Genomic DNA, 928,978 nt, shown 5'->3' with positions numbered 1-928,978 from the left:
GTTCAACACACAGCCTTGAAGGTACAGCCCTAGGACACTCCAAAGGTGAAGTTTCAGTCACTGCATTGAAATGTCCTGTGTTCATCTGGTGATCTTGCATGAGAACCTCATGTGAAGGTCAGTCATAAATAAGCTTGGGTGAGCTTTGAACTGTGACTGAGTTCAAAGGGGGGATTTTACCTAACAAATTATGGCAGCTGTAATGAAGAGGTACCAGGACCTCTCTGCCTCTGAACTTTTCTGCCAACAATATAAGTTCCTTCCCAGCCTCTTCCAGTACAGCCTGCAGCATGAAAGTTCCTTATTTACAAGGATTACTTAGTTTAAACAGTACTCACTGCATTTGAAACCTGTCACTCCTCTGGAACCAAACTCACTCCTCCACCTCTGTGGCACCAACTTCCAAGGGCTGTGCTACAGAAGAGGGTCACCATCCACCACAGATGCTGACACAGCTGGAAAGATGTTTTACTCTGCACATCTCTGAACTGGCAGCAACATCTCGGAGCCCTAGAGCCACTTTCAGCCCACAGAAAACAGTGAAGGAGCATGGGCAGGTGGCTCCACTGGGCAGGGTCTGTCTCTGAAGGCTCTGCTGCTGCTTGTACCAATAAACAGACATATTTTGTATGCTGTGACTGCTTGGTTAGGTCGATAATATCAGATCAATCCGGTGTCCCTCCCCCTGTATGTCTGTCATCTCCCCAGCGAGCACAGTTACATGCAACATTTGAGCATGACAAAGAGCTCTAGAAAGGCAAATACCATTGCCAGTGTCAAAGCACCAACTGCCCTGTGTTGATAAAGCCTTTTCTGCTTCTGCCTAACCCAGCAGAGCAGTGCTGGGCACAGCTGGAGCTGTGGTCATGAGCTGTGTGTGTCTACGGCAGCAACACCTGAGCTGCTGGGAAGAGCAAGTGGCATTTAGCAAGCAGCTGAGACTGGGTCGCGCAAAAGTCATCACAGAATACTTTGCAGCACCCTCACAGTGGGGCCCGTCACGCTCAGGGGTTAAGTTGGTAATTTTAATCTCAGCTGACTGACAGCTCACTGTGCCAGCTCAGCCTCCCCACCACAATCACCAAAAATAAGCAAAAACACGAGGGTGGAGGCACCGGTGTGATGTGCTCAGGCACCCAAGCCAGGCATGCAGCCAGATCACCAGCAAGGAAACAGCTTGGCAGGGAGGGCAGGGACTGGACCCTGCCAGCCTCTCCCACACACGGTCTAGGGTCTGCCTGCCAGCAGCCTGCAGCCTGCCCAGCCTTCTCCACCACCAGCCCCAGGAGCCTCTTCTAACCTGCTGAATGCGGGGTTTGCACCAGGGCAAGAGCCAGTGCCCAGAGATGCCCTGCACCCACCCAGGCTCTCCAGTTCGCCTGGAGCTCAGCAGGTGCCACCAGCCTTGCCCAGGCTTCCCCACACCTCCTGCAGCAGGAATGGGGTGTTGCTCTTCAAAACACACATCTAATGTCACAAGTTAGTCTTCCCCTCATTTCCTTGTTCATTAAAATACTTGTGTAGCATCTTAGGAGGATTGAATGGTTACAGTCAGGCTACTTCTGAGTCAAGGAGGGGGACAAAGAAAAGCAAGTAATAAAGTAAAATGTGGTGAAAACACCACGGGAGAGAGCTGTGTGCCAACTTTCAGACAAGCAAATGAATGCAGCCAATTTATAAATCCTTAACAAATAGGATTTACAATGGAAGTGGCAGTTAAGCCATCATGAGTACAGAAGGTGGCAGGCAGTGCTCTGTAATGCTGTCCGTGCTCTGCTGCAGCAGCTCAGCAGCATTGCTATTGGAGAAATTGTGTTTACAGAACTTTTTCATCTGTAGATGACAGCTTTTGGCAGGCTTTAGTCTAATTTGGTGGTTGCATACAAAAGGAAAATCGGCCAGCAGGACTCCGGGCTGTACCACTGACTATGCCGCTAAAACCCAGGCCTTGTGACTGTTTCAAATACCTCCCCGCCCTCAAACTCCACTAGCTGCAGCCATCACATAAATGAAAGTAAAATATTAAGAAATATTAGTGCTACAAATCAGTAATTCAACTATCTAATTTTTAGTTGTTGGCAATAGTCACTGACTCAGTAGGCTCTACTTGATAAATCAGACTTTCTCATCTGTCAGAGGTTCCCTGTAGAGATAAAAAAAACCAGATTCCTGCTTGCCTCTGAAGGTTGAGTGATCTTTTAGAAAACATCCCCATTTCAATGCCTTGGTCTCTGCCCAGGTGGGGAAGGCAGGTTATTAAAAACCTTGGGACAAAGCACATCAGAGCAAAGTTTTCACACTTAGCACAGGGCCCATATTGAAAAGCAGGGATTGGTGTGGGTGGAGGCTGCTGGAGGGCTTGGAGTCCAGCTCTTTCTTTGGTTCCAGTCTCCCAGGACAGGTGAGGATAAGCCCGTGTCAAGGGCATGTTCCAGCTGAGATATGGCTATCTTCAAGGCTGGCAACAACATCCTACTCAGTGCTCAGTCAGCCTCACAGCAAAATTAGTATTTCTTCCGTTTAACCAAAACTCTCTGTATTTCTTCCTTTGCCTGTTTCCTTGGCCCTGTCACTGAGCACCACTGAGGCAATCCTGCCTCTCTTGTCATTACTCCTCCTTTCAGATACACAAGCATTAGATCACCCCCGAGCCACCTCCTCTCGGGGCTGAGCAGCCTCAGCTCCCTCCCTCCCCCCATTCCAGATGCTCCCGTCCCTTCACCCTCTCACTGCCCTTTCCTGGGCTCTCTGCAGCAACGCCGTGTCTGTCTTGTCCAGGGTCACTCAGACCCAGACTCAGCACCCCAACCACGTCTCACTGGTGCTGAGTAGAGGGGAGGGATCCCCTCCTCAGCCCCCTGGTGATACCCTGGCAAATCCAGCCCAGGATGCTGCTGGCTCGCTCTGCCAGAAAAACATATTGCAGGCTCCGGATCAACTAGTTGTCCCCCAGGTCCTTTTCTGGAAAGCTCCTTTACACCTGGGTGGCCTCCGGGTCATACTGGTGCTTGTTCCCGCCGAGGTGCAGGACTCACGAGGACTCATCCATCAGCCCCTTCCTCCAGCCTGTGCCCCTGGATGGCAGAAGACCCTCTGCTTCATCAGCCGCTCCGCCTCCAACCTCCCCCAGTTGCCATGGCGCTTCCAAGCCAGCAAGGGAACGGCCTGGCAGTGCCATCAGCCAGCTCCCTCGGCTCTCCTGGGCGCATCCCCGCAAGTCACAGCGATGTCCGTGCTCCTTTTGTTGCTCCCTGACCTGGCCCTGCTGCACCGACGCCGCCCGGAGGGCAGGACCCTGTGCCCTGCCCTGGGCAGCTGCAGACAGCTGTGCCACTGGACAGATCGCCGGGGCGGCGGGACAGGCTGCCGAGGCTCCTGCCTCCTGGCCCAGCAGCAGCAGCCTGCTCTCGGGAACAGCGCGGCGTCCCTGGCCCGCGGAGGGACGATGGCCCCTGTCCCCCGCCAGCTGCTGCCCGGGCCCTGCCGCCCTCCACGCTGCGGCAGAGGCTCCGCAGGGCTCTGCTGGAGCACAGAAATCCCACTGCAGCTCCCTGCCGGCGCTATGGCGGTGTAAGGCGAGCCTCCCTCGGCAGAAAAATCCCATCAGGCAGGTTAGGAACGCAACCCGTCCTGGCAAAGCCGAGTCCCGTGCTGGCCCCAGCCTGGCTCAGGCACGTGGCGGGGCCCAGCGGTGCCTGCGCAGCTCCGCGGATCCATCCCCAGCCGGATTTGGGGACACACCGTGGTGGCACTGGGGTGTTTGTGCAGCTCAGGGTGCATCACCAGCGTCCGTGCGCTGGGCACGCTCCTGTCACAAGCTGCACCCGTGCAGGAGCTCCGTTCTGTGCGCAGCGAAGGACACTTGTCACACTCAGTAGGGATGAGCTCCGGCCATGCCCTGCCCTCTCCATGTCCCACTGTCCCGCTCCGGGTGGCAGGGGACTCTTGCTCGGGCAGTCACACGTCATGCAGGTAGGAATGCCAAAGTTCTCATTTTCAGGGCAGAAAGGCGGAGCGCAGACAGGTGGCTCGGGAGCTGACATGTGACCAGGACAATCCCGCTGGAGGGAGGAGTCCTCCCTGACTTCTGAGCAAACAATGAGCCAGTGAAAAAAAAGCAATATATACCAAACCGATTGATTTTTCTGCCAGATGTGATCTCCATGACAGGTTGATGGAAATTTATTAACCATTATTTTAAAACTTTTATAACTGGGAGTGACTGTCTGGCCCCGTGCCTCACTCCCAGTTATTGCAATGGAGAAGATTCACAGGCACACACTCAGCTCCTACAGCATGTGACAAGGCATATCCACACACTCTGGGAGCACAGACACCTCAACTCCCCAGCAGTGTCGAGGGTTGATGGCAGTGCTCTAACTGGGCACAAAAGGGCTTAATAAAGCAACAGAGATAGGGGTTATTTTGGGGTAAAAAAGCACCCAAACCTGTTTTGTTCATAGCTGAAAAAAAAATCTGAGCACGCAAAGGTCATAGTCAGGAATTTATTCCCTCACTGCAGGCTTGTTTGCTGAAAGATAAAGATCTTTGATGCAGGTGTACAAAGTGCCAAGGATCAGGAATGCAGCACAGAGCAAACCCGTGGCCAAGTGACGTGTTTGTGGCAGGAATCACTAAAGCTGTCAGAGGTGTCCTGCAATGTATCCTGTTCTTCCAGAGGCAGAGCTCAGCTGACAGAGGGTTTCCTGCCCTGTTAACGATGCTGGCAAGGATGCTGCCCTCTTGGAGCCAGCCTTGCCCGTGGCAGGGGATGGCCTGAACGTTTGCACCGGTGTAAATATTGACTCATGGCTTGGTAGAACCCTGACTCAGGAGTGGCTGGGGACTGTCCCACAGGCTGCAGTACCCCAGGTCATAACAGTAATGTTATGTGTAATCGCCTCGCCACTGGGGACTTGACCACCTTAAAGGTCTTTTCCAGCCTCAATGAATCTACTTGGTTCTATTGCATCTTATTTCATGAAAAAACTAGTCAGGGACTTCTTATGCCCCACTTTCAAGAAGACAAAATATACAGCAATCCAGCCAGCAGGTTTCTTGGTGTACTGGGAAACCCAGCTGCTGCATGGGCGCTATTTAATGGCCTCTCTCCCCCTCTCTCACGTCCCTCCTCAGCCACGCTGCACGGTGTGGGGCAGCCCTGTGCCACACGTTCCCTGTGCCCTGAACACAGGGTGTCCAGGTTTAGGGCAAATTTGGGAGAAAACCTCTGAACGGGGTCCCTCTGGAAAGCAAACCCAAACGGCCCCTCCCCCAACTGGTCCAGGAAAGAATTTCTTTGCGGAAAAGTGGAAAAGATTATTTATTTAACAAAGTGCCCACAAGCATAAAGAATTAATAATATGAAACAATAAAACCTCTTGCTGCCCTGAAGAGAGATGGCAAAATTGAGAAAGTCCTTGCCATGGGTTAGCTCAGCTCTCCCGGTCTCTTATCAGTTCATCTGAAGCTGGAAAAAGCCAAGGTCCAGTGGGCCACAGGTGTGAGATCTGGGTGTCTCTCTGGGTTTTCAGTCCAGAAGAGGTTTAAACAATTCCAAGAAAAACAGGGGGGAAAAAACAATCCAGGGAAATTCTCTACCTCAGCTAGCTAAACCAGCTAAAGGACAGGAGGTCTCTGTCCCGCTGTCTGTCCATGCTGCAGACAACACAGTCCAGAAGCAGAATGTGGAGCAGTGAGTGCTGTTTCTGAAAACAAACTGCACGCTTCTCCTTGCCCCACTTCGCTCTCAGAACCAGTCCGAAAGGTATAGAACACAATATCCAACATCAACAGAACAGATGATTGGAGATACAAGCATCATAAAGTCACCGCAGGACACAGGGCCAGATGCCTGGTCTGGAACGAGGGGTGCCGGGCCCAGCGGGACACCGGGCACGCTGCAGCCAACACCTGCCAGAGCAACAGGATGGCTTTGCGGATGTCAGCTGCCTCTTTTTATTATTATTTCAGGCCTCCAGCAATGGGTCTTTTAAGGAGTAGTTTGAAAGAAAACAATGAAGTGGCTTTGCCAATGTTTACAGAAAATCTCTTTCATGTTGGCAGGAGGAAAGTACGGCAGGTTGTGTGTGCTCTTCCCTGCCTCCTGGGCACCTCTGCTTTTCCTGCCAGGCTGGAAACAACTTCTGAAAGCGGGAAGGTTTCAGGTTACTTCCACAATGAAACATTGCTCCAAACCCGCTTTTGACCATTCTAAAAAATAAAATTCCATTTGGAAATGGAAAAATACTGACATACAGTTTGGGGGTGGGTAGGAGAGGGAAGAGGCTTTCTAGAACAGTAAGGGAGCTCTCCGCAGAAATGATACTGTGTTTCAAGTTGAAAAAAAATTGAGGTTTTAAGTAAAATGTAGTTGTAACAGATGTAGTTGTAATTTTTAAATAAAATGGCTAAATGTAATTGTTTCCTGGTAATTGAATTTAAACCCATTTTTCCTCCTATTTCAGTTCAGATATCTGAAGGTGTTGGCTAAGAGACCAATATTGTGCCTCAGCCACTTTCCACCTTTGAGTTTTTGTTATTTGCACTCAATCAAGAATAGAGCTTCAAGCGTCTAGTACAAAATTAGAGAGTTTTGAAGGAAAAGGTATTAGGGAAAAAGAAACCCGAGCATCAAGCAACCAGCTCCTCTAAAACAGAGACCACCAGCAGATAAAGGCAGCTCCTGTTACTGAGCAGTTTGTAACCAGCCTGTTGTGGACTCCGGTGAGATTGGGAGGGGCAGCACATGAGGTCATGCCAGAGATGTTGACCTCAGGGCAAAAAAAAAAATTAGTTTTCTGCAGACTTTGTTCTCTGCTCTGTTCTTCCTTTTCACACAGGTAAGAGCTTACCTACAAACGAAACTTTCCTCTTCTTTGCTCATGAGAAAACCAATCGCCTGTTTGTTTATTGTTTTACAGTTCAAACAGACTCTGATAATGCCGAATTCTTTTGTTGTGAGTCTAAGTGGTAAAAGGGAGTAAGTTATCATATGCACATTCCTGATTACATTTATAAATTCATATGGTTCAATGACAGGTTGGGGTTTTTTTTCTGAGTTAATAAATAAAGAGGAGTGGACAAATAAAATCTTTTGACTTGAGTCAGAACTACCTGCAAATATTATCTGAGGTATTTATTTCAAAAGCAATTACGTTAAAAAAATTTACACAATTACTTTCTTCCTAAATAGAGTTGATGACATCTGGAAAAGAAAGGGTATTTGGTCACCTTCTTTACATACAGCCTTTCGCTATATGCTCGACATATGCTCTGAACATTTGAAAAAATAAAAAGCTTTAAAACAAACATGCCTTTTGGAAGTATCTCTGTGCTGGAACATAAGACCACAAATACAGGACCGTACAAATACACAATAATTTGTTATCACTTTGCTGTTTACCTCTTTTGTTGTAATATTTAAAAAACATTGGTTGCTGCTGATTTTTTTTTCCCTATTGCCACATTTCCCCTTTTAAAATGTCCTGAGCTCTTTGCTGAGCGTTTTACAAAGAGAGAAACGCCATTATCCAAGGAATTAAAAGCAGAGAAGAGGAAAATAGCAGGCACAGCGAGTAGCCCAGTGGCCCACAGAAATGCAGTGCCCTCCGCTGGCGCGGGCCCAGGGCTCCCGGCGCTGTCTGCTCGCTGGAGCGGCACTGCTCCCAGCGCTCCCTGCCGAAAGAAACCACAAACCCTGCTTAGAGTTGGGGACAGAAACAGAGTTTATTCTTTCACCCTTCATTTATTATTAATTTAAAAGCCTTGTGTATAGTGCTGTTCTTAAAAGCAACTTATTTAGTAGCCCACACCAAGTCTGGCTTCAGATAAAATGGGGTTAAACCAGGCTGTTTTCCAAATGCCTCACTTTCAGTTTTGTCTTCATTTTCTTCCCTGCTCAACCACTTCATCAGCCAACTGCTACCACATTCTGCTCCGGCCTCCAGAGAATTAGCAGTTCTGACTCCCAGCAGGCTGACAGAAAGCCTGAAACAAAAAAAAAAAATCCCACAAAATCTGGCACAAAAGTGAGATGTTATTTCTAATTGTCTTTTTCACTTTTACTTTTCCTCTCCAGCCCTCCGAGGCTCCCTTCTTCCCATCCTCCAGCTTCCTTTTCCACCCCTGCGCTTGGCAGGGATCCCTGCTCCATTCTGCTGTTTCAATAGCTGCAGCTCGACAAAACTTCTTGCTTTCCCCCCGCCCTCGACAGTAGGAAACCGGCGTTGGCCGGTGCTCGCCGGGGAAAAGTGCCACCTCGCACAAAACTCGCACAAAACTCACACAGAACCCCCCTCATGCCACGCCGGGCACGTCCCCCGCCTCAGCTCACGGCCCCATCGCGTGCCACCGCACGAGCTCTTATTGTCACGCTTTGTCGTGGGCTGTCTGCTCAAGCCGAAACGACTGGAATGTGGGCAGAGAAGGCTGCGGAGGGCACGTCCTCACCGCTGCTCCCACCCTGCACGGCAGCAGTGCCAGAGCCGCGCTCGGGCACCGGCAGCGGCTGCTCAGGGGGGTCCTGCCCTCTTGGCGGGCACCATCACCCTCCCTGCGGCGTGTGGCTGCGCCGGGCGCTGTCTGTGCCACCCCAACCGCTTTTGTAACCCGGCTGCCCCATGCTCCGAAGTGTGTCCACGCTCCAGCTGCCGCGAGCCTTCCCTCTGGAACCCACAGAAAGCCACCCCCGTCACCTCCGATGGCTCCTGGCTCCCCGCCAGCCCCTGCGGGGAGCCCGCCACGGCTGAGCCGGGCCACCCGAGGGACAGGGCCGTCTCCTGGCCCAGGGGCCCGAGCTGCTGCGCTCGTCCGTGCGATGCCACCAGGGCACCGAGCAGCCCCGATCCGCTCCCTGCCACCCGCGCTGTGCCCTCGGCGCTTCCCCTCGGAGGGGCCGAGCAGGGCAGCGCTTCTGGCGCTGTCCCCGGCCCTGGCCCGGTGCTCCGGCCCTCGGGGCCGCCACGGGGCGCTCGGGGGCGCGCCGCCTGAGGGACCCGCCCGGGGCCGGGGGCGTGGCCGAGGGTGTGACCGAGGGGGCGTGACCATGGGGGGTGTAACCGATGGGCGCGGCCGTGGGTGTGGGCGGGCGGTGGGTGTGGCCGGGGGCGTGGCCGGGCCGGGGGCGGTGCCGCCGCGGGACTGGCGGTGCGGCCGCCGGCGGAGCAGGAAATGGAGGCGTGAGCGGGCGGAGCGGTCGGGGCTCCGCGCCCAGCGCTGACCGCGGGCTCGCCGCCGCCGCCCCCCTCCCGCACCGCCCCGGCCCGCCCCCGCCGCGGGGCCGGCATGTGAGGCTGCCCGGCGGCGGCGCCTCCCTGCGCGGCTGGGCCGGCGCGGCCCCCGCACCGCTGCGCGCTGCCCGCGGGAGGGGAGCCCCGGCGCGGCCCCCGGAGCGCAGCGCGGCGGTGCATGGGGCGGCGCGGCCGGCGGTGCGGACCATGCCGCGGAAGGAGCTGCCGCTGCCCGAGGGCTGGGAGGAGGCGCGGGACTACGACGGGAAGGTGTATTACATCGACCACGGCAGCCGCACCACCAGCTGGGTCGACCCCCGCGACAGGTGGGCGGCGGCGGCGGCGGCGGGCGGGGACCCCGCGGTGGCGGTGTGCGCGCAGAGCCCGGCGCGGCTCCCCCTGAGTCCGGCCGGTCCCTGCCGCCGTCCCCCGGCTCCGCTCGGGCTCCGCGGCTCTGCACGGCAGGGCGGGACGGTGGTGGCGTTACCTGCGGGCCTGGCCGGGCAGTGGCGCCTGCCCGCTGCACGGGAGGGGACGGACGGAGGGGGCTCGGCGAGTTGTGCTGCGGCCGTTCTGGGCTCTCTCCTCGGCCGGCCCCGGCCGTGCTGCGGACCCGCAGCGCTCGCCGCTCCGCGGCTGCGAGCGGCGCGGCCATGCGGCCCTTGCGGGGCTGGGAGCCCGGCCCGGGCACGCCGGCGGAGCAGCGGGGGCTCGGTGCCTGCGGAGGGACAAGGCGGGGTCGCGGAGGTGTCGGCGGGCCCTGGCCCGCATCGTGGCCCACCTCTGCGAGCAGCTACGTGGCCTTAGTCGAGTTTGGCCATCGCGGAGGTCACTGACTTCAGGGCGTGTCTCTGATCGCCTCTCTTTGCCGCCTTCTTCCCTGCGGTATCCCCCTGCTCCTGCTTGCTCTGAGTAGTTCTTTTCCTGCATCCCTCACTTAGAAAAGTAAGATAAACAGAAAGCGGGGTGCTGCTCAAGACCGAGGTCATTTCCAAGCGACACTCTGTCCTAGCATGTTGTAGTTCCTTGCTTGAGGCAGTCATGGTGAGCCAGAGCACGGGAGCTTGAACGCGCAGGAAGCTCAACTGCTGGGTCACCACTGAAACTAGAAGTTTTTAAGTTTCTCCTTTAATGCTTTGTTAGCTGAAGTTCCCAGCAACAGGAACTCAGAAATCCATCCTAACGAGTTGGAAATTCCAAGAAACTGAACTATGCCGTTTGCCATTGATAAATTTCACACGCTTCCCCATCTGACAGTGAGCGCTTTCCTTGTTGTGGGGCAGAAAGTGCGATTTCTGAATTGGTGTTCCTTTCTTCCCCTTGCTCCAGCGATCGGTTCCTGGAAGGGGCTTCCATTCTTGGTGGGATGTCAGGACTTTGCCTTCTCTCTGTTTACTTAGATGGGTTTTTTTGTTAAGCATGGAAGTGAATGATTGTCCAGTTTTACAGGATTTCAAGGCGTGTTCTGCATTCCAGGAATAATCCTTGTGTGTACTGTACACAAATGTAACCTGCTGCCAGCCAGGGCTTTGGAACTCATCTGGGAGTTCAGTTTTAGGAAGGTGGTTGAGAAGGGCCCATAACAGAGTTGTTCCAAGGTGTTTCTTTAACCTTCATAAAAGTTGATGGAAGTTTAAATTAGGAATGCTCTCTTGGCATCCTTATTATGTCCAGAGAATGAAGACGAGAGAGAAATCTAATAGGCCTAATGCAGGCTTATAAAAATTCCTGTGTGTCCTTGGTTAGTGATTCAAGAATGACAGAAATGACTAAATGGGTGCCTTATTTAGCCATGTGTACTGAGCTGTCACAGAATCATTACCTGCTCACCACTGCTAGAGGGGAATAATCAGACACATTCTGATAACTCTTATCACATGACACTTGTTGTGCGCATAGAAATACACCTGAATACACGTGGCCCTGAGAGCTTTGCATCTGAGTCATCTTCCAGTAGTGCTACCGAGGGAACAACCTGCCTTGGACACTGCCCCTGAAAATCTGCAAGGTTCTGAAGAGTCTGTTGGTCCACAGCTGAACAACTGTGTGACACAGCACTTACCCATCAGCTGGTGGACTGTGAGCTTTTAGGAGCTGAATTTCTCCTCTGCCATACAGGAGAAAAGTTTCTCTCACAAGTAATTACCACTGCCTGTGAAAACCAGTTGATGGGAGATTTCTCATCAGCTCAGGTCAGAAGATGCCTGCTCCCTGCAGGGGAGTGAACTTGGATATACGCACTGAGCATTGTGCTTTAGCACTATTTTAAAACTTAAATGTTTGAAAGGTTGGCCTTTTCCAAGTCCTATTTAAAGCTGCTGCAGCTGCGACACTGGTTTGTGAATTTGCTGCAGTGTGTGCTTACACATTCTGTCTGTAACCCAGCAAAAAGCAATAGATGTTGGGTAACATGGCTGTGGAAATGCAAGTTTGAGGAATGTGGAGAAAGATGGTTTGTTAGGGTTCACTCTGAACCCAGCTCAGTGGGGACCTTTGTAAACCTGATCAGCCAGTAGCAACTGGTAGTGAAAGACAGAACACAGGTTTTTAAACCTTCCCTAAATCTTTCATTCTAGCTTAATTTAGTGGAAATAAACATGAGCAGGGATACCATCCAGCTGCAGGGCATGGGCCATCCCACTGTTTAGTGACGGCAGGTTTGCAGTCCCGCTGAGGTTTGTTTAACAGGCTGCAGAGAAGCAGACCTGGCTGTGGGCACACGGGGGTCTGCAGCAGGGAAGGGGAGGCAGGGGGTGAAAGGTGGGACCTCTGCTGCCCTTGGGCTGCGAAATCAGAAGCTGGGCTGGTGCTTTTCCAGTTCCTGTGTAACACACGACTCCAGTCCTGCTGATGGGCTGTGGAGAGAGGGGCTGTTGGACTTTGCCAGGAAGAGGTCCCTGGCACCTGGTGGCATCTGAGTGTCCTGCAGAGCTGACCTGAGTGAGGCTCAGGTGCCTGGAGCCTTGGCTGAAGCAGCTGCATGTCAGATTACTTTTACCTGGTACCTTTTAAGACTGAGGGTAGTCCTGAGATACCTGTGGTTGTTGGAGCATTTTGGGAAATCATGTGAGATTAAATAATCTGAAGAATTTTGTGATTTAACTGTTGCTGTCCCTGTGGTGTGGTGTAACAGAAAAGAATCAAAGTACTTTGCGTTACAGGAATTTCAGGTTAAAAAGCTCTAAGGCAGTTCTTCTGAACAAGTGGGGGGAAAAACCAAAACCCTGCTGTATTTTCCCTTTTGAAGAGGAAGCTCACATAGCTGACTTTTTTGGTACATCTGTTAATAATGTGATAATTCAGGAATTGAATACAGCATGACAGGAGATCAAACCTTATTGAGCTGGGTGAGAAAATTTGTCATTCCTAGTTTTAAAACTAAGCTTTAAAACAGACCTTTCAGGTCTGCACCAGTACATACCAGTTGGTAAACCGTGCCAGAGAGCTGTCTCAGTTGCTTTCTTAACGCAGAGGGTGCATCTGCTCTGGAAGCTGCTGTGCTGGTGGCCAAACAGAAAATACCAGTGGTGTCTCAAAACTTTAGCACCAGCTGCTGCCTGTTCATAAGCATCAGCATGAGCAGCACTTGAACAGCAGAGTGCCCTGAGTGAGATTTCAGCTTTCATCAGGAGTGAGGAGTAGAGATGGGGATCTCTGTTCCAGTGCTGTGCTGTCCTTGGGCTCTTTACACCAAGTTTAGGGGAAGTTCTACTCTCCTTCACACTGTCTTGTAAGAGAATAAATTCCTTAACTTCTCCTTTCCTTTCAACACAGAAGCTTCAGGATGCACTGAAAATTTGGCCATGCCCGATAATCCATCCCACTCTTGAATATTTGTGTTGTACTCTCCTACTGGCCTGGTGGTGTAAGCAGGTTTTTCTGCGTTGTTTTAGATGGAGCTGACTGAACTTCTCATTTCACTTCTATCACTGGACTCCTGCCAAGAATGAAAGCTGTTGAAATAGGAGCAATTGGAGCTTAAATTTGGTGAAATAACTGAACAGCATCAGATTTTTGGGAGGCAGCAGTGCCTTAGTTGATGGCCCTTCATTTCTTGAAGGCTCTTGTTGCTGTAACATTTTGGAGATGTTTGATCTCCAAACATCTCTTGTTGGGAGTTGTTCATTAAGTAAAAGCCCAGATTCTTCATTTGCTACCTAAATTCCCTTCCTATTCCACATGGAGGTTTTTCCAGTATGAACCTCCAAAGCAGAGCTTTGGAGAAGTGATTTGCCAAGGTTGAGGGCCAGTGCATGTGGTCACATGTAAGATCTTGTGTATTTAAAATAGTTAGAGCCACCTGTTTACTCAGGAAGATTCAGCTTTGCTGAGCCCGAGGATTTTAGTGGAGAAAAGCCAGGCTTATAATATGGAGAGCACCATCATCTAGCCATGCCCTTCTAGGCTTTATGAGAAATGCTGCAGAGTATTGTCTCCCCTGCATTATTCTGATCTTTAAGCTTTTCATCCCCAGTCTGCTCTGCACACTTGGTCTACAAACTGCCTTTATTAAAGATTTAGAAATGTGAGCGTTGTGCTGAAAATTGGTATGTAACTCTCTACTCCTCGGATTACTTGCTTTAATGTAGAATAACTTTAATGACTGGAATAAAGCTGCTATAGCTAACTTAAATGTGAGAATCCTTAAAAATAAAAGGGCTGGAAGAAGGGAGGGCAATGAAAGGCAGCAGGAATAAAAGGCGTTGTGCTCTTCTGTAGATGAATATCAATAAGCATAAGGAGAAGAGAGAAAAATTCTCCAAGATAGAAGAACCAGGGGAGAGAAATGCTCTTTCATCAGTGCCAACAGCATAGGTCATGCAGCTGAAGGCTGCTAGTTTGATGCCTGTTGTTGCCTTTCTTTGCTGGTATCTAGCTAAGCACCCTGTCATATATATGTGAATCTGCTGCTTTCTCCTGTTTGCATTCCCCAAAATAGCTGACAGCTTTATAAGGAACAGGCAGCTCAGTGTGTGCCCATAGAAACTGCTGATGACCATTTTCCACGAGTACAGAAGGGACTGACAAAATTGCAGTCTTCAAAGTCATCCAAATGCCACCTCTCAGAACAGGTGTCCTAATGTGTAGGATTTGTGCTGTTCTCACTTTTTTCCCCATAGTAATTGGTTTATGTAGGTGCTAATGCATAAGGACACAAGGATAGCAAGTAAGATTATTGTGACACTTGAAATTATTTTAATTTGTTAATATCAAGTGTCTTCCAAGATGAGTTAGCTCAGGATGTACCTGTAAATTGGAAAAGTGGGTTCGAGCTGATATCCATCCATCACACTGCTTCATTTATAAAAGATCAGACTTTATTTTTTTTTTGGGGGGGGGGGGGGGGGGGCTGTGGGGGTGGTTAGGTGGGTTTATTTCCCCCCCCTGAACTCCAGAGACGAGCCTGGATGTTTTGAAGACTGCAGGGACTGCCTTCAGAGCCAGTGTGCATCCTCAGTTGTGTAAGCTCACCTCACACTGGGGAGGGAACTGAAAACAACAGGTGTGATGCTTTTTAACAAGGGCATCACTGCTAAAGGTGTGGTATGCACACGTGTGTAGAGACAAGGATGTTGGCAGTGTCTTTAGAATGACAAAAAGCATTATTTTATCCTGCTTCTCTGTGGAACGTGAAAGAAAAAAATGGAAAAATGTGAGGCTTTGTTCAGCTCAGCAGCTTTTTAATGCATCTTGGGGAATTCTGAGTCTTAAAGGATCAGAAGTGCTTTTGAAGAAATCTCCGTAAATCACATTGTTTAGAAATATGTAGGTTGAGCTTTATCTTCTGCTCTGGCAAGGTCATCTTGCTCACACGTTCAGCCTTTAATTTTGTCTCAAAAACTGACAGCATGAGAAGCTAGAAGTTGCCACTGACTAGAAACTTACTTGGCAACGGAATCAACAATTCCGTCCCTATGTAGGTCGTATATTTTCATATCAGCATAGTTATCTTGATCTCCATCCAGTGGAATGGCAGGAAATTGGCTAGTAAATTCCAGAAGATGTGGGTATGACAGGGGAGAGGTGGCTGCAGTGTCGGGCATCCGGGGCAGGTGCTTGGTGCTGTTGTGTTTGGGTCACCTTAAGCTGCTGCTTCTGCCTGGGTAAAACCCTGTATCAGTGCAGGGAGTGAGGTCTGGGAGGTGGTCTGGCTCAAAAGTGCCATTTTGCTGTCTGGGTTCACTTACAGAAGCACTTGATCCGGGTTGTGTGTGCTGGTGCAGAAACTCGTGGTGGCACAGCTGGGAGCCTTGGAGGAGTGGGAGTGCGGCTGGCTCTGGTGGCAACCCGGGAGTGCTGCTGAGGGTGCACTTGTGAAACTGTCCCCAGGCACTCGACCTGGTCAGGCTCTCTGCCAGCCCAGCTGAGGAGGTGTTCCCAGGTGCATAGCTCTGCCCCACGATTTCTGACCAAGTTTTACAGGAAGAATGGATTTTCACTTGCTGGAGCCCATGCAATGAGCAATTGCATCTCCTAAAGATACTCTTCACTATTGCCCATGCAATGAGGCAGAGCATCTCCTAAAGATATTCTTCAGAGGGCACCTTCATAGCTAGCACAGTTATGGGAAGATGAGTTCGCAGCAAAGTTTTCCATGTCTGAATCTGATTTAAACTCCCTTAGATTGTGCCAGAAAATTTATTGGAAGGCGTGGGAAGATTTGTCCAAAGGAGGTTAATGAAATCACTCGTACGTAACGAAGTGATGTTTGCTAGGTGGCTCGGGTGGGGGGGTCCTGTCACTGACCCACCACTCCACCTTTTGGGACTGGCTCTAATCGCAGTTGCTGGAGGAGTCTATTAGGAAATGCTTGCTGCTGTGTGCTCCTGGAGGTGTCTGCAGGCTGCCAAGGCTGTCCTTGCTGTGTGCTCAGCATTCCGAGCAGCGTCACCGCCCCACGGCGCGTTCCTGCCCGCGTCACGGACGCTGCTGAGCTCACATCTGGCACCAGGGAAATGTCCTGGGCCGGGCTTGGCGCTCATTGTTCCACATGGGACACCTTCAAGCCTTTCTCAGAGACAGGGACAGACCGTACAGCTGGCTTGGGAAAGCCTTGCTGGTCTCCCTGTGCCAGGGCTGGCTGACCCTGGAAGCCTTGCACCAGCAGGGCAAGTGTTAGCTGGAATAATTAATCAGTAAAGAGGGGTGGCAGCAGCTTGGCACAGTCAGGTGGAGGGATGTAGACTAATGCTACTGCATGCACCTGTAGGAGAGCTATGCAGATTGACCACTTCCTTGGAGAGGAATACTTTTCACGCTGGCTGCTTGCCATTGGTGAGACCTGTTTAGTAAGGTTGCATGCTTTGCTTGTGGTAACGAGGACTTGGCTTTATTTGAGCAGTTTAAGCTCAGTTCTTGTTCACAGAGCCTAAGGTTACTGTTCCCTCCTCCCTTTAAAGCTACATGCATAGATAATTGGCTGAACAAACAGTGGGCAAAACTGCTCCCCGCAGAAAAATAACTGCTTTTCAGTGCCACTCATTCAGTGAAGTGGCATCTGGAAGGCTCTCCAGACAGTCACAGGAGGTTTGGTGTGTAACAGGAAGATGCAAAGAAGCCAAATCCTACAGCTGTCAGTGTTCTCTGGTTTTTTCATGCTCTTGGATGGGTTCTCCTGGCTTGGTTTATTCTCAGTTTATGCTGATACTTATGGATTCCACCCCAGCCACGATGTTCTGCAGCACAAGTACCCAACGCATTTAAAAAACAGATGAATTGCTTTCTCAATCTCATGGAGGTGCTGTAGGGATTAATTAGTTCTGACAAAGTGCTTTCTGGCTGAGATGTCAAACTGATGTTTCAGGACTAATGGTATTGTTTAGTGAAACTGTTTGGTTCTCCTCAAATGCCTAATTACTATTTTAGAAGAATGTACTCTATGGAGGGAAGCTTTATTGATTTAAAGCACGCAATAAACAGTATTGATTTGCAAGAGGCAGTCATTCATATCTGCTCTGTGCAGAGTTGAGATGTAAGGTGGTCACACAGCTACTTTGAACCGAAGTGTAAGTGAAACTATTGCTTTAAATGACCCCGCAACAGCTTGCAGATTTCTCATATGTGACTTTCAACTGCCTTGATAGCCTTGTACTCAGAGCAAGGGCAGTCCCCTGCCAGGGAGAGGGCTCTCTGCTATTTCATCCTTCACAGCGCTACCCCACAGGGAAGATGGCCTGCAGAGGAACACAGCAGTGGGTGAAATAACCTTCTGGACCCTTCAAGCAGCACAGGAAAATGTAGGTAACCTCAGAACTGCTCTGCGAAACCATACCGTGGATAATTTAGTGGTTAATTTTACTTATGCTAGGCACAACTTTGGATGTCATGAGCCAGCTGAGGCTCTGCAGCCGCCAGAAGACGTGCTGGTGGCACAGCTGTCCCCTTGGCCATGCAGCCTTCAGGGCATCAGGTGCATGAATCCCATGGGACATCCTCCCTCAGGCAGGTTAGCACCGTGGCTTGGCAGCAGAAACCTGTCACAGCAGGGCAGCTGGCCCCTGAGTGAAGAGGGGTTGTCATCTCCTGACATCTTCATCCTGGACGCTGGCTCCATTGTTGGACTGTTTGAAACTCTGAGGATATATATTTGAGCTGCTTATCCAAATTATCTCTAAGGGGATTTGGGTGAGGATGATAATGGAAAGTATTTGGCTGCCTCATGTGATGCAGCTCTGTGAATTATCCAGCTTGTTTCCTGTGAGGTGTCTCAGGCTGGTGGCCTGCCTTGGGTGGTGCTGGGTATTTTTAGAAAAAATAGTAAGAGTTATCTAAATTCTGATGACCTATACTGTATCTAATTCCAGGTGAGCTTTTCATATTGAATTGTGTTTTTTTTTAAAAAGTAAATATTCTCAGCATGAGTAACATTTGGTATTGCAGAGTTTTGGCATCGCTAAACGTGAAATTAAATCATCACTTTGAACAGGCCTTTTGTTGGAGCATGGATGCGGTGATGCCCAGGTGTATTTGATTAGCGGTGTGTTAACCCTGCAGAGAATAAGGAGGTTAAACTCTCCTGTTCAGTATATTATTCAACATTTCTCAACATCTGGTCTCTCTCCACTTCAGCTGTCAGTTGACCCACTTGTTTAGATTTTTCTGAAATTCCTTGAAGTCATCTCCACATCCAGCTAACCTAAACAGCTTGTCAGCCAGCAAGGCAGTAAGCCAGGTTTGCTATTTGTCTTTTCTTAAGTCACACCACAAGGTCTAATCATCAGAGTTAACACAAGTTATTGCCTTGATCGGACTGTTTAATTCTTGTATGGACACATACATGGAAGGCTTTAGGCTGTTTAACAGCTGGTTCTCAAAAAGTTTTCCAGTATTCTAGACATGGGCTGATTTGTCTGGCAAAGAGATCTCTTTGCAGCCCTCAGTGAGTGTTGTTCTGTCTTGTTTTAATCTGTATGTGGAGGGAAGTGAAATGTCACGGCTTCCGCCATGTCCCATGGTTTTCTGTGGCACTACAGTTTTGTAAGACGTCTTAGACTTCTTAACTTTTCTATGGTTTGCTTTTTAAATTTGGATGTGAAAGCTCAGCTGAGATGGTCTGTAATTCTGAGTACAGGTAGATACACTGTCATCTGTTAATTGCTTATTGACTGCTGCGTGGCAGCCGTGGTGAGTTTCTCATACAACTGCCTTACTAATAATTCAGTTTAGAGGGTTTCTGCCATGATCTGCCTGATGCTAATGAAAGCATAACCTGAATGTGAATACTTTCTTAAAGCACATCTCATTTGCTTCTCTTACATTCTGTGGGCAGTACTTCTCACTTCCTTTTTAAGCTTTCTTTTCAGGAGAAGGTTGTGTGGATGGAAGGGCGAGAGGTGCATGGCAGGAGCCTGGCTGGTCATTTGCAAAACGGTTGCATGGATAAAAATGTTAGTTTGCAGAAACAAATTTACAACTGAACTGGTCACACAGAGTCTTCCCCTCAGGCTTGTTTTCACACATCTTTTGTAAATGCCACTCTTATCCCTAAAGCAAATGTTCTGTGTTGAATTTTCTCATCTTTATTCTCTATTTGTCCAGTAGTCTGTAGATAATACCCCAGAGTGCTTCCTGATTTCTTTTCTATCTGCTGCCCAGGTGCAGGCTCCTGGAGTTTTGGATGGCAGCTCTGACAAGTTGTGTTGCATCTTCAGTACGGCTGGGCTGGGGATCCTTTCCAGTGCAGTCACTGTGGGGTTTGGGTCAGGTGCCGTAAGGTTCTTCCTTCCTGTCAGGAAAAGGTCCCTTGATGAGTGGAGGAGCACATGCCTGCAGCTGAGCATGCTGCAGTTCACAGCCTGGTTTAGAGCTGCCTCTTTGGGCTGGGAGGGTTTGGTCCTGTGTCACACCACGTCCCCTCGTGTCTTTGTGGCTGCTGCCACAGCGCCAGGCAGCAGGATGGGCCTGGAGGCTGCTCCCGTTTTGTGACCAGAGACAAGTGGCACCAGGTCCTTGAAAGAAGGTGGCATATGGTGTAGTTAGCTCCTGTTTCGGTGTTGGGGTTTTGCTGTGTGTAGTAACAAAAATGAGAACCGCCCAAGTGGTGTTCACGCCTGTAAACTTTATGCTTGGAAATCCGTTGTGGCGCTCGCTTCTGATGGAGTGTGGCTGGTAAGTGTTCCTCTGCAGTCAGATTTAATACTGAAGAGATTTGCAGTGAAATAACTGAAATTTAATAATTTTAACAGCACCTTTTAAAGGCTTTTTTGTTTGAATTACTTGTCTGGAGTAGTCGGGCAGCTGTGTGGCAACAACTCTGAATGACAGTGCTGCCTCTTACCTCTTTTTGTTGAAGACAAGCTGAAATGCTGCTTTGGTCCAGCTGCTTTGTGACCAGCCTCGATGCCTGTTCAGAGGTGTAGGGACAAATAAGGTTATGTCAGTATGAATTAGGGGTTTCACAACAACAGTTGTATTATTTATGTTGCGTTCTCCATATTTATGGAGGGTTTACTCCCCCCCTAGCTAGTGGTTTGTAGTCAAAGGCGAGCTGTTGACCTGTCATTTTATACCTTTGTGTTCCCAGCTCTGCTGCACTCCTTTTTCCACTGATTGTTGCTTCAACTTTTTCTCTCCCAGGCCGTATAACACTGTTGCTTATTTCCCTTATGGCCATGTTTACAGGGTCTTTAAAGCCTTTCTTAAGTAAGCCCTTTGCCTGATGGGAGAAGGAGGTTTATGGAGTTAAAAAAAAAAAAAAAAAAAAAAAAAAAAAAAGGCAAGGAATACTCTGTAGGTAATAGATTCCAAAAATGCAAATTTGTTTAAGCAACTTCTTAAAAAGAAGGGAGGGAGGAAGGAATTGGAGATTAAAACCTGTGTTTATATACATGTAGAAGCTAGAGGCAAAGCAATCCATTCATAAATATACAATAGGATTTATGTCATGGTGAGAAGTGCTGCATGCATATTCATGTGTAATTTGCAAATCCTTTGGCGATTAAATGCTTTACTCCAAACTCGAGAACTAAATAACCTTTTTGTGGAAATGAGATGTCCAAAGGCTCTAATGCTTCTCTAGTGGAGGGGAAAGGCTGGGTGGTGTAACAGATCTGATAGTTTAATTTTGACTCTATTAAATGATTTTTGGTGTGCTTTGGGCATTATTTTATTAGTATAATCAGGAAGTTTTGAACAAAGCATGAAGCAGAGAATTGCAAGAAATATTGTAAAGCCTGTCATGCTAAGAAAAGCAAATAGGCTCAGGAACTTGTTAGGATGTTTTTCTCAACTGATTTTAATGTCAAAAACCTTTATCTAAACTTTCATATCCCACAGGTAAGCAAAGAGTCGAACTAGTAGCAGCTTGGAGTGCGGCTGTCTTCAATAAGTACCTTTGTGCAAGTGGAAGTGATTTGCCTTAAAGTATGTAGCCTCAGTTCTTCACTGAGATGAATATGAATGCACTGTTGCCGATGCTTTTGGTTTTCAAAAGTCTTTAAGTATTATAGACAAAATACATCCTTTCTAACATCACCAACAGGGAGAAATACTGCTCTGGAGTGACTGTTGCCTGCACCTGGTGTTGCGCGCAGCCGGTGAGAGCTCAGTGACATTGCCGCGTTCCTGGGCAGGGTGTGGTGATGCAACTGGTTTATCTTGCCCCTCTGTCACCTCACTGAATGATACTCTGAAATGGGACTGCACCTGCCAGGCATCCTGCTGGGAGAACAGAGCTCAAAAATCTGTGCTTCTAACACCGCCGTGATAAGGCTGGGAGTTGTCCTGTGGTTCTGTGCTCTGTGCCTGCCCTCACCTTCCTCGGGATCCTGTCACAGCTGGAAGCGGCAGTCCCGTGTCCCTCTACAGCCGCCAGCTGCTCTGCTTGTGCAGCAGAGTGGTGGCCACGTGGCACTGGACCTCTGTGGTGGCTGGTGTTTGTGTATTGCTATGGGCAATCACTAACGAACCAGAGGTCTTCTTAAAGAGAAGAAGACTTCTGGACCTAAGCCTGGGCAGTTCCATCTAGGTAAACTCCCTGTATACCCTTTGGGAAAGCTGTGGTTTATTTTTGTATTTGGGCCATCACAACGTGTTTCTTACTGCACTCTCTTGGTGTTCCTGATTGCTCCGCTTGGAATTGCTCCTTTTGGTAGCTTTATGAGCTCTTTATCCTTTGTGCAGAGTTTTGTGTTGGGAGAATATAAAGTACATCGATGCCGGATGGGAGAAGCCAGCAGAGTTCTCATGTTCTTTCTTCACCACTGATGTTAGTTCCTCTCAGGAAGTTGTGTTGTCTGATTTAGTTTTCCTGCTCCTGTAACAACCCACCTGTGGGATGCTTTGATTGAGCTGAACAAGAAGACAGAGCAGTGCACTCAACTCACTAAGGGCTGTATGTGCATTCTTCTGGCTGCCACAGGTGTAGCAAATTGTCCTTTTGGTCCTGTTTACTTGCTTTTCTCATTCAGTCACAGGTAGTTGCTGCTCCTTGGTGATCAGAGAAGAGCCCTGGATCCCCTGCTGCTGTCTTGTGCTGTGATCAGGGGGCATGTGGCAGAGACACTGTCCCTTCCGTGCCTGGGGGCTCTGCTGTACAAAGCTGTGCTTCAGCTGATTTGAAATAACGTTTCCAGGTAACTGTGAAAAGCTGTTGCTTCTACAATGAGCACTGAGGATTTGTATCATCTGCCCTGTCAGAGCAACAGTGTGTCTAAGCTGGTGGCTGGTCACACAAGGGCGTGAAGATACAGCGCCGAGTACTTGAAGAATATGAATTGGTGTAGTTCTGTAAGAAGCACAAAATTGAGCTAAACAAACCCAGTTCTCCTTAAGCTGAGTCCTGAGTTGGTGACTTCTTGGCTTTATAGGGTGGGCACTTGGACCCATCAAGCAGTTCAGATGCACACAGGGTGAATGGGTGGTGGGTGAGGTGTGGTGTTTCTGATTACTGTGACCAGATGTGTGAGCTGGGTTTATGCCAGTATATTTTATTGTGTGTTGATGAGGAAAGCTAGAAGAGGTAAAGTTATTAACAATCCCATGTTTTAAGAGTGCAGTGCAGGTAGAGGCTGGATGGGAGGTGAATTTGATTATTCCCTGTTTTAGTAACTATAAGTGGTTGCCTCTGGATCAATCTCAGAAGGGTGCAGCGAACCATTGCTTACAGTATTGTAACCACTTGCAATTTTACTGGTGGAAGAAGTAAAGATCTTTGCCCTAGAGGTTGGTTCTGGCTGTGGGGCTGAGCACAAGCCCCACTGGCAGGGCTGGAGCAGGCTGGGGAGTGACTGAGCCATCCTGCTGGGGGAGGTGGCCATTCCTTTAGCCTGGGTGCCCATCTGACTCCTCACTGATTTTGCTGGCATGCAGAAAACTGCTCCCTCTCTTTTTGGGCACAGTTTCTGCTGCTGCACTCAGCTGGAACAGCCTGAGGACTGCCTGGCAGCAGTGACAAGTTGAGGTGGGAGTGACCTTCCTGCCAAGCATGGTTCCCCTGGAAGTCACGGCTCACTCCTGAGCTGCTGTCAGTGCAGTTGTGCTGTGCCTGCCTGGCACCACGGGTGGTGGCTGTGGGTTCAGCCAGGCAGCTGTGTCACTTGTAGTTTGTCTTTCAAAGCAGACAGCTTAAATATCAGATTGATGCTTTCTCAGTGCTGCGCTGTGGGCTGTAATTCCATCTGCTGCGACACGGTGAAGGTGACACCTGAAAAGGTATGTGCTGCTTTCTGGATGTCCTCCCTGTACCTTCTGCATGCAGAACTGGAGGCACCATTTTACCTGCTTGTTGGCCTTGCTCAGCGTCTGGTTGCTTGGGAGCCTAGCAAAACACTCAATATTTTCTCAGAAGCACTGCTAGAATTTCAATGTCGTATTTCATTCATCCTGACCACTGCAGTTTCTGCAGTATCACCACCCTTTGTCTTCACTGCTTTGGAGCAGTAGAAGCATCTGCTTATGCCATTGATTTGGCAATTACTAGAAGGACATCAAACAAAGGACATTATTAGTGGAAAGCAGGAGTGTTCAAACACCTCTCTGCCCGTAAGGTCTGTGTTTTTAACAGTTCTGCAGATTCATCACTGATTTTGGAACCTGATAGCAAGATGGCTCTCTGGATCAATCTGTAGATGAGATTAAAGTTACTAGACAAGGGCAGCAGGAGTACTTTGTTTGTCAGAGAATTTCGGCTTGATCTTTGCAGGTGAGCTGAACTGTGGATAATGATTTATTTAGCTGAGCTGGTGGGAGTGAGTTAATATGCACGTTGTGAATTCTGCATTGGTGGTGTAGCATTTGGGTAGAAAAGAATAAAAAGGGTAACACAGTGAAACTGTTTGCTGAAAAAAAAATTACTGGCATGAGAGTTGCATTTCATTCAGGTGCTGATGGTGAAGTAGTAGTGAGTTAAGCAGCAAATTTCAAACCTGTAAGCTCTCCTGATGGCTTGCTTAATAGCAGGTGTATGGTACTGTAAGGCACAGTGTCAGATCCATTAAACGCAGCTTTGACGTAAGGATGAAAATGAATAGCTGAGATATTTTAGGTAATTGCCTTGAGCAATAGTGATGGTTGTATTCCAGCAGCTTCAGTGAGTTATAAACAAGCTTCAGCTGAGGCCAGATCAAGCAACTGATGATTTGCACAGTGCCTGGTGTGGTTTGCCTGGAGAGCAGCACACATGGTGTGTGCAGGCTGTACTCCTGAATTCCTCGTTTTCTGTACCCACAGAGGAGTGGGTGTTCAGATAACACTTTCCACCTCCCCAGCTGCTTTAGTTTTACCTCAAGTGTCTTGCAACAAATACTGGTTTTGACTGAGAGAGACTGACTCATTCAGCTGCTTCTTATCCCTTGGCATACATAAAGGCTACAGAACCTGATAGTGATGGAGAAAAAGTGTTACTGAGGGATCTTGGCAAGAAATACTACTTTACACTGTCTGAAAAAAAAACCCCAGCTTTCTCCTTTTTTATTTGGATGGAAGAAGGGAAAGCACAACTGAGGTAAGCTGTGCAGGAATGTCTTTCTAACAATGTCAGCTGTAAAAAATTTGGTTTGTGCATAGAGAAGACGGGCTTTGAAGTAGCTTGTTTTTCAGAACCTTGCTTTCTGAATTTAAGGGGAAGGTACTAGTGACCTGGGGTATTCCAGGCCTCGCAAGAAAATCTCAGGAGGGAAATGTCTTGTGCCTTAAAGCACCTGCAGATCCTGCAGCTTGTTTGCTAGGTTGCTTTACAAAGAGGGCTTATTTTTGTGAGGAGAGCATAGGTGTAGTTCACCATCTTCTTTTCCTGACTACATCCACTGCATTGAAAACTGAGAGAAAGAAAATACCTTGTTACAGATGGACAGGAGCTGAGGCTTGATATGGCACAACACAAAGAAATGTGATTTCCTACTGTGCTAGGTTTGTGTGGCCTCTGCTAGATTTTAAGAGCTTATTTGATTACAAGACCAACTTGTATTTTCCAAGTCAAAGCTGAAACTCTTAGAGATTTGTGCCTTCCCCTGCTTCTCTCAACTTGCCGGGAAGAAAAACATGCGCAAACGGAGGTGGTTTGGCTTGACTTGTTACAAAGCCCCAAAATAATACTCTATGTGTTATGCACCAAATGCTTAAAATCCTATTTTGGGGTTCACATTAAATAATAGGCAATATGGCAATACATAGATGGTAGAAATGGAAGATCCGGTGCCTTTGGATTTGGAAAAGCATCCTTTTGAAAGTATGAGCATAAGCTGTAGGTATGTGATTGCTTAGGATAGGGCTGTCCATAGGATGTAGCCATGCTATGTGGATGAAACCGGTTGGGGTGGTTAGAGTTCATTGGCATGTTATGTTGGATATTTAGAGTTTTGGGAAGCTGAATTGAAATCCTCAGCAGAAGAACTTCAAGACTTGCCAGAAAAAAATCATATGATCCATGAAATACATAGCTGTTGCTTTCAGTTTTTGCATGAAAGGCACCTGGATGATTTGGCCACGTGCAGGGTGGAAGGGAGCCCTAGTCGCTTCACCTGGGCTGCTGTGAGAGAGCTGCTGCCTTGCAGAGCAGAACTGGGCACCAGTAAATGAACTGGTGATGACTGAAGGGAACAGACATCTCTGGTGTGCTGCAGCATTCCCTGGCTAACACCTAGGCCAGGGATCTGCATCTGGTGTGGGCTCAGCCCTCAGGAGTGGCTGCTGCCATAGGAACCGTGATCCCTCTGACCCTTCTGCCGGGATTAAACCCGGGACAGCTCTGCTACCGAGCTCTCTGTCCTCACAGCCCATCACCTGCACTGCTGCCCTGTCCTCCCTAACATCCCTCTTACAGCCTCAGAATACAGCTTAAACATCATGCTGCAGTCTGCTTCCGGATCCTCAGTGGTAAAAAAATGATTTTAACTATCTTTGGAGAAGCGATATGTGCAACTGCGGGTCACAGCAGCCAGTCTGAGCCTCGCAGGGCTCAGCTTTGTATTCAGATGCGCTGGCCTGCGAGCTGCAGACATTCCAGATACTTGTGTTCGTTTTGGCTGTATCCAGGCACGCACTGACAAAGAGCAAGATGCGTGCAGTGAAGTATAAATCCCGTCCTCTAATGACTCAAAGCACTGTTGTGCGCGCATACACGCTTAACAGATTGTATAATTAGCTGGCTTTGTAAGCTGGCAGCACGTATGATTCTCCAGTAGCTCCCTAAAAATCTTGTGTGGTGTGGAGAGTGTGTGCGGGTCCTTAAGCTGCTTGTACCCACGCAGTGATGACTGCTGGGCACAAGAGAGGGGGCTGCATCCCCTGAGGCCGGCCGAGAAGGGCTTCCCAGGCCCGGTGCCACCACCTCTGCCTGTCCCTGAGCCCTGGGCTGGCGGCAGCTCTTCTTTTCCCCTTGGCTGCTGCTGCTGGGCCGGTTTGGCCGGCTGCTCTGGGGACAGGGCAGTCCCCACGCCGTGCCCTTGAAGACAGGCTCAGCAGATGGTGCGGCCAAGAGCTTCAGCGTGCACAGGCTGGGCTACCGCTAGAGCCCGTGAGCTCCGCCAGGCACTGGCCCAGCCTGGAACCCGTTTTTATCTGCGGTGTTCAGTTCAGCAGCGTTAATCGCGGCGGTGACGAGGCTCAGTGCAGAGCTGCGTGCCGCACAGGCACAGCGGTGCCGCCGGCCCGGCAGCAGAGCGGTGCCCGGAGGAATGCGGCAGGTTGTGCCGGTGTCCGGGAGACGCCGGGGCTGGGAGCAGCACCGGGGCCCGGGGCTGCGTGCTTGGGATTTCATTGGAGCCGGGGAGGAGCCGGCAGGGCAGCGAACATGACCTTGAAAATCGTTATCGAGATGAAAAGGTGCAGCGAGGGAGCGCCTTCCTCCGCGCACAGCCCGGCTGACAGCGCGGCTCCGGGTGATGCCTTCCCTCAGCCCGGCTGGCCCCGGGGCTGCGGTGGGCTCAGGCTGGGTGAATCCAAGGCATCGCCTTCTGCCCTTGCCTGTTTCGGTGCATTTATAAGTAATAATGAGCCTGAAGGCGGTAGCGCGGCAAGCACTGGCAGCTGCAGAAGCCGGGCCTCTTGAGGGGACCGGGTTTAATTACGGTTCCGTGGCAGGTGCAGCTCACCTGTGAGCTTGGTGCCCAGAGATCTGGTGAGCGGCAGACGGCTCATCCCAACCAGCCAGGGGGGTTGTGGTTTTCCCCAGTGCTGCTTCTCGTCCTGGCGCTCCTCTGTCCCTGGCATGCTCTCGACTGCTGAGTGCCCCCAGCCCGGCTGGGAATGCCCTGGTCAGGAGGGTCTGGCTGCTCTTCTGCTCTGCTGCCCAACAGAAGCAGTTTGTGGGAGGGCTGGGAGGGTGCAGAGCCGCTGCTCTGGGAAGAGGAGCAAGGAAAAGCTGTGCAGGGAGAGGTGGGAGAGATGCTTTTTACAGGAGCAGCAAACCCTTAGCCTGGCTCAGTTGCCGATATCTTTGTGCTGCGGATCCAACACAGCTCTCCCTCTCTCCCCTGTGCCAGCGCATGTACTTGAACAGTCACATGCTAATTCAGGTTAAATAACTGCATCTCCTAGAAGCTGATCCTTTCCTAGGATGCTTTTGGGGTACTTCTAATCCTGAAGCGTGTCCCAGGAAAGTGACACTGTGCAGATAAAGCAACCCTTGTAGTGCAAAAAAGTAATCAACGTTTACTACTATGAATATGTGCTGTAAAATGAAAAATGCTGCATTCCTGAAGAAATGTTAATATTGTTACAGCTTGGCTGTGGCACTTCTGTTGCTGAGGCTGTGCTGCAGCTTTGGAAGCAGATACTTAAAATTCATTGGTTTGTGGTGGGTTTTTTTTTTTTCCTCTTGACGAGGATAGAATAAAACCTGTCTTTCTCCATGGCTATAGGAACATACCCTTGTGTACTGTGTGTTTTTTGTTGGAGGAATTCAGGCATTTACTGATGTCTTTGATAATTGCTTTCTAAATGCTTAGCTTAGAGCATTTGCGTAAAACCTAATTGCACTTAAATTCCGATTTTTTTTCAGTTTTAGAGGATCCAGGAATTTGGATGTGTACTAATGACCTTGGGACGTTTGTTTTTAGGTCCTGTGGAATGGTGTGGCCTCAGCCCAAGGGAGGTGGAACTTGTCCCTGCTGACGGGGACAGTCCCATTGCTGTAGTACGTGAAGACTTATTTCCCTGAGCTCCTTTGAATGAGCTTGCTGAGGAGTGACATGAATAGTCATGCCACCACCTCTGATGCTCCTGTGGAAATCGTATTTGGTTGTGTTGAGTGGCAGAGTTGTCGGGGTTGGTATAGGCTGGCGTGTGCTGTATCTGGGGAGATTAGAGACAGTGTGCTGCCTGGCCAGAGCCTGCTTCTGAACAAAGCACAGGATGCTGTGAACGCACCTTTTCTGTCGAAGCTGGTGCCCTTGCTGGCCAGCTTCTTCAGTGCTCTGAGCTTCGTGCCAAGGCTTCCCCTTTTGTTTGCCACGATACTTAAGACAAATCTGGCACCTCTGGCCTTTTCCTTTGGGGTTGTCTGGCTTGTAAAGCTGGGATGAAATGCATCCTGTTTGTTGGGATTCACCTCCCTCATTTTTAATGTGGAGCAGCTAGGATGGGGGTAGTGACACTGGTTGGTGTCTGTGCTGTCTGACAAGCCAGGAGCTTGACTGAGGTCCATACCTACTGCATATGTATGGGAAAAGTGGGAATACAGAGACGGCAAAAAGACACAATCTGTGGATTTAGCCACATTCACCAGGGTATGCTGGAAAGAGGAAGATTGTTCCTTTGGAAGGAAGGAGGTCCCTGTGCTCTTGGTCATAAACTAAAGTAAAATATAGCTAAATATTAATAATGAGACTATGTAAGGTGTGTCTCTGACACATACCTGGAGCATGAAGTGTGAGCTGCAGTGAAAAAGTGATATGTATGCTGAGTCTCTGCTTAGTGGAAAGAAATGCTGTCTGTTTTGAACTGAGGAATAACTGAAAAACAGAATCCTCAGCTGGCTTGTGCCATTTCTGAGCTGGCAGAAGGACTGTAAAGTAGGCTTTGAACTACCCAAGATAGATGGGGAAGGGGAATGCAAGAGAGCAAGTGGCATTATAACTTCCATGTTAACACAAATTTGATCTGTTGGCAAAATATATTCATAGTGGATCATTAAAAATAAACTGTGTTTGTGAGAGTAAATCAATCAAACTCACTTGGTGATGCAAATCTCACTTCTGCTGTCCTCAGATGCGTGAGCAGCCTTCAATAGTTGTTGATTTGTATCGACTCCCTTGCAATGTGTGAAGTACTGAGCTATGTTTAGTGCTTTGTACAGTTCTGCCTATAAACACAGTTTGGCATGATTTTTTTTGTGGCTTAGCTACATGGTAAATCAAGGGTTTGTTACTTTGGATGAAAAATATACTAAACCTATTAATTTTATACTCTTACCTTCTAAGCCTACATCTCGTAAAGCTTTATTCTCTCAAGGTTCTGGGAATTTGTTCTTATTCTGACATTTCTGTTCACTTTCATACAGCATGGCTTTCCAGGATCTGAGAACACATTGCCTCAACACTTGCAGCAACAGTAGTAGATAGTAAAGCTCATATTGTGAATTCCAAGTGCTTCTGCGCCACATTCATGAGCTGAGGGCAGTGCAACCTGGGCTTTCTCCTCCTTGGATCAGAAGTGAGTTGCCATACTTTCATTTCTGGAGGCTGTCCTCAGTGCTAACTCACGAGGCTGAGTCTGTTGAAGTAGTTTTGGATTGCCACTCTTGAAGGAATGCCTGGGATTGCAGTCTGCAGGGCTGTGCTTATGCTCGGGTGAGTATTCTGTATCTTCAATTCACAGGGGCTTTGCAAGCAGAAGGATTTTTGTTCTCCTGTGTTCTCCACTGCTCTGACATCATCTTGACCAGGCATTTGCTCTGATTCTTGCAGGCAGCCAGAAATACTCGTATTCATACCTGGTACTGCTGAGTTTACGAAGGCATTGAAGGGGCCCTGTGAGTGCCCTGAGCCCCTTGGGGGGTTCATGTGGCTTGGTAGTTTCCTCTGTAGCAGGGTTCTGCTCTATCTGGGAAGATTCCCAAGGTGACAGGCTGATACCGGATCAGAGCCATGCAGTAATGTTCGCGTTAGTTTTCAGAACTAGGCACTGCAGCTGATCTGACTTAGGGCAAGGAGCAGAAGATGCTCTTGTGATGCCTTGCTGCTTGCCTAGACTGTGTTCTGCAAGGGGTGCACACCAGAGAGCCTGCTAGTGTTGCTGTTGGGGATTGGGACCATCAGATAGCTCTGTAACTCAGAACATTTATTAATGCAAAGACAGCAAACAGGCAGCCCTACCAAAGCTGCTGTCTGGATGAGCAATTAGCCCAGTGCTAGCAGGAGGTGAACCAGAGAGCAGCATGCAAACCTTGTGCATATAAAACAAACTCCTGTGATTCCCTTGTCCTTTCCAAAGAGGTTTTCATACTAGCAGTGCTTGTTTTCTACACTGGGGAGATTAGATGAGTCCAGTGATTCCACCCTAGGGTTGTCTGTTTTCCCACTTCAAATGTCATGTGAATAAAGGGCACAGGAGCTGGCAGGAGGCAGGTGGCAGGAGGCGTTTGCTGTTCACAGACAGAGCATGCTGGTGAGAAGTACAAGCAGCATGGTTTTCTTCTGAAAGAATTGAGGTTTGTAATCACTGTACATGAGGTGTGAATTCAGTGTCTGATGAAGCCCAGTTGTGGAGTGAATCCCAAATCTCTTCCCCATCATTCTTGCCTGGATGGTCAGCCCAGTGCTCACTGCACTGCACGTGTTCCTGAATGCTGAGGTAGGGCAGTTGTTCCTTACAGTGCCTCCTTGCTGAGATCTCAAATATTTATCTTTTTCTAACAGTAGCTATTGGTTCCCTGCTCTAGGAGTTGTATTGTGGGGGGAGTTTGTCCTATACACCTCCTTATCTTGAGGCATCTTGCCAATATAAACTGCTGCCGCCCACACTAGGCAGCCTTTCAGAGAAGCAGGAATGCAGGCTGTAAGAGCAGAGACAGAGCCTTCCAGTTCATAATCTCCCAAATATGTCAGGGAACTAGTCTGACTACTCTGGATACTTGGTAGGCAGTTTACCCTGTACTCTGAAGGGACCAGTCCCCTTATTCGAGAGCAGTTGACCTTCCAAGTGAAGAGAAAGCTGACTTATTTTTAGTTGATCTGCTCGGGCTGTGCTTGTGGCAAGGCTGCTTTTCATCCTAGAAGAACTGAAAGCAAACTTAAAAACCAATTTCAGCTATTTAAAATTAAAGATGTTTGAATTACTTGCGTGGTTAAATTCCAACTCTTGCATGCTTTTAATTCAGTAGTGTTGTACTGTTCTCATCAACTTGTACCTTACACTTTTATATCTTTTCTGCTTAATTGGTTCAGGAAAGCATGCAGGATATAGAGGCTGGCAGGAAAGTTAATGTTGTGAGAAGCCTCATCTCCCATTTCCTGACTTTTTAACCTTGAACTATCCCAGGAATTTTTGCGTTTGAGTGGTTAAGAAGGTATGACTGACCTCCTGCTTGCAGAACTGGTTTGTTAATCACTGGGAATGATCTAAAATCTGCAAGTGGGTTTTGATAGCCTTCTTGCAAATAACTTCGTTGTTCTTTGCTTCCAGAGGTAAATGATCTGCACTGAAAAGACATACACAGGCAAACAGACTGTCAGTGTGTGCAAAGCAGAGCTTGTAAACATGCAGACCTTTTCAGAAGTGGAAAGAAGAACAAGCAAGCAGCTTGTACTGGTGTTCTAGGCATACTTTTTGTGCCTGGTGGGATCATAAACCATGTATTATATAGATTAATGCTTCTGTGAATCTGTTTGACTAATAGAAATGTATAAATGCATTTGTGTTCAGAATACCTGAAATACAGACTGGTGCCTGACTTTCAGGTGTCTTTGGTGTCTCCTGATCTCTTTTGTGGAGAATCTACTTGGGCAGTAGGTGACTAATTTCTGTGTAAAAGAAGAATTTAGATGTTACCTGCTCATGTGAGAGCAGTAGAGGGTCTAATTGGCAAATGACACACAATGAGGTTGCCCTCGTGGCCTGGCCAGGAAGCATCACTGAGTTCTTGTGTGTCAGTAAAAACGTGCAAAATTATGATAGCTCGGAAAATAAGCTCTGAGGATAGATGTTGGACTTGCTTATCCTAGAGGTGGCCCAATGCATGAAGCATCAGGGAACAGGAGGAAGTACAAGGTGAGAGACATCTTCAGGAGGCTGAGAAGATGCTCAATAACCACGGCAACGAAGGCAACCACTTCTGAAAAGCAAACAGCTCTGCAGTTTGAGTTGCTTGAGGAAATGTGTTGTTTATTTTAAGCCATTTTTCTTGGTAGTATTTATGTTGTAGTTAAACAATTTTGTTTGGTTTACATTAACAGCTTCAAATATGCTTTTTTTTTCCTCAGAGTTGACCCCATTTTACTGTAAGCATGTAATTCTGTTCCTAGTTACCCTTTATCACAGCCAGACCAGGACCACACACTGGCAGTCACTGAGATGACATATGTTTGAGGTAACTAGAAGTTTAGGGTGACTGGGCCTTTTTGTGGGTTTTGGCATCAATGTCTGCCTTCCAAAACTTTGAAATGTATTTCATCTCTCGTTAGACTCCTTGGAGTATAGTTAAGAAGCTTCTCAAATCTGTCGTCACTGCTTAAAAGCTTCTCCTTGTTACCTGGCAAGCACATTCCTGTTCAAGGTTCCTCTCTGCTAATGGTGATCCTGAATTGGGCCTTTCTGCCCCTCTGGGTGTAGAGGTCTCCCTGTCCAACTCCTCTGCAGTTGGTGAGGTTTTGGTGCCACTGAGGTGTCACTTGGCCTGGAGCTGCCTGCGTGTCACTGCTGAGGATGCTGGCTGTTGGGGATGAGCTGTTCCCGCTGCCTGTTCTCTAAACTGCTGTTGGAGTGGGAATCCAAGGGAGCTTTTCATCATGCCCACGTGTGTGGAGATGATCTTGATGCCAGCAAGATCATAAAACACTCACTGCCACACCTGCAGCCTCCAAAGGCAATCCTCCCTGCAGTGAGAGAAGATGCTCCCGGGGAAAACAGTTACTATAGTGACGAATGGCCCTGGTGTGTTTGAGGGCTGGATCACCAAGTTGAGTAATAAATGTGTAGGTGTCTATTTTTAAAGGCTTTTGTGAGGAGGAGATTGCAGACAAATTTTCTAGGACTACAGCAAAGTGGTAGTTTTTTCTGTGCTGAAGTTTAAAAATAATCATCGTCTGTCTTGAGAATGAGATGACCTCGTTAAAAACAAAGAAGCTTGTATGTCATCGTGTGGAGCCTCCTGGCAGTGATTCTTGCAGCAGCCTTCTCAGTTCCAGTAGCAGCTCTGCTGGAAGTTTGAGTTCCTCAAAACTCCGTGTGCACAGCAACTCCAGTGTCACAGCTGGAACTGAGGTGCCTTTAACTCATTTTCTGTCCTGGTCTGTGCCACATCCTGGCACATAATGAGCAGTGAATTTTATTCAAACAAGAAACTAAGAAATGCTGTGTAAAAAAAAATAAATAAAATTAAAAAATAGAAGCCATTGAAAATAAAACCTGACTCCAAGCTTCTGCACAATGCTGGGTTGAAAATCTGTTTGGTTTTGTAAGAGAAATGGTATGAGTGGAAGTATCTGCCACAACTCATAATTATGTCATCTGGCTTGACTTCTTGCCCATGAGGCTTGTCTGCCTCTCACACTGTCTGCTGTGTACCTGTGAGTGCAGGAGGGAAGGGGAGAGCTCAACAGGGCTGGTAGGGTGTTTGTCAGGGTTTGGTGGCTCATGCTGTAGCTGTAAGAGGAGCTGACATGATGGTCCTGGGTGATCCAGGTGCTGCCTTTGTTTCTGGTGCAGTGAGCTGCTGCTATGGGTTCAGCAAACTGCAGGAAGTCCCCTGGTCTGTCCCCTCGCCTGTGGAGTCATGAAGGATTTCATACGAGGCCGTGTGATCTGTCCTGCACTGATTAAAATCAGTCTCTCCTGTTGAAATGGCTTTACTTTGTTGCAGGGTCTGAGGAGCCCTGCAAACGCAGGGATTAAGTGGGTTGAGGCACTGGGCTGTTGGTTTATAAACCTTGTCTCGGTGACCCAGGCACGGTGTTTGCTGAGCCACATCCGCTGTGTGCACTTACATCCTCATGGCTGGGAGCCTCACCTGGAGCTGCTCGTGGTTTGCTGCTGCGGGCCCCCGATTGATACCAAAATGCTGTAATTGCAAAAATAGCTTTTCCTGGTTTAGGAAGTTCAGAATTGATTTCTGTTACCATTGTAGTATTAACTCCAGATTTGTAAGTGGTGCAGGTCACCCATCTCCAGCTGCTGCCAGGAACCTCTGTACAGCCGTGTTTAACAAACCTTCTGTCAATCAAAAACTGGTTATACAAGGATTATTTGCCTTCACTTTCCCATGTAATGAGGTTTTTGATTGACATCAGTGGAGTTCAAGAATATAGAAAAGCTTTCTGAATCTAAGATGAGCAACTTGCCATTTAATAGTTTGCACATGATAACATTGGCTTCCAGTTTTATCTGTGATAGAAACTGAAGGTGATCAAAAATAAGAAATAGAGAAACCTTTCTCATTTTAAAATAATGTGACTTAGAAAATAGAGGTGGGAAGCTAACTTTCTATTTCCCGCAGTGGGAGTGGGATTTGGACATAATTTTCTGTACAAATAGTTGAGCTACTCTGAGCAAACATTTTGCAGAGATGGAAGTATCTTGGAATGTTCACCGTGGCTGGTGGTGAGTAGTGGCTTCACTCTCATCCTGCCTCTGCCTGAAGACTGCCAGATGCTCCTCAGATTAGGAAGCTGGGTGATGCTGTTCTCTTTTACCTCTGTTACCAGGATTAGTTTCTGAAACAGCGACCTGCTGTGTGTGGTGGTTGCTGTGGGTACCTGTCTTCCAGGTGTCCTCATGAGCAATTGCACTTATTCAAGTAAATTTCAATTTCTTGAATGAAACGAAATTTTGAAATTATATACTAGAAGCTAAGAAAATATGATGGAAATGGATAGATGCAAGTTGATACGATTTTTTTCAAAATACTAAATATTCCTAATAATGACCCCAGTTAAAACATAGCTATGAGGGAACGACAGTCATGGGTATGATGAATGTGAGATACGGGTGAGTTCCGAGGAGATGAACCTATGGGTTACTTGTGGGTGAGCCAGAAGGCCAGAGTTAGGCTATGATTTACAAATACCTTCTCTAGCCCAGGCCAGTCTCTCTAGTAGAGCTCCTACACTAAGCTCAGCCCCAGCTTAGAAGCCAGTGAAGCACTTGAGGAGTAGTTCAGGCCTGAGGTGTGATGGGTGTCGGAGCAAAGGGAGCACGGCTGGAAGATGCAAACAAACTCTTGTCCCAAAGCGTCATTCGTCTCTTTTAACTAGGCCAGTTTGGATTTCATAAAAAGTGCCAATTGTGCAGACCTTGAAGTTTAGCTCCTTGCTTCCCTCTTTGTGACTGGAGATCAGAAGTCACAGAGTCAGGATTTTCTGAGCTTTTGGGTGCACTGCTTTCATGTGGAAACTGGGTGAATGCATCTGAAGGTTCCCCTAAGGAAGGAGGGCAAGGAATGCACAAACCGTTTTGCAGGTGGTGAAAGGGGTCCATTTTTGTGCATTGCTGCTCAGAGCCCAGCTGCAGGGAGGACCTATTGTGTGGTAATGTGGTTTGACTGAGCTGATGAGATTTTTTTGAAGGCAGCTAGGAAGCTTTGTGAATTGAAAAGGAGATGTTTCAAAGGAATAGTCCTGCAGATGTGTCCTAGCTTTAACTTCCCACCTGCGGAGGAACAGTCCTGGTTTATGCAGCAGTAATGCACTAACTAAATCATGTCCTGCTGTGAGAAAGAAGCTTCTCCTTTTGCTCTTTAATCCGTCATTGTGAGTATGCTTGGGGAAACACTGCATTTTTGGATCCCTTCGGGAAAATTGGTTTATTTTTGTCTTCGTAACAACCCCTAAAATCATATCTTAAAACAAGGAAATAATCTCTTTTTTCTTTTTATGCTGTATTAGAAGTCTTGCTGCACAACATATTACATGTCTTTCATCTAATTGAGCCATGGCTACTTTGATTTGTGCCTGTTTTTCCCACAGCAGCTAGGGAAAGGAGCTTAGAAAAGTAAGTATTATGGTTATGAAGCTGCAGTTACTTGGGGAAATAGCTATTTTGTCTATAACAAGTGGAATTACACTCTTAGTTTTAAAACTAATTATTACTCCATTTGCTAGTTGAATGACAGATTTCTCCTCTTTAAAAATGGGATAGCTGGAAGCTTTGGGCACCCAGGGAGGGCATTAGTCTGTGCTTGGTGATGGGTGCTCCTTGTGAGATATGCTGAAAATATCAGTCTCAAAAGTGAAATAATTGTCTGTTTCTGAGCCCTAGTAACTGGCAAGTCTCCAGTTGGCCTGTGCCATTGCTATAGCAGACTGATCCTGCCTTGCTTTTTTCTTCCTTTTTCCAAAACTCTAACTGAAAGAACTGGCTGGATGTAGTTCATGCATTGCATTTCATATGGAAAATAGGAATAAGCATCCTTCAGTTGCTTGGTCCTGGCTTCCTATTGAGTCTGACAGTTTCTGAGCACTTTTATAAGGAATTCAGCTGCTTCTAACAAAATAGGAGTGGACAAAAGCTGAACAGAAGCTTTACAAGTTTGGTGTTACACTTTGGAGCACCAAATTTGGCACTACAGTACCATTCCCTGATGAAAGTATTCCAGAGACCTAGGGCTGATAGCGCAGCTCCGCAATGGTTTTGGTTTTTACCAAGACAGTGTTTAATATTCATGTTAGGCGTGATTCTTGAGCAGAATTCTGCAAGAAACTCCACTCAGTGTGTAACACAAATTAATTTACTAAGGTGTGTTTTATGTCTGCAGCACATCCGCACCTAATGTACTTTAAGTGTGGGTTTAATTACTGCTCCATGGTGAAGGATTCTTGCGTGGCTCACTCACCAAAAATGTTGAGCACTGTAGCTGGGACACGGGAGACGCATGGCTCCTGGTTTAGTCATCCTGCAGGGCTGGATGGAGCTGGTGTGCCGTGCCAGGGCCTGCAAACCCAGGATGGAATTGCACCTCTTCTTACAAAGCTCTCTACAGAAGTGGCAGAACAGCACTCATGCCACCAATTCACGGCGGTGTTTAGAATGTTACTAATCAAATGATGCACTTGGAAAAGACCCCTTGGACTTCCTGTGGCCTTGCAGCCCCACCTTGATTCCCGGGGGAGTTGTGGCCCCCGCAAAAAGAACAAAAACATGAAACCATTAGAGAGCATCCAGAGGACAAGCCAGGAGGATGGTGAAGGGAGGGGAAGCTGTATGAGGAGTGGCTGAGGGCACTTGGTTTGCTCAGCCTGGAGAAGAGGAGACTGAGGGGAGACCTAACTGTGTTCTGCAGCTTCCTCTTGAGGGGAGCAGAGGGGCCGGGTTCTGATCTGGAGCATGGCCACTGACAGGACTCGGGAAACTGCATGAGGCCGAGCCTGCAGGTTTAGGTTGGGTAGAGGAGAAAACCTCTGGCTTTTTTGAGCCAGAGGGTGCAGGACACTGCCCAGGCTGCGCAGGGAGTGGTTATGGCCCCAAGGCTGCCAGAGCTCCAGGAGGGTTTGGACACTGCTCCCAGGGATGCACAGGGTGGGATTGTCTGTGCAGGAGCAGGAGCTGGACTCGATGATCCCTGTGGGTCCCTTCCAGCTCAGTGTATTTCATAGTTCTGTGATCCCACCATGACTGTGCCCCTCTCAGAGATGGGAGCAGGTCCATCTAGTTCAGCATTTAGCACTGTGCCCTCCCTCTTCCCAACCTGTGCTGCTTCCACATAAACCGCTATTATTAAATAAAAGCAGATGCCATTTTCAGAGAGGGTGAAAGTGTTAACCCTGGTGTTTAACTTAACATTGCCAACACGTTTGCTACAGCACTTTCATCTCTGTTATCTCCAGAGAGTGGCTTTTATCTGACCTTGCTCTGCATTTTTACCCTTGTGCGTCTTTGATTTGATCAACTCAGAGCAGCACAGATTGGGTCCTCAGGCTGGGGAAGAAGCTTGATCCACAGGGAAGAACATGGGATAAGGGATAGCAATCACAAGCATTGAGATTCTATTTTATTTTCAGGTAATGTCTATTTTCTATACAAACACTTTTGGTACACAGTCTAGATTAAGAACTGTAAAAATAAACCCTTCAGTGAAACTTTATTGAGAAGGTTTCACAGTTTTATGTTGTGAAGCTCTGAGTTCTTTTGCAGTGCAGAGCTTTAAAATTATTGGAATTTTCTGAGAGAATAGCGATTGAAACTCTGCTTCATATGGCCAAGGCAATGTGTTGAAAGGGAAATGCAACAGCAGGTAAATTAGAGGTGTCAGTGGCTTACGTGGCTTTTACAAAAATGTTCCCACCCCCGTTGTTACTGCATACCAGACTTATAGGTCATATTTAGGGGGAATTACGTTCGTTGTTAAATGTTGATTTTATGTCGAACCTCTTCTGGTTGAAGGCTTTTTTTCTTAAAATTCCTCTTCACAATGAGTGACTGTAAGATGTTAATATGGGAGTACCCAGCTGGTTTTCAGTGCCTCCAGATGACATCTGCTCAGAACTCGGTAAAACCCTTTGTCTGTCAGCCCTCCTCAATTACCTTTGGCCAGGGAAGCCTTGCTGGCAGCTGTTCAGTCCCTTGCAGCGGGTCCCCCTTTGCCTCCCTGTGATGTGCTGCTCGTGTGTGGCAGGGTTGGGTACAGCTCTGTGGGTGCTCGCTCAGCCCTTTGCTCTCATTGTGTTGCTGCAGTGTGTCCTGTGCTCTCTGCCACAAGGGCTTCCCTGGGAAGTCAGGCTCAGCCCTTTCCACACACACCGCACAGAGCACTGACGTTGTGCGGTGGATCTCTGGGCCTCTGGCATATTGTGGTTTTGGCAGCTGGGGATGTGGGGCACCTGCAAGATTAATTCCTCCTGCCTTGTGCCTCCCTGCAGTGCTGTTTGGTGTGTAGTTTTGTTGGTGCAAGCTGAACCTCATTAACTCCGAGTCAAAGGGAGGAAAGGGACATGGTTTCGGTGATTAAAATCTGGGGTCACTCAAGGAGTGGGTACGCTAAGCTTTGTGTTTAGCCATACAAGCCTTCAGAGTGTTGCTGGGTTTTGTTTTTTGTTGCTGGACGTGGTCTGTAATAGAAAAACTCATCAGAGCAGTGCTGTGGAAATACTTCCTTGTTCGGACGGAGCGGGTTACACGTTTTCTGATACTGAGAAACTAATCTTGTTTGTCATTAATGAAACAGAGCATATTGCAATGCAAATGAGAGAAGTTGCATGACAAGTGGTCCCACAGTCCTCAGCACTTGCTATTGATTGTTCTGTCTCACTTATTCATGCTATGCAAATTGCATTTCTCATCTTGCTCCTTCTTGTCCACATATTTTTGGTACAGGACTTGCCTGCAAACAGTCTTGTTCTTTCACTGGAGAGACAGGAATTGTTTCTGGCAAAGTTCTTAATGTTCCTTTGTCGAGCGAGTACTGGCTGAGCCCGGCAAGGCTCCGGAGCTCTGTCAGGATGAATTCATCTTGCTCTAACTTCAGATGGAGAAAGGGAAGAGTTGGTGGTGTATTATTTGATAAGAACAAAAGCTTTAAAATAGTTTTCAACTCTGTTTGTTTGTGATACTGAAGCCCTTGTGGCATTTGTTTTCTGGTCAGTTGTTTGGAACAGACGTGTGAGAGTGTTCTTTTATTCCTGCTAAATATTATTTTGCATTTCAGGTATACTAAACCACTGACCTTTGCTGACTGCATCAGTGATGAGTTGCCCTTAGGATGGGAAGAAGCTTATGACCCTCAGGTCGGAGTCTATTACATAGACCACAACACCAGTAAGTGACGTGCTGCTGTGTTTTTGCAGAGTGATTCATGCCTATATTAAAATACACCGATCACAAAACCACAGAGTTGCTAACAGCATGTTTTAGAGTAGATGAGAGCTGCAGCTCGTGAAATCAAATCCTGTCCTTCTCCATCATGCAAAGGACTTCCCTCTCTAAGCAGGTATTTGAGACCTTTTGGGTTGCAATCTTCAAATATACAGCCATGTTCAAGCCAATGCTTTGGACACACCTCTGTCAGATTTGGTTCTACTGAGGAGTCCAACTGGGTAGCAGTGATCTGGAGTTTGTTCTTAGCCTGGAATTTGTCCCTGTGGCAAGACCATCAGAAACAGTGCAAAGGTCTTGTGTTGATTCTCCTGGCAGGGGTGAGCTGAGTGAGCATGAGCTCCTTTGGCTGCAGGAGCTCACACTGCCTTTGCTGGAAACAAAACCCTCAGGTAAGCTTGGGATGTCCTGTTCAGGGTTCAGGCTTGTGGTGTCTTCATACTGTGTCCTCAGACTAAGCCACTGCTTACATGCTTTGCTAGATTGCTTGGTAGACCGAAAAGAGTTAATTTTGTAAGCTCATTTGAATTATAAAAAAATACAGCATTTGATATATCATTACAGACATCACTAGAGTAACTGTAATGGGTTATGCTAGAACAAATCTCCTGAAAAAGTAATAAGCAAAACAAATCAGTGACTGTGATTCTATTTGCAGTACAGCTCCAGCTGCAGCGCAGAAATTCACAGCAGAACCATGCCCAGGCCCTTCTAGGGGAGCTTGCACCTTGTGCTAAGAGAGAAACTTCTAAAGGACAAAAGTGCCTTAAAGTGCTTTGAATCTGTGGGTTTTTCAAAATTTTACTTCTAGGACTTCAACTGAGAACTTTACCTTTTTTTTTTTTTTTTTTTTTTTGTAAATTACAAGATTTCTGAAAATAAAAATGTGGAAGTCTGGTGCATTTTTTTCCTTGGTGGATTTTTTTCCCCCCTTGGGTATTAAAAATGCAGAATGAAAAAAGCCTGTTCCCAAAAAGCCTAACTGACTCCTGCAATACACAGATCATAAGTTTCCAGATGTAAAGGTGACACAAATATTTTTATTTAGAACTCACGTAAATCCTGTGATTTTAGGATGACATATCTTTAAATGGCTTAATCCTAAATATTTTTCGGTGAGGTAGGGGATGTTGATTTTTCTTTTTATTGGAAAGGGTTGGGCAAGTCTACAGGATCACACAAAGGAGATCTGCAGGGGAGAGGAGTGGACAAGTAGAAGGTGCTGAGTTGCAAGGCACAAATTTGGATCTCCTACCGATCTGTAAGACCAGGTCTGGTGTCCATTTCACAGTCTAGGAATGGGAAAATAGCCTTGACCTGAAGCTGTGGGACATGGAAGCCTGTTGAATCCGTGGTGTGTTTCACTTAGCAGAAACTCCAGCATTGTTATGTTTGTTGTTGGACTCAATGATCCAAAAGGCCTTTTCCAGCCTAAATGGTTGAATGCAGTTGGGACAAACCAAACATGGTTTTATTTATACATTTGGGTTGGTGCAGGCGCCCGTGCAAAGGTCTGGGGCAGGTACCCCTGGTCTGTGCCACTCACAGGCACCACAGGATTCGGGGGCATGCAGAGAACCCTTCCAGCTGCTTAATAACAGTGCCTTTAAAAGGTGCCACTTTTACAGGATGCCAGAGGCCACAATATTTAAATGAGAATTTCAGCTAAAAAGTTAAAAAGATGAGGAGCAAACTCATGATGTATTTCTTATGCCAGCTCTAATCCAGATCACCATAGATCAGAACATATCCATTCACCTTAACCTGATCAAGCAGCTCATCTTCGTGGGTTATGTTGAAGTATCCTCTGGAGAGTGTCCAAAACCTTCTTCCTCTCCAAAGTCTCTGGCAGAATCCCTGGCAGGAAGGAACTGCTGAGGGTGGGAAGGGGATGGAGCCATGTTGGGTCTTGCTCGTACAGCACAAGTATTTGAGACTAATTATCAGAAACAAGCCCGAAGATAGACTTAAATTAAATCTAAAGCCAGGAGCCATTAAAAGAAGCAAGATGGAGAACAATTGTAACCACCTCTCTGAGGGAAAATAAATACAATTGAATTGAATTGAGCACCCAGAATATTCCTAATACAGTATTAATGCATAGCCTTGAGTGTATCTCTCTGGGAGAACTTTGGAATGTGATTTGCACAAAGAAATGCTGCTGATACAAGCATTGTAAGCCTACATTCGTCCAACATGAAGCAAGCAGATTTATTTATGACAAGCTCAACATTAAATTAGGAATTCACAAGACAACAAATGATGTAATAGCCTGCGTTTCTATAGTTCTTCCAGCTCTCTTCTGAATGTGTTTTGCATTTCTCAGTAGCTGGGGCTTAGTGAGACCCCTTGGCCAACATTTTCATTGATTGGTTTTACATGTTTGAAAACCAAAGCTCAAAGCTGCCATCGGGGTTACAGTTAGGGCCTTGATTACTGAAAAGGTTGAGGGGAATATTTAGAATAAATCTGGACACAAAGCATTTCAATACCTCAGTGTGTTGTCCATCCTCTCTGTGAGCTGTCTGCTGAGCATTCCGTGGGTCAGATTGTGTATGGCCTTGGAGTGCTTTGCCACCTCACAGATGTTCACGATTGGAGGCTTTTGCACTCTTCCTCCTTACTGCTTATAATAATTTTCCTGCAGCATCTTCCACCACCCCTCTTGGGATTATAGAAAGAATGGGCTACTAGTCTGAGGAAAAACTAGAAATAACCAGGCTTGAAGACTTGTGTTGAGGTAGAGTTATGACCCGGTGTCCTGCATCAGACTTCAAGAGCCACGGGTACTTTGCCAACATACTTTTTATGCTGGAAATTAGAGAGCCCTCAGTCGCAGTTGCTGGTGACTGTGCAGTCGTGTCCAGGGAAGCTACATGTCTGGGAATGTGGGGCAGCTCCCTGGGTAACAGCAGACTTTCCCCTTCTGGTTCAACTGTGGAGAAAAGGCAGTTGCTTCATCTGGGTGTGGGTAATGGTTATCTGGAAAATGGGATTTGGGGGCATGAATTGAGGCAGGCGCCTAGGGATTGCAGAGTCTTACACATTCTGTGTCCTCCTGATCTTTCTTCTGCTCCCTCTAAGACCACAGTGCTATCCATGAGGGCACCAGCACCTACAGCTGGCACAAACAGCTGCTTTTCCCTCGTATTATTTTGGGGCAGTTTTTTGGATCCTTGCTTTAGTATTATATCAGCTGAAATATTGCTTCTGCTTGCAGGACCTGTAAAGGACTCTGTGTTGAAATGCTTTTACAAACTATACTGGGGTTTTCTGATTGCATTTTGTGGCTTCTCCAAGTTTTGCCATGTAATTTGAAGTGCCATGTGTTCTTTTGGGTCTTGAGATATTGTTTAAACAACTTACTGCAGCAGTAGCAAATTAATTTTCTCCTCAGCATGATCATGGACAGCTTGTGAAAAGGATTGAGTGTCCATCCCTTGGGTAAACCCCTTTATTTCTAGTTCTGCTGCCAAGAATATTGTCTAACTTCTCTTCCCCACATCCTGTGTACTGCAGTGTTAGTCTTATGCCTGACTCGCTTAAGAGCTGCTCATACCTTCCACTCTGGCAGCTTTTACTAAATATTTAAAGAGGCTCTTAAGATATGCAGATTAGATTCCCACTGATAGTTTCAAGCAAGTCCTTTGTATTAATTATTCATTATGTGGTAAGTAGGCATCCTTATTCAAGCATGTTAGTTTAGACAGTTCAGAGCACTTGGTCAACTAAATATTGGAACCTGCTCCAAACAAGAACATGTAAAAGCCTTGAAATAGAAATGAAAAATGTTTTGGGCACTTCTTCACAAAGCAGAGACAAACACAGACAATAAATTTACCTTGTTAGTATCAGGACTAGCTGCATATCTGTGACCTTGCAGGTTTTTCATGATTAGAAACCTGGAAAGCAGTGTATTGGTTGTGTTGGGGTAATGGAGATGGAGGTGCTGTAACTGCTGCATTCACTATGTTACCCTAAACTCCACTTCCCATATCCTTCAGTCATTTACTGCTGTGCCTGCTTTCCCTGAAGGAAATGTTGACTCCTCTCTGAAATTCTATTCCTATAATGTCATTTAAGGTGCTTTCAGAAATTTGTGACTTAGTCAGACTTTATTTTTACTTTCCTCTGGAAACTGAGTGAGCAGGTTTTCTTTCCCCTCTGCAATAAAAGCCACTTGGCAGCCAAGGAGGACGGGCAGAGTTATAATTGCTTTCATCTTGTCAGGTGCAGTATAATGCAGTGATGTGGCAATGATATTTCTCAAAGTTTTTTTTATCGGTGAAATAGTAGAGGTATTTTATTAGTAATGCTATAAAGCTATTGCAATAAAGATAAGTCTAACAGTCAATGTCAGTATCTTAGAGCTGTGCATGCATGTTCTTGGGTGGATGTTTTTAAGAGCCAGAATCAGGGCAGCTTCAGCAGCACAGTTAGAGAGTTGTATGACAGTTCTGTAGTGAATTGTTCTATTCAGCGTGGCAGAACTCATTGGAATTCATTGTGGATCAACAATCACCTCCTTAGAAAAAATGAAAAATGTCTTTATTCAACTTTTTTATTACAGGGATGGGGCAAGAGACTGTTTTAAAATGTCACAAAGAGTGGAGCTTTTCCAAGCAGCAGAACAAACTTGCATCCTGTTGATCTTGCCTTCTTGTCTTGTTTTCTCTCCAAGAAACCACTCAGATAGAAGACCCTCGGGTGCAATGGCGCCGGGAGCAGGAGCACATGCTGAAGGATTACCTTGTCCTGGCCCAGGAGGCCATTGCTGCCCAGAAGGAGATCTATCAAGTCAAACAGCAGAGGCTTGAACTGGCCCAGCAGGAGTATCGGCAACTGCACGATGTTTGGGAGCACAAACTGGGCTCTCAGACCAGCTGTGAGTAGTTAGTGAGCTCTTAACCAGTGACTTCCTCAGCTGTGGACCCAGGAGGACAGTAAAAGGCATGAAGCTGCTCCTTGGATAGAGCACTGGGATGTTATACCGTGTCACTCTTCACCTTTGATCAGTTTGTTTCAGACATGGTGTCTGCCCAGCACCTGTTTGGTAGAGGCTCATTGTTATGAAACACTTCTGTGTGTGGCTCAGTCACTGGAGCCAACCTGCAGATTTTCTGCATGGGCTTCAACAAATGCTGAAACGTGGTGGTTGGCTCAGTATGAAAAAGTTAACTTTCGTGGTGTTTTCCTTGATTCCCCTGTTTAAAGTACAGAAACACAGCAAGAATGTCCATCTTGGACAGTATTCCCAGGCCCTTTTGTAGTTTTCTATCCCAGGTAGTTGAGCGATGGTCTAGTGGAGCTGAGGGTCTGTACTTTATGCCACGTTCCAAGTCACCACTGGTGGATTGCCACCACTGGTGGAAGTACAGCAGTTTGTGCTCCATATTCCGTGTCACACACACATCAATACCAATGTCCCTTCAAGATTTGGTGCAGAAATGTTTATTTCCTCCTTACTGGTACTAGTTAGGAGCTGGAAAATGTCCAGAACAGGATTTATTTCCTGCATGTATTCCAGAATTTTTGTTATAATCCTCAGTATTGCAGATTTTCTGTGTCCTTGCCAGCCAAGAACCTCCCCGTTTCACTCTTGTGAGTTATGTGTGATGGTGGAGAATTGGAGAACTGGCTAATCCTGTGCCTGGTGTTAAAATTTTTTAATCAGTTTTCTGTCAACTGAAGGATTCTTGTTTCACAAAGGTGCTGTCCTTCATCTCTAAAGAACTGGATGTGCTCTTTTCTTAGGAGTACTCTACCCAAGCACTGGTGTTCAGAGCAGTACACTGAGAACATGAGTTACATGGGCGAGATGGGATCTGTCTTGAAAAATACAACCAAACAGAAATAACTGGAAATGCTTTCCCATGTTTTATAGGGCATAAACTGATGGCTGCAAGGATCAAAATATCTCCCTTGCCTACAGCTACCTCTAATAACATTGCACATTGGGGAGCTTCTGTACCTTCGGAGGCAAAAGGGTTTAACCGCTGCTGAGAAGAGAGTTCTGCTCTTAATGGGACATTGATTTAATCTGGTGTGACACTTTGTGTGGTTTGTCATGTCCTCAAGGCTGTGAAAAGGCTTGCATCACATTTTTTCAGTTTCTTCTCATTCTTTTCTTTGTTTCTAAACATTCAGTGGATTGTTTGCCCAATGAGGAAGTCTGAAAAAAATAATTAAGTAAACCTTCATGCAAAGCCTGTCCCTTCAGTTCTGTTAAATGCCTTTGGAAATGCAGGAAGCCACACTATTGAATGGAGTGAATGTGTTTGGGAGTTGGAGTTAAGTGTGTTAACCTGGAACAAATCCAGACTTCGGAGATGCAGGACATGCTTTGGCCCCTTCAGTCTATACTTTTTGTGGAGTACTTGACTGCACTGTTGCCTTTCCCTGTCTTTGAGCAGTGAGATGTGGAAATTGGGTAACAGACCAGCAATGTGTGGGTGTCTGGTTGTATAGGAGTGATGGGAGACCTCGATCTGTGGTGGGGCTGGTGAAGGTGTAGGGAGGAAGGCAGAGGTGCTAAACTGGCTGCTGTATTTGTTCCAGTGCTTTCTGGCTCCTCGTCAAGTTCCAAGTATGACCCCGAGATCCTTAAAGCAGAGATTGCTACTACAAAATCCAGGGTGAGTAGTACAAACAGACCTTTGCTTGCCCTGAGTAATGTTCGGATATTTCCAGACCTCATGGCAAATACTGAAAGGAGATGCCAAAGCAGTTGGAAGAGCTAATGTTGCCATTTAGGAGGTCATTTATCAGAATTTTCTAACGTTGCAAGTTCTTAGGAATTTGAAACAGACTTTTTTTTTACCCCGTAGACTTTAGCCTGGCTTGGCAGCTGGCAGTACAGGATGGCTGTGGGATGTGGAGCTGCATGCTGGCTCCTCCAGAGCTGGAGAGCTGCGGGTCCTCCCCAGGGACTGGCAGCTGTTTTGTGCAGGGCTTGGTGCAGGCTGTCAGCAGGGGAGGGTGTGCTCTCATGCAGAGCTCACTTTGGGAGGAAGAAAGGACTAAAGTAAAGTAGGTCAGTGTGGCCTCTGTGGAGGAATATAAACCAGCAAGCTGTAGGGTCAGTGGATTTACAGTATGGATTATCATCCTGCTGTGTTGCTCGTGCAGTGGGGCCTTTTCATTGGGGAGCTTGGAGGGTGGCATCAGTTCTGATGCTTAGCAGTCTTTTGAATGACTGGGAAGGTTTTAAACATTTCTGAGCAAAGTTGACATTTGTTCCATTGCTGTCTTTTTTTGAATGTTTCTCAACTTTTCCACTTACATGGCTGGAATTTCCCTTGAGCCCCTTGTTAAGAGGTGTAATAATAGCAGCTGCTGGATAAAGTCCTGATGAGGAGGCAGTCAGGTCTGTTTGCTGCTCTTGAGATGAGCTGATTGCCTGGAAAGTTTGTTTAGAGTACTGTCTACGCTGAATAAGTTTTGAATTGAATGGGTAGTGCTGTACCTAAACACTCATATAAAATAGCATTCTAAAAATGTGCCACCTTGCTGCAGGTTAATAAACTCAAGAGAGAAGTAGCTCACATGAAGCAGGAGCTCCAGTACAAAGAGCACGGATTTCAAACACTGAAGAAGTAAGTGTGTTCTCAAGATTTATTTTTTTTTTTCAGAACATCTCTGGCTTGCAATGCATCCCCCACTACATTTATAAATAGCTGCCTAAATAACACAAGCAGAAATATGCTGCTGATGATATCTTTAGGCTTCAAGCAGTACACAGCCGTGGGGGAGTTCTCTCAAATCAGTGCCTGTGTGGGATTGACCACATTAGAACTGACTTCATGGCAAAGAGGTTTTGAACCAGGATCTCGTCAGTTAACTGATAGTCTGTTTTACTCGGTATTGCTCAGTTTGGATGACACTACAGCCCATTGCCTTAATTATAAGAGCCATTGATTTAGGGCACTGAGGAAAAACTGGAGGTGGAGTGGAAAGGGACGAAAAGCTTCAGGTACCTGCCTTTGTGTGACTAGACATCTGGCATCTCTTAGATAAATATTTATTATAAGGGTCAACATGGTAGAATTCCTTGGCAAAAAGGGAAGGGTGAGGTGGCTTGTAATTAGGTTGTGCAAGCAAATACATCTGTGCATGGGAGACTGTGCCTGGTTTTGAAATCATGACTGAAAATAAGGTGATTCTCCTAGATGGCTAAGCTGATCCTCTCTAGGTTAGGAAGACTGCTGCCCTAACACACTGTTTTGGGGGATTTATGTGCACCTTTGTCCTCCCTAAGGAGTCAAAGAGATGATGATACTGCTGAAATCAGAGTTCTGAAGCTTAAGGTGCTGCTGAGTAGAGTAACTTAGGCAGTGGGGAGACAGATCCTTTGTTCCTTCTGTTGTCCTTTGGAATGTGTTTTTGTTAAAAATTCGTGTCAAGATGCATACATGCAAGATGATCCAATTAATGGATGTTATTAAGTGTTAGCTTACTGGGTTTTTTTTTAATTTCTATACAGAATTGACATGAAAATGTCTGATACTCAAGGTGGCTACAAACTTGATGAGGCACAAGCCATTTTAAGTGAAATGAAAGCTCTCAAGAAGGCCATCACGTCAGGGGAGAAGGAAAAACAAGACCTCATTCAGGTATTGAAACAAGATGACTTTATAGCATTCTGGGTCACCATTGCTAGAAGATTGAAATTCTGAGAAGTAATTAAAGGATTTTATATTTCAGATACGTAATTGAGGTTTTTATTAGCATAAACTAGTTCTGTGTTGTGGTTGGACCACAGCTTCTGCAGTTCTTCAGATGCTGGAAACGAGAAATACAAAACACAGTCCAGCCATGCCTGACCTCGAGTTTGCAGAGTCTGAGTGGGCACAGCAGACATGGTCACATCTGAGTCATGGGGTTAGGCTAAAGTTATGTAGCTGCTGAGGTACTTTGGGCAGAAGTGAGCTCACCTCATGATTTTTTGTGCTTTTAGAGCTTAGCCAGGTTAAAAGACAGCTTTGTGAATGACAGAGGATCCCAGTCAGACCTGTGGGCCAGCAGCATGTCTGTGGAAAGCTCCAGCCCGCTGCTCCCCCGGCAGTACCTGGACGTCAGCTCCCAGACAGATGTTTCAGGAAATGTGAGTAATGTGTGCCAAGCCTTGTGCACATGGAGACATTCCTCTAAGCTGTGTGTAGAACTACCTCACCGTGAGTTTCCAAGCATAGACAAGTTTCTGTGAAATCATAACTTCTCCTGGTTTAAACTGCAGTGTGACTTAGTTTTTGTGTGCAGTGTTAATGTATCTCTAAGGGCAATCTGATGTTTCCCCACACTGACTGTATCAGAGCAACCCAGGCAGGAATAAAAGGGAAGGAAGTTTGACTTAGCCTGTAGGTGTAGCTTCTTGTGATACAAATACTCCCTTAGCTCTTTTATAGCAAGTTATGAGATAAAAACATTCAGCAGGTCTGTATGGGCTAAGCTCCAGTGAGGATTCTCCCCCTAAGAGTGTTTGGCTTTCACTGGGTTACAGGTGAGAACAACAACTTATTTGCAGATCTTTTGATGCCACCAAAGTTGTAGTGCTCACAAACCTTCAGTCCCACACGTGCATGGAGATCAGAAGTGTCAGGTTGGTCCCAGCATTGGTAAGGACTCAATCAGTGCTGGGGTACATCTTATTTCTCACAGAGCCTCTCCTGTGAACCTTTACTTAAAGGTTTGCAGCCACTTTCAGTCAGGGCCACACATGTCAGTAAAGATCTGCAGATTTTGGCGTGATGGGATGTCCCTTGTCTTTAAGACTTTACATCCAAAGCAAGATGTCATCCAAACCAAAACGCAATGCAGCACTTAAGGATGCAAAGATCATTTAAGAAGAAGGATTGCAAAGGTATTTGTGTGTTCACAGAAATAGAAGCCCAAGACGAATGTGGTTTTCTCTTCTTTCTAGGCCAGAAGGGACCTTTGAATCTTATCGGGGTTTAAGTATTTGAAGGAATCATGAACAATGTATTTAAACGCAGCATGTTCCTGTTCTGTGATTGGTTTAACTAGGAAATGACTGACAAGATCTAGTGTCACTTGTAGTGTCATAAGATCTAGTGTCTAGTGTCACATTGTCAGTGTGAAGGAAATACCAAAGAGGAGTGGCTCCTGAGTTGCTGATTTGATGTTTTTGTCTCAGTTCATTGGCAGCAGCAGTAACCAGCTGGCCGAGAAGGTGCGACTACGGCTGCAGTATGAAGAGGCAAAGAGAAGGTAATTCTTTGGCCCGTTGCCCTTTTTGGTTGTCACACAGCTCATTCTAAGTCTCACTAAAAGAGGTGCCACCAGACTGAAACCCAGCATTGCTGCTAAATAAATGTGGTAATTTCTGAGTCAGTTGGATTTTTTCGCCAGTGTTATCTTTCAAGAAATAAACAACCATCCTAGAAATTACTAAGGCATGACTGAATACATGAAGAATTCTGTCTGGCCACACCTGTGGGGAATAAGTGGTTCTGCTACCTGTTGCCAGTGCTTCCCCATTCCTAATAAGGAGACTGTACTGCAAGGCATCTCCTTACCTTATTCGAAATGAATGAATGCTTGCATGCCTAAGTGTGATAAGAAGAAATGTATGTTGTGTTAACACCTTCCATGGTGTTATATGATCAATGGCTGCAATTCCAGAGCTTATCTGTAAGAATGTAAGTGTGCACCTTTGCCCTCTGATCTCAGATGAATGAAGAATAGATTTTTAAAAAAATGTATCTACTTAACAGGCCAATTTAAGCAAAAGCTTTTCAGGATTTACTTTTTAATAGATAATAGCTAACGCAACTGTGTAGTTAAATGAAAAACCACCAAGAATTATTTTTTAGACTTTGGCTGACCTCGTCTTTGTTCAGTGATGTAACCATTGCTGGGGGTGACTTTCTTCACTTCTAACTGCTCTAGAGGGACTTTGCAACTCCAGAATAACAAAGTTCAGGTGCGTGGTACAATCTGTGCTTGGGCGAAGAGAAGGCTTTTTCTCCAGCCTCTGGTTAGAAATAAGAGCCTTAAGGCTGAGGTTGCTCATAATGCTCTCATTTTGGTGTACTGGCATGGCCAGTAGGCCATATTTCTCAGTGGCATAAAATTTGATCTGTGTCTGTGGCAGTTGTCAAAAACTGTGTGCCCAACTTTTGACACGAATTTGTACTTCTTTTCTTAGGTGGAGCAATTTTATCAGGACTGTTTATTTTGCCAGTCCAAGACTTGCCAAACTGCCTTGACATTCAAATCATTCAGTGACTTTTAAAAGCAACATTAAAAATACCATTCCTTCAGATGCAGTGGTTAATTTGGAAGTGTTAAAATTGCCTTTTACTTTGAGGATTTGCTGAAGGCTTCAATTTCATTCACACTGACTTTACACATTCAGATTGAGGAGAAATACTCTTCCTTTATCCTGTATCTTTTCCAAGGAGGGGCAAGTGAGAACATATTTAATATGCTCCTTATAAAGAGAGATGATAACTTTATAAAGACAGCACTGTAGTTCATTTGAAGTGATGATGAGGGGCATACAATACACCTTGCAGTTAAAGAAGACTTGCAGCTCATACCCCATGTTTATCTTGTGTTATCTATAGGCTTTTCTCAAAGTTTAAAAAACATTATCATGAAGAAAGATGGATCTAAATGGACATGAATAGTTAATGCTAAAATGAAAAGATCTCCAGCTATCAAAGCACTGTGGTTTTGGCACAGTATTTAGTAGGAGCTGCAGAAACAAATACCTCGACTGGTTTAGAGCTGGAACAATACTATGGATATAGTGACTCACAAGGAACCTTCTGTTCCTGTGAAAATTCTTCCTTGTGATGTTAGAAGTGTTTCCTGTCCCCACATCAGCATTAAAATGTTCCAAAAACACAATAGAAGACTGAGTACTTTGCCCACGCACGTACTGTGAAGGAACCAAGTGATGGAAATGCATGTGTTATATTAGCTCTGCAGTATCTGGAAAGGTGACATTTAACGTTTGAAATCAAGATGGTCCCACATTAATTACTTTAGAACTACTAGATCTGTAAGGGGCTGGTGCTTTAGAAAGCAGGCTCTGGCAGACACTGTTTGTACCATCACTGTGGACCAGACTAAAAGCTCAGATGTGGGTGAATATCTGAACTTCACCGCAGCAGAACTGCCAGGACCCAGTTCCCTTCCCCACCACTATGTCCTTTCCTGTCACAGCTCAGGCAGACAACAGATCCCTAGAGCAGATAATACAAAACCCAAAAAAAGACACGGGGTGGCTGCAGTGACTAACCTTTGGCTTAATTATATTCAAAACTGATAATGGATATCATGTCAAAAAGGTTGTCATTGCTACATGTCAGCGAGGAGATAGCTGCTGCAGCATAAACGTAATCAGAGATGCAACTGAATTATGTTGTACTATTCCAGACATGTAGCAGTAACTCAGTTGTGTAGCACTTGCACCCTGCACTGTTCTAATTTCTTCAGCAGTTAAACTTTCGGCTTGGGTTCTTTGTGACTGGTGGTAACTCAGGGATTTTAGAAGTATGGTTTTTTAATCTCCTAAAATGCAATATTTTAATGGCACATTAAGCAACACTACAACGATGGTGGGTATTTGACTGGTCAGTTTTTAAACTACACCTCCCACTTGGTTTTGTTTTGTTGTTGTTTTTTTTTCTCAAGAACAGAAGCTTATCTGATACAGGATTGTTAATTACTGGTTGTAGATACACATCTTATGTTCCTGTGGAGATGCATGTGCTCTGAACAATCTCCAGAGAGACTGAAAATTTTACGTGCTATGCCTGTGTTGCATAATAATAGAAAGTACTAACTTTCCCTAATTAACAAAAAAGACCCTTGTTATGACGATGAATGAATCATCTAAGTGCTTTTTCTAGGCAGAAAGACAACAATTAAATAAAGCTTGAGCTTCCTGTAGTGTATTTGTTCAGTCTGGTGGCCATTCTGAGAGGTGGTGTGACCCGAGGCCAGCGTTGCAAGCCCAGCCTGGCTCGGCAGCGGTGCAGTTCAGGCTCAGGCAGTGAATTCTGAAGGGCTGGAGTGTTCAGCCAAGTGCAGACCTTCTGCAACGAGTTTCCTTTGTGTTGGTGCTGTTTTATTGGAAAAACAGAATAATAAACCTCCTTCTGACTGAGAAGGAGGACAATTACAATCAAAGACCAAAGGTAAAACTGGAGGGTAGTTTAACAAAGCTTTCAGGCTCGGAAATGCATAGAGAACAAATTCCAGTGGAAAAGCCATAGCCATGCAAATGTATGCCAAAAGTGATCAGATTTATGCCAGCCAATCCTCTTAGACTCATATCCCTTCAAAATGCACAGAGGAATTCTTGGATTATGAATTAATGCCACTGTTAATTCTTCGTTGGAGCACAGTATTGCACTTAATCAGGCACTCAAAAACAAAACAGCTCCTAAGACGACCTAAAAATAGTTGAGCTGAATATCTATCAATTATGGAACTTCATTAGAGTAAGCAACCTGCTGTGGGAAATGGGTTTACAGAAAGTGATGCTTCTCTTCAGAAAGGTGATCTCATGTCTGTCTCCTGTGATGGTGGAGGCAGGTCAGTGTGTGTGAGCCTAATCCTTCACAGGGTCTCTTGGGGCTCCAGTTGCTCTTGGCCTCTGGAGCTTGGAAGACAAAGCTTTATTCTTCAAGGCCATTCAGCAGCCTTGTAGCTGCTGCTGCCCAGATCTGCATCGTACTGCCTACTCTACACACTTTGATTTTGCTGGTTGGCACTGAGTTTGCTCTGTGCCTGCCTGTGTGCTGGTTTGCTGCAGGAAGCACACACCATCCTCTTCACTTCTGCAGCATAAACCAGATTCTAGAGACATGAATCCAGATCAGTACCTGTAACTATTTGCTGTGCCCGATTTAAGCCTGTCACCAGATCGCAAAGCCCTTTTCAAAGGGAGAAGCATACTGGACATTCATTTTACATGTCACTTCCATTTCTTATGTATTTGCTAAATCTGAATGAGGGATTCACCTGAGTCCATCACATGAAGGGGCACATATGCCTTGCCTCTCTGATGTTCGCTCAGGTGAATTTTTTTTTGCAGATATCTTGCAAAATACTTTTTCTCCTTGTTTGCATTCTAAGTCTTTCAATTTGTTTTCATCCTGGCCCATTCTGTCCTTCCCATTCCCTGCTTCCCACTTCATTTTTTGGATTGTGTGAGTTCAGAAACACAGGTCCTTGGTAATCCTAATTCAGATTTATCTGTACTATTGTTTCGCATCAAACTACCATGATCAGCCTCTCAGGTCTCGAAGAGTTGTAGGTTAGTGAGTGCAAAGGAGGCAGCTTCCTTTGGGAAGACAGACATTTCTACTTCTCTCTTTATGTTGTTGCATTGCAAAGCTGACCATTTGTGGACCTAACTGAGCAGGTCGGATATTTGGGAAATTGGGAACAGGCAGATATTTGGGGTGAGCAGCCTCCTTACCTGCCACAAGCTGTGCTCTCCTCCTCTGTCAATCAAAGCTCTTGCTAAATTCTACGTCTGTATTGCTGTTGCTTTTAGTCATTATCTTCCTCCCTGAGCTGATGAGGTGCTGAAGGAGTGGTGATGCAAGCTTTCAGCTGAAATCTGGAATGATGCCTCTAATGAAAATAGGCTTTGATTCTGGTGCAAATAAGCAGCTCTGGATTTTGGTAGGGTCACATTCCCTGTCCAACTCCTCACATCCTCAAGTGCAGGTTGCACCAGAAGTAGTGTAGCTCCTTAGCGTGTCCAGAATGCTTACTGCTGAGTCAACAGGTGGATTCTTGCAGTAGCAGCATGGAGGTGTGATTAACTTCCTCATTGTAAAGACAGAAAAAGAGTTTCTAAGCTTTTGACTGACCACTGATCTTTATATGAATCGTATACAGAGAGTACACAGCGCCTTCCTCAGGGCTCTGGAAGATGTCGGTGATGATGCACCTCTGCATGTCTGGAGCAGGCACTCCTCGGGGAATAACTGCATTATTTTTTTTTTTCCCTCTGCAGAATAGCAAACCTGAAAATCCAACTGGCCAAGCTTGACAGCGAGGCCTGGCCTGGCGTGCTGGACTCCGAGCGGGACCGCCTGATACTGATTAATGAGAAGGAGGAGCTCTTAAAAGAAATGCGATTTATTAGCCCCAGGAAATGGACTCGAGGAGAGGTGGAGAGGCTGGAGACAGAGAGGAGGCGCCTGGAGGAAGACCTTCAGGCTGCTAGAGACACTCAGAGCAAAGCTCTCACTGAGAGGTGGGTTAGTGGGCACAGGGCAGTGCCTTTTTGGACAAGAGGTAACTAGGAGCAAGCAGCAGCATCCCCTGGCTGACTGCCCACAGCAGTGCCCTCACATTCCCAGGACACTCCAGTCAGAAAGCTTCTGAACTCATCTCCCAAACAGCCCATCTGCAAGTCTGACTGTGCGAGTGGGGAAAGGTGGCTGTGCCTACAGTGGATCCTTTATGGGGATGGAAAGAATGCTGAAAATAGCCCAGTGCAGTGTTAGTGTAGTGTAACATTTCTGTATGCAGCCAGCACCTCACAGCAGCTTCTACGCTTGCTGTGCAGTCTGGGCCTTGGTAAATGTCAGCAGATGGAATTTTAAATTTCTTAAATTTGCTGTTTGTTCTGAGCATCCTTGTATGTGATTCCTGTAGGATCTGGTATTTGACAGGGCTGTGGGGCTTGCAGGGAATATCCTGTGAATCTAAACTAGCTGAAAAAAAGGCCAACTTTCTTCCCTAATTTTACCTGTGTTGCAGGGGGAGATCTCACGGGAATGTGCAGTGAGGATGAATACTGCATTAGGCATGGCCTACAGGTGTTTCGCAGTCTGGATGTATTAATGAGGGTGGCTCAGCAGTGTTTCTGGTAGCTGCAGTCTCTTGAACATATATGGAGTAGGCACACTGCATTCACTCTCTCTTTGGCTCTGTATTTTCATTTTCTTCTACACGATCAACGTCCAGATGACACCAGTTTTCTACATAGGCTTTTCGTGGTTTTTATCATGCTGGAAAAAATGTAAATGTCTTGGCCATGACACTTCTACCTGCCTCAAGTACCTGTGGTTTGACAAAGGGTTCTGGTCTTGCCATAAGGTGAACACCTTCATTTGGGATTTTTGGGAATATGGTCACGTTCTAGAGTGCCAAAGACATCATACATTTATGGGGAAGGATTTTGTGTCCAGAGGCCTGTTCAGTTAGGGTGGGAGCACCCATGTGCACATGTGTTTGTCTCAAACCAACTCAGGTGGGAAATAAAGCTGAGATGCTGCTAAAGCAAATAATGTTAAACTGTAATGAGATGGTTAATAACTAAATCAAGTGACCCTTAATCATCCATAAACTTTAGTGGAAGGAAATGAAAACGTTTATACTTTTATTAGCACAGTAACTATAGGAATGCAATAGTGTATAGTGAGTAAAATCTGCCCAGCTCTTTTGAGGCCTAATCCTAGAAACATGAACTTTTATGGTACCAGCTGTAATTATTTTCTTTTGTGAATATTTTCAGGACTGAGTTCTGCATTTTTAAAGTTTTTTAAGCTACTAAACGCCTACACATCTTGACCAAATTCTGTCCTGTGTGTTCCTATCGACTTTTGTAGTCAAAAAAGTAGATTTTTTTCCTCTGCTCCGTATTTAAAATAGAAAATGCTGCTTTAGCTCATCTCTTTCTTCGATCTTCTCTTAGATTGAAGTTGAACAGCAAAAGAAATCAGCTTGTCCGAGAGCTGGAGGAAACCACACGGTTGGTTGCCATGCTGCACACCCAGCTGAAGAGGTAGGTGGCCCTTTCCAGAGGCTGTGGTTGCTTTTGCTGCACATTGTGCCCGCTGCCTTTCTCTGCCAACAATTCCAGCTCCCAGCTGAGGGCTGAAAGGCTTTTCAGACCCAGCAGTGACCTAAGGCCCCTGTGTAGTCAGGGGAAGGAGAAGCCTTAGGATCTTAGGTTGGTTTAGATGGGCACTTTTCAAAGGGCTGCACAACCTCCTGGTGGTGCCTCTGTCTCACAGCAGGAATTTGCACAGTCCCTTCTATTCAGTAATATTTAGGTGACTAGGGATAGCTGAGATTTATTCACTGAAGTTTGAATTACTGAAGTATTACATTAATAAAGTATATTAAAGAACAGCTTAATGGACAGAAAGTGGAGTGAATCTTACTAATGCAACTACACATTAATGCGTCAATGGTCATATTTCTCTTAATTCCAAGTGTGCTGTTGCTTGCAATGTGGTCGATATATAGAGATATCCCTGAATCTGTTGTGGTTCACGTGGTGTAAAGAATGGCTTCTAGTTCAGGCTGTAGTTTTGCCATTTCCAGACTAATGCATGACTGCAGGCACTAAGGCCAAATCATTTTGCTGAAACTGTATTTTTATCATTCTGATAGCAAGAAAGTTTGGTGGGGTTTTTGTTTGGTTGAGGTTTTTTCCTGCCAGTGTGTACTGAATTTACTCTGTTTGTAGCTTCTGCTCCACTTGGATTCTGTTTCATTTTGTGAAGATGACACCGAAAAGACTGGAAAGAATCATAGTGCAAGACTGACATGTAAATAAGCCAGCATGGAGAATAGCTATCTGTGAGGCTTTTATGCAGTGGAAATGCATCATATTTTCATTTCACCTAGCTGATTAGGGATCTTTTGAGGTGACCAAGAAGCATGTGAAACTAATTTCTTCCTAACCGTGTGCCCAGTGTTCTTGGCATGCTCCTTCATAAGAATAAGTGTTTGTTATTAACCCCATAATGCAAAATGTCTGGCATTCAAAGGCATGTACAACAGGAAGTGGAGCCCAGATTTTTGATAGGGAAAAGATTGATTTAAAACCCCTCCCTTTTCATAGTGCACTGAAAAGCTGCAATTTCATTAGGCTTCAACAGATGTGTATATACTGCCAATATGCAAAGACATCTATCAGAAGCTTTTTTGAACAAATGTGATGCAGTGCGCATCTGTCGGAAGACATTTCCTGCCAAAATTATACTAAATACAGCATACTTGCCTTCTTCTCATGAGGTCATGGACATAATTATACAAATGTAGCTTCCAGCTTTTACCCTATAAATAATAAATAAGGGATTATTAGGCTTATTAATATCTCACTGTTTTTCAGTGGGGCAACTTAAGCCACTTATACATATTCAGAAATTTTTCAGTAGCTAATCCCTATCTCAAGTGAGGGTCAGTAATGACCAAGGTCTTCAATATGCAGAGCAGGAGTGTTGGTTTAAATGGAATTTCTAGAGATGGTACATGTTGTAGTCACTGCTGGAATACTGGGTCTCCTGGGCAGAAAACTGTGCTGTGGTGTCTGGACTTTCTCATCTGAACAGACTTGTATGCAGCACCTGCTTAAAATTAATTTTGTTGTCAGTTCTTTTCTGAACCTAGAACTCCAGGGATAAATAAGGTGGTGTGAATTGATTTCACAGCCCTGCCCCAACTTTTTCCCTTGCTCTCTTGGCCCTGGATCCCATGTAGCAGTCTTTCACATGGATAAATCCTGCCAGCTTTCTGGGAACTGCTGGCTGCTGTGATCTCTGAGGGCCAGTTCCAGGCAGCTGTGATATTGCCTTTTGGCTGCAGGTCCAAGATTGAGGCAAATGCAAGAAAAAATTCCGTATGGTCAGACAGTTCATTGCAATAACTTCATCTTCTTGCATGGGCCTTGCTGGCTTTTGCGGTCTGCTTTGGAGATTAACAGGAGCCATAGGGACTTTCCAGAGAGATGTGGGAGGAGGGGGATGGCACTAATTTTAATTGGTCTGACACTGTTCATTAGAGTTGTTTTGGCTAAACAAGGACTCTCAGGAGTCTGATGTGGTGAGTAGGAAAAGGTGTACGATTGATGCTGTTTCACCAAGCAGTGACCCACCGTTCCTGCTGCGTAGACTGTGGTTCTGGATTGCTCTGGGGACTAATGCGTGTGGCCTGAGCTAACAAAGCAACACCCTGTGGGCTTAGAGATGTGGTGACATTGCAGTGTTCTCGTGAGAAATCAGAAGATAACGCTGTCATGGTTTTCTGACTTGTTCCCTTCAGTCTCTCCACCAGCATGCTTTCCCTCTCCTCGAGCAGCAGCCCTGGTTCTCTTGCATCTAGCAGAGGATCTCTGGCCACCTCCAGCCAGGATTCGTCCACCTCAGCCAGTTTCACTGATCTCTACTACGAGCACCTGGAGCAGTTGGAGCAGTTGGACTCGGAGTATCAAAACAAGCTTGACTTGCTCTTGGAAGGAGCCACTGGGTTTAGGCCATCAGGCTGTATCACCACTATCCACGAGAATGAAGTAGCAAAAACTCAAAAAGCAGACACCACGAGTCGCATGCAGGCTCTGAGGTCCTTGTCTGGTACTCCCAAATCCATGACATCACTGTCCCCAAGGTCGTCTCTCTCTTCCCCATCCCCACCTTGCTCTCCACTGGTGATAGACCCACTCCTAACTGGTGATGCCTTTTCAAGCCATATGGATTTTGATGATGCAGAGATAAGTGCAAATCTGTCAGAACTCACCCTAAACACTGGGAATGGCAACTGTAGACTGGAGGAGCCTCGAGCAGGAGATAAACATCTAGGTCAAGGTATGGTAAGAAAAGATTTGCATACACTGCATGCATTTATATTTAATGTCATTCATAAAGCATTGAGAAGCAAGTGTTTCAGAAGCTGTCATCTTGTTAGCTTTGTGTTGAAAAATGTTTTCAACTCTGTGTTCTGTCTTGTTTGGGAGGGAGGGTTGGTATTTTGATTTGTGCAGAAAAATACTGATCTGATGAGTCTTGCAGGTGACTGATTTAGGTATGTTTTTATTGCAGACAGATACGTGTGGACACAAATCACAGGGATTTCATTTGCAAATGTAAATGGTCATGGTGGGATTCCTGGTTTGATTTGGCACTAAACTATTCAGAATGTCGTCTGTTGTTTTGGGTCACACAGTGCCATAATGATGTGAAGTTTTTGACCAAGCTTTTGAGGAGGGCTGGAAAAGCCATTTAGCTTAATAGTTAACAAATTATAGTAATAATAATAATAATCCTTCCCCACCACCTCGGTATGCATAAGATCCTGCTCTGGTTCCCAGTAAATCAGTGACAATGAATTTATTAATTTCAGCTCTGCAGACATGTCTAGGCTGTGCTCAAATTCTGCTGTTTTGGTCTCTTAGCAACAAAAACGTGTTTAGATTGTAAGCATGATAAAATAAGACATTTAGAGATAGTAGATGTTCTCAAATATGCATATGGCTTGTTGGTGGGTGGGAAGGGTTCATCCTTTCTTGGAGTGGTTGGGCTGAAGCGGATGGAAAGCAGTTGGCACAGCCAGGGCACAGTGCTGGGGCCTGTCTGAAGCCCTTGTGACCGCAGTTGGGTTAAATCCAATGAGTGAAAGGACTGGATTTGTAGCTGCAGTGAGGAAGAGCTTTAAAGGCAATGTAAACTTGCAAGCTCTAGTCCTATGAACCAGCAGTTCAGTTTGCTTCTGTTTCTCGTGGGATTATTGAACAGCCTGCGTGAATAAAGGGAACTAGTACCATGTTATCAGCGCCTTCTGCAATAAGAAGGCTGACACTATTTAAAACACAATAAAAAACACAAGTGCAAATCTTCCCTTTTGAGCTACCATTTTCCTACAAGCAAGAGGTATTATGCATTTGAGTAGGAAACGCTAATTATTCTTATTAGAACCGGGCACTGATTAGTTTTAACCTTTTTAGCTCTTCAAGATTTGCCAAGGCTGTTAAAGTGAAAGCTCAGGTGTTAAGCAGATTAAGCGATTACTGCTGTTAGCCAGTCAGCAGACAAAATAATCACCATAAGTAGTTTATTTCAGGGCAATAACGAGATGAGATTCTACTCCTCAGGCATTTTGGGGGTGGGGGTTCAGTGTTAACACCCAAAATGCAGGGGCTGACTCTGGGGTGGTCAGTCCTGGGCAAAGCACGCTCACATGTCCTGGGAGCAGAGCTGAACACTACATCCGAGGGCTTTGCTGCTGCCTTCTGGTAGAGCTGAACCTCCTCTAGCTTTGAAACTGAAATAAGGTTGCCTTTCTCACCTGAGCAACACCTGAGCAATTTAAGGGAAACTAATAGCAAAGCCTGGAATCTGGCAGAGTCCAGCATTCCCTGATTAAATGGTCTGGATGTGAGGACAGTGCATGACGTCCTTCGAAGCCCATGGAAGGGCAAATGGCAGCAGGAGAAGAGAAAACTTCAAATTCTTGATGGGAGTGAATAAAAAAGGTGAAACAACACAGGTAGTGTTATCCACCTGCTTGCAAAAATGGAGGAGAGTTGAGTCAGTTCTGAACTCTCCCATAAACTTCCTTATTACTGTGATATCTCTTCAGGGACTTAAGGCTAAAAACTGAAAGTCCAAATTTTGTGTTAATTAGCTGCATGAAAGGGTTGAGCTTTCCAAGTCTTTTGCAAAACCAGTAAGGAAAGGGGTGGCTGGAATTGTTGTCAGGGAGCCATTCATCTTTATTCAGCTTTACACTGTAGCAGCACTCTGCTGTACAGAACTCACTTCACTGTTGTGCCCTTTCTGTATTCACCCCCCTTGGCCCTGAGGTGCTCAGGGGAGGTGGTCAAGAATGAGGCTTTCTGGGTTGGAATGACTCCATGGCATTGGGAACTGAGGGAGGAAGAGAGGTTTGGTGTGTGCAGGCCAACCTGCAGTGCCTTTCCCACTGAGCCAGTCCCGTGCAAAGGGATTCCCAGAGCAGCATTTGGTGTGTGAAACTCAAAGAATCACATTTAGGAAGCCAGCCAGTGGGGAGGAAGTTCTATTCCTAATAAAACCATGGACTAGGAGGTATGAAGGAGCATTGAGGAACCTGCCCACGTACCTCTAGCACAGTCTGTGATCCACAGCACTGCGGGGGCCTGGCCCTGGCACCTGGCAGGAGGGAGGATGGATTAAACCGGGAATGGGAATGCCAGTGTTAAATGGATCCATTTGTTTTAGTTAATGACTGATACATTGTGTTACAGGTGCTAACTTCTAATCATGTGGATTGGCCTGTGGGGAAAAGGTCTGGACGTTCTATTTCTGTCCAGTGCTTCCATGGGAGTACCAAGATGAGAAATGCCATTTGGTGGTAGTGTCAAAAAAATCTGTGGAGAATCGGGCCTAAAATGGCCCAGGTGTCTCAAAGGATTGGGGTTACCTGGAGCACCCTCTGCTGTTTACATAAGGCTTACAAGTCCTTATGGTATTCCATAACCCTTGCACACTTTTCCACCAGTTTATTCAAAGCTGGATTTAATTCTTTAAGTGGCTTTGTGAGACTGTGAAGAAAGCAACACTTAAAAAAATCTGAGAAAGCAAACTCAAACCCTAGAAAACCAACCAAAACTCAAACTTGTTTTTTAATACAGAAAATATGTATTGCAAACTATATATTGGTTTGGGGGCATGTGCTTGTCTAAGTCTATGGGAAAGAAGGACCTCTTCCAAAGAACAAAAGCCTCTTGGAGAGGAGTGTACTGCTGTGGGGTTCCAGCTGCTCCCAGGGTGACACATGGCACCTCCTCACTCTTGGAGCAGGAATCCCACATCCCTGAGGACGAGAGCCAAGAGCTGGGTACGGCCCAGCACTCGTTTGCCACGTTGGCAGATGGAGTTCTCCACACTCCTGGCTGCAGCTCCTCTCCACTGAAATGTTCAAGTGGAAAGATGCAGAATATGCAGGTTTCCAGGGAGAATCTTTTCCCTGTGTTGAAGCACAAGAAATTTATGTGAGATAACACCTCTGTGCAAAACTTGCTCCACCTTCTTTGGTTTCTCTTCCCTATCTCCTCTTCCCTGCATTCCTGCATATGACTGCTCTTTTAAATCCTGTAACTCTCTTTCTCTCCATATGCAGCTAGTTAACCCGATCATTTGGGACCTGCCTTTTGTCCTGTGTACACAAATATTTTGGATTTAGGTGGTGGTTTTTTTTTGCTTTTTCCCTCTTGAAGCTGAATTTGGTATAAGCTCTCCAGGTGGGATATGCAGCTCCACATGGCCCATACCTGGCCAGAGCCTGGTCAGCAGCGCTTGCCCAGCCACTGTGCTCTGGGAGCAGAGCGATTGCTGCCTGCCTAAGGGGGCCTTGCAGCAGGAGCTGGTTTATTGGTTCATATCTATAAGTTCACTAGAGTTTAGAAGTCCTGCCGCTTCTGAATGTTGCTCATCGTGTCATGGGTACCTCCCTGCCTGTCCAGGGCTTTGGAACCCATCTTTTTCTCCTGGCATCTCCTGCAAGGACCTGTGCCCAGGGAGGTGCCAGGGCAGGCAGCTGTAACACACTGTGTGTAACTCGTGTGTAACCTCAGCCCTCACACTGCTGCAGGGCCCAGGGAATAAATAGGCACTCACTGTGCAATGAAACCCTCTCTCAACTCCACCACACACTCTGTTCCTCCGGTTTTTCTGGGACTTTTTGTTCTCCAGGGCAGTTTGGCACATTCCTTCACTTCGAGGCCACCTTTGAGCTCAGCCTGCCCTACCTGTGTCCTCTCTGTCTTCAGAAATGTGCTGTTGCTTAACAATACCTGGCTGGGGGAAAAAAAGATGCAATTGAAGGGGAGGATAAGAAGAAAAGCTGCTGCCTATCCAGACAGTTTGTTGTCACTGACACCTGCTCTTGGTTTTGCTCTGTGCCTGTCTGATAGGTCTGAACACGGCTGGAGGGACGGCACTGAAGGTGGCAGGTGTGTCAGCTGCAGTGTCTGATGAATCTGTTGCTGGAGACAGCGGCGTGTACGAGGCCTCTGTACAAAGGTACACATCAGATCTCTCTCCAGGACCAGGCCAATGACTCGGCCCTGCACAAAAGTCAGCTGGAATACTGCTGGTTATGACCTTCTTTTCTCATATAGTGGCTAAAGTTCTCAGTCTCAGGTTTCTTAATACTTCTGAAAAAAACTATGAGTGGGTTGAATTTGATTATCAAAATGACCTATGCTTCCCATAACAGAAGCAGCCGAAAGGAAGCTCACAGAGAGCTGTTCCAACAGCTGGCATGTTTGTGAAGGTGCTGCTAAGCTGTGGTGCTGCCTTAGTGGGGGGAAGCCATCTGGCAGGTGGAAAGCTCCCCTCCTCTCAGCCAGTGACAGCCCTCAGTCAGCATGAGAGGACTTTGGGATGTTTAAGGAAGAGAGCAGAAGCACCTTGAACTGCCTGGTGGATGTGCACATGCAGTGATGCAGTTCCCAGGTGCTTGGAGCGAGAGCAGGACGTGATGCTCACAAGACTTCTCCCACTAAGGACACAGCTGGGAGTCACTGCTCTTGCTGGCTTTCTGGATAGTCTGTGGGGGCTTTGTCAAAAAGTTCACTGGAAGGTGCTGATCTTACCTGTACCTGGTTTGGCTGCATCTAACCCGGGTTTTCCTACTGTTTTTATTAGCACTGAGGTGAATTACAGGGTTGTTAGTTGTGAAACATAACCGTAGAGGTGAAATATGATTGATCTCAGATCCCCCCCATTCATTAGTTATCTTCATTGTTTCTCTAGGTAAATGAGTAATTTTTATGTTTACAGCACAATTCAGTTTGACAAGGGAGTGCAATGCTTCTGTAAATTAGAGCTCCTGGGCTCAAGCAGTCAGTTGGGAGTCCCAGGGCCCCTGTGTCCCTTCAGTGGGGTAGGCAGCTCTGTGGGGAGGCGAGTGGGACAATCACGGAAGGCGTGCCATGCACACTCACAAGTGATGTTAATGTTGTTTGGGTTATCAGCTTGCCAGTCCCTGTGGTGCCTACAGTGTCATTTTGGTGCCTCTCCAAGTGGTGAGGGTGGGATGAGCCACCCTCTGCAGCTGAAATGTAACGAAATGCAAGAGAGTGCTAAGCAGTAATACAGAAAACACTTAGAAGAGAAGAATGCTAATCCTGTTTTCATGTGCTACAACATAGCCTCTCGAGTCAATTAGACAATGAATGTAGTTTTGGGGACTTTCAGTGCATAGAAACTTGGGAGGAGGAATACATTTGGAGGGAAATGATGCAGAATAGCTGTTTCCAGCAAGGCCAGTCAGTGTATGCTGTCACTTTTAATGTGCTTAAGAAAGTTTGATTTCTTAAAGAAACAAAGGAATTACTTAAATCTAATAAAAGTTGAGAATTTTTGCTGTCATGATGCAGGACAGGATTGCAGTTGTTAAGTCGTATTTCTCTTGCTGGGCAGTCAGCCGTTTTTACTAAAAACCAGTCAAGGGAACCCTTTAAAAATCCCCCACTGCCTTATTTTTGCAGTCTTTTGTGTGGCTTTTTTTTTTTTTTTCTTTTGGCAGAGAAGAGGGAAGACATATGACTTTCTGCTGATAAGCACTGTAATACATACCTCTAAGGCTGATTGCACTTACTTCTTAAATGGGCTTTCTTTTACCTGCTAATTTTACAAAATCCATATACCAAACCACTGAACGGAAGTGAAAAGATCTTGTATCACCTAAATGCAAACACTTCAATAAGAGGCAAATCAAATCCTTAATTGTCTTGATTCCTTTCAGACCGTGTGTGTCAGAAGTGATGGTGTTTGACAGTGACGATACAGAAGCAGTTGGAACAGCCAAAGTGCAAATTGCAATGAGGTATGTGCAACATATTTTACTGGATTTGCCTTCCCGTGGAAAGAATGTTAAATGGGATTTAAAAGACAGTGCTTTCTGTGCTGTTTTCTTCTCCTGTCCTATAAGTATTAACTATCTAACGCCCTTTTTTAGTGTAATTAAGAATTACTCTTGACTCCAGGAGGTTCTTGGCCCAGTTGCCCTCTTTCATGTCAGTGGAAATCAGCTGGTGACACTGTGGTATGAGGGTGCAAACCAGCAACAGGAGCACTGGCAGCGCTGGGCTGGAGAAAGCCTTTGGCTAGATTGTAGAATCCTTAAGGGTGCAGCTTGGGTGGGGAAAACTGCTGAGAATAAGTGGCACTCACAATCCCTGACCTCATGTGGATCCCACAGTAGTGAGTAAGATGTAGGAGGCAGGCATAAAGGCATCCTCCTTAAATGACTTTTCGGAAGTTACGTAGGATTTGAGAAAAAGAAGTAGTACAAAACTCATTTGTCAAGGCCATCCAAAGCCAAAGGTTACTCATGACATCCTCACTGTTGTACTTCAAGTATTTTTACTTGTAACTTTTCTATATTGCAGCCTCTCAAAAAATTGTAGCTACATTGCAGCAATTTAACCAGACCCCAGGGAAAACAGTGTGCATTAGGTCAAATCTACAATCCATTGTAACTGAATCCTGAAGGTCTGGATGTTCTGGACTGCTCTGTATTCTGGATGTTCTGGTAGCAAAACTTGCTGTAATAGGAAACTGGTTTTGTTTTAAACTATGGGCAAGTCACGGTCCCATTATAGTGTTGTCTTGCTTGTAAGTTTTTTGTATTGTTTGTGTGGAATACTCAGCCATAGAGTCCAAGACAGACTTCTCTAATAACAACGCTTTTCTGTGTCTTTCTGATTCAGATATGATGACAAAAATAAACAATTTGCAATATTGATCATCCAGCTGAGTAATGTTCCAGCATTGCTGTTACAACAAGATCAAAAAGTGTAAGTGGGTGAAATAAACAGACTTGATATATTTGTGTTGGATCCCAATGAGAATGAAAGTGTGATTGGCTTATGATTTTTCACACTGTTAAAAATTTACCCTTCCTGAAATGTTTCTATACTTTGCATGGTGACACTTAGGAACTAATAAACCTGTAAACTGAAATAAGGTGCAGTTTTTTCCTCAAAAGTCTGTATTTGCCAGGGAAGGACTTGCCTGGAATTAGCACTGGCTGGTCAGGTTCTTAATTGTAGCAGTGCCTTGAGCACTTGCATCGAGTTAAGAGGAGGAGCTTGTCCTGCTGCAGAACTCCTTGGACACCTGCACAGGGGTGGGAAAATGTGCAGCTACTGCTAGACTCATTCCAAGCACAAGGTCTTTAAATTCAGCTGTGTGCTGAATAAGCTGACAAAAATTGGATTAATTTTTGCTGTTCCTACCTCCATAAGGTCGGTATGTGAGCAGTGTGACAGGTTGCACAGATGTAAACCACGTAAAACAGGATCCCATGATGTCTGATCACGAGGTTCAGAAGGATGAAGTCTGTGGCACCTCGTGCCACTTCACATCTCTGATGCTGTGACGAGATGTTCCTTTTTTCTCGGTTGACTGCAGCTCCAAAGAATAGGAAAGGACAGCAGTGCCCACAGTGCTTAGGTTGACTTTCCCTGAGGGGTTTGTGGGGGGAGCTGCACACTGCAGGGCAGTGCTGAGTGCAGTGCTGTTCCCACAGGAACATCCGTGTGGCCGTGCTGCCCTGCTCGGAGAGCACCAGCTGCCTGTTCCGCACCCGGCCCGTGGAGGCTGCAGACAATCTCGTGTACAATGAAGCGTTCTGGGTTTCCATCTCCTACCCGGCTTTACGCCAGAAGACTTTAAGAGTCGATGTTTGCACTGTAGATAAGTCTCACCTTGAAGAATGTTTGGTGAGTATCCAGCTCTATTTTAATAACTTGGTGTTTGTTTCCTCTTTTTAATTAAGGCACGATGTTACACTCTTGAGGTATGGCAATTTCTGTGACAGCTTTCCTGATTAGCATCAGCTGTGTGGCCTCTCCCCCACAGCGTTCTTTGCAATGGCAATTCTCATCAGGAAAAACAATTATGTGATAAATGTTCTGTTACATAACTACCTTGTCAGACCACTAGATATTGCTCCTTCACGATTTGATGCCGAACTCTAACTAGTTTTCTTCCTTTTGGAAACATTTATGGTATTGCAACTGAGAACCAATGACTTTGGTTTTGGATACATCAGGCTGTGTACTAAACGTAATGTATTTAAAAATGACAAGGCAGATGAAGAGAAATGGGATATAGAAAGCTCAAACATCTGGGGTTTGGGCAGTGATTTTTGTCAGCCTTGAAAATTTCTTGAAAAGGAGTAATCCTCTCCTGTTCCCTTCTCTTTGGTCCCTTCTCTTTCCCTTTGAAGCTCTGGCTGTAATTTCTCCCTGGTGCAGTAGCACTGTTAGTACATCTGGATTCTTGTACAGTGGAGCTGTAGTGAAACACTTGCTACTTAGATGGGAAGCTCTTGACAATGCTAAAAATAATTAAACATAAAGCATTACTAGTGGTGTTGAAATGGGATAAACAGGCAATTTTTCTTTTTGTTGAATTTGCCAAAATCAAGCAGTCCTAGATTTTTACTCCGATTTCTTCTGACTGGTGTGGTAGTTGTTCATTTTAGTATTACACTAAAACTGTGTTCTTGCTCTCAATAGGGTGGAGCACAAATTAGCCTTGCTGAAATATGTAGATCCGGAGAGAAGTCAACACGTTGGTATAACCTCCTTAGTTATAAATATCAGCAGAAGCAAAACAGGAAAAGTAAACAAGGAAACAGCCACTCTGAAGTATCCTGCACTGAAAAAACAGTAAGAACAACTGCTTAAATTGAACAAATCTCTTCTAAACAGGACTAGCAAGAGGGTTTGTGTGGCTGTTACTATGGAGAAGTGAAGGCTGGTGTGTTTATATTTACCACTTGAATGTGTCGTTAGGTGCAGCAAAATAATTAAGTTGTTGATTCCAGATATGCCCTTGTCCTGGGCTAAACACTGAAATCTGCTGCTCAGGAAGCTGAGGGATGTGGTACGTGGTGTGGTGGAAGTGATGTGTGAGCTCCACCAGGCAGTTTAGAGTGCTGCCATGAACTTGCTGGGCAAGTCAGGACACAGTTTGCACATGCAGGCACAGAAGGTGCTCAGGAGCTGCACACACTGGGGGAGCTGGGCCAGCTGTGCTCTCAGGGCTGCTCTGATCTCTGTGTGTGCAGTGGGGCTGGGGGCTGCTCTCCACAGAGGCTGGGCATGCTGCAGTCTCTGAGAGTCGTTTCTTCACAAGAAGCCTCGTTCTCCCCTTTAGGACTCTGTCTCAGCACTCTTAGAGCAGACAGCTGTTGAACTGGAAGCTGTGGAGAAGAAACTGGAGGAAAGCAGAAGCACTTTAACTAGTGGAGAGAGCTGGTAGGTGGCATCCCACCATCTTGTTGCTGTGGAGTGATTCAGAGCATTTGGGTGCAGAGAAAAAAGACGATACTGAGCTGGGGGAGGCTTCTTTTTTCTCTGTTTTGGTGAGAAATCCTGTTTCTTCTGTTCTGGACATTGTGCTTAGAAAATGAGAACAAAGCTGATAAATGTTGAAAATTGTCAGTAGCACTATGCTAATTTTGTTATTTATACAGTCTTCTATGGATGCCCTGAAAATTCTACTCTGTGGTGCACAAGGCTTTGCTTGAATTTTAATGTGGCTGTTCTTTATATGGTTCAGATTTCCTTAAAGAGATCCAACATTTGAAATAGAAAGCAAGCCTGACCAATGGGATTGATGGAGAAGTCTGCTGTGAGTTTAAGGGAGTTGAAAAGGATGTTAAAACAATGCTTCAATTTTGTCCAGTAACACTTTTTATCAAAGATTAATGGCATCCTGAGAGCTCCCCTCAAGATGCACTTGCCTTAAACTCAGACCACATGGCTGAACCCTCATGTTGCTTCTTTTGAAACCAAATCAGGATGAAGCTTTTGGCTGTAATGTGGTCTTCTGGTGCAGCTTCTCTCCTTTCTAAGCCTGTGTTTGTGTAATCTCAGTGGCTGCAGGGCCTGTCAGGTACACCTGGCTGCCTTGGGGACACGTTTCTGTCCAGCAGCTTACAGGAGACACCTCCTGCTCCAGCACCGGGGTATTGTCCACAAGAGGCCAGTTCAATAACAAAACTGTTCCTTTCAGGCAAGACGAAGAGGTTCCTGACCTGGAAGAACAGGATGAGATCAGTGAAAATGAAGCAGAGGAGGAGGAAGAATTCTGTGCTGGAAAATCGCTGTGGGAAACAGAAGAAAGTCTGAATTCCCAGCTGCACACAGAGATAGCAGTGAAGGTACAGTCAGAGGCCTTTTGAACAGAAAGATGATTTAAGCTTCCTATTTCTCAGCTGACTGCGTTGTTGCTGAGCTGAGCAAGGCTACAGCAGTTATTTGAAAATTCATCATTGATGATTAAATGTTTTATCTACCTGAAATCTTTGTAAATAACTCCGTGTGACCATTTTGTCCCACAGTTAGTACAGCACCATTTCATGCCTTCTTTTTGCTGCTCATGAAAACTGTTTTCATTAATGAGACAGTGGTTTTGACCTTGTTTAATTCTGAAAGGAGCTGTAGTCAAACAGGGGTGTCCTGTACACAGCTCTCTCTGTACATTGATTTGGATCTTTGCTGCAGATGCACAAGTAAGGTAATGGTCTTTACAATCATACCTGCTCTCGGTGGGATTGCCAGGTCACAGTGATGTGTTGGATCCACAGGCAAAGCCCATTGGAATCCATTGTGTTGTACAGCAATCAGTGGATGCAGAGCCCTTAGGGAGCAATGCAGGTAATGCAGCAGAGCTCCAGGAGTGAAGTGTCAGGACACACTGCATGAGAAGGGCTAAAGAATGTCTGGGTTTGAATGCTGCAAGCATAGATGGGGCACAGGTGGCTGTCCCACAGCCCTGGGGCGTGTCCTGGGCACATGGAAAGCTGGCATTTACACTGCGCTGTGTGTCTTCCAGGTGGATAAAGAGACCAACACAGAGAGCCTTGCACAGTCCTCAACTGTAGTTCGTCCAAAAGACAAAAGAGCAGCAAACCCACCCCAAACTCAGTTTGTCAGGGGTAGCACCATCATCCGCTCAAAAACGTTTTCCCCAGGACCACAGAGTCAGTACGTGTGTCGGGTAAGGAACATGAAACCCTCACCTTCTAAGGGCTTGTTTTCACTCAGTCTCAATTTCTCACACAAACCCCACAGTGTTTTCTTCTTCTACCCCTCTGACTTCAGAAGTTGCTCTGTCCTCACCTCCTGGACAGTATCTTGCCTTGGAACTAACAGCATTAAGCACAGATTTATCAGATATATATGTGCATATATATTTGTGGCACATGCAGCTTGTTGAGATGCCCAAACTGACCTGGAAGGGCTGCTGTAAGAGTGATGAATAAGCTGCATATTGAACTGCTGCTTGAAGTGTTCTGTGCTAACTCAGTTAGCTCTGTCCACCTAACTTCAGATGACGTGAACGTAAAACCTTGATAGAAATGGAAAGTACCTGATAATATCAGCAAAAAAAACCTGTGGAAACCTGAAAGTCACCAGTGTGCTTTGTGTGAAGGTAACTGAACAGGCCATGTGTTGGGTCAGATGCCACTTCTCCTGCTTTGAAATGTTTGTTCACAATTGCTTCCTGAATTGAGGGTCAGAATGAACTATAAATATCTTGTCTTTTAAGTGGAATTGGCAAACAAGCAAGCACTGTCTTTTACCACACATGACCTGTCCCAAGTGGACAAGCCCTTAATACAGCTGAGCCAGATCTGCTGTGTAGGTTCTCTCTGCTTTAGAATCAGGTGCTTCCAGAGGAGCAAACCTTACTCATTCTGCAGCAGCGGCCTGTGCTTGAGTGGTACAGGTGCTCTATCCCGGCACACACAGATCCCAGTGCCTGTGCCCCTCCTCACCCAGCTTTGAGAAGGGACATGAGAAGGGAATTAAAATGAAACCCTGCTTGAGCTGAGCTCTTTGTAAGGGTCTGCAGACAACCACAAAACAAGGCAGGCTATGTGTAACATGGCAACTCTTCAGCTGATAAACCCAGGGGGAGAGCTTTCAGGTAAACTTCTTCCACCACTAGCTTAAAATACAGGTTACAGAAAAATACAGATTAGAGAAAACAGGAATCTCTAATAAAACAGCCCCATGTTTTACATATACTAGGAAAGAGTATTATTATTATTATTATTATTATTATTATTATTATTATTACTTACAGCTTATTTTTCTGGGCCATTTTGCTCAGCCTAGTTACTTGCCCAGGAGAAGAGCAGTGGGGCAGAGTCTCATATCATAGCCTAATTTACTGTCTCTCTTTGCTCACAGCCTATTCCCAAAAAGGGACAGAGTTCAAGGCTTGTGGCAGGATCTGGCTGTGCCAGTGCATGTTGTCTACTCAGACTGGGGTGACAGCTGTCAGCCTTTCACAGAATTTCATAGTTCTGCTGACAACAGCCTCTGGTCTCGCTGACACTGTGTGTATGCACTGCTTGTATTTCTTTCATGAAAAGTTTGTGTTTTCCATCTTCCTCTCCAGCTGAATCGCAGTGATAGTGACAGTTCCACACTATCCAAGAAGCCCCCCTTCGTTCGGAATGCAATGGAGAGAAGAAGTGTCAGAGTCAAACGGGTAAGAACATCACCACTTCTTTTTTCCTCTAGCACAGACACATGCATAAGCCAGAAAACTGTTTTAAATTAAAAATTTGCAAACATAAACAGTTGCCACATGCTTTCTTTCCTTCACAACCTTTTCTTTGTGTGCGAGAAGTCTCTCAAAGATTCTTTCAAATACCAGATTATGACAGGAACTCGTATGAGTTGGAACTCATTTCAAACAATTAATTTAGGGAAATGGTTCCTGGTATTTTCCATCTTGTCAGAGAAGCAGCACAAACAGTTTTGCTCTGTTTATTGTTGTGAGATTCTTAAGTATTTATAATAAATTTGAGGAGCTGGAAGAGAAGATGACGAGAACAATGTCTCAGGTGACTGTTGTAGTGATGCCATGGCACACAATAACCTTGTACCCATTGTGATGATAATCACTAAAATTCCCCCAGGATACTGACACTGAACTCCTAAGGAGCTGGTTTTCTTGGGACAGCTTGTGTTTGAAACTAGCAGAAGGCAATATGTTACTGGAAAAAGCAATCACAGGTTTTTCTGCAGCACTCTGGATTCATCTGAAGATGAGACATTAAACTTAGGGGGAAGGTGTGCAAGCAAGACTCGTTCTATTTGGAGAAGCTGCCAAGGAAGAAGCACTGAAATCAAAACACTTATCTATAAGACTTCCTTGAGTTTGTGGTATCTGCCTCAAGACAGACTGGAAAGCAGGCTCAGTAGAGATGGTTTGTGTGAAGAGAAGCATTATAAAGATGGGTCTCATGATGTGTTTGGCACTTTGTGGGTGGAGTGGTCGGGACAGTTCTCCTCACGGTGTTCACACAGCCCTTCTCTTCCAGCCTTCGGTCAAGTCCTTCGGTACAGAGCGCCTGATCCGCACCTCACTGGACCTGGAGCTGGACCTGCAGGCTTCAAAAACCTGGCATGACCAGCTGGTTCAGGAGATCTCAGTGCTGAGGGAACTGAAGGAACAGCTGGAACAAGCTCAAAGTCAGGGTGAAAAAGAGTTGCCCCAGTGGGTGAAGGATGATGAGAGGTTTCGGCTGCTGCTGAGGCTTGTGGAGAAACGAGTGAGTCACACCTGCCTTGGGGTTCTGTTCCGCTTGCTGGAGAAATGGAGAAATTTTGGAAACAGGGGACTTTGGACAGTCAGTAAATGATGCCTGAGCACTGTTAGTAACTCCTGTCTGCCACATATGGCTCTATCAAGCTGTCAGGCCTGAGCCCCTGCATTCACCAGCACACAGAGATTTGCTGCCCTAGCAGAGGTGTGAATATGAGAAGTCACAAATGCCATCTGTTCTGCCAAGTGTGTCGCCCCAGTCTGCAGGAGGTGTGGTGTGTGGTGGTTGGCACTTACCTTACTCTACATCACACCCTCCCCCATGCACAGGGCTCCTTCTCAGCTTCTGGGATTTCTCAGCACCTCTGCTGGCACCAGGCAGAGACCAGGCTATGCTTGGGAGGGAGTTGTGCTCTTTAGGGTGCTGTGTTCTTGTGCGTGCTGATCTTCTGCCTTAAAAGATCTATCAAGAAGATACAAAGAGAGTAATGACAGAAGCCATTATTCTTACCACAGGCTGGAAGGACACCTTACAAAAAGCTCTCTCCCTTAGAATGGGTAGTTGACAAGCTTCAGTTTAGCTTCTGTGGCTTGTGACTTTCAGAGTCAACAGTTTCCAAACCCTTCAGACCTGCAGCTGAAATACTGCTGTGTTTGGAGATGAGTCAGGATAAGATAATTCCTCCTGGAAACACAAACAACTCTTCTCCGTTATTCATTTAGGTGCAAAATCCAGAACACAAGTGTGAGCTCAAGGCTGATAAAATGATGAGAGCTGCTGCCAAGGACGTCCACAGGCTGCGAGGGCAGAGTCGAAAGGAGCCTCTGGAAGTGCAGTCATTCAGGTAATTATAGGTAAAGGGCAGGAAAAATGGATTACTACCGTGATTTTTGTGTGGATGACTGAGATGCTGAGGAGCAAGACTGATCTCTGCAGAAGTAGTTAACTGTTCTGCTTAAATAAGAATTTCTTCTGTATTTTCATATCAAAGTACAAGGTCTGACTCAGGGAAATCAGTTGCAGCACTGCACATGATCAAAGCAACCAGGATTCTCCAAGTCATTCCCCACCTGGCCACAAATTCTTTAACACAGAAGCAGCCCTTTGCTTCCCTAAGTAACAGACCCAGAAAGGAAAAAGCCCTGAGCCTTTCTGAAATGCTTTTTGGAAAGGTCAGTGTTGTGGGTTTAACTCAAGTCTGATAAGTAAATAAAAGGTGTAGGTTGTGAGGGGATGTACATCTGCTCCTTGTGGGGACAGCTGGTGGGATAAATTCTCATGTGGATGATGGACATTTCTGGCAGGATTTCTGTTGCATTAACAGCCGATCATCTTTTTTTCAGAGAGAAAATGGCATTTTTCACACGGCCAAGAATAAACATCCCAACACTCTCTGCGGATGATGTGTGATCACCGTAAAGTATTTGCTTTCTGGACAATTCTACAAATGCAGATTGGGCTTTGAAGTTATTTATGTGGTATTATGAAGGTACCGAGGCATTTGTATATTAGAGCTTTTGTCAGTATGTGGATGTTTTGAAGATTTTTAGGTTAAAGTTATATCATCACAGAAACCAGCATTAAAGTGACAAGATTGTATAGTTTGTATATTTAGGAATGTATTTTTGGGAAATAGAATTTTAAATAAGAACAAATGCAGCGTAAGGTGCTGTTATTCTTAAATAATGCTGTTTAGACTTTTTGTACAGCTCTACCTTTTAGAGGTTTTACTGCAATAAAATAAATTTGAAGGAACCTCACCCCTACCTTCTATGATGTTCTGCATCGGACTCTCCTTCGAGTGACGTATCTTGTACCCTGTGGGGAATGCTGGGAGCCAGCTGGGACTCCCAAGTGCTGTGAACGAATTCTCTGTGAGCTGTGAAGCATTTGTGTTTCCTGCCAGGTCATAAAAGTAGGTGTGAAGTTCAGAATACTTGCACTTTTAACATTTGTACTGCAGCTCATGTCTGTAATGGGTCTGTTAAGGTAACGTGGGGAGCCCATTGAAACCACTGCTGTGGGAGGAGGGCTGCAGGTTTAAAGTCCATTTTAGGTTTTTCCAATAAAGTGACCTTTCTGGACGAACCTGCCTTCTTGCTTTTTGTCTTGAGTGGATCTTCTCATCTCCTGGCACCTAAGCAGGGGTTCTTTTGTGTCGCCAGCTGGAAGCACGTAGCTTTTCACGTGTCTCGTCACATGAGATGCTGTATTTGACACATTTCATGTAATCGTGGAATATCCTGAGGTGGACAGGACACACGAGGATCCAGTCCAGCCCCTGTCCCTGCACAGACCCCCCGACAACCCCACCCTGTGCATCCCCGGGAGTGTCCAAGTGCTCCTGGCAGCCTCGGGGCCGTGCCCGTTCCCTGGGCAGTGCCAGCACCTCTGGGGGAAGAACCTTGCCCTGAGATCCAGCCTGACCCTCCCTGGCACAGCTCCGGCCATTCCCTCCGGTCCGCTCCCTTGTTGGTTTTCCTCCCTGCCTGAACGTTCCCCGTGCCCATTTTGTGCCCACCTGCTGCGGATGGGACACGTTCCAGAGTGCTGGGTGGTGACAGGGAATGAGGGGGCATGGGAGGGCGTGGGGGTGCCCTTCCCTTCCCTCTGCAGGGGTCGATGGCCGCCGCCAGCCCCGTTCCCAAGGCACCGTTCCCGTTCCCGGAGCACCATTCCCGTTCCCAAGGCACCATTCCCGTTCCCGGAGCACCATTCCCGGGCCCGTTCCCAGGGCACCGTTCCCGGGGCAGCATTGCGGCCTCGCCGGAGTCCTCCCCGCCGCCCGGGGGCGCTGTGGCCGCGGCCGCGCCGCTCCGGCCGCGTTCCGGTTCCCGCGGCGCCAGTCCCGGTTCCGGCCGCCCGAGGATGGAGGCGCGCGTGGCGCAGTCCGCGGCGAGGCTGGCGCGGCAGGTGCGGTGCGGGGCCGGGCCGGGCCGGGCGGGGCGGGACAGGACGGCAGGGCACGGCCCCGCACGGACCGGGACAGCCCCGGGGCTGGGCGGGGCGCAGGCGGCGGGCGAGCCCCGGGAGCGATCCTCCGGTAGCGAAGCCCGCGCAGTGCCCGGAGCCCCGGGCGGGCGCGGCCCCGCGGGAGCGGGAGGTCTGTCTGAGAAGGGAAGGCGGGGGAGCAGGCAGGGCTGAAGCCATTCCTGGGCTGCTGCCGTCCCTCCCGCCACTGAGGGCAGGGCTGCAGCGCTGCCCGGTCTCCCAGCCTGGCCGTGAGGGCGGCGCCGTGAGAGCGTTCCGAGAAAACTTCCCGGAGCATCCGCGGGGACGGCCCCGCACGGCCTGGTGTCCTGCCCCGTTCCCGGTGTCCTGCCCCGTTGCCGGTGTCCTGCCCCGTTGCCGGTGTCCTGCCCCGTTGCCGGTGTCCTGCCCCGTTGCCGGTGTCCTGCCCCGTTGCCGGTGTCCTGCCCCGTTGCCGGTGTCCTGCCCGTTTCCCGGTGTCCTGCCCCGTTTCCCGGTGTCCTGCCCGTTTCCCGGTGTCCAGCCCCGTTGCCGGTGTCCTGCCCCGTTCCCGGTGTCCTGCCCCGTTCCCGGTGTCCTGCCCGTTTCCCGGTGTCCAGCCCCGTTTCCCGGTGTCCAGCCCCGTTGCCGGTGCGGGGCGTGCTCTGGCCGGGCAGGGGTCGCCGGCCAGGGCAGGGGCGGCGGCAGCGCGGCTCCGGGAGCCCTGGGCAGCCGGGGAGGGCTGCCCCTCCTGTGCTGCCGGCACCCGGGCCTCCCGACGGCGGTACTGCGGCTTCGGGGTGCGTGGGTTTGGGAAGAGATGGTGACAGCTCCCTGCCTTTCCAGTGACGACAGTAAAAAACAAAAGTGCCGGGTCTGTCCTAGTCACTGTCCAGTATTGACAGGAGAGTGCAGAGGCAGCCTCAGGAAAGCTTGGACTCCTCCAGGTTCACTTCTCGTGCCTTGCCCGCTGCCTCAGGAGCACCCAGCTGGGAGGATCTGGACTTTGGCGTTTGGGTTTCTGCCTGCCGTGCTTGTGTGTTCTTGAGCAACTTCTGAGTGTGTTTTCTGCTCACAGCTTAAACATGCAGCAGGCACTGAGATAATAAATCTGGCTCTTGAATCTCTGCAGCTCCTTGCCTTTGAGTTTCCCATTCTCCTTTGTTGCTGCTAGGAGAGGAAGGACATCTCAGGTATTCTGGCAAGGTGGCTCTCCCTTTGCTGTCCCTGCTGTTTGGTCTTTAGTCCATAGGCAGATTCCAGGCCCTGGGAGCAGAGCAGGAGGGGCAGTGTTCAGCTCTAACTCCAGGAGGCTGCAGGAGGCCATGCAGAATTACTGAGCCTCACTCTGCCTGTCACTCCCAGCCACATGCTCCCTGTCTCCAGGTGCAGCGTGCCTTGGAGCCTGTGGGGAGCCAGCCTGCAGGAAAATAACCCAACAAAGAGCCAGCAGTTGTGCTCAGCAGGGCTTGGCAGAGTAGGAGTAGAAATTAAACCGAGCAGGAGGCAAGAAGGGGAAGGAAGGGGAAGGAAGAGAGGTGTTCTGCTCCCTTTGCCATGCTCTCTCAGGCCATTTTCTCTCCTTTATGATTTTTTTCTTTTAAACGTGATGGAGAAAAGCTCTGTCACATTAAAGCCCAGAGACAGAAGCCTGTGCGAGTGTCACGTTACCCACCTGCTCAAGCGGGGTTCTTGGAAGACAGTCTTATGTGCTGAGGGAAGACATAAGCATGTTTTTGGTCCTGTTGAAAAAGCTGTAGTTTTTTTGTGTTCACAGGTGAGGGGAAGATTTCTAGTACTCAGCTGAGCAAAGAGCCCTTGGAGATGTCAGCATGGCCTCATGTAATTCCCACAGCTCCTTATGAGGTGGTCATCAGGTATGACCCTTTACTGACCACTTGTGCTAGACAGTGCAGGTACAGTAAACCAGGGCTGGCACTTCCTGCCCTGAGCAGCAGCTTTTTCCTTCCTTTTCTCAGTCACATGTCTTTTAGATCAGAGGTGTATTGGCCTTGTCTCCCTTCCCCACTTGGATGATACCATGAGAGAGGAGTTAGTGTAGTTTGTTTTTTAGAAAGAATGTAGCATTCATAATATCTTTTCAATACCATCTAGCATTCACAGATCTTTGCTAGAGAATTAACTCTGTCACAGGGTGCTGTGATTAGAGGCATTTCTGATGTAAACATCTGAAGACCTTTTTTCCAGGCAAGCTCAGCATGGTTATGGTGTGGGGGTCACAGAATCAATCACAGCATACCTCAAGTTGGAAGGGACCCAGGGATCCTCGAGTCCACCTCCCCACTCCTCACAGGGCTACCTAAAACTAATCCATGTTGTTAAGAGCTTGTCCCAGCTGCTCCTTGAGCCCTGAAGGTTTGGTGCCACAACCACTTCCCAGGAGAGCCTGTTTCAGTGCACCAGCACCCTCCCAGTGAAGAACCTTTCTGAACCAGTCTGAATTTACCCTGACACAGCTTCATTTCATTTCCCTGTGTCTGTCACTGGTCACCAGAGAGTGGAGAGTGGTGTTCCCTGAACAGGGCTGCCCCCACTGCCAGTTTGGAGAGGAAAGCTGTACCCAGCTGTGTGGCTGTCCCAGCCCCATCAATTCTGGAACCCAGTGAAGGCATTGCTGACTTCAGGCTTTTCTGTTGGGTCGTTTGGAATGAAAACTTCATTTTATCATCTGTGTAAGCTGTTGATGAGCTCAATAAAAAAGAGACTGAAGTGGCAGCAGCAGCACTGAGGTAGGCAGCTGGGCCACCATGGTGAAACCTTTAGCTCTCAGTTCACTCTTGAGTAACAACATAAGGACTGCTGCTGGGATTTTATGAAGAAGAGGAGCGCTGAACAGGAGGGACAAATGTGACAGTCTGGGGTGACACGTTGGGCTTGGTCACATCTCAAATGTGGCCATCCCAAATGCCTCCAGGTGCCAGTGCTGTGAATTTGCTGGTTTGATGCAGTCATGGGAAAAAAAGTAGACGGGACTTGCTGAACTGTGACAGTATTTTAGAGTTTTTTATCTCCTGGCCAAATCCAAGTGATTTTTGGACTCCACAGTGCTAATTGTCACCCTGTAAAAGAGCTCTTTGGGCCAGATACGTGCCCAGGGGTCGGTGATTCCTGGGCACTTTTGTTCTGGCTTCTGACCATGCACATGGATAAAGCTCCTCTTTTCTTGTCCTCACTTGTAGTGTAACAGGATGGACAGAAGCTCCAGTAGGTTACTGGTCATCTCACCCCCTGTGAGTCTTCCCTTGGGTGGCCAGAGGTGTTTGTGGTTATGTAGGAAAATCCAGCTCAGATTCCTCTTCTGTAAAGTTTGTCAGTGGTACTGAAGTATCCCTGTGGTTATAGCTTTGGGGGAATCTTTTAATGCAGGTGGAATACTTAGGAGCTGCTTGTTGTCTTGGACATGCAGGGATTTTAGTTTCAAAAGCAGAATGTGATTTTCTGGTTCTGGAGAATGTTTGCCTTCTATGCAGAACTCTCCTTGGGGTCTTGGAGGCCTGTCTTGGAGCTGGTGACTTCACTAGAGGGAAGATAATACTGTGTGGACACAGAATTGACAGATTATGTGATATTAGGGGTAGGAGATACCTTTGCACTTATCTTTAAAGCACATTCTAGGCTTGAGGGGATGAGTTCTGTGTGTCTCTGCTCTGATGTTTGCAGCAATAATGGTCACTGAAACTTGCAGTGACACAGCTGTGAAAACAGTGAAATCTCTTGTGCTATTTTTTAACTTGAAGTACAGAAAATTTTACAAGTGGGTCTATAAATTATGTGAAATGCTACCAGATCAGGCCAGGAAGAAAAGCTGAAAATAAACAAATCTATTTGCTGTTGCTTGTATGGGGTAAGGTTTGTGTATGTATGTAAATGACAGAAAAACTCTGATTTTGGGGACACCTGCCTTGGGTTTTGAAAAGAAAAGCTGAAATGGGATTATTTGAAGTGAGTTGCTTATAAGCTACAGCTATGCTGGTCAGTGATTGTGCTTGTGTTAATGCCAGACCGGAGCATTTGATACAGGTTTGGGTTTTTCCCTCAAAGTCCTTTTTCTTCACATCCAAACTGCAGGAAGCAGCATTGTGTTCTCCTCTGTAGCAGAGACCTTGAGGCTGTAACAGAAGTGGGCCATAAACCGAAGCACAACTGAAGAATGACCTCAGAAGTACTGATTTTCAGCTTGGTCCACAAATAGGCCAATCTTAAGATTGTTTTGCCTCAGCCTAGGTATTTGAGCATGTGCAGTTAGTTACAGCAGCATTGCTGGGAGCTGTTGTTCAGGTGGACATACAAGACCAAGAGATTCAATGGCCCAATTTTTTTCCTTATTAAATCGTCTCATTGTTTCAAGACCAACAAAGTAAATGAGCCCTTTTTGATAAGGTTTGGCGGCCTACAATAATAGCCTGAGCTGCATCCTGCTGTGGAAGTGCTGGCAGAGGAGAGCCTGGGTGAGGGAGCCAAGGGGGTGACCAGCTGGGGTGGGCAGTGCTCCCTGCCTCCCTCCATAGCAGCACCAAGTCCCTCAAACCTTCAGCAGCCTCCAGATTCTGTGTCAGAGCCAGCTTTGTGGCTCAGGGCACAAAGCCTGTTATGGGGGAGAACAAGAGATGGACAACAGCGATGAAACTTCAGCTAGTTGGTTTTTCTAGGGTGTGGGGTGAGGAAGATTCCTGCTCCTCTGCAGCAGCTTCAAACCATTTTGCTGCTGACAAATTTGTCTGAATCGGGACTGTGAAATCTGGTGGGACACAGGGAGGTTTGTTTGGAACATACGGGCTCTCCTGAACTTCTCAATGCTCCTTAGTGCCTTGTGTCAGTTTTAAGGGAGAAGGCATTGATTTCCTTCCAGGACAGAGCAGGAAAGGTTGTGTGGCCAGGTGGAAGTGAGTGCACCCTGCAGAAATGCCCCTGTGGAGCAGCACACTGCTTCTGGCGTTGCTGTCTCTGGGTGAGCTTTGAGCTTGCTGGGGTTGTGTGAGTGGTCATGGCTTCCTCCTCTGAGACTGTGGCCTGTGAGATGGTGAAATAGGCTGAAAGAGGCTTTAAGGAATTTTGAGTCAAATCATCTGATATCTTTGGTTAAAAAGCTGGAGAAGGTGCTTATTTGGGGAATATCTCATTAGCATGTTCTGTTGTCTTGTACTTCTGTCTTGATATTAGTGAGACTATTTTCTCACTGCCTTTTTTAAAGAGTGTTTCAGAGTCCTTGTTTTTCACACAAGTAGAAACAGTATTCAGCTATTAATTGTATGGAGTTATTCAGCTTACATGTCATTGCTGTTACCTTTACAAGGCAAACTAGCACTGTGCCCGAGATCTTGCAGCCCCTCACCCCCTGTCCCCTCTCCAGGAATGACTGTGTGACAGCTCAATTTGCTTTTCAGGAGAACGAGATCAAGTTGTTAACTGCAGAAATTGAGCGTCTGAAGAACTTTGGGTGCTTGGGAGTGTCCCCGAGCTTGGAAGGGCTGAGAGACGAGAACGCAAAACTCAAGTACCGCCTAAACTTCCTGAAGAAGGTAAGGGAATAAAAAATGACTGCTGTACCATGTGGGTTTTGTTCTCATTAGGACAAGCTAAATAAATGGTGTGAGTTTGTTATAGCTTTGATGTGTGGCAGCATGCTTGCTCTGCATTCTGACACCTTGATTGGTGGCACGTCAGATGTTTCTTGGTTCCCTAAACAGAAACCTGTTTTGTGCAAAATGTCACTAGGTCAGTAAGGCCACATGGTCATGTCTTGGGCAGTCTTCAGCCAGGTGGCTCAGCAGCACAGGTGTGGGAAGTAACGCAGCCCTGCAGTCAGGGGAGGGTTTGTGCTGGGAAGTTCAGCAGGAGAATGGTGTGATTTTTATGTTGTATATGTTGCTCCTGTGCCTGGAAGTGTCAGCCAAATCTGTCAGCTGTGCTTTGCCAGGCAGCCAAGGAGAAAAGTGAGATGTAACAGCTCCTCAGATGTTGTGAATTTAGCCTTCTGGATTGTGGTGGTTTTCTTTTTCAGAGCCTTCAAGAGGAAAGAAGTAAATCAGTCAAAAGCATGATTAATATCAACAGCTGTCTCCAGGAGATCTTTGGAGCTGCCATTCAGGCTGCCTATCCAGACTTAGAAAACCCTCCTCTGGTGGTGACACCAAGTCAGCAGCCCAAATTTGGGGACTACCAGTGTAACAGTGCCATGGGCATATCACAGGTAAATGATGTAAACTGCCTCAGCAAAGTAGCAACAATGGGGATGTTGTCTGTTGGAAGTTAAGGGATAGACAACACAGCGGGAGTTGCAATACAGAACTTATTCTGGGCTTGCTGCAGGCACCTGGGCTGAGAATTGAATGAGTGTTGAATGGCATTTTAAGGGAAGCATTGGCCTTTACAGAGCTGGCCTTTAAACCTCTGTTCAGGTGCCTGGTATGAGAGAGTTAAAGTGTGTGACAGAAAAACTGCTTGGTTCGTGGGATCTAAATCAAATCAGGATTTAAGTGCTGCATCGATTTACTAATGATGTGCAATTAACTACCAATTAGTGAGTTGTATGTTTGGAACTGAAAACAGCAAAACAATAAATCACGATTCTGGAGAATTGCAAAATGTTCAGAAACACCTGCATGTCTCTAAGTGCTCTTCTCTAGTGCCAGGAAAGTATAATATCCCCACACGTTTGTGTGCACCTACCTACCCCTTCTCACAGGGCAGGTGACAAAGGGGCATCTCCAGCTTCCCCTCTTGGCTCACACCTCCCGTTGCTGGGAGTTCTGTGGTTTCCTCCTGCTCACAGACACACACAGCAGAGCAAAGGGGCCCAGGTGCCGCCCTGTGTGCTCTGTTGAGTTTGGATCCCTGTGTCTTGCATCCCAAACTGCCCTCCCTGAGCTCCAGCCAGAAGAAACTGGGCATTGTCAGGCCTGGGCGTGCTCAGGAAGCGCCTTCTCAGAGCCCAGCCAGGTGTGGATTGCTGCTCAGGCACTACCCTTCATGGTCCTCTGGCTCAGTCCTTTGTTTAACATCTTCTGTCAATTCCCTGGGTACTGGGGGAAAGGAGGTCATGTGTTCTGTCTTAGGTGCTGAAGTGCCCAAACTAAGAGTGCATTGATGCCTTTGGGTGACTAAGTAGACACTCTGTAATTACACACCTTCTATTTGGCAATCTAAACAGAAGCAGCTGCCTTTTTTACACGTCCTGTTGTCAGTTCTTCTTTATTAACCCATCAGACTGGCAGTTGTGACACTGAACTGGCACTGCCACTCATGGAACTGTGCTGTCCCAGGCTGTCCCCTACAAGGAGCGTGACTGGGGCACAGGGGTCCGATACGTGCCAGGCAGCAGGCTCTGGGCTGCAGTGCCCTCCCAGATCCCGTGTGTCCCCTGGCTCTCATTAGCATATTGTGACAGCGCTGCAGCCCTGGGTGAGTGCACCGACACGGATTCAGGGCACTGCACTTCCCTGACCGCCGCGTTACCCCAATTAAGGCGCGGTTGGGATTCTGGAGCAGCCCAGGCTTCCAGTGCCGACGTGGTTCACATAACTCGGGGTCTGAACGGTCCCCTCCAGCCGGGGCTTCGAGTTCCAGGTTGTCAGCTGTGCTGGGGAACACGGGTTCCTGGTGCTGGGCTTGGCTGTGGAGTTTGTTCCCTGGGCAGGCAGGCTGTGCGCTGGGCTAGAGCTTGGCTGTGCTCACACGGGCAGTGTGTCAGCACGGCAGAGCCAGGGGATGAGAGCAGCACGTTGGGGACTTTCTGTCAGCCTGTTTAGGGGCTTGGCTGTGGTGCAGGTCTTCTAGGGTGTCCCCTGGGCAGAGCTGGAACACCAGCCAGGGTCACTGGGACTGCCAGCGGAGTGGGAAGTGCCCTGACTGGGACAGCACTGGTACGTGCCAGGCAGCAGCCTCTCCCTGCCGCCTCTCCCTGCCGGCTCGCTGATGTGGAAAGGACCCTCACAAGTGCCTATTGTTTTCCTGGGAGCTCATTAGCATATTAATGCTTGGGGTTTCACCCAGGAGCTCCACTTGCTCCTTAGAGTAACAGGAGTGTGATAACTATTTCTGGAATGATTCAGATAACGCACCTGTAATCTGGTGTAACGTGCCCATAATCTGGGTTTGCATTTATTTTTCCTGTAGTTTACACTTTAATTAAAACTAAAACTACCGAGGTTTGCTTTTCTTTCCCTTTTTAAGCCTCTACCATCTTGTAAGGATCCTGTGTATGACAGGTTAAACAGAAAACTGAAACTTTAGTAGAAATATATTTTAGGGCAGACTGTAAATTAGCAACTAGAAGCAGTGAGTGTAAATTCTGAGTTGACAAAGAGGTACATCGTCTTTGTGGCCTCGGGATTGTTTTCAAACACATCACAGTAATACTGGAAAATCATGTGCTCAGAAACAAATACTTGTGGTAATTTTATCCAAGTGTGAATGTAGTGTTTTGCAAGAGATGGGTTGGGCTAGCTTACAGAATCCTCCTGAAGGATTTTTGTAAGATTTGCAAAAAGCTGTGTGAGAAGATGCCTTGGGAATGAACAGGGAAGTTGTGTACTTGCACTGGATGATCTTCAAAGGTCTGTTCCAACTCAGACCACTCTGATGCTATCATTGTATGTAAACTTGTGTCCTGTTCTTTGAGTTCCTCACAGTGGGCCACTCATGTCTCCAGGGAAATGGAGAGTTACTTAACAGCAGTTTTTCTGATGCTCTTTGAAGAAAATTGGGTAGTTCTGGGATTACCTTTGTTTGCTTGGGTTGTTGGATTTTATTTATTTATTCACTTATTAATCTATTCACTTATTTATTTATTAAGCTGGAGACTAAGACAAGACTGAAGGCAGTTTGCTTTGGTTGTGTTTAATCATAAATAAACAGACCTGCTCTGAAACCACACTCAGCATCTGCTGGAGGTACAGTTCAGAACTTCAGATGTGAATGCTGGCAGAGCTGAGGACACCCATGAGACTGATCAGCAGGATTGTTGAGCACTGAAGGACTGTGCCAGCTATGTTGATTTTTAAAGGGTTTGTCCCTTTTACCAGCTGAAAAAAGTACAGGTTTTCCAAACAACTTAGCAGGTTTCAAAAAATAGCCTGGGAGATTTTCTTCTGACATAGGGACTGCTCTGAGCAGGAGGAGGTGAACATGCTGGGTCCAGTCAAGCCTTATGTTGTGGAGAACTGATCTAATCTTTAAATTTGCTAGAGAAGTTTCTCTGTGTGTGTGTCTCTGTATTATGAAGCTGAAGGACCACATGGATATTTCAGTGCCTCAGTATCTGTTGTTCTCTGTTCTGCTCTCTAGAATGTTTTGGAGGATTGAATTTTACTTGATCTTTGTTGTGTTCCAGATACTGCTGAAAACCAGGGAACAGAAGGTTATCCCACGAGAAATTGCGGAGAAAATAGCAAAAAATATTCCTGCCAATGAATGCATTGAGAAGGTCGAAATTGCTGGTCCTGGTAAGATAGTTTCATTTTACACACTTTGTATATCTTAAAGCAAAAAGGGCAGATTTGTAGTGAGAGGGAAGCTTTGTTGAGTTCTAATGTTTTGTGGTTTAAAACTACAGTTTCACGGTGAATTAGTTTCTTCTGTCTTGGTGAGTTTTGTAGCACTCAGACTTGTGCAGCAGCAGCAAATCTACATCTATATTAGGATTGGCAGGTATGATCATGAGCCCTTTAATGAGCAATTTTTCCACTGATCCTTACGGGACCAGCTTTTCCTCTTTCAATACTGGTGATGGGAATCAAGCCACCGTCATGAAATCACAGCACAAATGGACAGCCCTTCTCGCTATTGCTTGCGTGGTGAGAAGACCTTGTCCCCTCAGAACTGAGAGGCTGGAGCAGCATGGAGGTTATTAATTGCTGCATTTGTTTTGTCCCTGTGACCCAGGGAAAAATACAAGGGCGCATATTCCTTAGGGCTTCAGCATAAACACAAAAATCCCATGGCACAGCCCTTCTGGGGCTAGGGCTTGTTCACTGGCTCTGTGAAACAGAAGTAAGACAGTATCATACCATGAGCATAAATTATCCCAGATGAAACTATATGTTTTAGGATATTAATATTTACAAAAAGATAAGGCAGGATTTGGTTTTGCATTCTGGAAAGCAAATTATTTATTTTCTCACAAAAAATTGTTTCTATAAATTCATCGAGTGACAGTGTACAAAAAGGAGTCGTGTCGGTGGTGTAGCTTGCAGCATCTGACTCCTGCAGTAAAGGCTATAGTGGTGTGAACAGACTCTTATAATCTGGGAACAGAAATTGTCTTTAAGTGACAGCTTTGTTGTCCTGTGACTGAAAAATGTTTTGTCAAGCTGACTTCGTGTGCTCTTGTGCTTGATGCATGAAAACAGAAATCCTGGGGGGAAGGAAAAAAATGGTTTGAGGCACTTCTGCAGCCCCAGCACTCATTGCTGTTTTTTTCCTGCAAAGGTTTTATCAATGTCCACTTGAGAAAGGATTTTGTGTCGAAGCAACTGAGCAGTTTATTGATCAATGGAGTTCAACCACCAGCTGTTGGCAAAAGGAAAAAGGTACAGCAGTAAGCACACAGCCATCTTCCTACAGGGGAAATGTTCTGGACTGCAGGGAGCTTTGAAATTCCCCCTGAAGGGATGTGCTGAGCAGATGTCCATGTCAGCAGGTTGTTAGAGCAGAGTATGTGGGATGTAGCATGGGAACCGGGCTGTGGGGTAGGGCACCTGTACTTGCTGTGGTCTCTGGTGCTGGGGGACAGGGCTCCCTGGGGGTGGGGGTTGTGCCCAGGTCAGTCTGGAAGTGATCCCTGACCCTCAGCTGGGCAGCAGAGCTGGCTCTGATGTTCCCCGCTGAGGATCAGCAGAGGTGATTCTCGTTCCCCCTGCTCCCCCTAACAAAACCCAGACCAAACACACGAGGTGTGGTAATGGCCTTTTATTCATGTGTTCCTTTGGTTCTGTGCCCAAGGTGGTGGTGGATTTTTCCTCCCCCAACATTGCAAAGGAGATGCACGTTGGGCACCTGCGCTCCACCATCATCGGGGAGAGCATGTGCCGCCTCTTCGAGTTCGCGGGTTACGATGTCCTGAGGTGAGGCTCACTGGCTGGCTGTGGTGGGCTTGCTGGGCTCTTTGTGCAGTCCCTGTCTCTCTGTTCTGCTCTGGATTGGTCTGAGTTTATAAGCACATAGCAAATAACCCTTTTTGAGTAGTAGACACTAAGCTGAGCAAGTGTAGCAGGGTTAGGAATCAAGGTGGGCAGCAGCTTCAGTGCACTGAAATTGGGGAGCTTGCCTGGGGTGGGTTTCTGGTATGATGTGTGTTTCTTTTAGAATATGTATTTTTAAAATGTGTGTATCTCAAAGCACATGTTTAAGAGGTTATTATTATTATTGTCCTTTTCAATTGCTACAAGGTTGAACCATTTAGGAGATTGGGGCACACAGTTTGGAATGCTCATTGCTCACCTCCAGGACAAATTTCCGGATTACTTAACTGTTTCTCCTCCCATTGGGGATCTCCAAGCTTTTTACAAGGTATGTATAGCAGATAAGTGTGATGTTTATGTCAGCATCTGAAAAGCAGATTGAGGAGCTTTACAAAGTGCAGCATGGTTTTGGAGAAATGAAAGAATCAAGTCACTGTTAGTAGATTATTGCGATAACCAGCCACAGGGTGATGAATTGTGGTCTCTGGTATTGAACTGTCTGTATGGGGCACAGTCAAAGGCCTTTGGAAGAACACAGCCTTTCTGTGTTGAGATGAGCATGCCTGGGGAGCCTGTTAGGAGTGGTGGATTGTTTCAGGGGAGAAAACAGTGCTTTTCCACATGTTTCCCTGCAGGAATCCAAGCGGAGGTTTGACACAGAGGAGGAATTTAAGAAGCGAGCCTACCAATGTGTGGTGCTGCTGCAGAGCAAAAACCCTGACTTCATCAAAGCCTGGAATCTCATCTGTGATGTGTCACGCAAAGGTGACTGTGCCACATCTGGAGTCGTGTCTCAGCCATAGAACAGTGTGGCTTTCCTCACTTAATGTCTGAGCACACCCTTCTGTTTTGTCTTGAAAATCACTGCCACACTGCTAAGAGAAGCTGAAAGCAAAAAGCCAGTACAACCAAAGTACGGCGCTGTCTTAAGTGGAGACTTTCAGCTAAATCTTTTGTCTCCTGAATCCTAATCTGATGGCCTGACCAGGAAATGAATAATGCTTTTTGGGCCTTGCTGTACCCACATGCAACTGGTTCCCACTGTGTGCCTTTAATGTAAGTATTTTGTTCTGTTTCCCTCAAGAATTCCAGAAGATCTACAACTGTTTGGACATCACAATCATAGAGAGAGGGGAATCCTTCTACCATGAGATGATGAAAGACATTGTGAAAGAATTTGAAGATAAAGGTGAGGCTTTTGGTCTCAGAAGTTCTGCAGCTGTGAGGATGAGCATGGTAACCTCAACCCTATTCAGCAAGGCTTAGGGCTGATGCTTTTCAAGTTGCATCTTCTCCACCTTTGCTTTTTTTTTTCTCAGCCACATTTCCTAAAAGGATATTTTGTGGCTTCTCCTCATTCCAGAAAGCCTGAATCTATCTTGCTGACATCAAAAGCAGTTTGTCTGTGATATCTGTAGGCAGTAGCACAAGGTACTACTGGAATTTATTGTATTCTGAGTAAACAGTCAAAGAGAAATATATGACAGACTTCCCTGTCTTAGTGTTGTGACTGTGTGGGAACTTTGTCTAAGAAATCTCTGTGAAGACAGTGGGATTTTTGGACCATGTTGACTTTGAAACTGACAAGAAGCCAAATGCAGCATAAAAAGTCTCTGGTTTTATGTGTTCCTGTCTGGATTTTGCAGTTCTTGAGTCTCACCATCTGAAGTGTTCTGACTGTCTCACCTCAGAAAGACTCTGTGCAGAGTCCTCATCATAGCTCTGTAGAGTTTATGTTGCCTTTAATGCTGTATTTTGGGATGGGTTTGTGGCTGTACAGGAGATCTGGATGCAAGTGATGGGAGTTTTTGAATTAGTAAAGTACCTTTCCTGGTAAGGCCACATTTGTGCAAATCTGCTTCCTTGTGCATAGTTCTGGAAGTGCTGTACAGAATGGGACTTGTGTTGACAAGGGAGTTCTCATGTAGGTCTTTTCATATTTTTTATTATGTGAGTGTCTGACCTTTTCTTCCTGGTAGCAGCAAGGAAGGGAGGTGTTGCTGCTGGCCCAGAACCTCGCTGTAGTGATTCAGCACAGAATGTTTTTCATTCATTCTGCAGGATTTGTCCAGGTTGATGATGGCCGGAAGGTCGTGTTCGTGCCGGGTTTCCCTGTCCCGCTGACAATCATGAAATCAGATGGAGGTTACACCTATGACACCTCAGACCTGGCTGCTCTGAAGCACAGGCTGTGTGAAGAGAAGGGTGACATCCTCATCTATGTTGTGGATAGTGGCCAGGTGAGTTCAGCACCCTCTGCTGTAACTGTTGGTGCTGGTCAGCACAAAGTGTGTGGAATGATGGATGCAGCAGTAACACAGGTAGAGCACCACAGGGTCTTTAGTGTGATTGGTGTATTTACTCCTTCTCTGAGCAGTGATGGGAATTTGCCAGTTGCTGCTTCTGTAAAGGTGGAAAACTCTTGGGAAGGTTGAACTTTTCAAAGCAGAATTTGTCTGTGGAAGCTGGGAAAACACTTAAAGTCTTATTGTAAGAGCATTGTTGTGAATAGGATAAAGCTGTGAAGAAACTGCACCTGGAGGAGTGGATTGAGAACCAGTTGTTGGTGTTTATTTCCTTGCAGTCTGTGCATTTACAAACAGTGTTTGCAGCTGGACAGATGATTGGCTGGTATGATCCCAAAGTCACCAGAGTGGCCCATGCTGCCTTTGGAGTGGTGCTGGGAGAAGACAAGTAAGTGTCTGGGTGTACTTTTTCCTCTGTCTGTGCTTTGGAGAGAAAGTTTGAGTGAATGCAGGAGACTTGCTCTCATTTGTTGACGAGTACGTATGTGGCACACAAAAAAAAAACCCCAAAAGAAAGCACTGCATGCTGTGCTGTTACCATAACTGTGTCATTGTGTTCTGTGTCATTGTCCTTGATCCACACAGTCACTGCTGCTGTGGTCACCTTCCCTCTCGAGCCTGGCTTCTGCTGCCTGGCACTTGACTGGCTGGTGGGAGCTAATGTGGGTACTGGGAGATGCAGTGGTATAGGCCAGGGTTTTCATTACCTTCTACCTCCTTCATGGTGGATGAAAAAAAAAGTTGGGAAAAGTCTGGTGCTGGTATTGTGTGCTGCTTAATGTCTGGAACTGGACAGTTGTGACTGTTGAATCCTTCCTGGCCATTCCTGCTGACCATGCTGTGAGTGCTCGCTCAGTTTTGGAGCTGTCCATGTGATGGCAATTTCTTCAGTACAGAAGGATTTGCCATGTGCTTTTTTCCAATACAGGATTTGCCATGTGTTTTTTTCCTAAGCTTGCTGAGCACTAGGCAGAGGGTGGAGGGGTTTTGCCTCTTAGGCAGGTGGTCATTTTGGCTGTGTGTTTTCAGGAAGAAGTTCAAAACTCGTTCAGGGGACACAGTGCGTCTCATAGACCTGCTGGAGGAAGGGCTGAAACGAGCCATGGACAAGCTGAAAGACAAGGAACGGGACAAGGTAGTTGAGACAAACGCTTGTGTTTCCTGAGGACTTCCCAGATGTGTTCACAGACTTAGAGTCTCTGCATTGCTTAGTGAGATTTCTGTCTTATTGATGGCCTGCAGAGAACTGGACAGTGTGGGACATGGAATGTAACAGAAGGACCAAGCTCTGTCCAAGCACAGTGTGAGGCAGTGGAATTGGGAAGTGTAGTGTAGGGTGAAAGTGAAAAGTCTCTTTTCAAACAGGAACACGAGGAAGCAAGGAAAAAAAAAACCTTGAAAATCTCTGAAGGGCTCATAGGAGTCAGGCACAAAGTGCTTTGCCCTGCTGCCACTGTTCCAGCAGAGAGGGGTTTGCAAGTGTTTGGATTGAAAATGCTCCATAAGGGTAGGAGGACCAACATTTGTTCCATGCACATGCAGTTTGTAGGAAGCAGGAGCAGAGCACATCACACCCGGCGGGCTGTGGGGCACAGTGCTCTGTGGGCTGTCACAAGAGGGAGTCAGCCCTAACCTGAGCAGGGCTGTGGTGCCAGTGGATTGTACAAGTGAGGGGTGGGTGTGGGCTTGTCTGGTGCCCCGAAGCAGAGAGGTGTGTGTGAACTGAGCACCACGTGGGTAAACCCCCTCAGCAGCCTGGGCTTTCCCCCTGAGCCCTGCTGAGCGGCCAGGGCTGTGCTGTGCTTCATTCTTCCTCTTGACTGTTGTCTCTTTGGAAATTGCACCAGGTCCTGACGCCAGAAGAGCTGAAAGCTGCCCAGACATCGGTGGCTTTTGGATGCATTAAATACGCGGATCTGTCCCACAACAGGCTCAACGATTACGTGTTCTCCTTTGACAAGATGCTGGATGACCGAGGGAACACAGCTGCCTATCTGCTCTATGCCTTCACACGGATCAGGTGCGTGGGCTGCAGGGAGCTGCAGGACTTGGTGCTCTCTGTCACAAAGGGACATGTGGGCAGAGGGGTGACGGTCACACCACTGCTGGTGGGGTGTTTGGTAAGAGAAGCCAGCTACGCTGGTATGCACCACAGGCAGGATTTTGTCATTGCACACCATGTGTCCAGTGCCACCCAAAACGGCTCCTCTGTGTGGCACACAGCCCAGGGAGGGAACTGTGGGAGTTCCTGGTAAGCAGAGGATTTAGGTGGCTGCAAAAGGATGCATCTGTGTTCCATCTGCTCAGCTCAGGTATTGCCACGCCCCAGTTTTTCTGGCACCCTGAACCCTGGTTTGCTTGGCAGGATCATATGTCTTTGCTGATGCAGGTGCCTAGAGCCCGTCCCTCCCTGTTCCTCTGCAGCGCCCTCCTGGATCTCCCCGAGGGCTGACTGTCCTCTTTGGCCTGGTCACCCAGGACTGGGCAAGGGAGGCCACCAGCCCTGAGCCAGGCCAGACAGGTGACCAGGCTGGCCCTGGGCAGTGGGACCGTCACAAACAGACTGTTTGGGGCCATTCCAGGGCCATCGCTCGCCTGGCCAATATCGATGAGCAGATGCTGCGGAAGGCAGCCAGGGAGGAGGTGCTTGTCCTTGACCATGAGAAGGAGTGGAAACTGGGCAAGTGCATCCTGAGGTTTCCTGAGATCCTGCAGAAGATCCTGGAGGACTTGTTATTGCACACACTCTGTGACTACCTGTATGAGCTGGCCACCACCTTCACCGAGTTCTACGACAGCTGCTACTGCGTTGAGAAGGACAGGCAGACTGGTGAGTGTTTGCCATGGGGTGCTGTGTGTGCCTGTTTCACATCCTGTGGTGGTACATCCATCTCAGGGTGTTACCCTGTGTTGGAAAGGCTCTTGTCACACTACTGTGTCCATGTGGGAGGATTGACAGAGACTGGCAGAGCCCGTGTTGTCACTGAGCAGAAAGGTTGAGTAGAGTTGGGAGCAGTCAGGCACCTGGAAACAGGAGGGATGGTCAGTCTGCCTGGCTTAGGGAGGGCAGGAAGGGTTCCATGTGCCAGTCCAGGGCCTGGTTTTGGGCAGAGGGGCTTCCCCTGGGGAAGGTGCTGCTGTTCTGAGCAGCCACTCCAGCTCCTCTGTGTTTTCCAGGCCAGATTGTGAAGGTGAATATGTGGAGGCTGCTGCTGTGCGAAGCCACTGCCACCGTCATGGCCAAAGGATTCGACATCCTGGGGATTAAGCCTGTGCAGAGGATGTAGCGGTTCCCTGTGGAATGACAATAAAGGGACTAAACAACTGGATTGTCTCTGTCTGTTGGAGTGGGGTTGTGGTAAAGGAAAAAAAAAGTAGAGGAGGAGGGAAAAGGAGAGAAAAGGAGTGTGGCTTCAGCAGCTTCAAATACAGAGGCAGACAAGTGGCTGTGAGCGTAGCTCAGCAATTCTTGCTGCAGGAGCCAAAGCCCAGGAACTCAGAACACTCAAGGGTACCTCCAGGAAACCCTCCAGCCACCCACACTTCCAGAGCCAGTAATACTCTGATCCATTCCCTCCATCCACTTTACCTCAGGTGCCACGTGGGAGCAGGTCACCCAGCCTTTGATGTCACCTCTGATGGTGCGAGGAGGCAGGCAGCAGTTTTACCTGGAGGAGCAGGAAGCCCAGGGGAGGAGCAGATCAGTTAAACTACATTCCCTCTGAGGAAAACACAAGAGTAATGCCTTTCCCCTCAGCAGCAATGTTTTGAATCCCTGTGGAGTTGCAAACCTCTTTGTGCAGTGCCTATCGATCTTGGGCAACTACAAGGAGCCACAGCTCCTGCCTTTGCCTTGGGGTTTGCTGTGAGCCTCCCAGAAAAACTTCCAGAGTCCTAAAGCAACACAGAAATGCAGCGGCTACCACTGGAGAGACTATGTTGCATTGATGCAGGTGCTCACTGACATGTGCATGTGTGTATATATACACACATATATAAATGTACATATATAGATAGATGTATATATAGATACAAGATCTGTATCAGGTTCTTCCAAGCCCAGAGAGCTGGGGAGGGCTCTCACAGCTGTTCAGCGTCCAGCACCTGACGTGGTGGGCACCAGCTGGCGCTTCACCTGTGCAAACGCACTCTCCCGGTGGCTGAGCACTGCCCACGAGCCCACTGCGCCTGGCGCCGGTGCCACGGTGACAGCAGGGTGACAGCCGTGTCACATCACAGCTGCCCAGGCCGTGTGCTGCGCTCCCTGTCCCCCCTGCACGCCCACCCGTGCCATGGCCGTGCTCCCCCCCTGCTCCCGGGGCCGGGCTGGCCCATCCCGCCCTACCTGTGCCCCCATCCTGCCCTACCTGTGCCCCCATCCCGCCCTACCTGTGCCCCCGTCCCGCCCTACCTGTGTCCCCGTCCCGCCCTACCTGTGTCCCCGTCCCGCCCTACCTGTGTCCCCGTCCCGCCCTACCTGTGCCCCCGTCCCGCCCTACCTGTGCCCCCGTCCCGCCCTACCTGTGTCCCCGTCCCGCCCTACCTGTGTCCCCGTCCCGCCCTACCTGTGTCCCCGTCCCGCCCTACCTGTGCCCCCGTCCCGCCCTACCTGTGCCCCCGTCCCGCCCTACCTGTGTCCCCGTCCCGCCCTACCTGTGTCCCCGTCCCGCCCTACCTGTGTCCCCGTCCCGCCCTACCTGTGCCCCCGTCCCGCCCTACCTGTGTCCCCGTCCCGCCCTACCTGTGCCCCCATCCCGCCCTACCTGTGTCCCCGTCCCGCCCTACCTGTGCCCCCCCGTCCTGCCCTGTGTCCCCATCCCGCCCTACCTGTGCCCCCATCCCGCCCTACCTGTGCCCCCGTCCCGCCCTACCTGTGCCCCCGTCCCGCCCTACCTGTGTCCCCGTCCCGCCCTACCTGTGTCCCCGTCCTGCCCTACCTGTGCCCCCATCCCGCCCTACCTGTGTCCCCATCCCACCCTACCTGTGCCCCCATCCCACCCTACCTGTGCCCCCGTCCCGCCCTACCTGTGCCCGCCGGGCGTGGCGGCGCTGACGGGCGGGTCCTGCTCGCGGGGCCACACGCGGCTTCAGCGGCAGAAGCAGCGACAGCCGCAGTCCAGGGGTGGCCACAGTGACCAGGCCAGGTCTGGGTCCAGAGCAGCAGACCCGGGTGTTCCTCCAGGCACAGGTGCCTCACTGAGCTGTGGCCTCCAGCAGAAGGGGGACAGCCCTCTCCAGGCCATCCCAAATGCCTGTCCTGGCAGGGTGGGGGTCACACCCGCAGGACCCCAGCAGCCCCACAGCTCAGCTCCGGAGTCAGCAGTGGTCACAGCAGGGGTCTGTGCAATGTCCATGTGTGCAAGGGTAGCTCAGAGTTCCCGCGGGGCTATTCCGTGGGGCCGTGCAGCCAGGAGCAGGGCAGAGCCAGCTCCGTGCTGCCAGGACTGACCAGAGGGTACAGGGCGGGCACCCCAAGGGGCCTCAGAGCTGGGCAGAGGGGCTCAGGCCACTGCTGGGGAAACAGGGACCCATGGTCGTGCTGGGGGTGGAGAGGGGCACTCGGGAGCCTTGTCTGGGCTGGAGACTGATGCCGTGCAGGGATCGGACCCCTGGGAACCCCAGCTGTCCTGGAGTGGGGTGTCGCTCAGAAGCCAGGCGCTGGCTGTGGAATCAGTGCTGGGGGAGCCCTGGGGCAGGGCCATGTGTCAGTGCAGGGGAGCCGTGGGGCACTGTCCCCTGCCCAGGTGAGGAGCTGGAGCAGAGCATGAGAAGGTCTGAGCTGACCGTTGGAGTGTGGACAGCACCCCGGAGGGAAAGGGGCCGGGTGTCAAGTGGGACAACAGGACTGGCAGGGCAGCTGCCCTGTTCCACACTGCCAGAGCTGGGCCAGAGGTGGCAGCCGGGGTCAGCCAAGAGCAAAGATCATCAGACACATCCATGGCGATGAGGTCCGAGGTAGAGCCAGGAACGTGAGCAAGGGAGGTCAGGATCAGGTCCAGGGACAGCAACCAGGGTCAGCCACAGTCTAAGGATCACTAGGCAAGTCCACAATGACGGGCATGAGCCGTGGTCAGGCTGGGAAGTCAGTCTGTGGGCCAAGGTCCAGGTTCAGATTACTGGGGTCAATGGCCAGGCACAGCCATGGCTGTGGCTCTGGCCAGGCCCCAGCAGCAAAAATTCAACCCGCTCTCCAGCAGGGATGGCCAGGGCCTCCCTGCCCGGGCACATGGCAGCCACTGCCCCACAGGTGCTCCCTAAGCTGTCCCCAAGCCCCTGGAGTCAAGCCCCGTCACGTTGGGGATGGAGCGGGGAATGAAGGAGTGCTGACAGTGACGCTCATTTTCTCTGGTGACAGCAGCAGGACTCCCATCTGTCACAGGCACAGAGCGGCAGCTGGGCTGGCAGGGACATTGCCCAGCTGCTGCTCCAAGCCAGCCACCCCTCCCCAGGATGCCCAGAGCTTTTGCTTGGTGACAACGAGTGACGTACCTGGAAGAGCCTGTTGCACTCCATTATCATGTGGGCCAAGCCCTGCGTTGCTGCCAAGTTCTCATTCAGCTCCCTCTGGTCTGGCTTCCCCAGGCTGCACTTCCTCTGACTGGATCTAGGAAAGGGGAAGGTGAAAGGGAGGCTGAGTGAGCAAGGTGCTGGGAACCACACGCAAAACACACTGCACTGAAGGAGCTGCACGTGCCATGTAGGGCTCATGCAATGTGACCACTGAAAGTCAGTTCCCTCCCAGCACATCCCAAACGTGTCCAGGGCAAGGAATTTATTCCCCAAACACATTATCACACACTTGGTCAAGAACAAAAATGATCTCAAGCTTATTTCTTGTATAATTATTTCTGTATAATCTTCAACATCAAGCTCCTTTGATACCTGCAAAGCCCACGTAGAACCTTTTAAATCCTTTGGCCCAACCACACCGGACACATTTCAAAAACAGTCCCCTCTTTTAATTCATGCTAGTGGAATTACATCATTAGTGCTGGCTTATGAAACTTTTATCTGTGCATTCCTGCCAAATGGCTTGAAAATTGGGCGGAAGATAACAGTCCTCAGTGCTGCTCCTCAGAGTCAGACCTGTCAGCTTGAACCCTTTGAAGTGGGAACCCTGCACCAAGGCATTAATGCACAGTTACGGCAGAGCTAAAGCTTCAAAGCATCCTGGCTTCTAAACACTGACAACAAAGAGAAAACTCCATTGCTATCTTTGGTCCTAAACATTTCAGGGCAGTGTTGATGTAAAGCAAAGAGGAACAACTCCCAGAGTGTAGCTCCCAGAAGCTCAAACAGCACAGCAATCCAGCAGGGCCTGCTGCCCATCATCACATGCCCAGGTGCCCTTGCAGTGGCCCCGTGGCTCCCTTGCCGTGTGCCAGCTCAGCACAGGGATGCCTGAGGCATTTTCTGATGTTTTGTGACATTCAAAAGGAAATCCCCGGTGTTCTCTTCCCCTTCCCTTGTGCTATCCAGAGCCTGAAAGATGCCAACAGCACATCTGACAGCTTCTGCTTTGGGACTAGTCCTCCCCTGTAGATCCCCAGGTGAGGTGTTCAGCTCGCTACACTGTTGGGAGCAGGATGCTGCCTGCACAGCCAGCTGTGCTCTCCTGCCCTGATCCATCTGTCCACAGCCCAGGAGCAGAGCTAACAGCCCTGCCTCAGGAGGCCAGATAAGGCATGAATGCTCCCAGAGATTATTTGTCTACTTTGGCCCAAGGGCACCTTCCTCCCTGCACGTACAAACGGGATGTTATGCAACCCAGATATTTTTACTTATTAAGATAAATTTACAGAATCCCTGTGGCTCCATTTGGCAGGAATGATCCCCTTATCACCCAGCAGAAGCAGCGCCACTAGCTGCCTCAATCTGCCAGGTATCTGCAGGTCTGCAGTTGGGCTCAGGTTGCCAGTGCAGGAGCACATCTCCGGTGGCCAGCCCCACTTTAATGCCAGCAGTGGGCCACGTGCTGGGCTCCTGGGCAAGCAGGGCAGTGCAGCAGTGGTGGGGGACACACGCCTAGTCAGGAGCATGGCAGTGGGGCCTTACCAGGGCCCTCTGCACTGGGCAGTGAGTGGCCACATCACTCCATGCACTGCAGGCAGCTCCTGCTGCACCTGAGCAACCAGATTTAAGGCACACCCCAAGGCACACACAGTTTATTTCCCCCTCAGAACCAGACACTGAGCCTAGGCCAGCTATAGAAAGCACTGCTCCAGCAAGAACACTGTGGGCAGCAGCAGTGCCAGCATCAAGGTGCCAATACCTGGTTGAGGAGGAGGAGCTGTCCCGCCTCAGGGTGTTCAGGTGAAACAAAGAAGGCGCAAGACAGACAGCGATGTTGGTTGGGGTCATCTGGTTTTCCTCAACAAAGGCCACCACATCTCGCAGGAAGAACAGGAGGATTTTCAAAGCTTCTCGGTTTTCCTTTGGGAGAAGGAGAATAGCAGCCTGGACAGCCTGGAACTGCTGGTCCTTGGGCACGTCTGGAAACATAAACCATGACAAAAATCACACGTGACTTGCAGAAGGAGCATCCATCAGCAGGGTCCCAAGCAGGGCGCTGCGCTTGTAGGTTCATCCATCTCCTTGTCCCAAGCTCACAGCAGACAAGGAAAGGCCATTATCCCATCAAACATGAACCATTTCTCCTGCTGCCAGCCAAGTGCATGTTCACACTCAGGGATGCTATTGCCTGACTTCAATTTATCTTGAACACCGTGCTAATGAACACATCCTGAACTGAGTTACAACCCAAATAAGGGCCTGTCTCCCCATAAAATATTACTCTGCAGCGATACTTTGGAGCAGGTAGCTGCTCTGCTGTCTTTTCCTTTCAGCTTCAAGCACGAAGAGAGCAGATGCTCTCAGATAACTCAATTCAGAGACCAGCTTTTTGCCAACGGATTTTAATTCACACCAACCCCCACTGAGACTGTCTGCCCAAACAGCTCCAGCAGGAGGGTGGGTCTGGTTCATCCTGCCACGCATCCCCAGCACAAGGATTTCTCCAATTAACACCACTGCAAAGGGTGGAAGATCACTTCTCATTCCCTTCAGGTGGAAGCACACACAGAACACACAAAACACTCTTCTTGGTGAAAGCAGCACAATTCTTATCTCCAAAAGGGTAATTTAATCTGTGCACTTGCTCCGCTGACATCTGGCAAAAGATGGGTGAGTGGGGTGAATAAAATTTGGGCATTTGCTGTTTCTCTCCCAAAACAAGAGACAGGAGGTAGAGAGTGGCCAGATAATAAAAATAAAAATAAAAATTGGAGGAAAACAGTTATACATCCTTTGGACATGGGAATTGTAGAACTCCTTACAAAAGAGGATCTGTGAATGTAAGAAAACTTACTTCAAACAAATAAATCATTTCAGACAAAATTTTAAAACCCTGATAGGTGACGAAATAAAATCCAACAGAACATTCATGAACCTACACCGGATACAGAACAGCAGATTTATGTCAATAAAAGCCATATGGATTAGGCCGCAAAATCAGTCCTCTCAGAAAGCTCACACCTTGTCTTTCAGAACCTTTTCTCAAAAGCAGAAAAAATTTGGCTGTCCCAATAACATTATTAGCCCTACTGCAAGTTCCTTCCCCAGTCCATCTGCTTTTTGAAAGTGAATTCCTTGAGGGCAAAGTACTGGAAACAGAACCTGTTTCAACTGTGTGAAATGCAGCATTTCAGCTTTGTGTTTCCTTCATTTTTGGGCTGAGTCTCAAGGACAGTGACAGTGAGAGCACAGGCAGAAAGCTGCTGGCATTTCCCAGCTGTCTCACAGCAGCTGGGCTTGGGCACCTTAATAAAGAAATGTCATGAATGTATCAGGCCTTCTTGCTCAAGGAGCTGTGCTATGCCACGAACAAGGGGACCAGGTTATTGCTTAATTTTGCATAAGGAAATGACTGTTTAAAAGCACCGTTTAAGGGGGCTGCTGCAGCATTCCATTACACTCATCCTTCCGCGAAGGGAACACGCTGGTTCATAGGATGCAGATGGGAAGCTCTCAAGTCCAGAGCCACAATGAACTCATCAGAAATGTCCTGCCTGACTTGTCTCCTCTGACTACAGGGGGACTTGGCACTAGTCCTAGGCTGGCCACGTGTACAGCTGAATATTAAGATATCCAAGGCACTGGAAAATGACAGCCTTTGGTACCTACATTGGTAGATGTGGAGGAAGGATTCACAGAGCCTGCTGGTAAATATAGGCTCAGGGAGGTCTCGGAAATATTGCTTCACCATATCTGCCACGTCAAATGCTGACTGCCCTTCGTAACAGACGTTGTTTGGGTTGGTTTCATTCATTTCTCTTAAAGACAGAATCCTGGATTTAACACCGGATTTTCGGAACAGGCCGACCTGTGGGTCAAAGAAATTATTAGAGACGAAGAGAAGAGTCATTGGGAATCAAAATTTTGACAAAAAAGTGATCCTTCGCCTTCCTTGTAATAGCAAATATCCTATGGCAGTGGGATTGACCACCAAAATACTTTTGTATCATTAGAAGCCACATGGACATTTCTCTGAGGCAAACCACGCCTGATGCCCACAGAATCAGCAGTGACATACCAATTTTCATGGGATTTTTGCTTTTATTTAATACAAAAGTACTCATTTTGCCCTTTTAAAATCCCAGCCATTGAGGTATGCGTGTTTTCTTGGGCAGGCTGCGTTTACACATGGCAACTCTAAGTTTCAAATGCACCAACGTGTGTCCACCAAACACAAACAAACATCAAGTGCTGGCTTACACAAACTGACTGTGACATCCACAAGGCTCCTTGTCACACCTGATACATCTGATACATCCGATCCTTCCGCAGGCTGGCAAAGGGCAGATGCCATTTTGAGGGAAATTCTGATTTTCTTTTTAATGTGACCGTCAACTGAGATTTAGGAGCCTCCCATGAGCCTGACCCCACCAAAGCTTCTGGTGACAGTTTTACTCTGTGCCACTGAGACAGTATTGACACTGGTTTATTTACATGAAGTGAATGGATACCATAACCTCAAAATAAAAGACACTTGCATTGTCACTTCACAGAACTCACACACTTTTGCACTTTGGCGTGATATTACACACCTAGACAATGGCAAAGCACAGGAAGAGAAGTCCTCTCTTTAACTAACATGTCTCATGTCACAAGGGCTTCACTTCTGCAGCTACGCTATACGTACATGGAAATACCATATACAGCACACACTTCCTCTGCCATCTCCATTTAGGGGATAAATACAGAGCTGAGCTCCAGAGAAAGTTGTTACAGGCACTGCTGTAATATCGTCTCTCTGCTTAGTGGTGCATTTCAGCTGAAACAAGATTAATTTTCACATCAGCTCTGGCACTACCAGCAGCCTCAGAACAGAGGGAAGAATGACATTGTCTCACAGATTTGCCTCCTTGGGGAGCAGAGATACGACACCTCCCAGGCAAAGACAGCCTGACTGCCTGCACCAAGAGACCCAACTGCAGAGGGTTGCAGTGAGGGAAGCCACAAAAACACAGCACAGCGCTAAAGGCATTCCCAGAGGGAATCAGCACTGGAATTTGCTTGCAGGCTGCCTGCTCAGATCTACACCTTTCTGCCTACTCAGAGCCTTGGGGGGCAAGAAAGTCCTTCACCAAAGTATGAAAGAGAGTTTGGTTCCCTGGAGCAGATCTGTTCATGGCCAGAGCTCCTCTGGGCTGCCTCGAGTTCATACCTGGTCAAGAAAGTGGCTCCTCAGATACTCCAGGGCTTGCAGGATGCCAATGGGCAGGGGGTGGCTTGTTCGCTGCACATTCAGCAGTAAAGGAACCCCAAACACATTTTTGTCCTTGTAGTCTGAGGCTTTTGGCTTTTTAATGAACTTTGGAATGGTCCTGGAAAGGAAAACCAGTAGATGCAGCTTACTAGGTGTCCAGCACTTTCCATCTGCTGCTTTACACTCATCAGAAAGGGCTGAGCTGTACCTTGTCACAACCCCAAACTCTGCCACACACCTGTACACACAGCATCAGGAGGGAGAGAAAATCAGCACAGGCAATCACAGGGATGACTTCCTCATTTCATTGCTGAAATTAACTTTACTAAAGCTTCCTCAAGGGAAATACATTCCATCCCTTTACGGGACTGCAGGGTTTTTTCATTCTTTCTATATTCAAGTACTAGCTCGTACCACAAAATGCTGAATGATGTATGTAAGTCCTCTGAGAGCCCAAATTTGTCACTGGTTTAGTTCAAACAGACACTCAGTGCTGAAGGGCTGGATTCTCAGTCCAGCCAACTCTCACCTCAGGTCCCACAGTCCCCGCGCTGGTCTCTGACAAAGCCCTGCAACTGGGCAACTTAAAGAGAAACTATGATGTGCCTTAAAATCAGTAACAGCACAACCAGCAGTGAGGGGCCAAAGCACAGCCCAGAGCAGAGGAAATCCTGGAGCCAAGGAAATAACCATGAAGCTGCTGGCAATCGAACAGGATGAAATTCTTCACACTGAACATGTGCGATGTTCAGACAAGGAAATTCACATGCTTACATCAACTCCTCTCTTTCCAGCTCAGGCTGATTTAATATCAGACAACTTACCAGTGCCAGCCCTGCTTACTGGAAGGGGAATATCTGTCCATCAAAGCTGTGAGTTTCAACAGTGCCAGCTTCTGTGTGCGGGCCAGCTGGGCAGCTGACTGCCCCTCAGTCTGCAGGGAAAGGCTGTCCAGGTTCAGGCTCTCTTCTGCAGACCAGTGCTGCTCCCCATGCCTATGGGATAAAGATTGTTTAAGCTTAGGACCATTTCCACCATCCCTGTTTTCTACCTGCCTCTGTGAGGCACTAAATGACCTGCAGCTAGCTGCACTTAAACAAGGTACTTCCCATCCAGGAGGGCCTCTGGCAATACAAACTGCTTCCCCGATTCCGATGCAGATTACGAGTGCCCTAACTTTCAGCAGAGGTCAGATATTGGTACCTGTGGAGTGGTACCTGCCACCAGCAGTGCAGACCCTGCTACCTAGGACAGACTTTAGCAGATTTTGTTCTGGAAAATCAATTATATTTTGAGCGGACAGAAACAAAGGCAAACCCAAGGATGGCTGACCTGTTGGTCTTTTTAGAGTCTGTGATGTATGCCAGGTCTGCAGAACCAATCTCCTTGCCCAGGCCACAGCTGGTCTCTCCCTCAGCCTCCCCTGCTGTCTTATCTTCTGAGTCCTCTGCTTCAAGAGAGCTTTCTTTAGGGGAGGGTGGATACAAACAGGCCAAGTCACCGGAAAAGTCAGAATCCCCATCATCTGAGAACTTCTCTGTCCACTGATCAACCAACTTTTTGAGACCATTGACATCTGCTATGACGCTGTTCAGTTCTGAGAAAACATCATCATCACCGACTTGTGGAGCCTCCAGACCCTCCAGGTCAACGCTGGGCATGTTGTCATACACACTCAGCCTGTTGTCTCTGCCTGACGGGGGGCTCCTGGGGGCTCTGGGATCCTTGGAACCGCTTCTGCTCCGGCTCCTCCTGCACCCGTGGAAACTCCCAGTTCTCCAGTTGACAGAAGAGCTGTCTGCAGGGGACAGGGGGCTGTCTGTAAGTACGGTGGGGAAAGTGCCAGGTTTATGGCCTTGTGGTATCTGAAACATCTGGTTCTTTTGTAACCTCACGTCATTTTGTAGGTTTTGCTGGGGTGGATCATCCCCCAGCAACAGCTTGCTGGAGTCCATGTGCTCTGCATATGTCCCCCTTCCTTCACAGGGGTTGCCTGGTTTTGTAACAGGACTTGGAGTGCTCCCTGTGCTGCTATTTACAGGCTGATTGCTGCTATTGCAGCTCGGGGGAGAAAAGGAAGAATTGTTCTTTGTTCGCATGCCAGAGAGGTCAGAAATATTTACACAGTTCAGCATCTTCATCTTTTCTTCATTAAGTCCTTCCAGCAGAACAGGTTCACTTATTATGGGTTTGGCCTTTGACTGACCACTCCTTAAATTGCAGCTCCTTAAGTGCAGCTTCTCCATTTTCTTTAGAAGGCTCTTCCTCTTTTTCGATGGTGACTTATCCAAAAGCTTCTCCTCACTGGTGATACTTAAAAATTCACTGGGAGGAGGAGAACAACTAAAAGCAGAGTCGAGTGAAGGTACCTTAACTGAGGAACACCTTGAGGAACTCGTGCTGGTTTCCACGTCTTCAAAAGGTTTTTGGGAGTTAACAACGTCACTGTCAGCACTGCTGGTGCTGTGAATTGAGGACACATCGTGCTTCTCACCATGATCCAGAACAACATTGTCCTCGTTGTGGATGATATTCAGTATTGGACTGCCTGGGGTGGAGGCCTCAGCACCTTCCCCTGCTGGAAAACCTGCCAGGCTCTCGATGCGAGACCAGCGCTGGCTGCACCTCTCATAAGCCCATCTGTCACTTATGGCACAAGGTTCATCATCTTCAGAGTCGTCACTCTTAGCAGGAGAGAAAAAAACAAAGCCAGTTCAAGGGCAAAGTTTGGCAAATTCTGAATTGCAAAAACCAGTTTACCATAAAAAGGAGACTTAAATTTTCTGCCAACCCCGAAAACCCCCCAAGACCAACATAGGGAAATGTGATCATTCGGTCACTGAAGATCTGATTAGATTAAAAACATGCTGACAAACGATGCCCAAGCATGCTGACTAATCCGCAAAGTTTACCACAGGGAAGGTGACAGAATTGATACGAGGGTGAAAAATCCTGTTTTGTGGCAAATCCAAGGGTTTTGAAAGATAATCTTCCTGGGTTTACACTGCCTTTCCTTAAGTCAAACAAAGCAAACACTCCGACACATCTGTGACCAAAACTCATCCATTTTCAGGTAAAGAAGTGCTTAGCTGTGGGACTGCAGCAGCATCAGTATCGGTGGCACCCTTTTGGAGCCCTCAGCCTCCCTTGCCACCTGCTCCAGGTGCTCCCTTTGCTGCATTGTCCCCATTCTAAGGGAACACTGGGACAATGAAACGTTAGAGAGATGGGAGCCACCCGTGTCTTCTCTGTGTGCTCTCTTGCCCCATTCTGCCCTAAAGACAGAGCAGAACTCCCCAAAACCGACACTTTCCCAGAAGATGGCATTATTTTCTCTCTAGTCCTGCAGTTAATCCATGGTGGCTCAGAGGCTTCACTGACCTGCTGCTGCCCAGCCAAGCTGTGGCTGCCACTCTGATGTAGCTGCAGCAGCAGAGCACAAAGACAGCACAGCTAAAACCTACCCAGTGTATTAGCTGAACATTTGGATTGCCCTTTCAATTTCTTTGTTTAGCCAACAGGAGTGAACTTCCACTTTCAGCACTTAAGGTGGGAAACTACTTAGGAAAGCAATGAGAGCCATGCTGAGATGGGGCTTTGGGGCAACTCTTGGACAGTAACACGTGTATTCAAATCAAATTTTAAAAGTGCTTCAAAAGTCACCCCTAACCTACCTTGCAAACTTTCAAATATTATGTAGTTGCAATCTCCATCCCTATGTTTTCTCAATATAAAATGCAAATAGCAGAGCTTTGCAGGATGGAATGGAATGGAATGGAATGGAATGGAATGGAATGGAATGGAATGGAATGGAATGGAATGGAATGGAATGGAATGGAATGGAATGGAATGGAATAGAATAGAATAGAATAGAATAGAATAGAATAGAATAGAATAGAATAGAATAGAATAGAATAGAATAGAATAGAATAGAATAGAATCTTCAGAAATTGCTAATCCTTCATTCACTTTTAAACCCAGGTGTATGATACAATATCTAAACACATCTTGAATGAGAACAGGAACTGCGTGTTACAGACATACCCGTTTCCTATCACGGCTTATTTCCACTTTCATTGATGCATACTTGTTCAATGTGTTCAACCTTCTAGGGTTTGAGAAAAAACACAGGAGTTTTAAATTTCAGCTATTTCATTTTTTGAAAACAAACATGCACCGAACTAGCTGTGATCTTCTACCATGGAGCCTTCATTATTGTCAAAGACATTCTGTTAGAGGCTCCCATACACTGGTCCCCAAAAGCAGCACCAATAACAACATCATGATGTTCACAATTCCAGTTCTGCCATCTTAAGACTAGAGAAGACAACCATAATCAATCATTTCATTTAAAAAAATCATATTATTAGCATTCATGATTGTGAAAAACTTCCTATTGACTTAAGATTTTGAAAACAAATGAAACCCTGTGGGCTTCTTAAAAAAAGGAAATTTAAAAATCAACATGTTAACCTGTATCCCTGGAAGGATGGTATTATCTATCATTTTAGTTAAAGCTTGTGGAATCAACTAGTCAATCACTTAGTTGTCAAACAATAGGTGGCATCAACATGAGGCACACTGAGAGTCTCCAAGGAGCACTGAGGACAGAAGTGATACCAAGAAACAAAATACACCCAGAGTTCTCTAATATCTGCTGTGCTTTAGAGATGTGTGTGTGAACAACTCCCCTTGGTGCTCTGGTACAGGCAGGGCTGGAATTCAGGTGACCTGACAGGACAGAAAAGGACCAGAACACTCCGCCAGGAGAGGAACTTTCCAGTGCCCTGAGAGTTAGAGAGCATCATTTCTGCTGAAGAAACTCTGCTAAACAATCTCGTAATAAGAAAGCTTCAGTAACTGCAGCACCAATGGAAGCAGAAGCCTCACACTACCCTGGCACTCTTCCATGGGGAAATTCCACAGGGCCACGAGTCTGACTTGGCACTGACAGTGCAGGTTCACTTGTGTGCTCTGAACAGCTGTGGCAAAGCAGTAACTTCAATATCTTTGCTTCTCACCCAAAAAATATTCAGGAAAACAGAACAGATCTCATGTAGATACTTTTTTTCTGTCTATCTGCTGAAACAGAAGTTGGAGGAAATTCCTGCACTCCATTATACATGATCCTAGAGAGCAGCCTGCCATGCTTGTTGGGAACTGGTGATTTTTAATCAGCTTGCAGCCATTTCACATTACAAAAAAGATATTTAATGCTCAGTGTAACATCCCTGAGAGCTTGGCTGAAGAAGAAGTGCACACATGCTTACTTTACCTTTTAATTCCTAAAACAACCAACTTCAGTGGCACTAAACCACGTGCTTAAGTGATTTCCTTCAGTCACAGATTTGGTGACTTTGTTAGCCTCTGACAAAAACAGAGGCATGAAGAGATGAATAACAAATAACTGCAGGGCCTGGGAGTACCAAAGATGATTCACGATGAACGTTTACCTGAACAGTGATTCAATCGCATCTCCATCTAAAAATTCATGATCTCTCCTCACAGTTTTTACATCAATGGGAAACTGCATATCTGTGAACAAAGAAGTTGAACCTGAAATCTGAGCTGTAATTGCAAAGACTTTCAATTCTGCAACTTATTAATCACAGGTGAAATGAAATTACTTCTATTCTATAGCTGTACATTCATGCAAGCATCCTTCCAGCAGGTGAGGATCAGCACCTTAGGGCAAGTGGGAGAATAAACGTAGGGATCTGCTTGCTGCTGTTATAACAGGTGGACAAGCCCTTCTGCATTTCCAGGAGTCACCAAGTGCCATAGACAAGAAACACAAGAAACAATCTTAATATTTGCTCTGGTTCTCTGCACCTTCTACAGAATAAAGCTGGGATTATTTTACGTGAGTCTTTGCCTCGAGGTGCAATGCAGCACAAGAGATAACACTCTCTGAGCCCTAGAGAGCCTGACACATCATGCTGGGCTGGAAGCTGAAGAGGTCAGTGTTTCAGCTCCTGAGATTTAGCCTTGCACATGAGGGAACCACTGAGGTCTATATGTATTTCCTTAGCTTAAGCTTTATAAGCTTAATTTTCCCAGCCAGGTCAGGACATCGCAAAAACAGCAAGGTAATGCAGAGGATTCATTTTCCAGAAGCATGGCAATGCACATTTCCAACAAAGAGCTTATAGACTAAAATCTGCTGTAGGCAGACAGGAAGCATTTCCAGGTTTCATGGAATACAGCTTTCAAACCCAGCTCTGTGGGCTTGACTTGAAATTTTCAATTTTGCCGTGACCAGGGCAGGTGGGAATGAGAGCAGTTGATGCTCTTCTAACTGCGGTTCTTTGATAAAATCTTTCTTAAAAATAGATTATCTTTTGTTACTTTCAATGTTTGTAACAAAAACCATGTTTTAAAGAACAGTTTTATGGCATAGTTAAGGCACAAGCGTGGCCTGAAAAATTAAACAAGTTCTCAACAAATCCATACCTCCCCCAAGAAATAAGCACTCTTTGTAGTTTTAACAAGATGAAAACATGCTGAAATTGCATTTTTGACTGGCTGGCTGCTGCTGAGTATTTTTTCTGAACACTCATGATTGCAAGATGATTTTTTCCAACATTTTTTTCAAAGCAGCAGTAAAGCAATCTCACTCAGACCACAGGCTGGAGAGCCTCAGAGAAGTTTTGGTTGCAATCAGTGGTTGGAAACATCACTTCCAGCACTCCAAGAAAAAGAGCCGGAAAAAAATATACGCAACTAAAAATAACAAAAGCAGAAATTTGACCGAGTTACAGTCTAATAGGAAAAGAAAACCAGGGAAGATTTGGTCCTTTACAGAATTCTGCTGAATCCCTGCTGAGATGTCCCTTCTGCAAGAAAACACACCAGGTCACAACTTTTCTACAGGTTTGCATGAAGATGTAAAAGAATTTGGAAGAGCTTCCATCAAAAGTGTCAGGTTCTGAAATCTATTCTTTATGTGAACAATTCCACTCGAATTCAGTGTCAGCTGCTTGGCAAGTCTTTGTGATCATACCTTCAAACAGCTGAGCATACTGGGGAAATCCAGCAGCTCTCAGCCAGTCGCAGGCTTCTCTGGCTTCAATTTCTGCAATGAGAACACATAATTGTTCATGGACAGTGCCCACCAGAGTCAGTGATAAGCTAATTTCACCTGGCACATTCCCTGGGAATCTTGTATGTTGATGTTTTGTTAGGATATTGCTAAAAAGGAATAAATCCTTGTATCCAATGCACTTTCATGCACAAAGCTCTGCAATAGTCATTCCACCACAGGACAGATAAGCAAACACAGGGGAGAAGAGATTTGAGCACATACTTGGCATGTCACACGTGGGGGTAAATCAGCTGTCCCTGAGCTGGGGGCAGTGGAGCAGCTGCTGCAAGTCAAAATGAGCCACTAGAGCAGGGTGTGGGACACACATCTGTGCCCTCACACGGCAAAGCCCGCTCGTGCATTCCAGCGCCGGGAGATGGTGATAAGACACAAACAAATCCTATAAATAAACTTTAAATGCTCTCACAACTTTAATAACACTGGACAGGGCCTAAGCATTCCCAGAACAAGAGTTCTCAGGAGTACCTGTTGCTAGGGTCTATCAATATTTATTTCCCTGCCAACTACCTACGCAACTTGGCAGCCACTGCAGCACAGCAGATGTCAAGAACTGCTCACTTTGTGACAACTGGGAAAGGCCTGTGGCCAGCGCTGTAACATTCCCACACAGGCAGGGCAGAACAGAACCTCACAGAATCACACACCAGGCTCCTCAAAAACACGAGCAGGTCAGCATGAGTACATGCTCTAATGTCAGGCTCTAATCTCTGCCAACACTGGAAATGTCTGGGGCTGTGGGAGAGGATTCCCAAACACACTTTCTGTAGGTCTGCTTGCACCCCAGCCTGTGTTACACCAGACACAAACCTAAAGGCAAAGACTTCTTTGAAAGGAACATTTTGAGCTACTTTAAAATCCAGCATGCTCAGTAGAGAGAAATGTTTCTAAAGCACCTTAAAGCGCAGCATGATAGGCCAGAGGAACAGAGCTGTTCCTTGAAACTATTTTCTTTACACGTACACTCACAGATTAGGATTCCAAGGCACTTCACATACATACCTGCTCAAACACTGCTTGCTTGGCTCAGATTTCTCAGTTGTAAGTCATCAATTAGACTCTAACGAAAAAAAATCACACAGCTTCCATGATTTTATTCTTCTACTTTAAAACTTAAAATTGTTCCCATTATCGCTTAATCAGATTGGACAATGCCATTCTAACAGAGGCTTCCCTGCACAAAACTGCATGGCTTTTTCATCCGAGAATAAAGTGATACCACAGGAGGACCAGGATATTTTTACACAAAACAGATGCATGAATCTCTTTCTTTTTTCACATTGCAGAACAGAAACTAATTTCTTCTCAACAGCCAATATTCACTATGCCTATATTTATTGCTATACTTAGTGCCATAATTTATCATAATCTTTACCACAACATAGCTTTTGCTGGAGACAATAAAAGACAAGCATTGTATTCACAGAATAAAAAAGGAAAACTATTTGTAGAAAAGAGCCAGGAGGATGACCAGTCTAACATGAAAAGTCTTCACAAAGACAAAGTGATTTTCATTTAGAAAACCCCAGTAGATTCACTCAGCCATCTCAGCTGTGGAGAAACTGTGGCTCTCCTCATTCCAGACCTCAGCCTACTCAGCCAGAGCCTGTGCACAACAACCCTGAGCTCAGACAGGGACTTTGTAGGAGCTGAAGCTTCCCCAGTTCCTAACACATTAAAAGCACAACTCTATTTTTAGACCAAACCAATCCATGAGAAGTGATGCAAGAAAGAACAGAAAAATAAGGCAGAAAAATACTTTGCACCTAGAGAGGATATTTTCAATGAATACGACTGAAAAGGTGATGGCATTGGCACACTTGGAGGTGGCCTCTTCCATAGAGCAAGGACAGAGGAGCTAGGGGAGTTTTCTTTGCTGATGTCAATCTTCAGGCCTTTTAACATACCTTTGCACAATCACAGGGCATGTTTGGATTAGACATTAGCAAGAAATTCTTCTCTGTGAGGGTGGTGAGGCCCTGGCACAGGCTGCTTAGAGAAGCTGTGGCTGCCCCATCCCTGGAAATGTTCAAGACCAGGCTGGAAAGGGCTTGGAGCAACCTGGTCTAGACAAGAGGCTGACAACTTTTTAACATCTTCTGGGTGCCATCTGAACAACTGAAATAGCAGAGCAACCTAAATGTGTCATCTCCCTCTCCTGAACTGATTTCATAATTAAGTAGATGGAAAAAAAAAAAAAAAAAAAAAAAAAAAAACCAAAAAAAAAACCCCAAAAAAAAAAAAAAAAAAGAAAAAAAATAACCTGCAAAGCTTAGTATTCCTAGTTTAGAGGCTGCCAGCAACTCTTCCACGCCAAGCCAGCTATTTCCCCACGGGCTACGGGTGGTAGGTTACTACCAGATGTTTATGAACAACAGTACAGGGTGCACAGCCGGTGCCACCCTTGGCTGTACCGTGCCCCACAGGTACATTCTGTGCTGAAGACTCAGCCCAGTCCCCCTGCAAACAGCCCTGAAAAGCTGAGTGTCCCCATCTGAGCCCTGGCCTGTCTGCACACTGCAGGGCCCTCACTCCTCAGGTATTTGGAAACCAGATGCTACAGTGTGAATTAAATCCCTGTCAGAATGAACAGCAGTGTTAACCAGATTGTTTGCAATAAAGACAAGACATCTGTGCTGAGATTTGGGCATTGTCTCTGAGACGTTTCCTTAACAAGATGCAGCACTTTCCTATCAAGAGGTAGAGGCAGCAACCAAAACCAGTGACAGCTGTATGTCAAACAGGCCAGTCTGCCTTACTGTGAGGTCATCACAGACTCCAGCTAAAGAAGAACATCAAACTGTACTTTACATTTTAAAATAGTCTAAATAAAATGAGAGAATATCAATTTCTGTTTGAAAGCAGCAGCTCAGTGAGCCTTGCTGCCAGGATGCAGTGTGAGTTTCAGCTGCTGCCAAAGCAAGAGACCTCTTCCATTCCCCAACTGCGAGTTCCTCCTCGCTGACAGCCTGAGCCGATGCCAGCCAGTCCTGTCAGCCAAACGGGCAGGAAATGAGTCACTTTTGTTTGGCAAGATGGGATTTATGAAGTTTTAGCTTTCTCAATTGGCTGCCCCATGCTCTGATAGGTTCCAGTGGCAGGACAAGGGCAGCGGTGGGTCCGTGCAGGGAGAGCTGTGGGATGGCGCAGCTGCCTGCCCAGGCCAGGGTGCTCAGCCTGCTGTGAAACCTTTACCTGAATGTGTTGCTTTTCACAGAGGTGCCTCATTGTAGGCCCGTTTCAAAGCAATTGTTTAACAGGCTTTTAAAACCAATGTATTATATCTATCTCCATCCGAAATAGTTTTCCAGTTTCAACAGGTTGGAATCACATGGTGATCAGGACTTCATTAATTAAAGGGATTTAAGTCTGAATGCCTCCCAAAACCATGGCAGGAAGTAGAACAGCTGGAGAGGTTTTCTTGCTGTCTGCAGCACTCCTGCATTAGTTACTGCAGGACCCTTCTTGTCCCCTTTTCTGCAGGATGCGAATGTGGTGCTCGTGGCAAAGGAAGGATTTCTCCACATGCCCAGCAGAAGAGAACAGAGGGCAGGACTGACTCCTCCCTTTGACTCCACACTGCACCAGTCTGTGACGAAACAGAAAAAAAAAATCCAAACGATTTTCCTCTTTCCCAGCTTCTGCCATTATACAGAAAGGCCTGTTGGGTTTGTTGTGGGTTGTTTTTTTTTCCTCTAAATGGCAGTAATTCTCCTCAACAGCCACAGACAAGCAGGTGCCCAGGGTCCCCACCTCACAACCTGCCTGATGTGCCACAGCAGGGCCAACTGTGCCTCACAGGGGAATGCTGCTGCCTGCTCCTGTCACTGGCATCCCAGCCTCCCAGGAGCTGGAGTCCACAGGCTCTTGGCAGCCACTTGTCAAACTCTGCCACAGATTTCTCCTACAGCTCCCGAGCCAAGGGCTGTGAACTGGCAGGTCCTTCACACACTGACTTAGATCCTGTCATGCCTGGTTGTGCTGGCAGTGGTGGAAGCGACAAGGGGTTTTCAGGTTCCATTTGAGCATCAAGTGATGAGTTTCCCATCAAATCTTTCTGGTTTGTGCACCTTCCTAGGGCTGTAAGAATTGATGTAACTTCTCTGTGACCTACGGCTGCTAATGAGGCATTTCATTTCACACGCACCCTGTGAAAAATGCAATTGCTGTGCTAGAATTCCGATTTCTGGATGACATTCAGAACTGCATTTTACCTGTGACAGGATTGTTAATAACTGATTTTCTTTACATTATATCCTTTCACTTAAAAAGAGAGTTGGAACATGATGTCCACGCCATGCTGAAGGCTCAAAGACGACACTTTCAAAGTAGGGTGTTTGCACTGACCAAGATAAGCAGTCAGGGACTTGTAAAACTGTCAAACTCTCCAAGAGCTAAGATGGATCATAAATAAGTGGAAATGTTTATTCTGTTTTCCCTTGTGCAATGCAAAATATCAAAGCTTAATTGTACTTTACTAAACCACTCAAGCAAGAGGGGGGAGGGAAAGAGATTATAGCTTGGAACTTAGCCAGGATAATTTAGGCTCCATGCAGATAGTGAACATAAATGTCTGGAAAATGAAAAGGCCAAGATATTTGTCCTTTCATTCCTACTTTACTATCATGCTGGTGTGTTGGAACTGCAGCCAACTCTTCAGTTATCACAGCTGGGAACTGCAATGTATCCCAGAACTTTGTGGCAACCTCAACTGCATCTTTATCCAGCTCCTTGGCACCAGCTCCCAAGCTGATTACCAGGACTCCCAAGCTGATAGTAAGGTCTTTACTCAGGTCCTTGTCATCTGCCTCCCCTCTTGGTTCCTGGGACCCAGACAAGTTTAATGGAATTTTCTTTGCAGGTCACATTAACAGGCTTGTCAGTGCTGACTGATCTTTTAATTGCTTCTAAGTACGTTAGAGAAGGTAGTGTTCGCTCTACAGGAATTTCAAAGGGCTCCAGGAAAGTAGGTAGCTAACTCACTCCAACTTTAGAAGAAATGAGAGTCTAACTCTCTAATTTCCCATCCACACTGGAAAATCCTTATCCAAGTTAGTGGGGTGAGCGGGGGGATTTATCTCCCTGCAATCTAATCCCAGACATGTTGCTTCACTGTGCTTCAGCCCTGCTGGCTGCGAGGTGGGAACAGATCCCACATTTCTCTGACGCAGAAGCTCCTTATGGATGTTTTTTCACAAGACCCTTGTACGCGATTGAGAAACACTTGATGCAAGATTCCCGGGAGGAATTGTAGCAGGGAGGGTACTGCTTGCTGCCACTACAGCCAATATCAATAAACCTATAGCACAGAAGTAACAAACCCCAAAACCAGTGAACTGTCTGTGCTCCTTCATGGCGTAGCACGACGTTTTCTTTAATTATACAAAATGCCAATAACACCACAGTGTGTGATACAGATTCTACCTACGTGTAAGGAACTATTTAATCCAACAGAGACTGACCAGTAAGTAGTTGTAACTAAAAGCCAGCTGGATTATTGGCCTTGCCAAGGCTGGGCTGTGCTGAGCCTGCTGAGCCCAGGGCAGTGGACAATCTTTTACTGGGTCACTCTACCCTGATGGAGCTTATTGATATTCGAAGATATGCAACAAAGTCAGACAATCTACCTGGAACTCTCCAAGCACATCCAAGTCAGTAAACACAGCAGCTACTGGAAAAGCATGATACAAAACGTGTTGACAGCTGGAGAGCTGCTGTCACACCAACAGAGCAGTGGTAGGAAACAGCAGCACCCACCTGGATCCTCACCTGGGGATGTCATCTGCCACAGCACCCACTGGATCCTCACCCGGGGATGTCATCTGCCACTGCACCCACTGGATCCTCACCTGGGGATGTCATCTGCCACAGCACCCACCTGGATGCTCACCTGGGGATGTCATCTGCCACAGCACCCACTGGATCCTCACCTGGGGATGTCACCTGCCACTGCACCCAATGGATCCTCACCCGGGGATGTCACCTGCCACTGCACCCACTGGATCCTCACCCAGGGATGTCACCTGCCACTGCACCCACTGGATCCTCACCCGGGGATGTCATCTGCCACTGCACCCACTGGATCCTCACCTGGGGATGTCATCTGCCACTGCACCCACTGGATCCTCACCTGGGGATGTCATCTGCCACTGCACCCACTGGATCCTCACCCGGGGATGTCATCTGCCACTGCACCCACTGGATCCTCACCTGGGGATGTCACCTGCCACTGCACCCAATGGATCCTCACCCGGGGATGTCACCTGCCACTGCACCCAATGGATCCTCACCCGGGGATGTCACCTGCCACTGCACCCACTGGATCCTCACCCGGGGATGTCATCTGCCACTGCACCCACTGGATCCTCACCTGGGGATGTCATCTGCCACAGCACCCACCTGGATGCTCACCTGGGGATGTCATCTGCCACAGCACCCACTGGATCCTCACCTGGGGATGTCACCTGCCACTGCACCCAATGGATCCTCACCCGGGGATGTCACCTGCCACTGCACCCACTGGATCCTCACCCAGGGATGTCACCTGCCACTGCACCCACTGGATCCTCACCCGGGGATGTCATCTGCCACTGCACCCACTGGATCCTCACCTGGGGATGTCATCTGCCACTGCACCCACTGGATCCTCACCTGGGGATGTCATCTGCCACTGCACCCACTGGATCCTCACCCGGGGATGTCATCTGCCACTGCACCCACTGGATCCTCACCTGGGGATGTCATCTGCCACTGCACCCACTGGATCCTCACCTGGGGATGTCACCTGCCACTGCACCCAATGGATCCTCACCCGGGGATGTCATCTGCCACTGCACCCACTGGATCCTCACCTGGGGATGTCATCTGCCACTGCACCCACTGGATCCTCACCCGGGGAATGTCATCTGCCACTGCACCCACTGGATCCTCACCCGGGGATGTCATCTGCCACAGCACCCACTGGATCCTCACCTGGGGATGTCATCTGCCACTGCACCCACTGGATCCTCACCTGGGGATGTCATCTGCCACTGCACCCACTGGATCCTCACCTGGGGATGCCATCTGCCACTGCACCCACTGGATCCTCACCTGGGGATGTCATCTGCCACTGCACCCACTGGATCCTCACCCGGGGATGTCATCTGCCACAGCACCCACTGGATCCTCACCTGGGGATGTCATCTGCCACTGCATCCACTGGATCCTCACCTGGGGATGTCACCTGCCACTGCACCCACTGGATCCTCACCCAGGGATGTCACCTGCCACAGCACCCACCTGGATGCTCACCTGGGGATGCCATCTGCGCCCGCACGCACTGGATCCTCTCCCGGGGATGTCACCCGCCCCAGCAGCGCCGCAGCCGCTCGGCCCGGCTCCGCCCGGCTCCGCTCGGGGGCCGCCCCTCCCCGGCCCGGCCCGGCCCCGCCGCCCCGCCCGGCCGTGCCCGCCCCGGCCCGGAGCGCCCCGCCCGGCCCCCGCGGCAGCGGTGTCCCCGGTACCTGCCCGTCCCTGCCGGGTGTTGCCGGTGTCCCCGCCGGGTGTCCCGTGGCTCTTCAGAGCCGCTATCCCGCAGCAGTGCCCCGCACTCGTTCAGATGAAGGCAAATCGACACCCCCTGGTTCCCTCGCTGGCTTACCTCCACGTTTTAAAGTTTTGCCAATGTCATTCCTCGAAGTTTTACAAAATCAGCAACCTCTTTTTTTTTTTTTTCTCGTCTTCTTTTTTTTTTTTTTTCGAATACAAAGAACTGTTCTACCTCTACCCTGCACAATAAAAATGGACCGATGCCGCATCCCGCAAAGGGGATGCTGTACGCAGCAGCACAGGAGGAACAGAGCAGAGCTGGGATTCATCCCGAAAACCGACCTCTTATCTCCACTACAGTGACCCAGCCTCACGGTGTTTTGCAGTGTTGTTTGGCAGTCACGTCCCTCACCACTGTGGTTTTCATGGTGACCTTTATTTTGCTTATATGGACTCAGTCTAGACTAAAAAGGGTTTGTGGTCTGAAGAGCTCACATGCAGCTGAGCAATGAAATCTGGGTGCTAAAATCATGTTAGCATCTTTTTCAACCCCTGCAACAGACTCAGCTTCTTTGTGTTTGCTGTAGTTCATTGCTGCTATGATTTGGCTTTCTGCTTTTAATGATGCGGTACAAAATCTAATAAAAAGACATGATCGGTTTTTGCAGCCTGAACAGTCATCAGCAGGTACAGAGTGGCATGTAGGGCTGCTCTCAGAAGAACATATCAAAAGTTTAAAATTATTTCACTAGAAGTTAACTTTAAATCCCTAATAATTTCATATCTGCTGGACTGTCAGGCATTACAGTTCAATAGGCCAGATGGAAGGGTGGGATGCTGTGTTAATTTAGAGGCTGAAAGATAATTCAGACTCTGTGAACCACTCCAGGAAGTCAGACCAGGCTCTAAATTTCTGTAGAAAAACTTCTTGCAGTGTTTAGGCTCTTAAGAGTTTGGAGCCTAAAACACAGCAGGAAAAATAAGAACTTGAATGAAGTGGATAAGCAAAAAAAAAAAACCCCTAATTAAAATTGGAATTCTTATAGAGGAAGAAATCTTCTTTTTCCCAATCTCATTTAGGAACATTATACCCTAATGAAGACATAATTTCATTATCACTAGTTTTCTGTATAAAAACCAAATGCAGAATTAGCAGAGACCAATGATTTCTTTTTGTGCAATTGCTTCCTAAATGGACAATTTGTATGGCACAATGAAAAAGATGTTTCATATTGGCGCTGGGTGACGCAATACAAAAGAAATTAGGGTACTGAGATATATGGCATTAGCTATGATTACCTAAGAAAATGCTTTTTGTCAGACCCACCCAAAGCCATATAAAAAGTACACACCCTGCTCTGATTAAATTTGCAGCTATGTGCTTGGATTAGGGAGACAGAATGTATCATTTAAATCTGGGGATAACATCAGTAGACTGCTCCCATCCCATAGAAATGCTCCAACCAGAGCATGCAGTTTCTCTTTCCCACCCATCTTCCTTTGGGCATTTCCTAGGAGATGACAGTGCATAACCCTAAAATGCTCGGTTTCTTTCTCTTTAACAACAGACTACCATCAAGCTCCCTAGTGTTGTGTGGGTTACCAGTCACGGAAAGACCCACATAAAATCTTAGGGGTGAACTCCTTCAGTGATTTCACTGAATTTCTGCAGGCTTTCCAGGAAGGAATCACATTCCTCCGTTTTGCTCATTTTGGGTATCCTATAGGACAACAAACCCAGGGAATCCTGGCATCTGCCCCTCACTAGAGGAGGTCCAGCCCACACAGAGGAGGCTCACATGCTGGAGTGAAGGGTGTCTGCAATGAGGATGTCTCAGCTTCAGAAGGGGCATTTGGGTATTTTCACAAACCCTCCACATTCAGCTGCCTGGCTGATGACTTGTGGGGCTGCTGGTGGAGGTTCTCAAGCCAGAGGGAAAGATGGCAAGAAAATGTTTCCTGCTCACCTGGGCTTTTCAGTTCCCAGCTCTGCAGCTCACCAAGGACCACACAGTAACATCACTAGAGCCTCAAAGCTTATGCCACTGTTTGGGACTGCCGCCTGGAAAAGGGGATCATTTTCCCCAAATGGTCATCACTGCTTGATTTCCTGTTTTCTGGAACCACTAACCCTCGCTGAAGGCTCTCCAGAATCTTTCTCACAGGCTTCCTTCCAAGCTTTGGCCAAACCCCTGACTTTAGTCAGCACACGCAGGGATTCTGCCCACAGCAGCTCCAAACCAGTCACATTCCACATCACTCAAATGTGGTGAAAACTATCCTAGAGTGAGTCATTTTAAACAACTTCACAAAGTACTGCATGACCAAAATTAATTGTTTTTAGAAATGAGCCTGCTGCTGTTAATTCCCTCACTCCTGCTTAACCCAAACTCTGCAGAACCCCCAAATCACCAAAGTTGTTTCAGTCAGTCACTGTGCCAAGCAGTGGACTCACTTCCCATTAAAGCCAAACCCCCTGCATATTTTAATTCCTGTCACTGGAGTATTTCCATATGTTTACAAAAGTTCACCTCACTTCTTTCTTCCCCTCTCTCCTTTTTACCACCTCCCTCAACACTTTTCATGAATCAAAGCTGAGTGACATTTCGTTTCTAACTTTTTCTTGGTAAGATCCCAAAGTAATTGTTTTCTGTTTTCTTCTCTGATGATCTTGAGTTGACATAGGAGATGAAGGAACATAACTTCAGCTGTGACTATACTAGGAGGCATCAAGAAAGATATTTCTATGGAAACAAGTTGTTCAGAGAGAAGCCAAACGATTAATTAACAAGTCAGACCAACTGGGAGGAAAAATGCAGAACAAAATATAGGCAATACATTGAGACAATTAAAGAGGGAGATGGTAAAGGTGGTGGGGAATAACTGTCAGTTAAAAAGAAGAAAATTAATAAGCTCACTAGAAAAAGATTTAAAATTGAAAATAATTAGATGAAATTAAGGGGGGAAAAGATAGGTTGAGAAAACAAAAAATTCCTGAGAGGGAAATCCATTGGTTGGAAAGTATTTTTCCAGGGACAAAGACTGAAACTTTATCATCTATGATGCAACAGAGGTTAGACAAACTGCCCATATGTGTATTGCAGGGAGAAAGATGTACAAGCAGAAACATGGACTGTGTCACTTTTTCCTCTCTTGTGACAAGAGTAAGCTGAATAAAGTCTTTAAACTTTTTTAAAAGAGGAAATGATATTGTTAAATATAGACTCTTGGATATGCTGAAGTGCTGTTGAGGTGAAGTCAAAACATAAACCCATCATATTAAAACATCTTGTTACCACTCTGGTCTTCCTGTCAGAAAGCAGCTGTGCAGAACAGCCCCCTGAAATTAACAGCAGTTTTTTTCCCCTGTAAGTCAAGATAAAATGGTTTGGGTCCAAGTCATTCAAAAAGCTCTTGGGTTACAGGAAACCATTCTCTTGGTTTATCCCCCTGTAGTCATTCAAAACCATTTAGATCTGATTTTCCAGGCTTCACCATCAAAATCTTAAAACATGATTAAAAACTTTCAAATGGTTTTCATGTTATTTTCTCCACCTCCCAATGAACTTTGCTTGGCTGCTTTCACTGAGACATTCCAGAGAAACCTACAGCAGATAAAGCATTATTCCGTTTCCAAGCTTACTTTCACAGAGCTGAACTCTAGAAAATGCTTCTTTGGATTTTGGTCCCTAACAGGATCAGGTCATCATTAATCCTAATTTTTATCTTCTTTTCTAGACTCAGCCTTCAATTAAAAGGTCACAACAACACAAAATGGTAGGGAATTTCCCATACCTTACCCTCCCTTACCTCTTCTGGAAATCTCTGCAAAATAAAACCCAGGGAGAATTCCCCTTCTAATATCAGATAACAGAACTGAAATTCAAAGACAAACCCTTTTTTAAAATGGAAATGGAAAAGTCCTTGTTATTCCTGTACCCTGAGAAGTCAGTCCTTTTGTATGGCTGTTTACCTGCTCCTGTGATAATCACAACTACTCCATGTTGTTATGAAAGGAAATATTGTGGAATTGTTGTTCCTGGAAAACAACACAATGTTTGCCTCAGCCAGCAGGTGTCAATTGATTTGATCTTCCCTCCTTTAAATTCCAGTGCCCCGTTTCCATTAAAATTGTGTAATCTGTTTCTCATTAGAGCAGGTCAAATCTCAAGCTGGAATTTAGCTTTTGCCTTCTGTTGTTAAAAGTTAAGCGTTTTTAGAGAGGATACAGATACTATGCTATCATGATGAGTTCCACAGATTTCCTCAGGAACTTTTAGGGTTAGACTAAACAAATTGAAGAATTCTTTCAGCCCTATTGATGTTCCTAAAATGTGGGTGAGAGAATGCAGCAACCAAACCCATAACTTCTTGTTTCATAGATTCACTGAGACCATTTAACATTAAAAAGCTTGGGAGAAAAGTAGTGGGTGCATGGAGCTGGAAATCTATGTCCAATGTTCATGTGTAGGGACAGAGCATGGAGGAGTTCGACTAGTGCAGGGAACAGGGTACCCACAGCAAAATCACAGCTCTGAGCCCCTGCCAGCCAAGAAAAACGAGCAGAGTAAGCACTTTGATTTTCTCAATCACTTAACTTCTCCTATCTCAAGAGCCACTTCAAAGCAAAGGTGACATTGAAGGCAGAGCCACTGACACTTCTGAAGCCTCTACATGAACGCTTTAACCTGCAGAGCCTTGGCCAGGCTTCTTGAGGAGCAGAACAAAATCTGTGCTCACAACCAGACCTTCCCAAGGAGGGAAAGCACTTGATCGATAACACAGCCTTGGAGGCTTCGTTTCAGTTCTTTCTTCCAAAATGTAGTCAATGCTTTGGGTAAATATAACTGGATTGAAAACATACCGCAAAAAAAAGTTCAAGTTAAAGTCAACATCTTGCTACTGAAGCTTAAAAAACCAGTTCTGCAAAGGTTGCAGAAAAAAAAATGTTGCTTGTAATCTCTTACATTGTCTACTCCCAGTATTGTTTCTAAAAGGTTTTGTCATGTCTGTTATTAAAATGCTTTTCCAGAATCACAACAGAACTTGGGATTGGTTTATTTATGCTCCAGCAAGAGCAGGCCCTTCATAGTGGAATGAACAAGCTGCTGAAACGGTCCTGAGGAAGCTTTTAGATTGCACCTGCTTACATTTGGACCTGAGATATTTGGGAATAGATGACACTTACACACAGAAGCACTGTCAGTAATGCTTGTTTTTTAACCAAAGTAACATCCTTTCAGAAATGACAAAATGTTTTTTTAAGCAAAGCAGTCTGGCTAGAATCTGCTACTCTCCAGAGTAAATTTTTGATACTAATGTTCCTTAGAAGGGAACTCTTGAGGATTTTCATGTGAGGAACAAATCCAAAAGAGTAAGTCACTGCATAACCAGCACACGTCCCAGGCATTAGTGAACATAGTGTCCTGCCTTGGACAGTGGTGGTCATTGCCAAAGACATTACATGATGTGGGAGAGCCAGACAAACACATGGGAACAGACAGAACATCACAAAATAGATGAAGTTTCTCTACGTAATATGTGTGGAACTGTATGGAAAAGAAAAGCATCTTCTTTGATCTGCTCCCACATAAGAAGCCACAGATTTTATCTGGCTTTGATTCACAGAGCCTTGTTTCCCGGCCCTGTGCCCACTGCCTGCCTCTGGTGACCTCGATGGGAGTTCCACACTCCCTCATTGCTGCTATTCAATATGGACATTTTACACGGAGGGAGAAGTGAGGGACAGAAGCAGCTCCTCTCTGTCTCAACACTGAGACACAGTCTACAGTCACTGATGTCCTTGGTCTTCCAAGGGGGGTCTGCAGGCCAGGCACCCCCAGGGGAGCTCATTCCTGTTCAGGGTGACTGTCAGTTCAGCAGCACAGAAAGAGAACAAACTCACCAGGACATTTTCAGCTATTTAAACAAATAAACCCAGACTGCCCGCTCTGTGTCTTAGCAGTGGCATGGATAGGTGATCCATTCTAGAAACAACACTTTGACACTTGAGAAATAAAAGTCTTTGCATGAAATAACCGACAGGAATCACTTCTGTGCTGCTGTGTCCCTCTGACACGTGAGCAGCTGTGAAGTTGTTCACAAATCCACACTGAGCTGCTCCTTTCTCCAGCCAGTGCAGTGTGAGCCTAGTGCCTTGGCACAAATTTGAATCCTCCTCCGATGCAGCCCCACCATTTCACCAGGGTTTGAGTTTGGTTTGTAGGGAAACGGTGTCACAGAGGAAAATTCCTCAAGAGACCTCGGTGTGCCACCATCCCTGGCTAAGGGGGTGATGTGACACAGACTGACAGACAGCTCAGCCCTTCCCTCTGGAGATCAGACACTGCTGTGACACTGCTGTGAACCAAGACTGAGTGAAATGGGATCTGTATTCAAACTCTGCATCCTCTTTCAGTCATGGTTCTTGAAAAACTGTGGTTTCTTGCCTGACCAGAAAAGCAGGACACTACCTTGTGCTTACCATTCTTCCTGTCTTCATTATATCTCAGCTGCTGAACAAAGTGGTTGGACAGAGGATTCTTCAAAGGCCCAGTGGGTGCTCATTCCAGCAACAAATCAAAGCAGCTGGACAGGTCCATTTTTTGCCAATCAGCCAAAGCCAGTGCCTCCTAATTTTAGCAGATTGATTTTGTGCATGAAAAGGCAGTTTCTGTTTCTAACAATATGTGTTAACAGCTCAGGAACAGCGACAGGCAAGTGCCATATCAGAGCAAAGACTCTCCTGACTTTATCTGTGCCTGCAGTCAGCTCTGGCAATCCTCTGAGAACAGGTTTGCTTGCCAGTGTTTTCAAGAACTCCTTGCTTTTGAGCTAAATAGATGTCAGAGAAATAAAGACATCTAAATGTCAGGGCTTGAGAACTGGTGGTCCTGAGTTATTACCAGTGGTGTGGTATTGCCATCAGTGTGAGCAATGGGATGCAAAGGAACATGGAGTGTTTTATTATAAAAGAGCAAGGTGTGGTGACTCACATATATAAGAGGCACTAGAATGTATAAACTTTGGAAATTTTAGCAATTTTATTGGTGAAACTGAGTATTAATAGTAAAATCTGAGAGGGAATTAGGTTTTGATAGAATAATGAATAAATCGATTTAACAAATACTGGCTTGAATTCTCCACAGCCTGGCCATGGTTACATCATTGCTTCATTATTTTCAAGCATTTGTGAAGCCATAATTCTGTCCAGATGAATAACTGGGGACCAGGAGATCTCACCTACAGTTCTGTTTGGTATGAGCAACTCATATCATAACAGTGACCTAGACCAGCTTGCATCCCCCCATAAGCTGAAACTATTTCCAAAGGTATCTGTCAAGTATTAACCAATCTGTTTCCAGGAACGTGACAGTAACAGAGAAGGAAAAAGTAATGGTGGCGAATTTCAGCCAAATCAATCATTATAGATTATGGACAGATTTTCTCATACAGTTGATGTCCTTTTCCTGGCTGAAATTTGTCATCATCAAATAATTCCTTGAAATCTTTGAGACCCTCCCAGAAAACACTGCTGTTTTATTCCTGTGGTTTTTTTTAAATGTGCTCATTTCTATGACAGATGCTTAAGCTTTTCATTTGAATCACTAATGTTAGGCCAGTGGTAGACTTCTGAAAATGCAATTGTTGTTCGGGAGAAATAACAGCCAAAAACTTTTGATAAATAGCCTCAATAGATTCCTAATGTATATGTAGCATTTTCATCTGAAAAGCAGGACAGCTCATATCTGGACCTCAGAGACACTGAGACTCATTTTGGCTTTTCACTCTGGCACTTTAAATGAGAAGAAGATGTCAAAGGGAACAAGAATAAAGGAACCAACGAGAAGGGAAAAAAGAAGGAAACTGCAGATCAGTATCTGTAAGGCAAAGTGTAAAATTGCAGTAGCAACTTTCAAATCCATTTCCCGAACATACAAGATGTGCTGTCTAGTCAGGGAACTACAGAGGAGCTCCCCTTGCAGCCATTCCATGGATTGTGACAAGAGCCAAGAAACAGGTCAATATTCTGAGTGCTTCAAAAATAATTTCCTTTGCAGCAACTGAAAAAGTGGAAGTACCTTGGAAAGATGACAGTGTTGCTTTAATCATGTATGTCATCTTTACAGTAGGCCTGGAATTGATGTCAACTCAATTTAAGGGCAACATAAAAGCAGATTCATATGCTATAGTAGGCTTAGCCTCCTTAATAGACTACAATGTATCTCAGCAATGCCTGTGAGCTTGTTTTATTCTCCGCATGAAAAATGTTTACTGGAAGAAGAGAATAGAGTTGACATATAAAATCAGCTTTTAAAATATTTTAAAATATATTAGAGCTCTGGAAATGAATATTTAACTAAATAAATAGATAGTGTCCAGCTCTCTTGTCTGTCACAGGAATCGATTTCCCCTCTGTCCAGTACCCACCTGTACTGACCTAAAATGCTCCGTCTGATAATACTCAGAAGAAACTACTGAAGGAGTTCAGTCACAGTTGGATGGAAAATTAATTCCCCCTCCCTAAAATTTAGTTCTCTAAATGTACAGATGGGCACCACGCAGGGGAATGAACTATCAAGAGAGCCTAACCAGCTCGGAACGGGATGGGGATGCTGGCACAGTTTTCCTGTCCTCCAGGTCCCAGAAAGCATTTCTGCTTCCCATTTCTGACACCCAGCTGTCCGGGAGCCAGGGCATGGCCAAAGCCCAGGCAGCCCCTCCTGCCCCAGCCAAGGAGCTGCTGGAGGCCAGAGCATGGGGACTGACCACAGCCACTGAGCACCACGGCACTCCTGCTCAGGAGCACATGCACGGGGGCTTTCCAGCAGGCTCTGTGCTGTGTGGAGGCAGTGTGTCTCTCATCAGAGCCAGAGTTGTGTACATAACTCGTGCTGACCTCTTCCTTCCCCACCGAGGACTCGTCCCAGCCGCAGATCTGCCGGGCGTCACCAGGCTGCTTATTTGACGCAGTATTTTTAAATAACTCACAAATATTTAAACAACATTTCTATCGGCATTACATGTTTAGAAGACATCCAGGAATGTCAAGAGTACCCGAGCTGGCTGGCCCACATTGAGCACAGCCCTGCAGCAGTGTTGAGCCGCCTGCAGCTCACACCAGCTCATGCACAGCCCCTGGCAAGCAGCGCTGAGCTTTCAGCACCCCGGCGAGAGAGACAGGCTGGGTACGCACAGTGTGACTGTCTGAGACACCCAGCCTTAGTTATGGTTTACTTGTGATTTGATTTGAGGGGATGACAAAGAGCCCAAAGTCACTGCTGAAGACATCAACATCCAATTTTTGGTCCTTTCATCCCTGTGACGTGACTCAGGCACTTGCAGATCTGCTGTTGCAGGAGCTGACAGCACCATTCTGGCTGACAAAGCTTTGCTGGTTCTGAGAAGGGCAGTGAGCCCAAGTCTCGAGACTAACTCAGCCAGTGCCCCTGCCACACAGCTGTGTGAATAAAAAAGCCAGTTGGATTTTAGTTCTAATTTAATGCTAATTTAGGATACACGGCTGTATCTTCCATAACATCTCCACAAGATCTCCACTATCAGGTGATGGCTGTAAAGGCCTTCACTATCCAGGCAATACTGTAAACCAATTTAATAATCAATTTCTGCTTTGAAAGAGGAGCAAGGCCAGTAAAGCTTGGGTTTAAGACCTGAAAGCCTTTGCATCAGTTATTTTACCACTTGGCTGTGACAGACTTTCAGAACTCAACAGAAGAGTATTTCACACATTCTGAATTTGAAGAAGATTGCTGCTAAGATGTTCCAAATAGAAATCCTGACACTGAAGCACCCAAACCAATACAACCTGTTCATAAAAGCACTTCACATCAAAAGACACTGATGTGCTTTAGCTCACTTCAGATTTCAGCAGCACTCAGTCCTTGCCTGAGACTGGAGCAAAGCTTGCTGCCGGTCTGTGATGGGAGGCTGCATCCATTCTAACATGTGTCCAGGCATAACACAACCCCTTCATGAAGCCAAACCATTTTCCTTGGATGGCTTGGCTGTACAGGTTATTAGAGGACAGGGAGCTGACAGGTCATCACAGCATTGTCTTGAGAGAGGGCTGGCAAGGAGTATGAAGCACATTGCAAATTCTCACCTTCTTCATTAAGCAGTGGTGACTAAGTCAGACTAGCAGCAAACACACATGCATTTCTTTTGCTCACCAAGCATCCCCAACATTACTTGGGAGGAATGTCATAGGCTGGAGCAGAGTTAGGTTTGGAAGGAACAAGGTACATATTAGCTACATGGGCAAGGTGACAAGTCAAGGATGCGTTCCCTGTGTAAAAGGCTTTAGAAGCCTTTTACAAGCAAAAAGCACATTTTCCTGTCAATATTAGGATGCCAGCACATGTAAACACCTGTAAGTTGTGCCCTGCAGAAAAACAATTTCTCACTTTCTGTAAAACATCTTGACCTAGTATTTTGCATACTGCAAGGCTATCTCAGTAAAATCTAAATCTCTTTGGCAGAGAAGACACCATCCGTCTGCGTGTCAGTGGCAGAGAAGTGAGAACATTCCAAACAGCCTTTCCAACATGCCTACAAAGTAGGAACCCAGCTCCCAGCCAAGGCCAGAGGTTGGATGGGCCCTCTTCTGTGGCTGCAAACCCTCTGAGAAGGGATGGGTAGGTGCGTGCTGCCGTTCATGTGTTGCAAAGTTTAGGGACCTTTACCTTTGCCTACAAAGCACTGCCACATATTTCTGTGACAGGAGGCTTTGCCTTGTCTCCCCACATTTAAGAATAACTATTGTTGTCAGGTTCCAGCTGGACACAGGAATGCTGTGCAGTTTCTACTGTGGCATTCAGATAGTCCTTACCTCTGATAATAGAGAGTGAGGGAGTGCCTGGGCTGACAGGACCTGACGGGTTGGTTTACATCAAAATCACTTACTCAACTTCACTAAAACTTTTTGCAATTCTTCTAAAGGAGGCAGTATAGAAAAACAAATATTCATACACGGCCTCTTTGCTCCTCTCCGCAAATGCTCCACTTCATCTTTAAGAAGTAGAAACGGCAAAAGGGAAAGAAAAAAAAAAAAAAAGGAAAGGACACTGCTCTGTTGCAACATCAGGCCAGCATAAGCAGTGACAGAACCCACATGAAATATTTTACCATTAATGGCTCCAATAGAAATCCTTGTGGATGATCTGTGGAAGCCCTGCAATCAAAAACAGTCTAAGCTTTGCTCAGCCCCATTTCAAAATCATGGTTCTCTGATGAGAAGGGAGTTGCCCTCACATGTACCATCAAATTTAGAAATCCATTTAAATCCTTTTGATGCTTTTGAATGATCACTTCTGAAAGGTTATAAAACAAAATGCAGCTAAGCTGTATTTGTTTTTTCTGCAAGGTTTGGAAAGTGTAAACACTTAAATCATCAACCAAGTGCATATCAGTCATATTCACCATACCTTTTAAAAGCATACTTAGCATACCGCTGAGAAAGATTACTCTGCTGACAAAAATCAAGTGTCTGGATTAATTTAAAGGAGTGCATTTCACAATCCATCATTCCAGAATAAGAGTACAAGGAACTGCTCAGTTAAATTAAATTGTGAGTTACTCTGGAACAAATTAAAGGAAATTAATCTCTGCACTGTGTCTAGTCCAGACGTGTAATTCGGGGCTGATGCTATTAAAAGCCAAATGGTCTAGCTGGGTTTCATAAAGACTGAATCATTTTACAACTAATATTTGTTTGCACTCTTGCACAACATGAGAAAGCAGCAGGATTTGTGGCTAGTAAGACAAGCTGGCACTTTCAGGCCAGTGCTCTTCAAGGACTTTTTGAAGGAGAATAGGTGTAGGAAACCAGCCTGGGAACGGTGGGGCAGTAGCAGAGAGGTCAGCAAAGAGAGAGGATGCTCAGTGCTCCCACCATGGTGTGTTTGAACAGCAGGGCATTCCCCAGGACACTTGGGTGGCCACCAGGGCTGGATTGGGTCCATGTGGGTCAGCTCAAGGGCTCTGTGTCACACCCTGCCCAGCCTCAGCTGCTCCACTGGGGCCCTTCTGGGCTGGAAGGGGTTTGCTCTCTGAGAAAAGGGTTTTATTTGATAACCCCAGAGCCCACACACCGACACAGTCCAGCTCAGCAGAACAGATGATCTCCTGAGGAGACTCTAAAAACAACAGTTAATGAAGAAACTTAATAGAAGAGTGTAATAAGTGGTACAATCAGTTTTAGCTTTACAAAAGTTACCCAAAGCCCGCTTCTCTATGTGTACTTTTACTCTTTTCTTTTTATCCTTTTTTCCCCACAATCTTTAAATAACCGTTTACAATCAACTGCCTCCTTAATTTTCACTTTAAATTTTCAGTTTCTTTTCTCCCTATTTTGTATAGATATATTTAATCTAAACTTTTCATAGCAGAAGAAAGAGTAGTTTGAAAAACGATGTTCCAATGGGATGAAAACCCCTTTACAACCAGTTGCCCTTAAAAAAGTAAATCAGAAGATTATCCTCATATGCCTGACAGCATTGCAAGGAAAACAGGAGCATATTCAATTTATATTAATTTCCCTAACTAGATTGTTTAGGCAGTGGTGGCTGTGGCCAGTGGAGGAGCCAGCTGAGCACTGAGAACCTGAAAGGTTTAGTGATGTGGACTAATGGCAGAGCAGGACTTCGGTCAGAGTGAAGCATTACAGAAATCTCAGGGCACAGGACTCCATTTTTCCAGGTGGGGCAGACACTGGAGGGAGAGTGAAGCTGTGTCTTTGTGCTGGAGCTGAAAGGAAACCTGCAGGAGAGGCAGCAGTGCTGCTCAGGCTTCTCTGCCTGCAGACGGAGGTTGTGTAACTCTCTGAGAAATGCATGCCTGCAGGCTCTGGGCTGGGACAGGCTGTGGCTCTGGGCTGGGGAGGCAGCTGTGACAGAGCTCTGCAGCCTCACAGCCATGGAGGGGCAGCCACAAGCTGTGACCTGAAGCTGGTTCTGATGCTGCCACCAGAAAGCAGGCCAAGTGGGTTTCATCTCTGGCAGCAAGAGCTTATTCCTCGCTCGTGTCCAGCCTTATAAGTTTGTAAATCCACACGCGAATCAGCTTGCGAGTTCATATTTCCGTAAGTTCTGATTTCCGAGCAGAATAGCATTTTGGTGCCCATAGCAAAAGAGGCATTTTGGTGCCCCAGGTTCTACTTTCACACTCCAGAAAGGACCAAAATACAGGGGAAGGTGTTCCTCTGAAAAGCTCTGCTGAATGGGAGAGGGCAAGGTAACAAGTCAAGCATGCATTCCCTGTGTAAAAGGCTTTAGAAGGACCAAGAAAAAAAGCACATTTTCCTGTCAATATTAGGACGCCAGCACATGTAAACACCTGTAAGTTGTGCCCTGCAGAAAAGCAATTTCTCACTTTCTGTAAAACATCTTGACCTAATATTTTGCATACTGCAAGGCTATCTCAATAAAATCTAAATCTGTTTGGCAGAGAAGACACCATCCCTCTGTCTGTCAATGGCAGAGAAGTGAAAGGATTCCAAACAGCCTTTCCAACATGATGCCACTACACCCAAAGTAGGAACCCAGCTCCCAGCCAAGGCCAGAGGTTGGATGTGCCCTTTTTTGTAGGTGTAAACCTACAGAAGGCAAAGCCAGAGAGGAGATAAGCACAAGGTCATACAGCAGGTGAATTAATGGGAAAATCCAAATACAAAAGCCCTTGCAGACCTCACCCTTCAGGCCAGCCACACATTGTCTCTAACGAAACCAGGAAAAATGAGCATGGGAGATCACTCCCATCATCTTACTGCGATTAATCCTACTCTGCTGTAACCGCTGAGATACCAACCATTTGTTTTTCTACATTTGGCAAAACACCTTCCCCTTCTATTGCCTCAGCCAAATCAGCCCAATTTTTCAGGTTGATTGGGTGCTTGGCAGTAATGCACCCAAATGTCTCTGCTGCTGCAGGATGGCCCAGCACTGGCACAGGGAGATGGATAGCACTGAGCCCCAGGTGAGGATGCTCCATTTTCCTGCAGACTGATTAGTACTGTCTATTCCAGCCATTTAAGTGTTTTTTCAAAGAACACATTTGAAGAGCTGAAATGGATACACACTGTCAGCTCCTGGCAGTTTAAGTGCAAACAGCTGCCCTGAAAGCGCTGTGCAGCACCACAAAGAGATGAGCCTCTATGAAAGCTAGTCAATCAAAGAAGATAAATCTTTGTGTCAGTTCCAATTATTGAGATACTCCAGTTAACTCAGGGAATCATAGACATTAGACTGGCTTTAAATGCCCACGTGGTTGAGACTATACCATTGCTCCTGGGAGGCAATTTCACTGTCTGACAGATCAAGAGGCTTTTCTCAGCTAGTTAATTCCAATTAAGTTTTTCCTCTCAATTTCATCCTACTATCCATTATCCTCAGTCAGCTACCCATCACAATTCCTCTCCTGCCATGCTGCTCGTGCCAAGACTTCTGGAAATTGTGACATTATTACAAGTACCTGGTGATGACACCCATGAGGCCTCCCAGTGCCTCCCAGGCCTCGGAGAAAAGATGGTTTCTGTCTTCAAGAGCTTTTTTCCAGCTTCCACAGCCTTTAAATAAAGCTCTACACTTTAATTTAGGTATGTCAGTAACCTCCCCTCCTTGTGCTTTGACTCTTGCCCTCTGATAAACTTTGCTTCTCCTGGCTCCCCTGACTTCAGGCAGCAATCAAAGTGTAGACGACGTGTTTAGATGGTGTAACACTAGAAAAGAGCTGCTGCTGCAGAATTACCTGCTGATATTTTTCTAGAAGTCCGCAAGCACCAGTGTCCTGGAAGATGTCGTGAGAATAGATAACAAAAGATTACACTGCTGCCTCATGAACTTTATATAAAGGAAAATCACAGGGGATTCCAGTAAACAGTTCCCTTCCTTCCTCCTCCAAAAAAGTAACGGGAATGGCTGTACCCTTCAGAGTGGATGGGATTCATCAGCATCTTGTCTCCGATATCAAAAGAGGCCGGTCACCCAGCACAGCTCCCCTTCCCTTAACCACATTGCTGTCGCTCTCACAAGCTTAGGAAGACAAATGGAATTAAACAATCTGTAAACATATTCTTCCAGCTCAGGAAGGTCAAGGGCTTTGCAAGTTTATTTCAAGAAACAAGAGGAATTTAGCCCTTTATTCAACACAGCAGCGAGCATCAAAGGAAGGCGAGCTCCTCTGAGGAAGCAGGTCCCTTACCCTGGGCAGGGCTGCCAGGGGTGAAGTGTGTGCATGGCCAGGTCAGGCTTGGAGCTCCAGCCCAGATTTACACCAGTGTAAAGGAAAGCACTCCCCAGCCCAGTATTTACATTATTCAGGCCAAGGAAAAAATGTAGTGGCAGCTGTGAACAGCCCTGATAGGAGGACCTTCATGCAGGGGTTTAGTTTGTTGTTGCAGCTGACTTTCTGCATCTCCTTTATCTTTTTTTTTCCCCCCTCCTTTCAGAGATGGTTGACCTTAAATGCAAAAGGATAACGTGGGTCAGGAGGAGTGTTTATTAAGTATGAGTTATTTTCTTTCATGTTAGCAAAATCCTTTTGTAAAAGTTGGCAGAAGTCCCTGTTACAGCTACATTTTGGACCCATGGGTGATCTGGAATTTAAGATTATTTATGTCTCCGTATAAAAAAGCAGTGGAAAGGAAGCAAATTCAAAGAAAATAATCAGAGCACAGCTGAGGTCTGTAACTCTACTTGTTTAAAGCATTCAAGTCTATCACTGCCCTCATCTTCACTGATGTGGGGAGACTGTTTCAGTGGTTTGAGGCTTGTGTGTAGAAGCTGGAGCATTTGTAGAAATTACACATCACACTGTTTCAGTGTTGTTTCACAAGGCAAGGAGCACGAAGCACTTCACAGATTCCAAGAACTGGCTTGCACAGCAGAGCTCCTGTGTTCAGGTGTGCTGACATTACCTGCACCCCGTGTTGCAGTTTAACTTCTTTGCACTGCAGGTACAGAGAGGAGCAGCAGGTGGGGAGCAAATCCTGCCCCTGCTGTCACTCCAGTCTCCTGTCCCCAGTCCATGGCTGTCACTGGGCTGGGTGACAGGCAGCCAGACCCTGCAGTCCTCACTCGCTCTGGTACGTGACTCCTCCACAAATCACCTCTGGCTCCAGGGGAACTGTGTGCACTGTAAAAAGGAACTGCTGAGTGTGGACCAGAGCTGAAGTTTAGCCCTGGTCTGCCAGTGCTGTCCAGGCTGGGCTCATTGCAGGGAACATCATTCCTGAAGGGTGGGGCTGTAAAGAACATTTTTAGGAAAGGGTTCTTTTTGTGTGCTTATTCCCAGAATGGTCCCAGGGTAAAATCCATACCGGCTGTTTTTCCAAGTGTCATTTACTCCTAATCAACATTTATAGAAAACTGAGGCAAAAATTCTTGAAATATTCAGAAAGCAGCTTTGCTTCTTGACCACGCCGTTTCACAGCCACCTTCCAGCAAAGCTAAAGGGAAAACCGCAGTTGTTCCTCACACAAACGTGCACCAGAGAAAACTCTCAGAACCTTGAACCATCAGAGTCAGGGTCAATCCCAGTGACTGGATCAGCTCTGCCCACCCTTCTCCTTTGGCTGCTCGTTTTTCCAGCAGAACTCTCTGCAAACAGACCCCATTCCTTGATCCCACAGCCCACCCCTCCCGTGCACAGACCAAGGAAGAAAGCAGCACCCCACAGCCCCTCCAAACTGTGCCCCAGCAGCCAGGGGTAGCTGTCAGCGCTCAGCTCGAGCTTGAGGAGACCTATCTCAGCTTTGAAGAGCACATCTGAATGCACGGCAGCTTACACTTTGAGGCGTCCTCCCCCTCCAGCGCAGCAGACATTAAATATGTGCATATTCAATGCTCTGCCAGCTCTGCAGCCATCAGGCTGGATCAGCAAGGGGAGCTCGCCTGAGTGATTCAGGTGTCTGTGGAATGTCAGAGCCTGCAGGTACAGCCAGGGTGACATTTTCAGAAGTATCTATGTTTCTTAGGCTCTTCAAGCTCCACTGAAACTTGCTTGAGGTGAATTTGAATGGAACAGATCTCTTTTATATTTTAGGTTAGCTTCTATCCTTAAATTTCGCAATAAATAATGAGCAGACACTGCTTGGAAAGTTGGGGGCAGTTGGGAGTAGGAGTTTGGATAGCTTGACCATGGGCATAAATGAGCAAAATTCTTTTGAATATTGAAAGTATATTTGACGCGATGCTCAAGGTCACACAGCAAATCAATGGGCACAACTGAAGCAAAGCCCTGCGGGCATATTACTTGCCATCAGATGCAGGAGCAATTGAGTAATTGCACAGACTTCAAAGCAGCATTACATCAATTTAACATATGGCTAGAAAGGGGCTTGGGGAGCTTCGGTGATTTGCTGAAGGGGAGAGAGAGTCAAGAGCAGGGCTGACATTAGATTTGAGCAGCTCGTATCACACAGGTAACCTGGCACGGGGAAGCCTGCTGCTATTTATACTCCATAAAAATTCCGATTTTAGTGCCTTAGTTTTCAGTATACCCACTGCTGGAAACATGAGGAGTCCTCCACTTGAAGGACACATCTTGCTGACTGTTGGCACTGTGTTGGGAGATCCTGAGGTGAGAGACACCCAGTGACTTGGCTCTGGCACCTGGCACGACACTGCTGGGTAGGTGTGTCCCAGTGAGAACCTGCCCCGTGGCTGCTGAGCTTCCCCACGAGCTGCTGGCCCAGCAGCATCTTTACCAGCCCCACCTGGCAACCACTTGCCTCTCATTTCAGCTGTCAAAATTCTATTTATTGCTAGTCCAGTATTTCCTGTTTCCTAATTTGGATGGTTCCCTCAGTCATTTTTCCACTAAAAAGCTTAAGCATTTTTTGGAAAACATCTAAACAGGAAGAGACCTGACCTCTCCTCCCTGAACATCGTGTGCTCCCTGCTCCTGGCAGCAGCACATCCCTCCTGTGCCAGCTGCTGCAGCCACTCCAGGACAAGCTGAGGGTGGATCCCACACCTTGGGATGCTCGTGGGCTCTGCTTGTGTGCACTCATGGGCTGCCTTGAAAGGCTCAGCAGTCTTGAGATCCCAGGCAAAATCCTTCCTACTCACACCCTGCTGGCCCCCAAGGCCAGCTCACTGACTGTGCAGATGGACCCCAGGTTCTGGTCCGCTGGTCTTCCCCCAAAAGGAAAAAATGCCCATGGATTCAAATGGTTTGATGTTGAGCCAGATAGTTACTTCAGGCAGATACTGGGCAGCTCCTCGCCTGTGCACTTTCCTTGGGAACAGAATGGCTTGAGGAGTTTTCCCACTTGGAGACCTGCAGGGTGTGGGGCATCCATCATCACTGCACCTCAGCTGGGGAAGTGCAGCCCCTGGGGCAGAGCCATCCCAGTCCCTGCCTCCAGCTGCTTCCAGCAAAGGTCCCAGGGAGGAATTTCTCTTTCCCTGAGCTGGACAAGCTCTACACCCCAGGATTCAGGTCTGTGCTTGCACTCCCCTGGCACTGGGATGCGGCAGGTACATCCAGCCCAGCCGCACTGCAGGACCAAGAGACACTTTTGGGGTGCTGGGATGGGGGCCTGAGAGCTGTGGGACAGCGAGGGACCTACCCTATAACCCCACTGCTACAGAGCTGGGCTAAACCCATGCTGCCCTGGGCTCTCCTTGCAGAGCTTTAATGGCCAGGCTCCAGATCCAGCTCTTTGGCTGGTGCAAATCAAAAGCTGACACACCTGGGGGTGACAGGGCAGAAAAAGAGTGAAAAACACCCAACAAGTGAAAGGAAACTTGGGGCCCTGCATGTGTCTGTGCCCACAGATTGCTCCTGCAGAGCTCTTGGGCAGCTGCCTCGAGCACGCCCTTATCTGCACTCTCCTCCAGAAGCCCTCAGCCTGGAAATCACATTCATACATGCAGTGGGACATATTTAACATACCAGTGTGGGGCCTTGCAGCAGTTTGGTCATGCTGCAGAATTAATCCGAGATTGGTGATAACTGCAGAAAATTAGATTTATGTTAATTTTTTTCTTTTAACATTGGGGGTTTTTCTCAAAGAGTTGCTGTTCCAAGTTCCGGCTCTATTCTACGGCAGTGAATCTGTAATGCCACCCTCCTGTGCCACAGGAAGGAGCACTCTGGGCTGTTTTTGGAGCTTGGGCAGGTGGCCTCACCTGGCAGTGGCTGCTTGGAACAGGAACCAGGTTGTGGCCATGTTTTTATGGAATACTGTGAGGCTACACCACTTCCTCAGAGCTGGAACCAGGCTCCAGCCCCCCCAGCACAGTAAATCCTTCTTCTCCCAGCTCTGCTCAAGCACCTTCTGTTGTATTGGCTGCTGCAGGGGGATGGGAATGACAGTGTGCTCAGCTCTCATTCTCTAAGGAAAGAGCAGCACATGGAGTATTTCAGGAGACTCCTAATATTAAGGCACAGTCACTAACTGTGGCTAAGTAAGATCCGTAGATGTTCTGGACTGGTGCCAAGGAAGGGGGGAAAGGCAATCCCAGACAAAGGAAAGCAATAATGTGTTGTTGGTCAGGAAGATTTATGTGGTGAAAATTAATAGCAGCGAGTGGCTTGCAGCGACAGCCCATCCATCTTGTCTGTGGCAGGGAGCACACACTGCTGGGTGCCTGGGCAGCACGGTGTGACAGCCAGGTCACTCACTAGCTGCTGTTTACATCCCTCCAGGTTCAGGGGTGCAGGCAGTGGGTCCGCTGTGCACACACAGAGCACAGCCCTGCTTCCCCTCACTCACTGCCCGTCTGTACCCCCCCAACCTCCCTGTACACAAGGAGCTGCTCTCCAGGCTGGACCAGCATCCAGAGCACAATATCCCAGCTCAGGCTGGGCAGAGCCTGGTGTCAGGGTCAGAGAGAACACGAGGAAAGCATCCCACTGCACATCCCTGCCTGTGTCGTTTGTTTAGTCTTAGACTGGGAAAGCTACGTTTGATTTTGGTGGCAAATGAAAGGCACAGAGTGATGCCATCATTAATTCAACAGCTCCACTTCACCCAAGAGCTGCCTGGGTGGGGTGGCCTCGCCAGCCTGGGTCTGTACAAAAACCACTTCAAACAGGAGGCTTTAAATGTTGTCATTGCTTTAGTTACTCAGCAAATGCTTCACACTCATTTGGTCCTAGTCTTTTAATAATACACCGAGTTTTTCACAGAGCTGTAACAAGTTCAGAAGATGACTTGCCTATCCCATCACCAGCCTGCCCAAAGCCGGCCACATTCATATTCTACCCCTGCTCAGCACAATGCTCAGTGGGAAAACACACACAATTAATGCTCCCTGTGCTACTGAGCTGATTAAAGATTCAGCTTGGATGGGAGAGGAAGTGCAGGGTCCGGCATGGTTTCCTGTGTGCCTATAAATATCCAGTGGGATGGTTTAGGCAGAGGTCAGCCCCAGGCAGCTGCACAAGTGCCTGTTCCTTTGCTTGTGCTGGTGGAGTGGCAAAACTTGTCCCCCCTTCGAGCAAGAGCTTTGGGACACAGACAGTGAGCTCCTGCTGCATCACCCAACGTTCACCAGAGCCTGACATTTGCTGCAGTGGGAGCAGGGCCACTGGATACCTGCCAGGGCAGGGGTCCCACCAGGGTCACCCCCGTGGGCTGGCACCAGGTGAACCTCTCCAGTCACCTGTTGGTCTCTCGGACTTTGCTGAGTGCCACATGAAAGCCAGAAATGTTTCCGAAATGTTCTAGAAGACAAGAGCAGACAGAAAGGTGCTCTCTGTGTGCTTTGGTCCAGCAAAGGGACTTTAGGGAGCGGTTTTGCCCCGCCCAGAGTGGGTTGGTTGGGGGTCCCCAGCACAGGTGGCACTCCTCATCCCCACAAACCCAAGCACACTGTGACATCTAGTGGCAAGTTACCCCAGAGCCCAGGGGTGTCTGACAGGCCTTTCCCACAGCTCCAGAGAGGCAGCCTTGAGGTGCCTCTGTACGCCTAAACCTGTATTTACATGCAACAGTGAGTGTTGCATGTGTGTGTGAGTGGGTATGAGAGTGTGTGTGACAGGGCATTGCTCAAGCCGAGCTGTGCAGGTGACAGGGACCGTATCTGGTGTGCAGCTTAGGCCATGTGTGACGTGCCTTTCAACCAGTGTCCCCCAGCAGTGACCAGTGCTGCTGTTGGACCAGCTCAGGTGGCCTTGCCAGCATTTCCCAGGAGCCAGGGGCACACAGATCAGAGAGGTGGAGCAGCAGACAGGGCACCCTGTACCCTTCCTGCACATTCACCTCTACCTCCTCCTCACCCTTTGGCAAGGTTTATTTAATATTTCACACTTTTTGGCCAACTCAGTTTGATTTCATGCACCACCATCAGAGACATATTCCATATTAGCTGAATAATGATACAGAAATTAAATCAATAGGCTTTTTCTAAGAAGTAGAAAGGCCCCATCATGGGCAGCATGAGTCAGGGATGTCATCTGATTACTGGGCTGCTTTGTGAAAGAAGGGACAAACAAATACCAAATATGGGGAGTAAAACTGAAAAAAAGAAAAAGGTCACATTTCAAGAAGATCCTCATTCCTGTGTGAGAGTTCAGAACGGGGCAGGAAAGCGGGAAGCTGCAGCACATGAGCACCAGCCTCTTCACACAAGCACCCTCCGTGCACCCACCACAGACCTGCCCCCCACAAACTCCCTGCTCCTGGGGGAACATGGAAACAACAGCAAAGTCTGCAGTGTCAGAGCCCTGGGAAGCTGAAACCAGGGTGGGCAGCACCAATCCTGCTTCAGGTGCTTCAGGTGTCTGAAGCAGGCTGAGACCGACGAGTGGCGCCCAGGCTGCAGTGCCAGAGGCCGTCAGGCACCACAGTAAAACCTCCCCAGCCACCAGCAGGGCCTCTCCTTTGGATGTGCCTTCCATAAAGCTTTGTTTAATGCACCAAATGGATCCTATATGATTTATTCACCAGAGGAGCCAAGCTCCCTTCCCACACAAACATTCCTTCCAACAGCTCCAGGTCCTGCCTTTTCCCAGGAGCACTGAGGGAAGCAGGATGAGGTGGAGGAGGGATGGGAACAGCAGGCAGTGTGTGTGCTCAGCCCCCTGCTGCACAAGGCTTGCTGGACCAGTTTTTGGCAGGTGTCAGATTTTTTGGAGAGCCAGATTTTTGGCATGTGTCAAATAACGTCAACCCTGGAAGTGTGAACCCTGGAAATGGTGACCTTCAGAAGCTGAAACAGCGAGTTTATACTAAAAAGAACAGCAATCCACACAAAACCACTCCCAGAAACACCTCCCCGTTTCTTAATAGCTCTCTGATCACAGGGTGAGTGCTGGGGACAGGGGGGAGCCGTGCTGCCAGCCAGGAGCGCTGACCCCAGCAGCCCCCCAGCATCTTCCTCACCACTGCACAGCCCCCGTGGGTGCTGCGGGGACCTGGCTGGCCCTGCTGCCCACCTCAGGCTGGGCTTCATGCCTGCTGTTCCTGCTCTGCCAGCAGCTGTCAGCAGCGAATGAGCCCGCAGAGAGCAGGTGGATGGTGGCTTCTCCCTGCCCAGCACCCCTGTGGCACAGCAGGCATGGCTAAAGGAGGGTTTCTCCCTGTGGCTTGCCCCTTCCTGACCTCCAGCCAGCACCCCTCTGGTCACTTCCCACAGTGGGCATTGCATCAGCACTCCAGGGCAGAATTCTCTTACAGGGAATACCTGGCAACACAACCCATTCCCGTCTCATGACTCTTAGCTTATGTCAACAATTTCTTCATTTGCGAAACACAAGTAATTTTCTACCTTAAAAAGTACACCTCCACTAGTGCCTGGGAGACCTGTGTGTACCAACAGATGGATGCTCAGCCCTGGCCTGAAATGCAGCAAACTAATTGTGTTTCTCCCCAATTCTCGTGCTCGGCACATTGCCAGGGTGACGCAGAGCAATGAGAAATAAATTGACTCGAAACTTGGCCAGAAAGCATCAGCAAACAGAGGGTTGAAAACTCAGCTTGATTTATTTTACGGAGAGGCAAAGGACAAGAAATGCAGTACTATTCCCAGCTGTGGTCCTGGCAAACAGGCCTCCAAGATCCATGTGAGAGCAGAGCTGCTGGTGAGGCTGGGCAGCCCCAGGGGCTGTCCGACAGGGGAGCGTCGCTGGGAAGGGACATGGCACTAATTCCCTTTCTGAAAACATTCCCTGCAACCCTTGCCTCTCGTGCCCGGAGAATACAGTGTTTTACATGAAGCAATAAAATAAAGGCCACCTTCTGACACACAGACTCTTAATACCCTCCTGCAGAGCTGTCGGAGTTGCTGTAGGATTTTTCTGGCATTACAAAGCAAGCCTTTGGCAAAGGCAGGGGCTGGGGCTGGCCCAGCTGATGGCCAGAGAAATGCCAGGACTGCCCCAGCATGGGGCACCAGTTCCTGCTGTCGGGGAGCTCCAGCCCTGGCAAAGGGACCTGGGCACAGCAGGAATGAGGCAAGAGAGGAACGGAGGGGTTGAGCCAGCTGAGACAGAAACCACCCTGGGGGACATGGGAAGGACGTGGGAGCACAGCTGAGCGTGGAGGCCTGGAGCAGCAGCACTGTCCCTCTCCAGCCCCTGCCTGTGCTGGGTGACAGCCACACACTGCTGCAGGCTCAGGCACCTGGCCCAAAGGTCCCCTCTCGCCTTCTTTCCTCCCAGGAAAAGATCACTCTTGCTATTGCTTTTCAGGAAAAATGCATTAATGCTCAGGGCGACCTCCTCTGACGCTGGAGGCCTGACATGCTGTCTCCACAGAGAGTGTCCCTGCTGCTGCTGCTGTTTTCCCAGCTCTGCCACCCCACTGGGTCCCAATGGGGAAGCCATTCCCTGCCCTGGCTGTGCTCACACCGCAGGGATGAGGCTCCCATGGGAGCACTGAGGGTCCTGGTGGTCCCTGGGGAACAGCAAGGCTGGAGGCAGTCGGGGGGCAGCAGGATGGGTGGCTGCTCCCCTCGAGAGGATGAACCTTTGCCAGGCAGGGACCTTCAGCCACCCTGCCTCTCTCCAGGGACCACTGAATGCCCAGCGCGGGACTTGCAGATGCTCAAGTGTTAGATCTCAAAATTCCTAGCAACGAATTTTTTTCTTCTAAATTCTAAACAAAATATATCGCAGAAAAACTTTCTGTTTGCTGTTAAGTGAGCCCAAATAGAAGCAGCACATCCCAGGAGGGAACAGCCAGTCCCACACCTCTGCTGTTCCCTCCCGAGTTCATGCCTTGTTTTCTGACCAGTTGCACTATCGTTTGACTGCTGGTTTAAAAACCTTAAAGAAATAGAGTAAGCAAGGAAAGAAAACAAACCTCCTCTTACCTTCCATGGGGAGAGGCAACTGCAGCGGGTCGCTGTGCTGTGCAGAAGTTACTCCTGCGTCCCTGCAAGCGAGCAAGTCCTGCCTGGGGCAACTGAACTCCCAACCCCATCTGCTCGGCTTTAAGCGGGACGGCCGAGATCCCACCCAGGACGGGGTGGAGAATCCTCCCTGGGAAAGAGCAGCTCGGTCACAGCTCCTTGCAGCCGCTCTGCGCATCCCGGCGGGGCTCTGACACGCCGCTTCCTTTCTCTCCCCCTCGGAATTCCTCAGCAGCCTCTCCGGCTGCCATCTCTCATCAGCATCTGCGGCCCGACTCGCCCCAGGGATCGTGTTTGGCAGTGCCAAAGGGGTGGGTGGCACGGGTCCCACCGAGGAATACCGGCAGCATAAATACAGGATACACAGAGGATACACACAGGATACACAGAGGATACACACCGTTCACGTCTGCTGCAGGATGGAGAGGAGCGGAGCGCACAGAGATGCTCGAAGCCCTGCGCTTACACCAGTGAGAAATCCTCGAGGACCTGGAGCAGGGCCCAGCAGAGTGAGCTCAGTGCAAAGCACACCGCTGAGTGCCACAGCGGGGACACCACCCTGACACCGCTCCAGCTCTGCCACAGGCAACGGGGAAAACGCGTTCGATCCAGTGCTTCTGCACCAGAAGTCTTTCAGGCTGAAACTCTTTCGCACAGCAAAGGTTATTTACTTGAAAACCAAGTCTCTGTGGAATTCGTTCTGTCTGGAGGAGAGGCAGCAGACCACGGTTTGAATTCCCCTGACAGTGAACTGTCCCTGGGGTGAAGCGGCCAGGCGCTGCCACACCAAGGTGCGTGGAAGGCAGCACCCACCTTCACGCCAGCTCACCCCAGTGCTGTGTGCCGTGGAGTTCCCCTGGGCTGTGGGCAGGTAGAGGATGCTAGTGGTGTGTTTGGGCTTTGAGGTGTTTATTGCCCATCCACATGCATTTATTTATTCAGCTCGGGGTGAATTCCCTCTTTGTCTGTGTCTGAACTGCCCAGCACCAGGCAGCTCCCAGAGCCCAGGCCTGGCTGCCACTGCCACAGCTCACGCAGGGGACACTGACATTTACATGACAGTGGAGAGGTGGAAATACAGATCGTGTACAGCAGCAGAGACACAGCTGTCATTGCTGCCAGAGCAGTGCTGAGCCCTGGGCTGTGTTTTCAGCACTCACAGCACACAGAGGATACCTGACAGGGCACTGGTGCTCTTTCCTGATTCACTCTGTGCCACACGGCTTCACACCAGCTAACAAGGTTAAGCACTAATAAAGCAAAATATAAGAATATTCCAGGTCTCAATGCCTACAACACATATGACTCAAACTGAAATTTGCTACCACTGATGAGGTTTCTGGTTGGAACCAGCTTCTGTGTCATTGGAGGGGGACATTCCCACTCAGGCCCTGGTCACTCTGACCAGGGTGTGGTTAGGACAGTCACATCCCTTCAGGAGGTACTTGGGTGTGGTGAGAAGAGAAATTAGTTCCTGATGCCTTCTGAAATAGGATGTCTGAAGGAATAGGCTTTTCTGACTTCCTTTCCCAGAGGATACGGAGACACAAACCTCACACAGGGCACCCTCAGCAAAGGGGCCCAGCAGACGTGTCACCGCAGCCGGGTGGGGTGGCAGTGCCCGGAGAAGCCAGCACTCTGCAGGACACCGGTCCCTGCATCACAACACCTAGCACAGAAACTGAGCAGAAAAGACGACAGTTCCTCTTCAAAAGAGGAGCACAAAGCCCTGGAGCGTTCCAAGTCACATCTCGCACGCTCGCACACCACGAGCGCTAATGTGAGGAGAGCTGGCCCTGCTGGCCCAGGCGGGCAGGAGAGCGGGACAGCGGGACAGCGGGACAGCAGGACAACGGGACAGCGGGACAGCAGGACAGCGGGACAGCGGGACAGCAGTGCTGTGGCTGATGTGCTGCCCCTCTCTGCAGCCAGGCTGGCTCTCCAGAGGGAACCATGCCGTGGCTCTGGGCCTGCTCCGTGTGACGCCGCTCCCCGGGGGCCGCCTGACCCCGGCTTCCTTCCCAGCCTCTCTGAACTCCCGGGCCCTCCGAGGAGCAGCACCACGGTATTTTTAGCCTGTTTACAAAGCCAGAGCAGTACATTTGTGTGCAGCTTGCAGCCAGGGAGCACAAGCCATGCAGGCAGCAGGGCAGCTGGCAGCCATGTGGGCAGCTCCATTGGAGGGGGCTGGCCAAGGGCAAAGGATGGCTTCAGAGGTGGACAGAGAACCAGAAGGAGCGCCAGGAAAACATCACCATTTTGCCTTTAATAAACATTTGATAAATTTCCTCTAATAAAAATTTAGTAATTTTTAAAGCCCTTCTTCTGGGGCTCCTTCAGGTGCTGGGAGTTTCAGCACCCACCCAAGTGGCAACCCAGTGCAGAAGCACTACAGGCTCCTGCTGCTCCCCTCCATCATTGCTGGACACCACGGGGCCGCAGGAATCACAGGGATCCACCAGCTGGATCTGTTATGCAGTCTCCAGTGGAAGCATTATCCACTGTACCAATTTCTTTCCTGAAGTGTGACGTTTGAGCAGAGGACAGCAGTGCAGGAGCCAGCTCCTCCAGGAAATCACCTGGAGTTGGTGCACACAAATCACATCAGCCTTTGGGTGTCCTGTCACCTGGCAGTACCTGTGGCAGACCAAGAAGCAGCTGTATTACAGCTCCTGCACCAGGTGCAGGCTGGCAAATACCACCCACGGCTCTGTCCCTTCAACTTAGAAAAATATGTCCACGCTGCTTTCTCACAATCCAGCTCAAAAGGCTCCCTGATGGTGCTGAGCCTTCTTCACACCATCTGGAGTGAAGAGCTGCACTTTGAGTTCTGGCTGTTGTTTTGCAGAAGGAAGAGACCATCCACCTGGCAGAACTCGTATCACTCAGCTCCTCGGTAATGGCCATGCCTGACACTCCTCCTGACCAACGCATCCTGTACCAAGGTGCGATGAACCCCCCAGTGCTTCCAGTGGATTGTAGCGCTGGTCTGCTGGGATGGGCTTCACAGATGCCAGCTCTGTCTGGGTTTGGTGCTGCTCTGCAGCCCAGCACAAAAGCCCAGAGGCATGACCAGCATGCTCAAATTAAATCCAGGATTTTCAAAGTGGTTCGAGGGCCTTGGAGGCACAAAAATCATAGATCTTGTACACAAAAGCAATTCCCAACATCCTGTTCCCCCGCTGAAAGTCCCCAGTTAATCTGACAGCCTCTTTGCTCCATCCCAATTGTGAACTGAAAGACAACTTCAGCCCAAAGGGTAACTTGGCTCTTGCTTTGACAGAGGAACAAGGATGTTTACAATAACAATCCAGCCCCTTGGCACCTCTGAAAGGTCTGCTTATAACAAGTGAAGTGCATGTGGGCTCGGGGAAAAGAGAAATACCTTTACTCATTTTGAACTCTCTCTCAGGGATGCCGAGAGGGACACCCATCTGGCCAGAATCAAAATGCTACTACAAAACCTCCTGTCTCTGTGAGATGAGCACAAGCCCCGGGAGGAAAGATCTATGCACAGCCCATCGAGCTGCTTGGAAGAAAGAGAATCTAGAAAGCCATTTTCAGTAACTGGAGCAGTTATTATTTTTGCCCTGGTAGGGATGCTGTCAGATCTCTGCTGGGCACCATGCCCCTGAGAGGAAGAAGAGCTCAGGCCCTGTGCCCAGTGCTCACCATGGGGTCCCTGCACAGCCCCACACGTGCCACCCCCCAGCCCATCACCATCCCCACGCAGCCCCAGGGTCTGCTCTGCCCACCTCTGCACATGCTCACACACAGCTGGCGAGCTCGGGCTGCAAGGCTTGGGGAAAGGCGGCTGGACACAGAGAAGGATGATTTCTGACAAGGCTTCCTGAAAAACCACACAGGTTCAAGTTCACACATTTCTGTGAGCACCAAAAGTGAAGGTTCAAAAGTGACTCAGGTCGCTTTCGGGCACTCCTGTTGTTGGGCACTGCCGTGGCTGACTGACACTGCCATGTTCTAAAGTGTCTACAAAACTCCAGCTAAGCAAAAAGTATAAACTTTAATTCTGTGTAAATCTGAGTATTTCCAGCTCTACAAACAAATCATCAGCTCCAAATACCCGCATGGTCCCACCAGTGGAAAAGCAGCCTGGGCAAAGGCAGCTCTGTGGTGCGACATAAAATGCAGCAGCATTAAAGGGGCACCAAAAAAGTAAAGGTATTTTTCTTCCTTGATCAAGGCCGTAGCCCTGATGCCTGAATCGCCCCAGTGTGGGGTTACAGCTGCCCTTGGACTGACCTGCAAGGCGTTTTTCCCTGGCTGTTCTCCAGAAGCCGTCCCAGGCCCAGCTGGTGGAGCCCCCGGGGTGGTCGCTGAGGCATCTCCTGAGGTGGGGCCTCCCCCGTGCTGCCATCCTCATCCTCACCACACCCCAACCCTCGCACAGGAGCCACGGGTCAGGACCAAAGCAAACCCATCCTCTCAGCTCCTGCCTCTTAAGCTGGACTGGAACAGCTTCTGCCCGGGAGAAGCCTGCAGGTAACTCCTGACCATGGCTCTGGCAGGAGCAGGAAGAGGAGCCCAGGGCAGCAGCCCCCAGCAGGGTCCCAGCACAGAGCACAGCCCAGGCGAGGCTTGGCTCCCACCTCCTGTAAACACAGCTGTTCCTCCCACAGGGAGGATAAATAAGGAGCTCTGCACCTCTGCATTCCCAACCCCTGCGTCAACCGTCTGCACACAGCACTTCATTGTGGGGTGGCTTGGCTTGGCTTTGGGATTTTTTGATTCATTTTGAACGGAGCAGCTCAGTCTAGAAGCAGAATAGGATGTTTCTCCTGTGTTAGGGGATTTACCTGAGTGATCATTTGATCCATTCCGTTCTGTTTGAAATGGGGTTGGATTAAACATTCTCCAGAGAAACTCCACTCCAAAGGCACTGCTTTCCTGTGCTGCCCATTCTCTAAGCAGCAATGGGGATATAAAAAATCCTCTGCCACTTTTCTGGTCAGTTATATGCCTAAAAATAATGCCCACACAAGTGTGTTCTCCCAAACACATGCAACCATTAAATTTAGGTTTCCTCCCCATTTGGGATGTGAGAATGAAACATCTTTACAGAGGAAGTGTGTATGTACAAAAAGCAAATACCTGACTCCTAGCTCAGCACCGGTGAAGCTCCTTGGCAAAATCAGTCATGGAAAAGGAAAGAAAACAATGGGGAGGTGACTTGAATTGCAGGTGGCTGCAGGTGGCAGCTGGTGTTACCTGTCACACAGCCACCATGTCTAGTGCCGGCAGCATGTTTGGGTCAGTATCTCACAGGAATGGGGTCCGGTGGTGTTTACTGAGGTGAGTTCAGCACACAGGACACTTCCCAAGGTGCTGCAGCACACACATCACTGCCACACACATGTCCCTGCCACAGAGCTGTCACTGACACAGTCACCACTACCTCAGCTGGTGCATCACCAGCCCCCAGAGCTGCATGGATGTTCTTCACCGAGCACATCCTGCATCCAGGAGAGGTCTCAGAGCACCCTGGGAGTCCCTCAAGCTGATTCCTTATGTTGCGGACTGATGTTGCAAGCCTGCATCCTGATTAAGACAACTTAATTAATGTCCCCCAGAGGAAGGAAACCCAAGGCTGACAGGCACAGTGGCTGCTCTGAGCTGTGAGCTGCAACACTGAGCATCCCCTCCTCAAGAGTCCTGGGGGACCAGGACCCCTCCTCAGAGACCTGCAGAGCACACCTGGTAGTTCTCAGCCACACATCATGCTTTTGATACAACAAACTGACATGCAGGACTGGGTTTTTTGTCTGTAATACCTGAAGGTAGTATCAGGATGAGGAGGAAGCATTCAGGATATGCTTCCATTACACAAAGTCCTTTGGGTTTGGATAAATGCAATCCCCAGCTATCACTGCAGGAGTATCCAGGCCATGCAGCAGCCATTCCTTTCTCCTCCTTGACTTGTCCCTTGGGAAATGCTCAGGGCAGGAAGCTTGTCCTGCACAGGGTGACACATCCAGGGTGCATCACAGGGAATTGCACTTTCACAAGGATGAGAATTGACGTGACAAAGGCATTTAGGTTTGAAAAACTTCCATAAATGGCCACCTGAACACCAATAGCAGACACACGTGTGGAAGAGGCTGTTTTCCACCCCAGTGCCCAGTGAGCCACGTGGGGGGACGTGGGGAGAAGCTCTGTAAGGGCAGAGCAGAGCTCCTTGGCAGGGCCATGGCAGCTGGGGACATCACACAGCCTTTGCACACAGCTGCTGCTCAGGGGAAGGGAAAAGCACCACGAGAAGCTGGGACTGAGACAGCAAAGTAACAATATTATGCTCGTTTCCGTTCATTTTGGGACACTAAACGCTTAATCCCTGTAGTGTCACCTCCCACTCTAGTTATGCTAACAAAACCCAGAGCATTTTGGTCTTAAAAGCGGGGAAATGCATTTTGTGCCTCCTGCAGAGCTCTGCTGCCAGGCTGATCCCAGGGAAGTGTAGTTACCTTTGTGCTGCTGAGAGAAGGGGGTGGGAGTTTGGAGAGGGCAGGAAGGAGCCAGCAGGGGCACGGTGGCCATGGGCTGACCTGCCTCCTCCCAGGGCAGCTTTTCTCCAGCCTGTGCTGGAGCAGGGCTGGGCACAGGGCACGTGCTGCTGCCTGTCCCACACACAGCTGCTGTGGACAGCTGGCACCTTCCGTGTGCGGACAGCAAGCCAGGGTGAGCTTCAGGTCTGGTGCCTCTCAGAGCACGGATTTGTCCTGTGTCATTTCACTTTTAACTTGGTGAGCCCAATGAGTCTGTGGCCATCACCTACAATTTCACGGAGCTATCGCGGCTGTATAGAAGAAAAGCTGTTTCATAAAGGCAAAAAAATCCAGGAATGAACAGTCAGGCTGTTCATAGAAAGGAGTTAAAGTACCTCCTGTTGTTTCCCAGACATGGCCCTTAAACATGAGGCGTGCTAAAAATAAAGCTGTGCTAGGAAAAAGCAGCAAAGAGCTCCACATTCCTAGAAGCTTCTCACACTCTCATCTCCGCCCTGGGACTCCTGTGAGGCCCGAAACATTTCCCGAAACATCAGGCCATTTTGAGATGAAGCAAACATCCTCCCTCAGCAGATCTGTTTCAGTAATGTTGGCATTTTTAATTACCCAGAATGGTAAAACAACATACTTTAAAAAAAAAAAAAGATAGCAACTAGTCATTAGGGTTCCTGCAAAAATAATCTGAATATGTTCATAGCATTAAAGGCCACGATACAACTGTTTTTATGCACAATTTAGCATTTCCCTTGTGGAGAACTCAAGTGTTTGGGCATCTGGATTTCATCTGCACCTGAAGAGACCGTGGGTGTGATGTTTTAACTGCTGGCTGCAGCTGGTAACCATGTGTTTGGATACTGCCACTCTCAGGAAGATTTAAAGGAGTGTATGATCATGTGCATACTGTTAAAAAAAGATAAAGAACAACCTTAACAGCTAAGGTTGAACTCGAGTCGTTCTTTTGCTCAAAAAGACAACTTTATTAGCCAGCACCGAGGAGTATTTATTCAGAGTAAAATAAAAAATGGATGGTTTGAAGATAAGCAGCTTACCAGTGAGCCAGAGGCCTCTGGCTGCACTCATGGCATGCTGCTTGAGCCAGCCCAGGGGGGTCCTGTGTTTCTGCCATGGCAGGGGCTGGGCATCAGAACATGCTGAAAGTCTGGAGGAAAAGGCATTTCTGACTTTTCTTTACATGCAGAATTTGGCCATTTCAACTCCTGGAAACCAGCATGAGAGATTTCCTTCTCCTCTAGTGTAGCAGCTAAAGCCATCATTTCCCAGGAGAGGCCATGCCAAGGGAGAAGTTTCCCTGCCAGAGGGGGGCTGTAACTCGGTCAGATATCCCCAGTTAATGCCCACTCTCAAAGCACAGAGCAAACCTGCTGTCTGCTGTCCAAAACACCAGTTTTTACAGTGGTAAAAGCAGCCCGCGTCTCTCTTAGCCCCAGCCACATTCCTCTGTTACAAACAGCAACACGGAGGTCACTTCTTCCCTGTCCCAAGGGAGTTTTCAACCAAGATTTTAATATTTTAATATTATTTCCAGGACCTTACCTGGCAGGGCAGACATGGGCAGCGCTCACACACAGGTCACATTCCCCGTGCCTCCCAAGCAAACACAGGCTGGAGACCTGCAGGGAGTGAGAACCGAGGTGCCCAGGGTGCAGTCACAAGCCTCCCGGTTTGGTACCTGCGCAGGGAGGAGCTCCCAGCAGGGCTCTGCCTTAGCTTTGCCCTAAGGAACACCCAGCCGGGAGCAGTGACTGCTGGAAAAATGGAGCCCTGAGCAGGGCTGATAAAATGAGGGGTGGGCTCAGCCTGTCCGTGTGAGAAGACCTTGCCAAGGCTCATCCCTCTGCCCCAGGATGAGCTCTCAGAGCTGAGCTGGCAGGAGCAAACACTCAGCTGCCCCTGTAAACCTCCTCCCCGCTTCCTCCTTCCTTCACTCAGGAAAGTTTACATTACACATGACATTCCAGGAACATGCAGAACCTGGGAAAAGTGCAGCTATTTGTAGTTTACACAAAAAAAAAAAAAGTAATGTCATTTAATACCTTGAAAAATTGTGGAAATCGATGGGTGATCCTATAATGGAACATTCTGCAACCAAGGTACCCATTTATGGACACCTGGTTGCTCCTCGATTCTGATTTTTAAATCAGCTTGTTATTCTGACCCCCTTAAAGCTATGGATTTCCTTTTAAATGATCACTGCCACATAGCCTTGGTTTTTCAAAATTTTACTCTTCCCTAATTGTCCTCTGGAACATATGAAACTTCCACACCAGGAGAACAGCAGACAGCCTTCCAATAAGGCTGAGAGCCTGTGCCAGCACAGGGATTTTCACGCTATTTTAAGCATTTACAAGTTGTCTCAAGCCTTAAACGATAAAAACAGCAAGTAGTGAGAGTGCACTGAACTCAATATTTTGCTGTTGAGGCAGCCTAGTGGGAACATGCTAGTGCAAACATTTGAATGTAAGCACCACCTGGAGGCACTTCCTCCAGCTCTGCCACGAGGAGTTAGTGGTGAGAACAGGAGCCCAGGCTGTGAGCAGGAGCTGCTGCCCTAGAAGGAAAGGTATTAGCTCTGGGAGGTGCTGAGGGAACACAGAGCCACATCAATGACAGCAGCGGGGCTGAAGGTGGCAACAGACGACTTAAAAGGACCAGGGTTTGTGGGAACAATTTAGAGGCTTAGGGAAGATTGTATTAAGCCTCAGCCGTTAATGAAAACTTGTTTGAGCAGGTTGACTTCATCACCCCGCAAAGGGCAGGGTTTGAGAGGAGGGCAGGTGCCCAGGCTTCCCAAAGCCCAGCACATCTCCTCTGCTGTTTACACACATCCTGGCAGGCTCACGAGTGCTTTAGTGGCACCATGGCACAAATAATTCCTCGTGTGTGACAGAAGCACAGCCGGACCAGGCACAGGGGGCACCCAGGGGTGTTCAGTCACAGCAAGAGCAGCTGGCCACCTACACGCCGCACCTACCCACACTTGGGCACGGCCCAGCCCTGAAGGCACCAGGGAGGGTGCTGAGAGTGCTCTGGGCTCCAGTGGGGCCAGATCCGAGTTCAGCAGCCCTGGAGAGCACTGGGATGGGTGTCCTGCCAAGCCCTGCTGCAGGCACTCAGGCTTTGCTGGCTTTCAGGAGCAGCTGCAGGCAGAGATGATAAACTGGGACAGATGTAGTGCTCAGCAGCCCCACAGCAGCAGTTCTGCCCTTCAGGAATGGCTGGTGACACACTGGGGAGAGGCTGTGCCCTGCAGAGCTGCTCCCCAAAGGCATGAGGGAGTCACCTGACAAAAAAACCCAAACAAAATCCCAGCACCTTTTTAATAAAAAAGGATTGCAAAATAATATTTTAAGAATGACGGCACGTTTTCCACATATCTACACAAATATCGTCAATAGCCAATAGCAGGGAAGAGTCCAGAGCTGAAGGAGATATTTTACTCTTTAAAACAAGATGCACTCAGTTTCCCATGAAATCCTCTGAAAGGAAAATATTGTGCAAAAAAGCCCAACGCACTTCAGTGTTCAGAGTCTCAGAATGATACATTGATAAGCATACACCAGGCTAAAAATTGGCAGCTCCAGAGGATCACGTCTCTGAAGACAGAGGATGAAGAGCCAAGCAGCACATTGTTAGAGTCTGAAAGAGATCCTCCCTCTGAATCAAATTCTGTTGTTGTAGGCGTGGGAGCTGGAGAGGATAGGACAGCAGTCTCATATTTCTTCAGGGAACACAGGCATTTGAATGAAATCATGAATGATACTCTAAATGAGAATCATATTTCAAACAAACATGTAAGTGACAAGTGTTATTTCAACATGTCTAGTTTGGTATCTGTTGAAAGGGCTGTTAGGAAATCTCTCTAAAAATGCTGGAATTTTTTTTTCTACTCCAGCAACACTTGCCATCAGTGTGAGCTGCAGCAGCTGAGAAGGAGGCTCCAAGTGTGATGTTTATATTCCTATTTTGTTGACACACTCCGATTTGGGAAAATATGTTCCAATAACTACAGTGACTAGAGACCAGTGATGTGTTAAATACTGTGAGGAGTGACCAAAAGCCTTACTGTGCCATCAAATGGCATTGTAACGTGGTTTTTTAGGTTAAACAGCACAAGAGCCCACCAAGTGATGCGCCCCAGCCTGCCCCAAAAAGAAATGTGGTTGGATCATTAATGAGCAGAGATGTCTGCACCACCCCTGTGGAGGTGGAAAAGGTTCCCCAGGGCCGGTGCAAGGTGCAGCCCCCCTGTGCCCTCAGCTGCTCTGGGCTGCAGGCTGGGGGCACACCCCAGGGATGCCCCAAACCCCAGTGTCCTTGGAAATGCTCCCAGATCAAGCAGCTGGCCCAGACTACTGTCTAGGTTAGATAAAATTTAGCAAATATATCTGAAAATAACCTTAGGATGGTTCTGAGATATGTTCAGTTCTTCAGTGGTTTCCGCCTTTCAGCAAAGCCCGCCTGGGAACGAACCAGAGGTGCAGAGTTCAGCATTATCTAACAGGTGATCTCTTAGGTGGCGAGCAAGGCAAATTGGGGTTTCCTTGCTGCAGAAGAGCCACAACAACCACGGCAAGTGCAGACAAGGCACTTGCCAGTTTTCAGGCAGAACTCTAGAACTCCTTTTGCAAACACATTGCTTGGATTAACACAATCAAACTCCTGCTTATCAAGAAAATTTGAGTGTTTTTTTTTTCTGCGCAAGATATTTCATAATTCTCCCTGAAAGTTACAGGGACATTTGTGGAGGAGCTGGTGACTCAAAGGGACCTGGTGTGCTGCAGGGACTCCCACAGGCAGGACCTGCAGCTGACCCAGCCTGGATTCACTTTCACCCACAGTCACACATTTGCAGGCCCACGTACCCAGTATTGGTCACTACCTGCAAAGGTGGTGAAAACTCTAGAAGCAAAAGCAAGAAAACTCTAGGAGAGGTGGGGGGATTATTAGGAGTCATGTAGGTTTACTGGGCTGGTTAAACAACCCCCCGGTTTTGATGTGAGAGTTGGCTTCAAAAATGCGTTTTGGGCAAAGTTTAAATGGCTCCGATGGCACATAAAATTAATAATGGGGATGATGGTAAGGAGATGCAGACTTGAAAAAAGGCACCAAAGTGTAACAGTGAGGGTAATTTCACACAAAGATCTCACACAAAGCATCCTGGGTTGTGGTGGATCACTGTGTATTTTTAACACCTATGGTTACATTTCTTCTAGCAGATGTGCTAATTAGAAAGAGGCAGCTAAATTAGAAATGCATCTGCCTCTAGATTACCGAGACCCACCACTGACCCAGCACTGCCAAGCCCGTCACTAAACCATGTCCCCAAGTGCCACATCTGTGTGATACAAAACCATAGGGGGGAGCATCCAGTGTCACTGTCCTGAGCTACAGGCACCAGGGGACTCCCACCCACCCAAGTCGGTCCTCCGGGGGAAATCACGGCTCTGAGGCAGAGCCTGGGGGGGAAATGAGCACTTATTTTCGTGTCAAGATTAATCTTGGGTTTGTTAGTTCTTACAGAGGAAATGGACGTGAAGCTGAAGTGCAACCACAGCCAGTGAACTGTCACCAATCAGCCTAAAATAAATACCACATTAGTGTCTGAGGCTGGAACATGCTGAGGAGTGTTTTGTAACCGTATCTGTGAGCTCAGGGAGCCTCCTGCATACTGCAGTGTTTGCCTAAAGCTCCTCTCTTGGTCTGGCAGCAGAGCTGTTTGCATTGGCATCTCTGCTCCTCTTCAAGGTCCCAGTGTGAGGGAGAAAAGCAGCTGAAAATGGAGAACTTGAAATCACACCCCTCTTATGAGATCCCCAGAGGTCCCATTCTCACCCTTCAGAGCAAAGAGCAACAGTATTTGGTGTGAAAGATGCTTATAACATCTCTAACACATTCCTGGTGGGAGCTGGAACACGTTTTTTACAACTGCCCTGTAGCAGGACTGAATATCTATTTGTCTGAAGGTTTTTTCTCAGTCTGTCCTTCTCTAAGTTGTCTGTTTTTCTGTGGTAGCAGAATCAAACCCTAATCCTCAAAGGATATGAGAACATCAGAACCCAAATATTTTCCTGTCTCCTGCAGGTCTCAGTTTGAACTGACAAAGAGCCCAAAAATACCAGAAAGAGCTGGGGTGATTATCCAGAGGTAAAGGGATTAATTAGGAAAAGCTGAGAGAGCAGCTCCCCAGCTGTCAGCAACACACCTCATGCAAACGATGGCTACAGAGCCTGGAAAGGATCAGTTCCTTTTATAAGCAAAACATCTCAAGCTCTTGGAATTCCTCACCTTTCCTGATGTTGCCTCAGCCTAGAACTGCACCTCTGGCCCTGCCTGTGGGTCACCCCCACCAACAGCTCTGGGACAAGGGACTTGGGAAAGGCAGTGGTGGGAAGAGCACTGGTTTCCAGAGGATGGTGAATCTCTTAAAAACTGGCTGCCATTAAACACCCCAGAACTGGCCAGAGAAGAGATCAGTTTATCAGGTGCTGCACACCTGCAATTCCCCTGGTATCTTACAAAGCATGTGGGGGCTTCAGTGTCGGTCTGGGTTGTGCTTTTCCCCCTTACCCATCTGTGCTCTGCTCCCAGATGTTTGTGCCCACCAGCACCTCAGCAGTGTGCCCCTCATGAAGAGTAAACCCTTCACTGAAGTCTCTGATAACCAGGGGACAAAGGAGAAACAGCAGCTGGGTGGAAGGCAGGGAGGCCCCCAGGGGAGGGTGCAAGGCAGCAGCTCAGCACTGCCCACAGCCTGTGAGCAGCTCTCCAACACAGACCTGAAAAGCCATGCCTTTTCCTCAGATTACTGCTGTGAACCCTCGTGCACCCTACACGGGAATTTTCCCTGGGCAGTTTTACTGTCTGCTATCAAATGGTATCAGTTACTCTCCACAAACCAGACCAAGGCCTGGGATGTAAAAAGTACACGAACAGATTTCATTAGAGGCAGCTCTGGACACATCTGGGTTATGGAAGACCCAACCTTTGATCCAGTTAACACAGCCCCTCCAGGAAAGTGAGGAGAACCTGCAGCAGGCAGGGATTGCACGAGGCTCTCCAAGCCGACAGGCACTCACTAATCTGTAGGTTTTGGTTGACATCTGCCTGCTCCCTCCAGCCTGGGAACAGCACAACAGAGCCAATCCTGGTACTTCCTGACACTTCTGCACTGTAGCCCAAAATGGCAGAAAGTGGGCATCCTTATTGAACAGCTGTAGATAGACAGACAGGCCTTTAGAGCAGGGGGTTCCACTCCAGGATTTAAGGGCAAGTTTTATTTTTAATCTGTATTTCTAAAAATAGGGAAGTTACAAGTATTATTAAATTGGAGGTTTGCATTTCTTGAGTCCAACAAAAATTCATCTACAGCTGGCTTGAATAGTCTTGCAGTAAGAGGAAGTCACTTGTTTCATACAAACTTCTTAAAAAAAAATAAATCAGATCACCAGTTATGACAGAAGTAAATGAAGCTTAAAGTTTATCCTGTCCCCTCAGCTTGCACACAGGCTGCACCAACAGCAGTCAAGGACCCCGGCTGAAATGCAAACCAGCTTCCACAAAAGGCTAGAGCGATTCCCTCCACGAGGTATTTCTGCACTAAAAAAGCACACTGAACTAATCAGTGCTCCCTAAACTTGTGAAGAATTTGTGTTCCTCGGCAGCTCACTTCCCCTAAAACACGTAACTGTGGTGCAGAGCTCATTGGAGATACAACACAGAAGGGAATTTTCATTTCTGGCAGTTAAAAGCAAAGCTTTGTGGTTTGGATGGCTAAAATGTTTGCAGAGAACCCTGAAGGGTCATCTCTGACACAGCAAGCTTGTCACAAGCTGCACTGCCAGGATGCTGCTGTGCCACATGCTCCCCTCCTCTCAACTTCCTGCCCAGTAGGATCCAATTAGGACAACTTCAGGATGACAAAATTTGGCATTTCAAAGCATAAGCAAAAGGCAGTTCCAAAAGAGGAGCAGTTAGTTTATATATCTGGTCTGCACTTTGCACATGAAGTATTTTATTCAGTAAAACATGATACTGAGTTCTCATCCATGTGCAGGGAGCAGCAGGTGGATTTGGAAGGGGAAAGCTTACAATGCTTCCAGAGCACACTTCATTCTTCAGCACCGCAAACCAGTGCACATCCAGGGTTTCTGAAAACAGCACCTGAATCCCAGAGCTGTGAATTATCAGCTTATTAGAGGAAGAAAAGAGCATGGAACCACAGCAGTCACGTTGCCGTAGTTAAAGATATTCTGGAACAACCCCCAGTATCAAATGTTGCAGAAATTTACGATGTCACAGGAAAGGAACACACCCAGAAACCCCTCACACAAAACCCACGAATGCAGGCCAACGATGAACAATCTCAAATTATTTATTAGGAAAAGACAAAGTACTGTTTCAACATTCGTACAGAACAAATGGTAATAAAACCAGGAAAACAAACTGTAAAAAGTAGGCCCATGACAGAGGAGTTGGTTTATGACAAAGCAAATGAAATCCAAACTTCACTCATGCAAACAAGCAGTACAGAATTATTTACAGTTCTGATGGGATGAATTACAGCATTGTCCATATTTGGGCCCAAATCAAATTTACTCAGTGACATATTAAAGGGACCTAATCTGTACATTCAATAATGAGAATCTGTAAAAAAAAATAATTTAAACAATTTACAAGAGCTGTATTACAGATGGCATAAAGGCATCATTTACAAGAGCTGTTTTAACAGGTGACACAAAAGGTATTCATGAGTGATTTATGATGAAAAATTTGTAGCACATATTTTTACATCACATCTTCAGTGTCTGAACAGTAAACAAGAAAGCAGAGACATACCATGAGTGCAATGTAATAGAATAAGGCAACTTAACCAAATGGCTCTTCAGAGAACTTCCATCCTACCAGGGTTTTACAAGTTGCAGATTTGCCTCTCTGCTTTGCTAACTAAAACAAATACTTGAAGACAGAATCTGGTGATTACAAGGCCTGCATATGACAAGACAGTAAATGGAAAATTAAATGTCTGTTTGTTAAAATGCCAAAACTCAAGAATGTAAAAGTGCAGGTTACCTAAAGCCCTCTATACCCTAACACAAACACATTAATTTTCAAGATGTTGTAATTTAATATGTCTCAAAATACTAATTCACTAGTCTTTCATAATGCACAATCTGAAGCTAATATACCTCCTCCCAAAGCTTGTATTTACAATTTCTTAAACTGATGCCAGAAATGTGAACTGTGAAATGCCAGCAATTTATAGCAAAGATTAGCAACCAGCACACTATATTCCAGTCCATTTTATAGGCGACACTAATTAGCACATTTAGATTTTAAAATTACTTTAAATGGGTATTTCTGACTTTCCAACAGCTTTCCTAAACACTTTCAGTAGTGGCTGACTTTCTTGGAAGTTTTAGCAGAGAACAAATGCCAATTGTGTTCCACTTGACGCAATTTGTGCAAACAGCTACAGTAAGAAAACGAGATGTGGGATGACATGGAAATCCAGCTATGAAAACTCATCTGTCTCCTAATGTGCCACGGGCCTTACAGAAAGCAGCACAGGAAGCCACACCTGCCAATGACTTGCCACGTTAACAAACACAGTCCACAGTGTCAAAAAAAAAAAAAAAATCCCAAAAGGGAAACTCAAAATAAGGCCAAAAAGTATTGGCAAATGATAGAATTTCAGTCTGTCAAAAGGACCAGGCCATAAATATTTTATTTACAATTTCTATTTAGAATCGTTATTTTCAACAAATGATTTAGCACCAGCAGGAATATGCAAAGTAGCATTATTGTGTTCTCCAGGCAGAAAACCTCGAGGCCAAATCTTGCTCATTAGTTTAAAAGAATGATCTACTCAAGTAACTACAGAGTGAGCAGGATCTGACACTCAGTTATGCAAACTGAGATTGCTCAAACATATTCCATTAGCACGTGAATAATCACAGACATATTACAGCGTCATCTGAGATGTTTTCAAAAGTGTTTTTTTAAGAAGACTTTACATGCTTTCCATGTGTGGAGTAAGTGAAACTAATAAAACAGGCTTATCTGCAGACTTTTGTTAACTTAAGAGAATTACTGATTTTCCCACAGCTGACAAAATACTGGTGATGTACTTTGGAATACACCAGTAAAACTTTAAAGAACTTTAAGCAGGAATTATCCTTCTACACTTAGAGAAAGCGTTTTTTTTAATCTCCCATGGTCATGTCTGAGGATTGAATTCTCCCATTCTAATCACAATGATTGTGAAGCCCACCCCCTCTGACTGTGCATAAATGGGAAGTGAAAAAATTACCACATCCAAACAGAAACTGTGCCCAGTGTGTCCCCAGCTCTGCACTGGGGCCTCCAGGCATTGCTCAAACACTTCCAACCCGACCCACTGATGTTTGTCCACTTTTTAACCTCAGCTCTGTTACATATTACATGGGTTTGAAGCCTAGAGAAAAAGATGTAGATAAGCAAAGAAGGCCAAGTGACAAGGGAAAGAATTAGTCTTGTTAGAACTAGAACTGACCAGAACTAGTTCAACAGAACCACACTGACCTTCACCTCTGCTCTGAACTCGCTGCTTCCTCAGGATATCCAGAATGCCAACAGTGAGAGTGATTTTTAAAATCAGGTTGACCACAAATTTATTCATTCATTAATGAAAATTATTGACTGGATGTGAAAGACATCATCTAGTCTTTATCTAGCAGAGATCTACTCTAGATAAAAGACCCTTTAATTAGTTCCAAATGTTAAAACCCTACTGTGGTTTTGAAATACTCAGAAATGAGAAGTTATTTCAACCGATCTGGAAGCAGATGTTTCCTGAAAACCTATATTGGGTGGAGACAAAGAGTATTTCAGCCCTTAAAGGCACCTTGCATCTATACTGCCACCTGAAGCACAAGTAGAAATGTCACAGTACTCCTGAAGGAGCAGACGATCTGTCAGGAGAAGCCAGAGCTTTTGAATACACAGCTGAGGCTAAGCGGGGCAATGTGGTTGGTCTCTCTTCTTTCCACCCTGGAACTCCTGATTCTGAGCACCTGTTGGTAGAAACACACAGGTGCTGGAGAGAGGGAAACATCTTCAAAAGGCAGGGCAGACACATGAACACACTTGGGAAATCTTGAGCAAACCAAGACACAGGGTGTATCACTGCAGCTTCTCTCTGAACTCCTAAAAGTATCGAGATTTTACTAAAAAGAATGAAAAACTGTTTGTACTGAAACCTCTACTCAGTTCAGTAAAGAACACTGAGGATGTTTTAATTCCAGCCTGTTAAATATTCCAGATGTATTGTAGGAGTTCCCCTTTCATTCAAACTGCAATTACCCAAGTAGACTCAGAAAGGTCAAAGTGGTTACGTTTAATAGCTTGAAATAACTTCACCTAGGACTGAACTTCTCTACCCAGAAATAAACAGTACTTACTCACTATAAACTTGCATGATTTTTAGGGAGCTGCTGCTACAATAAAACTGTGCATAAAACTTGAAAGGACCAAGTGGGAGGGATAAGACCAAGAAATGCAAAATCATTACCCCAAGATTAAGGGCTACAGGCATAGGAAGCCAGAAACCTGATGATGTTTTCCTGGTATCTCTTGCTACACTGGATTAAAGGGATCACCTCCACGGCCAAGAAAATTACCTGCCATTTCTCTGGTAAGTAGTATTGGTTAGGAAACTTCATGGATAAAGTCCCAGTACCAAAAAATTGCCATTATAGGAAAAAATTAAAAGGCACTCACATGGCTGACTGAGCTGCAAATGATTACACATTCACAATAGGTCTTACATTTTACTTTCAAGAACTGTCACAGAACTTTCCTCTAGAAAGTGGTTCCACTTGAGAAGACAACAGTAGTCCTGAGAAAACCCCAAATTTTCTCTACTGTAGTACATCACACTGAATCAATTCACCCTAAAGCTGCTTCAACCAATTAGCTCTGAGGAAAAGAAATGGCAAGGATGAAAGTAAAAACAGACTGTATGAGGAAAAAGCAACCTACTTCAGTGATTCATATAAAAGAAACAAGCCTTTTCAACCTGTTTACAAGAGAATTTAGAAGACAAGACATTAAGGCTTATCTTGCAACTATTTGTGATGCCTATCATTTCTCCTGCTGGTAGAGTCAATCTTTGGAGACTAATAACAAGTTCTAAGCTGACAGAAAATGAGATGAAACCCGAAGATGTGGCTTAAATACAGGACCCCTGGGCTTTACAGTAGGGCTTGACAACTGCTGTGGTTGCTCTTGTAATGAAGTAACAATTGTGCTGATGAAATTAGCAACAGGAAGCCAATTTTTTTAGAAGCTCAAGGGAAATAAACAGAGGTAGGGCATACTTTTTGATTCTCACAGTAGTTTCTATACAGTACAGCTATTCAAGAATTACTCCATTTGCTTATTTTGTAACTCTGTACAGTTTACTTAAAAAAATGTATGTTAGGTCACATCAACCTCAATTGGTTTAATTAACTATGGGTATTAGGTAATCATCTTCTATATGTGCTTTTGGTTAAATATACAAGTAGCTTCTAACTACTGCTTCAAGAGGATCCTCAGTATCACAAATGAAGTAGCAATAAACATGGTCTAAAGGAACTGTTTCTAATGGAGCTGTAGTATGTCTCCTAAAGCACCCTTTGCAAGTAAAATATGCAGTTAGTTTGCAAAATTTTCAGCAGGCTGCCAGAACATTCAGAAAATTAAGTTTTTACACAGTTTTATAACCAAATAAAGGTTACTTTTGATAGTCAATCCGAACTCAAAAGGAAGAGTTTACAGCATTTGTAAAGACATTCTAGAAAAACTGTATTCACTTGTTTTCTGAAGTGCTCTGATTTAGCTTTAGATCAGCTGAACTGTGAGTGTAATTTTCAGTTGTTTATGTCTATAGTGAAACATCAAAGCAAGCACAATGGAAATGTAGTACAAGTACCAGGAAAAGCAACAATAAATGGAACTGCATTTCTGATCAGCATTGCACTTAATGAGTTGCCTACTCTAAGGTACTGTACTCTTAAAGGACCACAGTAAATTTTAAAAGCAAAAACCTATGATGTTAGCTTGGGGCTTTGAATTTTGAGAAAGAGAAGACTGAAAATAGCACAAGGGTTTCTAACACCAGGGGGATGCATCTGTAAATACAACACAGCCGCGCTGTGGAATACTCGAGCAATCAGTTCTAAAAACCTTAAACCCCGAGATATGAATGTGTTTGAGTCTGGTTGCTCCTCATGCAGTTACAGGAAATAAATTTAACATGAAAATATCACAAAATTGGGTAGCTCTTTAGTCCACAAAAAGTCATACAGCTACTGACTGTTATAGTAGCCCTGTAAGTTTAAGATCTCATGCCCTGGCTTCAGGACTGAAGTTATTGTAATAATCACAACTGTAAATTTTAAAAGTCTACATAAAACCCCAAAAATCAGTTCTAGAGTATGGATTTTATCCCAAGGCCACAATTTGATGAAAGGTTCCATATTGCAAGTGCATTAAATATTGGTCCATTTGCTGCTGCAATACAAACTCTGAGGCTGTCCTCACCTTCCAGAAACAAACTTCCAAAGCCAAAAGTAACCTTTCAACTTCAACATCTACTTGAACTCTGATCAACTCTTACAAAATTACAGGGAAGTCACAATTTCAAATGAGTAGGATGGGGCAAAATTTTTCCAAACCTCCACAGAAAAAAGCCAATACATCAGAATTATGAGGTCCCATAATTAGTCTATTTTATGAGGATTTCTTCAATTCCTTCAGGCTTTATGTTTCATGATGGCAGAACTTATGGAAAAAAAAAAAAAGAAAAAAAATTCCAGAAGGCATTTTGGAAGTCATGTCCTCAAAAAAAAAAAAAAAAAAAATTTAAAATAATCTTCTCCCCCAAAATTGCCTTCATTAATCACTGAACTCTTTTCCAAACACAACCAAAGACAGAGGAACCTTCCCAAAATACCAGCTGAATCTTCCAACAAATTAAGGTGAGTATCTTCATGAAACCTCCAAAATATCAACTGCTTAATCTGCTGCTTTGGCTGATTCTTTGTGTTTCTATTCTTCCCATTGGAAATTAAAGCATTAATATTATTTCCATTACACATTAAATAAAAAAAAAATTACCGTTTACTGTGGGAAGCAATTGTCTACAGTTTCCTCATCTTGTCAACAGTACCTTGCTGTCTTTTGTTTTCTCTAAGTACACATAAAACTTGTGCTCATAGTAACAGTATAAGTAATGAAAATAATTTTTCAGTCACTGATTATATATAAAACTAATGGGCTTAAAGCCTTGGGAATAAACCTGCAATATTTGCATCCTGAGCACTTCAGGGTTTGGCATTCTTTTTTTCCTGGAATTTCTGGAAAGTTGTTTTCAGAGGATGTATTGCATATTAGAAGTTCACTACTGGCTACAGGTACCAAAGAACATAAATAAGAGCCACAAACAGTTCACTTGCCAATGCCCAGCAGAGTGAAACCCCGTTCCTTACAACAGCAATACTCAGTAGCTTCATCACTTCTTAAAAAGAGACACAGAAAATCAGCTGTTTTCTTCTCCCCTCCCCAGATTTAATTCCCATTGACATAAACAAGTGTCGTTCAGGTGGAAAATAGTTCAGTGTAGTGACATCTGGTACCTCAACTGAAATTTGGCAGCCCAAGCAGAGCACCAACAGCTCCAAAGTATCCCTGTTAAAAGAGAAACAAAAATCAAGTTTAAGTAGGATTTGAAATTCTGCAGTAATCACATTTAAGTGACAACAATCATCTGATGGATACATGCTGCAGAAAGAACGCTATAAACTTTTAATATATAATATTTCTTAGTAATTATTTAAGGCTTTGTGAAACAAACATTTTATCCTTCTTATCTAGCTTGATTTCAGGAGGTTTCCTGCCAAGCCTCACCATACACTGCAGGACCTCTAAGACAGGCATCAGTGACTCCTGAAGCATGGAAATCAGGTTTGTTTCTTCTTCCTAACGGAGCTGCTAAAAAACCTTCAATACCCATAGCAACATTATTCCTAAAGTACAAGTGAAAAATTCCTTGAACTATCCACACATCACACTTTTGGACTGTTTACCTGCCTGCATGCAAAGAACCACGTTCTCCTGTTGAATTAGTTTTCCCCTGTGGAGTGAAATCTTCCCCCTCCCTATAACTAAGTAGCATTCAAGTGTTTGGAATATACACTTGAGCAAATATAAGAGTTTAAAATTTACTCAAGTAAAATCTGAACAGGGTAGAACTAACAAGGAACTATTCCACTGTTATTGTGGAAACCAGGACAGACTGTAAATCTTGGGATAAGCAACAAAGGAAGAGAGTTGTGAGAATCAGCTGAAGGGAACAGATGGAATGCTGTCGTATTTTCAGACCAAGAAAACTGAAAACTCCCAACCCACTGCCCAGAAGCTACAAGTCAGCAACTGCTGCACCTGTAATTAATACTGATTGCCTCTATTTTAACCAAAACAGGTCAAAGCTCCCAGCACTGCATACCGATCTAGATGGCAGAAGCTGCACAAAAGCAGGTTATTCTCAAAGCATAAAATCACTGCAACAGCTCTGAGGGGTCTGTGGTGGAATGAAAACAGGCCTTGTCAAAGCAGTCTGGACTTTCAAGACATTGCTCAAGCTCAGCAGAGAACAATGAAAGTGTTTCAAAGGGCCAAGCTTTACATTTCTGCACTCTTTGAAACACAATACTTACTGTTGTTTCCACCCAAACCCAAGGAAGGCTGGTGACCCTTAGTACAGAGTTTAACATTTTCTTGTCCCTCTCCTAAGATCCACAGCATGAACTGAGATACCCCAAAGTGACAGAAGTACTTCCCTGGCAGAGAACTGTTCCCAGAGAACCAATTCAGCAAGACAAACCTCCTCTTATTTCTAATATTGACTGAGCACTTGGTACCCCAGGATATCACACATGAGAGCTACTCAATGGAGGCATTTCTGATTTATGGTGAAACAATGCACACAGATAAATGAGCCACAGCATACCTCGTGTTCTAGGAACAAGGCCTTCAGCTGGCCTTTTGACCAGTAATCCAGTGCATATGCAAGAAGCTTCATTGACAAAGTATTCACACGCAAAAAGTTGCCAACAAACACAACTCTGTTTATTTTCTGAAAAAGAAAAGAAAGAAAAGAGCAAAGGATTAAGTCTTTTCATTGTTTAACACAGCTTTGAAAAATAAAGCTATGAAAGGGAAGACTGTCTCAGGCAGGGAGAAAAACCACAAAAAACAAACAACCCACAATTAAAACACGGTTTCAAAATTTACAACATGGCATACTTGGGGAGTAGGAAAAAAGGTGCAACCCTTGAGAATTAAAGGACTTAATTTACAGACAAGTAGCATTTGTGTTTCAAATTAAGTGCGCATTTTCAGCAATTACACCAAAGAAAGAGCCCAGCTCAAAGTGAAATTAAATAAAGATACTTGTGTTTGGTAGAGAAGACTCAATGCCTTCATAGCCCTGTACAATGCTGCTTGATCCATATGCAACAAGGCAGCACTGTAAAGAAGCCGAAGGCAGTGAGACATGACAGATGTTCCTTTCATCTTCAGACCTCAGCATACCTCAGCCTGATAGCAGACTACGAGCTGAACACTACAAGTGAGCTGTGAATTTTAATCAAGTCAAACGTAAAACAGTGAAAAATCATTTAAGACTCCCCACTAACTCAAGTAAATCTAGCATTAAGAGAAAATATTAAACACTGGTTTAATGACACAAGGGGAAGGACCAAAGAAAATGTAATTGTGTTAGTCCTTAGCATGGCTTAAAAAAGCACTTAATTGCATTAAATGATCATATCCAAGTTATTACAATAACTAACGTGACAATTCAACCTGTAGTCAGATGTCTAATATGCAACTGGTTTTTAACCATCTTGATTAATTCCCAGTGAAGACAAAATAGACTCATAGTTAAGGCACAAAACCATAATTCTGCTCTACTGCAGGAAGTCAAAATAATGACATTTACTTCATCTTTATACATCAATTCAAGGTACTACTTTGTGTAGTAATAGCTATTAGCTATTTCTTATGGTTTGTAGTTCTGTGACATAGCTGGAATTAGACCACGAACCCCTTGGAATAAAGCTAGTTTGTGCAGGTTACAAGTTCTGATTTGTCCCCATTTACTTCCACCCTTAAATATAAAATACATACATTTGTCTAAGGCAAGGAGAATGTACTTTCAACTTCGTTTTAACTCTTTTGTTATTAAGCTTTGCCATAAAGCAAAAACGAACTTAACACACACAAAATTACCTTTCTTCTCCAAGACAGACATGAGAGAAAGATAATGAAACTGAGGGAGAAGCTGCAGTATGAAACCCAGAAAATATAATTAATCTGGCTCCTAAGCAAAAGGAGGGCTACGTCAGCTAACAGGGCTGCTGGTACTTCTGAGACAATCACATCCAAAGATTTTAAGCAGAGCTCGAAATTCAGTTACCCACAGTCACCTCCAAGAAAGCTGTTACCAAAGCTCATTTTATCCCAAGTTTGTTGGTAATAAAGGAAGAAGTCCGTGCTGCTCAGACACTCATATCTTCTATGCCTAAATTCAGTATTCTTCCACAGCTTCTTGGCTGTCCACACTGATACTGAACACATACTGGTTCTTTTTTAAACTCTGAGAAACAGAGGATGGCAGGAAACCTTCTCTGTATCAACCAGCAAGATGAGACGTGTCAAAGCAATTTTTAAGTCTCAAGAGCTAGAAAAAATTAAAAAGAATGTTTAACTAGAAACAAGGCTTTGATCAGAGAATAATTTCAGCCTGGAGAAACTGCTGGAGGCCAACATTATGCACTACTCAAAGCAGGACTTTCAGCAACCTAAATGCTGCAGTTGTTCAAGCCATGTATTTTGACACCTCCAAGCACAGAGTTCACAGTTTGTCCCTGAGTCCATGTTTCAGGGCTGGATGCATTCCCGAGGTGAGCCCACCTTGGCAGGGGAATTGGACTACGTGATCTCCAAGGCTCCTTTGCAACCCCAGCTGTTCTGTGCTTGAAGTACTAGGAATTGCTTCAGAGTATTTTGACTGTCTCTGGAGAAGTGGGACGAGGGTATCTTTCTGCCAATGGGGAGGGTACCTGATGAGGAGCTTTGTTGAAGAATGGAGCCCAGAGCCTGCAGGTGTTGTGATGAAGGACTTGAAGTTCCCTTGCTAAAACAGGGTGACTGTAAGCCCAACTCAAAGCTACTACATGAATTTCCCCATTTCATTTGAGAATGCCTGAAAAGCTTTAACATTATACACCATTTTAGCAGTCATTTCATGTGAAGACAAGTAACAGAGCTGCAGATTGATCAGTTCATTGTCAGAAGTTTTTACCTCATTTACTGCACACATCCGAGCAATAGAGCCAATGTTATTGGTGATGGTAACCAATATGGCTCTTGCGAGATCTTCTTTACTGACAGACTCCCTCTTCTCTTTGTAGATCATATTCCCAAAACTAGAACAGGAGAAATGGCCATGAGTTACAAAGTGATTCATGCGCATTTGAAATCATTTCAGAATGGATTTTTTTAATGTATGACATAGGGAGCAGAACCTGTGTCTCATGTTTTCGCTTTTTAAGTGTGTATTAAATAGAGCAAGTTGACACTACATCTGTATTTATTCCTTCACAGTCAATTGTGTTACAGTAACAGCCTCCCAGCAAAATATTTGTGTTCAGATTATTGACTTCCATGAAGAACCACCTACAGTAAAACAGTCTTATTCTTCACAGAAGACTACTCTGCAAATCTAGTCACTGTAAATTAAATCACTGCTTGATTGGTGAATCCTCCACTTCTCATGCTTGCTTTCTCACAAATACATATCCATTCTTCTATTCTCAAAGCAGAAGGAAACCAGAGATGAATTGAATGGTTTTATGATAGAACACGACCCTCTGAAACAAAATAAAACAACTGACAGAATGCAATTTAGGTTGCACAAACGAAGAGTTCTGCATCAGAAGGGCACTTCCCTTACCATGCACAGCACAAAAGAAAAGAATCCCTAGCTACGAGTGATATTTTACCACCAAGGATTCTGTGCCAGATAGAAGTCAGTTTGGAGAACAGGAATCCTGATTATTTGAAAACTCAAAAAGCCATTAAAGCTCTTAAGGATCTTAAAAAGCAAATGAGAAAAGAAAGCACCGACATAAAGCAAGTTAAAACATATTGACTGAAGTGTGAAGTTCACAGATATTAAAACCTCTCAGCACATGGGCTCTCAAGAGCCTTGGACTCAGGTGGCAGGAGAGGGAGAACAATTAAGTTGCCATGAATTATGACTCACTATGGAATAACAGCAAAGATTTAATGAACACTCTTATGTACATGTTAGTTCCGCTTGCAGAGTTTATTTTTCTTATCTTTTGTAAGGGTAGTGAAGCTGTAATATCACCAATAATATTCCCCAATGCCAGTAGTATGTGCAACTGTGACAAAAGTCCTCTGTCATTGACAATGACATTCATTCTCATGGTGCAAAGTGCTTGTGCTCAACAACCCTCACCAGTGAGAAAACTGGTTAAAACATTCCATCAGGTGCCTGTAGTGACAACCACATTTCCAAAACAATGAGGAATTGCTCCACCGTAAGAGCAACACAAAAGCCATCTCCCACTGACCTTCCCTCTAAATGATGTCTCTACTAAATGACTAGCAAATCAAAAAGAAATTGGTACTTTTTTCCCCTCTCGTTTTGGTTTTGACTGGGACAAAGTTATTTTCCTTCCTAGTAGCTGTGTGCAGGTCTTAGCTGGCATAGTTATTCTCTTCATTGTGCCTACTATGAAGCTGTGTTTTGGATTTGAGCTGGAAACTGTTGATAACACAGGGGATGTTTTTGTTACTGCTGAGCAGGGCCTGCACACAGTCAAGGCCTTTTCTGCTCCTCACCCCACCAGCCAGCACGATGGGGCTGCACAGGGAGTTGGGAGGGGACCATTCTGTTCTGTTCCATTTCTGTCCTGTTAAACACTCTTAATGTCAACCCACCAATTTTATTTCTTTCCTCCCAGTTCTCTCCCCTGTCTCACTGGAGGGAGTGCCTGAGTGGCTGTGTGCAGTTCAGCTGCCTGCTGGGTTGTACCACACCACCTCTGCACTCTGTTCCTGCTGCTCCTGAGATCACCTCATGTTCCCTCTGACTCACACAAAGCTGTGCATGAAATACCTCAGGAAGTTTCTTCAATATCGACCTAGCAGGCACCTGCACTTGCACGTGGCTTTAAAGCTCCGGGAAAGCTGAGGAGACATACTTTTAGGATAAAAATGTAACCTGACTACAATACAAAAAGCAGTTCTCTGCATGAATAGTTTAAGTCTTGTTTTGGAAGCTTCCTAAACCAACAAAAGAACCCACAGAGAGACACCTGCTTACCTGGATGCTACAGCCCATCCTGGTAAACCAAATCTTTCATAGTCTCCTCCATAAATATCCCGAACCAGCCTGTCAGCATGTGTGCTGTCTCCTTTGGATGCCATTTCCAGAGCTTCTTCAAAACTTTCACAGCCTGTCAGCAAACTGCACAACCCAAGGAAGGTCCCTCCACCTAGACTAAGGACACAAAAAACCAGTTGCTTTTAAACAGCATCTCCTCACACGAAAGATTCTTATGTCATTGCCCCCTAGACTAACAACCCCACCGTAAGTTTTTAAATTACCTTGATCCAGTTACTCTTTTGTAGTTGTCTTTGGAATGGACTGATAAAATACTGACTCCTGAACCAATGTTAACAACCAGCAATGGGTATGGATCATCCAGGTTAAAAGGCATCTTTTGGCATCTCTCGGGATCTGAGGCATTTTCAAAATAATAGCACTCTGCCTGGCCATTGAAGCTGACAGAGTCTATGTACAATAAGCCTTTGACAAGGCAGTCAAGCTCATCCAGTTTGTGCAGCTGGAGGTTTCCAATCTGTGTTAAGAAAGAAAGACTGTGGGAACACGTTCTAACATTGCACAAATGTGCTACAAATTTATGACTATATTTGTACTGCCCAACTTTTAAGAAGCTATCTCACGCGACTAATTCAGGAATTCAACGCCGCTACAAAGCCAACAAAGAATTTAGAGCTAAATTCTGAATACATAAACTAGCAAGTTAATCGGATTGTAAATCCAGATATCAGACCTGAATCAAGAAGAGATGCAGTGTAAGTATCTCCTTCAGTAAGCTCAAAGATCACTTTTGAGACACTAAGATATTACTCCATTGAAAAATTAACATTTTTCATCAATTTAAATTAAGAAAAAGGTTATCAAATACCCTCGAGGCCCCACTGAGTGCTATCTTGGTGGAACTCCCATCTGCAAATCTGTTCAAGGTTTGTGGGGTTCCTCCCCGATCTTACAAGTCAAAACAGTAATTTTTAAAGTATCAGCATGTAAAAAGCTCAGTGGCATCATACTATCCTTGCAACTTCATCAACACTCCAAGGAAGACCACAGGTCAGAAATTCTGTGGGGCTTAGGGCTCACTGCAGTTCTTCCATAGTTCTGCAGGTGGCATTTAAGCTGCCGTTCTCTCCTAAAGCAGAAGGACAATTAACAGGTGCTGCGGATTCCAGGAAAGCTGTAACTTCCCACCATACTTCATACAGTCCTGAATTAATTAATTTATACAATTCTTAATAAAAATATTAGAGCTTTCTAGAGTTTTTCAAAATACAGATTATTTTAAGCCAGCAGCAGCAATGCTTTTAGCACCAGCTCCAGGCAGAGGCCAGCCAGGCTACCTACTGTGCGAAAATCTTCCTCAAACTTGTAGGCGCCACCGCCGGTGGCACAGAGCACCGTGTGTAGTGTTGAGAAGTTTTTATTCCTTCCCATCTGGATAAAGGTAGGCAAATCATGAGTTGGGAACCGAATAAAGTGCAAGTTTCCTCTCCGAGCAAAGATGGTTAAGTCTTTCAGCTCCAGGTGGACGTCCCGAATGCCAGTGGATCCGTAGGCCACGTTGGAAGTCAGGTATTTGCGGATGCTCTTCAGGCTTTCCACTTCCTCCTGCTCCTCCTCCGCAGTGATGTCAATTGGTTCAAAATAGGCAAGTTTGACCAACGTTCCCCCAATGTCCATGCCAAACCACGGGAAAGCTGTGAAGGTACAAGAAGGAGCCGTCAGGTTTGCTGAAGAACAAAAGCCATACATGGAGCTGAAGGCTGAACCCTGGCTGTACTTTTCAAAGACAGACATTAACAACAAACCTCACAGGAAAGAGGAGCTAGTTCTCATTTCAACTGCATGACCTAAAATATCCCTCTGGCCTCAGGTAAAAATGGAGAAATGAGCAACTCTACACATTTAAATGCTATAAGGTGCTTGGAAAGCTGAACTAAAAACTCCCCAAACTATACCCTATCTTTCAGACCAACTCATGAACAAAATTCAACCGCTTTTTTTAACTGAGAACAAAGGATTAAATTAACCTTCACTTCTAAAATAACAGCTCTGACGTAGTCCAGCACAAACACTGCAGTGCACACTTGAAGAAAGCAGGTTACACATTACAGCTGACAACAGGGGCAGGCCAGGTACTCCTCCCCCTCTAACAGTGCCTCACATAATGTGGTTGTTGAGAGGAAAGCTTTAATTTATTTGCCTACACTCTAAAAATTGACACAGTTAAGATGCCAAATTTCGATCTCTTGAAGTTAAAGGTATAACAAAATGTCCTATTAAAAAGTGCAAGCCAAAGAGAAAATGAACATTACTGAATTTAGGTTCCACTTGTTGTTTCTTTTCTTTTTTTTTTTGGTACCTTGGCTAGGAAGAGGGAATTTCTATACTACAAAATAACAATACCAAACCACAAATGCTTTGCCTTTGTCCCTTTTGTAGGATGACTGCAGTTCATAAAAGGGATTTAATCTATGACATGCAGGACCAAAATTTGAATATGCCTGTATCAATAAATATTTCTAAGTGCAGTGAAATAGATACTCAGAATCCCTACAGCAAAGACAACATCTTCAGCTGAGAGCTTTCCCACTGTCACTTCCCAGAAACAGTATTTAAAACTTATTTTTTATGATGAAAAAAGATCCTGGATATCCAGCTGGGAAGCTCATATTCTATTTCCTAATTGACACTAAAAATTGCTTGGTTTTGCCTCCTCTTTTCTTTTTTTTTCTTTTTTCTTTTTTAGTGTTCCAATCTATTTCTTCAGATGTAATTTCTATCTTACAGAAGCATGAAACTCAGGAACAAAACCAAAAAGATGTTAACATGCTTATCCTGAGCAAGATGCAATTACACTGTATTTACATTACCACTGGGATCTATCCTTGAGAAGAGTGACCTACCAAAATATTTTAATATATTTAGGCAAGGCTGGCTGTATGTCAGTTCATTTATTGAGTGCTAAAGTTAAGAAGAAAAGAGACTCTGATGATGCCTCAACTTTCAGAAATGGGCGTCAAGGGAATATTGTCAGATGTAACAAAAAAAAATTTAGTTGGTTATCATACCTTGAAAAACAAAATTTAAATACTAAGGTTAATTCTGTGAGCAAAATCTAGCTTGAAGTGGAGATGGAGAAGTTCTGTAAGCCTGGTCTCTTCTCCATAAAACTGAGGGCTAAGCGTAAGACTAAGCATAAAGACACACATGAACTGAGTTTGTGACTGCGTGCCAGCTTTCTTCACCCTGAGGCTCCGGACAGAAGAAAATCTGTTTGACCACAATTAGCTGAGGATTTGTTAAGTGACCTCACCAAGTTTCAACCTCTTGCCATGAATGATGTCACAAGAACAAAACTGAAGAAGGGCAGCTGATGCCTGAAGAAGTCAATCCAACCCACGGAGAATTTAACCAGGACACACCAACCCAAGCACTACCTGGATTCCTCCCCTCCAGCAGGCCTAGTGAGTAACTGGGATCTTGTCCTCCAAAACAGGAAAGGGGGGAACAGCTGAAAGTTCATGTGATGAGTTTAAGGATGATTTGGTGCAAGTCATGCCTGTTTGTCAGAAGATCCACTTCATCCCATGTTAAATGATCCAAAAAGCTTTTGCAAATAGAACATTAGTCACGCCTCTGTAAGTCTTAAGGTTTATGGATCTTGCACACCAAGTAAAAAACAAGAACAGCTGAACTGTGCATTTATTCCATAATTTAAATCAGAACACATTTTATGCTGAAAGATGGGATCATGCTGTACACCATCAGTTTTTCGGGTTAACTGAGTGATCTTAACAGCCATTTACAGATTTTGAAACTGAAGAAATAGGCCAGTTTTCACCTCTGTGACAAACCCCAGGAAGTTTTACATTTTTCTGTTGAAAATTTGTCAAGATTTGGCTGGCAAGTACACTGCTCAAGTTTCATTTGCAAGGTGGAGGAGTTCTGACAAGCAACTGGGCCCACGTACTGTTAACTTAGTCCTTGTACCAGCAAGGTGTTACACAAGGGTCTTTGTGCATGCAAGCCACTCTTGACTGATTTATACAGATTTTATTACAGGTGCAGCCAGGAAAGTGAAAGCCATTTTGTTTTCCCAACACAGAAGGGGATCCTCATACACACAAATGGCAAGAGCACTATCAGTTGGGACTGCAAGGATACAGGATTTATCTACATCTGAGCTGTCTTTAAATAATTGAAAAACACAGATTTTACCAAATTTGAATGTAACTGTACGTGGACACAACACGCAAACCTCGTGAACCTTCCTCTTACTGCTGCAGGTTTGCTCACGGTAGATCTTGGCTCAGCAGTCATCATATCTGGATGCAGAGATGCATAAATGACTGTGTAAAAGTTATTTTTATATTTATATTTGCGGGTCAAGCTTCTCTGAGAGATTTAGGAGCAGAATGCTAGCAGCAAAACCTTTAGGAAAAAACATCCCCAGACATCAGCTTGATCCTTTCAGCAGTCACAGTTACAGAAAGATGTCTGGATGAGGCCAGTGTCTATTACACAACCTTTTTTTCAAGCTTACAGGTCTGCAGATAATAGGTTTGAAGACTTGCACAACTGTAACCATCATCCCACAGCTTCAATCCATAAGGAGAGTCAATTCCCCTGCACTAAAACTGGACTTTTTTTCCACAGCTCTGTGGGGATTCGGTCATTAAAAGATTTTTTCATCTCCTCCCCTTGATTGTTATTCCCAGGAATATTCCACAAAAAGTGATGCACAGCTCAGAAATATTCCTTGCTGAGAATTTAACTGCAATTCACAGAACAAATCCAGGGCCTAACTTTTCAAAGTTCAGCTCCTCCCTGCAGCGGTCAGCAACAATTTGAAAAAAGGAAAAGTAAGAGTCCAGCTTTTTATTGAACAGGCCCAACTGCCTTGCATAAACTACATAAAACTCTTCCAAAAACACACATTCCGCTTTTAGGAAGTCAGGCCAGGCTCTGTTTAAGAATACACAAAATACAGATCTTTACTATCCAAGAAGAGACAGATACGTGAAGCAGAACACTAACTGGGAAGTCAAAAACCCGTGTGGTGTTTGATGTGAAATTTCACACCAAATTTAACTATCTTCAGGACACCAAGTGGAGTACCAGAATATACAATCTCCCTAATTACAAATCCAGATTTTCCTTCACTCCTCAGCTCTTCCAGGAGCCACTGTGGTCCCCACCTAGACATGGCAACCAGGAACCCTCGCAATAAAGCACCAGATTGCTCAGTTCAGGCTGTGAAGACAGCTCTGAGGGGCAACCTGCTCAGGATTTAAAACAAACCATGATCTTTAAAAGGATTCCCTACAACTGCAAAGCACTTCCAGCATGGGAAGCGTGCTGTGGTCACGTAATGATGGAGCTGTTCTGCTGAGTAAGAAAAGCCATGCTGCTGTGGCTGCTGCTTGTTATTTAAACCTGAGTAATCCTCAGAGATACAGGGCATGTGTAGGTAGGTGCAGGGAAGAGGCAGAGGTACCAGGAAGCCTCATTCTCTTGTGTCTGCACTTCTCAAGTTCCTGCTGTACACAGTCACTGGCAGCAGTCTTAAGGTTACTTATATCTTATCATAAATGAAATAATTACAGTATATGTCTTCCTTGTCGGTGCAAGCACAAAGGTTGAAGTGTTTGCCTTTTCCACGGGTTCTTCAGGGGACCTTTGAAATTCCCACCCAGACCTTACACTGATCAGACATTCAGATTTTGTACACCCGTTCTGGATCCAAAGCTGCAGGAAGTACACGCTCCAAAACTCAGCTACTCCCCCCTCATTCAGTCAAGCCTAAGATTCCTCAGTTTCATGTTCTATTTGTGTTTCACTTTTAAAAACTGAGAAGTGGATTCCTGTCAACCTCTTTCCTATGAATGTAATGACATATTTCAAACACAAACACCTTTGAAATACTTCATTTTCCCTGTAAGATAAAGTAACACTCTGGGTCAATCCTGTATAAATTAACAAGAATCAACCTTCAAAGAAGAGTAGCTAACTCCTAATTCAAGCTAGGAGCTTGGCACCACGGGGAAAAAAATAAATTCACAGCTGTCAGTGACAGCAAAGAACAGCCTACCACATTTTGTGTCATCTCTGCAAGAAAGCTTATGCATTATTAAGAAATAAGACTGTTGCACTGCAAGTACAAACACGGCTTGGGTAACAACTGCCATAGGGTGCAAAGTTCACGATGCTATACAGCCTTAAAATACAGGAAAGGAAGATGATCATGAAATCTACGAAAACTTACACTTCTGCCAGCACTGCAGCAGATCTTTATGAAAGCATGCAATGTCATCAGTTCTGATGCTCAAAACTTATCTAATTCAGCTCAGCATGTAGCCTTTGATAACAAAACTAACCTTGAGCCCATTCTTATCTGAATACTCACAAGGCAAACAACTATTTAAAAGTCATACTGAACTATTACACAGTTAGTGTTTATAAACACGTAACTGAATGCATTGTGCACTCTCTTCAAATGCATTTTCTTCTGTACATGTGCATCCATTCTTATACTTCCAGCATTTCCCTAAAACTTTTGGCAAAGTAAAACCTGATGGCAAATTTTAACAGCAAAATCAGCTGGGGGGCTAAGGCAGCTAATGGGAACAATGGGACGGGTTAAGAGAAAACACACCAAAGCTTGCTGAACTGCCAAATTAAATGGGATTAACCTGAGGGCTGGGCAGCAAAATGCCTTTGCTGTGCCCACGAACACCCATCTCAATGGCCTGTGAGCCTCTACTGCACTGAAGTGTCCTCAGACCTCGAGACACTGGAGACTTTCTCTCCTTAGCAAGTTGTGTAACAGGTTTTTTGTTCAAAAATCCCAAGTCCAGCCCAAACCACATTTGGGCTGGACAGAATTAACATGCAAATTAAATGTATCTGACACACCCTGGCACATCCTCCCATTTTCCTTGTGGGAAAACTCCATCACGCTCTGCAAACTCCCACTCAGGCACCTTTAATCACGCTCCAGAACAGCCCCGTTGGCAGTGGGAGGACAGGTGGTAATGGGCAATTACTGTAACTGCTCTTCACGGGCTTCATCACTTCTACAAGTGGGTACCACACAAAGCTCAATACAAGAAAATATCGCTGCTTTCAGCTTCTGCCTCCTTGCTCATTCCGGTAATTTTGTTGACATTTCAGCAGCGGTCTCTTTGGGGATAGGTGTTATTATGGGGAGATACAGGATGCAGAGGCATAATTTAACATTTAAAGATGCACTGTGTATGACTCTTTAGGTATACACTGTTCCTGGCAGTATTAATTCATTATTAGAAATACATTTTTCAACTGCAATCAAGTGAGAGCCTGTAACATCTGCTATGGGCTAATAATCAGCTTTCAAGGACTCGTAAGAAAATGCAAAGATACAAAAAAAACCCCAACTATGCAGCAAATTCCATGGGAAAAAAAAATCCATCTATTTATAAGGGGTTTTCCATCAATCCAAATGAATTTTTCATCAATTTTACTACACTAATCCTCCACGTGTCCCCAGCGATTACATGCGTCCATAGAATCACATTGGAGAAAACAAACTTGAAATTTTCATCTTTCCTTTTATGTCGATGCAGGACTTTTCAAACCTCGCCAACGTACATTCATGTATTAGTGCGTCCCAACCCGCCTCAAGGGAAAGGCAGGCATTTGTTCTCAGGCTAGTCTCAACAAACAATCAAAAGGAACAAACTGCAAGAAGTAACAAACACAGTGTATTAAATGCTCGAACTCTGCCTTTCCTCCAGCACCGGGTTACACTCCAGAGCCAAGAGGAAGGGCTCCAGCTCCCCTGGAGAGCACAGCGTGCTGGCACAGCTCTCTCTGAATGAATCCTGCTCCCTTCCCCTTGGGCAGATCCCACATAGCAGCACTTCTGCAACACCTGCTGCTCTCAAATTTATCATCTCAACCCACAAACAACCTTCGCAAATCTTCTTGGAAATTACCAGCCATTCTTCCCCACGGGCATTTCCTCACAAGAGCTATCACGCAACTGGTGCCTGGAAGGTCCCTGTGGAGGTCATCTGCTCTGACCTCTCCGTTACACCACAGGAACGCTGCCAACACGGGATGAGGTCAGCTACAGCTTTGTCCACTCAACACTCCGAGCCTCGCAAGTTTTTCAAGAATCCTTAAGAATGGAGACTCCACAACCTCTGAAGCTTCCACTGCTACTCAGTACAAAGTTTTCCTGATTTGAATTTCTTATCTTCCTTTAAAATGCCTGACTCGTCTCATGACCAGCAGATGAGATTTAAATGGCCCTTTACTAGCCTCTTCCAAGATACCAATCTCAGAAGCCACGTTCCATAAATTCTGCTGTTTCTCACAGCTTTTACTCCATCAAATTAGTGACAGCACTAGTCAGGTGAAGATGTGGAAGGGAGGACCACACAAGCATGTCGAGGCGATGTACCCACATCAGGAACTCTGAACTGGTCTGGTGTCTCCATTTTACCCTCGCCTGTGTCATGTCAGTCACTGCAATCAAGCTTTCCTTCCTGATGCTAAACATCACAGATAGAAGGCAGACTAAAGCAACGTACTCAATTCTACTTCACAGGTTCTTAAGTTAAGCAACAATTTTCCGTTTTTCCCCAGAAGCACATCTGGCTCCATCACAGATGATTAGGTACTCGCCTGGCCTAAGGAATGTTCACTCAGCAATTGTGTTGAAAAGTGTCTACAAGTGTCTTAGCCACGTGACTTGTAAACAATCTAAAAGTGGCATTATTTGGGTACCAGAAACCCTGAACATCAATTTCAGTCTTCTGGCTTCTGTGCATCCGGTCCTCTTCAAACATTCAGCTCAGTGTAATTAACCATGAGCAGAAATCTGCAGAACGAGTCTAAAGTTCACCGCCTAAGAAACTCTGTGCCATTATCTTTAAAAAAGCCACCAGTTCCGAAGTGTGTTCAAGAGTCAAGAAGACATAAACAACGTAGACTGACGCTGTAACATTCCCATCCTGCTTATGCAGTTCCAACTGTTACTAATTCCCATCACGAAACCGATATCAAAGTTCAAACTCAAGGAACTGGAAGAGCATAACTACAACTGCAGCATACTGGAGCAGTTAAAACTTCTAGATAACATTTACACTGTTATTTAACCATGAGGCTTAAATCCTCCACTACAGAAAACCAGGCTTTGAGGTCCAGCAGAAACAGTCCTGAAATGAGCAGGTTTCTACAGCAGGAGCAGCCATAGTCTCCCCATTTCAATGATCAAACCACTATAACATTGAACAGCCAACTACTGCTGTCTTGATGAGATTTCTTAATATTATACCAGGGAAAAAGAAGGCTGCCTGAACTCTGCTCTTCATAAACACCATTACAGTCATTTCAGCAACTTCCGCACACTGGCACTAACAAGAGGTGATGGCTAATTGCGTGCTACAAGATGCATATTTAAGGTTTCCCCAACAGACTACAGGAAACAACGTACTTTCAAAGCCTTTATAGCTATTTCTAGAGCTATGCTAATATTTCCTGTGTCAAATGTCTGGTGATTTTCCTCTTTGTGGGCTTCTCAAAAACTAAATTTAAAACACTGACTTCCAACATCCTATCTTAGTTGCATGCTGCTCATTAGCCAGTCACACTGTATGAACAACACAAGGCCTAGAAATCGGGGACTAGCCATCTTCTCTAAAAAGTAACTCATCCTGAAAATAAGCCTTGAAGTATGATGACAAAGAAAAAGATGCTAAACTCAGTGGAGCAATACCTGCATCCCTTTCAGCTAAGGCACACCTGTATGAGCTTGACAGGTGTGTTGCCTTGCACAGCTGTGCATCTGTTGCACCGAAAGCACATCAGCTGCATGTAGATTAACCAAACTCAACCCAAACATCTCTTCCCAAGAAGTAGCTGTAATCTTCAGACATTTTGTTTACATCCACCTGAGTCTAAACCATGTTTGCGCCCTCCAAAACAAACATGGCACTCCAGAGAAATACACAGTAAGAAATATTATTACAGCTGCGATTATTAAAGGGGGGCATTCAGCGTATTTTAATGAAAGAATTCTATCCAAATATTAGTAATTATTCTAAAAATAATTAGGAGTTGATTAGCCTTTAAAAAACAAAACTGTAGCAACTGCAGCCACCTGCGCAGCTGTTCAGCACAGTGGTGAAGTGCCATCTTCATCAAGCACAGCACCCATCCCCAAGAAACTGATTATATCACTTTCTATTCTAGTCCGTCCGCCGCCAGCGCTGAGGATCACCCGAACCCCGACACCTCGCTCAGAGGGACGCACAGGAGCGAGACGCGTCTCTGCGGGCACCTCCCGGATCCATGGATGGCCACTGCAGCCCCGCGCCCCCTCCCCCGGCCCGGCCTTACACGGCTTCTTGGCATCCTTGATCTTCATGGCGCTGCGGCGGCGGCCCGGCTCGCTGCCGGCCGGGGCGGGTCTCCTGCCGCTCGCCTGATGGGGCGGGCAGCGGCGGCGGCGGCTCCGCGGGGCCGGGTCTGCCTCTCCTGATGCTCGTCGTCCGCCGGGCGCCCGCCTCCCGGGGAGCGGCGCTGGCCGCGCCCGCCGCTACGCCCGCGGCCCGGGCAGGGGCCGCTCCAGCGGCGGCATCGGCGCTCGGGCTGGGGCGGGGAGACGGGGCGGGGCGGCCGCGCTCCGCCGACGAGGCGCCGAGCGGACGGTGCCGAGCGGCAGCGGCGGGACGGGCCCCGGGCGGGGGAGCGCGGGGAGGCGCCGCTCGGCCCCTCCGTGCGGGAGCGCGGCCCCGGCGCTGCCCCGCGGAGCCCCGGCGGACGCGGGCCCGGGCGGCACAAGATGGCGGCGGCGCCGGAGCCGCGGCCGCGCACACAAAGGGGCCGGGGCGGCTCCGCGCCCGCCCCGCCGCTGCCGCAGCGCTGCCCCCGCCCGGCGCGGGGCGGGCCGGGAGCCGCAGTCCGGCCGCGCCTACAGCTCCCGGCGGGCCCCGGGCCCCCAGCGCACCGGCCCGCCGCCGAGGGCCGCCGGTGGGCCCGCCGCCGAGGGCCGCCGATGGGCCCGCCGCCAAGCCTGCCGCCGATGGCCGCCGATGGGCCCGCCGTCGATGGGCCGCCGAGGGCCGCCGGTGGGCCCGCCGCCGATGGGCCCGCCGCCGATGGCCCCGCCGCCGATGGCCGCCGATGGGCCCGCCGCCGAGGGCCGCCGATGGGCCCGCCGCCGACGGCCGCCGAGGGCCGCCGGTGGACCCGCCGCCGATGGCCGCCCGCGGGGAGCGGCGCACGGGCCCGGCGGGAACGGGCCCCGGCCGCTGTGACACCCTCGGGTGCCGCCGGTGTCAGGTCCCGGGATTCGCACCCTGCGGCGCTGCGAGAGGCACGCGAATGCTGTGTGCCTGTGAATAAGACGGGCAGTTGAAGTTTGCCTTCATTTCCCCTCGCTCTGACTGAAGGGCTCTCACAATTAAGCAGCGGAGCAGTTTGGGAAATGGCTTCTTTCTTGTGCCTGGACTCCAGTGATTTCACCAACAACTTTGTTTCCCTAGAAACTTTTCCTCACCTGGTGCAACAGGCTGATGTTTAATCACACAATCAGTTAGGTTGGAAGAGACCTCTGAGATCATTGAGTCCAGCCTAGGACCAAACACCACCATGACCTTACCTGCCTAGACCAGAGCACTGAGTGCCATGTCAAGTCTTCCCTTAAACACCGCCAGGGACGGCGAGTCCACCTCCTCCTTGGACAGCCCGTTCCAATACCTAATCACCCGTTCTGTCGAGAAATCCCTTGTGCTATCCAACCTCCCCTGGTGGAGGTTCAGACCGTTCCCTCTCCTCCTGTCCCTGTTCCCCAGGAGCAGAGCCTGAACCCCCGGCTGTTCCCTTCTGCCAGGGAGTTGTGCAGAGCCAGAAGGTCCCCCCTGAGTCTCCTTTTCTCCAGGCTCCTTATCCCCTTTCCCAGCTCCTTCACCCTCTCCTGCTGCTCCAGCCCCATCCCCAGCTCCATTCCCTTCTCTGACCTCGCTCCAGCCCCACAGTGTCCTTCCTGAACTGAGGGCCCCAGAGCTGGACACAGCCTTGAGGTGCCCCTCAGCAGTGCCCAGCACAGGGGACCATCCCTGCCCTGGTCCTGGTGGTCACACTGCTCCTGGCACGGGATGTCACTGGGCACCCGCTGGCTCATTTTCAGTACACAAAGGCATGAGCACAGTCAGTCCCTGTCACACCTCCTCCGAGGGCTGTGGACTCTCCTGATTTTCTGCAGCCAGAGGGGAGCCCACTGCCAGTGGCAGGACATGCAACCCTGGCCTTTCCAGCAAGAATTCATAAGGGTTTTTTTCCCCACTTTCTCCCCTCTCCTTTGTGATAAAGTGCCATGTAATTACAGATCAGTTACTGTGACCTAGGATGAACCTAAAAGCTCTGGTCTGAGAGGAGGATTTGGGCATAATCTCTGTCTTGGAAGCTGAAGTTTCTTTGTGCCCGGGGTTTAGCTTTGGCAAAAGTATTTTCTGAAATAACCATTCGCAAACCAGGGAAAGACTAAATGCTCAGCTTCTTGGGCATGAGGTTTACTCACAAACCTGTTGTGTAAGGACAGGAGCCACGTCTTTTCACCTTCCATTCCCCCACTGCTCCTAAACACATAAAGCCTGTCATATATTTATTGTTCCTTTTAATCCAGAACCCTACATTAAAAAGCTGGAATTCTCATGTGGATGCCCTTTCCCATATCATGTTTCCTTTCTGAAATACCTGTATTTGGAAAACTTACTCAGAAGTCTTCTAAATGTTCATTTGTCATCCTTTAAAGGAAGTTCAGAGTCTATTAGCAAGGCTGCAGAACTTCTCTCTTTCTGTAAACTACGTGTAATTGTGGAAATTCCCGTGTCTTAAAGTGAGGAAATTTTGGTGTGGTTTTGCGGTTTCTCACTGCAATGTCATTTACTATTGAAACATTAAACACAAGCATTTACATACATATTAGGGAATACGAGAATTTAGCTGCTACCTGGAAGTTAACTGGCTCATAAATATACAGAGTGATTGGAAAAGAGTCTTTAATTTCCTGCCTGTCACTAGACTGTGCAGTGTGGAATGTTTGGTGTAAAATGAGCTATCCGGTGTCTTGCAGACATCTCTGGTGGGGTTGGGGAAAACAGATCTGCAGGGGGATTTTTTATTACCTTAATTCTGAGGCTTTTTTTTCCCAGCACTGACACACTGTTTCCTACACACCTTCTAACTCTAGAGGAAATGAAATACCATCCCTGGGAAGTGCTGGTAATAAATATATACATGCAACCCAGAAAAATAAGAAAAACCGTGGTGTACAATGTGACAGCTGTCTGATTCCTGCTGTCTTGAAACATGCAGAAAAGTTCCTGACCCAGTCTTTCACTGAGGAAATGATAACTCTCCCTTTTCAGCAAGGCAGATTCACTGGCTGATTTCCCAGCCTCTGACTCTGTCAGGGACAAAAATGTGTATTTTGTGCATGGGTTTTAGGAGCAAGTTCTGAATTTTAATACACTGGATGCCCACTTTAGCTATTGTATCAAGCAAAACCTCTTAATTCATCTCCCCATGTGAAAAATTGGAATAGATAAAGAACTCTATGATAATGAATGAGCTAAGGGCAGTTCAGTTACAAACAAGATCAGCAAATCTGAAGTTTCGGTTTCTTCACAATAAGCTGCAGGGTTTTATCTGAATGGTCACAGCTAAGACAGAATATGTGAAATAGAACCGCCAGAAATGAAACTGAGATCAGTGCTCACCTATCTTTAGTCCATCTCAGAGTAGAGGTTTAGCTCAAACTGCAAGTTGAGCCTGTGACAGGCTGAGAACATTCATTAATTTGCAGAGCAATTGATTTATAAGTTATGAGCACTTTGAGATTGGAGTTATTTGTATGTCAGTCAACACACTGCTTAGGAAAAGCTCCTAATTAAGAATAAATAAATCTGAAGGTGAATGTATGACTTGCTATATAAATGTATATATATATACACACACATATAACTACTGGTAATGAAACCAGATGAGAGGATTCTATATGAATGATATATCTGAAGGCAAGAACTTTTTTAAAATCAGTATTACTGGGGTGAAATGAAAATTGTTTCATTGCTAAATAATAACCTCATTTATTTATTGGTGTCACCAAGTTAGTCTGTCTTGGTGCCATAAATCACACTTTGGTGTTTACTCAATGTAGTAAATAAGAAAAATATTTAAAAACTCCCACCCCCAACAGTTCAATGAGAGCTTTATCAGGAGAAACTAGGGCAGGTTAAGAGATGCAAAATATGCTGGTGTGTAATTAAGGAAGTGTAAGCTGCTTTATAAGAACTGCCTGTTGTGCCTGCTGTTATCACATGTTCGGTGAAAGCCTGATATTATCTCATGTGCTGCAAAGTCCCCACCTAAATTACCTTGTGGTATTTGGTTCCTGTAACCTTGCTCTGCAAGAAGTGTCAAAGGCAGAGCTGAGGCTTTTGCCTGTCGAGGTTTAACCCCAGCCAGCAGTCAAACTCCCTCACTCCCCTGTCAGTGGGACTGGGGAGAGAACTAGAAGGGAAAAAGCGAGGAAACTCTTGGAATGAGTTTAATCAATAAAGTAAAAGCTGTGCATGCAAGCAAAGCAAAACAAGGAATGAATTCACTGCTTCCCGTGGGTGGGCGGGTGTTCAGCCGTCCCCAGGAGGCCAGGGCTCCATCACAGGCGACAGTGACTGGGGAAGACAAACACCATCACTCCAAACATCCCTCCTTCCTCCAGCAGAGGAGCTGGGTAAATGCAGCTGGAGGGCTGCACCACTGAAAATGGCCTGATTCCCTGTCAGTTTCGAGCTATCCCCTGAACACTCATTTACCTGCTTTCCTCCTTCCCACACCTCAGAGGTAGGATGTGCACTTTTCCTCCCCAGATAAGACACAGCCTTGTAAAAGATTATTTCTATAGAAAAGGAGTGATCCCTGTGCCGTGGGGACAAACCACACAGACAAGTCAGAAAAGGCACTGTCATCCCCAGTCTACCTTGAGCATCACTGTACTTTGAAAGCTCGGAAGCCCCGGGAAAGTAGAAGGTCAAGAGATCACAGAGGAACAAGATACAAAGCTGTGCAAGTCTGGCAGCAACCTCTGTTCCTCCTGCCAGTGAGACTGCGGGGTGCCCCCTGCACCACGGGGTAAGTGTGAGCTCCTCATACTGACAGGTAGTGCTTGTACTGCCTGTGTGCTCCGCTCCATGCCCGAGGAGTTTCTTGTGCCTGCAGGGCTCTCCGAGGGTGAAGGAGCTCGGAGGAGCAGCTGTGCTTTCTTCACAGACAAGAGGTATCACAGGCTGTGGGGTGTGCGCCTGACAGCCTGGAGACCCTGCTGGGTAGGGAACTCTGCAGGCACGCGGTGCTTTTGCCTCGGTGTGTGTGAGCAAACAGCGGCAGAACTGGGGTAAAAACAGCAGAATCAGTTGTTATTCCATAAGGTGCTAGCATACAAATAATCAACACCACCAGCAGCCGTGTGACACTGACGTCAGACCAGTGTCCTGAGGCTGCCACAGTGAACAGGCACAAGCTGTCCCATATGCCAGCACATGGAGCCCTTGTCCTGCTGCCAGCGATGGTGCTGAGGAAGTGCTGGGCACCCTTGGGTCTCACATGGTCTCCTGCGGCTCAGCAGGGCCACCCTTCTGCTGCCAGTTCATGCACTTTCTGGGGGTAAGGCCACAGCGATCGCATGCCATGTTGTAGGGACAGCAGGGACTCCTGTCGTCATAGGTGAACAATGCTAAGAGGTTGATGGCTCAGGATCAATAAAACCTGAGGAGTTATTATTTAAAACTTCCCAGAAAATCTGTGTGTTGCATGTACACGTGCTCCTGTGATAAGCAGCTGAGGACTCTGGGCTTGTCTAGTTTGGAGGGAGGGAGACTGAGGGGTGACCTCATTGCGCTTCCTGTGAGGAGGAGGCATGGAGAGGGAAGTGCTGAGCTTTTCTCCCCAGCATCCAGACAGCAGGCATGGGAAACATTCAGTGCTGCACCAGAGAGGTTTATACAGGACGTCAAGGAGCATTTTTTTTGTGGAAAGCCTAGAACAGGCTTCCTGGAGAGGCAGTGATACCCCAGGCCTGGCAGTGCTTGAGGCATTTGGACAGTGCTCTCAACAACAGGCTGTGACTCCATCAGCCCTGAGTTGCTCAGGCAGTTGGACCTGTTGTGGGTCCCTTTCCACTGAAATATTCCATTCCATTCCATTCCGTTCCGTTCCGTTCTATTCCGACGGGCCGCCCTGCGGCGCCACCTGCTGGCGGATCCCGTTCACCTCCGCTGTCTTCGAAAGCTGCGGGGCCCAGCCTGGAGAACATCTGGAGAACATCTGGAAAACATCCTGGCTCAGCGCGCACATAGAACGATACCGGACTGACCGCCCAGTGTAACATCTCGCTGCGCCTTAAACCAAGGCACCGGGAGTACCTTGGGCTCGGCAAAGCCGAGCCAACTCCGCCTGCCCAGCCCGCTGACCCGCGGGGCTGCCTGGTGTAAGCTGGGTAGAAACTGGGAGGTTACTCCTAGAAGAGCTCACAAAGCCCAGAAGTGACAGGACCCAGAGAACAACCCAAACCCCGCAGCCAAGCACCGTGCAAGCAGCAGCTCCATCCAACTATTCCCTGCCGAGTAGGAAACACAGAGATCAAGGAACAAGGGGCAGACCGTTCCCAGCACTGTGTGCCTCGTACCAAGGGCTGATAAGCAGTACCTGGGGCAGTGCAAGCAGCAGCACAAACAGGAGCGTTGTGTCCTCAGGCTGCAGTTCCTTCAGTGCCTGCTGAGAAACCCCCAAGCTGCACAGCCGCGAGCAATGCAAATAAACTTGCGCAAACCGAGGCAGCCGCTCGCTACCCAGACATTTTTGAACACTTCCCTGCTAGCTTTTTTAGTGGGCTCAGCTGGGTTTGCTTTAGGTGAAAATGCTGCCATCTGCTACAATTATGTAATTAACCTTCATAGTTCAGACTTAATGATGCTCATTAAGGTTGAGTGTTTTTATTGGCTAACTGCTGTCACCAGTTTTGCATGGAACTGCAAAGGCAACTCTTAAGGCCCATAGTTTGAAGCATAATTAGCAATATGTGAGTGTTGCACAGGGGCATGGGTGAGGGAAGGCAGAGGACTAGGTGGGAACTTCATTTTATTCTATGCTAAGGCTGGAATGAAATGAATAGCAGAAGTCTTACTGCTGGGTCACTAATAAAAAATAATCAGCTACAGCAGTGTGGCAGCAGATTTGGAGTGTATGTGTGTCAGGACAGCACAGGATCCCTTCCATCCATGGTTGGCTGTGTGACTTCCATTTCCTTAGCCTTACCTCCTCCAGTTCCATTCCCAGTATTTCTTCATTTATTCTAACATTAATTAATGAGTGTGTTTTTGCTGCAGGCCTTTCTCAAACAGTTTCAAAAACGTAGCAAATAAAGTTTTTAATTAAAGAAAATTCCCAGGATTAAAAACTATGTGGCTTAATTTGCCTGTGCATGTAAGACTCCTAAAATATTAGTCTGTGATGCCATGAAAATTTGTAACTAGTGTACATAACCACTCTTAACTACAGTTGTTCTTTGACCTTGTCCAAGAGGAATGTCTGTAGTTCCCCTGTCCTTTCCTCGTGGACACTGAAGGTTGGACTCAATAACTCAAATACACAGAGAAATAATCTGCATCACGAGGTGTTACAATTTTCCATAACCCAAGAATTTATTTAAACTTACATCACAATGAGAATCTAATAATAAAATACATCAGTTCACACCAGTCTGCATTGCCATTTTTAAAGGGTAAGCATCTTCACTTTATATTAAAACTTTCTGGAGGTAAAAACTACTGCATTGTACCCACAGTTCTTGAAATCTATTGTAACATTAGGCAGGTTACAAAGGAACTTTCAGAGCTAATTACACTTCAGTTAACCTCACATTTTTGGCACATCTGAATGCTTTTTAAATTTTCTTCTTAAAATAATTCTATAGCAATTAGAGAATCATGGACATAAAGCATCACTATCCAGTGGCAAGTGCTGCCTAAAAGCATACAAAAATTGCATCGTCATTTGGTTACAAAATAGATACTTTCTCAGTTCTTTATCCCAACGCTTAACACTGAAGTGCCATGACAGAAAAGGGCCAGGAACAGGGCCGGCCTTGCTGAGTTGTTGCTGGTCCCTTTGCTGCAAGGCTTGGCTTAAGTAAATCCCAGAGTGATGTGTTAACAAGATGTTGATGGCTTTTGCCTTGCCAGGCCCTTGCTTTCAAAGCACCCTCCAGCAGGTGTGAGGCCACCCGTAAATGTCACCCTCTTTGTCACAGTGCTGCTGCTCAAGTGACAGAGTGAACACAGGTTTGGACAGGTTCAAGAGGGGCCGTGTTTCTGCAGCCCTTTGGCAGTCGAGTGGCTGCAAATCCGAGGGCTGCTGAGCCACTGCTAGGCTGGATTTCTTCTGCCTGACCACAGCAGCTGCTTCTTTAGAAATTAAAATCTTTCTAAGCAGGAATGAAGCATTAATGGTATTAGTGTGCCTGGCACATATTTGTACAAGTGTTTGCAGTTACTCACGTGAATTTTTAAAATGTCTAGGTTGTGGTTTAGTTGACTTTTGTTGTACACCACAAACCCCAGCTGCTATAAGCTTCTGATGTTATATTGAAAATAAAAAGGAGTCCATGGTACTTGCAACCAGGGTTAGTTTTTCCTGGCTTTTGAACTGTACTGTATCAATCAGAGTCTGGCATATTTAAGTAGAGATTGTTTTATGTTTCACTGATTGCTAGCCAGCCCCAGGTACTGATATTTATTTTGATGATCTTCTGAGATGGCTGTTACATTGGTTATATCCCTTCTGCTCACATTGCTCTGGTCATAACAGAGAAATATGAATGAACTGCTGCAGTTAAGGAGAGACTGACAGCAGAAGAACAATAAGCATGTTCCAGCTTTCTGGCTGAATTATATCTAGATGGTTTCTTCCTTTTAGTGGGAAATAAACAATTCTACTTGTCGTGACAGGGTTGTATTCTATGCATCCTTCCAAAGCCCAAATCAAACCAAAGTCCCATTTTCTCGATTCAACTATCCTAATCATCCTTTGCTAAATCCTGTGATCTGAAAGCCTTTTGGTGAGACCAGTAAGGACTCAGTAAGGATTCCCAGAAGGACTTTATGGCTGCTAGGAAGCATCTCTGACCAACTTTCTTAGGGACAGAGAACTTGAAGAAAGGACCATAATGCTTACTCCATTACAGAAAGGAAGAAATTACACAGATAATAGAACAGTTGTTGATGGGGAGGTTTGAAACTTAGAGTAAGAGAAAATTCAAGGTATCCATGGTGCTCTTTGCACATATGTCCTGACCCTGAAAGGCAACCCTGACAAAAACCCTTCAAAAACCAAACTCACTCCCAGAGTCAATTTTTCCCTCACATCCACAGTGAGAATTCATCCCTGCATTGATTTCCATTTCCTACTCAGCAGTTGCTCTGAACACACTCAGGTGGGTGTGGGGTCCTTCGGGAGGCTCGAGTGCAGGACACGGAGCGGGTCGGGCTGCACTGGGTGGAGCTGGGACACCTCTCCCTGTGCAGGACAGCACTGCTGGGGCACACAGGTGTCCGCTGAACACCTTCACATGGGTTTAGTGCAACTTCTGCTCGCTTGGGAAGCTGTGGGGAGGCAGGCAGCTGCTCAGAGCCAGCGTGTGGCTGAGCAGCAGCCAGGGCCCAGCTCACATCCATGGCTCGAGTGACAGTGGCAGTAAAAGCTGATACGTTGCAGGTGCGTTCTGGCACCTGCCTTATTTCCATGCTCTTTACAACCTTTGCAAGTTAAAGTGTCAAGGTGTGATAAACTATGTAGCAGTGCATTCCTTACATTTCATATACAAAAAAGGGCTCAAGACTGGGAGCAAGAAGGCACAAACTTGGGAAATAACATAGCTGAGGAGTTTACACAAAAGTACTATGTCATTTATTAGGCATCACTTAGCACTTATTTCACATTTTGCCCCCAAATTACCCCAAAGCAACATAAATTTCTCCACTTCCTTTCCCTTCGCACCCTTCTTTTGGATAAAGCTGCCTGTGCTCTATAGATACAGTTGCTGCAGAATATAACGTGAACACAGATAAATACAACATACACAGCAAAAAAATGTATTATAGTATTACAATAGTCAAATAATGTAATTAGCCTCAAGCTACGGCAGTGCCTGTGTGCTCCAGGGAACCAGTTCACGAACAGCAAGCGGAGTCGCTGTCCAGGAGCAAACCAGCACGGGCAGTGTTGGGAAGAGAAGGGGCTGGGGAGGCTCTTCGGGTGCCTGGATGCAGTCGGTCTCGGGGATCTGCTCACCTGGAACTCCCAACCAGGGCCTCGGAGCTTTCTTCAGCCCGTGTCAGTCCGGGGGCAGCTCCTTGGAACACCTTTATGTCTGTTTGTTGTGCATACACATAAAGTCACCCCACATTCCTCCTGTTAGGCTATGTTTTCTTTATATATAATTTTTTTTTTAACCTTTTAGCTTTTGAATTTTTTTTTCTTACAACTGTTAAAAAAGTTTCATGGTAAAAATAGCTCACTATATGATACATATACCCAAAGTGGTGCGATACTTTATATAATAAAAGATGAAAATAGTCACTTTCCATAATAAAAATAAGTTCTATTTTTTGCTTATTTTACAATATACTTAATAATTCTTCTCTTCTTCTTCACTCTGCAAGTAAATAGGTCCCATTTTGATAACGCTTCTGAGTCGAATAAAGTGGCAAGAGACCGGAGAATGGCTTACAAGCACTTTGAGCAGCCGCACTCCACGTGTCTCTCCAGTTCTTCCGTGAAGGTGGAGCCGTCCAGGCACTGGAAGAAGTATTTCCTCCTCTTGCTGCGGAGGGGCACGCAGCACTGCCCGCCGCCGCAGCCCCCGCGGCACTCCAGGCGCGGCACCTTGGAGGCCGTGGCGCACGAGGTGTAGCCCTGCTGCTTACGGACCACTTCTCGGATGATGTCTCCTTGGCACAGGTTTTCTGCTGGGGCAACAGAGATGGAAAGGAGTAAAAAACGTGCTAACTGCTTTGTCAGATGTTCCCTGCACATCAGCGAGCAGCCCTGGGTTCATAACGCGATTCAAGACAAACAGACGGCATGAGGAGAACCTTCATCTTTTATTGCTTTGTACCTGCCACCAAAACAGAGCTTGTCTACACAAATGTGTAATATCCGGTGCAAGGCCGAGGCCAAAGCAGGCCTGCTGGCTTTGATCAGCAGCCTGGAAGTGTTTTAATGAATGCTGAGTGTTGAGTCCTGCAACGCTCCTGCAAAATAGGAATTAGTTTTTGTGGGGAGACAGGTTGTGGGGAGACAGATGGAGATGGTGCTGAAGGCAGTCTTGATATACTGCAGCTGTGTTTGTTATCCAAGAGTGGGACAGCCTTGCCTTGCCATCACAGCTATGGGGGTGATAAAGAGTGAGTGAGCTGGTTGGGAGTCAGTTGGAGTCTGCTGGCTGTGCTGTGAGGAGGAAGGGACAGGAGGTCATGTGAGGGACAGAAAGGGTAAGGTGCTGTACATAGGACAGACAGGGTTAGGTGGCCGTGCTGGGGACAGGAAGGAGAGAGCTGGAACTGCAGAAGGAGAGAAAGAACCAGAGCTGTGCGGAGCTACCCATGGGATTGCAACAGAGATAAGGTATGAGAGACTTCTACAGGGCAGGGTGCTGATACTCGAAGCTTTCTGAAGTTTTATTGAAGCACTCTGAGTATTGTGGCTGTCTTGACAACCACAAGTTTTCCCATGTCTGCTTCTCCAGAGTAAAGGTCAGCTTGCTCTGTGTGGCACTAGTGGTCTGGGATACCTGAAAGTGTCTGTGCTGTTCTGCAGTCTGTGCAGCAGCCAGATACATTTTGGTGATGGGCATGTGTAAAATTTGGAAAGTCTCTGGTTCGTGCACGGGAAAGGGATAACCTAAATAAGAATTATATAATCCAGCTCCTTCCTTCTAGACAAGAACAAAAGAAGGCAGAAAGGATGCAGTTAAAACTCAGTGAGTTTCCAGGGAGTCTTTTCAGGTGATGGCAGAAGAGTTGGCCCTCTGCCCTTGTAGGAAACTCCAGCATGGCCTGTGGGATTCCCCTGGAAACCTGCCCAAGAAAGAGCAAGCTGAGAATCTTTCATGACACTTCAGGTGAGCAGTTCCTCCTTGTACAATCTCCCTTCCCAGCAGTGTAAATAACTGATCCCTGCTTGCTGAGGGTAAACCTCGCAACAACCTCTTTAAACATCCCACCCAAATCCTGGAAGCAGCAAACCTTGAGGATTCAGGAGACAGAATAAAACTCTTTGCTCCATGTCCCCATTTCTCTATGTGCTAGCAGCTACCTACTGTTATGTGCTTCTGTTCTCCCTGCACTGCTCTGCAGAGGCTGGCTTAACTTTATCTTGTATTTGCCATTCCCCCCCAAGTCCGGATGGAAGGGAAGAGAGGTGTAAAGCAGGAATGCAGCAGCACAGCTCCCGGCCTGGGGCCCAGCCTACCTCTGTCACAGAGCTCTCCACTGTAGCCGGGGTCACATTCACAGTAGGGCTCCCCATGCTCCGAGACCTTACACTGCCCGTGGCTGCATTTCAAAGTCCTGCAGGGGCTTGAGGAATTGTTCTTCTTGTCACAGAACAGTCCTGTGTAGCCCTCCATGCACTTACAGGTGTAAGCAGCGCCGGCCGCCATGCACTTACCATGCAGACACCTGGAGAAACAGAAGCATTTTGAGCTGGTCTCTGCTAGATGGCAAAGTTCCTTTTCCCAGAAATGTTTGGTTTTGGCATTTCTGCCCATTTAATTCCAGGACGCTAATCCAAAAACAACAGCTCAGTGTCAAACGCTCTGCAGAAAACTGTGAGTTTTTAGTGAATACTGGGTAACATTCCGAGAATACATTTAGAATTTGTGAACCTAAGTAGAAAACATTAGGCTCTTCCGCGAGCACAGACCAAGGCTTGCCATCCAGACAGGACAGCTCACATTTACAGCATCAGCACGTGGAACTAAGTGCCAACAATCAAGCTGCATGCCCAGGCTTCCTGAGCAGAGTCACTGTACAAACAATATCAGGCGATGAAAACCAGTGTGATAAATGAAGGCGCTTGTGGCAAAGCTCTGCACAGACCTATCAGAGGGCAGCTGGAGTTGAGGGCTCCTTGGCTCCTGGGGTTTGCAGCGAGCTTGGGCATTTCCGAGGAACACCACAGGGTGGGGTGGTGATCCTTAGCAAGTTCTCTGACACTGTTCCCGCTTCTGGGACGGGGCAGACTTGAAATGGGCTGGGAACAGCGAGGAAAGCAACTCTCCCCAGCCAAGGAAAAACTGCTCAGGGCTTATAAACCTTTGGCATAACCTGACATAAGAACACATCTCTCTTATCTTTAATTTCTTTCTAGTGCTTTAAAATTATTCCGTGTTTATGTTGAATTTTTGTACATTTAATTTTTAAGCTTTGAACTAAAAAAGAGAGATTATAAGAGTAATTTCAGTCAGATCCAGACATGCAAAATACTGTAATGAAGGGAGTCACAATCTGTACAGAGCAGTATTTTCTGCCCCACGAACCAGAGGTTTCCTGATGTTTCCAGGTGCATTTCCTCAGTGAGATGAACCCATGAGTGTTGGAGCAGACACCCGCCAGGACTCCACACTCCCCTGGGAACACTGGGCAGGGCTTTAGGGGGCCAGCTCCAAAAGGCTGAAATGATTCAGGAAAGGTGGGACAGTGTGCAAGCATTAAAAGTACACACAGCTACTTTCCTTAGCAAGGGGCTTTGTTCAAGATTGCCTCACCCTCCCTGGACTATGAGAGAAACAATCCCTCATCATGTAAACATCTGGAACTCCCTTATTTTTCTCTGTCCAACCACAACAGCTTTGTGTTGACATTGGAAATTCAAGGAAACGTTTGGGTCTTCATACCTTTGGTTTGTAAACTGTCAGGTGCTTTTCAACACCTTCCAGACTTCAGCACTTTGCCGAATTAGAACCAGAAGCAAGTTTAAAATGGTACCTTTGCCAGGTTATATTTCTGAGAGTGATTATTCCCTGCATCAATTTACCTGTCAGAAGTATGTGCTCGTGGAAAGCGCCTTCCAAGACAGCAACTGAAGGGACTTCTAAAACAAAAGTACTTCCATCTGCTTATGAAACAACACTGAAATATGCAGCCTGCTGCTCTGCACGGGACTGTTTCCTGTGTATTGGCCATAAGAAAGCTATTCATCCCGTGTTTCTGATGGAGATGTGGTTATTGAGCCTTTGAACTGTAAATACTTTACACTCACGCTCCCTTCACATGCAACAACACCACGCTATCCTTTAAACTTGCACTTTAAAGGGCTGTTTCAAAGTGTAATATTTAAGTCAACTATTTGGGAAATTTAAAACTGCTCGTGCTGGAGTGCATAATGGTCTTCAGGGAGTAAGTTTGAAGACTGGGCTCAGTGCTGCTGGGAGAAAACCCCTAAAAATGTGTACCTCCCACTCACAGGCAGCTCTGCTCTGCATCCGTGCAGGCACTCACCTCCTGGGGTTAAGCCATTCCCATTAACAAGAGGTTTTGTATTTTAATGTGTAGACTCACAGCTGAAGGTATGACCTGCAGCATTAACACCTGAGCTCCTTCAGGACCACGAGCTCCTTTGGCAAGTCAGCAACATCTGAACAAGAAGTGGAAATTGAGAGCTGCTACAGATGCAGACTCACAACTGTCAATAACCTCATATGGGGACCCAGCACCTCCAAAAACAGTCAGATGCGGTTTTGCAAGATGAAATATGAAATATGCATTAGCTGTAAAGCTTTTGCTCTCCTGTCAGCATTTGTTTGAGCTTACTTGTGGTTAAGACATGGATCTCCAATTTCCTGGTCACAGAGAGGGCCCATCCAGCCTGGGTGACATTCACAAATCACACTCGTTTTCTCCAGGGATCGGCAGATCCCATGCTTGCAGATGTTACAGGATTTGCAGCCAGGAAGGACTCCCAGTGACTGCTGTGGTAAATCCTTGAAATCCTGCAGCTCGTTGTTGATCCTGACATCGTGAATGCACCCATGGAAACCATTTGGTGTCTTATCTGCACCCTGGCGCAGGGATGATAATCCAGTGGAGGTTGGGATCCCTTCAGATAAAAGCAAAAGGGGAAGGTTCACTTACACTTACAATGATAATATATAAATTATAATTGCTAAAGCTTCTTTTGTCACAGCCCCTTAAAATCTCTGAATAATTAATTTGCATAGGCCCTCTCTCATTGTCCTCATTCTGGAAATGGAAAGAAAAAAAAAATAAACTCACTCGATCTTCTGTAAGAAATACATGACCCCACAAAAAGAAAAAGCAAACTAAACCTTTCTTTTGGCTGGTGGCTACATGTTCCTGTCCTTAGATAATGTTCCTTCTCTCTACAGTTTAATAGCAATTATCCTTCTGAAAGGTTTGAGAATGCCTTTATTTGTCAGCAGGTAGCATCCAACTCTGGGATGCAAAAAGACAGTTTGGTTTTACTGGGTCACAGTATTAAGAGAGGGAGTGGTAAGAGAACATCCCATGGAAATTAATGCAGGAGAGCTCTAAAGACAGGGAACAGCACTTCAAGAGGCAGGACGAGGCTTTGTGGTGAGCACCTCCCATCTTGTTCTAGTACTTGGAAGAGTTCACGTGGCTGCATGGCCAGCAGGTTCCTTTGGATGTTGTTTTATGCCTTCCCCACTGATGCCAGCCTGGATGTACAGCTGCATTAGCACAGGAAAGTGCTTCCATTTTCAGCCGTGTGAGGCCTCTCAACTTGCTGTCTCTAAGTAATGCCACTGTTAAAGGTGGTCCTTAAACAAATCCAGCACCTGTTTAACTGTGTGTTAGGAGGAAAGTTGCTGGAACAGGTGATGTGGTTGTGAGATGGACAGAACTGTGAGGACCTGAAGGTTCAGGTCTGTGTTAACCTTACTGTAGGTCAGGAACAATTGCTCTGGGGTAATTTAGGCAGCTACTTTAACAAAACCACCTGCAGAGGAAGGGCAGCTGGCTTCCATGGGAGGGCTGCACATGAAGAACAGGGAGGGCTGTTCTTCACAGGAAGAACAAAGAAGCAAGAAAAATTTTAACAGGGAACAGCAGAAGTCTTTACTGAGACCATGGATCCTGGTATCCAACTGTCTTTCATTCCAGACTTCAGGTTTTTCCTGAGAACTTTTCAGGTACCTTTTGATAATTAGTATCGATCCATGATGCTCATCCATTAAAGAAACTTTTCCACAGGATTAGTTCCCAAGTTCCCTGGGTATAAATTGCTGCAGGATTGGTATCTTTTGTGCTCTGCTAAAGGGAGGAATTGTGATGGCCTCTGCACCAGCAGATTATCTTTGATGCACAATGCTTTTTAATAGGCTGTGACATTCTTAATAGGAGCCAATTTTAAAAGTCAGCTCTGTACAAAGCAAGATTAGCCAGTTTTCTGTTTTACAAGGGCAGTATTCAGGGTTCTTTTAGAAAACTGTTATTGAAGAAAATTATTTAGAAAAGCCTTGACCAGCACCACCTAAGCTGGTAAGAGTTTCTACTATTAGCTTCAATGATCTCATTAGAAAAGGCTCAAAGACTTTCTGAGTCTATTACCATTCTGCTGACTTTTGTGTTTGGAATAGACTGACTAAAAATTCAAGAACTCCGTGTCACTGAAAGAGAGATTTCAACATTCAGTCCAGAACAGAACTTGGGGACTTCTGGCAAAAACAATCCATTGGGCAGACACCAGCCTTTGTTCTGTCTCTTGCAACCAGACACCTAATCAGTGGCGTAGTCATTATTCTGGGCATTGTTCCCCACCCCATTTGGCCTCTTCTCCCTCCAGATTCAGTACTTAACGTGAAAAAATTTCTTAACCGAAGTTTGATCAGTTCTAATATATGTCTAAAACTGTGGCTTCAGTTTCCAGTGAGAAAACTATTAACCAAGGTGTTCTTAGCTTGTCTTAATATGTTTTTTAACCACACACCTCTTTTCTCCCAATTGTTAGACTTCTATAAAACTTCCAGCAGAAATACTGCTCAGTTATGGTATATTTAAACCTACTGACTATTGATTTGCTTTTTTGCCACGACAATTTGTGATACTCCCACTGATACTTCCACTTCATCCATGACACCTTGGTGCCAGCCAGTCCTGGAAGCTTCTGAAACGCCGAGCGGGCTGTTCCTGTGGTGGCTGTGGGAGAGCCCTCTCCACAGGATGGAAGACGATTTCCTTCTGAGAAAACATGTTAAAACCTCAATTCTAGAGCAACTCACAGTACCTCCGATGTAGAGGGGTGTGTTGAGGCTGACAGAAGACTGTTTCTGGAGCTTTCCCAGACTCTTGGGAGCCCCCTTGTCCACCACCAGGTTCAGGGTTTGATTCAGCATCACGAGTTCCACACTGTGAAACTGCCCATCGTTTACTGTTTCCACACTAAAATGTAAGAGGGGAAAAAAAAAATAATTAGAAGATGAACAAGGAACAGCCTCTGCTTCTGTGACATCCTGTCCTGTGGTACACCTTGCACAGCACAGCTCTGGAGTGCCCTGGAGGTTGCAGTCACGGTGTTCTCAGCAGTTCCTCCAGCAGGGAGGTGCAGACTGACACTCAGCTGGTCCTGTGCAGGCAGTACAGACACATGTGGAACACTTCAGAGGGCAGCTGATCAGGACAGCAGCCACTCCAGGTGTTTTTCCCAGGGCAGAAAAGCAACTGCGTAGCCACATGACACACTGGCTTTGGTGGCAAAACTACCAAAAAATCCCATTCTATGCTCTCAGCCACAGCTTGCTGCCCTCTGTCACGCTGATTGGTGCTCATGCTGCAGGCTGGATCACTGAAATAATTCCTTCTTGTATGAATAGTTTAAACTCAAATAATCTCACAGGGGTCAGGAGAGATTGCAATTTGGGGTGAGACAGCAGGGGCCTCTGAAACCCCAGCATCTCCTCACAGCAGGAGTGTCTTGGACCTACATACAAAGGAATAAGGACAGACTGAGGTTCTTAAAGCCAGAGAAGGAATTCAAGAGGTTTTGGCTTATAAATGACCAGTGTGCTTTGTTCAACATCAGACAATCCTACCTGAACACAAGGAAATATGATAAATTGCTACTCCTTTTTGGGAAACATTAAGGTGTAGATTGAAGCTTGAGGGTAAAACAGTAAGAATGGTTGGATGGTGAGGCAGGGAGCAGGCAGCCATCTCAGCAGACAAGATGTTAAAGTAGTGTGTATTTATTGCTTTGTTTTTAACGCTGATTTTTCAGATGCATGAAGCCTGCAGCAACCTCCTAGTCTGCACCTCAAACCATCTTCATCTCCTATTCCCTCCCTCAGACATTAACAGGGGCAGTGATATCATTCCATTTGTGTCACACTATCATTTTTTTTTTTTATTATTTCCAAGCAGCCTCAGCTCTCAAACCTTTATGCTGCATGGTGAAACTCTCCAAAACACCGCAATGGTTTCATGCACTCCTGAAAGCAGGGAGGGGCAAGGGTAGGATTACCTGCTCTTGAGAAAAGAGGGTTTCAAACTGGGGTGGTAGTTACAGATCTGATGGGATTTTCCCACTGCTATTGGTGTAATTTAAAGGCACAGTATCTGTCCCATGTACACTCAGACACCAGGGCAGAATACTGACAGCAGTAGTGGTTGGTCTGGAATCAGCCTGGGGATCTGTGAACTGCCCACATGCGGTGTTGCCAGTGAGCATCCCTTCCCAGATTGCTCCCGTCAGGCTGGGGGTGCTGCTATGTGTGGATAACAACAGAACACACCAGCTTTGGGCATCCTGAGATACTGCTTGGACAACAGCCTGGATCTGGGGTTGCTGCACATGTGGTGCACACCACAGCACAGTGTCCAAGTTTGGGTTTCTGCTCATTCAGAAGGCCCATAAGCTCAGCATCCTCCCACAGGAAGTTACAAATTTACAGGTCAGGTTCATTTCAGGTGATTTGTAAATTTGCAAGGTCAATGTCTCTGAACTGTTTACCCACACATTCATCACTGTCAGTGGAGAGGAAGAGACACGCTCATCTCTAAGGGTGAATCACCTTTTAGATGTGACCACCTCTCAACCTAGATGACACACTGCCCATCTTTAGTGCCCACTCCTGCAGAACTGATGTGGAAGGCTATTGCAGCAAGGAAACAGGACCTCCACTTCTCAAACAAATTACATGCCTTGGAGGTTACTGGAATTCAATTGTTGCTGGAAGAAGTTTCATTTTTATAGTGTTTTATGGTAGACTTGACATAACCAATTGTACTTGAGTGATGTCAGGCAGGTGTTTCTGGGGATGTGCTCTTTGAGAAGAGCACACTGCTGTTCCAGACTGGAGCTGACATGCCTCTGCAGTGCTGCTCTCCCCACGCGCTTTTGGGATGACTCATGAACACACAGGCCTTCCAAAGTTCATGTAAGGTTACACAGGTCAGAAGGTAACAGCAGTGTATGAGCACCTTTATGGTGTGGCTTTACATAAACAATTGAGTTAGTTCTGCCACAGAAAGGTTCCCAGTAAAGCTCTGCTCTGGCTTAATCACTCATTCCTGACCTGCAGGGAAGCACTGGGCTGTGGCTGCTGCCCATGTTCAAGATGGTGAGAGAGCCCTGGGGAGAACCCACGAACCTGGAGCTGAAGGTACAGTTCAAAGTGTTTTAAAGAAAGAAACATAAAGGGTTGACACTGAACAAAAATGCCGATCCAGTTGGTCCAGCAGACACTCTGGATCAGAGCAGTTGTATCAGGGCCCTGGCAAGGGCAGTGAGTTCTTGAGAGGCAGAGGATGTGTGCTGCACTCACTGCAGGGCTGAGCCTGTGCCCCTGGGAAGGGCAAGCCTGTCCCCACTGCAGCCGAGTGCACTGCAGCGGGGCCACACCTCGAGCACAGCGCTTTGTGGACTGGCAGCTTCAGTCAGTTTGGAAACAGCTGGTCCAAACTTTGTGTTTGGATACTCTGGAATTCTGCTAAGTGCCTGCTCCGTTATGAGGAGCAGCTGTGCTGCTGACTGGGTGATCACTCTGTGCTCCCTGCTTATCTCACTGCTCTCTGCAATGCCTGATTCCCAGGGGGGAAGCTCTTGGACTTCAGCTGAAAGGTGTGAGATAAATGGAAACGCACATGTGGGACTGTTAGTCTGTGCTGTGCAGAAGTGCCAATGAAAGGGAGAAGTGGAGCCAAAGCCCATGGGCTGTGAGAGCTGAGCACGCTGGAGGTGGGATGGATGGCTGTAGGATAGGGAGCCCTTCCCCAGCAGGATCAATAGCTGAGGATAACACACCAACCACGTGGCTATCTGCAGAAGGCCAAGCTATGACCATTTGTCAGAGGACAACATTATCACATCTGGCAGGAGTGGCTCTTCCCAGAGCCAGGATTTCACAGGCATTCATCGCCTACTCTCCACAGGGTGTGCTTTTTCCAGATTATACCCTGACTAGCAGGCAAACAAAAGTCTGTGAGTCCTGGGGATGGAAACAGCCACCCCACATGGTGCTCATGCCTTTCAGCATACCCAGAGCTGGTATTTTTGTTGGAAAGGGAGTGAAAGGTCCCAGTCTGCAGGCACACATGGATGAGTATTACTCCGTGCTGATTTTTTCACTTTTTAACCCGGAATGAAAATAATCTTTGCCTGAACTTTGAGAAATAAAGTAACTCCCAGCCGTCACCCAACACTACAGTTTTGTAAGGCAGATAAAGTTAGAACAGGCAAAGCACTCATTTGCTGTTTGATAAGACACAGAGGTATGATAGAAGAGCTGAACGTGGACAGCCGGGATGACAGGAAATCCCCAGGCAGCAGATACTTGTGCGAGAGCACTTACTGCTGCCGCTGCTCCCGGAGAGGCATTCAGACGCCTAAGGATTCTGAGATGGAGACAACCGTGGGGGAGAGACCAGCGGTGATTGAAAAACTGCACGAACTCTCCTCAGAGCCTCTTCTGTACCCGGGCCTCGAGGAGCCCCGGCAATCGGCGGAGACAGCTGGAGACTGCGGCTTGGCCGGGGATGAAGGGCGGCGGCCACAGGCGCTGAGCAGCGCACGCTGCTGCGCTCCGCTCTCCCGCGGGGCCCCGGCCAGACCCGCCGCCCCAAAGGGTCCCGTCAAAACCCTGACTGAATTCCTGACACTGGCGATCAGGCGCTCGGACAGGGCTCTTCCTTCGGGAACTGCCCGCGGGATGGAGATACCCGCCTCGGGTCGGCATTTAGGGGCTTCCTCCGGCCACCCCGCACCGAGCTGCCCGCTCCGAACGGCGGGGTGCGGGCCGGGAATGCGGGGTGACAGCAGACAATGCAGGATACGGGCAGAGAATGCGCGATACAGGCCGGGAATGCGGGCTGAGAGCGGAGAATGCGGGATACGGGCAGGGAAAGCGGGGTGTGAGCCGGGAATTCCGGGTCAGAGCCGGGAATGCGCTCCGGGAGCGCGGTGCAGAGGCGCGGACGGGCAGCAGAGGGCGCCGTGGCTCCGCGACTCGAGCGGGAACTGCGCCGCTGCCGCTGCCGGCTCTCTCCCGCTCCGCTCCCGGTCCCGGCTCTCTCCCGCTCCCGGTCCCGGCTCTCTCCCGCTCCCGGTCCCGGCTCTCTCCCGCTCCGCTCCCGCTCCCGGCTCTCTCCCGCTCCGCTCCCGGTCCCGGCTCTCTCCCGCTCCGCTCCCGGCTCTCTCCCGCTCCCGCTCCCGGTCCCGGCTCTCTCCCGGTCCGCTCCCGGTCCCGGCTCTCTCCCGCTCCGCTCCCCGCCCCGGTCCCGGCCCTCTCCCTGCCCTCTCCCTTCCCCGGTCCCGGCCTTCTCCCGGTCCCGCTCCGCCCCGCGTCACGGTGAAACGGAATCAGCCCGTGCGAGCACAACGACGGACAGCCGAAAGGTACGGCAGGAGAGCCCAAGGGCTCCCAAAGGAGCCGCACCAGCTGCCTTTCCCGAGGCGACAACAAACCATGTGCCGCTCCTGAGATGTTTCCAAGCCGTCAACAGAGTCGGGAAATTCTAGCTGACTTCCAACCGCAGCATTTTGTGCCGCCGCCATTGGATATTGTGGAGTTACCCACATATCCTCGTTGAAAAAAAGGAGGAGGAATTACGATTGAAGAGTAAACACTTGAAGTGTAAGCAAAGCTTCCCAGGAATTTAATAATTAAACTTACTGAAAAGTAAGCAGCAAAAGGAATCGACAGTTTCCCACAACACAAAGTGATTCCCCAGGAGCTAGGCACTGCTGCTCTGGTCGTGGTCGGCAGCTGGTGAGGACCCACCTGGACGGGCATTTCCCCCACTGTGCTCAGTCTGCAGCATCCCTCCTCCCCTTCTCCATCACGCTCGTCTTTTCACAGCTCACTTTACCTGCTTTGCACAGTCCAGTACATTGCTCTCACTGAGGTTTCCCTCATGGAGAGCTGGCCATGGCATCTGGTCAAATTTGACCAAAAAAAGAAAGAGGAAAATGCTGGGATGTGAGGAGAGCCCAGCTTCCAAAGCCCTGTGTGCAGTGCCTTCCGTTCCCTCAGAGCTGCCCTCACAGGGAAAGGAGGCCACTAGAGAGGGCTCTGTGGAAGAGACATTAACATTTTGTCAGGGAGGGAGCTGGCCTCTCCTGCCAGAGCAGCCCCAGCAAGGTGAGCCACCGGAGCCATTGCGCAGGGCACTGCACACACATGGCCCCTGCTGGGAGCTCAGACTCCAGAACACAAAGAAGTGAAGGGAAAGGGATGTGTATTAAACATAGACCCCCAGGGAATACAGGAAAGAACTGATTTCCACTCTCATTTTCAGCTATTTCTCTTCTCCCTCCTATATATTTTCTTTCCCCTGTACTCCAGCCCCAAGCACATGCAGATGTTTCACTGACTCCCCTTGCTCTAACACCCATGAGAGATTTAGAGCTGAGCCACTATAAATATGCCAGTGAACAGAAATGCATTAAAGGATTAAAGCATTCAATTGGAACTTGTAAAATTTGGGCTTTGGGGTCAGGTTTTTTTTTTCACTGTCTAGTAATATACCTTAACTGTAGACAGCAGAGAACAGCAGGGCAGAGGAATCAAAACCAAAAATAGCTTTAAGTATCACAGCAAACCATGTCACTGAGGAGATATATAACCATCAATTATGCAAATGAGAACATTAATTCATTAGCTACAGTCTCCAGATTTTCCTGACCTCTGTCTTAATGGGGACATGCCTCATTTGACACAGAAAACAAAGGAAACACAAGGATGGTAAGATACTGGGGGTGAAGACCATGGGGAACATTGAACTTCGATAATCTTTGAGAACATTTGAAGTAGGAGGGAATAAACAAAATACATGTCCAAAAGGGCTTAAGGAGCTTACAGCACCAGAGAAGAGGTACCAAAATCAAAAACTCAAGGTGAGAGCTGCAGGGAACTGCGCTGAGATGTCAGCAGTTTGGGAGCTGTGAAACTCACAGTGTGCCAGGCTGACTGCGGGTACCAGCAGTGATGGGTTCTCACCTTTCCAAGCTACACTTACCTCCTACCATAAGTTCCATCTATAATCAGTCCTTGGCCTAAAATAGATTTAAACTTCTCCATGGCAACAAAGGCAAAATCATAATTGGAGTGGTGGTGTTTGTGCTACCTCCACAATAACACATCACTTCAAGGACTATCATCTTCAGGAGCTAAATAAAAACCACATGTTGAGAAAAAAGTATGAAAAATGCTAATGAAACACAGGACTAGGGAAATAAGAGGTGAAAGGAATATTAAAGCACTCAAGTTCACTTTCAGCTTGAAATATACTCTTTTGTTATGTTCAATCCTGTTTTACACGACTTGAGTGTTAGGTCTTTTGGGCTGAGAGTACTCGACATTAAGAGTTTTTTCCCTGATACCTCCATTTTCATTTGCTTGGTTTTATACCTTTCCTCCTACTTACAACTTTGTAGACCACCCAAAAAACCCCATCTTTCTCTTCTGGGTGTTTACAGCCCTTGAACACTGGCAGCTGATTACCGTATCTCCCTTAATGATCGTTGGGCCAGGCTATGCATATCTAATTTCCAGCCATAATTCAATTCCTGCAGCACCCCTGCCAGCAGTGAAAGTCATTGTATTACAGACCTTCGAAGGGAAAAGCAAGGACCTTTTTTACACCCCTGCAACATGCAATTAACACAATCCTGACCCCTTTCCCTAGATGATTCATAAAAGGGTCAGACACCCGGCCAGGGCAAACATTGCATGTTTGCAGTGCATTCTCACAGTGTCCCTGACCTGGATGGGGTCCCAAAGCTCCCTCCAGCCCCGCTGCTGGGAGCAGAAATTGCTGGGAGCAGAAATTTCTGGGAGAAGAAGCTGCTGGGAGCAGAAATTGCTGGGAGAAGAAGCTGTTGTCTCCTCCACTCACACCAGCAGAGCTGAATACCTCATTTTGCTGAGAATCCGTTAAAGCAAGTGCAATGCCAGTAAAAACAGCTGGAATGCACTCCTCAAGTCCAAGGCCTCTCCTGAGTGACAGATCAGTGTTGCTCCCTGCCCACCCTCTCCCCAGGATGTGTTGGCTCCTCACTGCACACGGTGGTGTCACGAGCTACCGCGTCCTGGTGTCCTCACAGTGACATCAGACAAAATAACAAACCCACGAAATACAGAGTGCAAAGAAAAAACCAGTCAGAGATTCTGCAGTGCTGCTGGGTGGGTGTGAAATCTGGTATCCTTATAAAAACGACACTGCAAAAAGCAGAGGGGAAGGCAGGCCCTGGCACAGCAGCAGGGCGGTGGCAGCCTGAGTGCCACATCCTCCCCAGCCCTGCATGCGTGTCACACACCAGGACAGGCTGTGACACAGCCCCTGGCCCCACCAGGGCTTGGAACAGAGCAGGGTGTGTGGGGTCACCTTCTAGAAAAGCTTTGCCATTCAGCTGGTTATCAAATGGCAGGCTCTGATGAGAAAATCCACCAGGTGCCTTCCTGTACAGAGTTGTTACATCAAGCAATGCTTTGCACCATCAGCTCTGGAAGATGTGCCTGTTAGCAGCAGGAAGCAGGGAGCAGGGCCACTACAGAGTACAATCAACAGGGCATCCAGTCAGAATCACAGAGAATGAGGGGTTTTACCTGAAATTGGAGGCTAAGCCCCAAGAAAAAAAGAGTCATGTTTATTGAGAAATCGTTTTCACCTCCTCTGTAGCAACATACCTATAGCTGGATCCTCTCCTTCCACACAAGTGACCAAACCCATCCATGTTTGACAGCAGAGCAGCTGCCATGCCCACCTTTCCCCCCAGCACTGGGGCCAAGCTGTGGCTCCCATTTCAACACTGGGAAGAAGCACTGAAATAACCATGCGCGAACCCATCCTGCACCTCCACGCGTCCCTCAGCTCCAGGTCTGCGTGTTCTGCTTCCAAAAGAGGCTGCCTCGATTGGATGCAGAGCCAGCCCGGCACTGGGGATGGATGGAATATGAATCTGTCACACATGGTACACATCTAGACTTCGTGTTACTCATCATGTTCACAAGAAATTTACAGGCAGGAAAAAATAAACATATTAGCTTGCTACATGTTGTTGTAAGGCAAAAAACCCTCACAATTCAAGACATGAGCCCCTCATTAGTGCACAGGAAGTTTATAAAGTCATTCTGACTATGATTAGGTTTATTCCATCACTGTCTATTATGAAAACACTTCAGCCTTCCTCTGATGCAATCAGTATTAATCAACTTTGGCAATGTACTACTGGACCAACGACCTATGGTATAGCAGGAAAATGCCTTTAAAACATATTTGCAACCTTTCTCCAGCCTGGCCTCTGCTCATAGGGAACGCCTGAGTGCAGCTCAGACCCACAGCTCCAGATTTTGGCCTTTGAATAAGGTGACCTGGGACTCAGAGAATGTAACTTTAATCATTCCCACAGGACAAGTGGCTTTAGATGACCCATTCCTAACTGCCTGTACCTGGTACCACAGACAGGCCAGCACTGGCTCACTTTGTGAACGGTTTTGCTTTCTTCTGGTAAAAAGCTCACTCTGAACCACCCTATACACGTGTGAGACAAAGTGTGGGCTTGCAGCTTCTGGGTACTCGGACACTGAACTGAAGAGAAGGAGCTGGATGGAGGCAGAGAGAGAGAGGAGATGAGAAACTGTCAGTCTTGCAAGAGATACTGGAGAGATTTACAAAGAAAAAAAATTAATTCAGCTTAACAAGATTTTGCCTGCTAAGTCCTTCGGCAGCCTGAAGGACAAAACCTTACCCTTCCTAAGCTTCAGCTCAAGCAGGAAAAAGTTTCCATACTTCATGAAAGCAAGTATTTGATCCTGAACCTAATGATAAAAGTTAATCAATATTTTAAGGTCTTGACCTTACATTTTCACTGTCCTACTGCACAAAAATCCAGGAAAAACAAGGGAAATGCAATGTTTGGAGCTTGACAAGAACTCACGCACTTGCCATTTTTCTCCCATTTAAGTACTCCAGAGCCCTTTATAAAGGTAAAAATAAAAAACAACTCAGCTGTCCTTTGCTTTGGCTCATGCAAGATGTATAAGTCCATTCAAATTTTACAGTTTTTCCTGTGCAGGTCAGAGTCTTATGCCAATTTCTTTCATTATATTTGATACAGAATCCCTACGGGGTACCTGAAAAAATAAGAGTGCGTGATAGAGAGAACAAAATGAATTGCAAATATGCAGAATTGTAAAGAGCTCAGTGGTGCCTCACAGAGATGTCTGAAAAACAGTCTATTTAGAGCCCATCCAGAGTATCAAACAGGCATCCCACCAGGGACGGGCGCAGCACAGGCTGCAGACTGTGAAGGTGGTAGGAAGAAAAGGACCAGTCATGCAGTGCACTCTGCAAAGACACTTTTGCCAAAAACTGAGTTTGACAAGCTCTAATAATGATCCTAAGAATAATTAATGTTCTCACTCCTCCAGCACATTCCTCCCCAGAAGGCAGAGAATTAATGGTGAAGCCTCCCAGGCTTTTTTCCAGATAAGCAGTTTCAGCTAAAGAGACAATGGCACAAAATCCCTCTCTGTGGAAGGTGTGGATGTTCTTCCAGCACCAAAGCAATGGTTCAAGCTCAGCACCAGCAGAAATTTGAGTAGAGTACCCAAGCCCTTGGGGAGCAGCACATCCATTCAGTGGTGGCATGGCCAGGGACAGTGCTGGACACGGAGTTCCAGCAGCTCCCAGGCTCCAGAGCCACAGGCAGAGCCCAGGGGAGTGGAAGGGCACAGAAATTTGCAGATGCCACCGGCGTAAGAACCCCGTGCTGTTCCATAGCCTGGAGGAACAGGGGAGCAGGAACTTCACCCTCCAGAGACCTGCAGCACATTTCTGAAACACCTTTTCTATTTTTCATGCCTTTCTCTACTTTTTATCGTGCACAGGGAACCAGATTGAATTTGTCGTCTTGCAGTCATCACATCTGAAACAGATACAGTAGGAATGTAAGCTCCTTTATTTCAGGCCTTTTGCTTTAACCACAGGAACATCCGTCTATGCTATGTAAGAGTCAGCCAGACCATGAGAACTGCATGATACAATCTACAAGGAATATTTTTAATGATGTAGCATTTTTGAAAGCAGATTATGCAAGGATACTTTTAAAAGGAATTATAATGTAATTTGGGTGTAGTCTCTACAGAAAGACAAATATAATTCATTCTTATCTTTTCCTAACTGCCTCCTTTTTCACTGCTGTCAGGAACTCTGCATGAAAACATATGATTTTACACCAACGACGCCTGCATCTTGCTCTTTACCAGATATGACTGTCTGTGTGCAACATGGCAATCTGGGAACTCTGGAGGGAATTACATCAGCAGTTGGTGTCAAAGTTCTGTTTTCTATTTCTATTAGGAAGGATTATTGCAGCATCCAAATCAATATGACTGTATGGCAGCATAAAATCTCTCTGAGAAAAGTTTACAAGTAAGGTCTTATCTCTGGCTCAAGGAACAAACGTGGGAAAAAAGACTGAAAATAGGGAGTTCTCCCTATGGAATACAGTTAAACAGATACCAGTGTCAATGGCTGAATGCTGGAATTGTGGAATTAACTGCTCTTTGTTAATTCAAACTTTTAACAATTGGATCGTGGTAGTAAATAAAAGCAGCATGTTCCTTACCAGTTGGCATCTTTAAATTAAGGTACAGCATCTGTGTAGGAGATTTACTTCATTTCAAGAACTCACTGTTGGACTGGCACCAAGTACTGTCATGGCATGGGAGAGTAACTCTGAGCAGTGCAGAAACCAGGAGGGCAATAAAGCACTCAGAAAAAGCTTCCTGTTCTCATTTGTCCATATATAGAATAATTAAATAAAATAAAAGAAACAATAACTAGGAATCCTTCTTCAAAAATGGATCTTCTGTAAGAGCTTTACTCTGATGTCCAGGAAACCATTTTTCTGCAGCTCTCAAGTGACAGGTTCCAGTGAAAGGTCAGTGAGATTTTCTCCTAAAGGGTGAATTCTCTCATTATATTATATTATATTATATTATATTATATTATATTAATGAATTAACTTGTATTTCTCTCTAACTTGATGACAAATGACAGTGAATTTTAGGTATTTGTTTCCACTGGACATGTGCTGACCTTTACCCGACTAGAATGAAAGAGAAGCCCAATGTCAACTTTAACCTTTCTAACCAAACCTACCACGGGGACAAACACACGTTAAGCAAACCTGAATGTACAGTCAGTTATCTTGGGCTTTTCCAGACTGACTTAGTAATGCAGTTCTGGTTCAATCTGCTCAGAGGAGCAACTTAAATACAGGAACAGGTTCCCTCTGGTACCCAGGGACAACCTGCCTCTCCAGAGGAGTTAAAATGAACATCTCTTTCCTGGCAATCCACTCCTATGGCACATCCCTGCCCTGCGTTCCCCACTGCAGCTCTGCAGCAGAGCCCCTCTCAGGGCTCACAGCAAGCTGAGAGCACACCCTGGCTCTGGTGCAAACCTTCCCCCAGCTCTGTCCCACGGGGCTGAGGCACAGCCTGCCACTGGAACACGTGGAGTGCTTCATCCCTGTGGAATACTATGGAAAAATACACCAAGTGGGACTTAGTCACTGCTGGCTTCCCAAACAACAGCTTTTATCTTATCCCTACAGGATATTACCTGTTATTAGCCAAGTACTTTGCTAATTTTACTGTCGGTAAGCACTATTAATAAATCTTATGGACACTCTGATGAGGAATTACAGATCATGTGGCTTGCCAATGCCTTCCCACATCCCATCCTGGGAGTACCTGAAATAGCCACCAAAACATCTCAGTTACAGCCCAGGACCAGGTCAGTGACAGATTTCCTGCAGCTGTAGCTGGCACAGGTCCCACCAGGCAGTGTTTTAAGGCCTCCTCCTCTTCTGGCAGACTCTTGTGGGGAAAACCAAGAGCCAAAGCCCTGCTCGTCTAATCCAAAAAGTGGACTGCTTTGGAGGGGAGCAGAGCATGATACTGACTCTGAAAATAAATCTAATATTCTCTCAACAGAGCTTTGCAAAGGCAAACAGTCCACTTTTGCTGAGATTGAAACTGAAATGAGGCATCTAAACAAGACAGCAGGGAGGAGGCAATGGGGCGGCAAAGAGTGGTGAGGCCAGGATGTTACAGGTTCTCCTGGCAACTTTGTTTTTAATGACAAATGAAAATTGTAGAAAATGAAGAAATGAGTTCCCCAAATGCATCACACTGAACCAGCCATTTGTTTCATCAAAATGCAGATTAGGAGAAGATGCAAATGAAAGTCCAGATAAACTCATGGGAACCAGGTCCAGGTATAAGTAGACTTTAATTTCCCTTGAGAAAGCCTCTAAACAATCCGGAAGGTATTAGTGACACAACTTAGAAATGATGGCCAATGTCTGGATAATGGAAATAATTGACCACTGTCCAAGATACTAAAGGAAGTGTGGGATTTTCTGTTATTTGGTGTTTTCCTATCAAACCTCTGTGCCAAGCTGGAAGTCATGTCTTAGGCCAAACAGAGCTCATGCCTTAGCCAAAAGGCAAAGAGAGAGGTCAAGCCTGATCCACTTATGCCTCCTACCCTTAAATCCCATGTTTGTAAGGGGACAAGCAGGTTTTCCTGCTCCTTCTTCAGCCTTTAAGGAAAACGAGTCTTTAAATCTATTTAGAGGCCCTTTCTGACATTCTTTAGCTGCAGTTTTTCTCAATCAACCTAATCTTTTCCCATCGAGCTCCATGCTAATCCCATTTTGCTCCACTCCTTAAACTAATAAAAGATTAGAGTGACATTTCAGAAAGGGCATCGTATTAAGCAGCTTCTCTCCCAGCGCGGCAGAGCCCGGCGCACAGAACGCAGCGAAGGGCCCGTTAATCTCACGGTAATGAGGTGTCAGTGTGAATGGAGCCCTCCTCCTCCTCCTCCTCCTCCTCCTCCTCTGAGCCGTGTGAAGGGCGCGGGGAAGGCCAGGACACCCACCGCCACCCCTGTGCCCTGCCAGGAGGCAGCGGCTCCACGGAGGGTTGTTGTTTTCATGGTGGTGGCAGCAGTTGCTGTCCCCACTCTGCCGCGCTGTGCCGATGGCCAGCAAACATCCGCACGGACCTGTCACCCCCTGCGCTGCCCACACGCATAACGAGCTTTCCCTCTCTTCTAATTAGCGGCATGAAACTGTTTATCAACTTCAGCTTCGCTCTAACAGCTCATCAATTGGGATCAGCTGCCACACACAGAGACATTTTTCACACCTATCCGTCCAGCTGGTGAAAACCATGGGCAAGCTACTTCCTTCATTCCTACAGGGGACAAGCCAGTGCTCTTCCTGGCAGCATGGCTGCATTGGTATCATCCAGTTTGCTTTAACACAGAAAGAATGTTTCCATTTTCTTAAAAATGTCACCATTCCCCTGAAGAAAACTCCCTGGGAGGCTCAAGTGTTGGCATGTGCTGAGAAAACTTTCTGAGGAAAGTACGAGGTGGGTGATGCGTGGTGACATCCATCCTGTCCCTTGCTCTAGAAGGATGCTCTTCCCCCACAGCCTGAGGTGGGCTGGGAATTGCAGCTCTGCTGCACACGGTGCCAGGAGTCTGTGCTGAACCCAAAATGCTCCGTGTGGTCACAACTGCATCTGTGCTCAGAGCAAACTGGAGCAACAGGGCTTGAAAATAACAGCCAGGGGGAGGGATGCTGAAGGAACTGTGGACAAAAAGGGCACCACATCCCTCCTTCCTACAGATATATCTCCATGCATGGATTTCACTTGAACATTTGCTTTTCTTTCTTGTGACTAGTGAATAAAACCTCTGGATTTCATATCCTCAAGTGTCTGAAGGTCAAACTACCCTACAATTTACCTTTGCCATTCGTGCTTTTTTTGTGGTTGTGTAGTTATTACTGATACAGGCAAGAATTTCCTTAAAAATATTCACCCTGGAGAAGAGTTCAGCCCTTCTCCTTCTATTTGAGGCAGTCTAACCCTGCAGTTGCACATTCACTGTTCTGTCTTGATACAGTCACTCAATGCTAGATATCAGCAAAGAAACTGATTAATTGGAACTATTTCAAGGATAAAATTCACCAGAAACTGAAACTTTACAGTAGATTGGAAAATGCATTTTTCTACAATTACAGGAGGATACAGCATCACTGGTATTGCCAATAAATGTCAATTTTTACCCATGCAGCCTCTAGCTAGGTCTTTATTCCGACTTTTTCATCTAATTACATGCATAAAGGAGATACCTCGAGGTAAAAGAAAAGGTTTTTCTCCAATGCACATTGCTTAGAAAAATCCTACCTCTCCTCGACCAGTTTTGGAAGTCAGCTGTCTTGGCAGAGCGTAGCCGCTTACCTGTATACTGTGGTAGGTGGGGAGTTCAGGGTGTCATAGATGAGCCTCACGTGTCCTTGGTACAACTCCAGAGCCAAAGGATCATTGTCTCCTTTGTACAGTAAGATGCCATTGTCCTTGTCCGTGGCCACCTGTGAAACATTCATAACCACGTAAGGTTGCTTGAGAATGATTAATAAAAGAAATAAACCTATATTTAAAATCAAACCAATATATGCAATTCAAATATACTTTAATGTATTATATATATGAGCAGCAATGAGAGCAAGAGCCAGGAGGCACAAAAAGGTCTTGGTACCCTTGGGTGGGCTCACACACCAAGGTCAACTTGCCATTTCACGTGAGAGCCAGTCTGCAGTTGTACTCTGAACCTTAGGTTGGTAACAAAATCCCAGGCCTTTTGTCTGCTGAATAAGAAAAATACTGTCCGGAGAGGCCATTCAGAGCAGCCTGTTTTAAGAAGCATCATGACATTCAACACCAAGTTGTGCATTATGAAACACAATGCTCTGAATCAGTCAGAAGACACGGAGCATTCCTGAGTCATCCCTGGTTGTGTTACCGGTCGGGGAATCAGAGTGTGGAGACATTGTGGAGGCTGGATGTGTGCCCACAAAGGTGTCTCAGTCGCTCCTTCACATCTCTGTGATTTTAGTGATGCTGTTTTACACCACAACGACACAGACTCCGACTTCAGAAGGCTGAAAATGACTCCTTCATTTTTGGGATGTGTCTCCCGTTTATACTATTCTACACAGACCAATTTGATTGGTGAAACAAAGACAAACCTCTTCAATCACATTGGTCAGACCAGAGGGACATCAAGGAGAAGTCCCTCCTGGGAAAAGGAATGAAAAACATAGGTAGAGTTTACAAAACATGTCTCTTGTTTACAGAAAATTCCCTGGGAAAAGAATTTCAGAAAACCAAAACATCTCAGGCACGAACCAGGGCTACAATTTTGGAGCAGACAAACGGCTCACAAATTGACTGGTTTTCCCAGGATTTTGTCCGGCAGCCCATGTTCCATCAGCACGAGACACAGACACCTTACAGGTATTAAAGCTTAGAGGAGCGTGTGACAAACCTGGAGGGAGATGTTGGCCTGGGGGCGGATTTTGGCCGAGGGCAGCTCCACGTAGGAGTCCTTGCCCACGAAGTTGACGGTGATGAGCTTCTCGCAGCGCTGCCCCGCGAAGCCGGCCAGGCAGCGGCAGACGGGCTCGCGCTGCGCCACGATGCACTGCGCGCCGTTCTGGCACTCGTAGTCGTCGCATGGGCTGGTCTGCAGCAGCACCATGGGCGGCGGCGTCTCGCACAGCAGCCCACTGCACAGGCAAAGGGAGGGCAAACAGCCTCAGTCACCACTGTGTCCTTGCAGGGCACGGAAGGAACCTGAGAGGCTCCAAATATTGTGAAGTCGGTATTTTCTGAGACTCAAAGTGTGGGCTCGGTATTTTCTGAGCTTGAGAAGAGCTAGCTCTCCTCAAGGGAAACTTTTCAACAGTTTTTCTTTTTCCCAAAACAACCTTGTGTAAAAAATATTCCTTTCCCATTACAGCAGGTGTTGTTTGCTATTTCTGTTACTGAGCCAATGGGAGAGGCGTCAGTTCTATGGACCAATAATGTGTCTTCTGAGTGCAGCACCTTATAAAAGGTCTGAATGAATTGTAAATAAACCTTCTGATTTCTACTGCCTTCTGACTGGAGTCAAGCATCTTTATTTCGTGTCCTGTCGTGACAGCAAAGAGCATAGAAAAAAGGCTTTATTGTCTAATTCTTACTACCTTTTATAAGGTGTTCCAATACAGACTTAACATGATTGGTGAATAGGAACAACACCTCTCTAATCCTACTGGTTAAACTGGAGAAACAGCAAAACACCACGTGGAGAAAGACTGTTTTGAGAGAGTTGGTTTGCCAAGATTGTTTTGAGAAGAAGCTTTCTTGAGAATTTTTTCCTTGGAAAAAAGTGAGCGGCTGCTTGCAGGCTAAAGTCTCTCAGACCCAGAAATATCAGGCCCACACCACTGTTTTCTCCTTTTTATTTTGGGTGCTGCTGATGCCTTGGAGGGGCTACCTAAAACAGAGGCTAGATGAGATTAGGAGAATAAAAGCAGGTGTTTATTGAAGGCCTTCAATAAATACCTATTTTTATTCTCCCAGTCTTGTCTAACCTCTCTTTTAGGTAACCCCTCCAAGGCATCAGTTTCTGGTGCCCCAGGTGGGATGACAGTCACAAGTTTTTCACACAGTTTTAAGTTCGGTCCATTTACATATCAGGGGTTAGACCTCCAAGCCAGTGCAGACACTGAGAGCAGCCTGTACTGCCCTTTGCACCGGTTCCTCAGCTCTGCAAGGCACTGCAGCCTGGCTGAAACAGCTTCCACTCATACTGTGCTCTGCAGAGCTTCCCAGTGAAATCTGTGAGCCATTTAAGCCCAAACCTGAGACCTCCCCACCCTAGATGTGTGATTTGAGTCTAGTCTGTTCTTGTAAGTGGCAAACAAGGGAACTTCTTTCCAGAGGTACCAGCAGAACAGAGCACTGCTAACCCAGCCAGTGAGCTTCATTCTGCCTAATGCCCATTGTTTTGTATTGTCTTCAGCAGCAAGTAGAAAACAGAAGGAAAAGTCAGTGTATATGATTTTAATTTTTTGGAAGTTAAAAATAATCATAATAAAAAATCCATGTGACCTGCAACAGCCTCCACTAACAGAAAGCAAATGTTGGAAGAAGCCAGAGTGTCTGTGCTTAGTGCTGCTGAAAGATTCCCCAAGCTCCTGGTAAGGCTCCTGCACTGCCTTGCTTGCTGTGAAACCCCTCTGGTGTGTGGCTTTACCAGGGCAGCTCTCCTGATACTGGCACCTAGAAATTACATTAGTGACAGTGTCTGTCAAGGCCCTTTCCTTTTTAATTTTAAACATTTTTAAGAAGTATATATTTAGAAATAATTAATAGGATTTATTTCCCCAGCAGTGGAATGTGGAACACAGCCTGACTTCCACAACTTGGCCAAGTCCATTCTGCCTGGTACAACCTCATTTATTTAAATAATCACTGAGAGTTCCTTGCAGCAATCTGTCTCAGTGGAGAACTCGGAAGCATCTGCACCACAGAGGAGCAGTGCTTCCATCAGGCTCTGCAGCTTAATGTGTGCTTCCCCAGCAGAGCTGCATTTATCAGGCAACACTACTGTGAGGCTGATTGCTGGAGGGAAGCTTTGAGAACTTGGGGTTTATTCAGCAGGGCTCACAAATTCTCTAAAATGCTTTTCATCTGCAGGGGGCAAATGAGTGCTATTTTGGGAAGAAAACACTGAAAACTTTTCAGGAGGAAAGGATATTCTGTAGTTTGGAGAAGTTGGTGAATGCTAAGGAAAGGTGCTGCAAGGAGCACAATTACACTTGACCAGTGAATGGGAAATGATGAAATGGGAAAGTGAGTGTGTACATGGTGGCACTATTGATTTTTGGGGCTGTCATGAGAGCCTCACTGTGCATGAGGCCCTACCTACACTGTTCAGAATTACCCAAGTGCCATTTGTCCAGCTGTGTGAGGATGTAAGTTTTAACTTCTTTTTAATGTGTGGCTCCAAATGGCTTTGACACGCAACATAGCGACAACCATAAAATCACTACAGGTCTCTGCGTTTATTACAACAGCATAAGCTCCAGGTAATTGGGAGGGCACTCTGCAAACTCACTGCTGGGAGATGATTCCTGATACTTAGCCAAAAAACTTCGTATTAATCATCATCTTAGGTCTCCTAGTTACCTTTGTCAGACCACTCCTTGTGTTCTCTCCTTTTCATCAACACCTGCAGCCTTCAAACACTTGCAGAGTTATCTCCTTGCCACACATCAGCGTGCCAAGGCAGCTGCAAGGACAGGGGAATCTGTAACCCTGAACATCAGAAGGCTGAACTCTGTCATTCACCCTATTTGCATTTGTAATCTTAACAGGAAAAAACCCCAAACCTCAGAACCCCCTTCAGAGCAGTGGGCCTTTAAACTACAAAAGGCTTGAGTCATGGGAAGAATAATGAGATCATATTTTGTTAGCAGAATTTTCATCCTGAAATCAAACAAGATCAGGGACTGCTCTGCATGGAGAACACATGGGGCTCCATCTTGCTGTCTGCATCTTGGCAGAGGGAGTGTGGTAGTGCTCACTGTGAGGTTTTTCTCCCCAAAGACCCTTGTCTTCCTTGCATCTTGCACAGGAAATTTAGGGAAGTGGCATGGACTAGTGGAAAAAAAAAGAAAGCAAACAGGAGAACTCAAGTTAATCCTGGCTGTGCTGCTGGCACGCAGCGGGACTACTTTGTTTGCCCGTGGCTGCCTTGGGCTGCGAAGTGCTGTCAGAGCTGGTAGTTGAGTTTTGGAGCTTAGTGTAGAAAGATGCTTCCTCTCCTTGGAGGACTGTTAGTGGAATGAGATTCCCTCTTTTGATCAAGAGAGAAGAGTGGACCATTCCAGGTTCTGCTCTTGATGCCCCTGGTGTGAGACCAGACAACCTGGGACACTGCCTAAATTGCCAGTAGAGCTCCATGGTACATGGGAAGGGACCAGACCAGTCTCCCACCTACCCCTGCTGCTCCACCCAGCTGTGTCAGCTCAGAACATCTCTGACAAACACTATGACTCTGCCTTCCCAGAAAAAAACCCCTCACATTCATCACTGCCTAGTGCTTACAGGCCTTCAAAAATCAGGGGACCTGCAGCAAAAGTCTCCCAGTCAGTCCCATCTGATGACAGGCTTGAGTTACCCTTGACTCCAGAACTGGCTTTGCAGTCCCATTTCTCAACTCTAACAATTAGGTAACACTGAGGATTTACATCCCACAGTCACGTTAGCCTTACCAGTCACCAATCTGCAGGATCCCTAAGGCCATCAAGTGGACTGAAGCAGAGAGTGAAACATGGAGAGAAGGGAATGAATTTGAAATTCAGAGGATATCTGATACCTTGTAAATAACAAGTCTGATTCTGTGAAACCATGGGCTGACATCATGTTATATATCAATGCCTGTTCAGGGAAGGCTGTCTGCTTTGCAACAGAAATGGGTGTTGAGAGGGAAGGAAGAAAAACCCCAAACCAGCAAGGATGAAAGCAAGAAGAATGAAAACAGTTGCAGATACAAAGCAGGGAAGATGATTTATAAGTGTTCATGCAATTTCTGCTCTGTCAAGACTGATCTTTTCAGGTACTCCTTCTTTGTCTCATGTGTGTATTTCAAACAGAGAAAAGGTTTAGCTGGAAGGAAGCCAGTATCCAGCCCCAGGCAATGATTAGTGAATCCATTTGGAGGAGCACACTTATCTTTGACAGACAGCGAGATTTCCAGGAGTCAGATATATTGGCAGCTGTCAGAACGAGAGGCTGGAAATTTACAGCCTGAATCATACTGAGCTCGTCCGAGAGGCACAGAGACACTGCCACAAAATCTTCAGACTCACGTTTTCCTCGCCGCCAGTTGTGAGGGTTCATAAACGCAGTTTTATTATCCTCTGCTCACTCTGCACACGCCGGGTTTGTCTCCATGTAACTGATGCGGGGGTATAGAGATAACTGGCGTGCTCAGTGCCTTAGCAGGGACGGCCGGGGCAGGCACACTCACACAGCGCCGCCCCAAAATCGCGGCTTTCCACCAAGAATCGCCAGCCCCGTGTCCGGTTAAAAGCCCCCGCAGGGAGCGGACCTGAAGCAGCCATTCCCCCGGGGCTGCGAGATGAGTGCTGGTGAGGAGGAGACAACATTCCCGAGCCCGGCCGTACCTGAAGCCCTGCGGGCACAGGCAGGTGTAGCCATTGACGGCGTCCACGCAGGCGGCTCCGTGCCGGCACTTGTGCCCCACGCAGTCGTCATCGTCCACCTCGCAGTGTTTGCCGCTGTAACCCGGCAGGCACTCGCATCTGAAAGGCAGGAGCATCCCTGTTAACGGCTCCTTCCAACATCCACACCGGCAGCTCACACAGGCAGCCTAGCACCTGTTGAAGTTGGGGCGGGGAGATGTTGGCAATTATTCCTGGCAGCAGCAAGCGAGGTTCCTGCCATCAGAAGGGCTCAGGTCGCTCCTTAGCTGGCTGCATTTGAGGTTCTGCAATCTGCTGAAATTCAAGTCGAGCAAAGCACCACCATCCTACAGCTTCTCCTCAGCCGAGTCTGTGGAGAAGGGTGAGAACCTGGCAGACTCACAGTTGTGCTAAAGACGACAACGCCCTCCCTAACCTTACAGACTCAAGGGGCAATATTCTGCAGGGGCAGTGGCTCTGATGCCCCAGAATATGATTTTGCCAATGCCTGCACACTGCTGGGTGTCTGAGCTTGGCCCTGGGCAGCTTCATGGAGCACAGGAAGGGAGAGTCCACCTTCCATATGCAAAGAATCTGTAAACAAAGCTATAAACCTCACCAAATTCAAAGATAAAGACCAAGTTCTGAGACCACCGCCTGCTTGCCATTCATTTGCAAGGCAAAATGCTGCTACAACAAAGGAAAGTTGTCTTTGCAGTGTGTCCCTTGCCATGATGACACTGCACCTTTTGCTGTGGGGTGACACCGTGGGATGGAGCACAGTGGGATGTACCCGAACCTGCAGACATTGCCTGTGGATTTTATTTTATGCAATCCTCAAGTTTGCTGTATGAAGGCTGCATCAGCATTTCTATTTATAAAGAGTCTTGCCGAAGTTTATAACCTGACAATAGAAAATGCATCCCAAAGTCTCTGACTTGGATCAGATCTTTTGGGATTGCTGAGCAGCCTTTTTTTGAATCTGTACTGTAGACAATGTTTAGTCAGGAACACTCTTTAGTCCATAAAACACATTTTACTCCTCCCAGCTGGATGTTGTTGCACATCTGGAAAACAAAAGGCATACCACTTCGACCAAATCAGGGGAAGAGCTACAGATAATTTCAGCAATAAAAGATAGATTTGTGCTCTTTTTAGGGCCTGTGGTTGGACCCAACATGCTGGTCACCGAGAGCTGAAAGAGGAGAGGCATTATAAAGCTGAGGATGTGACATCAGGAGAGAGACTGCTCCATCAGTCTGTTCAGCTGGCCTGCTCCTCCTCCTCCTCCTCCTCCTCCCTGCCAGCAGCCTGGTGGGGTAATGGAGAATGAGGCACCTTGTGGAAAACCTCTTCAGAGGAACTGGACACACGGGACTGATGAGGAAAAGCCACTTCCACTTCCCAGGCAGCAGTCATTGTGCGGACTACTGCTCTGAGTGACAGCAGGAAGCCCCTGGCTGCTCCCAGGGCAGGGCAGTGAGCTGGGGGACAGTGCAGAATACAGCGGCGTCCTGTGGGTGCCAATGGCCTGGGAGTGGCTGCCAGGGTGACAGCAGCACTCAGGCACAGAGTGTGAGCTCCAGTCTCCCTTTCGGAGCGTGGCCTGTCTGGCTACTCCTGGAGGAAATGGGGCAAAGCCTGCTCACCTGTGGCCGTGATGGGCAGGGTTAGGGGCATGCAGACACTGCACCCTCGCTGCAGGAGAGGCCCCATCACCAGCCTCTGCAGCCACAGGAGGCTCCATGTCCCAGCTCTGTGCGTGTATGTGAATTGCTTTTCACACCTTGGTGGCTCAGGGAATACTGTGATTAACATGACGGAGATGACAAATCAGAGCAAAGAGCATAAAACAAGAAGTATTCCTGCCCAAAACCCTAAGAAATGGGCAGTGTTTTCTGGCAGCATTGCAGACACACCTGCAAGGAAATAGTGTCAATCAAAAGACTGTGAGGGGAATTGGCAGCATTTAATCCTGTTGTTTTTTATTGATCCCTGCAGTCCTAATGTAAAGTGATGTAATAATGAACAATGTGCAGTTCCTTATTCAGGGCTGCCATGCATCAATTTTATGATGTGTATTGGCTATCTCAGTAATGACAGAACCACCACTTTTCTCTGCGGGGCTGCATTAAATCAGCATTTTAAGCTGTCAGGTAATAATTCCAAGCTTTGGAATAATAAAGTATATTTATATCATGCTCCAACATCAATACAGTGAATGGAAAAACATGCTCCTTTCTTGAAGTTATTTTTTGGAAGTATTTTAATTTTGTTAAAGGGTGGGGGGGCTTTTTGTTTGTTTTGTTTTGTTTTCTGGCATACAGAAAGCTACTCTTCTTCTATATAGTAACAGCATACTAAAGATGTGGAGGCTGGAAGGGAGGAAAGCCACCTGCAAATTTAACTCCAAAAGCAAAGAGCTCTGTGCTGCCAAAGACACACTGAAATAGTCTAGTTTGCTTCCAAGTTTGGCTTTAGAAGCATGGAATTCCTTTTGGGTCAGTCTTCTCAGTACTCTTGGTGTGTCACATCTAGGCTGAAGCTACCAAAAAATGCCTGCCTGAAGTCTAGGAGGTGAGAAATTCAGCCCCATCTGGACTCTTCCTAGAGACTCAGGGTCTGTGCCATCAGGGAGTGGTGGCATGGTAACTCCATCCTTATCCCACGATCCCACACAGTGCCAGCCAGGGACTGAGTGTCAGTCAGTAAAAGTCTGATGCAGTAAAGAAGGTGGCAAAGAAACCTTCACGTTCAGATCCTGGTAAGAGGGGGATTTACATGATTAGATAGTTATCTCATTTCCCAGTGACCATCTGACACCGCTGCAGTTGAAATCTTGTTTTCTGTTACAGCCTTGGAGTGATGGCAACATTCCCAGTATCACAGAGAGGCTAAAAACCTGTCCAGTGGTATTTAAATTGTTGGCCTATCTGAGGGAATTTGCATCTGCATGCACTCAATGTCTGTTGTATTAAAGGCATGAATCACGGCTTCTATCGCAGGGCCAGAATGGAATTTCCCTCCCCACATCAATAAATAACTTGGCTTCCTATTTTTTTCCTGTCTTTATCATCTTTTCTTCCCTCTGCAGAGCTGTAGACTGACTAGAGCTGAGGGCAGGGCAGGCAGGCTGCTGAGTCCTGCTCACACGCTCAGGGCACAAACAGCTCAGGGACAAGCCTGACTCCTGCCATGAACACTCCCTGCCTCTGGAAGCAGACAGAGGACAGCCAGGAGCCTGACTCCTCTTGCAGGAGCATTTTCCTGCACCACCAGGAGATCAGGCTGCTCAGGGGATCAGCTACAGCACAGGAGCAGAGGCTGCTGTTTTCAGAGAGCCCCAGCAGCACCCACACATCACTGCACTACTGCTGAGGGCTCATCTCTGAACGGTCTGGTGCCACTAAAGTATGAAACAAATAGCAATGCTTGGACACCTCTACATTCAAGGCTCCTTCGCCTCTGAAGTTTGGCTGCTAGAAAGCAAAGTGGGACAGTAGCAGTAAAGAAAACACGATTTTTCTGTAGTATTCTATGAATAGTGGGAAGAATAACACAACAAACAGGAGCAGAACAATACTTTAAAGCAGTTATTTAAGCTCCCCTCAAGGGTTTGTGGCCCCACTGTGAAGAACACTTTTCTAGCAAGCATGTGAGAAGTAGTATCTTATTTACTGAAATTGTTTGGGTGGCAGCTATGGCAATGCTTCCAGCAAGGGGAAAACCATTCAGGGCCACAGCTGTCTCCATCCTTTCCTGCTCTAAAAGAAGGTAATTTGAGTTACAAGCCTTCACCTCGTAACATGATGTACTGCTGAATTAACCAAAGGTACTGGATTAACCAAATGATGGATTAACTGGGAATGAAATGCGGAAAGAACATCAGGGACTGTTTATGCACTGGCACACACACCTCCCTGTCCAGTGCCTACACATCAGTTCAGGAACCTTCGTAATCATTTAATAGCTTAATCTTCTTCAAGATTTGGAAACATTTCTGTCTGGAGGCTTTTCACCCAAAAGAAAGGCTTATGTTGTACTGCCTGACTGTCTAGCAGAGATAGCCACCCGCTTTAAGGTTTTGGTTCATTTCCTTCTAACTCTCCTGAAATGTCCTGTGTGTCAGTTTACGCTGTTCTGACATGCTGGTTGCTTCACAGGACACAATCCGACCCCAGCTGGAAGTTACCAGGAAGAACAAAGCCTGCTACCTTCCCTCTCCTGGGTGTGCAGGACAGAACCCCAGGAGGGAATCAGTGAGCACTGATTCAGGGCTGCACTGCGGCTGTGAAAACAGCCTTAGGGGAAGGTGAAGAGAGCAGCTCACTCAGCACTGAACTCTCTTAGATTTGTCTCCAAAGATCTTTTCCTGACAAGCTTTTCACAGAGCTTGACTTTTCAACTGTCTCTATTTGCTGAATTGCTCTGGCAGTCCCTGTTTTGACAAGCGATGCACGCTGCCACTGTGTACCTCTCACAAATCCCCAAACCTCCAGGTGCTGTGCTGCCATCCAAAACACCAGGCTTTCTTCTGCCCCTGGGAAACAGTCAGTGTCATTCCCAACGGGAAAACGCAAACACAGACATCACCAAACCCCAGATGAGCCGAGCAAGGCTGATGGAAAAGGTGGCTCCTGAGCTGGAGCCATGCAGCTCTGGATCTGTTCAGGCTCCTGTTACACTGCTTGAGTTTACAAGTGCCCTAAGGAACACATAAGGAAAGTGTCCTTGATTTGTGATGTAGGATAAGGTACTTTGCATTGACTGTTCCATAAATTCTCCTATTGCCGTGTTCTATTCCAGAATAATTCCTCTGCTCTGAGGGTGCATCCATTATTTTCAAGTAAACCACAGAAAGCTAGAAAAGTATGGATGGATGCATTCAAGTTAAAATGCGGCACAGACTGAAGTGTATATAGTCTTGCATTATTTGTGTGAATTTTGGTGGTTTTTGCTCCACACTCATTGCCAGCACAACCTCAGTCAAGCCAATGGATAAATGTGCCCTCTTGTTTAGAGACCAACACACACACATACTCTTACCTGATTCCTTTGTCCAGGGGAACACATTTGGACTCATGTTGGCAGGGATTTAGATCAGGAACACAGTGGTTAATCACCTCATCACACAGTTCACCTGAGGCAAAGGAAAAGCAAAAAAGCTGTAACACAGCTTGAACAATCCTGAACACCCATGATGTCCAGGGATGGCCAATCTCCCCAAGTGGAGACAGCTCAGTAGTTCAGCAGGAAGTGACAAAACTGCTTGTTGAAGGCACATGAGACTTCATTAAATCAGCTCCTTTGACCTCCAGTGACCACACTTGTTTCTATCACATGGATTTGAAAGGCTGGTATAAAAAGCACTGATGTATAAATTCCACTTGGAGACAGACGAGGGATCAAATGGGCAGCTCCTGACCCAGAACCTCTTATTTCAAAGCAAGAAAGTGACACAAAAGTGAAGTTGCTCATTAGACCGTAACATTTTCACACGGGCACATATTTCAGCCATGGTTCATACGCTGCCAAAGAAGAGATTGGACATCGTTCTGGGAAAGAACAACAACCCACAACCCCCCCCCCCCCCCAAACCTCTGCAACTCTCCATAATAGGAACCAGCTTTAGGACTGCATGCAATTATAAAACATTCACTATTTATAAGGGAAGTACTGGCTCTGTTGTGCTCACAGGAGATGATGTCTTTTCAGACAAAAATCCACCTCATGTAAGCCCAGCTCAGCTGTTTCTAGGTACAGTGTATAACATGCCACGAACCTCCCTGGATTTGTATAAGTTTTAATAATTAATAGTTGTAGAATGTTCAAACCGTGATAGTTTATTTAAATACAATCCTTCTCTGAGTCCTAAATTATTAGGTCACACTTCAGTACCCCAGGATTTGCGATCCAGCCAAAGACCACAGAAATCTTTGCCTTCCCCAGAAGCCAACAGAAACCTACCCCACACCTCCCAAAGCCTGGCAGGAAAAGCAAAGGTTGGGGAATCTCAACATGGAACCCCCCAAAAGCTACAGTCCCAAAGCCCCCCGTGCAGCTCTACCAGAGAAGCACATCTGCAGCATTTCAAGGTTATACATATTTTCAGCGCTTATACATGGTACACGCCATCAGAGAGGCAACAGGCCATGGGAATGGTGGGGAAAAGGGCAATGTGGGAGGCACTGGTGGGCTGGCAGTGTTCTGGAAGGTTTTCATGGAGCTGCAGCTCCACCTGTCTTGGGAGAAATGCCATTTTCAAAAATCCTTACATTTCTCTACACTCCAGTGGTTACACAGAAACACTTGAAAACAGAAGCCAAGCAAACCACAAAGATCAAAATTCAGATGGCAAATGCAAACCAGAACCATCCATCTTTTATCAGTTCTGTCATCTGGCAGCTGGCCGAGAGCACAGTTTTGAGGATGACTCTGGTGCTGATTGGTGTAGTTTGTTAGCTCCCCCAGGTGCTAATGCTCTGTCAGGTTATTCCTCCACGTGTCCAGCTCTTGATATGGCTCTTCCTATTAGAATGGAAGCGGAACAGGTATTTGCCAAAATTACTCAATTGTTTTTGTGTGTTCCAAACATGGAACTAGATCTGCTTTTGAGAGCTGTCGGATGTAAATGAGAGCAGGAAAACAATCCATGAGAGGGGACCCCATCCTGGTGGGCCACACACACCCTCCTGACTTTGTGGTGGGCTGGGTTTGGCACTGCCAGGGGAGTCTGGCATGGCACCTGCAGTTTATTGTTCACAGCATCAGTTACAAGACGTGCAATTCCACCTGGAGCCAAGGAATCCCAGGAAGTCACCACTATTAAATGGTACCAAGTCTTTTCACAGCCCTGGACAAACCCTGTGCAAATATAATGAATGTATCCAGCTCAGGAAGGGGGATGTGCCAGAGAAACTGAACACTGCAGGTCCATGGGAACCAGGGAACATTCACTGGGATTGGGGTTGGCCACGCTGTACTTTGTTGCTCCTCAAAAGCAATGAGAGATATTCAGTTCTTAGAGCTGTGAACACTGGGGTCAGCTCTTGACACATTCTGAGGTGGCAGAACTGGGATAGGTCTGTTACTGCTATCCCCAAATCCACAGGCCACCAACCCTCCCAAAAACTAGCAAAGGCACTCCCTCAGCCTTGGGGCAGACCTGAACATGAGCAGGTCAGAGCTGGCTACAATGCTTGGAGAACTGCCAGGTTGTCATCTTGATATTCCCCATGTCCCTCATGTGCTATGGATCTTATGTGAAAATAAACATCAAAGAAATTAACTGGCTGGTGACATTAAGAGAGCTCAAATGAGCTAAAGCTGGAACTAATTTTGGAAGACCATCTAATAACTGAAGAGAGTGTGGATAGATGCCTTCAACTATCCTTTCACTAAAAATGGTCAATACATACTTCTGAAGTTTCTATTTTTTCTTTTCTTTTGTTTTGAAGCAAACAGGCTTTAAAAAACTATGAACAGTATCAAAACTCTCAAAGGAAATCATAATTCTTCTTTAAGTATTCTTCTGAACAGCCTTGACAAGTGCTTAGAGATCCAGTAAAAATCTCCCCAAATGTCAAATATTATGACTCACTGTGTCATTCTGAAGATACCACTATCACAATGCGGGAGAATTCTAGGCGAGGTACCAAACACAGCATCCAAAAAAATGATATTTTTCATGCAAAACTTGGAACATTTAAGGATCCTTCCTGTTATTTTTCCCATCTATCATTGATTAGGGAGCTCACTTGGGAATGCCTTGCAACTAGAGCAGCCTCATCTCAGAAAGAAAATACCTCTTGGTCATTATTTCAGGCCCCACCAATGATCAGTAGATGCTGCAGAAAGCACGCCAGGGAAATAAAACACTTTTTGAAAAGCAAAACCCAAGGCACCAGCTACACAATGTCTTTCTCATATTTTATTCACTCAGAAAATATCTGGGCCAAAAAATCTGCCCTCAGACCTGAGAGCGCAACAGTCATTGGTCGCTTTAATGTCAGTATCAGAGGAAAAATGTGATCCCCTTTTTTTTTTTTTGGAGTGACACAGGGCTGCTTCTCTGTGCAGCAATTAAAGGTCTAGTCCAAATTTCTCACTGGATAGTTATGTGAGCCTAAAAACAAACCGGACATTCATCTTAAGCCAACTCCTAGCAGCACTGATTGTCTTTGTGGAGGATATTTGATCATGCTAAAACAAGAGAAAACTTCAGTGTGATGCTTTCCCAAGTGCAGAAAACCATCCAACCTCCCCATTTTCCTCTCTCCTACATGTTCTCAAATCACAGCTCCAATGTGGGTACACACGGGTTTCTGAAGCGCTTCTACAAAATGGACAGGAAAAGCACCGCTATGTTTCTTTTCTAATCAGTTAAACAACTCTTTTAATCCCAAATAATGCTTTTTGTTCCATCAAGGCACACTTATTCTCTTTAATCAAAGCTGAAGAGAATAGGTAACATGCAAGCAGATGCTGGACAGATGAAGAGAACAGTCTGATATAGCACAAAATATTGCAGTTTTCAGATTAGAACCAAGTTATAATGACAGGTGGAACTCTAACAGGTGGATCTCCCTTTGCTGCTACTCATGCAAAAACAAAAACAAAACAAAGGAAAAGGGGAAAAAGAAGAGAGAGAGAGAGAAAAAAATCCCTGAACAATAGCCAAGGTATTCTTCTCCTTCTACCTTCCTGGTCCCCTTCACTGGCATTGTCTTAGAAAAACAAAGCTTTTTTTTTTTTTTTTCCTTTTCTTTTTTTTTTTTTTTTTTCTTTTTCTTTTCCCTCTTGCAACATTTTCCTGGTCTTATTTTTCAACAGAATCATGAATTTCACGGGGTTTTCCACAGGGCTCACTGCTTATGAAGAGCTGCCAAGAACCACGCTTGGGCTTTTCTGTAGCCTTCCCCACATCTCAGAACGAGGCCAAAACAACAATAGGGCAATAAAGATGACTTTTACACACAGTTTAATCATCATCTATCTTTTTTTCCGTTCTGTGCTGTCATGAGAGCTATTTATTTCATGCCCCATTAGACTTTTAAAACCAGGATCCAAGCTACACTGTTTCTCCCTAATCAGTAAAAGAGAAGCTGGATGCAGTAAAAGTATTTTACTTATTTATCTTTAAGTGAAACTGCAGTTCTGAAAAGACAACATAGAGCACCAATTTGCAACCAATGAGTTCAGTGATTCCTCTTTTGTTCCATGTGTCAGTCGGGTGATACTGTGTTGTAATATACTGACAAAACCACACAGAAAATATCTCCGTCCTTAATGCAAGAGAAGCTTTAGTAGGGCCTGCAAGACTGGCAGTAAATATGCTGTCGAGAATTTCACAGTATTACTTGAGAAAAGGAACGTGCTTATGGTGAAGGAAGGATGGAGAAAGCCTGGCCTGGATCCACAGCATGGAAACTTTTCCAGGCTGCACAGGGTGAGTGGTTAAATTGTGTGTTGCAACATTCTGAACTCTGCCAGGTAAGTCCGAATGGAACTCGTCCCTTTGCTGCTAATAAAAACCACCGTGCTGTTTTTCCCATAGGAGGTCACTCATTTTGTATCTAATAAATTGTATTGGAAGAAATGTTTTCTTGTGTTTTGTTTTCCCCTTCCCTCTGTTCAGTCATTAAAAAGAAGTCAGTGCCAACTGGAAGTTTCAGGACACTGAACCTAAAAATGGTTGGGTGGAACACACAGGGTGCTCCTCCAGGGAAGTAATTCAGTGAGGAATGTTGTTGATGTTCAATGCAAATGATTTGAGGCTCGTCTTAGAAAACAGAAAAATGAATTTTTTGCTTCCAAAGTATTTAAACTTGCAATGAATAAATGAGAAACTCTGTGAAAATCCTTCAGCAGCAAATGCTATCGTGTTAGATTCAAAAACATAAATCACCTGAAACGCACTGTAGCTAATTCTGCACGATCACTGAAGTTTGCTTTTGCTTGACAAACACTGCCCACAATATTTCAGAGGCAAAGAGTTACTTTATGCTTTTTATCCTTTCTTAATCGTTAAAAACTCCCAAGGTTTACCAGGTTTTGACCTGTTAAGCGGGAACCCTTAAGTTCAGTTCCACACTGGGATTCCCACAGTGGCTTATTTTTCAGATTCAAGGAGCAATTCTCCCTAACCTTAAGGCTCAACAAAGGGAGAATGGGTGAAACCAGATCTGGACAGGGAAATAATGATCCTTTCACTGTTTCAGAATCTTGAAGAAGGAATGTGTTCTATGCACTGCTGAAGTATGAAAAACCATATTCAACATCTCAAATGCCACACAATACAGTGTGTGGAACATTAACTGAACCAGATAATTTCCAGTGCCCCTACAAGGTGGTGACCTGCCTAAAGCACTGTTCCTCAGAACCACTGTGTCTGGAAAAGATCTTAATTTTGCTGGACACCCTACATTTTTGAGCTGTATTTATTCATATGGATGTCTTCCAGTTGTTTGGAAGCAGTTGAGGATCAGTTCAGTTACCCACGCAGTCCAGTGCAGCAGGTCACACCGGAGACGCCACACATTATGTGAGATGTCCTTCCTGGGCTGGCAGGGAGGGCTCTGGGCACGCTGTGGATTCCTGCTGGAGCCTGTTAAAAATGCTTCATCTCCAGCACTCCTGCCTTCTGCCTCTGCTCCCTGCTCCAGAACTGCCATGGGATACAGCCCTTCATGGACTCCTCCAATGTGGCTCCTTCCCTCAGGCTGCAGCTCTCCAAGAACTGCTCCAGCGTGGGTCCCTTCACAGCACACAGCGCTCCAGGAGCTGACTGATCTCCTTGTTTCCCACTGTGTTTCTCGACAGACTGGATTTAATGACTCTCACATCCCATTTGAGGATGAATTCGCTCTGCTCATCCTAAAGGACAGCAGTAGCTGTCATTCCACTTTCTTACAGACATGCTGTGCTCCTGATGAACAAGGAGGAATTCTGTGGTGTATGTTATTCCACAAACATGACACTTTACGTTTTACAGATGGGAGAGTTTGACCAGAGGAGATCCTGGAGCTGAGCACTCCAGATTAGCAGGACACCCACACAGGCTGAAGACAGGCTGCAGCACTGCCAGTTGCTGCGCTATTTCCTCCCAGTGTGATCAGATAAGAGTCCAATCTGATAGCAGTGACATGTGGTTCTCTCTTCATAAAATACGGCTGGAAACGGGCTTAGGCTCTTGAACAAAGCCCAAACCTTCCAGGTCTTCCAGCACTTCTCATTCCTAGTTACACAACTGGGAAATGTGGGTGCCTTTTTGTGTTTCACGCAGAAAGCAAGTACACATCACATCTGCCAAGTAACTAAAACTGAGAAACTTCCATGTAAGGCAGAACTACTTCAAATAAAAAGGAAGAAAACACACTAAACTCTGGCCACAATTTTCTCTGTCTTGAGAGAAATTACGGCTGAAGTTCCAAAGATGAAAAGGAGTTGATAGTTTAAGCCTTCAGCATTTATTAGGCGGCCCAGATCCCTGTGGAACCACAAGGCTGAACCACGCCACCTCAAACCTCCTTGTTCCTGTAGCAAAACCTCGGGGGGAAAAAAGCAGCTTCAGTGCCATGCTCCACCTCAAGCTATCCAGGGGTGACTGGCTGGCTCAGGGACAGAGCCACATCAGTGTCACATCAGTGTCACGGCAGTCGGAGATGGGAGGGCTCCAGCATGCAGTGACAGCCACCAGCCCCTCCCAGCTGCTTTCCCTGGAGCTCTTTGGCTGCAGTGGGTGCTTGGCTTTGGCCAGACAGAGTTACCACACTGGGACACTCCAGGAAAAGGGCCCACAATCACTAACAGGGAATTGGGCTCTAAAAGTAGCAGAGCTGCAAAACTCTCAGATACCATCTACCACAGGACACCACAAGGTTCCCTAAGGTAAAACAGATCTTAGCTTTCTCTTCCAAACATATCAAACCATAAATAGTTCCTAGCTTTATTTTATTATTATTTATTTTGAGAGAGATTTTTTTTTCCAGTGATACAAACTGCTTGCAGCTTTTTCCCAGGGAAGAAAACTATTTTAAAACACTTGCTCCTGCCCTCTGCCATTGGTTACTGTGTATTTTAGTAAAGAACTATTTTCAGACCTAATTATATATATTTTTTTTTTAGATGTCAGAACAAAGAGGTGAGAGCATTGTTGAGGCTTTTTAGGTTCTTTGGCAAATAGGAATATATTTCCTGGTTGGGTTTTTTTTTTTGGTGTGTAAGTGCTACATATTTCTGCTGCTAAAATCAGACAGGAGGAGGAAAAGTCACAGCAAACAACAAAACCAAATAAACCAGCAGGCGAAGCACCAAAGCATTCAAAGCGCCCAGGACATGTTTGGTGCAGCCCATTTGTTCCTCTGTGTAAGTCTGGACCCCACTTCACGTGGAGGCACAGAGGGCAGTGAGGCTGAGGATATCTTTGGAGAGATGAGATTCTGTGTTTGAGTCGAGGACTCTGATGGTCTGAAGGAGGTCTGTAACGGTAGGGAACAGGAACAAGGAATGGAAGGGAAAAGCTCTCTGAATTTTGCCCTACGTTCCTACACCACCAGGCTAAAGGGAGAACACAATGTTTGTATCAATAGCTGGACACAGGTCGTGCTACAGCCAGAAAGGCAGAGATCAGGAAAATACAAAAAGGACAAGAACCAGGGTGGCTGATCCAACACGTATCCTTCTCTTTCAATGGCCCTATGAATGTTTCTTTTTGAAGGGAAGGAGAGCCTACAAAGCTGTAAGGAGGAGCTGGAAACCACCAGAAGTCCAAGCAGGTCATAAACCAGCCCCAGACTCCTCAGAGCTGGCAGGATTTGGGTACATGATTGTCCTGGAGGAATTACACGTTTATAATATCAGCATTAAAATAACCAGTTGGGCAGAGGAAAAATAAGACATCAGCTGACAAAGTCATCAGGACTCTGCTACACGGCACCAGTATCAGGTTGGTTATTTAAATACAGGCAGCAAATATTGAAAATATTGATTTTAATAATGGTGAGGAAACCTGGTGATGGTGGGTACGGGTTTGAAGCTTTTTATGGCATTCAGCTGTCTGCCTCCATTCCTCTCAGTTTTGTCTTCTTTAACTTGCATTTACTACTTCATGGAATCTATTTGTAATTCCACATTGTTTTAAAGTTAATAGATGGAAAAGATCTAGGAAGGAGGTTATTGTGTGAGCGTGGGCTGCTTTTTGGTGGGTTTTTTTTTTCCCTTTTTTAAATGAAAGTGAAATGGGGCTGGAGTGTGGGAAATTCCTTCCTCAGCAGTCACTTAACAAATTGGCCATTTTTCATCTACTCTGAGTCGGGGGAAAGACTGTCAAAGAATTTTAAAAGAAAACACTGCAAAATCTTATTAATTGAAGAAAGATTTTTGGCCTTCATTTTTCCAACCAGTGAAAGCAAAATTCATGCATCATAATTTGGGATATTGTTCCCTAAAAAGGCTATAACAAGTAAAACCAGGCAGACAGCAGATAGAGCAGGAAAACACTAAGGTATGGAAAAAACCAAAGCCTGGATCCTGTGACTCTGTCAAGAGTCAAAATTTTCAACACATTCATTTTTAATTTGTATTTCATTTAGGAACATAAGATTTACTATCATGATTTAACCATTACTCAACTGAGCCAAGGAGGACCCTCACCATTTCTTACAGAACACATATACACACTCTTGGATCTCCCTCCTTGCATTCAGACTGGTTTTCTCTTTTTTCTTTTGTATTACAGCATACATTTGTTCCATAAATGCCGAGTTTACTGAAATATCGCTGCAGCGTTAGCAGCATTGTGGCATTCAAGGAGTGATGAGGGATTCAGGCTCCCTGCTTGGCAGGGGAGAAAAGCAGGAATCTGCAATGTCTGAGCTGGGCACCTCTAAGCTCAGGTTAGTGCAAACATCCCAGGCTATCAGCGCAGAAAGCTCCAGTGCAAGACAGACCACTCCTGACTGAGCGTGGGGGTTGACTACAGCTGAGAAATCCCATTTGTACGTAGAAACAACAACTCTTGCATAATTACACTGATAAAAATGGATGGTCTGGATTTGTTCAGCCACAAAACCCAGCCAGTCAACCTTCCAAAGAAATTTCTGTTTTCCATGTGAGCGTTGGTGAAGAAAAAAAGCAAAAAAAGTTTACTCTGTCTGTCTACTTGTTAACAACAGAACTAAGAATTTGGTATAAGTGTATATATATATATATGAGTAAGAATAATATTTGGGTACAACATAAAGAGATATCACCTACATTTTCTGTCCTGTTAGATCCAGCCTGGCTATGGATGTTTGTGCCCTTTCAGGCACTGAGAGCTCATTGTCCCCCAGACAATACTTCACAGGAAAATTGCTTCCTGGACTGCACAACCCTGCCATTCTTTGTTCATCCACATGTAGATCAAATCCATACACTTGGCAATGCTGCAGCACACACAGTTTGATAACACAACATTTAGCACAGTCAGCACCAGAAAGAGGCAGGTACCTCAACACACAGCTCTGAGCACAGGAATAAGCATTCCTGACCCGTGGAGTGAACTGCTTTCTCTCTGAACTCTTGGCCTTCATACACTATGCAATACTGAACTCATCTAGTAGTGTCAGATATCCCTTCAGTACAGAAAGGTTCATCTGAAGAGAATAAACACAGAGATGCCCTGGATGTCACAGGAGCCTTCAGTCCAACTCTTTGGTCAGCAGGCCCCTCTCTTTCCAGGTCAGACACACAGACCATTTCAAGGTGTGCTTTCATGGCTTGCCTCTGTGCTTCCGTGGCATTTCCTCCACTTCTGTTCAGCCAATTGGGCAACTTCACATGATGCCCCATTTCTTGTGTTTGGATTCATCTCATAAGGACCCTCGAAACCATTTCTCAGGTTAGCTTGGTCTGTGTGTACTTTGGTTTGGCTGATGGCTTCAATTCTTCCAGCCATTTTATGCTGCTCCCTGCCCTGATCTGAGGCCAGGGGTGGCTCTGAGGGACATTTCAGCCCAGCCAGCTGCACTGCAGTCAGTGCTTCCAGGTGACTGATCTGGTTTGCTGAAAAATGCCCCTCCAAAATGGAGGTAAAGCAGGTTTGGGCAATTCTGGTATCACAGTTCACTAAACTCCTCCTATTTTAAGCAACACAAACTATTCTAACCCTTCAGATTCTAATTTAAGTAACACCTCTATTTTTGGAAGCTTTTTCACCTATGATCTACATCACATTTTCTGGAACTATTTCCTTCATCTCTTCTAAAATTCTTTTTTTTTTTTTTTTCCAATTTTTTTTCTTTTTTTTTTTTCAACCAAGCTTATTGCCTGCACTATGATAGCACACGCTTATTGTGTGGCTGTGTATTATACACATGGCAACACTGAGGTCTGGTATTTGACAAACTCCTGGAAAGCAGTGTAGGCACAGCACAGACAACACTCAGGTAAAAAAAAAAAAAAAAAAAACAAAACAAAAACCAAACCAACCCAAAGCCAAAAAACAACAAAACAAAACCCACTGGAAGTTGAGTAAAAATATTTCAAAACTGACCCTGAAAGTATCACATGAGTTCCCTGGCCATTATCCAGACAGCCATTTGAGAAGAAATTCCAATCTAGTTCTTTCCTACCTTTACTGTCTGGAAAAAAAAATTCTACAATAATCCTGTGGAAAGGAAAGTGCATTTGCATATATGCTGGATTCAGTTCCTTACTGGCTGTGTCTTTTCTTGGCTGGTCAAATCCATTTCCTGTTGTAAATGTAAAGACTCTGCCTCCTTGCATTGCGTTCTGTTAGAAACCACCCAAGAGCAGCTGACATAAATAGTGCACAAGTAAGCACAATGGGCTCAACATCCTACAAGCAGAACTCTTTATTCTGCTAAGCTGAATTTTTTTAGGTTTTGGCAGAAATATCATTTTAGAGACCCAATAAATGTACATTTGAGTCATAAGGCTTTTCTCAGCTGAAGATTTACATGGGCCTCCTTTGTATCAGCCACAAAAGTATTTTAAGAGTTTGGAAATTCTAGAAGCTTTCCTCCTGCCTTACTCAGCCACTCAAGCTTGATCCTCATTAAATCCCTTGACATGTAATATATTCCAGCATACAAGAAGCCCTTCATTGCCTCTCCATGCTCAGGAGGTAACAACCCCAGTTTCAAAGGCTGGAGCAGGAACTCCTGCAGGTGTTTCCTTACCCTCCATGCTGAGCCAGGAGGGCTGGGCTAATGCTCTGTGAATGTGTCCACGGAATGCTCCAGAATGGCTTGAGGAAAACCAGTTTTAGATTCCGCTTTGGAGAGTCTTTGCTCTCACAGAAGGCTTAGGAAGGAATTTATCTGCAATGCAGGACAGTGCTGGAGACACTCGTCCCATTTCTAGCTCCATCACCAACCCCTGTGAGCACAGACCCAGCAGCTGACCCTGCTCCCTGACCTGGGTCACACTAAGACAACAGCTGAGCCTGCAGCCTCTTACACATCCTTTGCTCACCCACTTGTGAAATGGAGATCAGGAATTTAGCAGCACATCCTCATGCTCACTGTATGTAACACATGCAGACCTCTGAGATTTCAGGTGAACGCCATGCCCCCTAAGCCAAGGTTTTCCAAGATTCAGGACAGGTGTGTATCAGGCTCAGCTCAGTACTGAGAACGCGCATGCTGAAGCGGAGACTTCTCTGATCCCTTAAATACTGTTTTTTAATGCATTTTACAGTGAGGGATCAGTATTTTGACTCAGAAAAGTGGCCACGTTTGTGAGCACATATATTGCAATATTAGTAGACGTAACATTTTTCCAGGAAGAGATTTAGATTGTTTAAAAGGGGACTCGATTTTCAGTGAATTATATGCTCATGCACTAAATAAACATGAATTTAGACCCTTCCCTTCAGGCACTTTTCATGGATTCCTGTTCTCTGGTTGTGGCCTTTTCTTACCTGTGTAATTAGGAGGGCAGAGACACACATAGTTGTTGATCCCATCCACACACGTAGAGTTATTCTCGCAGTCATTATCTTCACAGTCATCTGGGTTTATTTCACACCTCTCCCCCTCATACCCAAGAAGACAAGAACAGCTTTGGAGAAATAAAAAAAAAAAAAAAAGAAAAAAGTTAGCATGAATCTAAAGGGCCAGGAGGTCTGAGGTATAAAACTGAAATTAAAACATATAAAAGTCAGTTGGAGCCAAATTCACTGTTGCTGTGGGGCATAGAGCAATTTAACCCCAAGTGTCTGGTGAGAGATGCAGTCTGACGGTTCCTGGGGTCATGTAATTATTTACAGGAGACAGAAATCATCCTCAGGAGCCAGCCTCTGCCATGCTCCCTTTGCTTGCTTTATTGATAACTCTGGCCCTTAGCTGATGTAAGCAACTCCAGGGCAGGAGAATAAACATTCATCACAATATTCAAATCCTTGGCTTCCCTGTTAATGTTTTTGTGAGAACGTGGACATCTGTCTGCAGAGGACTGCACAATCACAGGACAACTTGGCAGCTCTTAGATACCTCGGTCTCTTCAAAGAACAGCAGCTTGAGTTGAGTTTACAGACATGAGCATTTTCTTCTCATTACTACTTTGTCACTTGTCCAAACAAGAAATGTTTGGGAATGATTGCTTTTACAAGTGCTGTAAGATTTCAGTAAGTCTGCAGCTCCCCCAACATCTATTTGGAGAAGAGCTGATGGTGCCCAGATAATTCAACTAAAACACAGACCATGGCAGAGCTAGTAATGGTTCTGTGAGAACGTGGACACTAGTGAAGAATAATTGCACTAGACATTTTATCTCACAGGAGTGTGATGTATGGTCCCTAGGGGAGGGTAGCAAACTAAATGGCTGAGGAATGGCTTGAGGGGGTTTTTTCCAAACTCCATTTCCTTTCCAGATCTGGAAGCTACAGTTACAAACAGAACCTTTATATTTTAAACTATCTGTAAGTGATGAAGAGGTGGAGGCCAGAGTTTCCTAAAAGAGAGTCTAAAAACAGGAGTTAAGTGCTCCAGTAATATCAGGGGCTTCTGAGAAGCCAGCAGTGATATTTGAAATGTCAGTTTTGAAGTGCCAGCATTGCTGTTCAGTAGTCACAGAATGGGCTGTTTGGAGTCCCAGTCCAAACTACACATTCACTCCGCTGTTCATTTCCTTTCTTATGCAGGCTCTGATGGCAGAAAAGGAACTGAACAAATAAAAAGTACTACTGATTGATGAGGATGAAAACCAGAAAGCACTACAGCAGTCACACTAATTGCCATCCACTGCTTTTGGAAACCAGGAGAGTTTCCAAGGCAGACGTAGCTGCAGCGTGCTGTTTTCAGCTCCAATGGACGACGTGGACCTGAGGTGGTTATCCTGCTCTGTGCAGGTGTCATGGGGTGGACATGGGCAAAGCCCTGGAGAAAAAGGAGCTCTTCAGAATCTGAAGAAAGCTGCAGGACTTTTCCTTCCCTTCCTCTTGTGTGCCACAGCCTGAGCAGAGTACAGAGACTCCCAAGGGAGGGATGGCACAAAGCTCTGCATCCACCCTCAGTAGTCCCAGGCTGGATCATGAGGGTCAGGTTAGATTCCTCATGGTGTGCAATCTCAGGAAAGAGTAATAGAGAGGAGAAAAAATGGGAAGGGAATGTTTCATGAGCCTTCACAACAGTAAAAGCTTTCAGATGGGTATAGAAGAGGGACACTGGTCACATTCAGAGTCATCTTCATTCTGCAGGGACCATCCACAGGTCATGAGGGTTAGAAAACCTTCACCCTGAATAACCAAAACCAAACTGCTCCAATAAATCCAATTTAGGACACAATAAATCAATAAGGAATATTTTCTTTTCCTGTCTCAAGCTCATTATTGCTAATAAACATGTCCTCTTGCTGACCCAGAGCCAGAGGATCACAGGAGGCAGAGAAGAAAAAAGAGCTGGCACACCATCTTCTGTGGCAATGCAAGTGTCAGGGAGAGGGTTAAAGACATCTCATTAAATACAGTGATACATTCATCATGTCTTGCTTTCTGATTACAAACCCCCACTTTCAGGGGTTTATAACTCCATCATAAAAATATGCTCCAGGCTGCAACTTGGAAGACAAGTTCTCAGTTTGGGAACAGAAATGTTTCTCTCTATTTAAAGAAAAGCAACAAGAGTGGCTTTGTGCTGGTGGTTTTTTATGTGAACATAACACCATTTTCGTTCCACAAAACAACTGGGACAGCTTGGATGTGTGCAATTAAAAATGACATTATTAAACACTATCACAGTAATGGTTCACAGTGGAGTTACCATTAGTAACAATTCATTCGGGTCTATTAACATAAATTGCTAAGTATTAGGACACATTCCATACTCAGGGAAATGTCAGAATAATTGATGACATTTGGCTACTGGTCCTTATGCAGTATTGGGAGTCTTTACATTACTGCTTACATACGATTCTTTATTTTGATTTGCATTCAAATGTACCAGATACGAGGCCTGAAATTCAAAGATAAAACATACAACTTGGGACCTGGATTGAAGTACATGTTGAAAGAATTGCAGCTTGGGACTGTTTGTATGTATTCTCCCAGAAAAAGCTTAGAAGAAAAATGAAGTTTGCTGAGTGACTGGAAGGTCATCAGACTTGGGTTCCAGCTGACCGAGGGAGAAAATGAATTCCAGAGACAATGATGAAAACCTTGCAGTGACTCAGTAGTGAAGCAGTGTGAGACAGCATTTCATGTGGATGTTGGAAACAATGGAACCAGGCAGGAAACAACTGTTTCCCAAGCTTCTGTGTTCTAATAAAGGCCCAAATTCTCTATTCCTCTTGTTTAGGGATTGGTGTTGTGTTTTCCTATAAAGAATTACATAACATCCCCTTATCCTCATGAAGTTTCAAGGGAACACAAATGGCAACATTTTGGGGTAAAATTTTGGACCCAAAGCATGTTATGAATTTTTTTTAAGCTGGCTATTTTTAAAGTTTACTGTATTAGATTTTTTAAATAAAATGTAATGAAAGAACTTTAGCATCTGTTTATTAAAATAGAAATTCATACAGAGTATCAAGTTGCCAAAAAAATTAGCTTTTAAATTGATATAGTTAATTCTTTCAGGAATATTGCAATTTCATGGAAAAGATGCCTTTTATGCCTAGATCCCAATGGAGTAGCCTGCAAGTCTGGAAGTGCAATGCTTTTCCTTGAACTAGGCAGAATTAACACTCGGCAGTTAATCAGTTCCAGGATTTTACATTTATGAGGGCTTACTTACAGTTTGTGGAAAATGCTAAAAACAGCAATCTGGGAAATGGAGAAGGTTTTATACGGAGAAAAGTTAAAATAACCCAGAGCCTTTGTCTCCCAGCACCGCAGGTTATCGGAGATCAGCTGTTGCCTGCGGGTAAGTGCAGCAGAGCTGACAGCTCTGCTCCTGCCAAAGCCTCCCTTCCAGGCCTGCTGAACCTCCAGGACGTGTCTCACTGGCCATCTCTTTTATCAGCCTTAATAAGGGACTTTTTGGGCAAGCTTTTGTCAAGGCAGACAGATTAGATTAGAACAAGCAATTCAAAGGGAGGAAGAACTTCACTTTCCCACTCCTCTGAGCCACACCGGGTCACTTATCTATTCTTCAACACACAGGCTGCCCCTGCTTGCAGGAAGAGAATATGAAAATTACTCAGGATCGAAAAAGTGCAAGGGTAAAAGAGGACGGAATAACTCCAGCTGAACCTTTGCCCTTGGCTGCCCACCAGGATCTGCTATTCCAGCAAACCTGAGTGCCTCAGGCCCCTGCTGCTGACAGCCCTTGTGGGCACCAGGCACAGCGGGGCCGTCGGGCTGGAGTCTCAGTCAAAACTGAGAGTTTCCTGTCTTTGGGGGGAACATCACCACCTTAGCATTATTTCAAATGGTAATTTTCTTGTCTAAGGCCACAAAAACTTGAGAGTTAAACAGCTTGGCATTTCATAGGGAGAGAACTTTGGCTTAAGTTTCCTTTTTACAAGAGTAAAGATTTGACAAGTTTGGCAGCAGGGCTTGTGTATGAATATATTTCCCCAGGGAAGCAAATATACAGAAGATATAATTTCTTTTACAGGCCACACAACAAAAAAAAAAAAATCCAGGGAGGCCTCTCATGAAAATGTTTCTGACATCCGCTTCCTCACAGCACATAATGTAGGGCAGCGTTTTCCCATCCTGGTGAACACAATTTATTTGCACATAACTCTGACTGCTGCCATCCACTGGAGAGATTTCCCACCAAAAAACCCCAACCCAACCAACCAAATTCAATCTCAAAATCTTTCTGTATCCTGCTTGTCACTGGCTGCTGCATCTCCTCACCACATTTCCCTAAGCCACGCTAAAGCTCCACAGTCCTGCAGAGCCACAGAGGTTATGGACTGACTGAATTAAAAACAAGGAGAAAATGGAGCAGTGCATATGCTGAACATTCACTTTTATGCAGCAGGATTTTGATGAGATATGGTTTTATGTGTCTTTTATTAGACCAACTGAAACTATATAAATAACTATAAAAGCAGAATCCTTCCCTAAAAAGCCTCGAATGCTGTTCAGCAACAAAACCACCCCTGCAGCTTTATAAAGGATCTCAAAAACAATGCTCGTTTGGAACTGAAGCAAAGCCTCTGAAATTGTAAAATTCGTTCAATTCATGAGAGAAATTCAGAAGTAGCTCTCAATTCAGGTCATTCAAAACTCTTAAACTACTACCACAGAACAAAACAAAAATACTAAAGAAAAACCCAATCCAAAATATATGCTGAAGGCTCTCATTCCACTATTATGAATATTATAAAATGTTTTACTACTGCATTTTTAGTGTCAGCTGTATTTTTGAAAAATGGGTACTGAGCGACAAACTCCAGATATTCTAATGTGGTGCAGTTTTACATTGGCACAAGCTGGAAAAAGCTATGTACACGAGTGACCAGAGAGGAAAGTGAAGATCACCAGACCATTAATTCTCTCAAGCAGAAACTGAACCGGAACTTTTACTCCAAAAATTGCTGGGCCTGCTAAAATCTGAATCAAGAGGACGTAGGTCAGATCAGAGCAGCGGTTTCACCAGAATCTACGGAGTCTGTCTAGCAGCACAACCGCACGGACATGCTGCGACCCGCTGAGCCTCCCCCTCCTCTCCCACCACCATGACCCTGCAGTCACATCTTGACTCAGGAGACTCCTCTGCTCTGCTCAGGGGCTGTCACAGGTGCTACAGCTGAGCCCTGGAGATTCCCCTCACGGAGATGTAGCCATGTCTCCACATGGAGATGTGGTCGTGTCTCCTGCTCTCCACAGAGGAAAACGTCCAGCTGCTGTTCATTATGGAGCCTGTGACAGTGTCCCTTCATCCCCGTCAACCTGTGCTTTTCCACTGTAGTTAATCCCCAGTGTCCTGTGTCCTGTGATGTGCTGCATCTGCTTCTGGAAGCAGGGAATTCTTGAGGGTGGGCAGGCACAGAGAGAAGTGTCAGGGCATTTCTTCTGTTTACTGCTTCTCCTTTCGCAAGAAATGGCATAAACGCGGAGAAGCAAATCTATGAAAATTCTAGCAGCTCTTTTTAAAAAAGAAACTTTCTATCAATTTGAATGACAACGAGTGACCAAAGCCTCAAACTTGTATTTTCTTAGCTGTGAAGTAGTGCCTGCAGCAGTGCAGATCTTCCAGCTATCTCATTAAAATTTCTGGACTTCTCTCGGAGTATCCCCACCTATGCTACATCTTTGTTCTATGGGCAAGCTGAAATCCACAATATCCAGCTGCCGAGGTTATTCTCTTGCAGGCACAATGCTTAAAATGTGGTAATCTCCCCGTGCTTTTTAATTGTTTCTTTAAAGCCTGTTTGTCTGCAAGATTCTTCAGTATGAAAACATTTTGGATCTGGCTGTCAAGCAACAGATGCTCACTTTACAAATACAAAAACAGCTTAGATGTGAGACTGAAATGCCCCAAGGAAATTTAGGATGCAGATAACACAATGCAGATCATAGAGACCACTCAGAAGCTCTTAAATGTATATTCCATTATGAGGAAATAAGGAGGCCTGTTTCACAGGAAACGATATGTCACAGCAATGAAACCAAAGCAATAGTTTTGTATGGCAAATAGAAATGCCACATGCAGCCGTTTCTGTAAAGCAGCCATTACAGTTCATTAATGCAAGGCAGAAACACGTTAAATTTTATCATCTCATTTTAAACAAACTTTGTGCTACTACCTGAATCCATCTTTATTTGCCTCCGTGAGGTGGCAGGTCCCTCCATTCTGACATGGGTTTTGAATGCAGGAATTAATGGGCACACTGCAGTCGCGACCCTATTTGGGAAAATTCAAAAGAAACAATGTTAGTAAGGCTCATGTCATCTGAATCAGTGTCTCCTGTTCTTTCACCCTGCTTGTGGCACCACTTACAAGAGGTCTGCAGTCTTCAGACCCATGACATCACCTCATGTTCTTTATTGACGATCAGATTTATTCATGACCTCAGTGAGAATCTGGCAGGGCAACTGTTTTATCCAATGGGACTGGTGGGTATCTCGGTATCACTTCAGGTTCAAGACTGTAATGAACTCTTTTCACTGGAGTGTTTTAAGGAAACAGCTGCTTTCACCCTCACTCTAACACACTTTAATGTTAGTTACAATGAAAAGAACAGCTCAGGACCAAAGGTAAGCAGAAGGCCACACACAGTGAGCACAAGCCCATTTACAACTGCATATACCAGGCACTCAGTTCAACTCTGCAGCAGCACACGCTGCTCGTTCCCAGAATCAGAACCCATGAGGGAGAGGCCGCCTGTGTGGCGGGAGCTGAGTTTGGATTTCTGCACAGAACACACCCAGATTTCATCACTGACTCAGTTCCATTCTTTAAGATTGCCCTAGAACATACCTCAGCTCCAAGTGAACTTCACCAGCTTGAGAAACCTCCACTGCTACTGACTTTTTACTGGCCCTTCAAAGCATAAACATATTTCTCTGCTCATTGTATTCTACTGATTTAGAACAAGCTATTTGTAAAACTGGAAAATATACCAAAGACTCTGCTTTTGCTTTTCAGTTACTGACTCAGTAGGGAGGAGTAAAGCCACCCAAAAGCCTCAATACTCAAAGGATCTGAGCAATCACAAGAAGTTCGGGGTCACTCTGCTCCTCCTGCTGAAGATCCTGCTAGCAGTGGACCTCTGCCAGCTCACCTACTGGAAAGCTGGTAGATTACTGCAGTCAAGAAAAATATCAGATACCATAATTCAGTTCAGGTAGCTGTTTTGTTTTGTCTTTATTTGTCTCTGGAGTGCTTGTCTTGGTATCAGTGCAGCCTCATTTAGGCCTAACCAAGGGATAAAAAGCCCAAATCAGCTTATGAGTGTGAACTCTAGTACAGGGTTCATTCGACCTGGTCTGTCCAATCCTGCTGCTTGGCTCTTCCTCATATGTCCTACGGGCCAGTCCTCCAGACACCTCTGAAATCTTCAGTACTCTGCAGCAGGCAGATGGCACATGGGGCCATCATGAGAAGGACATGGAGCTCATTGTGAAGAGGCGAGGCATCCTGATTATCACAGAATTACTGGGCTGGAAAAGACCTACAGGATGGAGTGCAACCTTTGACTGACCACTGCTGTGACAACCAGACAAGAGCACTGAGTTCCACACCCAGTTGTTTCTTGAGCACCTTCGGAGATCATCACTCCACCACCTTCCTGGCAGCTCATTCCAATGCCTAACAACCATTTCAGTGAAGAAGTTTCTCCTGACAACCCAACTTGAACCTTCCCCGGCACAGCCATTTCCTCTTGTCCCATTGCCAGCAGAGCCTGACTTGCACAAGGCTGCACCCTCCCGTCAGGGAGTTGTAGAGAGAAGGTTCCCCCTGGGCCTCCTTTTCTCCAAGCTGGGCCCCCCAGATCCCTCAGCCACTCCTTGTGACTCCAGACCCTTCCCCAGCTCCGTTCCCTTCTCCGGACACTCTCCAGCCCCTCAATGTCTTGCAGTGCTGGTGGCCAGAACTGGACACAGCACTCAAGGTGTGACCTCACCAGTGCCAAGCACAGGGGGACACTCCCTGCCCTGGTGCTGCTGGCCACCCTATTTCTGGTTCAAGCCACGTGCCACCGGCCTTCTTGCCCACCTGGGCACATGTGGTCGTGTTCAGTCTCTGGAGACCAGCACCTCCTGGTCCCTTCCTGCCCGGCAGCTTTCAGCCCCTCTGCCCTCAGCCTGGAGCTGCAGGGGCTTGTGGTGACCCGAGGGCAGACCCCAGCCCTTGACCTTATTGAGTCTCATACCGCTGGCCTCCTGCAATATGTATATATACATGTATTATACTTTTTATATTGTAATTTCATCCAACGCCACAGAGGAGCTTTGTTAACAAAGCTGTATTTCCTGAGGCTCTGTCTCCAGCGTTCCCCAGAGTGAGGAGACGCAGCTTTGCGTTCTGAAATCCCAGCAAACACAAGGAAAGAGGGACAGACTTCTCCATGGCTGTATCAGAAGAGAAACACTTCCAAAGGACAACAGAAAGCCCTGGCCACCCGTGCCTTGCTGTGAGCTCATCCCCCAACGCCGCAGTGCCAGCAGCACACACGGCCCTCACCCAAGGTCTGGCACAGAGGCTTTCTGCTCCATCCCTGCGCCGTGTGCCAAGCAGCCTGTCCTTCTCCATTTGAAATCCCCAGTTCCCAAATGTCTCAGGCAAGAATTGGGAGGGCGCCGAGGGAAGCTCCTGCAGGTTTTATTTTGGCACCATGCGGCCCGCAGCGCTTTGCGGATGCGAACCCTGGAACGGTGACACTGATCCTGCTCCAGCACTGCCCATCCCTTGTCCATCTGTGCCCTGAATCCTGGGTGTTTTCCACCTTATTGTAGTGAAGCTGGAAGGTGTTGGTTTTTATCCTTTTCCTGTGCCCCTGGAGAATTGATTACTATATAGATCCTCCACTAACATCAGCTACTTCTATTTCATACAGACTCTTCACCCCGGTATCACCAAAACACTAAACCCTCGGCAGGCAAGCAGAGCAAACAGCAAAGCATCTGTTTTTCTGAAGGCTTTTTGTCGCAGTTGAACACCGTGTAAAACAGTCCCATCACTTGCACTATAATTAGTCAGATTAATTTGAATGTTCTTGTAAAAATTTAATAAAGATAAATGTTGAAATGAGAGCAAGACCCTTTCAGTCTCTTGCACTGGTACATGAAGTTTGCATGACAAATTCTGCTCTCATTTCTGTACTGAACATGGCTGAATTATTGGCTTCTTGGGCCTCAGGCAGCATGGAAACCCATCAGAATGTGCTGCTGAACCAGAAAATTGCAACACTAAGTTGCTATGTGGCTTTAAGAAAATCAGAGTCTCTCTGACTCAGTTTACTCCTTGTAATAAATGGGCAAACAACACTTAATCCTTCTCCGAGGATTATCTTCTCAGAGCTGACTTTATCAATAGCACATTGCCAGCCCACAAAACAAGTACAACTTCTCTAACAAGGAAGACTTTGAAAAACAAAGAACTCTGAGAGAAGAGAAGCTGCAGAAAATAGTGGTGCAAATAAATCTACAGCAAAGCAAGGGCATTTTATTTCTGTATGAGACTGTCACTACCCAGAAGAGCCTAAAGACATTCTAGAAACATCTTTCAAATGAATAATGCAATTCTCCAGTCTCAATTTACAGTAAGACTTCTTACTGGAAAAATGGAATTGCTGTCAAGCATCACTAAAATTAATTTATCTGTGAGTTGGGAAATACTCCTTGAGTCACATTGCCTGGAAATAACTATTGTTACAAAGGAGAATATTGTCTATTTGCTTCAAGACTAAAGAGCCTTTTAATGAAGTCTGAAGCAGAAATAGAGGTGCAGACTTGTTTCAAGGACAGGCAAGAAGATAGGAGTGTCTCAGCAATTCACAGAAAGAGGATGAAGGTCCCTCTGTGTGCAGTATTTCACTTCTAGAGCTTTTTTAGGATACAATAAATTTTTGTCCGGTCTGATAGGAAGGCATCAGATCCAAAACACTTCTATATATTTTCTCTCATTTTCTGCAGGAGTGGAAAGGTTTAGGCATTGAAACAGGAAATTTCTGCAACTTATTAGAAGACATATATGTTCAGAGTCCAGCTGTCCTTTTAAAGCTGAAGTACCTCAGCTGCTCCAGACTTTATCTGGGCTGCTCCAGCTCCATATTTCAGTGAATGAGAACAGAAGTATTCACTATACACAGAAAAAGTCAGTTCTTTGTTTGAAATTACCCATACGGGGCATTACTGTATCTACAAGCTGTTCCTCAGTACTGCTGTGCCAAATTCCAGCTTTTACAACGATCCAATATTGGGAACACTATATCATGATCAATAAAACACCCAATAACAAGTAGCAAAAACTAATAAGAACCCTCAGCAGGAAGAACATGGGATAATGCAGTAAAAAAAGCACTCATTTGCCTTGACACTGTTTCAACCACCCCAGTAATTTTTTCAATTAATTTTCAAGAATCAGCATTGTCTGTGTAGACCGAGAGTTTCATTCACACTCACGCGGCAGAGGTTTGAACTCTGTCCATCCCAACGTGATCCTTCTCCTGTTTCTAACAGCAGTGGGCACAGATAAGGGGTGGCAGCACAGAGCTCACCACGGGCAGAAGGTGGAAACCTCCTGGTGAATTAAACCATCACTGCTGACTGCAGGAGAAACACGACCAGGCAGCGAGGGAGGCACCTGCAGACAGGCAGGAATCTATCCAACCTCACTGGTTTGGGAATAGGGAGACCTCTTTCCAACTAATTACAGCCCTGTTCAATGACTACAGTGTTTCACAGCATGCTGGAGAAATGAGCTCTACAACAGAAATACCAAAGTTTATTCGACTTGTTAACAACATACAATGTGTTCATAATAAATTTTAGCTAGATGGTATATGTGGAGAACAGATGGTAGCGTTCATGTGTTTAGTAAAAATACTAAATGAAGACAAATATAGCTGATAGAGACTTTAAATTAAGAACGAGGAAATTTTCATAAACAACTTAATTATTAAGGTCTAAATACAGCTAAAGCTTTTAGGGAAAACAGACAAAATTACATCTACAAAGACACTGTATTGCACACTCTGTCCTTTACACTCCTAATTGTGGGAGTAATGCATCCACATCCAACTCTCAGTCTCACAAACATTACAACGCTTGTCTTATGGGATTCCTGGTCAGAAGTTAATAAGAAACCATTACATTAAGGGAAAAGGCTTAGTAAATCTTCCACTTCATGAGAGGCTGGAAGGAAAATTCACAGAAAGATAACCGAGAAGAACGCTGTGTTCCATGAGTATATCCAGGAATGTTATTCCAACCTACAAGTATCTGCCAGCTTTAACATTTCAACCTCCCAATCCTGGGAAATGAAGAATAAATGGACACTTGCAGCCACTTTGTTGAGCTGTGCACTGCTCCCACAGAGCATGGCAAGGATTTTAGCAGTTTTCTGAATTATTCTGATCTAGGCTGATGCACACACTTGAGTGTTGCTACACCCGGATGTGCCAGTGGGACCTGCCCTTGAACTCAGACCTGCAAGGTCCAAGAGCACAGGGAAGGGCTAAATGTGGTGTGTAACAGTGATTTCCTGGTGCTCCTGATGAAAAAAAAACTAAAAATGAGATGGGATGGGACAGGAGGAAAGGAGAGGAGGAAAAATCCATAAGCAACAGAAGACACAGACACTCAGCACAGAAAGAGAATTCAGTTTGAATGCAGCTTTTTCCTTTGAGTTTTTCTTCTTCCATGCTTAGTAAAGTGAGAACTTTGATCAAAGGTTTTCCTGAAGCTGTGCCATGCAGCTATCCAATAAGGTATAAACTGATGCTAATTTTTACCTAATAGCATTTTTTACCAGTGACTTCTTTCAACACTTGAAACCTTTATCCCTCTGCCAAAACCAGTCAGAATTGGGGAGTAAATTGAAATTTTCCAGGGCAGGAAGGGAATGAGATGTCTCATGAACAAAGTTTTATCACATAAACTTCAATTCCACTAGAAAATTAGCTGGAAAAAAAGAACGAGGCATTCAGCAGTTTTCCCTGTAATAAACACATTTAGCAGCCATAAATACAAAGAAGAAACAAGAAGAATTTTGCATAATTGACCGAGGAAACACGATACTGTGTATTTCAGCCTCACAGCCAACACGCTAAGTTACAAGTTTGGTAGGAAAAATTCTCTCGAGTTCTATTCACAGTTGTGTATTTCAGAGCCTTTCACGGCAGGGAAACCCAGTATTTGCTATAATGGGATCATAAAAAGAAGTTTTACACGTACTGCAAGTCTTACAGCAGTTATGGAAGCTAGGAGGGCATGTGGTCCTAAGTGCAGCATGAGGGACTTGATGGATCCCTGCAAACACAGCTTTGGGAAGGGAATGCTATCAAATAATTAGAGATGCTGTAAACTGTGGGAAGAATGGAACTAACTTCAAAATATAAAATTAACCTGAATTCTTTTAAAGGAAAGGCTGAACAGTACAGCGTTGGGGAGGAGTGTTATTTTACCAGTGAGGCCACTCGAAACTGATTTCCTGCTATTGAGATGCATACAGACAGCTGACACCCTGCTGGCCACACACAGCAGTGTGAAGCTTTTCAGCAGACACAGGTGAAACTGTTTTCCTTGTTTATGCTCTTTCTGGCCACGGACATAATGGCTACGACTCAATCTGGAAAAGATGTATCTGATGCTCATTGGCAAGGTCAAACAACTAGAAGAGCTGGCAGGGCGTATGTTAGATCCATCTGCTCAGGCATATATACAAATTATTTGGCAAGGCACGGATAATATCACAGCAATTTTGGATCAGACTTTGCTGAATTTTTGGCTTTCAGATTGCCAGGTGGAAGTTGAGGGATTTTGATCACCTGCTGTTCACAAAAATCTTGTGACTCCTCCTTCTGAGCACACACCTTGCCACAGACACCCACACCTCAGGGACAGATCCCCACTCACACTGGGCATGAATTAATTCTTTCTCTTCAGTCACCCATCCCAATGGGCTGATAATAAAAATGTGCCTTCTGAGGACTGCTGTTCAGAAGCTAATGAATTTAACATGAAAAATCAATTCATTTCATCCACCTCTAGTTTGGAACAAAAGTTTTTTAATATAAATCTGATTTTACCTAGCACAATCTGAATATTTTTTTCAGTTCAGCATCTCTGTTTATACAGCTGTACTTACACTGACACATCCATACTACAACAGAGTTTCCTGCTGCTCATAAACATGAGAAATACTATTTTTTAAATGGCACAGAAGGCAGGTTTTGAAGAGACCCTGATACTGTTCTTGTGCTGCTCCTCCCACCACTCAGCTGTTTTAGCTCTCTCTGCAAACTTTCTCAGTGTTACTATCAGAAGTAAAAAATACAGACAATATTTAAAACCCACCATCTTCAGCACTGTATGGTAACCTCCTATGCCAGTCTATATTCATCTGGCATCTGATTAAACAATAATTGGCCATGGCAGCAGCACTTCTTAGTGACTTCCTTGTCCTTGTTAATAAATCACAATTGTCAATTTATAGCAAATTAGGCAAACTCTGCTCTCTTAAGCCTCATTTCATTTAAATCAGAAAGATTTATGACCCTCCAGAGTATAATACACCTTCCATTACCTCTCCAGCTAGTAATCAAGAATATGCTTGTCAAAGTCAAAATGCAAAGATTCATCGTATTATTTTTTAAAAACTCTGGTTCTTCTCCTATGAGTATGGAATTTAATTCTCTGTGGACATTTGAGGTTTATTTTGTAATTATATTAATTACCATGCAAATCCTGATTGCCCTTCTAAACCTCTCCTTACACAAGCACTTTGGTTTTCAATGGTCTTTTGGGCTTTTAATCAATGACAGGAGATATGTCATTAATCCATCACGAGTCAATTCACGGAGCACATGTCTGAAATGAGTGCAGAGGTGCCAAACTGCATTGGACAGGTGCTCTAGAGCTTCCAAGGTTACAACTGACTCATCCAGACCATTGTGTGAACATTTTGGGAGACGCAGAAGAAAATAAGGGGCACTGAAAATAGTTAATTTTGCTGAAGGTTGACTCTATACATAAAATACAACCCAATATATTTGATGTAATTCCAACACTGAATATTTCCTATGTAGTCTCTAATTCAAACAGTATTCGTGAATGAGAACAGTGTTTTTAGTACCTTCAAAAACATAAGTGCCTATTCATTTTTAAGTACATTCTGCAGTGACAATAAAACTTTTCCTTTCAGGCTATCCAAAGTCAGTGCCTTGTTTTCAATGTGAACTCTGTAGAGAAAGTTATGAAGACTGGACATTTGTAGAGACAACAAAAATACTATCAATATGATTTAAGAAATAAATATAAAATATAATTGTTGTATTTTTAACACATAAGCTACTGAACAGCCCGCCTGGAGAGGAGGCACACATTACAAACAGAAACCCAAGGAAGCCTAACATGAGGCAGAGATTCTGTGATTAAAAAAATCTCTCCAAAAAGCTCACTGGGTTTCTGAAATAAACAGAGCTAAAGATGCTGGAAGAGTCCCAGTCCCTTGGAAGAACCTTCTGCTGGCACATCCCTGTTTGTTAAGGATGCCGGCATTTGGTTTGCAACAGCTCTCTGCTGATGAAAGGTCTCATACTGAAATACACATTATTTCAGCAGAAATGTCACTGTAATCTTTTTGCTCGTGTGAGATCTACGGGGCTTCTCCTGCAAGGTTTCCCAGCTCAGAGACACCAGCAATCCTTTTTGAAATCAATCTGGTAGTGGGCTGAACTGGCAGCTAACCCAGGCAGGCAGCACTGATTTCAGAATCAAAGGGGCACATGCATTTTTCAGACTACTAAACAAGTGAAACATGCCCACCATGTGAGGCAAGAGCACAATATTTATTTCAGAGGTTCTGAGCAGCATGAGGAGGGGACCCCAGGGGGACCATGGGGGTCAGAGAGCTTTGGGACAACCCTACCTTGCAGTGTTTCTGCACTTATCCCCACACATTAATCTAATCCCAATCACATTCCCAAAGGAGTCTGACATTAGATCATTTCTATTTACACGAGTGGCTTTACTCTTCTTTTCATCTTTGCCTGCTTATAGCAACTTCATCAATTCCATCATCTCCAAAGGAAAGGAGAAAATCAGGCAATCAGCCTCCCAGGACAATCTCTGTTCATGTTCTTGGACAACAAAAGAAACCCAAAAGCCATTTCGTTGAGCACACTCAGTGCCAAGAAAGCCTCAAGGATAACAGATGACAGAAAATCACAAGGAAATTTACAATAAGGATTTTCAGCTGTGGCCAACTACATCAGCTGGTTCAATCATGCAGAAATGGTGGGATGCAGAAAATTAAGACCTGGTTCAACAGAACTTGATTAAGCAGTTACAGGAACCAGCAATCACCTGAAAGGCAGAAAAATCACAGAGGAAGAAAAAATTTTCATTTAGTGCAATAGGACCAGGCAAACCTAAGAACAAGACCCTGAAACTCAGCCTAAATGCCAATAAAAACTTCTCCTTTACCCTGGGAAAAGAAGATTGGGAGTCTGGTCACTCATTTAGAACTAGATCAGGAGAAGAGTAGTAAAAGCAAGTGAGGGGGAATGATCCACGCTGACAAGAGAATGATCATGTCAGTGCCCACCTGTGGGTACAGCTCCCATCCCCTGAGCTGCTCAGCTCCTGACGCAGCACTGCACGAACACAGTGACAGCCTGGAGCTGCTCAACATCTGGTTTTTTGTTGGCCTAACAAAAATCAGAATACTTCTTCAGAGCTGGCTTTATTGTTAGAGCCCTCATTAGGGCCTGCCACCCCACAGGAGTGGGTTTTTACAGGGCCTGTGGTGGGTGTGTTCCTGCCTCCATGCCTTCAGCCAGCAGCTGGGGCAGTAATCCCTCCCTAAGCCTTTCATTTTATGCTCTTCTACACGTACATTTCCATTTTCTTTAGACCTACTACAGCAGAAAGGGCAAAAAGCAACTAACACAAGTCTGACTGCTGCATGGTCAATTTTACAGAATAAGCATGTGGAAGAGAATACTGTGATTTCTGCACTCTTTTTTTCCTGCCCTAGGAGCTTTATATGGAATTATAAGCACCTACTGCTTATACTGGTGTTTGCCCTAAAAAATCCACACTTAAATACAGATCTACTCATTTTATGTGGCCACCCGTTATCTCTCATCCCTAAAAGCTTTCTCTTTTGTTTAACTATGAGTGGAAAATGCTTCTTCGACATTCCTTAATAAGCATTTTCAGTATGGTTAAAATGATCAAACGGAAACAAAACACCCCAGATCACATAAACACACACTCCAGGAGAATCGATTAGAATGAAAGTTCAAGGCAGAACCACCTCACACAAACAGCATTTTGCTGCACTGAATTCTTCTACACGAAACCCTGGCATTGAGGTGACATTCCGGCGCCTGTCCCCCCGACCCTGACACCAGGAGAGAAGAGAGGCCAGGGCAGAGAGAGGAGTTTGCTCTCCTGGTTTGTGTGGATGAGGGCAGGCTGCTTAGAGTCCCTTCCAATTTCTACTGCCTTTGCAATTCCAGCTTGGAATTATTGTGAGCTGAAGGACGCACATGGCGACCCACGTGTGTGTGTGTGTGTGTTAATAGAGCCAAACAAAGCACAGAGCTACAACTGCACACAGGATCAGCCTGACAAACCAGGCAGGGACTGTCCCACGGCAGCAGCCAAACTCCACACGGGGTTACATCCACCCAAGCCAGCATCACTGAGAAACCGCCCTGTTGGGATAGTCTCTGTCTGGCCCCTGAGCTGGAGAGCTGCCCCAGGGAGCTGTAGGTGACCCAACGGCACCACAGCCAGGCTGAGCTCTGTGCTGAGCCCTCCCCAGGCTGCCCTCATTGCAGGGCTCTCACGGATTGTTTGTGGAACGCTGCAGAACCTGGCCGTGGCAAAGGGCGAACACAGAAACCTCCCCTGCTCCAGGCACAGCAAGGCCAGTGCGCCCCATGAGCCAGGGGTACAGGGGTACAGTGCTGAGGAAACCTCCTGCCAGCCTCGTGCTCAGCAGCCACAGCTCCTGCTCAGCTGCACTGACCCTCCCAAGTGCTGGCACAGGATTTCTATCAGTGCTCAACATGGGATATGTGTGAATCCCTCATTTCCCAGAGACATCCTGCTCTGAGACCCTCCACTTCTCAACTTCTTTCCAGGGACAAAAACCAGGCGTGGGGGGTGGGGAGGGTGAAGGCTGAATTCCTAGCAGAACTTTGGAGCCAGCTACCTCACTAAATATCCTTCTGGCTTCACTATAATGCCTCCCACCACAAGAGTCTGGCTGCAAAGAATGCTGTCTCTCCAAAGCCCAAGAGCTTTACCCAGGATTTTTCCAATTGTATCTGTCATTCCGGATGATTAGTGAAATTGCCTGAACCCTCAAGACACCGCAGGGCTGCAGGAAAAGTCAGGACACTGGCTGAACCCAACAGGGAGGTGAATGGATTTGGATAAAATTGAGAGCAACTCTACCACAGACATGCATCAGCATCTGGTGCCTGGAGTGTGGGATGTGAGCTGTGCCAATTTTACCTATCTTCACTTTCCATTTCAGACGCTTTCAGTGACAGCAGAACCCAGAGGTGACAAACATCTGCATTCCAGCAGCTCTGGCTCCTTTACCTGAGCAATCAGAGAGGCTGTGGAGATTCCTAGGCAGGCACTGGGCTTTCTATTCTGCGTTGGCGATGTTCTTTCATTTCAGGCAAAGCAAAACTGCATTTTAAACTCTTTCCCCAGTTCTACAAATAATTCTATTTGAAAGAAAGCAAATTATTCTTTATTTGTTGCTACCTCAATCTTAAGAAAAAGGAAGTATAAAAGACAAAAATCAGCCAAAAAACTCCAAAAGGTCATTTTCAGAAAAAAGCAATGACAAAGTGCACGGAGTGTTGGTTTTACTCACCTTAGTTTTTGCGGCAGTTATTCAAGTGATTTTTTTTTTCCAATGGCTTATTGACTGTAAGTTTGATTAATCTCCTGAATTCAAACACTCATGGACTCAGTTTTGCAATATCAATGGGAATACTTACAAGCCACACACTCCGCAGAATCAATGAACTGGTCGTTGCCATCATCTATTTCCCAGCCCCAGCTGCACTCACACACGCTGGCTCTTGCAGGCAGCCAGGAGCATTTCCAGCAGGAGAAAGCTCCATCTCTCTACTTACAATCAGGCTTTGCAATCTAAACCACACATATTATTTAAATAATCATTCAAAGAACGCTATGGAGAAGAGGAAAAAAAAAAATAAAACCAACCCAAACCACTGGAGAATGACACCTATGCCTGTGTTTAATGTGAAAACACGAGTTTTGTAACATGGAGAGCCAGCTCCTGCCAGCACTGGTGGCACCCTGGAGCTCCTGCTCCATGAGCCTGCCAGATGCTGGAGGTGCCATATCTCACTCCTTGGGGCTTTCTACCCGAATCCCAGCCACAGCAGCACTGTTTCAACCATGGCTTATCTTCAACAAGCACATTCATCACCCATTTTAAGGAAAGAGCAGCAGCAAAGATCATTATCAGCTCAGCCTTGCCCATTCCTGAGTGAGCAATCTGTGTTTCTGTCCTCATCAAGCACCCCTGGGGCCCTCTGGCCTCGCAGCTCAGGTGGTCCATGACTTATCTCACTTTTGACTTTACCCAAACCATCAAGGGCAGCACTACAATTGCTAAAAGCCCCACAAAGTATACACTCAATAGCCAAATTGAATTTTGTGGGGCTAAAAGCCCCACAAAACATTCATTAGCAAAATCATCTCTGTGAGCACGAGAAGCAAGAGATGGAACTGTCATCGGTGCGACAGTGAAAACCACACCATAAACTTTAGAGAATGCAGTTGACTGGGAGAATGCCCTGATCCATCGGGCACCACTCTGGCAACTGGTGACTCAGGTGACTTTCTGCTGGCTGCCCTGTTCTTTTCTGAAGGTTGGCACGAGCACAGGAACCCCAAAAGGCTGCTTGTAATGCCTGTCCCTTCGCAGGGAACACTGTGAAGCCGTCAGCTTGAATTTGGCAAAAGGGTGGGTTTTTTCACTTTATTGATGCACTCTTCCACACAGGATTTTTTGAAAATCTACATCAAACAAGGAAAAACAAATGCTGAGAGGGCAGATTTAGGGCAATTTATCAAGGTCTGGGAAATAGCTTCCAGATGGATGGAGCTGTTTGGTGCTGGCTGGTGAGAAGGAAGCAAGGTATTGTTATTGAATTAGCATGAATCTCTGGTGGAGAACTGCGTGGTAGATAGAGTGCTCCTTTCATATGGTTTGCATTTGGACCTGTCATATTTCATTTTTATTCAAAAACCTGTGGTAAAGACAAACCGTTCTTTTTTTGCTTATTAAATTTCCACCAATTCTGCCTGAACTGTTCCCCAGTATTTTTAAAGCCTGCCCCAAGTGCCATGCCTGGTCTGTTTGCTCTTCGCCACGCTTGGCTGGCAGCTTGGTGCTTACAAGCCCACAGTGGGTTTGGGTTTTGCATTCCCACACTGATGTCACCTGAGAGAGTGTGTGAGAGAGGAGAAAAGCTGGATGCTCTGTGAGATGTTTAAACTGAGTCACATCAAGCGTTTACCCAAACCCTTCCAAGGAAAACGATGCATCCTGGGGTTTAATGCACACTACAGTTTGCTGATAAACTAGAGGATTATTCTTGAGTTTTTCTTTTTAATGAATCTTCCCTTCATAAACATGTCTTCTAGCAGTGTAAATGCAATCTATACCAGTGACTTTGTGAATAAGGGACACTGCAAAAATCCAAAAGAACCAGCAAACAATAATCTAAGCGTCAAAAAAAAAAAATGATAGGCTCATAACACATTTTTACTTAGAATAACCTGGATACCTGCTCCATGATACATGTCTTACAGAGTAAGGTACACCCAAAGACTCATGCGCTCTCCTGCTAGTTCTGAAACAATTTACTTTTCAAGCTCCCATCTAAAGAATTCAACATATTTTATGTTAAAAATCAAAACAAAATTACCATTTTTTTATTAACCTGAGGAGATAAACAGATTGTTATCAAGAGGATTCAGTTAAACCTATTTTTGACAATACGATCTTTTAAATCCTAGAAAAGTTTCTGGTTGCTACGACAATGAGTAGAAGAGATTTCTAACAACAGGAAATTTCCGATGCCTTTTTCAATTATTTAGGAGAACTGTTATTATTCTTGAGTACTAAGTGTAGGGGCACTGGGGTGAAATAGAAGAAAGAAGCTTTATATTTTCCCTTTCCCAATGTTTCAGGGATCTATCAATTACTCTGGGATGCATCCTACCTGAAATGTAACACACAGACACTTGTGCTTACTTCCCACAGGCATGTCTGGTTTTGTCCTCCTTTTTCCCCCTGTAATTCTTATTACTCTGTGTTTTATGAGCATCTGTTTCAGCTGACCAGGACCGTAAGAAATATCCAAAGAGGCGAATAAAATCCCAATCTGCAGGATGCAGCCCACTATGGCCATGGCACCTGAACCCCCCTGGCTGTGAACAGATCATATGCCTCATTTATTACTTACACTTAATCCTTCAGCTACTGACTCCTGAGCTAGATTTCCAGCTACATCAGCTCTGAGACAGTGCCCTGGTGTCCTTAAGCTCTCACAGTGCAGTGTGAGCAAGGGGAGTTATCCATCACTGCCGAAGAAACTGCTTTACTCAATGACCCTTACCCCATTTCCCAACGTGTTATCAGGAAGATGGCACTGCTCACAGTGACTGGAATCCACAGGATTCTTCTTTGCAGATCCCTCTGTGGACATGAGTGCTCTGAATTCAGAGCCAGCTGATTTAGGGGTGATGTCTGATAAGGGACACACCCTTCTGCTCATCACTCTGTGGAAGGTGGATGGAAACTACCAGGTATGAACATTCTGTCACCACGGACCAAACTGGCCCTTAATTCTCATCTGAGCTGCCCTCCCTTTGGCTGGAAGCCTAATGAAATGGTGATCTTGCTGCTGGCAAAAAAAAAACAAACCAAAAAACCCAAAAAAACCCCCCCAAAAAAACCCTAAAAGGAGGATAAAACCAACTTGCCATTTTACATGAATATCTACATCACAGAATCAGAGAGGCTGGAAGTGACCTCTGGAGATTGTATAGCCCAACCACCTTGCTCAAAACAGGGGCAACCAGAGGAAGTTTCTCTGGATGACGTGTGTGGTCACAGCACAAAGCAAAGCCATTCCAACTGCGCAGGACGAAATTTGTGGCAGGGCACAGCTGAAAAGTCACACACAACCTGCCTGAGCAAGGGAACTTTGGAGCCCAGTAAAATTAACTTCTCCCAGCACAACAATTAAAGAACCACAAGCAATGGGGGAACAGTTTCTTGCTTCTCGGGAGTTCGTCTGGGGTCATACCTTGAAACCAAAAGGGCAAGTGCACTGGTAAAGCTCCACGGGGTCACTGCTGCACGTCCCATTGTTCTTGCAGGGGCTGGAGAGGCAGGGGTTACACTTGGACACAACACTGAGATCCACGGGCTCTGGAGAGGCAAACAGAGAGCATTAGCAGAGAACTGGATTGCAGAATTAACACCTCCCAGGCACACGCAGACATTTTTCCCCAAGCACTGGCACAAATGCACATGCTGCAGGTGCACTGCACGACACCATGGGATTCCCAGGGATCAGAGAGGCTGTAAGTGCTTAAATCAAGCGCTAGGCAAGTCTCAGTGATGCTTATATTCTCCTGAAGATGCAAACATATGCTCTGAAAAAAGCATATTGGGAACCTCCAGGGAGAGGGTTATATATATATATGGCTTTCAGCAATTTTTCCTTTTCTCAGTTCTGGAAATCCTGCAACAGCAACCCCAGGGAACTGTAACCTGACATTTCTATGGCTGATAACAAGAATGAAAGTGCAGATGCAACAACATAAATAAAAACCATGCACAAGACAGATTTAGTTAGAGGCTTATGGGAATATTTAGGTGCAAAGTGTTCTACCATCCTTAATTTTAACAGAGTTTGAAACTTATTTTCTTTCCTTCCTGCTCAGAAGAATGATCAACGCTGAGCTATCTCAGCGAAGTGCAAATAAAAATTTGCAAAAATATGCGAAGATGTAAATGTATGCAGGTAAACACACATGGCCATATCTAAACCATCTAATAAACCTCATATTCGTAGCAGAAATCTTCCAGAGAAGTAGTGAACTTTGTAGGCGAGCAGGAAAACAAACACAGACTAAAACAACACTAATTACATTTGGGGTGCCAAGTCAATCAATATTTTATGGTTGAGATTTTACAGAAAGCTAATTTAGGCAGTTATATTCACAGTTAAAACATGGTGATTTTTAAAATGGCTACATTTCAAATATTAATAACTATTAAGGCATTGGCTTTTATATGTAAAAAATAAAACCTAGCACTTTAAGGTGGCTTAAATTATATCAGGCAGTAAAGACCTTAAAATAATTTTATTTCGTTTTCAAGGAAATACATTTTAAAATAATTTAAAATCGCTCCTGTACTAATTAAAATTGGGCACAGAGTTTCTGTTACTGCATGATAAATGATAAGAAAGAGTAAACTGTGAAACATACTGAAAGTAAAGAAAAGAAGCTTAAATTTGATGTTCAGGAGAAGGTGGAGCTCCAGAGTTACCAGAACTAGGGATGAAAAAACCCCTTCCAGCCAGGGATTTGTTTCGAAACCTCCACTGTTCACTTTGAACACTTGCAGAGCAGCAGCAGGGCTAAGGAGATGGCAGAAATGGGGACTGAGTGGTCTCAGGTGACAGCACCTGGGCTGTGTCCTGGTCCTGTAGTGATGGTGGTGCCACCAGGGACTGACTGGGAGTGCACAGGCAGTCATGAGGGGAAAATACACAGGAAGAAATAAACCCCCAAAATTAAATAAAGGTCTGTTACCATCCCAGTCTGTCTTCGTGTTTATGTCTAACTACATGCCATACATGATTTTACCTTGGAGTTAGGACAGCGAGAGGAAATCACACCTGAATTCCTGGCACTGACAGAGGCTGGAATGTGCCATATCTGAGTTACATTTGTCTTCATGGTAAAATATACAAAGAATAAACAAATGTGGCCCCTCTGAGAGCTCCTGAGACAGGCAGCAGTGATGCTCTTTTAGATTTAGAGGTCAGTAAGCCAGAATTTGTTCTACTATTTATTTCATAATACCAGTACATTTTCCATTTATTTCTACGTCATAGATCAAAGCTAATCAATGCAGGAGCTAATAAGAAGAGTGTTAGTTCCTAGCAGTTAAGTAGTTCATTACTTTGCCTTTGTGGATTTGATTTATAAATCCATATAGCAAAATGCCCTCAGCCCAGCACATTCCTTTTCTCTACTGCATAGCTGGGAGGGCAAGTTAATAAAAAGCAGAGCTGAGTTTGCATGACTTGCACATAACACACTTTTATTTCCTTGGCTCTGCTGAGACATAACCTCCTGCTCAGGCACAGGCTAAAAACACATTTTTAACAAGAATAAGTTAAACTACTTTTAAAATTTTTTTCTTATGTAGGAGTTCCTGGAGGTCCCAGAGGACATCTGAGCACAATCTTCACACGCAGCCCAAGGTGCCCAGCCCAGCAGGGGCCAACCCTGGGGGCTGGGATCCAGGTTTTGGGGGGTCAGGGCTCAGCACTCCCTGAAATGGGAACGGGATGCAGTGAGACTGCCAAATCATGCACTGGTTTTCAAAATATTTCTATTTTCATGAGAAAAGGTGAATTTTTCCAGGGCCTGGAGCTTCTTGAACTGTACTGCCACTTGTCCAGAACATCAACAGTTTCTGCTTGGGCAAAGACCAACTCCCAAATCAACAGATATTTTCTCCTTTTCTGTTCGGATAAAGCAAGCTATGGACACTTTTGGGATATTAGAAAGAACACGTGCTTTCTAGTGGACCAATCTAATATTTATATCGCAAACACAGAACTACATATAATATCCTGGATCACAGATTTACTGATCACTTGCCTAAGAGTTGCTAGTTTAGTTTAGAGAGAAAATGAGCATAACTCCTGATACATCACAGGTTCAGAATGAAGAAGACATCCAGCTTCTAGTTTAATTTTCAGATCCTGTTTAATATACAAAATAAATTATTTTCTTTGGTTCACTTCATGGGAACAAGTGCATTATTTGGTGTTTTTAGTACTTCTCATATTTGTACTTCCCATTTGAGAGACTATTGTAAAATCTGTGGTTTGATAATTATGGTCAGAGTTCTGATAGTTTTGAGACTGACATTTCAGAGTAATTAAATTATAAGGTTACAGTTATTAAAGATATATTTGAAAGGACATAAAATTCAGCTCGGCCTTGGGAACCTGTGTTTTAAACTCACCTCAACACCATCATTTGTTTGTTCAGCAGTTTAATTCCAGTACCTATAAAATCACCCTGCCAGGCAGTGCTGTAAATGGGCATGGCACTCTGAGAGACATAAAAACAGGCTTTATGCCCTCATTTCCATTTCTAAGAGAGGCTACTGATCCATCTTTTCCACTACAAATATAGCTCCATCTTCAAGTCCTTGCTGGTAAGCAAACCTCTGAAACTCTATTTTTACAAGAACATATAGATATATCTTAAACTTCACCACTTACTAATGAGCTTCTTACTTAATCCACAAAAAAGTGGATCATATGTCTGAGTGCTCTCTAAAGCAGTACACTGCTGTCACTGAGTGCCCCAAAGAGCTGCACCTCAACCCTCTCCTGAATGACTGCACACTGAATTCACGCATGACATGTTTTCCACAATCTGCAGGTTCTGAATCGCCGCCGACGGGAACGGTTTGCAGATCTGCAGATGAAAATGTACTTTTGGTAAATATTTGCTTTCTAGAAGAATTCTCAGTTTCTCGGTTTTCAAGTAAGTGTACATAATAACTACACCGCTGTATGTTTTTATAATACCTCTTATTTTCCCAATTTTTTTTGGGGTAAGTCACAGGCCAAAACTCATTACAGTAAGTTCTAACAACAGCCTATATGCTAATGTGCCATTACTTAACTCGGTGCGAGCATCAGGAACGCTCACTGCTCTCAGGCTCCCTGCTTCTCCTGCCAGTGCAGCAGTCAACTGCACTTTGGGGAAGAACACAAGAAAACACAACGTGGATGCAAACAAACCCCAACGTTTCGGAACTCGACGTCTCGGAAAACGAACCCCAACCCCGGCTCCCCCACAACACGCCAACCCAAGGCTGTAAAAGTGCAGCCCTGTGGGCAGGACGGGGCAGAGGGTGCCAGCTGGCTCCTACCTTTGCACTGGAAGTGGTGTGTGGGGGTGGTGAGCAGCAGCCTGTCCACCATGGCTTCGGGGCCGCGGCAGCGGGCGATGCCGGGCTCCTTGTATCCCGCCTTGACCCACTCGGAGAGCCAGCGCAGGTGGCAGTCGCAGTGCAGGGGGTTGGTGCCCAGAGCCCTCGGGGTGCAAAACAATGAGCACGGGTTATTTGGCAAAGATTACACCAAGGCACAGTTCTCAACTGATCCACGGAGGCACAGTTTATTCTACATTCCTACAGGGATGCTTTGTTTCCCAACGTGGCGAAGAGCTGATGAGTATTCAGGAAGGATTTTAGATTTATCTCCCGCAGTATTCCCGCACTTCTCCTTTCTTCCCATCGTTAGTTAGGGAAGTTGTATAAATACCTAAGAAAAAATCCCTTTTTCAAACGACTGTGCTTGAGCAATGTCACCAGACATATTGCTTTCGTCAAATTTATCACATTGATTCCCTTAATTCTCTGTCCTTCCTGAGCGTATTCTGACACTGAATTGTGTAATTTAGTTTGGATCTGATGACTCACATTAATGACTCCTCACCAGATGAAACACAGATGCAAAAGATACTTCCATTTAAGTTTATTTATGACTTTGAAAACACATTTGCTGCTTGACCCATCATTTCAGTTAGGTCAAATAGTTGAAGAAGACGCATTTATATAGTGAAATTATAATTTTTCCTTTCCTTAGACATCTATCCAAAAGAAAACCAACTTTTTAACCTTACATTTAGGCGCTACCTTGACTAATTTGTACTTCTCTTTCTCTTTAAGAAAATGTCTTTTCAGGCAATCAGTCACTTATAAAGTTCACACTTCAGAAAGTCAGATTGAAGCCAACTAATTGTTAAAAATGTGAAGAAATGCCTGTTGAAAATCTGTATTTATTTTGCTCAAAGTCAACATAAGACCTCAGCTGCACAACACCTGAATTGACATGAAAGGAAAATAAACTAAATAAAGAATAGCTTAAGGAAGAGATACTAAAGAAAACAACGATTCAAATTGGTTTTTGGACTTTTAAATTTCTGCATATGCTATAAACTATTTTTAAGATGGTACTGTAAACTCAAGTTTCATTCAAAGAAAAGCACATCAGGCAGGATATTAAGATAGAAACCTCAGTCAATTTGTTGATACATTTCTATTGGAGTGACTAATGAACCCACTGTGCCCTAGACAGATTCATAATGAGAGTTCATGGGTTCAAACCTTGTCTGGGGCTCATTCATCAAAATTAAATGTGTACTGCAGCTCAGCATTAAAAAATATCCATCCACTCCTCCTGTAAATGCATTGCTTACAATGGAAAAAAACTACTGGGTTGACTTTTTGACCCTGGAACTGTGATCAACTGGCTCACTTATCCAAGGTCAAACAAAATGCAGCAGTGAAAGCTGAGAAATTTTTAGTGTTGAGAAAGTGCCATATATAAAATGTGAGTGGGAAGACAACGGAAAGCTTGTTACCACGTTAATTAATATTTATAAACTACATTAGAAATAAAGCTGCTCTACAGTCACTAGACATGATTACTAATAATATTGTTGAAAACCTCAGAAATGTATCCTTTCCCACTTCTGTTTGTGCTTTGTGTTTTGTTTGGGAGTTTTTGCCTTCTATTTTTTATTTTTTTTTTGTTTGGTTTGGGCTATTTTTTGGATTTTTTGAAGATTTATTTCTAGGAACTAGAGATCATTCTCATATTTTCATTCATGAGTTCTAACATACTTTCTCAATTTCTTTGCCTATTACAGCAAAATATTTCCAGAAGGTAAAAATATCCTCTGCTGTAAGGAAATACCACCAGCAAAATGTTGGGCAGACATTTCTGTTCAGACACTTATTTTGTTTAGGAGCAACACTGAATAAAGCCAATTAAAATAACTCTATCCATGATAATGTTGAAAAAAAGAGGATATTATAAAAACTTGTTTTTACAGGCAGTTAATAAAAATTTGAGTAAAGAGAAGGTAATTCAGCAGGATTAGAAATCTGAGCTGTTTACAGGAAATATGTTGGAAATACCTGCTGTCCTCAACATCATCTACTCCTGAAGGTTTGTGGAATCCCTGGAGTGCCACAGGGTCAGTTTATGTGTGGGTAGTGCTTGGGACACCGCATCAGTGAATGGTGAGGACAGCAACTGCAGGAACTGACCTAACTGGGAAGGTCCCAGTTCCATCCCAGCAGATTTTGGGCTCTTTTGAAGTCATGTTATACATGATCCTACAGTAGTGCTGTAGCATTTTTATCATTGCTCGGCACGAAAAACGCCAGCAGAGTCATGGCTTAAATAGACAATTATGTAATTCAACTAAATAAAGTAATAAACAGTAAACAAAAGCAGTGTACAGCACACACAAACAAACCTCTAAATTCAGTGAGCTAAAGCTAGGTAGTTTGTTATGGTATTTCCATTACAGTGAGATGATGTTCATGACATAAAGGAAAAAGGAAATTTGGTGAAAATGTTCCTGTAGGCTTTAAACAGCTATGGAGAAAGTGATTGGAACATCTAGATTTCACTTTTGTTCTTCCAATTACAGACCAACTGAAAACTATTGCAAAAGGCTCTGACTAAAATCAATACTTTTGTCTATGCTACACAAGTATCTCTCTGCAATTCCAAAAGCCAGTTTGTTGTCCCCCTTGGCCTGCCACGGGAGGCTTGGGCTGACCATCCTCCCCACACCCTGGGACTCAGCTCTCCCCTGGAACAACAGCAATCCCACCCTCAGGCACACACCTTGCACAGTTAAGACAAATTCTTGCTCTCCCATGCCTTAAGAGTTTGATGGGCAGCAAGTCCTTGTATGATTTTCAAACTGACTCCAAGCGTATGCTTTCTCCTTGAAGACCTATGTATCAGGAGGGGCTTAAAATGCATTTATTTTCAATTTTGTATGACTGTGTTTTGAGCAAGCACAGCTTTTTCAGGCATGTGAAGAAAAAATTCATTGTGGTTGGTGAAAGTTTCAGGATCCTCTTTAAGAAACTGGAGAGCACAATTGCACTGTAAAATTCAACTGCTCAACTGCGCAAATTACACCCCAGACAGGTCTTATTTATTTTATGGATCCTATTTATTACTTTTCATTTGGGCTTTGTGTATTTTACATTTCTGGCAGCACATATATCTAAACAGAAAGACTGCAGTGATTGTATTGGGCCAAAGGGGTTTTATCACTCCCTAAGGTGAACGGTTTACCCAGGAAAATTGGATCTCCACTTCATTTAATGTAAACCCTGAGGGAAATCCAAACAAATGGGACACGATACGTTTATTCCTTGAGTTCTGAAAATACTCCCAGCAGCCAGATTCCCAGTCTGGAAGGTGTCACTGCACGTCCAAAAACAGGTACAAGGCTTCAGCTCAGTCAGACTTTCAATCCCAAACACACAAAGTGACTTGACTAAACTGGGAACAGGAAAAACAAATGTGCAAATTCAGTGACACCAAGATGTAAGCTGGAAACAGAGAAGATTATCTCTCTGCTCTAGTTACCCAAGTTGCTGTCATGATTTCTGTTCCCTTCCAATCTGAGATATGTTTATTTTTTACTGTCCGTAGAGGAACAGAGACAGAAAGCTGCCATGGATGTATCTGCTGTCCAGGAAATACTTATATACAATCTGAATCTGGTGTTTGGAGAAGTGTTCTGGAGGGCACGATAAAGGTTAAAAAGAGACAATAAATAGATGTAAACCTATGTTAAATGCATCCCTGCTTGTGTGTACATTAGCATCAGGGCAAAAAACATCTGCCTCAGCCTGTGAAACCACTCACTCCACAGAGGGACCAACACATGCCCAGCCCTCTGATTAAATGAGGACAGTAATCAAGAAACCTGCTGCACAAAACTGCTTTTCCTACATCAATTATCTAATAGTGTGGAGTATCACACACTAACTCAGTGAAAAAGTGTCTTCTGGTGACTCAAGTTTAGTTTGGAGCCATTGCTGCTTTTTGTCTGTTCTTTCATCAGCTAAACTGCATTTGAAAGTCTTCTGGCCCTTGACCAGTGTAATAGTAATTTCCTCAAAAAGCTGAAATGCCTAATAATTTTTGTAAACTATGGGATGAAGTATTAATGCTGTGAAATGACCAATTTCCCTGTGATTAAATATATATGTCTGTAGCAGTGATTCATCAGCAAGTCCATATACTGACAACATTCCAGTATGCAAAACATATGACACTTATTAAGCAAAGAATTCACATTTGCTTAATATTTGCTCTTTGTGGGAGGTTTCCTGTCTCACTCTCAAACCATAATATGCTCTGCATTTCACATTGACAATGCTGAAAGAAAACCTTAAACACAAAGTCCGCAGCAGAGAAAACTGCCACACTTGCTCATTTGGTTTTCCTTAAGAAAATGTTTTGATAACTAATAACAACAGGTCCTAGCAATTTTTGTTTCCTTTGAACAGATGCACTATGAATATCCAGAACACATTATGTAAAGTGAGCAGGAAAAACAAAAAAGCTATACAATCCTACCAATATGTGCTGTTTTACAAATCTGAAACCATCAATCAAAGAGATGAAGCCAGGCAGAAGTACTTACAGATGGGACAGGGACACCAGGTCATTGAAAGAGCCCTCAGGAACACTGGAAATATCATTTCCGTGGAGTGTCCTAGAAGGGGGAGAAGCAGGACGATATCAAACCACAGTATCTTGTCTGCTCCCTACAACTGAAGGAATTGAAGCTTAAAAAGGGTATTTAATTTTGATTCTTTGAGAGTTTGTGTGAGTTGCACAACTCATGGACTTCCACACTTTATCACTTCTGCTTCTAGGTGTTGGCATTTAAAACAATGATGCAATCAGAATTGTTAATGAGTGCCGCTGCAAATTAAAAAGGTGACATCCCATTTATGCCATTAAAAGTGTATTGATGACAGGTAGACCTTCACATCCAGACCTTTGTTCTCTTACAGAATCCCATCAGCCAGAAGCACAGCAAAAACAGAGCAGGAGAAATAAGCATTGTAAAAATTAAATTAAGTGTTGACTTCAGAGAGATCCTAGGAGAGAGTGAAAGGGTCCTTGAGTGTACGAGAAGGGAGTACAGGTGACCACACCCCTCATAAGTGACAGCTGTGTTAATTACCCAATCCAGCCTCACCCCTGATGAGTCACAGCTGTGTCCAAGAAGGATGAGAGAGAAAAGAGGAGGTGGGCTGAGTTGGGGAGGATTATCATGCAGGAGGAACCTTGAGAGGCATGAAGGAGAGAATCATGAAGCAGAGAATCATGGAGCAGGATCCTGGGGACAGAGGATCACTGCTGTGAGGTCGGTCTGGGTCTGCAGTCAGAGCCTGTTGTTGGAACCTGCAGTCACAGTCTAGGCAGGTAAAAGCCTGCACTCAGAGTCAGCAAACTGATCCCTGCAGTCAGAGTTCAGCAGGAACTAACCAGCAGTCTTGCTGCAGCCAGAGTCAGTGAATAGCTGGAGTTAAGATGACTAAGCTGTGAACAGGAATAAACCAGGACCCTTTTTTATGCTGTGTTTAACAAGAAGTCTGTGCCTTGGCTCATTTCTACCCTCTAATTAGAGGGCTGCTGCAACACCTGAGGGTAAATATTGCCACCCTTTCCTGTTCTTACAGTAGAAAACACCTCTCTGTGCTACTAAGGAAAGCACCTGAAATCAGTTATTTCAGGATATTATTCACCCTGTGCAAAGAAACTATCATTTTTTAGCAGCATTTTCAGGACCCCTGATAGGAGTGAAGGGGTTCTCCACTGTTTCCAGAACAATTTAAGCACTCACTTTACTTATTTTCTGAGAAATACGTTTGTGCATGGGTTACATAGGGAAACATAAATGGGAATTACTGTCAGTGCTACAGACATGGCAGAGGGTGGTGGAAAACAGAAAGCTGCTGTGTGTTTTGGAGCAGCTCTTGCCCTCAAGTCATTTATTTTCTACCTTACCTGGTGATTTGCTGACACAGCAATCACAGATTTTATTTCTGTGAATGTACATATTGTTGAAACACTGGGTTTAAAACAATCCAAATCTCAACCCATGGAAACAGACAGTAGCCTCAAATGGAAAAAACCAGCAGCTGTTTTTTGCAACCTTTCTTCCCTAACACCACTTTCAGCTGCACCAGGATGTACGTGATGCCCTTCCAACATCCTGATTCTAAAATTTTCCTTTAAGCCTTCCTTGGTTTTGACTATTAATAATAACTTGGTATCTATAAGGGTGTATCTCCAAGTAATTAATCTGAACAGGAGGGATATGAGCTCCCACACAGTAACTCCAGATAAAATGCACTCACTCATTCTGTACAGAATGACCAACTGAGTGAGACAATACCCACAGCTATTAAAGGAGTATTTTGTTGGTGTGAGGAGGCCTAGTCAACCACTTGTCATCAAAATGGTCAATAAAATTAGCACATTTGAATAAGCAGCTGCTCATAATCAGCTTATTGCTGATCTTTTAACCTGCAGGACAATTCTCTGTAAACAGACAACTTATATTAATCTTTGGGTTGTATCAGTCACATTTATCCCATGAAGGAGTACATTTTCTTTTCTAGGTGTATTGGAAGCATCCAAGAGAAGCTGAAGAATGACATAGCCATTTTTCTGTAAGAAGTTAAACCTATCAAATAAAAACCTTTGCAGGATTTGCTTTATTACATGTCCCAAACGCTGAGGTGTTTCATGGATGCAAGTGTCTGCATTTTAATAAAAAAATCATGTCAGCAACATCATCACTCCTGCAACTAAAATGAAGTGACAGATGCTAAAACTCCCTTAAAACTCACAATAACAAATAGTGGCAAGAGAATTCAACAGTACAACAAAATCTTTCCCCTTGGATCAACATCAGGAACGCATTTTTATACCAAAACTCATTGCAAGCAAATGGTCAAATAAAATCTTTAACATTAGGACAGTTAAAGCACACACACTGATGTGTGTGTTCTCCCTCATAAGCACAATTTTTAGGGATCCTCTTGTCTAAACTCCAGTGAACAGCAGGGGTATGGATTTAAAGTGATGTGGATCTTCTCTGGAGGAGGGAGTAATGCAACACTTGAGAATTCTGGAAATCAAAACTTCCTTCTACACAGAATCTCACTAACTTATTCCTTTGTCTGCAGGGAAGGGAATTAATTCAACATATCCTTTTGGGCTGGGGTTTTCTGGTTGTTTTTCTTTTATCAACCCTTCCCACGTCCTGCCTGCCAGCCCATTGTCCCCAGCATTGGGTTACTGCAGACACAAAGGGGATGTGTTTTTCTGAAGACACAAATGTGGCTGAAGGGTTGAGCTCACAGGGCCACATCCCATCAGGGGCAGACACCCACAGGGAACCCTGGAGGATGTCAAACCTGCAGGAATCTGCACGGCTCAGATGGCAGGGAAAGCCACAGTGTCACTGCTCCACGCTCACAACAGCAGAGCTCGTACAAACTGACTGGATAAATACAAGGAATCATTCTCTGACGCAAAATGAAACAATAAAGAAAAAGCCAGATGCTTCTGTTAGGTCAAATCGGCGCAGCACCCAACAATGAAAGTGTACTGCAAAGACTCTGTGCCCAAAGATTGTGGGTGACAGCTTTATCATCACGCACATTATTGTTTGTCTGAACTTTGAACTGCAGGAAATATCCAGTGGTTTTCAGTAAAACTGGGATATCTGCTAATGGAATATTCAGTAGGTCATTTTATCCCTAACTACAACATGGACAATTATTTAGTGACCTTAGAAAGTATTTTGATTTTTGGACTTCACCTCTTAACAAAGTCACATATAAAAATATGTGATTACACAATAATCTTTAAAATAATCTGTTCAGGTCATCCAGAGAGTTTTAATATTTGCAATTTATCTCAATCTCAGCTTCCTTTATCTGTTTATATTTAGTTTCTAAGAAGACTAGCTTTGGACAAATTAACTGAAAAACAAATCAACGGCTTTTCACTGCAATAGCTTTGGCTCACAAACCTACTGATATCAACTTCTACTTATTAAAAAATTCTCCAGACTTTATGTCCTGTGCTGCCCAGCACCCTTTGGCTGCTGTTGTGGATAAACCACGTGAAGGCTGAGATTAAAGACCTGATTGTGTAAACACTGATATGTATTAAGGCTTAAACATGAACACGTTGACTCTGCAGTTTTCTCACTTGGGCTTATGCTGAAAAATCTAAGAAAGGGAGTTCAGAAGGAAATATCTCTCAAAGACCAAGTGCATCATACAGCTATGATTATTCTGATTTTCAAAGCACTTACTTACTGTATTGACTATAGAGGGGAAAAAATACAGAAAACATAAGGAATTTGGAAGACATTCATGACAAGGGTCTGCTACCTTCAAAGACATGCATTGCCAAAGGTAATGCGATCCCTATATTCTTTTTATTAAAAAAAAAAAAAGTGGAAATTGTTTTGCTGATGTTTTCTCTTTTAAGTTCCCCTGAGAGCACGGATAATAAAAAACTGACAATAACAGATTTCATATTGTCTCTTGGAAACCATTTTCTCTATAGAGAATTGATTTTTAGTAGCAACAGTGATGACACGTGGCAAAAGCTGTAGCTGATACCAGAGTTTTGTGGGCCATAATAAATCAAATCAATCTGGTGGCTTCCAAATGCAGGGAGCAGAGGCAGAGATTCCCATTTAGGCTTCATTTCACTGCTCTGTGCAAGGCAGGGGGGGAGCTTCTCCCTTGAAGGAGGACGATACTTTTTGATTACCAGATAATGTTAAAAAGCCAAAAAACAACAGTCTTCATTAAAATACTGCCCTCTGTTTCTACCCATATGTGGCCTGCAAGAACAGAAGTGAAAAGACAAATTGTAGCTGTTGGTAAAAGGGAGGCACGGTTTATCTACACTGCAATTCAGGGTAGAGAGCCCCACACGAGCTTTAATCAAGCTAGCTTGCATATCAGAAGCAGGCCAGAAGACAGCTCCATATGGAGTAATTTATTTGGCCATGAAACAGAACATATTAATCTGTGGCTGAATTTCAGGACTCATGTAACAGCTCAAATGTGACCATCCTAGTGAGCTAGAAATCAGGATCCCAAGCCAAACTTAAACCAACAAATCCAAATCACGTATCTTTCTTGTTTTTACTAATGAAAAGTGGGAATCCAAAGCTGTCTTGTAATTTGGGAGGTTGAAACTGAGATATCTCTTTTACCACTGAAACCACAGTGAAAGGTCTCAGCCAAGCAGTTCTGCCTTATTGCCTCCACAGTCCCAGTACTGCTCATGTTGACACTCCGATTCCGCATTCATGGAGCCAGTGCACAGCAACCACTGCTCTTTAAATTAACACAAACTCCTGCGTCTGAACGTCTCCTGATTTTTTTCTTTAAATGGAAAATATCAATGTGAAGTTTCAAAGCACTCAGGACAACCTTCAGCTCCTCTGTCCTGAGCTTTGAGGGTTCAGAGCTCTTTCTCCTTCAGTGCACTGAACAAACTCACCACAGATGAGCTACTCAATTTATCCCCTTTGGCTACTGTGCAAGTCATGGTGACCCACTCGTGTTTCTGGGCCATGGGAAGGTGCCTTCACCTTCCAGACGGCTGCACGTGGGGCCACAAAACCAACCCAGGCTGTGTTTCTGATATTGAGAGGCAGTGAGTATGAGACAGAAGCAGGAGCCAGTCCTGTGGATGCCTGAGAAAATCTGGGAGGAGGCTCTTGCTGTGAGGAACAGGCCCACAGCCCCCACTCTGAGACAATGTAAAGATGACTTTCTCAAGAGATTGTAAACAAGTGGTTTTACTCCAGAAAGCTGCTGAAAGCAGCTATACTGGAAAGAAAAGAAGAGTGCAGAAAAGGACCTCCCAAGAAATAAACCACACATGCATGCCTCTGAGCAGGCCCCCACTCAGTATAAGGTGTAATTTTATTCACAACTTGAGGACATTTGAGACAGGCATCTCAGCATTACTGGTGCCCAGCCACTGGCCTGATTTATTCACTGATTTAGTATGGGGTGGGGGCTTCTAACTTCCCTTCAGATCACATTCTAGCTTGCCTGAATAAATCTGAATCAATAGAAAATATTCTGAAAATGCACGGGTTTTCCACAAAGACACTCTTGCTGAAGCATCCAGTGGAAACTCACACTCTACGACCGAGTGTATACAGACTAAGAGAAAAGTCCTTTCCTGTGGACTACCCAAACACTGCTCAGGTAGAAGAGACAGACTCTAAGAAGTCTTCTGGAGACGTGTTTTCATCATAGTTCCTGCACCCGAGCTTTCAGAGAAAAGCCACTCCTCCCACAAATATTTAATCTTTAGCACTCACCTGCTCTGGTCTCTACCGGACAAATGGCACCGGAGTACAAATTATGATGCCAATTATGTAAGAATTCATGACCAGCTGCCCATGAAACCCTCCCTGCCATCAGCTGCAGCCCAGCTGCCTTGCAGGAGTTGCACTTACAGCACTCGCAGAGACCGGAGCCCGTGGAAGGCGTGGACGGGGATGCACCGGAGCCTGTTGTAACTCAGGATGCTGCAGAAGGGGAGAGCAGAGTCACAACTCTGTGCTGCCTTTGGTTATTTCACTGCTAATTCAACCACAGATATGCATGGGAAGCCCCATACTTAAGCAACAAGAGATACACTAATTGCTCAACAGCTTAGATGGTGTTGGAAAAGCAATTAAAGCTGTTATCAAAACTTTGGGCTACTTACAGCGTTGATAACTGAGTCATGTTGCTGAAGGTGTAATTGCCCAATACACTGATGCTGTTGTTACTCAAATCGCTGAAGAAACACAGAGAAAATATCATTTACATGTATGAATTAAGAAAAATGCCTTTTTGAAAAGATTACATAATATCTGTACAGCAAAATGCTTGAAGCAATTGAAAAATCATATATTATCAACGGGTGCATTTTCTGACCAACTTTGAATGAGCTCTAAAGGAAAAGCACATCAGACTCCCCTAAAAAGCCTCAGACTTAAAAATATTAAAGCATATTTCCAGCATATAGCATGCAATTCAAAGAACAAAAGAATAAATGATACAAGTACTGCTGAATATTTACTGTTCCAACTTGCTTTGCAATATATTCCAGGCTCCCCATTTCCATATGCTCTTCATATTGACAGCTACTAGAACAAAATTTCATTTTTCATTTTAAAAAGTCTTTTAGGCTCAACCAGAACTTTTTGTTTTGTTATTGGTTTCCCTTGAAAAGCAAAATTAGAGATATTCCCAATGAAAAAACACTCTCAAACCAAAGGATTCCATGTTGTTTTTGTCTGAGGTTGCCCAGCCCATTGGACTGGAGTATCTGCACAGCTGATTCCAACAGCATTTGAAAATTCCTGATAAATAGTTCAGGCAGGAAATTTCACTCCTGTGTACTTCAGGGAACAATTTACAGAACAAAGTCTAGCTGTGTCTCTATCTGCATGACTGTTCACAGCAGAAACAGCTACGCAAATTGTCATTGCCTTAGCATTATAAATACTGCCTCATCTAGCACAAATTAATGTGTCTCCTCTGCTAATGACCTTTACAGATAAATCTGCCAAGTGAAACTGCAGCAGCCTGCGGGAGAGTTTCATCCTCTCGGGGTCCTGCAGAGCAAGGGGCTTCTCAGGCACCTCACTCTTTATGAACATTTATTGGCAGCAGTGTCCACTGTGAAATTCTTTCCAAATTCAAATTACAGACGGTTTTTGGGGGTTGGTGTTGGCTTTTTTTCTCCCCCTCCAAATACTAACTATTTATGTTCCACCAACAGCACAGTGCAGAAAGAGTCATGCAGTTTTCCTGACATTGAAACCACGTGTTTCTTACATCAGTGTCAGGTGTCTGAAGGCAGAGAGCCCCTTCGGCACAGCAGGCAGATGGTTTCCTTCCAAGTATCTGAAAAAAGTCAGATTTGACAATTACACAAACACATTGACAAGAACTCACGTCACTCAATCTGCACCATGAATGAGGACAATATAAAGTCAGTCACTAACGAAATCATCTTTGAATCATTGCTTTGAAACTCCAACAGCTTTTACTTTATAAATTAATTACCCCACACGCAAAGCACGACAGCAGCTTCTTGATTTACTTTATTTGTTTTAAAACTTGGAAGTGCATAAAGGATCTCTGGCCTACAGCAAACAGAAATGACCATTTGGTTCTTCTGTGACAGCAGCTGAAGAAGGGGAGAAAAATTGCATGGCTTGTGCCCTGAACTTAGAGTTACCTTTCCCAAGTCTCTCCAACAGTGCTGACTGCTCCCTGACCCTGTGAGGGAGGCTTGTCTTGTGCTCCTTGTGCAGCCAGAATGGGAAGAGGAGCTGCACTCCCAGATCTCTGTGCTGCAAAAGGTCCCACTTAGTCCAGCATCAACACAAACATCCACAAGTTTGACGGCACATCCACCACTGCAATACACCTTCCCTGCCTCTCTTTTTCAGAGTATGATGGCACATGAGGAAAGCTTGGTGTAAATTAAAGACCAAAGACCAAGCTCTCCGGGAACGAGAGAGCTCCTACATGCACTAAATATATTTAATGACATATCTTGTGTTTCCAGTGTGGAAGTTGTTTGAGACACCACTGAACCTATTTCTATGCAGACACAGGCATGGTGGGGCTAAAGCCTTTGGGGATAATCCTGAGTCCTCATACAGGCAAACTGAGCTTCCATTTTGCAGTTTTTCTCCACTGAAGAAGCATGACCAGTGAGTTACTCAGCAAAACCCCGTGAAAAAACACAATACTTCTAAAAAGCTTGCCTAGAAGAGAGTGTGGGTATTCCAGTCTGCACAGCTGACTTGTGGCAGCAATGGGATGGGGGCGTTTCCCTGTTTATTGCAATAAAATACAGACAGAGCTGGAGGGGTTTTTTTCTTAACCTTTAACCTTGGCTTTTAGGTACCCCTGGAAGATACCAAAGTAATAAGGCTCCAATGGAAAGTGACTACTGTGGTACCATGGCACTGTCAAGATGTTTCTCCAGACATCTTCCAGAAGCAACATCTACCTGGGAAACAAATCCTTCCTTCTCAGAAAGCACCATGGAGGAGGAAGGCATTCCTGCTTCCATAGGTGGGATGAAAGAGAAAATGATATTTCTCTTCCTTACATGATGCTGCGGGGATTTTTCCTGAGGTAGACATGGGGCAATGCAATTGATATGGAATGTTTTGAAATATAATCAAGTGTAGCCAGGAAATGCAGCCCACAGACACTTAATGTGCTGCCTCTGCTGCTGAAAACAGAATCTCATAATCATGTTAAGAATTTTTATTCCACACATACAATTTCCTTTTCTTTGGCAACAGGCCTCCTTATTCTGCCCTTACTATTGCAAACAACAATAATAATAGATTATCCTTGTGCTCTATGTTCCCTTTCTACATTAACTGTAACAGCAGAGATACTCATGTAAACTAAATCCAAGAAAATTTTCCCACAAACTTTATTTTTATATCATTCAAAAAATAAAATCTATAAAAGCCCCCAGAATTTCTTACATGTGTTTTATGGCTGGCATTATTTTTCGCCCATTTTTTTTCAGCTTAATGACCTCTCAACATTTTCTGCGGCTTCAAATCTCTTTTCTGCTGAACTCCAGCTGAACTACTCCAGCTAGCCTCACAGTTATCCCTTCTGCCTGTGCACAGAATCCCATCCTGGCTGAGTTACCCTAGAGCATGCACCGGAGCTCCTGCCAGGATTAGGCTGGACAAGGTGGGAATAGAGGCTTCTGACTTTTTAACAGAAGAAATTACTTTCTCAGTTAAAAAACCCTACTGAACTAATTAATTTCTCTCATGACACGAGCAGCGAGAGAGTTGCAGAGCCAGCAAAGCAGAGACAGAGCCTCACTAGCCAGAGGACAGGTTAGTTGTGCCACACTTACATCTCTCAAGGATATCCACGTCCAGCAAGTGGAAAGCCCCTTGCTTAGTTTCGGCTAAATCTGTTATAAATTATTGTGCAAATGGAGTTCCTTGGTAATTTCCCACTATAAATTGTTACGGAGGAGATTCTTAGAATTTAGACATGCATGCCACATTTTTAACAGGGCAAACCACGTCTCTTTCCCCCAGTCATGGGCTGCTGTGGATGCAGCAAGATGCTGGGAGTCTGTGCCTTTTTCATCCCAGAAAATCCCAAATCTCAAGCCCATGCAAGAGGGCAGGTTAAGGTTCTAGTCTTTATTCCAAATGCAAAATTCTCAGGATTTCTAAAGGAAATCAAAAGCAGGTCATGTATTATGTATTTGGAAGTTATATATATGATTTTCTTTTTGTAAAGGAGACTCTTGCAATATGCTGAATTCTTCAGGAACATATTTTCAGGATATTCTCTTGTTGATCTCAATATGAAACAGCCAGCAATTTAAACAAACTGGTGGTGGTGAGCCAAAGTTTCTCCCTCCTCTTTTGCTTTCTGGGGCAATCAAAAGTCAAGGGTGCACATTTTAATTCAGTGCTTTATGACTCAGACTAACATAGACATGCAGACCCCTGGAGTTCAACTCCTACAGAAGATCTGCTTTGAATAGCTCTGGATTTGCACTGCAGCAATTTGATGGTTATATAAATGTGCTAGCAGAAAAGTGCAATACTCATACCAGTGGTACAGTTTCTGAATAAACACAATTTAACTCTGAAAAAGTACTGATAACACACTTTTCATGCATCCATAAGAACAATTCACCACTGCTAAACCTCTCACCCCATTATCCAAAGCGTGGCAGCATTTTCTAAGCTGAAGGCACTCATTCTGAAAGCACATTTAAGTGCAGGGAATTTGAAATAACCAAGGCTTTTAGGGCAAAAGAGCTTGCCAAGTATCAGGAGGATCTGGGATGCAGGATTTGAGACAAACAACTGCAGCAGGAGTGGTGCCTCTGTCAGAGCTGGGGGGTGCAGGGGCAGCCCCTCCCCACCTTGCTGGATGGATGGGGGCTGCCAGGGGGCTGGAAGCTGGACACAGTGAATAAAAGAATTATTCCTGAGGGCAAATGGGCAGAGACACAAAACTTTGTGTATTTATGTATACATCTGTATAAATAAAAAAACCCCACAGATGAAGCTACAGATGCCCTGCCAAAAAACCCCTCAAAATAGCCATAAAAGAGTTAATGTGGAAGGAAGATTAAATTTTTAATTCTTTCCAGTCTTTAGCCAAAGGAATATGATGTCCACAGCGTCTGGTATGCAAAGTAATTCTGGTATGAATGAAGAAAAATACATGGCTAATTCTAATTCTGGGAATCAAGTTATTAATATACAGAGTCAAGACTGAGTGTCAATTGCCTTAAAATAGACACTGACCGCTATCCAAAACAACCTCATTTGCTTCCTAAGGTCTCTAGGCTCTAGTTTAAATATCAGATTGGAGGGTTTTGGTTTTTTCTTTACCCTGTGAATGCTGCTGAGAATCCTCAAGTCTCAATAATGACCTGTAACAAAAACGCAATTACCAGAGCTACGATTGAAAAAAACCAACCAAAATAATCCCAAAATATGTGTTCAGCTCCCAAAGAAAGCCACCACCTCCCTACCTGGAAGGGTTTCTTCTAGAACACGGCCAGGGGGGCTGGCCCTGTGGGACAGGGCCTGCAGCAGCCCCAGGGCTCATTCAGCATCTTCCACACACACCAACATTGCACATAAAAAATTTAAAACTATGCACAAAAGATGACAGCTGCTCTTTTTCCAACTTGTCTATTTTTGTACTGAAACCACTTGGATTGGAGGTGATATAACCAGCACAAGGTGCCAGAGCATCGTGTAACAATTTGAATCACTTGGAATCCTTTTTGTACTGAGATGTCTATTCAGTCATAAAGTCAAGCTCGCAGTGGCAATCTGTGCTACGAGGAGAAACTGGAGAGCGAAAACAATTCTCAGGCAGTAATTGAAAAGGCACAAAACCTTTCCTTTAAATATTCCACAAAGAATGTTATATTACAAAAACAAGATACTTGGCAATTTTATGTAACTCTAAAATTAAGTTACACTCCAAAATTTTTAATGCCCACAGGCAGTATCCTCAAATTTTGAGTCAAATTTCATTTCCTAAAAATGGTGGTCTAGAAAAGAATTGGACTGTGAAAGATGAAACATCCACGAAACATGAATTTTAAGAGCTTCAATTACAGCTTCTTGAGAGGAAACAAAAATTGAGTGTGGATCTGGGTTCAAATACAGATCTTGAACTTCCATGGGTTGTGGCAAATTTGGGCTCTGGGTTTTCTTGCATTTGTACATCAGACCACAACCTCCATGACTGACACACAGAAACACGGCTGTGGTTGAAAGTTAAACTTTACTCTCTGCTAGTGCTGATGTCACCTTTCTGATACATACCCAAACTTTACCAGTCACTGCATGTGTTATTGTGTTATTTGATAGTATTGATATTATTTACTTTTTCTAAACTATCAGGTTTGAAAAGCAGATGAATTCCCCTATTTCATCTGTAAGTAAAACATCCTCTAGAGAACTGTCCCTTCTCTCAATGGGAGAATCCTCTTCTGCAGAAAATAAGCTGAACTACATAAACCTAATTGTTTCTCTTCTTTATTATCAAAGGAAAGTTCCCTGATGCCCGTGCTGGGGGTCGTTTTGTAAAACAGTGTGAATTGCCAGACAAGCAAGAACATTTGCATTCTCAAGCAGATGATCTTCATCAAATATCTCACTCCAGAGCTGCCCTTTGATCAGCAGCAAGGCAGGCAAACTGAAAAATGGTGCTAAACTGTTACAATATTCCACACATATCAAAACTTCTTTGGGCATATTTGTGGCATCCATTAGCACAGCCCAGGTGTGAGCCACTGGTTTTAGTCACAAGTCAAAGGAAATCACATGTGCCTTGGAAGCTGGAAAAAAAGGGGCTGGGATTGGTAGTAAATACCTCCAAGTAAATACGAAAACTGTTGTGTCAAATACACGAACCTACCAGACAGAACAAGAAACAGAAATGGGAGAGAGAAGGTTTGTTGTGAGGAGAGAAAGAGAAATGGCAAAAGTAATGCAAATATTAGCCTGCATTAATATAAATGGAAGGGAAAATAATCGCTAACAATGATGTATGGGTGCAGATTTTTCTAACAATCCCACCAGTGCTATCCTATAGCCCAGTGTCATGACAACATTTGGAGTCTAGAGATGACATGATTGGTACATATTTATTCTAAAACACACCACGCTCATTATGTTACAGCTTGTGCACACGCCGTCCACATAATTGCCTCCGATGTTTTTCCCCAGTGCAAAATGTTATTTGCTGTAGGTCCATAAAAGCAGCTGGATGCTGTCAGATAAGACTTTATTAGAAATAGACTATACTTTTGTGAATAAAAGGAAAAAAAAAATCTAGTGTTCACACACTGAGGTAATACATAAAAGGAGAAAGAGCATGGGAAACTTAGTTCAAACAGATTCAGGGAAAAAACAGAAGAAAAGGAAAGCCTAAAACACTAAGAAGCAGCAAGGCTGAGTTCCAAACTAGCTCATTGCATGAACATTTTACTTCTGAACATCTGGAGCAGAAAACTGAGTACGTTCAAAAAACCCAAGGTTTCTCTTCAGGGCAAGAAAACAGTGGGGGAAAATGTAGGCAGTATGTAAATATACAGTGGAGGAATATACAGTGAAGGAATTTGCAAGAAACAACATAATATTTTCCTATTCCCAAGAAGCTGGAAGAAACCTTGCTCAAGATGATGGGGTTTTCTGAAGGAAAAACTGGGAAATAGAAATTTCTTGCATCATCTTTCCTCTAAAAAGCCAGGACACTTAGTGATCTTTTCAACTCTGTTCTAGATGGCAGCCAAGGAAATCCCTGCTCCCAAGGGTGGTACAAACCAAACACAGGGGTGTCTCCTATCATTCCAAGCTCTAAATATGAAGGAGATAATGGTTTTCACGTGTCCTGTCTGTATATACATTGAAACAGAAATTCAGAATGAACACTGAAAGGAGCAAGCCTGTGTCTCCTGCCCACCCTGCAATAAAACTTTGCTGGGGATCTTTTTTGCTGAGTGTAGGTACAGTGAAATTCGACCCAGAAAGGGTAACATTTCCCCTATGTGCCTCTGCAGGAGATACGCTTATTTTTGCACAGTGCTATTTAATACCTGTTACAAGGAAAGGATTCCTGTTTTAAGACTATTTGAAGACCTCTAAGAGAATTTAAAGGAACTTCTGTGAAGGCTACATTCAGCCACAAGAGAGTGGTTTAAGTAGATGTGTGGCAGCTCTCTTTTTTTAAAGCACATTGCACAAAAGCACTGCAGTTTAATAAAAACCACTGCAACCAATGTGCCTGGCAGATGAATACATCAGCAATGGAAGGTTATAAATGTCAGACTGGTGCATTCATAAAAATTGCACTGAAATGCTCCCGTGCATCCTGTCCCTGCTCAGGCCTCCTGCAGAGCTGTGGGATCCAGGGACAAGAGGCTCTGCATGTCCTTGTCACCTCCTTGGCACCCATGACTGTGAGCTGGGGTGACTGAACAAGGCAAGTCTTTTTCACCCTGTGCCCAGGAAGCTTTTGCGTTTCCTCTGCCAGGTTCCAGCTGCCCTCAAGACGAGGCAAGAGGCTGGGTTCCACATGAGATGCTGCTTATCACAGCAACAATGGCAATTCTCAAACAGAGAACAAAAAAATTGTGCAACTTCACACTGGCAACTTGTAACGTGCCTGATGTAGCGGGTTGTGGGCAATATCTCTGTCTCAATCTGGGAGCAGAAGGAAGGCAAGTAAGATTGATTATTTTTTATTTACTTATTTTACTGTCACAGTTTCCACAAACAGACGAAATTTCATGCTCCAGTACCTGCAACCCATCTTTTGGTGTAGATACAAATAAGGAGCTCCGTTTATGTTGGTTGAGAGGAGAATGAGATCAGGATTGAATTTTGAGACAGCTGGGACAGATTCAAAGGTTATATTTGCAGAATATGAAATATTCAGAGCCAGGCAGTCCACGGCTGTCTGTGTTCTGCTGACACATTTCTGGATGGAAAGCAGAAAGCTGAACTAGAGCTTTGCACAGCCAAGAGGCTCCTACTGAAGAAGACAGTCACGTAAACTCCTATGAACTCAAACTGCTCAGATCCAGGCTATTGCCTCATTTGCCAAGAAATGGTTAAGAAATATAGCAGTTTCTAAGAATGTGAGATTAATTTTACTCTTTTTGTGAAAGCTATGTCATCAGGGTATCAGACAGTATCAGTAAAACTCCATATGCAAAATTCAAACATAAAAATTCCTCAGTGTGGCAGTGGAAATCAAAGTAACATCTGTGATATCTTACTGCTGGCAAGTCACATTTGAATGCAGTGAAACCTGAACAAAAGCAGAGCAGAGATGACCTTGCACACTTCTTAACACTGATGGCAATATAGAAAGGAATCCAGGCCAGGAATTGGGTTTTAATTCAATTCACTATTAACCACGCCCTGGTTGACGGTGTTCCAAGAATGTATTCATTAATGCAAAGTTTCCACGTTGAATTACCCCAGGCACTTCCAGCACCCTCACTCAGCAGCAAAGCCTTGTATTCGTCTACAGCACTGGTAAAAACAGTGTGAACCCCATTCCCCCCTGGCGAAGGGAGTAAAAATAATAGTAAGTGCTAGAAAATAGCAGAATCAGATTTTAGTTCATTATAAAATTCATCAAACATATGAACGAACTCAACCAATTATTTTCACATAGAAATGTTGATGAGATTGTAACAAGTTTCAGTAATGACTCACCTGGGATAGATTTGAATAAGGGCCTAAAGGGGAAAAGCTAAGTATTTCTACTGCCAACTGCTTAAGCCAAGCAGTTCCACCAGGATATTTTCTTTCCATGGAAAGAAAATCCACTATAAAGTCCTAGTGAGGCGTAGATGAAAAGACAAATAGAAAGATGGTTCTCAACCAGGATGAATTTACTTTGCAATATAATCTAATTGTCTGTTATTGTAGCCATTTCATGAGGTTTGGAGAAAAGAATTCCTTGTTTCCACCACCAGCTTCCTTTTTTTACCTTTTTTAATCTCCTCAGAGGGTAATTAGCTCACAGCTGCGTAACTCAGGAACGTATTTTCATCATCCCTTCGAACAGCCTGTTGTGAGCTTGGGCTCTCACAGAAGAACTACAGGATTATTTGATACTAATAAATGCATTTGTTCCTACACCCAGAATTAATGGGTACAAGGACGGATAAACTCAGTTCCCATTTAAAAAGCCATTTATTCAGTCAAGGGACAAATAAGAATAAGAATAATGGTCAGAACATACGGGAAGCACCAAAGCACAGATGACTAAAGTCAAAGGCAAACCCCCCACGGACCCACAAAGCTTCACTATGATGCAGTTTGATGAACTTCTGGAGAGAGGGGACAGGTAAAAGGTAACTTACAGCTCAGTCACGTCCTTGGGAATTCCCTTGGGCAGCATCCGCAGCCCTTTGTTGCTGCAGCGAACCACGGAGTCCACACAGGTACACTGGGAAGGACAAGGAGGGGAAAGCAGGCAGCTGCTCTCATCATTACCTGCACAGGGAGAGAGGCAGAGCGGGAGGAAATCAGCATCCCACTCTGAACGGAACTGGTGACAAGGACCAGGGAGGGGCACCCTGAATCCAGGGTAACCATCACAGCATTTACAACTAGACCCAATGCTTTGGATCACCCTGCCTTCATGCAAGTTCTTTAGGCAGCATGAACACTTCATAAACTGAATAGAAATATTTTAATATTTCTATTATATTAGCTTTTTTTCCCTAAGGAGAATCTACTTTGTACTTCTGTGAATTATAGTGCAATCCAATGTATGAATCCCAAATCCTCCCCCCACCCATAATATACCAGCTGAAATGGAGAACTCCACCAGGACACTGCCCTTAAATTCATCTAGCCAGATGATATTCACTATCTACTCTCCTTTTGGAAGACTTTTTTAAAATTCAGCTTTTAGATGTTTATTTTTTACTTTTCAAAGTCAGCCTGGCGCTTTGTTTATGATCTGAATTCTAAAGCCTCAATGTTTTTAACGACGATAACCAGGCAAACAACAAACTGAAGCAGCACACTTCCAACTGCTGGCAATCCATCTGTGCACACATAAAAATATCAACTTTCTCCAAAAATGGTTTCAAAGGTCCATAAACAGCAGATTAAATCTTGTAATTGAAGAACAATAGGGTTTCTGCAGTAGAAACCAACGCTTTGAAGCTAAGAACATTAAAGCGTGGATTTTCCCCAAAAGCAACAGGCTTTGCAAAACATAAGGCACATGCCTGCCGCAGGATCACGATGTATGCGAAAGGAAACACTTAGTGGCACATTCCCGGGATGCCAGGGAGGGGAAGCACACAGCTGTGAGTGAGCACAGGCAGCCCGAGCTGCCCGGCACGGACACCCAGAGCTCGCAGCCTGCCGTCATTATGTGCCGCCTGCTCTTCCCTTTTAACTGATGCAAGGACTAATTGAGACAGATCTGGTTCTTTCTTCTCTCTGCTGGAGGCACCCATGAGCACTGAGATGAAAGAAAAAGACTGGAAGTCGCCGTAGAAGATAACAGAATTACCCCTGACTGTACGGGTAGGAAGCATTCGCATTCAGAGGGCTGGGGAGGCACCACCAGACTACAGAAGAATAGAGAAGATTTTTTTTTTTCTTTTCTTTCCTGCTGAGTTTAATGATTGGAAACAAAATTCAAAGTCCTTCATAAACCTGCAGAAAGAGCATGTTTTTTCAGCATATTTAATTTTCCCCTGTGTTCTGTGTTTCACACCCTGCTACCACCTACTTTCCATTTGCCTCGACTCCAAGTTACTGCCTGACAGAGAAAGCTCCCAACTGTGGAATGACATTTTGTGCACCAGGATTCTTCTTTTCTCCCGAGTGTGGAATGTCAATCTGTGGACCAGGATTTTGGTTGGTTTGGGGGCTTTTTTCTCTCAAATTAAAAGTGAATTATTCTTTTATGACTAAACTTGGGTCTCTTGAGCTCTGAGCTCAAGAACCTGGGCCTGTTGCCAGATTGCTTGACTAGGACAGGAATTAATTTTTACACTAAGTAGAGAACTGCTATCACTCTTATCGTCTCTTCAGAGGTATGACTAACTGCACCTCCACCCTATCTGGTCTCAATTATCTGCAAGTCAAGTTAGCAGGGCATTCATCAAGCAATTTTCTCCTTACTCGTTTCTCTAAAGTCTGCTTCATCAGAAGACAAAAACTACCTGGAGAATGCAAGAAATGTCAGGTATTTTCTTTTAAACCCACACAGACCCGACAAAGCACGAAGCATTTCAAATAATGTCTAAATGTTTTTTTATTTCCCTGTATTCACCTTTTACTGGTGACCCTCAACAGTATCCGAATCTAAAAGACTTTCTTTCCAAGCAAGCACGACTCCCACTGGTTTCAGAGTGTGAACTAAGAGTAAGGAAGGCCCAGGATTACACCAGGATTAGACAAAGCAGAGCACTTCTCTATAATAACTTAATTCTTATATTTAGGTGTAGATAGCACAAATTCAGAAACTAGAAATCAAGAATAAAAAAATATCACCGACAGAGGACAATGATCAGCTCTAGTGGCTGCCTTTTCCATCACCAAACCAAAATGTTTACTATGCAGCACTGCTTGGTAGGGAGGGACCTTCCCACAGAGAACATTTCCACAAGTGCCAAATCAAACTGGATTTTCTTACCATCACAGGTGAAGTCCTGGACATCGACATCTTGGATTGGAATATCCTTTAAGAAAAAGGGTTTCAAGCAGCGTGGATTTCCACTGACAATTCTCTTCTTCCTCAGCCATTTCCCCAGCCAGGCCAAATGGCAGTTACAATTAAAGGAGTTAGCCAGCAAGTTACTGAAAGGGAACAAATCATGATTCCATTACACATGAACATACAGGAATACTGAAATAACTACAGAAAGACAAGGGGCTCCAAGTCCAGGCTCTTTCCTGTGTTCTGTTCCTGTGAGATCCCTCCTCCATCCTGCAGATCTGGGAAGTTCTATGCACTGGCTTGTGTATGGAAAATGAAGAATCCAAACTAATACTGATGGAATTTTCACATCATGTATGAATGTGTCCAAGAGTTAATATTTTGATAGCATAGAAAGAAAGATGATAATTAAATTTCTTTAAATCATAGCGTATCTTTTAAGACAAGAAATTTGAAGGCAAGAAACAGGCACTTCAAGTTCAGGTGCAGTAGCTGAAGTAGCTTATAAGTCTTCATTGCAAGATGCTTTCAAAACCTAATCATGCAGTCAAAATAGGACTTCAGCCAAACAATTCCTTGAGAAAACAATAGTACTGAAGACAAAAACATGTGGCACAATTGAGGTGGGGCAGTTAGAAAGCAAACCCAAAGCAACTCCTGAGTTCTGTAGGTTCTAGGCCAACATCACATAGCCACAATATGATTTACAGCTGCTCTCAGCACTGCAGCACAGCCTACTTCAATCACTGCTCTGCCCTGGAGCTCTGGGGTTAATCCCATGTGGATCTAACGCAGGCTTACGGACATTGTGGAGAAAGGAGAACTGAGGAGAGCAGAAAACTCATATATTTTTTATATTATAAATATAATTTATATTTTGATATATAAAAATACCCCACCTGCTTCACACTAAGGTTCAAATGCTGCAGAAAGGTGAGAAAGCCACCAGGTTACACAAGAGCTTTCAGACAGAAAGTGCGAAAAAGCACTGAAAGCAATACTCTAATTCTAGCTGCTTTCCTTCTGAATTGTTTTCCATTTTCTTTAATCCATAATGGGACCACATGCAGGATGCTTTGTATATTTTCCACACTGATACACTTTGGCATGAGCAGAGTGCCTAAACCAAATGTCTAAACCGCCGATGCTGAGTGAGCCAGGGCTTCAAAGGCCATTTGTTCCACTGATGGAAGAGAGTGAGATCATGTTCACAGAACTACTTCCATGACACAAATCCTCAGAATTAAATCATCTACAACTGGAAACAAACAGCAGGTGTGTCTAATCAGTTTTTTGGAAAACCAGCAGCTCTGAGAGTAAAGGACATTTTGCACATCTAGAGAGCATCCTACAGAGCATCCTACCAAGACGTATCAAAAACTTGCACAAACATTCAATCTACAAAATGCTCTGTATCAGAAAAATAGGAATTATCCCTGTCTAGAAAGGAGAGATTGTTTTGGCTTAATGTGCTACTGCTCACTAGCTGAGCAGCAGTAACTATCCACAAAGCCTCCTTTTCTTCTTGCCGAACACAGGTTAACATATGATGTAAAATTTTTGGAATCTTTCATTTAGAAGTTGGATTATGCTTTTTCATAGGAAGGAAGAAAGAAATAGGTTGTTACAGATAAAAGTAACAAATGAACAAATCTCCCATTTAGAAATTCAAACCACTCCAGGCAAAAAAAGGACAAATTTATCTTGTCAGCAATTCCACACGTCCTTCTGCCACATTAGCAACATCTAGATTTTACCCTTTTCCAACTGCAGAGCAGGGATTTTTCGGATTTTTAGCTTTAATGCAGTATGAAGTTCACACATGTCCCTACATACATGCTCTTTCCATGGCAAGACTGTGATGCAACTTCTGATAGAAACGTAAGATGAAGTCTCACCTTAAAATATCACATGGATAAAGAGATTTCCTACTGGAATTCAAATGGAATTGAAAGTCTGGAAAGGCTAATTACATGCCAAAGATTTACTGAGGAAACTGAGTATTCAAGTGGAGTTATCAAATCAGAAACAGTAATGTTGGGCAGAAAAATTGATGTGAAAACTCATCATTAATAATCAGAGTTCCTGCACATACAATAGTGATTTACCCACTCAGACAGAAATACAGCAATCAAACTTTTAGCAGAGATTTTGTACTAACATAAAATTCAGAAGTGTTTACTCAAGGACATAGACATATTTTAAAAATCAAGGGGAAACAGAAGTCTTGAGGAATGAAATATGCATATCCTACTACAAGTGCCTCTTCAAAATTGCAAAGAAGTCACAGAATATTAACTATTTAAATGGATTCTAGTGACCTGTTAGAAAAACATGCTGGAACACCTCTGGATGCCTTTGAAATTAGGTTGAAAATATATTCTGGAATTCAGGTGAAGTTTATACAAGAATAGTCATATGTCATTCTGGCATTAGCTTCATGCAGTTATTTTAATAATAATCCATGGAAAAGCAGTTCTGATTGCAAATATCTCCCCTTGACTGTGTAAGGACTAAAAGACATGACTGAATTCTCTGTGTGAACAAGTGCAAGTGCATTTCAAATTAATATGCTACAGTGACTAGTTTGACCAACAACAAAATAAAAATTGCTTTTTTTCCTACCAAATAGATGTTCTTCCTGTATTGAAAATCATTCGATAGGATATTGTTTTCAGAGCCATCCATGTTTTGAGAATATCAACAGGACTGACTCACAAAGGGTAAGGACAAAAAGAGCAACGTTCCTTAGTGCTGTAAATAAGCCAGCATAAAAATGGAAATGGAACTTTGCATGTATTTTTGTCACCCATTGATGGGTAAAAGTAAGGCATTACAATACCCAAGTAGCTCCCAAAGCGTGGGCTGAACAGGGAAAGCAGTTCCACCCTCCAACTTCAGTGGTGGTGTCATCCAACAAATCGACCTACGACAGAGCACTGCCAGCAAATGAACAAAGCTGAATTCTGCATTTATATGTCAAAAATCACCATGGCCTCAACCAAGGGTCTAAAGAAGTCGCAACCACACCTTTTCTGCCTGTAGATCAAACACAGAATGAAACTGTGTCAAAGAACAAACTTTTCCACCAAAACACAGTTAGGAACCAACAGGACTATATATCAGTGCCAAAGCAATGCACTCTAATTAGCATCAGCTTTAATTGCTCTCTCTAGAAAGTGCAACAATCTTTTCCCACAGATGAAAAAAGAAAATGGACTATTTTATAACAAAATATGATAAAAAATTCTATGGAAGCAAGGTAGGGGCTTCACAGACTGGTTTAGAGAGTCCCTGTACAAAGGGAGCCACGGAGGGCAGCACAGTGACAACAAGCTTTCAGCAAGTGCCACTTGCTTTGACCAGAGACTTGAAAACAGTCAATAAAAATAATCTGCTTGTGTTTCTCTCTTTGTCCATCAATTTCAAGATGACTCTTGGGACTTCACAATGCAAAAGGAAAGAAAATTCTGTGTTTCTTATGCTGCATGGAGCTAATGCCAAAATGATAACTGATTTGCTGGTGAAAAGTTGCCACAGCAAAGGGAAAGTGTGAGCAACAAAACAGATGAGATTCAACACTTCTGTCTTTGCCCAAACATGATGGAGAATGTTTTCTAATCCTGAAATGCAATAGGATGGAGAGTTTATTTTGACTGGACAATTGGACTGTATTTTCAGGACAGACAATTTCCATTAACAGCAACACCAGGGTCCCCTCTCACAGCTGGAAACAAAAGGCAGACTTTCTTTCCATATTTATCAGTCTGTACTTTATTAAAATGGACACACTAAAAAAGCATTTAGAAGTATTTAAGAAGCATGGGAAATATTTCAAAGCATGATTGAGACGTGTAAGAGAATTAAAATAAAGCTTAGGTTGCGATTTTCAAATTCACATTCAGTAAGACTTGACTGTTTTGTCTTCTTCAGATGCTCTGAAAATCTATGAATTAGCTAGTAGCCTTCTCATGTTAACTAATTTAACTGAAATATAAGAAAGCTGTTCTTACAAAATCAGACTCTACTGACACTAAAGCAGCTTTGAATGCCCTTTGAATCTGCAGAAACTGTTTTACATGACCTTCCACTGCACGTTGCACTAGGCTATGACACAGCAAAACACAGTCATCCTGCCTGAGCCTGGCAACCTCCAAGTGTTTCCAGCCACTCCAGATGAAACCATTCAATTTATTTTTCTTTAATCACACCTTGTACCCTCCAAACATGTGATTTTAGTAGGATAGAGTTTTCTTTCCCTAGAGGAGGCTTTGCATATAAACTGAAACGTTGTCTCTTTTAAAAGGAAAGCACAGAAGAACAGCACCATGACACGCTCATCCCAAGAAAAGATAACTTACATTGTAGACAAAGAGACCAGTGTGCTGAAGGCTCCCGGGGTGATGGTGCTGATGTGATTGTCATACAGAGAAAGGAGCCTCACTGAGCTCAGGCCAGCAAAGGTGTCGTTGTTTATACAGCTGATGGAGTTGCTCCTCAGCATCCTGCAAGGATGAAAACAGGGAATTAGGAACTACTGGGAGGGGGTATCATTTCAGGATGGGAGGTGCTTTACCAAGGGCAGCAAGAGATGCTTTGGAAAGCATTCTGTGTTTATTGATTGCTGAAGTAGAACACAGCCACAGGAGGGTTAGATTCATGTAAACATTGTCTCGTGAATTTAAAATGTATCTCTTCCACTCAACGTTAGAGGCTGATGGGACCTGCACATCTGAAAGCAATATGCAATTAAAATTATTGCTAGTGACAAACTTGAAGTAAAACCTAAAGGCTCAATTTAATAAATATCTGAGAGTAAGCTGAGATGTATTTCAGAGATCAATTGAGAAAGACTGCCAGAAGTGTGTGACAATAACAAATACTGGCTGCAATACTTCTGCGCGTGTCCTGGATGTTTTTTGTAATCCACACTGCAAAAGTATGGAAGGAAACAGGATCCTCATCAAAAATCAAGGAATTTCTTAGGAAAGATTTCTAGACCTGGCACAGGCTCTGGAATGTCATCATCATCATTAATTGTGAAGACAAAACCCACTAATCATGCTATAAAATGGTCTTTGCTTGGTGCTTGTACCAGATGAATCAGGGCTGTGTTTTGGAAGATACATCTCTCTGAGTTGTTATGGTAACAATGAACTCGGCAATAAAGACCAATTAATCTGAAAGACTGGAGCATCTTGTTTCACTCCATTGCAAAAAAGGCTCATGTGTATTTGTTACACTGCGTGCCAATCAATATCTGGGTCTGTAAACATCACTGCACTGTTGTGATATTCCTACTTAGGTGAAAAATTATTCAGTAATTAAAGCACACTATTCAAGATCCACAAAACACACGCAGCTCGTGCTGCTGTTGCAGTGAATTGATCCTCCAAACTGAGGAGGGTTAACCCCTGGGTATCAAATTCATGCAGTGAACAATGGAAATTCAGACTCCCTTAGGAGTTTGAATTTAAATCTCAGATTGGTATCTGCCAGCTGGGCAGATACTACATCAAAAAGCTACCTGAAAATCACCGGAGAGAGAGGTTAGATACGGCTGGGCAAACATTCACAGTGTCATCACAGACACTCCATGTTTGAGGCTGAACATTGTGCTGCTTCTGCATCCCTGGTCTCTGTGCAGTTACCACCAGAAGCACCACGGCCTCTGTCATTTTGGGCTTGCAGCTGGGGTGAAACCGTGTCAGGAAAAACCCACAGGGCACAGAGAAACAGTTTCACCAGGTCAAGAGCACAAGCTCTAAAATGAACAGGTAGGAAATGAGAGAATGAGGCCCTTAGTGGCTTAGCAGCAGTAGGAAACATTTCTCCTGCCCTGTATGGAATGTATCAGACAGCAGAATGCAAGATGGGACAGATGAATTTGAATGCCAATATATCCTGCACAGTGATTTATTACATTGCAGGTACATACAGTCTTTTAAAAGCTGGACCATGACCCTGACAAATGCAGCCCCTTTGCAAAAGATTACTATTTTAATGCTGAAAGAAAGTCAATTAATGGATAGCCTATATATGTCCCTCAAGACAAACCCTTTGGTTTCATATCATGGTTCACCATGCACTGTGTGCCCTTCCTGAAAGAAAACTTAGACTCACAAATCCTCATATCATGCTGTGTATATTTAGACTGCTTTATCAGCTGGGGGAAATGTAGGTCAGGTCAGCAGGATAGCTTGAATGTTAAGCATCTTTTTATTAAAAAATGTTGAATTTTGTTTAGGAGCACTGCCACAGGCTGCTTTACAGTATAAAAATTAACTTAATATCTATGGGCAGTATTTTCAAATCCCTTAGTAAAGTGCATACATTAAATTAAAGAACAGATGGTTGTAACCACAAAAAAATGTTAATGGAACAGCAAAAGTCCCATACTTGTCATTACAGAACAAAGTCCTTGAAAAGAAACTTGAATTTCTTTTTACACTTGAGTAAGGACAGAACTAATTGTGTCATGATACCTTGTGACATAAGTAGTATTTTTTGCTAATGAACAAATTGCAGATTTTGACTGTATTTTGATTCCCAGAGTCTATTTCTTGACAGCCCCACCTAGTCAAGTACTTTCTTTCTACAGCACAGCTCCAATTTGGGTGGGAGGCTGGACAAAGAGATGGCAAACATGTTCCTACATGAGTTGTTTCCACAGGAAACAGCAAAATAATAAAAGCATTAAATGACTGGAAGTGCAAAAATTTGACAAATGACAGGTTCCCCATCGTGTTAGTCCTGTGAAGATCTGTCCATTTTACAGGAACAGTACATAAATATCAAAGCTGCCCACGACCAGAGATAACATATTAAAACCCTCGTAGAGAGTGGTTTCACCGGGGAAAAAGAAAACTGCTGGGAAATCCCTTCCTAAGTACAGTAAGTAAAAAGCTTACTCACATGCTCCCTTCGTTAAAGCATGCAAATCATTTCTAGAAGGTTCCTAGTTCTTTGTGTTACCATAGGTTGATTTTTAGTGCAGGAATTTTAATATTCCTAATCGTTCCCCCCATGTGGATCTTTCCCTCAGACCCCACCTAAACTCCTCCCCACTCCAGAATGTGTAACTACCCCTGTCTGACCCCAGCCTCAGGCCTTTTGCCCCTTGTTACTGCCTTGTTCCATATTGCTCCAATACAGTGGAGGCCTTATTGTTTGTTATTTTTGCATTATTAAAATTCCTTTTCAGACAACTGGACCAAGGCGGCCTCTCTTTAGCAGTCACCATCAGGGAAGAGTCCTGAAGAAACTCAAAAGGGCCTGATCGTGCAGGCTTGGCCCCCCAGGAGTTTCAGACCCTCATGAGCATGCTGCAAGGCCCAGCAGTAGCACTGGCTGTCTAAAAAGAGATACTTTAGCAGATATTTTTGCTGAAGCTGAGCACTCCCACCCTGCTCAGAGAGGTGTCTTGGGTTTTGTAACCGGAAAGAATGTTTATTCTATTCCATCTATGGAAACCCAGTTGGGGAGATTTTTCTTTATCTGTTGTAACTCCACCAGGGAGGGGGTGACAGCCTTCTCTGATAACAAGCCAGCTGATAAAACCGGGTGGAGCAGTGTTGCTTATCTCTGCTCAATGTTCCACTACCCCCTTGGGGATATCTTCTGTTAATGGACCATTAAAGCTCACCAATGACATGACACATTACATCATCTCATTGTGAGATGCTCTACCCAGGGAGGAGGAGCCAAACCATCTTCTCCTAGACAAAAGGAGCCACAGGTGTCGTCAGTCATCCAGTTTTCCACTGGATTCCTGGACCCATTTATTACAGGACTGTCTCTACTCCAATCTTCCCTGACAGATAGCTGTCTATCTAAACCAAGACAAGAGGAACAAAAGCAGGGCTTTGCACTCACAGGGTCTTCAGGCCCGTGAGGCCCCTGAACATCCGTCCGTGCACAGATTCCAGCTGGTTCTCCGTCAGGATCAGCTCCTGCACTCCTGCGGCGCCGTCGAACGCGCCTTCGCGGATCTCCTTGATCTTGTTGTTGCTTAGGTTTCTGGAAGGACACAACCAGTCACCACGAGAAAAAAACAGTGTTTTAGTACAAACATCACACTGGAAGGAGGAAGATAGTGAGAATTTGTTCCTTTTAGTGGTTATCTAGAGAGACATTCTTTCAGCAAGGAAAGCATCCAGAAATTCAAAGGTATTCCTAGTGTTCTTACAAATAGCTCCCTTGCACTCATCAAAACCACAGTTATCTCAGATATATCAAGATAATTTAAATGAATGCTGTTACCAGCTTTGAACACCTCGTGTCGTTCTTTCTTATCCACGTTTCAGGAAGCAGTAAGTGGAAATTTCAAGCATCTGATTCATGCCCATGAAGTTATGGACAATGCTTGGGTCTGGGTGCTCATCTGGTAAGACTTAGTTAATATTACTGCCATTGAAATGGTGTCACAAATTGAAACAGGGACCACTGTTATTCACTGTACCATGTATCTGATGCCAACTTTAGTATGAACACTTAAATAAAAAACCACTACCCAGAAAGAAACAAGGATCTCTTAATTGTCCATTCACAGCCACTGCGATACACAGCATTATTTTCTAAATATTTACTCTGCCTGTACAGTCTCAAGATGTTTGCCTTTAGATCAATATTGGAAAACTTTGATCTACAAAGTCAAATGAAGTTCTCCTGAAATGCAAAGTGAATCTTTTGAATATTTCATATTGGTGAAAACCCCAGTGAACAGACAATTTCTGAATGATAAAAGTGCCATCAGAGATGCATAAAAATAAATGGCATTTAATTATTTAAAACATTTCTATAGAAGGCCTTAAGCACATTAAAACTGAGCCCGAGTCCTTCAAGTGTCTCCCATGATGTCCTGTATAGATTGTGATGAATAATTCTATTTGTTGAGGTTTATGACAGGAAACATTGTTCTTTGTTTTACTATCTACAATGAAAAGGAGAAAGTACAGGATACGTTCTTGCTCCCAAGAAGATGCTAAATTCCAACACCATTACTCATACAGAATAGCACATTATTCCAGAAAGGATCCCAGCCCAGACACAGCATGAGTAATAGTTTCAAAATCCAATTCCAGGTGATATAAAACAAATGACAAGGTATCAGATTAACACCTGGGCTACTCTGCTCAGAAGAGCTGGCAATCTTACTGGGATAAAAGTTGACAGAAGACATGGAAAGAGGACAGCTTGGCCTTAGATAGAAATAATGTGGGTCTTGCTCTTTTCAGAAGTCATCACTTAATAAAATGGAATAAAAAAAAGCGCCTTGGAAATATGTTTCATGTGGGAAACTGGAGTACACTGGTTTATGTCTGCTGAACAACTGTCAGAGAGTGGGCCCTACAGCATGTGGCCCATCACCTCTTGTGCTTTCTTGCGATCAGAAAGAATAGGAGCACGCCAGCAATCAGCCAAAAATAACATAAAAACATATAGAAATACTTACAGGCAGATTTCTCTTTCCAGAAGTTTAGTGCTTTGTGCTAACGCTCACATGAAGAGTTTATGTTCAGTGTCAAAGCAAGTCAAGGGAGGATATTCTGACATGTGCATTTAATTTGGGGGCTCAGCTATTTCTCTAGTGGAAATGTTTATAGCTCAGCATCTCTTTTAAATGCTGGCATAAATAAATGCTCCCCAAGATTCCCCTCCTGGTAAAGATCATGCCACGATGCATATTTGCACAGAAAATAAGTAAGTAGATGTTTGTGGTGGGAAGAGAGGGTGAGTTACTATAACAGACAAAGACTTCGCAAATTGCAAACTGACCTGCGCTTGTAGTTATAAAGTTTTATTTGTTACTTTTTTACCATATAAAAAATGTTTAGGTACATGTATTAAAACATGGGGGCAATTTTAATGGTCTGAATAATGGTTAGATACTGAAGGCAAAAAAGAGCAAATATTAGAGACAAAAGCTGGCCACAATCTGCAAAGGAATTGGCACCTTTATACAGTGCAAACATCTGAATTTTAATTGCTGCCAAAGGACTTCAGCAGATAGGCAACTCTGCTCATTTGAGTTAATAATGCCTGATCTTTTCAGCAACACAAAACTACCCATAAATATGCCAGCAGTCTCAGAAGAAGCCAATTATAAATTGCCTTTCCCATGCAAGAGACTTGAAAACCCAAGACTATGTTGAAATCAAAGTTGCAAGACAGAGAAAAAGAGAAGCTCTGCAACAACAAATAGGTAAAGATGTTACAGCCCTGCAATCCTGCCTGGAATATTGTCAGAGCAGATGTTCTGCCAACCTGGATTTTGTTATTTGTCTTCCTGAATTAGAATTTCTCATTTCAGAAAGCAACGAAAAAAATGGTAGACGACAACATTTAGTCACCAAAAAAACCCAAAAACAACTTTCCTCCTAAAGTCTGAACAGCTAGAATAATAAACATGAGAAATTACATATTTTTCAGTCTAGAGTTACCAGGAAAAATAATCAGCTTGTATAAAGCTTAAAAAATGAAAGCATTGTAACCTTTGCTTGGTCTACAACTCAGAGACCTCTAACTCTATCCTTCCCAGCTCTAAAAGCTTTTTGTATGTGACCATCACACTTGACAAGGAATTTTTTATCAGAAAAAACCCACTGACTGTTTATAGCAAACTCCCACTACACAGAAACTCTATCCTCTTGCAACACAGAGCTTCTTCCAGGAATAATTCTGGAAATACTGGAAGACAGTGGAAAAGAAACTGACTTTTGACATTCCTATGCCCTCTAGCAGGACCCAAATGGGAGCCAGCCTGGCCTCAGCCTGGTAACTCCTGAAGGATTATTCCATAAGGACTTCCTGATTTACCCTGGTGATAACATTTAATCCTATTGCCAGACTTTTATTTTGGGGCAAGAGGTCAAAATTTTGAGAAAGCCTGTATCTGCTTTATGGGGGGCTGTGAATAGGAAATGAAGAGATGAAGAAGCTATCAAGGTGACACTGTTCACACAGCTCACTTTTCAGTCACATCTTATTTACTTTATGGCTGAGGTTTATTATAAAATTATTTCTGTTGATCTCATAACTGCAACACAGAGCAAGCTGGATTCTACTCAGACTTAACACAAGCATTCACCCTGCTGAACCTGCTGGGTCAATGTCAGCATTCCAGCTCCTCGCTCCTGTGGTACTGATACACCTTCCCTGGTGTGGAAAACCCCTAGCCCAGCCCAGCCACAAGGGATCTGCCTGGTCTCACCTCCAACCCTGCAGTTTTATCATAAAAAGAGCCTGTTCTGAGTGGGGTTTCCCTAGAATATCTCTGTCTGCTGGAGATGTGTTTGGAATGTTTAAGCACATGTGAGGAACAAAAGCCCAGTGCTGCTGCATTCCTCTGGAGGATGCTGAGAGGGTTTTCCAGCCTTTACCAATAGTCTGGCTGGGTTTGATGGTGTGAGCTGTTTTCAGGAGCTGCATGGCACTGAAAGTCTTCATTACTACAGTGAATTGCACCCAGTGACACTCCTACGCCCACCCAGCAGAGCAGACTGATGGCCTCGCTGTCAAAAACACAAGGAGCCCAAATGCCATGAAGCACAACACACTCTGCAACATGATTTCCAGAAAATAAAGTCTGTTTCTGTATAACAAGTGACAGATGACTGCAACCTCATTCGCCATGGCAAAATTCATGCTTAGGGGAAGGAACAACAGGTAACAGCTGTTTCCAAAGGGCACAAACTACTTCTGCCTCCCCAAGAAACTTGATATCCTGGTTTGGAAACTGACTTCTAGTCCACAAACTCTATCATGATTCAATTTTATTTCACATGTAAAATGTTCAAATCCTGGTCTGACACTCCATACAGTTCAATCTAGCAGAAATACTTACAGCCAAATTAAGCCTCCAAAGGCAATTACATGCTGGAGGTGGATTGGCAATGCCAGCTAATGGCAAGACAGCCTGACATTTCTTATAATAAAGACCGTATTATATGTTCACTTTGTAACTTCGGCAAGACTTAACTGAGTGAACTGTTAGATGACCCTTTCAGGTTCTGAGGTAAATATTTTTTATTACTCTTGTTCTCAAGAGAAGAGGTCAGTCCCCTTTCTCCCCAGCAGTGCATGAAAGTATGGCAGTTGGCTTTTCTATTTTGAATGTGAGCTCATTGCTGATTTTTCTTCCCTGCAGAAAGAGGGAAGGAGGAATGGCCACTGCTATCCTGTAGGCACAGGGGAGTGGGCAAGCTCTAGAGATGGCATCTGGGGGCCGCAGCCTCTGCCTGTGGGTCAGTATCCCATTTCAGCAAGAAAGGGTATCTCTGCGCTCCCTCTGACTCAGATACCCAGGGGGGTTTGGACATTGAACCTGTCATGGCCAGGAGACTCCTCCAGGCTCCCACTGCCATGGGAGTCCCCAGGCATCCCAAGGTTTTTTCTCTAATTAACGACTTGAGGTGTTGCCAGGGAGTGGTGGGGTTCCCAGTGTTTGCTTCATGCTGGATTTGGTAGTTGCTTCAAGAAAAGAACTGCTCATTGCACAAAAGTCAGAACTTCACCTCTGTGAATGGGGATGTCTCCCCTCTCCCTGCCTGAGACCTTGATGTGCTGAGTGAGAAGATCTCTCAGTGGAAACTTAATTCCCTGTGAAAGGCAGAAGCTTCCAGCTCCCATGGCTGGAGGGCAGCAGGTCCTGGAGCCTTTCTCTATCCTGGGGACAGGATACCCCCAAAAGTCCAAGTCCTGGAGCTGCTCTCACTCTTAAAGAGCTCAGAAATGCATCCTTGTTTTTGTCCTGCACTTCAGGCAGATCCAAAGTGCTCTTTGCTAACCACTGCAAAATATCAGCAGCACAGTCCTTGGAGCCTGAAGTCATTGGGATGGGACTTCAGCCCTCAGAGACTTCAGCTTTTCCTTTACACTTGCAAGATCAGGTAAGGCAATATGGAAAGAACACAATGAAAGCAAAACAGGGGTCACTGGAGAGCCCAGTAAATTACTTCTGGACTGGATTAGACCTGTCTAGAAGAATCTACACCAATTTTTTTTATTCTACTGTAAAAAGCATGAAACATAAAGGTTATTAAAATTTAGGTTACGAAAATAGCATTATGTATATCAGATTTTGCAGCTAATTATTGAAGTTGATTTTTGTTTTTTTTTAAAGGCACATGCAGAAATGTTAACCTTTTAAAAACCAGCAGAGTAATCTTAGCAATTTAATTACTAAGTAAAATGTGGCATCACATTGCATTATGTATCTCTGACCTTTAAATTTCTATATCAAGAATTCAATTTTGTTTTGCATTAAAATGTATTCAATCCTAGGCTGACAAATCATACAGTAAGGTTCAGCTTCGGAGAACTATTTACAGACAAATTACACCACAACAGCTAATTACATATTAGAGGTGGGGTTGGTGCTACCACCTATTGCAAAGGTGGTCTGACACTTCCCTTTTTTCCCCATCATTTTGTCTTTCTCTGAAATTCTGCTGGAACTTTATCAACCACAGTGGAACCATGGCTCTCTGAAATGAAGTTTCTTTGCATGGATCTGTCACTAGTCCTAAACTCAAGTAAAAGACAACCAAAGGACAAGCACTCAAACACACATCAGATATCCATACTACAGATATTCAGATTCATTTTGGGGAAAAAAAAAAAAAGAGTATTTCAGAGAAAAAATTAAGGAAAAAAACTAAAATGATTTAGGCTAATGCCCTGCCACTGCAAAGCTCTGAGCTGTTTTCTTAACCCTAGGAAGCAATTCAGTTTCCAGACAGATTCCTCCACCTGCTGTTTGCCCTTAACACTTAAGCAGACAAGGAATATATAATGAGACAGAGTCAATACTGTCAATCAAATAACAGGTAGGCTTCTTGTCCCTTATACACACTAAAAAATGAGGATTTGACCAATGTTCTTCCTCTCTGATTTCACAGCAGCATTGAGCCCCAGTGCCTGACATTCCTGCCACACACAGCTGCTGCTTTAGGACCATGAGCAGCAGCAATCCCATCTGCGGCATTCCCGACAGTTCCCTTCTTGCATGGTGGAGAGGGGCCTTTCATTAGCAGAAGGATTTGGCCTAGTAAAGGCCAAATAATAACTTGGAAGGAAAAGGTGTTTGTTTGTTTGCTTGTTTCCTCCTGGTAACCCCTTCTTCTCACAAAATGGAAGAAACAGGAAAAGAAGTCTAATCTGTTTTTTTAAGGATCAGGCCACTGAGTAAAGCTGCGGTTGAAATGTTGGTCTGCTCATATGAAAAAAAAACCCATCCCTATAATTAAAATGGAGAAACTTATTTAGAGCATCAGGTAGAAGAAAAGAAATGAGCTCAGCTACAAGGATTTCCTAAAGAGCCTCTGCTTGGAGGCTGCCACTAAAACCCAGCAAGAGGCACTTTGTAGGGTGCAGCTTCTTTTTGCCATGAGTTCGACCTGCGCCTGCACACCTCTGATCTCAGCAGCTACCAAGGACAGATAAAAGAATCTTTTGTTTCACAGGAAACAAACTCTTAAAATGCTCTCACAACAGTTTCATGCTGGATTTATGCCCAAAATACAGCTCCTGTAGAGGCATCCCTCCCTCTGAGTGATCGATGGCGACAAAAAGGACAGCACAGTACTTCCCTGCAGTAAGTTTTAAATAAAAACAAATTATTCCAATTTTCAGAACATAAATCCTGAAGGTTTGATGAGGACAGAAGCTTTCCAGTTTGTGTATGCACTTATATAGCATGCATTTTTCATTCCTGTTTACTATCTACTTACACAGGCAACAGAGCACTTAACAATGTCAACATCTCCTGAGTGCACAGTAGCTACAAATTATTGATCATTCATAAAACATGAGGGAAATGTTTGTGATCAGTTCCCCAAATCTGATGGCCTGTGCTTACACAGATATAACTCCACCACAAGCCTGCAGTGCTGCATCTGAAATTCTTGTAGAAATAAAAAGAATCCCACTACAATTGCCCTCAAAGCCCCTGAGATGTCACATGGATTCAAACGGCCAGGAAGCTCCAGATGGCAGAAACCACGTGAAACAAATGCAGAAGAAATTGCCTGGTTTGGTTGGGCTCCCTGAATTAGTTTGATCCAGACAAGAAAATCTTACTAAAAGCAAACAGTTAAATGAGACATTAGCAATGGGTCCATAAGGTTCAAACTTCAAAAAACTTCAGAAGGATCCATTTTGAAGATTATGAGCAGGTATCTGATATTTTATTCTCTTTCCAAAACACTGCACTTATTAAAAATATACAATGCACTGTGCCAGGACTGTTGGCAGAATTATACAGCTATATTTGAATGACTGATCTATATGTTTGCTAATTTATTCTCTTCTCTAACCCCATAATGATCATCAGAATCTGCCATTGTCCATACCTTGTAACATTATTTTCCTTCGACTATTTGAAACAACCAGACCACAGCTGGAGGCACACAATACATTTGAGACAAACTCAAAATGCTAAATGTCATAACCATCTCTAACAATAAGCATCTATCAGAATAAACTCTGGGACAGAATCCCTGTCGGTCTCTATGAGTGAAAGACTAAGAAATGTAGCCTTAAAAACCCACTGAAATGTCAGCCTAGGGATCTTCATCTGTCACTGTGGCTTAACTGTGTCTGTCCATCCAACAGGGAACTCCTTCAGTTTCATTAAACTCACATTAAAAAAGTGATTTCTGCTACTGCAGTACTAAATTATAAAAAAATCATCTCTTCCTCCTTCCTTCCAATCCGAGGCTGAATGTATTCTAACAAGCAACTCAGACTTACATTTTCCTAAGGTTGGGCAATTTCTTGAAGAGTCCAACAGCTTCCAAAACAGAAATATCATTGTCGTTCAGACGCCTGAGAGGAACAAACAAAGACATATTTAATGCTTCACAGGTGTCTGCAGATATATCCCTGTGACATTCAGGACTGCCACACAGAGAACCATGACCTTTGTTAAGCAAGGCACTGTTTGCCATCTCCCTCAGACTTCCACAGGTAAAAGAGTTTAGCTTTGAAGGAAAAGGGACGTGGAGGACTATCTACAGTAAAAGTGATGCCTTGGGAAGGCTGACCTGAAACAGAGACTGGACAGAGCTGGAGAATAAAGTAGGGATTTATTGAAAAGCCTTTAGGATACACCTTGGGCAGGACAAGAGCCTGACCAGAGCTACACCCAAGGTGGACCCAAAATGGTCACAAAATGGGTGACCGGCCATGAGGTCTCACACTTTTATACATTTATAAATGGTTGCATATTGGGCTTTAATTGTCCAAGTACAGCTCCAGGTTGTGAGGTCCCATCCTTCTTGTCCCTCCCTTCAGCCACCCTTGTTTGTGCTTTTGGGCCTGAAAGTTGTCCTTGGTCTCCAGCAGGAAAAGGATTTATCTCCCTGTTCTGTGAAGAGAGCTGAGTGACACTGACTGTGAGCTCAGAACTGCACCCCTGGGCAGCACAGAATCTGAAAAACATCAAAGCTCAAACTTAAGGCATCAAAAGCTTAGTATGCCTTAAAGAGTGTAATGCCAAAGGACAGTGTCAGAGCCCCTTCACTTTCCAGTGCCTGGGACAAGGAATTATTGACCTCATCTACTACACACAAACCTCGTTTGGGTGACTGAACCTCTGTCCTGCATTCTGCTACACGAGACACACAATTGGAGATGTGGCCCATGAAACCACAAGGGCTCTGATTTCAGGTCCTTTCCTACAAAAGTCTGCTGATCTTCAAAACGAATGTGAAGGCTACTGTTTTGGCAGGCTTGGGATGTAAAATTCTTTCTCTGATTGCACATAGCTCCATTTTGCTATGTAGAGTCGTTGCTGCGTTTCTGGACGTCTCTCATCATTTCTCATAAGTTTCTCATATTTTTTCTTGACTTCAGATCAATAATTTTTATGAGGTTTTAAATAGAATAAGTACAATAAATACAACACTAACTCAAAGAAAAGAATTCTGTTCGAAGGGGCTACTAATGCAAGAGAAGGATCAGAATCTTCAGTTGCTAAGCAATAAAAATGCTTTCTCATACTCCAATTTCTTGAAGTTACAATAGTTTAATAAGACCTGTTCCACCCAAATAGCAGGCAGTGCTGAGATGGAATGAGCTCCTGATCACAAATTCACCCAAATGGTTAAAACCATTCCTTAAATAAAAATGACCAAGTGCAAAGGCAGAGGACTCCAGGGTAGACTGGAAAGGAAGGACACAGCTTGGGACCGGCCAGAACTGGAGGAGGACACATGGCTGGTGCACAGGGCTGTGGCTCCTTTCTCATCCCCACAGCCGGCACAAATGATACAGAAATGAGAGTTGTGGTGCAACTCTGAAATAAAATTAGCCTTCCCATTTTCACACGGACACAAGTACGAGGTGCCTTTAATTATCTGAGTCCCTTTTACAGCCTTTAGAAATGAGAAAGCCGAACACCCCTGGGAGAGGCACACTTACAGATCAGTGGTGTATTCAGGGAGGTGAGTGGGCAGCCGGGTGAGTTTTTGGTTGGAGCAGTCTACGATTGTCCCCTCGCAGCGACACTTCTCGGGACAGACGAGGTCCATGAAACACTTGCCAGTGAATTTACTTCTGTAATCCTCTGACCCTGCAATAAAAGGAAAAAATATTCCAGCAAACAGCTGGTGATAACAGCAGCAACCAGAGGTATCGTGGAATCCTTCCTCAGCATTGCCTCCTGTCATCCCCCAGCTCCTGCACACAGTTTTAATACTTGCCAAGGACTTGTGCTCAGCAATTTTTAAAATTACTCCCAAGATTTGTCCCTGGTTTTTCACTCTCCCCATAACAGACTTAGTCCTTGTCTAACAAGCCTACCTGTTAAGGTATTTTCCAGCAAAGTCACTTTTTTCCCCATTTGGAATTTAGTCCAGCAACAAGGAAAAGACATCTCATGAAAGAATTCAAATGACAAAAGACTTTCAAAGATATCATTTAAAAGTACCGAGTGTTCAGACCTCAGCTATTAGAGCTGTTTTTTAGTGCAATCTTTTATTTGACAACCTTGTCAACTTTCCAACAATTAGACATCTTTATTAACTATGTTAAACAAACAGCGAAGGCAAGTAATAGCAGTTTAAATCATTTTCATTTTAATTAAGGAATGGGTAGAGCATACTTAGTGAGAAGCACTCCCTGATGTACCATTACACCGTGATTGCCAGACCTCTTTGACTGGGTTTTTGACCCATTCTAATGAAATGCTTTTCCAATTAGACTCAGTGAACTAATCTGTCCTTTTCAGGTTGGGTTTTTCCCATTTAATAGCAGCAGGTTGGAAACTCGATCTCAGTGCTTCAAGGAACCAGGAGGATTAATAAATGTGTATGTAAGCAAAGTGCTGCCAAACCCCCACCATGCAATTCCTGCCCACTCACTTCGCATTTCTTAATGGAAGCACCAGACCCATTGCAGGAGCTCTGTGCAAAGCCAAGGGATGGTAATTACCAAGAAGCATTTTTCAAGTTCTCTGAATTTTCAAAAGTCAGTTACAAGGCTTTCTCAGAGAGAGGAGCTGAACAAATGTTTTAAGAACCCAAAAGCATCAACAAAAACTTAAACCCGAGCTGAAATTTGTTTATAGAGGCTTGATGACATTCATCACCTGCTTCCCCTTCCCCGACTGATAAATACACCACTGCCCATTTTATGACCATGTACTGTTTTCTGGAAGAAAAAAGACGTTTCCTAAATCCACTATTATTTTAATTTACGTTACACATTATCTCCACAGGGTGATGCAGTGAAAACATGCAATTCTACAGGCAACCTAACACTTTGATCCCACAGACACACTTTGGTTTATTCCAAAATGTCACAATATTACACTTTTTGTAATTCCAATTGGATTATGAGAACATTGACATACAGATTTGTACTTTACTACTTCAGTGGTGCTAAATACTTTGCTGGTTTTTGTGCTTATTATAAATTATACATCTAAAGTGCAACTTCTCTGACAGCACAGCACTTAAAGTATTAGGACTAGGGGGCATTTTAAAGCATTATAAAAATACAGTCTAAGATCTTCCCCACACCATCATCATTTAAACTCTTATCCTTTTAAAACAAGCTAACGTTTGATTTCCAGTCCTAGACATTCCAAGCTTGGTAGTCAGAATGTTTGGTTGTTTATGATTCCTTGGAAACAATACCAAAGACAAACAGTTATCAGAAGCAGAGTTTATTAAAACTGCTACAATTACAGTACACACTGAATAACCCACCAACAATCAGTGGTCACAAAGTGTCCTGGAATTCCCCAACTTAACCCTTGAAGAAGCACTTCTAAGTTTCCTAGTAAAAGCTTTTGTTGAAAAAAACAATCACAAACAACGTGAAGTTACACAGGGTAAACATTTATTAAGTGAAAATTTTAGTCTACTGATGGATACAAGATTCACCCTCCTACGGGAAAAAAGAGACGGGAGAGTGGAATTCTTTATGGAGGAGAAAAAGCAGTGTAAAACACTGGAGGGTGAAAAATCAAGTCTTGGTTTTCTCTCAAGCTTTCTGGCCGAACAAAGAAAGAATTTTAGCACGCTTTGACTTGGCACCCCCTCTCCTGATGGTGAGGCACACAACCTTCCACACTGCAGCAGCTCTAAGAAGTTGATGCTGCCTGGGCATCTGTCCACAGCTACCACCAGTGAACCAGGGAAAGGCCTCAGCTCAGCAGGAGAGGAAGGGAGCAAATATCACCTTCATAGTTTTTTGTTCCTTCTCTCTCTTTCTCTTTTTTCTCTCTCTCTTTGTTGTTGTTGTTGTTGAGTTTAAACAGGAGTTTCTCAGGTAATCACTGAGTCAAAAGTAATCAACAGCCTGTGTGTGCTCAGCAAGTACTCAGTCATCTTTTAGCCTGAGAGACAGCAGGAACCACCTGCCAAAGACTAGATAAAATTTACTGTTTGACCTGAGCCTTGAGATCACTTGGACAGGTGGCTGCTCTATTAAGATATTCCCATCGGGGATGGCAATGTGAAATCCAACCATCTGCTTGCAGAACTGTTTAAGCACATATTTCCATTCCTCCTGACTGCCAGGCTCTGAGAGAACACAACAGGACACAGGAAACACAGTTCACCACCACAGGCATGGAATACTTCTTGCACACCCTAAAATCATCCGTGGAAAGCCACAGAGAAGAGATGCCGGACACAACATGAGCTGGGAGTCTCTGGCAATTCCCCAAATTAGGAATAATTAAAGTTTGCTGTAAAACAAGTAGCCAAGGCAACAGCAAGGCCTGTGTGTAACTGAGGGCAGCTGTGGTTATTTGATTTGTTAGTTACTCTGATAACATTTTTTATTTCAGAACCAATGTGACCCCACTATCAGGTACTGTGATTTCTTATTATCATAAAACAAACACACCGTGGCATTCTACAGAACAGCAGCACTGAGATAAAGGAACATCACATTTCCATGTGCTCAAACATTCCATGTGCATTTCTGATACCCACATGGAGAATTAGGCAACAGAGGGAAATATCTTTTTGTTCTACTCTTTTTTTAAACCATTGTGTAGAAAACCTCGTTTCAGTTTTTAAAACTTTGCTTTGTCTGAAGAATTTCAAAGGAGTTCTGGAGGATCTGTTGTGCTACAAATCAGGCTGTCTCAACAGGGCTTGAAAAATGACCTGATATATTCATTCAAGAAAATGATCCAGCTGCCTCAAGTTTGGCACCAAAACTATGACCATTGGGATCAGCTGGTCTAAAACTTGAATGAAAAACCCAGGAATCTCAAAAGTTCTTCACACCAACACGAGACCACAATTCTCATAGGGAATAAAAAAGAAGTCTATTTTTTGGTCATAATTTCAGATTGCTAGTGTTAATTTTTATCAGTAACTACAGATAAAATGTATGAACCCTGGATGTCTTTCTTTTGATAGCTCCGCAACAGATACGTGATTAATTTGCAAGACAAGGCAATATTTCAGTATAAGAAAACTTCTCTATGAGACTCTCAAAGTCCTTCATGAATAGGTGTCATTATCTCTGTGTAGGGGGGGAGTTAGGCAGAAGTATTTTGAAGATCTTACCTAAGCTGTCAAAGCTAAAATGGCCCATTTGGATTTGCTGACTCAGCTTTGCTCCATGAAATTATTGGATAGTGGTGCTTCCATGCAGGCCATGTTAGCCACGTCATTTTCTAGAGATGAAAGACAATGCTTTGCAGACTCTTCTGAAGTTTTTTTGCCTTTTTTTTTTTTTGTTTGCAATGCAATGCCAGCACATTAAGAGCAGGCCTGAAGTTACATTGAGTGGCAGGTGCCTTGTTGCAGAAATGGCATCCAAAGTCTATCTCAGGGAGAAGGATTCACTGGACAGCTCAAACAGACAGATGCAGCTTACATTATGCACAAGGCAAGGAGACAAAAGTGATTTTTCATCTCTGTAGGTAAGGCTGGAATCACCCTTGAATATTACCAACCAACAGAATGCCTGACTCCTTCACTGTGAAAGCAATTAAACAGATTAATTACTTAGAAATGGTTATTCTGCATGCAAGCCCTGTGGAAAGTCTGTGCAAACATCACTGTGGCTCCCTGGCAGTGCCTGGGAGCCTGGTTAGCAACACTTCACCTGTTCCACGGTCCCTGTGAGGAAAGGGAAAGGGAATCTCTCACCTTTCGATGCTTCTGCCCCAGCAGAAGTATCCAGGCATGCCATGCTGCAGGGAGTATGCAGCCTTCCATGGTGCTTGACAGAACCATGTTCCATTTGTATTGTTCTACCACATGGTTAGATCAAGCACAAAGGAAAACCCCATGGACAGCCAGAGTCAGAGTTAGGCAGCGCCAGAGAGAGAGGAGCGTTGAGAGGAAGCAGCATGGAGAAGCACAAGCTGAAGGTTCTCCACTCCACCCATGCAAAAAGGTGCTGGATACAAGAGGTCATCCTTCATGCTACTGCAGGAACACCCTGGAGCACAATTGGGGTTAGTGAACACGAACAGAGCCTGAGTTCAGAGACAGAGCTGACACGATAGGAAACACTACCGGAGGAGTGCTCACTGCTCCCCCCGGGCAGCGTGTGCAGCCCCCACCACACACTGAATGCCCAATCTACGCTGCTTTTTATTACTTACTCTCTCCTGGTGTCTCCTTTCAGTAAAAAATGCCATTTAGGTTTGCTCCATTTATTTAAATGCAGCCTTAGAAATACTGCAGCCTGTATTAGTAACAGCAGATTCTGAGCTGATGGCCACGCTGTGGCCTTAAATGCTCCCCGAGTGCCCTTTGAGCCTGATTTCAGCTCCCAGGGGCCCTTCATGCTGGTGGCACTTACACTGACAATCTGTAATTGCCATTGCCGTTCTTTTCTTTTTTTTTTTTTTTGTTTCCTCTGCACCTTCCAGCAGAGAAGCACACACATGCTACTACAGACACAGACAGCATTTTCTTATTCTGTTTCTGAGCGTATTTGTTGGGTTTTGTACATCTTTTGCTAATGGAAGCTGAGCATTCTCTATTTCCGACATCCTGAATTATTTCAAACAGCTTCGTTCTTGTAACTCATTGCTGCAACTTTGACATATAAAGCAGGGCATTCAGTTCAGGCTTGACTGCTCCCACTGGAATAAAGCTCTCACTGACTCCACTCTCCGCAGAGCTGTGCCAGTGGACAATGATTTTGAAAGTCACATCTCAAATGTTCTTGCAGGATTCCCAGATGAGAGAGGAAGTGGCTGTCCTCTGCAACTGCTCACAGTGTTTTGCTGGACTTCAGTGAAGGTCAGCGCTTGTGCGTTTAAATACAAATCACTTTCCTTAGTAAGGGGTTTGCAGTGCCCAAAGAACAAAGTCAGCACCAAGCAGATTATTCATTACCTCCATGGAGAACAAGGCTTGAGCAGAGATGACAGATAATACAGCAGGGGTCTGTGCTTCACCATTTTGCCATGACCCAGCAATGTTATGCAGAAAAGCCAACACTGAGTTACCTGGGAACTTCAGGACGCAAGTACAGTGTTAACTTAGCCACCCCACGCTGTGGGTGTGGTTCAGCAATTAAAGTAAGGTGATTGGATTTTGTCTATCTGTGCAATCTAAGAAATAAACTGAAGCTGTTTTTTAGGGGAACCTAACACAAACCTTCAGTCTCCACAAGCTGCCAAACTAGCCAGAGTCTGAACTGATAAAAACATTAGACTATTCATTTTCTTTTGTGACTCATGCAATGTGGCACAAAACCACACTAATTTTCTCGCCCGATTAATTCAAAGTATGCATAACCCTGGAATCCACACCTCATTTACTTAGAAATTATATCTATAACTGGCATTCCTGCCAATAATTTTGTATGGCTCCAGTGAAGAAGGATGTAGAATCCTATATCCTTATTCCTACACTGTTTTAATAAAGCAGAAATTCTGGCCTGGGCTCTTCAAACAAATTAATCCACAGCTCTCTGTTAAACAATGACAAGTAACAGTTCATATCTTTCAAAGACTTATATTATATACTGATTTACAGTATTAAGTGGGATATCCGTAATAAACTCAGTAATTTCAGTGTCAATGAACTCTTTCAGTCCTACTAGGAACAAATGCAGTCTGAGCTCTGCAAACACCTTCCTGAGAAACCCCACGAGAATATTTTGAACAAGTCTCCATTCCTTCGCTGCACTAATTAAACACCACTTACAATAACTGCCTAAACTAATCATCAACTGCAATGAACGAGAGGTACCAGCACACAAAGAAATCTGTCACAATCCTAATTTACATGTCCCTAGAATACAGGAGAGCAGAAATACCAGGAGAGCACACTATTCCATAAATTACATTTAAAAAAATCCATAAGCATTTGGATGTACATAAGACCATCCTGCATCCATGTTTGCAAAAATGAAGTTGAAAAATGAAATACACCTCCAGCTCTTTGCCAGCATCCATGAGAACACCTCCCTTTGGATACTTTAGACACAGGCAGCATTGTATGGTTTTCTCCTGGTGTTTGTTTACTTCTTGTAATCCACGTTCTCTTAATCAGTCACTGAACCTGCAGTTTGTAAAGAATCTGTACACAGGACCCTATTTATAACTGTCCCATCAGGCTGCAACACCTCAGGAGACTGAGATCTTCTGCAGTCTCAGAATAGTCAGATGAAAAATTTCTTGTCCAACTGCAGCACCAACATCCTTGCGCTGGTTTTAGCTGACGAGCTCTTTTCATGCCAGCACCTCCCTGGTTATTTTCTGTACCCCATTCAAGTGACCACTACGCACAGAGAAAGTGCTGCCTTGGTACCTCTGGTGTTGCTCAGTTTAACCTCAACACATGGGATTCCAACCTGAGAGGAGAGGGCAAACTTTGACCCGTAACCGTAATTTTTGAGGTTAGAAGAGCAATCAATCACTCAGCTTTCTGACACAGTTAATTAAGAGGACAATTCAGATCTCAAGGAGGAATCTACACAGCCCTGCACTCTGCCTACATGGGGAATCCAGGATAAGTGTGACATTTGGATGCCTAAGTGACATGGACGCCTCTGTGACTCAACATTCATCCTCCCTCTTCCCAGTGCCTCTTTACTATAATTGCAGCTAAGGATGTTGGTGGGTAACAAAGCCGTTCAGATATTTTGCTGTTTTGAAGACTACTTCAACTCCAAAAATAAAATGAGGCAGAGCCTAAAATAAGCCTTCTAACTGAAACACGTCAGTTTACATTCTTATTAAGAACCACAGTCTCTGCCAAACAGACCCACCTGTCTCATGCTAAGCCTGTGCTTCCTTGACTGAAATGGTTTCCATTCTTTCCCCCCACTGCAGAGCCAGAACCCTCCACCATTGTGTTTTCCACAGGCTAGTGAAGGCTCAGAGAAACTGACACAATTTTTAACATAAAGATCTGAACTGCTATCAAAGATGTGCAGAAAAGGGAGGGCTATAATCATTATCCAGTACAGTCAAATTAATTTAACAACAGCAACACTTGCACAGTACAAGGGAACACAGCTCCATTACTATTAGTCATAGCAGTTGTATTGTGCTCTCTAATGACTTCAGCTTCAGGAAGAATTCATGCAAAACAAAGCCCAAATATACTCAGTTTCAGTGTACCATGAAAAATTCATATTCGTAATTACAAATTCGGTGCAGGATTTAATCGGCAGGTGATTTATTGGTGTTAAACAGCCTTCCATTCAGATAAGAATAATTCTTTCACACCACAGACATATCCTCAGTTTTGGTGTATTCAGAGGGTTTCTGAGGGTTCTGCTCAGTCTTTGTGTCTTTCGGGGGGAAAAAGGGGGTACAACACAGAGAATTTAACTGAATAAAGCAAAAACATACCAAACCACAGACAGAAATCTGAATGCAGCTTCTGAAATCATAAGCAGTGTTCCTATCCCTTTCCCTCACAGCAGGGCAAAGCCGTGCTGAGGAAAGTGCTGGAGCTTGGTCTCAAATGAGAATTCTCACTAACATGAGCAGCTCTGGAGCAGCCAGGGCAAACCCAGAGGCTGTCAGGGCTTGGGGCTTGCTCGGGAGCTGCTGGAGCCCCACACACCATGGGCAGGATCAGCACAGCCCCAAAAACGTGTTCCTGCAGCACTGCAACAGGCCAGACCTGTGCTTTCCATCAAACAGAAGATGCTAAGGGCAGGAGCATGAGTCCATGCTCTCTAAATGACTATTTGCTTATTAAAAATGAAAGGAATTTGCACAGTTGTCATCAGGGTGATTGGCAAATTACGGGAACAACTGGCAAGTGTTTCAATCAGATAAATTATGTAAGATCTGGGTTAAATTCACCTGCCTTTCATGACTTTTAAACACTAGTTGAGGAATAGCGAGGCATTGCAGCTTTCAGCTTGAGAGCTCAGAAACCTTTAATAATGTTTACACCTCACTAGGAGCAGAGAAGGGATAACCCAGGGAGTCCAAGGGACATGAAATGTGTGAACTGCCACAGGGAGGGGACAAAAGGTCCTGACGTGCAGCCTGTGCTCCCCTGACTCCATCCACAGCAGTTCTGGGCTTCTAAAGGTGCAAAAATGCAGAGAAGAGAGAAAGAAATTTCAGGTGACTACAAAAAAAAGCAACTCTGTTCCAAAGCAGACAGGTAACCTGAGGAAGGTGAGTGTGTATGAAGACAGAGACTGGAAAAGACACAGAAAGAACTATGAGAAAATCTGCAATTAGTGAGAAGAGGTTTTATCAAATGCCTTAAAAATTATGAGTGAACAAAAAGCAGCTACATTACCATCTAATAATTGGGGATAACCTGAGAGAAATCCCACTAGCCCATTTTTGGGCCCAAATGTACCACAAAGGCTAACTTTGCTCTGGCTTGGGTTAACAAGAGGTAGTGTCCAAAAATGAGAGAATAATGCTGGCAGATGGCTCATTTTCCTCCTCCTGTTCTCCCCTGTCCTTTTGATTGTACAGAAGTGTCTGGAACTGAAGTAACTAATTAAAGGCAGTTAGGCACAACGTATGCAGGAGGAAGCAATAAGACAGGTTCACTTCAGAGTATTTCGAACAGCAATCTTCTTTGTAAAAGTCTTATTTCTAAGAATTAGAAGATAAAGAGCTTTTGTGATGTGATGTTTGTAGAAACACATTGCTTTGATCATTATCAGAGATAGTTTGTGTCAGTGCAGCAGGTGGAACTTTCATCGCTTTTAAAATGCACAATATACTGAAAAATGCAAACATATCACAGGGAGAAATAGATATACAGCTGAATGCAAGGGCAATTCTTTCCAAAAGCTATTTCAGACACAGTGTCACACAGCAATCAAGGAACCTGCCAAGTCTTGAAGTGACAATAAGCTACCACAGAGACAACACAATCTGCTCATAGATTCATTTCCCTTACTCCTAAAGCCCAGTGCTGTCTTAGAAAACAAAACTGCCCTGTAGTGAACTTAATCAAATGCTTCTGGGCAGGATATTTGTGTTGATCCTTTTTTCCCCCCTCATTCATATTAAGAATGGGAGCCTCCAGTGACCTTAGGCTGCCAAACACCATTGGATCCTTAGGTGGCCAGAGTGGGCAGACGTAGCTAAAAAGAAAAATGATCATCAGAATTTCACTCTGGCCACTGAAAATGACAGTATTTCCCCTTTCTAAACAGAAGAGAGAGAGAATTACTCACAGCCAGTAGTTCTGATTTCTCTTTCAAGAAAACATCTCAGATTTTTTAGTCTCAGAATTTATAGCTGTGGGGAGACAGTTGGGCAAGGGGAGATTTGTTGTTATTGTGGTGCACTGCATCAGACAGAAAGCAAAAAATCACAGGAAATAGTATCTATTGCAATCTGAAGTTTAAACATATTTGATGGTATATTCAAAAGCTTTGCCTGTCTCACAGCCCTGGGCAAAAATATGTCCTGTTCCCTGCTGTTCCTTCATTTCATGCTATAATGCTTCCAATTCTCCTTTTAAAAAGAATTATGTACATTATCTACCTGTTGCACAGAAGCTCCTTCCTATGGCCACTTTGCAGATGTTGTTCCATTGTTATCAGTAAAAGCTCGAGTCATTAGGTTCTGGGAGGAAATAGCATCTGGGCAAAGTGCCTCAATTGAAAGAACTGATCAGTTGAAAAAAAGAAGGTAAGTACCTCTGGCTAGATGCTATCGAACAGGATGGTGGGGACCTGCCATGAAAACTGAAGGAAACAGTGTGCAGAAAGAAGTTCTGTAGATCTGTCTTCACAGTTTCATTTAATTATCAAATACAGTTCTATTTAGCCCATCTGCTTCTGTGTCCTCTTGACATTACCTTCTTGATGCTCCTCTGCCACTTCAGACTAATGAAACTTCAAACATCTCAGCTTTTCTCCTGTTCCTGCTACCCACTCCTCTCTCCCATCCTTAGAGGAAAAGCACTTCCCTTTTTTCTTCCCTTAATGTACTGAACAGTCACATCATTTTCTCAGAACAGGTCCTTTCTGACAGTCCCCTTTATGATCACAAAATCATGGACTGGTTTGGGATAGAAGGGACTTTAAAGCTCACCCAGTCCCACTCTCTGCCATGGGAACCTTCCACCATCCCAGGTTGCTTCAAGCCCCAGTGTCCAGCCTGGCCTTGGACACTTCCAGGGAGCCACAGCTTCTCTGGGCACCCTGTGCCAGGGCCTCCCCACCCTCACAGGGAAGAATTTCTCCCCAGTATTTAATCTAAACCCACCATCTGACAGTTTAAAACCATTCCCCCCTGTCCTATCACTATGTGCCCTTGTCAAAAGGAATGTAGAAAACAGACAGATCTCTTCAGGACCAGCTCAGAATTTTGTGACTGTAAAACAGGCCTTTCCCTGATGCCAAAGTATTAAGCTCACCTAGGCTTAACTGCTCCTGGGTGTGATCCTGACACTGCCTGAATACCTCTGCTCCCACGGAGCTCACACTTTCTGTGCATCCTCATCTCCTCTCAAACGTCAGAGACTGCGTGAGGATAAAATCCCTCACATTTCTTCCTTAACCAACTTCTCACATTTCCTGTGTTTTCCCCTCAAAAAAACAACTTTCTGACACGTATTAAATGTATTACACAAACTACATGAAAATACCAGGATCCTGAAAAAAAAAAAAAAACCTTTAAGGAAGAGGTGTACATTTACAAAAGAATTTAAAATGAAAATATTTTTCTCATACACTGGGCAGAAGATGTAAAAACTAGAAGGGAGAATCCCAAAGACAGTGAGGACACTGACAAGTTACTAAGCCTTGCCATCCCAGTGGGAGTGTGTCATCCCTGGATGACACAAAGCGCTGCCCAATGCTCTAAACGAAGATTCATCCCTCATGGACGTTTCTGCACAGAGGCATGCTGTGTTAGATCCTGGGATGAAAAATATTTCTCAAACTGAGAACACGGAAAATTCCTGCTAAATGCCAAGCCTGAAGCAGCCATGATTCAAAGGGACAAGTTGAGTAGAACAGGTGCCAAGGATGTCTGTTCCCTAGATTGATTTACAAGCTAAGATTTTCTGAACCATTAGATGTTCCCTGTCTCATGTGAGCAGACAGCAAGTCGAATTCAATGTATCTCATCACCATCTGGAAACTCTACAGCCAAGGATCTCTTCTCTATTGAGCTTTTGAACAGCATTAGTTTTCATCCAGCTGAAATCTTTGTTCTGAAGCTGTTCAATCCCTGCTCTCCTCCTTCATAAGTCAGGATTATGCCTTTTCCATGTGGTTTTGATATAGATGCAGAGCTGGAGACCCAGGGAAAAACAGCCTAATGCCTCAAGGAAAGGACCCCCAAGATAAGAACTCACACAGAATGTTATTCTCAGCATCACCAGGTACTGAGTTCTGCACTGTAGCTCTTCTTGGCTTTGCCCTCTCCTAAATGGTGTCAGATGGTGTTTGCCTTCTCCAATAGCCGGTACCTTTGTTCAAAGCATGCATGCGCACACATAACATTAATTCCTCTCGTCCATTAATAAAAGCAGAAGAAAATAACAATGGCAAATCGGGTGCAGGTTTTTACAGATCTGTTTCTGCAGGCTGCTTTCCCTTCTAAACTATATTTATGCGTTTTCATTTCCAGTTTCTTTAAATATGAATATTACTGGCTAATTACATTGTTACTATGACAGACACAATCCAAAAACCTAGATAAACTATGTCATAATTTCAGGCCTGATTATAAATTTTGTGGCTTGAGTTCACAAGGGATTGAAGACCTTAACAAGCCTGCCCAAGAAAAGCTGACTGCAAATGAAGTTATCTTTATTTTCTTTCCCCCACAAAGGGAAGATTTAGCTCGGCATGCTGCTCGCAGAGATGCACAAAGCACAACGGCTTGTTTTGGGCTGCTGCCACTCAGCTTCAAGCTGCATCCCCATCTAGAGCCATTCATCTTTCACCACCAGGAACACAATTAATCATGTTTCTTTTCAAAGGAGAAAGAGAAAAATCATAGTAATTTTCATAGAAAGCACTGCAAGGTACTCCATCAATAACAGTCATTTTTCTCCTCAGTACACACTAATAGATTCGCTTACTGAAACCTGCTTGTCTTTACAGCACACAAAAATGCAGTAATCCAAAATAGGTATAACCAATATAACCAAATAGGAAAAACACATGAAGACACAGTCATCTGCTTAGTTTTGCTGTGTAAGACAAGAAATATCCTTTTACTGACAGCTGAACCATAAATAAAGAACAGACAGGATTAAGAAAAAGCTGTTTATGTTACTTTGGAGGCTAATTTCAGGTGGAAACATTTTTCTGTTTCATTCACAACACAAAACCTTTGCCTAAATTATTACGCACCTTTTGATTCAAAGCTTGCTGAAACCAAAAATCTTACCGACTTTGACGGCAATTTTACTGGAGTCAGTGTGTGTTACTTAGGGATGTAAGGAAAATGAATGTACGAAGGCACGTGAATTGGCGCCATTCCCTCACCCCCCACTTCCCTCCCATCCCAAATCATAAATGCCCACTGCCAGTGGTATGAAAACCTCCCACTGCTCTCAGCCTTTTAGGTGTGGGCCCTAAACTTCAGCTCAGCTCTCATTAGATCACTAAGAGCCCTGCTTGAGCACAAATGACAAACCCGTCAAAATACAACATTTCCCACATGGATTCACATGCACTGTCATTGTTTTCCTTAAATATTTCATAATTTAGTATTTTTTTACGATTAAACGTCACAAGCTTTTATCATTTTTTTCTTTTCTTTGTTTTTTAAGAGAAGACAGCTATAGACTGCTTTTCTCTCTCTCTCTCTCTCTCTCTCTCTTTTTTTAATCCATAAGGTAATTGGCTTTCTGTCGAACTAACCGAATTTCCCCAAATTTGATTTTCCAAGCTGCTCCCTAATATCCATTACAGCAAACACTGTCCTGCAGATTGGATTAGCGGGCTCTCTGGACCTGCTTTATCCCTGAGCGGAGAGCGCAGCAGAGGCTGCTGGCTAAATGAATTACCTGAGCAGCGGAACTTCTTGCTCTTGATCTGGCTGATGCGTTTGTTGGCAAGGCGACGGGGATTGCTGCAGCGCGCTCCGCTCGTCTCGATCGGATTATCCTGCAGGTAATCAGCCAGCCACTTCAGATGGCAGTCGCACACAAATGGGTTCTGAGCTAAATGTCTGCACGAGAAGGATGGCATGTTTAATCGGGAGTGACCTGTGACACCGTGCTCCATCATTGTTGGTTTTGGTTTTTTTGGTTTTTTTTTTGTTTTTTTTTTTTTTCACCGACGCCGAACCTGAAGAGTGGAGTAATTGAATCGGCTCCCGAAAAAAAAAAAAAAAAAAAAAAAATAATAAAAAAAAGCCACCCCGGGCCCGGCGGAAGCCGCACGGAGCCGCACGTGAATGGGAGAATTCTGTGAGAATTTCGCAGCTCATTAAGCCTGCAGCAAGTCCTCTCCCCGCACAGAGGAAACAAAAATTAAGATAGCAAAGCCCCCTTTAAAGGACACAGACCTGCTGCTGTCTCCCAAATCCCACGGTTTCTCCTGAGCTTGACATGCTGCTGCTTTTTGAGAGAAATGCACCTTACACCAGAAGGTCATTTTGTATCCTACTTTAAAAGAAATTTTATCAGCAAGCTCAAAATGTGAAGCAGTAAAGCACCTTGGATCTTTGGGCAAAGGCAGAAGTGGCTCAGAATCTTTTCACAAGAGTGAAATTAGTATTTGTACATTCTCATCATGTGTAATAGCACTTCCTTTATATCCATTTTTTCCTGAAGCGAAAGGTTTTAATGTAAAGACTGAATTGTTTAGGCAAGGTACAGCAAGGTACAGTACTTCTACAAGTACTCTATCCTTCACCAAAACTTGCTCAACTTGTTTCCTAAGAAATTGGAAATAGGTATTATAACATTGATTTTAACTGGGTGTTTAGACTTCGGTAACAGAAGTCTGCTGAAGCGTCTTAGAGAAAAAGAGTGTTTTTCTGCTGCTTTCCTGATTTATTTCGCTTGACTCAGGAGAGTCTTTCCCAGAGCCAGGTTCTAATCTCAGTTCAGCTAACTTGCATCAGTCCCTCTGACCTCCAAGGGAGCAGGACTCAGCTCTCCAGTAACTGCAAGGACACGTTAAGAAAAGACAGGTGTTTCAATTTGGTTTGGACAGAGGTATAAAGTTATAGCCTCACAAGAACTCTCTCACTCTGTTACTGTTTTCCACTTGTAGGAACTAATTTTCTGTTTGCAGTTGTATTCATGAACTGTCACTGAACAAAATAAGTGAAAAATACAACAGGGCAATGGCTGTCCAGGACTGGGAAGGGAGAGCACACAGAGCAGAAAGGGCCTGAAGAAACTCAAGATTCCTGTTGCAGTAGAGCCATTCCTGCCGTGAAAGGTCCAAAGAACAAAGAATCACACAGAGACAGAATTTGGGTCTGGTTTTGCAGCTCTAGAAAAAGCACAGAAGATGGCAATCACTTGGAGTGTTAAAAATGGGAGAATGAACCAAAACTTCATGACAAAGTCTCTGGGTGTGAAGCAACAAGTCCATTCTAAGCCAAGGCCACCAGGAACACCAGCAAAACCCTACGGAAACCGAAGGGAAATATTCATCCCTTAGGGCTATGAACATTAAAAAAGCCTGACAAACCTTACATACCTCTGTAAGAGAACCCTCTCCGTGGCCCCAGTTTCTGTGTGTACACACACAGCAAGCTGCAGCAGCAGAAAGCATGGTAGAGCTGGGGCGGGGGGCAGAACTGGGGTTGTTGTAAATGATTATGCCTTAATGGTTTGCAGCAATACATACTGGCCAAATATGCGTTGGAAATTCAGGTTGTGTTTGTGGCTGCCTGAGGACGTGGCAGAAACTCTGCTGCAAGGAATCATTCCTGTCAGTTCATTTGTATATGATATAAAACATTTATAGAACTGATTCAGCCAGTGCTTTCCCAGTATTAAAATATAGAAATGTGCTTTTGCATACAAAAATTGCAGTACTACAGCGTGTGTGTGCACAGATACTGCAGTATGTATATATATATATATACACACTCATACATATTTTAATACTGGAATATCAGGCTGCCAACTCCAGCTCTGAAGGAGTACTATTTCCCTTATTATCTTATTACTCACAACTTTAGGATGAGACCTCCTTCTACAAAATATTGAATCATTTCTGTATTTTTTGCTTCTGATGCCTATTCTAATGCCTCCAAACTCAAAAATGTTTAGTGGATTTTCTTAATGGATCAAATAATACAACATATCATTCCCCTTAAGTGGAATGCCAGCTGAAATGTGGTTACAGAAGTCACGAACTGCACAGCAGGAGTCAGACCCAGGCAGGAGAGATGCCAGCTCACTGGCTCATTAAAAACTGTTAGGCAATGATCCTAATAGAATCTGCTGCTCATATCTTATCCAGAGTCAAACACACACATTATCTCCCCAACAAACAGCCTGAGCTCCACACAGTTCTGACATTTCTGTCACTAAGGGCAGGCTGTGTCGATCCTGCCCTCGCTGCACTGATGCAACACTTCTTTTTCTTGCTCCTCTTCTCTCAGTGAGGAAAGGAGGGGCTGCTACATGGATGTCTCTTCCAAACTGTCTTCATGTCAGGTGCAAAGACAGGCAGGATCTTTGGTGGGGAAAGAGGGAGCTGTCATTTCTGATCTGCCTGCATACTCACAGAGTCTGGATCGATCGCAGAGGTGCAAAGAGCCCCTTGCTGACGGTCTGCAGTTTGTTGTCATAAAGAGATAACAGTTTGAGATTATGCAGACCTTGGAACGTGTTCACCCTCAGGCAGTTGATCTTGTTGGCATTGAGGAGCCTGAAAACAGAGAAAAGGGTTAGAATTCATTAATCTTGTAATAATCAAATAAAGATAGAGTGGACTTTGGGGTTAAATCTAAAAAATATATTAACCTAGTCACCAAAGCTAAACCACACGTAAAGGCTTCATTTGCCTGTTACATTTAAAAGGTGAAAAACTCACAGTGGACATGAGTGCTCTCATAGCTGGGGAATATACAGACACATAGCAGTGCTAGCCATCTTAAAATGCTTTTTTTTTTTCTAAGATGGGGGGGCAGTTTGTACGCCTACCCCTCTCCCAATTTACTCAAAATTCTACACAAATACTTAAGGAAGCCTTCAGCTTAATAGACACAGGAATAAAAACTACTCCCCACCTTGCTATTCCATGCACACACAGCCCACAGTGAGAAAACCCCTCATTTTTCAATTTTCTCTACCAGCAGCTGTCTTAAGTGAAATTCTGGGAGTTTGAAATCTTTCGATAAGGAGTGCAAGGTTAATTTGATAACAGAAGATGAAAAAGATGTTTCTCCTGGGAGACAAAAAGAGGGAAGTGTAAGGTCTGGGCTAAAACTTACTAAAAGGAAACTCAGTTCACACCCAAGGACAGCCAGGTAGGGGCCCGGGCTGCCAAAAGAGCTGTGTCCTCAGTCCCTGTCCTTGGAGGTCTTCAAAGTGACACCAAATAAAGCCATGAGCAACCTGATAAGGTGGCTCTGCTTTAGGCAAGGGTTCTCCAGACTGTGGTCAAGTGATCACTCAAGGCCCCTTCCAGCCTCTACTGTCCCACAGCTCTATGAATTCCAGTCACACCAGAGTCCTGCGCAGTTGTGGAAAAGCAGCGCAAAGGCAATTTAAATACTATTTTAAAAAACCCATATGTTTTACAACTACACAGCAACCCGCTGGTGGAACTAAACAGTTCCGCAAGAAAATCCTGGACAGTACTTGTGCAAGTTTTCTTAGATCATCCATCCAGAGTTCTGCCCCATGCAATCAGCGTATACAAACCCAACAACAAGCCGCATCTCCTGCTGAGACAATCAAACACAAGAACTCTTAATTTGTCACTGTCATCTGCATGGTGGTATCTTGCACTTAGAAGGGAAATAGGCAGGAAATTACCTATTCCTCTTAGCAAAGTCAAAATCCACAACTTTTGACTACTACCAGCCTGAGAAAAATGGTAACCAGTATGTTTTTAGCTCAGTTCTCTTGAGCACAAAATTCTTCCCTTGTCAATGAATTTAAAGGACTAAATATTGCAGCAACGTGGCTCTCTGTGAGGCAGCACACTAATACGAAAACAGACGACATATAATTTTTATAGGCAAAAAGGAAAATATATTCTCTATTCCTCAGCAAGCAAACGCATCATTTAAAAGACACCTCCAACAGCACAGGGAGCTTCCACTCCCAACAAACTTCACAGACACCACTGAAGACAAGAGGGCAGCCACTCAGGAAGAAATGCAAGCTTTCTAGCTGCATGTGATGCTTTTCTTTTCTCCAAAAAGTAACTCAGAAGATGCTTCCTGTGCCTTTACATCCCCGAAAACTCTGGAACATCACATGCTCATTACAGTTCTCTGCTCCCACTGTTGTTTGGGCAGAGCCCCGTTGCTGCAGCCAAAAGTTACGGTGTTTGTGATACCCAGGAGATGAAGGCAGACTTGGGCAGCATGGAGAACTCCGGGAGAACGGGAATGCTTTGGAATCAGAGGGCTCCAAAAGAGAACTCCCCTTCCCTGCCTACAGGAAAGTCAGTATCAATTTACCCAGATTTCCTCCTTTATACATTGTGGAAAATGAAGTTTGACATGAGTTAAGAGAAACTCCCATAGAAGGCAATGATGGATAAATGAGGTTACATTTTTGCATGAACTAATAGCTAAAGCAATTTTATGAAATCATAAGCAGCACTAGTATGACCCCTCTGGAATCCGTATTTCCATGACACCTAATCCACACTCCTGTTGGCTCCCCCTAAAGTAAAAGGGTAATTTTCCCATTGGGCTACAGGAACAGCTCCTCCTCCTTCACTCCTACAGCAATTCCATCCCTTCCTGCTTGCTTCTTACAGCCATTCGTGTGTCCAAACCAAAGCAACTTCCTCCTCTCGGATCTCACACATCCTGCATTTCTCTTTGCAGCTTGTAGAGTATCTCATCCATAAAGAATGGCTTAACAAGGTAGTAGGAGGCCAAACCAGGTATTGAATTTTGAACAACATCCCTAGACATGCTCTCAGGCATTACAAATCCTTTGGTTTCCACCCCTTGTCCTTTTGCCCCGGTCTGACCCCAATTTTAGGAAACGCACACCAGCTTGGTTTGGCTGTTCCTGTCCCATGACAGAGGCGTGGCACCTGAGCTACCCAGGAACAAAACTGAAAACAAGTATGTGCTTCAATTGATTTTGCTAGGTGCTAACTTTTTTTTTCCAGTAAAACAATAATGGTTTATGTTGCAAGCAGTATTTGTAACAAGCCATAAAGCAAAAAATGAAAACAGTCTCAGCAATAAGAGAATTTACAACTGAACTACAGCTGTATTTCCACCTGTGGGTAACCAGTGTGTCTTCTTGGGATGCCTCAGAAGGGCACAGCAGAGCTGCCCTGGGCAGATGCCGCTCCCTCCCGTGCAAAGATCGGGCACAAAGTCCACATTACTGAACCATCCCACTGAAAAACCCTCTGAGCAAAACTGACCTGCAACTGCAGTGGATACACTGGATCCAGATTCATTCCCCCATTAGTTTCAACAAAACATGAATAAACCCCATGCTGGAAAACAGAATTTACAACGTGACGAGGTTTCCTGGCACAAATTTTTGATGACTATGTTCATGGTGATATAATCTGTGACATTTATTTAAAGCCAAACACTGAAAATGAGAGCAACTGATCCTCTATACAGCCACAAATACAGAGGCACACGCTCTCCTTTAAGCATCTGAGCAATGTGGAACAGAAAAGTGCTTGTCCAGATTGTTTAGAGGTGGGAATTCGGGAAAGCAGCTTTTCTGAGGTGACACCACCGATTCTGTGTATCACAGATAGTCTGCTCAACAGCAATCCAGGTGTAGCCATATGGGGCGCATGGTGAGGTACACTAATAATTATTTCTGCTCAGAATCAGTGAGAAACAGGGGGGAGAAATGAAAAACTGAGGAAGCAGAATACATCATCCCTAAAAATTTTTTCCTCCTACTTACCGTGAGTTAGATGATGACTTTTGGCCAGAACCATTAAGGTTCATATTCCTTTCAAAACTCTCAGTTATTTTAAAATATCCGCTATGAATATTCTCCTCTATAAATCTCAGTTCTTTACTTAATCTTTCTTCATTTTCCCAGCTCCACTAATGGCATCTAATTTTTAATTAGATATTCAAGGCAGGCCTCACATGGAGTTAAAAGTGGTTTTAAGAGGTTTTTTAAACTAACACAAAGGCAGATGAGAAAAACATATTCCAGGAAGCAGAATCTTCCTTGAACACTAAACCAGGCCATAAAACATACTGAAGGCTCCTTTATTGGACTTACACCAAAAGAAGAAATAACATTAAAAATGGAGTTCTATTTTAGCAGGAATTACACAGTATTTATTTTTGCACCAATTCATGGTGAAAGTAAATTCCACTAATTCTCCTATTTTGTTATCAGCTTGATTGGATGAGATTTACACACGGCCTCCAGATGTGGGGCACCATTCAAAAGGAGGTTAAATATTCAAGTAGAAATAAAACCGCCTGCTACCCGGAGGGATGATGGATTAGTAACTCAAGTCTCCATTTTCATCCCTCTGGATATGTAAAAAACATGAAGGAACCTCTCACAAGCCTTGGACCACCACAGAACAAGGCAGAATGGTAAAAAACCTTGTGGTTTGCACACCATTGAAACAACGAGCTGAGCAGAGCACTATTACAATTCCATGGACCCGTTTCCTGAAAAAGTGGATTTGTCCACACACATTGAAATAATAACATGTTTCAGCTAAGCCCTCGAAATGAATGTGCACTGAATTGGCTCTGTAATTGTATCAGCTGCCCATAAGCACCATCTGCATAATTAAGATGGTCCCATAATTGAATTATATGCCCAAGCACAGCTTCAAGTGATTAACATTTAAATAACATTCTGAACTCCAAACCCAAAATGACTGAAAAAATTATTTTTTAAGAGCAAATGGGAATGTTTATATGGCTTTTACCCTTAGCCATGTTTGTATTTTTATCTCAGTGAAGTCAAGTAATCAAAATATCAGGAAATAACCACAAAACTTGGAGAATCAACAGCAGCCTGGCACCCTTACACGTGTGGGGGCTGCAGGCTGGCCTCTGGTGCTGCAGGATAGAGCAGCAATCATCCTAAATACATGAGTGAGCCTAAAGGAAAGTGCCGGGGAGAAAAGCAGCACCGAGGCACTGAAAAGCTTCTCTTCCTTTTTCACCAGCTTTGTGTTTTGACAGCAACGACAACACGATGAGAATGAAAATGTTTGGCATCCCATGAAATGGCTGGCACATCCCACATGCCAGACTCCACTGGGGAAAATGAGAACTCACCAGAAAAAACAGATGTAAGAGGCACGGGAGACTTGTAGGGGAGAGGAGAACCGGGTAACAGTTTTGCCTGGGTAACAGCAGAATACAAATTGCACAGGCATGACCTTTATAGAATATCAATAGTTGAAGGCTTCGCCTTCATTCAGAGGCACTACAGGGCAGCAAAGAAAGAATTCTCACAGAAAGCTTTCCTTAGGATATACAATACATGTTACAGGATGTAAAAGATTTTTAAGAATTAGCATGTATTTTCCAGAATTCTCTCTTGAAATTTATAGGGAATCAAGTGTCATCCTTGATTTAACACAATTTTTCATGGGAGAACAGCTGAAGTGTCGATACAGCAATATCTCGTCAAGCACCTGGTCATCCCAGCAGCCAATGACAAGCAACATCTAATGACAGAATCGTGTGTGCCCCTGCCAGGTTATTGGCAAAATAATTGTATTAAGTTTCAGGAACATTTAAAGATGGTCTGGACTGTCAGGGAGCATTTTGATTGCCTCTCACTGTGTCGAGATATTTAAGCATCTACTAAAATTTACATTTTCTAATGTGATGACTGACCACTGAAGAGTCTGTCGGTGCTTCAGTTGATAACAACCAGCATGAAATCATCATCATGCTTGCTTAACCAGCTTCAAGTGTTTCTCCATGTTCAGGAAGCTGGATGATGGTGATGACAAATTTATTCGCAGTAAATTAAAATGGAAAAGTCGCGAGCTGATAATGAGTCAAGAAGGAAGTAGAGAGCACAGTCTGACAGTCCTGTTTTTGTGGGAATTTAGAAAGAGATTTCAGAAATTCCTTTTCTGATCCAAAAGCCTGCAACTCCGGTTGAACAGCACCCAAAAAACAATCCTGTGGTACTTCTGTTACTATCTGGAGAATTATAAACACGTGTTCTCGCAGCACCCAGACTTCTGCTATTTGAAATTCAATAGTGTCTAACTTCTGCCTGCAGGTTAGATCACAGCTGATTCTAGGTAACCACATGATAATTCAGATGCACAACAGAACAAACACACTTTCACAACTTTCAGGGCCAGCAGTTAGATTTGTGAGTAATAACAAGGAGGAGAGCTTCTGTCAGGAGAGCCGAGCTCGGAGCCCTGGCGTCAGAGGGGCTGCTGGGTCACACTGACGTGGGGATGAGCAGTTGTTTTGGGAAGCTGCATGCACCAGTGACACAGGAAAGGCAGATGCTGCTGCAGTCTTTCATTAGTGCTTGACTGTAATTGTATTTCTGAGTCTGGCAGATGCTGCTTCCTCACTTTTAACAGCGGCTATTGAGTTTAGTAACATTATCACAATAGCAACCTAAATGCAGAAATCTGAAGGAAAAAAGCTTGAGGCAAATGGCTGGAAAGCAATTCTAAAGCTATTAAACAGGTCTGTGCAGAGAGCATTCTGTCCTGGACTGGAAGGGTGAGGGTGGCATAGTCTCTATGCTGTAGCCAGAAATATTTTGAGTAATCAAGAGAAAACCTCATTTGTCATTTTGCTAAGAATTTATGTTCACAGATCCCAGAAATGACATAGGTTGCAAGGGACCTCCAGGTCATCTGGTCTGAAACCCACACAAAGCATGACTCATTCATGCACAGTCAATGCAGATCACCAGATCACAGGATAATTCAGAACTCCAGGAAGCCCCAGTGGTTTCTTGTCCTGATAGGCTGCCAAAGCAGGATGAGCTGCAAGGTCAGATTGGGTTACCTTGAGCTTTATCCAGTCTGGATAAAGTCTGGTCTTTAAAACCTTCAAGGACAGAGGACGCACAGCTTTCTGGGCAGCCTACTCCAACTACCTGACATCATTGTGAAAACGTTTTCCCCTTACATTTAGTCACAAGATCTCTTTTTTTTTTTTTTTTTTTTTAACTGTCTGTTGTCTATTCTCCATGAGAAAAATTAAGAACTCCACAGAACAAAAAGATTTTATACATCACTTAAAGCCCAGATCACTATGGGCAAGAGAAGAGACTACTGTGCTATTAAAGACTTGTAAATGGAAAACTTTACTTTCTTTATTCTGACATTTCTGTATTGTTTACATAGCTGGTTAATATATTTATGTATACAACAGTGCAATGTATACAATGCCAAATACTGGAACTGATGTACATCCTGTTGTTTCTAAATACTCTGTATGAGTCTGTACATCACAGCATTCCCTTTGAGAATGATCAAGCCCCGAAAGTAAACTATAAATAATTGGTAGATCCTGCTTTAAGCTCTTCATCTACTGGGATTCAATTTAGAATTACAAATCAACACAAGCACTTCAAACTTGGCAAATTTGCCATGAAGATACTTTCCACGCAACCTCACCAGAAAAAAGCTGGGGATACCAAGCATCTGCCATATTCATCCCAGAAAAAAAAACAGAATAAAAAGCAAGTTGGAAAAAATTTAACAATCACTCAAACCAAAATTTGAGCAGTTGAATTTTGGGAAGACTGATGATAGCAGTTTCTGAAAGCATGCACATGGCTTGTCACTTCATACAAGTCTATTTTAGGGTCAGCTGAAGTTGTAAATATTGTATCTAGTTCCAATTTTAACCCAGGTTAGATGACTGATAATCTGTCTCCACTTTTGACATCGCTTTATCTGTCAATATGTCAAACTCCAGGCACCGATATGATTATTGGTCCTTTCCAAGTGCAGCGTTGAGCTTTCCCTAATGACCAGATATTAGGTGAAGGAGGAGAAGGCTGTAAGCTTTTGGCTTCATTTTTTGAGAGAGAAACACAACAAGCCTCTAATTTTAAAATATATGTACCACAGGAGCAGAACTCCTGATGTTTAGCAACATCAAACCAGAGCCCACTACGGGGATTTTTCTTGCTCAGGAAAACATGAGGATCACAAGCAGAAGATTTAGGATCAACACTCCTGAGCACTTGTATGATTAGTAACTATGCAAAGTAAATTTCCTCAAGGAAAAGGATTTATTGAAAACTGTTACTTGCCAGACATTTGAGAAATGAGACTTCATCCCTCATATTATTGTGCTATACAGCCTCTTTAAACAGCAGAGATTTTATGATAGCTCCTTGTTCCAGGAGCCAGGGCACGGCGTACGGCTGCAGTAAAAAGACTCCCAGAGTGTTTGTTTGAGTCTGGGTGCAGGGAGGGAAGTGCTTTACTGAGACATGACAAATGCTGGCTCACAAACCTGGTGCCCATTGCTGGTTTTGGGTTTATCTGTCCCAGGGCTGCCTAGAGCTTCAGGACTGTGCTCTGCCCCCCATGCAGTGACTGGCAGCACTCTGGCAAGCTCAGAGGTTCCTGAAAGAGCCTGTCCACATTCCAGGGGAACTGAAGGACAGCTGAGCAGGACATTTAAATGTCTTCCAGTTTCTAGAAAGCCCAAGGTCAGTTGAAGGTCTCCTGGACTAACCATCCACAGCTAACGCTTACTTGGAAACTTCCTCCTTAAGCTGAAGCCCTTGCCATTCTTTTGGCATTTCAATGCAAGAAATGAAAAAAAAAAAAATTAATCAAACACTATTTCACAGCTTGGATGAATTGCTCCCCCAATAAAATGAAAGTTTCCGTTCACTGTATCAAATAAACCCACAAAAGCTAAAACACCCCAACAAAACACAGTATCCCTTTCTGGAACACAACATAGATCTCTCAAACCCAAATTGACCTGAAATTCCCAGAAGGCACTTGATACAACCTGCTGAAAAGAAGGTTTTCTTTTAGGGTAGGGTACAGTAGCTACAAAGCTTTCTATCATCCTCTCCTCTGGCACCTTCAAAAAGGATAAGGAAAACTACAAGGTCCAAGAAAAGCTTCTGCTCCACAGAACAGATGTGTAGCTGGACTCAAAGAATCATTCTTGCTGCTCTGTTGGTTACCACTGCATTCTTAAGAAACACGTAAGATTTGTGAAATCAGCAATTTAACAAAAATCCAATTGCAATTATTTTTGTGGGTAAAGTTAACTACTTAAGATAGTTACTTATAACGAAACTTCAGAAACAATATTTTGAATTAAACCCATAGGGTATTAAAAAAGCCCAACGAAACCACACCCTAATCCCTCAACAAAAAAACCTCCAGATCCTTATTATCTAACCATGCCTAGTTATTTTCTTGCCAAATATAATATAATCCTGGCTCACCACCTCTGCCTTACAGGGCAGAAATGTGGAATGGTGATGCCACTCAGGTGGTCTAAAACTTGTTCTGAATTCATTTCCCCTGCACCAAAGTCAAACAGGACACTTGAAGATGTGACCATGCCTGAGATGAGAACCCCTCCATCCAGCTCTGGGGCTCCTGACACCAGTGTTAGGCCCTTAGAGAGAACAAGTCAGCCAGAATACAGAATAATCCTGGCCTATATTGTGACAGTAGATTTAAACTGAAGCAAAATTACATGTCTGAGAAACTGTGATGAGTTCTATCCAAAACAATTAATAACAATATTATCTGTTCTGAAATTTCACAGTGGTTATTTTTTTCCTTTTAAATAATATCTTTTCTTTCTAAATAATAGTTTTTTCCTTCTAAGTAACACAGGACCCACAAGGACTCCCTCTTTTGTCACTGTGTCCTGCTTTATTATAAAGCCAGTACATTTTCAAAACTGCTCCTGCTCCAGCTCAGGAAATCAGACAGGCTACCAGGGTACCTTAATCAGAGTGTTCTTATCACAGTGTCTCCAGACTAATAAGAAGAAATCCAATCTAGTGCCCATGGAACACTAAATTAGATCTAATCATAGGGCACTCTTCCAATTGCTCAACAGCAGGTCTAAGACCAACGAATGCCATTTATTTCTTTTTTTTTAGTAGCCATTAAAATACTACAAGCAATCCCAGAGCAGCTGCTTCAAAGCCACAATCCAAAAAGCTGCAGCCATTTGTTTGCATTTAAAACATGATCACTGAGTGCTCTCCTTGCCAAAAGATACTTTACATACAAACGCACTGAAGAAGACCCTGGAAAGCTCCGTGGTCATGGCATTTTGGGAATCCCAAAACAAGGCAACCTACTTACATTGTCTCAGCTTGAGAGTGTTTGAACAGTTGAAGCACAACACCTTTCAGTGGTTCCCTGGCACACGGATTTTGCCTCCTTAACAACAAGGCATCACTTGAGCTAATTCTGGCTAAAAACAATTGTATCTTGTCTTAAATATTCACTTCACTGAAGGCCACTCTACATGCACACCAGGAATATTCTATAAAGGAATTAAAATTGCTTAATGCCTTATGCAAAAGTTCTAGACCCAAACTTTTATAGGACACGGTGATCCATGTGTTGAGTGATTTTCTTATTTATATTTTCCTGTTGGGAAGGATTCTATCTGTAAAGTGTCCTGGATGAGACAGAACAAGAAGAGTACCTCTTCAAAGCTGTAAAATATTTGGGTTGCAGAGGACGGTTGTAAATCCCAGATTTTTTAAAATAGAGTTTTTTTCTCAGAGGTCAAGGTAGGACGAGTCCCAGCTCCTCAGCACTTTCGTAATTACCATCCTCACACCTGCAAAACCATCCCCAAAATTTCTCTTACTGCCCAGGCTGCCACGGAAACACTGAAGTACCAAAAAACTTGTGAGCTTTGGGGCAGGAGAGAGGAAAGGAGCTGCCAGGAAAAGGTGCACAGAGTGAAGATAAAACGACCCATCTCAGGGACTGTCACAGCCAAACCAAAGGGGTTCTTGCTTGCCCTGCTCTGGGACAGGGTGGTGTCCACGTCTGCAATTAAGGTCTTAGAGATAAATTACACATCTGAGTAGTCCTTCACTTAGCATAGAGAGTAGTTCCAATGATCTCATTTTACTTGTTTGGCTTTGCTCATGAATGCTGATCTAAATCTAAGCTGACTTTGCTATCCCATATAGGGGGAGCAAAGGCTGCAGTCACAGTGACACATCCCATGGCAATGACAATCCTTGGGAAGTTCATTGCTGGCTGCATCAGGATTCTCAAAAATGCTTCAAGTAACATGTCTAAAAGCTACTTCCTAATCTATATTAAATATGATTTACTGTTTGGGGTGGAGTGCTGTATGTGACATAAACCACAATTGACTCACTTTTGATACATCACCTTTATTTTCTGAGTGCATCATCTATGATGGTAATCAGAACATTAGGGATACACATTAAACTCACTTCCCTGCTGTGCCCTCTACTGACTGGATGATGATTCCCTTCCCTTTGAAGGAGTTACTGGTTCCCAATGTGATCGTGGAGACAAGAGTGAGTGAAATTTGCAATTTCACATTTGGCTCAGGAAATTTTTTTCTGCTCCATTAACACATACCGAATATCTCTCTCTATGTCTTACCCCGATCATGACTGCAAGGTGAATCACATATGGCAAAAAATACTTAAAATAACAATATATTGTAAAATCATTTCTCTTTCAACTAAGCCCCATTTGACATAGTAAGCATGTGGAACTGAGCATGAGTTGCAGCAATCTGACCTCTCTCGTTGCCCTTTCACTTGCCCCAGCAGGTTCTTGCAGCACAGAAGCCCTCAAGGATCCAGACATTCAACCACAAGTGCTAAATGTGTAAAAACAATCAGATGGCATCCCCACCCACGCATCAGCCGGTGACCAAATTTCCTTTCTTGGACCGAGTCTCTCATTTCCACCCCACACTTAAATCCTCTGTGTCTATTATCCACTATACACACTGTGCTATAAAACTGTTGACACCTTCCTTTTTTAGTTTTTTCAGCCCTTGCCTCCCTCTTGCCTGACACTGAGACAACAGACTAGCACATCCCAGTGAGTTTGCTGTGGAAAAGGTGGTTCTATTAATGTCAGAAGCTGAAAGAGCGGTAAATCTAGCAAGTCAGTAAAATAAAGAAGAGGAAGGGATCATACTCACAGCAGCTGCAGAGACACAAGATCATCAAAAAGGCCCTGGGGAATCTCCGTGATCTTGTTTCCATAGAGCACTCTGAAAGATTCAGGAAGACAAAATAAATCTTAAATAACAGCCCAGTTTAGTGTCCTCCCACATCTCTGCATTATCATCTTTATTGATCATGGTGCACCATGCCCAGGATCTGTGGGCATTTCATTTAACCACTGATCTCATTTTCTTTTCAGAGAGCACATGGCATTAAATGAGTCGTTATGATTCAGGCTTCGTCTGGTGTTGGAAGGCATTTTTAATGTAGAAACTGGACATCATCCAAAAACTGCATCTGAAATATTTTTCATTCTGTTAAGGGATTTTTTTTTTCCTTTTTAGAATTATTTTAGCCACTGAAAGGCACATTGTGTGACGCAAAAACCTAGAATTCTGCTCAGTAATACTGAATTTTAAAAGCCAGAGAGCATGAGCTGGTTGTCGATAAAATTTCAAATAACCGAGTCTCTTAAGATACAGTAATTGGCATGAAATGTGACACAGGCATCATCGGATAAAATATTATGGCTTCACCAGCTGCTGTTACCATTTCAGTGAACTAATATAAAGAACTTTATCCTGAACTGGAAATAGACATATATTTCAGGAACTCAAAAATAATTTAGGTATGGCTTAGTTATAAAAATCAGTAAAGCTTTAATAACAAAAATAAGAGTCACTGTGTATATTTAATCAACCATAAATATATGACCTGATATCCATGATTCAGTTTTAACATGAAAAGCATTTCATTTTTTAATGGAAAAATGCACATAAATTATCCTTAGAAATTGAAGGCAAGGGGAAGAGAGACAGAACCACCATTATGCTGAGATGTGTTACCCAGTGATCAGAGCAAAATCATGTATGACAGGAACACCAGAAATTCAATCATAGCTGAAGGATTCGCTCACGTCATTTCTGCAGGTCGGTGTCATTTGTCAAAACCAGGGAGTAGCTGAGGAGCTCATGTGAGTCCTGCTAAGAGGGAAGATGATGAGGCTCCCTCTGACAACACTTTACCTTACCTAAACACTTTAAACTGGGAAAAACGGAATTCATGTAATTTCTGTGCTCTGCACAGGACATGGCAAATGGTTATAAACCAGCTCATGCCAAAACTCTGCTGCTTATGTGTCACTAAACTGGTTGAGTCCCTCACTTTTTAATGTGGAACAATAGGCTGGCAATGAATCAAAAGGCCACGTGAGGCTTGGATGTTGGCTGAAATCCTGGCTCACCCTGCCTTACAACGTTTGAACTGTTAGGCAGAGTTGAACACAGTGAAAAACAAACTCTTAACGCGACGGATCATTTCCAACGCCCCCTGGCCTTCCCAGAGCATCCCCACTTCACTTTACTCCTCATCACTCACTGGGAGCCCATCACCCCTGTGGGAGCCTTCCCAGGTCAGCTCATTTCTGAGCCTCAACAAAACAACACCATTTAATTACCAAAACCTAAACCGAAACCAAATTTTTCATTACTTTTGCGGTTTAGCAGGAACTGAAGAGCGACTCAAGAAACTAAGGGTCATCCAGCACTCTATTCTCTCTAAACAAACGTAACAATTTCTCTCTCTAGTACAGAGTCAGGAGGTATTTGTAATGTGCTGCTTCCATCAGTGTTTCTTGTGAGTAATGAATGCTTCTCAATTTTTCTGGTTTTTAACTTTAGCTTCAGAAAGACATACACAATTTCCTATTTCAACAAAATTTAATGCAATAAATGAAGATTTTTATACTCTATCCGAAGCTAGACGGAAGTGGTGGCTGATCTTGGAAAGGTTTAACAGCACCGCTAAGACAAAACATTTAAGTCCCTGGATTTCACTGGGCTCTAAACCAACATGTGAAAGGCTGACTTAGATATTTCCTTCTGAACAAAGATGTGTGCACCTGTACCAGAAAGCAAAACCAAAACCTCTGCAAATAAAATATTTGTGAAAGGTTAAAACATGAATGCCCACAGAATCCAGTATGCCTCCTCTTCACCTTTCAGTCTTTCTGAGAAACCTTTCTTTAGCAAGTGTGTCATCTGTACACCGAGTTTAGACTGCAAACTCTGGGATGTCAGAAAAATATCTTCCTTGTTTTTGTGAAGGAGCAGGATCAGCAATCCTGATCAATAATTCATAGTACAACAGCAAAGAAGAATTGAGAAGGTAAGATTTACAAAATGCCCATGGAAAGTAAAAACATCCACATTTCAGCCTAGGGGTTATTCTGGCTGTAGAGGTAAAACACTTAGGGCGGAAAGCAAAACCTTAAAGAAATATCAACACTCATGTCTTATGGTACTACTGAATGCAAATATCAAAATAAGACCCTCAAAGCAATTTTTAAAATTTTATTTTTGATTTGAGAGTCAGAAGGTCATAGTGCAGTGTGCTACTGAACTTTCAACCTGGGACGTGTTTATACATCTTCTTTATTATTTTGAGCAAAACAAAACAGATCAAAGTAGCTTATAAAATAAAACAAAGCTCCGATTTTTAGAAGCCATGAAAAGGAAAATAAGCATTTTCCAAACTAATTTGGCTTATGTGCATGTGGCACATTAGCATTCAAACAGATTAGCACCTAAACAAAAGTCAGTATGAGAGCTCAGGCACTTGTCTCTAATTCATATTCATGTTCAGCACTGCACAGAACCACACGAGCTCGTGCCATCTCTGCCTGCCCTGCCAGGGCTGCACAGAGGAGGGGACATCTGCACTGCTCTGCAGCTCCCCTCTGCAGCTCTCATTGCCCTTCACTGCAGGAAAAAGCCCAAAACCCAGCTTTGCTCACAGTTCTCTGTGTCAGCCAGGAGAGCACACACACCAAGGATCATGACTTGGGCCGGCTCCTGCTCTGATCCAGCAACTTCTGCCCCAGCCAGGCTGGGAGTCCCTGTGACCCTCCTCTCCAAAAACCCAAACCCCCCCCCCAAAACAAACAAAAAATCCGCCCCAAAACCAACCAAAAAGCCAACGAAACAACAAACATACAAACAAAAACAACAACCAAAAAAAAAAACTTGACAAAGCAGGAAACACGACCAATTCAATTCAAGAGCTCATTTTAAATCTCCAGTGCTTTTACCAGCAGTGGTAAATTTTAGGAGATTTGGCCTTTGGCATTACAAGTTCTAAAAATGGTGTTCACTTGCTTCCCTTACACGTGTTGCAAGACACGCAGGTGTCCTGGCTAATGTGCAAGCTTGGCACAGGAACACAACCCTTCTTCTATCCCAAAGCACTTGAAATTTTAGACCCAAAGCATTTTTTTTAAATTAAAAACACACTAACAAAGTTAACATGTTATAAAAATAAAATTAGCTCAGTAATTGCCGCCAATAGATAGTGAATCAGTGAATTAAAACATTTATTAGAACACCAGAAAAATTACTAAGATTTTTTTTTGTGGGGGCTCCTGGTTCTTCATTGGCTTCTCATCTTTAGGAAAGTAAGTCAGCCTCGGGTCTGACAAATACCACAGCACATCAAGCACAGACCCCAGGCAGCACTGCAAGCACTGGAAATCCCTGGGAGCAGCACCCTAAAGAGTCATTATGGATCTGCAACAAGAAGTTATAGAAATACAAAACAGACACAAATGAGCCATTGTGTTTCTTCAGCCTGATTCTGGCATCATGTTTGTATAGTCCCCTAAAGATGTATCTATCCCAAGACATTAAATTTCCAATTAAATAGATACTTAATTTCCAATTAAATAATTAATTGTTACTACTAAACTTCAAGTTTCACTGTTTAACCCAACTGTTATATCTGAAATAAAGATTAAACAGTGCAACTAGTCCCTGCATAGATTGATCTGCAATTCTGGGACACACCGAACACAAACAAAGCCCAGGAAGCACACGTAGCCACAAGTATGCTGGGTGAGACTATAATCAGTGATGGACCAAACCTTCAGCAGAAGGGTCTTAAAACATGAAATTTACACTGATTCTTCACAGTCTCCTTCCATTCTGACCTCCTGCACCATTTTAAAATGAGGGAATTTGCCCTGACTTTACCAATGTGTGGCCTTTCAGATGCACTGAAGTTTAACATGCCACCTTCGAAGGGTGTGAAACAAAAATTGCTGTGTTCTTTATTTTACGTCTCTGCTCCTCAGTTCCCTTACTAGCAAATGTAGTTGCAATTTAGCTGCTTCATTAAGTCAGATCACAGAATACAGAGATTTTTCCCTTGAAGGTGACACAGAGTTTTTTGAGGTATGAAAGCCTAGCACAGAATCCCTTACTTTCGACCATATGGTTTCCAGCTAAGTGTTCCTTTATTTTGGCTGGGCTGAAACATTCTTCCTGAAGTGTCAAATTGTGACTTTATGCAATGTCTTTTTCAGTCCTCAGAATGCTTTTAACTTTCCTTCAGACTGTGAAAACAATTCTTGCTAGGAAGAATTATATTTCCCAAGCTACGTACAATGGCACAGGCTCAACACGAATTCAGGTTTTCAGAAGAGGACAAATTGATAGGGATAAAAACAGCAATAAATTTGTAATATCTAAAAGAAACTTGGACATGTAATTTTTTTTCCCCTGCACTATTTCATATTTCTTCAGAACAAGCTAAGCTAAATAAATCACAGTAAAACTATCGAAAGCAATTCGTTAACTTAAAATAAGTTTGTCAGCTATTGCAATAGACAGTGTTTTATTGCAGATTTCAAATCACCATGAATGACACCCCATACATCATCACCCAGGAGATGATGGTCTAAATGGGACTGCTATGTCAAAACCTAAGCTGTCTCTTGTCTCTGTGCCCAGGCTGATCGAAGCTTTGAAAGTGTTCATTAGCTTAATTCTGTATATGAACAAAACCAAAGGATTTCTCCCTCTGCAATGGTCTAAAACTTATTCATGCAGTTTAACACTCTGGAGGCTTAGACTATTTTGTCACATCTCATAAAATGTCCCCAGACAGTCTTGATATGGCCATCCAAACCTACATTTGTGGGACCTTTACCGACCCCAAGAATTACATTTATCTTTGATACTATTAACAATAACTAAATGCTGATACAATTCTCTCACTGATACAAGACAGATTCTGAGTTGATTCAATGAGAAACTAATTTACTTTAGAAAGTGTGTGCAGCAAGCTTGAAACATGAAACTATTCCTGTTGTCCCCCCTGCTCTGGGCTGTGATTAACCACTGCAGCTCCTGCAGAGGCGCTGGAACACAAACACACCAGGTACTACACACAGAGTGTTTCTCAGACTTTTCCTTCAAATTCAGATAATACATTCATTTGCAACCAAACAATTTTGCCGCACTTCTCAAAGCAAGGGTACTATTTGCTCTGACACTTATATGAAGGAAGTATTGCATGGCAAGATTAATTCTTCCAGCACAAGAAGAAGAAAAGGAAAAGCCAGTAAACTCAAGGAAGAAGAAGAAGAAAAAAATAAAAGTTCTTAAAACATATTAATTCCAGTTCCTTATTCTGTAACAACCAGGAAAAAAAGAAGTTAGGTGTCCCCAAATGTTTCTGTAGAAATTTTGTGTTCCAAAGAGTAATATGAATAGGGAACAAAATCCCATTGAAAAATGGGCACAGAGAAAATAACTTATTTTTTCCTGCATCTGGGGAATGGAGAAGTCTTGAGTACCCTACAGGAACAAACTTGCTTTTCTTTTGCTAAATGCAGAGAAAACCCAAGGCAGAAATGGCTGCTTTCAAGTATAATCATTTTGCGTCCTGTTTGACTCCCATAGGTGAATTTCTTGTTAGAGAAAATATATGGATTTCCAATAAAAATGTATGACCTGTTAGCACATGGATCACTTAGCACTTTAAAAAGATTTAAGTTTTATACATTTTTAGAGGAAACAGCTTCTGCTACAAACATCCCCGTGCTTTGAAAACTGCAATGTACTATTTTTTTCTACCATCTCAACACAAGTACAACAGGCAGAGTACTCTGAGAAGCATTTCTGCCTGGAAACACCAAGCCAAGCTGACTTCAGGAGAAAGCAGAGTAGAACCCACTAAATATAGGCCTGCATTAGGCAGGCAGACTAACAACGTTGGCTGCCTTCCAGAGGAGCACTCTGGCTCTCCAGACCCATAGGGAGCACTGTGATTGCATGCAAGCAGGGAGCAGAGGGAGGAGCACAAGATGGGAATAAAAACAGACCAAAAAAAGCGCAAGGATATTAGGTTGTACAGCAGCACTTCACTTTTAATGGAAACCAAGTTGCTTACTCTCATTGGTGCATTAATACTTTCCCCTCCTTCCTTCTGGTCGGAACTCAGCTGGCTGAAAAGTCCAGCTGCTCTGCACAGAGATTTACCCTCGGTGATGCCTCATTAAAATGTATGCACCAATCACATCTGACTGAGGTGCAGGAACAGTGGGAGTCCTTCCCTGTATGCAGAGCAGTGCTTCAGGGCACACAGCTGAGTGAAGTCACTGGGGCCTTGGGCAGCAGAAGACTGAGCTGCTAAGAGAGAAAACACTGCTAAAGCCACTGTCTCACTTCATTTCTGCCTCCTTGCTCTCTCCCCTTTGGCAGTGCCATCGGGAGGGCTGGCATTTCCAAGGAGTCCACTTGTCTTCCTGTGCCTGACTCAGCGGGGCTGGTGGCTGTGGCAAAGTTCAGGCAAAAGAAGACGCTCTGCTTCTGTGGGGTAGAAACATGGGGAAGCTTTCTTCAGAGAAACGCAGATTCTGCTGACCAGCATATCATCTTGCTCCATAAAGATTTCTAGGGTTCAGAAACTGAAAGAACTACAGCGAGGAACCTGCCAGGGCTGGGTGACGGGTCATGAAAGATGAGGAAACTAACCATGGCTCGTCAACTATGGGGAAAACATCTGTAAGAGCTACCCGCAATGAACAGCAGGGGCAAAACCTTTCAAAAGAAAGTAAAAACACAGCACACAACTGACCCTAGAGGAGGAGGCTGATAATTTCAAGACTGGAGTTGACACTGTCCTAGAAACAAGGCTGCCAAGGAGAGGAGAAACTGTGTTACAGCTTTGTCGGTCTGTGGTGGATGGAAACTGAGGCAAACGTGGAACAAAGGGAAGACTTGGAGGCAGTTCCCTTTCTACAGCCTTTGCTGTGCTGCAGCTCATCTCCTTGCCATAACCTACTGGCAATAACTTAAGCACTGTTTTACCCACTTGGACAGAAACACATTCAAACATCATTCACTTAAAATATCGCCTTGGATGACTGGGCAGAGAATGCACACTCATGTCACTTGCTTCTGTCCGCAAGTCAAAACGCTACAAACCCCTGCCCAGTTTACATTCTCATTTCCTCTCTGTCCACTCGGATGTGTTTTGTCCCACACTCCTGAGGCCACCTGGGGGTAACTGTGCTAAAGCTGAGTAAGTTCTGCCTTGGGAAGTCAAGCCCAGTGGGAGTGTCCTGCCTGTCCAGCTCACTCCTAGCCAGGAGGTTTGCCAGGACCAGGCAGCTGCAGCACTGCAGCATCAGCAGTAGTTCCATGCTCAGCCAGAACTGTAGCGTTCAGTAAATGTCATTCTCTTGCTGAATTGTTTCCAGACAGCAGTGAGGGATTTGACCATTTCCACAGCATGTTGAATAACACCGCCTGAACTATTCAACAAACACCAGCAACACTTAATATATATTTTTGGCATTCTCCCAGCTGGATTCAGGGCACAAGAAAGGGCCAATCCTTCTGCATTCTGGCTCAGAGGTTTACTGCAACATGTAAGTTTAGTACTTAATAACTTTCTGATCTTCTTCTGGTCAAAAAATCAATCAGTTTCTCAGAATAGTCCGGTATTGAGAAAATAAAACTATGGCAGCTTGTAGAAACAAACTACAGTTTTTTAAAAACCAAGCTGGGTTACATGAATATTAATGAGAGGATTGTTTCCAAACGGTTTAAACACAGGTAAATATCATTCCAGTTGTGCTTCCCTCTTCTCTTAACATGGGGCTTTCTACCACTCTCTCCTAGTTTATCCTCAGTGTGCAGCTTCTGACCTTGTATTGCTCTTTACACCCATTAAGAGCTCGACTGTTTTAATAGTGCTGTGGGTACCTAGCCTGAAATACAGCTGCATGTAAATTCAACTTAGCGCTACATCAGTTTTCTGTGTTCTGTAAAGAGAAACAAATGGCTGTCAAGAGATCTACCCTCCTTTTATCTTCTCTATGAAATCATATCTGAGTCCCCTTCCAGCTTAACAAAGCAGTAATTACAGCTAAGGTGTATAAACATGAGGTTTTGGTGTGCCATGAGGAGCAGGGGTGCACGGAGCAGCCTGCAGGTGCGCGTGTACAGGAGATTGATGAATGCACTGCTTTGAGGAAGTGCAGAAGTCAGCAGCCTTATGAGAGACTTGTAGACAGCCCTCCTTCCTAAACTTCATTTTTCATTTACAAAATTTTTCATTTACAAAAGATCAGATGCTTCACACAAGCTGGCAGTTGCACACAGAAACATATGTTCCCCCAGACAGCACATTATCATTTTTATTCCTCTTACATGCAAGCTCTCCCCAAATGCCCATTCAGTTCCATTTTCTACTTACAATGAAATGAGAGATTTCAAGCCTTTGAACGCATCAGGTGCAATGTCAGTTATTTGATTCTTGCTGATGTCTCTGCGAAAAGAAAGAAGGATTTTAAAAAAAAGTGTTAGTAAACAGGGATCTAATGACAATATTTTAACTGTAGCTTATTGGAAGAACACACTTGATTTAAAAACAGAAGTAAATGTTCAATTAATCACAGAGAAATGATGAACTATGTAATGACAGAGATAGGCAAATTCCAGGAAGGATCAGAAAACATCAGTCAGTATGACAGGCCACAGCCTCAATAATAAGCCTCAACCTTCTTAATAAGGTCTTTGATTTCATCAATGTTAAACAAAAAAAAAAAAAGGTTTTAAGGAAGAACAACAGTGACGTTGATAAACCATCCCAAAGCCATCCACACTGGAGATGGCACTGTGACCCTGCTGGGTGGCCCTGGAGCATGAGGAGCAGCCCATGACAAAGCTTAAAGGCGGTCTGAACATTTAAAGGCAGGCTTGGAAGGCCAACTTTATAACAACAGAGAGGATCATGCAGAGCGCCCACCCAGCCCCTGATCCCAAGGCAGGGAGCTCAGCACTGCTCCACTGAGCTCTGGGCTTTAAGGGCCTAGAAAAAACAAGCAGCACAAAATCCACTCAGCCTTGACCTGGTGAAGTTCAGGCACTGGAGGAAGCCTTCAAGCATCTGAACGGGAACTGTGGAGCTCTGAAGCCAGAGCGCTGTGGGGACCCCCAGTGCACTGCAGACCCTGACAGGGAGCCCAGCAGGATTCCACCCCTTTGGCTGCGGCGTGAGTGGGATTCAGTACTGCCTGCTGTATCTTCAAAATAAAGTGTGCTCCTGGTTTGGAAAATACTCTTCCATTTGAATCATGACCAGCCAAGAGGACAAAGATAAATACAGACTGTGCCACAGTAACTTTATACGAGGAGCCCAGTTTACTACACTTGGCAGGTGCTCAGAGCTGGGTGCCTCGCTGTGACTGTCACTGTCATCCAGACTTGCTGTCCATCAGTTCAACCAGGTGCTGAGCTGGGACACAACCTCCATTCAGCCACCTCACTGCACTCCCGGACAGCTGACACAAGCTTGTATCAGTGGCATCAAATCTCTTCACTGATAGCTGAAGCAATACAGTATTTCATGTCCACCTTCACTGATATTTCCAATGGGGCACATGCTATGGATCCAAGTAAACTAAATAAAACATCACTTGAATGATCACTTACTAATCAGAAAATAAGGAGGTTTTCCATTCTCTACATCTTTTGGGCTACAAATCATGTTGGTTAAAATTCTAATGAGGTCCTCAAACTCTTTTCAAATCTAGCCATGTAAAGTGGGATTTTTTTTTTTCTGTTTGGTTTTTTGGTAAGTTTTCTAAGGCTTGGTTCTTTATTAAAGCTCATAAAGACTTGCTCTGCAATCTGCTGATGTTTTCTGTTACAACATCCTGCCTAGCAGCACAGGTTTAATGGAAAGTTTTGGCTTTGCAGCTCAATTGACAGCAGCCAAACTCGTCACCGTGAAAGTAGGAACATTTATTTTTTTTTTTATACAGGCTTTTTGTGAAACTTGTTTAGACTGACTATTGCTTTCTATCTAGTAAGCAGAAGTACTAAGTGGATCAGTCCTATCTATTTACTCAGGGATGTATTAAAATCTGACAAAATCGTGGGAAAAGGCGAGTTCGCTGAACAACAAGAAGCCTCTGAAAAGGGGCATCTAGTTTGGAGAGAAGTATTTCACTGTTTTAGTGATTTGCTACTCAACATTTGCATCCTTCCTCTCTCCCCATGTCGGGACACTAATGAGTGTGTAACTAATGGTGCCTGAACGTGCAGAAATGCCACGCTGGGCGACGGCACTCTCTCACTTCATGCAGATGCACTACAATCAGCATTAGCAGATAATTAGACACATTATTTCCTTTCCATTAGAGGCCAAGTTCCACTGCTTTCGGATAAGGAGGTTCCATCTCCTTCTGACTTGACTGAGAGAAAAGGATTCAATTTTGTCCTGGTATTTTTGTTCCCTTTGTCTGGCCTGCTTTGGTGAGATTGCCCTATTATGTCTTTCATTTACACTGAGACAGAGAGAGGCTTTTCTAAGCTGCACAGCTAAGACAATTTAGGTGACATAAGGCTCATTTTCTTAGTTCAGGGTATCTCAGAATCACTCAGGGGAAGTGTGCCTTTTCAACTGGAAATGTAATAAAATTATCAGGGATCCGCTCAAGCAGGGATGACATCAGTCACCTCATCCTCCCTCCCTGCACCTCTGACAGCACGGCAGAAATCTCTGAAAAGGTTGTTGCACACACCTTGGAGGGTGGCAGTGCTCAGTCACCAGCTGGGGACGTAATTTGGTTTTGACTTTGCACCAGGGGAGCAAGGATACTCCTGCAAGTTGCTGAGTAACATATGACTGTATGGCTTAAATGTCTCCACTGTAAAAGGTTTTGAAACAAAACAGATTTATTTTTAGATGCAGCCAATTGCAAAACTATTAATAGCTTTGGTTGAATACTCTCTTTGTTGACCAACATTATTAAAAACAGATTACTTGATTATCTCCAACATATAAAATGGACTGTTCTCATTTGACAAGAGTATTCAGCAAAATCCTTGTCATATATGGTTTAGTTTGTAGAAGCTGCTTAAAAATGTCACAACTCCGCAAAGCTACTGGGAAGCCTGTGAAATCTCAATGTTTTTTCTGCTAAAATGTGACAACATGAAATGCCACTACAAGCATCAGAGCTAGAGAGATGCAACCACATCGTTCAAAGTTATCCCATGTACTTGGCTCTCATCTCACTCTTGCTCTACAAGCTTGTTAGTTAAAAGCCTCAGAAGAGCAGAGACAGGAGATGTGGGCAATTATGATTAATTCCAAGACAAAACAGGTTTCAGCTCCTTTACTACACCTGATCACCGAAATAACTCTCCCATCCTGAAAGTTACTGAAGACATTCCAAACAGCAAACTGCAGCTATGTGCAAGTATAACACTTGAATTAATATACATTTTTTGCTATCATCTTGACCTAATAATATCAAGACATAGCAAGATTATGTTGGACAAGTGGATCTAATTTAATAATTAATCTCAGCTATCTAATTAGTCAAGGAAAGGAAACTTCATTATCTTGCAGGAAATACTCAGTAAAGAAGCAAAATGCAGAGAGTGCAGAGTTGCAAATGAGGACTATTATCACTAACATTCTTGCATATTTATTCACCAGATGGAGAAAAATACAATACAATTTACAGGGTTATGCTAATACTATCCTCTGAAAATATAAAATATTATTATAGTAATTAATAGTAATAATAACAACAATTATATGAATGTTCTTCATTTGTACCCCCAGTAGGGCATCCATTAATTAAATTGATAGTCTTACTGCTATGGCACTGCTCATTGAAATCAAAGTGACAGAAATGAAGAAAGGCTAACAAAACTTCAGTGACATTGAACTCATCCTTCCTCTAAAGGAAAAGGATGGATGATTCTTTTTTTTTTCAGGATGTAATTTTTTTTTTACCAAAGAGTATTTTTGTGTTAACAGGACTGGGAATCTTGTGAAGATGGTGTCAATAATCTCTTTAAATGCTGAAAAAAAAATGTCCTCAACAGAACTATGTATAACAGAACTGTTGCTCAATCCAGAGCTTCACAGTCCTGCAGGAACTAAACTTTAACAAGGAGACAGGTGGAAAAACAAATGGCAAAACATCAGGTTCGTTATGGGACACTCTGCAGCCCAATACCTGCCCCAAGTTCTCCCACAAGATCCTGTCACGTTAACTAAGCTTTGGCACAGATCATCTGGCACAATAACTTATTATTTCATTATGAGTGCAGATCTCAATGAATATGCCAATTATACCCCAAAAAGCTGTTAGCACCACTTGCTAATGGAATTCTGCTGCGAAATTCTAACATTAATCATTTCACATAGCAAGTACTACATTGGACAGGGCAGCTGTTGACATTAAAGAGTATTTTTTGGTCAACTCCCATAAAACTAGAGCTCACCAATCATGAAAAGACATGTAAAAAAAGTGAAAAGACAGTAAAACATTGCAAAAATCTAAAATTAGTCATACCTTAGAAAGAACTACGGAGTGATTTTAATAATAAAAAAGTTACAATTTAGGCCACTGAAAAGGGATCCATCATTATTCACTGAAATTACCATCTTACTATCCTATACAGTACTTCTTTAAAAATACATACAGCTATATTGAAAGTAAGACAGAAGAATAAAGACCATCTAAGACTGATGATTCTACCTGTTAAATATTAAGATCCATTTTTACAGCTCTTCAGCTCTAGGAATTTGCTAAGTTGGGGCTGGAAAACACAGCAATTTTGCCCTTAAATCAATGGTATGGTGCAAGCTCAGTTCAGTTTCCCAAAGCCTCTGACAATCCAGTGTCTTCTGTGAAATAAACTGACAGTGTCTTAATCCCAGTATTGTTCACATCAGAGAAGAACTGCAAAGGCATTTTTTCAGCGGCATTAGCGCTGATCTACAAAGCCTGGACGGCTTCTGGAAGTTACTGCTCCAGTGGCAACATCATTATCTCCATACTGTGGAGAAGCAGGGGTTACTTGCTCTGCCATTATTTGTGTCATCATGGAACTGTCACATCATCTCTCACACATCAGTCAAGAATGAAAGAAAAACCTGACTGGTGGGAATGCCCCGTGTTATCTGCATGACAGCACTGCTACACATCAGGATTATCATTTTCTTTTAATCCAAAGAGAAAACACAAGAAGCAATAAAAGGAAGAATTATCTGGGTATCTACTGGTGATTAAGCGACAGAGAAAACAAGCTCCAGCAGGTTTCTTTGTTTTCCTGTAAACAGTCAAACCATTTCAACGTCACGACATCAAAAGCACTACAAAGAACTCCTCAGCGCTCGGCAAGAACGCGACTCCTGCTCCAGCTGGGGTCAGCCACCCTGACGTGCTGCAAACAGGCACAGAGCGGAGGAGAAGGGAAACGGAACTTCCAGCCTTTTCCGAGGAAGCAGATTTGAAGTTTGAACAGACTAACAACTAATTAAATCACACCGTTTATAATAGGAAGTGAAATTAAGCACTATTAAGGATTTCATGCACTGTCAGGCATCCTGAACCAAATTCCATTGTTGCTTACACTCCGAAGAGATGATTTGTGCAATCCCCAGCGATTTCAACACAGAATTGCCAATATGTTTCTAAAATGAAGATACTGAACTTGAAGCTAGAAGATTCATGACTGCTCTTGCATGCTGGTCTTATTAAAACTTACATTCTCTTAAGCTTCTTGTACTGGGTGAAAGCTCCAGGGGGAATGATTTTGATGAGGTTTTGTTCCAAACGTCTGAAAACAAACAAAGCAATATATATGTTAACTACACAACCATAGGACAGGAATCACGTTAAATATGACAGCACATTTTATAGAAATATAAAGCAATTTTACAGGGTTTTATGCAAAACATGTTTTTATTTTGAAGTCCACTAAATAGAGAAAATACTGAGAAAACGACTTAGAAAAATAAAATAATCTCTTTGATTGCTAAATTGCTCTAGAAAAAATGTCACAAGCGAAAGAAATGGCACGTTTAATTTAATTAATTCCCTCATGGAATTAATAAAGAATAACAGGCATATTTTAAAGTTAAGGTAGAAAAATCAGAAAATTCAGATGCTTTCCTTGACTAGCTGTTGTAAATAGAGTGTAGCTGTTGAAACTGACAGCTAGGCTAGGCTGTGACAGCTTAGTAAACAGATTATTAACACAATTCAGGAACAACAACCTGTGGGAACATGCTAGAAACATGCAGTGAATTCACTGCAAGATGAATTCAGATTTTTAAGAGGGTGGGGAGCATTTTATATTAAAAGGGTAAAAAAAAGAGAACTGCATCCTCCTACTCCAACTACCAAACACTTAAGTTTTTCTAAAATACAGTCCAGACTACATGAGAAGTCTGCTGTTTTTATTTCTAAGATTTGGCTTGAAAGAAGTATTCTTTATGAAGTACCATAAAAGCATGTATCGCTAACATAAAACGTAAGCAGCTTTAAGGCACAACATACAGCAACCACTGAAATTAATTTCTGTTCCTTCCCAGCAGTACTTTCAAGTACTTGTCAGCAAGTCCCTGAATTCCTGCTAAAAGGAATGGGTTCTCCTCGGATGAACTTTAAATATTCATCTCCATTGGAAATGGAAAAGTGGATCCTCAAACAACAAATTCCACTGACCATGGTAGCTAAACTTCTACTGAGTTGGGACTGGGACTAAAGTGTGGTTTTACCTTGCTCTTACTTATTATTGAAATGTTGTGTATTTTTTGTCCTAAAGATCAACAGTTTAAATAGGAAAAAAAAAAATTCTGTCGATTGGTTGAAAATGGTTTAGACTTGAAGCGCAAAAACATATTGGAACAATGGAATGAGGCACTCCAGTCATCTCAAGTTGCAGCAGCAATGCAGAGGGGAGGAAAAAAAAAGGTTTAGAACCAGGACTGACAATAAAGTGAAATGGAAGAAGGGAGAAGTAAATCAAGGTTTGCAAAGTACTAGGGAAGGGTAGAGAGAAAATGTGTAAGGTCTCTACCCCTCTGGTGATCTGTGCTTTCATAAGCAAAAGAAAAAAATCCCCTTGAAAAGAAGGTAATTTGCCAGCTCATTTATACTCTAAGAAGCTCTTTAAGTACAAATATTTTGATATTTGCACAGTCAGCTTGTACAGCCAATGTGCTCACCCTCTTTTATATCTGTAGCCGTCTATGTTTTAAAGGTTGTGATCAGAGTTAATTCTATTCCTTGTTTTGTGATCTGAATTAGTGTCTGAGATTTCCCTCCCAGTTGGTCTAAATATAAAACGCCTCATTTCTGGCAAGTCCACAGTGAAATGCAAATTGCTGCGAGCTCCAGCACGCCACTATTGTTGGGTGTTTGTCACCAGAATAAGCAGCACACACTCTTCCCATAAAGGGTTTTGTCAGCCTGCCAGTCGGGTGTTTAACTCCTCCCAAGTGTTTCTGTGCAGGCACTTCTAGGAACAAAAGAGGGTCATGCCTGCCCAATTTCCCGGCCCCGGGGATGGAAACTGGGGGTTCACCCATCCTGCACACCAGGGTAGCATGCAGTCCTTACAGGCAAACCCAAATACAGGGATGAGGGGAAACGTGTAGCTTTTTACAAGCAAAATTCCAAGGCAATTTTAGTGACTCAAAGGCGGAATTACACACAGAGTTTTCTGCCCGCATTGGGTGAAAAAACATCCAAAATTGGAATAGCCACAGATCCCAAGTGATAAAAAGTAAAATAATTAAAAAAGGAAATTTCCAGAAAAAGCAGAGCGGAAGACAGAAACAGGAGTTATTGGAGACTTGCATGCTGAAGGTACCTAGTGAACTCTTCACCCTTTCCTACAAAACCTGGAGCAGATGGCCTGTACAGAAATAGATGGACAAGGCTCTTGTCATCTGCTGCCATATATCCACCACAGCACCTGACATTTTTTTGATTCTATAAAGCCCTTTGCAAATGAAGGACGCAAGAATGCTCCTAAGACGTCCTGCTCAGCGCACTCCACCTTGCAGATGGTACCAGAGGAGCACCACGGGCCCTCACTGGGGTGTGTTGGCAGGTGGGCTCCAACCTGGGCATTAAACAGAGCACTAAGTCCAGGGCTGCATTAAAATAAATCAAATTAAATTTAAATTAAAGCCTGTGCTTTAACACAGTGAAGTACTAATCTGACTTCTATGTACTTTTTACGTAAATGCATGCTATAGAATGGCAGACATGACCTGAAAAAAGATGCAGTTTCATAAGTAAAATAACAGAAAACACCTTGTTTGTATTAATACTTCACTCTTTCACCTCATTTAGCTCATACATGTCATATTGGGAGCAGGGGATGATTAAAGATCTCAAGAAATTCTAGGTTCTGCCAGAAGGGATGCTGGCAATTTCGGGCGATGAAGGCCTCAACCGAAACCATATTATGGGAAACTGCTAGAGATGCCATCTTTGAAACCAAGTTGAAAGTGGTATTCTTACCTAATGTTGTCCCTTTTCCCTTCAAAAAGTGCCCAAGTGTAAATTTTACAGCCACATTTTATTTCAGAGAACATTACCTAGGTTACCTGGAACATGCCCTTTGGAAAGCTGTGGTTTTTATGGTCTATCCCTGTACTATGGAGTGCTGTCATAGACTATAAAACCATCTGTGCTCGTGCAAAGCAACATCTGAGAGTTCGTTTTTTGGGGGCTATTTCCAGAATATACTCTAAAATAATTTTACAGCACATTTCAGAAACCTGTACACATCACACAGTCCCACAAAGCTCAATTTTGATAATTTAAACTACCACGCCCCCTCCCATTACAGGTTTCTTACAACTCCATACATTTTTTCTCGATTCTCCTGTGGTATTTCATACTCAGATCTATTTAAGAGACTCGCCAAGAGGAATTCCCAACACGGATAAAGTGAACTGGCCCGGCTCAAAGTCCCAGTGGTTTTTGTTCCCCCTTTGTTCCCCCTGCGGCCGTGCCTGTCGCCCGCTGCCAGCTGAGTGCTGAGGTGAACTGAAGCACATCTCCCCCCTCCCGACACACAGCAACGCTCTGTCTGCCTCTCCCAGCTTTATTTTACAGCCTTTGACAACAACATCAAAGGACAGGAACAATTTCCTTTCTCTTCTCTAATATATCATCAGAGATTGGAAAGCGTGAGGGCGCACTGGATTCGGATCCATTTTTTCTTGTAATAACACGATGCCAGACAGGATAAAGTCCTCCTTCTTCCCACTTTTTTTAAAATGACTTTGCAGCAATGAGAGCAAAAAGTAAACACATCAGAGAAAAAAAAAAATACAGAACAAAACAAACACGGGGAAACCATGCAGTTAAAGATGAAAAACTATCCCAGGGTAAAGAATAAGCACTCAGATTCCCATGCTAATCCATCTCAAAGTTCACTGAGGTGCAAATCTTTTCATCACCTCCTCCCGTGGCGCCTGTGCCGCTCACGCCCAGGATGGCAAAACACAAAGGATAAAAAACTCTGCCTAACAGGGACTTAGCAGAGCCAGCTCGCACCCAGGAGTGATGAAGCCATTCGTCTTGAAGAGTGATTCCCCCTGCAGAGTTGGGGAGACAGACGTATTAATTTGGGCCTTAACTATCTCCCTTTCATTGAGGGAAAGAAGGAATTTGTTATTTGGGTCTCTAATGGAGCAGTTTGCTAGCAATTTTCCCATTTCAAACACTGTCTCAGCTGCTAATGCGCAATGTTTTGTCAAGCTTACCTACCCATAACATAGACAAATCACTACCTTGGAGAAAAAGAGAGGGAGTGAAGCATCAGTACTGATAATTCTCAGCTGTCAGATGAATAGAGCCTACAAATGAGACAGCCACACTCTATTAACAGCGCCAGGAGCTCCTGCCTGAGCCGTGTCACAAAGGGCCCTGTGCATGGGGCAGGCACCGACTCCCCTGCTGGGACACAGAGAGGGAGGGGAGGGATGAGCCAGGCTGGTCCCTGGGACACAGAGAGTGAGGGGAGGGATGAGCCAGGCTGGTCCCTGGGACACAGAGAGTGAGGGGAGGGATGAGCCAGGCTGGTCCCTGGGTCAGGGCTCTGCTGGGGTGGCATTGCCCGGGCTGCCAGGAACCAAAGAGCCACAAGCCAAAGCCACCTCCAAGAGAGGGAAAGCATGGGTACAGCTTTGTGAGAGCAGCACAAACCTGTGGTACGCTCGCCTGGCAGGACACACACAGCCTGTGTGAAGGGTGGGGGGAAGGGAAAAAACCTTGTTTTCCTCCTGCCCTGTAAGCAGGGAGTTGCAGGGAACTGTTTGGGGAAAGAAGGAGCATTCACATCCACCACGGTGACAAAACCCAGGATTGGGGAGAACTGTTTGGATTAGGAAGGAGGAAATTTCTAGGGAACACAACAACCAATCCAGGGACTGAAACAACTGGATTATAAAAACCTCCTTGGAGCATTATTTCACATTTATCTCATAAATCGGGCTCTCATATCTTATTATGCATTTTGGTCTCTGATGAAGAGAACTCCACAGGTGTATTTTCAGTATTGAAGGTGAATGAATCATACTAAATAAATCACCATCATACATGGTCTTCTCACTACAGATACGAGCTGGATCTGATCCCTGCCCTGACGCCTTTCTTGCCCCTTCATCTGAAACGCAAGCTTTATTCCCAGTGTGCACAGCAGGTGTGGGTAGCTGCACTGAGGTATTTACCCAAAGACAGCCCTGGAGAGGAGGGAGGAATCCTGCCCTGCAGTCACCCAGCCAGCACCTGTGGCTCATCCAGCAGCAAAACATGAAACGGCCACAGTGCAAGGCCAAAACCTGCAGTCCTGCTGCTTCAGAAAGTGCTCATGGACTTCTATCCCAGGGAACAGCTATTTGTGTCTCTCAGTCCCCTGGTAGAAAACAAAGTGCCTTGGGATGGCAGGACATGGAGGATTTTAGGATGTCTGTGTTTATTGCTTGCTTTATTTGTTAAAGCCTTCAGCCTCCACACCAGCCAGGCTCTACCACCACAATAAAACCCCTGAACACACAGGGTCCTCCAAGACTTTTATACTGCTGCCTTTCATCACAGCACCTGAATGACTTCCAAATAAAATTAACAATATGCATTATAAATGCTTCTTATGGAGTCTGCCTTAGGAAATGGAGAGCTGAGAGCCAGTGAACCCCCCACCTGCATTAATACAAGGTGACAACTGGAGTTTCCCTTCAAATTCCCTTTGGTGTTGATTTTCAAGGTCTAGCTGTTGAGCTCTAGACAGGGCTGCTTCCCAACAACTCACCCGAGGGCAGAGCTTCAAGAGACAAAATCCTATCAACAGTGAAGTGACTTGTCAACATAAATCTACCTAGGAAGCTACACAGACAATTCTGCTCACCAAAAGACATCTTTCAGAATGAAAACAGATGTTTTGATATGTTCCCTGACACCATGGTGTTACTCTAAAAGCGGTGCTGGTGACATTGGATCTGCTGACACACTGCAGTGAATTCAGTTTCAGCTGTGCAGCGGAGCAGTTGCTCAGGTATCAGCTGGTAACCACTGAATTTGTGATGGCAGCCACATTAGGATTCCATCCCCTCTGTTGTAGCATGTTAATTTGGCATTAATATGGCACAGACAAACAGGAAGCACCAGAGAAATCCGCAGACTGGTATTTCACAAAACATCTTTTGACAAAACACCAACGTCCCTCTAACCACATTAACACCAGAATGAAGCATTGTTCTGCCAAACCTCAAAGTTTCTCCATGAGCCACTGTGATACTCCACATTTGTGGTGGGAATTTTTGGCCCATCACCTTTCATTGTAATGTCCCTGCCAGTCTCATTTTCCCTTCTTTATCCCTGGATGAGGGTGCAGGCTGCCCCTGAGCTCCCTCCCACTGCAATCCCACCACTGCAGGGACTGCTGCTGGCTTTGCCCAGATCTAACAGCAGTCTCCAGGTGAGCTCCCCTGAGCCATCACCTGTGAGGATGTTCAAGGTGAATCAGAAGCTGTTTTGGGGGCAGAACACAAAATAATGCCTCCCTGCTCTGATTCTAGACTAGACAGGTAATTTCCCATCTCAGCTGACTTTATTGGGTCATGTGGACTCGGGACCAGGGTTTGCAGGAAGAATTTTACCTTCCTGCAGGCCTGTGGCTGCGAACACAAATGCAGGAAACAGAGTCTAAGTTGGAGAGATTTGGCAATTTCCAGGTCCCTGCTGGTAATTCCATCCGTCATTCAACCAGCACGTGAGTTCATGAGTGTTGGTGTTCCTGAGATGTTGTGGTGAACAGCAGAGACATGGATCCCACACCCTGACACCCAGGATTCCAGCTCAGAGCCAGGGATTTTGGTTCAGAAGGCTCCAAAGAGACCATCCCACAGGGTGCTGCACAGAGTTCTGTGTTCACTTCCACAGCACAGCACCTGCCTCTGAGCCTCACTCAAACTTACACCTCTGCTGGGCACTTTTCACTCTTAGTCTTTTGGATATTTTTTCAGGTTGGTTTTTGTCATTGGTGGTGGTTTTTTTTGTTTGTTTGTTTTGTTTTGTTTTGTTTCTTTGTTTGTTGTTGTTGTGGGTTTTCTTTTCCTGAAGGGAGGCAGAGATTTTCTGTAGTACCTCTGTGACAGCAATCATTCGCCAATGGTTGAATCTGATAAACAGAAACCTGGAGGAATAGTTTTTAACAGGCCAGATCCAGAATATTTGCTTCACTGAGAAGCTCTGTGAGGTCCCAGAAAGACCAACCCCTAAACACATCATGTTGCTATTTAATTATTGCTGGAAGGAGGTCGGTCCTGACCACCCTCTCTTGGCTTCCAATTATTTCAAGAAACTTCCAGCCCAGATCACTTCCCACATTTTCTCACAATGCTGGAACTAGCTCAGGGATCTGAGGATTTCAAGCTGATTTGCATTTTATTTTCAAGTTGTAACACAAAACTATTCTTTTAGACTTAGCGAAAATGGAAGTAAGTGGACAGAAACAAAAAAGTTATTTTTTCATCTCAAATCTAATTTACTGTTAAGAGCTCTGTACATTCTGTAACATCTGTTTTTGCTGCCCTTTTACAACACTGACAAGGAAAAGGCAGAACACCAGAAATTAGCAGGAAAATTAAGTAGCTTCCTGGTAGCTGAAATTCTGCCACCTGTAATATTTTCTCAACAGATTCTGTCATTTGACAACAGACATTCCTCCAATCCTTTCTTACTTTCACAGTCTTTTTAGGGAAAATAAACAGAACATGTGTTAGCCGAAAGACAATTAGTATTTCATCCAGTAAAAAATCTGATTAGTATATTTTATGTCGAAGTTGTGGTTTTATGCTCTCTATTTTATTTTCAGTAATTGCTTTTCCTCTTCATAATCAGCTTTAAGAACCTACATGCTCATTATATATTGCAATCTCTTTATTTTACTTGGCAACATAGGAGCTTTGCAGTGAAATTTGTATTAGATAATAGATATATGGCCTTTTGGTTACACCATTCGTTTTTATTAGTAATTATTATTTATATTTATACTGGACTGAAGTGATGTCTCTGGGAAAAAGAGACTACACACACACACAAACCCCAAAAAACCTAAACCCAAACTAAAAAACGCATCAATCTCAAACCTACAAACCTTTTATGTTTACTCCTACACAGCTTGCCTGAGTAAATTAACCTGCACGTAACTTTTTTTTCTAAAATAAATCTCCCAATTATAAAAAGCAGTAAAGAAGGTGAAAGTTGATTTGGCCAAAATGAAAATCACCATGCGTATGAAATCTAGCTTTATCAAAACAAACCCATCTTCCTGTGCCTGCAGCTGACATTAGTTACATGACTTCAGAAATAAAAGTAAAGATGTAAGAAATAAATCTGCCTTGATCTTGCAGCAGAAACTCCCTGCTGTTGCTGCTTGTCTCTGAAACTGTGAAATGCAGCTTTCTGTTTTCCTTAATTTGTCTCAGCACAGAAGAAATCTCTATTCTTATAATTTTCCATATATTTGTATTTTCTCCACTGACGATCAATCTAAATTATTTCTTATTTCTTTATCATTTTTGTGTTTTGAACTCAACAAAAAAATTTTCTACATGTTTCTGGCCCGACAAAATAAACTTCTGTGGAATGCAGGACACAGTTTGCCGGGTGAGATCCAGAAAATCGTAGTCAAGTTAGACATGAGAAGCTGTCCAGAGCCAATTTACAGCAGTGAATGAAAATCATATTACATGATTCAACTACAGGAGCCAACCTGATTCCCCAGCCAGAGAATTTGCCACCAGAGGCAATTATGGAGCATTTACTGCAGTGTTCAAAAATACTGCGCTGGCTTCAGCTGCAGTATTTACTGGAAGCCTGGGAAAATTATTGTAATTTTCTTTCAGGAGGAAGAACAATGTTAAATGAAAAATTGTCATTCTTTTATTTATGAAGTTTACAGTTTCTACACACTTACATTCTGGATAACAGAAAAACCTCTTACCTTTATGAAACTGAGAACTTCAAAGCCAATTGTTAATAAACATGAAAATGCTGTCGTGTAGTTAATGTATAATTTATATAACAAAAAATTATTCTTGTTATACTGAATAGTCACTGGTGCTCAATCTTTCTGTAATAGCTTTTCTGACTTTATTTTAATTGGAGGAAAATACATTTTGGGTATATCAGTAACTTAAATGCCTAGAAATTGTTCATCACTTTCTTCACATCACTAAAGCTTACTAAAGCTCCACAGCTGAAGTCCTAGCTGGCCTGAAATACACATTCCTGCAGGTACTGAATCACAGAGAAGGCAATTTCTTCCTGAGACAATTCCTGAAACAGCAAGCAGAAACTTGTCTGCCTACAGGTCTGAACACTGCCCAGCACAGTGGTACCCTCATGACATTAGATTTGTCAGGAAATCATTCATTAAAGGTAGAACAAGTAGAACATTACATTACAGAGTGGTCATCTTGCAGAAAATTACATTTGTGTTCATTTTGCCAGAACCAGGAGAAAGCCAACATTGCATTTTTCCTGCGCTCAAACTCTAGAATTTTTCCTGAGAGCAGAAATTCTGCACCAAAATCATGAACCACTCATACCTACAGAAACATCAGCCACCAATTCAGCTATCAAAAGTGAAAATGCTCAACTAAAACCGTGTAGAACAAGTGACTTAAACCAGCCTTGGGCCAAGCCTAGATGTTGATGGAAGAGCTGCCACCCCAGTTTGCTCCACTCAGTTGTCAGAGGAAGCTGTGGTTATTATCTCACAGACATGGGTGCCTAAACTGCACTCTTCCTTCAGGGACTGGCAGCCTCTTTACAGTCTGGAGCAATTGCATTTAAACAAATGGGCCTCATTTTTGATTCAGGTACATCCTACCCAGCCTTACTCTTAGCTCATTCAATTCTATTCCTCCCAATATCACCAGACACAGAGCACGGTGCAGGTTAAGTAACAGTGGTGAAGCAAGCTTGATGTGAACAGATCTCAGATGTCTTTCAAGATGTAAGGATATACTTTACATCCTGGAGTTTGATTTATACGTCTGCAGATGATTGAGACTTGGCTTTTCAAAGTAATTAGCACTGCACAGCACAAAGTGTTCAAAGCACAGTGCCTGTTGACTTCTGCTGCAGCTGTGAGTCCTCAACAATTCTCAACATCTCAGCTGAGTCAGCCAGAACCCCAGATTACATCACCAGTGACCACCCAGGAAAAGGCTGTGCAAGTCACTTGCCCAGAATCAATTAATAAAATCACTGGCAAGAAGAGACACAGCCCAGTTCTCTGAACAGCATTCATGAGATTATCTTCCCCACAGTCCCCATTTTACAATTTTCCTGTTTCTGCAACAAGTGAACAGACCCTACCCATATACACAGGCTCCCCCCCTACACATCCTGTATCCCTAGACAACAAGACATGATTCCAAGCTTTCAACAGCAGCATGAGACTGTGCTGTTGTTGAAGTGAATGCCACCACAAATACACACAAAAGCTTTGAATGACAACTGCAGCTACCAGCATTAACATTTTCTAATTTCTTTCTTTTACTTTAAAAAAATAACGTGTAATTCAGTGGCCTTGAGCCCAAAAGCTGAAATTACCAATTCCATCACTAGGAAACTCAAGTGCACCAGAAGTATGTGTCCCAGACCCCTGCAGGGCTCTCTAACTGGGATAGCAGCAGTGCAAACAGGAGCTCTCTGTGCAGTTTAACAGTGAATCTGTGCCTGGATAGTCCCTAATGCACAGGGACAGACACACAGATTATTGCTGGGTTTCCCAAATTCAGGGTGAGGAGGCAGGAAGGCGCCCCAAGGTAAATGTGCTTCCTGATGGGAAGAGATTGCTTGGCTCTACCTTCCCCTGTGTCCCTCTGTCCTGCCCAGCCCCAGTGTCCCAGCCCTCCTGCCACATCCCCACAGTCCACCCACACAGCTGGTGTGCAATGCCACCAACCTCAGGCCTTACCACTAAATATTCCTCACTTTCTCAGACTCACAGCACTTGGCTCACCCTGTCTCAATCTTCTTTGTTCCCAGTTCTCCTCATGTGTTTGGTTGTTTCCTCATTTGAGTTCGCCCTCCTTTTCCCATCAGCTCCTCTACTGGGCTCAGCTTGTTTCCATTCTCTCAAGCATCTGTCCCAACCACAATCTAGTCTCTAGCTTTAGCAAATAATTAATTCCTTATTTTAAGCAATCTGAAGATGCTTCAGAGAAGCAGCACCCAGTGCCAGTGGTTGCTGTTCCAGCATCTGCCTGTCCAGGTGTTACCAGGCACAAGCGCCCTCCGACAGCAGGAGGGGGGCTGTGTCCTGCTTTTGGGGGGCTGTGCCCCCAGGAAGGTCTTGGACCAACTGGTTTCAAACACAAAGGCACAAGTGGTAGTCCCTGCACTACTGTTTTAAGGTGTACAAAATTCTCAAGACAAGAGCTGCCCAGAATTCACATCCTAAAATACAGCCTTGCTTGCAGTGACAAATAAAAAATGGGTGCATCAGTCTGAGGCAGGCAAACAGCATGAAACCTTCGTTCCAAGGAAGGGGCAGAGGAAGAGTTTTGTGAGGTGGGAAAAGATTAACAGGGAGTTACTGATACCTCTCCCTGACTGGGAGGCATCAAACAAATGTAACAGGCAGCAAATACTGTTTGAATCACTACAGCCAGGGCTGGCAGTGCCCTTACCCCCAGTGCCCACACCTGCATGTGCAGGAAACCCGTCCTTGGGCTGGTTTGTGCCAGGGCATCACTGATGACTCCGAAAGGATCTATCCAGCCCATGTCCTGAGCCAAGAGCAGCCCAAACCACGTGCTGAGTGAAAGCTGCTACGGGTGTTTGTCACAACAGCCTCCCAGGCTCCCACAGCTGGTTACAGGTCTCTGCTATCCCCTGGCTTTGCCGGCTCTGTGGGCTGGGCTGTCATTCAGTCTGAGAGGCGCTGCCTGCAAGGCTGTGATCAAGTCTGAGCAGAAAAACATTCTCTGGAGACTTTGTCTGCTCTCAGTCTGTTGATCATCCCTCCTTCCCCACACCTCTCCAGCCTCACACCCATCCTGCACTCACACCACGGTCCGTGTTTACCCTGCATGCATTTTCTCTCACCCTTTCTAAATAACTGTAACCTCTCCTTTTATTGTAGATGCTGACCCAGTGTAGTGGAAGGGCTATTTCGTTCATGTACCAGCAGACCACCACACCACATGCATTTCAATATTTCTTTTCAGTAAATGCCTCCAGGTGCGTAATGACTTTTGTTTTCACCCAAGTAGTCATGCAAAACTTTTCTGTGCTTATTCTCACGTGCTTCTCTATGACACAAACTGTCCATTTCTCCTCTGAAAAGCAAAACAGAACCACTTTGTAAGCAGACAATCTTCTGTAACACTCAGCACACAGCCTGTATTCCTCAGCTTCAATTTCTCATAGCTCACTTTTCCTCAGTCAATTTGGCTGCTGCTGTCAGCTCCCAACTGAACAAGAAGCTTTATAACATACCAAATTGCATTCTCTACATTCTTGCTACCTATTTTATGAAATTATGAAAAAGCAAGTCTGGGATACAGATTTCTAGCTTTCCTAAATTGCTTGCTTAATAGCAAACATTCTTGTAATGAAGTCCTTCACCTCGAGGAGTAATAGAGTAACACAACAGATTTCTAAGTCATATGTGGCAGAGGGAAAATTAGCATCATATGATGCTTATGTCCCATGACAAGTGAGTTTCCTGGTTTGTGATGGGTTTTTATCAACAAAAACAGTTTTTAGGACTTGTTGGCAGCTTTGTCAGAGAAGGTTCTGTCTCCTCATGCTAATGAAGAAAGGTAGGAAAGTTGAATGAAAGATCTTTAATTAATACTGAAACAGAGTGAAATGCAGGTCACCTTTAATAACTGTGTTAGAGCAACAGCTGTGTGTTTCATTTTCGTAGAACAGTTTCTAAGTCAAGGGTTCTTACCAGAGCAATTTGGCTTACAAGAAAATACTGACTTAGGGGGAAATACAAGAACTAGTTGAATTCAGCGTCCCTTGGGGTTCTTATGCCCACAGCATTAGAAGGACATGGATCTGCTGGAGCAAGTCCAGAGGAGGCCACACAGTCAGTGAGAGGGCTGGAGCCCCTCTGCTACTGAGAAAGGCTGAGAGAGCTGGGGATGGTCATCCTGGAGAAGAAAAGGCTCTGGGAAAACCTCAAACCCCCTTCCAGTGCCTAAAGGGGCTCCAGGAGAGCTGGAGTGGGATTTTTGAAAAGGGCCTGGAGTGACAGGACAAGGGGAAATGGCTTAAAACTGCCAGAGATCAGTGTTAGATGGGATATTGGGAAGAAATCCCTCCCCGTGAAGGTGGAGAGTCCCTGGCACAGGTTGTCCAGAGAAGCTGTGGCTGCCTCATTCCTGAAAGTGTCCAAGGCCAGCTTGGATGGAATTTGGAGCAACTTGGGATAGTGGAAGATGTCCCTGCCCACGGTAGACGGTCTTTAGGATTGCTTCCAACCCAGAACATTCCATGATCTTATGAATTTATGCTTTATCATGATGAATTTTGCTGTGTTCCAGTATTTCTACAGCAACAAGAAGCTGGATGAGTCCAGTGACCATACATATATTTGAATTTATACTGTGTAGACTAGAAAAGCTGGCTGGATGTCAGAAAACTCTGTATGACAAGAACCTAAATAGGAAAAGAATTGATCTGCATTCCCTGTGGACTAACCACAAGCAAAATGGTTTAATTTAACAGTATTTCAGGACCAGAGCAGTATGAAGTCACGGACACAGAAATAGATGGTTCCAATTCCTAAAGGTAGTAAAGGCAAACAGGTCTGTAAAAACCAGCATCTGATTCCACAACACAAGTCACAAAACTGTTAAAGAACTAGAAATAACAATGTGGAAGACAGGATATAGAAGGTAAAATCAGCAGGGACAATGTGCTCTGATGTTCTAATTCATTATAAATGCATCCTGCCAAGACACGAAGACGTCCCTCCATCTCACTGACTAGAAATAAGAAAGGACTGTGTATTTTCATTTACTGACTACAGAACTGCAATTTCGGGTTTGTGAAATGTAAACACAATCTGAACTAAGGCCCCAAGAACTTTATCCTTCTTTCAGGTACGACAGTACCAAACTATCTTAATTCACATTTAAAAATGGCCTGAGCCTTAGATCAAAAGAACAAATCAAAGAGGACAACTATGATACTGTTTTACAACAACACAGGCTTCGAGATTCAGAAGGCTGAAAATGACTCCTTTATTTTTGGGATGTGTCTCCCTTTTATACTATTTTACACAGACAAATTTGACTGGTGAAACAAAGGCAAACCCCTTCAATCACATTGGTCAGACCTGAGGGACATCAAGAAGTCGTCCCTCCTAGGAAAAGGAATGAATAACATGGGTACAGTTACAAACATATTTGACCTGTTTACAGAAAATTCCCTGGGGAAAGAACTTCAGAAAACCAAAACACCTCAGGCATGGAACCAGGGCTACACAACTACAACATACCCGACAACTTCTTCAAACAGTTTTTAAAACACGTGCTTTTCTCCCACACGGCAGGCCGTAAAATGGAATAAAAGTGGAGAGACATGGAAAAGATCTGCGCATTAGACTGGCACTTACATTTCCCAGATGTCCTCTGGGAGGTTGGCTGGGATCTCTGTCAAGCCCCTTCCCCGACAGTCCACGACGTTGTTGCTGCAGGTGCAGGCGGAGGGGCAGGTGATGGAACTGGCGCTGCACGACGGGGGCTCGGACTGCGAACCTGGGACACAAGGGAAACATTAAACGGCTTTAAAAAATGATTGTGTGAGATTTGAACAACAAAATACTTCAGGCTCTGAGTTTTGCAGATCTTCTTACCGCACAAGGTAATAATTTATTTGCAAGTGAATATAATATTCTACAAACCAACCGCAGAGAAGACATGTAAAAGGTTGCTGTGTTCTTATTCCTCCTCGGTCTCCACTCTATCAATCTCTTTCCCTCATGAACGCTTCATGCTCACCCACATCAATTCACTCAAAGATTTTCAAATTAAGCTTTAGGAACAAGTAGTATTTCCAAAAGTTATCTTTGCCTAGAAGTTTCCATTACACAAACACTTCTTGAGTACTTTCACATATTGAGAGAAGACTCTCATCAGTGATGACTTGTATTTTTGAAACAAGGCAGCTTCTTATGGCGTGAAGACTGGGAATATAAAGCCATTTTTTTTCAAGATTAGACAATGCAGTTCATGGAAACATAAAAAGAATTTTAGAAAAACGTGAGTTCAAACCATCAAACCCTTGCTTAAGCTAGACACAGAGACACAAAGCTACACACACAGCAAAGGTGTAGCATGAGGACACTGCTCTATACAAATTCTAGTCAATACATTAGATTCAGGTTTAATTAAGTGTCATTACGTTTTTTTGAAACTGTAGCAATTATGTCAATTTTACTCAAATGGTTATGATTCCTACATTTAAAGTTTTGATCTATGCATACATTTAGCCATAGATAAAATGGGTTTGCTATGCTAATTGAGGTTATCAAGATGTAGCAGTTATTGGTTTATTTATAGTGAGTCATATTCCAAAGTACATGGAACACAAGAAGCCTCTATCTTTATGTTGAGCTACAGATGGCTAAACGGGAAGGCTTGTGCTGGTAAGAAGTGACAAAAATCGTAAAAGATTGGCCATTTGGGTGGAAAAATAAAAACATCAGAGTTGTCAAAATACAAATACATACAAAAAATGTGAAAAAAATTACTCACAAAGCTGTACATTCTTGAGGTTTGTCTTTGACAAGATCCATGATGGATACTTTCATGAATTCTAACTACAGGTGACAAAAAGTTTTTTTTTAAAAAATAATTGTTTGCACCAACTTGTAATGTTCGTCAGGACAATTCAAAATTTTATAAAAATGCAACATTTCTATTAATTTCCTCTCTTGATTTATGCCTCCATACTTGCTTGGCTTAGCTCTTAAATCTGCACAGCAGTGTCAGCTTGTATAGAAAGCTACACATATCCCTGCTTTCACCACTTTGTAAACAGCACAGAAAAGTCAATATTGGAAAGAGATTCCAGTGGCATTTCTAAGTGTCATTATTTTCAGAGGCAGATACACTTCGAAAGGACATCAGCTGAAAACTTCTGCAGGTGACTTTACACTTGCAGAGGGAGCCCTCCTGGAAAGCGAAACACAATTACTGTGGAATCATTCCTTCCATTAGAAAGGTCTTGAATTCTGATGGGAATTAATTTCAATTTGTCTGAGTTTCCTTAAGTTCAAGCACACTGTCATCCTCTTTAAATATTATTTTTTAACCAGGGCTGACACAACTGCCGTATATTAAAATACAGTGTAGTTTCACAATAAGATCACCATTGCAATTGTGGGCAAAACATTGCCAAATTCAAATACTGGGTCTGAAATATTTTTTATTGTGTGATCACCCGACCTCCTGTCAGGACACCAGATGAAAACTCTGGGTTTCACAGCACTGTGTTTTAAACATAGCTCTCATCGATGTTAATCAGAGTGGTTCACTTCTGGCAGTCCAGACCTCAGAGCACCAATCCAGGCATCCACAAGTTAGATTTTAAGAGGTAGTGACCATCTAGAAATAAATTGATGTCACAGGAAATTTGTGCATGGGCAGGGGTCAAATACATTCTTTATGAGAATGGGCAGCTGCTTCCACCGTGAGATGATCCTAATGATCCTTTCTCCTCATTAAAATGCCCTCTCACTGATAATCCACTCTCCAACCACTTTGAGAGCTGCAGGTAAGGAGTTTTCCATCAACAGTCTTTCATCTCAAGACAGAGACCATTTCAGTGTCATCCTGAAGAACCATCTGGGCTAAAAACTATATTTTCTATAAAAAGAAGTCAATAATGTAATTAAAATCTAAATCCATAGGGTCCAATGAAACAAATTCATATTTATCAAGCAACCTGAACTGTGGCTTGTTCTAGTTTCAAAATCTTCTTATTGGCTTAACACAGTCTATACATGTGACCCTGCATTTAACACAGCGGTTAAGTGGTAGCTATTCGAACTAAACAGGAAAAACCAATGTCACTAATTAAACCTGTACATGTTTAACAGGCAGGACAAGCAGCTCTCCTGGGTTTGTTTTCTGGCCATAGAAATGCAGGGCACACATACCACCACTGTCAATTAATAGAATTCCTACAAAACTGGCAGAAATCTGCACAACAGCACTGCCAGCTTTGTCTTGCATGGAGTCTAACGTTTCTGTAGGATTTTAACTGCGACTACTTCCAAAAGCAGTTTATATTGCCTCAAAATGCACACAGCCCTCTCTTGTGTTTGTGTAAGAACAAGAGGTTTGTTCTTGGACCTGATCACCTACATTTTACATTTTCTCTTTGTCTGCCTACCCTGTGGTACAATGGCCAAAACAAAATGAAGGACGAGTGAGTACAAATGAGGACTGCAAGCTTTTATGGATAGGGAGAAACTATCAAATTAGGAAGAAACTTCAGAGCAATCCTTGTTCTCTGGGAGGTAGAAAGTTGGCAACAAGGTCAAAGCTTCCACACAACCATTACCATCTCCACATCTGATGTGTTTTATGAAGAGGCTTTTTAGCAGGGGAAAAATCTGTTTTGCACAGCCATAACACCACGACACAGTTATAACATCACAGTGGGTTGGAGAAGCAGTAGTACACTCCCTTTTTGTTAGGGCACAGCATCAAAAAGGCTGATGTGCTGACAGCTGGAGCTCTGAGAGTCTGTGCTGACACCACTGCATCTAAACCAACAGCAGAAGGTTCAGTGGAGCTCAGCTCAGCACCTCCCCAGTTTGGGGGATGCAGCACTGCAGAGGGCTGGGAAAGGCAGGGCATGCAAGGGGGGACTGGATGAAGCAGTCTGAAAAGGGAGAAAAGACAGAAGCAAGTCTCAGTGAAACAAAAAGGTAGCAGCAGCAGAATCAGAGAATCATTAAGGCTGGAAAAGACCTCCAAGACCACCGAGTCCAGCCATCAACCCAGCACTGCCAGCTTCACAAGCATCTAAACCAGGTCCCCAAGCATCACAAGCACATTTCTTTCTTCTTCATGAGCAAAAGCAGATCTAAACTGCAGATTTCTGAGAGTTTTAATGATAAAAAGACTTCGTGTATAAATTGCTAGTACCCTGATGAAATGCTTTTGCTTATGTTTTTCCTTGCCAAAGAACGAAATGCTGTTATTGCACACGCACACTCAACAGGCATCTAGCACATATTCCATCAGCTCTCACACAACAAATCATCTGTTAAGGTGAATGTTTCTTGAGTAACATTAGAAACAGAATTTCAAATCTGATTTGTATTTAATGGTCCCACTTCAATGAGGATCCATTGTCTGCAGATCTACAGAATTAAAGCACAAAAAATCCAATCCATTTAATCAGCTTAGTGTTTGTATTGTTGTGGAGAACTGTTTAAAAAAAGACTGGTTAAGAAAACAAGTCTAAGTAGGGTATGGAATATAAAGTCATTAAAACTTAATGACTGTATGTTAATTAAACCTATGAATTTCATAGGTTTGTAGAGTATAAGCACAGAGATGATCAAGGGCCCTGATGCAACACAGCCTCTAAAGGATATTTTGAAATCTTAAAATGAATTTTCCCTTTGCTGCCAATACTTCTTCAAAAGAAAAGGTACAGGAAAGGCAGAAATATTTCAGGATTTCTCTTTGTGTCCTTCACTAAGTGCAGCAAACTCTGTACAGTGTGGCTGCAGCAAAAGGAAATGGCCACAGAAAAATCAGCTGCATTTACATTATTTCCCTTCTGAAGTTGTTCTCACAATCTGTCGTCTTGCCATTGCAGATTTTTTGTAATACACAGCAGCCCTAGTTCACCATGTTAATTATATTTTTCTCTGAGATAAAAATCATCAACTCAATCATACATTTTGCTTAAAGAAAAACATGAACAAAATGTGGAAGCCGGGGTAGGAGCATGATTAACAAAAATTACTGTGCTGTTTTTTTTACCTGATGCAGTGGAATGACAGTGTCAATAATTATGGTAGTCAATATCTGGCACCACTTTAATTTCCGCTATGGGTTAGGGGAAAAGGGCAAAGAGAGGGGAGACTTAGGGCCCAGAAGTTTACAGAGAAACCAAATGCTTTTCTCAAGTAAGTCCCTCATTGGCCTCTTTTAAAAGCAGCAAACAGACTAATATTACAATCAGAATAGAATTGTTATGGTGTGTAAATGGACAGTTTAAATGTCACAGGCATCTAAAATAAATTTTGCAATTACCAAATAAACTAAATAATCTCATTAGCGCTGACACCCAATTACAGCACACTAAGCAGTGTGTTTTATTACCTCCTCACCTATACAATCACCTCTGCAGCAGCTCCTTTCCACCAGCAAAATGTTAAGTTATTTGTAAAACACGTTAATGGATTTTAAGATAAATCTGACAGGACTTCCTGGTTAAAAACCTGTGCTGACTTTACATCATTTAAAGTATATCAGACACAAAATTATTGATCAATAAACAAAACACTACAAGTATTGCAGATCCATGGATACAGTATGACCTTTTTGGGTGTAATTAAATAACCCATTGGAAGTTCTGACCGTGCTGGGATATCTGAAATCAATTCCTACTGCATGAGCCACAGTTTGCACTAGATTCCCAGTGATATGAACTAATTTATTCCAAAACACCTAAAGCAGATGTTGCTCCTGATTGATGTCTGCATCCCAGTTTAAAAGGACATTTGAGCACAGAGTCCTGCAGAGGGGGGTGGGCAAGGGACCCACAACTGACCATATGGAAAATTAACATTCCTTATTGAGGGCAAATCTTCCTCTAATGGACAAAATCTGTACAAATTTGTTTATCCTACACAAATGCGCAGCAAATGTTTTAAGCAAATATTTCCATCGATGGTTGTTCAACAGCTATTTGCTGAGCGCAGCTTTAAGATTTATGATTAGCAACTTAAGCCTCTAATTGATGTTAATACCATTGAGTTCATGGTATGCAAAAACTTGCCAGTCATGAATATTCATTATTTCATTCAAGTTCTCTGCGTTGCTGAACGTTCCCAAAGAGTGAATTTATCTGTTAAAAATTCATGGCACACAAGCACAACAGTTCTGTAAGGCAAAAGTCAACATTAATCAGTTTACAAATAAATATCAAGGAATAAAACTGGAAATATCCAACTACACTGAAAGGAAGGTCTGGCTTAATGAATGAAGCCCGCTTTATTCTACAAAAACCTACTTGGCTTCACAGTCTATCAGTAAAGTAACACCATTGAAAATCAGACCTTACTTCACACTGCCTTATCCCAAAAGCACTAATATTGCAATTATTTAATTAACAATAATAGCACTACAATTATGTGGAATACTGCTAAGAAATATGAAAAAAGCAGAACAAAGAGGCAGCCTCGATTGTAACAACTGAGGCTGAAGGGGTGAATTTCTTCTTCTGAGGGATTAATAAAACAGATCATGTGAGACAACGGAAATCTATAAAACTATGACAAAAGTGTTTTTCTTTTAGGGAAATTTACTCCACCTAAGCCTTCCAAAGGAGGGGTTGAAAAGTCAGATTATCTCTTATGCCCTGTGTCCACTCTGAGTCTCTCAAGGTCTTCCTCTAACCCTGTCAACACAGGCATGTTCACCTTAAAGAAGGCAGAACTTAATTTTCCAGCTACTGCACCACAAGGAAGGCCGCTAGTGTATATTTGGTTCTCTGGATTTGGACACTGCCTGCTCTTCCAAAGACTAAAAAAATTCTAACAGAAGGTCTTGAAAGATGTAGTGCTCCTGCAGCTCAAATGGTGCCCAGGCACAGAGTCATCTCATTAAAGCCAACTCCACAACTTGTATCAGCACTCTTGAAGGTGCCTACGAAGTGACATTTAAAAATAGGTCCAGAAATAATACAGTGAACTTATAAATATATTCAAGCATAAAAATGAAGAGGAACATAAATTATTTAAGTGAAAGGATGCCACCTGCACAAGGTTAAAAGATAGATAATGGTCATGATCAATTGTGAGCCTGTGAAGGGAGTATAGTTCTAAACAGGTGATCCATCGTGGACTGTTCCATGATGAAGTTTGATAAAGTTATGGAAGGAACAGAAATAGTTAAAGACTACTCAGTCCTTGGGCTTTGATTTACTGCTATTTGAACAGGAGCTTTAAATACTACATGATTTTGTTTGCTTGCACATTTGTCTTTGCTTCTGCCCCCCCCACGTGCATCCTGCTGCAGCAAGCCCGGGGCTGTCCCTGCCTTGGCACAAAAGCTGCTCTCCTAAGGAGGAGGAGGAGGAGGAGGAGGAGGGTGGGATTCACTCCAGGCAGAGGCATTACAGATTGACACAGCCATTCAGAGACGGCAGACACAGTGGGACACATCTCCTGATAATGACATCCAAGGGCTCCAGTCTGGTCATGAGCTTCCCCATGGACAGATCTGGAGGGAGGAAATGCTTTGTTCCAGGTCAGTAGGCAAGAACTGAAGAGTGAGTCACCATCCCCTTCCCTGGGCTGCCTTGGGATTCCATGGACCAGATTCTTTGGCATTTGGAACGTGCTAAGGAAGGCAGGGAAAATAAAGACCTTTCCTGGGACAAGCAGGCGGTGCTGCCTCTGGTCTTTTGCAAGAGGCCCCTGGTAAATTCAAGCTCTTTGAGATGTCTGGAAATTACAGAATAAAATTCTTACAGATCTTCAGAGCTAAACACGTTAGCCTGCCATTCCAAGGGGTAAATTCAACGAGGCAGGAGATCCCTTCAGTTTGGCTGCGGGGTGTGGGGAGACGGATGGAGATGGTGCTGAAGACAATCTTGCCCTTGATATATTGCAGCTGTGTTTGTTATCCAAGAGTGGGACAGCCTTGCCTTGCCCTCGCAGCTATGGGGGTGATAAAGCGTGAGTGAGCTGGTTGGGAGTCAGTTGGAGTCTGCTGGCTGTGCTGTGAAGAGGAAGGGACAGGAGGCTGTGCAAGGGACAGAAAAAGTAAGGCACTGTACCTAGGACAGACAGGGTTAGGTGGCAGTGATAAGAACAGGAAGGAGCGAGCCAGAACTGCAGAAGGAGACAAAGAGCCAGAGCTGTGTGGAGCTGCCCTTGGCAGACTACAAAGAAAAGGTACTGGAAGACTTCTAGATAACAAGCTGCTGATGCTTGAAGCCTTCTAATGTTTTACCAAAGCACTCCTGAGTGTTGTGGCTGTCTCCACAGTCACAATGGGATGTTGGTGCCCAGCTCTGCCAGGAAAGCCGCTGTGGGAACAGGCCAGGGCAGTTCTGGCTGCTTCCACTGGGCTCCACAGCTGAGTTTGCCCCTGCAGCTCCTGCTGCCTCTGTCTGAGTGCACGGAGAAAGGGCAGAGACGAGCCAGGCAGCAGGGAGAGAGGGAAAAGCCGTGAGAAACAGCCCTGGGAGCAGCCAAGTCAGAGAATGGGACAGGGAAGGAGGTGCTGGAGCACATCCTGGTTTCACCTCAGTGCTGTGAGGAGGGGGACTGTGAGCAGCCAACCCACCACAGGTGTAACGCCACTACACAACATCACTAATTTCACCATCAATAAAGCAGAAATTCACCCAAACCTGGCGTTGAGTGTATGCAACTTTGCATTTGTCCCCTTTTAATTTCTGCAGTTATTTTATAAGCAGCTCTATGCTTCCTTTCATTACTCTTAATTGTGTATCCATAAATGAGCTGCCGATCACATACACGTATTAAACAGAACAAGTCTCCAGGTTTCACGCAAGGCTTCTCCACATACTCAAAGTCAACCCTGTTCCCCTGCATTTACCACGAGTGCTCTCTGTGAAACTGCTCCAAGCACAGCTGTGGCACTGCCATGAAGCATTTTTCTTCTGTACCAAAATACTACCAACATAACTACTCATAAAACAAACCACCAGCTTTAGACATTAACATAAAAGCTAATCTTGTTATTATTTTTACAGCAACAGTTCAAAAGCTCAGTGGCTGAATAATTATACCCCAACCTGCCATCATTAAATAAGCATTAAAGGGCTATACATACTGCTCTGGGGAAAAGAGAGTTCTAGAAAAAAAGGCTAATTATACTGAAAGGTAAGACATCATTTTCAGTAATAAAACTAAATTTACTGTAATTAAGAGCCAATTTTCAGCTTTGGTCTTTAAAGAAATATTAAGTGCTGTAATAAATACATATTTATCCTTCAGATTCACAAGATGGTCCCCCAAATGAAAAACACCATATGTGGCATTTTACATACTAAGCAAGTCAAGAAGTAAATTCCTGCAGTATGAAACACCATCACTGCTGGTGTTAGAGTAAATTTGGATTTGTAATAAGAAACTTCATGAAAACTGAAAACAAACAAACTGATAAAAAGTGATTAGTATCTCTCCAAATTTCCTATACAATTTCATTTAAGGAGCAACTAACAAATGCAGAGTACTGAAATGTTTCTTCAGACTAAATGTTAATGTAAGTTTGTGGTAGCAAATTGTAGCAGGAGGCAAAAATTCCATCAGCATTCCACAAAGATTTCCCAAGATCCAGTTTAAACCACAATTTTTACCAAAAGGCTTTAAAAGTCATACACACTTCAAATCCTGCCTAGGCTCCATTGTAAGAGCACTTACTGAGTGTGTGGATGGTCACAAAAAGCAAGAACAGTGAGAAAAGAGCTGCCACTATCTAAGGGGACTCAGAGGTCACCCTTTAGGAAAGGGCTCGCAGCTGGATGAAGTGGTTAAGGTCCCTTCTAGGAGCAATAAAACAGCTGGACAATGGAAGTGTCCCACCAGGCAGAAAGTGACCATTCACACGCACACACAGAGGTCTCCTCCTCCTCCCAGATTGCTTATCCAGCTCCTCAAAAACGAGGGCCACTGGCAGCTCATCTGCATGAACTGGGAGGGGCTGCAGAGAGAGGAACCCTCCTCGGGAGCCACTGCCCTGCATCCCTGCAAAACCTGCGTCCCTGCAAAACCTGCGTCTCTGGAAAACCTGCGTCCCTGCAAAACCTGCGTCCCTGCAAAACCTGCGTCCCTGCAAAACCTGCGTCTCTGGAAAACCTGCGTCTCTGGAAAAACTGCGTCTTAGCAAGACCTGCATCCCAGCAAGACCTGCATCACCGGCAAAACCTGCACCACCAATAAAACTTGCATTCCTGGCAAAGCCTGCATCCCCAGCAAACAGACCCTGCCCCTGTTTGGCTTCCAGGAGCACCACTCCCCCGTGCTGGCAGTGCCTCCTGCCCCACTGCTGCCCGTGCACACACACCACTGCAGGGAGTTTCAACCAGGAGCAGACGGGGGAGTTCCCTCCCCATGCACTTCTCCTTTGGCATCTCCTGAATGCTCTCATTGAGATGCTCAGCCTGAGGAGTGCTATTTTATTAGCTGCTCGCTGTTGGTTGTCTCCTCAGCAACGTGCTATGAAGTTATCAGGAAATGGAGCAAGACAATCTCCTGAGTTCCGTGGTCTGGCCACAGTAACAGCTATGCTTGAAGATTGTTTGACTTCACCCAAACAAATAAATCTGCTTCCTTATTAAGGCCTCCAGTCTGCATGAAGCAGCAGGAAGCTAACATGTTTTCCTCCTCATTATACCTCAGCTGCAGTCTCACCACATGAATCAGAAAATCCAGATCTTCAACTGAGATTTGGGTCAATCCAGTGTTTTCTCAAAATCAGCATCAGTTTGCTTAGCCAGAAAACACTTGGCTCTGGTAATAATTTCTCTCCTGAGTCAATATCAGAGTGAAATTTAAGTTATTTAGTTCAAACTAGGCATCCTGATTTTCTTTACATTCTTTAAGACTCTCAGAATGGGAACTAAGGATCGAGACTCAAAGAAAATTATTTCTAATATAAAAAGATAACATTGTATGGATCCACCTTTCTTCTCCTACAATGCATGTTTCATTATTAAAGAAAAATATCTTAGGAAAGTACTAAAAACCACATATTTCAGACTTATAAATTTCATCAGTTCTTAGAAATATCAGTCTCTCCTCTAGCCTAAGAAATCTTACCCAATCTTCATACTCCAGAGTAAACACTGTCCACTGTCAAGCTACCGGCCAAAACTAGGAACAGATCTGGTCAGCAGTGAAATATGCTGCAGATCACAGTATGAGACACAATCCTCCTGTTTAGATGCACAGATATTCTCATGTATACGCTTAGGAAAACCAGAACAATTCATCACTGCAAAAAAAAATAAATTCCAAATGGGGTCAGTGGCTTCTGCACAGAGAGCCCTGAAAAAACCAAGGTGCTGCTGATGGCATAACTGCATGAACCCACTGCCTTGTTTGCAAAGCTTTACAGCTTTTGCAGGTGAGAAAACACATAACAACTTGACATAACTGATCAATATGTAAACTAATTTCAACTTCAGTAAGTAAAGAGCAGGGAGAAGAAAAATCAAAGAGCCATAATACAACTTATATGAGAGGAAAATGAAATAAAATTACTATCATAAGGAGGTCACAGGAGGACAAGAGACAGACAAATAGGCAGAGAGACAGAGAGAATGTGTTTGAGAGACACAGACAGAGAAGGAGAAGCCAGTCCAACAGAGAAACATCTGAGCATAGGAAGGAAGCTGGGTTTGGTCCAGGCAAAGATGGGAAGGCTCTAAGAGGTACTAAGCATAAGCCAGCACCCCCAGATGCTTTACTGCTGCCTAAGGGAATATAAAAATAAACACCGCCCAAAGACCAGAGTACAGGTAGTATTTCAACTGACATTGTCTTTGCTTAGAGCACCGTTTTCTTGTCATGGCAGCGTGGCAGTGAATGGCAAAGCTATGGAGGAGAGAGGAGAAATACATCCTGCTACCTATGTGAGAGAGATCATGCTGCCTGTGTGAAATACACCCCTCTATCCATGTGAAATACATCCCGCTATCCATGTGAAATACATCCCTCTGTCCATGTGAAATACACCCCTCTGTCCATGTGAAATACACCCCCTATCCATGTGAAATACACCCCCTATCCATGTGAAATACACCCCTCTGTCCACGTGAAATACACCCCTCTGTCCATGTGAAATACACCCCCTATCCATGTGAAATACATCCCTCTGTCCATGTGAAATACACCCCTCTGTCCATGTGAAATACACCCCTCTGTCCATGTGAAATACACCCCTCTGTCCATGTGAAATACACCCCTCTGTCCATGTGAAATACACCCTCTGTCCATGTGAAATACACCCTTCTGTCCACGTGAAATACACCCCTCTGTCCATGTGAAATACACCCCCTATCCATGTGAAATACACTCCTCTGTCCATGTGAAATACACCCCCTATCCATGTGAAATACACCCCTCTGTCCATGTGAAATACACCCCTCTGTCCATGTGAAATACAGCCTGCTATCCATGTGAAATACACCCCTCTGTCCATGTGAAATACACCCCCTATCCATGTGAAATACACCCCTCTGTCCACGTGAAATACACCCCTCTGTCCATGTGAAATACACCCCCTATCCATGTGAAATACAACCTGCTATCTTTGCGCAGCACATCTTCAAGGGGCTCATCCTGTGGTGCCACAGAATTTCCCCTTCTACACATCCCACCTTGTTGGAGAGTTCCTCTCCAAAGGCATCCCAGAGCTCCATAACCAACTGCGCAGGAGGAAGAGTGTTTGGAGATTTCTCCAGGAACAGATGGCCTTGAAGGCAGAGGCCCAGGAAGGCTGCTCTGTCAGAGGTGGCTCTGGAGGAGAGATTCTCCTGCAAGGAGGGGACAGCTTGCTGAAGGAGCCAGCCAGAAGGCCCTGGTGGGTGACTGGAGCGCCAGCAGCACCTGGCACTGATGGTGAGGAGCCATCTAGTCCCAGCCCCACTCTGTCCCTGACCCTTCCCCTCCTCAGTAACACAAATCCAACCAGACACATTTCCAAACCTATCTCCAGGCAACTGTGCACAGTTGAATCCTGCACCTTCATCTCCAGCTCTGAACCAAATGCTCGAACAAGAGGAACCTGGAATAGCTTCTCCACTGCTCATAGGTGACCAGCAAGCACCATTTGAATCAGCTTTTCTATAATTTGTAAGAACAAGCTGAACAACATTTTTTAAAGACTGACACATAGGTTACACAGGTGTGACTCAGTTTACCTTGATCTACCTGCACATAACTGCCTTCAGCAACATTATCTGGAGAGACTTTGCACCTAATGCAAACACCATGGTGCAGGACACATCCACAGGGAATCCAGCAATTTGGATTCTATTTATGGCACTTCCCTATCATTGTTTCAGTTCTTCTTTTCCCACGTTGCATGTAGCATTCAAAATCTGTTTCCAAAGAAACATTTCTCATAAAATTATAAACCATCACTATTTTTGCATAGGGTTCACAGAATAAAGAGGAGTCCGTTTTTCAGTGTTGTGTTTCTCCTTTCCCCAAATTATGATTCTACTCTTCCTCCTGTGAAGCATCCAGCAGCGCCATTTTTGAACTGGAATGCTCTGATGATGAAGCCCATTTCACAGTGAAGGAAAAGCTGAGGCTTTTTTTGCTGCTGTGATATTCCCACTGCCATAAAAACACAAGTGCTTGAGATTCTCAACCTATACTTCAGCAGAGCAGTTCACCACTTTGTATTTCAGCTCTTCCTACCTGGCATGCAAAGGTGGCTCTCCCTGCCAGCTCAAGGCTGGTTACAGTAACTCACATAACTTCTATAAAATTCCTTTGCAGAGGGACAAGTTTAATTCGCTCTTCACTGCCTGTCCTAGTCTGACTTCATAGTCACACATTAACAAATTATGCGGTAAAATCAGGTATAAGAACTGTAATGGGGAGAAGGGAAGATTTATATCCTCTTTAAACTAGCTGTCCATGTAGGTTTTTATCAAACCAGCATGTACTAAGCTGAGTTCTCAGCTAAATCCACCACTAAAATGAGCTCTCCAAATGAATTTCTTTTTCAGTACATTTCATTTCCCAAATGAGAGTTACAGGGATACAGCTGATGGACTGTCTCACTGAAAATTTTTTTCCTTGAATTTTCATGATTTTGTATTTTTTACGAAAGCAGGCAAATCTTGAGAGAACGCCTATATCCTCTTGGTCTAACAGGGAACTGTTAAAAACCCTGCCACTTTTGGAAGTCACAGTCTGCACAGACAACCCCATTTAAATGAGTTCTGTTCACATTACATTTCTCATTCAGCAATTATCATCTCTTCTCCTGACTTAAACAACTCATTTTCCTCCACTTCACTGTATCATAAATCCAAATAGCTGAACTCATGCTCCATCTGAAACTTCATTTCATGAGAAGGGGAAAAAAAAAAAAAAAAAGCTGTGGTTGCCTCTTTGGTAAAATTAGCTTCTGCTAATAGCTTCATTCATTTATCCATTTGTTTTATCCTTCCTCTCCCAAGACTGTTACATTTCTAAACTTTCTCTTTAGCTAAACTTTTGATGCAATTTATGAGATATTCTGCCTATCATCTACCATGTAGAAGCTGCTCAGCATTCTGAAATACCACGTCTCAATGAGCACTATGCACAACTTCATTTTCCACATGCCGTAACACTGCTGCACACCTTTGGGCTGGGCATTAATTAACCATGGCTGAGTGGGCTCAAACCTTTCTTCTTTCTCTAAATGCAACCCTTTCTCTTACTTTGTCACGTGTAAATGGAATGACAGGAAAAGGGAATTCCTGAAACATCTCTGGCATGAGCAATTCTACTGTATTTCCATCAGCCAATCCATGAACCCATGGGAAAAAGCTTTGGGGCTCACAGGCTGGGAGAGATAAGGAACAAAACAGCACAAGGCTTGCAGTCCATCAAGGACTCACATCGTCTCCATAACAAGTCCCCTGTGTCACCACTGGGGCTGCAAAACTACCTCGAAACTTATGTCTAGTATCTTTTTTTTCCACAGCACAGACACAGCCATGCTGCTCCTCCACCACATCCTTCCTTTCAACCCAAGTCAGAGACTTCTTTTTCCACATTTTGTCTTTTTCTCTTTTGTTCTTTTTCTCCTCCTTTTAGGAAAATGTATTTCTATCCTACAAGAGCCAAGTGCAGTTCCAGAGACTTGACGAATAGGCCCAACATACAGACTCATGATTTGTGAGCATCATCAGCCCCATTTATCAGCTTGGAAACTTGTACAACAGCAAAGTGCACTGGCTCCCTAAGAATCCCTGTTTCAGTCCCTGGGATAAAATCTGCTCCTTGTGTTCTAAAGTCCAATCATTTGTCAACAGACTCAGATTTGCATTTTCTATTTCCTTTCTTTTGTATTCCAGTCAGCTGTGGAGCTCTTCCCTTGAGAAATACCAAATTATCCACACTTAATTGATTTCTTATGTTGATATCATTGGCAGTGTTAAAGCAGAAGAAGTAATTTGAGAACCTAAACGTTAACTGGAATCCAATAATTCTCGCAAAGCTGAAAAAACCAACAATTTCATCTCCTCCCATACAGTTTAGCGACGACGAAAACAAACAGGATTGCCGTTGTCTGCATTCAAACGCGACACGGCCATTTTCCAGGCTGATTTTTTTTTTTTTTCATGGCAACAGTGATATGAGATAGATAAAGGAACAGATAAAGGCAAGATAATTGGCACCATTACCAGAGCAGACAAAGTCCTTCTTCTGCACCTCAGCCACGAGGAAGCCGCGCAGGCCGACGGGCGCCAGGCAGAAGGTGAACTGGCCGATGGTGCGGCGCTGGCGCAGCCAGTCCGACAGCCAGGCCAGGTGGCAGTCACAGTGCAGGAAGTTGGAGTGCAGCCGCCTGCAGGACACACAGCAAACAAACCCAATGTCACTGGGGGCTAGACAAAAAACAAAGACCCCAAAAGACAAAACAAAACACACAGAGAGAGCCATCAATCACCAGCCCGCCCCGCTCCCTGCTGCCATTTCAGGGGGACCACTGTGGGTTCTTGCTTATAGGTGAGTCACTGACTGTCCTCGTTGCCATGGGGTGTTACACGAAGGTCAGATATAAATTTGTGCTATTCTTTGTAATGTTTTCAAAAAAATTAAGTTAAATAATGATCCAGCTACAGCTGGCCATTCTAGACACAAAAATATGCAGAATTTCAGATTGCGCCACGTTATCACTTTGTCTGCGATTTCATGTCAGAAAGAGCTGCAAGGATGTGATATCTCTGAGTGGATGGTTTGTTAAACAAGAGGACCAGGCTGAAGAACAGGATGATGAGTGATTCTTCCCTCTTCTCCATCCTTTGGGGAGAGGTGGAGAGAGAGAACCTCCCCACATTAGCTCAGTTGGTTGGAGCATGCTGTTAATAACACCAAGGTTGTGGCTCTGATCCCTGTATGGGCAATTCACTGAGGACTTGGACTTGATGACTCTTGTGGATCCTTTCCAACTCAGAATATTTTGGGAAAAGACAGGCAAAATAAAACTCCAGAGGCTACTGATACCATTTCTGTTCCTGTGTTGCCTGTGCAAGTTCATCAATGCTCTTTTTCCTGTAGCAATTTAATACAAGTATAAGGAATCTAGACAGGAATTTTCAGCTCATGAAAGATCCGCTCATGGGCAGCTCCCTGCCCAGCCTGCTCCATGCCTGGCACCAGGGACCTGCAGAACCATTATCACATCTGCAAGATGATGATGGGTTCAGGGAACAAATCTGGTCATTTGAATAGCTACTAAACTTTAGGTCAAAACAAAAGTCCAGGACATTAATTCATTCCTGTAATGACTCATGCATTTGCAGTGTTGCACCAAATGAAATGATGAACCAGATTAAAAATCCTGTCAGAAATGGTTAGACAAAGCATTATTCACTAATATTACCGGCACACAATTGCTGTGCACCAGATTTAGCCTTGTCCATCCTGCAAAGAAATGAAATGTCTGTCTGTGAGCTGTCCTTACAGCACAGCAGCAGCTCAGCTCAGCAGTGGCGCCCGGGCTGACAGTCCCCAGATTTGTACGTCTGGGGTGGACAGCCACAATAAAGAAAAAGATACCCCCACAAATCTGGAACTGAGAGTTTATCCTGTAGAGATGGAAAGCACTAATCTCCTGGGAGTACTGTAAAACGTAATTGTTCTACAAGGATGGCTGCAAGACCTTGAGCTCAGGGATTGCGAAGCTCTTTAATTGAAGCTGCAGAGTTAGATTTCTAGTAAAAAACTTGGCTGTTATGAACCATTAATCTGCCTTTTTGCTGAGGAACAAATAAATACATAAATATCATCTAGCCAGGAATTATCCTATGTAAGAATTTGCTGTAACCTAGGAGAGTCAGTGTTTCATTTAAGTCCTCAGAGTCTCATCCTTCCCATCACAGCAGTCAACAATGGATCACCTTCCTTCTCCTCCTTCTGGAACTGAACTCATCCCATGCCATTCCCTGCTCCCCCTGGATGCAGGCATGAGTGAGAAAAGCACAATTTCACTAAGAGGGTCAGGGTTAGGCAGTTTCCCAGTTCTGTGAAACTGGAGGGTTTTGGGGGCTCCTGTTTCAGCAGTGCAAACCACCAGCTCTCTGCCTCAGCAGAGCCCTCCTTGTCATCATCTCTTTTGGCACAGCTACTCCATGGTTTGCTTTGGAGAGATCATTAAGAGACCCTATCTTAACAAAGCAGCTTATCAGAATATATTTTTGATAATTATATTAATAAATACAGCCTCAAGAAGACTTGTCACAGTACTTCAAAAACATTATAAACCAATTCCCTGGGAACACAAAAACCACTGAAGTACTTTCACACATTTTCAGTTTACCCTTAAATAAAAAAATTAAAAGAAATAATGTGATTACCTGTCTCAGCAGTAATTCACAGATGCAGAGACAACAGGACACTTACCATTAAGCAAATAGGTAGAGGGAACATGCTTTATCATAAATAAAGCTGTTTCAAGCAAAGGAAAGCAGATCAATAAAAACTAATTCCTGTCACTTCCAATCAAGGCTAAAAATCGATGAAACTTAAGAACAGAAAAAACAGTTAACTAAAAAATCTTAGCACAGAAGAGCTGATTTTAGTAAAGACTTCTTCAACGCTTCAAATGCTTCAAAACTTCCTGGCATTTTACCCTTTTTTTTCTTTCCCCTGAGTGCTCATGTTGAAGGTTAACATACTTCTGATATTTTCTTCTCCATTCTACAATAGGCAGATTGTTTTGAGAGCCATGAAGAAAAGCTGTTTATTCACAGAACGTCAGCACAAGTAGCTGCAGCAGGAGCTTCCCCCAATGTCCTGCTAATGGATCTCACCAGAGTGTAAAAGAGACACAAAGGAAAATACTGTCCACACTGCACTGGGCCTCAGCTGATTGGGAAAAGGCCTCATCCCTGCTTAAGGAACATTCAGACACTTCCTACAAAAAAGCATCCAAAAAACCCCCACACCTAAGTGTGAGGCTATTTGAGAAGATGGACACACCGCTGATCATTTTTTTGAGAAAACAGTAGACTCACCAAACTGTGAGGAACATCGGTAATGATCCAATTCCAACAAGAAACTCTAGAGAACATTAACATCTTCCCCCAAACAGTATCTTTATACAAACTCCTATGTTGACCTGCTAGAGGTACTGTGTATTATTTGTCAGGTCTTTGGAGACTGAAACCCGTCATTTGATATTGATGAAACTGACTTTACAGAAAATCAGGTGAATGAATACAAATGCAAGTTTCCTAAAGTTGTCCTTTTATCCATAGACCCTAAATTAAATTTCAAGCAAATCCTTTTAGAGTGGGGCAGCATTCATGTTCTATAAAACGTGTCTCTCAGAATTCAATAGAAAAGCTTCCCTTTATAAATCCTGTTTATGACTTCCTTCCCCTTTTTTTCCTTTTCTTTTTTTTCCCTTAATTACAGCAGAGGGGGATTAGTCAGTGTAAGTCTCTAGGGAGCTATGTACAAAGCCATCTCTGAAATTAAACTAAAAGGAAAATGGCAGAAGGCACTGAAAGCACTGAGCTCTGCTAACAGACAAGACTGGCTAATCTGGAAAAGCCAGGCAAATTTTCTGGACCACTGTGACTGAATAAGAAAAGGCAAAACTCCAGGAACCTTGATTCTACACCTTTATCTTCTTTAGCCATTCTCCTCTAAAAGACAAACATCTCTTTTCCATTTAATTATTTACATTAAGATCTAATAATGTCATCATTTGATGAAGAATGCAAATTGAAGTCAGAGGTCCTCTTACAGAGATTGACATAAGAAAGAGCCATTTTTCTTCAGTCCTGTTAATTTATTTAATATGATTTTACACATGCATGCATAGCATCCTTGAAGTATTGTATTTTTTCAGTGGCACAGAAAATTTTCAGGCTAGCTACTATTTCCCTTTCTATGCCTTCAGAATTAAATACATCTTGGATGAGTTTGAGAATCTGGAGGAAAAACAGGGGTGCTTTGTTTAGACGTGACTTTTCCTGAAGCTGTGTATTCCCTAAAGGAATTTAAAGAAAATAATTTACTTAAGGAAATGGTTTTGGTAGGCTATGGCTAAATTATACAAATGCTTAGGCTAATTTCACAGCCTTTGTATTTTGATCTACTAAAGAACAGAGCTTTTCCAGTGCAATGGCATGCAGCTCAAAAACAAATGGATTTGATAAGAGGGAAGCTTCTATAAAAACATTCATCAGAATAAGTGACATTTTGTTTCAGAAAGTATCTGGAAAGATGCTTTTCTCATGTTCTTTAAAAATGCCTTGTTTCAGAAATTAGTATTTTGAATTTGAAAACAGTAAATGGGATTTAAACACAGGATAATAACAAAATTCAATAATTTGATCCACCTGAGCAGTTTTTATGATCTTGCTGATGCTCCAGTTTGGAACACATTTCACATTATGGATTTTCCCATGGGGGGAAAAAAAAAAAGACAGTTTATTTTCTAGGCAAATTCAAAACCTTGATAAAACTGACTCTTATTTAATGCTGGGCAGATCCAGAGCAGGAGCTCTCAGGGCTCTGTGGGCACCAGCCCCCCTAACAACCCTACCTGGGCTCCCCAGCCCTGCAGCCACCCAGGCCCCTGAGGCAGCCTGAGGGACTGAAATGAGATTATCACAGATGATAAATAATCAGAAATCTTCTTACAGCATCAGGATTGTATTATAATATGAGAAGATCCTACTCACAGAGTCCTGATCTTTGGCATGTGATTGAAGCTGGTGACAGGAATGCGGGTGATGTTGTTGTTGTTGAGGGTACTGTTAGGAGAGAAAAAAAAGAGAGAATAATAGATTGATCAAGTATTTCCATTTCTTCACCAACACACCATTTACAGAAAACGTTAAAATTCTTGGCAAGAAGCAAGACACACTCCCCAATAGCTGTGACAATTTGTGACATACCATGAAAGACACCGCTCAGGGAAAGCAACCAACAGCAGCACCAGGATGGCTGGAGGTCACTGTTAACCAGTCCGGGTAACGAGAGCCAGAGAGGATCAGTTTTGATCAACTACTGGAACAGATCCAGACCTGTCTGTTCAGCTGCCACTTTGTTTGAAAACCCAGTGCAGCCTGAGTGGGGGTCAGCAGACTTGGGCACAGCATTTCAAGGCGGTTTGAGGGACTCTGAAGTGCCGTGACCAAAAGAGAGCTGTTGGCTCTCCCAGGCTCGTTAGCACAGCGCGCTGACACGGCCGGACAGCTCCCATCGCTCCTCAGAAACACTCGGATGGATGGGCTCCCTCTCCTCCCTCTCCTCAGGAAAAAATATATGGGGAGTGGAGCTGCCTGGAATAAAGCATGTCCTGAGCCAGGCACGGAAGGATTGCTGCTGCTCTGTCAAAGCAGAGCCTAAAGAGAAAATCTGGGCTGCTGGAGGGACCCCTTGGAGCAACTCAGAAAGAATGAACTGAGATTACCATCAGCTGAGTGTGCTGCTCCCATTTGTGCAGCTCCTAATTATATCAATGACTCTCCAGCAAATTAGAGGCTATGAAGTTTATCAGGATAGCACAGGAAATGGAAAGCACTTCAACAGGGCATAATTGCCATGCTGCAAATGCACCAAATCTGCACACACTGTAGGTCCAGTCTGTCATGAGGAACGGACAGGGCTGGTGACCACTCCCAGCATGGCCAGTCCTGCCACGGCCTGTCTGAAACCTGTGTCCACACCACCAGGGCAGAGAGCAACCTCTGCTTTCTACAAGGGGCACAGAATTCCCACGGGGCCACTTGGGCAAAGACAGTGCTTTTGTGTATTTATGTATGTGCTGAAGAATACATAAACACATGCCTGCTGAAGCAACCCAACAGCACATCATCCCTCCCTGAACTCCTTAGCTATTCCAGTGTTGCGTATTTATACAGGACATTTAACTAAAAGCTCTAGAAAAGTCTTCCAGGAGTTAACTCTCTTTCTTGGTCATCTGCCAATTCGAAAACCATTTTTACAATTCCGCCTAGAAATCCCTGGGCAGAGCCATCATCTAAAACATCAGCAGATTACAGCTAATTAGATTTTACCCGATTAAGACTGGGGTTTGGGTACACAGGAAGACACACACACACACACACACACACGGGCAAAGCCAGGAGGTTGCAGGGTACGCTGGCAGGAGCAGGGTGGGAGCAGCTCTGACACCGGCAGCTTGTTTTGCTGCTGCTGCTGCTGGGCTGCATCCTGGCAGGACAGCACCCAAGCACTCTCTCAGCAGGATCAGAGCTGGTATTCCAGCACAGAGCTGCACCAGATGGACGCACTGGCAATCTGGAGCCAGCTTGGGGGCTGACATACCCATGACAGCAGCAAACTGCATCAACAGAGCAAAATTACCCTTCCTTTCCAAATCTGTGAGCAGAGAGAGTTATGTCAGTAAAAGCAGAGAATTTTGAAAATCTGGAATCTGAGATCTGATGCCAGAGATCTGTATCAGTCAAGTCACACATGTTCACACACCAGGCTGATAAGAGATGTCAGTCTTAGCACACGATAACTTATAGTGTAACATAGTATTCATCCCAGATCCTCTGGAAAACTTAAAGATATTAAGAACTGGACAAGAAACACACAGCCAAGAATTGGGACCAATGGGTGCACAAACCACTGGGTTTGTGGATTCAGGTTCTCAATATGCAAGGACTCAAAGGCAGCCAACAAAAATTTAAAGGCCAAGATGAAGAGGGAAACACTGTCAAGTTCAGCAGGAGAGCTGGAAGTCATCTCCTGGAGCTGCCAGCCCTCTGCCAGCTGTGCCTCCCAGCCTGCAGGGCCGAGCTGTGGCTGCAGTGCTGGCAGTGAGCCCCCTGAGCACCAGAGTTCACCTGCAGGGCTGGAAGCTCTGCCTCTCAACCCCTGTAAGGTCCCAGTGACAACTCACATCCCACTGGGGCAGATTACAGGGTGCAAAATGAACCTCTCTGTCATGCAATTGCTAATGCTCCATCACCTTATTTACCCAGTGATGTAACCAAAGTCTTTTGTGGTCAATGAGCCAAAAACAAGCCTGAACAACAATTTCATAAAGTGCACAAACCCACTGAGAGTACATGAATATATACATCAACACACCCACCCTTCAGTATCTGTAAGTGTTTGCTCTTTACAGGTTGGGAAGTTCAAACAGGGCTCAGAAATGGAATTTATAATCGCACCACCATTTTTTTCCCCCTGTAAACATAAAAATATAATTCTGAGGCAACCCCCTGGCTTAGTTGTCTGTTATTTTGAAATGAGTTATGCACTCAGATGGTGATAAATAAAAGCCACACGTAAAGTCAGCTCAAAAACATTAAATCACAGACGTAGCTGATGTCTGAATCAGTCACACACAGCACTACAGGAGTCAGTGGGGGCCATAGGAATTCAAGAGAGATTTTTCTATCGATTCCTGGAGGATGTGGATTGGATTCAGGGAGAACAGGCTGTGACTGTGAGCTTCCTTCTGCACTGAGGGCAGAGAACACATCCCTGTCTCCCAGTGCAATTCATCTGCATGCAGAAGGGTCGCCCATTACTGTCTGACTTGATGGTTCAAAAATATTTTAAAAGTTCTTCAAATATATCACACAGCATTTCTGCTCACAGGATATCAAATGAGAGTGGCTCAGGTTTTGCAAAGGTTTCAAACACTTGCTTATTTTCAAATAAGCAAAGGTTTCCCACGATTCAATGACAAATATATAACCCTCCTTCTAAGAACCCTAAATCAGTGCTGAATTAATATTCTCCTTCAACACAAATTTCAGGGATAACTCCAGCAGACAGCTACTGCACCGATAACTTAGCAGAATACTATTTCATTGATATTTAAACGTTAACCATAATGAAGGCAATAAAACATCTATGATAACAGCAATTATTTCAGAACAGAGGAGGCCAAACACTGCAAAGGGCACTAATTGCCAGTGAACTGTCTGCACTACAGCCCAGCTGGAGCTGCAGGAATTTAACCCCGCTGCTCTGGCTGCACAGCACTCAGCACCCTGGCAGAAGGAACTCTGCAATGGGAATGTGTTCAGGTAGAAATGTGCTCTAGAGACATCCTGCAAAGCTTTCCATCATGCACATGGTTCCTTCCCAGCAATGATTTTAAAAGGGATGTGTCCTGACAGGGGTGAACTCACAATACAGCAGCATTTTTAGTACATGAAGGGAAAAAAAAATAAATGATGCTCCAGTTGTCGGCTGGCTGCTCCAAGGTCCCAACCTCAGATTGATCCACCCAAAATTCAAATCCATAGAAAGAGTTTTGTAAATACCAGGAAGCTGTGAGAAATAGGAATTCCGAAGTCTTCTGACTCCTCCAACATCATATGGAGACACACACTCTGCTGAGGGGTCCTCAGCCTTAAACCTCCCACCTCTTCCAGGACCCTTGAAAAAGCGCTGTCCTCTCATTTAGAAGTCCTCTCCCTGTAAACTATTCACACCCAAAATGCTGACTCAGGGACCTGGGCTCATAGACGATATTATTTATGCCAGCCAACTTCCCACCTTGGGCTGTGATCCTTGTCAGATCTTGCAGGGTAAGCAGAAGCAGACTGCAGCAGCCCTAAGGATCCTCCAAGGACTACTTGGGAGATGCATAACGTGAGATCAGCACTCTTTGAGGTGGCACATCCTCCACCGGGGTGAACTGTCAGAGTCCCACTGACTCCAATTTACAGCCCCAGAGGAGCTGCTCTCCTCAATCACTGCTCTGCCAGTCGCCCAAACTGGCTACAGGCACACATGGAGCTGCCTCCCTCCTTCTGAAAAATCAGGCTGATTTATAGCCCCTACTAATCATTATTTTCCTAAAGGAAAGAGTGCTCAGTCTGCAGTCCTGTCATGATCTGAAAACAATTACTTATCTCCTTCCTCAAACTTCTGGTGTAAATTTAATTCCATGCAGTTGCATTTTTGTTCTCTTCTGACTTGCTCCTAATTCATGAACACCACTGCAGTTCCCTGACACAGAGCTGGTAATTCCAGATTCAATGTAAGTACATTAAAATCACCAACCTGCAGAAACGAGTGGCATGTCTGGGGTGTTTTCAATAATATTAATTCCTTATCCTTTACACCTTTCTCCACCTTGCACAGGACTGATTAGAGTCAGAAAAAAACAATACTCCTAATGCTAGAAGAAATCACACAACTTGTATGGCAGAGGCCTTGAGAAAAAAGGAAACTACTACTTAAAGTATTGTATTTTAAAAACTCAGAAACTCTAAGCACCCTTTCAGGTCCCTTGGAGTAATTCTGAGAGCAGAAATCCCAGGCTGTCATGTCAACATTCAATCTCAATTCTGTAAATCACAGACTACACAGAGATTTTGCTTTCTTTACTTAGAATTCAATTAATATAATTAAGAGCACACAATAAACATCAGAATGCCTGTCAACTTCTCCATCTGAAATCAGACCTTCATGGCAACATAGCCACATGCTCTAATCTGGTTTAGTACCAAAAAGATCTCCTCTGACAGAAAATGTTACACAACACAAGAGAAATATCTGAAACATGAACTATTTAGTAAAAAGTGACTGGCCTAATATTCTCCAGTCACACTTCAAGTGGGAAGATACATAGGAGGGTGGTTTTTTTTGTTTTTTGTTTAATGTGCAACACTGGTGACAATACCACCATCCCAGCTGCTACATTCCAGCTTAATAAAAACTGTGGGATCCAAGTTGACCATTAACAAAAGGAAAAAAACCCCAAACTTATGCAGATGTCCATTTTTCTAAGTACAAGGCATTTTCATGATGTCCATCGGTACAAGGCACAGTGATGCTTCTTCTTTCAAGCTGAACCGATTCAAGTGGAAGGGGCAGGGGAGAAAGGGGCACCTGTTGGGTGCTGAAGATGCCCTTTGCTACTCGTCAGTAACAGGGACTGGTTTCCTCCCCATTCCACATCTGCAGCTGATTAGCAAAACAGCAAATCAAACTGGGAAATTTTAATTCAAACTTCATTCAAATTGAGGAAACACTTTTCTCCAAGGCTCAATACGCATCTCCCGTAGTTATTAGAGGTCTGCTGTGCTGGTCATTCAGGTTTCTGATCCACACCAGGCTGCTTTTGCGTCACATTTGGCTGAACACGGGACACCACAACATTTGCAAAATTCTCAGTGAGGCAGAAAAATTCAGACCCGTTTACTGATAGGTAAATGGAGAAAGAGATCTGCAAAGGCACCATCTCATGTACTGGATTATTGCTGGCTTTGAATGTCTTTTGGTTTGGGGTAGTGTCGGTTCTTTCCAGGTTTCTAACACACAGGATTTGCTATCAGGAATCCTACAAACTTCAGCCCTTCTTTGGCAGCACAGGCTTCCATGTGTCTGTGGGCTACATGCTAAGTTAAACAATGATGTTCAGTTCCTTTTCCCACCCAAAACTCTCTCCACACACGGTGAAAAAGTGGTGCTGGGTTACCTCCCGTGATAAACCTGGGTTTTGAAGGTGAGACACTGAAATGGAGCAGCAAAGCAAAGGGGAGCAGGCTGGAGGGGCTGAGCTGTGCCAGGCCCTGCAGCACTGGTAGCACGAACAACTAACACTTCCTTCTGTCTTCTCCAATTATCCCACTGCTCTGTCATGGGGTGCTCCTGGCTGGGTGTGTAATCCCCGTGCTGTGTGTCCATAACACCATGTAATTGGGCCTAATGCAAGATTATTATCCATGTGCATGCAATGGATAGCTACAAATGGTGTGTAGCAGGCTGGGAACGTTCCCAGGAGTGAATTACTGTCATAGTCCCTGATTACTGCTTCTCCCACCACTGCCATGGCTCCCAGCTCCTATCCCCAGTGCAATATACGTACACTAAATGAGACCAGGAAATTCATTCAGATTTAACCAAGGCATCTCCAAGCATAATTAAGCCTCTCATGATAAGAGTTTTTTTTGATAATGTTACTTCTAGTCAGAAGTGGGTGAAGTGAGGCAAAAAAAAAAAAAAAACAGCCTCATTTGCCAGTGAAGCTCAGAAGACAACACCACTCTGTCCCCGGGAGTGCCAGAAACACGACTTGCCCAAAACTTCAAAGCTTTGGGGTGTGAAATGTTGGTAAATAAATTGAAGGAATCTTTTCCTAGGGTACATGTGGACTGAAACTGTTGAGCCTATGCAGGATTAGACATCACCATCAGTATTTACGCACGTAAAAGGAGGATCTCAGGGTCTGTCTGAAACATGAACTTGGGAGCTGCACCAGCAGCATAATTTAGCACTAACAGTGCCATTACCTTAGACCCCTGTGTTAGCAGATTCCCATCACTTACTTTTAAACCTCCATAAAATGCCACTGCAAAGGGAAAAGACATCTTTTGTTTCTTGTAGGCACACAGGGGTTAAGCAACACAGTAACAGGTTGAATTTTCAGAAAGAGGGATTTTCATTAGATAGTGGGAAAATGTTTCTTACAATAAGAACCAGAAAAATACAGAAAAGAGCTGTTCCAGAGTGTGCAGCCATTGGGAGGAAAGCCTGTAATAAAATAGTAAATAAATCCCTGTCAGAAATGGCATTGGATTCGATTTCAGGGAGGGACAGTGCATGACAATTCCAGTCCTCATACAGCACCCAATAAAACGAACAGCAGCAACTCCAAAAAGTGAATCTAAATCTGTATTTAGTAATAAATGCAATACTTGAGTTTCATATGCTGCCATAATTAATGTTTGTAATTAACTTTCAGATTGCAGGGCAAAAGGAGCTATATTTCCAACAGCTGTAAAGAGCAATTTTTCACACGGGTCAGGAGGAATCTGCATTGAATTAAATATTTACTGTTTCTTATGGCCTCTGATGAGAAAGCAAAGTGGCTTTGGCACTCCATCCCTCAGCACTGAGTGCAGTGCAGTCACCCTCGACTTTCAAGGCATCCAAGGTTTGCTCGTTAGTCAATGCCCAAAGCTCCACTGCATCTCCTCTGAGTTGTGGTGAGCCCTGAGAGCCTCTTGTACTCAATTCCTTGATCTCACCACAGGCTGTTTAAGTTAAAGCCCACAACTACCATGTGGGCAGATAATGGAAGCAACTGATGCTGCACTGATTAATCCGTTACTCGGCACTGTTAGAAAACATAATGATCTCACAAGGGGCCTTATTCACTGACATGGAGCAGCAGAGCTCGGAGCTGACACCTCAAATTAGCAGCACAAGCAGTAACAGCTGGGAGTTTGTCTCAATATTTGTACCCAACTCTAAAATGAGTTGGCACCAGACAAGCGCTATTTTTAAACACAACGTTAGCCCAGGCAAATAATGGTCTAAATAGTCTCCAGGTGACACGGAGAAGCCACTGAAATAAAAATAACTGGTTGCCAATTTGTGGTTTCTGTTCTGGTATTAGTCTTTTGACAATGTGTTCGCAAATGTTCTCATCACAGCAACGCTAGAGGCTCCGGCATCGTTAACTTGGGAAGCTGACATCAGAAATATGAATATCTCAAGGATGCAGAGGAAAGAAAAACTTTGTTTTAGACATGTATGGAAAAAATAAAGTAAATAAGCTTAGCACAGAATTATGCACAGAACTGCCGACAGTGTTTACTGCTACAATTGTCTGGTTCTTCCCAATCTGTGGCTAATTTTAATTTGCATATAACTGTCAGGCTTTAACTATTTAAGCTTATTATAAAGGCCAGATGTTTAAGGCAGATTTTTTTGCCCCTTGAAGGAGTGAGATTCCTTTCAAAAACATCAGGCTTTAAGGAAACTGAGTTATTATAAAAACAGATTATTTGTTCGAAAGGCCTGTTTTGACACCTGGCAAGAACCTGGCAAGGATGATCACATTTGCCCACAGTGATAACTTCAGGGTATATTAACTTAAATCCTGTAATTACTGCATTAATACTTCCTGGAGTCTGGCTGTGCCTTGGCTGGAATTTCTGGGACGGGCAAGCTCAGGAGCAGAGGCTGAGAGCAGGGGAGAAGGAAGAAGAGGACTTGCAGCAAGAAAATGTTGGGTAAACTATCCAGCTAAAGAGACTGGGACTAGGCATCAGTGGAAATGGGCAAGAGACCAGGAAAAAACCAAGCATGAGCAAAATTAGGGATTTTGGTGACGTATGGCCAAACCTTTCTGGTGCTACCTTCAGCCATGAATTTATGTTAGATATGCCCATACATATCATTATGCCTGAATTTACTCACACCAACACCCAAACAAATAAAATTCCGAAACAAGATAAAGCAGAGAACAGGATAAGGTAAAAGAAAACACAATAAAGTTTATACCGAGAAAGTGGGTACAAATTTAGACTGTGTACTTCGTTAGATGTTAAATCAAGAATGTCATTCACATGGTCTTAGATGAAATGTCTTACTGCTTCCCCTAGAGGAAGTTGCTGTTTCTGTGCACAGGAAGACACTGCAATTTTCCCACACAATCAAATCACCTCTATCAGCTGTACAAAATACATGTACCAGTTGCATCTCTCGATTCTTTCTAACATCTATGCCTCGTGAGAGCTGAAAAAGCTTTTTAGAGAAGTTTCAATCAGCTTTTCAATCTTTTACATGGCACTTTAATTCTAGGCAGAAAATACAAATTCCATTCAGCCTGAGTTAAAATATAAAAGCATTGGTGCAAAGACAAGAGAATGCAGGCTGAAATTATTCTGCCACTGCCTTATTTTTGAATGAAGAATTCTCCAATGAGTTTTTCTTCTAAACTCAAAAATAGCAAATGAAACATTGACTTTCCTTTTTTTTTTTTTCTTTAAATCAAGACATTTTCTCAGGTCTTTGCCCAAAGGCTACACAATTTTCAGTTCACTGTATTGGGAATGCCTGCTGTGGCTCTAAGTTCCAATTACATCCAGAATTTTGATTCGGACTAAAAGAAATAAAAGTGTTTCTGAGAACACTGAGTTAATCTTTTGCATCATTAGGGTGGTTTTGATGTTTCTCTATGGTACCAAATTTCAGGGCTGATATTATTGCCTAGAACCATCGGGAACAAGTCCAATTGTTACAATACCCAGACTAACATTTGCTGAAGTCAGAGCAAATCCCACTGCTCATTTCAGCAGGGTGTGAATCTAGTCCCTGAAATCAAATTATTTAGGCACAGATTTTCACAGGAACCACAGAAATCAAAAATACAATTGCATTCCGTTTAAACTCCCCAAAATTTTCTTTTCTAGATTCCTTTGAAAACCGCTTGTTCAATTAGAGTAATACAATAAATTTACAATACAATTATTTCACTTTAATATAAATTCAGTGTTAAGCAGAGATGGTTTGGGGTCTTTTTTTACCAAACATAGCTTTTGATGTCACCCAACTGCATGCATGTCAGGAATTGTGGTTTATGGATTCTGTGCTGTTCCTGACAAAATCAATGGAAACAGGACTGGGTTCTCAATGCATACAGAGGTCTGAAAGCCTACCAGAGTGAATTTATGGAAAAAGAATCAACAACATGAAGTCAGATTATACAAACCTTAAATTTGTCCCATCAGCTCCTCAGCAAAATAAAGCAGTTTCTCAGGTCCCTGCCTAGAGAGTTGTTTCAAGTTAATCCTTTCTGAAGCTGAAACAGCCTTATAAACACAAACCAATTCAAACTAACACAGTTCGACTCCAAAATTTGAAAGGAGCAAGCAACTTTGATCATTTGTTCAGGCTGATGGCTTTTAATGACGGAGATTTCCAAGGTAAAATGTCTCAGCATCCAGTCAGCTGAGTGTTACTATTTCCTTACAGGACTTCACCAAAAGACATTCTGAAGGAATTCATTAACATTGGACCAGAAAAGAATGGTATCATTCTTCAAAGCCGTGTTTTAATTTGCCCTGTCCTTAGTACACTGCAGCCTTAATGCTACAGCCTCACGGTAACAGCCTGTATTCTTACACATTCCCCCAACGAACGCAGCCTTCCATACTCCTCCCAGTAACACACCACCAACAGAAAAGCCGTTCCGAGCGGCAGACAGAAATTAGTTGCCTTTTCTGAGGTAGGGAAAGTGACAAAAATGGACTTCTGCACCCACTGCTGGTGCTCTGTGGCAATCCTTGGGATGGTCCCTGTGCCAGCCCGTGGCCGCCTCAGTGCCGCAATGCGGCAGCGCCTGCGGGACTGACTGCGGGGCCCGCGCTGCCCGCTGGGAACAAAGGGGGATGAACCACCGACCCCACAGTGACATGGCACTGCTGCAAGTATAGCCAAATGTTGGTGTGAAAGGTTCTACCAACGCCTCGTGAGAGGCGGCGATGGGAATCCACGGAGAAGGGGCGGCCAGGATCCCTGGGTTCAATTTTCCGCCAACAGCAGAACCAGCAGGTCCTGCAGACAAAATAATGCCCCTTATTGCTCTGGCCAGAGCAGCCACTCTGACTTCAGTGTCTCAGCTGCCCCTCATAGCTCCCAAGGCCACTGGCATTCCCACTGGGAGACAGCAGCAGGAAGAGATCTTCCACAGCTCCTGTGAGAGGACAATGGCCATGGTGCGTCACAGAGATGCACAGGTAATTCCTGGCTTTGGACAGCAGAAGAGGGAAAACAAGCAAATTTCTTGAAGAGAGAACACTTCATCTTTACTTCCAAAATTGCCTCCCCAAAGTGCAAGAGACTGAGAAGGTATTTGAGGAATAATTTTATATTCTAACGGTATGTGATGCCCCTATCAGCAATTCATCCATGCTGGAAATTACGACTAAAATACAGGCTAATATAAATCCACATGAATGAAAGAGGGAATGTGTGATACACACACTCTGTGAATTTAGACTTGCATGTATGAGCAGTTGTTAAGGACGAGTTACATTTACAGAGGAAAGAAATGCCTCAAAAGGACAAAGACTACATGTAGTTTCTAGACAAGGGCAATTGCATTTCTTGGTGAAGCTGGAAAGGGATCTGCTTTCCATCAGGATTTTATTTGAGTAAGGCATTAGACAGTATTTGTGTGTATCACACAAGAGAAAAGGTCAATGTTTAAAAATGCCTATCTTTCCAATTTTTACATTTCTCCCAAACTCCACCTGCCCGAAGGAAGCAATGCCTAACCAAGTATATATATTTACGCAATATGCATAAGAAACCATAACAATCTGAATAGCAAATACTCACACTGTATCATTTGCCTCCAGTCCACACAGTGAAAAAGCGCAAAGTAAAACATACACAGAAAAAATTCGACACACCCATGATGTGTTCAGGAATATTCTACAAGCGTGAGCACTGGCTAAATAAAAGGAGTCAACAGTTCTCCACACATGGCTATATCTCTGCATGCACCCAAAAGAAAATATACCTGCCATTGTGGAGGGTCTGTCCTACCCGTTTCGGCTGGAGTGCCCCACCTGGCTCCGAACGCCCTTCCCGCGGACGGGAAGACGGGATGTCTCGCAGACGAGATGGACCCAACCCTTTTAAGACACCGCTGGAATTGCCCAAGGAGCCAGTAGGAAGCGTGGGTGCTGCGGCGTGGGCTCCCCCTCCCCAGAGCCCGCCCAGCCCACAACCGCCTCCTGCACCAACGGGGGCTTTGGCGGCCTCCAAAGCGCCGTCGCAGAGATGCTGCATTGCGGCACTCCATCGACCGCAGCAGCCAAGTCCAGCGCTCAGAGCCATCAACCAGGGACGCTGCCCCACGCTCCCTTCTCCCAACAAAGCCCTGCTGGTGTCACGCACAACCCAAGGTTCTGGTGGCGCAGAGATCTCGCCCAGTCTGTGCTGCTTCACCCCTCCAGCACAGCCGTCAGCCCGGCTTCCACTGCGTTCTCTTCTCCTTCCCCTCAAATAAGCCCCACTCCGAGCGACAGTCTGGTGCTTGCAGACCAAGAGCCTCACCCCACCCAGTGATGAGAAGACAAGGGGGATACAAGCAATTTTAAAAAGTTAATGGCACAACTGGACATCCTTTCCATCAATGGCTTTATGCAGCCATTGAGGCTTTTTCAACTGACCATGCTATTTTCTCAGGTATCTCTAAAACACTCCAGCAACATGGTACATCATAATAAAGGTTTCTGGATGGCCTTACAGCATTTTTAGATTTGTTTCTAAGGATGCGCAGATGTCCCAAGCGTGGCTATCCATCACTCGTAAAGTCTAAAACCAATGCGTTCAGATTATTCACCCCAAAACAGAGATGTAAGAAACGTAATTCTGCCTCAAAAATATTGAACCAGTGAACATGAAATTGCTTCGTTTATGATAACTTAATTAACGTAGAAACTGTGATTATTTGTCTTCAAATGAGTTTGACATTATTTTATACTTCCATCTTTCAAGCAGCTCTTTAATTTCCTTTTTTTCTTAAACCCAGGACTACATAAGCTATGTAAATAAAATCTAATTTACATTAATCTTATTCCTTTAACTTTTAAAAATTATTTTTCTTGTTTTAACCCTAATTTTAAAATGCTCTCATCATCACATATACTCACATATATACCTACATTATATGCATAACCTTCTGAACAGCAAGAAAAAAGACACTATTTGATCTTTAGATCAGAAGCAGGTTTTACTAATGCATTTTTTTCAGGTGCAGATATAGTTACCTACTTCATTTTCAAGCAGTTTAAAGGTAACTATATGCATATTAATGATTTGATTTCTAATGTATTACAGGCACAATATTATTGTCCTAGCTAAAAATACTGGATAATGCCAGTAATATGTAATACATAGTACCCTGGTCCCTGCAGCTACAATTTAGGGTAAAATAGCTGACATCTTGCTTCAATTGGGAGCTCAACAATCCGGGTATACAGAGCTCCCATCACAGTTTTACTCCCTCTTTTCAGGCTTCTGAGTCCTCCCTTGAATAAAGTTTGGCCACAGCCCCGAGCCTTTGTCTATGTTGTACTTAGCACAGCAGAGGGACAAAAGCTACCCCTGAGAAGGACAAACCATCTACACCCCTACTGGTCACAAACAATGCCTCTGGTTGCGCACAGAAAATAAGAAGGGAAAGAGTTACGTGTTTTGAAATGGTTTTTTGTATTGATCATTTTTCTCTGTTGTGACCGAGCCCAGAGGAAGCAGGAGATCCCACATACACCAGCAGCCCTGGAGCCCGGACGGTGTCGCAGGAGGGCTGAGGACATCCCGGGATATTTGACAGTGGCATCTCAGGAACCTGTGGTGCACACGGCATGCAGCCTCCCCCCTGCCACGGAGGCTGCACTGGTGCCAGCAGAACCACATCCAGCTCCCGGATGCATGTGCAGAGCATCGTCATCCTGCTGCTCTGGGGAGTCACAGAAACAATGAATGCAGAGTACGGCATACGGTGACGGCTCATCCACCTTGGGCTCGTCACGTTCCCTCAGAAGTGTCTCATCACCTCAACTTCAGCAGCAAGGAGTTTTATTCCATCCTACTCTTCAGCTCAACACTTGGTTAAGGTGTTGAGCTGCACATCAGCAGTAAATACTCAGCTGAGTGTCCTCTGGATTAAGTCGTTCACATTCACTTGACTTTCAACAGTCAAAATGCTTGTTCTACATCTTTTATATTACTGACGAAGAAACTATATTAGTCAAAGGGGAGGGAGGGCAGGTCACAAGATGAGCAGAGCATGCAAATGAAACAATTAATATCATGGGAGAGAAGGTTTGCCAGAAACCTCTGTATCTCCTGGAGTTTTGACTTTGGATTCTCTCTGAGCAGCGACTGCAGCACCAGGCTTAAACGACACAACCCATAAAACTGGGCTTCCTCAAAAAGCATGCTGGTCAGTGATTCATGAAACTAATAATTCTAACCTGCCACTGCTCTTATCTTGATATGTTCTGCAGCCTGTACGGCTCCAGGCTATTCTTAAAAGGAAAAAACCCTCCAACCTAATGGGGCAAAGAAGGAGAATGAGCGCAGCGTTCAACTACTACATATGCTCCAGGAAGGGAAAAATCCATCTTTCTAAATATGTAACATAATTAGGCATCCAGACCAAGGACTTATAGAAATGTTCATCAATTTGAGAGGACATGCCTGGAATACGGCAGGATTAGCAAAACCATTGATCAACGAATTTATGCAAATATATTCTCCCCATAAAGAGAGAGTTACATTACATCTGTAACAGGCACCAGTGATTTTCAGAGACCCTCTCTTAGCCACTCTTATTTTGTCTCGGCTGGTCTTTGATATAAAGCCTGTCACCATGGTGCCATCTGGATAGTGTTCCTTTCACCGTGCCGTACTACCAACCTCCCATTTGTAATCTGCTGTACAACAGAGGTTATCTCAGATTTCATTTCCACATCTTGAGCAGGGACACCAAATCTCCCACGGACATGCATTAGCAAATAAAAACATTTCTTATCAAGCAACCACGTATGCACCCCATCTTCCCTCCATCAACTTGTTACACTGATCATGCATCTTCTTTCCCTAGGGTCCACTGGGGAGGCACTCCACTTTCTAAAAGTTCACCAAAAAAAGGGAATTTGTGTAGTTAATCTTATCTCTGGCTATTTATGTAACTAAAACCTAGTAGCAACCACAGCCAGGGAGCATCTCCTCTTCCCTTACAGACCGACAGCAATACAGGAAGCAGGAAGAATGGCAAAAGAAAATAAGGGACAGTCTAATAAATAACAGAGTGAAGAGAAGGGAAATTCCCATTTCTCTACAGATACCTCCACACCCTGGGCACATCACTTCTCTATTGCCAAACCAGCTGTTGACTTCCTCTGGCATAACTTGATTGTCTGTGAGACAAGCTCAACGTAGAAAACTGTGGATACTCCTAGAAATGCCAAACTCCTTGTTTATCACCTAATTTTACCAAGCCGGTACATACTTCAATTACTCATACACTGCCAGTGGTTACTCCCTCCCACTACTTTTTATTAAACGTATCATTTTTTCATGTTGGCTGATGAAATAGGTAAAGATTTTAAATTGCTTTTATTAATTTGCATACATTTGAGCTAATTTACACCCTTGGGTAAAAACCCAACCCCAAACAAACCAACAAAACAAACCCAAAAAAAGCCCCAAAACCCAAACCACAAGAAACATAAATCAAAAACTGCAATAATTTAAATTTCACTGTACTCAAGTATAAGTAAACTAGCTATGCACATCATTTGACAAAGAATTCTCATTTTCATTACTGTATTTGGGTATTTCGGTATCAATTATAGGGACATGATTTACAGAGTTCAAATTCGATCCTGATTGCCTCAACCGATCGTAATTTCCAGCGAAATAGAGAAGGAAATCACATTTGTGTGGCATTTTCAGGCTTTCATTAAGCAATGACACCTCATATATTTAGAATTATGTCATGATTTTCGCTCCCTGTCTCTCCAGGTTGTGAAAGCAAATAAAAATATTCTACCTAGTTAAGAGATGCCCAGAAAAGCATTTCGCAAATAAGTAAAACTGACTATACAACTGAGTGTTCAGCATACAGAGGCAACCCCAGGAACAATTAAATCCTGGCCGTAGCACAGAATATTGATTCCTGCTCAGAAAAGTTCTTAAAAGTTTGCTATGACAAAAGGCAGTGTGCGTTATAAGCACACTCATCCACGACATCTCTATTAGAAACTGCACAGACTAAACGTTTTATGAAAGAATCGTTTGTAACAGGGACATATGGAATCCAAACAAGGACAGCAGGAACAATCCCAGTTTTTACCCACTGGTGAAATGCTTGCAATGCCTGGATGTGGCAGACAATGCACAGAAGTGGGGCTGCAGGCCAGGCTGGTGTGACAGACCGGCTGTGTCCCACCAGATACAGCTCGGGGCCGAATCGGAGCTCAAAAACACTGGCACAGCCCTTGCAGCTTTGTGGCTTTCTGGGTTTGTCATGGAGCAGGAAAGAAGAGTGTGGCAGAAATATTTGGAGAGAAAAGGTTCTGCACACAAACACTGCCAGAACAATTTAAATTCCTCCCATTACTTTAAGATTTTGGGAAAGGAAAGGTGGTGCGTTTTTCTTTACCTTTATTACATTTTGCAATCAGAAGAAATTATCTCTTTAACATAACATATGTAGGGCTCATTTGGAACTGAAGTCACAAATATTTGGATGACTATACTTGCACTTGTTTGTTATAACTTGTAGATGAATTGGCACGATTTTTCACACTAAGGCACCCAAAGTGGACTGGTGGATCCCTGAGCGTGTGCGGATACAGACCCAATGGCAGACAGTGCTCATGCATTCCAAAAGCAGGTGAAACTCAGGAGGGAGGATTTTCAGACCCAGCCACATGATACGAAAGACCTACAATTAATGTGGCTAACAACACACAAACCCCCAAATCATTCCAGCGCTGTACAGCAAGAACCCGTTTTGCCTTCTTTAACGAATACTACCCACGGGCCTCCTAGGATTACCTCTTGGTATGATAAAACCTTACGCAACAAACAAAATGTGTTCAAGCTCTGGACCCTCTGGCTATCATTATAAAGCAGTAGAAAAACAGCTTTTACAATATAAAAAAGAGGAAAATACTCCACCTAAGTTGTCAACAGTGACTCGTAATTCTTTCTGTGCTGTCCACACAGTACAACTCTCATGCCACCGCACAGTTTTCCAGTCACCCCAGAGAGACAAAACAATGACAAATAAATTAATGGGCTTTTTACTAAACTGAGTTCTGTTTCTTACTGAGAAAAATGGTTCAGCCCTCCCAGTCTAATGACAATAATATGCTCAGGCACTCAATATTACCGGTTTATCCAGTTTGAGCTTGTTAAACCATCTTGAAATTAATTCCTTTTATTCATGTGTCCTAAGAGACTGGAGGTGAAATTCTGAACCCCCTATGTTTTTTATCCCATATCCTTCATAATTTTAGGCATTTGGAAATTAAACCATGGACTAACTTCTAACCTACAAAGTATATGAACAGTGTATTGCCACACCACAAGGAATAGCAGCTGATCATTTTGAAGACTACACTGGGTTTTTGGTTTGGTTTCGAGGGTTTTTTTAATAACCTTTAATCATACTTACAGCTACAGTAATAGTTATTTCTTAATAATACTGTTATTGCCAGATATTGCCACAGGATGTAAGTAAAAATTAAGCAGAGCAGATACCTTCTCCTACTAAAATTTTTTAATTAGTCAAGGTTTCCCACCAATTTTCTTCAACCTTTCTGTACATTTCTATGCCAACAAGTCATAAGACAGTTAATAACTCTTGCCACTCATTTATGAATAATGCCCATTTTACATTTTATTGCTGTTTCAATTGTTGCACACACCTTTCTACGTCTTGAAATGCCAGACCAAGCCCTCTGAAATATGTTTTATCATCTTATAAAAGGGGACCCAGGAATTATGTCAACAAGAAAATTTCCCATTTTTCCAGTAGATAGAAACCAAGCCCTTCTGGGGCTCCTTTCTGGGAATCTGTTCAGAAAATCTGAGACAAGAATGAACAAACCCCAATGCAGAACTACCAGGACAGGATGTTTAAGTCTATCAGGTCTGCAGGTCATTTCTCAGACATTATTTTCGACTTGCGGAACAGGCAAAGACAATCAAGAGAAGGCACCAACGCACTTCATATTCAACATTTTTGCATCTTTTAACCCAAAACTCAGAGTCAGCAGTAGTACTCGCCATCTGCTTTAGGGTCTACGTGGGTCAGGCCATAAAATCAGAGACACTTTTTGTGGCATTGGAAGTCAGAGGCTCCTGAACACAGAGGTGACCAAGAGCACGTTTGCCTCGGGAGCCGCATTCCGCACCCAGGGCTGCTCCGAGCTGCAGCTGAAGTTCACAACTCCCTGCACCACGCCAAGCACTCCAATTAGGCACAAACTTCAGTCTTCTTTTCATCCCTGCCTCTGTGCTATCAGTCGGTACGGGAACATATTTATAACGCAAAACAAGAAAATGAGAACAGTAAATGAAAACAACTTGTTGGTAAGACGAAATAAGTCACACGGGTCATGGCGTGCTCTGCATTTTGAAGGATAACTGCACCAGAATTTCTTCTCGTCCTACAGCTACTGAATCACCAAGCTCCTTGCAGTCATGTTTTTTTGAGGAGCTCAAGGTGAATGAAACATGCAATCCAGAAGCCAAACTGTTTCTAAAGAAACTAGTTTATTTTTTGAGCAAGGCTCTGCCCTGAGTTATAGACAAAATTTAGAATTCTGTAGACAGGCCATGTGTGAGGAGGAAAGTGCAGGAATGGAAACACTGAGTATCAGAAAGGTCACAAGATTACAGTAAGATAAAGAAGAAATGCATTATTTGGTACTCTGGCAAACTGTTCAAAGAGATAATTAGATTTTTTTTTTTTTTGCAAGAATCACTGAATATTTTCTACATACTGCATTATATGTTAAAATATATCTGCATAAAATACACAGTGGGTCTGAAATGCTGAAATTTGGTTTCACTTATTTATGTTCTTTGATGGATCAGACCGCTTTAAATTTTAACATTTATGACTGTTTCAAAACTAAAGATATCATATTCTCTGGGGCATTTAGCAAATTTATTTTGATAGATTAAATTCTCAGACATTCTTTGACGAAAAACATGGGAAAAATTCAGATTATGTTGGAAGTATAAAACATGCATTTTTTGACCGCAAGTAAAATAATTTTAGAAATTGATACTATCAATCTGTTTTCTCATCTTTTAGAATTAATATTGATTTTTTTTTTCCTGTAGCAGTGTGTCTGCGCTGAAATTTAAAAATAGACTAAAGAACTGATTACGGTCTATTTTGTATGTCCTCATCTTCTCCCACCCACAAATAACTGGCATAGAAGTAACCAATTAAAAACAGAGATGTAAATAAACTAATTCAGCATTTACTACATCCTGGGGAGAAGGAACGCATTCCTAGCAACTTCTGCAGAGCCTGCAGAACTCTGTATATTGCAAAAAAGGGCTCCATTTATTGTCCAGCCTATTTAGTGAAAGTTATAGCACAGTCTGCTGTCAGTGGAGGACTGATTCACTCTCTGCAGATAAAGAAAATCGGCCCATTAAAAAAAAAAAAAGAAAAAAAAGCCAGTATTAGAGGAGTTCTCTTTCTTTCCTTCTTTCTTCTTTTCTTTCACCACACAGCAGACTTTTCATTCTGACAGAGAAGTAAAATTTTACAGTGGTACCACATCACTTTTCCTGAAAAGCGCTATTACTACGGAATTCAAACAATACTCTTGGTAACACAAGTTCCCAGATAAGAAACTCCGCAGAAACCTTCCGCTAGCTCAACATGAACAACACGGACTATCTGATCAACATCAGGGTCCCGGCCTGGGGGACAGAGGGGCCGTGACAGACACGGCCAGCAGCGGGTCCCTCCGAAAGCTGCGCTGCTGCTGTCCCGGAGGGCAGGAGTCCTTGGAGCATCGGTCCGAGGTGCTCGAGCCCTCGGGAACAATCCTGTGCATTATCAGATGTGTTCAGCCCCCCGGGGCGTGCGGCACAGCGCTGCCTCTCAGCCCCCGCTGCTCTGCCTCCCCTCCGGAGCCCAAGGCAACGTCGTGACTGCCGAGCCTCCAGGTGCCACCGCCGTCTGCGGCAGGTGCTTCTTTTATCCACCTACCATTTGCTGTTTCATCCCATGGAATTTAAGGGCAAGCTCTGCAGCAGCCTGGGCAGGCCTTCCCGGCTGCAGGAAGGTGTGCACTGGGTCAGGGCTGCTCTCCCATTCACTCACGGGGGATGACGAGGTTTGATTTTCGGAGGGGTCCGTGTGTCCCTTCGCACCCCCTCCATCTGGGCTCCGAATTATGATGTGCTTTCACGAGGACTGACACTCAGCTTTGCGGGATTAACTTTCGGGTGACAGGGAAAGCTTTACGGCACTTCATATCGTGAAAACCTATTCTGGGAAAGGTCTTTAAGTGACGAAGTTACTATTAGTAATAAGCAAATTACCTGCTCAGATACCAAGTTCGGGATAATACTGGATTTACATCACAATGACAGCGTTCTAAATCTAATGTACCGCTTCTCTGGCGGAGTCAGCTTTCACTGACAAGACCTTTTTTTCAGCATGTGCTGCAGCTTTAACAGCCTACGTGTAAAGTTTGTGGTACATGAAGAGCACAACGTGGTGTTATTTCAGCCCCGGGAGAAGGATCCTCCCCAAAAGCCAATGACTGCACTGAACAAGCCTGCCAAGCGCCCGTCTCTCCTCCCTCTTACATGCCAAACACCTTTGAAACAGCTTTTGTCTAGGGGCAGCGGTCACGTATGCCCTAATATCGCTGCCCACGGACCTGTCAGCCGTCCCCTGCCAGGCAGCAGGCAGCCCCGGGCAGGATTGTGGCCGCGGCTCGCACACCGGACACGAACGCTGCCGAAGCGCGGCCAGCTCCGCGCTCCCCACGGGCGGCAGGCACGGCTCGTCTATTGCGGTTTAATTAGCAACAAACAACGCCAGCCCGGGGCCAGTGTGAGATGGCACCTGCCGAGGTGGGCGGCGAGGCTGTGCAGCCCCCAGCCCGGCCAGCACTGCAGCGCGGGGACAGCCACCCCTCCCCACCGCCCGGCACCGAGTCAACTCACAGGATCTCCAGGTCGCGCAGGGCTCGGAAGGCTCCATCTTCGATGCAGCTGATCTGGTTGTTGTCCAGTTGCCTGCAGAAAGGAAGGGAGAGGATGAAGGCTGGCTCGGAGCGCCAGGTTGGGGCTTCCCCGTCACCGAGGTGTCCCTCCACCCCCTGGCAGCGCCTGCTCAGCTGCCACGCTGCTCGGGGCTGCTCGGCTGTCTGACAGCGCTGCACGCTCCCGCACACTGAAGCCTGGCAGGTCTCAGTAAATATTAATTGCGCCTTTTTTTTTTTCTTCTTTTTTTTTTTTTTTCTTTTTTCCTTTCCTTTCCTTTTATTTTTTTTTTTTTTTCTTTTAAGGCAGAAGGGAGTAATTTCATTACATTAGGGCATCCAATCCATTATGAGCTTTTACCGTCATGTCACTGAAACAATTTCATTAAGCTAAAGGCCTGTAAATCATTGGAGGTCACTGGGCTGCCCTCCGTGACCTCCCAGAATGCCGTTTTTTCTTTTACTGGAAGTTGGAGTCCTCTGTCCTGACAGTACTAAATCTTCAGGCTTTATCTACCCAAGAGCTGTGAGAGTGCATGGGGAATATACCAATTCCAAATTAGACTCAACTAATCTAATTTTATAGTCTTTTTATTATTCTAAGCACCAAATGTCTGTGGTGGTTCGATGCCTCTCTGCATTGTTACTGGTCCCATCTGGTAGCCCTTTCTATTGAAAGATTTCTGACTAAATACAGATTCTGTCTAACTGCATCAGGGAGAGCAATCCAGTGACAAAAAGCATTATACACACGTACACTTAAAACACTATTTTGCTTCAAAACATGTAATTTAATATTTGGATGGTGGAGTTCTCTCATTTGTCTCCCTGTATGCACATGATTTAAATGTATTTTGCAATATATGTGGATACAGCAAGACAGCTACATCTGTCTCCTCTGCTTAAAAGAATTAAAGTTGTAATTTAAAATTCAGTGATCACATTTTCTGACATCTGATCCCTTAAATTTTACACTTAAAGAAATAAAATTACAGATCTAGTCACATGCAAGTAAAATATCTGCATTTAATGAAAAAAAAAGATGCAAGCTCCTACTCTACCTGTTATGCCCTTTGCACAGCATAAACTTTAGATTTGGTGAGGCAGAGATGTTTTGTACTATGTGGCTAAAGTATCTTGAATAAAGATACAAAGAATTACACTGTAGTTTCTGATTTTTATTTCAAAAATATGCAACTATAGCAAATACATTACACCCATGTATGCTATGGTTGTATGGTTTCACCAACTACTTTCCAGTTATTTGCTGTATCTGGTTTTTGGTCTAAATGGACATTTGCAGCAATCTTTTTATTATACAGCAATAAAGCACAAACAGAGCAAATACAATCTTTATGAACCCCTCTAAAGACTGAGTTTGATCTGCTAACATTGAGCATCCTGGGTATGTTCATCTTTGACAACCATGGGAAACTCACGCTTTGTGATGTAGTCTGTATCAATGAACATTGTGTTTTTTATGAGTTAAAGTACAGGAAAACCCACTCACACTGTAAGGTCTGCTAAAATCCTTAGGAACCCTAAAACCCAAATGAAGGTTTCTCGTAGCGCTAGCTAACTTTGGAGAACTTGGTGAATTGGGCAAAACTGCAGCAATGTCTCCAATACTGACAGACACTGGGATGCACAATCCTCCAAAAAGGGATTTTTCTGTGTGTAGGAGTTCGTGTCTGGGTAAATGTATCATACATATTTATGTTCTCTCTGTTTCTCTGACCACCTGTGAAAGATCCTAAAACCTCTGTTTCTGACTGCTGACAAGACTTGTCCTGATATCCCTGTTTAATTGACAAAAATTTGTTGCTCAAACAGAAGGGATGGTGCATTTTGAAGAGGAATAAACTTCAAATGAGTTAAATACAGTGCTGTCTGCATGATTAAGTACTTTACACTTAGCTTTATGAAGCAGGTTGGCAGATACTAACGTGATGAGAAGAAAGGAGCCTCAACTTGAGAATCACCTCTCCCTGTCCTTTTACAGGAAGCACTACATATTGCACGGTTTTTATTGGAGTTATACTATGATATTGATTTTTCTGCCAAATACACTAAAATAAGCAAATAAACCCACAGTGTGCTAGTCTCAAAGCCTTTTGATTAAAGGGATTCCTCGGTGGGTACTGTTTTTTTAAAAAAAAATCCCTGCTACTCTCATAGATTGATTTTTGTTGAAAAAAGCATAATGACCATTTCAATCATATTTCCACAGGTCCAGTCATGCCACTGCCAACAACCTGGTTTAGTGTGTGTGATCGATGCACAGGATCCCAGCAAGGGAAACCTCTCAATGCTCTAAAGACACACACTTAGCAGCACCATCAGTAAATAGGGAACATATTCATTAGCGATACACCCTGATTCTGTGGCCCATGAACCAATTCCTCACAGTCTCTGGGGTGAGACTCACATGTTTAATGCTCCTTTGTCACAGAGCTCGTGTCTCCTGGTATCTATCACTCCAAAACATACAGCTGCATTGAAACGTGAGAATTTCTTCTCGAAAGGAAGAGAACTGCTAGTTGTCCTAAAATTCGGTTTTAAAACCCTCTGCCTCCCTATTTATTTCTCTGTGTGTAAAGATGGAAATCCTATTTCTCTGCATCTGTACAGCACCCTGGTGAGCAGTTCAGTCAAGACTAGAAATTTGAGAGTTTAAATGTCTTCCTTCTAAGACAAAGTGGTAAGTTTAAAGTTTTGGGAAAAGTTTAAATAAAGTCTTACAGAAAGCCAAAGGTGTTCAGCACGTATTTTTATGCTTATGAAGACAAAACAACCCCCCTGTGATGTGGACTAGCAGCCAGCTCACACACCCAGTGCAGACAGGCTGTGCATGCAGCTCCTCCAGGGGCTGAACAGACATCCCTAACATTTGTGGAGAAGAACATCTTACTCGAATAAAATTAGGTGTATGCAGAGAAGGTAAAATTTCAACTTAAAAAAGGAAAAGAAAAGAAAAAAAAACCCCAATATTTCAGAACGGGTGGAAGCTGCATTTCCCTGAGGAACATTGTGACACTGCTCCCATCTCTCCGTTCTGAACGGAGCACTTGGGCACACGGAGCACAGGTCAGCCACTTGAGACACACCTGAATTTTTGGAAATGGTCTTGGGCTGCAGAAGCCTTGATTCAAATTTAGATGCCACCTCTACTTGTCTCTATTATTAGCACTCATAGCCTTTCTAGAAAATCTTTTCCTTGAGATTACAAATGAGTTGTTATGCACGCAGCGGTACAACGTACTGCTGGTAAAAGGTCAGACAACACAAACTCGGATTTAAGAGGCAATTTTAAAAATACAGGGACAAAATCACTTTTCATACCTGCATTTACTCTGCCTTTCGAAGGAATACAGCACTAGGCTCAGACTTTATCTAAACCTACCAAGTGATTTGACTGCCTCTGACCAAAAAACATTCTCACAGAGAAATATTGAGCTGCGGAAGGATGAATGAAACCACAGTAACTGAGCTGTGTGACACCCTCAAATTTTGCTGAGTTACACAGATACCTAACTTTGACTTGGGCCGAAGTGTTTGGCTTAAATGCTGAATCTCTCATGCATTAGACACGAAGCACTGAAGCTGAGCAGACCCAAACCCTGGAGCTGGGCTGGGTGACGTCGTCAGAACAAGTCAGTGAGCTGAGATCCCAGGGGGAGACACCCAGCAGCTCCCCTGGGATTGAATTATCCACCCTGACCTCACCCAGGAGGCTCCAGGGATCCCAGATCTCCGTGACAGGCAATTAGCAACCAGACAATGCCGAGAGATAACAACAGCAGCACCAGAAGACCTCAGAGAGCAGAGCAAAGCACTCAAGCAAGGAAAATATTGAATGGGCAAATGGGATTTAGGTAGAGTGTGACACAGACAAATGCTTATAAACAATCCAAGAATTTATAAAAGTCTTTAGAGGAAAAGTCATCTTTCACGTGGCAGAGCTATAATACATAAAACCGTATGTATTACTGTAATTTGGCTCTAGTGTGGACTCAGTAACTACTCTCAGTTTTTTATTGGAAAGCAGGAAAATTATGCGACTACATTATATTTGACTGATTGATAAAACTTAAAATTGATGTTTTAAAGGAAACAAAAAAACAACTTAGATACAAACCATGTTTCTAAGAAATGAGAAATAACGCTGCATCCTAACAGATTTATGTCACAGGGGAATCTATGGCTTGGCTAAAATGCCACTTTAAATGTTTAAAGCATCTTTTCCCTGACAGAGTGTAACTCTGGCTTATCCATTTAGACTGGTGCATTATCTATCATAAATAAGAGTTAAATTTCAAATACTGTTTAGGAGGAATATGGTTTTACAAGGTTGATATTCTTTTGCCATTTGAAATAATCTTTTAAATACCAAGCCTTGAAGGTTTTGCTCACAACAAAAAGGAATATTTAATTTTCAAATGCATTTGAGAGATAAAAATCCCCGGCAACAAAGCTGATATAATTTTATCATCTTACTAGCTTTAGGATTTTTTTATTTAAACACAAAACTGTTCTAAAATATTAAAGAATTGAATTCACTCAGAGTAAAATTTATCAAAACTGAAATGATACATTTTTTTAAATTAACATTAAAAATTACTGTTTAAAACTCTACATTTGTATTACAAGCAAGATTTCTTCACAGCACACCAACTATATATGAGATTTCAGCATTTTTTTCTGCAATTAGCCACACTCACATTCACAAAGAAGAGGCCCTTCAAGCATCAACATTTAACAATAATGGACTTTATAACCAGGGTTTTGTACTTTATTCAGTAAGGGATTTTTTTCCTATGTCCAAACACTGCCAAGGCCACTGCAGAGCTCAAGTGCTAATCTGTTTTTTAATTATAAAGTGACAGTAGTTAAATTACTATAACCTCTGTGTTTTGCCTAAAATCTAGTTAAATATTTAAATAAAAGTACTAATGACTACTGTAATATACAGCGTTCATATTTCACATTTAGCATAAAAAAAGCAATGTTTTAATAGTTGCATATTTAAGGTTTACTGTTACTGATGTAAAATCACTGTGCTGCTGTTATAGATAGGATCTACACTTGCAGATACAAAATTAAAGAAAAGCCATTTCCTCTTTAAGGAAAGACTTGCATTTTTAACTAGATGTATCCATGTTAAAGGCATTGTATCACCAAAATATATAAAGGAATTTCAATAGTGATTTCACAGGACGGTAAATGCACTGTAAATTATTATAGAATCATTTTTAGACATTGGACAACATATTTCCCTTGCATTTCCTTTTTCATTTTGTTTTTATTACAGACTTGCTGGTTCTATGTCATCCATTTCCTGTAAAGTTTGCACTCTAGTATTTAAGTTCTTCCATAACCTGTCAGAATTAGAGAGACACCCTATAACATTTATTGCCCTTATGTAACTTGAAGAATATTAAAATATCTAAGGAAAGTCACACCAACACATCTATTGAAAATTTCCCACATACCAAACTGAAGTCCTTATCCTTGTATTAATTGATAAGGAAGCCCAAATAAAGGGGGAAAGATGGTGCTTTGAGGTAATATTAAATTCAATTAAATTGAAATAATGTGAAGTTCTTTCAAAGTAGCTTTTAATGCATTTTTTCCCATTTAATTTTTACTCTTTATTTATGCCTCACTAAAATCTATAAGAGCTTGCTTATATTAAAAAATTTAAAAGATTGATACAGCTGTTGTGATCAAGCTGCAGTCTCACTCTGAGATTTTTACAAGTGTTCCAAAATTCCTTTTTTTTTTTTTTTTTTGTTGCCCAAGGATGCGGTTTTGCCAAAAGCTGTTGTTGAGGCTTTGTGCAGAAACAGCTCATCTGCCTGAAATAATTGGGCAGATTCATATTCTCTGTCTCCAGTTTTCGTACCCAACCTGAGCTGCCAGGTTGTTAAATTCAAGGAGGGAGGAATATCTGATTTGAAAGGGAGGAGCTGCTTATGAATAATTATTCTCCACACTACTGAAAATTACTAAGTGTTTACTCTGAGTATTTGTATTACATTAATTCAGAAACCAAAATGCTGCTGTCACAAAATAACCAAAATATCAGCTTAAAGCAAAACTTGAGTGGCAAACGAACATGGAGACTCCTCCTGCTGCAAGGACAAATACACACAAACACGAGATTTCCTTTCAATATCATGTGCTTTAGAACATTTTTTTTTCTTTTTTTAACTCTCTCTGGTTGCTGATGTAACAAATAGTGCATACCAAGCACAGAAATGGCTGTCTCCATAGCAATTGGGGCAGGTTTTGCTGTTTCCCTAGTTACTCTTGACTGATAACCATCTGTTGTTCTCCTCTGCCATAGCCCCAAAGGGGAAAAGGGGAAGAAAAGAAGAAGATAAAAATGGGTGTTTGAGAAAATGAAAGTTACTTTCTGTGGTGGTTTTTACAGTTTTAGAAGGTCTGCATTTATTAATTTGTTATTGTTATGTTCAGTTGACAAGTGTTAAATGCCACACGTTAAGGAAAGTTCTAGTTCAGAATATTACTAACCAGTGACCTTATTAATAGGAAATCATACTAGGGAATCAGATTAGGAATATTAATAGGAAGTCATATCATTAGGGACAATATTATGAAACTGGAAAATCTGAAAGCGAGGTACCTGCACAGAAAAAATACACAGTTGTTTGAATAAGGTGTAAACATCTGTAACGTGCAAAGAGCACGGGGTGGAGGAGGTGCAGGTGGTTCCATCCACCCAGCTGCCGCAGGTGGAATAGGAACTGTTGCCTTCCACCCCTGACCTCTGCTCATCTGGGGCTGTTGCTTCCATCCCAGCCTGAGCCCTTCCCTCCCCTGGGCTGTTTCTGGTGGGGAAGGGAAGCACAGGCACGTGGAGCCTGCAGGGTCCGGCTGCCCGTGCCCCATCCCGACCCCAGGACAGCAGCACCACTGAACCTCGCCCAGAATTTGTGCCCTGTGAGCAAGGCCAGTGCTTACACAGACTCATGGCATCACTTCTGTGGAACTGACAGCACTGAAGTCACGCTCATTTCCGAGGCAAAACAAACAAGCCCCCACAGGCGAGCTGCCACCGCCCCTCAATACGGCAGCAGCAACTGGGATTCGAGTTTTCTCCTTAAAATCACTCCGTGCCTATGTTCTGTGCTGTAACAAATTCACTACCGAACCAAAACTTTAAAAAAGGAAGACCCAAAATGCTCCATCCATCCCTTCCTCTTAAGAAGTGGATCAGCCGTCAGTTGTCAGACAAAATTTGTTTGGAGCCAGTGGCGTTTTTAAAACGGGCTCAGTAGGACAGAGGGCTGCAAGAAACTCTCCAGCGTGACACAGCAAGGCAGGGTTGGTGCCCTGCTGGTTCCTGGCTGCAGGGCTGGACAGGTGTGACATGGGTGACATTCCTGCTGCCCCAGGGACGCCACTGCAGGTGGCATTGGCACTGCCCCGAGCCCAGCCCGTGCCAGCGGCACAGGAACACACAGAGCTTGTTGTGAGATGGTTTAACACGGACACCAAGCAAAAAAAAAGTGTTAATTCTGGTGATGTTCATTGCTGGCACATTTTTATGTAAAAAAACTTTAAAAACTCAGGTTTGAGAGAAAAATTCAGGCCTTTGAGAAGCTTGGACTTGACCAGCAAACATGAACTCGTCGTGGGGCACGGAGGCTGTGGCAGAGGGCGAGTGCAGAGCAGGGAAGGTGAACGTGCCAGGGCAAGGCCCAGAAGTGCCTGGTTTTTACAGGGTTAGGGGGATGAGAGAGCAGAAGGAAATCTGGATATTCACTCTCCAGAAATCTGTCCTTCTGAAATCCCATAGAACATTAGATTAATGCTGTCACCCACAATCACACAATGACTTGTGATATGTTCTTCTAGCTCTTAGGACAAAAATTCAAACAAACCACTAAATATTGGGAGTATATGACAGTGTCTGCCTTTGCTGCGTGGCTGGTAAATTTGGGCAAAACAATTGATTTGGGTTTTTTTGGTAACTTTTTTTTCTTTTGTAATTAGAAAATTCATATTAAAAACTTGTGGATAACATCCAATTAACAGCTTGCAGTTATAAATGGTAGTTTCTTAGTACAACACACCAATAAGTTTTCAACCAAAGCCTGTTTTATCAGACTGCTTTTAAAAATCCAAAAACGGCCAGTTAAAGCTGGAGAAGGAATCACACTTCTAAATACCTCCACGTCCCATTTTGGATTGGGGGACTTTTTTCAACATGGTCCTAGTCAGTTTTTTAACCAACTCCTACAGCCACTGGAGGAAGAGTTAACAAATCTCGTATTTCAAGATGCTGCATTAATTTTAAATCATTCTGATAGGGGTTTCCAGCACTGACCACGCTTAACACAGGCTCAGAAGCTTTTCTAAGGGCTTCCAAATCAGGCCATTTCATCTTTAATACAGCTGTGGGTTCCTGTTTTAGGATGAATAAGTGGCATCTCCAGATGAAAAGCAGGGCTGGAGGATGTGCTTCCAGGATTTTGCTTTGTTTTACCCTTTGTCCTCTATATACTGATCAGGCAACAGCATCTTGCTTTTGCGACATGGAATTTATCGCCATTTGGCTTAGTTCTGTTTTGTGCCTGGGTAGTATCAGAGGTTTTGTTTTTAACACAAAAACGCTCCTAATGACATGCAGCTCCAAATTCTAACTCCTAACCGTTTCTCTGCTTTGCTGGTTGATTTCTCAGGCTAACTGAGGAAGACCAGCAGCCACAAGTACCTCATCTATAACTACAGCCCTGTGCTTTTGCCCTCTTACTGATACAAAATAGGGCTGGCAGTGGAGACTATAAAAACCTTTGAAATTTGTTTTCCAATGGTTGCTTAAACACATATGCAAAGCCCTGATCCTGTAATTTTAAGTCTTTACATTTGTCATTTCTTAGCATCACATCCCATTTTGCAAGTCAGAGCTGTGGCTGACTTATAGTCAGTTCTAGGTACGAGTATGGGTGAGTTTAGATGAATTGGTGCTAAGGGTGAGAGAGACACATTGCATTTCAGCCTGAACCTCAGAAGCCTTTAAGGCACTTGCATCAGACTTCATTCTCACTACTCAAGGCAGTGAATTCAAGTTCCCCATCCAGAGTCCCACTGGAATTACTTTCACAGTCTGACTCCATACCTCATTGCCCCGGGTTTGCTTGTTCTCCCGCATGATTTCAAACAAACAGGTTAACACACAATACGTGCTTTGGGTTACTGCATTACCTGCTTATGGTAGAAAAACTGTAATGAAGGGGTGAAATCTTGCTCTGCTTTTATATGCTAATTTATGTTTGTACTAAGTTTGTAAAAATAGTACGCTGCACTTTCCTGAGCACTCTGTGTGCTTATATACGGAATTTAGGTAGTCACATCTACATGTATTTATATATGAGTAAGCAAATAACACTTCCCTTAGACTAAGAAGACTGGCAGAGAGTTCCACTAAGCACTAAAATCTGATATTCTGTTACATTCAACGAAGTCTCATGCAAGAGTCCTGAGCAGGCCAGCCTGCAGTTGATTCCTCATTATCTCCATTCCTGAGGTCCACTCACAGACATGGAGTGAGTGTTTGTTGGGCAGTTGAACATGAACCTGAAGATGCAGTCTTCTTCCCTGAGTAGCTGTCCATATCCAAATTGTTCATCCTATGACATATTTCTGAAGATGTCACACCAGCTCTGCCTGTGTGACTTGTGTTCCCCTCTGCCACCACAGTCCTTTGTCTACACCAGGTCTAGAACACTTCCCAAACTCCCTTATGCTGCCAGTGTAACACCTGCACCTAACAAATTAAGGCCTAAAACACTTAAAAAGAGCTAACCAGAACAAGAGGTGTTTGGAAAGAATACCCAGTTTCTAGAACAAAAAAGAAGAAATCTTTAAGAAAAGTAAAACAACAGAAAACCCCAGAAAATATTGTAGGAACCAAAATAAGTAAGTTTCCTGATAGATTAAATGGGAATCAAACCCAATGTTCTTCTTGGTTATCTAGGCACTTAGTAATTACATCAGTTTTTAACTACTTCGTAAAATGCTCTGGAATTAACAGCAAACTGGATCACAGTTGACAAGAAAATCCATTTTGCTTTCCTGCTTTCAAGGCAGCCAAACTCCCATCATCTGTGAAATGTTTGTCACCCGGGCTAAGGACAGCAATCCATCCTGCAGATTTATGTTTACGAGCACTTTGGAACAAATGTTCTATCTGAATGCCCATATGAACCATAAGCACCCAATATGTTTGGATGACTACGTTCAGTTTTTGTTAGCAGATCTTCAACTTCCCAAACAATGTTTTACCAAATCAATGTGGCACTGCCACGTATCCTTCAGAAACATGGCACGGAGCATATGTGACAGCTCTTGTGCATATTCACCAGGGAGTTTCTTTCCACCTACATGTAACCATAGATCTGCTTCTTTCAATTCATAAAAACAAATGGCATCCATCTATTTTTGGCATTTATGGGATGGCTGTAGCATTTGAGCCCCTCGCCCCTTAATGTATTTATTCCTCCTCCCCTGAGCTGTCAGCAGCACCATGAGGTTTTACAAAATTTTAGGAACTGAACTTATCTCTTCCAGTTCCACTATCCTGCATCATTCCCGAATTAAAATGTTCTTCTCTAGCCTTGGGATAGGTATAATACTAATGTAAAACGTGGAGGAGGGAGAGTTTATATACAAAGGTCTGAACACAGTGCAAGAGATAATTATAGATGTTATTATTGCCCCAAAGTACCTTTACAAAGATATAGGTAAAGGATGTATAACAGCACTGGTGTTCTCCTGGGCCGCAGTGCTTGAAAGGAGAAAAGTCATCAAAACCCTACTGGTATATCCTCACATAAGGTTAATTCTTGGGGGGAACTGAAAAGCAGGCTGCAGGTGCTGAGGCCTTTCAGCTTTCCTTGTGGATTTCCCATCTCCTGGAGAGATAAAGTGCTGGGCAAGGAATAACTCGACCTGGGAGCTGAAACATCACAGTGCAGAAACCTAAGTACCAAGGGACAACCACAGTCTCCAAAACAACAGGCACTGCAAGAACAGGAGGACAGGTCACCTCCAAAGGGATTTATTCCATCTTGCAGGAGATCTGAGCGACTTAAAACTCTGTACTTATCTATAAAGGCAGGACTTATAATGAATGTAGGTGTGAAAGAATTATTTCGTCAAAACCTGGTAAAAACAGCATCCTGAGATAACTCCATGCCGAATTCAAAAACAAAAATATGGACAGAAGATGGCTTACAGTTAGACATATGGTTAGTACTATTAAATAATTTTTGAGCTTCTGATATCAACAGAAAATATTATAGAGGCAGGTTCATGTACAGGATTTCCTAGAAGTTACAGACTTTGATATTTTTCTCTGTAAACTGTTCTTTTAATTTTCTTTTAAGAAAAGTATTTCCTTTTGAAATCATTAAAAAAAACTCTTCAAGTCATACTAGACATTGTGATTTCCTAAATATAAATGCTTACAGGTCTGAAATGTGCATTCACATTTACTCATTAGTCACAGAATAAGAATTCTACAAGCCTTACAAACTTGAAGTCACTACTAAAGAATCTCAAAAATTAACTTATCCCAGATGACTTTGAAATTTCCTTGCTAGGTGGTGTATATTTTATTAGTATTTTTCCCTGACATTAGTCCATAAATACATTCATAGAGAGACATCTGCTTCCTCAGCCAGCACTGTCATGACAAAAAGGACACCACGTGCAAGACGACTTGTACTCCCAGGTAGGATTAGGCAGCAAGTTTGGATCACAAGAGCACAGCAGTTCCCTCACCTGACCCTTCAGACAGAACCTCAAAAACCTGATTCATACTGAGACGTGGCAGCACTGAACTAAAACAGCCCCAAGAAAGCCCTGCCCCGATTTTTTTTTTTCTTTCTTGCAATCAAAGCAACAATTTTTTTTTTTTGTAAGTAGGTAAAGAGGATACCTGAACAATTGGCTTCACAGGACATTTCTCCCATCCTTCTCAGTCACTGTCCTGAGAGCGCTGCTCATTGCCCAACTTATTGTGGAGGGGTGGCTGCTCCCCCTCCCTGCCTGAACATTAACCCTTAATTGTGTTTTCATCTCAGGAAGGGAGAGCACCACGTCTCTATAAAGCAGCGAGAGCTGTCGGCAGAGAGCTAAAAACCAAACTAAAAATACACCCCCAACAACAACCCCCTGCTCAAATGGTTCAGATAATTGCGAGTCCCCCTTACTCAGTGAATTATTTCGGGCAAACCACTTGACCTCTTTGCAGCAGTCATCTTCGCTTTAAGACTGGGTTTAAAAGCAGGACCTAATCAATAGCCGTTGCTGCATATGACCTGAGTTTAAGCATATAAATTAAATACTAAATAAAGTAGGTTCAAGGGTGAAGTTCGCATACAAGGCTACTGAAGGGTCACACCAAAAAAATTTTAAAAAAAATAATTAAAAAAAAGGTCAATCTCATTTCTAAAGCTAATTTTCACTCCAGAAAGCTCCATTTCCCACCCCATGCAACAAAAAGCCAATTTTTTATGTGTATGGGAGAGTCCTGTTCTGCTGCCCTGAGAGGCAGGCTGGATGCTTTATGCTGGGCTCCTGGAAATGCAGCAAGAACTGCTTATGGGCATCTTAATGCAAATCATTTGCCTTAAGATTTCTTGTGCACCACATCACAGTTTTATACAGCCTGTTATCTCTTTAAATGAGTTAAACTCTAGGGTTTGGAGGTTTGGGTCTGGGCTGGGGGTTTTCTGAGGGGTTTTTTTGGAAAGCACCACTCTACATTTTAGCATTAAGGTATCATGACTGCCGTGTAAGCAACTTGTGATTGACAGGATATTGATGCAGAATTTGTATAAGGAAATAATATTGATTGTTCATTCATGAAACTCTGCTGTTTCTTCAAATAAACAATTCCAAAATCCTTGCTTTCCCTAGTCAAACAAGAGAGAAAGGAAAAAGAATCCTAAGTGTGAAAATGCACTTTGGACAAACTCTGTATGCACATTGCCACAGTGCTTACTGTGCTGCTCAATGAGTTGGAAAAATAACTCCAAAAAGAGCTTTAAAAAAACCCCACAATAGACTGGAGCAGAGGATACTTCCACATGAAGATGGAATTCTCTCATTTGTTTCTTTGACATTTATGGGACTACCAAAGGGTAAACAAAAGCAAAATTAGATACCACAGGCCTTTGGTAGGGAAAAAAAAAAATCAAGTGGAGGGAAATGATATTCAGCAGCAGAAATCAGCTGTACAAATGAGACCATCATCTCACAGCCGTTTCCACTGCTGCTGTCTCCACTCACCCAGTGTCATCTGCTCTTAAACAAAAGGGCTCTGATTCTTGCCTACCCCAAAGCTATTATACTAAAGCCATCCTCAGATTTGCACCTAGATAATCAACTTCATTTCTATTAATCTCATCAGAGACGTCTGAGTGCTTGAGAATTCCCTCTGTGCTTCACTCAGATTTAGATCCTTCTTTTTTACAGGAAGAAAACACTGCAGATCCAAGCAAAAACACTGTGTTTTGTTTTGTTTTGTTTTGTTTTAATAAAACAAAGATCCTCCCTAGGATCTTCTTAATACCCATGGAGGATTTACATGGCCTGAGCTTCTTTTGAGGAAATTTTCCAGTGATGCAGCAACTGAGCTGTTTAAAAGGACTGTATAACATCTCTTGCTGTACAAACACAGTGAGCATATGTTCATACAAAAACAATTCGTGATGAAAAAACTCTACAGTACAGTTACACCACTGTAGTTTAATATTTTCTTTCAAGGCATATCAATTTTGTATGGAATTGGATTGCAGGTGGCTTTGTTTTTGTACACTTTATCTCATGGAGCCACCCAACTGCAGGATAGCAAAGCCATGGAACAGACTGAATCACTGAATGAGAAATTTAATCCTTCCCTTCTGGGCTCTAAATGTGGCAAGAAGCTGCACGGGTTTGTTTTAAATAGGCAGCTCTCCTCTCACACAGAAAGCTGCAGCTGAGTTGAGGGCTTGGGTCAGGAAAAAAAGCTGCAGCTGAGGTAAGAGTTGGGGTCAAAAGCTGGGGGACATCCATCTCATTTTGTGGTCAAGGAAGAGTGGTGCAGGAAATCTGGTCCCCTAATCAATTGGTGAAATTTATTTTTGAGCCTAAGTCATTGCCTTCTGGGAAAACAAGGATCCATTTACTTACCTGTTTTGCATAGTGTTTGCATCACTTTTTAAAATGAAGTTAGATTAAAAATGATAATTGTGTTATCCAGAAAAAGTTATGCAGTATTAATTAAGAACTCAAGAAGTTTTATTCATACAATCACACAATGGCTGGGGTTGGAAGGGGCCTTAAAGATCACCTAGTTCCATCTGCCCTGCCATGGGCAGGGACACCTTAAGAAGTACAGCAAATCCGGGCACATGGTTACCTATTTACAAAAGGAAAGACTGGAATTTAATCCCAGTGAAATGGAAAAACAACTGGAGACCCCAGAAACCCAGCGTCTCTGCCCTGAAATCCAAAAAAGCAAGCTGCTCTTCAGAGCAGCTTCTGAGCAGGAACTCAGCACTCCTGCAGCCCATGTCCTTGGGGAGATCTCCATGGGCACAGACCAGGGATCCTCTGCCCAAACCCACCCCCAAACACCTTTTTCTCCCCAGGAACAGACATTTGTCCCACTGACCAAACAGCTGAAGCCAAACACGCAGGGAGAGAAGAGTGGAGGAAAAAAAAAAAAAAAGGACAACTCAAGCTGTGGTTTTAACTTCATCCAGCTGGGAAGGTCAAGTGGAAAAGGCAAACTTTGTTCTGCTGGTGGACAGTATTTACAACCCCCCCTTCTCCATGGAGTCTGCACTAAAATGATACTGCTGCGCTGTTTTGGCTAGAGACTGCACATGCTGACCCCTCCGTGGTCAGCACAGCACCAGAATAATTTCGTACAAAAGGTTTGCATTAAATGTAATGAAGCAAATGACAAAATCAATAAACCTGGAATGGTGTGGCTATCATAAAAATGATGTAAATTCAGAGTTCACTCTGGTTATGGAGCTATTTAGATTCATAATTAAAACCAGTACTATCTCTTTTTTTTAGAATAAAACTTCCTTTTGACAATCATAGATGAATGCGACAGGAAATCTTCAACAAATGTATTCAAAATGAAGACATGGCACATAGACAGCATAAATTACACAAAGATAAACTGTAGGCATAGGTTAGCCTAAACACGTACGTAATAAAGAAAATTTGATTTTCATACTTTTTCAACTGATGTCACATCCCATTTTAATCAAGTTTTATATCAAAAGGACAGTAAGAATACCACATAGCCTGTTTTTAAATCAAGGTATTTTCTGGAGTTTGTTTCTGTCAGAGAGACTCTTGTAAGTCTATTGAAACAGAAAAGAGCCAAATCTGCTATTCATTACTCTCCATACAAAGGCAGTGCTGCAGCATGGGTGCTGCATCAAAATGTATCTGTGCTTCATTAGGATAAAAGAATAATGAGCCCAGAAAGCAGCGAGCAGAACTCAGCGAAATAAGTAAGCAGATAAGTAATCTCTGAAAATAGCAATAGTCACCCTGAGTTTTTGTAGCAGATTTCAAACCCCAGATAACAGGTCCCATTCAGGATTAGGCATGAGGTTTTCTTTTATCAAACTCTGGACCTGGAGCTTGTGATCTTGTTTAAAAAATTCCACCGATGTCCCACTTAAGTAAGTAAGTTACATACAATTTAAATCTCCAGACTCCCGGATTTCACCTAATCGAAGAGAAACTGTAAAAGTTACCATCAAGCCTGAGGCTCTGACACACAAAGGCTGGACTTTTTCATTCTCCTGTGCAAAGGATTCCCATCCCTGTGTCAGCTGCGCCGTGCTCCTGATGGGACACAGCACATCCATGTCACCATTCCAGCCCCACCAATGACCACTAAGAGAGCTCATGGCTGGTGCCTGCAGAAGGAGCCCCTCTCAGGCTGGAGAAGGCAATAAATTATGTATGCATAAAAAACCATAGGGAAGATCAGAACAGAACTTGAGGTAGATGGGAAGGATGATTTAGGCCTGTGTGGGATACTTCATCTTTCTTGTCATCAGCATTAGGACATTATATGAACAATTAAAGTGCAGGCTTTCAATAATGCTTAAAATACATCTCTAGAAAAGGAGAAAACAATTGATATTGATGTTTGTCTTACTTCTACAAGAAATATTAAAAAAATCTGTGGTTTTGCCCAAAAATTAATACTAAAACCAATATACACTGCAGTGGATATCCAGAATACAGAAATTGGGTAAATCAGAATTATGAATAACCTTATTATAGAGGCAGTCAGCTCTGATTAGCTCAGAAAAATGAAAATTTAAAAAATATTAAATGCCACCAAACATACATCCTCCAGTACTAAATACTATTGACTTATGTACTTCTGTTTTATAAGTAGAACACACTAAAGAGATCTTTCAGCTTTTTATTTATCTGACATTTTACTCAGGGGAAAGCAACCTTTACAGTGAGGAAATCTGTTCCTCAGGAGTGATGGTTCAGCTTTTAATAAGTTGTCAGTGACAGATCCCTTGTGGCCAGTTGAGCCCACAACTACAGACATCCATGAAAACAAACACTTCCTGAAATGCAAGTGGACAAGAGAACAGAGCAGACATCTACTCTACTTATTGCAGATGTTTTCATTTAAAAAATAAAAAAAAAGTAAATCAGCGGCGCATTTTCAATCTGTGCAATCAATCTCATGTGAAGTATAAGTCACAGTTTAGCACATTCAACAGATTTAAGATCGTGCTGTGCTGCTTTGTCCACCTGGTGTTTCATTTATTAGCAAGGGACATGAGATAGGGGATTACATAAACCCAAATGTGTTCAAAAAATACAAGTATGGTCTGATCACACTGCCAAATACGGCCCAGGTTTAAATACTTCATGGAATTGTTTTGGGGTTACCCAGTGTTTGTCAGGTGTGCTGCAGACTTTGCAGGTTGTTAGTCTGCACATGTCTGTTCATTGCTCCCTGATGCACATGGGACCATCCCAGGCTGTCAGGGAATAATGCAAGGAGCAGCGGTCTCATTTACAGCCTTTCTCCTAAAACACAGGAGTATCCTGCAGGTTGGGACCAAACCCTCCAGATGACCCCGTGAACCAAAGGATCACAGAATCATTGAACAGTTTGGGTTGGAAAGCACAAAAGACCAACTTATTCCACCCCCTGCCATGGGCAGGGACACCTTCCACTGTCCCAGGCTGCTCCAAGCCCCATCCAGCCTGGCCTTGGACACTTCCAGGGGTGGAGCAGCTATAGCTTCTCTGGGCAACCTGTGCCAGGGGCTCACCAGCCTCACAGGGAAGAAGCTTTTCCTAATATCCAACCTAAACCTGCTCTCTGTGAGTTTAAAGCCATTCCCCACTGTCCTATCACTTCATGCCCTTTTAAAATGTCCCCTGAAGGGCTGACATAACACCAATGCCAAGCATTTACAAAAATGCTCTACCAAGACTGGAACTGTTTCACTCACTAGCAAGATCTCTGCTGAACTGGCATCTCTTGGCATCAGTGCACATCGCAAAAATCCTATGAAACTTTCCTAACAAGAAGGTAATTCTGAATAATGACTATTCCTTATGATGTCCAAAGAGACACACAGGAGTTTCGGGGCTGTAAAAACACTTACACCCCACAGTACTTTATGACAATTCCCATAAACTGCCAGAGAGCACCATCATTCAGTTACTGAGGAGGCTCTGCCTCTGTCCAGCACATTCTAGAAAAATACAGAATTAGTTTTTTATTCCAGACCCCGTGCTCACCCACAGCCATCCTGCATGATACTCTTCTGCAAGGGAAGGGATACAAGGACAGGACACAGGGAGGGCACAGACCCTGTGCTCCCACAGGCCATCAGGAAGATGCTTATAACGAACACATCATCTCTCCAATGCAGCACAGAGAGGAAAAAAGGCTCTGCCCATTCACTGGAGGCAGAGAAAAAAAATTGATTACAAGAATGCAGCTTCTGAATTAAATCCAAGTTTTTATCTCCATGTTCCTAACAGGCTTTCCCTTGGCTGTGGCTGCAGCAGCTGTGACATTCCTGATGGAAACAGAACGAGCAGGAAGGCACCTCCAGCTGGGATAAACAAAAACACAATTCCTCCCTACACCTTCCTGCCCACCCAAAGCCAGCCTGCACAGCATTTAGGGTTTCTTGCTTTTCTCTGTAGGAGAAGGGAATACAAGTGACCACACCCCTGATTAGTGACAGCTGTGTTAATTACCCAATCCAGCCTCACCCCTGATGAGTCACAGCTGTGTCCAAGAAGGATGAGTGAGATAAAAGAGGGGTGAGCTGATAAGGGGAGGATCATCACAGAGGAGGAACCTTGAGAGGCATGAAGGAGAGAATCATGAAGCAGGATCCTGGGGACAGAGGATCACTGCTGTGAGGTCGGTCTGGGTCTGCAGTCAGAGCCTGTTGTTGGAACCTGCAGTCACAGTCTAGGCAGGTAAAAGCCTGCACTCAGAGTCAGCAAACTGATCCCTGCAGTCAGAGTTCAGCAGGAACTAACCAGCAGTCAGAGGCTGCAAGGGAAACCTCCAGCAGGAGCTTGCTGCAGCCAGAGTCAGTGAATCGCTGGAGTTAAGATGACTAAGTCACAAAGAGGAATAAACCAGGACCCTTTTTATGCTGTGTTTAACGAGAAGTCTGTGCCTTGGCTCATTTCTACCCTCTAATAAGAGGGCTGCTACAACATTTTCTCTTATTTTTACTGTAAGACAGACAAGGAAAGTCATTCAGCAAGATCCAGGCAGGTAGATTTTAGAGGTTAGTGATTTAGAACAGAATAGAATAGAAAAAACCCACAAGGGTCATTGTACACTCTCAGGCAGGGACGCAGCAGCTCCCTGGGCAGAACCAGGAGGGAGCCCCTGCAGGGCTGGGCCAGGGCTCTCAAGAGAACAATGAAGAAATCCGTGCCACCCTTCTGTGTCACTTGATGTGTTGGCCCTGTGTGTGTGGCTGAAAATGCCAAGAGAGAAACACTTCTGTCTCACAAAACGTCCTCTGCCGCGACTCTGAGTCTCTCTCTGTGCTTGGTCGGTTCTGCACATCTCACCTTAACTGCTGTGTAGGGAACATGGGTGTGCATTCCAATCAATCATATCCTTTTAATGAGTTAATTGTGAAATATATGCTTTTTGCATTTATTATAAGGGGTAGAACAGATGGCAAAAGCTCAAACTAATGTATTCATAAAATTAACTGACGCTGCAGGTGGTGTTTCTCCATAGAAAGTGGTAAGTTGGTAACTTGTTATTTTAATGTTATAATAATGCCGCGTGACAATGACATTTCTAGGAAAGCAAATGCGATGGCCACAGAGATCTCTCTTGAATTCATTATGGTCACTATCACAATGAAGACCAATTATGGGAGATAGAAAGGAATACACTGTTGGAATATATTGAGTGCAGTGTGAATTTATGGACACGGAGGAGGAAAATTATTTACAAATTTATACAGTTGAAGTAGTGTGATTTTTTTTGTCCCCCTAAAGAGCGCAAAAGCCTTGCCTCCAATGAGTATTCCAAATAGCTCTTCCCATGCCTCTGACCTGTTTTGCCAGCTCTTTGTCAAAACAACCTGAAACATGTTCCATAACAAACATATCCTTTCCTTAAATTTTCCTGTATTCCTATTTAAAACAGACTGAGCTTTTCATGCGCACCATCAAATGTGGATACACACTGTTCAGTCCGTTGGGAGATACATAAGCAAATAAATAACCCAACATGTGATAATCAGTTCTCCTCTAGGCATTTCTTGGCTTTTATTTGAGGCCAACCACTGGCTTCAGAAGGCTTATTCCAGATTTTACACCAAACAAATGGAAAATCTGGCCAACTGTTTATCTTCTTCTTTTTGTTTTATTTTACTGCAAACTGCAAGAGTAACACTGAATACTGTACACAAATGTCAAGAAACCTTGGCCAGGAATTTCAGAGGGCTCTGGATAATAGCCTCCCTGGAGAACCCAGACTAAAGGAGTTATGTTTTGTAGTGTAACATTTCATTAAGATCTACTGCATATTTATGTATGGCAAATAACTCACAATCACTTGCTTTCTTCTAGTGAAATGGCTACACACAAATCAGCCATTATTTCCTTTATTCATTAGTTCATGCATTAGTTTAACTTGACAGGTATGTTTAATTATTCCTATGGCTGAATGGCAGAAGCTACAAATATACTCTGCGGAGCTGGCTGTGATGGTTTAAAAAAATTACGTAGGAACATTTTAATATTTTGTGTAGGTGAATGCAAAATACCTCCCAATGTAAAGAGCAAGTTCAGCTTTTTTCAAAACCTGAATGTGCAATCGAGATGTTTAATTTTTGTTAAAGTCCCATGGATTGATGCTAATAGTAGATGCATGCAGAAAAAGTAACAGAATCTTCCAGGAAAAGCCATTTAACAAATAAGGAACTGAAACTAATAGGTACAACAATATTTTTCAGTACTCACAGAGCTCTGATTTTCCACACTGCAGAGGTAATTTAGCCACTAGGAAAATAAATGTACACTGACTTGCAGATGTGCTAAATGTTACATATGAGCTGATGTATTCCTGTATTTTTAAAAACATAAATCTAAATGCTTCATTTCTTCCTCCACAAGAACCTTTAGGGCTGTCAAGGGGGGTATTACCCACAATTTGCTAAGTGGCCCCAGGATGCAGGGAAAGCCTCTTCCAGGACTAGGGATAGGAGCTGTTATCTCAGGTGAGGCTGAGAAGTATTCAGACAGAAATGCAATGAGCCGGGATTGTCATGACACATGAACCTGTTAACTTTTTTTTTTTTTTTCTGAATCCCAGTGCTACAGATTCTCACAGCCAAAGCGTAGGAGAGAGAAAAGGCAGGAGCTGCATGTGGATGGAACTCAGTTCCAGTGAGTCAAGAACAAGAAACTGCAGCAACCCCTGAAATGCAGTGCCTGTGTCACTGTGTGTGACTCCAGCTCTGAGTGGTGTTCACACAGGATGGCTGCTTGCTCAGGGTGGCTCCCCCTCTGCTCTGCTGCTCTGTCACTCTGCCCAACATCCTCCTGCACCTGGATTCCTGTTTTCCATTCCTTGGCTGGGAGATCTTCATAGACTCAGTGAATAGTTTGAGTTGGAAAGGATCATAAAGATTGTCTTGTTTCACCCCCTGCCATGGACAGAGACACTTTCCACAAGACCAGGGTGCTCCAAGCCCTGTCCAACCTGGCCTGGAACACCTCCAGGGATCCAGGGGCAGCCACAGCTTCCCTGAGCAGCCTGTGCCAGGGCCTCCCCACCCTCACGGGGAGGAATTTCTTCCTAACATCAAGCTCTGTATATCCCTGTACTGGGATCCTGGCTGCCCTCAGTGAGGTTGGCTGAGCAACTGCAGGAATGCCTCACCAGAAAAACACTCCCCTGAATGCCAGGATGTGATAAGAGCAGGGGAAACGTGCAGAAATCCAAGCAGCAGCTCTATATATTTTTATGATGGAAGGCCATGGCTGACAGCGTTGAGTGAGCCCAAAGCTCAATGAGACACAAACCCGTATACTTTAATTCTTGAAATGAATGTGCTTACTTGGGGCTAGATTCCTGCAAGAAACATTTCCTGTTCTCTAAGTAATAAGCAACAGAAATTGAATACAGGTGTGCTCTGCAGGCTGGCCCTCTCTTGCCCTCTCCTGTTCAGCTCTTAGGACCACTGAGACGAGTTGATGTATCTACTCCACAATATATTCAAAGTGTCAGTTTTTGCCAAATTCCCAAATAAATTCACTACTGGTAATGGACACTATGTGCTCATGAAACTTTCTAAAAGCTGTATAGTTATTTCTACGTTTCAGTTAGAAACAGATTCACTAATTTATTTGTGTGCAGCTTCTATGATGTTTGTACTCAAACAGCAGAAAACACTTCATATAAAAATAATTCACGCAATGAAATTTCTCCCACTTAGGAGTCTGAAGAACTCCAGTCTTTGCTTTGGCTTTGTCTTGTGCAAAAAGACTGGCCTCCATGACATTTAAAACTCTTCTTTAGCACAGCCCTAATCTAAGCCCTTTTTCCTGGGCTCACTGTTCTGCTAAGGGAATAAAGATAGAAAGCTTTTATCATTTAAAAAGAAAGACCCAGTGAAAAATACCTCGAAACACTGCTTTTTATAGCATCCCCCCCCAATATAATTTTAACTATTTTTTTTTCTTAATTGTTTCCTGTATCACACCAGCTCTGCAGCCCTGGTGCCTGGGAGACATCACCAAAGGCTCTCTTTGCTTCCCAAATGCAGCAGCACCTCCACCTTTGGAAGATTTTTTTTCTTACACCAGTCTGCTCCAGCTGGACACAACCTGTGACTCTGTGTCCATCACTGCCATGGCCATGCTGGGACAGGGTAATTCTCACAGGGTTTCCAAATGGCACCGGCTGTAATTTATACTGAGCCCTCAGGCTGCACATTTCAGAGCTGGTATCCAAAAGGAATTCATGCCCTGGCTCAGTTTATCACATCAACTCTGCATTTTGTCCGGAGGGAAGCTTTCCAAGCTGCTGTTAAGGACAGCATTAATCTGGAGACTTTCATCTGGTCTAGCACTTGCTGTGTCCCTATTATGGTACCTCCAGAGTTATTATTTTTGCTGTGACATTGGGACACTTTTGGAAGAGGCCATGTTAAAGGTCAAGCCATGACAATAGAGACCACTCCAGGTCAGCCTGTCCCTATACAAATTCTAAATATAAACTGGAAAGGGCTGGGGAGAATGGGACAATTTGTAGCTTTATTCCTCGTGCCCCAAAGTCTCTAAGATTCCTCACAAACACGCTTTATAAAGTGGAAGAACACTGACACAATACAATAAATCTGCAGAGTGATGACCAGAGAAACAGCCAAGCCTGCTGCTGTGCCATCAGCGCCTCTGTGTCACAGTCACCAGGCACAGCTCAGGGGCACCCCGAGGCAGAGACTGTCCTGCCCCGGCAGGTGAACACCCCTGCTCGCTGCCATGGTCACTGCTGGCACCCACGAGGGAGAGACCTGGCTGCCAAACACGGGCTGAAGATGGCAATCAGCATGTCTGAGCTCACTGCTTAAAGAGCTTTAATTGTTAACCCGGTTCAGCTTGCATCACACCCTTACAGTTATAGCTGGAGAAATTTTAATGTATTTCCAGCAGCAGGTTGGCTCAAGATTGTGGCAGGCTTTTCTCAGCAAGTCACAGGCCACCGCTCTGCGTCTGGAGGCAACAGTCACCAGCTGCCATGGACCACCCTGGGCACAGGATTAGTACATTTCTTATCAAGAAAGAATGTCTAGATATGAGTGAAAGTCTGCTTCTCCTGCTCTTTATCTGAATAATCAGTACTCGTGGCTCACAACAGCAATCTGTTAGAGTACCAGGCTGTGTGCTGCTGAGCTGGAGGCTGGACTGGATGACCACTCCAAACCAGAATTATTTTATGACTCTGTGATAAGGTCAGTGCTCACGGAAGTCAAACTGTAGCTACAGGGAAGTACTTCTGATACAGTGTCTTTTACAGCAAAACAATAGATACTGCCTAACTTGACAGATACAAGGTTTTGTTAAAGCTTTAAATCCCAACATTTACACGGTTCCTGTAAGTACTCCAGCCAGTTATCCCTTGATATCAGCTCACAGAAAGGAAAAACCCTGGATCCTTCTGCACTGAGTGGGTGCATAAATCAAAACACCTGTGCTGGTTGTGACAGCTTGTCAGAGTTGTCAGAGGTGAACAAAACTCTGAATACAAACTCTGTTATCTGAAATGAAGTCAGACAACTAACAGTGAATTGCAGCTGGGAAAAGTTAGATTTTCTCAAACAAAATACCATCTATTGTTCCTATAGATCACACAATGCAAGTAAACTCAGGAAAACTCGACAAAAGGGAAGGGACCCATCAGGATCATCGAGTCCAACTCCTGGCCCTTTTCAGGATGCCCCAGCAATCACATCACGTGCTGGGAGCATTTCACTGGGGCAAGATCTGAAAACAGAACCACGGGTATGATGCAAAACTGTAGAAAAGGGCTTCTTTTCAGATCTCCTTTAGCTGTTTCTTCTACTCCACTTAAAAAAATCCACACTATTTATGCTGTGCTTCCAATATTTAACACAGTGGGGATCAGTTTTCAGCTACTGGTGTGGTAACAGTGCTAACTGCAATGGCTCTGAAATGCTTCTGAGAGTGGCTGCAGGCTGTCCCAGGAAATCCTGACCCTGCCCAGTCAGTGGCTGCTGTTTCCTTGTTCAGTTCACCTCGTGCTGACTCCAGCGAAGCCAAGGGTGACTTAGAGTGTGGGTGCACAAAAATGGGTTTGTGTTATATAACGTGTAAGAGTCTCCAACAGCTCGGGAAATGCAGAGCTCTAAGTCATTACGTTTATTTCAGACTACTTTACAGCAAAAGGCTAGGACAGACTGCCTTCCTTAGTCCTGTTTTCTCTCTTAAAAGGCTTTTATAAGTTCTTTTAATTATTATAAATTTTACAATAACTTTAATTAATGTAAATTTTATAAATTATTTTAAATTATTTAAATTATTTTAATTTTAAATATAAACTGTCAAAGCCTGCACAGTGAACTCCTTAATGGAGTTAACTGTCCCCATTTTTTTTTTTTTTTTTCATTTTCTGGTATTTGTGCTCAACCACTGTGCCTGAGTGCCAGAGTTTGTCATATTTACTTCTGACAGAAGCGATGGGACAAAAGACTTAAACTAAGCAAAACATTTCAATTCCATCCCCAAACTCTACCAGTAATTTTTCCTCTGCACATCTTGCTCCAGGGACAGGACTGCAGGAAGGGATGAAGCCTTTGAATATGTTTTTTTTTTCCTCGAAACCTCCCCAGGTGTGTCCACAGGCATGAGGACCAAAGTAGCCTGTGAGCCCCCTGACAAAAACCTGCCGGGTCCCTTTGGTGCTGCACAGAGCTGGACACGGGGCACTCAAACTGAGAGCAGCAGCCAGACGTAATGTGAGCAGAAAGCTTTTCACCACAAATATTAATGAAGTCGTCACTTACAAGTTCTTCACGTCAATGATTCCTCGGAAGGCCTTTCTAGGGATTCCTTTTATCTGGTTTTCGCTCAGGTCTCTGAATAAGAGAACAGAAAAAAAAAAAATACATTGTGTTAACAAAGAGAACACATTTCTCAAATCTGCATGAGCTAATGGAACCTCCACGTGCTTGGAAAAGTAGATGCTGCTGGATTTGTTACACCACACCGTGTTTTCAATTTTGTTTCTCTCCTCTAGAGGTCTGTGGAATGAGCTGAAATGACTCTCCAACCAAAACCACCAGAATTCCTGATACAAATGACAGAACTTCGAGCAAACATCATGGAAGTGTGATCATGATGCCGGCACAATGCCATGATTCACTATCAGAGTACCTGCAGCCAACTCTCCTGCCTTGGAATTGCAAGCCTGTAGTGTAAATGTAATTTTCTCAGCATGCTTCCATTTGTTTACTGACTGCAAAAATACTTGGCTACCCCTGCTCAGATTACAGCTTCTTATTTGAAATCAATATTCAGGAAAAACATGGCAATCATTCTCTTGTGAGCTTTTTAAATTTACAGTGAAAAGATCTGAATCTACTGCATTAAAATCCCACTGCATTATGTATCGATGGGAAAAACTGAATTTTTAACCGTGTTTAAAAACAAACAACAAAAAAACCTAAACCAACAGCGATTCAAAAAGTCTTTCTAATACTGCAAGCACATTTAAAAATGGTTTGATCTGCACTGTGAGTGCAGGTTACATATTCCTGTTACCCAGTCAGCATTTGGGTGCTTTTTCCCTTGATGAACTATAAACAGTTCCAGGTTCACAGCCCCTCTAGCAGTGCAGTGGAGGCAGGAAGGAGGGCATCAGGAATGGGTGGGAAATGGACATGAAACCAGAAAGCTGGGATGTGTCCATACTAAGCAAAACCAGCATTCACCTTCATTTTCCTTTTGGTGCCACTTCAGCACGGAGAAGGGGCAGAGGTTTCAGTCTGGGTTAGGGGACAAAGGGTGGGGCAAGACAGGAACGGAAAAAGAAGAAAGGCAGGCAGAGGAGTGGGGAAGAAAAATGTAAGAAATAAGCAAATGGAGGAAAGGGAAGGCTCCGTGATGACAAAAGGACAAAGAAAGGCGATCCTGCACAGAACTGCAGAGTGCATTGTTTGGGGTGAGAGTGTCCCCAAGGCTCTGCCCCGTTTTCAGAAAGAAACTCTGGCTGGCTAATGACGATTAGGAGGGGCTGGCAGCTCTCTGTTCTCACCCCCAGACACCCTTTCCTGTACGTACATTTAATGTCCAGCAAGCTCCTTTCTAGCCTCCACCAAATTGGTTTTATCAAATGAGAGGCCAGAAATCAGAGCCTGTCACAAAAGCCCACATTGACACTGCAGGTCAAGACGTGTCACACAGGCCTTTCTTCTGCTTCCCATCAGGCAGATAAGAAAAAAAGGGGACTGTGTCCTTGTCACGAGACTAATTCAATTTATACCAGTCATGCAGTCTACACCAAATTCTCAAAGTAGCCACAATTGTCCATTGAGGCTATTGCAAACAAAAATGTGCTGCTGGGTACAAGTCTCTTTTTCAAGTCAGATTAAAATTCTTTGTGACCTTCACAATTTGTTTAACACTGATCCACACCCTGACCCCTCCTTCACCTTCCCTTTATTTTGCCAGCAACAAAATATTAGTTCTTTAAAGGCAGACCTTCAACCCAGACAAATGATCAGGCAACCCGGATAGAGAAGAGACAAAGTAAAGAGTATTTCAGACCCAGGAGGGGGAAGTCTTAAGCTTTCACTGTGGTGCGACAGTGAGGCACAGCAGAGCTGTGGTAAAAGTGTGACAAAATGGCTTAGCAAGGCAAAAATTAGTAAGACCTGAAAGGAAGACACGCGCAAAGCAGAACAAAAAGGGCTTGAAAAAGTGGAATTGTGTGGACAAATAAAACCACATTTAATCCACCATCTCAAGTTGCATTTGTCTGGCATTCTATTGTGCGTTTCAAATCATGTGTAAAAGTAAATCAGGTTTTCAAGTGATATTTCATGACATTGTTGTGTTCTACAAGGGCTAATTTATATATTTGATCTCTGCTTTGTCTTTATGCTCAACTTTTAACCTGCAGCCAGGCAGAACCAGGGGACTGCAGGAAGTTCATCTGTTTTCTATGAAAACCTTCTTGTAAAGTGCATTATTTTTATTCTCTGTAAGGCACTCTCCTCTAGCTAACAATCCTGCCTCTTTCAATCTCCTGGACTGTGGACTGATTCCATAAATCTCTCCTGTGGGCTGAGGAACTGACAGCCTGCGTGGCATCAGTGACACAGCATGGAAGAAAAGTCACCAATGCTTCTTTTCCTGTAACTGCCTCCTCACAGTTATAATCATCCTGTTTTAAGATGGTCAAGGAGTGTTTCTCTCTGTTTCCTGACAGTGTGCCAGAGTTTTGTTAAGCATCTTTCATAAGCAAGCAAACCTCAACCAGGCTCAGCCTGTGCACTTCACAAAATTTGCCCCGAGGTAGCAGAAGGCTGTAACAAGAAACTTGTCTACTGAGTTTATATTGAAGTTCCAGCTTTTTATTCCCTGCTTCTCATAGCAGACGTAATGGGAAGCTTACAGCAATGGTATGCAAAGTAAATATTAGTTATTAATAGTAACTGCAGAAAACTAGATAAATTAATGCGAGGCCAAAACAAAATCCTGAAAAGCAGACAGAAAAATATGGCAGTATTCCAGAAAAGTGAACAGCTAATTTGGAAAAAAAAAGGTGAGGATTACTAATAGATTTCCTATTTCTTAGACAGAAGTTTCAAGCCCCCTATTTCTGTAATGGAAGGCAAGTCCAATGCCGGGAGGGAGCACGACGTATCCCAAAGGGCAAATTGGAAAAATTCCAGACTTAGGGAATAATAGACTTCCCCAACCCCTCACCCTAAGAGGCAGCGTGAGAGAGCTGAAATCACTTGACCTGAGGCCAAACCAGGACGTGCCAGTCCATCAGCAGCACCCTCCTGGCAGGAGTTCCTCTGTGGGGAAAGCACCCAACACGGCCAGAACACACTCATCTGCATCCTGGCCAAACAGACGTGTTGAGCTAAGCCAGCGCTTCTAGACTGAATTTTCCTTCCTGTTTTGATAAATCCAGGCAGGTTCAGTGCAGTTTCACCTGGCACACAGCAGGGCACAGAGCACACCCAGCCTGCAGCCAGCCCCAGCTCGGTGCAGTGCAGCAATGGGGACAGCCTGGACAGGATCACAGAGGAACTCGGGATTAACGGCAAAACACTCATCCGGCAGCTTCCACAGCAAACAACCCCCCGGGGAAACAGCATCCTCATTTCTGAGCTGGGGCAACGGAGCCACAGAGATGTCAAAGAACTTGGGCAGCCACTTTGCAGAGAGGAGAGAGGCAGGAGCTGACAAAACCCAGCAGCTGCGGCTCACAGCACATGTTAGTCCAGCCCAGACTCCAGCAAGAGCTGGCACAAGCCATTACCTTTCGTAGTTTTTATTTTAATTTAACCAAAATGCTTTGGACACAGATGAACTCCCTCTGCAAGTCTAACATTGTTTTCCTGATCTGCAAATGTGAATTGCAAGTGCCTCACTGATAAAAGGATTGGAAAGGGGGGGAAAAAAAAAAACCCATCCAAAAGTGCTGACGTTTCCTGAGTGCCTCTGCAGTCTTTGCCGTAGTGCTGGTTTTAGCTTTCTGCTCTCACACTGCCTACTGCAGCCTAAGTGGAAATTCAAATATCTAACAGAGCAATAGAATACATTAAGACGTTTTATTATTATTATTTTGCCAGTAAGAGAACATAAATCACTTAGTTGGAACACAGACCCTATGAACATCCAGAGAATGAATCTTCACTTGAACTACAGACCTAAAACATTAGAACAACTACTAAAATACAACTTGCAAAGTCACAAAGGTACTGAAAATAACATATATCATATGAAAACCAAAAAATCAGCAGTGATAGCATTATACTTAGGTTTTCTTCCTTTTCAAACAAAAAAACCCCACCTTTTGAGGATTTACCAGTTATTTTCTCAACCTTTTTTAACACACAGATTTGCAAATTTAAAAAAAACCTGTTTTTTTTACAACTGCTTGAAAAACAGCTTGATTAAGAAGTATTTAATGTGGTTGAACACTAATCTTTAATTATTTCTCCCACTCAAATGGGCTGGGAGATCACCACGCAGCGTTATCCAATAAAGAACTCAGCTTGCCTTTAATGTCTGAGGAGTTTAATACCAAGCCTTAAAGAAGGAGTCACCCAGAGCAAATTCTTCAGAGCCAAACCTGTATCTTTCCCAGCATGTTGTTGTATGTCAATTCCACAGTAAAACTACCAAACTCACAGAGTTAGCCATTAACACATGGGACCAATGGTTTACTTAAAATGCAGGAAAAATCCAGCCTAACAAACCTGCTTCCTTCTGTTCGGGAGCCTTTCAGCTTATCCACAATTCATCTGCATCTTGGAATAAGTCAGGGGAGCTCACACACAGCTCTGTAGCAGCTGGTACAAAACCATGAGACAAACACTAGTTCCTTTGACTGGATGTGGGACTTGAGTGCAAAGTAAAATTGTTTCCTATCCTCTCTTCTTGCCAGAATAATACTGGAAAGTTAATATTGTTCACCTGCTTCGCAGAATAAAACTAATGAAAGGTAGGAGTCCTGATTTTAAGAAAGGGCCAGCTGCCGCCAATGCCAAGAAATTAGCACTGTGCCCACCAGCTTTGCTCTGGCTACAGAGAGAAATGAGTGCAGCTCTCATTTCTCTCAGTGCAGCTGAGAGAAATGAGAATTCGTTCACCCCTCTTGGTAGCTTGTTCACATTCTTTTACAAATTGGGATTCCTGGGTTTAAAACATTTGAGTCCAATGCACTGATCAAAATTAAATAAAATAAAATGTTCCTGAGGTTTTTGTGCACTTTTAAAGTTTAATGACTATTCTTCAGTCTAACTTTTCTTTACAGCTGGACTAAAACTAGACTGAACTGCTCCACTAAAGGTCACATACTTAACACAATCTGGTCACTGCAATTTGTCTCATTAGAATTGGTTTTAATTTGTACAACATGTTACACGTAAACTCTATCCTGCAATGTTTTACTGAATTAAGTAACACAATTAAGGAGTTAAAGAATAACAGATGGGGAAAATTAGAGAGTATAATCCAAAGATAATAAGTATCTCTAAATAACATGTAATAAAAGATAAGCAAGTCAATAAAGTGAGGAGTGATACAAGTCAGGTTTTTCATAGAACAAAAGCTGAGGGAAGATCACTCCTACACTCAGAACAGACAGGGCAAGAGGACCCATGCTCTCTGGAGGAAAAGTCTCCGAGAGGTAAAGAAGTAGAATGACCAAGGGAATCTGTAGGGGGAAAAAAGGTTTACTTAATTCTATTTGTAAAAATTCCAGCACAGAATATTGTGCATTTTATTTACAGCAAGGAACAAAACGATTTTTCCTGATCTCCCAAAATCATATGGCAGCTTTGTTTTTTTTTTTTTTTGGAATTAAAACTAATATTTAGCATTTTCATCAACTATTATTCTTACCTAGGAGGTAGTGTCTTACTATTTCCAAAACTGTTCTACAGACAGATTAAAAAATATTTGAGTTAACAGTTAAGGACAATTCAGAAACTTTGAGCCTTGTAAATGTGCAAAGTAAATTCAAGGTATTTATCATCTTCCAGGTGGGAAACGCATTGCCCAAATCAGGTCCCTCCAACAGTAATGAGAACAAGCTGTGACAAGTCTGACACTCTCATCGGCACTTGTGCCCTCAGTGCAGGAATGGCTTCTCCCTCTCAGCAGGGTCAGGGTAAAAATGGTATTTACTGTAAAGCCGCACTTGTAGCTCTCTGTCTGAAGGAAAAACGGAAAAGTGTTGTTGCTGATGGGCTACAAGGCAAGAGCTCAACAACAGCAGTGTCGTAATGCATTACTCTGTGGAAACTTCGCATCACTGCTGATTTTCTGAAAGGAAAAAAAATAATTCCTTCCTCCGACTAGAGCACGAAAAGTAAAGAGGGTGACAAGCATCTGAGTTGTGCGAAACAAGAGCAGGTCCTGCAGATGTTGTGCACCCTGAACAAGGTGACTGTGTTTTTACTAAATACAATACAGCTGCCTCTCAGTTCCTTCGTGCTCTGGGAGGCTGTAGGGGAAACGCTGGTTTGGTTTGGTTTGTTTTGAGGAGGGAATTTAGCTCAAAAATTCCAGTTAAAGCAGCCCTCAGTGCTTTCACACAGTCACACACTGCTGCACAAGCACTGCTGCTAAGCCTCCAGAAGATAAACACCACGATTTCCCTGTTGATCCAGTTGCACTGTGAAGTGATAGATGTTAACTCTGTACTTGTGGATTTCAGCACTTGCCCAAAGGCCCGCGCGGCCTCATTAACCCCAGTCACACACACCTTCCTTCTGGGCAACAGGACACCGAGCAGAGCCTCAGGATTTGGGAGGGGTGCTCACTAAGGAATCAGAGGAAAAAAAAATCTCAGCAGAAGATGATTCTTTAATCATCATCTTCCACCTTCTCCAAGGACAGTTTAAAAAGCATCTGTTAATAAAGATCCTTCAAGGGATCCAAGCTGCATGGACTCGTGCAGTTTCATGACTTCTGTCCTGACACAACCACAGGGATCACACAGCACATGATGAAGGCTTTTTAAATTATTACAAGAACAGAGAAGACTCATTTGTGATTATTTAATTCTTCATCAGAGGTTTTTAAAATTCTTGGTTGCTTAGAAAAAAACCAAAACAAAATTAAAAAACCCCAGCCCCCACCTTGTTTCACTGAGACGCAGCGGAACATTTGTCTCTTGATGCACCTAACAAAACCAGAAAAAAATTAAATTGATCAGAATATCTCTGAGAAGATTAATAAATATTTTATATTATTTTAAATGAACTGTAAAACTAATCAGTACCAGTGTCCAGTCAAAGGCAACATTTGTCTTTATGACTTTTGCAGTTCTCTCTACTCCTGCCATTTCCAAAATGCCGAGCAAATAGTGATCAGACAGCATTTAGACTCTTATTTTAAAACCACCCATCTTGAGACTGATCATGAGCTTGCACTTTAGAAAGCAGCATCTGTTTTGTCTTTTGGAACATACACACAAAAGTAAAATCTTTCCTCTAGGTATTTACACTCAGCTTTGGATTGTAAGGGAGTAGGAACTGGAAAGTAACATCCAGTGGACTCAGAGGAAAGTCCTGAAGAGAAGCAGCCCTCCAGAAACAGGATAGGGCTCCTGACTAATAAATGACAGTAAGACATCTTTGTTAGCAGTATTCAATATATATTGAATATATATACAGTTTATTTAGCAGTATATAATGTAGGGGTTTAGTGCTTTAGAAAATGATCTCAGTGTAATTAATCCTTCTTTTTGATCGAGGAGACAAAGGAACACAACGAGAGGCAGAGTGTGACTCAAGGTGCTCCAGCAGAGTGGGGAGAGAGAAAATCCTTTCCCAGTCAGGGAATTCCCACAGATGAGGAATTCCACTTTGTGCAATTCATCCCGCAGCCTTCCCTCGTGTGGGGAGTGTTCTGCCAGCAGACACACAGCTCTGACACCACACTGGAGACAGATCCGTCCTGAGAGGAAAACCTTTCCTCTGGAATCCTCCAGCACCACTGAACCTCTGCATCCCTGACAGAACAAAAGGCTCCCAGGGCAACGATGCTCCCGCACAAGCCCAAGTCCTCCAACTGCACTGAAGTGAGATTAGAACACAGAGGCACTGATGTGATTTAGTGAGGGCACCACACACCTCAGAGAGGGGGGACTGAAGCCCTGACATCAGAGAAAGAAATGATTCTCCCCATCATTTTCTATTTCTGTCAATATTTTCCTGCTGCTAAAGCAGTGTGAATTCAAAAGCTCTCTCACTGCTTGTTAAGGTTTATACTTTCTAAAATAGAAATGCAGCTATATGGAGGTACCTTTATTTTCAGCTAATTTTAAAAAGCGCTGGTTTTATACTGTTGACCTGTTTTGGGGTTTATACTTTTGTCTGTTGAGCTGTACTGGAAACTTCAGTAGGCAATATCACCCTCCCCTGATCTCCCCAGAGAGACAGGAGCCTCCACAGCCCTGCCTGACCACTGAACAAAAAGACATTTGCAGTTTATTAGTTATATATAGTTTTAATTATGATGAGTTTTTCTTTTAGAAGATAAACACATGGAATCATAAAGAATAAAACATGCATTGTCTTTGGATAACCGATCAACATCTGGAGCAAGACTCTCTTTAGACTGATCTGTCTTATCCTAACTCTGCCTTTGTTAGTGAGGAATATTTTTATACCAAAGATTTCTTTGCACTTGACTAATACATGAAAAGAAAAAACCCCCTGCCAGTTAATAGTTTTGTGTACCTAATCATCATATTGTGGAATGAAAACAATAATCACAATAGTATTTATTCAATTCAGGCTGTGATTCTGTACTTGAGCTAAGAAAATAAGATTTTTCCTAGGATTAAGTAGCAATTACAGGTGTAAAGATCTAGGTTTTATTTTTTTACCAAGTTCTCCTGAAAGAGGCCAATTAACCATTTGTTTGTACGATCACTGCAGACATTCCTGTGGCTATGTAAAAAGTAATGAATATGATAGAGAATCGTTGGATAGTAAAACCAACTACAGTGACATTCCATTTATCCCAGTGAGGTATAAATGAGATGCAAAGTATTTGAATGCACCGCAGTGAGAAAAAAACCATTCTGTTTATAGCTCAGGTCTGGTTATGAGGGCCTTCATTCTGTTCCGTGGTAAAAAGTGCACCTGTGCAAGAGGGGGACACTGGTACTTGAGCTGTAATCAAAGTTTAAAAAAGAAATTATAATATTGGACCAGCATTATCTATTCCACTCATATTCAGCAGACTGCAGAAGCAGGTACTGACTGAAGCCCAAGACAAAAGACAGAGGAGTTCCATGCATCTTTTCCCCTTTTTTCTAATACTTTAGCTTCCCTTTTTCTTCCACAGCTTCACCTTTATGAATCTTCCCCGCTATGGATCATTTAGCCCTGAGAGTCCCAGTGAAACACTGCAGATGTAAGAAGATCCACTTCAGACTGGTTTGTAGCCATAATTCATTTTTCTGTGTGGACATGACATCTAGATTTATTAGGCCAAGCTGTAATACCACAAAGTGGTTCACTTGAGTGGGGAGATTCATGCAAGATGCAAGTGTTTAAGTAACAGCAGCTCTCTGTTTTATGGGAGGATCCACAAACCCAGCAGCTCTTCAAGGACTCCAGAGCAGGTCATCCTGACCATTAAGGCTGCGTGACACTCTTACAAACCTCATTCTCCTCCTTTATTCACACCAAAAAACGTTCACTGGAACATAACCAAATAATTTCTTCATTTTCAATGATTGTTCATGTAGGTAAGGCACCGTCGAGAACCCCACTCCATGCACAGGAAGTTTATCACTCAATGATACCATGCTTTAGAAAAAGCCATTTAAATAGAATGTGGGTGTTTTAAGTAGAGAAAATAAAACTCAAGTATACCAGTAGAACAAACATGCTAACGTGACACAAATCTAAACCAAAATTAGATTTCAGCTAAAGTGCACATAAAGTGGTGAATTCTTCCAAAAGAGAAGTTAAACTCGCAATCATTCTGCTCGACTTACTCAGGGTTTTCTATGAATGTTTCAGTAAATCAGCTACCAAAGACCTTTACTGAAAACTCAGCTAAAATTGAGACAATTCGCAAGAATTAACAGCGTTCCTAGGACTTCACTTCCACTTTCAAACCAGTCTGGTCTGAACAAGTTACAAGCTGAATTTCCTTGAATCCACCCAAACACTGTGTAAAAAAATCCTCCAGATTCTCCTTTGAAAACAGATCCATTCTTTTTATCCTCAAACACCTAAAAATACTCATAGGGATACTTGGATGTGTGTAGATGGTTTACAGCAACTCTCAAAGGGGCTTGTGGTGTTTTTTGAGCTTTGTTCCCGAAGCTGACGAGGGAACAAGGGCACTGCTCTGATTCATCAGCAGCTGCCTCCTTCCAGAGACCCACACGGGTCCATTTGCATAAAGCCACTTCCAGAAATGAACTTGGCTTTCCTCCCCCTGTCAAGCATCTTGCTGAATTTCAGACTGACAATGTCAGCTCACAAAATTGAATTAAATGTAAAAGAGCTGACCAGGGAAGAGGGAGGAGTGGCTCCTGCACAACAGACTCCAGTGTGCCCACACTTTGCTGTTTCATTGTTGAGGCACTCTCAAATCAAAGAACATCAAATTCCAGCGTGATTTGGTTTCATCACTGCTGGGAATGATGAGGACTTTCTCCAAAGTCCACTAACTCCAGGAGAAAATATGTCCAACAGTAAAACTTATTACCTCAAAAGTTTTTTCAATTTATGACATCTCCTTAGCAAGCTTTTTGAGGAAACAATTCGCTAAAGGGGTGTCACGTGTCATACGACAAAAATAGTCTTATCAGAAAAGAAAATTTAACTTCATTATAAGACTTGGAAATTTTACGTCCTGATATTATTCACATCATTACTTCCAGATGTCATGCAGAAAACCAGCAATCAAGAGACAGAAACTAAGAGTCAGTCAAAAAAATATACAAGAATATCTGCATCCCAGTTCCATACACAAAGGTTTTTGTTTGGTTCCAGAAAGGAATTCACCGTGGAACCTGTTTTTATCCCAACTCAGATGCAATCACTCTTCCTTTCTTTGAACATTAAATTGGTGGAAAGACAACTCTAAATACCAGGGAACTGTGGTTAACACAGAAAGTGGTTTTCTAACTAAACCTATCCCACCCTGTTAAGTTTATACAATTATGATATAGATTATATACAACTATAACACATATGGTTCCAATGCTCTTTCTGTCTTACCCTCTTTGTTCGGTCTTTCTGAATCATAGAATGATGTAAAGGAAAAAAGGCAAAACACTAAATGTTACACTTGGGGTGTATTACCAACACTTTACCAAAAACAATAATGGAAAAGAAGTAGTTCTACATATATTAAATATTTTCAACTGTCAGGTGTAACCTACATGTGCTTTGATTAGCAATATTAAATAAGAGCCTATGTTTATTTCTTCATGGATGAAGCTTATCTAGGAAGTTTTAAACACACCATACGTTTGTCTTCTTCTGAAGGTTCTACATAATTAGAAAAAGAGAATCTAAACCAAGTATTTTCAGTAAATGCTGGACTGGAACACAATTCACTCTAAGAAAAAGGAGATTATTCCCTCAGCTTTTCCCTAGTGCCTGGTAATTAGAAGCATTTTAACCAGGTCAAAATCACACATCACAGGACAATGTCAATGTCCTCTTCCTGCAGTAGCCCAGAATTACTACTACTGATTATTTTATGAAATTCTGTACATTATTCCATAAGCTACCTCCCTGTGGATTTACATTCTGATTTTGCCACTTCCCATAGCATATAGTGTCTGTAACACAGAAGTCAGCAAATAATCACCTCACTGAAATCCTCCCCTTAGCTCCCAACCCTAGGTCATGGTCAGGGGATGCTCAGCAGTCACTGCAGGCTCAGCAAGGACCAGACTCCAGCCCACACAAGGGAGATTTTAAAAAGGAGAGAAGGCTCAAATGAACATGTTCTAATCCACTCGGTTGTAACTCAGCTCCTTTAAACCCCGAGAGGAAAGAGCCCCATGGCTGTGAGTGAAGCAGGAATGCAGGAACTGAGGGCTCTGGCACACACCCACTGCCTCTGGAGCAGAAATTTCAGCGTTGTTAGCAGTGTCAGGGTGCCCCTGCATAAAGAGATGGAAGCATATTTACACAGAACAAGTTCTAAACTGACTGGATAAACTATTAATAATGAATTAATATTTTCTTGGCCTTTCAAGCATCTTCTTTGGTTATTAAAGCGAGACGTTCATCAAAGCCGCAGGATTAAAACCCACATTTTTTACTGTATTGTACTGAAACTTTAAAATGTAGATAAAAGGTAGGATGAAGTGGGAGCTGTGGATTGCAACAGTACCTGAGGGAACTTGCTTCTTTCAAAGGCCATCTGCATGGCATAGAAATAGCACCAGAGCCACAGGAACAGCAGAGTTTGCTTATCAGGGCACAATGGGGAGGTGAATCTGGGACTGAGGCTTGTGAATGCATCTCTAACAGGGGTGGGTTTCCATAGTGGTCAGAGGTCACCCACTCATGCTGGAATCTCTCTCCCAGCTCTGTCTCTAGGGACACAACCCATGGGAATGGAAAGGCTGAAGGACAGTCGTGCTTTGGGCTGAAACATGCAATGCACCAGGAAGTAGACACGCTCATGAGTGGCCAATCCATTTTGAAGGTAGTTTTTAAAATGTATTTGTAGGGCTCCTATGGTTCTTCACTGTCACTGACAAACCCTAACATGGCAAGTCTGTCACACATGCCCCTTCTCTGGCCACACTGGAATAGTTCAGGCAGCTGGGAGAACACCCATTTGACTGTGTTCAGTCCTAGTCCAGAAGAAAGGATTTCCAATGTTGTTTGTAGGAACGAAGTCACAGAAGCCAAACGGACCCAAGGGTTTTGTGTTTGCTGTTTTTCCTCTAACTTTGTAAACAAATCCTGCCCAGGATGCTTAGCAGATTCCTGCCCTGGGGGTTTCTGTGCATCCAAGACTCCCAACACTGCAAGCATCTTTGCTAAGGTAGCATAAAATTTCAGAGCACATAGTTAATGTTCAAATGGCAGAGTATATTGATTCTCTGCCCATCCCCTAGTATCTTAAGTTTACCCAGAAGACTATTTTATTTAATTAACTTGGTGCTTTATTAATATAAATATTCCACTATTGATCATAAGAGAAGCTGACGCATGTTTGAGTCAGACATACATCAGATCCATTTAATGGAGCTCCACTTAGAAGAGTAGTTGGCTCTAAATCAAGGTAAATGGCAGCAAGTGCTCCTCTGGGATGACAGGGCTTAGCTGAATCTATAACATTTTTACGGAGCTAGTTTTCTTAAAAGCAGAAAACGTATGGAAATTAGATATGAAAATGGTCTCTCCTTGCATGTATCAATTAAGCATGTCAATACCTTAATTAAATTGCTCAACTTAATGAGATTTATACCAACGAATATGTTTTATAGTTATAATAGCTTTTTTGGCTACTGTTCAAGATGTCAAATAAATTGTGAAAAGAGGATTAAAAAAAGTAGTAATTGACATTCTGAACTGAAGCCAGTATTTTTTCTCCTCATTTTTTTCCCTTCATTCATGTGATTTTGGAGAACGTATAAATAAAGTAATGAACCCTGTAATAGCTTTGCTTTTAAAAATGCCTTTCTTTTCCAGTTCTAATCCTTCTTACCAAGTTCTCTAAGTTGCACGCCATTTGAATTAAGAAGCACTTCAACCTAAATGATTATGGGGTTTTTCCCCTTTGAGGCTCACTACGATGCCTTTCCTCCAAGCAAAAAATGAAGAAAAACTTCTCTCCACACATGCAGTTACTACACAGACTTCTTGTCAGGCTAGGGCAGCATAAATGCCTCGAAGCACAAGGATCTTACACCACAAGCAATGGGGACTCCTGCTCCCATCTTGGACTGCTTCCAATTTGGTATCCACCTTCTCTGGGGTAAAAAAAAAAACCACCAAAAATCACTGGATGCTGCATTCCTGGCATAATTCCTGGCTCCATCCTAAATGTACTCTGCAACCTTGACAAAGCCATCAGCTGTGTCAGTGACATAGTTCTACAGTAAATTAGTTGGACTTTGGTGATCCTTGTGGGTCCCTTCCAGCTCAGGATATTCTAAGAGAAGGATTTATATGGGAGAAATGCCTGACTTTGATGTAAAAATGAAATATCTTCTCAAGTGAGAAGTGTTGCAAAAGTGCCTTCCCTGCAATTGCTGCAGACCCCCCCACCCAGCAGGACTGCAGGTGAGCAGACAACACAAAGCACCTTTTCTCTGCCAAAACCAAACTAAGGAGAAAGTTCCGTTCACATGTGATTGTCTCTCTCATTGCCTGGTAAAATATATGGAAAAACTGAAGATTACAAAAACCATCCCAAGGGAGCTTCAAGTACAAAAACCCTAAGAAAAACAAGAGCATATATTATTCCTTCACCTCAGCTGAACAATCTATTGACTTTTATTTGAAACGTAATATCCAGCTCAAGCCTTTGCATGATTTAAATTTCAGGTTCTTATTCAGGTGAAGAGATTCTGCCTGTAAATACTCCCAAGAAAGTATTTATTTTAGTTATTCTATGAACTGCATCAACTCTAACTAAACTGTAATTAAAACCAAATACAGCTTGACAGTGGTCCTTGGCAGAACCAAGAAATGGAACAGCTATATGCTTAGCTTTTTCATGTCTCATTTCTGGTCAGTAAGAGACAAACCTTGTGTTTTGACTTTATTTCTTATCCTTATTAAATGTTTTCTCTCTAAAGCCAACCTAATTTTTCTCCTTTCTCAAAACACTAAATCGATTTCTTTAGCTGAATTCCATGCCAGCATCTGTGACAGTGAAGGATAAACTCCTTGATATAAAGGAGTTTGTTAGGTTAAAAAAAAAATATCTTAAGAACAAGGGATGAAATGTCAGGAAAGAAGAGGAATGATTTGTACAAGCCTCATCCTACCTCTCCCCATTGTTTTTACAAATATCTAAGACATGAACTGATTTTTCAGAATTTTCTGTATTTGTGGCAATGATTTTCATTAACTGAAGTGCTATTATTTAAATAAAATGGAAAGTAATTTCTGATCTGATTCTGTTTTCTCCACATAGGTGAGCTACAACCGAATGCTTTCTGTTGGAAAAGAATCATTTCACTCGGTTTGGTTACATCCTGAAAATTCCAGCTGACCATTTCAGTGGAGCTTTCCATCCCTTTACTGCAGCAGTGGGTAGGCTGGGTTAAACACCAATTCATTACACATTGCTAAATTTATAACTAATAAGCTATAATTCTTGTTTCAGGAAAGAATTACCCATTCCAGCCAGCGGATGGCCTAAGAAAGAGTTTATAAACCAAAACAGTCAAAGCTTTCCCACTTGGTTTGTCTGCTGCAACTTCTCCATGAGCAGAGTCTCTTCATTACAGAGTGTGGATGTGTTTGTTCTTTTCTCAGCATTCACACCTGCATTTTTTTTCTCTTTTTTCTGCACTGATGACATTAAATTGGTTTGTTACCTCAATAGCACACTCTCAGAATATCTCCCCTTTCTCTTTTATGCCTGAATTTCATTCTCATGGTCATCTGTGAAATTGCAGATGAAAGGGTAATATTTTTATTTTAAATAAAAACGATTGAACTTTTACTTTTGACATCATTTAGCACTAAATATTTCATATTAAAAAATTGCTGACAGGTGTGACATCTCAATACATCACTATCAGAGACAGCAGTATCTGTATGATAACTTCAAATATTAGTTTTCCTAGGGATTTTCACAATCCATGAAACAAAGAAACTGCATTAAAAAATTGCTGGGTTATATTTAATTTCTTAAAGGGCATTTATTTTCCAAGCTTTTCATCCACTAAAAATGAAAAGCAGCACTAGTTTCAGCTCAAGCAATAATGCAAAGCAAAGCTGAACACCTTACAACTGCTTAAGTCTTCCACACTTAGGAAAAATGGGAGGATTTGATTGGTTAAGAGAGAATAAACTTAATTTTTCTTCTTGGTACTCGTTCTAAACCAGGTACACAACTTTGTTATAAAATGTGCTGTGGTCTTCCTGGAAAAGGATGAACAGAGACATTCATGGATTTAAAGAAAGGCATTTAATCAAAAGACTTTCTACAGAACCAACCAAAAGTCATCCTTAACAGGGAAGTGATATTTGGTTATTTAAATGTTTGACTGATTAGAGCTAATCACTTGAGAAAAAGATTGTTTTTTCCTCAGTGTTAATGAGACTGAAGTTTTGGGTATCTGACTCCACAGAAACTACAGAATCAAAGCTGGAAAACCCTAATGAGCAGATTTTCTCATTACTGTAAAAGTTGCTCAGGATTTTTTCTTTATAATAAAAGAAAAAAGTTACAGGATTCTTTTGACAATTCAAATGGAAACATGAAACTCAGCTGCTTGGACGCTCTCATATTTGAAGCAGCATCTCAAAGGCAGCATTTTCTGAGAATGACAAGCTGCAGAAAACCCAGCTTTGCTGTAGCACCGCTGTCCTGCAGAAGCATCAGAAAATATTTTCTAGAGAAGCTTCTCCAAACTTTTGGTGCTTTACAGTACTCTAAATTGCAATTCCGGGCATCAGCAATATATTTAAAAAAAAAAAGAAAAAGAGAGAGAGAGAGAGAGAGAGCGCAAATTAATCCACCTCTACTTAAACTACCTTCAAAAAGAAAATGATGCTCCATTCACAAGAGCCTCCCCGGGTGTCCTGGGGCACTGCTGTTCACACCACGCCCCAACTGCTGCAGTGACCTTCAAATTAGGACCTCTGACTGCAGCACTTCAATTTTATAATCAGAAAACACTGTTCGTTTACTTTAAACCAAGGCTTGCAACACACTCCAAAAGAAATAACTGTCCTTCAAATAAAACAGAACTACTGCTTTAATTAGTTGTTGCTTTAAGTTTTGCAAGATGAAGAGGTACTTTTCACTAAAATGTCAATTATTATTAAAAACATACATGTCAAGAACAAATAATTAGGGAATATCTATCCTGTGAATATACTTATATTTAAAAGGGAGAAGATACTTCTTCAAATCTAAGTATGCAATTATGCAGAAAGTAATAAATCAATTTTTAGCATGTCATGCCAAAACTTTCACTTAAGTACTGTTCTGTAGGCTGAAAGATATGTTACAAATATTGTCTAAAACTAATAAAATATTTTTAATGTGGAACTAATACTAAATATTTTACTTTAATGAAATCAGCTAGGATTCAGTGAGCCAAGGAGGCATGCAGCCAATGTCTGTTGGATGAGGGATTGATTAATGTTTGGTAATACTAAAAGGAAGAAGAGTACCCAGCGTGCTCCACCCTTACCTGAGGGTTTGGTGAGACAAAAGTCAGAGTTTCTCTGTCTATAACATGGCAACAACTCTTCCTACCTGTGCCAAAGTGAATCCATTCTGCCCCACACCCCAACACCAGCACAGCACAGCTAAAGCTTGGAGAGCATTTCTTTTTTTCCACTTCGAATGGAAACTTTTAGCACTTGATCCAGAGTCAGAAGTGCGAGCCCAGAAGTACCCAGCTTGCATTAGAGCATTATAGAATAGGGGACCTTAAAGTTCAACTTTTTTTTCAACATGCATTAAAGAAATTACAAAATACTAGACAGATACATCAAGTGGTTACCAGAGTGCTCTCTTCAGAAACTTCTTTATGAGAAGAAAAGGGTTCTTGAGGTGCCTTTGGCAGGCTCAAATTGGAACAGGTTCAGCTAGCTCCTTCCCCAAGAGAAGACATTAAAAAAATTGCACCTAATTTAAAGCAAGGCCTTTATAGATGGTTGAGGTGCCACATTCCGGTTCAGTGGGGAAGAAGAGGTCAACATTTGCCTTTTTTTACTGTCTCCTCACACGTTCTTCCACGGATCTTTTCAGTGACCCCTCACTGAAGTCCTAAGGCAAGGCTGGCTCCACACTGTGCTCAGGGCACCCCAAATCCCACAGGCTCCAGGCTGGAGATGCTGCCCCACATGATCCCAAATTCTGCCATGGGACAATCCAGTCCCACTACCAACAACAACTGGCTGGGAGCAAAGCCCATCCCATCAGGATTGCTCCAAAGCCTCCCAAAAAAAGAAATGATCCTTCTGACTCAGGAAAAGGCATTTTTTTGGTGGCAGCTGCTGGAGAACAGACCATGGGTGACGTTTGCTGCTCGGGTGGTGGCAGCTTCTCTTTTCTCTCCCTCTGTTGTTTAGAAAGGGAAAATCTGAGTCTGTAGGGGGTTCCAAATTGCTTTTTCAGCTTGGTATAATGGCAAAGGTTGGCAAGCCTCATTACCAAAGGCAAACTTTCTTTTCTCAAGGAAATGTATGATTTTCAGGTGACTTTACATTTAAAAATAAGATTTATCCAATATGACCTTTAAAATCTCCATCCTTCTGCCAACATTGCCACGGCTCAGTGGTCAACTTTTATTGTTTTTATTTGCAAGCTATTCTACTAAGAAAACAATGTGCTTTCTAAAACTTGAATGCCTGCTATCTTTATGGTTTAAATTTGCCGACAATGCCAATTGTTTGGGTCTTCTAGTGATTTATCAAAAAATTGTTATTTCATGCTAAACAACTTGAATAACAAGGATGGAAAGGAGAGCAAGAAAAATCAGTGGGTTTAGGTGAACTTGATAGAACTATGCAATTTGTTAGTATTTTAGGCTAAATCATATTTTTGCTGAGCTATTTTCTCTAGACAAGCAATATCCAAGTGCAGACAAGAGAGACAAACAATTAATAAAAGTCACTCAAATGTGAAACTCATAACTTCATTTGCTCTTCACAATTCAAGAGCGGCTCACAATCTCATACTTTAGTTAGGTACTTCTTTATATCCTTGTAAGGAAGATTAGACTGAAGTATTATCTAGAGAATATTCTTTGAAGTATATGCAGTTATACGTACAAATATTTTTACAAAGCTGATATTAAATAAGTGAAATTTCATGCTCTGGACATATTGAAAACATTTGATTGTATGAGAAACCAACAAGAACAAAACCACCACATCCATCCCCTACAAACATACAAAACCTCTCACATTAATAATGAATTAATTTGGAATAGGGAAGAAGATCAAGAGAATTAAAAATTGTCTCAGGTTAAATCCAACTGTGATGAAAAATAAGGAGTGTAATATTCTATTCTCAGTGACCACTACCATAAATTGAATGTCTGCAGCTCAGAATATGATTTTTTTTTCCTCTTGTGCTTCCATCATGTATGTGTCAGCCTGACTACTGCTGATATTGTGCTTTACTGAACACATTGGGACTTCTCATTAGCAGAACCTAAACAACATCACAGTCATAGAATTAGGAAGCTGATTTCATTTCCTTCTGAAGTTCTCTGGGCTCTAACCAGTCTCAGGTCCCACCAAAGAGGAACATCAATGAGAGCCACATGGATGATTTCCTCAGTCCCCATCGCACACATGCAGACAATATCAGTGTATTCCTCTCTGGTCACCTTTCGCTGCTTCCACCTCTTGCACACTTTACATTTCAGTTTGAGTTCCTCCTTGGCACCTTTGCTTGAATTCCTGCTCATTGGGGTGGACTGGTTGAGCTTGGAGATGTTGTCCCTGTGCAGGGGGTTTGAACTACAGGATCTTTAAGTTCCCTTCCAATACAAATCATTCCATGATTGTTGATCCTTCAACACCACACATTGTGCTTCTGGTACAGTGAATGTCGCCCAGAGCCAGTTTGAAGCTCTACAAATAAATGGAGTTTAAAACATTTTCATGTAAGGGCGCTCTGGATACATTTTGTTGTACTTGGTAATATATCTTTCTGACAGCCCTCAGCTGAACTCATATGTGAGTAGGGAAACAGAGTTTGTCCTCCTTTCTGTAGGGAATTAGAAACTTTGTCTTATGCTTTCCAAAGAGAGGAGGTAGAAAAGGGAGAGGAGGGAAGAAAGGAAACGGAAAAAGCGCAACTCCAACTCGTAGTAAAGTAAAAATATTTCCAAAGCAGTGCCACTGTTTTTAGTGTCACTAACTGCATCCTTTTATCTTCCTGGAAGCAGGAATGCAGGGAGAGTGCCGCGGGACAGCCCAGCCCAGCGTGGAGCAGGGCGCTGCTCTCATCTGTGTATATGCATCATTTACTGCGCTCAGCACAAGGCATTACTGCTGCCCTTCATTGCTGCTAATGGAATCGCAAGGTCAATGACCAGTCATAAATGTCCATCCTAAATAAAATGCATTGAAGACACACTCCTCAATGCCTTTTACAAAGGTTCCTGGTCAGACCAGGAGTGTCAAATACCCAGTTGACCTTTCAAGATAAAAAACACTATCAGCTGCATGGATTTAGATTTTCATCTGTCTCAGTTAAGCACACCCACCGAGATTAGATATTTCCTGTGGGCTGTTCACAGTTTGTGACTTGTTTTATCAATACTCATTTTCTCTCCCCCCTGCTCATAGTGCTTTTCCCACGTGGTGGTCTCATATCCTGCATATGCATGAGGCCTGTGGTGGGAGTACTGGTATTGTAACAGTGCTGTAACACTCCTTGGCATTTTGTTATTAAAAATATATATCTTTTGTATATTTAGTTCGCATGTCTGTCCCTTCTCACACGGAACAGCTGTAAATCATTAAGGAAAACCCCAAACCCCTGACTGGGCAGGATAATAATGATAGAATTCAGAGATAAAAAAGAAAAAACCCAATATGACAGAGAAAGCAAAAAGCCCCCACCCTAATCAACCTAAAAACCACAGACAAAAATATGTAGAATTTTCTATGCTGTGACCACAGGATAAAGATACTTGTGGTATACTTCAATTGCATAGGGATTTATAACTTCCCCTAAAACATTTGTTATAGTACAGGGATTTACAACTTTCCAAACAAGACTGAAATGCTTTATTTATAATGCAGGTTTGCAGATCTCTTTTTAGTTTGCGTTTTTTTCCCTACAGTTAAGAGATGATGCTTTTGACAGGAGATGTAATCTTCTTGATATACTAGAAGATGTAAAAATAATAAATTCTAAAAATGTTTTGAAAATGCTGTTAAATGCTTCATTGGATGGAAACAGCTTAACAAGAGCGCACAGAAATGTTTTACTTTCACTAAATGGGTTTTACAAAGCAGGTATTACAGTCATACTGTACATGCACCTGTCTGCTTCGATCAAAAGGGTTAATTCTGTAAGGGTTTATTCCAGCACATTCTTTGTTTCAAAAGAGCTACACTAGCCAGATGCCAAGATGATACAATAAACAGCCATGCCAAATCTAATGAATTATAGAAAAAAAGAACCACATGAAGAAATTTTCACATGAGATCAGGTAATGACAGAAAAGAAAAATGAAGATACATTGAAATAAGTAAAAAAAAGTCAAATATTCAAGTTGTAGAAAGGTTCTGAACATGAAGACTGATATATTGCTGCTCTTATATCATACCTACGTGTTTTACTCCAGTAAGTAAAAAATTATTCATTTTAACACAGTAGCACTGGAACTTCAAATAAATCCATACACTAGTAAATATTGCAGAGAAAAGATTCATTTTCTGTTGAGGGATCAGAACAAATGACAGAATTAATTAAAATTTCATCATAACATTTCTTAGAACAAAATTTTGCATTTAACTACACTGCTGTGCTAACGCTCCCATCAAACGGGCCGACAGAGGCTTCTTGAAGACAGGCATGGAAAAAAGCTGAAAAGGGATGCCCGGGCTCATTACAGATGCTAATGCAGTGTAATGACCAATTAGATTTCCTTTTTTAAACAAGGTAAAAGCGGTGTAGGAGTCCAGCTGTGCTGCTAACGGAAGCCAAAGGAACTGCAAGGTGCTGGGGAGTGTTGTGATGTGCATTATTAACCCAGTGCCAGATAAGCCTCTATCCAGAACAGTATTAATGGCTCAGAAAAACTCCCTGCTCTTTCAGCCTGAGCTATCTGAAGCTATTTGCATTTTCAATCCCTTTTCACACAGATTAGTTAGAAGGTGGTAAGAATCCCAACAGCCAGTGGAACAATATATCCTGTATATAGTGCAGGGAGCAGCAGTATGAATTTTTTCAAACATTTTCAACACGGCCATACTTCTCTTCACATGGGAAGAGGTGGCTCTGCTGAATGTCCCACCCAGGTGTTCTCCTGGCTTGGGCTGGTCCAGTTCCAGCTTTCTGGAATCAGCAGCCCTGTTGCTACTGCAGCCAAGCTGAAGGGGACCACGGTTGGCACTGCAGTGACAACTGCCAAGAGCCAGGCCCTCAGCAGCAGGATAAAAAGCGACACCACTAACACAGAACCTCCTTCTGATCCACAAGATTTCCCCCCAAACCCAAAAAACTCAGTAACAGGAGCCCTCCTCAGTATCTTACAGCATTATTAGATGGTGACAAGATGATTAAAATTCAGGTCAGGATTGGATCAGCTTGGTAACACTGGCTCCCACATCTCGTCCTCCAGCTGTAACATACCTGCATGTGTTGTCATACAGAAACATCCCATTAACTGCGAGATTGCACGTATAAAGTTGATATTTTTCAAATGCTGTCACAGACCCCATTCGATTAATGGCAGAAGCTCTAAAACTCAGATAAAACACTCAAACATGAAGATGCAACCATTATTTAGAAAAACGAATAGTTGATTGCTAAATTTGCCGGTCTAAGCCTACACTTGTTATGAGTATTCAAATTCAGAATGGCAGAAGGATTTAGGTTGGAAAAGACCTCAGAGATCATCAGGTCCAAGCTTTGAGTGATCACAAGTCAACCAGATCGTGGCACTAAGGGCCACATCCAGTCAGTTCTTGAACGCTTTCTATCACAGGAGAATATTTTTAAAATCAAGAATAATCATGCCACATTATTGTAAGATTTCAGAATAAATATACCTGTGAAAAAATTCAGATCTAATATACCAGAACCACTGAGTTATCCAGAATTTAGTTTCCTGAACCATGCATGCTATGATCAGGTTTCATGCATATGAAACATTCAGGTTTTTTAAGATTTATTTCACATTTTATAATACTAAGCAACTAAAATAATATGGATTAGAAGAATATCTGTGATTGTAGTGAAGCAAATATGTGTTTCTGTTTGTCTAATACACTGTACAGATACACCCAGAATGCTTTTAAAACGTTTATGCATTTTTTAACTTTCAAGCTTAGAAATAAAATATATTTGCCTGAAGGAAGCTTCTTTTACATACAGTGGTTGATATTCCAGCCTTCAACATTCTCACAGAAAGCCCTGTGAAGTTCAGCAGTGCTGCCACAGTGCTGAATTTTGAATTTTGAAATACTTCTCTGTATTTAAGTGAATGTAGAAATCTCTCGTGGAAAGCAGACAGCTGACGCCTCAGCATTTAATTTGTGGTGTCTTTTGCAAAAACTGTTTTAAACGCCAATGCAAGGTCTGTATGAAGTTACTCTGTTAAAGATCACACAACTAACAAGATCCTGTCCTAAAAAATTCATGTCACAAATGTCCGCCACCAGTCCTACTGTAAAATGTAACCTGGATTTCTCCAAGGGAGGCAGCCAAACCACCAATACACCACGCAGAAATCACTGCACTGAAATACCTTCTGGATCTGCTGTACCACAACACTGATAAAAAAATACATCAGTTGTGGGTTTGATAGCAGATGGAAGAGAATAAAAAGTAAATTGCAGCACACACAAAGGAGAAAAAAGTTATCTTGCCAAGGAGTGGGTGATGTCTAAATTCAACACGGTAATAAAGGGTACTTGTGTAGTAAGCAGGCAGATCCCTAGTAAATATAACAAATGAATCCTGACACAAGTCCATTTAATACATGCTCTCACACAGTCCTTTATGAATGTTCCTTCCACTAAAGCTCCATTGAGCCAATCTTCTTCAATATTACTGTGTACTGAAACTACTGCACTCAGCTCTGTCTCCCGGATAATTCTTCGGAACTGGGCACTTTACTCATCTGCCTCTTTGCTACCAAGGAATAAACCAGACAACAGCACTAAAAGGTGATTCTAGAAACATTAAGGTTTCAGCATGATCAAAACTGTACCCTTTAGTGTTTGAGAAGGCTGGCTGGGGTTGTCATAAAGGAAAATACAGACACAGCTTGTAGACCAAAGATGTTTGAGAAAACGCATTTACCTGCTTTGAAAAAGGAAAGGGGGGAATTCCTAAAATAAATGGCCACTCTTCCCTTGCAAATGAAGATATAAGTGTTATATAGCAGCTACATTACAAAGAAGTCTACTGATGTAGAAACAGCCCTTGCACAAACCATGATCTTTACCCATCCTGTGCCCCACAACCCTTCTGCTCACAGAGAACCTGGAGAAGCTCCTGAATGCAAATGAGATGAAGAGAACAAAATGACCTCAGGTTCAAATCCTATAAAATACCTCTAGCTACGTTTTTACAAGCTCTTCTTTGAGATATGCTTAATTAAAATAAAAGCATGATATATGCTGCTGTGCAGAGCCATTCTGATAACCAGAGTGGCTAAGAAATAACGACATAAAAGTTCCCCTTAAGACAGTTATTTTAGAAAGGCACACAGATTACTGCATCTGCGCCTTGTGGGCCATTTATCATATGCCTACTAATTTTTCCAGTGCTCCAAGCATGTTTCAGGAGGAGTTTATGGAAAAAAGAAAGATAGGGCTTTTTTCTTCTAATCTCTGCTTTACTTGGAAACAGAAAAAAAGGTTTTTTTCATTATATCTTTTTATTCTGAGGAAAATATAAAAGGACAAGGTCTCGAGCCTGCTGGACTTAGCTGATGTTCAGTGTGCTTTCAGTTAGAAAATGAACATTTCTTATTTGCTTGTTGTGAGTTTGCCAGAACATGACAAATATTTATTTTTTGCAAAGAATTAGTAGATGCCACATCAGACGTACCAGTCTTTCTCTGCTCTGGATGATCTCCAAAGGCTGTGACAATACAAAGCACATGAGAAAGCAGAAGGATCCTCAGCCTCCTTGTGGTGATAGCAAACTACTTCACTGCCTGGATCCAAAACATTTCAAGGTAGCTTTTTAAATAGTTTTTATTGAGAAGCAAATGGAAGAAGATGGATTATGATACCTGTGTAAGTCCTTAGAGAGATGCCACTTTTGTCAACAAAAAATAAGCTGAAAACCAAGTAATTTTCATCTAAACCCTTCAACTTACTAAGACTCTGCTGTGGCTCTGGTCGGTGGGATGGGAAGGGAGCAGAGCCACAGTCAGTGCAAACCACCAGATTTTCCTCCAGCAGAGTTTTCAGGCCACAAGGCTCTGCTCCATCTTCTCTCCCTGCAGCATATTTTCAAATCCTAACTTGGCCTGATCTTTCCAAGTTCTGCATTCACTGGAGGGGAGAGTTTGTTCCTTGCTGCCACCTGATTTTTGCAGTCTCCTTATCTCCAGCATGCCTTCAGGAACTCAGGCGGCAAATAACAATCCCTCCACAAACACTGCCAGAAGGATTGCTTTAGGACACTGTTATGGATTGCCAACTCTTAGGCACAGCTTTCCAAAGTGGGGTGAACCCTGACCCTGCCAGCCCTGGCCACTCCAGCACCTCTCCCAGGGCTGTCACCACCTGGGGCAGTAACTCATGTGCTGAGGTCACAGCCGGAGGCTTGACAGCCTCCACAGCACAATGTGTCCCCCATGACCACAGGGATGTTTGTTTGGAGCACTGCCTTTGACCCCTGCCAGAGATCATTGCAAAGGAAGGGTCTCAGTAACTCACACAAACTTCACAACTGCACGGGTACTAATGAACAGCAAAGCCAGTGCAGCCCAGAGCCAAATTCAGCATTAAGAATCCTTCCCCTGTGCTTTGTCAAGGCTTCCAACTCGCTGTCTGACAGCTCTGACCTCCAGGAATTCACCAGGAGCGCTGCACCTGGCTATGAGACAGGGAAGCAGAGGCTTTCCTGCAGTGATTACACCCATACAGGTGGATGGACACAGAGCGAGGTTTGTCCTTTCACCAGCAGCATCACTGCTCACCAGTGCAGTCCCATCTGAGGTGAGGGCGCACTGAACAGCCCAGCTGGCCCTGGTGAGCTCTGCCCCTTGAAATGAGCCAACACTCATTTATACAGGGTAAGGTGATGGTGCTGCTTGAGGCAATTGACTCATTCCAGCTCAACCACTGGACCTGAGTCCAGGCATCTGGAGACCAACACCAAGATGAAGAGGTCAGAGAAAGTTGCTACAAAATTGGGATTTATTTTTTTTAAAGAAATCTTAAGCAATCAGCAGTAGTTATCCAGCTGGTGCTTGTCTGAATACAGAACAGCCATTCTTTAACTGTCAGGCCAAGCTTCCCTCTCTTCATCAGGGCTATAAAGCAATAAAAATGCTTAGAAGAGGACTCTCAGAAAAACCAACCTAGGGAGCAGGAGGCATGAATGACCTTTGATTAGCAGCGTGGTGCTACAGTCTTAGGTCACAACATGACCTTGACATTCTTCTGTCTAAAATCAGCACTGAAAGGTGAAAAAACAAACAGGTGTAAAGAGAGAATCAAAATACTATCAAGTGTCTTCACACTGATATCTCAGAGCTGGATAGACAATCACCAGATAAAAGCTATCTCAGTCACAGCAGAGTTTGGAAGCAACCTCTGGAGATCAGGTAGATCTCCCTTCTCAAAGCAGGGCCAGCTAGAATGGGTTACTCAAGTCCCAAATTGCTTAATTTTCTGTACTTCAATTTGTGCCCATTGCCCTGGGCAACACTGAGAAGAGTCTGAGTCCCTCATCACTGCCCCACCCACCTGGGGTACTCACAGACAGTGATCAAACCTCCCTCAGAGCCTGTTGTCCCCCAGGATGAACAGCCCCAGCTCTCAGCTTCTCTCTAAAGTCAGAGCTGCAGCTCCTCCTCTCTGTGGCCTTCGCTGGGCTCTTTCCAATAAGTCCATCTCTCTCTCTTTTTTTTTTTTTTTTTTTTGGAGTTAGGTTCTAAGTAATTTGAAAAGTTTTTCTTCCACCACTTCTGCTGGAGACAAGTGTTGATCTCCAGCTATGCCAGTGTCCCTACTAAAAACACTTTGGAAAGTCACTCACCTTCTGCAAAATTATAAAGCTTATATGCTGTAAACATAAATATACATTTATATGTCAATAAAAATTACATAATGGCTTTATGACATCAATTATCTCAAAAAAAAAAAAAAAAGATTTCTTTAAAAGTGCCAAGTATTCTAAAGGAAATAATGGCTCCTAACACAGGTTTTCTAATTCTGCTGGTCTTCAAGCCCGACAGGTTATTGATATAAATTGCTTGCAATTAGCCTTATTAAAGCCTATAGTACAATAAAACTGCTCTATGAAGGAATTCCCTTTGTTAATTAGCACTCCAGTCATTCTTTTGCACACTTCCTGGTCTGTACAGCCATTGGACTCTGTACAGCCCACATCTTGCAGGAAGACAAGAATCTGCCACAGAGACAGCCTGTCGTCAGTTTTATGTCGGCTCCTTTCTGCTCCAAGGCGCAGCACAAGGGCTGGACAGGATGCAGACTATTCCAGCACAACAGAGTTGAGTTGGAAGCACCTTCCGCGTGCACTGAGATCTGAGAGGAGCCAGGAATGTATGGAAGAAAATTTTAGATTTAATGGACAATGTGTGTATACATTATTAGAAATTAAGATACAAAAAGATTTTTCCTGAGGAAAGGAATGCTGTCTCTCTCTCCTACATTTTGAAAAATGAGGGTCATTAGCTAGCAAGAAATCAAGAGCAACCTCTGTTGTTCCAATTATTTTCTTTGCTCCCATGGGTATGACAGCTTCACGCAGAATGCCTCCAACAGAGCAGTAAGTTTTCTATTCCCCCATAGCTAAACATTTCATCATTTCTGAATCAAATCAAGTAAGATCACATGTGAGCTTACTTATAACTAGACTTATAACTAACCTGTGGCTTTTTTATGGTTATTGATAACAAATATAAAGAGCTGAATGACAAAGCCTGGGTTCAAGAACCAGATGAACGCCACCTTTCCTGTCTTTTCCATTTACCCTCCAATTCCTCCCTCTGAAACAGGAGAAGCAGCCTTTCAGCCAAAGGAGAAGATCTTTCCTTCTGTAGGAAGGACTTTCCTTCTGCAGGGCAGCTTGAAAAGCAGGCAATGAGACGTTGTCTCCTGTTGGAGCAGGTTCAAAAGCTGCCACTCCCTGACAGAACAGGGAGCCCCCAAGAGCAGAGTGGCTCTGCTGGCAGAGGCCTTTGGCCTCCCTGTTGAAGTTGTGCCATTGACAGGAAGAAAATTAAACCTTCCAGAAAGTCAGAAATAGAAAGTAGCCGGTAAAAGAGTTGCCTGGAGGAAGGAAAAGTTGCCAATCCTTGCTGTAAAGCTATTTATACACTTCACCCAGTGACATACATGTGAATGTGATCTCCTGGAGCAGGGAGGAGAGGTGATCTCACAAGCACTGGATTTAGCCCTCATCTCCCCACCATGAGGATAATGATTGCACACACCTGACTGCAGAGATGAACTGCTTCTGATTCATGCCTGTGTGAAGGCAGAGTAAACCACTGAATTAGATTAACAGATCTAATAACCAGGGAGCTGCATAAAAATCTTAAAGCTCCAGTTTCCCCCGCAGGAACATCTTTCCCACATCTACCCAAAGAGTTTTGGGGTTTTTTTACCATAATGGCAAACAAAATCTCCCAAAGATGCACCCAAATTGCTTCAGCAATAACCTTTCTAGAGGTCATCAAATCCTTTAGCCTCAATGTTCAGGGGAAAAAAACAAAACCATGCAGACATGCATTAAAACATTAGACGGGTTTCACTGTAGGTGAAATACATAGTCCATTCCTTTAAATTAAACTAAAAGACATTTCCTTCCCCTTCTTTGCCTGCTCCCTCTCCCTCTCATCTGTAGGATGGGTCATGCTGCTTTTTTCCTTAAGAAGCACACCAGATTTCCTGTCTTAAACACACTCTATAATTAACAGCCAGCAAATAATGAGTACCCAGGATATATAAGTCTATTAGAGTGCTGGCAGTGCTAAAGACTCATGCTGTTTCTCTGTGAGCTCCACTTGAAGAGGTGATTTATGGAGGACATTTTTTCATTAAGTAATAGCAAATGGTTTCCACCCTCGCAGTACCCAGCAATCTTCAGGGAACAGCACAGCGATATTGAGTCCCTTTCTGGAGAGGAACATTTCAAGGACTTCGGCTGGAACATAAAATGACAATCATTTACTCAAGGTCAGGGAAAAAAATAAGGGGAAATACAACCAGAGGTTAAGCATAAGGTGCTCCATTGCATAAGATCTGTCAGTTAGAGAAATAACACAGTTGCTTTAGAAACTACCAGGAGCTCTAACTATACCCTTGCAGAAATAAAGAGGGCCAGATTGTCACCACGTGTTTCAAAATACCATTACTATAGCTACTTCTGTAGTCATTATTACCCGTAAACAGCTAAGCTCCTATTCCCCTTAATTACTCCAAATACTTCTACCCTGAGTAAATCATACACAAAGCTCCACTATGAAGTGACACAGCTCAGAGCACTGCCTGGGTGCCAGCTAATACCACAATATTGGTACCTAATCACTTTAATCACCAACTTCCTTCTCCCCTAGGAGTAACCACGCAGAAGAACAAAACATAATTACATTGGCACTCCTGCGACAGCACATCCACTTTCTCTGCAGCCCTCCAGTGCAATTTACTATGAGACTGTGACTGCTAAGAGGGATTTCTTCAGTGCACAGACATACAAAAATCAAAATATCATAATTATAATGCTTTGTCTTTCCAGGCAACTAATGCAAGGCATTTAAATATTGTAATAATGTTAAAATAAACTGTGCAACATTCATGGCATTATTTTTCACACATCATGAATGCTGACAATTCCCAGTGACAGCAAACCAATGTACTGACAGAGCTAGGAAAACTCCACTGGAGTCTTGGCTCCCCAAGATCCAGCACTGATTTTCTCAAACGTTTTCTCCCCCTTGTAATAATTAAAACCTATTGCCTACTTTGAAATATCGCAACTCGGGAGTCCAACTCAGTACGTACAGCTACTAACACAGCCTAATCTTCTGCCATGCCAAGAAGAGATTTTGCTCTGACCTGTTCCCACAAGACAGAAATACCGGACAAAAAAATCACCTCCATATATTAAATTCATTTACCACCTCTTTGGTGTTGTAACAAAGTGGGTTTTTTTCTGATGAATCAGCACAGTCTTACAGGAAAAGCATGACAACAGGATAGAAAATCTTAAGTCCCAATGTAATTCAAGGAGTGAGCTCAACACTGGAAAAGCAGTTTATTTCAGACACCCACCTGAGCCTTGAAAGAACCTCCCTGCTTGTAAATATCCCTGTGCCCTGGATGGGGGAGAATGAAGGCAGCATGAGGTAACACCAACACACAGAAATGCAATTCCATGGCTGTTCCTTGGCCAAGGCCATGGCACTCCCACAGCACTCACTGCAAACACAAAGGTACAGATTCACCCCACTCCTGAAAGCAGTTTCCTCTCAACACACACAGCAGTTGCTACGTGCTCACTTTTCCATTTAAATTGACTTTGCAATGGCCTGAAGATGAGAGCAAAGCAAGAACAGAGCCCAACAGTTTGTTCAGTCATCATGACTTTACTGCTTCTCAGTTCCTTTCCTTTAGTACCTCATGTAATGGGAGAGATTTTGCAAGAACTGCGGCTCCACTCGAGGACAAAAAGCTGTTTTCTCAGAGTTGGAATGAGCATGAACGTTAAGTTGTTGTAAAAAAGGGGCCTTGCTTTCTGAGCTCAGTGAAGCTCCCTGTCTGCTCTCAGGTTGAGAGATGAGCAGCAGTTCCCTGGGGATTCTGAGCCCCACAGTGGGCAGGGCTGCCTGCCTAGGATGGATATTGCAATTTGTGGATGTTGTGACACCAACAGCTCTTCAACCAGTTCCACGCACTGTCACCACTGCCTTCTGGACATGATAACATCACCCCCTCCTCTCACTGCCACAGACAGGGTTTGCTGCTGAAATCCAACCAAACGCACCAAACACTTAAGAGAGTTATTATAAATCTCACATGGCAAAGCATGCTTTCCATAATGCCTCTGTGAAAACGCTCTCAAACTCCTCAGAAAATCTTAATCTGTCGCTCTTGAAAACACAAAAACTGCTGTGTGTGCTCCCTTGGGGGGAAAAAAAAAAAAGATTGTAATTATCTGCTGCTCATTTTCCCATTTGAAAGGAGCCATGTTTTCAAAAACCCAGTGGATTGTTGAATCCACCAGGAGCCAGAAGATGGGCTAGGGACTATTTTTATTTTCTGGACAGCACTGGGTCTCCTAAGGTCACATATGTTTCAATGTGTATTCACACAACTGCCCTCCCAGAGCAGCATCAACAACCAGATAAAACCACACTGCAGCAACACACACACACACACACACACACAGAGGTAACACAAAACAACGTTTCATAAACAACTCCTCAGTTATTAACTAAAACTTCTCTTTAATGCCATCCCACTTTTCTGTCATCTCTCCACTCATGATGTTTTCTAGAAATTTAAGTTGTCACAACCTGTACTTCTGGCTAACATTTTGGCAAAGAAGCAATGAAAAGACCTTCTACGTGCCCAGATTTCTCCCTGACACTGCAAAAAGCTCATGCTAAGAGGCATTTGGCAGTTTGCTAAAGAGAAAAACATGTATTTTTAAAGATGTAAAAACTGTCCTGCAAAATAATCAGTATGCAAAAGCAATTCTTCCAGTTTTAATACATCTCTTAACATCCTGCCCTTAACAGTAATTTGTTATCTAAAATAGTTTGTGCTGCTCAGAAAATCCTTCAAAAAGAAGCAAAAAGTAGTACTTAGTACAACTAGACACATTTATTCCATGGGAATCCATTCAGTACTCCTAATATCCCTTACACAGTACAATGAAAGATACAAGCAAGAGTTCAGAGCCTGAACGCCTTGTCTTGCTCAGAACCGAATTCTATTACTCTTAATTACTTTAATTCATGACATTTAAAGCTGAAGCGTAGATTAGAGTGAAAGCTCAAATGTTTCAGCAGCCCTCTATTGTAACGCTGTCCTTGGGTTTTAAAAAGGAGGGAAGGATTTAGAGAATTCACAGTTAGTCTAAATTTTCAAATACCCAAGAAGCCTGGATTTCATCCTCCCAGAAGAGTCTGCAAGACTCATTTTACTTCCCCAAACAGGGACATTCTGGCTTACAAAAGACAACACATTCCAAGATGAAGATTTCCATTTAGTATAGCACAAGTTCTATTTGTAATACTTAACATAAATACTGTAACTAGGAGCTAAGTTAGTGATGGTTGTTAATTTAATTATTTAAAAATGCAGCTGAGCTGAAGTCTGGTGGAAAGTACATTTCCATTGAGTTCCAATACACAGTCTGTATTCCAACATCCACAGCTTTAGAATTTTCCTAATATTAAGCACTGCTGTAAAGGGTAGAAGGGGACACAAAACATCATTTTGTAAGTGCCACATAATTCTTCAGAGCTATCACTCCCTTTCACTCAACTAATGTTAAAGGTGAAAAGAGCAAAATCATCCATTATTAAGGGCCTGGTTCAGCATTTCTGTAATTTAAAATACGTTCATGTGACTCAAGTGCATGCAGGAAAGTTGGGTTTGTTTCCACTTATGCTGATAAATAAACATTGCAGGTTTTTTTCTTCTTTGTTTGACTGGGATATGTCTTTAGGCAGCGTGACTTGTTGAGAAATCACTAAACTATATTTGAATATTCCCCCAGGATGTAGCAGGAAGACTGCAGGTCACTTCAGAAAGGGCCCTGGGCAGTGGAACAAATGGTTTAGGGTTTGATAAGCCAAAGGGCTGCCTGATGTGGCACTCCCTGCATTAGTGCCCAGCCACCTGGCTTAAAAGGAAGAACTTGCCTGAAGAATTCTCCTGAAGTTGAATTCTGGAGGATTTTCAAGAGCCTGAATAACTCTGGTGACTGCAAAGGCTCTGTAGTGGTTTATTGGCATTTGTTGACACAAACTGTAACATCTGGGCCTCATCCAGGCACCCAGGGAAAGCTGTGCTTCACTGACCAGGTATCAGCCTCCTGAAGTGAATATCCCCCAGTCCACAGAGATGTTTTTCCACAGAGCTGAAAGATTAACGTGACTACAGACCGATATATTTAACAGAAAGTCGAGTTTATTATCAAATTATAAAATAATTGTATTATTTAGCAGCTACATGAATGACCCATTCTGCTCCAAGGTTACCCGATCTATTCAGTTTTTATGTAAAGTTTCAGAACAAATAAATAATATACACAATGCTACCTAAATCAAGGGCTCTGCTCAAGCAGAAGAAACTGGAAGTACAAAACTTCGTACATCTCAGAAAGAAATCTTCAGGTAAATAGACCTTGGTACTATTTGGAAGGGATGGGATTTGTCAGGAGTGGAATCCAGCTTAGCCTGGAGCAACTTTGGGCTGAGATACTCACATTTCAGAGAAATGGAATGACAGAGAATGATAACAGCTGCCTGGAGGAGCATGGCAAAGAAAATCAGAAATTCTGTCAGAGAGCCAGGAAACAACATTGGAAATGACACCATTTTTCAATGTCTCTTTCTTCACTATTCACATGAGCATTTATTGACCTGAGAAAGTCGAGTCCAAGCAGCGAGTTTAGATGCAGCATCAAAAGAAAGCTGTGGATGGAGCACTGAGTGTCCCAGTGACTGATGCAAACGCTGAACTTGAGCTACAGGAAACCAAGAGATTTGCCACAGGAAAAGACTGAAGATAGGAGATTTTCCTCAGAATGAAACCGGCTTACAAAAGTCACAAGAAAGCTTTTAATACAAGGATATTCAGCAGGGGCTACACCTGAATCACCTGCACTGCATTTCCAGGATGCTTAACAAGAGAGAGAAAATAAATAATGTCAGTGGCAGACATTTAGCTGGAGGTACAGGAAGGGGTTGGTAAACTCGGGAACGTTTGAATTGACCCTGAACAAGGGACAGCAAAACAAATGCTATCGCTACGCGCAGTAAAACATGATCTGTAGCCTGGGAACTCCTGCGTTAAAACCTAATTGTTACAGTGAGAAAATCAAATAAATTGGGCATAATAATTTGGTTTATCATCTTAAAATCCACTGTGGCTTGCCCATTAACTACCAGTGGTCTCGTTATTTACTGGTGTTGCTCTGCCTATTTGTCATGAATAATAGCATTTCTTTTGGTTCATTTCCTCTCTCCTGCCTTTAGGAAGGGACACAATAAACTACTTAATAGTTTATGTCATTCTTTAAAAAATTGTTTGTAGTTTAAGAACTAAAATCATGGTATTTAATCTATGCTGGATGCTGAAACATTATTCTCATTATGCATAAAGTTTAAAATCATTGTAAATTAAACCTCTCGGTATAAAAAATACAAACTACTGTCTCAAAGAAGTCTTAGTCTTGATTAAATCTATTAATCTTGATAAAATCTATCAAGTTTTCTTTGTTAGTTTACTCTTCAGATGTCTCAGATACTTCAAAAGCCTGTACTTTGAAGGGAAATTGCCACAAAACAGGTAAACAGACTGGAAATGCCATTGACACCTCACAATCAACATACTTCCTCTTCCAAAAATAGCCCTAAAGTCCCTCATGGAAAAAAAAAAAAAATCACAGAATGACTAAATTCAGTCCGTAGGTTGAAAGAAAAAGTTTTATGAAAATGAAACTGCTGAGATATCAAAAACTCTTGAGTAAAAATTTCAGTAATAAAAGATTATTTGATTTATTTCTTTGATTTCAGCATTTCAAGATAAAAATATTTAGCCCTCAAAACCGTTTTGATTTCATACAAACAGCAGACTGTCAGATTTCCCCTGAACTTCATTTCCTTCTACCATTCTATCTTCCAGTGAGATCCCATTGGGGTGGATTTTCCAGCAGCATAATATGGTTCAGACATTCAGCCGTGCAGGTATTTAATACAAGAGCCACCCAATTAAGCCAGATAATTAAAACTTGTACATCTCCACCAGATTTTATGGCAAAGCTGCTTTAAGACCTGCAGCAAGGGAATGAGACAGAGCAGTTTTAAACCACACTTTAAACCTTCCCCATCCCCCTGGCTGAGGGTGGGCAGCCTCAGAGGAGGACCTTCCTTGGAAATTTAGGAAAGATAACTATGAAATTACTTCATTACAAATTTGAAGAAGAAAAAGAGGGGGGGGGGAAAAAATCAAAGATTTCAAATGCATGCAATTATACTGATTATAGACAAGTAAAGGCTGAAGAAAAAGTTCCAGGAAAACAACAGGTGATTTTGCAATGATAAATACTGCAGTGATGTTATGCTGGGGACCTGCGAGGTTGAGTGGTACATTAGACAGGACCTGCTCACTAAATCCTAAAAAGCCTTTTCCACACATTTCCAGACTGATCACACGCCATAGCAATAGCTGCAAAATGCTGCTGTCCAGCTTGTCTATTTAATAGCTTTTTTAATTAACAATTTTTTAAAAGGTTGATTTCTCATGGAAATGGAAGTTCTTCATGGAGATGAAAAATTTATCCAGAAGTAGAGAGGAAATTAACTGAGAGCTAAGTGTTGAAATTCTGCACTGGTATCCACAAGGGATGACCACCTCTTCCTTGCAGAGTCCTGGACATAAAGGGAATTCAGATCTCCTGATGTTCTGGGGAGCAGGAAACTACAGTGGCTCCAATAAATAAAATCCATCAAGTACACGTTTGAACAAAAGGACTCCTGGAAACACTGCTCCCTTCAATAAGCAGAAGGCAATACTTTGTGTTTCCACACAGAGCTGATATTTCCTGCTGGCATAAACACTGCAGTAGACATTTAGGTAATTTAATAAAGCATTTTCAAAGGGGATGTTTTTTAAAAAATTGCTTTCTAAGAAGTCAAAGTATGTGTTCATATTAAAAATACAACTTAATCAAAATAAATTCAGAAGAATATAAAGACGGAAGGATAGTAAGAGCTCATTCTGCTTCTAATTATGTTTTGGGGTATAGCTAAAATTTAATTCAGCAGATGATGCAAATCACACTTATAATCAAGAAGCTCCTTTAAGCAGAAGGATAATCTTTTGCTTTTGGCAAAAGATTAAAACAAAATTAATTGTCTCTATCAACTACAAAGATTGACAATATAAATATGTGGATCAGTGGATCAATTCAGTCTTCACAACAAAAATCCTTATAAAAAGGCAGTTGTATCTGCACAGATTTTTTACATTTTCATCTAAAAAGAAATCCGACTATCAACCATGATGCAAGTTAAGAGATCCCAGTGGAAAACCTTCACCTTTCTCCCACTCTAGTGGATCATTCCAAAGTTTTCTTTTGCAATTTAAAAGGAAAAAAAAAAAAAAACAACAAACCATTTCTCATTACATTGAACATACTGAAATTGAAGCGATGCACAAACAGGAAAGAAAAAAAAGAAAATGATCTTATTTTCATGTCACTGGTGTAAGGTTGATTCAGAATGCTTTGAAGATTGCTTTGCAATGCTTTTGCAAACTTAAAAAGCATCATTGCTTTGAGAAATAACTTGTGGTGCACATGGGAGGAATGCAATGTGGATGTGGGCCTGGTGCAGCTCCTCAGGGCTGGAAGATACTGAGAGGAACTGGAAAGAGCTACTTTATAAAAGGTTGCTCTAAACTTCAGAGTAAACATCAATAAATAACAAATCAAAAGGACAAGAAAGAGAACGTGGGCCACTGTTCCTTTAAAAGTGGATCCAAAAGGAGATGTGCTACTTGTAGCCCATAATTTCAACATGAATATGAATGTATGTTTCGAGAAATATAAAAAACGAACAAGCAAAAACCAGCAACAACAACAAAAAACCCCAAATCAAGAATAGCTCCATAATGACGATTTTTATCCCTACGTACTAGAATAGGAAACTTCTTTGTATATAAAAAGCATTTATGCAGGCCTTAAATAACAAGTTTTGCACATATTGTCTGGGGAAAACAGTACAGATCCATCATGTTGTAGACACTACTGCTAAAGTCTTAATATTCCAGCAGCCAGGAAGGGCTGTGAGTATCCTGCCTGGAGCAGTTTGCTCTTGTTCTGAACTGGAAGTTAGACATGAAGGGAAAAAAATTCACTTTTCTTTTTTCATCCGCAGCCTCGCTGCAGATGAAAACACCCAGCCAGGCTCATAATCCTAAAGAGCACAAATTCCATTTTAAAATTCTCAATGTAATTTGTAGGAAGTTAGTACAGCCCTTCAATTTCTCTGTATTACGACTATCCAGTATTTTTGTCAGACAGACTGGAGCCTAAAGGTGTGAATCAGAAGATGCACTACTCATAATGCAAATTAAATCAGCCCTAGAATGCAGCTTGGGAGTTTTAGCAGAAATTAACTTTTAGAGCAAAGTTTGTGAGTAATCCTAATTAACTTCAGAACATTAACATCACATATGGCCCAGTACAAGCACCCAACCCAGCAGCAGCTAAAATACTGCACAAAATAATGGCAGCATGTTCACATCCTCATACAAATACTTTAACATCAACTCAATACTGCCGAAAAACTGAACTTAGGAAAACTGAGCATAGGAATCATGAAGATGTGATCTTACACTTCAAAATTTAACTTCTTTTTTATGTTGACTTGGACAAACAACGTACCGCCTTTCCTCAGTTACATCCTGCGCTAATAATGACCACATACGTCCATCATAAATACTGTATGTATTTTTATACTCTATATATTTATATTTATGGAATATACTTATATGCCATAAATACGTAGCAACAATTGACAACACACATCAGGAAACACAAAAGTGTCTTCAGCTTATGTAAAAAATTAGCGCTACAGTAGCAGGGCAAGAAATGATTATCTCTATTTCAAACAGAAAATGTTCAGTTATGAGATGAAAAGTGCTTATTCTGGACATATAAAAGTTGAGTACAGGTGTAAAAATACCTGGAAGTCTGAAATCTCACGGATATTGTGGTTTCTTTGATTCATTCTTGAATTTATATCTACTTATGCTAACACTTCTCAATTTCAATGAAGAAAGAATTATACTTCAAGTTTTCCTCCCGTGAAATAAAAGACCTGCAGAACTGAATTACAACCCCCTGAAAACAGTGATTTAATAGAACCATCAAAGACCACAGCTGCACTATTGGATACCACTCTAATTAATATTACATAATCCATACAACACATGTGATCAATTTAGATGTCCCAGACGGTTCTTAAATGAATGAATGCAATTTGTAAGCTCTGATCTGTCACTTCCACTTAGAGCAGAAGTGTCTACATTTCATATTACATTGTAATGCATGCTGTAAGCCTGTATCAGAACTCCAATTACTCATATCATGATCAAGTTCCACGGACATAATTAGGAAATGGGGAAGACAGGACCCATAAAACCACGAGATGATGGCAGAGGAAACGTAGGGAGAGAGGAAGGAAAAAAGTTACCAAAGGATCAAGCGTAACCTGCTTGAAAAGGCTACAGTGATTGTCCATTGGCTGGCACTGCGAGCAGGGATTTCCCCAAATCAGCTTTACTTCAGGGTTATTTTGCACGAAGTGGAAAAATGAGCAGCTTAAGCTGTATACTTTAAAAGGAAATTAGGTGCTGAATCTGGGAAAACTTCAACAGCAATCTTTCTGCATGTCTTATTTCCTACGCCCATTCTGTTCCAGCAGTTAAAAGGAAGCACAGCTTCAATCCCTCAGCAAGTCACCCAGTAAAAAGAAATCTGTACACATTCGGTGCTGATTGGCTTTGATCAGGGAAGGAACTTGCCTTGCTTAAGCACAAGCAAGAGCTGCAGTTTTCACAGCAAATTCCATGAATTTCTAGATTTGAACTACTGAACTATAGCCCCGTTTAGAAAGACTGAAAGGTTACACTTAGTTAAGTTCAAAACCTGTGTCACAGCAGAAACTGGAATACCAAAATGAAATAGATCTGAGATCTTCCTAAAAGATTTAACATCTCATTTAGAAAATGTCAGCAGGACCAGCTCCATTTTGGCAATTTTTTTTAATTAACCAACAAAATAAGTGCTGAAGCACTTTTACTTCGAAATTTTCCAAATAATTATATGGAATGAAATATTTGGAAATGCACAAATCTCAGAGACAAGACAGCTAACAAGCCATGTGTGGTAGTGAATCAAATCCAAACACTTTCACCAAGGAAATCCAAGACAATTAGATTTTTTTTTCCCACAGCCAGGCTTCACATCCAAGTGACACCGTGTGGAACTAAAGCTGGCGACAGCACAGGTCTGGGAAGGAAAGCTCTGGGCTGGCAGCCTCTGTTCCAGTGCACCCAAAGCCACCTCATTCACAACTATTAACCTATTTTTTTTTCTCCTCACAGTGTATAATACTTCATAAGATGCTGAAACAATTAATGTGATTTTAAAAACTCATCTAGCACTGCCTACGGAATGGCAAATCTTTTCCGGAATGAAAATAAATCAGATTTAATGTTTTAGAGTAAATACATACATGAAAAAAGATTCTATAATTACACTCACTAAATATGGCTCCAGATAATTATTATGCCAGCTTTCATGGAAGGGGAAAAAAAAAAATGGAAGAAGGGAAGAAAGCCGTTTTAGGAAGGGGAGGGGAAAGCCAGGGCAGTGACGTTAGCAATGTTCCATTATGTCCTGATTTAATTCTGTGGCAAGGTTCCCACTGACTTCAATGAGAGTATGATTTGGCAGGAGAGAGACAAGCAGAACAAAATAGTTTCAAAGCAATTTTAATGCACTGTTTTCCTTTCTTAACTCTGACAAACTCATTTCCTCTTTCTTTCTTTTCTTTCTCTTTCTTTCTTTCTTTCTTTCTTTCTTTCTTTCTTTCTTTCTTTCTTTCTTTCTTTCTTTCTTTCTTTCTTTCTTTCTTTCTTTCTTTCTTTCTTTCTTTCTTTCTTTCTTTCTTTCTTTCTTTCTTTCTTTCTTTCTTTCTTTCTTTCTTTCTTTCTTTCTTTCTTTCTTTCTTTCTTTCTTTCTTTCTTTCTTTCTTTTTCTTCCCCTACTCTTTTCTTCCTTGTTGTTGATGCAGTTCTTATACTCTAATAGAAAAGTAGCTCTTCAGCAGCCTCGGAAATGCTGTGCATAGAAAACACACCAAGGCCCATCATGAGTGGAAGATGATAATAATCAAACCAGAACTGCATTTAGTGACAGCGTGGTTAGTGTGAGTGAAATGCAAGGCTGGAAATTGAAATCTGCACAGTCTGACTGGTTAATAACAACCATCACTAAGCGTTTACACCAATCCAAATCGGAATGAAAGAAGCGAGAAACAAAGAAGAAAATGCAAGTGAAAAGCTATGGGGTTGGGAAATATTTAATCTGTTGCGAACTTACTGAAGCGATTGTTAATCAGTCTAATGTTTTTAAAAACAGTTAATTCAGAGCGAAGCCATAGCATCACACAAATTATTACATATAAAATGAAGGCCAACCTTTCAAATACAGGGATATTTGGGATATTTTGTCACTCCAGAAAATGCACATCAGCTGCTGTGGCAATGCAGACGGCAACAGGCAGCAATTACAAAGCGAGAAGAGTCAAATAAATGCTTCTCTTTTCCACTACCCTGAATTATTTATTAGAAAAATCCGTCTCAAGGACGCCCAGGGTTTCCACGGCAGTGTCACAGATTTTAAACACTTTGTGCTACTGTGTGTAAGGAGTTACTTCCCCCGCGGCCGTGGCGGGGAGCGCCCGTGACAGCGCCGGCGCCTCGCTCGTTCCGCTCGGCTCTGCTGCACAGCTAATCCTTTCACAATGGCCCTAATCCAGTTAGGGCCAGCAATGGTGAAATGTCAGCCTAATTGGATAACAGCCTGGCATTCTGTAATTATTTCATTACGGCAGCAGACCCCGTTTGAAGGGGACGCCCACCAGCGCTGCGGGGCCCTCGGCCGCTCCCGGCCCCGCTCCCCCCAGGGCGGCCGGCACAGTGACACCAGAGGCCTCTCCCAAATCAAAACCACGTTTAGGAAAAAATTAATTTGCACTACGTTTGTGTTAACCAGAAGCCAAGTAGCCTATCTTTTCCCAGCTTTGGGATCCTGCAGAATGGATTTCCTCTGGTTCCTCAAGGGCACGGGCGCTCCCCATCTCCCCTTCCCTCCTTTGTGTCCCAGGTGGGCTGGGAGCAGGGGGACAACAGGGCCACCCCAGGGAGTGGGGACCAGGGGACACTGGCAGAGTGGCTGACAGAGCCTTTGTGTCCTGCTTGCCTCACATCCCTGCGGAGCCAGGGAAGCACTGAGCCTGCTGAGGACGGGACAGGGACAGCAGTCCTGGCGCAGTCCCACCTCCAGCTCACATCCTGCGCCAGGACCCCTTGATCCTCCCGCCAGCTCCGTCCGCAGCTCAGCTCTGGGACTGATGGAAAACACCACTTGACTCGAGCAGAAAACGGACAATACGCGTTCACATGAACAGCAGAATAGCCGGCGATGTTTCCGTGGCTGTCGCCAAACCCTGCCACGGCGTGCCTCAGGCCCTGTGCCACAGGTAGCAGCTCAAGCCCTGTGCCGCAGGTAGAGCTCGGGCCCTGTGCCGCAGGCAGCGCCCCAGGCCCTGTGCCGCAGGCAGCGCTCGGGCCCTGTGCCGCAGGCAGCACCCCAGGCCCTGTGCCGCAGGCAGCGCTCGGGCCCTGTGCCGCAGGCAGCGCCTCAGGCCCTGTGCCGCAGGCAGCGCTCCGGCCCTGTGCCGCAGGTAGCGCCCCAGGCCCTGTGCCGCAGGCAGCGCCTCAGGCCCTGTGCCGCAGGCAGCGCCTCAGGCCCTGTGCCGCAGGCAGCGCCCCAGGCCCTGTGCCGCAGGCAGCGCTCGGGCCCTGTGCCGCAGGCAGCGCTCAGGTGCTGGAGCCGCAGGCAGCGCTCGGGCCCTGTGCCGCAGGCAGCGCTCGGGCCCTGTGCCGCAGGCAGCGCCCGGGCCCTGTGCCGCAGGCAGCGCTCGGGCCCTGTGCCGCAGGCAGCGCTCGGGCCCTGTGCCGCAGGCAGCGCTCGGGCCCTGTGCCGCAGGCAGCGCCCCAGGCCCTGTGCCGCAGGCAGCGCTCAGGTGCTGGAGCCGCAGGCAGCGCTCGGGCCCTGTGCCGCAGGCAGCGCTCGGGCCCTGTGCCGCAGGCAGCGCTCGGGCCCTGTGCCGCAGGCAGCGCTCGGGCCCTGTGCCGCAGGCAGCGCTCGGGCCCTGTGCCGCAGGCAGCGCCCCAGGCCCTGTGCCGCAGGCAGCGCTCGGGCCCTGTGCCGCAGGCAGCGCCCCAGGCCCTGTGCCGCAGGCAGCGCTCGGGCCCTGTGCCGCAGGCAGCGCTCGGGCCCTGTGCCGCAGGCAGCGCCCCAGGCCCTGTGCCGCAGGCAGCGCTCGGGCCCTGTGCCGCAGGCAGCGCTCAGGTGCTGGAGCCGCAGGCAGCGCTCGGGCCCTGTGCCGCAGGCAGCGCTCAGGTGCTGGAGCCGCAGGCAGCGCTCAGGCCCTGTGCCGCAGGCAGCGCTCGGGCCCTGTGCCGCAGGCAGCGCTCCGGCCCTGTGCCGCAGGTAGCGCTCGGGCCCTGTGCCGCAGGCAGCGCTCGGGCCCTGTGCCGCAGGCAGCGCTCAGGTGCTGGAGTCGCAGGCAGCGCCCCAGGCCCTGTGCCGCAGGCAGCGCTCGGGCCCTGTGCCGCAGGCAGCGCTCAGGCCCTGTGCCGCAGGTAGAGCTCGGGCCCTGTGCCGCAGGCAGCGCTCGGGCCCTGTGCCGCAGGCAGCGCTCGGGCCCTGTGCCGCAGGCAGCGCTCGGGCCCTGTGCCGCAGGTAGCGCTCGGGCCCTGTGCCGCAGGCAGCGCTCGGGCCCTGTGCCGCAGGCAGCGCTCGGGCCCTGTGCCGCAGGCAGCGCTCAGGTGCTGGAGCCGCAGGCAGCGCTCAGGCCCTGTGCCACAGGTAGAGCTCAGGCCCTGTGCCGCAGGCAGCGCTCAGGTGCTGGAGTCGCAGGCAGCGCCCCAGGCCCTGTGCCGCAGGCAGCGCTCGGGCCCTGTGCCGCAGGCAGCGCTCAGGCCCTGTGCCGCAGGTAGAGCTCAGGCCCTGTGCCGCAGGCAGCGCTCGGGCCCTGTGCCGCAGGCAGCGCTCGGGCCCTGTGCCGCAGGCAGCGCTCAGGTGCTGGAGCCGCAGCGTGCCGCCCCACAGTGCGGCCCAACAGTGACACCTGGGGGAGACAGAGGCGGGATGAGCTCCCTCAGCTCCCTCAGGTACCGAGCGGCTGAGCCCTCACCTGCAACCAAACCCTCACCGCACCTGGCCCTTCCACCTGCACCGCGTGGGACACCTCACCCACTGCCGAAACTTTAACCTCCGGCAATCCGCTTATTGCCGGTGGAACTGAGCCTTGTGTTCATCCTGGAGTGGCGCTGGTTTGCTGTGAGGAGCCGGCGCAGGCACCGAAACAAGAAAAAGCATCCAGGTATTTATATTCTTGTTGATAGTAATGCGAATTTTAAGCTTTGTTTACTACAGGTGGAAGAGTCCTCTCACAAAAAAAAATTATATTCCCCTAAGTGAAAATAAGGGGCCATGAGAGGGACTGTTGTCTCTTTCAACGAATCATCTTGGGCTAAAACCCCCGCACTTTAGAAAGAAAGAATGAGGATTTCTTTTAAGGTGTTTTATGTAGATACATACATATTTAAAACTCCCTGTGAAAAACTTCATAGCTTAACTACACACTGAAACTGAATGCTGCACTCAAAAAAAGAATAAATGACCTCCCACGCTTTCTTCTTCCCTCCTGCCAGTCTGCACCAGCTTCCCAACTCCCACACTTGACTTCTTGCCTCCCTTCTGAACTACCTGCCTCCCTGACCACAGTGTCACTGTTCATTCATTCATTAATTCGTTCTTATCTTCGGGGCAAAGAGCTGGTGGGGGCTCCTGCCTGCACGCAGTTACCCACGCACGTTTTCCCCTGCTGCGATGGAGGAACCAAAGCACCTTCAGCAGGCTTGGAGATGGGCATTTCCACAGCCTCCTGTGTGCCCAGGGCTGCTGTGGGTGGTGCAGGCTGGGCACCTGTGGGGCAGGAGCAGCTCCTGCAGCCTGGCACAGACTGGAGACCAGAGATTACACCAGCACTTCCAGGGAGTCACTGGGACTCTTCACTCTCTGGGTGGCCCTGATAATAAAGTTGACTTCTCTGACAATAAAGTCTGCATCTTCAGCAACTCTTTTAGTGTTCCGGGGAACTGCAGAGGTACCTGTGAGAACACACGGTCGTCCTCTCAAATGTTTGAGTTACTATAAATCTGATCAACAAAAATCACAGTGAATTGCTCAGCAGTAAGTTAACTTGCCAACAGCAGATTTCCTCTCTCTGACTCCATTTGTTGGCCATAGCTCAGAGCTGTGTTTTTTGAGGGGGGTTGCATAAAGCTTTTTCTTGGTTTAGCTTTTTTTTCTATTTTCTATTTTACCAAACAGCTCCCAGAAGCCATTACTTTTATCACCTTGAAGTCTTCCGAAGAATATTTCTGTACAAGCACTTGAGAAAAGTGGCTCATTACAATCCTATAAAAGGTGGGTTTTTTTCCTCCAACACCTATTTCCTCTACCTTATATGACTATTTTGCCGTTTCTTCTTTGCAGAAATACTCTGTTTTGCAACTCCAGCATCACTGATGTTTTCTAGATAAACTCACGGGGCTCTGACTCCAGGGCAGCTGATGCTGCATTGACGACAGAAGGGATTTGAGCAGAGCATGCCTCCAAGGCCAACCAGAGCTCCAGGCAGTGCTGCAGCTCTTCCCCCCGACAGCCGCATGAGCAGAGGGGAGGTGAGAGCCTGACCACTGGGGATTACAGCACTCAGGGCTCGGTGTGGGTGCCTCAACAAGGACACTGCTCAGAGATGGATGCTCCATACAGTAGGGAGTACCTGACAGGCTGTAGGTTGTGCTCTCAGGGCCATAGCAGCAATGTGCAAAAGCCTTTGTTCCTCCTGAAGAGCGTTTTCCTGTTTTAAGACTGCCTCTTCAAGTTAATTGCCAGTTAGTTGTTAGTAAGTCTGCCATAGTTCAAGTTAGCAACAGGAATAGAGGTGGGTGAGGGATGTCCCAGACAGGATCAGTGATTCTATTTTGCATGAAGCAATAATAGGAAGAAAACTTAAATCACTAACAAGGCAATTGACTCTTTCCAAAGCATGACTCAAAAACGAATTATTGAAGACGTTTCATGCAATCAGTACTGAGGAGACAGAACAAAGAAATCTATCTGAGCTAATGGATTGATACTCCTGTAGAAGCCACAATTTTCAGATCTCGGACAAGCAAGCAGACAGTGTTGCTGCTGTCTACAGCTCCTCTTGACAGCAACACTTCTGTACTGCAGGCATGAAATCCTGCTGCAGTCATGCCAACAGTGCACAGTCACCCAGCTGAGCCAAAGCTGAGTCCTTCCTAATGGAAACAATCCGAAGGGTTTGCCTGGGCATTAGGCTGTTCCCCACTTGAATGCAAACATGGGATGCGGTCACAAAATCAGAACAAAAGAAGACAGGAAGTATTTATGCCATGATAAGGACTGTGATAATACATGAATGAAATGCTCAGGCTGAGTAGAGCAACATCTGACAGATAATCTGAAAAGCTTTCTGACTAAATAAGGAAAGGACTGAGCAACTCTGTATAATAACTAGGACTGGAAATTCCAAGAACTATTAAATTGTATCCACTCCCTGCAAGCTCAGAGTGTAGTTTTACAAAACAGCTTATTAAAAAATATTTCCTTTAATCATATGTACAAGAGCCCATAAAATGAGAGGAGTGTGGCACAAACTTAGTGATTCAACACCACAAACCATAAAAGGTTGTACTTTTTTTGCACAGTTACATGCAAAATTTACAGCTCTTAAAGCAGCCACGTGACTTTTTAGTCATTCACACTCAGGATGCATTAGGACTGCACTAACTCACTAGGCTGATGTGATGAGATTATTAGAGAGTCCCAGAATGCTGGGAACAACTGAAAGTCCTGAAAGTTTTCGTCATTATTTATAAATGATCCAAGAGCTGTTGCATTATTAAAACCAGGAGGAATCATGGGATCAACAGAAAACACCTTAATTATCGAATATTGAATCACTAAGCTCATAGCCAGTGAAAAACAAAACTTTCTGCAGGCATGGATCACTTGCCTGCAGGAATACACAAACTTTGTGGCCTCTTGAAAAGTTATGTTTGTTGTATAGATCTGCATATAAAAAAAGTTAACAAAGTATAAGAACTCCCAGATCTTATAATTGATGAGAAAATAAGGCATGCCCTTAAAATGGTCACCCAGTTCTCGACTGGTTTTAATGTGCTCTGGGGCAGAGTCCTGTGTATCTGGAACAGGAGGCAGGAGAATTAAACTCTTGGTCAGGTAGACCATGGGACCCACGAATCCAGAGGAAGCAGATTCCTGGGCAGACCTGTGGCCTCCTGGGTGGCCTTCCATCTGTTGTGCCAGCATCAGGGGATCCCAGAGCTCGGAGGACTGCGATCCAGGAGAGGAGGACAGACAGCAGACACAGATGTGGGGCTGCAGTGGTGCACAGAGCTCCTCTGCACCCTCACACTTAGTAATTGAACGGGATCAATTTTCACATGCTTCCACGCACTTAGAAATTTAATTGGTTGTGAAATATGCTGGAGAGTTCAAAAGTGTTCTTTGATATAAATAGAACCGTTCATTGTAAAAGATGTTGGCAGTGTCGTATTTTATTTTTATACAAAACACTGGAAATAGTCTCTACCAAATTTCCACGAAGATGGATCACTCTTCTAACAGGATGGAGTGGATGAGGGGCAAACCATGATTCAGGAGAGGCCAGAGCCTGATAGAGCTGAAGTTAAAAAGAGAGACCTCATTTTTCTTTCCATCCTGAACATTACAGCTGTAACAGCTTTATTACTACAGCTTTATATATGTTTACATTTTTTTGCTGATTGTTGGCATTACAGCCACATCTGGTATCATTTTTCTTAACTTGCCTTATTACCATTTGTAACATGTTTCCCCCCACTCCCTGAGCCTCTCAAGGATCAATCTTGCCTTGCCATTCCACCCTGTCTTGCCCTCCTACCTTTCCTCTAAGTGTCAGACTTTCTAAGACCTTCTTTAGAGAGGTAATCACAACATGAACAAATCTTTTTCACCCCCATTTCTTTTTTTTTTTTCTTTCTTGTACTTTTAAATAAAGAAGAATGCAATGAGCAGGGCTGATTTGCACCCTGCCTGTTTGGCTGTGCTAGCACGGCTCTCCTACCCTAATTCCAACTCCCACTCTGATCTGCTGGCCAAACAACGTATTTAATTATATCATGCTGGTGGTACCAGGCCCAGAGAACTGCTCTGCTGGCAGAGTTTTCCTAAACTGACCCTATGGCCAGGATTCAGCTTCCAATAAATTTCAGGCTACATAGTGCAAATTTATCACCTGGGAGACGCCCCCTCCTTCATTCAGCACTGAATTATGGGGGACCATGAAATTTCATTTCATCAAAGGAAAACTAGAGCCCCTCCTGTCCTCCTTCCAGGTTCCTAGCTTCAAGTAATTAACAACCTGTGACATTTGCACATTTTCACACTGAGTGAGAACATGCAAAATACATTTTTATCTTAACCACAGTTCTAAAACCACTGCTGCTATTAATGAAAAAACAAAATTCTGGACTTTTTTTTAGGGTTGGGGGAATCAAATTTCTCATTACAATTCAGTTATTGAGAAAAAAGAGATTTTTTTAAACCATCTCGTTTAATCAGAAAATACTTGTTCCACACCATCATTTATACATGAACCCGAAATAAAAACTTATAGAGCAAAATCAAAGTTACATAACTACCAAAGGAATGATCATTCACGGGGCACGGGGAATGCTCCTATCGAGACAGAAAAAATCTAAATTTAGAAAATTTTCCATCATCTTCATAGAAATCTAAAAGATAATTATTTTTTAAAGGAAAAAGATACCTCGTTAAAGCCATTATGTAGGGGAAAAACCCCTTACTACTCTCTAGCAAGACTACAGGAAATGGGAACTTCCTTCCTGGGTGGTTGTGGTGCTCTCCAAAGAGATCTTTCCCTTTGGGGCAGGCTTGTAACTGTTGGAGAAGACTGGATTTGGTGGTAATGGATGAAATCACAGCAGCAGCACACACAATCGATAATCCCATCACAAAATGAAGTCTCTGTATCAGAGGGGAGCTGTGGCAGAGAGGAAGGGCTCCACTGGCAGAAGGAGCCTGTTCCAAAAGCATTCTCATACAAGGATGTGCCGCTCACAGGGAACAGCTCCTGAACCCACAGAACTTTTCAAAGGCCTCACTTCACTGCCAGCCACCCCCACGAGCTGCCCATGACAGAAGGTGTACTGGATGGACAGTCAGGACATTAATTAAGAAACAAACCCTAACTATTATTACATTTTGCTCTAGTTAAGTCTCAGTGGTTGAAGAATAAATAACAGCTCTAGGGGCAGTGAAAAACACAGGTGTGGTTCTTTACACAGATTTGCTAAAATGGGTATCTTTGCATGAGTTTTGAAACATGGAGAGAAGCTCTACCCAGGAAAGCCACAGCATCTCCTCACGTTCAGGTGACACCATGTCTGCATTTTGGTTTTCTCCTCCAGAGTGTGGTAATTCCAAATGGGAAACTGCAGAGGGAGAGATCCTTTCAGCATGGATTTATCAACGTTTAATCCCATTTGGAGTGTGCTACATGATGATTTAACTCTGCCACTCTTACTTACTCATGCCACTTAGAAGCACTCATGGACTTTGAAAAGGCACCGCAGAACAGGCAGGTGGGTTTCAGCTCCCCATGTCCTTCCTTGCCCCTTCCACCCAAGCAGCACTGAAACGGGAGCAGGCTCAGCCTGTTGGTCCTGCACTGCTTTGAAGCTCTGGCTGTGCTCATTTCCCACTGAGCCATTTGGCCAGGAAATTGAATGTTCAGAGGTCTCTTGTGTGGATTCTGGATTTGAGTATATAAGATGTAGGTTTACAGATATGGAGCACATGCTACATATAATACATGCTATACCCTTGTTAAAACGATTGAAGCAGCAGAATGTTTTGCATGAACAGCAATTTCACAGAGCCTCCAAACTTTCCGTGAAGAAAAAGTGGTTCTTTCTAGAACAAAAATAATTTAGTTTAAGAGTTTTAAGTGCCTTTTAATCCAAAATGTATTTTGGCTTTTCTAACTTTTAATAAATGTTGTTTACATGCAGAAATGAGAAATCATTGGCTGTTCTGAGAGAAAGTAATTATTTCAAATTAAGATAAATACACGCATATAGCTGTATGCATATAGAGGCTGTATTTTCATTTCTCCTTTCTGTCTTGTACTTGTGCAGCTGTAAACCTAGAGACCAATCAATTCTCACAAAGTTATTATTTTTTTAAAAAAATAGCAAAAAATCATCTACACTTGGAACTCAAGTGCATAATTTTTCACCTCTGTTAATAGAGGTAGCAAAACCAGCCATACGACACAGTGGACACTGCAGTCCATTGCAGAAGCTGGAACTGGATGCTAAGACCATATGTATATAAAGTATATATATTTATATATATACATATGTGGTATGTATGTATGTATGTATGTATGTATGTATGTATGTATTTACCTACATGCATCTGCAAGAAATACATTCTACTATTCAGGCTTTGAGTTTATGGTATTCCTGTGACAGAATTTAGAGTTAATACTGTTTTTTAAAAAATTACTATGATTAACTATACTATAGGGAGGTATTGGATCTTCAGAGCCTAAATAACTCTCGAGTTCTAATTAATTTTGCTAGACACTTAAGTGCTCTTTCTACTTCTCTAAATTTCAGCACACAAAACTGATGTGAATTCTGATTGAACAAGATGTAATTTTTGTGACAGTTTAAAGACAAAGGCAATACAAGGTTTCTGGACAGATAAAATTACACTAATTAGCTAATTCAACTAATTGGTTGAAAGGGAGATAACTTGTTTGACCTGCAGAAGGGGCTGTGTTCTTCAAAGCATATCTACTTCCAGCTCCACCACTTCCTCTAAAGATAACAGACTTAGGTGCCTTAAAAACCTCACATGAGGGATCTATTTCCAGCTGCCAGCCAAGGAACCCAGCTGTGCATGGTTGTGTTGAGCTGCTCTGGGTCACTACAACCTCAACACAACAAAGACCATGTGCCCCCAAACACCTGGCCAAGGCAGAGCCCCAGCCTGCACTCAAACACTGACACACAAGCTCTGCGTAGTTTGAAATACCAAAACCATCTCAGCTTAAACTGACGCGGTTTCAGGAGGCAGAAATTAAGAGAAAAGTTAAAAGTTTGGAAATATCTGAGGAAATAAGAAGACAGGCAATTTCCCCCCCCCCCCCACTTTGTTTTCCTCCCTGCACCCAAAACACACTGCACTTTGAAAATTTACACAAGAAAATCCAAGGATTCATAAAGAGAATTGCAGTGAGCACACACATTGGTAAAGAAGACTAAAGAGGAGGAGAACAGGAGAGCTTTCTCTCTGAGCTGTTCAATGTCCCCTGCCCCAGTAACAGGAGAGCTGAGGGAGCAACAGCACTCCAGCTGAACACTGATAGTGTGAAAGGGTGAAAATGGGCACAGTTCCACTCACTGCAAACTTCTTGCCCAGTCCTTTGCTGAGGATGTGTGGTGTTATTTTGGGTTTTTGCCTTTTAACGAAAATGAAGAGTTACACCAAAAAAAAACCCAAAAAAACCCCCACAACAACAAAACCCACACAAACCAACCAACCAACCTGCAAAGACACTTCTCATGCAATGCAGTTAGGAAATCTAGAAAGCCGCCGTGGCTCAGACTGACTGTGCCAACCCTCCAAAAGGCAACAGGTGTTGCAAATAAAAAACACTTGGCCCCAGTTCCACATGCCTTGATTATTTATTCTGATTTTCTGAATTACTGTCTGGAGTTGGACAGATAAAGGAGTGGGACAGCAGACAATATAACTGGCTGGTGGTATTGACAGCTGTTACCCATATGCTGACAGAAGGAGGACTTTATTTCTAGCAACTGGGACCAAAAAACGTGTTTTTCTGAGAGTACCTAAGGATGGATAGGTGAGAATTAGTGCTGCACTGAATAGGGAGCTTCTGAGAATGCCCATGGCAAAATGAGGCCTGAACGTTAAATGAGATACTGCATGTATTTTCATCAGGAATATAAAGGTTCTGGCTTTTGGGGGGGAATCTTTGCTCTTATCAGCTAAATGCTTTAAATATTTTAATATTCATGCACCAAGGGGAATATGAATATTGTCCTGACACAGTCCAAAGCAATCACAACCTAAATAGCAGGCCAAGTCTGGAAGGCATATAGAGCATGTTCTCTGACGATGATATCATAAAGGTTCCCACAATGGGAAACACATGGCACCAATTCCTCTCATTCCCCAACCTGTATGCATGAAAATTCATTCAGCTCCAATCACTTCAGTGACAGAAATCAAAAGACATCATGACCTAAAATTGAGAAAATAACAAACAGGAGGTGCCTGAATTTCACACGCTAATACCATGTTTAGATAAAATTGGGGTGCCTGAATTTCACATACTAACCCTGTATTGAGATACGCATATTTTATCAAAAACCCAGGTGTATTCTCAAGTGATGAATAGCTTGAGTCTGAAATTCAGCTTAACATTTTGAGTTCACTCCCGATAAAAAATGTAAGGTGTGATCTGGAGTTGTTTATTACCGAGTGTGTCTCAGAAGGGATGACATTAAAGCAAACTCCTTTCTCCAATATAAACATACACATGTTCACTGAAATACTGCAAAATCTGGGAAAAGCATTCCATGAAAGTGAAGTTACCAGATGTAAGTGCTGTTGTAGCTGCTGCAGCTCCATGGAAGCACTTAATCACACTGAGAAATGCTGCCTCTTCCCTGGGAGCTGCAGTGCTCTCTCCTTTGTCTTGTGCAGGCTGCTCACCCTCAGGAGCCGTTCATCCTGTCCTCTGATGCTCACACACTGCAGCTCCTCTGCCCCACACCCACCTCTGCTGCCAGGAGGGCCCTGGCAGAGATAGATATGGGGACACACGCGAAATGGCAGAGGATAAATCTCTGACACCAACCTTTCTGCCCCAAGGGTTTGTTACGTCTCAGTTTTTTGGAAAAGCTTACTCAGAAAAAGCCACCAGTGTCTGTGGGATGCAGAATTAGGGAATATGGGGTGGAGGGAAGTGTCTGTGGGCAAAAATTATGTTTGAAAACTAATTTCATTAATGTGGTCAGAGAATAAAATTCTATCTTTTCCTGCAAAAAGAAACCACACATCTCTCAGAAAACTTTTAAAATCTTTTTGTTTTGGTCTCTGCAGTTTACAAAATACCTTCACTTAAGGCAGCATTTTTTACTATTTTGACAAGATACTTGATACTTCCACAGGCATCTTGTCCAAGTTGAGAAGAAAATTCTCAGGACATCTTATTTACAATGAGAAAATGCGGACTGCACCTTAGCAGAGATTTTACTTATTGATTTTCAGAAAGAAAATCCTACTTTATTTCCAAGGAAGTCATAATGTTGTTATTCCCACTTTATGAGATGAACAGAAACACAGACAGATCAAGTGAGTTTTTGAGGAAAAATGCAGTAAAGAACAGCCATGGGATAAAACCCAAGAATTCAGACTACTGGTTCTGGTGCTGTCCCCAGAGAACACAGCAACTTTTTACAGAAAGAAAAGAGGAATAAGCACCACTGGGGGAAAGTAAAGCAAGACTTAATATTGCACACTGATATTTCAAACCTTTCCTTAGCAAAGAAAAAGAAAAGATACATGAAAGTTTTCCTTGAGATTGAACATCAACTGATTAGAGTGTATAAACTACTGTTACACTGCAGGTGTGCCGAGAGCTCAGCCCCTCTTTCCTGAGTGCCGCACGAGCTCTGCAGACACACTGTCTGTCACAAAATAATGGGCTTTTCCTCAGTGACTGTTATCATCCTGAAGAGGAATATTTTTTTTTTTTTCACAGCCACAAGGACTCAGCACGAGAGGGGACTGACAGAACCAGGCAGCACAGGGAGCTGAGCTGCAGAGCCAGCACACTGCAGTGAAAGAGCTGGTACCTGCAACAAGTAAAAATCAAACAGGTTTGAAAAAACCTTCAAAACATCCTCAGATCACTCAGAAGTCTCTGAGATGTGTATCAAATCTGTATTTTTTTACACATTTGAATGCATGTGGATGGATTCATGTTGCTCCATCTGGCAGGCTCTTCTCAAAGGATTTGGAGGAGCAGGGAAGCACGTGTGGGTCCAGAGAGGCACAGGGGGATCTCACCTCTGCCTTCAAGTGTTTGGCTCTAGCCAGAGCTATAAAGATAAGTAGATCCTAATGCACACATACAAAATAACCCCAGCAGGTTTTTCATATAGATGCATTTGAAAAGCTGTCTTTGGAAAAGAAATTTAAAAACTTTTTTTTTTTTCCAAAAGCTTGGGTTTTTAAAACAAGAAAACAATCCCAAACTCTTTTGCTCCTGTTTGCTGTTATAGAATACATAAGGAAAAGAAGTATACAAATTTCCTTGAAGTATTTTAATAACTCCTCTTTCCTTTTTTTTTTTTTTCTTCTTCTTCTGTGGTTTATGTATAGTTTCCCATTAAAAAAGAAATTACTGTGAGAGAAATGCTCCCCTTCCTATCTGGAAGCCCAGCAAGAGAATGCTGTGGTGCTCTCCTGGCTGTGCCCCACCCTGGAAGCTGCAGCTCCATGTGTGTTATCACTATAGTTACAGCACTTATCCCGACAAGGAGCTTCCTCATGGGCAAATCAAAATGGTGCGTAAATAATAAATACTGGAAGCTTCATCTTCTGCAGACACAGTGATTTATGACCTGTTTTCGTGCCTCTCACTTTAGAAACTTGGCATGTGGTTTAACATAACCTGCGGTTTTTTAGGACTCTGTTTAACCCTTGTTTGCTCATACCTTATAAATAAGGTGTAACCCAGGGCTTTCTACTTTTAGTAGTCATATAAAATTGAGTCAAATATACACCCTGGACACTAAAAAGCATCTGGTAGGAAAATAAAAACACCATCTTAGAGAATTTTCCTGTTCTACAGCTGAGTTTTATGAGGTAGTTTTGAGAATTTTATCTTAATGAGAAAGACCAAAATATATATTTAGTTCCTAAGTAAATAAGAAAGATAAACAGCACACACAATGTTTCTCCTTTGAGCAGACAGTTTCACAGAATTAAAAAGGAAGTCCAGCTTGTGGCTGTAAACCCAAAACTGCAGGAATCATAGCTGTGACACAGGAGACATCCAGAGCTTCAGCCAGAATAGCACAAAGTGACCCCAAATGCTCTTCCTGAGCCACCTGAAACCAGTTCCTAATGCACAGAGACAGAAGATCTGCTCCATTTCTATTTAAAATCTCTTTATGGCGTGGCCCTGGTTAGCCATTGATCAGTAAAGCATTTGAAAACCCCCTTTTTTATATAATAACTACTTATCAAAATTGCCCAGTAATTTTAGCAATTTTAGCCATGTGGAGGTATTGTAGGGAGCCCAGTTCTATCTGGCGTAAGTGTTGCCTTTTTGCTGGTCAGAGATAAAACCCCAATAACCCCAAGGCAAGGGAGTTTTTTGACTTTATTAACGATCTTGTTTTCTGGTGAATGACCACCTCCCCAGAAAATCCCACCTGAAAAATATTTCAAACAAAAGTAACCTATCAGATACATAAGATTTTACTTCCCATATGTGATGCTTAAGAAGACACACAGGCTAAAATTTGAACTCCTCCAATATCAAGAGTGAAGTCTGCTTGTTGCTGATCACGTTGAGAAGACAAATGTATGATGTGAAATAAAAACGGGGCTTCTACTTTTTCACAAAATCTTCACTGATCATAAATTATGAATTTTAAGGAAAATGACTGAGGCACTAGTCAATACAATAATTAAAAGACGCAAATGACATCTCCAAGTTGTTTTCCTGACACATTTTAAATGCGAGCGGAGTTGTTTTGAAACATCTCAACCTAAAGTTCTAAACATGATCACCTTTGCTTATTTATTCATTTCATCCAGCACAATTAGAATTTAGGTGAGGAAGTCACACAAGGAAACACAATCACAGCCAAAACATTACACTGGACACCCTTATGCTGAATGAAACATTCTGGAGGTCCTGCACATGCACGTGCATGAGGAGCCCTTGTAAAGTCTGACCTACTCCTCACGAAACACAAGGACTTAAGGGACTGGTAGAGACCTGTATCAAAGGCAAAGCAGACCAAATGTGTTTCTCCAGCTATCTTGGGGAGACATAACTGTCCTGGTAATAAAAAACAAAACCAAACAGTTCAGACATGGAAAAGGTTCCACAATCATGAGCTTCTGATCCATAACACCAGAGGAAAACGCAGGGTCAGGGTCTAGGAAAGGCTGGTTGAGATGCAAACATCTCTCGCAGGATCATGCTGGCAGCTCAGCATAAGTTGATATATCTGTGCATCTACAGAAAATAATCAGATTCCAGTGTCAACACATTCGGTCTAAAATGTTCCAATCAATCCCAATTCCAAGACGTGTCTTTCCATAATGCTGGAATGCAATAAAATTAGACCAATGCTTTATTTCCTTAATGGCTTGTCTAGATTTCATTTTGGATTTACTTAGCATGAGGAAGTCACATAATTTACAGTCACCACAATAACTTCCCACGGCAAATTAAATGGTTGTTTCAAGACATGTTTACACCTTGACATTCACATTATCTGCTGGGAGCATGCCTGATGAAACTGTCTGTATACAGAAAAAGAATCAGAAGAAAAATATTTCTTGAAGGATTCAATTTATGTGTTTCTATGAAAGATTGCCTTTCCTATTACATATGGTCCTTTTAATACTGTGAATACTGTATAGGCAATAGTTTCCATTCTGTAAGCCTTAATATTAAATTAATATTTGTTTAGTAAAACGTCTTAGAGGTGTAAGAATTCTCAAGTTTATAGTTCAAGTCAGCAGTCTAAAGAAAGAGTAGAACTGCAGAATAGTAGTTAGTAAATTATTTAACTAGCACAGTTTTAATCCCATGTCTGGCCTATTGCTCTCATGACAGTCATCAGTGGGTGTAACAGAAGGAAAATACAATTCCAATTGCACACTTTTCAGCATCAACTTTTATATTAAACCAAGATTTTTAAATGGATATTTTCTGTCCTCCTCTTAAATTTGCTGACATCTTCAACCACGACGAACACTTTCCAAAGCAACAGTAATGATTTTTGAAACATAGTGATGCAGTATTAGATCTGCATGCTTTAGAGCCACCTGATTGATCAAAATTGTCTCTATCACTATGCTATAGAACATTCCATAAACAATTAACTGCATTTAGCATTGTCATAGATTAAAAATTTAATTTGATGGGAACAATTTGCGAGGAGTTAAGAGACTGAATCAGACAAATGACTATAACCAACAGTAACAAAAGAACAGACAAATTCTCTTAAAACGGTTCACTGCATTAGTAAGTGAATGATCGTTTGCTGATGGCAAAAACCCAACTGCTTAGTAATCACAATTCAGTTTGGAACTGCAGCCTATTCCCAGAATGTTCCCAGATAGTTCATCTATAAGAAAAGAGCAAAAAACTGCCTCAGTAATATGGACAAGTTCCTCATCCATTAAGAAAAATGAGCAGCGTGCTATTCTAGGTGGTTGGGCCCAAACATAAGAGCAAAGTCAAGCTGATGGAACTGTAAATCTGGAAAAAAAACAGCCACAGATTCACTTAGATGGGCCACAGAGTGAAAGGGCCCAAAGAGATGCAGAACAAGGGGATGCTCAAGTCATGGAATTACCGCCCAGCTTCTGGCTCCAGGAGAGGATGTCAGAACATGTCAGTGTGACCAACCAAACATCACTGTCAAAGCATGGCTTTCCTCCTCCTGGAAACACCATCTAGACCTTCCTGGGATAAAATTCCGACTGACACCTTCAAAAAAGAACTTCTTCTTTAGAGAGAGCTAAAAGCAGCCCCATTAGACTAAGGGGAGGATTAAAGACTGCCTGTAGGAAGGACTAACCTCAGAGATCTTAATGTAACTGGAGGGAAGAAAATACCCTGGAATTGCCAGCTGGAAGCACTGTAACTAGGATTTTTAAGAGATGCATGCATATTGATTCCTTCAGTGTCCAAAGGAAACAGCTACTTTCGAAAATTATAGAGGAATTTGAACTGGTAAAAAAAAAAGCCTAGAGCAGAAGCCACAGAAACAGAAATGTAAAACCAGTCTGAGCTGAAGCACCTGTCTCCTACAGTGGCCCAATATCCAGGGAGGAGTGGACAAAGAGGGCACACATGATCCAGCCAACGCACATCTGCCAGCAACAAACATCAAATGAACAGTCCATTGCCATCAACACTGCATTTAATTAGATTTGAGAATAAAAAGGAATTAACTTAAAGTGGAGCATTTGGAAAGAATTCCAAAGAGAAAGCTCTCATGAACACTCACACACATTCCCCGTTCAAGTCTTTTCCTTGCTGTTACTCCGTTTTCTGCAATCCTAAAAACAAGCCGTGAAGATCAGTATGTGTGAAGTACAGCTAAAAATTGTGTTAAAACCCACTAAAAACCTATGAGGTGGAATCATTTTCAGGTGGATTTTGGGTTTATTCATATCCAGTTACTAACCATAGAACCATACCAAAACCAAAGGAAAATGGCAGGAGCTTTGGCTTTGAAGCATCTGTGGCAACGTGCAACAGCCGAGGCCATGCCAAAGGTGTAACGTTGCTTGGATAATTAATTCTGCTTGCCACGCAGCCAAAATGAATTAGCATCCATTCAGCCAATGCAGAATATTTTCCTCTTCCTTTTTTCTGCACTGGTACAAATCATAAATTTATTTCCAAAGGGATCCAGATGAAAACCCTCAGCATTTCTGCAGGCAAAATAAACCACGACGTATGTTCTTCTTGGCAAAGCCACCATTCAAAAGGTGCCTGGAGATATGCTATACTGATTATGAGATATTATTGTGAGGTTTTATTATCCTTTTAAACAATAAAACAAGAAAAGAAACCAACATAAAAGCAAGCAGCTCTGTGCCAGATGTAAGAATTTAATGCTATCCATTCCTGACTAGCATTTGGAACATGTGCTTCAAATATGAAACTTTTCTAAGTCTCCCCAGGTGAGCAGTTGATCTTATCTTGCAATTTCTGCCACTTTTCAAACACTGCACAGCCCAATCTAGCAGCTAAATGATCCTAAGAATGTCATAGCTAAATAAAGGGTTTTTTTCTGTAACACCATCTTCCCCAAGTAAACATTACACTCCAAAGAAAAATTTCCTTGCAATATCAACTCAGAATTTTAGAAGGGAACAAGGGAGCATGGAACAGTTTGGGATTTGTGCTTCCCCCACCTCTTTGATATTATACAAATCTTTCCTACCAGCCTTCTTGCAGTTAGTCTAAAATCTCCACTCATTCTGAAAATCCCACATTTTAAAAATACTGTTTGGTCACATATGGTGAAAAAAGTTTTTGAAGGTGCAGTAAAAGAGTCAATACAAAAGATAACGGCCAATTCCTCTTCTTCCATAGGCCTGAATACAATTCTTGCACACGCCAGTTCTAAAACTGGTGGTTTGAAATCTCTGAAGGAGACAGTAAAAACTTCCATTGCTCTTATGGTGACTTTAACATAAATAAAATGATATGCAAAACAAAGAAAAAAGAGCATTTCCTGGAAAAGCTTTGCAGATGGACAATGTCTTATTAGATTCTCTTGACTAAGAAGGAAGCTTCAAAAGCATCCATAAAAAAAGAAGTTATTTTAGAATCTCAGCTTATCATTTGCTTTGGAGTGGACATGACAGAGACAGAAAAATGAAAGTAGTATCTAGATGAGCAAGTGGAAAACTCAGCTTTCACTTGTGATAAATAAATTATGAAAATGTTTGTTCTCCTCAGCTGACATCTGTAAAGCCTTAACTGCTAGAAGGAACATTTAGCTCACTTCAGAGATAGTTGAAATATCTTGCTACTACATTCTATTTTCCAACTGGTTCTTATTTACAGTACAATTATTAAATAGTTGTTATAACAGAAAGCAAGTATTTTCGATTGGCTTAACTCAGTGTCTTTCAGTGAAGTGCTAACTTGCTTAGATTTTGTACATGAACCTACAGTGCCATTGCCAAGAAAAGACACAAATGGGCCTCCGCCGCTTGTCAAGGACTGTACACAAAAATACATTTGCCTGATTTTCTGTCAATTTAGTTATTGACAGCTTGCTGAACAAGGAAGAACAACACGACAATAATAGCTGACAGATGCTGTTTCCACTAACTTTCAAATTCCTTGAACCTCTCCAAAAGCACATGCAGAAAGCGATCTGCTTGTCTGTTGACGTGTGATTCCAAGCAGGGATGTTCTGATACCACGGCCTATCAGTTCACATGGGTTATTTTAACATCATCCAAATGCACACAAACCACAAATGACAGGAAAACATTCAGCAGAACTACTTGATTTTCCACTTACAAAACAAACTACTGCCAAGTGGCACCTGTAAAAAGTTTCTAGAATCTAAATTTAAAATGTGAGCTCAGGGTTAAAAGACACTCGAGCCTCTTCCATTTTCTGGCACCTGGTTATGACAAAGACTGGGCCAATCCCCTTGTCATTCCGTGCTGCTTTGGATTTTGTTCACGTGGGGTTTTTTGTTGCCTATGGGGTAGAAATATTGAAACAAAGAATAATAGAGTATTCTTCCACTGTTAAAGACCACCTAACCTGTCCCGTAAGTCTAAAACACTGGTGCTGATTTTCTATAAAATGAAATGTCTTGTCTATTTGTTTCAATTTCATAAATGCTCTATGACACAGATCATGCTCTTCATAATTAATGCCATTTGCACAAGCTTCTTGGCAAAACCTAGTAAGTTTGCCTTTAGCAAAGATTTTTTTCACTACTCACATGCTCTGCCCCTTGGAATTGAACCAGTGGTTGATTTTTCACTGTTTATTAGGAAGCCAAAAGCAAGAATGGATCTTAGACTGTCCACACAAGCTCATGGGTTGTCATTGTAATTTCTTTCTAATAAATCACTGGAATTCAGAACAGAGAGATACGGTTAATCTCATCTCAACTGCCTAAATGCTGGGCACTCAGTAAATACCAGGTTTTGGCATCTTAAACAAACCAAATAGAAAAAATCAGCACACACACATCCATTTTGAACCACATCTTCAAGACTGAGGAATTTCCTGGTTTGAGAGTGCAGGTCTGTAAAGATCTTAACACTCTAACAGAGAAAGAGAAGATGCCAGATTGACTAAAGCAAACTTAGGATGGCCAGTGAGCTGAACTGCCCTGAGGAGGCTCTGCTTGAATACAGCCCATCATTTTCCTGCACCTCACTCACTGACCTGACCTCTCCTTTCCTTCCCTGTTCCCCCCACATGTAAAACCTCAAGAGTACACAAAACTCCCAGTCAGGGACAGGCAACTGTATCCCAGAGTGGTGGTGGTGAAAAATGCTGTAGGAAACACACAGCATGGATACTCAGATATTTAGGAAAAAACAGCTGACTTGTACATAGATGTTCACTGCTGGCACATAAACCAGGATGTGGGTTAACAAAAAAAAAAAAAAAAAAAAAAAAAAAAAAAAAAAAAAAAAAAAAAAAAGAAGTAGGAATTTACTGGAAATATATACAAATCTGACTGTTACTGTTATTCCCCACTGAAAATCACAGTTTGAATATTTTCTCGTCCCATCTATTACTAGTTCAGCGGCAAACAAAAAAGTCAAATGGGAAATCACAGAAATGGAAGTATTTTTCCTTGTTTGCTCTTCTCACATTGATACTAGGAGCACGTGTCACTTTTTTGCTTTTCCTTTTTTGGAATATCCAAAATCCTTTCTTATGGGGAATTGTTAATCACAGCCCAAAGGTAAAGAAGGTTTATAGGTAATGCAGTTCCTTTGGGAAGGCAGGAAATAGGGAATTTTATTTGATTTCTGGTATTCAGAGGTGGTGTTCAGGCCACAGCAGAAAATACCTCCGTGCTTTCCTAAACAAGTAGTTAATAAAAAAAGTCTGCAAGACTTCACACTCTCTGGCTGCTCCCCAGAATCTTTTGAAGAGTAACACTTAACACCTGATCTGCTCCCTGTGGCCCCGCTGATGGCTGAGGAGAGACCCTGAAGGATATCTTGGATATTGTGGTCCCCCAGTCACTTCAATCATTGTTTTGTTTCACCAGGCAAGACTCGAGTGGCCTGGCTGCTGAAGGCAGGCAGAGTCATTTTAAAATCCAATATAATGAGGGTGGTGGAGATTAGGTACTGGTGCCCTAAGCAGTATATGGATTTCAGTCACTAATTTGTTTCACTTCAGATCAGTGAGGAAAGAACAAATAAAATCGCTTTGGGATCGGTTTCTCAACCCCAGTGCAGAGAGCACATGCTGCCCACAAACAAGCACGTGAGTTATGAAAAACACCTATTTTACAGGAGGAATTTTAATTCTTGAGACATTTGAGACATTAATTCCTGAGACATTAAAGACGAAGAGGAAGAGCTGAAGCTAACCTATGTAAAGAAGACTGATCTAGGACTGAAAACAGATTTTCTTATTTACTGGGAGGAACAGGTGGATGTGTTACACAAATAATCTGTGTCTCCATTTCCTTCTATCCATCTCTTCTTCTGCCTATATTCAGCCTTATGAAAAACATACAGTGCAGTTTAAATTATAAATTTTCTTTCCAGTTCCCTCTAACATGAGTTTCAGTTCACTGACCTGTATAACTCATGGATTAAACTAATGTATTATCTACAGTATTATGTATTATTAACTGATTTTGGTCCCTTAAAACATTTGCATGACAACATATCACAATAACATACTCACATTTGTGAGAATGTTTCTGGCCTAGAAAATGATTTCTTCCCTTACATATCATTGTCAGAAAAAGTAAATTAAACATAGATTGCTCTAGTGCTGCAGCAGTAGCCAGATTAGCAACTGCTATCCTAATTCTGCTCTCCCCCAGTAAACTGCAACTCTCTCAAGCCCGGTATTCCCTCTGCCATAGGTATTAATCAAAATTTTCTGCCACAATGACATTCGCTAGTAAAAAATGTTAAATCTCTGAGGATACAAAATGCTCTCAACTTTCAGTAATTCCAAAAGAAAGGCAAGAGGCATTTCATACACAGACTAAATAAAAGGCTTTTTTTGAGTCACAATAAATATAGAACTGCACTGAACCACTGCCAGGAAAAACTGCAAACTCTGCCCTCCTCACCTAACTCAAATGTCTCGTACCTCCAGGGAAGGGAATTCCTGCCAGCACCATAATCTGTGTTTTCTGCAAAGTCATCACTGAACCTAACGTGTAGGACTGCAACAGATTACAGAAGAAATGAGAACATCATTAGCACAGCTATAAAAAGATGGAGAAATTATGTGGGGTGATGCACTCTGGTGAGAACATTAAAGTGAACTTGTACAGAAAAATACAGTTGATGTCTGCAGCTTCACCTACTCTGCCTTTCCTTTCTCGTTCCACAAAAAGCCCCAAGATTTTATCCCACTGAAACAGAGCTTTATGTTAGTTAAACACTGGCGTGGCCTTTAGGAAAAGTGAGCAGGAGCTGAGGATATTTTGCTGTATTGAGACAAGGAAGGAAGGACTGGGGCACTGCAGGGCTGGCACTTTCCAGGGCAACCTGTGAGCCCCTCACTAAATAAGTACTTGGGGTTTTCTTTCTTGTCCTTTCAGGTGTTAATCTTGATAAACTCAAATTTCTTTGCAACTCTTAAAAACAATCCAGAAGCTGATGGGCTTTTAGAAAAGCTTAGTTCATTCATTTTCTGATACCCTTCCTCAGCATGCAGCAACTCTGGCAATGTGAAATTAATGCCATCCTACCTCTCCAAAGTCACCTCATGTTGGGCTGTTTGGACCTTTGTTTAAAAAAAAGAAAAAAAATTAAACAAAAAAAATTTTTTTCTTGTTTTTCAAGTGTTAAGTCATGACTGAATAACCTTTATCTCTCTGAAGTGACAGAACAGATCACGTGAGCTTCCAGCAGCTGTGGCTCTCTAGCTTGGCATCCCACAGCCTTTGGAAAAGGCAATATTGGAACAGCTCGCTCACATGAAATTTTCTTTTTAACAGCACAGTCTAAGATGGAAATAACGTTTATGACGCCAAAGCCTTCCAGGAAAGCAGGCACACTGAGGCTGTGTGCTGGAGATGAAAGGCTGGCTGCATCCCTGCCTGCATCCCTGCCTGCATCCCGGCCAACCTGCGCCCATCCCAGCAGGTGCAGCTGTGTTGATCTGGTGCCCTCTGCTGATCAGTGCCTCAGCCCACCAGGAGCCACAGCTGGGCCCACTCCTCAGCCTTTCCTGCTCTTGGAGAGGCCAGTGCATGAACTGGTGTCCTCTCACACCAGTCTGCACGGCCCCGGTGGGTGTGCTCACAGAGCGGGACACGCTGTGCTGCGCCCACGGTGGCACCGCGGGGACAGTCCCAGAGCTGCCACCACTGCTCCTCACCTTCGGATGCTGCTGAGCACAAGCAGATTAAAGCAGTTCCACTCCTGGGCCTCCTGAAGCTGCTTTGAGGAAGAACAGCCCCAAGTTTCTCTGGCACTGCCCCTCTTTGCTGCCAGCCAAATGCTGGGGCTCCCTTCCTGTGATGAATTGGAAGGAAACTCTAATATTGAAGGACAGCTCTGCAGGCTGCTGAGGAGAGGGGGCAAATGCAGCTCACAGCTCTGTGGGCTGAACTCTGGACCCGTCACTCACAGCCACTGCTGGCACCCGGGCTGTGGAGTAAACACAACAAAACCCAAAAGCCAGAAACCAAAGTATTTTGAAGTTCTTACTCTGCCTGAGTATTCTAATGAGTATTCTCTCTCCTGAGGTTAAGAAATGAAAATGCGAACCAATATTCACAGTATTAAATTGGCAACTTCAGAGCTCATGATCCACCATGGCTCTCAATCTCAAGAACAAGAGGTTCCACTGCAAAAAAAAGGATCCTAATTGCCCTGACAAGAAATATATTTTTCAATGTTTTATTCTGTATGTCCAGTTTATCAAATGGAAAACGTAAAGCCGAGTACACTCCACAAATAATTGTTTTGACACTGACACAGTTAAATGTTAAAATTATTTCCTCAAATGCTTCAGATACTAAAAATTGAATCCATATATTATTCTGGTTGGAGGCTGTGAATGACTCCAGGGTCAAAAATTAAAACCTCTCCTTTAAAATTAGATTATCACAACAAATAATCATATTTATAATTCTTTAGTACTTGTCTTCAGGCACTGTGTAATTTGAATTAATATCTGCTCTTCATGCAGACTTTAGTCTAAAAATTCATGTGCAAAATGAACATGTCTTTTTCTAACTCTCAGATTAAGGATTCTATGTCTTAGTTGTAGTTAAGAGTATTCTACATGAATCTTTTGTCACAGCAATTTAAAAAAACCCAACTTGTCAAACAGTCTTGACTATTGATAGGAGTGAAAAGTAAGATCCTAGTACATTTTGGGCTTGCTTCTGTAACTAGAAGTTTCCACACACAAGATTATTGTGTAACTATGTGCGATTCATAGCAAATAAACAATTTTCTATTAGAAATCTCGCTCTGAAGAAAACACAGTGTTTACCTATCCACACTGCCCAAAAACACTGACGGTGTGCGGAATTTCACTGATAGTGAATTGCCTTGCTGTGCAAGGAAAAAACCCCTTGTAAATCGGTATATGAGATGCACATATCTGGTAGATAGAACTAACACCCTGCTCTCCCCTCACTTTTGCCAGTTTCCACCCACAAGACACCGTTTACCCCAGCAAAGCTCATGAGGGATGTTTGATTCAGATGGAGCTGCAGAAATACCTTCATCAAACCATCCCAACGTAACTTCCAGCACTGGGTCATTTGTTCTCTGCAAGGTAAATGTCACCCTCCTCCTTGGAGCAAGGACAGGAGCTCAGCCTCAGACATCAACACCTGGAGAGGGGACCAGGCACAGATCGGGTTCCTTTTATGAGCCATACTTCCAATCCATCCAGCACACATTTTGGGAAAAGCTGGGCCCAGTGTGCCATCACTCAAGTGTAATACGATATTTTCGCCACCCAGTTTGTTGAAGAAAGGCTCTGGGATAAATGAAAGGTAAAATCCTTGGGAAAATAAACTCAAGTCTGTAAAATATTAGCCAGTGTTTTCATAACTTTTGCAGTGACTATAGTTTCTGATAGATCAAGTGTGGCTGTACAAAGCTGCCTGGAGAAGTCAGGGTGACAGAGATGGACACCTTACACCTTTCCCTATAATGCACAGATATCACATCCTCCAAACTTGCTGAAAGTAACTACTTTGGTTATAATTTATATTTTATACACCTGAAGGTGAACCACAATGGGAAACTTAATATCAAGGTTTTCAGCTGTGTTATTTCAGGGAAGTTCATTCACTCCTGTAGCTGTGAAGGTATGAAACAAATGAATGTTGTTCCCACATTAAAGCAAATGAAAGCTTTTTTTTTCATAGTAGTGACTGAAATACAGAGTTACAGCTGAAATATTTCTCAGGAAGTTCTCAGAGAGCACAGGTTCACTGTTCACTATATATTCACTGCAGAAATAAAGGAATACCTACAGCAACTACACTAAGTTATGTGCCATTTGTGTTTATTTATCTCCTTTCCATAAATCACATTTTTTGTATATATAATCCACATTTTTTTTGCACCAAGAGAGTGTTTATTGTCTGCCTGCCTTGCACTGTTGCTATTGCCTCATCTTCTCCCTTCCCTTCCCAAACTGGTGTCTACACTCTGCACTGTTTCCCATTATTACTATAAATGCAGACCACATTTTTTACAAAAATAATTTAAGTCAAAGAAAAATTCAATCAAGAAAATTAGGACCTTCAGGATGCCAAGAATATTAGCAATAACCAGGTCCATCTCTCTCTATCTTGAAAATTCACAGTTCCTTCTTCCATCCCAGGTGTCCAGAGAGCTCTCCAGCTTGCAAGGAGCTCAAGGCAGCTACCACAAAGTTTGAAGAGGTTTTTGCATTCAGCCATCATTGTTAACAGAGGTAATTTTGATCTTTATTTATTGAAAAGATCCACAAAACATTATTCTATCATTTGAATAGAATTAACTGTGGTTTCACATCATCTTCTACTCATTACACCCTGATAAAGCTGAAGGAACTTCCAAAGAAGCCCAGCTCTAGAGTAATGATCTTGCTCAGACTTTATTTCCACCTTTAGACATAGAGATCAAAATGTTAAAACCTCTTCATTTGTAACACACCCAGAATACAGCAAATATAAAATTTGGGAAAAAACGCTCATAAAGATATGCAAAATATCTTACCATTCCAGTACTTGCAGATTAGCTCATGAACTCTTTCTTTTTGGCCAGCCTGAAGAATGATTTATTGCAATTTAAACAGTTTCACTAACTTAAAAATTCAGAATAGCACAGCCCAAAGTGTGTCTTTCAGAGGAAAAACTGGCACCGGTGACATCTGTCAGATGTCACTGATGACAGACAGTGACATGTAGCACCAGGCAGCCATCAGCCTGCCCTGGCTTCTCCTCCTCCCTAGGCAGGGGAAAACCAGAAAGCAGAAACCACTTTTCTCTCCTCTCCTGCTCCAGAATCACTCAAGTGAACTTGATGCCAAGATGACATTCTAGATGATTAAAATACACTTAAAATGACTTTTTTTTTTCTGTCCTCCCTAGTATTTGCAGGGTACACCAAGAATGTTGAGTCACTCACAATTTTTTTTTTCTCTCTTAAAAAAAACCCCCACATGTGTTACCCAGTTAATTACAGAAGACCAAGCCGTGGAGCTGAACAAAGTCTGCTTGAAGGTCTTAATATTTTAGGCAATTTTGCCTGGCTTCTTTAGTCTTAAAAGAATCTGAGAAGAAGACACAAAAAAAAAAAAAAAAAAAAAAAAACCAACCCAAAACCCCCTGCTTTTTCTACTACAAATAAGTTTTGATTTTTGTCTGGATAATAAGAATTTATAGTGCTGTTGAAAGGCCCTGGAGGCAGTCCTGGAGACTGAAGTAATTTATTTACACGTAGAACAAGCACAAACACTACAAGCACCTGCCCCAGGAGCCCAGTTAAAATCCTCTTGGACCTGACCTGGAGAGACACCCCACAGAGGTGAAACAGGGTGCTGTGCTTCCCATTCCACTGGGGAGATTTGTTTTCCCTTTCTTTAATCTTTCTTTTTCTTTTTTTTTTTTCTTTTTTTTTTTTTTTTCAAGGAAGAGGGTGTGTGAGAAGTTTTCCATCCAGCAACAGTTCAGAGAATTCCTCATAAAAGTGATTTGAAATTCTGCCTGCTTTGAATGAAGCATCAGACCCCCCTGAGGTCACTGATGTGGATTCAGGTCTTCGTTACTAAGCAAACAAGCTATATTTGGAACCTTCAAAAAAAGTGGGGAAAAAACCAGGATATGAATGCACACAGACAGCAAACAGAAAGAACAGCCACATTCAGGAGAATAGGAGTTACTGTCTGGATTTATGGAGTGTGATGTACCAATGTGTATAATGAAGTGGACAATCTAATGACTCAGGGTGCTAAAAAGGAGGGAAAATATAAATCCACAGAAGTCACAAGATAGACTTTCAAGATTAATGGGGATAAGCCAAACATTCCAGATGCTCTAGTCCTGGGTTCTTGTCTCTGTGCTACAGAAAATCACCTTTCCCAAGGAAAAAAACACCATTTGTCTTTCAACCTGCACTTTTGTCCCCATTACCACTCATGAATAGTCAATTTTCATCTATCTGCTTTTTCTTCCACTTACAATCAAAAGGAAAGAGCAAATGTCCTTTGTATATAAAACATTTTAATAAGTGTCTCTGAAGACAAACTACTATAGAGGCGTCCATAATATGTAATTTATCAAGATGAAGCCAAACTATTATTTATTTTCCATAACTGCTGTTTAAATTACACAAAAGTACTCATATCAGTTCTAAAGCTGCCACTGCCACCATTTTTCTTCTGCTGTAAAACCACATTAGCACAGCTAAGTGCATACCCTATTTACTGGACAAAATTTACTGTTCTAATTACTGGACCTGTTACAGCTAGTGGAAAATAAGAGTTATTGGGTTTTGCTCTGAAGAGGAAAGCTGTTCAACAACAAGGTAACAGTGGGATACAAGGGAGACCAGGAATCTGATGAGTCTGTAACTTGCTGTTACTATGGAAACCAAAGATTATAACAAAATATTCCCATTTTAATCGCGATCCCTAGAGGACTGCCATCCCTAAACTGAACCTACTTTTAAATTCAAGATTGTTTAAATGTACTAATTTAGCCACAAAATGTCACCTAGAAAGTCTCAGAAGGGCCTCATTTGTTCGCATGTCCCCAGCACTAGGACTGAGTGGGAAGGATCAAGCAGCACAGCTCCACTTCAGTTGTTGAAACCCATCATTCTCCTCACCGAGCACCTGGACTCTGGCATGTGAAAACTCTAAATTCTGAGTGTCGGTGCTCAAAAACAAAAGGCTGTCCTCTGTGTTAACACCAGGAATTCGGACCCTCAGAAGAACACGCTGTATTAGCTGTATCTGTGTTTTCTAAAGCCCCTTTTTGGAGAGGGCTGAATAGCACAGGAGTGGACGATGACACTGCAAGGTGGTCGAGCCCCCACAGCTCAGCAGCATTTGCAAAGCCAGAGTGTTCACAACATGAACTGAACACAGGACACGGCAGCCTGGAAGATTAAAAGGAAATTATCAACTTCAGCACTGAGTTTCAAGAGTTGCCTGCTCGGACTGGAATTTCTGGAAAGTGTGAAAATAAGTTGTTAATCACTGTCAGGACTACATTTTTATTTTAGACAGAAATCTAAGAACTTTCTTGCATGGCCTGCCCTACCCCTTCTAATTCAGCCTGTAGAATTCTCTGTGGCAAATCTGAAATCCCTCCCTGTCGTGTTTGTAATAGGGGGAAAAAAAGAAACAGTAAAAACTCAGAAGCTGAAGTAAGTTACATGAAAAGGCTTTTTATAGAAAGTCCGTGGTAAACGGGCTGATGTAGGAAGCAGGATCTCAGAAGTGCCTTGAGTCTCACATGGCTGTGGTGAGCAGGGACTGGAGAAGCCTGAGTGGTGACAGCGGCATCCTTGGCACAGGAGCCCTGAGGGGACACCAGCCCCTCATTTAAGTGACTTCAACTGCAGGCAAACCTTTAAGGAAAGGGCTTCCTTTTGTTTCTTTTTTTTCTCCTTTTGTACTCTATTTCTAAATTTGCAGTGGGAAGGCAGCCTTGCTCTTTGCTATATTTTACTGACTCTTCCTTAATCAGGCTGAGCAAGGAGGGAGATCTCGGCGTGACCTGCCACCACATTCCTTGGGAGCAGCAGCTTTCAACAGGCCCCCGGAGTGATTTATAATCTCAGCATGTTTGGGGGCTGCCCGAGGGTGAGGAGAGCTTTTCCTAACAAATTGCAGAGGAGCGAGGGGCTTGGCGAAGCCCACGTGTCAGGTCAGTGGTGTGGCACCTCCAGAGCAGCGGCAGCCACTGCCAGGCCAGGAGCAGCCTGTTGGAGGGGGTGCATTGTGATTTTGTAGCTGTTTGTGCATGTGGTTACCACATTTGAAGCTCAGCTTCCCACACAGCCATCATTCACTGCTACAGAAAGTCCCAGGCCAGCTTTAGGTCTCCCATCTTTGTCTGCCCCAGATGGAATCCGGTGAGGATGCGGAGCCAAGAATGTGCAAACAGTGTGCCTGGCTCTGCTTCCCATCCCAGCATTTCAGCAGAGATGCTGAGAGACAAACAACCCTGCTCTGAATCGAGGCCCGTAGCAAGTATTTTGCAAGCGCATCGTTGTTCTCCATTAAAGAAAACCCCAATTTCGTTTTTAAAAACCTGAGAACGCAAAACTCTGAACTGTGTTTTTCAGAGGAGCAGTTAAGGAGAAGTTTAATAGGTTAGCTTCCAAATAAAATAAAGAAACCAGCCTTTATTAAATTATATGGAAGGGGGTCAGAGATTAAAAATCCTCTGCCTCTCATTATTAGACTTGAGATGACAGATTCATTCCAGAGCACAGAAGGAAATATATTATCCCAAAACAGGATATGAAGTTCAGTCCCAGTAGATTAGTCTCTGTTAAGTAAATTTATTGTCTGATCTTTTAACTCTCCACCAAACTGCTACCCAAGATTCTCTTCCCTAACAGTATTAAACCCCCTTTTCTTCTGTTCCTTTCCCTTCCCTTTACACCCCTACCCCCAGAGCTCCCCAAAATCCAGCTTCTGGTCTCATTCCCATCAGGGCTCTGTCTGATGCAGCATGAACCTCCCAGAAAAACAAGAAGGCAAGGGAGGAGGAGGTAAAGGACTGACACCCACTAATAAAAGCAGGCTGTGCTCTGGAGTGCTGGCCAGAGGAGAAAAGCAGGATAAATGTTTCCCCTGGTGCAGAGAGCAGCAGCAGCAGCAGGCCTGTGGTCCCTCTGCCTGTGTATTCGTGTGTGCTGTGCCTGGTAACCACTCCGTGATTTGGGTACAGGCATTGAGGGGAGCCTTCAAAAGAGCCCTGCTCGCACTGGTACGTTCTGGGAAGAATTAAATGTTCTGCGTGAGGTTAGCAGGCACATCAAACAAAGAGCAACTCTATCCCGGCTCTGTTTACTGAGGCAGAAGCAATCTTCCATACAGTGATACATTTCTAATACACTGTTTAGTCTGACTGTAGACTCCATGAAATTATTTGCAAAGACAAGGATTCCCAAAAAAATTCCAGTAGAAAAAGGCACTTTCCCTCATCCTCTCTTTCATTCCCTTCATTGCATGAAATTTAATTGTATAATTTACGTTCATGAAAGAGCCCCATTGTGACAAAGCCAGAACAACAAGAAGTTATTTCTGAGTGCTGCAGTTAGAAATGTTTCTATATGGGCTCTAAGATCACCTAGGAGGACAAATATTTCCCAAAGATCACAGGTACAACATGCAATACCCCTACTGCTTGATTCCCTCTGTTAGACTGCTTGTGTTTTCTTCCTCTAACAGTAAATTATAAAAATATTCCTATCAGGTACTTAAGCTCAGCACTTTGCATGTTTTCATGCAGGAGAGCTGCGATGTACCATCTTTATGCATGGGAAAATTGCAGAGAGCTTGGTCTCACCAACAGAGTGTGCTGTCAGTTCGTTATTAGATTGAGGGCAACACCATTAACAGAGAATTATTTTTTATTATTTTATCTGGTGATCTATTGCAATTACCCCGTTCTATAATAAGATGTTTAAATAGCTATCTCCACTTAAAACAATTGATTTTCACAGCATCTGCTGCAAAATGCTGTTCTTGGCTCCGTGCTGCCTGGCCGATGATGCACAGTGCTGAGCTGCACAACTGTTCCTGTGCAAACGCAGCTCTTATTTACTTTTGGGGCTTTCTGTTTCTCTTTAGACTCAGCGTGGGGAAGGCATGGGAATCACAAACAACGCATTTGGCAACTCTTCACATCACCGATGGTTAAAACAACCAGTCCTAGCCACAGAAGTACCCTTGTGTAGACTATTTTCTCCTCAAATTGAATAATTCTCAGATGGTTACTTGCTCAACTTGCACCCCACCATATCAGCTCATTGTATTTTCATCATGTACAACATGCAGATATTTATTACCAAAATTCATTTCTAAAGCAATCACCGTGGAACAATTTCAGGATAATAGACATTCAAGAAAAGAATCCTGCTCTATTTTCTGTATACCTTCGGTTCTGTTTTAATCCAGAACTTCTTTTTAATATTTAAAGAGATCTTGACTAGATTTGTTTTGGCAATGACAGTGTTCCTCAGATTCATTTTCAGTGAACTCTTAACACCCCAGCCCAGCAAAAAAAAAAAAAAAAAGCTCTGTACTCTTCTCATTGCACTTGAATGCAAACAAGACACACAGAGAACAAACCCTGAAAGTCTCCAGCCAGAAGCCTGCATAACCCATTATACTTATATTCCAACTTCCCTTTCCTTGGAAATTCATTCTTCAAGCAATCACACGTTTGTAAGTAACCAAAAATACATTTGTTTCTATTGATGTAAGGCACTCAGCAAGTGGCTTCCCCCTGGTCTGTGTGTTCAGGCTCAAAGAGTCATCTGGTGAAGGAGTCAGAGGGGCTGCAAAGGAAACTGATCCACCAGACATCTGTGCCTTGCTCCCGACGTGACACACAGGAGACTCTGACATCTGCACAGAAATATTTATGGGCACGCTCAGCGAAGGCTCTCACACACCAGGAGAGCTCCTGGGTGATCAGCTGAGCTACTGCACCCAGACCCTCCGAGCGCAGCTCTCACTGCCTCTGATAAACCTCCTGCTCACTGGAACAGGCCACTGGAATGGGCTCTGTCCCAAGAAATTCATGGCTCCATCCACGGAAACTCCTCCGGAGAACTAAAGGAATTGAATACATCCACTGTTAATGTAAATAAGATGACATTACCCCAAATTTAAAGCAAGCTACACACCAGGGATTTCTGGGGAAAGCACGCTATGGGAAGGGTCTGTCCCTGTCCAGATGAATCCAACAGCACCACACAGTTTGCCCAGCTAGGAAAAACGTCTGAAATATTTCTTTTTGCCAGTTTAACGAGGATTACTAACACTCATCTGCAAAAATTATAGGAAAGGAAAACACAAATGAAGACAGCAGTCCACATGCCTGCCTGACTCCCTCTGCACCTCCCAGAACCAAGTCCCCCAATCCTATCTCATGGCAGAACCTATGAAACAAATCATCATTTCCATTAAATGCAAGCAAATGAAATTAATCTCCCATTGAATTATAAATATTTGCTGAAACTGATCATTTAATGCAAGGGTTCTCCAATTACCAGGGCAGGAGAACAAACACTGATGCTATTTAAGTAAAAATTCAGTTGCACAAGGTTCTGCATTAAACACTGAACGATCATTCACTGGTGCAGGATAAACAGTCCATGATCACTGATACTTTTACGCTCTATTAAACTGTATTCTCCAATGAGCATTGCACCACGGTTCAGAGGTGGCCAGAAATATTAACATGTGAACTGTGGAATGCTTCAGTGTACCCAAGCTGAAAGGTCTCCATCCTGGGGCTGGCTGCTTTCAAAGGTGATGCTGATAGCAGCAGCTATCGCTGAACCTCACAGCTGGAGTAACACCCAGCTCCTGGAGCCATGTGAACACCACTAAAACTCAAATGGGATTTTCTGTACAACTGTCGCCGTCACCCCGAGCAAAAATGAGCGAAGAAAACAAAACAAACCCCCACCAACCAAACCAAACCAAACCCAACCACAAGTCCATTGAATCTTCATTTTAAATCACTAATTCTACCCTTTCCTTTGGCAAAACTTGATTTTACTGCCTGTCGCACCAGACTGCAATATACTGAACAACAAAATACTGTGTAAGTGCAATTACTGCAAAAGCATTCAAGGTGACTCATTAACACGGGAATGTGGCCTGAATATCACAAATCCTCACATCTCTCCATTTAATCCCACTGGAAACGATGAGTGTACAAACAAAGAAAGAAATTCTTCAGTTATTTGCCTGCAGTTATTTGCCTCCCTGCACAATTAATCACAGAGCGAGGTACCTGCTGGAATTCCAGGAGGCTGCTGTGTTCTGAGTGACACGAGGAGCGTGGTGTGAGGTTCACAGCCTGCACAGGGTCAGAGATGCCATTCCAGTGCTGTAATTCCAGTGCAACGCTCCTGCTAACGCTGGGCCTGTGCATTCCTCAGCCTAACTCGTCAGTCAGAGCAGATAACCATCGGGCACTGCACTCACTCCTTGAACAACATCTCCCAAAACAGATGGAGACAGCTCACGGAAAAAGTGAAAGATGGCTTGGAAGCCTACCCCGAAAAAAAGTTATCATCCTGCTAGGTTTGGATTAAAAAGTTGTATTTCATAATGAAAGCCAAACGCACTGAGAAGGCAAGACAGTAATCCTGCCTGAGAAGGATTGCTTCAGAAATCAATTTCTGAGTTCAGAAATTAATTAGTTCAGAAACTAATTGAAATCCCAGCACATTACAAACCCAGATTCACTGGCCATTTCTGTTTCTCTCCGAATGAAAATGTGTCATTTCAGGAGGGTCACAACAAAGCCAGCAAAGGAAAATGTAAGGAAATCTCTTCATATGATAAAAATGGAGTGACTAATGTGGATGACTCAGTTTAATTGCATGACTTTCAACTAAGTGTATTCACAGGGACAGAAATAACACTAAATTAAAAGGAATATCTGGGGAAAATTATTTTGGATCAGTAAAATACTTATGCCAGAAAAAAAAGTCTGGGTTTTCAGAGCAGTATCTTGTTCACAGCTGCATCCAAAACCAGCAGAAATTTGGTTTGTATCTCCTCCTACTCATCACCCAGGGGCCCCCAGCCACAGGGCAACCCAGGAGGGAAGAGAAGCCTGGATTGTCCCTGGTGTAAAATAGGGCCAGCTCCAAGGTCAGACACGGCTGCTCGTGGCTTTATCCTGTGTGGTTTTCAATCCCTCTGAGGATGGAGACTGCACAGTCTGGGCACTCAGGGGTCCACAGCTCTCCTGCCTTCATGGAAAACAAGCTCCACCTGATATCCAGCTACTGAGATGCAGGATGCGGCATCTGAGCCCCAAAGCATCCTGAAGATTATTCTGGTTTTGTAGCGAAATTCAGAAGCTGATTTTTCACATCCCATCTAACAGTATTTATTATGCTGTGCTACTCACAGAACTTCACTGTTACCTGTCTTCTGCAGAGGAGAAAAGCAGCTCATGTGAGTCTTCAGGTGCCAGACCTGAAGCAATTTGGGATGGAGAACAGTTGGTGTTGCAAGAAGAGCTCAATTAGCACTAATTTGGGTCTACTTAACCTCTTCGTATGGTTAAACAGAGAGTAGAAACCCCAGATCTGTTATCTCCAGCCATCCCTGAGCACATGTAAAAAAGAGCTATCTATAATGTTGTCAAGAGATTTCAGTGCCATCAGGAATGGCAGAATTCCCTGATGAATTCCAGATTCTTCTCAGCCATTCAGAAACACACACAATTCTGCACTAAGACCAAGAAGGAGGAAAGGGAAGAAAGGACCCTATGAGTCCATGAAATTCAGGAGTTATTGCCATCATATTATACATTTATTTCTAAATTTATTTTGTAAATATAATATATATATTTATATATAATAAGTATGATTACACTGCAATTCAGTTTTCTTTCAAACTCTTTTGAGATGCTAAAATATCTGATATTATTCAACTGAATTATGAAGCAGCTTTATTCTTCCCCTCTTAATAGCTCCCAAAACTTGGAAACGCTCACCATTTCAGAATGAATAATTAAAATAATTTCAATGCAGCAACGTACAAGAAATCCACGACCATAAACTCACAATCCTCACAGCTATCGCATTTGGCTGTGTGCACTGAAATGTAAAATAATGAAATTGGGAATGAGATCATAAATTCAGTAACAAGTATAATTGCTAGTCCTACAGAAAACTATTGGAGTGGTAGGTTGATTTTCTTGTCATTCCCACTCTGCATTAAGCAAAAGAAAGAAAAAATTAAATGCAATCAATGTAATGATTTTTGCAACAAGCATCTAATTGATTTTTCTGTCACTACTATAATTTACAAATAGTCCTGTAGTAATTGTTTGGTTTAACTGGATATATCAAACAAGTTTGCTGATAGTGATATTAATTATGACACATTTTACCCATAGAGAAATTATTTAAAGACAAACATTCAATCCACAAATGAAACACATCTTACAATAAAGAACTAACATACACGAGTAATACAAAAGGAAAATAATGCCAATTAGTCTATTCTAATTCTTGATGTCACTCTCATTTCACTGAAATTTCAGGGAGCATCAGCAGGCAATACAAATCAAGCAGTTTTTAGGTCAGCAAACTTTCAGGAAACGCACTTTCTTTCAGGTTTCAAGAAATCTTTTTCCTTTTTAATGCGAGCATGCACAATCCATGACTCTCCATCCATTTTATTGCTCTTCCAAGGAAAGCCAAATGCTTGCACCATCATTCATTCATTCCTTACTGGGGTATTTGCACGAGGAGCTGGGGCAGCCCGGCTCGGCAGGACACACTGAGTAGACATGACAAATATATAAAAACCCCTGCAAGCAGCCAATTCCTGGGTTCACTGCTGCCAGCCCAGCACCGTCCCCATCAGCTGTGCTGCCCTGCCCCACAGACCTCCCACAGCCACGGGACTCTCCTGAGGGGACAGCCTGGATCTCCACCACCATTTTCCATGTCCTGAAGGACATCTTCTGTGCCCTGAGCCTGAGCAATGCTCATGAACAATGGAAATTTCTCATCAGTGACCGAAATACAGATCTTCAGAGAGACCTGGACCACGGCCACATGAAGGAATTATTTTTCTTAACTGACTGAGAATTATTTATTAATTCTGAGCTGAAGCAATGAAATTTTAGGTCTTCACACAGAAAAGTACTGGTGTCTGGTTTCTCTCAATATTTATTTAGTGAGGTTATTGCCACCACTGAAAGCAAAAAAAAATGATACATTTCTGTTGGTTTTACCTCCTTTCTCTAGCACCTGGTGGTCTGGGACACAACATGGGCAATGCACCCTCTGATCAGCAGGGATGTCAATTGTTGGGGGCCACCTGTTAATTAGAACATTTATCATTTCAGAGCCCCAGATCTCTCCCTGCTGGAGCCCCTCTGGAAGGATAATCAAGCTCACTCCTGATAATTGCAATGTTCTGCAAGGAAAGGACAGATGGTGTCTTTTCCATCAGAATCAGAAGCTGGTGATTATTTAGCTCTGCTCATTCTGGATTTCAAACCCCTCCATTGCTACTCCGTGCTAGGATCTGAAGACACTTGAGTCAGGTGCTCACACTATGGCTGGAGCAGGTGTATACTTTCAAAAGAAAGATTTAAACGGACATTTTTGCTCCAAAAATTCTTGAAATGGTGCTAGTGAGGTGTTTACGCTCCCATAAGCAAGAAGCTACAAAACAGAACCTGGTATTTGATGCTGACCTGTGAAACAACCAAGGAACTGCCTGCAAGTCCAACCAATTTTAATTATATGAGCAGACTTGCAATCCAAGCTGGCCTCAGCCTTGGACTTATATCATCTGTTATGTCAAGAACATCAACATCTTTCTAGTTTCACATTTCTCAACTTCCCAATTCAGCCAATAACATGAAAGAACATTGAATTTACCAAACAACTGGGGCAATCCCAAGGAAAAATTATGACTCTGAGCTGCAGGCTAACCTCAGGGATTCAGTTTTGCTTACCTTAAATGCATCTGAGATGCTTCTCATGATACTTTACTATAAACAAATAACTTTTCCAATTGCATTATGTTTATCCAAACCTTGACCCCTTGTAGCCCATAATAATTACAGTGACCTATGATCACTGCAATAATCCTAGCACTGCATCTTTACTTCTCAAGAGGGCAAGAAGTTATCATTCAAATGTGGATCCTATTTGTGGAAAATACCTGAGAGAAAACACATCCAACTCTGGTTCCACAAGTTAGGTTTTTTTTTCAAAAGAAGGGGTTTTTTTTCAAAAGAACCCTGGGGTTTTTGTATCCCAGACCCATTCCTTGAAAATACAAATACATAAATACACAGGCAATGGCTGCACACACAGCCAACCCAGAGCAACACTGAGCCAAATGCTGCACCAGCAGCAATGCCCCAGAACATGAAATCACTGTCAGAATGACTCTCATGGTTCAAATAACCCTTTTTTTTTTTTTCAAATGCACAATCAAATTTTATTTTTCCTTCAGGAAAAAAAAATGCAATTTTAAAACCATATTCTTGAAAGAAACCATTCTGGCAAACCACAGCCTTCCTGACTCAGTTTTGTAAAACCCAAGCATTGAATGTCACACCTTTTTTAGACAGTGAGACAGATATAAAAATGCATGAAAGAAATAAAAATTGTTTGTGAAAACAGCTCCACTTGTCTCAGGAAAAACCCTTCCAACACATCTGTCAGTCTACTTACACAGGATGAGAATGAAGTCTTCAGCTGGTGCAGAGAAAAACATTTTGTGAGATTATTCTGCACAAATAAGACGTCTTCAGAGATTCTTGAACACAGGAAGGTAAAGAATTGTCCCTGATCCCACTCTGAGATCCAACCTTTGGTTGCTTTGGCAGCCTGCTGACTGAGAGCAACTGAGACAAAAAGTTCTGAACTTCACGGCAATAGCCAAGTGTGCTACAGCCAGTGCTCACTCTAAATGCTTTTTAGAAATCCTTGAGAAAACTACATGGATTCTTAAATGTGGAGAACACCTGATAGAAAAAACATTCAGCTCTGGTTTCACAGGTTTTGTTGGTTTTTTTTGTTTTTTAAAAGAACCCTGGGGTTTTGTACTCGAAGTCTATTCTTTGGTTCCCACTGGCAGCGGCTGCGCACACAGCCAACCAAGTTTGTCCAAATTTAGACATTTTTTACTGTTTCTTCCCAGTAAGAACACAAAAATTCCCTCTTTTTAGAAAACATGCCTCATCAATACAAAGAATTTATTTTGGCAAACATGGACTTCAAGCAAAAGTTGTTTTGTACAGGAATAACTAACTTGGTTCTTCAATCAGTTCACTGGAAATTGAGTGTAACTGACTGACTGCAGCAGCTGACAAGTGAAATACAGTAAACAGGCCCATCAATAAGGGACAATCAATACAATTAAATTTTCCAATCTATTTTCTTGAAAATGTAACACAGGAGGGAAGGAAATTTTGTTGTTAAGAAGGACTGCTGAAATACTTATTAAACCAACAAGTGGTTTTGTTTACTAGGCTAAATGGCTCCTTCACATATGTTTTAATGAAGTCTAGCTGCAAGCTAATTACACCTATCTGGTTTGCATTACCCAGTTAGCATTTCTTCCATGCACATCAGCAGAGAGGGCCTTCATTAATCCATAATACTTCACCCACAAATGTTAGTGATCACATCAAAAACCCATACTGAAATTATCTGACACTGACCATTTCGCTGCTGACTTCCACTGAATGCGTCTTCATCTCCTGTACCTGATGAAGAGCCAACCCAGCAGAGTCTGGACACGCTCCCAGCAGCTGCAGTGCTGAGAAGCTGCCCTACAGCAACACTCTGGGGTCCCCTTTCCCTTTGATAGCAGCATGGCACCACAAGTTATCCCACCAAAGATCAACTTTATTGTATTTATATAGTCTTTCCCTTTTCAAGCCAAAGTTAAATGAAGTTGATGGCAGCATCTACAGGACAACCCATAGTCACAGCCTTAAAGGATTAGAAGAAGCCATTGTTTTCATGTCAGACATGTTTTTATAATACAGACCATGTCTATTCTTGCTATTTCATTTTCATCATCCCACCAGCTTTTCAGCAGTCAGCCGACCCTTTCCAACACCACAGTTTTAAAGGCTCATAAACATTATCTTTATTATATTAAGAGAGATTCAAAAATTGTAAAACAGATGTGAAGTCGCTGCTGCCAAGAGCCTACACAGTGTGATTCAATAGGATGTGGGTGCTGTAATGTGCTCAAGAAAAGTCATTCTAAAACTCTGAGTTCAACTTGCCGAACAATCATTTTCATCTAGGAAAACAAAAGCTTAAAATAAACTAAGAACTCCCATCTGCACAGGACTAAGAGTGATCCAATGACCTGACTGCAGGCCCTGCACAAAGATGCTTCCATTGACAGGATCTGCAGACAAAGGAGTGATGAGAAAACAAGCATGACTTTTTCTCTTTGCTCCTAAGGAAGCTGTGTAATGGAACAGCATCTATCAGATGTCTCCTGGTGAAGACAACACACAAATCTCACCATTCACTGTGTAGCAGCTACAAGTTGGCCGAGTTTTCCCTTCACCCCACTGGCAGGTTCATGGGAGGGTAGAATTCCTGCCAGCCCTGAGCCCACTGCAGCAGATCAGCTTTTCCCCTGTGCTGCTCACATTTCCCTGCCTCCCTCCCTGGGATTTGTAGAAGCTCCTTCCTTTGGCTGCTCACGGCTTTTTCTCCTCACCATTTGGAGCCAAGTCAAAGCTTTTCCCACCGCACAGAACTGATCCATGTGGCACCAGGATTTCTTTTTCCATGTCCTCTCAGCAGCCAGTAGCTTTCTGTTTCTAACTTTTCGTGCAAAATCCCCGTGTGGTGATATCTGCAGGAGTTTTTCTGCACGTGTCTCTGGGAATTAACCACATTCATCTGTAGGTGGTCGGCTTTATTTCTGAAACAGTTGAGAACTTTATATAAAACAAATGCAGGATAATCTCAAGAAGAAGGTTTTCCCCGGATAAGGAAAAGGTTGGTCTTGGTTATTGGGGTGGGGATTTTTTTGTTTTTTTCTTCAAGACAATCCTGTGCACCTCCTCAGCAGAATCATATAATGTATGTTCATGGAAAGGGAACATTTTCAGTGGGTATCCAGGAGGACAGATGGTCTGCTCTGTGGAGCACCCTCCAGACACTCTGTGACACCAAAGGCAGCTCTCATTTCTTATTTAAAACCAAAGTAAACAGCAACATAAAATCCCGATATAACAAACTCACTGTGCAAGTAGGGATGTGCCTGAAGCAAAAATTTCCTGATTTCCCTGAAAACATGCATTTTGCTCTTTGGACTGAAGCCATCTCTTTTTCTGTTGGCTCTGCCCCCTCAGGGCCATGCACCATTCGGCTGAATAACTGTAAGGTTCTCACTTGCAGGCAAGTAGGAAGGAGTTTAATGAATCACAACATTTTGTTCATATTTTGCTTGGAGGAAGCATTTTCCACATTTTCTCCCTCTTAGTGGAGTTCAGAGAAATTCCACCCAAACTCGGTATGACTGCTTTATTGAGACCAAAAGTTCACTGTCAGATCCCTGGGTTTCCCTACCAACCAAAAGGAAAGAGAAAAGGGGGCAGGGAAAATAAATGTTTCTGTGGAGGGAATTAAACCAACCAGCTTGCTGAGGCTCCCTCAGGTTCCTCCAGAGGCCTGTGAAGAGCAAGGCTGTGAATGGTGCTCATGCACAGGGACAATCACAGCTCACATGCTCCGGAATGCTCTCCCACCTATTAAAAAATTCCTCTGGAATTCCTCCTCAGTGATAACAGCATTCACTGGAACTCCAAATCCCTCTCTTCAATGACACAGAGAGAGATTTGTGGGGGAGAACAGCTGTGGATGACACAGCCCTTGCCAAATCCTTTTGTCGTCTCAAGGAAAGGTTGGCAAACTGGAAATCCAAGCCTGGTTGTTGCTTTGAGTCCTGCATTGCTCCTCCTTGGTTCAAAGAGGGGCAGGGGCAGAGCTGGCATTTTGAGCCCCCCAAATGGCTGTTTGAGGTAAACATGGCCAGTGAGGAGCAAAACTCCAGTTTGACTGCTAAACTGAGAGCTGGATTTGTGGAAATAACTCCACAAAACAACAAATCATCCCGACAGTTAGAGGTCCCTTACTGCGGCTCCAAGGAGTTGGAAAAAAGCCAAATGTAGCACAAATTCACTGAAGAACTGGCGTAACCCTACTGAAACTGATGCCTTGGCCAGGCTGACCTGAAACAGAGACGGGACAGAGCTGGAGAATAAAGTAGGGATTTATTCAAAGACCTTTAGGGTTCACATTGGGCAGGACAGGAGCCTGGCCAGGGCTACACCCAAGGTGGACCCAAAATGGTCACAAAATGGCTGGCCTGTCATGAGGTCTCAAACTTTTATAAGTTTCGGTCTATTTGCATATCGGAGTTTAATTATCCAATCCCAGCTCCAGGCTGTGAGGTCCCATCCTTCTTGTCCCTCTCTCCAGCCCACCCTTGTTTGTGCTTTTGGGCCGGAAAGTTGTCCTTGGTCTTCAGCAGGAAAAGGGTTTGTTTTGTGTCCCTGCTCTGTGAAGAGAGCTGAGTGACACTGACTGTGAGCTCAGAACTGCACCCCTGGGCAGCACAGAATCTGAAAATCATGGAAGCCCAAACTTAAGGCATCATTTCCCCCCTTCAGAGGCTTGACAAGGCCTTTTCCTTGTCAGGTCTCGATTCTAAAGAACGGAAAGAATGCAGTGATGTGTATGGCTCAGATATACACCTTTTCATAAAGAAATGTATTCACTTATTTTACTTCTTTCAAACTCTTAATTAAAAGTTCAGAAACGTGGAGCTTTAAACAGAGGAAATTAGCTCAAAGGCATGTTCATTTGTCATATAAAAGGGTCTTTCATTAATCCCTAATTAAATATTTCTCCACACTTAAACCAGTTAGACATACAAATAAAAATGAAAACACAAATATTTTCCACGGAAATGCTATACGCAGCTCAAAGAAAAAAGAAAGTGTCCAGTTCTAATTTTCCTTCGCTTTTCCTTCACTAATGCCTTTCCATCCAGGAAACAGCTCCTGAATGCCCTGATGAGCAATTTACTCTTCATTTCCAAAAGACATTAAAAAAACAACAAGGAGGTATTTGCTACCTTAGAAATAGCTCTTCTTTCCAAAACTACTGATGTACTTTCAGAGAAAGTTCTTACTCTGAAGGAAAAGAAAGGACCATGACAAGATGTACGTGAAAAAACTATAAAACCAAAGCTCATGATGGGTGGAGCAAAAGTTGCTGATGTTTACACGTAATTCCTATATTATTATTTTTTTAAAAAACAGTGAGAATAATGACCCTAAAAGAAGTAGAGAAGCTTCCAGGAAATTTGTGTTGCTAGTAACTTTTCTTAATAAAAGCACAGTGAGAGCAAAGTGCATTCAGTAGCAAAAGAAGATGAAAATAACAACCCTTCTTTCGCATTTTTCCATCTTGTTTTTACCTCAACAGATCAAACAAACTACATTAAAAGCATTATGAAGTTACCCAACAAACAAAATGCAAGAAAAAACATGTTACAAAGAAATACATTATATACTCAGAGAACACCTTAGCACAGTGAGTGGGGTAAAGGAAAATTTTTGCCATAAATTTGATGCAAAGAAAATTCACAAGTATAAACCAGTTTCATATTATAAAAATAATGAGATGAAGAGACTTCTCCAGCATGAGCCTCATTTCTCAACTTTTTTTCTTGTTTGTGGGTTGTTGTTTTTTTTCCCCTTTACTAAACTTTCATCTTGTCCTTGCAATTCATGACATAGATTTTATTAATTGGCAAAGCAATCCATGGCTGCTGGTCCCCCCCATTCTTGTGTCAGGTGTGCTGGCACAGGGCACTCAGTGTCACAGGCCTCTTGTGTCACCCCCTAAAATCAGTTAAAAGTAATTATGTTTCATAGGAAAATACAATTTTTGATTCTTTTTAAGGAAATTTTTAATTTAAATACAATGCTGAACTCATCAGGAACTGGAAGTGTAAATTTTTTCAGGTTTTAATTGCAAATTGCGTTCTTCAGTCCCTTCATCTGTCCATAAAAGAAAATCCATGTTCAGAAACACAGGTTCCCTAGTCTGTCCCTCCTGAAATTTTCCCAACTTCAGAAGGAGTTGCAAACAGCAGAGAAAAGTAAAATTACGACTGAAATTACTACTCCTCCCTTCTACTACTCCTCCCAGGGCCACAGGGACGGAGCAGCAGATACCTGTGAGCACCCAGGACTGGCCATGGCTGGATGTATCAACAAGCCAGAATCAATTCAACCTTTTTCTTTCCAGAAATTGTAGCATTTAAAAACTAAATCACATTTCAAAACTAAATCACTAAATGCTGCTTTAAAGAAAACCAAGCCTTTGGTATAGCCCTATCCTTATTCTGGTCAGCTGGGATGCCCCTCCCTATTCCAGCTCGTTCTGTGTTCTCGGGCTCTTTTTTTCTTATGGATGGGCAGAATCTCACCCTGCCTCCCACACCAGAGGAGATGGAAGGGCAAGCTGGGCTTCCACAGAAACCCGATCAAATTCCATCCACAGCATGACACAAGCAGCATTTCCTCCACCAGGCAGGGGGAACAGCAGTTTTATTTTACATTAAATAACGTGCCAGCCTGCCCAGCCATCCTGCACACACACCCAGGGGTGCCCAGCACGGGCAGGACGTGTCTCCAAAGCACTGCACCTCAGCTGGGGGAATTCTCCTCCTCCTCCACTCACCTCTCTCCCCATCCTCCCTTCTCCTATATTACTTTTTCATTAACTTCTTCACGGCTTTGCAATGTCCCTCATTCTGTGGCCCATCCCCAGCTGCTGGCACATCAGCCCCAGCTCACAAGGGCAGGGGCAGGAGGCTGAGCCCCCCCAGCCCTGCTCAGGGTCCTGTTACAGGAAACTCGCCCTGGCACTGCTGGCGCCGGGTAATGCTGACTGACGAGCAGTGACAGCTCTCGTCAGAGTCTGGCACACGTGGACTTGCAACAAAAGCAGAGGGGGACTGGGGAAGCACAGCAGCAATCAGTACTTAGACAGGAGTTATCAGATAATTCTATTTCCTGTGTTAGGGAGAATGCAGGAGTGTGTCCTGCAAACCGGCTTTTAGCTAAAAGGCACCATCTCTTACTTAAATTTAAATCTTTTGAAAGCTCCTTGAAATGTAACCAGAGATTGCACCAGAGGTTCAAGCCAGACAGGGTTTCTTCTGGATATTTTTAAATGATATTTTTAAATGATATTTTTTAAATGATTTCTGGCATTGCTGTGCCATTGGTCGCAACAGCATGCCCAGAAACAGAAACATCTAAGTAGATACAGGAAGAAAGCAGAAATGTTGCAAAGGATGAAAAAACACAACAGTAACGGGGAGCCTTCCATGGAAACTGGAAAACATCACATCAGGAGGCAGGGCAGGGCCACATCCAAGGCTGCTGATGCCTTGAAGTGGCCACCGAGAACAGAGGCTAGACAAGGCTAAGAGAACAAAAGTGGGTTTTTATTGAAGGCCTTCAATAGGTGCACCCTGGGCAGTCAAAAGCCTCCAAGGGGCTACACCCAAGGTGGACGGATGATGGTCACAAGTTTTTCAAACAATTTTAAGTTTGGTCCATTTACATATCAGGGGTTTATCCTCCAATTACAGCTTCGTGTAATGAAGTCTTTTACCCCCAGTTTGCTCCCCCCAAATTCACTTTTGTTTATACTTTTTTGGGGCCTGAGGCTGGAGGGTGTCCTTGAATTTCGGGCCTAGAGGAATTGTTTTGTCTGACCAACATATGAAGACAGTTAACCAACACTCTATATGGAGCTGAGAGTTATACACTAAAGCAGTACAGGACTTGAAACATATAAAAGCTAAAATCCTAAGGCATCAGTGTGATCAGCAGCAGCTCTACACAGCCAGGCAGAGAACCCCCAAGCAGAGGAGCCACAGCTGCCCCTGAGCAGAGTGAGGTACCCGGGCAAGTGTCAGCATCAGAGCTGCTCTGCACCACTGACCACGGCAGCCTCAAATGCAATGGCCTTGCAGGAACAGCAAAAATGTGCCTTGGTGGATTTTTTGTTTAACTTCACAAGCAGAAACTGCAGGAATGTAAGGAAAAGAGCACCTTGAATTCTCAAAAAGGAGTTCAAAGAGGCCGTCAACACACAAAGTCCATGGTGGGCAGCACAGAAAACTATTTAAAGACACTGCCCTGAAGATTCAAGAAAATATCAGAAAGAACTTTAGAAGGACCAAGAGAAAGCCACTGCTTGGGTTACTGACACCCCAAAGGAACAAAAACATTTTACAAAAAGCATGAAAAAGTCCAAATGGCACAGGAAGGACTACAGAGTCCAACAGGCGAAGTGCAAAAACACAGCTAGGTGGGGATAAATAAACCCCACAAAACCCACACTGGCAAAAGAACTCACAGGAATCCTCAAAAGCAGTGAAATACTCATTCATCAAAAGCAAGAACTTTGCAGAAAGCCTGAAGGACCACATGATAATCAAGGCATACATGTGGCACTCAGAGATAATACCAGAACAAAACCAGAAAAAACTTCCACTGGATCCAGGCTCCTGCTGAAGGGAAGTTTTCATCTCAGGACACCTCTGCAAAGGGAAGAAACAGCCTCCACCTTGGAATGGTGAGGTGTGACTCTTAATAAAACCCCAGCAGAGCTAACCAAATACTGAGAGGAGATTCAGGAAAAAACGTGACTCAAAAATTAATTCTGGCTTGATCAGAATTCTGTGTCAGACCCAGCAGTACAAGTCCCAGTTCACACCCATAATAGAAACTGTGACACCTCAGCCCAGCTCAGACCTTCAGGCACAAACAGGGCTCCCATCTGCAATCCTCTGATGCCTTCAGCAGTGTCCTCCTGCCACATTTAAAGGCAAATGGGAGGAGGGACATCCACTCAAAGCCGTGGCTAAAGGAGGAGATTCACCAAGTCGGCAAGCAGGGCAACATTTCACAGAGAACGCATCAAATGCCATGCACAGAAAATGGTCAGACTGGCAAAGAATATTAATCATTTGGTAGCCAAGTTTACATTCTTTTTTAATGCCATCTGTGTTCCTCAGTTGAATCTGAAAATCCTGTCCAGGGAGAACATGAAATACAGAAACAGAGGGGAAGTTGAACGATTCTGGGAAGAAGAAAAATTTTGGTGACAAAAGGTTCAGGCAAATAAAAAAAAATTTAAGTTCAAGGGAAGGATATTTAGCTTGACAAGGTTTGAGATACTTAAAACAATTAGCACCGATGAGAATTAACTGGAAAGAATTTGCTGAATTTTATATTTGACTACAGAAGAAAGTTCTCATAAAATTGTTATAAATTAGTTACAAGCTGACTCAACAGATAACTTGTGATACTAAAAAAATGCCAAAACCCAAGAAACCAAACTTCCTTTTTACACAGGGAAGTTGACCTCAGTCAACTCAATCCAGCTGGCTGGATTTTAACTGACAACATGATTTAAATGACATATTCCTGCAGGTTTTGGTACCCAGAATTGCCAAATTATTCTATTTCCAAAATAACACTACTAATGCTTGAGTTTCGCTGCCCAAAATCGAAAAGTAAAACGACAACACAGAAATATTTTGCTGCTGTGAATGAGGACTGTGAGTTTTGGAAGCATTTCCTCTCCTGTATAAACCAGCCTGGCATGTTTTCCCTTCCCTGCAAGTCATATTTTTCCCAGCCATCCATGTAACAGAGGTGACACCATTTCTTTGTAGACACCCTCACAGCAGCCAGCGGTTCAGGTGCAAATCAATCAGCAACTCATCTGACAAGTCAATATGTACAGAAACATTAGCACCCTGAAGCACAGGAAAATGCACCACTGCCAAACAGCCACGAGGTACATGAGAACCATGTGTGCCATTTAGTGCATTCATTCCTCCTTTCTTTTGCAATTTAATTCCCTGAGTTGTATGAACTGCATCAAAGGAAGTGCCAGAAACCTTAGCCGCCTTTTAGGCAAAGAACACGGAAAAATAATAACATCTATATTTTTTTTTTCTACAGAAATTATTAAATGCCCAAATCATAATCCAGCATTTTCCACAGATCATCTTGAAACCATTTCATCATTCCAAAGCAGGAGTGTAATCTTTGTGCCACTTGCAAAGATTTAGGAAATGTCAGGAGAGAACATTTGTTTGATTTCCATTCCGTGGGGACTTACGCCACCGCCGTGTGTTCGGTGCACACCAATTTGCACATTAACATACAGTGACTACAGAGAAAGCAAGGAAAACTGAAAAGCCGCCTGGATTCTTTTCCTACTCTCATGCTTTGCTGCTGAGAAAATCGCTGGGTCTGGCTTTGGGCCTGGCCATGGTCTGTCAAATTAATCAAAGGAACAACAAAGGCGCTGGAGTTGAGCAACACCAACAGGGGAGCCCCTGAGACTTCCTGCCAGATACAACAGGAGTAAACGAGAAGAGGTAATATTGCAAGAATATGCCAAGCTTGCAACCAGTAAATAGCCAACACCTTGCCAGCCCCAGCCCTGCCATCCCCCTGGAAGGTGCCTCCACTGCAGTCATCACACCACGTGCCTGGGGAGATTTCTCAGTCAAAAAGCCATTAACAGCCTCCAACCACTCCTGGCTTTAACGAAACGTCCTAAGGACTGACTCCTTTTTTGCACTGAAAAAAATGCCCTTTTTCTCATTGGTTTCTTTCACACAATACCTACAACATGCTACTTTGAGCATAGCCTTGGTATTAAGGCTGTCACCAATAAGACCTCTAATTGTGGCCTATAATAACTTTTCATTGAGGCCATGTCTATAGAAAATGCAATTTTTTACTTAGTAACTGACACAGCTGAGGAAAAAACCAAAACTATTTGTGTTTTTCCCAGTGGTATCAAGCCTCCTAGCTCCTATTTTTAGCTTTTGCAGTTATAGCACAGGAGCACTTAGCTTGGGCAACATTATTATTTGCTTCCAGACATTTAGAAGATATTTTCATTACTTTTCTAGTGGGAATACAAACATCATATAAAACTATGGGACAAAAATATTTAATATGTCATGCAGTCACTGGTGCAGAAACACGATCAATAATGGAAGAACAGCAAAGATCAATCTCTTTCTATACATTTAAGCATTCCAGTTTCAGGAAGTGCCCTAATCATAATCCATATAATGCTGTAGGAGTACAAAAGTGAGAATAGAAAGAATGTCTACAAACTAGCTTTACATTTTGGTCTAAAATAGGCTGAGATATCTGCCATAAAAACAGTAACCATCAATTAGATTTCCCACAAACGTCAAACATATGTTTAAGCCAAACCAAATCCTATCTCAACTGTGTTAAAACTTGGGAGCAAACCAGTCCAATTTCATGTAAAACTTCATTCACACAACTTGTGATGCTTGCCTGAAGGAGCCCAGTAAATGAATAAGAACAGTTTATAGCAAGTTAATGGGAAGCACAGCAAATTCTCCCAATCCCAGCTTTAAAGGCCATCTCCACTGAGAGACTTTAAAACTCTGTGTTTTCTGAGGCAGAACCTGTATGTGCTGGTGCTCTGGCGCTGGCAGGGCTTTTGCACTGGTTCATTTGACAGAAAAGCAGGAGAGTTCATGAGGAGCAGCACTGTCAATCCAGAACACAAAGTGGGGTTATACTCAGACACGGCTGGTGTTGTTATGAAGCCGCTCACACATCCTGGCTGGGAGCCCATGCACAGCCAAATTTTACCAGGGTTTCCACTCTCTGCCACTCTGAGTCTTCTCTGTGGAGAAGTGAACTACACAGGTGATGTGTCATTCCTACCTGAAGCTATTGCAGAAAAGGCTGACCAAATGCATAAGCACTTCAATGAGTTATTTGTGATAAAAGTTTGAAAGTTGCAAGCCCTCAGCATCAGCTGCTCATTTTTCTTCTCTTCGGAAGCATTAGAAATATTTGGTTTCCATACCATTCCCACTGCAAACCAACTATTTTCTCAGTGCCAGATCCAACATTCCTCACAGCTTTTGTGGATTAAGTCACTTTGACTCTTTATCCCACACATGAAAAATAAAACCAGAATTAGCAGAGCAAGCCAAGAAATCAATATTTTAGATAAAACCGTACAAATGATACACAGAAAAAAATAAAGTGCAAAATAAATTTCAATAATACATTAAAATTACATTTAAATGTTCTGGTAATTGCACATTCATGCTTGGCAAAACCTTTTTCCTAGATATTCTTCCAACCTCATCCTGGAAACAGTTGTGGTCTAAGAATCTCCAGAGTCCCACAAATGGGGACTTGGCTTTGTGTATTGTTTATGAAAGATAATGACAGTCAGCTAATTGTTCAACAGTGTCAAACACAGAACTGAAAAATTATTAGTTAGAACTCTAAGGAAAGTTCCTAATATTGATTTCTAACCACCTTATTCACCAAACTTTTTTCAGCGTGGGCGCTTGTAAGCATTCAGGTTTTCAAGCTTCTTAGATCCATTAGAGCTTCAAAGCCTCCTCTTCCAAATGAAAGCTTTATTCACAGGCAATGCTTTGATTCTAGGGACAAGAATTTTTTGAACGTTACTTCAGTGAGACTGGAATTAATATCACTGGGTGGCTTTTAGCAGTCGTTATCCTTTTTCTGCTCTGCTGCAGAGAGAGCTGTGGCTGAAGCTTATGGAGCTGAGCCCCGTCCCACAGCCAGAATCAGCAGCAGGATGGGTTTGGGACCACAGGGATACAGCTCCTCAGCACCTGTGAGCGCCTGGCTGGGTTCTGTCCTTTCCTCCCAGGGCCAGGAATGAGAAGTGAGCTCTCTGCTGCATTTCTGGCAAGCTGAGGGTGATTCTGTCTGAAATCAAGGTAAGGGATTGTGATGACGTGGTGACATCTGCCTGTATTGTGGGACTGGTCACATCAGGAGCTCTGCTTTTGCCACTCAGTGTCACAGACACTTTCTCTGTTTTCACCCAGACATAGTTACAACTTCACATTGAACTGCAGGACAATGCAGTTCAATGTAGTTCACCCACACACCAACCTATGAGGTTAATATGAGATTCTGCAGTTCTAATGGCTCATTAAAGTGATTATCAGGGTACCAGCCATGTCTGGCAGCTGGACACCCATGGCTTATTATTAAATAAGTATTAAATAAGTATTAATAAAAGAAAGAAAGAGAGAGAAAGAGAGAGAGAAAGAAAGAGAAAGAGAGGGAAAGAGAGAAGAGAGAGAGAGAGAGAAAGTGAGAAAGAAGGAAAGAAAGAGAGAAAGCAAGCCTTCAAAACACATTAATTCAGAGGGACCAATTGTTGCTAAAAATACTTAAATTCAAATACCTCACCCAGTGTTTTGCTGTTATTATTCTAAAGCCCAAACTCCAGAAGCAAACATGATCTACATTTCACACAAACAGCCTTTGCCCGCTGAAGGCCTCAAGAACAGGCTGCGCAGGAGATAATTAAACAGATACTGCCAGAAAGATACTGAAGATACTGCCATGAAAAACTAACCCGGCAGCTGGAAGGCACCTGTGCTTCATCTGGGATCCTGTAATGGAGCTGCTGAGCAAGGTGCACTCACTGCTGTGAGTGTGACAGTGACTGTCAGGGATCTACAGCAGTCACTGCTCATCTGTTTATCACGGCCAGTTTGGGAGGGCTGACTTCCAAAGGAAATCACACCCAGATTCTTGTTTCTCTTTTACCTGAGGAGGACAGGCTGCCGGCCTTTCCCACCACCAAACTGAGCAAACTGCTCAGAAATGGGAAGGAACACCCATGTTCAGAGGAGCACGTGGAAGAACAGCTTCAGCCAATTCCTGACCTTTGCCTGCTGTGGGTGAGGGATAACACATTTTCACTGCAACAACTGTCTGATCCACGAGCACACTGCTCAGCTCCAAGCCAGTCGTGTGCTGCCAGAGTCAATTCATGTTACACGTGCTGCTCCAGCACTGGGAGAAGACAGGCTCCAAATGTTCCAGATGAAACAAAGCCTTCCTGTACTGAGAGAGTTTGATGGGAGCATCGGGAGAAAAGGAGAAAGCAACACCCTTCCTCATAAATCAGGGAACCTAACTTTTGGAAATTGCCTCTGCTTTTACAGGGATTACCAGCTCCACAGATTTGTTGCCATATGCTCAGTGAGTCACTGATCTCTTGAATAAGGCAAAGGATTCCTATTGGAAGCAGGAAAAGAAAGGAAAATGAAATGTAACAGGATTTTTCTCTCTCTACACTCATACTGGAATCTTTTATTTTTTGCTGATGAGACCGAGGTTTCAAATTTAATAATGACCATTTTTCACTAGGACATCTTAAGAGCACCAAGTCTTCACCATGGTCACTGTTTTCAAAGAAATTACAAAGAAATAAAAGTGAGATTCTCGTCTTCCAAACGTGTTTGCATCTGATTACAGAGACCACTATACGGCATTTACAGGATGGGCAAAATCTAAGTTAGCATCATCTATAAACTTTCAATCTTCACACCTCAGAAAAAGGGGGAAAAGGCACAAAACCTGCCTTGTCTAGAAGTGTATAAAGATACTACCAGGGGTTTGTCTGGCCATGGGCAAAGGCACAACATGGAAGCCTTGTCCCGAGTTACCAGCACAGCCCAGGTGGCTCAGATGTGCTACAGGCCAAAGGAAGTAGAAAACGATTATGCAGAAAATATAGAGGGCACAGCACAGGGAATAATGAGATAGATTAATTTCTTAGATTCCCAAAGATCAAGAAAGAAGAGCAAACCAGCTGATGGAACTCTCTTGGGGCACTGCTGCACACAAGTGTTCTGTCTGCAGGGGCTGAGCGTGGGCACGAGGACAGGGCAGCCACCCCAGCTCAGCTTCACCTGGGCATGCCCAGGTTTTCCTCACCTGGCCACGGGGCTGGACAGACATTTCCTCACCCTGGAATGGGGCTGGACAGACATTTCCACACCCCAAGGATGGGGCTGGACAGACATTTCCACACCCTGGAATGGGGCTGGACAGACATTTCCACACCCCAAGGATGGGGCTGGACAGACATTTCCACACCCTGGAATGGGGCTGGACAGACATTTCCTCACCCTGGCCATGGGGCTGGGCAGCCAAACCATGGCTGGCCCAAGGTGCTCTACTGCCTGTGAGCCACTGCACACAAAAGCAGCTCCATAAATCCCGTTAACTCACAGGGAATATTCTGGCATTTAACTGGTTCCATGGTCTAAGAGCAGAGCTGTTTCTTGCCATCACTGCCATTTCAGATTCCCAGTTCTGAACTCCTTTAAGGCAGCAGATGTACTCCTTTCTAAAAACTTCACGGTGCATATCCTCATTTAAGACTGAGAGGTTAATTTGTTTGCCAGAACTTCTGCATTTTAAAAAAAATCTAAAAATAATCTTTTGTTCCCCTCAGCAGAAATGCTTTGAGAAAACTTAAAAACTGCATAAAAAGTGCTCATGAAGTAACGCACTACCATCGCCTGGATGTGTTCTATAGGTGCATCCATTAAACCATCCACACTCACCTGGCTGTGGCAACAGTCTGGCAGGATATTCAGAAAAAATATTTCCCTGCAGGCACAGGTGCAAATAGCCAAAACAAAGGGCTGCAACCTAAATATTTAATAAATACAAAGCCACGGAAAAGGAGACTCCATTCACCATACTTTTTCTGTCAATTTGACAAAGGAGATTAAATAAAAAACCCTTCTAATATTTACGTATTAAATGCTGAATCATCCAGAAAATGAACAGCAATTTAGAGGTTAAATTTGTAGTCACACGGATATTCTCATTTTCCATCAAGTGAGAGCTGCTTTTGCTAATATGGATTCCTCTCAGGATTTCTATTTCCTCGCAGCATTTTCTTTTCCCCATCTTGCTCAATGACATTTTATGTACTGAAAACTTCTAAACTGATTTTTAATCCAAAAGAATATGAATCTTTAAAGCTGATGCTGATGTGAGATGCAAACTGCTCACCTACTCTCATAAGTGGAAGAAGGAGGAAACAAACACTCACCACTTAGAGAAATAACACTCCTTTAGCATTAATTATTTACTACTGGCAGTCTCGGAGCCTTGCAGTGAAAGGTGTTCTTAATTACAGACTAGACAGTGAAATATTCTCGTTGACAAGAATAAGATCCAATACTCGCCATTAGATATTTGTGCTGCAATGTTAAAAATGGTTGGTTTGTTGTTTTTTTTTTACAGGTTATATATTATTTGCTGATGTTTTGGGTTTGATTTTTATTTTGTTCGGTTGGGTTTTTGTTTTGGCTTTTTTTCTTTTTGTTGTGGTTTTTTTGTGGGTTGTTTGTTTGTGGGGGTTCGTTTTGTTTTGGTTTTGTTGTTGTTTTTACGCTTTTCCCCCTCCTTTTCCCCCCTTCTCTATTCTAGACTTTTTAAATTTGCTACTTTGATTCGGGGTTTCTGCTTTGACTGTCCAGTGTCCCTTGTTTGCTCACTGCTCCCAGCCTTGTGAGGGCTCCTGGTGGCTTTAGAGCAGCCCCAGGACCACTCCTGTGCCCCAGACCTCTGTGTGTTCCTGGTCAGGGCTCACCCCTTCCCACGGAGGGCAAACTCTGCTCTTCCCTTTCTCCTCCCTGCTTAATGAGAACCCTCTCCTCACCCACCCCCGCACAAGCTGCCCTCCTAATTAATTCCTTCGGCATCCCAGTTCTGCCTCTCCCGGCAGATGTCAGGCTGAAGAACCAAGCAGTAGCAGCCCTACACCTCACGCAGGCCAGGAGGAACTGAGTTCTCCCCTCCATTCGATGCCCTCTTGAGCACATGGACTCAAAACCAGGACATTTATAATTTAGGAAACCTGGAATCTGGGGATGCTACACAAAGCTCTGTGTTCTGCTGTGCAAGGCTGGTGAGGGAACCAGAAACACAAAGAAACCTCAAAGTCACAAGATCCCCAGAATGCCTTTATTTCTTGTTGTTTCTGGAAAAAAGCAGATTTTGTTGGACTATTTTTGGTTCATCTTTCCCTGTGCCACGGACACCCGCTAAGAGACAAGAAGCTCGGGGGGTTGACAAGCCCCTGAGTCAAAATGCTGACACTGATTTATGAGGCAGCAAGCCTTGCAAAGAGTCAGACTGTCCCCTTGTGAATTTTCTCTTAAGCCATGGAAAAATGTAATTATAAGGAATATATGTTAGTAGGAAACTGTGGTCTGATGGTTCAATTACTGCTTTTACTCCGGCGTGCCACCAGAGCACATCATCATACGTTAAAATTTCAGCACCAGAATCAAAGTCATGTGCCAAGCCTTATTTGTACATTCTAATTATGCAATTAATAATCTTGATAGAACTGTTTTAGCAATCACAGCAGATATTTGCCATTTGCACACCAGGGGACCACACAGAGAAATCTGTAATCCTGTAGGAAGCAGAAAACACCTTTCCCCTCTGTAAGGAAAATACAGAGATGTGTGTTAAGACCATCTCGTGTGGTCTGGGCAGGAGGTGGCTCCAGTAAAAACAACACAGCAGCTTCACATCCCCAGACAGCCAAAGCCCACCTGAGCTCCACGGGAAACGCCTGGTGCTCCTCCACAGCTCCCGTGTCAGGGCTTTTACTTACTGGTCTAAAAAACAGGAATATACAAGAAGGCAAAACCTTCTGGTTTTTAATGCTGCTTGAAGCTTGGTTTCAACTTCAGACGGGAGAACACACTGAGGCCAGTAAGCAAAAAGGGCAATTGTAACTCCACTGCTTACGAAAATCAGCTGCTGACTTCAGCTGTTTGATAGGCAAGCAACCACTTTGTGCCCAGTTGAAAATAAATGTTGACACAGCAATGAAATTTTACCTGTGGATTACACAAACAGAACCTCCAACACAGGAGATGTAAAGCTCAAAGTAATTTGACCTTAGCAAAGGTCAGCAGGTAATAACCTCACGCTGGAATGAGAAGAGCTGCAGCTGGAAGCCAAGAGAGCCACAGGTAACTTTTAAAACAAGAGCCACAACGAAACCTGAGCATTCTTTTAGCAAAGAGTTCATTAAAATTGACATCAGCCACACAAGAGAAAGGTACAGGCAGCTGGAAACTCCTTTCTGCAGGTTATTTTTAAGCTCAAAGTATCTGCAAGATGCACTGAACAAAGCAGTGGCACCTGATTTGAATTTGCTTTAAAATATTTTCTCTTGGTGTAAAGGTCAGCAGCAGAATAACACAAAGCTGATGCTGGCAGCTGGGCTCTCCAGAGGCTTTGCAGCTCCCAGGTAGCCTGGTGCAGTCACCTGTGTGATCCTCAAATCTCCATGGGCTGTACTGATAGAGTACAAAGTATTATTTTAGGTACACTGCTGGATTGCACTGGGATATTAAGATAATTCTGTTTAGCGAAATGACATGAAATTATCTAAATAATTACACACTCTTCCACTGATTCTAAATTGATAGGTCCTGAAATTTCCAACCACTGAAACAACTTGGTTGACCAAAGGACACTCCAGGTAGTAATTTTGCAGCATCCAAATTTAATGTAGAGTCAAAATGAATAAGCAGCAGAGGAGACGGGAGGCAAGTGCCAGTTAATCACTAATTTAAGAAGAGCAAAATCACAAGCAACCACACCAAAATCAAAAAAGCATGTTCATGTGTGTCCTGGCAGCAGAAATTGTCCTACTATATATCAGTTACATTTTGTGATGGAAAGACATTTTAGATGCTATACAGAGTTTTAGATATCATAATTTTTTTTAAAAAAAAGTGTGTTTTAAGTAGCATAAGGACTGATCAAAGGCATAGAAGGAGCTCAGAGAAGAGAAATACCAGCTTTCCAATAATAAATAAAAACCAATGAGATCCAATCCAGGCAGATTCTGGGTTCTGAGCAAAAAACTTGCTAAAGGTATAAAAAGTACTACTGTATCTGTTTTGATAGATTTCAAAAGCAAGAAAACTGCCGTAGAGTCGTAGCAGAGGGGCACAAAGATGCTAAAGATGCAACAGATATGCCCCCGAGGCTTAAGGCCACGGGAGGAATGTGGAAATAATTACACTAGAGTTCAGTAAGTTCCCACTCTGAAGCTTTCCCTTAAATCAGGTGGGAGCCAGAGGAAATGTCAGAAATGAAAAGGCAGGGGAAGAGGCTTTACAACACTGATAAAAATCACAGAAAGATCACCTGCAATAGGCTCATTCAAAGAGCAGCTGTGACTCAGACTGACAAATACCTTGGCCTTTTTTTTTTTGTTTTTCACTACCTCAGGATAAGCTTCACATGTTACTCTACCCAGCTGCTTTTAGCTCTTTAAAACGTGCACAACATTTCTGCACTGACAGCTACAGAGCTCAAGTGACTTCAGTAGGAAACAACCAGACGGTGACACAGGCAAAGACAATATTCAGAAGCAATTCAAAGGAGAGAAGGAAATGGGCCCTGAAATCTTGGTATTTAATTGGGATTAACATCAATCAGGATTAAGACATATATTGACCTAATACCAGTGAAAACCTGCTGGCATGGTGTCTATTGAATTCAGTCTTACCACAAAATAAAAAAAAAAAACAACATATCTGAAGTAGCCATTAAGTCTATTACTCAAGGTGACCTTGCTGTTCCAGTGTGTTTTAATTTCTGAAAAGCTTTTGGCAAAGGCCTTCAGCAAAGACACTTGCAAAGCCTGAGCAGTCACGGGATAAAAGGAAAGGGTCTCTGTGTGCATTAACAATATTAAAAGGTAAGGCACAGAAGCTGGGAATAAATGGGCAGCTTCCCAGTGCTGGGGAAATGGGCACCGGTGCTGCTCAGGGTGTCCACGGAACGAAGGGAGGAGATGAGACAACGAGGATGGTGGATAATTCAGATTTTTATTTTTAACGTTATAAAAATCAAGTTGATTGCTCAGGGCAGCAGGAAGCCTCCTCACACATAGGGACTATGATAAAGTGGAAAGTGCCCTTTATCAAAGCTGATGACTCCAAATCAAAGAAAATGACAAGAAAGCTCAAGAAACATGGAATGCTCTCTGAACAAGGACAGAGCCAGCTGTGGACTTCCAGCCTGGGAAGGCTGGACAGTGGATACACTGAGATAGCATGAAATATTAAGCAGAAAACAAGAACTATTTTTTACTGCTTCTCACATGTGAAGAATTTGAATTCATCAAATAAAATCACAAGTGCATCTAAACAAAAAAGAATTGTTTTTCGATAAAGCGCACAGAAGCATAAAACTTGCTAGAAGACCCTGTGACGATAAAATTGAAAAAGACAACTTGATCGCAAAACCAGGATGCAAATATTTGTGGAGGAAAAAAAAAACCCCAAAACTACACAGATGGAAATCAAACCCCAAACCAAACTAAACCAATGAAACTTGCAGCTCCTATTTGTGCGTGTGGAACACCTTCAGTATCGTGTCTGTGGGTGCCGGCAGAGCCCCAGGCAGGTGTAAACAGAGCTCATGTGTCCTGACACACCAAACCCCTCTGGTCTGAGCAGTGGGACAACGCTCACTAAAACCTTCCCCACACAAATCATCCCCACAGCAGGATTTCAACAGGATCAGTTCAGCAAAACACAGTTCAAATCACTTGCTGATTACTGCATACTTTCAACGATAATTAAGGCTAATACTTCAAAGCCAGCGCTCTAAACAGATTTTCTAAGTCTGGATAAGTGTGTTTTGAATGGTTTATTCTTTGAAAGAGCTAGTCTTGAGATGCCATAATGGTTTTATTAACAAACCAAAATACATGAAGATTTAACCAAACTATCAACTTTTCTGCCTGTATTTTCTATGCAACTCAAAGTAGGGACAAATCTCTATGATTTTTCTTCCTTACACATCACCTACACAGCGAATCTACATGCAGAAGAAATGTACAGCAGGGGGAACTTCAAATGCAATTATTTTTTTTTTCTCCCCCCATAGTGGAATGAGTTATCTTAAATATTCTGGAGCTGAATAAAACATAGCTTCAAGGTTGAACTGTGAACCAAAGGAGACTCACTCCCAGCTGAAGGTCACACGGGGCAGATGTTGTTACACCTGGGAAGCTCCCATAAATCTCATCATGGGGAAGAAAACGAAAATAAATTATTTTCCAATCAGTTTTTATTACAGCACCATTCTGATCCCTTGGATCTGAGGCACAAAGCTATCCATCGTCACTGTAGCTTAAAAATTGCAAATTACACACCAGGAACGCAGGCAGCTAAAGATAAAAAGAGAAGAAGATGATCTTCAGATGGCAAAGGGTAATATATCACAAGTGAAAAGCAAGGCAGACCAAAGGCACAGGAGGAAGGCATTTGAGGGACTTCTGAGGGAGCAACACCCGCACAGGTCAGTGTGACAGGAAGGGCTTCAGCACCTTGTGCTCCTCAGGAAACACAACAGGCAGTAATTGAAGGGGCAGCTGTGGAGGAGCAAAAGTGAAGGGCTCTGGAGGTGTTTACAGGGAGCTCGGTTCCTTCCCACTGTAAGGGCAGTGTGGGAGGCGGGAACTTGTTTAAAAACTCCGAAACTCAGGGCAACAAAGTCTTGTTTCACGAGCTAAGTGGGTGATGGATTGCACCCTCACTTCTGAGGATGTTCTGCTACTGAAGACAAACAGCTTCTCCTTTCCCACACACGTCCAGGGATTCCACCTCCTGTCACAGCAAACAAATTGTCACACCTGAGAGGCAGCAGAGTGACAGTGACCTTTGCAGCAGCATCCTGAACTGACACCAGAAAGCCAAACCACGTTCCTCAACCCAAGAAAAGAGAATGATGCAAAAAAAAAAAAAAAGGAAATATCCATCTAAATCAATTTTTATTAATATGAATGTAAATAAAAGGCTGAATTTAAGAATGAGACACACACATAATCAGGCTTAAGGATATCACAGACACGGCATCCAAGTCTTGTTTGGTCTTTTTTTTTTGTAACTTGGTAACACAGTCAGTCTACAAATCCTGAACATGTACTACACTGCAGGCTCTTTATAGAATTAGGCAGGTAGCCTCCAAAACGATTTTTAAAATATTTTTAGATTTTTTTTTTTTTTAATCTGTAGCTGAAGGATATTCTCACATACAGAATCAAAGCTGAACACAGCTTATTATACCTTCCTACAGCTTGCAGGACTCGGGGATAGAGGTCTCTTTGGTTTCATAATTAAAACCGAAAGACGAACCCTTTCTTTCTGGAGTCTCAAATCCCAGCTCCAATTTCAAACCTTTTACCTTGATGTTTATTAAAATCTCAACATGTCCAAAGTATAGAATTACTCAACACTCAGCAGCTGCTTGACCTCTCTCATTTAATCTCCTCCCTAGGTGAATACCCAAATTGAATTAAATGTTTACTAAATACATGACTCAGGGTGGAAAGCTATGCCAGGTCTGAGCCTTTTGCTACGAGGGATGTTGCTGGTGACCAGCAAAGAAGGAATTTGGTTTTCTTAACACCAACAGGCAATTCTGTGGTAAGAAATATAAAGCTGCCAAATTTATGGCAGAACAAGCAGAAGGAAAAATACTGAGAAGCTTAACAGATTCTCTTGGAATGCATTTAACTACCATATTTCCATCCTTTGTTATTTTGCCTTTATATTAGCACTCTTCAGTGCAGAAACACCTCTAACTTCAATAGCAAACCTTCCAAAAGGTGCCAGCATCTGTATTTAGCCCGCTCCTATCACAATGGCTCTGCCCAGGTCCAAGTCTTTGATACAGTTACTCATCCAATTAAATCTCAAGACTTCTGCTACAGCTTCTCTGATTTTCTTTTAACCTTTGAAATGAAGAAATACCAGCTCTGTGAGCTTGTGATTCTTGAGTTCGCCAGCCAATTTGCTTCATTTAATCTAAATCTACACCTTGAGACAGAAAACTTCAGAGGTGATCTCAGCCACGCTTCCTTCCCACACACACAACCAACTCCTGGAGACGAAAGCAACACCGAGTTACTTTTCACTGACAATGTTCCCGAAACATGTTCGTTACAGAGCTGAATTTAAGGCAGAAGAGCCTCCTTTTGGTTTAATTCGCTTTGCTATTTGCAGGATCACCTGCTGGGTGCTGTGCTCAGGAAGGGTTGGGCCATGCCCATTATCATTTTTTATTTCTTTACCTTATCAATGGAAATATGTTACCCTGCTCACATTTTTTTTTCAAGAGTGGCACTTGAAATCATAGCAGTGCAAACACTCACAGCTATCCTACCACACCCTTGTTCAGTCCTCAATTGCTATTAGAAAGGAACCAGTAGCTACATCAAAAACAGGCAGCAAGTAACCTGGTGGTGCAGCAGCAGACCCAAATCCTGGCCTGTGCGCATCTCCTCTGGCAGGTAACAGGGATCCACATGTTGTCATGTATCAAGTCCTTTATCCTCTGTAGATAAAGAAAGCTTTCCTCAAATAAAAACCATGGCGCTACCCTAATTTCGCCCTCAAATTAAATAACTGTTCTGCCCTTTGGTTTTTGAGCATTTCCCACTCATGGCTACAAAAGCCACACTCAGAGCTTTTAGCCGAGTTACCAGGCACAATTCCCTTCCCCAAAGCAAATTACAAGCTGGGTTGTGCTCAAAGGTAGATTTATTTATAATATTGACAATATCCATGACAAAAAAAAATAGAATAGAAAACACTAGAATATAATAAAATACATGCACTCTAACTAAATTAACTGAAAGAGGATGAGAGATTTCACATGACAGCACCTCCCAGCCATATATTAAGCATCCATTTCTTATACAGCACCCCAAAATTCTTTAAGGAAGAAAATTCACGTCTCCAGTCAGAGATCTGTTGAGCTCTTCTGTGTTCCTGCTGCAGCACATTATCTATTGATTAAGTTTAAATTAACACAGCAATGCCATTTACCTGACATTTAACTTGCCAAGGAAGCTACATGCCACATGAATTTTGAAATAAGATTGGGAAGATAATAAATCAAGCTAACAAAAAGTCCAGTAAAACACGGGCAAGAAGCAAAGTCTTGAAATCATTATACAGAAGTGCAGATGCTAAAATGCTTATACTAGATGAGGAAAAGCTAAATACATTGACAATTCTAATAAACAAAATGGACTTAATTTACAGAATTAGGAGTCATTTGGAAGCATCCATTATATCAGAGCGTCTTTATAACCCAGACCTCAGCTCAATCCTAGCTCTGTTATCAAAAATACCCAAACTGAATAAAAGGATTTCTCCACTTCAAAATGGGGGAAGAAAGGAGAAATTATGTACTCTTTTTCTAGCTATATTATTTATTGAACTTCTGTTTCTCTCACTGTCAAGCTTCTGGGTGCATGAGCAAGCACAGGCACTGAGGAAAACTCAACTGGTTTCCAGAATTTTTTAAACCATGGGGATCCTGGTACAAGGTGCTGCTCTGCCAGCCCTGGCAAGGCTCCTGTTCCTGCTGCCTCACTCTGTCCTGTGACCTTGCGAGGTAGAGAAAACCCCACCCTTTCAGTCTCCCTGCATCTGGAAAGCAAAATATTTAAACCTGAGGCAAAGCTGGTCATGAACTTGAAAGAGACCAGGACTATTACATGTAAAGTTGAACAAACACATCTGTATTATTTAAATAACAGCTTCAGTCCTCAAACCACATTGGTAAGTTTGTCAAAATGGTGCAAGAAATAATAAAACACTGATTTTCAGCTGCTTTCATTGCAGAGGACACAGTAATTTAATGCACGGGGAATAACCAGACTCAGAAACTGAGACACCAAACCCCTGTGTATCAATGAGTAATTGATCTTAGCATAAATCACTGCAACAGAAACTCTGTGTTTAATGTGTTATCATGATACTTAAAGGAAAGCAATAATCCACAGAAAGAGAACCCAGTGGTGTAAACTGGGCTGATGGTGAGGTCAGTCCTGCGCAGCAGTGATCACTAAGGAGGTGCAAACGCATCTGCTCTCCTCCCAGATTGCATCCAAGGAACAAATTATGCAAAACCAGGTCCCTGTCCACCCTCAGCAACCCACAGGGGCTGACCCTCAACCTCTGCAAAGGTGCTGGCAAAGCACAACCCGCTGCCAGCAGGGAGGGGCACGGAACACACCCAGGGCACTGCAGAGACAAGGAACACAAGGTCGGGATGCCAGTCCCTGACCTCCAGGCTCCTCGTGGTGCAGGGACGAGAAGTGACAGGACAGCAGGAGCCAGGTCCCCACAGACACCAGACTGCCCAGCAAACCTATCCCAGACAGTGTCCTGTAGAGCAGAAGAGAGCAGGGCTCTCTGTGGTGTAATGAGCGAGGCCCAGACTTCACAGCCACCCCATCACCCCACAGCGACCAACAAGCCTGACAGGAGACATCCATGGGGCTCCGGGCAACCCTGGTCAAACAACATTCTGTGCTCCACTGCGAAAACAAAATGACCATCAGGTATCTCCCTCCTCTTCCGCAGCCACGGCAAATGTAAGAACACACTGCGCCTCACAAGGCAACATTATCTAAGCTGTCTGCAAAAGACATTAGGTACCAAGGCTGAAACACATCTCCATTTGAAGCAGTGACTAACTAAGCATATGCTAGATTATCCCACAATGCCTAAAGCAGAGCAACAGACAGGGAGGCTTTAAACTTGCTAAATCCTCTGCTTTTTTCATCATAAATTATGCTCCAGGACACAGGATGTTATAAATTGCCATTACCAACAGTCACTTTCCAAGCTGTAACTTTTAAATCTAGGAGAGAACGGGCAAGAAGAAATCTCACGTACTTCAAACTAAATCATACATCCGAGATAAGCCCACCAACCAGTGCAGATTTGTACAAGCCTTCTAGCAGTTTTCTGAAGTATGTTTAAGAATAACAAGGCTGAGACTGAAGTGTGAGCCAGAGGAAAAGCAAGCAACACCACTTCAAGTTTCCTTTTCAAGTCAAGCAGCAGACACAGTAGTAAAAGGCACCCTGTGGGCTGAGAGATAAACAAGTCCAGCCCGGGTCTGGGGCAGGAGTGCTGTGTGAGGTCAGCAGCACTGAGAAGGTCCAGGGCTACCCAAACGACACTGGCATTTGTCTAAGCAGGAAGACACGCCTTCCCCAAAGTCTGCTACAAACCTGTCCCTGCCAAGGAGCAGAGCAGCCCCACGGGCCGTGCCTGGCTCTGGCTGCAAACAGTCCTCTCTTACAGGTGACTGCACTAAACAACACTGGGGATACCTCCCCCGAGCTGAAGGAATAGCAGGAAAGCTTTACAAAGGAAACAGAGCTTTTGGGATATTTGGGGCTACTTGGGGTATTTAACAACACTTCCATCTGGCCTGGCTTCACTTTCCATCCAGGCTCCATTTCCCCCGGAGCACACGTGCAAGCCTGGCCCCTGCTCCTCTCCAGGCACGCGGAGCAGCCTCCTCCAGCACCTGCTGGGCTTTGAGGCAGAAGCTGCTGCTGTGTAAAGGAGCCCAGAGCTGAACCTAAACATCCACACGGAATTAAGGTGAGGTGAATTTACCATTAAGGGATGAAGAACTTTATTTTATTGTCACGGGGAACAGGTGACATAACACAGACATGGCATGTACCTTGATCACTCAAGTGAATTTCTACATGAATATCCCTTCCACTTCCGTTAATCCTACAGACTGCAGCACTCTGGGGACAACCCCCTGCCCCTGAAAGTACCTGTGGCATAGGACATAATACCGCTTATAATACATACTGCTTATGTACAAAACAGCACAGAAATGCTGCCCACCTAAACAGACCACAGGCTGGTCCAAAATGACATCTTAAGCTGAATTATTTCTCTTAGGCTGGCCACACACCGATCAGGAAGAGACAAAAGTACAGCAAAGGAAGACAAAATAAAGTCGAAGTCAGAACAAAGTCAAAGATTAGAAGAGGGTGTGAAGAACTATCACCCACAGAGTGGTACAAAGATCAGAGAGTCACAAAGCTAACAACAAAATTTTAACAGAGAGTGGCATGGCACCAAAGTGTTAGCAATCATGAAATAATTACAAAGTAAATTACTTCAACAAATTGCCAAGTGCAAATTAAAAGCTATCAATGCATTAAATCTGTACACACTGTAAAGAAGATGTTAGAAATTACTGGCTTTTAATTAAATTTGTTCTGTAAATTTAATAAAATTCTACTCCAACAAAATCCCCACCTCTGCAAACAGGGCCGCTGGCTGGAATTCTGTAGCTGTGTTTAGCAGTGTATACCATAACAGATCCAGCGCCTTGGCCAAACCCAAGGCAAGCTGCTTTAAAGCGAATAGCACCAAAATCAAATAGCGCCATTTTCAACTGCAGGAAAGGCAGGAAGAGTTAAAAATCGCATGCCTCAGTGTTAGACCACCCAGTGTTATACAACGCCCTAGTTTTGGGAAATGCTTGTAAAAAATCCCATCAGTGTTAACACAGAGAAGGCAGCAAACAAGTCCTGATGAATTCATTTCGACGGCAGCAGATCAGAATTGATTTTCCCAGGTTCGCATCAAGGCAAGGAGATTCCAGCAGCCCATGGCTGGTGAGGGCCACGGGGACCCACTCAGCTCACACCCTCCTCACTGCTGGGACTGTGCCTCTACACAAGATGATCTTGTCGTTCCAGGAATCTTTAACAACCACAGAATGACCTGCTCCCTCTAAAAAAACCTGAAGTCGCTCAAAGATCTATTAAAGTCCCCTACAATGGGATGTATTGTAGTAAGCATTTTTCCACCTGTGTATCCTCCATAGCTGAGTACAGGGGGGAAGATGAGAAATTAGGTGCTGACCCGGGGTGTGAATTGAGGTGCACAGGTAATAACCCATGATCAAAGCTGCCACAGTCCAGCCTCCTGTCCTGCACATCTCCAGCTGTGGGAGTCCTGGAGATGGTCCTGGGGACGCTCCACGGGCACCATGGCAGGGCAGTGCCACAGAGGACAAGGATGGGGCAGGACATGAGCACTGGGTGCAGAGTCTGAGCAGGCAGTGGGAGGGGAATAACTTGTCCACAAACACGCTTCCCATTTCTGCAGCAGCCCTGGTGTCTGGAGCTTGTACAATGCAGCAGTAGTTCAATGGTACTTGATATCCACATCTGGACACATCATTATTTCTGTGGCAGATTACAAATGCATTTTCCAATCAACACGTCAAGAACACGACTGCACTTTATGCTCAAATGCTCCATAAGAAGGCATAACTCCAAAAGCCAGTAAAAACACAACGGTTAAAATACAACACCCAAATATTTAGGTTGTCGCACAATTTCAAACACATACGGCGGATTAAACGGGGAATTCAGAGGCAGTTGGAGATTCCTAGAGGCGTACCTAGGTACATCAAAGCTCAATTGCTTGCTATTTACTCCTTTCAGCTCCTGTGCTCTGTAGTGTTGGCTTCACAGCACATGTTGGAGCTGTTTGCTCTTTAACAGTTCCAATGAACCGGATTGATTCATCCAGAGTAGGAAGAGAACCCACAGGCAGGGTGCTCTGAGACCTGCTGGGTACAGACAGACACTCCATATCAAGTCTTGGTGCTTGATGGCTAAAAGCCTCAGTTTCAGGAGTTGTGAATTCACACGAAATTGGCAGCTTTCATTTTCATAAAGATTCTAGGAGTGGTTGCTTTTTTACACGGAAAAGCTGAAAGCTGAACTGTATCATGAGGAACTAAAAGGAATGAGAAATAAAGGAAAAACACATTTTATTTTCAGTGCTTGACAAGCCAATTTTTTGTCAGTTTGACGAAATGGTAATTTTTCATTTTTAAAATGAGCGCTTGTACACGAAGTGCTAGGAGATTCTGCAGCTGTTTTTCCTATTATTCTCCTTGAGATTCAAAATTCAGCTCCCTGCTCTTGGAATCCAAAGGCATTTTGGTCGTGAGCTCTCTGCTCCATCCAGTGTGGCCACAGATGTTCCAGAGATGGCTGCCCCGTGGCTGTGCACCGGCTCTGGGAACACCAAGCACCCAGAGCAGTGTCAGAGCCCTCTCTGGGTCTGAGGGGGAAATCTTGCAACACACCAGGCTGGCAAGAGGAGAACTTTCCAAACAAGTGTAACACACAGAGAACTAATCGAGGCATGATGGATTTGATTTCAAGAGGTTGCCGAGAAGCTTTGCTGACAGCCAGTGACTCCGAGAGAGGCTTGTTTGTTTTGCAGGGAGCCCGGATCACAATTTTGTTCTAAACATCTGGAGCTCCACATTAACGCTGCTTTCCAGGCACACTGGGAGAGGCAGCACAGAAAACCTGCTGAACAACAAACAGGCTCCCAGCGCAGCACGAGGAAGAACACGCTGGGATTGCTCCTGAAGGATTTTGGTGAACTCCTGGAAAGCTGCCGAGTGCTGAAGAGCCAGACCTGCCTGACCCCTGCTCCCCTGGCCCTCCTTTGCTTTTGTCTTCTGTCATGTCTAAGGGCAGGGAATTGCTCTCCCCATCCTGGCAGCTGCCCGACCCCTCACACAGCCATCCCCATCCCATCCCTTTCCCAGTTCCCATCCCAATTCCCATCCCTCGCCATGCACAAAGCCCAGCTCCTTCCTGCAGCAAGGGAATGGGCAGAACGGGAATGTCAACAGTCCTCACTTTCCCGCAAGTCTTCAGAGCACAATGCCACAGTTCTGACTAAAATAACCTTCAAAGTTGAACACTTTTCCGAACTGTGTTCTAATATCAATATTATTATAAAAGTAGAAAGTAAAAAGGTAAATATCCAGCATTTTGTTTAAATGACTATCCACATAAGAAGAAAAATTTCCATTATTGTCAGCAGGAATTTTGATTAAAAAAAATAAAATCCTTAGAGGAGAAAATTTCTAATGATTTCCAATAATTAAAGATGTTTTAAAGTCTGAAAGTTGTTTGTTTGTTTTAATGGGCAAGAGGCTTTAAAAACTTTAATTTATGACCTTTAATGAAAGCTACTAAATGAAAAAATTACCCTCTCATAATAACAAATACTAATACTGATGCTGAAAAAATTCACACTTCTAATGTGAAAAACGTATTTTTGAAAATTGTGTGGCACAAGCAGGCCCAAGGGCCACCTGCAAAAATGGAGAACCGACTTTCCCAGGAGTTCACAGGACCAAACACTGGATTTGGGAATTTAATTCCTACTTCATACCAGTAATTTTAATTTCTACTTATAAATTCAACAGGCAACCATGGGGAAAAAAAAAAAAAATCTTACACAAATGCCAGCAGCCATTCCTGACCCAGACAGGTTAGAGCACTGAAATACGGGGATGTACTTCAGAGTGAGGGACGATCTCTCTTCATCATTGCCAAGACTTTCCATAAGAGATGGAGGAGAAAAAAATGAAATGCAGACATTTTTTACTATGCATTTAAGACCTCCTGGTCTTTCCAAGTTAAGTGGAGTTTAATATTTTCCCTGGACTGCCAAGTAACTCGTGTGAGAAAACCACATGCACTTCGACATAACAAGCAGCCTCTGCTCGAGATCTCTGCTCCAAGAAAGAATTACACACCTCACCCACGGGCAGGGTGGTCTGTCACATTAATGCTGAAGCCTTTTTGGCAGGGCAGAGAGCGTGGACGAGTGCCTGGCGCACAGATAAAAATAAGTAAAAACAAAAAGAATTCTGCAGCACTTCCAGCACTTCACAGCCCAAGGCTAAAAACATTAAAAAGCTCCTCCTCCCCCAAAAAAAACCCACCCTCATCTTTTCTGTCTGCAAATCCCCCTCTCGCCCTATCGAGTACCTCAAAAACAAAACAACTTTACGAAGCCACACGAACCTGAACGAATGCTGAACTCAAGGTATTATTTGTGACTGTAAAGAGAATATGTGAAGCTTTAAAAACCACCCGGCTGTGGAACGTGTCCCGGAGCGATGCATGGCGGGATCCTGGCTCAGCTGCCTCGCCCTGGGAGAGACTCTCTGTTGGGAAGCTGCTCCCTTGGCTTCTCCTGGAGCTGTTTGATGCTGCAGATGCCCTGTGCAGGTGCTGCTGGGGGCACACAGCTCTGGTGGGCACGGGCACAGAAATCCTGCCCTGCACACATCCCACCCAACCCCAGCATCCTGCCGCTGCCCCATGGCCAGGCTGGATTCAGCTTCAGAAATCTACTCCTTCCCCTGAGATAAATGGATACTGGATAATACTCTACTTCGCTTCAAAAAAAAAAAACCACCCCTAACTTGTTTTCTTAAAGACAAAATTAACACAAAATCTATCGATCATAAGTGATAACAGGATTGAGGAGACTGTGGCTTGGATCCAGCTGGGGCCTACAGTGTCAGGCTGCCTCAGACAGAAATTGCTGTTTACAGACTCTCGATGATAAGTTGTGCAATTTGGATTTAAGGTTGTTTCAACCAAAGCGTGGTTGTTTGTGTGTCTGCATCCCGCCACTGAAACCAGGTAAACTCATCCTGGCCTCGGCAGGATGACCACGGCTCCTGTGTGGATTCCCCACGTGGCACTAGAGTAAGAGTGCTGCTGTAAAAAAGGCTGGCTTTTTGTAAAAAACTGCTTCCAGTTCCTGTGCCCACACTGCTCAGGGAAGGGCAGACATGGACAAAGAGAGAAAGCTGGAAAACAGGTTATTGCGTAAGAGAAAACTGAAATATCGTGGCCTGGCTGAGGATTCATGAGGATTCATGTAACCAGGGTTACATGAATTCAACAGCCATTCACGCTCAAGGCCTGAACAGCAGAGGGTTTAAGATCAGAACATCTATCCTAAGTTCTGGGGAATGATTAAAGGCAAACTACGAGGGGAAAAGGAGGAGAAATAATTTCCAAGCCCACAGAAGGAGGGAGCACACGAGCACCGCTGCTTTGGGAGCCGCAGCTACAGCAGCCCTGCCAAACATTCCTTTTCTCCATCACCTCATGGTGCTCTACCTAACCCTAACCTGCAACTTTACCTTGCTCTGAACACTCACATTTCCAGACTCCTGCCATGGATTTAGAGGGATGCAATAATCCACAGCATTACCTGAATGAGGAGAAAATTCCTCACACAAACCGAGATCTTTTTACACATCTACACTTCCAGGCAACCAAATCAGAAACTCTGAGCGTCTTCCAGTCATTTACATCTCTTCACTCAGGCTCAGCACTCACTTCCGGCATTTTTCAGTCCAGAGCATATAAAATGACACATTCTAATGCATCGCTCGCAAGTGCTGTTTGGAGGAAGAAGCAGCAGGCAATTGCTTTTTGGGACACACAGCAGTTCTGCTTCTGCAAGCATCAATGGCCGTTCACTGGCACTTTTACAAGTCATGGAAATACGCGTTACATTTTAATTAATCACATTCTTCTTACAGCTAAGGTGAAAGCACCTTCTACCCTACTTCACACAAACTTTTGGAATTTCATAAAATACCCTCCAATATCATAGCAGCTAACTTTTTTCAGCCTCGTGGCCTTATTGATCAAATAAAAAAGTTGCACTTTCCATTTCCAATGTTCCCTCACAATTATTCAATTCTTATATAAATCCTCATTTGTACATGTATGTGCAATTACGACTGTTGCATGTATACTATTATTATTCCATTCATATAGTCTTACATAATTACAATAGGACTGGGAGAAAGGAAATTAAAACTTTTATCATTCTGTCTCACAAGTGTTTTAAGAATCTCACAGAAATCTCCACGGTTTGTAAAATCCTAATGAGCACTGAAATTTCCTCCAATACTCCAGAAAACAAGCAGTCTAAGCAAGGACTCCACACTGCTCCATCAGAAAAAACAATTTCACAGTAAGAATTTCTCCCTTCATATATCTTTCCTACTTATTCTGTTCAAACCCCAGTACCAAGAAGGGATCAGAAGAGAAACCTGTATAAGCTTGGTTATAATTTTATTAGCATTTCCAATGGGAGCGCTTCTGTGCCACGCAAATATTCTCATCCATACAAAGACAGAGCTTGTTGTTCAGCTGAATTCCTGGATATTCTACATTTAACTTTTTCTGGCAGGGAGCCTCTGCCATGGCCACAAGCTATGAAAATAATCAGAGCTCCAAAGCCAACAAGCAGGTGTGTGTTTCAGCTGCTGCCTGCCTGCTGTAAACACACACAGCTCACAGCTGGTTTCGTGCTGATCGTACTTGGGGCATCTCTTACCCATGATCAACATCCTCCAAGGGACAGAGACATTTCAGCTGCTTCCCCACACACTCCTGGCACACGACACCTTCGCCACTCGCTCCGATGCCAGTGTTAATATTTAATTTTTCTATTCTTCCATTTCCGCACGAGAGCTCTACAAAAATGCCTGACCACACGAACCTGCTCGGTGAAAACAGGATTCATGCCACAGAATCCCTCCTTGCTGTCTACTTTTCCAGTAATGATGCATTGAAGACCAGTTCTTTGTATTTACAACAATATCAACGCATTCTGGCTTTCTGCAAGTGTATGGCTACAGGGGGATGGAGTATCACGCCTCACCCAAACACAGGATACAGCAGCAGAGATTCTGCACTCACTTAATTCTCACCATATTTCACAGCATCTAATTTTAGAAAAGAAAACACATACAACCCTTCTCCTAGTGTGTGAATACCGGTTTTAAAATCCGTTCCTTCTTTTTTTGTGCTTCTAAGGAAACCTCTTCAGATTTAGTTTATGTAATTTCTAAAAATAGGGCAATTGTAACTTTCTGCAATAGGAACAATAATGAAATTATTCTGCAGAGAGATGAATTATTTGCTCTGCCTAGAATTCCTCCACAGAGACTAAGAATATTATGTTCCTGGTTCACCAGAGAAAATGACAATAAAATACCCTGCAATCATCTGAAATCATTTATGAGAACGGTTTGCTGAAGCCCCTGTGAAGACAGCAGATGGGAAGATGAAATAAATCAGGAACAAGGAAGCCTCCCTTTTAAAATACGATTTATGAAACAATAACAATAGCTTGTATCCAAATTCCAGGCTGGGGACATAAGCAGGAATAAAACCGAGTTGTTTAAAGCTGGCCTCTGGCAGAGGCAGTGTAGGTTCAGTGCTGCGGAGAACCCTCAATACTCATTTATGTCAACAGGCATTAGCAGTTCTTAGGGCAGGATTTAGTGCTTTCACTCCTGGCCTCTGCCAGCCAAACATCAAGTGCAGGGTGTTACAGCCTGAGTGCCTGGTGCACCTTCAGAAATAACACACTCAGCTCTGAGGTGCGGCACTAGAGAGCTTGGCTCTTTGAAATAAAAACCAAAAAAACTCCACGAACCACCAAAAAACAAAGCCCTCTGCTGCAGAAAGGGGCTGTGCGCTGTCCTGCCCCAGCTCTGGCAGGGCTGAGCTAAAGCGAGTAGGTGAAAAATCTCCACAACACACGACACAACTGAAAATATTTCCCTAGTGGGGAGGAAATAAAAAAAGCTAGAAAGAACTGGGTGGGCTTTCCCAGCTTAAAACACAGTCGTTAACCAGATTCTGATGCTCCAAGTGCCGGTCAGAACTTCAAACTACTCCTAAGCTATGTCCAGGCCCTTTGTGAGACCTTGCCTAGGTCGCCACTACCAAATTTCTTGGCATAACAGAGATCAAAGTGCTTTAGAACATCTGCTCCTGCTCTCTTTGTGCTCCAGTGCTTTAAAGATGGCAGCCTCAACTGCTCTTAAAAATTCCGTGCGGTTCAGGGCAACTTTAGTCTATGAAAGTAAGAAAAAACCCCTAAAAAAATTAAAAATCTTGTCTGAAGAGTCTGTAACATTAAAAAAAAAATCAAAAATGAAAAAAAATAAACCAATCAACCCTTGGCTGAAGATCCAAGGGAAGCAGTAGTTTTTAATTATGCAAGGGAAAACAAATCTCTTTTTTTTTTATGGAAAGTACAACTCAAGTCAACTAAAAAGTGTGAAATCAAATGTCAGTCAAGCAAAAGAGAATGCAGTGCAATGACTTCACTCCTTCTCATTTCATAAAGAAAATGTAAATCTAGAGCATTTAATCTCTCAATAGAGATATGTTCTCTTTATTCAAATGGGATTTTCTCTTTTAAGCAGGAATTAAAGATACAATAGGTCATAACTCAAGCCTTGGTTATGTTTCGTTTTCTTGAAGCATCATGGGATATTTTGGCATGGTTTTCCTTGGTTATTTCCCTAAATTCAGGTTCCTTGAATTATACACAGTTTTTATCATTCATAGTAAATTCAGTTATTACTGAATACAACTGACTTTTTTTACTACCACTTGAAGCACAGCTAAAGAGCCCTTCGAAAGAGCAAAAATTGCAGCTCTGAATTGTTAAAGGACCTGTTCACACAAGACAGAAAGGCCCAAGATGGACATCTTAGTCCCAACAGTCTTGTCACCATTTATTTCTCTGTCTCTGAGATCGTACTGAGGGGAGGATGAAGCAAAGTTATACCCACTGCAACATGAAACACAACCCGAGCTGTTTCTGTAACAACCAGAGCGAACCAAATCCAAGCAGGATTTGATGTCTGCACCGAGTGTGTTCTGCTCACACCCAAACCCCCATGGTGCCAAGAACAGCATCCTCCCAAAAGTGTCATCCGTCACAGACACCAGAGTGGTTCAGGACCTTCAGGGTCATCCATCCAAGAGCTGTCAGCATCTTCTCCTCTGAGCAGACGCTCTCAGGAGCACCATGAGTTGTTTCTTCAGAGGGGTGTGTTTATCAGGTGGGTGGTGAAGGGACACCCTGGATCCTGCAGGCAGCTCCCCCTTTGCCTCCGAGATCCCCAACACCACCTTCAGTTTGAGCCTTCATGTTTTTCAGATTCTGTGTGGCCTAGGGGTGTAGTTCTGAGTCTCATTAAAAGTGCCAGTGAGCTCTCTTCACAGAGTAGGGACACAAAACAAACCCTTTTCCTGCTGAAGACCAAGGACAACTTTCCGGCCCAAAAGCACAAACAAGGGTGGGCTGGAGGGAGGGACAAGAAGGATGGGACCTCACAACCTTAAAGCCCAACATGCAAATGGACCAAAACTTATAAAAGTGTGAGACCTCATGAACTGTCACCCATTTTGTGATCATCCTTAGTCCACCTTGGGTGCAGCCCTGGCCAGGCTCCTATCCTCCCCAAGGTGGATCCTGGAGGCCTTTCAATAACTCCCTCCTTTATTCTCCAGCTCTGCCCAGTCTCTGTTTCAGGCCAGCCTTCCCAAGGCACCACCAGCAGACCCAGAAGCCCTGCAGCTGATCTGAGTGTGGCTGCACCCACCCTTGGAGGCAGAGGGGCTCTCGGAGACACCTGAAGCCGCGTCCTGGATGAGCCCTTGGCACAGGACAGGGACACGGCTGTGCCAGGAGCCAGCACTGAGTCCCAGCCTGGCGCATCCCCACAGCTGCCTGCAAAAATACCTTGATTTCCATCCTCTGGCACTCATTACTCTTATTGTGGTGTGTAAAATCAAACCTCCTGTAAGATCCTAGCAAAGGACTGGAGCTGTTCAGCAGAGCAGGCTGCTGCTCACCGGCTCCACAATCACACCCCATTATCAGCAGATGCTTTTCTCGGAAAATAAATCTTTAACCACACCAACAGTGAAAATGTTCAACAGCAAATTGGTGTCCAAGCTGAATCATTAGGAAGACACAATTTTGTGATCAAAGGTCAGATGGTTCTCAAGAGTTAAATGACTTCGTTATGCCACTCTATAGAGCAAAAGATGGGAGACAGCAAAGGAGCAGAGGAACAGTTGGTTAATCTGAGTAAAGCCTCGGTAAGGAGCTGGATAATCCAAACATCCCCAAATGTGTACAAAGCAAACAAGAAATAGATTACAATGGTCCTCTGACAGCATTTCTATCAGACACAGACACCCAGGAGGAAAAGCAAAGCCCATCTGCCTCAGTAAAGTGTCTCCTCAAGTGGCCAGAAGCACTTGCCTCAGGTATTGTCCCGCAAGTAAGAAAAATATGGAACTTTCCTGTCTCTGTGCTAAAGGTTAAATATAAACTACTGTGATTAACAGCCCCTGGCAAAGAGAACAGAACCAGCGAGCAAACGTGTAGAAGGTAATAAATAGACATAAAGACCTAGAAATACTTGAACAGCGTATGACCTATTACATCACCTATCAAAGACAGGCAACTGAATACCCAAAGGGAACAGCAAGGTCAACTTCGACACATTTCAGGTGCTGAAAGCTCAAAGCAATGCTTTGGCTGTAAGCACAGTCCAAATACACTATCCTAGGGACAATATTAAAAATAATCTTCAGACTTACTGGCCATGGTTTGTGAAGTGCTGGAAATTAGGGATGAAGTTGATAAGGGGCACCACACAGTATTTTGAAGATGACAGTGCTATTCCCAGCTGCATTTTGTTTTTGCAAAGCAAGCTAAAACCTTCAGCAGAAATGATTGCACAACATCCCAGAAGGCTGCTAGAGGGAACTAGCTTGCCCGTATAACACATTCTTTTGCAATTCTCTTGGCCTGAAGCAGCTGGACCTGTGCAGCCAAAAGCCCTGCGCACCTCCTGAAGAGCAAGCACACCATCAGTCACTAACAGTGCACCCGTCCTGCCCCCTCACCCCAGCCAGGCGTATCCCTCACACTGGAATCCAGAGCATAAAATCAGAGAATCCCCACCCCAGCTTCATCTCTTCTCTTTGCCTTTAAGCTTAGCTGAGCCTCTAAAGCATCTCATCATACCCGTGCTCACACATCTGTTGGGAGTTTGTCTGAGGAATGTCGAGGGTTGTTTGCACTGGGCAGCTTTTACCCAAAGGCTGATAAAAAGTATTTGATTTCTCCTGTGGCTGGTGTTGAGCTGCCAGGAGCCTGGTCCCTCTGCTCACCCTCCCGGTGCCTGGACCGACAGGGGACAGTGACAAAAATGGAATACACTCAGGTCCTCTTCTTCCAGTGATGGGCGCTGTGACAGGTCACCTCTCCCTGAGTTTGAAACTCTGCCAGATTCAAAAGAAATGTACAGAACCCAGCGCCTGGTTTTGAGAGAGTTTCTGCATTTTTTTTGGCAGAAACATTCCAACCTGCCTTTCTGCGTATGTGACAGAGTTTCCTAACTAGGCCACTCATTTTAATATGTTTTCACATAACTAACACTAACCAGAAATTATGTAAAGCTCAGCTCTTCTGAATGCATGTAACATGAAAAAAAAAATGTGTCAGGTATCTCAACAACAATCTGTTAGGAATAGCAGAATCTATATATAGTTTAATATCTCCTGAGCTCAGATGCATATTAGCAGCCTGTTTTAGCTGTAACTACCACAGGATTTATCATACTGTCATCAAAGTTTGCCCACTCTTTACATATTTGGAATTGTGTCTGTTATCTGATCTGATATTTAGGGAACACTGGATTTTATACACAGTGTACATTTCATCACACTCAACAATTAATGCAAGCTGCTGTGGTATTCCCTATCTCAAAGCTAAAACTCTAAAGAGCAAAATGTTACTCTCAGAAGGGAATACTAACTTGGACTGTTTTCACAGGACAACACTGAATAAAATCTTGGAGCTGATTTACGGAGACAGCCCTACCACACAGCTCCTATCAAAAACAAGCAAAACATGAGCCTGGTTTGGTCCACACTGTTTATATTAATTTCCAGTTTGCATCACAAAAATAGATGATCTGTAATCATGGCCTGTCAGCTTGCTTCAACAAAATGAGTATTTCTTTTAGCTTGTGTATACCTCCACCATCTCTGTATATTGGTTTAATAAAACAGTAGTTAATCTAAATAAGAATGTTAGCCTTCTGTCTCAAAATAATACACCCGAGCTCAGGAATGCCTCATTTTAGTATCTATATGGATCATGAATGACTGAAATAGTTACAAGTTTCAAAATAAATTCAACTGCAAGAAAAGAAAACTACTTTGTCTGATCCTGCTGTCACTGCCACAGTCTGTGTTTGTGTAGACACACACTTTCTGTCCATGCAAGCCTCCTCTGCCTTGGCACTGTCGTTTCCTGCACGCTGAGACAGGAGATGGATGTTTAGTGCAGAGCATGACTGGGACTGAGCTCCCAGGGATTTCTTCATCTGTGGTCCAGCTGGAAGAGCACCTCCCCTGCTCCTCCCTCTGCCAGGGAAGAGGTCTCCGAGGGATGCACAGAGCTTCACAGAAAGGTGCTGGATTAAAAATCTCAAAAGACCCCACAAAACTTATGATCTCAATACGTAAGCTCTTATTAAGGGATAAAAAGTGAAAAGTGTGATGGCTCTGCCCAACTTCAGGAATTATCTTACAGAAAAATACATTAAAAGGGAATCAAGACTTTCACCTGTTAGTTCTGTTTTGATATTTAATTCATGGTTGAAAGAGCTGTTTCTCTCAACTTTAGGAAAGACTAAAAATCTGTTTTCATAAAGATGAAAACCAAATACCTACATTTTTACCCTCTCTCACTAAAATCCCCTGGAATTTGGCCCGGAAAGAGACACCACAGTCACATCCCTCATGCAAAACTCAGCAGTAACCCAGCAAAGCACAAGGAAGCTGTTTCCTTTTATGCCAGGATTTACCCTACCAGACCATAAACCAACTTTTTCAAACTGGTACCACCCAACCCTCTCAGACACCATCCCAGGCAGCAGTGAGGAGTACTCAGCATGGACCTACCGAATTACTGCAGGCAGCACAGGAGAACCAAGTCCCAGTTGAGTTCTCAAGCAGAAACCAGCTCGTCCTCTCTCCCAGAACCGCAAGGCTCTAACAATCTCCCCTCTAGCTGGACTCACTCCAGCAGCTGTGTCTGGTACTGGTGCCCCAGCCCTGCACAGGAGTGTCCCACCCTGCCCAGCAGAGGCCAGGCTCCCTCCCCACCCGTGGGTGATGCTCCACCTGTGGCAGCCTTGTCCCAAGGGCACCTTGCTGGTTCTTGGTCATCTCGTGCCCCAGGACCCTCAGGCCCTTCTGTGCCAGCTGCTCCCCGGCAGAGCATGTCCTGCTACACGGTTCCTCCCCAGGGCCAGGAAGCTGCTGAGCTCCATTTACACCTTGGCCTTTTTCTCTAGGCTGGGCTCCCTCTAAATGGCAGCAAAACCATCTGCTGAATCAACAACCCCCTTGAATTCAAATTCTGAATCTGGATGCTGAAGCAAAGTTGGATGAACAAACTAAGGGGAAGTTCTGTGGAAGTGAATCTGTAGTCTGCAGCTCAACATATTTCCCTTCCACACTACCAGAATGTCTTTCACAGAAATCAAAGCTTTCCTTAAACTGAAATTCACTCATACAAGCACTCCTACACCACAGTGTAATCACTAGGACAAGATTATACAGAGAAGTTTCCCTTCAGGTCTTCCATCTGGGATTTTTGGTTTACATTTTCCAGTTGTCTGCAGAAGGAATATCTGTTATAGACACAGAAGAACTACATCTAGCAACACCCAGTTATTTAATTAACAGACTTCTGCTTTGCAGGGAAAGAGGTTAGATAGCATTTATTTTATAGCTGGCTACAGTCTGCTCTATGCAGATCACAGACCATCAGACACATATTCCTATTCCCCAATTAAGCTTCATGAACTACCTACTCGTTTAAAAAACAAGCAACTTAAAATTTTACCCATCCAGTCTTGATTTTCCCTCCCCCTCACTCCTTCTCTGTCGCTAGTATCTGTTAAAGCTGTCAAATATTCTCTTTCCTGATGCTTCCTAACTTCACAAACTCCTACTGCCTCTAATCTCCAGCCATTCCCCTTGCTTTCACAGACATGCATTGCTACACATGGTTTTTAAGCTCTCCATTTCTTGCGTGGATGATTTGCAGAAAAGCTTCCCCATTTGCACCTGTGTGCTAAAGGCTCTGCATTTCACCACCTGGAAGTTTTCCCCCTCAAACAAACACGGACCCAAAGCTGCAGTACAGCAACACTGCAGCTCAACCAAAATGCAGGAATGGAGGCTGGGGCAGCCCAAACCCCACTCCACAGCAGAGAATGTCCTATTTAATAAGCCACATAAAGAAAATCCTCCTTCAGTGAATCCATGAGAGACAGCCAGCTCACCAAATCACAGCGTTTCCAGCAATACAGTAAAACATGCAGCAGGAGAAAACCACCCTGCTAGAATGCAGCTGACTTTTCAAAAACACTATTTCCTGTGAAGTTCCTTCTCTTTTTTTCATGATGCCTTGTGTGGTTGCATAAAATCTTTCTGCGAAACTGAATCTAACGCTCCTTCCATCCGCCCGTTAATTAAGTAAAAACAGAAAGTGTGGAAAGATTGCATTATGTTAAAGCAGAATGTACCAGTTGTGTAAGAGCCTTTGGAGAATTTCCAACTCTATTGAAACTTCCCTCTTCAGAGGAAGGGGGGGAAGAAAGGGGGTCAGCAAAGGCCTAAATTACCTTTCTGATTATGGAAAGGCTTTACACAATTCACATCACACATTGAAAAAAAAAAAAATCCTCAGAAGCTGAGCAAGGTTTCACAGGAGCCTGAAGCACTGTGAATTCATGAAAAATGAATTTAATCGTCAAAGCTGAGACCAGGAAGAACTGCTCTACATAACAAAAAAGTTCTTAGCTACATTATTAAAATCATTGCTTAAAAGATCAATTTATTTCAAAGGGTTGACTCCCTGCATTAGAAGTTATCAAAGACACACGATCTAAAAAGAGTCTTTATCAAGCACAGTGCCTGCCTGCGGTAGCTGCAACTGCGTTATAAGTAAGCAACGCTCACAAACATTGTATGTATTTGTGGTTTTATTTTTATCTAAATATAGTCATAAGATGGCTGCAAAGTCTGTTACAGACAGCAAATGGTAGCACTGATAATACTGACAAATGACTTGTCTAACTATTAAAATAAAAAATTATTGTGTATTAAAAAGTGCTGATGTTTCTTTAAACTTTTGATACAAAGCACTGGATTCCATTTAGTCCCCCTTCAAAGCCAAAACCTGCAACCTGAAGCACACAAAATAAACTTCACATACCCAACAGCTTAAATCAAAATACACTCTTCAAAGGGTTCCCATCGGTTCCAGAAGACCAACACCAAACACAGAGGTAGGGCTGGAAGGCAGAAATCACTCCTGCCCCACAAGGCAGGAAGCCTGTGCTACATTTGCCACAGGTTCTGCATGATGCTCGTGTAGGGATGAGAATAATTAAAGACTGAAGCTGATTCCCATCCCGGTTCTCTGAAAGCACCTAGAAAAACCAAAGAACCAGAAGGTTCAAGAGATTTGCTTCTTGGTGCCACACTCCTCTTCCCCTCCAACCCCTCCACTTCTCATGTTCTCCTGAAAACAGGTCAAATTAAAAAAAAAATAAAATAGAAAAGAGACAAATTTAAACAATTATACCCAAGCAGAGGAAAAAATAAAGGAGACACACAAGGAAAGGATTATTCACTCTTCCTCCCCTCTGACTGCACCATATAAGATTAATGTAGACATTTGGCCTATGGATGCTGTTGACATGTAACCCAGATGACCAGGAAATGCAACTTTAATTCATAAGACCATACTGCCTCACAGTATCTACCATGTTCCCTGACTCAGCTTTCAAAGACACCACTCAATAGGATTTATGCCTCTCCAGTATTCTGTGTCCATTTGAAAGCACATCTTGCTGCTAAGGCACTCAGTGATGGATTGCCCATCAACTGGATGCCCAACCCTTTAACATCCCACCACCCGAATTTGGATCTCCTCAGAAGATGGAATTTTGAGAGACTGTTTATGAAATACTCTGAGAGAAATCTTTATGACGAGGTTTCGGACTTTTAAATAGCAGAGGACCCCCCTCGGTGCTTTGCTTACTGTGCTATTGCTTCCCAGTAACCATGGGAAACCAGATAAAAATCTGAACCCATTCATCAAAATAGAAAATACTCCTCCTGTCAGTTCAGGAGGTTGTGCTTGTAGTATCTAAGCCGGTGCACAGAAGGTCATTTCCTACTGTTACAATGTTAGATCATTTGTTACTTATGCCAATAGCCAGCCAAAAACAAGCAGAGAAGAACAACAATCAGCCGTCCAAAATAATAGCAGCGATCATAAAAAATAAATCTCTTTCTCTTTCCATTTAGGGAACAGTGGCATTTCTGAAACAGCATCACAAGTGTTTGTCATGACAAGCCCTTCACTCTGTGCTGTCTCACAGGCAGTAGCTATTAAGATGAAGTTTGCAACACAATACAATGTGCAATAGTCTGTTTTTAAAATAGAGCAGGCTCATACTCACAGTGGCAGCTCCAGCTTGATAAAATTAGCCTTCCTAATTTGGAGATGTGTGCACAAACCTGCTTAGTTTGGTGGTTCAATTTCCTAATAATCAGCTACAAGAGAAATGCCTGGAATGCAGCACTGACAGGAGACTGCAGAGCTTTTACAAAAGGTGGGTTTAATTGCAATACAAACCCTCAATTCAGCGTACAAAGACCTGCACACGACAGTGTGTTACCATCTACCCATGTATAAAGAAATCTTCTCCCAGGTTTGTGCTAAACATCAGCTCCTTCTCCAAACACTACCAGCCTCTTTCTCCTGGTTCTCTTGTAGCTACTCCTTATTGAAAAGCTCCAATACAGGCTGCCTTTATTTTAACATCTGTTATCAGAGTTTGCTAGCCATAATAACTGCAGTCATGCAGTAACAGGGAAAAGGGAAATAGAGGCTCACTCCCCATCCTCAGTTTGCCACTGCTGAGGAATACATTGCTCGGATAAGCCACTACAGACAGGGCAGTACCTGCTGTTGTGACACACCACGGCGTGAGCTGGGAACTAAAATAAACAGGGGCGCTATAAAAATTTCCAGTTAAACATACAAAGTGCTGGAATGCTTCAAGATCCACACCTTCACTGCTCAGTGGCTGAGGGTAACCAGGCATATTTTCTGCAGGGCTGGATTTCAGTATCCAGGTATTGAGTTGTACTTTCAGGAAGAGGAAAACCTTTTATCTCCCATCACAGTGTTTAATTCACAGATGCTGATGGAACAATCAGTCAGTGTTAGGCATAAATCTTGTTTCGAGAAAAATGATGTATTTGTTCGGTAGAACTTCAGTTTTTAACTGGAAATAACAAAACTTAAAATTTATGCACAACCACACTTAGTCCAAGTAAACAATTCCCCTTAAATTAACCAGCTCCTGAATCACAGGAGACCATTCCACAGCCCACCTTCTGCAAGCTTTCATGTGGAATTGGAGACAAATGTGCTTGGATGCAATAAATCTTTCATTTTATATATCAACTTTTTGGAAATACCAGGAGACAGAGCAGAGGGGCTAGTTAGCAAGACTCAGCTGGGGTGGCCGTTGTAGAATATGCTCCTAATAATATTTATACAAAAGTTTTTATATCTGCATAATAGTTTACTGTATACCTGTTACACACACTAAGTCTGGTCAAAAAGAGAAACAATCCAAGTAAAATCACTGTGCTTGTTGCTATTATTGATGCCATGATGTGCTGGGAAGATAAAATCATACCAACCACAGCCAAAATGCATAAAAACCACACCAAGGTAACTGGGCTGTTAATACTTGCTGAATTTTTCTCCCTCGTGGTCAAGATTTACCAAAAAAGCTTCAGTAGAGAGTAAAAAAATCGCTTGAAAGCAGCATTTCCATTGACAGATGAGATCCTACAGTAGCGAGCATCATTCCTACATGAGTACACAGGAGCTATGCAGTTAGAAAAACAAACAGTGCAGAGCTGTAGTTTATACAAAGAGCTGAGCTTTCTAAGGGTTTAACTAGGAAATAATTAAAACCCAGCAATTTTTTTCCTCCAGAGGGGAGTATCAGCCTTATCTGTGGGCTCAGCAGGGTTTTCTCTTTATTTGCTGCTCGTCAGAGTTACAAACTTTCAGTAGGAACTGGACCAGTCGTGGTAATTTAGTAGGAGATAAGAGATCTGCGAAGCCAGATGGTAGCTCACATTCTAACAGCTACAAATTGCTAAATTGGCACAGAAAACCAGATAGTTATCAATTCATGATGATTATTCCAGGTCTCCCATTCCTTCTCTACTTGTTTCTTAACTCCTGAAGCCAACCCAGACAGACCTTTTAGGCCACAGTGGGTGATTTTCATACTCCAGGTAGGGGCCAGGTGCAGTGATGAAGAAGGGATGGCTGTTGCAGACAACGTGAACATGTGCTGCTGCCTGCTTTGTGCTCAAGGGGCGATTCAGTCCTTTCAGCTACAACTTCACTCTATAAATGTAAACATCTGATCCATCATAAATCTTAACGACTTCAGAAAGTCTCTGCTTCGGTAACCTTGATTTCTCTACTACTCTAAAAATTTCCAGGTCCCAAAAACTGTTCACGTTTCACCATCCAAAGCACACATATAAAAATTGATGCTGCCACCACTAACAAAACCTCCCATTGTTTCATCTGAGTCACTGCTAGGCTGAAAAACAAATTTGCTGAAATTTGACCAAAGCTGATGATCTTTTGCAGCAATCAGTAATCAAGATAGAAGGGAAAGGTGGTTTGCTTGACCTTTCAGAACTTCATCAACTTTATTTGGCCAGCACAGCTTTTAAAAAGCTGTTTTAGTTTCCAAGGCTCAGACTTGTTGCCCAGACTGGACATTTCTATGCAGTGTCTGCATCAGTCTCTGTAAATGCTCAACTGCACAGGACAAGCTCAGAGGAGGAAATGAATTCACAATAGGAGATCCTCTGGTTGATTAACTTCACCCTCAGTGGTGGATGTCAGTCATGTTAATTGGAATCAATACACAGCAGTTAAGGGGGCACAGGGATAACCAGGCAGGGCAGGGACAGGCCCATCAGTTCTTAAAATAAGCTATCTGTTAACAACTTACAGTGGCATGTGACAAACCTTCCCTGCAAAGGAATGCAAAGCATCTCTAAAATTCCAATTTAACACACAAATAAAGTTAATTTGGCAACACTTATCTTGCAATCTAGCAATAAAGGAAACAGTCATTACAAATTAAATCAATGCTAAACTGATCAAAGTAGTAAAATGAGAAATTAGGCTTCCAGAAAAGCTTATAGGAAATCCTCGATCAGAGCTGTACACAGAATAAAAAGAGAAGCTGAAGTCTTAAAATCCCAACACAGATAATTTTAATTATACCCAGCTGCAATTTTATTGCACACCTAAGGCTGAAATTCAACGCACAGTTTCAAAAGTAGCAAAATGTCAGAAGATGAAAAAGAAATAAAATCTTAAGGTTTTTCCTACTCTTCGGACGAGAAATCACTTGAGACACCCACTAGAACAGTCACATCCTAAGCATCTCTCTCTGGCATCTGCAGGATAGCACCAGGCTTTCCCAATCCCTCTGCAATCCTGTTATCCTGCTCCGCAGGGCAGACACATCTCTGTGCTATGCTGTATGCATTCCTCTGGAATGGATCCCACCAAAACAATTCCTGCAGAAAAACACAGTCCTGTCCAGCACACCAGTCACTGCTCTTCCTGAACACCTGACCTGGCACGGGCACACGGGTGTGACACACCTGAGGCGTGACACCTCACACAGAGAGGGGGGAACTCATTCTCAGCACAACAGCAGGACAAGTACCACACAAATACTGCACTAAAAGGAACAAATTAACCTTTGTTCAAAGGCCTCTGTATCTTTACTCCTTCAGGGAGTGAAATGAACGCCAGATGTTTCATTGCAACATCTTCATACTCTCAACTACAGAAAAGATCTCCCAAGACAAGATCAGGTTGTCTTTATTAGTTATTACAAAGGCACCAAATCATATTTAACAGATTTATGAAATCTGGGGCCATCTACACATTACCATTCTCCCCATTAAACTTACCCCAGCCTACCCAATTAAGTGCACAGATTAAGATCACAGGTCTTCCCTCCTCGGACCTACCCTGGACTCTGTGGAATTTGGTTAAGCACTTCAAGGTGGGAGGTTTTCCCTTGGCCTCCTGAGTCATTAGAAAGTGTAACAAAAAGGAAGAAAATGAGGGCATCCTATTTTTACTCTCACTACTAACTGATCATCCCTTCTGCAAATACAGAGATTTTACAGAGTTCAGCTGTCAAAAGAGATTCAGTGACCAACAAGCAACAATTTCCCCTTCAAAAATCACAGCTCTGCCTCCTGATTTTCTACCATCTGCCAGTGCTAAGACACCAACTCCTCATCAAGCAGGCCAGTCCTGCTGTTGCAGAGGGCAGTATGATTCCATCCCCTCAGATCTGATGGGAAAGAGAGACGTTCAGTCTGCTCATGCAGGGAGAGGGGCTTTTTCCACCTACCAAGCTCAAGGCCACGTACAAGGAGACCTTGTTTCTAGCCAATTCCAAAGAAAGATGACTGGTTTCACTGCACTTGGAGAACTCTGAAATCATGACTCACTGGGGTTATACATCCAGGTGTCATCTGTTCCTCTGAAACCACGGAGCAGAGCAGCAGCCTTATGAGATAAACTCAGAGCGTGTGGAAGACATTCCAGCCAAATTTTGGACTATTTAGGGTCATCGAGGCATTTCTTAGGAAATGACCTTTCATCAACACCTGATGCAAAGCTGCTGCTTCTGTCTGCTGCTGTTGTGGTGTCAAGCTTCTATATAAGCTTACTATTTGCCTGATTTAAGGTGGTTTTCTGAAATTGGTTCTATCTTGAGTAGGAACGTGGCAGAGCTCACACAGGCCATCAAGAGTTACACCACATCTTCCTCAGAGGAAAGTTTCCAGGCCTCATGTCAGGCTGCTGAGTGCTCTGGCCAGAATAACCCACCGCACGATCCAGTGAAAGTCCGTGCTCTCTCTTGACTTTCAGCTTCTTTGTATACAAAAACACTCGAATTGCCACACACATAACCAAATACATTTTGAAGTCAATGATCTTCAAAAGGAATGCTGTACTTAATGCGTATCTCATAAAAAAGGATCTGTCCACACAACAGCCCTATCTGATTGCAAACCAGACGTTACAGCTTTGTGATTCTTTGGGCATTTAGTTAATTTTATCCACATTCCCACATCAACTATCTCAACAACAGACAGAATCATCACTTGCCAAGGGAAGACTCAGATGTCAAACCATGGGACTTGCCTACACAGGCTCTCTAATAGCACTGTATGAACAGGGTATGATATAACAACGCTAACTGGATTTCATCACCTCACTACAGCCTTCAACTCCCAGCAAACAAAGCAGATAGTTGGGCACTTCTCACAATTACTGTTAAGTATTGGCACAGCTGGTATGCTATTTTCACCGGTTAAATGAAGCACAAGTGAAGATGCACTGACTTCAGCAAATACTTTGCTTTCAGACAAAATTCATAGGGGAGAGTCTCAACATTCACACTACTTATGCTATCCTCCTATGCAATAACTGTTTTCATCAACTAATGGAAGCGATGTGGCAAGGTGCAGCAGCTGGGCTGATACTTTGAGCACTGTGCTTGAAAAGAGCAGCAAAATTACCCTTTCCTCAGGTAGAAATCCAATTTATTTTGCTGTGTTTGCCCAACTGAGCTGAAATCTTCAGGCATTTCACTGTAACAGGACCACATGTGAAGCACTCCTCTATCCCCTACTCCCTCCCTTTATCCCAGGGATAAGCACAGCAAAGCAGACAATCAAGCCCAGCATGAAATGGCCCAGTGGATGCTCTATGGTGAGCTTGCTGAAATCCCTGCAGCAGCTGGGGGGATCCTGGATGCAAACGGTGCTCTCTCTGCTGGTGAGTGTCAAATGCCTTCACTTGAAAACATCTGTCAGCCCCTCTGCTTGCTGGTGGCCACACTTGCCTCTTCCAGCTGCAGAACCCACTGAATTCCCATTTACACCCTGGTGCACTCAAAGGCAGCCCTCCTGCCTATCCCATGCTGCTTCCTGATTAATTCTGGCACGCTGAGTGATGCTTGCTCACTTCCAAAGGGCAGCCACTGCAAATACAAGGCAATCCAACTAAATATAAACTGGGAAAGTCAACAACATCTGCATGAGTCTCAGTTAAACCACCAGTGTTAGACCTGCAGCAATTCAGGCATCACATCAACCAAAGAAATACATAAAAGAATCTTTTGTCAATGGTTTTACATTAATAGTTCCAAACAATGCCAGTGCAACCAGAAGTAGAGAAGAGACCAAGGAAATAATCTTGACACAGCACAGCAGTACAAAGGAGTTAAGTGTCAAATTTAATCGCTTCAGAAATAACAACTTAGAGGTGTGATGGAATTCCAGGCAGCTTCTGAAGCAAGGAACCTCTCTTCTAAACCAAGTCAAGACTAGGGGAATGTTTGTGAGTTATCAGATACTTCTCTATTATTGCTTTCTACTTGAGCTATTAAAAAGCCACTGCAACTGATTTCTGAAAGAAATATCTGAACTGAAGGGCTATTTGTCAACCTACAGAAAAATGGTAAGGATTTTTGTTCCACCATCCCAGCTGTTTCTATCTAAACCCATGTCTTGTTTTGTTATGTCAGCTGAATCATACCTAGACTTTTATTTCGATATCTTAGAGCTATTTCTATGGTTGGCTTCATTAACTGGAAAGGATTAATACAAAGCCTTTTGCTGTTACTGTAGGTTCAAGTCTGAATGTTTTCTGCACACTGAAGAGCAGCTGCTTCTAACTAAAGAGTGGAACTGCTCAGAAACATCTTGGCATGGGACTGAGCCCGCCTGGGTCAGCACCACGGCCCCGACCACCTGCAGAGATGTGAGGAGATGTGGGGGAAGCAGTGCCAGGGCTCCTTGGGCTGGAAGGCTGAGAATTAGCTGTCCTTACTGGCTGAAAACATTTAAATTACCTTGGGAACAGTTAAATGCCTCTGTAATTGATGGATGAAACCTGTTTCTCCCAAGGCAAGGGGCATTTGCACCTCTGGCCTGTAATTGCATTGATGTTTCATTCTGGAGGAACTGAGCCTGTTACTGACATCAGCAATCACACAAAAGCAGTTAACTGAGGAATTCCTAAACTCCAAAAGAAAAAAAAAAAAAAAAAAAAAAAAAGCTTGAAAAGCACCTGATTAGACGAGACAGGTTTCCTATTAAGTGAATCCACACAGTATGAGCAGTCACGAAGGTAAAGCAAATTAAGTAATGTAAAGGAAAATATTTAAACATTTAGTTAAAAATTGGCAAAGTTATTCTGAGCCATTTCACATCCACAAAAGCCTGTAATCATGACCAAGGGCAGACTCTCCTAGCATACCTGAACGTGGTATTTCCTGGAATAATAACGTTAGAGAGGACTGGTCCCAGCATCATGTGAGCAAACTGCAAACGCGACTCAGCCCAAGTGCTGCTGCTGCTGTTGAACAGTCAGTGCTGCTTCTTCAGGGGTTCCATGTCACAGAAGATTACATTTAATACAAATTGAAAAAGGTAACACTGTTCATCCATAAGATAAATACAGGATCAAGGTATGAAGCTGAAAGGAACAAGAGCCTTCTCTTCAGAGCAGCTGACTCAGGGCTTACTTGAGAACTTTGGGGTCTTTCCCCAATTTACTCCCTTTAAACACAAACCATATTTTTATTGAACACATGTGGTATTCCATTCTTCATTGGAGTCTCTAAATATTATCTTAATAAAAGCAATACAGCTAAACCCAAATATGATTTTTGTATTGCTTCTGAAACATATAACAAATCATCTGCAGTATGAAGAGCTGCAAATTACAGGATTATCTGGGATTCAAGTGTATACAATCTACATTCTGACCGATTACAGTGAATCAGCATTAAAGATCATATGTCCTAAATTGGTTTTTCAAACATTTCTTTTATCTCAGCATTAGTATGTCAGCTATATGTTTTGGAAACAAAGTTAATCAATCAACAGTTAAATATTGTTGGGATTTCAGGGCTTGTCTGTTGGCTGTTCATTAAATCCCATCCTTGGTTCTCCTTTGGGGATTACAAAATTTCTCTGAATTATTTTGCCTCACCCCATCCTGACTAAAACTAAACAGAAACAACATTAAGTGTCAGCCCAGGCACAGCAGGCTCAGCCACACTCCACCAGGATTTCTCCACCCCCTGCTCCACTGCCAGCATTACAAACCAAGATTTGCAGTAAGGCAAGTGCAAGGGACAGTGGCCTGAAGAACAAAAAAAAGACATTGAGAAATTCATTCTGAGAGGTGGGTAACGGGAGTTAAACAAGTCTTCAGGGAAGAATAAAGTACCTCAAAGTAAAAGTCAAACCTGTTGCTGTAGCAGGGAGTCCAGCAGGGAGGAAGGAGGAGGAACAGGATAATGTCAGAGAGTGTCTGGTCACCTCTCTTCACCCCAGCAGCTCCCAGGCTGGTTTTTCCATGCACAGCAAGGCTTCAGCACACCCACACAGCCCTGGGATCCCACAGGGACACTGGGGAAGGGATGGGATCAGCCTCCCCCCACACCAGATCCAGAGATGCAGACTGGAGAACTGTCAGGCAAAAGAGAATCACGTGTGTGTGGCAAATCCAGCTCCTACGTGCTTTTGGTCTGACAAATCCTAGCTTAGACACTGTTTTCTGTCCTGTGGATTAGTAAATCAGACAAATGCTTGCCCTATGACAATGCGATGGAGTTTTGTTATCTCTAAATATTCCCCAGTCAGCCTGAAATAACATGCACAGGGGTTGTGTCCCCTCTAACATGCACGTTTACTCTGTAAAAGATGGATTGATGGCAGAAATTTATTTAGAGCATCCTAGGAATACTGCTGAAAGGTGTTTAACTCCAGTGCTAGGATGAGAATATCCCTCAGAGCCAGGACATGAATGCCATGCAGAAAAGCTGCCTGGCCCAAACCACAGAAATAACACTTTGTGCTTAAGGAGGAACTAAAAGGGAAGAATGGTGCTCTCAGTAACTGACACTCTCATCATCCCATCAAAAGCAGGTGCTACCTCCTTTCCTAGATGCAAAGGCCTGAAAAAAGGGTAAAAAAACCCAAAATATTTTTCCATGTGGGTCTTGTAGTCACAGAATTCCTGCATGCACATCATAGTTTTATTAGCTACAGCTCAACTGCAGCATCAACCCTTCATGTCTCTACCTGGCTCCTCATGACAATGTGGAACTAAACACCAGATTTTATTCACTGTCTACTTTCATCTTTGTACTCTTCTCCCACCAATTTAACAAGTTAAAAAGCAAGACAGAGCAGGCTGCGCTGGTCACAAACCACCAATGCTCTGAAACCACAGGAGAGGAAAATGTCCAAGCTAGACAAAGATAAGTGTCATTAAAGCAGCACAAAGAGCTGTTTCACCACCTTGAGTCAGCTTGTGGCTCTCAAAGCACAGAAACTGGTCTAACAAATATAGAATAGATACAAATATAGAATACATACTCTCAGAGGACTAGCTAATTTGGCCAACTAAACAGAGATAACGCTCAACAGCTGAATTCAAGCACATGCCAAATCTTCTAAGAATGGCACCCACTGCAGAGGTGGCTGTGCACTGGGAAAAACATTAAACCACTGTCATATTTAAGAGCCCATTGACAAAGCAGCTTGTGAAATCCAGTGCTTCAAGGCTCTAAATAACTTTTACATCAAACTGAAACATTCTAAATCAAACAAGTGTTGGGGTTTTTTTTGGAGGAGAGGTAGGGGCTATTTTGGGGTTTTTTTTTAATGTGAGCCTATACTTCTATTCAAGTACTTCATATATTTCTCATTCTTTAAAGGTAAAACTACTTATACTCACAATATATTTGCTTAAGAGTAACAAGCACTTGATTTTGGAAAGATCACCAGTGTCAACTGCAACGATGAGGAGACAATGGAACTTTGGAAGCCCTACTACTACCTGGAGTTCTTGGAATAGTTTTCTTGTTCCTACAACCACCTTCCTGGGGCAAGCAGGGGGTGGAATTTCTCATGCCACTGAAGTCTTTCATTATTGATAACTTCAGGGGAACGGTTCTTTCCGCTCCATTTGGTGCCCAACCCTCTCTCCCAGCACCTCAGCCCAGCACAGCACAATCCCCGTGCAGCCACCCTGGGTACACAGAGCCTGCAAGAACTGGTTGGGGCAGGGCACTGCAAGTTCTGTGTGATGCCTTGCCCTGTAAATCTGAATCCCTGTCAGGGTTTAAACCTGTGAAATGCAGTGGGAATTTAAACAATGATTCAGTTATGGGAGCAGGTGCTTGTTCAACTGGCTGAATGTTCATCCTGCTGTTAACAGCTTACACATTTATACTACAGTGCATGAAACAGTCAAGTCCTAGAAAGAGTATAAGGTGTTAACAACCACTACAAAATATTTCTGTAGGGGTACATTTCCTCCATTTCCCATCAACATAAATTCTGACAACAAAACCCAATATTAATCCACGCATCCATTCATCTTCAGCATCTGCTTTTAATTTATACATTAATAGAAGGCTACATTTCATTATTAGGTTTTTCTTATTAGTGATTGAATCAATATTTCTGCCCCTTTGGTAGTGTCAGTTCATTAGTTTCCTGAAGCTGATTAAGCTTATTCTGCTGCTTCAAAAGGAGCCCATATTCTATTTACACAAACAAACACAGAACACGCTGCTTTCACAGACACTCCACGGCACATCTGCATCTCCTTAAGTGGAATCACTTCTTCATTAGCAGCAGTTCCCCTCCCACAGGCTGAGCCAAGGCTAATCCCCAAGGAACCACACCGGCCTGGTGGGTACTCGGCACACTCATGTAACCAAAGACCATGTAATTAATTGGCAAAACCACACAATGCCCATGGCGATGCAATGGTTCGTATTCTGTCCCCCCAAATTATTTTTTCTACCCCTTCACTGAAATGAACTCTACACTTATGACTATTGGTGCAAATTCTCCATAGTTATAAACTCTTTGGTAATACCAGACACCACAAACTGTGGAGAAAAACCCTGAGAGCAGCACTTGACAGTGTTCAACCGGACTGTCAAAAACCAGTGCAGGCACATTTCTGCAGCCAGAAGGCAGCTTCTCACTTAGGGGCACACAGAGCTGTGCTGACAAGTTCCGTGGACCAAGGAAATTTTTACGTTACCCCTAACATTCCTCTGCAGCTCTAGAAGTTAGGAAAGAAGCTGAAACACAAATTCACGATGATGGGAACAGTTGAGTACCTGATCCCTTTGGAAATTATTTGCAGCAGTTAGATATACTGTCCTTTTCCCCTGCCAGAGATTAGAGCTCTGACAGCACCAATTATCATGTGAGCACGCCATAATCCCTTCCACTGCACAGACAGTGGGTTTGGCCCAGCCCTCCTCACTGGCTGACTTTTCACAGCAGGGAACACACACAGACACACACACAAGGTGCTGCCTCTGCCCAGCCTGGCGTGGAAAACAGAACCTGAAATATCTTAATCAGGATGGCTGAATTTTAGGGGGAGAAGCTGTATAAGAAGGGCAGGACCAACAGTTGGCACGCTCTGCTTCATTCCTTTCATCACAAGCTCTGCCATCAGAACATCCCAGGGAAAGCAATCAGAGGCACACTGCTATGCATTGGGGAACACAAGCACCACAGAGTATTAGACTGAGATTATTAATTCATCTCTTGCAAGATTAATTCTCACCTGGCATTCCATTTTCAGGATTTCTGAGAGCTCGGTCCTGGGGGGGTTCTGGTTTGGGGATTTTGTTGTTGGTTTGGGTTTTTGTTTTTGTTTTTTTAAGAACGTTCATAGCTCTCTAAATAAAGTTTAGCTGAACAAATGCAGTTATCAAGCAAACAGTGAGTGTAAGTTATGAACAATGTTCTTTAGTAACTTTGAAAACCGAGAAGTATGTGAAAGGCAGTTTATACAAACAACAGCTTCTGTAGCTGCATGAAGGGAGGCAAACAGCTGACAAAAACACATCACTTCGGTGCCTTCAAATAATCTGTTTTGACGGTGTCACAGCAGAGCACATGCATTAGTGATTTCTCATTTGTATCAGCCTCACTGGTGGAGAATCCAAGTTAATTTCCCAACTAAAGCAAACCACATGTGTGTTTTACCACTTCCTGGCTTTTGGAAAAGCCCAAGTCCACCTATGATTCCCAGCTTATGAACCAGCTTCACTGTTTCCTTTGGAAGATGACAAGAATCCACTAATGATGTTAATGACTACAGAGTTTTCAAAATTGAGACAATTACTTCTTTCAGTCCCTAAACAGGTAATCAGTTGTGACCAACTTTTCTCAATTTGCTAACAATCACTAAGTCTTAACTAAACATTTAAAAGCATAAGGACTTCATTTAAAAGTTTAAGTAGAATCAGTATAAAACTTAAATGACACCATCTGTTCTTAGCAGACCACATTCTTTAAGTGTTGGAAGTAGAACAGGGCCATATAGCTCATCAAAAAATAGCAAACTGCATGCTAAAATTAAGACATTTCCTTGAGATCCAACTCTAGAAATATTCTGAGGCACCTTCTTAATTATTATCTGAGGCACCTCCTTAATTATTATCTACCAGCAAAGGGCAACATGTTCATTCATTTAGGGTTTGTTACATAAGCCACTGAAGGGCACAGGAAAAAATCCCACAGGGATTATAGAGTGAGAAAAAGAACTATAAAAATGATGTACAGTAATAAGAAAACATGCTTTAATTTGTTCTGTAAAATCAGAAAATGCGTACAAGGATTTAAGTGTATGAAAATATAGACAGTGTTTTAATAAGCTACAGAGGAAAGAAACAGTAAAACTAAGTTTTACTCTGAAAGTCAGCCCTAATAAATTGGTAACTTGAACGTACTTGTATTCAAGTTGCAGAAAAAAATAGCTTTCTTTCAAAAATATTGAACAGCTGACATTATCCTTCATGTTGCTGCAACAAGGGGCAAAGGAGTTTTTCACAAAATGGAGGCACATTACAGCATCAACCATAGGAAGATGGATACACTAAAAATGAAAGTTGGGCACCTCTGTACTACCACTGCAATACAAAAACATGTGGTGCCTTCTATAACATTACAATTTGGTGTTTTGAAAAACAGCCCTGTATTAACCACAGGGCAAATGAACCGCGGTGTGTGTCCCACACGAAGAGTCAGGAACTTGTCTTCCCCCCTGCGATGGTGGAAACTCGCAGGCACACACCACAAACCATTCCGCTTCTGCTCAGGAGGATTTCACTCAAATGGAGATGGGAGATGAAGTTCTAGCACCAGCCACAGCCTTGCTGTTTGCTCTCCAGTCACACCAACCCTACCACTGTCCAGAGCACTTGCCGTGGAATACCTCAATTCCTTTTCCTTGAAGAATTTGCTTTCTTATTTACCAACTTTGTTCGAGATTGGTTTGGGGGGGAAATCCCCAGCATTCTCTGCTGAAAGTTTGTGAGAAAGGCTGCCAAGCAGGGAAGTTAAACCCCTCCTCCCTCACCTGAAATCATCCAGTCAATACCTGAGCTCAAGGAGAATGTGCAGCCCACGAGGACAAACAATGTCTTTCTCAAAACCACAACCCCCAGTGCTGTTCGTTCGGTGTTTTAGTGAGACTTTCTGAGCAAAGTAAACCCTGTAAATCACAACTGAGAAGGCAGGGGTGAGCAGGGTGAAGGTCCAACACTCCCACTGGAGCACCAAAGCATTCCAGGGTAGTTTGGGGTGACAGCAGGGGCAAGGGGCTGCAGGTGCAGCCCAATTCTGGCAGCTCAGGAGACAAGTCGCTTTATAAACCTTTGCTCCCCCCCTGCCATCTGCACAGGTTGTACAAAAGCATTTCCAGTACAGTGAAAGGATCCACACCACATCCCAGCTACAGCAACTGCTCTTTCTGCATAAATGGAAAATGACCTGCAGACACATTTGCAAACTAGAAGTGGCTTGGTTTAGATTTATGAACCTGCCTTACCCCACTCCACGACATTATTGCACTCACATGTATAAAGCTTTCCAAGAGCACAAAGACACAATGTAAATTAATAGTAGAAATGTTTGTGCTATAAATGTGTATTTAACATTACAGTTTTAATACACACTCAGCCACATCACAGTTTGCAAAGCTTTGGGTTTTTCCAAGTTAAGCCTTCTGAGTTTTCACTATGTGCTGATGCTGGAAAACCTCCCATATCAAAATTATGGAGAACACAAAATAGACTTGAGTCTATTTTAAATCACTGTCGCATCTACATCATAAAGAACTGCACACTTCAAACGCATCAAGCCCAGCACTCAATACCCTCATACCCTCAATATCCTAATGACCAGCACACCACATCCACCTAACAGCACTATCCATCAGGGAAGCTGGGAGAGGCATGACAAGCATCAAATCCCCACCCAGCCAGATCTGGAGACCACAAAATGTCAGGAGGAAAGTATTCTCAGGAAATGTGCAGACTCCACACACTTAACACCAACGTGTTTTGAGAGCCCAGTCTCAACCCCCAGAGAGCAAGGCTGCATTTCCACACACAGAAAAAGAGCAGGGAAGCTCTGGGAACAGCTCCTCCATGGCTGAGATCACCCCCATCTCCTGCTCTCACAACTCATCTATGAAGCATCAGTTTACTCCCCACACCAACAAATACCTCCCTTGCAACCTCAAACTTGTCCTTTCCACTGGACAGGAAAGGAGTCTCTGCTTAGTTACTCTGTTTTCTACACAACAGGATAATCCATTACTAGCTCTTGGTAACCATCGTACCAATAAAAAACATTACCTGTTCCACTTCTGAAATGTTCCTGATTTATCTTTAGTCTACTATGTAAAAATAAAGTCATTCAACCTCTGTCTGATTTGTCAGTCTGTACCCTACAGGCTTTGGGACTGAAATTCCACCGGGTAGTTTCTCTTGTTGGTTCCATCCCAGTAAATCTGAAGACACCAACTGCTATTGAAGAATATTATACTCTCATTCACAAGTGGACAAGAAGCATTTCACACTCATTATATCATTTTCAATGCTGGTACACTTACATTCTTTAGAGATGACATTATTGATTTTCCCTTTTGTTTTTATAGAAACAAAGACATTTATGTTATTACCGTCACTTCATTTGTAGAAGGGCTATAAATGAGACACAAGTGAAATGCATTGCCTGGAAACTGCTAACATGAGAATCAAAACATGCTGAAATACCTGAGTACAATTATTTAGCCGTGATTGTAATTAGCTGCGTTTAAATCACAGTAATGAACTAATGGAGTAGATCTCATGCAGAGGAAGTCAAAGGAAATCCATTACAAAGCTAATTAAATGACAGTCTTTAAGAAGAATAGTGGTTTTTCTCCCTATTAGGTCACACAAAGTAGTGAACTCTGTGCTTGGAACATTTCTGCCAGCAAGGCTGGGAAGCACCACTCCCCTGTGCCTGTAAATCCACAATAAATTTTGCTTTAAGAGAACCTTTTACTTCGACAAGAGACAGGAAAAAAAAAAAATTTGTTCTCTTTTATGTGTGGACAGAATAAAACCAGGAGGGGTGTAATGATTATAAAGACAAAGCCCAAGGCTCTGGGTCAGTCAGACAGGAGCCAGCCCTGTGGCTGCTCTTCCCCCAGCCCCACAGCCCTCTCACATCCCTCTGCCAGCCTCCAGGAAAACCCCAGCAAAGACAACGACCTCCAGTTGCTCATAATTTAACCATATTAACTTTACTGAAGCCTATAATGAATTATTTTAGTAATGACTTGTAATTGACCCAACAGATAAAGATTTATGGAGGATTCGGCAAGGGAAGCAGAAGCAAATACCCGAGCAAAATTCCACTGCCATTTTTGTTGGGTGGGGGTGGGGAAAGAAGAAGAAAAAAAAGAGGAAAAGATGCCTAGAAGGGAAACACAGCTCCTCACACACTGGTTACAGCAAGGAGCAGAATGATGAATGACTGGGCTGTGCTGAAAGGGCACATGACAAGAATATATTGTTCTCACCTGCGGACCTCTACTTTTCTCGGATTTTAATGAATCATGGTCCTTTCAGTTCACTTGCAAGTCTCAGCTCTTTACTCTCTGTACAAGACTAACATTTCTGTTCCCAGCATTGGTAGAACTGCTGTTGACTGAAGAATTTATGACTCAGCCCAGCTGACAGCATGCTGGAAACAGAAGAGATTTAGTCTGTCTTTCTCTACATTCCCAACAACATCTCATTTCTGCTCAGGAAATATTCATCATTTTGTAAAATGTTCCCCCTGTTCCTTTAGCTGCAGCATGGCCAGGGAGTCAAAGAACAAAACTGTGCTACACATATAAAAACACACACTTACTGCGAGATTTTATTTAAAACTTTTATTACAACCATAGTCACAGCATGAAAAGTAAGTTCAGTGCACCACCACCAATGCAAAAATTCAATTTCAGGGTGCAATAAACACTTTACATGTCTCTCCTTTAAACTGAGTTTAACTGACATCTCCCTGCATCTCTCCAAGTCCTGACATCTAATGGAGATTGTTAATGTTAGCTAATGTTAATTTCACCAGCCCATTGCACTTGATAAATAAGCAACTGCCAACCCAAAAAACTACCCAGAGGTGTTCAACCACCCTCCAAGGTTAATTAAAGACAAAGATTAAAGGGTGTAAAGCAAAACTTGGAGTTTTTTTAAAGCTTTTCCTTAGTTTCTAACAAAAGAAGAATATGGCAACTACTGCATCTTTACGCAACAAAACCATCAAGTTTTCATTTAAAAACCCTGTGCAGAGGTGTGCAGTCAATTCTGTGCTTTTTTCCAGAAGCCAATCCTTGCTTCCAGGTAAATCCCCCTATTCCAGGAGAAAAGCTGCAGCTTTGCAGCCCCTTGAAGCATTTCGGGTTTGGTGTTTGTTGCCATTTTCATCACACCAAGGGCAGGGCTGGCGTAAGCCAGAGGTGCTCCACACTGAGCTACCAATGAAGTAAAGTGAATAATGGCACAGGAACAACTACCAGTAACAGAATTTTGCCCATGACCACACAGTTAAACACCAGCAAACCTGTAAACAAAGTTTTCTGAATCCCAGTGCAAAGTCTTGTAATGATAAAAGTGGCCTCCTGCTTTCTACTTTAAGACTCATGACAAAAAAAAAATACCCCTTGGGTTGAGAATGGAAGATGTAAGTACAATTTCCTGGTGGAATCCTGGCATTTTCCATGATAAAACACTGCTTTTATAAGGTTAAAACTTCATTAAACCTAAAAGTTCAGGTTCAGACTCCAGAAATTAAGGCTTTAGAGAAAAAAAAAATAAATCAGACTGAGAAATTTTAGTTTGAGAACAGACACAGTACATCCAATTATGATGCAGGTGTTAACGTGCAACTTGCAGTAATTCTTAGAATGTAATTTTTACTTTTTGAATGCAAAATAGAGATTAAGTCACCAAATGAGTCATCTTTCCTCTCATCTGGAAACAACACAGTCACTTAATTAAAAGTGTGTGTGGTGGTGGGGGGTCTCCAAGCTTTATACTCGCAGTTTTATGGGTTTATATTTTAAAGCTAAAGCCATTTGTTTAATTCTAACTGAGGTTTTGGGGGCAGGGAGGTGGGGGATGCAACAGAAAGGCCAAGTTCTCAGTAATGGTGATGTTAAAATACTGACATCACTCAGAAAAGGAGATTTCCAAAAACTTTACAGACAACTAGAATTACTCACAGTCTGAAGTGCACTCTGCACTGGCCATGCCAGCTGAACCCTTCCCCGTTGATTCCAATGATTACTCCTCATCTAATACCAATAAATCCTCATTTATTTACGAGGGGGAAACCCACATGGAGCAGCTTTCGAGTCACAGGCCACTCACACATCTTCTGTATGCGCTCACACACTAGGGATTCTCAGGAGGTAACAATGATCAGCATTAGATAATTCTGACATCCTAGAGAGTATCTGAAAATCTAGATGATCCTAGAGCACAGGCAAGTGAAAGAAGATCTTTGGCTAAACATACCTGGAAAGAAAAGGAATACATGTGATGGTGAAAAACCTTTTGCACAAAAGCCTTTCCACAGAAGTGTGCTTGCACTGCAGTCATGGCCTAGTTTCCCATCAATCATCCTAACAACTCATGTTTGACTTTCTCCTGAACCAGAAATCCAGAATGGCTCTTTGCTTCCAATGCCCTGTAACAAAATCTGACAATCCTCCTTTCTGATTTTTCATTTTCAAATAATATTTACAAACACTTCTACCTACCTCAGCTTTAAAACTGATGGATTTTGAATTCAAACCATACTAAATATTTGCCTGTCACCAAAATAATGCCACTCAAAGACGTTTTATGTCAGTTCACACATTAAATGTATAATGTATTTTTATGCTGCTACTGACCCCTTAAATCAATAATCTGAATTTAAGTCGGCTGGAATCACTGCTTTGTCTGTTTGACACTTCTGGCATCTGGAATAGCTTTAGCAATTGCAAAATAAACCACAGGGCAAAAACTATCAGAAGCAAGACCATGCTCAAGATGAATATATCACTTAAACACATTTAAAGGCAGGATCAGGTATCAGATTTTTTTCCTAACTGAGATTTATCTCCCTCTTTCTTTCCAGCAGCACATAAGACTACTTTGATTCAAATCAGACAGTCTGATAATTCCAAGGCAGTGTTTTTAATTCCTCTTACATAATTAAATTCCAAAAACTGAAATAGAATTATATATTCCATTTTCTATGTCCTAGAATTTCTTAGCACTCCTATGCACCAAAAGGAAATGTGACAGGATATCACTCACTGCTTCCATTGAAAAATTTCTTAGAGAATGACGAAACTCAAAATCACTGTGTTCTTAATTAATCTTAAAACACGATAAGATCGTAGAATTGAAAGTTACATTTTGAAAATACTGATCTCACTTTGAGATAAAGCTCATGTGATCACACAGCCACCTACAACACCCATCATACTTCCAATTTATGAAATGCTTTTAAACATAGCAAAGCTTTTCCCATTCTGACCAACCAGCACCTCAATCCTGTACACCAACTCCATTCTGTCAGCAGCCTAAAACCTCTGCAACGTCACTGAAATTGGAATGTGCCATGGACAAACTCCTGTCACCGGCAGAGCTAATGAAGCTGTCCATAGGAGCGATCCCAAAAAGCCTTGTCCATTACCCATGCGTGCCTTATTTTTCCTAATACAAAGCCATTCCAGAGCTTTTCCAGCTATTTAATCACTGAAGCAACTGACTGCACTTTTACAGCAGAACGGTGCTATTTAGGAAACAAAAAAAAAAAAAAAAAAAAAAAAAAAAACAAACAAAAAGGAAAAAAAAAAGAAAGAAAAAAGAAAACAAAAATTTTTAAAATTACATCTACCAATCTGGTATTTCAAGTGAATTTTTTTGAGAACGGTCTCAAAAGCAATTATATATGCCTTCCTAGCATAACTTGGAAACACTTCTTTAGACTCAACCTCATAAAACTCTTTTCATGTTACTAAACCTGAATAACTGCTCTGTTCTGAAACCACAGGGTTACAGCTCACTACAAAGCATTTCAGAAAGTGAACGGTATGAACTTAAAAATATCCTGACCTTTGTATTCTGTTGAGTTGAAAAATTACTGCTTTTCTTTTGGACCTCTCCAGGTTACCCAGTGCGCTGAAAGGGCCAATGCTTCGGTCTGGTTAATCAAAAGGTGAGCACTTCCTTATCTGTGACTGAAATCGCTCCTTTTCCAGCTCCACCAAACCAAAGCCGTGGCTCCAAAGCACACTCCCACCTCCCACACGTGCAAATGCAGGGTTATTTCTCTGCTATCCCACACGTGCCTGGCAAGGGGCGGTGTCTTGGGGTGGTTTTTCCTCTCAGGTGGAGGGGAGAGCTGGAACCAGCCAGCAGAATTCATGATTGCTTGTGTTGCTGGTCTGGGCACATTCTGGTTCAGCTGGAACCTTCTGGGGAAAGCACAGAGCAAAGATGGCACAGCAAGACACCAATCTGGAGCTGGACACAGCAGAAGTCCTGAAAGAACTATCTCCATCCTTCCCGACACCCCTGCCATAAAGTAATAAAGAAAATATTCTATTAGAGCTGATGAAGAGCAATGGTTTAAGGACAAGAACAAGGTACACGGCATTTGTGGAAAGGCAGGAGGACACTGCCGCAACTGCTGAAGAAAAAGATCCACTCAGCCAGGAATGAGCAGTGACAGGAGGAAAATGCTTTGGTCTCAAAGTGGAGCTCTGGGAATAAGATTCCAAGGTATATTACTGGCTATGGCAGTGAATTTTGTGTGATCTTTATGACGTTTAAGCCCAAGTACTCCGTTCCCCTGATGGACTGCCAAAAAGAGTAGTTTGAAAAGTGTAGAGGGTCACACTAGATAGGAAATCTGGGCTGCTGTTCTTCACTTCTATAAACTGAAGGACATTTGCCTGAAATATTTTCTGAATATTTTCTGTCTTTCACTCTTGGAAACACCACTGCAGTAAAGGATAACTTGTTATGTTTGCTACAACTACTTCCATGTCTCAATGATGTTACTAAACACGCTTCTTGAGTATCAAAAATGACCATGAATTAAAACAAAAATTTAACACTGCTTTTAACAGTGAACCTGGCTAATGTTTGCTATGCTCAGGTTCAGAGGGAGGCTTGTGTCATAGTGAAGCATTGGTGAGGTGAGTGATAATGCCACCCCTGCTAACCTGTGACACAGAATAGAAAGGTTTCAATTTTGGCACCAACACAGGGCACACCACACCAGGATCTCCCACAGCAGGGGACTGCCAGGATGGCATCACCCAGGGCATCACCCCAGCCCAGGTGAGCAGGGACATCACCCAGGGCATCACCCCAGCCCAGGTGAGCAGGGACATCACCCAGGGCATCACCCCAGCCCAGGTGAGCAGGGACATCACCCAGGGCATCACCCCAGCCCAGGTGAGCAGGGACATCACCCAGGGCATCACCCCAGCCCAGGTGAGCAGGGACATCACCCAGGGCATCACCCCAGCCCAGGTGAGCAGGGACATCACCCAGGGCATCACCCCAGCCCAGGTGAGCAGGGACATCACCCAGGGCATCACCCCAGCCCAGGTGAGCAGGGACATCACCCAGGGCATCACCCCAGCCCGGGTGAGCAGGGACATCACCCAGGGCATCACCCCAGCCCAGGTGAGCAGGGACATCACCCAGGGCATCACCCCAGCCCAGGTGAGCAGGGACATCACCCAGGGCATCACCCCAGCCCAGGTGAGCAGGGACATCACCCAGGGCATCACCCCAGCCCAGGTGAGCAGGGACATCACCCAGGGCATCACCCCAGCCCGGGTGAGCAGGGACATCACCCAGGGCATCACCCCAGCCCAGGTGAGCAGGGACATCACCCAGGGCATCACCCCAGCCCAGGTGAGCAGGGACACAAGGGCCACCAGCCCTCTCAGGGGGAAAAACAGGCAGAGCTTTATAGGCTGCAGGAGCTGCCTATGGATAGGCTCACGTCGTAAATTCTTTCACCCTTATGGAAATTCCTGATGCTGTGTGGCCCAGAGAACGAATATGATCCCCTTTCAAAGGCCCTTCTTCAGAGTTTCCAACTCTGCCTTTTTCCTACCTTCTCTCCCTGCTTTCCTGAGCAGAGCTTTGCAGGGCTGCAGGACTCGAGGATGGGGTGGGGGTATAAAGAGGGAAGGAGCTCTCCCAGAGCAGTGCATTCCATGCATTGCTGGGGTAATGGTGCTGAAGTTTGTGTTTGCCTTTAATTCCCTTCCGCCCCATTTAAAATATCAATTCTTAGCTCTATTCCTGCCGAAAACTTGCAATGTTTCATTGTCAATTCCCTCAACTCTCATTTCTTTGGAGCACCAAAGGGAAAAACCCTAACAGGCTGGGTTTAGTCACAGCTTTAACATCTTGTGAATTCCTTCAGCTGTGTAATGCAAACCTAATATTTTATAAACAGCTTGGGAGAGGGTTCACAAGCAGGAAAAAACCACTGAGTGAATTTAGATTTCTTTCTGCCCTCCCACCACCATTTTCTTCTTGTTCTCTCTGTTAGGAGGGTCATTAGTCATTTAAAAGACTCGTTGGACCTTCAGACCCCATTTGTGCAGCTGAGATGATGCCAAAGTGATTGAAAGGACAAAAACCCAGAGCAGATGAGGACCACTGAGCACAGCCTCAGATGAAGGCCCCAGTTCTGTGTCCGACAAACCCTGTGCCTGATTCCAACCTGTTAAACAGCTGATCTTCTGGAAACTAAGATGCTGCTTCACTTAATCTCTGTGTTTTGATATTTTTTTTCCTTCTACGACAATGTTCTTATGCCCAAAGCAAGGTTGAGGATGTTCTATTAGTTCCTCTGAAGACTTAGTAACAGGCTTTGAAAATCTTGGCTATTAAAAATTTATTCCCTTTTGTGGGGTTTGTGACCCCGGTAAGTGACAGCATCCTTGTCCTCCGTTCGTAACTACAAAAGTTAGATTGCACTAACAAGCCATCTCTGAAACATTACAAAGGAATTGTATCAGAAATCATGTACTAACCAACCAAAAACCTAAATAACCCTAAAAATTCATCTGATGTCCATCACCATCTCAAAAAAGTAAAATTGTATTAAAAACCACTAAAAAGTTTAAGCTTTCAAAACACCGCTGCTCTAATAAAGGAGTTTTCTTACTTAGAGCTTTGAAAATATTAATTTTAAGTTAAGTCTGCTGATTTTTTCCTACTAATATATTCAAATGCCACAGATGATACCTCTGCAGTGTTATTAATTTGACCCATATACTGAGATCCAATAAAACCCAAAGATGTGTTTCCCTTCGGGTTAATTACTGTTTGCCACTAAATTGCTTTTGAGCTGAAAAAGTGCTCAGAGGTTAAAAAGGCACTAGAAGGTCACACTTTGCCTTGAAGTTAAAAAGAAAACAGAAAAATAACCCCCCCTCTCATTGTGCTATGAAATTCCCTCACTCCATCCCAGATACCAGCCAGTTATCTCAGCCAGGCAGTGAGAAAATGGATATTTTCTGTTGGATCACGGTGCAGAGAGGCACAAAACATTTCACAGGGTACAATCCTGCTCCTGCCCCTCCCATCTGCTGCATGCAGCCTGTGCCCCCTTCTCACAGGGACAGTGCTGAGGGTATTTGCAGCCACTACCAGCCACTTGACCCTTTTCTGATACAAAAAAATCTCCAGCTCCGTGCTGACTTGCTAATTGCCAGGGGGCAATGGCAGGCAAAGGTTTTACACTCCAGCTACGAAGAATTTCAGGCCACATTCAAACAGCAAAGGGTCAGCCAGGTGCTGTCCCATACAAGAAAACAATTTTCTGGTTCTGAACTTTACCTTCTGCTCTCAAATCCTCCCCAGGGATATTTTTTTTTTCTTTTCGACTCATTAAAAAAAACCACCAATGGGAGGCAGAGAAAAGAATACAAGCCAATAGAGCCGTGTTAAAACAATGAGATTATTCTTATCAATACACAATAAATGTAAGCCAGGGAACCATAAATTCTTAATAAAAGTTTATTGTGCACCCTCAAATTCTTCTACAAAGCCAGCAAGAAACAAGTATTATTCTATAAAGACATTTTTTTTCATACAGAATATTTCTAAGGCAGGTAAAAAGTTTTCTGGCAGGTCTATTTATTATTTGGAGAATGAGCTTCCTGACAGTGAATAACACATATAAGCTCCAAGCTGACAAGAGTAAACAAATATACAAACAAAAGAATTTAAAGTTCAGTTGCTCAGGGCAGACTGACCTTCAGTATTGACATTTTCAGTTTTGAGTTGTTGTAAAGCCTGTGCATACCATGTGTGCATAGATATAATCATGTGCACAGCCTGTATGCGTGTACTTCAGTCTGTACAGTCACTCCTGGGCCAGCAGGACAGAATTGGGGAAGTTCTGGTGATGCCTTCAGTTTGAGATTTCGTGTATTTCAGGTTCTGTGCTGCCCAGGGGTGCAGATCTGAGCTCACACTCAGTGTCACTCAGCTCTCTTCACAGAACAGGGAATAAAACAAATCCTTTTCCTGCTGAGGACCAAGGACAATTTTCAGGCCTAAAAGTACAAACAAGGGTGGCTGAAGGGAGGAAGAAGAAGGATGGGACCTCACAACCTGGAGCTGTACTTGGACAATTAAAGCCCAATAGGCAAATGGATCAAAACTTATAAAAGTGTGAGACCTCGTGACCGTTTGTCCATTTTGTGACCATTTTGGGTCCACCCTGGGTGTAGCCCTGGCCAGGCTCCTGTCCTGCCCAAGGTGTATCCTGGAGGCCTTTCAATAAATCCCTACTTTATTCTCCAGCTCTGTCCCGTCTCTGTTTCAGGTCAGCCTTCCCAGGCACCACCAGAGGTCTGAAAGGCAGAGTCTCCACTGCCAGTGACCGTGGTGCTCCTGCTGAGGGACCGTCAGCAACGCTCCCGCACACAGAGCTTCACTTGCAGGATTCAAGCAGTTACATCAGCACCAAGAGGGAAGATCAAATTCTAATATTTTTAGTCTGATTTGCCCCCAGTTTTGCCTGAAGGTAAAATATCGAAAGGGTGTAGGTTCCTCTAACTCTGTGAGTTTAGCAGTGATGTAAGAAAGGCAAATTTCACTTTGGAATCATCGCTGAAGCAGAAACCAAAAAGCTTTGGAAGAGGAAGCAGAACAAATCACCCCATTCCTTTTAGGAAAAGCCCTCACTGATGTTGCCTGTGGCTCCAGAGGGATGAAGCTGCCGCTGGTGCCAGGAGGGGCTGGGGCTCAGCTCCACGTGAAGCTGCATCCGAGGCAAAGCAACCCCCAGGAAACTGTCCTTATGATCTCCTGCTCTTCAAAGCCCCGGCCCCTCATCTCTGTTTACTGGTTCAAAGTTTAATTATCCATCTCCATGCCCTCCACCCGTGCACAGCAGGGAAGAAAACACCGTCAGGACGGCACTGAAATGTCACAGGCTGCTGCAGAACCCAGCACATCCTGCTGGAGCCTCCTCCCTCCTGCAGGACCACGTTCCTCAGCTGCTCTGTGGAGCCCTCCAGATCAGGCACCAAACTCCTCAGCTTAAATCCATCAAAACAACAGCGCCAACTGATTATGTAACAATAATGCCATGCCAAGGAGAGGCATCGTGAGGTTAAAAAGTGTTGTGTTGGGCTAGCAAAAAAAAAATTGTACAGATGAATTCAGTGATAGACAACAATACTCTAACAGCACAAATGTATTTCATATATTTTATTTATTTTCCAATCGTTTTATACAGATTTATACACAAATTGTGCATAAAAAAATATAGAAAACTATTGGAAAAAACCCTGAAGTACGGTCCTAAAAGATTTTCCAAGGTTTGTGAAAGTCGCAGAAGTGAACTGAATGCTGCAGATGAGAAATGTGTTCAAATCTATGGAGAAATTAAAAAAGTAGCAGTAAAAGAATTAAATTGAGTACAAGTTTTAAAAGAGACTTCCAGTATGAAAATGGTGAAAAAAGTGAAAGAAGAAAGAAACCTACAGATTCAAGCTCCATAAAATTAGTCCATGCAAATGTAATTACTACTTTGATGGCATCACCTCAGATTAATAAAAAATGAAGAGCATGTCCCATATCTTATCAGCTGCTATTTTTAGGATTTTGATCGATCTGCAGACAATTACCCAGAGCGAAGATAATGACGGCTCCAAACCAAGCCCATATTTATGTAGCAATAAACCCAAATCCCCAGGTCAAGACTGGCAGAATTATTGCTGAGAGTTCATTCATTTTCAAACTGCACAAAGGACACCAAGGTTGCTGCAGCAGCTTCTCTGCAGAGACGTTTCCCTCTCCTACACTCATCATCTGTCTTTGAGAAAAAACCTTCGTAGATGACTGCAGAAATAATTTGCAGAGCTAGGTGTGTAAGAGCAGAGTTTAATTTAGAGCTGAACCTCACTATACCCAGAGGAAAACAAATGCTATCCAGCTGATCTAGCCCAGAGAGGAAATGAAACCAATTAATTGCAGATCTCTCAGACATTGATACACCCTCTGACATCCGCCCTCAACCAGATCTCACCTATACAACACTTATGCACCCCAACATTCAGGCAAAAATGGTTTTTTTTTCAAAAACCTACTTGAAGTCTAACACCTAAGTCACCTATTCTGGGAGCTCAGTCAATTCTTAGCACAAATGACAAACATAAAATGAACAGAGAAAGAAAATTCCCTAACAACCGCCTGTGTACCGATCAAGTGACAGATCCAGGAAGCCTCTTCTCCCCAAGAACTAGTACAATGAGGGATTTTGGGATAGCAGATAAGCTCAAGAGGTGGGGGAAGCTCCTCAGCTTGCTGCTCCAAGGGGGCACAGATCTGCACCCCACAGAAGCGAACAGACTGGTTCCCAAGGAGGAAAAGGGAACAAAGCCTTGGGTCAGATGCAGCGGCACCCACGCGGCTTTTCTTCCACTTTCTCTTTCTGGTGGCTTCCCGTGGTAAGATTAGAGACTGTTCAAATGTTTTACTTCGGGATTTAATTTTAACAGAAATTACTTCTGATTAGACAGCACAGTTCCCATTAAACAAAAACATGTAAAAATCACACACCTCTTTTTTTTTTTTTTTAAATCAGTTTCTAGGTGGTATTTTAAAGGTTTGTCAATTACATAAGCTCTCAGGAGTAACAGAAAAAAAAATCAAAATAGAGAAAACTTGTATTTTTGAATGCAAAGGGAGGCAAGCAGGAGTTTCACAAACTGATATCCCAGAAAGACTGCATTTTTCCCTGAAAGAGCACACCTGTGCTACTGCTCTGCTGTGCAAGAGCAACTTGGTGTAGAAAAGGTCAAGCAGCAAGCCTGATGAGCATGCAAACACTAGGGGTAACGCAGAAAGCAATTTGCCACCTCCAGGCCTGCGGATGTTCTAAATTCATAGCATACTTTGTCATCAATACAGCCTGGAATAAAGACCAGACACCAGAGTGAGTCAGTGCAGAGAACATTCTTTCCTTACACATTTCTAATTTATAAACTAAACTTAGAAAAAAAAAACCCCTGCTACTGCCCAGGGAAAACAGAAAAAGAGATTGAAAGAAATCATGAAGCGTAACTCATGATTTCACTTAATCACCACTAAATTTACCCTTGCCAATGTCTGAGCACATTTACATATTTTTAAGTAGCGTGTTATAAAGATTAACTGCTTTGCAAAAGAACTGCCATTCAACGTCTGGCTACCTTCTCACTGCTTTTTTGGAAAGAGAGAAGTGTTTTACAGCACCACTTTATTTAGTCCAGCCATCAGAAACTGCTATGGCAGTCCCACAATTTAAAACTTGCCGAGCTCAAACACAGCCCTGGTATGATTTCAAGAAGCTTAAGAAATTGTGAAATCGCAAAAGGAGCATCTGCATTACAGAGCAGGGTTTTTTTAAAAAAAAGAAACAAACTTTTAAGCAGCAAAAATTCTCTAGAACAATCCATCATCTCGATTAATAATTGAACAGACCTACCAACATATTGACACAACAGGAAAACATCAGGGTAATAAAGGGACCAACAGAAGTAACACTTGGGCATGGAACCAGCCACCTGCACTGCACAAACACCACCAGCCTTAAATGCAATCCCAGGCTCCACTTCTACCAGGATATTTCTGTTTTGTTCCAATATAAAACCACAGGCCTCTGCCAGCAGGAAGTTCAGAATCCTTCTGGAGGAATCCCACGGAAACCAGGGAGTCTCATAAGCCACAGGCTGTGCCCACTCCCTCAGGCTCCTGCTTCATCACTGAAGAGCACACTGCCAAAGAACTGGTAATTTTCAAGGCTACTCTTCCTCAGTTTCATAGCAAATAAACCTTCCTGAAGTGCACAGCTGTGAAAACAAAAGTACATCACTACATCTGATCTATGAATGAGATTTCTAGAAGTGCCATTCCTCTCCCACCATCCCACCTACCAAAGAGCAGAGAGGAAGATTTCTGTGAGGGACTCAGTGGTTTGGCACTCCTTTTACATCTCTTTTTCCAGGCAGAAACCCCATCACGCTCATCTCACTTCTAACAGTCCTTTCCAAATCTAGGAAGCTTGGACAGGGCAGAGTGGCTGCTGGATTTTGCTCTTTTTCAGCTGCAGCTCCCAGCAGCCAGCCGTGCCCTCTGAGGACACGGACCTCCCCTCCTGCAGGAGAGGCTCCAGATAGATTTGGGGAGGGGCTGCTCAACTCACACCACTCAAAATCAAGCCATGGATTATTTCCTGAGCCAGATTAGCTCTGGCAGGTATGAAGAGTGGAAGAAAGGTGAGGGAGGAGGCAGAGCTGTGCTGTGAGAGCCTGTGCCCAGCCCTGGGAGCAGGACACCACTGGCACCACCGGGTTCGACACCGTTCCGGGCTCTGGCTGAATTCTGACAGCACAGACCTCCAGAACTTGCCACAGATCCTGCTTCTCCAACATACTCCTCCAAAAATTACACCACTCTCGCTATATAATCGTGCAAGGTGCTTAATTCAGTTATTAGACACAATGCCCTGAATTCCCACCATTCATTTTGCAGCCTTTAACATCCGGTTTGTTAAATGGCTGTTCTATACAGAAGAGTTTTGCTGCGGCACTAGACACACTTTGAGGGGGAAAATAATATACAAGAGGTTCGTACACTTGTTTTAATTTCCAAGAAAACTCAGATGAAAGAAATAATTCAAAATATTTACACTAACTTTAGCACTTAAACCTTAATATTAGTTTCTGAACTTCAAAAATAAGTATTGCTAACTGATTTTTATTTATTTATTCATGCTTCACATCAAGGCCAAGTTGGATGGGCCCCTGGGCAACCTGTTCTAGTGAGTTGCATCCCTGTCCATTGCAAAGAGGTTGTACTAGAAAACCTTTAAGGCCCTTTCCAAGCCAAACCACTCTATGTTTCACATAATTTTTTTAAAATCTTTTTCAAAGCTGCATAGAGCGGTGCTTTCATTAATCTTCAAGCATTTATTAAGTCAATTAATTCTGGACTAAGACTATCTTGCATCAAGTTTTCATATCCAGATAAATGCAAACATCTGTTTTCATTGTAATTAGTTCATTTAAAAGGGACAGAATTTGTACTAGGCTGTATTTCGTAACAAAGTTGCCAAAAAGTCTGATCTACAAATTTTTTGCTATCGTAAATAAACCAGCAATTAAGCTGATATGTGCAACAAACAGCTGCAGTAGGTGGTTTATAAATAAAGTTGCCCAGAGAGGTGATGGAATTCCGTCCTTGGAGATGTTCAATATCTGTTTGGACACAACTTCAGGCAGGTTGGATCGGATCTCCCTGCCGGCCTCAGCAGGGCTGTGATTCTCAGCTGCTGGATTTCCTCATAAGATGTTTGTCTCCCCATTCTTCCCTACAACAGTATCATTTTTGCCCCCCTGCAAAAACCTTGAGGACGTGGAGAAAACGCACATTTCTTCTCCCTAATTTCACACTCAAAAATAGCAGTTTTGAAAAGTCAATTCTAACTTTCAATCCACTTGCAATCTTCAAAGGGAAAACGAAGAGAACGTTAAGAAAAAGCAGGAAGGACATAGGATGGGCAGAGAAATACTCTGGAAAAAAAAAAAAAAAACAAAAAAAACCACAAAACCAATTCCAACGGCTAGGAAACATGACGTGTATCAGAAATTCATGCTAGCAGACATCTCAGAGTTCTGTTATTCTCAAACATTCCTCTTCTGTTCCTGCTGGAGAAGCTCCCTGGACTACCATGGCAATATGTCCCTCAGAAAATGGAGATTTTTTTAGTTGGTAGAGCCACACTGGATGTTTCATCCTTCCACAAGGCACAGGCCCACACAAGAAATGATCCAGTACAACAACTAGAAAATACTCTGTCTTCTTTTCTTGCTCTTAGCATACTGAGGCAACGCAAGGCTGGAAAAAAGCAATATTCAATCCTCACTGGTCCTCCCACTGGTTTGATTAAACCAAAAAACATATTTAAAAAACCAAACAAAAAAAAAGCCCAAAATAAACCTAGAACATCCTACAGATAATTTCCTCCGGAGAGAGGGAATGGAGCTCAGAACCCTGATCCTGTGTATCTCCAAAATCTCCGTGTAATCTGAAGTGAACAGTGCACTCAACACCCTCAGCACTGCAGCACATGGAAACCCTCTGGAAAATGGGAAAGAACAGGATCCCTGACCATGGAAGAGACTTGGAACTGCAGCCACTGTAGAATACAACGCAGTCTGCAAGTAACATACAATTCTGTTGTTTAAAATATCCCTCACAGACACCTGTGCTACGCTGCTTGAAGACAGATGCTGGCAAATCCACAACTCAAAAGTCTGAGTTCTGTTTTCTCAACAGAAAAGTGAAGATAAGCATTGGGAAAGATCTTAAAGACTGGCAGTTCAGATAAGATCTGCCCTTTAATTTATTCCAGCAAAGGTCTTGAAATGACTATGAATTGGAAAAAAAAAAATCACTGATTTAATTTATTTCAGAAGGTTGGCCCTTCAACATGATTTCAGAACTTACAAGCCAAGAAACTGTTACTTCATTCCAGGAGGATTCAGGTCCAAACCTTTCTTAAATTCCCTTTTAAAGGGAGCATCTCAGCACAGGAAATTCTGTAACTGAATTCTCAGCCGAAGGATACATACAGGAGGCAAAAATGGAGTGCTGAATGCTGGGCTGGGCAACTCCATCTCCCGAGCCTTGTGAAGCAGAAGAGAGCAAATGGAAAAAGAAAACACCTCTCAATGCTGTGCTCGCATGAGGAGTTTGGGTTTTTTCACAACAAGGTATCTGTTCTTTTCTTCATTCCCTACAAGTTACCTTAAGCATCACTGCCTTAAACGTTTGCTACATTATGAGCATGAAATGCAGTGATTACAGACCATTTCTTTTTTTGCATTAGTAGCAAGAAAGATGTCAGGAATCTTTCACTGGAACTATTTTTCACTTCCTACTCTCTATATTTGCTTGCTATGAAATTTTTGGGAGGAAATCCGAGCGTTACCACATCCGGGGATGCATATGCATCTGATGTTGTTTAGAAGAATACAGCATTCATCTCCTGCCAGAGCTAAAGATCTCATGGCATATTTAAGGGAAACATCAAATTGCATTTAAAAAATGGCTAGAACATAGAGCAAGAGTTTATTCCTCCAAATTACACCCTTGTCATGCCAGAAATAGTCTTCTCCTCTAACTCTCCTTGCTTGGTGACTGCGAAGGCTCGGCGTTTGCAGCCCTTTCTGTACGTGTGGTTTCTGATCACAGGGAGCTGGTTTCCTGCCTGACCACCTGGAACGGGGACCGCAAACAAACCAATGTGTCCCAGATGCACGGAGATGCAAAGCTCTGATTAAGGCACTGACAGGATGACTGGCTCCTGGCACTCTTGAGCGATACGGCAATTCTACAGCCAAACTCTCCCAAACTGAGCCCTTAGGGGAACTCCATCCTTCCCAAAATACCACTGCTGAAATAGCCAGAGGGATTATTTCACTAGATTGGGAGACATCCTTGTCCTGTCCAAAGCATCTCTAAAAGTTCCAGGAGCACATTTGAGAACCATGGTGCAACGGGCGCAATGATGGAGGACCAGGAGGCCTGTAACAGCACTCAGGGGTGCACTGCACATTCCTTCACCATCCCCTCAGACACTGATGCCAAATTCTGAAACAGCCAGTTATGAAAATCAACAACTTATTTTCTCCCTAAGCCCGGCTGCAATAATTTATCCTCCTTCACTTGTGCAACTCGAGATTCGCCATTCCCACATTTCCTAGGACAGTACAACCAACAGGGGTGCAAGGCATGCAGGGAGGAATCAATATCCAAAGCAGAAATTCCCAATCCTTCAGGATGTTTCTCAGCACTCACTATAGATGCTTCTAAAAGCACTGCGTCAATGCCTGAGCATTGCTCACAGCCATGAGAGCGTTGTTTTATTTCCTCAATGAAGACTTCACACAACCGGTGAAATAACCAGAGCACAAAGTTATAAACAGCACAACCGGCCATGGATTACAGCACCAAAAAACAGACTTTGTGTTTTGATGTTATAAAGCACTGGGGGGGGAAAAAAAGAGTTCTTACAAAAAACATCTGTCTCCCTCCTTACAATAAACAAAACCCCTTTACAAAAGCCGGAGTTGCACAATGATTACACAAACTGAGGAATCATTTTATCAAAAGCAGGGCAACGAAATCCTCAAAGAATCCTCTCTTGTAGGAAAACAAGCACTGAGATTCCAAATTTTTTAACATCCCTGCACAAGCTGTTTACTTTAGCCAAGACTGAGCCCAGCAACGCTCAGCACAGGGGAGGCTGCCCTCCACGGGACCTGCCCCTTCCTGTTACCCCACTATGGATTTCCAAGGGCACACCTCCTTTCCCACACCTGGGATGCGCTGACAGACACACTGACACGAGCTGCATCCTCTGTCCCTGCCCAAACTGGGATATTGCTCTTTAAATGGACCTCGGAACAAGAGCGATTTAGCACAGCCAGTGATGGAGGCAACAATCCCACAGCCGAGTCATGGCAGGAGACAATCTCCAACTTACAGCATCAGGGGAAAGAGCTGATGAAAAATCAAGAGACTTTTGCTGAACCACTCTTTTCCTCCTAGAGCTGAAGAACCCCCAATTCACCCATTTATTTTTTTTTTAAGCCATTATTTTAATAAGCCACAGATTTTGGAGTGCTCCACTCCTGTTCACCTTTTGTTGCATTCTGCCAAAAGTTTTATTTTATGGAAATAAAATGCGATATCCACATTACTTACTAAAGGATTAAGCTTTTAATTTTTTTTTCTAAATATATTTTCACTGGGGAGTGAAGAACTAGCCAGTCCACTAGCAGGGATTTGAGGTTGGAGCTCTTAGGGGCTCTTTGGTTAGGCTTTAGACGGGGTTTTGTTTGTTCATTTCAACAGGATTAAATGCATTTTGAGCAAGATTTCCATGTAATTGTAATACTGAATTTCCACATTACTCGATTTACAAGTTTCAGGCTCCAATGAGTCTTAATAATTGTCCTTTTTGTGGTACAGCTGAATTGTTGGACGACTTAAGTGCCCTACACACATTCCATTGGGATCTGTCTGACATTCAGCATCAGGAAAGATAAAATTCAGGCACTAATGTGTTTCACAGATACTCTTTCATATCACATGGTACTGTCACCTCACAAAAACAAGAGATAAGTATAAATAAAATGTCCACTCTTTCCAAAGGCAAAAATCCTCCAGCACACAGCTGAAAGAGAAATGACATGTTTGCACCTGAACTTAAAAAACAAAAGGGGAAAAAAAGGGGAAATTGTACTCTAAAATTATCCCATATCTCACAGAACTTTCTGCTTCTCCTAAAGCTTGCTCTTTCCAGAAATTTCATTAATTTAACATTTTTTTTTCGTCATATGCAGCAGTTTTTGTATGTAGGTTGCACATATTCATTCTTGTGAAGCAGCTCAGAAGACTTATGAAGCAACTCAGCAAGAATGTGCATCAGAATAGCAGTTTATATGCAAATATCTCAACTGGAAAGACATAAATTGTGTTTAGAAAGTGAAAGACTAGAAAATATTTCCTTCAGGGATCACCCCTGCAGCCGTGCATGTCAAAAGTCCTAATTAACAGCTGGGCGCAGACACAGAATGCCACAGAATAACACAATTTAAATTAAGTAACAGTTGTGAAAGAAAAAAGCATGTTTATTTTGTAGCTTTTTCCGTATTAGATCCATATTTGGTATCCACAAAGTCTTTGCATGCTTTCACACATAGAACTGGGGCAGGCACTTGGGACTCCATCCTGTGCGCTGCAGAGCTCAACTCGAGGGGACCTTTCCATTTTCCAAAGATCCTGGCAAGCACAGCACTAAAATACGCTTATTTGATAAGAGGTACTACACACTGAGGAATTCACACATGTGTGAAATACAGACTGGAGCTGGCGGAACCACAACGTGCACTGATGAACCTTCTGCCAAATTTTATTTACCAAGAGCACTGCTTGTTAGATTGCCTTGGCAATGACATTTGGCTAAATACGATTCTGACACTGAGGGCCAAATTTGACAGCCATTAAATTGCAAAACAAATCAGCTAATAGAAATCAGATAGGATTAGATTTATCCCAGAGACACTTTTACAAACATTTGATTTCAGTTAGTGATACGTTGGTTTACTCCGGTTCGACACAAATCTCAGACCATTTACATAAATTTTCTTCGGAAAAAAACAGATCTGTCTTTTACCCACTGAAGTTGAAAAGATGCCTTCAACAAGTGGGGGATTTCTTGGCACAGGTCTCTGCTGAAAAACACATTGGTAGAATTTTCTACTGACTAATTAGTGGCGTGTCCTATTTGCCTATTGATTTATGGCTTCTGATTAGGCTGGCTGGGGAACGCATTACAAAACAGCATCCTCCCTCTGAAGTTGTTTTATTTTGGGCGAGCCTGCTACTCATTTTCAGATACAGAGGTCCTCTTAAATAGAATGCAAAATGAAGGCTGTCATAAGTATAAATGTGTGCACAATCGAGTTCTATTACACGCTTTCATTACACAAATGGAGGTCTTACCCCACAATTTTCCCTGCTCAGCACAGACTGCCTATTTTGTGCTCCTGACGTGGTTTTTATTGCAACCACTGAAATTAAAATGAGACTGCCTTACATTCAGGGTAGTAGTTTTGAGAGCTTCTTTTCTTCACACACAAACCCGTCTTCCTTTCTTTGATAAGTAATCTCTGCAAAATGGCACCACCTGGGTGACGCTTTCCTGTCCACTTCTGCAAATAAACCAGAGTTCCCAGAGATTCCCCTTGAATTCCGATTATTCCAGTGAGATCTTGGCTATCATCAGATCATGGGACGAACAAGACAAATCTTAGAGTTCAAAGCTGTGAGAGTTTACACGAACGTGCCATAAACACAAGGCCAGGAGCATCAGGCATCAAGTGCCACTGAATATATTCATATCTGCAAGCAAACTTCTCCCAGTATTAATCATAAAGCCAAATGAGAAGTGCAGAAATATGTAAAAAAGGGAAAAAAAAGCATCCTCTGACTGCATAATCCTCATGAGGTTTCCAGGCCACAGAATGCAGGATAACAGCATTCTTCCCATACCAATCCCTTGCTTGAAGAAATCAGGCCTGGAATCAGTTTCTGAAACTCATTTAGCAGACCCGTTTTTCCCAAAGTTGAGAGAATAGACTAAAATTCAAAGAAATCTGCAGATATGAAAAACAATGGATGCTCCTAATTAATCAATCACTCCCCCAAAAAAGTTTTAACATCTCCCTATTTTAGAAGTAATTTTTAAGCTTTTGTAAATGTTAAAATATGATAATTTCACGTGCATAATACTAAAGGAACTCAGAAGTAATTAACAGTTAAAGGGTTCATAGAAGATTAGCTGGAAAAGAATTCATGTGCACAAATAAAAATTAATGTGCATCTCAGAAATTTCAATTCTGGAACATTACATTCTTCCCAAATTCGTGCAATGTGATGTGGCCAGTCACAGAGGAAAAGCATGGTGGCTACCCATATACAGGGGAAGATGCATGTGCAACTTTATGTCAGAAGAAAATTTAGAAAAGGATTTCAATATCTTGAAATGCAATTCTGTTTGAATGTAAACAAAGACTGTGTATTTTGAGATCTTCCAAAAATCCTGATACATACCAAAAAATTAAAATACAAGTACGTGTAGATGAGAAAAACCTCCAAAAAGCAACACCATCAGGAAGCAAACAACCCTGCAAACAGCTCAGAGCTGATAGGAATGTCAAAACATGGGCAAGGGGTGATACTGAAGCATCTATCAACATTCCTCCTTGCAGCAAAAAATGTTGGTGAAATAAAGCCCATTTCACAGGCTGCGTTTTGCCAAATCTGACAAAAGTGCTCTCTGAGTGCTCGTCCATCCATTCACAGCAGTCATTCACAGAGCTATCTGTAATCTGAGCTGCACTGTTCTCCACGTGGCTAAATGTTCTCTGCTGAAAATGATTTTTTTTTAAAAAAAGTCAAAAGCTGCTGGTCATGTTTGGGAAGAATCCCGATGTGTGCAGGGCCCGGTGCTGTAGTTGTGTGCATTCCAGGAAGGCTGCAGGTCATGCTTGACTGCAGATGCAATCGTGCAAGCATTGCGTGCTGGAGCTGCAGATGCAAAGACCAACAGATCTACTCATCTGGGGTTAAAGTCTGTAAACGACCATCGGCCACCCCGAGCCTCTCCTGATTACTCTGCATTAAACACTGCCTGCCACTGAGAGGGCACAAACCCACCTCAGGAGAACGAGCCTTAATGTGCCTGATAGATGTGAGATCTGTTTACCGTGATTTAGCTCAAACCGACAGAAACCATGGTTGTTTCTACACAGCCATCCACATTTCACTCTCTTCAATCCAGACTGCTCCTTGATGATGTTCTTGCTTCGACCTCAGCTTAGGGCTGATCCTTCCATAAAGCTCAGCTAACAGCACTTGCACTTTCATGCATCTCTTAGTATTTCCATTTTTTCCCTTTTAAAACACACAGTTTAAAGCTTTAGAGAACAGAATAAGATGATATTTTGTTTTTTTTCCTAAACATTTTTGAACGTCCCTATGATTTCACTCCTTAAAATGTACTTTGTTCGATTGGCAAGAATGGCTACAAGCAGTGACTGAGAAGCTGCTGCTCTTATTTCTTTCTCTGCTGGGCTCTGAGGGCCACTCTCCCTGCACCATGCTCAGTTACTCTCTCAGATGGAGCCAAGCTCTCAGGGAACTGCATCCTTTGGCACAGGCTGGTCAGTCATCAAATAAACCTGCAGGAAATCTTTCTCCTGCTGCTCAAAGAATGACCCAGAATTTCGAGGATCTAATCTCTGAGCTTCCCTTCCACAGATTTCCATCTGTGCTGTGCACAGGGTGACTCCACACGTGTTTCAGGCACAAATAAACCAGAGCTGTGTTTTGGAGGGAGTTTTTTATTCCCAGGTGTCAAACTCCTTGGTAGAAAAGATGGTGTAACTACGTGAACCCACAGGCACATCTATTTTCCTTGAAACGTAAAAAACATTTGCCAGTGGACGCTGTTTTGTTGAAGAGATTGTGATGCAAGCAAAAAGAAAGGAGAAGGATATTCACTGTAACTTGTGAAATCACACAGAACATATGGACCTGTGGGCACAGAGCCAACACTGGAGCCACTCAGGCCACCACAGCCAAAGCTTTAAGGTGGCAAGCCCAAAAAGGAGAAACTTACATGCCCCAAAATCAGAGGAAATTCTGCACATAAGGATCCTCAAAGAGCCCAAACGAAGAACCAATACCAGTTTGGGGCTGACTTCCTGAGGTTTAGCATGAAACTTTTTATTCTCACACACTCATTGCTAAACACTGATTTTCTGTCAAACAGCATCACTTTACCCAACGTGACAGAAACACTGAAATTCATTTTTTCTCCCTCAGTCCCTGTGCTAATGACACATTTACCCTAAACAGGATTTACCCATCCTGTTCTTTTGGACTGGCTTTAAAAACCAAGGCAGTCACATCACACCTCACCAGATCTGAGCTTTCCCACTGCCCCATCACTGATGACACCCACAATGGTGCCTCTCACCACGGCATCTGTGAATACCTTAAATATATCACTAGCAGATCCAAAGAGAGGTGCAATATCTGCAAAAGCAGATGGTGTAATAGGCCTGGCCAGTTGGATAAAAGCCCAGGTTTTCATACCTTAAAATCAATTGAAAGTTTGAGCAAAATGAATCCAACAGCTCTCTGAATACGTCCAGATTTGCACTTCAGCATAGTTTTTGCATGAGCAACCTCTCTTTAAAGAGTCTGGAACAGTGCTTACCAAGAGAAATGGAGAAAGCATGTCACCACGTAATGCAAGTAAAACCAGAATCTAGAATACAAACTGATGACTGGTATATAGCACATAAAAATAATGAGAAATTGAAAAGCGAGAGACAATGAGGCAAACAGCTTCAAAGGATAAAATATTCCCCCAAAATGTCACAGTTATATCCATGGCAGAGAGCATTCATCAAAGGAACTCTCCCAGAGCGTGCTATTTGTCCTCCCACAACCTGAAATTCGGATTTGTATGTTTTCTTCCACCACTTCACACTCAAAAGCCTCAAAGGAGCATCCAAAGTAAACAGAGACCCCATGAGAAAACCCTGGTGACCCGAAATGTTAAAATGGACTTTAATGTTCACCTTTTGAGCTGTAAGCCTACAGCAGGGGCCCTCAGGGTATATCAGTGCACCAATATTTCCAGCAGGAAGAGCCTCTCAGAAGCATGAAAGAACTTAACAGAAAGTGGATTTTTTTAATGATTTGCCTTAACATTTGCAGTGGGACTGCTATCTACAGTTAGCTATTTCAACAAAAACACCTGCTTGCTTAAGAAAAAAGGCACTCTGAGATGTGTTGATGTAAAGAGATTAAACCAAAGAGGACTTCTTTAAATACTTGATTTCCTCAGAAGTAAACTTAATCTTCCATTTGATCAAAAAGACAAAAATGTAAATCTCGTATCCTAAAAGGCTGCTACAAAATATACACAGGAACAGGAATTTGTAGCACCCAGAGGCAAACATTTAACAGGTGGATGGGGAAGTACAATATTATTAAATGTTCAGCATTACAATTCACTATCAGCACTTGTTTACCTACACTCACACAATGGCTAAAACCAATCTCATGCCCTGGGGCTTCACTTGCTCAGCTGGAAGAGAAGTGAGATCTTTTTCCTCCTCTTGCACCCCAGTTAGAAATAACTTTAAAAAAAAAAAAAACTTTCTTATTATATTAGCCTAATATAATTATTCTTAAAATGCTATTATTTCTTCTGAATTCTTATAGGTTAGCCACAACACATGGCAGGGTAAGGGGGAGTACAAATCTCTGCTTTGAGACCACACGGGTGACAATGTGGTTTTCCATCGGAGTAATCTTACTCCATAAAGTGAATGGTCATTGACTATGGGTATTTTTTTTCTGCTTGTAAAATAGAACTGTGCTTTTCACCCTAATTCCTTCTGTAACTGAAGACACATCGAGCTCCAGGAGGATGCAGCATTTTTTGGGCAAGTCTTTCAGGTCTTACAAACTGGTGCTCTACTTTTCTGTGCCCATTGGGCAACAACTCCTCTGTCATGATCAATACAATGTCCAGGAGCTGCTGCAGCAGCGTTGGGTTTAGTGACGTGGGATCCAGGTGGATTGGAGAGCTTGGAATTCCAGAAATTGAAATAAAGGTGCTTAAACAGCACCTCAGGGTCTCAGGCACCATAAAACTACAAAGCTTTCAGCCCCTGAATACTGTCTCTTGGGAGATGATCTTTCTTATACAAGATAAATTTATTCCAATTTTTTTATCTCTTGGGATCCTTTGAGCTGTTAAAAAGTCAGCCTGAAACATGTATTCTCTTTTGCACAGAAAGATGTCTTCTGAAACCCACTCTCATATTTTGATACTCCCTTCAGTTATCAAATATTTTAAACATTTGCAAGCTACAACCTTGATGTTTTTAAACAGCACAATTTTATCCATCCAAAGTAAAACCCACTTGAGGAAAAAAAGTATCACTAGCTTGGTTTTTCAGCTAACATTTCTTTATAACTTCATTTAAACTTAGACTTCCCTATTCAGCGCAGTATTCTTAAATTTCTGAAACTTAAGGAACCATAAAAATGTATAATAAGAAGAAAAATACATGTTGCATTCAACAAAAATACTCTGGAAATTGGATATTTGAAAGATAACAAATTAAATTAGCTGGTGGTCTTAGTGCTCTAAAGAAAAAGCAAAAGTCTTCTTGGCGTGGTGGCAAGAAAGAAGATAGAGAGCCCTGCAGTCTACTTTTTAACCAATTTGATGTTCACATGCAATTTACAAACTCCAATAACAAGAAAAGCCCACATTATTTGCTTCACACCAATTACTCCTAACAAAAAGAACAAGAAAGGAACGGCATATTACACTGCAAATTTCTGAGCTAATTTAAAATTTTGAAAGGGAAGCAACGACTCAGCTCCAGCCTGAGCCTCTCACAGCTCTGCCCTTTCCTTTCCGTGCTCCTGCTCACTTGGTAATTCCTCTCCCCTCCATTTCTCCTTTGGCTCCTTTGCCTTTCCTGCCCTCCTCACCAGCCTCTCTCTGGACTCCAACATTTTAACAATTTTGTGCCTTCAATCCTTGTCTCTGCCTCTGCCCTGCCCCTCAGGGCACTGCTGGCTATAACACTGCATCATAGGGAGCAGTTACATCAGCCCCGCGTCAGGCTCTAGGGCCAAAACGTTTAACCCACAAGTCCTTGATGTTAGAGTAACATATATTAAGTATTTCTTTAAAATCCTTCTGCCCAAATGCAACCTTTTTTTCAGTCAAAGCAACTTTAGTTGCGATTTTCACCTACTATTGAAATGATTCCAATATTTCTATCAAGCTGAACCTATCCAAATAACCTGTGCTTTTTTTTTAAAATTAAAGAAGCATCACTGCTAAAGCAGTATCTGTAATATTTTCGTATTTTAAATCAGATTCATTGAGAAACTTGCCACAAAGAAAACAAACCCATATATTGCAAAAATTATTTCTTTTTCAATCACTGGAAATGCTTCAAGTACAACTTTCTGATAGAACCTTACTTCAGTATTAACTTCAAAACTGGGATGTTCTGTGCACAGAAGTAATGTCCTACATTATAATAATCACACAAACCTGGGCTATGTCAACTAAATCAGCGCTCTGCCATAATGTCATTACGTCTCTTGAGTAGCACAGCCCCATTGTGAGAAGCTTTCAGCATTTTCTTGTAGCATTAACCGACATTTCTGACCTAGAAAGGTTATGATCCTTTCAAATAAAAACTCAGATTCTGTAACTGTGTGTCCACTTTTTCCTTAAAACAACGAAGTATAACCACGGTATCTCTACAAGAGACTTAATTTTCTGCCAGCCCCCTCTCAAGGCACTGAATTGCCACATTTTCAAGATATTGGTTTTCAAGAGCCCTTCCTACTCTACACCAGCCTCTGCGTCGAGCACAGGCAGCAGCTCCAGGAAATGTAATTACTGAACAGCCTTGTATATTTTGTAACTTGAACTGGAACGCTCCATTCTTCTAAATTCCCCTAATCAATCTTTAGCACAAGAAAACCTTTTAATTGGAGCCACCAAAAAAAAAAAAAAAAAAAAAGAGTCCCTTATTAAAAAACCACACAACAGAAAGGAAAGAGGACATAAGTTTTGGGTTTGTTTATTTTACATAAACTGCAGGAATTTTTAATCCATTCAAGGAGACTCAAAGCAGTTTGGTAAACGTCTGCCATTTCTCTGCTAGTCGCTATTTCTGTCATCATTTACCAGTTGCTTTAACTTAAAAAGATAATCCATACTTTGTTCCTCAAGCAACAGGCACACATGGATAACGAAATAAACTGAAGACAACATAATTGCCTTCCTAGCAACGTGAGCCCAAAAGACATGAAACTTCAACTTAAATCCATTAATTTGTTGCTAAGAAAGGATTCAGCAGTCGGTCCCTAGTACTGGTACAGAGCATGGTACAGACCCAGGTGTGTGACACATGCAGATGCAGCTGCAGACACCCAGAGTTTGTCCCTGTTCACGCAATTTATTATTTACCAACTCCACTGCAGGAGTTGTGCAGCCTCTGCAATGCTCAGGTCAGCAAACATGCTGTGCTTAGACCATGAGCACCTCCAGTTAAACCTGCCTGAACATTCCCACCTAAATTGAAATGTTTTTCCTTGGTCGTAGCACATCTTTGTCCTGCAGAAGTTCGGCAGGCACAGGAAACAAGACTCCCTAACATCAGGCGGGAAGCGGTGGAGGCTTCACACCTGCCAGCACCTCAGCGACTTCACAAACTCAGCAATACCCAAAGGTGCTCCTTCCCTGAGGCTGAAGTTCAATTTACAGCCCAGCCCTTCAGGAACGCACAGTGCCATCCTCCCTTCCCCGCTTCCCTCACAACTGAACCCAAGCCAGGTACCGAAGCACGCAAACACACCGCGCTCCCAGCTGCTCTGAAACCACCAAAGCCTCCTGGCTGGGCACCCTGCCCTCAGGGCTCCCCGCGCACAGCCTGCTCAGCGCATCAGGCACACACATCCACTGCCTCTGCACAGCCCTGCTCACAGCCAGCAGCAGCCCCAAGCACCTCGGGACGGTTTGGGGTCAAATAGATATAAATATAGATATAGATATAAATATAAATATATAAATATATAAATATAACTATAAATATAGATAATAGAAATAGAAATAGAAATATAAAGTAGAATTTTGTGTTCTTTGTTTCAGGTTATTCTCTAAGTCGCTAAAGCCTAATGACAACACTTTTGACAAAAGCACTTTCCAGGCTTCTCACTTTTGAGAGTGCAACAGTCCTTCCAAAAAAGTTAAAAGATCTTTAGTCTACAAAAACAAAGGCTTGAAGAACACTCTATTTTGTGCACTCCAAAGAGCAACATTTGGACATAACATGGTGGAGTCTTTTAAAAGCTACATTTGGACAAAGCACTCAGAGACACGATACAGTTGCTGTTTTTTCATAGGCAATACGATAGATCCCAGAACACTTCATTTTCTTTGACATTCACAGAGAAAAAGAAAAAGCTGCTAATTCTACAGCAGCATTTAAAAAAAAAAAAAACCCAAACAAACAAAGAAAACCCAGAACACAAAATAACACACACACACCACCCCACCCCCCCGGCAAAAAAAAAAACAAAAACAAAAACAAAAATAAACCCCAACCAAACAAAAAAACCCAAACAAAAAACAACAAACAACCAACCAAAAAAACATACCAAAAAAAACCAACAACCAAACAACTGTGGCATTTTGTCTCAGATGACCATAATTAGAATGCTTTTGAACAGAAAAGATTGTGTGTTAAAAACTTCTCTGAAGCAAAAGAGCACTGAAAGGGGAGGAAAATGCTTCAGCTGTTCTCCAAATTGCAGGTACTGTTTTCAATATTCTCCAGCAGCTACAGCTCTGCTTTGGAGCATCTCATACTAATGATGTGTTGACTGACAACCAAATAAAGGTGATGGTTCTGCAGGTGAAGCAATAAAACTGTCACAAACTAACAGGCTGGTTGATTGGACCAACAGCTCAGTCCTGGCTCCTCTCTTTCACTCTGCAATGACGCCGTGGGCAAATGCCTGTTCATCCTGAACAGAGCTATGAACATCAGTATCAGAATTCTCCAGACATCGCTCCAAAAAAATCTTTTTCGCATGATTACAGATGAGGGCAGTTTAAAGTCTGCATCAGATTCTGAGGCATCTCAAAAGTGCAAAACATCACCCAGAAAAGCAAAGATAATCAATTATCAGGTCAGAAAAAACTTCTCTGACAGGAACCTGATCCTATTTTGAAATGACTCCAGGTAGAACCAGGGGACACCATGTGCCACGGTGATCTCCAGACACACTTCACAGCTCAGTTCTAGCCCCAGTATTTAATTGAAAGTCAATACTGCAAAGGAAAACGCAACATAATGACAAAGACTGAGTTTTAATTTTCCGAGAATTTTTTCAGAGATTACCACAGGACAAAACTTGTACCGAAAACAACATAAAATGTTTCAAGTGCTGAAACTTGACTTCTGGCAATCCGCTTGTCTTTTAACATATTTATAGGAAATTAACGTTTTTATTTCCTGTGCTGTGAGCCGATGCAAATGCATTTTGTACAGTTGTACCCTGTCCTAACTCCACTGCAGGGACACCTCAGAATATTCCTCCTCCTTGGAGTTCTCCTTGCAGGGGCAAATCCAGGTTTCCCAACAGCAGGAATGCTTTGAGAACTGACTGCTCCGTTCTGCCAGACCAGACCCTGCTTCCATGGTGGTATCAGCTGATAGATTTACCATTTCATCCAACGCTTCATCCAATTTTCATACCTGAAAATGCAATTTAAAATAAATGTTGCTCTTTAGGGGGGGAAGGGAGTGTTGGTGTGGAATTATTCTCCTTTAATATCTGCTTACAGATCCAGATACATCACAAAAGCTGCTGGAGAACAGTAGCATTAATAAAAGGCTGGTTTCCATGGAGAACAAAAAAGGTCAAATCATAATTTATTGAAGAGTTCAACTCCATCATTTAGGACTGATACATACTTTTTGAAAATAATTTAAAAATGGCAGCTATGCCAATTGCTTACATAGCTTATGATCTGCAACTTGAAGGCAACATCTTGGGTAAAAGCTCTCATGAAAACACATTTTTATTGCAAATGAGAAGTTGATGGGGAGATAAAGCAGGTGAAAGAGAGCTACAGGAAAGAGCTTCATGTCATGCACTCGTGGGGTGAGGTGTGCACAGAGAATTTAATTTCTGTAATTAAATGTCAGGCTACATAAAGCAAGAATATAATTAGTTCAGCATAATTTAGTGCCATTCAGATGGAACTGGAGCCTTGTGTACTCACCAAACAATTTGTACTAAAACAACACAAGCTGTTCAAACAAATTGACATTTTTAATTCCTACTCTTAACAGACCTTTATTATCAGTTTCTGTGAGAAGATGTTTATTACAAAATCTTTCAAAACACTTTGGAAGGATGAGACTAGAAAATGCCAAAGCCATCTATCACAAAATAAGTCAAGGTAACACTGCAATAGTGCGCATTCTCTTGTTAGAATCATCTCAGGAGAGGTAAAACTATAGGAAAAAAAAAAGGCAAAATCCTGAATTTGATAAACTAATAATTTAATCAGATTACCCAAAACCCTCTGCACTGTGAAGAGATCTGAGCACTGAAAAGGAGAAAATATAAGGGAAATTTGCTGGTCTTGATATTGTTGAAGATACAAAAACACTCTTTACACCAAGACACTCAAGAACTGAACTTCTTTAATCTCCAAGATGAACTTATTTCATATCAACACCTTTAATTAATAGAAAATATGTCTATAAAGACCCTTATGCTCAGAGAAGATGTATCAGATACCACTTGTCCTGAATTTAATTCATATCTGAAATTCTTACTCAATGGAAAAAAACTACAAGGGACAAAGATTCAGGCAAGAAAACAAAACAACAAAAAAACCCAACAACAAACAAAATAAAACAACCACACTCCTAAAGAAACGAAAATTTTGTTAACTAATGCAAAATGCAATACAATTAGCAGTTTCCTGGTTTTAACTTTATTCAAGGCATTACTGGATCAGTTTATATTCCAAAACTGCATTGATGCTGCTTGGAAAAAAAAAAACCCAACAAAAAACCCCCATCATCTTCACAGTCAAAGCAAGTAATTGTGCACTTTATGCGTTTATTGCTAATTATATTTGGAATGTGAATCCTGTTGCTCCCTAGCCTTAATCGCATTTAAGAAAAGATTAACCTTTCTTGACTTTTCACCACAGAATCAACTCCTGAGAATGACAACATGAGAACGGACACAGGACACTCACACATCCCCTTAAAGGTTACAGCACGTTTCCAACTACTCTCATATTGCTGCATCAGACCACAATCTGTTTACAAGGGACAATTTCTGCATTTCATTAAATTCTAATTAGAAAACACTGAAGGGTGTGTCAGGAGAGTCCGTTTCTGCACAAGACAGAAAATGTTTTGCTTCTGAACACAAATCACTGCAGCTCCACAGCACTGGAAGCTGCAAAAAGACCCTCAGAGGTGAAAATTTAAGGTAAAACCTGGCCAAAACATTAAAATAACCTGAAACACATCTACAGCAAATGAGGAATGCTGACAGTGAACATGACTGAGCTGGACCAAGCAGAGTACTGTTCCCCTCCAGAATTACATCCCCAAAGGAGTCATTCGAAATTAAGCTTCCTATCTGACCAATACTTAGCCCCATACGTATCTGCGTAGTTGGAATAACCCACAGAGGTTCTCATGCTTCCCACGTCAAGACTGAGTTCATTTTAATTTTTAAATATCTACATGGGGGAGGGACGTCAAGGAGTGTCGATAGCTTGAAACTGGTTCCACAAGCACACCAATAAAAGGGAAGGAATTCTTCCCAAGAACAGTTCATGCGCAGATGCCGGAGCCTTGAATTTACAGGAAACCCACCATCATCAAAGAGGAGTGCTACAAGCCCCGTGAGGAATGACTGAGGGAGCTGGGGTTGTTCAGCCTGGAGAAAAGGAGACTCAGAGGTGACCTGATCACTCTCCACAACTCCCTGAAAAGTGGCTGTGCTCAGGGGTTGTTGGTCTCTTTCTCCAGGCAGCGCTGACAGAACGAGAGGACACAGCCTCAAGCTGCACCAAGGGAAATACAGGCCGGATATCAGGAAAAAGTTCTTTGCAGAAAGAGTGATGAAGTACTGGAATGGTCTGCCCGGGGAGGTGGTGGAGTCACCACCCCTGGATGTGTTTATAAAAGGACTGGATGTGGCACTCGGTGCCGTGGTTTAGTTGAGGTGTTAGATCATCCTTGGATGATCTTGAAGGTCTCTGCCAACCCTGTGATTCTGTGAATTGTGTGAGAGCCAGGATGTGAGATGGTGCACCACAATGACACACTCACTCGGGCATTCGGCATTTGAGGAAGGAACTGGTAAAGCACGGGCTGTTAAATTCCTGCCAGCCGGCTTCCTCCTGGCCCAGACACCACTTCCAGGGCAGCACCGAGCTCCACCTGCATCCCACCAAACACCAGGGCTCGGCAGAAATCATTGTTAACCGAGCTCTCCCCCGGAGCTGAGCAGGGTGAAGGGATTAAGACGTATCCTTCTGCTCCAAAGTGGCTTTGTGACAACCAGGGCAAGGCGCCGCAGCAGAACACACAGGGTAAGGTAACCAGTCGTGTTTTGGACCCTCTCTCTGCCAAATACTTTCTTAAGCTAATATTGATACTTTAACCACAGCTCGAATTCTCTGACTGAAGTAAATATGCCTTTATAGTGGATTGCTTTTTCTGGACATTTGCCACTCCAGACATTATCCTTCGTTAATGACAGAAATGGGACTAGCCCTGGTCGAGGAACTGCTTAAGAACACACATTCTGCTTTTTCTTTTTGTGAGCACAGAATGTGGAAAGCATTAACTTGTTGAACTATACACAGCAAATATGCCTTTAAAAATTAAACGTTTTAGCTCCTCTTGGTACATTTAATTCTCATCCCCAGGTATTTTCTACAGTATTATTCTCACATGCCCTTGAATTTAGACCTCATTTCATCTCTGCAGAGCTCCCAAGCAGCAGATCTTGTCAGACAGTGATTTGATTCGTCACACTACAGTGGGTGAGATGGATTATGCCCCTGATCCTGCAGCACCAAGTGAAACGACACGTTTCCTGCACATTATGGAACTATAGATCAGCAGCCCTGAGTACAGCTCCGTGCTGCCTCCACAAACAGGCCCCAGGACTCCTTCAGCCTCTTGCCCCTCAACTTCAGCACTTCCCTTAAAAATTACTACAAATAAAACCTGATCAGCTTAACTTTAAATATAAGTGTAATATCAAGATGCACTGTCTGCTGGTGGGGGTTGCTTTTGTTTTGTTGCTGGGGTGTTTTTATTTAACTAAAGCTCTTTTTCCATTAACAGGAGTCTGTCAGCTTTGCTAACTGGACACAAATCGTGATGCCAATGCAACCATTTAATCTCCAATAATTCAGTCTAAGAAAACGTGCAGATGCAATCGCGGTTCCTCTGAGGTGACATCCTTACAATGCATCAGCAAGGGAAGTCAGAGATTGTGGCTACAAGTGAGCCATGGTGATGCCAAACCCATCACCACAGCTGTCAGTAAAACCCCACAGGACCTTTTGCCTGCAGTAGCTGTTATTACACAGCAGCATTAAAAAGCCTACAAGTGAATAACCATGTTTCCTCCAGAAACAGCACAGAGTAACTCCATTCCTAAATTTTTTTCAGTAGACAGGAGTTATGGAGTCGATTGCTATTTCTTTAAAGACAATTTGTAATATCATGTTTCAAAAATTCCTTTAATATGTTTTTATCATTAAAAACTGGTTGCCAAATATAAGAAGCAGTTCCCATGAGAGTCACGACAAATGAGCCCAGTCCTGAAGAGCAAACACTCAATTTGCATGGGAGATAAGCTCTTCTTCCAGATTCGCCAAGCCCCTAAGACACACAGGCAACACTGCTCATTTTAATCACTCAGTGTTTATATTCTCTCCTCTGGACAGTGCCTTTCTGTGAGGATGTGATACCTGGCAAGAAAATAAGCCGTGCCCAACAAATGCAGAGTTTTAGCGAGACCTCCCCCCTGCCAGCAGCTCACTGTCACTGTGTTTGAACAGGTTTGCACAGCTTTAGGTACAGCTGAGTTTAAGTTAATTGCTGAAGGGGACTTGCAGTTGCCAATGCCCACAGGCACAAAGGTCACAGTGTTCTCAAGATTTACTTGCAAATAGTCACAAACACTGAATTTCCATGCATTTTAAAGCTCCATCAACATTCAGAATCCTCATGGAGAATTATATGACTCAGAAGAATTATAAGACTCATGGAGAATTATTCCCTCTCAGAAGGGAGGAGAATAAAGACAAAACTCAGGAATCCATATACACTCTTCTCATAGCTCCTAGTTAATTTCCCAAATTCTGCATTGGATATTTAAAGGACCAGTCGATGCACAGACTTTCAGAAGTGTTCTTCAACTGCAGCATTCACAGCTGTAACAGGGAAGATTCAAAAAGTCACAAACCATCAAGAAAATGCATGCAGAAAGTGACTTCATTTAAAGTGAGTGACGGAGAGATGGTTTTCTGTTCTGGGATCTGGATTTTGAGGGAGATTGTTTTGATTTGCATTGCTTTTCTACTGTTTTTTTTTTTTTTTTGGGAATCGAAGGTTGCAAAAACAACTGTATAACACAAGTCACCAGCCACTTCTGCTCCTATTTCTGCTGACTAAGAGTAGCCTTTTGCAAATTACTACAATTTCAAAAAGGACCGGAATGAAACAAAACATCTCCTCCATGCATCCCTTTCTCCCATACATTTATTGCTTTCTACTTTTCCATATGTAACCAGAAGTGAAAAAACCTCAAAGAGTGTTGTTGTTCATTCAGTTAGGATTTAAATTTCAAAGACAGCAAATGACAGCACTACGTTCATAGTCCTCTGAGGAAAGAAAATGCAGTTATTGAAGGCACTCGTACAGGGCATAAAGAATATCGCTTCTCCCAGCAAGCAGCCAGGCAATAGCTAAGACCACAGCAATTTCTTAAATTCAAGTCCTGTCCTGCACATCAGGTGCCAGAACCTCCGCTACAGAGGGAAAAGTGCCATTATTCAACCCGCTGCTGTAAGGAAGCATCACCACCTGTGTATCCAAACTTACAGAATCCCGAAGGGGATTTCTAGTTCTCACTGCTTGAAAAAAGTTGGTCTTCATCTAAAGACTGAAATATTGAATTAAATGGCCATTAATAGCATAGGAAAAATAAAAAAATGGTCTGCCCACACGAGGAACTAAGACCAAAATCTTCATTTTCAGGGAAGTTTAAATAAAGATTCTACAGACGACCAAAGTAGGATCACAGTGTTGTCAAATGTGTGAAAAGAAAAAAAAGAAAAAAAAAAGCCCAAACAAACAATTAGTCTTCAATGGAATTACAAATATATTTACAAACAAGGGTTGAATTTGAATTCACATAATGGCCTGTTAACCAGCCTGACCTATTTGCTAAATGCAAGAGCTCATTTCCCATTTAGAGCCAGATGCTCATCAGCTCCTTTTCAAGGCAACTTTCCCTCACTCCTAACCTACTCCATCCTGGAGTTATTGCCAGATTTTGAATTTCACTAGTAACCTACACAAAAGGAACGTTTTTCATTACAGTTGAACTGACTCTGCAAAATCCTTTGGTATATCTGAGAACTGATATTATTACTGATTTAACTGAATCCTGTAACAATTGTGACTATAGATACAAAGACAGGAAGCTTCATATAAACGTTGATAAATATTTAGAATTTCAAAAAATTTTGCCGTGCTATTTGTGACACGTATCTGGCTTTACACTTCAGATCTGTCAGATATCACAGACGTGGCTTTGGAAGCAACACAACACCCTAACCAAGCACAAAAATGTCAATAAAATGCAGCCTCGATAAATACATAAATAGACAAGTTGCCTGATAACAGTAAATAAAGTTTGCTGGAGCAGTCAGATATTATTGTCCTTTGTGCTTTACCCAAGGAGGTTTTATACACCAGTGCTGCAGGTGTCGTATCACCCACCAATAAATGTAAATTGAACGCAATCCACTCAAGTGGCTGGTTTCCATTTCAGCTCCTGTAAGGTTATTCAGAAAGGCCCCAATCTTCCTAATGGGCCTTGCACAGCTCCGGGTGTCACATCAGGACAGCAAACAGAAAAGGGAATTGCACACACCAAAACGACCAGGTAATAGAAAAATAGAAACAGGAAGAAACAAAAGCCCAGAGGAACCAGCTGCTTTATTACAGCCAATTCTGTAATGAATAGTGATTTCCCAAATACTGCTTACACTGCAAAATTCACTCTGCTTGCCTGAACACCACCAGCTAATGCAAGTTCTAAAGATCCAAGGAACCTTCACACTTACAGCCATCAAATACACCCACACGAGTTTCCGACTCTGCTGCTGGGAAACAAACAAGCCAAGCACCATCTCCTCTCCCTGCTCTTCCTCCTCTCCCTGCAGTCAGCTGCTCCGTGCAGGGATCTGGAGTCTCCCCATGCCTCCAGTGCTGCTGGGTGCCCCTGGCAGCAGCAGGCATGGAGCTCCTGCTCAGGGAGGGAGGCCTGGGCAGTGCCCTCACCCCTGGGCATGCCCTGGGTACCAAACATGCCGCAGGAACAGCCTCCCGGGGCACAGAGAGAGGTGGAACTGGGCAAATGGCAGCAGCATCTCCTGCTGACAAGCCAAGCGGCTGCTTATTTGCACTGATTACCCAGACTGAAGCCAAGAAGCTGGATTTCACTTAAAAAGGGCGATTTCACAAACTTCTTTCAACTACTTTTCTGTTCACCTAATAAATCTTTGGGAACTAGGACCTGTTGCATCCCCAGTCTCTCGGGTCTATATTCTGTTACTCCTCTGCTGGCAGCGGGATTTCTGCTGTGCCTGTGCTCTGGAGCTCTGCTCATCCCCCTGGATTTTCTGCCCCGTGGGATCAAACAGGTCACTGCAGTTATTACCTGCGCTTGGGCAGCCAAAACCATCACCTCTGGCTCTGTGGGTGCAGCCACCCCCTTTTTCATCACTTCCGCTAAGGCTGAAAGCTTGTGATGACTTCTCAAACGCCAAAGCCAGCCTTCAGGAGTTCTCTCCCTCCTCCCCTCCCAAGTGCCAAGAGGAGGCAGGCACACATCCTGTCCTTAGGCACAAAAACAAACATTTACCTTCCAAATAAACACTGCTACTTTATTTGGGAAACTTTTATGAAGTCAAAAGGTGACAGAAGTAGCAGCGGGTTTTTTACAGGAAAGGGAGATGCACTAAATGAAGAGCTTTTAAAAATAATTTTGGCAAAATAAACTTTTTTTTTGTCCTACTTTATAATCAGCAGAAGTTTGTGAATCTTTGCACTCAAAATACTTACGATTAATCAGAACCTTTTGTCCAAAGGTTACAATTACCATTAATTTGCTGTGAGCTGCTAAACTAATTGTCCTGAAATGAGGCAGTTTTTCAATTAGAAATTGTTGATCTGTAGACAAAAGTGAGGTGGACCTTTACAGGGAAGGTTTTTAACGTACTTTATACTTCAAGAGAATGAAAACTACATAGAACATTTATTCTTCTAAATTCTCAGATAGTTAATATGGACAAATTGAGCAGCTGGCTTCCGGCCTAAATAAATACAAGAAAATTGTTTGGGTTATTTGGCTAACCGGATTTTAAAAAGCCCAGAAGAAAAACACACACAGGTTTCCAAAAGCAACTACTGAGAATATTTACATTGCAAGGCTCTGCGTCCCTGTTCGCCTCTTGAGGAATGGCCATTAACTTCCCAGCCTTCCCCACCTGAACCACCCTGGGCTCCCCTGCTTTACACCACCTCTGAACAGCCGCTGCTTTTCTGCACAGCTGAGTTTGCTCTTCACCGAACGGGACGAGCTCACTCAGCCCCACTGCTGCAGGCAGGAGCAGCACAGGCACGAATTCCTTGCCCCAGGCACCTGCAGAAGTGTTTTGTGGCTGTACTCAGCTTGCACCGTTTGTTTCAGTGCTTCCAGTTTTACTTGCAGCAGGAAAATCGTCTGTCAGCTCTTTACGGGGGGCAGATCAGCTGAGGGAGGGTCACTGATAAGGGGCACGGACAAAATTCATTCTTATCTCTCCCCCTGATAATTCTGCAAACAAGGGAGAAGCTGCAGAACTGGGCTTTAAAGTCCGCCTGCCTTTCTTAGGATGAGAAAAAGCCCCAAACAGATGTACGCTCTTTTCTATTTAAAGACTGAGTGAAGCTTTCTGCATCACAAGTTCACTAATAGCAAAAATCCACTCTGAAGTGAAGCTGATGAGCAGCCCTCCTCCTAAAATGCCTAAGCATAAGTCAGAGATGTAATCTCATCTCCTTTTTAAGTTGATATTTACTTTTCTATTTCTCTGCATAATCTCTTTTTGCAGCAAGCAAAGAGGGTTATTTTTAACGTACAGACTCTATCTAAAAATGCACTGATTACCTTCCATCAGATGAAATTACAATTTAAAAAACAAATGGGGAAAAGAACAGACAAATCCAGCAACACTTGTATATAGTATCTGTTTTGATTCAGATCTATAAATAGTCCGTAAAATTAATAAAATAGACACAGGAAAATCAATTTACATTAAAGCATACAAAGGAAAATGTTACGTTTATCTGGCCTTAGATTACTCACAAATTAAGCAGCAAAACGAAATTTATGCACTCCCTAACCCAGAAGAGAGATGCCATGGTAACTACACCTGTGATTTTGCATTGCTATGGCACAGTCAATGTACACTTCATATCAAGGGTCCAAACTAACATCAGAAAACAAACAGTAAATAAATATTACAACCAAGTCAAAGTCAGGCTAAACAACACTCACAATGGAAACAGCAGAGGTAACACTTATACACCCAGCTGGGAGATCAGATATATTTCTTATTTTTGAAAGACAAACTCTTATGGCTTACACCTTAACAGGCAGAACAGGCTCCATGGGAGAAGAGCACTTTTTTATCACCTAAATATTTTTTTCCATTTTCACATTTATATCGGAGAACATTTCCAAAAGCAGGTTAGATTTAAGCCATTGATCAACAGTCTAACACCTCTAACACTATAGAAGTAATTATTCATTTTAGTGTTGCAGTTTTAAAAAGATGCTGAAGTTAATTTAAATTTCTAAAGCCACAGAGGTTAACGCTTTGATCAGCCTGTTAAAACAAATGCACATCTATTTATGATTTTGGAAAGATCAATGCTGAATGTTCTTGCAAGACTCCAGGAGTACTGACACCTCCAGTCAGTCTGCACTGACAAGTCACCACCTCAGTCCACGTTCAGGTTGTGGAGCTGAAGGAACACCAAGGACCATTTCAGAGTAAAATCCCACCCCGAGACCTCGCAAGCACCCACAGGAGCCATAACCCAGATGGAAATGCCCCACAGGAACTCCAGCATGGATCCATCCCCACAGCCCAACCCAGGCAAGGGATGTCCTACACAAAATCCACCTCTCTTCTCCCCGTCCCTCGCCTCCAAACTCTTCTCGCGTTCCCGAAGATTTTTCCCCACACTTTATATTGAAATACTTGTCAGTATTTCAAGTGAACTTATCCCTGATTTTGCACCTACTGACAAATATTTTCTCATCTGCCACAGCAGTTCTGCTTCACAGGATTTCCCAGAGCAGAGCAGCGTCACACGGCTCATTCTCATTACCCAAACACACTGGAATGGACAAAGAAAACCAGGGGCTTACAAAACTCCAATTTCACACAACATTTACTGAGACACAGGACACAGGCTTATGAGACAATCTTTGCTAGCAAGAAGTCAAATGAGAAAAGAAACAAACAAACCAAAGTTACAAGGAATTGACAAACTCAATCATTTTATGCAAAGGCGGCCAAAAGGTTCCCACAGTTTGGAATGAGGATCTTGACTCACCTTGGCTTCGCTCAGGAAAAGCAGAGATGGCCAAGCTGTGGAGTACATTTTCTGCTTGTCTGAAGACTAAAACCACAAGTACACTCCACCACTAGGCCCAGCCTAGCTGATGTCAATGCTCAACATCAAAGAAAAAGTGAAATTTACTCCTCAAAAAAATGTCTACCTGGATTGGTACAGTCTGTTTCTCTCCCTGTGGCCCAAATATCACTCAGAAAACATTACTGCGAATTAAACACTACGTTCAATTATGTCCCATTACTATAGAAGCAGCAGACTTTTCTATGAATCCAACATTCAGTCTCTACTCTCAGGAGATTTTTTTTAATCACCAGAGAGAGAGAATTCTGCTAGAATTTCCCGGGACAGCTTAGAGCCATCTGAGTGCTGAATTCTCCTCCTGATTTGTCTGTCAAAGCCATCCCCAGAATTTTTATGAAACACCTTAGTAAAGCTCCATCTGTTTTGTGGCAAAACAGCAGAACTTCACCAGAAGCACTGAAGCTAAGAAGCGTTTAGGTTCTAAATCTGCATGTCTACCAGCTCACCTTAATTCAGAATAAAGTCACTGGAAATGCACACAACTGACTTGCAGCTCGTGATATAAAAGTGTGGGCAAATGCTTTTAGATACCACCCACACACAGAGCCCAGTTTGTCCATTATCATCATCTCTCCCCCTCTCTGCTGGTTGTTACTTGGAGAGCAGCTCTGACCTGGCACCTTCAGGGATTTGATTTCAGAAGAAACACAGAAAACCTACACAGCAATCCAAATAAGGATGTTAGGTGCAAAGCAAAACCCAGCAACAAATCAGCCCCAAAGAAACCAAGGCAAGGTTGGAAGACAAGTATTAAGTAAGTGTCTAAAAAGTAAATCTAGTGCATCCTGTTTAAAAAAAAAAAAAACAAAAAAAAAACCAAAAAACCACAATTCCCTGACTAAGGGGTTGATTTGCCCTGTGACAATCACCCATTTTCACAATTGTGGAGCTTTTTCCCATGGTCACTCAACAGCCCTGCTCCACCAGCCTCAGAATGGAAGCTGACTCTGGCCTCTCTTTTTAATGTCCTTTTTTCCCTTTAACACTGTTATCCCGCAGGGGAGGGGAGGAATCTCTTCCATTTTGCCATGCACTGCTTCTGTTCTCAGAGAATATCCTCAAAGCCACACAAACAAAACATTTCCCATGATTTGCAGCAACTGCTGTTGAAAATTAATTACCTTTATCAAGCCTGATATGGAAGGAGGTAATGAACTGCACCATGCAGCTGTATACGTTTCCAGAACTGATTAAAAACTGCGACTGTTTGGAATCAGTTTGCCATAAACCAGCAGGGTTTGCAGGAGGAGCCTGCAGGACAGGGACAGCTCACAGCAGAGCAATGGGGAGGGGCTGCAGGATGCAACGACAAATACAGCAAGGTGCATACAGGGAAAAAAACACTCTATTGAAACAGAAGCAGATTTTTCTTGTTTTTAAGGGGTACACTACCTGTTTTCTATAGGTCTAGTTCTGAACCCAGCATGGAGAGCCATTAAAGGTGCAATTCATAGTCTCCCTCTGAAGAACTCCAATTACTCTTCCCATTCTCCCTTCAAAAACTTCTCATGATTTTCAAGCCATGCATTTTCATATCAAATAGTTCCCTGAGCACACCTTTCCCTCCAACAACTGAACCTCAGCATTCTCAGTACTTGGAAGGCACATTAGTCTGGAAATTTAGCCTCACTTGAAAAAGGCAGCCAATAAGAACAAGATGGATGGTTTGCTATCGGAACAACACGAGCTGATCTCTGACAACACAAGCCTTGCCCATCAGGAGTTCAGACAGCTCCTTGCAGATAAGTTTCTGGAACATTAACTTCTACACTTGCAGTATGTTGACTGCCAGGAGCCAGACCACACAGATCACAGTTGGACAGAGCTTTCTAGCTGTGCTCACTTTTGACAGAGACAATAACTTACCATATTTATGCATTTGTGATTTGGTTTGTGCTGTTCAACTCTTGCCAAACACAAGCCTGCTACGCTCGTTCCTCCCTAATACCTTCGGGAATCCCAAGAACCAAGTCATCTTCAAAACATGCATGAATACCTCACATATGGAGAGCTTCAAAGACAGGAGATTCCCCACCAGATTCTTTGCACAACTTTCAGCAGTTGTACATTTCCTGTTCGCATCTTGAGCTGATGACAGCGAACAAGATGCCAGTTTTCCCAGGCACAGGAACACACTGCAAAGCACTCTCACACCATGCATGCCGTTGTTACAGACCCAACTCTGCTTCCTATGTGAGATCAAAACATTTCACACACAGCACTACAGGAAAACAACGTAATTAAAAACATTCTTCAAAGTGACTGTGTCAATCATTATGGCATTCATGCATTCACACTGCAAATCTCTTCTGCACATCTGGGCATTTTTAGGCTTTCTTCTGGTTTTAAGAATGCTGAAAACTTTGAGGAATTCCTGTAAGTTTCCAGGTAGCTCTGTTAGCTCTCCATCCTTTGAAGACTGTCCCGTAATTCATACCTGTTCCTCCCTCCACTTCATCCCCCAATTTGCCAAGAGCCACCAATAATGTCTTGTCACTGGTTGCACTGGAACACTGCCTCCGCCTTTGACTCCAGGATTATGTGGCCAGAAGTTCTCGTGGTGACCTCTTAATCCCTCAGCTAAGAGGCTGAGATTTCCTCAGAACTGCCTTTCAGACCCTGCATGTCAGTCTGTGCAAACAGAGTCCTCAGTGGAGCCACTGGTGACAACACAAACCAGACAGGCACTTTGTGCTTGTCCGTCCCATTTATCCTTTAGGAAAGAAACTCACCTAAAATCCAAAGTCTCAGGCCAAACCAGAGACTCAGATTTCACCTCAAGTGAACAGCTTTATTTCCGGGAAAAACCTGGCTATTACTTCTACACCTGCTTTAGCTACTTCTTAGTGAATGAATTCTCATTTAGGAAATTGATGCTTTTTAACCCATCAATCTCCAGCACTAACAAGATCCTACTTGACTTCTGACATTCAACCTAACCTTACAAAGAAATAATCAAAATCAGCACTGATTCACTCTGAATAATTTATAGATACTACTTACACCTTCCTAGGTTTGGTTTTTTAGGCAACCCCAAATGCATCAGGGTTATCACCATGAAGACTTAGAATACTGTCCTCCATCCACATGCTCCATGTAAACTCTCACCTGGGCAGCAAACAGTCCCTCATTTACCTCCAGGGCCAAGGCAGACACCATTCCAAGCTTCCACAGCAGATATTAAACTCATGAGTCATGGGTGATGCATCCGATTCCCACCACTGCACAGGAGTGGGGGAAGGAGCTCTGTGTGGGAAAGGACTCTGCATCTACACGGCATTTGGCATGGAAGCCTGCAAAGCTCTTGCTCATTTACAGTATTATTCGTGAAACACCAACCTGTAAGTGTTCCGCATTTACGAAAAGAAATAGGTTGGATGGATTAACTCAGACAATCAGATTAATACAGCAAAATATAATTACTGACACGTAAATTGCAGGGACTCGCTTTTAGGGTAAGTTTTCTGTAACTTACACACGAGTAAAGAATGTGGAGTTGTACTTACTGAAAGTTGAAACGTGCAAGGAAATGAAAAATCAGAATCATCAACTGGAAATGTCATCAGTATTGTCAGGGAACAAGAAATAAAGAAAAGCCCAGTGATCAGAAAATAAATCAGAGCACTATATAAGGCCTGCCACACAGGCTTTTGGAAAGAGTCTCATCAGCATTCCTGTCCCTTCCAGCTCTGGCATAATCAGCTTTGAGCTGTTGAACTGTCCCTGCCCTGGCTGGCAGCTGGCAGTACCCACACCTGTGATCAGGAAACAAGGCTGGAGAACTTCAGGGTTAAACCTGCTAAAAGGTTTTCTTCTGCCACTGATGCCTTGGGAAGGCTGACCTGAAACAGAGACTGCACAGAGCTGGAGAATGAAGGAGGGATATATTGAAAGGCCTCCAGGATACACCTTGGGCAGGACAGGAGCCTGGCCAGGGCTACCCCCAAGGTGGACCCAAAATGGGTGACAAGGTCTCACACTTTTCTAAGTTTTGGTCCATTTGCATATTGGGGTTTAATTGTCCAATTACAGCTTCAGATTATGAAGTCTCATCCTTGTTTCCCTCTTCAGTCCACTGTTGTTTATGCTTGTTTGGGCCTGAAAGTTGTAACCATTGTCCTTTTGGTCTCCAGCAGGAGAAGGATTTGCTTTGTCTACCTACTCTGTGGAGAAAGCTTACTAGCACTAAATGCGAGGCTCAGAACTGCACCCCCGGGCAGCACAGAATCGGAAAAACACGAAAGCTAAAACTTAAGGCACCACCACCCCAGTGGATTCCCCCTCCCTCTCCCGCCAGCCCTGGGCACCCTGACACCCCACGAGCACAGGCACCACGAGAGGGTCAGGGGGCCACCAGTGTCATGGAGACAAAGGCTCCTGAGGGGGGGAACCCAGGCAGTCTGGAGCCCTGGCACTCCTCTGGGGTGTTCTGCAGCACCCACACACCCCACTGGGATTCAGGGCAGGGATCCACGGAGATCCAGCCTCGCCCCACAGCCTGTGGGTTCCCACTGAACCAGGCTGGCACAATCCACCCTACAGCCCGTTCCCGCACTGGAGAACCGGGGCGAGGACAAAACGAAAGGCTGTGCTGTGGTCAGCCACCACCTGGCCCAGGGAGCACAACCCTCCGGCCCAAGAGCCACGGCCCCGGGGTTTGGGGAGCAGCCACACAAGGGCACAACAAAACACCTCTGTTTACTTACCTGCGGTGAATGAATAAAGAGGTTCGACTTGGAAAGCTGCAACGTCCCAGAACCAGGAAACTCCTACTTGAGTGCTCTCACAAATCACACTCAGCAGGTCCGACCAATACGGCAGGTATTTACAACAGCTTGCCTCACACCAGAGAAAATTCAATGAATTTTAGTGTACTGAGAGTGCTTTCAGTTGTCTACTTTGCTTTTGGCTCTAATTAGTGTCCTTTCAGAATATACTTTTGTTATTTCTTAAAAAAAATGAAAATACTTTTTCATACTCCCTCAATATGCCACATGATAACTTTGCATTTAGTATACAAAAAAGTCAGCTTGGAGTCATTTTGGGATCAGTAATACATATATACTTTTGATGTAGGCAAATTTCGTAAGAAGAAAAAAAATCAGTGAAATTTATGAGAAGATTCTTTTAATCCAAAGGAAAAAAAAAAACAACTGAGCAGCTATTAACTTTTTAGATTTCCTCAATACCTTCAATATTTGAAAGCACTTATTCCAGCCCTTCTCCGTCCTCATGCATTGCTCAGGATGTACATGTCAGCAACATTAAAATGATGGCACATTTGACACTCCAAAAAATCATCTGCTTCTTTTTTAGGCTGTTTGGGTTCCCCCCCACCCCCCACTTATATTTTCCCTTTTCTTCTCTAAACAAAATATGGCAACAATTTGATAGCCCAGCAGCGTCTTGCCCTCCTGAACCCTGGCAATGACCCAGAGGATTTGCTCTCTGGTGCTAATCACAAGTCTGGCTGTGGCCATTTCCCATGACATCGCTGGAATTCTCCAAAACTGGCCCTCTCAGCTTCCCTGCCCAGCCCACACCGAAACCAGTTTCTGCCTCCTCGCTGCCATTCCCTGGAGCCATTCCCTGGACAAGCTCTGGCCACCTCTGGGCTTCCAGACCTGCCACCAGCAGCAGGTGCTCTTATCTGACACACGCTTTAAAAGGAAACCAAACTTAAATGTGAAAAATACACTCCGCACGTAGCGAAATGGCATTTTTAAATATTTATCTCGAGCTCATAAACTCAAGGCCTGTTTCTGTTCCAGCCCGGCTGCTGCTCCAGGCTCACCATCACACATTCTCTTCAGTGGTGCATAAAAAGGGCTCCCATTTATTTTATTCCTTTCTATTAATATCAGGAACCATTACGCCAGGAGCCATAATTCAATCTCTGATCTGTGTCCTACTCTGCCACAAAAACTGGGCAATCTAAGTGTTGAAGAAAATTTCAACAAAAATCACTTAGATCACTCACTGAGATTTCACCATTTCAAGTTCATTGTGTTTAACCAAAGAAATTCCATGATTTTTCAAGGCAAGGCACAGCTAAACCCTTTGCGTCCTGCCTCTATACCAAGAGACTTTTCAAGCACTGATTTACAACTGCTAAAAAAACATCAGTACTTCTGGAACAGGAACGATCACAATGCAGTCTTTTCAGAATTTACCTATTCTGTAATAACTTCAGACAATTCAAGTAGTGTCTGATTTTCCCAATATTCCCATTAAAACCCAAACCCAGCAATTTTTTAACTCTACGAAAGCTTTCATTCAAATATTCCCAAGTACCTCAATACCCGGCTACTTATATAATATGCCAATAATACAACAAGCTGAAGGCAAAGAGTGGCATTACTGTAACTCTTTTCTGGAATGTACACTGGTATGCACATCGGTAATTATTTGGGCTGTTGCATTACAGGCTGTTTTTATTAAGCACTGCATTGTCTCGAAGAACATTCCCCCATGTCCATAGGAAGAAATGGTTTCCAAGAGCAACTCAGCAGCACCACAACATATGCAAGAGCAGTGATGGAAAAAAGTACCTACCAGGAGGGTGAGTAAAATGTGTGTGTGTGTGTGGAGCAACCAGCACACAAAGATGTTTGGCTACCTACAACACAATAAATCAGCAGCTCTTAACACCAGCGCTGTGTAACAGTAAACTAACCCACACAAAGTTACTTAATTCAAAATGCCATCCAATCCTCTAGGACCCAAGCTGTTTAAATAATACTCTTAACTCAACAACTGAAAATTCCAATCAGGACCCTGAGTCTTGCTCACCACATTCCAAGATTCCTTGCCCTTATCAGGTAATTTTTTTTTTTTGCCTTATCACCTACTAATTAATATTTTTCAACATGAATTTAAAAAATCGGTCCACATATTCAACTTACAGACACTGAAGAAATGTTTCTCCATTCAAAAATCAACTCGGGATTTTTGTTTCCCCAAGTTATTCCCTAGCACAGTTCGAACTGCTGAGCAGAACAATGTCAGATTTCCAGGAGAGGGACTCTGCACACACCTGAGTTCAGTGCAACGATACAGTCAGAACCCCCAGTAACGCAGAATTTAAACCCCAGCTGCTCTCCTGACTCGCTGTAACTTGGTATATTTAGAACGTGGACTCTGCTGTGCCAAGACAACGTAAGACAGAGATGCATTTTTATTTCTTTTCCAATTGTCCGACTTTAGGCTTTTTTCAGTTGGGTGGGGTTTGTTTCAACAGTGAGCAGCAGTTCAGAAGGACTGCATTTCTTCCCAGGGGTTGGTAATGATGGCCTTTGCTGCCAGTTTAGAGTTCAGGCAGTTAAGCACTGTGTGCCTGCAGAGCTGCTGGAGACGGGCAGCCTGTCCCAGGCCAGGGAAAACTCACCCTGGCACTGCAGCATCAGGAATGTGGAGCAGGAATCCTCACCCAGCTCCTCTGGCCATGACTCAGCCTGGAAAAACCCAGAGCGCCACAGCAGAATGAAACCACTGCCACGAAATCCTGTTCCAGGCTGGCATCTGCCAGTTCTGGCTCCTCTTCTCACTATATGGATCACTATTTTGTCCTCTAATTTTTTTACGAGCGAAATACATGCTAGCAATTTTCCCACGCCTACACAAATTCTGCAAAAAAGAGCCATAAGTCCCATAAAAAAGTCCCTAAATGTGCTTTATAGCAAGGGATGGCAATTGACAATAAGCAAAAAACCCACATTATCCATCCCTTCATTCAAGGGCTCAGGCGCCTTGGGGTAATTCAAAGGAATAAGAGCACTGCACATTAACTGGGATTTCTACATTTTCTCTTAGGAATTATAAAATGCATAACCCTATGCTATGAAATGTTAATTAATACTTTAATGTACCGGTTTCAATAAGCATCGTCACTACATGGTAACAAGTGGGATGCATGGACTCACGAGAAGTTACTGTGTGAAGTGTGTACTCAATTATTTGCAATCCCTTCAGAATAACAAAGTAGAGAATAATGTAACAATTAAGTAATTGAAGATAATTATGCTATCTGGAATTGTTTAAGATGCAGGGCTATGAGGTGATGTCTGTCTTCAGTCTGTGAAAATATAAAATGAGGAACCACTAAATAATATTATATGGTTCTAATCAACTCACGAACTGAATTTTTCTTTTATTACAAAAATAAAATTAAATCAGAGAAGCATTTTAAATATCTCATTTTTTTTTCCTTCAAAAATAAACTTTCCTAAAATTGAAATACTTGTCTCACCCACAGAGTTAACAGTTACTTCACATATTACCTGTCCCTGGCATGGCAGTCTCCACAGCATAAATCATTTCTTTGGCCAACTAGCTGAGAAGTCTAAACTAATTAATCTGCATAACTCAAATGTTAGATTTGGGATTTTTTTAATACTTTGTATACAGATGGCTGCCAGAAAAACTCACAAAAACCTTTTCTGGAAAAAAAACAACCACTGCTTGAGAAGAACCTTTTGATTTACACATTTAAGTAAGTTTGTAATTCAGTAACTTAATTGAGTCAAGTTGAGCCTTCCTGAAGACACTTTTAAGAAGTCCTTCCCTTCACTGACAGAGGGAAGTATCTCCAGGATCATCATGCAAGAAACAGTGTTGTATTTTCCTTAGCTGGAGCTTTACCACAGGTTTCAAAATCATGAAATGACTGGTTGGGTCTATTTGAATCTTGACATGCAAACCCCATTTGTGACACGGGCATAGTGCTGCAGCAGCTTAAAACATGCCTGAGATTCAGCATAGCCCAGTGGGCATTAAGACAACATTTCCTCTCAACCACTTTTCTTCTAAATAGTTGGGATTTTTCTGCAATTCAAATAGATTGCTGACGTTGTAGTAACGTTACCTTGGAGACTGTTTGGAAACAAATTTGAAAAATAAATCAAGATCATCAGATTAAGATGAGAAAGAGAAGAAACCTTTTACAGTAGCTGCAACCTGAAACTAAGCTAATAATTTAAATTCAAAAGCTATGTTCTTAGATAATGGGAGATTGAGCCCAACGTGCTCTTCTTTGAGATTTTCCCACTGGATGTGAGCACAGATCAGACCAGTCCTGAAACGCCTCCTCCTGCAGGAAAACCTGGATCTTCCATCCACGCCAAGTCCACTTTAAACAGGATCTTGGGAAGGAAAACCCTGAGACCAGGAGCCATCTCTATTACGCTCCCTTTTCCTTTTTTCTGCTGTTTTCAAACAAAATCTGGGCAGCACCTCTTTGCCTGGGTTACACCATGACCCCACCACAGCCACTCTGGTTTTACAGGCTGGGTTTAAGCAAAGCAGAAACAAGACCCATTCACAAATGGGATGAAGCAAGTAAGTTCCTCCCACGAGATGCAAGATGATAAAATGCAAAACCACTGAACACTGAGGCACATCCTACCTCTGAAAAGGCCACCAAAGTCAGTGCTACAAGTGGACTCAAACAGCACAATTTAGGGTGGGACTAAATTTACTGAAATTTACTTTCCTCAGCAGCAGTTCATCAATTCTGGCTCCTGATGACTTTCCAGGGTTGTGGGAGTTGAACACCAACATCTCATACTCTCACATCCTGATGATGAGCACAGTCTTGCACCTCTCAGGATCTTCCAGCACCCACAAAAACCCTGTCCATTGCCTTTATTTAACCTTTCATTCTGAATAGAAGGAGGGCAAAAAAAAGAAAAACTCCACAGTCTGGTATCCCGTCCACAGTATCTGCCAAACCTTGAAGCAGCTAAAAGGTTCCAAGCCCTAGAATTAAATATTCTAAATAACATATTTAACCACAGAATACTTCAGGTTGTAGGGGACCTCTACAGTCACATGGTTCAACTTCCCACTCAAAACACAGCCCAGTTAAGTGTTGATGAGGCTAATATGCTCCATTCTTTCTTATATTTTATTGTATACATATTCTTATATTTCTGGCAAGAAAATCAAAAAAACTCCTTCTACAGGAGAAAGAAACAAATGGGTTGACTGCCACAATACTAAATATGAAAACCTTAAAAAGCAGGCACATTAATGGGGAAAAAACTCCTAACAACCCAGTGACTGCTGATCCAAGACAAGCCATTGACTATTTCCACAACTAATCACCCCAGTCTGAGCAGATGAAGTCAATTGTGGAAATTTACTTAAGAAAAAACCTCAGTGAAGTACCTAAGCATTGCATAATTTAAAAAGTGCAGCTTAAAGTGACACAGAAGCATTGTCACAGGCCGTACACCACAGCAGCATCCCCAGCAGCCCTCCAGCTCCTGGATATTCACCGGGAACTGCTAGGGCTTGTTTCTTTATGAATATTGGAAATTTTCATACACAGAAGTTGCTTCCCCTCAGTTTTTAAGTGTGTTAATCTTTCAGGTCGCTGTACATCAGGGAGAGGCCAGGCTGCAAGCCCAAAGAGCAGCTCACTCTGGCGTTCCTCTTGCCAATCTGACACTCAGACACTGGGGAACACACACAAAAAATGCCTTAGAAAGTCTCTGCTAACTGAACTCCTTCCTCATTTTCAGGGCAAGGCTACAGAGTCAAGCCAGAATGAAAAGTCCTCACTTTTCCATATTTCATGGTATCCCAACACGCCCTAAAGGAAGAGGAGAATCCTTTTCTCCTTTTCATTTCATCCTTTAGAAAGGAAGGACTCTCTCAAGTGAGCTAAGAGAGGTGAAAAAAGCCAGACTGGTAATAAATGAGTCTCAACTTTTAAAGGTATATCATTTACACTTTCCATAAAATTGTATTTATTTACAAACCTTAACTACAAAGTGAAAAACAATCTAGCTGATATTTTTGCCAAGTTTGACACCCGACACATGGCCTGCTGTAAGCCACAGCCATCCACAGGCCAACCCAGCGACTGGCCCTTTGTTCATGTGCTTATTTAAACACAATGAAATGGTTTTACCTCATTAAAGAGGAGTTGGAATAAGCTCCAGCTGCAAGAGAGTGAGGTGGTCCTCATTTTTAAAAACCAGCAATGCCATTTGGGGAAAAAAAAAAAAAAAGAGTAACAAGCAGCAAAGAAAAACAATTCCCTTCAAGCAATTGAAATGCCAGTTTTGAAGATAAAATAGTGCAAAACCCGAGGCCAGTAAAAAGAAACATAGTTTTCCTTTGAAGTTCACCACCAACTGGGGCAAGTGGCATGTTGCACTCCCCAGGCTTATGGGAGATTTGTTTTCTGTCCTGTCAGGAAGAAACTGCCATGGTCCCTCTGGAGCCTGTAATTACTGACGCATGTAAATTACACTTTATCAAAATGCTCCATGAATGCTGCCGTGAAAGTCACAACCGAGCAGCCCACCTGAGCAATGCCAGGCTGTCCTGCTGCTGTCCGAGCTGCTGGGAAGGGACGCGCCGGTGTTGCATCTCCCGTCTCATGCCAATCACCAAAACAACCTCGATGAACTTCTGCCTGAGGCCAGCGTGTTTTTAGCCCCAGCCAGGGTTCATCACACTCTGAGGGTGTCCAGCATCCTCTCCCAGAAATGGCTGAAAAATGATCGCAGGTGTTTTGAAAAAGCAAAAAGGTTTTAATTAAAAAAGAGAAAACAAACTGTACGGAACAAAATAACCAAAGCCGCGCACAGTGCCAGGAGGTCCCTTGCACCTGCTAGGACACCCCGAAAAAGCCCCGAGAATCTCCGTGCTCCCTCTTAAGTATTCAACAATCTAGGAGGGGCTTTTGGCTTTGCTGCCCAATAGAAAATAGCAGCAATCCTTGGGGAACAGCTCAAGGGTCCAACAGGTTGCCTTTGCCCTGGCACTGGGCCCATTACAGTGAGGACAGCATGGAAGTTTCTGGTTCTTTTTCCTTAAAAGTTCAGGGGTGAGGCTTAAACTCTTTTCCTAAGATGGGAACACCTGCTGGGGTGTGGGGCTGCACTGCAACACAGCCCCACTGAGATTCCCCTGGCTCACACGGGGATGTGCCAGCGTGTCCTCCCAACAGACCCAGCAAAGGACAGGTTTAGGGGCTTTCTTCCAGCCAGTCCAGTGGCACTGCACCATCCCAAACCATCCCAGGATGGTGCTCCCAGTGCAGGCCTTGGCAAGCTCTTTGTACGGCAGGAGCAACAAGAGGACTCTGCAGCCAAGGAAGAAAAAGTGTTGAAGTGAAATACCTCCTACAGACCAGCAAATTGAGGCTCAGGTAACACCAAGGCACCGCAAAGGCTGCCACTTCTGCAGAAGAAGTCCTAGTAAAAAAAAACCTAGCACAAGAGACCATCAGCTCTGCTCCCAGTAAGGGAGTCTAAGGTGTGGGGTTAATCGAGCAGTTATTGGAAAAAGCAGAACAGGGCAGTACAAACTCGAGGTGAAAAAAGAAAAAATTCCATCCAGTGCTTCTGAAGATACAGTCCCTTTGTGCATGTGCTTGTTGTAAAGAAATCAGTTTGGGGCTCAGAGCCTGAATGTCCCAGGGCACTCAGCAACCCTCTTCACTCCCTGAAAGGACAGCCAGGCAGGGCTGACCCAGGGATGACTATCAGAAATTACAGGGAGTTCTGTTCCTGTGGCTGTGTGGTAGGATGCAAGGTTATTCTCTCCACAAAAGAAACTAACTCTATAAGCATTATATTTGGGTTCATATCGGATGCTTTTCTTGTCAGCATTTTTCCCCTCACAGTTCACCGAGCACTGATGTCGTACCATGCACAGAAACCACTCAAAACATTAAACTTCACATTCTTTCACAGATGAATAGGAATGGAGTAAATTCGTATCAGCTGTTTCCTGAAGAAAACATTTCATAGATGTCTTTAGCAACAGCCCATCAGGGAGTTTAACAGAGCAAAGCAAAAGGCAGGTACTTAATTTCAAATATGCTTCAGTCAATTTTCTCAACAGTATTTGCATTTTTATTGTGGAAAATCACAATATTCAACAGTGGCAATCACTGTATATTTGAATAATCTCACTAAGTTCCAAAGTATTATATAAGGAAAACGTTAAAAATCAGCTCATGGACTTTGTATAACACACGGTGCCATAACCTTTTGTTTTCAGTGTGTTACACTGAGTGAAGAAATAAAAGCAGTTCAAAGGCACACCTTGCACAACATCCTTGCCTTAGTCATGAGAGCAGGATGATGACAAACCGCCCTTGCCAATCTATTCTCGTAGCCCTGTAACATTTAATCACTTGCACGGGTTATTTTAATTTCGTTTCATGAATATTTTCTCCCCTTGTAAGTTTTACAGTGCAGTCTGCGCTGGGGACGTGGAGCTGCGTCAGGCTCCAGATCAAATCCCCTGCTTCAGCTTCTGACCCTTCTGACAGGCACACACATGCCCCAGGCTACAATCCCACGGCTCTCCCAACTGCAGGGACTGGAATCAAAACGAAATCCTGGATCGTTTATGACTGTATTTCAAAAGCAAACCTAGTGCATTTAAAAGTAATAGCAGCTTTCATTTTCAAGACCTTTAAGTGTCTGAAATACTTTAAACAGGCATGGCCTGTTAGCCCTGTGAAACACATGGAAAAGCTCCAGAAAGCCTGACTTAAGCTTCCCGTTGCACACATTGCAGATTCCAAGAAGAAAACCAAATGAGAATTAAAACAAGGAAGTATTTGGCCTTGCATTGTTTCAACCACCAAACCCCAAACTCGTGGGGCACTCTGGGCAATAAATCTCTGTAGGTAAATCAGGGCTCTGCTGCCATGAAACGACCAGGAGGGCTGAAGCCAGAAAACTGCTGATGGGAAATGGCCTTTTCTTTTTTAAGATACTGATGAAAATCAAGACTTCATGTGCAGCACTTGTAATTTAACCCTCATTAGTACCCCTACACCAACAATCATGTCCCCTACTTCTATCATCCACACATGCTAAAAGAAATTCTCATTATCTGCGACATATTTCCAAAGTATTTGAAAGGACTTTTACAAGACGACGAATGTAAACTCCTCTTTGGCCTCAGGATGACAGTCTATTATGGAAAGCAGCAGAAATATTTACATTATCATTATGATATTTTTCCTGTTGCGTAGATGAGATGTCTGCACTTCGGGTCATCAGTTCAATCTGTTCCTACGTTCGCTTTGTGTGAGGAAGCTGCCTCAAGTGTGAAAATAATGCCAAATGTATTCTAATCTCCTGTTCACCAAAAAGAAGAGAGAGTTATTTTCACTCTGCATTGTCTCCCAGTCGCAGTAATGACAATTTACAAGTGAATTTCCCATCCTGACCATGGACAAGACTCCAGCAGCTCAGAAGCACTGAACACTCAGGAAAAAAGTTTTCAGCTGCTTTTCAGAGCAAGGGGAAAGGCAAAAAACATTCACGTAACAGATTAAAAAGGAAGTTTTCAAACGAGAAAAGCAATATCTACCTGGCAATAAACTAAGCACAGTGACGTGCTGACATTTGCTGACTAGCTCTAATGGCAAGGCCGAAAAAAAATCACATTAACAAAGCAAATGCAGTAAATCTGACCCTGACAAAGTCAGAGCTGCACAGACTACCAGGGTTATCCAGTTTCCGGAAAAGAAACTGCCTATAAACCATCAGGTCAGAATCCCCCAGTAACAATATACCTGTGATATAACCTCATTCATCTCCAGCTGCAACCTCCACAGCCACTCAATCCTCTGCCAAGCCTGAAAGCAGCCCGTGAGTGCCACAGACAAAGCCACCCTGCAGAGGCAGCAGCAGCTCCCTGGCCCTGCCACCACCACAAATCAAACCCCAGGAACCAGAACCCAGCACTGCAGGGAGCTACAGAACTTCGATTGCTGCCCACAGAACCAAAAAAAAAAAAAAAAGCCCAAATTCTAAAGACTAATCTAAGAAAACAGCAAGCCAATAATGCCCACCCACAGCTGCTGTGTTTTGAGGCAGAACAGCTCAGTCATGTGAAAGCCCTCGGAACCAGAGGCTCAGTCGCCGCTTTTCCCCCCATTTCAACTCATCCCTCTGAAGACAGAAGCTGAAGGCAGTTAATAAGGACACATCTGAGGGCTGGCAGAGCACACACAGCCACCCTCGGAACCCAGGTGCGCAGCTCTCCAGGTGGGGACTGACCATGGAGCCCCCCATCCAGCTGCCCCTGCTGGGACTCACTCAAAGCAGCAGCGGATTCTGCAGATGTTCAGAAACGCTCCATTTTGCTAAGCACCTCCAGGATGTTCTCAAAAGAAATCAGCTCTGATGGGAATCAACGTCTAATTGTGAGCACACACTGTATTTGTCAGGATTCCTTGGCTGATACTAAGAATAAGGGAAATTTTCAGAAGCATCAGAAACTACTTACAAGGTCTCTGTTGATGCAAAATCAGGGAGTGGACTTTAATAAGTTCACAAGGCTGCTATTGGTGCTAGCATTTTGCAGTTCAGGATTGCTTTGAGCAGCCAGTTACAGTATATTAACAGTGTTTTTGATGTGCTCTCTTCAAGTCATGCGATTTGAAACTAGAATATATCTGGGAGTGCTTTAAAAACCCCAACATTGAGGAAAACTTACACCCAGCAGCATGGCTAAGGCTACTAAGTAATTATCAAATCATTAAATGGCAAATTGATCCCACTGATTTGGAGCCTCCTGATTTCTTGATCTGAAAACGAATGAAAAGATGTCACCCTTCAAGTAGCAAAGGAAAAACCACTGGAAACGCAAGGCAGTAGTTGCTCAGCTAACAGAGTAAAACAACGTATTTCCAAAGCAGACTTATATTTAATCTGCATGTGTGGCATTTCTTCTGGAAATGTATAATCCTTTGCCACAAACTCCCCTAAATAGCTTTGTAATAAGATGACCTGATCACAGAAGTTGGCAGCAGGACCCTCCTTAGAAGGGAGACGCCACTACAACCCAGCAATAACTTTCACACTAAACACCCTTTCTTCCCCGGTCGTGCCGATTTTCCTCACGAGGGGAAACAAGACATCTGCACACTATCATTTCAAATAACCAATTTCACACAGGGGAAAAAGCAGCACTGAGGAGGAAGCCTCCTGGCTTTTCAACATGTTTTCCTTTGTTTCCTACTCCCAAAATAAGAAGTATAAAAATCTTTTATATTTTTAATTATTCTTCTTCACTGATTTAGACAGAAGATCCTTAGACTTTTCAAGCGAAATTGGTGTGTACTTAAAACAAAAACAAAAAAAAGGTTAAATACATTATTTACAAGCAGAGCCCAAAAGAAGATCCAGAATGACTTCAGCTTGATAAATGGTGTAAATGTCATCCAGCTATCTGCAGCACAAGCCCCTGACCTAATGCACATCTTTCCCAAGCCAGAAGTGCACCCCAGAGACCAGCAAACACTTACTGTAATTATTTACTGTCTCCCGAAAAGACCTGCTGTGATCTATACACCCTAAAACTACAATTATTCGATGTGGATAAAACCACAAAAACACCCTGTTACAAGCCCGTGCTCTTTTGTCATGGCAACACCGTAACTCAAACCCCTGCAACAATTGAATTGTCAGGATCCTGCTTTAATGGGAAACGATAATGGAGCTCCGAGGCAGCAATCTGGGAGAGCTTTCTTTCTAGAAAGAGAACAAACAGAGAAATAAAGAGGACACTAAGAAAATTTATGATCTGGTTGCTTTTCCAAGCACAGCTTCTAATGACACCCGCAAGATGAAAGAGGCTGAATTTGACCAGGAGTTGTGGTTTGATGCTCTGAGCTGAGGATGGGGCTGGAGGGGAGGGTTTACAAGTGACACTTCTCAGAGGGCTTCCAGCAGCAAATCCCGGGCAAATCACAGCCATGTGCAACAACCCCTGGCTACAATAAACATCTGAGCTTCACGGGCACCCAGAGGAAAGCAGGCACCGGGAAAATGCGCCACACACTGCACTTGTCCAGTTCCAGGCAGGAGGCACTGGCTCACCGGGCCAACACCTGCCTGCAGCACAGCAGCGTCCCACAGGGGAGGTGAGAACACCTTCATATTTGTGTCTGACCAGGGCAGCTTCTTAAGTCAAGCACTAACTAAATCGTTCCAGCTGCTCCTGGCAGGAATTATCCACGGAAAGCACTTGCACAAAATCAACTAGACACACTGCACACACACTGATATCACAAGGAAGCGGGCAGGTCAAGGGAAGAGATGGCAAAGAGCAATTCCTAGAAATAAACACTGCCCTACTGTGATTTCATTGTCAATAAAGTTAATACCCCTGAGGAAAGTCTGTTTTACCAGCGACAGTCACTGGTGACGGATCTCTCCCTGCTCTTACCTCACCCCACAAAACTTTCATTTTATTTTCTCTCCCTGCCCAGCTGAGAAGTGCAGTGACAGAGCAGCTCTTGGCACCAGTGTCCTGCCAGGGTGAGCCCAGCACACCACCTCAGCCATTCTGTGATTCCGCTAAAACTGAACATTGCCCCTCTTTAAGGCTACTCACAGAATTTGTGTGCTGCAAGTACTTACTCACTATTTTACCCACTTATCAATCAACTTCCAAAATATTCCACTAGACGAGAAATAAGCATCCCACTGATCCAGCACCGACAAATCTCACAGTGCTACAAATACTTACACCAAGCAGCTCCTCACAGAATGGCTGTTCCTGGTACTGGGAGGAAATGCCATTTTATCAAAACAAATCACTTGTCTGCAACGTCTCCATTCTGCTGATTGTGCTACTTTAGAAATAACTATAAATAAATGTGATGAAACATTGGGAAACCATGACTAGAAAAGCGGAACACAAAGACACTGGGCACCCTCGGCCATGGACCCAAATTGTCTCAGTTCAGGATCACAGGGCTCATCTCCCACACAAAGACACTCAGTTTTGGAATTAAAAAAATCTAGATTCTGATACTACTCAAAAAAAGTAAACAAATTCATTGCAAGTCTAACGGATGCTTCTACTGTCCTGATTATTTTGATACCAGATTTCAGTATCTACATTTTCAGAGTCTGGTTTGCTCAGTCAAGTGACATCCAAGACAGTTCATTAAAAGTAAACAGACCCAACAAATGGTCCACGGCTATAAATTTGGTTGAGGTATTAATTCTCACTGCAATACTTGAGTTTAGAGCCCTTCTGAGAGGTTTTTTTAACACACACAAAGGAGCTTTACCATGACTACTTAGCAGCTAGCCTGAGGTATAGACTTCAACAATGAAACAAATATATTCTTACATGACAGGGCGTTCGTGGGAAAACGAGCTCGTTTCCCCCTGCTGCTTTCAAAGATAAATAAGTATCTCACGGACCCCTAGTCGACTTGTTTTTTAGTGGAAAGCAGATGCACTACAATCATTTCATACACCACTTTTGCACACAAAGGAAACAGGATTCCAGCAGGCACAAATCTTTGCTTACAACCGTCGCAGATAAATTTCACGAGTTGTTTTGGATTTAAGAAAATAAGTGCCTTAGAATCAAAACCTGGTTTTATAGCTGTTAAATTACATGTTTCATTTCATTATGCTTTTTCTGTGCATTTCATCACCCGTATTAAAAATACCTGTTCCCTAATGGATAGATATTAGTAAGTATCTGAAACTATTAAAAAAAAAATCTTTCATACGTTTATTTTTCAATTCATTAAAATGTCTTTTCATTGATTCAGTTTTCTCATTAGAAGTGCCCGTATTTTGAGTTATTAGATAATTATCCTAGACAAAACAGTTCAAAAGCTTTAAAACCCAGGCAGTGAAGGCAACAGAGCAGAGACATTTCCACTAGAGAATCCAATCAGTGGGTCTTTCACCATCCAACTTAAACCCCTTATCTAAACCAAAGCAAACAAAATCCATGAGTCTCAAAGCCACTCTTTCTAGAAGAAAAGGCTCAAAGCCTTATGAGAAACTCATTTTGTGGGACGCCTCACATTCCATTTAAGGTTTATTTCACTATATATATTCCTGGTTTTAATATCAACCAGATGTGACAACGAAGCCTAACCAGCCCTGTAAAAGATGCAAGGATATCCCAAAGCTCAGAATTTAGGAGAGGATTGGAGAAAAAAAGCCAAAGGTACCTGGAGTTGAAGTGAGGGTTGAGGATGCAGTTATAATCTGAGAAGCACTGTAAATTCAATTTCAGTAGTTCTCAGAAAGTGGATTTCACTGGAAATGCAGTGTGCATGACCTGGCGACAGGCACAGAATCCATCCAGCACTGCTGTCCCAAACCACGGGCACATGGAACAGCACAGGAACCCCCAGGTTTGTCCTGCAGCTTTCCAGCACATCATTGACAGGAAATCACATCCTACATTCTGATTGCCAGCAGCAGCAGGGCTGAAGAGGTTCTGCTGATACCAATCTACAGAAACAAAGTTGATTCCCCCAGCAAAGTCCCAGGTTTCAGCCTTGCTGGCAGAACACTGAGAAAAGCCCTCAGTTGCTTTTTCAGCTTTTAACTGCTCCTGAAGCATGAACAGGTCTTCCCCAAAACCCTCCAGCACGCAAAGTTCCTGCGTGTTTAAGCAGCTCAGTCACTCCATCTCCACCAAATTTTATTCACGATAATAAATGTGCTCAATTTTCACACTCTCATCAAGCTACCAAACTTACAATGTCATCTTTCTATTAAGCTTTATCTTAAAAAATAGTCGAGCTTGTACCTTGATGAACAAAGCCATGGACTGGTACATTCACTGCATGCCTGCTGGAGAGGTCAGCTTCAGAACCACAGAATTCATCTCTATTTCCTCCATGGCCCAGATTAGAAGCTCTTCATTCCAGTGAATAAACTCAAATCTTATCATTTGGACGTACTGCACCAAGATACTTAGTTCCTGAAAATTTTGCATTGTTTGAGCTGTAGCAAGCTTACACAATTAAAATACCTGACTTTGAGATTTTCTACTTTGTGAGGATTATGATTTTTAGGAAGAAAATAATGGAGTAACACCTGAGTAACTCACAGTCAAGAGCTGGAAAATACGGCAGCAGAAGTACTATAGCTATACCATGGAAAATTAAAATTAAGACCAGCGTTATCCATACTTTTTAATGTTCATTTAAATTCACTCCTCGTAAATTCCACAGAATCCACCTCACCCCTGCATCAGCCTGTCTTACTGATTTTTGTTTCACTGCTTTTATGCCCTTTCATCACTTTCTCAGCTCTGCTTTCTCCTGGAGAGGCTGGGTGAGAGCAGCTGCAGGGAGGAATGCAGGCACCACTGCCCCTCCACTGAGGCATCTGAGCCAGCTGAGAGCAGAGGGGCACAAGCAAGAACAGCTCTGAATCTACCAGCAGTGGGACCAAGAAACATGAAACAACAGAGAGCAACCATATATATGTGCATATATACATATATTTTTACAAATTCTAGTAGGAAGCAAATTTTTCATTCTTACCCCGTGACACAAAAACACGCAACCAAACTACACTTGGAACTGCAACAGTTCACTTGAGCTAAGATTTATTTGCTTATAATACGCACTCTATTTATATAACACTTGTATCTTCAAAAGAAAAAGCCAGTTTCTTCTGACAAACAGTGTTAGAGTGATCTATCTAATGCTCTGCTCAACAGTAAGCAAGACTGAAATGCCAGTGAATAAAGACAAATGTTCCGACAGCACCCGTTGGGAGGCATTACAGAACACGGCATTCCGATTAATCATTCCACTCTATGGAACTTTATTACAATCTTTCTATTCTAAAAGCAAAATTATTGCCCTTGCTGTTAAGGGTTATAATGCATCATGATTACAGGACCTCCTGAAAAATACACTCTGTGGCAGCCTCAGCCGCTTTCACTTCAGTTCCTTGTGCGAGGTTCCTGAGGACAGATGCACACGAGTCATCAACACACACACAGCATTCCACTGAAACCACAAATTACCTGAGAGTTCCTCTCATGATATCCAGGTACAATGAGACCACTCACAGTGCAATTTTCAACACGTTAAGCTGGAATTTGTAGAGATCCAGGTAAACTCTGTAAAAGCTTTTCTCATGAAAGCATCGTCATATCCTTAGACGACCAACCCGCGTAAAGCAACTCTTCAAACAAATAAATCCAACTGGCACCTTCCAGAGACCAGGTGAAGGTGTCTGCAACTATGTCCCAGCTCTCACTTTGTACCCAAGTGGAGTTTCAAGATGCAAAATTTCAAAACCATGCAAAGAACATGAGGAAATGCAACCGAATTGTTCAGCTCAGGCAAATCCATTCAGCAAATATATCCTAGTGAATTCAAAAATCATGACAAAGCTTGCAAAACAAGTCCAACAAAGATTTTGCCAAGCAGATTTTAAGACTAAAAGACAGCTATAGGTTATAATTTTTAATTTTTTTTCCAACTGCAGAATAATGGCATCGACTTGTACAGTTTTTCATGAACAAGTTTCGACAACACCAGAAGTTAGAGAATTTCTCCAAACTATCAATATCACTTGTTGCATAGCACTGTTCAGCTTGCCTCTTTTCAACATAAACCAGGATCCTACTTCTTTAAAGTCATCTGATTCCAAAATTAATCTGCACTATCACCATGCGGTTTGTATCCCCACAGGAAGAAAAATTTACTGCACTGTCTAAATTGTTGGTTTGGTTGCGCATAGATGTATTAAAACAATTATAAAAACTCCACATGAATGGAGAAGTTTTTCAGCCACCCTGTAATAACTTCACAATTTCGCTAACCAAATCACAAGTCTTAGTATCTGATCTTCCATAAACAAACTCAAGCATTAAAAGAACAGTTTGACCCAATTTCAAAAAGCCAGTCTGGATCATGAGTTTAACTTTGGCAGGATCCAGAAAATTATTTAAAACACTTTTTGACCACTCCTTTAAAAAGGCAGATGACTCTTTCTTTGACAGTAACTACACAGGCACCTGCTCATCCATTTTATTTTTATATACTTTTTAAAAAATATGTATTTTGTAAATCATCCAGTTATTGTTCTAACACCGCCCCCTCCCTCCTCCCACCAAAAAAAATTAATGCCAAGTTCATGATATCCTTCTCTTGCTGTTGAAATGGGCCTTGATGCTATCTAAACATTTTAAAACACAGTTTTTATATTTCCAGGAAAAAAAACCCTCTTTATCTCTCCATAATTTCTCCTCTTCCTGCCTGATGAGGCAGCAGCCATAACTTTACTGGTCTATCTGGCAAAGCCTTGACTTATTCGAAAAGATAATTTTCCAAACCAAAGAATTTATGGCTGCCTCCATTATTTTCAAATAAGTCTGTGCACTCTTTGTGGACATCCAGCCTGAACCAGAGAGGTGAACCTGACACTTTCCATGGTTTCTGTGGCTCCACAGACAGAGTTCAAAATAAGTCACCTTGACGTCATCCTGGTGAATATACGAGGAACAGAAAAATTTTGTGGTTTCTCTTCCCTCTGATATTTATGCTCTACCAAATTACAATTACACACAAGCAAACATAACACATCCCCTAAAAAACCCTTACTTAGCTGGCAGTTTAATATCACAAAAATTAAACCTCTCGCCGCAGTCAAAACACAAACACGTGAATCTGCACAATAAGGAACATAAAATAGAAACACACCACAGAAAAATAAATCAGATTATACTTACAGCCTCGTTAACTTCTGTGTGTTCTGAAAAAGCAGCTCGGGAAGAACTTGCAATTTATTCTTGTTCAGACGCCTAAACAGTTACAATCAGAATAAAAAAAAAAATAGATTAGATTATCTTCCAGTTGAAGAAGTTTATTCCATTATGCACAACCACATGAAGCTCCCATTGCACTAAACCTCACGCTGTGAAGTTGCCACTGGATGTCTCGTGCATTTTTTTCATCCAGGAGCCAAACTGTGTCATTTGTAGAGCCCCTGCCCACATCCACGAGGTGGGGAGCCAAGGGACAGGCACCTCCAAGTTTTCATAGGGATGAGTACACAAACAGAACTTTTGAATTTTCCTCTGGATGCCTACTGAGAATCATACACTCAGCTTACTCTGCTTCAGGAACAGCTACTGGCAGGAATCTGGATTTTCATTCTCCTTCAAAAAATGTAGGCACAGTAAATTCAGTAACCTGACCAACCAAGATTATTCCCAGATTAGCTATTACTTCTGTAGTATACATGATTTCTCTTTTAAACGAATTTTCTTGAAACTTCACTTGGAAAACCTGAGCACTGTTGTAGAAAACATGAACATATGGGTAACCAGATGACTACATGGTGATTTGAAATAGAATATTAATCCTGAAGATTCTTCCAGGAACATTTTAGGGAACAGATTAGTGTTTATACATTAGTCCCTTTTACTCACTCACTATATGAGTTTTACTCCGGTGACAACTTGCCAGTTTTTAGAAAACAACCATTCCAAGCTATTGCAGCCCTGTAACTATAAAAAGCACGAGCCTCCTCTCCATAAAACGTGTGACAGCCCTGCAAAATCTAAAAGCAGTTCTTCTTGTAAGACACAATCCTGTTCTTCAATTCTTCTTCAATGAAAACAGTCACCTGCTCTCACAGTGCTAACGAATGCCATTTGCACAATGAGCTGACCTGAGCTAATTACAAACAACCCCACTGCATAAAGAGGAAGCTGAGTTGTTCTGTAAGTTCACATCTGAGCCTGTCTTTGTGCCCCCTTTGTTCCCCTGCACCTTCCAGGTTAACTTTGATGGCAGATCTCTTTTTGCTGAAGTTCTGATCCCCAAAGACACCTGGAACTTTTACAAACCCACTGCTCCCTAGCACCCCGTATCTGCTTTCTAGTCTTCTTGCACGCTGAGTGATTCCACTATCAGAATTCAAGAATTTTTGGAATTGAGAGGCCTTCCTGAGATCAAACCCACATTGCGGGGTTTCATATGGCAGAGTTTTCACATGGCCACCATATGAACACGTCCTGCGAGATAAAGGGGCGATGGAGGAGAGGGGAATTTTAACTCCTCTTTCTGACACCTAGAACAGATCAAAGGATGTGTCTGCAAGCCCACAGAGCCTGAGCACTGTGCATGACACACGCCACATGAGAACCAGGATTTGTATCTGCTGAAGTTACTTCCTGTAGCTTATACCAACCACTCAATGATATTTTGGAGATAGATGAACAAAACAGCAAAGGAACCTTTAGAGAATACGAGAGATGCTGGTTTTGCATTTGAGAAAATACATGGGAAGATTTGGAACTGGATTCCCTTACGCCCACGTGACTTTGCACAATTTTATACCTAAGTAAACAATCTTACTTAATTCAAGGTTGATGGCAATGTGCCACTTAGCCCTCATCAAAGTCATTACCTTGGTTAATCATGTTTATCTTTTAGAATAACAGGATGAAATATAACCAAAAAAATTACTTATTCAGGGCTTAGCACTCCTCATCCATCCTTCTTCACCAAGGCCACCAATAGTCATTGAGAAACACTGAATAAAATCAACTTATTTATCATCCAAAATGCAAGAGTGCCAGTGAAATGCATCTATTACACATGGTGTCAAATGTTTATTCCTGATTATCATTTCAGATCTCACAATATACACATAATTACACACTGTCAAGCCAAAGTCATCTGACTCCTCTCAAAGCAACATCCCGGGAGTATGTTTTAAGAATACACTTCTCTCTACGCGCAAGGAATTTCACGAATGCTGAGCTTATGCTTATTGTTTTAAGCCAAAGAAACTAATCAAAATCAGATTAAATTTCTAGAACAGGAGGTATCACACCAACAAGCGGACAAGAAACTAGATGTAGTAACAAGAAATTCTATTTCCAGGTTAGCAAGCTTCAACGTGAGAAGTCAAACATTTACAACTTGCAGTGAGACAATCCCAGAAGGTAAAAAAAACCAAAACCCTAACACTGAGGGTTTTTTTCTCTGTTTTACTATCAAGTTAATCCAGAAGACTGAACATCTTAAATTTCCTATTAGTCGTATGGGCCAACACTCTCCCACCTGTGATAGCAAAACGACCAAGTTCTCAGCTGCCCTTTTTAACTCGTAAGCATTTTAATATCTCAAACTGAAGTTTCCTCCATATTGATTTTCTTTCAAACATTTTATGAAGTAACATCCACACAAGGACCCTTGCAGAGCTCACACTGTGAGCTGCTCTTCACTAGCAGCAAACATTTTGTACGGGTCTAAATGTACTCAATAGTTTTAATATGATATTGTTCTAAATGAAATTCTTTTTACACTGCGGCAGAAAGCAAACTGAATTTGTGTAGCAAGGCCAAGAGCTCAATGAAATTCCGCCACTGCTTTAACTTACAGAAACTTGATTTTCAAACTCCCCCAGCACTACTCTAAGTGCTCCTGCAGAGATTCCATCCACCAGAAGCTTCAGGTGAGCTTTATTTCCGCCACAAACCAGAGCCTGCAGCTCTCTAACACCAGGTTATGTTACTAATTGATAAGGAAGCAAATTAATGTAACACCAAACACTTGGAGACAAGCGTCTATCCATGTCTTCTTTCAAGCTATGGGACTCCCCAAAGCTTCCACTACTTCCTATGATTTATTTCAAGTTTAAACTTCTGCCAAAAGTCATTTTATTCGTAGTCTGGTTCTCAGGGGAACAGAGGGAATGAACAGGGGGGTGTTTCTGTTGAACATCACCTACTGCATTATAACTTCTATTCCAATACTTACTGAAATACAAGACTAGATCACCTCATAGAAACTTAGACATACTTGATGTAGGATACATTTAACATGCTCGTATTTATTATGTGCCAGAAAGCCACCAAGAGCCTAGGAAAAAATCCCAATTACACCTCTTATTTCTCTTCCTGGGCTTGAGAGAAAGACCATTAGGAAAGTCCTCAATACAGACGTATCAAAGTACCAGACAGGATGTTTTTGAATTCCAAAAAAAAGAGACAGAAATGTGTTTAAAGATTATGTAATGAAAAGACCAAATGTTCTGAACGGTCATTTATAAGCACTGTTTCCTCTGGTTTGACAAAGAAGTGCCAAACACGGATGAAATGCAGTGGAAGAGTTCCTGACACATCATTTGACAAGAACTGAAGTTTATCCTCACCTACCCGTACCAGTTCTAGGATAGAGAGGGAAACTCCCAGGGCAGGGTGAAGCAAATACGAGGAATACCAGCACAGGGATGGGGCTGTGCTCAGGAGAGGTGCCAACACAGGCTGGGCACACCACGGGATCTGCTGGGCTGCAGCCCCTTCGCGCACCAAATGATCCTGGGAGAGGAACAGAAATGCCCCCTCCTTGCCTAGACCTACTACCATCCCATTACTGCATAAATCTCAATCCTGTCAGCTGTCCAATTTTAATTACAACAGTACTTTGGATTTTATAACAAGCATCTTGGAAGTGGTGAAGCCATATAACAGTGAAATAAAAGCAGGCTGCAAAAAGTTCATAAACAAAACAAGCCAGAATCTTGTAAAATGGTTCTGTGGACATTGTTCCTGTGACTGTGCTTTATTAACAAACATTCCTGGTTTTAAGTGAGTGACTTAAAATAGAAATAACATCAGGATATACCTGGAAAAAGAATTTAAATCCAAGCAGCTGCAACTGGCTACACCATGGAGGAATGACAGGTCAGCTCTGTGAATCTGAACAGTAGACTACAATTTAAAGGAAAAATACCATTATCAAACCAAACCCCTGGGACTGTTCAGACAGGGAATGCCACCTGGGATGCAGCAGTAAAAGAAACCCTTGGAACTGGGCTGTTCCCTGAGGCAGGGAGCACAGCAGCCCTGCAGCCAGGACGTGTGTGCACACACAGCACCATCCAGCAGCCAGGTACACCCCGGGGCAGGGAGCAGGCTGGGGCACAGAGCCAGGCAAGATCTGCTGCACATTATTTGACCTGGGACTGCTGGATGGGAATGCAGCTGCTCAGACTCCCGTGTATTCCAAACTGGATGCTTTACAGCTAATAAGACCTGCAAAGTATTCCGGGAATTCGGAGCACCAGGCAGAATGATGCATAATCATCTAACGCCACGGAACAGATTAGCTCCAGTGCTGGATCAGAGGCAGCTCTGGATGTGCACAGCATGGAGCCCAGACTAATAAAGCCCCCTGGAAGCTGAAGAACTGTGCAGAGAGGCTCTCCAGGAGTCATATCAGCTCTGGCAATACCTGCATTGAGTCAAATTTATTAACTCTGATTAGACACATGCTGGCTGTGCAGTCAGCAACCTCCACACACTGCAGCTCCCTCCATCTCCCAGACTCCTTTAACCACTGCTATGCACAGGAAATACAACGTGGCACATTCTGTTTTGTTAGTCTGCTCCTCATGTCCCCAAAAGTGACCCAGAAGAGCTGACCAGGCACCAAGTGCACACAAAGTCCTCCACGTGCAAGCCAAGGGTCTCCAGGAGCCCATCCATCCCCTCCAAGGCTGCCATGGAGACCACCACACCAGGACACTGCTCTCTCACGAGGCTCAGACTCACCCTGGTTCTGCTGGAAGATGTTTAGGGAGCTGCAAAGAATAAAAGCTAAAAGCTTCTGTCTGCAGGAATTCAGTGCAAAAGTCACATGTTGCTACTTCTGAAATTATTATCCATCACTGGCACATCCTTAATAATGGCTGCTTACTCATTCTTAATACTGGATGTAGACTTCTCATATAAAATTAGTACATAAATGCCTGTACTTGACAGCTTTATCATGTTACAAACTGCATTTTCTTTCTTCATAACTCAAATGGCCTAAAATGCAGCCTTACAGAATTGGTGACCTTTCTAAGCCCATACATACAGTGCTGCCCTCTGGTTTACTGTGTTTTCTTTAGAGCAGCCCCACACAGCATCAAACACACCGTTCCAACACAGGACAAACACTTCCTCTCACCTCCCAAATTATTTTGGTCATATATATATATATAAACAAGCACCAGTTTCTCCCCCTGCTCCCTCAGCCCAACTGGGGGTTCCTGTGTCCTGAGGGCAAAGGGATAGAGGGAAACAACCTCCGTGTCAATCACAGAATATCAAGGGCCCTTAAAAAAACAATGGAGAAGTTATTAACTGTGAAATTCCTGCCTTCCTGGCTCCAACCAGGCTAATCATATTCCTTCCTCTGTCTGAAGCTGGGATAGGAGAGAAACTTAACTATTAAGATTCCCCTGATTATTTAAACACGGAGTGGAAAACAACCATTGAAACCTGGGAAGAAACACTGCTGCCGGACTAGAGCAAGACTGAAGACGTTTATCAGGATCATTCTCTGAAACAAGTGGAGCAAAAGACCTACGCTTTACAAAGGTTGTTTTAACATTAATTATTATTTTGCTTTATTCCTTTTCTTCTGGATAATTCCTGGGTGAATAAAAACCCCTCAATATTGGTAGAAAAATTTTCAATTTGCTCTTAAGGCAGAGGTGATCTTTTCCTGAAGGAGAAACTTTCTGGTTTCAGCTGCATCCCTCATGCTCACACCATTGGAAGGGTCACATCCAATCCTGGTTCCGTTGTCTCATGGAGCTCCACTCACAACCAGAGCAAAGAGGAGCTAAATTTAATCTCCATTGAAAGCATGATCAGCATAGATGGAAAAGAACAAAATGCATATGGAAGCAGAACTAGAACATTGCTCAACTTGCAGCTATTTTAATCTTTTTGCAAGAAGAATCTAAACCAGATTCTTTGCTACTGCAAATGAAAGAGAAGACACCCCAACAATCCTGCAGTGTTCTACCCCTCACATGCAGAACATCCCTTCCTTCTCAGGGTTAAGACCACCAGGGCAAGGCTTTAGAAGTTTCAGAAGCATTTCAGGATTCAGAAATCAAATAAACAGGTAAAAAGAACAACTAAAATATCAGACTTATGCATTTCTTATACAATTAATTTGGATATTATGAAAAAGCTTCAGTGCAATCACAATATTTGACTTCTCATTCATTTATTTACAAGGTGTACAAAGAGAGGGTCTGAGCAGCAACATCAACAGACCACACCAAATCTAACTGTGGCCAGTATTTTGAGACAGCATTTTCAGCTCCATGCTCTGTTCTCACGGCTGCAGGACAGTTTTGCTCTGAGTAAGGAACAAATCAGAGAAAACCCAAACCCCCTTTTCTGCAGTTTCAGTGAGCTGATGCCCACTCACTCCACGAGAAATTTTCTCCGTCCAAGTCCCTTCAAAGAGACACCTGCCTGCTTCCCATGGAATCAATATGAAAGCCCAATGCAAAAGCAGTGCAACTATTATTTATTCAAACTTGGCAAACTGTGCTGCTCTCCAGTGCAATTTGATTTCTCATCATGCCCCTGACTCGGTTTGAAGATTTTGAATACTGTAACATCAGTTACTTCAGGCAAACTGCAAATATTTAAGGCCTGAGCAGAAATCACCAAATTTACATGGCTATGGAGGAAAAAAGCAAAGGACCAGGCTCTGCTAGATAATGTCACAGCAAAATCTCTTCCGCACATCTTTTTTTTTCATTTAAAATGTCTTGCAGTATTATATTAACTAATATTACTGAACACATTCTATCCAGAAGTTTAAGCTGATACACAGGCTCTGACTCAAACCTGACAGTTTTATTATTGCCTCCAAATAGAGCAATTATCTGGTTTTAACCCCACAAATGTGTGTGATACGCATCAGCCATCAAATCCTGTCTGCCTTTCTGCTGAGCATTGCCAGCTTTGACCCAAATCAAAGTACTTCGTATTTTTCAAGAAATAAGTAGCACTCGCTTCCTTTCTACACAAGTTCAACAACTTTCAAGTTTAACATCCATATTCACATTGCTGCCTATTACACGACTCATTCTCCAACAGAAAAATCAAAACTACAGTGCTTTTAAATTTTTTTAAATGGGCAGCTTCAAAGGAGCAATCCTGCTACTTCAGCCTGTAATAGCCAGAATTTATCCAAGTAACTTTGGGTTCACTCCCCAGCTTGGCCATTTATTTTATTTCACACTCAAAACGTCTGGGCCTCCCTCTTGGCAATAAACAAAGTCCCTCTTTCTCCTTTGCTGTCAAGAGCTCTATGGCATCGTCCTTGGAAACGTGGCTCAGGGAACATGATGCAGCTGAGAGAGTTCCTACAAGTTACTTTAAGGAAGAAGTGGTTACATCACAAGCTTGGGCAGAACCAATAAGCAATAAAAATGACTTAATGTATAAAAGACTTAAACAGAAAGACAGGAGTTACTGAACTCCAAGGAGTAACTGAGTTTTTCTTGGGAAGCACTGGCTTGGGAAGCAAGAACAGGAGCACAGCCAATTGCCTGCGACGGTTTCACCAGAAAATCCTATTAGAGTCAAGAAATACATTGTGATCATTAATGTACCTTCTCCTTTGCTCCCTATCACTTCCTCTTGGTAAGGAAAAACAGTCAAGATGCAGCACCCAGTAAAAAAAAGTCAACCTTATCCATTACCTTCTGTCATCACCTCTTTATATTACTGCCCTAGGAAATAAAGCCAGACGATCTATAATGGAATTTCAATAAGGGCACCAGGAGGAAGCCCGGGACAACAACATTACAGGATTATGGTGTGGGACAAATGAACTTCTTTATCCACATGATGTGTTATTTCAGAAGCTTTTACAAAAAAACTGGGAGAGATACCACTGCAAGTTGCTAAGGGACCGTATTTTGAAGGAAAACAGTTCATAATCGTTATAACTTTGAGATCCCTTATTTCAAACTTCGCAGGCTGGGTGGTCCTGGTTCACATTTTCAAAGCTGTCACAAGTAATAACCTTTATTACCAACTTCTCATTAGACTGAGAAAGATTATCTCCCTTCCCTCAGAAGTGCAGAGTCCACGTCACAGGAACTGTGCCTCTGTAACACTTCATAGCTTTCAAGATTAGAATCCCTCTTTTTTTTTTTTTTCCCCTAAGTATCTGCTCATCTGAAAAAAAATCTGACATTAGGATGGAGGAAAGAACTACACAGACGGTCTCTGGCTAGGAACAAACTAGGAATACTGGCAAGGGAAGCAGGAGGAACAGGTTAAATTTCAACTTTTCCCAAAGACATGGGAAAAAGCAAATGTCCTAATTGCATTCCTGTGGTCATCAAAAACTGCAATCAGTGCCCTAAAGTGACAGAGAAATGGACAGAAACCTTAGCACCAACCTAAATGAAGATGAGAATGGAGACTCCTAAGTGTCAGAGTGTTGATTAATGACAACAGCAAGAAAATCCTTCAAATCCAAAAGAGGCAAGCAGAGGTGCCTCAGTAAAAAAATTACAGAACTCCTGAGTTACATACTGAGTACAGTAGCTTACACCTGCCTGCAGAAGATTTTATAAAAATTAACCATTTCTTTTAACTATCATTCAAAGAAGCCGAAAAAGCTTGAGCCATAAACCCTCAAGCAGAGATGGTCTCTGCTGAAGCTGCTTCTCAGTTTCTGAAAAGCTTTTAGAAAGTTCTCCTCTTTCAAATCTGAAAAAAAAAATTAGGAACTCACACTTTCTAACTTCAAAACACTCATCCAGAATGATAAAAACAGGGTTACTTTCTCATTACTCCACTGACTACTGTGAAAGGAACAGGAACATAACCCAAGGAACACAATCTACTGGAGTACCCCTATATGTCCATAACTTTTAACATTTCATCAATTTTTGTAAAGACAGTAACACAGATATGACTAAACCATTTTTTTTACACCAGTGAGTAATCTTTCCAGGCCAGAGCTGAAAGCCTATGAAGAAAGGGAAAAGTAAATTTTAGCGTTCACATCTCCAAGCCATGCTGCCCGTGTTGACAAGCCTTAAAAGTTTATATAAATATTATTTCCAGAAGGCAGAAATTGCTGTGAAAAATTAGCAGGAAAACTTATAAGTACAACTATTACTGTAACTTTTTGTAGAAGAAACAGAACCCCGTTCCTGTTTGAATAAGGCAACACCAGCCCCGCTCCCCACACCATCCATATATAGTAAGGAATGCTTGGGGCACCGTGGTGCTCCTTCTCCCAGGGATCTGTGCCAAGCAGAACCAGGAAAAAAAGGGAGACCTGCAGGAGCATCTCCTGCTGAAACCAAACTGGATGCTTAAAAAAAGGCTCCACCCTCCCAAGCCAATGGAATTACTACAAGGAAATGGTGAAGCGGCACAAAGAGCACCACACTGCACCCTTGAGCCCAATCTGACAACCAAAGAGCCAATACCAACAAGGTATTGCCCTATTCAAACAGAAACAGCTCCCAGCTCCTCTGTCAGCAGTGGGAATTCCCTGCCACAACTCAGCCAAAGGACATCATCTCCTGAGGAAGCCACAGGGGTGACCAGCCGCCAAATCCACCTTGTCTAAATGCTGAGAGCGCCCAATTTCTGTGATAATTCCTCTGATCCACTCCCCTTTCCCAGAAGGTTTTCAAATGCAGGGATCAGCTCCTCTGAAGTGTTTCAGCACCCAGCAGTTCCCATTTCTCTCCTGCATTCCTGATATACCACGGGATATCTATTCCACTCAGAGTTATCAAATACAAGTATGAAAATGTACATGGAACGTCCATAACATCTGCATGAACCCTAAAATCCTCTCATTTTTTGGGGACCCTCATACAAGAACACCTAGACACAAGCAGAGAGATCCAGAGAAGAGGTTATCTCCGAGGAACTGAGAACAGGACACTAACCTGAAGTTAACTATAAGCCAGCATGGACTGGTTTGCTCTGCTCCACGTGGAAGGAAGGTGCAGCCTGAGGGGAGCTCCAGTCCAACAGCCACAGCCCAAATGGAGCTGTGCCGCAAGAAAAGCAACGTCAAGACTGTACTGATCTGACCCATGGCAGAGAGACTTCAAGACATTCATGTATTCTCCAAGAACAAAAGGAGGTTAAGTGCTTTGAGTCATCATCGTTTCACTCAGGAGCAGGATTATTTATGGACTGCTGTGCTCAACAGCACGAAATTCAGCCAACACTTATGGTATTTCTGGGATGGCAAGCAGCGTAATCCTTCTAACATGAGGAAGCTCAAAGAAGCAAAACCCTTTTGATGCAATTATTTAAGCTAAATAAAGTTCACCCAAATAATTCCAGACCACTGATGCAGCAGTTCTTACCCAACAGTAACACAGACACTTAAGCATTTCCTACAGATCTGGGAGAAATGACTGCTAAATCCTTGAGTGTTTTGCTTAAGCAAATATCCTCATAAATCTTCATCAAGTATAAAAAAAAAAAACCAACCTGCTAAAATCAAACAAACAAGCCAGAGAAAAGAATAATGTTTAAAAGCTCTGCTGTGAGGTCCAGTGGTGATCAGCTATTCCCACTGAATTATGGCTGCAGTGGCAGTGTCCTTATTCCACTTGCTTTGTAACCGCTGCTTTCGGAAGCTCAAGAATCCTGTGGTTAGAGAACCTCTTGTCTGCATAAATGAGACCCAAATTTGTTTTTCCACGAGTTCTTGTGGGTCAGTGACCTACTACAAAAACGTTTTTGATGAAATCAGGCCCGTTTATTTTCATGTTGTTAAAATAAACCTCGTTGTTTTGTGGCCCTGGTCAGAGGTACTAATGCAAACCAAACCCTCTCACTGAAGCATTGCATCCTGCTCCTTGCTCCTGCCCTCAGCCTCCCCTGCACTTTTCCTGTGTTTGGACTCCTCCTGTGCTGGCCTATTGACAGAGCTGCTAATGGCTTCCCTTGGAAAAGAAGGGCCAATTTCTAATCCTTTTTTTTTTTTAAATAACGTTTGCAAAATAAATAAAAGGTTTGCTCTTGGACCAGCCAAAACCAAGACCTTGGTTGTCCAGCAATGGCTGAGAAATATATAACTCTATAATTAGGTGCTACAGGCAGAGCAAGCCATGAAATGTGATGGTATTAGTGCCCTCTTGGAGTCCACAGGACATAAACACAGTAATTAGGAACTATCATTTTCCCAACTGCACATACCCTGTTAGAAAATATCACCTCTGCACACCTTCAAAGAAGTGGTTTCTTAAAACTATTTCATTCACTGAATAGTCCCCAAAAGGCAAGGAAGTAACAGCTACTGTAGAGTAGCTGCCACTGCTGTACCATTTTAAAATTTATTTGAACGAGAGCTCCATAAAAATAAAGACAGAAGTTGGGTTCTTGGACAAAACTCATGGACAGGGAAGAGTGGGAAGGATTCATCTTTGAACTCATTTATAACTAACACAGCTTTTTTTTTTTTTTGGTGGGTTTTTTTTGTTTGGTCGGGCTCCTTTTTTTTTGTTTTGTTTTGGGGTTTGTTGGGTTTTTTTTTGCTAAATAAAGATGGTCCAGTAGAAACCCAAAGCAGCAGGCATGGCAGGCAACTCACAAAGCATCAGCTGATCAAGGTTCTCTGGTTCCTTTTCTACCCGTCCTTTCCATTTCGTCACCAGATTGCAGGGACAAGCCCTACCCCTTGCAAGGTACTCATCAATAGTAGAAGGATTAAACTTTTACCGTTTCAGAATGTTTGTGTCCCTCACATCAAGTACAACTCCAGTGGAAGTGTCTGGGGTGCAGGAACACACATTGTCACACCTACAGCTGACACAGGGAGCAGGTTTTGCCAGCCTGACTGGGGAATTGATTTCCTCAACTCATCTGCACCTGCTTTTTCAGTCCTGAAACTCCAAGTGCAGCAAATGCAGATTTTTTTGGCAAATTGACAGTTTGCCGTAATTCCAACAGTCACAGGAGAAGGAAAAGGCAATTTTTACGTTTTTCTAAATGGATCATTAGAAATACAAAGTATTTTCAAGCACATGACCAGTACTCACACCACACCAGCTCACCTGTGCAGCAAAGATTCGTATTTCAATGCCTGCAGTAATGCTTGATTTCAATAAAAAACTAAAGTTATGAGCTTTAATACAAGGAAAAAACCCCCAACATCAAGATCCAAGCCATGAGTGCCTCTCATTTGAGGTAACACCCTGATCAGAGCACAAGACACAGCTGAGCACTGCTCCTGTTCAACACCCAGCACCCACAGAATGACAAAGTCTGCCTCCAAAAAAAGCCCCAGATAGATTTTTTTTTCCTGTTTTAGCTTTTCCTTACTCTTCTGTAAGTCACGTTCCTAGAAATGCTCCTGAAAACCAAGTGACCTTTTCACAATGTGGTTTAAACTACTGAAATACCTGGAACAGAACCACAGACAGCTTCATTAAGACACTGAACAGGACAGTGACAAACAGCGACCGCGGGCATCTGAAAATGACCCAGGTTTGGCTTCTAGAAGTCATTTCAAGCTTTTTTTTTGTTGTTGTTGTTGTTTCCCCACAGTCTTACTCCACTAGTGATCTATACTTACACTTGAACCACTGCGTCTCCCAAAAAATAAACAAGTTCTACCTGCAAGCCCCTATTGGCAGGAGAAGATAAACACTAATTAATCGCGAGATACTGAGGCACGGACATTACAGAAGTGTCTCTCTGTGAATACAGACTACTTGGTTATTAAGAGGCACATTTATATTACACAATATTCAGTTTTAACCATGAACAGAATTCGTATCGTTAAGAGTTTTAGTAAAAAAAAAATCCATTTTTTATTTGGCTTTTCTAAAAAATAACATGAATTCACTAGTTTCGAGGTTCTAGTTAGCTCAGCCCTGTGGTAGATCTTTTGAAGAAAATTCAGTGAGTCGCTAGGAATGATTCCTGACAAAACTGGTGGCTGCAGATATGAAATCAACAAAATTTAAAGAGAAATTCACGTATTTTGGACTATAAGAATGTGAAGCTTTAAGACTGTCTTCATTTTGGGATGTGCATTTACTGCTCACGGTAAATATGGAAAATTCTTTATCATTCCTGGTCACTACCATTGTACTAAAGCCAAATTAACGGAACATTTTTTTCTGAAAAATTAGTAGAAACGATAGAATACTTTATTCACCATGTGAACTGGGTATATCTGCATGAGCTAGGCCTTACTTGAGTATTTTCTCCCACCCTCAACTGTTGTGAGAATCTTGACTCTATATGGAAATGTATGTACCAGACATCCTGCAACATCCCCTTGCAGAAAAAAAACGACTTTTTGTGCTGAAAGCTGCAAAATGCCCCTCATCTCCCAGTTTTATGCTGATTGTATCTCTGGAGTGTGGGAACAGCAACGAGAGAGCTCCTTTAAATAAAAAAGAACAACAATCATTCCTGACCATATCTGACACATCACTTACACAAAGCACTGACGTTTCTCTAAATTACTGGCACTTAAATAGTGCAAGAAAAATACATCTCAGTGAAATCTTCCAGAGCAGCCCGTGCACAGTATTGACAGATAACTGCAGCATGTGAGCCATATCCTGGGAACATTCCCTTTGGCTGTTTGAGCCAAGGGCAGCGCACAATGCTGAACCAAAAGCAATACACAATTAATGAGCTCCCTTCTTCCTTCCAAGAATTAACGAAGGCGAGCTGTCAGCTTGAGCCAAGGTGAGACTGGAGACAACGTGGTACCTGCAGTCCTCCCCAGTGGCTGACTGAAGTGCACTACTCCCATTCATCCTGTCAATATCCATTTTGCTATTTGATCCTTTTATTTGCAGACACACACACTCCCCCATATAGATCCACGAGAGCTGCTCTGTCCTGGTTACTGGTTTTGTCCTTTGTGTCTCTAAAGGTAAAATATCAACCACACAGCTCAGCAAGCCACCTTGCACAGCAGCTTCCATCGTAGCTCATGAATAACACTTGTATTGATTGCAATATAAAATATGTATTTATTATAATTTTATCTTCTTGTTATAATTCACGTTCCTCAGGGAAGCTACTGATTTTGCCTGGGTTTTGTTAAGCAAGTCTTGTAAGAAACAGGAATTCCTTACTGGTGACTTGACAGGTCTCCTCTCAAGTCAGAGATCATCCAGCCTGAGCTCCTGCAGGGGTGAAGGGCAGCTGGAAGGCCACGAAACACCTCTGCTCCAGGCGTGATAAAACAGCCGGGCTTGCCAAAGCACCTCAGCCCCATCCCTGGAAAGGACCGCATATCCCTGGGTATTCAAAAGGCGCTCAGCCAGTTCAGAAGAGGCAGAGTTAGATTGGGAAAAGAGAGGCAGTTCAGTTTCTTGCAAGAGGTGATGAGCAAATCTCCATTTCTGGGAGTCACTTCCAGCCCAGCCAGCCCCACGCCCCCTTCCCAGCAGTGCCAGTTTGCAGCTGCGCACAGGGAAGGATGGATCACCCTCCTCTACACCTCTGCCAGCTTCCCACCAGGCTTTCCCAGCTGGATGTGGGGTTGGTGTATTCCACAGCCCTGGGTGGGGATGCCTTTGATGGGTCTGACTTGTGCACTCTGCAGGAAGGGAAAGTGAACATCCCTCCAGGGTAGACTGAGAGGAGATGCAGCCTCCCTCCAGCCTCCTGGTCCTGAGCCAGCAGGACCAAACTCTGCAGCTCTGGGCAATAACATGGAATGCAGCAGCTACATGAGGGTGTTGCTGCTGCTCTATTGCTATCAGGGTCAGAAAACAGCAGAGGAAGGAGTGATGATAACATGGTCCACCCTTAAGCAGCAGAAATTGCGTTACAGCCCCTAGAAACTGCAGACCCACACTCCAAATCAACACAATTCTTAGACAAAAGAGTCAGACTGCACCTATGCAAGTTAAAACAATTAGTCCCTCCAAAGAAATTCATGAATTTACCGTGTAAATTCAGAGATGTTGTCTGAAAGGGAAACCCCGAACAAACCCCACACTTGAGAGTAAAAACAAATGGAAGGGACTTGAATAATACTCGAAACATTCTGCAGCACCAAGTGCTCCGTTCTCCATGACTGTCCCATCAGCATCCAGGAATAAAACCAATAACACCCTGTCAGATACTCCCACCCAAAACATTCTGGCTCATCATGTTGGACTTCTCACAACGTAAACAGCCACACAGACACTCATTTGAAAAGCAATGCTAAACTTGCTTGAAAATGCAAGGTGAGAGATACTGCTTTGTCAGACACTGGGTACTGGACTCCTTTTTTTTTAATGGCTGGAATGATTTCTCAGAGGACGTGGGGAAAAAAGTTATGAACAAAATTAATTAAATATTAACCAATATCAATAAATATTACTTAAATTTGCAGGCATCAGCCAATGCAACAAGGAGCTTCATGTTGCTTAGCTCATAGCTGCAGTCAGCTCAAGAAGCACAAATCTATACTTCTAACCAGGAGACCAGAACACACCTCCAAGTGTCACAACCTGAATTTCAGTTTTGTTTATTCTTTGCCAGCTCCCACAAAGAGGGGTTCAGTTTACAAGCGGTGTCTGACAGAAACAGTTTTCCCCCATTTACAAAGGATGGCACCACTGAAACCCAGACTGTGACCCGGGATTAGGCTCCACAGGACTGGTTTTCCCTCATGAAGGCAGGTGCTGCAGCAGTAATTCTGCCCAGCAGTAAAGTGCAGCTCAGGTTTAGACACATCTCACACCCAGTTCCCCAGGAGCCAGGGGGATGCTGCTGTCTCTGGTGTGAAAGTAGAGAAATCCATCAGTCCAATGTGCAAAGAGACACTTCCACCTCTCCGGGCAGTCTGGCACCAAACCTGGTACTAAACCAACTCACCTGTGGTAGCTGCAGCAGCAAGAGGGAAACACGCAACTGATTAAACTGATTAAATACCCAGTCACAGCTCTAAATCCATTTCAGGGTCTCTTTGCTCTCCTGCATTTCCAGCTAAGCATTTTATGTGCACGGATTTCCAGCGGGACGTGTTACCCACCACGCCACAGGAAAACGGGCAATGGAATCAACAAGGCTTCTTTTCCCGCAAGGCTCCATTCGAACTGCGCCACATCTTCACACACCCGCGTGGCCTCTGAAACGAGCAGTGCCTGCAGCTCCAGCAGGAACAGCCCAACTGCAAACCTTGTGCGAACACCACACGGGCCGCTCCGTGTGCCAAGGACTGGCTTTTGTTCAGAGCAGTGAAGAGCTGCCCAATGCTTCCGTTACTTTCCCAGCTACTCTGAAGCACCTACCAATCTCCCCACTCAGCACAGTAATTGTGGAAGATGCTTTTTGTATTACATGATTTATTTAAAGCCTCTTCAATGGCAATTTATGAAATCCAGATTGTGAAGCACCGCATAACAATTTATTCTTTTCCTTAGCAGCGCTGGTCACTAATAGCAGTTTTACAGTACACTGTGCCAAATAAATGGACTTCAATACCTCAATCAAGCATTTGGGGAGCTGCTTACAAAGATTCAATGCACAGTAGCATCACTGCAGTTAAAAATCAAACGTCATTCCCATTTGGACCTCTGTCTTCACACACACCAAACCAAAACCGTACCAGGGTTAAAATCTGGATTCTAGCTTTTTGCTCTTTACTTAGGGCTAATTATTTTTCCCAACTTTGAGAAGATTTGATTTGGCCACGCTTATACATTTTTCCCCCCTCCCCTAAACAACAAAAACAAAGTTTTAGTGTTTTCAGATGTTGAGATCTTTTATGCCTGCTAAAGACACTAATTTGAGGAGAAAGAAGCAGCCATCAGCCAAAGTCCATTCTTTTGAAGATTACAGAGCTACGTGACAATTTCTGGCAGTTGGCCGTGGAAAAGTCAGGATCTGTTGGTGTCTTATATCCTGCCTCGTTTTTCACACAAATGTGTGACATACATCTGGCTCTGGAAGAAATGACAGTTCATCTTTCAGGCCCACCAGTCCGCCTCTCCATCCTCTCGGCGCGTGAAATTTCATCATCATTTATCTTAAAATCCTGCACGGCGTTAATAGCAAAGCGTAAAACTGAAATGCTAAAATCCAAAGCAGGGGTCAGCTACCTCACCACTCATCTTTATGTCCTGGAATAAAGCTACACAACCTTGCTGCAATAAAAGCACCGGGAACATTTGGGCTTTTCCACTGTGGTGAGTACCAGTGGTCTTTCTCAGGATTCTGGATCTTGGGATTCAGCAGAATTTACACTGAACCGAACTTTCCCGTGGGACAACGGGTTAGATTCCTGCACTTTCCAAGTGCTGAGTGCAAACACGCCAAAAAAAAAAGAAGTGGCTTCTACCTGCCACTTCCACAATGCTTCATTTCTCAGCTCTGTGCTGTCACTTAAAGATATCTTGCACGACATCTTATTCTTTCTTCAACTGACACGGCCAAATTTTATTGAGCCAATATTCCATTCTGACAATATCCTCCTTTATTTGCATTTTAAGCACTAATGTCCCACAATAAAAAAAAAAAAAAATCAGAGAAAATCCAGATAACTGGAGGGCCACCCCCATGGCATATTTGGCAGCAGTGGGTATCAGCTTTAAAGACATTTTATTTAAAATTTACTTTCACAGGACACACATCAAACAAAATTTTGCTAATTTGCTCAGATAATAATGATGGAAGAGCTTCAATGTCCAGACAAGGGAAAATAAAATGAGCTCCAATATTCACCTGAGCTTAAGCCCTTTGAATGCTTACCAAGAGGAGAGGAAGGGAACCTACTTCCACTGTTACTTTGAATGAAAACCTTTATATGTGGTGCTTTGCCAGGAATAGAAATTACTCCTGTTCTTTAAAGTCTGACCCAGTGCAGCTGCTTTGTTTAAAAAATAAGTTAATGATTACTTTTGCATCCACTTCAATAGATCAAAAAAGAACATTATTCCAAAAATCGAAGCAATGTAAGTGATTTTATTTGTTATTTGAAAGAAATTAAATGGAAAAAAGCCAGGGTTTTTTTTTTTAATGCAACCAACATACTTTCTTCATTAACATTTTGCAATGTTTGACAATACTTAATAAAATAGCTTTAATATTACCTAAAATGTTGCCATTTAGCCTTTGTAAGTTACGCCAAACTTTCCACAGCCCCTTCTCCAAAGCCTACTGACTCACAGCAAAGAAGCCAGATTTATAGTTTTGTCCTAAAAATGATTTAAGCTAAAATACCAAAAAGTTGCAAGTTTCCAGACCTCCCTTTCATACTACATTAATTTAGGAAATATTTTAATGACAGGCAATCCTAAAAGAGAAGCAGAGATGCAGTATGGTTAACCGGCCAAGTTTAGAGTTTGTACAGGGAAGGAAAAAAAAATTGAGACTTTCAAACATCACAGACTTTAAGAGACACTATTAAAGGTATCAGATTTCCTGCCTCCTGCTTTCACAATATGTATTGTTTTCAGTTGCTGGCACAGCAGGCTCTGCAGAAACACAACACACGGATGACACTTGAGTTTTGTTTCTGGCTACCGATAGCCAGCCCTTCTCCTGGAAGTTTTTCAAAACTCTTTCAAAATTTAACTATGTGAACCTTTACCTAAATACAGACAGGAGAAAACGACATGACTCTTTATCTAAATGTAGGTATGAGAAAGATTTATTTGTATATGTATACACATGTATATAAAATGAGCTGAAAACTAGGACTGGGTAGTTAGGACACTGACTCTTCAAGGTGATACTTAATGTGAAAAAATATTCTTCAATGTCAGGCTATGTTCAATTTTAGAAAATTAAGCTAGGTTGTTTTTTGGGTTTTTTTTTTCCTGAAATAAATCAGCTATGGCAAAACTCTGCACCTGAAAGTACTTTCTAATTGAACACAGGTGAAAATCTGTTATAATCAGAATTTAAAACTCATCGCCTTTACTGCCATAGATGGAGCTTTCTGATTCATAACAAAACTATTGGGTAAATTAATTTTAAATGTTCAGTGCACTCATTAAACAACTCAAATGCAAATCTAATCCCGAGATCATCTGAAACAGCTTTAGTACAGCATTAGCTCAACACTCCAGCCTTCCCTTGAATAATTGCTAGTGGGCACTTAACTCTTGAAAGCCGCTTTAGAAAATATCAATGGGAAAATAACAAGTCCTACAAGAAATGCCTTGCAGATAACAGTTACCAATCAAGCATAAAAAGCCTGCATTCCAAACCAGCTTGTGATATTGTTCTGGTCACCTACCTCTAACAAAGAATAATTCTCCAAGGTATTTCAGCTTTACAAAGATTTTGTTCTGCTCCCACCACAAGCAGAGAGAATTAATGATGACGATAAGGAGCACACCCAGCTAGGAGCGGCAATCGGATGCAGAATTAACTTTGTCATTCTGAATATTTAAATTTATACTCCTGAAGGGCCAGGAGTTTCCTATAAACTGATTCCAGATTAAGAGACACCTTATAGTCACCTCCTCCAAAAAAAGAGAAGAAATTAGCTTAATTGCTATCAAAAGCAGAGGAAATCTACAATCCATCCTCCACTAAGTCTTCCATGGTACCCTGGAATCCACTGCTATCACTGCCATTATCCTCCTTCAGAGGAAATTAACCGAATCAGAAAACTAAATATAAAGGCACCTTTAGAAATACTGTGGTTCTCAAAGGAGAAAATTGCAATTTCCATCTGCATAGACATATATAAAATACAAAAATACACAACAATATGAAATTATTATATATATATATATATATAAAAAAAAAAACTTTCTCCCACATTCCAATTTTAAGACTTGCCCAGATAATGTCCTTTTGATAATGTTATTGAGACTCTGGTTTCACTGCCAGTTCTATTTTCTTGGCAGGCACTCTACATTTTATTTCAAGTATTAGCTATCATGTAATATAAATTCAGCTGTGTTTAAGGGCATACTTTAATTTAGGCAGGTACTCATCTCTCTCTCTCTTTTAAAGTTAATTTTATTATCATTACATATTATGGAGGACCATTAACAGTGAGGTAGAAAACCTGTAGCTTTTCCACCGGTGTAAATACAGATACTTACAGCCGCTCAAGTTGTTTCAGATCCTGAAAAGCTCCACGTTCTATGACACTGATCTGATTTTCTTCCAAGTGTCTGCAATTCCAGAAATACCAGTTAATTTTAACAAAACATAAAAGCATCCCCACTTCTCTTCAAACATTATCAAAATGCTTCGCACCTGAGTATCAATGCCAGTTTTAACTGGAGAGGAGCACTGTTTCTCTTGGCCATAACAGGAAATTGACTCCAGTTTTTCCTCCTGACCTCCACATTTGGTAAATGTTTTTGTTCCCAACCACATTTTTCTCAGAAAGGTGCTGGTCTGGAGGCTGGCAATTACATCCCTGAGACATTCCTAAACTTTCTGGGATATTTGTGTGCCACAATTGAGATAACTGACTTCTGCAGCCCACAACAGGCACACACTCAATGGCAATGGATTTTTTTTTTTTTTTCTGCCCAGACTCTATTCTGTGCTGATTTCAGGCTTGCACTGGAGCAAATCCTCTCTCGGTGCTCCAAAGGGGTTCCAGCCCTCAGGAACAGCAGCTGTGGACACAACTCCCTACAGCCCCCTTGTACAACAGGGTGCAAAAACACCTGGGACAGACCCAGCTTTCCATTGGGGCTGATCCTGCTCCTCTCTCCACCTGAGACCAATGCTGGGATAGGTTACAAGCAAAGGAGACTGCTTTCTCTCTGATTCTCAGTGTGCAGGGGATGACTGCCATCCAGAAATGCTGAAATTTCTGCCACGGCAGAAATGCTCTTGCCAGGGGAAGTGGAAGCCAAGGAAGAGAGATTCCAACATTCCCATCTGAGGTGACCTTTCCCCTCCCTCCCGCACACACCCATTCCTGCCTCTGTGAGAACACTCATGCAGGGCCTGAACACCCTGAACATCCCGTGTAAACAGCTCTGAACAGTCTGGACTCAGTGAATTCCAGGGAAAAACACTATTCTGGCCCGTTCAACAGCCACTCCTCCGCCCTCAATCCTCTGAGGATGCTCAGAGCTGTTTGACTGGAGAGGAGCTGAGGGCACAGACAGCAGGAGAGTATTCCACAGAAAACACCAAGAAACGAAAATATAAAACTACAAAACTCAAGCACATGAATGAGAGTCACATTGCTCAGAGGACAGGGAAGAAATTCTGCATGAGGATAAGGGAAAAAGATGAAGCTGTAAGGGATGAAAGGAAAAGGTGCACTAAGAAGTATTTTGAATGTGTGGTGTTTGAGACTGGAGGATTATTTTCTGCTGTGCAGGGCTACAGGTTTCCAGGTCGCTCGTTCCTAGTCCTCATTCTGATGTGTGCAAAAAGGACTAGGCTGCCTTTCCAGGAACGCCGGGACAGGGGGCAGATTTCTGTCTTCTCACTGTGCCCCCCAACAAACAGGGCAGAGAGGAAAAAAAGGACAAATAGGGGTTTAGTAACGGAATTACGAAGAGACCATGAAAGAAACCAAAGAAAAGTTAAGAAAAATCTGAAGGATATTTTATTCCAATGACTTCTGTGGCAGACACCACATTCTTCAAAGTCTGAGGAAATGAGTTACATAAACCTGGAATGAACACAGGACAAAAGCTCCACGTAAAGGTGGCAGTTGTACATTCCGGTTATTCCTGAAGGCATAAAAGACTGCAGCAGCATTAGGCACGGTCTGACACCATGAAAACCCGACCAAACTGAAACAACTACTGGCATTAATCTAATATAGAACATGAATTTTAATAGACTCCTAAAATGGTATTGACAGTCGGGATGGGAGCCAAGGAAATCTAAACAACTCCTCTGCTAGAGAGGAGAGAAACACCATGAGAACACAAAGTCTTCCCATAGATTTGAGGTGTCTCCTCAGTATATGACAACTTGTTCTCAGGTGCTGAGGGAGCAGGAGTAAAGACTCACCTTTTCCTTGGCAGGACTTAAATATTTCTTGAATTGTCACTAAAGAACTGTAACAGTTCAACGGTTGCAGCTTTAAGGGCTTGTTTTAGAAGATACTCAGAGGAACAGTCTCCATCACTAACTTAGTGGTGCTGTTTGAGGTTCGTGTAGAGAAGACAGGAAACCAGGAATGACAAAGTCTGCAAACTGATTTCAAGGCCTATCTACAGGTATGGCTAAGCTCTTGACAGATTCTGAGATCATGAGACAGCACCACCTGAAATCTCTGTATTTATGACTGAAACACAAGTAGTTTCCTTGTGCTCAAGTTCTACAGCCATTCTTGATCAACTTCTGCTTAATACTGTGCAAAATGCTGTCAACGGGACTGTACCCTACAGTGGCCAAAACCTGCAAGTCCTATTTGCTAGTGTCTCAATATAATTGATTTCTGCATGAGGGACTGTAAAGCAGACCAAAATCTTTACCATATGACTTCTTCAAAGCTGGTAAGAAACAACCGAACAGCTCTGAAACTACAGCCACTTTAGTGCAGAACTAGAATCTACTGTTTCACATGACAAACTATTCAGGTTGCCTGGTGCAAAAGAACACCAACAACTGAATAACATGCCAAAATTACTAGAATTTGATCTCTGGAATTATGGAAATTCTAAGTAGCAGCACCCTAAAATAGTCTCGTAATATCCAGGAAAGTTTTGCGTTATACTCACAAGACCCGAAGATTCTTCAGCCCCGTGAAGTCCGTCTTGGTGATCCTTGTGATGTTATTTTTTTCTAGATCCCTGCAGAGGAAGGAGAAAGCAGCATTCAGACACTATAACTGACACCCAAAATTCCATTAGCAGGGTGTATCTGCATCACTGGAGCACCCACCAGCTGCTCAAACTGCACAAACAAACATTTGCATTACAATCTCAAAAAGCAGGTCATCGATCCTGATGCATTCTGCCTCCTCCTCTGTTGTTGTCACAGATGAAGTTTCTCCCATTTTCAGTTCCAGTCTCAGTGCTCACTGTATGCTTCTTTCCCTCTCAGACTACAGTTCTGTAAGAGGCCGTGAATATCCAAGACCCAGCTAGTACAAAAGAGCTGAAACAAGAGTACAGGGCCCCAAAATTATTATTCTAAACCCAAGTGAGTCCAACCTGCTGCAGAAGCTTTGGGCACACAGAGCCTGAAGAGGATAACTTAGTTCAGACCCCTTAGTGTGCTCCTACCCAGATGACTGGAATATTCACTGGCGCCAGAGGACCTGGTTTGCCATCTTCTCCTCTCTAGACCAGCCTTTAGCAAGAACCCCTAAAGTTCTGCCAGTTGAACACGTCCTGTTATCCGGCCTTAGATATTTCATGGTTTTCAGTCCTGTCCACACTGTTCTCCCTGGCCCAGTGCTATCCAACAGGGCCGAGACGAACAGCTGGTCTTCCTTTCTGGTCTTCATGCCATCGAAAATATGGCATGTAGAGACACAAAATGTATAATATTTCTGGCATCAGTTTTTCAAACATTTGAAATCAATCTTCCAATGAGTCTGACATATAAGCAAGACCTTGACTGGATTGAAGCAGTATGTGATGCACTAGAGCACAGAAATAAGTGTTTAAGAATATTGGAACCTACTTTTAATGGTTATTGACAGACATCAAAATAATACTAATAAAATCCTTAAGCCATAAAATGGATTATAAACAGATTTTACAAACTAGAGGAGCTAGTTCATGCATCTTAGCATGAGACGTTTCTATAATGCAAGTAACACTCTCCTGTCAGGAAAACAGAAGTAAAGATAAAGATAAGGAAATGAAGGGGGGAAAAAAGTCCCTATATTTCAGTTGTGTGGATAAGACAGCCTGTACGCCTACCTGACTGTATTTTAAAAGGCTGACTGAAGAGAAGAAACCACAAAACCTGTCCAGGGAACTTCCACTGCCCGTACCAGCCATTCTTTTCCATTTGTCTCTACCCTGTCGATTGACTCACACTTTTCCCCAAGAATACCTCTGAATCACTGCCTACGTCTTTCAGATTTTCCAGCTCAATTTCCTCTTCTGTTCCCAGTTCAGTTCTTCTACCCCAGTGCATCATTAACTACTCACGGGTGTGCCAGTGAGCTGATTGCAAGAAACCCTGGAAAGAATTACGTCTGGAGTAAGCAACGCGTAAATAGCTCGCGTTTGACTCGCATGTTGCTCCCCATCTGCTTTTCATGGCATTCCATCACAAGCTTTCCCTTTATCTCAGAGAAGCTCTAGCAAAACACAGCATTAAGCTGGTTGGAATCCCCCAAGGCAGAGAGGAGCCAGCCAAGGGACACGGAGCTACACGGTGTCCGCGGCCCCAGTTCTTGTGTATCTTGGTCAGACGTGATCCCAGCACAGCTTTACTTGGCTTCAACCAGCGCATGCAGAGCCACCGCTCCTGCCATCCACACAGCAACCTCTGCACCACACCCAGCCTGAGACACCAGCACAATTCCCCTCTGCCTTCAGCCCCAGGAACACTCAACATTCCCCCCCTGGAGAAATCTGCAGCTCTCTGTTCTGAAAGGCTGTAACATTCCTTGACCAACACATATCTTGAGATTGCTTTTTCCTCTACTCCTGCAGATTGGCACAGCCTATCCTGTATACACAATATCAATCATCCTATTAATCACTTCCAAAGTGTAGTGTCTACAAGAAAGGTTTCCATTTCTGTTATTCCAATTACTTGCACCATGCCCTAGCCTTTAGAGAAACATTCCTCACAAAGTTCACTTTGCTCAAACCATAACTACAGCCTCTGTCTGTTTTAAAAAACAGTGTTTACCTTCTGAACATTTGCCTTTTCCAGCATGCTCTGCCTCAAGGCTTATCTGCCATTTGAAGAAAAACAGACTAAAACTGTGGTGAACTACATAGAATTTCTTCCTCCTGTTCACAGTAGGTCTAACACTGCTGCAAAGCAGCAGATTGCCACAGGTTACCCCATTAGTCAATTAAACTTTGTGACTCTGAAATTACTGAACTAATGCAGACATTAGTGGTTTACAGCTGGTATTTGTGGGCAACATAATATTTTATGTTTCCTTTATAAAGCTTGGCAGCTGATTATGGGCTCACTAGTGGGTTTCAACTACAAAGAGCAAAACCTTAACATGTAATCTTGGTTGGCTTTCAAACACATCAGTGTTCAAAAGGACTCTTGGAACCAAACGGATTTCTTGGAAATCATCTGGGTCTAAGATATGAGGAAAATAATACCATGAAGGCAAATTTAATTTATATTGCACTTCGGCACACATCTATATCCAGATGAAATAATTCTACATAATATTCTTATTGTGCAGAATTCTTGCATTTTGGGTAGTACGTGTGGCCAAGCAGATCTTGAATCCAACTCAATACATTGATCTCTCCCACAGGACCAGCTACTACTCTTGGTCATTTCACATTCCAATAGGATGGTCTAATCAATTAAAAACACCTAAGAAAACTCCATTAAGGAATACAGGTCTCTTCTGGAGTGTCAGCAGCAAAGTTGATTATCACTTCATTAAAAAGAAATCAGAAATTACATCTATACCAGCCTTGGGAAAGATCTTGACATTAGGTCTGCCTTGTCAATTCATTAATTTATTTTAACATAATTTGTAGGATGAAGCATGCTAAGAACAACACAGCTACAGCGGTAGCTTTAAGAAAACCGACGTGGAATGAATTATTTCAGTGAGAATAGAAACATGAATTGGACTAGAGTGGTACAAGATATCATGAAAGTGAGTTCAGATGAGCTATTAAGGGAGCTTTACTCATAAACATGTCCTGCTATGTTCTAATAACAATTTAATTCAACACATATTTTGTAGATGCTGAAGACTGAGTCACACAATGTACACACTTATTACAAACAGGGATGCTTGGAGCAACTGGAGCAAGTCCTGCTTCATTGCAATAATTCCTCTGAATTGCTTCATCTTTCATTCTTCTCTAAAGACAATCAAATGAATTTAAGACAGACTTTTCAATGTCTTAAAGCACCAACATTCCCAGGGGCACACCAGGATCACACAGATTTCCTCTGCTCCGTGACTGAAATTTCAGTCGATAATTATTCTCTTCAGCCACTCAACTCTTCCAAAACATCCGGACGCTGTCCTCAGCCTCCACCCTCTTCCTTGGACTGGATAAAGTTTATGACTGGAGAAATAAATCCACTTGTCTCTTTCCACTTTGTGCTTCAGCCTCCCGGGCTCTGCAGCCTTGGCAAACACAGCCCCTCATCCCGGACAGCTCTGAGCCTCCTCTCCTCCCTGATGCACAAACCCAGGATTGAATCTGACGCCCCATCACCCCCACAATGAGCGGGGCAGCCCTCACAGAGGAGCCGGTAACAACAGCAATCAGATGCTGAAGTCTTGCACAATCTGCAGCTCAAGAATTCAGTGGATATGTACAAATAAAATACCTTATGCAACGTTCAAATCCTTTCATACACAGGGATGCAAACATTCAAAGCAACGCTACTAGATTGCAGCAAGTTCCTATTGTAGTCAGAGATTATTTTGTTGCCATCTGAACCCTCTTTCATAATATCCAAAATAATCTGGATAAAACAGTTTGGGCCCTCATCATAATTGTGAATCTTAAACAGGTCAATCCCTAACACAATTCCTCAACAACTTCAAGACCACACGTCTGGGGTCTTTGAATCAGCTGCTCAAGTTCGAGCTCTGGTTGCCCAGTTGTGCTCTTCCAGGCACACGGAAGCCAAATTGAAGAGTCTGACTAAAGCACAAATCAGTCTTCTCTCTACAACTCTGTAATGCTTTTGCAGCCTTTGATACATGGGCACGGCACAAGGTCATGGGCACACAAAAAACATTAATTCTGATGTTCTTACTGCCAATGCTGTGTCGGCTTTAAGATGAAGGTCTATCTTGAGCTTAAAAAAAAAAAAAAAAAACCACCCCCAGCCACCCAACATTTTTTTCTGATCTGAAAAACTACCAGACTTCAGGCCTAATTCTGTTACCTTTTGGCCAGAAAAGCAATTGCCAGAATTTAGTTCCCTGTCTAGAAGGAACACAGTTGTTGCATTTGGTCAAAGCCATTAGTTATCAACAAGGGCTCAAGAAGAAATTTGCCTGCTTCAGAGAATTCCCAGGTGCCCATCTGTCAAACAGTGACACTCCTAACAACGAAACTGAAGATCCTTGATGCCCAATGATTTCATGGCTATGGCTGATTTTGCATTTCAGTCACAAACACAAGTCCTAGATCAGTATTTTGAAAAATGCTTATTGTCTAATTAATATTATTTGTCTTGAACCTAAGTCAACATTACACAAAATGAAAATCCACGGGGAAACAAAAACAAGCTGCTGTCTAAGGAGAAGGAGCGCCAGACTTGACGGCAGTCCTCAGACATTTCTTCATTTACATCAATAAAGAATTCACAGTAAGACCAGTAGGGAAGCTCACCTCAGTAAGAGCAGTAGGGAAACTGCATTCAAGGAAAAATTAACTGCCCTACACTTCAAAAAAACAGCTCCCACCCCAGTTAAACAGCACTAGGATTCTTTCCTGTCCTGCTGCTTCCTAAGTAAGGTAAATATTCATTTCTAGTCACAGAACCTCAGACACAAAGTTTAGTTTCTGTTCCTGTTAGGTTTTCCAAGTGGTTACCACAGTTCAAAGCTCCACACGTTTGTGTCACAGTGAGGACAAACAAATCAGCCCAGAACCCAACACCCTAAAATCAATCTAGATTCAACCAACACCCCACAATCTACAGCGAAGATGCATTTCTCTTCACCTCACTTCTGGTATTTTCCAAGAAGGAAAATGCATAAAACGTGTGTGTCACAGAACAAAACTTAGGAACTAATAAAAACCTCTCTTGATCCCCCTAAAAACAGGTCAGGATCCAACACACCATCTAGAATTCCCATCAAAACAAACCTCACCTGGGACACAATTCAGGCAACTTCCTAATGTTAATGAAGAACAGAAGAAAAGTAATTTAAGAGCACCTGTTTTGAGCTGATAGCACACATCCTTTGCCATGATTAATTTGTACCACATTCCGAAGGGTTTATTTCAAATGGCAAATCGAGACTGAAAACATGGGAGCTAAAATCCAAGTGATAATGAATTAATCCAGATTCCCGGGTCTAAGGAGTTCCTGATGTTTTTCATTAGCCCAGTTCCTCCAAGTGACTAAAGCAGCCCTCACTCCTGAGGAACAAGGCTTTTTCTGTGCCACTGCACTGCTGAAGGACGTGGTCAGCCCAAACCATCCCGAGTGACACAGCTGAGTCATCCCCTGGAAGTTTTCCTGTGCTTTGTTCTCCCCATCCCCAGGGAACCGCGATCACAAACACGCAGCACCTGAGCTGGAAGAAATCTGCATTTTGCACAGCAAGGCATTTTTTCACCCCTGACCCGGCTACCTCTTGCACTCCAGAAACTTAAACCCATGAGGAAAAACCTTCTTGATTTTTAGGAAAGCTGCCTGCAGGGCCGGAGGCAAAAAGCTGCTCAGTAAAGCCTCCCCTCTCCAGGAGTGCTTTAGTTCTTGGTTTGGGAACACGCTAAAACCAGGACCAGGGAAGGGACAGAAATCCACTCCCACGTGTCAATGTACCCACACAGCAGATTCTGGCTGCCCTTTCCAGCCTTCACACACCCAGAGTCTGTTTTATTATTTTAACCATTTTCCAGGATTTCTGCTGTGCAGCTAATTTTCTTTAATGGGTATGAAGTGCCACCAGCCTCTTAACCTTAAATGACCATAATTCCCAGCAGAAAGCACTTGGCAATTCTCTCCTTTGCCTTCAATCCAAGAACTTCAAAGTTGCTGTGATAAACTACTCAATTATAACACTATCCTGAAGCCCTCTGGCAGCACAATCTGCATATCTTCAGATTGAACATATTTTCATCTCAAGTTTTGCAATGCAGGAAATGAATTCCTGGGACTGGATTTTATGAAATACACAAATTCCACTAGTTTCCAAATCACATGGGCAAGTATGAACATCACTTCTAAAGAAAGACAAAAACTTCAGGACAAAATCATATTCAGCTGAGGTAATTCCATTCTTAAAAAATAATACATTTCATCTCTATAAGACTCAAGTTATTTTTTTCTTCTACACAGCTGACTTCGCAAAGGAGCATGAGAATTTATTTTTATTTCTACCGAGCTCTAGAAAGACTGGCACTCTCTGAACATTTCACATCGTTTAGCTCAGCAGAAGAACAATATTCGAAGCCCTCCGTCTGAGAGGAAATAAACCCCTGCAACAATCACAGGCGGGGTTTTGTGTGAGCAGGAGGATGCTTTGCAGCAAAGTCTCCTGCAGTCCCACTGGGCCCCAAAACGCCAGCAGCGGCCCTCGAAGCAGCAAAGGCCACCTCAACCACAGACAGAGGGGTTGGAGAATTGGAAGTAATTCAGTGCTGCCTTGTGCTGTGGATGTCTGAGAGTCCATCTGCAGTCCTGGGTCAGGGCAGGGTCTCCAGGACAGGACAGAGTGCCAGGATGTCTGCTGACACTTGAACAGAGGCTGAGGCACCTGCGTTTGTTGAACTTCAATTAAAGAAGGGTGAAGGGGAGATCCTACTGCAAACTATAACCAGCAGCTCGGAGACCCCAGACCCCCTTGCTTGATCTGCAGGAAGAACAAGCCACAGGTGGAGAAACACAGAAAAAAAAAACCAAGCCCTGCCACAACCACCAGTTCTTCCTAAATACCCGGCATAGTTCCAGCAACAAGAACTGCACAGATCCACACAGCAACGTGGGCATCTTACACAAGGGTAACAACCAACTCACAATTCAACATTTCACCATTTCTGCTGTACTTGTTGGATACCACGAGTGTGACACTGGATAGTTTCAGCTCTCAGGAAAATTTAAATAGCAATTAAACAGCCACACAATAGTTGGAGTGTGCAAACCCCATGCTGCAGTCCGTCATGTTTCTGTAACACACCTACACGACAGCTTTTAATTCAAAAAAGGTTAGATCCACTGTTCTGATTACAGGAGGCTTTCAGGTATGAGTCAGACTGTTTTCTTTCTGTCTGAACAATGAGGAAAACGGACCTTGGAGGTTAAGTGCCCTAATTTTGTGAATAAGCTGTCCATTCTGAAGCCCATTACAGGGGTGCTCGGTTAATAACACACATTAAGTGTCCAAATGATCTGGAACTGCTTGCAGACAACACACTTCTGCCCTCATCCTTATAAAAATAAGAAAAAAAAAAAACATTTGGCAAACTACAAATGTTAAGAAATATCCAGAAAAGAAAGCCAAAAAACTTAACTTTTTTGCAACTTGTGCAGGGGCTGAATTCCCTATAGCAGGACTTCAGTGGAAGTCATACCAAGGCCCACAGAAAGCAGAATAATGCATAGAGTCATTCAAGTATTCAGCTTCTTCCAAGGAAATACATGTTTGTCTCAGCCTGCAGGAATTCCTGTCTAATTATTGAAGTGTACAGCTTTTATTACCCACACAAAGGAATCGTTATGCTGACAGCAGAATGTTTAACAGTACATTTCACACTCCTGTGTCCTTCACCCCTGTCCCCAGGGTCCTGAACTCGCTCCTGATGTGTTCCAGATCTCCTCTGGCAGGGTCACCTGTGCCCCGGTGAAGGACACAGACACACTGCAGCAAGAATAAAAGGGGTGGAGGTTCTCCTGGCGCCTCCTCCTGTGCCAGTGCACACCTGGGCTAAAGAGGCAGCTGGTGATGGAGCTCCAGCACAGCAGGGAGAGGACAAACAGCACCCAGGGGTGCAGAAACACCGCCCGAAGCTCAGGTGATGGTCTGAGCAGTGTCAAAGCTCATCTGGAGCTCGAGCTGGCCAAGGACATCAAGAAAAGCTCCCAGCAGTGCATTAGCTATGGAATAATACACAAGACGTGATGGTTCAGCGACAGACTGAGGGGCTCAGAGCCCTCACCAGCAGTGTCTCCCATGTTGTTGTGTTCAGGGAGGAGAGGAACGGCCAGGAGTGGCAGAGGATCAAGTCAAACCTCCCCTGAGAGCTGCAGAGCTGAAGGCGGCTGCAGGAGGACAGGACACATCTGCTGGGGCAGAGATCAGGCTGGTGCGGCTCAGCCTCACCCTGACACCTCCAGCACAGGCAAACATCACCTCCGCCTTGGGAAGGTTTAAAAGCACAACGTGGCAAAGTGCCGGCCGGTCAGCAGCAGCCTCACTTTGGTACTGGAAAAGCCACTGAAAATCCTACAGGAGGCAATTCCTGGTTTCCAAGACCCAAACAGACACTTCCTGTCTGAATTCCACGCTCTGCTTTGAGCAGAGGCTGAACCAGGAGACCTCATGAAGTCCTTTCCAACCTTAACGATTCCATGACTTTACATTTTCTGCAAAGGAAAAGGGTAAAACAAGTATTTGTTGTCTTTTCTTTCGAGGGGAGTTCAGGGAATAGCAGAAAACTTTCAATATGAAGCAAAAAAACCTCCCAGAAAATACTTTAAAATACAGCTGCTACAGAAATATGGTTTAATATGAAGAAGGAAGGATGTGCACATCATAAAGAGTAGTAAGTTCTGTGTCAAATTAGCTCAAGCATCATTTTAATTCATACAAAAAAAACAATAAAGCCCAAGGTTAACAACTGCTCATACAAAAGCTCATTTTTTAAACTCCTTTTCAATCTTTGATCTTGTTCAGCCTTTTCTACTTCACTCCTACAACTGCAGCTCTTCTTCCACGCCCAGCAGGACCAGCTGGTCGCAGGGATTTCAGGCGGCCAGAGCAGCCCAGGGCTATTCCAAAGCTCAGACTGCACGAAGGCAGAAATCAGAGCACTTCAAGCATTCCCGTATTTTCCCTCGGCTCAGCTACCACACGGACAATCTCATCAGGATCTGAACAGAGATGTGCCTGTGCTTCAACGTTTGACACTTCTGGGCTCATCTGGGCAAAAAGCAAACTTCAGCCAAACACACATCGCTTTAATTTTGCATTTCACTTAGCAGCGTGGCGTGTGACTGGATAGATGACAGTGAAGAAACTGCAGTGTTTGGGTGCCCTTCACCAGTACAGACAACCTGGTATTTCAGACTTGCAATACTTCACACCTGCTCCTGACTGCTGTAAATTCTTGATAACATGGGAAGACATCCTGTGAACAAACAAATTATTTTAGCGAAGCCTGGCATGAAAACCAAGCCTCGATTTCATCACCCTGCTCACTTTCAGACATGCACAGACTAGAAACCCTTCCCAGATCTTTTCCTGGAAAGGTAAGAGAGATCTCTGTTTATGTTTGGGGTTTTTCTTTTCGTTGCCGTTCAGGGTTTTGGTTTTTTAATGCAAAAAGCATCCAGTTTCCCCAGCTCTGTTCTTTCCTAGCACCACCACACCGAGTGTAACATGTCTGCAGAGGCCACGGAGGAGCAGAGGAAGCCAAAACGTTGCAATAAAATGCGTAGGACAGTTTTAATGTGTAAAATGAATTTTGAAGGAAGGGTTATATTGACTTGATGTTAGCAACCAGACGTTGCAACCAATTTACAGGCAATTTTCTTCGCTCTCGAGTAGATTCCCACCTTCCTTGTCCGCCATCCTCATCCCACTTTGGGTTTTTTACTTGCTGCAGTAAAGCTGAATTGATTTCACAACGTTTGCTAAATGAACAGAACACTCAAGTTTCCCTAAAGCCTTCGCACAGAAATCTGATGTTTCAAGTTACTGAAACTCCTCATGCTTATAAAACCTCTCTGCATTAACCCTGCTGCATACATGAGGGCTAGGGAACAACCAACCTGGAAATTATCTGTTCTATAAAATGAACTTAACGTCAACTGGGAACAATCCATTTCCATCTTCTAAAAAAGTTCATTAGCTGAAGAACTTTCCAGAGGGAAAAAAAAAAAACCAACCATAAAACCAAAAGCAATGCCAAACAACCCCCCAAAAATCCATAAAACACTTCTGATTGCTCCTTATCTTCTGCTGCCTTTTCACATGTTATCTATTAAAACTCAAAGCTCCAAAGGATCATTGGGCTGTTTCCTACACTTTCACATTCTTATCTGAGAAACTTATATCCAGATGTGCGTTTTCATCTCTCTGAAGAGCCAGCCTTTCCCTTAGGGCTTGATTTCTCAGTATCTATTTCCACTTCTGGAAAACAAGTTCTCTCTGCTCAAGAATTTCCCTTCCATCACTGTTTTTTTTCCACCTCTTTTTTTTCTGGTCTCCAGCTAAGCTCCCCTGCTGCATTTATCTAGGCATTTCAGAAATGCACAATTGCTGCCCTGCACTGCTCCCTCACGAGGAATTCTCTCTTTTGCTGCCCAGCTGTGTTCTCCAAACCCCATCTCTGACCAGCCCTATCACTTCAAGAGGATGAGACTGCCAGGGCCTCTTCTCACCACCCTGCAACTATTTCACACAAGCTTGTCACCCAGAGGCTCCCACATTGCTCAGTGAAGCTGTAACCACTGCTGCCCTCCCCAAACAAAGATGTTGCGTCCAGGTTTTGCCAAAATCAGCATTTCCAAAAAAAAAAAAAAAGTTCCTAATATAATGCCTCCCCCAGTCTAAACAAAACCATCACAGAGACAAAAGGCAAAATTGGAGAAAATCCATAAGCTGAGTTCCCACCAAAGCCCAGGCAAAACGTGCTTTGGGACAAACAGGAAGGCACAAGACACAAACTGCTTTCTGGAGTCATCTTTTCCTCGCTGAAATTTCTCAGAGTCATATTTAAACAACGCAACTGTTCTAATTAAACATTGCTGTCTCCGTAGCTGTGGACAAGCAGCACATACAGATGCAGGATTACTTTAATGGGCTGGATGCCCTGTGACCACATCTGCTCTGTGAACTTTATATGCTACACACTCCATCCTAAACCAGAGAGAATGGGCAAATTGCTGTTGGTTATCTCCTCACTGGGAGAGCAGAAAAATCATTAATGTGAAGTTAAATTATATTCTTACTTAGGGAACGTGTAACAACACGGGACTTCTTTGTTCATTCACCTTGGATAAGACAGCACATCCCAAGGAGCACAATATAAAATTCTAAGGAAGAGTCTTCCACTTTTGGACAAGCTTTTTTGTAATCTTCAAAGGAAAACTGAATATTTTCTATTTTGGGACAAATTGTTTGTGGAAAAAACTCTTCCAAGCAAAGCGAAGTTTTTTCATTTGGGCAGTATCTTGTAACATTCGACGCTGCATTTAATGCTAACACTGAAAACCCTCTTAGGCAGGCAGACAACCAAGTGTTACTTCAACTTAAAAAGCTGCTAAAGTATTTGAAGAAGGGCTCAATATTGCCCAGTGCACATCCAGAGAAAATGGCAGAGATGACAATTCAGTTTTGCTAAACTGCCCTAAAATACTTGGTTTTACCCTGACCTGAGAAAGTGAGGAAGGCTCACAACTCACGGTGCCATTTGAAACTTTCAGGATCATTTCTGAGGTCCCACAACAACGTGCACCAGTAATACCTCACAGTCAGCTCACACCTGTATTCTGCTAATTACCACATTCCGCCCCTGCCCCAGGAGAAAAGGAAAAAGACCAAGGGGAAAAAAAAGGCCCAAGGATTCAGGGATAGTCCCCTAACTATCGGCATGCACCTTGCTTCTGCTATCAAAATGTAATCTTCCTAATACTAAGTTAAGTTACATGCTTATCATGAAATTTATTACCATTCCTGTTCTTGTGCCTAGAAGCACCCTTGCAATAGCTCAAGATTTCCTCATATTGAGCACTGTGCAAACAAACATTTCCCAAGGGATTTTCTGCAAAGAAAAATGAGCAAAGGGATGAAGACAAGCAGACGAAACAGAACTGATGAGTACAGCAGGCACTGTCCTCAATTACAACACAGCCTAACCTGCACTCCGTATTTTTAACTGATATATTTAAAATCACAGTAAATTTTAAGCTTTGCAAAACAAATTGCTTTGGCGCTTTTTTTTTCCTAACCAAGACTGTTCCTCTCAAGAAACAGCATCAGAATTGAAGGAAAAAAATAATAAATCTATCAGAAATTGAGTTCATCACCATCCTCCCCACACTTCCTACAAGCATGGGGACAGACTGTCAAAAATGGGTTACTGATCTCCAAATCACTGACCCCCAGAGCAGACTGTCCTCCCCTTCCATGCAGCCCTGGCTGAAACAGAACCACCAGTCTGTCTCTCTGCACAACCAAACAGCTGCCAAGGTGCAGAGAAAACACCCTGAAAACCTGCAGCTCCTGCGTCCTGCAGCTGTGGGTGACACAGAGGCACAGCGCAGTGTCACCACCGGGCCCCCACGCCACACAAGAGGGGTCATTAATTCCTAAATACAACATTAATTCCAATTAATTCCTAACGACAACACTGCCGCCCCAAACCACACTGACTGTGGGTGCACAGGGCAGCCACCGAGGTCCCAACAGGGACGATGTGTCCCAAAATCCTCAGCGCCGCCTGCGCTCCAAAAACATCTCCAGGTGTTTGAGAGCCTTCATCAGCAGCCTGGTGCCAATTCCACCAGGCTGATCCCTGTGCAGGCAGCAGAGGCAGGAATCGAGGCAGGCACAGCATCCTCCAGGCAGGAAGCACACAGCACTCTCCTGAGGAGTCCCTCTGACACAAAGTCAAGAATCATTCCTGCAGCAGCATTGTAACTACTGAGGAGAACAGGTTAAAATGAACTTCTGGGTAACATCGGTTCTACCATCGATTTAGAAGCAAATTTCAGATAGATTTTGAAGACTGATCAATGGAAAGTCAAGACAAGACCAGCTTTAAAACTGAATTTTCTGCCTCATTTTAACCACACTCATGTTTACTCTAAATGCTCCCTTCACCGGTGGCAGCAAAGGAGATTTGAACCAATGGCTACATTCTCATTTCTACCTGAGAGACAAAATTAGGGTCTTAGAAAAAGAAGTAGATCACAAATAGAAAGGTAAAAATCCAATTAAAAGCTCCAGAAATCTATCAATCCTAACATTAAAAACATATATTGCAGCCATCAAACAGATGGTGTAAAAGCGAAATACAAAAATTTATTCCGACAGAGACAACTGACAGACCAGATTCATCTGCAGAGGGGGAAAAAAAGGCTGAAAATAACTGGAGGAGGTAAGAATCGTTCTCTTAAATTCTCTTTTCTGGGGAGATGGCCTTCAGCTCAATCCCAGATTTACTGAGTACAGAGCACAGACCTGTTCCCTTATCTTTGATGTGTTTAATACCATTAGACAAACTGTCAGCTGCTTACAAGGCCATTTGCTAATGGGGAAGAAGCAGTTCTTGCCATTGACAAGATCCATTCAAGATCTTAAATGATGATATCTCTCACTAGAAAACACTGAAAACAGACTTGGAAATAAAGCATTACAGATCTCTGGAGAAGAGACCTGAAAAATACTGGAAACAGAGCAGCCTGGGCCATATTGCAACCCAAATACGACTGGAGCCCAGACTTTTCTTATCCTGAGTGTGACTTAAACAAAACAGAATTGATAGAGCTTTACACTGGCAAACAAAACCTGATAGTGAACACACGAGGGGTGGGAGTCACCGCAGCAGTCCTACATCAAAATCCGTATCGTGAAAGGTGGCTGTGCAAAGGTGGGGCTCGTCTCTTTCTCCAGGCAGCACTGACAGAACGAGAGGACACAGCCTCCGGCTGAGCCAAGGGAAATACAGGCTGGATACCAGGAAAAAGGTCTTTGCAGAAAGGGTGATAAAGTACTGGAATGGTCTGCCCGGGGAGGTGGTGGAGTCACCATCCCTGGATGCGTTTAAGACAAGACTGGATGTGGCACTTGGTGCCATGGTTTAGTTGAGGTTGGGGTTGGGTTGGACTTGATGAACCTGGATGTCTCTTCCAACCTAATGATTCGGATTCTGAATCAATGAGAACTTCTGGAAGCTTTCTGTGACCTCAGCAGCAGCAAGGAGCCAAGGACAGGCGGCACACTGCCACCAGCCTGGCCCTCAGACCTCACAAGAGGACCTGGAATAAACCTGACCTCTCTTGGAACATTTTCTGAACACCACCGCTCCTGTCTCCATCCCTGTAAGAGGAATGTACAGACTGAGTCACCTGAAGGAATTTGCCGCACGTCCCCTGCAGTCTGTCGTTCTCCATCATGGGGCCATCATTGTTTTTCTTGAAAAACCTTTGCCCTCTCAGGTTCACTTTAGCTTTGCTCCCCAACCTTATCTTCCTTCCTCACCTGAAGTTAGAAACTTGCTGTGTCTCCTGGTCCCCGAGGAGGACAAACATCACTGTTTTGTCTTGCAGGACGGAAAATAAGCCCAGGAGGAAAAGAGAAGCCCCTTCAGAGAGCTCTGGGACCACAAGAGATGTGAGGGATTCCTACAGGTGCTCCCAGCCACACTGTGGGAAATCAAGCACGAGGGGCACCACACAAACTTTATCAAGGGTTTTGGGGAAATTAAGCTTCAAGCCATTTGAGCTGTTAGCTCCTGGGAGGGAACACGTGCTGATTTAAGCCTTCTGAATAGTCTCTGCAGTAAACGAGCTCACTTCTTTACATGCAGTCACTGAAATTACTCACTGAGTATCCTTCTTAGAGGCAAGTTCTTTTCCCCTATTATCATTATCCCCAAACAGCTTGTGAGATTTCTACGAGAAAACCATTTTTCTCTGCTCTGTGGAAGTCGAGGAATAGCCTAAATACTCTTGAAAAGACAAACAAATATCAGAAGTCAATGTCCACGCAGGACAAGCTACTCTTGTTTTAAACACAACTGGAAATGCTTGTATGCTGGCAGTGACATTCCAAAAGATTACAAGTATTTCTCACTATAAAGGTCAAATGACAGTGTAGAACACAAGGAGTTTTACACAACTACAACATCAATAGAAGAGTATTACAGGACTTCTTTTTGGCCTCACATCCCTACAGGTAAGCTATACCTGTATTCTTGGCTAGATGCTTCCCCAAAGCCATGCAATAAACAAAATCCAGGGATATAAAAACAATATTCATCATCTGTATTTTGGGACTTCCTAAAAGACAACAGCTGCTCTTCAGAGGGGCGATTTTCCTTTGGCCTAATTCCTTTGCATGAATCAATACTCAGCTGCAAAATAAGAATGTGAATAAAAGTAAATAGTCTCAGAGAAGCTCATTAAAAAGTTCTGCAGGAAGTAGCCTGGTCCCTTTCATCTCAAAATCTAATCCAAATTTGTGCAAATAAATACAGGCAACATGGCAGTGGCCACTACTTGCTTCTGCAGCTACCAATTTACAACAGCTAATTCCGTCCTCCTCCCTGCTCCCATCGCTTCAAAACCACACAACAAATTTAACAGCACCAGGCTGATCCTACCCAAGGTCGTGCCAACATCCACTCAAGCACTACCAGTCAGAATTAGATTAGGAAAGGGAAGGATCCCCATTAAATGAGAGAGTTTTCCCAGGATCAGTCCCTCCAAGAGCAAGCTTTTCCAAGCCAAAGCCATGTACATCCACTTACTGACACATAACCCAGGGAAAAAAATATCTGAGAAATGCTCCACGCAAGGTTTTGGAGACTATTACTACAAACAAATGAGTGGTAATCCCTAGTGGGAAGAGCTCTAGAAAAGCAGAATGCCAATGTAAGAGTCACATAATTATATTTGCATGCGTTTAGCATTGCCTTCTGCAGGGATATGGAAGCATTCAAGACAGGAACTTTGTTTTAATTTGGAGACAGAAATGAGGAAGTTGAAGACTTATTACAAGCCAGTGCAACTTCAGCAGCTCAATGCACCTAGGCCAAAACCACCATAATAATATATTTGTGTAAGAGAAACCCCAGACCACATGAAAACTCAGGAGTAAGCAGATGACTAAGCTTCTAAATTGCACCTAAATGTGGACACACTCAATTTAGCTGCTCAGACAAAGCACAGAACAGATTAGTCCCGCAAGCTTTATCGATTTAGCAAGGTAAAGAATCCTCCAAATGAAAGACAAAACAAAGCAATGACTAACACAGGAGAGCTATCAATTAAACGAGAGCCCAAGCTACCAAACACAAACTCATCAAGAACTCAAACATGGTTAAATTCTCCGAAGAAGCTTTTCTACACGTATAATGTGCTGCTAACAGACGGGGAGATAACCAGGCATGAATGGAAGGAAAAACACAAATTCAAACAGAAGGCAGCCCCTGACCCAGCAGACTTGTGGGCAGTTTCTGGGTATCACTTGTTCCTTTCAGAGCTGAAGAACTCACCTGTCAGGCAGGTGGCTTTGATCTGCTCACGGCATTGATGCATCATCTCAAACCAACCGTGACTACCAGCATTACTAAGTGTCATAGAGAGCCACATGCATGATATTCTACACATACAGAAAACATTCCCACTGAAGGAAATCATATAAATAATCACAGCCGAGAACTGAAGCACAGCTAAGGAAACTCTGATCATGGGAGCTTGATGAAGCAATCCTAAGGAAAGTTTCAGAAAGGTAAAATATATTTGGGATCCTCATGCGTGTGTTTACATACCCTAAAATTTTCTTCCTTTATTAGGTCAAAATGTCGTATCAGTTGCCCAGCTAAAAGAAAAGAATCACCGTGCCCACTCCAGACTTACTATTATTATAGATATAGATATAGATAAAGATAGAGATAATACAAATACAAAATTTATTTTATCAAATAAATTACCAGTTTTTCTCCAGAACACAAAAATTCTATCAACTTCTATTTTTGGTAAGGTGCTAAGTTGCTCCACAAATGTGGAAGGCATCAGTAAATACTAATAACAACCACGAGGGCAGCTCCACCATCCTGCTCAAGGGCCCCTGAGGAGCAGCACATCCTGCAATGTGAGGGCATATTGCAGATACGGAACGTGAGGGCTATCCTGAGCACTCCTTCTCCAGAACAGGGATAACTGCAAGTTACTCCTGGAAGTGACAAGGATATGCCTCACCTCTTACTTTCTCCAGACTGAGTAATTTCATCGTGCAGCAGGACAGTGTGCACCTCTTTAAGGCCCTTCACGAGAGCTGAGCCAAAGCTTCCATCTCAACCACACAATTAGATGAAGACGATCATAGAATGTAATAACAAGGTAAAAACTGCGACACAGACCTAACACTACTTGCTATATTTGCAAAGCTACTATTAAAGATAAATCTGTGCAAAAATAAAAGTATGGCACTGTTTAATAACTGTTTCTGTGATCACTGGTTAATCTGTGGATTTCCTTCAAGATAGAAATCATAGGTACAAACCCACAGACCCTCAAAGTGTTGAGGGAAAAAAAAAAAAACATCAAGCATGCATCTCATTTCTCATGAAGAATCGGTAATCAAAGCTAGCTATTAATTCATTAAAGAGAACTTCTGAATAAGAAATTCTTTTCCCCCTAAAGATATTTCCCATTGTTTTCTTAATGTTATATTTTCAGTTTTCCTACGTTTCGTATTAACACAAATTTGAATAATATTTAACTTGGCTCCACTAGCCCAAACAATCTGTAACATTTGTCCAAACATAACTCTAGAAGCTTGGTGGCAAAATATTTTAAGTGGTGCCATTAGATCTCTTACTAATTAGAGCAAAAAGTTTCCGACTTGAACAGGTATGTGGAATTTTTAGCTCAGGAGAATGCAGAGAGAAATAAATACCTTTGCAGAGCATAACAGTTTAAAAACGCACTTCGTGTGTGGCCATCAATAAAGTTGTTAAAATCATTTTCCCAACATATAAACATTTCTCCGAGATTAAAAATATTTTTGTGATTTCAGATACGATCAATTTGGTCTTATTTACATGCTAAACATACTAGTAAGATTACACATCAACCCACTGTTATGTCATAAATAGTTACAGGTTGCTGTGGAACACAGGGCAAAATGAGATACTCGAGATATCCTGTGGCTGACTGATGTTTCACCCATGAGCAGAATTTCGACTCAGAGGAACAAAGTCTTTCTCTCTCCATTACTTACATTAGAAAACACAAGCTAGTGCAATGAGTAGAAATCTAGATTTGAAGGAACGGATATAAGCTTTAAAGCAGTTGTAATGAAGATACTGGTGAACACAAAACAGTGAAAGGCTCACAATGGACTCACAGAAATGAAAACTGAAAACAGAATCTAAAAGACGGATTAAAGCGTTACCACATGACCTTCCGTATCCTATTTCCACAAGGTTTCAGCCACTGAATGACCCAACAATACACTATTTATATATGTAAAAATAAAACCCCAAACAAACCATCCAGCACAGCTACATTTCATATTTATCAGTGGTGGTATCTCTGAGGTCAAATGTTCAAACTGAATATTGTGAAATCGCTACTATTGTTCTTTTCACAGCCATTAATCTAAAATTTAAATCTGTAAACAACAGCAAAAAGAACAAGAGCAAGACAATGATTATGCTCTCCTTCATTCTTTTTAACACTTCACCTGCCAAGGCCAAGAGCCTTCTTCTGGCTCAGCTTCCTGCAGAAGGCAAGGAAAGTTCACATCCCTGTGATGTTCATTCTCACAAACGAAACCCCGGAACAACACGAATTCAGCCCCCCTAAAACTCCAGCTATAACAAATCACCATTTATGAAATAGTTCTCAGGTGGCCAACTAACCTTGTGCTTGTGAATCATTTCAACCTGCAATTTAGAAGTTCCATTGTAGCCTTTAACTCTTTAAACCACCCGCACACCCCACCAGTGAAGCACACAAACCAGCCGTGTTATCACAGGTACCTGGCGTGCTCTCTTGGTACTGGTTTGTTGTGGGGTTTGTTGTTCCAGATTCGGGGGGATTGTTTTTTTGGCTCTAAAATGCCAAGTCGCTACCCAGCAATTTCAGAGTTCTCGGTTTCAGGCACAGAAGCGAAGGTTTCCATAGCACTGACATCTGAAAGCTATTGCTCACACAGCTGAGGTTAAAAGGAGGGCCGATATGGCCGCAAAACATTAAAGGTTGTAGAATAGCGCAGTACGAAAGCTGCATACTGCTATCATTTAAGAGCCCTCAACGCTATAAAATGCATTTAGAAACAGCCAAGGATTCTATAAAATCTCATTCTGGGACAGAACCTAGCCCTTAGGAGTGCTCTTTGCACACAAACTTTGTTTGCTTAGTAACCTCATCCAGCTTTCTTCCTCGGAGGAAAAACTGCCTGAGAATTTAAAGTTTCCCCAAGTCCATGACCCAGAAGGAAATAAAACAGGAAGTCGGGCCATCCAATCTACAGCATTTGCTTACAAGTTCAAAAACATTTTAAGTTCTGGGCTAATCCAAACGAGGCACGCCGGAGTGCCCTGCGCCGGGGTCAGCCCGGAGCGCCGTGTTTAACATTCCTCGCCGGACGGGTCCCTATCTCGCACCGGGCACTCTCGGAGATGTGCCATCTGCTATGCATTAAGGCACGTCACAGACGCCGTCCCCTGCACCGGGCCGGTGCCAGAACTCTATCAGAAAACTCCGGTTTTGCTTTCAGCTTTCTCCCTAGGAATTCGCTCAGCGAGTAAAAACAGCTAAAAAAAAAAAACCCAAAAACAAACTCCCGAGAACTTCCAAAGCAGGGGATTTGCCATGAACGCATTCATTATTCTCCGTGCTCCCCACAGCGTTACGTTGCTATCATAAACCCTGACGCAGATTAAATATTGAATAGCCGGCTTCCCCGCAGCAGTTTCAAACAGAAATTAGAGGCTGTTTAACGTGACTTCTCTATTTGAATTAGTTTATGGAAGCAGTCGGTTTTCCATGGTGATGAAATCACCATGCTGAGAAAAGTAAGGAGAAACTGCTACCAGCCGCCAGGTGAAAACATCCAGGTCTCTAATTGCATATTAAATTGGTGTTTGCACTGACAGCGCTTGCAGCCGGCAGCACTCCGGGTACAGCTCCGAACTCCATTTCAAGCAAGTCGCTGCAAAACCCGATCAGGCGGCAGCTGAAAGTTAACGCGAAACTCCGACAACGCTCGCCCGTACAAAGGCACAGCGGCAGGAGCGCTGGAACTCCTGGAAAGCTCCTCCCCTTCCCTCCTGAAAACATTAATCCGACTTGGACTGCTGAACTCCTGTTACCAGCACTCTGCACTGATAGGCAGGTGTTGGGAAACTCGTCCCAGGTGTTCCTACGAGTGCTCGAGAAGCCCTTAGCGGTCTTTACTTACAGTCTCTCGGCATTCCTGGGAATATCCCTCGGCACGGTCCTGAGTCCCAGTCCATGGCAATCCACGTTGGAAGCAATACACGTACACTTATGCGGGCATCCTCCAACAGGCATCCAACTCACGGAGCTCCAAAAGCTTAGGATCATTCCAAGGCACAGAAACGCACTTCTCCCACCAGACAACATGGTTCTCGATGGCTTCGGTGGGTATAAAAGTGAGTGCGAGCAGCCGGCCCTTAAAGATGAAATGCCTCTAAGGAAAAAAAAAAGGGGGGAAAGAAAACAAGAGGCTCTTAGTACAGCCCAAGGGAAACCACCACTGCCATCATCGCCGGAGCACCAGCAAAGCTTCAAAGGCGCCCGAGAAGGTCACGTTAGGTGGAAGAAGGTGGGGAATTGCCTTTCGGGCTCAGGTTTCTTTCTGTTATCTACGAACGGTACCAGAAGGCAGATAGTTTAACAGAGCTCGAGCCAGATGCGTCCTCAGATGAAAGACAACCCGGGAGCGGAGGCAAACACACACAAAACATCCATCAGGAGCGGCGGCAACCTCCAAAACAGCCTCCTCCGCTCTGCACCGCCCCACCTGGGCCGGGCAGGTAACCCGCGGAGGGGACGGCCGGGGCTTCGCAGCGACCCCTCCGCCGCGGGCCCGCCCCCGCCGCGGGCAGTGTCGGGGCCGCGCGGGGCTGTGCCGGGCTGTACCGGAGCCGTGCCGGGCTGTGCCGGAGCCGTGCCGGGCTGTGCCGGAGCCGTGCCGGGCTGTGCCGGAGCCGTGCCGGAGCAGCGCTGCCGCCGCTGCCGAGCGCGGAGCGGGGATGGAGCGGGGCGCGCCCCCCCCGCCGCGCCATTGGCCGCCGCGCCTGACGTCACCGCCCGCCCGGCCCGCGCCTCAGCGCCGCGGGTTCGGGACCCGCGGGCACCGGGACCGGCGCCGGGAGAGGGACGGGGATGGGGATGGGGACGGCGCGGAGCGGGGCCGGCCCGGGGACAGCGCGGGGGACGCTCAGCGGCGCCTCGCAGCCCCTTCTTCCCCTCCCCGCCCGGCGCGGGGACGCGAGTCCCGGAGCGGGGGCGAACGCGCCCCCGGCCCGGTTCGGGAAGGAATGTGCGGGCTGGAGCACGGGAACGGGCGCGCAGCGGCTCCGCGCTGCCTTCGCGGCCGGAGAGGCTCCGCCGCCTTTTGTTGCCCGCGTTCGCTCTCCCCGAGTACCCCCTGGCGGCGGCTGCTCGGCCGGGGACACCCGGGCTGCTCCGGGAACACCCGGGCTGCCGATCCCCGCACAGCGCCGGGGACACCCGTACAGCTCCGGGGACACCCGGGCTGCCGATCCCCGTACAGCTTCGGGGACACCCGGGCTGCCGATCCCCGCACACCGCCGGGGACACCCGCACAGCGCCGGGGACACCCGGGCTGCCGATCCCCGTACAGCTTCGGGGACACCCGGGCTGCCGATCCCCGTACAGCTTCGGGGACACCCGGGCTGCCAATCCCCGCACAGCGCCGGGGACACCCGCACAGCGCCGGGGACACCCGGGCTGCCGATCCCCGCACACCGCCGGGGACACCCGGGCTGCCGCTCTCCCCTGCACACCGGCACCGTCCTTCTCCCGCCCCGGGACTCCGCTGGGGTCACCGCTGGACTTCGCGCGCTGAAGTTCAGCACTAGAAGTTGAAACTTGGAAAAGTTCGCTTAGCAAGACAAAAGCAGGGTGCCTGCCGTTCTGTTCCGATCTGGCGCGGTTTAAGGCTCAGATACGTTATCTAGAGAGGGCCAGAAAAGGCAGCACAGCTCGAAAGTCCTAGAGCGCTGGGAAAACGGCAAATCCTAACACAAGGCATTTTTTTTTACTTAAGTCTTGGCCCCTTAGCAGGAAGGGTCTCCCCCGTAGTACACCATACATGCAGTGACCTCCTGACCCAAAATAAAGCTGGTGTATGCACATCATGAACATTTGCCTGTTTCAATAAACCTTGTTTCTTCTCTCACAGACTTAAAAATAGTTCAAAAGACAGGTTTATGACTAACTTACTCGGGAACACAGATAATCTGCTCTTTATCTGCATCACAAACTTGTGGTCCATGACTACGGAGTCTAGGCTCTGATCCTGTGGGTAGGGAAGTTTTCAATAAAGATCATGGCCAGCATTACCACAAACCCCTCACAAACACTCCAAAGATTTGACATGGCTAAGTTACATTAGGACTCAGGTTCTCAGGTTGTGCCCAAAATGTGCTCTCATTTTTTTTTTCTACAAATATTTAGTATTTTAAGTGAAGGGCTAGTAGGAAAAACACCTCTAAGACATTCACCACCAGCTATGGATATGGCCTTCCAGTTTGCAGTAGCGCATCCTAAACAACCTGGTCATTTCTGGCAACGTTTTCTTCATGTTTTGATTACTGAAGTTTGGAATTCCCTGAGGGCATTTCTGCCCTCCTGCATAGCTGCTTTTGCCCAAACCAGTGAAGTGTCCTCCTTCACAGCCCGCAAAGCAGCTACTTGTCTACTGCCTTCTTAACAAAGCTTTGACACTCGAGCATTTCCCTGCAAAGGCAAATTTGTCAAAGAGCACAAGCAAGACCACAAGTTAACTTTCAGCTCTCCTGGTCTTTGTCTGAAGAAGCAAGAAAGTTTTTTTTTTTCTCATATAATAGTGAATTATTTGCATGAAAAATTTTATTTGTCTATGGAAACATCTTAGTGAAGCCTTGAGATTGAACCTCTTACATAAGATCCCAAAGCTCAATGAAGTGACCCTTACATAGCAGAATCCAGCCCAAAAAGGCTCAGTGGCAAGTGACACAAGGTTTGAAAATGCCCCGAGGGACTCAGCTGTCACCCCTTCGAGTGGCTGCTTTCTGCTGCTTCAGAAAAGATTAGTAAACACTATCCTTCTCATCTGTCCCAAATCCACAGAAACCAAAAGCTTGGGAAGGTGTGCATCGCCCTGCCAGGATTCCCAAATTAACCTCTCCTTTGCCAGCTCAAAAGGCACAGGAGAATGACTTTGACCACCAGCATGAACAGAAGAAAGGGGCAAAGCCTCAGGGTGCCCACAGCACAGTGATAAGCAGCAGGGCCTGAGCCGTGTCCCTCTCGAGGGGCCAACAGCACAGCCAGCTCCAGGCATGTCACCCACACTCAGCACTATCTATTCTGAGGCAGGCACCCTCCCTCAAGTGTGAGCCTACAAGAGATCAGCTCTTGAACAAGGAACAGCTGGTTCAGAGCAGGCAGGACAGAAACTACACCGCTTAGGAAGACAAAGTACTCGGAAAGCTCTGAAGCCTCCTCTGCACCGACTGATGGCGCACGTCCTTAGCTCATTCTGACAGTGAAAATACTTTTGTTGGAACCTAACTTTCCTTGGCAGCCAGGCAACATCATTGCAAGGAAAGGCTCTTTTCCTGTTCTGGTTCACTAGCAATCATCTTCCCAGCTCTGAGGACAGCCCGAAGGAAAGGCCCACACCCCTCACCTCAGGATGGGGGTACGGGAGCAGTTGGATGCTCAGTAAATAGGATTATAGGTAATTCCATCATCGCCTGATGGAATTTTTTTGTAACTGTTTTATCTGTGATGGATTTCAAATTCTAAAAAAACAATATCCCTAAAACCTCTTCAACACTGTCATCCAAAAGCAGTTGATATATTCCATATTTCAGTGGTAATCACTCACAATAAAACTTCCCTGAAAGACAAGTGAACCTGATTAAGTGGCAGAAAAATTGATGAGCCAAAAACGAAGTCTATCCTTGAAGCACATTTAATTTTTATAAAAAATAAAAGGCATGTTTTCCTACATTCCAGTTAAAACAGCTCTTAAAGGGAGATGGCCACAATCTCAAGACACAGTGGAGCTGAGTGTTAACTCTGTTGGTTTTCCTTCACACACGTCCTATGGCTTCTGGCCCACAGCAATTGCCACAAGCTGGCAAACAGGTCACTCTTCATTCTCTTTCTAGGGCACTGGCAGAGGTCAGCCCAGCATGTGTAACACAAAACTGCACGAAACTACAAATTATTGGATAATTTGAATATATAAAGTGTTTCTTCCTAATATAAATACAAATTTAGGCAAGTTATTTTTAGGAGCCATCTAACGCTGGACAGCTTTTATCTATACTATTCCCTCGAGTATTAGACACTACCGACATTTCCATATATGTAAAACCCCTTGCAAACAAGATTACTATCAAAGGTGTGCTGTCTGCTCAGCAAGGATTTAAATCTTGCCTGCTGCTTCTACAGTAATACAGTACAAGGAAATATAGCCTCTCTTAGAAAATTAGTAGTTCGCTACTTAGAACATCTTTGAAAACTGACTAATGCATAAATATTTGTTTTCAAGGAAGGAAAAAAAAGGAGTTCTGCTTTTTTCCCCTTAGCATGGGATGACATTTACTAAGCAGATGTTCAGAGTATCTCTACATTCGAGCAGTGCTGTCACCTCAGTACTTCTGTAGCTGCCTTGTCTCGAGAATCCACCACCACCATCACCAGTACCTCCACCTTGCTATAGCACCCTCCATACCAGGCTAGGAAAGCTGAGTTCTGGGAGCAGAGAGGGCAGAACCAGACCATCACGGCAGCTGCTTGAGGAGAGGTCAGTGGGAAAATAAAATAAAATAAAAATCCCTTCTCCTAGACAATTTTGAACATCCAACACGTGCTTGGCGAAACACACAAGCACAAGTGTTTACAGTTAATTTCAAGATAAATTCCATGGTGTGTCATGCATGACGTCACTGTGTCCCTTGTTGGGGATTTCCTGGGCAGTTGTGCACAGGCACACGCTGTGCCATGTCTGAGAAACGCAGGACTGGCTGCACTGGTGCTGTGCATGTGGCCTGCACATGTGCAGGACAGCTGATGCTCATCTCTTAGCATGCACAACAGTCAGTTGCCTGGAGGCCTGATGGGAACTGGTCAGCTGGACAAAGTCCTGCAATCTAAAAGATTTTGGGCAAAAAGTAAGACCCATTAAAGGAATCCAAGCATGTGGCGCTCTGGTTGAGGAGCAGAAGACCATCTCAAAGCCCGTGCTGCAGAACTACCTGCGCAGAGCAGAGCTTCCAGCAGCAGCAGCAACCAGGAGGGCGGAGAGGAAATGACTAATTTTGATGCCTTCAAAGGAATCAAGCCTTATCTAAGTCACAGGGCGCTCAGAACAGCTCGAAGAGCAGCTCCCAAGCACACCAGACACATCACTGAATGCTTCCTCACATGATCAGCCTGATGTGAGCGTTTCGAACGTGCTCGGCTCCAACCCCGCCTAATTTTAAAGCCACTGATGCAACCACCGGGGGAGCAGTGACATCCAGCGAGTTAAATAAAAGTCTGCGAGCACATTGCCTAAAAAGGACACAGAGCAAACTCTGGGGGAGCCTGTCGGTGCCCAGGAATCCGAACTGGGTTTTGGGCAGGGGTGGGAGCAGGCGGGGCTCGGTGCGGCCGGGGCCGCTGCCCGGTGCCTCGGGGTCGCGGTGCCCTCTCGCGGCCGCGGCGCCGTCCCCGAGCCCTCCGCGGTCGTTCTTCTCCTTAACCGGGAAAACACCGCTTGGTTTTCTTTCTCTGGAGCGAGTTAAGCTAAGCAAACAATGCTTGCAAACCCGTGCTTTCGTTTTTAAATATTGCGCCTATTGAAATAAGCTCTTAAAATAGTGTAAAATACGAACAAACAGCGATCAGATGCGAGACGCGACTGAAGGTTACTGCTTCCTCTGAAATAGCGACGAGATTGGAAAGCCCAGCCGAGGAGAGAAGCCTTATCTGCCCTTCAGACAGGTTAAAATATCAGCAACCTGTACGTCTTTACTCATAAATGCACTCCCCCTGGGAGACGTGGGAAGAGGGGAGATGTGTCCATGCCAACAGGATTCTGCCACTTTGTCCCCTGGCACACTGGGATTCACCATAGCACACAAAAAGCGGGGTAACTTTAAGCAACAAAGAATTTAAATGAGATTTCTTCCACTCAGAACACAACTCCCATGCACAGTAATTACGTAGGAGATCGTGAATGGAACTCAAACCATCTATTTTGTCTCTTGCTTTGATTCAGAGACTGAATTGCAATTGTCCTTGAAATTTGGAATTAGTTTATTCTGTCAGTTTAATTCTAATAATGGATGGTATTGAATTCACTTGCTCCTTATTATAGTTCCTAATCTGCTATTGCTCCAGCAGTCAAAGTGGGAAGTACCAGAAAGCCAACACTGAGATGGGATCATGCACCTTCACAGCTGCTGAAAATGTTTTAAATGTGTTAAAGAGTTTTAAATTGCAGCTTGTGAAGTAAACAAAGAAGTGGTTCCACTAAAAGCTTAGTAAATTAAATTAACTTTTTCTGTATTAAATTTGTATCCTATATCAGAGACAAGCCTTCCACATTATATCCCCTCTGCTGCTTACCCTGCCATACATTCCATCAGCTATAGAGCATTAACTGTTGAGTCACCTGTCTCACGTACACACAACTTGCTGCAGCTTTTTCTGCTTCATGCTCAGCATTTAAGTAAATGAATGACCAAAAGGAGGGAAAGACAGGAAGAAAGCTTACTGTTCTATGCTATTGCCACTGAAAAGCCTCCTAATAAATGAGCATTTTCTTCTTAAACCTGTAACCAGTAAGAATAGGGTTTACATGTAGCAGGCAATACTCAAGACATTTTGTTCTGTTTACAGGGAGTATAATAATCCTGCAAGGAAGTACCAAATTAGTCGGGAAATCGAAATAATTTCAGTACTTACAAAATATATAAACGGCCAAGGCATGACATCCTTTCAGGCTTGTGGGTGTTCTTTTGGTGCAGGACATAGCAGGCTTGGCAGTGGTTACAGGAGAGATGGGAGAGTCAAAGTGTATAACCCATGACCTTCGCTATCACATGAAGCAGTATTTCCTTAGCTTCAGCTCGTTCTGTCTCAGCTGGAAATTGTCACTAAGCAATTCTGAGAGATTCTGCATCAGAGGACATTTAGGGTTTGTTTTGTTGCTTGTTTTGTTTTTGTAATTCAAGGCATAATAATTCATTATTCATGGCTGTCTACACCAGCAGTTGTTAAAACCCCCAGGCAGCTAGAGGGGCACAAATCATGGCTGGAAATTTTAATACAAGCTTCTTGCTCCACCACTGAAGTATATTAGATGCAGAAGTTTTCAGAGCTGCAGGACAGCGAACACTTCTCTTGGACAAGAGCTAACAACTCCAGCCTTTAAGGCCAAGCAATCCTTTGAATAGAAACTATTAGCTTTATAACCTAAATACTTGAAGTTTTAAACATTTGACTACTTCCTTTTAGGTTCGGAACCTAAATCAGAGGGATGGGGCAAGATGTATCCTAAATAAGGCCTTTTCACACAGAAAAAGTGTACCTTGCATTGTCTTGAAGGACAATCCTAAGCTGCAAGTTTTGGCATCTCCGGAGAAAATAAAGCATGCAAGACTGTTATAAATCACATGTGCATTGTGGTTGAATGTTATTAGCACTTGCACGTAGATCAGTGCTACTGCCACAGTGTGAAATGTTCCATTACCTCACCCTGGATGCTTCACATGACCAACGTGTCAGGCAGAACTGTCTGGTTTTGAAGCATAAGTGCCTTCCTGGAAGGTTTGCTTCAAAAGGTGCAGCAAGAGGAGGTGAAATATCATTTAGCATGTGCTGGCATCAGGGGTTCAGGTCTTCACCTACTCACCACAGAGTGGTTTCCTACCATTGACTCGAAAAGTTCAGTAACGTCACAAGTTAAAAAATATGTTCAGTGCAAAGCTTAGGCAGCTAAATCCCCACTTTGCCAACACGCTCACATTAAAAATTCTTCTGAGCAAAGAGAGGAAATATCTAGTGCTTAAAGCAGGAACCAGAAAACCTGGATTTTGTTTTTGTGTTACTTAGAGGCTATGACCTTGGCAAGTCAGCCTTCTGGCCTCCATTTAGTAGTTTGTAAAGATTTATAATACACACCAGGTTATAAAGCAGTCTCAGCTTTTCAAAGCATGTTTCAAGACTTATTTTTGCTGTCTAAGTTAAAGTCTACATTAAATATAAAGAGCTAAAAGTATTTTGTAAATATGCAATGTTTTATTAATGTGAACAGTTTGTGGTCTTTGACAGTAGAAAAATTTTTTTTTCCCTTATGGATGTCTTTAATGGATATGGTAATTGAAAGCAAAGTACTGTAGAAAATTCCAACTTTTCCCTGTAAGTGCTTACATATGCATGTACATTGATCTAGGAGGCTGCGGAACAGTATTTTTAACAGAACTCTTCAATATCTGCTCTGCACGTTGTATGAAAGGTACAGAACACCAAGGAATGAAGGATCTGAGAGCATTTTATGGAATTTTCCACTCCAAAAGATTTGCATATCTAGTTAATACATTTTGTAGATTTCTGCATGTTTGGGCTTTCTAATTTCACATCCCCAATCCCCAGGGGAAAAAAAAGTACAAGAAATTTCCCAAAGAAACCATCAGGACAGTGCTGTGACCAGCCACACTGCACAGAGCAGAAAGGATTTGTCTGGTCTCTGGGCTGCTCTCTTCCTCACATAATTTATTCCAAGACAATACTTGGAAAGAAAACTCCAAAATGGTTATTTCTAAGGCATTGGAATTGAAGATTTGAAACTCAACCTTGCACTTGCCATAGAAAATTAGTAAAAACCATTGGAATGAGAGCAGTCTGTATCCAATATGGTTCCTAATTGGAAACCAGATGCTGTTGGTTTAATGAAGTTGACGGGCACAAAAAATCCAAAGTGTTACTTCCAATCTTGTTTCCACACTCAGGCCCAAAAAGACCGATCTGCTCAGACTTTTGAAGTATTAAAAGGGTCTAAACATTTTTAAAGCACAAATGAAAGCCTTAAATGTTAACTTTCCTCATCAAAAGGATCAGCAAATAATGTGCTGAGCCTTGAAATAAAACCTCCTTGCCATCAAGGTTGCCTTTTCTCACAAGAAATTGTTTTGAAATGTTGGTATTAAAATGGCAACTATGCTTCCTTTAATGAACATATAACATATGGAAACAAAAGAAGAGAATTGGAAAACAAAGCTTCTCTTTCTGGTGGCAAGCGGTAGGCCTGATTTCAAACACAGTTTAATTTTATGACATCATTCACTGTCACTGCGGAAAAATTAGGAGAGAAATCCTGAAATTATGTAACCTTATAGGTGAACTCACAGGATTCCATAATCTAATTGCGTTTCTATAATTTTCTCTTCAAGAAGTACTGAAGCATTTTATGATTCACCCTCAACAACCCTCTTCACAGAGAGTACAATGTACAAAAGAAAAGGTCTTATGCTATTAACCTTTTACTTCTTGAAAAAGGTCTCTGAAAGTCAAAATACCAATTTACCCTATAGTGACTCTAAAACCCGGCTTCGTACCCAGAATGATTTCTAAACTTGAGGTTTTATGCCTTAGAAACCCACTCCATCCCATTAAAATTATTCTAAGGCTATTGTAGATTACTGTATCATTATGAATAGTCTAAAAGATTTCACTTTATTATTCCCTTTCTTTACAATGTCTTTTACTGGAACTTGTACCTTCTTTACTGTCTGTCATATACCATCCCCTACCTTTAAGCGTAGAGAAAATCAAAATTCACATCATAGATGGAATTCTTTTCCAAGATGCTGTGCAGAAAACACAGTTAAACTTCCAACACAACTGCTAAATATCTGGCAACATCCTTTTTCCTCCGTAACCACAGTCAAGTATAATTATGTACAACTCCCAATCATTATTTGCACGTGCATTGTTAGTCTGATTTTTTTAATGCCTCTTCTTTTTCATTTTAGCTTGGCCAGCCAGTGGAATTTTGGTCACACTCTGCAGGATCCACTGCACCTTCCTCCCACAGCATCCCCAGCAGTTCTGTGTTTTAGGGAGCACAGCACTGGCCCTGTTGCCTTTATCCCAATCCAGAAATGAAACTTGATATAATTTTAGCAAGGAGGTAATATAAAAGCGGATCTTTATTTGAAGGCTTTTTTGGATATCTTTCCATAACTGCCCCTGAAGGCCTTCAAATAAAGATCCGCTTTTATATAACCTCCTTGCTAAAATTATCTCGAGTTTCCAGCCAGGCTGTGATGGGACAGAGCTCCCAGCTCAGGGCTGTTTGTGCTGTGACAGCTTTGCCTTCATTCTGCACCAGGTGGCGAGCACAAAATACCAGCTGGGCCACTTGGGCTTGGTATTTAACTCCCTTGGAGTAGATGGAACAGGAGACAGTAATCAAGAAAGTGACTGAACAAGCGTTAAGCAGTTGAAGGTCTGAGGGAACTAAATCCAAAATAGTTTGGATACGACCACAAAAAGGAAGCAATATTCCGTTACTGGACATTACAATAAACTAAGAAAGTGCAAATTGCTGTGTGAAGCCTGGATTCCTGTTCACTCTTGATCAGTTTGACTTTAGGATGAAGATTTCTCCACCATTTTATTGTCATACAACTGCTCCCTTGTGCCAAAGCGTAAGAAGCAATTCCAGGAATTAGGACAGAATTTGTCTCTTGTAAACAGGCAACCTGGAACAGGTCCAAGTGCATCAAGTGCAAATTTATGTGGTTAGTGGGAATTTTTCTGGCAATCTAATTATTGAAGTAGCATTTTTAGAGCCTAGAACAGCCAGGAGACAGATTTAGAAAATGTCAAACAAAGGCTTTGAAGTTTCAATTGGAAGTCTAAACTGTTCCCTTCTCCATTTCACCAAGATTTTTTTTGACCCGGTATTTTGGATTGGAAAATCTTTCCAGTGTAATGAGGCAGAATAAATATGCAGGGGCAAAGGCCAACCCACAGAACAGAAAAGGGTGTTTGGTTTGATTGGTTTTGAGATTTTTTTTTTTAATCAGAACAACAGTGGGAATATAGTCAAATATTTTAACTACCATTAATAGCAGCACTGCTTATTGACACCTTAAGGCTCTTCCTCAGGACATAAATTACTGTGTAAAAGGCCAACAAATCTGGCTGGTTCCATGTTATGCTATTGACTTCTAATATTCAAACTCAACATGGGCTTCACTTCTCTCTCCCATGTCATTTTCCAGTGTTCAGCTGACATCAACTCCTGAAGTTTGTGCAAAATACATCCTGAGTTCAAAATTACACTTGAGGCTGGACACATTCAAATCCCCGTCCAGCCTGGTGGGTGTTGTGGCAGTGGCTCTCTCTCAGTGCAGCTTTTAGGCAAGCCAGCTTGAGCCATTAACTATCACAAACTTTTCTGGAGAGCCCAGCATCAGAATTTAATACCGTCCCCTTTTAGTGATGTCACATTTACCATGTCCACATAAGGACAACAGGAAGCGTGCCTTTGTGCATTTTGAGAACAGCACTCAGCCAAGTTAGACTGAGAGGTTTCCCTTCCAGCTGCCCCTGATCTTCACTGCTATCCCCCAAGATCTTTACTGACATTTCAGAAACATTCCCACCACTGCCAGAGCATCTCTGTACCCTCACTCACCAAATTGTTGGTCAACCTGCCTCCTGCTGATGCCTTGGGAAGGCTGACCTGAAACAGAGACTGGACAGAGCTGGAGAAAAAAGTAGGGATTTATTGAAAGGCCTCCAGGATACACCTTGGGCAGGACAAGAGCCTGGCCAGGGCTACGCCCAAGGTGGACCCAAAATTGACGACCGGTTAGGAGGTCTGACATTTTTATAAGTTTTGGTCCATTTGCACATTGGGGTTTAATTGTCCAGTTCCAGCTCCAGGCTGTGAGGTCCCATCCTTCTTCTTCCTCCCTCCAGCCCACCCTTGTTTGTGCTTTTGGGGCTGAGAGTTGTCCTTGGTGAGCAGCAGAAGGATTTGTTTTGTGTCCCTGCTCTGTGCAGAGCTGAGTGACACTGACTGTGAGCTCAGAGCTGCACCCCTGGGCAGCGCAGAACATGAAATACATGAAAGATAAAACTTAAGGCATCAGTGCCACTGGGTCACCTCTGCTGTCACTGCCACCCTGCTCCCTAAGCTGGGTATTTAAAGCAGGAGATCCAGCCCAGGTAGTCGGGGGCTCACGTGCAGTTCACTTCTCCTTGGCTGACATTGATTAGTTCCTGAGCAGAACAAGCTGGTCCTGAATTCTGGGATGTTGCCAATGTTTCATCCTGTGTTTCTATGGTTTGATTGATGGGATGAAAAAAGCATTATTGGAGACTGGACTGAGTGGGGGCGAAAAAAGGCTTCTGAAAACTCAAATGAAAGGCACATTTAGTAACATTTTAGGGAGATGTGTGCTGATTATAATGCCCTGCTCCTCTTCATTTTTTTTTTCCTGAGAAAATATTAAATCTCTCAACAAAAGCAATGTATTTCTGTACCAAAGTTCCACAGGGAGGAACAGGTAGAAGGGAACAGCCAAAGCAAAGGGCTTCTCATGTACATTCAACCCTCCATACGTGAGCTAAAGCCACTGGATCGGAAATAAAGTTTTGTCAAATTACCCGTGCCGACACCACCCATCGCTCCACAAAGCCATTCCTTCACACCTGAACATCAGTTTCCCCCAGCTTTTCATCATGGGGCACTTGGGAGTTATTTTTATCTGACCTCCAGAACAGGCTTTAGGTGTTGGAACATCTGGAATTTTCACATTCACTGCTACCCAGACAGAGAATGTGACCCAGAATAGAACAGGGAGCCAAAGTGAATTCTCAGCATCGGTAAGGGTTGCAGCTCAGAACCAACCTGCAATTCTTTCAGTAGGTTCAGGACAGCCAGCTGGAGATGCTGCTGAGCTCCAAGAGATGAGCAAGTTTGAATTCAATGCAGTTAGAGCTGGAATTTTAAACTCTGGAAGAAACTCCTCTGCTTTCTATGCTGCCGTAAAACTAAATACCAAGTAGTTCATTATGCTCTGACTGCACAGACCATTTGTCAAGATAAAAAGAAAACGTGGAAAACTCAGAAACATAAATGAAGACTCAGCAGTATCTTCTGTATGTACAAATACTAAAGAGGAATTATCTAAACATCAGGTGCAAGAGAGATCATGGCTAAGCTCAGGATGTACCACAGACACAGAGTTTTCTTTTTATCATCCTGATCATCATCTCCCAAAGAAAGAAGGAACTGGAAGAATCATCCTGGACAACCCTTCAAAGACTAAACTGACACTCAATGTTTGGAAATACTGCTCAAACATCTTATTGCTGCCTCAAAAAGCTTTGTGGGAAGAGATCTTTAACTGTGCAAAATGAACTTCTGAAATCACTCATTTAAATGAGTACACATTAGAATTGTAGGGATTGTTCTTCCTCAGTCCTTAAGCTCCATGATTGTAACACCAGGAAAGGATTTGTTCTTCCTGCTGAAGTTTATTGCACATAAAGTCTCATTTAAAATTCTCAAGTACCCAGGCAATAACAGAGCTATTCCTAGAAATGACAGAGAATGTTTTTAGAGAGCAGCAGAGTTACAAAATGCAGACTAAGAAGAAATGCAACCATGATGAAATATGTTAAGCTGTATCCTTTGGGTATTACTTGTGTATACAGACACAGAAATACCCAGATTTTGTAGTAGGCCTCTTGACCCATTCCATAGAATTATTGCCAAAATCTTTAAGTGTTCTGGATCTGCTTAATGCAAATATTTTGGTTGTAATTATTGATGACTTCACTCTTTTTTCAGATCTCGGAGACGTACTTTCCTTCAAAATTCTTTAAAATTAAGAACTCTAACGTCTCTAAGACTACCTTTATTCAGACTGCAAATACTTTCAGGACCAAAAAAATAGTTCATAAAAAAACATGGGGAAGTTTGTGGCTTTCTGGGGATCTTTTTTTTTTTTTAGTGGCAATTTTTTGCTTTATTTTTTTAACTATTAAAGTTGTATTTTACTTTTTTTAAAGTTCCATTACCATACTTTTGCTACCAGTTCAACATTTACCTGTCAAATTAAATGCATTGCTACAAATTGCTTTTCAGATAATCGATACCTAAAGCTTTCCTTGAACAAGATATTCAAAGTGCATTGCATCTAAATTACCTGCTGCGTAACTGTGTCAACTTTGAAGATTTTAGCATCGAACTAATGAGTACCTGTAGTGCACATTATTTATCTTTGCACACAAAGAGAGTAAATCCCAAACCATTGCTCATCTGAAAGTGGTTTCCAAAACTGCATCACAATCACTTAAGGGTGCTACTGAACTGCAGAGGAAGCTCAGCCCATTCAATGCACTAACCAATAAATTCTGCAGAGTTATTTCAGCACCCATCTGGATTAGCTTTTGATGCCTCCCTGAGTGAAAAATGTAATGTAATTTTCAGTACCTATTGCTTAACTGCCTTTTAGATATTTACCTTTTATATATTCCCTGTAAAAACAAAGCCCTCAGATGCAATGTAAAAATAAAAACAATGCATCACCTGTGAGAATAGAAATCAATACCTTAACGAGATCTTTTCACACTTTCCACCAGGTTATTTTCATCCAGTGTGATGGGAAAAAATACAGAAATTGCAACTTGTTTCTGTATTTATGCACTCTCTGCCCTGACAGTGATGATTTTCATCTCCTGTATTGTGTTCAGTACAGAGGGTTTGTGATCAGAGCTCGTCACACGAATACAAGATTTTTTGAGATTTGAGATTATTTTTCTTTACCAAAATATTCAGGAAACTATGTGGAATAAATGAAAACATGGAATTTAGCCTTTAAAGGCTTATGGAAGGAATGACAAGGTTCACTAATAGTGAACAACCACCCCGTTTTCACAGACCTTTACTAATCTATCACAGGTCATCAATAAGGCTCTCTGAACTTTAGAAAAAGATAATTTTTCAAAGTCCCTTTCAATTCTTGCCTCCAACAGCTACTCTCACCACCACAGAGGGCCCTCCAGCTCAAGTTTGTTTTTCCCTTTGGAGCATTTTGTTGAGCACAAAGTCCAGGAATAAATTCAGCATTTGATATGCTGCCAACAGCAGCTCTCTGCCTACATTTGCTATTTTTTAGTCTCATGCCACAAACCTTCTTAAGACTCGGTTCACTGTAGCTGACTCTCCATTCTGAATTTAGAAATTCCAAGGTTAGTCAGCACCCACCAAGGCAGAGCTGTGTTTGTGCCTCGCTCAGTGCGAGCACACACACACACAAATCCCTCCTGTGTGAACCTCTGTGCCCCTGCAGCTCCTCTGCACCTGCACAGACACACCAGCACACTCCAGACCCAAAGCCCCTCAGCTGCATGCCACCAACTCAGGTTTTACAGATCCACTTCTGCAACAGGAAATCTCCAGGAATTAGCTGTAACGGCTCAATGTGCTGCAAGAGAGGTGAAGTCCTTTCCTCGTGTGACTCAGTATTTCCTGTCTCAAGTGAAGGTAGGATTTGTGCTGCTGTGTGCATCCTTTCTCTGGAGCTTTAGGCTGCTCTCTGAACAATGTCACAACTCCACCAGCACAAGCTGTTTGTCTGGTATCTCCTTACCCCACTCCAGCTTCTCCTTGAAGAGCCTCACATGTTACCATAGCACGGAGCTCTTACCCAGCCTCAGGAGTTCCTGTTCAGGGGACAGCTGGTACAGAAAAACCCTAATTCTTAGTGCACAAACGCCGTTTAAACTAAACCTGTCCCGGTCACAGCTGCACAACAGTCAGCTGCCTTCTCACTTCTCACCTGAGCAGCACAGCAGTGAGGTGAGACCCAAGAAGCAGAGATGCCTCAAGGTGAACGAGCAGAAGAGGAACACAGAGGATGACAGATCAATTTAAGAGTGATGCAGAAGCACAAATTCAAGGAACACACAGCAGGAGCTTTGCACATCAGTTCCCTGTCCAATTCCCCTGGAAACAAAAATCTACCCTACAAGGAGAGACCCTCAGAACAGCACGGTTCTCACAGTGCAATAACAAACCAGCTGCTGAAAGGCTCAGCTTAAGCACTAAATCCTGCCCCAAGGTAAAATTAATTAATGTGTTACTAAAGGCAACATCTTCTGTAATAGCAGCCCCACCAAAACAATTAATGAATGATAATGACATTCTGATTGAGAACATTGTTATGGTTTAATATTGCCACGAGGTAACTGCTCTTGGCAAAAAAACCAAAAAAACCCAAACCCAACCTGTTATGGTGATTTCTTTCAAAATACTCAATTCAAACTAGATTAGAGGCATGCTTTGCATTCGTTATTCACACACGTCTTTCAGCTGAGGATCTGATGTCTTCAGATGTATTAACCTATCCCATAGGAAAAACTTGCTTGGAGAAGGAACCAGGTATTAGTAGACTTTCATTTAATGGCATTGAATTCGCAGAATAGGTGTTGGAAGTTTCAAACTTAAACCAGCACTCTCCTGTGATTATTTTAGTCCACTTATTCTCCTGTCAAATTAAGACATTCCTACATGACTCTTAAACTGAAGCAACTCGTCAGAGTTGAGAAGAGTCCTGTTTCTCTGCTCTTCAGGTGTACAGGGCTGTCCATACTGATCCTGGCCACCAGAAACTGGGTCTGTCAATTCCCTGTTATACTCCAGGCTCTGGCCAAGGTCTGTCAGCCTTCATGCACTTCCTGACTTGACAATTTTTACCTCCAATTTCAAACGTGACTTTCTCGTAGTCATAGACAAGTATTTGGCATCATGAAGGCAAGGTTTCTGATAAGACAAATACCTCTGTGAAATCTCAAACAATTGTTATTAACAATGCACAAACACATCAGAAGGACTGGGAAGTATTCCAGAATCGCCCTCACTGGACTAGACAGAAAACATTCACCACCAGGATGAATGAGGTTCACACACTTACTGTGGAGAGGACAGACTTGTCAGACTATTCTGAGTTTCCTTTTGAAGCCAGTTGTTAAGTCACTAAGGTATCCAGCCTCACCCCCTAAAGCAGCTACTTCAAAACCAGTCAGCAAAAGGAATGTTTAAAAAGGAACCGTGCGTTTGTGTTGTCTTCGGTTTTGTTATTAAAAAGAAATAAGGAGGGAAAACTTGGCTTATCCTTCACATCTTAGCCCTTTAACTACTTCCAGATGTATCTGAAATTGTAAACATCATATACTTAAGAGATAATGCAGAATTCTCATTTTGGGGAAAAAAACCCCAACCCTAACAATAAAACCTCCTACAACAATGCTCATGCTATTCTTTTCCATGTGAACAAATAACTCTTGTGCTACTGAAAAGAATTTATTCATTCATGATGCTTTTGAAGAACACACGAGGTAAAACTGTGCTAAGTGTTCCTTAAAAATATCTGTTCTTTCCTGCACTGAAAACCACTCAGTGCGCTTATCACATTTTGGGATGAATGATGACACCTTATGCAATCTAAGTATTTAACAGAATCAGTGGTGTTCTTTATGGAGACACACTGCATATGGAATTACTTCTTACAGGAACTCTAAAAAAGACTCCTAAAACGATACTTCAAAGTTGAAACAGAATGAAATTTCAACTTCAAATTAAAACCAGTTGGATTATTATAGACTGGAAAATGCTGGTAAAATCCATACTACCATATATATATTATATTGCAGGATATGCAGCAACTTTATTAAAGTTCCAATATTTTAAGACTTAAGGAGATTCTAATTAATTACAAGGATAAATATCTTGCCCTTTTTTTTTTTCTCAAGTGTCTAGTAACACCTAAACAAGCAATAAGTGATGGATGTTCCCATCAAAAATGTTTATGCAGCAGTCTGGGCATGAGAAATTATCCCAGCAGATTGTAGAGGAAAGTGACAGCAAGAACTATTGCTTCAAGTGTGTGGACTGTCATTCAGCTCCTACAAGTGACATGATAAATCAATGTCTCCAAGTATTCCATCCAAGTAATGCTGCTCCAGTAATGAGAGAAGCTCCAGAAACGCCCGGCCTAAAACTCCTTTGCCTCCAGGCCAGAGATGCTGGAACAGTGGGGGCTGCAGGTGGTGACAGTGTCCCAAAGGTGACAGTTGAAGGGACACTGAACACTTCCGTTTCATTTGCTGATCACAGGCCTTTTTAAAGGTGTGACTGAGGCAAGACTGACCTTTTCTGAAAACTTGTTTGCAGCTACGTATTAGCTCTTGGGGAAAAGTTACACAGTTCACACAGGTGGTATGAGCAAGGGAGCAGCTTTGCCCAGAAATGCAGATTTCAGATCCTCTGATCACACCACGACCCCACAGCTGCTGCTTTGGCACTGCTGGTTCTGTTCCAGGGCGAATTTTGGTTTGTGTCTCTGCCTGACTCAGGGCCTGACGCTGCCCCTGCAACCTCTGCTTTGGAGCAAGGACTGAAATTGGTCTCTTCTCCAGCAGAATCCGAATTTCTGCTGACAAAACACATCCCTACCACCCACTGCCCACAGAGCTGCTTGCTGGCTGCCACCAGCCCTCCACAGCTGAGTCTGCCCCTGTCACTTGGCTCAAACCATTTTGCTTCCATGCCCAGCTGCTGCAGCTGCCTGGGACGGGACAGGCTGCCCTCACCCCACATCCCATCTGACACATGGGCAGGAGGATTTATCGGCTGAGGAACCTTCCCAGAGTCATGACCAGCCCCGCAGGATGGCTCCTGCTCTCTGTGCTCATGGAGGAGCACAAGTCCCCTCATTTTTGCTGTGGAATAACACACACAGAGAATGGGGAAACAGGAATTGATAACAGGTGGTCACAAATTCAGACACTGCGGGTAGCATGAGGTATTTGCAGCTCCTCCAAGCACCTCTACTCTCCTTACTCCACATATTTTGGTCAATGACCCCAAATAATCCGACACAGGCAGCTGAGCATCTCCTGCCCCAAATGTTCACTGTGTGTGCAATTGATAAGTTTTCTTTTTAACTGTTACAGCATTTACATTTCACTAAGACTGGCCGATATACTCTTGCTTCCAGAACCAGGGAGTAACTCAGATACCTCAAATGCTTGTCAGCTTCAGCAGTTGGGGAAAGTAGCAATGTTCTCAGATCATTCCATTCCTCTAATTACTGATGGATGTGTTACTGGTACATCTTGGGTAAAGAGAAAGGAGAAGAAAAAAGAAAAAAAAGTCATTTGTTTCTTTCAAGCTGCCTTTCCTTTGTGAGGAATGCCCAGAAGAGCCAGCTGGCACTCACAAACTCTCACTACTTATTACAAGACAAATGTTTACTTCCTTTATGAAGTGCTAAAGTAGCACATCACTGACAGTTTAATGCCAGGACCAAAAGCAATTTCCTGCAGAAATCAAAAAAGCAACCTTGATTAAAACAATGAAGAACCAATTTTGAGACACCGAGTTATCAGCTGAAACAAGAAAGACTAAAACTGAGCTCAAATTTATTTCTTTTCTATGGTAGCATCCTAGATTCCACTGACCGGGGAAATAAAGTTTCAGTTAATTAACTGCCTGAGAGTTTAACTAGTGCGCTGCTGCTAAATAACACTCAGGGCTGACTCAGAGGTCAGGGCGGTGGGGTTTTCTAACATCACCTTGTGAACAACCCATCAGTTTCACGTTCTAATAGCTGTAGGACTTCCTTGTGTTTCTGAAGTCCTGAATGCTCCTCACCCAGTGCTGCGAAGCTTTCTCTTGCCCTGTTGTTTACAGGAATTGTGAGCCTCGTTTTGAGAACGCTTTTATCCACTTTTGAGCTCAGAAGCTGCTACACCAGGCCTGCTACAGGAAACTTGTGTTCCACGGGGACGGGAATAAAAACCCGACACAGAAACAAAACCCAAACAAAATCCAAAGGACAATTTCCTTCAGTGCAAGACGTGAACAAGAACGGAGTTCTGCCGAAGTATCCCCAGCTTATCTGTGGTCTCTCAGAGCTGATGCACACACACACACACAATCCAGCGCATCTTTCCCAACTCTGTACCAGAAATAGAAGCAGCTTAGATCCAAAGGTAGCTGTAAAATAGCACAGTTGGAAAATTTATTATCTTGAAAGACACATAAAATCAAAGTCAGTGAAGAAGAAAGCACCCCAAAATGTTCAACCCTGAAAGTATTCACACTCACTATTTCTTCTGTGGGTTTTTTTGACAGTTTAACAGTTTCTGAGAAACTTTGATCCCTTGCCAATTGCTTCCTTTTCCCCTGATCCATTGCAGCTTCCTGCAACCACTTCCTTGGTCTTCCAACACCTCCCCTTCTCCTAACTTCCTTGACCTTTTTGGTATGAGGCTCACTTTGGGATAGGGAGACCCTTTAAATTCATATTTAAGCTTCTGTCCTTGCCCAATAGCAGAAGTATTTAACCATCTTTTCTGTAGTAACTCCATTCTTTGATACATTTCACAATTAAAATGTGCTAATAAATGAAACAAAGGCATCTGAAAATGTTATTCCTTGCATTTGTTATTTCCAAGTTGCCACTGTAACTAGAATTCTTCTTGAATTTCTATAAATTGGTAAAAGCAAAACAAAGTAACAGATTCAGGGTGCTGGGTTGTTCAGGTTTTTTCAATAAAAAATTGAAAGGATGCCCAGGGAGCTCAAGACAGTAAGGGCTGCATTGAACTTTTTTTCTCAGGTGATCTTAACCCAGAAATAATTTTGTTCTACTCAACAGAGACTCCTGAGAATGAGGAATTCCAAGATGACAGGATTATTTTTGTGTTTACCCTTCTAGTCTATTTTAGATCATTAGTGGAAAAATCCACCAGGGAGAGTTGAAAGCTTCAAAACAATTTTTCTTTAAATGGTGATTTATCTACGTAGACTAAATTACAGCTACTTCACAGGAACGTGGCCAAGGTTGGCAGCTGTGTCACCACCAAAACCAGACAGTAACAAAGGGTTGGCAGCAAAACTGAGGGTCAGTGGCTGTGACACACTGTGAGGGCTGGGAGCCTGGCAAACACAACCCCTGAGGAGCTCACAGGGAGAAAACACGCTGGTCTAAACTGAAAATCCTGCCCAAAGATAAGGAAACATCCATTCTTCCAAAAGGCATTCTAGCAGGATCACAAGTACAAGCACGATGTTCTCAGAATTTAGGAGGAAGGGAAGGAAACTCACCTAAATCCTCAAACAGAAAAAAAAAAACCTAACCAAACAAACAAACAAACAAAAAAATCCCCTAAATAAAAAGGAAATTTAAAAAGTTGGAGGAATAATTGGATGCAGGGTAACTTGCTAAGTAACTAACATGTAAATAGGTGAACTTTGCTTACACTTGAGGGTGTGGGCTAACCAGCAACCAATAAATTGATTTCTAAGCACTTCTTCCTGTGGCCTCAGGACATAAAATAAACCAGGCTGAAAATAATTTTAAAGATCTAATTAACTCATTAGCTTGAAGTAAAAAAAAAAGTGTCTCTTCCTCATCACAAACAGCTGTACAAGCCACAACAAAGCAAGCGTGGATGTTTTTCAGAACTCCCGAAATCCTGTCAGAGGGAAAAGCTGTCAGGAAACCAGGCTGCTAAACTCAGATTTAATGTCACACTCAGTGGTGACAATTCACCCCTCGGGGATGGCAGCTAAATTACAGAATACTGGGAAGCACCTACTCCACCTCCTTTAGTGAGAATACGTGGAATAGAGCTTCAAAAACACTAAAACTCTGCAAACTGCAAGGAATGAGTTTTCTCGCAATACCATTTCATTCAGAGAGAGTATTTTTCAAGATAAAGAAATTGTAAGGAGATAGGGGAGAAGCTACTGAGATTCAGTGCGGGCATCACAGTCTACAAGCTACCAAGGTACAAAATATCCTTGAGAAACTCACCTTGGATAGGAATTCCCATGGATTCTTCAGAAAACCTAAAGGCTTTGCCCTTGTGCAATTAAGCCAACAGCTCCTGAAACTCACCTGGGCACCTCTTGCTCCACTAACACAGTGTCTTTCTTTTGAACTCCACATAGCTCCAATATTACTCAAGGCAGTAATTATTTTTATTTCCATCCAACCAATTATTTGTAATCAAACAAACTTCATAAGCATGCTGCGGACAATATCTGGAATTAATGAAAAGAACAATATCAAAATTCAGAACTGACCAGATAGTCTGGATGAATATTGTGGCTGTTGGGAAATGATGAGTCCAGATTCCTGCAAACCATTAATGAGGAATTCAGGCAAAATAAGAGAACAATAGTTAGGGGCGACAGTGGATTACAAACCCGGAGATAATGCTCTTGAGAGAACAGCGAGGGAACCAGCTGGGACACAATCACCCACCCAGACCCGAATCTAGTCCGGTCAAGCTCAGGAGAGAAATGAGAACCACTCCAAAGAGAGCAGCAGAACAAGCACCAAAATACATCTCAGATAAGACCCACTGAGTGGGAGTGTAGCCTAAGGGGAGGCAAACCCGAGTGCACAAAGATAAACACACAAGGGTTTACTTCAAGAGAGATCAGAAGAGTTCCTTCTTTGCCTGGTGGATAATTAGCACTGGAGCTGGAGTTCCCTTCTGCCACTACAGTGACAGATCCTTGACTGATGTTAAGAAACATTCATCTAATATGGGTGGAGAAATACCATTTCCAGCAGTTGTTTATCACGAGGGAACAGCATTTAGGCAACACAGCGAACACCTCTGAAAGGGTTTAGGAATAGGAAAATCAAAAAAAAAAAGGCACAGTGTCATTTTATTATTAAAATTATTATTACTTTTGAGAACATGACAACATCCCAACTTGTAGCTATTAGATATATATACACACACACTACTACAACCTTCAGGGTTCTGCTTTGGAGTTTGGGTTTTTCCTTTAGGTATTTAATTGGGTTTTTTTTTACCAGTACAGCATAAGGACACTCATTCAATTTAGATTTTTTCCTAGATTATTTCCATTTGAAAGTTGAAGGCCACAAGCTTCAAGATTTTACAGTTATACCACTATGAATTCAGTGGAGATAAAGTCTTAGTCATTTTATTTCAATCCTTCGTTTAAAATACTGATCTGGCTCTCAACAACACATTTTTAATTATTATTAATGTGGTAATAATGTCCAATAATTCCTTCTTTCTCTGTCTGTATTCAACTGACATATTATACTATCAAAGAGAAAATTATAACAATGGGCCAGTCTTTGAAGTGGCCATACTTTTTTATCAATTTTTTCGTGTGTTTACACTTAAAGGTCAGAAAGTCCTACCTAAACTTTGAGAGACAGGAGGTGGAAGCAGACCTCCCAAGTGGAACTGTGCACTTAGAGCCCACTGAAAAAGTGGAACAGGAGCTGGATAAAATAAAGTCCAAAACCACAGCTGCCCCATGTAGATTTTACCTATGTGTTATACAAACCAATGTTGTGTTTTCCTGGCCCAGCTTCAAAGTTGGTTTTCATCTTTGGAGGATAAAAACCCCTTAGATAAGGAGTTGGTTCTTCTTGGGGCATTGTTAAACACTGGAATTATGGTAGTTGAAAAAACATCTGTTGTCCCGTAAGCAGAGCCTAGTTTTGCCATCAGAAGTGTTGAGTCTGGGTATTTCTTAGGAATGTTTTACATTGCTATGCTCATCTCAGAGTTTCTTAGTGACCACTGACATCTGTTATGATCTCAGTGAAGTCTGAGACTGAAGTTTGACGGGGAATTGTGGCTCCCTGTTTGTTTGAAGCTTTAAGGCTCAGAACTTGAGGGAATATTGCCACAAAGCTTTGTCACTGCCCAGAGCCAAGATCTCTCCAAAACAAGAGAGCGAGTAAAACCTTTGGGTAATAAACACAATGACATTGATGTATTTTTTAATAACCTAAACACTTCGTTCAGCACTGTGTTGGGCCTGACAATGAAATTGCCAGCTACTTACTCACACAGTCCACCGAATGCCCAGATAAAGACTTCAGTTAATCCTCTGAAACTTCTTCTGAACTACATTTTATAATCCATTTACTGCACTAACAACTAACTTGCCAAATGGCAATAACCTTCCTGGTCGAGTATTTCTGTCTCAGCTGGAATGACACTCTGCCCATCACACACAAGGAGACTCACACAAACCACAGCTATCCTGACATGGCAGAATGAAACCAGGAACCTCAAAAGGGAGGAAAAAAAAAGCTGGAAAGGGATCCATATCAGAGAAGACCTCCAAAAAACCCTGCTAATCTCTAAAAAAAAAAAAAATCACTTCAGTCCCTCCATTTTTTTAGAGATTACATATTTAATGTGAAGAATGTATAACACTACTAGAATCATCACATTTAATAAACATTTGTTAAAATTAAACTTGAAATTAATAACAATTAGGAAGTATTGAAAACTAGTTATTTGTCACATAGCAGGTGAAGAAACCAAGAAGTTTTCTTCTCTGTCCCTGTAACTTGACACACACACCAGTTAGAGCTGAGGATGGTTTCAAAGAAACACCTTAACCTCCATCCAGGTGAATATTCTGAGCTTCCAGTTTCCACAGCAGCATCGTTAAATATGAAATAAAGTAGTGAGAGACATTAAACCTCTGCACAAGACGCTCCAAACTGCATCTGAAGTCACCTTCAAGATAGGCAGCACCTCCCCTGCAGCTCAGGGAGGGATCAGTGTTTGGTAGTCCCAAATATAAACTTCATTTTGCACCTTCCAGCCAATGAGAGCCTTTTGGTTGTAACATTTCCACTCACTTAAACTTTCAGTGCTTTCCATATGCCAGGTCTACGTTAAATTAAATTTGATCAAGTGCTGCCTTAACTGTTTCACACTGTTTGACCTCAGTCGAGCCACAGAAACTGGCCATAGTTCAGGGTCTTCCAATCATCACAACCATGTCTCATAAAAGCATTTTTGCTTTCTATTTATCTAAAATGGATTATAAGATTGAATGGTGCAAGCACACATGCACTGAACTATTTGACTTCGGGACAATTTAAGAGAGATGAAAATTAGATAATAATGCTTTTTCTATTGCACAGTGTAAGATTAAATGACTTGTCACTTTCTACTTCAATAAAGTGAATGATTTAAAATAATGCTACTAATATCAATAGTCAGTGGAGTACTAAATTGGCTTTTCAAAATCTTGCTCACATATTTACAAAAACCATAAAAGCTCATAATTCTCCGTGTTCTCTGTTTGCTGTTACATTCCATCCATTAAGTCACTGAGACGTCCATTCTGCAGCAAGACAGAGTCAATGCCATTCATACGCAGCAATTCTTCTCAAATAAATTTGGTTCCTTCATAGCCAGTGTGTCGGCTCTCATAAAAGGCAATTACACCACAGAAGCCTTGTCAGACATGGAATTTTTTTTTGAAAGCTACCAAGGATTTAACTTCCTATATGGGAAATTTTATTTAACTTTATAATACAGAAAGAATAATTCCCTCTGGATACCTTTCTGCCTTTGCTGATCTATTTAAAGGTTTAAACCTTGGGGCTGTTGCCTGTGGCAGCCACAGCTCCACCCAGGGATCACCAGCATTGCTGGTTCCATCTGCACATGAAAAATCACAATTCCTGACCCCCCAAAATAAACATTCCAGACTGTTGTTGACCTCCAAGTTATCTCAAAGTGATTTCCTAACCTACCTGCCTTCTCTGTTGCATTTGAGTCACATCCTACACGCCTCTGTATTTCCTGGCAATATTATATCCTGAAGGGTGAAGCAAAGATGAGCTCCAACCTCAGCCCCCACATTCACTGAGCCTTCGGCTCTGTTTGCAACAGTACTGAGGCCAATTTCAATTGCTTAAAGCGTTTGTTCAGTTTGTTCTTATGCTCTAAGACGGATCAAACTTTGATTTCAACATAGAAAAATCAGTAAAGGGAAAGTGCCTTTGGAAACTGCTAAATCTGCAAAGTCACAGTTGTGAGGAACCACAGCACATAAAGAGTTCAGTGAAATCTGGGATCTCCCCAACTTCCATCAGTCCAAGTGTTTTGGTGTTTCACCTGCCCTGTGCTCTGGCCAGGTGAGAAAATGTACCTGGTTCCCTCTAATGGGACTGGTGTAAACACACTTCCCCAGAAACAAGCAAAGAGAGAGTTGAGCTCTCAGTGCCACTGCCCAGCTCCTGGTAGTTGTTCAATTCTCTGCTGGCAGTTGTGTTTGTTTTAGAATCTGCTCAAGTTCATTTTTCAGTTTTTTGCTGGGAAGTCTACCTACTTCTCTCATACTGTATTTTTCTTTCTGACATTTTTGTTATTTTATTAACTGCTGCGCATTAAAGTGACAGACTGCAAGAAAACAAATGGACACTAAGATGAAGCAAAGCCAAAATTCTGGAACACTGGTGAGACTGTTGAAGGTGATGAAGGAAGAGAGAATTGCAAATGACTCCTCTGCAGAGGAGCAGAGCCAGAGATCAGCGCTGGAATCCAAGGACACTGCCCAGAGCCATCAGCAGCACACTCCTTGGAGGATCATTTGATCAGATCCTTCCATGGAATGGGAGTTGCCAGCACTGCACTCATCACTAGCGTGCATGTGGCAGACAGCTCCTAAATGCTTTCTTCAAATTGACCTGTGTATGTTTTGGTCTGAGCGAGTAAATTTCAGAAAAAAAATTTCATAGACTATGTATTAAAATTATCTTCTCTATTTTACCCAATTGCTTGAACTCTGAAGCTGTTGGGATTCAGTTTCTTGTTCCTTTTCAAAACGAAAACTAAACTTAATAACAGTTCATAAATTATACTGTTAGTTCCAGAGGAGAAAGTCCTGTGATAGCATTTTTAAGCTTCAGATCACATCAACTGAACCTTAAAAGCTTCTGGATCAACAGCATTTTTCACAGAAATAAAATCTATGGGTGTTTTTTTTTTTTTTTAGACACGAAGCCATTGCAAAAACCAAACAAAGTTCCTCTGTTCAATGTTGTGTGGAAGCCTAAAAGCAGAGGGGGCAGATGGAGCTGGTGGCCAGGCTGGGAGGGGCATCAGGGCAGGGACAACCCGACCAGGGAAGTTCTGAAAGAGCTCAGCTGTGCCTCCTGCCCCTCCCATAATGACGCTTCAGTTATGTGCATACAATGCAAGCAGTCAATAAAGCTCCAACTTGTCTGCAGGCTGCATCAGAAATGCCCTGCGCCATCGTTCTGCATATTGATCCCTGCGCAGACAAAAAAGGTGAATCTGCATTGCAATGCAAAGCTCTGCCCCTCAACAACGCCACACCTGGGGACACGAGGACATTGAGGAGCCTGCCGAGCGCATGGGATAAGTCATGTGAATGCTTTGATTTCTCTGAGCAAATGAGTCCAATTTCTCAACATCAGCTGCAGTACTCAGCTACTGTAAACAGCAGGAAAGACTGATAGAGTGCTCAGAATTCACAGAACTGGCGCCAAATGGATGCATGTCTATTTCTTGACTTAATGGGTATTTATTTTGTCCTGGTCATTCCAAGAACCACTGAAGGAATTTCTGACTTCTGAGAATAAGGCTTCACAACAACTTTTCAGTGTTATTACAAGTAAATTATCTATTTAGCCCAGAATTAACTGCAAAAAGCATAGTTATCCAGTAATATTATGAAATATAATGTCCCCAAGACTTGCTATGAATTATTTATGGACCCCTGACTAAGGGAGGGGAGAAGGGGAGGGTATTAAAATCAGTAAGTCCCACAGAGTTACAAGCAGCTATGGTTTCTTCCTGTCCATTTGACCTGACCTCTCCAAACGTCCTCAGCCCGTGCTCAAATTCCAGCAGTTAAAAGCTCCATCTTGATTCTTGTTAGAGTTTTACTGTGACATTAAAACCTTCCTCTCCTGCAGCATTGCTGATCAACAAACAATAAATGATCATCCTAAGGAGGATTTTAGCAGTTTATTCCCATACTGGCTGTTCTTGGAAACTGGAAAGACCTTGGATAGGGAGTTAAGGGGAGTAAAGAAGGACCCTGTGGCACAATCCATCCTGAGGGTCACACCTTAAGTGTTTATGTGCATTTTTATTCCCTTTGACTCTTCAGCTGAAAGGATGTGTCCGCCTCCCCCGAAGGCTGGGACTCAAAAAGGGCACTCAAAATACACTGGACAATGCAACATATTGCCATTCCAGCTCCTTGAAAGCTACACACAAGCCTCTGAAACCAATATATCAAAGACAAAGAGAATAACCACTGCTGTCATTCTGTTTATCTAAAAGTAAATCAATTTCTTGTGGAAAGCGATAAGCACTGATAATAACTGAAAAGTAAACAAACTCTTCCTGGAGAACACACCATTCCTGCATTACTGATTTTTAACTTTTTTTGCACCACTGGTTTTCATCAGCTCATGCTGTTATCTGCAGCATCTATCCCAGGGTAACTGAAGTTTGCAGGAAAAAAAAACCCCTACCAGTCTCTATCAGTACTTACACAGAGGTTCAATACATACAAAATTTATCTTGGTAATAGCACAGAAGAGAAAAGGAGAACATTTTGCTCAGTCAATATCTTGTACAATAATTTGATAACAGGGGCCAAGCCCGAGCTTATTGTGCATCCAAACAAGATAGGCAATAAAAATGAAGGACGCTGGAGCCAGGGACTGGCTCTGAACACTTCAGCAAATGAATTCTCAGCATTAGTATTCTGGCAGTGCTGCAGCTGATGGATCCACACAAGAGATGACATTCTGCTATCTGCAAAACTAACTGAAGTGATAGCTGTTGTATATTTTGCAGTGACTAGGACCCCATAAGAAACAACTGTAAATAATTCTTGGAAATTCCATGTCACTGGTCCAGTTCTCTGACTCCATCAGAGCCAGCAAACTTGCCATCCTATGTTAATGGCTGAAGAAGGGCAGTGTACAATCACATAATGGGATTCTTAGGGCTGTCCTGAGCAGGAGCTGGACTTTGATGTTCCCAGTGGGTCCCTTCCAACTCAGGATACTCTGTAATCGTACTATTCATTCAAGAGATAGAATATTTTCCTACCATGGTGTGTACTTTCCTCAGCCGCAGAACAGCAGCCCCAAAGACTGCAGACAACAAAACGTTTTAAGCCCATTGTGTCCATCTTGTATTTTTATATCGGTGCGAAGTGACAGAAGCAGCAGCAAAGGACATTAGAAGAGATGACAGTTTATTATTCCTGTGAGAGTAAGCAATTTTCACTGCTCCCTTCCCACACATGTAATGCTTACCCCATTTCCACCACTAAAAGGATTTTCTACCTTTTTTTTTTTTGTCAGGTTTAGGTAGGACAGGCTCCTCAAAGCACATTTTAACACTGAGGTATGTACAGACTTGCTATGTATTTGATCTATCTTCAGTGCTTAATAGAGGTTTAAAAGGTGGGGATTTAAGAAAAAACAAATCTCATGCTAAGATCAGTCAACAACCAATTCTCATGTAAAAAGCAGCTACCAGAGCCAGCGTGGGGATTTCAATTATCCAGCTACTGTCTGTGATATCATCTGTCTAGGTTTTCTTATGCTTAATACTTTTGAAAAAAACACGCCTTCTAAGCAATTATTCTTGTTTTAAAGATGCCTATCAAACCTAAAGTAGAAACCTCATAGCTCTCTTTCCATAGTTAAGCATGACTTTTATGGATGGAGGAATACAGCTCAGCATCGAGGACTTGCAATAGAGCAGCTTTAAAAAATTAAAATTAAGGAAAAACCTCTAAGTTATAATTAAGTTGGTGACAGCAGCAATTCAAATTGAGTCTTCCATATCAAAACCTGATACCACTCTCTACCACTATTAGTTTAATCAGAAACTCATAATTCCCAGGAAATTAATTAATCAACAGCCAGCACATGGAAGAATTCAGTTCTGGGAATATCCTTTCAACCACAACTGGTAAACGTGCCCAGTCGGTTATTGACCATTTTTTAGGTCAACTGCCATAAAAGCCCACTCTAGCCATGAGTCACACACAGATTAAAGCAAAAGAAAACAGGTGGATTATCAATTCCTCTCATTATCATCAGTGGATTAGTCTTTGGACTGCTATCTGTTAACAGAGTCTCATAATTACTCTAACTGATCACCTTCCCTGAAAGCACAACCCAGCCTGTTGCATCTTGCAGTGGAGCTGACTAATCGTGCTCCTACTCAAGGAGAGTCAGTTACAGGAGTGGTAAATCAAATACAGTTCTGTTTGCTTTTCATTAGTTTCCAGAGATTTGCATTAATTAAGTTACTGATTATCAGAATGAACAAGACTCCTAAGGCTAAGTTTTACATGAGTCATCTCACTTTCAACTCAGTGAGCCAAAACCTGCAGTGCCTACGTATTGTTCCAGCTAGGAAGATAATGGAATCTGGCACCTGATGCCACCCTTCCCTTCATAGTTACATCACACCATTGTATTTCCCTCAACACAGCAGAAATCAAAAAGGGCAATCTTTGTTTATAGTTCCAAATCACTTCTCATAAAGTCTTCAGCCAGAGAGCTCTTTTGTTTTTGGCAGTGAGAAGTGCTGGGAGGGTGGGGATGGAATGTCACGCTGAAAAGCTTTGCTCAAGGTACATCCGCAGGTTGCTTGATCCATCCTTGGGGCCCTTTTCTGCAGCAGTTCTTCCCATTGATCTCACAACCCTTCTGTGGGTACAATACCTCCCACAAGGCAAGGCTCCCTCCCTCACATCCCTTCAGGGCTCTACTCCTGGAGTTAGGCGTCCTAATTGAGCCTTTGAGTTCAGTTTACTTTAGGGAGACAGGCACCTGACGGTGAATATACAGATGAGTATAAAACAAGGCAGGACCACAGTTTCCCTCTCGTGCAGGAAACCCAGCTCACTTAAGTGAGGGGTTTTTTGGTACATACACAGGACTCTTTGCAAAGATGAACATTCCTGGTGCTGTAATTCCTAGCAGGTTGTACAGACACTATGGAAAGCAAGGCAATAATTTCACAAGCTTTTCCCCAGTAAGTTGTCGCTTTCAAAGAGAAGCAACCCAAGGAGCCGTGCACCTAAATTAGCCAAGAAACCCATTTTTCCTAAACCTATAACTTCTCAAGAAGCAAAACAGGTGAGAACATCTTAGACAGTCCTCTCAAAAGCATTAATGAGTGGTGGCTTAAATGCTGTCTTCATAACAGACATGTAGGATAAAAGGCAAAACTCTCCACCCCTCCCTCAACACTGCTGGCCCCAATGGAAACTATCACTTCTGAAAATCCCTCAAACTAATGAGCTGAAAAAACCCTACCAGACACCTACAGTCAGTAAAAAATGAACTGCAAGGGTCTCACGGCTGATGGTGATGGAGCAGTCACAAGCCACTTACCATCCTCCAAAGAGGCTGACATGCTGCAGCCACACTTGTTGGAATACAAGCTAAAGGACTGCCCAAAGCATTTGAGAACTTTAAATGAACCCTTTGCGTAGGGTTTCTTTAATTACAGCTAGCTAAATCCACATCAGCCACGTTACATCACTGCACGAGGAATGCACAGAGAGGAGCCAGCCTTCTGGGATTGTCTGGTCCTCATATTTGCAGTTAGCACTCTAAAATTCAACTCTTTTACAATCACTTGGTGCGCAAAACTGGAAAAGGTGTTGCCACTTGAACTCCACATCCTACAGAACACAACGGGGTAAGTTCCAGGATATTCATTTGGCGAACTAAGATTACGACATCCCCCTGGCACCAGTGACAGCATTACAACTTTCTGTGGAGCAGAGAGACCGCCATGGTGAAATGGCTCATCTTTCTTTGGATTTGCTTTTCAATGTTCTTGTGATTGTGGTAAGCTTTGTATCTGTAGCACTTAAACTAGGGTTTATTTCTGGGGTTTTCACATTGTTTATATTAATGGGGAATGCATTAGTAAGCCCTTCAAGGACTAAAACTGGGATGTCAATTCATTTATAACTCAAAGCACAGACTTGGGAGCTCACCTGCCCTGACACCCCAAAACACAGTGCCTTATAACCCGAGGTAAGTGCTGGTGAAGCGTCACCACTTTCTGCTATAGACTGTGCCAGAACTGGGCTCCAGAGCTCGGAAGAGAATTCTCCCTGCACCTGAAAGTTGTGAAGCATAAGGCAGCCAAGCCTGTGGAGCCTGGGGTTCAGCCTGGCCTGCTGTCCGTGGGGAGGGGATCAGCTCATCTCCTCCTCCATCACTTCTCCCAGCACCTTCATTGTCCTGGAGAGCCTCACATGACCCCAGACTTTCTCTTTTCTAGAAGTTATTTCACGTGACCCAATATTCCTACAAGATACACCTAAGTCTCTGGAAGCCACACACTCAACAGGCCACAACGCCTGATCTGCAAGCAAATTATTGTGATATAAAGTAACAAACCAAAACCTCTGTTCTCCGAGTATTCCACAAAGCAAAATGTTGTCTCGTGGCTGGACAAAAGACAGGAAAATTATAATCACAGCCCAAATGAGAACCTTGAATTTTCCTCAGTGTGTGAGCAACTCATGTATTAAAGCCTTTCAAGAATGCAACCTGGGAAGAGAAACAATCACCTCATCACTTCAATTTCATATCTTCTGTTTTATTTTAAGGCTTACTAGTAAGGGCTTTCATGTATCTGAAGAACTTCATTTTGTTTAACTTTCCAGTCTTAATGTTTGTTTAATAGACACTATTTGTAAACTTATGGTGTTTCTATATCCAAACTCTATTTGTGTTTGTTTCTCCGGCATTTTTTCCTCCCTCCTGTGTTTATTTCTCTACTGACACACCAAGGGAGGGCTTACTTTTGGCACACACTCTTGCCAAAACAAATTGTTTTATATACTATTTTCTTTCATCAGAACTTCAACACATTAACAACTTAGGATATTGCATATAAGTCTGTATCAGGATTTAAAAAAACGATGGGAGGAAGAACAGGACACATGCTGAGGCAAGAAAGATTAAAGGAAAACATTTCTCTGAATTAAAGCCCTCTTAGCAGTGCAGTTAAAACTACGCCCTAAGTTTTGTTTTGTCATTATACAAGTTCAGCCCTTGATGAAATCATGTTTATAAGTAATTTGGGATCAATCTTCCTTTCCTGGAAACAATCAACAAGAAGTTAAATTCAGAACACTTTCTCTTTTTGGTGGGGGAGTGAGGCAGTAAGGTGGTGGCTGGGTAAAAATAAAAGTAAATAGAAGAGTAGAGCTAAGGTAATTAGCTATTAACAGTCTCAATTTTGCCTATGAAATGGGAAGAAAAGCTTATGGCAGTTGAAGGTATATTAGATAATGTTGTTCCAAGTCAAAACCCTCCTCAGAGCCAGTTAAACATGTACATTAATTTCTGTGATTTTCCACATACAGACTTACAGATGTTGGTTAGAATAAAGAAAATAAGCAGAGTAATTCACACTCATAATTGAGATCTAATATAATATATTAAGTAATCTCCACAGTTCCCATTTAGACCACGCTTGGCAAAACCAGCTTTGATAAAGGATAACTGTCAAGCACATTTTCTTGTGGATCCTGATCTGAGATACTCCATGATTTGTTCAAAATTCTCTTCATAGTCAGTCAGTTCTGTAAAGATGATAAACTCTGTGTCACCTAGATTAATTTGAAAGATGTATTTCTTCATTAGCAATGCCATGTCAAATACGCTGTGACAGCACTGATTTATCATGGGACTCAGAAGATTATCATACATTCAAGCAGACAGAAAGTATCCTCAAAGTTCCCTGCCTCCCTCTCCAGTAATTCCAAAGGCATTCACTGGGCACTGTGGGCCAGGTCATGTCAAACAGCTGCAGAGAATTGGGGAGTTTGTGTGTGACAAGTGCACTGAGCAGCACAAGTACCTTGTACATTGCTGACACTTTTAAAAACATGAATTTTTATTTCACCAGTCTACCCTTGGAGAAGACTCAGCACATCAGTCACATCACAGCCTTAGAGCTGTGCGTGCCCAAGACATGCAGCACATCTTCCACTGCCACAGAGACAAACTTGCCATGGGAGCTCAAAGGAAGTGGACCAGGACACAAAGGCATGACACACTGCCAGCAAATCTGGCATTTAGGCTGCTGAAACACAACCAAAGGGCTTCTTTTCCTTTTGGTAGGCAATTCATTTATGGATTATCACTTTCAGATGCATTCGTGGTGATGGGAGCACTGCTTCTCCCCTTCACATTTCCACTGAAACCTCTTAGGTGAAACTTGACCAGTGTCAAAGTTGTTGCAGGGACTTGGTACTGGACTCCAATTAAAAAAAACCCAAACAACAAAACCAAGCAAGTGTCACATCAGTGAAACCTTGAAGGCAAAGAAATACTCATGTAAAATCAGAGGAGTCAGTAATAAAAGTACCTCATGTTGGGAAGGCTGGTAGGTAAGATAGGATCAAGATTTAAGATTTTAAACTCACTTTACAGATACTGAACAGGGTCCCTTCAGTCCCTGAAAGGAACACTTCCGTTCCCTTCACAGGGTTCAATAGTTGCAAAAGAAATGCAGGTTATCTACTCTATAACTTGGAGCAGGGGAGCTGGGAAAAGTCTTTGAGGGGCCACGTTGTTGAAATTTTGCTAAACAGTCTATCTGTAAAGGTGATGACACCAAAACCTTCCAGACTTGAAGCAGCTACAGCACACAACTCTTTTCTCCCCCAGTTATCTATTCTTAAATACTTGCTCCGTGTGCACAAATCCACTCCTGAAACACGAAATACAAACCAGAAATCCTGCTGCGAACAAACGTGATTAAAACCCGCTGATTTTCATGTTTTGTATTGGGATTTTTGTTTTTGAGTTACTGCACTGTGGTACATGCAGCGTTTCTAACACTATGTGTTATACAGCCTGTTCAGAGCAGAAAATCAAGAACTCATGATAGATAAATTTTTAGTACAGTTCTAAAATAAAGAACTCCTTGTGATGTTAATACAATTCATGCTCTCCTCTTATATGATCTTTTTTTATCCTCATTTTTCTTCACCTTCCTATGTCTAATCTAGCTCTCCAGGCTCTATGCTCCTCCTTAAAACCTTTTTCATGTCACTGCCCTGCCCATGGCATTCATTTTGTGCATGGTCAAGGCTTCAGTCTCATGAAACGAAGCCAGTAGCTGCCAACTCATGAAAAGATCATTCCACAGGCAAAGGCAAATGGCTTTGGACCCCCCACTAACATTAAAGAAAACCGAAGGAAGGAAAATTCAGGAGCTGGCAGACCTAATTACATTTTCATAAGATGGATAAGATCTTAAAAATTCGTAAGCATTGGAACACTTCTGTATTATGTGTTTGAGACCTCAGTCACACTTGCTATGATTAAAGAGTTCTATGAAGAAAACAAAAACAGCAACAAAAAAAGAGACAAAACCCACTCAGCCCCCTAAAGGATCAGGAGACATCTGCCAGTTAGGGCATCTGGCATGGAAAAAACATTTTCATCTTGCCTGGATTTTGATTAAGCAAGATAAAGCTTCAAAAGCATGAGTAGTTCTATCTATTGGGCCTTGTCTTAAAACAAAGCTTTAGATGAAACCCTGTTGTCTCCAGATTAGCTTTTGCCTGCTACACAACAATTGCTCCATCCCATGGGAGCTGATGACATTAAAAAATGATCAGAAAGCAAGGACACACTCTGAAAAACAGAAAAGCAGAACTTGAAAAGATGTTTAACATTCCTGGCAACAGTTACAAGTGCTTTAACTTTTTGATTTGGGGAGCTGGCAAATAAATCTTGTTAAATATGAGTGCAACACTATACCTGAGTTACCAGTTATTGGGACATTTTCCTTGACTTTTACACCTCAATGAAAGGAGCCAGTTGTGAGATTTTGGCACAGAAGCACAGAATGAGGGTCGGGCATAGTGATATTTGGTGGTGCACCACCACAAATTACTTCAACAATGTGAATGCAAATCAAGAATCCCTTTAAAACACAGACTTTGCTATTCCACACAAATCCCAGAGGAACAGGGGTAACATGAGTGTTACGTTCCTCCCTGTTTTTCTGCTCCAAGCCCTTCTCCATGACCACAAGGCCTCCAGATGAGCCAACTACAGACACAGCTGAACATTTTGACTTGGCTCAAACTGCTTGATCAGGTCTTAGACCTTAATTTTGCTATGCCAGCTTTTAGTAACTTAAACTACTGAGCATTGCTTTCAGAACCTGGAAGAGGTGATTTTTGCTGCACGATAGTACCATGACTTCACTGCTGGAAGAAAAGCTTTCATTGTTCAAGTTACTGGCACAATTTCATAGAGGTGAAGGCAGAAGATAAGCTCTCAGCAGAATTTTCATTCAGGCACACATCCATATCTTTATCTGTCTTTGTCTTAGCAATTGCACTTTGTCTGTGATTCACTTTTCAGCTCTTGGAGTTTGGATTGCTTGAAAAGAATTCACCCCATTAAGGACTCAAATATTTGAAAGCTCCTATGTGAAAAGATTTCAACCTTTTCAGATCAATACCAGGTCTGCATCAGACTCAAAATGATACTGGAAATAATGCGGTGAACTGCCAAGAACAGACAGCCAGTCCTCTTGGGTAAAAATCTGGATTGCTGTACCCTGAGAAAAAGTGCTTAATGATTCCAGAATGCAGATTCCCATGAACTGGTGAATCTGAGGGGTACAGGAACAACCATGCAGAATAATAACTTACGGCATCACTGTGCCCTGTTTGGCTCTCTTGTGTAGCACTGTCAGGGACAGCCCGGGTAATGATCTTCTGATTTAAATTTGCTCTAGTCCAGGAAATTAAGCTGGTCCTGAAGCAGACACCACTACAGAAGGCAGAGCCAGTGGAACAACGCTGGGAGAGTTTTACATCAGCCTCTACAAAGGATCACCGATTTCCTTTGAACTCAGAAATTTTAATCCACCAATAAAGAAGAAAATCAACACCTGAAAGTTTTATTCCAGTAACAAAAAGTGACTGAGACACACTAACTGAGATCTGCCACAGACACCGTGGCAAACCATTCACCCTGACTTGGAGGAGATGTCTACTAACCAAATGTATCTATGTATTGAAATATACAACCTTAGTAGAAGAATCAGGCTATAGAAAGAGGTTTGCTCTTCTATCAGTAGCAGCCAAACTTCTAGAAGTAATTCAAGACTTGGGATTTACTAATATTCTAATGGCATTCTCATTACAAAAGTATTATCTCTCAACAAAACTTCAGACTAAACTTGACAGCAACAGGGCCTAGATTTCAAGAGAAATCCCCATTTTAAAGTGTGGGAAAGCTGATAGAAGATACAGGATTCTGAGTGAACTAATTTCCTTAATGGCAATTGATAAGTTTATTGGTTTAAGAAAACAGCAAATCACCAGAAAGGAAAATATCAGGGCAAAACCAAGAATGTAAAATTTCCTCTGTTTATAATTCTCACATTCCTTTTTGTTCTGCACAGACAACTGCTTGAGTCCCAGCCCCTGCCTCGTGCACAAGGGAGCACATGTGAGTTACCTATGCTGTGAGCCCGCTCTTTACTCTTTCATTCTTATCCTTTCTTCCCACTGGATATTCACATCCCTTCCATCCACCCTTTATCCCAGGGAGGCACCTAAAAGAGGCTGCTTTTCTCTTTGGGGCTTCAGCCATCAAGTTCTTTTGACAAGCATTTACCAACTCCTGAAAGAAAAATCAGACTGTTCTGTACATGGTTTTCCTCCTTCTCTTGCCTCTTGGGGACTGCAAAAAGAAATCTCTCCAATTGGAAGGCAATGTCCCCAGCTTTGAGCACTGATATTTAAGCACAGCTGGAGTGGCACTCCCAGTGCAATGCCTACTGATGAAATTTGGTTTTGTGAGGGCCCTTCTTTGGATCTGGCTAGAAGAATCATTGAGCAGCTTCAGTACGTACAGACAAATTCAACACAAGTTCAAGACTTCCTCTTACTTTGCTTGCTTAACCCATAAAACCAGAACGTTCCAAATCAAACAGCCAGTTTTGCAGCTTCAAGCAGCATCACCCCAGAGAGTCCAGCACATGTCCTGAAAAACCAGACAGTGACCCAAGGCACAAAACCCTCATAACAGGTTTCAAGCCTGATAATTCCCATAAACACATGCTGCAGCAATGAAGTCACTACTACAGCTGTCCAAAACAGAAATATAAACGTATCCTTCAGAAGGGACCAGATGACAACATAAAGCTAAAGTAACTCTTAATTCCAAGCAGTAAAAACTCACAAACATACAACAATAAAATTCACTTATTTCATCCAAATTCTAAATCTTTGGTTTCCAACTCAAGTCCAGGTGCTTTGTTTAGGTGAATTCATGTGGTATTTTCATTGTTTGACCTTGATCATTCAGAATCCTATTTTGCTGCCAATGACTGTACTCAGGAGGAGCAGGTGCTGCAGAGATCAGGCCCTGGAACCTGCTGCTTCTGCACCCAGGATGTACCAAAGGATCTCCCTGTAGCCAAACAGCCAAGTTTTGTACAGGCAAGGACATGACAGCAGTGCCTTTCCATAGCAAAAATCAGTGTATAGGTAGTGAGGACCATTTAATCACCAACACAAACTCCAGAGTTCACAGCCCACAGGAGAGCCATTAAAGGAAATGGAATCATCATATTTCCTTTTGAGACTATTCCCAGACACAGAGGTTAGAAAGTTGTAACAAAGCCTAGAAAAGATTATTGGTCAATAGCACAAATGGCAGGCTGCTTGATGTGTTTCTATTGAGGCTAATTTTAATAGAGCTCTCCCTCCCCAGCTTTATCACAGACATTGCTCCAGTAAACATCCCCAATTTGCAGTGTTGTCTTTTCCATTTCAAAATTCATCTAAATAAGGGATTGGAAAAGAAACGTGGCATCCCTATTCATTACAGAAATTGCAAACCCTGCATGAGGTTCTACGTGCATCTGATTAAATGTGCAATATTTAATAACTACTTGATGCTGTATCCATGTAACAATCATTACTAGTGATTGATTAGATGTGAGCAATATCAATTGGTGCAAGTGTTCGCATTTCACTTCTAACAGTTTTGGCAGCCAAATTGGCGAGCAAATTTAATCCAAACAGGTCAAATCCTTGACGCAAAAAGTTCAATTTGTAAGCAACATCTCTAGTGGAACGGTTTAAAAGCTGGCTTAGTATCCAAAATATTTTAAAACTGGCAAGAGTTAGCCCAACCTTCTCAGGCATCAATACTGGCAGAGCCAAACAACACATCTAAGCCCTGCAATGATTTAGAAAGGACAGACAGAAAAGGTTAAATGCTGTCAGGACCCCAAAGGCCCCATCCATGTACACTAACAGACTCTCACTCAGTTGAGCAACTTTATTGCAATTAACCTTGACATTTAGAAAATTTTGGTTGTCAGCAGATGTTTGAGAACATCTGCTACTTTAATGGCAACTGCACATTCTCTCTACTCTTGGAAATCTTAGTTACAGGAATCTCCATCTTCCCTGAGAAAACTTTAATGGAATTTGTTGTAAAGGCAGCATTCTGCAACAAAAGCTTTTCCAAACACAGGAGAACCTTCATCCCTAAGTTGACAGGTACACTTACCTGTCTTTACCAGGAATCCTAGAGCCTACATATTGATAGTCAAAATGGACCTATTACAGACAAAAAAAAAAATGTAAATCAAGCCTTATAAAAGTAAAATGGGCAAAGTAAATGGAAACTGATCAGTAAATAGCTTTAAATAAAATGTGAATAAAGTAACTGATTCAAGATTAAACTTCTGCTTGTTTGCTTCCATCAGAATAAAATCAAGATCTCAGTCTGAGGATATATCCCAAGTCTTGTTGCAAAGTCATGCTCCATTTGCTAAGATTAACTGTATATCCATTAATTGGATGAATTTTGGATTGTATATCCAAACAACAAATGACAAGTTGTACAGCATTCAGGAAGATTAATTAGTTACAAGCAGAACTTTTTACCTCCACAGAACTTGCAACAGAAATAGTTTGAGCTATTTGCTGCCTGAATGTGGCAGACAGCTTATTTCCTAACTGAAAGAGGATTTTCAGCTGTTCGTGAAGTAGATACAAGAAAAAAATTAAAGTTAAGTTACATTTCAGCTTCAAAAGGTCAAAAGGCCTCCAGCACAAATGTTGGAGTGGCATCATTTCTCAATGTAAGTATCAGAGAGCTTTTCATTGGAAACAAGTTATAATCCATATTCTCCAGGAAAGATCTGTGAATCAGTGAAACCCTTATCTACCCCTATTTGACAATAGCTGTGAGGCAGATTACTACAGGCAACATTTTCCAGATGAAACAGTCCTCTAATTATAAATAAAGCACTTCTTTCTTCCTTTTTCAGAAAAGACTGCTGTGAGGCAAAACAATAGAAATGGCACCATCTGCTAATAATCCAATTAGAGAATTTCAAAGCACCAGCTAAAAAAGCTAGCTGGTAGGGATTTATTCTTCTAAACATATTTCTCAATTACACCACATGGATGTCCAAATGCTTTCTAATTACACTCTATTTGGAAACTGCAAGAGTTCACAAGATCAAGGAGAAATCACATCATGGATAATGCAAAACATTACTTCTTCCCAGTTATATTTGTCTCCTCTTGTGACAGAACTTCAGCACTTTCTCATATTCCCCTGTGATAGGTGTTAGTCAAACATGTCTCAGACATGACTTTTCACAGAATATTCTCCAGAATGACCCAGGAAACACCCTCTCTTCCCACTTGGTTTATGGTCAGAATAATCAACAGATGCCAAAGAAACAGTAACTGCGACTAAACATCCTGAGATGCTGTGATTAGGCAGCAATTGCTGCCTGTCAGTCAGGATTATTTGCCCAGAGATGGAAATTCAGCTAACACTGTTCAGGTGGGACAGGTTTACCAGTGCCAAACATCTCACTGGCTTCTGGCCTCTTGTTGGAAATAGCAGAAAAACCAAAACCTAACCACTGCTAATATTTGAGTGTGTCTTCAGAAGATACCGACAGGTTCAGTAAAACAGCTCCAAATTCCACATTAAATCCAACGTGCACTTTCTGCCTTTGAGTAAAACACGACACTTTATTGCTGAAGGCAGACAAGAACTTCTTCCAAGCTGTAAAGTCTTGACTCCAAAGGTGATTTTATGGCAAAAAGAGATCTGTTAAAAGTACTATTTGCCTGGAAACACTTCGAGAGCAGCTAAGGTGTAAATCATACGTCCGCCACAACTGCGCTAGGCCCGAATATTTTCCTCTCACTTCCCTATCTCTAGATTAGCTTCCAGACAAAAGCACAAAACGTTATCCAAAGTCTGAGCTAACAAGCTTAACGTGGTTTTACTGGGCCTTCAGAGGAAGCAAACTGCTGAACATTGTACTCAGGGCCGATACTTCACAGTACAGCAGCCCTTGGAGAAACACTGAAGGTCGCACACGGATTATTGTTGCACAAGGAATATCCAAATGCCCAAACCTCTGAGGACAACAAAAAAACCTGACAGTGTTTGTGCTCCCACACCAAGAACAAACTCATTTCTTTTGTTCTGTAGAAAAAGCTAAATCAAAGCCTTTGGGGAGTGACTAATCCCCCAATACCGCCCGCTTACGCAGAGTGCGTGAAAAATCCTGATTTCTTCTTCACCTGTCTCTAGTAGTCCTGTGGTGTGGTGGAGCGCAGCTTGCTGGGAGATTAGAGAAAGTTTAGAATTGTACCCCAGCAGGGCCCTTGCTTCTTTTTAAGCCCCTTGAGTGTGTGCAATGAGACCACTCATGTGGCTGAACTTGGTGCATCTTCCCAACTCATCCTTAAACTGGCTCCTTTACAGCAGCACAAACATCAGAGCAAACCAACAGTGGGCAAGATAAAATGTGAACTGACCTGAGTTTCATCAGCTCCTTTTCTGATCATGTAACTTCACTGACTAACACACAACAAAAATATTCTGCAATTACATCCAAAGATTCCTGAGTTCCTGATAAATATGTTAATTCAGTCCCAGTCTCAAGCAACCTATTGACCTAATGAGCCCCTCTGAAGCCAGTGCCAAAATACAATGTCATGATGAAATTCCAGGATCACGAGCCATCTCCATGACATGCCACCAAGGTCACATTTGATGGACAGCTATCAGTCCTGTTTACAGCACACTGCTGAAAGGAGATGATCTTTCAGAGCAGTTCCATTTCAGTTTTATTCACCTCATTTGCTGAGAAAATGAAATGGTGTCACAGCACACCATTTCAATGCAATTCATCTATTTAGTGATAAGTAAATAGGTATTCCATGAAATGTGATCTCATAATATTTAATTCAGGATTTGACTGCTGTTTTCCCCACTAAGCTATGTAAGTAAGGAAAAGCACAGCACACACAGATTTCTGACAAAAATATATCTCAACTGGAATAACAACAAACACAAAACACCTGCAGCACAAAGCCACTGGATATTTAACATGGTTTCTTCAGCCCTGCTTGCATATTTAATATTGAAAAACAAGTAAATAAGTTGTGGGGTTTTTTTAATGAGGTATGTCAATGCTGGATTAAAAGATCCATTTCCACAAGTGTTTTATGTCAGTTACTAGAGCCACATCCACTTCTGTAGAATAAACAAACAATCCCAGGGAGAAGACAACTGAGCTGCTGCTTCAGTTGGTGACTATTTCCATGACTGGCAAACCCGTGAACTTCACTTGTGAAAGTCACTGAAAACATCACTGGTACCGAGTGAAGCCTTCAAACAGACTGGGATACAAACCCCCGCTTCCATTCAGAATCCTTAATTTTTACAGCACTTGAAAAGTAGAAGTTTCATTTCCCACCTTTAGTGCCCACATTCAACAAAGTACTGTACTGAAAACTGGAGTGGACAGACTGTCAGGATAAACTGACCCCTAATACTTCAGAATTGCAGAAGTATAAATATCAGGTAGGGCTCCAGCAACATTCCTGAAGAGATCTTCAGCCTGTGCACAACCACAGCTATCCGATAACTTTTGGTAACACAACATGCTGGAGGAAAACCACACAGCAACAAGCTACCTAAAAGTATTAACAAGTTTGTTTGCTAATATAGGCTCTGTACTCAGTGTTAGCACATTTCCCAGCTTGGTATTAAAGTTAATCCAGACCTATACACACATTTTGCTCATTCCAAGTCATACCCCAACTGCCTACAAAATTAAGTATTTCTTAATTATTCCAAACAGCTGTCTTTGGAGAACTGTTTCAGAGGCAGAAGCTGCTGGACCTAAAAAAAGTATACCAAATGATGAATGGTAACTTAAATATAAATTCTTCTCTCATTCATTCCCCACTATAATCTAATTGTTAATAATCTGAATGCATTTTCCTGACAAGTCTGCTATATTAAATACCTTTTAGGTCCTTCTGCTCTTCTCTCCCCAAGTATAAAACCATGTTTCCAATGAAGCTAAAATCCATCAGCTGCTGTTTTGTACTTTTTAACTTGCTTTACTCACCAGCAAATCCAGAAGCAAGATGATTACATGCAGGCAGCTCTAAGAGATAACACAAGTTCTGTGCTGCGTATTAGCTGCCCATAATGGGATAAAAAAATTTTAAAAACCCAAAACCAAACCAGTAAACAAGAACATGTCTGGCAGCCAACTTCGTTCAGGATGTGACTGTACTAAAGGCTGAGATCTTCAGGAGTCCTGAGGAAAGGCAGGTGCTCAACATGTAACTGTCTCAAACACTTCATTTGTTTGAAGATGACAGCCAAGGAGATTAAACCCAATCTGCTCCAATTCACTTTACTTCATATTCTGTTGGAAGGAGCATTAATTGCATAGACTTTTGCCAGTTTTCTGCCCAAAACTCAAGCCCATTTCATTCCACTCCCCTGAAGGAAAAGCAGCTATCATTACAAAGGTGTATAAGGAGTCAGCACAAGTGCTCTCCAATAAAGGAAAACTTGTAAACAACTGACTCAGGGGATCAGTCTTCCTGCTCCGCCCAGCACATTAAAAGTTTGCCTAAGGAAAAGCCTTAATTTGGGTTTGCCTCCTCAAACTGGGAAGCAACTACCAAAATTGTTTCTTCTAGAAATTAAAAAGAAAAAAAAAATTATTTTGGATAAGTGACCTAAGATCAGGGCAGCTGCTAAATTTAAATAGGGCCTAAGTACTCCCTAAGAGTGAGATAATCTATGGGATTCTTCTGGTTGGTAGTATACTGTACTTGTGCAATCAAGGAGGACAGAAATGAGAATAATATACCCAACACCAGCTCCATGCAAGTATTCCAGTGGAAGGGTAGATCCATCCTATTCTCTCACTATAGGAAACAAAGCAACACTCAGCAGAGCTGAAATCTGATCACTATTTCCTGAGAAATCTATCTCCCACAATTCAAGCCAGCTCTAAGCAGAGTAATTTTTCAAGTTCAGGTTTCTAATACACTGAACTAGAGCAAACATCTCTGCTGACTTCGTCTATACAATAAAACGTTCCCAGATTTTTATTACAGTTTTACCTTCTGTGCTGAAAAATTTCTGAATTTAAGCTTCATTATGCTTTTCGTTAATCGTCCAGCTAATCAGCAGAAGTAAAAGATCTTGAAACCATAAGAGTACACTAAACTGAGAGTAAGAACAAGACAGAAGAGTATAATTTAATATTCATATAGATCACATATAGTCGTATGGCTGAATTCAGAAAGCTCAGATTAGGCTGTCCACCTTCCAGGATTATGGCAGTAGGAGGGAGACATAACTCAGAGTCTAGTGCAAAAGCACTTGAAATAAGAAATCAATCCCTAGACTGAATTTGCCTGTTAGAAATTTAAGTATAAAGCACTTTTAAAGGAGAGTTGTTCCTTCAGGCCTCAAGTTTCTTGCAGATACTGAGTATCAATATGGTTCAATTAGTAAATTGGAGGAGCAGAGCCGAGATTCAGACAGGAAATTCATAGAGTTTCATAAGGGCTTGAATTCTCAAATACAGGTTTTGAAAATCCTGTAGTCAAAGCTAGAAAGGGAAGAGCATGCAACTAGATAAGGGATTGCAATTCTCTGAGATCAGGGTCTTGAGAGTGAATTGCTGAAGGAAATTCATCTAGTCAACAGTACAGAATCTACACCTCAAGAGTTAAAATCTAAATGTTAAAATCTGCTAAGTGTGTAAAAACCAGCCTCAGCAGAAGACATTAGGTAATGAGTGTCTGCTGTAATTAATTACAGCACTTGCACACTTTCCCCCCCAGAAGTGATGGGAGTTTTCTGATGAGCAGCTTCCAGGCTGGTACTGGAAGCAGCCAAATGAATCATCACTTCCCCTAAACCTGGCAATTGACGACTCTTCTTTTACATCAGGGTTTAATTAGATTTTGCTTTCAAAGCCAGTGCACATCACAGCATTTACTGCCACTGAAACCCAAGGAAGCAATGAAGACTTAAACGCCTAATTTCAGCTGTTGCCGCTGCCTGATAGAAGGAAGTCTTTTCTAAATGTGCTCTTGGAAGCACCCTTTCACACCAATAAAGTCACAATATCAGAAGTGCCCACTACTTTTTTACATAGTAATAGCTTTTAGGAATAGTCTTCACGGTAATTCTAAATTTAACCAGTTTCAGTCTAGCTTTTGCCACAAGGGTATGACATTTCATGAGAAAAAAAACCAAAAACAAACACAACACTTTAGAATCAAGCAAACATTCTAAAAAAAACACCAGCTGTAGTTAGAGTTCACAAGAGATGGATACTAAAGGCCCAGCTTACTGTCTGTAAAGATTAAAGCTTTATATCTTCAAATTTGATAACCTTGCCTTTTAATTAATTATGCAACTAAAAAACAATACTTTATGTCACTGAACAGCCCTCAAGGCAACAGAAGAGTTTTACTTCCTGTGGAAGTCAGCTTTACTAACCAAGACTCTTTGTAAGAAAACAGTAAAAAGTAGCAATTGTTTGTGCTATCCAAGACGCACTTTTTCTTTCCTCTCCCTCCTCTTTTTCATATATTCTTGCAACTCCAAGGCAGACCAGAAAGATCAGATTAGTCTGTGAATATATTTTGGAACAAGTCAATGGCAGATAAACTATTGTTTGATTACACATGAGAACCCTGAGCCCAAAACAATGCATTACATAAAATATTTACATATTCACGACTCCCAAAACCTCTGAGCTACTACTCTTGAAGCTTGAGTTCACTTAAGACATCATTAGAACATAAAATCCAAAAGAAAAACTTCTAATAACTTTAGGTGGTATATAATTATTTACTGTGAAAAAACACAGCCTACCCCGTTTTGTCATTTCAACTTCATAAAATGACTTGTGGGAAATGATACAGCAGTGAAGCAAAGCTTAGAAAGACAAGATACAGAAAAAAACATTATCTTCATAATCATTCATTCAACCAGCAAGGAAATGTTACAGTTACACAGAAGATGACCCCGTATCGTGATTAAAGCTAATCGTGGTTAGTGGAAAATTAAATCAAGTCACTGATGAGCTACAGAAATCTCACTGATGTTGCTGAAGGGGCAACCAGGCAGGGACAGGAGAGAGCAACAGAATGAGCCAAAATGGCATGACTGAAAGCTGACTGAGAAATTAAATATACAATTAAATTGATACAAGAAAAGAAACGGAACCAGCTCTGATCCACCCTGCTATATTTTCATAGCAGAGGGGAAAAAAGTTCTTTTTTATAACAAAAGGGACAAACAGCCTTCAACTTGAGATCCAAACCACACTGAACTTCTGTTATCTGGGTAAAGCACACCTGTCTCACCATCCTGGATAGATGGTGCACTGTGCAGCAAAAAATGGCACACTCAACACTTTCCTCATGATTTCATCTGGTTCAGCAGCATTTCAACTGCAATAAGACTTCAGCTGGCAATTATTTCGTATGAACTAACAGGATTTTTTTACACATCTTTTTGAAAAGAAACGTGATTTAACTTCATTCACATTAGTGGTCTCTCTATGAAAAACTTTATAATCTTCCCTCTGAAGTTACTGAAAACTGAGTAGCACAGAAAAACACAGGCAGAACAGTCTCAGCCCACTTAACCCTGAATAATAAAGTACAATAAATTCTAAAGGCAAAGCACAAACCTGCCATAAAAACAGCTAATTTAAATAGTTCCCCAAATACAACAAATACCAAGGTATTAGAAGGAACTACAACCGTAGCTAAACATCATGAATGCAAACCTCACAAACAGCAGATATAAAAATCCACATTAATGATAAAATAAATACTTTTGATGAGATACTGAAGTCCAGTGGAACTTGTATTCTAATTTTAGATTACTCATAAGAAATGGGGACAGACAAGTCCCAGCTCAGCAGCAGCCTTCCTGTAGGAATCTGTCCCTGTCTCTCCTCTTCCTTCATTTCCTAACCAAGTTCCCTGCATTGGACACATCAGATAATTGAACAGGTCTCTGCTATTTTACCAGTCAAGATATCTTGTCTGCCATTATTAATCCATAAACCTTCTTCATAATCCCTTTTAACATGAAGCCGTGTCTACGAGAAGTCAAGACCAGTAATTGCCAACATTTATCACACTATCAAAGACAATCTGACCTTTTCACGTGGAGAAAGAGAGTATCATCCCATGGTTCATTACTTAAATCAGCAATGTGCATTAAAATTGCCACTTTCAGAAGTATTTCTAAAGTCCTATTACTCATCTAAACATGATAATTTAAACCAAAACCAGATCCCAGCTACTCAAATCAGCACACACAACTTAAAACAGATCCTGAGACTACAAAGACATTCTACATACCACAGGATAAAAAGGGGCTTATTGTAATTTTAATATTACTATTCTTTGATATAATCAGTGTGAAAAAAAATCTGTTAACAATTAAAATAAAGAGCATTCAACTTCAAATGCCTATCAGAAGTTAACTGTGTTCTCAATGCTATGCTCATGAATAAACAGTTATTTAATAAAGACACGCATAAACATCCCTATTTGTTGTTCAGTGTTTAGACGCACATTTAATATGGGAATACTAATTGCTGCTCAAGATCAAATAGCCAAAAGCTTTTCACTGTGCTGCTTAGTTACCCTCGAAGGGGCACCCTCAGTGCTCTGTTTCGACCATGTGAGAAAGGCCACAGTGCCTGTCACAGGACTATTACCACATTTAGGGTTTACCAAGACTATTAAGAAGTTTAACAAATAGCTTGAAAACACAAATATGTGCTGTTTTTTTAATTTGGTACTACCCAAGAGGAAAATATAACAAAAGCAATAAGCAAAGACTTCAAAAGCTATAAAAACAGAAGGAAATAAAGTTGAAATTAACCTTTTGAGGGTATTATTGCCCAGCTACCCAGAGCACACCATCATTTATGAGGAATATAGGAGAAGCCAGGTAAATCACTACATTCTCACTTTATTTTCCTATTGTACCCATTTATGTTGGAACTACTCTGTCACCTTACTCATCATTAGTGAGAATCTAACAAGTAGTACTGCTTCCCTTCACAATTAACTAATTAGCAGAAAGTAGCACCCCAGCAACTTATCTTAAGCCATTCTAAAATGGGGCAGACTCAGTCCAGCAAAAATTAACCCTGAATGCTGAACAATGTAGTGATTTTGCTGCTCTTCTAAATCTGAGTCAATACTTAGAAGGGATATTTTAAGAAGAGTTTTAGTGCTCAGAACTACTCGCATTTCTCCTTTAATTCGAGGCAACATCTACAAGCCATTGCGGCTGAGATTTTCTATGAGAACTTGCTCAAATTCACACTGGCATTTTTTAGTTAACATTACCCAAGTCAAGACTTAAACAACAATATGTGTGCAACTTGATATTTCAGCAGGATTGGTATAGAGGGATAATGGTTTGCTCAAGAAATACTTTTAAACTTAAAAACCTCAGGTGAATCCACTTAAGTCTGAGTAGATTACCCAGGCGAAGTTTGGCTAAAGGAAGACTTTGCAAAGTTTGACACACTGCTTCACACCAAATGCCACAGTAAGTCCCATGGCTGGGAGGCTTTCTGGAGCACATATTTTAGGCCATTCAATAGCAAAATTTGTCTGTGGAAACAGATCAATTCTATTATTAAGTACTGAAATCATAGACACAAAGCAGTAATTGTGGTTCCAGGCCATCTTTACTGAGGCATTTTGTGAGATCTTGCACTCAAGATGAAATAGTTTCATATTTTGAGATACAGCATGAATATTTAACAAAGAAATAAAAGTCAATTCTGCTTAGAATTAAAACTAGGCTCTAAGCTGTTGATCTGCCAGTAAAGCTATTAATTAGTATAATTACAGAGAAAATGAAATGGTGATTCTCAATGTCAGAATATTTTACCAGGCTAAGCAAATAGAAAAAATAAAGAACATATTTAAGTGATTACACCCTTCTGTTTCATCTCTTCAAATTGCTCCATTTTACTCAATCATGTTCACTTCATTGCTTTTATTTTTCATCTTGCATTCAAAACTAAGGATAAGGGAAAAACAATTATACTAAAGAAAAAAAATATCCAAGCCACCACAAAAACGCTGGGGGTTGTTTGGTGTTTTACAAACATTTTCCAGAAGCTTTGGAAAAATCTATCTGCTTTTTTGGTGAGACTTAACAGGTCAGGTCATTCTAGCCCAGCAGAATGAGAGTGGCCAGTGTGGTGGATGAAGATGTAGTTAGAAACTGGCAGGGAAACAAGCAGCTGAAGATAAAACTGGTACCTACAGGACTGAAAACTCCCTCAAGGCCATCAAACTCTGCATCTACAACTTCTTTAAGAGCCGGATATCAGATAGTGTTAATTCAGTTCACTTCTAAAGCATTAATTTCTACCGCATTTAGGTGGTCTTATGACAGGATATACAGCTCTACAGTCAGAGCAGAACTGCTCAGCCCCAAACAGGATCAGCCAAGTTCCCTCATCAATAAGAAAGAATCCCCCAGGTTTAGCCAATAAAGGGTTTGAGGTCACCCTTTAATGGGGATGGAGTAGGACAGGGTTTGGGGTGAAAAGTAAAATCAAGAGTTTTGATAAAACAAAAAAATTGTTGTTGAAAGCAGTCTTAAAAATGGAAAGCTTAAAACAGAAACAAAGCCAAACAACTACAATTCAAACCACTACTCTCTATTCAAATCTATTACTCTTACAACTGATGACAAATATACTCAACAACAAAGTAATACTTCAACATCCCAATAGCAGCCAAGTATTTTACAGTTTAATCTCTTAGTTTCTGTACAGCAACAGACCCCAACCCACAAAAATATAACTGATTTTTTTCATGCATTTCTGTATAAAACTCTTTTAAGAGTATCTAAATTAAGCCATGAATGTGATCCCCACTATGAAAAAAACCAGGGTTATAAACATAGGACACAGGTAACTTATAACAATATTAGCTTGAACATTTCATAACACCATCTCCTAGTCAAAACTGGCTTTAAAAGTAAAATACACTGTTTTAAGCCATTGAATAACTTTATAGTGAAGTGCAGCTCTTTTAACTTACTATGCTTCACTTCTCTTATTTTCTTTGAATTCTTTTTTATTGTTACAAGCATTAGAAATATGTACCACAAATTAGAATTTTCAAAATTACTTAACAGATCAAAATTGATGGAAGAGAGGTTTACAAGGACTCTGATACCATCATACCATCCCACATTTTAAAACACTGCTTAAGGAAAGCTAAACCAAGAAAAGGTCAGTAGTTTAACATGTTCCACACAAATAAACACTACGTATTTTAACAAAAGAGACATTAAAAAAAAAAAATTTACCTTTCTTGGCCACCAACACAGCAAACCTAAACTAAGCCGTGTTCAGAGCAAGTCAGGCTATTTTATAGCAGGCCTGGAACGAGCTCCAGGTGAAAGCTATTGATGGTGAAATAGCTAATGACCTCCAGCTGGCAAAGCTGATTAAACTTTTTACTCAATTTGATTAGAAATTCACAGCGGCAGTGCTAAAGTTATCGTCCAGAAGGTAGCTGATGATCTGCGTGACATTTGATTCAAATAAAATTAAAGACAATCCCTTTGTCCCACTGTTTAGCGGGATGGCGAGGGGAGGGAAATGCAGCCATGACAAATAATTTGAACCATTCCTTTGCTCAAAAGGAAGCTGTTTTAGTTAATGAGATAATTTTTCCCGTTAATATTTGATGGTTTGGATGCCTCGTGCTCGGCTCCCGGGACGGGGCCGGGAAGCGGCCGCGGGAGCCGCAGTGGCGCGGCGCGGCCGCCAGGTGGAGCTGGAGACCGCGGCAGCCCCGGCACGGCCTCGGCGTTCCCGGCAAGGAAAGTCTGGAATAAAAACCTGAGGAAAAATTAAAGCCTGGAATAAAACCCCGCGGCAAAGGGAACCCTGCGTGTAAAACTGACTGCGCTAGAGAGCTCTGCTATTAGCGGGCTTATAAAAAAACCCGCACATGTTTTAATGATTTGTAATTTACGTGGCCTTTTAGAGAAGGGTAATTGTTCGGGTTGGTTCATTGGTGCAGTTAGAAGTGTTGATGATGGTGCCTATACGAATATTTTTTAATCATAAAACGTGGGTTTAAAGTATTCATTTGATGCCGTTGCCAAAGAGGAGAGCAGTATATAAACACTGAATTAGCTACGTGTCAGTGCAACAAATCGAATGTGAACTTGCGTCAACTAAGTAAACTCCAAACATAAGGAAAAAAGAATTGGGGGTTCCGACCCGCCGCTGTGGTAATATTGGATAGCTGCATTCATGCTGGGTGTGAATTTCACGTGGCTCTTTGAGATACTGCTAAAAGAAAAATGAAAATAACTTAGAGTCACCCTTCACTCCGGATTCTAGTGTACGTGAATTTGGTCACCTTGTCTGGGTTGACTGATCCCCTGAGTTACCAGATATAAACCAACAAAAAAACCAGCTCCCTGAGGTCATCATAAAACTTGCATTGTTATTTTGTTGTTTTTATAAAAACCTTGCAATCGTGACGTTAACCATGGATATTTGGAAAATATTAAAGATGTATCAAAATTTACCGTTTCTTTTAAGAATAATTTGCACACTGAAAAAAAGTATCTTTTCATAACTGGGCTCCTCGATTACAAAGATCCAGGAAGCTCCTTGTGAGGCTCTTGACCCAGTCAAACAAGCAGTAAAAATGTGACCGACTGAAATAAAAGTAATGGGAAGGTTTCATAAGGGAGTTACAAACCTGAGAGATTGTTTTTGTAACACTCACACCTACTTGGTAGATTTTGCAGTGATCACACGTGGCCGCATAAGGCCATTTAAGGTCAGACTGGTAAGAAAAATGCGAAGTTAAGACGTGTTTTGCTCAGACGACTGAAATAGTGAGATGGAGTGATTTGGATGAGGTCAGTGTCTAGTAGTTTAGAGAGGATTAGAAACAGTCACTGGCCCTCAATCTGTTGCTGTAATTACTGAGCTACTGAGTTTCTCACGGAGCAACTCATGCTTTTGGTATTCACAGTAATAAATTAAAACATATTAATATCCTGGCTTCTGTTTAATTTAAGGTGAAAATGCGTCATCTCAAAAAAAAAGCAGAACATTTTCATATTTACCTGCTGAAAAATCTGGAGAGAGTTGAACCTGGGTTTTTATGAAGCTGCACTAGGAAATAACAGGGCTTTAAGTTGTGCAGCTTGAAGTGTTCTTAAATAATGAAGAGCAAGGACATGTAAAAACAAACAAACAAACAAACAAACAAACAAACAAACAGACAACACTCCAATGCCCCAGTAAATTTTTATTGTGATGAAGCCTGGGTCAGCTGTGCCAAAGTGAGAGGTGGTAATCAGCACTTCTCAGCAGACTGCTGGAGCTGCCTCGCTCCGTGCAGCATTTGGCATCTCAGGCACAGTTAGTAAAACATTTCTCAGCTCATATGTTACCCTGAGCAATTAGCAGGGAAAGACCGGGAGGGCTTTTTTAACTCATTGGTTTTTATGCTGATAAAAGCAACAAGCCTCCTCCTCAGAGGAATGAAAAAACCAAACCACCAACACATTGACTTGCTGCAATTAATCCCTTACTTATGTGGAATTCTTGCCTGCTGGTAGATAAGACTCACAAAACATAGATTTCCACTTTATACAGGGTCAGCAGTGCACGGCGTTAATTAAGTGTGCTGATACAAAATGTCAATAAACAAAAGTATACAAACTCCACACTTGAGAAACATTTACGCTTCAGTAGCTGCTGGATTTGTAGAATCTCTAAAGGGCAGTGGTTGTTGAGGTGGGAAGCAGGAGAAAGTTCCTGACAGTAAATTTATGGTTACAGTAGCAAGCTAGGGACTAAATATAACCTAAGCTGAAAAGAATCATGAAAAGTGACAGTCCTCTCATAGATAAGCTGGAGGAAAGCATTTGTTTCCGTAAAGCCATATTTATCACAATCAATGGACATAACGACCTTGTTCTTACAGCCTCCTAAAGCAAAATCCAGCTTCCAAGCTCAGGAATCCTGGTGTGTCTCAGAGTTAGACGTAACGCCAGGGAACGGTCCTGCAGCGTTCTGGCAAGATGGTCATTTCACCTGACAGACTGCTAACAGCTCGTTAGCAACCCATGCCCGCATTTTCCATTCACAGGCTGTAGATGTGGTCTGCAAAACCGTCCTCCTACTGACTGCCACTTCAGCAAGGGGAAGAGAACGGGTCTGAAGAGAATGGATTTTTCAAGTAATGAATTGGCTACTCTGCCTCTAAGTACCTAACTCTGCTTTAAAGCATAAATGGAAATTCTAAGCTGAGGAAAATATTATGGAGGGTGCTAAATTATTTCATGTATTAAAGATCAGCTATCACAGATAACTGTGGGACCAAAGCGGGGGGAGCAGCAGCTATTTTAACTCTTCTATAATTTAGCAGGCTAGGAAGGTGGAGAAACCATGTTAATACTTCGCATTTAGAATGTCTTTTCTTTTTTTCCCCAAGATGTACTCACTGTCAGGGGAGCTATTTGGATTTGTTAATTAAGTCACTGTTATCCGTGTTTTAAAACAAGGGTGTTTAGCCGTGGGTATTTGGAGTGGTTAATCACACAGTGAACACAGCAGAATCAGGATTAGAACAGGATTGTCTTGTTTCCTGTCCCTGTTTTAATCAACTTGGTATTCTTGTCTGTCTAGACCATTCTGTATTTAATTTTTAATCCCATTTCTATTGACAAAAACTAGACTCCCATAATGATAGGAAAGTAGAACTAGCATAATTCTGATAGTAGTAGTGTTTTATTGGCTACCCCTGTCAAATTTTAGACTCTGCTTATTTTCCAAGCCCCTTTTTTCTTAGGACATCTATTTCTGTCCCAGTTGCTCCAAATAGGATTGTTATCCTTGCATCTACTTAACAGCCTGGTGCTTGAATTTAACCTTGCATTACTTGATGTTTCACTAAAGACAGAATTCGCTATCACATGTTTATGTGCAGTGGCTTTTGTTAGGGATGTCACATCAAGTAGAACAATAAGTACAAAAGTAGATTAATCTTGCAGAAGAGATTAAAAATTTAACCACTGCTTAAAAGGTAAAAATTACTAAGTTTTCTTTGGGGGGGGAAAAAAAAATTCAAAAAAGTACGCAGACAATTTGTGCTTGGATTCCGGAACAGCCATGGTGAAACACTCCTGCTGATGGATTTTGGTCTTCTTTGTGACCACTCAGATCTTCAGTGCCTTAGGAAATCTGTAAACCGCGGACACTTTGGCATTGTAAAATTCCTCCTTGGGAATCCTCCCTGGTACGGAAGTGAGGATGAGCAGAAACTAGACCAAGATAGGGAGAAAAAACAGCATGTTAGAAGCTGCACAGAAATTAAGGAAAGGCTTGCCTGAGTTAAGCAGGAGGTGACATCCCCTCAGGAGGGGGAGCTGACGGATCAGCACGAGAAAGGAGAGATACAACAGCAAACAGCGATTTAAGCAGTCATGAATAGAAAACTTAAGGAATTAGGGCTGACGCCTTGGCTGAAACGCATAAACAGCTCAAAGTTTTGCTGATCGGTGAGCCAGCCTCTCGCGTGTTACCACCCATCTCCCCACTTCGCGCGAACTGGAATACAACACAGAAATCGCTCTCCTGGGTGTGCAAATTGGCTCCCGCCGACGGGACAACGCTGCGGCATTTAATATCACTAAACGGGGCGGCCACGACCCTGCGGCAGCGCCGACACGGCCACGGTGACCGGCCCGGGAGCGGCGGGCGCGGGCCGCCCTCACGGGGCCGCCCTCACGGGGCCGCCCTCACGGGGCCGCCCTCACCGGGCCGCCCTCACGGACCCGCCCTCACGGACCCGCCCTCACGGGGCCGCCCTCACGGACCCGCCCTCACCGGGCCGCCCTCACGGACCCGCCCTCACGGGGCCGCCCTCACGGACCCGCCCTCACGGACCCGCCCTCACGGGGCCGCCCTCACGGACCCGCCCTCACCGGGCCGCCCTCACGGACCCGCCCTCACGGACCCGCCCTCACGGGGCCGCCCTCACGGACCCGCCCTCACGGGGCCGCCCTCACGGGGCCGCCCTCACGGGGCCGCCCTCACGGACCCGCCCTCACGGGGCCGCCCTCACGGACCCGCCCACGCAGGAGGCGGGGCTGGAGCGAGAATCTCGCGAGACTTGGGCGGCGCCGCGGAGCCGCGTTTAAACGGCGGCAACGGTTGGTGTGGGTTTGCTCGCTGCGGGGAGTGGGGTTTGCTCGCTGTGGGGAGCGGGGTTTGCTCGCTGTGGGGAGCGGGGTTTGCTCGCTGCGGAGCTGCTGCTGGTGCCGGCCGCTGGTCCCTGCAGCGGGTGGGGCTGTTTGCTGCCCCACGGCCCCCGGCGGAGCGCGCCGAGCCCGTACCCGCTGCCCTCGGCGCCCGTAGCGGCTGTGGGGCGTCAGGCGGGCCGCTGTGCCGTGGGTCGGCCCCGAAGGAAGGGACAGCGGGGACGCGGTGCTGGGGACACCCAGCTCTGCCAGAGCCTGCCCGCGTTCTGTGCTGGCTCAAACATGAAGCTGTAGTGTGATATTTGTGCGTTCTCTGTAGTACTGACCCACCCAGGAGCCTGCTCGTGGAAGGTGATCAGCTCCGGAGATCTTTCACCCTGAGTGTGCAACGTGGTAGGCGCAGATGTGGGCTTGTGTAAGTAACTGGCTGGAATTGTCGGGGGAATAGCTGTGCTGAGGGAGAGAAGCCACCCTGGGAATTGTGTTCCTGGTCAGAAAACTGCACAGCTGCTTCTGACAGGACCAGAACACAGACAGCTGTTACACGTGGCCCTGGGGAGCAGGAGTTTAACCAGAAGAACTGTGCTGGAGTGGGAGAAGAAAGTTGGCCTGCCAGGAGACTGCCTTTTATCTCCTGCCCTATCGCTTTTGTCAAGGAGTACTTGAATGGTTGAATAATCGAGGTGTGCAGCTCTCAGCATAGAATCTGTCATTAAATGTTTGAAGGTATTTAGCCAAAAGTGAGTAACTCATGTAACTCAGTAGAATAAATGAAGACTGATATCTGTTGTTTCCCCCTCCTGCCTGCTCACATTGCTGCCCATTCAATTGATCTTAAAACATTATTTTCAGAGCAATTTACTTAGCCTCCTGTATAATATTAAATTGCTGGCAGTTATTTCAGTGTGCGACTTCATGAACAAAATTCCCTGGACTTGTTTGATTTATCCACAATTGACAAGGAAAAATTGAGGTTGGCTGTGCTTCAAAAGACTTACTGGCTATTTTCCCTAATGGTCAGCCGGAATGTGTGAAGAGGAAAGCTGTTTCCCTTTCCCTCCATGCTTCAACTATAAAATTACGAAAAAAAAACCCCATAAGATGCTTTTTCTGTTGCCTAGTAAATAATTTATTCGGAGCTCAAAGTTCTTGTATGTGAAACTGGAAGAGAAATACAAAGGAGATTGAAGAAGTAGGAGAGAGTGGGACAAAAATCCCCTTCCCCCCAAAACAAACCTTAAAAATTCCAGGTGTCCCGGAAGATGTCCCTGGCTGTAGCCTGTTTCCCTGGCCCAGAGGCCCATTGCAGAGCTTCCACCCTTTGGCAGCATTGCCTGATCTGACTGTTTCTAAGCTGTCTGACAGCTGCCTAACTGAGATTTGAATAAGATTAGCATTTCAGTGGGGGTTTAGCTTGTGATCTGCATGTTCATGAGGCTGGCAGCGGGGTTAAGCCTGTCCTGCAAAGGGACTGCCCTGAAGGGCTGTGCTGTGCGGGCAGCTCAGACTCATCCCGACCAGACAACTCTTGCTTCTTTTCCTTTTAAAGGTGGAGTGCAAGAATAAGGTCAAGTGATACTTCAATGGGCTTCTGGAGGTGAGTTAAGTATGTTATTCATTTAATTTAGTAAACTAGGAGCTACCAAATGGCTGTGTTGCCTCTACACTGTTGTCTGATCAGAAAATAAAGTTATTTTTAATATTCTGTTTATGTGAGTGAACAATGATTCCTTCATCCTCTTTACTAATGGAAATGCATGCTAGAAGTTGTTGCCTGTGTTCTTGTTTTGCTCCACCTTGCCTTAAATGCTTCATTATTAAATTGTACATGGTGTCCCTGTCCTTGCATAAGTATAATACTGGTGATTCTCAGTTATTGGTGTGCAAAATTCCTGTGTTTCACTGGCTTATTTTAGTATAAGTGTAAAACTAGTGTTGCAGGCATTGCAGTGCTTAGAGGGGATAACTGAAGTTTCAAAGCCTGGCTGGACAAAGTCTCTTTGTATGTGTTAAGCATGGATAGCAACAAGTGAGGAGAAAATGCAAAAACCAGATTGTGATCATTTCTGTCTTGTGCCTTGGAAAGGAGTTGGCACAGTATTGGCACAATTACTTCTGCGTGTTAATTAAGTTCTTTTCTATTAGGAGAAGCTGGGTAACTCTACTAGGAGCTATTCATATTGAATAAAAGTTAGCAAAAAAAAAAAAGGTGCAGGATGGATATTACAGCATTCATGAGAATGATGTATGTGCCAGTGAGAAATGGCAATAAATAAATGGCTTCTGTGAGAACACAGAGCGAGAGTCTTCAATACAGAATTACTTTAATTCTGGAATTATATAAAAGTTACGGGCCCTGACTTTGAAAAATCAACTGCAAAATTTTTTTGTGTGTGTTTGTCTACTACTTTCTGAGAAAACAGACTTGGCATATGTTGTTCAGAAGCCCAAGTTACTGAGCATTTTCTGTCTTAATAGGATTTTTTTTTGTAGCAGGCTGATTTAGCAGATTTGGGAAGCAAGCAGTCACACAAGCTTATTGTGTTAATTTGACTTGATTTTTTTTTAATATTTGTTTGGCTGGATTTACTTAGACTAACATTTTTTTGCAAAATTTACCTACTCTCTTCCATTTACAGTTAGAAAAGGACAAATTTGCTGAAATGTGACGAGGAGATGATTATTTACGAATAAGTTGCCTGCAGCAACTAAGTTTTGCAAGACTCCATTAAGCACTTAAATAAATGCAAAGCCCTGTGTTAAATTCCATATATTTTCGTAGGGCTTCTATTTTGGACTCTTCCCTCCCTTACGTTTTATCTGTTTCTCTATCCCACCTGATGTTATTAGGAGTACACTGTCCTGCTCAGGCAGCTGCCTATGCCAATCTGAAGTGTTACCTGTGTACACAAGTAATGCTGGACTTGGTTTATAATCCAGGGAAAATCGTGTCAGCCAAGTGCATTTCAGTGTTTTCCTAAGGTTATTTAATTGTCTTGTCCTTGGCAAGAGAGCTCTAGCCTAAATTAACTCTGGTTGTGATGTACAAAGAAACCAGGCTGGGTGCACAGGAATGCTTTTGCTGCATGTTAGACATAACCAAGAATAAGGCAGTAAGCAAGATGATGAGGAAATGACTGTTATTTGACTGTTCACAGGCCTGTTTGTGAGTTGGTTTTTTTTTTGTGTGTCTTGCATTAATGTAGAAATATATCGTTCTATCCTGGTTAAGGAAGGAAATCCAGTAACTTTTCAGATAGCGACTCTTGTCTGTAAAATGTATTTACTGCGATATATATTTTTAGTATTTTTTGTTTGCAGTGTTGAATAAATAGAAGAAGAAAGAAAAATGGAGGCAGAGACCATTTTAAGTCTTAAACAGCAACTGAAGGAAGCAGAGAACGAGAGAAGAAAGGCAGCACAGTATGGTTTGCATTTACTGGAGTCCCAAAGTGAGGTTCAAAATCAGCTGGAACAAACACGCTCTGAATTGACTGAGAAGACTGAGGTGATGACTGCCTTCTCTTCTCCGAGTTCAAAACCAGAACTTTGTTTTGTTTTAACTATTTTCTGAAAGGCACGGGTGTTTCACGTGCCTTCTAGGATCTAGGTTAATTTTAATAAACCTCTAAGTAGTTGTAGAGAGGGCGTTTTTTCTCAGCTTGAAGACATTGAGGGTAATTGTATCTAACTGGGACAGGGTTTCATAGCTAATTATGCATCAAGTGTTCTCTATCATGTAGGACTAATTGCCTTTAATGTAAAATGAATGCTAAATGCTAAAGTAAATTTGCTTCAGAGCATGTGTTTTGCCTCTATTTAGCAATTCATTCGTGTATACTCCCCCAGTCAGCTTCATACCACTTAAAAGCTGTGAGAAGAATGCTAGCAGCAAGACAAATTGATTTTTTCCTGTAGTGAAGTTTTCAAATTTTCCAGATACCCTGGGATTCTGAACTTATTAGCACATTCCTTTGCAGCTCAGAGAAAGGAGTAGTATAGTGCTGAGTTCCAGAGGTATTATTTAGTCAACCAGTTTTCTTTTTAGTAATTGTTGGAGAAAACTTCAGTTGGGAAAACCTCTTCCACTTTTCATAAAGGTTTTAATGTTCATGTTTGTGTTCAGCCAGCCCATGTTTCAGATAAATAATTTATCTTCATCTAGTCTGTTTCTGGTTGTGCATCCATCCCTTCTCCTGGGATAGAGCTGAAAGGTTTGTTTTGTAGCAGCTGGAGGGTTGCAGCACCCTGCTGCTCTGAATGGACAGGATTTTTTATTCTGGTCAGTTCACCATTAGTAAGCTTTGTGTGAGAGGCGGCTGAAGGCACGGTTCCAAGGAAGGCAGGGCAGGATCATCCTTTCCTGCTGGCCAGCAGAGAGGGCAGGTGCTGAGCTGTAAAGCTGCTCCCATGGGCTGTGACCCTGTGTGAGCCTGGAGGCAGCTCCTGAGCCTGGCTGGTCACTCAGGCTCCAGGGCTGGAGGGTGGGAACTGTGAGCCTTCATACAGCAGAGTAACGTTTTGTGTGGGAGCTGTGCTTACCCAGCAGATTCTTTAGAGCTTTGGAATCTCTCTCTGCCTCTCCTCTTTGCAGTCTGAGGGCCAAGGCAGTCACTGTGAGCACAAGTGTGGGTTCTACCAGCAGGCACAGCAGCCTCTCAGACAGCTCTGTGTGCCCTCCTGTAGCAGTGTGCAGGCAGGTTCTGGCTGGCATTTTGTTGTTCTTGGCTCTGGCCAAGCGGTGCATCCCAAACCTGTCCTGTGCCCAGTCTTTGTGTTGTGCTCCTGCCCTGGGTATTGGAGAGTTAAGCCTGTCCTTGATAAGCTGTGTCTAGGCCGCAGAGGTCACTTTGATACCTGACAGCTTTTTGTTTTTAATTTAATTCTGGTTTGTGTCTCAAGAGTTAGGTTATTTTGAAAAGGAAAAAAAAAATCTGCATATTTAGATTAATTTGGCTTCCTTATTACTTTTTTTTGCTTTCAAGATTCTCTTTTCTTTAATTGCTGGCTGAATGGAAGAGTAAAATGAAGCTGCTCTTCATAATTAGCAGACATGCAATCAAGCATAGATGGAAGCTGTTTAAAAAATTACTCTTCAGTCTGGAAGAGTTGATGGGATTTATTATGAAACAGACAATTTAGCTGTCTTAAAAAAATGAACTTGGCTGTTTTGCTTGATGGTCTGTAGTAATTTTTAACATAATTGGGTTCTGTAGTAGTAGAAAGGGCATATAAACTCTGGCTAAATTTATGACACTTGCAGAAAAGACACCCCACCTTTCATGTTGGGTGCAAAGCAATACAGAGTTTCCACGAAGAGGAGAATATTGCACAATCAAGTTATAATCACATTTATAAATTATAACATTTAAGAGCAGTTATTTTTATTCTTTTTTTAAATATGGGTGTTACAACTCTCCAATTGGCACTCCCAGCAAAAGACTGAATGAGCTACAAGCAACTTGGTTCTGAACCTGTGCTTTTTCATAAATGCTTAGGGAACATTGTACAATTACATCTAGGTTTATTAGTGTGTCATTTCTTTCAGAAATTTGAACAAGAGAAATACACTCTTCAGAGAGAAATTGAGCTCAAGAATCGAATGTTGGAAAGCTTGAATTTTGAGTGTGATTCCCTTAAGCAACAGCAAAATGTGCAGCTGGATAAACAGAAAGAACAGCTTGACAGAGCCTATGGACAAGAAATCAGTGACCTTAGAAACAAGGTTTGGTAACTAATATATAGCCAAAAGGTTGTTAATATCATTTGAGATACTGTTTGCTTGACTTATAGTTGCACTCTTAACTACCAAAAGAAATAATAAATAGTTAAGATGTGTGGTGGCTTGTTCGCTTGGTTTTAAAAAAAACAAAAGTGTAGTCACTTATGAATTACAGTAAATTTCAATGCTTATTTTTAAAAGCTACTCTTGTGCTTCCAAGACATTTTCTGTAATTGGAACAGTCACAAGTATTGTACTTTTTAAAGAATTGACTCTGAAATAATACTACTTAATTGTCACCTTTTTAAGTTGGAGAACCTGAAAGCAGAACTGGATGAAACCCGACTCTCAGAGAAACAACTGAGGCAAAAAGTGGAGCATCAGAAGGAAATCATTGCTGCCAAATCAGAAGAACTGCACATGATGTCTGAGCGTGTCCATGAGACCATGTCTTCAGAAATGCTCAGCCTGCAGATAGAGCTCACTGAACTCCAGAGTCAGAGGGTGTGTGAGTAGCACTGAATTTGCAGTGTAGCCTAGCTGAAGGTGAAATTCTGCCCTTTTGCTCGTTTCATTTTTAGGTGTGTTGTCTACAGTGCCACGTTAGGATTAACTTTCGTTCAGACAATAATGTGCACAGCAAAAAATAACAACTTTAACAGCTAGGCTTTAATACCCTCTCTTCTTCAAGAGAATATTTTGTATTAAAACTAATTACTACTAACAAATGGCTTTACTTAGGCCTGCTTGTCTTCTAATGGTTTTAAATATTTTATTTTTTTTTTTAATACAAGTGTTTTTGTTTGTTTAGGCCAGTGATGAAGAAAAGCTGAATGAGCTGCAGTGCATCAAAGAACAGTTGGAGCTCGTGAACAGTAACTTGCGTAACCAGCTGGAGCGGCTGCAGGGGGAGAAAGAGGAGAGGGAAAAAGAAGTTGTTTTTTACTGTAATGCATTAGAGGTATTCTCTTCAGTTTACTTCACAGTGGTGGATAATCCCCAAGTTGCACGAGCTGTGTTGCCAGCTTTTTGGGTGAAGTGGAATATTAAGTGTTTTAGTGAAATGAATTTGTCACTTAGTTACTAGAACTGTATGTACAGTTAAGGACTTCAATGCAATATAATCTCTGCTAAAGTATAGGAAATTAAACAGAGTTAAAGCTATCTGATTAAATTCATGTCTGCAGTGCATCAGATGCTTAAATGACCAGTATCCTCTTTGCTTTAATCTAGAAAGCTCGTGAGGCTAATGAGGAGCTTCGGCTTCAGCTGGATCACGCAGCACAACAATCTTTGGACCCTACAAGTAAAGGCAATTCTCTCTTTGCTGAGGTACAACTGTGCTACACAGGCCTGAGAAGTATTTTCTGTTTTCTTTCTTACATGGTATTGGAAACACGAGAGTATCTGCACCTGATCTGGCAGCATGTATCTCTATTCCTCAAATATGACTTCAGTGTTGATCTGACATGTGGAAAACCATTTCGTGCTCTCTCTGAAGATAAGGACTTAGTAAACCTAATGGAGTCACTTTTAGTTATCTGACTGTTGAGTCAGATAGTGACTGAGGGTTCATGATGGTTTTGTCTGCAGCTCTTGATTTTAAATTGTGTTCAGCTGATAAATCCATGTTTAATGTAGAAGACAGTATGTGAAATATTAACAGATGCTGATAAAAGCTGCCTTACAGACTTTCTGAAAATCTCTGGATGTTTGAGCTTTTGGGAGGGTTTTGGAATTAGCTTTTAAATGGGAGTTAAATGCATAGGGAGCATTATGTTTCATGGCAGCATCCAGGAGATGAGCAAAGTTGGGAAACGGTTCAGATTTTTTTAACATGTTTGTTCTGTTGCTGGGGACAAAACTATTCTACAGCAACACTGAAGCATATGAAATGTTACTTTATTTCTATATCAACACAACAAAAGAAAAATCTGTTGCATTTCACTGATTGGGCTCCAGTGGCACTGTCTACTCACGTCTATCACAGGGCAATGACAGTAGCCTGTATTTTCAAGTCTTGTTGCTGGAAAAGCTGTATTTGCAGACTGAACACTGATTGCTAAGCAACATGTCCTTATCAAACTCATCATCCAAGTGACAGCAAGCGTTGTGATTTCCCAGTAATAATTGTTGACAATGTTCTGTAGGTGGAGGACCGTAGGGCAGAAATGGAACGACAGCTGATCAGTGTGAAAGTAAAGTATCAGTCCCTACAAAAACAGCATGCTTTCAGTAGAGAACAATTGCAAAGAATGAAGGTAGGCTGATTCCTGTAATACTCCAGGGTGTCCTTGGGTCTGATAAGGCACTGCTTTAAGTCACAGGCCAGGGGATTTGTTGTCTTTAAAATATGGTCCAGTAGTCTGGGGGGAGGGAAATGGGAGAAAAAACAAGCGAGATGATGTTGTGTTGTTTGTCTCCTGTGGTCCAGCAGCATCCACCTTACAGTGAAGGCACCATGTTTGCTCACTTTGGCAGCAGTTGTTTAATGGATGAAAGTAAAACACAACTCCTGTCAGTCAAACTAGCATTCAGTTTGTCTTGGTAATTAATTTTTCTTTTCTTGTCTAATTCTTGTAAATACTACATGAGTCAAGTATTTGTGCATTAACTGTTTTTGTCAGGAATGAGCATAAAGAAAACAGGATTTTGCCACCATCACACTGTCGGGGGTTGGGTTTTTCTGCCTCTGTGTTGCTTTCGTGTCTTTGTCCATATTTTTTCTTCTTGCTTTTCCCTATTTTTGGTGTAAGAATAAGTCATAACTCTCATAAATCTTTAAGCTAAACTCCAGTGCTATAGGATGAGAACCTGTTGGTTAATATTATTGAGGACTAGTTAGCAGAAGCTGATTTACAGGGTAATGTCTGGGGGATGCTGCAGAGCTGCCAACTGTTTCCATGTTGGTCTCGTGATTTTTTCAATGCTTAAGTGGATCCTTTCATTTTGATCTACTGTCTGGTCGTGCAATCTGAGGAGAGTGCTTAAACATAAGGGTGATCATCATGAGTTGCACTGAAGGTTTGCATTACCTGGATTTTGTGGAGTAGGTTGAAAATGGTTCAAACAATTGTCATAAAGGAGAAGAACCCTACTGATACAGCAAAGATTTAAGTGAGAGAAATCATTGAGTAGGATCAGTTCCTTTGGAAATTTTCTCCTTGTGACATGGGGTAAGTCAGTCATACTGATTGAATGGTGTAAGAAACACACCTAACACTAAAAGTACCAAAAATGGAGGCAAATTGGTATCCCTCTACTAGTACTTAATGCTTGCATTTGGAGTTTTTTTGTAACTTTTTTCTAGTGGTGTTGGAGTTGGGTAGATTGTTAGGACAGCTGTTTTTGCTTAAGCTGCTTAGATCCCTGCTAGCATCCTCTGTGTGCTGTGCTGCACTGAGATGCTGCCAGGTAAAACTCAGTCTGACTTCAGCTCATCTCTTCACTCAAAGCTCCTTACCCCAGGAGAGGCAACTGCTGTTGCATCTTTAGTTGACGTATCTCACTTTGTGGTATTTCCTGGTGAATCCTGAGGATCTGACTCCTGAACAGAATGTACACAGCACTCTTGGGGAAGCTTTACCACCTCTTGTGTATTTTTCCTTGTCCAGGGCATCCTTTCCAGTTTCTTTGAGCTCCTGTTCTCTGTTATGCAGATCAGCTGCAATTTGCAATTCTGACAGTTAGCAGGAGGGTTTTTAAGGGAAAAGGGGAAAAGTTTGGGTGTCTGTGCTGGGGAACTATAAGGATAGTTCCAGTCAGTCAGGGAGGTGGAGCTTACAATTTTGCCTCCCTGACATGCTGTAGCAGCTCTGAGGAGATGATTGAATCTTTCATTAGCTCTAATTTGTGCACAGAGTCATCAATACCCTTTTCCAAACATAAGAGATCCCATAGGGTAAATGCTGTTCTTGCTTTCTCTCTGTAATCTATTTTTTTCACTTGATACTTTCCCTTTGGTTTCTCCCAGTATTACCTTTTCCAGACTGATAAAAATGCCTCAGTTTTCACTAACACCTTGTGAAGTCTTTCATTTATTGTATTTCCTGTTTAAATGTCTGATATGTCACCTGTAACTGAATGTACTAAGACCCTTGTACTTAAACATTATGTTAACACCAACAGAAATATTGCCATAAATGTGAGTTTTTTATAGCTTCTCCTTTGTAATGACAGAGGGTGTCCTTTTGCTTGAAAGGATGTATTCCACTGGAGAAGCAGAAAAAGCTGCAGTTCTTGGGTTGATATTGCAGAAGGCAAAAATGGTGGTGTTATACCTGAAAAGCAGAACTGAAGAAGGGGGGTTAAACTTGTGGGTTTTCCTGAGTGAGCTCTCAAGATGGATTTTAGCTCTGACAAATCAGCCTGGGTTCTGGCTGCCTTGGTTCTGGTGGTGTGGCATGTTGTGTGTGTCCTTGGCAGTGTGTTTGTGCTCCTTAGCCAAAGCAGAGATGAGTGGGACACCTCAGCACTGCCCTGCTCTGGGAGATCTCAGCTGTCCTCGTGCCATGGAGTGTCTGTGGGGGTAATTACTGGGATTATGTCATGCAGACTGAGCTCAAACATCCACTGCCCTTTTATTTAGAATTACAAGGCTTGAGTACCCAGACAGTTTTGTGTAAAAGGCTGGGATTTTCAATCACTGATCCCAGGACCTGGTGTAAATAGTTGGGTTTTTTTCCTTTTTTCCAGCTGCAAATGGCTACACTGCTACAACTGAAAGGCTCCCAGGCAGAATTTGATCAGTTGGAACGCTTACAGTCCATGTTAGAGCAAAAGAATGGTGAAATAGAAGATCTTCTTATGAAAGTGAGGCAGCTAGAAAAATTTAAGGTAAATGGGTTTTAATTAATTAATTTAATTAATTAGAAAATTGCAATTGGAAGCTAAAACATGAGAACAGGAATTAGGAAAACTATCTGAAGTCCATGCTTGGGTTTGAAAAGGGATCCAAAAGCTGCCTCATATCTTTATTTGACATGAATTGTATTTTACAGCTGGAGAATATTACACTCCTCAAGTGCAGAGGAGCAGAAAATCATACCCCACCCAACACCTGGGTTGAAGAAACATTTTTTTGTGCTGTGTGAAGTACCTTCGTATCTTTTATAGTTACTTCTGGCATTTAAATTCAGCTCCTTGGTCAGAGCTCACTGAGCTGTGACATCCAGTTTTTCTCTGGGAAGGTGTAGCCATTTGGCCCTTTCACTGTGTGTGCTTGGGCTTTGGCCTTTAGTGTCTCAGCTCTATTCCGTTTCCTGGCTATTTGTTTTCTTGATGTGCCTTAACTTTGCAGCTGAAGCATGCTCTTTTCTGTCGAAACTGAACGGCTTAATCATCCTTGTAAAGCAGATTTTCCAGTCCTCTTATGCAACTTGAAAACATCTTGTCAAGTATTTTGAAAAGTGAGAAACACACAAGGACTTCTAAATACACCAATGTAGTGCTACTGGTGTTTGTGTGTTTCCAGAGTAAAAAAATTGGAGCCTTTCGTAATTCTTGCATGTTTCTGGACTTGTTTGCCCTTTCTTATCAGAGCTTTGACATGCAGACTGAGGTGTCTTAGCTTATGCAGTGGGATTATGCTTTCCAGGATATCCTTCTGTATTTAACCCAAGTGGAGTGAAACCAGGCTTTACCCATTTTAGCAATAATTGAGGAAACCTGATTGTTTTACCAGTTTTGTCATGTTTGAGCTGGATCTGTACTTATGTCTGTCTCTTGGCCACAAATAAGTAGTGTTGAGAAATTGAATGATTGATTCCAGTAACCATCGAGAGTATCTGTAGGCAGTGACTGAGAGGCCTGGGAGGTCTCTGGGACAGGATTAATTTGAGTACTGCTTGTTCAGAAAAAAACCCTGTGTCACATATTGCTGCATTTATAACATCTTTACTGCAAACCAACTTCCTCGTGTGAAGTATTATGCAGTTGGTTTTGAGATTTCGACTGCTGATCAGCATGGCTGGTATTCCTCTGGGGTCCAGCTGCTGAAGCCTAGAAATAAAGGCTGAGAAAATTTCCCCGTGGGTTAACTAAATACCCTGTATTTTCAAGTTGAAAAGCAAGAAAGCCATTCTTCAGTGCTGCTTCCAAACCTTCTGGAGTTCAGACAACTAACTTTTTTTTTTCCTTTTTCAGTGAGTGAGAGAGCTGTCAGTTTTAGTGCTATCTGACATTTGTAACAAATGAGAAAGTACTTAGAGCAGCTGAGTTTTATTTTCTGTGTTTAATTCCCTCTATGATGTCTCCTAAGAACTAAGCTAACGTGCTTCTGAAAGGTCACTATTTGACAACCTGACGCTTGTTCTTTATCAGAGTTTGTATGAGAACATGGAGGAGTCCAGACCTGCTAATGGCACAAGAGGCAGCGATTCTGAAAATGGTTACTATGCAGATTTACTGCAGATTAAACTTGACAACTCAAAGTGAGTACTTCCAGCCTGAGGCGCTGGTTGTGGCAGGGTTATCTTTTAGGTACTTGTTTTTCTACTCCCTTTTTTTGTTACTGTTTGAATGCACTGACTGCGTGTGCAGGTGGGTTTCGTTCTTGTTGCATTTTCTAATGCTGCGGAACCAACCTGACTTTGTTACAGGACTGGGAGTTGGGTTTTTTTGTCGTTTCATTTATGTTTTAAAAGATAACAGCAGAAATGCTGTTTATGATTACTGTTTTCTTCCAGAAATGTTGTTAATACTCCTAGAAACTGGGCAATTGAGACCTTGAATCAATTAAAAGTTAATCTGTAAAGAAACTGTATGAAAAGTCTTAGTCTTTAGGCTGTGTATGTTTATTTATCTTATAAAAAGTGAGATAATAACACTCAAAATGTTTTATAGGACAAAAAAGCTTGATTTTTCCTACTGATGTATAAATAACAATTTAAGGTGAAGTTTGAGTGCTTAGTTATTGCTTTATTGAAAGAAAAAAGAAAACAAATCAATCCAAGTCTGACTGATTTTGTAATTGTCCTCCCACCCCAGCAAGGAAACTGAAACACTGAAAAATGAACTATCCCTGCAGAGAATGAAAGCTCTGTATGAGAGCCAAAGGGTTCTGGAATTTGAAAGGAAACTCTTCACAAATGAGAGGCATTTGCAAGCCTGTCAGAGTGAGAACATGAGCCTGCGGGTTATGCTGGATGAGCTGAAAATGAAATATGAACCTGAAGGTAAATACTTCTTTTCTGTCTGGGAACACAGAAGTTGCTGATTTTCTCAGCCTTTAGAAATGGAATGACATTAAACAGGAAGGCATTGGTTTGTTTCCAGAATTTAACGTTTAAATAGCTGACTTTCTGAAATAACCTGATCTAAAATGTGCTGAAGTGGGAAAGCCCTGCCTTGCTCAAGACCTCACTTGGATATGTGAACACTGACTGGAGGAGACTGAGGAATGCAGTTTTACAGTTAAAAATGGCAGTGTTCAGGGGCTTCATAGAGCACAGGCAGATAACCATACTCAAGTGAGTGGGCTCAAATCTCAGGTGTTTCCATTACAGCAGCAGTTTCTTGGTGGTGAGAAGCCTCTGCTCTCTGGGTGTAGGCAGCTGATAGGAGCTTTGGAATAAGGTGCAAAGCATTCACAGGAAAACTGTTTGGTAGCTCAAGTTAATATGGATTAAATTTTGACTAGAGAGGCCCACCTGACAAAGAGCTGATACCTGAGTGTGTGCAAAGCAAGGGTGCTGTGGAGGAAGAGGATTCTATTTAAACTGAGAGCAAGTTTAGGTGATATATTAGGAACAAACTTCCCTGTGAGGGTGGGAGGGCCCTGGCACAGGGTGCCCAGAGCAGCTGTGGCTGCCCCTGGATCCTGGCAGTGTCCCAGGCCAGGTTGGACAGGGTTTGAAGCAGCCTGGGACAGTGGAAGATGTCCCTGCCCATGGCACGGGCTGGGACTGGATGTGCTTTAAGGTCCCTTCCAACACAAACCATTCTGGGATTCCATGAACAGAGAACCAGATAGGGGAGGTGGTTTTGTCCACACCTGAAGGATTTAACTTTAAAATATTGTTTGTGGAGGCTTACCTCAGCAGCCTGCAGTTCAGAGCATTTAACTTAAAGCCTTGGTGAAAAGACAGAGTGGATGAGGAGAAAGATGTCTCTTTTTCAAGGTAGCTTCTGTTGGGATGCTGAGATTATATGAGGAAACATTCTTTAAGGGATATAAATTGTCTATTAAGAATCATTCCAAGCTCTTGAGTCATGTGAAATATTCGTACTTCTATTATGAACATGGGGAGGCACAAGTCATCTCCAGCTTCTCTTTTGTACAAGAAGTATGTTCCTTTTTTTCCTTCAGAATTACTTAAAGGTCCTAAAATTAAAAAGAAGAGGGAGAGAATTCCAGTGAACACGACTTGTGAATACTTTGACAGCAAAAATACTCCAGTGAAAGAAACTGCTCTCACTCAATTGCCAAGTAATGAAGGGAAAAAAATGACTACCAAGAACCTGGAGCAAAGTGATGCTTCTCCAAAGAAACAGCCTTTCCAAGCATCCCCACTACACACAGCTCTGCAGGCAATACGGAACATTGTTGAACCTGAAAGAGAAAGAAAAAGAGTTAAAATTCAAGACGAGAATCACGTCACCTTTACTTCCAATAGCAGAGGTGGAAGCAATTCCTTGGCTCCAGCTGTCCCCAGGTCAGTGTCAGCTTCTGTCTCTGCTCAAGGCACTCAGCACAGACCTGCATCTCTTTTCTTTCGCTGCATGAACTGTGCTCTCCACTTCTTTATCTATTTCCTCAGTGTTGCATGCAGTGTCATTCCTCAGCTCCAGCTGCCCACACTGAACCTCTCTCTAAAGCTGCCTTTTAGAAGGACTAAAACACTGACTAATAGAAAAGACTCTTGAAACAGTCTCTGAAATAACTTTCCTGTTGCTTGAAGACAATTTAAGGTGTGCAGGTAGCGTGACAGCTTACCTGGTTTGCTCCAGCATCAGAGACTTCGTGTTCTTGGTCCCCTAAAACTGCCACACAGCTCAAAGTAATAAAGGCAACTGGAATCATTCTCCAGTCTCATACCTAATCTCAGCCCCAGGCAACTTCCAGATTTAGCTAAAAGCCTAGAAATTATTGAAGTAACTCTTCACCTGAATTGTGTTAACTTTCATTGTACAAGATGATAGAGAATTAGTTAGCTATCTGTGTTGTCAGACAAATGAAATGCATGGTCTGGATGCACAATAGCTGGAAACACAATGGCCAGATTAAGATGAAATTTTTCTCCTGAACTGAGAGTTGGAGTTACTTTTTGCTAGATGGTAAAATAACTGAGAACAGTCATTATTATCTCCAGCTTTTTTATCCTGGTGAAAACAATGCTGACTTTGATTTTTCCACTTTTTCAACCGACGCCTTTTGTATTCTGTTCATAGCCTTTGTAAACACGTAATCGAGTGTCTGGGGGTTAGAAAGAAGTCTGGGCTAGCCCAGATGTTTTGGGCTTGCAACTCGCTAACATCTGCTAGAAAAGATAGCCTCAGTTAATGGTATTCAGGGGTAATTGGATTGATGCTTTGGCTCTTAGATCAATTACTCAAGGTTGCATGGGTGTAATTAACAGACTTAGAGTAGCCAAACACTGCAGTCTTCTTAAACTCTGGAGAGAATATGGCAGAAACAGCAGTTTTAGCAGGTGTGTTTAAAATGTGGGATCGTTAGTGAGGAAGGAAGATCAGGAAGGTCAGAAGTGGGTGAAAATGGAGAGGAAAGATTGGGGTAATTTAGTGGTAGTATTGGGTTTTGACAATGTCCTCCACACGTAAAGGAGCAGGCAGAAAATAACCTGATATGAAAAGTTTAACTTACTTCCTCACATTGCTTTGGGAGAAGAAGAAATCGTGTCTGCTTACAGGAAACTGTTGGAAATAGTTTATGGGAACTGAAGGGGGAAACTCCTGGAGAGGGGTGATGAGTGGAAATCATTTATGGGGTTGATGCTGGAAAGCAGAGAGAGTAGAAGTGGAAGGGGAAGATGAAACCATAGTTCAGAGGGAGGTTTCTAATCTTGTGTCCATTGCTGTTGGTTCAAATAAGGAACAAAACAGGAAAAATAGTTGAAAAATAAAAACCACAAATAAAATTTAAGCTGCCACAAAACTCCATATAAGCTGTTAAGCTTTTTTTAGTGATAGTGTGAGCCTGTAAAAGGCAAATCCAGGCAGAAAGTTCTGTTTGTCTCTGATTGTGTTAATGAACTACTAAAACCCCAAGTCATGATATTAAGCTAACAATAAGGATTTATTCTACCCTGATCTGCTGTGATGTGCTGTAAAATAGGAAGTCATGTTAAAGTCTGAGTATTTGAGAAGCTGGATTTGTAAACACTGAAGGAATCTCTGGACTGTTCGGTGATGGATGTGGCTTAACCTTGGGCACAGAAAATACGGGCAAATTGCTCAGGAGTGGGGACCTGGAAAGGAAGAGTTTGTGGGAGGAAAAAATAAGGGTGAATAATTGTCACTGTTTCCCCATGTGTTAGCTAAAAGGTGATGCTGTAGCTGAAAAAGGCTGTTGTGGTCTCTGGGGCTTGGTTTTGTGCCTGGAATAATTTTGGGGCAGTAATTAGTGGAGCTCTGACGTTGGCCCATGAATTGTGGGAGAGCAGAGCCACTGTAGCTGTGAAAGGGCTGCAAACTTCATTTCTAGAAAGTGGTGTTTAGAATTTGTCAGCTCAGCCCAGGAGGTGATGAGGAAGTGGTCAGAAATTATCTGCATGTGCTTGTGAAGATGACAAACTCCCTTGTGTGAAGAGACTTCCTTGCTGAGGTGACTTAAGCAGGTACAGCTGGATAATCCCAGCCAACAGCTGTGTGTGCAGGGCACCTCTGTGTCCTTCCAGGGGGCTACAGCAGCACTGGAGTAGCTCGTTAGGTGGTGGCACTGATGAGGTTATGAAATGAGAGTGCTGAGACTACAGATTGAGATATTTGAGTGGTGATTATTACTTGTCAATGCATGCTGGAGTTGTGGCAGTGCAAAGGTTATGTGCAGTGATATCTTTCGTTTGGCCAACTGACTGGTCAATAAAAAGATGCATTTCTCTATTGAAATTCTTTTCTTTCCTTAAACTGAAGTAGCAGACTCTACCCCTTGCTGCACAGTTTATTTTGCATTGAGATTTGAGGTTGTTTGCCTGAGTTTGATCTAAAGAAGAGCTTGGATGTCTAAGAGCTTATTTGCTCCCTTAAATTATTTACTTGGATTACATGCACCAAATCTACTTCACTTGGGCTTTGTCCAGTTGCCTGAGGCCATCTGGCTCAGCAGGAGATCTGGGTTAATTATACTCTTTGGGGTTTCAGGCACAGCCCTCAGCCTTGGGAAGTAAAGCTCCACCCGATGAAACAAGTTCATCTTCCTTAAACAGGTAGAAGGAGCCCGAGTTATATCTCAGTTTTGGAGTCTGTAGAGTCAAAGTTTGAATCATGTCATAATTTCACCAGCATTTGTTTGAAGTGTTTATCCATTGTCTGTTCTTTGTGATCCATTCCCTGTGCTGGCACCTGATGAACCAGGACAGTGCTCTCAGGGCTGTGGGGTGAACCTCATCTTGCTGCCAGCTGCACATCCGCTGCTCCTCCCTCTCTTCCACAGGACAGACGAGAGCATTGGATGGAAAAAGGTTGTGGGTCAAGATGACAGAGGTCAGCATGGGCAAAGCAGCCTTGGGGAAGATGAACTCCTTGTCAGTTAAAGACAGCAGGGCAGTGAGAAAGAGAACTGCCCCAGCCCTTCTTCCCAGGCTCAGCTTCACTCCCTCAGTCCTGGCTTCTAAAATATCCTCCTCACCAAGAGGCCCGGGGGGGAGTGTCATTGCCAGACCTGTTACATGGTGTGCTAAGAGAATTGTGTAATGCCATAAAAGGGCAATATTTGGTATGAATCCAGTTGTGCTGCTTTGGCACATGATTTAAGTGAATGTGGTTTTTGTGTTCTTCAGGTTTGAGTTCTTCCTGCTTGCTTAGAGGGACTCTGTTGGCAGTTTTGGCCACTAGAGTGGTGGTGTTGGTGGCCTTGGGCAGGGGTTGTTTAAGCAGAAGGGTGGGAGGGACAGATGAAGGGAATCTGTCATAGGAGCAGGTTCATGGACAGAAACTCTCCATCCCCAACTGCAGGACTGGTATAAAAATGCTTTGGTTCAGTCTCATTTTCTTCTTAAACTGTGCTTGCTCTGTCTCTGTGTATGGATGGTCTTGTTTGCCAGTTGGCTCGTTGATTTTGTTTAAAATTCTTGTTTTAGTCCTGGTTTGTATTAACTAAATATGTATTTAGAATGGTTGCTTTGCCTATAGGTTAACAGCTGAATCCAGACTTGAAACTACAGAAGAAGATAAGAGAGAAACTAAAATCTCAACAGAGAAGAAAACACAGAAGAAAAAGCATTCCACATTGTATGTATCTTCTAAGGCAAGTTCTGAAACTCAGTGTGCTCAGCAATAAATCCCTTCTGCAAGGAAAGGAACCTGGACAGGTTGGGGTCCTGCTGCAGCAGGAGTTGCTGAGTGAATGAACTCTGTCTCACATCAGTGCACACGTTGCTGACTTGAATATTGATCTGCCTGCTGTGGAGAAGGGTGTGATTGCTTGGCAGAGCTGCACTTTGGTGACTTCCCTGAGGGCACCTGCTGCGTTCCCTGCACTTGATCTGGGCTGTGGCCTGTTCTCCGCTCTTGGCAGCCTCTAAACGCATTATTTGCTGTTTGTTTGAAGCACAGGGCTGTTGTGGAGAAGTTCTGGCTGACAGAGGTTTTACTGTATTGTAAGACAGACTAGACAGGGCTGATGAGAGCTCAACTAAGTGATGGGCTCCTAAATTTCTTCCAGTTTCCAGATTCAGAGTTCTCAGGCTGACCTATTTGCAAAAGTGCATGTGAATCACTCGGTGTTTTTTGGGTCAGTGTTTGAAACTCTTGGGATTCTTGTATTTGTACTATTAATTAAAATAAAGGTTTATTTCTTTGTTTTATAAAATATAGCTTGTATTGTATTTGAGGAGAAACATGTATCCATTTTTTACATGAAGGTGTGATGTCTTTTGTAGAACTTTTTGTTAAAAAAAATTCAATAAATACCTCTCAATAAATGATAAGAAAGTGTAATACAGGTACTTGTGTCATGTTTTTAGGAGACATTTTTAACTTCCTGAAGCTGATGCAGACTAATTCTGAGGAGAGCTTTCTTTTAAGTTAGTTCCATTAATTCTTGGGTTATTTGTATGGAAGTTGAATTATTTCATTTGAGTCCTGATGCTGCAGTTTAAGATCCCTCTGGTGAATGGATCAGCCAGTTTCTAAGTAAAAGACTCAGTAATTAACAGTGAAAGTTCTTTGAGACTTTTTAAATCTGTCATGGAAGAGAGCACATTGGGGAGCAATCTTGCAACCCCCTGGTTTGTTTACAGTTCTGCCAGGTCTGAAGTGGTGCCTGGGGTTTTGTTACCTCTGACTGTGCCTGTGGGTGGCTTTGGCTCATCAGTCACTTACCTCAACAGAAACTGAGTTCTGATCACAGCAGAAGGGACTAAAAAGGTGGGAATGTCACCTTAAATGACCACATCTTCTCCACCTTGTTATCAGAGCATTTCTGCACAATTCTGTTCAGGAACAACCCAGTGGCTGCTACTTCTGTTGAACAAAATAATCAGAAATATGTGTTATAGAATCAGATTGTGTCACCTCACTGATAGAAGAAATTTGCTATGTAGCTGAGTTTTTCAGTCTGTTAATGGAGCTACATGAACTGGGAAAATCTTCTTTTAACTTTTACTAAGGTATTACTGACAGCAAATGTGGGGCCAGGGAATAGTTCTTGCTCTTCTTGACTTTTACATGTGAGCTTAAATGATATGTTGAAGAAGTCCTGGTTTTTATGCTCCAAAGTTTTGAAAAAAGTCCTTTTTTATGCAAATGACAGAAGTTCCATTTATTTACTGTCATTACCGTGAGACACAAATAGCATAAAACAGCTGAGGTCCATGATTGTTCCACTTAGAGGAAAACCTTTGGTAAGTTGACATTGGATAAGGTACTTTAAATGGCACTACTGAGCTGTAGATTGTCTACTAAGACAATTATATGTTAATTGCATATTGATTTATGTTATAGTTAACTATATGTTGAGCTACTGGGCATGTGGCATTTCTAAAACTTTTTTTTTAGGTTGAAATAACTTGTTAATTTATGTGACAACCAAAACCGGGATGTCATTTCAACAAACAAATGAAACTGATTAGGATTATCTAATTACCCCCAGGATCTGCTTTACAGTCTCTGCTGCTGGAGTCCCCTTGGAGTGTGAAATCCTTCCCATCTTATGCAATGTATTTGTGTTTGCACATCCTCGTGCAGGTGGGGGATCTTGTCTGTGGTTCAGGCTTTGGGTTTGCCATAGCACACTTGAGGTGCTGTGCACGAGAGTTCTTGCTGTATTTTCTTACTTGCTCCTGGTTGGTCTCATCAGTTGCTTTTCTGCAGCTGTGCTCGCAGATCTTGGCATAGAAGAGAATTTAGAGGCAGTTAAATGCAGCTTCTGTCTTTTGCTCAAATTCTACTTTATAATGGAATTTGCTTAGCTAAAAAAATGGGTAATTAGCTACTCAGTGTCTCAGAAGGCCTTGTTTTCTGGAACTGATAGCAGTATTGAGGGAAGCGGGAATTGCCTCCCTTCTGCCTGTCCCCAGCCCCCAAAAGGTAAGTTTGTCTTGTGAGCTTCCTCCACAGAGGGTTTCATCTTTCAGGGAAGCAAGGAGTTTTCTGTTTTCCGTAAAAACCTTCTGTCCTGAAGAAGACTTCAGGAAAAAAATGGTGAGGTATGTGAGGGTGAAGAACCTGCCCACTTTTTTTCTGTGGAATATCAATGTGGAAGTAACTACACAAATGAACTAACTCGGAATAAAAACCTCCAGACAAAGGGTGTAACTATTGCTCACCTTGATTCCTTAGACCTTTGTTGGGGTTTGCTCTCTGCTGTAAGAACAGGATTTTAGGGTGTCTGTGTTTGCTCTGAGTGCATGGATTTGGCTCCCCAATCCATTCATTAGGAGTTCCAGGCAGGAATTTTTCAGACACAGCCAGACGAGGTAAGGTGGGAGCTGAGTGAGATGAGGTGGCAGTGACTTCCAGTAGCTGAGGAGTTGCAAAAGCACCATCCTGAAAATCCGCCAGGAGGAAGTTCCAGCAGCTGAGCAATGCTGAGAGCTGGAGTTGGGAAGGGGATGGCAGTGGGTGGCAGCAATTCCTGTGGGAGTTTTGGCCCTCGAGTCGGCTTTTGGGGTGAGTGCAGAGGGTCCTGGCCAGAGCCCAGTCCCCTTGTGTTGCAAATTTGGCCCCAGTCTGCAGGTGAAATTTCTGTATTTTAGATCATTTGCTTTCAAATGACAATATTAAGTATTGTCATTAAGTATTTCAAAAGACAATACAAGTATTAACTTGGTGTATTATTACAGTAAGGAAGAGCAAGGTAGAACAAGAAAATAAAAACAAGGCAACCTTTGGGCCAAGTGGTGAATGGGAAGAGGGGATTTGCTGCAACAGGGATTGGGAGGAGTGAGGGAGATAATGACCGGTGGTTAGAAAGTTACTACTCAAAACCCACTGTAAACTAAAAGGTTATTTTGTTCAGCCTTAAAATCTCTTTTTGACAAAAGAATAATATAAAGTGGATTTTCCAGGGACAGAAAAGATTAAGAACTTTTAGATGAAGCTTGTCTGTGAATGGAGATAATGGGAGCTGCTGGGAGTTTAGCCCACTTTAGTAAACATGGCACGTCTTTCAATGTTATTTTAGGGGAGAGTAAGGAGCAAAATCCTTTTCTAAGCTAGTATGGTTAAGATTAGACCAATTCAAGCAAATCTGTGATAAGGTGGCAGTGATTTTCCTGTAGAATTATACATCAGAATTCCACATGCAAGGAGAGAGACTGGCAGTCCGGTCACATGATTGCTAGTTAAAATCAAGAAATGAGATGTCATGTGTTTTCAAAACCAGACGAGGTGGTTATCAAAAATCAGGAGATGGATGTAGCATGGCAGCGTTAAACAGTTTGAACAAACAATGATTGCTAAACTGCAGTGGAATGGCCAGAGGACAGGATTGTCAACTGAATTTGTACTAAGCAGAAGATCAAACAAAGAGTAAATTTTGCAAGGATTTTGTTTGGGTTTTTTTAAACTCTAAACCATAAGTAAAGCATAGACTTGGTGCTCTGAGGTGGCATACTGCCTTCAATTCAGTATACTGTCTTTAATCCACGTTCCAAACGTCTTGGCCTGGTCTTTTGCACATCCAAGATGTCCCCACCCAAGTTGGCTCCCACGGCAGCCTGTGTGGAAGCACAGGCTGGAAATACCCTAAAAACTGCTTTTGGCAGTTTTGTATTGACAGTAAGTCTTTAAGAAAGTACTGCTTTGTTTAGAGAAGAGAGAGAGCCTCCTACTTCTTCCTCCAAACATGAAGTGATAGAAATTTTAAAAAGTCGGTGTTGTTTGAAAAGTGGTTTTGTCTTCACTCCGTTTCCCTTTGGCGAGGAGACGTGAAAAGCACAGATCTGTATTTGGGGACAGGTTAGAGGAGCAGAGTTTTTAAGATGTAGCATCCTCTGAAGTCCAACCTTTCCAGCCTGGTGTTGGTGTGGTGCCCAGCCCTGAACAAGCCGTGGTCAGAGACGGTCACTGTGGCCGAGCCTTTGCACAGACCCAAAGTGGAGCCGTGGTGCCACAGCCCTGCCCCGGCTTTGGTCCTTCAGTGCCTCTGTGCTCAGGGCTGACATGGTGCAAGAGAAACACCCAGTTTGGGATTCCCCTCCCCCATGACACCGGGGCACGGTATCTCGAGCTGAGAAAAGAGGAAGGAAGCTCCGAGAGGCAGCAAATCTCCCAGAGCCCTCGCAGCTGCTCGTCCCGGGGCTGGGGAGCCACGGCGCTTCCGGGGCCTGTGTTTGTCACGGCCTCCAGCTCCGCATCCCCCAAATCCTGCTCTGCTCTGCGCTGGGCATCCCCGGGAGCCTTGGCATTCACCTGGCATGGCGAGGTGGCACAGGACTGAGAAGAGCGGCGTGGGTGAGTAGCTCTGGGAGCTGCCATTTGAGCGTTGTGTTTCTGTCTTGTGAGCAGGATGCGGGCAGGTGTTTTCTCTGGCGCGATGAGTTAACCATCCGCTTCACCAGCGTGGATTAATTCAAAGGAACAAATTTGTACAAAGGTTTGGTCTTGCAAACGGAATGGCATGGAGTACGCTAGAGTCAGCTCTACCACTTTCACAGTAACGTAGCTTTTCCCACCTTGCTGTGTTAGAAGCAGACTGAATAAATGATGTGTTGTATAACGTGCAGCAGGCAGAAGTTATGGGGAACAAATGTAGGGGAAGGGGAATCCTACAGCTGCTTCTGCAAGGTTGTCACTTGTGGTCAGTGTTACAGGAAAAATCCGTATCTCAGTTGGTAAGTCGTACTTTTTGGAGGGAAAGTAATCTTAAAATTCATGGTGTTAACTTGTACAAAGGATTGAATTGCTGTTTTAAAAAAGCCTTAAACAAGTAGGAATCAAAGCCAAGGCTCTTGAAAGATGCATGTTACTACTTAGTTATTAACCTTCTAAAAGAATTTTTTTATTTTAAGTAGGCCATAGTTTTTTGTGATAGGCATTAAAACCCAAGTGGCTTCATGAAATAAAATGTAACACCAAGAAATTAATAAGAGGAAAATAACATGCTGTTCAATGTCCATGTCCAGCAGTAGCAGAATTGCAAAATGGAAGTAGTCTGTTCTGGTGGCAGTTTACATTACAAAATAAAACGTGTCAAGATTTTCTGTTTCAATTTTACAGATAATAGAAAGCACCTAACTTTTGCACTTGTAGTAGTCTCTATGGTACTTGAAAGGTACAACAAACCTCACACCCTAAAAACCATCTTGTGAAATACAATCATTCAAAAACTGACGACAGTTTGTTTTCATGTCCAAAACATTGCAGTTTTCTCTAGAGTAGGTCGCTGAGAAGAACTGACACTGCAGGCCTGCTGCTATTTCCTTTCCCTTCTGCTTGCACCCTCACTGTGGACACAGAGTTTGGTGTAAAAGACAATCTGGGCACGCTGTGTCCTGCAGGGCGGTGATAATGCTGCCACATGCTGGCCCCGAGTTCATTTCCTGGGTTAAAGGAAAATTTTCTACTGAACATTTTATAAGGCTCTTTACATTTGTATGTAAAAACTGTAGTGGTGTCTGTGGTTTAGTGTGGCACAAAGCAAAATAAACAACAATCAAATGGACTTCCCAACAATATTAGAACAGTAATGTAAGTCACCTACGGTAGGTTTTCTTCAGTAAAAGCATTTTGTCTCTATTTTTTGCACAATTGCTTGAATTTAATAGATGAGTACAAATTCAACAACCTTTAGTTTATACCCAGAAGTTCCTTTTCTTAGCCGAGCTGTTGGTTCACAGTTTATTTTACTCTATCTTGGAAACCAAATGTATCCTTTCATTGTATACGTTGGTGAGAAAAATGGGAGACTCTTGCACCCAGAACAATTAAAAGAATCAAACAAACCCAAAGAAGCATGTGCCACCATCGCTGACTGTCCTGTCCCGTAAATTAAATAAATTTGTATTCTTAGAAATTGGCAGGAAAACAGTGTGATTGCCAAATTTCCAGTACATGAAACTCATGGAATAGTGAGGTCTGAACAAGGGGTATTGACAACTATGGTCACAAACAAAGAGGTTTTTGAATTTATGGTCTGTTTTAAGCATGCCTCCTGTGCCTGAGGGAAGATAAGAAAAATGGGCAAACTGAGTCTTCTGAGTCATAAATTCTGTGAAAGTTGATGAGCTGCTGGAATAATACATTCTGAAAGCTTTTTAAACATACAGGAATATTTTGCCTAACGTGTTTTTGGAAATCTTTGTGTTTAAGTCTCTGATTACAAACCTCACACTGAATTTTCAAGTCTCTTATTGGAAATGTGCCAGATGCCTTCAGTTTCTGCTGATGAGCCGAGTTTCAGTTTGAGAGCATCGGGCCCATCACGCTTTGGATGGGCAGAGTACACTGCAGGGTGGATCTGGAAGACCACACCATCCCTGGGCTACGGTAAATTGCAGCCTGTTGTGCCCACTTTTGTGTTTTACTTAAATAAATGGAGCAGTCCAAGTCGCAGATACTCAGCATTGTACTGAGAGAGTACAATCCGTTCTTAGTCTTGCGGCATTCCCAGCATAAATTTGTGTTGTTCCTGTGGGCAGGACAGGATAGAAGAGTCAGGGCAGGCTGCTGGCTTTGGGTAATAAATAATAAAATTATTGAGCTAATAAATGGCTTCGGTGTTGCAGGTTGTGGGATTTTCCTCGTTTACCGTTCTCATCTTGCAGTAGTTTACAGGCTAATCACGTAAATAGCAAGAATACGGGGCTTTAGCACTGAGGAAATGTGACTTCTTGAGGAAGAGGTTCTGTTACCTGGGATACTGTGACTCTTCTAGAGTGTTTTGTGTGTGAAAACTCCCTAACAAGGTGCACAGTATGAGAGTTTTGGGGTTTTTTGCCAGCCATTTTCTAATTTGAGGAGGACACGTAATTTAATTTAGAGAAGGTTAACTGTCTTCTGTCTCCACAGCCATCTCTACAAGAGAGTTCTCATGTATTTATCCAGCGAGGAGAATGTGTATGTCAGACCCAACAGCTCTGGCTGCAGTAGAGGAGTGGGAGTTCAATGGAAACAGAGGGATTTGCTTCAGGCCTCAGTTTCTCCCGTGGAGACGGACACTGGTAGATGTCTGCTCAAGCTCTGGGTGAAGCTGCTGAGGGTCAGATCCTTGCAGTTCTGTTTGGCTGGGCAGGAAAGGATTCTCTGGGCTTTCCTCATGGACGGGATGAGGATTATTCCCACTTCCTGAGGGACAATTCAAAGCCCTCCTGGTTCGGTGTGGAAGGCTGGCTCTGTCAGCAGTCTGACCTGGCATTGTCCACTTGCTTTCCACATGAGGTCGTGCTGCTTCATCATTACACTGCCTTTCTATCGCTTGTGTGGGGGGTTCCGTGGGCGTGGAAAATGGCTCTGATGTCTCTTGCTTAACTTCTGTGCGTTCTGGGCTCCCTGCTGGGTGGGTCTGCAGGATTGCTTGTGCAGCTGCACCGTTGGTGTCTGCAGGTACCGCTCGAGGCAAGTCTGCTGGCTGCTCTTGGGGTCTGTTGTGAGACGGGGCTCCTGCCAAGTGGGCCATGGTGGGAACAGCGTTTGGGCTTCCAGCAGAACTCGCTGTTAATCTGTTAAGAAGCCTTTGCCATTTCGCATCCCACAGAATGTACTGTGGATCTGTTAAAATCGGGGAGGCACTCTATCTGCACTCGTTTGGCAGTAAATTGTAGTTTCCCCGTGCTCTCTGAGGAATATGGGTGTTGGGATGTGCTGGCCTTCAGCTCTGCCTCGGAGGGAGCTGAGAATCTCAGGGGTTTGCATCGCTTGTTTGTTTGTTTGCTGAATCATGTGTGTGCTATCAAATTGCCCCAGAGGTCATGGTGAGCTCTAAAGAGATGGTTTTTCTTCTTTGCTCGTTCAGGGGAGAATCTTCCAACTGTGCTGTCAGTGAACTGTAAAGTTCCTGTTTAGGAACACTGCTGGAAAACTGAAGTTTCTGGGCATTAGCTGTGCCATCCTGGGAGGATCCTGCAGCATCTGTGTGGAGACCCACTGCTGCTGGGACACCACAGCCTGGGGCTGGGGAGGGCATCTGCCATCCAAATCTCTCCCTCTAATCTTTTTGCCATGACTTCAGCAGCTCCTGAGGCCAGTAATCGCTGTCAGGATTCAGAGCGAATGCTGGGACCTTCAAGGAGGTCACTTCTATGCCTGAAGGATGCTGACTCATTTTGTATTTATGGCTGGGATGCAGGATGCCAGGAAGAAGAGTAGTAGGAAAGTTCTTCTCAGTGATTTGAAAGGGCTTTTGTTTCTCCTGACCGGAGAGTTTGTTTTTAAAAAAACCAAAAACCCATTGTGAGTATCCCACCAAAAAAACCTTGAATTCCACATGGGGTTTTCATGTTATTTTTGAATAGAATAATGAGTTAAACGTGTCTGTGCACACAACAACCCGATGATCTCAAAAGAGGGTGGAGGAAAGGGAACCCTGCTTTTGGCTGGTGAACTCTGGGGTGACACAAATACAGGAGGTCCCAGTTTGTAAGGGAAATGACATCACTCAGGTGATAGAAAACGTAAGTGGATGTAATAGTCAAATTTTTATTCACCGTTAATAGTGAAAAGAGAAGCAGATGTGACGATCAAGCGTTCTGGTGCTGTAGATAAGACCTGTGGATGAAGTTGTTGGTGTTGGGTTATTTGTTACCTTTTTTGCCCAGTGGTTTGGGATGTGGTTTATCATAAAATGCATAGACAGATCTATAGCCCAAAACTTAGTACAGGGATTTTTTTAAACTCCTCCTACCAAACAATCCAAGCTCTACAGTAAAATATCTCTCGTTAAGTTTCCACTTACTCATTTAGAAATATCTAAGACGATACAGCCACTTCCTTTGCCAGTTTGTTACTGCACCTTTCAATGCGTTCAGGGCTGTTAATGAAGAGAGCCAAACTGAAATGCCGCGTAAATAAATGACTCAGTAATTTGCATCTATGTTTTGAGACAGCTACAACTAAATAGAGCAGTGCATATTTTGAAATCTGAAGTATTAACTGATCAACAGTAATCTTGATCTCCATGGACTTTTCAGGAAGAGAGTGTGAGAGCATGGGAATGCACCCACATCCTCCCACCTCCCAAAAATGTAGGAAATGTGTCTTGAAATGTCAGAGCAACTTCGCAGGGTTGTTTGCCATCCTCCACTTCTGCAAAAGGGCCCAGTCAGAATAGAATTACACATGTACTATTCCACGTAAACTCAATTTTGTGTTGGGCTGAGACAGTTCTGAGGAAGTGTTTTCAGCATTCTCTTGAATAAATGGCTGAATCTGAGCAGCAGAGCCTCACTTCAAAGTTATACTTCTTTTACTCCTTCCCATATTTTGGATGACTCAAGCCTTGCTCTCCCAACTCAGGAGAAGGAGCTGCTGGGAACCTCTTTATGTCAACACAGACAAGAATTTACTCTTGGTCCAGTAAGCCTCTTCAATCCGAAATTCCTTCTAATTTCTGTTCCAGAAATATAATAAATAAAATGATGGCAAAAAACCCAAGAAACATAATTTATGGAATACTTGTAAAGTGAAGAGGCCGAATCTATTTATCTCTGCACTCCTACTTCAGGCATTTTCCTGGAAGGCAATTTACTTTGAGACTTTAATAATTTAAGTAAAATAAGTAAAATATTTAAATGAAATATGTCATTGTACGTGTTGGACAAGCAAAGATGAATATCCTGCTCTAGAAAGCTGGAGAGGGGAGAAAAAGGAATGCAGGGAGATGCTGAAGGTAAACTCTGATTTACAGATCAGCTTTCCCTCATCCAAAATCCTGCAGGTTTGGTTGCTGTGTGTGGCTGGATGGGGACACTGCCAGGAGCCCAGGCAGAGCTCTGCTGACCAACACCTGCACACCTGGGGTCACCTTCGGCAGCCTGTTCTCACCTGCACAGTTTAACTGGGGCTTCAGCTCTTTGTATTTTAGTCAGTTGCCCTGTGTGATTGCAGCTTCAATAATCACTTCTGCTGAAATGCTGTTGTAGAAACTTGTAACCAAGCCCTTGAAGAAAAAAATGTACAGAGGCACGGTTAACATAGGAGCCCACATCCTGTAGCCCTGGAACATAACTGATGTAGAGCTCAGCTTCTTGAATTCTCTCTGAAATGCTGGTGTTTCTTAACCACATGCAGATAAGTTTCTGATTAGAACACCCCAAATCCACTGCTCCTGTGTTTTTTTTTCAGAGTCATACAGAGAATACAGAAAATTATGAAACTTGGTTCTGTTTCCATATGAAACACCGTTTTATGTTAAATTAAAGCATCTAAACCCAGGAAAGAATTCAGTAAATTCAGTTTTTACAGGCATCTCTGTGACCTTTCACACCAGTGCAGCCATAAATTTCTGTAAACTGTGTGCTTAAATGCTTTGGGCCAGTGGACAAACAGTTGCCCAGCGCTGTGACTGTGTATCAATCAAAGACCTGCATCTAAACAGGGCTCCTAAATCCCGTGCAGAGCCTTGCTGATCAATAGCTGCTGTCCCCGTGCTTGCTGAGTTTTCTCTGGGGTTTGTTTGGTGGGTTTTTGCTCTCAGCACTGGCCCTTTCCACCGCCTTTCCATTCTCAGGAGAAAAGAGATTATTTAATGCTGGCAAATGGAGTTTCTTGATAGAATTATAGTTCTGTTTGTCTGGCCTGGTGTATTGACCCCGATATCCAAACCTTAATAAAAAAAAAAAAAAAGAGGTTTTAACCACTGGTGTGGTTTTTAGTTTCGCTGTGCTTTGTAGCTATATTGAAAAATATTGTTTTCATCCTTTAATTTTCCAGCTATATACAATTTCAAAGGCACGGGGGTATCACAGCTATCCCTGCAGATTGGTGATGTGGTCCACATCCGGGAGTCCTGTGAAGGTAAGTCACATTTTCCATTTCTTTGTGAATAACATCATCCTTTCACCTCACAGCAGTTCTCCGTCTTACATCAGTAGCTTTCTAATGCCCCTCATTTTTGTGGTGGTCTATTTTGAGGAAGAACCTAATCTTTTCTGAAGAGCCAAAATTAGACATATTGCAGTGCGTGTGGTTTTTTAGGAATGGTTTCATCAAATGAGGAAGTCATCAAGGTGAATGCAGAGTTCATGAAGTTTGTGCCAGCTTGTGATATACCTCAGGGAACTTGCATTAAATTTGATTTAAGATTTAAAGGAGTACACTTTTAGCCTCCAAACTAAATATTTGTTACTGGGAGATATTGAACACCCTCATCATCCTGTTGTATAATGAGGAAACCCAGTTAAGAATCGGAGTGTCAGCACGATAGAAACAGTTCTGAAAGCCATCCAGCTTATTGAGCATGTTAAACAGCGAAAGTCCAAGTCAAGTCACGCAGGACGGACAGTCAATACTTTCCCAATCCCCACTGATTCTCTGTGAGTCTGACAGAGCTACTGAGATTCCCATTGCTATAAAGCCAGGAGAGTGGAGTTATGGCTCCAAGGAGAGTGGAGTGAGTAATAACTCGCTCAGCAGTTAGGTATCTGCAAATGTCACTCTGAGAGTGATTTATTTTCTATTTGCAGTGATGCTCTTGACCAGGTCAAGGGTTTTTATAAAAATTACAAATTGCTTGAAGCTTTGAAAAATATGTTGTGAAATTGTCTTATTCAACCTATTTCTGTTGATGGGGCATGTGTCTTATTAACTGCAGTTAAATTGGAGAGAGAGGCCAATTGCTGCAGTGCAGAGGCAGAGCCAGCTCAGTTTTGGGACACCTGGTGTGTTGTGGTCACAAGGCTGCAAAGACTTTGAAGCTGGTTCCACCACACAGAGCTCTGTTTTGTCTGGAAACAGCAGAGTATTTGAGGGAGGAGCCCCTGAAAAACCATGTTTACAATGTACTGGAGCGCAAAAACACAATTATTTCTCTTCTGTTTGCAAAATTAATTCAATATCTTTAAGCATCAGTGAAAACATTGATGTCACCCAGCAGTCAACAGAGTCGCGATGATTCTGTCCTCTCCTAAAAAAAGTAATTCTTTAAGCCTTCTTTCTAAACATTTTGGCTAAGAACAAAACACACACACAAACCAGGAACCTCCTCATCCCCGTATTGTCTGTTAGTTGAAGAAATAGCATTTCAGGCTTAGGATTCCTGGGGTCCATTTGTTGTCAGCCCAGCCTAGCGAGTGGAGTGCTGATTTTATGGGGTTATTTTTTATCTAAAAGCCTTTCCTGAATCCCCTGCCCTTGATATGCTCTGTCATGCCTTGCTTTATGAAATATATTCGTCAATGAAGAAGTGGAATCCTTCTCATTGTGTGAGCGAAGTTCATCTTTTATCAGATATCTTCAAAATATGTTGCCAGCTGCAGCTGGTGAGTAACCAAGGGTGACAGGATTCTTCCTGTGCTCCTTTTTATGTCCTGTTTTAGTTGGTTTTGCACGCACAGAATGTATGCACAGAACACATATGTGCTGTCACAGCCAATGGGATGAAACAAATTTTACACGCTTGGTTGTAAATTGAGACTATGTGCAAATAATTCAGTTTTAGCAGTAAGATGGAATTTTATTGTTGATAAAACACTGCAGAAAAAAAAAATCCCACAGCAGAAAAAACAAACAAAACACTAAAAACAAACAAAACAAAACAAACCACAAAAACCAGAAAACAAAACAAACAAACAAACAAACAAATCTGTCCTGAGTATTTCTTTGAGGTCAGCAATCATCCTGTGACTTTTAGCATCACCTTTCTGACTGTGCTGTTTGGCATTGGGATTTCTTTCTGTTATTTTATGTTTTGCTTGCATGGCTGCAATACCTGTGAGAGAAAGGATGATAGCAAAGGGATCGTATCTGTGCATGAAATTACAATTAGAAAATATATGCTTTTGGTCATAAATTCTTTCTATGGGATGGGAGATGTAGTATTCAACAGAGTTAAAAATTGTTGCTGGGCAGATGATGGGGTGTATACACAGGGGATGTGGCCCCTGATCTTATTTAGTAAGGCTGAACTCTGCTTTTTATGTTTTTTTGGAGTTCATTGAGACTTAACCGTGGAATACATGGAACAAAGCCTGGATTAATTTTTAACTTGCCACTGCTGCAGTTCTGCACTCCTGTCTTTCAGAGGAGCTTTCTCGTTACAAATGGTGCAGGAGCCCAATAATAGCCCTGAGTTTTCTTGACATTCCAATTTGAATTTACACCAAGAAGCTGCTTATTGTGGTTGGGTCCAAAAGCCATAGTTTCTCATGGCACAACAGTGACTTAACCTTATCACGTGGAAGGAAATTGGATGTGTAACCACTGTGTGCTGTACTGGATTAATCCTGGGCCTAGAACACCGTAAGAGCTTCATGGGCCATCCAGGACCATCAGGATTTGTGGCTAACATAGACATTTAAGGGTGTGCACATACTACTTTACAGAAAAAATATCTTATTCTACCTCTTTAACAAGAGCATGGGCAGTTAAATTCTGCGTACAATTATCTGTACTCACTCTGCAAGGCTTAAAAGCAGTCAATACAATCCTATTTGACAATATGTAAGTCACGCTTAATACAATCCCTGTTACTCACTTTAAGCTATGTATGTTTGAAGTAACTATTAATTTTTACAAATACCATTCTAGGTTTTTTTTTTTTTTTTCCTGTGGAACAAACTCCATGATTTTACTGTCTGCTTTGTAGTGCATGGTTTTTATGTCATACCGAGTGATCTTTCTTCCTTTCAGGTTGGTACAGGGGTTACCTAGTGAGGTACAAAGGAGCAGAGGTAAGATCACATTGTCCATTCCTATGGGACTGTTTCTTAGGGGTCAGCCCATGAAGTTTTGAGTATCTCTGCCTAGATGCTCCTGATCTCTCTGTTCTGGTCTCTCAAGTCAGCTCTTTCCACTCTTTCCTTTCAAGATGACTAAAATGATCAGCATTCATCCCGGACAATGTTGGTAAATAGGAGTGAGGACTGGGGAAAGCAGATCAATGAAGAAGAAATGACTGTGCCTCCAGGTTAACAACTGTTGGAGCCACCATTTTAATTGGATTTGGGCTCAATTTGCTGCTAGATGTGCTTGTCTCTGTACTTTTCCCAAGGATTCTTTAGGTTACAAACAATAGAAACAACTTGTATGAGGCTTAAGTTCTTAAATATCTCCAACGTACAAAAATCATATTAATTTTTTCTAAAGTCAATATTCTTAGACTTGAAAATGGAAAGCCACAGAGGAAAAGTTTTTACCCTGGGTATGATGACACCTGAGTTAAGTAGCAAGAAAATTACTTCTTAGTTTCAACTGCACTTTTCTAGAAGAAAAGCATTTTTGTAACTTGTTCTTGGTATAAGATTTTCTAGGGAGCAGCAGTGCAAATGTATTAAAACACTTCACCTGTGTTTCAATTACTTCGACATTTCTTTTGACTGAAAATGTTATTACCATTTCTTCTACGTAAAACTTCTATTTTTATCAATTAAAATTTGGCCTAAAACTGAAAAGGGAAAATATTTACCAGAACTAACCACTTCCTTTTAACTAATTCTTAATTAATTCCTAATATCGCTAAAGGGCTTCAAGATCATCGTGCGTAACATGTAGATTTAAGAAGTATTTTTAATATCGTGTACTAAGATATCACTAAATTTACCATTACTGGGGCCTTCTTCTTTGCTTTTTCATGGACTTTTTTGAACTTCAATCTTAATGAAAAAGAGCGTGGTAGCGATAAGACACGATTGTGTTTTGATTAAGATCCAGTGCCTAAAAGAGAATGGTTATGAAAGCCACAATCTAATTCTGAGAAAGGCTTTGTAAAGTAGCACATTTGTTCTTGAATTATTGTGGTACTTGAAGTACCATAAGTGAGTTATTGAATAGAGAAGAATCCAGGAAGGATCTAGTTAATTGCCCAGGTGAGATTTGCCAGTTCAGGGGAGGATTGTCACGGACAGAGTGATTGTCAAACATTCCTTTAGGATGACTTGAGACATTTCAGCTTCTGTAGAGCAAGGACAGTCACATTAGAATCTTTGTCTGGTGACATTTGTTTTCTACAGAGGTCAGTTAAAACAGATATGAGATGTTGTACAGACACTTTATAAAGTCTTTACTGAATTTAAGTTTTATTTTATTAAATTGTATTTAGTTGAACTGTTTTCTGGGGTGGAAGATGATGTTAGGAACAAAGATGCTATGCAGTCTACATTGGGAGAGATATGACAAACTTCCATTATTTGCCTGTCAAATAGAAATGCATCCATCTGGACAGAAAACTAAATATCCAGGAGTTAGTTTGGGCATTACAGTTTGTCACTACAGTTTATGTTCACGGTCACGGTTGTCACCCAAATGTTTTTGAAGAGTAAGTGTGGATTTATAATTTTTTTTCTCTTTCATTAGGGAATATTTCCTAAATCCTTCATCCACATCAAGGAAGCTGCTGCTGAAAAGGAAAGGTATTGAATTCATCTGTTTTATTACATCATTGAGCTTTTCTGCTGCAGAATGAGTTTTAAGGCGTTTCTGTACCTCGCCCACAGTAAGTACAATACGCACCCATGAAATGCAGACGCTCGTGGTGATCTTTCCTTCTCTTTCCTAGACATTCAGAAAATGTCATTCCTGCTGAGATTCCCTTAGTCCAAGAAGTTACCACAACTCTCTGGGAATGGGGAAGCATCTGGAAGCAGCTCTATGTGGTAGATATTTTACGTGCCGTTTGTTAACTCTTAGTCCTATTTATGCACGCTGGGGCCTTGTTCAAATTCGTGTCTCTTCCTACATTCAGGGCAGTGTCTGGGTGGATTTAAGAATGTTGCTTTCTCATTACTAAGATTTTCTTCAGTGGCTTTACATGCCTAGTGACTTTGAATCTGGTCCAGCCATCAGCCTTGGACTGGATGATCTTGAAGGTCTCTTGCAACCTGGATGATCCTGTGGTTCTGAAAAGAGAAAGCTGACATTGCTGAGGAGTGCTGTAGCTTCATGCATATTGTTTCAATGCCTAAAGTATCCTATGCATGAGAAATTCTTCATAAGTTTGATTTGGTGCATTGGAAAGTTTCCAGAAAGGAGTATGAAAAATAACTGGGATGCACTTGAAAAAGATTCATGGTGCTCTTGGATTGCTAGAACAGAAGTTGTTCAAGGGTTACTGGGAGCAAGTAGCTATTAATAATTGGCAACTTCCAGGATAGTGCTGATTGTTCCAGGATCCCAGCCACTGGATTTTGCTTCATTCTGTTGGGGCAAAGGGATCTTGAAGGTGCTGTAGTTTTCTGAAACATGTCACTGTTTAGTTGTCTTGATGAAGCCAGCAATGAAAACCTTTCTTTATTTTCAGTGAATGACAGTAGAACTGCTTTAGTCCCTTCTGTGTATTCTCTCATTTTTTTCTTAAATGCAGTAATACCACAATCAGCTGTTGTTGTTCCCATCCGTATCTCATACAGAAGTTAATAGCTTTTGTAATGTTTTCTCTTGATGAGAATTTGTTAAAGAATTCCAAAACAGTGCCATTAAATAAAACAAAAATAACACCATTCCCTTTCCTGACACAAAAATTCATGTTATTTCTTTATGATCACGTGCAATATTCTGTCCTTAAAAATTTGTAGGATGAGACATCATTATTATGCCTACTTCTAGTTCATGCTGTCATTTAGCATTAAATGTGACAGGGAGCCTTTAGTTGTCAAGCTCAGTGTTTCACTTCGACTCAAAGCCTGAAACTAACTGAGGTTTTTTCTCTCTTAGGCAAATAAGAAGGCCAGGTTCCAGCAGGTGCAGTCCATGATGTGTGACTTGATGGAGTGGCGGTCACAGCTTCTGTCCGGGACTTTGCCAAAGGATGAGCTCAAAGAACTCAAACAGAAAGTCACATCAAAAATTGACTATGGTAACAAGTAAGTGGCCCACACTGCTTCTGGAAAGCAGGATTTAATTGGAAGCACAGCACCAAAGAGATGGTGATAAAGTTTTCATGTTTGCAGATTGGAACTCTAACGTGTGGTTCATTTGGAATCTTCCTTTTCTGACTTCTCCCCGTAACTGCTGTGCTGATAGTGGATACCATGATGAGACTTTTCATAGAAAAATACTTTTTCAAAAGATTGATTTCTTTCTTAGTTATAAATACATGAGCTTGTCAATTAGGAAGATTTGAGTTCAGATAGCCAGCCTCTATGTACACGTACCACCAGCATACCTAGGGCCCAAAATTTGTCCATCTGTCACAGACGTGGCCTATGTCCAGTAAGTGACCCTCAAAAGTGGTGCTGGCAAAGTGCGCTTAGTCTGCAAACAAACACCTCCACACCCAATTCACTGGGGAATTCCCAGGTTCTGGGAATAGAAGTGAAACTACCAGGGACAGAATAGTTATTTGACAGTGTCTTGCCTGCTTGCTAATAAAAAGTCACTGCAACGCCACGTATTTTTTGGCAAAATTGTCAGGTTGTGTGAGGTTAATGGTGTCCCACCATCTGCTGTGGTGGGGGGGAGATAGAGCTTGTTAAAAAAGTCTTCACAGTGTTGTTTTTACAGGCATTAGAATCTGCTTATAAACTGTGTTTAGCTGTTTTAAGTGACTGTGGTGGTCGTGGCCTGCAGGCCTCTGTGCAGCTGAAAGTCTATAATTACCTGCGGCTGCACGTAAAAAGTGACCAGAAGGTGTTATGAAATTCTTAACTTGTTCCCTATAATTTGGATGAAAATTTGCAATAAACTGTGTTCATACAGAGCACACTGTGGAATACATACATCCTACTGCACAAAAGAAGCCCAGCCGTGATTAAGACAACATTAAAATTCATTTGCTTTCAGGCTTCTGTTTTGTCGCTCTTACATTCTTTCTGTATTACGAGACAGTAAAGTGTTTCCTATGGGAGAGTAGGGGTGAAGGGGATGTTTAAAATGATTTAGATTGCAAGCTGGAAAGTGTTTGTAAGCTCCTGGAAGTGTGGGGTTGAGTGGTGTGGTGTGAAGGAAACTTCCCAAACTGTGGAGGAAGAGTAAAGGGGAAAGGACAATGGAGGCTGAGGGGGTCGTTGTGGGATAGGGAAAGAGGATGGAAGGAAAATCGGAGTGGTTGGTATGACAGCAGGGCAGAAAGCAGAGCTAAGTATTGGGACAGAAAGGGTGAGGGAGCAACGTAAAAGCAGAAGGTAACAGGAAGGTCCTAAACATCTTGATTACGAACACTGAGTGTTAAGAGCTAAAAGCGATGACGACTGCCAGAAGTCGGCGAACAGGGTGGATCTGTTTCATGGAAGAGGCATTTCAAAGCTTTGGTGACATTTCTATAAATTCCTAAATATTAGACACCAACTTTAAAAAATCATGGGGTACAATTAAATTTTTCTTCAGTGAAATGCTGTTGCATGTATTTAAATTTTATAACTTCAAGTCCTTAAGTGCCTCCTTGTTTATTACGTTTCTATGCTTTCTTTATGTAGAAGGAAATAACCCTACCATTATGCCTTTTTTATTTTCACAGAGTACTTGAGCTAGACCTGATAGTTAGAGATGAGGATGGAAATATCTTGGATCCAGATAAAACAAGCGTTATCAGCCTTTTTCATGCACATGAAGAAGCAACCAATAAAATCACTGAGCGAATTAAGGAGGAAATGGTAGGAATGACTGGCTGAACTTAATGCTTCCTTTGCTAAAATCCGAGCAAAAACTAAGGGTTGAAGGAAGGAACCACAAAATTCGGTGGAAATTTTTTCCTCTGACTTAGGAGTAGATCCACAATCTTGCGTTATAAATATGGCAAAGCCTCAAATGGAATTGCATTTGTGCGCTGGATTTGGGCTGTGGGCTGGGTTGAAAGCTCGCGTCTGAAGCTGGTTCTAAATCTGTTCTTGAGCTCCTATATGGAAATATGTCTCCACTCCACCCATGGACTACTCAGTAGTCTGAATTGCACAGGGAATAGTTACACACTTGGAGTTCAGGCTGCAAAGCAGCACTGACCACAGCTTGTTTTCAAAAGACCGTGTGACTACACTGGTTGTTTGCTCAGTGTTGCTGTTTGCTAGTTGGTCTGACGAAGCTGAAGAATTTAAGCTCACTGAAGGGGAACTAAGGTGAATTCAGCATAGTCTTCTGAACAGCAGAAGTTAATGTGTCAAAACAAAGCTGACAAGTGCATAAATTAAATCTTTTTAAATGCAAAGCAGATGACTACACTTCCTTGACCTTTTGCAATATTAAACCTCTGCGAGCATTTATAAGCCTCTTTGGTTCTTTTCTCCATTTATGAGAAAGTAAACTGCAAAAAAGCAAGTAAATCACTAAACAGAAATTAGTTGGTTTGTCATGATACTTCAATGACATCCATGATAAATTACTGGAAAACACCTTGTAATTGACAATACAAGGAAAATGAAACTTGGGAGTCTGTGGCAGACTGTGGTGACTTATTTTCAAAATAGGGACAAACAATGGGTTTAGAAGTGTTTAAGAAGCTGCTTCTTGCTGGTTAAGGTGGGAGGCAGGTAGAATTCAGGAGCCTATTTTTGAGTCAGTGAACCTGCTCAGCTGTGTCCTGATCTCAGCATGTTGTTTGTCTCCTCTTCAAAGAGTCTGACTTCATCCTGCTATTGCTCCAGCACACTGCAGCCCCACTGTGATGTGGATCATAGGCCTTCTGCTACAGCCTAGTGTGTTCAAAAGCAAATTCTTTCAGGCTTGTAGGCTTATCTCTGTGGTGACATCTTGATACTTGCTCTTTTCTTGGAGAGTGGGGAGAGTATTTCCCCCTTTACATCATTTCCTACTGGCTGAAGAACCGGCCTAAGACATGGGAGTCACAGAGTAGCTCAAGGTGCAAGAGAATTATGATAATTGCTGAGTCCAACTCCCTGCTCTCCTTCTCAGTTTTAACTGCTACATGTTCTAGAAAGTACAACTGCTTGTAGTATGACACCATTTCAAGTCATGGATTATTATTGACTGATTTTCCTCCTCCTGGGTAGTCAAAGGATCAGCCAGATTATGCCTCATACTGCCGAATGTCTTCATCCCCCACACACAGCCTGTATGTCTTTGTGAGGAATTTTGTTTGCCGAATTGGAGAGGATGCAGAGCTCTTTATGTCCCTGTACGACCCACAGAAGTCAACAATTATAAGGTAAAGCTTTCTCCTCTGGCTGCAGAAGAGTAGCAAGTGGCCAAAATGAAGTAAAAAAATTGCCAGTGTGCTGTAATAATATAATAATGCAAAGAATGTGTAAATAAAAGGAATAAAACCAAAAGCAATGTGGAGCATGGACAGATCTTGCTTCCTGTCTGCTGCTAAAGGATTCTGAGTTTCCAAATGTTTTCATAGGTAATTCCTGGGTTGAACATTTCAGAAGTTTGGAAAAGCCTCAGCCCCTTTCAGTTTTTAGAGATTGTTCTAAGTGGGCTGTATTGCGGTGTTTGGAGTAAAGTGCTGAAGGGGGAGGACTGAAAAAAAGAATTACATTTATAAATTTCTGGGTAGATAAAAATTCTGTTGAGTATTCCCATCAAACAGACTATGACGATGGTACCTGTTTGTGTTATGTTCAAGATACTCTTTTAAAACTTACTGTTGAAACTTTTATAGTGTTTCTCCTGTCTTTTTAGTCTGGTCTTAGATTTGAATCATCACCACAGGGTGTCTGTTATGCAACTTTAGTACTGTGTAAAGGGAGAATTTTTGAATCACTTGACAGTGAGATATTTACCTTCCAAACAGTGAGAACTACTTGGTGAGATGGGGGAGTCGAGGCTTTCCGAAGGAAATTGATATGCTCAACAATCTAAAAGTGGTGTTCACAGTAAGTGTTTTCCAGTTTCCTTCCCTTTGTATTTGCAAATGAAATTCTCTTCTCTGTGGTCACTGTCAGATCTCATGAAGAGTGAACAAGATGAAGACAGGAGCAGAGGTAATCTTAGAGCAAGGGGACAATGGCAGTGGCACGTAAGGCAGTGACAATTTCAGTGGCCTTTCTTCAAATTACTTTCCTGCCTCATGAATTTCTTGATGACTTGATTTATTTGTTTTTGTCTGTGGTATCTCTTAATTGTTATTATTCTCTCTATTTATCTTACTTTGTTTTTTTTTTTTTAATTTTAAGCTGTCAGTTTTTTCATCCTTTTGATGTGCTCAGGTTTTTTTATTTGTTTAGCTTTTGGGGGTTTGGTTGGTTTGGGAGTCTTTTGTTTACGTTTTTTCCCCCCCCACTGATTGCTCAGATTCAGTTTATTACTGGAGGTCCTCTTTCAATTTCACAACTTGTTTCTTCCCCAAGTAACACTACAGTTCTTTTCTGTTTGTTTCTTAGGATCTTGGAAATAAGGACCTTAGCAGAGACAAAATTTATTTAGTTTGCCAAATAGTTCGAGTGGGAAGGATGGACCTGAGAGACAGTAACTCCAAGAAATACACACAAGGGCTGCGGCGGCCCTTTGGCGTGGCAGGTACCTGGAGTCTCCGTGCTATGGCTGGGTCAGGGTAGAGATAGAGATTTTTTTTGCCAGCCCTGGACTATTAAAATCTCTACCAAGACATGTCAGAATACCCATCAGCTCTATCAACTGTGTTCTGTTCTTGTTGAAATCTGTGCAGACTACATTGACATTTTAGTTCAAGTCAGAAATGTGCTTTTGAATTTCATTTTCTAATTATTCGTATAGTGCTGTATTATATTATATTGTATTATATTATATTATATTATTCGTATAAAGCTGTGTGAGTGAAAGCACAGAACCAATTTAATAACAGATTCTCTTGCAGATGAAATAAAGTCAGTGATTATGGCCCAAAAGCACCACCAAAGCTCTGACACTTGTATTCACGAGTTTGGACTAAAGCTGGTCTGAATTCTCCCTCTCTCTCCACAGCAGCATGGTTGTAGTAGTGTGGACTTTGCACAAAATGCTCTGCCCCACAAACCCACCCCTGCTGCTGAAAAATCCACATTTACCTTCAGGCACAAGAACGTTCATAGATAAGAGAAGCTATTCTGAAATGCTCTTATATGTTCTGATGATTTTTCTTCTATTCTTCTAGTCATGGACATCACAGATATCATAAAAGGAAAATCTGAAAGTGATGAAGAAAAGCAGCATTTCATTCCCTTTCATCCGTAAGAGTGCCATAGATATATTTTTTTATACGCCAAAGAAAATATTTATTTATCTATCTCTGTGACTGTAACAATCTGTGAAACGGTTAAAGAATAAGAAAGTTTTCCTTTAACAATTTTGTGTTGTAATAGTGCTAATTATTTTGGTGTGGTTTAAATGGCATGTAAGAGTTGCAGAGGTACCACAGAACGTTAAATTAATGAGCAATTCCACGAATGTGCTCCTTCCGCCAACTGGTACCATGTCTGATTTCACAAACCCAAGTGAAATAGTTACAACTGAGATTTGCAAGCAAGGATAACTACTATTTTATGAGCTTGGTTCTGTTTAGAATTTGAGAAAAATCTGAGTAAAGAACTGTTTCCTTTAAAAAGTAATAGAATTATCAAATACTGTCTTCAGAAGAAATGCCAGGGCAGCTGCCTAAAAATGTGATGCTCACAGGTTGAATGCAGAGATACCAGTGGAAATACTGGAAATAACTCGGTGTGTCCTACATAGCACTGCTGCTATGTGCTATAGAGGGTAAATTTAACTCTGAAAGACTCGGGTGTGACACACTGCTTTATTTTTTCACTTGTTTCCAATTTGACCCAACGCGTTTGCTGTGAAAGAGTTTATTTCTAAATGCAAAAGTAGCTGAGGAAAACTCCAAGGTCGTTTATCCGGCTGTTTGTCAGGGAGAGTGGACTGAGCTGGAGTGGCACGTTGGTGAGTGCACTCACATTGTCAGTGTCAGAAAACATCGTTCTTGGTCGTTGACTGAATCTTTTTCACTTCAGCGTACACACAACTGAATGTGAGTGGGCTGCAACCTGAGTGAGAGATAATAAAAATACCGAATATATCACAATCAGGCAGTGCTGCGAAGACTGAGGCCGTTAGTCACTTATGTTCTAAACGGTGTCTGCAATATTTAGCACTTAATTCCTCAGCAGACATTGCTGTTTCTCTTGCAGGGTAGTGGCAGAGAACGACTTTTTACACAGTCTCCTAAGCAAAATCACTGCATCAAGAGGAGACAGTGGTGGGCAAGGTAAAGTACGTTTTGATTATTTTCTTGTGAGCAATAAAGTATTCTTGTGAAACTTCATTTTATGCTGGAGCTGTAGCACCACCATGGAGGTGGGTCAGCTTTGAAGCGGAAACTGAGGCACCATCAGTTTGTTACAGAATCATAGGGACTATTTAAATTAGTAGTGACAGTTTTGCATTATAGAGCTTTGACCTTCATCTACAGGAAGTGGGGAAAGGGAATTCTTATCCCTGTTTTGGTGGGTAGAAGAGGCAATCAACTGAAGACAGAGGTTTTTTTTCCCCTACCAAAAATGTATTTTTTTTTTCTCTGTGTGTGTATGTACTTAATAGGTCTGTGGGTAACTGTGAAAATGCTGGTTGGAGACGTGATTCAGACTAGAAAGGATTACCCACACCTTGTAGACAGAACCACGGTTGTTGCTAGAAAGCTGGGATTCCCTGAAATAATCATGCCAGGTAGGAGGTGCTTTATTCTCTTTGTTCTCTAATAGAAAGGGATTTCTTCTCATTCCCTATGTTAATAAGCATCTGCTGCTGCTTTACTTGATTTTGTAATGGGCAGCTCAGAGGATCTTTAGAATTCACTCACGCTAACTTTTGTTCCCATATTAGAGGCTTATATAAAACAGTGAAATCCTTGGAAAGTAGTTTCTAATGCTTCAACAGGAAAAATAAAATTCAGGGAGGGATAAACCTATCTCCCTGAACATAACTTTCTTATCCTGCAAGTAGATATCCTTCTATCCATCCATGCTATGGCGAATGTCACTTGAATTTTAAATTAAGTTTTTTTTTTTATTGTAAATTATTGCTGTCCTTTAATAATAATGACCAGACGAATTTGAAATGCCTTGATTTCACTTGTACGTATGACGAGGTATTTTCCAGTCGAAATCACTCACTGTCTGCTGGGCTCCTTTTTGAAAAAACAAGTGATGCAAACCTTCCTCGCCTCAACTCAAGTAAAATCTCGATCCTTTAAAAGTCGTATGAATTCTTTCGGAGGAGAGAATTAAAAGATGAAGCTCCCTCCAGAAACAGAGCTGAGTGTTTGGGGAAAATTCCTGCTGGGATCATCCGCCACCTGACCAGCAGGTGTCGGGGCAGGACGAGAATTGCTCCGAGTCACTCCGAGCTCCCATTTGCTTCTCCTCACATCGTAGTTTTGCCTTGGCAAAGATAAAGAACTGAAAATTTAAGTTCAGGTGGAAAATGATAACTTTTTTATCTGTTTCACAGCAACCAGTGAGGTACTCCTGTGCAGTTTAGCTGATCCTATGCTCTCAGAGCATTTTAATTGCTTTTTAACCTTTCAATTTCTCTTTCAGGAGATATAAGAAATGACATCTATATTACACTGCTGTATGGAGATTTTGATAAATACAATAAAACAACTCAGAGAAATGTGGAAGTGATAATGTGTGTCTGTGATGAAGAAGGAAAAGTGTTGCCAGTAAGTTTTCTTTTTTTTTTTTTCTGCATGAGGGGCATAGAAACATGAGCTGCGTTTTTGGATGTAAGGCTTAACCTCCACATTCAGTAAAACACCACTATTCAAAACCTCAATTCCCTTACTTGTGTCATCCTGTGACATCTTGTGACAAATAAGTTTTATGATTTTTAAAGTGATCTGTCTATTAGAGCCCTATAAAAGTCTTGCATAAAAATGTAACAAGGAATAACATTGAATGACCTATTTTAGCTGTGCCAAGGAACAAATGCTGATTCTGACAATTACTGCATTCTTACTCTAGGGTTTTTCTTGAGGAAATTCCCAGAGGAATGCAATTTGCACACTGAAATGTTAGAAGTACCGTTTCTGCCAAATAACAAATGCTTGATTTGTGCCAGGAAGTCTGTGTCTCTGTCACTTGAATTAAGTACATGGCAAAGAATGAAATAATTGACAGCAATTACATATGCAACATAAATATTTACAGTGTCTTTTTGCTTGTCTGTTCCCATTTTGAAGATCCTTTGTCTTTTCCTTCGGGTTTATCACCAGTTTGGTATTCAGGGGGATTTTTGACCTGTCATTTTCTGAGCTTCATAGTGTTGGGATGGTGAGGGTGAAATTAGAAAGACATTCTTGAGATGAAATAAAGATGGAGTAAAACACTGTGGTTCATGACTTGTTTATGAACTGCAACTAACTGCTTGACCTAAAATGTAAGTTGAAAGCCTGAGCAGAGAAAATTCTAATCCCACGTAACACTTGAGGTCCACACAACAAACTGTAGCCCTGATTACAAAACTCTGCCTCTCCCTGTGGCAGCACCTGAGCATGACTTGCATGCACCGAAGTTAACTCTATTCTCTGTTCTGTCTAATCACATGAAAACAAAACCATTCCTCAGAGAAACAAACCCATTACCACGCTTTCAATCTTGTATTCCAAGATTATGCATGCTCAGTTCTGCAGATACATAATTTCTGCAGATCTTAGGAGAAAGTCAATTTGTCTTGTTGTCCTTGAGACAAAATGTCACACCTGCTTTCTGTGGGTAACAGGCCTTGGATATATTTAAGCAATGATTTTGAGGAGTTAATTGGAATGCAATTGAATGCAAGTAATAACAGAAGTGACTGGTTTTTCCATTTAGGCTGTTAAGATACCCCAAACCAACAGATTTTCAAACCCACTAATTGTATTAGTGTTTCTCATATCAGGTATGTGCTCACTACACAGGAAATTGGTTGGTTCCATTTAGGTATCAAACTAGTTCCAGCTGCAGGACCGGCCCTTGGTTTACTGTTAGAAGGAACAATCCAAGTGAATGTCACAGAGGTGACAAACAAGTAGGTGCACAGACCTTGAAAAATCTCTGCTCAGGCAGATGACGCATTGCTTTCTGCACTTAAATCCCTCTGACCAGACCACGCAAATCATCCTCAGGTATCAGCATCACGCCCTTCTGGTCACAGGGCATTCTGGTGTTTGAAGCAGACTTTTAAGATTCACTGGATTTTCAGTAGGATTGGTGCGCCTGTCAGCAGTTAGGATAGCCTGCATTGGATTAGTTGAATCTGGGCCTTCAGTAGAAATATCTGGCAGGTACCAGGACGTTGGTGCCTCCCTGTCCAGCAGAAGCTTTTACTCTGCATGTACAACTCAGCTGCAGACAGCCAGAGCAGAGGGATGCAGGCCGAGCCTTCACAGACTCACTGAGGAAAACCACAAGTTTTGAAGCTGATCAAGTCTTTCACTTGGCTCTGTCCTAGTACAGATATTCTTTAAAGAATGGGGAATTCTAATTGTTTATTGTTGGTGCCCCTATAACGTCCAGTTTGGAAGTCACCTCTGGTGGGTGGCCTAGAGCTTCTGAGACTCTGCTGAAAGAAAGTATTTAAAAATAAATGGGGAAATTAACAGAATCATGAAGCTAGGTTCTTTTTTTTTCCTTCTGTACTTCTTCTAATGACTGGGATGACATGTTGGTTACTTAAATTCATCAGATGGAGAAATCAAGTCAATTTTATGCTCTTCACACATCTCTTAGAGCCCACTGCGTGTGACCCCTGTGAAACGCAATTACACTGGCTGCACCCATAGATCATGGCTAATGTTTATTTCCATTGTCTTCAGAGGCTTGGAAAATGCAGTGTCTTCATGTTAATGCTTCCCCTCTATCGGTGCTGCCATTATGATTTAATTTTGAACGATGCCATATGCAAACTCAGACCTGCTGTGAGGGCGGGAAGCGGAGCCGTGAGAGGAAGCCGTGTCCCGGGTGGAATTCCCAGGCTGGGACCCTGAGGGGAGGCTCTCTGGTGACTCTTTGGTTTGGCTCAAGTTAATTTACCCAAAGTTGCTCCAAATTAATGAGGTTCTGTTTCTTCCCTCCTTTTGTAAGAATGCTGTCTGCCTGGGAGCAGGGGACAAACCCGTGAGCGAGTACAGATCAGTTGTATACTATCAGGTCAAACAGCCACGATGGATGGAGACATTGAAGGTATGCCGTGGATACTTCCCTCTTAACTTTTTCATTTCTTAGTGCCTCACACAGAAAGGATGCACAGCATCAGCTTCCTCCAAGAAACATCTTGTCCCTGACTACAGCTGAAGCATGAAGTCTTAGTCATACATCAGTTATTAGAGATACATGATCACTCAGGCTTGAAATTTGGCCTAGAAAATGATGTGTAGGTTTTGTTCAGCAAAACAAATGAGATCATCTTAGATAACCTTATGTCCTAACAGGGCTCATCAAAAATGAAATACTGCATCTTTTCTATTTTGGTGAAACGATGGAGATGAGGAGCTTCAAAATTATAAAACAAACAAGACCGAACCAAAACCCAAACGAAAACACCCACCCCGTCTTCTGATTTCAAAAAGAAAAAGCTGTCTTGCTTCTCTTTAGAGACACACTAATAATTACCTAATCAAGCTTTAATGTCTATGATTGGAAAATGCCCAGAAGCTACCAGAAACAGTTCTTAGGAAGTAGTGATAGGCTTGCATGATTTTTTGAAGACAAAATAGCCATGTGTGACAAGCTTGCAGTTATTGCCTTAGGGTACGTTACCTGTGATGGTGAAGGACAGGGAGGGACTGGAAGCATGATTTCAAACAGAAGTTATTTGTTGCTTTGAGCATATTGACCCATTCTGTTTATTGCTTATTATACTAGTTTCTTTTTAAAATTATTCCGTAATTCAATCTTGTGTACAGGATCACTAATAGTAGATCCTGTTGAAAAGGATAGTTAATGTTAAGGCATTGTTCTGTAAGATTTGTGAAGGGAAGTTGTGAATGCACACGAAGCTGTGTGAGTCCTTAAATTTTTAGAACTACAAACTTGATACTATGAAAAATTGTGCTTTCCCTGACACAGCTGGTCTTTTTTGTTGCAAGTTTGACCTAAAGTATGCTGCTTTAAGAATAAAGCACTTGCAAGTTCCTGTGATTCTCCTCAAGGCTTTGCACTAAATTTAACCACTAAAAAATAGTCAATTTATTTTGCTGGAATTTTCATACCCTTTTCACCTGTTTCACCTTTAATACAAGGTTATTATTTAATAATACCCTTTTCACCTCTTTCCTTTCCTGCTTAATAAATTGGTTGTCAATTTCTGTATCTGAAAGGTGGGAGTTGCATAATGCAGAGGTGTTTAATTCTCTGTGGTTAACATTAACTCACTGGATTCTGAGCTTCGTTTCTTTGGTGATGCCAGACTTTGAGCAAAGTCTAACAGATCATTGCTTATCCGCCACCACTTTTCTACTGTGGTCAGGCTCAACGGTTTGAAGCGGCCTGTGAAAGGCTCTATGGGACCAGAAGAAGTGGGGCTCATTTATTTTAAAATAGGGGCTCATTATATGTGCAACCACCCCCCCCCCCATAACTCTCCTCATTATTTTTTGATTTTTCAAAAGGTATCAGTCCCCATTGAGGACATGCAGAGGATTCATCTGCGCTTCATGTTCAGGCACAGGTCAACTCAAGAGTGTAAGTAGAGAACTTTTACTTTAGTGAATTTTAATTCATTGATGGGTAGTCAACCCAAATCTCTTGCTTTGCAGCTAAAGATAAGGGAGAAAAGAGCTTTGCAATGGCCTACATAAGACTAATGAAGGAGGATGGAACAACTCTCCAAGATGGCATCCACGATTTGTTAGTCCTAAAGGTAGGGGCTCAGATTTCTCTTTTTTCTTTCTTTGCTTCTTGCTTGCTTGCTTGCTTTCTCTCACACTGTTGCCTTTGACTGCATTGTGAATTTACTTAGTGCTAGATTGATTTTATCATTCTATCAAAGAAAAGACCATGTTTTTCATCTGAACAAAATTAAAAGATGTAGCTCTCTAAGCACAGTGAGAGGTGATTGCTCTTTTTACTGGTATTTGTGCTTTTGGCCTTCTGTAGCATAGAGAAAATTGTGCTGCAGCTCTGTACTTGGGTGGGTACCATTCCTCTTGCTGGATATGGAAGTGTTTGATCTGCTTGGAATCTTTATCTCGTGAATAAGCTGGGAATTCAGTCTTAAGGAAAATGCTTGTTTTAAACTGCAGTGAGTTCCTCAGGTACAAAAGTGAAAGTTTCGGCAATTTGGTTTTGGGTGTGAAGAGTAGCTTTAGTTACCCCTGCCTGGAAACAGCATCTTTGGCTTTGTGAAGGAAGCAGGGAGCAGATGTTTTGACTTTTGTTTTATTTGCCCACTTGGAGAATGGTGTCCAGCAGGAGCTAAGAACCAGAAATCACTTCCAGTGCAAAGGAAACTTCAGTTCTTTCTCTGCACTCTTCTCAGTAAACAAGTTTGCTGTATCATTAATACCAAGTGAGATGCATGCAACTAAATCAAGTTGCTTAGGCAAGCCAAAAGGGATTAATGGCAGAGTATAGTTATTTATCTTCTCTTCATTGAAACTATAATTTAAAATATTGAGACTAGAAGGAAAATTGTGGACCATGCGGTTAATGTTGGTTATAAAATTCCACCTAATTCATTTCTGCATCAGCTCAGTAATTTTTTTTTTTAAGCGATAGCATGGATGAGAAATGCTAAATGGAGTTGACCTAGTTTATGGTTGTGAGAAACAGACTTTCTGACATATGCTTGCCTATTCTAGTATTAAAAAGAGTAATTGTAAGCTGTGAGTGTTTAAAGCAGCCATACACGTGGTCTCTCAAAATAAGTAATTTGAAAACTGCTAAGTTTAAATTGTCTTTAGGCATTGGATCTTTTGGAGAAACTTTTGGATCATAACTTCATCTTTTTCCCATTGTCTGTCTGACTTGTCCCAAAAAGCGGAAGTCAAGACTTTCTTTTGCTTCCAGAAATTTGGGAAGTAATTATTTGGCAAGTATGATACAATCATAGGCGTTGGTACTGCTGTGTGTTTTGCTGCATAAAGGTTTTGCTTCTTGTAGATCTAGGTCTCTTTTAGTCATTTTTTTAACCTTGCCTCTTTGACCAAAGTAGAAACTGCACATCTGCAATCACTGAACCAAATAAAACTGCAAAACTTTAAAACGTCTTTCCAGATCATGGTTTTTGCAGCACCTTGTTCATGCACACTTGTAGACCAAAAGTCTGCAACAGAGTCATATCTTGTCACAGTGTTGTAGCTTTAAGTGACATCTCAAATTCGTTCTCTACGCAGTGAGGAGCATGATTTTTATTGTCTTGTCTAAAACTCATTTCCTGTCTGGGGAAATTCTAAGATAAGACCCAGAAAATCTGTGAGATTGTGGCACTGAAGCTGATGAAAGAGAGGAGGGAAAAACCTACGTTTGCTCTCTGGTTTTGTACTGTTCATTCTACTGGAAGGCACATATTCTATGTCATTAGGTTACTGCAGCACACAGTGATTTAAAATATAATCTTACCCTGCCCTGATCTTTTATGTTCAAGGTCCAGGTGTTAAGTTATAATGAGGATACCAAAACAGTGCTGCTATTCTTTCCTTACTCAGTCCTGTCCTCTGCTTTGAAGGTGTGTGCAGACATTCTAATCATGTTGTCTATATCCTGTGTACAGTCTTCAAGGTGATGCTCAGTATTCTGCATTTTATGAGAAACTGGCTCCTGCTTTTACTCTGCCAGGGGTGTCACCCCTCAAAGTCCCCTCCCGCACCTCAGTTTTGTTTGCTTCTCTAGAAAGAACAAAATAAGTTTAATTTTAAATCAGGTGGTGTGAAACATGTAATGAATGGTGTGTTGATTTTCAGGGGGACAGTAAAAAAATGGAGGATGCTGGTGCTTATTTGGCATTGCCTTCTACACGTCTGCTCACAGAAAACAAAGGAGCAACCTTAGCCAGGAGCTCAAGTATTGTTGGGGGGCTTTCAGTCAGCTCAAGAGATGCATTTTACATTTCAACTCTTGTTTGTTCTACAAAGGTAACTCAGAATGGTATGTACCTTCTAAACAGATGGGAGCGTTAAAAGGAAAACATTTGCACAAACTGATAAATCAGATTTTAAATTTTAACGTCTGCCCATTTACTTTCTGTTAGTGGGCTTGCTGGGTCTCTTGAAGTGGCGCATGAAGCCACAGCTGCTTCAGGAGAACCTGGAAAAACTGAAGCTTGTCGATGGAGAGGAGGTAGTGAAGGTAAATCTTGAGTCATTATTCTGACATTAGTTATTCTTCAGGCCCCTTCGTACACAGTGCAAAGGACATGAGCAAAGCTCTTCGTTAGAGGGACCAAGAAAGCCAACACCTGGACAGGATCCTCCACAGGGCTGGCCAGCTTTCCTTCTACTTTTAATTTCAGACATCTCTGGTATTGGCTGTTTCTGGCTGGGGGATTTCCAAGATTATTACTGGGAGATGAAGACAGTAATGATAAAATATTTTCCACAATCTCTATTCATCTGTTTCCCTTTGTCTGTCTGAACTATCACAAACAGTTCCTACTGCATTCTTTGCAGTTCTTAATATTAATTTACGTGTTGATACTAAATCCAAGAAGTGTTATGTGCCCAAAAAAGCACTTTCTTAACTTAATGAATGTATGAATAAAAATTGTTAGTGTTTTGGAAAATCGCAGATACTATTACCTTTGGGTTTTTAAACATAAACATTAGATGTCTCTGGAGAGAAGGAATGAAAAAAAAGAAGAAGGAGGAGTGGATTTTTTAAACCAAAAATTTGTGTCCCAAATCACTGATGTATTTTCTTTGATTTAGAACATAATTTGAATCAGACCACAGAAGCAGGAAAAGTCTTTTTAATCAACATGTATATGTGAAAATATCAACCCTAATCTGTGTCACTAAGGAACGTAGTTTTAACAAGTTTTGTCCTTTCTATAATATTTTTATCTTTTCCATAAGCTTTGAGTTAAGCGTGTATTATTGATTGCTTATGTGTCTGAGGATGTAGGTTCTTAAAATTAGAGCAACTAGAGCCTAAACCCTTGAAAATGTTTCCCAATTTAAGTGATGCTTCAGTAAAGGTAGTAAAATTCTAACTTGAGGGAGACCAAGTTTACTATCAGAAAATTATCTTGCGAGGTTTTCAAGTCGAATTGGTTATCAGTTTGTCTTTTCGTGTTCTGTAGTTTCTCCAGGATACCTTGGATGCCCTGTTTAACATCATGATGGAACATTCCCACAGCAATGAGTACGACATCCTTGTCTTTGATGCACTGGTAAGAGTCAGCACCAGTGAATTTATTTGTCCAAGTAAAGAACCTTAGAATTTTGAACAAACTATCAAGTTTTTCGCTGCAGAGAATGAAAGTCTCTATAGAACAAAGGAATATTACTCACTGACTGAACATCAAATTTCTTCAAAAACTTGTATAGTAAATTACCGGAAATATTTTTAGAAAGTTAATATTGAAGTTTGCAATGTGGCTCTGGCTAATTGTGTCCCTGTCTGTTCAGATCTATATCATAGGGCTCATTGCAGACCGTAAGTTTCAGCACTTTAACACTGTTTTGGAAGCATATATCCAACAGCACTTTAGTGCAACCTTGGCATACAAGTAAGTTTGTTTTCTCTTCTTTCTCTTTTTCCCTAAACCTCCACCATCACGTGAAAGAAGTAAATCCTGCTTGTGACGTTTCTGATGTAATTTATGCTGACTGTTGTTTTGATGCTGCTGTTTGCTTATCTGCCTCTGAGACACATTTGTTTATGAGTGGAATTAATGAACCCACAGCAAATGATTTGGGGTTAAATGATGCTTTGGCATTTGTTTTCTGTCACCTGGAGTTTGCTGTGTCTGAGTACTTCACCTGTATCCTGTCAAATTTATCAAAAATGCTTTGCAGTAAAACCCTTCTTTTTTACCCCTGGCCTTAAGCTGAAATGCCTCAAGTGAGGACTCGAGGCTCTCCTTAACCCATTTACATAGGTTTCCACATATTTTTTTTTTCACATCAAGAAAAATCAAAAGTGAAAGAATTGTTTGGGAACTGTCAAGTCTTCATATGCATTTTAGTCTGAGGTTGCATCAGGAGGGGTTCAGTGCAGTGAACTAGAATTTCGGCACTTGTTCCCTGCCCTGCTGTAAAATGGAGTTGTAGTATTTGTTACATGGTCACACCAATGGATTGTAGTGATTGTAGTGGACTTCTAGTGGATTTTTATTTATTTATTTCTTTGTTTTCAACTTTTGGAGCTTCCACTTATTGCCTGGATGGGAAGACATGGATTCACAGAAGAGAGTAAAAACTGTGCAGACATGTTACACACCAAATTTAATCCTGGATTCCTACTTTATTTAGAATAGGCTTTTGCAGATGAGGGTACGATAAAATGACTGAATTATGAAGGAGGGTCACATCTTCAGCTGGTGCTGATCTCTGGGATGTGCTTTAAGAGGATAGATGTGAGTTTTTAATCTACCTGATGTCTCGTTCTGGCAGCTTAATGCAGTGGCAGATTGAAGCAGGACTTCAATTTGGAGTATGAATAGTACAGGGAAGACCTGAGCTGGAGGTTTGGAATAGTTGGGGCTATCTTCTAGTGTCTGTGCTGAATCTGCCTTAGTTCTAACTCAACACAAAATGTCACAAAAATCATGCACCAGACCATGACTTTCCTAGAGTTGAAAGGCAGCAATGCAAAATCAGCCCTTTTTCTCACCTCAGTTGAAGTGAGCATTACTGGGCTCAGAAAGCTCAAGCACAAACTCTGTGCTCTCCTTCAGTCCTCCTTCACTCCATAAGTAGTAAGCACGTGCAATTTAATTCTTTATAGTACTGTGAAAGAAGAAAAGGAAGGGTACAGAACCTCTCAGGACAGCCTCATTTGCATAAAATATTTCAAAGACTTACCAAGCTGGGAGTTTCTGGTGACTTAATCGGTGTGGTAGAGGAAAAATAATACTTTTATGATGGTTCCCCACATCATGTGTTTTCTTGGCCTTACTGATGCAATGCACATCACAGAAGATTTACCCTGGTTCCAGAATCATTTATGAAAGAAACAAGTGTGTGTGGCCTAACTCCTAACTAGGAAGGAAATACTGTGTCCCAGGCATATTATAACCATGTTATTCTATGGTCAGTTGGCCAAACTGTCACCTATTCATTCAGTTCCTGTTGAGTCATCCTCACTCCTGGCTTTTAGAGAGCTCTGAGAGGGGCTTTACATGCACTACGCCTACATAGAAGTTGGATAAATACTGTTCCAACTCAGAGAAGCTGTAAAAAGGAGAAAATGGAAGCACACAATGGATGTAATGTCCAGGAGGCTGAGAGGCTGAATGCGCAGTGTTTGGGTCCTGAAGCGTGAGTTCGGCTGGGGATGTGCCTTAGTTACACAGAGAGTTGCTTGTTCAGGGCAGGGGACAGTAGATCTCCATTTTTTTGTAGAGATTTAGGAAAAAAATCCCAACCACCCTTATCTTAGTCCTTATGGCTGCGTTAAGATCAGTATTGCATCATTAGCACTGCTTTAATCAATTAAGATTATTCTAGAACTACAAATGAAGGGACTTACTTTTAGATGAACTTCTCTTTGGTAGCCGGCTGTTGCATTCAGCAAAAAGTTGCTTTTAGACACCGAGTAAGGAAGTGTTTAAATAAAATAAATAATTTGAGCAGATATTGTCGTGTACTGGAATGCTGTAATATTTACATGCTGTTAATTAGAGCATGCAGTGGTGTTTAATCACTCCAGTGGAGGTAGGCAGAAAGAATATTTTGTGTTCCTTTGTGCATGTGTATTACAAACTTCTGTGAAGGTGCTTCCAGAATTGTGTAAAGTCATGCTGCTCTTCTGGGGTTTCAGATTTCTCCCTTGCTTGTGGAGCTAAGAATTTGTTCCTCATTTGTTTATACCAACAGAATTTGTGCAACATAAATCCAGAAATACATGCAGTCTGTTTTCTTTTATGTGCTTGACTAAGCATGAACATACATTTAGAGCTGCCAAAGAAGCTAAAGAAGGTAATTAAAAAATAATAATGAAAATTATTTTTAAAAATGTTCTTAAACTTCAGGAAATTAATGAGTGTTCTGAAGACATACCTGGATACTTCCAGCCGAGGGGAGCAATGTGAACCTATCCTCAGAACTCTGAAAGCACTGGAATATGTTTTCAAGTTCATTGTTAGATCAAGGACATTATTTTCCCAGTAAGTACTCAGATATTGCAATTTAATTATCTGTCTAATATCAGACATAGAAGGAGACCTGAGAAGTAGGAAAAGCTGGTTCTAGAACAGAGCTGTTTTTTTTATTTTCACAGATAAAACATAAAACCCGGCACCTGCTCTAAAATACAGATATTGCTGAGACATGTTTTGTGTTTTTGTAGATCCAAAAATCTGCTTTCTGAATCTCAGTGTAAGTTCCAGAGATGGATTTGGTAACAGCAGCAGGTTTCAAAGGGTGATTATTCTTTGTGTCAGGTGGCTTGGCCTCAGACCAGGGGATGGCCAAACGTCTCAACAGATGGCTGAAGGCTGGAGCCTTGTCCTTGAGAACGCTGTGTCCAGCCCCTCAGACTGGGCACAGAGCAGTGTCATTGCAGCAGCCATGGGCACTGTAACTTTACAGTTTTGGACCTCCTCTTAAGGAATTTGTAGGGAAGACTCAATGGGCTGAATGTGCGGAGCTCCGGCAGACAGAGGTGTAGTATTTACAAGTGGTGTTCAGGTTTAGGGGAAGAAGGGGAGGGGAGAACGAAGGAAATGGCAAGTGGAAGGAGAAAAATTACACACTGGTTACTGTACTCTCCTCATGTCCCACAGACCCATTCCCTGAATTCTTTTCTGCTTCACCTTTCTCCATTTACCCTGAGCTGGTTTCCCCCTACGGCTTGTTCTGATTTCCCTTTGGTCTGTGGCTGAAGGATGGCAGGGGCAGACTCAGACTGTAGGGACAGTGAGCAGTTGGGTGTTGTGTTTGTGGCTGGCATTCACCAGAACAGGAGGGTGCTCTGTTCTAGCTGTCTTATGCTCAGTGGGAGCTCTACTACAATTTCTCTCCGATAGTCCACTGTCTACTAAAAAAAATAATAATAATAATAAAAAAATCCATGTAGATTTATAGTTTCTTTAAATTAAGTTTACTTGCTGGATTATGTTGTTTTGGTTGATGTTGTAGATTCAGAAGGAATTTGCTGCTGTGGATAGTACCTAGGAAATATTATTGCCTCTAGGAACTTGTTATTTATAGATGGATACAGGTAAATAAGGTCTAAAGCTGTATATGGAAGGAGATGGTGCTTAGGAGAACACAATACAGCTTTATCTTATATTTTTATCATAGGTGTCATGGCAGAGGGGTATATTAGAGTTTTGGGGAAGGATGCACTGTGTAGAGGATTGTGGAAAATTTCTTGTCTGGATGAAGGTCAGAAAGCAGAAGGGGTTTGTTTCAAGGAGAACTCTGGTCCTCATTTTAATCCTTCCTGATATCTTGCAGCTAAAATTGTTCATTGGACGATCTGTCATAAAGTAGGTTATTGCAACATGTTGCATATTCAGGTGATTACCTACACATATCTACTTCTACCTAACTAGAGGTCTGAAACTCTAAATTCATTGGACAATTGTTATTATTGTAGGCAGTCTTACATTTCAAATTGAAAGGAAAAGCAAATGACACCGCAATACATAACTTTAAAAAGAGATTTTTCTCTTCTGATGGAGCAGAAGAGGCAGCACTTAGCTCACAGTGTTCTACTCACATTTCAGGATTCTCTTGTCATCTTGGCTTTTTCCTCAGCTTGCTTTTCTTTAACTCTTGGCAGCTGTTTCACAGAGCTAATTTCACATGTCACCAATGTTTTAACTGTTTATGTAGGCAGTATTTAGTACTAAGAGCCTGTATGAACAAAACAGGAGAGATAATCCGGGGGATTCAAACTTTAGGACAGGGAATGGAGAAATAATGGAGTGAGCTCAATTTAAATGCACTTTTAAACTTTTAAATGTCAAATAGAGACTTTTTTCAAAAAGCAGACTGGTTAATGGGGCCAGTAAAAATAGCTCTTGGAAAAAGTGCCAGCGGTAGAAGACAGAAATTTTCATAATTTGTGAAAAATATCCTAGAGCCTCTCAGTTGGGGGCGGGGGGGGGGGGGAGAACAACAACTTTTTTTTTGCCTGTAAGTTACTTTGAAAGTAAAATGATTTCTATAAGCTCCAGTCTGGGAGGTGTCATGCTTTAGAGGCTTTTAAAACAATTGAGAGTGGTTATTGTAGTGTTGAAACTGAAGGATTCCTACATGATACAGTGAACAGCAGTTATCAGCCATTGGGGAAATATCTATGTACATAATATTAGATCAGCTTCTGAAATACATATTTAATGTTAAATCCGTTGCGTTTGGGAGAATGAAACTTTCTGATTCTGGAAGGTAACCTAATGCATCTCCCAACAGATTATATGAAGGCAAAGAACAAACAGAATTTGAAGAATCAATGAGGAGACTCTTTGAATCCATCAACAACCTGATGAAAAGCCAGCATGAAACTGCCATTTTGTTGCAGGTTGGTGTGTGCTTGGAAATCAGCTGGATTTGGTTTTCTCTATGGTTTCTGTACATGGGCTTTTTATTTTTGTTCTTTTTAAATTGAGGAAAAGGCTCTCGGGAAATTCATCCAATGTGTCTCTTTTGTAAGTCGCCTCTATCAGAAGAGCAGGTTGTCTGATAAATTTGGAGCCTAGTTTGAAAAGGTCGAGGACAAGATACACTGACAGAAATTCTGTGAATGTAGTCAGGGAAAGAACCAAGACACAGATGTTGGAATGTTTCAAGCAATCTCATGACATGAAGCCTCCGGTGGGACCTGAATATTTAATTCTTAAGTTTCTCCAGATAATGCTAAGCAGGGAATCCACCATCTTAGTTGGGAAAATAAATTTTATTGTCTCAGTCTTTGGGAGTTGCATTGTTTAAACTGAGAATAGGATCAGGGTTTGCCATTCATGTCATTCTCAGTTATTCCGACACTTCAGAATCTAATGTTTTAAAGAAAACTAGAAAACAAGGGGCTATTAACATCATCAATATAAAATAATTTGCAGTTCTGTATTAAGATGGAAAAACATCAAGATTTCCTGTATAGTAAAAGGTAGAAGTTTTATTAGACTGCTGCAATTTTGATGCCTTCATACATTCTTTATTAAAAAACTCATTGTGTGCATTGGGCTTGAATTTTCCTCTGGTTTTGTGTTTTGATTCCTTTTGATATGACTTAGATTAGAAGTGGATGCCCATGAAAAAGGCTGTGTTGAATAAAACCTCAGATGGCTGATCTTGAGATTTGTATCAGCTGACACTTTGCATGGAGTGTTTAATGTGCAACTGCAAAAGAGCTGAGAAAGTAAATACCAAGTTAATTGTATAATACCATGGTTACAATAATATTCTAATTGCATTTAAAAATCAGTCAGATACTCTATTACTTGATAATTCTGTAGAGGCCTTCCTGGGAATAGTTTATACATTTGAGTGCTGCATCAGAAGTAAGAGAAACTTCTGAAGGAAAAAAAAAAAAGCATCCTTAAAGTAATGCTGAAAGAGTTTATATAATAATGTTTGCTCTTATGGTACTTGTGCTAATTAAGAGAGAGATCTGGGAGGGTTTGATGCTCCTTGGGGAGCATGTGTCACATTACTGCATTCTGCCCAGCCTGACTTCAAATGGGCTGTGTGGGATTGTCCATCTGTGTTTCTGTCTTGGTTTGGAAAGACAGGTGTCTGCCAGGGAAAGCTGGAGCTTCCCTTGGGATAGAGAACGTAAACCCCCTCCCTCCAAATTTTTATCATTTTGAAATTACGGGCTTTCATGCAAAAATATGGAAATAGGAATAACAGTTCTTTGCTAGGGATATTTTTTAAAAAATGTAGTAGTAAAAAACAAGGCAAACAAACGAAGAAAACACTGGCAGAATTAGAACACAACCTGAGACCCTGATGAGCCTGCCCTCTGATGAGCAGGGCAGTTTGTTCTTGAGTGTGACAAGAAGGGCTCATAGAACTCTTCTTCTTCCTTAACCGTTGCTGGGTGTGCAAGGGGCAGTGGTGCCTCTGGAAGGCCCCTGGGAGTGTCCCAGAACGGGTTGTAGTGCCAGTGGCACCGTGACATTGCATGGACTGAGGAGTGTGACTGTGCCCACCCTCACTTCCATATTTCCATGTTTGATGCCAGTTCCTAGTGTTGGACCTGTTTAACATGTACAGTATCTTGGCTGATGTTCCTCAGAAACAGCAGAACCTTGGAAACAGAGCTGAGCATCGCTGAGAAAGACTAAAGGAAAGAAATCTACGCTAATTTTAAAGAGCACGTTATTGTGTTTCATAAACAGCCTAGTTATTAAACAGTTATGCTTTTGATCAACACCATATTGAAAATCAAAATTTTTGATTTCTAATGAGTGCCATCAGTTGTGCAAAGTGAGTCCTATTTATTCATAACCCTGAAGTACTAGTGGGCTTTTGGGTCCCTAAATCTGCATAAGGTACTTAAGGTTTTCTTTTTTAGCAGGAACCTTTTATGGCAGATGTGAAATACTGGATTATATCATATCTTTGCTCTTGTTCCAAACAGTAATGGCTCACACAGCTGTGTCTCTGAGAGAAGCCTACAAAGAGATTGCTTTACATACAGTAAATAAAACCTACTGTATTAATGTTCTAAAACTCTGATAGGAGAGCCATGGAATGAGCAGTGTCCAGCTGTAGTTTAGTGCTGGCTGCTGGAAATAAGTTTAACGGGGGCAAAAAAATATAAAATTAACACTTCCTCCCACCGCATCATGAACTCCCCAGGCAGCCACAGCTCTCACAAGGGACAGTATTTCTGTGCCTGTTTGGAGGAGACTTCACTGCTGATACTTGAGACTCCTGCTCTGGTGGGTGGATGCAGGCCAGAAAAAAAGAGATGATTTCTGCTGAGAGGGAGGAGAAAGTAGTAGAACGAAATTCATAAATCTGCCTCTGCCTGAATCCAACACTGATTTCCCTTGGGGGATTTGAGATGACAATGATGGATGTTGTAGTAGTACAAATTAACTTTGCAGAGTAAGGGACAGGTGGTTATTCAGGGATTCTACAGACACACGGGACTCCATGGATGTCACAGTTTGTGTACCCAGAGAGGGAAGTTCAGAGAGTCTATTGGAAAAATACAGGAATAATCAGCGTATTAAAACTGTCTTAAATCTGTCACACTTGGAATTATCATTGATAAGTGGAACATAGATTGGTAGGATCAATTGAATGTGTTCAAGTAGATTATGGTCTGAAGATATCAGAGAGGAAAGTTTTAGGAGCCCTGAAGAAAGTTAAAGTAATTGGGTTTCTCAGGATATTGAAACTTGAACTAGTTTGCAGAGCCTTTGAATGTGAATTTTTAACTCTTATTTCATCCTTGGTTGTCCAAATGCCTATTGGGTTTAACTGTAGATGATTTAAAGAATTATTTTGAAACCTGAAGTTTTTTGGTCTCAGCTATTTTTTTTTTTTTAATTTGGAACTCAGTATTTTAGCCAGTAGTAATTTCCCAGTCATTTTTACTGATAGAATCATACTTGTGTTGAAAATTAATTCACTCAGGAAAGGATTTTTTATAAAATTATGTGTTATATGGAACAGCCTCATCTGTGCCAGAAGCACTTTATTGTTTCCATTTAACTTTATCTACTAAGTGAAATCTTACTTCCGGATCTGTTAAATGCTGTATACGTTTAGAAAAAGTTAAAAAATGTCTTTTCAGTCTTTGTTCAAAGCTGACTGATGTGGATTGAGGCTTTCACTTACTGTGGTGCCTGAGCTTTGGGAGGGCAGATATCTGGTTCTGTTTTGTACTACTGTTCATATAAGCTTTGAACAGCTGAAGACTGAATTATTAATTTCTTGTTGGCAAACTGGAAATGTACATATTAATCCACAGTAGCCTTTAAAAACAAACAACTTCTGGAGTTGGTCAAGCTCTCTCTTTTGTTTAAAGATGCAGACAGAATGCTTCCCAACTTCAGCCTTGCATGAAGTAATTAAACTCCAGTTAGGATTGTATTTTCAATCTCCCTACTGTGCTCGTGTTTAAGAGCAAGCATGGGAGCTGCAGAGTGGCCTGGGTGCAGGTTTTGGCATGGTGCTTTGTAAGGCTGGCCCTTGGAGTGGAGCTTGGGATGGTTTTAATTTCACCACTACAGAATCAATGTGCAGCTGTAGGGTAAGGATTCCTGCTTTTGAGAGGTTTTTTACAGATTGCTCTTGTAATAATTTAAAACAATTAGTTCAGAACTTACACTTTCTTTACGGTGGTAGGGCTTTCTAGGCACTAAACTTTTTTAATTTCTTTTGGAAGGGATGATATCACAACTTTGTTGCATTCAGTTGCTGGTGACTTCTGTAGATTTTAGAAAGATTTTTTTTTTTCATTAAGTTTGTACTTCTGGAGGAGAGAATCCTTGAAATCTTGAAGCCTGGAAATCAGTTTCCAGAAACTGCAAAGAGTTTGGTGAAGGGGGTCTTGGGGGTGAGGGGCAATAGGGGAGGTAACAGTACCTTCTATCCTTTGTCTGAGCACTCAGGTCAAAAGATGTCATTTTTTCTGGATGTGTTTTGAGTCTGTTTAAATCACCCTCTATTTCTGGGGAATAAAATTGAATGAATGATTTTTAAATTTCAGATTATATGTTTTTTAGATCCTCCTATTCTTGACTTCTGACTTGTAGTCTAGGAGTGTGCCCTTTCATTGACCAGCTTGTGCTCTCAACCTTAATTTACAAATCAAGCCCCTGCTCCTTTTCCAACTGTTCTGTTCCCCAGCTGACACACCACGTTTGACCTCCAGATGGTCCTGTCTGCTGCAAATGTCAGCTCTCCCCAGCTTGCTCCTAGGCACTGATTTGAGAAAGCACAACTCCCTGCGCTGTGTGTGCTTTCAGAAACCTTACGTGACACGTTCTCAAGGTCATTGAAACAGCAAAAAGAAATTGTCTGTGGCACTGAAAAATATGAAAAAATGATGGAATATGAAGCTGCTGCCTTTCTCTCATTCTTCCCCATGAAATTTTGACCCAAGCTGCTGTAGCAGCAGATTCTTAGGACTTAATGCCTCTCTGTACAGTTTTCTTATGAGAGATTAAGCCTAGAAAGGCACTGATAGTGATGCTTTGCTTGTGGTGCACAAAGGGGGATGGCACAGTAACTTCTTAAAGTTGCCTTGATGGCAAGCAAAATTAGATTAAGAAACAGAGCACCAGTGATTTCTTCGAATGTACTTTTCATCCCATGGGTACTCGAATTTCATGAATATGTATACATGAATACTGCAAAAAGAGGGCAGCTAAAAATAAGCTTGGTCAGGAGTAAAGGTTAAAATAAATTTAACTGTACATTGTATATGTAAGAAATAATTTTCTGCAGTGCTGTGGGTTTATCTGTATCCTGCTTAAAAAACTAATCTCTTAAGGTTTGAAGAATGCAGAACATCTTGTACTGCTGACTAGGAGATTTTTATGACTTCATTAAGGACAGTGCTCAATTGTGTCCATAGTGCATCATTTGAAGCAATTATTGCAAATGAAACTTGGGAGTCTAAAATAGTGCAGGGGATATGCTCATTATTGTACTTCAGCTGGAGCCGTGGATCTGCAGAGAGGCTGCAGCTCTATCCTTCCCACTTCCCTGCTGTGCAAGCGTAGAACAGGGAGATGTGAAAGTCAGACAGCACAATAGTCCAGGTGTCAGTGGAGTACTGCTTGAAATATTTAGTGGCTACTGGTGGCTCTATTTTTTATCAAACATCTTTCCCAGTACCTGTGAATTGCTGTAGAATGAAATTCAGATGCTGCTGTGCAGTCTCTTCATCTGTTGCTTGAAAAGCGAGGAGCAGCAGCAGCAGCAGCACGTGTCTGAGTGAAAGCTGGAGGCAATTTCCAGCCCAACACAGGTGTTTGTATGGGTGCTGTAAATAGCCCAGGGACATCCCAAGATCAGTAGAAGGTAAAATCTCTTTGCTGAAGTTGCAGCAGCTTTAAAACAGTCCTTTGACCTTTCTCGGTTTCTGTGTGAGTGTGGGATGAGATCTGCAGGAGAATGACTTTATCTGAAGGTGTCATAAGCCAGTAGAGAACCTCTTTGAAATAGTGTATTCACTCGTGCTGCAGACTAAGCTCTTTTTCAATCAAGACATAATTAGTTTTTTGTTTTGTTTTGTTTTGTTTTTAATCGGCTACTGCAGTGAAAGCTCATACAAATAAAATTATAGCTTTATTGTGTTTAAAAGGTCTAAAAGAGAGCCAAAGAAAGCTGTGCCCTGATTGTCTTCATTCTAAGCCCCCCACTTTCAAGAACGAGACAGTTTTTAACAAGGAGCTTGCTGTGTACAGGTAAAAGAAATACTGAATCTAGATAGGCTTCTATCAGATAGATCAGTAATGGAAAACTTCACATCACTGTAATTTCGTTTTTAGCAAAATGTTAGTAGAAATTTATACCCTAGAGCGGCACAGTGAAGTACTGCAAGTTAGTTTTTATGCAGATTAGCCTGAAGTGTTAGTGGTGATTTTGAGCCTGAAATTGCCTGCTGAAGTTTTCTTGTCCATGTAAGAATAGTAACTTTTCTCTTAGCCTTGTCAGGGTAAGGTTTGATTATCCCACTGTGTTGTCAAAACATACCTCAGGAATTGATAAGAGATAAACCATGCCACAGCTTGGCTGCAGATGGTTGGTTTGGGACATGACGCCCCTTTTCATCTCTTCTAGAAAGGGTGGCACGGGGTGGGCGGGTGACTGCTCCCCTGACTTCTGCCTCCTGCATGGCACATGTCTGGGATGGAATTGATACAGCTTCTCCTTTCATCAGTGTTTGGTTTACTTATTTACATCATAATGACACTTTTAGTGGTCTGCGAGGAGATAATTTACAAAGCCTGGACCCTTTCACCGGTTGGCAGAGTCAGATCCACTTGGAGCCGTGGTGGTGAAGTTCCTCTGCATATCCTCAGAACACGCAACTCTGTGATGAAATTTGTTCAGATGTGATGTAAAATTTCAGTCTGGGGAAAGAAGCCCGAATTTATCAGTTTGTTTTGTGTGTGTGTGTGTCTCAGTGGTGTGCTCTGTACTGTTCATGGACATGTATAAACACACAGGATTAACGTGATCTGTCGGTCAATGCAGGTTGCTGCCTTGAAGTACATACCATCAGTTCTTCACGACGTTGAAATGGTTTTTGATGCCAAGTTACTGAGGTAAGTCACTCTTGAACATTTCCCAGCTGTCAGCAATTAATTCTTGTAGATCAGTTTAAGTCCACAAAGCTACACCAGTTCCTACTGATGAAGACAGTGGTGGGTCCCTGGATACGTTTGTCACTGCTCTCTTGTCAATATTCATGATATATAAATAAATGCAAGTCTTAAAAAGTGATAAATGTTTAGAAATGTGTGATCTTTTCCTCTTTGTCCTTATTAACACCTGATGATTTCGTCTATATGGTATTTATGACATTTTTCCTTTTCATGCAGCCAACTACTATACGAATTTTACACTTGCATTCCACCAGTGAAACTACAGAAGCAGAAAGTGCAGTCCATGAGGGAAATTGTACGCAGCAACCTTTTTAAAAAACAAGGTAAATACAAAATGCCTCTAAGGCTTCAGATAAATGTGTGAAAATTTTCAGGGGCTTACATCTTGTGCAATTCACGTTTGAAATGGAGTGAAACAAGTACTGAACGAGTGTGAATGCCAGAAGCCTGAGCTCTGGAGGGGATTCATCTCTTTCCACAGGGTGGCAAGAGCTGTGCAAAGTGTGATTGCAGGCCTAGAGCAAGAAACAGGTGGGGCTCAGAGGAACAGTTTTGTGTGGTTTTTTAATGTTCAAGAGGTTAGGTGGGTGAGCTATATATCCTCTCAACCTATTTTAAGGTCTATAATGGAATAGGAACATGAAGTGAAACCCTGTGAACACAGATGTTATATAAGGCCTCTGCCTGGGAAGAGGACAAAAAAAAATCTCATTGTGCTGTGGTACACTCAGCTGCAATGCAGCATTTCCACTAACAGGAATTATGATGCTTCTCAACCTCTATCAGAACTTGGTGTCTTTCTCAACTCTCAGGAGCGTTAAGGATACTGAAATGCCTTTATCACCATTGTGCTCAGTTCGCCTTCATATTATCCCAGGAAGTGAATTTTTGCTGGAGGAATCCTATCAGATAGCCAAGTTCTACATGATTAGTTTCACCTCAGTGTCAAGTGTTCCGACTCCTCTCTTGCGGATGGGATGGCTGCTTCTCTCTCTCACCTTTTTGCTCTGTAGATAACCTTCAGGACCTGAAAGGCACATGGATACTCAGATGAGTTCCAGGTTCTGACAACTTAGAGATTATGATTCCAGGAACTTGACAGTACAACAGTGGGTTGCAAGTAGTGCTGTGTGTGAGAAGACTGAGAGAGGATTGCTTTGCTCACCTCATTCTGAGTTGCCAGGAGAGCGATGCAGATCCTAACTAGCCAGGAGAGATAAAAATTACACTTTATTTTCAGACCTGTGTTGTATTCCATTGAGACTGAATTGTATGTTGTAAGCTTTAACAATAACTAGCTGTGTCTGTGTTTTAAGACCACTGTCAATTTCCTGGAAAAAGAAGTCAAGAAAATACTGTTGGTGGTTTTATTGTTTAGATTAAATTAAGTAATATTTTCGTCTATTTTTCTGTTAATAGTTTCATGGTCAACAGCTGTGATTTTTTAAAAATATGTGTAGGTTCACATTTGCCTTGAGTTGATGAAACACAAGTAGCTGCAGCGTAGGTATCTCCAGACACTGATCCAAATTATTAAGAGCAGATCCTAATTAATTTTCAAACAGTTCTAGTCCTGCATTCCCAGTTTGCTCTGGTAGTTGACTGTGTTTCTGTTTTACAAGCAGAGTCAGGTCCATCATTGCAGTATGAGCTGCCTTTACTGCCGCTGCTTCTAAAATCAGGAGTGCCAGACTTAGTTTTATCTGTGGTGCTTGTGGTGAGCAGAATTTAGACCAGAAGGGGAAATATCCTCTCACAAGAGTGAAAGACTCTTGGGTATAAATAAGGCACTCTCCTGAACTCTTGATCTTGCTGGAGTTCAGACAGCTACCCTGTGTTCAGTACTGACAAATTAGGTGTATGCTATAAACTTCTTTTTTATCCAATAGTTTTTCTTTAAAGAAGCTTGTCTCAGTGAAGTACAATTGTTATTGGTTCATAGATCGGGGTGATGGTCAGGACAGCAGATCCCAGGCTTATGTAACAAGAATAAACTCTAATAAAGATTCAGAAGGAAAACAGTTGAGCACACAATAACTGTGTGCTTCACAGTTCTATTCACTAGTGTACATCCTACAGCTCCTTTCTTCCATCCTCTGTGCGTTCCAGAAGAGAAAAGAGCGGGTTTTGGATTCTCAAGAAGCTTTCATTATAGTCTGCATAGTGTGGAGCTTGTTTCCTGTGTTTAACAGGCCTCTCCTTTAGCTGAGGTCTGTTAATGCAAAATACTCCGCAAAGCTTTTACTACTTGCAGATAAATAATAATAATAATAGATTGCTGGCTGCTCGTAAATGCAGCTTGTCTGGTGTCTTGAAATAAATAGCTGGTCTATCATGGGATATGTCTATCTCAGGATGCATTGTGAATTCTAAAAAGAGGACATGGTTTCTGCTGCTGCGTTTTTTAGATAATCATGCAGAAGAAATTTTTCCAGGAGGATTTCTAATTCAGGGAACCTTTTATAAAACCAATAAATGGTGGGTTTTGCATAGTGCTGACCAGATAATTAATACATTTTCATTTTTCCCCGACAGGTAGTGGATTCGTTTAGTCTTAAATTTGTAGATGAAAAATATATATTGCCCAAAAGCTCCCCTCTATTTTTGCTAACATCAGACACCTGACAGCAGAACTAAGTAGCTGAGAGCATGAAGGCATCACACCACACTTGATTCATTTGCCAGCCCTGCTTTTTCACCTACATCTGGTGTATCTGGGTGTTGTGACCAAACCTGCGCTGTAACTGGCAGTAAAAGTGTGTCCACTACATCAGATGTAAAAACTGGCTGCTTGCTCATGTGCTTGTGGGGATTACATGTGCAAGATCTACCTGAAAATGGTTTTACTGTGATACCTAATATAGTAATACTTGGTATGTAATTATATAATTATACTTAGCTATGCTCTTTTTAGAGGAGTCTGGAGGAATGGATTGATTATTTTTTCAAGTCTGAGTTTAAAAACAAGAGAAGTCCTCTGAAGAAGCACTTCCCCAAAACAGAGAAAACAAGTCGCTGTCATTTTAAAATAAAACTAAAACGTACCCTGCTTGTTTCAGCTTAGGCATGACATTTTGTTTTAAGAATATCATGACTAATGTTACAATAGTACTAAAAAGAGAATATTTTTGCTAACTAGAAAATATTCCTTTACACATTTTGCGTGTCAGTAGCAAATCATCCTTTTAATTTTTACAGGGTGTTTTTTTTTTATCTAAATGATATTTTTTGATTATTTACATTTATGTTTTGTTCTCAACCTTAACGTTGTAATTATCTTTGGGGGAGAAGTCCACATCATGTTTAAATGCAGGCACTGAAGGATGTGAAAAGACCAATACACAATCAAGTATCTGTATTATCATATAATATATAATGTAGTATTATTACATTATTATTAGATAAATTATTGTTTAATATTATAGTGGTATGAAAACATTTCTGTACTGTGCTGTTGTAATACTGTGCGCGGTAAATAGAAAACAAATCTTTTAATTTACATCGCTGTGGCTTAAAATAGAAAATTCTAAAGGCGCTTTTTTTTTTGCTCTACATTAAATACAATCGATTTTACAATTAATTGGGTAGAGAACCAAGTGTGTGCAGGGTGTAGATGCTGCCTGATTCATTACTGCACTCAATGAGCTGGAAGGTCATTTACAAGAATGGAAGCACATGTAAGCTATCTCAGAATAGGATGCAGCATGATAATTAAGGTGAGATTGCCAACAGTATCATTAACTAAAGTTCACATTTGTCTAGAACAGGTAGTATTTTTTCTGCCATGAATATGGAATATCTTTAGCTACACTGCTAATTACAGCCAAGTCTATTATTTTGCGGATGTTTCAGATTATCCATTTTTCCTCCAGACTTTAGTCTCTTTCCAGGTAGTTCATTGCAGTTGTTCAATTAATTTACATCCATTCCCAGAGGTATTATCTTTATAATTCAACTGGATTGCATATCTGGCATTTCTATTCTTTGACCCATTGAGATTCACAGCATTTTCTAAAGAAGCAGCCTTGTGAAAGCACGGAAAAATATTTCGGAAAAAAAATTTTTTAAGCAAGTGAAATTTTTCTTTATTGAATAAGTCACACATGAACCTGAAGTTGGAAACCTTGAGGGTAAACTGAATTTATTGCAGTGTATTCCCAGGCATCCAAAATCTCCACCGTAGACTCGTGGAGTGCTTTCATCAGACAGGAAATGGTCCCGTGCACCTCTGCTGTAATTGATCTTCAAAGGCCTTGCAGCACTAAAGCACTTTTAGAAGCCTTTAAATTACGTTGCCACTTTTTTGGAGAGGCATTGATTTCTTGTTCCCGCTCTGTAACTATAACACAGCTTGGAGAGCTCATGGGGGTGCAGGTATTTGAGGGGCTGGGTGGAGAATGATGGATGCCTTCCACTGCTCGGGCACTTTCACCGTAGCATTTAGGAATGTTCTAACAGCGTGTGTGAGCAGACTTTTATGCAGTTTTGTCTTTAAAAAATTATTAAGTCCTTTTTGGTCAGAGGACAAGAAATCTGCTTGATTTCTGACACTTGGCTTTTATGTTATTTGATATTTTATTATTTTAAATGTCAGAGTGAAAGACACGGTTGCCTTGTCTCATATAAACACCTCTAATGGGATTTTAGAGTCTCTTTTATGATGTAAGAAACTGTCTCCTGTCATATCTGTCACTCTGTTTAGTAGGATGTAATGGATTATTCTCTCCCTGCTGTGAAAAAGTTTTCTTAGTATTGCTTAATTTCTGTGTAAAACTACTTTTCAGGAGTTACTGTTTCATTTGTTTCTTTTTCGGGAACTTATTGCCAAAATTCCCCCACCATCCTTCTGTTTCTGAGAAAATAACAAATTAAGATATAGCTGTTCATAAATCACAGGGAATTTTATTGTAATTAGTGTTGCTGAGTTTATTATATTTGGAGCTAGATGCTTATTCTAAGCTAGGCCTGGAATATTTACCGACATTATTTACTGAAACCTGGAAGGGAGTAGCCTTGAGAGGACTGGTTTTTATTGGTGTGAAATGAGTATAAAGTGCTTCAACACATGATGAAACGTGCATGTTTTGATAGCGATGCTTCGGACATTGTGTTGCCTGGTGGTCCAGCCCTGGTGAGGGGTTTGTGCTGCAGCAGAACTCAGAGATCACCCCAAAGAGCAGGAGCTCTAAGTAGGGCACAGATGGTCACTGGCAGGGTGGGAATGGAGCTGGTGTCTGGGCTGGAAACGCAGGCTCTGTGCTCACTGGGGCTCCAGACACGGTGCTGCATGTTCAGCATATGCAAACCACTTGCTGATTTTGGAAGAACAGCAGCAAGAGACATATGTTAGCACCAGGGGTTAATTTGCCAGATGCCAGAAGAAATGCTGAGACTCTAGCAATTTTTTTTTCCCCTCACTGAAGAACTCTTTCTATTCTATTACCGTTTAAACAAGAGAAGAACTTGCACACACCCATAATCACACTGATTTCCTAACACTCGTGTACATTACTGAGTGTAACATTACCTGTTTCGTTTCACAAATAGAATATTGTTGCTAGATTGTGTTGATATAGTGTATTGTTTTTACCTCCAGGATTAAGAAAAAAAGCAGAAGGAGGAGAAATTTCTGATTAAGCATCTTTCAGTTTAATTGTTTTGGTCAGGATTAAGTTACAGATACTGATTTTTATTATTATGATCTTACAATCTGGTTCCTATTGACAAAAGTTCCTAAGCTAAGTTTTTGGGGTTTTGTGGGGGTTTTCTGTGATTTTTTTTTTCCCCCTTCCCTGTATTCAACACAACTTCTCAACATTTTAAAAATACTTGCAGATTGTCAATGCGTGTGACTCTGCTGTTTTTAGCTGCTGGGAAAAAATTGAAATTAGTCACTGTTCATATATTCCTTTGAAAAGGTTCTGTATAGGAACCCAGACTACCCTGTAGATTCAGTCTTGAATTTTGTGTTAGCTTTTTCATTTATTGGGGGGTTTTCAGGGGTACATCACCTCTAAAACATCACTTCAAGTAATGTATTTCAAATATTCATTTTTTGCCAGTTCTATTGCTGCAATGTTTTGATATAGATGAGTGTGGCATAAACATATCTGTAGGTATTTATCTGCATACATTTGTGATGAGCACATGTAGATTAAAGCCTTTACTTGTGTTCGTGGGCAAGCAGGAGACATGCTTGACATTGCAACTGATACCTGTTTGTTAGACTTGACCCATTATGGCATTTTCCTAGTTACATTTTTAAAAAATCTTGTTATGTGGAGTGAAATCAAGTTAGATGGACCAGTTTTAACAATGAACTTATAAATGTATATGTAAAATGTGGTTTGCGATTACTTCAGATAGAAAAGAGAGATCAAAAATGTACGAAAGCAGTTGATAGTGACAGATATTGGGTGCCGGTAAAATGAAATGAGGAAGCATGAGAATTGGAATTCGTCAAAATTCACAGAGTCATGGATGGCCTGGGTTTGAAGGGGCCTTAAAGATCTAAATCTGCCAGAGAGGATGTGCTGACAGGGCTGCGCTGCAGACTGGCGGACGGCACTGGCTGCCAGCTGGAAAAGGCACCAAGCGCTGGAAATGCTGTCATGGCTAGAGCGGGGTTGTGTTGGAAGTTCTGCCTGCCCGGGCATTACCCAGCCCCTCAGAAGGGGAGATGAACACACACCTGGGAGCTGGGAGGCGGAGGCTCGTGCAGCCTCCCCTGGGGTCAGTGGTGTGCTGGGGCTGTGGGTGCTGCACCTGCTCTGTGTCCCGCCTCACCTGCTGGCACTGAGCTGCCAGCAGCTGCCTCACAGCATTCCTGGGCTTCTCCTTCCTTCATGTTCCTCTTAGAGTCCAGGAGACAAGGAGAATTTGCATCTTGCAGTGCTGTCGCAATCCGTAAGTGACCTGCGGTGCCTTCCTTTCTGCGGCTCTTATCCAAGCTGTGAAATTCTAATTTAGATTTAACAATGAATGGAAAACAGACCGTTTTAAAATTACCTAGGAGCGTCCCGGAAAAGCAGAGGGTTAAATTGCAAATAACAAAGAGGGAAGACTTTTAACAGGAAGATTGCTGGAGTTGTGAGCAGATGTCCTTTGTGAAGAAGCATAATGCTTTAATTGAGCACTGGCTGCCATCCGAAGTCTCACCTCATTGAAAGAATGTTGCTCACTGGCTTTATTTTTAAGGCTTTGTTCTAAATCTGTGCTCAGATGACACCTATGTCCTTATTAAATTGGCATGCCAGTTTTAAAGTGGGCATGAAGCCATCCTAACAGATGGATATGACTACAGGCGTGCCAGGGAATCAAGAGTAGTGTCTCCTAAGGGAGACAAAAGTGGTGTTAAATCTTTATTACCATTTTGGCTGCACAGATGAGGCAGTCAGGGATGAAACTCATCAGTGATTTTTGCTGAAGGAGACCCAAATGTCTTTTTTAATGCCATGATTGCATTAATGACTTAAGAGTTTGAATTTCATTTTCCTGGTACGTAAGAAATCATTAGGTATCTTCCAAAGGGAATAAGGTGAATCGAAGGGTTAAAAAAACCCAACCAAACCCCAAAGAGAAAACAAATAACTGCTTATTCTTGGACGACAATGAATCTACCTGTCTCTGTTCAGGAAGGTGCTGCCAGGGAACATCTCCAAGAAGTGTGTTGGAATTTGGGATTGATGAATACGCATAATACTAAATCTTTTGACAGACCTTGATGAAGAAAATGCAAGATGCTCAAACAGTATGTTCATGTTTTATGTGTTCAAATAAAGTTTGGGGCTGCTACAATAAAAACAGTCAGAACAGTTGAGCTTTTTCATGCTTTTGAACATTGAAGAAGAATAGATGTCGTTGGCAATGTTCTTACATTTTTTATCAAGCAGAAAAGAAAGCAGCTGGTATTTAAATCGGCATCGACCCCCTCCATATCTCTCCCTCGTCTGTCTTGAGCTTTCTTGGGGCATGGAAGGAGGTGTGAGAATGTGAATTGCTTCATCACAGGCTTAGAGATTTGTTTAGGTTGGAAAAGACCCTTAAGAACGAGTCCAACTGTAAACCTAACCCTGCCAAGTCTGCCACTAAACCATGTCCCTGCGTCCAGACATCTTTGAAATCTCCCCAGGGATGGTGATTCCATCAGTGCCCCGGGCAGCTGTGCCAGGACTGGACAAGCCCTGAGACTGTTTCTACTTCTCTCTTGCTACTTGAGAGAGCAGCATCCTCCCTGCACTCTCCTCTCAGGGCGTCGTAGAGGAAGGAGGTCCCTCCTGAGCCTTCTCTTCTCCGGGCTAAACACATCTGCGGCCGTGCTGAGGGGGCATCCAGTGGCGAGTCTAAAACATCACCTGCAACACAAAGTTTTACTTTAGCTGTTTTTTCAATTCCAGTCTTCTGCAATTTTCTCAATTTTTTTTCTCCTTTTCCCAGGCCAGTGAATCGCTGACGTTCAAACAAGAACTTGGCTCATTTTCCTTACGTAGCTTGTGCAATGATACCTTAGTATTATAATCAGAACTTCATATACTGGTTCAATAAACTTTTCCTTGTCCCAAGATAGTGCGAGGATTTCATATTTTATGGAATGTTCTAGTGAAATAGTTTTAGCTGGTTATCACAAAGAAACAACTACAGGTTTATGTTTGCTTTAGTCTACCTGCAGGCTTAGGCCGAGATCAGGCCCCCTTGCTACAAATACCAATCTTCTTCAGTTGCTTTGATTGTATGTGCTTTTCACAAGAGCTTGGAAATTCATCCTCATATGGGATGATTTTAACTGGTTGGGGCCTTCTAAAACCTAATTAACTTTCCCTTTTCTTCTCTTTATGAATAATGTTCTAGAAGTGCATTGCAAAATTAACTAGTGCATCACAAAATGAAGTAATTCTCCTGTATAATCAACAAGCTGAGTTCATCTTGCAGCCAGTTAAAAATATAGACAAAAAGCATTAATATTATCCAAACCAGTTAACACCAAAAAAAGAGAATATTCTTACTAAAATCTATTGGGGTTTTTTTTCATATTAGTATCAATGGCAAGTTTGATTTTTTTTATAAAGGAAATAATATAGCTAAGAATAGTTAAACATCTTTGAATTTCCATGTAGCTTGGCACTTCAACATTGTTCACACCTGAAAGTGCCCTGTAAATAATGGATCAGCTGCGTATGTTAAGTCCTTTTAAGAGATTCTGTATGTATCAAGTATGGATCCAATCTTAATTTATATTGCCAAGTACAACTGGGATTACTGAAGCTTGCAGAGTAATTAGCTCTAAAAACTGGAGGAAACCAATTGCACCTTCTGCCTTAGCTGTTCTCTCAGCACAATAAGAAAATTTGGTCTAGGCAAGAATCCCTGTTTCTCCATGTGGGAAAAAGTATGGGATGGGTCGATATGGAAGACAAATTATGCCAAAGTCTGGGTTCTTTCACCAAAACACACCTGTGTGGTTTTTAAACGAGTTATAGACAGCAGCAGGCATTTTGCATTCCGGTAGGAGGCTTTAAGTGACCACTGAAGGCTGGTGCGGAGAAGTTTTAAATTCAATATAGTTCACTTCCACTCCTCTTTAAGGTGTCTGGTGCAACTTGTTAGTTGTATCTTGTCTCTGCTTTCTGATTCTTGATCAGATGCACATCACTGGCATGTGAAGTCAAATGTAATTTGGTGATTAATGTAGCCATAACACCTACCTTGAATCCTAGGGCTTTATTTTCTATATGCGGACAAATTAAAAATATACTTTCTCTAGAAGGCAGGATTCGTCTTGACCAATGACTCTGCTCAGTTTAGTCTCTTACTTTGCTTTTGAAATAAAGCTCATTAGGTGTAGGTTTTATTATCCAGCTGCTCCCGGTAACTTTGAAAGCCGCCCCAAAGGAATTTTTGTATTTGGTAACTGTCAGACAGTTCAAAGGGACCATCTAATAGCTTAAAATTTAGCTGCATATTATTTTGAAGGAGTGAGAGCGATAAGTATGTTTATCCTGGCAGATGTGAAACTGGAATGTGCAAAGAACCTTCCATCTTCTTTGTGAGAGCTGAAAAGTGGCTGAGATGCCACGTAATGTGATGTGACTTTGAACTTTGCTGCTCTGGACAGCCTGTTAGCAGAGCACTCCCTCCTGATGCTTTTTGAAGTGGAAGTGTTTTCAAGGCATCATTTTCAAGTACGATAGTTGTGGGGAAAGAGGTGCCAGCTGGATTTCTCACATGCTGTTGATTTGGAATCTCTATTTCTCCGTGTCATCGCAGATGAGTTAAAATTGAATGTGTTTGTCTAAATACGTTCATCTTCAGGTTGTATTAGTTGTAGCTGTTACCGTGTCTGTTGTAGATTGCTAGAGTAAGTTATGAATCCTTATTCAAAGTGTGATTTATACAGGGCAGGTTGAGAGCAGAGCTTGTGGCACAAAGTGCTGCCATGGGTAGAGCTCTGCTGTAACTGCAGACAGGGAGGGAGAGGGATGCATGCGAGTTTTCCTGCCAAGGGTTTGCTTGGTGTATGGGATCCACAATGCTGTAGAGAAATGCGGGGTTTAGCTGGTGCTGAATCATCCCTTCAGCAGATCCTGCACACAGTCAGACAATCTGGAAAGGAACACAGGGATGGAGCAGAGTGGAGACTAGAAAAGAGAAATTTTACTATATGTGTATTTCCATACAGGTTAAATATATATGAAACAGATTTTATGCCTCGCTACAGATGCCGGGCCAGTGGTAGGGAATAAAAAGACAAGAAATGGGTTTCTCCTATCTGTCTTTAGAGTAATGAGTTTGATATCATCTCTTCTGATATAGGACCCCTTGATGATTGAGTCCATGGTTAAAAAAATGACAAGCCCTAAAAATGTCATTATTTATGTACACAGGCATACATATAACTTTGTTCCTAACTTTCTGACTTTGGAAATGAAGTCTCATTTTCCAGAGATCCAGGATCTCCTGCATGTTTCCTGCTGTGTTGTGGCACCTACCTGCTATCCTTGTCTTCTCTGTTTGGTTCCTGAGGGTTACAAGCTGGTCATTTGCCACACTAGCGCTGATTAGCAGTTTTGGCAATCAATGATCATAGAATAGTGGAAGAATACTTGGAAGGAGTCTGGGAATGGGTCCAATCCAACCTCCAGCTCAGCATGAGGTCAGCTCCGAGGTCAGACCAGGTTGTTCCAGGACAGAGACTGTGCAGCCTGTTCGTTCTGCTGCTTGGCTGTCCCTGTGAAGAAGAGGTTTTTCCTCACATTCAGCCTGAACTCCTTGCCTCGCTTGTGAGCCCATTTTTTTATTTCATCTGGTCCACGTTAAAATGTGCTAAATCTTTCAGTAAGGCTCTTACATTTATGGTCCTTCTGCTAAGCACCATGACATGGAACTTGGTTGGCAATAAGTGCTGTATCCAAAATATAGCTTAAATATTTTTAAAGCGGTCAGACTCTTGATGAATAAATTCTGAACTGAGTTTACTAGGAGCTGTTTCCCCCCTGGATAACCTTAGACTGTTGAAGGACACTTTCTACAGGTAATAGGGAAAACAGAACTCACGTTTGTTTACTAGCTTTTTTAAAAGTAGTGAGCTGATAATCTCTTTTTATAAATTGCACTTATTTGTCGCCTGAATATATAAACCCTTTATTTAAAAGATCTTGTCACACTTCAGTAAGTTTTTTAGGCGTTGCCTGTAACTTTTTTTGTTGCTAATGATGTTTCTTTGGTTAAGTTTTGGCTTAAGCTAACAGCGCTGCTTTACTTGCATTTACGGTTAGTTAGAAGTGGTTCATATAAGCAAATCAAGAAAGCGTTTGCTAGGTACTGAATGAAATCTCAATTTCAGAAAACTTCTGCAGCTGGTGACCACAAAGCTGCCAGTCCTGACTTCTGGAGGGAGGTGTTCTCTGTGTCCATGAACACAAATCCACAGAGAAGTGCTTTAGGAGGGTTGGTATCCCCTGCTGCCAGGCTCCACTCTGTGTTTTGTGAGCGCAGCCCTTTGCTTTCCGCTGCACAGGGGTGTCTGTGGCCTGCAGGGAATGCGGAATTGGGCACATAAAGGAGCTGTAGGCTGTGTGAAATTCATTTTTATGCCGCTGTTCAAACAGGTCTTGTGTTGATACGTGTTCTTTAACTGCTATCTTACTGGTGAGTTTGTCATTTAGTTGTTGGGTTAGATTTGCCTTGTAGCTTGTAGTGTTATAGGAGAAGTTAACAAGAGTAGAGATACTTTCTGAGGCAGGAAATCACGCTGCTCTTCAGACATGATTAAAAGCTCTTGGCTCCATGTAGCTTTGAGTTGTTGCCTCAAATGAGAATAATCTGCATGGATTGTCTCTGTTACTTCATCTGCAAAATTGAGACAGTTACAGCGTCCCTTCCCCGGGGATTCTGAGCCCCTGACTTGTTTTAAATCACACTGGATAAAGTTCCACCATGTCTCACCCTGCACTTTTTTATCAGGGAGTGCACTATGTGTCCAGGTGCTCTAAATCATTCTTTAAAAAAAGTAAATGTTTTTTATTCCTAGATAGAAATTGCTCTCATTACAGTTATTTCCAATTTGTGTATTTTGTACTCCTGACATTTCCTATAAGCGCCTCTCTTTTAAAAAGTCAATGTACGTGTGAGATCAGAATGTAACTTCATACTTGTGTCAGCTTCCTTAAATTTAAATAAGGATGAATGTACGCACAGTTCTCACTATCACAGGCTTGACAGGCCTTTCATTAGAGTCTTTTTTTTGTCTGCATTTTTTTATGTGCCTTTAGAAGATATGTTTCAAAAAATATGCACGTAGTTCTGTTCTGCTATTCGAGTCTTATTTTCAGAAACAAGTTAATAAATACAGTAATTTTCCTACATTAAAATCCTGTCATTGCTTAAACATAATTAATTTAAAGATGCTTTGTGTGTAAGTAATTAATTTGTCCCCAAGTGTTTGATATAAGCTGAGCAGCCTTCAGAATTTAACTGAAGAAAATAATTTTTATCAGGAACTTTTGGTTTTGATGTATGAAAACACTGGTCACTTATGAGAATACCAGACAAGTTTGGAATATTCCCGAGGCATGATTGGAAGATCAACAGTTCCACGTTGGGACTGTTAAAGCATATCATGTTTCACTCTTTGAGGAGGGTTTCTTTGCACACAGTATTTCATTCATATTTGTTGTTAAGATAATTTGCTTTCTTTCAGAATGCAGGGACATTCTGCTTCCTGTGATTACAAAAGAGCTGAGGGAATTACTGGAACAGAAGGAGGATCAGCAGCTCCAGGTTCAGGAGAGGAAGTACTGTGTTGAATTACTTCACAGCATCCTGGAGGTTCTGAGCTGTCAAGACCCTGTGAGTATTGATGATGATGTAGAGAGCCCAAGTCTGTAGAAAGCCTGAGCTGATTAGGAAGTAAATTATTGATGATGATTAATCTCTTTCAAATATTTAGTACAAGTCAGTGGCAAATTGAACTTTCCTCCTATTTTTCATAAACCAAAGGGCAGTTGAGGTATTAAAGATGAATACTGACTTCTGAGTAACCTGATCCAGGTGAAGATGTCCTGCTCATTACAGGGGGTTGGACTACATGACCTTGCAATGTCCCTTCCAACCACAGCTCTTCAATTATTCTGTAATTATTTTAATTATACAGAATGAATTTCAAATTTCATCTTTCTACCTTCATAAAAACCCCTGTTTCTGAAACAAAGGCTTTTCACTGCACGAGTGTTGTAGGGTATGGTTTCTGCTTTCAGCAAGGTCTGGGTAAAACAGATTACTCTTTACTATATTTCACTTAGACACTGTAGTTTCTTTATCAGAATTCTGAAATTTTGGAACACTGAAATTTTCATCTGGGTGGTTCTTTTTTTTTCCTCATTTGAGAGAACGTTGAATTGACTTTTTGGTCACTCATTTTGTAATGAGCGGTAGGTTATTCAATGAAGCTTCTCAATAATTCTAGGAATTTATTCTGAGAAAACATCATAATTAAGTACATCAAGAAGGCTGTAATTTCCTTTACCTGGGAATATGTGACCTTTCCTCAACTATGCTTTTCTGACACGTGTTCAAACTTTGCAGACTTTGGATTAAGGCGAGTTGTCATTTTAGGAGTTTTTCACTGTGACTGTTTGGATCATTTCCTAGTAAATGAAATCAGTACTGCATATATCTTGATTTCATAAAAATCTTTGATACTGCTGAGGCTTTTCAGTTTGCACAGGGCAATCTTTCCATGTATATTATGAGCTATTTGCATCATTGGTTTAGACTTAAGCAGTTCAGGAGGGATTGATCCAAGGGGATAGAAAAGAAATATTGGAACATTTGAATTTGAAATGTAATTCTTAAGATAAATGGTGAAAGCATGATCGGGCAAAAATTGAAGTTATCATCTCATAAGGCTATAACACAACGTAACTAGTTTTGTTACTGTATCCTTTAAATGGTAAAAAAACAGTTGTAAGGCAAGATGGAGTAGTTCTTTCTCTGTGTGTACCACATAAATGAAGTTTATTTTTGATTTTAACAGTTGCTGCCCATAGCAGCAGTTGCTGACATGTAAAAGACTCATTAAAGCCTACAGAAAACATGGGTTTGTAGCTCATCTTCATGTGAGTGAGAACATTGTGCAGAACAGCAGAAGAATTGCTGAGAATTTAAAACACATGCATTATATATATATATATATGTATATAGATATATTTATGTACATTTTTTCAACAAAAGTGGCATTTCTGCAATAGTTTCATTCAAGGAAGGTAAACTGGAGATTCTCTGTGAGATGTGCAGGTCACAGTTATCCACAGATTGTGCTTGCAGTGAATACTGATGCATTTCTGATATAAGGAGAAAAGCCCCTGGGGGTAAGTTTAAATCCAGCAGTGGTTTCAGAACAAGCAGAGCCCTCTAGAGGCTTCATATTCCTGTGAAATACTGTAGAATAGTTGGGATATCAACAAAAGAACCAGATGCTTCTGTTGCAGAAAGTCCATACCCAGGCCTGCCCCTGGCAATACAACTGCTGCTCAGAGAAAAAATGGATTTTAGAATACATTATTATGTGTCATTAACTGTAACCCGGGGCTTTGAGTCGTCTATTCTCTCAATAATCTTCTATTGAGATGACTTATCTGAAGGAGGAAAAAGGGGCAAAGGAAGGGAGGACAGCAGCATCCAAGGATCACACAGTCATTTGTCTTTAGGAGCCACTATAGATTTCTCTGTTCATTTTCCAGCTAAAGTCAGAAATCTTGTTTCATGGCTGTATTTGCCTTGCAGCAGTAAATGCTTTGTAACCCAGAGGCAAATGAAAGGGTTCACAAATGGCCAAGTCATTGTCTGGGCAGAGTCCTTCAGGATGCCCTTATTCAGTGTGATCTAGATCCAGACAGTTGGTTTGGTAATTAATCAAATTATTTCAGTGGGGATTACACTCGAACCCTAAGATTAATGCAGCTTTCTATTCAACAATTCATTCTCTGCGTTTCTTAGCCCCTTTCTAAGAAAATGGATGGTTTGACCTGCTGGAGGAGAAAGCTTCAGCCTTTAGTAGCACAATTCACAGAATTCACAGAACGGCTAGGTTGGGAGAGACCTTCAAGGTCACCGAGTCCAACCCAGCCCTAAAACCTCAACTAAACCACAGCACCAAGTGCCACATCCAGTCTTTCTTTAAACACATCCAGGGGTGGTGACTCCACCACCTCCCCAGGCAGACCATTCCAGTACTTCATCACTTTTTCCGTGAAGAACTTTTTCCTGATATCCAACCTATATTTCCTCTGGCACAGCTTAAGGCTGTGTCCTCTCATTCTGTCAGCTGCTGCCTGGGGAAAGAGACCAACCCCCCCTGAGCACAGCCACCTTTCAGGGAGTTGTGGAGCGTGATAAGGTCACCTCTGAGTCTCCTTTTCTCCCGGCTGAACAACCCCAGCTCCCTCGGTCGTTCCTCACAGGGTTTGTGCTCCCAGCCCCTCACCAGCCTCGTGGCCTCCTCTGGATGTGTTTGAGCATCTCAACATCCTTCCTCAACTGAGGGGCCAGAGCTGGACACAGCACTCAGTGTCCATCCTAAACTGAGATCCCAGAGCTGGACACAGCACTCAGTGTCCATCCTAAACTGAGACACCCAGAGCTGGACACAGCACTCAGTGTCCATCCTAAACTGAGACACCAGAGCTGGACACAGCACTCAGTGTCCATCCTAAACTGAGACACCAGAGCCGGACACAGCACTCAGTGTCCATCCTAAACTGAGACACCAGAGCTGGACACAGCACTCAGTGTCCATCCTAAACTGAGACACCAGAGCTGGACACAGCACTCAGTGTCCATCCTAAACTGAGATCCCAGAGCTGGACACAGCACTCAGTGTCCATCCTAAACTGAGACACCAGAGCCGGACACAGCACTCAGTGTCCTTCCAAAACTGAGACACCCAGAGCTGGACACAGCACTCAGTGTCCATCCTAAACTGAGACACCCAGAGCTGGGCACAGCACTCAGTGTCCATCCTAAACTGAGACACCAGAGCCGGACACAGCACTCAGTGTCCTTCCAAAACTGAGACACCCAGAACTGGACACAGCACTCAGTGTCCATCCTAAACTGAGATCCCAGAGCTGGACACAGAACTCAGTGTCCATCCTAAACTGAGATCCCAGAGCTGGACACAGCACTCAGTGTCCATCCTAAACTGAGACACCAGAGCTGGACACAGCACTCAGTGTCCATCCTAAACTGAGACACCAGAGCTGGACACAGCACTCAGTGTCCATCCTAAACTGAGACACCAGAGCTGGACACAGCACTCAGTGTCCATCCTAAACTGAGACACCAGAGCTGGACACAGCACTCAGTGTCCATCCTAAACTGAGACACCAGAGCTGGACACAGCACTCAGTGTCCATCCTAAACTGAGACACCAGAGCTGGACACAGCACTCAGTGTCCTTCCTAAACTGAGATCCCAGAGCTGGACACAGCACTCAGTGTCCATCCTAAACTGAGACACCAGAGCTGGACACAGCACTCAGTGTCCATCCTAAACTGAGATCCCAGAGCTGGACACAGCACTCAGTGTCCATCCTAAACTGAGATCCCAGAGCTGGACACAGCACCCAGTGTCCATCCTAAACTGAGACACCAGAGCTGGACACAGCACTCAGTGTCCTTCCTAAACTGAGACACCAGAGCTGGACACAGCACTCAGTGTCCATCCTAAACTGAGATCCCAGAGCTGGACACAGCACTCAGTGTCCTTCTTAAACTGAGACACCCAGAGCTGGATCATGTTACAATATTAATAACACTGATGTCTTGTCCCTATTTCTTCTGGTTTTTCCATCTCAGTAGAGAAACCTGGTTTCAGACAAGTATTCAAAAACTTTTGAAAACTGAACTTTGATAGTTTTGCATTGCATTTATTCCGTGAACGTCACCAGAAATAGAACGCACGCAGAGGACAGGGAAGAAAAAAACAGCAGTAGATGTTCTGTTTCATGTGGTGAAAATTTATACTCTGAAGTGATCTTTGAAGTTGTTAAAGAATTTTTGAAGAATGCATTTTCTTTGTCAAAGAAAAAAGGGTATTTTGATATTACCAGCTCTGCTCTACTGTTTTGCCTCACATTGTTTAGCGAGTGGGAACATGGGAATCATCAGCTCCTTGTGTTCAAATGCTGTTTCCTTCAGCTGCTGCCTCACTGCTGGGTTCTGCAGGTAGCCAGCGTGTTGTTAAAAATCTGTTTTGTGTAGTGTTTGTGTGTTTATTCTTATGACTAGACAGTTACTGTTGGACATCTCAGTGAGATGCTGAGATTTGATTTTAATATTCCTCTCCAGAAAACAACTTTTGGATATAAATGGCATTGTTTTGACTTAATCATGTCTGAAATTAGCTTCATAGCTTGAGATTGTGCTTCAAGCACCTGTGAAATACAGTTACATCGCAGAACTGCAAGTCATTGATGAAGGTCATGGTGAAATCAGTGATTTTTTGTTTCTGTTTTAATTAAACCACTTCCCTTTTCCCTCTTCACAACACTTTGTTTCGTGCAGTCTGGCAGTCCTTCATGAGGTGACTTTGTCTCTGATCTGACATATATGCTATGTTTTAATATTTATTGAATCAGAACAATTTTTTATTTACCGTGCTTACAAAATTAAATGTGATGGTTAATGCTTTCTCTTGGAATCTACAGTGAAATCTCGGTTAAGACTGAAAGTGCAAGAGAGATGAAGAATCTTTTCCTGTTCTGTGCATTGTCAGTAATTGGCAGCAGTTGCATTTTAATCTGTTTAACGAACACAGGCAAACAAGCCTGGAAGCATTTTAGAATTGATAAGAAATTTTTTAAGCATTTCCCTAACTTATGACGGATCTTAAGGCTTCAGCAAAAGAGAATTTCAAAGGAATGTAGTCAGGAATTCTGCATGTTCTTTCAGGGCCAATTACCTTAAGGTCTTTTGTGGAGACTTTTCAGCCAGAACAATGCAGGATTATGAATTAGAGTTCAAAAAAGAATTGTTATCCTTTTCTATGTGCCTTTATTTGTATGTGTGTCAGAGAAGGAATACAAGTTACAGAACTGGGTGCACCAGGGAGTGAGCACACATGATCCGGTTGGTGCAGAGCTCGTTTCCTCTGTGGCTGCCCATCCAGTGCCGTGGTTCCGATTTGTGACCAGAACAGTGTGATAATGCAGCAATGAAATTTTAGTTCTTGCTGAACAGTGCTTGCACAGTGCCAAGGCCTGCTGTGTTTCTCACTGAGCCCCACGCCAGATAGGAGGAGGGGAGAGTTTGGGGCAGGGCAGGGACAGCTGAAATGAATTGACAGAAGTGTTTCCAAGTGGGTGTCTCAAGTACAGGTTGTGTAATGCTGTAATCCTCAAGCAGCCATTCAGTGAGTCCCTGTTTGCCACTGTCCAAATAAACGAACACTCCATCAGAATCTGAAGCGCACGGTTGACTCTGAACCAACAGAATTGCTTTTACTGTCCCAATACTGTAGCAGTTTAAAACAGAGGATGAAAGCTAAATCAAATACTGTCTGCTTTTACCCCATGCAGATATTTTTGAAAGAGAGTGGAATTTGTTTGGTTTGGATTTTCTATTAACGAATCCGTGTACCAATCAGTGCCATCCAGCCCAACGAGGAACCTGAAGGTGTTTGAGCTCTGTGAGAGCACTCCCTCCTGCTGACCTGACTACAGAGCATGAGCTCTGATTGTTCCATGCCTTGGCAAATCTTTTCAAGAGGGAAGACAAACACTTTTGATCGCTGCATTTAATTAAATGGAATAATACAATTAACGTTTTCCAAGGGGACTTTTATATGTGATACAAGTAGTTAATTTAGCTCCTAAAAAAATCTTATGCGTAATCAATGGACTGAAGCCAAATGATGGCGGGTTTTCCCATGTCATCCTTGTGGAGAGCAATATGATCTGAAAAAGCACATGTTGCAGTTGGTTCGAATATTTTCTGAGGCTAGAAGCTGCAAGATAAAAGCTGAACTCTCGTGTATTGACAATGTGTGAGAACAATGTTTGTTAATTTAACAATGTCGGTATCGAATGCCTAATTGTTTCTTAGATTATCAAGAAGAAAGGGAGTCTCAGTTTCATAGAGAAACCGTTTTATTTCATTTGCTAATGTTTCTCTGAAAATTCAAAGGTCTAGCAGAAAATAACCTTTGTGTGCTTGAGCATATGTAACAGTCTTTCCAGGAGAGGTTTGTGCTACTTGTGAATTAAGAACAGAGCTCATCTTTAATGATGGAGTCAGGGCTAAATGTTAAAACTCATTATGCAATGTTCTGAACTGTTACTAATTGTGGTATAGCACATACTGAAATGTGAAAGGGAGCTTACATTATGTGAGCCCTCATCTTTGAATCTGAAAAAAGAGGGAAACTAATGAATAAATTACATCCCTGTGTTAAGAGCCACTCTATAGTTTATCAGTTTTGGCTGTTGATAATATTTTTTTAAATTATAGGGGTAAACAATGTTATAAAAACAACAGATGTGTCTTCTGTGCAGCCACTCTCAAGTGTAGTTGTGTGGTAAATGTAGGACTGTACCAGAGAATGTGAAATTATAAAGAAGGAAACAGCAAACACATATTATTCTGTGGCTGCTTTGTTTATTTTTAGAATATAACAACTTCTGAAATGCTGTCACAGGTGAGGAGATCAGCTTGTGTGTGTCGTTGTCAAAGGATACAGGGGGATAAATGGTAATAGTAAATAAATTGCCAGATGTGAGGAAGGTCCCTGTTTCAAGGTGTGTGCCCTGATCCAGAGCAATCAGAATAGGAGAAAGAAAAAGGGGAAGACTTTGGCTGATTCGGAGGAAAAACAGAACCTGGAGCAGTTTCTCCTGGGATGGTACTGGGGCTTAGCTACCTAAAGGTTTATTAGGAACTCTCCATGGCTTCTGTGATTGTGGTGTTCTTTCCATGCTATCTCTGACATTAAATGAGGGTCTTGGTGTAAGATAAATATCCTTATCAGCTAAAAATTTGTTTGGACTTTTTCTTTCCTGTTGCGTCCTGGTTTCCCAAGTCGTTGAGGGCTCAGAGTAAGGTCAGTGTAACTGGTGAACAGAAGGTCATTTCCATTTGCTCAGGGTTTTACAATTAGTAATCGAGTGTCCTTTAGGCAACAAGAGCCTGAAGCCTTGGGCTGACCATGTCGAGTTTGTGCCTTCCCAGAGCAGCTCAGGTAAATGAAGACAACTTCCTCCTTTAATAACTGCTTTGTGACTGCCAGGTAAGAATATTCCTGAGCTCCAGCTGCCCTGGGAGCACTGACAGACCCACAGCACAGTGGGGAGCTGTGAGAGAGTTTGCCTCAAGTTAACTGTGCCAGGGTTGAGCTACAGGCTGCCCAGTTAGGGGGAGAACAGGAGTCCTTTGAGTGAGAGATGAAAAGTGACTGTTTGAAACAAAAACCGGTTGTGGAGTGGATTGGGCTGAAATTGGACTGAAATTGGACACGAACATTCTGCTGGAATTAAGGAGCAGTGTGAGCAAGAAGAATTAGTGCTGCCCTTTCAATAGGGCTTCTATATTGTACAGCTCAAACTGTCAAAATGGAAATAATTGGTTTCTTCTTTTCCAAGAGGTATGATTTTAATATCAAGACTCTCTTTTTTTCATTTGCAGGCATCAACTTATCACCATATTCAAGAAATAATGGTGCAGTTACTGCGCACAGTGAACAGAACTGTTATTACAATGGGACGAGATCCATTGATTGTGAGTAATATTTTAATGCATTTTCAATGCTTTGAAACTCATTTTATAGTTATCCTGGAAAAATGCAAATATAGCATTTGTGGAGTCCTTGTGAATTATTTTTTTTAATTTAAAAATCTCAAGCTTTACTCTTTTTTTTCATTCAGCTGTGACACTGTAGTCACAGTTTTTTGAAGCGTAGTTGTAAGATTTGAACATGCTTTAAGAGAATAAATGATAAATAGAAATTTAATTGATATTTGAAAAAGAAAAAGTTTTACAAACCTACATTAAGGACATGATTTAAGACGTTGAAATGAGTATTTCCACTAATCTAAAGTGAAATTGTATGAGTAAAACTAAAAAAAAATTCTGGGCATGTGCTGGCACTAAACACTCACCTGGGATTTTTTTTTGTGGAGGTTCCATGATTTAAGAGTTATATTCAAGGGCAGATTCTGCAATTTTTTCAGATTTAAGTCCACATCTCCTGAGTGCTCCTCTGCATTTAGACTGTTTGCGAGAATGCAAGGAATTCACCAGGAATTTGGAGCTTGCCCTTCAGACTGCTCACTTGTGGGAAATTGGTGTTCAATGGTTTGTCTTTGGAGATTTATTTCATTCTACAAAATCATAGCGTCATTTACTTGATGATTTTGGCCACAGGGAGTACACTGTGCGCCTTTTAAAATTTCCTTTGTTTCCCTGTTTATTTCTACTGGAGAATAACACGTTTAGATCATTGCCAGCCAGAGCCTGTGTACCTCTTAATGATTAGGCTCCTAATAATTGAGGAGACTAATTGAGATCCTCAGAGGAAATATTTACCACTGGTTGCTCTGGACGCCCTGGTGGTACATCTGCAAGTTTGAGACATCTCTGTGGCTGTTTATGTGAACTTCAGGCTGTTCATGCGGAGCCCTCGGGCTCACCCATGGTCACAACAGCAAATGGTTTGGAATGAAGACCAGTGACCCTTTCAGTTCTCTGGAGTGTTGGAAAATGTTCTCAGTACAAGGAAAGCATGATGTGAGTGCTGTGCATGACCTGACCAGTCTATTAAGGGGCGTTTCTGGATACCACAGACAGCACAGGAAATAGCAAAATGAAGCTGTTTTAATCCTGCATAAAAGATCCATTAGGAAACCACTAGGAGACAAGCTGGTTACAGTAAATTGAAATGGCTTGGAAAATCTGTTTCTTTTTTTTTCCCCCCCCTCCCATCTACTGTAATTTCTTCAGCTGTTTTAACCTGAAAAGAACAAATTCAGTGTGAATTTTGAAATGCAGTTCTCCTGCTTCCAATTATGTTCATGAGCGCCTCTGCATGTGTGTACGTTGCACATTTTAGAGGTTTTTCAATATTGGAAATTCAGTGGAAATGTGAATACTCTAATATTCAATTGAAATGTGGAATTTCAATAATTTGCTACCTTTTCTACAGCCGAAGCAACACTTCTTAACAGAACAGCCTTTTACATGCAAATAAATTGTTTTTAAGGAACAAAAGTCTTTTGTATTCAGAAAAAAAACTGGCAAAAGAAGCTTTTTCCGTGCTCTGTGTGCTGCGTTAGTTCACCAAGTTAATTTTCAGGTTTGCTTTAAGACTTTTGAGACGGTCAAACTTGCTGTGGAAGCCTGAAAGCTTGATCTTTTCAAAATGAAGCAGATAATCAAGAATTATGTCCTGGAGAATGCTTAGGTGAGCTCAAGTTGCTGAAAGTGTGGTGAATTCTGCAAGTACAGGTGGGGCATGTGGAATTTCTGTAGCTGGACTGTGTAGCTGAGGCTATACAGGTATAAGTGACATTTTAAATGGGGCTAAATCTATCACTTCCAGGAGGACAGAAGGTCATTCTTTAGATTTTAAATCTGTTGCTCTGTTTGTGAACATTGCAAGTTTATTGCAATGTTTATTAACAGTGTTTATTAATGTTTATTAACTTCGGCAGTGTAATTTACTGTAACTTGAAAATGCTGTGGAGAGCAATGCTAATACTGACTTATAAGAACAACGGTTACAATTTACAAGACCTGTAATTCCTTGCAAGTTTAAATGCCTGGCGCCTGACAGATAACTGGATTTGATTTACCTGAGGGAAATCTGAGAGGGATAAGCAGGGTGATTTTCATATTCAGGTGTTCTTTTCACAATCTTTAGCCTGTTGGCAGAGACCTGGGTTTGCAGATGCCGGGATCTTTGCATGCTGTGATGCCACTTGAAGGGAAAGGGAAAGGGAAAGGGAGGGTTCTGCCTTGGGCTTGGCTGGTAAGTGCCTGCTGGGAGCTGTGTTCATGTAATTACTGAGAAGAGTCAGGCTCAGAAAGAAATCATCTCCCCAGGAGAAGGAGGTGGTGGTGGAAAGGTAATTTGGCTCTCTGCAGCTTCTGCAGGGAAGACTTAGTTAAATGCCATTCTTGCCTTCACTGTGGTGTTTTAGCAGCTGAAGGCTTTAACTGCTGCTTGGTTGTTTTCACTCTTGAAACCCCACAAAACCTTGACTCTTCGTAGTTGTAGAAGTGCTTCTACACTTCCATGAGGAGGGACAATTTATTGTTTGAAACTGGCTAGTCAAGCTTTACCTTGAGCACTCCATGAGATTTAGACTATTAGTCAAAGGTCATTGTCAATGTCCTACAGGAATTATAGAAGTCAAATTTCTAAACCATGTAGGACACAGAAATCCTTGTTTTCAGTCTTGGCTTGGTTAGGTAAATAGAAATATAAATCCACCACATGCACCTTAAAGGTTTCCTTTAGTACTTCCAAACTTGATTTGGCTCACAGTATCAGTTTAACAGGATGAAATAAGTGTCGCTATGCTCCACAGAGATGTTGTTAGAAAGACTTATGTATAATATTGTACAAATAAAACTTTACCAAAAAGAAATCTGCAAACTCTTAAGCAAAGCTACTCTGGAGCAGACAATGACCACAGAAACTATTTGCAGAGCTGCCCTGGTTGGAGAATCTGAAATGTTCAATTATACTCATGGTCTAGCAAAAGCTACAGCTTTTGTGTTTGGTATTCAGATTGACATCCTTGCTCTACCTGGAGATGCTGCAGAATGATTCCAGACATGCCTGTTAACTTTCCGTTCATTTTTCTCTTCCCAAAGAGCAGCTGTTCCCTTCCTTTGTAATCTAAACATTGGTTATTATTGATTGACTCCTGAAACCTAATAAAAATATCTCCTTTTATTGCAAAAGATAGTATCACATTTAAAGGGCCTAGAAATATACAAAACATACATTAGAGACTGAGTGCCGTTAAGAAGATGGTGTGTGTCTGTGCTGGCAGCATTTTTATAGTGCACAGAACCATCAGAAGCCCTACATGAGCTGCTGTTACAGGAGGCAAATCTGTGTTTTATTCATAAATTTTTAATTTTTAAAGAAATTCCATTTGACTCCATAAAACAACAATTTCAAATACAGTAGTTTTGGAACATACTGCATTCTGTGCAATGTTTTTTATATGGCATATATCATTGAAATGCATATTTCTCAGAAGCCCACAATATTTTCATAATCAAGCGCTGTCAAGTAGCCATGGTTTGGGTTTTTTGATTTTTTTTTGACAACTTATGGGGGGGGGGGTGTTGTGGGTTATTTTTCAATTTTATTTAAGAAAGTGTTTGTATTTTTAACATTTCTTTCCTGCTCTGGGAGTTGTTTTTAGGGATTATGCTGTAATTTTGTAAACCAGAGAAGTTTTTTGCAGCCAGTACTTCTATCTTCCAACAGTCTACCAATTTCTACTGCTCTTCCAATCTTCACACTATGGATTGTGTAGTGTACTTTGTGTACTTTTTTATTTCCTATAGGAAGTAATAATTAATTATTAAACATTTTTAATATTAAACAATTAAAAACCCCAATGCTTTAATATCATAGTTTCATAGAGCCAAGATTCTCCAATTGCGCGTTGCAAAGCTTTAAATTTTAATTATTTTATGTTGCCAAGATATGCACATTTTAAAATCTGAACAAAACAGCAGCAAAGCAGAGTTACCCTGTTCCTCCTCTTGGTGTATCCACAGCTGACACCTCCCCACCATCACTTTTAGTGGGACAAAAGCCTTTTGTTCTAATGTTCTCTCTCAAGTTTGATGTGGAAAACCTTTAGAGTGTCAAGCAGAGTGGGAATGGCTGGGGGTAAAAAAACTCCTTGCAGCCCTCCTGAAGGAGAGTGCTTTCACAGTGCTGGAATTCCTTATTTCCTGTCAAGGAAAACAGATGCCTTGAAGGGGGTGAGTTTGCAAACTCTGGGCAGAGGTAAGGGTGAGAGAGAAGTGGATGTTCCTGCCTGGCTGAGCCTTGGCAACCTCCCGTGCTTCCCTGCTGCTCCGTGGGCCAAGGGCACAAAGAGAATTTCATATCCACACGTGGATGATCCAGACTTTACTGGCTGGGAGAGAAATCAAAACCCACCAACTCAGGAATCTGGAAAACAGAAGCTAATTGTGACTGGGAGATAAAGGATTAAAAATTAGTTACAGTTCTGACTCCCATCAAGCTCAGACATTAAAATATGAAACCTGGAAGCATTTAAAATACACTGTAATAGGTGTATTTCAGATTTGTACAGTGTTGACGTTTCTTCAGGTCAAAAGAAAGACTTAGAGCCTTACCTGAAACTGCCTTTGGTTGGACTTTCTTATAGTGAAAAGAGTGTTTCTGTTTTGCATAGTTCTCCTGACCCCAGGAACTGATTGGTGTTATGTGGTGAACCAAAGTGCTGTGGTTTGTTTAAATTAAATGATCTGGATCCTTTGAAAAGAAATTGATGGCATCATATGCATTATGTGGGCAAACTCAAAATCAGACAGCTTAAAATGGGCCCTTTTTGTTCTTGTCAACAAAAAGAAAGGCAAAAAGGTTGCTTTTGTATCATAAATTATTAAGAATGGGTTCAATACAGAAAAAATACCTTGCTGGGTATACTAGTGTTAAAGCTCTTGGTATTGCTTATTATTATACTTTACCACGGGGGATATTAGTCTTAAAATGTTATTTTTACACACTAATAAATCATTCACTGCATCAATTATAGAGACTAATGCAAAAAAGGAATGCTGTTGGCACAGCAGCACAAGCAGTGCACCTACTTGTGATGTGTTCTCATGGAGTAATTTAATTCTTACCTTTTTTACAACCACAACCTATTATTGAAGAGCTTTTCTGTCTCACTAGAGGCTTCTAAAAACATATTAGTAAAAAGTTAATTTCTTTCTGAAAAGCCTCTAAAATAACAACAGTTTTGTTCCTGTCATTTCTGTGCTAACTGAAATTGACATGGAAATGTTTTTTAAGTGTTAGTAATTTGATAAATTAAGCCATGGCATATTGCACAGTTTCTTCTAAAAGATTCGTTTTATAAAGAAATTAGTTCCTCCAGACAAAATTCTTCTGTGCAAAATTGTTTTTAATGTATTTTCAAATGTGTAATTAACCCTAGGGATTCAAGGAACACAGAAGTGTACAAAAAGTGTACAGACATTTAAAACTAACATTGCACAACTAATACAGGATGACTTAGAAAAATAAGATGCAGGGATTAATCTATGGAATACCCTGAACCAGGGCCACTTCTAAGAAAAGGTCTGCAGTACATTCCACTCAACTTGCTTTGGAAAACCTTTTCCCCCCTGCCCCCCATATGAGAGGCGACCATGTTTTCATGAGTACGATAATAGAATCGCCAATCATAAATTGGGTTCCATCGGCACACCCTGTGCTAATGGTAACTTGAGTATTTTTGGAGGAAAGAAGGAGCTGCATTGAATTTTGATAAAATCTTTTCAGTATATATTAATTTTTTTGTGTGTGTGTAATACAGATCAGTTCACTAAATATTATTTTTATGTTCAACTTTTTTATCATATATTAATTTACATCTTAAGGCGAAATAAAATCTTGGGATCTTTTGGTACAGCAGTGTAGGTCTTAAATGGATAGACGGGCAGCAATCAATGGGCAAAGGATTCAGTAAGACAGTAGCCAAAATAGTTATTCCTCTTTATCCAGCAGTTGTGTGACGACCTCTGAGGGATCGTGTCCAGTTTTAGGCTTCCAGGAATATAAAAGACATCAACTCACTGGAGGGACAGCACAGGAGGGCTGTGGCTGCCGTGGGAGATGAGAGGCAATGGAAGTTGGATTTTTTTAGTCTTTTAAGAGCGAAGACAGGAGAGAGGTTTCATTATCCATGGAGCTCTTCTTGCGGGTGTGCTTGGACAGAGCAAGATGTAATGGACACACATCAGAACGCAGGAAATTCAGATTAGATGTTAGGAAAAAAACCCTGGAACAGCCTTCCCTAGGGAGCTGAGGATTCTTGTCTTTGGAGATACGCACAACTCAAATTCACTGGACTGGACCTTGCTTGAGCAGGGCTTTAAGACAAGAGTTACTGTGGCATTCTCTTATTTCACAACTCCCCAGTTCCTTTCAGAGAAGTCCATTGAATGACTGAAACTTCTAAATGGTGGCTTTTTATTATGAACAGAGAAAGGGATAGAGTTAAAACTTAACCTGGAATTCTTTTGTTTGTTGTTCAATATTAGATGACAGCAACAAAAATATTTCAGTGGGGATGTGAAATAATCATAATTGTCTCCTTTGAGGAGAGATTTCTTTGAGCAATTTAGGTTTCCCTGAATTTGTTTTTGGTGATGTGTTTTGTTCAAAGCTCAGTGAAGTCTTTTTTTCCTTTTAGCCCATGTTGCTTTTAAATGGGAATTGAAGGCTGTGTGACATGCTTAGCTTTGTCTACCACTGTTTTTTAAAGTAGAGATTTAAACCTTGTTATTTTTGGAAAGTTGGAAAAAAGGTCTTTACAAAGCATATGAAAGTGTCCTTGGAAAAAAATGAGAACTTCCTTTTCAAAGAAATAATTTCTTTTCTTGAAAATAGTATCTTCATGCACCTTTATTCAGTGAGCTGATTTAATTGAATTCAATTAATTTGATTTTTCAGATACTTTAATTAAGCATTCTTAACCTTTGTGATTTCATAATAGCACATTTTCAGGTGTGTGCTTTCAAGCTCTTTCTGTTTTAGTGTCTTTTGAAATGTAAAAGGCTGCATGAGGAAGTCAAATCCACCAGAAGCATTTTCTTTTCACCTTTTTCGTTTTTCTCCTTAACTCCTTTTTTTCTGGAGCTGGAGGATCAGGTGGTGGCTTCTGAGGTGAAGCTGAAGCTGGATTTTGCTCTGCATTGTCCAGTGTTTTCAAAATCTGATGAAATCTTCCTTCTTGTTGTCTGAAGTCATATTCTACACTATGGAAAAAAAATGGAGAGATCTATGGTAGTAAGTAAGAAATTCCCCCTTTAAAGAACACATCAAAGGCTGCTTCCCTCATCAGAATATCTTGGTGTTATTCAGTGATACAGCCTGGGGTAAACACAAGGGGTTTAGGGGTTGCTCCTTTGAAAATAAACTCACCTCTTAATTTTTTATTTTTTTTAAGCAAAAAATTTTACTTCGTGTGAGTTAAGATCTCCAACATTGTGCCCAAAGCAATGGGACAAAAATGCAAATGTACTAAGATGACCTTTCAATACATTTCATTCAAAGGTCAGATTTTGATCCCATAATCGAACCTAATCTAATCATATGACATGATCTGTCATATGGTTGTAATTGAAAACTCTCACGGGCTTAACTTTGTTGAATGCGAGTGTCTCCCACTAGGACACAGGCTAGGAACAAAAAGAGATGAAATTAAGCCAGTGTGTAAGTCTTTGAGATAAGTGGTGTTAGTTAAGAGGAAAATAAAACTCATTTCCTCAGTTGAAAGCCCTAATTATTATTGATGTCAAACCAGAGCCAAGATGTTAATTAGATAACAGCGGATGAGTGCATAGAAAGAAATGTAAGGTTCAAAAGAGTCAGTGTGGACAGGGATGAAGCAGTATTGTGTGTATTTTCCTTATTTCAATTATTTTCCGGGCAGGAGAGTGAGTTGTATCAGCTGTGTCTGCTGTGAAGGTTGTAGGAGGTTTTAGAGGAGAGTGGAAAGGTTGTATTTGCCTTGATGGGAGGAAAAGAGCTTCATTCAAGGGCGTTGGGATGTTGCTTTAGGGCCCTGAAGCTGATTTTGGCACTGGTCAGAAGAAATCTGTAAAGTTAGTAGATGTGCAAATCTTGAAAACTTTTAATTGTGTTTTTATGTAAAATCCATAAACATCATTGTTATGTTAAAATTAACCAGAAGATCATTTCCCTTAACTCATGTGTCTTGGGATTTTTCATTAAATAACATGTACAATGTAATAACGGGTTTAAAGACAGCAGGAAGATTATTTTCATTTAGAAAAGAGTAGAAGGATCTCTTGAACAAGAAGCAATGCATAATAAATATTAAAAAAGCAGAAGGAAGTGATATAAAATCAGTGCCTCATGCATTTTATCAGCTTATTACTAAAACTGCAACTTAATACCTTTCAATATTCACAGACCAAGGGTGCTGGAGAATTAAATGTTGGGTTTATATAATACATAAGGGTAGCATCTGCTCATGTTCCTTTTCTCCACCCTGCTTCCGAGTTTTTAATTTAATGTAGAAGATATCATCTCCAGAGGCAAGAGGTCAATTCAGTCCTCATTTAATACTGCCCATGATAACTGGTTTTGGTTGTTACTTGCATTTGTTTATTACAATACCAACATTTCTATTATACCATCTAGATGGAAAATCCCAAGCCTGGAATCCCTGCTGGGTAGTTAATAAAGCCAAATTTACAGTCACTGTTAGGCCGAAAAGCTCTTTATTACTTTAGTGATCAGTGTAATCCACACGGGGATTTCTGTGAGATTAATGCATTGTTTGACTCAGGGACTGTGTGTGATAAAAGATGCTTCAGTGACAGCAATCTGCATGCGCGGAGTTTGCAGCAGTGAGGAGTGAGGTTCTTTAAGAGCAGGAAAACTGGGAGCAAGAGGAAACCCTTGGTTTAATAATCACAGCTGTGATGCTGTCCTAGGGGAAAATACTTGCGGGGACATTTCAGGCCACGTAGAACACAGGAATCGCACGTGTTTGTCTGGAGCAAACACTGACAACAGTTGCTTCTTTCACAATATTGTCTAATGAACTTCAAGTGTTAGTCACTCAGGATGCTTTTTTCATAACCACATCCTGTGCAACACCTCTGTAAATCAAAAACTATTGTTTTCTTACCGCTTCCTCTTTGTCTCCTAAAAGCAGAAATTTTTTAGAGCACCCGTGTTGTGTCCATGTTCTATTAATCACTGCAGGGTGAGCCTCCAGGCACCATTATTGCTGCAAATTCCCTGGTAAATCAAAAAGGCCCCTGAATGTTTTCTTCCTTCCTCTGTTCTTTCTTTTGAATGATGGTGCTTGTTGTTCAAGATCTATCCTGCACTGAAACTGTGTAAACTTAAAAACACAGGGTATTTTTCCAAGGAGAGAAGGCATCCTGTGGTCAAGGGTGGTCTGTGTAGAAATTCTAGGGAGTGACCTGTTCCTGTCCAGTCCCATAAAATACAGAGATTGTTTGTTCAGAGGCCATGATCAAGTAAAGAAATCTCTTTTTTTTTTTTTAATGAATATAGTTTCTGCTCTTGGATAAGTCATGTAACTTCCCACAGTATCCAGGGGGCTGTGAAGAAGACCTACAGCTTTGTCTCAGAGGAGTTGTGGCATTTAATTGCTTGGAAATTTCATTACCAGAGGTTTAGGACATCAGTATGGGACTGAGTTACATGCTGAACAATAGGTTCCAGTGCTGTTTATTAAGTTTATTAAGGTCTTTACTAAATTTGGCTCATGCAGAACATGCAGTGTGAAAAACACTGCCATGTTAGAATTTTCTATTAACTATTTCCATTTTTAAAAAAATTAAAGCTGTAGTGATTACAAACTGTTGAAGATAATGGTCTGCCATGTTCTTTGAAACGAAGGAAAAGGCTTCAGCATCAAAAAGAAATTCTCTTACCCTTTATTTTTGGTAAATGCAATCAAGTAACCCAAGGTGCGGGGTTTCTGCCTCGCAACTGAGCTTGCAGAGATTAGATAATGCCTTTATGAATTCCCTTGCTGAGTGGACAAGGTGTATGTGCAGTCCGAGCAAGACTTTGCATCTGCTGGCTTCAGGGTTGATGTCTGGACAGCTGAGGGCTCTTCCAGTGTGTTTGGACAGGCGCAGCATTGGGAACATGTACAGCTCCCAGAACCCAGCCATGCAAACCTTTCTGGCCATGAGAGTTTAGCATAAACTGGACTTGAAATCTGAGGCAGCCTACACTCAAATTGCACTCTCTGAAATGAGCAACAATTGAGGTGAAAAGTGTGGGAGTTTTGGGGTTGTTTTGCATGTTAACATGAACTGTGACTGTAGCTCTTTGGCATTCAGAGAACTGAGAGTTTCTTTTCCAAGATCAAAAATTATTACAGAAACCCTAGCTTTGAAAACACATCACACAGAGGAATTTCATCGTCAGAAATGGCATCACTGGTTTTCAAAGCATGCTAGTACTAACCCTGTGAAACTTCAGAGGGAAGTTTCTGCTTGAATCTCCCAAGCCCAGTCCCCCTTTCCTTTCAGCTAACACCACTGTGAGTGGTTTCCTGCTTGGGGAACAAATCAAGAACCTCACAGAAACCACTTGGTCTTCTCTTAAAAACTGGGTAAGTGGCAGTTGAGACGTTTTATAGGCGTGAGCAAAACACTGTTTTGTGCAGCTGGGGAGACATCCAGGCAGGAGATGTGTGTGAGGGAGCGAGGTACCTGTAAATGATGCACGCCGTGTTCTGGCAGGTGCTGCAGTTGTTGAGGTCCTGCCCAGTGTGGTAGAAGTTACGCCTGGAACAGACAGCAGCTCATCACATGTGGGGTCACAGATAATAACACAGCTCTGAATCTTTTATGAACAAAAGCCATTCTGGTCAGCACTTCTGTTAGCCCTACTAAAAAAATTCTGGTATCAAATTCTAAGTTGGAAGGTTTCTTTAAGAATACACAAAACCTGTGAGCCTTGTCTTGCACCTTTCCCACCTCATGCTGTTAAGGGGTCTGGTTGTTGGTTCTCACACGGATGCTTGTTATGAAAACCCTTAGACAGGGGACTGCTTCTAACAAACACGCTCTCAAGTACTTGAAAACTCATGCAATTTGCTCAATCAGTCTGAACTCTGTCCTTATGCTTTCCAGTCTTCCCTTTTTCCTTATTTGAGTGTAACCAAGTCAGATTTTTACCGCTGGTAAGTTGCAAATTTGATGTGTTGAGAAAACAAGAAAAGTGACTTTTCATGCTTAACACCACCTCGAGCTGGAATATTTTTATGGTGGAGAAATCTGCGTTAGAAACAGGTTGAGATTGGTGGCTCAAAATGTCTGAAGAAAGCGTAACACTTATCTTTAGCAAATTTTGTTTCAGTTAGGGGAGATCAGTTGGTACCAAAATAAATTTCTGATAGATTTGGGGAAAATGGGAGTCCTTCAGGTGCATTATTGTGCTATCAATGCAAGTCCTTGGAACATTCAGTGTAAGATGAATCTGCCAAGGTGGATTGAAGCTTCTCACTGAATCTCAGAGCGACACTTCAAGATATCAGACGATTTTTTTCTTTTCAACCATGTGGTAACTGAACAGAAATGGATTATAAATATTGCTGGATAATCTGACTGTGCTTCACTGCAATTTAGTCTTTGCTATGGTCAGATTTGCAAATGTAATTGAAACTTGGGGTCTCCCCTAGAGAACTGCATGCAGGGGAGAAGGAGTGGGTGTTCTTTTCTGTCGCTGCCTAAGGAACCACAGGCAGGTGGTGTCTGGATGAAGATTACAACAGGGAAATGACTGCTTAAGTTTGAGACATATTTGGATCCCTCCCTCAAATCTTGCCTCTTACCTGAATTTTTGGGGTTTGGAGTGTTGTAGATGGGTTTTTTTTGCATTTTTGTTGTTAGTCTGTCTACGTGGCTTTTGTCTCTTGCGTTTAGGGTATTACGAATTTGGTGCTAGAGAATCATATGGAACAAGCCTCCGAGGGAGGGTAGCTGGAGTTGAATTGGATGGGGAAAATAATACATAGAACAAGAATTTATGTGGGCAGAGGGGAAGCTAATGAAGATATTTTCATGCTAACAGCCAGATGGACGTTACCAGTTAACGTTTCCAGATAGAAGAAGGTAATATGTATGGAGTAAAATCACAAGCTAACTTGATTTATATTACTTTAAAATTTTTAATGAGTGTAAATTCTTATTTGAATTGTGAGTTGGAAAGTTATTATTGATAGTTTGGAAAGCTCTATTAGGATATTCTAAAACCTGTTTTGAGCATAAAAGTATTTAAAATTCCATTTTAACTTTGTCCAATCTTGAGATGCATTTATGGCATTATTATTATTTATAATGCATGTTAATGCAGAAATACTGCTTGCATTGTTGGCACAGTCCCTGTGTCACCACACTGACAATAAAAACAGGGGTTTATACATCGTTATGGGGGTGCAGAAAGGAGCCACTCTGAAATCTGAGAGTCTGAAGTGAGTTCTTGCTGAGAGCCTTCTCATGCTCTGTCCTTAGCTCTCAGTCTGGCACTCTGTGTGTATCTGACCTTGCCGTGCTTTGAACACCCTAAATCTAAATGAAAAAGGGAGTTGTTAAGCTGGGTCTTGCACTGGATTTTGTAAAGGCAGTGTCAGCTAAAGCCAAGCTACGAAGGGACTTGCTTCTCTGCTGAGACCCAAATACCACAAAAAGGGTGTAAGATACATTTTTGCAAACTCATCTTTGAATATCAGAAGAGCTGTGTTTTTCAGTGGCAAAGGTTAAAAGAATGCTAACATCTACTTTAAACTTCTGATGAATTGCTAATATTAAAAATGAACCATACCCTTCGCTGAGGGCTCTGGATTTTTCCAGGTCTTGGATTACATTCAAAAGGACTTTAATCTTCTCCTGGTTCGACTGCAAGGATTCCTCTACAGACTGCAGCCTGCCTTGTAGGGCACAGAGTTCGCCATGTGCCAAGTGAATTTGATTTATTTCGTTAATCTCTTTGTTGCTTTGCGGGTTTATTTCATTCCTCGGCGGATAAGACTTTATGTGAAATCCTTCTAAACAGCTGTTACACTGGGAAACATCTGACTGGGTGGAATTTTTCTCGATCTCAGCATTGCATGGCAGGCACGGCTTTGATGCGTTACTGCTGGTCAGTGGCACTGTTGGGTCATCGCCACTTGGTGCCGTCACGTGGCTGGAACCCGGCTTGTGCTCTCCTGCCTGGTGACAGTCTCCGAGGGAACAAGGAGACGAGCTGTGGTTTGACGGGGCTGACAGTGGAGTAGTTTCCTTACTGCTGGCACCTTGAGCGGCTACGGGTGGCTCGGAGTCACTTTTCTGCGCTTCACCAGCAGCGGAGCGGGGGTTACATTCGCTGCAGTTGGTGGAATTGCCTAGGCAAGGCTCCGCTCTTTCCGAATCAGATGACAGTGTGCTGTTCTCGTGACTTTCATTGCTGTTGATGACGGTAGAAGAATGCAGTGAATTACTCAAAGCTGTGGTTGTGTCTGGGGCATCCGGGGGAACGTTTCTGTCTTGTGGAAAACTCACGTGAATGTATTCAGGCACCTGTGTAGACGCAGTTGTCTTGTCTGACACTGAGAAATCATCCGAGTACCTTGGCCCATTGCTTTGTGCTTTTGACGACCTTTGACCCAAGCCCACCTCCCTATTCCTGCATCCATCCTCCAGGTGATTACTTATCCTCAAGTAGCAGAGCTCTGAGGACAGAATGTCTGGTTCACAAAGATTGCCATTTACCTCAAGAGAGCTTGCAGGCTCCGCTGGCATTTCCGTCAGTGATTTGCTTACTGTCAGCTTTTTCCTTTTAAAAACCGGGAAGTGTTTCCTGAGGCTGGGAGAAGTCTGTATGGCAATATTCCGAAGCCCCTTCTGAGCCCTTGGAAAAGTTGGAGACTGAGTGAGCAAAAAACTGTGATCCCTAAGTATTTCTGTTTTCCCAGTTGTGAGTGCTGTGTCTCGGGCAGGATTAGCTTCCAGCTCTGCCTTGGTGCTGACACCATCCTCCTTGAAGCGGACCTGCTGGGATTTGGTCCTGCGGTGCTGGGGGTGTCTCAGAAAATCTGCCGAGTCCAGGCTGTTCCTTTTCAGCAGCACTGGTCGCATTTTCATGTCTTGCTGGGCCATTGAATCACAATTTAAAGTCTGTAAGTAACGTGTTTCTTTGCGACCCATTTCATTGGACATTTGACCTGTATATTAATGTTGTTCCTAAGACACAAATTAACAGCTTACTCCTGGAGCTTATCATTCTCCTCCTTGTTATTATGTCTATTTTCAACTGGCTTGTTGTCTTTAGGCATCCTCTTTCAATTTTAATTGCTGATTAGACCAAAAACTAAGATAAATTAAATAGAAAATTTAAGGAAAGATTTCTTGTAGCTCGGGAATGCAGAAATCCTTTTACCTGCAGCTAACATGGTCTTTGTACTACAAAATTGCAACAGGCTACTTCAATTAACTAATTTAAAGGTAAGGTTGAGTCTATGGCTTTCCTGGTGGCTCTCATTTGACAGCAGCTCTCCATTAGGGATCCAGCTTTTTTTTTTTTTTTTTTCTTTTCCTGATGGACCAGTCACATGTGTTTTATTTGCATGTTGTCTAAACAAGCATAATAACTTTTGGGAGCATTTTCATTTCTGATGCATAGTTGTACTGGTGGAATATACCCGTTAATACCCAACTGAGCCGCTTTCTTTAGAGACGGTTTTTCTTCCTCAGCCATCTTTTTAATGTCCAGTTGAAACCAATCTTCTCAAGCAGGTGAGGAAAATGTCACCACTTGTGACCAGGGCAAAATGCAGCATCCAGTGGGAGTCCGTGAGGAAAGTTACTGATGTGTAGCTGCTGCTGCTGCCTTTCTTGCAAACGCAAGGCAGATCATATCCAAGGGCTTGCCTCAGTTCTGTAAACAGGACAGAGGTCCAGGCTGAATAACCAGAAAAAGCAGAATAGCGGACAGCGTTTCCTGCAAATAAAAAGACAACAGTTGTAGCTGAGCAAACTGGCAAACGCTGTGATTCTCTTCTGCCGTCTCCTAGGAACTCCCCATCATCACTGCGTCTGTAACTTTGGCAAGGAGGTACTTGGACAGAAACTGAAAAATGGTATAGAATTTTGAAGTGGCTTAAGTTTTTTTTCATATGAAATACGATGCTCAATAAATGGATATATATATATATATTTATACAGCAGATACAAAATATCATAAGCCTGGATCTGGTCCCAAATGCAGATCTTAAAACTTAAGCAGTCAGATTTGAAAATGGCCATTAAATCCTCTCATGGATGAAATATCCAAAACTGAAAATACAAATGTGAGTTTTTAACTTGGAGGCAAGTTGAGGTTTGAACACAACTCGGATTGGTTTTTTTTTTCTTTTAAAAGTTGTTAATTTTCAAGTGTTCAGATTTGAGTACAAGATTGCAGTTAAATTCCCAGCACAGTGGTAATTTACTGTTAATCCTGTTTCCTTTTAATTCACTGGTCATTTCATTAGCCTTACTACTTCCATTAGCTCAGAACCTTTTATTTAAGCATTGCGCAGATTTTACCATATTAAATTTACAAGAATTGAGGCGATGGGTGCAGTGGGAAAGATCTTGTTACAGAATATAGCAAACTGTTCTGTAGCATCAAGTAACCTTTAGGCACTGTAATATAATTTAAGCAAAGTAATAATGTGATATTACTCTGTTATAGAGCTTTAGAAGAAAATGAGTGCTGGGTTCTTTCACTGCAGAGAGAAATGTCAAGTAAGATATTGAGGAAATAAATATGTGCATTAATACCAGATTTTACTTTTGTGATATGCATGAAGCCACGGAAATGTCTGTGCTGATTGTGCACTGGGAACAAGAGTCACGGTAAACAAGTCCAACAGTTTCTGCAAACAACATTCCAGTGCCAAGTTCTGGGTTCTCATTTCATCCACTAATTACCAGAGACTTTTTACGATTTCGTTTGAGAATTTATCCAAATATTGCAGTAGCATTCTCCCCATCACAGCTGCTGTGCTCCAGGCAGATGGACTACTTTAAAAGTTATACTTACTTGCCCAATTAAATTCCAAAAAGAAGCTTTAGAAAGCTAATCCTTTGTGTTTTAAATAAAAGTAAAAAGCCCTTAAGGGTTTTCTGAGAGCTCTCTCCTTCAGCTGTAGAGGCATTTGAGCTACATTCCTGCATTCTTAATTTCAAAATTGCTATTTTAACCGTGTTGATTTTTAGCTACCTTGTCATCCAATACTCTGAGTTTACTATAAATTGTAATAAGCATTTTGGTGCTGCTGTTTATATTAAATCAAGCTGAAAGAAAAAAAAAATATAGCTAGGAATGTTCAAATATTTGGATTGAAAACCCAGACTGGTGAATTTCAATGAGTTATAGGTGTCTGTGCTTGAGTTAACAAATCAGTGGAACATTGCCAATTACTAAGTTTAAATAACATTTTTCCTTGCCCGGCATCTAATTCTTCATTCTTTCCTGACACAGCAATTTAAAGTTCTTGTTTTACTCATTATTTGACATTGACTGAAGTAAAAAAAAAATCCTAAGGATCCATTTCATAGAAATGCTTCGAGTTCATTAATTTAACTTATTTTACTCATGAAGAAAAGATTAAGTCGGTTTTAAATTACTGTCTTGTAGTAATACTAACAGTGTTAGCAGAAGAAATTTACTGGGGTTGAATGTTCCGTGACCTCACATCCAGCCCTGCAGCCTCTTCCTGCCCATCCCTTCCCTGGGCGCTGCTTGGTGCCTCGGCTGCTCTGCTCCATGAGCTCTGGGGGTTTGTTCCAGTCCCCCCATCCCCTGTTGGATAAGTGCCCCCTGAGGTGCTGGATGGTTCACGTGGTTTTGAAATGGTGCACATTCCTTGCTCCTCTTTCCAATGTTTGGAGTCTGTGAATCTCACTGATGTTATTACGTATTTTTCTCTTTGCCATGGCTGATGCTATTAAAGAAAATCTTGACTTTTAAGGTCTCTGTGTGCTTTGCACACGCAGTTCCTAGCGGTGGTAGTTACTCTTCCGTGTAAACTTATCCTTGCTCCACTGAAATTGTACCCCAGGGTGTAACAAGTGAACGCCCTAGAAAACGCTCAGGTGTAAAACCTGCCCCCTCCAACAGCCACAGAACTGCTTTTCCAGCCTGGGGATTGTGGGTTTGAGCTCCTAGAAACGCACACTCAGCTCACTCAGACTGACAGGCAGAGGAAGTTCGACAACAGGACGTAAGTATGTTCTTACATCATTTTTCTTCCATCTTTCCTGCCTCTGCCTTCCCAATTTCTTCAAGAGAGTCAAAAGTTGGGTTTTTTTGGTTAATGTTTCAGTTTAATGGCTGAAGCTGTGGGTAGAGAAGTGCAGATGGTAAGGATAAATGGAGATTACAGGGAATTCCATGGAGTGAAAAGCCCATGCAACAGACAGTGGGGATTTTGGATGAGTGCAGATGTGTGAGACTGGTGGTTCTGGGGGTTTTCTGCAGTTTGTGCCAAAAGTCCCTTATTCACAATGGTTTTCCAACTCTTTCAGCTGCTGTTGGATGCCTTAACTTTTCATTTGACAGGTTTGTTCAAAAAATAATTTTCTTGTATTAAAAGTGTGACATGTATTTTAGAATTTTGTTTTCCCCTTGTGCATGTTTTAAAAACAGTATTTCTTGAAACAAAATGTTTGGACAGAACCCTTCCAATAAATAAAGGAACTAGGTAAAAGTTTGTGGGGGCTTTCAACAGGAAGATGATTAATGTAATTTGCCTTCCACTTTTGAGCATCCACGCTTGGAATTTCCCAATTCACTCTATGGGAGAGGGTTGGAACGAGGTGATCTTTAAGGTCCTGTCCAACATAAACTGTTCTGATCCTGTGGTAGGTGACAGCTGTAATAACTGTAAGATAATCTATTCAAACTCGTGAGTTTTCTGTCGTGTCTGGTTTGTGGTTTGTCCTGTAGAATACAGACTTTCTGTGGCGCACGTTTGATGGACATTTCCAGTTTAGAGAGGCAGCTTGCTGTATTTAATTATTGTTTGTGTTTGATAAGAAGCTGTTTTCTACGTGGGAGATTCTCAGGTTCTAAGAAATTTGTGTGACTCTCACTTTCCCTTCATGCTGCAAATCTTCCCAGGGTTCCTAAACTCTTTCTGGGATCAGAGGCTGCATGTGGGGGCTGCTGTGAACTGTGTGCTTGTCAATGGCTGCAAACAGCCCGGCCACAGCAGAGCTCTCCTTCTGTGCAGGTTCAGTTTTCAAAACAAAAAATTGATATCTGAAATGTACCTTTTTTTCAGTTAACAAGCCCAAGTTAAGACTTTGAGTGCTTTTGGTTTGGTTGTTGCTTTTCTTCCCCTTCGTTTTCTGCCTCCATCAGAAACTTCAGCAATAGCTGTTGGCCAAGCTGCCTAATTTAGTCATAGCTCTTCTTTGCATGAAAGTCATGTTGGGGTTTTTTTTCCTCAAAATAATGAGAGATGTTGAGGATAAGTTTAGATATGCTTCTGAAATCCCTGGAGACTGCAGTGGAACATGCATCACCAGCTAGCACGGAGAGCCAGAGATGGATTTGAAACCATTGGAATTGGATGATGCTGAAAATTACCTCTTTTTACTGTCCTCCTTTCCTGCAGAGGGAAATGGATGGGAATGTGCTCAGAGCTCCAGAGGAACTGCATGCAAGCAGGCCTCTGAAGGGAATATTTTCAGATGAAAATGGGTGACAGATGCAGAGCCTATAAAGTAGATACAGTCCCCCAGAAGTGCAAATTTGCAGCTTGTTGTGATACACAGGGAAAGCTGGCAGGGAACAGGAAAGATGAAACTGCTGAGAGAGATTTTTAAATGGCTTCTGTGTACAGGGGCCTGTTGTTGTTCGCAACAAGGAATCTTATTGCTTTGGGTCCCACAGAATAAAGCACAAAGCTATTTATGAAAGTGAATGTGTTTATTGTGAGAGATGGAGTAATTTGTGGAATATAGTTTTGTACCTGGAGTTTTCTCCAGTGCACAGCTTGTCTAACGTAATATTCTTCTATTTCTTGCTCTAATTGGGCAGTACACAGAATATCTGTTTCTCCTGGTGTGCATGGCCACAGAGGAGCTCTCTGGATGTTCCTGGATGGGTTCAGTTTTCCCCTACGGCAGTGGTTTGGTAATGCTGAAGGGACTTTGCTTGAGCAAAAAGGACTGAAGAAGGCAAGAACTTTTTGATAAATCCTGCTGGTGGGTTTTGTAAGCCTCCTCCAGGTGGGATCAAGGTCACTGGAGAAGAGGATCTAACAGAGATGAGGAATACAGGGTAGGATGGAAGCTTCTGTCCTCAGAAAGGGAACATTTCATTGATGGAAGAGATTACAGGATTTTGTCTCTGAATAATTTTGCAGCAAGAGCTGAAAATTACTTCAGATTGGTGAGACTGGGTAGAGAAGATGATGTGATATTTACTGCAGCAGAAAATGGACTTAGCTAAGCAAGTTTTAGGGATGAAACTTGAGTGTGGTTTGCCTGTAATTTGATTGAGATGATGCAATGCCATTCCACATGAAGTGCTGAAGATGCACTGAGAGATAAAACCATGATGATCTTATTTCTGAAATAACTTTCAGAACCACGGTACTTGAAATTCCTTTAGTCTACTTTAACAAAAAATGAAAGTTCTTTTCCTTTGAAAAGATGATAGATTCCATTTGCTTTGTCAGAAAAAAAAGTCTTCAAGGATTAGAAAAAACATTTTTATCTCAGTATTTTTTTCTGGAGCATATACTGGAAATTGTTCCTGCAAGGTTTAGTGTCAGGAGGTAAAATACAACTCCTTAGTCATTTAAGAGGGAAGCATTTCAGTCACATATTTATACAAAGACACAAGTTGGATTTTTTTTTCAGTGTTAGTTTGCAAAGATAAGTGTACTTAAAACTGAGAAATTTCTCTTGAAGAACTGCTTGAATGCCTACAGGGAGAGGGAAGTTATCCAATGTGACAGGCTGGTGAGCTGGAAAGTGTCCAAAGAGCTGCTTCACAGCACCAAATTTCAGTGCTCTTCCTTGGATAAATCTTATCAGTTGAAAAAATATTGCTAAGTACTTCATGTTTGTATCAAAGCATGCATGCAATTTACACTTCAGATTATTGTAGGTTTGCATTCAGGCTCAATAAAACGTTAACAGAGCTGTATGTAGATCTGTAGGTAGCCTGTGCATAGGCAGGCTTGCACACTGGGCTGCTTTGCAGGCCTCAGCACTTGGTTAGAGACAGATTACTGCATTAAAATGACCTTCTGAACTTTCTCTTTGGCTGTCAATTATATTGACTATGCCTGTTAAACAGCAAAACTTACTATTTTTTCCCAAGTAGCAAATTTAAAAGCTGCCTTTTCATGGTTCCTGTGTGACAGGTTGCCACTGCCCAGCGCCTTTCTCCTGTTGAGACACTGCAGCAAGGAAAACCATTTAAAACTAGTATAAGGTGCTTGCCGAAGACAGTGACTTCAACCCTGGAGTTGTTTTCATCACTACAGTATTTATTCAATTCTAAAAAAAAAAAAAGTTCTGAGTGTACTTTCTGCAGCCCCTTAGCTTTGAGTTGGCTTCTGGGGGCTTTATTCCAATAAATTATTTGTCACTCCGGATCAAGAACGACATGGCAAAGCTGCATCCAGAAGTGTTAAGCAGTCTGCCGTGCTGCAGCTGTGTGGAACGCCTTGTAGGCACTGTGTGTTCACCAAGATTTCTTTAGGATCTCTCGAAGGTTTTTTGCCACTTCAGTATGCGGGAGTTTCAGTAAATGTAAGGAGTCAACTGTTACTGTCACCTGTGTCACAAACCTTTGCATTTGGGGAAGCAGTGAGAGAAGAAACCATGCCCAGCTTTCAGTGAAATGCATTCTCCCATGGCTTCTGTTCCCTGGGGAGCTACTGGCACCTGGGTGGGAATATTGGGCCAGCTCTCATTGCGGTAACAGGGCTGGAATTCAAAATTGCATCCCGAGGCTTTTTTACCTGTGCTCCTCAAGACCAGTGAATGACATCAGCAATGTGAGTAACTGGATATTTCATCCTCCAGAGATGTAGTTTGTGTGCTCAGCTGAACGCACCTGGCTCTGCCTCCGCCCCGATGCCAGATTTCAAAAACATTTTTGGTGTGAGGGAATTGAATTACGGCAGCTCAGACTGAGTTAGCAGCAACTGCCTGACAGTGAGTGCAGGAGAGACTGGAATTGTGCTTATTGGTCTTGGCAGGGTGTCTGCAGAGACTGACACTTCCCACAGGCTCCCAAATTCTGGCACAAAAAGCTACAGGTGGAGGAGAAATGGAGGTTGGGATCCAACGAGCTGGGGACTCCTCTGAGAAAATCTCTGAGCAGTTATGGCTCTTTTCAGAGTCAGAGGAAGCTTTTCTCAGGTTTATCCCTCTGCAGTGTATCTGCTCAGTCGCTCTGATGCCTTGGCACATCTCCTCTTTGAATGTTTGCAAAATGGAGCTGTGGTATCACTGGCAATAAGGTTGATAGTTCAGGTTCTTGTGTGAGTTCTGTTCCATCCTATCCTCAACCTGTCAGGAGCCAGAATTATCCATTCTGGAGGGGGATTGGTGAAGACTAGAGCGAGAGAGAAAGTTCTGTTTATTTTGAGTCTCTGCTATAAGTAATTTTATATCAAAATACACCAGCCTGCTGACGTTGGAGAGCTCAGTCACATGTATTTTGAGGGGTTACAATTAAATGGAGGAGAATTGCGTGATAAATCTTCGCATGTCTGTTCTCTTTTTCTGACTTTGCAGTTGCAAAATATACATTTCATATCATCAATAGTGAAGGCATTAAGGAAATTCAAAGCTCAGATTTATAGGACTTACAAGCATTTGTTAAGAACACAACTCTTGCTGTCATGACTGTCTATTAACAACTCAGTAGATTTGTGTTGCAATAGAATAATGGGAAGGGACAACACAGGAATGTTTTACTTGTGTCTGCTCTGTTGTGCAAGACTTCTCTTTCAATCCAGGAGGAAGGGCGCTGGTTCGTTCTCTTTTATGAGCACTGTAAAGGTAGTTTTTAGAGTTGTGTTTTATTTCTGCTTCACCAGCTTATCCATAATTCTCTGTGAATTTATTCTGTCAATTTATGCACCACTTCTGCCCTGTATATTTAAACAATCTGCAGCTTAATGTTGTTTGTGAGGTGCACAGATTATTATCATTATGCAGGGCAGATGCCTTTAAATTTGAATTGTGGCATCATTATTGCCCGACTACCTTTTCTAAAGGTAGAGAGAACTTTGTTTTTGAGAAGCCTTGCTTTTCGTGAGGAGAGGATTTGAAAGAATCCCACTACAGTTAATTATTTATAGCCTGAAAAATAACCTAGCCTTACAATTGCTCTCCAAGCTTTGCACCACTCCCTATGTAAGGAGCACCAGGAAAATGAAAGTTCCTCTGCAGCTCATGATCTGACAGACACACCCATTCCTAGTTAAAGCATTATTACCATGTGTAGCATTGTTTTATATTATTAAAATATTTATGGCTAGATACTGGTTTTTCTGCAAAGCAATAGAATAAAAATTCAGTCAAAACTTGTCCCACTGGAGCAAGATAAACAACTGGATAATTTGTTCTTCACATTTTATTGAAATAATATTCTTTTATTTTTGCTTCTTTTTTTGGTGGTTACTGCTGGCTTGGGACAGGTTATGAAAGCTTAAATTGTCTCAGTGCTAACAGGTACTGAGGAATGCTGGAATGTGGAACGTTCAAAGAAAAAATGCCAAGCAACTTTTTCTCCTGGTATTTAAAAGAAAATGTGTGTTTCTTCTTTATCGAAAGCTTGTTTAGTTTCTCGTGGAGTTGGAAACATTCTGAGCTACAAAGGGACCGGACATTGGCTGGAACTGAAATGCCACAATGACTGAAGGGCTTAGGTGACATGTTAAAAAAAACTTCAAAGGATGAATTTACAATTTTTCTATCAACCTTGTAACGAATTACTTCTCTGTCTTCAGCTCTTAATCTTGATATTATTTGTTATTTTTTAATATTAAAAAAATAATGTGGATAATTTCTTTTATCTATAAATTCTCCATGTGTAGGAATTGAGACTCTGGAGTTTGAGGTTATTTTAGGAGAAGCCACAATGCCCCCAAGTCAAGGGCTGAGGTTCAGAAGCTGGGGGTCTTTGGCACAGAGATAACTCCTACAGAAAGAGGGGATGAAGGAAATTCTGTGAAACTGTGGGGCCTTAGGAGGAGGAAATAGTGCATGCGGTGAGATCATAATGATGTTCTTTGAAAGGATATGCCAAGGCAGAAAAAGTGGGACGATGACGATTCATTTTGTGTTGAGATGGGGTGAGAGAGTGATCTGGTAACACACTAAAGTATCACATAGATATATTTATGTCCTGCTGGGCACATTTAGAATCATGGATCTTGTGTCTGGGCTGTCTTGGAACATGTCCAAAGGCCAAAGTGCAATCATGGCTTACAAAAATAAATCATGAAAGTGTAGATAAACATTTCACTCTCCACCTTGTTTCTAAGAGTTTCTAAGATGGCACCATAGAGGGAGGGAGGTGACCCTCTGATGACCACTGATGGTCACTAAGGGGAAGATGAACATCTCTGGACACTCCAAGGGCTCTGAACCTTGCTGGAGAAATGAACACCTTCTCTGGGCAACACAAACTCATGTCCCTGTGATGTCAAGGGCAAAACAAAAGCCTGTTTGTTTCCTTGCCTTTCCCATTTCAGGTATTTCTCAGTATTGGTACCTTGTAAACGATTTTATACCTTGTATAAATTAAAATTTTATTTTTAGTCTACAAATTTATATTTAGAGAGTCGGACAAGGTAATAATTGATGATACATCTAATAAATCTGCAGTGTCCTGAGCTGTGGGGCACCTGCTTGTCCCTCAGGGTTGGGGTTTTTGTTATTCAGTCTTTACTGAGGCTGGCAGTTTGAAGAAGTCCACAAGTTCTATTTGGGAACTGCAGCTGGCCTAACTAAAAGGCTGCAAGGAGATAAATATCTTCAAGAAATTTTTTGTACGTTCAAATTATTTTTCCACAAGTGAGGGCAATTAATTTCAAAGAAGACAGGAGGTAGAAGACATGCAGCATTCCGTACAAATTAATAGAAACTTCAGTTCCTCACATGTTTTGAGATACGTGAAGTCCTTTGAAAGTAATATGTAAGTTAATTGCAGAAGCAGATGAATATTGGCTTAAACTCACTTTCCCTGTACTTTCTGATCCTCTTCTAAGCGTAAGAATGCAGAATGGCCCAACAATTGAGTGTTCTACATGATTGTATCTTCTCTGGTTGGAGAAGAAAAGAGCAGCCTCTGAAGTAGTTACATAATATGGAGTATGGCCTGCCCAGTCTCAGGAACAAAGATGACCTGTCTTCTTTTCTGTCCCCCTGGGATGATCCCCCAGGGCCTGTTAGTGAAATATCAGCAGTTTTACAGAAGTTCCTTCCTTCCTTCATTATTCCATATAATCACTGTGTTGCCTTAATGGCCCTGCAATGAGGTTATTTTCAGAAAACTGTAGTGGGTTTTTTTTTATATATTATTACTATTTTAAAGAATAATTTCAATGTGAAAGGTCTCCTTGGGAATAGCTTTAGGTTTATTTTGGATAAGTAGCAGTGTGATCCAGGCAAAATGCTGAAATGTAACCCTGTGTTATTACGAAGGCAAGTAAAACATGGAGCACGTAGGTGTGGTTGTGTCTCACATCAGACATGGCCAGACATGCGGTTTTTCCAAGGTTTTCCAGAAAAAGTTAAGCAAGAAACCAGATTAGTACTTAGCCACAAAGCTGAGCCAGGCAAACAACCCAGCAGCTGTTAGAGGGGCTTCGGTTAGGGTTATCATATAATGTGTTAGCTGCATAAAATCAGGTGTGTGTTTCAGGGTTTTATTGGGTGGTTGGTTTGTTTGTCTTGTAAAATTAAAAAAAATAAATCAATCAAACCAAAAAAACCAAACCAACTAGATGCTTTAAAAAAAAATTGATAGAACCCAGAGATGTTGCCATGTGTAATCTGTCAAGATTGCTTCGTTATTCCCCTAAGTCCAGAGAAAGAGTTATGAGGCAGCAATGTCTAACTGGCAGCCTGAGGGCATGTGTATCCTTGTGTAACAGGAATCGACCTAGTTCAGGGGGAACATACTTCCTTTTTTAAAAAAAAAGTTTCATACGTTGATAGAGATGTTTGTAATCCTGGTGTCACTTGTTTTGCGAGGAGCTTCCAGAAAATCCCAGCATTCTCAGGGCTATTTCTGTTGCAATAATTTAGATTTCTGTTAGCAGATTAGCAAGGCCTATTTCCATGGCCTTTGCATGTCCCTGGGATATCCCAGAGGTTTGCACATCGGGCTGTCTGCCCCATCCGCTTCTCCGGGAGCAGTGGTGTGCCCAAACCTGTGGGGACAGCACTGCTGCAGGACTTGGAACCAGCAGCAGGGAAATCATCTGAACAAGGGCCACGTTTGGGTTTTCCCAGCTGCTGACAGCGTCTGGCCAGCCCAAACCCCTCTGCCAGCCCATGCCCACATTCTGCACTTCGATATTCTGCCGTTCCTGTGTATTCCCACACACTGCTGTGAAATCCTGCACAGTGTTCTTCAATCCGGCACGGTGCGAGTTCCTTTTTCTGTCTTCTCCCAGATCCCTGGGACCACATCACTGGTTTCCTGTTTTCATGCTTGGATGCTCTGTTCCTCCAGAGCATCTGTGCCTTGAGCTGCACAACCTGCTAGGGCTGACCTAATGTCCTGGAACTCTCTAATTGCAGCAGAGGCAGACTGACTTTTGTGATGATCTGGAAGGGGTAAGGGAGCTCCACTACTGCTCCTGTATTTCAAATTTCCTCCTCCTCTACTGCCTTATTCATTCAGGACCGACAGATGAATTATACTAATTCTCCTCGTTTGGTTGTAGCTTTTTTTTTTTTAATATATATCGATGATTTGTAATAGTTTGCTAAATATTCCTAAAGTATTTTAATGTTTGTTGTCTTTAACAGTCTTGGAGATCAAGACCTTGTACCAGGAGGAGATCAAATAAAAGACACTTTTACCTTATGTGACTCCAGTGCCATTTGAAAAAAGACAAATTGCCTTAATCTAGTACTAAATGCTTTTTTTTTCATATTTTCTAAAAACAAGAAAGACGTTTTTCTTTTAAGGAAAATGCTTAAGGAAAAAAAAATACTCTCCATTACTGGATTCCTAACACAGAGCTCTGCAGTCTAGGAAATCTTGTTTTAAGATATAAAATATTAGCAGGTTCCATTCAAACAAAAACTGAGCAAAACAACTCGCTTTTTTTTTCCTTCTTCTTCTTAACGAACATGGCCTGAAAACTGATAACAATCTAAATGGAAAATTTGATTCCAGTCCCTCCAGCTTCCCAGACCCTCGCCTTAATATTTTAATGTTGCAGCCATAGCTGGGAGAGTCTTTGACCAGGAACCCCACAATAGATCAACAGACACAGGTCTGGAATGGAACATTCAGCTCAATGGCTTTATGCTAACTAATGTGGGAAAAGGATTTGTTTATAAAACATAACAGAATGATGTTTTCGAAGTATGAGATAGCTCTTCAAATGTCTCGGAAGTTCTTTTGACTGTGTGATGGTTCAGCGTCTACCCAATGCTCTTTCTGTCCCTCAGCTCTACAGAACTAAAAAGACGGAAAATTACCTGCTTCACCTTTGGTGGCATTTCAGGGCAGGATTAGAGCAGAGATGACACTACTGACCATGATCTAAGAAGGTTTTATGAACAGCTTCAGCAGCACAGTCCTGAAGCTGCTATTAAACCCAACAGTACTAATATAGAAAATACAGTGGAGGTGTAGGGTGTAATGGTTCTAATCATCACCTTTTCTCTCTGTGTGTTGTTAGATATGTTCTGATGCTCCCCCACACTCTGTATTGCAGTGACTAATCATAAAAATAAGAGACTATAAGGCTGCTCAGGTGATGTAAACTCTCAATATCAGAGGCATAACAAATTATATTGCTCTGGCACTCTCACTGATCAAGTTTGCTTTTATATGCTTTTGTTTGTTTCCTGCTAGGATTGCAATTCCCTAACATGTATCTACACTCATTATTTCTGTTTGTTCTGTCCAGGAGAAGGTGTTGGCACCTTGGCTCCTTAGCAAGACCATCTATTTGAATTAAATCCTAGCTTAGAGATGAGGAAAAATAAATCTCTGCAAATAGCCTTGAATATTTGGCAGTAAAGCAACACAAAGAAGTGTCCTTTTGGCACACAGTCGTCATCCTCAGAAGGAGTTCAGAGAGGCAGATGATATGGCACCGCAAAATATTTTGATAATCGTATTTGGGAAATTGTTGAAAACTGTTTGAAGCTCAGTTTGTGTTTGGGAAGGTTTGTTGTAATACAGTGCTGTTACATCAATACTCCCCCATTTTTCTGAGGATGGTTTATGTTTGGGGTGTTTTGGGGAGCAAGTTTTAATTTCAGAATAAGGATACAATTTTTTGTCAGAGGGATTTAATGCCAGGGGAGCAGAGGTTCCAGCTTTTACCATCCTGGTGCATTTTCCCAACAGCCAGAAACAAGAATTCAATCTTGTCCCACTGTGGTTTTAGGATTCAGAGGCTCCTGGATTGCAGTGACTGAGCAGCCAAGGGACAGTCACATCTCTGATGGAGCCTAAGCCAAGGCACTCTGGAATTCTTTCCCTTTTACAGGCTTTGAACTGGTTTGGTTTGTTTTTTTTTTTTTCCTCATTTTAAAAAATGGAAGAAAAACCAAGAGCTGAAACAATCCCTGATTTAGTTATTCAAAGAAATTTCAACCCTCATCATCATTCTACTTTTATTGTAAGTACAAATTGAATCCAGTTCTTGGGCTGGTGCTAAGTTATTAAAGGAGTGTTCCTAATTCTGCCAGAGCCCGGGGATAATGTGTTAGAATCTCCCTAAAAAATACAGATTACCATAGGCACAAATAATTGATGCAGACAATGCTGTTTGGGAAATTTCCATCTGTATATTATTAGGGTCTCAAAAAAATCTCTGTTGATATTACATTACAATTGAAATTCAACCAGCTGGGACATAAGTGACATCCCTTGAAGAGACCCACACCTGAGGAGGATGAATAATTGGCTGTAGGTTGTGGATTGTAGGTTGTGTCCTTTGGCAGGACATTCTGTAATTTTTGGAGTTTTATCCTTTCATCTTTATGCATGTGTTTCCACAGGGTTTTCTTTCACGGAGAATTCCCTGTGCTTTCCATTAAGCAACCTATGCGAGATTCAGTATGAAAAGCTCTCTTTAGAAAGATGGTGGGTTTTGCTATGAATTTTTGTTTTTCAGCCCTCTGCTAATTCAGTTAACTCTGCTAACCAGGCTCCAAGATTTTTTTTTCAAGCTTAGAAGTGGAGCCCACTGTTACAAAACAGTTAAAAATTTAATAAAAACCCCTAGTGGATATCATTTAAATATGAAAAATATTTCAGATGCAAATTAAAACTGTTCTAACAGCTGCAAGTTGCTATTAATCAATCCTAAAGAAACACCGTGGGTAGATTGGTTAGTGTAATGGACGTAATTTGTTGGAAAATTATTTTTATTGGGCCCTGTTTTCTCCATAAGATCAATTTAAAAGTAAGAAGGAAGTTTCTGGAGGGAAATGACTTCCAACAGTTTTAAGCAGAACTATTGTGATAATATTTTGGTTTAGCCACTCGCAAATATATTTTATTAGTCTCATCTCTGACCAAGTAGTTGAAATTTAATTTCACTTTTCTGTCTTCAGTAAGTGCAGCTGAAAAAGGACAAAATCAAATAGAGTGATATAGTTCTGGGAATACAGGAGGTGGCTCTGTTTCGTTTTAAGGAAGTGAATCATCATCCAAGACATTCGTCTTCACATTGTGTAAATTTAAAGTACATGGCACAGCAATAAAAGATGTTTCTGCGCTTTGAAGAGCCTGGATTGCTCAGTTCTGCTCTTTTTGACCCCAGGGCTGCTCTCCCTCACAGCTGCTCTGTTCTCTGCAGCCTCCTGTTGCAGCCCTGGCTGGGTTGGTTCCTGCTGTTAAGTGTTGCTCCTCAGGGCAGGGAACTCTTCCCCCAGCCCCTGAATCACTCCTTGCAAGTTCCCAGCTTGGTTACCAGTGGAAATGGAAGAGATTGGCCAATTTTTATTACATTGAATAAGCCATCGGTGTGTAGCCCCAGTGTTTCCCTGGAATGCTGAGTGCATCATCTCTAACAATGGGACAGCAGGCATCAGGGCAATGCAACAGCCCTTGGAATGAGAAATGAGGGAAACGAGCAGCCTGCCAGCCCTGGGACACTGGCGTGTCTCAGTGGACATCTCCGGTACCGGGGCAGGAAGGTCCTCCTGGCCTGCAGGACCAGGCTGGGAAGGGGCTCAGGTGATTGTGGGGGGCAATCAGTGGGATGCAGAGGAGGAGGGAAAAGCTGCACAGATCCCTGCAGGCAAAGGATGGGAGATTTCATCTGAAAGAGCAGAGTGATCGGGAGTGTGGCAGCAGCGCTTAAGTCAGGAGGTGAAACACCTCTTCTTCCTTTTTTTTCTTTGAGAACTGTGCTCTGGACTAGTTCAGTTTCCAAGCAATGCTTGGTTCATTCCAGATCACAGCACCACAGAAGAATCACAGAATATTCTGGGTTGGAAGGACTCAGAGGGGATCATTGAGTTCATGTCTTTAGGGAATGGGCCATACAGGCATTTAACCCACAACCTGGGCATTATCAGCACCACGCTCTGACCAGCTGAGCTCAACTCAGAGCCTTCTGACCTCATTGATTAATGCTATTCATAGTTTATTTGTAAATATGCCTTGGAGACGAACACAAAGTTAATATTACAGGAAAAGTAGTAAATTACACAACTGTGTTTGAACACAGACTTAAACAGAAGTTAAATCAATTACGGGGGAGTGTTCATATCAACCAGAAACAGTAGCTGAAATTCTGGAGTGGATTTATGGCACAAAATCAGCCAAACAACAAAACCCAGCAGCAGAAAAAGCATTGCAGAGAATGAAAAATCTTCTCTTTTTTTTTGCATATTGCTGGAAAATCAGTACAAAGTTAGAAATACACCCCTGTAAAAAATAAGAAGTATGGCAAAGGATATACTCCATGAAAATCAATCTACTTTTATGTCCTATCGTGAACCATTATTTTATTGCTTTTTATCTATGTATGGAAAACTCTTGAATGAAATAATACTGAAATTGTTGTGTTTGCCTAACTTGTAACAAATCTTAAAATTGCGCAGAGCAGCTGCTGTCACTCTCTCATTGTGTTACAAAATTGCTGTGTATTATTCTACCTGGTGGTCTGCTGCTTTTATAGGTGTACCATCCTTTTAGCTAAACCTTGTGAATGGAAAGAAAATGGTAGAACGAGCTAAAACAGCCCAGCATGTTTTCAGTCAGAAATCCAAGGCTGTCAGAGGCAGGGTGCTGTGCAGTCAGCTATAAAACACACGGAGACAGAACCAATGAAGTGTACAAATGAATAAATGGAAAATTAAAACCTCACACCCACTAAGAGTAGATGAACGTTTCTGTAAATGAATTATTAGTACCATGTGCTCATTGGCAGGCTCCAAGCCTGGATGGACTGGGAGCTATTCCCCATTTCACACGTGATGGATACTCGAGGTTTGTTGCATAGCAGCCTGTCCTAATGTTTATGTATTTGTGCCTTTCCAGCTCCAAACAGTACATTTTAGGGCTGCTCATGCATTGGCAGGGACATCTATTTCTGGAGAGAAACAGAACTACTGCATCAACAATTCACTTGAAGTTCTGCTTATTTTTCCTTTCCGATTGGTATTGTTTAGTATTCGCATAATATGATCAAGATGTTCGTCTCGACCTCTACATATGCCACAGTTCTCAAAGTTTAGCGGGGTTTTCTGAGGAGCTGTGGCTTCAAGCTACTGTGGTTCTTTGTGGCATCACAGCATCTTCCATACTGGTTCTCATGCTGCTCTTTAGCTCATGACAAGGAACAGCTGTGATGACTCAATCATTCTGTGAAGACAGTGTTTTTGGAGACATTCTCAATAACAGACTTGTGGTACAACATAAATATTGATGATTTTTAACACTTGATTGAAATAGTTGATTGGTTAGTTTTTCTGTAATTACCACTCAAGATGACATAAGTACAAACATTTTCCAGAAAGATGTTTGTACTTATTTCTGAACAAAAAAAAAAAAAAAAAAAAAAAAAAAAAAAAAAAAAAAACCAAAACAGAACTCTTTGGCCCAATGAAATTCTTGGTCGCTCTCTTTAAATGCATTATTTTTTACAATTACTGTTTCTAACATGCAATGAATTTTGAAACTTCTGACTTATCCTAAAAGGGAGTTCAGAATTAAATGTAATCTATGATTGCTGCAAACACCACTGAATGCTGGGTTGTTTGGTAAAGTTTCTTTGCCCCATAGGGAAAACTGTGTGCTGATCAAACATGAACCATCACTGGTGTGGGGGGACAGGTTGTGAGGAGGAAGCAGAGCCCCCTTCCCTCACCCTGCTTGTGAGGGTGAGCAAAATGAGCACGTCCATGTGGTTTTGTTGTGGTTTTGTTGTGGTTTTGTGTTTACACTCGGGCTCTGTGTTGGCAAAGCGCTCTATTAATGAGGGTAAATGCTACTTCAGTGCCTACATTAAATAAATATCCCCCTGAGTCCTTCCAGCAGTGCATCTGCAGGGGGATTTGCCTACCCTGCAGCCACTGAAACCCTTCTACCAGATTAGATCAAAATGTAGCTTCGTTCCGTGTTATTTCTGTTGTTTTTCCAGTGCATTTGCCTCATCCTTGTGCTGCTGCTCTATTTGAAGTTACTACGGCAACCTGTCACCATCTGCTCTTATAAAGTGTGCTGGGCTTGTGTTGCTAGGTGTTGAAGTTTGTCATCTCACTCATATGATCCTGATGTTCCTCAGCTGTTTCTGCTTCTGCACACGCTGCACCCACAGCTAATTTGCACTTTTTCAGCAGTGCAAGAGGTTCCACACCTTCCTCCTTGTTTGTTTTACAGAATAAGTCTGCAGTTGCTTTTGATGTACTTTGTACATACTCAACCAAAACAGCCTCTCTTTCACCTCACCCACTACTTTGCAATATTTATACGAAAGCCAGCAGTTTATTTCATTTATATATGGTATTAATAAGGGCAGTTTTAAGTAGATGGAGAATTTGAATGTTTCCTGGACATTTTCTCCTCCGTTTTATTTTCATTTGACTACCTATTTACTTGTGTTCCTGCTCCTGACAGCACTGCTGTGTTCATACTATCAATTTCCCTATTTCTTTACATTTTTTTTAAGTCTGACTGAAAATTGGATGATTTAAAACATAGAATTCAGTGCTGTTTCTGTTTTGGGTTCTTTCGTGTTCAGAAGGAAATTAATGGATTGAAGTTGGGAAATATTTTATTAGATCTCCTTACAGTCATGCAGAGTTGTTTCTGGATTCTTTTCTGTTCACATTGTCTCAGCAGTCAGGTGTTTACTTTGATGCATTCATTTTTTATACATTTGACCTAGTTCTAATTAACATTTTCTGCTGTAATTCACAGGCTAAATCCTAATGAGCTTGAGCACAGCTAAAATGATTTGCTAAGATTCTACCTGAACTTCACCTTGTCTGCCACAACCTTTTTTATACCATTCAATCCCCATGGACGGCGTTTGACCTAATGAAATGAGTTTTTTAAGAGACTGTTGTGTGATTCTGAATTTCTTTTTGCCATCCTGTGAACCCGCAGGCTGTGTCCAGGCACAGGAGCTGGTCCTTGTGCAGAACTTACTGTATTCACAGGCACTTCTGCTCTTTGCACACTCCAGTAAGAGGCACTTAAAGCCCGGGGGAGAATTTCAGTGAAGGCAGGGAGGTATTTGCAGGTTTGATCACGGCTCTGGAACTGTGTTATCCTTCAGCTCTGCCAGTGAGAGGGGCAGTGCTGGGGGTGCAGGGGAGCTTCAGGGATCTGAGGCTGCCTCTGAGAAGCCAATATTTATTGCTGCCATTTGGGGATTAGGAGGGAGGGGCAAGCTTTAAACCTATAAAGATGCTAGCAGATGATTTCTGGTAGTTGAGATTGCTGGCGAGAAAATGATTAAAGAGCAGACAGCATTTGCAATTCCCTGCTTTACAGTTACATGGAAAGGCTGGAGGAAGTTTTTGCAGCAAACCACCTTTCCTGACACATTTCTTATTGTCCTTCAGTCCAGCTGATGTGAATTTGACAGGTTTGATGCGAGGTCCTGGCCAGCAAGGTGTGATCTTTGTTTATGGCTCTTTTCAAGGCATATCATCTGTTAATTTTTAAATCACCATACCCAGTCACTAAGGCATTTGTGCTGTACCACAATCACGGACACAGCTAGACACATTTTTTGAAGTTGGTTTTCACAAAAGAAATAACCTTCTTGAAGTCTTTATGCCCTTAAGCATCACGATACATCTATTCAATGCTTGTGAAGAAATGCTGCTCGTTTCAAGCAGTGATTATTTAACTTGAGTCTAGAAAGGCATTCAGTGGTGAATGCTGAACTGCTAAAAATACGAGCTGCTTTTCGTGCCTAACTTCTGCTGGTAATCTTTTTTCAAAATCAAGGCATGAGAAGAAAACCCCCACACAATTTCAGCACCGAATCCTTTGCAATTCATTATTCCTTTCAGCTATGCATTTAACGCCACAGCAAAGGTTTGTCTGCTCCAGAACTGTAAAAGTGAAGTACTACTGCAGGAAATCCAGCATTTCTTTTAGAAGAGCATCAGTACCCGAGAACACACGATTTCTTACCTGAAAGCTTTTGGTTTACCTGCAGAAAATGAGTCTTCTTAGCCTTAAAAAAAAAGTAGGCAAGGCTCCCACTGGCACTGAGGTTACTCCAAAAGAAGGTCCGATAGGTCCTTTAGGTTGTAATTTCACTCTTTGTATGCAAGAAGTGTGCTGGGTCTGCTCACGGAGGAATAAATAAATAAAGCCCCAGCAGCACGAAGCGAGGAGCAGCTGGCGGAGGGAAGTACAAGACCTCTAGTGGTGACAGGCAGCAGCTGAGGCAGGGACACAGCCACAGGCAGAGCTGCTCCCTGCCCTGGAATGGGGACAAAATGGTTGGGAGCCACTCTGATGTAACAGCGGGACAGTGCGAGCCCGAGTGACACCGAGCATCCCGGTGACACCGAGCATCCCAGTGACACTGAGCATCCCAGTGACACTGAGCATCCCAGTGACACCGAGCATCCCGGTGGCACCGAGCATCCCAGTGACACTGAGCATCCCGGTGACACCGAGCATCCCGGTGGCACCGAGCATCCCGGTGACACCGAGCATCCCAGTGACACCGAGCATCCCGGTGGCACCGAGCATCCCAGTGACACCGAGCATCCCGGTGGCACCGAGCATCCCGGTGGCATCGAGCATCCCGGTGACGCCGAGCATCCCGGTGGCACCGAGCATCCCGGTGACGCCGAGCATCCCAGTGGCACCGAGCATCCCGGTGACACCGAGCATCCCGGTGGCACCGAGCATCCCCAGCACCACCTGCACACCCCGGGCTGGGCACTCCCCGAGCCAGGGCACAGAAAGGATCCAAGGAAATCCAGTAAATGATTTTGCATGCTCACCAATTTCGTTGTTAAAATAAAATCAAAGCGTTGAAAGCAGTCTCGTTTTTAAACCGAGTGTCGAAACTTCAGTAAATTAAAAGGGATAGATAAAGGGGGACCTTTATAGTCTTGAAGAAAAACTGCAAATCGTTAAACTCACTTTAATTGCTTGGGAAAGAAACGTCTTTGTGGCTTTCAGTAACTTACAGTGAAAGCTCACAGATAGAGTAGATAGATAATAGAAAACTCATAGATACAACAAGATACAGTCACGTCTCTTTCATCATCTTGACTTTAGGAACTGAGGAAGACTAAATGCTTCCTTTTGAGGAAGTTTGAAAGAAGTTTTGGGATATGAAGGGGTGTGTGTGTATATATATATTAAATGTTCTGTAGAAGTTTGAGAGTTTCCTAATAGCTGCTTAAACACCCGCGGAATGTAAAAAGTAGCATTTCTTGCACTTTTTCTTCCTCTGATTAACAGAATCACTAGAAATTTTTGATTCTGACATATTTTCTTCCCATGAATTCCTAATAGAAGAAGCCTGGGGAACGTCACATGCCTTTTCGGAGTCTTAAGGTGATACTGAGTTGTACTTTATATAAGAAGTTTTCTTGTCGCAGTGTGTGTTTCCATGTGGTGTCTCATTGATGATGCAGCTTTCTCACAGGATCCTGTCCCTTGCCAAAGCAGCTTTTGAATAATCCTTTTGGAGTTTTTAGTTTGTTTCTTTCATCTGGGCTTGCAAGAGCTTGGAATTATTTACTTTTACATACATAAAGGGATTTTTCAGGCATTTCTCATGCCTCAACTTCAGAAAAAGTACAATCCAATGTGTTAAGTGAGCCACGTGTGTTGATTCTGCCTGGTTTGCTTTCAGAGTCATTTTGTGGCGTGCATGACAGCGATCCTAAACCAGATGAATGACCAGCATTATTCAGTGTACATTGAAACCTTCCAGACAAGTTCAGAACTAGTGGTGAGTACTAAGTGATGGCAGAGTTGATAGTTATCATGTTTGATTTCATGTGAAAAATCAGTAGATTTTTTTTTTTGGAGTTCCTTATCTGATTCTTCCTAGAATGAATTCTGGTGCTGTACATTTTTTGCCTCCACGTCATTGCACTGCCTCCCTCTTCTAACAGTGGCACTGGACAACTCACTAATCAGAAATTTGGAAAGAAACTAATTTCTCTGCTGATCTTGGCACCAAGGTGGTGATGTAATGATCCAGAATAAGTAATGGGATCTTTGTGCTGTGCTCTTTTGAGGAAGGGAAAAAGAAAAAGAATAAACCCACAACAGAGCAACAGCAAAATCTGTCCTCAACTAGTTGAACATTCCCTCCACACTTCACACACGCTGATCCATTTCCATTTTCACTACTGAATCTACTCCTGGTGCAAACAACGTTGTAAGCTGAATGCAATAAATGCCCTATTCTTGTAGTACACCCTTTTATTGCAATTGTTCCTGCCAGAATTTAATGGGACCAGAAGGTTTCCATCGTCCTGTGTGTGTCCTTTGACATTCCTGGTGTAGCTGTCGGGTAAGGCAGGGTAGTGGCGCAGGTTTGGATTACATGGACAATTAGTCCCTGGAGGCAATATCAGCGCTTGTCAAGAACTGATCACTTTCCTTCCTTTCTTGAAGTCAGAGTGGTGCCGTAACTGGAATTTTAAATATGGACTAAATGGAGAAAAAAAAAAGAAAAAATCCTGTATTTTTCAAAACTATTAATTCTTATGCATAGTGGGATTAATTAATTAAAAATACCAAACTTTACTCAGAAGTAAAGTATTACAACGTGTTCTTTCCATTCATTTATGCCTTCTGTTTTCCAAAGACCCCTGTGTAACGACTTTAATGTACTGGCTTTCAGCTTCCATTTGGAATCTTGGCTGTTCTACAGGACTTTGGCTCCAGTCTCGGATCTACTGGTAGCACCAGGAGTTCTTCTCTTGACTTCCCTGAGAGCAGAGTGGAACCTCTCCCTCCTGGCTCCTTAATCCCACAGAAACCTTTCCAAGTGGAGGTTACACAGCCCCAGCCTGACCGTATTTTGTTCTTCCAGGACTTCTTGATGGAAACGTTCATCATGTTCAAGGATCTCATTGGGAAGAACGTTTACCCCTCGGACTGGATGGCCATGAGCATGGTGCAGAACAGGTAAGGAGGGGAGCAGGACAGTGCTCTTGTTCTCTGTGCTTGAGGAGAGCGCTTCATGCCCTACAAACAGTGTTCAGCGCAGTCCAGGATGACTTTGTCATTCCAGTCTGGGGAAGGTCATCTGAAACAATCCAAGGAGATCATCTGAAGCAATCCATTAAATAGCTTCTTGCCTGTGCTTTTAGTCTACTTGAAATGGAAAGGGAGAATACTTTTTATTTATTTATTTATTTATTTATTTGGATGTTACCTTTACTGCTGAACTTGTCCTGGCTTCCTGTTTTCAAAGGAACACTTTGTCTTTGGATGCTGGATTGTGTTATGAAGTGAATACACTTTTTAAGCAAGACTTCTGTTGAATGTACTATACACCTGTACTATATTTATTTTAGTTTTGTAGGGGTGGTGGTAACCCTGAGTTTTCTAGAAGTGCAGAGGGACAGATGTAAGAGTGTCAAAAGGGCATAGGTTGGAATGAATTTAGTCCACAGATGCTGTTTGTTTGGAATGTCACCGTTACAAAATTCTTCCACTTTTAAAAGGAGAGGACTGAGGTTTCTCAGTAAAGTTGATCATCTCCTGAGAACGCTCAGTCTTGAGGAGAAGAATTGTCAATAAAATGTACAGTTATGTGATATCAGATATCAATATTGGATACATTTTAATCTAGGATTTGAATGGAATTACGTTAAATGAAAAAGTTGTTTGGAGCTTTTTTGCATTCTGTGATTCAAAAGAGAAGATTATGTTCTAGTGGGTGGTGGTGGTTCTAGTCAGGTGTCCAAACCTCACTGTGTCACTCATGGACATTAATGACCATGCAGAGGGATCCCTGACCCCTCTTCTGAGGTGGGCAGGTACAGATGTGCCAATTCAGGTCGTATTTTGTACATTACAGGAGTTTCATCCCTCTTGGTTTTTTGTCTGAGCCAGTCTTTGGGCTCTCAGGTGAAATCTAACTCCTTGCACATTCTAATGTTGCTGCTGCTGTGATTGCAATTAGCTTTGATGTAGCAAGGATTACTCTAAACGGATTACTCTAAAAAATAACGGGATACCTGCAATCATCTGGCACATGTCAGCACATCAAACCTTTCATATGTAAAACTGTTTCTCTTATCTAGAAAATCTGTTGACACCTGGATTCTCCACAAGTGTGGAATTGTTTTATTCTGTGAGGGTGGGAAGTGTCTGTCCTGAGTCAAAGAATGTCTTTGGGGCTTCAGGCTTCACCTGGTGGTGTCTGTATTGAGTCAGGTTCTGACAGTAAAAGTTGCTTTGGGGGACTGTGTGTGTGTTCATGTGCCTCCTAAAGACTCTGAACTCTGTGGACAAGTTGTTCCAGGCAGGTTTTGTTGCTCTAAGCTTTAGCCTGTGTAAAGAAATAAGTCAGCATTAAAAAAAAATACTGTTTAGAAGCTATTTAATAGTTCTGCTGTAAACACATTGCTTCCCTAAAATAACTTGGCACTGTTTATGCTCCTTGATTATATTGCTGTTCTCTGGAATGCATAAGGAAATGAGTTATTGATCTTATTTTATATCTTAATTTTATGTTATATCAACAACTGAGAGAGAGGATTTTTATCAGTCTTTATAGAAATTTGGTGTTGGATTTTTTTTTCTTTGTTCAGGTTTTGGGGTGTTTTTTTTTGAGGGAATGAATGTTCTACAAAATGAATTGAAGACTAATTTAGTTTTCTGGATTTGTCTTGTTAACATTCTTTACCACAAACCAGTGAAATAGCAGAGAAAAAGTCACAGGGGATCAGGCTTAGGTCTCTTACAATAACACCGAGAGAAGAAAAGACAATTAAAACAAAACCCCAACAAACCAAACAAGAGAAATACCAGCACAGTGCGAGTCTTGCACTCTCTATTCCCCTGTTGTGAACAGGAGGCTCATGCTGGCTTTTTAGTCCCTGGAGGAGGAATTTGCCTCGAGTCTCCTCTTTCTGCATTTGCCAAGAGCTTGGTGAGGGCTGTGGGACACATCTGTGGTGTCACCTGGGCAGTGGCAGGGTGTAGCTGGTGGTGTTTGTACCCTCAGGGTGTGCAGCACAGGCTCCCCTGCATGACCCTGTGTGTTTTGTGGCTTGCAAGGAAAGTGGGAATTGGAGGAGTTTTGCTGCAGGAGGGGCTGCAGCACAGAGAGGTGAAATCTGTCCGTTTCCAGAGAGCAGAGGAGAGGAAAGAACGTCATCAGCACTGCAGGGCTGCTCCTGTTTGCTGAGCAGGACACCCCAATCCCCGTTGTCTGGAAGTAAAAACAGGCAGGGCCTGAACGATATCAGGGAGATTTCAGCTGAAAGTTTGGTGTCTGGCATAGATGGGGGCACAGAATGGGGGAATGGCTTCCTACAGGGTCCAAAGGAAGGGAGAATGGGCACATTCTTTCTCATCCAGGAGAAATTCTGGTGAGTGAGTTGAAAGAATTTGAGTAGAATCTTACCTGACTGAACTTACTGATGGAGCTTGGCCTGTATCAGGATGGAATGATTTAACTCAAATCACTTTCAATCGCTATGATAAACAACGTGCTCTCTGCTCCCCAGGCATGCTCGTCCCAACCCACTTCTGAAGGAGGAAGAGGCTTGTGTGTGACAGGCAGTATTCAATGAGCAGCAAAGAATGAAAAGGGGGAATGAAATCATGAAATACTGCAATACCTTCTCTTTTTCTTGTTTTTCTCCTCCTTCCATTAGCCGCAAGATGGAAAGAACTCTTTTTTTTATGGCATGCTAGATAGAGCAGAACACTTTGGGAAACAGTAACATCATCATTGAGGTCGTGAGGATATAATATCTGAGTTGCTTTTATGATCCTCCATGGTGGATTTAATTAGCTTTTGTTCTAATTAAAGTTGCTTACTGCGTTCTTCTTATTAGTTACTACTGCTTGTATGTGCACTTTATCCCACTCACGACACTTAGATATTGGCTATTAACTTATTAAAAGCAGTAATTCCTAAGTACATGGCATTTGTGGGAAAATTCTCTGCTGGTTTAGGTACTACCATATAGTCTGTTTATCTTTCAGCTGTTCATAATTTTAATTTAGAGAGAGAGATATAATTTCTACCAGGAAATCCATGTACTTTATTGTCAACATGAAGTGCGTGGGGAGTCAGATTCGCTGAGTAAAAGGAACAGTTAGGAGGGTTAGCAGCAAGAGGGAAAGTGTTCACATCCCTTCCCTTGTCCTCTGGGCTGTGCAATGGTAATTCCTCACAGGGAGGCTGAAAGTATTTGATCTGATCATGATTAGTGCCTAGGATCAGTTTTGTTGGTGTCCAAAGTGGCTTAGTGGGCACTTGGTTTGTTTGCATGTCCATTTGGGTTGGGTTTGGAACCTTTTTATGCCCACGCTGTTTTGAGGTATTTAAAAAAGGGAAACAGGGTTTCACCAGCACATTTCAAGGTCAGATCCTACTCGCTGAAAAAACTCCTGCAAGATAACACTGTGGGGTATTTTCCAGCTCCAGGAGTTCAGCTTTTTCTGAAATATGTTTTCATTACCTGTGTATCTGAGTGTTTTCAGACATCTGTCAGAGTCAAGTCTTCCCCAGTGCTTTTCAAGTCTAACTTGAAAGGTTTAGCACTGCAGGTATGTGGTAAAAGAGCTGGAATTGTTGTCAATTTTCTTTCATTATACATACTAAAAATAGCTGCTTACTTGCTGATGGACTGCTTTGTAACACCCTCCAGACGCGGTTCTCGTGGAGCTCACACTTGGAGCACTGTTATTAACGCAGCCAAAGCTCAGTGTGCCTTCAAATCAGTGTCACCTGCAGCCCCAGGCACCTCAGCACCTCTCAGCCTGCCAGAGCTGGGGATTCTCTCACTTCTCCTGGCCCTGGGAGGGAGGCAGAGGAAATTCCTCTTTGGGACTGCTGGGACTTCTCGTCAAGAGAGGACAGTAGGCCTGGGGTTTGTTGGGATTTTTTTCTCTCTTTCTTTTCACAGATCACCAGAGAATGGCTCTGTGGCACCTGGAAAGCTTGTTTTCCACATATGCATGCATGGTCCTGAACACAGCCTTGGAATAAGTGTTCAAGGCCAGGTTGGACAGGGCTTAGAGCAACGTGCTCCAAGGGAGGTGTCCCTGCCCATGGCAGGGGGTGGAATGAAATGAGTTTTAGGGTCCCTTCCAACCCAAACCTTTCTGTGATTCATTGAACTCAAGCTGAAAGCAAGAAAAACCTCAAATTAATTAAAAGATTTGAGCTGCTTCTCAGTATTCCATTCATCTGTTGATGGAAATAAAACTTACCATATTTCACAAACAAAAACCCCATCCCAACCCCCAGATGAATAGTTTTGGTTAGTTTTACCCTGCAAGCTGATTCATTTATGTAACTAAGGTTGGATGACGGTGTTATGGTTTATTTTGTGCAAATAAGGCAGAATTTAGGAGGCTGATCTGCTGCATACAAGTGACTCTTTTCTTTGATCTCGTTTTCCTCTGCAACTTTTGACTGATTTAAACATCTTCTTATAGAAATGCCGTTGTTTTTATGAGGGCTTGAATTTTCAGGGGAGCAGAATATATTTATGCACGGGCTTATGGCACATTGCAGAACTTTGTAATTTTAATGTATGAGAAAACGTTTTAATCAACAAGTGCAAATGCCTAACAAAAACATTCTTTCATGCACAGCTGCAGAAAAGGGTCAATAAGGTATTATAACAAATGCAAACAAACGTTGCTGTTTAGTCATTGATTTAGTGGTGCGCAGTGATAGGATGTGTCCTTGGACAGTTTGGCTTTGTTATGAGACTAAAAATGTCCTTATTGAAATGCAGTTCCCCTGTTAATATACAGTTCCTTCCAGAGGGAAATTTATTTCTTTATTGTTTCCCATGCTGGGCTGTTTGGTACATAATGTGTTATCAAATTTGTGTCTCCTGTCCGTTAAATCCAGATTCTTCTGTTTCCTCATTGTCTTTCTCAGTCTCTACAAAAGTCAGTGTTTGTAATCAGGGAGATGCCGTTAAAGAGTCCTGGGGCAGTGGGGTGAGGCGGGTGAGGGCAGAGGCAGTGCTGTCCCTGTGGGCTGTGCTTTGCTCCCGGGGAGAATTTCCCTTCCAGCTGTGGCTGCTGCTCTGCTGGCAGCTCCCAGCCTGGCACCAAGAGCCGCTTCCATCTGCAGGTGCCAGTGTCACCCCGCCTTGCCATCACCTGCATCCTCCTAGCACAAGGATGCTCATCCTGCGCTAACCCTGCCTGCTGCTGGTTGTTATCTGTGCCGTGGCATTGTCTGCTTCCCAGGAATCCAAACACTCCCTTGTGTGGTGGCTGCAGCAGATAATCTGGCCAGCAAGGGAGGCAGCTGCCCACCGTGGGCATGGGACAGAGTGGATGCCTGCTAGGTTTTAACTGCAGTCATTTATTTAATCTTTTATCTGAAATGCAGAGAGGAAACGTGCAGGGAGATGTCCCGTTCCCACTCCCACTGCAGAGTGCCTCATCTTTCCTGCTATCAGCTGCTGGGGTGCTCACACTCCCAGACTAAGAGAAAAGTCCTCAGCGGAGAGAACAACTCAACACACACACACACACAAAAAAATCTTGGTAATTTGATGTTCTGAGGAAGTCAGTGAGATAATCTGTTACTTTCCTAGACACAACTTTGACCTGCAGATAGAAACCCCTAAGGTTCTTTGCTATGTGGCCTGTTATAAAACGTTTTCAAGTATTTTCATAAAACATCTGGGGATTAAGACAACGAGGAGTGTTTTCCCCTCTGTAGAAAAAGTGTGAACGACTAAAAGACATTGAAGAGGCTCCCCACACAAACTGTTCAATGTTTCTACAGAAAAGACTAAAAATTCAATGCTCATCGTTTTCATTAGTTGTAAGTGCAATTGAGCAATCCTTCTGTGTTCCCCATTGAGTAACTTTGACCCAACTTCATCTAATTAGAGATTCTGAGGAAGTAAAGTATATGCAATTTCCTTGTATTTAGCATTATTTTGAACAGTTAATTTTCATATTTTTTTACCAGAAGCATCACAAAATAAGCCTGTTGGTGTATTATGTATTTGCTGCATAATCATCCCTTTTAAAATTCATGGTCTGCTGGTTCTATGCAATGAAAATCAGTGGAAGAATGGAGAAGTAATTTCACAATATCAATTCAAACTTCCTTCAAAAGTGAAGGCTGTGGGAGTTTATCAGTGTGTGACATCCTGACACAACCCTGTTAAGACATTACATTCATCTTTAAGAACAGGGTTTCAGCTTTCTGTCTGATTCCCATTCTTGATCAGCACTAAAGGCAGCAAGTGATTGTTAATTTTTTCATTAATTCAGAATATTTCTACTCTGCAAAAAAGCGTCTGGAACGCTCAGAAAAAGCAAAGGAGACAGAAGTGAGAAGAAAGTCACAATATAAGCAAAATTACTGAAAGTCATGAAGTACTGAAACCTCTCGAGCTGGTTTCCTTAGAGCCCATTCTGGCAGCTCTTTGTTCACTTCCTTTTCAAGATATGAAATTCCTTAAAGCATTCAAAACATCCCATTTCCAGGAGTTTGGCATAAAATGTCCACCTAATAGGCAGACTTGAAAATGTATTCTGGTTCCTAAATGAGAGCCACGCAGTGCTTAAAGCATGTTTGGGGTAGATGCTGAAAGAAAAGCCACACACAAAAGACCCTGTTGGCCAAGTCAAGGGTCTCACAAGAAAACTTGGCTTATCCAGCGCAAAGCCACTGCACGTTCCTGATTTTCTGTGGGAGTTCATTGTGCTGCTGTCAGAATAACTCTGACACATTTTAGCATGCAGTGTTCTGGATGCTTGGCAGAGCTGTTTAATGCAAGTTTTCCAATAACGCTAGGAAGGGAAAACACGATGTGTAATTGAGAGCAGCCCCAGTGTTATAATTGAGACAGGAGCAGCTGGGGCACAGCCATTTTGGAGCAGTTGCTTTCTGACCATGTGATTTAGTTACACTCTCGGTGTACATTGGAAAAGAATTTAGGAATATGGCAGTAGCTTCATCATTAGAATTCAATATGAATGGTTCGAGAAACTATTCCTCAGTCTGTAGCGAAGCTGAGTTGACACAAGGGAGGAATATGATGAAATTATTCTCCTTTCTTTGTGCCACTGGCCAGATTTCCCCAGTTACCATGGAAGTGGATTTCTTCCCAAGTGTTGCCATTATTGTGCTCTTCATAACTAGGTTTCGTGTAGCCACAAGGTTTTTAAATATCGTTTCCATCTTGCATTACTTACCCTTCATTTCTAAATCCGTGATTGCCATGTTCTTAGGAGGTCGTTCCTGCCGTTGCTTTGTGAAGGTTTTTATTCTTTCACCTGGAGTAGCTGTGTGTTTTGGTCTCCCCTGTCACACTGATTGCTTCTTTGCTCTCTCTTCTCTGCATTTTGTACCTTCCAGCATTAGTTTATAGTTACTCTCTGTTCCAGTCCTTGACAACGACCAGCATTGGGGTTTGGGTCTGAGCCACTCCTGGAATCTTCTCGTTCTGGAATGTGCCGCCTTCTGCACGTTGTGCTCAGAGCAAGGAAGGGAGAAGTTGACGGAAGCCCACAGGAGAATCATTTGACTTCAGCTGCTGCTTTTCCCTTGTGTTTCCCTTACGCTACAGTACTCATCAGGTGTCTTCTGCACAACCTTTTATGAGGATGATACTAAGAAGTTGATATAAATTATGTTCGAGTATTATTTTGGCTCTGTTATTCCCTGCTCCAGGTCTCACAGGTTTGGCATAATGGCCAATTACCCAAACTATCCAAACTCAGCAAAGATCTTTAAAAGCAATAATCAGTACATCCTCCAGGGCTTGCAAGAACTTGCCTCATATTCCTCATCTGTTTGAGTAGAGGATTCACTGATGAAAGTGCAGATCGATCAGTTTTGGGGATTACAAAAAAACACTGACATTAGTGTAACTCCTTCCGGCTTGAATTTTGGACCAAATTCCCTGAGGGAGAAGCACTTGGGGTTTGTGGGAAGAAGTTCTGAATTGTAAAAACTATCTGTGCCTTCACTGGCTTTTAGATGTGACTTCAAAATCTCCATATATGCCATCATTTTAATGGTTTCTTTGAATAAGTTTTCACAACACAGGAAAACTCTTTTCAACTTTATTTTTCTGTGTCTGGTTATCCAGTAGAAGTTTGAACTTGATTCATTTTTTCCACCTGTCATTACATCAGTGCAGTCATGGGGTGAGGAGCTACAGCAAGCAGGAGTTGGATTGATGCTCATAAATACCTGAGAGAATTCATTCAGCCTTCACCTCAGTTTCTGGGTTACTCATCTCAGAGCTGAAGCAGTGAACTCACAGATTTTAGAGTCATGTGAACCTGAGAAGACGTTGAAGAGCATCTCACTGCAGCTGGGCACTGCTCTAAAAGAATTCAGCTGAAGAGTCTGAGGAAAGGTCTGATCATTATTTTGGAAATGTTTCTAATGTTGGATCTGATTCATGCACCTTTCCCAAAAGCATTTTGTGGACCCGGAAGTGTTCTTTGTTTGGAACCAGGTGCTGAAAAAGGCCGGGTTTTGCAAAGCCACCTAAGAGCAGTCAATGTGAATTTAAGATTTGGTTTGTCTGGGGGTTTTGGGGGGTGTTTATTTATTTTATTAAATCTTCTCTTTGTTTTATGTTGCAAGAAGCTGATGTAACAATTCTAACCAGCCTGCTAAAAATAACTTGGAGTTGCAGATCTGAAATTTAGGTTTATTACCTATTTACACTTCAAAAGCAAGGACAGCATGCAGACCTATTTTACTGTTAGACAACATCATCATCTTCTGAGAAATAGCCTTGAAATCCTGTTTTGATTAAGATGTTGCTTATGAATACAAATTTCTTTCCTTGCTCCATCTCAATGCCTCTGTTTTATTTTGAGGGAGAATCAGCTTGAAGTCAAATTTTCATCTTAGGGTGACATGAATTTTCAGGGTTTTCTGCCTTAAATTGTTTCTCTGTGTTACTTAAGGTACTGTTCTCCCCTGTTTAGAACAGCCAGCTAAGTGTGTGAAACTGAGCGCAGTTGCACAGGCTTCTATTCTTTGGGCTCTCTTCCCAGCCAAAACTTTTAACAAATGCCTCTGACAATACAATATAGTAAAGCAGAAGCAGCAGGAAATTCAGAGAGAGAGAGAGAAAACAGGAGCAGCTGAACCATGGCAATTTTGTTGCTGTCCTAAGCCAAAACCGTGAGTTTTAATACCCAGATTTAGCCCAGAGACTTTGGACTTTGAAGATCTTCCATAAATCTTCATGCCCAAGAGTTTTATATGAGCTGTACATTAGGAGCATCAATCCTCATAAACTCAGGAAATATCTCTGACGTTATTGTGGGTAGAGGAATTTCAGTAATGAAATTAAAAAAAAGTAACTGATGAGAAATTAATTCTGTAGTAAGTGACTGTAGAGAAGTTATTGTTTCATTAAAATTAATTGAAATTGTGACAATTTAATTTAAGTCTTTAAAGATTAGTGTTTGAAATTGTATTTTCTCCTTTTTTTTTTTAAATCAGAATCTCACACTCTTTTACAATTACCTGTTTATTTTCGTGCTTGTGGCTACTTAATTAATGCCCCATTTTGATGAAAGTGGACACTGAGGCAGGACAGTGAAATCATTGAGGCATTGGCAGGAGCCAGGAATAGCATTCAAACCCCTGCCTAAGTGACTCCCAATGACAGGAATAGATACACCCTTTAGGCAAAATACAAATGCATGAAAATATTTGGAACTTGACAGCCTGGAAATATTGCATGCTCCCTGAAAATGTGTCATTCCAGGCTGTCAGATAAAAATATTTGTGAGAGCGAAAGGGATATTTACAGAAGACAGCTTACATATAATTACATTGTATAGGAACCTGTAAATATTTTTAATACTTTCTGTGATTTCTACTGGGCATTAAATACCTCAGCGTTTCTTAGGTGCCCTTGAGGTTTTTCTGTATGGCTAAAAGTAAACCACAAGCTCTTCACAAAAATATTTATTATACCCAGTAATATCTCCACATTAGGAAATAGATTTCCACTAATAAATTTCATGTGTGTTTAAGCTATGATTATTCCTGCTCTATCTTGCATGATATTTCTGTTTAAAGAGTAAGTACTGAAAAGTGTGGGATTCTTTTATTGCAAGAGAAGTTATTGGCGCCAGATTTTACCAGAGTCTGCCCAGACTGGGTATTTAGGCGATGTGTTTCACCATGGTGTTGGAGCAGTGTGGAATTGCACAGAATCTGGGAATTAAAAAAGCCTCAGAAATGGAAGACACCCCCTCCTGCTCCAGCCAAAAAACTCTGGGTGAAGGGAAATGCTCTCCCTGAGCAGCTGGAGCTCAAGAACTTGCTTATGTGAGTTGGCAAGAAACAAACTTTGTAAATCCAAGGGTCTAGAGCAATGCAGAGCTACGGAAAACTGAACACTGGAAAGGCCTTGACCTGAAACTCCTGTTCAGAGGAATAATGATGATGATGACAAAGAATAACCTGTCTTGATTCTGCCGAGCAGTGTGGGGGTTTGTGCTGCCTGAAATAAATCACTCTCTAGAATCCCCGTCCTTTGCAGCAACTGAAGCCGTTTGTGTCAAGTATCAGGCAGCTTGGAGGAGATAAATGTCCCCATGTGAGCGGAGCGTTGGGCAAGGATGTGTTTATTTGCTTGTGGGCAGCGTGGGACAGCTTTCAGCAGGAATTCCACTCAGGAGCTGATCACATAAAGGAGGCAAGGCCTGGGAAATGGCAGTGGGGGCACAGGGCAGCCCTGGGAGCGTGCACAAGGTGTTCAGCAGAGCAGTGGGAGCCTGCAAGGGCAGCACTGAGCAAAACTGGATGTCTTGAACTGGAGGAGGTTTGATGCCACGTGGCTTGACACAAATCAGCCGGCAAGATGAGCTGAGCCAGTGCTGGAGATGAGATCAGAGGATGCCCTGGACCACAGGGAGGAAGCTGAGCTGTGTGTGTGGGATGATGCCGGGAGTGACACAGCACCATCAGAAATCTGTTACCTCCCCCTGCCACAGCTCCTGCACTGTCCCTCTGGTCACCTTAACAAAAAGGACTCGGCAAGATGTGACAACGTGCATAATTCCTGAATTTCCTTGATGCCATCAGCAGCACAGGGGGGTGTTCCACTGATGGGAAGAAATTCTTCTTTAGGTTTTTGCAAAGAGCATTTTCCTCCTGGAGAACCTCACCCACAAGAGGGGATCTCGCTCCAGCCAGCCACTGCTCTAATGGAGCAGGGAGCTCCTTTGGGTGATTGCTCAGTGGTTGAGTGGGATTCCCTGTTGTAACCTTGCCAAAAGCTGAACTTTTGTTTCCCTCCCTCATTAAGAAACTGAACTGAGCCCTTCTGATTTCTCTTTTTTTCTCTTTTTTTGTGATGAGACTAAAACTCCTTTCCCAACTGTTGTGCTTCTCCAGTGGCTCACAGAGGGCTGCCGGGGGACCAGTGTAACAACAGAGCTTGTTTGCTGCGTTCTCCCAGCCTCCAGTGACCAATGGCACTTACTTGTCCTCCCTTAGGTTCAGTCTTCGATGTGTCTGATCACTCCTGAGCCAGTATAAAATCCAGGCGTTCACAGCATCCTGTAGCCATGAGCTGCAGAGTTGAGCAAGACTAACACAGGACCTGGGTTTGCCTCTTTTGGCTGCACGTCCTGGTTGTGTTCAGGGCTCTCGGAAGCTTCCCTGGGAGCACTCAGTCTCTCATCTCCACAGTGCTTTCGATTTTACAGATCCTGTCACCTCCCTCCTCTGTCACTGTGTCCCTGGCTGAGGATCATTTCTGTGTCACAATTATTTGCATGCTTTCTTCTCTCTTTCTTTTTTCTGTTTGTTTATCCTTTTGAGATGGGACACCAGAACAGCACAGAGAATCCAGCACAAGGCCATAGCGTTCCATTGACTGCAACATATGGATATCCTGCGGTTTCTTAATCTTTTGCTGATAATCCTAATTATTGCACAATTGCTTTCTCTGATGTGCCAATCACTGAGACGGTGGGGACTTCTGGACCTGGATGTTTTACTAATAGTTTTCTTTTTTTTCCTGACTGGGAATATCCAGTTGTCAGCCAATCGTTATATTTGAACAATCGGGGTTGGTTTTCCCTTGTGTTCACCTTTCTGTTTGCCACCACAGTGTTTTCCATAGAAATATTTCCACTTCATAGCTTTAAAAAAATTACCTATGAAGCAGAGGCAAATGATCACTTTCAGTCAATTTCCAATTTTGAAAACAACTGAATTATTAAAATAAACTTTATAAATATTTAAAGATACAATTGATTTTTTGTTTTACGAATGATCCGTGCTGGGAAGTCAGACAAAGAAATTAGCTTTAGAAACATGACTTAATCATGCTGCATTAATCAAGAGCTTAAAGAGGTGCTGCACTTCAGGCTGGAGGGGTAATGTTCATGCTCTTACTCTTGGAAGAAGTAACTGTAGAGTATTTTGAATGTGTATTTTCACTGTTTGGAATGTTTTTATAATCCACCTGGGGCGGAAGGTGGGCAGAGGTGTTTTCCTGCCCTCCCCACCTGCAAGAAAGCTGAAAAGCTACACTTAGGATCTTTGAAGTGGCAGCTCCTCACTAAGGATGTGAGCGCAGGAGCTGTCACACCCCAAGAGGAGGTGATGCCACCCCTGTGGATGATCTGGGTTTGGCAGAAGGTGACACTGGATTTGGAAGAATTGCTCTGTTTTCTCAGGAATGCAGCAGAGTGTGCAGCAGGAGAAACAAAATTCTATTGTCTGACTTTTCCTGCAGAGGTGGAGAAACTTTTTGACAAGTGTGTAATTAATTTTTTTTATGGGTAACACTGTAAATCCAGTGCCACTGTACAGATTGTCACCTGCTGTGCTCATGTGTGATGCTCCCAGAGTGTTCAGTGCCAAACGAGCCCCCATCAGAATCACACACAGGGGGATTGCTTGCCAGGGGTTGCGTTCATTTATCTGTATCTTTTATCAATTTTTATAAACTGCCTTTTGGTTTTTAGGGTCTTCTTGAGAGCCATCAACAAATTTGCAGAGACAATGAACCAGAAATTTTTGGAGAACATGAATTTTGAAGTCCAAGTAAGTACGTGGGGTTTTTAGCTGAGGCAAGGCAGCGTGTGCAGGTGTGCCAGAGCCCCTGCTGGGGCTGTGCACCAGTGCCAGCATCAGAACCAGACTGATATTAACAGTACCAGAGGGGCTGTGCTTCTGAGCGGGTCAGGATTGGACCATCCATGAGACATCAGAACTCGCCTTTCATTATTTATGACAAGGGACCGACCCAACCAAGGTGTTTTCTTCTGTAACTGCTCAGGACCGGCAAGGAGAAAACTCTTTTTTTTTTTCCTTAGCCAGCCAAGTGAATTCAGAAAGTCAATCTCAGATGTAACACACAGAGCCTTTACAATGTCAGTGCTATGGATGTAGGACAGAAAGAGCTTAACTTTGCTGATTCCCGGAGTATTTAGCACTTAGAATTTATTTTTGACTTGTAGTATTCACTGACAGGTCTACCTCCATCTCTTTTTTTCTTAGTTCTTTCTGTAATATTTTAAGATTAATTGGAGGGGGGGGTTTTGTTTGTTTTTTCAGCACCATTCTGTGCAACTGAACTATTTCATTACGCATTTTACCACTTTTGGCTTCCTTCAGATAAAAATGAAAATATCTGTAGTTTTCACATTCCTTAAATTGGTACTAAAATGTAAATATACTTTTAGATTCGGGGTTTGTCACCAAGTGCTGCCTGATCACGGTGCAGGAAGTTATTCTGTTTCGCCCTTTACGTAAAGTTCAGGGCTTTATATTTTGTTGTTCATCTCACAGCTTTCGATCTGTTTTAAATGATTCCACTTGTGCTAAAAACTCTTGGGGAATTGGTCTCTTGGTCCTCAACACAAAACCCCTTGGTCCCAAAGATCTGCCGAGGAGCCACGTCGGTGGTTACACAGGAAGAGTTTGACAGACAGTAGTGAAAAGAAAATAAAAGATTCACACTCGTTTACAGTGGCCCCAAGTAGGAAATGTAGAGGTTTTTTTCCTGCTTTATTTCACTAAAAATGTTTTTACTTTCAAAAGGTGTGATTATGCAAATGTATATATGTATAATGTTAGTTAAGAGTTTTGGATCACAGTGAAAGGTGTTTCTTCCAATGAACTTAAAATATGTATATATTTTTAGTTAATATCCCTGTTGGAAATTCTCAGGCCCTTGACATATTTGTGATATATAATCTTTCTTAGGCTCTATCAGTTTATTAACAAGCAGTTTATAACCTCTTGTTTCTGTAGCACTCGATCACTTTTTACTGCACAATGTGTCAGAAATTTTTAAAAGCGGAATTTTTTAAAGGCCTGAAAGACATGACCACGTGCAGGAAACCAGAACCACACAGACTATAAAGACTGGATCAATCAATGTTTTATTAAGGTGTCCACTGCCTTTTTCAAAGGTGAAAGCAGCAGTTTGATCTGGAGCCTTTATTTCAGCTCTTCCCTGTGGCAATTCCGTACCTTCCAAAGTGTTCTCAAACAACCGGGGATGTTGTAGTTCGACACCGCGCCTTGTAGTTCAAGGGGATGCATTAATGCTCTTTTATTCATGACTTGTCAAATATCTGGAGGCTCTGGAGGTAAACAATGTTATAGTAAATAAGTCGTGCCCTGTAAAGAATTGTAATACCCTCACAGTCTTCATAAGAGACTTTAAAGTACAAATCAAGGTGTTACCTTACTTTTCTTTCATGAATAAAAGCCCTGCAGACCTTCTAAGAATTCCCTAAATCTATCTCTTTAAAAAGTTGCTGCTGGACTACTAAAGGTCTGAATAGTGCAAAGCACATCGTCTAATATCCTTAATTATAAATTTAAATTTGATTTCCCACAGTACGTTTTTTGTATTAATATATCTTGGCTGTAAGCAAACCTGAGCAGTGGCTAACTCAAAGTAAATGAGAAACTCCTGTACTTTATGAAATAGTTCACCTTACAGTACAGCTACTGTGTAGCTGCATTTCTCTTTTTATTTGCATTCCTATGAAAAATTGACACTACGACAAAGAAACTTGCTTTTTCTGTTTTGATTTGAGAGAAAATTTGGAAAAGTGTCGCTTTACTGTTTGTTAAGAGCTTCGGCTTGGTAATCGCAGGGTCTGCTCCTACCCGTCTCCAGCCCCAGGAGCAAAGGCAGCCCCACACATCCCAACCCTCAGGGGCGTTTGGGGCAGCTCCCTGAGCCCACTGCAGGAGGAGCTCGACGGGCTGAGGAGAAAAGAGACGCAAATCACTCAAAGTGTTATTTAAAATAAAAAAAAAATGCCACGCCTTTAGGTTCTGCGTAAACAAGTGCATGATTTTTGCTGTCTGCAGGACGGTGCTTTCAGATCAGATTATTAAGAGTTGAAGCAAAGTCTTAATTAAAAGAAAAATTTGAAAAGCTATTTAAAGCACAGGGAGATAGATCTGAGGGTTTTCACTCGGCCGAGTGGTTGCATGGCAGTAAATAGTAGACAACCAAAGCAAACAAAGGAAGTCAACTGTGAAGCAACTGAGCATCTAAGAAAGTGTGGTTTAAATCTAGAGAAACGCAATGAAGAAAATTTTTGCTACTTCAGTTGAGCTTGTTAAATGGAGGAAAAAATAGTTCCTGGCCTCTTTCTTGTTTGCAAAGCAAACTGCTTTTTTCATTCATGATGTGATTCAGGTAGAAGGGAAAGAGATGTTACATTTAGGGCCGGGGAAAGGATGTGCTGTGTCTGATCAGGAGTGGGTCCAGTCCTTGAGTTTAGAACTCGGCATTGCCTTAAAGCCAAAGGTTCAATGCTGAGGCTGTTGGCTAGAGAGAAAAACCCCCAAGGCCTGCCCAGCACAGCAGTGAAAGGCTGCTCAATTTCCTGCCTCAGCACTGCCATCACTCAGATTCCCCCTCCCACTCTGGTAGGGAGCCCTGCCCTGATCCCAGAGCCCTGACATCGAGGTTGTCATCGCACTGGGCGGGCAACAAGGGCCGCAAGGGCTTGGGAATCTTTGGTCTTGGAGGTAAAAATCTCAACCTAATATCAGGTTTTGTGCCTGCTGGGTCAGGGGGTGGTTTTCCTTGCTCTGGGTTTTTTTTTTCTGGGTTTGCACACAGAGTGCACAAGGGATGGATTGAGTACATCAGCAGCACTCAGAGGTTGTGTCCTGCAGAGATTCTCCAGTGTCAGCACTCAGCAAAACTTAGCACAATAAAACCAGCTCTGCCTGGAAGGCTTCTGTTATGGAATATTTACTGTTGTGCTGATAAAACAAAGCTGTTGGCTCCAGAGGAAATAATTTTACAGGGGAGAAGAGAGTGAAATTTCATTAAGTGATTGACCAAAAATAAACCATGAAGTAGGAGTGAAGGAGAGCTCCCAATATTCATGGTGCCTACAGTACAAACAGGGACAGAATCTTGCATAATGCATGACTCTGCATTCTTCAGAGCTGAACATGAACTGGAACATGAGGATTTAATGCACAGAAATCTGGAGTTTCAGCAGGAATTATTGGAAGAGGTAAAACCCCTCGATATTTAGCAGTTTCCGTTATATTCACGTCCCTGGATTTGAAAACAAGTAATTTTCTTGCATTTAATATTAGATACAAAGAGGTTATGCTAAATATTGAAACGGGTTATCTAGAAAGGCAGGGAATATTTTCCTCACTCCGGGATTCTGAAAAGTGAATTCAGCAGTTCACCTGTCTGAAGCCGTTGAGCAGCTCTTGCCTTGGCGTGTGGAGCTGGAGCAGCTGAGCTGGCAGGTCTCCTTTCAGGCACACGTTCAGGGCTTGCAAAGAAAACTCTGAAGGCTTGCAACTGTGGAAAGCATTCTAGCTTAAGACTCTGTACTCAGGATGACCCTATGGAGAGCGTGTAAGGAGATCTAGTGATGGCATACAAGAAGAAAAAGGCGAGCAGGGGTGAGGTCAGACTCTCCCCTGCAGACCAATCAATGTCTTCTGGCCCGTTTGACTTCCTTGTTGCGTTTCCTGTCAATAAAAAGTCTTATCAGTGCGACTGCAAAATCGCTTCTTTCTCTCTATTCCATCTTTTCGGGGTTTTTTGCTCTCAGTGTTATTTAAAATAATGTTCCCAAGGATTCCCTTAGTAGATGGCAGAGCTGTCTGAGGCAGCGCACACTGGTGCCCCCCAGTCAGGACCACGGGAAGGGTTGTGAGAGGATTTGTTGTGGGCTGCCTTTGATGTTTCCTTTTCTCTGGAGGTGGGGAGTGCTGCTGGTGTAGGGTTCATCATCGGCTTCTCCTGGTAAAGGCAAGGGAAAATCAGCCATTGGCATAACATCCAGTCTTAAAAGATGTTGCAGTGTTGTGATTTTTGCTGGTTTTCATCAAGTAACCGTTAAGAATTTGCCAATTTCAAATGTCCACACCATGTCCAGACCGCTGCCTTGCAGCTGGGCTTTTGCAGGGCAGCAGAACAGCCGCACCATCCAAAGGTGTAAATTCTGGATTTAGGGTACAGCAGTTGAGATGGGCTTTTCAGAAGAGACTTAGCAAACAAACAAAGATCTTAAAAATTATGGAATATATGTTTTTAAAAGTGTTCCCTGGTGCCTCTGGTTTAATTGTAACAAAAACTGTGTGATTTTCTGCACTTGTGCGATATATTCATGATATCCTCAACAGCTGTCTGAGAAGATGTCATCTGTGGTAAATAGGACAATCCCAGGACATTTTTGTTTCTGTCGGCAGCTGATGTCATTGCAAGGTGTCACCTCTGCCCAGGACTGATGGATTCTTTCGTGGGGCGAGATGTGACAAGCCCCACAAAGGTCCATCACCTCGGAGGGGCCAACCGTCACAGAGAAATGGCTGAAAATAATTTTACAAGACGGCTCTTCAAGCGTGTTTTGTAAAACAAAGGTTTTGACAAAAAAAACAAAATAACAAACAACACAGGAAAAAAAAAAAAAGGAAAAAGCCGAGCACAGGTGTCGGAGAAGCCTCTGACACCTTGCTAAGACACCTTAAAAAGCGCTTCAGCTCCTTTGCGCATCTTCATAAATACGTCACGTTTCAGGAGGGACAACCTGGCCTGCTGCCAAGAGAAGCAGCTACAGGTTCTGAGGAACATTTCCAAAGCCCAACCAGTGCCCCTGTGCTGGCGCCAGGCCACTTACTGGGGAAAGAACATCAAAGTTTTTGGGGCCTTTACCTTATTAGTACAGCAAGGGGTGAGTCTTAAACCTTTCCTTATGTGGAAGCACCCACTGAGGCAGGGGTTGCATTACTACACAGGACAGAGCATTTTTCGCTCTGTGTAGCTCTGGTTTTGTGCCTGAGGTGTTTTGGTTTCTCGAAATTCTTTTTCCAGAAAATTTTCCATAAACAGAAGGAGTGTTTTGTAACTGTATCTGTGTTATTTGTTCGTTTTCTTAGGAGGGACTTCTTCTTGATGTCGCTCTGGTCTGACCAATGTGATTGAAGGGGTTTGCCTTTGTTTCACCAATCAAATTGGTCTGTGTAGAATAGTATAAAAGGGAGACACATCCCAAAAGTAAAAAATTCATCTTCCGCCTTCTGAAGCTTGGAGCGTGTGTCGTCGTAGTGTAAAACAGCGTCAGCTCTGCTGTCGCTGTCACCTCCTGGCTCCATCACCTTTGGTTTGGAGCTCCTGGGTTTTGGTTTTCGGTCCTATGCTCTGCACAGGAGGAGTTTCCACACACCAGCCCTGTGACTGTCCCACCCTTGGTGCCCCTGGGTTCCTGGCCTGGCTTTTGTGCAGGATCCCTCTGGGAACGTCCCTGGTTGGAGCTGGGCTGACGCCCTCGGGGCAGGGCAGAGAACAAACCCAACCCATCCTGTTGTGCTCAGGCACAGCTGCCGGGGAGCCTCTGCTCTGGAAATGCAGCGTTATCGATTCCTGCTCCTCCCTCCCTTGCCTCCATTAGCACTACAGCTACAGGGCATTAGAAAGGATTATAATTCTCTATCTGTGCTGTTACAGCGATTATAATTCATAAATTAATCACCTATGCCACAGACTTTTATTATAAAAGGGACAGTCCACAATCTAATGTCAGTCTGATTTGAAAGAAAATGCTTAGTTTTTGTGTTTCCCCACCCTTCTTGCATGAGCTATGCTCCATTAATAACTCAGCAGTAATGAAATGTATTTCAACATCGCAAACAGAACTGTGCAGCTTATTTTTTATGTTAAAAGCTTCTTTTAGAAACCCCAAAAACAAAACCCTCAGTGCATTACAAAGTACACAGGGGAGAAATACACACTGCAAAAAATCTATGTATGACAGCGACAGACATTGCAGAAACAATGCTGAGGTTAATAGGGAATGAAACCATTGGGAAATTTAGCTAGAATTAACTGTACTGGAAATATTAGAGTATTATGTTTTTATATATTATATATCGTGTTGCAGATTTGAAAATTATCAAATTGCAGGGTTTGAAGTTCATGTTTGATCATTCCACCAGCAAATATCAGCTTTCAGAGGTGTGTGAAGGAGGAGGCTGCAGCCTTTATTCCTGGATGACTTTTTAGGATAACTCTCAAATCTCTTCTTTGTGAGCTGGCAGGAAATTTCCTGCTAAATTAATTCCACATTTTCCAATTCGACAGATGTCCAAAACACCTTGGAGGGTTATTGTGGGATTAAGAGAAAACAAAACGTGTCTCATAAGAATAATTTTTGCATTTTTAAAATCTGTTTCCATGTTATTTTACTTCAAAGAGGGACTAGTTTGTCTCGTAAAGTTTTAAAGTTAGTTTTGGTGCCTAAAATCTTGTGAGTCTTTAATTTGAATATGCTATTGAAAGGGAAAGAGTTTCATTTTTTCAGCCATTTTGGGATACTCTAAGGATGGAAGGAAAAGTATTTTATAAATAAGGAGATTGAATCTGTAGGGTGTGGCTCTGACAAAGGTGGCACTGAACCTGGAGCTATTAAATTAAATAAGAGATCATTTTGGAATAAGCCTTCGTTTTTCTCCCCACAATCTAGAACAATTTGAAAAATCTTCCATTCCACTGCTATAATTGACGCACAGAGTGTGTGTGTGCGTGCCCTGCACATCAATAAACACAGCTTCTCAAGGGGCTGGGAACTCCACACCGCTCAAAATAATCTCTTAAAAATACTTGGTGAGAGAGCAAAACAGGCCTTTCAGGGCATAAAGAACATTTGTCCTGATGAGCAAGGCTCTGAGCTGGCTGCAGAACGGGGTTTGTGTGTGCAGCAGGGCCGGCTGTGCTCACAGACACACACACAGCCCTCCCAGGCTCTGAAAGGAGCAGCTCTGCTGGGCTGAGCCTTGCCCGGGCCTCCAAGGCAGGGACATCATCTACAAATTCAAGAGGACGTCTGAGAACTGTATTTATGAGGGGAAATGTCTGCGGCTCTGGGTGTGGTTTTGTGTGTTGGGATCTATTTTTCCCCGTTATTTGCACAGCAGACTTTTCCAGCCTACAAAGGACAGGGGCCAGTTAAGTTTTGATGGAACATTTGTTTAGTGCGGGTTCCCGACCCAGGTTTGCATTGCACCATGCAAATAAAGAGCTTTGTCCCAGGTCTTGTTCCATCCTTCGAATCCCCACTGAATCCATTCCCCGTTGCCGCCTTCCCTCTCACTGAGCCACACCACTGGTTTTAGCTGCAGCTGCATTTTTAAGTGTTTAAAGCTGCTGCTGGCTGCCTAAAAGCTTCAGAAAATTGTATTTCCTTCCTTAAATCTGTGTTTCCTAGGGAAGTTTCTCTTTTCCCTTTCCGTTTGTCGTGTGTGAGAGGTGCTTGTGTTTGATTGTCTGTAGAGCAGAGTTTGCTTTCAGGAACGGAGGGTTGTGCACTGTGAGCACAGAGGCTTTTTGTCTGCTTCAAGTACAGACTCAGTACGATCAGCTGTTATTTAGGGATGTATTTTGTCCTTCTTTCACGTGGAGAGCTCTTCACAAATTACACTGGAATTTCATACAAATGGTTGTTGAATTAGGATCCAAGCAGGAGTCAGGAGATGCCTTCTGAAGTGGTGCTCCAATGCAGTGTAATTACATTGGTGCCTTTAGCTCCAGTTTGTTAAGATCCACCAGCACGTAACGTGTTCCCCCACTCCTGCTTTGGTTCATGGTTTAATGCTGTTGGCTAATGCATCTCATGTGAATTTTTTTTTAGCAGTATTTATTCAGCTGCTCTGTTATTAAGAGCAAATGTGTAGTAATGGTTATTAAAATTCATCTTCCTTTCTTTTCTGCTAATTGCATAATACTAATGATGTACATCTCTGCATAATATAAAAATCTCATACTGCTTGCATCATTTGGCTTCATAAATTATTCTGCATTATGCATCATTTAATATTATTCCTGCTTTCCTCAAAATTATTGTAATTTCCTTATATTCAATTTACAGCTGTGGAACAACTATTTTCATTTGGCTGTGGCTTTTATTACCCAAGATTCACTCCAGCTGGAAAACTTTTCCCATGCAAAATACAACAAAATCCAGAACAAGTAAGCAAAATATCCTTTAGCTTATATCTTTAATTTTGTAGTAAAATGGTTAAAAAGGTAATGATAAAAACACCTCTCATATTCCTTTCCTCCCAGATATGGAGATATGAGACGTTTAATTGGCTTTGCTATCCGTGACATGTGGTACAAACTTGGTGAGTAGCAAACTGAGCTTCACTGCAACTGAATCTGTCACATAATGTTTGTTCCATTGGAAAATATCTGACATGAATTGCTGTTGTAAATATTTCCACTATTTGAACTTAAAATATGTTTTCACTCCTGTGATTAAGCTTGGAGCCGACATGAGATGCAGTTGGATTACTGCCAGGTTTGTATTTAAAAGAGAACTCACAACCTTCTCTCAGATTTCAATCATGACTGAAATCAGATTTCAGAAGCTTATTTGGCAGGATTAAGCCTGGATGAATTTTCCCTGAGAAGGTTACTGCTCAGCCTGAACCTATGATTCTGCAAATTTGGAGGCTCAGATTTGGAATCTATTTGGATTAAAATTCCAAAAAAGGTTTTACATTTGTTGTCCAGCCAGGTTCTGCTGCTCCTCCTTTGGGATCATTTCTTATTAACTGAACTTAGGTAGAATATTCCTTTTATCTTGGGGAAAAAAAAAAATGTGTGGCATTTGCATTAAAAGTTCCCATGGCACTTTTCAGAGAGGAACATCAGACTCAGAACACTCCTGAGTTTGGAACAAGTCTCCCATTTGTTGATGAGAATGTTTTTGTCTCCTTGCAAGCTTCGGGCAGCCCTGACACTCTCACATCTCCTTGGGGTCTGCTGCTCTCTGCTCCATCTGTCAGGGCAGCGTTGGAGCCACACCTGGGACCTGGCTGTAGGAATAGGGTAAACAGCTGGCCTGGCATTTCTCCTAAGTGCAGCTAACAAGTGATCTGTGCGTTCCCATGTGAAGCTGTTTTGAGAATGAGACATTCCTTGAACACTACAATCTATTCTGAGGGTGAAAAAAAAGGCTGCACCTGTAATTACAAGGGAGTTGTCCCATGAGAATCAGTAAAGAAAATATGTGAACAATCCAAGAATAGATAAATTTGATGGACAAGTAAAATGCCTTTTACTAACCAATAGAGTAATTAACAAGAAAACTATAAACCAATTAGGAGTTGCCCTTGAGGTTTGTAAAAGCTGTTTAAACACAGCGTGTGGCCATAATAAAGAGCCTCCTGAAGAGATCCTATTGTCCCACTCTATGTGTCGTGTCCGCCCTAACAGCGACACCTGGCCAGGCATTCTGCAGATTTTTGGCAGAATTTGGGGGGGTTTGTTGGCAGCTGATGTAACCCTGGTGCTGCAAGATAACTCCCCCTGGGTTTAGCAGCTGAGTTGTGTGGATGGTGTTTCTGTTACTGCGGCTGGTTTTGATGCATTGCTTGGTTTGATTCATTGGTGCAATGTCTAATTTAATCCCGAAAGTCGGCGATGGTTTTCTCCTTCGTAGAAAGGTTTCCCCATATGACATTGCCCCGTCGTGCTCTCCTGCTGGTGGAACCGGGGAGGTTCTTAGGGTAATTTATTACTTCCCACTCTAAATATTTATAAGGAGATGTCAAAAGCTGAAAAATCAAATCCTTCACTAAGAATATCAACTCCTCTGGCACTCCTGCTTATCCTGGCACTGCATTCTGGCACCTTAGAAGGAGACAGAATCCGTTCACAGGCCCCCAGCTTCTGAGAAGAAATCAAGTGACTGAGTTGTAAGACTTGACCAACACAGATGGCTTAAACACTCCTTTAAATGACTGCAGCTCCTAGGTGTCTTCCTAGAAATATTTGGTTTGCTCCTCAGATGTTCAAATATTTTTGGTTTTGTTTCAGGGCAGAATAAAATTTGCTTTATTCCGGGGATGGTTGGGCCCATCTTGGAAATGACTCTTATTCCAGAGGTTGAGCTACGAAAAGCCACGATCCCGATTTTCTTTGACATGATGCTGTGTGAATATCAGAGGACAGGAGAATTCAAAAAGGTAATTACAAATGCTCTGTGTGAAAGCGCATTTAAATGTCATGTGCTCAGTACTTCTGGTCGATGTTTGTCAAGTGAGCTTTTCCGCTTGCACAAATCTCAAATATCAAGAACCAAAGAAACAGCAAGTGTAGGATCTCCAGAGCGACTTACTTTGACTTAGGCAAAACTTGTTACAATGACAGCAACAAATAGTTGGAACAGCAAAGAAGGGCCCAGGGAGAGCCCGGGATCTTAATCCAAATTTTCAGGGTTTTACTGGAAAAGGTTCTGAGCAGCAAGACTTACATTGAAATCAGCCCTTCATTAAGTAGGAGATAGAATTAAATGACCCCTAGGGATCCCCTATAATCTAAATATTTCCTTATCCCCCTTCCTTGTGACAGAGGTATGGGTAAGCCAAAACTTCCAGGTTTTAATGCATAGTACCTGACAGGAGTGGCAGCGAATAGTTAATTACATGTTATCAGGTTTATCAGGAAAGTGTGACGTTTCTAAATGTTCGTTGTGAGAAAAAATAATCACTGTGAAGAACTGAAATTCCTGGAGAGTTTTCAGCAGTCGTTTTGAAAAGGAAAAAGAATTTTTAAGTCACTGTTATGAAATATTTTTGATTGACGGAATAGAAATTGGGCTGGTGGGGCAGGGCACTGGAGACTGTAATCTAAATTTCCTGCCAGTTCTTGCTGTGTCTACCTGGGCAGGGGAGTATCCATCCCTGCCTGACATCTCCATTCTCCTCGAGCTCTTTGGGCACCGACTCACCTCGTTCTGTGTTTGCACACTGCCTCCCACAGTAAATTATAAATTGGATATTCGGCTTTGTAGTTACACAAATAATTAATTCAGAACAGCCCGTGTAAGGGAAAATGACAAACAAAAAGGCCTCATTTTAGACACATGTAAATATAAATATCTTGTATACCCAGCTATGTTTAATACTTTAAATCATTTGGGGCACTTCTGTGTCAATGAAGTGTGGAACAAATGAGCAGATGGAATTTCCATTTTGGTCTGTATTCCACAGTGCAAAGCTTTTGGTTCAAGGCCAAGATTAAAAACCACTTTGTTTCTGTGCATCTGTTCCCTCTGTGTCCTGATAGTCCTATATTTGCCTTCTTAAAAATGTTTCCCTGCTCACGGCTTATACCTCCACTCTTGGGAGAGACGCAGAGATCTGTGGAGCCCGGGAATGCTGAGGACTCATCACTCACCCTGCCTGATTAACAGGGCCAGCAGGTTGCGAGCCTGGCAGAGGCCAGGCACTCCAGTGCCCACTGAATCACCTCTCCTGCCATAAAAATAAGTTTCAGGTGGTATTTTACAGTGCCAAGGGACAAGGACATTGGGTTTATTGCAGCTTAAGGAGAAGGAGTTTTCATCAGATGGCGCAAAAACTATTTCATAATTGAGCATCTGAGTCTCGTTGGACTCTAATGTTCTGCTTTAGGAATTGTCATCATTTGCTCGTCAAGAATCATGGGGTTTATCCTCTCCTTTGCTACAGATGAGGTAGAGAAAAGACAATTAAGACAGGTAGATAATTAAGATAAAAAAGCTTGCCTGTGTAAGCTTAGCCATTCTGGTACGTTTAAGTCCTTCAAGTCCTTTAAAATACATATTTTAAAGGAAAGGCACATTAAGTTTTATGTTTTAAAATTGTTCCCACCTTAATTTAAAGGAGCAAATAAGTAATATGAATGGATAATTATTGGAGGCACAAACACACAAACTCCAGGTTTTGGCAGTGGGCAATTTTCATTTGCAAATTGACATTTAGTAGTATAAAGGATGTTTTTTTAAAGCTTCAGTATAAAATTTTGAGAATGACAACATGTTATTTCAAGAGTGCCCGGGGCACTCAGGAGCCCAGAACGACATTCACTTAAAACATAATTTTGTGGAACTTTAAAAATAAATAATTTATTTTTAATCTAATCTTCTCTAATGAGAGAAGAGGGGGGGAAAAAAAGCACAGACAGAAACATCTTCACGAGCTGAGGCTGCACCAGCACAGGAAGCAGAGCCTGTCTGGTACCTCCCACACGATTTAATAACCTGTCCCAACAATCCTGTCTCTGTTTACCTGCCCTGGTGCTGTGCTGGGCCAGGGTTCTGTTGTGGGGGAACAGGGGGTGTGCTGGGGCTGGGGGCTGTGTCCTGCTGCAAGCACACGACGTACAGGCAGGAAGGATATAAAGGCATTTAAATTTATCAAGCAAGAATTTTATTTCATTTCATTTCATTTGGCTGTTTCTAGGAAATAGTCTAATCCCAGAGAAACAAAACTCCACCTGTGGTTGTCTCAAGAATGAATTGCTCTACAAATATATCTAATGGCTTGGAATCTGTATGTAGGTGTAGGACACAGTAAGACATTTTCTTGCAATCCTGTCTTCTACTTTGCACATGTAATTTCCATTCAGCCAGAGCAGTGTTACATAAGCTCATAATTTTAACTCTAATTGAAGATGTAGAGAGGGAGCCATTAATATCTACTAATTTTAGCTATCCAGGCTCTGCCTATCATGAGCTCAGAGAGCTGGGAATCTTGGAAAGCCAATTTATTCATCTCTCAGTGTCTGTGGATAGACTCAGTCCTGTAAATGGATCCCGTTCTCCTTCAAACAAAAAGAGAAGCTCATTGCTCATGTGTCGGACACACGGGATTTTAAAAGTCCCACCCTCCAAATGCTGATAATACACCTTTCCTTCCCTTGAAAGATCAGGTTGTGCGTTTTATTAAGACTTCCCAAAGGAAGACACATCTTCAAGGGACCTTGTCCTGCTTGTTCTAACTGTGATCTGAGGCCAGGAGTTAGAAAATGCTTGCTTAAACAAACCAACAAACAAAGGAAATTAGCTCTTTGCAGAGTAAATGAAAGTATCATTTAAATGAACACGGAATTGAGTTACATTGAGGATTTAACTTGGCTTAGGGAAGATTATTTCATCTGTGTTTATATTTTTGTTCAAATAAATCATTCTGTTTGTGTTTGGTATTTTGAGTTCGGTATATCTCGTGGGTTTTGCCAATTGCTGGAGCCATCTGGGGAAGCTTTCTGTGTTTGCTTTCCTTTCTGACTGCTGCGGGACCGTGTCAGAAATCAGCTGGCTGCTGCGGTGCGCTTGGCTTTCCAGGCTCCTTGTTAGAGGACAGACACTGACTCTGTGGCACTGTCCTGTTGTCCTGAGCCCTCCCAGGTGACAGAGAGCGACTGAGGTGTCCTCAGCAAGCTCCTCTGGAACAGGAGATTCCCCTGCTGTAAACAGCCTCATTTCTTTCTCTCAGCTCTTGAAATCTTGCTCTGTGTGAGGGTTCCAGAGGGGCGTGATCTCAGCAGCAGAGGCTGAGTTTGGACAGCCTGGTGCTGCAGGGAGATCCTTGTGGAAAACACGGATGTGTTTGGTGCTTTGGTACCGAGGCGTGCCTGAGCCTCCCTGATCTTGGATTCCTTGGACCTGTTAGAGCAGCAGGTGGGTTTAAAGCTGAACTGGTGCCAGTGACAATTAGGCACGCACTATTTAAGCGAGAGGAAAAAAGACACTTTCCAGAACTTAATTTTGTTGCATAGAAACATTAAAACTTTATTCTGTGTTTCTGCCAACTTTTTTTATTCGTTTGGATCCAAGCAACTGATTTTTTTCTCATCTTGCACCTTGTTGAGGAACTGCAGGAAAGATGCTTAGGGAGAGTTTTTTTGTTCAGATCCAGCAATGTGAAATTATTGCCTCTTCGAGAGCCAATCAATTCTCTACCTGCTGAATAAGTACCAGGAAGGATTTAAGAGGGGGATTTAACTGATGCTTGACCTGCACTGTATTCACTGATTTGTCTTACTGCAGTAAGCCCACAGAAAATGGCTGGATTGCATGTTTGTTGCTCAATATTTCCTTGTCCTGGAACTGCCACGCACCTGTGTTACCCACATTAAATATTAACACACATCCCGCTTGCACATAAAAATTACTTTGGAGCCCTTTAGACTTCTATTTCAGCCAGGATGAGACAGAGTAATTTTATTTTTTTTCTCTTAAGCCATTTTTCACGGATTGCTCTCTCTCCTCTAATATTAGTATAGCATGTACTGTTCAACAGGCAGCCTTTCATTTGTATTCTTATTACAGAGAAAGAATTAATACTGCAAGAAACGAAGTGGTGGAAATTGCTCCTTCCTCCTGCCCCTTTCCAGAGCAGAGTGTACCTGCACTGCCACTGTTCTGAGCCCAGGTTTTGCTCTTGGTGTGAGCAGTGGAGAAGTTTGGCTGCTCAAGGTGCTGTTTCAGAGCTCCTTGAAAGAAGCAGCAGCGCCTTCAGTTTCTGCCTCCAGAGTGGTTTCAGGATCAGGGTCACCAATAGATCTGGGTTGGACACTGGAGGAAAGAGGGGAAAGTCTGGCCTTTGTTCTTGAAAAATGATGAATCATTTCTTCTGGGTGGAGAGGTTGAATCATGACCTACTTGAAGGGAGTACATCTAGTAACATATTTTCATTTAGAATGTCATGTTCTTTAAAACTGAAGAAATTCTAAAAACACATCAGAAGGGATGCGTGACCTGCTTGGGGCTCTAAGATGCAGGATTGTTTCCCTCTCCATAGCCCTGCCTTGGCTTCAGCTCAGAGCTGAATGGTTTGATGGGAATATATTGAAAGAAGGTGAAATATTTTGCGTTGCAGTTATCTGAAAGTCCCATTTCTGAAATGCTGCAGTAATTCTTTGTGCCATGAGAGGCTTCCGGGTCTCTGATGGGGTGATCTGGATCCCAGCCTGCCAAAGCTCTCAATTACACAGAAACACTCCAGGGAGAAATAGAATTATTCATGTACTGACAATTGTGTGAAATTTTCTATCAAAGAAGAACGTGAAAACTTGCTGCATTAGCACAGTAATGAATCCTGTCCTTTTTACAGTGGTTTTAGTAATTAGATCTGTGTAAAGCAACCGAGATTTATTCCAACGTGGGTCTCCACTAATGCTCCTCCTGTGCCTCCTGATGTGTTAATGACTCGTCAAGAACCCTGAGGAAGCTCTTTCCTACCTCCTGAACAGGGTGCAGTTGGTTTGCATGAGGATAAAGACTGTCCGTAGCTGCCACAGGCTCGGAGCTTGTGTCCCACATGCCCAGTGCAGGGGAAACCTTGCGAAAATCCGTGTCCAGACGTTCAGCTGTGCTAAAAGCCCAGACCAGGGTATGCCCAAGCATTTCACCTTTGGGAATATGTCACATAATTATACAGAGGTACATTTTTGATGCCATGTTGAAATGTGTTGACCCCTGGATAGCTGCTCATTTTTCTTTCTTCATTAGTTCGAAAATGAGATCATTTTGAAGTTGGATCATGAGGTGGAAGGAGGCCGAGGGGATGAACACTACATGCAGTTGTTTGAGTCCATGTAAGTAATGCATGACAATAAATAGAACAAATGCCTTCAGGACGTGTTTCTATCTTACTGTTCCCAGTCCTCAGGTTGGTAACCTTGCCTAAAATAGAATCTTAGCAACTTTTTTCATGAAGGGACTGGAAATACCATAATGCTTCACTACACTCGGTTTGCAGTTTTGCTCATTGAAATTATTTTCCTGGCTGCTTTTCATTGTTCTGTGCTTCAGCTCAATTATGAAGAAGTTAATGCCTAACCTGTGTTTTTGCAGATCTAGATTGGACTCTAAGAGAGGATTCAGACAAGTCTGAATTTAAATAAGGCTTTGTGATGTCATGTGCATGGCTTGCTTCCTCAAAGCCTGCTACCCTGTATGGGTTGTATTTCTGGGCAGGGGTAGCAGTCTTTGAAAAGTCACATCTCTCGCCAGATGAACCATGAAAGCTTTGGGTACACACACAGGGGACATAGAGAATCATTTATTCTGTTTCTTTTTGCAGCAGCTTTTATCAAATTTGAATGTTGCTGTCTAGTTTCCTTCAGGATTTCCCTTAGGGCAAACAACCCCAGTATTTCAGTTTATCATATGGAATGTTTTCTGGACGTTCCTACAATGCCTCCATCTAGTCTGAAACACTACGTTGCTTTAAAGCTGGGGAGAGAATTCAAACTGAGACTTCATCTATGCAAAAAGCAAAGCTCCCCTCAGATCTCGTGTATGTGACCCTTTGAAGTTCACTCTCTCTGAGCCGTGTAACATTTGCTTGCCTTGTTTGCACTTTGCTCTTTCATTCCAGTGCTTTTCTTGGAAAGTGGCAGCATCCAGTTAAACCCCCTCTTTCAGCAGCGCAGTCAAGGAGTGTCATCAAACACAGAACAGAGCTTTTGATCTCCTGCCCTTGCAAGGCCCCCTTCTTGCTCTGACATATCTGGTTTTCCCCTTGGTACTGTCCCACTTTCTAGAAGGCCTCAAGTTCAAAGTTTCCACATTTCTGAGGACGACAATTCATCTTCTCTCCAGATTTTGTTGAATGACACCTGTAGGTGGAGCGTTGAAGCAGAGGCTGGTGCCCTGCCTGTGGTAGGACCTGTTCTCTCAGGTGGTTTGGTTTAAGTCTTCCTACATTTACACCTTTCAAAGCAGGGATTTCAAGCCGAGGTCCCCAACTCCCTGTTCCAACTGGAAGGAGACCCAGTTAAATTTGCCTCCACATTTATTCATTTGGTCAGGTTTTTTTCATCAGCTGGTCCCCTACAACTGTCTACCCTCCTGCACAGTTCCAGATGTCACCTGAAGGCAGATGTTTAGCAGCACTCAGTGGCTGCTGTGCTGCTGCTCGCCTCTGCAACCAACATTTGCCCACACTGGTGGTTGCTGGGAACTTCTCCGTGCCCATAACAACAAACTAAACAGGTTCAGCAGAAGTTTAACTAAGCTCCGCCTTGCATTTGTCCCTAGACCCAAAGGTGAGTGTGGCCCACGAGGGGTTGTGACCTGTCCTAGGCAGTGCCAGGGGAAGCTGGGGGGATGTGGGACAGTGAGAGGCTGTTCTCAGCCGGCAGAGCAGACAAGGCTGCCCTGCCTGGGGAAATGCAGGACAACCAGTGCAGCTCCATGAGCACAAGTCGTGCCACGCCACTTGTCCTTGGGCTCAGAAAATGAGTTCTGGCATGTTTTAGTTCCTAATACAGGCGCCACAGGAAATGCCACTTGGCAGCTTTCCACTCCCCCGTCATTGCAGTGGCCCATGCTATGCAGTTGTTTTTCTCCAGCTTTATTGTAAATATTTTTTTTTATTATTTAAAATGTTCTATTTTTCTCAAGCTCTGTTTAAAAATTCAAAGGTTTCCTGCTCCCTCCTGGGGTAAAAAAAAAAATCTTCTGAAGTTTTTTGGTCCTTTTTATTGGGATTACTGTATAAAGCCGAGCAATACAACTTTTTGAATCCTCCCTCAAGAGACAGGAATTCTTTCCTGTTCTTTTTGCAGTTCTTTATGTGGACTCTGTTTCACCTTTCTTTACTGCCTGGAGTTATGTGCTTCGTGCTGGGTGAGACCCAGCAATAGCTTGTGGTTTATGTCAATGTTTTTCTGCTTGTATTGGGAAGAAATGTGATGCCTTGGTGCCTCATGTGCATTGTGCAGTCAGGGAGTGTCCACAGCTCTGCCCTGTTTGCTGTGACTGCAAGGGAACCTGTGGCAGAAATCCATAACAGTCACTCGAATGGCGGCTGTACTTTCCTTCATTAGTGTCTCACACTGTTTCTGATACTTGTAGATGTAAAATAACATCATTTTCCTGTATAATGTTCCAGTCTCCTGTGTGTTTCTGAGGCTTTCTTTCCCACAAACGTATTTTAATGTGCTCCAGCCTTTTCTGTCTTTGTCAGCTCTTCAGCCCCTTTGGTGTTTCCATTCCATTTGCAGCGTATTTTAGAAGCCATGTGTCAGTTATTGATTTAAATATTTCAGTTTCAGACCAGTCAGACAAGAGCAATTGGAGTATTCTGGTTTTATCTGCTGGCCTCTGTCCCTTCTATCTCATACAAAATAAATATTCTTTCAGACATCCATGTGCACATTCCCTCTGTGTCAGGACTCCACTGGAGCTGCACAATCCATGGAAAAAACTTGAGATGCTGTTTTTACTTTGCTTGAGTCGGAACTTTATTCCTGGGTATTCTGCACAGGTCCCATTCTAAGCCAGAGCGTCAAGGCTTTCTTTGCAATTGAAGTCAATATGAATATGCATTTTCTGAAGAAGGTTCAAATAATTATGAGGAGTAAAGAAAAAAAATTGTTTTGCTGTTAATTAAATCACTACACTTTTTTTTACAGTGTAAAAATATTGTGCCTAAAGATTAATGAGAAATTAACTGCATCTCTGCCGGACCCAATGCTTGTATCTATAATTATATCTGTGAAAATATATGTATGGATGTGTGCATATAAATATATATATATTATATATAACAACTGCAGTGTGTCAGAGAGGATCTCAATGGAAAACCAGAACGTTAAGTAGAGGAAACAAAAGAAAAGCAAAGTAAGAAATAATTCCTCTAAGGCAAAGAAAGAAAACAGTCCTTAATGAGATGCAGGTAATCACTTAATGATGTTTAAACAGTTAAATGTTGAAAACAAGGCTCTGACAGTAAAGTGAAATCTCTACTCCTAAATCACCTTAGCACTTTTTAGAAACGGTATATGCTAATGTTTTGTTAATGTGAATTGAAACTGATGATGCCAAAGTATAAAATTCCCTTTCCTGTATTTTTATCAGAAGAGATCAAGCTGCTCTTTTCAATCTCCAGAAAGCTGGTGTGATTTGCTTATTTCTCAAAGTAAAACTACTTTAGTAATGGCTTTTTTTCAGCTAAAATTGTAATTTTTGTTCATTTGAACTTTTACTCACATGTAACAATGCAAAGAGAAGGAAAGCATTTCTGCATTTTATGCTGAGGAAAGGAAGGTGCAGTGTTTATTGCAATAGTGTGACATTTCAGAGACTTGAGTTTGTGATAGCACAGAGGCAGATTTCTCTGTCCTGAAGTCGTGGGGGCAGCCTTGAATTCAGAGTAGTTTTCAGACATGAAAAGCAAATGTTTCTTTAATTTTTTTCCCGTTTGATTTCTATGCCATCTGTCTTTGAATATCTAAATTGCCAACGCACAGAGGGGATTTCCAGTGCATTCTGCAGTTGATTTAGGCCTAATTCGGCGTTTGCCATCAGAATTGTACGAATATTTCTGTGCTCGCAGCCTCACAGAGTGTGCCAAGCAGCACCCCGGCATTTCCAGCCTGGTGGAAAGCTTCGTGAGCCTGGTGAAAGGGCTCCTGGAGAGGCTGCTGGATTATCGCGCCGTGATGAGCGACGAGAGCAAGGACAACCGCATGAGCTGCACCGTGAACCTGCTGGTGTGTTCCCTGCTGGGCCTGGGCCGAGGAGGGGAGGGGTCAGGATCCGTTTATTGACCATGGAACTAAATCTTCCTGGGGGCAGGAGCGGGTGACAACGTTCTGTAGTGATTTAAATCTATTTTAACCTGGGGTGAGAGATTTTATACCTCTTTGCACGGATGCGTGTGTAAGTCTGAAAGCAGCACTCACCAGTAGGAATAGGGCAAACAGCTGGCCTGTCATTTCTCCAAAGTGCAGCTAACAAGTGATCTGTGAGTTCCCATATGAAGCTGTTTTGAGAAGTTCCTTTAACACAACGATCTCTTCTGAGGGTGAAAAATCAGTGCACCTGTAACAACAAGGTATTCGTCCCATGAGAAACAGTAAAGAGAACATGTAAACCATCCGAGAACAGATAGATTTGAAAGAAAAGTAAAATACCTTTTATTAACCAATAAAGTAATTAACAAGAAAGCTATTAACCAATTAGAAGTTGCCCTCAAGGTTTGTTAAAAACTGTATGAAGGACAGCATGCCACCATGATAAAGGGAAGCCTCCTGAACTTTTATGGTGTCACGCTGTGTGTCGTGGCTATCCCGACAACCTTCACCCGTTTGCTTGGTTTGGTTTGGATGCCTTATCCACTTTGTTCTGTGGATAAATGAGGAAGGTGGCTGCTCACACGCCTGCGCCCACTGACAGGCTTCATGGGACAGTGGGTTCTTGGCAGTCGGGCTGTGATGAGAACTGACCCACTGGCTGCTTCAGCATCTCAATAGTTACAGTTTTCAAATGTGGGCAGGAAACCTGCAAGGCACCTTTGCAGTCGGGTGCCAAGAGGTTTGAGGCTCTGCTCTTGTCCTGGGCCACTCTGTCTCCTTTTCTATTCCTGTTTTGGAATGAGGATATCACACAGAGAGATTCTCCCGCCAGGAAATGCCTCAAAGCTGAGGAGGAACCTCTGCCACCTTGGAAGCATGACACTCACGCTGCTCTTTGTTCCCCAATAATCGCTGTGCAATGTGGTGTAAATTTCTGCAGCCCTTCAAGAGACCATCCTTGTCATGCATTTTGCACAGCCTTAGCAACCTGCATTTCTGCAAACGTGCTATGGTGACAAAAAAGGAGCTTTATTCCTGGAACTGGCCCCTTTAGAGGTATTACACAATGCTCCCTAACTGCAGAGCTACAATACAAACCAGCTGCCACCAAGTGTAGCTGGAGCATGTGGTTTATTCTCTTAATGCATTTGGATAACCATATTTTCCTCTTCTCCAATAGAAAAACCTTCAGTAATGATCCCATTGTGAACTAGGAGAAGTAGATGTAGGTATTAAACCATACATATAACTAAGAAAAATACTAATTGAAGAAGTAGTTCCAGGTTTAAGCTTCAGATAGTCTGTAAATAATCTACTTTTCACGCTGTCTATGCTTTCTAACTACCAAGGAAAGCAAAACCTCAGTCTGTATATATAAATGAGTGGCATTTTATGAAAGGACATTAGAAGGTAACTTTAAATATTTGTGTCCCTAGAATTTCTACAAGAACATTAACCGTGAGGAGATGTACATCAGGTATGGCAAACCATTCTGTTGTATCTCTTTTGGAGAGGGGAATTAATATTGTCTTGTGAGTTCTGGTTTTATCACTGTGCTTGGATTTCTGCATTTATTGTTACTTTACCATCCCTAATGACTCCGTGGCAGCCCTGGCCTCATCTGCGTTCTCACTCTGTTCTTAGCTTAGCCTTCAGCAACTGGGAATCTGTGCCATGGATTCAGCGGCAGCATTTTTTTTTTTTCCACAAGAATTAACTTCTAATTGATCAAATCACTCAGCATTCACTGTCTATTGTTTAAAATCAAGAAAGTGCAGATTGATTCGGGGTTCGAGGGAGGCCGGATCACGCATGTGGGATGACAGAGAAAACATTCTGGTTTTGTAGAGTGGCCCAGTCTGCTGAGTCCCCTTCAATATGCGACACTCCAGGGACAGGGCTGCAGCTGAGGCATCTTCTGTGGGAGCTGCATCTACGTGGGCAAATTCCAGCAGATACGGCATCTGGCCTCTTGCCTCTCCAATGGCAAATTCCTGCAGATGTGGCATGGCCTCTTGCTGTCTCCAAGAGTTCTGTGCGTGGGCTGCAGCAGATCTTGCTGCTTCCCAAGCTCCCTGCTTCCTGCCTGTCCTCTCCTGCAAAATCTGCAGTACGAAGCCCAGAGTCCCAGCTGAGATAAGCCCTGGAGGTGATTCAGAGCTCGCCCTGGAGCTGTGAGCCAGAGGGGCCGGGGGGAACACGGCTCCCTCTGTGGGCATTGCAGAGGAGGAAACTTTCTGTTGGGCTGGCAGCTGGGAATGGGAATGTTTTGGTGTCAGAGCTCCCGTGTCTCGAAACTCCTGGTGTGAGGTAGAGGAAGGGATGCAATTTTCTCCCGGGCTGCTGTAGGTGCAGCTTGAACCCCTTGGTGGGCAGTGACCATGCTGGAAGCAGAAACACTGCCACAGGGATCAAGGAGAACTTCCGCATCAGAACAGCTCTTCTGCCCCCAACACCTCCCAGGGGGAACAGGGACTGCTTTGCCTTTCTGGGCTGGTGCTTTCCGCTCTCCGCTTTCTCCTGCTATCTGCCGCGGTTGCACCTGTGCGCGTGAAGAACGTGTGCTGCGAGTGAGAGGTGCTGCAGGGCGAGGCAGCCAGCCTGAGGAGCCCTGCAGGAAGGCTGGCCTCTCGAGGCTCTCTCAGAGCCCGGCTGCAGCAATCCCTGCTCTCTGAGGAGGGGCTGAGCGCGGCTCACAGGAGGACAGCTCACTCTGCTCCTTTCCTGCACAAAGTTTCAGCACACAAAAGGAAAAGAGCCAAGGGTGAACAAATACCCAGAGCTTCAACCCCCCCTCGGTGTCCTTGAAGGCTCTTTGGGGAGTGTGACATCCACAGGGTTCCTGTTATCTGGAACGTTTTGATGCTCAGTATTCCAGTCGTGTCAGTTTCCTGTCTAATCCTTGCTCTCTCCTCTATCAGGTATTTGTATAAATTGCGAGATCTTCATTTAGATTGTGAGAATTACACAGAGGCAGCATATACCCTTCTACTCCATACGTGGCTCCTGAAGGTTAGATTTTCTAAACTCAATATACAATTAATTGTACAAGTTTGCAGTTTTCAATTTGATATCCTTAAGTGAATGTCTTAATCTCTGAGTTATTTTCCACAGGGGTATTCAAGTTTCTAGTTAGAAATACTGCAGTAGGTCGAACAAAATCAGCATTAGTGGTTGAAATTATATTTTCAGTAGGTGATTTAAAACCATATATTGCTGAAACTAAGAATGGTAGAAAAAATAGTTTTCCTTAGCGGTGAGAACATTGTGTACAAATGTAGTTTTCATTTTGGTAACTTCTTACTATCCTAAACGTAACAGTTATGAAAATAAAACTGTTCCAGCTATCACAAGGGGACATCTAACTTTTGATCTTGAATAATATGGATTGCATAACCAAGTTCTGTTGGTTTTCTTTTGTAGCTGGAAATTAATTATCTTTCACTATAACTATTGCTCATTACCAATGTAATGGACAGCGTCAATTAAAATGGTCAGGAAGATTAATTTCCATTACAAGGAGACATTCCAAATTTAAATGTTCTTCAGTAAAAATCTGATATTTCTTATGGAATTTACTTTAGTGCAGAACTATATAAATTTGTGCTATTTTGCTTAAACGTCATTTTGATTTTTTTATGATCGTACAATATGAGATATATTGTCTATATTGGTGTAGACAAAGATGATCATGTGTGAAATATTTTAATACAAAAAACCTAAATCAAGTCATTCGAGATGATACCCCTAAAAAAAAAAAAAAAAGGAGCTAATTTTCTCACATAGATTTTTATACAAAATTGTTAAGTGGGGCAAGGATGGGCAAGTATAACATTTTAAATATTTTTTAAATATTCTGTCTAATGCTGGTTATCACACAGCACTTGTCTGGAGAGGCAGTGAATGCAATCCCTGTGCCTTTCCCAGCTTCTCTGTGGATGGGTAAAAAAGACTTGGGAAGAAAACACTGAGAAGAGCCCAGGGGACCAGACCTTGTGGGAGGGCGGGGGGCCTTTGATGTGAAACGCTGAACTTGAAAATTCTTTTTGATGTGTTCTCATTCTCAGTGGTCGGATGAGCAGTGTGCGCCCCAAGTCATGTCAACAGAGTTCCAGTGCTCACAGACCTACAGACACCTGAAAGAGAATTTGTACGAAAAGATCATAGAATACTTTGACAAAGGAAAGGTAGGTCTGGAGAGCTCTTCCCCTCCAAACCTCTCTGCTGTGCCGCTCTGAATAGTTGTGTTTAATGAATGTGCCCCGTATAAAACATTTGTGAGGAAAAGCTGCTTTGAAATGTGGGTCAAGTAAAAATTGTGTCCCGGAGGCTTATTCTCAGAGCATATCTTCTCCATAGGAATGTTCTTTCCACGACCTCGTTCACGGGGAAGGGGGGCTAAGATCTCAGCACCTCATCACAAGCATCTCTGTCAGGGACCAACAAAATACAATAAAAAATGTTGAATCTTCTTCCCCTTACAAAGAAAAGAGTATGGACTTCACAGATTCTATTTCTAAACCACTCGGCCCTTATCTCAAAACAATCCAGATAGTTCCAAATAGACATATTTGTTTGAGAGAGGACTGGGAATCGTATCCTAAACTTAAAATGTAATAGAGAGATGCTCAGTGCCTCAGTTTAGTTCAATTCAAGAAAAAAAAAAAAAAAAAAGAAGTTAATAAAATGACCTGTTAGTGCAAGGGCAGAATAGCTGAGAGTTTTGGAAATAAAGCAAAGGACTAGAAAGCAGAAGGAAACTCTGCAGTGCCAGGTAATTAATCCCATGACCAACAGGACCTTTAAGTCATTGTGCCTTGTTCAGCCATAGCCAAAGGCACGGAGGGGGAAGGAAATTCATCCCTGCTTCTTGCAAAAGAAGCCCTTCCTATAATTCACAGGGCAGAAAGTTTCGGCTTCCCAGGTTTTCTGCTGGCCTCTGTAGCAACTGCACTGCAGCAGTGCCCACCCAGTGTCCCAGGAGAACCAAAGCCTCCCAGCTCCTGAGCTGCAGCCCCCAGGTTCAGCCCAGGGGCCAGGGGCTCAGCCGCCAGGTCAGGGATACCTGGCCAAAGAGGCCCTGGCAGCAGGTGAGCATGGCCTGATGTGTCACTGGCAGTGCCCTCTCCGCAGCAGAGATTCTGCCCAGGGAGTAGGTGAGGAGACAGAATCTGAGAAACACCCTCGCGAAGAGGGAGTTTGCTCCTGCTTTGAGACCATTTTTGTGAAGTGCCCACAGCAGATGAGTGAAGCAGCCCTGGTCTCCCAGTGACACTCACCGTCACAGCAGCTGTTGTGTGGAAAGAAGGAAGCTGCCACTCTGGGCAAGTGGAAATTTAAGGCTTGTGGTTATTTGGCTGACAAGGAGAGCTGTCATAGACAAGGCTCCCTGTGATTATGGATGCTGCAGGGTATTTTGTTAAATGGTGTGTTTTTTAAGGACAGGCAGGTGTCAATCCCCTCGTAAACTGCTCTGTGCTTGTGGTATGTTCTGAATTTTATCACCTCAGTGATTTGCTCTTTTTTTTTCTTTTTCTTTAATGTATCTGAAAAGTTAGATGATTTTTTAGAAAAACGTTACTCTACTAATAAAGTAGGTTTACTTATTCCTCCCTGTAATGATTCATAAAACACTTTTATTTTTTAACATTAATCTGCCTTCCTTAAGTTTATGACTGCCCTGAGTCTTCCACTCTAAATGTGCAGTTAATAAATGACTGCACTTTAAAGACAGCATAATCAATAAAACTGCAGTTAAACTCTGATGCATGGAAAACTTGTTTGTCGGTCCTGGATTTACTTTTTGAATGTGTGGTTGCATTGCAGATGTGGGAGGAAGCCATCTCTCTATGCAAAGAGCTTGCAGAGCAATATGAAAAGGAGGTTTTCGACTATGAGCTTCTAAGTCAAAACTTGGTAAGATTCCATGCAGAACTTCAAATTTTTGCAGTCACAGAAATTCGTGCTTTTCAGCTATCAAACAGCAGAGCTGCCTATGAGCTCGTGGTCTAAAATGGATTTTAATTCTTTCGTTGAAGAGTTCCTGTTTCACTGTAGCAATCCAGTGGTAGAGTAAAGGTTCATAAATAGCTGTTGGTTAAAGTTGCATGAACATCTGTTTATTGAGGTATTTTAAACTGTCTGTAGATGAAATAAACATGTTCTCACCTAGGGAAATTTACAGGCCACACTTTGAAGCCTCTGTACTGCCCTAGGGTAGAAAGAACACCTGGATGAACTTTTCCCCCTACATTTTTCTTTAAATTTTAGCAGCTTGGATCTTGACAAGCCTGAATAATTCTGTCCTAATCAGGACTGTGGAAGTATTACAGCACAAGGAATTAGAACTATGTCCAAAGGCAAGAAAGAAAAATTTGAATCGAGATAAAATATTCAGTTATTTGTTTTCATTAAAATTAAATGAATCCAAAAAGGATCCCACCCTCTACAAACCTTTTTTTTTTTCTACTCCCAGTATTTCGTGTTTGTATGATTTTTAAAACATGTTTAGGGCTCATTCCATGGATATCCCTGAATCTTCCTCAAAAAAGCTGTGGCAATCAAAACATGATGTTCTTGAATGGTGCTGTGTATAAAGAAACCTTCTTCTTCTCTGGTTTTGTCATGAATTAAAAGGCATTTTTAAAGCCAGTTTAAGTTACAGTGCTGTGTTCTCACAGACATAACACCTAAATGACGCTTGGCATTTTATGGAAGAACTTGTTCTAAGCCCTTTATATGGTTTGTGCCCTTAATACGAGGCCACAGTAAAATTGGATTTGATCCCATACCTCGGGAAACATTTGAGGCTGGGAGTTTTTCCAAATGTATTATTTCAGTAATGTTCTCAGTGGCCAGGGATGACTTTGGTGTTTGCTTTGCTCCTAAGTTAAGGGTAACCCCAGTTCCGAAGGTCAAATATTAGAGCTGAAGCCATACCCATTTCACTGTGTATTATATTTGTGTATAAATGTAAACTGTGTTTAATGTTCCCCTGCAGCATCCAGTGTGAAAGCTGGTTGTTGCTGTAGCTCATCAGCTGATAGCTGATAGCTCTTGCATGTGTAGTAGAGGTTAAAAATGCATAGATGAAACCCCCAAACACAAATTACTGTTGGTTTTGCTTTCAGATCCAGCAAGCAAAGTTCTATGAAAACATCATGAAAATTCTGAGGCCTAAACCAGACTATTTTGCTGTTGGATACTATGGCCAAGGATTCCCAACATTTCTAAGGGTAAAATTGATTAGTTCTTGCTTTTTCATCTAGTTTCATTCTTCTTTTCCTGTTTTCCTCATGATTGATGTCCAGATTCCATTTTTGACTCTAATTTGCTTTGAGCTGACCTGTTCATACCAACTACCTTGTACTGCTCTAAGTTTGTTCCTGAACGGCAGCAATTCCTACTTTGGGACAATTATGGCAGGTTTGGACTGGTTTTATTCAAATATGCAGAATCTGCTCTCTTCTCTTTACTTTTCTCTGGTTTTGACTAGCACGAGGGAAAATCCAGACTCCAAGGGGTCTGATTTTTCAAAGAAACCCGACGAGCTTGGGAAGTGCTGCACAACTGGATTGTACTGTAGCTTTTTAAAAGGTCACTGTTGTCCCCACAGTAGTGCAAGAGTTCAGAGCATAAAAATAACCTGAATATTTGACGTTTCTTACTACTAAAACCTCCTCTTACCTTCAGCAATTAGTAGGGAGGCTTTCTTCACCCTTGGAAAGCAATGAGAGGCCTTGCTTCCCAAGTTTAAAGGCCAAAACTGCCTTGAAGACATTGGGAAAACAATAAAAGGATAGGCTGGTGTTATTATTTCTGAATAATAAAACTTTAAGTCCAGACTCTCTGGAGGGTCAGTGCTGCTTTCCAGCACCTGGTCAAAATGGTGTTTTGCTTCAGAGCCGATTAATATTGAGAAAACAGAAACAGCCATTCCCCAAACCTGGACACTGCTGTGTCTTCGTCCTGATCGCCACGACACTGCAACTTCTGCCCCAGCACCACCCCACCCAGGCAGTAACTCCTCATTCCCTGCAGAACAAAGTGTTCATCTACCGTGGCAAGGAGTATGAGAGGAGAGAGGATTTCCAGGCCCAGCTGATGAGCCAGTTTCCCAGTGCTGAGAAGATGAACACGACTGCAGCGCCCGGAGAGGACGTGAAAAATTCCCCTGGTCAATGTATCCTTGGACACATGGGAGATTGCAGAGGGAAGGAGGGTTGGGAAACTTTCTTCTTAGCATGAGTTTATCTGTGTGAAACAACCATTTCCTGAAAAGGTAGAAAGTTTACTGACGCAGCAGCTCAGTTTGCAGTTTTGCTTACACGTCCTCCGTGTCTTTTCTGGTTTGCTCCTAAGAGAGCTCTGGTTTTTCTGGCAGCTCTGAGGAGTCTGTCTCTTTCATTCGTCATAGAAACATTTAGGTTGGAAAAAACCTTTAAGGTTGAGTCCAACCACAAGCCTTGTTCACCCATGCTCCCAAGTGCCACATCTACATGTCTTTTAAACCCCTCCAGGGGCGGTGACTCAACCTCGTCCCTGGGCAGCCTGTGCTAGGGCTTGACAGCCCTTCAGGGAAGAAAATTCATCGCAGTTCATACATGGTTTAGCTTTGTTTTCTTCAAATGGCAAAGCCAGTGTCACACACTTGAAGAGACCCAGTTTAAAGCAGCAGATTTTCCGTTACCTCACGTTCATAGCTTGTTGTGTCTTGATATTAAACTCATGTCTTCCCCGGGCACTGCTCTGACTGGCGCCACACTTTGGCATCACCTCCATTTCTTGGCAACATAAACACGTCCCAAGTCCCTCAGAGATTTTCTTAGGAAGATTAACTTACAAACGTTGTTAACCAACTTTTAGAATGGCCTCAATTTTTCTTGGTTAGAATAACTCTGATTCTCTTTTTCTTCTGATTTCAGTCGTTGCTGACTGAGCAGATATGAGATCGCCTCGTTGCGTCAGACATTTGTTTTTGCATGCTGATTTTCCTTTATCAGTTTTCAAGGTGATGTTGTAACACTCTCTTGAGCCTGTACTGGTGGAACTTTCTGGAGGAGAAAGGGAATACTTTTCACACTGTAGGGACTGAAGTGGGAGTATTACAGGCTTGTCTAAAATAGTACATTAAGCTTGAAAGCCATGCTTTCCCAAGTCGGTCTTGTCTCTTAACTAATTAATTTCTTGTGGAGAACACATGCTTCGGTCCTTAAGGTAGAATTTGCTCATCTATTTGCAAGGAGCAGGAGATAGACATTACTTCTGCAAGAGGATCTAACCAGAGGGCATGAGTTTCAAACATACTGAAATGTGTAAGGATGTGATATATTTACTCACAAATAGAGTATTCAGATTTTAAAAGCAGCACTTCCATAGAAAAAGGAAACCTCAAGTAAAAGGGCTGTTCAGCTACAGATTTCAAAACAAAATGTTAACCGTCATGACTTTATGCATGCCTAAAGCTACACGGTGAAACTGTTAACATGAGATGTGGTTGATGTTATTTTTGTAAGTTGCCTGAGCTTAAAAATTTAATGAATGAGTCAGTGTGATAAATTCAGCTCCAGATATTCAAGCTCGGGAAATAATAAAAATATGCAGTTCAGAATTAATATGTGTTCACTGGCTACTACTGGCAGATTTTTCCTTTTATGGCCAAGAAATCTCCAGAAGTGAAACCCTGAACACTTCAAATTTTTCATCAGAAAATGTCTTTTATTTTTATTATTATTATTATTTCCCCTGCAGCCTACAGTATTTCATACTAATACATAACATGCCCTTAACTTTCACAATTTCAGATATCCAATGTTTTACAGTGCAGCCAGTCCTGGAGGAGCAGCCTAGATTCAAAAATAAGGCAGTACCTGATCAAATCATAAAGTAAGTGAATTTCTGCAGTAGAGAGTATAATGAAAATCAGGCCACATTCCTAAACTGACAACCATTATTTTATGAATTCAGTCGTTTGCTAACGAACCTTGGAGTTTTTGTTGTCTTTAATTTGTTGACTTACGTATTGATAGAATCAGAGAACAGTCTGTGAGGGAAGGCACCTTCACAGGCCAACCCCCAGGGACATTGCTCGGAGCTCCATCCAATCTGCCCTGGATATCCCCCAGGAATTCCATGAAGGAGCCTGTTCCCATCTACCACTGCGGAAATAGCTCATGGATGCAGGGCAGGGAGGTGGAATCTGTGCTTTGGGTCGAAGTTACTGGGTTTTCAACACAGCTTCTCATACAAGCGGTGGAGAGAGGGCTCTTGGAGGGCACTGGCAGTGTGAGAGTGGGTGAATGAAGGCTTTTGAATGACAGGGTCTTGTTACATCTTGTCTGGTCCAGTGCAGAACACACAGCGGCAAAATGGTTTCTGCTGGTGCTGTGGAGTATGGGTTTTGTAAAGGAATAAAGGAAATGGAATGACCGAAGAATTCTGAGAACAGACTGGCCAAGAGCTGCTTCCAAATCAGTTGTGCCCTTGGTCTGCAGCCCTCTCTATGGAATCTTTACTGAAGTAGCAACTGATTCAGAGTGGGAAAATAAGAATCACCTCCCCGCATAACACCAAAGTAAATGGGACAGATCTGAGCACGGGTCTTGTGTGACAGGATTATAAAAGAGACAAACACAGACCAAAAAACAACCCAACCCAAAAAGCCACAAAAATCATGGTTCTAATTTCAACTTGATTCATTTTAAGATCAGTAACTGGAAGTCGGGTTATAAATGTGGTCCTGTTGGACCAGATTTCAGTGTAGAGCCAGCCACACTTCAAACTGCTTCAGTTTATGTAGCAAAGTGTTCCATGTAAAGTACAATCTCTGCTCAGAGGGGAGATTTTGTAATGGTTTGTCTCAGCTGCAGAATTCAACCAAACTGCTGATCACATCTGGGCTTAAAGATTTACTCTTATGGGTTTACTTTATTGGGCATTTAATTGCTCTTTACATTAGGTGACGGCAGCGCATTTATTCCATCAAAGAGCTGCAGAGTATCTGTCCTTTCAGATGGAACTGCATAAAGGGATCTGACTCAGTGCGACAGTATTTTCCAGTTGCTTTGCTTCACTGATGAAGAAAATCTTTGCAGTTTGGATCAGAAATCATGGCTTCCTATGAACTGACACACCACAGTTTGCTTAACTCAGATGTTTGGGGCTTCTCCATTTGTTTTTCTGGGCTTTCAAAAACATGGTTCAGTTCTACTGGAAGAGATTCCTGAGATTTTTTGCTTTTCTGCAAAATTAGCTTTCACTTAACAAGGGTTTAAATTTAATTCATCTTTAAAACAAATACTAAAAGCCCAAAGGAGAGATTTTCCTGTGGCCAGCAAAATGCTTAGCCAAAACTCCGCAGCCTGAGTGCTAAAAGCCAAGTGGTTGCAAGTTTAGTGGAAAGATCTCACAGCGATGGAGAGTGAAACATTAGCTGAATAGAGCAGACCACAACATAGATTTGCAAAGGATCCTTTACCTTGGTGCACCTCTCTCCAAGCACTTATGTACATACTATAATCTACCTCAAGAAACTGTTATCAATGGCTTCGGCTGTTTAATTTGCTGACTGTTGTTCAGCATTGTGAGCAGGATTGTTGGACAAGATTAAACTGCTTAGTCATGTGCCAAGTTCCACTCCAGGTGGAAGCATTTGCTCTGTTCAGTCAGTTCTTTTGAATGAAAAATGAGACTCCTGTCATAAATCAGGATCAAGCTGGGAAGCAGGGCACGTGTCACAGCAAGATACGAGAGGAAAAATCTCTTCTAGTCCTTCTGTGGATTTGAACATTAATCTGGATGCTCTGGAATTTTTATACCTGGGAAATACATCCAGTCACAAGTTGAAGCTTAATACTTGTGAAATACTGTGTGTTGAGTCTGATTTATAGACGAAGTAGTTGCCTTCTGATTTTCCAGTGAAGTCCTTTTTTTCTGAGCAGTAAATTTACTTTTAATTAAAAACTCAACTGCTCAAAATGCAATATTTCTCTGTGATAACAAGATCCATTAATTTCTGGTTTCTGTATTTTACAATAGTCATTTTAAAATCTTTCAGCTTTTATAAGTCAAACAACGTGCAGCGGTTCCACTATTCGAGACCAGTCAGAAGAGGATCTGTTGACCCTGAAAATGAATTTGCTGTAAGTAAATTAACGGCAAGGTGATGGATGTAGTTCTGGTAACTGTGACTGAATTTTGATGCTAGCTCTTCTCTTCGGCTCAGATCACTCACTACAAACACCTTAACTTTAAGATCTGATTCAAAAATACCAAATGCAAGGCTCCTCTACTTCAGCACGACCCCTGTATACTTAATCATACATCACAGTTCCAGTTGCAGGTGAACATTGTGCAGTTAAACATGTTCAACATGTTCCCGTGCCGCAGCAACATTTTCTTGTACAGATTTTCATTAGGAAACCAGGTGACGTAAATAAATACCAAATGCTTTGCTGCTTGTAGTTTGCAGCAGTTCCATCAGCTGCCAGCCTGGCAATGAGGTGAGTGTTGTCTGCTTTCCTGAGTCCTGTGAGATCTCACCTCGTGAGAGAACTGCCTAATGGTGGAATGAGGAGGAATGACCTTCACTGTTCAAATGTTCTAAGAAATCTACACCGCCATGAATTCCGTCTCGGTGTTAAGCATAAAAAATGGTGTCTGTATTTTCGTTTTACAGGTATCTGGTATTTTTTGGTTTGTTTTGAAAAGCATCCCGTCCAAGCCTTATGGCTAAAGCTGTGCTCTTGGCATACTGCTGGGAAGAGCCATTTCTTTCCAAAATGTACAATTCCTGTTATGTGTGTGCTGATTAGAAGAGTCAACACTTTCATGTAAGAGCCTCCTACCTGCTGTTAAAGCAACACTTCAGACACAAACTCTACCCTGACATGCCAGAATTTATTGTCAAGACTCAGGATGCGCCTTGGCTTCCTTTGCAAACCGGAGAGTTTGGGGCCCATTGATGAATATGCCTTGAAATGGTTTTACAAGAACTAAATTGTTGATGTTTCCATTGCTGAAAGCAATAGATAAGATGCCTGTTTCCTTCGAAGAGGTGGAAACTGGGACAGCTGGAGTGTCTTCATTCATTTGTTAGGGTATTTAACAGTACTGGCAGTTTTGATGAACTGATAGTGAACCAAGGAGCAGCGGGGTAAATGGAACAGTGGCTATTCCAAGCTATTCTGAAATGCCAACAGCCAGCTTTGTTCAGAAAAGAAAAATGAGAGGACCGAAAACAAGGTCAGAATGCTGGCAAGTTGTTCTAGGGCTATTACTGCTTTTAATTGCAGAAATACCTTTTGAATGTGGAGAGAGGAAAGATAATCTGGGTAGAGGTGAGAGTGGGTTGTTCAATGACAGCCATTCCACCTGTAATGGCAAAAATAGGAATACAGACTAAAAGATTCAAGGGTAATTTTCTTTTTCCGCTGCTTTGTGTAAGCTTTGTGACTGAAGATGACCTAATCTGAAACCGGGAAAGTTATTTCTTCTAGTCGCTGTGCTAGATTTAGTTTGCAGTGAGTTTTTACACAAAAATATACGTATGTTTTCCATCTACATCCATTTCACTCTGACATCTCAGAAGGCAGAAAAGATTCAAGTTTCGACCCCGAAGTATCATTTTCTCCTGCTATGTTTTTTTGATAGTCTATGTGGATTGAGAGGACATCGTTTGTCACAGCCTACAAACTTCCAGGAATCCTGCGCTGGTTTGAGGTGGTCTCCATATCACAGGTGAGTGTTAACGTGCTCAGGGCCCGCCCAGCTTGTACCTGTTGAATCCTCATGTACAAACCAATTTGCAAAATTATCACACAAGGCTACAGTTACTTTTTTTAATACATACAAACCCAGTACTATTTACATTTAATCTTTCTACTGCTCAATGCAGGATCAATATGTCTTGTGCCTGATTTGTAGTTTCCGAATTGAACAGGTCTGCGTGGGTTTGCTGAATTGCAAAACTGTCCTTCACGTACATGAGTTTTATAAACCCAAAAAGACCTGTTTATATCTTTATGAAGCTTAGAAGTCTTTTGTTTCTTTACAGTGCACAATCAGTCCTTTAGAGAATGCTATTGAGACTATGTCCACGACAAATGAAAAGATTTTGATGATGATTAACCAGTACCAGAGCGATGAGAACCTCCCTATTAATCCACTTTCCATGCTTCTGAATGGAATTGTTGATCCAGCTGTTATGGGTGGCTTTGCTAAATATGAGAAGGTAAGGTAGGAGCTTTTGAGTCACTGCGAAGAACATTCTCAGGTGCATCATTTCATAATCCTCCTACATCCTTTGTTAAAGTGGCAGTACAGTGGGGATGGGAAACAGGGAAGCCATCACTCCATCTGTTAAAGGATCCTCCTTTCCTGGTCACCTCTGTCTTTGAAAGCAAACCAGAATAACTGAAGTTATCAGCTGATGTAAATCGTGACACTTCCAAATCTGTGCCTTTTTACTTCCACCGTAAACTTAATAAAAGAAACAATAACTGGGTTTCATAATAAGGGTCTCAAAGTCAGAAGTGCTGGATGAAGACCAAATACATCTTTTTACAAAGTGCACCTCAGCTCCCAGCTGACAGAGGGAGGAATTATCACCAGCAGCGTCTGGCTAAGGACCGTGCATGTGTCTCTGCTCTTTGATGAGCAGTCTTACCCTCACCATCCAGGGTGTGTAGATTAATGCTTAATTACTTTACCTGTCAAAACGATGGACTGTATTTATTTATGTATTTGTTTGTTTTTGTCTAAGGCTTTCTTTACAGAAGAGTACATCAGACACCATCCAGAGGATGCAGAAAAACTGAACAGACTCAAAGACCTGATTGCTTGGCAGGTAATTTCTCACTGACAGACACCAGCGAGGCTTCACCAGGGGTTCCTTTGTTCCATTCCTGTCTAGCAGGAGAACGCAGCATTGAGGTGATTGTGTCACTTCCACCTTTTTTTAACCCGTGGGAAGTATTTGGTAGAACACATCATCTGGAATGGTTTATCGAAAGCCACTTATAGCAGGCTACATTTATGGTTAAAAGGGCCAGGATTTCCAACTTGGGTTGTATTCCTGAGAGCATGACAAAGGTCATAATGATTTCATGAATTTCTGGGGTTGGCAAATAACAGAAACTCTCTCGGGGAACAACTCTTTCCTGGAGTATTTCTTTTTTTGTGGAGGAGTTTTTTTTCCCACTAGAAACATTAATGGAGTGTTTGCTGCTCTCAGGAATTATTTTCATGCTCAGGGACCCTTGAAGATTGCTGCTACGTGTCTTCTGTGGGGCAAATAGCATGGAAGATTATTAGGAAATATTTTTAAGTTGTGTCTCCAGAGGAGAACTGAATATTCTCCCTATACTGGCAGCACTGAGGTTATTTGAGTTTACTATTCATTGTTTTATATACAGTGTATATATGATAAGACAACCAGCCTGCAGGACCCTTTGGTCCTCAAGGAGGAAAATTGACCTATGGGAGGTGGTAGCAGAAAAAAACCTCTATTTTTGCTGAGATCCAAGGGAAAATGGCTCTTTCTGTTGATCTGGTAATGATAATGAAGCAGAAAAAAATGTGACCTCAGAAATTATCCATTCTATTTCCATTAACCACTCCAGAATAGAAATCGTTGCTATCAGTAGATAGATAGAGACATAGTAAGAAATCGTGAGAGTTCATCTGGGATTTTACTATCGGAAATGAATGGCTCAAGGTGTTTTTCCTCATATTCCATGTCTCATTCTTTGTACTTACTAAAAACATCCCTGGAAACATCCAAGATGAGTTGGCTCTGAGCAGCCTGATGGAATTGAAGATGGCCCTGTCTGTGGCAGGAGGTTGGACTGGAAGACCTTTAAAGGTCCCCTCCAACCCAGACTATTCCATGATTCCATGGTTCCATCTCTCTTTCATAGATGAGAAACAGTAAAAATTCACTGTTTATTCCTCTCTCAGCCTCGCAATGAATCTTCCAAATAGTTTTAATGGAACTGTTTGTACTGTTTTCTTAATGTTTTTGACATTTCTTCCTGTTTCATTGTGACTCATCCCAATTTGGTTATTATTTGAGTTGTGCCTTTACGGTTTCTCCTGTGTCATTGCCCGCCACACCTCTGTGGGTTGTTCTTTTCTGGCCATCAGAATCACTCGGTGAATTCGGTGGGTTGACTGACCACAGTGTCATCTGGCAGTAGGAAATGAGGGGTAATTCCTACCTATCCCTGCAAATCCCTCTAAGGAGGACAAACAGATCTGTCAGTAGCAGATGGGCTTTAATACCACGATTTTACAAGTCATATTGCAACTGCACTTCCATAAAATAATATCAGTGCGATGGGTGGATCAATGTTCACAGTATTTACTGAGTCAGAACACAAAAAGGAAGCATGGAATCATCTAAGTGGATTTTACAAAAAAAGTCCCAGAAACAAACGCAGAAGTGTTAAAAGCTGAAGTAAAGCAGTTAGAAAAGGTTAGTGGCAGAAGGGGAGGTAAAAGGTTTTGAGATTGCGAGATTTTGCACAAATCTCACAACGTTAAAGTACACAGAAGAGAGAACACAGCCTCTGTGAGGCAGCCAATATTTTTCAGAAATTTTCTTGGAAAACCCATTTTTCATGAGCCTTCTCCATCTAGCATTTGCTGCTCCAAGCCGAGATCATTGGGCAAATCCACCCACCAGTCAGAGGAAGAGTTTTTCAGTTGATTTCCCAGATAATTCAAACAGAGCCAGAGACGTTATTGGACCCACTTGAAAAGTTTCACCTTTTTTTTTCCTTTTGTTCCTCCTAAGATACCTTTCCTTGCGGCTGGAATTAGAATTCATGAAAGAAGAGTCTCTGAAAATCTTCGTCCTTTCCATGACCGGATGGAGGAATGTTTCATGCACTTAAAAGTTAAAGTGGAAAAACAATATGGAGCCAGAGAATTGGTATTACTCTCCTTTTAACCTTTACTCCCATTCCTCTTTATTTAATCCACATCTTGTTCTAAACAAAAACATGCTGGTGGGTTTGGTTTTGTTTTGTTTGTTTTTCCTTATGGGTTTTCTTGTGATCTAAAGGTAGTAGGATCTGAGTTGTATCATCCAAGAGCTGATCCGACTCTCTGCCACATCAAATATTCCTCATTCTGGAAGATTTTGAGTATATTTTATTACGACTTAAAATTGCAAGCCTTACTGAGGAAGTGAAAGCAAGTTCTTGTGTTTGTTCTCTTTATAAGTTTTTTTTAGTGGTTTAGGGCTTTGATCTGCAATTGATGTCTCCCTGTGCCAGCCACTTCCAGCTGTGTTGTGAAGTAAAACCTGTCATGTGTATAATACTATAAATATTAGTTGAGAACAAACTGAAATATCTGGGAATTGAAGGATAACTTCTGAACACAAACTCCCCAGACAATTCTTGAATGAAATGTTCTATCTGAGCTGTGCAGGCTAGCAAGAATGACATTGCCTGGTTTTTGTGATTAAATGACAGTTACTTTGGAAATCATTTTATATCGTTGCTTTCAGCATTGTTGATTTTATAACAGCGTTTATTTATTTTGTTATATGGGGGAAAGTAGCAAGTTTCTAATGTAAATTTTGGATATGTGCTGTATTATACACCTGTATGATGAAAGCTCTATATATCTATCTGAATGTGGATTTTATTTTGCAATAATAGAGGCTGTAATTGCAATAATTTACTTGAAATCATGAAATTGCAATAATAATTGCAATAACAGGGGCTGTAATCCAGAATCGGAAATCTTGCCTCTTGCATGAACCGCCCCCAGCACTCTTGAGACCAGCACTTTAAAAATCCAACCTATTTAAATTTTTGCAGAGAATGTACTTTGTGAATTGAGTTTGGGAGGTCTGAAGAGTAAGAATTCATCCAGGCAGGATAAATCACAGTAATTAACGGGAGCAGACACCTTCCTTCATGGCAAGTGGTAAACACCTGCACAGCCTTCGGGGCGTGGTGTGAGGAGGAGGAGGAATTGAAGCTGCAGAGTCGTTTGACAGGATGTTTCTCTCTCCCGTCCTGCAGCCAGAGTTTGATGACAAGAGGGTCGGGCGGCCGAGGTCGATGCTGAAATCCTACCGCCAGTTATCCTTCATCTCCATGTGCTCCATCAGTTCCGACTGCAGCACTCCCAAAAAGCCTGCTTCGGAAAGGTTGGTCACAAATACGGCACAAATCCTTGTTCAGTCCTGGTTTTTATTCAGTTTTATGAGACCAAACAAAAAAATCATTAGAAAGGAATGACGACCAGCAGCAGCCTTTTCAGACATATCAACATTATTTTTAACTGTAGTTATCACTTCCTCCAGGCTGAAAACTACAGAGTTTCAATCTTAACAGATAAAATGTGTTCAACTCTCACTGAATTAAAAAAAAAATTAAAAAAAAAAAGTAGCATTTAATTTTCAGAAAATAAGTATTTTAAAAATGAAATCACTTTTTAAAAACTTATAAGAACTGGGGTTTTTTATGAGTTTCTTTTCATCCAGCTTTTAACTTAATTAGCATTTTTTTGTTTGTAAAATGTGAATAGGAAAGGAACAACATTTACAAACCTGAAAAGGAGGTGGAAGATCTTAGAAAAGTTTGCAGTAATGTAAAATGCTTTGCCTAATGTGTTTTAACTGCAACACTGGAAAACAAAAAGACTTTTAAGTTTGAGAGAACAATTCTTGGTACAGTCTTTTCATCCACAAATTGTTCTGTTCGCTTTATAAATTATCACTCAGGCACACAGAACTTCTTCCCAAGCGAGGTACATATAAAACTGAACTTGTTGAGCAGTGTTCGATTATTCTTTAAACATCTGATCTCCCTTTTTGAGTAGTTCACTTGGAAAAAGTCCAGTGGTGTACGACCTTGAATGTGGAAGGGTTGGTTCTTCAGGCACCCCTTGTTCTACTGGGAGACTCCTGAGGCTGCTCCTGCTGCCCTCCAGCGTCCCCTCCTGAAGGGTGGAGCAGACAAACATCATTTGTGTGCTGCAGCACAACAGGAATCCTCCTCTGACAGGACCAGACAAACCCACTGAAGCAACGGCATCCTTGGTTTTAGTTCTTTCGATGCTAATTTGTTTCTAGGAAGCACGGGTCGACAGAGTCACCACACTTCTTGATTTATCAATTTTTACGTCGTAACATCAGTTTAGTCCCGTGTTCCGAAGGTTGAGAAGGGAGTAAAGCCAACACCAATTTCATGGGGTTTTGTTTTTGTTTTTAAAGAAGAAGTAGCCCAATTTTTAAACTGTAAAAATTAGAGGAAGAGAGGAGGTGGAAGGGGAGTTAATCTCTGGGTATGTGCATTCTTGTCCGACACGGTGAAATAAAGAGGAGAATGCATTTCAAACATGGCAACAGATAGCAACACTCTCTTCCACTTTGGTTCCTGTACAGCCAGAACAGCAGGTCTTGCTTTCAGCACCACCATCACCACACAGCAACTTGCCACGTGAGCTCTACTCCGTTTACTGTAGGAGTTCTTAAGCTGATGCACAAATCTTTAAACAGGGATTTGAGCTCGTTTTAATATTTCACGTTCTTCACTACATTTCAAGATGGTATCACACTGTCTGAAGGCATCTGATTTGTGTCTCCAGTTGCCAGCTGCTGAAGTACATCAGACACTTTTTGCCAGCAGTTTGGGCTGCCTGGAAAGTAGAAGGAAAGAACGACCTGCATTTATATTTCATGGGGAAATGACATCAGAATTCCAGCAGCTTTTAAAATATCACTCAGCAACTTGTACTTTCTTTCTTTTGCTCCTGCAGCTTTGATCTGGAAGCAGTGCTGCCAAAGCAAGGAAAAGCAGAATCAGAGGAGATTGCTCCGCAAAATAATCCTCATCCTGAAGTCAAGATGAGAAAGTCCAAAAAAAGAACAAAAAGGAGCAGTGTGGTGTTTGCTGATGAGAAGGCAGCAGCTGATATTCCTATCTCTGACATGAAATGTGTACGTTACTGATTTAGAGTAGTGTTTTATAATCCATGAAAAAGAGGACATTACCCCTTCCCTTAGAAAAAGAAAAAATATGTCCCAGAGAACTCCAGCTGCCATAAGGGGAAGGATGCAGGATGCAGAGATGATCTGCCCTGCCATGAATGAAACAGGCACGATGCAGTGGAGGAAACAAATCAGTGAGAGACTCAGATCATCTCTCCTGGCTTCTGGTGAGAGGTAACAGAGCTGGGAGGCTGCAGATCCTGCAGCCTGGTTAGCTCAGAGAGCAGCAGTGTGTGCGGAGGGTTAAGCTGCTCTCCTGTGGAGAGGCAGTTGACTGTGCTGACATTTCATGGCAGCTCCTCGCAGTCAGGGCTATTTCCGAAGTGATGAGCCCTGAACGTTTTGTACCTTGTTGTGGAACGTGCAGCTGTTAGCAAAGTGCAAGATTGCAAACAGTGCTCCTTAAACGGTGCCAGACTGAAGTTTGGAAGCACTGGCAGCTTTCACTCCATAGATCATCCGAGGCCTGCTGGATCATTACAGTGACTTATGGAACTTACACTGGGCCGTTTTTCTACAGAGACTTCAATCCTCAGGAGAATTTTATTTTAGTCTGTAGTCCTTTAGATACACACGCCCCATCTAAATTAAAAAGCCAGGCAGTAACAGATTGTCGGATTACAGGGAGGGAGCATAAATAATTTGATCGAAAATGTTTGAAGGACTCGTCAAAGGTAAAATGAGTAGAGTAGAAAGCCAAGACTGTCTGGGGAAGCACAGAGGAACTCATGGATGATTATGACTGTCTCACACTGCATGTCCTTATGCAAAAGAGAGATAAAACACAGTCATGCTTTGAGAAGCACTGATACACAAAGCTAAATAACACCTTTGGCTTTTGATGAAATTAGATAACACATCCACCAAACTGTGGTGGTCCCACTGCGTATTGAGTTAGAGGATTTTCTTCTGCTTCAAAAAAGCAGCGACAAGGCTTTGCAGCAGCCAAGCTGGGCGTGTTCATTCAATAGGGAAAAATGTTTTCGAAACTTCATTTCACTTTACAGATCACACCCAGAGTTGTCCGACGGTATAATGCCAAAAATAGGTCAGGAATTCAAATTTCAGATCACAGACTGCTTCTGTAACTTTTTTAGAATTCTTTATTTCTACGTAGAATGAAAAGTTTTTATCTAACTACAAATTATCTGCCAAATTGTTGCATGTTTTTAGATTTTACATAATACGATACATGAACCAAAGTCTCAGTTCATCATTAACGCTGGGGCTTTTTCATTTAACAGCTGTCAAGGAAATACGAGTTCATGAGTGACACCAACCTCTCAGAACATGTGGTGGCACCTCAGAAAACTTCTGTCCTCAAGCAGATGAGCACAGTCAGTCGTTCCATGCCAACTATCCCAGGTAAGGTGCTTACACTAGGGTGAGAGTTCTGAACTTCATTAGGATGTTAAGAAAACAGAAATGAGGGGTTTGCTCCCAGCAGGGCTGGCAGCTCTCTCCACCCTTGTGAAATCCACTGGGACAAAAATTATAATTAAAGAGTGTCCTGTGCGTGTGAGGCTGGACTGCCCCAAATGCTTGGTAACGGCGCAGTACCATGTGCCAAAATGCAAATTCTAAAACTGTTACTCCTGGAGCTCCAAATTTCACTTCCTCGTGCAGTGTGAGCATTCCTGCTGCCCAGAAAAAGGCAAGGCTCATTCAGCTTCCCTGCTCTCTAGGGCCTCAGGAGCAGAGACAAGGGCTCACCGCCAAGGGCACTGTGTGAAACAGGGAGAAATGCTCTGTGCTGTGTTTGGGGGGATGAAAATGCCCAAAGGCCGCCCCATGACAGGATTTCAACTTCTGCTTTTGAAACCAGAGAGGGATCCCAGAGATTCCCCATGGCAGGCAGGGGAAGCAAGATAACACAGCTGCCCCCAGAGAGATGGGTGGCTGTGGGAAAGGGAACAGTGGGACTAAAGTCGGAGCTCATCCCCAGGCTGGGGCACACAGAGAAAACAGGCCCAGTTTCAGTCTCTCTTACCCCTGGTTCCATAGGACATCCCAGTTCTTAGCCTGCATTTCATCTGTCCCTCTCACTGCCCCTCTCTTTCCAGATGCCTGTAACAGATGTTTACACAACACAACAGACTGCCATGGCCCACTTCTTTGTCATGTGTTTATCTATTTTTAATTCTTTGGCCAGATTGGTTCCTTTCTTTCACTGTTCAGTTTCAATGTAATGAAGTTTATTGTTTCCCTATTATTTAATTTTTTTTTTATTCTAAGGTTATAGTTAGATTAAATATCTCCATTTTCTCTAGTCATTGCAGTAGTCCACAATGTTGAGTTCCGCTTTGTCTTACAGTCTGACTCTCCTTTTTTCATTTGGTTTGTGTAACCAATATTGTTTCCATTCTAAGGATTAACTCTGTCTGTCAGCACTGTGGCACCCGATGAGACAATTGCCTCACACAGGCTGAGCCAGCCAGTGTTTCCTTCCACCTCAGAAGGTGACAAGAAAACCCTCAAAAAGAAGAGAGTGAACCGGTTACTCAAAACAGTGGTAGGTCCTGAGTGTTTGGGAGGGGGGGAAAAGGAAGGGTTACATGTTCAAAAATTCTGTGCTGTGAAAATTAAGTGGTTTTGAGGCAAATAGTAAGTCAAACTCTGCTCTGTTTTCTTGATGCTTTTGTCAGAGGGTGGCATGGGAGCTCAATTGGAGAGCAGAGCTGGTTCTGGCCGTGCTTCCAGTGGGAGGGATTCAGGGATGGAGGGCTGAAAGGATGGAGGGATGCAGGGGTGCAGAGTGCAAGGATGGAGGGGTGCAGGCATGGAAGGATGGAGGGGTGCAGGGAGGCAGGGATGGAAGGCTGGAAGGATGGAGGGATGCAGGAGTGCAGGGATGGAAGGATGCAGGGGTGGAAGAATGGAGGGATGGAAAGATGCAGGGAGGCAGGGATGGAAGGATGAAGGAATGGAGGGATGCAGGGGCACAGGAGTGGAGGGATGCAGAGATGGAGGAATGGAGGGATCGAGGGATGGAAAGGGAGGGATGGAAAGATGCAGGGATGAAGGAATGGAGGGACACAGGGTTGCAGGGATGGGTGGACGGATGGATGCAGCGATGGAAAGATGAAGGAATGCAGAGGTGTAGGGATGGAAGGGTGCAGGGATGGAGGACTGGAAGGATGCAGGGATGCAGCTGCGTGTGCAGCTCGGCTCCCGGCCCGCGAGAGGGCGCGGGCTGCCCGCCGGGAGCCGGTGCCGCGGGGACGGAGGGAGGGAAGCGGCGATTCCCGGCGGGGCCGGGCCGGGAGCGCCGGGCTCGGAGCGCGCTGAGCGCCGCACCGGCCGAAGGCGCTTCGCGGAGACGATGAGTGCAACGTGGAAATCGGACAACGTTGGAGTCGTCGCTCTGCTTAAAGGCGGCTGCCTTCCTTTAAAATGAGGAGCTTTTCACTGATGTCTGAAATATTCGCAAAGTTAACGCTATTTCATTTCACGTAGTGTTTGACAGCAAAGCAAGCAAACAAACCAAAACTCCAAACAAACAACATAAAATACCCCCCCACAAAACCTTAAAAAACCCCAAAAGAATATCCAGAGCAGCTATTTGGACACAGAATGTGAAGGTTTCCTACTTTGAAGGCGGTGGGATGATGGTGACATTTAATGCAGATGTGGGGAGTTAGCAATATGCATTACTGCATCAGTATTCTGGAATATTTGTTATGTTTTACACACCAGTTTTTCTGGTCTTTCAGTGCAAGGGGGTTTCTTGTTTTGCTTTCTTTTTTCCTGGGTAATTGGTTTCATTTGAATTCATTACTTTCTGCAGTGTTTTGGGGTTTTCTTCCAAAAGAAAAAAAAAAAAGGATAATGCCTTCAGGGACCGTATAGCAACATTTAGGAAAACCTTCAGTTAAATGTGTTCATAATCACATTTTTCTGGTAGGAACAAGAATTACTTATTAATGTGAACTCTGCAGTATTTCGCTTACATTCAATTTATCACAGACTTCTTTCAGACCCAGGAGTTGCAGCTTTTCAGTGCTCTCTCGTCCACTTGTATTTAAACTTATATTGCATATAAAATACAGAGGATAGAAAGTTCTTTCTCACATGGCAGAAAAAGGACTCACTACAGCTAAAAATCCAGTTGTGAGGTGCTTCACAACATGTTTAGAATCATGTGGACGGGTTTAAATACAGGTTTAAGGTTCTGCAGAATAGAGAAATTAATTCAAAACATGCAGGATTTGGTCAATGTATTTTTTTCTCTAGCTACAGCTTATAGGCACAAGTAATTAATACACGTGTTATTGGATCCAGCACAGAATCAATTTTAACATAGGAAAATCTGTTTTGGTGGTTTTTTTCAGCGCATTTCCAGAGTTCTGGAAGATGGAAAGCAGCCTGTGGAGCAGCATTTCAAACCTTCATCACCAGATCTGTGATCAATTTTCACAAGACCACTTCTCAACTGAAAATCATTATATCTACAGGCAAATATTCTATTTTAGAGCCCAATCTACTCTAAAGAAAGGCACTGAGAATATGAACAACAGCATCCCCCAAGGGCTCTGATAAGTTACTTGTGATACAGATACAGAAATAACATTTGAGGAAAACACTGCAGGATGTGTCCACTGGGATCTGGAACAGAAACCTCTGGCTGTAGGTCAAAGCTGGTAGCTCCCTTGTCAAAGGGAGCTGGATGACCCCCGGGGACAAAGCTTGTTCCTGGGAGGTGACACGTGTGTGAAGGCCAACCGCAAGTCTCACTGCGTCATGCAGCTCGGGGTCTGTTCTTTCCAAAGAGCAGAGTTCTGGTTTCCTGGAGCTCCCACAGACGCACTCCAGAGATCCTTAAACCCTCGCTGGCAGTGTAGCCAAGGCAACAGATGGCTCAGCACAAAATAGCCACTGACGATTTACTGCGTGGCTGTAGCTGGATTTGCAGCCCTCAGATCCTCTGCTGCTCCCAGCACACTGCTCTGTATCCTCAGTCTTCCCCGGGTGATGTCCGTGGCTGTGACACCACTGCCTGAGCTGTTTGCAGAACAGCAGCTGTTATGTGGAAAACGTGCAGAAGTTTATTTACACGTGCACGAATTGACCTCACATCCAGCAGCACGATGAACAAAAGCTGCGTTTTCTGCTGTTCAATAAAGTGTTACAGATCTGGTTTGTTTGCCCTGACCCTTTCTCCCTGACAACTCCAGGCGCCATCACATGCAAGGTAATAGTATTTTACTGACAGCAAACAGAGTTCTAAGAGCTCGAGTTTTCTGGGTTTAGATTGATTTTCGGTGTCTTCCCACCTTGTGAGGTGGGGCTGGGAGGTGATGCCTCACTGGTGGGAAGCTCCACAGCACTACAGGTCAGCGCCTCGGAGTTTCTGCAACCTGTCAGCTCTTTCTCACAGTGTGTTCTCCAGATAGAGGGGGGGGTCTAAAGGTGAATAATTGATTTCCTTCACTCATCCCTTTATGTTTCAAACACCAACAGAGGTTTGTAGTAAGTAAATAAAATATGTTCATGTAGAGTGTTGTGGATGAGGGGACTGGCCTTGTTGCTATTTCTACAGATTTGGGGATGACCAAGAGGTTAAAGTCATTCCTTGCTGCAGAGTTCAATCTATGGAAAGACATCCGCAGTTTGTTTAAACCTGAGTTTTTCCATCAACACTTTAATATAGAGTGTGAATAAATTAGTTTTATGAATTCAGACTCTCTTTGCAAGTTGTCAGAGCGAAGCTGTTTTCTATAGGAGTAGTTAGTGATTGTTTTCTGTGCGAGGTTTGGAACATTTGCCATTGGAATTAATGTCGCACCTTCACCAGAATAACCACAGACAGCAAAGGAAAATGGGCCCAGATTTAACATGGACTGCAGTGTTTGGCATGAATTCTAATAGACTTTTGGTTTCATTTTGTTTCATTTGCTTTCCACAGCAACTTGATAATGCTCCTCAAGAGGCACAGAGGAAGAAAAAGGTTTCCCTAGGAAAAAGTCTTCTGTCGAATAGAGAAGGTTATCTGTGAGTGGGAGAAAGTGAAAGGTTGAAAGGTGCACATTTAACATCTTGCTAACCTGGAGGAAGAGGAGGGGGGGTATCAAAGCTGTCCTTCAATATTATCTGCAGGTACCCTGAATATTGCACAAAAAACCCCCAAGTATTTTAAAAGAAAAGGTTTGGTTCTACTGGAAATGAGTAAGAGAAGGATGATTTCTTACTCATTCTTTGTAAAAATACCTGTTCAAGGTTACCTCTTAGTTATTGTATCTTGCGGAGATGTTTTCAGGTGAGTAGAATAATAGAGTTTTACCTCTAGCTGTTATTATAAATGTTTATTGAAACACTGTTACTCAAAGAAATAGCCAGAATGGAAATGAAGGAAGTGCCCAGAAACAAATACCAGGAAGGCAGGAGCACAATGTCCAAAGGAAGTTTGGTGCTGGGTGTTAAGCCAACAGTTCAAGATTTGTACTTCTGTTTTGCTCAGGTTTTAGTACAGTTTTTGGTGAAGGGTTTAGATTCACATTTAGTTTACTAAATGTCAGTGATAATTTTATTAGCTGTCCCACACCACAGATTTTCCTCCTCTTGCCAGCCCAAATTCCGAGCCTGAAATCACGTCAACTCTGAGGAGGAGAGCAAAATTAGCTAAGAAAAAACAGCTGCCAAGAACGGAGCATTCACAGAACTGGAATTTTAAGGGTGTTTGGACAACAAGCTCCAGCCTTTCACAAGTTTCCAGAAATTATGGATGCTGACTTTTAGTCTAAACAAACAGCACAGCACGAAGGGCAATTGATGCCCCGGGACAATGAAGTGCCAGTATGGCAACATCTGTTTAAAAATGTGCATCAGCACTGCTTGCTGCCATCCCTGTCATGAGCTCCACAGGCCTTCAGTTCATGCACACCGAGGTGGGGGGCAGAACCTGTGTTTGACGTTCTTTGAGGTGAAGCACAGAGGGCAGAAATTTCCTCCAGGACAGGGTCAGGGTTTGGCTGCTGTTGGGAGAATTAGCGCAGCCGGAATGGCTTCAGCTCTCGCATGCAGGTCAGGAGCAGAGCCATTCCACAGAGCTTTTCTGGCCCAGCTATTTCCCTTCTCTCTGACATTTCCAGTTGTCTGGCTGGTGACAGTCTGGTTCGCTGTCACGTGGCACTGAGATAATGATGGTGCTGTGTGATCTGTAATTAATGAGCTGTTTGCAGGGGCAGGAAAGCCGCACGTGCAGTTGAGGTTTGATGAGTTGACCTGCACTGAGCTGTTACACTGCAATGACCGGAGATGCATTAATGCTGCACGTTGTAGCTCAGAAATCTCACTTTTAGCCAGACACAGGGACCTGGGTATCTCTGTGGAGAGTAACACCATGTTAGAGGTGCCGGTCCAGCCCCAGGAGCTGCTGTGTCAGTGCAGCACAGGGTCTGCACAGCAAATGTTGGCAATTTACCCACCTCAGGGTACTCAGGAGTATCCTCACCTCACTTGGGTATCCAGCCTGCCCTTGTTCATGCCATGAAATCTTACCGGCTTCTTATTATGAAATCATGACTTAGACATTCATTCTGGGGGGAAATTAATGCCCTTAAAATCTCATTAAAAATGAGCTGGTGTGAGCTATAGGAAAATGGTCAGAGTCTAAGTCAACAAGGATCAAGTTTCTGAGGAGGAAGGAGAGTTTTATTAAAGATTTTACAGACCTTAGGAACACATTGTTCTGGAACTTGAATGGGTGATAGAGCTGTGTACCTGCTTGACATTGAACTTTTATCTCTATCACACACAGCCTGTAACATTCTTTATCAGACAGCAGAAACTGTGGGTGAGTAGAGCCATGGAACAGTTTGGGTTGGAAAAGACCTTAAAGCTCGACTCTTCCCAGTCCCCAGTGGGGATACTGGTGCCACACTGGTTATTCTGTGAGGAGTCCTTTGACACGAGGCATCATTGGATCTCTGCTTTCCTTTGTTCACCCTGGTCAAGGGATGAGGGCACTTTTAGAAAGGTGTTTAAAAAGCTTTTAAAACAGCATGATAGGAAAGAGAAAGTGGTTTTATTTTTTTATTAAATCTGGTTTCCTTTTGAGTCAGGCAAGATCCAGGAGTTGTGTTGAAAAGCACCCAACCACATAATTCTCTTGCTCACTTTCTCTGCTGTTTTCAAGGATTTTAGCCTAAGTATCATTAAAATACCAGAGGATCCTTTTATTTCATTCTAGCTTTAGTACAGAACTATTCAAATGATGGAGCATTTATCCCAGAGATTGGTTCCGTTTATGCCAATGTCAATGGGAATCACCCAAAATTAAGGCATTCTGTTTAAAACAAAAGCACGGGTCATTTCTCCAGAGTGGAGGAAGATAAAAGGAATAACTTAACCAAACACAGCATTTTTCTCATTTAGAAATCAGGAGAAATTTAAAGCCAGCCTGTGTTTTGCAGCGCCCCTTTTTTTAAACTCTTTCTGAGGAGGGAAGAAAACGAAACAGTTTAAGGATTCTTCCCTTCATTATTTTTTGGACAAAGAGATGTCCATCTTTTTAGATGTGTCTCTTTAATTTTTTAGGAATATGGAAGCCTCCATGGAAAAAAAAAAAAAAAAAGCTTGCAGCCATCTCCTGTCCTGAGTGCCTGGGAGAAGTCACTCCACGGAACTTACATTTCCCTGCCAGAAGTCAGTTCCTGCTCGCTCTTAGGCATTCAAGGTCCTTCTGAGGGGGGAACATTGAGCAACACCCCAGGGCTGCCCTCAGCTGTAAGGACTTCAGCATTGGCAGCATTTACTGCTCTGGGGTGAGGAGAGGACTTGTTCTTTATTGACTCTGTGCAATTTTCTGTTCTGATTTGCTCTCATCATGCAGCGTGTGCTAAAGATTAACACTGTAAATGAAGAATTGCTCCGCAAACAAACCTTGGCTAGGCCACGGATTTCATAAACTTTTAAATGTTAGATAAATTCAATCACGGCTTTGAAGCGAGGGCAGTTTGAGCTGATTGGGTTTTGCGCGGAATTATCCTTTTCCAATGTAGTTTCTGTGTCCTCCGGGATAGCTGACAGCTTCTGTGTGCCACGGGGGGGGTCTTTCCTATGGCTGACCCAGTGATGGGTGAGCCACTGTGAGTGTCTGAGCTGGAACAAACACGGTGTCCGCGATAATGATGTTTTCACGTGTATTAATGCATCCTGCAGCTCCAGATGCCCCACGCTGTGTGTGGGTATTCAAGCTGCATTCAGTGCCAGGCCCCTGTGACAGGTGGCTGATCTCCCGTTCACAGTTAACCCTTGGTAGGCCTTACCTGTGCTTGGATGAGTTCAGCTCATGGCAGGTGGCTGCTGATGTAAATGGTGCCTGATTCAAAAGGCACAGGACAGGCGATGGGGATCAGAAAACAGTTCTTTTTCATCCATTTCATTCATCAGAAAACAGTAATTTAAGGATTCTATGCCTTGGCAGGCCAGCAGCAAAAAAAGACTTATGTAGGTGAGGGAGCAGGAGTCTTGTACTGCTGTGACTAGAAAAAGTCGAAAGAGCTCTCCACATTTGACAGATATTTTGAGGGAGGACTTTCTGCAGGATGTTTATTTGTATGTTTTTTAGATATAAGAAAACAGCCCGGGACAGAGTAGCTTTAGATGCAGACCTTTTAACCTTGTATTTTGAGTGGGATTTTATTGTACACTAAAGTATGTTATGATTGGATACCTGGATTCTACAAATAATGAGGAATGCAAGAATTTACTTCAGTTGCTTTGACTCACACAGTAGCAGTAGTGCACAGTCCCTGAATTCATCTTTCTTTCCAGATGCATTTGGACTAATTTCACAGGATGGGAAAAGAGGAATATTGGAAATCAGGATGGGGAAACAGAAAGGGGAAAAAAAATAAAAATAAAACCAACAAAACAAACAAGCAAACAAAACCACACACACACACACACAAAAAAAACAACTCAAGCAAAACGCAAAATAAGCAAAGGAAATGGATCTCCAACAAAGATATCTCTTAATCTACCAGAATTTCCACACAGAATTCCAAAGGAAGCGAAGGAATTCTGTGTGGAAAATTCTAATCGGAAAAAAAAAAAAAAAGTTTAAAATGTTTACATACGGAATGGGTTCTGTTTATAGATCGCGGAGATCCTGGCCGGCAGCCCCAGGACAGGAGGATCCCGGGCCAGGTCCGCTCCCAGCCGTGCATTCCCAGGCAGTGTCGCCGGGGGGCGATAGGATGTCGCGATAGTCGCGGCTCGCCCTGCTCGGGCACCGGGAAACGCCGCGCGGCTCCTGGAAGCGGCGGCATTAACAGCGCCCTAAATCACCGTGTTCGCAGGTTGGGTTATCTGGGTTTAGTGCACCCAGACCCCGGCCGCAATAAACCAGCCCGGAGTTTATCTGTGCTGGGTGTGTCCGCAGAGAAGTTCCCTCTGCTTGCACCGATTCGCTTTCCAGCTCTGGGTTCTAATTCATTTTCCCCGAGTGTTTGTGTCCTGAGAGTACTAAAGGGCCTAGAACACTGGGAAAAAAATAAAATAAAATAAAATAAAATAAAATAAAATAAAATAAAATAAAATAAAATAAAATAAAATAAAATAAAATAAAATAAAATAAAATAAAATTAAAGCTTTCTCCTTAAAAAAAAAAAGAAGTGATGTTTTCTGAAAAATTCTGTGGTTCTAAAATGTCTTTTCAATGAAATGTCCATTTGAATAGTGGAGAGGGAGGAGCTGATTTATCCACACTGGCAAATATCTTGATGTCGAAATGTGACTGAAACTAAAGCAGTAGCATGTTGTTACTTTTTCTTTCCATAAATCACTGAATAGATTCATTTCATTGCTATGCACACGAATTTAAACTTTGACGGGTTTTGGAAGTGTGCACAGATTAATTTCTTTGGTACCCGTGTTGATGTTCACACAAGACCTCGTTTAGTCTTGGCACCACTGATTTCTCACACATTTAGTGGTGAGAGTAGACGAAGAAGCAGATGATCTGAAAGAGGGAACCCTGTTGGCTGCTCAGCAGCTTCAGCAGCACTGAGGCTGTCGAAGTGCGATCGATTCAAAGTCTGTATCCGTATTAATTTCCTAGTCCTAGGAGGGACATCTCCGACTCCACCGTGAGGAGGATTTGCCACAGACTGATTCTGCCCCTCTGTGGCAGATGTGGCCACATCTGTGTCCCCCGGCACAGCAGATCCTGTGGCAGCCAAAGCGAAGCTGTGGATTCCTTGCCTGCCTGTGGGCTGTCACGGCTGATACACGAGTCAGGGGACGCCTAATCCCCTCCACCATATTTATTATACGTTAGGAGATGGCAGAAGGCCTTTTTGGAGGTAGGAGTTATGACCACTTTTACTATCATCATTCTCATGGTCAGAGAGCAGCTACGAACCCTCACATGATTTCACAGCCTTCTAAAAAGTCAGTTGTAAAGTTGCTTCAAAAACCCACAGTGATTTTTGCTCTGGAAGGCTTGAAAAGTCTAAGGGCATTCTAGCACTGCAGCACTTATGGCACAGATCCCAATGATATTGCCTTTTCCATTAATTTAATGTTCAACCTGCCTTTCTAGAAATAAAGCTCAGTTCCCTTGTTTCGCAGCGCTGTATTTTACATTTCTTAGGCTTTCGTAAAGTCCTTGAGATGACATTGCTCTGCCTGCTACAGCCTGTTTCTTCTCGTGGTATGGTTCATTTTGTGGATGTGCTGGGCAGATGATTCATGGAAAAAGACATGAAGACTTCTAAAAGCAATCTACTGGACAACTGAGAACATAGAGAATGTTTCACTGTGTGAAAATACCTTATTGATGAATACTGACCTGTGTCAGTATTCAGGGTGGGAATTGTTTGAAACTAGGTGGGCTGCTTGGTATATTGACTCTCAGTTATGGACTCTTTTCTTTTAAAAACAAATCTTTCCCTCTTCTTTGTGACCACAGGAATCATTTCTTTGAACAATGTGCTGGTGTGTGCACACCTCTCCCAAGTCACTGCATTTCAGAAAGACTGGATGTGTAGGTTACTGTGGAGTATAAGTGGAAATGCTGAGGAATCTGAGTTTAAATGAAATTAACCTGAACCTTTCTTAACCCAAGATTTCAGATATTATCTTTTCTATTATCTTTTCTTTTATATATTTCAGATAGTATCTTTTCTTTTAAAGAAAAGATATTGTCTTTTCTTTTCGAGTCAGTGTGATAAAATATTACCGTTGGCTGGAGTAGAGAGGTACATGGGAGCTGACCTAAAAAATCTATGGAAAACAATGGTTCTACCAGGGCTCCACCTCAACCCTGCAGATTTTCGAGCTTCATTCGAGAAATTGAGAGCAGCAAATATTTGTACAACGCAAGAGCTGTCAACAGTCTTTGGTTTGACAACAATCTGTGGTTGACCAGGCTTCCAGCTGGTAGAGACATGCACCCAGGGCCGTGCAGTACTGGACTGCAGTAAAAAGACATGATAAAAATACCATGCATCCTGCCAAGTCAGACCTTACTGAACCAATGCATTTGGAAAGAACAACCATTAAACTTTCTCCAGCAGCGGCCTCCAATTTATCTGCAGAGTTTTTAATCTCTAAACAAGATCTGTTTATAACCTAAACATAAAACGTAAAAAACATTATAAAACATCGGTCACCACGCCACTTTTTTCCAGCCTCTTCATATAGAGGGCTCACTGGTTTTCTTTCTCTTTTCCCCACTTCTGGGATTGCTCCCTCCTTTCAGCCCTGCCGAAAGGAAGACCCTCAGCAGTGAGGATCCCAGGACAATATTCCTGGTTAGACCGAATTTCCTCCACGTCTGACTCAGCCACCACAGCTCGAACGGGTTTGATCCTCTCCTTGCTGCCTCCTCGCCTGCAAAGGAGCATCTGCAGCAGAGGAGCTGCCCGGGAGCGTGTGCTGCAGTGACCCTGCAGCAGCAAGGTGTGCCCAGAGCCCTGACAAAGCACCTTTTTCCCGGCACTGTTTATACTCTGACCTGAGTAAATCAGGCCCAGCCAGCTGAAGGGAAATGCTGCTGACGGGATGGTGTCCCTGCTGGAAGCTGCGCCAGCGCAGCCATGCCGGGGAGGGCTCAGACTTTGCCCCCCCCTTCCACAGCTCCGTGGGCAGCAGCCCAGAGATGTGTCTGCACCTCCCTGCTGTAAAAGCCATCCTCGGGCCAGTGCCTGCTTTGCTGCGGGGCACTTTGCTGGCAGGGCTGGGCATCCCCAGCACAGCTCGGGCTCGCCCTGCTCCATGCACTGCACGGAACCTCACCAGGAGACACTGGCACAGGAAATTTTACAGCCTTCACCGGTCTCTGGCTGCTGCAGCAGCAATGCTTTTGAACTTTGTAAAGCCTGGGCTTTTTTCAAAGCCTCCCTTCATTCAGCACCCACTTGAGTGTATTTTTATTGTAACTGTGCATGCAGTGCACCTCAGGGAATAAGCATTTAGATGTCACTCATCGAAGTCCATGATGCAGTTAGTGGAGTTTTTACTTCTTGGAATAAATTTACGAGTTTTTCTTGTTTTCAAGGGGGTTTTTGGCAAAAATCTTGATTTGTTGAGCAGGTCAAAAATGTATTATATTTACTTTTCTCACTATGTTCTGGCTCTTTAGTTAATTGTAAATGTGGTTTTGCTCATGAGTGTTTCTTAAATGTTTTATTCTATTGACTTCTGTGAATGTAGGGGGGTTATTAGCAATATTTGTGCCAATATTTGCAGGAATACACATATAATTTTAAAATATATCTATATGTTAGAAAGTTAACTAGGAAGCTGTAGGGGATGTTGCTCAAACAGCATTTTGGCATGTTTGTAACTCAGATTCTTATGGTGAAAAAGATTCTTTCAGATTAGTCCCTTGAGGAGGGAAGCTCTCACACTGTGAGCTTTTGAAAAAGAAATCTTCTTTCTTTCTTTCTTTCTTTCTTTCTTTCTTTCTTTCTTTCTTTCTTTCTTTCTTTCTTTCTTTCTTTCTTTCTTTCTTTCTTTCTTTCTTTCTTTCTTTCTTTCTTTCTTTCTTTCTTTCTTTCTTTCTTTCTTTCTTTCTTTCTTTCTTTCTTTCTTTCTTTCTTTCTTTCTTTCTTTCCTTCTCCAAGTCACCTTTTGCACAGTAATTGCCACTTAGAAAATAAGCCAGTCCCACTGCTTAACTGTTGTCTGTTTAACGTGTGTCTCTGCACAGGTTATTCAGCATTTACATATTCTGAGCTCTCAGCCATTCAAATTAAAGTAGCAGCTTGTTTGTTGTGGAACAAATGATTTTCTGGGCAGTGAAAGCCTGGATTTTTAAAGTAACAGCTGTAGAGCTGCATTTCTGAGCTGGCAAATCGGCTTTCTTTATCATTCTCTACTCAATATTTCAGCAGTATTTCCAATGGAATTTTTTTTCATACCTTTCAAAGGAACGGTATGGACAGGACATTAGTGAATCACTAATTCTTAGGGAGTAGGGAGTCTTGGTGGTTGTGCTACAGCACAAAAAGATTCAGCTGAATGTGTGACAAAGCAAAAGGCCTTTGGTACAGCCAGGAATTCAAATCTATGGGTCAAAACCAGTGTTTCTGCAGAAATTATAGGACAAGAACTGGAAGGCCCCACCGTACCATGACCTTCTTTGATTGCATGGGTATTAAGGCTGAGGCAAGTTTTAAATGATGTGTGTGTCTTAATCACAAAAAAAAAAAATATGCAAATATCACTGTGAAGGGAACTGCAGCTCTGCTCTAACTCCAGTGCAGGCGTTCATGCAGTGAAGAGCTGTCATCCTGAGACAGGGGTGGTGAGATTGCAGCTCTGCTCTTTCCTCCTTCAAACATGCAGGGCCAAATCACTAAGGATTTGTCCAAATCATAAAAAGGCCAAAGGTTTTTCCTTATTACTTAATTTTAAGGAATCAGCTCTAGTCTGTATAGATACAGATGAAGTTACTGGAACTTGGCTAAAAAGAGCTGTGCCGAACACTGTCGCTGCTTTCCTGTTTGGAAGTTGTGCTGAGAGGTTTTATGAGCTCTCTGCACCAATCCTGCAGCAAAGAGGAAGCAGCACATAATGATTTCCCATCTCAGTTCACCAATTTAAGCTCTAAAGAAAGGTTTGATTATTAAGCTTGATATTTTTTTTCTCACAAGATTAATCCTTACTTTAGGGAGTTAATTCCATTTATATCAGTAAGATTACTCACATGAGTAACCAGCCACAGAATTTGCCTGTAGTGCTGTGACTGCCTAGGGGGAAGTACAAGCAAGTCTGCAATTAAAGTTACAAAAGGAAAAGGTCTGACCTTTTCTTTTCTTTTCTCTTTTTTCTTTTCTTTTTTTTTCTTTTTAAGTATACATTTCTACTGTTTCCTTGACTAGTGACAATGGCTTTTGCATTCTGAAGTGTCGCTAGCAGCAGGACAAAATGGCTTTGCTTTAGTAAGAAAAATTAGGATATGCTAAAGCTTCACTGTGAAAGGTAGCAAGAGGAGGATCTCTGAGTTTTAACTTCAAGAAGTCCTAGACTTTCTTCGTGTGCATCACATTAGTGGAAAATTCCTTCATTCATTTAGGAAGATAAACAGTTGTAACTTTCACGTTTGGTTGATGTGACATCAATGACTGACTGGGACTGCCAGCATTCCAAAAAGGATATCGTCCTCATCTGCAGCCACTCAGGGCTGCGGGGTGGAGCCTGCAGCACAGGCTGAAACATTTACAGGTGCATAAGTACCTAGGGAAGGGCGCAGGTGATGCACCTGTCCCGGGAAAGCAGCACTAGCACAGGTGTGTCACAACTCACCAGCCACCTGGGTTAGAGCATGAGCTTCTTTGACCCACAAACGCACTCCCCTCCACGCTGCAGCCCACAGTTCCCAAACATCGGCCAAGAACCTCCGGAGATGAACATCTACTACGAGAACTTCTTCCACCCACAGAACATCCCGAGTCCCCAGCGACCGAGCACCTTTGAGACGGCGGATTACAACGCCACCCCCAATCCTTACCTCTGGCTAAATGGACCTTCCATTACCCCACCACCATACCTGCCAGGATCCAACTCCAGCCCCTTCATTCCGCAGTCGTACGGGATGCAGAGGCAGCTCCTGCCTAACATGCACAGCCTGGGAGGAACTGACCTTGGCTGGCTTCCCCTCCCGTCCCAAGAGGAGCTCATGAAGTTGGTGAGACCACCTTACTCCTACTCTGCCCTCATTGCCATGGCCATCCACGGGGCACCTGACAAGAGGCTGACTCTGAGCCAGATCTACCAGTACGTGGCTGACAACTTCCCGTTCTACAACAAAAGCAAAGCTGGCTGGCAGAATTCCATACGGCACAACTTGTCTCTCAACGACTGCTTCAAGAAGGTGCCTCGAGATGAAGATGATCCAGGTACAGCCCTCTCCCCCTTTTCCTCCAGCTCTAATTAAAGCTGATGAATTTTGAATTTAGTGCGCTGTAAAGAGACACAATAGCCCAGGTAGAGGACATAGACACAGCAGCATTTTGTTTTCACGGGGCTGAACTAGAAAGCAGCTGCGAATAGCTGAGATGTGAATCAGTGTTGCTGTGAGATCTCTGGAGGGAAGGGAATTCTGTCTTCCTGAGAATGGATCGATGAGCTAAGCGTGAGACTCAGCATGCATAGGAACATTTAACTGGGCATGGCATGCTCTAGACCCATTTGGTGTAATGCATGACTTGTGTCAAACTTAACTGGGAATTCAAGGGAAGGGGATTTGTCAAAGAAATCCAGTGGCTTTGGGGAGTCGGCATTAATTCTCAAGAGGAGAGCAGGCTGCTTTTATTTTGTTTGTTTCAATTAGTGTTTTGCTTGGAATGCCATTACCAACCCCTTGACTGGCAGGCTGTCAGATATTCCTTTATTCATGGTTTCCTATCAGTGGCTGTTAAGAACCATCGAGAACATTAAAAACTCATTGAAATTATTCTGCAGTAGGGGGCTAAAAGTCTAACTCAACCCCGTTAGAAACCTAGGCTACCCCACTGAACCTGGAGGAGCAGCCCAGTGTAGCATTTGATTACTCTGCCACAAATTCAGAAGACCAGCTGTACACTGAAAACCTCCTTCCCTCACCAAGAAAACAAAACAAAAAGCCCTCCCAGTGACTCCACTTGTAGTTTTGCCTGTGTGAAGAGTTAGGGCTAAAGGGTAGAACCCAGAACCTTAAACTTTTTTTCTGAATTCAACAGGCTTGTACTTGTGAGTGACTAAAAATACATATGTATTGCTCATGCAATTGTTCTGTTTCTGTGAAACAAGAGAAACACTGTAAAGCCCTAAATGACTGCTATTTTTGGGGTTTGTGCATATTTTTAAACTAAAAGTGTGGGTTTGTTTCATTTGACAGGAAAAGGGAATTACTGGACTCTGGACCCAAACTGTGAAAAGATGTTTGACAATGGAAACTTTCGCAGGAAGCGGAAGAGAAAGTCTGACATTGAGGCCAGTGCTGCTGCTCTTGCATCTGAGAAATCCGAGGACAGTACCCTGACTGGCAGCCCCAAAGCTGCAGAGCATCAGGATATCTTGGAAAACTCATCACCTGGGACTGACAATTCACCTGAGAAAGGATCATCTCCTCCCTCTTCCAGCAGCCCGTGCCTCAGTAACTTCCTCTCCAGCATGACCGCCTATGTCCACGGCTCCAACTCAGGGAGCCGCTCCGGGCCCGTGGGACTCAGCTCTGAACCCATTGACAAAATGGGCCAGAACATGGTAGGCTTCAATTCCTATTCCCCACTCTCCAGTATCCCCAGCCATGGTGTGGGAGACTGGTCCAATTCCATGCCTTCCGGTCACCTTGGCCACAGCAACTCGGTGCTCAACCAGTTTAACACCCATTTTTACAGCAGCCTCAGCACAAACAACACCCTGTACTCCAGGGAAGGGACAGAGGTTTAGAGGAAGGGTTCTAGGACGTTAGAGGATAGTTATTTATGAGAGGAAAGGATCCATGGGCAGGTGATTAGCATTAGACTCTTGTCTCTAGGGCCACACTGCATCCTCCTCCTGACAGCCACCAACTTGTTACCCATTACACTGAAATCACAAACACTTCACGTTTGGCAGCTGCACATGAAAAAAACAGGGATCATAAGAAGAAGAATAGTGAAAAGTTCTCCTCAGACACTGCTTGTACTGCTGCCAACCAGGTCCTGTACAGAAGTCCTTGAGAAGTTACAGTTTGCCTTAGGCAGGAGGCTCTTTCTGGCATGGCATTAACATTGCTGTGCTTTTTAAAGTGACAACAGAAGAGCGGTGGCACCTTTAAATATCCCGTCCTCAAGTATAGGCTGCCTGTACTAAATGCTCAGCAAGCTCTTATTTGGCCAAAGCCCTCCTGACACTGCAGAATCCGTACTAAAACCACTGTATAGTGAGTATACACTTGAACGGTGAGTGCTGTTCTTTGACTTTCTCTCATGTCAGTGCAGACCTTGTCTAAAGCTTGACCCCCTTCCAGCCCCAGGGGGAATGTGGCTGTGCAGCAAACTGACTTCATCATGGACACAACAGGAGTTTGGAAGCTGAAGGGAAGCATTAAAAAAATACACTGGAATTGTCTTCTGCTGTTGGATCTTTGTGTTTTCAAATCTAATTACAGGGTCAATTTTATTCCTTCTACATGTAAATCTAGTCACATAAAGTAAACAGGATCTGTTCTGAATATATAAATATATATATATTTAAGACATGTTTTTTCTAAGGAAGCACATCTGTTATATCTTAACATTCTACAGAAATAATTTTTACTGAGTAAAGGGTTTGAATACTGGGGTGGGAGGTGAGGGAAGAAGAAAAGGGAGATAAGAAGTTTAACAATCTCTGAATTTCAGTTCCAAAGGCTGGATCTTTCAGAGGATCAACTGCAGACAATGTAAAAAGTCTCTGTACTGTATTTTTTTTTTCATTTTCTAAAAGTCTATGCTGTTTGTCCTTGTGTAAATACTAGAAGTAATTCTTATTTTTCCTACACTTTACTGTAGCAACAAACATTTCAAAATGTAGATGTTTTTTAAACCAAGACTTGACTTCCACATTTACGTAGAGTAATATCTCAAAATAGATAAACCCAGAAGCATTTTTAATAAAGCATTTGTATAGAAGAGTGTGTACTTGTGTTTGTTTGTACTGCACTACTTAAGCCTTTAAAAGTCTCCTCACCAGTTTGACTCGAGGAATTCACATGAGCTAGAGCAGGGTAATGGTAGCAGAAGGTCAGATGCTGAGATGACATGTCCAGGCCATCAGCATTTGCGTGCCTGGCAAATATAATTGGCTGCTATTACACAAAATACCATCCCTGAACAAAAATCACCTTGGAGTTTCCCTGCTGGAGCAAAGTGGTGCCAATCATTTAAAATTTCAGAAAGCAGACTGTTTTCACGTGTCAATTAGCCAATATGACTGCACTTTTCCTGCATTATTATTTAATTTCTTTTATGTTTCAAGCTTTTCACTATCAAGGTTGCTCTGACTTTTCCTAGTTTTAGATCCACTATAATAAATTGCCACTTGGGAGTTGCAGCCTACCTACACTACTACCACCTTTGTTCAATAAAAAGGGAAAATGCCCTTCTGGTGGTGTCCTTATGCCATCACTTGTAAGTTTCTCTCAAGTCAGGCACAGGCTGAGGCCTGAGCTACAACTCCTGCCCTCACAATCTTCCAGCTCTTGCAGAATCTCAGCCTGCTGGGTGGGCTGCAATGTGCCCTGCAACTCTGCAATGGGAGCATCTTTCATAGAGATCTGCTCATGTTAAACTGAGAAATGTCTTCAGTCACTGTGCTTATGCCTTGGATTCAGCAGACATGCCACAAATTGCCCAGAAATACACTTTCTGTACAGTATATGGTCCACAAACTCAGAGGAACTGTTTTCTTTAGTGCTGTCATGGAAAATGTTCCATTATGAAGTTAGAGACCAAAGGTGTGGGGGGAAAAAAGGTGGAAAATAAAGAAAGAAGAATGACGCTGCTAAGTGGCAGCAGAGAGTAAAAAGCAACTCCTTTGTCACTCAGCAGTTTGACTCTCCTAGTGCCCAATCCCAAATAATAACAGGAACTCCATAAAGGTGTGCATAAAAACAACCTTGTGCCTCATTGCTTCCCAGATGCTGTCAACCCAATGCCACTTTTGCTTCCGCATGTGAGGAAGTGCTGCCAAAATTCCAGTTCACAGAGAAAGGTTTGTTCTCCAGCGGCTTCCCTGAACACCAAGGAATTGGTTCCCCTGCAGCCACTGAGCTGGTTTGGCACGTCAGCTCAGCCGGTGGAGCTGCTCTCCAAGGAGGGGGGGAAAGATGATTGCATCCATGGTAATCCTATTTCTCCTCCAAACAGAACTACTTTGTAATGAAACAAATCTTCATCTGTATTTTTGCGGTTTTCAGAGAGAACTGGTTTTGGCAACCAGCCACAGTCAATGCATTCCTGGAGCTCCTGCGCATCAGAGAAGCAGCTGCAGGGAAACTTAGCAACTATTCTTGTATGAGCAGCAGCACTGCTCTGTCACAAGTAATGCTCCCCTACCAATATGATCAGTGTAAGGGTCTTGGATGGAAGAGCAGCTGGGTTTCAGGGATATTTTTTTTGCCTATTATTTTGTTTGTTTGTTTGTTTTTAAATATGCTACTAAAGAAGCCACTAATGATGGACCCATAATTAAAATATATTTAAAATATTGCTGACATTTATAGACCTATAGTGTGATTAATAAATATATTTACTAAACTGCTTAAAAAGAGAATCTGGGCTCCAAGAATTCGGAATAGTTTTCCCTGTTAAGATTCCCGATTGATTATTTCATTCTTAGAGAGTGTTTTGTGTTGAAATACAGCTGTCTTCACAATACCACCATGTTTCATGACTCTGCAATTATTTGTTCCTGGTTTAAATGTTAACCCTTACAGGCTGCTCCTATCCTCCCACAAACACATCCCGCCCTAAAATGTCGGAGTAGATTACTAGTTGCTTTCCTTCTGTGTCACAGCAAAACTGCAAATATTTTTTAGAAGCTTTCACTGGCAAGCAGTGTGTCCTGACTAATGATTAATGAGTAACAAGTTCCTACGTAGGTCTGAGGTATATTGCTGCTGAATCCCTGGGGCAGCTTCACTGTCACTGATCCCACTAGAAACACCTTCCCTGGGTCCTTACTCCACAGTTTCCCCAGTCTGTGTCCTGGCTCTGCAGCCCTGGAGTCTGTGACTCTTCAGCTCTGGCTCTAGTGCCAGGTGAAGGAGAGATTTGGGGCTCACAGCAGAGATCTCTTTTACCCCTGCCAGGGTTGTTCCACCTCGTTATGGGGTCAGCTGCAAGCCAGGAGTCCTGTAATAATAGGTTCTGTTTAGCTGAGGTCCTTTGTGCTCCAGCAGTACTGTTGGAGCCTCATCTACAATTCAAGGCATTTCAGCCACAAGATTTGGGTTTAACTGCAAGATCCTGAATGCCAGAGCTTCCAGAGGATAAACTGATGAGAGCTTAAATGTTACAACTGGTTCCAAGATGACACCAAGAGGTCTGGTACAGTATCCCCTGAATAGGAAAATCACATTTCAGGCCTCACAGTATTTACTTCTCCCGTAAGCAGCAGTGGGGGCTTTGCCAGATTCTCTCTGAATTACAATGTACTATCTTTCTCTCATGAGGGGATACATTGTGAAACTCTTCACTGTTTAGTAGTGTCAATAGTTGCTTTGTTGCTTCATGTGAAAGCATTCCCAGCGGAGGAAAATAACAAACTTCTTCCCAGTAGGTTTGCCAATTCCTAACACTTACACTTTGTAGCACTTCGCAGCAATCCTTACAACTCTTCCTTGAGCATTTTAGAGGACCTGTGTGATTTTTTTTGCCTGAGTACCACACCTCTGGATGTGTGGGCTATGAACCAAAAGCCTGCTGTACACCTGGAACCAGTAGCTCTCCCTGCTTTAAGTGCTGAGAGCTGCAAGGCTGTGTTGCTGTAGTCCTGGAGGTATTGCTGTTAAACACACCTCAGCTGGTGCTTGCCATGGGCTAGAAAGCTGCGGGGCTGTCACACCCTGGACAGAAAGACACTTTAGTTTTTCTTATTTTATGCTGCAAGTCTAGTTCTAAGGGAGTAAGGGCTGTGATCTACCAAAACAACCCTTCCTAAGTGTACTTGCCCCATATCCTGCCTGCTGATATTCTGTGCAAATTCATTTTCAGAATAACTCTCTAAAATGATTTTTTACACGTCTTGTGTTGGCTAAATTGCAATACAAACTGATCGTTTTGATTCTTTTTAAATCCTAAAAGCATCCCTCTGCTAATGTCTTTTCACAGTGGTTTTACCCTTGTGCAGGATATGATACCCTTTGCTCTTTAAGAAGGAAGGTGCCAAGTTGAGGCAACTCTAAAAGTAGCCATTCCACTCTTCTAAAAAGTGCTTTCACTGTGACAGCCAGCAGTATTCTTCATGTTAGGCATACTTTGATTCTGCAACTGCCCTGAACTGCTCCAACTCCTCTCATTCAATCTTTGGAGCTGCAGATCTGTCCTGCTGCCTCCTCCTTAGCAGTGTTGAGTTCCACTAATTATTTCCCCTTGCTTCTGTTCCTCTGGCAGATTCCAGAAGGTAAGGAAGGTAGGCAGGCAGTAACAGGCACAACATCAAACTCTGCATGAGGAGCTGTCAGAAGCTCTGCTCTAACTCCATGACACATCAGGAGAGCTTTTCTCGGGGTTTGAAATTGTGTGTAGGTGACCTATGACAGCTGGATTAGTAGTACACGTTATCCCTGTAGAAGCAACCTGCCCACAGTGTAATGCTGATGCTTTCACGGCAACGACAACACAGAGAAGCTAATTGTGTGTTGCCCAGTAGCTGAGTGATGGAAGCTTCCAGCCACCACATGGAAAACTGACTTCTGTCATCAGGGAAACTTTTTTTGTACATGCTGCATACAGGTTCATCAGGGCCTCAGAACTTCCCTGGAGTCAGGGTGTCCCACAAAGCAGTGGAGGCTGTTTGGACTGCAGCACAATGACAAACACAAAGCTGCTCAGTTTGTCCTTTGTGTTGCCTTTGCAGAGCTGCAGATTTGTGCAGAGAAGTCTCAGTAGCACAGCACAGCAGGGTAATAATACAGCTCAGCAGCTATTTGATGCTGTTGTTTGTACAATGGGTCTTGACATGAGCAGTTTGTTGTTTGCTAGCTCATGACAAGAGTTTTGTGTATGCAAACTTGCATGCAAATCAGGCATAATTTATAATGTTTCCCTCCAATGAGAGTGGAAGGAGAAAAACCACTGTTTAACCTCAGCAATACATTTTCCTATGAATAGGGCAGGTATTAAATGATTTATGGAAGGAATGTTAAGAATGCAAGAAGTTCAGAGAAGGTGGAGGGATATCTTTTTCCCTTGTCAGCTGGGAACCTGGCTGTTTAATGCTGATAAAGCCATCATCTAACTTGACTCCCACTGTTGTACCCATATGATGTACCTGCACTTTACTGCATCACAAGCAGGGAGATCTCTAATTAGTCTTACTGTTATTTAACACAATTCTTGCACAGAAGAAGAAATTATGAGAGGGGTTATATTTATTCACTTTTGTTGCCTCTTGCTTTGCAGGGGGCCTACCCTACCCTGGGCCTGCCACAGTTGTGAACAGCCCTGTTTAGCTCAGGTGTGAGGAATTCACCTGGAGCTGCTCCTTAATTTTGCCAGACTGGAGATACTCATTTGGTGTGCTCATACTCTTTAACCCTATGAACTTGCATGATGATTTCCCCTTCTGCAGTGAAATAGGTAATATTTTCACAGAGGTGAGAATCTTAGAATTTTTTTTAATTATATTACCTATTTTAATAGGAAATATCTTAAAGAAAAAATTCTACCCAGATGACTTAACATTAATAATAATAAGCTGGCCTTATCACACATTTTCCTTTAATATAAATGGAGTAGACATACTTTAATGAGTGGTACAGCTACAAAAAAAAATGAATATTATTTTTCATTTCATTTTACTGAATTCATTCCTATGCAATCCATCAGGTGGACAATGCAAACATGCATCCTAAAGGAGATACATGACTCCTCATGTGGACTAAAAACCACTTAGAGCAATGGTGAATAAACATCCATGCCGTATGCAGGGGAAAGCATTGAAAACTATTGGTTCCTGGGATGCCACATGATCCTTACTAATTCCTATTGAATATTTCATCTCTCTCCCTCTCCATAACAGGAAATTCTGGAGTGAAATTTACCTGACACTTTTCCTGCCACCTGTAGAAAAGTTGCTGGGCTGTTACAGGGTGAGTCTTGTGTGTTGTAAAGTCACAGATTCTCAGAAGCTGCACACTCAGGTCATTGTTCTTCCCTTGGCACTGGAAGCCACCCCCATTCATGCACCACAGCAGACACCACACGAAAGAGCTGTGCTTTGCCCTGAGACTGTTTGATCATTTGTGCCATCTGACATGTGGCCTCCTTAGTAATCAGGTGATGGTCACTTCTTCTTTGGCCAAAGCATATTTCATTGATCCCAGATTTGTTATGAGGAAAAAATGCAAAGCTTACAGAGGCTGAACATTTTTCCAGGAGCACAAAGTCATCTCCTATTCGGAAGTGGTAAATTTGAGCTAACACTGGTTATGGAGTTATGGAGCAAGATTGTTTTCACATTTGGATGTCTGACCTTGTCTCCATGCACCTTAAGCAGACATGCTCTGCAAGATATGTGGATGCAGAGCAGTCTTTGTTTTCCTGTTACGTGTATCCTTCAAGATCTTTAAACCACTTTGATAGAAAATAGATGCAGCCAAAGAACATATAATTGCCTGCCCTCAAACAAGGATAAGACAATGTAAGTCACCTACAGGTTTTCTTGCAATATGCTATTTCTGGTTTTCACATAGTGTGTTGTTTAAAGAAAATATTGTAAACCCAATTCATTTTTTTTGATGTTAGCATTAAATCAAATACTGTAACTTTATGCAATTTTTGAAGGCAGTATTTATGCAAATAAATATGCAAAGAGGCCAGGTCTTTTTATCCCCTGGCACATTAGTAAGGTAGCCCTTAAAGGGTGAAAGTCCTCAGACCACTGCCAATCAGGACTATTTTTTTCCCCTCTATCAAAGTATTTAACATTCCTAGCCCTGCACAGAAGGGGAAAAATAAGGTCATAGCTGTGGAAAAAACTTCTGATCATAACTGATAATATGAAAATGAAGCAGTCAAGCAGGCTGTGGATAGCACAGGTCAGGTCTACTTACACAAAAGCAAAGTTAAAAATGCAGTGATAGAAACATGATAGTTCTGGGGCATGAATGAAACAGAAGCCACCAGCTGTGGTCAGGTTAATCCTTTAATACTGCTGGTATTCCCCTGTTGTCATGTGGGACAGATGGTGGCTGGAATATCCCAAATACAAGGGGAGTAACACCAACAAACGTGTCAGAGAAAGGGCTGACCTGAACCCTGCAGTGTGGACCACAAATGAAAACTGCAATTTGAGAACTTTCCAAGTTTAGGGGGTTTTGACACAAGTGACAGCAGAAGTATTAACTACTTCCTGCAAATTTTGAACTTAAGTGTCACAGTGGTTTCTGCGCTGCTTTGAGAGTTCCTGGGGTGGTTGGGGTATCATTGTTCTTATCTATGGGATCCAACAGTGAAGCTGTCTGCTTTATTACACATTTTTACTACATATTTATTGAGATCATTCATCTGCTAACTAGTTTGTGTTTGCAGATTATATTTGTAAAGGAAATTCTCACCTGAAATTTGTTTTAAAAATTTTATGTTAGATTTCAGTGGACAGTTGTATGGACAAAACACACAGGTCTGTGTACTATGTGCAAATAATTCTGGAGACATGTACAGGCTGGATTTGAATAATCAGGTGAATCAAGTGCTAACTTTTAAATACTCCTTAAGTTCTATGAAAATTAAATTTTAAGCCACACTCTTATTGCCTCTAAATTGTGCTTGTTGAACTCAATGTTTTCCCAGTAAGGAAGAAGTAAGAATTCAAAACGAAAAGCAAAGGTGGTATGTTTTATCCTGAATCCACTGATTTCTTCACATATTCCTATAAGCTGGAGGATTTAATGGCAGAAGTACTTTATGGAGCAAGCATGAAACTGAACAGACAGGGACTGGGAAATAACTCTGGAACTACTTCAACTAAAATTGCCACCAAGGTTCCTGTCACAAAGCTTCATCCGTGGTCTCACATAATTTCAGACTAATTCTGTATTTGGGTAACCGCTCTATGGGACACTTTCATCACATCTTCCAAGGGAGAAAAAAAGAGAAAATTTCAAGCAGTTTCAATTCATCTAAAGTTTTAAAAGTAGGTGTCTGTTTGGAGAAGCGAGATGGGCTTTCTTATATAAATTTCAACAGTTCTTCTTGCTCACTATTTTCCCCCACAGCTGATGAACAGAGAAGTACAACTGATACTCAAGCAGGGTTCACACCTGAAATGAGAGCAGTGAGCACTCAAGATTCATTTTGTCCCCTGGGTCTTTGCAAGCTGTAACCACACACTGCAGATGCACACTCGGCTTGGAAAGGAGAACAGGCACTTTGGACCTGACAGTTATTTTATGAGAATGGGATAATTACATTGATAGAACAGAGAAAATGAGCCATGCACAAATTAACAATCAAAATTAAATGCCTGTGTAATTAAACACAAACAAGGGAACAGCCTAGTTTTAAAGGTTGCTTATGAAACTGCATCAGACTTTGTGTAAAGGACCAGAATTTACTGCTTTGGCCAATTGCTTAATTGGTTATTAACTCTCAGTGTAGCTAAAGCTGCTTTAGAAATCTGAAGTGAAGTGAATGTATCTGCTTGTACCCACACAGTGAAATAATGACATCCACTGCTGTTGATTAGAGTTTCTGCAGGGTTCTAGAGCCAGGGGAGCTGTAGTATTTTCACTAATTGTATTTGTTGTAGGTTAAACTCAGGTAGAGAATGTCTGCTCCTGCTGTAGTCATTCAGATGGCACTCAGCTGTATCTCCAGATGGAACCCATTGTCATAACTACAGCACCTAACTGAAATCACCCTCTGATCAATAGCATGATTCCTTTACTTCCACCCTTGAAAAGAAAAGAATATCCTCCTTTAAATTACTCCTTAAAAGAAAAATGCACCTGAAAACCGGGTTTTTATCATAGTTCTTGAACTGCTTTCTCCAAATTTGTTCACACTTACAGCAGAGGAGTAATTTGTCTGATACTGCAAAGTGACCTCCTGAAAAACCTGCCAGAAGTTTCGGGGTTTTTTAGATGCTTTTTCCAGTTATTTAATTTTGAAACACTGAAAAAGCCACTATTCACTTTTGAAATCTATTATCAGTCTGTACTTTCCTGCCAGGAGAGAGTGGGAAAAGATATCATGAGACCATAACAGCCATTGCCTGTGCTCTCACAATGCCCCGACCACAACAGAAGAGAGGATTTATGCATCCTACATGTCTTGCCCAAGTTTAAAAGCTTATGGATTCAGTCTGAAACAATGAGCGAACAAACGCCAGTAACTCAGGGGAAGATTGAATCCATTTTCCACAAATAGTGGAAAAACAAAGGCCATTTTAAAAAGCACAACAGTTGGGGCTTTTGCCCATGCACACAAGCTTTTCCTCAGTATCTTACTAAATTATTTGTTTGCTTGCCTTCTAGGGGAACCTGCCTGGCTGCAACTGAAGGGGACTGAAGCAAGAGGTGTTCTGAACTTGGCAGCACAGCTCAATTGAGGTAAAGAAATCCACAGAAGTACATTCACCTGGTAAAGCTGCAATGGGGACAATTAACCTCTCACAGCAATTACAGTTACAGGAATTGGCTCTACAGACTTGGGGCTCTGTCTGCTTTGTGCTTACATTTGAACGCTGTGTCAAATGTCACTATATGACATGTCACTTACAATTGTCACTATGTGACAGAGAATAATTCTGCATGTATTAAATGCAGGCTGATGTTTTCCTTTGTGTCCAGCATATATTTTGCTTCCAAAGGAAAGAATATGCATTATAAAAGTGTCGTTATTATGCTTCCCTGTAAAGTGCTAGCTTCCTGCAAATCATGCGTGTATTTGCATTTTGTTCATTTGGCAACTGAGGTTTGGAGTGAATGGACACAATCTGAGGTGAGGCAGTAAGCTGGTGTTACAACTGGGAGTGTTTAAAATTGCTTTTAAAAAAATCACTGGCAAGGGTATGAGCAAAAGTCAGATTTGTCCCTTTTAAGAGACTTTAAGAACCCTTCCCCTCTATCCTGCCTGGCAGTGTTACCATGACAGCTGACAGTCACAGAGAGGACAAGGACACAGCACACCTGGGTTATTGTGAGCTTGGTTAAAAATTGTAACTCAGTGCAGTTCCCTATCCTGCAATCAAAGGTACTGGTGGAAACACCACCATCCCTCTTTGCCCTGCACTCCATACCCTGTTCATGTGATTATATCTTACAGCTTGTAATTATCTCCCTGGTGCAGCCCCCTAAGAAACAATAAGCCCTCCTTACCTTTCTGCAGAAAGGAGTAAACACACACTCCCACTGAACAGGCCTAGTTAAGCTGAATTGTGATGACTCTTCAAAGAATTACAATAACAGAATTTGATTACAAAAGTGTGTGTGTATATATATTATCCTCATTATCCAGATTTTTGGACTCAGCAGGAGCTGTCTTCTCTTTAACTTTCTGCATCTGTCATTATTTGGGCAGAAAACACTCTCAGAATGGACCAAAACTTTAAGAGCTCTGATCATTCTGCAGTTTCTTCTGATTAGTGCTGGTAAACAGGTGCACCCTACACCCGCCATGGTATAAAAGGTGAGCTTTGCAAGAAATACAGTTCTTAATTCAGCATGCATCACCTATTAGTTATAAGGTAAACCCAGAAGAGCTATATGGACTAGCTAAACCCTGTTAGGACGTTACTCACATGTTCACAATGCACATTTATAAAGAGGCTTTCCAGTGCTGAGTTGGTGATACAAATGTAAATGCATTTCCCATTGTCTGAGGCATTTGGGTTGGGACAGCATTGATTCTGTTACCCTGCTGCTTGTAACACTTCTGTAACAGATGACCCTGTGAGTGCCAGCAAGTGATGACACTGTAAATACAAATAAAATAATGTTATATACAACTTCAGACATAGACAGCACATGAAACCTAAGAACCCAAGCATAAAAAGATAGAATCATGTACATTAATGGTCTTAGAATGTTGAAAATTACAGTGAAGCATGCAGAACTACACAGTATACATTATTTTTGTCTTCAAAACCTCTTTCTGAATCTGTAAAGTTGTGTTCTGAAATAGTCTGTTTAGATTATTTTCATCAATTTAACATTGACTGAACTGAAAACTATTCTGAAGTTAGTATTTGTTGTGTTTAGTTTTACTTTGTTTCCTTTTTTTCTTCAGAAGACATATTTGAATTGAAATTGTTATTAAAACTTCTGACCTACTCAGAAAAGTGTGCAAAGAAGCACTTGGCAACCCAATCCCATATGTCCTGGTAATGGAAAGGGAACATGTATAGAAAGGGGTTTCATGGTTTCCAAGGATATGAACAGAAGAGCAAGCTCTTGCATTCCTATCACATATTTTAGATATTCTGTTTCAAGCGTGATGTGACAGTACTGAAATTACCTCATAAAATCCTGAGCAGTTTGAGACAATGTAGAGCAGTAGCTGTTCCCTGTGGTGGTAAATTCTGACTCTAGAAGGAAAAACAATGGGAAGAAATACGTGTTAATAGTAATTAAGATAGAGAGATTTTCTGGAAAAAGACATGACCCAGTGATGTAAAGAACAGAGAAAACCAGAAATAGTTGTTTTGGTAAAACCATCAGAAAGATGTCCTGTTCATTAGGAATTCAGTAGAAAATTATGGAAATAAATGTATTCTTTTAATCATTTTCATCTCGATAAAAAAAATAGCCTGGCTTATTTTCTAATTGCTCATATTATGTTAAACAGTACCCACAAGTAATGTCAGTGCTGTTGAAAAGCAACCCATAAAGTTTTACTCTAATGTCATGCATGGGTAAATGATTGGTAAATCAGTTAAAAAATTGGCAAAAGTGAGATCAGAATCCGACTCAAACCACAATTCTTGGGGGGGAAAAAATCATAGATCTATGTTTATAATATTTAGCAATAAAATTTACAGCCCTGTTATCTGCTAGTTATGCAAAAACAAACACTTGTGCAGGAGGAGTGTGCCATGTGTTTATATATAAACAAATGGCCTAATCCTGCCCTAGGGCACTGCAGTGCTGGAGCACACGGGGAGATAGCGTGGGCAGAGGGAAAGCAGCCAGGCCAGCAGAGAGGTGATTTGTCTCAAACACCTAAAGGGAATGCCAGGTGAAGTACCAGGCACAGCTTGAGTTCACATCTATGGGCAGACTGCTGGCAGGGCACGGATCAGAGCCCAGGAGCAGGAGAGCAGAATTCTGAGCTTGCCCAAGCCAGGGGAGCTCTGTTTCAGGAGAGCTCCATGACACCAGCATGGCCCACAGCCAGCGCAGCACTGCAGGACATTGCTCTGCGCACCTTCCTCTGCTGCCACTGCTGTGGCAGGGACTTCTTTGTGTCACATTCCAGCAGTAAGGAGAGCTCACTCGTCAGGCATGCTACTCTGATCCAGGGAATAATGCCTCTGGGATCTCCCAAAAAACAGAAGGAGGCACAGGGCGTATAAGGTTCTCTGTTACTGCTATTCCTCTGGAGAGTTGTGTCATGTCATTCATTAAATGTGGAACGTAATTTATACTCTGCATACTATCCTCAAACTGCAATTTTCAACATCATAGATAATTCCTCCAGTTTCCGTTTCTGAGTCTGATAATGAAATATAAATTAAATATTTACTTGCTGTCAAGGTGCTTTTCTTTTCTCATCTGGTACAGAGGAAAGAGTCCAAAGAATGTTACAGTTCTGTGAAAGCTTGACGGAGCAGTCTGAGTTTGCCTTCACTAGAGAGGAGACTGTCTCTGAGATGAATTTGGAGGTTTGGGGTTGGTCAGGTGACAGTTTTGCTATACAAGAAGCTGTAAGGGGACAGGGCAAGAGTAGAGAACTAGGAAGTTGCATCCTTCCTGTAGAGCAAATCCACAGATTTGCTTCCTGTGCTGATCAAAGAGGCTGATGGCCTTACCCTGCACACAGGAGGAGGCAGCCAGTAATCCTCATAAAGATTATATCAGAAGCTTTTTCTGCAGGGTGTAGAAAACTTTGATTAAAAGCCCATCTTTATTGTGAAAATTGGCCTTGGTAGAAGGGCCAATTATCAGACAGGCCAAGGTAATCTAGGCCTTAATCAAAACAGTAGTCCGTTGCATTAAGGCACGTCAAAGATTATTTTCACTGCTATAAAAAAATGACTCATTTGGGTCATTATGTATCTAAGATACGTTGTACCCATGCAACAAGATACACTAGTTTGCTGTAAAAAAAGACACAATTTTATTATGTGGCAAAACCGGATGCATTTTTTTGGTTGGGTTTAGGGTGGGGGTTTGGGAGGGCTTTTTAGTGGTGGTCTTTTCACCTTGTGTCATTGACATCCTTGATGTGGCAACATTATGGACACACCATCTTTGGCTCTAAAAGTTTTTGTTTCAGCTAGTACCAGAAGGGACCTTTACCTGAAACCAGGACTAAAGAGGAGAAATGGGTCATGAAATGTACTTGCAAACAAGTCTGTAAAGCTCAGTGGCTGCGCTTTAAATGAGGTCATGATGGCAGTTCCGTATTGTGGAATTTAACGAAAAGACAAAGTGCTTTTTCTTTACTGTGATTTTCTTTGGAGGATTGACTTTTCTGCTTTTGTTCAGCAGGCATGGTTTTTTAGTGGATTGACTTCTTCAAGGCAAATCAAAACTGGCCCAACGTATGCCCAATTTCCCAAAGTGTTGATGACTCCTCTCCAATTAGTTTTAACCCCATCAGTCTTTGGAACTCCGTCTCCTCCACCACCAGGTACAGGAGGGCACAGAGGGACAGACCTAAAGCTACAGTCAATAAGAATTTTACTTAGAAAAATTCTAAGTAGAATGCAGTTCTAAGAGAGAACATAGAAGTGGCAGACATGTTGAAAATTGCTGAACAGTTGGGATTTTTTTAATACATTGTCCAATTTAGGTAGGGCAGAAACAGCTCTGTGTCTCTCTGCAAATGCTTGAGTTTTGTGGGGGAATGCTGAAGGAAGACATTCATAGAAAATATAAATAAACCAGTATTTCAGGAAAATATAGTGTGACTTCAAAATGTTCAGACCTACACAACAGATGGTGAGGCTGCTGCAGATCAGGTGTCACAAGAGAAATCACTGGCTGATGACTTCCTCCTGGTCCTTTTCATTGATTGGCCTGAAGCCCAAGTGTCTTGTTGCTTTTATTTTAACTCTCATTTCTTTCAATCTTCCAGCCTTCAAACTTTAGTTTTTAACCCATGGTTGTAATTCTACTACTGATATTATCAGTCATTATAAAAACACCCTTGTCTCCAGAACAAAGGAGATTCCCCACTTGCCATTCTGAAGATTTAAAAGTGAATTGCTTCCCACTGAAGCTAAGCAGATACTTGGAAGACAATTCTGCATCAAAAAAACTGGAACTGAAAGGTAGAATTAGTCTCTTTCCTGTCTTTTCCTAAATGTCACTTTAGAAATACATCCAGAGAGTTATTATAGACAGATGTTGCCTCTAATCTTCTTTTAGCCAGATTACTAAAATGTAAACTCTTCCTTCTGCCATGCACAGGAACGAGTTACGGGAGCTCAAACACTGACTTTGCCCCAGTAATGAGCTTGGATAATTTACAGAGCAGTAGAGTAACGACAATAAAGTATTAAAATAGTATTTCAACAAAAGGCTCTTAGGTTGGCATCAAGTTTACAGTAGGTGTGTCGTGCTCCATAGTTTTAAAACAAGACAAAACGTAATATTAAATAAATTAGTGGTGATATGGGAGCTAGATCATTGTTGAAAAGCAAGTGGTGACCGGGATGGCAAGCGAAGGATGTAGGATGAAGTGTATAACTTCAAGTGCTGCCTACTTAGGAAGTAAAATAGGCCGTTAAACCTGTAAAACCTATCTAAGGATGTGTTCGTTTATACTGAATGTGTCATGTACTGAAAAGCAATACTTTTATTAACGTTTCTTCATTATTAATATTTTTAATCTCTCATTCATTCATACTGTACACTTGGTCATTGTCTGCTAATTATTGTAAACAGCAAAACCCCAGCTGGCTTTAAATAAAAAATGCTTCCTAATTACTGTTTATTGCACAGGAACAAAATGTTACATTTGGTGTTATTCTCAACAGAACCTCAGAAGCTCAGTTGGAGATAAGCAGTAAACACCGAAGCGTTCTCATAAATCACATTTTTGCATATAATTACTATATGCCTGTAAAAGTGAAATTTCAGCAATTCCCCTGTTACCAACCAGTTCTGGTCTAGGAATTGATTCAGCTTCCACTGCAGTGTCGTCACGTACCTTTTGTTCCAGCAGCTCAGATTTCCTTCGTTTCCACACCGTGAACAATTCACACCATTTTACATATTAGGTCTGCCTATACTTTCCTGCATTTGACATTATGTGGTGAAGAAAGTCCAGTCCCTCCCTTCTAACCTAGATTGCAATTGCTGTCCTTCATGGTGTCCTCCCTGGAATACCTCACTTCTCCAGTAGGATCCCTGTATTCATTTTTAATCAGCTTGTTCTCCGCTCAGTGTTTCTACTCCAGCAAGCTGGATTACAGGTGCTGAGCTGGTGAATTTTGTTTGCATGAAGCCAAAATGCTGAGGCTGTGCTAAAGAATAGGCTGGTATAACAAAACTAGCAGATGTTTATTTATGAAATGGACATTTGTGTATCTATGAAATGGACATGTGTCTATTTACAAAATGGACAAGTGTGTGAAAAAGACTTGGTCTCCTTGAGGAAGGCTCTCTTTTTCAAAACCTACCAGTCTGGACTGTGTTTTTGTGATCAAAAACTTAGTAGTTGTTTTTTCCTTAGGTCAAATATGACAAACTAAAAAGAGCAAGCTAGGTTGCACTAAGATGAATCATTAATTTTATAAAACCTGACACAGTTCGTTCTAGCTTATGACAGAAAATGGACGAAGCATTGCAAAGGCTGGAACGTATAGGGTTTTTACCTTTTTTATTTTTTTTAAGAGAGAGGAAAATAAGAAATCTGTAAAAGTCAGCCAGCCAAAAACCTTCAACCCTGCTAGAAAATACATATCTTTCAAACGGCAAGAAACTTCAGGGCGAAAGTCACAGTTAACCCGAATTTGTCAGGAGAAGAAGCCGTGCCAAAATCAGTCCAGCAGCCTTCTCCTCGGCACGGCACCATCCCCAAAGCACCAGGCCAGGAGTCACGGACCCAGAACAGAACAGCTCAGGGCTGGGGGACTGCAGGGGCCGGGCAGGGACATCAAACTGTGCAGGCTGCAGGTGGAAATGAAGGTAAGGACCCACTGAAACGCTGCGTCGGGCTTCAGGCACTGCACACAGAGGCTGAACTCTCAGAATAAAAAACCTCTCGTACATGTACATATACGTGTAGGTGTGTAAAATAACAAGAGTAGCAAACACCTGGAAGAGATTCGCGGGAAGATTTTGGTAAGGAGTTTTGCAGGAAGGCTCTGACACCTGTGTCACCGTAGCTTTAAAGCCAAGTCATAGCGAGAGCCGGCCGTGAGCTGAGCTGTGGCCCTCGGCCGGTGTGTCCCCGGCCCAGGGCAGGCACTGGTGACCCCTGTGGCCGCAGGAGCCAGGAGATCACCGGGGAGCCGGAGCCGGGACAGGCCGAGCGCCCAGAGCCGCCTCCGGCCCGGCCCTGCCCTCAGCGCTCGGCCCCGGAACCCGAACCCTGACCCGGGCCCTCAGAGCCCTCCGTGCCCTCAGAGCCCTCAGAGCCCTCAGAGCCCTCAGAGCCCTCAGAGCCCTCCGTGCCCTCAGAGCCCTCAGAGCCCTCCGTGCCCTCAGAGCCCTCAGAGCCCTCAGAGCCCTCAGAGCCCTCCGTGCCCTCAGAGCCCTCCGGGCCCTCCATGCCCTCCATGCCCTCAGAGCCCTCCGTGCCCTCTGTGCCCTCTGTGCCCTCAGAGCCCTCCGAGCCCTCCGTGCCCTCAGAGCCCTCCGGGCCCTCCATGCCCTCAGAGCCCTCCGAGCCCTCCGTGCCCTCCGTGCCCTCCATGCCCTCCGGGCCCTCCATGCCCTCAAAGCCCTCCGTGCCCTCCGTGCCCTCAGAGCCCTCCATGCCCTCCGGGCCCTCCATGCCCTCTGTGCCCTCCATGCCCTCAGGGCCCTCAGAGCCCTCAGGGCCCTCCATGCCCTCAGAGCCCTCCATGCCCTCCATGCCCTCAGAGCCCTCCGTGCCCTCAGAGCCCTCAGAGCCCTCCGCGCCCTCCGTGCCCCAGGGTCCCCCGTCCCGTGTATGGCAGCAGCAGCGGAGCAGCCCTGCGTGTGCCGAGCTGCAGACCCAGCCCTGCTCCTCAGCAGCCTCCTGCCCCCGAGCCCTCCGCTTGCCCACGGACAATGGTTCGCTGACGGAACGCGGCCCTTCCTGCCTGAAGGGGAAGAGAGCAGCTTGGAGACGGGGAGGGAGAGGATGTCTGTGCCGCTGGGCAGGTGCTGAGCGGCACAAGGTTGGGAGCGTTGTTCTGAAATGCCCAAGCCTTGCCCGGCTGCGCCTTCGGTGCCGGTGGTTCCCCGCGGGTGGGGAGCGCTCTCCTTGCTCCCCTCACGAACCCGAGGGGCGAATTCCCATCGCAGCCAAGCCTTCGGTTCTTCCCCTGCACCGGGCACTTCAGGCTATGGATTCATACTCTTTTAACATTATCCCGTTGCTACAAAATTAATGAATCGTTTCAATTATTCACTGTTCAGTTTTCTAGAACAGGAGTGAGCAAAACTGGAGCGTTACTCTGAGGGAGTTGAGATGCGCTTTTCAGGGGCAGATTTTAAGGTTCTTTTAAGCCATAGCTTAGCTAATCTTGGCTTTTTAGAGCTTGACTGCATCTCTCGACTTTTTAGAGCTCCTGGTTTGAATTTAGATCACAAATCTTCTGATGGTACAAAACAGCTTCACAGGCTGCAGAGGCAGCTCTCAAACCTGAGAAACCAGAAATAATTGAAACTGAAGTTCGTTGTCCAAACCCTTGTCTTATAGGAATGGCAGTACTCTCAGTCCGCAAGGGCCAGGTAGTTTGAAAACATGGTGACCCAAACCAACCAAGCAAAAAGCCAAATCAAAACAAGCAAAACCCAAACCAACCAAAAAACAAAGCAAAAATAAATAAATCAATAAAATGCCCTCGCAAACAAAAAACAGCAAAAATTCCTTGTCTTTGCAACCTTGTCACCCTTGTGACACCCTTGCCACCACCTTGTCACTGTGGTAAAGGTAAGATAGCAGAGAGAGTTCTGCATTTTATAACGTAGCAAAATGAATCCTGAGCCATATTTCCCTCGCTTATATCTTGTGCTGTTTCAACATTAATTGCTAGCAAGGAGAGAAGTCATTATCTCAGCTATGTTGTTAGATTTAATACACCTACTAAACAGGCATTACAATGCGCTAGACATTTTTAATATGGATGCAAGAAAGCAAACGGACATCTTCTGAAATGCCACACTCCCATAAGGTGAAGGAATTTGTTGCACTGGAAGGGTTATGTCAGTGTCTGTGAAAGAGCGCTGCTGCAGACCATTTTCTACTGAGGTGATGATGAGCAGCAAGTGTTCTCTGTCTTACACTGCTCTGAGATATAGTATCTAACATAAAATAGGTACTTCAGCCTCCTTTTTCATTGCCAGGGCCGATCTCTGAGAGTCTGGAAGAATGATCCTCTGAATTTAAAAAAAAAATAAAAAAAATTAAAAAAATCTTAAATTCCATTAAGCTTTTGTAAAAGTTTGCATTGCAAATGAGGAGACGATGTTGCAGCCCAGGAAATCTGCTGTATTTCATTTCAGAAACTGTTAAATGAGAGTATTTCAAACATTTTTTTAAATGTGATGCAGTTTCTGAGCTCCAGGCTTAGTTATTTCACAAGCTCTTTCCCTTCTGTGAAGTCTTAAAGCCAAACAAGCTTGGAGAAGCCTTGAGAATTGAAGCTGCTGTGGCAATCCACAGAAAAATTCTGATATGACTGTATTTATCAATTTATTTTCCTCTACAGCCAGCCTTTGCATTCAGATAGGCATAAAATTCATGTATTGTGCCCATAAGCAGTGACAAGTGCTTCAATACAAGACCCAGGGTACAAATGTAGTATTTCATATAGTGATAAACAACTGTAAATGGGATTTAATCTCAGTTTTGATGGGGTATTCAGGGAAATTCATTTGGTGGCTATTCAGGGAAATGGGGTTTTATGATGTATTTAATAAGTTTTTGCCTCTAACATTAATAATGAGGCAAGGCTTAGATTTTTGAATTGAGGAGGCAGTTTCCTGAAATAATTATGTGTGGACGTTGTGCCCACATTTGTTTCTCAGCATGAATATGGCAGCATTTTCACGCTGGTATCCAAAAGGCTTTCTTGACTTCCTGCCTGTCCTGGGGAGCTAAACAGAATTCCAGATCAGAGTCTTTGTGTGTAATAACTCCCAGAACAAATCTGAGCTTCAGTTTTCATCTGTCTGTCCAGAAAAATAGAAAATCGTGGAAAGTATGTACATTTCAAGTAGGTGAAGTGTGTGGGAGCTATTCTTGCTGGGTTTTCTCCATTTTTTTAGCCATTGACACATCTTCCTTGTCCTAAGAGAACGTAAATTCCAGCAATTCATTTCATCCACCACACCCTTTGTAATTTCTTCTCTTCTTCCCTTCTCCTTTTCCCTCCCTTGTGATAAACATAGGTACAGCCACACTCTAAAAGCAACCCAGCAAGCAGAGAACAAACTCTTGAGACCAAAACTTGGAAACTGGGGTTTGCGAGTTATGAAAAAATAATAATACAGTTTCATGATTGTGATGGAGTAATTATTGGGAAAGAGTGATAAAGGAAAAAAAGAAAAAAAAGACGGGCTGAGACATCACCTAGAAAACAAAAAGCTGTAATATTTTGGCTTGATAAGGAGTCTCTGCGTGTAAGACTTGAGATTTGCTACGGAATTCTTTCAGAACAAGTTTTAATTATCAGGGTGGTATCTTGGTTAATGGCATTCTTTGAATTCTTCGGTGGCTGTGAAATCCTGAGGCCTTATTAAGGAAGAACCTAGAGAAAAAGGAGCCACAGGAGATGAGCAGGCTGTCCCAATTTCCCAAATTAAATGTTCCACGGGTGCACATTGATGGCGCTCAGCTCTGGGCTGTGTTGTTAATTGCAGGAGCACAATGGGTGTTTATGGGGACGCAGTGGCGCATTCAGGGGTGTGGCTGTGCAGATCCCGCAGCCCCTGAGCCTGGCTCCAGCTCCTCCTGCACCCTCCTGCTGCTCGGGGAGTGCTTCTCGTGGCATTGCCTTGCCTACAACTGCTTTATGCTTTTGTGAGTTTAGCCAAAAAATAAGCAGAAGGTATTTCTAAGCCCACATAAAAGTGCTGTGCTTAGAGAGGCAGCAGTGAGTCACTTCATATTTTCAACTAATTTAGCTATTTAACAATTCTTGTCTAACTACAGCCTTGGTTGGGAGAATGGAGGATATTCAGTGTGAAGCAGAGTCCAGCTAAGACAGAGTGTAAATACCTTTTGTCTGCTCTTTCTACATAAAATACCTGTGGAATGTCTAATAAGCTCCGTGGGGGCAGGCTGGGGGTCCATCCAGCTCAGGATCCTGCCTCCAGCAGTGGCCAGAAGTGGCCAAGGGAGGAGCAGAAAGTCAGCAGCCTCCTTAGAGATCCCAAAGGAGTCCACATTCAATATGCAAAACTAAACCCCCCTCTAACAGCCCTCCATAAAACTGAACCAGCTACATGCTTCGCTGACTCCAGTTACTGGTAATGCAAATATTGATCGACTACAGTCTTCTGGAAGTAGCAGATTCATCTGATTAAGTGAATAATAAATCATCTCGTGTTACTCCTAACAGTAACACATTTAGTATTTGCATATGGTGTGAATGAAAGTTGTCAAAGACATGCAAACTAGAGGTTGAGAAATTAGGTTTCTAAATAAATAGAGAACTTGAAATAGAAAAACCGATACAGCCTTGGTCTTTTCTGAACCCAAGCTGCATTTACACATTTCTCTGTTAAGCTCCCCCTCCCCCCAAAAAAAAAAAAAAAAAAAAAAAAAAAAAAAAAAAAAAAAAAAAAAACCACCAAAAACACCCACCTTTTCAGACAGTTCATGGAGGACTTCCAATATCACATTTCCTCAGTCCTCAGAACAAAGTTGTATCACTCATGAGATCTACTCCTCATGCTATGTATACATTCAAAATACACACTGTAAACTGAATAAATAACTCCATAAAAATCTGTAAGAGGTCACAAGTGCCACTGGTCTTAAAAGGGTTTGCATCTAATCTCTTTTTTTATTTTCATAGACAAATACTATTTAGTAACAGCCTAACATGCTCAAAATCACCACTCTACATAACTAGATTTTTATATCCTCCAGTGCTATTTGTAATTTGGAAGTCTCTGTAATGTGTTCATATTGGAATCCAGTCCTAGGAACAGAACCTTTAAATTAATTTTGATACTTGAAAAATGCCCGGTGCTGTTCTCAGGGAGGAGAACAGTGGAAAGATTTGGGAATTTCTGCCAATTGATAGTAAAGGCTATAAAGAGAAGATAAAAAGAGGGAATCAGGTAGGGCAGGACTCTCCAAAGACACTGAGTGTGTAGTCAGAGCAGTCCTGAGAAAGGAGCTATGGTCTCGTGCTGCCAGGTGAATGCATCTCTACTTTTTCCTTCCACAAGTAGCAGGCTGCACTTGATCTTTATCAATGAGACTGAACAGAACTCTGCAAGAAAACAGGCTCTGTGCATCCTTCAGCTGTATAAAATTGTACCAGGGTTCTGATATTTTGCCAAGCAGCAGCTCAGCTAAAACCTGTGACTAGAGGGAGCCGTGCGTGTTTGCAGTCTGAGCCTGGAGTGGGGTTGGCTGCTGATTCTCTCACTCCTGGCACATTCCAGCAGGTTTAGTGTGCTCTGGAATCCTGGAGCACAGGAATAATAGGCATGAGCCAGTTCAGGTGGTGGTCTCTTTTCTTGTGTAATTGATAAAGTTCTTGCTAAGATCCTTGTAGGAAAAGGAGAGATGCAGGGAGAGAAAGAAGTCTTTACTCAGAGCTCAGTAGTTAAGACAAAAATTTCAGATTTGCTCGTCTAAATTTTCAGGGTGCAGCAGGAAGAACTTGTAGGAGATCAGGACACATTTGGGAACCCAGAAGGGTCCAGTGGCTGGAACATTAGCAAGGAAGTCTAAAAATTAGAATTTTGCCTCCCTGACTTAGTAGATGATTTTCTTTCAGTGAGTCACTTCATGCCTCTGTTGT

At 43.0% G+C, this 928,978-nt stretch overlaps 9 protein-coding genes and 2 long non-coding RNA genes across 25 annotated transcripts; 7 read left to right on the top strand and 4 right to left on the bottom strand.

The window, feature by feature from the left end:
- The first annotated feature begins 9,289 nt into the window (after positions 1 to 9,289).
- Positions 9,290 to 75,566, top strand: WWC1 (WW and C2 domain containing 1). Of its 2 annotated transcripts, none has more exons than XM_066196842.1 (23): positions 9,290 to 9,556; positions 39,961 to 40,070; positions 44,809 to 45,012; positions 46,686 to 46,762; positions 47,643 to 47,722; positions 48,610 to 48,739; positions 49,084 to 49,230; positions 50,281 to 50,354; positions 55,132 to 55,374; positions 56,821 to 56,910; positions 59,178 to 59,716; positions 63,802 to 63,910; positions 65,640 to 65,720; positions 66,607 to 66,693; positions 67,428 to 67,620; positions 68,422 to 68,574; positions 69,065 to 69,165; positions 69,926 to 70,073; positions 70,748 to 70,912; positions 72,323 to 72,415; positions 73,254 to 73,484; positions 74,201 to 74,322; positions 74,822 to 75,566. In XM_066196842.1, exons 1-23 carry the CDS (start codon positions 9,438 to 9,440, stop codon positions 74,886 to 74,888), a joined length of 3,363 nt encoding a protein of 1,120 aa, XP_066052939.1. In that variant the 5' UTR covers positions 9,290 to 9,437; the 3' UTR covers positions 74,889 to 75,566. The 2 variants fall into 2 exon arrangements, with proteins under 2 accessions (XP_066052939.1, XP_066052940.1); XM_066196843.1 differs by lacking the exon at positions 9,290 to 9,556 and adding an exon at positions 29,934 to 29,956.
- Positions 18,716 to 22,891, top strand: LOC136297153 (uncharacterized). Its single transcript, XR_010723107.1, has 3 exons — positions 18,716 to 21,092; positions 21,211 to 21,265; positions 22,139 to 22,891. It is a non-coding gene; the product is annotated as an uncharacterized lncRNA (long non-coding RNA).
- Positions 75,567 to 76,326: 760 nt separating the features above from the next.
- On the top strand, positions 76,327 to 93,259 carry RARS1 (arginyl-tRNA synthetase 1). 2 transcript variants are annotated; one of them, XM_066197432.1, is made up of 16 exons: positions 76,327 to 76,391; positions 78,205 to 78,304; positions 81,833 to 81,967; positions 82,450 to 82,638; positions 85,780 to 85,891; positions 86,877 to 86,977; positions 87,390 to 87,511; positions 87,836 to 87,956; positions 88,264 to 88,393; positions 88,713 to 88,817; positions 89,690 to 89,868; positions 90,213 to 90,322; positions 90,964 to 91,069; positions 91,782 to 91,954; positions 92,517 to 92,764; positions 93,112 to 93,259. In XM_066197432.1, exons 4-16 carry the CDS (start codon positions 82,486 to 82,488, stop codon positions 93,219 to 93,221), a joined length of 1,770 nt encoding a protein of 589 aa, XP_066053529.1. In that variant the 5' UTR covers positions 76,327 to 76,391; positions 78,205 to 78,304; positions 81,833 to 81,967; positions 82,450 to 82,485; the 3' UTR covers positions 93,222 to 93,259. The 2 variants fall into 2 exon arrangements, with proteins under 2 accessions (XP_066053529.1, XP_066053528.1); XM_066197431.1 differs by lacking the exon at positions 78,205 to 78,304 and having other exon boundaries at positions 76,333 to 76,391.
- Positions 87,342 to 145,198, bottom strand: LOC136297487 (rho GTPase-activating protein 7-like). The gene is made up of 13 exons (XM_066197430.1): positions 144,917 to 145,198; positions 108,705 to 108,776; positions 107,155 to 107,236; positions 105,746 to 105,809; positions 103,034 to 104,385; positions 102,526 to 102,696; positions 101,660 to 101,819; positions 100,117 to 100,315; positions 98,207 to 98,426; positions 96,424 to 96,538; positions 94,960 to 96,022; positions 93,524 to 93,602; positions 87,342 to 93,228 (listed from the first exon to the last, which is right to left on the bottom strand). The coding sequence occupies exons 1-11, from the start codon at positions 145,035 to 145,037 to the stop codon at positions 96,005 to 96,007; spliced, it is 2,574 nt and encodes an 857-aa protein (XP_066053527.1). The 5' UTR covers positions 145,038 to 145,198; the 3' UTR covers positions 87,342 to 93,228; positions 93,524 to 93,602; positions 94,960 to 96,004.
- A 10,353-nt stretch (positions 145,199 to 155,551) lies between these two features.
- On the bottom strand, positions 155,552 to 178,293 carry PANK3 (pantothenate kinase 3). 5 transcript variants are annotated; one of them, XM_066197491.1, is made up of 7 exons: positions 169,001 to 172,675; positions 167,923 to 168,176; positions 167,639 to 167,815; positions 165,587 to 165,710; positions 163,229 to 163,354; positions 161,856 to 161,907; positions 155,552 to 161,058 (listed from the first exon to the last, which is right to left on the bottom strand). In XM_066197491.1, the coding sequence occupies exons 1-6, from the start codon at positions 169,451 to 169,453 to the stop codon at positions 161,857 to 161,859; spliced, it is 1,185 nt and encodes a 394-aa protein (XP_066053588.1). In that variant the 5' UTR covers positions 169,454 to 172,675; the 3' UTR covers positions 155,552 to 161,058; position 161,856. The 5 variants fall into 5 exon arrangements, with proteins under 5 accessions (XP_066053588.1, XP_066053589.1, XP_066053591.1 ...); XM_066197492.1 differs by having other exon boundaries at positions 155,552 to 158,249; XM_066197494.1 differs by lacking the exon at positions 155,552 to 161,058 and adding an exon at positions 178,046 to 178,293 and having other exon boundaries at positions 161,065 to 161,907; positions 169,001 to 169,353.
- Positions 178,294 to 185,384: 7,091 nt separating this feature from the next.
- On the bottom strand, positions 185,385 to 660,078 carry SLIT3 (slit guidance ligand 3). The gene is made up of 37 exons (XM_066197152.1): positions 660,023 to 660,078; positions 659,319 to 659,570; positions 638,866 to 638,937; positions 636,262 to 636,333; positions 616,157 to 616,228; positions 419,442 to 419,513; positions 394,280 to 394,351; positions 373,489 to 373,560; positions 368,974 to 369,137; positions 353,948 to 354,089; positions 339,539 to 339,610; positions 334,218 to 334,289; positions 325,652 to 325,723; positions 314,080 to 314,223; positions 311,391 to 311,554; positions 297,907 to 298,057; positions 296,236 to 296,310; positions 288,358 to 288,501; positions 284,844 to 284,987; positions 280,459 to 280,622; positions 278,159 to 278,291; positions 269,569 to 269,637; positions 268,451 to 268,522; positions 268,197 to 268,268; positions 262,314 to 262,385; positions 257,713 to 257,876; positions 253,823 to 253,947; positions 238,580 to 238,677; positions 232,299 to 232,438; positions 220,418 to 220,511; positions 215,354 to 215,491; positions 210,661 to 210,901; positions 209,574 to 209,704; positions 195,035 to 195,189; positions 192,580 to 192,865; positions 190,238 to 190,446; positions 185,385 to 188,733 (listed from the first exon to the last, which is right to left on the bottom strand). The coding sequence occupies exons 2-37, from the start codon at positions 659,501 to 659,503 to the stop codon at positions 188,492 to 188,494; spliced, it is 4,566 nt and encodes a 1,521-aa protein (XP_066053249.1). The 5' UTR covers positions 659,504 to 659,570; positions 660,023 to 660,078; the 3' UTR covers positions 185,385 to 188,491.
- On the top strand, positions 412,751 to 417,065 carry LOC136297296 (uncharacterized). Its single transcript, XR_010723126.1, has 3 exons — positions 412,751 to 412,795; positions 413,625 to 413,647; positions 415,229 to 417,065. It is a non-coding gene; the product is annotated as an uncharacterized lncRNA (long non-coding RNA).
- A 54,561-nt stretch (positions 660,079 to 714,639) lies between the features above and the next one.
- SPDL1 (spindle apparatus coiled-coil protein 1) lies at positions 714,640 to 733,558 on the top strand. Of its 6 annotated transcripts, none has more exons than XM_066197138.1 (13): positions 714,640 to 714,672; positions 715,040 to 715,135; positions 716,270 to 716,317; positions 718,042 to 718,228; positions 720,269 to 720,445; positions 720,752 to 720,946; positions 721,254 to 721,403; positions 721,676 to 721,774; positions 722,593 to 722,703; positions 725,138 to 725,278; positions 726,764 to 726,873; positions 727,430 to 727,617; positions 728,751 to 729,322. In XM_066197138.1, exons 4-13 carry the CDS (start codon positions 718,070 to 718,072, stop codon positions 729,305 to 729,307), a joined length of 1,887 nt encoding a protein of 628 aa, XP_066053235.1. In that variant the 5' UTR covers positions 714,640 to 714,672; positions 715,040 to 715,135; positions 716,270 to 716,317; positions 718,042 to 718,069; the 3' UTR covers positions 729,308 to 729,322. The 6 variants fall into 6 exon arrangements, with proteins under 6 accessions (XP_066053235.1, XP_066053234.1, XP_066053236.1 ...); XM_066197142.1 differs by lacking the exon at positions 714,640 to 714,672 and adding an exon at positions 732,752 to 733,558 and having other exon boundaries at positions 714,726 to 715,135; positions 728,751 to 729,096; XM_066197137.1 differs by lacking the exon at positions 714,640 to 714,672 and having other exon boundaries at positions 714,722 to 715,135.
- Positions 733,559 to 737,426: 3,868 nt separating this feature from the next.
- On the top strand, positions 737,427 to 894,678 carry DOCK2 (dedicator of cytokinesis 2). Of its 2 annotated transcripts, XR_010723196.1 has the most exons (53): positions 737,427 to 737,515; positions 743,930 to 744,013; positions 746,846 to 746,886; positions 748,508 to 748,563; positions 748,710 to 748,806; positions 749,864 to 750,012; positions 751,605 to 751,740; positions 753,091 to 753,245; positions 753,837 to 753,918; positions 754,426 to 754,561; positions 755,154 to 755,229; positions 756,190 to 756,266; positions 756,599 to 756,724; positions 757,597 to 757,721; positions 760,123 to 760,221; positions 761,649 to 761,721; positions 761,796 to 761,899; positions 763,941 to 764,124; positions 764,228 to 764,325; positions 765,278 to 765,367; positions 765,606 to 765,706; positions 768,173 to 768,307; positions 770,562 to 770,670; positions 777,318 to 777,388; positions 777,665 to 777,771; positions 790,644 to 790,792; positions 798,622 to 798,714; positions 834,303 to 834,401; positions 835,497 to 835,591; positions 848,603 to 848,681; positions 857,009 to 857,109; positions 857,206 to 857,264; positions 858,964 to 859,112; positions 864,422 to 864,507; positions 868,257 to 868,413; positions 869,934 to 869,974; positions 871,419 to 871,509; positions 872,565 to 872,684; positions 874,324 to 874,413; positions 875,628 to 875,732; positions 876,538 to 876,679; positions 878,301 to 878,382; positions 880,553 to 880,637; positions 882,148 to 882,234; positions 882,551 to 882,727; positions 883,259 to 883,342; positions 885,293 to 885,430; positions 886,536 to 886,663; positions 888,277 to 888,457; positions 889,753 to 889,873; positions 890,878 to 891,020; positions 892,840 to 893,699; positions 894,414 to 894,678. XR_010723196.1 is itself a non-coding variant. In XM_066197618.1 (52 exons), the coding sequence occupies exons 1-52, from the start codon at positions 737,479 to 737,481 to the stop codon at positions 892,912 to 892,914; spliced, it is 5,505 nt and encodes a 1,834-aa protein (XP_066053715.1). In that variant the 5' UTR covers positions 737,427 to 737,478; the 3' UTR covers positions 892,915 to 894,142. The 2 variants fall into 2 exon arrangements, 1 of the variants encoding a protein (XP_066053715.1); XM_066197618.1 differs by lacking the exon at positions 894,414 to 894,678 and having other exon boundaries at positions 892,840 to 894,142.
- On the bottom strand, positions 804,160 to 832,811 carry INSYN2B (inhibitory synaptic factor family member 2B). Of its 3 annotated transcripts, none has more exons than XM_066197619.1 (4): positions 832,613 to 832,811; positions 811,568 to 813,724; positions 809,455 to 809,529; positions 804,160 to 805,980 (listed from the first exon to the last, which is right to left on the bottom strand). In XM_066197619.1, the coding sequence occupies exons 2-4, from the start codon at positions 812,941 to 812,943 to the stop codon at positions 805,794 to 805,796; spliced, it is 1,638 nt and encodes a 545-aa protein (XP_066053716.1). In that variant the 5' UTR covers positions 812,944 to 813,724; positions 832,613 to 832,811; the 3' UTR covers positions 804,160 to 805,793. The 3 variants fall into 3 exon arrangements, with proteins under 3 accessions (XP_066053716.1, XP_066053718.1, XP_066053717.1); XM_066197621.1 differs by having other exon boundaries at positions 811,568 to 813,661; XM_066197620.1 differs by having other exon boundaries at positions 832,632 to 832,811.
- Positions 894,679 to 904,232: 9,554 nt separating the features above from the next.
- FOXI1 (forkhead box I1) lies at positions 904,233 to 907,596 on the top strand. Its single transcript, XM_066197064.1, has 2 exons — positions 904,233 to 904,857; positions 905,838 to 907,596. Exons 1-2 carry the CDS (start codon positions 904,284 to 904,286, stop codon positions 906,389 to 906,391), a joined length of 1,128 nt encoding a protein of 375 aa, XP_066053161.1. The 5' UTR covers positions 904,233 to 904,283; the 3' UTR covers positions 906,392 to 907,596.
- The last annotated feature ends 21,382 nt before the right edge of the window (positions 907,597 to 928,978 follow it).

The sequence above is a fragment of the Chamaea fasciata genome, unplaced genomic scaffold, assembly GCF_029207755.1.
Source record: "Chamaea fasciata isolate MVZ Bird 193981 ecotype frontalis unplaced genomic scaffold, bChaFas1.0.hap1 SCAF_15, whole genome shotgun sequence".
Classification (NCBI taxonomy): Eukaryota; Metazoa; Chordata; class Aves; order Passeriformes; family Sylviidae; genus Chamaea; species Chamaea fasciata.
This window is presented reverse-complemented; position numbering and strand designations above follow the sequence as displayed.

Bases quoted from the DNA above. Each gene is read 5' to 3' on its own strand.
- WWC1 (XM_066196842.1), top strand. From the start codon at position 9,438: ATGCCGCGGAAGGAGCTGCCGCTGCCCGAGGGCTGGGAGGAGGCGCGG. The intron at 50,355-55,131 runs GTAATTCTTTGG...TTCCCTCTGCAG, and splicing joins TATGAAGAGGCAAAGAGAAG to AATAGCAAACCTGAAAATCC. The intron at 69,166-69,925 runs GTAGGTGGCATC...TGTTCCTTTCAG, and splicing joins TTAACTAGTGGAGAGAGCTG to GCAAGACGAAGAGGTTCCTG.
- RARS1 (XM_066197431.1), top strand. From the start codon at position 76,347: ATGGAGGCGCGCGTGGCGCAGTCCGCGGCGAGGCTGGCGCGGCAG. The intron at 91,070-91,781 runs GTAGTTGAGACA...AAATTGCACCAG, and splicing joins AAGACAAGGAACGGGACAAG to GTCCTGACGCCAGAAGAGCT. The intron at 92,765-93,111 runs GTGAGTGTTTGC...TGTGTTTTCCAG, and splicing joins TGAGAAGGACAGGCAGACTG to GCCAGATTGTGAAGGTGAAT.
- LOC136297487 (XM_066197430.1), bottom strand. From the start codon at position 145,037: ATGAGGATGGCAGCACGGGGGAGGCCCCACCTCAGGAGATGCCTCAGC. The intron at 104,386-105,745 runs GTATGTCTGTAA...TCTCCTGCTAAG, and splicing joins TAAGCCGTGATAGGAAACGG to AGTGACGACTCTGAAGATGA. The intron at 98,427-100,116 runs GTAGGTACCAAA...TTATGTTTCCAG, and splicing joins CTTCCTCCACATCTACCAAT to ACGTGCCCAAGGACCAGCAG.
- PANK3 (XM_066197491.1), bottom strand. From the start codon at position 169,453: ATGTCTGTCTTTGAAAAGTACAGCCAGGGTTCAGCCTTCAGCTCCATG. The intron at 168,177-169,000 runs GTAGGTAGCCTG...TTCTTAACACAG, and splicing joins TTGAGGAAGATTTTCGCACA to ATTGGAAACCTCCAGCTGCA. The intron at 161,908-163,228 runs GTATGCTGTGGC...CTCTTTTAACAG, and splicing joins CCTTGTTCCTAGAACACGAG to GGATACTTTGGAGCTGTTGG.
- SLIT3 (XM_066197152.1), bottom strand. From the start codon at position 659,503: ATGTTGTCTGGTGGGAGAAGTGCGTTTCTGTGCCTTGGAATGATCCTA. The intron at 636,334-638,865 runs GTGAGTATAACG...CTGGAATTGCAG, and splicing joins CTGAAGAATCTTCGGGTCTT to ACACTTGGAAGAAAATCAGA. The intron at 238,678-253,822 runs GTATGACCCCAG...TTTCCCAAATAG, and splicing joins CTTGCCCTTTTGGTTTCAAG to GGTCGCGACTGCAGTGTGCC.
- SPDL1 (XM_066197138.1), top strand. From the start codon at position 718,070: ATGGAGGCAGAGACCATTTTAAGTCTTAAACAGCAACTGAAGGAAGCA. The intron at 720,446-720,751 runs GTTTGGTAACTA...CACCTTTTTAAG, and splicing joins TCAGTGACCTTAGAAACAAG to TTGGAGAACCTGAAAGCAGA. The intron at 722,704-725,137 runs GTAGGCTGATTC...CCTTTTTTCCAG, and splicing joins AACAATTGCAAAGAATGAAG to CTGCAAATGGCTACACTGCT.
- DOCK2 (XM_066197618.1), top strand. From the start codon at position 737,479: ATGGCGAGGTGGCACAGGACTGAGAAGAGCGGCGTGG. The intron at 761,900-763,940 runs GTAGGGGCTCAG...GTTGATTTTCAG, and splicing joins ACGATTTGTTAGTCCTAAAG to GGGGACAGTAAAAAAATGGA. The intron at 777,772-790,643 runs GTAAATACAAAA...GCTTTCTTTCAG, and splicing joins CAACCTTTTTAAAAAACAAG to AATGCAGGGACATTCTGCTT.
- INSYN2B (XM_066197619.1), bottom strand. From the start codon at position 812,943: ATGTCCAATGAAATGGGTCGCAAAGAAACACGTTACTTACAGACTTTA. The intron at 809,530-811,567 runs GTATGGTTCATT...TGTCTGTTCCAG, and splicing joins TCCAGAGCCCTCAGCGAAGG to GCGTAACTTCTACCACACTG. The intron at 805,981-809,454 runs GTACCTCGCTCC...TTTTTTCCATAG, and splicing joins ACGGCGTGCATCATTTACAG to TGTAGAATATGACTTCAGAC.
- FOXI1 (XM_066197064.1), top strand. From the start codon at position 904,284: ATGAGCTTCTTTGACCCACAAACGCACTCCCCTCCACGCTGCAGCCCA. The intron at 904,858-905,837 runs GTACAGCCCTCT...TTCATTTGACAG, and splicing joins TCGAGATGAAGATGATCCAG to GAAAAGGGAATTACTGGACT.